The sequence below is a fragment of the Pelodiscus sinensis genome, chromosome 2 (genome assembly GCF_052426305.1).
Source record: "Pelodiscus sinensis isolate ZL-2025 chromosome 2, ASM5242630v1, whole genome shotgun sequence".
Lineage (NCBI taxonomy): Eukaryota > Metazoa > Chordata > Testudines > Trionychidae > Pelodiscus > Pelodiscus sinensis.
Window position 1 is genome coordinate 83,422,914 of NC_143053.1, and position 995,342 is coordinate 84,418,255.

The 995,342-nt window shown below is 42.5% G+C and overlaps 6 protein-coding genes and 1 long non-coding RNA gene across 13 annotated transcripts; 4 read left to right on the top strand and 3 right to left on the bottom strand.

Annotated features, from left to right (window-relative positions):
- The first annotated feature begins 2,697 nt into the window (after positions 1 to 2,697).
- On the top strand, positions 2,698 to 14,436 carry LOC102459140 (myosin regulatory light polypeptide 9). Of its 2 annotated transcripts, XM_075920928.2 has the most exons (5): positions 2,698 to 3,147; positions 8,088 to 8,131; positions 10,140 to 10,338; positions 10,567 to 10,728; positions 13,921 to 14,436. In XM_075920928.2, exons 3-5 carry the CDS (start codon positions 10,155 to 10,157, stop codon positions 14,091 to 14,093), a joined length of 519 nt encoding a protein of 172 aa, XP_075777043.1. In that variant the 5' UTR covers positions 2,698 to 3,147; positions 8,088 to 8,131; positions 10,140 to 10,154; the 3' UTR covers positions 14,094 to 14,436. The 2 variants fall into 2 exon arrangements, with proteins under 2 accessions (XP_075777043.1, XP_075777042.1); XM_075920927.2 differs by lacking the exon at positions 8,088 to 8,131 and having other exon boundaries at positions 2,727 to 3,147.
- An 11,989-nt stretch (positions 14,437 to 26,425) lies between these two features.
- On the top strand, positions 26,426 to 35,145 carry LOC102457934 (myosin regulatory light chain 2, smooth muscle minor isoform-like). 2 transcript variants are annotated; one of them, XM_075920930.2, is made up of 4 exons: positions 26,426 to 26,585; positions 29,172 to 29,370; positions 29,536 to 29,697; positions 34,618 to 35,145. In XM_075920930.2, the coding sequence occupies exons 2-4, from the start codon at positions 29,187 to 29,189 to the stop codon at positions 34,788 to 34,790; spliced, it is 519 nt and encodes a 172-aa protein (XP_075777045.1). In that variant the 5' UTR covers positions 26,426 to 26,585; positions 29,172 to 29,186; the 3' UTR covers positions 34,791 to 35,145. The 2 variants fall into 2 exon arrangements, with proteins under 2 accessions (XP_075777045.1, XP_006139083.1); XM_006139021.5 differs by lacking the exon at positions 26,426 to 26,585 and adding an exon at positions 27,146 to 27,237.
- Positions 35,146 to 89,900: 54,755 nt separating this feature from the next.
- On the top strand, positions 89,901 to 101,991 carry TGIF1 (TGFB induced factor homeobox 1). The gene is made up of 3 exons (XM_006139018.5): positions 89,901 to 90,784; positions 98,943 to 99,169; positions 100,954 to 101,991. Exons 1-3 carry the CDS (start codon positions 90,769 to 90,771, stop codon positions 101,515 to 101,517), a joined length of 807 nt encoding a protein of 268 aa, XP_006139080.1. The 5' UTR covers positions 89,901 to 90,768; the 3' UTR covers positions 101,518 to 101,991.
- A 24,318-nt stretch (positions 101,992 to 126,309) lies between these two features.
- On the bottom strand, positions 126,310 to 715,874 carry DLGAP1 (DLG associated protein 1). Its single transcript, XM_075920931.2, has 13 exons — positions 715,468 to 715,874; positions 590,241 to 590,389; positions 476,230 to 476,337; positions 301,558 to 302,575; positions 285,183 to 285,397; positions 252,609 to 252,786; positions 250,292 to 250,532; positions 169,897 to 170,270; positions 164,879 to 164,970; positions 148,861 to 149,282; positions 137,783 to 137,874; positions 133,206 to 133,358; positions 126,310 to 129,961 (listed from the first exon to the last, which is right to left on the bottom strand). Exons 4-13 carry the CDS (start codon positions 302,506 to 302,508, stop codon positions 129,752 to 129,754), a joined length of 2,928 nt encoding a protein of 975 aa, XP_075777046.2. The 5' UTR covers positions 302,509 to 302,575; positions 476,230 to 476,337; positions 590,241 to 590,389; positions 715,468 to 715,874; the 3' UTR covers positions 126,310 to 129,751.
- LOC112544026 (uncharacterized) lies at positions 165,476 to 194,129 on the top strand. Of its 4 annotated transcripts, XR_016348792.1 has the most exons (7): positions 165,480 to 166,060; positions 167,406 to 167,545; positions 168,017 to 168,077; positions 169,332 to 169,380; positions 169,959 to 170,390; positions 184,955 to 185,002; positions 186,329 to 194,129. It is a non-coding gene; the product is annotated as an uncharacterized LOC112544026 (long non-coding RNA). The 4 variants fall into 4 exon arrangements; XR_016348791.1 differs by lacking the exon at positions 168,017 to 168,077 and having other exon boundaries at positions 165,482 to 166,060; XR_016348793.1 differs by lacking the exons at positions 167,406 to 167,545; positions 168,017 to 168,077 and having other exon boundaries at positions 165,476 to 166,060; positions 168,512 to 169,380.
- A 224,473-nt stretch (positions 715,875 to 940,347) lies between the features above and the next one.
- On the bottom strand, positions 940,348 to 942,254 carry AKAIN1 (A-kinase anchor inhibitor 1). Its single transcript, XM_075919798.2, has one exon. It carries the CDS (start codon positions 942,040 to 942,042, stop codon positions 941,791 to 941,793), a length of 252 nt encoding a protein of 83 aa, XP_075775913.1. The 5' UTR covers positions 942,043 to 942,254; the 3' UTR covers positions 940,348 to 941,790.
- Positions 942,255 to 971,973: 29,719 nt separating this feature from the next.
- On the bottom strand, positions 971,974 to 982,112 carry ZBTB14 (zinc finger and BTB domain containing 14). 2 transcript variants are annotated; one of them, XM_006139015.5, is made up of 3 exons: positions 978,097 to 982,112; positions 975,976 to 976,058; positions 971,974 to 975,464 (listed from the first exon to the last, which is right to left on the bottom strand). In XM_006139015.5, exons 2-3 carry the CDS (start codon positions 975,976 to 975,978, stop codon positions 974,121 to 974,123), a joined length of 1,347 nt encoding a protein of 448 aa, XP_006139077.1. In that variant the 5' UTR covers positions 975,979 to 976,058; positions 978,097 to 982,112; the 3' UTR covers positions 971,974 to 974,120. The 2 variants fall into 2 exon arrangements, with proteins under 2 accessions (XP_006139077.1, XP_075777048.1); XM_075920933.2 differs by having other exon boundaries at positions 975,976 to 982,112.
- Positions 982,113 to 995,342: the final 13,230 nt, after the last annotated feature.

Genomic DNA, 995,342 nt, shown 5'->3' on the forward strand with positions numbered 1-995,342 from the left:
GTGCGGACCCCGACACATCACCCTGATGACTCCCCTCATTGAGCCTGAGGCCATGACACTTTTGAGCTGCTCCTGTGGTCCACTTGCTCCACCTGCCACCACGCCTACTGGCCCACCAATCATTCCCACCAGCTGCCCCACTGGCTGCAATGGGTCTGGCTCCAGGCCAAACCAGTGACTTCAGCTCTTAATGAATTAAACTATTTAGCTACATTCTAGGCTGCCAAGAGAGTCCAGCTTCCACTGGACTAGCAAAAAGACTCCTGGGCTATGTCTACACTGGCGGGTTCTTGCGCAAGAACAACTGTTCTTGCGCAAGAATCCGCAGCGCGTCCACACTGCCCACCCGCTCTTCCACAAGAAGATTTACAGTACAGCGTGGTAAGAGAGGGCTTCTTGCGCAAGAGCTATGCTCTTTTTTAACAGATGTAAGCCCTCTTGCACAGGGGCTCCTGCGCAAGAGGGCAGTGTGGACGCTCAGCAGGGATTTCTTGCGCAAGAAAGCCCTATGGCTAAAATGGACATCAGAGCTTTCTTGCACAAGAAAGCGTCCACACTGCCATGGATGCTCTTGCACAAAAGCACATCTCACACAGGGCAGTGTGGACATTTTCTTGCGCATGAGTTCTTGCACAAGAACCCTTGTGCAAGATGTTCTTGAGCAAGAAGCCGCCAGTGTAGACATAGCCCTGATGCAGTCTGCTTTAAGTCTGTCTGTCCTTAGACCTGGGGGGGGGGGGGGGGAGAAAAGGCAGGTTGAACCAGTCTTACAGCTCACATGTGGCAGGCATGAAGCCAGCTGGCTCAAACCCTTTCCCTCCACCCCCAACTCCATTAACTTGTTACCAGAAAAGGCGCACTAGTAAACAAAATATTAATGGGGCCTGCTCTGATCTGATGTTAAAGTGCCTTTGTCCCCAGAAGGAGGTCTGGCCTGGAAACCACCGTATCTGTCATTGGCGGATTATTCCTCAGCCCCGTTAAATAATCAAGGACACATGTCAGATTTTAAATTTAAAATAAGGATGTATTGATATACAACAGGTAAGTAACAATAGCACAACATTGGATCAATAACCCAGCCCCTCACCCTCTGAAAATAAAAGAGGACAGGAACGATATAACTGGCAACAGAATGTTATACTTAGTCCGTCAGAGGCAGCTGCTGTTCAGGGCCTTCAACCCTTTAGCTAAGGTAGGTGTCAGGGGAGGAGCACTGAGGCATCCTTGGTGAAGTAGGGAGACGCTCAATGTGATGTTAGTCTCTGCTTGCATGGCTGACAGATGCGCGGTTTGTGAGATGCAACCGAAGAGCGATTCTAAACACCATGAGGGCCTTCACCACAGCTGGTGCCAGAGGCTTTATTCGGTCCTGATGATTTAGGGTAGGATATCAGGTAGCTAGGGCTCACGATGCTGGGCTATCGCCATAGCATGGGCCGAAGCACTCTGAGGGCGGCAGGAGTAAAATCAGGTAGATTAGACTGGGCCTTCACCACGGTCTCCTATGTGACACAACTCCTTCTTCTCCAAGGTGTAGTGAGAAAACTGCCGACCCGATCTCCTCAGAATTCTAGATTTTATAGAGTTCAAGGCAGAAAAACTCCAATGGTCTCTAGTGCAATGCAGGGCGTGGTGCTGGGTGCAAACTAGAGCTGGGTGCAGACTTCTGTGCTGGGTGCAGCCTTGTGGTGCAGTGTGCACGGCCATGTGCCATGTGCAGATAGTGATTTTTGTCGGGGACTCGAACCTAGACGGCCTCTGTTCGTTGTCTGACCGCAAAGAGACAGGCAACACCAGCAAGATCCAATCACAAGCTCTTTATTGAATAGTGCGCACTTACAATAGAGAGCGGCCCGTCTCCAAAGAGAACCAGCCACGATTTCATTAACAGGTAGGCTTATATAGACAGTTCCGTCGCGTCATAGACTATTTGCCCAAGCAACCCACCCTCCTTTATCGGTTAGAAACTTTTAGTACCCATGCACACCTGGCCAACTATACATCATGGCCTTAAGCAATTCATAATGCATCAGCAATTTCTTATCAGCCCAAAAGACAGGTACTGGGCAACAAGGAGACAGTTTGTTATGGCTAAAGGAGAACATAAACAGGGAGTTTGGAACAAACGGGGGGAGGGCAGAAACAGGGAGTCTCCTTAGCAGTTCTCAAAACAAACTGTTCCTCATCACAGCAGGTATAAAAATGCAGCTTCTTACTTATCTCATTTTGCAACTTGAGCAAGCGTGTAGGGTGCACCCCTGCTTGAACCTATCTCCAGTTCTGCCCAGGGACTACCCAGAAACCTTTGTTACATCTGCTTTAGCATAACTGCACTAGGCCTAATTTTCTAGGGCCTAACACCAGGCTACTCGGACACGCTGTGGCTGGGTGACAGTTGGGGGGGGAGAGGAGCCCATGGCAGCCGGGATACTCGGAAATCCAGCCATTGAGTGACAGCTGAGGGAAGGAGGAAGGTCCATGGCAGCTCGGACCGAGGGACTCTCTGCGGCTCGGTGCCAGCTGGGACTCGGAGGCCGTTGGAAATGGCAGTTGGGCTTCAGGGAGCGCGCGGCAATGACAGCGACGCGAGGAGACGCCTCTTCGAGTCGCCCGTTACGCATGCGCCCCGCACCCAGTCTCTCTAGCCCGGGGTCGGGCGCGGGGAGGAGGTACGGCGGCCGGGAGACCTCAGCGCCTGCTCCAAGAGCTCGGGGTGTGGACGCTTCCGCCACACCCGCGACGCGTACGAATCCTGTGTCGTAACCGCAACCAACCGGAAACGCCCTACGCTTCCTTACAAGGGCATCAGCAGCTCCCTCTCCCTGCCCCGCCCCACCCGCTGGAATGCGGTGAGCGCACAGGACCGCACCATCACATCCCGGGGGAGCTATTGCGGTCCCAACCAAGTTCTTTGGGCGGGGGTCCGGAGCAGCCGCGCTCTCCCTGTAGGTGTCTGCGCTGCGCCGCAGCCCTGGGCCTGACTGGCGCGTTCTCCCCACCGACGGGTTAACCCGTGTCCTCTCCTCCCCCTCTGTTGGCCGGGCGGTGGTTCGCTCCAGCGCGCTCTCTCGGGAAGTGTCGGGGCAGCTGGAGCAGTCGCCGGTTTCTGCCAGTCCCGAGCCGCTTCTCTGCTGCAACCGCCAGGTGAGGTCACGTCGCGCGGGTCAGGGGGCGAGAGGCGGCCTAACCGCCAGGTCTGGCTGCAGCTGGGTGTTACCGGCGGGCAGGGCTGGGTCCCGCTGCCCCGCCCTTGCCCGGCCCTGCTGCCCCGGCGGGCGGGCGGGGGCGAGTTGCTGTCCCTGTCCGTGGTGGGGGCTGGCGAGTGGGTCGCAGCCGGGCTGAGCGGCCCTTCCTGCGCGGGGAGGCGGCCGGTGTCACACGCTGTTCCGAGGCTGGTGCCGGTTTCACTGGTGACTTTACAAGCGCGCCTGCGCTGGCCCGGGGGGCTCTCGGGGCCGCGGCATTTGACAAGGTGGCCGGTTGAGCTGGGAGGCGGCGGGAGCTTTTTCTCAATCCCGTTGGGTTTGGTAGCTCTAAGGAGTCTGGCGAGGGATGGGTCCGAGCTGGGCAGCGCCCTGGGAAAGGGACCGGCAGGAAACGGTTGCAGAAAGCCATGGCAGGGAGCCACCCCGGCTGGTGTAATGCTGAGCTCTCCGATCGCTCGCACTTAGTCTGGTGGTTGAGAAATGATACACTTGTACTCAGCAAACAGACTAGGTTTCCCCCGTATCTCTGGTATCATGTGATCCAGGCTACCTCTGCTTGTCTCGATGTAAGAAACCTTAAAAGCTTATGGCATGTCAATCTGTGACCCTCTGCATTGGCCACTTGAGTCCGATCCTGTTCCTATTGTCTACATAGTTTTTAATGAGCCATTCGTTAAAATACTGGAAGTTGTACAAAATCAATAAAATGTGACAAACATCCCCTTTTGAATTTTTTAAATAAACTAAGCTGAGATCAGTGTGATACTGGCATGAGTAAGAGGTCTGAGAGCAAGGCAACGTACAACCGGGCTGTTTTGGAAGGTGACTACTGAGAAAGTAATGGGAAAGGATATTATCAGACTTTAGTAGCATCCACAAATAGTAACCTGATGAGCATATTAAAATAAAGTAGTCGGTCATTGACCTTCTTCATGTGCTGTCCACGTTTCCAGTTGTGATTGGTGAGTTTTCTTGTTATGGGAATGCATATCAGAAATCTCCGTGTTTCTGCTTGCATCCCACATGTTGTCATACAGCTAAAAGAAGGCAGTCAATTTTGGTCTCTCTCACTACCTAAACATTAGATGCTACCTGATTGATTCATACCAGTGCTATAGAAATGAAAGGCTTATTATCGGTCCCTTAAACTCTAGTCACTAGGTTTTAATCCACCCACCCCTTCACACGTGAAGGGGCAAGAAGAATTATAGAAGGAGAGTAAATATACTACAGTAGTTGAAAGTCTGTATCGTAGTTTTGGCACTATGGCCAGTAAATTTGTCTGTGCAGTCTCCCTCATACAATCTAGAAGTTGTTACTTTGCAGCTAATTTGCAAGCAAGGGTGGTGATTGGCTTCTCCTGTAGCTGTACACCATTATAGGTGTAATTTGTAAAGGCAAAATGGTAGAGAACTTAAATATTGCAGTGGGGCTGACAGCCTCTGTGGGCCTTGGGGCCATGTGCGGAAGGTGGAGCTGAGGGGTCAATCAGTCTTTAGTGTTGCCCAAATTGCTAAACTTCCTCTCCTCAGCCTTAGGAGCTTGCAGTGCTCACACAGCATTTCAAAGAGGCCCAAGCTCTGTGGCAGCCAGGAGCTCCAGGCCTCCCCTTGAGTCTGTAGCAGTTACTCCCTTTGTGCTCCCCCATCTCCCCGTCACCATCCAAACAGGCCTGCTGATAGACCATGAATCCCAGTGATGACTGAAACTGATGAGCTTTTTGTAACTCTTTCCATTCCTGCACACTAATTCAGCAAACGTTGTAGACTTCAGAGTGACAGACAAGTAACACTCCTAGAATCTTACTACATAACCATTTCTATAACTTTTTTGATATCTTTCAAGTAATAGTACTAACATATGATGGTTAAATGATCAACATAGCTTTAGTACAATGGCACCCTCGCTATCTTTTAACTTTGTTACACCAGCTTTCAGAATTTTTGCAAAAGTCTACCTAAACAAATGTTTTCTTGTGATGACCAACAAACTCAAAAAAATTACTAGCACAAGTTAGGTCCTTCTACAAAAAGTTCATGAATGATTCCCAGACCTTCATATTTTGTAACGAACTAAATCCGGTTTAGTGTTAGGCTAATACTGCATTTATTTTTGCTCTGGTATATGCTCTTGCAATTTGGAAATAGTAAAAGTAAACCCAGGATACAAAAGCCACCCTTCCTTAGATTTATAACTGTAAGATCTAATGAAGATCTCACAATCCAATATATTCAGGGCTGGGATAGTCATCTTGTTCTATTTCTATAGTGGCAAGAACAATGGGGCTAGGACAGGGGTGGGCAAAAAGGCCACTGCAGGCCGAATCCAGCCCACCAAGCAAGTTGGTCCAGCCTGCAGAGGCCCTGCTGCTTCCAGGCTGATTGAGGGTGGAGAGGAAGCATGCAAAGTCTCCTCCTGCCCTGCAAGGAGTGCATGATGCTTAGAAGTGCCACGTGCTCCTGGCAAGGTGGGAGCAGACTTTGTATGCTCCCCTGCCTCCAAGCCCTCATCGGCCTGGGGGCAGGGAGAGTGTGCAAAGTCTCCTCTTGCCCATGTGAGAAGCGCAGTGCTTCTAAGCACCCTTGTAGGCTGGGGGCAGGGTGGGAGGAGACTTCACATGATCCCCCAGATCGATCAGGGCTTGAGGATGGGGGGAAGGGGGAAGGGTTTGAAGTCTCCTCCTGCCCTGCAAGGGACTTGCTCTCTGCCCTTGCCAGCAAGAGTGCCTGTGCTCAGAGTCAACTACCAGCTGAGCAGCAGGGAGAGACTTCAGTGCTTCCAGGCCCTGATTGACCTGGGGGGAGTATGCAAAGTCTCCTCCCGCTGCCAGGGGCACAGGTACCTAGAGGGAACCACCAGCTGTTTGGAACAGCTGGTGGTTCTTTGTGGTGGGGGGCAGAGGGACAAAGACTTTGTGTGCTCCCTCACTGCCAGACCAATTAAGGTGTCCTGGCCTCACCCCTTCCAGGGCAGCCTTTAAAAATTTCTGAAGTGGCCCCAGGTCAAAAATTAATGCCCACCCTGGGCTAGGGCTTCTAGGAGCCCCTGCAATACAGAAATTAGTACTGCACTATATCCCCAAACCGTCATTTCTTGGTGTTAATTCTTACCTAATCGCCAAGTAATAATCTGTTGGAGGTCCTCTTTCAATTTAAACAATAGATACTCACAAATGACCAATCTGGCAATTTACCAGATCAGCATCTAGGTTGGTATTTACAACCTATCAGTGACCAAAAAAATTAGGTAGAGACGGTTGTTGCTGTACAATAACATTGTATACCTCACTTCATAACAAGTGAACACATTGGTGGCAATGGTAGCTATTTATACTAGTGGTGTAAAAAGTTAACCACACCTTTAACAGGTGAGGTTTACCACTTCCAGTTAATGGATAGGGGCTGGAGCAGCTCTCTACCTGTATGTGATGCAGGACTGATCCAACCATGCAGGGTCCACAGGAGCAGCCCCTGTCTGGTAGGCCTGGCCACTGCTTCCCTCCACCACAGGTTATATGCTGCCTTCTTCAGGGATGTCAAAGCCTCCTCCCTGGTAATGGGCCTGCAGCAGTCCTTGGTGGCCCTGCTCCTGGGGAAGTGGCTTTGCTGCAGGCTCTGCACTATCAAGCTTATACTGCAAAGCCTGTAGTGTGTATAACTGCTAGGATTTTTACTAGTTATATAGTTATATTTTTAACCCCATTTTTGCATCCCTAGTTAATCGTAAACTTCTGATGAGAGCAAGAAAAATTTACCTAGGTGAAAAACTTTCTAAATGTTTCTATTCTGTTATGCCACAGCAAGATTATTCCTTATATATTGTTCTGTTCAGTGTGTCAGATGATTCAATGTGTATGTAGAAACCCTCATGTTCAGTCTAAATTTAGCCTTATTTTAGTTACTCCTAAGTATACTCCTGAACACAATATTCTAGGCCTGATTAACCAGAACTGTAGAGATGTGCTATTACCCCATGAAACTTCATGCTTCTCTAAGTGCAGTCCAAAATTGCTCCTGCCTTTTAGTGCCATAACTGACTACAAATTCATATTAAATATACTGTTTGCTATTTTCTCTGTCTGTAGTGAGTTTCCTGATTCCATAATCTCTCCGAACCCGCTCCTCTCCTTCCACCCCTTACGGTGTAGAAGATTTTTCCAAACTGAACTCTAATTGGACTTTCGGAGGGAGGGGAGGGGGGTTTCCTCCATGGATTATCTCTAATCTCTGCAATAGTATTTTCTTTTCCTACATTCACAACAGAATAGAGTTATAGGAGAGAGAGAGAGAGAGTCAGGGATTCCCATCTGTATATTTGATTTATAGCCCCTTACCTTGCAATACAGTCTCAGTTTTCAGGGCACATTGAAGAACTTCAGAAAATTAAGGGGATTGTCATTAACAAGTGTTGAGGATATGACACTGTTGTGGGCAGCAGCAAATCTGGCTGGAGGTTCAGATTAGGATGAATTATTACTATTTTGCTACTTTAAGTGTGTCCAATTTAAGACCTTTAAAATCTTTCTTGTCTCAAAAGCAGCTTGGTAGCTTATTAGTTTTGTGCTTTGTGAGGTGTTAATTGAGAAATTAAATGAATTTCCTGACATAAAAACAGTTTTCATTGTACTCTGAACACTTATTTGAGGGAGATTGTTTTGTGATAATGTAATGTAATGAGCATTGCTGGGTGACTTGCACTTGAGCTTTGTGGGTTATTTTTAGTTCTGAGCATACAAGTTTGTTTTTCATATGCCAGAAGAATATTCTATATAGAAGGTAAGTTTTAAAAGGGGAGAATTAATCAGTGGATGAAATCAGTAATGCTATTTGTAGACTGGAAAGAATATAACTTATGCAGTCGTCTCTCTTTACCCTACAGAGGTTTAGTAAAGTGCTTACTTTCTCTCCTGGATACAAAACAAGGTAAAATAATATTACTTAGTGGACAAAAGAGTTCTGACCTCTTTAGATTTAACTGGGTGGGGTGTTAACTAAATATAGCTAAGTAACTGCATTAAGCAAGCAGAAGTTCACACTTAAATAACTAGATTTTTTCTTTTTAATTGCTTTTCCTTTTGGATAGACTGACTTCTCCAATGTAACCTTATAAGCAATTTATTTGAGAAGTCACTGAAAGACTATTTTCTGAGACTCATTGATCTGCTCTCTTCACAAGTGCAATTAACTTTTAGAAGTAGCTTGTTTTAAAGATCAGCATTTGATAATGTAAATTAGCTGAACAGGATGTTGCAAGTAAACACAAGCTTGTGTTTAAGATTCCTTTGAAATTTAATTGCAGGCATTCCACCTGATGCTCATTCATGGAGCAAAGAAATGTATGGCATATAACAAAACCTTGTCTAAGTATGCTGAGGAATTCTGTGTAACATCTTTAGTTGTAGGTCACTTTTAAACTAGCTTCAGATTTGTGAGAAATTATTAAATCCAAATTCCTGTTGATATGGATAGAAATATAGGTCAATGAGAGACTGTCAACTTTACAATATTTTTAATTCACTTAAAAATAATTTCAAGGTACACCTACTCTTGAATTTATCTGACTTTTCTGGCTTTACAGCTAGATATATAAAATTTTAAGTTGCCAAAATGTTTTTCTACCTTACTGCTATGTGGGCATAAACAGAAAAATTGGCTATACAGAGTGCTAGCTATCAATCAATGCCTGAAGTAAATCTGAAAAAAGACGTTGCTCCGGTTATAATAAAGTTAGGTGTTACAAATATTTCTTTAAATATTTAATCTTCTTTACCTACAATTCTTATATTTTAACTAACGGTGTAAGGCCCTGATTCTGCAGTTAGAAATGTATGGGCAGGTCTGAAATCAATGGATATCCTAAGGGTGCAAAGGTCTATCCATGCAGATCCCATTGCAGAAATGAGGCCTTAGTATTTACATTTCAAACTAGTGGATCTGTTCCGGTGTTATCAATTAAACCAGCTTTATAGAATACTAAATGTTAGTTGTAATGTTTGAGGTTACTCTTTATTTGCTTGCACATTTGAAAAATGCTTTGTGTAGTCTTTCACACTTGCAATATAGATGGTTGACTTTTTTAAAGTGTATTATAAAACCACATAGACTTGTATAGTAACTGAAATGATTTCACTTTCAGTATGTACTAGATTATGTCCCTTTAATGGAGAAATTTCATAGTTTATAATACACCTATTGATATGCCTTATTTGTTCAGGTTTCTTGGTTTGCTAACAAAACTGCAGTGTATTGTCTGGGTTTAGTTACAAGACTCCTCACTCACCCCCAACATATACCAGACCCTCTGACTGATGATCCTGAAAGAACTTTTAACACACACCCAACTTTCCTGGAATGCTGTGAATTTGTTCTTAACCACCTAATCCAAACAAATATAAAAGCCATTCTTTCTGGTCTCAGACTGAGTATTTTTATGTTCTTCTACTAATATAACACAGTAAATTAACTTCAAAGTAAAGGAGAATCCTCTCTTCCAGATATCTGGGTTTACTTGTGGCCACGTTCTGGCAAAGTAACCAAAATTATATAATTGTAATTGCCAAGTTAGCCATCCCCCCGCCTGCCAAATATAAATGGATGTGTTTAACCCCTCAATGCTTGAATAATGTGCTGTAATAGAGGGACATGGATATCTGGGGCTTCTTTTCAAGGACCAGCTTGATGCAAACTCCTGTCAAGCCACAAGAGTTTTCCTCTGCACCCCAAAGTATACATCACAGTTAAGCGTCTAATGAAAGACAATTATAATAAAAGGTGGATGGTAAATGTGTAGATATATGTATATTTGCACGTTATCCAGAATTCAAATTCTTTTAAAAAGAATAGTGACCTAATTTAATACACATCTCTAATTGTTAGATACCTGTTTAAATTTAACTTCCTACTCTTTAATCAGTTTTTTTTCCTTCCCTAGAATCCAACCACCATCATGTCTAGCAAAAGGGCAAAGACAAAGACCACTAAGAAGCGCCCTCAGCGCGCAACCTCCAATGTATTTGCAATGTTTGATCAGTCACAAATTCAAGAATTCAAAGAGGCCTTCAACATGATTGATCAGAACAGAGATGGTTTCATTGACAAAGAAGACCTGCATGACATGCTCGCTTCCCTTGGTAATATTTATTTCTCAGCTATTATCTGACAACAGTGGAGGCTATTAACTAGCCATTATATAATGGCTGTGTGCCTGTTACAATCATGCTTTTGCGATTATTGTAACTTTCATAAATCAGCTCAAATGTATATAAAAGATGTCAGTTTATACCGGTATTAACAAATGTCAGTGAGTCAATGAATAAACACATTATAATGACTATCAAATATGAATACTTCTATTGTAGGAAAGAATCCCACTGATGAATACCTAGATGCCATGATGAATGAAGCTCCAGGCCCAATAAACTTCACTATGTTCCTAACAATGTTTGGAGAAAAACTAAATGGCACAGATCCAGAAGATGTAATCAGAAATGCTTTTGCTTGTTTTGATGAAGAAGCAACTGGTATGTAGCTGAAATATCAATGCTGAGTTGTCTGGTTTTGAATCTTAATCACTTTTTTTTTAATTCGGCCATCACTGTAAATGTATAATGAACTTGGGCAAATAATGTATTATGGGCTTCTAAGTATTTGTCTATATGGTGAATTGCATGTCTGCAGGGATGTAAATCCTAATGCACTCCCCTTTATTGTGCATTAGCTCTCCCATATGGACTCTGCTGGTGTGCAGTAAGGGTCCATTTGTGTACATTTAGTGTGGTACTGTTGGAAACTTCTAGTGCACACCAATAGGTCTGTAGAGCCATTCAAAAACTAATACATGGGCACTGAGATCTGTCTTAAATTTCTTACTTTTTTAAAACTTAGAACAGTAGTTTCTAGTTGGTTAATTGGACACTAGTTGCCCACAGAGACTTGCTGGTGATTCACAGAACTGACTTCTGACACTTGCAGACTCCTCACTTTCTCCTATTAAACCATATTGAAAAGAAAACTAAAATATGTGTAAAACCTAATTTTTTGACACAAGAAAAAGCTATCGCCATAGCAATGTTTAATCACAGTACGAGGGGGAGAGGTGTTTCACATGTGAGGGGTGGTTCCCCATAGCACTAGACTATGAGGCTGTGTCTACACTGGCATGAATTTCCGGAATTGCTTAAAACAGAATAGTTTTCATTATAAGTATTTATGGAAAAAGAGCGTCTACATTGGCAGGCTGCTTTTCCAGAAAAGCGTCTGTGGCCAATGTAGACGCGCTTTCCGGAAAAGAGCCCCGATAGCCATTTTTGCGATCGGGGCTTTTTTCCGGAAAAGACTACTGGGCTGTCTACACTGGCCCTTTTCCGGAACAGTGTTCCGGAATAAGGACTTATGCCCGAGCGGGAGCAGAATAGTTTTTCCGGAATAGCGGCTGATTTTGTACAGTAGAGCATCGTTGCTTTTCCGGAAATTCAAGGGCCAGTGTAGACAGCTCGCAGCTTATTCCGGAAAAGCAGCTGATTTTCCGGAATAAGTGGCCCAGTGTAGACGCAGCCTGACACTGTAGTCCAGTAGTCACCAATTGGTCGACTGTGGTGCACCTAGGAGTCAACTGCTGCAGCCAGCTGGCCAAATGGCTGCCTCTTAGATCCAGCCCAGCTGGAGTATGGCGCAACATTGGAACACCATGGTGAGCTGTACTGGAGCAAAAAGGGGCAGCTGCCAGGCCCGCTGCCTGCGGGTTCAACCTGCCAAGGTTGAGCCATGCTCCAGCTGGGCTGGATCAAAAAGGGGCAACTGTTCCTCTTAACTTGCCAGCTTTGGACGGTGGGGGAGAGTGCACATGCATGTACACGTGTGTCTCCCCAGCATGTCTCCTGCTATGGGAGGGGGCAGGACTGGGTGTCTGGCACACGTGGTGCACTGGGGACCGAGCTGTTCCCCACGGGCTGTGTGCGCGGTCAGGGAGCTCCTTCTCTAGCACCTCACTGAACCCAGCCAGGCTGGAGCCAGCCTTGGGCTCTGCCTGCCCCTTTCTCAGCCCCAGCCCTGGAGCCACTGCCTGCAGGCAAAGGGCTGGCCCGGACAGGGAAGAGACTTTGCCCTCCTCACTCCAGCACTACTCCCAGGAGGCTGCAAGTCCCAGAACTGCTGTCTTGCCGGTGAGTGTGCTGGGGACACAGGGATGAGCAGGCAGGGATTGCATTGAGGGGCATGGGGCAATGCAGGAGATCAGGCTAGGTGAGGGATATGGGGGAGAGGGAGAGGGAGAGGGAAAAAAAAATGCTGCATTTCCTTTACTCCCCACTTCTTTGCCTCTCTCCCCAACTAGCTATTGGGCTGCATTCTTACCCTTTCACCTTTTCTGTGTTACTCCCCCCAACCTGCCACCAAACTCCGTTCCAGACCCTACCCTTGTCACCCTGTCCTGCACCCCACCTCCCACCCAGATCCTGCATCCCTATCCCACTCGATGGCAGTCCTGTCCCACACATTGAGCCCTTCATTTTTCCCCACTCCAAAGCCTAAGGAGGCCCACAAAATCCATTAACTCTGGAATCCCAGAAAAGTAAATCTGGCCTATGGGAAGCCCTGAACCTCAGTTCTCCCTCACTGCATGTGGGCTGGAGTGCCAGAAAAGTAAGGTGTCTCCAGTTGGTAGCCACATCAGTGAGGGAGGAGTTTTTTGCTTCACTTGTGTGGTGCCCAACTGATTTATTTTTCTGTGGGTCAGTGGAAAGGTTTGGAGAGGACATGGCCTCAAGGGGTAGGGTCTTGGAAGGGATGGAGTAGATCGGGGTGGGCAACTTTTTGCCAGGTGCCACTTCAAGGGGCGGGGCCCCAAATGAAAGAGGTGGGGCCAGGATGCTTCTGGGCTTCACCACCCACAGACCATGATTGGTCTGGAGGAACCCCTTTGGCCCCCTTCCCCACTAAGCACCCATGCCCTTGGCAATGGGAGGAGACTTCCTGTACTCCTCTACCCCCAGGCCAATCAGGTCCTAGGGGCAGGAGAGCACTTGTAGCCTCTTCCCACCCTGCCAGGAGCATGGAGGGGCAGGGCAAAGGAAACTGCGCATGTCCCAAGGCCCTGATTAGACTGCTGTAGTCCATGCTGTGTCAATGACTTAGAATTTGATATTGAATTGGTACATATATCTTTAAAGTTTTAAAAATATTTGTATTTCCTGCACATCTGTGGCCTTGACATTTAGACTCAAGTCAGCTCTGTCACTAACTCGTGAGCTGAAGTGTATTCTCAGGAGATTTAAGTATAAAGTGTTTAAGACAAGTGAATACGATCCATTAAAACAAACCTCCATCTAGAATTTTTTTAAGACTCTCCTAAATCTAAATATAGACTTATGTCTGGCTACATGGTCTGTTTTGCTGCTATCAGACCAAGCTAAAGTGTAAAAGCCAACATGATCCAGTTGTGTTCCAGCTTGACTTTGAGCCATGGTACATTTCTATAATCTTAGCTTGTACAATTAAACATGTAATCTCTGGCAATTAAAATCATCTAACCTTGTTAAATGTAGCTACAAAATTTAACTTTGGCTTTCTGTGGTCTTACATTGACAGCTTTGTGTCTTTTCCTTCTCCCTGGAGTTAATGCTAAAAGGCTGTATTTCTTAATCAGTACATGTGTGGAAGATCCAGTAAGCAAACTCTTTGGTTTATCCTGACTTGCTGTACACATTATATTTCAGGGGTCATTCAAGAAGATTACTTGAGAGAGCTGCTGACAACAATGGGAGACAGGTTTACAGATGAAGAAGTAGATGAGCTATACAGAGAGGCACCAATTGACAAAAAAGGAAATTTCAACTACATTGAATTCACACGCATCCTTAAACATGGAGCGAAAGACAAGGATGATTGAAAAAAAATTCAGGCACCTGCAGAAAGCTCTAGTTTTCACTTGCCTTTATTTTTGAGGGTTTTTTCCTGGTAGAATCTGTTGCATGAATCTAGCTTTTACAGCTTTTGCCTTTCTCAATGTATTTATCTATTCCAGGCCATTCTGGCACATTTTTGCACCTGTGTAATCAGACTGGATGTGAGGGATGATATTGTAATGAAAAGCATCTGGGAACAAAGACCAATGAATTTGAAAACCCAGGAAAAAAGTCTCAATGTTTCTGGATTAGCTGGATTTTTACATTTTTGTAATAAAAATGTCATTTTGAAAGAGATTGCTATATAAATAAAATACCTCAAACTGCTTTGTGAAGTGACAATTTCTTGTTACTAAAAGTCTTCATTTTTTTTTTTTAAAAGTGTAGGTACCCACTCTTGATATCTGGTTAAGACTCAGGCTACGTCTACACTGCAGAGGTTTTGTGCAAAAACAGTTTGTTTTGCGCAAAAACTTGCAGAGCATCCACACTCCAAATGTGTAAAGTAATGCACATCAGGGAAAAATAACCCCAACTATATGTACAGTATGATGGGGGCAAATTTGGCTACGACAAATCAGGAAAGATCTTGGAGTTATCGTGGACAGTTCTCTGAAAACTTCCACACAATGTGCAGCGGCAGTCAAAAAGGCAAATAGGATGCTAGGAATTATTAGGAAAGGGATAGAAAATAAGACCCAGAATATCTTACTGCCCTGGAATAAAACTATGGTACACCCATATCTTGAATACTGTGTACAGATGTGGTCTCCTCACTTCAAAAAAGATATCTTGGCCTTGGAAAGGGTTCAGAAAAGGACAACTAAAATGATAAGGGGTTTGGAACGGGTCCCGTATGAGGAGAGGTTAAAGCGACTGGGACTTTTCAGTTTAGAAAAGAGACTGAGGGGGGATATGATAGAGGTATATAAAATCATGAGTGGTGTGGAGAGGGCCGATAAAGAAAAGTTATTTATTAGTTCCCTAAATAGAAGAACTAGAGGACACCAAATGAAATTAATGGGTAGCAGGTTTAAAACTAATAAAAGAAAGTTCTTCTTCACACAGCATGTAGTCAACCTGTTGAACTCCTTGCCAGAGGAGGCTGTGAAGGTTAGGACTATAATAGAGTTTAAAGAGAAGATAAACTAGATAATTTCATGGAGGTAAGGTCCATAAAAGGCTATTAGCCAGGGGATAAAATGGTGTCCTTGGCCTCTGTCTGTCAGAAGCTGGAGAGGGATGGCAGGAGACAAATCGCTTGATCATTGTCTTCGGTCCACCCTCTCTGGGGCACCTGGTGCTGGCCACTGTCGGTAGACAGGATACTGGGCTAGATGGACCTTTGGACTGACCCAGTACGGCTGTTCTTGTGCAAGAAAAAGTACAATAAATCATAAGAACACAGGGCTTTTTGCACAAGAGGAATAAGCCTTTTTACGCAAGAGCTCTTGCACAAAAAGACATGTGGACGGGCAACAGGTTTCTTATGCAAGGGAGCATCCACACTGCCATGGATGCTCTTGCGCAAAAGCAATAGCAGTGTGGACATGCTTTTATGCACGAACTTTTTGCACAAGAACTCTTGTGCAAAAAGTTCTTGTGCAAGACACCTACAGTGTAGATGTAGCCACAATGTTAGTGAATTTACAGTTCATAAAAGGTTTGTTTCCTCAAGTATTTCTTTATACATACTCGAGGTGATACTCAATTTTATAATATGAAAAGGACTGGTACCTAAATTAACATTTTGTGCTAATAGCTTTAGTCTTTGAAGGGAAGTTTGTTTGATAAGCAGAAATAGACTGGGTGGGGAAGACTTGCAATTGCACAGCTACCAATTCTTTCTTTCCTTAATTGTGCTGCTGATGTGCTTTTGTGATTTGTGTTCATGCTGATTAGCTCTTTCAAATGCGAAAGCATTTTGAATATTGCAACTTGGGTAACAGGAATTGGAAAAAATAAGATCAGTGTGATGCTGATCATTCAAGTAGGAGGGGGGCACATTTCCACGGTGCTAGCTTCCTCCTCCTCCCACTTCTTAGCCAATAATTTCATCTAGATGAGATGCCTGCAGTACCACACTACCAAATGACTGCATTGGGGAAAAAAGTTGTTGTACAGGCTGTGGATTTTATGCTTATGAAGCTACATCTAGACTGCAGGCTTCTTTCAAAGTTTTTTCCGGAAGATATCCCGCATTTAAGCTGTGATTACTATGGACGGAATAGCCACTAGTGCACCTGTGCTTTTTTTCCTGGCTGCCTCTTCTTTTGGGGGGAAAAACCCTCCTTCCTCATCCACACACACCTTTTTCCGAAAGAGCTCTTTCAGAAAAAGGCTTCTTCCTCCTAGAAAAGTTTACCACTGTCAAACTCCTCTGTTCTTTCAACTTTCTGTCGAAAGAATGCAATTGCAGCATTCTGGAAAAATGGCTGTTTTTTCCGAAAACTCTGCAGTGTGGACACACCCAAAGAAGCACATGGGATTTTTTTCAGGGGAAAAAGCAATACACCACGTTTATTGAAAATGCAGTAGAAAAGCAGTGAGCATATGCTTCATAAAGACAAGCCCACATCCACACAGAGGTCCTGCAGATGGTCCGTAGCTACCATTCTGTTGTGACTCAAGTCATTCTTACTGGCCAGGCCAGTTGTGGTTCCTTTGAGACTGAGGCTTGGCTTCCAGGTCTGTAATAGCTACAGTGTCCATAGACTGAAATGGAAACTTACATTTGAGTCTATTGATATTGTAGTGTCATGCTGCAATCATTCATTCTTAAGGTGTTTAATCTGTTTTCCAGAGTTATCCTTTGATGATGGTCAGGCTTCCCATCATTGTCTCTCTCTCTCTCTTTCCAGGGGGCCTCTATCCTGTCTCTGGGGTTCTGTCAATGGTGCTAATTTAATTCAGCCTCAAGACACAATGGATGTCTTCTAGTTATCTTCAAAGTTTTTATTTCTTCTTAATCATATGGGCACATCCTTCACTCACACCAAACAATTTTTGCAGTGTAAGACAAGATTAATAGCTACTAAAGGTCATCTGAAGAAAGCTGGGGCTGTGCCCACGAAACCATCTACATGCTTTGTTCGTCTATAAAGTGCTACCAGACCATTTGGGTGTTTTTTTTTCCTGTACAGACTAACTTAGCTACCCCCTGAAACTTTATTCAGCTATACATTCTTGGTGTGCTTATGCTAATGATCATTCATGTTTGATAAATTCAATGAAATTACTTGTGCTGCTCTCATTCTAAACAGTAAGATGAAAAAGAGTTAATCAGCTATTACATTTCTTCCATGTGCACAGCCCCAACTTTCTCACAGGTAATCTTTCTTTTGTAATACATTCCAGCTGCTGGCTGACTGTCCTCCCACTTAATTAAGATGGTCCTAGGACTGTATGTGAAACTCTATTGTCCTCCCCTTGTATGAGGGTTAGGGGAATAGGGATGAAGGGTTTGTCTCCTTGCTGTTAGGAACCCCAACATGATTCCTCAGTTTCTATAAATATCTTCATTCTCCTAATCTACTCAGAGTTCTGATTTGTCTGGACACCAGATGCCCCCTTAATGATTACCTGCACTCATCACCTGCCAAATTGAAATAAAAGATTTTTACAACCTAAGCTATCCACTAGCTCCTTTGGCAGCTGAGAACACTCACCTGCTTAGGTCAACCTGGCACTGAGTGGGAAATTCCTTCTTACTCCCCAAAAACACACACATGATGCTCATAGCAAATCCCAGAAATCAGCTTACATTCTTTACTTCCAAAAGGGGGAAGTTTTTATTTTGGAAGTGCAGACTAGTTGGTGTCTTATCTTTCTCACTCCTCTCACTGGAGGCATGAGAGCCAACATGCATCTGTTCCTTTTTGCTTACTGCTTTAAAGCATCAATGAATTTCTTTCAACTACTGTCCTCCTGGCCTGTCTAGGGTAGGGGAACTCAAGGAGTGTTGAAACATATTGCCCTGTTACTATTTGCAGGAACCATGCACAGGAATATTTACTAATCTTGGTATTCCATTCCCTCTAAAGCCTTATTCTTGGTAAAGGTTTTAAGTGAGGAAGGAGGAATGCTTTAAGGTGAGTATGGCACCATGAAATGTGTCCTCAGCTGCTATTTCATGTAATGTAGTTTCCTTTCTCTGATACTGCTGGGTGTTTCTATCAAGGTAATCCCTGAGGATCTGTTTTTTCTTTGTAAAAATACATAGTTTTGCCTCAAACTTTTCTTGGGTGGTCTCTTCCCTTTCTATGCTTTAATTAAAAGCAGTTATTTCTACACTTCCTAGTGTATTTTTATCCAAGTTGTATCTGGCAGCTTCCCCTTATTCACTACTTTTCTTGATCATTTTGGGTTTGGTTAGGTTTTTCCTACCTAGATGGTCTTTGTTCTTTTACAACAATGTTGCAGTTAGACTACCTAAGCAGCTCTTCCTCCCAAGTGACTGTTTTCCAATTGTCACACTGCTCCTCAGCCTGGTTGCTATGGCACACCCTGTTAGAATGTCAGCGAAAACTTAGTTTTTCAAAAATGTGCTGCTACTATTTGCCAGATATGCAATAAATTCTTGGTACAACATCCGGGCAGGGACACTGCAGTTAGAGGAAAACAATCACCTGGACCTTTAAGAAACAGGAGCAGAAAACACTTGTTTAAAAATTAGTTTTAATTTTACAAAACAAGGAGCAATGAACCCTTAACCTTGACTATGGCATTATCCTGTCACACGTACACAACATACATATAATATATACATGAACTATCAAGTAATTAGAATTTAAATATTTTTTGTGGTTGTCTTCATTTTCAATTACAACACAGTGTACAATGTCCATTTTATACTTTTGGTTACCAAATGTTTTTACTAAAATCTGCATTGCAATACTTTTAGGTGAATTGAAATAAATCTCTTAATCATGAAAGTAGAACTTACAATTGTAGAATTATATACAACTCCCGACCCTCAATTAAAAAATAGAAATGTAAAACTTTAGAGCCTATGAGTCCACTTGGTCCTACTTCTTGTTCAGACAATCTCTCAGTCAAGTTTGGCTACAGTTTGCAGGAGATAATGCTGCCTGTTTCTTGTTTACAATGTCACTTGAAAGTGAGAAGAGGCATTTGCAGTGCACTGTTGTAGCTGGCATTGCAACTGACAAGATATTTACGTACCTGATGTATTAAAGATTCATGTTCCTTTTATGCTTCAATCCCCATTCCAGAGAACACATGTCCATGCTGATGACAGGTTCTGCTTGGTGACAATCCAAAGCAGAGTGGACCGATGCAAGTTCATTTTTATCATTTGAATCAAATGCCACCAGAAGGTTGATTTTTTGGGGGGGGGTGGTTCTGTAGTTTTTGCATTGAAGTATTTTGCTCTCAGGACATCTAGCCTCATTTACCACATACACGTTGATTGACAGGAGTTTATTTTATTATTGCTCTTCCTATTTTTCTGCTTTATATATATATATCTGTGCCCCTTGCTCCATTCATCTGAAGAAGTGGGTTGTGCCCACGAAAACTCGAACTACATTTTGCTCATCTCTAAGGTGCTTCATGACCATTTGACTTGTTTAAGTTTGTATTCATAAGCATGTGATCAGTATATTTACAAACAGGCCAGATCTAGGGGAAACCATTTCATTCTGGTATGCCCCAGCAAAATAGGGTCAGGTCTCATAAAGAACCTTTAGAGATATACAGGCAGTCCCCGGGTTACGTAAAAGATAGGGACTATAGGTTTGTTCTTAAGTTGAATTTGTATGTAAGTTGGAACTGACTCCAGATTCAGCCGCTGCTGAAACTGATCAGCGGCTGACTACAGGAAGCCCTAGGCAGAGTTGCTCTGCCCCCGGCCTCCTGGAATCAGCCGCTGATCAGTTTCAGCAGCAGCTGACTTCGGGTTCTTAAGTTGAATCTGTATGTAAGTCAGAACTGGCGGTCAGTTTCAGCAGCGGCTGAATCTGGATGCCAGTTCCGACTTACATACAGATTCAACTTAAGAACAAACCTACAGTCCCTATCTTGTACGTAACCCGGGGACTGCCTGTATCACACTGAATAGCCCAGAATCCAAAACCACCTACTACATTTGCCCTTTTCATAAAAAAGCACATCTTGTAGGTTCTTTTGGGCTGCGATGAATATGTGTGATGCCATTCCCTAATAGAAAGGGCAGGCAGCCAATATTCTCATATGACCTACATTTTGACAAACTGCTGCTCTGAATTTTCTGGAGTCCATTGCAAAACAAGTCTTGTTGTTTCTGCCTCCCTCTATTATGCTGATAACTGTCAGCATCTCATCAGGAAGACATCTGTCACTGAGGAGGAGCTTCCAAAGATCTTGCTGTACTACTCATGCTGCCCTTCTGTGTTAAAGGCTGTCTGTTATCTATACTGTAATGAAAGAGACTGACCTGCTTGCAATAGGCACAATACTATCCCCAAGGCAAGGTTATCAACATAGGCAGTGAAGAGACCATATAAGAACATCAGATGTATTTGTAGTAAGCCAGCCAGGAATGTCTAAACAGCTGAAGTTGGATGCCTGGGGTCATGAGGATGTCATTACTAATCTACTTCCAAAAATAAATTACTTGTTCAGTCACGGAAACACAGAGTTTGAAATACTGACAATTTGGGTTTGGGTTTGGCATTGTGTAAGGAGACAAAAAAACTTGGAAGACTTAATTCCAGAATTCAGAGTAGATTAAGCTCATAGAGTGCTCCTACATAATAGTCTTCATATTCCACACCAAAGTAAGATTCTGCTAGAAGTTTGTTTGGGTTTTTTGCAAGCTGATGCACATTTTATTTAGTAGAGTCTTAAATATGTACTGACATATCAGTTCTCTATCCAATTCCATTGAAATGTGCAATGATTTATTTTACATGACAAGTTTATCCTGAGTCTTTACATCTATGAAGGTCAATCTTTACAAAGAGCCAGTGACACGTCATGGAAAAATATGAAAAGCATTCTATTTAGAGATAATGCTGCTGATAAACATTTCCTGAATTTCTCTCTGATCATTACTGGGATCTTGAAAGCAAGATCTTAGTTCCTTAAGGCTATATCTGCTCCTAATACTGAATTTTAATAATATATTGCACACATAGCGCTTACAACATTAAACCCATAATAGAGTGTAACAAGTTAGTAATGTCATAAAAGCAATAGCATTGAGTTGTTTGTGTTTTGTATACATGGTGAAGGAGGAGGGTATTTGTTTTACTGTAGGTCTGAGGACCAGTTCCAGGTTGCTTTCAGGTGACTGGGTTCAACACCATAAATGAAAAGAAAATGTAATGAACCAGCCAGATCCTCAGTACTAAAATCAATGTTACTATTCCTGTTTACCCCAGGCTCAGTGTGCATTTGTGCCATTTTGGGAGGCTTAAAATTGTATTTTATGTCACTAATATTCCATTTCATTCTTTCCTATGCATCCTCAAAGGGTAATAATTAATCTGAATTCTTTTTCATGGTAAAATGACTATGGGAGCAAGTACAACAGGTGAGCAATATTCTGGACTAAGGAACATGTCTATCAGTGCTTAATCATCTGCATCTAGTATTGCATGCATATAAATACTATTCTGATTTGCAAAGATTGATTTCTGAAACTCCACTGTGCCTCTATTCATTTAAGAAATCTGCAAAGAAAGTCAGTTTTAGTAACAAAAAACAAAGGAAGAGCATCAGAGAAAGCGGGAAGAATAAAACAAAGGAAGAAGTCAATGAATACATCTCAAAATGCAATGCATTTCTTTCTCCTCTATCACCAAATAAATTATAATGAAATACCAAAATGGAGACACAGCTTAAAATGCAAAAAATACTAGTGTGTCTCTGTTTCCATTCAGATAGTTCTGAACAACTCCATTTCTCCAACATTTTAATGTGAAACAGTACGCAAAATAACTGCTATGATCACGTTAGTCTTTGCTAGAAATGCAATTTAAACTTTAGCCCCTGGAAGAAAGGCATCAGAAACAAATAACTATGAACTTGATTTAGCATCTTATCTAACTGGTATTATTTTTTTCCTGCAACACTCTGTTTCAGCATTTACCTATGATGAGGTAAATCAAAACAGAATTGCTTAACCAGACACCAAAATATTTTTTTTTTTTCTTACAACTTTTGCTTTTTCTAATGGTAAAAATGGAGCCGTTAAGCAGGAAAGACAAATATATTATGTAAAAATACAAAAGCAAAGTAATGGTTAGGTAAAATATATGTAAGATATGTCTTGCAGTTTGTAAACTAATCACTTATGAAATACATGTTTTGCGAAGTCAACACTATCACTGCACAGGTGAGTGAGAGGATTTTGAAAATGCCCCATCAACCAACAAAATAGTTTAATTAGGGATGTTTGTCTAGATGACTACACAATTAACCAATAAACCTAGTCTTATCAGTTAATCCTAACTATTACATGCATGCACACGCGCGCATGTTGCCTCTGTATTCTGTGGGGCAAGGAGGCAGACTGGCAGGAGCCAGTGCTTATGGGGAGCCTGCTTAAAAACCTGGTGCCTACAGAACCACCTGCTTCCCTCCCGCCCACAGCTCTGCTGCCTCTGATAGAGAGGGAACACTGAGGGGGCAGATAGGGGCTGGTACACAGCTTTCAAGCCAGCTCCCTGTGCGTACCAGCTCCCACAGAGCCACCTCCCCTATGCTGCCGCCTCTGTATCATTGGGGAAAGAAGGAAGAATAAAGCTGAAATGAAAAACCAATGAATGCATCTGCATCAGAGGCAGCAGCAGGAGATAGAGTAGGCAAGTGGGAGCTGGTGCTTGCAGGATGCCATCTTAAAATCTGGTTCCCCCTGGAGCCTGCCTGTCCCCTCTGCATGTAAACAAGTAACTGCTGAAAAATTCAGCGGTTACATGTTCACAAAAATAAACATTTGCTAACATTCTTAAATCTAATCTTTATCTTAAATATCTAATAAATACACTTATAACTTTTTATTGTTTAAACAAAGATAACCATTTCAGTCCAATTGACTCCAGACAAATTTTTGTTTTCTTACCTATTATTTTGATATATAGTATCAGATATGATTCAAGACACAAGTATAGGCCACGATCCTGCAAACATTCATGCATGTGCATAACAGCAGTTAAACGTGTGCATAAGTGTTTGTAGGATTAGGACTTAAGTTTCTTCTTTAAGCTACACCTGTCTTTATTGATATATACTTGTTTATAATTATATTTATAAGTTTTTTAAGAGAACAGATGTTATCCATATTTTCTTTTAAAACTTATGAAAAAGATGTAACATGCAAAACATTTGGATATAAAAAAATTGAGGCAGTAAAACATCACTGGCAGTATAATAAATTATACAAAATAGTAATATAAACGGGTAACAGTTATGGGGAAACGAACTTAAAAGTCACATTTCGGTCTGATGTTTTTTTAACTTACTATTTCTATAAATAACATTGATAATTAATATAACTGAAAACAGTAGGAAAAACAATTCTTCCTTTTTTTTCAGTTTATTTGGTGTATTTGACAGAATTTAGAATTATTTTCATTCTTGTGTTGTATGTCAGTTGCACTTTCCTGTTCCCAGTACAGTTTGAACCTATTGGCTCTGTCTAGACTGGCATGTTTTTCCACAAAAGCACTTGCTTTTGCGGAAAAACTTGCCAGCTGTCTACACTGGCCGCTTGAATTTCCGCAAGAACACTGACGATCTCATGTAAGAAATCAGTGCTTCTTGCGGAAATACTATGCTCTCCCGTTTGGGCAAAAGGGTCAGTGTAGACAGCTCAGATTTGTTTTGCGCAAAAAAGCCCCGATCGCGAAAATGGCGATCGGGGCTTTTTTGCGCAAAAGTGCATCTAGATTGGCACGGGCGCTTTTCCACAAAAAGTGCTTTTGCGGAAAAGCGTCTGTGCCAATCTAGACGCTCTTTTCCGCAAATGCTTTTAATGGAAAACTTTTCAGTTAAAAGCATTTGCAGAAAATCATGCCAGACTAGATGTAGCCCTAGAGTCCAGCTATCTGGTCCAGCAACATCTGTGGTCAGGCATGATTTTAGTTAACTGGATGTACATTTACCATGGATTTGGCCAACTTTTCCTGGTCCCATAAAGTTTGTTTACAGCACCAGTCTGTGTCGCTAGCAGACTTCCCAGCTGATCCCAGGTCCTGGGGAAATGCTGCAGGGAGCCTGGGATCAGCTGGGGAGTCCCCAGCTGACCCCAGGCTCAATGGCAGCTGCCCCTTTGAATCGCAGAGGCAGCGTTTTAAAGGGTCAGGAGGGGAGCCCGAGGTCAGGACTCCCCAGCTGACCTCTGGCTCCCCACTGCATTTCCCCAGGACTCGGGATCAGCTGAGGAGTCTGCTAGCAACACAGCAAGATACAACCCCACTCTTTTTCCTTCTGCAGCTCAACTTTAAATGTGACTGAACTGCAGTTTTGGCTTCCAAGTACTAAAATCTGGCTCCCCTAATTTTCTACAAGGTTTTCATTTGGTATCACTGGCATTAGTGTCAACATCACCTATTTAAAACTCATAAGTCTAGAACAGGATTCTATAAATCATCTAGCAGCGGATGGGCTAAGCATTAACATCATCCCCAAGATGTATTTGTCTACTCTAACCTGTTCTAGTGAGAGAGATTCCACAACCTCCCTTAGTAATTTGTTCTGGTTAAAAGTTTTTCATCTAAACTAATTCTCCTTGATGCGGTTTAAACCCACGAATTCTTGTTTTGTCCTCAGTGGTTAAGGAGAACAATTTATCACTCTGCTTTACATAGCTTTCCTACATGTGAAAGTTTATGTCATGCCAGGAGCCAGCCTTCCCTACCAAATCAGGAGACCAGCTTTAAAGCATGAGATTGTTTTCCTTTTTAACAAAAAGAACGATGGGGTCTCCTTTGCCCATTTAGAGTCCATGGAGTGCATTCAGGTGATCCCAATATGAAGCTCAGCTCTGTTAACCACCAGAGTAAGGGACTTACCTCCTATAATTAAAGTAGCAAAGCTTTTTGGCTACCCACACACTCCCAAAAGCAGACCCAGGCCCACTAGAGCTGGCCACCTTCAGGGGTCTCAAACTCAATTTACCTTAGAGCCAATGCCAGCCCTCAAATCCCCTCTATCGCAACAGCTCTGAGGAGATAGGGATCTTTGCAGGTCCCTTGTGCATCTTCCAGCCCGGCCCGCCAGCCCACATGTCCCCCTCCACCCATCAATCCGTCACGCCTGCTGCCCCCTCCGCCCCCCCGGCGATTTAAAAATGCCCCAGGGGGCCCGTGGCTACCAGCACCAGCAATGCTAGGACAGCTTCTTGCTGCTGAGTCCACGCTGCTGCCACCGCAGCCCTGTGACCTGGGGGAGATGTGTGCAGCTGGCATCTCTCAGACCAGACCAGCTACCGTGGTGGGGGGAAGCGGATGCCCCAGCCCGCTATGCTCTTGACCTAAGAGGAGGCGGTGGAGGAAGCTGCTACATCGCTCTGCTTTCCCGTGGCCCCCGCCGCCTCAGTGAGTGCAGGGGACGCAACCCCTGCTACCACCCTGGCCCGTAGTGACCCCCAGGGGGAGCGGCTGGGGGAACAGGGGCGGGCGGAGCACGGGCTGGGCTCGGGTAGGAACAGGCGCATCCCACCAAGGGACACGTTGCGCAACTGCCCGGGCGGGGAGGGGCCGCGAGTTTGAGGCCCGCAGCTCTCCCTGTTGGCGCTGCGGGCAGGGGCGCACCGTGAACACAAGCGGGCCTGGCAGCCTGGCCACGGAACCAGCCCCTCGCCCTGGGCGGGAAGTCCTAGGCCCGCGCCCAGCCTCCCACGCGCGCGCTCAACACAGCAGCCTGGGCCACGTGACTCACAGGGGCTCGAGCTAGGACCCGCGCGCGACCATCCCCTCCTCCCCCCAATGCAGAGGGCGCCAGAGCAAGGGGTGCGCCCTCGATCCCCCCCCATGCTGCCACGGGCCCGCCAGGGCAGCCCTACCCCTTTCCTGGCTAATGCTAAGGGCAGTGCGCGAGCCCGCCACGGGGCGGGGTTACCTGTGCATTGAGCACGCCGGGCTGCACCACCGCGGGGAGGGGTGTCTTATGATCCGAACCAACTCTGCTGGGCTGGGCTGGGCTGGGCTGGGTCATGAGCAGCAGCGTCATGAGGGAACAGGCGCTCTAGCGTCTATTTGATCTGAGGAAGTGGGTCTGGCCCACGAAAGCTCATCACCTAATAAACCATCTTGTTAGTCTTTAACGTGCTACATTGTCCTGCATTTTGCTTTAGCGTCCGACTGACGCTGTCATCCCCCGAGCATGGTTTAGCCCCTGCGTCACCTGTTGCCCCCTCTGTTGGCCGGGCGGTGGTTCGCTCCAGCGCGCGCTCTCCGGAAGTGTCGGAGTAGCTGGAGCCGTCGCCGGTTTCTACCAGTCCCGAGCCGAGTCTCTGCTGCAGCCGCCAGGTGAGGCCGCGTCGCGCGGTAGGGCCCGGCCCGGCCCGGAGCGGCGGGCGGGGGCGGGAAGTCGCCCTTGTGCTGGGGAGCTCAGCGCCGGTCCCTGCGCCGCACCCAAGCGCCCCACCCACCTCCCGGGGCCTTGGCACGCGCTGCTGCGCCGACCCGCCGCTGGGAGCCGAGGGGCGGCGGTTACCCGGGCCCTGCGCGAACGTCTCGGCCGAACCCGCCCCGCCCCCTGGGCCGGGGCCCCGGGACCTGTGCTAGGGGCCCTTTCGTCTGTGACAGTGGCGGGCGGGGCGGAGGGAAACCGCTTGGAGCCGCGTCAGGGCCTGTGCGCGAGGAGAGCCGGGTCTGAGCGGGGGGGGGGGCGCTGGTGCGCCTGTGCCCGGGCAAAGGGGCCGGCAGAAATTCGTGGTAGGGAGCCGCCCCGCGGTCGTGATGTGGAGACCTGCAGTTGGTCTCATTGCGCCTTGTTTACGGGGTGTGTTTTGGTCTGGGAAGGATCTGAACAGGCTGCATAAACTGTACCTACGTACCCAGGAATTTGCGACACTTGTTACCACTGCAGTGCAGCTGTAGGGGGACATGGCGCGACGAGCGAGAGAGCGAGAGCAGTGATGGAAGGGAACTAATCGTGTAAGAGCAGCCTTTAGAAGAGGTGAGACAAGGAGAGGAAAAACATCAATCTCATTCCAAGTGGCGGGTCCCATAACTGAACTGAAGCGTAGATTCCAGAAAAAGATAATTTAAGAATGAGGAAGTTATGTTCTAAGCTGAGGTAACCGAGGGACTGAATGTGGGCATTCACACAGCCCTTATCTTCTTTGGCCTTAGTAGGAGACTGGCATGCTTTGACCTGCTTCTGGAATGGAACTCTCCTCTTATTTTAGTTGTGTGTCACTTTACTGATGTAAGTACAGCGACCAAGCTGAGTGGTGATTTTTAGGATCTGATTGGTTTAAACTTGTATAACATTCATATAGCACCACAAATTACTATTTGTTGTGGAGTTAAGTGGCTGAGTGTTTTAAGAGGCAGACTGCTGGTCAGTGCTCCACTTAGTCTCAGAGTGTAAAACACTTGACAACAGACTTGCTCCTCATGGTTGGGCAAAATACAGTCCACAGGCCAGATGTGGCCCACCAAGCCACCAGATCAAGCCTGTGGACAGAGCAGGGAGCCTCAGGTAGGCTGCCTGACTGCCCCACACACCACTCTTAAAAGGGGCTACAGAGCTCTGTTTGTCTTTAAACAGCTGCGAGCCTAAGGGAAGAGGGAGAGGCTTGGTGCACTGGCCTCACCACCAGCACAATCCCATTTGCTGGTTTTCAGCCAATGGGTGCTGCCTGTTTGAAGAACAGGAAGTGAGGGAGCACTCCTCCCTTGGGTTCATAGCTATTCACAGACCCACATGGCCCCTGCAGCAGGTGTGGGGCCATGGAAGACAGGGAGCCTGCCTGAGAAACCTGCTGGGCTGCTGGCTGGGAATTACCTCTCCTGGCCAGAGCCTACCCTCTGGCACCTAGCCCCACCATTCTTGAAAAACTTGGAAAAAAACCCTCCAAAAGTTAGGTATGGAACCTATCAGTTAATGGACCCTATTTATCCTTAATCTCACCTTTATTTACCATGTTCATCCAACTTTAACTTTATCGTTAAAGTTTTCAGAGTTTATAAGCTCCACTTACTTTAACATCAAACCAGTTATTTCAGTGTGTAAACATATTCTTCTGTTCCACCAATTTGTCATCATATTAGAAGACATTGATCTCTATTATCATTGAAGCACCGTGGAAATATATTCCTTCAATATTGTCATTGTACATTTGATAAACTTCTATAAGCTACATTCTACAGCAGGGCTACTCGACTTTGGAAGCCCCGGGGATACTCACAGCACATACCAAGAGCCGCAACTTAAGTGTGATTACATATACATGCAAACATATGCAAATAGCTTCTTTCACACTAACAGGCTTAATACAAAGATTAAGGCAAGACTACATAACACACAGGCCCCATTTAAGTCAATTATGGTGATGTTAATAACATGCAATATTTACCCAATTTCAACCCATGACAACAGCATTTTTTATGAGCAATGACAATCCAGGAATTTAACATATCAACAGAAGACCATTATATTGACTAAATTTTTTGTTTTTGGCTCCCACCCGCAGGCTACATGTAGAGCTCCGTGTAAATGCAAACCGCACCACGGGACGCAAAACATTGGGCCCCGGGCCACATGCGGTCTGTTGGTCATATGTTGAGTAGCCCTGTTCTACAGCATACTTTTTTAGTCAGAACAAAACAAGAGAATGGCATTAACTTTGGGTGTGTGTTGTAAACATATTGAGGTAGTAGTGATTTTAATTTTCATACTTAAATTTTTTTAATTACTTTTTTTGGTTTGAAATCTGGCTGTTCTTTATCTCTCCTTTTCCTGATTAGGAAAGGGGGTTCTGGTGATGAACTGTGGAGTAAGGGAATGGTAAACAGTTTTCTACCTATCTGAAAACAAACTTATTACTGCTGTTTCCAAAAAAACCTTATGTATCAGTCACTATATTTACTTCTCTCCTCCCTCAGAATCCAATAATCAACATGTCTAGCAAAAGGGCAAAAACAAAGACGGCCAAGAAGCGCCCTCAGCGCGCAACCTCCAATGTATTTGCAATGTTTGATCAGTCACAGATTCAAGAATTCAAAGAAGCCTTCAACATGATTGATCAGAACAGAGATGGCTTCATTGACAAAGAAGACCTGCATGACATGCTCGCTTCCCTTGGTAATGTTCTTGAGTTAACAAGAATATAACAATTTTGTAACTCAAATAAGTCAAGTAGTATGAATTTGTTAAAACTTCAATATGTGGGAACTGTGTCTTGAAAGATGAGCTTTACGCATGCATACCATGCTTTTCAGTATTAAGAAGTGACTTATTTACTTATAGGAAAGGATCCCACTGATGCATATCTAGATGCCATGATGAATGAAGCTCCAGGCCCCATTAATTTTACTATGTTTCTTACAATGTTTGGTGAGAAGTTAAATGGCACAGATCCAGAAGATGTAATCAGAAACGCTTTTGCTTGTTTTGATGAAGAGGCAACAGGTAAGTGTATGAAACACCTCTTGGGACTTCTGATGGGTTTTCCACTGTTCTTCAATCATCAAGCTATATTTAAATTTGTTATATAGATGTGGATCTTTTTGCCAAACATGTCCGTTTGGTATCTTGATAAAATATATTATGGCACAGGGACAATTGTCCTAACTTTCACATACTATTAAGTGATAAGAAACTGATGTAAGACGAAGAATGCTGTCCTCTTGTCTGTTTCTCTATGAGCGTTATATACCAGTATTTGTCTCCTATGATAGGCTTCAAGGAAACCATGTAACTAGGTAATGTGCAGAGTCCCATAAATGGAGTATAACTGCTTGAGGAGGAATTCAACAAAGTAGCAGACTTTATGGGAAAACATCAGTTTTTGTTGCTTTTAAAATGTGAGATAGATAGGCCTTTAGCCTGAAGGTAATTGACTTGCCCTGCTCTCCAGACCTACATGTATGTGCAGCATCCAAGGCTCTTGTTCAGGCCCTCCTCTTGCATCTTAACTATTGTAATTTCCTCTTCTCTACCACAGATGCAAACTACAATTCCCCTCCTTAAGTCCACACACAATGCGCTTTTCCCTAGTTTGTCACCATGGCTACATCATCCTGAGTGAATTTTTTGGTGTCTTGGAAAAAAATAATTTCTGATATCTCAATCACAAATCCATTAAGGAAGTTAATATGCAGATAATCAGCTAATCGAGTAGTTGATAGAATTTTCATTGACTATTGATTAGTTGATGGGGGCGGGGGGAGGAGTTGCACGCCCAGCTCCTAATACTTTAAACTGTAGAGCTGCAGCGGGGTTAGCTCCTCCCCGTGTAGTGTAAGCCAGGACTGAACAGCCTCTGCTCACACCGCCACAGGAACTAACTGCCTTTTAAATGCAGTAAGAGCTGCCTGGCTCGTACTACATTTAAAAGGAAGAGGTGTAGTTGGGGACTGGGTGTGAGCCAGGAATCAGCTGGCAGCTCTTGCTACATTTAAAAAGCAGAAGTGCAGGATCTGGGACTGGGCACAAGCTGGCACAGCTGATTCCCAGCTCACACCCAGGTGCCCTCTTGCACCTCTGCCTCCCTTGCCCCCTGAAGAGATGGTGCTGAGGGGAACTGGCTTGTAAGGGGCAGCAACATGAGGGGGAGTTACTACTAGTTGCTTACATTCCTAAAATCCATGCAGCCCAGATTGAGAGAAATGAGGTGATCGCACTTCATAGAACCATAGAGCTGGAAGAGACCTCAGAAGGTCATCAAGTCCAGCTCCCTGCTCTAGGCAGGACCAGTTCCAACTAAATCAACCCGGCCAGGGCTTTGTCAAACTAGACTTAAACACCTCTAGGGATGGAGACTCCACTACTTCTCTAGGTAACCCATTCCAGTGCTTCACCACCCTCCTAGTGAAATAGTTTTTCCTAATATCCAACCTGGACCTCTCCCACCACAACTTGAGACCATTGCTCCTTGTTCTGCCATCTGTCACTACTGAGAACAGCCCCTCTCCATCCTCTTTGGAACCTCCCTTCAGGAAGTTGAAGGCTGCTATCAAATCCCCCCTCACTCTTCGCTTCTGCAGACTAAACAGGCCCAAGTCCCTCAGCCTCTCCTCATAAGTCATATGCTGCAGCCCCCTAATCATTTTGGTTGCCCTCCACTGGATCCTCTCCAATGCATCCACATCCTTTTTGTAGTGGGGGGCCCAGAACTGGACACAATACTCCAGAGGTGGCCTTACCAAAGCCGAATAAAGGGGAATAATGACAGTACACTTCTCAGCTACTGTTTCAAGATTTCTGTTGACTCAGGCAGATGCCATAGCTTTTGCTTGCAGTCTTCTCGTATTTCAAAATATCTTTGAAATTGCAAGTCTAGAAACTTATTTTGTTAATGACACTTGAGTGTCTGCAGCATAATCTAGCAGAAAGGAGTGAATTCCATGGCATTCACTATACTTAGATAATATAGTCCTATAATTCGTTTGGAAACTGATCAAACCTTCATTAGCATGTTTTAGCAGTGCCATAGCACATGTCCATTACACATTCTCATAATTGTCTGCTGTAGCATTTTTAATCTCATTTGAGGATATGCAGTCTGAGCTTTTTAGTCAGCAATTTTGAACCTATATTTTAGCACCTTTTCAAGAGAAATCCCCTCTCTTCTGTAGCCTAGGTAAATAACCTTTCTTTGGTGAGGCCTTTCGAAATGTTAATTGACTACCTTACTCCCTAGAGTAATGTTCCCAATCCTCTTCTGAAAGAGGAAGTCTATTAGTAGATAAATTATTTTCTCTGCACATGAAGTCTTTCTGAATCACTATGCCTACAGTTCAGTATGTGTATCAAAAAGGGCATATAGAAAAATATTACACAGGAGTATTGTTAGTCATGCATTCTAGCCTATTTAAATTACGGTATTATCAATTGGCTTTGAAAATGCCTCTGATTCAACTCTCCTCCCACTTCCTGAGGTTTGTACTTTTGAACAGTGTGTTAAGAAACTTGTAGTTACCTTGAATCATTTTCAGCATTTATGAGTTGTCTCCATCTGCATGCATATGTATGTTCTGGGATGACTGACAGCTGCAACATCAGTAACACATGAGTTTAACTCCATGTGATGAATGATGCCAAGAAAGTATACAAAAGAATGGAGCTTTACTGGTGTGAAACTAGAGTAAGGTACTTGTTACCCTCGCTGATTTGATACAGCACAGCTTCTTACCAATTTGTTTTTCTATCTCTCTCTGCAAAACAGGTCATATCTTTCTACATTGTTATTACATATACTACTCCTCTATTAGCTGTCAACTAAATCTTTAGTGTATGTCTGAATAGTACCAGGAACTAATCTAATTGTACTGGTAAAGTTTGTTCCTCTTCTAGTCCCTACATTATCTGCTTTGTCCCTCAGGCTATGTGTAGACTTGTTCCGAAAGAGAGCATCCACATTGCCAAAACGCATCGAAAAAGTAATCTGCTTTTTTGAAAGATAGCGTCCACTCTAAATGGATGCTATCTCATGTTTAAGCTCTGATTACTATGAACAGAGTGGCCACCAGGGCACCTGTGCTTTTTTCTCTTTCCTTTTCTTTCGAAAGAATTCACTCTTCTCTGTCCACACATGCCTTTTTCTGAAAGAGGTGTTTCGGAAAAAGGTTTCTTCCTCGTAGAAATAGGTTTACCAATGTTGGGAAAAACCCCTCTGTTCTTTTGATTTTTTTTTTTCTTCCCGAAAGAACATGATTGCAGTGTGGATGTAAGTGAAGTTTTTTCAAAACTCTGTAGTGTAGACATAGCCTCCGTGTCTCCCAAGATTAATTCTGAATTAGTTGCCTTGATTCTTGTATTCCATCTGTCTTTGAGGCTACTTCCTGGTATTCTGTTATCTTCCCAAATGTTTCCTAGATTAGCAGAACAGGCTTTAACCCAGTACAGAACTATTCAGATTCATGTAGATGAACTCCACCACCAAGAAGTCCTGCACCCTTATGAGAACTAATCCTATACCAAACCCTGTACCATCTCCTGTCACTCGTTTACTTCTAAATATTCTACCAGTTCTGGGATGTTAATCTATGAAGTCATCACCTTCAGCTGTTGGTCCAGGTCTGAAGTGCTATGATCCATTCTTTTGAACTTCTGGCCCTGTTAATATGGATGTGGATAACGGATCAGGTTATTTCCTTTTGTTTTAAATGTAGAATATTGGGTTTAAACTCTTTAATGTTCAGATATCTTGCAAAGGCTTTTGGTCCATTTTACATCTCTGGTTTTCTGTCCTCCTCCGGTCTTCTCTGATTTTTGCTCACTGAGGTTTGGTCAAGTGCCTTTCTAAAGCACCACTCTCTCTGCAAAACCTCTTTTTGCACATGCTGGTTATTTACTCCTTAATCATTGTGGTGTGCATTTATGGTGTATACTTGTAATAGTCCTTCATATAGCAGTTTGTCAGCTAGTTTATTTGGCTGGTTTGTCTCCTGATAAGAGTTCAGTAACTTGTCCTCTTTCCTTCAACTGGGTAAGTACTGTGCACTTGAGACAATGTAGGTCTCTTATCATGACATCAGGTTATGGCCCATCCTCTGTACTCCACTGTCTTTGTCACTTTTTTCCCCATGCTCCACTTTCTTTGTATTTTCTGAACTTCTCTGGAATTATTTGGCAACCAATTACCTGAGTAATATCCATTGATGTTAAAGTAATTTACCTTGTTTTTTGGTGTCCAAGTCATCATCTTGCTTTATCCGTGTTTATAATTTCCTCGTGTTCTTCTGCTGAATTCTATTTATTATAAAATATGTAGCTTCAGTTATCCCACCTTTCTGGATCATTTCCCTTATTCTTGACTCGTCACAGCAGGCTTTCCTGCCTCCTGATTTAATTTGCTCAGCCTGTCTGCAGGTCTCCTCCATTATAAACCCTCCTCTTGGACATGTCACATACTCTCAGTATCCAAATGAAAATTCCTATAGCAACAGAACTTTGGTTTTTTTCATTGCTGGCAACTGCTGCTATGTAGTCAGAGGCAACTATTAGGTGTATTTTGTGTATCCCCTATAAAATAAAGTTAGAAGAATACAGTCCCTTTAAAAATGCAAGATTGAACAGTAGAGCAGCAATGACCTTACTTATTCTTGCCTCAGTTTATATTCTTCCATTTTTAATCTGTTTCAAGTGCCCGTATTTCCATGTATTATCTCTGTAAAATAGTCCCTCTTCATGAAATCTTGTACTGTAAATTGTATCAAAGTAACTGCTCTAATTCATTTTCTCTTGATGCAAATACTCATTTATTATATGCTCTAATATGTATATGCCTATCTATTGCTGTTGATACGACAGTTACCTTAATGTTGATATCTTTGCATTTGAAGTAAACTTTTTCTTTCCTGATTCTTTGTATACATTACATTCTAGGGTTCATTCAGGAAGATTACCTGAGAGAGCTGCTAACAACAATGGGAGACAGGTTTACAGATGAAGAAGTAGATGAGCTATATAGAGAAGCACCAATTGACAAAAAGGGAAATTTCAATTACATTGAATTCACACGCATCCTTAAACATGGAGCAAAAGACAAAGATGATTGAACAAAACTGTAGACAACTTCTTGTTTTCACTCATGTTTATTTCTCAGGGGTTTTGTTTTGTTTTTTGTTTTGTTTTGTTTTGCTGGTAGAACCTGTTGCATGCAATTTAGCTTCACAACTTTTGCCTTTCTCCATGAATTTCTGGATTTCATGCCATTATGGCACACTTGCACCTCTGTAACCAGACTGGAAGTGGGGGGGAGATTTTATTGTAATGAAAAAGATTTTGGGGTAAAGATCAGTGAATGTGAAGGTTTAGGGGAAAATACCTATTTCTGGATTTTTACATTTTTATAATAAATATCATTTTGAAATAAAGATTGTTGTATAAATAAAATACCTCATTAAACCTTTTCTTGTTAAGAGGCTTTTCTAATAATAGGTAGAAACATTTTTCCAAGATGAGTTGTATCAACTTTTGACACTTTAGTTCAAATTGTAAACACACTTTAATTTGAACAACAGTAACCTATAGGTCTTCATTTAGATGTTTCTATTCTGGCACTTAAGTTGGGCAGTGATATTTCATTGTGTGTAATGTGGTAAGGAAGTGCCTTTATTTTAAACTCTGGTACAGAGCAAAGAAATGGTTCTAGTCAGATTTACTTGATGTTATGAAAAAATCCTGGAGCTGTGCCCAGTGTTAACTCTACAACATTATATTTGGGTAACTTCGTTTTTTGTGGTGTATATACTAGGCTTTTCCTAGGGGGGGAAAAAAATCTGTAAACGGAAGATTTCGACTAGATGTAACCACAACACCTATTTCATGTTTCTTATGGTTGTAGGAGTATCATTTCTGGGAAATCTCAGACACAGGTTGTGCTGGTGTTAAGTTTCTTTTTAGTTTATGAAAAAATTGTGTTTCTCCTGTTTTCTCTCTTCTTGCTATCCCTCTCTCAAAACTTAGTGTTTTGTCTTTGGGCGGGACAGAAAGTATAAACCTAATCTACTGGTTCTCCCTCTTTACAGTGTTGTTTCTATCTCTTGGGGGCAACTGGGAACAAATATTTTACTTTCAGAATGAAAGGTATTTTGGAAAGAGCTTCTGCCCACTGAGGGTAGACGGTACAATTATGGGGAAAATGACATGGTTGGATTTATTCATAGCTTTGTATTTGATCCTCGGCTTTTTGTCAGTTCTGCCTACAAAGATACTATTAAAAGTTCCTAGAATTTCATAGAGTCCCATTAAACTTGAGTCTTTAATCTTTTAGTTTAGCTATACATGTCGGCTACGTCTACACTGGCATGATCTTGCGCAAAAACTCTTTAGCACAAGAGTTCTTGTGTTAAAGTAGTTGTGCAAGAGAGCATCTACACTGGCATGTGCTTTTGCACAAGAGCATCCATGCCAGTGTAGACGCTTTCTTGCTCAAGAAAGCTCTGATGGCCATTTTAACCATAGGTCTTTCTTGCACAAGAAATTCATGTTGCCTGTCTACACTGGCCTCTTCTGGAAGAGCTCTGGTGCAAGAGGGCTTATTCCTGAGCGGGAGCATCATAGTTCTTGTGCAGGAAGCCCTGATTTTATACAATAGAACGTCAGTTTACTTGCGCAAGAACACACGGCCAGTGTAGACAGGCAGCAAGTTTTTGCACAAGAGCAGCCGCTTTGGCGCAAGATCGTGCCACTGTAGACACAGCTGTCAGTTTTACTTTATTTGCCTAAAGCAGCTTAATAAAATAATTGGTCTAAATTGCTGCTGGTTGGGTATTCTGCACAGTTTAAGATATTTTGCATAATTTCATCCATTATTCTGCACACTTTTAGGCTATGTCTACACAGCAGCATTGTTATTCTGAAATAAAGTGTCTACATTGCAAGCCATTATTTTGAAATAATGGGGAGCTGAGGGACTTCTTACTGAGATTCCTGTAAAGCAAGGGTTACAGGAGTCTCAAGTAAGGGAAGTCAAAGGAAGAGTGTTCTTCCTGCTGTGTAGACTAGACAGTGCCAAAAGCCAAATTAAGCTATTTTGACTTATGTCATTTGCGTAGTTTAGCTTAATTTGACTTTTGCCCTGCTGTGTAGACGTGCTTTTAGAGGACATAACTTGTATTAAACTGTGCAACTTTAGGATTTAGCTGCGTGGGGCCTATAGTTTGCTAAAGCCTGGCCTTTTTATAGAAAACTACTATAGCATTCCCATGTTACTATGCTAGGACAAACCAAGTACTCTTTACTATGTTTGCTAGGAAGTGACAGTCATACAACTTTTGCTCATAAGCTTTGTACCTTAAAATTAGGAGGAGGGTCTCATGTGAAATCTTGCAACTAGATCCTTCAAATATGGGGGGAAATAGAATTCAGTATTGGAATCCAAGATGTGACCAAACTCCTGAACTGAACACTTCTCCGCTTCACCCATCTTATATTGCTATATGCTAAAAGTAATAGCAGATTCAACAAAATATCCCCAGCCATTTCTTCCAGATGCTGAATTTCTTGAGGTTCAGTCTGATAGCTATAAGAATGAGGCCTTACTTTATTTACCAAATTTCCACCTACAGACATCATTTCAACCTTAAGCAAATATTTAGCAGATACTCAACCTATCCCAGCGACAAATTCCATTGCTAACTCTGTCTACATATCTATTCAAACAACACCATCACAGGACCTAACCACGTAAGCCACATCAGGTGCTCATTCAGCTGCATATCTTCTAATGTAATATATGCTATGGGCCAGCAATGCCACTTCGTCCAGTTTGGCCAATATATGGCAGTCTCTGCACCAAAGGATTAATGGACACAAATCGGATATGAGGAATGGTAGCACACAAATCAGTAAGGGAACACTTTAACTTCCCTGGACAATCAATAGATTTAAAAGTTGCCATTCTTCTACAAAGGAATTTTATCACCCAATTACAGAGGGAGACTGTTGAACTGGAATTCATTTACAAGTTTGACACTTATCAACTTGGGCTCGAATAAAGATAGTAACTGGTTAACACACCACATAGCCTACCTTTTGATATTCATTTATACATCAAAAGCTATGAATGGGACACATCTAGTCTGACTCAATTAGCTTCATTAACACTGGTCCTACAATTGACAGGTAACTGCTTTTGCTGTTGTATAAACTTTGGGTTCTGTAATTTCCATTCCAACTCGTCTGATGAAGTGGGTTTTATGCATGAAAGTTCATGATACATTGGTTAGTCTTGAAAATGCCACAGGACTGCTCATTAAGTTACAGACTAACATGACTATGCCTCTGACACTTATTTTAGTTACAGATTAAACCAATAGAAGTGAAGTTACAGAGCTGATCAGTTGACATTTGCTGAGGCTGTTTTTTGCTGATCCTAGAAAAGGCCACTGCTTGGATTGAATTTTAGGCAAAGATCAATAAGATGGAAATAACTAGTTTTATTTAGAGGTAAGTATATGGTCATTCAGTGGTACTCTGATTGAACGGTCTTGGATTCCAATTCTTGGTAAAGTAAGGACTTTATAATGCAAAATAACTTTTGAGTTTGGTATTAGCAAAAAAGTGAATGTAAAAGGGCTGATTGCAATGTTATTCCTATAAAGCATTCATAGTAGGGTATGTGGTCTTTCTTTTGCATTTAATACCGTTAGTACAGTGTTTCCCAATTTTATTTGGCCATGGAACCCTTTTAAACTTAAAAGAATTTTGCGGAACCCCTGCTAACAGTCTTATATATGATATATAACAGATGATCACACCACTGACTGCATGTGCAGCGCTGAGTAGTGATATCATTCTCCCCACTCTGGCTATGCTGGCATTACACAGGGACACTTATCGTGGCAAATACAAATGAAAATAGTTTTCAATAAAATTCTTAAATATTTTTTGAAATCATAAAATGTTAATGACATGGAATTTTCTTGCGGAACCCTTATTTTCACTTCGCGGAACCCCATTTGGGAAACACTGTGTTAGTATATTGAGATGGGGCAGTAGAGAAACTGCTTATAGTAAGTACTCAAGGAATTTCTACTTGTTACAATTTCTCCTCTCTGCTGTTTATTTGAAAACTGGATCCCTTAAACTCCATCTGAAGAAGTGCGTTGTGCCCACGAAAGCTCATGATGCCATCTACCTTTTTGTTAGTCTCTAAGGTGCTGCAAGACTATTCATTGTTGTTTAGTTTTTCCCGTTACAGACTAACACAGATACCCCCTCAATCTACTTGTCTTACAGTTACTGGTTCTGTTACTTTCTATATGAAATCTCAAACTTGCTACTGAACAGTTGCACTATATACTGGTATACAGTGTTTGCCGAAAGAGGCTTGGTGCTAGAATGTGTGCTTAATTAATATGGTGGAAAACATTGCATTTGAAGGTCTTATCTTTGAGGGTTGGTTTTTGTTGTTTTTTTTTTAACATATTCCCCCAGGTAATTCTAGCCTGTGTGTAGGCTTTGGCCACAGGTGTAGATTGGACAGCCGTGTGGTGGTGAGTTTTTTGGGTTTTTTTTAAATAGCATGTTGTCTAGTTCAACTCTGACCAGAGTTAGATGACTCACAGGTAAAGATTGCAGTGGCCAGCCTATACTAATACTCCATCCCACTCACAGCATCAGCAGAGCTGCCACTGAAGGATAATGTCCCAAAAACCTCATTATCTTTGGAGTTTAAGGGATACACAGTGGGGACTTGTGACTTTTGAAGTGTCTAGGCAGCAGGATCATGACCTAGTGTACAGAAAAAAACAAAATACAAAATAAATCTCACATGCTTGAAATTCAAACCACATGATTTTCATTTATTAATCCCATTATATGAACTATTATCCTGTTGGAAAAAGTTGACTGTTTTACTGTCTTATGAAGCAAATGCTGTTTTGAGTGCATTTTTGCGGGTGGGAGTGGGGGGAAACTCGTTATTTAATGTAATTTCAGTAGCCAGTGAAATGCCCTAGAGTTCTGCCTTTCTTTTGGAGTGTGACAGCTATATGGCCATTTTATCTTTTGAAAAATATTTTCATTATCTGTATGTGGAAATCTTCTAGGGCACCTGCTTCTGATCCAGCTCTATCCCCAGAAGAAGCAGTAGGAGGGGAGTTAGAACAAGTAGAAAAACCTGCAACACAGAATGTCTCACAGGTGGCTTTCTTTGGGGGGAGGAGGGGTAATAGAAAAAGGCTGAAAGAAGTAGAGAATGAGACATGTACTAATACACAGAAGGAAGACTCTAGAAAATTGGGTGTCTAAGTTAATTCTTCTATAAAATCTATTAAATTTAGTTTTTAATGGGGATGTGGAATCAATCTTTACCATCTGATGCATTACAAAAAATTAACATACTCTACACAGCCTCCACCATTTAAATATTCTAGCCACCCTGATTTTCATTTAAAACTAGTGTTTTACTTTGAACAACATTTAAAACGGTCACTAGGTGGCACTACCATTCCTAGTATTGACTTAGCTATGGAGTAAATGGCTGTACAATATAGTCATTGTCTGAGTTCCATTACTTTACTTTGTGCTGGACACTGCATAGAGAAAGATAGGGTTGCTGCCCCCAAGAAATTTCCAGTTACAACAAAACTAATCAGTATTTCTTGGCATGCACTGAAAGTTCACGCTAAGTTTTTAGTCTTTAGGGGAGAAGATATGATGCAATACAGTAATTCCTCATTTAACACTATAGATATGTTCCAGAAAATGATTAAGTGAAAATGTGTTATGCGGGGTCAATTTTCCCACTGAAAATAATGGAAAAGGTGGGGGTTGCGTTTCAAGTGATGGTGTCTGTTGGGACCAGGACATAAGGTTGGGGGAGAAAGGGGACTGGGTTACAGCAGGGAGGGGAAGATGTTTGGCTCTGGGGCAGGAAAGGGGAGGGGGATTGGGTTGGGAGTATACCCCTGTGACGGGTCTGCCAGGACCTGCATTGTGTCCGGTGGGGGGGGGCGGGGTCGCCGGGGAACGGCACGGCAAGCAGCAAACCCTCCACCGCTTTGCAGGAAGGTGGGGGAAGCCCCACGCAGCCGCCAGCAACGACCGGCTGGGGAAATAGTGTTATTCCAGGGACGGTCATGTAATTCAAAAAACGTTCCCTAAAAAAATATTGTGCTATCGCAAAAACATGTTAAGTGGGCACATGTTAAATGAGGAATTACTGTACATTGTTCTGCAGTGTGTGTATTCATTTATGTTTAAAGTCCAGATTTCTGAAAGGTATCTAGGTACATTGTAGGATATTTTTAATACACTAAGAAGCTCAGTACTTTTGATAGTCTTACTTGATGATCATGTGCAGCGATAGAGGTCTAAATACCTTTGAAAAATCTTTCCTTATTTATCTACTCCGATAACCATATCTAACGAATGTTTCAAGATTATCTTAAATCTCAGCCTAGTAAGGACAAGACTTACACCAGATGGGAATACACTCACAACTGCCTTCTGTGGGATTTCATTCATCTTCCTCTCTGAAAAATCTGATGCGTTATGTATCTTAGCTAGCATACTGGACCATAAGAACAATGGATATAATCCAGAACTGAAGTTCCTATGTTCCATATATCTTAAATATTAAATAGCTTTAATGAAGTACATCTATCTTGAGGGCTAAAGGTTTGTCTTGGACCTATGAGGGAAGAGTGAAAGAATTGGGCTTGTTTAACCTAGAAAAGAAGACCAAGAGATCGTCGGTTTACATACTCAAAAAGGTTGTTACAAAGACAACGAAGAAAAATTGTTCTCCTTAACAATAGGGCAAGAAGCAATGGACTTAAATTACAGCATGTGAGGTTTAAGTTGGACATTAGGAAAAACTTCCTAAATGTCAGGGTGGTTAAGCACAGGAATTTAGTGCCCAGGAAGCTTGTGGAATCTCCATCATTAGAGATGAAGAGGAGTTTAGATGAACACCTCTCAGAAATGGTCCTGGTGATGCTTGGCCTAGCCCTGACTAAAGGGAACTGGTCTTGATGACCTTTCAAGGTCTCTTCCAGGTTGTTATGAATACTGTGACTTGTTTGTCTATGGCTTTTATGGCTGTGGCTATGTTAGAATAGACACTGGCCTGACCCTTCTGCTTCACCCCCCATATTGAAGCAGGGTATTTGTCAGTTTCATAGGTGTGTGCAGCACATTTCATTAGGGTGTGCACCCAAAGAATTTTTTAAAAATGCACTTTGACCCTCATTGGCCACACCTCTGGAGGTAACATTCTCAGGGCAAGATGCAAACATGACCAGAAGTAAAAGATGCCATGTGACCCCTCCCCCCCGACTTTTCCCACCATCCTCCTACCAATAGGGATTAATTTGGCCCTCACCAACCCCCCCCCCCCATGCAACTATCCTGCAATTGCATTAACCCAACATGTGTGACATTAACTCGGGGGTGGAGAGGCTGGGGGGAAGTGTTCCCTCTAAGAGTTTCCTCCCATGAGCAGAATGAATTTTGTGGGGCTTGTTTGGATGTGCCTCGTGGCACCCAAGTTATTAATAAATATCTCAAACCTCTACCTTTTCCCTCTGCTGCCATGTCTCCTCCCCTTGCTCCATCAGCTCCCCTGGTGCCTGCTGCTCCCCAACCCCTCACCCTCCTCTGCTGTCCTGACTCCTGCCCTTCTCACTGCCTTCAGCCTTCCTGAGACCTACCCCGCTCCACCAGCCCTTCTCTCCCCCATGCCCACTCTTCCAGTATCCCCACTCTGATCATGTGAGCTACCCCTCCTCATCCCCTCTCCTAACACCTCCCTCTACACACCTGCCCTGCCTCTCTCCTCTGGTGCTGGTCCCTCCCCTGCAGGTGTCTGCCGTTCTGCTTTACCCCCAGAATCCCCTGGCACCTGCACCTTCCCTTACCCCTGCACCCTCCTAGTGCCTCCCCCTTCCTCCACTGTCCGTGCCCCCTTTTTCCCTGATGCTCACAACCCTCTGCCCCTGGTCCCCTCATGCCCCTGTGCCCTCACACATGACTTGCTCCATCCCTGTCTTCCTCATGCCCTCCCCTTCTTTCAAGCCTTCTCCCAGAACCTCCCTCTCCCCCCTCTAACTCCCAGTGCCCTTACCCTCTGCCTATTCTGGGCACCACCAAAAGTTATACAAAAGTTATACAAACCTGCCACCCCTGTCTGTCATAGGACAAAGCCATTAAACTCCTAGTTATAAACTGAGAACTGTATTGTATACAGATGCAAACTGCTTTAGAGCCAATCTTACACACAGTTGTCCTTTTAATCCCTATCCACACTACAATTTTAACTAGAGTTATAATCTCACACAGATTACTAGGTTGAAGACAATCTGATTACACAAGAGTAACTGGGGTTGCACAGTTGAATGGGGGGGAGGAGGAGGGAGCGAGCTAGTATGGCCTGCACAACGTTTATTACTATGATGGTGTCCGGAAAGGAAATTCCATGCCAAACTTGCAAGGGTGGGTGGGACACCCTCCTTCCTCCCACCCTATCCCATTTTACTCTCCCTTGACAAGAATGTGTCATCAAGGAATGGTTTTATAAGCACTAAGATAACTTACTAGAAAATTCTGAGGCATTTGGCAAATCACGTTATCAAAATTAAGAATAATGGGTGAGGTTTATTTTTTCTTCTTTTGAAACCAGCTCAATGTTAACAGCCCCATCCTGCAATCCTTATTCAGGTACAATCCTTCTAGAGTCAGTAGGACTCTGCTTATGGACTAATCTCAACGGGGCACTTCAATAGAATGTGTTCATTTCCCATATTTATCTTTACAAGGCCTGTACCTATAATTCCTTCTGATTTCCACCATCACCATTCTAGACAGCATCTGTTATATTATCCAAAAATATAAATGGTCAGCTGGCTGAGTTCCAGCCTTTAGTCAATAGTGTATTTACTGACATTCCTACACAGTTTGCCCCATCTGTCTCTCCTTGTGGCACTTGAGATTTGTGCTGAGGGATTCTCTTTCATTTGTTCATTAGTGGTAACAACCTTCTTGCATCAGCTGTACCTCTATCTGTACACTTAAATAATTCACACAAATTTCTTTCACGTTTTCCTTCCCAGATGTTATGGGGATGAGTGAGATACAAGAACTGAAATAGAGCCAGAGAGATCCCATGAAAAAATATCTAAATATACTACATATTTTACCCCAGAAAATAAACCAATGTGGTATGAAGGTATTTGCAATATCAATGCTTACAAAGCTCTCTGAACAATACTTCAACTGTATTCATTGCTTTTCTGCCCCCTGGCACTTTGTATGTAGTCACCCAGAAACCATGAGACATTTAAATACATGGAGGTACTTTACACAGGGCATTTTTATATAGAATCATAGTGTGCAGAGTTAATCTAGCCATATTAATAGCAACATAAGAAAGACATTAAAGGAAAAGACATTCTGGGTTCTTTAGTCTAGAGTGGTGTGAACTCCTGAAGTGGTTTATTTCTTTATTGGAAAAAAATGAGAGGAGACAGATTCAGGATAATTTGCTGGAGTAGTTTTTAATTTCATGAATAGTCTGCACATACCTCCTGCTATTACCTTGAATAAAGATGGGTTGACAGCAAAGGCCGTGGCAGCACTTGCAATTCACCCATGCAGCTCTACTTTCTGAGCTGCGGACCGTAAGCTCCTCAGGACAGTGATGGGCTTCTAGACTCAGCCGTGTTAAAAAATAAAATTAAATAACTAAAAGGAAAACATCAGCGGAAGTAAAAAAGGTATTTTTATCTAACAAGCAATAATAGCCAGTCTCTCTCAAATCTGGCATGAGACTGTTTCCAATCCTAATGCTAGAATGAGATAGGACTTTTCTACACAGGAAAGCTAGTCCAAATAAGTTGGGGTGTGAATTTAAAGTGCAGTAGCTTTTCCTCACTTAGCCTGTGTATGGGCACTCTTACCCCATACTCAGGTTGTGGCTTATGCTACAGGCATCATCTCAGCACAGTTATGGCACTAAAGCTGTGCTGCTGTAGCATCCATGGCAGCAGCTCTCAACCTGTTGCTCTGCGTGTGGCCCAATTAGCGCACAGCTGCAGCCCAGATGTATGCTGAAAAAATTCAAAAGTTGCGGCTGCTCTGGGCAGGCCAAGGAAGAGATAGCATCTGGCACGCTGCTGGACCATTCCTGTGAGCAGAGGGCTGGTGAGTGCTGCAAGGAGACAGGAGAGTGGGTCTCTGAACAAGTTTGGGGGGGACCTCTGGGCAGTGAGGGGGAGACACTGCAGCATCCCCAGGTTTGAGGTGAGGCTCCACTCCTGGCCCCACTTCTTAGGTCCTATCTGCCAGTCCATCCCAGATGCCACACTTCTGGCTGGGTGCCAATGGTCCCAGTGGCACAGCAGAGTCCAGGGGGTCCCTGCTGCCCAGCCCCATGCCCAGGGCTCCACTCCTGGCCCCACTCTGTGGACAGAAGATGCTGGGCATAGGGAACTGTGGTTGTCAATCTGTGGCTTTCATAACACATTGTAGCCCAAAATGACAAATAGGATGAGAACCACTTGTTACAAAATACATGTTGAACCTCTCTAATCCAGCGCCCTTGGGACCTGACCAGTTTCAAACCAGAGAATTTGCTGAGCCACAGGAGGTCAGCTGCCACCTAACCCTCCACTGCAGAAGTTCCCAATATTTCTGTTGGTCGGCATGTGCAGAGCTGGCGAAATCCTGACACTACCAACCCACTCAGCACTCTGCTCAGGGGGTGGCAATAATTTTTGAGAGGAGGAGCCACTCCAAGAGTTTAGTAAATGGCCAAGGGCTGCACTTTTCTATGGAGGGGCTGTGGGGCCTGGGACAGAGATTGGGTACAGAAGGGAAGTTGGAGTATGGGACTGGGGTGCAGGAGAGGGTGAGGGTTTGGGAGGGAGTTTGGGTGAAGGAGGAAGTTGTGACCTGGGGTAGGGGTTTGGGGTTCAGGAGGGAGTATAGTTGTAGGAGAGGATTCTCACCTGGGGATGGGTGGAAGGGGTAGGGTCTGGGAGGAAGCTGGGGTGCTAGAGGCAGGCTCTAGCTGGAAGGTGCTTACCTAAACAGCTACCAGTCAGTAGCACAGTGGGACCATTAGAAAGAATCCCTTCCCACCAGCAGCCCCAGATTGCTCAAAACAGCTGGCTGTTCTGTGCGTCTCTCTGCACTGCAGGAGGGGAGGCTTTGCGCACTGTCCCCATCCCCTGCACAGTCTCTCAGTTCCCATTGGCCAGTTTCTGTAGGCCGTATCTTGCTCAACCCTGACCTAGCTAGTACCTAAGCCCCAACATGAACCTCAAACTATTCCCTCAAACACCCTCTCACCAGTCCTCCTTGTGATGCCTAATCCAGCAGAAGTGTTAATAGAATCTGGGGGATCATGACAGAGTGAGGTATTTGAAGAAGGGGCAAATTTTAGATTGAATAAAGAAGCAAATTCTTTGCATGTGGCTAAAGGTAAAGGCTGGGAGGGAAAAAGGTGAGTTTGGTGGGAAGACGAATTTTATTAGTATTTATTTCTATTATTGTAGTAATGGTATTGAAAAAGGGAACAAAGATTGTCAACAACTTCTGAAGTCAATAAACAACAGAAATTAAGCTGCAGCTGATCAAGAGAGCAAGTCAGGCTAGAGCTGGGTGGGCAAAATATAGCCCAGGGGCTGGATCGGTCCTGCCACTATCCTGCAGTCCAGCAAAACAGCTCCTCGCCTTCCCCACCCCCACCCATGGCACTACTCAAAGTGAATAACTGCTGGGGCCATGAGCTCTCTGCGTACTGAGGAGCGGCGGCGGGGGAGAGGGGCAGGAGGTGCTTTGCACACTGCCCCAGCACAATCTTGCAGTTCCCATTGGCTGAAAAACAGCCAATGGGAGCTGCCTAGGCCACACATTTGCAGTGTAAGCAGCATACAGAGGGCCCCTCTGCCCAAAGAGTACGCGGTGCATAGAAAGCACATGGCCTGTACAGTCAGCTGCTTTGAGTGGCGCACAGGAAGGATCCCACTCGGCTGATGGCTGGGAGCCACCTAAGGTAAGTGCCGGGCATCCCAGTCCCTCTCTCCCGCCAACACTCTGTCCCCCCTCCTGCACTTCTGCCACAGAGCACAATCCCCTCCCAGACCTTGCACCCTCTCTTACACTCCTCCTCCAAGTCAGAATCTTCTTCTTGCACTCATACTTTATCCCAGACCCAGCACCTCCTGCCCCAGGTCACAGTCCCCTTCCTTGACCCAAATTTCCTCCCAGATTCCACATCCTCTCTTGCACCCCAATCCCCTACTTCAAGTTCCCTTCTGCACCCAACCTCCTATACCTTCTCCATTGAATGTCATGGAAGAGCACAGACCTTCACCTCTTACCAAATTCTTGAAGTGGCCCCCCATCAAAAATTACTGCCCATCCCAGGGCTAGAGTGTCTAATGGGATCAAAGTCTGAGAGGACAGTGAAATAGATGGTAATTTTCTGAGTGGTGAGGCAATGGAGAGAATGCTCAAATATAACTAAGGAGGGAGGTGAGATCATTAGCAATGTAGGGAGCACAGCAGGGAATGATCAATGATGAAATTAAGGGCATGGCCTCAAACAGTTTGAATAGGGGTGAGAGAGAATAGTACAGACAGACTGAATGAAACTAACGAAACCAAGAATGGAAACATAATTGAAACTCAGTATGATATGATCTTACTTGATTTGGTTCATTGAAAGATTTTTTCAGTTAAGAAAATTGAGAGTTATTTTTATTTTAGTGTTTTGCGGCCAGTTGTAGCTGCTTAGCATGAAAAATCTAATCACTTTTCTTAGGACAGATGCAGGTGACACATTGGAAATCAGACACCTTAATAGCTAACGAATAGGAACACTACATGAATTAGTGGTGTCATCCAATTTGACACAAGAGCATTAATAAGACTGACTCACAAAGAACAAATTAAAAATAAAATTAATACTGAACCAAAGCCGTATTAAATAATTAGGTACTGTGTTTTTCTCCCTTGCCTCTGCTAATTAGCAAAGTGTGTGTGTGTGTGTGTGTGTGTGTGTGTGTGTGTGTGTGTGTGTGTGTGTGTGTGTGTGTAAAAACTGCTCTTTCCTTTCTTTCTAATCACCCCTCCTCTTTTTCTCCCCCACCCCCCGCATGTTGTTTAGAGTCACATCCTTACTCCTTATCAATGGAGTAACCTTTTAGGACACACCTACCCAGGGCTAAAGCAGAGATAAACTATGCAACTTGAACTACGTCAATTGTGTAGCTTAAGTTGAAATAGCTTATTTTGGCTTTTGGTGCTGTCTATACAGAAGAAAGTCAAAGAGAGCACTCTTCCTCCGACTTCCCTTACTCCTCATACAATGAGGATTACAGGAATTGGAATAAGAAGTCCTACAGCTTGACATTATTTCGACATTATGACAAAATAACTGCTTGTAGTGTAGATGCGGACTATGTTATTTCAGAAGACCGGCAATTATTCTGAAATAACGCTGCTGTGTAGACATAGCCTTACTGTGCAAGTAGCCCCACTGATTTGAACTCGAGAGGTACAACTCACAGGGCAAGAAGCCCAGCCCTAGAGAACCAGCTAGTTCCTGCAGGGTTACGCGGGGGGAACATTCTGTCATAACAAGTACTGCTGCTGCACAGTGCACCCCTCTCGGTGCATCTGATGCATCATGGCTTACATGGGAACAGTCCTTCCTCCACTACTAACAGTTGCTGAAGGACTCATGTTCCTGAATGGCTCTCTTATTGGAGAGACACTTGTAGCCACGGCTACACTACTCCGTGTTGTCAACATAACGCAGCTTATGTTGCCCTAACTAGGGAAGTGTATTCTCTGCAATGCTCTTCCTTCCATTTTAATTCACCTGCGATGGCACAAAGTCAGCTTGACAAAAGGCCCATAGCTTAAGGGGACTGTCACGGGGCCAGGTGTGCCCCATGCCCCGGGATCACTATGGCCCAGTGGCCGAGTCTTTGATCGCCCCTGTCGGGGTTCAATATGGTGTGGCGGGGTAGGGGGGTCCAGGCCCTCCCTCTCTACTGGACCCCAGCCCAGGGCCCTATCAGTGGCAGATGGTTTCCACCACTGGCTCAGCGGGGGATCCTCCCCAAAATGTGCTGAGCTCTCCGAGGCACCTCCTGCTTCCTGCCCCGGGCTACTTCCTACCCCATCAGCAGTGGCTGGTCCAGTAGCTGGCGCAGCTGGTGTGTTGGGGTTGGGGAACGCAGCAGCAGCTGGTGGAACGATGGTGGCTAGGGTAGCTGCAAGCTGCCATCAGGACTGTAGCTCTGGCTGTTCCTGCGGTCCCACAGGAGCTCCTTCCCCTTCAGAGGTCAGCCCCACCTGAGCTGCTCCTCTGGCCTTTATACCAGCACTGTAGCTGGAGCAAGCCCAGCAGGGTCTTGGGGGAGGTGGCCTTCTCAGCCCAGCAGGCCCGGGTAACCTCCCCTTGGCCAGTGTGGGACTGGGACGCCCCATCACAGGGACATAGAGCGATGCCGTGTCAGTGTAAACACAGGGCAAGCTAAGCAACACAGAGTGGCCTCCAGAAACAGAGACAACTGGTGAGGAGGGACCCAGGGTGCCACCAATGACATGATCCCCACTCTACCCTAACAAAGGGCCAGGATAACACCCCTCTGCCTCAGATCCTGCCTCTCCCTTGAGGCAGCCCAGTGGCAGCAGGGGTCTGCAGTGCCTCCCTTCCCTTCCCTGCCTCCCCCCCAGCTCACTGGCAGTGGCAGAGGAAACAGAGCAAGGTGGGCCCAGCTCGCTTTGCTCCCTTGGCCATCTTGCTTCACTGCCCACCTGTAAGTGTGGGGGCAGTCCCACCCCCTCCCACTCTTCCAGAATGGCATGCCAGGCGAGCACAGCAAGCTGTGGCTGCCCTGCTCTGCTTCCCCTGCCATTGGCTGTCAGTACGTGTGTGTGTGGGGGGGTGCCAAGCTCCACCACTTAGTCTCTCCCCTCTGCCAGTTATTGGCTGACCTCTCTGCCCATGGCATTTGGCGCACGTAACCTCCCCGCCCTTCTCTGCCCTCCCTCCCCCCATGTGTCATCCTTGTCCAAAAGGTATCTGACAATACCCACCATGACTGCTTGGTCATGGTTTTGAACACAGCTGCCTGGCAACCAGGTACAGAAGTGAATGCCTCTTGCCTGCTAAAGCCCTAGGAAGTTTTGAACTTGCTCTTCCTGTTTGCTCAGTGTGCAAAGCTCACATAGCAACTGCCCAGCTTAGCATGCCGGCTTCATGCGGCAAACAGCTCCTGGCTGTAGTGCATGGGAGGTGGTGGATCTCCTGGGACTGTGGAGAGAGGGGGCTGTGCAGGCTGCAGGAACATGCTTGGGGCATAGAGGGAAAGGACCATATAGGGACTTGCAGCTGTGTTTTGTAAAAATCAAAGAGCAGCAGCAGGCATAGCAGAAGGCAAGAGAGGCAATTAATTGTCTTTTATGCAGAGCTTCAGACATGCCACTTCCACAGGGAGGGGGCTGGGTCAGGGTAGTGGTGACTAGCCTCCTCCCTCCTTCCGTTGAGCACCTCTTACAGCCTTGTGTTCATAACGCACAGCCTAAGACTGAAGAGCAGTGTAGGAGCCTTTCTTTCTGACATGGACAGCTGGCTTGCAGGTTACCAAAGCAGTTGGAAACCTAATAGGATGCCCATAGAACATGCGATTGAGCAATCTGAACCCCCATGAGGCTTTGCAAACCCTGTGGCTAGTTGCATAGTTGAATAGCTACCTGATACAATTTGACCTGAGTACACAATTAGTTGATAAAGGGCTGCTGGCAGCTCTGCAGTTTAAATGTAGTAGGTGCCGGGCATGCAGGTAGCCTGGCTTCTACTACATTTAAACTACAGAGTCACAGTGGGAGTAGGTCCAAGTCCTGGCTCATGCTGGGTCCTGCGCTGCACCTCTGCCTCTCCTGCCCCCGCACCATGGAGACTTTTTAAGCCAGCTCCCCCCAGCACCAGCTCCTGCTTCCCCCACTTGCTGCCTCTGCTACAGAGGCGGGGGGGGGCGGGGAAGGGAAGGGGAATGTGAGTAGTTGACTATTCAACTCCTCTTTTACATCCCTACAATGCACTACTCTCTGTGTTAATGCAAGACTATGTCTGCACTAGCATGATCTTGTGCCAGAGCTATGCAAATGAGGCTAAGCGTGGAATATCGCTGAGCCTCATTTGCATATCTAATGAGCCGCCATTTTGCGGAAGAGGCTCTTGCGCAATGCCATTATGCCTGAAAATAATCAGCGTAACAGTATTGCGCAAGAGGGTTTTTCTTGTGTAAGAAGGGGCAGTGTTGGCAGCTCCTTCTTGCGCAAGAGCATCTTCCACAAAAATGGCAGCTAATTAGATATGCAAATGAGGCTCAGCAATAGTCCACACTTAGCCTCATTTGCATAGCTCTGGCGCAAGATTGCGCCAGTGTAGACATAGCCCTATTGTGGATGCCTTCTGATGGCACAAGGAGCACAATGTGGACATGCAACAGCAGTGGTTGTATGGTAGCATAACTTATGTCATCTTAACTGCATAATGTAGACATAGCCTTATAAGTGATGCCCAGTATAAGGGTTTCAGGACAGGCTCTACAAAAATTAATCCTGACAGCATCCCTGACAGGTAAGCAGGTATTATCCCAATTTTATAGGTGGGGAAACAAGATCAACTCAGTATGAGTCCACAAAGCACTGTAATTAGAGGAATTGAGTTCCTGTCTCCATAGCCTACGTACAGACAGCTAGTAAGCTAGAAAGGAGAATGGTTGATTTACATAGAAATGTCTTTGGAGAGAGCAGTGGAAGGACAGGCTATATGATTAATGTGGTTTTGAGCAGATATTAGTTTGAAAGTTTGCTTGAATGGAGCAGTAGCAGTATTTAAACTCCCTAAAATTTAAAATAACTTTGTTTGCTTATACAAAGATTAAAATGACATGTCAGTACTATTAGTATACTTATATCCCAAACCACCTCTCTTTTCTAATACTTCTCACTCGATTATTAAGACACCCACATTAAAAGAAACTTCATCAATCATTTACTACTGTTCATTCACACTATTAAGCCAATATCATCTTCTTTTGTCATTACAGTTGCCCCTTGAGCAACAGACTGCCATGTACAAGGTCATAAAAGGAACCTTAACAATTAAATTGATGTAAGGGAAGTGAGGCACAGGAACTGAGATGGGAAAAGTTATTTTTGCATGTAGAGTAATTAGTACAGTAAATTCTGTGACAAAATTCATGGATAGTGTGGTGCCCCTTCACTCTCCAGGTGGAAAGGAGGCCACTCTGCCTCATTGCCTTTGGGTTTAGCTTTCAGCCTTGGGTTTGAATCCCACTGGTGGGGTGGAGCCATATGAGGTGTAGAGCTCTGGGCCTGTCTAACTGAGGCAAAACACAGAAACAGGCTGGAGTCCTTCTCCTCATGCCCTGGGAGGGCAGCACCCTAAAGAGTCATAGGCCTACAATAGAGCTGGCAGTCTAGGGCTTTAGTCCTAGATCATGGTTGGGCTGGTAACAGGCTGTAGCCTGGGCTTATGGGCTCAGGTATCTGGCAAACAGATACACACTAGAGTTCTCACCCTTTGGCAGGACAGAGCAGGCTTTAACCCTGCCTTGGCTCAGGCAGCCAGCAAACACACAGAGTCTCGAGTTTTGGGGTGGGAGGGTTGTGAGCATCCATAAAATCTAGGGGGCTCCAGTTGTTTTCAGCATCCAGGGTGCTAGCAGTGCTGTTCAAGGGTCACAGACCCTCTGGCCTAAAGGCAGAGAACTAGCCACCCCAGGGTTGAGGTACCAGAGAAATGCAGGTCCAACCAATTCCACTGTTCCTTAGCCCTAGGCCCTATCTCAGTAGGGATCTAACTATAATATTCCGATTCAGGAGCATTCAATCCTGTAGCTGTCCAGTCATCGGCTAACCCTCAGCTACATCCTACCCACCTGGGATTTGGTACCTCAGGACAGATTTTTCCGGTATGTTGGGCCAGCAAACCTATGCCTCAGGATTGGAGCAGTGCATAGTTACCTTAAAGCCACCTTTGCACATCCTTTCTCCACTGGAGTTACATGAACCACACTATGACCACAAGCAAGGATCCAGACCCTTAAATTTGCATCTAGCTCTGGAGTTCAGATCAGAGGTTTCACATCTGGGATATTGGTTCGGGGCTTCATACAAATAATTGTGTGGTTTGTAAGTTACTTAGGTTCTTCATTGCTATGTGGCATTCCATACAAATACATAGTGCGTTCATCTCTGTTAAAGCATGAAATAGAATCAATAGCACAGTGAATATTTGACATGGAACATTTTAAAAAGTCTCAGAGGGGCAGCCGTGTCAGTCTGTAACAATATGGTTTTTATATAGCCATACTGAAAAGCCTGTAGCCATATTGGTAGGCCTAAAGCCTTCCTCTGCAGCCAGATTGAAGAGCTAGAGTCACAGACTCACATTCTATCTAAATTACATTAAAATAGTGTCACATCAGGCTGTGAGACCCTGCCCTAATGCTACCCACTGTCGCCAAATAAGGAAATAGATTTCAAGATGGGTAAAGAAATTTTAGTTTAACAGCATTTTGTCTGGCAAGACACTGTTTATCAATAGTGGAGGTTGTGGAATCTTCATTCTATAATTATGGTCCTCACTTTCCTATTGTCCGTATGATCTCTGTCTGGTTTTTAATTGTTTCTGTCTGCTGCATAATTAATTTTGCTAGGTGCAAATCCAAAAAAGGTGGTGGGTATGATTGGTTAGGTAATTCTGTTACTGTAGGTTATAATTGGTTAGTAAAATTATACTAATATAATTGCTTACGGTATAGCTAAGCAGGACTCATATTTCACCATATAAATGGGTCCAAAAGGAAATTCTTTGGGAACCAACTCCAGGACACAGCTCCAAAATCAGAGCTGCCAGACCTCAACCCTGGGCCAATGACACCGTGCTGAAACTGGAGTCCCCCCTGATGGACCTGATCCTGACAGGCCATCAAGATAAGTTCATCTGTCTTATTGGGAGTGGTGAGCGCTGTATGCCTGGCATGTTCACCTCTTTTTGATTATTGTTAATAAATAGAGATTAAGTAGGATATTACCGTGTAAGGCTCTTTCACTGGTAAAAGACCCCACAATCCCACAAAGTGTAAGGTTACGCCTGGGCCTGAAGAAGGGTAAGGGTGGGTGCCTATATTGGACAGGTTACATCTGAGCCCTAGGAATGAGTAAGGGTGGGTGCCTCTAGAAAGACTATTTTGTGCGGGTAACAAGTCTGTAACTTTAAAAACAGCAAATAGTCTTGTCGTACCTAAGGTTATGTCTACGCTACTATGTTATTTCAAATTAATAACTCTCAAAATAAGCTTATTCCTCTTCACAAGCAGGAGTTATTTTTATAAACTAATAAGACTATTATTTTGAAATAACAGGCATGGTAGCGTGGATGCTCACCTTGTTATTTCAAAATAAGGTGAGTTATTTTGAAATGACTCCCCAGTATAGACATGCCCTTAGAGCAGTGTTTCTTAAACTATGCTCTGCACAACACTGGTGTTCCGTGAACAATTCACAGCTGTGCCACGACCTTTTCTTTGTTTTTGTCTCTTTTTGTCTGACAATTTTTTTTAAGAACATTTTCATAGGTGTTCCGCATAAAAAAATATTATTGTTTGGTGTTCCATAGTCACAAAAAGTTTAAGAAACACTGCCTTAGAGACTAACAAAACTATATATAGTATCATGAGCTTTCATGGGCAAAACCTACTTTATCAGATGAGCTGCAGTGGTAAAAGAGGGATGCAGAATTTATAACTGAAAAAGAAGGTAGAGAGAAAAAGTCACCACTAGCAGATCCTGATTCATGATTGAAGCCTTTGGGAGGGGTTGGGGGAGAAACACCTTATCTGTTTCTTTTAAAAGGGTAATAGACAATTAAATGCAAAATTAAGTGAGGGAGACCAACCGCTGCCACATGCAAGCAGACCAGACCAAAATGACAGGACTTGCTGCCTGACTTAAGGATGCTGACCAAACCAAGACTCAGAAAGAATGAGCTCAGATTCCAGAGGACTGAAAAATAACCAAATTCTGAATGCAAAGGTATCTATCTTGAACATGCTTTGAAAGGTAAAGTGCCCATGCTTAAGAAATTCTTTTGCTAAGCCTGTTTTCCTTGCTTGCCTGCCATATTGCCCCAAGTAGAATCAAAAGCTCCTGCAGTCAGTTGGACAATGTGGGGGAACATGTCTAAGCAACTGGGAGCTCAGGAAGGATGTAGCACTGTTTCAAGGGTCTTACTAAGGCAGGCAGGCTGCAAGGACACACTGGCAAAGAGCTGTCAGACACCTGCACCTAGGGTTGCAGGTCGTTTAACAAAAAATATGGAACACCCCTTCCCCCCCCACACACAAAAAAAATACCACTGGGGAAAAATTCTGATGAGGAAAAAAAAAGGGGGAGATCAAAGTTGGTGAGGGGGAAAAAAAGAAAAAAAAGGCTGTGCCTTTAAATGGCCCCGCGCTCCTCACTCCCTTCCCCTATCAGATGCAGCAGGGGAAAATTGTCTCCGCTGGGCTTCCGTCTGAGGGAAGCAGGAAATATCAGACATTTCGCATGTCTGGTATTTTCTGGGGGTTTTTTAACTGGAAGGGGAACCTGAATAACGGACAGTCCAGGCGAAAACCGGACACCTGGCAACCCTACTTGTACCCGGGTGGGGGGAAAGAGGTGCCTGAGAGACCCAGAACTAGGAACATTGAACAAGTCACTACCCGGATCCTGGTGATTTGAAAGTTTAGTATCATGTGGAGTCTAACAGTAGGGTTGATAGACAATAGACCAGTGTCTGCTCAGTGAGAGGGTGAGGCCAGAGTGTAACAGCATGTCATTATTGTGCTGGGCATATTTAGCATTTTGATTTCCTGTTCTCATTCTCCCCATTTAAAAGCAACATTTCTGGCCAAAAATCCAAACACACACCCATCTACAAAAGGTGAGGTGTCAAGATAATTTCACATCCATAGACATGTCTACTGATCATTGCTGTAGGGAAGCAGAGACCAGTGTTGTTAAGTTTGAGTAACTGTTTCTACTCTAACATCCTGTTTTCAATCCTGCCTTATTTTCTTTAGATTAAAATTTTTCCAAGTTTGGCCTGTGTTATGCCTGAAAATTTTATTTTTGCTTAAGATTGGATCAAACGTAATTCCTCCATTTCTAAGGGCAAGTAGAGTAATGGGGCAGGGGGAATTCTTTTATTTAAAAACGTATTTGCAATCTTTTTTGGAACAGTTTTACAGCCAAAGTGGATGGGCATGGATATTTCAGATTTGGTATCCAAGGAGCCTACACTAAAGAAAAATGCTTCTAAGAGTTCTTGTGAGATGTAGATTTGATTTAACCAACTTATGACCTTGAAAATGAGGCACATCATTCATGCACAGTGCAGCGTTCACATTTATTCATTAAGGCCCTGATCTCGCAAAGACTTATGCATAACATATATTTAAGCTTTACGCACCATGAACTGTCTATCTGATTTCAATGGATTACACACAGTGTGCAAAATTTAAAGTGTGTATGAATATTTACAGGAACAGGGCCTAAGCCAATAAAGCATGCAGCTAAGGGAGGTTCCACTGCACATACACATATGGCTGGCTAAGCTGTTGGATGTAGTGAAAAATGTACTGAAGGTGTAAAGAACAGCTGTTCACTTTCTAAAGATATACAAATTTGAATACAGCTTTAGATACCCATAGGTGGTACTGTGTATATTCCAGAAAAATATCTAAATAAAAAGAAAAGATGAGAGCAATAAAATAGTGAAATTAGTGTAAGTGTTCTTTCTATAAGATAGTACTGTTAAAAGTATTTATGTCCATCTATCAGATGCAAATGTCTTGGTTTTAATGTGAAATTAGATGGTGCATGAATAGCCAGAAATTTGTTTAGAAATGACTTGTGTGATTTTTCTCTCTCAACTGATGTGAATTTCAGTGGTCTCCAGAAAGTGCTAGAGATGTTCCTATGCACAAAAGATTAAACTCTGAAAAGAGAACATACAAAAAAAAGTCTGAGCTACTGTGTTTGTATTGGACCACATTCTCCTCTCATTTATACCAGTGTAACTCTGAAGCAACACAACTGAAGCCATCTTGGATTTACACCAATATAACTGATCAGATTACAATCCATTATCTTTAAGATCAGATATGGAATGAAAAATAGGATAACTGGTAAAAATTAAACCCATATCCCATGCCAGTAAATATGGAAAAAAGGTCAGAATTTGAAACTTTTTTTCTCCCTTTCCTTATGCTACATTATATCTGAAATATATTCAAATATATAGGGCCAAATGTGGCAGGTTATTTGTTGCAGGGTACATCTTTCCTGGAACATATGATTCTTGTGCTTTTGGATCTAGACTGGTTACTTATTAAGTCAAAGATTCAATTTGAAGTGTTGACTTACAGAATGCTAAATGGAATCTACTTGTCCCTTTCCTTATACCACATTGCCAAAGTCAGAGCGGGCACCTGATCTGGAGCACCATTCGTGTAAGAGGGGTCTGCTGGCAGTGCTTTTTCTGAGCCCCCCCCCCCCCCCTCCACTTCACTCACACATGATTTTTTAAATTCTAAAATGGTATCTTTGGGATGTCTCTTGTCCCTATTCAGGAATTTACAGTACTTTTAAAGAACCTAGTGTGACTAGTGCCTTTGCAAAAAATATAACAGTGCCTAAGGAGATTGGCCTTAAAGTGACTATGAGACTTTGAGCCAATTCCTACCACTTTCTTTTGTGGCCTCCTTTAATCAATACCAGGGTAACACAAACCAGAAGCCTTCAGACAATTTACTGTAATAATCAAAAGTTATGGCAGAACAGCAAATTCTCAGATGAATTTTGAAATGGAACCACAGAATAAGTGGCTAATTGACCCTGTTCAGGATTTCAGCCCAGAGTGAGGCAATCTGGGACACTTAACTGCTGAGTCAGCCATTTTATCTGTTGATAGTCTGCCACTCCAAAAAGACAGTTTACTCCCATACTTCCCTGCCCAATGGCCTGGCTTTCCCTCACAAGCAAGAGACATGTCTGTTCCCTCCCTCCCTCCCTCACCAGCTGACTACTCCCTCTGCTTTGCCAAATTGCATTTTCCAGGGGCCAGGCTATACCTTTGATAGGTGAAGAGTGGGAGCTTGCCTTACTTTATTTTATTGGCTGTGAATGACTACCAAGATTAAAGTTTTTAGTTTAAAAAAATAATGTCCTAACTATGAAAAAAGAATTGTATAGCTGGTACTTTATGTAGGATTTTAAAAATCCCAGTGACACTAGAAACTGAAGATACTATCACTCCTTCAGTTCTGCAATCATTGTAAATATTGTAAGTATAAAGAACAGCCCTATTTCCAAGAAAGATTCCAAGTGAAAGAACTAACTAGGGAGTAAAACCACTCAATCTTGATTGAGATCTAAACAAAACAAACAAAAAAATAGCATGGAGGCAAGGGATGCACCTCTCAATATATATATATATATATATATGTATTTATCTATATATTTGAGAGTTTGTAAGGCAGAAATGCTGAATAGAGGAATGATCTGAGTAAATTTTAAGGCCTGCCACCTGTAATGGATATAAGTGATGTAATTTATCACTATGTACTCTTGTAAAGGTTGTGTAGAATTGTAAATTGCAAGAAAAATGTTTGTAAGACCATTAATAAGGGAAAAGCTGTTTAAAATGTAGTTTTCCAAAATGGAGTCTAAAACTCCATTTAGTACTTGGAACTTTCCAGATTTGTCTTTTACAATTGGGTATGGCATAGAATGTGCGGGTAGAATATTTGAGTTCAAAACCTGAGCTACCTGTCAGTTAAATTTGCATAAACATGAATATGTATGAGCATTCCTATTAGTCAATCAATTCAAACCACACTGGAAAAGCATCCTTGCCATGTCCAATCAGTTTAAAACATCTAGATAATGAATATGCATGAAATCACCCTATATAAGTTTGGACCGAACGTCAGTTAATGCTGGTTCCCGGACGTAGCTGGGGCCTGCAGCGTCATGGGTTTCGTCGGGTTAGTAGAGCATCCTAACCTGGGCTCTTTTCAGAAAGAATACCTTAATGGTATTTTTCATATATAGAATCTTTTAGTATCTTAATGGTACTAGGTATCCTTGTGGTACCGAACATCTTTATGGTGTTCTAACCTTCTTCCTTGGGTTACATGACGGAAGGTCATTCCCACTTTTAGTTTAGTGTAGTTTAGTTCTTAGAATAGGATAGATCTCCCATGTGTCAGCGACAGGTGCGTCGGTCAACGTAAGGTCGGCCGTCATCGTGTTTGTTCGACGGTCGCATCGGAGGAGTGTAGGGTTTTATTTTAGGATTAGAATAAGTTAAGTACAGAGTCTACCATTGCCGGTTCGAGATGCTACCGAAGAGCGTGAAAAGGGCTGACGAGAAAACGATCTATGGAAGACGAATCGCCGGTCGTCGTTCCCAATTCCTGTCTTCGTGGGACTATCCTGCCTCGAATCGCCCGACGAGGGATCGCTTGGTTGTTCCTCGCCCGAGGCTCTAAAACAGCCAAAGGCTTGAGGTCACTAGCTTCTGCGGCTCCACTATCGTCGAAGACTCTGGTAATATTCAAGGATTTGAGGGGACTTCCCCTTCTTATCCTTTAGGTTATTGTAGAACGGGGACTGCCCCCGGGTTAATGTTAAATCGAGATATTGGGTTTTTTTTAAATTTTACTTTGTCAAACAATATAGTCCTGTTGTTATAAAATTTGTACCTGGACTTATGTTTTTATTCATTGCAGTTTTGCACTTTAAAACGGTGAATAGATACGGATAGAGGTCCAACCTGTTTTACCATCCCTAGAGGATTGGGAAGTGCCGAGCACTTCTCTGAGGATTGCCCTCTTACACCTTTGGCATCCTTGATCTGTTGGTACTTATTAAAAGTATTCACGTAACAAGTTTGTGTATCTGTCCAGCAGGAACAAGTAGTAGTCTTGTGGCACCTTAGAGACTAACAAATATGTATATAGCCAGGAGCACTAAATTTGGTATGCAGCTTCTTATCATAACTTAAAGCAAGGTATAAGGATTTGGTTGTGCCAGGACAATGGGATGTCCATGGAATGTGATTGTTTCTCATCAAACAGAAAGGGAGGGCTGTGATAGCAGGGACAGTTATACTCCTGAATGACAGCAGGGGGATACAAGCACCCCAACCCTGGGGAACAGCCAGCAGCTGGCTACCAGCAGTCCTGGATCTGTTCCAGCGAGCAGCCAGTGGCTGGGCAGTGTGGTCCCTGCTGCCCCAGTCTGGCTTCAGGGCGTAGCCAGCAGTCACCCTCACTCCACAAACCTGACTCCTGCCCCCCCCCCCAACCACAAGCCCCTGCCCTGACTCCTGCACCCCTCACATTCTGAAGGCCTGAGCACTGCTGGGTAAATCTTCTAGTCCGTATATAAAGAGAAACCCAAAACTGGATCTCAGCCCCCTCTCTCCTGCCACTCCCCCAAAAAAGTTAAGATAAACTTCTAAAGATGAATTACTTGAGGAAAAAAGCATCATAACATAAAATACATGAAAGCCAGGAAAGTCTAACTTTAAATTAAAAAAAATATATGAAGATTCAGAAATACAAAATTAAGTTCTCCTAACTCTGCCTTGTTCTCCTTACTGCGTCCTACTGTATACAACATGGATTTCTCTCATCGGGAATTATCACAATTAACTTTCAATATTTTGCCAATGTTGAAGAATTCAGCAGGCTCCGATTTATAAGGAGATTGAGATTGTGTGTAGCTTTGGGGTAGGTAGTATTTGGTCAGTGGATGGGGTCAGGGCTGAGATCTGATTTATGAATGCTAGATCTCAGACCAAGGAGAATTAAGATAATGATAGTGCATGTATATGCTGTTCAAAGAGTAAACAGGGTAGATATGACTGTACTAACTCTGTTACCTCAGCTATGGAACTTTGAAGTGCAATGCCTCATAATACTGAGCATATGAGGACTATACCTAGCAAGTAGAATGTAAACACATTGTGGTCAGTGGAATGTGAATAGCAGAAGTGGCAGGTTTCTGATCTTTTTAAAATATACAACTGCAAGATTATAGAAGTTGAAAGACTATTGAGGCTGCAAACTCAAGCACTCACAAGTTAGAAATGTCAAAATTAGGATTAGTCACGCAGCATTAATTTGGCCTTTTTGTGCATATGCATTATGGTACACTAATTAGATGTCCACATCCTATTTTTAATAAAGGAGTCTTACTTCTTTCAGTGAATTTTGTATTTCTTATTTATCCTCCATAATGAATGGCCCTAGGACTTATTTAAGATATACCATCCAAACCCTGCACTGAATGCAAGTGGGTTTGTTTTTCCCATGAACATTTCCATAGTGTTCACACCAGAGTATCTTGGTGCTTCACAGTTTATTTTCACAGCCTCCCAGGAGAGTAGGTGATATTACTTCCATTTTAATTACTGTTGAGGAATTGAGAAAGAGGATTAAGATCAGTATTGTCAAAAGCATCCACTAATTATGAGTGCCCAACTTGTGACGTCTAGGGCCTCATTTTTCAAAATCCTTAGCATTTTTACATCACATAATATGTCCAAAGCACAGCTCCTATCAACTCAGTTGAAGCTGTAAGTATTAAGTTCTTCTGCTAATCACACCCCAGATGTCTCTCACTGGGCACCCACAAAAGGAGGAACACATAATTAATGACTACCTGTGAATATTTTGCTCTAAGTTACTTGCTTAGCATCACCCAGGAACTCTGTGACAGAGACAGGAATAGAATCTAAGTCTCCAGGGTGGCTTTCAAGTACATTAACCACGAAGAATAGTGATCGAAATGTAGCTGTGTTAGTCTGGTCTTGCTGAAACAAAAGACAGGACCATGCAGCACTTTAAAGACTAACAAGATGGTTTATTAGGTGATGAGCTTTCGTGGGCCAGACCCACTTCCTCAGATCAAATAGTGGAAGAAAATTGGCATGACCATATATACCAAAGGATACAATCATGTGTTCATTTTTTTTATTGTATCCTTTGGTATATATGGTCATGCCAGTTTTCTTCCACTATTTGATCTGAGGAAGGGGGTCTGGCCCACGAAAGCTCATCACCTAATAAACCATCTTGTTAGTCTTTAAAGTGCTACATTAACCATGAAATCTTCCTTTCTATTCCTGCAGTCCCCTACCTCTTTCATTATACACCATCCAACTTCTGCAGCAAATGAAGTAGGGGTCCTACAGGACTATTACTGCACATCTCTGAAGCATCACCAGAGCAGGTCCAGCCCAGGCATCGAATGAAACAGTGATCTTGGGGTGAGGGTGGGAATAGCATGTGATCACGTAATTTAAAGGGGGCTGAATTAAGTTTGCATAGGAAATCAAGCTAGCACTCCTGTTTCTCCTGCAGAGGGCTGGGAGAGAGGAATCTGTGTGGGAGCCACCCCTGAAGCAGATCTCTTTGGAGAGCAGGTCATTGTGGGGGGCACCTCCCCTGTCCTCTGCTTAGGACAAAAAAACTACCCAGGGGCCCACGCTTAGCACGGTAGTGTCAATATGGATTGGACTTTACAAAAGATCTTCAGCACAACCAACGCTCTGTATCCAGGGGCTGCACAGGTCTGGCACCAGGGGTACAGGAACAGGAGTGGCCAAGGCATACCCATTTTTGAAAGTGGAAAAGTCAGCCCTGTTCACTTTTAACCACGGACCTGGATCCCTGCCCTTCTTCCCGCCTCAACTTTCCCCCAAAGAAGATGTAAAATAAGGAAGAACGGCTCTTGTGCAAGAGGAGCGTTTTGCGCAAAAAGGAGCCGTCAACACAGCTCCTTTTTGAGCAAAAGCCTCTTGCTCAAAAATGGCCCCTAATTAATTATGCAAATGAAGTATGGCGATATTCTACTCCACGCTTCATTTGCATAAGATTTTGCGGAAGAAGGATGCAGTATAGATGTAGCCGTTGAGGAAGAACTGCCAGACAGGGATATTGGACAATATAAATGGGATTTTTATTATTTTTTGCTACAATCCTCTGGTTAAGATAAGGCCTAAATTGTGGTGGCACTGTTGGCTTCCTCCTGCCTCCTGTGCAGAACCAATGTATTGAAGATTATTCAGGCTATGTCTAGACTACGCAGAAGATTCAAAAGCGGATATGCAAATCCCCAGGAATTTGCATATCGTCTTCCTATCCCACTTTTGAAAGCAGAGCTTTCGCAAATGAAAGTAGTCGGGACGCAGCTTTTTCGGCAAACCCTCTGTTTTTCAAAAAGCCGCGTAAACCTATTTTTTGAGGAAAACTGTCCTTTCTAAAATGGGGGGGGGGGGTTTTTGCCAAAAAAAGCCACATCTAGACTACTTTCACTTTCAAAAGCTCTGAGATCGGAAGAAGATATGCAAATTCCGCTTTTGAATCTTCTGCGTAGTCTAGACGAGCCCTCAGAGTTCTGAAATGCCCCATCTTACAAAGGACACTTGCATGGAAAGAAGCCTTGTTTCAGTGGATGAAGGAAGTACCGGTATCTACCAGAACTACTACCTCTCCAAAAAGCTCAGCTTACAGGCCACTTTCAGAATTGTGCAGCTCAGTTTGTTACATGGGAAAAGTTTAAATTGCTTTTCATTGCCCCCTTAAATTCAATCACAGGTAAGCACTAAAATATCCAGTTCTGAAAACAAGTGGTATTGCACCAAACAAACTGCAGTAGCATTTTTCACTGCTCTTTGAAGAGCCATTTTAGTTCACCAGCAGGTTCCTACTTTTCCTGGGCCTGAATCTTCTCTCATTTATAGCAGGATAAATCAGAAATAATGTACACAATTAAAGTCCAATACCGTATTTTTTAATTCTTTAAGATATGGTTTCCGTGCCTTTTTCAGCATGATATGCAGCAGACACAGCCTTAGTTGATGGCCTTAGTTTGATTTTCAGCCCCTCCAAAAAGCTTACATTTCATTCTTGTCAATAAAGGTTCTTCCAACCATTAAAACAAAAAAAGTAAAACAATTGTTTATAGGCAAAATTCTTCCTTACTGCAAAGTGGTGCCACAGCATTCAAACCAAGGTGCCATGTAGATTCACACCATCTGAGTTTCTGGTTCCATATCCCAAGGATGGTAGCACTGATCTTATAGGTTGGGATGGGCCTTTGACAGCAAGAGGCTAATTATAGTGATTGCTTTTTGGAACAGAGGAAGAAGAGGAGAGATTCTGAACAAGCCAGAACAACTCTTGCAGCTTGCTTATCCACTATCCTACTGGGATCTATTGGCAGAGCTTCACTGTAATTAAGCTCCTGAAGTGTCTCACACCTGTCACCAATGGGTGTAGCTATACACATCAGAGGAAAGGAGATGCTACCACCCCGATGATCTCCTTGCATCGCCAGAGCTATGGGATGGTATTTACATAATAAGGATGTTAGCTGATTAGCATACTGGTACCAGTTAACTGGCCCTTTAATGTTAATTCCAGCTGTAGTTGGAGCAGCCCCAGCTGCAGGATCCAGCTGCCCGGCCCGGCCCGCCAGCCCCCATGCAGCTCGGGCTGCTCCATCCACTATTGGAATAAAATGTCAAGGGCTGGTTAACCAGAGTTCCACGGTCATGGCCAGGTGGCAAGACCTAGGTTAAAATGATTATTCACCATTTTTTAACCCATTAACCATTTTAACATCTCTGTTACATAAAAGAACCTGATTCTCCCTTCATTTGTGAGGGTTAACTGGGAATAATTGAAATTAATTGAGTTTAAAAATGGTATGCAATCAGAATCAGGCCCATTATGTCCACAACAACAAAGCACAAGATACAAATGCATCACTAACCGCTCCATGGAGTGTTTCTGGGAGAATAAGTATTTACTTTAACCATCATTGCTATGCTAAAATGACTAGTCTCTCTAAGTCTGTTTTCCCATCTATGAAATGGGCATAAGGACTTACCAAATGTCTTGCAATAAGCACGACCAGGAACAGAACCTCTAGATTCCAGCCCATTGATAGATCCACTGGACCAAAAGGTACTCACAGGACACATGAATATTAGAGAAGCTGATAAACCTAGGGTCCAGTCCTGCATCCCTTGCTCTCACACAAGTCAGGATTACTCATGTGAATAAAGGATTGAAAGGTAGCAAAATTATTATTGAAATAAACTATATTCATCTTTTGTTAAATCAAGGGCCAGGTTCTCAGTCATGGGGATCTAGTGATGGAACAAAGTTCCAGAAGAGATCAGACAAGTCCGGAACATGACCATCTATATGAAATACTGCTTGTCTCTGTTACAGCCTGGCCCACTACCAGTGCTCAGTCAGTTGTAAGTGAACTCATCTGCAGGGTCCGACATGCTTCTAAGCAAAACTGGTCTTGGAACAAGCATTGTTCCTAGCTCTGGATCTGTGAGTCACGCTCCCAAGTTCAGACATACAGTATTCGTTGTCCTGTAGTTAAAACAACCACCTTTTTGGCATTGAAGATGAAGTTTTACATATGTTAATAGTGTAGTTTCTAACCTTAATAATTTGAATAATCCAAAGGATTTGTGAGCAGTGATTTCATGCATACTTCAAGTGGTGTTTGTAGTATGCATCAAAAAAGTGTTTTTTGACTTTCAAGTGTGGTTTTAGAGATTTTTTTTAAAAAAAATTTTGCCTAGTACTTCGTTTTAAAACATAGGATCTAAATCTGATCACAGATAGGAACCACATACAAGACAGTGCATTCATTGCTTGATAATGAATTTGTGTTGTTAAATGTCATGTTACGAAATATGAATTTCAAAATACATATACTGTTTAGAAGCGGTATACTTCACATTCATTTTAGAACAATTAGAAACTGCAAAGGTTAATTCTGATAAATATAATTTGTACTGAACATGGATGTTAAAGCATTTTACAATATGATAGGTGATATAAGGGTGCTAATAAAAATAGTTAACATACTACGAAGGTGAGATGAGAAGCTTGTGTTTTATTAATGCCATCTTAGCATGCTATGCAACAGCATAGGATGAATCTTACCACATTAATAGTATGTGGATGTATGCTAAAAAATTGATTTCACAGCAAAACACACAAGACACCTACAAAAACGAAGTTGCTTGTTGTGATAAATCCTCCAAAGCTAGGAGAAGCGTAACAGGTACATAGAGTGCTTATATATTGTCTGGAATCCGGATATTTGTATATAAGTCTTTGCCCAACTTTCATGGGAGTAGAATTCAGAAGGACTAATTACAATGAATAAGGGCCGCAACCAGTGTTTCCTGTAAACTGGGCACTTAAGTGGCTGCTCAGGGGAGATTCAAAAGTCCTCCAGCTAATTAGCCGTACACCCAGAGCTAGGTTTTTGTTTCTACTGGTGGTGCACAGAAGAATTTATTCCACACATGAATTGAAAAGATTAGAATAGAGGTCGGCAACTCAGGTGAGTGAGTGGGCCACGTGAATGGCCCTCCTTAGTCTCAGTGGCCCGCAACATTGTCATAAAGCAGTGACAGTTTCCTGGAATAGGGTAGTTTTGCTAACCGTTTGCATACCTTGCAAGGTGTGCCAATTGAACCACAGCAGCGCTTTGATTGGCTACAGAAGGGAGTACAGGACCCAGGGCTGGCCTGAGGCCTTTTGATGCTCTGGGCCCGGCAGCGCGGTGTCGCCTCTGGGTGCAGGGTGCATGCGCGGGCCGGCCCCCCTCCCCCAGGGTGCACAGGCCCGCCCCCCGGGGCGCACGGCGCATGCACTGCCCAGCCTGGCCCAGCCAGAGCTGCTGGTGCGCACGCCGGACAGTGCAGGGCCCCGCAGACGTGGGGGGAAGGGCGCTGCTGGCCGGCGCCACGGGGCTGGCGCCACGGGAGCCAGGTGCACGGCTGTAAGGGATGCCGCATGCCCCTTACAGCTGCCATCAGGCGCCCCTCATCGGTTGGCGCCCTGGGCAACTGCCCGGCTTGCCCATGCCTCTGTCCAGCCCTGACAGGACCCTTGTAGTCAATATTGTGTGTAGTCAGCATGTACCTCACTTCACATGACCTTGCTTTTAGGGATGTAAATATCCATTTAAAAAGTGAACTAGTTAAATGATAAAATTGTAATTAGTTAACCAAGCAGCTGGGGTCCAGTCAGCCCTGCATGGGTGAGGAACTCTTCTAGTCTGGCCTTCCACGAGGGGGGGAAAGGGCTGCTCTGGCCAGCCCTCCAGTTAACTGGTTATGAGGTAACCATACTGTTAAGGCTAATGCTTACTGGTTAATCTTTTACATCTTTACTTGATTTATGTGCATGTCACTTTTGTAATATCAGTAGGAAAAAAGCTACACAGATTAAAAGAAGCAGAATCTGGCAATGCTGTGCGTGGGCTGTGGTAAATATCTTGTGAGCCACACACAGAACCCCAATGGGCCACAATTCTTCTACCACTAGATTAGAGGGAACATTGGTTGCAGGAAGTGCTCAGTGAATATGATATAAGTTCTTGAATAAAGAGAAGATTATATCCTTATGTAGCAAGTGCAGAGGCTATATATGACTTTACCTTGTAATATACAAAGTTCTTGAGGATAGTGTTTCATTGTGCTGTAGTAGTAATAATTAACATGCAGTCAGGAAGATTTTCAGTGGATATTATTTTGAAGGCCTGTTTAGATAACACCACTGGCTTTTTACAAAATGTAAATAAAAATGGAATGCCCAAAAGTAATAAACTTCATGGTGTATGTGTGTTGCACTGAACTTGTACTGGTCTAGACCAGACAAAACTATTTTGTTACTATTTCATATTGATAACCCTATAAGTGTACGGTACAGTTTACATGGGGAAAATCTGAGACCAACAGGTCAAATGACTTGCCCAAAGCCACAGTATCAGAAGTGGCATAAGGAACCTGGATGAAATCCTGGCCCAGTGAAAGTTAATGGTAAAATTGCCAATGACTTTAGTGAGTCAAGATTCCAAGTCCTGAGCTCATATAAAAAGCTTGCCCTTCTTATTTAATTAGTTACTCTAGTTGGAATGCATCTGATCAGCAGATGGATAAAATGTAACTTGCTTTGGCAATATAAAAAATAAAGATATAAAAGATGGCTGATACGTTGGAGAATGGAAAAGAAAATTCTTAGTTGTGCTAGGGAAGAGAAATAGAGCATGTCCAAGAATATATGGCGATGGAATACCATATTTCACTGTCAGCCTGCAGGCTCATCTACAATTTACAAACAGCAGGCATATGGCCTAGTCTTAAGAGCAGGCCCAGGCAAAATACCCTTCGCAGGCCAGATCTGGCCTGCCAACCACCAGATCCAACCTATGGACGCAGCAGGGTGCCTCAGGCAGACACTCCTGCTTGCCCCACCTCTGCATGCTGCTCACAGAAAGTGGTTGCAGGGCCGTTAGTGTTTCTCAAACTGTGAGCAGGGGGGAGTGGTGCTTCACAGCTGCTCCCGTCCCCAGCACAATCCCATTGGCTGGTTTCTGGCCAATAGGAACTGCCTGTTTGGAAAAAAAAAAAGGCAGCAAGCAAAACACCACTGCCCCCTCCTCTCAGGCTCTTATTCACAGATGCACATGGCCCCTACAGCCGTGCGGGGGCAGGGCAGGATCCTGCCTGAGAAATGTGCTGGGCTGCTGGCTGGGAATCTCATAGAAAAGTCTCCCAGCCAGAGCCTGCCTCTGGTACCCTAGCTGTTCCCTCCCCCAGCTCTGTGCCTCCCACTCCTACCCCCTATCTCACATAACCCAAATCCTCTTCTCCCTTCCTGAGCCCATACCCCCTCCCAGTTTCTGCACTTCTATCCCCTGCCTCAGATCACAAACAATCTGCTCCTGCCCTAGGTCACAACACAAACCCTTGCACCCTCTCCTCCACTTCAGTTACCTGTCCTAGGTCATAACCCCTTCCTGCCTTAGGTCACAATCCAAACCCCTGTATCCCAATCCCTGTATCCCAACTGTCTCCTTCACCCAAAGTCTGTCACAGGCACTCCTGCACCTGAGTCCCTTACCCGAGGGGTGGGCAAGACAGTTTCTGCAAGCTGAATCCGGTCCAGCAATCCGGTTGATCTGCCTCGCAGCTGCCCTGCCATGCCTCCGTCCCCCAGGCCAATCAAGACCTGGGCACATGGAAGTGTGTATAGTTTCCTCCCGCTGCCAGAGGTGCACAGAACAAGAGGGAACCACCAGCTGTTCAAAACAGCTAGTGGTTCTCTCTAGGTGCTGGGGTGGCGGCGGGGGGGAGGCAAAGACGTCACGTGTTCCCCTCCTCCCCCAGGCCAATCAGTATCTGTGGATGAGGAAGCATGGGAAACCTCCAGCCCCACCTCTGTTATCTGAGGCCCCACCCCTTATGGAGCAGCCCGCAACCACTTCAGAAATTTGTGAAGTGCCCCCCCTTCAGAAATTATTGCCCATCCTTGTACAAGAGTTTTATCCCTTGATGTCATGGTAAAAACATGGTTCTGTTTTGTAGTACAGATGGGACCTAACCATGTGTTGTGCAGTTCTTCAATCATAGAATACAGTCATATCACTGCAAAACAGAACATTTTTAACCACATCAGGAGGCAGACTTGTTGTAATGTAATTACCCAAAAGCAGATCTTTTTATAGACCTGATGTACACAAGCCTCTTTGCTGTGCTGCTTTGCATAACTATTAAGATATATCTGTGTAAAGGCTTAGTCTACACTGCCGCAGGCTATCAATGCAAGTTATGCAACTTCAGCTACATAAATAATGCAGCTGAAGTCCATGTACTTAGATCTATTTACTACAGTAAGTCGACAGGAGAGCCCTCCTCCATCGACTCCACCTATGCTTCTTATTCTGATGGGATACCAGAGTCGATGGGAGAATGCTCAGTGGTTGATTTATTGCATAGATGTGATAAATTGACCCTCCCACTAGAACTAGATAGATCACAGCCCATCGAGCCAGTGCGTAGAGAAAGCATGCCCCAACTGCAATGCAGATGACTGGAATTTATTAACACCATGTCTGATGTTGACTTATTTTTTCCTCCCAAAAGAAATAATCTAGGGGGGGGGGGAGTGAAATAACAGACTTTTGATTTTTGTACAACACTGTTAGGAACTGTACCTCAACTTGTTCTGATCTAACCCTTGTCAAAATGTGGGAGAACTTGTTTGAAGAAATTGATAAAACCTGCGTTCACTTTTAAATTAAAACAGAACAGGAAGTGAAGTTTACAAAACAAGATGATAGCTAACTGATGACAAGCCATTTATTTTCAGCCTCCCATTTCTAATGATGTCATCTTCAGTAATAGAGAACCACTTGTGAAAGGAACCTCCATTCATGCAAAGATCAAAGAGCATATAGTTTGTTTTAATATATTTCATAACTATTTATTTCTAGAATCTAAGGGAGAGGTTATTTATAGCCCTTTGCTGCCAACTGTTTCATAGCTCCCAAAGCTATATGCTATTGCTTTTTTTTTTTTTTTTTTTTTTCAGTGCTTGGCATGCAGGAAATTTTCCAATCCCTCAAGACTGCCAGGGGGGTGAAGAATATTGACATCTTTTTAAAATAAATAAAAGTTAGTGTTTGCAAGCTAATTGGGGCATCTAGCTTCTCCTGCAGTTTCACAAAAATCAAGGGATTATTTTAGGCATCTTTGTCTGATTCCACTAAATAGTGGTTTCCAGATATTTAAGTTTTGGAATTTAACAAAGCAGTGCCCCATCTCTGAGCTCCAAACTCTCAAATCTGCAATACAGTACTCTCCAGGAAGAACTGCTTGAGTGTGTTTTGAGAAGTTTTTTTTTTAAAACATGATTACGATTATAGTGCTGTAATTTGAAAATAGTAGAACCACTGAGTTACAAACAGCTTGGGAATGGAGATTGTAACTATGGAATGTTTGTAAGTCTGACCAAATCTTTATGGATTTGCTTTGAAAGTTTACAACTAAACATTGGCTTTGAAACTTTACTATGCAGAAAATACTTTTGGGTTTTTTTACCATCTTAAGTTAAACAACCACAGAAAGTTTCCTTACTGTGTCAAATCTTTTTTACTTGTTTTTTACTAATTTAACACAGAATTGTACTAAGACAATACTTGCTTCTTTTTTTCCAGTCTGATTTGCTTACTTCCAATTCCAAATAAGGTGTGTGGTTGACTGCTCTTAGAGATCACACAATGCTGGTCTGGGATTCAGTTCATATCAACTTTATTTTAGGCTTTTATTTGTTTTTTACAATATTATTTGCAATAGTCATATTGAAAGCCATTTTCAGGTTAAAGCACCAAATACTTTAACATGTATAAGCTTGTATGAAGCATGGTCTAGTGGTTAGGGGTCTGAGAACTCTGTTCCTGCCAGTAATTCACTGTGTACATGTCCCCAAATCTTCCCATGTCTGTTTCTCTGGCTGCAAAGCCATGTCCACACCTGCCACTAGGGCCAGGCAAATAACAAAGAAACGTTTTCCTGGGAATGTTTTCCCACCAAATGTGCCTTAAACATGGCCAGGACCACTTTTTGGTATGAATATAGTTCACTCCGCAAGTCATTTCAGTCACTGATCTCTCTGCTGGCCTCTCTGCTCCTAGGCATTGGATGTCTATCCACTACTGAAATGGCATCACCTGGGAAAGTAATAGAGGAAAGGAGCAAGACTTGTGGTTTTCACCGTTGTGTCATCTTGCCCTGCTCTGCACATGGATGCCATGGCAGAAAGGGCTTAACTTTGCGTGTGCTATAGCTTGCATCACTGCTACCATTAATGGAACTGCACTAGTAGTGAATTATACCTTTGAATTTTGCCTGGGTAGGCACGGTTTCTCAAACTGGGGAAAAAGAGAAAAAGCTTGCCAGTGATGGTGAGTTTTATGATGCTGTATATACAGCAAGAGCTGTATACCTCATTTCATATAAAATATTCATTGGCTGTAAATACCTTTTGGCATCATTCACCTTTTATCAATTTTTATATCTTAATGTTTATTGAACATGGTTAAGAGGCCAGGGCCCTTCTAGTTTGATATAACCTCAGTTTGGTATTTGGGCACGGACTACACTGCTGACCTAATGTGATCCTAAAGTAAGTTAGTCTAAGTGTAAAGGTGATCTTATTTTATACATTATTCACTTACACTTCTCATCCCTTTTCTTCCTCTCCACTATGCTGCCAGAATAGCAAGGGGAAATCCACAGATATCCACCAGTATCCACATTTGTGGATGTAGATGCAGATATAAAATTTGTATCCACACCTGTATCCATTCAAGGCTCTAGAAATATGTATGTATGGTGAGGTGTATGATGGAAGGAAAAAGGCTATGGCAAGGGTTCTCATGTGCAACATTGATCCTTGCCTGCATTATCAAGCTCTTATAGCTGTTGCAGTCCAATGTTAACTAGAATAGCTTTTGGGCTGCTCATAAGAACATAAGAACGGCCGTACTGGGTCAGACCAAAGGTCCATCTAGCCCAGTATCCTGTCTACCGACAGTGGCCAACACCAGGTGCCCCAGAGAGGGTGGACCGAAGACAATGATCAAGCGATTTGTCTCCTGCCATCCCTCTCCAGCCTCTGACAAACAGAGGCTAAGAATACCATTTTATCCCCTGGCTAATAGCCTTTTATGGACCTAACCTCCATGAAATTATCTAGCTTCTCTTTAAACTCTATTATATTCCTAGCCTTCACAGCCTCCTCTGGCAAGGAGTTCCACAGGTTGACTACACGCTGTGTGAAGAAGAACTTTCTTTTATTAGTTTTAGTTTCTCTAACACAGAAATAGAGAAATATTGAGTACAGAAATACAGCAGGATCCAGCAGGTACAGAGATGAGTTTTAAATACCCTTTGTAGGTGTGAACACACATGCTTTTGAAATTATTTAAAATTTTAATATTCTCCTTATTAAAAAGACTAAGTAATTTTTAAAGGATTAAGAACCTAGACAGAGACGCATAGCTATAGCAGGAAAATTTCAATGACTTCAAAAAATTATATTCTGCAATAAAACAGGATTAATTTTTGTTTAATTCTTTTTGTTTTATATTTGTGCAGTGCCTAGCACAGTGAAATTTTTGGTCCATGACTGGATCTATCACAAGTACACTCACAATACAAATAATAATTGAATCTGTGTTAATGTGTAATGAGGTACGAAAACCTGGTAATTAAAATTTTATCAATTTCATATGTAGCAGATATTATTTATAAAAGCTTTGAAGACAGGAACAATTAACGTCATTTCATTGATATATCATGGTATGAAAAGAATGTGTTAAAATGGTTAAAATTTAATATTGATTTCATAGCTTTTCTTTTTAAAATATCAACTCACTTCTCATGTAGTTGGAAGTCTGGCATACCCTAAATATGTGTCATTTCCCCACTGGTGAAATTTCAGGGCTAAGGGATGACAGAAATCTTTTTCGTTTTTCCTTTTTATCTTCTTTTGGCTTTTGCTGGCTTTGAAGTGCAGTTCAGGACTGAACACACATACACTCTTTAAAGCATCTGAAGTGGTTACCTCTGCTTCTGCTTTAGATCCTGAAAGCTTGCACTTTTGTTCTAAGGCAAGCTAATTCAGATCTTGAAAGCCTGTTGCCAGGATTGTTGGAGGCAATGGAGGATTTATTTTTAATGAAATGTGGACCTGCTTATATACAGCTTCTTCAGAGATGTTGCTAGAATCTATTTTGGGCAGAAAGAAACTCTTGATTTCCTCTGCAACCATCACTGGTAATTTTTGTTTTTGTAAAATCTGAACTATTGCCAGGAAGACAGATGTCCCTGCATTCCCTTAGAACAATTAGTTAGAACTTGTTACTGTTCCAGGTAAAATCTGTACCACTGACATTTCCTCCCAAGCTAAAAATGATTCTAGTTGACATTATTGTTTCCCTGCTATTTTGTGGCAGTGGTTACCCCACAAGTCTGAGTAAAATACTTCTAAATCGTAGAATGGTAAAGATTTGCTGAGTGGTGTAAACTGCACAAATGGCAGGGAAACAAAAACCCACTCAACTAATGGATAGAGTTTATCACCAACTCATATTTTGAATTCCTTCTCACTTTGTAACCTTAAGACAAAATTCAGGTCTTATCTGCTGAACATGGGCTTGAACAAAGCTATTAACTGGATGTTGCATTATAAAGCCAGGGTTCCCTGCATTTAACTTCTCAGTCACATCGAAAGCTCAGTATAGGACGCTTCCAGCTGACTCAGTTAGCCTCATTAGCACCAGTACTACAGTTGACAGGTCCCCTTTTTTTTCTTCCCTTTTTCTGTTATAAATCTGGGTTCCTGTTATTTCCAGTCCATCTTCCAACTCATCTGAGGAAGTGGGTTTGCCCATGAAAGCTCATGATACCATATATATTTTGTTAGTCTCTAAGGTGCCACAGAACTGCTCATTGTTTTTAGAGTTACAGACTAGCAGGGCTACCTCTTGAGACTTTTTAATCTTGCCTAAGACAGCTTTGCTGTAATGCCTACCAGACAGGTGCCCTGCCGAGGAAAAAGGCTAGAACTACTGAGAGACCAACAGCTTTGAGGGCCATCAGCTTTGATTGTGTCTCAACTGCTGGCCCTAAGTCCTGGAACAATGGGTATTACAGGGATGCCAGCATGGCATGGGATGTCAGTCTGCAGCTGCTCAGTATAAGCACATGGCAACAGAAGAGAGCCTATATTTAAAGGAGTTTTTCCTCTGAGCAGCAAACTGTTCACTGCTACATATAACTAAGACTAGCTAGAGAGAGACAGAGAAGGATGGAGACTGAAATGCTGTCTAACTTTGGATTCTTTGAAGGAGTAAAATTAGGAGAACCCGAGGAGGAATTTTGTTGTTCAAAGATCTATAGCTCTCTGGTGCTTTTTAAGAGTAAAGAGACTGTGGTTAAGTAATTTCCTTGCTTTTCTGCCATATTGTTTCTAAAAGGGTTAAACTAGAAGCTCAGCATGACCACAGGCTAAATGGGATTCTGAAACAGCACATGTAAGTGACTACAGGGCCAGCAAGAGCCCTGAGGCACTGGTTCCATGGTTTGGCAAGCTGCACTGCTGCGTCCCACATTGCAAGAAAGGGCTCAGAGAATACTGTAGTGCATTGCTACCCTGCTGTAAAATCCTAGTGGAGATGAGGAAATGTCATTTTTACATTGTCAGTCAGTAAGTGCAGGAATATAGGGCTCGTCTACACTGGCCCCTTTTCCGGAAGGGGCATGTAAATTTCATGAGTCGTAGTAGGGAAATGCGCGGGGGATTTAAATATCCCCCGCGGCATTTAAATAAAAATGTCCGCCGCTTTTTTCCGGCTTTTAAAAAAGCCGGAAAAGAGCGTCTACACTGGCCCCGATCCTCCGGAAAAAGTGCCCTTTTCCGGAGGATCTTATTCCTTCAAAGTAGGAATAAGATCCTCCGGAAAAGGGCACTTTTTCCGGAGGATCGGGGCCAGTGTAGACGCTCTTTTCCGGCTTTTTTAAAAGCCGGAAAAAAGCGGCGGACATTTTTATTTAAATGCCGCGGGGGATATTTAAATCCCCCGCGCATTTCCCTACTACGACTCATGAAATTTACATGCCCCTTCCGGAAAAGGGGCCAGTGTAGACGTAGCCAAAGTGTTTATGTTACCTAACTGCACTACAATGAAAAGTACAAGGCTTTGTCCTCACTGCAGGGCAGCTAACCAATGCTAGTTCTCCTGGAGTAACGCACAACCCCTTTCTGGCAGTGAAGACAAAGCCAATGTATTTTATTTTCAAATAAATATATCAGGACACACAAAATACACCATATATGTGCATTATCTTTATTTTTCTGCTATGAGATGGGCCTTTAAGGATGTTTGCATTTAACTGCTACTAATCCAGGCAGAGGATCAGTATAACAGGAGGCACTCACCATGTTGATATCTTCTGCTGGCCATCCTGGGATTTAGCTCTGGCCAGGCATTGAACCCTCCCCTAGCTCTGTCTTCCACGTCCCCCCCCATCCCCACCATCCTTTCATCTTGTGACCTCTCTCATTCCAGGAACTGCAGCCTCCTTTTCATGACTTACCGGTACTCTTCTGAACAGGTCACAATGTGGTTTCCCCCTTCCCGCAACAAGTTGTCCCAGGCAGTCCGCTGTCCTCTGCCTAGTACTTGCCACAACCCTAAGGACTAAATAAGGAAACCTGGGCATGCCCTCCATTCCTGGTTCCAGCTCCAGGACCTCTGGTTAGTTGCCATCACCTTCACTCCCTGTTACTCAAGCCTTCTCTTACCTTCCTGGCTTCTCCCCTCTGTGGGTTTGCCAGCCTCTCAACTCCCTCCTCCCAAAGAGCAACTGTAGGCTACCCAATACACCTCCCTCTTCTCAGGGAGTGGCAACAACCTACTTTTCTGCAGATCTCTTTAGCTCTCTGCTCCAGGGCTCTTCACAAGCTCCTCTTCTTCTTGGCTAGACAAACCTCATTTAAATCAGCTGCCGTGTCTCCAAGGGCAGCGAATTTGACCCAATTTACCCTTTCAGGGCTAGCATGAGGCACACAACCCATCACAATTACATTCTGGAGATAAGTCATTGTGATAAACATGACAGCTTTTTAATTCTCAGTATTATTGTTCAGCACTTACGTTTGAAGCACAAACTAGTCTCTCTCTACTAAGGAAGATTTCTAATCAATTTAAATTCTGGTTCAGCTAAAACTTAAACAGTGTAGATCTGGTTTTACGCAGCAATCACAGATATCAAAGTGGCTTACATGAGAAATACATTGCAAATTTTTAAGTTCTACAAATTAAACAGGATATGACTCAAGCAATGTTTCACCCTCTTTTCTGGGACTCGTTTCCAGTTTGGGATCACCCTTCCCCAATTCAAAGTGAGTATCATCCAGACAGTTTCCCCAATTATCACCTGTAATACCATTAACTCACAAACATCCCACTCTCCCTACCTTTAATATCAGCAATTCACAGACACTTACCTTCCTTCCTCCCCCTTCCCACCCCCCCGCATCCTCCTTCTGTTCTGCAATGTGATTTGTCCTTTTCATATTTGTTCATTTTTTTAAATTGTATCCTTTGGTATATATGGTTGTGACTACTTTCTTCCACTATTTGATCTGAGGAAGTGGGTCTGGCCCACGAAAGCTCATCATCTAATAAACCATCTTGTTATCTTTAAAGTGCTACATTGTCCTGCATTTTGCTCTGTTCTTCCAGGCATTGAAAGAGGAGGATTGGAAGAGGCAAAGTGATGTCACTTCCTTTCTTATATTTTCTTCCAGCTTGCTGGATAACTTGAGATCCAATCTATAAATCACTCTTTTTTACTTTCATACAAATCTGGTTTAAATTTTAGTGAAAATTAGTTTTAAATTATGTTTCATTAACCTCCCCCATGGCATCTATGTGGCTTTTAATCTTCATGATGAAAATAAATACTGTGTTGACAACTGGTTGATAAATAATTTGTCCTTCCAAAAAGCCTTTGACAAGATTGCACACAAGAGGCTACTAAAGAAGCCAAATAGTCATGATGGAGAGGAAGGAGGGCAAAGTATTTTTATAGATAAAGAACTGGCTAACAAACAAAGCAAGAAGTAGGATTTCATTAAAAGGTCAATATTTATCAAGATTCTTATACCAATTCTTCTGTTTATTACATTGATTGAGAAAAGGGATGAGTAGTGAGATATCAAAGGTATTTAGGATTAGTTAAAGCAAAAGGAAATTCAGAGAGACCTAAACAAGCTAGGTGAACACTCTGCCAATGAAATTCTGTTGAAAAATGTGAAGTATAACCAAGAGGGAAAATTATACAAGTTAGCAGTATGTTTTTAATTACATCAGAAGCAGGCACCCTGCCAAACAATCAGTAGGGCCCCTGAGTGATTGAGGTGCTGAAGGATCATTCAAGGAAGATAAATCTGTGGAGGAGAAGTGAAATAAATTATTTGTATCAGTCGTCACCACAGGGGACGAGATTCCCCCACCTGAGCCATTCTTTTTAGGTGACACATCTAGAAAAATGTTCCACATTGAGGAATCATTGATGTTTTAAAACAAACTGATTAAACACACAATAATTCACAGGACCTGATAGTATTCACCCAAAAGTTCTGAAGGGACTCATATAAAAGTGCAAAACTACTAATTGTGATGCAGAACCTACCATTTAAATATCTTTTATATCAGATGTTCAGAGAACAACTAATGTGACACCATTTAAAGAAAAAAAAGACTCCATAGGGGATTCAGACAATTATAGGCTTGCAAGTCCAATTTCAGTACCAGGCAAATAGGTTATAAACTACAGTAAAGAACAAAATTGTCAACCACATAAGATGAACATGATTTATTGTGGGGAGGGGTGGGGAAGAGTCAACATGGCTTTTCTAAAGGGCAATCATGCCTTGCCAATTAAAATTCTTTGAGGGGGTCAACAAACAGGTGGACAAAACAATTGAGTCAATGTAATGCACTTGGACTTTCAGAACATCTTTGACAAGGTCTCTCACCAAAGACTCTTAAGTAAGCAGTTGTGGGATAAGAGGAAAGGTTCCTTTCCTAGATCAGTAACTGGTTAAAAGACAGGAAGCAAAGGGTAGGAATAAGCTCAGTTTTCAGAAAGGAGAGAGGTGAATAGTGGTGCCCCCGGGCTATGTGTACTAAACCAGTGCTGTTCAACATTTTCAAAACATGATCTGAGGAAAGGGAGAAACAGTGAGGTGGCAAAGTTTGCACATGATACTCAAGATAGTTAAGCCCAAAACAGACTGAAGCACAGGTGCACTTTCCATTGCTCCAGGGATGCTTGACTCCAGCTCTGTAGCACGCCCCATCCCCAATCTACCCCTTTCATCAAGGCCAAACCCCCACCTCACCTCCTCCTGACTCTGCTCCACCTCCTCCCCCAAGTATGCTGCATCTTTTGCTCCTCCACCCCAAGCCTCATGCATGCTACAAAATAGCTGATTACAGACAGTGGGAGGCGTGAGGAAAGAGAAGGAAGAGCTGATCTGCAGGGCTACCAACAGGTGTTCTACATCAGTGGTCCCCAACCTTTCAGGGCTGCCAGGCGCCCGGGGGAAGGGCTGCTTACGTGCCGGGCATTCGTGGCCGCTCACATGCCATACGTCCGGGGGCAGGGGCCGCCCACGCGCCAGTGCCGGCACTACCCATGCGCCGCGTGCCCGGGGCAGGGGATGCCCATACACCAGGAGCCGGCACCACGCATGTGCAGCGTGCCAGGGCCAGCCCAGATCATTCGGTGGGCGCACATAAATGCCCCGGCGGGCGCCATGGCACCCCCGGGCACCACGTTGGGGACCACTGTACACCTACCTGTTTTTTTCCCCCCCATAGATGCTCTGGGATGGTCACTTATGCTGTGAAGTATTCCAAAGGAACAGGGGCGGCCCTAGACTAGCTGCCAGCAACGGGCGCTCTAGGCGAACCATGCAATTGGCTCCTCCACCTCCAAACCCCTCAATTATATTGTGCCACTATTTGGAGCCCATTTAACTTGGCACCCTAGGCGACTGCTTAGTTTGCCTATATGGATGGGCTGCCCCTGCAAAGAAATCTCACTAAACTGGGTGACTGAGCAACATAATGGCAGATGAAAGTCTTTGCTGATAAATGCAAAGTAATACACACAGGAAAACATAATCCCCACTACACACACAAAAATGAGGGGATCGGAATTAGTTGCTACCTTAGGGCACTAACCAGTACATAAGAATACACGAATGGCTATACTGGGGTAGACCAAAGGTCCAGCTAGCCCAGGATCCTGTCTTCTCTTCATTCCCTCTGGGGTACCGGGCACCAGCCACTGTCAGAATGGGTAATCATCAATTGATTCATTCCCTGTCACCAGTTCCCAGTTTCTGGCAAACAGAGGCTAGCAACACCCTGCTCCTCTGGGCACCTCTACACTACCCACTTATTTCGAAATAAATAATTTTGAAGTAAAAATTCTGAAATCTTATTTCGAAATAGCACGTCTACACTACAAATGCTCATCGATATAGTGCTGAGCTATGCCGAAATAGAGCATCTACACCAGAGCTACTCAACTTTGGAAGCCCTGGGGGCCACAATGATACAGCATGTGCTGAGGGCCGCAACTTAAGCGTGATTGCAAATATATGCAAATAGCTTCTTTCACACAATGTCCCAGTGCTCCCGGCGCCTCCTCCCTGGGGGCTAGAAAAGCCAACACCCTGGACCCCTCTGTTTCAGCCAGCCCATATGCTTGCATCTTTCAGTGCTCACCCCACCTGGGAGACACCTTGCTGTTGTGGAGCGTGTTCCCAGTGGAAGCCATGTTCAAAGGATCCCATCCATGGACCACATGCTGAGCCCCGCATAAACCCAAACTGTACTGTGGGCTACAAACAAATGGGCCGCGTGTTGAGTAGCCCTGGTCTACACTGATTGGAGCCTCAATCGCATTTAAAGGCCACCGAAAGTGCTTTGGGCAGGGTATCAGGACAGCAATCACTTCCTGGAACTGCTGTCTGAGGCTAGCTGAAGATCATGTTTAAAGGGACTCCCCTGATACAGTTGTGTCTCAGGGTCTTCTCCATTGCTTACCTCCTTGAGGGATAGCAAATTCTTTCCACTGCATGCTCTGGTTGCTCTTGCAGACACCACAGCACTTCAGCCATGCAGCCTGACCTGCTGGAAAGCAGTTGCTAGCTCTTAGACCGCATGCTGCACCTCCTGATGCAGTTATTGTAGGCTGCCCTCATGGCTCTGGAGGATCAGGACTTACTGCTCCCTACAGGGCACCTCCTCGCCCCACTCCATGTGCTGCTCATGCAGCACAGCCCCTCCTGCCGTCCCCTGCATACCATGCATCACTGCTTCTGGTGCCGGGACACCAGTTCTGACCGGCAGAGCTGGATCATCATGGAGCAGTGGGATGACCAACAGTGGCTCCAGAACTTCCAGAATAGTGGCCACCTTCCTGGAGCTGTGTGAGTGGCTCACCCTTGCCCTCAAGTGACGGGACACTCACACGCAACCCCCTCTAGATGCGGGTTGCCATTGCACTGAGGAAGCTCGCCACGCTGGACAGCTACTGCTCTGTTGGGTACCAGTTTGGCATGGGAAGATCGACTGTTGGTGCTGTGCTCATGCAGGTGTGGTAATCTCATGCTATTGTCCCAGGATGGTGATGAACTGCCGGAATGGGGTTCCCTACAGAAAGGGTGGCGGTGGAAGCTCCCTCCATCACAAAGTCACAGAGTCAGTCCCATCTTCACAAAGCCTTTCCGAGGGAATGGGGTAAGTTGGGGTTGTTCTTGGGCTACGTCTACACTGCAGGCTTTTTGCACAAGAACAGCTGTTCTTGTGCAAAAACTTGTGGAGCGTCTACACTGCAGGCATGGTCTTGCGCAAGTAAATTTACAGTAAAACATCAGAAGAGAGGGCTTCTTGCACAAGAGTTATTCCTATCCCCATGACGAATATGCCCTCTTGCGCAAGAAGGCAGTGTGGACAGGCAACAGAGATTTATTGCACAAGAAACCCCTATGGTTAAAATGGCCATCAGAGCTTTCTTGTGCAAGAGAGCGTCCACACTGCTATGGACTGTCTTGCGCAAAAGTACATGGCAGTGTGGATGCGCTCTTGCGTAAAAACTCTTGTGCAAAACAGTTCTTGCGCAAGAAGCCTACAGTGTAGATGTAGCCTTGGTGTCTGGGAAGGGGGGTTGGGCTCGGGGAACTCCCAAGGACCCTGGCAATCCTGTGATTCTCTGTCTCCTTCTGCAGGTGGTGAGGGCCATCAACTCCATCCTGCTCTGAAGAGTTGTTATCCTGGGTGATTATTCAGCAGACGCTAAGCTTCTTATATCCCCCCATACTTTTGCCCCAGAAAAATTGTCATGGCTCCTGGGCATGAAAGACCCTATCTGGGAATATTTTGAAGAAATTCATTTCCCTGAACGAACAAACAAACAAAGTGTCAAGTGTAAGTAGTGAAAGAAGATGCGGGGACTAGTTCAGAGGTGGGCAATAATTTTTAATGGGGGAGGACACTCAAAGATTTTGGTAAGTGGTCAAGGGCCACTTCTGTGGAGGTGGCGTGGGGTCTGGGATGGTGGGTTGGATGTAGAAGAGAGTTTGGGACAGAGGACTGGGGTGCAGAAGGGAGTATAGGGTCTGAGGGAATTTGGGTGCAAGAAGGGGTTATGATCTGGGGCAGAGGCTTAGGGTGCATGGTCTAGGAGTGATTATGGGTGCAGGAGAGGATTCTGGCCTGGGGGAAGGATGTAGGGTGCAGGAGGAAGTTGTGACCTGGGATAAGGGGAGAAAGGCGGTGCAGAGGGTTTGGGCAGTGACATGGGGCAGGGGAATGGGGTGCAAGGTCAGGGAGGGGTATGTATGCAGGGAAGGATTCTGACCTGGGGAAGGCTGTAGAAGGAGTTGTAGGGCGTGGGAGGGAGTTGTGACATGGAGGAGATGGGAAGAGGGGATACAGACGATTTGGATGGATGTCAGAGGTAGGCTCTGGCTGGGAGGCACTTACCTAGGCAGCTCCCAGCAGGCAGCTTGCAGGAACCTGAGACAGGAAAGTTGCTTATTGGATGAAGATGTGGCTATGGCTAAGGGGATCAACTGGTTAGTACATGTTAAATCTCTCTAGTCCCGTGGTCCAGCATGATTTTAGTTAGCTAGATGTCCACTTATCAAGTTTCCCAGGATCCCATAAAGTTTGTTTACAGCCACTAGTCCTGGCCCAGAGTGTTCTGTGCTGTTGTTTAGTTCTAATTTACCCCAGGGCTACGTCTACACTGGCCCCTTTTCCGGAAGGGGCATGTTAATTTCACCTATCGTAGTAGGGAAATCCGCGGGGGATTTAAATATCCCCCGCGGCATTTAAATAAAAATGTCCGCCGCTTTTTTCCGGCTTTTAAAAAAGCCGGAAAAGAGCGTCTACACTGGCCCCGATCCTCCGGAAAAAGCACCCTTTTGAAGTAGGAATAAGAGCCTCCAGAAAAGGGTGCTTTTTCCGGAGGATCGGGGCCAGTGTAGACGCTCTTTTCCGGCTTTTTTAAAAGCCGGAAAAAAGCGGCGGACATTTTTATTTAAATGCCGCGGGGGATATTTAAATCCCCCGCGCATTTCCCTACTACGACTCATGAAATTTACATGCCCCTTCCGGAAAAGGGGCCAGTGTAGACGAGCCCCAGGTGTCTTCTAATAGCCAGTAAGCAGTGAAAGCGTTGGTAATGCTGCTAAACAATATTGGCTTTCATAGTCCAAAAAATGCCCTAGTTTGACAGAGCTCAGGTCCTAAGGGTGCCAAACTAGAGAGGTTCAACCTGTAATTTAAATAATTCACTTTGTGATGCATCATTCTTCAGGACTATATGCCTTTTAGAATAAGTATGATTTGATAATTAAATTCCCAAGCTGTTTACTTTGTTGGCTGTTTCTAGGGAAAAAAGTTTCTTAGATAATCCTTATGGATTGTTTAATTAGTTAACTAGGTTTAGAATCTGTTTCTGAAGTATACAATATAGACAGCTGCAATAAGCAAAATCTAGAGTTGCCAGTTGCTACTGAGTGTCATTTTCTTATTTCATAGTACATAATACATGCTCCCTTATTTTGGAACATCTTGGTCACAGACCATAATAGTGATGCCATAAGTTTATTTCCTATTTTACTTTCAGCATAGCTCAGCTTAAGGGAACCCCATCATATACTTGTTTTCTCAAAAAAACAGAAGTGCCGGTGAGTTCATTGGGGCTTATTCCAAAATTAAGCGCAGGGAGGTTCAGAAACGATAGGGGACTGTGCACTTCTGTGGACACTCCGATTCAAAGGCCACCCAGCTGATCAGAGTGCCCACAACTAGGGTTTTTGTTTCTACTAGTGGTACACAATCACACATGCCTCGGTGCACATATTAACATTTATTCCATACATAAATTAAAAAGACTAGAGGGGACATATGTGGTGAGCCTGGGAGATAGAAACCAATGCCCTGCACCCAGGAGACAGAGCCTCACACCTGAAGTCTGCTGCTCACTAATCTAGGATGGAAATTTTTTCGCCACCAGGAAAGTGGGGAATTCAGTGGCTGTCTGCTCCTCCAGAGGGTATGTCTACACTACCACCCTAGTTCGAACTAGGGTGGTAATGTAGGCAACCGGAGTTGCAAATGAAGCCCGGGATTTGAATTTCCCGGGCTTCATTTGCATAAAGCCAGGCGCCGCCATTTTTAAATGTCCGCTAGTGCAGACTAGGTAGTTCGGACTAGGCTTCGGAAGACTAGTCCGAACTACCTAGTCCATGCCGCGTGTAGCCGTGCGGCACGGAGTCCGCACTAGCGGACATTTCAAAATGGCGGCGCCCGGCTTTATGCAAATGAAGCCCGGGAAATTCAAATCCCGGGCTTCATTTGCAACTCCAGTTGCCTACATTACCACCCTAGTTCGAACTAGGGTGGTAGTGTAGACATACCCAGAGTTAGTATTTGTATTACCAGAGGAAGCAGGGCCCAATCGCTAATGGAGGCCCTTAAGAAAGGTACGTTGCTTTGTCCCCACCTCAGTCATTGCCCAGGATGCTCGAGGGACAAGCGCCTAGGGCATGTGTCTACACAGCAGGGCAAAAGTTGAATTAAGATATGTTCCTTCAGCTATGTCAATTGTGTAGCTGAAGTCTAAATAGTTTAATTTGGGTTTTGGCACTGTCTACACAGCAGGAAGTTGAAAGAAGAACAGTCTTCCTTTGACTTCCCTTACTCCTCGTGAAATAAGGATTGCAGGAGTCCTCCAGCTCGACATTATTTCAAAAATAATGCTGCTCTGTAGACATAGCCCTAGTAGCCACATTTGAGAAATGTCTCAGATACCTTTGAAGGGCAGTGGGGACTGTCCTCCCCCCAACTCCCGAGTTCTCTGCTCCATGTCTCCCTGATTTTTAACCTCAAGTCCACAAATCACTGGTAGTCTGCATTTAGAGGCTCCTCCCCATTAGCAGAGGGTGCAGGCCTTTAGTTTTGGGTGGCCAAGAGCACCTATAACAGATAGTACTCATAGTATACACCCTTTAACTTCTACAGCAAAGAAGGCAGGGGGCATTTCAGAAACCATGATATATACACAACCCTGATTCATCCTGAGAACTGTCCATTGGCAAAGTAAATAAAGGCTTCAGCAACACTGAAATATTTTCCCTTTTCTTTGAGCCTGATTCTGCTAACACTTGGTTAGCATTACTCACATGAGTAGGTCCACAGAAGATAAATTACTCATGAGCATGTGAGTAACTAAGAACTTTTTGTAGAATTAAACTATTATTGCTGATGCAACCCCATAAGAAAGTGAAAACCACAGCCTCATCAATGTACAAGATAAAAGGGCAGAAAATCATATAGCCTCATCATACATAGCTTTCACTCTTGTCTGGAAGCCTGTCAGTGGTCAGATTCACCATGAATTGATGTGCTGACAGAAAGGTATAATGTAAAGTCACTCTCTACTCCTGGCAGATTCCATCTCAAGACATATATCACCTGCCTTCACACACAGTGGCTACGTCTACACTGGCGTGATCTTGCACAAAAACAAAAGAGTTCTTGCGTTAAAGTAGTTGCGCAAGAGAACATCTACGCTGGCATGTGCTTTTGCGCAAGAGCATCCTTGCCAGTGTAGACGCTCTCTTGCGCAAGAAAGCTTGGATGGCTATTTTAACCATAGGGCTTTCTTGCACAAGAAATTCATGTTGCCTGTCTACACTGGCCTCTTGCACAAGAACAGTTGCGCAAAAGGACTTATTCCTGAGCGGGAGCTTCAGAGTTCTGGTGCTAAAAGCCCTGATTTCATACATTAGAACGTCAGTTTACTTGCACAAGAACACGCTGCCTGTGTAGACAGGCAGCAAGTTTTTGAGCAAGAACAGCCGCTTTTGCTCAAGATCGCGCCAGTGTGTAGACAGCCAGTGGAGCATGTCTGAATCAACTTTGCTGAAATTGCCCTAGATTTTTTGACGCAAAATAGGTATCGCTTTTTAATCCAAGCTGCCAACAGCATACACTCCAGTGGCTCCAGAAGGTATGTTTTAACACTCAATACTAAAACGTGGTATCTACACATGGGGTTGTCTCTACACTGGCACGCTCTTGAGCAAAAGTGGCTGCTCTTGCGCAAAAACTTGCTGCCTCTCTACACTGGCCACATGTTCTTGTGCAAGTAAACTGATGTTCTAATGTATGAAATCAGGGCTTCTTGCACCAGAACTCTGAAGCTCCCGCTCAGGAATAAGTCCTTTTGCGCAACTGTTCTTGCGCAAGAGGCCAGAGTAGACAGGCAACATGAATTACTTGCGCAAGAAAACCCTATGGTTAAAATGGCCATCAGAGCTTTCTTACGCAAGAGAGCATCTACACTGGCATGGATGCTCTTCCACAAAAGAACATCTCTTGCACAAAAGCACATGCCAGTGTAGACGCTCTCTTGCGCAACTACTTTAATGCAAGAACTCCTGCGCTAAAGAGTTTTTGCACAAGATCATGCTAGCGTAGATGTAGCCAGGGAGGTCAGTGCAAGACAAAGGCCTTCATTTTTCTCACCAAATTACTACTTGTTTCAAACACTCAAAAGTGTATTAAGATTTAAAAATGTTAGCAACACCAAAGCCAATCAGAAGCTACTGAGTGGAAACTAGCCTAGCTGTTATGTAGTATTTTCTAAAGAACTGCATCAGCTTTTCCAGATTACCATACCCCTGACAGGAGTCTGATTTGTCTCGCAGATCCCAAGTTGAACTTCACTTAAAAGCCACTTACAAAATCAGATACAGAAATACAAGTGCCATAGTACACTTATTGGAAAAAAATGTGGTTTCATTTTTATCATAATTATAAACATAAGTATATTCAAAGATATTTTATTTACAGTTCAATAGAACAAGGAATCCTATAGCACCTTAGAAACTAACAGATTTATTAGGACATAAGCTTTTGTGGGTAAAACCCCCTTCATCAGATGAGTTGGCATGGAAGTTACAGAGGAAGAGGTAGGTGTGTGTGTATTTCTAATCAGGTTAATCAACTCCGGGTGGAAGTGGCTCATTCACAGCATTTGGCATGAAGATGTGAATATCAAAAGAGGTGAAATTGCCATATGCCATGTGTATTGGTCAAACTGGACAATCTCTACACCAAAGAATTAATGGACACAAGTCAGAATTCAGGAAAGGTCACATACACAAACCTGTAGGGGAACTCTTTAAACTTCCTGGACATTCTTTAATGAATTTGAAAATAGCCATCCTTCTAAAAAAGAATTTAAAAACCCAATTATAAAAGGGAGACATCTAAACTAGAGTGGCTGCGTCTAGACTGGCAAGTTTTTCCACAAAAGCAGCTGCTTTTGCGGAAAAACTTGCCAGCTGTCTACACTAGCCGCTTGAATTTCTGCAAGAACACTGACCATCTCATGTGGGATTGTCAGTGTTCTTGCGGAAATGCTATGCTGCTCCCGTTCGGGCATTGCAGAAAACACGGTATTGTTTTACGCAAAAAAGCCCCGATCGCGAAAATGGCAATCGGGGCTTTCTTGCGCAAAACCACATCTAGATTGGCATGGACACTTTTCCGCAAAAAGTGCTTTTGCGGAAAAGCATCCGGGCCAATCTAGATGCTCTTTTCCGCAAATGCTTTTAATGGAAAAACTTTTCCGTTAAAAGCATTTGCGGAAAATCATGCCAGTCTAGATGTAGCTGAGTTTGTTTACAAATTGAATACAATTAATTTAGTATTGAATAAGGATCTCAACTGGTTAACACACTACACAGGCAATTTTCCCTCTTTTGATATTCATATCTCCACACCAAATGTTGTGAATGAGCCTCTTTCACTCTAGCTTGATTTATGTTAATGAGGCTATGTCAATATATGTAAGCACACACATCTGCCTCTAACTTCAACTCCAATTCATCTGTGGAAGTGGGTTTTACCCAGGAAAGCTTATACCATAATACATCTGTTAGTTTCTAATGTGCCACAGGACTTCTTGTTTTTGTGCATACAGACTAACAAAACTACCCCTCTGAGACTTTACATTTCAATGTACAGTATAGAAGGTAGTATAAACATATCTTTGTAGGACATTTTAATTTGTACTAACTTCATTAGTCTCTTTTATGCAACCTGTTGTAAAACTAGGCAAATTTCTAGATGACTTGATGCACCCCCCTGCAAGCCCCTTAATTACATTTTAGGATTACCCAGAGAAAGGATGTGCAAAATCCCTGTTGTGAACTGAAATCTCACAGCTGAGAGCGAGAAAACATCAAACAAAAAATCCCATGAATCATCACCAGCGCCTCTGAAGCACAGTTATTTCGTGTTAAAAATACCCACCCTTAACTGGGTCTCTTGCTTTATAAAGGCATGAACTTTTATCAAGCATCTTGAACTTTATCTCCACACTTACACTTCCCTCACCTGAGTCACAGAATTAGTCAATTAGGGTTTTTCCCCTTACCCCCTGCTGGAAAAGCTAAACATCACATCGCTAACGGGTAGGGGGAAGTACTTTCTCTCTCTCCTAAACTGAAGCTGCCCAACCCACCTAGTAACACAAGACCACTTTGAGTAGTTTTGCAAAAGGCGACCTTCTCCTTTGTTGCTTTCAAAGTTACACAACATTCCCTCCTCAACCTAGACTTCAGTGTGCGGCACTTTTTGTTTTCCTCCCCCCAGTAGCCCAAGTCTCTCTGAGTCACTCTGTCTGGATTCTGATAGGCCCTGCCCTACTCACCAACCGCTTGCTCAGTCTCTTTCATACAGACACACCGGATATGAGCTACCAATCCGTGAGCCAAACCGCCCCAAGTTACATAAAAGAGAACCACTAAGAGGGCAGCAGCAAACACTGGTGCCTTGTTAACTTAAATTACTCCAAAGCCGCCCTTCTCATTCCACATATGTCCCTCATTGAGAACGTCACAGCTGTTTTCTCTTCAGCGATAGCAGGGTAATTACCCTAGAGAAAAACTACGAGGCGCGTGAGGGCATTTTAAAAAATGCTGTTGCTTTCCTTTCTGCATCAGATGCGACTGGGCTTTTGTGCACTGCTGTAGGCTACAGGATCCAAAGGAAAGGCAAAGTTCCTGTTCTGTTTCGCGGTGCAATTTAAAACCAAGTTTACTTTACCGCACTAACTATGAGTAACGTTCCTTCCTTATTTCAAACACTGGTTTATATCGGGGGGAGGAGGGGAGTTGAGAACACACAGGGGCTTGCTTTTCCTGCTAAAGTTCAAGCAGAGATGAGTCCTTCGAATCCCTCGTCTCGCATGCGCGTTCGTTTCACACTTTATGTCAATACTTCTATTTGTCCTGATCAAACAAAATCCAATTTTGGAACCGCCGAAGGAAGAGCACAAAGGAACTCCGGGAAAGCAGCCTTTGTTATTGCTGAGCTGGAGCCAGCTCCTAGTTCAGTCAATGGAAAGCCCCAGGGGAGCGGGGGGAGGGAGAGCGTGATCGGTGGGGGGTGGATCGAGCCCTACAGTCACAAGTAACTCGAAGTGTATCTCCTCTCCGACTCAGAGCAAAACAAACTGTTGCTGAACCACGTGATTACCTAAGGGCTGAGTCAAGCTGTTTTTTTAAAAGCCACGAGCGAGCATGTCTCATTGAAAAGCCCATGAAAAGTACAGGCGAAAAACACAACTTTTAAAAAACTGGTTGAAAATAACCCCCAGCCCGAGAGCATCTTCTTCCCCAGACACAAGCGGACCTAACAAACCTGGATTACGTAAGGGTGACATTTTGTTGTTTCTTCCTCTAAAACTCCGGGGGAGAGGGGAATAAACAACCCCAAGGCCACCAATCCAAAATAATCCAAGGGGGATGAATTATTTACCGGATGAGCTCCTAAGGAGACGTCGCCCCATTTCCAGGAAAGGCAGCCACAGCTGGTGGCTGGCTGGGACACGCAAGGGGGGGGGGGGCGAGTTGAATCAGAGCACGCCACGCTGCAGGCGGCGCGCACAGTGATTGAGAAGTTGGAAAGCATGTGAGAATGACAGTGTCTCTGGCTCCGGCGTGCCAGGAATTTCGAAACCCATCAGCATCATAACAAGGCGGCTCCAAACATAACAACCCCTGAGCCTGAGAAAGAGGAAAGAGCTTTTGGCATCTTGGGTTTTTTTGTCCTTTTTTTTTTTTTAAACTCAACCGTGGGGGTGGGGCGGAAGAGCAGGGCTCGTCCCATGCTATGCTAATCTCTTAAGAGCTCTTTTCTTGCGCTGCGCTGCTTTTCTTTCTTCTCCATTCTTTTCACACTAAGGAGTGGGTGGCTCATCCGGCAGCAACAGGAGGAGGCTAAGTCAGGGGCAGCTGTCAAAATCTCTCTCCCCCCGCTTTTCCCCTCCCCAGTTTAATGATCAAACGCCTGGCTGGGAAGAAAAGCAGGAACCAGAAGGCGCAGAGGCTCCCCCTGCCCGGCACCGTCACATCACAGGCTCCGTTGTGTATGTGTGTGTAAGGCTATCCCTCTCTCCCTCCCCTCCACTGACAACCGTCTCAGCCCAGCCAGCGAGGAGGAGGAGGAGGAGGAGGCTATTGCTCTCAGTTACTCTCTCACTTACTCATTGCTGAAAGGTGGGGGGAGGGAGGGCCTCAAGTACCTTTCCCCCTGGTGCCTTTTCTCACGTTAACAAGCTGGGGCCCAGCACCGGAGGGGGGCACAAAAGAACAAAGAAAGAAGAGGAGGGAAAGCACCAAATCCGGACCAAACATCCCAGGCAGAGGGAAGCTGTCAGCGCGCTGGGACGCACCATTAGCCCGTCGCAGCGCCCGGTTCAGCCGCCGCGGCTTCGAGCCCGCAGGGAGCCCCTCCGGCCGGGAAGCGGAGTTTGCTCAGCGAGAGGAGACGGCAACTTGATTTGTGCGCGCTGTGTCCGTTGTTGGGTGGCAAGTTGTGGCCAGCTGGTGCGGTCCCGTGCTCGAGTCCACGATGAAAAGTAAAAAAGGTAGGGGCTAGAGGAGCGCGAGACTCAACAGAGCCGTGCTGTTTGCTAACCCTGGCTAGGCGAGGAGGGGAAAGCATGTTGTTTTCGCCATATGGAAATAACAAGCATGTGCGTAAAACTTCACTGCAATTTTATTTGGCTTATTAAATAAAGTGGAGCCGCTTTTCTTCTCTCGCCCCCATTTTTTTTCTTCCTAATCCGGTTCTTTTCCTTTTTGTTGAGCTCATGTCTGAAATGGCAGTTGATAATGTTTCACTTCCAGACAAAACATGAGAGGCTGTTTGGACGCTGCTTTCTCTCCATGCTGCTTGGCTCCCTGTCAAAAACCTGGTCAACTGCTTGCTTTGTGCGGAGCAAAGTTTTATTTTTTGCCTTTTTTCGCAGCTCTTTTCTTCCCTCTTCCTCTCCCCCACTTTAATTCCCCCATCCCGGTCCCCAACAACGGGACTCAAATTGTTTTCACAACTTTAAAAAGCAAATCCCAACCTAAACACTACTCTCTGAGCACGCACTCTGAACAACAGGGTGGCAGGAGCTCTTTGTTTGCGAGTTAGCATGAGGAAAGGGGGCAAAAGTGGGACACCTCAAAAGAATTTAAAGTGAGGCTTTTAAAAAACAGTACCAGATTCATCTCCTGCCTTTTGATGAAAAACTTTTTTTAAAAAAAGACCAAAAGTAAAGTGTTTTAAAAATTTACCCACCACGTGGCCGGGAAGCTGCAAAAAAGACTCCTGGAAAACTTTTCATTGGTGTTACTTACGTAATTACCACTTGGACAGACTTTATAGTCAAGGGATTGTCACTATTTCCATCAGTAGTCCTCTGTCTGAAAACTAAAAGGTGGCTACAAAGAAATGGAACACGTTTTTTAAAATACTGCTGCTGCTAAAAACGATTTTTGATGTTTGTTTTCTCGTCAGTTCCCCTCTCCCAGTGTTCAAAATGTACATGAATTATTTTTGATATTTAAAGACCTTTAGAATATCCACGATGCTGAGGGTTAAGAAAGGAGTGTACTGCGCATGTTCACTACTCGTAAAGGAGCCAGTTGTTTTTTTCCTCCTTACACGCTCTCGTAGTTCGAGTACACTGAAATCTACTTCATTGTTAATGATCCTGGAGGTAGTGGAATGTATTTAGATACAGCTATTTAAGCGTCTTTTTAATGCTCGGTATATAATTTAAAATAGGCTTTAATATAGTTTGTAGTTCTCCTAAGTAATCTTGGATTTTGCTGATTTAAAGCAAAACACACAAAGGAAACTAAGGCAAAGTTTAGATAAGTCAGTGAGGGGGATCTTGTTTACACGCTCAAAAAAGGAAGGAATTCAGTGTTCAAACCGAAACTTTGTATTTATGTAACCCATCCTCTCCTGCCTGCCAAATATTTCACTGTTCTGCTACCTAGAGTGATTTTTAGATAACACGTGTTGCATACCAACCTTCAGCCCCCTGTGCTTATAGAGGATTTTAGCCTTGAGTCTTGATTTTCCCGTGTTTATAGATTGTTCAGATTGTAACGGTTACTGGAGGTATATGGTTTTACTTAATTATTTAGATTAGTTATTTTTAGAACATTCCTGTGCTCCCTATTTGCACAGCAGTGGTGATGAGTTGGTTTCCTGTCTGCTGCTGCTTCCATTGTTCAGGCTCCTCTCCCGGAGGACAGCTGCTAGTTGTCTAAATACCAAACTTCACACACTTCCAACTGTTAATTGTCATCGTCCTCAACTAAATCTGTGTGAAAAATGCTGACGAGGTTACCATGTCTGCCTGTATATTTCTCGGTGTGCAATCTGCCCTGTGATTTGGGAGTTCTGCACTGAAACAATGAAAGGTGGCATGTTAGAAGGCAGAAAATCATTCAGAGTTTATGTGGCAGAAATTAGGAGGTGAGAAGATGCTTGCAAATATTTCAGAGTTCGAGGACAACGTTTGTTTTGTTTAATTAAAGTTTGGGCATGAAATTGATGTTTGTGGCCTGTATTTTCACACTCAAGTTTCAGAGTATGACCTGATTTTCAGGTTTCTTTCTTTTCATCTAAAAAAAAAATTTGTTTTCTATAGTTTGCCTGCTTTGTGGAACAAGTAAAGTTCAAACAATACACAGGAAAGAAAACTGGTTCCTGAACTTGTAAAAATCACATTTAAAGGGAAAGGAAAACTTTTCTAATGATCTGCTGTGCCTTACACATCACCATAGTTTCCTTGTCTGAGCTGGTTAATTATTAATCCTACTTAGCCTGATTTTAAAAAATATACACAAACCTTTAACATTCTTTTGCAGATTGGTCTATCTTAAGTTAAATTCCTGAAACCTCTTCGGTGGATGGCAAAAGTTTATTTAATAAATAATGAAATGTAGCTCCTGTTGCAATCACACTGCAGCTTTTCATGTGCCCTGCTTTCATGTCAAAGCTTAATTTCCTAATCCACAAAAAATCAGGGTGCACTTACTTTTATAGGCTGTAACGTCTGTATATATTAATGACGTCTTCAGATTATTAATGACCATTAGTTCATCAACTTAGCTTGCTTTAACCATCCTTGCTTATCTGTGTTAAAGGTCACAAAATCACCCACATATCCTTTCATCTGATGAAATGAATTTTACCCACGGAAGCGTCTGTCCTAATAAATCTGTTAGTCTCTAATGCGCCACAAGACTACTCTTGACACAGACTAACACACCTACATTTGAGACACATCCTTTGTGTTTTACACATCACCTATGCAAGCTAAAGATCTCAAACATATGCCTTAGCTCAACATATGAGAGGATGTGGCCTTTGCATTATAGCCAAATATACTCTTAACTCAAATGTGTAACCCTATCATGACAAAACAAATAATTAAAGCCATAAGAAAAGATAAGCAAGCAAGACTAATCCTGTAGGCTGCATTGTTAACTATTGTAGTCTCCAGTTCCGCAAAGAGATATATAGTGTTGAAGGTTATGCATATGGAGTAGTTGAAGTCAGTTACAGGAAGACTGGGGGATTTTTTGATTGGAATGGAAATATTATCTAGAACTACATGTGTAAAACCCAACTAGAGAAATTTACAGAAACATACATGTTGAGTTAGAATATCCATGAGCTGTCCTTCTGCCAAAGGAGAGTCTATGCCTTGCAGGATACTTGTTCCATTTTAAGTGATTCAGTTGGCTTCTACCAGATCTCTTGTGAAGCTCTGCCACAATACAATAGGCTCTCTCTCCTTATATTCAGCCTAAATTTTATTTGCTTAACTTCTTTCCATTTCTCATACTTAAAACCCTCAGCCCATCCTAAATAATTTTTCCTCCGGCCTCTGAATTCTTTCCATTTATTTAGTATCATCCAGGAATTCAGGTGCTCAGAATTTTATACAGTGTTCAAGGCATGACCTTCCTTGCAGGGAACAAGAAAGGGACCTATGAACTCTTTGGCATGTGATGTGATGCAACACAGTATGTTAAATTCTCTACATGCTGCCAGATTAGAATCTGAGAGCAGGTAAATCAATTTCAAATACGTAACATGAATTACCTCATTGAAATTTGTCCTTGTTTAAATATCAAACCAGTTTCCTGGGCAATAACAGATGACTTAATGTCTTTTTTCTTTTAAATATTTCTATATAAAGTCGATATAAAGTTGTTTTCCCTCACAATGTTATATTAATGTTATATTAAAAGAAACTTTACTTAGGAGTAGTCTTCACTAAAATCAGTGAAATTATTTTTGTATAAATAAGGACTTCTTATCTGAATTATAGTCATGGTCACTTCTTGTGTGTTGTATCCTGTTTGGATACAGATTTTCACCAATTCATTTTAAGTAGTGCAAACACTGTAAACCAGGGGTGGGCAAAGGGGACTCCGTGGGCCAGATGTGGCCTGCCCAAAGCAGGTGGATCAAGCCCGAGGATGCCCTGCCACTCCCCCGCCCCCAGGCCAATCAGGGCCTGGGGGCAGGATCCCTTGGGGCGCGTATCCCTTGCAGGGCAGTGGCAGGGAGCGAGCACTCCTCCTGCTCCCAGCCCCTGATTGGCCTGGGGTTACGGGGAGCTCATGAAGTCTCCAACTTCTGCCCTGCACAGGGGATACCTGGTGGGAACTGCCAGCTGTTCAGAACAGCTGGCAATTCTGGGGGAAGGGGCAGGACAGGGGGCAAAGGCTTCACATGCTCCCTCACCCCCAGGCCAATCAGGGTCTGTGGGAGAGGGAACAGGAATTGTCCTGCGCCTGCCCCTTCTGCCAGAGGCTCCGCCCCTTCTGAGGTGGCCCTGGGGCCACTTAAAAATGAGTGAAGGGGCCCCCTATCTAAAACTATTGCCCACCCCTGCTGTAGACTTTCTTACATCAGTTTAAGAGGGACTTATTTCAGTTTAAACATATCAACTGAAGCTAACTGGTGAAAGCTTGATTCCTTTTAAACCAGTTTAATTGAATCCATTTAAAATTCACACCTTAAAATAAGATGGATGGATTCTGCTTGTAGACAAGCCCTTATTCTGGGGTGTAAATAACAGTAAATAGTCCACACATGGTGCTTAGGTGGGAAGCCTTTCACCTTGCTCTGTTAAAGAGGAAACCAACACTGTATACTCTGATTGCTAACAAGAAGAAAAAACACAGCTGGATTGCAATCATCATGAGTGTTCTAATGAAAACAGAGGCTTGACAGCAACAGCATGGTTACTCTTCTAGTGGAGTAGAATATCAGCTGAGGTTGTACTAGATCTATAGCCTTAACTTCCTGTTGCTGCAGTTTCTGCACATACCGTTAGAGATGTTTGTTAAAAGTTCAGAGGTCTGATGCTCTTTTATTCAAATGAGCTAATTTAAATAAGTTGCAATACTGTTTGAAAACCTGTTCTCTGTCATAAAATTGAGGGAACATGTCACACTAAGTAAGCAGATCAAAGGGCAGACTCCAGTGTTTTTTATTTTTTTTATTACTGTGTTACAGTTTGAAAACTTACAGTTGCTTGAAGGGCAACATTTATTTAAAAAAAATTGATCTCAGAAAGATTGCATTTTCAATAAATACTTTGGTGGATTTTTGGGGAGATCAATATTTTTCAAATTTTGGCAGTGGGTAAAAAACAGTTCCAAACTTAAATCTCTGTTATCAAAGCAGAACTCTGGTCTTGGTGTTTAGAAGGAAACTTGGCATGGAAAGTTTACTAAACCTTGAGAGTTTTAATCTCAAATGATTTTTCTGTAACTGCAAATTATGAATGTAAAATTACTCCTGTGAGTAGGCACACTTACTGCACATCCTTGGTTTGTGCTTTGCAGAGCCTTCAGCACCTTCATTTCTGTTTTTCATTGTCTTTTTCTTTCTTTCAAGGCCTCTGTTTTGATGAGTGTCTCTGCAGACTTAACATTCTTTATTATCGTCTTTTAAAAAAGCAAGGTGGCAGCACTTCAAATCTGTCACAAGCAAAACCAGCAATGCTTGGAACATTAGGTAAATTCATAAATTCCAAGGCCAAAAGGGACTACAGACTGAACCAACCTCTAGTCTAACACTTTAGGGATAGGGATGTTATCAGTTAATTGAATAGTCGATTAAACTCATTAATTCTTATTGGTTACTCAATTATTCTATTGGTTACTTGACTATTCTATAGACCTGGGGTTGGGGCCAGCAGCTAGTCTATATCTGAGGCAGCAGCGCGGGGTGCCAGGCAGGAGCTGGTCTGCCTAGGGAGCGAGTAAATTGTGTTCCAGTGCTTAATACCGTTGCTGTTAAACATTTTAAAATCCTTTATTTCTAGTCTGAGTTTGCCTGATTTAAACTTCAAGCCATGGGATTGTTATACCTTCCTCTGAATTCTGTAAATTAGATTTACCTAGTTATAAGTCTGCTTTACAGTTAGTGAGCTGCTAGAGCCACCGTAACTGTCTTTTCAAGCAAAATACACTTGAACCTCTTTAATCCAGCAATCCTGGGAAACACCGGATTAAGGATTTTTTTGGCGGACCACGGAGGGCAGTGGGATGAAGTCTTGGAGGAAGGAGGATGGGACACTTATGTGGCACTCCCTGGGGCATACATGGTTCCATGCCCTTCCTTCCCCCCAGCTGCTATGTATAAGCATTTTGCTACTCTGCCATTCCCCCAGCTGAGGGGGAGGCGGAGTGGTAGGGCACAGAGCCATTTTCTCCCCCTGCCAGCAGGTGGTACCATAGGTGTTCCAAGATTAGGGACACCCAGAACATACAAGTTCAGGGGTAATATTTTAATGTGAAGCTCTTACGGTCCTGATAGATTTTTTTCCCCCCCACTTTAAAATACCGTATAAATGCACTAAGAAGCAAATCAAATACACAATTCAGAATTTACCTTGAGTTGATTATTTAAATTGCAGGACATTATTTCTTTTCCTTGACGGGATAACTGATGTAACCAGTCAATAGACAGCAAATTGTATATCCAACTGTAACATTCACAGTATTGGTTAGTTACATAAATCATCCAGCCATGGAACAGAAACATTAGTACATAAGTTGCTGAAATAACCACCCAGATTGAAATGTGAATATTCACAAAGTATTAAAAAAAATTCCATGACAAATTAAAGAATACTGTGGTTTGTTCATGAATTACAGCCATGAGGCAAAAGTTGTCAAATGCTCTACTTCGTCACATCACATTTTTGTGCATTTCATAGGTATCTGAAACTACTATGTAAAAACACGATTATTTTTCTCTCTTTTGGGTCTGATATCAATCCTATTAAATCTTTAGTATGATCATAAATGTACAGTTTCATAATGGTATCATTTCACAGGTATATTTCCATGTTAATAGAACTGATTTTATTCTGGTTCAAATATAAGTTTTGAAATTTGAGCAGCTCTCCATGTGAAGCCTTTCTGTCAGAAGTTTAACTTTACTTGCTGTTACCAATGTGCAAGTTTCTTTTTTAAATAAAATGGATGTTCTAATTAATTTAAAAGTGATTTAGGGCCTCGTTTTCCTTTTGTAGTAACTAGAAAATGTTTTTACAAGCAAAACCTATTGTGGCTCAAAAAAGCTTCTGAACTGTGCTAATTGAATCTAGTAGTATCTGTGATTTAGGTTTATATATGGTTTGTAAGATTCCTAAAATTTCTGGTGGGATTAAAGTACTTCAAGCCAAAGCAAAGTTTCCTTTGTGGATTTCATTGCTATTTGTTTGGTTTCCTCAGTCACTCTGTACACTTTACTAAAAGAGCAGAGTTGCAGACTGTTCTTCAGCCAGAGAATACAAAGTATTTGATTGTTCATGTATTGTAGTTCCAAATTATTAGTAATATGATTTATTGAATTAATTATAGAAGACAGACTAAACGAGAAGCTGAAATAAATTCCTTCTCTATGGGAGAAAAATACGTCGTAAACTGCAAATATAGTGTCTTCATTGTAAACATGAGAATCTGAATAAGTACACTAATTGAAGTATGAGGAAAAATTATAAGGTTGAAAGCATAAGTAGTAATCAGGGCAATGTTGAAGTGTTGCATGTTCTCCAGAAAAATAAATGACAGCAATTCTATGTTATCCTGTGGCACTATTTGGGCACTTACTGTTACCTTGCTGTATTACACTTTTTCCTTTATGAGTAGATTTTGTGTCACTTCTGAAGATACAACTTGCTTTCTGTTCTTTTCTTGTGTCATTCTGTTTTAATAATTCTAGAAAGTACTGTTCACATTTTAAACCTATAAAGCTATCCTTAATCAGAAGGAAACGTACCAGCGTGTTAAAGTGTAATTCAATACAGCCAAGGTTTAGATTGGGTGTATATTTTGAAATTCTTGTCTCTTGGCTTTTTGCCTAGCCATGAAACAGCCTTGAAGAAAAAAGATTGTTGGAGGCATACCACAGTTGCACCCTTTGATGACCAACATTTGGCTTGATACTGACATCTGATGGAAGTTACTAGCTGCCAAATTAAAAGTAACTAAGGGAACCCATAAATGAAGTTGTGTGAAGAATTCTCCCACTAGGAATAGGTTGTTGGTGGTGCTTGTGTTACAGTACACATCCCCTACACGTGTGAATCAAACCAGCCCTCAATACAAAATGTCTTGAGTGGGCAAGAAGTGTTAATTGCAGCATTTTTCATTTCAGACTTCTGTTGAACTGAAATGATTAGTCTCACTTTTTTATGACTGTAGGTGTAGCTGTGCTGTCTGGCAGTGAAACAGAGGATGATGATACCATGGATGTCCCACTGGATCTTTCCTCTTCCGCTGGCTCAGGCAAACGAAGGAGACGTGGTAACTTGCCCAAGGAGTCAGTGCAGATCCTTCGGGACTGGCTGTATGAGCACCGATACAATGCCTATCCATCAGAGCAAGAAAAAGCACTGTTGTCCCGACAAACACACCTTTCCACACTACAGGTATTTTTTTTTTAAAATCTCCAATTAAAATTAAAATGAGCCTTTGTTTTCTCTTCTGAAGTTACCCACTCTCTAAAAATATTTTGTAATTCTCTTTATATGTTGTTATTGTTTGTGGTGGGTAGCATGAAAGGTGCTGATTAGAATTACGATCCAGTTCTAAGTAGTGTACAACACAAGCTTACAGATGATGCCTCTGATATAGTAATGTCTTTTGCACGTGCTTAATTTTGCACATTGTGACTAAAATGACTTCAGTGGGTCTACAGACCGTGCATAAAGTTAATCATGTATATTTAATCTTTGTAGGATTAGGATTTAAAATACACAATCAGGGTGATAAACACATGTATGAGTAGTGTAGTTTTCTTTACACTATTGAAATGGTGATTTCAGTTCCAAGCCTACAAAACACTTGAGCATATACAACTTTTAATCCTATGAATCCTCATGATCCATAAAGTCAGTGATACAACGAACACGTGTAAAGCTGTTCAAGAGTGTTTGCAGGATAAAGTCCTTATTTAGAAATGGTGAGTCATGAGATTTGGGTTCTAGTCCAGACTGCCACTGAAACACGTGTGACTCTGATCATGATAGTTAATATATAATATAATATATGGAGATATACCATCTCATTGAGCTGGAAGGGTCCTTGAGAGGTTATTGAGTCCAGTTCCCTGTCCTCACAGCAGGACCAAGTATCATCCCCTGACAGATTTGCCCCAGATCCTTAGATGCCCCCTCCTCCGACTGAACTCACAACCCTGGGTTTAGTGGACTAATGCTCAAACCACTGAGCTATCCCTCCCCCAGTTAGAGGAAAGAAAGGCACTGAAAGCCTATTAGGGTTCGAGTATAACTGTACATCTCTAGAAAATTTGGGAGACTTTAGTGCTTGCCTATACTAGCAAATTGACAGTGGCACAGCTGTACTGATGCAGCTGCACTACTGCAAAATCGCTTGTGTAACTGTTTCCCCACCAACATAGCACTGTTTGTATCAATGCTTCTACCGGTGTAACTTATAGTGCTCAGAAGGGCATTTTTTCCACACTCCTGAGACTTAAGTTATACCAACAAAAGTGATATGTAGCTAAGCCCTGAGTGCATGAATGTTTGTGCATTTAAAATCTTTTGATGAAAGGGTCATGGGATTGCAAAATATTAGTATTAATGGTAAATTATTTTTTTATCTTAGATTAGATTTTTATATAAATGTTGCAATTACTTAAGTAAAGTTTCTTTTAATATAACATTTTGAGGGAAAAGAACTTATATCGACTTTATATAGAAATATTTAAAAGAAAAAAGACGTTAAGTCATCTGTTATTGCCCAGGAAACTGGTTTGATATTTAAACAAGGACAAATTTCAATGAGGTAATTCATGTTATGTCTGTTGACACAGTCAGTTGAGCAGGAAAAATCAGTAACTGTTTGTAGGAGGAGTGGCTCTTCTCATAGAGAAAAGGTTTTCCTGTTGTTAATTAACCTAAAGCAGAGAACAATAGGTAATAGGTTAATATATGTTCAGAGTTAAAAGCTAAACCTTTCACTTCAGTCTGGCTGCCTCTCTTTTTTTGTCGCAAAGACTAGAGAAGAGTTGGGGGCAGAAGGAAAAGGGACAGGTTTTCACTAGGTGTGTCAACTTGTTGATCAGTCTCTTTTGTTGTAGAGTTGAGGAAACAGCTTGGAGGTATTCATTAATCTAACTGAAAGACTCTAGTGGCATGTAGTGCGGAAGTGAATGAAAGGTAAAATTAAGATATCATTATGTTCCCAGGTCTGCAACTGGTTTATCAATGCACGCCGCAGGCTTTTACCAGACATGCTGAGGAAGGATGGCAAGGATCCAAATCAATTCACTATCTCACGAAGAGGGGCCAAGATTTCTGAAAGCAGCCCAGTGGAGTGTTCCACAGGCACAAAAAACTACATTCCACTCTTAGAAGAGAACTCATTTCTTTCTGGTACCACAGGACTAAACAAGGCTGTCTCTTCTAAACCTTCTTCCCCAGAATCTGTTTTGGCTCGACCTTCAGTGATTTGCCATACCACCGTAACTGCACTGAAAGATGCCCCTTTGCTTTTGTGCCAGTCAGCTGGTGTAGGCCCGACCACCGACCTGCAGCAAGCATCAGCTAGTAGATTAACAGATAACTCTCTTGCATACCACGAGGATGCTTCTAAACTGGGACCTGGTGCAAATGCACAAAATGGCCTTTTCAACACTCCTCCTCCTACCCCCCCAGACCTCAACCAAGATTTTAGTGGATTTCAGCTTCTGGTGGATGTTGCACTCAAAAGGGCAGCAGAGATGGAGTTGCAGGCAAAACTTATGGCCTAATGCTCCACTTTTTTATTTCAGGCAGTAATTTAACAAATTTGTGGTTGTGGCTGCCCATCTGATATCAAAAGACTAATTGCATTTTTTTATTATTATTATTAATCTTATTTGCACAAGGGATTGCTGAAATGAAGCTTCCTGTCACTGAGATGGTCTTCAGTGGAATATGGTCATTCCAAGAATTATAAACTTAAAGCTACTGTAGAAACAAAGGGTGTTTTTGTTTGTTTGTTTGTTTATGTTTCTTAGTAGATTTTTCATAATGTGAGATGGTTCCCAAGATCATGTGATTTTATTTTCGTTTCTTTCAGACTGTGCAATATCTAGTAATGATGTAGACTTCTTATCATTCCTGAGTGGAACAGAATATAGCAACATGCTGTCTAAAACAAATGTTCAGTTTTTTTAAACGAGATGAACCTGGATGATTATGCTTTTTTTCCATGATGTAATAAAATATTTTCTTTAAGAATAGATGCATACAGTGTGAGGTTTTTTGAACACAAGGAGCTTCACAGGGGACACCAAATTGTGCTCCAATTATAACCAAAATAGAAAGAAGCCAGCATGAGTCTGAAAAGTATGTCTTCTGTGTCAATCCAAGATCTGAACTAGCAAATTGCAGAGTTGTAAACAGGATGTTTTCAGGGATGAGGTGGACAGAGCTACTTGACTATGTCCTTTGGACTGAGCTTTTCAAGTCCCATTGACTTTTGGTGAGTTTTGGGTACCTTTTTGCCTTAGAAATCCCTTAATAATCTTGACTTAATTTCTAAAATATTGCTAAGTCAATATACATTATAGCTCAGTGGAGAATATTCTCTCTATGGAGATGGCCTCAGGATATTTTTTGTGTTTCTTTTCATACACTAGTAATGGCAGGAGCTGATTTCTTTGGGGGTTTTTTCTGATGAATTGGGATAGATATCACAATAAGTTGAAATCTGTGGTGCAGTTTTCTCAGCCCACAAGTAGTGAGACACCTTTCTATTTAGGTGCTTTAGGATCTTTTGTAAATCACACCAAGTGCCTAAATATCTTTTTGAAAATGTGTCCTTTTGTCACTTTTTGAAAATGGAACTTAAGCTTCTAAATCACTTACTTGTTTAATTAAAAGTTGCCCTAAGATCAGCAGCTTGGATCTTGGTCTATTTAAATGTCACTACCCAACTCCAGTCCTCCAGCTACAAAATCAACTTTCCTTCCTCTGAAAAATCAGTTTCCTAATAATCCTAGTGTGTTTTTTTGGGGGGGGGGTCAAGAGGGAGGGGCAGTGAGGACATCTTTATATAGGTCAAACCTTTTTTTTTCCTTTTGGTGCTTTGCAGTAGACTTTCCTCCTTTCACAGATAGTAGAAATGTCTGTATCCTCAGTATTTTTGATTGGGAGTAGTGTTCCCTCTAAGCTGTGCCGGAGGCTATGGGGCTCCCTGCATGGAGCTGACTTACTGGGCGGAGCTGATTAATTGCTGGTGAAGCTATGCTGCCCCTCAGCTTCCAGGGAACAGTGGTTGGGAGGCTGGAACTCTAAAAGGTATAAATTTAATTACTGGTTTAACTTTGTTTATTCTTCACATCTTTTGTTCTCCATTCACTTCTGTGTTAGGGGTTACGTGTGCTACAATTTTTAAAAAACAAATTCAATGGACAGACAATTCATTTGGTTGAAAATATGACATTCCAAGGTGCCCTAGTATGTTTAGAAAGTACTACCCATGTTTGCAGGAAAATAGAAGTATATAGATAAAACTGGTAACTTTCTTTGAGCATAGGCAGACATCACTGTATGCACCAGGAAAAACATTCCTTGTTTTCACAGAACTATATTTTCAGGTTCAGAAACTTTCTACACTATCATTATTTCCTTGCCTGTCTAGACACAGTCCTATATCCTTTATGCTAATAATATTGGAATACTTATGCAAAATGTTTAATTCAAATCTTATAAAAATCTGTAAAGTATAATGTGAGGTTGACTCGCTGAAGGAAAAATCTGGTAATAGATTCTAAGGCTAAAATGGACCATTGTGATCATTCATTCTGACCTGCATAGCACAGGCCATAGAATGTCTGCAAAGCTTTTGGGGGAAACATCCAATCTTGATTTACAAATTGTCACAGATGGAGAATCCAGCTCAACCATTGGTAAATTATTCCAATGGTTAATTATCTTCACTCTTTACAAAATAATTACATCTTTATTTGTAGTTGCAGTTTGTCTAGCTTCAGCACGCAGCCATTGGATCATGTTTTATCTTTTTCTGTAAGATCAAAGAGTCCTTTATTAAATGTTTGTTCCCTATTTAGGTACTTTCAGACTGTAATCAAGTCACCTTTAACCTCTTCTCTTTGTTAAGATACTATAGACTCAAATGAGCTCAATCTTTCTTTATAAGGCATGTTGTCTAATCCTTTAACCATTCTCATGGCCTTTCTCTGAACCCTCTACAGTTTATCAGCATCCGTCTTGAATTGTGGGCACTAGAACTGGACACAGTATTCCAGCTGTGGTTGCACTAGTGCCAAATATAGATGTAAAATATCCTCTCTACTCCTACTTGAAATTTCCCTATTAATGTATTCTAGTATTACATTAGCTCTTTTGACCACAGCATCACATTGGTTGCTTATGTTCAGATGATTATCCACCATGCCCCCCCCCAAATCCATAAAAGGGGCAATTTATTGTTTTCAGTTCTCTTAGGTACAGTATTTTTAATGGTGCTTGAGGCTAATTACTTTGATCTTTGAAGTTTTACATAACTCTTTCTTGTCAACATACAAGAGGGAGTTGGTGTTTGCTGCTAATTACCTTGTCTCCCATGCCCCAAAGCTTGGGTTAAAGAGAAACTGGCCTACTGCAAAAAATAAGATGCATTTTTTCCCCTAAAGTGTGCAAACAAGCATCCTTTTATATAGCTTCCCTTGTGTTACAGATTACTTCTGGCTGCTTTCAGGGTATTATAAGTTGAAAAGTGGGATTGAGGACACAAGGTCATAAAATGACAGTCTTTTCTGAGATCTTTTTTTCATTGCCTGACAGTTTAAATGGAAAGTTTACTCAGCAGATTGAAAAATATTACATGATTCACTTGCTGACTTCTGCATTACTAGGATAGTAACAAGCATGAAGGTACTGCAGATCGAAGGAAAAAAACTATCACTCATGGCAAAAATAATCTTAGTTGTAAAATACAAATGGTGGTCTGTGTAGGCCTGATTTTCATTTATCCATATGCCCTGGGAAATGTCTCTAGAGTGATTGAGAATCAGACTCGTAATCTCTTACACATGGTACCAGTACCATTCTGGGAACTCTTGAATTTACAATCTATTTTTATTTGGGGGGGAAAACATTATGGCTATGTCTACACTCGCAGCTTCTTGCGCAGGTAATATGCAAATGAGGCTAAACATGGAATATCACCGAGCCTCATTTGCATACTTAATGATCCACCATTTTTTTCAGAAGAGGCTCTTGCGCAAGAAAAACCCTGTTGCGCAATGCCGTTACACCTATTACTTTTCAGGAAGAACGGCATTGCGCAAGAAGGGGCAGTGTAGACGCTCCTTCTCGCGCAAGAGCTTCTTCTGAAAAGAATGGTGGCTCATTAGGTATGCAAATGAGGCTTGGCGATATTCCACACTTAGCCTCATTTGCATATTACTCGCGCAAGAAGCCGCAAGTGTAGATGTAGCCTATTTGTGTTAAAGAAGCATCTAGAAGCCTTAGGAGTAGAAACCCTTTTTGCTAGGTGCCACTTAACCATAATTTAAAGACACTATGTGCTGAGGAGTTTATTATTTTGTTTGTAGGTAACAAATGTGATTCATGTTGAAGTGTCCACCAGTGTAATCTCAAAAGGGATTTTATTTACTTTTTGCTATAAATTACTCCCAGTAAGCTCTGGGAAAACTTAACAGACTGGAATAGTTGTCATGAAGTCACTACAATGGAACTAAGATGACTTCAGAACAAAACGATGGAGATAAATTTGGGATATCAAATGGAGCTAAAGTTTAAAACTGAACAAGAGCCCAAGTAACTAATGTGAGAGCCTGTGAGGAGAAGTGTGCCGGTCACTCAGCCTTGAGAGAACAAAAGGAAAGTTTATTTCTGAAAATACTGTTGGCTACAAAGTTTAAAAATAAAATTGGGAAAAAAAAGTGAGCTGACTGAAGCAGCTTTGACATTTTTGCTGCTGGAATAACAGGTGATAAGGCTAATTAAAATGAAAGTGTTAACTGTGAAACCTCTGCCTAAATTCAAGAGGCACAACCAGGATGACATTTCACACTGCTCACAGAACCCAGGTAGAGAAGGAGAGGACATAACACTGTTATTCACCACATTTAAATAGAGAACAATAATGTATCTGCTGTTGGAACAGAGTAAGTGACCTGAGAGACATTACAGACATTATGCCAATAAAACGTTAACTCATAAATTGTTCAAAATTCAAGACAACTTTATTGCTGACTATCTAGTGACCAGTTTGAGTAACTATGGACACAGTCTCATCTACTGGGCAAATATGATGAAACTAGACTCAGGAATCTAAGTTGGGCAGGTGGTGCCCCAGCTGCTGCTGTACTCTTCAGTTTAGTTTGGTGCACAGGCCTGGGAGTTTGAAAGTATAGGCCAACTTCATGTGCTGAAGGAAGCTAGGGTGACCGTCAGTGCTGCCCTCTCTTGTTGGTGCTAAGAGTCATTCTCATTCCACTTTCAGCATCCTTCCCTTCTAACAAGCTGCAAGAGTATGGTGGAACTAGGGACTGATATAACTCGCTCCAGGAAGACAGAGCATCTTGTCAGGCATCTTGTGAGTCCTGGTGGCACTCAGCTTCTGGAGTGCTGTCTGTGCACCAGCACAGCATGACTTAATCTGGGAGATCTAGGAGTAAGTGTAGTGAGTACCGTATTTCATGGTAAGAGGTTTGAAGGAGAAGGAAAGCAGGACTTGGGATCTGTAGGGAGAACAAGCAGATAGGAGTGGGGAGCATAAACGGAATACGTATGGCCTGGAGAGAGGAAAAGAACTCCCAATGTATGTGTATGAGTATTATTTATACTTCTCAAGATGGGGTATTACTCAGATTATTGTTGTCTTAGCATTCTGTGTTGGCTTTCTGCAGATGCTCTAACAATATTTAGAGATTAGTGTGCAATTCTTTTAAGATCCATATAAATTTTTTCTTCTGACATTCTAAGGATCATGTAATCCTGCATGTATTATGTTTGTCAACTTTTTGCCTTTGTTTTTGCTAGAGATCAGGCCCACAACCACAACAGATGTTCCTGGTTCAGAATGTTACTTGTTTTAAGTCTGTTTACTGAGTTCCCAAGTTCCTACATCTTCATCCTGTTTCACTGGCTTAGCTAGATCTTTGCCTGTAGCTCCAGTATTAGATTAAAATTAAAGAGCTTAGATTACCCACTCGCTAGTGCAATGTCATATAATCCTGGCCCCATTCTAGACATGACATAATAATTACATTCATGCATGCTGTATCTTCTCCACTGTCCACTTGAATAGTCTGTTCCGTGTCATGACTAGGATTTCCTCAAAATAAGGACTTCAAGCATTATCCAAAATGCTGCTGGGTATGTTGCAAACTCAAAACTCAGACTCGCTGAACCCACAAAGGCTTGTATGAGGCTCACATGAAATTTAGGATTTCATGGTATTTCAGTTTGAAATTAGACGTCAATCAACTGTTTTGCTTGTCTTACACACTGAGATTTGGAGTTCATTAGGGTTGTGGTTTTGTCACCTCCAAGCATTCAAAAGTCAGGAGAATTTCTCCTCTTCTGCCCCCAAATCATGAGATTGGTTTAAGAATCATTTAAAAAAAATTGAATCTTCCTTTTTTCATTTCTATTTTTTTATAGTCCAAGTCACATGATCAAGTTTTTCTCCCCATCTGTAAGGTCTAGAGGTTTACTTTGTTCTTTAGAAGGAAGCTGAGATTCTTGCAATCACATGACTCCGGAACTCGGGTTTAGGGGAATTCCCTTCACATACACAAAATATTGCAAGATTTACCAACCAGTTATCAGAGTTTGCAGCATTGACTTGCAAACCAATGGGGATATAAGCTCAAGCCAGAGTTTATATTATCTCCTGTGAAGTAAAAGTGTGGGGCTGCACATAATTAGGTTATGCATATATAGCAGTGTTCTGTGGAGAGCCCTGTTTAAAAGGCTTGCACAGTCTGGGTCAGATTTACTGTGAAAATCAGACTTGTCCCACTAGCTAATCCCATGCTCAGAGGGTGTGCAGAGTTGCTGCCACCTTCTTTGGCATTCCCACCCAGATCCTGCAAACCTTGTCTCACATGGAACAGGGGATTACTCACCTGTGTACAGTTTGTTTTGGTGATTCCATAGGAGAGCAAGGCTGATTGGTTTCTGAGAGGATTGATTGAATTTGGTTGTTGGATGGTCTGGCCACTCCTCCATAACCCTTTGGGGTTGCCTCTGCTCCTTGGCTGGTCCTTTTCCAAGAAGGCTGATGCTACTTTTGGCCACTGCAATCTCTCCACCATTGTCCAAAGGCTTTCCATCACCGGGGCCCTATCCCTGGGTTTATGCCAGAAAAATCCAGTGTGAATACAGTCTGAAGCTGAACCTATTTCATATGCAAGCAAGGCAGGCCTGGGCTACACTATACAGTTAAGTTGTCATAATCTGCCTTATATTGACTTAGTAACGCCTGTGTCTACACTAACAAGTCTTGCGCATTGACATAATTTGCCTGCAACATTGACTTACTTATTCCTCCTCCAAGAGAGGATCACACTTAATTCAATATAGTTAGACTGACATCGTAGCACTGGGTCTTGGTGGTTTAGTGTGATTTAGGAGTGATTTTGCAGTCCAGAAAGAAAGTCCCAGCTTGCCACTTTCTGAACAGGTCTGTGTTTAAGATGCACATGACATCATGGACCTTTTCAGACCATTCCATGCTGATCTCAGCAAAATGTCCTCAGTGACTTACCAGAACTTGCAACATCAGAGAAAAATATTCCTTTCTGTTCATGTATTCTTTGGCAAAGTGGTATTGTGAAAAAATAGGGATATGCATGCCATCTATCACTTCAGTTAGGGATCCTCAGTGCATCGAAAAATATCCAGTGTCTCCTGCACATTGTCCAGAGTCACAACCCTACTTAGGAGAAGGCAATTAATAGCCCTATATACTTGAATCATAGCAACCCCAGGGGTACCAAAATGGGGGGTATCAGGGGCTATAGTCCTGCCACTTTTAAAAAGTGAATGGGACTGCCCTGTTCACTTTTTGCCATAAGACCCCACCTCTTTCCCCCTGAGGCCCAACCCCCTGGCTCACAGCTGGTGGAGATCAGCCATGGACCTCAGACAGTTGTGGTCTGTGTTGGCTTTAGGCACATAGCGAACTGTCTCCATGTAGGTTCTGATGTATACATAGGCTTGGAAGCACGATCACCCACAGAATGAGGAGAGCATTACTACAGGATGACCACCACAGTCTAATTACTTTTTGATTCATGTGACTTATGGATCATAAAATTTGTTAACCGCGTCACTCTCAACCTCATTTGCAGCATCATACTTTTGTTACGCTATAGATGCAAAACTAGTTCCTGGTTTGTTTGGAGATTGAACCAATAATGTGTTGGGTATAGGATTTCAGAATTCTGAAAGTTTTAAGGAGGGGAGGGAAATCTTTATGGTAATTTCCACCAACATCTGAATTTCAACCATGAGGTATTAATTAGTATTATAATTAAAGCTTGTGGTTGAATTCCATCTATTGCTAGGATAGAAGAAATCTGTTATTTTGACACATTCCAGCTAGGCTTTGTCAAATTGAAGTTGTGGTTGCTAGACACGTATTCACTGTCAAGATGGCAAATGTTGTGTAATTTCATTGAGTAAGCATTGAGCTATTTTGCCTGCCTCTGTTATTTCACTTCCCTTTCACGAGGGTTCTGATTGGCTGACCTTGTGTTACACCTCCCTTTATTTTTCCTTTTGTATGTGTGATACAATCATTTGGTTGAATACTCCCCCCTATCGTCCCTCTTTATTGTTTTATTTTTGAGTGCTTACATAATATTACATGCTGTAGTCTATTTAATAGTTTAGCATTTATTTTGCTATTTGTATTATTTTGAAAGTCATCTAATTGTGTTCTCACTAACAAAAAACAGCCAATCCCTATTTTGCTAGGAAGCAAACATAAACAACCCAGTGCTCTTATGGTGTGAAAGGTGATAGAGGAACACCAGTTTGCTCTTCTTAAACAACTTAAAACATGACTTTTTCTTTCAGCTTTTGTGCTACAACAAGGAACAGTTTAAAAACAAATGCTTTAAGAAGAGCTAGCGCTGGTAAAAATGCACTAAAAACTGTCAACTTTTATTTTGACCAACTGTTTAAAAGCTGGTTTGTAGCATCTTTGGTTTAAATAAAAAATTTTTCCTCTGGATTGCTGAACTGCATGGCACATGTTTATTCTGTTGTGATTTGCAGCAGACAGATATGAACGCCTGCAATAAGGTATGCAATAGAAATGCCGGCACAAGCCTGACTGAAAGGTTAGTTCAGGTTAATGCTACTGATGTCAGCAAGTAGGTGCTGCTGTAATTCATGGTTCATTTTACCAGCAGATAGTTTCCATGCAGCTGAGGTGTTCTGAGCCATTTGCGGCGTAATTGTAACAAAGGGCTCCCTCAGAAATTTCCATCTTAGTTAGTTACACGTACAATGTTTGTTGGGTAAAATACTTCACTCCTATCAGAGATATCCATTTATTCCACGCCAACCCCCACACTCTTCCTGCTGACAGATCTAGAAACCCTTTCACTACTTCCTCCAGCCCAGTCCCTCTTGATCCATTGTACTTCTTCATGCATAGCTTTTCCCTAGAGGATCTCGAAATAGCTGTGTCTTACCAGCAAGCCCGTTATTTCGGACTTGCTATTCCGATATCCCTGTAAATCTCATTCTATGAGGAACAAGGGACGTTTTGGAATAGCGCTTTATTTCAAAATTTGGTGCTGTGTAGACAGTGCCAAATGACGAAATAAGCTATTTTGAAATAGCATCGAAATAAGATACGCAATTTGCGAAGCTCAAATTGCGTATCTTATTTTGAGTTACAGTGCAGTGTAGACGCAACCTCAGGGAATAAGTCCCTTTAGTTCTTTAAGTGGGTAGGCCTCCTTTGACTTCTGAAGACCTCTCTGACCTGGGAGATGGGAGGGGAAGGCCCAGCTTCCCCTCCTCCCTAGAGAGGTGGAGCAGGACTCTTTGGAGGTTGTGTGTGCATGCAGACTCTAGCTGCAGTAGCTGCAATAGACACAAGACTCCCTAGTTATTGCAATAGCATTTTGCTTCCGTATATTGCATGTGCTACTGAAGTGGCAGAGGCTGGTGTGAAGAATGCCATCCACCTACCTCAACAAATGGGAAACTCAAAGGGTGGGACTAGTGGTGATTGGGGTAAATGGGAGCGGGGAGAACACACATTGAGGGGATGCAATAGTGCCCCTCCCTTTCAGGGTCTCCAGCCACTAACTGGCTAATTTGGGCTTGGGGAAGAAGGGAGCTGATTGACTCCCTGCCCACCCCAGTCACTAATTTAAACCCCTGCCCAGCTCTCAGTCACAGGGAACTTTTTTATGCCCTGTTCTAGCAGTCACAGCTGTTCCAGCCTGTTACAGCGGTGCTTTGCAGAGGCTGCAGATCAGACCCATCACCTGTTTTGGGGTGAAAAAGGAATTTTTCTTCCTGTAGGCCAAATTGGCAGCAGCCAGGGAAGTTTTTTGCCTTTTTCCCAGTGTCCTGAAGAAGTTAAATAGGAACAGGATTAATAATTAATTAATAGTACTAGGTAAGGATGTTAGTTCATTGCAACTTATGGCTGGTTTCCCATTCAGGCACAAGGAAAGATTCCCAGAATTAAAATCCTTGGCATATTACTTGGTAGGCATTATGCTCACACAGAATAGGACAAGATCTTTTGATCTTTGTGTGCCCTGCTTTGAGTACCCTTTGTACCCTCAGGGCTCGTCTACATTGGCCCCTTTTCCAGCAGGGGCATGGTAATTTTTGAAATCGCAATAGGGAAATGTGCAGGGGATTTAAATATCCCCCGCGGCATTTAAATAAAAATGTCCGCCGCTTTTTTCCGGCTTTTAGAAAAACCGGAAAAGAGCGTCTACACTGGCCCCGATCCTCTGGAAAAAGCACCCTTTTCCGGAGGATCTTATTCCTATTTTGAATAAGATCCTCCAGAAAAGGGCGCTTTTTCCGGAGGATCGGGGCCAGTGTAGACGCTCTTTTCCGGCTTTTCTAAAAGCCGGAAAAAAGCGGCGGACATTTTTATTTAAATGCCGCGGGGGATATTTAAATCCCCTGCACATTTCCCTATTGCGATTTCAAAAATTACCATGCCCCTTCCGGAAAAGGGGCCAATGTAGACATAGCCTCATGGAATGAGGACTCAGAAGAATGAGCTGAGTCCTAGGTAGGCTGAGGGGAATCTATCTCACATTATGGATTATATGGTAGATCCCCCGGAACCGCCACACTGGAACTACTTAAAATGCCTAGTAGGTAAGAATCTAGGTGACAGGGCAGGTAGCTCCCGGCCTGTGTTAAGTTTAGGCCACATCTACACTATAAAGGTTTGTTGCCAAAAACTGCCTTTGGGCAACAAAACAGTGAGAGTGTGCACACTGCAATGGGACTTTTGTCAGGAAAAATTTCCAGGTTTGGTGACAAAAAGCTTCCATCCCTACAAGATACTTTGTCTAGCCCCGCTCTTCCCCCTTTATTGCCAGTGTAGAGACTGCTATTTGTTTTGTCCATAGAACTGGCTTCTGCCAGTATCCCACAATGCCTTCCCTGATGGCTCTGCTCAATGTTTTGACCTCTACTGCCCTGCAGGCATGCACTCCTCCCTTTCAAAGCTCCAGGAAGTATCTGACAGCTGATTGAGCTGCTCCAGTTGGAGAAGGAACAAAGATGAAATCATTTGGACTGCCTTGCACTAGGAATACAGCAGTAGGCAGACTGCTGCTGCAGAATGAAGGGGACAAGCTGCTATGCTGCTTTGACATTCCTCAACACCGAGAGCTCACAGAGATGTTCATGATGCCACTTTCGGCAGCTGAGATGTCAGAGGGAATCCCAAGTTGCACAGCTCCTCCTTCCCACAATACTGCACTCTGGGATACTTGTCCACGGTGCATCGCTCACACTGTTTATGATGTGGGATGTGATCTGCTGACAGAAGGAGCAAGTGTGAACAACCTCTGTCGATTTTTTAATCTATTTTGCCACCTCTACAATGGAGGTTAGGTCAGCTTAATTATTATGCTAAGGGCTGTGAATTTTTTAATCTAACTTTTCAGAGTAGACCAGGCCTGAGTCTATCCTTGAACTTTGCGGGCATAGCCCCCCTCCCCCCCCCCCCGATTCAGCCTGGGAATCAACATGGGTCATTTCCATACCTGAGCACCCACAAAAATTTAGCCCATGGCACATTACTTAATTTTTGCATTTGCTAGGAAAGGCATCTCATCCATGTGGGAAAAAATACCACAACATTTTGAGAGGCACACTTATTGATAATAATTAACCTGGGGGGATTTATCGTGTGTGGGTTTCAGTCCTTTAAAATATAATCAGTAATTACTGCATCAATAAATGCTGTTGCGAGTTGAACAAAAAGTCATTAAAGTCCATGGGGGTAGCTGCCGCTCTTCAGTTAAGATGATTCAGACTAGAGTCCGTTATTGCTTCATAAAGGTGCTTAACTATTTTTTACAGCTAAGGCTCATCATCACCAAAATATCTATATCTATCTGTCTGTCTATCTCTCCCATGTAGGGCTAGATCCTCTAGTCCAAAAGTAAATAGGTAATATCAGTTCTGGAGACCAAATCCTAACAGTTTGCAGGTAAATGAGTTGGATTGTTGTATTACTGTGACAGGGTGCCCATTGTTGCTACTGTTTTTCTTACTGCTGATGCCTATAGTGATTCACGGTCCAATTGTACAGTCATTACTCAAATTGGTGAGCATTTAGAGGAGTAATTCAATTATGTCAATAGGATTACTCCCACTGAGTAAGGCTTGTGCATTTTGGTCCCTTGACTGCATTTTTATCCTGGGTATTGCTGATTTTGTGTTTGCGTTTAAATCCTCATGACTTGTTGACATTTGGGGATTTTTGCACTTAGGTGGGTGTATGTGATGGTAACAGACAAAACAATTTCACTGAGAACCTTGAGAGCAGACAAGGCTGCGTGGAAGATTGAACGCGGACAGAAGCTTAACAATAACATGCTAGCAGCACAGATCCAGGTCAGAGAGCTTTGGTTCCCTTTTTGAGATTGATGAAATTTCTCCCTCACCAGTGTTTTAAAAGTAAGACTGTTAAAAATGTGGAGAGCTGAGTTGGGTTTATAATGGGCAACCTGGCCGCTGCTGTATTCAAAACTGCAGTTACATAACAGCTCAAGTGCAGATCCAGTTTGTGCTAAAACTGTGAAAAATAAAGTTATTTGGTGTACAAACTCATGTACTTGCCACTGAACTGTTCACTTTTTGTTTGCACTTTAACCATCCTATGAATCTTGTCAGAAGACTAATGCTAATCAGACTATATTCTTATTTATTTAGTCTTAATTTCTCTTCCCAGCCCTTTTGTGCCTGAGGGTAGATTGTCGGTTCTATTGCTCCTTCAATAGCTAATTATTTGTTACCTTCATGCACTATGCAGAAATGTAGACACCATTCATTATATATACAAGCAGCCGCTAAACTTAAAAGAAAAAGCCGGTACTCAGGGTAGCGCTTACTTTTATTTCCCTGTTAATCATTGAAGTTACATATAATCTATGTCTGATGTAGATTACTACTTCTTGTGCTATACTACAGTAATTAAAAATGCAATAACTAAAAAAAAGTTTGGCACAGAGCTTTTCACTAAAAAAGGAACAAGAACTTTGCAGTCACATGCCAACAATGAAACTATATTCCAAATTGTCAGCTGCTGCTCACTCGTCTCTCATGTGTAAAGATACCTGAGTGTGTCTTTAGAAATCAGTGTTATGTCTGTGTTTGACAACATTGCAGTGTTTATTGGTGATCCCTGAAGGACAAAGCTGGCGGAGCTCAGCACTTTTGGATGAGCTCCCTGGTCTCTGGTTTCCCTAAGGGGAAGTGGTAGAAACAACCCTATATCAGGCAGTATGATGTGTGTGCGAGCAAAGTACATGCCGCGATGGTTAGGGGCTGAAACATTAACCAGACCTTGGGAAATTGTCTGTAGTTGCCATTTCATGTGCTCAGTAGCACATTTGAAAACAGGGAACAAGAAACATCATATTACTGTGTGAGGAGAGGGCACAGCAATGTTTGCACAAGGCAGCTGGATCTACTTTCGTAGCACATAGAAGTGTCTATGTACGAACAGCAGTAATTAAAAAGCTTGTTCTTTCCTGTAGCAGGAGACATGTCAGTTGCTGAGATTCTCTTGAGTCAGAGATTCTGGCTTTTGGCTCATAGGCACAAACTATACTTGATTTTGTGGGGTTTCTTATGCTTTACACGTGCCCCTGCTTTGATAAACATAGCTCACCTCCATGTGGAAACCTCACCCTTTTAACCCTTCTTTTTAAACTAACCGAAGCTTCCAGAGATCAAGAACAAAGATACAGAAAACCACCAAACACCAGTTGAATGCAGAGATGTTGTAATCATTTTACTACTCCTTAAGCTCAAATTACATAGCTTTTTGAAACCAGTAAACAGCTTTTGTTGCCAGCGTAGGTGACAGTATATAAATCTTAGGTGCACACTTGGGAAAAACAAGCCTTTTGCAACTTCGCTTTTGAACTTTGAAACTGTTGTGTTCAGCTGATCTATGGCAGTATTCAGCTGGGCAACGCAAGTGCCCACATATCACTCCAAAAGTGCTCTCCCCAGTTGGAGGCGATCCAACACATCTGTAAACACAGACACTACTGTAGAAATTATTGTTCTCATTACAAAGACTCACACCTTCAGTGGGGTGCTCACATTCTGCTTACACTCAGCTCCTTGGCCATGGACCATAAAGTCTCCTGGAGTTCCTATATTGCCTACACATATAGGCTGTGTCTACACTGGGCCACTTATTCCAGAAAATCAGCCGCTTTTCCGGAATAAGCTGCGAACTGTCTACACTGGCCCTTGAATTTCCGGAAAAGCAACGATGCTCTACTGTACAAAATCTGCCACTATTCCAGAAAAACTATTCTGCTCCCGCTCGGGAATAAGTCCTTATTCCGGAACACTGTTCCGGAAAAGGGCCAGTGTAGACAGCCCAGTAGTCTTTTCCGGAAAAAAGCCCCGATCGCGAAAATGGCGAGCGGGGCTCTTTTCCGGAAAAGCGCGTCTACATTGGCCACAGATGCTTTTCCGGAAAATAGTATTCCGTTTTAAGCATTTCCGGAAATTCATGCCAGTGTAGACACAGCCATAAGGTAGCTAAAAGTATTAAGTCACCTGAGTCTCACTTGTAGACTTCTCAACAGCTACTAACCATGTCTGCCTTATAATAGGGCTGTTTAGGGTTTAGACCAGCAATGGGCAGCCTACATCAGTGAGTGGGCCACATGAGTGGCCCTTTTTCATCTCAGTGGGCAAGATTGCCATAACCAATACAGTCTCCTGGGTTAGGGTAGTTTTGCTAACTGTGCTTGGGTACCTATAATTTGTGGGGTGTGCTGACTAAACAATAGCAACATTTTGATTGGCTGCAGAGGGAACACACTGCTCTCACAGTCAGTGTTGTGTGCAGTCAGCTTTACATGTGTGTCACGTGAGTAATATCAGTAGGAAAAAAACCTACCTGGACCGAAACCAGCAGAAGCTGGCAACCCTGCTTATGGGCAAAATTCTTGCAGGCCACACATAGAACCCCCATACACCTCATGCAGCTCTCAAGTCACAGATTGCCCACCACCAAATTAGACCCTACCAGTAATGGAGGAATAGCTGAGTTTTAGTGGCCTTCAACTGCACAATGTCCTTGTTCTGGAACAGCAAAATAATTTTTGGCCATTAGTGCCTGACTTGACATTATTATTATTAGTTTGCCCACAGCTTCTGTGAAAGGATGAGCCCAAGAGGGCCTAGCTAAAAGGTAACGTTTTTATTTAGTGGAAATTTGTTCATGCATAAATCGGTGTCTTTATACCTGTGCTCAATCAATGCTAGACTACTAGTAGTTTAAAGAGGAATAATGATTGGGGCTTCAAATAATAACAGACTGCTCTTGTATTGCACTTTTTCATCAGTAGATCTTAAAGCATTTCACAGTCTTCAATAGATCGATCTTTAGCTGCAAGATAGGGATCTGATAGTGGCCCAATAGTACACACTGGAACTGAGGGAGCTAAGAGACGTACACACGGTTGTACAGGCAGTTTGAGGCAGAGCAGGCACTTGACTCATAATCACCTGTGTCCTAAGTTAACACTCTAACTACCAGATAAAAGGTCCCCAAACTAGGTGGTGTATTCCTGCTGGGGCGGCATGGCTGGGGCTCAGGCCAGCCCCCATGCGGGGGGGGGGGGCAGAGAAGGAGCGCCACCCAGGTCTACTCTGCCTTCCCCTCTACCCCCCCACCGTTGGGGCTACATTCCTTGCCTTGGCTGCTTTGGGGGCCTGACTTTGGATTCAGCCCCCTCACCAACTGGGGAGTTGTTCCTACACCCATCTGTGGTCCCAGTCTCAGTCTCCCCTTTCCTGGGAGCCATGGCCTCACGTCCAGACTCTGAAAAGTTTGGGGATCAGTGGGCCAGACCATTCTTCTACTCTAACTCTTTTGTTTAGCTAAATAACTCTTCAAAGCACAACCATGTGATATTGGGTAAAGGACGATTTGTAACTACTTCAAGCCAATAAACCAGAAATACTTTGCAGGGCGTAGCACACCATGGCTCCTATACTAGTTGGGCTTCTGAGGAAGTCTGTCATAGCAATACTTCCCACATACAGGCTGTGTCTACACTGGGCCACTTATTCCGGAAAAATCAGCCGCTTTTCCGGAATAAGCTGTGAGCTGTCTACACTGGCCCTTGAATTTCCGGAAAAGCAATGATGCTCTACTGTACAAAATCAGCCACTATTCAGGAAAAACGATTCTGCTCCTGCTCGGGCATAAGTCCTTATTCCGGAACACTGTTCCGGAAAAGGGCCAGTGTAGACAGCCCAGTAGTCTTTTCCGGAAAAAAGCCCCGATCGCGAAAATGACGCTCGGAGCTCTTTTCCGGAAAAGCGTGTCTACATTGGCCACGGATGCTTTTCCAGAAAAGCAGCCTGCCAATGTAGACTCTCCTTTTCCGGAAAAACTGAAAACGAAAACTATTCTGTTTTAAGCATTTCCGGAAATTCATGCCAGTGTAGACACAGCCACACAGTTTACAAGGTTGTTTTCAATGCAGCATTTGCTTGAATGGAACACTATGAATTTTAATTCTGTTCTGTTGAAAAGTATGGTCTTGGCCACTAATGTGATGAGACAAAATATGATTATGTTGTGAGCATGGTCTGGTCATAGTCTTCTTACCATGCTCATAAAAGGGTGACTGGATTTGCACTGCTGTAGATAAATATTGATAGGAATAAAGTCATCAGACCTTTGAGGGCAGCAAGAGAGGGGAGGATGGGTACGTTATCTGCATATGATGCTATAGAAGGTTTATATGGAGATGCTATATGGAGGGAGGGGATAGGATGAATGTTAAAAATGTCATTTGCCATGTTGCGCTCAGGACTTATACTAGTGGGCCAGGAAGAAGCACGTAGCCAGATTCTATTGCTGTAAATACAGGCTGAATGGAATAAGCCCCTCTTCACAGAAACATGCAACTTGCTGGAAATCAAAGTTAGGAAGTTGCTTGAATGGTATTTGTACCAGGACCTAAGTTATGATATCCTTATTTAAGATCAGTAATTTCTGGTCCCAGCTATATTGAATTATTGCTACTTGGAAGTTGTATAGTTAAAGTGTAACTTGAAGCAGTTTCTCAATTAGCATGACAGACTAGGGATGTCAAGACAGTGAATAGTCATGTAACTCCACAAAATAGTGTCCTTTACATAATTACTCGTAAGTCCCTGAGGGGCGGGGCCAGCAGTCAGTGTGCTCTAGCCCCACTCCCAGGAAGCCCCCTGCCACCCTATGTTACTGACTCTCTATCAGAGGCATTAATGCAGGGTGGCAGCAGCCTCTGTCTATGGGGGCTCAAGCTCCCTGTGGACAGAGGCTGTGTCGGCATCTCAAGGAGCAGCTTCCATCAGCAGTAGTGGGGTGGGAGGGCGGACAGGTGGCTTTGTGGATCCGGCCTGTGAGGAGAGCCTGTGAGCTGATTCCCCATGTGTGTTAGCTCCCACCTGCCCCCACCCCCATGCTGTTGTCTCTGACAGAGAGACAGCAGTGTGTGTGGGGTGGAGGGGGGGGAGGAGTGGGCAGTGTGCAGAAGCTGATATGCCTGGGGATCTAGCTTGAAAGCTCGCCTGCTCCCCTCACTTTCTGCACTGTTGCCTCTCTATCAGAGGCAGCAGTGCTGGGGTAGGAGGAGGGGCAGCTCCACCACTCCAGTGCATAGATTTATCAGATAATGGACAACTCCTTTACATCCCTAGTTTACAGAAATTTTGGTGGTGCCCAGAGTCTGCATCTTCATTCTCTCCCCCACACAACCTTCCCACCACATACCTGAGGCTCTGAGAAGGAGTTTGGGCAGGTTGGGGAGCAGGCTATAGGATGGAGTTTGGGTTCAGGGTAGGATTCAGGGGGCTTGGGTGCAGAGTGAGGTCTGTGTGCAGGCTCTGGGATGGAGTCTGGGTACAGTCTCTCAGAAGGAGTTTGGGAGCTGGAGGGGGAGGGAGTTTGGTGTCAGGACGGAGGGCTTGGGGGAGGGGGTGCAGGATCTGGAGGGAGTGGTGTGCAGAAGGGGTTCGGATGCAAGATGCCACACATACCCAGAGGCACCCCCTCTGGCAATAGCTCTGGTAATAGGGGGAGAAAGGGTCTCCCGCTGTCCCTATGCATTCCCCCCACTCCACCCCAGTCCTTCAGGCCCCTTGCCACCTCGTATGCTCTCCCTGTTGCATGGAGATGCTGTTACTCTCCCCTGAGCCACAGGGACACACATGCTGGCAGCTCTGGGGAATGAGTGACCAGCAGCCATTGTAACTCTGCTGTGCTGTTGGTGGTGGAACCAGGGGCAGATGACAATTTTGCAGGGCCCAGGGCAGCACAATTCGTGGGGCCCCATTTGACACGCCGCATGTGTGGGGCTTCTTGAAGTGCGGGGCCCGGGGCAGCTGCCCCACTCGCCCTGCCCTATACCTGCCCCTGGGTGGAACCTTGGGGTGTTTTAAGTCACCTGGGGGCAGTAGATGGGGCCAAATAGTATGCGAGGTGGCAAGGGAACTGGGAGACGCAAAGGGCAGGGACCACAGCCAGACTGCATGTTTTGGTGTAGCATGTCTCCAGGCCAAGAATATTCCTGGTGCTGGGGGCACCACGAGCCCATGTAACTCTCCCACCCTATGATTCTGTGAACCTCAGTAGTTCTCAAACCATGCGTCACTTGCAGACCAATCAGCACACAGTTGTGACCTATGTGATGTCCTCACGGCCATACAGCTAGAGTGATTGCAACCCATAGAGTGCTACATATACAGTTCACAATCTACTATATATTTTAGAGAGTTTGTCTGTCTGTCTGTCTGTCTGTTCAAGAATGCCTCCTAAATAGTAAAAGCTAGGACCAGCAAATTCAGTATATGGCTAACTCTTATCATAACTTAAATCAAGATAAAGGATTGGTTATGCCAGGAAAATGGGATGTGTCTGGACTGAGACTGCTTCTTATAAAACCATACAGAAAAGAGACCAAATCACAAGACACGTGAAAGGGGTTTCCTGGGGATGTGCTCCCCACTGTCCGGGACTGTCCCAGCCCTGAGCCTCCCATCCCTTAGGCATCCTTCAAGGACGATGGGTTGGCTGAAACTCTTCCCCTCTCTATTCATACAGGAACATTGCTGGCTATTCCCCTTCATCAGGGAGTGAGGGGAAAGTGCTGTTTGCTGCATTCCTCACTCTGGTTGGGGAGTGCAGGGGGCAGATGAACCTTAATCTGCCCCAGCTCGGGGACATGAACTTCTCCCCTGACTGTGCCAACTGGAGCTCCAGTGGCCATGGCGAGGCACTTCTCACCTGGCCCCAAGCTGCTGTGATGAAAGGGCTGGGGTTGTGCTCTTTCCTCAGGTCAGCCTGAATACTGAAGCCCTCATCCTCAGTTCCACCCCAGAGCAATGACTTAAACAAGAACAAAAATTAATTGAGTAAGGGTGTGTCTACATTGCACCGTAGCTCGAAATAAGATACACAATTTGAACTACGTAAATTGTGTATCTTATTTCGATCTTACTTTGAGATAGTTTATTTCCAGTGCTGGACCGAGCCATACTTGCGCCCCGGGCAGCGGGCGCGTGGCGTATGCGCTGCCTTGCTCCCGGGCGTGCGGTGCTGAAACACATTCTTGGGAAAGGAGTAAAACAGAACATTACATCCCTGGGTAAAAGGTTCAAGGAGCTTAAGGACTACCTGCAGTTAAAGCCCAATGGTGGCAAACATTTAGGCCACAAATGAAATGGATGTATATACCAGTGCCAAACTTAACAGTACTCTTGTTATCCATTCTCTGCCTCTCTCCTTCCCCTGTCAGCATGCTGCTCCCTTCCCAAATCTGTCATTAGACGCTGTCTCCTTCAGCCACTCATATCAATGGCATCACTTCCCGCAATTCTAGCTGCCCATTTGGCTTCTGGCACCAGCCCTGCAATTGAACCTGGTTGCATCATAACCCTGAGGTACTTAATTTATGGTCCATCACTGGTACCAGTTTCCCCATCCAATGTCAATTAGTCAATATAGGAATTAGGCAGCCCATCCTCCGGCTTATTATATACCATGAATCTAGGACACATGAAGCTTGGCAATCACTTGCCATCATTGTCTATAGACTAACAAATGACTCAATATTTTTCTCTAAAAGGTGGAAAACTTTTCTTCCTAAGCTATCCCCAAAACTGTTGTGTATTCCATCACTGACGATCATGCCAAAAAAACAAAACAAACAAACCCACACCCACACACACCACAACCACCAGATTAAAATGGTATTAGAGGAGAAATTTATGAGCAGACTAAACCTTCCACCAAGCACTCTGCTTTTAAAAGCTCTCACTCATTTGTTTACTTAGGTTTTATAAAATAAAAAGGGAATGGTTTCAGCTATGCTGCAAGAACTGGAGTAGTTCATGATCGCTCACTTTCTCATGCAGTTACCTCAGGCAGCTTTTCTGAGACTTAGTAAAAATAAAATTGTAAAAAGTAGGCCACATTATTTCAAAGCCAAAATATTGATACAGGACTCCCACTAGGTCTCTCTCCAGAGTTCAAGGAGGGCCACGTCTCTACTTACCTGAGAATATATGTGCTGGCAATTGATTTCCAGGGTTCGATTTAGAAGGTCTAGTAAAGACCCGCAAAATCAAATGTTGAGGGAGCCCCCATTGGCACTGGTACTCCTCACTGTTGCAAGGAGTAAGGGAAGTCGACGGGAGTGTTTCTCCTGTCAACCTCCCACTGTGAAGACGGCGCCAGTCTTGGCTTAAGGTAAGTCACTCCATCTATGTTATTTATGTAGCTATAGTTGCACACCTTAAGCTGACCTTCCCCCTGCAGCGTAGACCTGGCCTGAGAGAAGGAACTGTACAAGTTAATTCTTCCTTAGTTAAAATAAATGAGTGCATAGCAATCTATAATACACGATGACAGACTGTAAATAGTTCTTCCTTATTTACCAATCAGTTCCCCTTGTTATAATGTTATGATCACCAAAAAGGTACTTCAGCAGAGATTTCACCCAAGTGACTTTTCTTATGCTGTGTGGTTTTACATGTGATATACTTTGCCTACTCATTGCATTCTGGCCTGCTCCTTTTCTTCCTCTCAAGGCCCATTCCTTTCCCTGAACATTTGCCATTTCATCCATGTACTTTCCACAGAATGGCAACCTCTGAGAGGCCGTATTGTTCGAATCCTCAAGAGGATCTAAAACTCTCAGCTATTTCTCTCTCAATGGAGCTGTGGCAAAGCCCATAATTGCTTCCTTTCTGTTTGGATAAAAAAGGCACCCAGCCATGGGGATTGTTCCTTCCTGGATAAGAAAATGGAGGCCTCACTATGAGTCATGCACAGCAGCTTGTGTCAGTTCCACAGCTCAATTTTCCCACCTGGTTTTGCTGGGTGGAGCTAACTCACTAAAGTCAGGATTTACCTGACAGGGCAGCACAATAGATAATAATTTTGCATTGGCAGAGGGATTAACACAATGACCTAATAAAGCTTTTCTGTCTCTAATTTCTATATTTATATGGTTACTGGACCAATGAAGAGAACCATGAAAACACTATTACCAGGAAGCCTAGTTCCTTTCCTTGGCTCTTTGTCTTTTGTAGACTGTACATGTGCCTCACAGAGAAATATAAGACCTGTTATATTAATTTGTATTAGTGAGAGACTGTTGACTGAAGATCTGTCCTATGCGTGGGAAAGTCTGACTGTTCGCTGAACATGCCAATCACGTCATGATTAGTAGCTGAAATCCAAACAACTCTTGTTGAATAAAATAATAGCATATACCTTTTTTGCTATGCGCAATATCTGAGCAAGAACACAGATGGCAACTGTAAAGCTACTCCTATCTGCATAAAAGCAGCTGAGAGAGAATGTATTTGTGTTGCCTGTGGTGGGTGCTTGGAAGGACATTTTTTTTAATGTGTTGCAGCGTGGCATGTACACTCACACACACACACAGTCATTTTATTATGAGTTCTGGCATTTGAGAGTTTTTTTGTAATGCAACTGGTGTGCTATTTGTGAAGCAGAGGTTTTTTTCCTAGCCAAGGTGCATTTTTACTAACTGAACAGTTGCACTGACCCATGACTTGGTGTACCGGCTCGGGTAATTTACTCTTTGTAAGTGGTTGTTACCTCATCCATTTTCTTTCAAACATCTTGAGGAGGAAGGACAGGATGCTGTGCTGTGTTGACTGAACATCACCAAGCTTAGTTACAATATACAAGGAAGCTACAGGTGCCAGTTTTCACTCATCGTTGTTCCTATTTACAGTGCATCACAGTGCACAATTACTCATAAAACTCAATAACTACAGACTTTTGCCTTGATTAAGGCCACGTCACTTTTTTTCTGAGAGAAACGTGTGACTGCTCCAAACAATTAAGCAAAAACCAAAGAATTCAGTGATAAAGGCCAGGGATGTGCTGATTTTAATATTAATATTTTAATATTTATTTTAATAATTCATATTTAATATTGTAATTAGGGTCTCTTATCAAATGTATTAACCTATAGACTGTACGGGGGGGTCCTTGCTATAAGTCTCCCCGGTATACATCTGTTCCACACTAAAGTTGTTGACGTTTGTAGAAACTGATGCATTATAAAGCCTCCCATTCCCCACTATAAGTAGTGCAAAACATTCCCCCCAATTTGCTTAAATGGAAGCCAGCTGCGGGAAAAAAATTCCCCACTTTACGTTGTTTCGCTATAAATCCAAGTTTTTTTTGAATGTATCTTGGACTTATAGCGAGGACCCCTGAACTACCCTGCTGTATACTTGGTGGCTGTGTCTACAGTCCTTCCGGAAAAGGGATGCTAATGTAGCACTTTGGAATAGGCAAATCCGTGGGGGATTTAAATATCCGCCGCGGTATTTGCATTAACATGGCTGCCGCTTTTTTCCAGCTTGGAGATAAGCCGGAGAAAAGCGCCAGACGTGATTCTCCGGAAAATAAAGCCTTTTCCGGAGGATCTCTTATTCCTACTTCAAGCCTTTTCCAGAAGGGATGCCAGTGTAGACACAGCCGGGGAGTGTATGCTCACACAGATGATGAGTGAGGCAGCAGGATTCTATTATTTTGCTGTTTAGTGTAAAGAATAAATGCATTCCTAGACTCATAACCAAAGAGGAAGCCAATAGTGTTTGGCAAATAACTTGATATTAAGCCATGCTTGCAGGAAATAATCCTAACTTGGTCTTGAAAAATAGACCAATTGTATTGTTAGCACAAGTGTTCACCTTGATTAATCAAGAGGGTGGGGTAGAGGGTAAAGACCTTGCTAAAGGGATTGCTACATTATTCCTCTGGAAAACATATTGAAAATATCTGCTATTTGGTACGTTCTGGTCCATTTTGAATGAAAAAAAAAATCTACTTCAAAAGGATTTTTAATGAACCCTAGGGATATCACCTCTAGTACAGACAGTTTAGTTGTATCCAGAAAGGACTGAATTCTGCAAAGAACGGGAAATTCTCTCTGGCTACGTCTACACTGTGGCAGTTTTTCAGAAGAGGAAATGTAAATGGAGCGCTCATTTGCAAATTTGCAAATCTTGTGCTCTCATTTGTATACTCTCTTCTGATCCTTTTTGCGGAAGAGGTTTTTGTGATAAAAAGCCCTGTATAGACGGGGCCATTTGTCAGAAAACCCCCGTTTTGTATAAGATCCCTTCTTCCTCAAAAAATGAGGTTTACAGGTTTACAGTGTTATTTTGAAATAACTTAGTCCGTGTCTACACACTAGGCAGTTATTTTGAAATAATGTTGACATACTGTCAAGATGGATGACTTCTTACTCTGACTCCTGCTGTAACCCTCATTGTATGAAGAGTAAGGGATGTCGGAAGAAAAGTGCTCTGTTTTGAAATAAGTGCTGTGTAGATGCTCCCGATATCAAAATAAGCTACACAATTGATGTAGCTCATTTTGTGTGGCTTATTTCGAGTTAAGCCCTGCTGTGTAGACACACCCATACAGAACACATGAGGTTAGCAAGTTAATACTGAGTGCGGGTGACAAATTTAAATGTAATTGGCTTAGCTAATATAAGGTATGGTAAATTGTGAGATACAGGTAAAATAATTACCCTCAATATACTGACTCCACATCCTGATTTATTTTAAAATGTTGGCATTCAGTTGTATTGTTATGAAATAGAGATGATAGGGTTACAGTTCAGATGGGCATTGCTTTAAGATGTATAGAATGTCTTTGTCACATATACTGGACAAAATTCATTCTGGTGTACAGATTCCACTGAAAGGAATTCAGCTGTACTTGCTTATTCCAATTTGTCTCACCACAGTTTAGCCACAAGTGAAGGTATTTACAACATGAAGGAACCCAGTGTGGTGAAAAATGAACATATGGCTTGCCCTCATTTCAGTGAATGCAATAGTAGAACTTCTGTCATCTTCATGGGGCTTAACCCCTTGTAGCTTTGCCTTTAAAATATTTCTAAAGAGCCAGGCCTTGATCCTGGTAACACTTACGTTAGTGAGTAACTTAATATAAATATTTCCAGTGAGCTCATTGGGACTCTTCATGTGAATTGAGTTGCCCATGCAAAGTCTTTGTAGGATCAGCATCTAAATCTGCAAATAGTTAACAGTAGCATTCTGGTGGTTATGCGTAATGCGTTTATACTTGACCACATCAAATAAATCATTTTTACAGTTGTGGGATTGTGAATTTGCATTGAAAACACACAGCTCTTACAAGCAGTGCATTAATTATTTTATTAATTTGTTTTTTTACATTGTGGGAAACGTTCGACTATTTACATTTTTCTGTCCACACACAAACTAGATAGATAATCCTATGAAAACCCAATTCATAAAGCCATAAAAATGCTCTCCATCCCTCCATCTAAAGGCTTTCAATTTTGGTGCCTTTTCTCCAAATGAAAAACACTTTTAAAATCACATTTAGGAATGCAGGTAGGCCAGTGATTTACATTCCAGTTATTATTTAAAATATGCATTTAAACTTTTTTCTTTAAAAAAGAAACAAATTCACAAAGATAAAATTTAAATTAAAGTGATAGTGCACATCAGAACATTAAGGGTAGTACACCAATAAATAAACGTGAAGTATATTACAAATAAGTTATTTCTATTTACCTTTTCAAATATTAAAAATCTTTAATCCATTTCTTCATCACTCTTTACAAAAAGATTATGAGAATTTTATGGAAACATCTGCAAAAAATATAATAAATACTATTTTTTAAACTTCCAATGCAGGAGACAAAAACAACCTTTTTTCTTTTAAATTTTCTACCAAGGAAATAAAAAGCAACAATTTTGTACCAAGTTTACCAGAATATAGTCATTTTTAGTTTACACTTGGGTAGATTAGAATAAAAAATAAATAGTTACACAAAAATAAATGATAACGTATGTCTGTGGTGGTATGGAATGAGTCAGGTGAATAACTAATGGCCTCTGAGGGGGCAGAAGTAGTTTTCTGGCCCATATTTACCTGTTTCTAAATTGGGTGTACACTTCACATTTTGCAGTTAAAGTTAGGTAAATGTTATAATGGCCTGTCCACAGTCATTAAGAACCAGCAGACATTGAGCTAAGAATCGATTAATTTAAAATACATACCAAAATATCATATGATATACAAATATGATTCATAATGTACAAGACTAACGTCTTCCATTTTCTTTGTCTTCCATTTTTCTAGCCACTTCTCAAGCTAAGTCTTAATTCTTCTTTCAGAAAACTTCAAATCAAACTGAAATGTAGTTGTGAATGTGAATGTGAATCCTCACCTGAACGTTGCTTTGTACATCTTAGTACAAATGAGGTCCAAATAATTTGTAATACTTAATGTGCCCATTTGAGATATGACCAGAAGTGGCAGTAGGCACTATATATACTGCAAACATTGTAATCTGTCATTGCTGCTAAAAGTTAAAGGAAGTGGGTTCTTTTCAAAACTAGCAAATACACTGGTATTCAAATGCTTATAGGGCCAACCTTTCAAAGCTCCCTTAACATGAAGCACTCAGTTGGGTTACATTGGATTTCTGGTCACTCTAGTTAAAAGTCTTTTAAATATTAAATTATTAGCCCTTATCTTGTAAACCACAGCAGTAAATATTTGTGCCCTGTTTATAAAGACATAGCTCAGAGATCAATGGCTTCGAGAGGTAGCAAATTCTCAAGTGGCTTTACAATGTTTTCATGAAACTATTTGGTGGTGCCAGAACCTTTTACCACTCCTAAATTTCTTGAAGGAATTTAAATTAGCACCTGGCTATGTTACATTAAAAGAAGCTGTCTGTCATGATCTTAGATGTATATTTTTAGAAAGCCGTTACCTTTCTGATGGGAATTTAAGATTTGAGCTACACAATTAAGTCTACCACGCACTGGAATTTCCACGGCTGGAATGTTCATACTGTTTAAAGAATAAGGGCCTTTACAGCCAACTTTGATTGGATGCAAAGTCCACATTAGCTACCACTTGGTAGACTCCGCCACTGTACTATTTTCAGATTAGAGAGAAAATCTCTTCCTTTCTTGTAAGGGTCACAGCCTGCCACGTGCTATTTGGATGTCCAAGTGAGAGAAGAGATCACAGGAAGAACCAGAGGGCAGGATTCTAATTTTGAGCTCAAGAGCACTAATAACGAGGAATGATGACTATGCCAAAAGACACACAACACTCCCAAAAGGGCATGGTCTGCTGATGATGGAGGATGGCCAGGTGGGCTCAGCCAACTAATGTTGCCTTCTGCAGCATGTGCCAGCTGTTCCATTTTCAGTGACATACTCAAGATATGTCCTGGCACAGTGGTTACCGCTGCTAATGCACAGCCAAATACCTTCCTCCATCAGTCCAACATCACACAGCAAGGGCACGATTTTACCCTAAGTATCAAATAAACTGAAGACTAGGAAATGCATATTGTGTTTTCAAAAGCTAGTGTAGTGAACAAATATAGGCTCATTATATCCCACTGCTTGTGAAAAATCCTCATTTTTGAAAAACTGGGTATTTTATATTTTTAAAAAAGAGACTAAAGGAGAAACTTACTTCCAGTTATAAACCAGCTGATAGAAGCAGTCTAACCTGAAGCATACAACCAGCTGCGTATAAAACAAAATTCTTGCTTTGAAAAACATAATGGAGTCCATGTACAGTATTTCAATAACAAGGGTGGATAGGTGTGAAATCTGATAGTTTCACCAGGATTAAGACGTCAACAAAACCAAGCTTTTTTTTCTTCTTTTCTTTTTTTAAAATCAATATAATTCATACAATACAATACAATAGGAATTGACAATACAGTACCATTTATAAAATTCTTAATACTTTGACAAAAAAGTCCCTTTTTATAATATCTTCAACCATCATTTCTTCTTATCTCCTTTCTTTTTGCCCTTTTATTGCCTTTCAAAATAGATGATTTCCCTGGAAGATCGAATTTACAATCTTCTGCTGATCAGAATGTTTAGTGGTGATTGATGAAATACAAATGAGGCAGTTTGTGCAGCTGTGAGTGTGCAGGTGTCTTTTCACAGGATCTTTTCTGTACTTCACCAACTCACCTACAGGATTTACTTCTCTCTCCTTTTCCACCACAGCACAGCTATCTTTCTCCCTGCCTTGCCCTTTGTGACTTCTTAAATTCAGGTGCGATATGATTCTGTGGGTAGAATAAAGTGCGCCATCTGCTTAAAAAATAATTAGTAATAAAAAGGGAATCCGAGCCATAGCTTCTTTAATCTTTAATGAGGAAGACGGCAGAGTCCCAAAGGATCATCCTGCATTACTGAATTTCCAAAATACTCTATAGTTTTATATTGCTGTACACCAGGTAACAGACTAACTTTAGATAAACTAAAGATCATGAATGAGTTAAATGGTGTATTTACTATACAGGTGTATGTGTGTGTGTGTGTGTGTTCTGTATTTATTTCTTAAACAGAAAGAAGGGTTGCACTCTCTTACATGAGGCAAGGTGGCAGCATCAATACATGTGACAAAGCAGAATAATGACATGGGCAAACCTTTAAAAAGCAAGGGTTATTAGAGGACATCTCTTGGAGGATTGACAGCTACACCACAAAAGTGGAATTCATTGGGATCATTGGGATTATGGAGAGGGAGAGAGAGAAAGAAAGAAAGAAAGAGAAATACAAATACTTAATGGTGGTTCTGAGCAGGGACCTAGAGGAGCAGATTATACAAGAGACTTGTCTTGCCAGTGAAGTCCTCCTTCATAGCCTGGTCTGAGCTTCGGGGATGTAAATCTCAATGCTTTCAGCGCTCTCAGTGGCTGAATTCTGGCGGACAGATGCGGCTCGTTTGGCAGCCATCAGCCGTTTCCGGGCCTCTTGACGCTGTGAGCTTTCCAGAGAACGTTCCCGTATGAGTGGCACCTGACCTTTCGCTGGCTTCTTTGGCACTGGAGGAGGGACCCTTCTCTCCTGATCAAAGCAGAAGGTTAATGACATTATACAGCTTCTCAGGGAAAGCTTGGAAAAACTAGAATAGGTCAGTAGTTAGAACACACATTTTACCTAAGGTTTGTTAGTTCTTATCTGCATTTTTTTCTTCATTGAACTGGCTTTTGTATTCAAGGGTTCATAAAAATAATGTAAGTTTAAAGCAAAGGGTAGTATTGATAGCAGTGCTAGTTCTCCACAGGTACGGTGTGTATTACACGCCTGGCGCTGACAGGGCCGAAGCTCCCATAGCTAACCACTTAACTGCGGTTCCCATTGGGGAATCCAGACTCCTCGTCCTGGTGCCAGGGATTAGAAAGGAGAGCATCTTAAACAGAACTTTGTACCACTATTTTAAGCTAATACAGTTTCATAAACCTAATGTAGAAATTCTACTACGTAATTAAAAAAACCCAACTCCTATCAAACTTTCAGGGTTTGTTAATAAAATTAATTTACTATAGCAGCAATCTGTGTTACAGAAGTGAAATACACAAATGACCTTGTCCCTTACACACAGTACATACATAGCACTAAATGGGCTTACAACACTGAGATTCAACGGATATATATCACACAGTAAACGTAACGTAAACTAGAGGCTCGGAGTTAGCATACCATAGTTAAGAATAAAAAAAACATGTGCTTAGTGGTGGCCAATCTTGGTAATAGCTCAAATAATCCATACTTTTCACGTCTCACTAGAAAAATTATTAAAATTTAGCACCATGCTGAATGAGCGTTAGGAATGACAATAAACTTAAAAAACAGGTGGGAATTTAAAAAAAAAATCATCGAGAACATACACTAATCATCACTTTGGCAGCCAAAGATACATGGTTAACAAAGAGAAAATGTATATAAGGATGACGGCTTTAGAAAAAGTGCGTAGTCAGCTCTGAATTTCAGGCGACTGTAAAGTTTTTGTCAAGTCAATGTAGATGCCATTACATTCCCTTCCAGTTGTGGACATGGTTTCTGAGAGTAGGGCTTTTATTACTACAAAGATTCCATTCTAGTTTTTAGTGTGCTCTCATGTTGATCACAACAGCCTTTGTTACTTGAAGGTACCTAGTTACACATATTTACACTTTGCTTTTTCTTCTACATCTAAAGACTAATCTATACTGCTTAACAAGGGTCCAATGAGGGTGGAGGTGAGTTTGGGATAAGGGAGGAGAGAGGCAAATGCAAACAATAATTCCACAGAAAGGTTTCATCCTTTCTTTCTAAATAAGGAGATGAAGAGTTTAATTGAAAGCACAGTCAAATGAAGCAGGAACAAAGTCAGTGTAATTCTTTAAAGCACATAACCTCTACCTTCCTATTGTAAGGTTGTAAAATACATATGATCCTTTCTTCAATATGGTTTCACTTTTTTAACCCGATTGTCTTCCTTTTTTGGGGAATTCCTTGCAATGTTTTCAAGGAAAATGAAAGGGACAATTTTGGACACTGTCTTGTCTTCATGCTGGAGATTGGACACTTTCCTTGGCATTAGAAGCTAATGAAAATTGTACATTGGCATGTGCACACATGTGTATGTGAAGTTTAACAGCTTCTTCTCAAGAAAGACATATTAAAAATAACTAACCTGACTTCTATATCTTGACCTTGGAAAACAAGTATTGGCCATCCCTGATAAAACACTAAGGCTACGTCTACACTGGCCCCTTTTCCGGAAGGGGCATGTAAATTTCACCAGTCGTCGTAGGGAAATCCGCGGGGGATTTAAATATCCCCCGCGGCATTTAAAAAAAAATGTCCGCCGCTTTTTTCCGGCTTTTAAAAAAGCCGGAAAAAAGCGGTGGACATTTTTATTTAAATGCCGCGGGGGATATTTAAATCCCCCGCGGATTTCCCTACGACGACTGGTGAAATTTACATGCCCCTTCCGGAAAAGGGGCCAGTGTAGACGTAGCCTAACAGTTATTCCTCTGATGGTTTGAGATTAACCTATAATATGGAACTCCTAATTCAGGAACAAAGGACCTTATTTTTTTCTCTTGTTTGGAGGGAATAGGATGCTAACAAAAATCTATTTCAAACCTTCCTGCTGAAAGAGTTGTGGAAATTTGTTTTATTATTTGTCCAAAAGAAAATGTCACTTTTGCTTGTCAGCAACAAGATGGGTTACCCAGATGAGCGAGGGTATAGTCTTTTGTCTGTAAATGCTGCCTGTCTTGCTCCCTTGCCTTTTTGGTATACGTTATATCCCTACCTATATGTGATATTTATCAGCCTGTGCCTGAGCCTGATGAGGCTAATGGAAACTTAGCTGTAGAGTTGGCTGGCAGCAGGAGCACAACAGACTGGAAGCTCCTCTGGACATAGATCTGGCTCGAAGTGTTTTCTGTAAGGTTTCTAGCACATTCATGGGTTCTATAAAGTAATATATTATGATAACAATAGATTTGGAGACCTGTACAGGGGCTTACCCAATGTGCTGTTTGATCAGCTCATCAGCTGTCCTGATGGTGAGGATTACAAATAAGAACATGTGTCAAACCAGAATGAAAAGAGGAGTGTGGCTCATCTTTGGAATCCTGGTAAATGTCTTTATGACAATTATTGAAAACTCTGTTAAAAACATTTACCACTGCTACAAATAATTTCCGGCCTCTCTTGGGAAAATGATATTTACCAACAAAATTGACCTGATTACAAGAACTTCCATTAAAAAATACAAAAGAAAAACAAACAAAAAATGATATGGAAGATTACCGTGCAACTTTTCTGAAGTGTATTTTTAGCTCTGTATGACAGCAGTTGGTTTAGCACCGTACTTAGGATCTGGTTACCAAAGTCAGTGATGATTACAGTACTTCTCTAGTTTTCTCAGTAACAAAACCTAAAGTGTGCAAGTAAACTGAATTCTTCCTATATGCAATAATATGCACCATAAATGTGATTTATTTAAATTAAAGAATCAATATATTTGGCAGTTCCAACGGCTGATCATCTAGTATGATTCAATGTAAAGTTTAACAAAGTACTACATTCTCATTATCCAATTCACAAAGACAGATTTGGTTTTAAAATATGCCTGAAACATATTACAGATAATATCCCAGATGATTATTATGTAAACATTGCCATTACAGTGAAATTAAACTGATATGAGCGTCACTGCACATTTTCAACATCTGTACACAGAGGACTATTTAATTTGTCCAGTATTTGTGCAGGGTTTTAAATGAAGCATACAAAATCTACATTGTTCTACCTTCTTGTCATGAGGATCCATCTGTTTCCAATTATTGGCCTTTAACTGATGAAGTTCATCAAATTTCATACTAATATTTTCTATGGATAACTGGAGCATATCCCAAAACCCTGCTAAATCCTGGGAGGTCGGTCTTGGATGTGCATTAGGATTCTGTACAATAGAAGAAAAAATATTTTGGCTTTAGTATCTTTTAATGTAAAGCATTTGTACAAATATCTATGCACGGCACCAGCAAAGCACTTTACTTAGATTCAATTAATCAATGAGATACTTTGAAAAAGTTAACAGAAACAAGAAAGCACGCTCCTTATTAATATTTTTACTTATAAAGATTTAGGGCTAAATTCTGATAGGTGTGTCCCAGAAAACCTGTGCTTTCCCCTGAAGTCAGTGGCTTCAATTTGCTTTACCAACGTCCTTCTGTAACAGGAGCCACAAAGAGACATTCTTCAGCACAGCCAAGGGGTCTATCATGGATGAAATCCTGCAATGAAATCAATGGCAAGACTCCCGTTGACTTCACTAGTATCAGGATTTCATTCCATGTTTCTGCATGTGCATCTACTGATTCAACTGGGCATTAATTTACATTTGTACAGAGCTTCAAAAATATTAAGGACTATGAAAATAATACATTTTAAATAAAAATGTATGTAATACACAACTCCCTGGACAAATTATTCATGTTCCCGGCAAGAATAATCTTTGCAGAGGTAAGCATATGAGGAGTATGAATGCACACTAACTTTACTTTTGCAGGGCACTCTTTTGGGGAGAGTTATATGCTTAACCAGAATCTGCAGTTAAATTTTTTCTTCTGCCACTGGGTTGCAAGATTTTAATGCTACACATTGTTCTGGTGACATCTGTCTAAAGAATCTCTTTAAATGCGCTCAATAAGATATTGGATATACAGGCAGTCCCCGGGTTACGTACAAAATAGGGACAGTAGGTTTGTTCTTAAGTTGAATCTGTATGTAAGTCGGAACTGGCGTCAGCCACTGCTGAAACTGATCAGTTTCAACCGGCTGAATCTGGACGCCAGTTCTGACTTACATACAGATTCAACTTAAGAAACCCAGGCGTCCCCAAATCAGCCGCTGCTGAAACTGATCAGCAGCTGATTGCAGGAAGCCTGGGGCAGAGCAATTCTGCCTCGGGCTTCCTGTAGTCAGCCGCTGGTCAGTTTCAGCAGCGGCTGACTTGGGGACGCCTGGGGCAGAGAAGCTGGGGTGCTGCTGGGTTGCTCCAGTAGCGCGGCTCCTCGGCGCTACTGGAGCAACCCAGCAGCACCCCAGCTGCTCTGCCCCAGGCGTCCTGATTCAGCCGCTGCTGAAACTGACCAGCAGCGGCTGAATCAGGACGCCTGGGGCAGAGCAGCTGGGGTGCTGCTGGGTTGGTCCGGAGCGGCGCTGCGGGACCAACCCGGCAGCCCCCAGCTGCTCTACCCCATGTGTAGGCAAGAAAAGCCTGGTCTGCTGGGGGGGAGGCACTAGCTGCACCCCCCCCTCCAGCAGACCAGGGAGACGGGGGGTGGCGGGACCGCCCAAGTCCTCCACGGCTTTGCTCCGTCTCCCTGGTCTGCTGACCTGGGAGAGGCGGAGCAAAGCCGCAGAGCACGCGGGCAGCGGGACAGTCCAGGCATGCCGCGGCTGTCCCACTGCGGGTGTTCTCCGAGGCTTTGCTCCCCATCTCCCTGGTCTGCTGGTCGGGAGACGGGGAGCAAAGCCACGGAGCACGCCTGCAGCGGGACAGCTCAAGCATGCCCGGGCTGTCCCGCTGCGGGCGTGCTCCAAGGCTTTGCTCCCCGTCTCCCTGCAGACCAGGGAGACGGGGAGCAGCTTTTCTCGCCCCGGAGGACGGGGGTGGCGGACCGCGGTGCATCTGGGCGTCCCGCCGCTCCTGTCCTCCGGGGAGAGAAAAGCCCCGTTTGTAACTGCGGATCCGACATAAGTCGGATCCGCGTAACTCAGGGACTGCCTGTACGTACTGGCTTACAGTTTGATTTTTCAGAAGTGCCAAACACCTAAAATTCCACTTGAGGTAATGGGATCTATGGGTGCTAAACGCCTCTTCAAATCAGACCTGTCTCTGCAGTCTACACTTCTATGTGATAGCTGGCTCAATTGAGATTATGATTTTATGTTATATTATGTTAACACTTTATTTCTCCAGTAAAAAAATTAGGGTAATCTAGACTGCAAGCCTATTTCGGAACGCTGGACGTATCATGAAATAGCTACCCTGCATCCAAGGAACGAGTCTGCTATTTCAAAATAATTTTCAAAATAACTGATGCACTAATCCTCATTGAATGAAGAATAAGGGATGTCTCGAAATAGTGCTTTATTTCAAAATTTGGCACCACGTAGATGCCAAATTTCGAAATAGCCTATTTCGAAATAAAATTGAAAGAAGATGCAAATTGTGTATCTTATTTCAATTTTAGAGTGCAGTCTAGACATACCCTAAGTGTTGGTTATGAAACTGTGTCTCTTAAGAAACATCTTCTACTGCATGTTTCATAACATCAGAGAGAAATGATTTTAAAAGGAATCAAATTTGGGATCAAAGAAGCCACTCTTCTACTTGGAAAGGATCTACCAGTAGGTTATAACAGGATTCTAAGCTCTTGAGCACTGATATTATTGGGTAGTCGAACTGAAACAGTAACTTTAACATACACAGATACAAGAACAAAATACTTTTCTCATTCTTCATGTTAATAAGTGATGGGCTTCACCACGGAGATCAGGGGTTTCTGTTGCATCTGGCAGTTTAGGCATATTTCTAATTTAGGTCCTGATCCGCTGAAGTGGTGCTTCACCTCCCTTTGCCTTCCATGAAACCCTAAGGCCATTAACACTTCACCACAGGACTGAGGATTACAAAGTAGATTTCGATATGGAGCTTTTACAATTATATGCTTTTCATTAAGGTCCCGATTCAGCTCTCCTTGAGAGACTCCCAATAGTTTGAATGAGAACTGGGTCAATTGCTGAAAACAAATGTCACATTACATGTCACTCACTGACCCATAATGTCAACTTGGCATAGTCAGGGCTGGATTAAGGGGGGGCTAGCCGGGCAGCTGCCTGGGACGCCAAACTATGGGGGGGTGCCTTATGGCAGCTGTAAGGGGTGCTGCGCGCCCTTTAGAGCTGCAGTCCGGTGCCACGCACCCGATTGCAGCTGTAAGGTGAGCAGCATGCCAGGGGGTGGGGACACGCATGTGCCGTGCGCCCGAGGGAGGAGCCGTGCATACGTCACGTGCCCACTTCCTAGGGCACAGGATTGTCTCGAGCCGGCCCTGGCCATAGTCTAAAATGTGTTTTGGTAACAATGAAAAACAAAATAATTTTATCTGTAATTTGGAAAATAGTTCTTCTTATCTCAGCCTGATTGGATGTTGTAAGAAGAGAACTTACTAACAGGATGGTTCACAAACAGGAAGGAGAGCCATGAGTTCTGTGTTCCATTCTCTGCTCTCTCCTGAACCATTCTGAGCTTTAGAAGCCTCATGAGTAAATTGGGGATAATAGTGCTTTATCTACTCAGCAATGGTAAATCATTAAACATTTGATAACAGAGGGCTCTTTGATTTAGCAGAAAAAGGTATAAGAAGACCCAGTAGAAGTTGAAGCTAAATAAATTCAGACTAAAAATAAGAAGCAATTTGTACATGTGAGAGCAATTAGCTACTGGAATAACTCACCAAGAGTGGGGCTGGGTTCTCAATTGCTAGAAATTTTAAAATCAAGATTGGCTGTTTTTCTAAAAGATCTGCTGTAGCTGAAAGAGGAATTAATTCAGGGAAGTTCTATGGGATGTTAATACTGGAAGGTCATACTACATGATGACAGTGGTCCCTTCTGGCCTTAACATCTATGAATTAATTAAAAACATGGTTTGAAATCTTGGATAAATGAAAAATATTATCGTTTTAGGTATACAGTCTACAATGTGCTACATATTATTCAGAATAGGCATGACAAACTGATTCTGAGAAAATAAGACATTTCTTATATCTCTTTGGAGATTTGGAAGAGTTTGATTAGCTTCAATTACTCATTATTTTTCATTTTTGCGAAGTGCCATACTTCCTTGATTTAGAGGCAGATCAGCCAAAATTCCACAGTTGATATTGTTTCAAACTACACCCGTCCAACTGAAAGGAGGTAGCACTGGGAATCCCATGAGAAAGTGTGTAATTCCACAAGATTTCCAATCCAATTCTAAAGAGTCAAGAGATTCACTCAGTTTTGAATAACATATGGGTGCTTATATGAACAGAATCCAAATACTGGCAAAGCTTCCACTAAATTTCATCCAAAACCTTTTTAGTTTCTTTCTTTTTAAATAATTATGGACCTCATACTGATTTCCCACTGGGTGTATAAACTGGTGTAACTCTGTTAAGTACAAAGGATTGGAGGAAACTACATTGGTTGGAGGAATCAAGCACTTTATTAGAATAAATTGCAGATACTATAATCTAGAAAAACTTTATGCAATTTAAGGCATATTGACTCACAGAGTAAATTCTAATCTAATCTATAACAAACATTACATACCAGATTTTCTTCACACAGTTCTCTGAACTGGTAAAATTTCTGGGCCATAAGAAGCTGGGCACTGCCCACTGCAGTTCGAATTTTCCCTAGAACTGACAGGAAAGCAAACGTAAGTCAGCAATGGTAAATACTATGCCTTTCTGCAGCGATTGAACCAAATGCCCCAGTGAGGAAGTTACGAAGTAGACACATCAGTCATTGTTATGAATGTTACCTCTGACTCATGCATTCTAGAGCAGCTGATAACAGTAAGTCTAGGTGGTCATTAAAAAAAATTTGCCAGACTAGTTACACAAAAAAAGCGCTTTTGTTGGTTTAGCTTATACTGGATCCCGAAATGAAAACAGTGGTGTACAGCAGGGGTGAGCAATAAGCGGCCCGCTGGTTGGAGGTGATTCACCAAGGTTAGTCCCTGGCGGGCTGCCAGTGCTTCTTGCAGCTCCCGTTGCCTGTGGGTGGCTTTTCGCAGCTGCAGGAAGCAGTATCTCAGTCCAATCCACTTTCCACAGCTCCTGTGGCCAATGGGAGCTGTAAGCGGCCATACCTGCTTCTGCTACGTGGCTATAGGTCAAGTATTGGCTCTTGTGACCAGCCTGGGAGCAGAGAGGTGTAGAGTGAAAGGTCTCTGAGCTCCTGAAGCTTATGTTGGTCAGTTCTGGTCTGTGTTATTTGGTGAGTGTTTTGTTTGAATTAATAAACTGGTCAAACACACTTCTGTGCTGGTACAACCACTTCAACACTATAGCTTTTGCTGATATAGAACTGTTGTGAAAAATCACCCTCTTTGCTGTCCCTGTTACACCTGCCAAAGTTCCTAGTGAAGACCTGGCCTCAGATGCAGAAAGGTTATGAGCTTTCCAAAAGTGTTGCAAATGTGGAACTACTCATGTACCATATTGGGGAAATATAGCCTCTACCAATACCTCTGCTCCTTCCCTGTGGAACACAGGGCCCAGTTCTTAGGTCTGGCTAACTACTAGCTGGTGTTGGTCCCAGGAAGAGGACCTCCAATCTGATCCTAGGGACAGCAGGAGGCTTTTGGAGTCACCACTGCAACTTTTGCTGCTCTCAGTTGTTCCCAGCCACTGATGGCCCTAACTGGCTACTTCAGTAGCCAACACTCACCAGAGCGTATGGTGCTCCAGCCATGTCATGTTTCCCCCAGTTGCATCCACTACACTGGTTCCCTGAGGAAGTTAGCAAAGGGACACTTTGGCAACTTTGCACTTCTTGGTGATTTTCCCACACTGGTCTGGTTTTGTGGTCTCTTTGTCCCATCACAGTGGCACAATGAGTTATAGTAGACTGGAGACTCTGGCCTATATTATTTGGTTTTACAATAGTCTGGATGGACTTAAGTTAGTGAAAGAAATGAAAAAAAATCTACATTGATTCAAACCATTATTACCGTAATAGCAATGCTTGCAGGACAACAAAGATAGGGCCCCATTGTACTAAGCAGTATATAAGCAAACACAGAGACAGTCTCTGAAGAGTTTAGGGTATGTCTACACTACCCTGCTAGTTCGAACTAGCGGGGGTAATGTAGTCATCTGCACTTGCAAATGAAGCCCGGGATTTGAATTTCCCGGGCTTCATTTGCATGAAGCCGGCCGGTGCCATTTTTAAATGCCGGCTAGTTCGGACTCCGTGCCGCGCGGCTACACGCGGCACGGACTAGCTAATTCGGATTAGGCTTCTAATCCGAACTAGCTGTACGCCTCGTGGAATGAGGTGTACAGCTAGTTTGGATTAGAAGCCTAATTCGAACTAGCTAGTCCGTGCCACGTGTAACCGCGCGGCACGGGGTCCAAACTAGCCGGCATTTAAAAATGGCGTTGGCCAGCTTCATGCAAATGAAGCCTGGGAAATTCAAATCCCGGGCTTCATTTGCAACTGCGGATGACTACATTACCCCCGCTAGTTCGAACTAGCGGGGTAGTGTAGACATACCCTTATAGTCTTACACAAAACAGAGTGTGAAGTGAAGAATGGAGAATATAGGGTATTCAGGTGTCCGGTTTTGAACCGGACAGTCCACAGTATTTGAGCTTTCTGTTAGGGAAACAAATTGAGAAAATTTAATGAGAAAATAGAAATGTCCAGTATTTTCTAAATAAGATGTAATGTAGATTGTAATGTAATGTCAAGGGTGTCCAGTATTTTTGTTGAGTCCATCTGTCAACCCTACGGGTATGTCTACACTAGCCCCCTAGTTCGAACTAGGGAGGCTAATGAGGGGGACAAAAATTGCAAATGAAGTGCGGGATTTAAATATCTTGTGCTTCATTAGCATGTTTCCGGGCGGTCGCCATTTTTGGAAATTGACTAACCCGGAATAACTGCCCGTGTCTACACGTGGCAGTAAAACGGGAGTTCGAAGTAAAGCCCTTAATTCGAATTAGCTGTTAAACCTCATTCCAGGAGGAATAACAGCTAATTCGAGTTAGGGCTTTACTTGGAACTCCCGTTTCACTGCCGCGTGTAGATGCGGGCAGTTATTCCGGGCTAGTCAATTTCCATAATGGCGACTGCCCGGGAACATGCTAATGAAGTGCGGGATATTTAAATCCCGCGCTTCATTTGCAATTTTGGTCGCCCTCATTAACCTCCCTAGTTCGAACTAGGGGGCTAGTGTAGACATACCCTAGGAGAAGAACAGAGGCACAGATGGATGACTTGCTCAAGTCACCTGGCAGTTCAGTGGCAGAACCCTTAACTGATGTCACTTCTCCTGACTTCCAAGTCGGTGCCCTGTCTATGGACCACGTTAAACCCCAATAAATTCAAACACAGTGTTGAGGAGAGCTCAGTGGTACAAATGCCTTCCACACTCAATCCTCTCAGCACAGTGCCGACTTTATAGTATCCTACTAGAGCACTACCACAAAATCACTGTAAACTGAAGAACCCTTCATAGTATTCACAAATGCACAGAACAACCAAGCAAGTAGGGAGAAAACTAAATTAAGAACTGAAGTAGGTTTAATTGAAGCTAGGTATACAATCACAGTTTCGTGTTTTACCTTTTTAAGGCTGGCTAACATACTAAGGATGTTAAAATGCAGTTAATTGACTAGTCAACTAGTCAATGGAATTTCCATCGACTAGTAGACTAGTTGATAGGCACTTCCACATTCCTCCTTTGAAATGTACAAGAGCCCTCTTGTACATTTCAAAGGAGGAATGTGGAACTCTGCCTACAGTCTAGGGCCAGTGGGAAGTTCTGCTGACTCCGGGATGCATGCGGGTGCCAGCTTTGAAATGCACAAGAGTCCCCAGTGGGGGTACTTGTGTATTTCAAAGCCATGGAGCCCAGGGTCAGTGGGGGACTCTCTCAGTTCCCCGTTGAACCCGAGCTCCATGCTACGCTGCATGCCGATAGGAGCCTAGGGTCAGCTCCCAAATGCCCCCAAAGTGTGGAAGGCATTTCCCCCACTGAGCTCTCCTCAACACTGTGTTTGAATTTATTGGGGTTTAGCATGGTCCGTAGACAGGGCAGGAAGTCAGGAGAAGTGGCATCAGTTCAGGGAAATGTTGTGGGGAGCCCGGGGTCAGGTGGGAGTCCCCAGCTGACCCCAGGCTCCACAACAGCTGCCCCTTTGAAATGAGTAGATGCGGTGTTTTAAAGGGGCAGCCCACCACGCAGCTGAGCCACGGACTCCCAGTTGATCCCGGGCTCCCGGTGGCATTTCCCAGGAACCTGGGATCAGCTGGGAAGTTCCCAGCTGACCCTAGGTTCCACGCAGCGCTTCCCTGGAACCTGTGGTCAGCTGGGGACTCTGCAGATAAGCTGTGCAGCGGCTGGGTTTCAAAGTACCCCTTCCTCCCCGGGGGGGATATCAACTAGTCATAAGACTATCCAATAAGCAAATGCTTATCGGATAGTTGACTAATCGACTAGTCTTTAACATCCTTATAATATACCACAACAATTTAGCTGGCTGAAGTAAAGTTGGACTTAGAATACACAGTAGATGTTCACAGAAGAAGGGTAAAATGGTCAAAGGGGGGAGCCTTTTATTTTTTATGATTCTTCCTTCAGAGCCCACAGAAAAGAAAAGAACTCTATCCACATACAAGCACAGTTGAAGCCTTTCATTTTGCTCCCAGAGCTCAGCCCTGTTAGGAAATAGCTGTGAACTAGAAGATTCACTAAGCAGAATATTTTCAGCACGTTGCACTGAGAATTCTACAACTGACATTATTGTTAGTAAGGGTTGCGTGTCTAATTCCCTTTGCTCTGTGCTGCAAATGCACCCCTTGGAGTGTCTAGTCATTTATGCAACCCAGTGTGCAAATCACTCAACTGAAAGGAATCTTCAATGGTGGGGAGGAGCTACTTTGAGAGCTTTCATGTGTTTCCCATTGTTATGAAAACTCTTCCCACTGTGTATATTTCAGAACAGCTGCCTCATCTGGACCTTGGCCATCTGATACTTCACAACACAGCTTAGGAGTTGAAAATGGTCCCTCGTCTTTTCAGTACAAAGTTAAGATAGAATTTTAAAATGAAATGTACATTGATTGCACAGAGGTCACATTGAGAGGCTGTTTATAAGTGAATTTAAATTACACTTTTTGGTGAGAGATGGGGATGCACCTCTTAATAAGTTTAATATTCTATAGATAGAACTGGAGGAGAAATAAGTGCTTAACCCTGGCTGCCTACGACTGGCTACTTGTTTAAAACCTGTCACCCCAGCTGATTGTGAGATGCATGCTGATATTGTTCTCCATTGTTACCACTTCTGCTGTTGCTCCTGCTGTTGTATCTAGTCAAGTGTCACTGATTTCCCCACCCCTTAAAAACAAGCAGTCCATTAATGTGCATATTACCAGTCAACAGAACAAATAAAGCATGTGAAAGACTGAAAGGAATCTCTCCAGAAGGCAAACAGTCTTTTCAATAGCTAAATACTGCTTTATAATACTTGTTGCTTTTAGTTTATAAGGCAGCATACCCATTTCTCTGAGTCAAAATCTCTAGTGTCCGAAATGGACGGGCTAAGATGTACAATAGTAACAGAAATAAAAATAGGTGGATGCACTTATTTCTGGCTAAAATCCTGAGAGGCTCCATTCTTGGACACAAGTTTGAGGGACAAATACTGAGTGAATAAGGAAAAGTGACAATATAGCATAAAATGACTGATGGAGTCTTTAGCAGGAGGAAGAAAAGTACATCTAAAACATTAGAACGGACTACTTTAGTTCATAATGCTACAAACAAAAAACAACTCCTCTTGTTCATTAACTCCATCAAAATGCAGTCATAACAAACCATAGCAACCATGTATTTCTATTGTTACTAGCCTGGACCTCCTTCCTCTCATAAATACACTTGACCTTGCCGATGTGAGGAGAATTGACCATCAAAAGCTATCCCACTATCGTTAGTTTGGTATACTTTATTCTGGAAAAACTCCCCCATTTGGATACTTTCTTCTGCGAAAAAGGTAATTTTGCAAGTAAAATAATTATTCTGGAATAAAACAGATTTTACTATGCAATAGATATAGTAAAATATTTAATTCAGAATAGCTAAACTGGTCAGTTTTCCAGAGAAGACATGCTCTGAATGTGGTATGTTTACAGAGTCGTCTAGTACACAGAGCTCTGGGCACAGACTCAGGAGACCAGAGTTCTGTTTCCATCTCATCCACTGCCTACTGGGTGACTGTGGGCAAGTCATGTCACCCTGTGTGCCTCAATTTCTCAGCCTGTAAAATGGGAATAATGATACTGACCTCCTTTGTAAATTGTTTCAGAGGGATAATCGTGTTAGTCTGTAACTGAAAAAACATAAACAGTGAATTGTCCTGTTGCACCTTAGAGACTAAAAAAATGTAGATGGTATCATACATTTTTTGTTAGTCTCTAAGATGTTATAGGACTATTCACTCCTTTGTAAAGTGCTTTGAGATTTAGTGGTGAAAAAAGCGAGGTTTTATTTATAGCCACACTTAAGACTGTAAGCTCTTTGGAGCAAGGACTGTCATTTCTAATGGCTCTGCAAATTGCCTAGTACACACTTGGGATACTACATAAATAAACAGAGGGGGCAGAGTGAAAATGCAAAACAAAACAAAAACAAAAATAAGACAAAAAATGATTGCAAAAATTGGAGTCTGATACATCTTGAAAGGAGTTTGCCTGCATATATATCAAAGGGTAACAAGAAATAGAAAAAAAATGAGAACGAAGTAAAACTGAGGTGATAAGAAAAGCCAGTATATGGTAAGAGTTTTAAAAAATATACTTGACCTCTAAACACTAGCTAAACTATTTGTACTTGGATTATGATAGACCTCAGTGTCTAACAAAGAACAAAGGAACCATTTTGAGACTGTGGTTATAAAATGCCAGGTAAAGTATGAACACTTGAGGTTTTCAGTTGTTAGCCCTGTTGGTCCCAGGATATTAGAGAAACAAGGTGGATGAAGTAATATATTTTACTGGGCCAACTTCCATTGGGAAGAGAGTAAAGCTTGCCTTATGTCTCCTAGTCTCTCTACCGCCTGAGTCAGGAGATAACAGAAGATAGGACACTAGCTTACTGCAAGGCTGAGCACTAGGAATAAGGGAAGGGAAGAGTGGTAGAAAATAAAATGAACCAAGACTGATGTTTGTGTTGCAGATATTAGTTATGCTCTGTGCATATGAAACCCTCCTGCCATACTGATGTACAATTCATTTCCCAGTCAGGATGGACCCATGTTTAGCCTATTTGTATCAACAGACCTGCACTTAAATAACTCAAAGCATAATAAAAGCCAGGAAATTCAAAGTTAATGCTAACACTTGTGTCCTTAGTCAGCTATTAAGGAGAAGAGAAGCTGAATGGAACAAGTTAAGGAAGGATTCTACAACCTTTCATTGAGTAGCATTTATTTATGCAAGTGATCTCATTGAAGATTAATGGCACTATTTGGATGGCTAAGTGCCACACAATATGAATAAGTATTGCAGAATCAGGCCTTTGGTCCTTTGATTTATCTGGTTTTTATTAGTGTGACTGACATGTTTTCTAATCATAGTATTTAATAGACCGTGGATTTGTCTCTTTTCTTTAAATCTTTGTACACCCGCAAGAAACACATGTGGGATCTGGTTCCTCTGAGACTTTGGGAAATAGGCTAGTGTAGAGGGAGCTAATCAGGGAGAAGAATTCTATGGGAGCCGTAGGAATAACTGATGATTTTATTTGCTCATAATTAGGGCTACAGTAATACATCTGAGGAACAAGGAAAAATGAATGTTGTTTTATTTTCTTATGCATAATCACTTGCAGAAAAAAGGGTCACTCCTATCTCTCTCAAATTTTCTTTCCTTTTGTTCCTGAGCTTCATAGTCCATGTTCTGTTTAAAACAAATGACTAAAATTTTGCAAGCCCCACAATAATTTGTCATCGTTTGTTGTCTTTGTTTATCAGAAACCTTAGATTTGAATAGCAGGATTACTGCATATTTGAGGTCAACTTTTATGTTTAGAGAAACCCAAAGGGTTACAGTATACACAGTAAGTGATATGGTTGATGATGGGCACAACTCTTGTTAAGTTTCTTTGTTTTATTTCTTAGTCTTTAACTTGTTGGATCTGACTCATCTCTCTATTACAGCAGTATTACCCTAGTGTATACACCTGCCTAAATCCTAGGACTTGTGATGAATCAATGTCCTGTATGCTGTGAGTGGTCATCTGAAAGTTTATGTCACTAAGCTACACTAATTCACACAGATTAATAGAAATATTTCTTAAAATGAATGAAATCAAAATACATTTCAAATTCCTTTGAAACTCTACATGAATTCAGTAAATGGCCCAAGGATTGTAAGAATGCTTTTGTTTGTACCCACAACCAGCTGCAAATGTGCCTTTAGATCATATTTCTACTGATTAATACCAGTGTGAGAGGAGAATCTGTCTCACTGATGTTAAGAAGTCAGTCTGCCCTGCGGAAGAGTCAGTTAAGGGCCTGATCCAAAGACTGTTGAAATAAATGGGAAGAATCCCATTGACTTCAGTAGGCTTTGGATCAGGTCCTTACTTCATGCTTAGGTTTGCATCCTTACTTCCAATTCTTCCCCTTTCTGAAGAAAAAGTTCTAGAATCATTGGTGAATTCGCAAAACAGTAGGGCTGTTGAAAGTAGGAATAAAAGATCCTCCGGAAAAGGGCTTATTTTCCGGAGAATCACGTCTAGACTGGTGCTTTTCTCCGGCTTATCCCCAAGCCAGAAAAAAGCGGCAGCCATGTTAATACAAATACCGCGGGGGATATTTAAATCCCCCGCGGATTTTGCTATTCCGATGTGTCTAATCTGCATCCCTTTTCCGGAAAAGGGGTGCAGTGTAGACACAGCGTAGAAGGAGTATCATGTGTCCTGACTGAAAAAATGAGTATGCAATGATAAAAGTGGTAATACTCTGCCTGCTACAATTTTATGAGGAAATGGTTTCAGATAAACCCAACAAATTTCATACAATAAGTAGTTTATTACAAGAAAGACGAGCAAAGACATATCTATGTATACTGGTATTTCTCCCTGGGATGACTGAAACCCTAACCTGTGTTTTTATACACAGCAGTAGACTGCATTCCTAGCTAGAAACATTCAGTCCCATCTGGCAGATTCATTCCCAGTTAGATAATACCAGACGTATCTATGTAACATACAAGCTACTGTCAAATAGCAACGAGCCGTCTCCCAGAGACAGCTGTTTCACACAAGGGCTGCATTGTCTGAGAGAAGCTTGTATCATTTTACTTCAAGAGCTCAGGGAACAAGCATTCTGTCAGCTGCCATGGCATTGAAGAAACCTTGCTCACTGCAGATATTCATTATTTTGTTATCAGACCAAAAACACACTGAAGACTGGTCAGAGTTGAAGGTTGAAAACAAGAGCTGCATTCCTTGTTCTTATAATTTATCAATTACAAATCCCCTCCTTCTCTGCAGAGTGTGTGAGAGTGTGTGTATATGAAAGAGACATGATTTGCTTCTGAGTTTCCAACAACAAGCTTTTTGTTCTCAGCATGAGTGAACTGGCTTATGGTGGCCCTCGCCATATGCTTTTATTTGGCTTCAGGTAGAATAGGAAACTCTGTCCTGCAGTGGAATGTGAAACACTGTCCTCAGGAAGCAGCTGTCACATTCAAGAATCACAAGTGACATCACAAAGAACCCAGTAACTCACTGATGATTGTAGAACAAGATTGACCCCTTTAGCCCCTGTAACTTCTACCAAAATCAAGAACTGACAGTTAATAAAGAAGCAGATAAATAATCTGCAGGATATATAAAATGTAATTTGTACTGTATGTGGTGGCAATGGTAGAGCCTATGTAATTCCTGCTTTACTTGTCCCAAATTAGAACACTGATGGCTAAAAACGTAAAGGTGTTATAACTAAAAAGACAATGAAATATATCCACAAAGTTCTCACAATATTAGCCTTACTAAATTATCTTATTTTTCAGTACAACCCCTACATTCCAATTCATGGGTTTTATCATCTGCATACCTGCAAGAGATAATTCTTCCATTCTGGCAAGCATCCTGTGCATATAAAGACTAGTACATTAAATATGAGAAAACCCTGGATCCAAACAGACTCAACAGCTGGGAAGTCTGGATTTGCTACTGGAAGTTGTGGATTGGCCTCCAGTTTTTTTGATAGGTTAGATGGGTAAGTTATATCCTGTAGTTAAGGTTTTGGCAACATTTTATGTTATAAACCCATTTTAGATGCTTACTATCTTGCCAAATTATAACTATTTGGTCGGAAATTTTCCAGGGTTGTCTTATACATTGGGTTGAATAGTTTCAGCAATAATAGTTCAGTCCTTCTTAGAATGAGGCTAGTAAAAAAAAAATTGCAGTATGAATGTGCCAAATCTACAGGTTATGTGCCTTGTACTCACAATGTTATATAATATTTGCATATACAAAATAAGAGGCCACATCCTGAAAATCTGCTCAAGAGAATCAGTGCATTTATGTCAACTCTGAAAGTATATCTATATAATCTATAATAACTATACCTATACCTATATCTACACACACTTTCAGAATTGAAATAAATTATATGTTTATATATAATATGAGGAGCCTGCAATATCCAGAAGACCAGGAAAGAATACAACTGCGGGAGGAAGATGGGAGGCAGGAGTTGAAAAGAGAGGGATAGGGAGGAAGGGAGGGAGGAGTAGCTTGGCAAGGAAATTGAAAATGCTTCAGTTTTGATAAGCAACTGAAGAAGTGGGTGTCTTTTTAAATTGAACCTTTTGAAACTTATGAAGTTTGATCACCACTATTCAAAAACATGGGGAAACATAATATTGATAACTGACTTTTGTTCATTTGGTTAAGAGTCTAACTGTTAAAAAATGTGGAACTAAAAGATACTTGACAGTGAACATTTAAAATTGTATGTTGAACTGTTTCTGCTGCAAGTGGTGTTTATTGGTCCTTTGAAAAACCATCTTCAAAACTGTGGACAGTGTAAAAATTAATAATCGTGGTGCTTTAGTTGATCTGATTTTTGTGTTGATGTTAAATTCTGGATATACGGTAGTTAAAGATCAGTTGCAGTAAATTAGAAGTGCCACTCTGATCTAAGCTAAAGTTTTTCATATAAAGAGGAGCATTTACCTATAAAGCCATGACTCTTAACAGCATCATGTATGATAAACTCCCCTCCTCCCCAAATTAGCCATACACTGGGGATGTATATGTAAATAAGGCCTGTATCTGTTCTCTATACACATGTTCACAAGAAAGCTTATTTTCCATCTATAACCTTTTAGAAATTTAAATGGTATCCAAGGAAACTCTTATGTCCTGACTTTCAGAGCTGCTGAACATCTGCAGCTTCCTCCTTCAAATGGAGTTACTTGTACTGAGCACTTCTGATAATTAGGCGTATCATCTGATTAGTGTACAGATAAATGGCAAATGGCCTTTTCAATCCCCGTAGGAGTTGATGGAAAGACTCCTGCTGATGTCAACAGGCTTTCGATCAGGTCTTAAATGTCTGTATCTAGCAGTGATAGTATTGTAGTCAATTACTTACTCTCCTCAGGTAAGTTGTTTTCCTGTTCTTCTCTCTCCATCTGTTGACACCAGCCCTCCATACGATCTCTTTCCGCCTGAAGAAGCTTCAGAAACCAGTGCCCATCTCTGTGACAAACTGACCTTTGAACAGCCTCCAGAGGATCTTCAGTTATAGAATCAATCCAAGGATCCGGAGGGGGTAAAATTGAAGGATCAAAATCTGTATCAAAGTCGTCATCTACTGTACAGGCATGATAATGGTTTCCTGACCCCTGTATACTAACAGTGGAGGTGCTTGCGTCTCGGGAATATTGTCTCGATATTTGCCCAGTGCATGTATTGTCCTCCTGAGGATCCACTGATATTTCAAAATTTTCATGGAAATCCAGGTCTGCTTGCACAGCTGCTGTTACACTATTAGATCGAGTAAACCTGCGGAAGCTTCAAAGAACATAAAAACCAAATGCGAAGTTAAAGAGATTTTCTTAAGACAAACATTCCAGTGATAAACTGGTAATACAGGAAAAGACAATAGTCTAAGATTCTGTCTCTGAGGGAATGGCTGTCCCTGCTACAGAATATAAATAAAAAGACCAATTTATCTTTTTCATAATATTTACCAGAATAGATAATTTTCTTAAAATAAACTCCCCGCCCCCCAATTTTGATTTGAACTTAACATTTGTGATGATTTTTGGATTGACAAGCCTGGAGTCTAGGCCAACTTTGTGTGTCCAATTAGACTAGACAGCTTAAAGGAGCCTGACTTTCTGAAAGTGTTGATCTTCCATTCTCTGAGTAAGATTTCCTTTCAGATTTCTCAAGTTGGACACCCACAAACAGAGGTAGTCACAATTATTAGTTTGGAGAATGTTGGCCTAAAGTTCTCTGCATTAAGCAGAGTGAGAAACTGTACTCCCCCAGTCAATATCATCTGTAGATGAGAGGGTAGGTCAGTGTCCATATACATTCAGTCCTTGCCTCTCTGCTGAGATTGCCAATAAGCGATTATCAGCAAGTTAATGACATAAAGCATTTTTATGAAGGAGGGGATAAGGAAAAGTATTTTCAACATAAATATTCTATATGTTAACTTCTAATTGATCTCAACCACAAATAGGTTAATTTACTTCTTCACAAGTCATTAGTGCCAGTTCTCAGAATTGCAATGCAAGTCATAAGAACATAAACATAAGAACATAAAAATGGCCACATTGGGTCAGTCCAAAGGTGCATCCAGCCTTCCAACAGTGGCCAATGCCAGATGCTCCAGAGGGAGTGGACAGAATAGGCAATCATCAAGTGATCCCTCTCCTGTCTCATCCAGGGGACAAGTCTTGCAATATTGCTTTTAAAAGGGATTCTGTGATTTTCTAATTTCCACGCTCAGTCTCACAATGTTCTGCCCATATCCACAGTGGCCACGGTCTCCCATTGCTGTTGATAGGACTAAAGCCACTGGCTACCCCTCTGCAAGATGGTCACTATGTCCTACGATTTGTAGATGACAGTGAGGCTTCCCTCAACAAATATGGCCTTCATCTCCTATTGTTTCTAATAGGACTGAAGCCAGGCAAATCTGGCTCTGAGGAAAGAAGACAGCCATTTAGTCAGAACATAAGGGGCAAACAGGAGACAGGCAAATATGAGAGATGTTAGGAACAGAGAGCGTGTTGAGGAAATAGAACAGGCAACTGTGGTGAGTCAGTGAAAGAGGCAGATTGAGGTTAAGTCTATACTACATAGTAGTGTTGGTAACGCAGGGCATGTGTAGCTACCTGCAGTGAAAAGCAGGCTGTGTTCACACTGTGGTGTTTAGCTACAGATGTCACCGAAAGACTCCAGTAGGCAGCAAGGAAAGGCTTCAGCTGCTCTTGCCACAGGAACCTTTTGCTGTGGGGAGGAAAAGGGTCTGGTGGGGAAAGGAAATGGGGAAAGCTTTTTGTTGCTGCTGTGGCAGGGAAATACTTCAATAGGAGGGAGGCAGAGGCGCACTACGTAGCTGAAAACAGCAGTGTAGCGAGGGAGGCAGAGAGCTGTGTAGGCTATGTACTCGAGAACACAGTCACAGCCTCCAAGCCTGTCTTTACCCGCCTAAGCATGCCCTGCCTGGGTACATTGCTATTTATACTCATGGTAGGTGGAGGGGAGGCTTGCGTGTATGTACACTCTGTGCTCCCAAAAGAAGCAAGAAGTGTAGACACCCCTTGAGTGGGGATTCAGGACAGCCTAGGGGGCAGGAGGAAGAGAGAGAGTACAGGAGAGTGTGAGGGAGAAGAGGCAAACTGAAGGGAACAATGAGAAGTGTCATGGGCAGGCGACAGACTGAACAAGTGTGGCAGGAAGTAACTGAGTGTGTTGCAAGAGAATGTGGTAGAATGGCAGAGATGGTACAGATATGGGATTGCAGATTGTGAAGAGAAATGGAAGGAAATACCGGGGTCAAGTGAATGTGATGAATAGGTGAGGGCTGGAGAGCTGTGTGGGAGCGCAGAGGAAGAAACTAGGGGTACGTCTAGACTGCAAGGCTCCGGTATCCCAAAATAGCTCCCCCGCGTCCAAGGAACGTGTCTGCAATTTTGAAATAATTTTCAAAATAATAGATGTGCTATTTTGGCATCCCTCTAAACCTCATTCCATAGTGCTTTATTTCTAAATTTGGTGCTGTGGAGATGCACCAAATTTCAAAATAGCCTATTTCAAAATAAAATCGAAATAAGAAACACAATTGGCGTAGCACAAATTGTGTATCTATTTTGATTTTAGAGTACAGTCTAGACATGCCCTAACTGGGAGGGCTGCCTAGCCTACTTCTTTAGGGAGGAGAACAGAGAGAGGCAAAATGATGAAATAACTAACAAGGATTAAATTAACCCAATTAAGGCCCATCAACCTGCAGTGAAAAGAGGCCATTCATATCTTTCCACACTACTAAAGCAGGCTGTCTGCAGTAGTGTCTGCCTAAATCTACATTAGTTTACATTTGGTTCACAATCTGACAATCACCTCTGCAGCCCTAAGGCTCTAGGACCGGATCCCTCATGACATCCTGGCTGTTTTGCACTGCTCCAGTGATGCAAAGTTGCCATAGAACCTCCCCCGCCCACTTAATTATCCAGGGTTAAGCCAGGTGTGCAGCTGCTCTGTTGTGGGAGAAGTGCAAAGCTGCAAGAGTATACTGTTGAATCCGGGGGCGCTGGAAAAATTTTTCTAGTGGGAATGTTGTCAGCCACTGAATCAATCTGTAATCCCTGTATATAATGGAAACCACCCCCTGCACCTATAGTTACAGCACTTATGGGTGAATCCAGCCCTTAATTTTGTTTAAGGCAAACATAGATTCTTCAGTACAAGGTGACAATTGCCTCCTCCTTCTCAGACCCTTTCGAAGACAGTATCTGCTTTCCAAGCTCCTGTCAGCTAGCCCAGTTTGATCCCTACCCTGGGAAGACCAAAACTCTATTTTCAAGCCTAGCCTTGCAATGATGAGCGCTATGCTGGATTCAGAGCTCATTTTCATTTGCTTTCATTTACATTGTCGTCTTATGCCACTGAAGAATCAGTCCAGATTTAACTGAGAGTAAAATCTGGTCAAGTGTCATCATTTAATAGTGACTATCTAGGCAAGAAACCTCACTGAGACTTCAAAGAGGATCCCCTTTCATCTGAGTGGAACAGCAGAAGAATGGCTATTGATATGAAGCTTTGAGAGAGAAAATACAAGGCAAAATGGGAGATGGGAGGGGCTTCTCAATACTACAACAGACCCAGGGATTCTGAAGGAAATTGTTAATGGTACCCATCTCCTACCCAGGAAAACAAATATGTCATATCTGCACCTGTGAAGCTTGTTATAATTATAGAGACCTTTTAAAACCATACAATAATGTTTTAAATGAGGCAGCTGTGCTTTGTGCACTTGCTTCGAAATGGTCTGTAAGGTAATTGTTAAAGTCAGTTATTCAGTTATACTTTCACATGACAGGCTCCATTTGCACTGAAACAATACAGTCTGATGTAGACAGATTTCTTCAGTTTTACGTTGTTTATTTATTCTTTAATTAGCAAAACTCTTCCTCTCCACTATCTCACTTTATATTTCTTATTATTCCCTTCTTCTAGAATGGCCACCAACATAAATATATGCATAAACCCCTTCCCCCCATACAGAGTCCCCTTTTAGTTGTTCAGTCAGCATCCACAGCTAGCAGGAAAACCAAAAAATAATACATTCCTCCTCTAATGACAATTTATATAATAGGACAGCAGTCCTGGGGGAAAGCAATTCCTTTAATATGGACAGAGCTTTTTCTCCATGCCTCTCATGAGGTTGCTTGTGATTTTACCACAATTTGTGTGTCTTAGGACTTATCTGCACTTACAGCAATGCATCAGTGCCACTGTAATACTTAGTGAAGATGCTCCTATGCCCACAGGATAACGTCTCCCATCAGTATAAGTATTCCCCGTCCCCACTGAAAGACTAGTAAAGACCCACTAAATCAACCACACAACATTCTCATGTTGACTCAGATACCCCAGCAGAACAACATGAGAAAGGGGATTTGACAGAGCTTTTCCTGTTGACCCCTCCAATGTGGACCCTGAGGTAAGTAGATCTAAGTTATGTCTGTCCTTGTAGTGTAGACCTGCTCTTAGATGCCAATATGCTTCTGCCTTAGCATCGGTGTGAATGAACTGAATGTCTATTTGAACTGCTGCAGTTAATATTCTGGCTTTACACAACAAATCACACGTGAAAACATCAAGCTTTGCTTACCCAGATGATGTATTGCTAGAGGCATCTTTTAGGAGTACATCCTTAGTGTTTTCAATATGAGCTATTGCCACCAAAGACAGACTTTGCTCAACATATGACAGAGAATTGCTGAGTTTTGCTTATCTTTTAAGAATCTATACTATAGTATCCTTCGTGCTTGCATAACAAACTATTTTTGGCCCTGAACCGAGTAAAGATATTTGCCTTCAAAAGAAAAATGACTTTTTTCAATATAGTTTACAGCATCAGCTTAGAATTAAATACAGGCAGTCCCCGGGTTATATGGATCCGACTTACATCGGATCCCTACTTACAAATGGGGTGAGGCAACCCCGCACTAGATGCTTCCCCCCAGCAGACCGGGGAGACGCGAAGCTAGCGCCCCCCCCCAGCAGACCAGGGAGACGCAGAGCGGCTTTTCTCAGCAGACACCTCAGCTTGAGAATAAAGGACTGAGGTTAGTGAGGTGTGGGAGAATAAAACTGAGCTCTGGAGAAATGTTTGGCTAGAGTTTCCCCTACAATATGTACCAGTTCCGACTTACATACAAATTCAACTTAAGAACAAACCTACAGTCCCTATCTTGTACGTAACCCGGGGACTGCCTGTAACTCAAAGATTGTGTCTATACCTAAACTCTATCGCTTCAGTGTAGACACTCACTACAGCAATAGGAAGGGTTCTCCCTCTTTGCCATAATTAATCCACCTGCCTCAGAGGCAGTAACTAGGTTGACAGAAGAATTCATCCATTACTGGAGCTTCTGTCATCCCTCCTAGTGCTGTGAGTGTGTACACGAGGGGTTAGTTTAATTTAACTATGTCACTCAAGAATGTTTTCTCACCCCCTAAGCAATGTTGCTGAGTAGCCCTAACTTTTTTAGCAAGGACCTAGCCAAAGAAATATAATTTAATTGAAATAAAAAAACCCTGTAGATGGAAGGTACTGCCTTTGTGTCCAGAGCACATCTTTATAAACTGCCTCAGCTACTGAAACTTCTGTCCACCACCCATTTCTAAAATGCTCTGTTCTTACAAAATACCATGTGTCCAAAACTTCTCTGCTTATGTCAGTTAAAATTCCATACTATGTACATGACTGCACTACTGTAATACAAATTAATAATACTATAACAACAACACAGGAGAGTTTCTACTGCTAATGTTCAACATTTACAATGTCTTTACGCATATGGAACATTCACAACTAGTTAAGTCTGTTTAAAAAAAGAGCTTTTGTAAATTGCTGACTGCTTAGGGTAAGGCCTCTTCCTCTTCTTTTAGATTCAGATCTTTCACGTTCGTTTGTGCCCTGCAGCCGTAAGGTGCGATAATTACAACTTTGGAGAATAACAACAGATAGCTGGCCTAAGGTGCAGAAAACCATGAAACCACAGACTGGATAAACCAGTATGGAGCACAATACCTTGTCTGTTCTAAACAGCAACAGCAGGATCACTTGTTAGCATTCATCTCTCTGCTGCTTCTTTGTGTTCCTTTTGAGAAACATGTTTACATTTCTACTAAGAGCAATTTTTCCATTTTTCCAAGAGGTTTCAAAGCATCCTATAGATGGCAAGTCACAAAGGCATGTCTAATAATTTCAACTGGCTTCAGTATGTATTTATTGGTTCTGTTGTCTCTTGGATTGTGCTTGTCTACCAAGGTTATGGTGATGCTAATAAACAAAACAAGTCGTGGAAAAGGCTAGCAGGTTCAATATCATTGACATGTGTGTCTTGTAATGGTAGGATCCTGAACTGTATATTTTCAAGATTCATGTCAAACAGAGGTAATAGACTAACAGAGCTATCAAATTATGGAATCTTTTGTTTGTAACTCACTTCTCTGCCTTTCAGGCAGTACTCTGCTTTCAGCTCTAAATGCCCTTTTAAATGGGATTTCTACTCCTCTGTTGTTCTATATTATTATGATTTTTTAGAAGTGTTCAGCGAAACTTTTTCCTTTGCACAGAATGAATGGGGACAGACAATGCCTGAAGATCAGAACCAAGTCAATATGAATCCTAACTCCTTAGCTTACATACAGAATGGAGATGCTTCATCTAACGATCTATCATTTGAGAAGTTAGACATGCAACAGATGAACAATAGACTACAATGTAAAACTGTAAAATCCCAATAATTTCCAGGCAAGTTAATTTTTTTTGCTAAAGTGACACAAGCAGGAACCCTTATAAGTTTGTCTTAATGTTAGCTAAATTACAACCTAAGTGAAAAAGGCAGCATAGGAGGATTGTGCTCCACAAATTAAGAAAAGTCAGAGTAAAAAGAGGTCTCTCTTTGTTTTCTTAAGCATTTAAAGTGATGGTAAAGGTTTTGGTCTATTTTTCACAACTGGTTGAAAATATTTTACTCTGTAGTTTAGCCCTTTTAGATTATTTTATTGTTCTATTTTAGTAGGCTAAACCCCCAAATCCAAGATATTATTCCTCCATATGAAAGAATCTCAGTATGCATAGTAGGTAAAAATCTAATGTGCTAGCCAGAATAGAACTGTAGCCAGGGAAAGATAGCATCTTTCCCTAGCCTGAAAAGGTGGGAAGGCACTTATGTGGATGCTTAACATCCTGTTTTGCCCCAGGACAGTATTCTTGATCAGTGGACTATGGTTATTTCACTGACTGCAAGCCTCTTTTTAATAAATTATTTGTGGCAGACTTAACATCCAGTGAACCAATTGTAGTTATCTTAGAATGCACATGAGAGGTATGGCCAGGGCATATCATGGGAGCAAAGTTGGGGGGTGAGGGATACAATGAAGGCCTAGATTGGGCTGGAGGGGACAGTGTGGGGGTAGCAGAGACAGGGAATTACCATATAACTCTGGGAAAGGCACCCAGAGGACACTACAATTGAATCAGTTTAGAACTGTGCTGGTGAGGCTGTGGAACAACTCTTAAACCAATTCAGAATGGCTAGCATAGGTGCACTGAATTGCTTGTGCTTCCATTAATTTCATATAAATAACTGACAATTAAAGTCTCTCATGAGGACAAAGCCTTACAGGTGGTCCCTTCAGGTCAAGATCAAGTACCACATGAATGGAAAGATGAGGAGAGGAGTAGAGAAAATGAAGGACTGAAAAATAAATCTCCATGAACCTGATGGAACCTATCCAATTTTTTGGAATTTCCCGTTAAATGGGTGGGAAGGTAGAAAAATCCTCTGACGTCTAGGGTGATATGGTTAGTAATGATAGGGAGGGGGGTACGATGAGGGGTGGGTGAATAACTGCAACCAATTCATAAGGTTACACATGGTCTTTGTACACATGAAAAGATCGTCAAGGCATCTACACTAGAGTTGCATCGTATAGCTGGAGCTTGGGAGCCAGTTATGCTAATGAAGGGGAAAGAGGATACCGGGTTAAATAGAAAGTATAACAGATTTGGACCTAAGGCATTTGTGTGTATGGACAATGTTGCAGAGAATAATGATGGGCAAATTTAAAAAATACAGTGTAGCCGTGTTAGTCTGGTGTAGCTGAAGCAAAATACAGGACTATGTAGCACTTTAAAGACTAACAAGATGGTTTATTAGGTGATGAGCTTTCGTGGGCCAGACCCACTTCCTCAGATCAAATAGTGGAAGAAAATATATATTTATCACCTTTAATACCATTAGCTCACAGACATTTACCTTCCTCCCCCCCCCCCCCCACATCCCCCTTCTGTTCTGAAATTTGATTTGTCCTTTTCATATGTGTTCCTTTTTTTAATTGTATCCTTTGGTATATATGGTTGTGACTATTTTCTTCCACTATTTGATCTGAGGAAGTGGGTCTGGCCCACGAAAGCTCATCATCTAATAAACCATCTTGTTAGTCTTTAAAGTGCAACATTGTCCTGTATTTTGCTTAAAAAATACAGATACTGCAGGAAGAGGAGGAGAGCTGGATATAAAAGGTTATATATCGAGGAGGTACATAGAGGTCTGAGGCCTTTTCTACAGTTAAAAATGAGAACATCCTACATCACTCATGGCTGTGAAAAATTTCATGCCCCGAATACTTAGGTCAATTGAATAGTTAGGTCAACCTAACCTCTAGTGTAGACACAGCTAAGCCAATGGAAGATTGTCTCAGAGAGAGATGGATTTATTACATCTAAAGAAAAATCCCTTTAGTTGACATAGGAAGCTCTTTGTGTAGGAGGCGGCCAACTCTGTTGTATCATGGCACTCATTGATTTGGCTGGTGCACAAAGGAAAATGAACTGATTAATATATTTATCCTTTTCGAGCCAGTCTTGTAGGGTTCTTTTTTTCTTTCACTGCCCTGGAAGATGTTTCCTTTAACAGGTTTATTTCTTTGTCACAAATATCCATGTGAAATAGGTTTTTTGTGTGTTTTTGCAGATGTGGTTTGGGGCCAGGAAGAATGAACTCCATTTGCAAGTCTATTCCTTTAACAGATATTCATTAAAACGTCCTCCACTGTGTTAACAAAAATGTATAGTAGTGCCAAATTGTGATGATAAGCCCTTTGTGTTTTGAGTGCACTCATTTTCTGACTATTAGGTTGCTGTCTTTTATCAGTCAGTTCATTTCTGGAAGTACATGATGGATTACTATTTGCTATTCTACTCAAAACAGCAGCAGCCTCAACTTTATCAGCCAGGAATCCCAAAACACAGCTGTCGTTAGGTAATGCAGAAATAATGCTATCTCCCTATAAACCTTGACAGTCAAGCCCTATCTCTTGATTTTGCTCTCTAGAACAATAAAAACAGTAATAGAAAGAATACTGGGTTGGGTTATTTTGGGCACCTATTTCTTTTGTGCTTGCACTTGGGGGGAGTTAAATGGTTTGTCATCACCTATTTAAATGCACTAATTTACTTAACACTAGAAAAGTCCGGTGAGGGGAGGGGAGGGGAGGGGGAGGGAGAGGGGAGTGAAGACTCAGGATTTGAATGTAAAGGAATGTGTTCCAGACAGAGATGTTTGAACAGTTAATGAGGAACTTACTTAGCAACAGCCTAATAAGTTCACTACAGTTCACATTTCCCCCTTTGAAATGCCTTTAACCTAAGAACTACAACAGAAATGCTCAGTTAGAAGATAATGTATTCTGGTCTATTTAACTACAGTGTAAATAATACCTGATTTGGTTATCATATTAGCAAATGCGCAATGATCAAAATGAGAAAATTCGTGCTAAATAGTCTTCTTGACTCACACTCTAATACTGCAAAAAAACAACAACGTAAAAACGAGATTAACAATATATATACAGGCAGTCCCCGGGTTACGTACAAGATAGGGACTGTAGGTTTGTTCTTAAGTTGAATCTGTATGTAAGTCGGAACTGGCGTCCAGATTCAGACACTGCTGAAACTGACCGCCAGTTCTGACTTACATACAGAATCAACTTAAGAACCCCAGGCGTCCCCAAGTCAGCTGCTGCTGAAACTGATCAGCAGCTGATTCCAGGAAGCCCGGGGCAGAGCAACTCTGCCTGGGGTTTCCTGTAGTCAGCGCTGGTCAGTTTCAGCAGAAGCTGACTTGAGGATGCCTGGGGCGGAGCAGCTGGGGTGCTGCTGGGTTGCTCCAGTAGCGCCGCTCCTCGGTGCTACTGGACCAACCCAGCAGCACCCCATCTGCTCTGCCCCAGGCGTCCTGATTCAGCCGCTGCTGAAACTGACCAGCAGCGGCTGAATCAGGACTTGGGGCAGAGCAGCTGGAGTGCTGCCGGGTTGGTCCAGTAGTGCCCAGAGCGGGCGCTGCAGGATCAATCGGCAGTGCCCCAGCTGCTCTGCCCAGAGTCCAAAACAAAAGCCTGGTCTGCTGGGGGGGGGGGGGGGCGGAGCATACTAGCTGTGCCCCCCCCCCCAGCAGACCAGGGACACGGGGAGCATAGCTGCAGCGGCATCGGGGTGCCGCGCCTCTGAGGCTTTGCTCTCCCAAAGCCTCAGAGGCGAGGGACCCCGCCGCGGCTGCGGCAAGCCTGGTGCCTGTGGTCTGCTGGGGACGGTCCCCAGCAGACCACAGGCTCCCGGACTGAAGCCGCAGCCGCGGGGGGGTCCCGCACCTTCCTCAGAGGCGCGGGGAACCGCCGCTGCTGCCGCTTCAGTCTGGGTGCCTGTGGTCTGCTGGGGACGGTCCCCAGCAGACCACAGGCTCCCGGACTGAAGCCGCAGCCGCGGGGGGGTCCTGCGCCTCTGAGGCTTTGCTCTGTCCTGTGGTCTGTCAGAGCAAAGCCTCAGAGGCGCGGGACCCCCCCGCGGCTGCGGCTTCAGTCCGGGAGCCTGTGGTCTGCTGGGGACCGTCCCCAGCAGACCACAGGCACCCAGACTGAAGCGGCAGCAGCGGCGGTTCCCCGCGCCTCTGAGGCTTTGTTCTGGCAAAGCCTCAGAAGCGCGGGAACCTGCCCGGTGCCCCATGTCTGCTGGAGATGGTCTCCAGCAGACCAGGGGCACCGGCGCAGCTTACGAACGGGGCTTTCTCGCCCCGACCTCCGGTGCGAGAAAGCCCCGTTCGTAAGTGCGGATCCGACATAAGTCGGATCCGCGTAAGTCGGGGACTGCCTGTACATAGTGTTTTGAGCTTTCATGGGCACAACCCACTTCTTCAGATAAGTGTCAGTGGGCTATACTGGAGAAAGTTGGACAGTGGCTGGACCAAGTTGGAAGTGGTTCATATTTGATGTGGGAAGGTAGAGGCTCCCCATCATGGAGGGTATGTCTACACTAGCCCCCTAGTTCGAACTAGGGTGGCTAATATAGGCATTTGAACTTGCAAATGAAGCCTGGTATTTAAATATCCCGGGCTTTATTTGCATGTTCCTGTCCGGGCGCCATTTTTAAATCCCCTTTAGTTCGAACGAAGTGCCCACGGCTACACATGGCAGTTTAAAGTTAATCCGAACTAAGTCCTCATGGAATGAGGTGTAACCGTTAATCCAAACTAAGGACTTAAAGTTTGGATTAACTTTAAACTGCCACGTGTAGCTGCTGGCAGTTCATTTGAACAAAGGGGATTTAAAAATGGAGCCCGGACAGGAACATGCAAATAAAGCCCGGGATATTTAAATCCTGGGCTTCATTTGCAACTCCGGTTGCCTGATTTGCCTACCTAGCTCGAATTAATGAGCTAGTGTAGACATACCCGGAGAGTCTACAGAAGGATGAATGAAGCAGTGCTGCATCGTGGCTCACTTTATGTTACACAGTAGCTGTAGTACAAAAGAGAAAATTCTGCCTCTCATCCAACCCTCATATAAAACCCATTGAATCAGGTTTGTGCAAGGACCAGGATTTGTCCTATGTCATAAATGAAAAGTACAAGGTAAAAGTCCCTTCAGCAATTTCTAGCCAGAGATGGTGCCTTGAAATGCATTTCAGGCAGGAAAAAAAAGCATAAATTCCAGGAATGGTTTTCTTTCTTTTTATTTCAAGCACTAATTTAATAAACAACTCTAGAAGATATTCAAGTTTTATAAACTAACTTTTTACTTTGAGATGTTGCATAACAATGGGTAAAAAAAACTCACTCAAGGATAATCTACTCAAAATTTATGACTCTCTAAAATATATTGTGATGGTTTCCCCCCCTCCCCCGTGCTCTATGAAACTTGGCCTACGAATATAAATATGCATAACTTGGAGATGCTTTGGACAAAATACCTTATGTAACCTATTGATTTAATTGTCGCAATCTGCTAGATCTGTATATCCTATTTTGGTGCATGTATCAATCTTGTATGAAAAGTAAAAAATACGAAATTTATAGTTTTAAATGTGCTAATGAGAGCCATTACTGGTGCCACCCCAGCATTAACGACTTGGTGATCAACTTAACAACTTGTAAACAAGCTTTGTTTGTCCTGTAAATCCAAAGGTGATAGGACTAGTAAGACATTACCACTTGGTACTGGGATTGCATTTTGACCCTGTTTTTCTTCCATGGAAGGGGGAATATAGAACAAAAGATTCCCACCCTGGGGAAAGGATTATTTAAGCAATGGGAAGCTATCATGCCTTTGTCTTTGGTTAGCCTGGAAAACCCTGAATGGATGAGCTGGAGACCCAGGTCAGGGTAAAAGTCTCTGACCTGAAGTTTATGCCTGAAATAAGAACAGTTCTCAGAGGTGAGATTCTGCCTGCAATAAGTTTTTTAGTGAAGTAGAAAGTGTGTTTTCTTTTCATTTTAACTTAGTAACTTACTTTGATCTGTCTATTTTCACTTGCAACCACTTAAATCCTATAGTTTGTACTTAATAAAACATATTTGTTTACTATCAGGCACAGTGTAAATAACTGTTACCTGGAGGGAAAGACCAGTGCACATTCATTGATAAGGAGGGTGAACATTCTTTTATACAGAGAAAAGGAAGATTTATTTGGGTTTTTGATCCCTTTTGGAGGTTGGTTTCCTGCGTGCGATGCTTGAGAACTGCATTCTCCCAGAGCTGAAGTGGTTATCTCCATTGCTCTTCAGGGGAGCAGTATCCCCAACTCTGTGCCTTGTCTGGGGTGACCTGAGGATCTGGTCCAGTGGGACAGGGTGATGGGGAGTCCCAGAGAGTAAGGCGGCAGGTGTCAGTGGTGTGATCAGCACACCAGGGAACAATTCGCACCCTATCACATATGTTTTCCATTTAACGCTCTGAAAAATCAGTGCCTGAAAAATATGACACACAAGGCTGAATCATACTGAACTTTCCAGTACAGCAACCCAACAACAGCCAATCCAGGAGATGAATTTTATCATGAGTGCAGGCACTCATGAATTTCAGCTCTGTTCCTTGCTTCACCTGTCTGCTAGAAAGACAAGGTTGGTGAGGTAATATCTTTTATTGGACCAACTTCTGTCTCATAGTGGAACTGACATAGCAACAACACTGGCTATTACCTTTGTGTTATCTTCTTGTGAACCAGAAGATGAAATGTACAAGAACCCATCTTTTGGGTCACTCTTATGTACCCACAATGTAAAGATGGGGATTTATTTTTACATTACCAGCCTCAATACAAGCAACGCTTATGGTTGCTGTCTTGGTCAACAAAGCAATAACACAGTATTATTTTTGCAATATTATTTTTAAAGTGGTTTACAAATATTACTTTATAATTAATCTACACAACATAGGCAAGAAAATATGAATATCCATCTTTTGCAGATAAGGAAACTGAGGCAGATAAGATTAATTGTCAAAATCCCCTTGGAGGATCAATCTTGAATCCAACCTTAGAACTCAAGGCTGACTGGTTCCCAGTTCTGTGTTCAGATCATGAGACCACATATCTGTGCTCACCTCTATTCACCTAGGTTTTGGACATTACAGTGTTTTACTGAGAAAACTAATGTCGGCAGGCATTTATCTCCCATGGCAGTGGTCTCCAATCTTTTTAACCACAAGATCACGTTTTCAATTTAAGTGCAATGTAAGATCTACCACAAACCTAAATATCTTTGTCCCACTTCCTCCCTGCCTCTTCGCCGAGGCCTCACCCTGCTCACTCCATCCCCCTTTCTCCACATCCTCACTCACTTTCACTGGGCTGGGGTAGAGGGTTGGGGTGCAGGCTCTGGTTTTGGGCCAAGGGGTTTAGAGTGTGGGAGGGGCTCCAGGCTTAGCCCAGGCTGGGAGATTTGGGGTCTGGGAGGGGTTTCAGGGCTGGGGCAGGAGTTCAGGAAGCAGGCTCTGGCTGGGTGCCACTTAACTGAGATGGTTTCCAGATGGTGGAGCAGTGAAGTTAAAGCAGGCTTACTCCTGCCCTGGCCCTGCACCACTCATGAAAGCAGATGACATGTATAGCAATGGCTCCATGGTGCCATGTGCTGCCCCTCCTCTATAGGCACTGAGCCCACAGCTTCTATTGACCACGGTTCCCCATTATTGATCAATGAGAACTGCAGGAGTGGTGTCTGCAGGCAAGAACAGCATATGGAGACCCCCTGCTCTGCCTTTCTCTGGGGCTGCAGAGACATGCCAGCCACTTCCAGGAGCAGCACTTACCACAGGGATAATGACTCCAGTCAGGACAGGTTAGGCATTTTAGAACTCATTACTCAAAGAATTACATTTAAGTGCAAGAGAGAAATGAAAATTATGAAATGCACAGACCAGTCAAACACCAAAAATAACACACTTTGCAAGCAAATAAAAGGAGTAACAACCACCCATGTATACGTTGGAAATGAGAGTGAAAGACAGTGTGTGTTTGTGAGAATGACAGAGACACACAGTGTGTGAGAGTGACAGAGATTTGCATTGCCAAACTCCCTCCATCCCCTTCTCCTGTATCCTCTCTCCATCTGTGGCCGTGTCCAGACTCAGGGGTTTTTTCGGGAAAAGTAGCCTTTTCCCGAAAAAACTTCCCCTGCGTCCAGACTCAAGCCGCGTTCTTTCGAAATTATTTCGAAAGAACGCGGCTTTTCTTTCGATGGCGGTAAACCTCGTTTCACGAGGAAGAACGCCTTCTTTCGAAAGTTCCTCTTTCGAAAGAAGGCGTTCTTCAATGTAAAGAGGCCGTCTTCGAAAGAGAGCATCCAGACTTGCTGGGTGCTCTCTTTCGAAAAAGCGGATTTCTCTTTCGAAAGATCCGCCTGCAGTCTAGACGTGATCTTTTGAAAGAGGCTCTTTCGAAAGAAGCCTGCAGTCTAGACATAGCCTGTGTGAAGAGAGGGTACAGAAGTGGGGGGAGGAGGCACACCCTAACCCTTTTCCCTCCCACACCCTAAACAGTAAGCAGGAGGCTCCCAGGGGGGCAGCTCCAAGGCAGAGGGCAAGAGCAGCATGACAGTGGGTGGAGGGGCAACTGAAGTGCCAGCGCTTGATAGCTTCCTGGCCAAACCAGTCAGGATCACCTGTCAGAGGCTCCAAGATCTACAGGTAGATCCCGATCTACTGGCTGGTGACCACTGTCCTATGGCAAGATTCATATTATTTTTAAATGAGATTGTCTTGTTTATTTTTAGAAAATATTTTGAAAATGTTTTATATAATTTAAATTATGACATTCCAAATGAGCATGCATCATTTACTGTAATTGTAAACCAGGAACATAATGAATTGTGGAAACATATACATGCTTTACCTTGAGGTGTCTTTTTCACAGCTACTTTTAAAATACTAAATGTGATTAAAAACTCAAAAGGGTGCTGTTTACACGCCAGATTCTTTGGATATTTGGTATTACTGCGGTGATTTTGCTTTAAGCTACTTTTATTAAGGCACAAATAAGAAAATTGTACATGTGCATTGAGAATATGAAATGAATGTTTACTCACCACTTCTCCTCTTCTACTTGAACACCTATGGATTGGAACTTACTGGTTGCTTTATTTTCAACTGATTTGGTGGATTCTTGTGCACCATCAACCTGTAGAAATAACCAGATATAAACAGAATGTATTTTTAATAAAGATATTAAGGCAACTAAATCACTTTCCTTATTAGTGTCTTACTTAGCAAGGACTTACATATATTTGCCTATAACATAACTACTTCACCTACACAGAAAGTCTGTGTGCCAAGAGCTATGCACATTTTTTCATATAATAGTATTTTGTGCTAATTTATAAAGTGTTTCTATTAAGGCAATGATGGACTCTCAAAATGCAGATGAAGTTTATCCAGTGTATAACAGATGCTCTTTATTTTACAGAACATTTAAATTAATGTGAATGTGAAGTGATATTGAAATTACATTTTAAAAGGAAATTGTTTTATTTAAATGTCAGGATTCCGGAACTGACTGTTACAGATACGAAATTTAAATGAAAATTAAGAATATTTACTTGTAACCCAAGTTTTTTTTTAGATGACTTTGCACCAGTCGATGCACTACCCAGAAATGGAAATATATAGAACCTCTTGAAAAAGAACTATCAGTTGCTCTTCATTGATAGTGTTATTTCAGTGCTCTCCATATTCATGCATGCAGGTATTCATTGTAACACATGTTCAGTAACTTCATATGACCTTGCCAGTTTAGCTACGGTTACTTTTTAAAATAAATTGAAGTTAAAATTCAATCTAAGGAGATTTTCCAATGACTGAGCAGGATTGTCAACTCTTATGGGATTGGGCAGCGAACATCTTACTCAATGTATTTTCTCATGTTGAGAAGAGCCTTCCTCTGGACTTAGTGCTGCTGCAGTCAGTGGGACTACTCATGATATATGGGACTGCTTAATGTGCACAAATATATGTAACAGAAATTCTACTATGTACACCAAGACTGCTGACATTTCATAGCGCTGCTTCAAAGTTCTGGTTAACAGCAATATCTACAACAAAGTTAAAAAGAACTGCCACAAAAACATGTCCTTCTGACAACTGTTGGATTTCCCTCTAAAATTACTTTTATTTGAGATTTGGATGACCAGTAGACCTGGATCGGTGAAAGGTTTACGGTGCTTCCTGATGTTTTGCGAGATATTGCATCTCAGCACTGTTGCTTCAGACAGGTAAGTTCATTGGACATTGTTATGGTTTCCAAACAATTAATATTCCCACAGTATTTTCAATATTCCTGTCATACTTTGTATAAGGAATATAATTACTTGTGATCAGTAAAGTCAATATTTTAGGGGGAAATCTCATAGAATCATAGAATCCTAGGACTGGCAGAGACTTCAGGAGGTCATTGAGTCCAACTCCCTGCCCAAAGCTCAGGTGTCGCTCAGATGTGGGGTCTTCCCTCACATCCTCTGCAGTGAAGACTGATGCAAATAATGTATTTGTCTCTTCACAATGGCCTTATCTTCTTCGAGTACTGAACTAGCATTTCAATTGTTCAGTGGCCCCACTGATTATTTATCAAGCTTCCTGAATCATAGAATCATAGGGCTGGAAGAAACCTCAGAATGTCATCAAATCCAGTCCCCTGCCCAGAGCATGACCAACCCCAGCTAAACCATCCCAGCCAGAACTTTGTTCAAGCTGGGTCTAAAAAGCTCTAAGGATAGAGATTCTACCACCTCCCTAGGTAACCCATTCCAGTGCTTCACCATCCTGCTAGTGAAATAATTTTTCCTAATATCCAACCTAGATCTTCCCCACTGTAACTTAAGACCATTGCTCCTTCTTCTGCCATCTATCCCTACTGAGAACAGCCTTTCTCCATCCTCTTTGGAACATCCTTTCAGGAAGTTGAAGACTGTATCAAATCCCCTCTCACTCTTCTCTTCTGCAGATGAAATAAGCCCAAATCCCTCAGTCTCTCCTCACAGGTCATGTGCTCCAGTCTCTTAACCATTTTAGTTGCCCTCCGTTGGACCCTCTCAAATGCGTCCACATCCTTTCTATAGTGGGAGTCCAAAACTGGCCGTGGTATTCCAGATGTGGCTTTCTTATAAAGGGGAATAATTACTTCTCTGTATCTGCTGGAAATGCTCCTCCTCATACACCCTAAATTTCAAAGGTTGAAACAACCAGTTGTGATGTTGAAAACGTTCCCCTTAATGACTACTGCAATGGGGTATTAAGTTCAAACATATTTTACTTACAGCAACAGTTATTTTAAGAAGGGAAGGTAGACCCTAGTCATCTGTTTAAGATTCATGGTCACAATACTGTTGTCAATTCAGATTTCCTCCAATGTAATCCACATAGATTTTAGTTATTATTTCAAGAATTTTACTTCTAGCTTTGTAATTTTTTCCTGTTTAGGATGGTCTTTGCCAGCAGTAAAGTTGTTTACTTTGAAATGAGGGACACTAGATTGTGCCATTGCCTTACATAACTGATTAGGAGAGTAAGAAGAATTAAGGACTTCCTAACTTGCTCAGCCTGTCTGGATCTTGGTTTCAGGTCTAGTGCTGAGCTCAGGCCCTGGTCTCTGGATACTTCCTCCTGCAAGCAAGTGGGTAGGAAATAACTTAAGACACATGGGAGACAAAAGACTGCATCCTTTCAAGGGTTGCAGAAATTTACTCTTCCCACAGTTGAGGGTAAGTAGGCTGGACACTAAGACATGGTCTGCACTAAAGGGGAATGTTGGCTTAAGATACGCCCCTCCAGAATGTTAATTATGTATTTGGAGTTGAGATATCATAAATCACTGTCCACACAGCGAGTGGTCAATGGGAGTATTTGCTTCCCTTACTCCTCATGAAGTACAGGAGTACTTGTATCGACGGGGGCACGCTCTCAGTTCGAATTAGCACTAGATCCGCTAAATCGAATCCTGGAAGATCGACCACAGTGGCACTGATCTTCCACATAGTGTAGACTTGGCCTAGGTACCACCTATAGAAAATCTGAATGGCAGCAATGTTGACTGGTTTAGGGGCCACTGGGAGGGAGTCCCAGTACACTGTGTTTGCAATAAGGCAAATCCCTGACCCATTGCTGAGACAGACCTTGCCTTGTTCCTACTTCCATTCTGCCTTCTTGACCTCCATTTCCTCACTTTGTTCCAGATCTGTCCCAGCCTTGCTCCTGCCTTTGACCCAGTTCTGCTCATACCTTTTTTCACTCCAGGTAATCTAGTTCCAATTCCTGGTTTGACTCAGGTTTGACCTTTGAACTGAGACATTCAATCTCTGAGTCTGGTTCCAAGTCCCTGACTGCTGCTCTGACTGCTAGCATGACTGTCCATAACCCAATTTGAACGGTGCAGTGTGCCGCTGCCTAGCACATCACACAGGGCACCATATCTGCCGAAGCAGGTCATCTGTCTCCAGACCAAGGTTCGTGCTTTGTGGGCTCAGGTGATGCAACTCTTGGCAGAAAAAAAAGCCCTTGGTGAATCCGTGGGCCACTCGCAGAAGAACATTACACTCCAGGCATGAGTGGTGGCTCCTGTACTCAAAGAAGGCCCTGTGGTGCCTCAACTCAAACACTTTGATGGAAACTGCCAAAAATGTAGGGTTTTCCTTAACTGGCACTGTCTACTTTTTATTCTGCACCCTCAGATTCACCCTTCAAATGAGGCCAAGATGGGACCGATAACACTGACTGATGAGGCACTGGACTGGGTCTCGCCGTTGGTCAAGCAAAACATTCTAACACTGCCGGATTAGAACACCTTCCTTTGGGCTTTTTCGTGCCCCTCCCCTCCGCCCCCCACTTACATGGTTCTGCAGGGGAGCTGTCTGGCCCGGAGCAAGGAGGAAGGCAAGATGGCCACTGGCTGCTGGCAGCCTGTTAGGAGAGGCAAAGCCTAGCCTCTCCTGTTCTTAAAGGGGCCATCTTATTTTTGCTTAATAACTCTCTGGGTCTTTTTTTTTCTCCTCTACTTTGGTCCCTCCCCCCTTTTTTTCAACAAAATTTTTTCCCTGTTTTTTTTTTTTTAGGGGAGGAGGTATTCAGTATTTTTGGTTAAACCATCTGGCAACCCTACCTAAAGTATCAGCCTCTTTCATAACAATTAGATCAACCCAATAACACCAACATACCAGAAATCTGTGCAAGAGCATTCACGTGCAAACTTCATCTTTAGGAAAAGACTAACCATTTTTTTTCTGGGGGAGCAAGGTTGGTCAGTTTGAGGACACTGCCCTATTTGCTTGGGATTCATTTTCACTGCAAACACCAGAGTTGATTCTTAGTTGACTCCAACCCAGACTGTCTGGTTCTAACAGCATGAATGAGCTGATAAATAATAAGTAATTGTCATCACATCATACTTCTATAGACGTCATTTTAAGGGATGCATGGGAGAGATTAATAAAAAACTTAGATCACATCCAAAATGAAAATGCATAGCTAATTTACATTTCTCTTTTCCCTAAGCTTCAACTGAGTATGGCTGGATTAGTTTTCCTGCTTCATTCCACTAGAGGTAACAGAGTTTAATTTATGTTAAATAGGGGCCAATCAGAGAAATCTTATCCCTTGCTCTTACAGCTGAGATAACAGCTAAGTAGAACAATGCTGCCTCATTCAAATGACTAACAGTTGTTTCCAAATGCATGAATAAGCAGTGACAGTTCAGCTAAGCTGTCTGAAAATATTTTTCTGGTGATAGTGTAGCGTAAATCATTGTTTTATACATTCTCTTTCAATGATTTCATTGACCCCTGCTGTAATATGATTCATAGGCTTGTGTTCATGTGTGTAGTTTAACAGAGCTGAATAACAAGTAGCAAACTGACTCAAGAAATCCTTACAATTTGATATATTTAAGATTAATTAGGAAAACACACTGAGAATAATTAAATACAACTGAAATCTCTACAGTCACTGGACAGAAATGAGCAACTAACCAAAAAAGGGATTAAAAAGAGAAAAAATGGAACACTCCATAAGTAATGTAGAAACCCACACCAACACAAACAATATGCTACTCATAATTTACCTGTATTCCAATGGATAAGCATCTGTTTTTTTTGAACTGATCCTTCTTTCTGTCTTCTACAGCAACAGTGGCAATGGTGGTGGTTGTGGTGACTGTTGCAGTATTGTTGCCTACATGCTGACTCGCAGGGCCATGGATCTGTGCATTAGCAGCCTCAATAGCAGCCGTTAGGGCCTTCATACTGTCCAAGCTTTCGGTAGAGTTGCTAAGACCAGACTGACTGATGATATCTCCCCTTTGGCCCTGCCCATCCATGTATGCATCTTGGGCCGACTCTGTGCTGCTCTGGGCCGTGATTGAAATAAAAGGTTTTGTGGTGGTCCTTGGTGGAACAGGAGGTGGTGTCTTCTTATATGTGGTAATGCAGGATGAAACTGGAAAGAGTAAAAAAGACTCTGAATTACATTTTAGTTTTTACATTTTTGCAGCAAACCAATGAGGGAAGAGAATGGATTCCAGACATGCAAATGGCAATCCATATGGATGGGGTGAAGGTGAGGAGGGCACTGCACGTCAACCTTTTGCAAAGATTTATGCGTATTTTTAATTTTACATACTGTGAATAGTTCCATCAATTGTAGACTCCAGCTAGAGAGCTGAATTACCCTACGTAATATTTCTGCTCATTCAAATGTGAATCACGTGATTATTAATACACGAAGTGGAAAAAGACGCAGATATAGACATCTAGTCCCTCCTCTGCCTGTTTATTATTTCCTTTACGGTATTCCAATTAAATGTGTCAAGCAATGGGGCGTATTCCAAAATATCATGTTTTTAAACAAGATTAACAAAGATTGGCCTCCAGACCAGGGGTGGGCAAAAGGGCCTCTGCGGTCCAGATCCGGCCTATGGAGGCCCTGCCGCTCCCCCACCCCCAGGCCAGTTAGGGGCTGGGAGCAGAGGGAAGTGCACAAAGTTTCCTCTGCCCGTCCAGGAGTATGGGGCACTTTGAAATGCCGCGTGCTCCTGGCAGGGCGGGAGGAGACTTTGTGCACTCCCCTGATTGGCCTGCGGGCAGGAGGAGCGTGCAAAATTTCCTCCGCTCTACTCCTGCCCTGGGAGGAGCGTGTGGCACTTAGAAGTGCCATGTGCTCCTGGCAGGGTGGGAGAAGGCTTCTCATGTTCCCTCACCTCCTGATTGGCCTGGAGGTGGAGGAGCATGGGAAGTCTCCTGCCACCGCCAGGGGTTTGGTGCGTAGTAGGAAAGGGGCTCCTCCACCCCCCAGACCAATCATGGTCTGTGGGTGGAGAAGACCGGAAACATTCTGGCCCTGCCCCTTCAGTTTGAGGCCCTGCCCTTTCTGGTCTGGTCTGGGACTCCCTGCAAATTTTTAAGTGGCCCCCTCAAATAATTATTACCCACCCCTGCTCCAGACACTCACTCTGGCTAAACTGTACTCTACACAATGTTTTACTGCAGCCATGTTTTTATAATAGAGGCATGTTTAATATGTTTACCAGAATGGCCTCTGTACACAATGTTAGACCTAAGTTTAGGAAGATTTTTTAAGTATAGTTGTTTGGCCAGTGAAGACAGGAGCTTCGGCTATTACATCTGAGGCCTGTTCTGCATTTAAAATTTAGGTCAACACAGCTACAGTACTCAGGGGTGTGAAACATTCACACCCCCAAGTGCCGTAGCTATGCCAACCTAACCCCTGGTGTACAGGCCGGAAGGTCAAAAGAAGAATGCTTCTGTCAGCCTAGCTACTGTTGCTCAGGGTGATGGTGTTTTTACAGTGATGGAAAAACTCCTTCCATCACTGTAGGCTACATCCATGCTACGGGGTTATGTCAGCATAGTTACGCAGCCATAGCAATCCCATTACTGTCTCCATAGAATAGACAGGACCTAAAAAAAATCAAAGAGCCTACTGAGTTAAAGTTTGTTATCACTAATCATATGTAAACCTAGGTCTACTGTGCATTTGAATGGAACAGATATCTCATTCTTTGCTATGGGTCTCAGGTCTCTTTGAAACATTTATTAAACATGAAAAATAGCTGTAGAAGCTACTTTAAAATTAATGCCTATCACAGTTTTCTCCTGTGCAAATAGTGGCCCCAATTTTGCAAAGATTTATGCATATTTTTTAATTTTACACATTGTGAGTAGTTCCACCAGACTTTGCAGAATTGGGCCTATAAAGAAAGACCCTGGTTGATTGGGATTGTGGCACCCTGCTTTTCAGAAAGTTAAAACACTGTCATTTGGGTGCCTGAATATGAATTTAGAAGCTTAAATTTAGGTTTTTAGGTTTGAAAATTTTGGCTGATGCATTCAAAATTACATGTGCAATGCACTCCACCAAGAGAAAATAAATAACTTAATATCTATCTTTAAAGGCCATTTGGCCACTCTGTGTTAGTGAAATCGTGGAATGCTTTAAAATGAGAAAAAAAAGCCTATCAGGAACCAAAACCCAATCAAGCAATACTTTATTTTAAAGAAAATAAATGCAGGCACTAATCTGTGCATACTTCAGAGGCAAACATGTTCATATACATTCTTATTAACAATAATCATAAGGCAAGAAGTGACTTATCAGATCGTCTGAACTGGCAGACATCTGTGATACCTTCATGAAAGGTCATTGCACTATAGCTGTTCTGCTGCCCTGTTGAGCCAGAAGCTACAATGTCATTAATTTGGCTAACCCAGATCCACACACCTAATATCTTTTTGATGGCTGCATGCATTAATTTTATTTGCTAAGATGTCAAAGGCATCACCAGCTCACTAGATTTTTTTTTTTAAATTCCAGAGTTTCCGGTAATATGTCTGTAAATACAAAATTCTACATCAGTAGATTCAAGCATGCTAAATGATTAAGGAAAAAAAGAAAAGTTCACTGAAGTAGTTAAAGTTTTGAAAGTATAATAATACAACCTGTGATTAATTTGTGATGCGTCTGCCAGAAACTACAGATTTTGTATAGGGTAGAGGTTTGGTGGGGGTATTCAATAATAACCAGATCTTAAGATTTTAAAACAAGTGCAGTAGTTTGTAATGTCAACAAAGGTCTGGTTTAAACAGAACAGGTTGGTGGTGCAAAAGAAAAGGTAACAATTTCTTAACAGGATGGAAGTTTGTATAACTCTTGACTAGCTTTGGAGCCGCTAAAAGCAGCACAGCATTTATAATGCAAAAGCTACTGATGTTCAGGGGAGTTAGCTGCTGTTGATGCAGCACATGCAGATGGGCTTAAAAAAAACTGATGGAGAATGTGGCTTGTGTGCTGTCGAAACATATCTGCACCAAAAATGAGTGAGTTGATTAATGGCCAGGAGAATGTCCTTGGAGTGTTAGTGGCAGTACTTCGGATGATCCTCCCTTGAGGCACCACAAGTTGCACTTCCCTGTATCAGAGGGAGTCATTTTGGCCCATTAAATAATTAATCCTCATAACACCTCAGCAAGGCAATATAATTATCTGAATTTAACAGATGGGGAAACCATAAAAAAAACCCAAATGGGATAAGATTCTCAAATATGGAAGGGAAGCAGTAATAACAGTAGCTGCCTCATCATTAGTCATCTTATCCTAAAAAAAAAGCCAATACACAATATCCATGGTATGTTGGTATTTACTAACATTCTGGACACTTTCCGATAGTAGGTAATCATCTGCTTTAGAGGTATTTTATTGCTGCTCAATGTATCCAACAAGGAAAACATGTCACACTATGAGAAATTTGCCTGCTTCTAGTTATAAACACGTTCTCTGAGAGGAGCAAAGAATCAACAAGATCCATGCTAGAATTGTAAGAAGAAAAAGAGAAAAGTGGTTTTAACAAGTCAATACATAGCCTGAGTCTCTGGGAGTCACATGGCACAGGCTGAGCAAATCCAGGCAGAGTGCAAGTCATAAAAAAAGCCCCAGGCACTTCATTACTGGAAATGATGTAAGCTGCTGCCACTCCTTTGCTGATACTACAACAAAACAATGGTAAACCTGCAATCTGTAGCAGCTGCTTTCTAAATGTCAACGCTGAACGAGCCCTTCAAGCCTGCAACATAATAAGCAAATGGACTTTGTGCCTCATTTTTCTTCCCAATCACTTTCAAGAACCTGGCAACTTGTGATATGGCAACCAGTAGGGTTTAAAGAGGCATTTGGCTTTTGACTGCAAAAGAGTCTATTCTTTCCTTTGGGGTCATATATAGGACCTGCTCCCACCAGTGAAGTCAATGCAAAGATTCCTACTGACTTCATTGAGGTTTGGATCAGGCCCATCATTTCCATTTGTATTACTGGACTAATGTATAAACTCTGAATCATTAGTTTTGATCCTTTCCTATTGTTATGACATGACTTCTTATGGTATTTTGATCCCAAATACCTGGTGGGACAGAATTGTCTCCAATGGGGAAAAAAAGTGAGGGTGTTTCCTCTACTAGCTAGTGTTTCCAAAGTACTAAGTCACAGGACTGGAATTTGGAACAAGGAGTGTCAACCACCCAGGTCAGAAGGAAGTGAAATGGTTTAAAAAAATCCAGGCTTGCTTAATCTCAAGACTTGAATTCAAACTTTTCATTGCAAGAGCACTTGTGTTGTTTAAACAAGCTCACTAGGGAGATGAAGGCTAGGAAACAAACATGAGCCTGCAATCACAGGCTGGTTGTATAAACCAGTGACGGGTGCTTTACAAAACCCGCAGGCACACAGATCGAGCTGTTTAATGGGATCAGTTTCACACAGTATTTTGGACACTGCAAATGAGACGATATGTAAGCAATGCAATTCCATGTCTAATTTGACCATTTAACATAAACATGGTTAGCAAAAGGAAGAATAAGTGAATGCAGATTTAAAGTTAGGTAACTGTCACTGCCTTTTGGGGAAAGACCAATTATGTCCACAATTAACAGGGTGTGGCAAAAGGGTTCAATCAGTACTTATGTAAAACAAAGTATTAATCTATAAATTAAATATAGTTACTTGGTCACCTGCTCTCAAGATGATGGCCACTTTTCTCTTTTAACTATTGTTAAATATCTTTATTACAATAGTGCCTATATATTCCATTCAGATGCTGTACAGCACATGGGCAGATATGGGCATATTGGCCAAGATCTTACAAGCTAAGCTACCAGTGCGAGACTCATAATTCAAATTCTAGAACTCCCCAAATTCTGGGGTGGTCAGGTTTAAGGTTTAGATTTGGCCTGTTATAGAGATAGGGCCCAGACATAATATCTGGATTACAATTCAGATGTCAATTTCCATCTCTCCTGCCCACACTTTTCCTACTTTGCTCCATCCAAATGATGTGGGGAGTGCTTGGAACTGGAATTTTGGTTTGGGCCCAGCTTTGGTTTATCATAGTACATATTTTAATTATTACACACTCAATTTTGATGCTTTCTTAATAAAAAAATCCTCCTTTATTGCTGAATGGCAGATGGTTACAAATCTTTATGAAAACCGAAACTGAAGTAAAGCACTTAATCAGATATTTTAAACTGCCTGTGAACATAATATTGGTATGAATCATGGATATACAGGCAGTCCCCGAGTTACGCGGATCCGACTTATGTCGGATCCGCACTTACGAACAGGACTTTCCCACCCCGGAGCTCGCAGGCAGCGGGACTGCCCAGAGTGCAGCGGTCCCGCCACCTCGACCTCCGGGGCGAGAAAAGCTGCTCCGGGTGCCCCTGGTCTGCTGTAGACTGTCTCTAGCAGACCAGGGACACCTGGAGCAAACCCGGGGAGGAGGAGGGGTCCCGTGCCTCTGAGGCTTTGCTCTGGCAAAGCCTCAGAGGCGCGGGACACCGCCGCCGCTGCGGCTTTGCTCCCGGTGTCCCTGGTCTGCTGGAGACGGTCCCCAGCAGACCAGAGGCACCGGGAGCAAAGCGGCAGCAAAGCCTCAGAGGCGCGGCACCCCGCCACCGCTGCCGCTTTGATCCCGGTGCCTCTGGTCTGCTGGGGACCGTCTCCAGCAGACCAGGGACACCTGGAGCAAAGTCGGGGAGGCGGAGGGGTCCCGCGCCTCTGAGGCTTTGCTGTGGCAAAGCCGGGGAGGTGCGGGACTCCGCCGCCGCTGCCACTTTGCTCCCAGTGCCTCTGGTCTGCTGGGGACCGTCTCCAGCAGACCAGGGACACCTGGAGCAAAGCTGGGAGGCGGAGGGGTCCCGCGCCTCTGAGGCTTTGCCAGCAGAGCAGGGAGACGTGGAGCAAAGCCCCGGGCCTGTGGTAGAGCAGGTGGGGCGCTGCTGGTTGGTCCCGCAGCACCGCTCCTTGGCGCTACTGGACCAACCTGGCAGCACCCCAGCTGCTCTGCCCCAGGAGTCCTGATTCAGCCACTGCTGATCAGTTTCACCAGCGGCTGAATCAGGACACCTGGGGCAGAGCAGCTGGGGTGCTGCTGGGTTGGTCCAGTAGTGCCGAGGAGCGGCGGCACTACTGGACCAACCCAGCAGCACCCCAGCTGCTCTGCCCCAGGCGTCCCCAAGTCAGCCGCTGCTGAAACTGACCAGCGGCTGACTACAGGAAGCCCCTACCCCAGGGCTTCCTGGAATCAGCTGCTGATCAGTTTCAGCAGCAACTGACTTGGGGATGCCTTGGGGTTCTTAAGTTGAATCTGTATGTAAGTCAGAACTGGCGTCCAGATTCAGCCGCTGTTGAAACTGATCAGTTTCAGCAGTGGCTAAATCTGGACGCCAGTTCCGACTTACATACAGATTCAACTTAAGAACAAACCTACAGTCCCTATCTTGTAGTAACCCGGGGACTGCCTGTAATGCCAAATGAGAGTCAGTAGAGCCTTTACATACCATGTTATATATTCTGGGTATGTCACATTTTTTCCATATCCTTAACATTATAAAGTTAAGCGCCTTAATTAATGTGACATAACCCCTTATAGGATTTGGAAACAGACACAATTGGAAATGAATTGGCAATAGAAAGCTGTACATATGATTTAAAATAAGCTGTAGTATACATAATAAGTCACAGTATTAAGGTCTAATATCTCAGGTTCTTCAATGCTTAAAAGCAAGTGCTGCTTCTCCTAATAAAAAGCGGGTGCCACAGAGCAGCAATTTCTTGCCCTTCAAGAAAGCAAGAAATGACACCAGAAACTTGTCACCAGGATAAGGCTGAATATAGCCACCTGCAATTTAAACTATGCAGAGGGAAAAATTCCACATGTGGAGAGGAAAGATGAAAATATTCCCCTGGCACATGTTTTTCTTAGATGTTTAAAGTTTCTGTGATGTTCAAAAATTTAATCATTGTCCCAGTGGAGATAAATTAGTGGTCAGAGTGCAGGTGAGGACATGAAAGGAGTCTATGTGCAATTTATTACATGGATATCACTAACCATCTAATACATACATATAAGGAATTATATATGCATTAGTGTCTCACAGGAATCATTCACTTGTTACTAAATTTTAGCGCCTCCCCGTCCCGTGCTGGAACACAGCAGACAATCACACGACAGTTATGCGAGAAGTAAAGAAATACACACAACTGAAACTGCAGGGGGAGTTTATATAAATTGAATCTAATTATCTAAATTTCAACTTGGCTAAAACAAAGTATAACACCTTTCTCATGAAAAAAATGTATTGTGATCTTCAATGGTTTCAGGTAGTTACAACTTTGATTTTCTCTTCCCTGAAGGACATAGTTAAAATAAATCTGTATACTGTGCATGGCAAATCTAAAATTAATCTCAGTGAATGAAAATGAGTTTATTTGCCTTCATATGTCATCTAGTGAAGTAACGAACAACATGAGTGGCACCTGCTTCTGCTTTGAGCTGTGCCAGATAGTAATCATCTAAATAATATTAAACTATTTAGAGAGAAAAAAAGTTTCTTCTTTACACAAGGACTTTGTGGGTAACATAAAATAAGTCAGTAACCGACATACATCAATGGACAATGGAATGGGAATTCAGGCAAGCTGACTCACTTATCAGTAACCTTTGGCTACTGGCAAACCATCGTGGGGAGGAGGAGGGGAGGAGAGGAGATGTTCAGAAAAGCAGAAACATAGAACCACTATAAAACAAAAATGTGGCACCCTTCCAGACAGATTCTCTCAAAAGGAAACTGGTTTAAAACCACCGTGGCAGGTTATACACAATACAATACAAACCTCTATTCTCAAGGAAATCAGGGTGTGTTGGGAAGGGAAGAAAAGACAGAAGACTATTATTTCTATTAGTTCGCACAAGATATGAAGTCATTCATTACACAAGGCCTGCAAGGGAGTCTGTGTGGAATCCAGCATTACTGTCCTATTTAGTCTGTCTGTAAATTATTTACCCTTTCTTTTCATCTTTACCGTGTTAAACGGAGCTAATCAGTGACACACTTTGAGCTATAGCTTAGTATGATGAGTTTTTCTAACTCTTTCTGAACTTAAACACTTCTCCAAACCCTCTTGGTTATCTGAAGAAGACGAGTACTATATAAAAATATTAGATGAAAAAGGGTCCTTGAAAATATATTATTCTATAGAAATTAAGTGTCATCACAAATATTACAGTAAGAAATTCAGAAACTTTTTTGAATACTATAAATTTGTTCTATAGAAAAAGCTTTTAGGGTGAAGAGAAGAAACTACTTTAAAAATGGCAGCTAATTATTCTTACACCAAGAATGGATAATACACTGCAGTTGATGAAAGTAATAATGTGCAGCTTAAAGAGATTTGGTTCTTTTCCTGTACATTTTCTAGGAGTTGTATATCTTTAGCAAAACACTTTATTGGACATTGGTATTCTATTTCTGTTATGTTTTTACTACAATGCACATAAACAGCAAAGAGTTCCCAGCTTTTTACCAGGTAACAATGTCAATAAATTAAAATGGACTAATTTTCAAAGAATGCACCCACAGGTATTTGTGAAAAACCTGAATTTGCATATACCCAAGGGCCCACTTCCAGAGTAACTCAGCATTGGATAAGATTACTACCAATTTTTGTACTGCTTTGCCACTTTCTGCTGAAAAGATTTAGCGTTCCCCCTTTTTTTTCTTCCACTTGGGACCGACATTCCCTGTAAGCCAGTGGTGAGAAACCAGCGGCCCACATGCTGCATGCAGCCTAAATGGAGTTCCACCTGTGGCCTGAGGACCCTCTTTCTTTTCCAATCTTCCATGCATCTTTTGTGCACTGAGGCACTGGAACCTCACACTTCCTACTCCTCTCCCGCCCTCCTAGCACTTTTGGAGCACCATGAATCTGCTGATTCATGCTCTGTCCCAGCTGCTCCCCCACCCTTCCTGAGGTGGAACACTGTGAATCAGGAGGAGAAGCAGGAGCACACGGGTCATGTGACCCGCTGAAATGAAGGAGGGTCACTGGTGCGGCCCACTCACTATAATTGATTGCCCACTGCTGCTGTACGCTGTATGCCCATGTAGCAGTCTTGTAACTTTTATGCACATCACATGATAGGAATATAGTTCTCCTCTGGCAAGCCACTGATGTGGCGCTGCAAAGAAGGCCATTACCTAGGGCCTGGTGATTCTAAAGGGCTGGGGGATTCCTGGCTACAGCAGCAGCAGTGGTGGCCAGAGCACCGGGACCTTTAGAATCGCAGGAGCATTGCGCCTCATGCTCTAGGGCCCTGTGTCGCGGCTCCGGCTATCTCTGAAAGCCAAAAGGAGGAGTAGGAGGGTGGGGGTAGCACTGGAGGCTGGCTGTACTGGTTCTGCCCCTTCCTCCAGAGGCCCCACTCCTTCTAGGAGTGCAGAGCCAACCCACCACATTACCCATAGGGTTACCAGGTAGCTTCAGAAAAAAAACTGGATATATGTGATCGGGGGAGGGTGGGGAGGAACCAGCCAGGAGTGGAGCAGGGCTGGCCAGAAGGGGGGGGGGGGGGGGAGTTGGGTGCAGCGGGGCTGGCTGGGGAAGATTGGGGGGGGCGGCCGGTGGGAAGCAGAGTTGGTCAGGGTCGGGGGGTCCGGGGCAGTGGGGCTGGCAGAGGGAGATCGGGAGGAGGAGAACCGGCCAGCAGGAAGCAGGGCTGGCTGAGGAGGAGGAATGTGGGGGGAGAGAATCAGTTGGTGGGGAGTGGGACTGACCCAGGCACATGCAGATCCCAGGGCACTGCCTGTCCCACGTACGGTCCCAGTGGAGCACGAGCGAGTCCAGCTACTGCTCCACAATGTGCTTGAACAGCGCTCAGGGCTTCTCCTCCTCCCCAAGGTGTCACTCCTATGTCAGACGCAACCAGAGGCTCCCAGCCACTCCCCCCCTCCCCCCGCCAGGCTTTCATTGGGCACCCAGCCAGAAAACCAGAAAATACCAGACATTGCTTATATCCGGTATTTTCTGAATTTTTTTACTGGACAGAGGGCCCAAAAACTGGACTGTTCACTTGTTTGGTATTTTTGGTTAAACCATCTGAAAACTCTAATTGCCTAGGGCCCGGCAATCCTGTCAACTCCCCTGCTCTCTGGGGTAAGTCCTCGACCTGCTAAAGTCTTGGTGGCTTGTCAGCACTGAAGACCTGGGGCTCGCCAGCAGGCATGAATAAAGAGTGGGAGGGACCAAAACGGCTCCTAGGGGAAATCAGCGATAGCGCTCTTTTTGGTGGCGATAGGGGTAGCCAACAGCTACCCTGGTTTTCTGTATCTCAGAGGGTAGCAATCCTGGGGCTGGACTTTTTTTTTCCCAAGTGCTCAGCACCCAAAATTGGGGCCAGAAGTCAGCACCCAAAATGGTTCTGAAAATCTCGTCACCTAAATAAGAGTTGAGCTATTTTGATAATTGGGCCCATCTGGTGAGATAGCATAATGGATGTTATACTTTTTTGAAAATCTGGCCATGTGTGTCATAATGGGAGATACTTGTTAATGGAATCGAAACTGGGACTTCTGGAGCTTAGTGCATGAGCCTCTACTGCATACACTAAAATCCAACTGCCTGTCAACTATGGCTATGGAGCAGACTTACTATTCTCTCTGTAAGTGGTCTCAGTGCCATGAGGTGGGACAGTGCACCATACCCAGAAGGTGTGTGGGTTACACTTGGATGCTGAGCACAGAAAATAAACCTTATATTTTGAAAATGTGGCCCCAACTATGGTTGCTGAGCACTTTTGAAAATCAAGCATATGTAAGTACCTGTATCTCTGCCGTGATATCCATTCTGAGCATGCCAATTTGGAGTTACTTTACTGCAGTGCAGTTACTTCATTGTATATTTATATATTTTTTGCAGGTGAATTTAGATGCCATTTTTAAAATGTGTACTCAATATGTGGACGAAAAGATGATAGCATTAGCCTTTTATCCCCTGCCCTCATTTACATACAACTGGAACAGAATATTTAAAATGTACAAAGAGGCCCCACCAATGCACTAATAGCCAGTGCATATCAGTACTCAATGCAATGAAACTGGATAATATACCAAGGCAGACCCTAAGGATGTGTCTAGACTACATGGTTTTTTCGAAAACAGTGGCCTTTTTTCGAAAAAACTTCACCTAGGCTGCAGTTGCATTCTTTCAAAAGTAAATTGAAAGAACGTGGCAGTTTTTTCGATCATGGTAAACCTCATTTTACGAGGAATAATGCCTTTTTTCGAAAGTACTCTTTCAAAAAAAGGTGCTATTGAATGCAGACTATACCTTTTTGAAAGAGAACGTCTAGACTCTCTTTCAAAAAAGCGTTTCACTTTTTCAGAAAATCTGCTTGTAGTCTAAACGCTCTTTTTCTAAATGGGCTTTTTCAAAAGTATCTTTCAAAAAAGCCTCTTTCAAAAGAGGCTTGTAGTCTAGACATACCCTAAGTGAGCTCAGAATTAAGCTCGTAGTTTACTAAACTTTTCATAAAAGAAAGCACCTCTTTCACAGTTCAATTTAAAGAGTAATGTTTTGCTCTTGTTGGTCTTGTTATCTCCTCTCTACCTGATGAATCCTGATGACACAATCAAAGCTGCAATTTCAGCCAGTCATTTTAGGAATAGCTAGCTCACCCAGTAGTGAGATTGGCCTCAATATAGGAATTATTATTCCATGGCCTATGTTATTTGTGCAAGAGGTCAGACTATGAGGGGGGACTCAAAGGGCGTCTCTGTCGACAGAGAGATGTAGATTAGGCACATTGAAATTGCTAATGAAGCAGGGATTTAAATATCCCGCACTTCATTAGCATAAACATGGCCGCTGCTTTTTTTTTCGAAACGGAGCTTTTTCAGAAAAAAAAAGCAGCAGTCTAGACGCAGAGCTGTCAAAACTAAACCCTTTTTTGACAGATCCTGTAAACCTCATTTTTTGAGGAATACAGGATCTGTTGAAAAAGGGTTTATTTTTGACAGATCCATGTATAGACTGATGGTTTTTTCGAAAAAGCTCCATTTTGGAAAAAAGTGGTGGTCATGTTTATGCTAATGAAGTGTGGGATATTTAAATCCCTGCTTCATTAGCAATTTTGATGTGCCTGATTTGCATTCCTCTGTAGACAGAGGGATGCAGTCTAGACGTAGCCAAACTGAGGGGTGGCGAGGTTGTAACGAGGGGGGTTGTGAGCTGACAGTCTCCACTGCAAACCCTGCTTTGCCTTCAGCATTTATGAGAGAGTTAAAGATTTAAAAAATGTGTTATTAATTTATAAGGGGCGGTTACACTCCAATGCTTACAGTGTGAAAGGGGTCACCAGTACAAAAGTCTGAGAACAACTCAGAGGCCTTAAAATCTGTAAGTAATGCCTTTGCATATAATCATGGGAATTCATGTGTCTTTCAGGTCCTAAATTACTTGATTGAGCCAATTAGATACCATATCATCAAATTACTCACAATCAAGTTGGATATTAACATACCTATCCATTTGTGTTATAAGCATGTATTGCTCTAACCACTGCACAGCAGTCATCTTTAACTGAACTACTGATACTTTAAAATGTGATTTTTTTTACTCTTTTTTTACCCACATTAGCCTTGCAGAGCCAAGTCAGTTATGATGGAATGAATATGAGTCTTTTTTATTGTGTTCATTATGAATATTATTGTTTTCAAGAGAATGGTCTACCCATTGTTTGATCACTGATTTAACTCAACTGATTTAGAAACTAATTAAGTTCAATTGGTTCAAACTCAACCTCTTTCATGGATACTTTTATTCTGGATTAGTTTCCTAAAATTTAAACGGAAGATAATAGGGTTGAAATAAGAATTTCCACACAAGAAGTTTACCCCAACTTAACTAACTCAGTTTACTGATTTATCAAACTGACAGCTCTATTGATACAACCCTTGAGTGTTGACAAGCTCTGAATTCTAATCAATTATTCCTGTGCTACCCTAGCAAGGCTGTACAGATGTAACTGAACTTTTATTACTGATGCACCCAGGCTGAGTTTGCAGAACCGGCACATTTTTTACCTGTAAAAAATGTATTTGATCCAGAAATCTGTAAAACACAATAAAAATGGAGCTATTTTTAGAAATTTACTTTTTGGAATAGAACCTCATCTTAGAGAAGTTATACTATATGCAATAAATATATTTATATTAGATACATGCAGTGAATCTAGGCATGTGTACTGCTCCATAAACAATGTATGCTCATCAGCATTGAGACTTCAGATTTTTCAAAGCAGTCCAGACTAGAAGTTCTTTGAGATAAATGTAAACAACAAGTTATTTAGGATAAAGTATGTAAAATGCAGTTGAATATTTTCAGTAGCTGCCTATATTATTCTTAAGCAAACTACTTGATCATGTTGAAATAATTTTCCTAGGGCTCCTTTACAGTGTTGAGCACTTTGGCCTTGATCCAGCAAAGCACTTAAGCAGCTGCTTAACTTTAAGCAGATGAATAATCCTCTTGAAGTCAATGGATCTAATCACATACTTCAAATTAAGGATTTAAGAGCTGTAGTGCTCAGTACCTTACAAGATCAAACTCTCAGGGAGTCAAACAGCATTTCTGCTTGGCTTGGGAATTTTATTTTATAATGTTTCATATAGAGAAATTTATGGAGAGGTTGGTCAAAATTTACTTGGATGCCAGAATGCGAAAGGACTGATATTTTCTAATCAGAAGTATTCTGGAAGAAAATTCTCCAAATGCCAAAAACAAGAAAACAAAGCTAACATAAATTAAGAAGAAAACTATTAGTTCATATAGGATAGGTGAAGTTTAGTATGAGCCAATGCAAATCAACAAAATTCCATTGAAGTCCATTTATACCAACAGAGGATCTATCTCTATGTATTTATCATCTGAAGAAGAGGGTTGGGCCACAAAAGCTCATGATACTATTTATATATATTGTTTTAGTCTATAAGATGCTACAAAACCATTGTTGTTTTTTAAGTTATGTTATTTTAAGTTTAGTATGAGTTGGGCAAAGTAAATATGATCTGTGTATTTTTCTTAGAGTTCATAGGAATGCTAATAAACACATAATATACCAAGCAGCATTTTGGAAAGCAACTGCCACATGTGTGTTGTACAATAGTGTTAATTCACATGGAGAGGTATCGACTTGATTCAGGTTGTTCAGTACATCTGCCATTTTTTGGGTGCTTCATACAGTCATTAGGAATGTCTAAAACAAATATGTTATCTGTTATTTTTCCTCGTGAGAAAATGAAATGTGAAGTCTTCCTGGAGGAAGGGAAAAGAAAGGGAACAAGACAAATTAGAAGTGAACTTATGCGGCTTTTAGAGGGAGGAAGCAGGAACTAGACCTTGTCACCAGAGAGGCAGAGACCTGACAGCTCAAAGGTTTAGTCTCTTTGTAATTATGCATAACCTTATCAATTAATCAGTTAAAACAGAGTTTACCATTCTTTGTCACCTGTCTGGGGCAATTCCTTTATCAGTCAAGGGAGGAGCCAGCCTGATGGCAGTTAAAGAGAAGATTATAAAGATTTACAAAGAGAAGGAAAACTAGAAAAAAAAAAAGCATAAGGCAAGAAATTGTATCTGCTTTCATTGACTTGATTTTGAGAAAAACAATAAACTTTTATCAAGCCTGAGAAAATTAACTTTGTCCCAAATTGGGGAAATAGGATTGTCTTGCTGAGAAGGTCTGCGTCTGAACACACTGTATGTTTATTCCACAGAGACAAGAACAATCAACAGAAAATCTATGCATCTGAATAGCCCAAAAGGTGTTTATAATTTGCATATTCTAAATGTACATTTAATTAGTTACCACTTCATTAAGTAGGATTCTTGAAGTAACTATGAGTGATCTCATTTTATTTTTATATATAACAAATTTGATGAGTCCTACTAATATGCCAACAAATCAGTTTAAAATACTAGCCCAGCATGAAAAATTCCTAGCCATCAGACTGAATGCCATCAGCACAAAAGAGATTATATTGACATCTCATTTACTATCACCCCAGGAAACAGATAAAACCATTTCAATAACTCACAGCTCAGAAATCACCTATTGTGTGAGTCTTGGGCTAAAATAAGGGCAGTAGCCACTCCCTGTTGTTTCAGAAAGTAAAGGATTTAGACAAGGAAAGATTGGGGTCCTGGGATCCATGAAAAGGGATAGGCTAAAACCAGCCTCAACAAGACAGGAGTGAAAGACATTTTCCTTTTTTTTTAACCCCCACAATGTCCCTGAAGAAATGCATGTAAAATGGGTTATGAAATGAGCAGGAACTAGGGTCCCTGAGGAAATTCTAATTCACTGCTTGTGAGCAGCTTCACACACAAAATCTTGTCACTTCAATGCAGGCTACATGCTCAGCGCCTGCTACCTTCATAATTTTTTTAATTCATGTCAATTTCACAACAAAGGAATTTTAAATTTTCTCAACAAGATGATCATGCTCCCCTGAAGTCTGAATGCATCTCTTGCCAAAACCCAAGGTATGCTTGCCATAGTTCGCACCATTACAAAGTAGCACCATTAGAATAAGACTGTTGCTGATTTCATTTTATATTTCTCTCTTTCTCCATGTCTTCTCTCCCAAGATTCAGTTGCAACTTTCTCTAAAGCAAAGGGTTAGCAATTTTTTATTTAAGGTCTGAGCCATGATGCCCACTCATGTCTACTCAACACAACTGTTTCAGAATTTCTGAAATTTACACAAATGTAGGAACCTAAAAATGCATTTTTGTGCTTGCATAATTGAAAGTTAATGCTGGGCCATCAGTTAATAGATATAAAAAAGCCCAAATCAAAACACACTGAACGTTGACAATTTGAACTATTTAGACCATTTTGAATCTATGTAAATGCTTTTGGAGATCAAAAACTCACATACACTCGTTGCAAACTCCTGCAAAATTAATCCCACAAATCCATAGGAGCCTATAAATGCTTGTAAATTGCAGATTTTCAACTCAAACACCTTTTTCATGATTTTATTTTTCCTTTCTCCGCAGAACTTTCTGCACTGTCTCTTTGCTTCCTCTTCCCGAGTCCCACCCCTAACATATCCCACTGCTCACATAAATGCATTCTTTTGCAGTCAATATTTCATATTTTGGGACTTCTCTGGACAGTGGTCCCCAGAAAACAACTTGGTGAGGAAGCAAGAATACATGGAATTTAAAAGAGAAAGCCGCTCTACTCCAAGTCTGTATCCTTTGTCCAAATCAGTTAGCCACCATAACTATTCACACAATGCAACATTTCTCTTTACTTTCCTACAGAAATTATAAAACAGAAATTAGTCAGAGGTGTTAATAATGCTGGTAAAGTATTGCAAAACAGTACTAGCCAACTGATTCAGATTTGATACAGCTGTTCTATTTGACCATGCTCTGATCATTTGTTGTTTGCCACTGGAAACATTTGTGTAACTTGAATTTTTGTTTGCATTAATGTTTTGGGAATGGCTGTTCTTCATATAGACACCTATATATGCATGCTAAACCTGGTATGGATTTGTTCTCTATTTGTTATTTTCATCTAATCACAGAGTGGAAACAATGCCATTGTCAGATGACCAATCGCACAACACAAAGAATAAATAGTGAACAGTTCATGAATAATCCAAACTAAAATGTGTTGTATAAACTGCCTGTGGACTAATTACAAAAAAGAAATAGAGTTATAAAAATCGATGAAGCATTTGCAAACAGGGAAAAGGGATAAATTTGCAATGAATGTTGGTCACAATGAGTAATTCAACCAGTTCTAGTTAATAATAATGATAATGTAATTTACATTTGTCTAACACCTTTTATCATAAAGGATCTGAAATGATATACACACTACATATATTGATAAATCACATTTATGTCACCTACTGCTGAAATGCAGTCATGTTTCAGGCCTGTATGAAGGACTTCCTGGGGTGGGGTTGGGGGGTAAATGTGGACCACATTTTTTTTTAAATATAAAGGTATAGTTCAAAGAAGTCATGTTTATACACACTAAGACAGAGCCTGTTGCAAAGGGTTTACAATCTAAGTATGTGATAAGAGACAAGAGGTCATACAACAACCAAGGTAGGGGATGACAAAACAGGTCTCACTATTGTCAGAAACAGTGGTCACAGCACACCAGCTATTTAGGCATGTGGTGCCTCATTTCAAAGTAGAAATTAAGTCTGCTGCATTAATGTACCTACTGGTCACTCTTGACTGACAGCTCAGGGCACCTCCATGCACTGCTGCTTGACAGCCTTTATACCACCCCTAAAAGGGGAGAGGAGAGACAGCCTGCCACAGCATTGCAGCAGCAAGCCTCTAAGCCCAGGTCAGCACACTTGAGATTGTACTAAAATCAGCTGTATAGGAAATGCCTGCTTCAGCTGCCCTCGCCATGGTCTCTGGTAGAACAGCTTCTGCAGGCATCTCCCTGAAACTGAACAAAATTCGGGACAACATGTGCCACGAAACGTTCTTTCTGACTGGCTAGTTGGACCCAGCCTGAGTAGGGGAGGGAGCTGCTTGGGGTGCATGCGCACATGGCCCCATAGGGCACTTTGGGCACAGCAGAGGGACAGGAGGGGTGAGGTGGTAGCTGGTAGAGTAGCACTGCAGGCCTATGTGCAGCATGGGATAGGGGGTGCCTCTGCATACGGGCCAGTGTTTGGGCACCATTCTGAGGCACTAGTTCATTAGGGCTTGTCTGCTCTGGGAAATTTACTTAAATGAGACTGAGAAACGACAGTCTTATCTTACTTTATACTTTATAAATGTGTGCGTGTCTGTCTGTAAGTCCATTTGTTCAAGAACTTTTCCTAAATGGTAAGAGCTAGGACTACCAAATTCGGTATGCAGCTTCCTCTAATCATAACTTAAAGCAAGGTCGGAGTGGGTTATGCCAGGAGTATGGGCTGTGCATGGAATTAATTTGTTTCTCATAAAATGGAAAGGAAGGGTATGGTAGGAGGGACAGTTATACTGAAGAATAGCCAGGAGGAGGCCAGAGATGGGGACCAGGACAGCTGTGGCCCCATTTGCCCAGAGTCTATTGACTGGCGAATAGTAGAAGAAAGCAAGCAAGAAAAAAAGGCAAGTTTGAGGACCCCAAAATGAGTATTAGTATCGAAAATCATGCATGTTCAGAGAGGAACAACTGACAGCACATGGCCACAATGGACCAGGAATGGTAAAGAGGGACTGAAGAGTGGATGGGGTGGTTCTGCCCTTCATAGCCTCTGCTCAGAGTAGCAGAGGCACCCAGGTACAGATGTGGCCACCCCTAAGAGGACAGCTAAACTCTCCAGGAGTGGAGAATGAAACCTGCACACACCTAGCATAACGGACACTGAAGTTGGAAGGACTAATCTATGACCTTTATTTTACTTCTGTGCAAAGAACTGTTTCTTTGAATTGGTTTCTTTATATGCTCTTTTAAAAATAAATTCAGTGCATGTTTGACTCTTAAACGAGTAAATAAATTCAGGGGTGGAGTGCATGAGAAAATGAGGACTCTCGATCTCTGTGTTTTCCTCCATCACCCTGATCGTGCATTCAGTGGCCTGCCTGGTGAAGGCCTGATTGTCTTTCAGTTCTGCAGCTCCCTTTCCAAGCATTGTTCCCGATGTCTGTACTCATTCGCTAATTGATTTAACACTTCATAAACTATAACCTTCCTGTTTCTTTTCAGGCGCTTTCTTATTTGTTGCAATCTCTCTGCCACATTCCGTGACGTGGCTGTCAAGGTCTTAGCTGTTCAGCACAATGCACAAAAAGGAGTTTCTCACTATCAATTCCTACATTGTAGCATTTCACTGACAAACCCCTTTTCCAACATTTCCACTCAATTTCTTGCTCAACCTGACAAGGAACGCATCTCGGCAAGCACTGTAATCATGTTGAGTGAGAAGATTGGGGTGGCTGGCAGCTGTGCATACAGCCAAAAGAAATTGCAGCCTAGGTTCGAAAATTTCCTTAGCAGGAAAATAGTTCTAATTATACCACAGTTCTCTACAGGCAGGTATCCCACTGGCAGACATCTCCCTGCTGAGGGTAAGGAGGGAAACTAGAGCACAACTTCTCCAGGCTTGTGGCTTTCCCCCTGACTCCATTTGAAGCCCACTTATGTGCCACTTTGGTGTCTTCACTAGGGATTGCTGAATGGTACGGGATTGTTTCCTACACTGGGGGAGCGGCCAACGCTATACTGCTGGAACCTGTGGCAGAAATTAAAAAGTGCCTCAGGAAATATTTCAATAGCATCTCTCTGCAGGATTCCACTGAGATTACATTGAACAGCCTGCTTGGCTACACCAATTAGCTACAGAGGGACAGCCAACCTCCCACTTTTCTATGCCTTCAACACTGCACGCCACAAGCCACAGACATTTATCCTGCATCTCATCTTCTGCTTCATGGTCCCCAGAAAATGGTTGCTCAGACTGGCTATGCCCTCAGGACTGGAGAATAGTTCCTGGATGCCAGACACACTTGGCAACACCAGGGGAAGCCCCTGATCCTCGTGTATCTGAACCTCTTTGTCTGCTATTTCATACTCCATGTTAGGTACTCTGCGTACTGCTTCCGTGCCCGCCAAAGCATTCACAGGTCTTTGGGGGTGGAAGTCGGGGTCACTGCTGAGGATTGTGTCCAGTTCCTTATGAAACAGCAGATCTTTGGTGAAGCACTGGAGTGTCAGTTTCCTTCACTGGCCTTATGACAGGCTTATCTGAGTTCTTTAATATTCGCTCTGCACTACAGCTTGTCTGCTTATATCCCTTTCCACCCAAGGATCAAGAAACGTGCCCATGCGTATCCCAGTTCCTATGGGTCACTCTCTGGACTGAATAGACTCCTATCCCCACACACTGATCAGATCTGACAGCTCTGTGATGATCCAAGTGGGGGAGCACGTGGTGCAAAGGCCAAGCATGGGCACCTGGGAAGGCATCATGAACCGCTGCATGTTGAACCAGTCTACTGGGAGTGGGTGTGTGTGCAGGTGCTCAGGATGCATAGGGAACCACAATTTTTAAGACAGTCAGACCTGTGTGGTGTATTTCTTCCATTGCATCAAAAGCCTCAACAAACATGTGGATGAAAACAGACAGTCACTATTCTCTCCAATGAACTCACACAGAAAAGCTGGCCACCAGGAAATGGGATTTACATTTCATGGGGCTTGCAAAGAGGTGGAGTGGTTAGTTGGTCACCTGGCTGCAGGGCAGCATAGTTCAAAGTGCTGGCCAGAGGGACTGATTGGGTATTGTGGGACACTTCCTGGAGGCCAGAATCAGTGACAAGATACTTCAAGATGTCTACACTGCTTGCTTGTTAAAAATAGAAGGGAAAAGAAAAAAGTGCCTGGTAGAGTAGGAAGTTTTATGTCCATAAAAATGGGCACTTTTCTTGACAAGAGTCATGTTACAGTGTGAATGCTCATTCAGGTTTGTCTCTGAAAGGCATATTCCTCACCAAAACTTGCCAGTGTAGACAAAGCCTTAGTCCCTTGGGTTTCTCTCACCAGGGCCAATCTGTATTTCTGCCCCTAGTTCAAAACATCCCCTCTTAAACACGTTTATCCCTCTGTAACATAGATTGAATCTAGTAAGACCCACCTTCCAGGCAAAAAGCTGTCATGACTCAAAAGAACAACCGCTTCGCTCTTCAAGTTCCCCACATTTCACATCCTCCTGGAGCATATGAGAAGGCTTTCAAAATTCATTTAATCTTTGAAAAATAAGACAATTTTCTCCTGTCACATAGAAATGCATGTATGTTTGATTTGCCCTTTAAATTCTTTAAAATATGGTTCTAGATATTTTATTTTCTGTGGATCCAGAAAGGTTGGCTGTCACAGAGGTCAAGAAGGAGAACAGGTTTAACTAGTACATCTTAATCACTAAGCTCTTCTGCTGTTCCCTCATAATGCCGTCAGTGCTCAAAACAGCAATTAACTGAGACAAAAAAGAGAAAGTTGTCAATATCAGTTCAATTTCAAACCAGGAAAACCACTGCTAAATACAAATGGGAACATTTGTAGGAAATTTAATTGCGTTTTAAAGTATTTAAGACAATGTGAAAGTGAATACAACAGCAGATGCTTGGTTTGGTGATGTAAAGCATGAGAATACCTAGCAATTCTGTGGTCAGGGTATTAAATTCCAGCAGGGCTGTCTAACTGCCTATGTGTTCCTCTGAATGAAACCTTAAAAACCAGCATCCTGTCTACTCTATATAGGTATTAAATAGCTCTTGGCAGTTTTATAAATGTAGAGATTTGCCCTTCTGGTGTCTTTCTCCAAAATTTACACAATTATATGGCTCTAACCTTCTAACCCACAGTGGCTGCTTTTTGTATGTATATGGTATTGTATTTAGTTTGCAAAGTACTTCAGGAAGAAAGACACTAATATAAATATGTTATTAATCTGAGGGAAAAAAAGCACCACAATCACATTATGTAAAGATACATGAAATGTCTTAATTAAAAAGTATATGAAAATAACAGCTGTAGCAATGTTTCTGCTTCCAGAAAATCCATTTGGTTGCAGTAGATGTAAGCTAATAACATGCCAATGAACATACAATCTTTTTCAGTTTTCAGATAAATGAAAATGTGTCTGGTTATTCTGGGGAGGAGGAGAGGAAGCGGCTGGGGTCTAAGAAGCGATAAGATCTTTGATGCACTAGGAAATGGGAATTTCATTTATCACTACCAGATGAGTGAGCCCTTCCCTGTGTTTTACTACCCTGGGTGTGAGAACACAAACAAAAGCTGCATCTCAATTACACATGGAGCCTGCCTACTGTGACAAGAAAAGTTCAGCTCAAGACACACATTACTTCACTGCTTTATTCTATCCCAACTCCATAATTACAGTATTCTTGACCATCATCCACATACATCCCCCGATCCCTCTTGAGTGGTGGATTACAAACTTTCCAGTACTGAATGGCATGATTACCATTTCCACAGGATGCCAAAGTGGTGGAATGTCTGATATAAGTATGAGGTAGATTCAATTACTTGAAGAGAATTTTCTTTGCCTTTCAGACTATTCACCTGTCAAACACAAGGAAAAAGATCTCTGAAGGAAGTCTTTTGCAACTCGCTTGGTTTTTCTTAGAGACTGATATTCAAACCCCATTTTTAAAATTCCAAAGTTAGAGTGTATTTAGATTGGGCTTGTAATTTGGCTTATTTGAAAGAGGGTTGTCATTTGCAGAATTTGCATTTGGATTCAGACCTGCGTTCTGTGGTTTACTGAGTGCTCAATGACCTTTAATTCACTAAGGACTCTGGTGTCTGCAGAGAGACAAGCGGACATTTTGTATTCACTTCGATGCAGAAAGTTAAAGAAGAGACACAAACAAGCCTTGCAAGTTTTATTATTGTCTTTTTCTAAATCTAAAAAAGGTCATTTTCACTGAGAGTAAAATATCTGTTCTTGGCATACAGAAAAACATACATTTAATTTGAAATGTTACCAATATTTAAGGGAGTTTGGATATGAGGTTTTGGTTGGGGCCCATCTCTAGTTTTTATATTATTTATATATGATGAGAAGAGGGGTTTTATAATCACTTTTTAAAAAGTTAAAGGCCAGATCTTTGATATGTATCTACTGCTGTAAGGCAACACAAAGGAACCACAATCCCACCTTTACCACTAGCCTAGGTTAAACCGGGTATTGGCAAAGCAGCAAAAGGAGACTGAGCACACACAGGTGAATCTAGCCATAAGATGAGTTATGATATTGTTATTTCCAACTAAATTATATTGAGACATTTCAGTTTTTTCTTGTGCAATTTTATACCTGGTGCAGCACCACAAACCAGAAAAGGCCTCACCATTTATATGCAGCGTTCAGAAGTGTCTTGTCATGGGAAAGCAGATTTGACTTTCAAAAGCATTTTAATTCTTATCTAGATAGAATTATATTAAACAGAGTATTCCTCACATTGCTCTGATCCTGCCAAGGGCTCTGGGCAGAATTAAGGATTCACCTATGCAAAGTTCCACTAAAGTCAGTGGGACTCTGAACTGGGAGTCTTATGTTTGTAAAAATGATTTTCTACTGCAGCAACAGGAATCCCTAAGCCACTCTTTGTAAACTCTATATTCAATAAAAAAAAGTTAAAAAATACTAACCAAGAGATACAAAGGAAGCTGCAGATTTCTTTTTGACATGTTTCATGATACAGAAGTGTTTATTTGACAAGTGACAGCTGACTACATTTTAAATAATCCGTGAAAGACTATTATTTAATTAAATAACCCCTTCTGCAAGTTACACCCAGAGAAGTGTAGAAGACACTGTGGTTAAAAAAGTATTTCCTTGTAGTGTTTTGTTAGCTTTTATGTGTCTGCAACTGTCAAAATCTGTCAATGGGATCCAGCTACAGAGTTATGACACACCCACATCCCTTTCTCCTGATTGTTATTGCCAGGACTCTGGCTCCCCGTTCTAACAAGGTTTTAAGCAACATTAAAAAAAAAGACTATACTTGGGCTACAACAGAAACTAGACCCTTATAACTCAATGCCACAGTCTGTTCTTAGAGATCACATGCACTGCATCCTTTCCCATGACTGCTAGGATCACCTTTATGCCACTGACTTTCAAATACACCTCTCCTGTCTTGGCTTCTCCCTTTCTGTCCAGGCTCTTATCACTTCATTTTTCCCCCAACACCTCTTCCTGGATGTCCACTGCTTTCTTACATTTAATATGGCTAAAATTGATATCTAATCTTTCTTCCTAGATTCTTTTTCCTCCTGCTGCTAGAGTCAATGATGTTGACAGCCCCATCATTATGTCAGCTATCCAGCCTTACCTTCATCTCTCTCTCCTCCATTTACATCCAGTATGTATCACACCCCAACATTTATTTTTTACAATTTCCCCTCCCCCACCTTCAGCCCAGCTAACTCTTCTCCCTACCCCCCCCCCCCCCCCCGCCCAAGCTTTGGTTGACCTTTTCCCCAAGCCTAATGATTACTGCAACTTTTTTTTTCTTTGACTCCCATCTCACACTTTTTTACTCCATCCCAGGTGTTGAAGCCAAAATGCCAAGATTTTTTGAAGTGGCTGGTGATTTGGGTTACTGCAGTTTTAGGGTGCTGGACTTGAGACAACTTATGGGGGTAAAGGCAGGCCCATTTAATGTGTCAAGTGGAGCATCCATCAATGGGTGACCTCAAATTCCCACATGCTTTTGAAAATATTGGCCAGAAGTCATCTTCCTGTCCTGCCACCCTAACTATTATAATTTCAGCTGTGACATAAGGGCTGAATATATCCATTCTGTGGTATAAATAACTAGATTTCAGTGCTTAGTCAGACTGTTCCTCTTCAGAGTGTTTCAAGAGTTTTGGGATCCTTCAGGGTGAAAAGAGCTGAGAGAAAATTTAAGTACTAGCATTAATGTGCATGTATCAAGGGGAGAGAGGTTCCCAGGGATTTAGGACTAGATTCATAAAAAAATGTCGGCATGGTGTGACTTGTCAACCTTCTGAGGGAGTTTGATGACTAAGTTTGGGCTGCATGTAGGTACTTCTCTCTGCTAAAGATTATCAGTTGCAAATCCTCTTGGAGTTAGGTGCCTAGACCATTTTTGCAAGAACGAGATACTCACTGAATATTCTCTGCAGCCTAATCAGTAAGGAGTTGGGATGTTTAGCACACATCTCAACATTACTCCGGTTTTATTCTATTTAAAGCACTCAGCTTTAAAGTTTCTAAGTAGTGCACTTTTCCTGTGATTTTGTTTTTCAGTCATCATCCTAGAAACAACAATATCAGCCTTATACTGTAGTAAGAAAAGAAATACTTGTTACCAGCGACAGTAAATCAGAGTCACCTAACAGGACTTGTTTATGAGTCATGGTGGGTCAGACAGTTAAATATTCAAAATCAGTACCCTCAAATTTGTGTCCACAGTGAATTTTGCAGATGCAAGTTTGGGAGTCCAAACTGTACTTGCAAAGAGGTCTTGTATTGTTTATTTTTTTATAAATTGTAATACTTTAATTTAGCTGCACTAAGAACAAATCTTTTTTTTTTTGTATTAAAAATATGCACTTACAAAATGGTAATTGTCTGGTTTACTTTTGCAGACAGGCAGAAGTGAAACTAATTAGATGTGCCTCTAATCGATTGCCCATGCCATCCAACAATATAGCCTCTATTGTATGTTATACATCTAGAGAGTATATATTTTATAAAAAACTTTGTAGGAAAGGTGTTATATAAATATCTATTCTATTCTATTCTATTCTATTCTATTCTATTCTATTCTATTCTATTCTATAAATACTTCCACATTTTGAGATAACCAAACTTTTCCTAACCGATTTATATGTTTTTATTATGCTATATAAATTTGCTGTCACACTAAATTCACTGACAGTTAATTCACTTCACATATCCTGTAACTGCAAGTGCCCTTTTGAGGTCACAGACTATTTCCACCTCACATGACTAAATCAAAGCATTCCAGAAAACCAAAAGGACGGTTAAGTCTCTGGAATTTCAAAGCAAACATTTCTGTATGTCTGGTGCTTCAACTTCTGCCAAGTAATTTCTCCTAGTAGTTATACATTTCGTTTAATTCACTAAAACTAATACTGGTATGCTAGTAAATGAATATAGTTAAACTCATCTCGATTAATTTTGATCTCCTATACTAATTTGCACTGGTACAATTCCATTAATTTAAGTTGATTTATTCCTGGTGTATGAGAGAGCAAATTCAGGTCTGCTGCTCTCTCAGTAAAATGAATCAAGAGCTGTAGGCCTGGCTTTTACCTCATTTACATTAGGAATACATCAACTGAAATCAATAAAATTAGTGTAAATTAAGCATAAGAAGATCAGAATCAGACCCAGCATGTATAACATAGTGCACTTGCATTATTTTTTTTAACATAAAGACAGTAGCAAGTTCATGGACTTAAATTTATCCAGCATAAGGTGACCAGATGTCTAGTTTTCAACTGGAACACCTGGCTGAAAGGGGACTATGGTGGCTCTGGTCAGCACTGTGGATTGGGCCATTAAAAGTCCACTTGCCAGTGCTGCTGGGGTAAGGCAGGCTAGCCCCTACCTATCTTGGCTCCATGCTGTGCCAGGAGGCAAACAGCAGATCCAGCTCATAGGCGGGAGGGCTAAAGGGCTCCGTGCTGCCCCTACCCCAAGCACTGCCTGGAACCGTAGCCAATGGGAGCTTTGGGGATGGAGCCTGTGGGTGAGAGTTAGTGCCGTGCACAGCTCCACTAGCCATGTCTCCCCCTAGAAACTGTCCTGCTGCTGGCCGCTTCTGGGGTACAGTGTGGTCTGCGGTGCCAGGACAGGCAGGGAGCCTGACAGCTCCCACCCACACTGTGTCATTGACCAGGAGTTACCAGGGTGAGGTCATGCCCAAACACCAAATCCCAATTCCCTATCTCAGCCCTACGCCCTCTCCAAATCTATAGCCCGCGCCTGCACCCCAAACTCCTTATCCTCAGGCCCACCCCAGAGTCTGCACCCCTAGCTGGAGCCCTCACCCCTCGACCACTCTCTAGCCCTCTGCCCTCGCCCAGTGAAAGTGAGTGAGGGTGAAGGAAAGTGAGCCAGTCAGGGAGGGGGAATGTAGTAAGTTGGGGTGTGTCTAGACTACATGCCTTCGTTGATGGAGGCATGTAGATTAGACAAATCGGCAGAGGGAAATTATTTAAATAATCGCGGCTTCATTTAAATTTAAATGGCTGCCCCGCTCTGCCGATCAGCTGTTTGTCGGCAGATCGGGGCAGTCTGGACACGCCGCGGTCGACAAAGAAGCCTTTGTCGATCGGCGCAGGTAAACCTGGTTTCACGAGGCTTACCTGCGCCGATCGACAAAGGCTTCTTTGTCGGCCGCGGCGTGTCCAGACTGCCCCGATCTGCCGACAAACAGCTGATCGGCAGAGCGGGGCAGCCATTTAAATTTAAATGAAGCCGCAATTATTTAAATCATGGCTTCATTTCCCTCTGTCGATCTGTCTAGTCTACATGCCTCCGTCGAAGGAGGCATGTAGTCTAGACACACCCCTGGAGGCAGGGCCTCGGCAAAGGGGTGGGTATTGGGGGTGCCTCATTGAAGGGCCAGGGCTAAGGTGTTTGGTTTTGAGGGATTAGAACATTGGCAACCGTAATGCAGAATGGTAATATAAAGCCTCTAATGAAAAAGTGGCATACACTTAAACTTGATGTGTATTTATGTCCTACAATGAGAATAATAGTTCAATATAATAATATTATTTATTGCAGGAACACATGCCCCAAAGCATATGGGCACCTTTACAGAGGATAACTAAAAATATAACTTCCAACCACAGAAGGCAACCTGCCTAAAGAACCACACAACTTGAGTAAACAAATAACCCAATGTGCCAACTCCACGTTTAGTAAGTTATCAATATTTAATGTATGAACAACAAAACCAAAATGTTAGGTCCGGTACCTAAAATTACCCAATATTTGCCCCCTAGAAACGGACTTATTTCTTAAAGTTATGTCAGCTAAAGGTGTGTGAGGAGGTTGGGAGGGGGATTAAAGCAGAGCATAGGAGGGTTTGGAAATTGAGGTGAATGTTACTGATGTCCAGAGGAACTTGGAAAGGGCTATTTTGGGGAAATGAAATGGGGTATTTTGGTGTGAGGTCACAGGAAGGGATGTGTATCTACCTGTTTTGTTAATATTAATAGAGGTAACTATTTGTACTAGGATAGTGCCTGATGGCCCTAATTAGAAATTGGGCTCCATTACGCTGAGTGCTCAATTAAAAAAAAGAGTTTCCTGCTGAAAGGGCTTACAGTCTAAACACGGGCATGTGTTACCAGGCTATCTGGTTTCCAGAGTGTCACCAGGCTGCTCAGAGGAGAAAATTTGCTTGAGTACTTGGGGGACTAAGATGGGTCAATAAAGGGCTGCTTGTTCTTCCAATCTGCCAGTGACTCCTTTCTCTCTCATCTTATGGTTCTAAGGCCTGGTCAACATTGAAAAATTAGAGCTATGTTTAAAATTTAAAACTAGCTATGTCTCTCAGGGGAGTGAAAAATTCACACTCTCAAGCATCAAAGTTAGCTAACTAAACCACAGTGTAGATGCAGCTAGCTCAATGGAAGAATTCTTCTGGCAACCTAGCTACCATTGCTCAGGAAGGTGGATTATCTACATTGGTAGAAAAATCCCTTTCTGTCAATGTTGGACTCATCTGCATTATGATACTACCTCAGCATGTCTGAAGCGCTCTAGCTCCCGGATTGCAGACATGGCTAGAATGTTGAACGTACTACTTTGAAACACTTGGCTAACAGAGAGCTTGTAGAGCAAGACCGTTTCTGATGGTAAAGGCCCTTGATCAGTTGTACTATTGGGCACAGTAGTTTGTCTGATTTTCAGTGGTATCGACTGATAAACCACATTCCCTAGAAGTCATGAATGTCATGAAAATGGCAATAACTGAAGCTTTCTCATAGAAACTTCAAAGTATTAGCACATTAGTCACCTCTTTACTGCTAACATGGGGAGACCATTATTTTATATTACCGTATCTCCTCTGAAACATTTGTTCAAACAGCTGCCCAAGTACACTCCCTGCTCAAAGGGAAAAAAATAATGAACAGTCTCAGGTTGAAAAGGATGCATAGCTCTCAATGCAAAGCATTCTGCATATCCCACCATATAATGCATTCATCTCTGGTTTGTTATATTCTCTAGCTTTCACATATTTCAGAAGTGAGCAATATCAGCTAGTTATTGCTTGATCAAAAACAGGAGTATTTCAGATGGAGGGTATAAACTGATTGATATTGCAAGGTGTTAACAAGGTTCACAAGCTATTACAAATTTGGACTGTAAAATGTAGAATGACTTTGGGGACTATTTAGTATGAACTGTGAATCTGAGTGAGTACAAATAAATAATTATATCTGTAAGGAGGCAGTGTCTTTTTGCCACATGCCTTCTCTAGAGATAATCATAACATATTCAACACTTTAAATATACAAGGATTTAATGAATGTGTGGACTATAGCACTTTTTAGGTTCTTTAGTTTCCTTTTGTTCATTTTTAAAAGTGCATTTTTGTGGCAAAAAAAATGATTATTAACAATATTTGTTGAAACATGAAAGGCCAGTAAATCTACATTAAGAGTATAGCTGTGAATACTTTTCATAAATAAATAAAATTAAATTAGTTTTCCTATTTACAAATTATGAGCAAAATACAATTGCTATTTGTGTATTTGTTATTCAGAATCACTCCATGTACATTTTGTGTGGTGTGATTTTAGATTAGAAGTTACTTTCAAAATATTCACTTCAGCTATCTCGTTGAGTATCTAGTATGGGGGTGGGCAAAAAGACTTCTGCAGGCTGGATCCAGCCTGCCAAGCGAGTTGATCTGGCCCACAGAGGCCCTGCCACTCCCCCTGCCCTCAGGTCAATCAGGGTTTGGGGGCGGGGAAGCACGTGAAATCTCCTCCACCCAGGAGGGGCAGAGCGGAGGAAACTTTGCACGCTCCTCATGCCCCCTCTGCCCTGCCCCCGGCCTGCAAGGAGCTTGCAGCACTTAGATGCGTCACGTGCTCCTGGCAGAGCAGAAAGAGACTTCACATGCTCCTCTGCCCCCAAGCCCTTATTGGTCTAGGGATGGGGAGAAGTAAGTGAAGTTTCCTCCCACCCCAGGGGCATGAGTGTCTAGGGGGAACCTCTGGGGAGGGGGCAAAGACTTCATGCGCTCCCCCACCTTGAGACCAAACATGGTCATGGATGGGGAGGTAGGTAATTATCCTGGCTCAGCCCCTTCTGTTTGAGGCCCCGCCCCTTCCAGTGTGGCCTGGTCCCCTCTGACCTGTTGTTGTTATTGTTGTTGCTCAACCAATTTTTTTCCCCGCCATGTTTGGGATTTTTTGTGAAGGTATCTGGCAACCCTAGGAGCCAGAGAAACTTTGGGGTAGAGGAAGGAGCAGCCAATATCTTTTTCATGAGAGGACAAGGCAAAGGAAGGAGAAGAAAGAGCCTTGCAGTTCAGAAAGGTTCTTTTCCTTCCTCACCAATCCCCTACTGTTAAAAATGAATCAATCTGCTTTACATTCCTCCCCCATCCATTACTGAAATTCAAAGCTGCCTGACCCCAGACTGTCCCACACAGACTCCTCTTACTGCTCACCTGCAGATGACACAGCCACTCATTGCAGGGGAAAAGGAAGTCCTCCTGTCCTCTCCTGCCAAGCTCCACTTAGGAAGGAACAATCAGTTTCACACATAGAGAATGGGAAGCGACTGTCTAGGAAGGAATACTGCAGAAAGGGATCTAGGGGTCATAGTGGACCACAAGCTAAATATGAGACAACAGTGGTCTGCTGTTGCAAAAAAAAGCAAACATGAGTCTGGGATGCATTAACAAGTGTGTTGTGAGCAAGACACAAGAAGTTGTTCTTCTGCTCTACTGTGCTGATTAGGCCTCACTTGGAGTATTGTGTCCAGTTCAGGGCACCACATTTCAAGAAAGATGTGGAGAAATTGGAGAAGGTCCAAAGAAGAATAACAAGAATGATTAAAGGTCTAGAGAACATGACCAATGAAGGAAGACTGAAAGAACTGAATTTGTTTAGTTTGGAAAGGAGAAGACTAAGAGGGGACACAATAGCAGTTTTCAGGTATCTATAAGGGTGTCAGAAGAAGGAGGGAGAAAAATTGTTCTCCATGGCCTCTGAGGATAGGATAAGAAGCAAATGGCTTAAACTGAAGCAAGAGAGGTTTAGGTTGGACATTAGGAAAAACTTCCTGTCAGGGTGGTCAAACACTGGAATAAGTTGACTAGAGAGTGGAATCTCCATCTATGGAGATATTTAAGAGTAGGTTAGATAGACAGCTATCAGGGATGGTCTAAACGGTGCCGGGTCTTGCCGTGAGGGCAGGGGACTGGACTCGATGACCTCTCGAGGTCCCTTCCAATTCTAGTGTTCTATGATTTTATGATTCTAAGCTGGGACTAACAGCTATTTCCAACTCAGGATAGGAGTCACTGGCTGGGGCATCTCCAGCCCTGCTATGTTTTACCGCTGCACTGGCTGCTCTGGGTGCCTGAAATGATGTACCTGAACTGTTTGGGATTGGTGCATAACTGCTCTTTCAATTTCCCTTTGCATTCCAGTCAGAAAGAAGCAAAGAAATATGGGGGTGACTCAAATTCTGCATGAATTCTACACACACGCAGGAGGCAGAGTTCCCCCAGGAGTAATCTCTTATAACACCTCTGTAAATGAGTATTATGAATGAAGTACCTGATTTCCCAGACTGTATCCTATTTGTAGACATATTGACTTGTCTCTCATGCAGGACAAATATAAAGACAGAAACCATTAAAAGGACACAGTTAACAAGTTTTGGCCACAGAACTGACAAACAGCATCTTTGGAGAAAGCCATTTATGTTTTTCAAAAACAAAAAACCCATGAAAAAGCCTATCAACAGTGTGTGTGTGAAAGAGCTTTTTTAGTGTGAATGTTTATCATTGTTCATCATAAAAGCACTTTTCCAGCATGGTATCCTCCTTTGGAGCAAGTCCCCAGTGGATTAAAAAACAAAACAAAACTCAAATGCAAATGTAGTGCTATAACCATGTTTTGTTCTTTTAGCCACTGCCTCCTTGTTTCTGGTAAAAATCAGATGCTGGAGCAGTACAGTGAGGAGTGAGGGGGTGAGGAAGTGGAACACTCAATATCTCAGCAGAGATGATCTTGGGACACTGTAGGTACTAAGTAAAAATATCCTCCACCATTAAGGATATAGCTAAGGGAGGGCACTGACGGAAGGAAAGGTACAAACACAACACTGGGTCAGTGGAGAGGGGAGGGCAGTGACACCTCTAGCTGCTGGCAAGGAAGGAAAGGGGCTAGGGATGCTGACAGCTATAGGGCAGCTGCTTTCCCAGCTGCACTGAGAGCCAAGTGAAGAGTCTTTGATCTCATGAGCAGGCCTGGGCTTGCAGCCAGGAGCTATATCCTTTCTCCAGCAGTGGCTGCACGCTTCCTCACCAGTTCCTCTCTGGCTGCCTGGTCAAAAAGTGACGTACCTTGGCCTGGGACTTCACTGACATTTTTTTTCTATTACTGCCATTGCAGCAGAAAACATGTGCTATAAAGCCCCCAAAGAACTCAAAATCATTTTCTCATTCGGAGGAAAAAGTATTATAAAGTGTTCTGGGTTTCATCTTGGGGAGCCTCATTAACAAAAAACCCCAACACTCAGACATACCAATGAATTTAAACAGATCCGTTGAATATAGAACTGCAGTGCTGTATTTGGATAAGTACCTTGGCATGCTAAAGGGAAGCTGCTTTTCGAGGTAATCTTAACTCTTATTATGGGTGTTTTGAATAGGCTGTTACTTCCAGGCCTACACATAAAACCACTTAATCAAGAGATTACTGTTTAACCTCATATGTTACAGGCTATTACAAGAGAACTCCCAGCAGTTTTAGATACATAAAGTAAGACAATGGGCCAGATTCCGAGCTGCATGCCCTCAGCAGCAGTGCATAAGCACACAGTTCATGAAGGAGGAGGGCAAATGCACCACTCTTTTTGCCTCCCAAATACGTCTGATGGGCCAGCGCGGCTGCAGCATAAACAAGTGCCATGGGCTGCTCTGATTGATGATGCTTCCCAGGAGGCCGTCTCTCAGTCCAGAATAGCTGGAGGCGAAACCCCCCCCGTGACTCCCAATATGCTTCTGTGTTGGGGGCTATGAAGGGCCACTGCAGCTTAGGCCATTCCTTCACTGTGGGAATTCCTGGTAGGGAGGATCTGCATGGGTTTACTACAGCTGGCCCCATATCAGAGTCCAAAAGCAGGGTCTGCTTTGTGAGACTGGGGAACTTAAATGTTGGAATGGTCTTATTGGATTCATTTTTCCTAAACAGTGTTTGTACTGTTATGTCTCACAATTACATGGACTATGATGGTTACCCTGTATGCTGAGAATGCTGAAGAATAGGATCTCATTTATACATTAGCGCCAGAAGTTTGATGTTTCTCTTAAGTCGATCCATATCTTCTGGAGGCTGTGGACATAGCACAGTATCCTCCCTCTCTAAATAACCCCTACCGCATGCGAAGAGATGTTGGCCTCTCCCTGTGAATGTTACTCTGAGTGGCCGCAGGTTCTCTCAAGAGGTGCCTGGTTGGCAGCCTGATCAGAAATATTACTCTTGTCCAACATCTTTTCTTTATTCAGAGGGGGTAGCCCAGCACAGGGGGACTCAATTACCATTCCATTGGGCATGCTACTTTTACAGCTTTATGGCCCAGTCCAAAGCACACTGAAATCAATAGGAGTCTTTCTTTGAGCCAGTTTCTCAGCTAGCATAAAGGAAGTCAATGAAGCTATGCCAGTATATATCATCTGAGGATGTGCCACATTGACTTCAATGGACTTTGGAGAGATTCCTACAGGTAAGGCCCTGAAATGGATTGTGTTGCTGCCTTTCATTTTGGCAGATTCAGTAGGCGGTTGCTTTTCTGTTTCCTATGTTTATTTTTTTTACAATAATTTCTGGCATTAAAACGTATGTTATGAGGAGAGCCTTCAAAAATAAAGTTATTGATTGAGAAACTGAACATCCAATATATACTTGTAAACACACTTAATCTATAGAAAAGTCAGACAAAAATTGGAAATTCTCCCCTCTGCACTACAGCATTTTCTGTTACCAGCCCTATGCTTTAAAAGCTTCTGTTTTCAATAAGACCACAAGGACCAGATCTTGCTGACACTGTAGTACCAGCAAGGAGTCCAAATCACAAAATAGGAGCACCAGTAGTTTTGGAATCACAAGCCAAATTCTACCTTCTGGTGCAGGCATCCAACTCAATTGAATCCATGTAGATGCACCTGAATGCAGTATCTGGCCCAAAGTGTTAAGTCTGCACAATTTTAAACATTAAATTCTCTGAATGTAACACTTGTGACACTTTCCAGAGTGGACCTATTTGACAGAAAAACCTATTTGTATGTATTTAGAGAAGCTCTTATTTGGTGTCTATCCATGCAGATAATGACTATTTGGGTCAAATCTAATGAGTTCCTTTGCTCATTAACGTGATATATGAGAACCTAAGTAATTAAACATGTATTTTACAGACTATCTACAGACATATGTGTATATAAACATAGTGACTCTTCTTCCTCACTCTCAATAAATAATTCATTTACTATTATTTTGACACTGTTACAAGCTTTACAATCACCCTTTATTTAAAATAAAAGTCTCAGAGGAGTAGCTGTATTAGTTTGTAACTTTAAAAATGAGTAGTCCCGTGGCATCTTAGAGACTAGTAAAAATATATATAGTATCATGAATGCTCAAGATAGTATTTATTTTTGTTAGTTTCTAAGGTGCCAAAGAACTACTTGTTGCATTTAAAATAAGTTAATTACAAGCTCTCACCTAAGACAAATGGTATGTGAGCCAATCCAGAAATTAGCATCATGTGGGCAGAGGATCCCACTGGGTATTGTTTGACCGGTGTAGCTAAGGTATAGTCAAGATCCAGATGCCAGAGAAACATTTTTCACACAAATAAATACAGTTATTACTAGTACACCTATGACTACTACTATGATTTGGCAGTCCTTTTGAAAGTGTCTGGTGGTCTGAATTTGGCCTGCAGTCCACCTACTGATTCCCCATGGTAAGGACCATGTGTTAAAGATGAAGGAGGAAAAAGAGCAACAATGCACAAGCAGCTGGCAACTGAGCACTGGAAAAAAAGCCTAGAAAGCAAGCTTTTGGGATATGGGGTCAAAAGGGTGCTTTGGGAGCCATGAACAGGGACACTGTCCTCTGTTAAGTTTTTTCTGTTTAAAAGAAGCAGGATTTTGTAACATTCCTCATAAATAAAGATTATTGCATTAAAAACAAAACAGAATCCAGACTCCATCAATTTCTACTCCCAACTGGAACACATTTAAGATCCTGAACTTTGACTAGCCACTCAAGTCAAAAGGGATAACAGCATGATCAGACCAAAATGCCATGTATGGTGTCCCTTCATTGCTCTTTCATTCCTGGATTATTCACATCACTGCTGACATCACTGGTTGATGCAAAAACAGAAACAAACAAAAGGGAGACATTTCCAGGACCGGAAACCCTGCAAGATAAAGTATTTTCCAAATGGAAAAGGACAAAATTGATAGTGAAAGACACACTAGTTTCCAGCTTCTAACTGTGAATATTACAAGACATGGAAATACTGCGAAAAAGAAACAGCTTTGAAAAAAGCAGTTGACACTTTCATTTTACAAGATGTAAAAGAGATAAGATGTCCTGTTGTGGAAATTCTTGAAACTTCAGTTTTAATTTGCCATTAGTAGTAAACCTGAGAGCTGTAAAACTGTCAGTAGGGTTTATATGAACTTAACACGAATATAGAGATATCTCTGCAGAGTATTAAGGAAAATACAACAGTTAAACCCTTTTCATTTGAAGAGTTAGCTTATTAATTCTTTTTTTTTTCTGGGACCAATGATCCTACACATAGTAACTCAGAAATCCCAGAACCTTGTTGGCATATCAGCTAGAAAAAATATCAAAGAAGAAATGACATATTTAAAACATCCTTTGTAACAAACAAACAAACAAACAAACAAACAATGCCCACATAACCTTCTTGGGGGCTTTACAGAGTGCATTGCATATGACAGAAATGGCCTAATTCAATAAAGCACTTAAGCATGTTAGGACCATGTGAATTCAGCATAGTACTCAAGCGTGTGGTTGACTCCTGTCCTGAACAGGAATGCTTTCTTGACATGAACAGAAGGTCACCTACTTAGGGAAAAGCATAAATGGCATAACCTGATCTTAGCAAGCAAAACAGGCTCCCAAAATGTAGAGGTGAGGCTCTCTCATATGGGAATTATGAACCAGGGATGGACATCTGTTTTAGCCATGTGGCTGTAATGAAAACCACCAGCCTGTCTTCTGTGTCCCTACTTCTGACCACTGATAATTTTGTAGGTCCAGGCTATAGCTGGCATAGACAAAGGGAGGCAAATGTATAGAATCAGAAATCTTAAAAAAATCCCTCCCCAAAACATTGCTTCTAGCATATTTTTCACTTATTTTTGAACATAACATTTATGCAGGCCACTCAGAAATGCGATCAGATGAAATGCGTGAGAGAGATGCTCATGTTTGTATAGATGCTCGTGTTTGCACCTACCTCATTCTCCCACACCTGCTCATTTCAAAAGCTCTGCTTTTTGTAGCCTTCACACAAACATCTGCAACCATTTTAAGAAACGAAACAGTCTCACTATCTTGCCTAAGCTTTTAAAAAGAAGCCCTAGTTGATGTCATTTTGGATTTTCAAAAGAAACAAATAGGTTTTTGGGCAAACCACATCACAGCACATGCCATGGTTATTAGCTCAAAGTGCCTGATCAGCTCATCTGCTGCTGCTGTGTTTCATCATGTCTCTCTAAGGTCAGAGAACTGATAGCCCAAAAATGTACATCTGCATGCACAAAAAGCATCAGGCTTGGCATATTTTCACCTCTAAAATAATCCTCTCCTTACAACAAATCAAAATGGTTTAGGGCAGGTTTGGCTCTGGGGAGGCTTTAACATGAATCATTTAAGAGTGTGTTTGGTGCTGCTGTTTTTAAAGTACAAGAAACAAAGATGAGGTGCGAATGCACATGGTTACTGCACGGTCCTGTTGCTGTCATGCAAAACCGTTGCTCAGACTTATTAACTTTACTGTTTTACTTTGTTCTTTAAACTAGTCCACAGAGGCAGAAAGAGAAATATAAGCCCCAGCCCCGCCTCCTCCCCAATCAGGTCCCTGGTATGCGAAAGTAAATTACATCCATATAGATTTATTTGGTTATATGTATACCTCACTTTCTTTAAATATTGCAAAGTATATTGAACACATTTTGGGACCCTCAATGCAGGGGCAGATGAGGATTTTGCAGGGCCCAGGGCAGCACAATTTCGCGGGGCCCCCCCTTTGACACAGTGCATGCGCGGGGCTTCTTGAAGCATGGGGCGTGGTATGGCCGCTCCGCTCGCCCTGCCCTATATCCGCCCCTGCCTCAATGACTCAGTGCTGATTCAGGTCTCAAAGTGTGACAGATTAGGTTGGACATGGTACAGAAAGCATAACACACTCTGGGGCTGTTCTCAGCTAACCTGAAAATGCTTTCACTTAGTGGCCTCTGAAAGAATCTGCCCATCTTCAGCAGAAACGAGACAGCAAATCCCAAGTTGATTCTGTAGCTTTTGTAAAGGGAAAGCTGCTGTATTCATTAAACTAGTAAGATCTGATGATGGGCATAATAATAATTTATCTACCAACCATTGGTAAAGATACTTCTTGACTAAACCTACGTAGCCATCCATGTTGGAACTGTGCCAGGCACAGCGGTAGTTTAGGTGAACTAAATTTGGGTAAATCTGTGCTTTGAAAGCTTTGGGGGTACATGCCCTAATTACAATCAGTCTGGGGATTTGAAGGCTTTCTGAGTTTTGAAAATCAGGTAGCCAGATTCTTTCACTTCTTCTCTTAGTTCAACAGGACTATTGGAAAGGTATTACTTTAGTAAGTGTGTTTGAATCTGAGGCTGTGTCTACACTTGGAACTAGGGGGTTGATTCTCAGCTTGCATAGACATACTCTCCCCAATTCTCATTGAGCTAGAGCGCTAAAAATAGCAGTGTGTCCATAATAACACAGGAAGTGATAGCAGTGGCATAGGCTAGCCACATACTCCTGGGTCCCAGGTGGGTTGGGAATAGTTAGCCTGTTCCGTTACTTGCCCCTGCACATACTATCACCACTAGATTATTTTAGCACGCTAGCTTGCTGAGAATTAGTGTCTGTGAGAGAATCACACCCCCAGCTCTAAGCACTGATGTATTCTAACTCAGAGTTTGTAAACCAAGGGGCTTGTTTGTATTAATAAAGGGGCTTTAGGGGCTGCAGTCCAGGGCCCCAGGCTAAAAGGGGCCCTGAAAAAAAGATGTCCAGCCACCAAAAGAGCAGATCTTTTTGCGGGACTCCCCTTAGCTTGGGGCCCTGGTGTACAGCCACTAAAGCCCCTATCTTCCAGCCCTGCCTGGTGGGGGGTGGGGGAGGGGGGAACGGGAGGAGAGACATGGTTTTGCACACTGCTGTTCCCCCTTGCTCTCTCATATGGAGCTGCAAGCATTAGGAAGCTCCGTCTAGATCAGGGTTTCCCAACCTATGGGTGGGGACCCAAATATGGATCACCATTACGTTTCCAAAGGGTCGCAAGGTGTCTCCCCAGAGGGCTCTTAAGGAGCCATTCACACATTTTTTGAATTGCCCTGGGTCACGAAGTCTTCCTGAATTGTCAAAACGGGTCCCCATCTGGAAAAGTTTGGGAACCGCGGGTCTAGATTCTTCCCTTGTCTGTAGACTCCACCCCGGCCAATGGGAGCTGCCTGCCATTTATGGCCAATGGGAACAATGGGAGCCTACAGGCAAGCACAGAGCAGCAAGCAGAGCTACCTGCCCCTTTCCTCCCCACCCCAGGGTCTGTGTTACCGAAGGGAAGCTGCCCCAGGTAAGTGCTCCACACTCCAACTCCCTGGCCCAGTCCTGAGTCCCCTTCTTTGCCTCAGCTAGACTCCCACACTTTTCCAGCTATGCATTCCAACTCCTGCCCTGAGCCCCTCCTGCATTCCAAAGCCCTCGGCTCCACAGCCTGGAGCCAAAATCTAATAGCCTTGGGCCTCCAAAAGAGTTAATCTGACCTTACAGGAGAGACATAAATAGAACATTTATAAGGGGCTAATTTTTGAAAAGTGAACATACACAAATTAAGTGAGCTAACTCCATGGTGCAAATACTTCGGCATTTAAGTACCCTCATGAGTACTCATACAAACTCCGACTTGTATGCCCAGGTTGGGAGTTGACTTTGAAAATCTGGTTTTATTTTGCTGTTAGGATTATTGCCCCTCAATTTGGGCTTCTTGTCTGACTACTGGTCATTCTGCAGATTGATTACATTGAACATTTGTGTAAGCGATGAGTGACATCTTATGATACGAGATTGGCCTTAATTCTGACAAGTGATTTTCAACATAGGCACTATAATATACACAGATTTAAAAATGTATTAGATTCTGTACCATTTTGCGAACTATACTCTCCAAAAGGGGAGGTAATCTTGTTTTCTTTTTTTTATTCCCCTTAGACATGAGGGTTCTTTTCACAATGGAAGCCTCTGAGGGAGTCGTAGAGAGGAAAAGCTCTTTAAATTCAGAATGTCCTCATTTGTCAAACTGCCCATACATGTTGCTTGGCAAAAGCTCCTGGGGCTCTCAGGTAATAATACTACAGCAGCTTGCACCTTGGCAACATCTAAGTGTTTGGAAAAAGAAGATATTTCAGTGCAAATCAGATGCGGCCCTGGAATGTATAAGGCACTTAAGATATCTGGGTGGTATGACTATAAGGAACTTCAGACATCACTTAGTGATCTGATATAGAATTTGACTTGTGACTGCTGTTTTGGTGACATTCAGCCATTTCTGGAGGAGCAATTACCATGAAGTGTGAAATAAAATTGCTCTAGTCTCTTGTCTTCAGCACTTGGTACAGGCATGCAAGACGTGGACTTCAGGAAACAGGACATTAAGAGGTTTTCTGCCTTCAAATTGAAATGCTACAGCTGCTTGCTGCATGTTAACTCTACCTCGCATGTGACTAACAAGGAGATAATTGTCCACATTTACAGCCTAACTGGAGCAAGACTGGCTATGATCAACAAGATCAGACAAAGAAAACAAGTTTGCAGGAAACGTGGGTTGGATGAGCACAGAAGAGAAGTTTTGCAGGGCCTGGTGTTAAGTGCTGGGGGTGCCTGTTCTCAGGGTGGATCAATGATATAGCTGACTGAATGGGATGCAGTATGGCTTCTTAAGGCTATATGAAGACTGCAAAACATGGAGGAAGATTGGGGCCAGGGGTTGTGTTTATTGTTAATTCACTGATGTGACTATATGATACGTTGCACTATGGAGGATGTACAATACCTATTTTAAAATATAACACATTCTTGGCATTGCCAACTGGCAATATCCCATTTTTAACTGAGAAAGTGGTTTTTACCCATGAAAGCTCATGATATAATATATTTGGGTATGTCTACACTACAAAGTTAATTCGAACTAACGGACGTTAGTTCGAACTAACTTTCATAGGCGCTACACTAGCGCTCCGTTAGTTCAAATTTAATTCAAACTAGCAGAGCGCTTAGTTCGAACTAGGAAAACCTCATTTTAAGAGGATTAAGCCTAGTTCGAACTAGCTAGTTCGAATTAAGGGGTGTGTAGCCCCTTAATTCGAACTAGTGGGAGGCTAGCCCTCCCCAGCTTTCCCTGGTGGCCACTCTGGCCAACACCAGGGAAACTCTTCTGCCCCCCTCCCAGTCCCGGACCCCTTAAAGGCGCACGGGCTGGCTACCGTGCCCGTGCCAGGTGCAAGCCTGCCAGCACCCAGCCAGCAGACCCTGCACCTGGCACGGATTGAGCCACCCACCCGATGTCCCCCAGCCCTCCCCCTCTTCCCGGGACCAGGCTGGCGGCTCCCGGGAGCTTGCCCGAAACCGCAAGAGGCGGGCACCCACCTGGGCTAGTGCAGACATCGTGGACCTTGTCCCCGATCTCCGCACTAGGCACAGGAAAGTGGCCGTCTAGGGCAGGAGAGCTGCCAGCCTGGCCACCCAGGAGCAGGTGTGCATGAAAATCAAGGGGGTCCACTGAGACCCCCGACCCTGAGCCCTGAGCTTACAATGGCCGTCCTGGGTCAGACCAAAGGTCCATCTAGCCCAGTAGCCTGTCTGCCGACAGCGGCCAACCCTAGGGACCCTGGAGGGGATGGACCGAAGACAGTGACTCTTGGGCCATTTGTCTCGTGCCATCCCTCTCCAGCCTTCCACAAACCTTGGGCAGGGACACCACTCCTACCCCCTGGATAATAGCACTCCATGGCCCCAACCTCCATGACTTGATCTCACTTCCCTTTAAACTCTGTTCTAGTTGTAGCCTTCACAGCCTCCTGCAGCAAGGAGTTCCACAGGTTGACTCTTTGCTTTGTGAAGAACAACTTTCTGTTACTAGTTTGAAGCCTGCTACCCATTCCTTTCCTTTGGTGTCCTCTAGTCCTTCTTTATGGGAACTAATGAAGAACTTTTATGTATGCACCCTCTCCACCCAACTCCTGCTTTTAGAGACCTCTATCCTGTCCCTCCTCCGTCTCCTCTTTTCTAAGCTGAAAAGTCCCAGGCTCTTTAGCCTCTCTTCATCTGGGACCTGTTCCCAACCCCTGATCATTTTAGTTGCCCTTCCCTCTTGCAGCCTCTCTCTTCCCCTCTCCCACCTCCTTTTCCCAGTCTTCCCCAGTTTTGTTCAATAAAGACAGATTCCATTTTTGAACACAATTGTCCTTTATTTTGTACATCAAGAAGAGGGGCTAGGGAAGGGTAAGTGGAAGGAGGTGAGGGAGGAATGGAGTACGAGCCCCCGATGGGGAGGACTGGGCTGGCTCTGCGGGCTTCTGGGGGTGGAAGCTCTCCTGCAGCCCCCCAATTGCCCCCTCTCCCCAGATGGCAGCCTGCGGCAAGTGCAGCCGGGCTGATGGCCGAGTGGTGTGATGTGCCCAGTGTGAGTACTCAGGGCACTCCAAGCCAGGACTGCTTTGCAAGCGGGGCACCCCTGAGAACTGTCTGTCCGGGGTGGGGGTCGGGACCCTTTAAGCACAGCCCTCGGCTAGCCTGAGACAGCAGCTCCACGCTCTAAGTCCTAATCTGATGCCCTGCCGGCACTGCTTCTGGCCATCCTGAAGCCTGGTTCAGGGTCCACTTAATGTGGACATGCTAGTTCGAATTAGCAAAACGCTAATTCGAACTAGTTTTTTAGTCTGGATCCATTAGTTCGAATTAGCTTAGTTCGAATTAACTAATTCGAACTAAGTTAGTTCGAATTAACGTTGTAGTGTAGACGTACCCTCTGTTAGTTTCTAAAGTGCCACAGGACTGCTTGTTGGTAATGCCATGGGTTTGTGCAGATATTATGCCAATAGAATAATAAATGTACCTGCACTGAAAAATTGACAGTGCCAGCATGGCTTACATCCACTGGTATTCTGTTTGACAGATTAATTCAACATTTCTACATGTCATCTACCACAAGCCTACTCTGTCTCAGCTCCATTCATGCCACATCCTGCCACATCATATGCTTCCAGGGCACTAGCAGCATTCAGCATGAAACTTGATTTGCACTATTTCTTTCCACCACCAATACTGTCAAACAACGTGACAGCATTCTTCACACTTTTTGAATACATAACCTTATTTGTACACCTTTAAAATACTGTTAGGGCGTGAACAATTCACATAGTTTTAACTTTCATGAGCTTCATTAGGGATCATTTTTATCACTAACTTTTTGGTTAAAAAGTTATCTAAGTCCCTATAGTGATGGAAAAATCATAGAATCATAGAATACTAGGTCTGGAAGGGACCTCGAGAGGTCACCAAGTCCAGTCCCTGCCCTCATGGCAGGACCAAATACTGTCTAGACCATCCCTGATAGACAGTTATGTAACCTACCCTTAAATATCTCTAGAGATGGAGATTCCACAACCTCCCTGGGCAATTTATTCCAGTGTTTGACCACCCTGACAGTTAGGAACTTTTTCCTAATGTCCAGCCTAAACCTTCCTTGCTGCAGTTTAAGTCCATTGCTTCTTGTTCTATCCTCAGAGGCCAAGATGAACAAGTTTTCTCCCTCCTCCTTATGACACCCTTTTAGATACCTGAAAACTGCTATCATGTCCCCCCTCAATCTTCTCTTTTCTAAACTAAACAAACCCAATTCTTTCAGTCTTCCTTCATAGGTCATGTTCTCTAGACCTTTAATCATTCTTGCTGTTCTTCTCTGGGCCCTCACCAATTCCTCCACATCTTCCTTGAAATGTGGTGCTCTGAACTAGACACAATACTCCAACTGAGGCCTAACCAGCGCAGAGTAGAGCGGAAGAATGACTTCTCGTGTCTTGCACACAACACGCCCGTTAATGCATCCCAGACTCATGTTTGCTTTTTTTGCAACAGCATCACACTGCTGACTCATATTCAGCTTGTGGTCCACTATAACCCCTAGATCCCTTTCTGCCGTACTCCTTCCTAGACAGTTGCTTCCCATTCTGTACGTGTGAGACTGATTGTTCCTTCCTAAGTGGAGCACTTTGCATTTGTCTTTATTAAACAAGTAGGGACCAATCTTCTGATTTTATCTCATTTATATAAAACAGGAGTAACAACTGGTTCTTAATTAGTGGACTTAGGACCAGATTTATAAAGGTACCTGGTCAGCTAAAGAGGTAGACAGGTGCCTAGTGGGGTTTTCAACAGCACCTAACCACCTAACTTAGGGTACGTCTAGACTACATGCCTCTGTCGCCAGAGGCATGTGGATTAGGCTACCCGACAGAGTAAAATGAAGCGGCGATTTAAATAATTGCCGCTTCATTTAAATTTACATGGCTGCCGCGTTGAGCCGACAAACAGCTGATCAGCTGTTTGTCGGCTCAGCGCGATAGTCTGGACGCTCCCCTGCCGACATCAAAGGGAGTTGTCGACAACCCAGGTATGCAACCCAAGGTATGAGGCATACCTGGGTTGTCGACAACTCCCTTTGATGTCGGCAGGGGAGCGTCCAGACTATCGCGCTGAGCCGACAAACAGCTGATCAGCTGTTTGTCGGCTCAACGCGGCAGCCATGTAAATTTAAATGAAGCGGCGATTATTTAAATCGCCGCTTCATTTTACTGTCGGGTAGCCTAATCTACATGCCTCTGGCGACAGAGGCATGTAGTCTAGACGTACCCTTAGGTTATGTCTACACTGGCACTTTATAACACTGTAACTTTTCTGGCTCAGCTGTGTGAAAATACAGCCCTGCCCTCAGAGAAGCAAGTTACAGCGCTATAAAGAGTCAGTGTGAACCACTCTCCTAGTGGAGGTGGTTTACATAGAGCAGATTTCCCAGGGATCATGCTGTGGCCACTCTTTCAGTGCTGTGGCTCCACTTTAAATTTTCAAGTGTTTAGACAATTTTGCATATACCATTCAGTACCTGTCTTCATCTTTAAGTGCCTAAGTACCTTGTAAATCTGGGCCCTCCTTTGAATTTAAATTAGGGTAACTGAGATGAGAACTTGGTCCTAGAACTCACAGATTTTGTTTTGCATTGAAAGAAAGATTTATGGTATGGATATTTTGCATATGGATCTTATTTTCTAAGATCAACAATTACATTGATGTCATATTCTTGTAGATTATACAAAAAAATTCTTTCCTGAAGATCAACTGAAAACATGTTACTTAGTTCCTCACTAGATTTGCTACTTGAGTATATTAAAAGCCCTTCTCTATTTATTTTAGTCACAAAATTAAGATGTGACTACTTTTTATTGCTATTAGCCCTGTAGAGCTAACAGTTAAAAGAATGAGAAAGCTAGGTTCTATTGTATACCACACAATGCAAATAGAATTCTTAACCAAGTGCAGAATATTTTTTCTAGTGGTGACATGTCTGCCAGAAAGAAAACAGCTTGACTTTCAGACCCCAGGCTGACTCTTAGGATAATTGTTTTGTTATTTGCAAAGGAGTAAATTTGCCATTCAGAGACAAACATGGAATCCCATAAGACCACTTTTACAAACCCCCATTTTCAAACTAGAACTGCACTTTGGGATCCTCCCTTTTGAAAAGGCAGATTGTTTGTGTAATGAGCTGCTTTATATTTTTACTTTCTCCAGGTGGAACACAATTCTATGGCTGTGGAATGTTAAGTACCTTGTAAATAATAGAATCTAACAGCCAGAGAAAAAAGCTGTAATTACAAGTGGGGTGATGTCAGAGAGAGTTTACATTTATATTATTATTGTCTTGGACGTTCAAATGGAAGCCTCCTATCAGACCTTAGTGTTGTGCAAATAGCTATGGAGATGAATTTATTTGTACATTGAAACTTACTCTAATAAACACAGATTCATCTTTGGATTTTCTCATAGCCTTGACATCTGTTTAATAACTACCGTATTTTCCGGCGTATAAGACGACTTTTGATGTTAAAAAAGATCCCCCCAAAATCGGGGGTCGTCTTATACGCCGGGTGTGCGGCTTTGCAAAGCCTCGGGGGAAGCCGGCGGCGGGACAGCCCCGGCGCGCCTGGGCTGCCCCACCGCCGGAGCCCCTCCGCGGCTTTGCAAAGCCTCGGGGGAAGCCGGCGGCGGGACAGCCCCGGTGCGCCTGGGCTGCCCCACTGCAGGAGCCCCTCCACGGCTTTGCAAAGCCTCGGGGGGAAGCCGGCGGCGGGACAGCCCCGGCGCGCCTGGGATGCCCCGCCGCCGGCTTCCCCCGAGGCTTTGCAAAGCCGCGGAGGGGCTCCGGCGGCGGGGCAGCCCAGGCACGCTGGGGCTGTCCCGCTGCCGGGGTGTCCTCAGAGGCTTTGCTCCCGGTGTCCCTGGTCTGCTGGAGACGGTCCCCAGCAGACCAGAGGCACCGGGAGCAAAGCCAAAGCGGCGGCAGGGTGCCGCGCTTCTGAGGCTTTGCTCTGGCAAAGCCTCAGAGGCGCGGGACCTGGCCGCTGCTGCGGCTTTGCTCCCGGTGCCTCTGGTCTGCTGGGGACCATCTCCAGCAGACCAGGGACACCGGGAGCAAAGCCAGGGAGGCGGAGGGGCACTGGGGTATAAGACAAAACCCTATCTTTTAACTAAAAAATTAGGGGGTCGTCTTATATGCCCAGTAGCCTTATACGCCGGAAAATACGGTACTGGAAAATGGCTAGCTTTTAGCTGGCACAGATGCAACATGGTCAACCCCTAGGTCGGTCTCAGCCTCACGGATGAGACAGGAATGGAAGAGGTATGTCTGTAGCAAGGCTGAAGCATGTTGTACGTTGGTAATCACCAAATCCAGAGAATCAGGGAATTTTAGCTCACAGCTTCACACCTCTTGGTCCAAGTGCATCTTGGTGCAAGAGAGGATCTGGCTTGTTTGCGAACAGTGCCACAGAGGCAGAACTCCTTCACCGGCGTGGAAAATACCCCACACATGGATGGTAAGAAGATAATCTGACCCTATATTTGCAGCAATAAGAAAGGAGAGGATCATGTGGGATGTGGTGAGGGGTGGTGAGGGAGAGTGCAAGGGAGAGTAATATGTGTCTAGAATGAAATAAGTTGGAAAATATTAAGCCCTCAATCTACAGTGCTCACTGATTAAGGCCAGGTGTCAAGACTTGCATCTACATGCTTAGAGGAATGGACTGAAACATCATGTGTAAAGAGGGAGTGTGTTAGAATGGTTCGGACAATGGTCTTATTTAAATAAACAAGCAAGAAAGGTTGTTTCTTAATTCCTATTTACCTGGCTGACTGCTAAAGTGACAGTGCTCTATTACCGCAATTGTATCTTAGAGTCATAGTACCATCATATAAAACCTATTGGAGCCTTATTCTCCCTCCCCAAACAGAGAAATATGCAAAATGTAACCTTTATTAATCTCCACAAAGCAATCACAAGAATGTGCATGGCAAATTGGAAAGCAGAGCTCCTTCCTCACAGCCAGAGACAGAGTTCAAACCAGACCCTAAGGTTTTCCTTTTATAATTCTTCAGTAGAACTACAACTCCCTCTGGTGTTGGCCTGCTATTGTTACTTCATCATCCCCAGCACCAGAAAATGCTGACAGGTAATTTATGTATTATAAAAATGAATACGATGCCTTCTGACTCTTGTACACTTCACCCTTCACTGAAATATTATTTGTGCACATATCAGGCAAAAACCCACCTTAAACACACACACCTGTAGCTGAACACCATTCTAGAAGTCAATTGGCAAATTTTCAAGGGAAACCTGTACTTCAACCACTTAAACAGCTCTCACCAGGGAAGGATTAACATTGGGGGATGTGAAAGGTTAGCCAATTAAATGGTTAACCATGAAGCATCACCTTTAACATGTCATGCTCACCAGTTCCGGTTAACTGGTGGGGGATGTTTGTGGCGGATGTGCAGCAGGCAGGGACTGCTATAGCCAGTTAACTAATTTAATGGGATTTTGCATCCCTAATTAACATGTTGCCAGGATTTATTTAATTATACAAATATTTGGCTAATAGTAATGTGTTTGGATACAAACAAAAACTCAACTATTTACTTTTGCCATGATGATCTCATTGCATCAATGATGCAAGTGTCAAGTATAACAGAACATCCTACACTGTCAGAAGGCCAGCACCTTGCTGACTTTCATGATCTACATATCTATTAATATTGAGCCATCATCCCTGTAGTATACAACCTCCAACTTAAAAAACAAACAAACATCCCCTACTAAAAAAACCACAAAACACCAGACATAGCCCAAACTGTGGACTCTTCTTTTCCTTCCTTCCTTCCTTCCTTCCTCTCTCCCTCCCTCCCTCAGAGGGTGCTAGAAATTCTTCTGCACCCTTCCTTCTTTCAGTGTGTGCATCTATGAGTGCATGTACTCGATTTCCTCCCCATCTGCTTTTTCTTAGCCATTGTTGTGAGAAAGCAAAGTTACAAAAGTGAACCTTGCCTTTTATTTAAAGCTGGCTTGGTCTCTGTTCCAGAAGGATTACAGATTTTTGAGCTAATGGTTGAGAAAGCTCTACCCTCAGATTTATGAATCTGACTTTTGTGGTTCATGTTGGGGTGCTGGAAAAACTTGTATAGTGGGTGGTGCTGAGAGCTATTGAACCAAACAGTAAAAAAGGGCAGGAAACCTTTTTTGGGCTGGGGCCACTGACCCACAAAGAAAAAAAAACCTCATTGACATTGCCCTCAACTGAGAAGCAGTAACAGAAGACACTCCCCTTATTCCCTTCATACTCCAGCTGCAACGCTTGTGTGGGGGGGCGGGGGGGGGGGGGGGGAGAAGAGGGAGAAGGGAGGGAAGGCTGGGCTAGTAGATTTTGTGGCTCCCCTAGGCTCTGCGGAGTAGTCCAATGTGTGGGATGGGACAGCTGGGAAGCAGGATTGGGGTCTGGAGTCTGGGCAGGAGGAATGGTACAGGAGTAGGCTGGAGGTCAGGAGCGCCTGGGAGAGCCGTAGATTGCAGAAGCAAGCTGGGGATGTGGGGTCTTGGCAGGCGGGGATGGCAAGAGTGGGATGGGGGGTCTGGGCAGGAGGGGGTACAGCAGCAGGCTTGGAATGTGGGGTCGGGTGGGAGGGAGTCCAGGAGTGGGTTGGGGTGGGGGTCTGGGGAGGAGGGAGGTGCAGAAGCGAGGTGTGGAGGGGTCTGGGCGACGGGGGGCAATTACCTACATAGCTCGCTGGGGACACATATGACTCCATATCCCCCACTGCTCTCAGGCACTGCCTCCTGCTGCTCTTATTGGCTGTGATTCTGGCCAGAATAGCAGGGGAAAAGCCTCCAGGTGAGCACATTTCCCTATGCTGCCATTTCCCATGCTGGGAGGAGGGGGAGTAGGAACAATAGTGCACAGAGCTCATGGGCTGGATTGGCCTGAAGCTTGCCTGACTGCAGCCTGCAAGGCTCCAGCTCTTCCCCATTGCTCATATCTATAATGGAAACCACTTTAAGACCCCTTGAACTCCATTCCAGCACCTAAGGCTTCATATTCTCAAGGAATGTAACTCTCAAGGAAGATTTGATCCAATACCATTGAAGTTTATGGCAAGTCTCTCAGGGTATGTCTACACTACCCTCCTAGTTCGAACTAGGAGAGTAATGTAGGCATACCGCACTTGCAAATGAAGCCCGGGATTTGAATTTCCCGGGCTTCATTTGCATAAGAGGGGCACTGCCATTTTTAAAACCCAGCTCGTTCGAACCCCGTGCAGCGCGGCTACACGGGGCATGAACTAGGTAGTTCGAACTAGGCTTCCTAGTTCGAACTACCGTTACTCCTCGGAGGAAGCCTAGTTCGAACTACCTAGTTCGTGCCCCGTGTAGCCGCGCTGCACGGGGTTCGAACGAGCGGGGTTTTAAAAATGGCGGCGCCCCGCTTATGCAAATGAAGCCCGGGAAATTCAAATCCCGGGCTTCATTTGCAAGTGCGGTATGCCTACATTACCCTCCTAGTTCGAATTAGCAAGGTAGTGTAGACATACCCTCAAAGATTTCAATGGTGCAGATTTCAAGTTCGAACAAAAAAATTATAACTTGCTCTATATAAAGCTTAGGTTATTATCAGAAATGGGATGAGAGTGACGGAATCAGAACACTGGATGTGATCTTCCTCAAATGCTGAATAAGAACTTTGGAACTTGGACAGATTTGATCTTCAGCCCCTGGAACTGTGACCCTTTTTTGAACTTTGTGGCCGAGGGTCATTCCAAATACCAGAAAACTTCTTCGAACTCTTTTAGAATTCAGATCAAGATTATTAACCATGTTTGTGGGTCTATGGGAAAGTCTACACAGCAGCTGGGAGGTTTAATTCCCAGTTTGGGAATTAGTCTGCTTGAGCTAGTGCCTAAAAATAGCAGTGTGCCTCTGGCTGCTCGAGCTAGTTGCCTGAGAATGTACATATGTGGTTGTGGGGGGACTGTACTCTGTCTGCTAGTCTGAGCTATCGTCCATACTACCAGGGACAGGCTACGTCTACACTGTTTATTTTTTGCAAAAGAGGAAATGCAAATGAAGCACTCATTTGCAAATCTTGTGCTCTCATTTTATATTCTCTTCTGATGCTTTTTGCACAAGAGGTTTTTGCGAAAAAAACCGCAGTGTAGATGGGGCCATTTTTCGGAAAAATCCCTTCTTGCGCAAGATCCCTTATTCCTCAAAAAATTAGGAATTTTTTTTCACACTGCCGTTTATTTTGCAAATACTCTTCCGCAAAAAGCATCGGAAGAGAATATGCAAATGAGAGCACAAGACTTGCAAATGAGTGCTTCATTTGCATTTCCTCTTCCACAAAAAACAGAGTAAACATAGCCTCAATGCTGTTTTTAGGTGCCAGCTCAATCAGAGCTAGGGCAAGCTGGGAATGACACTTCTCAGAGGCTGTGTAGGTATACACTAAGGCATGGAAACCTATAAAGAGGGCTCCTACAGTCCTGCTGGAAGACCACCATCTTTGTTAATCATTTAAAAAGACAAACGAGTATTGTATTAGGTTTTTGAAAATAAAAGGTCTAAATTTGCTGATGATTTAAAACCTGATGGAGCATGTAGTTAGAGTAAAAGCTCTGCTACCTGGCATGTTGGGGAAATGGGGTATGCCAATTAACTGAATGTTCTGGTTAACTGAGAGTTATACTTTACCAATGGAATACCAATTTGCAAATAATTAAAATATAATATAACGAATAAAGTATAAAACAGAACACTATCCACTAATCCAGTAGTAGTACAGCAATGCAGAGCGGTTGGTTTCTTTAAGCACTCGTTAAATTTTTCTATATAGTAGGTTATCTTATGACACAACATACAGCACATGGCATACACCCAGATCACTAAAAATACATTTAACACTAAAACTGCACTTAACATAATTTAATCTTTCTTTGATGATTCAGAAGGCACTTCAGGATCTTGTAGTGCTTCAGGGTCATCATTACGACCATGAATTATCACGGCAGATGTACAAGGTGTAGGTGATTGGGCTGAATCAGTAATGACCCTATGACACATTCTGGAAGCTGCTGTTTTGAATAAATCCTTGCTTCAGTTTGTTGACTTGTTTTCTGCCGCTTCTGCATAGAAGTACAGTACAGAATGTGCAATTGCATATCATACTGGGCAGTATACTCATCCTGGTTACTAGACTGAAGATTAGTATTGGGAGATATCAGAAATGCTGATTAATTGAGCTTTCTGGTTAACTGAGTACCAGATAAGCTTTTATAGTAATAAAAAAATCAGGGTAATAGATTAATATAATTCAAAATCAGCACTGCGCTTTGTTTGATGCACTTCTAGAACTTAATACCATACACCCATTTACAGCGGTCATAGTGTTTACACAGAGATATGTCAAAGGACTGGACAACAGGTCAAGGAGTCAATGAACTCTCATACAAGTTCACATCACTTCTAGGGACAGTATTATAGCTTCCAAGCCTAGAATTCAATCTACAATTCATATTTTAAAGTTGCATCTGCAGGTACAGGTAGCAAAATAAAATGTATGAGAATCCTGATCTGTGTACCATTCATTGCCCGAGTTTGCACCAACACCCATTTATGTTGTGCTGTTAAAATGGTAAATTAGCAATTTTGTTGTAATTTCACTTCTCAAGTAGTTGCAAGGATCACTTGGAAAATAATGTACATGAAAAATTAAGCAAAATTCAGATGTTTGTGACGGAACCATGACAAAAATCAGGAGAGGCTGTTTGTTGGGCAGACTAATAATGACTGTTCTACAAAGAGCAATGCAATTATTTTTTCCATTGGATAGACTTCTTCCACCAATGGAGGAGCTTTTTGTATTTGACCTACATTTCTGGATTTTTTTTTAAAAACACACCAAAGGCCAGAAATCTGTAAGAAGATTATTTTTGTTGTTGTTGATTTGCCTCTGAATGCAAAGAGCTTGCAGTTTGCTTGCTTTAAATGCTGACGTATAAAGCTAAAATATAGACGAAAAAGTTAAAATGCTTTCAGTTCTAAAAGCTTCTACTTAATCCTAGCTGTCTGGCACAGTATTCTGATAAAATCACATTTGCTTTTTCAAGCTATTTCATCACCAATTTTTCAGATGCAGTTTTTTGAGTGCTAGCTACTGGCTGCTCGGGAACATATTTTTCCTTTTAGTTGACCATTATAATTGGAATTATTAAAAATGAACTCAACTGGGCTGGATTTTATTGTTGGCTGGAACTAGATTAATTTAGCAGTTTTCTATTGCAAAGAATATAGCCCCATTTTCTGTTCTGTCAAGGCTAGAGCATTATGTTTCTTGGGCAATGGGTAGCAGGTTCCAGGCCTGGTGTCTGGAGTTGACTCTAGAATTAAGACTGGGAAAGTGAATCCATGAAACTTTAGAAGGTACATGATACACAAAGGAGAATTAGGGAAGAAAGATTCAGATGAAAAAAATTCTTCAGAACAACAAAAATCTTGACATTCTTCCCTCCTTTCCTGGACCCCTGGAATACAGGTGTGATACAAAGGGCTCCATGTTAACTTCAGGCCACTTGCCAACAGAAATAAAAAACTCTGGCTGTCCTAAGTTTCATTATTATGGTGTTGCATCGTTGCAGGTGTTGCAATACTTATCTTGTAACATTTCTGAGAACACTTCACTAAAACTGCAGCACCCTGCTTAGGAAAGTAGAAGCTGCACCACCACTGTTTTCTTTTTATCCCACTGAGTATGCATCAATACTTTTTCTTCTCCCACTGGTCCAGGAAACCAGGCAGAGTGAAAGAATCATCTAGAAATTATGGGTCTGCTGTTTGGCTCACTTCAGCAGCTCCCAGGGTGGATGAATAAATACTGTTGTGATAAAGGGCACAGCTATCTGGCAAATTTGCTTGATTTGTTCATCCTTAGTTATGCATCATAATGTGGGTTGCTTGATTTTGTGACAAGGGGGCTTAAAGCTGTCTTCTGAAGATACAAGAAACTACACTATGAATGCAACTAGTACACATCGTTGAGTTCATTTGAGAACCGGTGACATCATAGAACAATTTTCAAAAGCCTTCTCAATTCATGGCTAACTTCACACACTGAACAGCTAACCTCCAGTGATCCTCAGCACATCATCTACACATCTCATGTTGGTCATCCTTTACTACAATGACATGCCACCACTCCTTCCATGATCGTTTCTCCAAGTTATTTCCACCTCCACACCTGATGCAACCAAAGTACATACATTTTTGCCTGTTGATTTCTGAAGGCAGAGCCCACTTCTCTCCAATAATACTTCTAACCTAAACATTAGGGTTTTTTTTCAATCTCATGTAGGAGTCGTCACCAGTACCAAATGTCAAAAGCAGCCTTGGAGGCCCAATGGAAAATTATATGCTGTTGCCAGCTGCTTTTCTCACCATGATCAGTTGTTGACAGCGCAGACTTGAAATGAGCCCAATAAAATGTTTTGGAATCTGCCTATTTTCTCTAGAGATGGTTATTTTGGATGGCACTGAAGGCTTTAGAGTAGTCAGTGGAACCCACAATCAATGGCTAATTGTAGACCCTGTGTTTTTCAATGATATGACAGATATTCCTAATTTGACAAAGTATGCCTCATCCTTCTCTGAAATCAGTTTGTTGTGGTTGTAGTTTTGCCTCTATCATTCACTTCATGAGATCCTGAAATATAAAAAGTGTCACTTTACTTGCCTGTAATTTCATGGAGCTGGTACGATAGTTATTGTATTTTCTTTGGTAAGGGCAGAAAGATTCCCTTCATGCAGGCATCAAGCCAATTTCTAGTTATCTATACATTGCTGCAAATTTTCCACATGAGATCGATTTTGTGGTCAATAATTTTTAACAATTCTGATGCAATATTATCATCCATCCCTGGTGCTTTCCCGTGCTTCATTTTCATAACAGTATGCACCACTTCCTTTCATAGTATTGATAGTTCTGTATGCTCTTTTCTGTCATGCTGTATTATAAGTGGTTCTAAGGAGGCATATAGATTGGCACAGCAATCTCCTCAACTGCATTTGATAGCATGATCTTTTATAATGCTCAGCCATGGGAAAAACTCAGTGCTATTCTGACCACTGTGAATATCTCTTTTGTGTTATTATTCTCTTTGTAATTCTCAAGTTTCTAGCATTTTGTCCTGATGTGTTCTCTCTTGTCTCATCTAGTCTGCCTTTGAGTCTGTTTTCTGTTTTCTTCCTCCTGTCTCCTTCTGTCTTGCTCTGCATCATTTTTTTAATGTCTTCATTAACAACTATGGTGCAGTTTGATATTGAGTTTTTTTCAAGGTGTGCTTTCAGTCATAACAGTTTTTGCATTATTCCAAAGTTTATTTGAGTTGTTCCCTTTCCTCTGTGGTCCTAACCCTAACTGTTTCATACATAGGTCATATAGTTTCATTGATTTTGTACAAATCCAGATGCAGTGAACTTACCACGAGTCTCATCTTTTTAAGTTTTAATTTTAGATTTAAGGCTAACAGTTTATGGTCTAACCCACAGTCTTCACTTGAGAATGTCTTTGTCTACCGGATGCTTGATCTCCAGCATCCCTGTATCATTCCAGATGGTACTTTGTCATGCCATTGGTGACCTCCATATGCATAAACATCCAGCATGTTGAGTAAAGATTGTGCTTATAATGACAAGATGATCAGAGCATTAAACATACCCCTCTATCATGTGATGTCTGCTTGGCATTTTGATGTGTGTCTCTTTGAACTATTCTTAGAACTCATCAATCACATCATCAGTTGCTGTTGCATGAGCATAAACCTATACGATTGATGTATCAACTTTAATGTCTTCTTGAATGAGATAAACAGAACCTCCATTGTCTCTTACTTTTTCAGATCCTGAGTGGTACATACTCATGAAATGACCTCTTCTAATGCATCGCTACTCTAAGACTCCACAGATATCACAATACAAACAATAAATAACAGAATAGCAGGGTAGCTGTGCAATAAATATAAATTATACACTGCTTATTGAGTAGTATCGCCGTGCATCGTATTATAAGAAAAGCATGATATAATAGTGGTGGCAGCAAAGTTTCATCAGCATGAGTCTGGGATAGTGGCATTACTCATGTGCCTCAGTTGCCATGGCTACGTCTACACTGGCCCCTCTTCCGGAAGGGGCATGTAAATTTCAGCAGTCGTCGTAGGGAAATCCGCGGGGGATTTAAATATCCCCCGCGGCATTTAAATAAAAATGTCCGCCGCTTTTTTCCGGCTTTTAAAAAAGCCGGAAAACAGCGTCTAGACTGGCCCCGATCCTCCGGAAAAAGTGCCCTTTTCCGGAGGCTCTTATTCTTACTTCAAAGTAAGAATAAGAGCCTCCGGAAAAGGGCACTTTTTCCGGAGGATCGGGGCCAGTCTAGACGCTCTTTTCCGGCTTTTTTAAAAGCCGGAAAAAAGCGGCGGACATTTTTATTTAAATGCCGCGGGGGATATTTAAATCCCCCGCGGATTTCCCTACGACGACTGCTGAAATTTACATGCCCCTTCCGGAAGAGGGGCCAGTGTAGACGTAGCCCATGAGTCCAGTTAGGCAGGGTCAGACTTTTGCAAAAGTGACCTAAAATTGAGTTTCTGTGCGTGATATTGACAACTTAAAAGTTCTGTACCTCAGGCCTTTGTAGGATTAGAAAGAACAAGGAGCTGAGAGCCATTAGGAAGCTGGTAATCTTTCTTTTCCACTAGTATAAAACTGCAGTTTCTGGACCTGCAGGGCTGTAAAATATCAGATTTTAAAGCAGTGACATCTTAATACGTAGAAGAGCTGTCACTGTCTATCATGGGCCTCAGGGATAGTATTTTGAAGGAGAAGGAAGAATTTTTTCACATTTAGGAGGAGGAGGAAACAAATTGGAGAGACAATTAAATAATGCTTCTGTAGGAGACAAATGTCTATATGCCAAAGGCAAAGCACTATCTGTGCTCTTACTCCGGGCATCTATCCGTGCTGTTACTCTAGCACCTTTCACTTTCATTTGTCAATATCTCTGTAACATCTAGCTTTGTTTTCTGTTTTATTTGCAGCCTTATGCTATGATCAGTCGCTTCGGAGACACATTGTACGCCCTTCCATATTGCACAGCTGGTTTACAAAAGTATTTTACATGTGATATTAGGCTGTGAACTCTGAAAGTATTTAAAAGACATGAATTGGAAATAAGAAGACCCCTAGTGGTACTGATCTCTCTTTACACCTTCTGTCTAGTACAGTCAGACTGGAAGAAAAAAAAAAAAAAAAGAAGAGGAATGAAAAGTATTGCTCATTAGCAGACTGGCCTATTCGAAAAAGATTTCCAGGGATTTCCAGCTGGAAACGCACACAAACTTAGGACACATCTAGAGAATAGCCTTACAGTGGGACAGCTGTATCACTGCAGCTGCACTGCTGTAAGGTGTCCCATGAAGCGTCTCTCTGCTGACAGGAGAAAGCTCTCCTGTGAGCATAATAAAACTGTCCCCCAACAAGTGTCAGAACTGCTATATTGGCAGGAGAGCATCTCCTGTTGACATAGTGCTGTTCTCACCAGTGTTTTTGTCGTTGAGACTTATGCTGGTCAACAGAATATTTGTTTACATTCCTGATCAGCAAAAGTTGGGCTGACAAAACTGCAAGTGTAGACATAGACACAATGAATTTTCAAAGTGACTGTCAAAGGTCTGAAAGTTAAATATCATACATACATATGTATAATATGCATTTGGACCATATTTATATATTTATTTATCTATATAATATACATTAAAACGATTAAAAGACCACTATTAATGTGTAAAATCAAGTACTAAATATTTAGGAAAATCCAAAACTGGCAACTTACTCTCCTCCTTGTGTATATGCACGATGACACAGTCTTTAACTATTTTTTCCTACAGGATCCCTCCTTCATTCAATGCCCAACATGGACAATTCCAGAGAGGTAAAACTAGATGATAATTGTGGTTCCTTCTGATTCTACGATTCTCAGCTAATGAGCAGCTTTTCAGTATTTTTCACTGTTTGTTATGTGACTCTAGCTTTATTTACTGCACAGTATTCAAACAGACAGAATTCTTAACATTCTTAGTGGCTTTTCAATGGTTACTCAGTATTAGAGTACAGGAGCGCTTCACAAACAATTTATTTTCACAACACTGCAGTGAAGAAATAGGTAGTATTTCCCCTCATTTGACAGATAAAGAATGGAGGCAGAAAGATGGTAAGGTAAAAATACTACTAATTTTGGGTGGCCCATTGGAAATACTTTGTACCTGATTTTGCAGAATATTAAGCATTTTATAGCAGTTTATATGTTCCAAGTACAGTTGCAGATGTCAGTTGCATCTCTAAGTGCTGAGCTCCTCAGCAAATCACAGCAAAAAGTCCCACAGAAATTTCACGAGGTGGCATCATACTGACACCAATATGGGTCATCAGCAGAACTGAAACTTTTAGATTCACTGCACAGACATCTGCCACCTGAGCTAATGGAGTGATAGGAACAGTAGGTTTTTGTCCTCTGTAAAGACCAGCATTAAAGCGGGAGGAACCACACATGTTGCCGGGGGTTTTCCAGATATTTGCTTGCAACAGAGACTCAGAATCCTGGGTTCCAGTGTAGGCACTAGAGGGGCATGCGCTCTAGTGGGCCCAGACACTTCTGACCATCCCCCCCAAACCTGACCTTTTCTGTCAAGTCTTCCCTAACCTCTCCTTGTGCACCCGTCTCCAATCCCCAGTGATTCTCCCCCCCTCTCCGATAGTATCAGAGCAAATGAAGTTAGTGAAACTCTAACTCAAAATGCTGGACAAGTTCTCTTTTAAAAACATTATAAATAGATCAATGACAGCTTGAAGAATACATAAGGAGAAATGTAAAAGAGAAAAATGTGATAGAGAAGCAACCACTTTACAGTGTAGTTCTGAAATTCCTCTGCATTAAAGCATTACAGTTAAATGAAACTTATTACTCCTTATATTAATCAGCTGCTGCAAAACATAAAACAAACATTGTATTTAACATGAACTTTATCAAGCTACTGTTTATACTGTATAAACATACTTGCTATTTACTTATACACTGTCAATCACCGGTTTCAGCTACGTTTTCTACTGCATGCTTTCTTTCATCAAGATGCTTTTTAACATTAGGGTTTATAAAATCTCTTACTAATATAATTAATGATTGGATTTAAGTTACCAAAATGAATTCATCCCATAACCCCAAACAAATACCTCTCAGGTTAAAAGCTGAGAAACTAAAATATCAAATAAAATTCAATTATGGCATAAGAAAAGTATAGTGGAGAACGCGATTAACAGAACATTGACTCGATAGAATTGCTACTCAGTGGACAGATGAGCACATCCCAAGAAAGGTGAAGACCATGGTCAACAACTCTGCGCCTTTGGCACAATGGAAACCCACATAATAAAGGTAAAGCTTGTCTTTGTGGGATAGGTAATTTTCTTGGGGAACAGTCCCAGACAATGAAATGAACTTTCTCAGGAACAAAGGATCATCACAAACCTCAGCACCTTTTTTCTCCAAGTGCTCTGCACATTTCTTTGATCTTGCCTTCGCTAATTTAAATACATACTGGAAGGTCCGTTGAAAAACCAAACAAAGCAAACAACAATCCCAAGCAACAACACACAAAACCACCCTATCAATACAATACATTCTACTGCATGCTTCTCCCTCTGGAGAGAGGTTGAGAAAACACACAGCACATGACAGACTTCACTTTGCTTAACATATTAATGATGCTCAGATACCTCAGTGATGAACATGGTATAGTAGCCTAATACAGGATGGGGTAGAAAGATCCATTATCTAGAAAAATATACAACCTTAGTTTAAAGTGCTGTGGGAATCAATATGAACTACTCCTTTGAGAGAAGCTGGGGCAAACAGCAAACATCTTGCTTTCTGCTTTCTCTACTATTTGAGAGAATTTGTGTTTGTCTGTCTGTCCATCTGCCCATCTGTCGGTTCAAGAACTCCTCCTAAATGGTAAGAGCTAGAACCATCACATTTGCTATGTAGCTTCCTGTTATCATAACCTAAAACAAGGTTAGGGTTTGATTGTACCAGGATAATGTGATGTGCCCGGAATATGAATGTTTCACAGAAAATGGAAATGGAGGGGTTTGGTGGGAGGGAGTTGTATTGCAGAATGACCAGAGGGGGGCAGCAAGGGGCCAGAGATGGGGACCAGGCCAGTTATACCCAATTAGACCAGCAGGAAACAGGGGTGGAGAAAGGGTCAGTTATCTACTATATATTTCAGAGAGTTTGTCAGTTTGTGTATTTGTCTGTCCTCAAGCTGAGGTACATGCAACCCTCTCCTGGCTATGCCCACTGTAGTTGCAGCAGCCACGGACAGGTGCTTTTCACCTGAACCCAAGCTGATGTGGTGGCAGAGGGTGGAATTGTCCTCTCTCCCTGGGGCAGCTGGCATACTGAACCCTTCATCCCCAGCCCCACCCCAGAGCAATGATTTAAATGAAGAAAGACTAACATTATTTTAGTGAAGGACCTGAGCAACACCTGGCAAATCCTCCAGTTCTCTAAATGAGGAGGAATTCTTGGGACAAAGTAACTTCCTAGGAATTAGGCATTGGCACATGGGCTGAGACTTGTGGAAGAGGGGATTCCCCGAATGCTCTTTGTGACTACTCTTTTCCAGGATGGGTATGTATGTGAAAATAGGAGTTACGTTAAGGCTACATACACTCTATGAGCTAGGGGTGTGATTCCCTTGCTGGTGTACAAATATATGCATTAGCTCACATCAAACCAGCATTAACATGGGCAGCAGGTTTCAGAGGCAAGGGAAGACATTGCCTTTCCAAACTGCCAAGCATGGCCCTGACCACGCTCCGCCCCCAGACACTCCCGCTTCAGAGTAGCTCCCTCCCAACTCCCGGGGCTGGCTGGGCTTCAGCCCCACTGAGGCTGGGACAGCACACCCTCCCTGTGCTGCCTTCCCCTACACTGGGGGGGGGGGGGCTTGGTTCCCACATGGGCTACCTGGGTGACAGTGGCATGGTGGGGCAGTTCTCTCCCTCAGCCCTAGGTTCACTCATCACCCATGAGCATGATTGTAGAGTGCAGTATAGTCATGGTACCACAGGTAATGGCCCTGGAGGCACTTCTGAGCCATGCTGAATATGAACCCATCGGAAACGGGTAGGTGAGCACTTAGCATGGTTCAGTGATGCCTCTGCTGCCGCTACACTGCTATTTATACTCACAGGAGGTCAATTAGAGGTAGCACAAATATGTATACAACAGCAGGGGAATCTCACGCCTTATTAGTAGCGTAGACATATCTTCAGACTATACATAGACTCCACACCACTAATTTCTCTCTCACTGGGATGCCAACCTGAAAAGCCAAAGAATCCTACCACTTGGCAGAAAGAGGACACAGATACTGGCTCTGGGACACTAGTTTCAGAAAAATGGGCAACACTATGGAATTTTGTTTATTGAAGTAGGACCCCTATCATTATGGATTTTGCCGTTGCTTCTAAGATAGCTCATTTCCCCCCTTTAAATTAGTAATATGCCTTTATCAAAACCACGCACAATTATACTGGACTGTCATTGCTCATTAAAAGTGCTGTCATTTATGTGGAAATTGGGTAAATATTGAGTTTTATTAATATCAGCAGAACTGACTTAAATGGGGCCTGTGTGTTGTGTAGTCTTGCCTTAATCATTGTATTCATGCGTGTCAGTGTGAAAGAAGCTATTTGCATATATTTGCATGTATGTGCAACCACACTTAAGTTGCGGCCCTCGGCAGATGCTGTGAGTATCATTGTAGCCTCCAGGGCTTCCAAAGTTGAGTATCCCTGATCTAGATGGCGCTTGGTCCTGCCATGACAGTAGGGGACTAGACTTGATGACCTCTTGAGGTTCCTTCCAGTTCTAGGGTTCTATGATTCTATGATATCTTAGCTGTGGCAAGCCTAAGCTACTTGCACCAGTGTGCATCAGTCTGTAAAATATTCATGACATTGGGAGGCCAGGATCAGCTTTCATGTTGCACTTCCCATCAGTATCCAGCCCACTGCTGATCACAATGGACCAAAGTCAGTGATGTATCCTAGTCATTTGCCACCTGAGCATGCTGCACATACACTAAGAAGAAGTGCTAACACTAGCAGTGCTTGCCTGATTTTGTTTTTATTTCACAGATATCCTTCCATATTTCACAGGGTTTCAAAAGACATGATGCTATATGATTTACTTCAGATATTTCAAAAGGATTATTTATTTCAAGGACAAATCCATTCCACCAACTACTGACACTGTTGCCAGGGATTACTATTGTATTTCACTCAGATCACGTGTATAACAGAGAAAGGCGAGTTAATTCAGGGCTTTCGGATCATCAGTGTTGGACATAATTCATAGGAATCCACATAGTATGGATTATGCAGTTTTATTTAGTGTTTAAATTAAGTTGATTGCTGTGCACTTCTGACCCTTGTGATGATATTTCTGACATATAATGAAACTCCCTTTAGACAATCAAAAGAGATGAGGCAAATCCACCTTAACATGTCAGTATGCAAACACGAAGGCACATACATCCTGTGACACACAGGATATGGCTTTGAAATGTAACATAGTTTCTGTTTTCCAATTCAATCTACCTTTTTCTCAGCTTTTCTAATCTCCCAGTTGAAAGAATGCAACATATTTAATTCTACTATATTTATAACACCTTTTTCAAAAATGAGTCTCAATGAAAGGCACAACATAAGGTGGAATAGAACCAGACACATTACTGATGAAGCTTCCTGCTAAACATGCTTACGAAGGAGAATTGACTCAGCTAAGCTTGGTATAATTATAGTAAAGGTGAGACAAAACCTATTATCTTATTATTGAATTCTGTGTACCTCATGATATGAAACACACACACAATCTGTGTGTTTGATCTATTCTATCAAAAAATAAGCACCAGTAGTGCCCTCTCCTTCATTGTTTGGCTGAATAACCCCTCTCACCTTTCCTAATCTCTCTCTCCTACCATCCTATGGCCACAGTTTTGAGTGATGGGATCATGACTGTGGCAGAGAGGTTTCTGGATTATCCAACAGGAATTCTGCCAACTGAATTACATTTTTAATAATTGTGTTCTGTGTTATTCTTAAAGATACTTTTCCCTACCCTAAGCTCTGCAGCATGTCTAGCTCCATTTTTATAAAAATAAAATATGGTTAATGGTGCAATTCTGAGAGACTTGTTGTAGAACAAAGCAGCAAAATTCATATGCAAGTAAGATTTAGAGGCCTCTAAAAAAGGGCGTTACGGCAAGAGTGGGGTTGGGAATGAACTTCCAAATTCCATTAAATGCCTCAAATGGCCAGCAAAACCTACCAGGCCTGACTGCCACGCTTGCTTTTAAAAAGCGAGTATCTTTTAAAGGAAACCAGACTGTTCAAGCTAGGTGGCAACAATACATTTTTTAGGAGGAAAAATTAGTGGTAAAAACTATGCCAGATGATGCCAGCATGGTATAACATCAGAAACTGACAAAGTAGTCAAGGCCTCAGGGACAACTGAAATAATTATCACATTGCCAAGCAATTATTGTAAGGAATATAAAAGCTTTTGGTGCATATTTTTAAAATAGTGATATAGAAATTCTGGAAGCCCAGGTTACAGGATGTCCACAATTGTTCTCATGATTAATCCCTTCAGTGGTTCATATCACATAGCCAGAATAGCTGCATTTATATAGTCCTAGAGACACACTATATGTTCTTATATATTCATTGAGTTAGTTAGTTATTATTACTCATACGGGGTCAGATTCTGCCCCAGAACAAGAAACTTTAATGCTTCCTGGTGGTTCTACAAAATATATTGGCCAGAATACATACTGGATGCGTCATCTTTGCTCCCTCTCCATAGATGGTACGCTCTGCAAAGGGCTCTTCCTACCTTCTGCAGTGATCAGCAAAGTAACTTCTTGAAACTACTTCAGTGGGGGTAAAAATGAACAGGCATATTACATGTCTGCATTGAAACTGGGACAGTTTCAGACTGTAGGAGGGAAGAGTTGTAGGAGGTACCAGGAAGTGAATCTGTGGGTACGTCTAGACTACAAGCCTCTTTCGAAAAAGACAGCCACAAGATCTGCTTTCTTGAAAGAGAGCACCCAGGCAATCTGGACACTCTCTTTTGAAAAAGCTCTGTTTGTGTTCAAGAACACCTTTTTTTGAAAGAGCTCTTTAAAACAAAAAAGAGCTTCCTCGTAAAAGCAGGTTTACTGCTGTCAAAAAAACTGCTGAATTCTTTCAATTTAATTTCAAAAGAATGCGATGGCAGTCTAGATGCAGGTGACATTTTTTTAAAAAAAGGCCACTTTTTTCGAAAAAACTCTGTAGTCTAGACATAGGCTAGAAGACAGCAGGAGAATCACTGAAAATAATTCTCTTAATAAAGAGCCAGTTATGGTTCAAAAACCATCATTCTTGATGGATTATCATAGAACTAGAAGGGACCTTGGGAGGCATTTATGACAAGCCTAAGTATAGACCATCTCTGATTGATTGTTTGTCTAACCTGCAGTTAAAAAATCTCCAATGATGGACATTCCACAGTCTCCCTCTGCAATTTATTTCAGTCCTTAAATAACCTGAAAGGAAGTTTTTCCTAATTTCCAACCTAAAGTGTCCTTGCTGCAATTTAAATCTCTTGCTTCTTGTCCTATCCTCAAAGGTTAAAGGGAACAATTTTTCTCCTTCCTTCTTGTAACAGTGTTCAAATACAAAAAACAAACAAACAAACAAACAATTATCATGTCCCTTCTCTTCTCCAGACTAAATAAACACAATCTTTCCAACCTTTCTTTATCGGTCACATTTTCGGGTCCTTTATTATGTTTTGTTGCTCTTTTTGGTCATTTTCCAATTTGTTCACAGCTCTCCTGAAATGGGACACCCAAACAGGATACTATACAGGCAGTCTCCGGGTTACGTACAAGATAGGGACTGTAGGTTTGTTCTTAAGTTGAATCTGTATGTAAGTCGGAACTGGCGTCCAGATTCAGCCGCTGCTGAAACTGATCAGTTTCAACAGTGGCTGAATCTGGACGCCAGTTCTGACTTACATACAGATTCAACTTAAGAACCCCAGGCGTCCCCAAGTCAGCTGCTGCTGAAACTGATCAGCGGCTGATTCCAGGAAGCCCGGGGCAGGGGCTTCCTGTAGTCAGCCACTGGTCATTTTCAGCAGCTGCTGACTAGGGGACACCAGGGGCAGAGCAGCTGGGGTGCTGCTGGGTTGGTCCAGTGGCACCCAGAGTGGCGCTACGGGACCAACCGGCAGCGCCCCAGCTGCTGTACCACAGGCGTCCGGAGCAAAGCCGCGGAGCACGGGGGCAGCGGGACAGCCCAGACGCGCCGTGGCTATCCTGCTGCCCTCGGGCTCCATGGCTTTGCTCTGCTTTGCTCCCCGTCCCCCTGGTCTGCAGACCAGGGGGACGGGGAGCAAAGCGGCGGAACACGCAGGCAGCGGGACAGCCCAGACGCGCCGTGGCTATCCTGCTGCCCTCGGGCTCCGAGGCTTTGCTCTGCTCTGCTCCCCGTCCCCCAGGTCTGCAGACCAGGGGGAGGAGGAGCAGAGTAGAGCAGAGCGGCGGAACGCGCGGCCAGCTGACAGCCCAGACGCGTCTGGGCTGTCAGCTGGCCGCGTGCTCCGCTCTGCTTCCCCCCCCCCATGGTTTGCAGACCAGGGGGAGGGGGAGCAGAGCGGAGCAGAGCAAAGCGGCAGAACGCGCGGCCAGCTGACAGCCCAGACGCGTCTGGGCTGTCAGCTGGCTGCGCGTTCTGCCGCTCTGCTCTACTCCGCTCTGCTCCCCCTCCCCCTGGTCTGCAGAGGGGGGGGGGAGCAGAGCGGAGCGCGCGGCCAGCTGACAGCCCAGACACGTCTGGGCTGTCAGCTGGCCGCGCGTTCCGCCGCCGCTTTGCTTCCTCTCCCTGGTCTGCTCGAGACCAGGGAGAGGAAGTGCCCCGTTCGTAACTGCGGATCCGACAGAAGTCGGATCCGCGTAACTCGGGGACTGCCTGTACTTTAGTCAGGCCTAATCAGCACAAAGTGACTTGCTTACAACTCGCCTGCAAATGTATCCCAAAATGACGTTTGCTTTTTTTACAACAGTGTTGCAGTCATACTTAGCTTGTTATGCACTATGGATGTGTCTACACTTCAGGGCTTAACTTGAAATAAGCTACGCAAATTGAGCTACGTCAATTGTGTATCTTATTTCAGAATAGCTTATTTTGAAATAGCGAGCGTGTACAAAGCACTTTTTTGTAGAATAGAGCACTCTTCCTCCGACTTTCCTTATTCCTCAGTGAAGGTTACAGAAGTCAGAGTAAAAAAGTCCTCCAGCTTGACAGTATATTGACACTATTTTGAAATAACTGCCTGCTGTGTAGATGCAGTGTTATTTCGGAATAGCACTAGTTATTTTATAATAGTGCAGCAGTGTAGACATTCCCTATGAACTCCAGATCCTTTTCTGCAGTACTTCTTTCTAGACAGTTGCTTCTCATTCTGTATGTATGAAACTGGTTGTTCCTTCTTGTGTGCATGTAATTTGCATGTGTCCTTATTGAATTTAATCCATTTCTCCAGTTTGTCCAGATAATTCTGAATGAAGTACAATTTCAAATTATGAGGCCTGACACACTACAATAGGAAGGTGCTAAAGGTACAACAGGATGGTGCTAAAGACAGGGGACTATATATGGTACCTCTGACCCAACAAAACAGCTAACTTGCACAAAATACACGACAACAATAAAAATTAACAGGGAAAGTGGTAGCAATTTGCATTGGATTTCAAGGAAAGAGCACAGGTTGAAGGAAGGAAGAGTTTGCAGAAAACAACAGGAAGTCAGCCTGTGTGTGCACATGTCTGGGAAGGCTTATTGCAGTTACAGCACCTCTGGAAATAGCTTTCATAGGGTAGTCTACACAACAGGGCTAAAGTCAAATTAAGCTAAGCAACTCAGCTACATCAATTGAGTAGCTTAAGTCAAAATAGTTTACTTCAGATTTTGGAACTGTCTACCCAGTGGGAATTCAAAATAAGAACACTCTTCAATTTTCCTTACTCCTCATAGAATGAAGGTTACAGAAGTCAGAGTAAGAAGTCCTCTAGCTTGATATTATTTTGAAATAAAGGCTTGTAGTGTAGATGCACACTATGTTATTTCAAAATAATGTCAGTTATTCCAACACTGCTGTGTAGATATACCCTTAATAAAGAGCCAGTTTAGTTTTACAAGTTTGGAGTCTTTTCCTGTAATACCCCATCAAGCTGCCCTTCCTATTCTTTTTGTTCCCCATTTGGGATTTCACAAATTTTAGGCCTCCTTCATTTATAAAAGCAAAGGGGATGATCTAGCTATTGGTCAAAAGTCAGTGTCCCTTGGTTTGCATATATTGCGGCATAATTGCTTTGCAAGAGAAGTAAGCAACAGAAAGTATACATTCCCTAAGATTTGTTATCTAACAACATAATGGATAACAAATAATTCTATTTGAAGAGACTATCCAGAAATTATGTTTTACAAATCATGCTTTACATCTCTCCCATTGGACAGAAGGAAGATAACAATGGACAAAAGACAGCTTTTAAACACTCTTATAGATCAGGAGTGATAGGAATCTTTTTTTAAACCACTGCTTTGGGAGGTTTTCTCACAGGGAAACAAGTAAAAGCTTAAAGCTAGCCTCTGAGATTTAAGCTTTCATCAGAATAAGAACTATACAAGCTAGGGCTGTATTTTTCAAAAGACATTGTAAGATGGCTTCCCACACATTTATTCCTCTGACTCAGTCTCTTCTCCTCGTAAAACTCTCTGCAGCAAAGGAGAGGGGTGAGATGCTTCTGTGTCATCAGGTATATAGAAAATATGGACCAGCCTTGTGGTGCTGTCAGTTGAGGTTACACAGCAGCACCTCATGCTATTCGGCCATAAAACAGCAAAACTTGCAATATAAATTCTAAAAGAAAAATCTAGCTCACTTTTACAGCATGACAGAGTGCACTGAGTTGCAATTTTATACTCAAGAATAAAAATATACGTAGTAAATATATGGGGGAAAAAATAAGTGTGATGGTTGGGGAGAGGGAAAGAGAAAGACAGGAAATAACTCTGCACACCTTTTGCAATGAAATTACTTTGCAGCTTTAGTCCCCACAAATTCCCAAATCCATTTAAATTTACCGCTCTGCATCCACTGTTATCTGTCATGTTTAATATTTTCCATTCACTATTTGAGTCAGTCTTTTCAAAGTAATAAGGAGCCTTTTGAAAGCATTATTTTTATGCCTACCTAATACCTTGTGCATTTCACTAGAAAGGAATCCAGGATTCATCACAACCAGAAAGCACGTTTAAATATGTGTTAGTTAAAACACATTAGCTAACACATTTTAAAGTGCACCTTCTTTTCCTGTTCTAGCCATGGCCCCTGGGGATCTGGGAGGGAGCAAGAGAGGCACTTGTATGTCATTGTATTAGAACTGGGTGAATAAGTGATGTTTTGGTTCACTGACAGTACTGAAAAATGGAAAAGAAAAACCCAGTACAACATGAATTGAAATGAAAATTTTTCAGAATTGCCAGTAAACCAAAAAAGTTAACACAATTTTTGTTTTGGGTCAGACAAACTATTTTGTTTCCAGGCATATATGTATGTAAAAAAAAAAAAAACAAAGGAAATGAAGGGCTAGAGCAGGATTCTCAGGCTTCATTGCACTGCAATCCTCTTCAGACAATAGAAGTTACTATACAACCCCAGGAAGAAAAACTGAAGCTTGAGCCACCCAAGCCCCACTGCCCTGGGTGGTGGTGGGCAACAAAGCTGAAGCCCAACAACTTTAGCACCAGATGGCGACCCAGTAACTTGAGTCCAAACATACAGAGCTGAAACCCTCAGGTTTTGGCTTCAGGCAGTGGGGCTCAAGCTTTGGCCCCGGCAAGTCTAAGCCAGCCCTGGCAATCCATCTAAAATGAGTTGTGGCCCACTTTGGGATCCCAACCCACAGTTTGAGAACTGCTGGGCTACAATCACAAAGGAGATGGCAGTTGTACCCCCTCATATGTCATAGGACACTTCACATGGGATGTAGAACAGCCAAGTAGCAATCCCCACTCTGGAATAAGGATATTTAAGTGTAAATGTGTAAACGGTTAAGCAATGAGCCTGGGAGAACAGTGTTCTCAAACTGTCGGGGAGGTGGCTCCGTGGGAGCTAGTACATGCAGGGAGCCAGTTTAAAAGCAAGCTCCCCATGCACACTGGCTCTTGCGGAGCCGCCTCCCCGCCATGTGTAAATGTGCACCTGCTGACAATTTCAGCAGGTATACGTTTACCAAAATACATGCATTTTAACATCCCTACTCTGGAGCAAGTGAGAGACCCAGATCTCTCCCATCTCAAGGTAGTGTCCTAACCATTGGCTATTGGGGATAAGGCTACTGCTGCTTTCACCTCCTTCTCCGATTCTGTGAATATCTCCAAAGGCCCCTCATAAATCTAGACCAATTTCTTTGTCCATAACTATTCTACAAATTCATATATTGGTCATATAGAGTCCTTTTTAAATACCAGGCACAATTTAAAAAGAACTTCAGCCAGTCATTAGGGACAGTATAGGAAGAGCTTGGGCGTTTGGATTTGTGTCACACCCAGGTGGCAAAATCCGTTGGGGGCACTTCTCAGCCTCCCCGAGGCTGCCCGCTGCGAAGGAATCACAGATTCTAGTAGCTAAAATCTGAAGTGTAATAAGCTCTTCCTGTACACTTATTGGGGCGCCCATCAACCTCTTCCAGGTTGCCCACTGCAAGGGACCTCGGTCTCAGCAGTTGAAGTGTCGGGTGTATAGTATACACACACATACCACTCACTGCCCTGACCGTCGGCTGACAGAAGCCCTGGCTGGTCTGAGCTGGCAGCTGGGTGTGGGGAGGAGGGGAGGCGAGCAGCAGGCCTGGACTAGAGTGCAGGACTGGGCACAAGCCACAAGAACACTGTAGGAGGGAGCGGCAGCTGGCTGGGAGGCCAGTGGCAGGGAACCTCCCTCATTTGGGACTGGTCAGGTCCCAAGGGTGCCAGACCAGGGAGGTCCTGTCTGTATGTGTTGGGACATGTGTGTGAGATATACACAGTGTATGAGACAGAGAGAGACACACACACAGAGTGTATGTGTATGTGTGTGACTGTGTGGAAGACAGACAGACACAGAGTTGCCCCTTTAAGTATGTTCACAACCTGTCTGGACTCCCCAGTGGACTATAGCTGCCCGGAGGCATCCTTCAGGTAATCAATACGGCTAATTCTCAAGCTATATGGAGCTTTATCTTAAAGCCCCAGTCTGTATACACTGGCACGGGAGGATGATATTGAGGAAGGAGTGTATATATACAGCATTCCCTTGAGTTCTGGGAGAGGTGGAGTCGCTTCCTCCCATTCTGAGTTATAACCTGGGGACTACACTCAGTATATCCATACTCCCAAAGTGTGGAGTCCTGGGTGACAGCTCTGACCTGGGGCTGCGAGCCAATAAAGAAGTCAAGCTGTTGCCCCAGACCCAGGCAACATGGATCCATGGTAGGAGAATATATCTCCCAGACCAGTTTCCTCACTGAAAGGGGCCCTTTTAAAAAAAAATCTACAGACCCAGCCCTCTATCTCCATGAGAGGCAGCTCTGTGGAGGTTACTGTCATTCTGGTGTCTACACACCAATTTATGGTGTTACATCTCCACATCTGAATGGAAAAAGATAGAAATGCAGAGATTTTAATTAAAGGGCAGAATTTCAGATGATGGCAAAATGCAGCCCAAATGGTGGAACCTCACTAAAATCCTGAGCGGTACTGTTTCTTTTTAGCCCTCTGAGCCCTGGTCTACACTAGGGAGTTATTTTGAAATACCTCCCCTTATTTTGAAGTAATAAGCAGAGCATCCACACCACTAAGCCTGATTATTTCTAAACCTGTACTCCTGCTTTCCTCAGGGAATAATGCTTATTTCAAAATTGTTACTTTGAAATAGAGGTAGTCTGACACTCTGTTGCTGCTATTTCGAAATAACTACTCCCCAGAGTGATTCAAAGTAATTACTCCCCAGTGCTTCCTGTGGCTCAAAGTCAAGGTAGCACATCCACAATAAGGAAGCTTTCCTCAGACTAATTTTGAGGCTCCCCGTAGTGGGGACATGCTATTTCAATTTTGTTATTTCAGGAGTTATTATTTCAAATGTAGTTATTTTGAAATGATTTCCTAGTGTAGACATGCCCTGGTTTGTTGCTGTATGTTGCTCTTTTAAATAGCCACTAGCAAGCTCCCTCCATCCCAAACCCTGTTGCAACCTATCCCTGGCTCTGCATAGATGGAGTCCGGGGCCAAGGGAGGGGGACACCCTGACATCAGTATTCTCCTCCCCCTGCTGGGTCTGCATAGAAAGCTGGAGGCTCCTGGGAGCAAGGCAGAGGGCAAGAGCATCAAGGCAGTGGGGAGAGGTATCTGAAGTGGGTGGCACTTGATAGCTTGAAGGGCATCCAGCCACCCAGTTTAGAGGGAACTTAGGTATTGAACACTTAGCACAGACAAAGACATTCCTTTTTAACATTGTCTCCATGACCAGAAGACATGATAAACACAAGTATTTGTTCATAAAGAATTCATCATCATTAACACATGTTCCAACATGATACAATTCTCTAATGTAAAGAAGGTCTCAGTGAAACATAGAGCAAAGCTAAGGCCTTGTGCACACTAAGCCCCCTCCCACTCTAGGAGTGTGTCTAGACTACAGGGTTTTGTCGACAAAAGTGGACTTTTGTCGACAAAACTATACCTGCGTCTACACTACCGCCGAGTTCTGTTGACAATAAGTCGACAGAACGTGGCAGTTTTATCGACGGAGGTAAGCCTCATTCTACAAGGAATAACACCTTTTGTTGACAGAGTTCTGTCGACAAAAGGTGCTATTGCATCCACACTGCTTTTTCAAAGGAGAGCGTCTAGACTCTCTGTCAAAAAAGTGGCTTGCTTTGTTGACAGAACTGGCCGTAGTCTAGATGCTCTTTGTTGACAGAGGCTTGTTGACAGTATGGGTGTGTCTAGACTACATGCCTCTGTCGTCAGAGGCATGTAGATTAGGCTACCCGGCATAGGGAAATGAAGCCGCGATTTAAATAATCGCGGCTTCATTTAAATTAAAATAGCTGCCGCGCTCTGCCGACCAGCTGATGATCAGCTGTTTGTCGGCAGATTGGGGCAGTCTGGATGCGCTGTGGTCAACAAGGAAGCCTTTGTTGACCGGCGCAGGTAAACCCGGTTTCACGAGGCATACCTGCGCCGGTTGACAAAGGCTTCCTTGTCGTACGTGGCGCGTTCAGATTGCCCCGATCTGCAGACAAACAGCTGATCATCAGCTGGTCGGCAGAGCGCAGCAGCCATTTTAATTTAAATGAAGCGGTGATTATTGGAGTATTGGAGTTGACAGAAGAACACTCGGAGGTCAGTTAATCTCATCTAAGCAGATGCAATAAACTGATGGCTGGTGCATCGATTGCTGCAGCATCAACACCCTGTGCAGTGGAGATGAGCCCTTAGAACAGGGGTGGGCAATAAGAAAAATGGCAGCTCACGGTTTTAATCCCTGGTGGGCTGCTGCCGCTTTGTTTATCTGCACCTCCACAGGTCTCGGAGGATCACAGCTCTGGTTGGCCGCAAATCGCTATTCATGGCCAATGCAAATGGCAGCAAGCATTGCAGACCATTGCAGCCACTTCCCGCTGCTTGCATTGGCTGCAAATGGTGATTTGCGGCCAAAGAGAGCTGCAGTCCTCTGATACCTGTGGAAGCACAAGTAAACATGGAGGTGGGGTCCCGCCAGGGACTAATTTTGTGGACCAGATCTGGCCTGTGGCTGGAATTTGCCTACCCCACCTTTTAAGCACAATGTTAAAGCTGATGGAGGAAGCTTAGTAGCTAATTTCTTGTCCTTCACATTATGATCAATTTGCCTTTTCCAAGGAGAATAAAATTTCAGCTTTAGTTGTGTATTAACATTTTAAGGGAAACCGAACTCTTTGTATGTGGGGAATGGTGATTATGCACCACCCTCCTTATAGTAACATCCCAAGGAAACAAGCATTTAAGCATTGCAAAAATACTGTATTATTGGGTTTGATCCACCTCTCATTAAATTAAATAGCTACACATCCACTGACTGTAATGGGAGTTAGGTCAGATCCATAGTGAGAATATTGTGAATGGGTGTTTAACAAAGTTGAGTACCAGTAGCCATACTGAAGAGAGTGTTAAAATAGGGAACTCATATAGAAAGTGAAATGCAATGCAGTAAATACACATTTTATTCTTAGAATCTTTTTTTTTTAAGTGTTAAACTTTAGCTACCTTTGACTTGCAGGTAAAATGCCAAGTAAGAATTCGTAGAACTGAGTGAGGTGACACCTCTTTAGAAGTGCAACATCAATATGACAGAATTTAATAAGGTGCAAATTATTCTTCATATATTACACTAAGTGCAGGGGCTGAGATTTTCTACAGGCATTTAGAGGCAGCCAGGTTATTTTTATAATGCCTGGGCTGCCTCAGTTTTATGTACCGCTTGTTATTTTTTGACCCGCTGAAAGCATTTCTAAAATAATATTGTTTTAATAATAGTCGTTCTGACATAGTTCATTTTATCTGGCAGATTACAAAATAAAGCACCTATAAATAACACACTATGCTAATGTGGTTGGAAAGCCACAACTTTTAAAGCCCTGAAGTCCTAACTTACTTTAAAGGAAGTGTGTCATAACCATAATCTATTTTATTATAATATTTCAAGAATCTGACTTTTCTGTCAAACTTTCCTACTTAAGTTTTTTTTTTAACTAAACAGACATCTTATTTGAGAATCGTTACGACAAAAATAATGTGATTATCAAGTCAGGTTTCAATCTACCCGGGTCTCTACCTGATGAAAAGCTTCAGGATTAAAATTGGAAGCCTTTTGCAACAGAATAAACAGAAGATTTGTCCTATTAGAGGGGTGTGCTCCGGGAGTATTCATTTGCCTTGGTCCTTTGATAGTGTAGTTCAAATCCAACTTTGATCAGAGTGACTAGGAATTATTTTGATTACACAGTTCACCAAATTCTAAGTGGAATGCAATTTTAGGACACTCCCCAAAATTGACCAAAGCCAAATTCAATAGGAAAATAATTTCTGAACATCAGAATATCCATTTACTCCATCCAGAGGAAACTCAAGGGGAGAACAATGGTTGGAGGAGAATTAGGATTAAATACCAGCACTTACATATAACATCTTTGATCAAGCAGATACCAGGCTCTAAAAAGACAGCTAATTTTTCTCTCTTTACAAATAATAACATTTGACTTTTTCACATACCTGTATTTTTAAGTCCTATTGTGCCTTGTTATCGCAAGTGAATGGAATCAGCGAGGAACACTTAAATGAGATGACAGTAGATAGAATGCAATAGCAAGTCATAAAAACGTACATTTTAGTTGGATGTATGTATGAGATCCTTACCACTTATTAAATGTGCGTTTATTGTTGCTGTTGAATTTCCTTTGGGGGTTCTCCTTTATGGTATTATAAAAATCAGCAGAGTATTAGCTTTGAGAACTGCTTAATAATGTATGTGCCACAGCAGCTTCAAAAAAGCCAATTACTATTATGAACTATTGCATAAATACATGTTTAGGAGGCTTGGAAATATATAATATGTACTGGATCATGTAAATAAATATCCAATACGGGAGCTTTGAAATGGGAATTATTGACACGATGAAGTGTAATGGCTCCAAAGGAATTGTTCTGTAGTAGAGACCCCTTGCAGGAGCTGTGCTCATTAAATCCACTTATTAAAAACTCTTACAAAAGATTTTGATTAAAAACAAAATGACTCAGTTGTTTTAAAAAATGAAGAATCTGTTTGCAAGTGCTTGCAAAGTCCAATAGTATTTCACTGTGCTAAAATTATTATTTGTGGATGATACAAACTTATGCAGGTTAGTGAAGTCTAAAGATTATGTGAAATTGTAGAAGGATTTAAGACTAAGTGGTTGGGCAACACATTGGCAGTTTAAAATAAGTGCAAAAATGCACAAAATAATGCACAGTAGAAGGAACAACATGAATTATTCTTGCACTTTGATGAGTTCTAAATTAACTGTAATTACTCAGGAACAAGATCTAGAAGCCTTTGTAGATAGCTCAGTGACATCATCTACTAAATGCACAGCTGTATTTTAAAAAGCGAAGATGTTAGGCTGTATTAAAAGGGAACAGAGAATAATACTGAAAATATAATGCCACTTTACAAATCTGGGGGACTTTTTCATCTTGAACACAGTTTATATTTGGTCACCCCATCTCAGAAAGGCTGCAGTCAAAATAGAGAAGGTCAACAAAAATAATTAGAAGCTTAGCAAGAATTCCATATAAAAGATAAAATCGGAATGATTTTCTGATCAGTTGTAAGTAGTATCTCTGCATGGGAAAATAAATATCAGTATTCTGTTGTTTCATTGGAACTAAGCTAATCTACATATAATATTTTTGAGAATGGCAATGTAGTCTTTCCATAGTTCAAGTATAACTGTCTCACTTTTATTTTATGTTTTGCATCACAATAATTTTAGCCCAGTTTTAGCAGAGAAAATGTGTTTCCTTGAGATCTGCATTCTCCTCTTGTATCAGAACTGATGTCTATTCCCGTTCACAGTTCAGGAAACCAAAGAAGTTAGTTGAAATCATATTGAAGCCAGCCTTCAGTTATTGATTTGAAACAATACTTGTCCGCAGGACCATTGATATTTCATTTTCCCACTTAAAAATAACCAAAAATCAACCCTCAAATCTGCAATATGTAAGAATATAGGCAGAGGGAGAAAGCCATTTGGACATCTTTCACTGGAGGAGACAAAGAAAGCGAGCATTTTGAGCTCCGAGTTGGATCTGGCTAAAAACTGGCCAGCCATGCTGAAAGAACAATTGTGATGAGAAAACTACTTTCAATCCTTTAGTTTATTAAGTCGAGTTTGAGTCTTGGGAACATATTTTTATGTTGTAACTATTTCTCTCTCAATTCTTTTTACTTGGTATCACTTAAATGTCTGTTCTTTGCTAATAAACTTGTTTATTTGTTTTATTCCACAACCATCTTGGTACACTGTTTCAAACTTTCTTGTTTAATGCTTTCTTATTTGATTTTAATCCTGTCAGATTGGTAATAATGCTAACAACTAGTATTCTATAGCTAACTTTATCTATATGCTAACGAAATACACTCTCAGCAATTCAAATATATATAGTATGTATCTGAATAATATGCTTCCCCCCAAGATGATTTGGCAAAAGATATTGTAGACAAAAAGCATCTTCTAAGCATGGATGGCTGACAAAGGAAATAAAAAATATCCCTTTTATATCATACAGCTATAAAGAGAACACTTAGAGAGCACTTTGCCAGACTAACAAAGCTAGATATTACTTTAAAGTAAGGATCCCAAATATGCTTTTGAATTTATATTAAAATGATACTGAATTACATAAACATTCTGAATAAATGTGTTGACTTAAGTTAGTAAGGGGCTATAGGAAGAGCAAATAGGAAAGCCATACAATAGCAGACCTAGGTAGGAAATGGTTTTCTTGTCCTGTGAGGATTTTTGAGATTTTAAAAATCTCTGCTTAAAACACAAACAAAACCACCATCAAGTTATTAGTCCCTTTGTAATCTGATGGCTATACAGTGCAACATTTGTTGTAAAGGTATGGTTGCTACCCAAGGCTTTTTTTGTGTTGTGGGTCTTTTTGTTTATGGAAAGAAAATGTAATTATTATTTTAAATTAAAAAAAAAATCCTTTACTGAATAGCTAAATAGGCTTTACTCAGTAGCAGCTAAATAGGCTGCTTTTATTTCCTTCTTTGAACTATCCAGACAGGACATGTTAAATGTTTTATGTGCAAATATCTAAAGGGATTGAATACCCAATGGAAAAACCACAGTTGAAATAAAGAGCTTGCGGCACCAGTATTTAGAAATAAAATGCACGTGCACACGGAGGAGAAGTTGAAACTGACTGAGCACCAGCTATTTCAAAGTTCTGTTAGATTTCTCAGTTTTTTGTCCAAGGACCAATCTGTCCATAAAGAAACAGATACTTTAGTAATTTAGAAACATTTTAATTGTTAGGATTTGAAGTCTGATTTTCAGTCAGAAATCACAGCTGGAGAAAATGGCAAGAGTAAGGCATAGTCAGTAAAGAGCTAGATAAAGCACGGTTAAATAAGGCTTTCATGAAAGATTGATTGAAACTTTAGATAGACTGGAGAAATTGAAAAAAAAAGACGTCTGCTCTAGTTAGGCTGTAAATGTATGTCTACACTAGGGAATAAGTTCGAATTAAGATCTGCAACTTCAGCTACGCTAATTACATAACAGAAGTCGAAGTACCTTAACTTGACTTTTGGCGCTGTCTACACAGCAGGAAGTTGAAAGGAGAACACTTCAACTTCCCTTACTCCTCATGGAAGCAGGACTACTGGCCTCAACCGGAGTGCCCTTCTCAGTTCAAATTAGTGTGAACACTCTTCACCAGAGGCCACATTTTTGTGGTCCTGAAAGAGTTGATAGATCACATCATTTCTCTGATTTCGTCAGATTCATTAGGTTTCACTGAAAAATGTCGGAAGAGTATCCCGGAGAAACTCAGAAGTCTAGACATAGCCTGTGTGTCGTATCTTTCCTTCTTATTCCATGGCTGCATAAATTTCTTAAGAGCCTTTGGTGAGGGAACTTTTCAAAGGCTTTCTGAAAATTTACCTATTGGGTCACCCTTAACCAAGTGCTTTTGATTCCCTCAAAGAGTTCTGATAGGTTAGTTAGATGTGGTTTCCCTTTATAAAACTCTGTTGTCTCTTCCCTAACAAATTATGTTTATCTATGTGTCTGATAATTCTGTTCTTTATTATAGTATAAATCAATATGCCCAATATTGAGATAAGACTCACCATGCCAGGATTTCCTCTGAAGAGCTTTTAAAAGTCTATATTCCATTCGCAACCTTCTTTCTAGTCACTGGCAAGGAGGCTGATTTCATTGATACGGTTACATACTAAAGTTAATAGTTCCACAATTTTGTTTTTGAGCTCCTTCAGAACTCTTGGGTGAATACCAACTGGTCCTGGTGATTCATTATTGTTTTAAGTGATCCATTTGTTCCAAAACCTCCTCTACATTGACACTTCCACTTGGGACAGATCTGTCACCCAAAAAGAATCACTCTGATGTGGGTATTTTCCTAACCTCCTCTGCAGTAAAGATTGATGCAAAAAAATTTAGTCATCTTCTTTGCAATGGCCTTGTTTTTCTTGAGTGCTTTGTCATGTAGTGGTCACACTGCCTATTTGGCAGGTTGCCTTGCTTTTGATGTACTTAAAAATACTGTTGGTTTTAGTATGTTGCTTCTTAAATTCTTTCTTGGTCTGCCTATTACATTTTTGTAATTTATTTGCCAGAGTTTTGGCTCCTTCCTATTTTTCTCATTAGTTAGCTACTAGTAGTAATGAAAGGCTGAATTGATAGAGGCCAGTATTTCAGGAGTAGATGGAATAGGTTTCTAGTCCTGGAGTGTTAAGTGCATGCAGTGTATCTGTTTCTGATGTCTGAAGCAAATATATTTGTTACTTCACCTATAAGGAGATATACCTGAGACTCCTTTCGTCTTCCTATTATCTGTGTGGTGAGGTAGAAGTTACTTTCATGTAAGATAGTGGCAAGAAATAGGTAAATTCCTTTATACTATACAATCAGAAACAATAGGGGGATAGCTGAAACAATAGGGGTCTGCCCAGCCATACAATCACCCAAAGCAAAGACTCATGTAAGGCATATGTGGGCAGAGGGGTTTTGCTGCCCATTATTTTGTGAAGGCCTGCATGTCTGTGAAAGAGAAGAAAAGGTACGGAGGAATTTAGAGAAAAGACAGCATGGAAATGCTCAACACATTTGCAGTAAGAGCTAGAATGTGGTCCTGAAAAAAGCCTTCAGCTATATGCCTCCCACCACACTGGTGATGAGCTATTACTGCATGATGAAACAACACACATTCTATGTAAATCCCTCAGCTGTAATTGGGTGCAAAGAACATGGATAAATCCTGCACACACAAAAATGTCTTTTCACATTCCTTACACTGTAGTTTGGAAGTTATTTCTTTCTGGTCATTGGTTTAGAAGAGAACTGTACTATAACAGGTGTTAAAGATGTTTTGAAGTTTATGGTGGATTGCCAACATACATCCAGTAATGCTTACAGTTGATATTTTAAATAGTACAAATTAGGCTGCACATTTTTGATAAAAAGGACTGAAAAAGTCTTTTGATGATGAAAAACAGTTGAAAACATGGCCTTATAGAGGGACTGGGATCAGAGACAAGGAACACAAGCAACTGCAAGAATGAGATAACACACACGAAAGGGAAAAAAAATTAGGGAAGACCGTAGAATTAACAGAATGTGGGAAAAAATGGTAGGTGAAATGTGAAATGGCTTCTAGAAACTTGAATGTACAATGAAGTGATGCTTGTGTGAGACAACAGAATGGATACAGAAGAATAAGACAAAAGCAATGAGCTATTTTCAATCCTCTTCTGAAAAAAAAATTCAGGTGATATTCGTTAGTGGACATAATGGTTATTTTTACAAATCAAACAGCAAGATTTTTTTAAAAAGGCAACCATAAATAATTTTAAAGTTTTGAAAAAATTATCAACCTCCCCCCATTTTTTCTAAGATGGCTAGAGGAGTAATTCCTCATTATCTCTTGTTACCTCCAACTTTTAAAATGTGCTCACACCATTGCAAAGCGGAGGAGTTTATGCAGGTTTATTATACAGGGGGCTCCTCCCAAATCATTTGCAAGCAGAGGAATGAATCCTCACCTTGTATAAATCAGCATCGCTCCACGTTGTGCATTGGTTTACATCAGCTCAGGGCTGTTTGTGTGGAGTTAAATTATTATGAATTATTGTGACTGATATGAGTGAATGTGCTGGACACGAGTTAGGTATGATTAGATATGTTTGAATTTGCTAGAGGATTCTGGGAGCGGGACAGTTGATTTGGAAATATCAGAGACTTTATCTGTGTGTGTGTTTCAACAGCAAACTTTGGAAAATATCCTCCAATGGCCAGCTCAACAAATAAAGAAAACACAAAAACACATGATCAATGAACTTGGCACAGGCTAACCCAGGTCAAAATGTCCCGTTTGGATGGCACCATACTAAGAGTGCGAGTGAATGAGGGTGAAGGTCAATTGGCCTATGGTCTTTGTCTGTTTTGCAGTCTCTTTACAAATATTAATTAGGAAAAAACAGTAATGAAATACCCATGGGGCATATTTCAAAGACATGTGACTATTTTGAGAATAGAGGGTATAAATATTAAGAATATATAGGTACAGTTTTTAGTTCCCCAATTAACATCTGAAGAGGTTTTTGGTACTGTAAGACAGAGGATCTCAGGGTAGCTCACCCCTGCTATGAGGGACTTTTAAAGGACTTTTGAACCAGAGGACCTAAGGCTAACCAAGACCCTGCTATAGGAGGGAGAGAGAAAAGAGAAGACTTTTCCATCTAGGATTGATAGATATACCTGTTTTGTCTGCCAGTCAAGATACTGTGTAAGGCCAACATGGTTACTGAGGGTTTATGCTTGGAGAATTAAGGATTATGAGGAACATGCATTATATAACCTTTTACTGTTTGTGTAATTCTTTCTCCAGTAATCTGCTGTGCATTGAGCAAATTGAATTTGAATTTTCACTGGTGCGGGTAACTATTTGCCCAGCTGTGGGCCATTAAAGATCCATTTCAACAACACACCGTCTAGATGTAGTTGCATTCCTGGGAAAAGATGAGTAGCAAAAGTGACCTCTATGTTTTCCCTGCTTGTGTTTCTGTGTCACTGGATTTGCACTTCTTTTATGGATACTTCTGCTCTCAGGAAGAGTATGGTTCTGTGGTATATGGGGATATTTAGGTTTCCCACTGTCTGGCCCATATATGCAGAGGAAACATAGTATCTCTCATGAATTTCAGGTTGAGCAAAGATTTAACCTCTAGTGTAATGTATATTGTGTCAAGCAATGCTTTTCTTTTGTGCCCTCCTGAATTCCCTCTTTGTTACTCACCAGTACTGCTCTGGATGGTCCTCACTGTGGTGGTTGTGCGTGGGGGAGATGAGGACCTCAGTGACACGCATTCATCATCTTGGGAACAGCCCTTCTCAATTGCTCTCACATAGCTGTGGCTCCTCATGCGGAAGCAGCCTGGCATTGGCAGATCCAGAGCCTCTACAGCCTGAGACTCTAGTTCGCTGAACACGGACTCACAGACTGACTCAAACTGACCATTTACTTCCATCTCACTCACCTGCTGGCCAAGAAGAGGTAATTTAATTATGTCCCATAGATCAATCTATTCTGTAATAACATTTAAAAGAAAAATGGAGCAATAATTAAAATTTCCTCTAAAAGTTCCCTTTGAAAATGAACAGTAAACGATTTACACTTTAAAACTTATGTTTTTATGCAGTAAGAATTCATCAAGAAAAATATAAGATGTACCTATTCAGAGTCAAGAAAATACAGCGCTATGGACATTGTGGGCTTAGTCCTGATCTTATGTAACTAATCTAACTTGGGCCAACTTCAGGGATTAAATCTTGGACATCTAGCATTAAGAATTTGAGCCTCTCCAACTTGAATGAAAGGATTAATTCCCTTGGCTGGCAGCTATATCAGACTCATTAACCCTTGAGTGTGGATTACACTCAAAAGCACATGGCCTTGCTGTGTGTGTTACAAACTTGGCTAAGGGTCCACCATGATTCTACACTCAGGATTGAGCCATGAGATTGGCATTATAATTCTAACAGTCATCAGTGGAAAAATGCACATTTGAAACAATAACGTATATCACAATTTCACTATTTTTCAAGCATTCTAAAAGCAGATACACCAAGGGAAAATGTGAATTATTTTGGTCTAGGGAGATATGAAAAATGTTATACTAGGATGAATTTTAAGAAAAAAATAGGCTGAGTAACAGGGCATACTGCTGAACAGTGAAATCTATTAGACTGTGGAATAACTTCCTAAGGGGAAAAAATTGAAAGAGATTGATTGCTTTAAAAATAACCGGTCAGAGCACTTGATATTATTTTATGAAGAACAATCCTACATTTGCATAGGATAAACTAGTTTATCAGGTGTCTCCCGTAGCTCACTTCTAGGATTTTTTTAAGCTTCCTATTTTTATTGGCAAGGGAGCCTGCACCCTTCTGAGCACAGACAGCTGTTCTTGAAGCTTCACTCATCTTACAAATCAACAAGTCTAAATTGGAGTCAAATAGTTTTATCCCACACTCACAATTTCAGTTAGCTGTTTTTTGTGGGCTTCCTTCATAACTCAGTTTCTACAGCACCTGCTTATACTTTGCGCTAATGCTGTAAACTCCTACAGCAGATAATATGCAGAGAGCTCTTCAGAATGTCCAAATTCAGCAGCCCCTGCCTGAGCAGTGCAGATTTCATCATGGATCAAAGTCACTCCATTTATCCTGCATAGAAGTCCATAGATAGAATCATGGCCCCACTGAAGTCTGAGGCAATCTTGCTGACATCACTGAGCCAGGATTTTTTAAGTCCTATCAGACACACTTTTAGGGTATGTCTAGACTACACGGCTCCGTCGACAGAGCCATGTAAAATAGTTTATACGGCATAGTCAAAGAAGCAGGGATTTAAATAATCCCCGCTTCATTAAAATAAAAATGGCTGCCGCACTGTGCCGATGATCAGCTGATCCGGCACAGCAGGGCAGTCTAAACGTGGTGCAATCGACAAGGGAAGCCTTTGTCGACCGCTCTAGTAAACCTCGTTTATTTAAATCCCCGCTTCTTTGCCTATGCCGAGTAAACTACTTTATATGGCTCCGTCAATGGAGCCATGTAGTCTAGACGTACCCTAAGATTGCTTTGATATTTATATTACACATACACAGAAATTTTTATTTTATGGTCCCTAGTCCTTAAATGTACACTGGAGTCTTTACTAATTTTTGCTAGAGCTCCAAAGACTATATTTTTAGAAGTGACTCAATCTTTTGAGGGCTAAAACCTGAAACTCTTTAGAGGGAGTGCTGAGCAGCTGTCCTCTACAAAAATCAGGCCCCTTTAAGACATTTTATGTAGTGCAACCAAAAACTACTAATTATCAAAATTTAGACCATGACATTTTTAAAGCTTATTCCTTCACAAAAATATAGATGAAAACCAGCCCTATAAGTCCTTTAAAGTTCAAATGCTTTTGAAAAATTTACATTTGTTATATGTCTGGCTTCATTGCACAAATCGTCAGGTTTCTGGTTCTACACATTGCATATACATTTGAATTAGCTGGTGACTGATTCTGATCTTGTGCTTAGCTGTTCATGCTTGCCACTCACCTGACTAATCGTGCTCATGGCTCTCATGTAGCTTTCATTCCGGGAACGGAATTTAGGAGAAGTTAACAGACTTGCAGGATCCAGACTGTCCAAACTCCTATTGATTGAGACTTCACTCACTGCCCTCAAGTAACTGTGGCTCCGGATCTGAAGTTTTGGGGAATGTTCGCTGGATATCCTACAAGGAAAGAGTGGAAAAGGGACATTGCATCACATTCAAATAACTGGTTGGAGATAACAGTACATTTTTCTGCAGAAAAGTAAGACTCAAACTAGAAAATATGTAACCATGGGGCATTTAAAATTAAGTACAGTACAGTAAATTGCAACTTTACAAATGTGTAATAAATCATTATTATCATCATATCTCACAATAACTATACAATAGTCTTTAAAGGGTAGCTGAAAAGCCATAGGAAACTTTGAAAAACATTCTGTTTAGCAATAAATCTGCTATTATATCATAGTTTCAAGTTTTCACTCTCTTAATTTTTACCAGAGACTTTCAACTGAAAAATATCTTTATTTCCTAAGAGATCATCTCCTTCTGTTGTTTATTCTGTATTCCATAATCCTTTTGCTTGTGACATAATTTCTGCAACAATTAACTATGATTCACCGAGGAAGACTGTGATTATGGGTAATATCTGTAACTAAAGTGAAACAGCTTAGCTAGCTCCACTAACTTCAATGTTTACAATGATTAGATGCATGAGCAGATGAACTCAAAGATCCTGGAACCAACTCCTCAGGTGTGTTGCATCCTCTTTGCATTGCACTGCCTTGTCTACATGATTTAGGGATGAGCACTTAAAAACAAGAGCGGTCCTGAAGAGAGAGTCAAAGAGCTTACTTACAGGGGTCTTGTACATCAGACCCCGGTGACTAGCAGGATAGAGAGATAAGGTGGGGGTGGGGTTCCCTTAAGCTTATCTTTTATCTTTCCTTTTATTTTTGAGGGAGGTAGGATAGTACTGTACTTGGGCTGCCTACATCAAGTGCCTTGGATGACTATACTGTAATGATCAGCGCAGAAAGCACCTCCCGCAGTGAGCAGTGCAGTATCCTTTACCTTAGTGGTAAGTTGTTGTATGCTTGATATTATGTTATCTTGGGTTTGGGACAGGGTGGGGGTGCTTTGAGGATATTCAGTGCTGTGTGTGCTGGGGTCGGTACTTATAGTGTTCCAATAAATCCTCACTTGCACACAAAAAGGAGTGTAGAGTTGGGAGAATGTGTTGGCAGTGACTGACATTTTTTGTTGTTGTTGAAAGCTCTGACAAAATAAGTATCCCTGGGAAAATGTAAGCTGGTCTTCTGCATTTCAATGTGCACATTCATAGCACAACACAAGAGTCTTGTGTTGTGTCACAAGGGCTCTTTATCATGTCAGTATAAAGTGTCATAACTGTACAAGACAAAAGGAAATGGTGATGTGTACAGAAATATACCTCCAATAGTCAGGAAATATTTGTAATTCATCTTTAAAAAAAAAAAAAACCTTGTCCTCTTGTTGGTTAAATCTCCCAGAATTCATTTTACTAGGGTACCCCTGATAGCATAGTTCCCATAGAACTAATTATTTTCCAAGCTGAATGCTCCTCCTTCCCCCAGCCTGGAGAGTTCCGTGTTTAACTAGATTTTCATTTTAGATTAGCTTTTGCTTTTAAGGAAAAAAATCATCATGCTAAGTAAAAGTTGAAGGACACTAGTAAAGAAACTGCACAGAACAATCCATTCAAGTGTATTAATCTTATTCCAGTCATGATGTGGGTCATCATATGGGTAATTTTTTTATCACTGTTTCACTTGCATTATGTTAACTTTTCATTATCACTGTTGCACTTGCATTACGTTAACTTTTCGTTTCAGTGTACGAGGCATTGCAGACATTGGCCAGGGCAGAATATCCTCAACTTTGAGCATTTGCTCTCACAAGAAGAGTGCCACATTTTGGAGAATCTTCTTTACCATATGATTTAAAACAATAGGGCTGTGTCTACACTGGCGCGATCTTGTGCAAAAACTTGCTGCCTGTCTACACTGGCCGCATGTTCTTGAGCAAGTAAACTGACGTTCTAATGTATGAAATCAGGGCTTCTTGCACCAGAACTCTGATGGCTCCCGCTCAGGAATAAGCCCTTTTGCTCAACTGTTCTTGTGCAAGAGGCCAGTGTAGGCAGGCAACATGAATTTCTTGCGCAAGAAAGCCCTATAGTTAAAATGGCTATCGGAGCTTTCTTGCGCAAGAGAGCATCTACACTGGCAAGGATGCTCTTGTGCAAAAGCACATCTCTTGCACAAAAGCACATGCCAGTGTAGACGCTTTCTTACACAACGACTATGTCTACACTGGCCCCTTCTTCGGAAGGGGCATGCTAATTTTGAAAGTGGGAATAAGGAAATCCGCGGGGGATTTAAATATCCCCCGCGGGATTTAAATAAAGATGTCTGCCGCTTTTTTCCGGCTTGGGGCTAGTTTCACCGCAACACAAAATTGCAGACGTGCTAAGGGAATAACTTGCTAGATTAATCAAATATGAGCCATAGCTCTGTCCACTCTGAAACTGAATTTTAAGTGCTGACCTAAATCTAATCCTCCACATAGCTAGGAAAACTACTTTCTTACCCCATCTCTGAATATATGTATAATTTGCTTAAAGGACCTTCTATAGATAAAGAATTGATCTATATTGTTGATAATTTAAACCTTTTTTTTTCAATGCACTGTCAATATGTTCCAAAAAGTTCATAAACGGAGGTTTATTTTACATGGACAGTATGTTTTTACATGGACAGTATGTTATTTTACATAGACAGTATGTTTGCTCCTATTTTTTTAAAAACAGAATACTTTTAGAAGTGATTTGACTCTCTTTGTAGACCATATGTATAAAGTATAACTAGTTTAACATCTAACCTGAAAATATCTAGATAAAACATTCTCAAGAGACTAATAACAAATTAGTCTATTATAGAAAATATTTATCTTTGTTCATTTGTATAAATGTTTAGTGGATTTTTTAAAACTGTAATTTTGGCTCTTCCCTTTAAATGAACTAGCATAAGAATTATCTGTATCATCATATTGACCTAATAATTTGCTAACAGGAGTAAAAGCAGGTTGGAAGACAACAAAAACTTGCCTAACTTCAATATGAACAAGAAAATCAAGGGTTGTTTATATTACAGACCAAGAAGAACACATGGACAAGCACATACTGAAAAAATAAGTCGCCATGGATACATAAAGGATAAATCTGCTACAACAATCTGATTGAGGAAGAGATGACAACAGTCAACAGGAATAAAGCCATGTACTTTGGACTTCAAGCAGGTTTTTGAAACAATACAGCATTCCCAGTAGTATACAAGGTTAGTAAGTATGTTACAGGTAGTGGATAACAGAATAAACTGTTCAAGAACAGGGAATTCATAAATGGGTATAGATCACAGAGGAAGGTGGGAAGTGGAGGTCCACGGAGATCAATATTAGATTTAGTTTTGTTCACATTACACCATAACAACCCTGAAGATAGGACCTACCATAAACATCCCAAAACAAATGATCAGTAAAATATCTTGCTTCAGAAAACAAAGAAATTAAGACAATCTTAAACACCACCTGTGGGAATTATACTCTACTCCACTCACATGATATTCATTCATCATTTGCACAACAGCAAATTCATTTGAACAAAAAAGCAAATAAAATAGAAAACAAAACTGATAACTGGGATGTGTGACTATGTAGGGAGGTAATGAGATCAAAATACCAGGGGTTTTCCCATGCACAAATCTTGGCACTATGTTTGAAAGAATAGCAGAGAATTAGTTAAAAATAAACCTACAAAAGGAGAGGTAGGAATGTGGATAGCCTTTGAGAAAAGTTGGAAAAGTGAAGCCTAGATCCCGAAAAGATGCATATGGTTAATTTTAAGTATGTGATTTTTCCTCTGGAGTGCAATGGGATGAACTCACATGCTTAAAGTTTGGGAGTATAAGGCTTTTCTAGTATAAGCTTGTATGACTCCTAAGAGGTGGAGGGCCAGAACCTTGTGTTGCACCACTGTAGGATTGTGGCCCTAAAGTCAGCATAGCTGGCCATAGAATTACCCTGCTGGAGATTGAGTCTACTGGTATTCAGCAGGCCTAGTGGCTTCTAAATCCCTCAGGCACCTCCTTGGTACCAGCAGAGGGAAAAACAGTAAATGGCCAGGACTTCCCTATGCTATGCTGATGCCTGGCTGCTATATCAGCTACATGGGACTGTACAGTAGGTGCAGATTTGGCCAGGGGATGGCCCTTAGGATACAGCATGCACTAAATCAGTCTAATACAAAGTCCAACTTTGTGTTAGATTCTGAGCTCTGTAAGGGTATGTCTACACTAGAAAGTTAGTTCGAACTAACGGACGTTAGTTCGAACTAACTTTCCTATGCGCTACACTAGCGCTCCGTTAGTTCGAACTTAATTCGAACTAACGGAGCGCTTAGTTCGAACTAGGTAAACCTCATTTTACGAGGACTAACGCCTAGTTCGAACTAGCTAGTTCGAACTAAGGGCTGTGTAGCCCTTTAGTTCGAACTAGTGGGAGGCTAAGGCTTCCCAGGTTTCCCTGGTGGCCACTCTGGCCAACGCCAGGGAAACTCTATTGCCCCCCTCCCGGCCCCGGAGCCCTTAAAGGGCCACGGGCTGGCTACTCACTTTGTGCCAGTTGCAAGGCTGCCAGCACCCGTGCCTGCACAGCCTGCACCTGCCACAGGATGAGCCAGCCATCCGAGGGCTCCCAGCCCTCCACTGCTCCCCAGGACCAGCCTGGCGGCTCCCGGGAGCCTGCCCGGGGGCGCAAAAGGCGGGCGCCCGCCTGGTCAAGTGCGGAGATCGTGGACCTCATCGAGGTTTGGGGGGAAGCCTCAAATGTCCACGATCTCCGCACTAGCCACCGGAACGCGGCCGTCTATGGACGCATGGCTGCCAGCCTGGCCGCCAGGGGCCACCAGCGCAGCCGGGAGCAGGTGCGCTGCAAGATTAAAGACTTGCGGCAGTCCTACTCCCGGGCCTGCCTGCCAGGGGCTGACCCGGAGGCCTGCCCCCACTTCCATGCCCTGGACCGCATCCTGGGGCCTCATGCCGTCCCTGCCCCCCGGGACGTGATTGACCCCGGGGCAGAGGGACCGCTCCTGGACACCGAGGAGGAGGAAGAGGGCTCTGAGAGCCAGGAGCCTGCCGCCAGCCTTCCCAGGACCCGGGACCCCCGAGGCACCCCACAGAGCCGCTCGCCTGCATCATCAGAGGCCGGGGAGGCGTCCACCTGTGAGTACCCTCGTGTTCCCCTTATGTGTACGGGGGGCTGGGGCGAGAGGGAGCCCCGGGACCGTGCGCCTGGGCCTTGCCCACTACGGAGCAGCAGCTGGGGATCCTGCAGGGGCCCTGGCCTTGCAGAGGGGAGCTGGGTTTCACACACCTGGGCCCCTGGGGTAATTGACCGCTGGTCTTCTTGCACCACAGCTGCAGCACCGGGGACTGCAGGGCGCACCACACCGCCTGCAGCAGCCGCCCGCGCCCGGGCAAGCAGGACAGCCAGGAACCAGGAGGACTACCAGAGGCGGCATCTCCGGTTCCTGGACCGACAGCTCCGTCTCCAGGACCACTGGGTCCAGGAGGACCTCAGGCTGCGCCAGAGGAGTCTGGAGGCCCTGGAGGAGCAGGGCCGTGCCCTGCGAGGCCACCTCCAGAGCCTGCTAGACCGCTTTCCATTTCCTCCTCCCCCTGCTCCCCCTCTTGCTCCCCCTCTTGCTCCCCCTGCTCCCCCTCTTGCTCCCCCTCTTGCTCCCCCTGCTCCCCCTCTTGCTCCCCCTCTTGCTCCCCCTGCTCCCCCTCTTGCTCCCCCTGCTCCCCCTCTTGCTCCCCCTGCTCCCCCTGCTCCTCCTGCTCCTCCTGCTTCCGCTCCTGCTTCCGCTCCTGCTTCCTCCACACCCCCTGTCCTCTCTGCCCCCCCCTCCACAACCATTCCCCACCGACGCCCCCGGACCCGCAGTGTGGCGAGACGGGAGAGGCACCCAGACTCCCACCCCTGAGCTTTCCTTTCCCTTCCTCCCTTCCCTCCCCTCCCCTTCCAGCTCCCTCGTCCCAGGTTTCCCCCTCCCTTCTCCCACCTTCATTCCTCCCTCCCCCACCCCAGTTCTCTGAAATAAACAGACGTTTTTGTTGGAAAAACAGGTGTCTTTATTGTACAGTAGATAGGGAGGGGAAAGGGGAAGGGGGGGGTAGGGTGGAAGAAGGCCCCGGTGGGGCATGCAGGGAGAGGTCAGTCCTCCTCCTCCTCCACCTGGAAGCTCTCCCGCAGGGCTTCCCGGATCCGGATGGCCCCCCGCTGGGCTTCCCGGACGGCGGCGGTGCGGGGCTGACCGTAGTGTCCAGCCATGCGGTCAGCCTCAGCCATCCAGGCTGGCAAGAAAGCCTCCCCCTTCCGCTCACACAAATTGTGGAGCACACAACATGCCGCCACCACGGGAGGGATGTTGTGCTCGGCCAGGTCCAGACGGGTGAGGAGGCATCGAAAGCGGGCTTTCAGTCGCCCGAAGGCCCCCTCCACCACGATGCGGGCCCTGCTCAGCCTGTTATTGAAGGCCTGGCGGGAGGGATTGAGGTGTCCCGTGTAGGGCTTCATGAGCCAGGGCTGCAGTGGGTAGGCGGCATCCCCCACCAGGCAGACGGGCATGTCCACGTCCCCGACCCTGATGTGGCGGTCGGGGAAGAAGGTCCCGTCCTGCAGCCGCTGGCACACGGAGGAGTTCCGGTACACCCGGGCGTCGTGTGCTTTGCCGGACCAGCCCACATTTATGTCCGTCAACTGTCCCCGGTGGTCACATACGGCCTGCAGGATGACGGAGAAGTACCCCTTGCGGTTCACGTACCGGGACGCCTGGTGTTCCGGGGCACGGATGGGGATGTGCGTCCCGTCGATGGCCCCCCCGCAGTTGGGGAAGCCGAGGGCGCCGAATCCCCGGATGACGGCATCCGGGTCGGCGAGGCGGACCACCCTGCGGAGCAGCACCCGGTTGATGGCCTTGACCACCTGCGGAGAGAGACACAGCAAAGCGTCAATCAGTGGGGCGCCCGGGTGGCTGGGAGCGTGCGTGCCCTGGCAGTGCCCCGCGCCCCACTCCCGGAAGCAACCCCCCTGGCGGCGTGTAGTACGGCCGGGACAGCCCGACCCCTCCGGTGCGGGGCGCTTTCGCCTCCTCCCGCCCCCCCCCTTTGTCCCTGGGGCGGCCCATCCCCTCCTCGCAGCCCCCCTCCCCCCCGGCTCGGTGGCCGACGAGCGCCGTACCTGCATGAGCACTGCTCCGACAGTGGATCTCCCCACGCCGAACTGGTTCCCGACGGATCGGTAGCTGTCCGGCGTGGAGAGCTTCCAGAGGGCGATGGCCACCCGCTTCTGGAGGGGGATGGCGGGCCTCATGCGAGTGTCCCTTCTTTGCAGGGCAGGGGCGAGCCACTCGCAGAGCTCCAGGAAGGTGTCCCTCCTCATCCTAAAGTTCTGGGTCCACTGTCGGTCGTCCCAGCGCTCCAGGACGATGCGGTCCCACCAGTCGCTGCTGGTGTCCAGACGCCAGATGCGGCGGGGCACGCCGGTGCCGGGGCGCCGCCGCGGCTCCTCCACGGCCCCCAGGGCGGCCAGGCGGAGAGGCAGGGGGCTGACGTTCCCCAGGTGGTGCCAGGCAGCCTCGAGCCATTGCTGGCAGGCTTGCAGCAGCAAGTCCAGAACGTGCACCAGAAGGTGCAGGGCGAGCCGTGGCTCCATGTTGCCACCTGCGGCGGCCCCCCCGAAGGGAAGCACCGACACAGACGGGCACAGAGACCGACGCTTTGCTGTCCCTCTGCGAGGCTGGCAAGCAAGCAGGAAAAGCTGAGAACCGGCTGTCCAGGGGGGGTCCCTTTAAGCACGAGCCTCAGATAGCCTCAGACAGCAGCCACACAAAGCAACTGCTGACCTGATGCCCTGCCAGAACCGGTTTCAGCTGCCCTTAAATGCCCCCCTGCGTCCAATCAGTGTGGACGCGCTAGTTCGAACTAGCAAAACGCTAGTTCGAACTAGTTTTTAGTTCTAGATGCGCTAGTTCGAACTAGCTTAGTTCGAATTAACTAATTCGAACTAAGTTAGTTCGAACTAGCGCTGTAGTGTAGACGTACCCTAACTGTGTTCCTTGGCTAGAGACATGGAATTGGGCTTGAGTTTAAAAGCGGCTAAAAAAAAAAAAGAGCAGAAATGAAACTTGGAGAAGCTCTCTCCAAATTAAAAATTGATTTCAAGAAATCGCAGGATCTATGGGCCTGTTTCATGGAATTATGTGAATGTCTGAGTAAGAAAATTTGATAATTTGTAACCTTATTTCTCAGATAAGTTGAGCCTCTCTAGTCGGGAAGTCTTAGAGGGGGTAGCAATGTTAGTCTGTAACTAAAAAAACTTAAAAAACAACTAATGGTCTTGTAGCATCTTAGGGTCACAATAAGTTATGCAATTTGTGCTACATAAATTGTGTAGCTTATTTCGAGTCAATTTTGAAATACACTGCTATTCTAAAACATCCCTTAACTCCTCATGGAATGTGGCTTACAGAGATGTCAGAATAGAGAGCCCATTATATTTCAAAATAACGGGCTTGTTCAAAAGAAGTGGAATAGCTATTTCAGGATACCTTAAAGTCTAACAAAAATATAAATAATATCATGCGTTTTCGTGGGCACAACCTACTTTTCAGATGCAAAAAATATCTATATTTTTTGTAAGCCTCTAAGGTGCTATAGGACCATTTATTGTTTTTTAAGTCTCTCTAGTCTGAGGCTCTTGTGGCTGAACCAGGGTATGTCTACACTACAGCGCTAATTCGAACTAACTTAGTTCGAATTAGTTAATTCAAACTAAGCTAATTCGAACTAATGGATCCAGACTAAAAAACTAGTTCGAATTAGCGTTTTGCTAATTCGAACTAGCATGTCCACATTAAGTGGACCCTGAACCGGGGTTAAGGATGGCCGGAAGCAGTGCCGGCAGGGCATCAGATGAGGACTTAGAGTGTGGAGCTGCTGCCTCAGGCTAGCCGAGGGCTGTGCTTAAAGGGTCCCGACCCCCCACCCCGGACAGACAGTTCTCAGGGGTTCCCCGCTTGCAAAGCAGTCCTGGCTTGGAGTGCCCTGAGTGCCCACACTGGGCACATCACAGCACTCGGCCATCAGACCGGCTGCACTTGCTGCAGGCAGCCATCTGGGGAGAGGGGGCAATTGGGGGGCTGCAGGAGAGCTTCCATCCCCAGAAGCCCACAGAGCCAGCCCAGTCCTCCCCATCGGGGGCTCGTACCCCATTCCTCCCTCACCTTCTTCCACTTACCCTTCTCTAGCCCCCCTTCCTGAGGTACAAAATAAAGAAAACGCGTGGTCAAAAATAGAATCTCTCTTTATTGAACAAACTTCGGGGAGACTGGGAAAAGGAGGTGGGAGAGGGGAAGAGAGAGGGTGGGAGAGGGGAGGGCAACTAAAATGATCAGAGGTTTGGAAGAGGTCCCATATGAAGAGAGGCTAAAGAGACTGGGACTTTTCAGTTTAGAAAAGAGGAGACTGAGGGAGGATAGGATAGAGGTCTATAAAAGCATGAGTGGGGTAGAGAGGGTACATACAGAAAAGTTCTTCATTAGTTCCCATAATAGAAGGACTAGAGGACACCAAAGGAAAGAAAAGGGTAGCAGGCTTCAAACTAGTAACAGAAAGTTGTACTTCACAAAGCAAATAGTCAACCTGTGGAACTCCTTGCTGCAGGAGGCTGTGAAGGCTAGAACTAGAACAGAGTTTAAAGGGACGTGAGATCAAGTCATGGAGGTTGGGTCCATGGAGTGCTATTAGCCAGGGGGTAGGAGTGGTGTCCCTGCCCAAGGTTTGTGGAAGGCTGGAGAGGGATGGCACGAGACAAATGGCTTAGTCACTGTCTTCGGTCCATCCCCTCCAGGGTCCCTAGGGTTGGCCGCTGTCGGCAGATAAGCTACTGGGCTAGATGGACCTTTGGTCTGACCCAGTACGGCCATTGTAAGCACAGGGCTCAGGGTCGGGGGTCTCAGTGGACCATCTTGATTTTCATGCACACCTGCTCCTGGGTGGCCAGGCTGGCAGCTCTCCTGCCCTAGACGGCCACTTTCCTGTGCCTAGTGCGGAGATCGTGGACGATGTCCGCACTAGACCAGGCGGGTGCCCGCCTCTTGCGGTCCCGGGCAAGCTCCCGGGAGCCACCAGCCTGGTCCCGGGAAGAGGGGGAGGGCTGGGGGGCATCGGGTGGCTGGCTCAAGCCGTGCCAGGTGCAGGGTCGGCTAGCTGGGTGCTGGCAGGCTTGTACCTGGCACGGGCATCGTAGCCAGCCCGTGCCCCTTTAAGGGCCCCGGGGCCAGGAGGGGGGCAGACGAGTTTCCCTGGTGTTGGCCAGAGTGGCCACCAGGGAAAGCTGGGGAGGGCTAGCCTCCCACTAGTTCGAATTAAGGGGCTACACACCCCTTAATTCGAACTAGTAAGTTCGAACTAGGCTTAGTCCTCGTACAATGAGGTTTATCTAGTTCGAACTAAGCACTCCGCTAGTTCGAATTAAGTTCGAACTAGCGGAGCGCTAGTGTAGCGCCTATGAAAGTTAATTCGAACTAACGTTTGTTAGTTCGAATTAACTTTGTAGTGTAGACATACCCCCAGAGAGCAGTGCTGGGGGATGGAGCCTAGCAGCCTGGGTAGGAGGCGAGAGCCTGGCGGCTGGAGCCCAGTGGCCAGGGCAGAGGGCCGGAGCTTGGCAGCTGAGAGCAGAGCCCAGCATCTGGGGGAGGGGAACGAAGGGGCTGGCATTGACCTCCCCTGGTTCAGGAAACTTCCTGGTTCAGGACTAGTCAGGTCCCGAGGGTGCCGGATGGTCAGACTAGTCAGGGGAAGGATGGATGGACAGACTCTCTCTCTCTCTCTCTCTCTCTCTCTCACACACACACACATACACTTTTGTTTTTTTATCCAATTATATTCTGTTTTCCTTCAAATGCCACTGCTTGGAAAAAGTAAAACAGCAATTAGCCTATGCCCTCCTTTCCACAGGGCAGAATGTGTGTAAAAGAGAGAAAGACAGAGTTATTGCGAGGCAAGAAATTATGTTTCAGCCAATAGCAAAGGACTGAACAGCTGCGATGGAATATTCTGCTGCCGCAGATTTTCAACAAAATCTGAGCAAGTATGAGAGTAGTCCCTGAGTTCTATTTGATTCTAAAGTTGACTATACATGCATCAAAGTGACTCCGGTTAGACTTAGTGGAAATTCATGTTTGAGGTAGAATCACACTTAGGGGCCTAATTAGACAGAGCCAAAATACTACGCTCTCCATCATTTTGGACCAAAATCTTATAAGAATGGACATTTTTTGTGATATTTTAGCTACATTCCTACCAGAAAATAGACTCCTTCAGTTTTAAAAGCTGAGCTACCACTGTCACCCCATTGATTCAGACAGGTACGGATTTAAATTTTGAGTAAACATCACTTTAAACACAGATTTTATTTTGTCCAAAATCCTTGGTACCATTTATGGGATGAAATCTTGGCTCCACTGAAATCAATGGTACCAGAATTTCACCCTGGGCAATTATAGTCTCTATGCATTACTTATAATCATTTTCTGGTCTTAATACAAGTATATTTTTGACTAAAACATGGCAAAGCAAATCTCAGTCTGGAAATAAATTCTTTCGGTAAATGTGATAAAAAAACAACACAGCAGTTCCTAAGTTAAAAACAAACAAAACCAGATGCAATCAGATCCTTGTTGTTTTGTAGCTAAATGTTGTTTTACAACTGATTACATGTCTCAAATTTTGTCAGACAGACAGTGAACGGAATGGTGAATAATACTGGGTATTATTATAAGGAGAAACTTTTGACAGGCTTCTGTTTAATTAGCTGACTGCATTATCCCTACACTTGTAAGAAAAAAAAATCAAATTTCCGGGACCAGAGTACAGCAGAAAAATGAGTGCTTTTCCATGGGAGTTTTTCAATATTTCCTTTGAAGTGAGAAGATCTGGAACACCAATTGTCAGATATGAAATGGGAGAGATTTATGTGCTACACTGAAAGCTTCTGAACCTGTTTTCAGCATGATACATCACTGTCACATTGCAGACATGCACAGACAAAAAACAAACATGGCTCCCACTCCTGCTTGACTGAAGGAAAATAAAAGGATTTGAGTGCTCTAGATGTGGCTCCTGGCACTCAGAGATGACAAAATGGTTTAGGGCTAGCTAGACTCTATGGGCTTGCCACAGGCCAGGGTTTGGGCAGCAGAGATATAGTTTTATCAGGTATGGCTGTGTTTATGCACGATAACTAGAAATTACTGTGAAATTTAGCTGGGATGTGACAATGGAAATTTCTTTAATAAGCCAATGAATAAACATAATAATGATCTTGTAAATGATTGGACACAATGGTTCCATGACTTTGCAACAGCCATTTAATTAGAAACAAGCACATTTTGAGAAAAGTCAAACAGGGTCCCCCCACAAAAGAGAATTATTTACATATTCCTGAGGGAGAAGAGGCAGATCAGAAAAAGCCGTATCTGATCAAGTTAACTTTGCACTTCCTTAGATACCTGGAATAAAGAGCAATATTTGAAGCTATTCTTTTTCATATTATTCAATGTTTGTTCCTGCTGTGTGTCAGGCTCTCTCATTCTGTCCCCTCGTTCACAGAGATTATTTAAAAATTCTTTGAGTACTATTTCTGCATCCTATATAAAACCACCATGCAAAAGTATATGATATAAATTCATCAACGTATCTTCTTGCATCCTAATTCAAAGGGCAGCAGAACTTGTCACATTCATGTCTCTCTTATCCAGGGGCGGCCCGAGGCGGGCTGCTGGCAGCTGATGCCTCAGGTGGAATGTGCGATCGGCGCCCAGGCACCCCAGGCAGAATGCGCGATTGGCGCCCCCGCCTCCACAGCCCTCAATGGTGTGATATCATCATTGGGCACCCCATTTAACGTGGAGCCCTAGGTGATGGCCAAGTCGGCCTAAACGCACGGGCCGCCCCTGCTCTTATCTCAAGGTTACATTTACCCTAAATTTTAGGAGTGGTTTGGAGCTTGAGATGTAATTGAGGGTGGCATACCTGTGCTAGCCCTGACTGAGCCAGCACACAAAAAATAGCAGTGTATTTGCATCTGCACCAGTGGAAGTGTGGGCCGGCCATTCCAAGAAAAATCCTGAGAGACCCCATGTACATACTCCGGGCAGCTAGCCCATCTTGCCACCCATACAGCTGTGGCCATAATATTATTTTTAGTGTACTGGCAGGGCAAGTTCCAGTAGGTCTACCTCCAGCTCCAGGAAGACATACCTTTCGGTCAGGAGATGCCAGAATTCACAGAGTATGAGGTATGTTCACCTTTTAGAAACACGGTACAGTATTAAAAAGCCCGCCTGAAGCAACTATATAATATTTTAGATCTACTTTTGCAATTTTAATATAAAATGCTCCAGAGTTTCACAGTTTCATGTCCGCTGTGATGGGCTGGTCTAGTCCCTAACGCACCCTATAGGAGGCTAGCGGCCTTGCCATACCCCATCCCAGCAGGAGGAGTGGAGAAGAAGTCCACCAGATGCTACAGAGTGGCTGTCCTGAGGCAGCCAATCAGGACCCAGCAGAGAAGTATAAAAGAAGCTGCAGGGCTAGGGCTTGGCAGGTCCCTTCAGGAGCTTGACCCAGCCAGGTCTATATCCTGACTATGAGATTAGCACTACGTCTAGCTCCTAGTGTGAGCTGAGCCTAAATCTGGGTAAGACCCAGACCCAGGCTACGTCTAGACTGCAAGCCTCTTTCGAAAAAGTGCATTTATTCTACAACCAGTACTTTCGAAAAAGCAAGCTGATTTTTTGAAAGAGAGCACCCACCCAGGCAGGCTGGATGCTCTCTTTCGAAAAAGCACAATTTGCATTACATAGCACCTTTTTTCGAAAGAGCACTTTAAAAAAAAGGCATTCTTCCTCGTAAAACGAGATTATCCAAAGTTGAAAAAACTGCCACGTTCTTTCGATTTACTTTTGAAAGAACATGACGGCAGTATAGAGGCAGGGGAAGTTTTTTTTTAAAAAATCCTGTACTCTAGACACACCCCCAGTGGCCAAAGAACAGCCACAAGCAGAGACTTATTAGCACCATGGACAGGGCTAGTCAGGTTCTGGTTCCAGGACTTTGAGGGCAACCGGACAACCAGGCAAGGACCCTGCACAGCATCATTTGGCCGCAGCGGGGCACTCACCAGTGGGTGGACCAGTTATATGCACTTCCAGGTGCTCAGAACAGAAAATGAGCATGTTACTGTTTGCTTGTTAGCTCATACACTGGATGATAGGGCTCTTTCTACATGGCACTCTATGTAAGTGCACATCTCTTTTTAGTCCTATGAACTGCCTGCATGGCAGGTTTAATACATCAGCTGCACTCATAAAAATGTAAGAATGTCCATACTGGGTCAGACCAATGGTCCATCTAGTGAAGTATCCTGTTTTCTCACAGGGTATGTCTATACAGCAAAGTTATTTTGAAATAACAGCTGTTATTTGGAAATAACTTTTGTCTACACAGCCAAACCACTATTTTGAAATTAAATCAAAATAGCAGAGGGCTTATTTCGAAATTGGTAAGCCTCATTTCACGAGGTATAGCACCAATTTTGAAATCGCTATTTCGAAATAAGCGTGGTGTAGATGCTTATTTCAAAATAGGGGGCCTCTAGCCCTTCCCAGGTGCCCTGGTGGCCACTCTGGGCACAACCAAGAAAACTCCTCTCCTTCCCCTCGGAGCCCTTAAAGGGGTAGACTCTGGCCACAGTGCCTGTGCCTGTGCCAGCTCCAAGCCTGTCAGCCCAGAGCCAGCAGTTGCTGCACATGACCCATGGCCCCAGCATGAGCCAGGCAGCAAGTGCCAGCCAGCCCTCCACCGCTCCCCAGGACCAGCCTGCCAGCTCCCAGGAGCCTGCCAGGGGATGGAAAAGGCGGGCACCTGCCTGGTTCTGTGTGGAGATCAGGGACCTAATTCAGGTTTGGGGGGATGCCTCCAGCATCCATGATCTCTGCACTAAATGGAGGAACACAACTGTCTACAGGTGGATGGCTGCCAGCCTGGCCACCAAAGGCCACATGCGAACCCAGGAGCAGGTTCGCATGAAAATAAAGGAGCTGTGGCAGGTCTATGCCAGGGCCATAGGAAGCAACTCCCAACCAGGGGCAGACCAAGACCCCTACCCCTATTTTGATGCCATGGACCACATCCTGGGGGGCAGAATGGTCCGTGCCCGCCAGGTGGTCATCGACACTGGGGCAGAGCTTGCAGCCTCCTGCTGCTCCAGCCCTTGCTGCCTCCCCAGCTACCGCTCCTCCTCCCACTCCTTCTCCCCCTCCTGCTTCTTCCTCCCCACCCTCTCCACACTCCCAGGGATGCCGAGACCCCCACACCTACAGTGCTGGGAGACAGTTGGGCCGGTGAGACCCCCAACCCTAAGCCCTGAGCTTCTCCTCCCCCTTCCTCTCTCTGCCAGCTCTCTCCTCCCAGGTTTTCCCCTCTCCTCTCCCACCCTCCCTCCTCCCCTCTCCCACCTTCTTTCCCCAGTTTCACCTCAGTTTCATTCCCCCTCACCACAGTTTTGTTCAATAAAGAGGCTTTGTTGTAATGAACATGTGTCTTTTATTGTACAGCAGGAAGGGGGGTTAGGGAAGGGTAAGTGGAAGGACGTGAGAGAGGAATAAGGCACAAGCCCCCAGTGGGGCACACCAGGGAGACTGTTACTGCCTGCAGAATGTGCTGCCAGACTCGCAGCAACACGTGCAGGAGAAGCACCAGAGTGCCCAGGGATGGCTCTGGCTCCATGCTGCAGAGTGCTGTGGTATTCTGAATGACGGCAACAGAGCACGCAGAGAAAAAAATGCTTTGCTGTCCCTCAGCGAGGTAGGCAAGCAAGCAGGGAAACCCTTAGAACCAGCTGTCCGGGAGGGAAGGGAGAGGGTCCCTTTAAGCACACGTCTCAGATAGCCTAAGGCAGCAGCCACACAAGGTAACTTCTGATCTGATGCCCTGCCAGAACCGATTCTGGATGGCCTTAAATGTGATTCAGTGTCCTATCAGTGTGGACGCGCTATTTAGAAATAGCAAAATGCTATTTCGAAATGCATTTTGTGTCTAGATGCATTATTTCAAAATAAGCTATTTCAAAATAACGCTGTAGTGTAGACATACCCACAGTGGCCAGTGCCGGATGCTTCAGAGGGCATAAACAGAACAGAGCACTTACTGAGTTATCCATCCCCCATCATCCAGTCCAAGCACCTGGTAATCACAGAATTAGGGACACCCAGAGCATGCGGTTGCGTCCCTGGCCATTTTGGCTAACAGCTCTTGATGGTCCTCTTCTAGATGAGCTTATCTAATTCTTTTTTGAACCCAGTTATACTTTTGGCTTTCACTACGTCCCTGGCAACGTGTTCCACAGGTTGATGCTGCATTGTGTAAAGTACTTCCTTTTGCGTGTTTTAAATCTGCTGCCCATTCATTTCATTAGGTGATTCCCTTTAGCAAGCTAAAACAGAGAATACATCACCACATGCTGAGAGGTAAGTATGCTATGGCTGGCAGCATAATAGAGGGCAGTTTCCAAATGCAGGCATGGGAATGCCACTTAAAATATATGAAGGAATTGTTCATGTCTAAGTGTAGGCTGAAAAACAACCTGTCCTTGATATTCATCAACAGAGAAACGGTCTCCACAACCACATAAAACCTAGAATTCACAGCATAGGATTGGAGAATTGCTTTACCAAAATGAGTCAGTGCCAACAGTCCTTAGGCCAGTTGTGATCCCTGAAAAATTACTCCCTCCTCTTTTTCCGGCGCACATACCCCTTATGCCCATTCAGATAATCGGCATTTTAGTTCTTGAAACAAATAACTAAGAGAGCAGATTACTAAGCACTATTAGCTCTTCAGTGATTGTACCAACTAGATGGGGGTTTTACAAAATTACAAGTATGGAACATGATACGTTTAGGGGGGATTCTGACTTAGAGGCATTCAGTCATAATCCCACAGATGGTAGCTTCGCCCCATTGGTTCAGTACGAGAGGAACCACAGGTTCAGATATTTGGTGTATGTGCTTGGTTGAGGAGCAAATGGGGCGAAGCTACCATCTGTGGGATTATGACTGAACGCCTCTAAATCAGAATTCCCCCTAAACGTAATGATACGGCAGCGCCGCGGAGCCTCGGTTGGCCCCGGGAAAGGGGCTTGGTGAGGAGAGCCACTCGCGTCGGGACCGGAGTGTGGACAGAAGAGAGCCGCCTCTCACCCGTTGCGCACCGCATGTTCATGGGGAACCTGGTGCTAAATCATTCGTAGACAACCTGATTCTGGGTCAGGGTTTCGTGCGTAGCAGAGCAGCTACCTCGCTGCGATCTATTGAAAGTCAACCTTTGTTGCTGCAATAGTAATTCTGCTCAGCATGAGAGGAACCGCAGGTTCAGACATTTGAAGTATGGAACATGGTGCTGAACACAATCAATAGCCTGTGATACTGGAATATGGACATGAGTGGAGGAGCTCAGAATAAATTGAGACAGTTTTTAACAAAAAATAGATCTGATGCAGAAAGAGCCACAAATCTGGAAGACCAGAACACCTGATACAGTTGTAAAACTTGACTTTGCTTAAATAATTATAGTGGAGTTTCTGAAACTATTGTCCCACAGTTCTATCCATAAGTTACAGAAATAATCATGTTACTTCTGATGGTGAATGCTTTACAGTTAGAATTCCCTACTTTGTTACTTCCTGCTTGCCATATTTACTCCACTAAACTCTAGATCTTGCAAACACTTTCCCACATCTTCAAGTTTAAGAACTCCTACTGAGTAAAGTTAATCATGTGTGTAAGTGCTTGCAAGATTAGGGTCTTAATTGTTATGACTGGGAAAAAATAAAGATATGCTGACAAGAGTAGTTGACAAGAGTTGATGGTCATATAACCCAGCAAGAACAGTCTGATGATAGAGACAGCAAATAGACATTCTATTTTCTAATATACAGCTAAATTATTCTTTCTAAAATATTTCTAGCAACTCTCTGAACTATGTCTAAGAAGGAAGTGAAGAACAGGATTAATATAGTCTCAAATCCCAAAAGAAAAAGCAAAGGCATCACAAAACACTGGTTTTTGTATAAAGAAAACGGTGATTTTTAAACGAGAAAACAAAGAATCACAGGTTTTTCTTTGCACTTTACTACTTAAATAGGAAATAAACCAGAAAGCATTAGCAGTCAATGATGCATTTCTAAAAAGCAAGCTATATTTGGTCAAAAAAAACTACAAAATTGCTTTTTTCTCCAGTTAAAAACATTTATAACCACTTCAATATTTGGACAAAACTTTAAAAAATAAATTTGGGGATATTTTTGAAAAAAAAAAGAGCCTATTTCTAAACTCTTTGAATGACATGAAATTTTGAAATTTTGATTTAATCCCCAATAAACTGGTTTCAAATTTTCAATCATCTCTGTTGCAAAATTTGCTCATTTAAATTTGTTCAGCGCAAAGAATCCCTATTCTATAGGAATATAGCATAGAAACACGGGTTAGTCCCTGGTGGGCTGCTGCTGCTATGTTTACTTGTGCCTCTGCAGGTATTGGAAGCCTGAAGCTCTGGTTGGCTGTGAATTGCCATTTGCAGCCAATGCGAGTAGTGGGAATTGTCACAGACCAGGACACCGTTTCCAGCCATTCTCATTGTCCGCAAATGGTAATTTGCAGCCAACCAGAGCTGTGATCCTCTGATACTGTGGAGGTGCAAGTACACATGGGGGGGAAGGGGGAGGAAGGGAGACGCCAGGGACTAACTCTATGGACCGGACCTGGCCCGCAGGCCGGAATTTGTCCACCCCTGATAATCACTCTCAAAAAAGGATTTTTTTTTTACTATGGGATGGGGGGAAATAGTGCTGACCTCACCTAGGTACCTTACAATAAACACTGCAAGAGCCTGGTTTCTACTAAGACTTTACAACTATCACACTTTAAGGTCCCTCCCCACCCCAACACCAGTGCCAGTGAAAACAAGAGGAGAGCAGTGTTCCTGACATTCTTGTTAGTAACAGCAAGGACTAAAGATGACCAAGCATGCTTTACACTTGGAATAATTATGTTCTGCTGCCAGTGGGAAGTTACAATTGTTGATCTCCTATTACCAAGGGTGTCTCATTCTACCTTCTCACAATAAATCAATACCCCGCATTCCTTAAATATATCATATCATACATACAAAAATAAGGAGAGCTGCCATCAAGAAATCACTGGCTCCACAATTACTTTTAGCACTTAGTACTTCCCCTCCTCATCCCCCACAAATGTCTTGCCTTCAATTTTCTTTTCACTTATAAATTTGCCAGAAGTGGGGACTGGATGGATCACTCAGCAACTGCACTGTTCTTGTTCATTCCCTCTGAAGCATTTGGCACCAGTCACTGTCAGCAGGCAGGATACTGGGCTATTGATCTGACCCAGTATGGCCATTATTATGTTCTTATCTGTTAACCCTAATTAAGCTACCTGTAAGGCTCAAGGACCTGAAGAGAGAAAAAAGCTTGCAAATAGGCTGAGCTCTGTCTTACAGAGAGAAGAAGTGGCTGCTATGAGTAACAAAGTAATAAGCACAGTAAAAAGTTTAGCAATGGATTACTGTGCCAGTGACTGGGGCTCAAAACATTGTTGGAAACTAACTTTGTTTCTTAAATTGGAAGTCTGCCCTTCTTGGGGAGGCTGTATTATCTTTCTTGTGAGGTCCAAAAAACCCCAAGAAAAACAAGACGACAATATTTCTCTCTCTCTCTCTCTTCTTCTCTCTCTTTCTTATTTACTAAAGACTTGATGAAACTGAAACCTAGCATTAAATCTTACTACAGGCAGTCCCCGGGTTACATGGATCCGACTTACATCGGATCCCTACTTACAAACAGGGTGAGGCAACCCCGCACTAGCTGCTTCCCCCCAGCAGACCAGGGAGACGCGAAGCTAGCGCTCCCCCCACAACAGACCAGGGAGACGCGGAGCGGCTTTTCTCAGTAGACACCTCAGCTTGAGAATAAAGGACTGAGGGAAGTGAGGTGTGGGAGAATAAAACTGAGCACTGGAGAAATGTTTGGCTAGAGTTTCCCCTATAATATGTACCAGTTCCGACTTACATACAAATTCAACTTAAGATCAAACCTACAGTCCCTATCTTGTACGTAACCCGGGGACTGCCTGTACTAACAACTACTTAGGGGAAGATTCCTCTTGTACCAAGCCCTAACTGAAAATCACACAAGAAAGCAAAATGAACAAGCTGCCCTGTCAGTGTTGAGAAACACACTCACAGTGAAGAAGAAAACCTTTGCTCTCTGTGATCTGCCTCTCCTCTCACTAGGTGAAATCCTGGCCCCAGAAGGCAATTAGATATTTGTCAATTACAGTAATAGGGTCAGGATTTCACTCTCCTTTTTGAAACTGCTTGTTTACATTGAGTCTGAGAACTTTTAGGGGATATTTTCAAAAGCACCTGAGGGAGAGAGGAAAACAAATCCCATTAAACTCTCCACCTTTGTACTACACCTAACCAGGGGAGGGAACCTTATTCTACAGCCCAGAGCATTTGCAGGAAGTATTTCTTGGGCTGTAGATAGATACCTTTCCATCCTATAGGTGGAAACAATTTCTGCAAAATTTATTATTCTTTTATTTCCGCTCTGTCCCATCTGCATTTAGTAATCTTCTCATGAGCCTTTTTATTTTTTGTTTACCCTGTTCCTTCTCTTCTCCCTATTTCCATATGGTTCTAATGTGGCTTCCCACATCTTTCTTGTCCTTCCTTTTCTTCCTCTCCATCCCACCACTACTGTTTAAAGGTCAGGCCTTCCTTCCTCTCTAGCAAGGAGTAATCATCATTTTGGCACTCTTCATCCCTCCTTTCACTAGGCAGCATCCCAAGCGTCAAAATGTGTTTCTTGTGCTAATATTGAAAAATCCCATTGCAGTTGCATTACAGTGGTGGCCCGAATAATGCAAATACAGCACACTTCCTAGCAGGTGTGTGGGCTGAGTACTTGTGCACCTGCTATCCCAACTCTTCTCTCCACAAATTAATGCCAGGCAAATTCTCTGAGACCTATATGAAGTATGTAGGATGTTCTGACGCTACAGCTCCACTGGTCTGTGACCCTGGTATCTCTCTGTCCTTGTATTTCCAGTGGCCTTTTCAACCTCATAATAGTATGTTTAGTTGGTTATATTTTATAATAAAGTGGGGGTGGATTATCCCAAAGCAATAGATGCAAAATTGAATGCAGCCCCCTTGCTGAACACAACCTGTGTCCTGAAGTAAATGTCAACATGCACCAAAAGAAAGCTTGTAGTCTAGAAGAACAGGTTGCAGGAGAGCAATCACCATGGAAAGAAACAAGCTTCTAAAGGAAACAAGATTTCCTCAAGTGTTTGGCCCTTTCCTGCAACCCAGGCCACTAGCAATCTGTGCTCTACATTGTACCTGTGACTCTTGCATGGTTTGAGCTCACTTACAATTTGGTTTTCCAGAGACAGACCACAAACCAACCACAGAATAGTTGTTGGGAGACTTAATTTCATGATTTGTAATCAACTGCCTGTTTTTTACAACATATAAATATTCTGATTTGTGGCGGTGTGTGGGAGCGTCCCCATTATTTTTCTGGCATTCAAATTATCATTGCAATATTATATGCTGTCAGTGAATACTCACTATTATGCTCTGTACTCCAAAACACTGGATTTGGGACATCAGTAGGTAAAAGACCAGGCTAATCTCTGTTATAAGTCTGCTGTTGCCACTGCCATTACTGTGGACTTGATCTCTCCTTCTGTGTATCAATTGATCATTATTATTTGAGGTGGTTGTATAGGACAGGATACAGTCTCATTTCATCTTATTTTGTGACTATATCCCCCCCCACACACATTATATAAGTATATAGTAAGTATTTCTCAGTAGACAAGTTTTAATGTACTGCTTCCAGCCTGACTATGATTAGTTGGCTCATCCTATTTATAAAGTACTATTTACACTGGTAAGTGGGAGGCAACAGGAAGAGGCACATTGATGAAGTAAGTTACATAACAGAAGTCTGAAAGTTATAAATCCTTCTTAACACTTTCCTTAAATTCATGCTACTACATCTGAGCATTACTTTCTCATCACTACTGCTGTGTCTAATTTTGAAGGGACAGGTCAATAATGCTGTATATACTACTTGGTTGAATAAAATGAATGTATCCATAAAATAGCATCTTGAAAAAAGTATGGATTTATGAATTTCCTCTTACTCATTTCTTTGTAAGTGCTTCTTTACAAGACTGGTGAAGTAAAAGCATCGGTGAATGAGTTGGACTTTCTTTCACAACATAGATATGATCAAACATGAGGTGAGAACAACAATGCGAGATGTACCAAAATGTAACCCTCTGCCTCCAAATCAGTAGGGATGTTGAATTTGGCAAGCCCAGGCAGAAATCCTGTTTTAAACAGAGAGTTTTTATGTGGGGGCTGTTACAATTAAGGGCATGTGCACCTATATCTGCCCTCAGTGGTCCAGCAGGAGCAGTCATTCGCAGCTTCCAATTCCCCAGCTGTTGCCTCTCTTGGGTGGACTTGTGTCTCTGTCCCCTTGTCACCAGGCTACTCCCAGGCTGGATAGCTGCCTTTCGTTCACTGTTACACAGAGTGTTGCTGGAGAGAAGAAGAGTTCTGTGTAAACTTGAAAGCTTATCTCCCTTTCCTTCATGGAGTCATTCCCCAAACAGAGATGTTACCCTAGGGTTCCATCTTGCTTTCCCTTCAGAGATGGAGCGCAGTGGCTACCGCTGCAAGGTACCACACCGCTCTTTCTAAGGAAGCCTGCTTTATTCGTAAGGTACTAAGCATTATACAGAAAACCTATACAATTATAAAAAACTACACACGATAATAAGTTTACCAAGGATGCATCCCAACTCTCACATGAGCTCTGTCAAGTGCAGTCTTTTAACACCCTATCTCAGGAGACATTCTTGTGGTCACATTAGCTCATCTCAGCTTTTGCTCACCACCAGCTCGCAGTCTTATGAGGCCTCCACTGAGTGAAGTCCTTCCATTCTTCCCCTAAGGTCTAGGGCCATGAACCATCAAGGGTCCCAGCTGTTTGCTGGAACAGGAAGAAGGCCCTGAGGCTACGACCACACTACAAAGAAAAGTCGGAAAAAGTTACACAAATTGCGAACTGCTTTTCTTCCAGAAGAGACTTTTCTGAAAGTCTACATGGGGCCAAATGTCAGAAATAACCCTCTTTCAAAACATCCCTTCTTCCTCGTGAAACGAGGTTTACTGGGATGCTGACAAAATGCGTCTTTTCCGACATTTTTCTTTGGAAAAGTGGACACATTCCTTATAGTCTAGACGTACCCTGAGGCAGGTTAAACCTAAGGCTTTTAAACAAATATATCTTCTTTGTGTGTTGGTCTCTGGAGAATCCAGTTTATAATATATCATATATGCATAATATGAACTAATATATGCATTTCTTCCTAAGGGAGTGTCTAATGGAGAAAGTACATATACATGAGATGGTACATACACTGTCACACCATCACATAAACGGCTGTATTTGTAATTGTACTTCAGAGGCATTGCTTCTAATTCAATACAGCTTTAAGTAATCAGCAAATCTTATCTTAATTCCATAAACTATGTTCAATATATTACATGAGATTTCCAGTCAGTCAGATGGGCAGAAGGGGACCAGTGAGTGTGGGATGGAAGCAGAGAGAAACTTCCTTTCATTCCAGGCATCAAGAGAATATATCCCCCCTCGCAGAATGTTTTACCTACACATAGGATCAGAACAGCCATGGACGATGATAAAAACTGCCTTATACTGTACACTTTTATCCTGCTTTTCTTGCCATAGCTAAAATAATTTAAAGATGGACTGCACATAAGAAAGGGAAAGGTGCTGATTCAGGGCAGATGCACCAGGAACATCAGGCTCCTGTTCTGTGCACATCCTTTGAATGTCAGATGAATACATCCTGTTTCTATCTGTTCAACAACAAAAGATAGTCAAACCTTTTGCCACTTTTCACTACCAGACAGAAAAATGCTGCTTTCTCTGGGGCCATATTTTACTAGTTTGATAATTATTAAAACCCAAGGGGACATCTCCAGCAAAGAAAGAGCTTCTCACTTCCTGGTAGGATAATGGGAGTAGAGCAGCGGAGGAGTGCATTTTGAGATCACAGCAAGCTGTGCTTTATTCACAATTCTATCCATAGCATTTGAAACATGTTCTGTAACCACACGGAAACCATGGGGTAAGGGAGGAAGACTGTAGGAGGGAGATTGTACGGTATTATAACAAAAATCAACAGAAAATAAGTTTCACATTACATAAAGGAGACATGACAGAGTTGTGCTTTTAAAAGCTTGCTACATATAGAAAAAGAAACATGGATAATCTTTTCTTGGAGAAGGTGCGTGAGCAATGGCAGGGAGGTGGGTGGGAGTGTGTGGGCCCAATGTGAGGCAAAGTGCATTTGGAGAAAAAAAAAAGCCCACATAATAAAACAGTGAAAGCAAAGGGGGATTTGGTTTTAAGTTACCAGGCTCATTTTTCTCCCAAAAATAAAGTTAAAGACCAACTACATGTCACACAGAAGAGTGGGGTAGGGAAGTGAAGAGACAAGCAGAAGGGAATGTAAAACGTTTCTGAAGCATTACCACTGCTGTGTCTTTATAGTAAGTTTGTTCACATCCACCACATTTTCTTCTTCACTATTAGAAAAGAGAAGACTAGGGAGAGGAGAGAAGCACAGCTCTAGCACACTGGTAATGGAATTAAGGGTCTGATCCAAAGTCAATAAAAGAGTCTCATTTGATTTGAATAGATTTTGGATCATTCCCATAAGGTCTTTTGTTCCAGTGACTAAAGAAAGTAATTTGTTATACATTACGCCACTACTATGGTAGCTTTTGTACAGTGATTTAGGACATTAGTGCAGTCTCCAAGCAGACATGTTCACAAAACCCACACTATAGATTCATATATTCCAAAGCCAGAAGGGATAATAGTGTTCATCTAGTGTGATCTTGTATAGAACTTGCTATAAGACTTCCCAAAATAATTCCCAGAGCAGAACTCTTAGAAAAACATCCAATCTCAATTTTAAAATGGCCAAAGACCCTTAGTAAGTTGCTCTAAAGGTTAAATACTCTCACGGTCAAAAATTATGCCTTATTTCTGTCAAAATTGTAGGGTTTGAAGACTCAAACTCCTGGACTTTAAAAGTAACTGCACCTCACCTACCCACTGATCAGGAAAGCCGAGGAATGAACACCCAGAGAAATAAATGATCCTCAACCTCCCTGAGATGATCTCCTTTAGGTCAAGGTTGAGTCATATTAACGGAGCAGGGTGAAGTAACTTGCACTTGTAAGGGGACTGTTACCCCTTACTAAAACTCTGTGGGAGTTTTTGGTTTACCAGCTTCAGAAGGGGAAGGGTTCATGAGACTGACAGACCCCAGAGACAATGGAAAGCAGTCAACACTCCAGCTCAGCCTGACTGACAGGTTGTAAGTGGGGATTGTTTTGGCTCTGTCTCTGAACAAACAAGCTGTGTGCAGAAGAGGTCCTGCAAAGACAGAGAGCTGAAAGAGGAGTACAAGAAGAAGTCCTGCAGCGACAGAACCAGACACAGACAGGCCAAGCAGTGCAGACCCTGTGTTGAGCAGCAGACTGGCAGTGCTCAGAAAGCCAAAAGGAACAGAGAAACAACACAAGGAGCTGGAACTGGTCAAGCAGCACAGCCTGCAGCTGGATGTGGTGAGCTACTGGGACCTGCAAAGTGTGGGGAAAGGCTCTGGACTGGGAGAGGGGTCTGGCCACTTAGAGACTGAGGCTGTGTGGTCACTGCCAGTGCAAGCGTGTCCAGCCTGCAGCCCCTTGCAGCACATCCAGGGCTTCTAAGGAAGAGACTGTGAACTGTCCTTACACTCTGCAGACTGCTGTGTTGATGTCCCTGTGCTATAGAGCAGGGCTGTGTGTTCTCATTTAACCATTCTCATTGTTTCTTATTCTATTCTCTTTAATCAGTTGATGTTTAATAAATTGTATTTGCTTTGAACCTTATGAAGTGATCACTGGGCCAAGAAGGCCTGCAGTGTAAAGAGAGCACCTCGGAGTGGGGACACCCTAACTCCTGCCCCTAGTGACTACAAGGTCAGGGATTAAGCCCCAGGAAACCTGGGCCCAGCCTTGTTGGGGTTTCAAGGGCTCTGCTACTCAGGAGAATGGAGGGGGAGCCCTCAGGATCAGGGAGCCGTGGGGTAAAGGAAGTGGGAGCGGGAACTCAGATCCTTTCGCTGGTTCATTTCACCGGGGTGTATAGAAGCCAGGAAAGTTCCCCACAAGAGCGGGACCATTCCCCCGCTTACACACTGCCAATGATTGAGCTGGAGGGGGCTCGTTATGTGGCATGGACTTCAGTTCCCAGAGATCACTTGGATCCCTCTCTCTCTCTCTCTCTCTCTCTCTCTCACACACACACACACACACACACACCACACTACAAAATAATGTAGAAGTATGTCTCTCACATTAAGACACTGGGAATGCTATGGCATGATCTCATACAAAATATGTGGACACTCAGAATATGATTCTATTGAATGTTATTTCATACTGAAAAAGTAGATAATACTTTTCAATAGCTTAGTTGACTTGTGGCCTTTCAGATGAACCCATAGAATAAAAGTGATAGTTAAACTGGGTTCTAGTGAAAAAAACTTTAAAAACAACAAACAGTGTGCTGCATGGTTGCTGGAAATAATTTGTTTCAGATTAGGGGGTTGTCTGTAGGTGAGGAATGGCTTGTCCAACAAGGCCTTTCAACAACTTCCACCCCATCAACCTTAGCCTGAACCAGTCCACACAAGAGATCCACTTCCTTCACCCTACTGTACAATTAAACGATGGCCACATTTCCACCATCTTATATCAACCATTACCCTTATTACCTACATGCCTCTAGTTTCCACCCAAAACACATTTCTCAATCAATTCTATACAACTAGGCCCTAAGATATAATTGGATTTACTCCAATCTCACAGACAGAGATAAACACCTAAAGGACCTCTTTCAAGCATTCTCAAAACTGAAATACCCACCCGGGGAAGTGAAGAAACAGAGTGACAGAGCCAGACATCAGTTTCTTCAATATAGGACCAACAAAGAAAACAACAGAACACCACTGGTCATCACCTATAGCCCCCAAATTAAACCCCTCCAGCGCATCATTAACAATCTACAACCTATCCTGGAAAATGACCTCTCACTCTCACAGGACTTTGGGGACAGGCCAATCCTCGCATACAGACAACCCCCTAATCTGAAACGAATTATTTCCAGCAACCATGCAGCACACCTCCATCATACTCACCCAGGAACCTACCCCTACAATCAATTCTAGTGCCAACTCTTCCCACACATCTATACAAACATCATCACAGGACCTAACCACATAAGCCACCATGTCAAAGGCTCATACAACTGTATATCCAGTAATGTGAGCTATGCCATTAAGTGCCAGCAATGCCCTTCCGCCATGTATATTGGCCAAACTGGACAGTCTTTAGAACAAAGGATTAATGGACACAAATCAGATATTCAGAATGGTAACACACAGAAACCTGTTGGGGAACATTTTAACTTGCCCAGGCACTTACTAATGAATCTAAAAGTGACTATATTATTACAAAGCAATTTGAAAAACCAACTTGAGAGAGAAGCTTCAGAACTGGGTTTCATTTACAAGTTTGACACCTGGAGACAATGTCTGAACAAAGACCTGAACTGGAAGGGCAGCTACATTCCATACTCTAATGACATAAAAAGCTAAGCACTGGGTACTTAGAGCCCACTCTATTAGCCTCATTTAGCATGGACACTCTAATTGACAATTCCCCCCCCATTTTTTCCTTCTCTTTCCTCCCCATCCCCTCTCTCTCTCTACTATTTATTTGTACTCCTCAACTCCATTCATCTGAAGAAGTGGGTTGTGCCGATGAAAGCTCATGATACCATATACATTTTTGTTAGTCTCTAAGGGTATGTCTAGACTACATGGCTCCGTCGACGGAGCCCTGTAAACTAGTTTACCTGACATAGTCAATGAAGTGGAGATTTAAATAATCCCTGTTTCATTAAAATAAACATGGCCGCCACACTGTGCCGATGGTCACCTGATCCGGCACAGCGTGGCAGTCTAGACGCGCATCTGTCAGCTGGAGAAGCCTTTGCCGACCGATCCTGTAAACCTCATTTCACGAGGCATAAGGGATCAGTCGGCAAAGGCTTCCCCAGCCGACAGATTTGCGTCTAGATTGCCGCGCTGTGCTGGATCAGCTGATCATCGGCACAGCGCGGCAGCCATGTTTATTTTAATGAAGCGGGGATTATTTAAATCTCCACTTCATTGACTATGTCAGGTAAACTAGTTTACAGGGGTGCAGGTCAGGACTTACTGTGTGGGGCTGCTGCCCCTGAGGCTATCTGAAGTCTGTGCTTTAAGGGACCCTCCCGGACAGCCAGTTCTCAGGTTTTCCTGCTTGCTTGTCTACCTCGATGAGGGACGGCAAAGCATTTTGTCGCTGCGTGCTCTGGTTGCCCTCACTCAGGTCACCACAGCACTCGGCAACATGGAACCAGAGCCACCCTAGGGCACTCTGGTGCTTCTCTTGGATGCACTGCTGCAAGCCTGGCTGCACTTTCTGCAGGCTGCCATCCAGGAGGTCCATCGGGGGGCTGTCAGTATCCAGAGCCTTCCTGGTCTGCCCCACTGGGGGCTTGTGCCTTATTCCTCCCTCATGTTCTTCCACTTATCTCTCCCTATCTCCCCTTCCTGATGTAAAATAAAATACACGTATTTCCATGAATCCCAAATCTCTTTATTTAAGAAAATTGGGGGGGGGGGGAGAGAATGAAACTCTGGTGAGACTGGGGAAAGGAGGCGGGAGAGGGGAGAAGAGAGGGTAGGAGAGGGGAGGGGGAAACCTGGGAGGAGGGAGCTGGAAGGGGGAAGCAAGGGAGAGAAGGGGGAGGGGAAGCTCAGGGCTCAGGGTTGGGGGTCTCGCTGGACCAACTTGATTGTCGTGCAAACCTGGTCTTGGATTCACATGTGGCCTTTGATGGCCAGGCTGGCAGCTATCCTGCCAAGACAGCTGCGTTCCTCCGCCTAGTGCAGAGATCATGGACATTGGGGGCATCCCCCCCAAACCTGAATAAGGTCCATGGTCTCCACCCTGGACCAAGAAGGCGCCTGCCTTCTCCCGGTGCCCTGGCAGTATCCTTGGAGCTGGCAGACCGCTCCTGGGGAGCAGTGTAGGGCTGGCTGCCAGTGGCTTGCTGGCTCATGTTTTGGGGCCACTGGGTCAGGGGCAGTGACTGCTGGCTGGGCTGGCAGGCTTGGAGATGTCACAGGCACTGTGGCCAGAGTCTACCCCTTTAAGGGCTCCGGGGAAGGTGGGAGGGAAAGAAGTGTTCTTGGTTGAGGCCAGAGTGGCCACCAACACACCCTGGGAAGGCTGGAGGCCCCGTATTTCAAAATAAGTGTCTACACAGCACTTATTTTGAAATAGCTATTTCGAATTTGGCGTTATTCCTCATAGAATGAGGTTTACCAAATTTGAAATAAGCGCTCCGCTATTTCAAATTTATTTCAAAATAGCTGTTTGGCTGTGTAGATGCTAGGAAAGTTATTTCGAAATAACTTTGCTATGTAGACATACCCTCAGGTGCTGCAGGACTATTTATTGTTTTTAAGTTTTTTCAGTTATAGACGAACACAGCTACCCCTCTGAAACCTTTGAACATGCTGGGTTCAAGTTGTAGTTTTGCCATCCAATTTACACAGGGATGGGGGAGAAAGGGAGCAGATAGCAAAAGTTTTCTGTTTTTTTCCAATATGTAGTTTGTTCTCTCTTTGCTTCCAACTTCCATTTCTATCATTTTGGTGTCATGACTCACTTCAGTGTGACATTTTGTTTGCTTTTTAAGCATGACACTTACATGCTGTACAGGATCAGGGCCAGAGTGCTCAGCATTTAGTGACATTGAGCCCAAGAAGATTCAAAAGCAAGAGAGCAACCCCAACTAAGCCATGGAGCCCCAGGTCGGAACATGGTTTATTGCGACAAATTTAAAAACATGTTCAGAAACAAATTCTAGTAAGGGAGTCTTCTAAGATCTGAACATAAGGTTGCAGAGAGAATGTGACCAGTATCTAGAGGTCTTGGAGAGAAGAAGTCACAGGACAAGGAATAAGAGCCATTAATCCTGTATGCTGATGAATTGCCCTGCCTACACTTGGAAAATGTTTAGTGATTCCCCAGTACAGCTAACAGCAGCTTTCTCCATTGCTGTTAGCAATGCTGGGAGCTGTACATTCTGAATTAGCATCTGCAGACATTTCTCCTTCCTGGGAAACAGTAATTCATTAGAATTTCTTTTCACCTATTACAAATCTAGGGAAAAGATATGCTAGAGTTTTCTGACTACTACCACCAGTTCACAGTTACTCCCTTCATCTAGACACATTTAACTTAATCTAATTTAAATTTATAAAACCTGAGTTTATCATCTTTTGGTGACTGTCACCTTGGTATCTTAATTCTTAATGCCTCTGAAAATGATGAAGCATACACATGTTTTTAGTCTCCTTATTGGATGCTTTGGCTCACTCTCCTGTCTGAGCTGTTGTGTGGGCAACTGTTCCTTTCCCTTTCATTTCACTTTCAGAGTGTACTGCATAGTAATCAGTAACATGTTCCCTCAATTTCCACAATAACAACATTTTCCAAATAGTTAATTTGCATTATTATGGATTTTTACATTGGGTCCCAGCTGGTAAAATATCTCACAAAATGTTACAACATCCCCCAAAAGACTCTTCAGAATGAATGCTGGAAACATTAGCCAGATCTAGTTAGATCAAACAATTTGCTTTTCAGTTTGGGTTAAATCCTGCTTTGATATAAACCAGTAGAAATTTTGTCACTGATTTCAGTGTGGACTCTTGTTTTTTCATTGTTGTTTTGTGTTCTGACTCAGCATACATGTGTAGGTAAACTAAATATATGTTATATTGTTTGGATTTTTAAAAATTATACATTTGGGCTACGTCTACAATGCAGGCTTTTTGCGCAAGAACGCGTGTTCTTGCACAAAAACTTGAGGAGTGTCTACACTGCACGTGTGTTCTTGCGCAAGTACATTTACAGTAAGGTGTCGGAACAGAGGGCTTCTTGCACAAGAGCTAGTCCTCTCCCCATGAGGAATAAGCCCTCTTGTGTGTGGACGGGCAACAGGGGTTTCTTGCATAAGAAATCCCTATGGTTAAAATGGCCATCAGAGCTTTCTTGCGCAAGAGAGCGTCCACACTGCCAGGGACGCTCTTGTGCAAAAGCACATCTCTTGCACAAAAGCACATGGCAGTGTGGATGCGCTCTTGCGCAAGACCTTTTGTGTAAGAACTCTTGCGCAAAACAATTTTTTGCGCAAAAAGCCTGCAGTGTAGACGTATCCTGAATGTTTCCATTGGTCTTAAAAACTAAGTCTAGATAGAATGCTATTTTAAACTCAAAAACCACATTCCAAGCAACTTACACATAACTTGAAAGTTGTTTCATCTAGCAAAGTTTTAACTACAAGCTACCACCTCCTCCAGTATACGTAGCTTCCCTTTTATCTGAAGCTCCTAGAGACATTTGCCTTTGTGAAAAGAGCTACACATTTTGGACAATAATGATTTTAGGTTCTATGTGTTACTTTGTAATATTTTAAAAATCAAAGTATCTTTTAAACACTTCTCAGTCTTAATTTTTGCTCATGGTTCTCAGTTAAAACTAATGTAATTTTGGATGGCTGGGTTGAAGATATGGACTTCTTTATTTTCTGATGCTCACTGTTCAGGGTTTAATATCAAAACCCTCCTTAAGGATTTACAAAGACTGGTTTAGGGCTAATTTCACATGCCTTGTCCATGTTCAATTTTACTCACACTTGCATAATTTACATACACAGTTGAGTAAGGCTTGTAGAATATGGCATATAAGGTTCTGATTCCACAAGGTGCTTAAAGAATGTATTTTAAGCACGTGAGCAATCTTGTGGAAATCAGTGATTTTATGTGCTTTGCTGGTTTGAATCCTAAACATTAGCGCCCCAGTTCAGGAAAGCACTTAAGCATTGTTAAATCCACTCTATTTAGGAAATCATTTCTGAGGACTTAACTGAGACATAAGTACTTAAGTGCTTTCCTTACTTCAGGCCCAGAAAGTGGAAAAAGGAGGCAGGGATGGAAATGTGTTTCCTTTGAGGATCAGTGGTTCATTCTAACAACGTCTTACTTGAGGGTGGTGAGTTCCGTAAGTGATGGCTGGGTGGCCTTGAGATAGCTCTCCCTCCGTGCTGCAATCTTTGGCGATGGCTTCGGGCTGGTGTCTGAGTCCCCACTATCATCGTCCGCCATGGCTTTAATGTAACTGCCACTGCGCATCCGCCGGCATGGAATCTCATCATCTTTGCCTTGAGGAGTGTAGCCAGTCCATTCATCTTGTGGAACCTACAGTAACAAACACAATTCAGATGTTCAATATACGGTCTTCTATAACAGCCTACGGTAGGATTAGAAAACAGTCAACTACAGCTGATCTTTCATTCAAAGGACATATGACTAGGACATATGACCGGTGTGTGTGTTTTGATGTGAACCCAGCCCTAGCATTTTGGTTCAGGATACATACACACCAGAAGGCCTTCTTTTCCATTTTGGATTTGATGCATGTTAAATGTAATGAAGGAGTACATATAGTGGTATAACTCTTAGGTTATGTCTACACTGCAGAGTTTTTGCACAAAAAAGGCCAGTTTTGCGCAAAAACTCGGGGAATGTCCACACTACAAGCGTGTTTTTGTGCAAGTAAATTTACAGTAAATCAGAAGAAAAGAGGGCTTTTTGCGCAATAGTTATTCCTCTTTCCACGAGGAATAAACCTATTTGTGCAAGAGCTCTTGCACAAAAAGGCGTGTGTGAATGGCAAACAAGGGTTTCTTGTGCTAAAACAGCCTATCAAAAGAAGCACAGGTGCCTTGGTGGCCATTCTGTTAATGGCAATCAGAGCTTTCTTGCGAAAGAGCATCCATGCATGTATTGGTGACTCTTCTGCAAAAGGACTCTTCGGCAAAAAGCTTCTTGCGCATGCATTGTAGACGTATCCCTAGACTCTTTTCTGTATACTGCACCTTTCATGGTAAAGGGAACCCAACAGTCTGCCTCCAGGGATGCTCCTCCTGAGTTTCAGAAGTTCAAAATGGCTGCTGGTAAACAATCACACTTATCCAACCACCTCTCTCTCCTACAGTGATCATATATTTGTTCTTTCTCCTTGTTATTTTCTTTAATCTAAAATAAAAGTTATCCAAACATTATGGGAAATTCCATGAGAACAGCTGTCTCACCCATGCCCTTTCCCCCATTCCTACTGTCCTCAGGGTACAAGCCATCATTTTGGCCTGTGAAGTTGAGAAAACACATGCCTGCCTGAATAACAGTAGAAATGAGAGCAGATGTGAAGTGGAATAGGGTTACTGAAGGAGTGGTTCTGAAGTCAGTTCTTTCATTGCAGAAGCCCAGTTTTTCCAGATTGGAGAAATGTGAGTAGATACTCCAAAATCATAAAAGCAAGTAGGGAACATTTTAAAGAAATAAAGTACCTATAATCTTTAGTTTTCCCACCTATTCTTTGCTCCTTAACTTTATTGAGCTCAACAGATTAAGGTAATTTATATTGCTCACACAGTGACTGTTATATTATACTGAATAGACACTATCAATTGTTGGAGGTCAAAATGTGACCTACAACATAGGAATAGTAGTTTCCCCCAATGGGGATTACAATCTGTAGTCCCTTTTTGTGTGGAAACTGATGCTACAGAAATTATTACATGTGATTCCACAACACACAACTTTCAGAGAAGTTTACTGAATGTGCATTGTTTCTTATATGTTAGCGCCACTTCTAGCACTAATGCAGCAGTTTGTTTAACCTGTTATAATGAAAAGTCAAACATTTCTTTGGTTGTTTGTTAAATTTAAATTAACGTTTAGTTGCTGACTCCTCACAAACAGGAACATGAGTCCTGAAGGAAGATAAGCCCTTTCAAACATAACTGTAGCCAATGCAGGTCAAGCTTCATGGAACACAAACTCTGGAAATGTTGCTATAAAACCAAACTCAACAAAACACTGCACCAGATAAAGAAAAGTCCCCAAATTATTATATTTGGCCACCCAAGCTAGCTGTAAACCACCCAGGTGGGTTTTTTTGTTCCTTTTTAAATTGTCCTGTCACATCTATGACCTCATCACATCCCGAATCCTTTCTTTACAATATTTCTAAAATTCAGTCCTTCCCTCCCTACTGCCATGACAATATTTCATGCTTTGGTTACTTCTTGCTGACTATGGCAACCTCTTTTATTTTCACCTCCTTCTTTCTCATCTCTTCTTCCTCCAGCTCACCATCCTTCTCTGCTACTTTTCTGGTGTATTTGCCTTTCTGGAATTTCTGCACTGGTCCCTGCTCCTCTTTTGTATTAAGCTTCTGTTTCTCTTCCAAGTACTCCATGGGTGCAAATCCTGGCTTCACTGAAGTCAATGACAGCTTTGCTGTTGATTTCAACAAAGTCAGGAATTCACCCTGACTCATGACAGGTCAGGTCTGGGGAATCTCAGACCTGGGGCTGGATGCGACCCCCGGCTTGCCTGGATCCGGCCTCTGAAGCTCAAGGCTCCCCCCCAGCATTGGGGAGTCTGTGCTTACTGCAGTACTGGAACACACAAAATCTACTAGCCTGGACCCCATAGGTTCTGGTGTGTGAGGGGAATGTGGGTAGTGTCTTTCTCCTTCTTAGTCAGGGGCCATGCCAGTGAGGGTTTTTGGTTTTTACTTCTCACTTGTGTACAGCCCCTGACTGTTTTTTCTGTGTGTCAGTGGCCCTCGACCCAAAAAAGTTTCCCCACCCTGCCATACGTCTATTGTCTGCCATATTTTCTTTTTTCCACTCAAGCATCTTTCCTGACTGCTCCTTATTCTTTTGCACACTTCTTTCTTTATGCCTTCCTTTACTGCAATCTATATCCTTGAAATAATCACCATTTACAATCCTGAAAACTCTAGTTCTATGAAGCACAACAATTCAAACAATGGCACAGCACACTGAGTTTTTCTTGTACTATTTTGCACCCTACTGTACTTACTAATGCCCCAAGAATTTAATTGCTTCATAGAGGAGACAAATTATGGATTGGGCTTAGCTCATAAGAACATAAGAATGGTCATACTGGGTCAGACCAAAGGTCCATACAGCCCAGTATCCTGTCTGCCGACAGTGGCCAATGCCAGGTGCCCCAGAGGGAGTGAACCAAACAGGTAATGATCAAGCAATCTCTCTCCTGCCATCCATCTGATTTAGAGTTTATGCCCTGAACATGACACAACTAATCACAAATCTGGAGATCCAGTTCATGACCACTTCTTGGGGTGTGGATATTTGAATGTGTACAGCTTATAGAAATATGGAGTATTTTACACTTTTTCACAGTTGTATGCACTCTCTCCTTTTCATCGTAGATTCTTGCACCATTTTCTAAGGTTAATAAAATCAAATGCATGAATTCCGTACCCTCAGCATTTCTCAAATATACCTAGGAGCACGCAAAATCACCTTCTCCCTACCTCATGTACTGGGAGTAAAGAGCTGATTTTCAAAATTGTTCGTAAAAAAGTCTACACGAGTTTAGTAAAATCAGGACTTGCCAACATCACGAATGAAAAGTCAGGACACTTCACAAGAACTTTAAAACAAATAAGAAACACTCAAGAAAAATAAAATGCAGGACAATGTAGCACTTTAAAGACTAACAAGATGGTTTATTAGATGATGAGCTTTCGTGGGCCAGACCCACTTCCTGGCCCATGAAAGCTCATCATCTAATAAATCATCTTGTTAGTCTTTAAAGTGCTACATTGTCCTGAATTTTGCTTCAGCTACCCCAGACTAACACGGCTACATTTCTATCACTATTCAAGAAAAATAGATTTCTAGTCACTCTTAGGATACAGATTATCTAAAATATTATTATGCACATCTGAATGCTCTGAGGCAGCGGTTCTCAAACTTTTTGGGCTCTGGAGCCCTTTACATATATAAAAATTTATGCGAAGCCCCAGCGGGCCACTGATTATATGTGTTGTACCTATTGATGTTTCTAGTTTGTCAACCTCGCGGATCCCCTGGAGATGTCTCGCGGAAGCCTGGGGCTCCGCGGAGCATAGTTTGAGAAACACTGCTCTGAGGGAATAACTTCCTCATAAATCTCTTCTGTTTAATTTCCATTCATTATCTTTGATTTTAGTATCTATGCTTACCTAAACTAAATTATTTAAAAACAAACTATATGTATTAAATTAAAAACTCTATTTGTATTCAACATTAAGGCTAAGATTTTTAATGGGGCAAAAGTCCAGGAATTTATATCACATCACCCATATCTTAGCCAAGTTGAAGTGCTCTTAGTTTTTGTAATACTGTATGTATTGTTGGATATAATGATTGAGCATTTAGCTGAAATACAGATTAGATATAGTTGTGTGTGAACCATAACTCTGAATTTCTTGAGTTGTGTTTTAATGTCTTAAGTGCATACCGTGCCTTTGATCAGGAAGATTATCCAAATGGTTTAAATACCCTTGAACAAGTTTTTGAAGCTGGTTGCAATGGGTTTGCCACATAACCTCATATTTACACATTCATAGGTATCATACATGCACAATTGAGATCCTGTCCAGCTTTAAAAATTATCCGTGAGTGCATCTGCATGCCTTCATGCACGTGAACATAAGGCATCAGATCATCATAGCTTAGGCTCTGCTAGCTCACACATACAGGCTCATTTAGTGAAAAACTACAAACAACCTTGTTAACATCCACTTTGCTGTTTCGAGTGTCTTCTTGCAGAAGAACTACAGAGATGGAAAGATACAGACTAAGAATACAGAGGACCAAGGTTACCAAAAAGACAACTGGTTTCTGCTGTCACTGTTGAACAGATCCAGAACAGGGGAACATGCACAGACACAAATAAGGAGGCAAATTAAAACAAACCAGGTAAACATCAAGTTCCATTACTACACTGAAGCTGGCAGGAGAAAGTCATATTTGACAAAGAAAAGGAAAATATGGTGAAGAAAAAACACTTGAGTTAAACACAAGAGTTATGTGATGCTAATCCAAAGAGCAGTATCACAAAGAGAAGTCTATGATACAAGCTGTTGGAGCTTCAGTGAACAAGAAAGTACAAAAACAATTTCAGAAATATAACAATTCATAAAAAAAGGGGTGGTACTAGTTACAACTTTTTTTCTGTACTGCTTGCTTAGTTTGCTTGCAACTGTTAAAGCTAATTTTCATTTCTGCTTTGCTGGTATCAATTTATAAGAAAATATTATAATATTATATCACGAACTTGATTCACCACAGCCTTACTCAAGTTTTATGACAGAGTAACTCCATTGATTTTAACTATGCACCAGGTAAAACTAAAATACAGTGATGAATCAGAGCATTTGCAAGGGGAAAATGCTGACAAAATAGTTGACATTTAAATTATTATTAGCTATATTTCTATAACACCTTATATCAAAGAATCTCAAAGTGCTTCACAAATGCTACTAAATTAAATCATACAACTCCCTTACATGCAAGGCATTATTAATTCCCCTTTTGCTGATGGGTAAATTGAGGCACAGAGCACAGGCCAACATGTTTGTACTTCATATAAAGTTATGTATCTAAATCAAAACTTAAGCTCTAAAATAAGGAACCTAATTTTCAGAGCTCATTTAGAGAGTCCGTAGTATTATTGATCTAGTACATATTTATATGTTAACTGCAGGCATCTAAATCTGATAATTTTGGTAGAAGTGATATAAGAACTGTCTTAAAAATGAGTTTGTGATAGAGTGGAAATAGAACCCAGGAGCCCAACTAAGTCCCAATTCTCTGTCCTACCTACTAGACAAAACTTCCACTACACAGCAGATCCTTATTTTCAAAATTCAGCATTATGTGTATTTCTTGTATTGCCACATCTACACATCTCAGTATAAACAGTAATTTACCACATTAAAGTATTTCAACTCAATGCTGACTTCTGTTTTGTACTTATTGTCTCTACTTGGGCTCTTATAGCAAAGAAGCTTCTGTGGATTAGTAGACCAATATCATCTGGTGTCAGAGAAATAGGGTTGCCAGATGGTTTAACCAAAAATACCGAACACTTTCCTCTCCCACAAAAAAACCACCAGGAAAAAACTCTGTTGAGGGAAAAAAAAGGGGGAGACCAAAGTTGTTGAGGAAAAAAAAAAGACCCCACGAGCTGTTAAGCAAAACAAACAAACAAACAAACAAACAAACAAACAAATAAATAAATAAAACAAGCGTGGCCCCTTTAAGAAATGCTATTGAGCCTGCCAGCGGCCATCTGCCATCTTGTCTTCCTGCTCTGGGCCAGACAGCTCTCTTGCGGAACCAAGTAAGCACCTGCTATTTTTGCCTCCTGGCTGGGAAAGAATCAGAAAATACTGGACACTTTAGGTGTCCGGTATTTTCTGAATTTTTTTTACGGGACAGAAGGCGAAAATACCAGACTGTCCGGGTCAATACAGGACACCTGGCAACCCTACAGACAAATATTTTAGATTCTGGGGGGAAAAAACAACTGAGCATGCAATCCTTAAATAACTAAAAATAAAATCAACTATATAAAAACAAAAATAAAACAAACTATAATATTTCCAAGGGCCTTATTATTACACTCTCAGATGTAGAGTCACATGTTTCAGTGTTGTCCATCTAAAAGTACTATGGAAATGTTGAGGGAAAGTGGTTATGTGATCTTCAGATCATTTTTTCTGACTGGGAGGTTTGCTCACCTCTTACATCTTTATATGGCGTTGCATCTTACAAGGTCAAAGACTACGTTTCACATATGTGTGCAGATAGTGGCTGCTGCCTTTGAAGATGCAGGGGATTAATACCTATCTACCTGAAAAAGTCTTCACTTTTTGATTAATGTTTAAGCATATTATAATAGCCAGTTATGTCAACAGCATTGTTTTTGGAATATTGCACTACAGTTTAACTAAATTAAACTATCCTGCATCACAGAGAACATTTTTACTTCTAGAAAAAGGGGGAGGGGAAGAGGTTCAGAAAGAGAAATATAGAGAAAACAGTGGAAAATATTAGCCAGATCCAACAAAGCATATCCCTTTTTAACTAAAATCTCATTTTTATTATCAAGCTGTTAAACAAAATAAAATGGAGACTAGAGGCATTTTATTTTGCAAGTGGCCTTTAATAAATTTTAAGTGAGATCTTTCATAGTGAATTTTCATTCTTTACTGAGCTAATAACACAAAATGTGCTTTAAACAAAAAATCTGATGAAATAGAAAACAAATTTAAGGAAGATAAATAGCACTTAACAGAGGCCTCAGAATTGGGTCAGCTAATGAAAAACACCACGTTCATTATAAGTAAGCACCTAGAAATATAATGTTCCTTATAAGTCTGAGTGGTAATATTGACTATGGTTTCTTTCTTTCTACCTAAATGCCAGGTATTAGATTTATTTTACATAACCAGACCATGCAAAACACATACAGTCAATAGCCAATCCCTTCACTAGTTTCAGTTGTATTTGCTGTGCCATTTACATGCTCTGATCTTTATCTAAATTTACTTTGCTCTGAAAGAGACTAAATTTATCATTAGCAAGCTTGCGGTGACTTGTACATTTCTTTTCACATTTTTTGTGTGTAAAAAGCTGGATTTTTTTTTAATGTACATTTCTGGGTCCCTGAATAAACAAAAGACAGGTACCTAGTGGCCCTCAACCGCTAAGACTATTCATTTCTAATTCACACACTGGGTGAAATTTGAAATAAACTCCAGCATGTGAGGACAAAAAAATATGGATTTTATTCAGGCTTTAAACAATAACAAATAATATTTATTTTACTTTCTGTTGCCTAGAATGTTTATTAACTTACCTTAATAGATGAAATATCAAACAGACTGTCTTTATGGCAAATTAAATTCATTATTCATCTCAATTTTGATTTGGTTTACTGCAGCTGAGAGCATAAAGCTTCTCCCTGTGCTTTGCCAATGCAATGTGGGTGACTGGAAGTAAACACAAGGGCTGGAGGGGAGTGGCTGGCCATCACTCAACAGTCGACTCGTAACTTTAGCTCTCTATTAGTATGCAAATACTTAATGAAATGAAATCACACAACTAAGAACAATACCTAATGACTGCTCTGTGCAGATTTTAAAACCCATGCAATTTGGCTCTCTTAGCAGTTATTATGGCTATTTTTTATGTTAGAGAAAATTCAATTGCCATCTTCCACTTTCTAAGTCTATTCTTGGCAATCCTTAATACTGAATTTTTAGAACAATAAAAATGAATATCACAGCATCCTTCCAATGTGCATTTTTAGGAGTCACTGAACTATGCAAGAATAGAGGTCTTATGATATAACAAACACAATATGTTTTACTTTATATAAAAATAACTTTCAGTGGCTTTCAGAAAAGCAGATATGAAGGTTATTTCCATTTAGAGAAAATTAAAAATCCTTACCAACAATTGTTTTAGCTTGTGGGGTTTTAGCATTCAGGTTTCATTTTAAAATCAGTTAGTTTGTCTGAAATATCTGCATTCATCTTAACATGAGAAACCGATATTAGTTTCCTAACAGTCAAGACCAGTGAGACTGAATCAAATTGTTCTTAGCTTAGACCAATCTGTTTGCACTGTGGTAATGCAATCGTGGTGCTTTTTGAGCTCTACTTGGATCTACTTTTATTCTTGGAACAAGAAGCTTAATTTAAAATAGCAGAAATATTTCTTACTCCCCACTCTTAAAAAGAGAGGTTTCACTTTCAACATTTATCTCCAAACAACCGTACATGTCTCTATTAGAAACGGGCCCACATTGCAGAGTTCAAATTCAGATTTAGATCTGGATCGAAACTGACCCTACACAGTGCCATCCTTACCCATATACAGAATACACAGCTGTGTAGGGCACCCACCTGCCTCTTTGTATCCCTGTTCTGTGGCTCTGCTTCCTCAGAAAAGGATCTAGTTAAAAGTGAAAAACCCTTCCAGGCATATTAATAGAACACTGAACCTATGAAAGAGCCATTCTAGTGGTAATGAAGCCATTCAACAGGCATTTGCCAAACCCAGGTATATATTGTCAGTTTCTGAATGTACTATGTTAGACGACAGGCTCTTAATTTTAAATGTGCTTTAAAATGTTTTTAATGTGTTGCTGAAGATTATAAAATCACAGGTCTAAAAAACCATCATCCCTCTCCACTTCATAGACTATCATTGGCCATAGGAGCACCAATTTGATGGTACTTTGTAGGGCCCCATAAATGTTAAGGCCACCCCTGTCCCTGAGGATGGAGTTATCCAGATTAGAGTTTCATTTGGGCTCATTACAAAAAGGCCCAATCCACAAAATTCAGATTAGAACATTCCCAACGTTCTTGGCAGTATTGTCTTCAAGTCATCATCGTCAAGCCCAAGTCGAGTCTCAAGTCACTAAAGTTCAAGTCTCAAGTCGAGTCTCGAGTCCCTAAAGTCACTTTCGAGTCACGTCCCAAGTCGAGTCTCAAGTCTTAATTTAAAAAATGTCAAGTCACTTTTGTACAAGCCATCAATATCAGCATTCTCGGACAGTTTTTTCACCAAGTCGATTTAACAAAATTAGCAAGTCTCAAGTCGAGCCTCAAGTCACAAACAATGAACCCAAGTCGAGTCACGTAGGCGACTTAAGTCGGACTCGAGTTCAAGTCATGAGACTCGAGTCTACAACTCTGGTTCTTAATGACAGGAAGGTGTCAGAGCCAGGGTTCTGAGATTGGACCACATGTAGTTTATGTTTTTCCTCTTAGTATCAACTAGAGTTGGAGTTATTAACTGGCATCAAGTTCGATGTCTTAGATACAGTTTCCAACAAACACATCCCACAGCTTCTAAGACCATTTATGATGGGATCATTCAAACAGCTGTATTTAATTGTCCCTTTATTCTATATACAGTAAAACTCCAGCATCCAATTGGTCCGGCATCCAATGCTCTGGCACTCCTGATGGTCCGGCACCATCGGGAACCCGGAAGTGCTCCGGGCAGCCGGACAACTGGAACTGCTCTGTGCCCGGCTTCCCCGATTCAGCCGCTGCTGAAACTGACCAGCAGCTGAATCGGGGAAGCCGGGGGCAGAGCAGCTGGGGTACTGCCAGGGTTGGTCCCATAGCGCTGCCCCTCGGGGCTGCAGGACCAACCCGGCAACACTCTAGCTGCTCTTGGGAACGCCTGGAGCAGAGCAGCTGAAGTGCTGCTGGGTTGGTCCCGCAGGTCCGAGGAGCAGTACTACAGGACCAACCCATCAGCACCCCAGCTGCTGTGTCCCAGGTGTCTCCAAGAGCAGCTGGGGTGCTGCCAGGTTGGTCTCGCAGCGCTGAGGGGCGGCACTACCGGACCAACTCGGCAGCACCCCAGCTGCTCTGCCGCAGGCATCCCCGATTCAGCCGCTGCTGAAACTGACCAACAGCGGCTGAATTAGGGACGCCTGGGGCAGAGCTGGACTATCGGAAGAGGGGTGCTATAAGGGGTCTGGGGTGGTACCCCCCCAACCCACCTCAAACCCCTCATAGCCCCCCCTTCCGATAGTCCGGAATATCTGATACTCCAGCACCCCCTGGGTCCTAAAGGTGCCGGATTATCAGACGTTTACTGTACTAGTATTAGACTGATGGGAGGAGGCATGGATCCAAGTGACAGAATTTGGTAAAATGTGGTAGATATGCTGTTGGAATGTAAGGATGTTCAAGCAAGATGAACAGACAATGGTACTAAAAGTCAGTTTAGAGTATCGTATTGTGTAAACCTATAGAGTCATCAACACGGAGAAGTAATGGAACTGTGAAGGAACGATCTCAAGTACAGTGTCAGATAAAATTGCAGCCATAATCATTAAAGAGCAGATATTTTCATAGAAGATCTAGCTAGGTATTAATATGGCCTGCATCAGCGAAGCACTAAGCATCTAAAAGGGGATAGCTATATTAAGGACCTGTTTTTAACTAATTTTATGAGAAAATGGTGTCTGTGAAGGCGAAATATACAATGTCGCCATTCTCACTAACTGCAATAACTAAGGTGATGGAAAGTTACTATAGGGTAAATTTAAAAAGAGCTTGCAAGAGGAAGGCAGGATTATCTAGAAATGTTCTGCTACATTTCTGTTATTTTCATAGGAAGGATTTTTCACAGCATAGGAAAGGTGTCTTGGATAGATACAGAATTAGGCTGCAGACTATGTGTGCCTAAGTTGAGGATCTGGTTGAATTATTCATTATGAATATATTTGTTGCAAAGTTAGCTCTCATTTGTGAATCATTTACAAACTCTCCCCAATTTCTACAGATCTACTCATTATTCATAAGCATTCACCAAACTGTTTGGATGAACAATTTCCATGGTTGAAAAATCACTTTTGGGTGAATGACGTTTTTCTGGTATGAAACATAGATAAATAACCAGTTATGATACAGTTCATGAAACTTTTGGAATTCAAAAACTTTTTCATTAATACTTTATGATAGTCCTAATACTTGAGAATAATAAAATCTCATGATTATATTTGATGTTTTATTTGCAAATATAGTAACATTTTTCTTTTCAATTATTTCATCAGCTTTATGGAGAAGTATGAAATAGAGATCAGCTAATAGGAGGCTTTAACTTCATCTGTTTTGCAAAATGGATAAGAAAATGACAACGATAAAGGATACATTTATCATTCAATGGAAGAAAAGAGTGGAGAATCAAGTCTTATATACACTGAATGCAGCAGAGAAAAATAGCAGCTTCCATATGTATGTATGCAAGACACGAACAAACTGGGTAGATTAATTTAGTAATCACTTCATTGTGACAGAAATGCAAACAAAGTTCACAAGAAAAACAAGCAGAGAATGATTGCAAATTCAGATGAATGTGCACAGGTAAAGCCAGCAAAACAGCTTTTAAACAAATTATTGTTCCAGAAAAATAAACAATTTACCAGGTGATTTAATGGACTAAATTATCAAATCAAATGATAGCTCACAATACAGATCAGCACAGGAAATGAAGCAATGAACTCCATTTCTCCTTACAAAGAAATGGGGCCAGAGAAGCTATGGGATGCCTACTGAATCTGAAGGTGCTCGGGACAAGATGTGTGGGAGAGCTTAGCTCAATGCCCCCAGAAGGGGTGTAACCTCAGGGAGACAGGGTGTTAAAGGCTGTCAGCGTGGCCTAAGCAGAATTTGTTTACATTGGAGTAAATTATGAACATTGCCGATGGTCTCCATCAGGGTCTAAAGCAGACATAAGACACAGGCTCTGGGGCAAATCATCCCTTTCTTAATCACACACGAGCCTTTGGAGTCCAAGTTTATAGATTTTTTTCCCTCGGTCTCTTGCTCATGGGCTTCTGGATAGAACATGATATGTTGATAGCTACACTTCCTCACCTACTTGATACCTCACTTGATACCCTGCCACAATTTTATGGCTGAATCTTCTGTGCACTGTAGCTGCCAGCAGTAAAGATCTATTTTTTCTGCTACCTAGTGCTAAGAATATGAAATTATTATTATTCAGGATCCAGCCAAGGCCTAGGTATTGTACAAACACATAAGAAAAAGATGGTCTTTACTCCAACGAGCTTAGTGAGATCTAATTAAAGCCAGGATATTAGATTGTTTTCCCTATCCTGTGGATCTGGATACAAGTGATTACAGTGTGCCATGAAAAAACACGACTGATCCAAATAAAAAAAATGGGGGAAAATCTGAAAAATAATATGTGCATTTTTTTTTACAGATAAGTGAAGGCTAGGATAACAACTGTGGGGAATATCCAGCAGGAAATATATCATTTGAGACTAACTGTGTAGTGTGAATGAACTACCATACTTGAATAAAATTAAGAATTGTAAAATATCTACACCATTTCTTGGCCAGAGAAGTATTGCTTCCTACATTACAAATTCTAGTGATAGGTCTAACTCAGAACGTTCCAATGGAGTGTTTACAATAAGCTGTCGGAAACTATCAAGGCATGGAGATTATGGATAAAATAACAATGCTCCTTACTGTCACTGACACTCCTCTGCTTGGACCACTCCTAGAGCTGAATCAAATCAGAGTATTTTCCTGAGGTAAAGAAACATTCAGAAACAGACTCTACCCATTTCTTTCTTTCTCTCCACCTCACACCTACTTCCTGGAGGAGTGATAGGATAGTTTGAATTTCTCCCATGCCCAAATAAAAGAATCTTCTATTTTCTCTCAATGTTCACATTAAGGTAAGAGCCTGGGCACCATCTCGACTCCCAGTTCTACTGCAGAACCACAGAAAGATTAGCCTAAGAATACTGTGAGATTTAAAGGAGCAAGTGTAACAATGAAAACTTCTGCCTTTCGCTACTGTAGAACTGCTGGGATGGCAAGTTTCCCAGCCCTTATAATATTTCATTTTGGACTTTATTGGAGCAGGAGTACCCGCAACATAATCCCCCTAGAAAATGGCAGAGGCAGTAGGCAAGACACTGCTAAGCAAGTGACATGAGAAGTGGTCTATCAGCTATCCTCTTAAAAATGGCACAGGGAAACTCACAGCTCCTTGTGAAGAAAATGGGAGGGAATCCCACTAGCTGCTTCTTCCTTGAACACTTAGCTTTCCCTATAGCTATTGGAGAGATGAAAGATTGCATTAAGAGGAAAGAATGGGTCCTGGAGGAACATCCATAGAGGTTTGGATAACAACCTGAGGTTTGGAATCTGCTCTGAATCCACACTCCAAACCTTCAGAGATTAAAACATTTGTAATATGGACAAATGCCAATTGAAGACTATACTGAAACCAAACTGAAGATATTTTTTCTACAGAGTGAGATTGTTATTGCTTGTTATTTTTATTTCTAGTAGGAGGGGCCATAAAAGCAGGCTGGCATAAGGATTCACCTATGACTTGTGCCAGACTCAAGCCTGCAGCTTCACAGAAAAAATATAATCTTGAATATTCAGTAGAACAAAAAGATCACTGAGCCACTGTGTTCAGACACATTACAGGAACAGTTTGCATAAATAAAACACTAGGCTCATTCAAGGTTCATGTAGTCCATTTGCTGGGTCATCAATAGCAACTTAAATGACAAGTGATTTGAGAAGAACGTCTAGTAATCTGGTTAATGAGTTAAAAAAGCAGCAAAGAAATACCACATTAGTCAAAGTCATTATCAGAGTTGTCCAACACTATCATGGCTTTGTAATTAATTAGTTCTGTCTCAATTGTCCCAACACAGGAAACCAATCTACCCATTGCAAAAGGAAATATAAAAAAAATGTTAAAACAGATCTACATCTTATTGACAGCAGGATACTGATTATTTTTATTTATATTATTTATATTGCAGTAGAGTTTACAGGCCCTAATTAGGATTAGAGCCCTAATGTTCTAGGTGCTGTACAAACACAAAGGAAGACACCATATTATATTACCTAAAGGATTTATATTCTCAAGCAATAAGTGATATTGAAGGGGATGGAAATGGGAAGCAATCAAATATGCAAATATTTTAATTAACATATATGTTTGCTATTTTTTAAAATTGTCAATAGATAATAGTAAGTTTCAGTTGTCTCAGGTGTCTCTTACAGTAGCAATTACTTGACTGATGTCTTAGAATGCTAGCAATGTAAATTAGAGCTTGATTAAGATCTTCCTCTGCTTTTTAGCAACTTCCAAACTCTGACATTTCACCATTTTTCCATAGTAAATAATAACAACAACAACAATAAAAAAAATAAAAACAAAAAATAATAATCTGGACATAAATAGCAAGGCAGGTATAGAAGAGGATATTTAGTCAGTCTAATTTCTGCACTAAAGGATCCATTTCCATGAGGATACAGATAGCGTCCTCTAATTCCAGTTATGTGCCTATGCCTGTCAATTAAACATTTTCTAGAAGTCCCTCTGGAAGTGCTTATTTGAAGCTGATGTTGGCATAGTTTTTCACTTTTTTCTATCCACCTGGTTTACACGCTAGTTTATTGATACCTGCCTGGAAATTGAATGAGTGCAAAAACATCAACAAAAGAAACCTCAAATCCATAACAACCAAGACATTCAAATTCAAAATTATTTTTTTTCTAGCTCCCAAAACTGAAACTGAAGAAAACTACTGTATCAAACATTTAAAATCTCGTAACTTAGCCATAAAGTCTCTCACCACTCTATATGCATATCTATACACATACTACGAGCATATATACTTTCTCCATTTTCCCCTCCCCCATATTACTATAAGTTAATGGAAAATACACACCGTATTTTTTTAAATATTGTAAGTGGAAAGATTCAAAGCTTGGTATTCTAAGTGACTTTATATGAGATGTAACCTACAGAGCTCAGTTTTTAAATGTGGGTGCCTTAATAGGACATCTAAATACTGCACTTTATTGGAGTGCTGATTTGAGCAACAAAATGTAGAAACTGAATGTCCCATAAAGGTAACCACATTAGAAAACCAGGCTGCTGTATACATATAAACATGCAAGAGCCCCATCATTTTAAAGCAAAACAAAGTTCTCTTCTCAAACCTCTTTTTTCCTCATGGTCTTCTCTCTTCTCTGCGTAACATTATTCCATTTTACACACACACTTAGATGTGCCATAATGGCTTCTTTTAAAATGCATAAAACCAATCCGCAGCTCAACTAAGACTGAAACAGTTTTAATATTTTCTGATCCATGTTTCTGCCACACACATTCCCTGGCAGTATGATAGCTCCAAGAGCAGACATCTGATTCTTGACATTTAAAGATACAATACTGGTGAAAAATAGTGACGCTTTATTAACTGCAAACAGCTTGTGAGGGAGTAGGTGATGTACTCTTAAAGTGTATAATCAGAACAAGCAATCATTTCAGCCTTTCAATATGATATTTTTGAATCATTGCCATAAGAAAAAGAAATAGCCAGATACACAAATCTGGACACTTTACAATAACTATTTTATCTTTTGTGGAAAAACAGCTAGTAGTTTATTTTTGTTTTTTACTGCTGTATAAAGGATTAAGACATCTGAGAGTTTCCAAAGGGTCTCCAATTTTCATAATAAAATAAGAACTAATGAAGTCAAATCCTGAAATTACAGAAACCAAAGAATTTGTAAACTGGTAACATCCTGTTGAGTGACATTGTAATGCTAAATACAAGCACAGCAACCTCCAATTCCCTATGCCCCTGCTGTGATTGCCTTTTGAATCCAACCCCCCACCACCTAGCTCTCATTCTTCCCACATGAAAAAAAAAATCAGCCTGTGGGCCACTGGAAAAGTTCACTTGAACTACTAGCTTTTAGGAATAAAATGCAATTTTTTATCCCCCTTTCTTCTTTTCTATATCCAGTGATCTCTCAACCCATATGACTGATAATTGTCTCTGAAATATCAGAGTGAAAACACATCTGCAAAATGGACAATTCAGTAAACAGCAATCTGAGCTACATACTATACCTGAAGGTACTGACAAGACCGTTCCTGTTGACATGTCTCTGATTTCACCAATGTCTGATCCGCATTAGTATTAACTGAAGCTTTCTGGTAAACCTCGCGGGCTCTGCTCACTGTCAGTGTAGAGGACCAAGAGCTTTTCTTCATTAACTGGGCATCCAGATTCACAGGTAGGTTTGCACAGGTAGAGCATTTGACATCATTATTGCTTTTGGATGACTTCACAGTATGTTGACTAACAGTATTATAGGCTTCCATAAAGTATTGAGAAGTGGAACGATCAGGGCACCTTCCCATAGTCATAACCCCACTAGGACCATGGTAAATGCAAACATCATTGTCCAAGTTGTCATCTGAACTCCACCAACCTGGCGCATTGGATCTGGATTTGCCTTCTGATCTCCTTTCTTTACTCTTGCTACGCTTCCCGTACCTCATAGACTGTGTCTCCTCTGGGCTTGCTTTGCCACCATTGACACTTCCCTTTGATGGTCCCTCAAGAGAATGGGACTTCGTGAAGAGCTTTTGAACAGAGTGAACCAAGTGGCGGATCCTCCCTGGACTATCACTGCGATGTTCCACGGCAGTCCGTTTGTATTGTAAGGTATGGTAGCCATCTCGATTGAGAGGTAGCTGCCTTTCAAACTGGTCCAAAAGATTGGCGGGAATGCGATTGGTTTTGTTAGCTGTTCCCTGGGGAACAAGAGCACATTCGTCTTTAAGTTCATGGTGGGAATTGTAATGTCGCCGAGGAAATGTGCTGCTAGCAATCTGATCATTATAAGGTACCATGCATTCTGCCTGAAAAGAGTTCCTCTGAGTATAATAAGGGTGATCTGCAGGATGAGGGTCCACTGGATTTAACAAATATGGCTTCCTGTCTGGGTGGTTGTCACATGGAGAGTCACAGGCAACCCCATGATGATGACTACGGTTGCTGGATAATCCTTTCATTGTTGATGTAAAGGGTGTCCCAAAGTCATCTAATATGTATTGTTACAGATAGATCTCAGAGAAAAGCCTAGAATAATAGAAAACAATAGAAGAGGTGAGATATTTAAGCCACTACAGTAATTAACATGCAATTTTTTCACAGACATCGCCTCTAATATCAGAAATCCTATGCATAAAATCCTTTCTGAAACCCCGTTGTTAGACACTCCTTATGCATGATGGCCTTACATTATCACTGCAAGGATCGATCAGCTAATTAGAAAGAATGAACTTGTTCTACCAAGTGAAAATTAGACAAGGGAAGATTTTCTTCAGTGAAACCCACCATTGCTAACTGACTAATAGCAGCAAAAATGCTGTCATGTATCCTATAAGGCCCCAATCCTGCAAACACTTCTGCATGTGTGCAAATCCTTATATGCATATTCAGTGGATCCCAAATTACTCATACGCACATTGCAGGCTCAGGCCAGAATTCATTAAACAAAATCAGGCTCTTTCAGAACACTTTCTATGTTACTTAGCACTCAATGCAAAACATAGTGTAGTCAATGGGAGGCTCTCCATTGACTTCATTGGATATTAGATCAGACTCCAAGTGTATATTTCATTCACTTTATGTCTTTTGTCTACTTAGATTTTAAGCAGCTCTTAGCAAAGATAAGACTTTTTCTTTCTTGTATTGCTTTAAGAGTAACATATATGCTTTATAGTGTGGTAATTGATTTTGTTTCTTCATGGGAGAGAACCAGTGTGGAGGACACAGATCTTAGTTAGACAGTCTGCATCTTTGCCCAAATGCAGAGAGCAGTTGGAAAGACCCAGAAACTTCCAGAACATGGTGAAGTAATTACCAGTCATAATCAGTAGCTGTTCTGAGATCTCTGTATGATGTTCTCATTGTGGGCAACTCTCCTGCCAGGTCATAACTTAGTCAGCTTCTGAAAGCTGACTCAATTAGGGAACAAGGGGGTGTGTGGGAGAGGGAAGGTTAAAAACCAGGGAGCTAAAAATAGCCCAGAAGATTCAGCAGCTGAATGACATAGAACAGTGGTCTCCAACCTTTTTACACCCAAGATCACTTTTTTAATGACAGACCAAGCCAAGATCTACTGCCCCTTCCTTGAAGCCCCGCCCTCTCTATTCTCCTCCTCTCCATCACTTGCTATCCCCAATCCTTATATTGCTACTTTAAAAAAAATTCCCACCATTCCTCGCAGCTACTCACCTGTGCTGTTGCTCAGTGAGTAGCTGCTCCTCAAATGAGGAAATCTAATGTAAATGTACTGCGCAGGTGCGCAGTTCAGAGAGGGCTCAAGAGCTACTCTTAGAGCCTCCGAGATCTACCGGTAGATCGCGATCTACTGGTTGGTGACCACGGACATAGAACCAAGAATTGTGCTTGCTTGTGTGTGGAGTCCCAAGCCCTTTACCACTTTGGACACAAGCTACATACTACTGTTTCACTAGGAACTGAGAGGCCTAGTCACATATTAACCCAAAAGTTAGAATGCTATTGGCTGTGGAGATCTCCAGACTGTTTGCTGACTGGGTCCTGAGGTATTTGAAAAGACGGCGACACCACTGCTTCTCAAGCTTGGAGAATCCAGATGGCACAGTTCACTATTATCATCCTATAAAGACTGAGAACTCATCTCTGAGAGAAGATCAGAGAGGAATGTGTCTTGACACGTGCTGAAGTGTAAAAAAGGTTTTGCTGATTCCGTACATTTGAATGTTTGTAACAAAAGGAGGAATGTCTGTATGAGAACACTGGTACATTTACCAGCTAATAGCTTTTGTTTAACAGTTTTTCACTGTATTCCAAATAGGATTTACAAGGTGTTTTTGTGCACATTAAATGATGGTTTTCAGGAAGAGAGTGTATAGTATGCACTATTTGAAATCAACTGGGAACTATTAACATTCACTTATCAGGGCTTTACATACAATAGCCCTGAGCTGTAATTCTGTGTAATGCTTTTTGAAAAGTCCTGAAAAGTCAGAGCCCTGCTCTCTGCCTCAACAAGGAGTAACCCTGAGATGCAGGAAGAAGGGGACTGTCAGATTTATACAGAACATTGTCTGAATACGCCATCCCTTCCCTCGCCACAGCACAATATCAAATCAATAATAAAATAATAATAATAATAATAAAGGTTGCTCCATGAAAAATATCCCAACTGTAATCCTTTTACCGTAGGCAGTTTTGGAACCATTGCCTACCTATTGACTTATTCCTACTCTTTACCAGAAATATTTTAGACTTAGAGCGGTCTGGTATTTTACTGTTCAGACTTTTCTTGTACATTTTCAAAGAACGAAAGTGTTTTAGCCTCACTGCTCCCTCTGAATGGGATTTGTACAAGCAAATCCTCTAGATGGCTTCTGCAAATGTAAAAGACCATTACTTGAGAGTGGATTGGAAATATCTGGCCTCAGAGTGACTTAATATTACAGAACTACAACTGGGCACCAGATATATTCCTTTAGCTGAGATGATTCAATACAATTAGAATGTCCATGATAAATGAAACTAATAAGAATACTTAGTGCTCACTTTAAGTACTCTTTGTTTGGTTTATTATGTCATAGAATGTGGAATGTAGTGGGTCATCCAGCCAATATCTTTGTTAAGACTTCCGCTGTAGAAATCAAACTTGAAAATGAAATTAAGTTCTGTAGCTTCCCTGTCCAGTTGGCTTTTGAAATTGGTTTGAAATAATATGATGACTTTGAGATCCAGGCAAGTCTGATTCCTACAGCAGAAATATAAACAAAGACATTGGCTGGATCTACATTCCATATCCTAAGGACATAAAAAAATCAAATAAAGGATTCTTAAAGTAGGTACTAAGTATTCTTATCAACTTCATTTAACATGGGCACTCTGACAATTTCTTCACCCTTTTTTTCTTCTTTTTCCTCCTCTACCCTCCCCCCCATCTATTTATTTGAAAACTGGACTCCTTAAACTCCATTCATCTGAAGAAATGGGTAGTGCCCAGGAAAGCTCATGATACCATCTATGTTTTTTGTTAGTCTCTAAGGTGCTGCAAGACTATTTGTTGTTTAAGTTTTTCCAGGGGCAAAGTCAAAAGGCTAGTTGGAGTAATGTTGCTGCAAAATCAACACCTCTAATCTATGAATTGCTAATGACACAAAATACTTCACTGCAATGTCTAAGGAGCTGGTGCACACAAAGGTAATGCTGCAGCATTGGGCTTTTGGGGAGAGTTCTTGCTGTGCCATCTTTTTGCATCTTCTTTTAACATAAATGAACTAGAGCATTTTCAGCTACACTATTGTTTCCATTGAGGCTGATAATGCATTATACCTCTGGGAACATTATTTCAGTCTGAATATTTCTTTCGGTGTGTGGAAAGACTTGCGTAGCAACTGGATGGCAAATTTCCACCAGTTAAGTATTTATGTTTTAATTATCCGTAGTGCTCACATCTACCAGAAAATCAACCATACAGACTTTCTGAAATAATACTACATTGGTCTTGACCTAGCAAAGCCTATTTTGCATTAACCAGAATATATTTTATATTTTCCTTTGAATCTCTAGCAAGCCAAAAATATTTCTTGATATATTACAGAGCTGATGTGGATGTGGCGCATTTCACTCTCCCATAGTACCTCCATACAATCTAGAAAATATTCATTGTTCTGAGATCTTGAATGCTAAAAAGAGTTTTCAAAACATGACAAATGGCATTTGAAATATTCAAAGATGATGAGTTCATTGGTTTACTCAAGTAGAGGCATGGCCTAAAGCACTTTTAAAAGCACTAAAAGACTATATTCACAGGTCAGGTCTTGTCAACTACACAGTACTTACAGTATCCGGCAGTTCTAAAGAACACTTTACAGCTTTATCAACTCCTTTACTAACATGATCTATAAAGCTGTGGAACAGCTATGATTCCCAAAGGAAATGGGAGAAACTGTATTACTTGAGTCATTTAAAATGCATTCTAATGAGAAAAAAAAACATGCTCTCAGAAACAGTCCTACAAAAGGGACCAGATGACCAAATAAGTCTCCTCCATTCTTTAATATCTTTGAATATAGGATCACATTATAAAGCTTGGCATATAATTAATAACCATATGATTGTTGACAAAAATATTTTATTAGCATCATAATGTGAGCCCTAGGATTACATAATTATTGTAATGCTAATAAAATACAAATTCAGCATACAAGAAAAAGATCCGAACAATCCCACTCCCAAAGATAGAATCATAGAACACTAGAACTGGAAGAGACCTCGAGAGGTCATAGAGTTCAGTCTCCTACCCTCATGTCAGGACCCAGTACCATCTAGACCATCCCTGACAGATGTCAATTTAACTTGCTCTTGAATATCTCCCATGATGGAGATTCCACATCCTCCCTAGGCAATTTATTCCAGGCTGTGTCTACACTGGCACCTTTTTCCGGAAATGCTTAAAACGGAACAGTTTTCCGTTATAAGTATTTCCGGAAAAAGAGCGTCTACATTGGCAGGATGCTTTTCCGGAAAAGCCCTTTTTCCGGAAAAGCGTCCGTGGCCAATGTAGACGCGCTTTTCCGGAAAAAAGCCCCGATCATCATTTTCGCGATCGGGGCTTTTTTCCGGAAAAGACTACTGTGCTGTTTACACTGGCCCTTTTCCGGAACAGTTTTCCTGAAAAAGGACTTTTGCCCGAGTGGGAGCAGCATAGTTTTTCTGGAAAAGTAGCTGATTTCTTACAGTAAATTGTCACTGCTTTTCCGGAAATTCAAGGGGCCAGTGTAGACAGCTCGCAGCTTATTCCGGAAAAGCAACTGCTTTTCCGGAATAAGTGGCCCAGTGTAGACACAGCCCCAGTGTTTAACCACCCTGACAGTTAGGAAGTTTTTCCTAATGTCCAACCTAAATCTCCTTTGCTGCAGCTTAAGCCAATTGTTTCTTGTCCTATCCTCAGAGGCCTTCTCCTTGTGACACCCTTTTAGGAGCAGGTGTTCATAAAAATAAAAGAATTGCGGCAGGGGGCAGCTCCCAACTAGGGGCTGACCCAGATCCCTGCCCCTATTACGATGCCCTGGACCGCATCCTGGGGGGGTCAGATGGTCCGTGCCCCCAGGTGATCATTGACCCTGGGGCAGAGGGACCTGCCCATGAAACCGAGGAGGAGGACGGCTAGAAGCCACAGGAGCCTGGAGGGTGTGTGCCCCACACCCAGGACCCCCGAGCCATCCCAGCAAGCCTGTCTCCGGTGTCATCCAAGGCCGGAGAGGCCTCGACATGTGAGTGCCATCACTGTCCCCTTATGCAGGGTAGAGGGGGAGGCAAAGGGAGACTAGAGACTGTGCCTGTGGGCCTTGCTGACCATGGAGCATGCAGCAACCTGTGCATGTGCTGTGCCACCCCAGGCATGTGGTCCCGGATGGCTGCCACACAGGGGCCCTGGTCTGTTACCCCACACACATGTATGTATGAAGGCACATGACATACTCCTGGCCCCAGGAAGGGACACTGCATGATGCCCTCCCTCCACAAGCCATCTCTATGCAGAGGCAGGGCACATCTCCCCTTCCCCCCACCACACCCACACTATATACAGCACAGGGCCAGCTTACACTCTGGGGATAGCAGGACATGATGGTGCGGGGACCTGTCGTCCTCGCCTTGCAGAGGGGGGCTGGATTTCACCCACTGTGTCCCCAGGGATAACTGACCACTTCTCGTGTTTCTCTACAGCCACAGCAGCTGCGAGTGCAGGGCTCACCACCTTGCTCAGGACATCCTCCCGCACCTGGGCCCTCAGTAGGCTGACTCGGAACCAGGAGTACCACCAGTGGAAGCACTTGGGGCTCCTGCAAAGGCAGGTCTGCTGCCAGGAGCAGTGGGTGCAAGAAGACCTGCAGCTGCGGCGGGAGAACTTGAGGGAGCTGCTTGACCAGGGGTGTGCCATCCGTGACCACCTGCAGACCCTGGTGCAGAGATTGCTGCCTGCTGCAGCTCCAGCCCCTGCGGCTGCCCCAGCTCTTGCTCCTTCTCCCACTCCTGCTCCCCCTCCTGCTTCTTCCTCCCCTCCGCTTCACCCTCCATACCCGCTCTCCCCCCCTTGGGGATACCGAGGCCCCCACACCCACAGTGCTGGGAAATAAGTGGACAAGCAAGACCCCAACCCTGAGCTTCTCCTCCCCCTTCCTCTCCTTGCCTCCCGCTTCCAGCTCTCTCCTCCCAGGTTTACCCCTCCCCTCTCCCATCCTCATTCCCCCCTCACTCCAGTTATGGTCAATAAAGAGAGCTTATTTTTGGCAACACACGTCTTTTTATTTTTGTAGCCAGACATGAACCCCATCTTGTTTCATCCCCCCTCCAGAGAGCAAGAGAAAGGCAGTCAGCCTTTGATGCCCTGGGAACGCAGGTGTGCTGCCTGTCCCTGTCTACCATAAACGGAAACCAGACAGTAAATGGGCTAGCTGATGACCCGGGGCCTCCCGTCGCCCTGATGGCTAGTATCAGTAATTGACACGCCTGCACTGTCCCAGGAGAGGAATCTTCACCCATCACATACCAGAGGTGCCCATTGTCTGCATTTTCCCAGGTGTGAATTATGCTTTGCACCCTTCTGTGGGAAACTTGGCATTCAAAGCCATTTTTCCTAATTGGCCACTTGAGCCCAGGAAGAAGCCTACGTGACCCAAGGGGTATAAAGAGGGGTTTAGTAGCCCACCCCATTTGAGCTCCAATCATCTACACCTGCTGGCAGGTATTGATTGTCTCCTGAGGTCTGTGGGATGCCCAACCTCGCCCTACTTCTTCCCGAGGGATTGAGAGAAAGACGCTGGCCAAGCCAAGTCTGGAACGCAGGGGTGAGAATATATATACCTGCTAGGTGTCTGTTTTGCATGCATTTAATAAGAGCTCAGAGAACCAAAAGGGTTTCATGGTACCTGTAAGTGGCTTATGTAGAAGCTATTTTATGTTTAGCTAGAAGCCATTTTGTATATCAGAAACCATTTCAGCTTTTCTCTCAAGCACATAGACCAGAGTGAACTTTCTGTCACCCCGTGAGAAGAGGCCTACAGGATGGGCTATTGGTATGTGTTAATTGGGCTGGTTGGGACAGGAGATGTACTCCCTCGTACCTGTCCGCCATCTTGTTGATAAGGCTTTGTTTTTCCAAATTTAATTGAGGATTTCTGTAATTGGATGCCCTGACATCAGACTGCTTGGCTAAGGGTATAAAGATAGTAGGATTGATTGTATTAGCAGCTTTACTGGGCCCGACTTTGCTGGGACCACGTTTGGCTCACTTTGCTTTACTGATCAATAAAGCAAATCAGTTGTTAGCCGCCTAAACAGAGAGGAGCGTGTTTTTGCTTCGACACTTATTAGTGTAATTTCTGTCCTGTTCTTTGTAGTGGCTGTGTTATCTATAACACAGTAGTAGCATTTAACAGCTAAGTTTACCCTGTAACAATAAAATAGTAACTGTTTAAGCTTTAACCTGACTCCTTCAGTTGCTGTAACAGAACCAAGCACAATTTAAAAGAACTTCAGCCGGTCATAAGGGACAGGTATAGGAAGAGCTTGGGCATTTTGGATTGTGTCACTCCCAGGTGACAGATCCGTTGGGGCATCTCTCAGTCTTTCCCAGACTGCCCATTGCGAAGGGATTTCTGTATCCTAGCAGCTAAAATCTGAGGTGTAATAAGCTCTTCCTATAAACTTGGGGCGTCTGAGAGCCTGTTGGCTGCCTTCTGCGACGGGACCCCGGTCCTAGCAGTAAAGTCACAGACGTTAAACTATTTTTCAGGGCGCCCTCCAGTCACCTAGGCTGCCCACTGCAACGAGACTTTGCGTCTCAGCAGTTGAAGACTTGGGTGTAACACACACGCACACACTGCCCTGACCATTTCGGCTGACAGAATTGGCGTAGTCGGCAGGATTGTGCTACTGGTTCACATACAGCAACATGAAGCCTGTCATGACAGACATGGATTTTAGTGGTATAGAGAAAGGGTTTGCCCAGGAAGGTTGGGGCAACCCAAAATGGGACAGAGAAATGTTAGAAAAGGATTGGGGAAATCCTGAGGAGTTGTGGGTGCAGTTCTGTAAGTATAGAACTGCCTGCAAGCTAAAGAATGGGACAAAGCCTGAGTCTGTGGAAAGGAGCCACTTTCCATTTAGCAAGGAAAACAGGATCAGGCCCAGACAAGCAGGCAGGCAACAGCTAGATTGAAGGCCTTGTGGCAGAACTGAGAAAAAGGCAGTAAGTACATGTACTGGAAATCTAAATCCTTAAAACAATACTTACAAGAGTAATATCTGAAACAAGGCCAGTTTTTTTTATTTTTAGAGATAAGAAAGTTTTAAGAAAAGAAAAACCCACAGAGAATTTAACTCTACAGAGAATGGAGAGAATTGAGCAGTTGTGCAAATGCTAAAAGGGTGTAGATAGAAAATTGTGGATTCTTTGCAGCCATTCTGAAGGAAAAATGGGCCCTTTTCCCAAAGGAATGTCTGTAAATAATCCAGGCAAATTTGACTCAAATCTGTACATTTGTAAAAGATGTTACCCCTTTTAAACAAAATCTTGCAAAGGTTCAGGCATAGCCCTTGGTCTGATCAAGTGTTAGCTGCTGTCCATACAATTTCAGACCTAAAAGACCAATTGGCTAACTACTTGTGGATATGTAAACCCTCAACTCCAATGAAGAGGGAAGCAGCTGCAGTTTGGCTTCTATGGAAAACCTGTAATGAGGTGTTCTTCAAAATTGACTGAATATAAGAATGCAAATAAAAAAATGCAAAAATGTAAAAGCCTCTGCTGCAGATAATTAATTTCCATAACAGAATTAGATAAACCTATCTAGGAAATTGTCAGTGTCGCTAATAGCAAATGGGAAAACTGACCATGTCACGAGTAGCTGAGATGAGGAAAACTGAGTTTGTGTTGTGCTGTAATATCTTGGCCAAACCAAGACTGTTTAATCAATCATAAAAATAATAAAGGATACTTTTTGAAGATATTGCAGATTTATAAACAATGGATATACAGCTCTGTGCCTAGGAGAATAAAACCCTACTTGATAGTATAGTGATGGATGGCATAATAGAGAAATAAAACATTATCTTGCAAGGCTGGAGAAGTGTTATCTGATTCAGAATCAGTATTATGTTTGTCACTGTTATTTTAACTATGCCTTAGGAGAGAAGGGGATAAAAATCTGTCCATACTTATTTCTGACACAGTATGACCACATATCATATTACAGTACACTGTACATATATCAGTTATATGTTGGAATGATTTAACGAGCTGGACTATTGTGCCCTAAATAATTCATATGCCACCAGTATGGATTGGAATCAAAGTGGCATACAAAACATTGGAATGTGAATTTATAATTTTTACAAGCTTTCAAGTATTCTAAGTGCATAGTCTCTATTATGACCTTTATTTGTATTAAATGATACACAACTCATCTTATTCGGTGTTTATTAACATGCAATGCTTTCCAGTAACCCATTTCTTGATTTACGTATCTCTGGAAACCCCTCCTTTTTAAAAAGATGTAGTGATACGTAGCACAGCCTCTCCAATATTATCTGAAAAGATTACACAACTACATTACTTGTATTTCATTAAAAGAAACAAATGATCAGGAAGCAAAACTCTTTAGCTACAATCATGTACAAATAATATTTATAGATAAGTCTATAAGTCTGTCATGGAGCTTAAAAATGTCATGGCCTTCTGGGACCTCCATGACTTCTTCAGCAGCCAATGTGGATGACCCATGACCTCCTTGCCTCCGACCTGGAGTAGCAGCAGAGCCCCTGGAGATCTCCTCCACAGCAGCAATAGCGCCTGGGTCCCACCAGGGCACCTAAGGTTTAGTCATGGGTATTTTTAGTAAAAGTCACGGACAAGTCAGGGGCCGTGAATTTATGACCTGTCGATGACTTTTACTAAAAATACCCATGACTAAATCATAGTCTTATTTGTAGAGGGCATGTAACACAGCAGAGTAGTGCAGATAGTACTGTATGTCTATTTTACATGTATGTTATGTACTCAGAAATAGGTTATAGTTAGCATAGGCATCAACTTTCCCTCTAGCCAGGGGGTACTCACCCTCTCCAGACTCCTCATACACTTCACCCCTTCCTCCAAAGCCCCACCCTGCCTTTTTCCCAAAGCGCACCCAATGCCCGCTTCTTCCTTACCCTCCCAAAGCTTCCTAAATGCCATGAATCAGCTGTTTGAGGCACTCTGAAAGTGTAGGGAGGCTGGGGGAGGTTGGGAGTGGGTCCACAGTGCTGCCCATGGGTGAAAGGCAGAGGAAGAGGCACCCATGGAGTCAGCACCTATGATAGTTAGTGTCTCACAAGATGCTACATTATTGGTTAGATGTTTCTTTCATGTGAACATTACATATAGTAAATGCTTATTATTTTTCAAGTAATTTCAGAATTTGAACATGCAGGAGTAGTATAAAATTCATGAGACAAACTCCACAATAGACTTACAGAGGTCATTTGAAGGAGACACCACGTAACTCTATTGGTGTGTGTGTGTATACATATATATATATATATATATATATATATATATATATATATATATTTTGCATATTTCAGGTATAGAAAAACTCCACATAGTTGAGAATTTTATGAACACAAGTGAACATGAAAACTATATTAGCAAAATACAATAGTGAGACCACATAATGACTTTGTATGCAGCATATAATAATGGCCCTGCCGTGAGAGCAGGGGACTGGACTTGATGACCTCTCCAAGTCCGTTCTAGGTCTAGTGTTTTATGTTTCTATGATTTCCAATTTAAGGGTAAAAGTCACCTAAGCACACTATGCAATCCTTGCAGTAGACATGCGTTGCGAAAATGAGGGCCAGACTGCTCTGGAGGTTGCACTTTCTTTGTGCAGTGAACATAATTCTTTTGAAATATCATTCAGTGAGTCATGGCCTGTTTTTGAAATGTCGGTTTCAGACTGGGTCAGACTAAAACTATGGCTGTGATTCAGGAAAGCACTTAAACACCCTTCCTGTAGCATATAAGGATGCTTTCCTGAATTGAGACCTCTGTGTCTAAAAACAGAATAGTCTTTCCAAAGGTACTGAGTGTGTCTTTTTGGAACATATGAACACATTTCTTCCCCATCAATATGCTTTTTGATGCTGTCATCTATAACAGTTCTCACATTTGATCTTATTGTATTCATCCTGGACAAATGGAAGGAGATTCTCTTTATCCTCATACTAAAACTTGAGGATTTCAATGTATCTCTAAAGGAAGTCCCCAACTTACAAATGGGTTGTGTTCCAAAAGATCATTTTTAATTCTGTTGTTTAGAACTTGGAATGCATTTTCCCATAGAAACAATGCTATACATGGTATTTAGGTTCCCAGGTTAGCCCACAAAAGCCTATTCAACAAACAATGTTGCTAAAATACTATACATTTGCTATGAAAAATAGTAGAAGTAGGTTTTTTATTTAATCTTGAATGCTGGTGCTTGATGAAAGGTAGGTTTAGTTAGAGGAGGATGAGGAGGTAGGTGGAGATTCTGAAGAGGACTTCTTGGATGCCTGCGATGTGCCCCCCCTCCAACCTCCCACTCCGCCATGGGCTCTGTGCTGGCTTCTGCAAACCCCTCCATCTCATGGGCTGCACCCAGCCCCCGTTCACCAGCGAGTGGTATCAGCACAGGTCAGAGAACTCTGGAGGAGCAGCGGAAAGCCATACAGCTGATGACTGGAGAGAAGCAGCATTTTCCCCTTCAAAGAACTGCTCCTCTCCTGCTGCCAGCTGCTCTATTGTCCCTTGCTCCTCCAAAGTGCTCCGGCCAGCACTTGCACTGCTTGCAATGATGTGTGCCTCTTGCCTGCTCCCCTGAGGCTGGGGACATCTTTACCCATACATAGAATAGACAGCTACTTAGGACATCCAAAAATTTGGGGCACCACTGAGTCTTCCTATTCCTATTCTGTGGCTCTGCTTCCTCCAGGGAGGATCTAGTTAGCTTAAAAACGAAAAAGCTTGTCAGACCTGAACACTGAACCTGTGAAAGAGCCATTCAAGTGGTAACGAAGGCATTTGCGAACCCACGGCATATACCGCCAGTTTCTGAATTTACTGTGTTAGTCCGTAGGATGTTAGTTTAAAATTTGTTTTAAAAATATTTCATTAGTGCATTGCTGAATATTATACAAGTCACATATCTAAAAATTGTCATCCCCCCGTTTGGGCTGTCACAAGGCATAGGGGTACCCGTTTAATAATACCACGTAGGGCTCCATAAATCGTAAAAACATTCCCCTCTGAGGCTGCAGGTGAGCTTTTGTTTGTAAGTGTGGAAGCTCATAGATCAGATATTTGTAACTCAGATAGTGCCTGGATCCTTAACGTGTGTCACCAAAAAGAATAGCTGTTAATAGGAAATACCAAAGACTAGAAATCATAGAATCATAGAATACCAGAAGTGGAAGGGACCTCGAGAGGTCATTGAGTCCAGTCCCCTGCCCTCCCAGCAGGACCAAGCACCATCTAGATCATCCCTGACAGGTGTCTGTCTAACCTGCTCTTAAATATCTCCAGTGATGGAGATACCACAACTCCCCTAGGCAATTTATTCCAGTGTTTAACCACCCTGACAAGCAGGAAATTTTTCCTAATGTCCAACCTAAACCTCCCTTGCTACAATTTAGGCCCATTGCTTCTTGTCCTATCCTCAGAGGCCAAAGAGAACAATTTTCCTCCCTCCTCCTTATAACACCCTTTTAGATATTCGAAAACTGCTTTCGTGCTCCCCTCTCAGTCTTTTTTCTATATTAAAGAAGCCCAGTTCTTTCAGTCTTCCCTCACAGGTCATGTTTTCTAGACCTTTAATCCTTTTTTGTTGCACTTCTTTGGACCTTTTCCAATTTCTCCACATCTTTTTTGAAATGTGGTGCCCAGAATTGGACATAATACTCCAACTGAAGCCTAATCAGTGCAGAGTGGAGCAGAAGAATGACTTCTCGTGTCTTGCTCACAACGCTCCTATTAATGGATTAATGTCACACTACTGACTCATGTTTAAGTTGTTGTCCATTATGACTCTTATATCCCTGTCAGTGGTACTCCTTCCTAGACAGTCACTTCCAATTCTGTAGGCATATGTCTACACTTGCCCCCTACTTTGACGGAGGGAGGCAAATGAAGCATACCGAAGTTGCAAATCAAGCCCGGGATTTAAATATCCTGCGCTTGATTTGCATGTTCCCGGCCGGTCGCCATTTTAGAAATTCATTAGCCTGGAGTAACTGCCTGCGTCTACATGCAGCAGTGAAACGGGAGTCCGATTTAAAGCCCTAACTTGAATTAGCTGGTATTCCTCCTGCAATGAGGTTTACCAGATAATTCGAATTAGGGGCTTTAAATCGGACTCCCGTTACACTGCTGCATGTAGATGCGGGCAGTTACTCCGGGCTAGTGAATTTCTAAAATGGCAACGGGCCGGGAATATGCAAATCAAGCATGAGATATTTAAATCCCGGGCTTGATTTGCTACTTCGGTATGCTTCATTTGCCTCTCTACTTCGAAGTGTGAAACTGACTGTTCCTTCCTAAGTGGAGTACTTTGCATTTGTCCTTATTAAACTTCATCCTGTTTATCTCAGACCATTTCTCTAGTTTGTCTAGATCTTTTTGAATTTTGCTGCCTCAAGCATTCCAATCCCTGGACAAACATAGGAAAAATGCATTTGGACTGAGAATCAAACTGCCATACACTACGCAGTCACAACACAGAGCACTGATTTTCCATGATCTCAATATTTTACAACCAGTTATCCTGAGGTGGCCTTTCTATTGGCTTTAGTAATGTCAGTATTACATCACAATAATGCAAGTATATAAATAAATAAATACAAGGATACATATATAAAAAATGTGTCCTTGTATTTTATAAAAGGTATCCAGAGTCCAAGAAAAGGAAAATAGGATCCCACATTCATTTGCCCAATTCTTTTTGGCATATGTCCTGATGTTAAATGTGTTTAGGGTAAAAGTCTGAAAATAATAATGTGTGGATTTTAGTGCCATGCTAATCAGTCAGCTCAGGCAAATGGCATTTTAATTATAATTATGGCTTTGAATGGCAGAAGGGAATTTTCAAGAGAAAGGTTCACGGAGGTAGAGTATGCTTGTTCAACTTTATAGCCAGGTCAATTAGGGTACATATAGACTACAAGCCTCTTTCGAAAGAGGCTTTTTCAAAAGAATCTTTCGAAAAAGCCTCTTTCGAAAGACAGTGTCTAGACTGCAACCTCTTCTTTCGAAAAAGTGAGCCGCTTTTTCGAAAAAGAGCACCCAGACAGTCTGGATGCTCTGTTTCGAAAAAGCCCTGTTTGCATTCCAGAACCATTCGGAAAAAGGTGTTCTTCCTCGTGAAATGAGGATTACCACCATCGAAAGAAAAGCCACTTTCTTTTGATTTAATTTTGAAAGAACGCGGCTGTAGTCTAGACGCTGGTGAAGTTTTTTCGAAAAAAGGCTATTTTTTTCGAAAAAACCCTGCAGTCTAGACATAGCCTATATGGGAATACCTTGAAGAAAACACTCACACTGTGGTTGACCTTTGAGAAGAGTACTGAAATCAGCATAGCATTGAAGGAAAACTCACAACAGAGAAAAACAACAGGATTATGTCATTAGAAGGATGCCTTTTAACAAAAAAGCTTTTTTGTTCTTGTCTACTTTTCCCCTCTGCATTAGCACACCCAACAATTTAAGTTCACAAATGACAGTGGTGAAGGGCGCCAGAAACCAATATACCCTAGAACTCGATCACAAGTGACCTACTGTATTAGATGCACCCAGTGGAAACAGCTAAGCATACCTATTGGGAGTGCAAAATGTTACATCCACGTAGGAGCCAGATTTTCACTAAAATAAGTGTTTGTGCTGAGACAGTATTGAAGTCCAAACTTATCATGTTATCTGCTTCTGGTAGTTTTTGTCTCTATAGCTAATAATAAATTAATTCTTCTCTAAGAGAGTCACTCAGATTGTACTCACTGCAAGAGCCTTCTAACACATAATTAATCTGTGAGTCACATTCAAATATCATTACTAAGTCTGCAAAAACTGCAACAGTGATACATCTCTGCGACATTTTGACATATTGAGACTGAATTTTAATCATGTTAGGTGTGCAATTATTTGGATTGCATGCACAAATCTGAGAACTGCATATAAAAATGGCAAACAGTGATAATTTTCACTCCCACTTACCTCATTCACACACACAATTGATCCTTAATGTGTTTCAGTCAGGTCCATTATGACAAATAACGATATACTATGTAATTAGACTGATTTCTGTGGTACTTCAGTACAAAATCTGTCTCTCAGGGTAGGGTGCAGCATATTGCATGTAGAATTCGTGGTAGGTCCTATCACAGACCCATAATTGCCATTTTCTAGTCTTACCTCTGAGGAAGAAAATGACCCAGCTGCTTTTGATACATTAAAATATCTAGATGAGCAATATTTTATGTTACACACATTATTATTAATTATTATTATTATTACGATATCTAATTGGAGATGTTGTCTTGTTGTGAATCTTTTACTTTTGTTACGTGATCAATTTCTTAAACGAAGAGCAAGAGAAGGATATGTATAATTAGTCTGTGTGTGATAATATATTAAATTGTACTATTTGAGAAACACTATGTGAAAATATATTTAAAGACTATATTGCAAATTATATATATAAGGGAACCAATTTAAGGTTGCATATGAAGCTCTAACTCTCTTTTCTGACTTTGAATCCTACCCTAGCATTCTATTAACAGTGTTACATGAACTTTCCAGAGGGGTATTGAAGAAGAAGGGAAAAGCAAAATACAGTAATTTGGAACTATTCATTTGACTGGTATGTGTCATTTACCTCACTTCAAATCTATTCAAATCTATAACTATTCAAATCTAAGGATCTGCAGATTACCTGTTTTGGTTGGTAATTCTAAAGACCTTTCACTTACTGTAGCTGTACAGTAAAAGAAATGTAGCCATGTCAGTCTGGTGTAGCTGAAGCAAAATGCAGGACTATGTAGCACTTTAAAGACTAACAAGATGTTTTATTAGATGATGAGCTCTCGTGGGCCAGACCCACTGCCTCAGATCAAATAGTGGAAGAAAATAGTCACAACCATATATACCAAAGGATACAATTAAAAAAAATGAACACATATGAAAAGGACAAATCACAATGTAGAAGCTCTATATACCAACATCCCACATGAAGACGGATTACAAGCAATTAGAAACACTATCCCAGAGGACACCACTGCCAACCTGATAGCAGACCTATGTAACTTTGTTCTCACCCACAATTATTTCCAGTTTGAGAACAACTTATACCTCCAGATCAGCGGCACAGCCATGGGTACACACATGGCCCCACAGTATGCTAACATCTTTATGGCTGACCTAGAACAACGTTTCCTCAACTCCCATCCCCTTTTACCCCTTCTCTACTTACGCTATGTCGATGACATCTTTATGATCTGGATGCATGGCCAAGAAACACTGGAGATATTCCACAGAGATTTCAACAACCTACACACCACCATCAACCTCAGCCTGGACCATTCCACACGAGAGGTCCACTTCCTGGACACCACAGTACGAATCAACAATGGAAAATTAGACACCACTCTCTACAGAAAACCCACTGACTCATACAGTTACCTACATGCTTCCAGCTCCCATCCGGAACACACCATACAATCCATCGTCTATAGCCAAGCCCTTCGATACAACCGCATATGCGCTAATCCCACTGACAGAGACCAGAAGCTTCAGGATCTCTACCAAGCATTTATAAATCTCAACTACCCACCCGGAGAAATAAAAAAGCAAATTGAAAGAGCCAGACGAATACCTAGAAACCATCTACTTCAAGACAGATCCAAGAAAACCAACAATAGAACACCACTTGTCATCACCTACAACCCCCAACTTAAACCTGTCCAACACATTATCAATAAACTACAGCCTATACTGGAACAGGATACCATACTCCAAGAGGCTCTGGGAGACAGACCCATAGTCTCCTATAGACAACCACCTAACCTCAAGATGATTCTTACCAACAACCACAGGACATACCACACTAATACCAACCCTGGTACCTTCCCTTGCCAGCTTTGTCCACATATTCATTCTGCTGATACCATTATTGGACCTAACCAAGTGAGTTATAAGATCAAGAACACATATTCCTGCGCATCCAGAAATATAATTTATGCTATCATGTGCCGAAAGTGTCCGTCTGCTATGTACATTGGACAAACGTCTCAGACACTTCGCCAAAGGATTAATGCCCACAAAACAGATATCAGACAGGATCACAAAGAAAAAACAATTTCTTGCCATTTCAACCAGAAAGGACACTGTCTCAACGACTTAACTACCTGCATTCTGCTACAAAGACCTTTTACATCTGCACTTGAAAGGGAATCCTCTGAACTGTCATTCATGTTAAAATTCGACACTCTCCGGGGGGATTGAACAAAGACTCCGACTACCTTACCCATTACAAAGATAGCTTCTCCAATTATCACCTCTAATACCACTAGCTCACAGACACTTCCCTTCCTTCTCCCCCCCACTTCCTCCTTCTGTTCTGAAATGTGATTTGTCCTTTTCATATGTGTTCATTTTTTTAATTGTATCCTTTGGTATATATGGTTGTGACTATTTTCTTCCACTATTTGATCTGAGGAAGTGGGTCTGGCCCACGAAAGCTCATCATCTAATAAACCATCTTGTTAGTCTTTAAAGTGCTACATAGTCCTGCATTTTGCTGTAGCTGTACAGAGATTCTATGATGTTTTTTTTCGTAGCTAGAAGATGTCACAAAGGGAAAGGAGAAGCTGGATCACATAGCATGCAAATGATTGGAACTACTCAGGATGACACAGAGAAAGAACCTGCCTTGCATTCTCAGCAGAGACAAATAACAGAATAGTCCCAGGATATCCCTTTAGCGCGGAAGCACTCGTGAACATATAAGTATGCCACAAGAAGTGCTGTGTTAATAATTTGCATGCAGAGATATGAAAGGATTCGTTTTCTGTACATTATTCACTTATAAACTGTTGAAAACTCATGTTTTCAATCAGAATGTGGGTAACATACAATAGTATTCTTGTAAAACTCAGGTATTTTAATGCTGTCAAATCCTAGTAATTTTTTTTTAAAAAAGTCACCTTTAATTTATATGAGAAAAGCAGGATTCGATTGGAGGCATCCGGACTCTATACCACACTGATCCACGGGCAGCAACTGGGGTAATTTTACAGCAGAATAATGAACACTGTTGATCAAAGCATATGTGGAACTTCAGCCAACATGATCTACACTTGCATCTGCAAGGTTATTAATCCGCTTTGCACTAGCTTTTTTAGTAGTCTAAGCCTTGTGAAACTCTTTAGCACTACATTTTTGCAGCAAAAATTGGGGCTAAATTCTGACCTCAGACACTGGCCACATTGTTCCTTTTAAGTGTGTGTGTATGGGTGAGGGCAGGGGCGGGCATTGTCCAGCTTGAAGAGAGAAAGAGAGCAGTGCTTGAGGAGGGAAGAAAATAGGTCAGAAGCTGCTGCAAAAGGCAGCGTGGATCAGTTTGGCACTGCTGACTCATCCTCTGGGACTGGAAGAGTCAAGGGATGGAAAAGCAGTAAGTCCAGAAGCAAGCCTTTATCCACTGAGCAGGTGAGACAACATGTATTGGTAAAGGATTTTAAAAAGGAAGTACTGGTTAAAGGAACAGAGGGAAGAGTTTGGGACTCTTATGAATGGTACAGCAGGGAGCTAACCCCCCCTTTCTTATAGCCCCCTTAACTCTCACATGAGGGGTGAGCATGTAAGGCCCCTGCGATGGGTTTGGCTGGGGCACGTGGACGGAAAAAGAGGGAGGATAGCTGGTGGAAGCCCCCCGGCTTATTACTGAACAAACATGGAGTTACTTGCACTATACACTGTCATCTGCTGCATAGTCCCAGACATCTAATAATAAAGTTACAGCTTGATTAAAACTATATCAGATGTCCCTGTGCTCTTTCGAAAAAAGGCGTTCTTGAATGCAAACAGGGCTTTTTCTAAAGAGAGCATCCAGACTGCCTGGGTGCTCTCTTTCAAAAAAGCGAGCTGCTTTTTCGAAAGAAGTGGTTGCAGTCTAGATACTCTCTTTTGAAAGAGGCTTTTTCGAAAGATTCGTATAAAGCCTTTTTCGAAAGAGGCTTGTAGTCTAGACATAGCCTTACTGTATGCTATACTGATATTACACTATTCACATTCACATCGGGTGTCTGGCTTTTCTTAGTCCTATGTGCAGGGGTCCACCCCGTGCACAACACATAGAATGAGACCTATGCTTTTATGGTGATGGGAGATTACATATAGGTGACATTACATGCTTTCAAATTGTGATGCACTAAATTATTTACTAAAATGGTTCTTAGAGTCACATTTCTTATTATTCAAATATCAAAATGAACACTGTTTTAAATACAAAATTTCATTCTTCCTTCGCCTACTCCCCCCACACAGTTGAGAGCACAAGGCTGATTTAACTATAATAAAATATACTTTTATAAGGCACTTTCTATTGCTCTTGCTTTTAAGCATGGAGTGTTTCTATGTCTTGACCTACTCAAAAACAAATATAGGATTTTTTTGTTTCCTTTCACTACCCTTGCCAGGAAATCTTTGCTTCTTACATGGTACACTTCTAAGTCCAAGCAACATTTATATTCTATAAAAGATGTCAGTATCACATTCTGTAAGCTCTCTATTTGCTCCTTTTCCCGGGCCTGATTGTCAGCTGCTGGCACTACCCAAAACCTCAATTCTGATAATGCCATTCCTTCAGGTTTGTTGCCTGCCCTTGCCCCATTTGAAATACAAAATAATTGAATATGTAATGGAACAGCTCCACCAGGGCCACATAAGAAATCAGAAGAGGTTAGTGACATGACAAACAAGGTAAGACCATTGATCTTAACAGCTGGGAATTCCATATGTTGTCAGTAGATTGCTTTATGATGTGGTACTGATGAATTTTTAGTTTTGGAAAAAATGTATTTTTACGATAGGGTTCAGAGACAGCACTTTTAATGATGTGTTAATGCTTTGGAGAAATTAGAGGAATCATGAGGATTCCTCATAGAACTTTGATTCCAACTACAGGCAGTCCCTGAGTTACGCGGATCCGACTTATGTCGGATCCACAGTTACGAACGGGGCTTTTCTCGCCCCGGAGGACGGGAGCGGCGGGACGCCCAGATGAGCCGTGGTCCCGCCGCCCACGTTCTCCGGGGTGAGAAAAGCTGCTCCCCATCTCCTTGGTCTGCTGGTCAGACCAGGGAGACGGGGAGCAAAGCCTCGGAGGACGCCCGCAGCGGGACAGCCCAGGCGCGCCGCGGCTGTCCCGCTGCGGGCGTCCTCCGCGGCTTTGTTCCGCGTCTCCCTGGTCTGCTGGGGGGGGGGGGGGGCGCAGCTAGTGCCACCTCCCCCCCAGCAGACCAGGCTTTTCTGCCCACGACGCCTGGGGTAGAGCAGCTGGGACGCTGCTGGGTTGGTCCCGCAGCGCCGCTCCTCGGCGCTACTGAACCAACCCGGCAGCACCCAGCTGCTCTGCCCCAGGCGTCCTGATTCAGCCGCTGCTGGTCAGTTTCAGCAGCGGCTGAATCAGGACGCCTGGGGCAGAGCAGCTGGGGTGCTGCTGGGTTGCTCCAGTAGCGCCGAGGAGCGGCGCTACTGGAGCAACCCAGCAGCACCCCAGCTGCTCTGCCCCAGGCGTCCCCAAGTCAGCCGCTGCTGAAACTGACCAGCGGCTGACTACAGGAAGCCCGAGGCAGAGTTGCTCTGCCCCCGTCTTCCTGGAATCAGCCGCTGATCAGTTTCAGCAGTTTCAGCTGACTTGGGGACGCCTGGGGTTCTGTGACGGGGCAGAGCAGCCCCGCCACTCGCTAACGTTACCCGGGGCCGCCGAGGGGGGGGGGGCACGGACGCGGCAGGCCGCTCGGGCCTAGAAAGCGGGAGCGAGGAGGGCGTGGCGCGTCATCACGGTGCGCCCAGGAACGTGACGGGTGACGTCACGGGCGCGACGACGGAGGGGGAGGGGGGAACCCGGAAGAGCCGGGACAGTAGAAAGGGGGCGAGGGGAGACGCGAGGGAGATGGACGGCGTGGAGGGAGCAGAGAGAGAGTGCAGCAGGGGGGGAGACCTCTGCAGGAAGAGCCCCGGAGGGGGAGGCCCCAAGCGGGGCGGCTGGATAGCCGGCGTGGCGGGCCGGCGGAGTGGAGGGAGACCCAGGGCGGGTCGTGGATCCCGGGAGCAGGTGCGTTTGGGGTGCTAACCCCCCTGCTACCACTGAGAGGCACGCTCTCGGTGTCAGGGCCCTGGGTCGGGGTCCGGAGTGAGGGTGGGCCCGGACCCCCCACTCCGCCTAGGAGGTGCGGAAGCGAGCGGTGCATTGTGCACAATCTAACTTCTAGCGGGGCGGGGCGGCGGTCTGCGCCGCGCCCCGGGACAGGTTCTTAAGTTGAATCTGTATGTAAGTCACAACTGGCATCCAGATTCAGCCGCTGTTGAAACTGATCAGTTTCAGCAGCGGCTGAATCTGGACGTCAGTTCCGACTTACATATAGATTCAACTTAAGAACAAACCTACAGTCCCTATCTTGTACATAACCCGGGGACTGCCTGTAGTTATCTGCCCAGATCATATTTCTTCAATGAGGCACCAGGAAACCAGGCAAGAAACAAAGATGTGCGAAAGTTTCACTTATATTAAAGGCTTACCAACTGCTGCAGGTCATATGCATGAGCAGCCACCCCAAAGAACTTTTTGAACTACCTTCTATATACCACCTTGGATAGCAGCAAAGACAATTGTTAAAATAAAAAGAAAACACCTTTGCTTAACTCAAAACTAGAGTTGCTTATTAAAATGCCCTCTTCAAAATCAGCTTCTACAAAATTATCATTCTGGAAGCCACAAGAGCCAAAATAATGCTCACTTTTATGCAAACCACAAGATCGGAGGAAGCTTGTATTTTTCCTGAGCTAGTTTCTACAAACCCTTTTATTAAAAAAATGGTAATTAATATGGTGCACTCTTGAGATTCAGTTGACCCACATAAAAGGATTATCTGAGCAAATACCTTTAAAGAATGGTAAAGTGATACTAGTAAATGTATCAGATTGTAACAAAAAAGAAGCTTAATATTCTCTTATAATTAATGAAAGGGGTTCTAATTATTTGTAATGAACTGTCAAAACTTTCCACCTTTGTTTTTGTTGTTGCTGTATTGGTTGATTTGTTACTTACATAATTTACAAGTTTAACACATGTAACTATATTCTGAGATTAAAACAAAAACCCAAACCCGGTATTATACATGTTATAATTATCACCAAAAGAACCATTATAAAATAAAAGAAAGCCAAATATGTTAAGGTATGAAAAGACACAGTCAAGGATAATTTTAAAATTAATTTTAACTAATTATTTTCTACTTAAATTCTTAGACAAATGCTGTCGTTTTAAGGAAAATAACCTGTATTTATAAGATTAATCCAAATCCACTTTAACTATGGACGCACTAATACATATATTTTTATCAGGTCAGGCAAAGCATCCTGCAACCTCGGAAGTGGTGACATACCACGTTTGGTGATGATCTGCTGAGCCCACTGTTAGCCACACCTTTCTCGGAGGGCTGGGAAGAAATTTTTTCTGTTACTACCAGATTGGCCAGGATAAAGTGGGAGTTATTTCACCTGCCCGTGAGCAGGTTTGGGGGGAAGGCTTAGTTAGTGTGAGAATGGAACCCCCTCTTTATACCCAACCTTAACTTAAACTTGGGGAATAATTCGGTGTAATTATTAGTAGAAACAAGTAAATACAGAATACATTCAAGAATATTTCCAATTCACTTGAGCTTTCCTGATTGGAAGCATAGTCAGGCAAACAAGGAATTTATAGACTCACAGACTAAGTCAGAAGAGACTGGCATGATCACCTAGTCTGACCTCTTGCACACTGCAGGCCACGGAACCTTACCCACTCCTGAAACAGACTAGTATTCACTAAGGGTGTGTCTACATTGCGCCGTTATTTTGAGATAACAAGCACTGTGAGTGTCTACACAGCCATTCCATTGTTTCGAAATTATTTCAAAAACAACAGATGGCTTATTCTGAAATCTGTAAACAACGTTCTACGAGGAATAATGCCTATTTCAAAATAGCTATTTTGAAATAAGGCATATGTAGACACTCCACTGCTGCTATTTCGAAATAGCCCCTCACCAGGACCATTCCTCCCCAGTGCCTCCTGGGGCTCTAAATCGAAACAGCACATCTACATCAGGGAAGCCTGCCTTGGACTAATTTTGAGGGTTCCCTGCAGTGTAGACATGCTAGTTCAAAATAAGCTATTTCAGAATAACTATTCCGGAATAGCCTATTTTGAAATAGTTGTGCAGTGCAGACGTACCCTAGCTGAATTACTGGAGTCTTCAAGTCATGGTTTAAAGACTTCTGGTTACAAAATATTCACCATTTATACTAGTTTAAATCTACAAGTGACCCATGTGCTATGCTGAAAAGGAAGGTGAAAAAACTAAACCAAACCAGGGTCTCTGACAGTCTGACCTGGAGGAAAATTCCTTCTACCCCAAATAAGGCAGTTAGACCCCGAGCATATGGGAGACATGCCATTATAAGAAATCTCATCATACTTCCATAAACTTAACAGACTGTCTAGAAACCAGTTAGGTTTTTTGTCCCCTCCTGCTCTCCTTGGAAGGTCATTCCAGAACTTCACTCCGCTCATGAATAGAAACCTTCACCTAATTTCAAACCTAAACTTGTTGATGGCCAGTTTATAACCATTCATTTTTGTGTCCATGCTGGTGCTTAACATAATAAAATAGGAAGGATAGAAAGTAAGTATGAGGCTTGATTCTGTCTCTGCTTTCATCTGTCAGTCATTCAATGATACAACTCCATGAACCTCAGTGGAATTACTCCTAATTGACAATTTAAGTAAATGAAAATCAGGCTTAGCATGAAAAGAAACAGAAAATATCTAATCTTAAACCTCTCTTATTAAGACTGAGGAGGCTCACTAGTTTGAAGATAATAATGAAAGAATGAGCATTATTTATGATATTTGGTAAGTTCAAAACTAGTAATACATGCCCTTAAGGGGTACAACATTGGTTTATCACTTAACCACATAAAACATAAATAAAATATATGTTGTAAAATGTAAGGAATTTATCAACTTTGTTGTGTAATTAATGCTATATGATCAAGAACATACCGTTAGGATAATGTAGACTCTCCTTATATTGTGCTGTATTTGAATAGTGTGGAGAAAGTGAATAGGGAAATATTATTTATCCCTTCACTTAACACAAGAAGCATGGGTCAATCCATGAAATTAATAGGCAACAGGTTTAAAACAAATGTAAGGAGTACTCCAAACAGTGTGCAGTCAACCTGTGCAACGCATTGCTGAGTGATGTGAAAACCTAATGTATTACTGAGTTCAAATAAAGATTTAGATAAATTAATGGAAGTGAGGTCCATCAACATTTAATTAGCCAAAATAGTCAGGTATGCAACCCTATGCTCCAGGTGTCCCCAAACCTCCAACTTTCAAAAACTTGATGGGCCATTGTATGGCCCCACATGGTCATTCTTATGTTTTTATTTGTAGGTCCTAATGCAGAATGGCTTGACCTGAATGTTTTAAATGATAAAAGCTAAATATACACTGTGATCTGAAAAAAAAATGTTTGCAGCTCAAACTACATCTGTATTAAGCAGTTGCTGAGCACTCAAAATGCTTCAGGGGAACTATGCTTGTTAAGAAGTGCTAAAACCTTCAAAATGAGAAAACCATAGAAGTCAAACTAGTTTGCACACAAAACACCATGTTACATTTTTTCCATACACTTTTTCCTGTCTCCATCACATTTTATTTTGGAGGTAAGGAAAAGGATGTTCACACCACTGTTTTGAATTAATCCCTCACATTATGCATTTCCCAGAAACTTCTGAACAGGGAAAAATCAAATTTAAAATATTATGTCTCTTCTATCCTGAAGAAATCCTGCCTTTCCAATGAAAACATTTTGCATATACTAAACTGAATAACTGATTTTTAAGATCAGAAGATCCAGTTGAACTTCTGCATAAAAAAAGGTAATAGAAACTCATCCTTTAATTCCTGCATCAGATCCACAACTTCTGTTCCATAATTCCTGGTTGACCTACATCACCTCTTTTAGAAAGACATCCACTTTTGACTTCAAGATTTCAAGAGATGGAAACTGTACCACTTCCCCTGGAAAGATGTTCCGATGGATAATTAACCTCAATTTTAAATATCTGCATCTTGTTCTAATTTTATCTAGTTTCAGCTTCTAACCATTTGATCTCATTATGCTTTTGTCTCCTAAATTTAAGAGCTCTCTGTCATTAGAAATCTTCTCTCTATGTAGGCACTTCCAGCCTATGATAAAGTCACCTCTTAAGCTTCCCTTTCATTAGCTAAGTGGATTGAGCTTCTTAGTTTCTGATTGTAAAGCAGGTTATCTAGACTTCAAGTCTCTCCTGTAGTTCTTACTTCACTGAGACTTTAAATCAATTTTGTATTTATCAATCGGGGCCTGACAAAGGGAAAAAAACAAAAAAATACAAATGTGCCACCAAAAATCCTGTCAATTCGAGCATTAGGAAGCAGTACACCACTCACTCAAAAAGACAACACTTTCTCAAACCATTAAACAATTAACTCCTCTATTTATATATGTAATCCCCATTTACAATAATCTGTAATTTCCATCTGTTGGCCCTTCTTTTATTATTAAATATACAAGCATAACTTCAGCCAGTGGTTGTAAGAAAATAACCACAGATGGACAGTAGTTCTGATGTGGTGAACTATCCATTAATAACTAGAGTGAGCTCAGATTGTAAACTCTGCAGAGCAGGGATCGTGTCTTTCCATGGGTCTGTTAGGGGCCCCCCCGCATCTGAATGTGGCCAGAGTGCTACCACAATATAATAAATAAATAAAAATTGTTAAAAAAACTAACTTCACAATTATTCCTTAGGTTTTGGGCACTACCATCTGGATGAGATTTTGAATTGGTGCCAAACAGTAATGGCTCTAAATTCTCTCATTAAGTATTCCTAAATCACTGAAGATAACTTGGAAACATTTACTATTTATTGTTCTTCAGAAGTTCTAAAAGCAGGAAGGTTTTCTTCCTAAAGAAACATGGAATTGGAACACTTGAAATCCAAGAAAAGTGACAAAAGTGTCAACTATATGGGCCAAACTCTGTTAAAAAATGCAGGTTCAAACAAATTACCACATTATCCTCTATTGATAATGATAGGAAACATTACTAAAAATCCACAATGGACAAAATTAAGGTTATGGCTGTGTTGTGCAGTATGGTCAGATTTTGAACCAGACCTATGCGTAGATCAGGGTTGTCATCAGTTCTGAAAACAGGCTAAGAAATGTTTGATATTGAGTGTTAACCTAAAGCAAAGTTCTTCATATTCTTAGCATAGCATCATATGCTGAGCAACATCCTGATCTCCAATAAAGCATGTAAATCTAGACTAATCCTACAGAAACCAGTGACATTGTTCTAGATGTTTCCCACTGTAATGCACAATTACAACCAGTTTCCTGGAAAGCTACTTCTAACTTTCATTCATGGCAACAGCATTAGTGCTGATTGACATGCAGCTTGTGTGCTATGGAGAGTAGTGTCAAATGTTAAATTTCTTTTGAAAGATTCAGCTGCGTTAAATGATATTTCAGACTGCATTTTTTTTTTTTTTTGCTTAGAAGGTTCACAGTAAAGCCAGACCTAGAAAGCATCATCAAACCTCACATTCTAGGGATTTAGCCAACCATAATTAGGGCAGTGATACATGTGTGTCCTAGTAAAGTATTCTATGCACTAGAATTATAAAGTCTGAACTTTAGAACCATAGAATCTTAGGGTTGGAGGCCCCAGCCAAAAGCAGGACCAACCCCATATAAATGATCCCAGCCAGGGCTTTGTCAAGCTGGGATTTAAAAACCTTTAGGGATGGAGATTCCACCACTTCTCTAGGTAACCCATTCCAGTGTTTCACCACCCTCCTAGTGAAACAGTGATAGAAATGTAGCCGTGTTAGTCTGGGGTAGTTGAAGCAAAATGCAGGACAATGTAGCACTTTAAAGACTAACAAGATGGTTTATTAGATGATGAGCTTTCGTGGGCCAGACCCACTTCCTCAGATCAAATAGTGGAAGAAAGTAGTCACAACCATATATACCAAAGGATACAATTAAAAAAAATGAACAAATATGAAAAGGACAAATCACATTGCAGAACAGGAGGGGGATACGGGGGGGGGGGGAAGGAAGGAAGGTAAGTGTCTGTGAATTGATGATATTAGAGGTAGGGAGAGTGGGATGTTTGTGAGTTAATGGTATTAGAGGTGATAATTGGGGAAACTATCTTGGTAATGGGTGAGATAGTTCAAATGTTTGTTAAGTCCTTGTTGGAAAGTGTCGAATTTTAACATGAATGACAGTTCAGAGGATTCCCTTTCAAGTGCAGATGTAAAAGGTCTTTGTAGCAGAATGCAGGTGGTTAAGTCATTGAGAGAGTGTCCTTTCTGGTTAAAATGGCAAGAAACTGTTTTCTCTTTGTGATCTTGTCTGATATCCTGAGTATGGTATCCTGTTCCAATATAGGCTGTAGTTTATTGATAATGTGTTGGACAGGTTTAAGTTGGGGGTTGTAGGTGATGACAAGTGGTGTTCTATTGTTGGTTTTCTTGGGTCTGTCTTGAAGTAGATGGTTTCTAGGTATTCGTCTGGCTCTTTCAATTTGCTTTTTTATTTCTCTGGGTGGGTAGTTGAGATTTATAAATGCTTGGTAGAGATCCTGAAGCTTCTGGTCTCTGTCAGTGGGATTAGAGCAGATGCGGTTGTATCGAAGGGCTTGGCTATAGACGATGGATCGTGTGGTGTGTTCTGGATGGGAGCTGGATGCATGTAGGTAACTGTATGAGTCGGTGGGTTTTCTGTAGAGAGTGGTGTCTAATTTTCCATTGTTGATTTGTACGGTGGTGTCCAGGAAGTGGATCTCTCGTGTAGAATGGTCCAGGCTGAGGTTGATGGTGGGGTGTAGGTTGTTGAAATCTCTGTGGAATATCTCCAGTGTTTCTTGGCCATGCGTCCAGATCATAAAGATGTCATCGATGTACCGTAGGTAGAGGAGGAGTGAAAGGGGACGGGAGTTGAGGAAACGTTGTTCTAGGTCAGCCATAAAGATGTTAGCATACTGTGGGGCCATGCGTGTACCCATGGCTGTGCCGCTGATCTGGAGGTATAAGTTGTTCTAGTGAAAACAGTTTTTCCTAATATCCAACCTAGCCCTCCTCTACGGCAATTTGAGATCATTGCTCCTCTTTCTGGCATCTGTCACTACTGAGAACAGCCTCCATCCTCTTTGGAACCTCCCTTCAGGTAGTTAAAGACTGCCATCAAATCCCCCTCACTCTTCTCTTCTGTAGACTAAATAAGCTCAAATCCCTCAGCCTCTCCTCAGAAGTCATGCACTACAGCTGCCTATTCATTTGTATTGACCTCTGCTGGACCCTCTCCAATTTGTTTACATCCTTTCTATAGTGCGGGGCCAAAACTGGACTCAGTTCTCCACATGTGGTCTCACTGATGCTAAATGGAGGGGAATAATCACTTCCTTTGATCTGCTGGCAATGTTCTACTTCCTACTAATGCACCCCCACATGCTGTTAGCTTTCTTCCTGATGCCCACCCCTTCTTTCAAGCATCACAGACACATTGACTTAGGCCGCTGGGCTGTAATATCTGGACTAGAGGGTCTTGTATATGGACTAAGGCCATCGGGCCAGAAGATCCAGAATAGAGGGTCATGGGTACAGACTGAAGCCATTGAGCTGTTCTGTAAATAGACATGGTGATGGTCAAGTCATTCAGTCAAAGGAGATTAAGCTCGAGTGGCCTGTCAAGATTCATAATCATTGTGAGGTGCATGGGCGGGTAATATTTAAAGGATAATGCATTTATGCTGAAAGTGTGCTTTATGGTCTTGGGGTAGAAAGTAGTCACCAGATGATAATATTTTTCAGTGATGGCTCATTCAGATAGAAGACAGTTGTCACCCGATCCCTCCCTGATTAATAAGTGATATATTTCAGGACTTAGTTGTTTAGCTTTGTACACCCCCAAGATTTTCAATGTAAAGCCATCAGAGACAACTGAAAACAATCAACACCTCCTAAAGGCATCTTGAAGAGCAAGGTGCTCTCATTAAAAATTGGACAGTGGTTCCTATGATGCCAGACAGTGCTGCAACAGACTGAACTTTGAGGAGGGGGAGCCTACATTATTAAATAGAAAACCTAACTATTACGAAGTGCAGACCCGAGTTCACATCTTATGGTTTTGTTTGGTTTGGGAACCATGTGTGCCCACAATTCTCTTGTCTCTAAGTTAAATATTTATTCTTTTTATTACAAGTGGTCACACTTGCTCTGTGATTTTACAGGGATTGGAGATACAAAGTAAAATAATCAAACAGGGCACAGAAGAGTTGGGATTTCTGGCAGTAGCCAGTATCAGTAGCTGGATGGCACGGGAAACAATTCAAAGGGACTGGCTCGCACCTATCATCAACCTGCAAGGTAAAGTGAGGGCTGATATAGGCCAGAGAAGAGTGGTTGAATAGCTGGTGTTAGGGAGCTGACAGCTAGCCAAGCAAAGGAAAGACTCCCTCATGCTAGCGGCTGGAAGTAACAAGGCCACTCAGTCATGGATGCCCCCAGAACCATCACTGTCTCCCAGGAAGAATTCTGCTGACATTATTCATATATCATATCTATTTAGGGAGCTGGGTTTAAGTGCCTGCCATTCTCAGAAAAAATGAAAATAAGCAAAAATTTATTTCTACTCTGATTGAAACTCCCCTCCCACCCCGTCCTTTGTTAGTCTGAATTAGGTGAATATAAAAATAGCTATAGAAAGAAATGAAGGGAAGACATAATCGACAAAAATCTCTAGTGGTGCAAACTGACACAATTCCATGGACCTCAATGGAACTGCAGTAATAATAGCAGCTGAGCATTCAGCCACTTTTCAGAGTTTCTATTTTTGTTGTTTAATTTGATTTTACTAAGCCACTTACAAATATACGGGGATACATGCATATCTTTGCTCAGATGTCTTCCTTCCTTTATGCTTTGGATTCTGAGAGAAATATGGATTACACACAGGGAGGGGCAAAGGCTTATTATTTTACCTCACAATATCCAGTAGAAAGTTCTTAAAAGCACCATGAATAGGGAAATCTAAAATACACAAACTCACATGTATCATATAAGCCAATGAGTCTCAACCTGTTTTTTTATAAAGTACCCGTTTAAAAAAAATTATACGTACACCCAGTACCTACAGTTTTCAGACACATACATCTTTTTTCTACCATTGCAACACATTTGTTTAAACAACTTAATCATAGCCGGGCGGGCGATGAAGATTTTGGGTGTAAAAAGTACAAAAATAATAAAGCACTGTAAAACTTAAAACAAAAATTCAGTTTTCTCCAAATTTCAGTTGTGTTGATGTACCTCACAGACTTCTCTCGAGTACCCCTAAGGGTACTCGTACCACTGGTTGAGAAACACTGATATAAGCTACCGAAAATGTTGCCTTAAATCAGAACACGTAAGTAGCATCAGCCTACCCTGTTATTTTTCAGATTAGTGGAGATGCACAATCCTATGAAGGAGTGACCCCCAGTCTCCTTAAGGGAGAAAGGAGATTACAGGATGTTTTAGGCTGCATCCGCTGTTGTATGATTACCCAGTTGTGTTCATAATAGCTTTCAAAAAAGTCATTCATCTCTTCTCCCAGCTGAAAAGTGAATGATAGGTCAAGGCCATATGGACAGGAGGTTTGGGACACAATGTGGGAAAGAACTGTTATCAAAAGAAAAAGGATTGCTCATTTCTACCCGAATAAATAGAAAAAACCCCGTGAGATCCTTAAAGTTGGTTTAATTCTACAACACTATGGTCTAAAAGAAAGCTTTACATAAGACCGTTACCAACAACTCTTTGAAGACTACCAGTGAGATTCCTGATAATAAAAAAAGATTCGTTAAGCATTATTTTATGCTATGACAATTAATATACTTTGTTATTACCAGGTTGTTATATTCTGACTTTATGACATGTCTTTAAATAAATACATATGCAAAGAAAGAATTTTTTTTTCAATGAATGCATTTTTTGTTTTTAAACACAAAATGGAAATCTTGTTCTAGCAAAATTCAGTGCTCAAAGATAAAGGATGAAGGGTTTAACCCTGCTACTGTAAACCAGTGACAGGAGGACTGGATGCTGATATCAACTAGTTTAAAGGGACAAACTGTAAGTTAATTTAAAGCTGAAATTTGTCTAGTGACTGATGTACTTGACCTGGCTCAGCAACATGTGACATTGATGAAAGGGTCATTAGATGAAACATAAATTGCATTATATCAATTATGAACAAATTGTATCTAAGGGTATGTCTAGACTGCATCCCTCTGTCGGCAGAGGGATGCAGATTAGGCAGGTCGACATTGCAAATGAGGCAGGAATTTAAATATCCCGTGCCTAATTTGCATAAAAATGGTCACCGCGTTTTGCCAACTCAGCATTTTGTCAGCAAAAAGCGGCAGTCTAGAGGGGGATCTGTTGAGAAAGAAAGCCTTTTTCGATAGATCCCTTATGCCTCCTGCAAGGGAGGGATGCAGTCTAGACATACCCTAAGACACTTTCTGTAAGGAGGACAGTCTGGCCTAGCAGTCACAGCTGGGCTTAGCTCAGCCCACCAGGGAACATAGTTACTGGGCAGGACACAGAAAAGCTTAAGAATCAGGTTCTGTAAACAAGAATCAGGGTCAGAGTCAGGCTGGAGACCAGAGATCAGAGGCAGAACCAGGTAAAAAGTGAGAGGCAGGCAGCAAAGTCTGTGTTGGGTTGGAGTTGGAGATTAGAAAGCAAGAGATCAGGCAAAGTCAGGCATGGCAGCAAGATGAAGTCTGTCAAGTTGCCAAGACAGTGGGTCCCTGGCCAGAGTGTCACAGAGTACTGTCCCTTGTGCCTCTTGGGTGGAACTTCATGTTATGTCTACTGTCTTTAGCTTCCTGGCTGGGCCTCAGCATGATCTACAAATAGCATTATGGGAACATGAGCTGTTCCCAAGTCCTCACATTTTCTTTCTGTGTATTTATATTTTTAAATATAGAAACATCAAAGAGAAGACCGTACGATATTGAGAAGCATTGACTTTGGACTTCTTTTGAAAAGGGGCTTGATCTAAAACCCCATTAACCTGCTATTAGAGCAAGTATAGGTATCCTTCCTTGTGTAAAGGTTACTAAACTGTTTCCATAAATAGGTCATTTTCCTTGTTTGCTTATAAATGTTATTCTCACACTCATAATTCTGAAAGCTTCATCTTTGGAGCTCAAATGTGTCAAGTGTGGCCTGTGTATATTCAAGCAAAATGCAATAATATAATATTTCCCCCTTTTTAGAATTTCGTGCCTTTGGACAAAAAAAACCAAAATGGTTATTCTTCTCATGTATGACTTGTACATGCATATCAGAAAGATGATCTGGACCACTATCTAAAACCAATTTTTAAAATGGTAATAATAACCAAAATGGAGATTAATTTCCCATGCAGTCAATATAAACATTCACTTAATAGTATTATTATAGCAAAGAGACTGTGGGCCCTCCAGCGACTGCAAAGGAACATCAGGGATAAATCTGGCATAAGATCTCTATTTTAAGCCCTTCTAATGACTAGTTAGAACAACTGGCAGAATTAGGACAACAATTACCTGACTTTTCTTTGAATTTATTCATTGAAGATTTCTTTGTTAAATATTTGGTGACAGGGTAGTTTTCAGAACTAACAAAACTCCACAATGTAGCATTTTCTCAGGGTCTGTGTGGACAAATCATCCAGGCTAGTGAGTCACTCGGCTGTCCAGTAAGCTTATTGATAGCTCTAATATAAAACAATCAACAGGATTTGAAATAAAAAACCTTCTCAGTCTTTTACTAAAGCTGACTGTATTTTGAGCTGCTAAAAGGATGAATAACTAAAACCTAGCTCTCTATTACTGAATTAGGATGCACTATGCTTTTTTAAAGGGTAGAAATAATCATATGATCATACCATGAATCTATGTGGCACAATCTTAAGTCTTAGATGATAATTTCAGCTTTTAAAATCTCACTGTTAACTTGCCTATTCATTTTTGAACAATGACAAATTCAACAGATCTTGAATACAAACAAGCACAGAGATGGATTAGGCACAAAAGATTAGATGAAATATGCTACAATACACAACACATTATTACTACCTATGTAAATAGAAACATTATAGCGTTTAAATACCATTTATTATTAATCCTTACATTTACAGTGAATCCTTCTAGATGCCTGGCTGTTTCTCAGGGACATACTGAACAACAGATTTGGGTTTGGGGAGGAAATTTCCTCCCCGGTCAGATTAGCTGGGACGTTGATGGTTTTTCATCTTCCCCTGGCATGGTTTGACTGTCAAAATCATCTGGGTACATTTCACCTAATCAATTCCCTGACAATGTAGGGGTTGAGAGCACGGGGGTTCCCAGTATGTACTGTACTTTCCCTGTGGCACACAGTTTAGTTTCCTGAGGATTAGAATGCTTTAGTTTAATTAACATGTTTGGGGTTAATATAGGAGCATCTGTATGAAAAATAATGACCTGGCACAGATATAGGAAGTTCAACTAGATGATTTAATGGTTCCTTAAATGCTATTATATTTTGAATCCTTTTGTGTTATTTATTCAATATTTATATATTGTTGAAGGAGCAATAGGTACTTTACAGATAGACATGAACAAAAATTCCCCCTTCCCACAAAAGATCCCCATTAAGAAGACCATGTTTACCAGTTGTGAAGACACCACAGTGCACAGTATCTGCGGTACTGCTGCTCTTTTCCTCTTTTAAGAACAGGAGAATGGCTGAGGTACCACAATCTTCAGCAAAGAGTTCTGCCCTTTAGTGCTGTGAACATGATTTGTGCCTAGAAATATCTCCCAGGGCCTCTATGACAGCATTATGAATAACCCAGATATGGTAATGTGCTAAATATTAATATTTACCGACAGCTAAGGGGGGATTTTCAAAAGCACATTAAATGGTGCTTAATATATGTTTCACACATAGGTGAAGATTTTTTCAAGTAATGCAGTGGCTTTAGCGACACATGTCCCATGACCTGTAATGGAGCTATGGGTAACAAAGTCCCCTACACTGATCTGAAAATCTCAATTGAATAGTTAGTTGGTTATTGTAATTAATAGTATTTCAATACACTATGACCTACTAATTCAATATCAAAATTAGTATAAGTTATAAAGCCAAAGAATCATAAGGTCAACAATAAATAGATGTTCTTGGCTTTTGTTTTTTAAGTGGGGAATTTTAAATCTGCATTTCTGTGCACCAACAGAAATAAAAAACCTAACTGTGGGTGGTCGGCTAAAGTTGGGGCGTGGGGGATTGGACTGTCTCCTGAGAGTCTGCCCAAGTGCACAGCTTACAGCAAATACTGGTATAGAGTCATAAATACCAATAGCTCCAGGACAAGGGCACTGGATGCTTCTGCAGTACAATAGTGAACCTAGAAACTAATGCTGGTGCTCAAAGGCTAAACTCCCACTCTCAGAAAACTTTTCCTACTATTAAATAGAAGTATTGACCCACTATTTCATGTACAGGTCAATTACATCTCATGGGACTCCAGTTCTAGTTCTTAACTTCTTTGCATTCAGAGTATGTGACTTAGCTCCCAGTGCAGCATGAAGAAATAGCATGTGCACATCCCAGAACATCACATGACATAAGAGATGAAGGAAAACAGTAATATCTCGGGAACATTAGCAAGTGCCAATTTGTCACCATGCCTTTGCAATCTCAGAGCACATGCGAGCATATGGATAGCTTAGGCTTTATGCCATCAACCTACAGCAGGGAAGCAAGTTCATGCAAAATCCAAGCTGGATCTGTGTCAGTGAAAAAATATTTCTGTTGTGAATGGTTTAGTGGACGGGTAAGAAGGGCCTTGCACTGTGGCAAGCTTTAGTAAAAACTGCTGCCCTCAGATTGCTATCTACTGCACAGTGTTTCTTCGGTGCTTCCCTGTGATAAATGTTGTATGTGTGACATATGATTACACATCAGAGTTTATGAAACGATGTGAGACACAGAAAATTCTTGCCTTCTGTAGAATTAACAATAATGACAATGTTGCACAGATCCCAACATTGTGGAGGGTTTTATTTTTATCAGAATTAATGCAGGCTGTGATGTAGCAATTTGTGCACAGAGCGTTTTCAATTATCTGTATAGGCAGTTAGAGTACATCTTAGTATAGGAAATTCATTACCTTAATCCTTAAGGGGATGCTGCATATGCATAAGGAGAAATACAAAACATTGTGGCATTGTTATCAGCATGTATCAAAGTTCAATTTCCATGAAAAATATTAATCCCAGGTCTGTACAAGTACCATGAAGAGAGACTTCACAATGAATAAATGGCCTAGTCCTTCACCATGTAAGAAATTAATTCAAATCCTGACTTGTTCTTCAACTGTATTATCCACATCACAAAATGACCATACAATTTCCTATACTCGCTTAGGGGAAGATTATTAATTATTTTTTCTTTAAAAAAAAAACGACAAAATTTGCTTCCCCTGCATCTGACCCCGTAATCTAGTGCCTGACCCATAATATATTTTGACTTCTAGGAAGGGTTGCTACATGATGACCCACTGATATTTTGGTGGCAATAGTGCAGCTATAATATTAAGGAAATATCCTGGTCCATTACAAATAGGAAGCAGAAAAATATAAAATGGTACAAGTGCAGTTCATTGCTAGTTGTTAGCATAGAGCTATGATATCTGATTTTACTCCATCTATTCCTACACCAGGCTCCAATCCTGCAAGCACTTACATATGAATAACTTTACACACACAGGTAGTCTCATGTAACCTAACAGAACTACTCAAGTCACAAAATAGTGCACATGCTTCAGTGTTTGTAGGACTGAGGCCTAAATGTTTATAACGGCCTTGAAACCAACAACGTAAGTGTTTGAGAATGCATTTTTAGCTTCTTTATTCCATTTTTTGGCATTTTAATCCCATTTCCTTTGCACTGACTGACATACAGTGTGCGAGGAGAGTTTGATCAAGAACTCTCTAAATATTAATAATCAACTGGAGGTGTCTCGAAGAAGAGAATCTTTCCAGTTACAACGAAGACGCATCACTTATTTTGAGTGATGCTTAGGAGAGCCACATGGTAACTGCAACCATGAAAGCACTATGAACCAAATATGCTCTTTCTTATCTTAAATTAGGAACCTTTTCAATAAAAATAAAGAAATGCTCTTGAGGCAGAAATATTTTTTATCGCAGATCATCTATGGAGCTATTCCTATAGACGTCAATGTACTGTTAAAAGGGTTATGATTAATGGGGCACATCTATCTATAATAATGCAGCAAGGCTCATCATTTGTCTTTTCTTCATTGGTTCCACAGAATACAGGAAGTTTTTCCACTATTCTTTGTATCTGATTTATCTAAGTGATTTTATATATGTTCCTTTGAAACCAGAAATGTATTACAGTAGGTTATAGTGGAAAATCTTTCATTGCTTTTCAATAGGCCAACACTTAAACACTTGCCACATATTTTCATTAAAGGAATATTTACAGAGACTCACATGCAATCTAAGTAACTCTGTTAAGTAAAATAAAACATTAAAGAGGAAACATTCCTTTTATTATCTATAAATCAGGTAAAATTTAGGTGATGCTAAAATTTCAAATATGGGACTCTGAACTACGTTTGAAAAATGTGCATATGCACTGTTGCTTGTAAAACCACATTAGCAATGGCTCCTACAAACAGGTATTTATATGCACTATTACCCACATTGAGTGTACAGAAATCTTTTAAAGCATAAATTTTGCAAAATATGCATATGCAGTTTTTATGGGTACTAAATCAGACACAAGCTTTGAAAATCTGGTTCATGTATTCCAAGTATGTTATGCTAATGGGGTTATGTGCTTCATATTTGAGAGAGTTTGTCTGTCTGTCTGTTTGTTCAAGAACTCCTGCTAAATGGTAAGAGCTAGGACCACCAAATTCATTATACTTTTTCCTCTTGGCATAACTCAATGCAAAGGTGAGGGTTTGGTTGTGCCAGGAAAAGGAAGTGTTCCTGGAATGGGATTGCTTCTTCTAAAACCATACAGTAAAGGGACAGAACCATCAGGCAGGTAAAAAGGGCTGGCTGAGTGGTGCACTACTCCCCATCTGAGACTACCCCAGCCACAAGCTTTCCACTCCCAGGTGCCCGTTAGATGGGGGGGGGGGGGCTAAAGCATCCCCCCTGATTCATATAGGAACATTGCTTCCCCTTTCTCACAGAGTGAGGGGAAAGGACACCATTTGCTGCATTCCTCACTCTAGCTGGGGAGCGAAGGGTACAGATGAACTTGGACCTGCCCCTGCTGGAGGACATGCACCCCTCCCCTAGCTGTGCCTGCTGGAGCTTCAGTGTCTATGGAGAGGCACTTCTCACTTGAGCCCAAGCTGATGTGTTGAGAGAGGACGGTCCTCTCTCCCTGGAGCTGCTTGCATAGTGAACCCCTCTTCCTCAGCCCCAATGATTCAAATGAACCATGTACATTTTCATTCTATTTTCCAAAAAAAAACCCCAAACAAACAAACAAACAAACAAAAACAAAAATTGACTTAAGGACCTGAGCAATGTTGAGTAAATCTAGTTTTTATTTAGAAACTATCTTTTGAAGCAAAAGAAAACGAGGAAAAATGAATGAGAAACTCTATTTAAAAAAAAGTCCTAACAGTCCCCGTATAACTTAGAAGTTTCATGTCAATGGGAGTAGGAATCTTACTATATAACAACGCTCACGACTCTCTAAATATTTTACAGAGGCAATAAGGAGGGGAGGGGAAGCAGGAGTTGGTGCTGGGGGGAGTTGGCTTAAAAGCTGGTTCACCCAGCACCATTTTACACAGTTCTGCCTACCCCCCCTCCATGCTGCTGCCCCTATCACAGGCAGCAGCGTGGGGGAGGATGGGCAGAGGAGGCTGCTGCAAAGCAGCCCATGCCCACAGTGGGCCAACAGGTTGCTCCGACCGGGCAGGCAGCCTGGCTCAGTCCCAGCTTGTGCTAGTCCAGGACCAAACCCTACTGTGGCTCTGCAATTTAAAACAAAGTAGGAGCCGGGGGGCGGGGAAGGGAAAGGGGGGCAGGCTGCCTGGCTCTTACTGCTTTTTAGATTGCAGAGCCACAGTTGGGTTTGGTCCTGGACCCAGCGGGAGCCAGGACTAAGCTGGGCTGCCTTCCCCCTATCGACTAGTCGATAAAAATTCTATCGACTACTCAATTAGTAAATTGACCTCATTTTAACAACCCTACTGTCTATTAACAGTCACTGAAAATATTTTCAGTCACCATTAACAGCAGGTACTAGGAATAATTCAAGTATATTGGGTCCATATTATGATTACTGTACTTTGGAAAGGTCATGTGCTAAAATACTTTTTGTATATGGTTGGGATGTATGACCTTTACTATGACACTACTCTACAAACTGAGCACATGATAAGCGGTGCTGTCTTCTGATTTTTGACCTTGCTTTACTTGGCAAGCAGAAACCTGTCTCCCCTCCAGCACAAGGGGTTCCACTTGATTTATTGTAACCAGAATGATAACATTTTGCTAGGGGTAAACTAATTTAATAATCTGACACAACAAACACCTTCTGCCTCCTGAAACTGGGGAAGATACAAGCATAACAAAAGATTTTTAAGGACATAGAAGAGATTCCATAATGCTCACTACAGAAATGCAGGAGGATAAAGGAAGTAAGAATTCTTTCTATTATTATGCTGATAAATAAATGGTCACAGATAGAGACTGAAATAAAAATAAACAGCCCATCTCACTGAATTTGGAGCAAACCATGAATAAGAACTCAGGTGAGAGTTGTCAGAATTGTAACTGAGTTTCAAATGTTTAAAAGAATGGAAAATTTTGTTACTTGCTTAAATATTTAGAGTTGGTGCCCCATATCCCCTGCCACCATGCTTTACACAAATATAAAAGCCATCACCAAATTAACGTACACTGTGACCGTATTTCCCTATGCAGAATATGGGACACCAAGGTGGGGGGACTGCTGGCATCCGGGGTTTTAGCCCTCGCCCACCCTGCCCCACCGCACACCCCCCTTCAGCATGCAAAGTGGGGAGAGGACAGGGGCCAAGTTGCTAGTGCTTGGTGCTTCAGCAACTGAAGCCCTGGGCGCTGGCGGCGCCTCCCCTGCTCCTTGCAGGGTAAATCCTCCATTGATAATGCCCTGGTGGAGGTTGCAGAAAATTGAAAATACAAGAAAATCTTAATAAACTTCCTTGGAGGGACACACAAAAAAAGGTGATCTCTCCAGCAGCTGGATCCCAAATAATTTAGGGCTTACACTGTAACCAAAGGGTAGCAGACACATAACAATACAGATGGACAAAAATATTTTTGTCCAAAAGTGGCAGATTTTGAGAATCAATGTTAATCTAGGCTGCTTTTTTAAAAACAATTCTGAAATGTCAAAAAGGTTTGCTTTGCACATAAAAAACATAACTTATCTAGCCACCAGGGCCACAGACTCACTCTGCTCCAACAAATCTAGTTCTTCTTATCTCATGCACCACTAGGTAAGAATTTTCCAGGATAAATTATGACCTCGGTTACATCCTATAGTCTTTAGTTAAATTAGACATTTCCACAATGAAACTTTTAATTTTTTGGACTAGATTTACAAAGGAATTAAGACATCACTGACAAGAAGAGGAAGGGATTGTTGGTAACAGCAGCCTCTTTGCACCAAATAGCTCAGGGGATAGAATATTCACTTAGAATGAGTGTGAGGGTGACTACTGCTGGGTAGTCAAGGGCATTCATCTGGGAGGAGACACCCACATTACAGTCTCTGCACCAGTGAATATTTAATGTATATAAAGTGGAATAGCTTCCACAGGAGCGTTACGTCTACACTAGCATGATTTTCCGGAAATGCTTTTAACGGAAAAGTTTTCCGTTAAAAGCATTTTCGGAAAAGTGTGTCTAGATTGGCAGGATGCTTTTCCGCAAAAGCACTTTTAGTGGAAAAGTGTCTGTGGCCAATCTAGACGCGCTTTTCCGCAAAAAAATCCCCGATCGCCATTTTCGTGATCGGGGCTTTTTTGCGGAAAACAAATCTGTGCTGTCTACACTGGCCCTTTTGCGCAAAAGTTTTTCGGAAAAAGACTTTTGCCCGAACGGGAGCAGCATAGAACATCCGCAAAAGCACTGACAATCTTACATGAGATCGTCAGTGCTTTTGTGGAAATTCAAGCGGCCAGTGTAGAAAGCTGGAAAGTTTTTCCGCAAAAGCAGATGATTTTGTGGAAAAACTTGCCAGTCTAGACACAGCCGAGAGGTTGAGAAAGCCCAAGCACAAACTATCCAAAGACCCTGTGATTAGGGCACTCACTCTGCTCTAAAGTGGGGATATGTCTCCTACATCCCAGAAGAATTGTCTACTAGTTACTGGGCTATAACGTATAAAGGGGGTGGCATCACCTCCATTCTGTGAATGACACCTGAGCCCCCTCTTTATTCCCAAATTTCCTTTACTTTTATATAAAATGAACAGTTAAAAATGCCTGAGATGTTTCCTCTTGGGTCAAATGCAGCATTTTGTCTGACTCCAAATTATTTTTGCTAATTTCTTCGAACTGCCAGTGAATCTGTTTTTCACACCACTGTAATAACTGCTGATCACAGAGTACTTGAGTTACATGGAGATTGTGGCTCATCCCTCTCAAAAGACTAGCTGCAGCATTCTGTGTAACTGAATCATTCAAATCCCTTCTAAAGGTAGCATTGCAATAATATAGGCTGGAGGTTACAAGGACCTGGATCCTCTGTAACTGAATGACTACAAGAAGGAAAGGGCTTAGCTAATTATGAACAGAAACAGCTACGGTTGTTATGTGAAAATCTAGGAGCAAGGAGAGATCCAAAATGGACAACTGCACTAGGAATGTAGCCCAGGAGAAAGCCTTGCCTGCATCTTTCTCCATCCTTTGCCTTACCTTTGAGCATTGCCTCTGCTTCACATGAGCAGTATGCTCTCATCAACTTCCCCATCTCTGTCAACACTTGGAAAGCTCAGGCTATGTCTACACTAAACCGAAGTTCACTGCTGCCACAATGGATCTTTCAGAATTTGATTTAACAAGTTTCATTAAGACTTGCTAAGTCAAATTCAGAGCACCCTTGCCAGTTGCTGGTATTCCTGTTTGTTAGGGACGGTGGGGAAAGATGAAACAAGGTACATAATTAATTTAGCTGGAGTCGTGTATCTGCTTCGACGTTACCTGAGTGTAGAACTGACTTCAGAAACTGCATAACTATGCTCAGCGAAGAGTACATGTAGATCTGAGTGCTAGCCAGGAGTGAAACTGCATACCAACGTCCTTTAATGGCACACTGAATAATACCTACTAAACACAAGAGCAGAGACATGGAAACCCAAAGGCAGGGCTCATTATTATCCTCAAGAACCTCTCAATAGCAGGAGTAAACCTTTTGTGTATTTTTCCCACCTATTCCCACAAGACTTCAAAGTGTATAAACAAAACTAGATGGTCCACTTTATCAACAATCTGACAAATCCAGCAAAGGCATTTTACTTGTGTCCATTATTAGTAGTAAATCATGATCCACCAGTAACAAAAATGGGGAAGGTGAGGCAGAGTGGTGACATGACTTGCCTAATATCACTCAGCGGGCCAGTGGCTGAGGTGGAACTATAATCCACTCTCCTGATTCCCACCATAATGGTTTAGCCACTAGGACATTCTTCCTCCATTTTATTAATACTCCAAAGTGATTTCTGGGATTATGGGCCTTACCACAATGTCTCTACCGGCAGCTGGCACCCTGCTTTCACCAAGAGAAGTATTTACTCAATCGCCTCAATAATTAGGCCTATACTTCCCAACTATTCTTTACCAGACACAAGATACATTGATCATACTTGCAGGTAATCTAGCAATTTTGCAACAAATTTAAGAGCCCCCTACCTCACCAATATGAAACTGAATCACAGAATGGAAGTGCATGCACTGACTTTTTGACTTCTTTTCCATCACTTTCACTACCTCCTCCTGTTTATTTAGCTCACCATCTTCTTTGTTCACATTCTTGCTCCAGCACCTTTCATCTCCAGAAATATCATCTATTACCGATATTCTGAAGCTTGCCAATTTCAGTGGAGATGAGAAACTAATGAGATCATTAGTCAACATTTTTACTGTAATATCAGCTAAATAAAAATGTTTCCGAGAAATGTAAAACCACTAATCGGTTCGTTCACAGGAAGCTGGCCTTAGGCTGAGATTGGGTCAGACCAAAGGTCCATCAAGCCCAGTATCCCGTGGAACAGTGACCAATGCCAGATGCTTCAAAGGGAATGACCAGAACAGGCCACTTATCAAGAGATCCATCCCTGCCACCCAGATCCAGCATCTGGCAGTCAGAGGCTTAGGGGCACCCAAAGCATGGAGGTGCATCCCTGGCCATCTAGGCTAACAGCCATTGATGGGCCTATCCTCTGTGAACTCATCTACTTCTCTGTTTAACCCAGTTATAATTTTGACCTTTACTACATCCCCTGGTAACGAGATTCACAGGCTGACCACGCATTGAGGCTCTGTCCAGACTCAGCGTTTTTTTCGAAAAAAGTAGCCTTTTTCGAAAAACTTCACCTGCGTCTAGACTGCAGCCGCGTTCTTTCGAAATTAAATCGAAAGAACGTGGCTTTTCTTTCGACAGCGGTAAACCTAATTACACGAGGAAGAACACCTTTTTTCGAAAGTGCTCTTTTGAAAAAAGACATTCTTGAATGCAAACAGGGGTTTTTCGAAAGAGAGCATCCAGACTGCCTGGGTGCTCTCTTTCAAAAAAGCGGCTTGCTTTTTCGAAAGTTCCGCTTGCAGTCTAGACGCTCTTTTTGGAAAGTATCTTTCGAAAAAGCCTCTTTCGAAAGAGGCTTGCAGTCTAGACATAGCCTGAGTGAACAAATACTTCTTACTTGTTTGTTTTTTACCTCTCTCCACTGTGAAAACTGACCATTTATTCCTTATCCTTTAACCAGTTATCGATCCATTAGTGGACCTTCTCCCTTATCCCATGACAGCTTACTTTTGCTTGCAGGCTTTTGGTGTGGGATATTGTCACAGGCCTTCTGAAAGTCCAAATATGCTATATCTGGATTACCCTTTTCATGTGCTTGTTGATATCCTCAGAATTTTAACAGATCGGTGAGGCATGATTTCATTTTAAAAAAGCCATTCTGACTTATCTCCAACAAATCTTGTTCATCTATGTATCATCATTCTGGTCTTTCCTAGAGTTTCATCAAATTTGCCTGGTACTGAAGTTAGGCCTACTGGCCTATAATTTCCAGGATTCCCTCTAAACAGGCATTACATTATGTATCCTTCAGTCATCTGATACAGAGACTGACTTAAGTGATAAGTTACATACAAATTTAGTGGTTTTGTGATTTTGTACAGGCTGAAACTCTCTAGTCTGGCAAAACACTTGGTTTGGCATGACTTTAGTCAGCACAGTGTCCACTTACCATGGGTGTGGCTAAGTTTCCTGCAGTTCCATAAAGTTTGTTTACAGCCACCAGTCCTGGCTCTCAGTGTTCTGTGCTATTATTTAGCTCTAATTTATCCTAAATGTTTTATAGGAACCCAAGAGTGGAAGTGCTGGCAATGCTGCTAGATAATATTGACCTCCCGTGGTCTGGCAAATTCTCTGATTTGGCATTGGTCAGGTCCTGAGGGTGCTGGACTAGAGAGGTTCAACCTGTATTTGTTTTCTTTCAGAACTCTTGGGTGAATATCATGTGGTTCTTGTGAATTATTGATGTTTAATTTATCAGCCTGTTCCAAAGCACCTTCATTGACACCTCAATTTGAGACAGTTCTTTAGCTATGTCACATAAAGAGAATGGTTCAGGCATGGGAAATGATCCTCTCAGCCTTTGCAGTGAAGACAGTTGCAAAGAATTCATTTAGCTTCTCTGAGATGATCTTATCTTTCTTAAATGCTCCTTTAACACTTTGTCTGTCAAGTGGCCCTACTAATTGTTTGGCAGACTTCCTGGTACTTAAAATAAATTTTTCTCGTAGCTTTGTGTGTCTTCTGCTCGTTACTCTATATATTCTTTTTTATATTCTTAATTCTACTTTTACATTTAAATTGTCGGAGTTTATGTTCCTTTCTAATTTGTTCAGTAAGATTTTACTTCTAATTTTTGCCTCCAATCACCTCTTTTACTCTGCTGTTTAGCCATCATGGGGTTTTTCTAGTCATCTTACTAGTCTGTTTTTGTTTTTATTTGGGGTATACATATAGTTTGGGCCTCTATTATAGTGTTTTAAAATAGCTTCCATGCAGCTTGCAGCCATTTCGCTTTTGTCAATGTAAACTTCTGTTTAGTTAGCTTCCTCATTTTTGTGTAGTACCTCTTTTGAAGTTAAATGCTAACTATGTTGGATTCCTTTGGTATTTCCTCCACTTCAATGATGTTATATTTAATTATATTATGATTGTTCTTTAACTGAATTCATCTCTTGTGCTAGACCTTGTGCTTCACTTTGGACTAAATCAAGAACTGCTTCTCCCCTTGTGAGTTCCTGGACTAGCTTCTCCAAAAATTAGTCATTAATGGTATCTAGAAATTTCCTGTCTGCATCTCCCCCTGAGATGGTATATAGCAGTGTTTCTTAAACTATGTTCTACAGAACATTGGTGTTCCGTGAACAACTTGCAGGTGTGCCGTGAACTCATCTTTGTTTTTGTTACTTCTTTTTTTGTCCTTTTTTTGTCTGATAATTTTTTTTGTTCAAGAAAATTTTCATAGGCGTTCCACATTACAAAATATTATTGTTTGGTGTTCCATTGTCTCTAAAAGTTTAAGAAACACTGGTATATAGCCAATTAATATGAGGATAGCTGAAACCTTCCCCCCATTATTATTGGTTTTTCTGTTTTTGTAGCCTCTCTAATCTCCCTTGCTGTGTCTACATTGGCACCCTTTTCCGGAAAAGGGATGCTAACAAGACCAATCAGAATTGCAAATGCCACGGGGATTTAAATTTTCCCCACGGCATTTGCATGATCATGGCTGCCGCTTTTTTCCGGCTCGGGGTTTTGCTGGAGAAAAGTGCCAGTCTAGACGGGATCTTTCGGAAAAATAAACCCTTTTCCGGAAGATCCCTTAATCCTACCTGGCAAAAACCCGAGCCGGAAAAAAGCGGCAGCCATGTTCATGCAAATGCCGCAGGGAAAATTTAAATCCCTGCGGCATTTGCAATTCCGACGGGTCTCCTTAGCATCCCTTTTCCGGAAAAGGGTGCCAATGTAGACACAGCCCCTAAGTATTTTACAATCACTGCCACTATCCTCGTCAGGTGGTCAGTAGTATATTTAATGTTATATTTAATTATATTATGATTAATATACTCATTATTTAAGTATGGAATATCAATCCATAGACATTCTATGGTAAAGTTAGATGAATTTAAGATGTTTGCTATACTTGACTCTATACTTTCTTTCACATATAGAGCTATTCCCCCACCAAACTCTCTCAGATGAGTGCCCTGCTTTCTTCCTTGATATCCATCCTCAAAATCCACTTTGTATACAACAACTGTTACTTCATATAGGCATTCATAATTTAAACAAACTAGACCATCTAAAGACAAAAACAAAACCTTTGAACAGTTCTCAGAGTCTCCCAGAATAGATAGCCTATCTTTCATATGTAAACTTCTTAAGCCAGACAATATATTTCTATTTGACTTGTATAAGGTTTGATATCAAGATACACACTTAGTTATTATAGACAGATGTATAATTCATAACAGTTTATATGAATAATTTCACTTTTTTTGTTCATAGAATGTCCACAGATTGTGATTGTCTTGAATCTATTCACAACATGAAAATGTTTGACAAAATTCTGCAGGAAGGCAGTGAATTTTTTTGCTTTGCTGTTTCAAATGTAGGCTGCATTTCTTTTCCCTGAATAGGAAAAAACAAAATTATCATCACCACCACCACCACCACAAGGGGTTGCTTCTTTTCCATGACCAGGTGAATGTAGTTCTTATCAGATTCCTAGCACAAATATTCCCAAAAAGCTAGATGAATTGGCAGTGGGATCAAAGGCAGGAGTAGAACCTAAAAATCTAGCTATTTTTTTCCAAATTGACGGGATTTTAAGTGTCTCTTTATGTCCTTTTATTTTGTTGCCAACAAGCTTTTGTAACCATCAGCCAATGCTGTTTTTGCATCATTTCCAAGTTAGGTCTTTTGTGTTGAAGAAAAATGCTGATATTTGCTTTCCTCTGGGAAAAAATCACAAGATGAAGAGTGAGATGATAGGGATAATTAGACTGAATAATGGTGAAAATCACAATGGGGAAATATCTTTTTGAAGACCACCTGTCTATTCATTTTTGTACATCGAACATTTTGTTTTGTTCAGGGAAACAAATTCACTTAACACAATCCAAAACACAGTTGGTAATTGCTAGAAGAAAAACAATGCAGGATTGGTTGGTTTTAAGTCACTTGACCTCAGAATGGAACAAAAAAAAATGTGTCTGTTGCTCTTTCCTAATAGTTCTCTCTGTATTGCAATCTGGAAGTTCTCTGTTGCTGTGATAATTCTCATCTTGAATGTTTGGACAGAAAACTTTCTTTATGATGCTTTCAGCTTTTTCTCATGCAAATTCAATTTCATGCATTTTTCATTAGTTTGTTGTAAACATTTTGAAAAAAAAAACTCCAAAGCTTGAATCTTCAGCATTTTATATAAATTGGTTAAAATGGCTGTTTATTGTGCTCTTGACCTGAAGAAACTGCTTCCCCTCTTCCATGCCCGTAGATTAGAAAGAACCTATTCAGTCCATGCAGAAATGTTTGTACAGTTCAAACAAAGACATCAGATTTTCCTTCTTAGTCACACAATCCCAGGAGGAGTCATTAAATCAGTTAAAACTCAACTCTAAAGGAAATGTGAATTGGCATTTTTATCAGCTACATACAATGAACTTTTCACAAATAATCTAAAGACAAAAGAGTTAGTTACAGAAATTATTTGTTGAACAAAGAATGTGTTTCAGAAATTCACATACTGTCTCGGGAAAATTCACAAAGAAACATAAGATTTGGCTGATTAGTTCTCTCTTATGGATTATTCATCCACCTGTATTTATGAGTGTCTGAAGAGTGACTTTTGATAAGGGGAGTCCTTGGTGATGACTTGATGGCAGTACAGAAGGTATATTGGCTAGCTGCACCAATCTGGTTTAAGTTCTTAAAATACATTAATCTAAATTACCTTTTTAATCTCTCTCTCTCTCTCCAGTCTTTTTCTCCACACTCCTGCAGCCTACAGCTGTGTAAGCTTTCCCATTTTTTTGCTTTTCATACTCCCCACCTGACTTCCTGGTAGAGGAAGCCCTGGCTGAGCGCCAGAGAAAGGTCAGTTGGCCACAAAGCTAATTTCAAAGGCCCTCAGAGAGGGATTCATAGTTTTAGAGAAGAACTCTTTGGCTGTTCTAAAGGGACAATATCTCTCCACTGCACACACAGACAATTGGAGGCACTCATTGAGTTTTCCTATCACAGGATTCCTTCCAGCCACAGAGAAGCAGCATTTGGGACCTAGAGTGGTTACAGGCTTGCGAATACAAGCATACAGGCACGCTACCATGTGCTTTTGTTAAATGGATTTTTAGGCAGTTAGATCACTCAGGAGACTGAATGGCCATAATGATGTAATTGGGAATGTAAAATAATTTAGTATATGATAAGCTAATGAAAGCTCAAAGTCCTGAAGGTATCAAACTATATCCTTACATGTTAGGAGGACTCAGCCAGATTGCAATTAACCATCTAATAGCAATAAATGAGTCACAGGGTAGAAAATTAGGATTGTTTTCTGTTCTTTAAATTCACCATAATTTAATATTGTAGCACTATAGAGTGGGATTTTCATTTCTGCTAAGGTCCCTTTACAGCTCTCTGACAGTACATCAATTTTAAGACTCCATGCATGATCAGACCTGTATAGGCCCTTAATATAAATGAGAATCAAACCTTAGACTTGTTAGAACAAATGCATATTGTTGCCTGACCATTTAGGAAATATTTAGGGCCTCACTAGTTTGTTTCTGTTAGGAGGAGACATTGATGACAGAGCCAGGTTTTTGGTGCAAATTTATGTTCAAACAATGTACACAGAATCCTGTTTCACTCTAGGAAAAAACAGCAGGTAGTTTCCTTGCTCACAGTTTCCAAAGCTGCCTCTCTAGCCATTACTCTGCCCAAAAGAAACTCTCTCTAGGAATCTCCATCACTGGAGACATTTAAGAGAACGTTGGGAAGACATCTATGAAAGATGATCTAGATCAGTAGTGTGCAGCACATGGGTCACGACCCCCAATGGGGGTCTTCTCGGGGGGTTACGGCACTTAGATCCAGGTGGCCTGGGGCTGGGCCCGGCAGTTGGCGGCTCCTGCGGTGTGGGGATTGCAGATCAAAAAAGGTTGCGCACCACTGATCAAGATGGTGTTTGGTCCCCTGTGAGTTCAGGGGACTGGACTTGATGACCTCCCAAGGTCCCTTCCATTTCTAAAATTCTATGATTCTATGGCTTCCTCCCATGGCCAACTCACACTATGTGATCACTTTCACTTCTGACACACACTGATCTACCAATCAAACCTGCAGCCACTGTTTTTTATATCTGTCCGGAGGAAACCTCTTTCATTGTCTCTGAGTGAGTTCTTGTTCATGCCTTCTCATGTGACTCTGTAACTGGGCAGTGGCTTCTCTATTGTTTCAGTTATCTTGCTCCATTGAAAGCTCAATGCTGCTTTGATTTGGCCTCAATGAAATGTGGGTAGCATGACTATCAGTTTCAGGGGTACCAGAGATTGCCCATAAATCAAAGATATGTTTATAGGTAGTCACCAGCTTGCTCCAGCCCAGCAATATTAAACTCAACTACACTAAGAAATGTGCATTGTATGGCTGTCGGCCCCAAAGCCTTTATAATTCCTGTGCTCTTAATCTGCCTGTTGGGTTTAAATTAGGGATGTAAAAATGCAGTTAAAAATGTAACTGTGTAACTGCTAAAAATCATAGTGGTTACACACACTATGGGCTCTGCAGTATAAAGTAGGGCTGTCAAGCGATTAAAAATGTTAATCACAATTAATCACATGCAACTCCCCTTTGAAACGCTGCAGCAGTGTTTCAATGGGCCAGCTCTGCATGGAGCCTGGGTTCAGCTGGGAACTCCAGATGATCCTGGGCTCCATGCGGTGTTGCCCCTTGGAAGCGCCGCGGTGGCATTTCCAAGGGAGTCCCCAGCTGATCCCAGGCTCCATGCAGCGTTGCCCCTTTAAGGCACCAGAGAAGCACTTCAGAGGGGCAGTGCAAGCAGAGCTAGTGTCCCCAGCTGATCCCCAGCTCCACGTTGCAAAGCCCCTTTGAAGTGTCGCTCCGGTGCTTTAAAGGGGCAGCGCATTAGGAGCCGGGGATCAGCTGGGGACCGCAGCTGATCTCCTGCTTCATGTTGCAAAGCCCCTTTGAAGTTCCAGAGGGGCACTTCAAAGGGCTCCACTTGTGTTGCCCCTTTGAAATGCCAGTGAAGCACTTTAAAGGGGCAGTGCACCATTAACGCCTGAGATTAACACGTTAATTTTTAAAACACATTAATCCTGTCCTGCGTTAATCACAATGGACAGCTCTAGTATAAAGCTTAAATTAGCTTTTTCCTGAAGAGCCTGCAGCAAAGCCTCCTTGGGAGTGGGCTTCCCATAGCTCCTGTGGCTGGAAATGGTGAACTGCAGCCAATGGGAGCAGCAAGGCTATGTGGCTATGGACAAGTTAAGTAAACAAAGCAACACGAGCCACCAGTGGCTTACCCCAGTGGCCCCATGACTGAGGTTTGAAAAACGCTAATCTAATCTAATCTTCTACATATTGCAGGCCACAGAACCTCACTTACCCACTCCTGAAATAGACCCCTAACTCGTGGTTGAAGTTACTAAAGCCCTCAAATCATGCACTGAAGCCTTGAAGTTACAGGGAATTCATCATTTACACTAGTTTAAACTTGCACATCTTGTGCTACACAACACCTCACATAACAAAACTAACCATACCACATCCCCTCAAGACTGTACAATTGCTCATATGCTAAGAAAAAAGACCTTGGAAGATTGCATGTAGCACCACCCCATGGTGAAGTTTCTAACAACAACATAGACACTGATTCTTATTTGCCTTCTAACTAGATATATCTATGATATAGGCAATTTTGGAGGATAAAATTTTCAGAAGCACCTAAATGACACAGGAGCCTAAATCCCAGGGAAAAAACAATAGGACTTATGCTCCTAAATCACTTAGTTGCTTTAAAATGTTGGCTTTTAATTTACTCATAAACCTTTTATATTTAAAATATATGACTGCATTAGGTCTCAATTTCATGAACACCAAAAGTCACCAAATTAAGCATCAATTCTGAAAATAACTCCTATCAAGACTTGCTAGAAAACTTAACACAGAATTTAACTTATAATTTTCATTCCTTGCCAAAGACTTTACTGAAAAGCAGCAGTGAACCTTCACTGACTACTAGAGAATTGTTGAGATTCTCCCCCTCCGTGAATTAGAAAATTAATAATTTTGAAAGCATCTTCTGAGCATTCAATTTCAATATCTAAAGAGTTCCAGCACTTTGGAATTAATGCCATGCACTCTAAATCTCTCGGCCAACTAACAAGAGAACAGAACATTACTTATCAATTTGTGGCAATTTCTGCACAACATCCATTGCTCACAAATCCTTTAGTGCTCATAGAATCCCTTGTCTTATTAAGGCTGAATAGTCAGCCTACTATTTTAGCAGATGCTGGGTGTTAATCCTGGGCATCTTTCTTTTGCAGACACTGTTCATTACAGCCTCTCAGGACTCCTTGTTGTTTTTTTCAGATACAGACTAACACAGCTACCCCTTTGAGACACTCTCTCTGTCCACGGTTCTGAATCTGCCAGATTCTCTGAGGGTTCTTTGAAGAATGAAGACGGGAGAGAAAACAGACAAAATCCTCATGATAGGCAGCAAGATCTTTAATCATCGACATTTACAACATTATTTTATCTTTCACAATGTCATTGTCATAATACATTATTTTACTGATGGAAATCTCTGACACGCATTTCCCAAGGGCCCGTGCGCGCGCGCGCGCACACACACACACACACACAGAAAATATTTGACCAGATGAAAGCTGAGATCCTTAATCATTGAACATCTGCCTACATTTACTGTGGGTCTTTAAGCAGCACCCTTCTAACACTTGTAACAGAATAATTTAATTGGATTGCACATTGTTTTATTACACTACAACCCAGCTAGAAGGGAAGCTGACGGGAAATAAGTCTTGGTTCTGGCACTGAAGTGCACTTTAACTAAATGATACTTTGTCCACAAGATGAATCCATGTATTGAGCTAGACACTACCAGAAAGACAAACATTTCACTGGCATTGAAAATATACCCTCAATTAAACTACCATAAAAACAAAAAGACCCATTGCAGATAGTTGATTTTACTGGATGAACTTAACATCATTGCACATTGTAAAGAAAATCATACAATCATATTTGTAAACCAAATATTTTCATGGCTCTATAGATAGATTTTGAAAAAGGTCAGAATAATTTCTCATTTAGTATTATCAAAATATTATTCCCCTCACACGGAGTAGCTAGTTCGGATTAGGCTTCCTAATCCGAACTAGCTGTACACCTTGTTCCACGAGGAGTTCAGCTAGTTCGGATTAGAAGCCTAATCCGAACTAGCTACTCCGTGCCGTGTGTAGCTGCGCGGCACGGGGTTCGAACTAGCCGGCATTTAAAAATGGCGCCGGCCAGCTTCATGCAAATGAAGCCCGGGAAATTCAAATCCCGGGCTTCATTTGCAACTGCGGATGACTACATTACCCTCGCTAGTTCAAACTAGCGGGGTAGTGTAGACTTATCCTATCATGTCCTTCCTTAATACCCTCTTTTCCAAACTACACATGCCCCCCAGTTCCTTATAAAATCTTTTACCTTACACCAAACCACCACCCACAGCATATGCAATGTATTTTACAGGAGGAAAAATTATTTCAAGCCTTCTTTTAGCACTCAAAATAGTTTTATTGAGACTCTTTTGTTGTGTCTCAGCACCTGTGAACCTTAGCATAAGTTCAACTGTACAGAACCTAGAGGAAGAGGAAAGAAGTAAATAGAACTTTTGAAACTTCCTAAAAATATCTCAACTTTAAAGTGTGATATCTAAGAAACTTCCAAGTCTGGAAACGACTGCTTTTGACACTGTAAATCTCTTCTTTACAATGACAGCGATCTCATTACCAATGCTGAAACAGCACAAAATATCAGACTTTAAATCTGCCAATCATGCTAGACCGGCCACAAACCATTCTGAACTTTGAGTCTGCATTAATTTAAGGAGACAATTCTTTTATGAGGGGAAAGAAGGAAATATTTCCCTAGCAAGTGAATTAAAGAAATGGTAGCTATCTGAATCTATTCTGTTTTGGAAAACTGGAAGCAGACCAGATAGAGATGGATTAGTGAGTAGATTACAAGTCATGCAGTCAAAGGCCCATGACAGTCATATGTCTATCACAACACCAGATGTGCACATATTTTATATTATTATAATTCTATGACCCGGTTTTAGAAATAAAAAATAGCTAGATGCCTGACACATCTACTTGGCTTATCTTTCCTAACATTCCTACCTCATGACTGCTCAGCCCACAGTCTAGATTGGGTGGGAAACCTAAGGCCGAGGGGCCAGATGTGGCCCCTGGCTTATCTGGATCTGGCCCTGGAGGCTTGGGGCTCCCTCCTCCAGCATTGAGGAGCCTGCGCTGATGCTTCAGCCCTCCCACTGTTCCCCTGTGGGGCGGAAACCCACAAAATCTACTAACCTGCCCCCCCCCCGGCTCTGGTGTGTGAGGTGACTGTGGGGAACTTCCTTCTCCTTCTCAGTCGGAAGCCATGTCAGTGAGGGTTTGGGGGGTTTTTTTTGTTTGCTTTTCACTTGTGTGCGGCCCCCGACTGATTTTTCTGTGGGTCAGTGGCCCCCAGCCCAAAAAAGGCGCCACACCCTTAGCCTAAATACTCTCTGTCTAGACAGCCATCCCCATTCTCCTTTGTGTCTCCATGGCATTATGAGCACCTAGCCTCATTGATGGCATGTCTACAGTGGACAGGTAAGTTGACCCATCTTAGGTCGACTTGCAGGCATTCCCAGTAATTACTATGGAGGTTCATGTCCACACTATACTCTTTCTCTTGCAGAAGCCTGGCATGGATCTATGAAATTGACAGGAATACAGCCAATAGACAATGTATGTTATGCAGTGTCTACGAGGACTCTGTGTTGCTTTTACTTCTCAGGTATAAGTCCTATGCCTCATGTGGAGGAGGAATGATGAGGTCGGAGTAGTAGGACACTTAATCAGTGGGGTGAAGGCTTAGTGTGTTCACTGACATAAGCAGGTTGACTTAAGATGCCTTACATTCACCTAACTCTGTGGAGTAGACCAAGCCCAAGACAACAGAACCCACTTAACGTTTTTTCCCAGCAGGATCAACTCCTGCATACAGGGTGAAATGTTTCATGCAAACATTGCCGATTCATTTCTGATTTACTTCAGTATTGGCATGTCTTTTGTTTTAGGTCTCTGTGGAAACAGAAGGAAAATCTTTCCCACAAAATCTTATTTCCACACTATGATGTGAGAAGCTTATAGTGCAGCTAACGCAATTCCACATGTTTAACTATATGCTCCATTTTACAGATATGGGGGAGGGAAACAAGCACATTAATGAAAGCCCGAGAAAGCATTTCCAAATTTGCACTATGAAATTGCTGTACACAGGTTTTACTATATACAATGTAAAATGAGAGTCAAGCATTAGAAAAACAACCATCTGTAGTAAGTCTGTTGTACAAAAAGACAAATGTCATTTTCACAGCATCTTAATGAATACCCTTATGTTTTATAAAACTTGCTCTCCTGCTGAAACAGTGCAGGCTGCATTAGTATTTGAAAGAAACATGTAAGGAAACTGCTTGAGGCAAAAGATAAATAATAGATGATGCTTTTCCCCAAGAAGCATTAAGTGCATTAAAACACACCAAAATAAAGGAAGGCCATGCTAAGAAGTGGAATGAAGCTAAAATTTCAGATAAAAAGGAAGTGCTGGTCTATTTAAATTTGTAAAGTTGCTCTTATCACCGGATTTCTCGGTCAGTGCCTACTCCTGAGGTAAAACAACTTTTGACACATTTTCAAGTTCTACTCACACTGTATCAACAGGCGGACAGGAAAAAAAAATAAAGCTCTTGTGTTTATCATAGCATCTAGTCATTTTCTCTTTAAATTGCAATAGACAGGAAACCTCTGCACACTTGAAATTCTAAGTGACATGGGGGCTTAACACTGAAGCAGGCTTGACTTTATTGCAATGCAGACACTATTTCATCACTTGATACTTCTATTTTAAATTAAGTCACAGTAGTTCGCCATCATTTTGGGGTCACGCAAAGATTCTTTCATTAAGCTTCCTGTGCCTGGCCTAGATTCACTGCTTTGCTACGTGATAGATGGACTCCATATGCAGTACATAGTAAATGCCATTTTTGCTTTTAGTTTATTCTAGCATCTCTAGCCTTATTTTTCTTCTTTTTTAAACAGATTCTATATAACTCAATGCAAAAAATCAGACATATGACAGGGCAAACCATAAAACGATTCAGATTTCCTTGCTCTTTCAGGACTAAAAACTAGGAAGTCTCTTTTGTGTTCGTATGAAAACTGTTGTCAGAATACAAACTGGAAAGCTGATGAAGAAGAACCCTTTAGAGAGAGATTGGGAATATTTTGTGAGGAATGATCCTCTCCTCTTCTCCACACTGTGATTTTTGTAGGATTAGAATATGATGGCTCATTGCCAACATTGCCAACAGTAAGTGGTGAGAGAAGAACTGCAATCTGACCAGCTCCACGTGTTCAAAAAGCATGACTCTGGTCACTCCCAAAAAATTATGAGATTTTTAAAACCAATACATTTTGGATACTTTGTATTTGCCTTCTTGTTTTTAAGACTTTACTGTTTAAATTTACAGTGCTCATGATAAAAGACCAACACCCTGGTTAGCTGTGCTTGAGAAAGACGAGGAAAGCTCAGTCAAGGGGGCAACATGTCAGAAGACCAGTTGTATAAACGACACTCTCCCAAGTCTTGAAGTCTATTCTTTCAAGTACTCTTCCTATTAAATAGCCTTTGCTCTCAGTGTCCAAATTTGGTTTTGATTTTTCAGAGTTGTGAAACTGAAAGTGAAATCTACAACAATGGGGAGCCCATCAAGACTGAAACCAAAGAACACATGCTCATGCTCCTATCCAGAGCAAAGGTGCTGATCTTCAAATACAACTTTTCATGTTATTCATTCTCTTGCCAATACACTCTAGCTATGTCTACACTGGTGCGTTCTCACGCAAAAACTTTTGTGGAAGAGTTCTTCTGCAAAAACTCTTCCAGAAGAGAGTGTCTACACTGGCATGTGCTTTTGCGCAAGAGCATCCATGCCAGTGTAGATGCTCTCTTGTGCAAGAAAGCTCGGATGGCCATTTTAACCATAGGGCTTTCTTGCACAAGAAATTCATGTTACCTGTCTACATTGGCCTCTTGTGCAAGAACAGTTGCGCAAAAGGGCTTATTCCTGAGCGAGAGCGTCAGAGTTCTGGCGCAAGAAGCCCTGATTTCATACATTAGAATGTCAGTTTACTTGCACAAGAACACGCAGCCAGTGTAGACAGGCAGCAACCTCTTTGCGCAAGAGCGGCTGCTTTTGCGCAAGATCGTGCCAGTGTAGACACAGCCTCTTAGTACAAGTTGCTTTCAGTTCAATTTGAAATAGCACAAGTGATGGCAAGACTATTTTGCAGTTATGAAGAAAGGATTCATTCAGCATATTTACTATAACATAACCACTATTTTGACCCCCACCCTCCATGTTTAGTACAAAGGTTCATTGACTACCTAAGATTTATATGTAATAAAGAACAAAATATCAAACCTATAAACATTAATGGATTAAAACCACCAAAAGAGCCAGAATTCAGGAGTTCCCTCCCTGACTCTGCTCATGACTCACTCATAAATGTATCCATTTATAAAACTGAAGGTTCAGAACTGTAGGCAAGGCTTTCATAGAGCCTGATTCCCTATTAGAGCTGAGTGAAATATTTTGGCTAAAACTTTTTGTGACAAGAAATGCAGATTCGACTATACTTAAACATTCAGCAACTCGTGCTGATTTTGTTGAATCATTGGGCAGAGGGGAAAAAACCCAACATTTTTTAAAAGAAACAGATATTTCACTTTGATATTTCATAAATTAAACCTTTATATTTTGATTTGAATGGACTTTTTTAAAGCTTCCTTTAGTTTGTTGATAACTATTGAAAAACTTTTAAAATAATCAAAATGAAAAAAAAATACTGTGATTTTGTTGGTGCGATATGTTTTGTTTGACGCCTTTCTTGACTTTTCAGTTTGCTGAAAATTGTTTTCTATTTGATCACAATAATTTCCCCCCAACTTTTCAGATTTGCCACAGGACCAAAAATCCATTATTCATACACCACAACTCCTCATGTTCTAGTCTGGGGAATACAGTTACTACATACAAGTTTTCAGTGCTGATAACACGGCATGTTAGGAAAGAGAGCTGAACATGAAGGTCATACAATAGAGTCTCAATTATCTGACCTAAACGGGACCGGAGGATGGTCGGATAGTGGAAATATCGGATAATATGGAATACTAAACAAAAACATGGATACAAATATGTATAAACTCAATTTATTACTAATTCTAATGAAAAAATAAAATACAATATTTCAACAAACAAAAATAGAATTTACAATAATTTTCTGAATATCAAAATGTTTAGTTGTTAAATAAATGAGTGATCGGGAGTTGTTTTGTGGCATCCTTATTTTTCTTTGTGGCAAGATCACGCCCTATCAGAGCACCCTTTTTCAATTTCATTTCTTTATCTCTACCAATTTCCAACAATAACACACCCCACACCATATTATGCTGCCCCTTTTTTGCATAGTTTTGCCTTTATCTAGTCTTTGTCAATTTGTCACACCAGCAGACGGCATGTGACAGCGTGCCGCACGTCAGATAAAACGGAATGTCGGATAACTGAAGGTCAGAAAATCAAGACTCTACTGTCCAACTACACAATTAAAATTAATGCAAATGAATGATTTTCAACATTTCATGCAACAGTTGCATAACTGCATACCTCTGGACAGATTACGTTATACTGCTGAGTTGCATAGTTGTTTCACTATTTAAGGTGATATATAGCTTGCCTTCCCTTGCTTTCTTTCTATAATAATCACCTTTATTCCCATTTATAACTAAAGCACAAGAAAGGTAGGTGACTAAGCTACGACCACAGGTTCATAAGCACCAGTCTAGAGATGCCCAATGCTCAGCCCCATTCACTGATTCTCACAGCGGCACTGAGTAATTAGTAGCAATCATTATTTACAAGCTCTTAGAATGAAATGGCAATAAATATGTAAATATTTTCTCATCAAATCCCCCCTTATCGTCCCAGATATTAAATATACTGTGATTTGTCAAACACATACATTGTGAAACACTTAACCTTTGGAAAACACAACACATTATCTGACTAATCCATTAGCAAGGTGAAAAATTACAACAGGCTGGAAATTTTATTTTCTCCTAGAGGAAATGTCAAAACAGAAAAAACTCTCACGATGTTTTACTGAAATTTTTTTTGGCAAAAAATCCCCAAATATTCTGGCCATACAACAAAATGCTGGGAATTGGAAGTGACACCACAGGGTACCACGGCAATTATAGTTTTGGTTCTTCATGCTTCCTTTCTCCTCTATGAATTGGGCTCTATACTTGGGCTACATTTCCCATGATGCACTATGGTGTTACCTCTTGGTGAAGGACGAAAATGCAACATGGGAGTCCCTGGCTTTGGTATTTTATAGAAGATGTAGTTTGGCTAAGGAGCCATCCCACTGTGAATAACTGGGACATGAGGCACCCAAACTACAACTCCCATGAGGCCTCCATAACAGTATATCTTAACTGAAATATTTTGAGTTTTGGCTAAAATGTTTCATCTGAAAATCACAATCTTAGCAGTTTTCAAATGTACATTTTTTTGTCAAAATCATTTCCAAGACAGAGGACTTTTTCATGAAAACAATTGTTGAAAATACCTTTTCACCACTTTTCCAAAGGTGCAACTTATAAAGGCACTTTTCAAAACTTTTTATAAAAAAAACGTTTCAACAATCTATCCTCAGCAATTAAGCCATATATGAAATGGAACACAGAGCACCACAGAGTGCTTTTAACTACATCATAATTAAATTTACATGAAAATCCATCAGCTATGCTTGGGTGTGCAATCAGTTGACAATCACAGCTGGGAAAAGTTGAACCTGTTACTACATTGCAAATTCAGCATCTAGCTCTTGTCCAGACCCTAGTCCTTCTGCTATCTCATTACACCCATTTCCCAGGTAACTTATCAACCACTCCATTGTTTTGTTTCTCCTCTCTAAATAAGGACCAAGTAGTTTCCATGAAAGAAAGTAACAGGTAGGTGTAAGTAATGTGCTGTATCTTTATATATCAACAGTTGCACTTTTATTAATTTTCAAAGTGCATAATAGATGTACTTGTGATGACACTAGCTATTTACAGTTCTAGTATTCTAATAAGGAACAAACAAAAACATGCTTATCTGCAAATATTGTAGCTTATGGCAGATGATTTACAGGCAGTCCCCGGGTTACGTACAAGATAGGGACTGTAGGTTTGTTCTTAAGTTGAATCTGTATGTAAGTCGGAACTGGCATCCAGATTCAGCCGCTGCTGAAACTGATCAGTTTCAACAGCGGCTGAATCTGGACACCAGTTCCGACTTACATACAGATTCAACTTAAGAACCCCAGGCGTCCCCAAGTCAGCTGCTGCTGAAACTGATCAGCAGCTGATTCCAGGAAGCCCGGGGCAGAGCAACTCTGGACCAACCCAGCAGCACCCCAGCTGCTCTGCCCCAGGCGTCCTGATTCAGCCGCTGCTTCCAGCTGATCCCGGGTCCTCCGCCGCTTTGCTCCCTGTCTCCCTGGTCTGCTGGCTCCCCCAGCAGACCAGGGAGACGAGGAGCAGCTTTTCTCGCCCCGGAGGAGGCAGGCGGCGGGACCAGGCGTCCCACTGCTCCAGTCCTCCGGGGCGAGAAAATCCCCGTTCGTAACTGCGGATCCGACGTAAGTCGGATCCGCGTAACTTGGGGACTGCCTGTATTTTAAAACAATAGGGCTATGTCTACATTGCAGGCTTCTTGCACAAAAAGTTTTTGCGCAAGATCGCGTCCGCACTGCCATGTACTTTTGCGCAAGAGATGTGCTTTTGCACAAGAGCGTCCATGGCAGTGTTTTAGCCATAGGGGTTTCTTGTGCAAGAAACCCCTATTCCCGTCCACACTAGCCTCTTCGTGGGGAGAGGAATACCTCTTGCGCAAGAAGCTCTGTGTTCTGATGATCCACTGTAAACTTTCTTGCACAAGAATGGGCTTGTAGTGTGGACGTGCTGCAAGTTTTTGCACAAGAATGGCCGTTCTTGTGCAAGAAGCCTGCAGTGTAGACATAGCCTAGATGAAGACATTGGGTTTGCGGGAACAATGATGACAAAGAAACTGTCATCAGGGAGGAGTGTCTTGGTCAGTTCAAGAATAGTAAGGTCAGCAGACAGCCAGGCTTGCATAACAGTTTCACACCCTTGCCAGCTAATGCTTCCTAAGCATGATAAGCTTCCAGCTAAACTGACCTACAGGACATAAAAAAGCTGTACCGAAAGGAGCTTTTACCCTGCAGACAACTCCAAGCTGGACAGACTCACCATTTCCAAAACTGTACGATCCACTCTGCTACCACTGAGGTCACCTCTCCACTGCACAGATTTCTCACCTGTCCTTTCTAATTCCCCTTCAGTCAAAATTCACAGACTGACTTCAAGAGATGACATAATTCCAACTTAATGGAGCTGGGTGTGCCTCATTTTAATTTGAAATGAAATATACTCTAATGAATATTTAAAAGTGTGGTTTTATTTCCAATTCCAATCATCAGGACTTAATAATATAACCTTATTTTAACAATTCTGAAGAGACAGTGAAAAACACTAATAAAGGAGTACTCTAAATAACGAAAATACTTTACATAAGCAATATCAAAGAGCCTCAAAAGCTTCTCTCTTAATGTCAATAAAAACATGCACTCCATATTCCTGGAGGCTTAAGATCATACTTGCAAAAAATAAGGACACACGTACACACATGATACTGATTCAATGGTTTTCTTATATTACATGTAATTGTTTCCATTCACTTTAAAAAAAAAAAGGATAAACTAACTCTGAAAGATTTTGGACCAGGTCTTAACTCCATAGGTATTGTAGTATGTAAAAGTTCAGAATGGTCTAGAGTGTGTAGATATGATGAGAAAACCTTTATTTTCCATTCTTAATGCGTCCTCCTTTTGGCCACACAAAGGACAAATTCTGACCCTACTGAAGGCAGTGGGAATTTTGCCATTGACTTCAGTGGAGGTAGAATTTCAGCCAAGCATTTAAGCTTGAGTTTATGCACATTATTAAAGCTGGCTCAGAACAAGTTATCTTGAAAGCAGCCATATATAGACACCCATTAATTCTCAGGACACAAAAAATACCATAAGGGAAACATCAACACTGCTGATTCCAAATATGCAACTTTCTTTTCTAGTTGGAAGAGATGTAATAGTAATACATAAAAAACATGTCCAAGAAGATAAACATCTTGCAGACTAAAACGTGTTAAATAAAATTAATATGTGCATTAATTATCTTTTTCTTAAAAAATATTGTCTTTTGGTGGTGAGAGAAGTGAGTTCAAGTGATACTTTTTAATGCTACGTAAAGCATTTTACAAGCCTATAAGAATGCTTTCGCTGTATTACTGCATAGTTAAAAACTTTTAAAATGTTATATTGAAGCGAGGGAAATCAGAGGTAAAGAACAGCACTATATTGCTGCCAGACTCTGTGAAGCTAATGAAAATGATATATTTTCTATCAACAATATATTTCATTTGGAAACTAAGAGTTAATCTACTTTTGCTCTGTGCATGAACTTCCAGGGGTAGCATTATGATTTTTGTGTAAAAGACAAGAACTCTGTTCAAACAAACCCCAGTTGTACTCACTGCAGCATGCAAGTATACGAATTCAGAATTTTTTAAAAACAAACATTTGTCGGTTTTATTAGGTTTTTTTCAGTTATAAAGAGGTCTCCTCAAATACGCTCTATAGACTTAACATTTACTTTAAATGCTCCTTAACTGATTAACTGAAAATGTAAAAGGAACTTTTTTGAGGGTTCAAAATATTTAGCTTCTTATTCTAATCTTTATTTTTGAAAGTGATAATATGCATCAGTTTTAGAAAAAGAATACCTCATTTAAGAATGAGAATATTTCTACTGAGAGAATTTAGGTAGCCAGAAAACAATCATGACATTTGAATTTGGCTAGGTCACCAGAACTAACATTCTTACTCTTCTAAAAAGCACTAAGGCATCTTTAATAAAAAGTGCAGCCAAAGGACATTTTTAAAATTGACTGTCCCCTTGCAGATTTAAGCTGTGTGAAATTTGCAAAAATGTTTAGTGAATACTTCTTGAAGACAGAACTTTAATACAGTACCTCAAAAGAAAACTTTCCATCAAACAGTTCATTTACAGTGATGAACACAAAACAGTAAAGCAGCATAAACAACCTGTCCATAAATACATATATACAAGAAGAAAACAAGGAAATCCCAAATGTACATTTTAGAAAATCTAGAATTTAAACATAGGAGACAGAAATAAAGATCCAACTGACACCTAATTGCAGTTGCAGATGAGTTTGGTATAAACTGCATGATAGAGAGCTTGCTTTATTTTCTACACTTTCTAATGAGAAATTGATTGCAAATTGGTAACTGGGCAAGTTGTCAAGAAGCAACTTTCACTTTCAAGCACTTGTTACCCACCAGGATTTTCACTGAACTTGTGGGGAAATCTTCAGGCACAAAACAAAACTGGGAGGAGGGAGGCATTTACAAGGCTGAAAAACAGTTTTCTAACATCTTCCCCCCAACATCATATTACAAACCCACTGCTGACACTAGTCTTGACCTTCCGTAAAGCCTGAAGGAATGTACATATGAAACAATGGTGCATCTTTGAAATTATTCATTTAATCAATGTAACAATAAAAATAAATCTTGCCATTTTAGTTCTTACACAGGATATTAAAAATTCAAATGTTTATTCTTTTACGTAACTCAACATTGTCTAGCTGTGCTAGTATGCAGCCTCTGCTTGCTGGGGAGAAAGGGTGCTGACCGAACCCACGGGGGAGATTCCTGTGTTCCTGGCCAGCATGTCTGAGTGCAGCCCCTCCTTTCCATGATGGCTTCATGAAGAAGGGGTAGGGATGGTATCATATCTGACTTGCTCCCCCCATGTTCCAGTTAGCCTTAACGTGGTGACCATCTGGCAAATTTACAATTAGGGGAAAAAAATCCTTCCTACTTCATGAGAGTCTGTGGTAGCACCCAAAGCATAAAGAAACTGAGCTGGGTGGCCTTTAAAGGCTCCTCCTGGGGACAAAGTACCAGAAGGGAGAGACATCAACATCTACTTTTACTTCCCCTGGCCTTTGCTAACTGCTATAGTTTCTTTATTACCACTGGACAACTGTGCTCTGGACCCTGCCAGCAGTCTCTCAGGGTACGTCTACACAGCAATGCTATTTCGGGATACAAGAGTACCCCGAAATAGCTATGCTATGTCTTCACAGCAAGCCCATTATTTGGGGCTCGCTATTCTGACATCCCTGTAAATATCATTCTACGAGGAGTAAGGGATGTTTCGGAATAGCGCTTTACTTCGAAATTTGGTGCTGTGTAGACAGCGCCAAATGACAAAATAAGCTATTTTGAAATAGCATCAAAATGTGATATGCAATTTGTGTAGCTCAATTTGTGGAGCTCAAATTGAGTATCCTATTTCGAGATACAGTGCAGTATAGACGCACCCTCAGGGGCTATGAGGGATTTTTCCCTTTCCTGCAAAGGTACCATGGTATGATATGAGTTTTTTATATAGGAGAACATATGTGGTTTGATTTAGGGAGTGTTTATCTGTTTTGTCTGATTTTTATTTGAGTGGTTGGGATCTCTTGATTCAACAAGAATAGCCTTCTCATAAATCTTATGCTTGGTTGGGAATCAATTGGACTTGCCCCAAAGACTGATAATACTGAAGTACTCCATCTAGTTAAGGTAGATTTTAATTAAGAAAAACAAAGTGATTTTTTGAGTAGTAATAGCTGCCATCTTCAAATTATAAATAATTCTCATAACTTACACAAATTACTCAGGCTAAAGTTGTGCCACGGTGAATGTGCTGTCTCTTTAAAAACAACAACACTCAAGGGGCAGTGAACGTATCTCTGATCGTAATTTATATGTAACGTATATGGGTTTGAAATTAATATAGCAAGTGCTTCTCCACTTTCCATGGCAATGTTGAAATACCAAGTAAGGTGAAAGAGGCATTTATTATTCAAAAGTTAAAGCAGCGATCATTTAGATCTGCTACTAAATCTAATGTAAGTCACAGAACTTATTTGCCTACAAACATCTACATTCTAAACACGTGACAAGATTTTTCCTGTCTGCAACACTCATCTGTATGTTTGAAGTGAATTTGTCTGTTCCAACAACATTGTAAGAAAAACATATGGCTGAGATCCTCCTTTTGCTTTTGTGAAAATTTAATCTAATGTCAAGTTTTGCAACTGACTTCAGTGGGCACTAGGTCAAGTCCTTGAGTATTTCTTTCTCAGATAACAAAGATGGCATTTCAAATATTAGCTAAGAAAAAAAAAATCACTGGCGTGATAATAGTGTCATCATCTACATTCTGAAATGAATAGGAATGTCATTCTTCTCCAGTAGCATATGCAACACAAAGAAAAGTTAGCCACTTGCTATGACCCTAAGCAGGAATTGCTTTAAATCAGCAGCTATCGCACCTTAACAGGACTTTCAAAGGTGTTTTCAATCGTCTGCAAAAACAGCCACGTGTGAAAAATGTGTATGTGTGCATACACAAAACTCCATGTCAAGGGCACTAGTGGGTATATGTGCAAACTAATGTGTTTTATGCGTTTGTTCATCCTGTGCCTGGATCCATACAGGCTGCATGGCAATTACAGGCCACAGCTACAAAGCCTAGCTGCTCATCTTAAGCTGTAAGGACCAAAACTTTCAACTCTGGACTTCCCTGGTTCAATCCCTGAATGTTTCTCCCTGCTGACTTTTGAAGCATTGCTTGTAAAGCTTCAGCAAACAATTACACTCACAGAAACATTAAGACACATGCCACTTAAACCAGAAGCACCTGAAATTTACTTTTGTGATAAAATAATATAGTTTATGTAACAGTTAGACCTTAGTAAAATTTCCCATCTGAATCTGTTTACTGCTTTTTTTAGAGTGAGTTGTGAATTTAATCAAGGGCCACTTGTTTTGTTTGTCTTTGGGTGTTATTTCCCATAAAAATGAATACAAATAAGGTTTGTACTCTTTCTCTGTTAAAATGCTTATTTTTCATCTTGAAATGGTGTTTGCAGACAACACATATCTGACTAACAGAGAACAAGAGGTGTATACATGTCCTAAGGGCTCCATCTAGCTGAAAATACTCATGACCTTCTCTGTTGCACATCCCGGTTCAGTGGGAATCTGGCCTATCCAGCAGAAAGGTCAGCCTGTCATCAAAATCCTCCCTTCTCTTAGCACCCTCTTATGAAATGTGTAACTCATCTACAGTGCCACATTGTGGAATCTCTGAATAGCTCATTTTGCATGCTTAACAATTCCTGTTCATGATTGCTTCAAAATTCACTTCTCACCATGTGCCCTTACATCAAGAATTACTACAGTTGTACAATCTAACCTTCATTGAAATCATTCTCCTGTGCAACTCATCATGGGGAGAAGGAATTCTGCAGTACCAAAAGAGGTATTATGCATTGCTGATAATTAGTATAACCTCTTTTGCACTTTTTCCAAGACTGGCAGTTTCAGTTCTCAGGGTATCCAAGGGAAGACAGGACAAGGAAGAAGTATAAATACATGGCAAGGCTGAGGCTTATTCAACAAGAGATGGCAAAAATTCTGGGAATTTTTAGTTTGGAAAGAGGAAAATAACCTGACTGTGACCCACACTAAAAAGTACAGCGAATACTACAAATGTGCTGTGAACCAGCACTTGAAAGCAAATTCCTCCAAACTCCAAGGACATAAGAGTATGTTGGAAGCTAAACCTTGATTTAGATCCAACTCTTGCTGCTGGTCCCATTTTTATTGAGCAGAAACAATAGTGCAGATTGAACCCCCTGAGATTTATGCATTCGAAGTGTAGATAAAATGTTGATGATTTGGAGCCCATCTCCAGTGACAACTGATCAGTAATTCAATGGCAGCAAAACATAGAATACATAAAATAAAATGAGACAATCTGTGGAAATCACCATCTCAGCAGGGTAAGTCTTAAATAAGCTATATGTTCTTTAAAACGTCAAATTAAATCTTGGGCTTTGAAATAAAAACTGACCACCTGGTGTACTGTGGCCCTTTTATAATTCCCTCCCTTACTCCTTATAAAATGAGGTTTAAGGGTTAAGGGTTATTTCGAAAGAAGGGTTTTCTTTCGAAATAACCGCATCAAGACTGTGTTTCTTTTTTCAAAACAGGGTATTTCAAAATAGCTCCCGGACCCAATTATGCAAACGAAACATGGGAAATTCAAATCCACGCTTCATTTGCAATTTCGTTCGTCTGCCTTTGCATTCCTCTCTCGAAAGAGGAATGCAATGTAGACATACCCCTACTGGGGATCCATCTGACAGCTAAATACATCTTAACAACTGAGAACACTGGGGCTATTTCTAGACTGCTTTTTTTTCCAGAAGAGGCTTTTCCGAAATTTGACCCATCTACACGGAAACTGTTCAGAAAAGCAGACGCGTTCCTTGGACGTTGCAGAGCTTTTCGAGGATACTGCAGTGTAGACATAGCTGGGTTTAAAGGCATCAATTAAAGGAAATTGACAAAAATTCAGCTTTAGAATCATGTTAGTTAAGGTGAATTAAAATGCTTTATAGAATTTTATAAAAATCATTTTGCAGAACTTTAGCCAGTGTCAAGTAAAATAAAAATAATATGTAGGCCAGCTTTACTCCGGCTGGTGCAGAGAAGAGCTGTTGCACCTCCAGACACCTGCCAGGCCTGCCCATTGATTGATCCTGACAGACAGCAGGTAACAATACTGCCACTGCCTACAGTCAGAGTTTACTCACACAATAATTATTTAACTTTTTGAATCTCAGCATCTCCTGTCATTAAAGGTTTATAACTGTTAAAACACAAATTGTCAACATCCCATCAAAGTAGGAAAAGTAAATAGCCTTAAATCAAAATCAGTTGTCAAGCAGCATTGTTCTTACTTTACTCATCTATGACTTTCAACTAGTATTTATGGGAATATTTATTGGAAGCATCATTTCTTTATTTAACTTTAAATGTATCTAGGTAATTTATATTTTTAGAACTCCAGGTTTACTTTTAAAGCAGTTTTTTTACAACTCATTTCCCCACTAATTGGTCAAGTAATTTTCATTCTCCTTTCTTTCCCAATCAACCAGTATTGCAGTTTTCTAATCTTATGTTCCACATATCTAGATCTCTGGGTTACATCTGATTAGACATCATTGAAATCCACTTTGGCAAAGTGCAGTAATTATATTTTATACCATCTATGAAACCAGAAGCCACTGATTTTTCTTTATCTCTAACATATCCTTGTTTTTCCTGTTAAATTTATCATCGTCCTCTTTGATTTTGCTTGAGTAAGCGTGAATGATTTCCAACAAAAATAGCAGCAGTAATGTCAGTTGCGATGTTGAACAGTAATCATCATCATGCCTCCTACAGAAGGCTAAAATAATGAACCAGAAGAGGATTTTTCTTTAAAATGTAATTTAATATGATGAAAAATAGTACATAAATTCTATGAGGCACCAACTGAAGATGTACTGGATCTCCATAGTTCAAGAGGAACTCTTTCCAAAATCCAGTGTATTTTCATTATACCATCTCATAGAACTGGAAGGGACCTTGAGAGGTTATTGAGTCTAGTCCTCTGCCCTCACAGCAGGACCAAGTACCATTCCTGACAGATTTGCCCCAGATCCCTAAATGGCCCCCTCAAGGACTAAACTCACAACCCTGGGTTTAGCAGACCAATGCTCAAACCACTGAGCTATTCTATCCCCCCCTCCCAATAACATAAAGTGAAACAACAGACCCACCCCAAGCACTCAATCTATCCAACTCAGTGACTAAATTCCCATGCTGCATGGAAAAACAGGCGGGTCAATTTAACATAATTTACTAAGATGGAAAAATAATATTCTTCCTCTACTGGATGCTTTATCCTGCAACCCTCCAAGAAAAGGATTATTAATACCCATTGTCAGAAATTATTAATAGAAGATTATGGTTTCAGTTTATTAAGTGCTTTTTCAATATTAAATCTTAGGGGTTTAAAAATTTCCACTAATAATAGTCAGTCTGTGCCATGAAGTTGGCAACATTTATTAATGTGTCTGATAAGAATCAGCAGGTACTTCTAAAGGATATAGAGTGGTCATTGTTAAAAAACATCTCAACGACTCAGATAAGTAATTCATATTACCTCAGTATAAAAATACTGTCAATTGTAAGGAAATGTTACCTAATCATTTAAGTCAACATGGGAAAGATTGTAAGGCTGAGATCTACAGTTCACCACAGGCAGTCCCAGAGTTATCCGCACTTACGTCGGATCCGCACTTACGAACGGGGCTTTCTCGCCCCGGAGCTCGCAGGCAGCAGGACCGCCCAGAGCGCAGCGGTCCTGCCACCTCGACCTCCGGGGTGAGAAAAGCTGCTCCAGGTGCCCCTGGTCTGCTGGGGACCGTCTCCAGCAGTCCAGGGACACCTGGAGCAAAGCCGGGGAGGCGGAGGGGTCCCGCGCCTCTGAGACTTTGCTCTGGCAAAGCCTCAGAGGCGCGGGACTCCGCCGCCGCTGCTGCTTTGCTCCCGGTAACTCTGGTCTGCTGGGGACCATCTCCAGCAGACCAGGAACACCCGGAGCAAAGCCGGGGAGGAGGAGGGGTCCCGCGCCTCTGAGGCTTTGCTGTGGCAAAGCCGGGGAGGCGCGGGACTCCGCCGCCGCTACCGCTTTGCTCTCGGTGCCCCTGGTCTGCTGGGGACCGTCTCCAGCAGACCAGGGACACCTGGAGCAAAGGCGGGGAGGCGAGGGAACCCGCGCCTCTGAGGCTTTGCTCTGGCAAAGCCTCAGAGGCGCGGGACTCCACCACTGCTGCGGCTTTGCTCCCCGTATCCCTGGTCTGCTGGGAGGGAGGGGGGGCGCAGCTAGTGGCCCCCCCCCCAGCAGACCAGGGAAATGTGGAGAAAAGCCCCGGGCCTCTGGTAGAGCAGGTGGGGCGCTGCCGGTTGGTCCCGCAGCACCGCTCCTTGGCGCTACTGGACCAACTCAGCAGTACCCCAGCTGCTCTGCCCCAGGCGTCCCCAAGTCAGCCGCTGCTGAAACTGACCAGTGGCTGACTACAGGAAGCCCCTGCCCGGGGACTTCCTGGAATCAGCCACTGATCAGTTTCAGCAGCAGCTGACTTGGGGATGCCTGGGGTTCTTAAGTTGAATCTGTATGTAAGTCAGAACTGGCGTCCAGATTCAGCCGCTGTTGAAACTGATCAGTTTCAGCAGCGGCTGAATCTGGAGGCCAGTTCCAACTTACATACAGATTCAACTTAAGAACAAACCTACAGTCCCTATCTTGTACGTAACCCAAGGACTGCCTGTATTACAGCAGAAGAGTCTGTCTTGTCCCGGGGTCTCTCTTTCTGCCCCATGTCCTCCACCAACTGGATACAATTTTGTGGTGATCTTGAGGCTTTTTTTTGCCACCTCCGCCTCCGAGAATATTTCCAAACCACTAATGAACATCAGTCTGACCTACCAGATCCCCCCTATCAACACCAAAAGAAAAATAATTCTATATGGACTCCCCCTGACGGTCGGAATTACAATATGGATTTCTATATACAAAGCTTCCGCAACAACCCACAGACTGACATTATTCGCAAACGACAACAAGCGAAACACAATCTCAGCCACGCTGAACACCATGCCATCCAGAGTCTCAAAAACAACCTGGACATTATAATCAAACCAGCTGACAAAGGGGGTGCTGTGGTCATTATGAATAAGGCCGACTATAACCAGGAAGCAACCAGACAACTCTCGAACACCACATTTTACAAACTTCTCTCCTCTGATCCCACCTCAGAATACCAAAAGAAACTACACGGTCTCCTTAAAAGCCTCCCTACAGCTACTCGGGAACAAATCCACACAGAAACACCTTCTGACCCCTGACCAGGATTGTTCTATCTGCTTCCCAAGATCCATAAACCTCGACACCCCGGACGTCCCATCATCTCTGGTATTGGCACGCTCACTACTGGTCTATCCTGCTATGTAGACTCTCTTCTCAAACCCTTCGCAACCAACACCATCAGCTATCTCCGAGACACTACTGACTTCCTAAGGAAACTACAAAACATCGATAACCTCCCCATCGTCTATAGCCAAGCCCTTCGATACAACCGCATCTGCTCTAATCCCACTGACAGAGACCAGAAGCTTCAGGATCTCCACCAAGCATTTATAAACCTCAACTACCCACCCGGAGAAATAAAAAAGCAAATTGAAAGAGCCAGACGAATACCTAGAAACCATCTACTTCAAGACAGACCCAAGAAAACCAACAATAGAACACCACATGTCATCACCTACAACCCCCAACTTAAACCTGTCCAACACATTATCAATAAACTACAGCCTATACTGGAACAGGATACCAAACTCCAAGAGGCTCTGGGAGACAGACCCATAGTCTCCTATAGACAACCACCTAACCTCAAGATGATTCTTACCAACAACCACAGGACATACCACACTAATACCAACCCTGGTACCTTCCCTTGCAACAAACCCCATTGCCAGCTTTGTCCATATATTCACTCTGCTGATACCATTATTGGACCTAACCAAGTGAGTTATAAGATCAAGAACACATATTCCTGCGCATCCAGAAATATAATTTATGCTATCATGTGCCGAAAGTGTCCGTCTGCTATGTACATTGGACAAACGTCTCAGACACTTCGCCAAAGGATCAATGCCCACAAAACAGATATTAGACAGGATCACAAAGAAAAAACAGTTTCTTGCCATTTCAACCAGAAAGGACATTGTCTCAACGACTTAACTTCCTGCATCCTGCTCCAAAGACCTTTTAAATCTGCACTTGAAAGGGAATCCTCTGAACTGTCATTCGTGCTAAAATTCGACACTTTACAAAGTGGGTCTCAACAAGCACTCTTGTTATCTTACCCATTACAAAGACAGCCTCCCCAATTATCACCTCTAATATCATTAGCCCACAGACATTTACACCCCCCCCCATCCCACTTCTGTTCTGAAATTTGATTTGTCCTTTTCATATGTATTCATTTTTTTTTAAATTGTATCCTCTGGTATATATGGTTGTAACTATTTTCTTCCACTATTTGATCTGAGGAAGTGGGTCTGGCCCACGAAAGCTCATCATCTAATAAACCATCTTGTTAGTCTTTAAAGTGCTACATAGTCCTGTATTTTGCTTAAACTATACCCTGTCATTCACCGGAAGGCTAAATTTAGCTACACACATTTTAAAGAATTTTTGAGAGACTGTCATTCTTTCAGTCAGTGTTATGCCCATGGAAGGCATTGGTCAGCTAGTAAAATATTCTCTTTTAAAATGAGCAATGTTTAGCTGAGCAAGATTCAATTATATTATTCCTAAAAATTGAGTTTTAACGCGTATGACTCCAATTAAACTGATAGCAGAAAACAAAAATACAGATATTGGCATAAAAGGAAAATAGAGATGTTTTAAGAACATAGTGATGTTATAGAATCCTCTTTACCATTTCAAACTTTGCCAAATTTTGTAGTGGCAAAGTTGTTAATCTCTGGTTACTATCTTGTGGCCTGTTTAAAATGAGCATATTGGTCTTCAGTCCAGTTTCAGTACATATGTTCACATCAAAAGGCACCACGTTCGCAGACATATAGGGTATGTCTACACTACAGAGTTTTCTCAGAAAAACAGCCATTTTCCCGACAAAACCTGAGTCACATCCACACTGCAATTGCATTCTTCCTAAAGTAAATTGAAAGAACAGAGGGGTTTTTCTGGTGTTGGTAATCTTCTTTCTACGAGGAAGAAGCCTTTTCCAAAAGAGCTCTTTCGGAGAAAGGCGTGTGTGAACGGGGAAGAGGGAGTTCTTTTGAAAGAAGAGGAAAGAGGAAAAAAGCACAGGTGTCCTAGTGGCCACTCCATCCATAGTAATCACAGCTTAAATGCAAGATAGCGTCCATTCAGTATGGACGCTATCTTTTGAAAAAAGCAGATCTCTCTTTCGATGCGCTTTTTTGTGTGGACACTCCCTTTTGGAAAAAGTTTTTTCGGAAGATCTCTTCCGAAAAAAGATTCTTCCAAAAGAAGCCTGCAGTCTAGACATAGCCTTGTTTAGGGCACATAGGCAAGGCATTGTGGAGAATTTGCACTGCCATTGCCCATGCTGACTTGGTTGACAGACATTTTCAAGGCTCAAGAATACATATCAGAATTAGTAAATTTACATTTCTGAAAGATTATATTATCACAGTTTATATGTATTAGACACTCACATATTCAGATACCACAAATAGATGATATATACAGAACAATAAATATTAATAAAAACTCTGTGCAGATATGTATCCAGTCTACACCCTTATTGAAATAACACTTTAGGAGACTGAAATTAAATGCACATACAGTATTAAAAATTCTTTTTAACTGCCTTAGAACTCCTGTACTGTATTTGTGTTCTTTGGCTGCTGCTAATTCCTTTGACATTACAAGAGCAGGAGACACCAATATAAAATGCATAAGAAGAATTTTATTTTATCTATTTATTCTGTATAATAGTTTGCTGGTACAGGAGTACATAGTGGGTCTGGAGAACTTTCAGTTGCTTTGTAACTTGCTTACTTTAAGTGTCTTGTTGCTGTTTGCTGTCTGACTTGTGATTTTAGTTAAATTGTCTGTCTGCCAACTTTCTCTTTTTTTTCCCTAGTACAGAGAGTTTTGTCCTCTTCATAAATTGACAACAGAGAGTATAATGTGCTAAAAGAAACCCTCTACTGCTGGCATGCTCCAGAGAGTGATGGAGTCTATGTGAAGTGTTAAAGAGAGAAAAGAGATGAATTAGATATGGCAATTTAGGTAAACATATTCTAATTAAAATATTTAATCCTGGACCTTCCAATTAGAATACTGATTCATCTAGAGTAATACCTTAAATCAACTAACGTTAGCTGGAGATGGACAACTACTTTATGCTAGGCAAATTGAATTTTGTATTTTACAGGACACTAGTTGTCCTTTCACTCTGTTATACATTTTTATGCTGGTGAAATCTTACTGATATAGAATATATTTATATATTTTAAATACATACAGATTTTTTCAATATTTTTTCAGCCTTTGGTGGCCTTTTCCCCTTTTATTTGTTATCATCAGGGTACTTAATCTATAGCCCTCGGGTAACTAAGTATGACATGACCCAACACAGTGATTGGATATGTAAAATGGGGACTCAAACCAAGCAACAGAGATTTAGGCCAGTTGGTAGGTAGACAATGTGCACCTTTAGGCAAATAAGTAATGACAAACTACTATCTCTCGCTATGTTTGTGGTTATGCCCATTTCCCCAAACCATTTTTTATCTGTTTTTTCAAGGCATTTTTTTCGCAGATCACTGCAGAAAATATTAAGTTAAATATAAAATACATGAAGAAGGGTGTTTTAAAGATGATCTTTTGTACTTTAAGTAGCTGACAAGTACCACACGATGTGGCAATCTCAAGTGTAATCTATTCATGATTCAGAGAAATGCACAGTATACAGATCTACAGTAAAGTGGGAATGGATTAAAAAATAGATTAAGAGACTGCTGTTGCTCCCATTTCAGCCAGTCAAAATTCCAATTGACTCTAGAAAGAGCAGTAATTTGATCAACATAGAACAAAGAATAATACTTATCGTAGTACCACAGGATTTTACTCTCACTTACCCCACTCCTAATCTAGTTATTTATTTTTCCTTTAAAACACATGGATTTCTAATGCATATATGTTCAGTTTACCTCTTTGGAAGTTATAAACTATTGTGTAATATGAATGAGGCATGCAATTTATGCTGAAAAGATCTGACATTTCACCTGACAATTCCAGTTAAATTCAAATAATAGTTTTAAAAGTGTGCATTTATTTCACGGAACTTGTTCTAATACAGGTTGAATCTCTCAAATCCAGGACTCTCTGTTCCAGCAACATCCATGGTCCGGCATGGATGTTGCTGGACCGAAGAGTCCCAGGAGTGGGAGACAGCCAAGAAAACGTGGGGTTTGTGGAGTCCTGGCTGGGCCAGCAGCGGCTGGGCAGGGGAACCCTGGCATTAGGGGCATCATTTCAGATTTTGGTGGGGTGGGGGCAGCCTGTGCATGCCGTGATGGGGGTAGGGTGGGGCGGGATGAGAGCACGGGGAGGGCAGACTGAGGACAGAGGTTTCAATAGTGCTACTCCACTTGCTACTCCACTGCTGCCAGGAGACCCCCAGCAATAGCGGGGCTGGGATGGCTGGGCAGCCCTAATTAGGAAACCCCAATGGCAGCAGGGCCAGGAGATATTGGGGAGCCTATGCCTAAACTGGGGACCACTTGGTGTCAGTAGGGTAAGACAGCTGGAGAGCTCCTGGCAGCAGTGGAGTAGCAAGGGCAGGGCGGGGAAGTATTTGTTCCCGGGTGCCACATTAGGGGGGCACCAATTTAGCTGCCAAAAGTTATGCTGACAGCCACACAGTGGAGGGAAGGACAGCGCAGGCACCGGCCAGACACCGGAGAGAAGGACGGTGCTAGGACCCCACGGGCACTGGCCGGACACCGGAGAGAAGGACGGTACTAGGACCCCACGGGCACTGGCCGGACACCGGACAGAAGGACGGTGCTAGGACCCCACGGGCACTGGCCAGACACCGGAGAGAAGGACGGTGCTAGGACCTGTGTGGGTGCCGGCCACTTCCGCACCTGAAAGAAATCGAAACTGAGCGCGAAGAGGCCAGCGGGGGTGGCTCACAGGGCAGGGGTTCAGGCTGAGCATGTGCAGAATGCAGCTAGTGCACAGGCCCCATCTGCAACTACAACCTCTACAATCCCCTTTGCCGCCAGTCAGTCTGAGACGCCGCCATTGGGCCACAGTGTCTGGGTCCTCGCCTGTAGCCCGGCCCTCCAAGAAATTGCAGCCACAGATTGGCCAGAGGGCACATCAGTCTGGCTGGAAGCGGAAAGGCCCCGTGCGCCAGAGAGAGTCCCAAGTGGTGGTGGGACAGGCAAGGTGTGGGGGGGTCTGTTCTTTTTTTATTTACATTCTTATTTTTGCTGACTTAGAAATAAATAACATATACATAGTAACAAATGATTAGGGGGCACACATTTTACCTTTGTCCCTGGGTGCATAATACAATCGTTACGCCACTGCCTGCAGTGGGGCCGGCGGTGGCTGGGGAACTCCGGGAAACCACTGAACATAAGAACATAAGAATGGCCATACTGGGTCAGACCAAAGGTCCATCCAGCCCAGTATCCTGTCTACCAAAAGTGGCCAATGCAAGGTATCCTGGAAGGAGTGAATCGAACAGGTAATGATCAAGCGATCTCTCTCCTGCCATCCATCTCTATCCTCTGACAAACAGAGGCTAGGGACACCGTTCCTTACCCATACTGGCTAATAGACATTTATGGACTCAACCTCCATGAATGTATCTAGTTCTCTTTTAAACCCTGTTATGGTCCTAGCCTTCATAACCTCCTCAGACAAGGAGTTCCACAGATTGACTATGCGCTGTGTGAAGAAGAAGTTCCTTTTATTTGTTTTAAACCTGCTACCCATTAGTTTCATTTTGTGGTCCCTAGTTCTTATATTATGGGAACAAGTAAATAATTTTTCCTCATTCACTTTCTCCACACCACTCATGATTTTTTAGACCTCTATCAGGGTATGTCTACACTACCACCCTAGTTCGAACTAGGGTGGTTAATGTAGTCATTCGAAGATTCGAAGTTGCAAATGAAGCCCGGGATTTAAATATCCCAGGCTTAATTTGCAACTTTGAATGACTACATTAACCATCCTAGTTCAAACTAGGGTGGTAGTGTATACATACCCTCATATCCCCCCTCAGTCTTCTCTTTTCCAAGCTGAAAAGTCCCAGTCTCTTTAATCTCTCCTCATATAGGTCCCGTTCCAAACCCCTAATCATTTTAGTTGCCCTTCTCTGAACCTTTTCTTAATGCCAGTATATATTTTTTGATATGAGGAGACCACATCTGTATGCAGAATTCAAGATGAGGGCGTACCATGCATTTATATAAAGGCAATAAGATATTCTCCTTCTTATTCTCTATCCCTTTATTAATGATTCCTAACATCCTGTTTGCTTTTTTGACTGCCGCTGCACACTGCAGACTGTGGACATCTTCAGGGAACTATCCATGATGACTTCAAGATCTCTTTCCTGATTAGTTGTAGCTAAATTAGCCCCCATCAGGGGCAGCCCGTGTCTATAGACAAACTAGGCAACCGCCTAGGGTGCCAAGTTGCATGGGGCGCCAAATTCCAAACCCTGCCCTTTCCCTTTTCGGTGCCTTACCTGGAGCACGGCTTCCCTGCAGCTAGGAGGGGGGTAAATCCTGGGAAAGGCAGTGCGGGGGGGGGGGTTTCCCCTGTGCCACACGGAGGGGAGGTCGACCCTGGGGGAGGAGGAACGCGGGGGGGGGGGTTCCCCTGCCCCGCGGGAGGGGAGGGGAGGTCAGCCCCGGGAGAGCAGGAACGCAGGGGGGGTTCCCCTGCCCCGCGGGAGCGGGGGTCAGCCCCGGGGGAGGAGGAACGGGGGGGTTCTCTTGTGCCACGGGAGCGGGGGGTCGCCCTGGGAGAGGCGCATGCCGGCTTCTCTCTGGGGGAAAGGATCTTGGGAGGAGGTGGGTGCCAGGGACTCTCTCCTCTGACTGGCAACCTGTTCCCTCTCCCCGGCCCCCAGCCCCCGAACTCCATCCTCCGGCCCCCAGGACTCTGGCCCCAGAACTCCATCCTCAGCCCCCAGGTCCCAGAACTCCATCCCCACCCCATTGGCCCCTGGCCCCAGAACTCCAACTCCATCCCTAACCCCCTGGCCCCTCGGCCACCACCCACATAACTCCAACTCCATCTCCAACCCTCTGGCCTCCAGCCCCCAACCCCCTCGGCCCTCAGCCACAGAACTCCAACTCCATCCCCAACCCCCTGGCCCCCAGCCCCAGCCCCTCGGCCTCCAGCCAATAGAACTCCATCCCCAGCCCTCTGGCCCCCGGCCCCTCAGAGCCCAGCCACAGAACTCCATCCCCAGACCCCCTCTCCCCAGCACAGAACCAAAACCCTCAGTCAATATCTGTCCTTGGGGTTTGGGGGGCGCCGATTGCATGGTTCGCCGAGGACGCCAGTTGCTGGCAGCTAGTCTAGGGCCTCCCCTGGCCCCCATCATATTATATGTATAGTTGGGGTTATTTTTTCCAATGTGCATTACTTTACATTTATCCACATTAAATTTCATTTGCCATTTTGTTGCCCAATCACTAAGTTTGGTGAGATCTTTTTGAAGTTCTTCACAGTCTGGTTTGGTCTTACCTACCTTGAACAGTTTAGTATCATCTGCAAGCTTTGCTACCTCACTGTTTACCGCTTTCTCCAGATCATTTATGAATAAGTTGAATAGGATTGGTCCTAGGACTGACCCTTGGGAAACACCACTAGTTACCCCTCTCCGTTCTGAAAAATGACCATTTATTCCCCCCCTTTGTTTCTTGTCTTTTAACCAGTTCTCAATTCATGTAAGGATCTTCCTTCTTATCCCATGACAACTTAATGTACGTAAGAGGCCTTTGATGAGGGACCTTGTCAAAGGCTTCCTGGAAATCTAAGTACACTATATCTACTGAATCCCGATTGTCCACGTTTGTTGACCCCTTCAAAGATCTCTAATAGATTAATAAGACATGATTTCCCTTTACAGAAACCATGCTGACTTTTGCCCAACAAATTATGTTCTTCTATGTGTCTGACAATTTTATTTTTTACTATTGTTTCAACTAATTTGCCCAATACTGACGTTAGACTTACCGGTCTGTACTTGCCGGGATCTCCTCTAGAGCCCTTTTTAAATATTGATGTTATATTAGCTATCTTCCAGTCATTGGGTACAGAAGCTGATTTAAAGGATAGGTTACAAACCATAGTTAATAGTTCTGCAATTTCACATTTGAGTTCTTTCAGAGCTCTTGGGTGAATGCCATCCGGTCCCGGTGACTTGTTACTGTTAAGTTTATCAATTAATTCCAAAATCTCCTCTAATGACACTTCAATCTGTGACAAGTCCTCAGATCTGTCACCTACAAAGCAAGGACAGGTCAGGTTTGGAATCTCCCTAACATCCTCAGCCGTGAAAACTGAAGCAAAGAATTCATTTAGTTTCTCTGCAATGACTTTATAGTCTTTAAGTGCTCCTTTTGATCATCCAGTGGCCCCACTGGTTGTTTAGCAGGCTTCCTGCTTCTGATGTACTTAACAAACATTTTGTTATTACCTTTTGAGTTTTTGGCTAGCTGTTCTTCAAACTCCTTTTTGGCTTTCCCTATTACATTTTTACACTTAATTTGGCAGTGTTTATGCTCCTTCCTATTTAGCTCACTAGGATTTTACTTCCACTTTTTAAAAGATGTCTTTTTATCTCTCACTGCTTCTTTTACATGGTTGTTAAGCCTCTTTTTTAGTTCTTCTACCATGTTTTTTAATTTGGGGGATACATTTAAGTTGGGCCTCTATTATGGTGTCTTTAAAAAGTGTCCATGCAGCTTGCAGGGATTTTACTTTAGTCACTGTACCTTTTAATTTCTGTTTAACTAACCTCCTCATTTTTGCATAGTTCCCCTTTTTGAAATTAAATGCCACAGTGTTGGGCTGCTGAGGTGTTCTTCCCACCACAGGAACGTTAAATGTTATTATATTATGGTCACTATTTCCAAGCGATCCTGTTATAGTTACCTCTTGGACCAGATCCTGCGCGCCACTCAGGACTAAATCGAGAATTGCCTCTCCCCTTGTGGGTTCCTGTACCAGCTGCTCCAAGAAGCAGTCATTTAAGGTATCAAGACATTTTGTCTCTGCATCTCATCCTGAGGTGATATGTACCCAGTCAATATAGGGACAGTTGAAATCCCCCACTATTATTGAGTTCTTTATTTTGATAGCCTCTCTAATCTCCCTTAGCATTTCATGGTCACTATTATTGTCCTGGTCAGGTGGTCGATAATAGATTCCCTACTGTTATATTCTTATTAGAGCAGGGAATGATTATCCATAGCGATTCTACGGAACATGTTGATTCATTTAAGATTTTTACTTGATTTGATTCTAAATTTTCTTTTACATACAGTGCCACTCCCCCACCCGCACAACCTGTTCTGTCCTTCCGATATATTTTGTACCCCGGAATGATTGTGTCCCATTGGTTGTCCTCACTCCACCAGGTTTCTGTGATGCCTATTATATCAGTATCCTACTTTAGCATGAGGCACTCTAGTTCACCCATCTCATTTTTAGACTTCTAGCATTGTGTACAAGCACTTTAAAAATTTGTCACTGTTTATTTGTCTGCCCTTTTCTGATGTCACATTCCTTTTTATGTGAATGTTTTTCATCTGATCTGGCCCATACTTTATCCTCTTCTATCCTCTCCTCCTGACTAAAACCTAGAGAACCTCTATCAATAGACTCTCCTCTAAAAGACGTCTCTGTTTGATCCAAGTGCTCCTCCGCACCAATCGGCTTTCCCCCATCTCTTAGTTTAAAAGCTGCTCTGAAACCTTTTTAATGTTAAGTGCCAGCAGTCTGGAGCCACTTTGGTTTAGGTGGAGCTCATCCTTCCTGTACAGGCTCCCCCATCTCATAAGTTTCCCCAGTTCCTTATAAAGCTAAACCCCTCCTCCCTACACCATCGTCTCATTCACAAATTGAGACTCTGAAGCTCTGCCTGTCTACCTGGCCCTGCGCGTGGAACTGGAAGCATTTCTGAGAATGCCACCATAGAGATCCTGGATTTCAGTCTCTTTCCTAGCAGCCTAAATTTGGCCTCCAGGACGTCTCTGCTACCCTTCCCTATGTCATTGGTACCTACATTACCACGACCACCCACTCCTTCCCAGCACCACACATAAATCTATCTAGATGCCTCGAGAGATCCGCAACCTTCGCACCAGGCAGGCAAGTCACTATACAGTTCTCCCTGTCATCGCAAACCCAGCTATCTACATTTCTAATGATTGAATCTCCCATTACTAACACCTGCCTTTTCCTAATGACTAGAGTTCCCTCCCCAGAGAGGTAAGCTCAGTGCGAGAGTATACCCCAATATCTGGGAGGAGGGTCCCAACAATGGGATGGTTTCCCTCTGCTCCCGTTGACTGCTCTCCGTTCCTGAGCCTTTCAGCCTCCTTAATAGTGCAGGGGCTGAGGTGGAAATATTCTACAGTGTTCCGGAAAGCCTCATCTACGTACCTTTCTGCCTCCCTCAGCTCCTCCAGTTCAGCCACCCTGGCCTCCAAATCCCGTACGTGGTCTTTGAGGGCCAGGAGCTCCTTGCACCGAATGCAGACTTATGCTACCCACTCATAGGGCAGGTAATCATACATTCTACACTGAGTGCAATAAACAGGATAGCCCCCACTCTGCCTGCATTCTCTCCTACAGCTACCTAGGTTATTGATAGGGTTTCTAGTTAAAAGGTTTTAATCAAAACTTCCTGATTTAACTAAACTATAAAGAATGGCAAGTGTACCTTGGCCCCTTCCCAACTCCTTCTCAAAACGCCTTGTTTGCTGCCCCTGTTCGCAAAGCTCCCTGGTCGCTAACTCACTACCTTATAAAGCCCTGGCCTTCCTGATAGCCCTGCCCCCTGACTAAGGCTCAGCCAATTAACAGAGGCTTCTAGATTTCAAACCTTTAGAAGCATACAGCTTTCAACTGCTGGCCAAAGTACACGCTCCTTCAAACAAACAAACAAACAAACCAAACAAAGAGACAGACAAACACAAGCTCAGCACACAGCAAGTAACCCCCAAACACACACTACAGACAGCCACTTATCTCAAGGGTCCCATATTTGCTCCTTCTTTACCTCAAGAATTCCCTCTCAAAACTCTGTTTGCCAGCAGCAGCCGGGTGATCCAGGAAACCCCGAGGAACTGCCAGAGGTAGCGGGACTGGTAGCAGCCTGGTGGTCCTGGCTGGGGAACCCCCGGGAACCCCCAGCACAGCTGGTGGGCAGCAGGGCGGGGAGCCTCAGCCAGACCAGTTTTAGCAGGGCAGTGGCAGGGTGGGGAGCCTCAGCCTTGGGAAACCCAGGAAGAGGAGCCATCAGCGGGGCCGCCAGCAGGGGAGCACTGACCTCCCCTGATCCGGAAAATTCCCTGGTCCAGGACCACAAGGGAGGTCCATCCTGTATTCTCTTTGCTCAGTCTATCAGTTGAAAGCACTTTTAAGGAAACCCCAACAATAATAACGGGCCAAATTCACAGCTCCACTTCACACTCTCATGTAGTTCAGGCAGTGTAAAAGAATGGAGATCGTACATGTCACTCACCATTCCCAGATGGTCCACTGGAAGCATTCGCAGCTGGTACAAGTTACAACTGCCTTACAGTTTTTAACATACACTGGTTCTAAGACCAGGCAGAAAATTGGAAGCCAGTTTCAGCCCACTGTTGTGTCCCATCCTCTGCATTACTTAGTGATTCTCAACCTAGCTGAAAATCTAGCTCAAAGTAATTCTTTATGAATAGCCCAATAAACTGGATGCGGTCTTGTCATCTCCATCAGCACCTGATTTTTCTATTAGCGACAAGGCACCAGTTCACCTCAGTATTTCTATTTAAGCATCTGTACATTATCTAACAATAAATGTGTAATACACATGACTCTGTTCTCCTTTATCTCAGAGGGTATTTTAAATGTGTGTTCTGATTATTTAACAGAAAACCCCTTATCTGCTCTCTGTAATGATAAAGTAGAAAAATAGCAGGCAGTGATAGAATGTATCCATGTAATTTCTTCAGAATGTAAGTTTACCTTATTTACATGAAAGAGAAGTCTGGGTCCTTTCAGACACTAACTGGAAACAGCTGTTGTAGTGCTTGAAGCATTTAAAGGTTACATATTTTAAACAGCTTTTAGAAATATTCTAAAAAGCAAACTGAAAGCAGGATTCTGGAATATGAGTGCAGAATTAAAGAGAACCACTCAGCTGTCTAATCCTCTATAATGCTACTTTGTGCAAAGTGGCACTAAAGATCCTACAAATCTTAAAGCAGCAGGCACTGTTTGAACTACACAATTTCAAATATGTGCCAGAGATAGAGTGAAAAGGAAAGAAACAGAGAGAAAAGCAACAAAAATATTCATCTTCAAATTTCCCTTGTAATTCAAATATATTTTCCCTTTATGTTTATAGTCGATGTATTCCAGATATGGGCCACTATCCAGAAGAACTGATGAGCAGAACATGAGAGCACATTTCCTCTGTTTCACATCTGGAGAAAGCAGAGTGAGTTAAAAAAAAATCTAGAAAATGCCTTGCAGTGCTCAGCTAGCTAACAAATAATCAAAAGAAATGCACCACAACCTGGGCAACACAGATCCAGTGACGTAATCCCATACATTTACAATCCCAAGCACTACTGTCTGTATCACCCATAAGAGAATGAAGGTCCAAATCCTAGTTGATATCTTTCGGTATAATTGATTTGTACTAGTTGAGGATTGGTTATTACAATTAATCAAGTATGGTACTTTTGAAATATTGCAATAATGGTACTTTGAAATGGAACTTATGCAATGTACAAGGGCATATGCAAGAATGTTTCCCCTATTTTTCTTTTTGCACTTGAACCTTATTTATATAGCATATCATAATGAGAAGAAAAGATTAAGACAACTCCTTTGGTCCTCAGCTAACTGTATGCTCCCTAATATGCTGTACTTGATTGCAAATGAGTCAGGCTATATGAGACATTGTAGATAAAGTACATCCAAAAGGGAGTAATTTCTTTTGCAATACTACATTACACTGTTATTCTCTAAGGAATACTTGTTAATTTTCAGATTTACCTACTTATCATTCATGTTTGAAAGATAAGCTGTTAAATAAGAACAAGGTTCAGTCGCCAATATTTTTCATGGACGCAGTAGCAAACACATCTCCTTTTCCATCTTCATTTTTCTTTTGAAGTTTCTACAGGCTTGAAAAATAGTTATGCACCATAAATATCTCTGTATGAGTCATTCACCTAAGTGAACAGCTGCCTGCTAATTAGCCAAATGTTCTTCATTTTAAATCATACAGTTAAATGAACATCCTGCAACAGGCTGTAGGATGAAGCATAGGAGCTTTGTCTGCAAATGTGAAATGCAGCAGACTTTTCATTAGTAGTAAATAGTAGAGGTCAGTAAACTGACCTATTTTCCCAGTGGCTATAACAAACAACTCTGAGGTTACAGGCTGAAAGACACATAGTAATTCTTATTACAGTAAGTGGTGAGTGTGAATAGGACAAATAAAACTGGCTCATGCAGGTGATGCTGTGTTTGGTTAAGTATGTCACTGATGCAATTTTAAGGATAACACTGGCTATGTCTACACAGATAACAAAAACACACGACTGGCCCATGCCAGCCAAGTCAGGCTTGCAGGCCTTGGCCTGAGGGACTGTTTCATTGATGTGTAGACTTCTGGGCTTTGGTTGGAGCCCTAGATCTGGGAATCTCCCACCATGTGGGGATACTACAATGTAGCATATGTCTACCCATCAAGGAAAGTTCTGCAGTCCAAGTTCTGTGACCTCAAGTGGGCTGGCTCAGGCTTTTCTTTGCTGTGTGTAGACATAGCCACAATTTTCCTAAGTTCTGATAATTATTTCATTATTGTCACATGTCACTGTCTTCTGAAGAAACAGATTAAAAGTTGTTAGGAAAGATAGATGCAGTTAGGTTTGCTGGAAAATCAGATAGCCTTTTTATATAGATTCACATGGTTCATGAAATCTGGTGTCTGGACCAAGGACATGTGCTTTTCTTGAAGAAGAAAAAAAGAATGCTTTCATTGGATTTGAATGGTATTTTTAGTCAATGTAATAAAAAACTATACAATATATACTTGAGTTTCTAGCTAAAGTTAAGGGGAAGACATCCCTAGTGGATACATTTAAAACAACAAAATCTCTGATCGATTCCCCTGTTGAGTAGCATCAAAAGAACCTGACAGATTTCTCTTTTCTCCCCCACCTACAGTATATTGAACCTTTTGCTAGGCACTGTCATGACATCGCTGAAATGAAACCGGATACTATTTTATGTGGATGACATTTTCATGGGTACAAGGCTAGCTGCACCTCTGCTCCCTTTCTGAGCTCTATGTGCATGCCCCTCCATTGACAGGCCTTGTGCCTTTACTTCTCCTGGGATAGAAGTCTGCAATTCCCCTACATTAAGGGGATGCCTACGCTGCAAGCTAGGGTTGTGACTCCCCGCACTTGCTCTCAGTGGGCTAGCATGCTAAAAACAGTAGTGCAGTCAAAGAAGCCTGGGCAATGGGCTACCTCAGCACTTACCCCTAGGATCAGATGGGTTTGTAACTCAGGCTGCTAGCCCCTGCTGCTGCACATTGCTGACCATGCATGGGGCCACACCACATTTTTTAGCATTCTTAGATCAACGAGAGCTAGAACAAGCATGCCTGTGAGCTGGGAAACCCCCCTCCTCCCCTGTGCTATAGTACCCTGCATAGCAAATGTGGTTACTCAGGGTGTCTAGCTGAATTTGGGCATCTGTGGTCCTTCCTTTTATGAGTCTGTGACCAGTGGTTCATATAATGACTAAACAGTTTCCTTTAAACCAAAGTGATGACCCAAGAACCTCTTAACACCAATTAGCAAGAGGGTTACAGGAATATCCAGATTCTTGTATGTATATTTTGGGTCACCAAAGAATGCCATGTGAGGTCCCAAATGAAAGCTAGTGTCACACTGGTTATTATTATCATTGTGAAATGTATGTATGTATACTGAAAATATGTTCTCACTGTCTAAAACAGGGTACTACTCACCAGCAAAGGTGAAAAACAGGTTTTCTGTGAGACAATAGATGTTTATTTATCTCTATGTTAGTGGGGATATCAACTAAGTATTGTAAGCTATCAGAATGGAACGGATACCCATTTGCCTATAACGCAAATGTTAACAAATACATGAAATCAACAGGAAAGGGCACATAGGAAACAACATGCGGCAAAAAGTTGTTCTATTTGGGTACATCTACACTAGCCCCCTAGTTCGAACTACGGAGGCTAATGAGGGCGACCGAAATTGCTAACGAAGCATGGGATTTAAATATCCCATGCTTGAGTAGCATAATCCTGGCCAGTCGCCATTTTGGAAACTGACTAGCCCAAAGTAACTGCCCGCGTCTATACGTGGCAGAGAAGCAGGATTCCGAGATAAACCCATTAGTTCAAATTAACTGTTGCTTCTTGAGGAATGAGGTTCGAACTAGGGGGCTAGTGTAGACGTACCCTTTGTGAGTAAAGACAGTGAATTTCAGGGGTATTTCAGGAAGGCAAGTAAGATACCCTGTCATCTTCCTCCAAGGAAGTAAATGGACAGTGCATTTACATTGATGAAAACAGAGTCTCAGACAGACTTAATCGAAAATGCTGAAAAGACTTTGGGTGAGAAGTTTCTGTTCACAGGTGATCAACTCATTAGTTAACTTTTGTCTCTAGAATGCATCTTTTAATTTTATTGTACATGTCAGCATTAGTTTCCAATATTCTTACTCACTATCTCTTGAATCTCTAGCCTTTGATGACAGACTTATTCTTGTTTCACTATAAATATATCTCAGTACTGTGGAGTTAAAGTGCTGATCCCGAGTTGAATCTTACAGGCTGCTGTGTATGTTGTCCATTTGGAGATAGCAGACCTTGTAATTTTATGAGCATTCAGCAGATAAGTGACTGAACACTTCAGGGACCACCCCGAGGCCTTGGCAGTTGGTGTGAGCTTGTGTTGAAGAGGATGCTGGGTACAGGGAGCTGATCCTTAGTAGGGACAGCTAAGGTTGTCTCATGCTAAAGGCAGGCAATAGTGAGGTGCCACCCAATCCTGGGGACCATTGTGGGGAGCGTTACAAAAGTACTGATTAATTTCAACAGAAGGAACAAAGAGTAAAAAGATTTTAAAACAACAAACATGTCTACCTTACCCAAAGAATTATACCATCCTTCAATGGTAGGCTAGGCAGACCTACTTCTCCCAAAACTACAGTTGGTGCTTGCATCAGGTTGAATAGCTTCCCATTCTCTGCAGAGAAGGAGAGGGAGTGGGAGTTCTTTTACCCCGACTTTATTCTTGTAAGTTCCCAAACTTTTACCCTTCTAGACCAAGGCAGTGTGGTAAGGAAGCTGGATTTAAGAGGTAGCATCTTCAGAGCTAATAGGCACCATCTCTTACAGCAACTCGTAGGTGTGCATCAAAAATTGACTTATCTTGAGACACTGTTTCCTTCCAGCTTGTTTCTTCCTTACAGTACACTATTAAACTAAACCAACAGTAAACATCCTAAATACTTAGTCAACATACAGCATTCTAAACTGTTACAATGCTGTTCCACATCTGTTGCAGACAAATCCTTCTTTGTGTAAGTAAACAAATTTCCACTCCACAGCACAGAATTCCTGTTAGATAGCTTAGTGTTTTTCTAGTCTGCTCTTCTGCCTTTGAACTATACACAGTAAAAAACTGTAAAACGCAATTTTTTATTTCAAATGCTATCAGAGTCATTAAATAGAGTTTCAGTTACCTCTAAATTTGACAAGAGCTATTTAAACTTATAAACTTTCCATTATTACAGATGAACAATCTTGCTCATTATAATCAGTACCCTACCCAGAGCCTCAGAGCTTTTCCAAATGAGGATTATATTACTGCCATTATCCTTCTCTGGAAGGATGAATTGCATTACTAGCTGCTGCTTCTGCTGGAAAAAATGCCCTTCACTTCTATGAAAAGTACCATTTCTGTCACCACATAGAATAGGCAAGGTTAATAATTTGCAATTACAGCACACTTTTCGTTTAAGGCTCTCACAACAGTTCAAAAACTATTTAAAACCACAACATCTCTCTTCAACAGAGAATACAAATTTGGAGGTTTCTAGTTCCTTTTTCTTGTTGAATTCCTGCATGACAGGTGGAATTTTAAGGCCCCAGGACTGTATTATAGCTAGTTTTCAGATTAGCAAATGGAAAATGAGAGAATTTTAGGATGAAATTATCAAAGGAAGGCACCTTTGGAAGTCAATAGGATTTGGGCATCTTTCTCCCTTACACTACTCTCACTAAAGTTGCAACAGGTCAGATTTACAATGATGATTAAGCACCCAAAGATGGAGAAAGACTGGCTATGTGGATTAGGCACTAATATCCCATTAACTTCAATTAGACTTAGGCACTTAAATTCCTTAGGCACTTTCATAAACAGCGCTAAGTGTCTATCTGCATCTTCAGCTATGTATATATCCCTGAAAATCTGGACCAATGTGAATCAGTGTATTGTGGGACTAGAACCCTGGAGGCCTGACTTTGAGTCCTCTTATTAAATCACTAGACTTTTGGATTTTTCTGTAAAAATCGAGGAGACAGAATTAACATAACAGAGGTTCTTAGAAGAAGACATCAAGGGAATATATTTTTCTATTACTATTCTATATTTCTGTTGCTAAATAAATCACAGTATTGATAGAGGTAAGAGAGCTATCACACTTGGAAGCAGTCTGATCTGATTTAATTAGCTTTCTAATCCTCTGCAAAGCTCTATATGCATATTTTTCTTCCATAAAAAGAGAGGTGTATTTAAGCCTTTTACAATTTACTGGGTCTACATTAGTACTAAGATAGCAGTCTACACTGAAAGTTATATGCACAGTAAATCACTATCAAATGGAACAGATCAAAGTGAAGGGCTTTAAACTGAATTTATCTACAGCATTTGCAATATTTTTCCTTTTTAAAAACCAGTCTTCAATAAAGAAAGAGATTATGAAATCAGCCACTTTTTTTTTGTACCAGGTTTCATAAAGATACAATATTGTGGTAATCGTTTATATAAGTAATGATATTTTATATATGACTATTGAATAGTTGTTAGGAAATATTCTACATTATTTTAGAATACTCATGGATATTCTTCCACTTTCCCCCATAAATCACTATCAGCCCTGAGCCATTGTTTTTCCTATGAGCTGAACTTTTACTAGTTTTTTTTTTCCAGTTCATTATCAGTGCTTCAGTCTTGGAGTTACAAATAATTAAGCACTCCTGCTTTACTGATGATTCATAAATTAAACGATCTATCTACATACCGACTTCCACAATAATTTGAAATCTAGCCAAAGGCAGACAAGATGAAATCAACCACAATGTTTTCCATTTTTGGAGCCTGATTTTCAGAGGAGCTGATTTCACAGCTCTCACTGACTTCAATTTGAATTGTGGGTTCTGGGCACTTTTGAAAAAAAAACCAAGGTCATGGTGGCTTTTCTACCCTTTAATAAGATGTGCATTACTGCTCAAAGCTTCTGGTTCATGAAAGGAAATAACAGTGTTGGATGGGCAAGAGACTTCTCGATTCAGTCTGCACTGTCACTCAGTAATACAGTCTTTTCATTCTCCCTCATTTACAAAAGTTGATAATATACTACAATAGATTTTGTCTCATCATGAAATTGCAACAGTATTTAGCATAATAATTCAGGTTCAATATGAACAATGAATTCACAGTACACAATTTGTTATTAAAACCTGCAGGTGCCATCTGTTCATGTGGAAAATAAACTGTATAATTCACCTGATAAGTTTCTCCTCCTTGCCAATATTCATAATTCAGCTGCAAGACTCATGATTTTATTAGAGATATTTGTATTCTACCTTGTAAATACGCAAAGTCCCTTTCCTTACCAAGGGCCTATAGAAGGACCCCTGCATCAAAAGCTGACTCTTCCGACATCAAGATTTCTCCATAAGTCAAGTACTTATCAAATCAGCTTTCTACTTCCTGCTCTACCTCTAGCAGCTGCAGAGTTCTAATTAGACAAGCACTTTAAGAGAAGTCCCGGCATAGAAATACCTTGGGAGGGTCCTCAGGGCAATCATGTAAGGACTAAGTACTTGAGTTTTATTTAATTACTATCAGATTTACCTAGCATTTTTGGGTCTGTTACTCAATTAAGTTGATTAAACTTAATTTAAGTTTTAAAAATGAACCACATGTAACATTATTTTTTTGAAAATATGGCAATTACAAAACTGTAAGAGCTAGGACCACCGAGGCAATCCCATTCCAGGCACATTCCATTTTCCTGGTACAAATAATCTCTTACCTTGCTTTCAGTGATAAGAGGAAGGTATATGCCCAATTTCGTAGTCCTAGCTCTTACCGTTTAGGAGGAGTTCTTGATTAAATAGACAGACAAACTCTCTGAAATATATGAATATCTCAGACGGGTAGCCATGTTAGTCTAAGGTTTAAAAAAAAGAAACTTAAAAAATAATGAGTGATCCTGTAGCATCTTAGAGACCAACTAACAAATATAGCTAGTACCAAGAGCTTTTGTGGGCACAGCCCATTTCTTCAGCTGAGCGGAGCGAGAGACACAATGGGACAAATTTAAAGCAGAAAAAGATGCCCCCTTTTTCTGCTCTAAATTTGTCCCTCTGTGCCTCTTGCACCACTCATCATCTGAAGAAGTGGGCTGTGTCCACAAAAGCTCATAATACTATCTATATTTTTAGTCAGTCTCTAAGTGCTACAGGACACTCATTTTTAAAGTATTTTTTCTAAAATATATATTAGATGAAAAAGGGCTTGAGCTTTAGGAGACAGGGAAGAGAACACAAAAAAGGAATGGAGAAAATGAGAGGGGGATGGTGAAAAGGGAAAGGATTCCTTCAAGAGATGAGTGTTGGGGGTGTTACCTTTGGGGGGATTGTCCACAAAAAATCCCTAAAAATTCTGCACCAAAAATTTAATTCTGCAAATGTTATTTGTCAAAAATATATGCCAGTTCCTATTATTTTTGGTGATTTATTTCAAAATACATTTCAGAAAATATATTTTAAAATTCATCATTTCATTTGTGTTTCAGTTTACTATATAACCTGGGTAAAAAAATGTAAAAGAACATAAGTGACTTAAGAGCCTAAGACCCATTTTCAAAAGTGATGTAAGCATTTAGATAAGGTAGGGGTGGGCAATAATTTTTGACTGGGGGACAGTTCAGAAATTTTTGAAGTGGCCCCGGGTCGCCCTGGAAGGCTGAGCAGAAGCTTGTGATTTGCTTTAGGTGCTGAGTCCCTTGCAGGGTGGGAGAAGACTTTGCATGTTCCCTCCACTCCCAAGCTCTGACTGGCCAGGGAGGAGGGGGGAGCAGCACGTGAAGTCTCTCACTCTCACTGCCCTCCAGTGCATGGTGCTTAGAGTCAGCCACTAGGGTTGACTAAGTGCTGCGCACTCCCCCGTTCCTAGGCCCTGAATGGCCTGGGGGTAGAGGAGCGGCAGAGGCTCCACGGGCTGGATCAACCTGCCTGGTGGGCCGAATCCAGCTTGCGGAGGCCCTTTTGCCCACACCTATCCTAAAGGACAGATCTACAAAGGGACTTAGGTACCTACTTGTCACTTCAGGCAACTAAATCCAACATTTAGGTGTCACTGAAATCTTTAAAATGCTGTAGGTGACTGGGAAGTCTCCATGGCACCTAAATTTCTACGTGGTGGGCATGAATACCATAGGCACTAACTTCCCCTCAAGCCGAGGGTGTGGGTGTGCTCGACTCCCCCCTCTGTCCCAGGCTCCACCCTCCCTTCATCCTTTATCCCAAGACCCAACCCCATGTGTTCCCACCAAATTCCTCCCACCACCCTTTCTTCTCTTTCCCCACCTCCATTCCATCCTTTCCTCCCAAGCTCCCAATCCCACTCCACCTCTTCCAGCTTTGCCTCCACCCTAAGCATAACGTGTCTCTGCTCCTCCCCTGCTCTGCCAGAGCTTCCTAAACACCATGAATCAGCTGCCTGCAGCACCCTGGAAGCATTGAGAAGACAGACGAGTAGATGACCATCAGGGCCAGCAGTGGGTGATAGGATATGTCTACACTAGCCCCCTAGGGAGGCTAATGAGGGCGACTGAAATTGCTAATGAAACACAGGATTTAAATATCCCGTGCTTGATTAGCATATTCCTGGCCAGTCACCTTTCCCGGCCTTATTCTATGAGGTTTAACTGTTAATTCGAACTAAGGGGTTTATCTCGGAATCGTGCTTCTCTGCTGCGTGTAGACGCGGGCAGTTACTTCGGGGTAGTCAGTTTCCAAAATGGCGACCAGCCGGGAATATGCTAATCAAACGCTAAATCCTGCACTTCATTAGCAATTTCGGTCGCCCTCAATAGCCTCCCTAGTTCGAACTAGGGGGCTAGTGTAGATGTACCAATAGGGATGTTAAATATCAGTTAACTGAATAATTGATTAACCTCATGAATTCTTATCGGTCAGTTGACTATTCTATAGTCCCTGGCCAGCCCTTGTCCAGGGGGGAGGGGTCTGATCTCCTGGACCTGGCATGAGCTGGAACTGAGCTGGTCTGCCTGCCCCCTGGCTCCTAATACACTTTAAATGCAAAGCCGCAGCAGGGGTAGGTCCAGGAGCCAGTCCAAGCTGGGATTGCGCTGGGCTGCTGTCCAGCCTGCTAAAAAGTTTACTGGCAGGGGGAAGGGGAATGCCTGTAGTGTATAGCATTAACTTATAAGCTTTTACTTATCGGCTAATCAGTTACTCGACTGTACTACTTCATCTCTAGTGGATGAGAGGCCTGGGGTGGGAAAGGGAGGCTGCCAGTGAGTGCTCAGCACCCACTAATTTCTTCCTGTGGATGCTCCAGCCCCAGAGAACCCATGGAGTTGGCACCTATCATGCACTCAACCATTGAAGTCCTGATTCCCCTGAGCATCATACCCCTTACTAGCACATGCACAAACTCTGGTAAGGTTCTCAAACAAGGCATTCATCCACCTATTACTCCTATGGGACTCCATACTGGGAGCTTGCCTACCACATTGGGCCCCATACAAAAGACAGTGAGGGGTGTACAAGTCTGGAATTTTTGGGTTGGTTGACTAGTGCTCATGGGTGCTCCAGAATGCCTATTAGCCAGTGCACTTACCTGGGATGAGGGAAGCCTGATTTCATAGCCTTAACACCACCTCATTTGGAGTATTTGGAGCAGCAAGTTAAGTGCCCGAACCATCAGGCTGTTTGGTTTTCTGTGGTGAGGTTCCCTCAAGATCTCCTAGTGAAACTTCCATTTTGTATAAACAACTAAATAATCATATGGCCAGACAGAGTGACTGACTCGACAGTCCAATAGCTAAGGCATTCTTTGGGATGCAGAAGACCCAAATTCAGATTTGAAAACAGATCTTCTATTGCCCAGGTGAGTGTCTACTCACTGGTATGACAGGCTGCTTTCTTTCTGTGTTTTTTCACAAGAAAGGGCTGGCTTAAGTGCCCAGGAGAGGGTTCATAAATGTAAATCCTGAATCAAGGTAAGTCCCTCTCTCTGGCTCAGCGTTTGGTGCTTAATTACTGTATAGGTTCCACCATCATCTGCATTTCTTATTGTCTAACTTAGGTGGCTTATATCTGCCAAATATCAGGCAAATGCTTAAACAAGTTGGAGAAAAAGCTTGTTCAGTTCATGAGAACAAAGTTCTCACACAAACACCCATGCCCGGGATCAGCTTCTTTTCTCCCCACCCTTTACGTATTGACAGAGGTGGTGAAATCATAGTCATATATCTAATATCTACCACCATTATGCTACCTGAAACTATGGCCAACCTCAAAAATAATTATATTGGGGATAACCACTTGAAACATAATGCCTTTATCTGCCAGTGTGCTTTTTTTTAAAAAAAAAAAACCCACTAAAACCGCATTGACCCATCATGTTTCACAAAAGACATGAGGCACAGATTCAAGAACAATTCACAGGAGCTTTGTTATAACAAAGATGATTTAGAAATGAAGCCAAATACAGAAGATGGAGTAAGATTTGATATTTAATGTCACCACATTATTTGTTCCTCTACTGAAAAAGATACAGGTTGAAGCTCTCTAGTCTGTCCCACCCTCGGGACCTAACAGCTGCCGAACCAGAGAATTTGCCAAACCACGGGAGATCAATATGGTAGCAAGTGAGTCTCTTTATTTTTATTTCACTAAGGTGAAGAAATGGATTAGCTAGCCAAAGATTATCAGCTCTCTTAATAACCAAGTGTTAGTGCTGCTGTTACACAATTTTATTATATTGGCACATGGTAATAAGTAGATAAAAATAAAAACCATGCTTATCCTTAGCGCTAATATCTAGCGACATTACCAACACTGCCACTGCTTACTGGGCTCTTAGAAGACATTAAGGCTACATCTAGACTACAAGTCTCTTTCAAAAAAGAGTGTCTAGACTACAACCAGTACTTTCAAAAAAGAAAGCCACTTTTTGGAAAGAGAGCACCCCGGCAGTCTAGATGCTCTCTTTCAAAAAAGCACAGTTTGCATTACATAGTGCCTTTTTTTGAAAGAGCACTTTTGAAAAAAGGCATCATTCCTCATAAAACGAGGTTTTCCGCGGTCAAAAAAACTGCCGCTTTCTTTTGATTTACTTTTGAAAGAACATGGCAGCAGTCTAGACGCAGGGAAAGTTTTTTCATGAAAGGGCCACTTTTTTAAAAAAAAAAAACCCTGTAGTCTAGGCACACCCTTAGTGGTAAATTAGATCTAAATAACAGCACAGGACACTGAGAGCCAGGACTGGTGGCTGTAAACAAACTTTATGGGACTTCAGGAAACTTGGCCACACCTATGATACGTGGACATCTTGCTAACTAAAATCATGCCAGATCGCGGATGTTGCAAGACCAGAGAGTTCTGGACTAGAGAGGTTTAACCTGTAGTAGCCTTAAATTTTACACTATAAAGTTACTTGAGATACTAGATAGCCTAAGAAAATGACTCCCAATCTATGAACAAGACTTCATGAGGAGCAATTTGTAGGGCTCTCTGCACACAATAGCTACAATGTAGCAACATGACAGGATTGTGCTGTGATTTTGTGATCACTGCTACTGACTGGCTATGAACTTTGCACACAGTTAATTCATGTGAACCTAGCCTGTAATATCTGTAGCTCTTTTCTCCCTTCTTGTTTGTTTCATTCATCTGTTTATCTTGTATTTTAGATTGTAAGCTCTTTGGATCACGGACAGTCATGTATTTTAAGTTTATACAGTATATAGTACAAAGGGAGTCTGCCCTTGGTGATAGCTTTAGGCACCCCTGCAATCTAAATTATAATAATGATAGATACCACAATGACTAGAAATATAGCATTCTATTTAGAGATTCTGGAATGTGACAGGAAGCATAGGCTTAAATTCTTCTTTCTTGGTTTGGGTTTTATTTGGCATGAGGAGGAAAGTATGACTGAACGCAAAAAAAATGCATGTGTTAGATTTGGAACATCACATTTTACAAACTTAATTCCATGTGAAAGCAAATAATAGTGTGTTGCCTAGTACATTAAAAGTATTGGCAGCTACTTTATTAAAATTCATTGCTATAGTTTATAGTGAATGGATTTTCTACAGGATTTGAAGAATGAAAGTGAAAAATCCATAGTAAGTACACAGAAACACACAACATGATTTATGAACAGGTTCCCAAGAATCTGGAAGAGCAACATGAAAGTGAAAGAAGGCTAGGGAGAGAGGAAGTTCTAGGATAAATTTAGGTCACCATCAGACCCGTCAATCAAGAAGAGAGCAACGAAGCAGTTTGCCAGAGAACACAGAACATTACAGTAACAAACAGGCTTGCAAGTCACATCAGGAAAGATGAACATGAGTCATGCAAAAGAGGTTCATCTCCCTTAATTACAGATATCTGATGTGACATTAAATGATTAAAAAGATCAGATTGTCAGCTTTCATCAGCCAACACTTAAATAGGTCAATAAGAAAGAGCTTTTGAAGAAATCATCTTGTGAATGAGATGGGGCAAGTCTGATACAAATAAATGAATAAAATCACTAGTGTGATGGGAGGGAAGAAGAGGGAAAGTCCTTCCTTGCAAATCCTCTCTGGACAAGGTCTGAAGATTAACACTTTCACAGACAAGCAAAATCTCTTCAAGAGAAAGAAGACAGTCGAGAAGCACAGATGAGCACAAGACCGAGGGTACGTCTAGACTACAAACCTCTTTTGAAAGAGGCTTTTTCGAAAGAATCTTTCAAAAAAGCCTCTTTCGAAAAAGATCATTTAGACTACAAGCAGATTTTTTGAAAAAGCGAGCTGCTTTTCGAAAGAGAGTCTAGACACTCTCTTTCGAAAAAGCAGTTTGCATTCAATAGTGTCTTTTTTTGAAAGAGTACTTTCGAAAAAAGGTGTTATTCCTCATAAAATGAGGTTTACTGCGATCGAAAAAACTGCCACATTCTTTCGATTTACTTTTGAAAGAACGTGGCTGCAGTCTAGAGACAGGTGAAGTTTTTTCAAAAAAAGGCTACTTTTTCAGAAAAACACCCCCTGTAGTCTAGACACACCCTAAGAGGAATATAGAACGCTTAGTTCTACTTGTAACCCCCATTGACCATTTGTGTCCTTCAGCTGTGTCATTGAGTGTCCTTGTATCTTGTAACATTTTGAAAAGCGTCCACTAATGCTGTGTGTCTTAATTTTTGGTTCTCAATTAATGAAACCCAGAGCCTCCTGTGGGAACTGAGTGTGGATACTTTTGAGAAGTCTTAACCTCATTCAATTCTCTTATTTTTGCCTTCTTTGAAACTGAGATACTAACACTTATAGGACCTTCAAGTGATTTTATGAAGATCATCAGTTAACAGCTGAGAAGCACCTTGAAGAGGGGAAAAACTATACAAAAGGCTAAAACACTTGTATGGATAGTCTGTAAGGCAAATTTAGTTGACAGAAAAGAGAAACCTAGTAGAAATCATGGGATGTCATGCACGATTATAATACCCTTACTATTTAATTTCACCCTTCAAGTAGAATCCCTTGATAAATTCTCTCTTGTTTTATTTATCAGCTATTGTGTTTTGTGTTTTATGATTTGTTAATCAAACTTACTTAATTCAATGAGGCTATTCTCACTCCTGAAAGTTAATCATGCCTTTAAATTCCTTAGAGTTTTGCTGAATCAGGGCCTAACACAACATAACCCTTCCGAAAATGCCCTTAAATTATGTTTATTTGAATTAGCAAATACTTTTGCTTATGCCTGCTATTTCTATACAGTGTAAACCATATGGGTTCCTATCAGCATTTTAAAAATATTCATTCATTCATTCATTCATTCATTCAGAAATTTGCATTTTTCTGCAATTAGTATCTGCCCATGTTTTAATCAGGCTGCATTGTTTGGTTTAATTCTTGCACACGTTCTACGGTGCTTTTAAACTTTATTTCTAATAATTACACAAACCATCAGGAAAACTATTTTTCTTTAAATCTTCATTTTGATGAAATGTCATTCCTCATCCTATTTACCTCAGACCATTTATCCAGTTTTGTCCAGATTATTTTGAATTATGACCCTGGCACCCAAAGCACTTACAGCCCCTTCCAGCTTTGTATCATCTGCAAACTTAATAAGTGTACTCTCTATGCCAATATCTAAATTGTTGATGAAGATACTGAACAAAACCGGTCCCAAAATGGACCCCTGCAGAACCCCACTTGTTATGCCCTTCCAGCAGGGTTGTGAACCATTAATAACTACTCTCTGAGAATGGTTATCCAGCCAGTTATGCACCCATTTTATAGTAGCACCATCTAAGTTGTATTTCCCTAGTTTATTGATAAGAAGATCATGCAAGACCGTATCAAATCCCTTACTAAAGTCTAGGTACATCATGTCTACTGCTTCTCCTTTCTCCACAAGATTCGTTATCCTATCAAAGAAAGCTATCGGATTAGTTTTACATGATTTGTACTTTACAAATCCATGCTGGCTGTTACCTATCACCTTATTGTCTTCCAGGTGTTTGTAAATGAATTCCTTAATTACTTGCTCCATTATCTTTCCTGGCACAGAAGCTAAATTGGCTGGTCTGTAGTTTCCTGGCTTGTTCTTATTTCCCTTTTTATAGATCGGCACTATATTTGCCCTTTTCCAGTCTTCTGGAATCTCTCCTGTCTTCCATGATTTTTCAAAGATGATAGTTAAAGGATCAGATACCTCCTCTATCAGTTCCTTGAGTATTCTAGAATGCATTTCATCAGGCCCTGGTGACTTGTAGTGATTTTTAACTTTTTTTTAAATTTCATCTTCTAAATCTACCCCATTCGCACTAGTATTCACTATGTTGGGCATTCCTTTATCATCAGACTCCTTGGTGAAGACTGAAAAAAAGAATTAGTAAATTCGACTTAATAATTCTCAATTTAACAAATTTTAACTAGTGTGTGCCCACTATGGGGAAGCCTCAAAATTAGTCTGAGTCAAGCTCTGTTAATATGGATGCGCTACGTCGGACTTAGAGCCACAGGAAATACTGGGAAGTAATTAATTTGAATTATCCTGGGGAGTAATTAGTTAGAAATAGCAGCACTGGAGCATCCACACTACCGTTATTTCAAAGTAACTATTTCGGAATTAGCATTACTTCTGATGAAAAGCAGGAGTACACATTCTGAATTTTGAAATAACGGGCTTGGTAGTGTGGATGCTCTGCTTATAAATTCAAGTTTAGAAGGTTGATGTAAAAATAAAGTCCTAGTGTAGACCAGGGCTCACAGCAGATGCACCAGTTCTTGGTATTGAAAGATGATCAAATGGCCAGCTTTCAATACCACAGTTGCATTTCTAGTTTCATTCTTCCCTGAATGAAACTAGAAATGGAATGGAATTTTTTAATTAACTTAAATTGCATTTAGCCATAATCACCACTTTGGCAATTTTACTTCCAGCCAAAAAAGAAATTCAGGTAGCATGTACTATTTACTTACTTCTCTCTCTTTCCAAAAGATGTCTACGGGCATTCCTCAGACTACAGAACAGCAGTTTTAAATAGTGCCTCTTAATGACAGAACTCTTTGCAAGACCGCCAATGTCTGTGATAAAAAAAGATAAGCATCTTTATAAAGAGAATGAAAATATTTTTTGTGAAAATCTGAGAAACAGGCTTTTAAATTTGTTCCAAGTGACATGAGAAAGAAAAAATGTAGTATATCACTTATTCATCCCTCTGACATGGTACTATTTTCTCATCTAGTTATTATAATTGATGTGAATTATAAGAATTTGGAGGTTATTCTAGACCCAAAATAATTCCCAACTATCAGGAATATTTACCTGACATTGACCACATTAACCTACTTTTTTTTTGCTTAATTTCGCCCCCTCTTAATATCCCTGTGCATCCCAAACAAGTATTCTCACACCTTAGGATTTATATCCTTCAAATTCTGTAAGGGTATGTCTACATTGCCACCCTAATTTGAACTAGGGTGGCTAATGTAGGCATTCGAACTTGCAAATGAAGCCCGGGATTTAAATATCCCGGGCTTTATTTGCATGTTTCTGGAAGCTGCCATTTTTAAATGCCCCGTAGTTCAAACTCCCTGCCCGCAGCTACATGTGGCGCGGACTAGGTAGTTTGAATTAAAACTCCGAATTCGAACTACCGTTATTCTTCTTGCTTCATTTGCAAGTTCAAACTAGGGTGGCAGTGTAGATATACCCTAAGAGAGTTACCATAAACCACATAAACTACTCTAGAAATGCTTATATGGACCTCATCATGGTAGCAGCAGAGTGTTCAGAAACCTGAATACATTTCTTTTTTATAACCATACTGAGAGGCAGGAAAATATTATTATCCTCATTTCATTCCCAGAGAACTGCAGCCAAAAGAGATTAAGTTACTCGCCCCAAATCACATAGGAAATCTACTGAAGAACCAGGAATAGAACCAAGATCTCCTCAACTACAAGATCATCCTCTCTCTCATTAGCCCTCCTATATTTATATTTAGTTCTCTTGATGACTAGATCCATTTAATCACTTCTGTTGCTCTTCTCTGAATTCCATCCAACTTTGTGGCATCTTTCTGACACTAAGATGCCCAGCACTAAATCCAAGATGCATGCTGGTTTCATGAATACAACATACAGAAAACCACATGCACACTTACAGCTGCAGAAAACATGGACTCTGTGTACCTTTTGCTTCTTTGACTGTGATTGTGTGGGTTTTGATAATGCTGCATCAAAGCATTGCTCAGCAGAGCAGGCATTTAAAAGTAACAGGAGAAAGCAGGGAAACAGCATGGCTTCTCATTTGTACAGTAGTTCCACTTATACAAGGCAAGTTTCATTGAAAAGACCACCCCCACCTGCAAAATGTTCCCCACATATTTGAAAAACAATATATAGTGCTCATGATGAATACATAGAAACCAGAAGCTTGTCAGAATCTTCTGAAAGAGCTTTGCTGAAGGTACGCTTACTTTTATTGTGCGCATCATCACCCACACAGACTTCTTCAGTGGATGGATGAATAATTCCTTTTATGGAAAAGAGGTGCTGAAGTATGGTTTTCACAAGTACAGATATCTCATCAATAATTATCTGGTTCAGTGTAAAAAAAAGAGTGCTGTCAATAGTTGGATTTGGAAATATATTAATTTTGAGATAAATAATTCTAATTGAGAGTCATCCACACCAAGACATGAATAATCACTTGGCCATATGGGAATGCTGTGTTTTGCCATTCCACGTGTTACCGTTCTAATCTAGAACATCACTGCAACTATACAAAATAGTGCTGCCAAGTAATTATAAAAATTGAAGTGAAATCTCTTTAATTTGGCCATATTTTTCTGAATCAAAACTTTTTGTTGTGGTGACTGACATTAAACATGTGGTTTGGGGTCTTAATGCAGTTTGTTTATCTAAAAGTACATGATTGTATATTTGTCATGGTTTTACTATACATGGTAGGTAGGCTAGCAAAGATCAGCTAGCATTCAACACAGCCTTGTTACGCATAGGTAGAAAAGTTTTAAGTGATGCAGCAAAGATATATACTCGAGATGCAGCAAAGACATACACCTTATTCATGTAGACAAGTGGCAGCACAAGGTTTTTACATAAATACACAAATGTAGGGGGGGTTTTGTTTGCTTGTTACCCTTAAAACTGTGAAGGATTTTCAATTCAAGACACATTGCAAACACTTTTTATTTACTTACTCCTTCCATGAAACTGGTAGGAGATAGTATGCATGGGAACCTAGAGCTAATGGGTTAGCAGCACATTCTAATAGCAACACTAGTTTGGGTTTTATAGTATGTATATATTTTATATGTATGTATGTATTTTATAGCACTGTTATTTGTATCTAGGCATTTTTATTTTTATAAATCAAAAACAATGTTGGAGGGAGGCTGTCATTTTAATTTCTCCTAATATTAACATTCTACTGTTTGAGTCATCTAAAGGTGTGGGAGGAGAAAAGGAAGAAGATATGTTTGGGTATAAGCATGGCTATTTTTTCTCTCTCTTGGAAGTCAGCATGGGAGGGTTTGGAGTTTTTCCTCTTTTTTATGTTAACTGTGTTTCTCAGATTATACCTATGGACCAATGCAGTTTTGCCAACAGGCTTAGCATTTTGATTACATAATTTAGTCCCTCAATATATTAGGCTACAATATTAAATTGTACTCCTATCTGTTTGTTTAATTTGTGCTGTGTTCTGTTAATTTCCTTTTGGCCATTAGGTGTCTTTCTTTCACTTTATTAATGGTTCATTGCAATTGTGTACCCTCCTTTGTCTCTTAAATTCAGAGACACTTGGCTTACCCTTATCACTCTCTTTTGAGTGAGTTTTCTAATGGGTATCTACTACCTACACATTTTAATGCTCCTAACACCAAAGTATCTAGAACCTTGTAGGTCAGAGATTTTTCTAGTTGCATGTTAGTTAAGCAAATATAACTGTCATGTGTAGACAAGGCCTAAATAATTTTCACCATTAGAGTGGCCCTCAAATGTATGAAAGGGGACAGTGACAGAATTTTATCTATCACATTACCAAGGCTGATTTCTTTGCCTTCACTTTTTTTTTAAACTTCCACCCCTGTAACAATGAGGAAAAAATACAAAACATAACAATACACAGTGTTTCAGTACATCAGATTAAGTCAACCACCAACAGAAAGGTGATGGTGGACTCCACTGAGGTGGAACGACACACAAGAATGCTATCTCAGAGTCTGTATTGCGTTTTTAAATGTCTAAATATCCTATCCTTTCTAATAATGCAGGTTACATGTACAGTAAACTTCCGATAATCCGGCACCTTTAGGACCTAGGGGGTGGCAGATTATCAGATATGATGGTCTATTGGAAGGGGGGGCTATGAGGAGTCTGGGGTGGCATCCCCCGCACCCCAGACCCCTCATAGCCCCCCCTTCCGATAGTCCGGCTTTGCCCCAGGCGTCCCTGATTCAGCCGCTGCTGGTCAGTATCAGCAGCAGCTGAATCGGGGGGGGGGGGGGGCCTGGGGCTGAGCAGCTGGGGTGCTGCCGGGTTGGTCTGGTAGCGCCGCCCTTCGGCGCTGCGAGACCAAGCCGGCAGCACCCCAGCTGCTCTTGGGGATGCCTGGGACAGAGCAGCTGGGGTGCTGCCAGGTTGGTCCCGTAGTGCCGCACCCCTGGCTTCCTGGAGTCAGCAACTGGTCAGTTTCAGCAGCGGCTGACTTGGGGACGCCCTGGGGCAGAGCAGCTGGGGTGCTGTCGGGTTGGTCCCACAGCCTGGAGGGGCAGTACTATGGGACCAACCCAGCAGCACCCCACCTGCTCTGCCCCCGGCTTCCCTGATTCAGCTGCTGGTCTGGCAGCCAGAGCACTTCTGGGTTCCTGACGGTGCCGGACCATTAGGAGTGCCGGAGCATTGGATGCCGGACCAATTGAGTTTTACTTTATGCAAGATTAACTCTATCCTGCTGATCTTGTTTCTGTCTTGTTCCTCCACTGACTTCACCTATTCTGGTGCTGGCCTAAAGGTAGTACAGTCTCTCTCACAGCATCTGGCAGCATGGCCCATGGAGAGAACACTGGATTGGAACTCAGGAAATGGTGATTCTATTCTCAGTTCTGTTGCTAACTCACTGCATGACTGTGGGAAAGTCCCTATCATAGAATCACAGAGTACTAGAACTGGAAGGGACCTCGAGAGATAATCAAGTTCAGTCCTCTGCCCTCATGGCAGGACTATTTTGTCTTGCTTCACTATCCTCATCTTTAGTAAGAGGTTATGTGTAGACTGCAGGCTTCTTTTGGAAGAAGCTTAAGGGACCTGCTCTTGTTTTCTGACAGTCTGCCCTGAGATCAGCACTCTTAGTTGAGAGCCACTCCAGATAGTGACACACAGGCATTCAATTAAAAATCAAAATTTCCAATAGAAAGCATACACTTTAAAAACAAAACACAGTTCCAAAAGAACATTTTCAACCACCCCTAGTTAATTTCTGTTCCTTATTTGTATTTACTGCATATATTTCTTTGGTGTTGGCTAACAGGTTCTCCTCTTAGATAAAATATAAAGATTAGTCTCTTAATCTAGTCTCATTTTAGTCATTCTTGCCCTTTGATTATTCTTCTGATTGTTTCTAAATTCCCAAAGTACTTAGAGTCCAACCAAACACTTCAGCTGTAGTTTCATTGTAGGTATTCAGAAAGCAACTATTGGAAGATTTTTTTTTTTTTACTTTAGGTGTATTTGTTTGCACATTTCCAAGATGAATTTTTATATTTTGTATATTTGGCCCACATTAACAACCTCTCTATCGCCATGCTTTAACTTACATTAACTCCATGGTTTTTACTGGTCACTTTCCTAGCTATCATATTCTGTTAATTTTATTAAGAAGGCTGTTTAAGTCCTCTTTCAAATTCAAAATAATGCTATTTATTGTTGTGATCCTTCAAGAAGTTTTCAGACTAAACGGCAGTATTTCTACTAAAAACATTTGTCTTAATTTTATGAGATATAAAATGTTCTACTGTAAATAAGACTCACCAGAGCAAATTCCGTATTGATTTACAACTTATTAACTGCTAGACTCCAAACTACTGTAGTTGCACAAGTCAGTTAAGTCACCTAGTTACAGTCAATTGTCCTGTTTATTTGCATTTAAACATTTTATATTCTTCAAATTTTACTCTGAGTGGCTTGGATGTGAGAGCTCTTGGATCCGCATATAATCCAGTGCAGTGTTTGTCCCAGTATGGAATATTGTTAGAGATGTGCATACATTATTAGTAATACTATACATCTGGGTAGTAGCATCCTGCCAGTCCAACAAGAGGATCTTCCCCTATATCCTAACATCCAGATATGCCAAAAGAGGGCTTTTAGTTGCAGTGTTCTGAAACTTGTATTGCTCAGTACAGATGATCACTTTCTATATAAATCAGGGCCTGATACTACTGAGATAAGGGAAAGCAAAGGTGACTTTAGGTCTTTACTTTCCACCTCCAGGGACTCTAAATTGCACCAGATGGGTAATGGGTTATTGCACAAACCAAACATTGCAACAGAACTGTGGCTTTGCTGCCTTCCTCCAACATTCATCATGTATAGGGGCTGTAATGAGGAGTGGAGGTGACTTTGCTGGCTATAGTCCACCCCAATGCTAAAGGAATCCCCAAGCCACCAGTTAAGCCAGTTTTATTCTGCTAGCCCTGGTCTACACTAAGGTATTCCTTTGAAATAACCACCCTAAGATCGAATTTATAAGTGGAGCGTCCACACTATAAAGCCTATAATTTCGAAATAATGGGCTGCTTATTTTGAAATCTGTACTCCTGCTTTTCTCGGGGAATAACGCTAATTTTGAAATAGTTATTTCAAAACAGCAGTAGTGCGGACACTCTGGTGCTGCTATTTCAAAATAACTACACCTCAGAAGAATTTGAACTAATTATTCCCCAGTGCTTCCTGGAGCTCTAAGTCGAAGTAGTGCATCCACAATAATGGAGCCTACCTCAGACTAATTTTCTAGTGTAGAGGTGGCTTTGGAGTGGCACAAAGTAGGAGGAAAAGGGTTTTGACCTTTGTGCAGGGTAAGGTGGATACTGAAAGAACAAAATAAACTTGGTTCTGAGTTACAGAAATTGGAAACATACTCAACAAATGTTTTTCTTGCTTTTAGTGTCATGCTGATTTTGATTGAGTTGCAAACAGCATGTCAAACCCCCCCCCCCTAAAAAACCAAAACCCCACAAAACACATTCTCAGAGAGACAGCTGGCTGCTTTCTTATTCATCTCAATAAAAACAGTGATTTCATTCTCTGAGAAACGAACTGAGATACTCTGGGGAGCAATTCTTGAAAATGGAATCAAATAGGAGGAAAGTAAAGAAAAAGAAATGACTAGTTCATGTTATAAAAACTCCAGAACCTACCTTCACTTTTCTCTTTTCTATAAGTGGTATGTTATGACCTCATCACATTAGATAGCTTCATAAACATCACATATCACTTGAACTGGCATAGTAATTTAGAAAAGCAAACAGAAACATCCCATGTAGCTGCATTTGTGAGTATGACTAGTTAATATTTCAAGGAAAGTAGCAAGTGCACAAAATTAACTTCCTTAAACCTGATCTACAAATCATGTTGAAATCAACAATTAATTTATCACTTTCAATTAGAGATTTTTTTCTTAGATGAGTGGTTTTCACCTTGTGATCTATAGACCTCTAGGAGATTTTCAGATTTACATGGGGGTCTGCATCTCAATTCATAATTTTTAAGGGTCTAAAACTGAGAAAGGTTAAAAAACACTATTACAGATTATTTCTAAGGTGGTACTCACTTAATACGTCATTCAAGAACATGTTGTTACATATAACAGTAAACCACCTGGGGCAAAACTGAGTAACTTGCCAATTAAGTTCTGCTACTAGAAACAGTGCTGATCCACTTGTTAGGAAGATAAAAAGAGGGTTTTAAAGATCGTGTTTGCTTTATTTTAAGGGTGAAAGTTCCTTGCGGTCTATGTGATGAAAAGCCTTTTGACAAGGTCCCTTGGAAACACACAGTGACATTAATGCAGGCAGGGGGAAACAAAATATCACTCATCAGATGTCAATACATTTTTATAGAAATGTTCATAATTAGGTTCACTTTGAGCTACAAAAGAGGAGGATATTTAATCAGAAACTAACGTGTATTTTGACTAAATGTTAATAGCCTGAAACAGGACTGTAGATTGTAAGACTTCAGAAGCAACCTTATTCCAGAACAAGTTATTATTCTCACTCCTCCACATCAAAGATTCAATCATCTACAACTGGTGCAGGAATTTAGAATGACTATATACATTCTTCTTGAACGAAGAAATAACACTGGATTGCAATACCAAAAACAACTCTTAGATAACAATTCTGATTTCTTCTGTCTTCTTGTAGAACGTATGTTCTATAGCCTGCTTCCAGGATTTTGTTTTAAGCCCCAGAGGAAGACATACATACTCTCAACTAACTTTTATTTTTTGTCCTTCTATATTGAGAACCGCCTTTAAGTATTATTATGTTCCATTCTAAAATTAATTAGGCTCTAATAAAAGGCAGACAGCAGACTGGGATTTTCAAAGGGGCCTGGCAGACTTTGTCTTAAGAGATGTTGCCCCTCTACCATATTTACATCACTATTAGTGTGTTTTCCCCTGAGCCATGCAGTTATAGTGACCCAACTCCAGGTGTAGACAATGCTGTGTCAAAGGGAGGGCTTCTCCCATCAGTGTAGGCAGTGTCTTTCTTTACCAAGGTGGCAGACAGTTCAGTGATGTGATGGAGACAAGCCATTAGAACAGAGTTACTCAACTTTCGAAGCCCCAGGGGCCACAATGATATCACAGCACATGCAGAGGGCTGCAACTTAAGCGTGGTTGCATATACATGCAAATATATATGCAAATAGTGTCTTTCACACTGACGGGCATGAATACAAAGATTAAGACAAGACTACACAACACACAGGCCCCCGTTTAAGTCAGTTCTGCTAATATTAATAAAATGCAATATTTACTCGATTTTCAACCCATATGACACACTTTTAATGAGCAATGACAGTCCAGGAATTTAACTACTAAAATGCATATCAACAGAAGACCATTATAGAGACTTTTTCTTTTTTTGGCTCCCACCTGCGAGCCACGTGTTGAGCCCCACGTAAACCCAAAGTGCAGCACAGGCCACAAACAAACAGGCCATGAGCTGTATGTGGCCCGCGGGCTGCATGCTGAGTAGCTCAGCTTTAGAACATACATTCCACTGAAAGTCAATGGGATTTCTGCTATTAAGTTACTTCAGGACCACCAGAGCAGAAGTTTAAAGGCACAAAAGTTGAAAGGCCCGTCCTCTACAATAGTGCTGTGGGAGTGCATGTGAATAACAATGGGATCATAAAGGGGACCAAAGAGACACACTGAAGTTCCATCATAGTGATGACTTTTAACTATGCAGGGTCCAAGCATCTTGGCAACAAATGCTTAATAACAAGTGACAATCCCTCCAGTAGCTCAATGGGAATGTAAAAAGCCCCTCCAGAAAACTCAGTGTATACCCAGTTAAATGTCTCTATGGCTGGTCCCTGGTGAAACGGTTGTTTTGGTTAGGCCAGCAGAAAGGAAGGTGTGTGACTGGAGTTTTTGGCACTCTGGCTATTCTGAGCCAGCACAGCAACTGATAAAGGAGCTGGCACAATTTAGAGTAGCATAAGGGACTGGGGCCAAGGCCAGGGAATCCTCCTCCCGCCCCCCAGGCTTAAAGCTACCGTTTCCCCTCTTCTGCCCCATCCTCAACATAGGAAAGAAGGAATGAAGGCATAACCAGCTAAGCAGAGGTATTGCAAAAAAGATCTGGGAATTACAGTGGATCAGAACTTGAATAAAAGTGAAGTATAATGCTGCAAACTCCCCCAACAAAAAAACCACAAACAAACAAAAAACCCAACAACAATAGAGAGGCAAATATCATTTTGGGATAATTAACAAGTTGGTAAACTGGAACTGAGGGATGGGCAGCAGTGTCCTGTTCAATTTGGCTCTAGTGAGGCCTCATCTAGAGTCCTGTGTCCAGTTCTGGACTATACATGTTAAGAAAAATGTTGAGAAATTGGAGAAAGAGCCCAGAGGAGAATGGAAAAATAATGGAAGATTTAGAAAACCTATGAGGAAAGGTTAAAAAACTGGGCATGTTTAGTCTTGAGAAAAGATTGAGAGGGCACGCAATGGCTTTTCAAACATGTTAAAAAGAAAATGGTGATCAACTATTCTCCATGTCAATGAAAGGTAGGGAAAAGAGGTAAGGAAGAGAGCTTAATTTGCAGGATTGGAGATTTAGGATTAAATATTAGGAAATGGTAAGGGTAGCTAAGATTTGGAATGTGCTTCCAATGGAGATTATAGAATCTCTGTCATTGGTGGTTTTTAAGACCAGGTTAGACAAATACCTGTCTGGAATGGCTAGTAGTAAAGTAACCAAATAACAAGTGTGAAAAATTGGGACTGGGGCAGGAGTAATTGAGGCCTGTATAAGATAAAACCCCATATATTAGACTTGCCCCTAAATTTAGATGTCTGGTCACACTAGCTAGCAGATATACTTAGTTCTGCCTTGGCACGGCGTGGACTATGGGACCTTTCAGTATCTCTTCTAACCATGTTTCTGTGATTCAGGGATTACAGACAATGGCTTCAGAAGAGTATGCCCATAATTAGGTTAAATTACAAAGGATGAATATAAGCAAACAACACAGGCATGCAGAGGCAAGATTAGAAAGGCAAAGGCACAAAACAAGCTAAATCTAGCTAGAGGCAAAAAGGGTAACAAGAAAATCATAGAATCATAGAATAATTGGACTGGAAGGGACCTCAAGAGGTCATCGAGTCCAGCCCCCCGCCCTCAAGGCAGGACCAAGCTCCACCTACACCATCCCTGACAGATGTCTATCTAACCTGTTCTTAAATATCTCCAGAGAGGAATATTCCACCATCTCCCTTGGCAATTTATTCCAATATTTGACCACCCTGACAGTTAGGAATTTTTTCCTAATGTCCAATCTAAACCTCCCCTGCTGCACTTTAAGCCCATTACTCCTTGTCCTGTCCTCAGAAACCAAGAGGAACAAATTTTCTCCTTCCTCCTTGTGACACCCTTTTAGATATTTGAAAACCGCTATCATGTCCCCCCTTAATCTTCTTTTTTCCAAAATGTTCTACAAGTACAGGCAGTCCCCGGGTTACATACAAGATAGGGACTGTAGGTTTGTTCTTAAGTTGAATTTGTATGTAAGTCGGAACTGGTACATATTGTAGGGGAAACTCTAGCCAAACATTTCTCCAGAGCTCAGTTCTATTCTCCCACACCTCACTTCCCTCAGTCCTTTATTCTCAAGCTGAGGTGTCTGCTGAGAAAAGCCGCTCCACGTCTCCCTTGTCTGCTGGGAGGGGAGGGGGGTGCTAGCTTCGCGTCTCCCTGGTCTGCTGGAGGTAAGCAGCTAGTACGGGGTTGCCTCACCCCGTTTGTAAGTAGGGATCCAATGTAAGTCGGATCCATGTAACCCGGGGACTGCCTGTATATTAGGAACAAGAGGAAGACCAAGGACAGGGTAGGCCCATTGCTCAGTGAGGAAAGAGAAACCACAGGAAGCTTGGAAATGGCAAAGGTGCTTAATGATTTCTTTGTTTCAGTTTTTGTCAAGAAGACAGATGGTGACGGGATGCTAACATAGAGAATGCTAGTGGAAATGGGGTAGGTTTAGAAGTTAAAATAAAAGAGCAAGTCACTAGGGCCTGATTAAATGAATCCTAGAATACCCAAGGAGCTGATAAAGGACATATCTGAGCCTTTTGCTATCATCTTTGAAAAATCATGGAAGTCGAAGAGATTCCAGAAGATTGGAAAAGGGCAAACATAGTGCCCATCTATAAAAAGGGAAATAAGAACTACCCAGGAAACTATAGACCAGTCTTCTGTGCCAGGGACAATAACAGAGCAAGTAATTAAGGTATTCATCTGGAAGAAAATAAGGTGATAGGTAACAGCCAGCATGGATTTGTAAAGAACAAATCATGTCAAACCAATCTGATAGCTTTCTTTGACAGGATAACAAGTCTTGTGGAGAAAGGAGAAGTAGTAGACATGGTGTACCTAGACTTTAGTAAGACATTTGACATGGTCTCGCATGACCTTCTTATCAATAAACTAGGGAAATACAACCTAGATGGGGCTGCTGTAGGGTGGGTGAATAACTGGATGGATAACCATTCTCAGGGTATGTCTACACTACCACCCTAGTTCGAACTAGGGTGGTTAATGTAGTCATACGAACTTGCAAATGAAGCCCGGGATTTGAATTTCCTGGGCTTCATTTGCATGTTGCTGGGCGCCGCCATTTTTAAATGTCCGCTTGTGCGGACTCCGTACCCGCGGCTATATGCGGCACGAACTAGGTAGTTTGGACTAGGCTTCCTATTCCGAACTACCTGTACGCCTCGTGGACCTAGTTCGTGCCGCGTGTAGCCGCGGGTACAGAGTCCACACTAGCGGACATTGAAAAATGGCAGCGCCCGGCAACATGCAAATGAAGCCCAGGAAATTCAAATCCCGGGCTTCATTTGCAAGTTCGTATGACTACATTAACCACCCTCGTTCAAACTAGGGTGGTAGTGTAGACATACCCTCCGAGAGTAGTTGTTAATGGTTCACAATCATGCTGGAAGGGCATAACAAGTGGGGTTCTGCAGAGGTCTGTTTTGGGGCTAGTTGAGTTCAATATCTTCATCAATTATTTAGACAATGGCATAGAGAGTATGATTATTACAGTGAGGGGGAGGGGAGTTGCCTCCAGGCGCCACACTGGGGGTGAGGGGGATTGGGTTATGGGTGTGTGTGCCTGGCTCTGGGGAATGGGAGGAGGATTGGGTTAGGGGTGTGTGTGCCTGGCTCGGGGGGTGGGGATTGGGTTAGAGGGGGCAGTGCCTAGCTGGGGGGGGATTGGGTTGGGGTGTATGTGCCTGGCTCTGGGGAATGGGAGGGGGATTGGGTTAGAGCAGGGGTGTGTGTGCCTGGCTCTTTAGACTTTGTGCACCACCCTTCCCCACTGTGGAATCAGAGCCTGGGAGCATGCAAAGTCTCTCAGATTTTTCAGAAATTTCCCTAACATGATGAAGTAAAACTATTCTTTCTATAATTAAACAGCTGTGTTGCCATGGTCTTCCAGAAAAAAAATTCTCTCATTAATTCAGAGTATAGCACTATTATGTGCTAAGAGAGAAACTATCTGCAGTGTTTCCTCTCTTGTTATGTACATTTAAAAACAAGGGTGACATTATATGTTGATATGGTTTGTCTACACTACCAAGTTTTGTTGACAAAACTTATGTCAACATCCAAAAGTGGACGAAACAAAAATCACCAGTGAGTGTTCACAGTTCCTCTCTCTGTCAACAGATCTCGCCCACATTGGGGACAGGGTGAGCAGTGCACTGTTGGTATGTATTCCATCAGGCAGAACTGATCCCTGCACTTCTTGGGATTCCCTATGAGTTCTCCCACAGCATTCTCAGCTGTCAGGAGCAGCAGCATGAGTAGCTCTGTGAGCTCTCCATGCTGAGGAATGTCAAAGCAGCACATATCTGTCCCCTTCCCCATGCAAAAGCAGTATGTCTGCTGCTGTGCTCTTAGGGCAGGGCAGAACAGGAGCATTCCAGTGATTTGTTTGTTGTTCTCCGCTAAATGGAGCAGCTCACCCAGCTGTCAGATAGTTTCAGAGCTTTGAAAGGAAGGGATGCATGCCTGCAGTGCAGCAAAGATCACAAAACACTGAGCACAGCCATCAGGGAAGGCATTGTGGGATTCTGGTGGAAGCCAGTTCTGTCGACAAATCAAAACAGCAGAGTCTACACTGGCTCTTTGTTGACTGTAAAGGAAGAGGAAATGAAAAAGACATTCTTATGGTGGTGGAAGATTTTTTTCACTGAAACTGGATGTTTTCCCAACAAAAGTAACATTGCAGTAGGAACACTCTCAATGTTTTGTCAACAAAAGGCAGGGTTCGGTGACAAAACTTGGTATTGTGTACACAAACAGGAGTAGCAAAACAGGATATATCACCCAGGGCAGGAGTGGAGCCAGGCACTAAGGTAGCTTTAAGCCACTTTTTCATTCTTCTCATTCTGGATTGGCCTCAGTGGCCCCCAGTATGACAAATACAGCAGCCTTCCTGGGTTGCCTTGTCAGCTGCAATGATGTGGCTCTGCCTGCACAATACCCTTCCAAACTCTGGCCCTCCTTTGGTACTCCTCCTATGTCAGGGGGTCCTTCTGTCCATTTTCCTCAGTTCCTGCAATTGGGGATTCCACCAATAGCGCAAATGGTGCTTTTAAGGCCCTTTTGTTCCTTGTGCCTTTTACCTGGCCCAAAAAGTCTAGAGCACATGCTGTAATGAACCAGGGTATCTGTTAGTTACTAAAGTCTATTAAAAATCTCTATTTTACACAGATAAAACTGTTTAAACCTATGAGAGATATTATTCAAGGTAAGAAATTAAGAAATTCTGAGTTTACCATTGTAAATAAATAGCAAATGATTAGCATTTTGTAATCTTGAAGTCATGGCTCAATTCCAAGATCTCATTGGTAATAATATTGACAGTCATTAAGGGGATCACTTTAGCATCTTCAATCCATCTTCAATCCAAAGAACTTAAAGTGCTTTATCAATATTAATAGATTTATCCTCAAAATTCCTCTCAAGTAGGTAAGCATTATTGGGCCCCATTTTACAATGGAGCATGCTGAAGTATAACCGTAATAAATGTAGGCAAAAGATTTTGTATGTGGCTGGAGAAGTGTCATGACAACTTTGCAAGACTGATAAAAATGTCCTGTTGTAAATATCATGCTAAAAAAAGCATCTTTGTCAAGCTAACACAGAAAGTGTTCATTTTGTGTAGTTTCTCTAATCTGACAACAGACTGCATATAAAGCCATACCCAATTAATTGCTACTCAAATTAACTAGACCTCTTAACCTTTAAAATATTTTCTTCTGTGTAAATTTGCTGCCAACTCAAAATAATCAACTATCTAATATTTTCAATGACTGGCATATAACTGAAATATACAATATCACTCAGTACGCTTTATATTATCTTTGCTTAATGAAAAATTATCCATCGTAGAATATTTTCTCCTGAAGCAATCCATTTTGTATTAAGTAAAAGCATGGTTCTTTAACAGCAACTGACATAAAACCATTCCCCACCTAAACATCACAGTTTTACAGTTCCAAATGGCACCTAATAGCAATTATTGCCCATAATTCTGACACACGTTGCCATTGATTACAGGCTTAGAGGAGTCTGAATCCTACACATTTTGTATTGTAGTCAGTGCATAGAGCTCCTTTACTCTACTGTTAATCTGCTTTCCTTTGCATTGTTATTCATTATCTTCATACATTAGCACCCAGAGACCCCAACCAAGATCTGGGCCACATTGCACTAGGTACTGTGATTGCACATACAGGTTGAACCTTTCTAGTCCGGCATCCTTGGGACCTGACGGGTGCTGAACCAGAGAATTTTCCGCATAACAAGAGGTAAATATTGTCTAGCAGTATTACCAACAGTTTCACTGCTTACTGGGCTCTTCAAAGACATGTAGGGGTAAATTAGAGCCAAATAACAGCACAGAACACTGAGAGCCAGGACTGGTGGCTGTAAACAAACTTTATATAACCACAAAAAACTTGGCCACACCAATGATAAGTGGATATCTGGCTAACTAAAATCACACCAAACCATAGATGTGGCTGGACCAGAGAGTGCTGGACTAGAGAGGTTGAACCTGTAGTAGACATTCTCTGCCACAAACAGCTTATAATTAATAAAGACATGGCAGACAGCTTGACAAGACAAGGGGGAGGAGAACAAGAAAGGGAACTGAGGCACAGACCTGCCCTAGTCACACAGGAAATCTACAGCAGATCTCAGGTACAGTGATTTAGCTACAAAACCAATCTACTTCTCAACCTTGTAATACAATCTGTTAACAAATGTAGTGATAGGAAATAAGCAGCATGTTTTTAAACAAGAAGCTTCTAGAGGGTTTGCTAAATTTGGATCACACTGATAAACAAGAAATTATTTCAAACCAGCTCATGGTGTAATACCAGTGAAAAAAGCAGTATGCAAGATGCAGGTCCACTATTTTTAATCACGTTTATTGCTCAGTATGAAATGAGAATGAACACAAGCAGTATCATAAACTCAGTTTAGATTTTGTAAGATGCAATGAAAATTAAAACTTAGCATCTCTAGTGTCATCAGATGTCAGTCTCCTGTTCCTTATGTACTGAGCACCATTCATTTTCCTCATCTCACACTTACCTTAAGGGTTTATACCGCCAAAGATAAAGAGAAGTTACCGCCCAAAATTTCCAAATGGCTTCCAACCTCGAGTATAGAGATGGGAAACCATTGACTGGGTACTCTATGAGACACAGTATCAAACAAAGAGGAAATTCTGTTTCCACAAGTGCCTTAGCTCCTGATACGTCTAGTAGTCTGAGTTTTCCTTTAGCAAGAAAAACATTAGAAACTCAGCAGAGCTTTAGTTCTTAGCAGCAGAATGGCCCTATTATCAACAACTGAAATCTATAATCTGGTCAGGCATTAGGGCAGTTGTCCCTGAAACTGGATGAGGGTTAAAGCTAAGGTATTATAAAATGAGCCAAACCGTTGCCATCTTTGTGAACCTATTTGCGCCCTGGGACTATCACCAGGAACCCAATGAAAAAGGCTTTAAATGGAAGGGACTGATCATTATTGAAGGAAGAAACATTAGTATCTTGATCTCCATTGCTAAAACGTGCAGAAAAGACGTTCATTCTAAGCTTGTCACCACTACTGCCATAAATGGTCTCTCTGTGGAGGCCAAAACCTGGATGATTTCTTTGAAGAAGGTCACCACTATGCAGGGAAAATCACTGTCAGAGTGGTTAAACACTGGAATAAATTGCCTAAGGAGCTTGTAGAATCTCCATCAATGGAGATGTTTAAGAGCAGGTTGAATAGACATCTATCAGGGATGATCTAGATGGTACTTGGTCCTGCCGTGAGGGCAGGGGACTGGACTTGATGATCTCTTGAGGTCCCTTCCAATTCTTTGATTCTATGACCTGGACAATTATGTCCCTAAAGGCAGCAGTATTTTACAAATCAAATGTAATATACTTCCCAAAGAATGAAAATAAAAATAGATCAATCTGGAGAATCAAGTTTAATAAAAGTGCATCTTAAAGTCCAGATTTTCTGCTTCCATGGGAAGAATAGAGCGCTTACATTCTTGTAAGAATGTAAGGTAGTGCACCTTACATTCTTCAGGTTTTTCCTTCTTTTATGAAGCAATTAAATATACCTGCAAAAGAAAAAATGACAAGTAATTGAGGCATAACCTCATATCTCTGGCTATCAATTGCTTTTCAATGGGTGCCTTTTCTAAGATGTCAAACATATTGTGGTGCAGAACACATGGAACAGCTAATTCTTATCTGGGTCTCTCCCTTATCTCTTAGCAGAGTCTTTCAAAACACACTGGAAAAAAGTAACTTCATTTTATTGTTAGTTCTTATGTTTTATTGAGTTTCTTGACATGGCCCTTTATTTTGCTGAGTCCACTTCACTAAAACCTTATATAAATGCTATGCAAGGTTTAAAAAGCATTCCTATGGCCGCGTCCAGACTCAGGGGTTTTTTCGGGAAAAGTAGTCTTTTCCCGAAAAAACTTCCCCTGCGTCCAGACTCAAGCCGCGTTCTTTCGAAATTATTTCGAAAGAACGCGGCTTTTCTTTCGATGGCGGTAAACCTCAATTTACGAGGAAGAACGCCTTCTTTCGAAAGTTCCTCTTTTGAAAGAAGGCGTTCTTCAATGTAAAGAGGCCGTCTTCGAAAGAGAGCATCCAGACTCGCTGGGTGATCTCTTTTGAAAAAGCGGATTTCTCTTTCCAAAGATCCGCCTGCAGTCTAGACACGATCTTTTGAAAGAGGCTCTTTCGAAAGATGCTTTCGAAAGAGCCTCTTTCGAAAGAAGCCTGCAGTCTAGACATAGCCTATGATTCTTTTATACATTTTGACCACTAAACAGAAAACCTTCTATCATGTCACTGTTATGAGCAATGGTAAGAAATGCAATCAGTGCTAACCCGACTCTATAGTTTCAGGACTCAGTTTGTTTGGATTAGACCTAAAATCTGTAATAGAACTCAAATCTAAACCACTCGTGGTTGTAGGCAGTTATATTTATAGCAGCAAAATGTTTGCAGCTAAAATTCAAGGAAGAAGCTATTGTCTTGGAAAGCAAGACTTACCTTTGTGAAAGCTCGTCAAATACACAAGCCTTGCATGCCAAGGCAAAGTCCTGAAAACATCCTCTGTTGACAGGTGTGCTTAGGGAGAATGAAAAGTTGTTTACCTTAATGTCAACATGTATTTTCCCCAGCCTGGTTACTTGCTAAATGCTACAAACCATCTCTGAAAACATGATGAGGATGTACTTCTGTGCTGTGGCCGAATAGTGTGGCAAAATGGATCCAGTATTAGAACTGCAGCATCTATTTGTTTCTTTTTTCCTGGAAATAAAGTAACTAAATAGACTTTTGAAGTAAATAATGCATCATCTGCTCAGATATCCAATGTCATCACACACACAGGTACACGTGGAAGGTAGGACTTGTTACCAATGGCAATAGGAACGTATGGCAAAGAAATGCAATATCTCTTGCAAAATCTGGCAGTGTATTACATTAAATCTATCAAAGGAAAAATGTTAGGCTCTTCATGTTTCTGTCTATATAAAATAGACCCCTTTTTGCCTTTGTTTTTAATTCTTTCCTGCACTCCTTCCCTCACCCATTTAGACCTTGGATCAGGTTCTGCAACTACTTTCACACCATGGGTGTGTCTAGACTACATGCCTCCGTCGATGGAGGCATGTAGATTAGACAGATAGGCAAAGGGAAATGAAGCCGCAATTTAAATAATCGCGGCTTGATTTAAATTTACATGGCTGCCGCGCTGAGCCGACAAACAGCTGATCAGCTGTTTGTCGGCTCCGCGCGCTAGTCTGGACGCGCCGCGCCGACCTGAAAGCCTTTTATCGACATCCCCTTTATGCCTCGTAGGATGAGGTTTACAGGGGATGTCGATAAAAGGCTTTTATTTCGACAGGGGAGCGTCCAGACTAGCGCCCGGAGCCGACAAACAGCTGATCAGCTGTTTGTCGTCTCAGCGCGACAGCCATGTAAATTTAAATGAAGCCGCGATTATTTTAATCGCGGCTTCATTTCCCTTTTTCGAATACACAAATCTACATGCCTCCATCGACGGAGCCATGTAGTTTAGACGTACCCCATGAAACACCAATTATGTCAATGGGTGCATAATCCAACACATGCTTTTAATTCCTGGCTCTAATTTCAATTAATAATTTAACAGCAGCACCCAAAGTCCGAATAACTATTGGTTATTGTGCAGACACATTAAGTTTTTCCCTAATTTTTAATGTGCTTATCTGTATTCACATCAGAACATTTCCACATTAGAGGCTAACATAATGAAATAGCAGGGCCAACAGTCACTTCAGGCCTGGGGGCCAGGTGTGTGCGGGGGCCCAGCTCTAAGCCCCTTGTGGAATGGATGGGGCCTCAGGCAGTGCATTGAAGCACCAGAGCCCTCACTTCCTACTCCTCCCGCTTCCTCTCAGCACTTTTGGAGTGTTGTGAATCCACTGATTCATGCTCCGTTGCCACTCCTCCCACTCCTTCCCTTCCTCCCTCCCTCCCAGAACTAGAATTCCGCAAATCAACTTTTTGTGGCTGTTCAAGTTCTGGGAGGGAGAGGGAGGAGAGAGGGAGGAGAGAGAACGGAGAGAGAATCAGCTGATTCATGGCACTCCAAAAGCACTGGGAGGAAGGTGGAGTAGTAGGAAGTGTGGGACTCCGATGCCCCAGTGCGCGAAAGGCACGTGAGGGAGAGGGGCAGACAGGGATATCACGGGATTGCAGGTGGAACACTGTCACATTATCGGCTTGTGAGGGGAGCAGCCGGGTCACTGCTGTACACATGGGGGGGAGGGGTTTGCCCCAAAAGTGGTACAAAGGGGGCCATGTTAGGGGTCAAACAAAAGCTTACTTTCTTCTGATTCTGTATCTGCTCTTCATATATCGGTATAATGTCTGTGTGTGGAGTTAGGAATCTGTACTCTGTATGGAGACTGGAAGTCTCTCTGAATGTGCTTGAGCGATGGGCTCGCCCTATGGACATGCTAATTAGCAAGGTTCCAGGGACAATAGGTCCCTTAAGTACCCAAGACCCACCCATGAAGGAATCTAGTTGCCTGGTCAGAGACCATGTGACTCTAGCCAGCTTGGAAGAGACTAGGAATGAGGGATAAATAGGCCATGTGGTCTACTCCATGTTGAATTCAGATCTGCTCCTGACCCGAGATGCAGCCTTGCAGGGGATCACGAGCCAGGAAGACCTGTGAACTCACCCTGACCTAGGATGTGCAACAAGGACTTTTAAGCCAGCAGCTATAACATCTCTGCTAGAGCCTGCATCAACAACTGGAAGATTCGATGCATGTAACGTATGATACTTTAGCAACCTCGCTCTCATGCTTTTCTTTCTCGTAGTAATAAATCTTTAGATAGTAGATTCTAAAGGACTGGCTCAGTGTGATTTGTGGGTAAGGTCCAGAGGGTAAATTGACCGGGATTTTTGGAACCGGACAGAACTTGTTCGGGGTAGGTGAGATTGGGTTCTAAGACCCTCTCACCTGTGTATGAGGCCTGGGGCTATATGGGGCACGGATATTGCTGAGTGTCAGATGGGTTTTGCTTCTGAGGCTTCAGGCAGGCAGCTGAAGCACTCTGCGCGACTGATTTGTGGCCTGTTTGGGAAGGTCTCCAGTCTGGGGGCTGTAAGGAGCCTTGAATTTCAGTAATTGGCCCTGAGCGGATACCCTCAGCTGTGCCCAGACCCGGCCCGGTCCGTCACAGTCACTAATGGACCATGGACTTTTGCGGCCCATTACGGTGAAGGAGGGTTACTCATGCAGCCTACTCCCTATTCTGGGTTGGCCATCACTGGCCTAACCAATTAGTCTTCAGTTTGTAGTTGTGCATTTGATTTTTTTCTTCCTAAGGGAATTACTTTTGTACTTCACTGAATTTCATCTTGTTGATTTCAGATCAATTCTCCAATTTGTCAAGGTCCTTTTGAATTTTAATCCTTTCCTCCCAAATGATAGCAGCCCCCCCCCCCCCCCCCAGCTTGATGTCATTTGCACATTTTGTCAGAATATATTCCACTCCATTCTCCAAGTCATGAGTGAAAATATTGACTAGTACTGGACGCAGGACAGATCCTTGTGGAACCTAACTGGATACACCCTCCTAATTTAATGCCTTTTTATTTCTCAGTTGCTTTATAATACCTAGCCACCAAGTATGCTTTACCAAGTATATCTTTTTGTTTTGTTAATAAAAATTACTTTTTTTAAGGATATGATTTGATTCTTGTGTCCTGGAAGGTGATAGGAGATATGTGCATGTGTCCGTAAGACTGAGAGGTCAGATACCAGAGATTAGAGTTTGTTTTCTATATTTTTCAAGCTCTCTTGTTGTAAAAGAACTTGGGGTACCCCTCTGGAAGACATTCCCAAGTGCTTTCTTCCTGGGTTCAAGAAGAAAGGTTGGTTTTTTTCCCTCACTTGGGTGATGCCAGCATACCTCCCAAGATCAGGGAATCTGTGACTCTGGGGAATTTTTAAGCAGAAGCCTATAGAGGCAAGGAATTTTAAAACTCTCTTGCAGGCCCCCATCTTCTGCACTTGAAGTGCCAGAGTGGGGAACAGCCTTGACAGGCATGGTCCAGGATAATCTTCTTGGCATATGCACAAAGTGCCTCAGATAGCATGTGAGCAGGATTCATCACCAAATTTGGTTCTCTGGTTGGATCATTACCTTACAGTGAGCACAATGAGGACTCAAGTCAAAGGGGAAATGCAGTACTTTCACAATTATGTCACTAATTTTTAGAACAAATTAAAATGTTCATTCTCACTACCTGGGAAATACAACAGATGGTTTTACCATTGGTTATAGCATTTACAGTACTTTTATCTGCAGTATTTATTAGACAGTTAAATATAGTACAAGAAGCAATGGGCTTAAACTGCAGCAAGGGAGGTTTAGGTTGGACATCGGGAAAAAGTTCCTAACTGTCAGGGTGGTTAAACACTGGAATAAATTGCCTAGGGAGGTTGGGGAATCTCCATCTCTGGAGATATTTAAGAGTAGGTTAGATAAATGTCTATCCGGGATGGTCTAGACAGTACTTGGTCCTGCCATAAGGGCAGGGGACTGGACTCGATGACCTCTCAAGGTCCCTTCTAGTCCTAGTATTCTATGATTCTATGATAGTGAAAACAAATTTTTCGTGGTGCCCATACTTTGAGATCACTAGTGTTCCTAGCTCTCTTTCTCCCCTTTAGAATAAAAACCAATGTAACCCTAGCCTATCTATCTACTTCTTCCCAAACTTCCCATGAAGACTGAAGAGATCACTAGTGTGATTCACAGTCGTGATCACGAAGGGAATTCTGCACTTGTTCCCAGATTCTGTGGTCTTTTCAATGGTTGCACAATTATGGCAGGCTCTCCCAAGTGCCTATCCTTCTCATATACCTTCTCTGGTCCAGAACGTCGTGTAAATCAGCATTGTTGTGTTAACTTCAATGGAGATACAACAGTTTACCGAGGATCCTGAGCACCTTGCTTTTTGTGGACTGATGAGACTGCTAAAGCATTAGAGTTCATGGTTTTGTAAAATATGGTATGGAAGCTATACAAAGAAGTACCCCAAAGCATCTGGGCTGAGCAGCACAACAGTCATCCACCACTGGTTCCAAAAGGACACGTTTATAGTGTTAAATATTTGGAGGAGATTTTTAGTTTGAATTAATATTGTAAAATATTTTCTGTGACTAGGCTCTGGATTGTAATGATTTTGTTTTAAGATATTTGTACCTTTGCTGCATGAATTTTCAGTAAACAATAAGAGCTATCTAGATTTAATGTCATGAATACGTGCAGCCAGCAAAATTCCAAAGTTGATGCATGAGTAGTGAGAGAAATTATATAAAAATGAATGCACCTGAGAATTCCACCTGAAAGTGGTCAGACCATTGTTTACATTAGTGAACACTATCTCCTGCCCTGATTTTCCTGTGTGGAAGTCAAAACAGTTTGGATATAAGTATGCCAAAACTGTATTAACTGTATGACTGCAGAAAGAGTGGACATTGTCCATCTATCTCTGGCTACGTCTACACTGGCATGATTTTCCACAAATGCTTTTAATGGAAAAGTTTTCCGTTAAAAGCATTTGCGGAAAAGAGCGTCTAGATTGGCACGGACGCTTTTCTGCAAAAGCACTTTTTGCGGAAAAGCGTCCGTGCCAATCTAGACGCGTTTTTGTGCAAAAAAGGCCTGATCGCCATTTTAGCCATCGGGGCTTTTTTGCACAAAACAGTACTATGCTGTCTACACTGGCCCTCCTGCGCAAATGATTTGCGCAAGAGGGCTTTTGCCCGAACGGGAGTGTGACGGACCGGGCCGTGTCTGGGAACAGCTGAGTGTGTCTGCTCAGGGCAAATTGCTCAAATCCGGGGCTCCTTACAGCCCCCGACTGGCGACCTCTCCACACAGGCCAAAAACCAGTCTCACAGAGCGCTTCAGCAACCTGCCTGAAGCCTCCCGAGCAAAACCCCTCCGACACCCCAGCAATATCCGTGCTCCAGATGGCCCCGGGCCTCATACACAGGTGGGGGGTCCTAGCACCCAATCCCACCTACCCCGAACAAGTTCTGTCCGGTTCCAAGAAACCAGCCACAGATCCCTGGTCAATTTACCCTCTGGACCCTACCCACAAATCACGCTGGGCCAATCCTTTAGAATCTATATCTAAAGGTTTATTATTACAAGAAAGAAAAGCATGAGAGTAAGGTTATTAAAGTACAGTACGTTACATGCACCGAATTTCCCAGTCCTCGATGCAGGCTCTAGCAGAGATGTTACAGCTGCTGGTTTAAAAGTTCTTATTGCACATCCTACGATCAGGATGGGTTCACAGGTCTTCCGGGCTCTTCAATCCCTGCAGTGCTGCCTCTGGGATGAAGTGCTGAGCTGAGAACCAAAATGGCATCGACCACATGGCCTCTTTATACTCCTTCCTGGCCTCTTCTTGTATGCAGCAAGTCACCTGGTCAGAGGCCAATCTCTATGTTTCCTGCTGGCTGCCCTCAGGTGACAAGTCCCATTCTTTGGGTGTGTCCATAGCCTATTGAGAGTCATTGTTCCACAGGGCTTTGCTACTCAGCCTGTCCATAGCCATGCTTAACCACATTCACAGAAATATTCAGCTTCCACACAGATTACAGATTCCTACCTACACACACAGACATTATACACTCACATAAATAGCGTACATAAGATCAACAAACAATAATCTCCCATTCAATACCCCACATGGCTCCCCCCACACCAATTTCTGGGGCCAACACCCCCACCTAGGGGTGCAGCAGCGATCTGGCTGCTTCCCTCCAATTCAGCAACGTGACAGGGAGCAGCACAGTATTTCCGCAGGAACACTGACGATCTTACATGAGATCATCAGTGTTCTTGCGGAAATTCAAGCGGCCAGTGTAGACAGCTGGCAAGTTTTTCCGCAAAAGCAGATGATTTTGTGGAAAAACTTGCCAGTCTAGACACAGCCACTGTGTTTCTCAAGGTGGGCCATAAGCCCACTTTGAGAAAACTGCTAATAGGCTGCTTCAGTTTGTTTATCTAAATCAGGGGTTCTTAACCTTTTTACCTTCACATCCCCCCTGAAAGTGAACTTCATGGTCACACCCCCCCCCTGGGAGCCATTTTGTGCACAGCTTAGCCCCGCCCCCTCACCTGACAGGAAGCTAAGGGGCGTGGCTAGGAATATAAGAACTCTGCCAGGGAGCACAGTCGGGGCCCAGCCTCTGAGGAAGACAGAAGCCTGCCCAGAGCTCCTGGCTGACGAGGCTGAGACCTGGCCCGGGCCTCCCACAGCCACCTTCCCTCAGGCTAGTGAAGGCTTCTCTGCCTGGGCCACAGAGGCCTGGCCAAGCCGACTAGCAGGGCTACCCTCTGACCTGTAGGAACCCAAGGCTCTACTGGTGCTTGGCGATTTGGGGGACCAGCCTGAGCTAAAGGCCTGGCTTGAACCCCAACACCTGCCTGAACCCTGGGACCTAGTGAACCAGCTGGATGCTGGAGGCAGCCGTCTGAGCTAATTCCCAAGTCTGACAGCTGGTGGCGCTGTGGGGTGAGTGAATCCCGTTACAATGCCTATATGAATAATATGAGCTTTTTAATTTGAACATTTTCCTAACAAATGTATGTAATATTTGAAGATGAAAGTCGGCAATGCTCACGTACTGTTATTGTAGTGTGTCATCACATAGGCCTGATTGATTTGCACTGCTATTGTAGTGTGCCGATCTCTAGAAGTAAATAAGAAATTAATGTTTATAATTTTAATTCATAATATTAATTATGAAGAAATCTAAACTTTAGAATTTTATCCAGTGAGAAGGCAATTGCAATACATTTTCTGGGAGGCACCTCACACCTCTCCTGTATCCCCTTCACACCTCCCCTGGGGAGGCGCACCTCACTGGTTAAGAACCCCTGATCTAAATGCTCCATAGCCACGGAGCCTCATGGCTCCCATTGTCTTTGGTTTGCCATTTACAGCCAAGGGGAGCTACGGAAAGTGTCATGGCCTGGGTCACTGCTTCCCACAGCTCCTCTGGCTGGAAACAACTAACCGGAGCCAATGGGACATGAACCTCTGTGAATGTGAAGCCTTTAGGTAAACACATTGGAGTGGCCCACTAGCAGCTCTCTGTGAGGCCGCAGCCCACTTTCAGAAATACTGATCTATGACTTTAGCATGACCAACTGTAATAAAGCCCCAAGTTTCTCATACTGAGCAAGACCCAAAGAAGCGACACCAATTTACATCAGCTGTGTTTTATAAGTGCACTTGTTCCCACACAATAACAAGTATGCTTTAAGATAATTACATCTCATCTCTGACTGAGAAGCCATTTAAAAATACCTTCCTGGTCTGAGCCTGCATAGATGTAGCCATTTCAAATGCCTCTCACCAATTCAATAAATGAGACTGTAAAATATCATTGAAACACATTTAATGGGTGAGGTTCAATAGTTTCTTTGAATGAATATCTATTCAGACCTAACTTCCACAAAAGTACATGGTGTAATGGTTTTCTATAGGTTCTATACAGATTTCTCACATCAGTTCTGGCTTTTCCTGCCTTTTAGAATTAATGAGAAATAACTGTAATTTTCTTACATTAGGTACATTGGATGAATTTAATAACTTCATGGAAAGAAGGTCAACAGCATCTCATTTCAGTGCTGCACTTGCATTATTTGTATTGTAAGATTTTCTATCAGTCTTTCCCAGGTTTAAATGAGAAGTCAAATCTAAATTAGCACTGGAAACATGACTTGTCTGGTGCTTTTACTGAAAATTGACAGCTTAGATGCATATCTCAAATGGAATTTCCCCAAGCTATAGCTATAAACTTAGTATTTGGCACATTGCAAACTATAAAACTGATTAAAATAATACTACTAAAATTAATAAGGATTCCTATACAGTTCAATACATCAGATTGTGCACTTGCTTCTCAACTGAACTGTTGGTTAAATGTTCAGAGTTAATTCTTAAAATTAAATTTAAAGAGTCATTTTGGCCTTACAAATATGACCAACAGAACTGTTTTTTAACATTTCATATCTTATGGGAAACTCATTTCTTCTTCCCCTTACACTTTTTTTAAGAAGCTGCTACCCTACTTCTCTTCCTTACTCCCTATTTCTCTTTCTTCCCCTTTCCAGCAGCTTCCTTTAAAAATCTATATTTTACCCTCCTTTTCTGGTTGGACCATGTTCTGCGCCTATATTTCTTTAGCGCTGTTTCCCTTTTCACTACTCTCACGCACTAAAGTTTGCTACATCAGCGTACATCATACAAAGGCTCATAGCAACTGACCCAATACCCCTCCTTAATGATCTTTCACCTGAGTTCCATTTGAACTTTAGTGGTCAAAGGACCTCCTAGTTCAGAATTAATCCTGAAAACAGGCTCATAATATACCAATCCAATGATTTAAAATGTGTGGTTCATCAAAATTTTGCATGTAAATATAACTAGGTTTGGACTATACAAAGGAGTATTCAGACAAAAAAGTTTAAGTGAAAGCTATTCCTACCTGTTCACCAAATTTCCACTCTGGGAGGGAGACCAAGCTCAGAGTGAGTGCATGGCTTATTCTATTTGTTGACCTAAAGTACAAGATGCTTTAGCATTCCTTAATAATACTAAAGTTCATTTAGCATTTGACCACATAAAGTTATCCAGGCCCAGAGTTAGAGCTGACTCAGGTTCCCTACACATTTGATATTCACAGCTAAAGTTCATGAACCTGCACACAAGATGAATATTGCTCCTTTCCTCCCTGTTGCTCTAGAATCCATCCAGCAAATACAGGAAATTACATTCTGAGACATTTCATGAAGGGACCCCATTTCTCCAGAAACTGGTAATATGTGGTGAGCAGAAATCTTTGCCACAGGTGTTTGTTACCCTATGTATAAGAAGTTGTTGGTCTCATTCCAGTTCAGAACAGTCACAAACACATCACAAAAACAGTAACAGACACACTTGGGCTGTGTCTACACTGGGCCACTTTATTCTGCAAAATCAGCCGCTTTTCCGGAATAAGCTGCGAGCTGTCTACACTGGCCCTTGAATTTCCAGAAAAGCAACGATGCTCTACTGTACAAAATCAGCCACTATTCCGGAAAAACTATTCTGCTCCCGCTCGGGCATAAGTCCTTATTCCGGAACACTGTTCTGGAAAAGGGCCAGTGTAGACAGCCCAGTAGTCTTTTCCGGAAAAAAGCCCCGATCGCAAAAATGGCGATCGGGGCTCTTTTCCAGAAAAGCGCATCTACATTGGCCACAGACGCTTTTCCAGAAAAAGGGCTTTTCCGGAAAAGCAGCCTGCCAATGTAGACGCTCCTTTTCCGGAAAAACTGAAAACGGAATAGTATTCCGTTTTAAGCATTTCCGGAAATTCATGCCAGTGAAGGCACAGCCTTGTTGGTATTCACATCAGAAAAGTCAAGGATCAAATAGTCATGGACTATCTTCTATCATCTCAAAAGGTGTTCCAGGGTCAACACACAATTGTAAGGCAGTTTGAGGAAACTTATAGGCTGTGTCTAGACCGGCAAGTTTTTCCGCAAAATCATCTGCTTTTGTGGAAAAACTTGCCAGATGTCTACACTGGCTGCTTGAATTTCCGCAAGAACACTGATGATCTCATGTAAGAAATCAGTGCTTCTTGCGGAAATACTATGCTGCTCCCGTTCAGGCAAAAGTCTTTTTGTGCAAAAGCTTTTGTGCAAAAGGGCCAGTGTAGACAGCTCAGATTTGTTTTGCGCAAAAAAGCCCTGATTGAGAAAATGGCGATCGGGGCTTTTTTGCACAAAAGCACGTCTAGATTGGCACGGACGCTTTTTCGCAAAAAGTGCTTTGAGGAAAAGCGTCCGTGCCAATCTAGACGCTCTTTTCCGCAAATGCTTTTAACGGAAAACTTATCCATTAAAAGCATTTGTGGAAAATCATGCCAGTCTAGACGTAGCCGTACTGCTACATCTATTTTGTGGCTAAAGAAGAGACTTCGGTCTCCATAGCTTTAAAAGTGATTCTAGCAAAAGTATAAAATTAATTAAAATGGTTAGATGTTTTTAGCAAGTTAACTATTTTTAGGGCATAAAGTCTTCCACATATCTAACACCGCCTTATACTTTATTTATACAATATTTTCCAACTGTGTCCATCCCAAAAAGGCATAGAAATTAGTTTATTTAATGGCAATAAGCACAGAAATATGTATTTCTAACATGAAAAATATACAAAAGATCCAGATCTCAGAAAATGGAACACTCAATGTAGCGATCTTTTGTCTCGTACAGTATTTGTATAAAATTCAACATTCACCAAAGAACTTTTTATCTTCATGATGAATTTCACCTTTACATGTGGAGGGTCATCATTACAAAGTGCAATGCACCAAAAATGACCACATTATGGTACCGAAAAGTCCTCATTCTAAGTGTAAGAATATTCTGAGCTATCTTCAACATGGTAGCAAGATTACAGCTGGTAAACATTCAGGCTGTGTCTACGCTGGGCCACTTATTCCGGAAAAGCAGCCACTTTTCCGGAATAACTTGCCAGCTGTCTACATTGGCCGCTTGCTTTTCCGGAAAAGCAATGATGATCTACTGTAAAATTGTCAGTGCTTTTCCGGAAAAAACTATGTTGCTCCCGTTTGGGCAAAAGTCCTTTTCCGGAAAAACTGTTCCAGAAAAGGGCCAGTGTAGACAGCCCAGTAGTCTTTTCCGCAAAAAAGCCCCGATCGCGAAAATGACGATTGGGGCTTTTTTCTGGAAAAGCGTGTCTACATTGGCCACGGACGCTTTTCCGGAAAAAGGGCTTTTCCAGAAAAGCATCCTGCCAATGTAGATGCGCTTTTTCTGGAAATACTTATAACGGAAAACTGTTCCGTTTTAAGCATTTCCGGAAAAGGGTGCCAGTGTAGACGTAGCCTCATAATTCCAATGGTGATTATTGTAATATCAGATAATATGCAGTTAGAGAATCAGAAATGTGCTTACATATTATGGCACAGAATATGATACTATGCAAGACAATCTATTACAGAATAAGATAGAAAGATAAAGAACAAAAAGTTCTTTATGTAAAGGAACATGATGGCCATTTCCTGCAAATCACTTCCCCTTGACCATGTAACTGCCAAGTGTTCAATCGTGCTAATTGAAAGATACAATTGCATAACATCAGTGTCCATGTAAAAGCAAGATCTGTCAGCAAATGACAGATGCCCAGCAATGACTATTCTACTATAAATCAGAAAAAATAAAGCAGAATTTGGATGCATTCTTGTACCATTTCCAAATGAAGATAACAATACTGACTGGAAACCATTTGTTCCTACAAACTAAACTCACTGCAACAGCTGTAGTACTATCAAAATCAGATGACAAGATGCTGAAATGATGCCACAATACAGCCTTTGCTGTTCCAACTATAGGTGAAATACCAACTAAAAAAAGGGTTAACAGAGGGTTTCCCAGCATTGAAAGCAATGAAAATGCAGTCCTGGGTAAGGAAAGCTCTCTTTTCCTTTATTGATCACTACAATTATTGCTCTAATTTTGAATATACAGAATCTATATTATTGATAAACCAATTTAATCTTACACTTTGGGGGAGGGAAGGATTTTAACAGCTCCTGAGGGAGACTGATAAACAAGTACTACTGAAGTTCAACATTATCACTATTATTTATTTGTACTGTCATCATACCCAGGAGCACCAGTAAAAGACCAGGACCTCACTACGCTAGGCGCTGTACAAACACAAAACAACAAATCTTGCCCCAAAGAGCTACAATCTTAGACATAACAGAAGGATATGGAGTGGATCCAGGGGAGAATACAAGGTAAATTCTGATCAGCACAATAGGCTGTGGTCCCATCACACAAGCTGCCTAAAATTTCCTTTTGTACCTTTGGAACATTCAGTCATGTCATAATGTTTTAAATGGATTGTTGCTGTATGGTCCATGTATCATTTGATCAGGACATAGAGGAGAATGATGACTGACACGTGAATGGATTTGAAGCGGAAGGCTGCATCATTATACATTTCAATATTAAAGAAGAAGCTGACCCCCACAAACTACCAGGCATTAATCGTGGCCAGCACGGGTAGAACGGCCTCATGCTGTACAACCAAAGAATAAGGGTTGGTGTTTTACCCAAACCGCCACCACCTAAGTTCTGATTCAGCCCATTCTGGGATATCAAGAAGCTCTATCAGCCTCTCCCAGATTGTATGCTCACATTATTGCAGGAGCTGGTTCCTAGGAGGCTCTTACCCACAGGAGATGTCAGCTACAAGCTATGACAATTAGACACTTTTATACCCTGTTCTCTCCTCCCCCCTCTTTTTTAAAGTACTCTCACGAATTCTCATTGTCCTCACCTTATCAGGCCTCCAGGGTGTTGTGAGGAATGCAGAACCATTCTGGGCCCCATACCAAGTTGTACAGAGGTAAAGAGTCCTTCCTGACTCCAAACAAGTGATTGGGTTAGACACAAGCAACCTGAAAACACATTTCTGATAATTACACCACCTATAGGGTAGCATTCTGCAGAAATAAGGATTGTTGTGCACCCAGGAATACTTACATTCCAAGAATACTCCCCCCCCTCAGTTGGGACCAATGGCTTGCAGAGCAAGTGAATCATTACTCAACTCTCTCTTGCCTCTGTTCCACACCCGCATGCATTTTGGATGAGGAGAGAGGAAGAGGGCTCCTACTGCTAGAGGGCATGTCCATCTGCCTTCTAGTAGGATGCTAAAGGGTATTCATTCCCTTGTCAGTCCAAACAGGGTTTCATCTGGAAATGAATGCTAAGATTTTTTTTTTATTCTTTAGTTCCTCAAACAAATCCCCATCCCATTCCTCTGCATGTCTGCCATCCAAACTGCCCTACTATTATTACCAAGTTTTCTCTCTGTATTTCCTACCACACTCAAAAAGGCACTCTCTTCTATTGTAGGAACAAATAACTGCTGATGACAGAGGAAAAGGGTCCTAAATCTTTAAAAATATACTCTTTCCCTACTGCGGCAGCCACAGTGATTTGACCTTGTCTATCCCATGGGAGGTGGTAGGGGCCCTGCTCTATGTGGCTGACTCAGAAGCATGGGATCTTAATTGGCAGGGGCAGGAGCAGGGGCAGGAGCAGGAATGAATGGATGAGGAGAGCCCAGCTTGTTAATTCCATTCCACTGCTGTACGTGAACATCAAATACTGATTCTTAAAAAGTCAAAGAACAGGAAATCTGCAGCTCTTCACATAGAAATCCATACAGGTAAGATATGGACTGCTTCATAAATGAGGTTCGTAACAATGTATTGACAGTCTATAACACATAGGGACAGTCATTCTTCATATTTAATAAAGTAACAAGATACAGATATCAGTAACGTTTTGTACAGACATTCTTCTGTCAAGCTGCCAGAGATGCTTTCAAGTGTGGCTTGATTTTGTTTTGTCACTGACACGTGTATTTTATCTTTGCAAAATAAAATCATGCAGCTTTTTTTGCCTTTTCACCCATTTTTTCTTCAATCATTGTATCAGGTCGGCAGTTTCATTTTACTGGCTATTTTATGTAGCAATGTTAATTTAAGTGATTAAGGTGCACAAGTCTCCTCTTACCTGCTATCTCTCTTTTCTAGCATTCCTTCCAGAGTTTTTAAAATCAACACTAACTTCTCTTTGTCCAGCTATTTTTGTTGACTGTAACATGATCAAATAAAGTGCCATTTTATATGTGCACAGCCGTGCCAACCACCTGATGGTAAATGCCTTTTCCTAGATGTTTTAAACACACACAGAACATGTGATTACTTCTTAGGAATTTTGATAACTTGTCTTATTTCAACAGCATATGGAAGCACTCAGTAAGTGAACATCTTCTTCAGACATTTTAATTTTGAATGCTTGTTTTAATCTTTCAAGTCTCCACTGACAACTGTCTCCCACACAAATCCTTTAAAAAAAAAAGTGAGGAGAAATGGGCTAATAATTCTCAGGTATTTCAAAGAAACCATTTTAAATGTCAGGTCATGCTGACCATGTTCCCCAGTTTTGGAGTACAATATATCATGCAACTGACATCACCTTTGGTTCTGTCCTTTCATTCACAGAACACTGTTGCCACAGTCCAGTTACTACATAATGAGTTACAAGAACCTAATTTAACAAAGCAACAAAATAAACATATTTCTGGTATTATTAGGCTAGAAAAACAGCATCAAGACCCAACTCCAATAGTCTGGAAGATAGAATTAATCATAGAATCACAGAATAGTAGGACTGGAAGGGACCTCAAGAGGTCATCGAGTCTAGTCCCTTGCCATCATGGCAGGACGCAGGCCTTTCTAGATCATCTCGGATAGACATTTATCTAACCTATTCTTAAATATCTCCAGAGATGGAGATTCCACAACCTTCCTAGGCAATTTGTTCCAGTGTTGAACCACCCTGCCGGTTAGGAACTTTTTCCTAATGTCCAACCTAAACCTCCCTTGCTGCAGTTTAAGCCCATTGCTTCTTGTTCTAGCCTCAGAGTCCAGGAAGAACAATTTTTTTCCCTCCTCCTTGTGATGCATGAAAACTGCTATCATGTCACCTCTCAGTCTTCTCTTTTCCAAACTAAACAAGCCCAATTCTTTCAGTCTTCCTTCATAAGTCATGTTCTCTAGATCTTTAATCACTCTTGTTGCTCTTCTCTGGACCTTCTCCAATTTCTCCACATCTTTCTTGAAATGTGGTGCCCAGAACTGAACACAATACTCCAAGTGAGGCCTAATCAGCGCAGAGTAGAGTGGAAGAATGACTTCTCGTGTCTTGCATCCCAGAATCATGTTTGGTTTTTTTGCAACAGCATCACACTGTTGACTCATATTTAGCTTGTGGTCTGCTATAACCCCTAGATCCCTTTCTGCTGTACTCGTTTCTAGACAGTCACTTCCTATTCTGTATGTGTGAAACTGATTGTGCCTTCCTAAGTGGAGCACTTGGATTTCTCCTTATTAAACTTCATCCTGTTTACCTCAGACCATTTCTCCAATTTGTCCAGATCATTTTGAATTATGACCCTATCCTCCAATAATCGTATTCAATAAGACTTTAATGAACTCTGCAGCTGCACATGTCAAATATGATACAAAGTTATATACTTCTACTTTCCGTTTTGAAAGGGAACTTTGAATTATCTCTGGTTCATACATCATTTATGTTTGCATCCCAACAACACAAAATGTGCCAAAAAACCTTATTTCAAGGTCTAAAATGTAAGATAATGAGGTTAAGAACCTGAAAGATAATGTCCCATTGCTGAATGTGTATGTGACATTCCCCAGAGTACAACCTGGACTGATTGACAGCTATGTCCCCTCAATTCCAAGCTCAGGTGCCTTTTACCCTACTCTGCTGTGAGAACAACCACTCCTGGTCTGCTCACTCACAGCTTCTCACATTTTAATTATTCCCAGCTGAGTTATAGAAGTGCTTCTATCCATTTAGTCCCGAATGACATTTCAGCGTGACACCAGCAAATTCCCGGTCCCAGATGTATCCCTAGAAATGTGCACTCTAGAACCCTCATATTCATGTTATTATATGTGTTGAATAGGGTAGGTCCTGGGAGGGATCATTTTAAAAGTCTTAATCAGCTGAACATTAATTTCCTCTTGGAACGCATGTGCTGTCGTATGTCAAGTTATGAAGTTTTGCTGCATGTGGGTTACTGAAATACGTTTTGAAGTTGGGAATGCCCACAACCAGCCTTTCAGGTATAACAATGGAGGAGCCAGACACACCAATGACCTATTAAAGGGAATCCAGACTGCCAAGGACTATCCCAGGGATTATGCACTGGAGCCTTCTCAGAGATAGCACACAGGCTATAGAGACTACTTGACACACATAAGAAGCAAGCTGGAAGAAACTATATAAGAGGGGATGTGACATCATCATTTGGCCTCACTCCCACTCTCCTCCAACTGAACACCTGGAAATAAAACTGGAGGACAAAGACTGAACTGGGGAGGTGGTCCCTGACTGAAAGAGAATTCCAGCCTGGGAACTGAAGATCTGTGACCTGATTGTACCATCTATCAGGGTAGGATCCTGCTTTATTCAAATCCAGTTTATAGAACTTAGATTATACACTTCTTTCTATTTTTTTCTATATCCTTTGTCTCTCTCACAATCACTTAAAATCTTTCTCCAGTTAATAAACCAGTTGTATGTTTTACCTAAAACAGTGCATTTTGGTGGAGGTACTTGGGAAATCTCAGGAATAAAAACTAGTGCATGTTGTTCTCCACATCGAGGGAGTGACAGATTCGGTTATTAACATTCATTGGTCAGGATTCTGACCAGAGCAGGAAGGTATAGCCCTGTGGTCCTAGGCTGCAGAAATTTCCTAGAGCCTTTCGATTGTTAATTCATGAGTGGCTGGGAGAAGCATTCATGTATCCCTGCGGCATTAGTCTGTGGATGGCTGGGTAAGTACAGTCCCTGACAGAGATTTGTGGCTTAGTAATAGTGTGAGACAGAATTCGGGGACAGAGGGCTCAATGCTATCCCATTTTCAGAGTGTACTCCAAGGAATCCATCATAAGATGAACATAGAATACACACTTTCACAGTTTGTACATGCATGCATATTTTCATGTGTGAGAAACAGTAATGACAATGCATACCAATCAGAAGTCACACATCAGGTCCAAAAATCATGATATTCACTTAAAACTTCAGGGCTGTGTCTAGACTGGCAAGTTTTTCTGCAAAATCATGTGATTTTGCGGAAAAACTTGCTTGCTATCTACACGGCCGCTTGAATTTCCGGAAAAGCACTGACTATCTCCTGTAAAATCATCAGTGCTTTTCCGGAAAAACTATGCTGCTCCCATTCGGGCAAAAGTCTTTTTCCGAAAGACTTTTGCGCGAAAGGGCCAGTGTAGACAGCATAGTACTGTTTTCTGAAAAAAAGCCCCGATCGCAAAAATGGAGTGCTTTTCTAGACCTGCCAATCTAGACGTGCTTTTCCGAAAATGCTTTTAACGGAAAACTTTTCCGTTAAAAGCATTTTCAGAAATTCATGCCAGTGTAGATGTAGCTCAGGAGACTTTCAACAATAATAAAATAGGGGTTCTTTTTTTGCCATCTGGATTTTGAACCTTTAGAGGTCTTGTCTTCAAGCATTTATCCACAACCATGTAGTTTTTTAGCCAAACTTGTGAGGCCTTAAAAGCAGAGAAATGACATCTAGTTGAGCATGTATAACATAACTTTTGAAACAACCCTGCAATGGTCTACAGATCAAGGAAATGATTGATGGCAGCTATCATCACATTCCAGGATAATACTACTCCTCCATTTTAGCTCTACGTATTTTCCCAACATAGTTTGATATTGTTAACACCAAGAAAGCGAGAGAGAGAAAGAGAGAGAAAATAAGAATAGGGAGGAAAAAGAGAAATGGAGAAGAACAATGTTCTGGAATGTGTGTGGGGGGCGGGGGGAGGAGGGGGGCCAGGACAGAGGTTCTGATATGGGAAGAAGAGGAAACACAGAGCTGCTGGTATGAAGGAGACATTAGGGAGGTTGCAGCAAGGGTCCCCTGAAATAGAGTGGGAATGGGAAAGGCTTGTGGGGGGGTTAGGGAGATGCAAGGAGCTCCTGGTGTATATAAGTTCAACCTTCAAAAGCAACAAAATGTGTGATCTCTTAGTTAAAAAATGAAAGCTGTGATTTTTATATAACAACAAGATTCTAGGAATTACATCAAATTGGCTACCACTTCCTAGAAGGGTGGGATTGCAGCCTGACTTAACATACCCTGAAGAATTGTGGAGTTCTGTGGGCCCTGCCACTCCAACAAGAGAGTAGGGAGGAAAAACAAGTGGAGAACAGGGCTTGGATTTTATATTCACTGTCAAACACTTGCATCTGGTTGGATTCAAAACTGAACATATGGCTCTGATCCCTGGATAGTGGACATAAACACACCCAAGGGCTAGGCACGTTTGGATCGGGAATTCTGATGTGATCCCATCTCTAGTTCCCTCCTCACTCATTCTAGCATCTATCTCACTGTTGGCCTACTCTCTGTCTCTTCACAAAATCCCACCCCTCCGTGCCAGAGCTTTCCCCCTCACATTGTTATTGCAAACTATCCTCCTCTCATCTTTCTGCTTCACTGATTTTCCACTTTCAAAACTCATCTGGATATATTACTTTTCCCCTTGCCTACTGTGATAAATCAACATTAATCTGTCAATAATTCATATGTGATATAGTACCCAATTAATGCCAAGAGGTCAAAATTTACCCTCTGGCAGAGGGCCAGTACAAAGCCACTTTGATTCCAATTAAGCCCTGAATTTCAGCCAGATATAAATTATAAAAATTATATGAACCTTGTGCCTTTAACCACTAATACAAGAAACTCTGTGAGCTAACTTCTAGCAGACGCCTCCAGCTAGGAGAATCAACATACAAAAGTATGGCTCCGTAGGCAAGAACAAAGGGCAAAGAGCCTAGGGAGTTGTTAAGTTTACCTGGGAATAAGAGTGTGAAAGGTAAAGACAAAAAACAAAACAAAACAAAAGCAAACCAAAAAAAACCAGACTCTAAATGTTTACCCAAAGCAGCAAGTACAATATTGAAAAACTGGAAAACATACGAAAGGGCATGTAAGGTTTATGGTAATATCTACCTCAACAGATACATCAGGATGTACGCTTTTGTGGTGGGCAGAGAGATCTAAAAGGCATAATAGCACTGGAGGGTACATCTACACCGCACACTTATTTCAGAATAAATTATTCCAGAAGAAAATCTTTGAAATTGCTTATTTCGAAATTGCGTATCTACACAGCAAATGCCCATCAACATAGCATGTCCACACTGATGGAATGCTGAATCACATTTAAGGCCACCCGGACCCACTTCAGGCAAGGCATCAGGACTGCAGTCACTTCCCGTAGCTGTGCCTGAGGCTATCTGAGGTTCGTGCTTAAAGGGACTCCCCTGAACAGCCATATCACAGGCTCCTCTCTTTTGCTTACCTCCTTGAGGGACAGCAAACCCATTCCACCACCTGCTGTGGTTGCCCTTGTGAACACCTCAGTGCTTCTGCCATGGAGCCGGAGTTGCCTCTGAGCACTCAAAGGGTATGTCTACACTACCACCCTAGTTTGAACTAGGGTGGTTAATGTAATCAATCGAAGTTGCAAATGAAGGCCGGGATTTAAAGATCCCGGGCTTCATTTGCATCTTGCCGGGCGCCGCCATTTTAAAATCCCCGGTAGTTCGGACTCCATGCCCACGGCTACACGCGGCATGGAGTAGGTAGTTTGAATTAGGCTTTCTAATTCGAACTACCGTTACTCCTCGTGGAGTATTATTTCATAATAACGGACTTGCTGTGTAGACACACACAAAGTTATTTCGGAATAACATCCATAGACATAACCTGGGAATCAGAAAAATGGACATAAGAACACTTCAGGTTACTGTCTATGACAGGTCAGAGGGCAGCTGCTAGGTGCTGAGATCTTGAAAATCTGGTCATTATAATCATTTGCTATTGCTACTCATTTTCCCCAAAATATTTCTGTTCTTGAGCATTACTGACTTATTTAGTTTTTGTAATCAGCTAATGCAGCCAAGAGATTCAGTCATAAATGTGGAATTTTAAACATAATTTATGCTAGCAACCAGAATATCAAATTTTAGTATCAATAAAAGAGAGGGACCAGAACAAAAAACCTCAAAAAGCCAACCCCTGATTGTTTTACAAGTGACCTAATTCTTCATAACAAGCCAAATCAAACCCCAGGATTCACCTACATTTAGACAACTATTAAAAATCCACATCCAAAATTTCAAGTTTGGCTCATTTCTACTAAATATTTATTCTTGAAAATTTTAATTTTGATTAGGCAGAGGTTATTTATATTCCATAATTATTATGAAGATGAACATACAATTCTTATTTTAATTTCAGAAATGCAAAAAAGTATCATAGAATGAAAACAGCTTGCCTGCTAGAGACAGAATAAGGGATCAGTAAGTTCCCATGACATTAGTAGACCTTAAAAAACAAACCAAATTATATTAATCTACACTACTTACTACATATGGGTATGTCTACACTACAATGTTAATTCGAAATAGCAGCAGTTATTTCAAATTAACTTTAATAGCATCTACACAGGCAAACTGCTATTTCAAAATAAATTCGAAAAAGTGGAGCCCTTATTTTGAATTTGGTAAATCTCATTCTATGAGGAGTAACACCAAATTTGAAATAGCTACTTAGAATTAAGTGCTGTGGAGACATTTAATTCGAAATAGGGGGCCTCCAGCCCTTCCCAGGTAGCCCTGGTGGCCACTCTGGGCACAACCAGGAAAACTTACTCTCCTCTCCCCCAGCCCCGGAGCCATTAAAGGGGTAAACCCTGGCCACAGTGCTTGTGCCAGCTCCAAGCCTGCCAGCCCAGAGCCAGCAGTGGGCACCGGGGCCCCTGACCCAGTGGCCCCAAAACATGAGCCAGCAAGCCACTGGCAGCCAGCCCTCCACCGCTCACCAGGAGCAGTCTGCCAGCTCCCAGGAGCCTGACAGGGGCTGGAGAAGGTGGGCACCTTGCTGGTCCAGGGTAGAGATCATGGACCTTATTGAGGTTTGGGGAGGATGCCCCCAATGTCCATGATCTCCACACTAGACGGAGGAATGCAGCCGTCTATGGCAGGATAGCTGCCAGCCTGGCCACCAAAGGCCATGTGAACCCAGGAGCAGGTTAGCATGAAAGTCAAGTTGGTCTGGCGAGACCCCCAACCCTGAGCCTTGAGCTTCTTCCCCTTGCTTCCCCCTTCCAGATTCCTCCTCCCAGGTTTCCCCCTCCCCTCTCCCACTCTCTTTCTTCTCCTCTCCTGTCTCCTTTTCCCACTCTCCGCAGAGGTTCATTCCCCCCAGTTTTATTCAATAAACCCAGTTTCTATTTTTGAACATACATGTCTTTTATTTGACATTGGGAAGGGGGGCTAGGGAGGGGTAAGTGGAAGGACATGAGGGAGGAATGGGGCAGACTGAGGGAGGCTCTGAGGGCTCCTCTGGGTGGACACTCTCCCTCAGGGCCTCCTGGATCCTGACAGCCCCCCGATGGACCCCCGGATGGCAGCCTGCAGCAAGTGCAGCCGGGCTGATGGCAACGACCCCATGAGACTCACCGGCGTGCCCAGGGGGAGCTCGGGCTCCATGCGGCTGAGTGCTGTGGTGTCCTGAGTGCGGGCACTCAGGGCACTCCAAGACAGGACTGCTTTGCTGTCCCTCATCGAGGTACCCTGAGAACTGTCCGTCCAGGGTGGGGTAGGGTCCCTTTAAGCACGGCGCTCAGTTAGCTTCAGGCAACAGCCCCACACACTAAGTCCTAACCTGATGCTCTGCCGGCACTGGTTCCGGCCAGACTTAACTTCAGTTCAGGGTCCACTCAGTGTGGACGCGCTATTTCGAAATAGCAAAATGCTATTTCAAAATAGTTTTTGTGTATAGATGCGTTATTGTGAATTAGCTTAATTCAAATTAACTATTTTGAATTAAGTTAATTCGAAATAGCACTATAGTGTAGACATACCCTATGGGATTAGACTTTCCCATGAAAATTCCTTATAATCTTTTCTCTAGTATGCTTCACTCATATTTTTTTAATTAGCACCATTTCCTTTTTTTTTTTTAGTTTCTTTATTTCATTCATGTTATTATTAATATTTGTTCATTGAAGTCCTACTCATCAGACTGGGCAGAAAACAGAATGAAAAATAATTTTAGTGTAACAGACAGCCCAAGACCTATTTTTGATAACATGGCATCTTCTTAAAAATGTGTCTCATAAGATTTCATTTTTCTATTAAAATACTTTATACCATCTAGTGAAAGAGCTTATGTTCTTGTTTACCAGTAATGGTGAAGAGAGTCAACAAATGCAAACTCTGTTTTTAACCTCTAAAAAATGCCATCTTCTATTTCCTTGCTTAGCTAATTTCTTAAGTCTTCCGTAAGTCAAAGTTCTGAGACATTTTTTTTGTTGTAAACTCTAGTTCAGTGGCTCTCAGCCTTTCCAGTCTACTGTACTCCTTTCAGGATTTTGATTTGTCTTGAATACTTTCATGTTTCACCTCACTTAAAAGCTACTTGCTTATGAAATCAGATATAAAAATACAAAAGTTTCATGGCACACTATTAGTGAAAAATTGCTTACCTTATCGTGTTTATTATGCAATCATAAAACAAATAATCTAGAATATACATATTTGTACTTAAATGTCATGGTATAGTATATAGAGCAGTATAAACAAGTCATTAAATGTAAGAAATTTGTATTTACATTGCTATTATTTTTTATATAACCTGTTGTACACTTAGGCAAATAGCTAGATGAGCTTATGTATGTCCTGGAAGACATTTTTGGTTGAGAATTTCAGCCCTATTTCATTATACTAAATATTAGAAGGCAGTGCTTTAAGATAAAATTATTAAATAATCTAACAAGATCAGTGCTGATTTTCTAGCTTTTTGAAATGTGCATTGAATCTAGAATCTCTGAAGCCATTATATATAAAGTCAGTAGTGAATTATTTTAAGAACCCAAAAAAGATTCCCCGCCCCGCCACACAGTCAAGAAATTTGCAGTTGCGTTATTCAAACATGTACAGCGAAAATAGGAAACACCTACTTGCAGATGAAATTCTGACTTCAGTCATTTGTTTGTTCTCTGTGTTTTGCACTAAATTACTGAAGCACACCGAAATGACACTTTGCTGTGTGTGTATAATGGAATGGCAGTCTAAATATGCAAAGGGAAAACTTGGAGCTTCCTTTGAAGAAGAAAAAATGACACAAACTAGTTTTAGAGTCTTTAAAGTGTCATCTGTTTTAAAAAACAAGAAACCAATTGTTTATTGCAGAGACAAATCTTACAAAAAGCTAAGGTGGCAAGAGGGATTGGAATTTGGGGCTTGATTAACCCATAGCAGCAATTATCTTTATCAGTAAGTGATTCAGTTATATGTTAATTAATAGTTGTTGTATCTTCATCAAGACTACATACTTTCCTTGTTTACATCAGCAGAGAACAGCAGTTACATCATCTCATGCTGCATTATAAGGCTTTTCTTCCTCTCTCCATCACAGTAGAAACCATTATCTTTGCCTCACCTCTTGGAATTAGACTGTCAATTTATATTTAGTCTAGCACTAGATTTTAAAAAGCTTTTAAATCACAGTGAAAAAATAGAGTAATTACAACAATCTATACTGTGATGTCTGCTTAGAAGTGGTTTATAAATTCTACACAGAAGAAGAGTTGATATATAATAGCTCAACTTTATATGAAATTTCTTGCTGGCACCTCAGAATATACACTTAATCTCCATTTGTAATGGTGAGCAAGAGTCAGCTCTGATCCGTTCACTGAAGCACTTCCTTTGGATAACTTCAGTATTTCCTAGGAGTTGCTTTATAAAAATCAGACAGTTTTCTAGTCCTTATGATGTTATTTCTCTCCCCCTATCCTGTATGGTTATATTTCTTTTAATTTAACTATTTTATTCTGTTTTCACCTTGAACATATATACCACAAATCTTTCTCTAAAAAGTAAAATACTTGAAACTCAATTATAAGAAGACAACACATTTTGAAGTAAATGGGCTATTCAGCACAAGGCAGGAGGTAAGCAATATTCACATGTCAGTGTCATGGTCACGTTTTAAAAGAGATTTAAAAAAAGGTATCAAAATTAGCATTTAGGTAACAAAAATAATGTAAGGAATAGAAAATATAGCTCTACAACACTGTGGGTATGTCTAGACTGCATCCCTCTGTTGGCATAGGGATGCAGATTAGGCAGGTCGACATTACAAATGAGACAGGGATTTAAATATGTGCCTAATTTGCATAAAATGGCCACCGCGTTTTGCCGACTCAGCACTTTGTCTTAAAGGCGGCATAAGGGATCTGTTGAAAAAGGCTTTATTTCTCTACAGATCCCTCTCTAGGCTCCTGCTTTTTGCCGACAAAGTGCTGAGTCGGCAAAAGGCAGCAACCATTTTTTGCAAATTAGGCATGGGATATTTATATCCCTGCCTCATTTGCAATGTCGACCTGTCTAATCTGCATCCCTCTGCCAACAGAGGGATGCAGTCTAGACATACGCTGTGTGACATGAAATAAGAGCAAATACCAACCTAAGCTAGGTGCAGAGGGGAACAAATTCATGAATTCACATGAATCAGTTCTTTACATAGCTGACATGTCAATAAACGTCAAAGTGGTTAACCTTAAACTATCTAGGTCCACTATATGAATCACTAGCATGAGACCATGTTTCCTTGACATTTCTAATCTAATAAAATGCCCCACCAAGTTATATATAGCAAACAGCCTTTTAAACAACTGGGCTTAATTAGAAGTAGAGATGAGCTTCGGGTTTGCAATATGTCATTTTTTAATTCAATCTGTTTGGTACTCTTTTGCTGGAAGCCATTAATGGCTGCCATCAAGTGTCTTTGATTCACAAGCCATCACTGGCATCTTTATAGCTGTTGGGTGTGCTAGCCATCCTTCATTCACTCTACAGGGAAGAGGCAATTCAGCTCCTTTATGGAGTTCTATAGCTGAAGACAGTGGAAGTCAAAGCTCTAGGCTGCATACCAGGCTGATCAGCAGCTAATCATAACATGCAAGGGGCTTCCCTGGGGAGTGGTTTCAAACACAGGGGCTGCAGCATTGATTGGTTACAGCTAAGTGTGTCAGAGGCAGAAGGCAAAAAAAAAAAAAAAAAAAAAAAAAAAAAAAAAGCCAGAGTAGCACAACATTAGCATGGAGCAGAGACAGAGCTCTTTGGGGTATAGGACTGGCCAGAAAGGCAGGCTTGGAAATTGTAAGCAGGTAAACTGCCTACATAGTTTGTTCCTACTGTGTTCTGGGAAATAGGACACTGGTTACATTCTTTGTACATAAAGAAGAATGCTCCAAAGAAAGACGTAACCTCTATCATTGGTAGGGTTGCCAGATGGTTTCAACAAAAATACCGGACACACTTGACATTATATCACAATCTACATTACATCTTATTTAGAAAATACCGGACATTTATATTTTCTCATATCTTCTCAATTTGTTTCCCGAACAGAAAGCTCAAATACTGCACTGTCTGTTCAAAACCAGACACCTGGCAACCCTTATAATTGATTTCTCCTCTTAAGCGAAACTACTCTAAATATTGGCTAACTTGCTCAGACCAACAGGCAATAGCACTTTCAAACTATTGTTCATGTTATGTAAAATAATGAATTTGGATGGCTACTAGATGGGCTTGGAATTGCTCATTGTACCACCCTAAACACTTTATAATTATACAATCAAAAAAGTTAAAAATATTCAACACTCAGAGAATCAAGTAATTTTTTTTCATTTATAATATCTCCTTCATTTCTCTCTACTCTATAATCTTTCAAAATTCGTGAATAATGGGAGTCACGGCTCCCAGCCTCCGCAGTGAGCTCCATGCAGCTCCCAAACTCAACAGAAGCAGCGTGAGTTCCCTGCGGCTTCCAGCAGCCACTGCTCCTCCCAGGCTGGGACAGGAGACTCCCGTGAGAACCACGAATAGCGATTCCATGAATCATGAGGATCTCCTGTACTTAGCTCTTATTTAACGGTAGTTTTATGCATATATCACAGCAGCAGCAGTTCTGAGGAGGGAAGTGAGGGAGGTAAGATGTTGGCTACATGGACAAACAGCACAGTGAACATGCACAAATATAATTGTGTGAATGTGATGAGAAAATTTAATGCAAATATGGTAAAATGATATCTTATTTTTATTGTACATTTTTCTCTCAGAAAAGTTCAGGTGTTTTAAAATCTAGGCGTCTATGGCTACATCTAGACTGTACGCCTTTTTTGACAGAGGCTTTGTCGACCAGCCTTCATCGAAAAAGTGCATCTAGACTATGATCAGTATTGTCGAAAAAGCAAGCCACTTTTTTGAAAGAGATTCTAGACGCTCTCTTTCGAAAAAGCACAGTTTGCATGCAATAGTGCCTTCTGTCGACAGATCTCTGTTGACAAAGGCGTTCTTCCTCATAAAATGAGGTTTACCGCCATCGACAAAACTGCCGCATTCTGTCGGAACGTGGTGGTAGTGTAGACAAAGGTATAGTTTTGTTGACAAAAGGCCGCTTTTGTCGACAAAACCCAGTAGTCTAGACACACCATATGAGCAATAGAGTGTGTGTGTGTGTGTGTGATAAAGAAACATAATGCCCTAAAAATTGTTAGCTTCTGTTGTCTCTCCCTCAACTGCTCTCACGCTCCTGTGAAAAACTAAAAGCCCATGAAATGCATCATGTCCTTTACCTATTAACTAATTTTAAACAATTCACAGAAAAACAAACAATTACATATAAAGGAGTAACATTCGCCCTTTTGCAGAGTGAGCATAAGGCCCACGCAATGCTTAAATCCCATTTAACCTTGTTTTATAAACATGGTGGGAATTTTGCAACAAGAATACCAAAATATGAATATTAAATATTCTATTCACTGCTCACCGCAAAGAATTTGAGAGCAATCAAGCTTTGGACTGAAATTTGTTTGAATGAAATCTATATGCAGGATCCCATCCTCCAGACAAGAGTTAAGGGCAGGGGTGGAAATAATTTTCGCATGGGGGGGCACTGAGGGTACATCTACACAGCAAGAGGAAATTGTAGTAACAATGGTTCTTCGAGGTGTGTGTCTCCGTGTGTGCTCCACTCGAGATGTCAGGCTCATCCCGGTGCCGCATGTCAGAGACTCATCAGCCGTGGTTCAGCTGGACTGCACAAGAGCGGTGGCGGCGTGTGCTGATCGTGCCATTTGTGAGTTTACGTGCGGTCCGGCTCCCACCAGTTCCTCCTAATCAGGTCATTCCTTAAAGGTACAAAGAAGAGACTCCGAAGCAGGGAGGAGGGTGGATTGTGGAGCACCCATGGGGACACACACTTCGAAGAACCATCATTACTGCACAAGGTGAGTAACTTCCTCTTCTTCTTCAGGTAGTGTCCCCATGAGTGCTCCACTCTAGGTGAGTACAGAGCAGTAGCCTCGTCTACGAAGGTGGGATCGACATTAAGATCTTGTTGCTGTGGAAAGCACTGTGGAGGCCAGTGCTGAATCACAAGCAATTGCATCGACCGCATAATGTTTAGCAAATGTCACGTCCGAGGACCAGGTTGCTGTGCAGCAAATGTCTTGCAGTGGGATGCCTTTAAGGAAGGCCATTGAAGTGGATGTCGCTCTAGTGGAGTGAGCAGTCATCGAGGTAGGTATTGGCTTGTTTTGTAATGAATAGCACGTTGTAATACATTTTACAATTAACTTAGAAATACGCTTTGATGACAATGGTTGGCCCTTAACTCATTTGCCCGTGCATAATAGGAGACGTTGCGATTGATGGAAGGGGCGCCTTCTCTCAAGCTAGAAAGCCAAGGCTCTACGGACGTCTAAGGTATGTAAACAGGTTTCATGGCTAGAGGTATGTGGTTTAGGATAAAATGTTGGGAATATTATGGGCTCGTTAATATGGAATTCCGAATTCACCTTCAGTAAAAAGTTAGGGTGGGATCCAAGTATTACTCCCTGGTTGGTAAACAGAGTGTAGGGCGGACTAGCGGAGAGAGCATCCAGTTCCCCAACACTTCGAGCTGAAGTTATAGCTAGGAGGAAGGTGATTTTCATCGTGAGTGTAGCTGTCACAGGGAGCTAAGGGCTCAAAAGGTGGATATGTGAGAGTGTCCAAAACCAGCTCCAAATTCCATAGCACAGGAGGTCTTCTGTGTGGAGGGTATAGATTTGTTAGACCTTTTAAGAGACGTTTGGTCATTGGATGAGCAAGTACTGAAAAACCTTCAATCGGTTGTCGAAATGTAGAGACTGCCGCGAGATGGACTTTGATGGAGGAAAGTCCGAGTCCTGAATGGTGTAAGTGAAGTACATAGTCCAGAATACGAAGGATTGGAATAGACATCTCGTCGAGACTACTGGCAGAACACCAGGAATGAAAACAATGCCATTTATAAAGGTAAGTCTTACGAGTAGAATCGCGTCTACTATACATTAGTATGTGTTTCACATCTTGGGAGCAGAAGATTTCTGTTCAGTGGAACCAGCTAGGAGCCACACAGTGAGATGTAGTCGATTGATTTGGGGGTGTATCTTGGACCTTCCTGGTTGCAGTAAGAGGTTGAATCGTTTTGGCAAGTGATATGGGGGTTGGATAGACATCTGCAGAAGGAGGGGAAGCCATGTCTGTCTGGGCCAGAACGAGGCTATTCTCAGAAGAAGTGGAACTGGAGGAAAGGCATAGAGTAGATGATAACTCCAGTCTATCAGAAATGCATCCCCCAGTGATTTCGGCCCCCGACTCGCCCACGATAGGCCGAAAGGAAGGACCTTGTATTGAAAGTGCTGCATGCCTATGACGAACCTGAGGACGCATCTGCGTGCTAGATGTATTGTAACGTGGAAATATGCATCCTGCAAATCAAGGGATGTGAACCAATCTCACATGTTCAGTGCTGGGAAGATAGACGCCAATGTCACCATCTTGAATTTGTGTTTCCGGAGGTAGCGACTGAGACATCAAAGGTACAGAATGGGCCTCCATCCTCCTGATTTCTTCTTGGTGAGGAAATACCGAGAGTAGAATCCTTTGCCCTGAAATTGTTCGGGCACTCTCTCCACTGCCCTGATCTCTAAGACTCGTAAGACCTCTTGCATTAATAGGGTGTTGTGAGATGGGTCCCTGAAGAGGGACGGGGATGGGGGAGAGGTAGGAGGAAGAGATAGAAGTGAAATCGAGTATCCGGATGTTATCAGTTCTCGAACCCAACTGACGGTAGTAATGGCAAACCACCTGAATTGGTAAGGTATTAGGCGATGGTGAAATAACTTTTGTGATCCCAGATGATACATGAGGGGAATGGTCCGCAGACCCTTGACAGGACCGCCAAACTGGCTGCCTGTTGTTTTGAGAATTGGGCGCCTTACCCATCTGTGGCTGACGCTTCTGTTGGTGAGGTCTGCCATGCTGCTGTTGGTCATACTGCCTATATCTAGGCCCGGAATATAAAAGGGGCCAATGTTTGTAGTAGGGCATGTAGCGCTTACGCCGATATGGTGATGTGTACATCCCTAGCGTTCTCAGGATTGTTCTGGAGTCTTTGCCCGAGTGTAGGACTTGATCAGTCTTTTCAGCAGAGACTCTGCCTGTCAAAGGGCAAATCCTCGACTTTGGCCTGCAGTTCCTTAGGCACTGAGGCCAACTGCAGCCAAGATGATCTTCTCATTACTACCGACGTTGCCGTGGTACGAGCTGCTGCAACAGCAATGTCCAGAGAGATCTGTAAGGCCATGCTTGATGCTGCGTAGCCTTCCTGGACTACTGATTTTAGAATTTGACGCTTGTCCTCCGGTAGGTATTCCAATAATGACACTAACTTTGTATACTTACCGAAGCTATGGTTGGAGAGGAGGGCAGGATAGTTTGCCATTCTCAGGGTCAGAGTTGCAGAGGAGTAGACTTTTTACCCGAATAGGTCTAATCGTTTTGCCTCTTTATCCGAAGTAGCGTTTCTATATTGAGGTGTCTTGGCTCTTTGTTGAGCTGTATCAACAAACTGGATTGTGGGTGACTAAACAAGAATTCCATCCCCTTTGAAGGGACAAAATATTTCTTGTCTGCTCTTTTGTGCGTGGCCTGAGAAGAGGCTGGTATCTGCCAAATGTTGTCTACAATCTCCAGAATTGCATCGTCCAATGGTAACGCCTTTTTTTATTTTTGTGAAAGTTGAAGATTTTTTAGGAGGCAATGTTGTTTCTGTTGGACCTCACCCAGCTAGACTTCTTGGGACTCTGCTACCCTCTTAAAGAGGTCATGAAATTGACGAATGTCATCTGTGGGAGAAGAATCACTGGGAAAAACTGCATCATCTGGTGAGGAAGAAGACTGGTCCACTGGAGACTGCACTTGCGATTCTGCCTGCTCAGGACCAGGTAGTTCTCTTGGTTCCGGTTGTTGAAGAGGGAGAGGAACATCTCCCAATGGTGTAGGCGGTCTTGTAGGAGGTTCTGGTGGTGGTAGTGCTAACCTTATAGAGTGCTAAAAGCGCCATTGGTATTGTTGTGGAGACCTCGAAGAAGAATGACCTCAAGAGTAACAGTGCCAGTAATGATAATCTCGGTGCCGATAGTACCGGTCATAGTAATACTGTCTTGGGGAATATTCCGGTGAGTATCTCTTTCTGGACCCGTGACAGTATCTAGAACATGAAGAGCGTGTAGGTGATCGGGGCGAACAAGATCTATGTGTGATGTATGATGGCGAATGTGAATGCCTGTAGTATCGCTGTGGTAATGGTGAATACCAAGGTGATGATCTGTGTTGTTGTTGCCTGAGTGTGATGTGGCTCTCCTGTTGTAACAGCACCGAAGAGACAGAAGCTGGCGACTGTAGTTGAGGAGAAAAGACAGCTGGTTCTGGGCTTGGAGAAGGGTTACTAGTCTTCGAGATTTTTGTTTGGCCTTCCCCAGCACTGAAGAGGGGTGTGCACTAAAATGGGACATGTGCTGTATCGGTGCCATTGAGTGAAGTATGGGCGGTTCCGCTACACGTGGTGTCGATGACTCGAAAGCACCCTGTGCTGTTGAAACTGGTGCAGTCAAGGCAGTCACTGCCGATGTTGACGTGAATGGGCCACTCTGTGATGGTTCTGGAGACAGCGCCGGAGATGGTGCCATGGTGACCGGTGCCGGAGCAGCCGGTGCCATGGACCCCGGTGACGCAGGGGTTGATGCTGCAAGAGTCGGGGCCGCTGTAGATTTGGATGTCGGAGCGGAGACTTTTGGTGCCGCCAATGGAGCTCCAGTCGTTGGTGTCATAGATTTTCGTTTCATGGGTGCCGGGGCAGAATCAGACCTTGAGGCTTTGGTCAGTGTCAGAGAGTCACTTCCCTACAGAGGGAAGGGCTCGGTTCAGATATGTTGCGGCTCATCTTGTGCCTGTCAGCATGTCGGGACACCATCGATCCCGAGGTACCTGGCTTGTCACCCAGGCTCTTCCGCAAAGACGAAGAGTGTTGTGGGGGGGGGTGATTTTTTGCCTGCTATCAGCCCCGAAGATGTAGGTGGTCTGGGCAGCTCGGTATCAGCAGGCTGCAACGCCTTGTTGAAAAGAAGCATTTTAAGCCGCATCTCGCAGTCGTGTCAGGCCAGGGCCATCAGTTTCGAACAGTGTGAGCATTTCTGAGGGATATGACCCTCGCCCAAACACTTTATGCACATTGAATGCCGATCTGATGCCAGCATTGCATCATGGCACTTCTTGAAACCGGGAGACCCCGACATTACTATAACTATAATTAAGAATATGAAGAGAAAAAGGTGTTTTTTGTTTTTTAAAACAAGAACTAGAATGAAGTATATAACTTTAACTATAACTATAACTAACGATAAACTTTTGGGTAACTATATACAACTTTTACAGGTTTTTTTTTCAGACTGAGGAGAAGGGGTTTGCTCGCCTGTGACTGTGAATGGTTAGGAGGAACTGGTGGAGCTGGACCACGCGCAAACTCACAAATGACGTGAACAGCACGCGTTGCTGGCTGAACCACGGCTGATGAGTCTCCGACCTGCAGTGCCGGGACAAGCCCGACACCTAGAGTGGATCACCCACGGGGACACTACTGGAAGAAGAACATTATTTCAAAATAACTTACTCTGTGTCTACACAGCAGGCAGTAATTTTGAAATAATGTTGAAATATTGTCAAGCGAGGACTTCTTACTCCAACTCCTGTAACCCTCATTGTACAAGGAGTAAGGGAAGCTGGAGGAAGAGTGCTCTGTTTCGAAATAAGTGCTGTGCAGACGCTCCCAATTTCAAAATAATCCATGCAATTTAAGTCGCTAAGCTTGCGTAGTTTATTCCAAGTTAAGCCCTGTTGTGTAGACGCACCCTTAACAAAGTTTGGTACATGGTCATGGGCCAGCTCCACCCCCGGAAGGGGCAGAGCCTGCAGACTGGCCTCCCCCCAGAGTCTGGGGCCAGAGGCTTTGAAATAAAAACACAGCAAACGGCTTGTGGCTCCCTGCCCCGCTGCTACCTCATTGCCTGGAAGCTGCCCGGGGCTACTTAAAAGATTTGTGGTTCCAGCCCTGACAGGGTAGCACAGCAACTGGCCGATGATTGCCATTTAAATTGGATCCTGCTGCCTGAGCCACCACCTGGAAATCTAATGGCATGGGCTGCAAGATATAAATAGAAAGCAGCCAGATGCAGTTTGCAGGACAGATCTAAACGTTAGGTGGGCCAAATCTGGTCCCCCGGCCGCATCTTGCCCAGCCTGGTTAAGGGAGTGGGAAAGTTGGGATTTGTCTCCTTGTTGTACAGAATATTAGGAGCCTCAACTCTACAATACTCACCTTCTTTAGGTGATACCTTCTCTTCATCTACTTCCAACTCTGATTTTTCAGGGAATTGGACCCTCAAATGACTGATTACCCAGACTGAGCACTTTTGTGTTCATGGCATGCAAAAAGAGACTGTAGAGTATTTAGGTATTTATCGTCTTTAGAAGGTTTCAGTGTAACATGATCATTTTAAAAATCCAGAACTTTAACATGAGACTCAAAGAGAGCAAAAAAGAGAGCGAGAGAAGGCTGCTTCCTGAAGTAGAGGGGCATAACTCATTCCCGTCTTGCATTAATTCTTTGCACTCTGACTGCTGAAAGACCTAGAGTGCATGCTTCCCCCATGAGTCCCCTTGCCTGGATGTAGGATCTGGAAAAAACCCTGAGAAAATGAAAGTTCACAATTTCTAGCACAATTTCAACACTCCCATGACAGGGCGAGGCAATCCCACACTGAATCTGCGGGGCCCAGCCAGGATTACCTGGCTACAGAGGCCTTTCCCCTGCAGCCCTATCGAGCATGCCCAGGCTTCAGCTCAACTATAAAAGCCTGGGGAAGGGCTCAGTTTGGGCTGGCAGCCGGAGGAGAAGGACCTATGAAGAAAGCTCCTGATCAGCACCAACCCAAGACCCCAGGAGAAGCCAGCGGAGACTCCGTGGCAAGTTAGGGCATCGCAGAGGCTACCCACCGAGGAGACGTCACCCCAGGGAGGGCAGCAAACCTGACCAGGACGTGGGAGGTAGTTCCAGCGGACCAGGTAGGAAGTGGCCCGGAGCGGAAGCCGCCTCTCCTGCTCCGGGAACCTCAGCATGTTTCGGCAGGACTTCCCTGCTGAGGGAGTGGCATGCCGTCCTGTCACTCACAGGGCCCTGGGCCGGGACCCGGACCCGGACCTGGTAGAGTAGGGTGGGTCTGGGTCCCCCTACCAAGGATGTGGCCCCACTATAACCCTGATCTGCCAGCGCAGGCCTTGCCTTAAAGGGCCATACTTTGAGACTGTGTTTATGGTCTCAGGCCGGAGCGCCTTGCCTTGAAACACTGTGTAAAAACTCATTAAAAGCAAAGGAAAGTAAAATCCTTGATAATGGACAGTTATACAGCTGCCTGAATAGAGGAGAAGGGAGGGAGAAGAAGCAATGAAATACTGCTCACAATTTGATTAAAAGATTCCCTCAAAAACGTACAGTATGGAGAATGCATGTTTACCAAGTTTGTAAAGTTACCCCTGATAATTAAAATGTACAGACTTTGAGACTGTGTTTATGGACTCAGGCCGGAGGGCCTTGCCTTAAAGGGCTATCTGGAGACTGTACTTATTGACCTAGGCCAGTGAACCAGGTTCTAGAGGAGTAGACGGTATCTGGGTTTGTGGACGCGGGATCCCTCCCCGTCCACCAGTGGGAGCCAGAGGGAGCACCCCACCACAATTCCATAGACAGTTGTAATGACATGCAGCTTAACCTACTCACCACATGGATCCCTAGGCTGCTAAAAGGAAGGTGTGCACTGGATCCCTGTCCCAGGCTAATCTGGCAGTGATGGAAAAACTCTTTCCAAGTCACAAAATGGTAACTAGCATGATGAGCACCATAACGCTCACAAACCCTCATAGACTCATAGACTTTAAGGTCAGAAGGGACCATTATGATCATCTAGTCTGACCCCCTGCACAGCGCAGGCCACAGAATCTCGCCCACCCCTCTTAGAATAATCCTCTCACCTATGTCTCAGATATTGAAGCCTTCAAATACTTTGAAGGCCCCAACATGCAGAGAGTCCTTCAGCTGTGATCTGTGCCCAATGCTACAGAGGAAGGCGAAAAACCTCCAGGGCCTCTGCCAATCTACCCTGGAGGAAAATTCCTTCCTGACCCCAAATATGGCAATCAGCTAAACCCTGAGCATGTGGGTAAGACTCACCAGCCAGACACCCAGAAAGTTCCCTATAATGAATGGTCAATTAGTTACCAAGATCATGTTATTTCATCCAACCATCCCCTTATCATAGAATCATAGAACTGGAAGAGACCTCAGAAGGTCGTCAAGTCCAGCCCTCCGCTCTAGGCAGGACCAATCCCATCTAAATCAACCCGGCCAGGGTTTTGTCAAGCCGAGACTTAAACACCTCTAGGGATGGAGACTCCACTACTTCCCTAGGTAACCCATTCCAATGCTTCACTACCCTCCTAGTAAAATAGTTTTTCCTAATATCCAATCTGGACCTCTCCCACCACAACTTGAGACCATTGCTCCTTGTTCTGCCATCTGTCACTACTGAGAACAGCCTCTCTCCATCCTCTTTGGAACCTCCCTTCAGGAAGTTGAAGGCTGCTATCAAGTCCCCCCTTACTCTTCGCTTCTGCAGACTAAACAGACCCAAGTCCCTCAGCCTCTCCTCGTAGGTCATATGCTCCAGACCCCTAATCATTTTGGTTGCCCTCCGCTGGACCCTCTCCAATGCGTCCGCATCCTTTTTGTAGTGGGGGGCCCAGAACTGGACACAGTACTCCAGATGTGGCCTCACCAAAGCCGAATAAAGGGGAATAATGACATCTCTGGATCTGCTGGCAATGCTCCTCTTAATGCATCCTAATATGCCATTAGCCTTCTTGGCTACAAGGGCACACTGTTGACTCATATCTAGCTTCTCATCCACTGTAACCCCCAGGTCCTTTTCTGCAGAACTACTACTTAACTGGTTGGTCCCCAGCCTTTAACTATGATTGGGATTCTTCCGTCCCAAGTGCAGGACTCTACACTTGTCTTTGTTGAATCTTATGAGATTTCTAGTGGCCCAATCCTCCAATTTGTCTAAGTCACTCTGGACCCTATCTCTGCCCTTAAGCGTATCTACCTCTCCCCCTAGCTTAGTGTCATCTGCAAACTTGCTGAGGGTGCAATCTATCCCCTCATCCAGGTCATTAATAAACCCAGTGCTACTGGCATCCTTGCTAGGGCAAAGAACTTATACAAACTCTCCTCTGAACCTTATGTGTATGGGAGCCAAAAGGCTATACTACACCAGTGGTCTCCAACCTTTTTACACCCAAGATCACTTTTTAAATCTCAGAACAAGCAGAGGAGGGAAGCCCACATGCGCGCCCCCTCTGGGACTGAAGCCCCATGCGCGCCTCCTCCAGGGCCAACTCCCCCCACCCGCGGCACAGGGAAGCCCTCGTGCGTGCCTCCTCCGAGGCCAACTCCTCACTCCCATGGCTCAGGGAAGCCCCCATGCGTGCCTCTTTTGGGCCAACTCCCCCCTCCCACAGAGCAGGGAAGCCCCCGCACACGCCTCCTCCGGGGCCAACTCCTCCTCTCCCACATGCGCTTCCTCCGGGGCCAACTTCCCTTCCCAAAGAGAAGGGAAGCCCTGACACGCTCCTCCTCTGGGGACCCCCTTTCAAGTTCCAGCACGCTAGAGACATGAAGGAGGGGAGCAGCCAGTGCACTTCTGGAACCCCCGGAAGTGGCATGCAGCTGCAGGACTTCTGTCCACCCTGCAGGAAGCCAACGATACCTCCATTTTCGCTGGAGGTAGGTAGTGGGACTTCTTGGGAGTGGGGTGGAAATGGGGGGGGGGGCCGAAAGCCTCGTGATCTATTGGTCGAGCCCTCACGATCAACCAGTCGATCGTGATCGACCAGTTGGTGACCACAGCACTACACCAATCTATCCCATCAATCAGCTTAGGAGGCCTCTTCCACAACTCAGTTAAGTGCCTAATCAGGAGAGGAGGGGAAAAAAAACTATGGGTAATTCATATATGGGACTAAGGATTTTCTTTTCCTTGCTAGCCCAGGCAAAGACTCCTCAACCCAGAGGCTGCGGAGTGCATTGTTCAGCCAGCTCTATTCCCATTCAGTGTTCATGTTCTGCATTATGCTTCCCTACAGGTATTAACTTGAAATGATCTAGCTGTGACATAGCATCATCCTTCATTGAACTCTTACCAAAGAAGTTATTACTTAATAGAATATTTCACAATCCATCACAATGAAAGATCTACTCTGAAGCAGGACAATGTAGTAGTGCTTTAAAAAAGCTTTCAGATTATTTCCTTCTGTCCCTCAGTTGTATAAATTTTCTTGGTTATTAATTTGCATGACACATGCTAAAACATTCTAGAGCTACATGATTCAGTGACTCTGAATTATAATAGTCCCTTGAAACACTGTGTAAAAACTCATTAAAAGCAAAGGAAAGTAAAATCCTTGATAATGGACAGTTATACAGCTGCCTGAATAGAGGAGAAGGGAGGGAGAAGAAGCAATGAATTACTGCTCACAATTTGATTAAAAGATTCCCTCAAAAACGTACAGTATGGAGAATGCATGTTTACCAAGTTTGTAAAGTTACCACCGACAATTAAAATGTACTTCATCATCACAAAAGCTTTAAAGTATTCATTACTTCTGAAGAATGCTGACAAAACAAGACTAGAGGGTTTGGAAGGCATTTTCTTAACTGTCAAAAATGCTTTACCCTGCCAGTGAATATCATCAAGCAGACCAATTAAATTGTTACAGGCCATCAAATAGTGTAATTGATTGGGTAAAACAGTTAGAAATGGATTCTTATTGTCATTGCAGATGGAGGAGCCATACAATAAAGAGCAAGTCTTTAATGATCCTTCTCCTGACAGAAAGTCAATATGAAAAGGCGGTGTTTGGATCAGACAGAGCACTCTCACAACAGTCACCTACAACTTTATTTACAGCTGAATCCTTTAAATTAATTCAATTAAAAACCTGTTCCATAAACAATAAATTAATGTAAGATATAAAGTGGAATAAGGTATGTAATCTGAGTGTGGCACTTATCACCAACTATAGGCCATTACTGAGAATGGAAAAGAGAGAAAGGTTAACAGATGCAGTGATTTAAGAAGCACTTTATCTGCCTGTACATCAAGTTGTCTCTCTTGCCTTCCTGCCAGAGTTAGGGTGTTTTTATGGCCAAGCTGTGTATGGAGGGCAGTGGGATGGGAAGAAGTGTAGACAGCTAAGAAAGGAAAAAAATATGCTCCACTGACTTAAACCATGTATGAATTATTGTTACTGGCTGACTGATCAAAAGAGTTACAATACACCTGAAGTTAGCGCACATGCAACTTCTAATCCTGAAGGACCAGACACATTCTCAGGTCAATTTATAAATCAGATCTTACCCCAAAAATCACACTGATGCCAATCCTTTAGTATCTAAAGGTTTATTTACAAAAGAAAAGGGTGAGAGTTAAGCTTGGTTAAAGAAATTGCATGCAACACTTGCAAAGTTTTTGGTTCAGGCTTCTAGAGATGGAATAAATTGCTGGCTTAAGTCATGTTTCTGGAATACACCCACATATTGGATGGGTCATTTAATCCTTTGTTTAGTGCTTCAGTTTGTAGCAAAGTTCCTCCAGAGGTAAGATGCAAGTTTGCAGACAAAATGGAGGGGTTTCTAGTGATTTTAAAATCTGCCATGGGAGGGGAAGCCTATGGTACTTCCTGTGGGAAAGTACAGCAAAAAGATGATGTTTGGAGTTACATGTCACATGGGCAAATCACCTATCCATACACAGTTCAGTTCTTTGCAGGTGGACACCACTACCTGCATGCTAATCTGAATGTTCCCAGAAAGGCTCATCAGATGTGAATTGGCATCTCCCCCGGTCCATTGTCAGTTAAGAACTTCTATTCAACTTGAATAGTCCCTTCACAATGCATTGGCCAAACCCACATTGGTGTATCCTAGAAGCAAACATTTGAAATACAAGTACATAGCCAAAATTCATAACGTCAAATAAAAAAATGATACTAATATACAAACAGCATAATTATAATCAGCAAACCGAAAGCATTTCCTAGACACCTCACTTGGCACAATTTGTACAAGATTTGCTGCAAATATATAACGTTGGTTGAACCAATGATCTATATCAGCGGTTCCCAATCATCAGTCCATAGACCAGTGGCAGGCTGTGAACCCTTGCCTGCTGCGCCGTGGCACTCTACCAGGGCATGCCCCCAGCTGCTAATGAGCCCTGCCCACTGGGAAGCTCCTGTCCCTATAAGGCGTGTGACTGCGTGTGCACTAAAAATTCTCCTCCCACAGCAAGTGGCACTGCGGGCTGCCCCAGGGTGCCACCTCTGAAGCCGGGCACAGGTGAGGCTGTCCCTGCTAGAGAAGCCTCACCATAACCCTGGTTCCAGGTCCGGTGGCAGCCACGCAGCCCCAGTGGGGCTCTGGAAACAGGAGGATGGCATTGGGGGGTCTGGTGGTGGGGGCTCTATGGGGGGGGCTGGCACTGAAGGGGGATTTGATGCAGGGAACTCTGGAGTCAGTGGCTGGTGCTGGGGGGGGTAGTAGAGGGGTGAAGGATTCTAGGGGTTAGGGCTGGCACTGGGGGACTCTGGAGGCCGGGGCTTTTGGCAGACAAGAACATTTTATTTGAATATTTGTATTTTATTATGCAAATTATGAATATGCAAATGTTTACCAAAAGTTTGTGAATGGGTTTGCTGGTCCTTGGTATCAAAAAGGTTGGGAACCACTGATTTATATTAACATATTTTAATCCAATAATGGCATAACTACAAAAACAGAAAAATTAGTAAGGCTGGGTTGAGAACCCTGGAATGCCAATTGAGGTGCTAAGATACAACTGAGTAAGCCCACTCTGCCATCCTGGGCCCCCTTCCAGCCCTGTCCTGCTGAGCCAGGCACCAAACCTCAATTAACAAAGCACAGATCAGGACACTCCCAGCTGCAGAAGACACAGACACTGAAATCAGCAGCTCTGAGAAGACTCAGCTCAAGGGAACACTACAGCACCCAGATATTCACTCCCCACCCAGGAGATACAAACCCAAAGTTATCTGAAAAGTTCGCCTCCTTCCTCTCTGTGAAGGAAGGTACACACCAGCCTCTCACCCCCCTCCCGAATAGAAATTAACTGGGTTGCCTTATAAACAGAAATAAGTTTAACTGTGGAAAGGTGAATTTTAAGTGGAGAGAGAGGGAGCAAAGAAGAAAATAATACAAAGCACACATTTTAAGCTAGATTAACAAAAAAAAAAAAACAGGTTACAAATAATAATTTATCACCCTAGTTATAGTTTCAAAGGTCAGGTAGCTCATAGCCTGGTCCAGCAGTTCTTCTCCCCTCTCCAGTTATAATCCTTTTCTTTACAGGTGTTTTCAAGTATCTTTTTGGGGTGGGGAGGCAGCAGTGAAGCAAGCTGAAGATAAACATTGTTTTCCTCTCCTACCTGATACAGAATTTCCATAAGGCAGGAAACCTTTGTTTGATTCCCCTCACCCTCCAGGAGAACCATTCAATAGTCCAAGATTCAGGTTAGTATCAAGTAACCATGTACTCTGCCCTCCATTAGCATTAGTCCGTAGGAAGGCCAAGCCTATTTACAGTCAATTGTACTAGCTGATGGCCATTAACCCTGTCAGGCTTTTCCACTGTAGCACCTAAATTGTCAGCAGCGGGAATGACCCAAACTGGCAAACATGAAATACAGGTACACAGATTCCTAACTTCAGATAAAAATGATACATGCATACAAATGGGATAGTCACATTCAGTAAATCATAAACTTCCTAACTATCTTGTGAAAGGCATGTCTCAATTATGTCATATTCATATCTTAAGCATATTTTCATAAAGCATATGGAATGCCACATCACACAGTACTAAGTGACAACTCCCGTGTAACATAAATATGGTGAACGAATAGTGAATATTTTAATGTTTTTTTTCCCCAAATCTAAAAGTGAACAGCTAAGCATGTTAACCTCTCATTTTCATTTTCCATGGATAATTCAAATTGTTTTTCTTAGCTGAATACTTGCAAAAAGCACATTATGTGTTTTGAACTAGGTGAAATTCATTTTCAGGTGCAGAGCCAGCATAGGCTAATAAAACACTTCAGCCCTATTACAGTCAAATATGCGGTTTGATTTTTATACGGTTACATAATTTGCAGAACACAAATTGCATGTTTGATTGTAGTGTTTGCAATTAAAAATGAAAAAGTGATCTGCAGCCCAAGAATTCATTACAAAAAATTATGAGGGAATACTGAATCAGTGAACTCACTCTAAGAAAAATTGTGGATCATTTCACTCTCCCACTAATTGAAAGATCACTATATGTAACTAGCTTTAAATCATGGTAAAAAATTCTTAAACATTTTTCATGATGTAGGTTAGGAGACAGGAATCAGTTCATCCCTGTAAAGCACAGGAAAGGCCCAGATTTGCAATCGTATAGCGTAAATTCTTCTAAGAAAATCAATACACTTTCTAGTTTTTTATTTAAAGTACAGAAGTCTCTTTATAACACCTTCTCCATGCTTTAAAATTGAATATTCCATTTTCTGTCAAACTATTCCCCACTGTATTGGGAAGCCTTGAATTCTGTAATGAATAAAGGTGGGGACGTGGTTTCTGAATGCCTAGAAACCCAGTTCACATGTATCCTTATTCAATCCATAGGACCTGCCTCAGTGTCATTTTATGACTGGTTATCCTAAAGAAAAACATTCAACCCCCATTAAAAACAGACTAACACAGCTACCGCTCTGAGACTTTCAACCCCATTAGTTCTTTTCCTGAGGTGAGATGTCAGCTCTGGCATTTCCGTGGTGACCTATAAACAGGAGCATTTATGGCTAGCCACAAGCAGTTCAAAATAGCCTTTTCCTGCAAGGAGAGGCAATTCTTAATATTTAAAACCTGGTCTATACATAGAAATTAGATTGACCTAGCTAAATCACACAGAGAAATGGAAATTTGTAGGTGCTATGTGTCATATTTAGTTGAAACTAATCCCAGTGTAGATGCAGCTGAATTCACAAAAGAATTCTTTGGTCAATTGATTTCCAGCGGCTGAATCAGGACGCCTGGGGCAGAGCAGCTGGGGTGCTGGTGGATTGGTCCAGTAGCGCCGAGGAGTGGCACTACTGGAGCAACCCAGCAGCACCCCAGTTGCTCTGCCCCAGGCGTCCCCAAGTCAGCCGCTGCTGAAACTGACCAGCGCTGACTACAGGAAGCCGGAGGCAGAGTTGCTCTGCCCCGGGCTTCCTGGAATCAGCCGCTGATCAGTTTCAGCAGCAGCTGACTTGGGGACGCCTGGGGTTTTTAAGTTGAATCTGTATGTAAGTCGGAACTGGCGTCCAGATTCAGCCTGTTGAAACTGATCAGAGGCTGATTCCAGGAAGCCCAGGGGAGAGCAACTGTGCCTCGGGCTTCCTGTAGTCAGCCGCTGGTCAGTTTCAGGAGCGGCTGAATCTGGACGCCAGTTCCAAATTACTTACAGATTCAACTTAAGAACAAACCTACAGTCCCTATCTTGTACGTAACCTAGGGACTGCCTGTAGTTTAAAACTCTGAGAAAACAAACTTTAAAACAAATTCCAAACAGCATTGAGAATAAGTATGACATCCTGCTTCGCTTCAATTGCCTGGCTTTTGGTACTGTACACAGCAGACCACTCTATATCCTCACTAAATACATGCCTTCATTCATTGTTACTGTAACTATACAGGCACAGTGGAAGAGTGGGACAAACAGCTGAGATGAAATTCAGATTCAGTTTTCTTTATAAACTAAATACACACAACATCATCTAATGTGTGTGACAGGCCTGCAGACTGTGGTGTTGCAGCAACTGACAGGAATTCAAGGTAAATTTCCTGTACTGGGAGTAACTTTCTGACAACTTGATGTGTCACTAAATTTGTTAATTAGTGTACATCAAAGCACATAAAATGGTAGGCTGTCACTTTATTATGGGCAGTCACATACAACTAAAGTTATTTACACAGTCTATCAACTAATCTGAGTCTTCTTTTCTTCCTCTGTTACTTCAACATCTTCTCCACTAAACCACTTAAAACATTGAGCTGCGTGACTTCTGCCTCTTTGTGCTTTAGACAACTTCTGAGAATGGAAGGCAAAACATAAAAGTGTTTACTCATTAAGCTCTATGACCTTGTCAAATGAAATTGTAAGTGGATAGTAAGGAGCTAAATTTACACCAAAGCACAAATGCAATTGATAGCAATCAACTACTTAGCTTCACCGAAAATTATCATCTTTAATGCAAAATTATCATTTTTTCAGGACTGCAAAGAACTACTTGCTGCAAAGAAAGAAAAATATGTATTTGCAGAGAGATTTATTATGCTTCTAGGTGTATTTTATTTACATAATTTAAACAAAGCAAATTATATCATACTATAGGCAGACACTTTCACCAACCACTTTGCTGCTTTCTCTGATAAATACTACGACCAGGTTTACATGGTGCTGCTTCTCATGAGTAGATTTCAAAGTGTTCAACAGAGAAGGTCATTATTATGATCACCATGTTACAGATGGAAAAGCAAATGGGAGAACTGATTTGCTGCTTGTCCAGCAGACCAAGCCAGAAAGAACCCAGGTCTCCATTCAATACTCTTCCTTACTAACCCATTTCACACACTGATTATGCAGCTAGCTGACAAGCATTTTGTTCAGAAAGTCTTTGGATATTAGCACCAGAGCCATCCAACCTCCTCATTGGAAACACCCTGCTGCCAGCCCAGCAGGAGCACATCAATAAATGCTTAGAGTAAAATTATAATTGTCAATGCCTGCACAAACTATTTGGCACTTTAGGTGCTGCTGGTGGGTGAAAATTAATTGTGCTCAGTGACAGCCTCAACTGACATGCCTTATTTTCCAGGATTATTTGATTTGTACTGAATGTGGCACCTCGGGTCTTGCTGAAATGAAAACTACCAGCAGCAGTAAGGTCCCCAAAACAAAACAGGAGGCACAGCAGTGCAACAGCAGAGATACCTATAGAAGATGGGGCTCTCCAAACACCTGGAACCAACAGGATCTTGGGGAGCACTGGAATCCAGCTACATCCCACTTTTCCAACAAAGCTACAGTCACGAATATGAGACCACATTCCCATCCAATTTCAAATTCTAAGCCTGCCATCCTCCCAACTAAGAGACACTTCCTTACAGTTGGGCAGTAGGTTCCAACATCTAAAAAAAAAAGCTGTCCTTCCTTAAGATAGCCTAATGCCTCCCAATAAAGAGTGGCTTTCTCTTTTGGGGTATACCCTCTTCAGCACATTACTCTGCTGCCTCACAGGATGGAATCAATTAATTAATGTATGTGAGGAGCTCCGATACTATGGTGATGAGCAGTGACAGATATGCCGAATTCCTGCAATATCTATTTCTATGGGAAATCTTATTGGATTAGTTTAAGTATCTTTAGAGTCTACAGTAATTTCTCATTTAACACTATACATGCGTTTCTGAAAATGTGCATGCTAAGTGAAAACATGCTATGCGGGATCAATTTTCCCATTAAAAATAATGGAAAAGGTGGCGGGGGGGGGGAGGGTTGTTTCAGGTGGTGGTGGCAAAGTCAATTTTTTGTTGGAGCTGGGTTGTCAATGTCAACATCAGATATCTAGCAACACAAGATCTCTAGCAACACAAGTCGCCACAGTTTGTTAAAACACGAAGATAAACACGAGTGAGCGGAGCAGTGCTGTGACCACATCTGCTCATGTGTATTACCACTGTTTTCACCAACTTATACCTCTGTGTGAAGTAGTCCACCACTTGATTATTTTTGTGTTATTTCTGGGATGGTCATGTTATTTGAAAAACATTCTCTAAAAAAAAATTGTGCTATTGGGAAAACATGTTAAGCAGGCATGTGTTAAATGAGTAATTACTGTATTGCATTAAATCAAAAAAGTTATGTATTACTATGGACTTGGATGATCAAAGGACTGTACTGAACAATGTGGCAAACAAGAATGAACTTTCGGGACAATACGTGAAGTGGATTTCCTGAGAAATACGTAGTGGGAGGCAAATGAATTTTTTCCATACATATACACAAACACTTTGTACCTTACACACACACACGCCTTGTCTCCAGTTGGGGCAGACCATTTACTGCAGTTTAGTGACCTTTAGTAAGCGTATCACCATGCATGTAGGTTCTATATTGTTTTTAATGTTTTTCTATAATACTTTGTACCTTAACAATAAATGTACTTCCTAAGAAAGGGCCATGTAGTAATTTGTAACTGTAGCCAATTACACTGCTTGCAGCCTCTTAAAGCAAAACAAGGCTGCTTAGCCAATCTTACTTACTGGGGAGCTCACAGCTGGAGAGCTGTACAGTTTGGAAAAACCCTGTCCAGGCGAGAGCAAGATGTAGCTATCTGCCCAAAAGAGGCAACACCCGAAAAGCCAGGAGCCTAGAAGTAGGTACACTTGTTGGACCATGGCAGAAATATAGCTGCAGTTTCTGTGACCTGTGAGAATAAGCAACTTATAAAAGCTAGCTAGCAGAGTAAATAGTTGTGATTCAATTGTTCTTCCTTCATTTCAACAACCTGGGACAAATGAGACAAACAATTTCCAATTAGAAAGTATGTTTTTCTTAAATATCAGCACTGGATAAAAACAGAGATATTGACTATTAAAGTATTTATTTAGGCTAGGATTTGAAAATCCTAGTTTTATACTTGTCTGACTCCAAACAATTGTTAAGAAAGCAGGAGAAAACAACTGAGTGCAAGAAGGCAATTCACATCAGTTTAATCTGGATTTTTAAAGTCAGTATATATAAATATATATGTTTGATATATAAATAACTTAAGTTCATCAAATAGACCATCAGTTATATTTCCTTGGTTGAGAACATGATAGTCTCACCCGATACAGCTTCTTTTTGTTTTTGAGACATTATTTCTATAAATAAGTCTATAAACTATTATCCTTTATTTAAAATACTGAAGATAAAATACTTTGAAAATGTAAAAAACTATTTTTGCAGAAGTCAAAATTTGATCAACACTGCACAGAATTGACAAAACTAAATGTTTTTATTTCACAAAGATAGAAACTCTTGTACATTTCCATAGAAAGAAAACATTGACATTTAAATCAATTCAGGATTGCACGCAGAATAAAGCTTGTGTTAGACATATTGTAAGGCTATCGAAAGCATAAACTGTTGATCCTTATAATGAAGAGGATTCTATCTCTCTAGCTCATCAACAGCTCTAACCAAGAAGTATATTGAGAAGGTACATGGTCTATTTACAAACTACCACAATATCACAACATTTTGTACCCAATCACTATATGGTATTTGAAACGGACAGAATAGCTATGATTCAAGAAAGTAGTAATCAACACAAGTAATTAACTACATTTTTCCATCCAGAATTTTCTGCAACATTTTGTTTCAAATATAAATAAACAGGACTAGACAACGTTAACAAAAACCAGAAAGTCTGACCTCATGCCTGACGTTTTTCCAATTTTTATTCACATGGTAGAAACATTTCAAAGAGGAAAAGAATATAGTTTTTAAAGTTTCATTAGGTTTTTTGGTTTAAATAAAAAGCAAAGAAAATATAGGTAGTCAAAAAAAGTACATATAAAGTCCATGTACTGTGTATTACAGTGAATTTATATGCAAGTTCAGTATATTAATACAGCTTTTTTGATTCTCCTTATACATTGGCACCCAACCATTTATCTGACAAGACAAACCACAACACAAAACTCTGACTTTATGTGTACATCACTGTAGGGGAGCGAGTTCAATAATTCAAAATAAAAACTTATCTAAACCACCAAGATTTTTCAAGGAAACAGCAGATAGAATCTATTTATTCAGTGTTAACTGTCTGTACCCAGGGTATCAGGATATTTTGTCGATAATGATTTTTTATTATCTCATGCATTCAGGTCACATATCTCAGTATGGCCCAAATTCATCATGCAACTAGTCCCTAAGGGTATGTCTACACTACCCCTCTAGTTCGAACTAGGGGGGTAATGTATGCATACCGAACTTGCTAATGAAGCCCGGGATTTGCATTTCCTGGGCTTCATTAGCATAAAGCCGGCGCCGCCATTTTTAAAAGCCGGCTAGTGCGAACCCCGTGCCGCGTGGCTACACGCGGCACGGACTAGATAGTTCGGATTAGGCTTCTAATCCGAACTATCTGTACGCCTTGTTCCACGTTCCACGAGGCGTACAGATAGTTCGGATCAGAAGCCTAATCCGAACTATCTAGTCCGTGCCGCGTGTAGCCGCGCGGCACGGGGTTCGCACTAGCCGGCTTTTAAAAATGGCGGCGCCGGCTTTATGCTAATGAAGCCTGGGAAATTCAAATCCTGGGCTTCATTAGCAAGTTCGGTGTGCATACATTACCCCCCTAGTTCGAACTAGGGGGGTAGTGTAGACATACCCTAATGTATAAGTTTGTCTAGCCTTAAAAAGGATGTTCTCCCAAAGTTAGCAATTTCTAAAACTGCACTGCAGTTATATCTGTTATATATGGATCTGACATACTTTCCCCACTGCATAAGCATCATGGAGTCACTGCAGCACTAAGATATTAGCTATTTTCAGGATTCCTTAAGAAATTTGACTGATTAGTGTCACCAAACTTTAGTGACTCAAAGTTATATTGGGAGTTTTGCTGCAAGATTAAGGTGAGGTGATTCTTCTTTTAATTTTCCTCCAAAAATGAATGACTCTAGAGCAGTTCAATAGCCTCTGGGTAAAAGATGCCTGTTCTAATATCATACCCAACATACGTATCATATAGTAAGCTACAACACCTTCTACAAGCTGTAAGATGTATCTGCATACTCACTGGATTGCTCTTGGTCTTAAATCCAAAGAAACTCTACAGATGTTATTTAAAGGCACACTCCAACCAAGAGGTATTATTTCTTTCTTGATGTCATGTTTGCAGATTGTCATCAATTCTGTCCTGGCATTATTCTACTTGAGGGCAAACACCATATCATATTAAGGAAATATGTTTTGACCTAATCAGTCCAATTTGTACTTGTAGGAAGGATGGGTTGCCTCATGTCATATTACTCAAATTTTCAATTGTATATATTTAAAATTTCATCTTAGGAGAGAAGCTTATGGAGTTTATGAAATGATTTAGAAAACATTAGATATAGTACACAGTAGAACCTCAGAGTTATGAATTAATCGGTCAACAAAACACCTCGTTTGGAAATAGCAATACACAATCAGGTAGCAGCAAAGACAAAAAAAATATCCATAGAGATCTGGAATTTCATAGCTATTTGCTTTCCATCCATGGGTATCCGTGTCTGCAGATATGGATGTGACTATCCAAGGCTCTTTTGTGCAGATATGAATGTGGATACAAATTTTGTATCTAGAACCCTGCAAATTTTCAGATATCCCCATTATATCCACAGCTAATTTCTGTGGATACAGATGCAGATGCAGGTACAAAATTTTGCATCCACATCAGGCTCTTCAGATGCAGAACTGTTTAACTGTGTTAAAAAGTAACCACTAAAAATGAAGGGAAAGTTTTAAAAAAATTAACAAGGTAAGAAAACTGTTTCTGAGCTTCTTTATTTAAATTAAGATGGCTAAAAGCAGCATTTTTCTTCTGCATAGTAAAGTTTCAAAGCTGAATTAAGTCAACATTCAGTTATAAATTTTCGAAAGAGCTATAACATTTTTTCAGAATTACAAACATTTCAAAAGTTACAGACAACTTCCATTCCCAAGAGGTTAAAAACTCTGAGGTTTTATTGATTGCTATTGGTAACATTTTTTCCTGAAGCAATTGGCTACATCAAACACTGAATTGCTTCAGTTAATATAACGTTACTATGCTTACTTAGTATAACTATTATCATTTAATTTTTGAAAGCTATGTTCATTAAAGGAGGAGTCCCCTGGTCTGCTGCAATTAAACTTCTATTTTTGCATACACCAATGCAGACAAGTGAATTGCTCAGTCACTGGAATTCTTTTACTAAACATTCTATCATTAATGTCTTGATCACAAAAACTCATAATTTTTTAAAACCATGTTAATTAAGTTACTTGTTTTTCAAAGTCATGATTGTATCGCATAGCCTGAAATCCTTTGCTTATAGCCCTTGTATAAACTGTCCAAAGGATACACAGAAGTTGTCAGTAGCTATTTGTCTTAAATATATATTGCTGCATCTCCTTATTGGATGTGCAGAGCATCTACACAATCACAAAGAGAACTGCAGCAATCTCGTCAGTATAATTTTCAATCTAATACTGATGTATGATGCTTGAAAATGACAAATAGCCTCTGTAATACTGATATAACCACAACAATCTACAATTAGATCTTAGTTGTCAGAGAGATATGTTGTATAATCAGTCTCCCAAAATAGATTAAACAGTATAAAACATACAATTTGTTTATATTATGAATGTAAAACATTCTCACCTATGTATCTATATGAGGAAATAAATATTTAATAATGTTCTCTTCAATCTAGCAGAGAAAGGTACAGCACATTTCAATGACTGGAAGTTGAAGCTAGATAAATTTAGATAGGAAATAAAGGTATAATTTTGTAATGGTAAAGGTAATTAGCCACTGAAATAATTTCACAAGGGTTGCAGTAGATTCTCCATCTTCGACAATTTTTAAAATCATGGCTTGCTGTTTTTCTAATAGATATGCTCTAAGAATTATTTTGGGGAGGAACTGTGGCCTGTGTTATACAGAAGGTCACATTAGAGCAGGGGTGGGCAATAATTTTTGATGGGTGGGGGGGGCTACTCCAAGATTTTGGAATGTGGTCGAGGACCGCATTTTTCAATGGTATTAATGGAGGAGATGTGGGGTCTGGGATGGAGGCTGGGTACAGAAGGGAGCTTGGGATAAGAGATTTGGGTGTAGGAAGGAGACTGGAGTCTGGAAGGGAGTTTGGGTGAAGGAGGCAGTTGTGACCTAGGGCAGGGAACTGGGTCCAGGATTTTGGAATGTGACCTAAGATAGGAGGGGGTTGTGATCTCGGGCAGAAATTGGGGTGTCAGATCTGGGAGAGGTATGGGTGCATATGGAATAGCGGGGCAAGAGTGGAGGGCAGAGGTTTGGGGTGCCAGATGCAGGTTCTGGCTAGGAGACTTACCATCCAGCAGCCAAACCAGCCTGTCTGCCTGCAGAGCTAAAGGCTTGCAGAGTTTAAAATGTTTCTGCCTGCTTGGCCATGTGCTTGAGTGAGTAATCGAGCAGGAGGGCTGTGCTTCATGGCTGCCTGTTATTCAAACAGGCAGCTCTCACTGGCCAATTTCTGACCAGAAACCAGCCAATGAGATTGTGTTGGCAGCAGGAACAGCATCTGAATCTCCCCACTCCCCTCTGGACTCAAAGAGAGAGCGACCTGCAACCGCATTTCTGAGAGGTGTGTGGGGCTGCAGAGCAAGCAGAGGAGCCTGCTTGGAGATTCCCACTACCTCCGTGAGCTGGATCTGGTGGTTTGGTGGGCCAGATTTGGCCCGCAGGCCAGATTTTGCCCAGGCCTGCATTAGAGGATCACAGTTGTCCAATGGTCCCTTCTGCTTTGGAATCTCTGAAAATCCTAGCCTTAATCTTGACTGAAAGCCTTTAAGGGATGAAGAATCTATCACATCCTTTGCATAAAGCGGTTTCCATAGTTATTTACCCCAATGTAACAATGTGCACCTTATTTTCCATTTAAATTTTGTAGGTTCCACTTCTGCCATTGGAAATTGTTGTGCCTTTATCTCTTAGGGTATGTCTACACTACCCCGCTAGTTCGAACTAGCGGGGTAATGTAGGCATACCGCAATTGCAAATGAAGCCCGGGATTTGAATTTCCCGGGCTTCATTTGCATAAGCGGGGCGCCGCCATTTTTAAATCCCCGCTGGTTCGAACCCCGTGCCGCGCGGCTACACACGGCACGAACTAGGTAGTTCGAACTAGGCTTCCTAGTTCGAACTACCTAGTTCGTGCCGCGTGTAGCCGCGCGGCACGGGGTTCGAACCAGCGGGGATTTAAAAATGGCGGCGCCCCGCTTATGCAAATGAAGCCCGGGAAATTCAAATCCCGGGCTTCATTTGCAATTGTGGTATGCCTACATTAGCCTCCTATTTCGAAATAGGAGGGTAGTGTAGACATACCCCTAGATTAAAAACCCCTATAGTACTGGTTCTCTTCTTCCTGTGAGGAGGCCAATTCTTAATCTGCAATTTAATAAATGAATAGATAGAGCTCCTTTAGTCTCTCATCACAAGATGTATTTTCAGGATGCCTAATCATTCTTATAGCTCTTCTAAATCTTCTTCAATGTTCCAGGATTCTTTTAAAATAAATGACACCAAAACCAGATATAATATTCCTGTAGTGGTCTTAGCTGCTAGACTCAAAAACAGTATTCAGAAGCTCAATGATCACATTAGAACTACTGGACCCTGCTAGACCATCAGGCTAGGAGATCATACTCGGTAAGTAATTTAGCCTTACCCCTTACATTATTTTGTGAGTTACTGTTCTTACGCTATAGAATTTCCTCATATTGTAAAATGGCTTTTTTATAATTCCTAGATGTATTAACTTGTATCTGTCTGTATCACTCTGATAGCATCCATTTAATCAAGTCATCCACCTAGTTCTGTTTAAGCAACCCATCCCCATCAATATTTACCACTCTAACAATCTTTGTATCATTTCATCATCAGTTACTTTCTAGTTTTCTCCAGTCCACTGGAATTTCCCTATTTTTTCAAGATTTATTAAAATCTACCATTAATGGCTCATTCTTTTGAAAACTTTTGGGTGCAAATTATTCTAACTGTTGAATTTTATAAATGCTGAAGTTAATGCTTTCATCATCATAATTAATAATGATAATAATATTCCACCAGAATACAGCATAGCTGAGCTTTTGTAGCTGATCACTAATTAGTGTTTATCTCTGAGTTTTTTTTAAATTCATTTCAAAATTCCATTGTCCTGGGACTCTTGAACCTTGCCAATTTGATTTATTCATCTCACGAGAGTGGTCAGAGGTAGACTTCCAGCAGTGGATTCACTATATTGCTTATTAATAATACCAGTTCAACCACTACTTATTTGCCCTCCCACAGAGGACCAACTGCCCTAGACTAAGTCTATTCTTTGTACCCATGTAGATCACACCTGATATTAATTAAAAAGATAGATATGAATTTATTTGTAACAAAATAATATAAATATCTTCTACATTCTTCACCTTTATCTATTTAGACTGTAAAGTCTTAGGGTCAGGGACTGTGTTTGTACAATGTCTAACACAGTAGACCTCACAAATCTAAGTTGGAGATCTCTCGGTACTATGTACACAAATATTCATGTGAACAAATATCTATCTGTAATGTATTGACAATTTTTCAAATAAAGTAAGGGAGAAACAGAGAAATATACACATTTAACTATCAAGTAATTTCTTTAAATACAAATATCCATACTTTCCAATATACATAATGAGAACTACATAAAGAGAAGGCATGTCATCTCTTTCTTTCTAAGTGGTCACTCAATACTCTGAAAGCCATCCTGCAATAAAAGATTTGGTTTGAAGGTTACAAAATTCATCTCTCTCTTCTCTTATTGCAAAAAAGGGAAGTCAAATTGTAAAAAAAATACACAAAATCATTATCAACCATTTTGTGCCATTCATTCATGAATTCATATAAAAATTAATCAGTTTTTATACAATTCAAAGATTAAGCCCTACAATTCTTATCATTATGACTATTTCTTTACCTGTCAATGGAATTGAAACTCTTTGCTTCTTTATTAATCACATTTTTATTGCGGATAGAATTAAAACCCCAGCATTTACTCCCTGTAGTCTGTATTACACCTTTCTCTTGATACATTTACTTTACTGCTTTGTTATCTTTTTATGCCTACATGGTACCAGTCTTTCAGGGAGTTATGATACTTGCCTGGGAGGAAATTGGTATCATATCTAAAAGGAAATTAAGAGGATGGACTAAGACTAGTTCTATTCCTGACATGATCCCAAAAGATTAAAGCCTTGCGTAGGGGTTAGAATATTTATGTTCTAGACCCAGGTGTGTAGATAAGGAAATAAGTGATACCCAGGAAATCCAGTTGGGTTCCTCACCTTCCAACAAAAGAATCTTCCTTTAGGCTAGATCTACACTGCCCCCGTTTTGTGCAAAAAAGATGCAAATGAGGTGACGCGTGGAATATCGCCACACCTCATTTGCATAATTAATGAGGTTCCATTTTTGTACAAGAGGCTTTTGTGCAAAAAGGAGCTGTCTACACATGACGGGATGTGGTCTTGGTGGGAGCATATTAGTTTTTTCCTCATTAGAAAGCAGTGAGCCCAAAGATCTCTCTTATCGTTCTTTCATTATACAAAGTTGTAGTGCTTTTCTCAAGTGTCACAGATTCTCAGGGTCTGCTCCCCATAGGTGTGGACTGTGTGGGTGCTTTGGGGTTGGAACACACACAGGGAAAAAAAAGTGGGTGTAACCACCGGCAGCCAACCTTCCCCCCTCCGGGTCTCTCATTTGCCAGTGGCTCTACTCTCTCAGAACTTCCAGAGTTCCATGAAGAACTGATTTGTGATATGCTCTAAAAAGCTGATTTGTGGGTAACCCTCTAAATCAATCATTAAAGAGGAAACTTACTCCACTCAATAATTCTGAGAGGCCCAGTGGAAAAGTATATTGTGATAATCTAAAACTGCATTATAATGAACACAGGACCAAATAAGGTTGACGGGAAACCTTAATTTGGGCATTTCCAAATGTTGGAATTCTTGACATTGCAAACAATGTTGTTCTAATGTACTTGTTTGAGTGTAATTTTCTAGATCTTTAGAAAAGCAAATCACCCCCCCCCCAATCCAACACGTGTCATCACATTGATATAATAGGGATGATACACATTATCAATAGTGTTGGAACATTACATATACCATAAAGACCTCTGCCACTCTAATTAACTGACAACAGTAGTAGGTTGTCCTTCTCTATGTGAATCAGCCTCAAGAAGATGAGGCATATATTTTGGCAGTGGATTTCACTGCTGTTGGCTGACAGCAGAGGGATTCTGAGACTCTGGAATCCTTTATATGATTCCAGATACTGAGAGGAGTGTATTTCTGTGGCTTCCATCTCAGGATTTCCCAGTCTGCCTTTGTTCTAGTCTCCCATCTTCTCATCTCAGTCCCTATCCTCAGCCCCGTCTCACATTCCAGCACATCTCTCCAGCACTGTTCTTCCCCATCCTGCTCCACAACCTAGTGCCAACCCACCCCTTCAAACCACTTACTCAAAGTATCTGTCAGCAGCATTACAGACAACAACAAAAATTATTTTTTTTTTACAAATAGTTTCCTTACTAGGCATAACTATTACAGAACTCTGAGTTAAAATAATTCATGTAAACTACAATACAGAGCTGTACTTCCCACACCCTCAGAAGCAGTCCAAGGGTTTGGGAGAGAGTCAGGGGTACTGGAGGAGCTGAGAGAAAGAGAAGTAATTGCTGGGAAGAAGCCTGTGAGTGAGCTGGGAGGGTTATTGGGTATGGGCGGGAAAAGCATGGAACAGGTTTTTTTTAAGGGGCCTGCTGGGAGGTACTGTTTGGGAGCTTGCCCCATGCAGAGCCTGGCTGATCCCTAGCCTCTCCCATTCAGTCAGGCACACCTGGCCCTTTATGCTTGTGGCCCTGCACCCCCACTCAAAAACCACTGCTCCCATCCCTATGTGGCCCTGCACCTGCTCCCCCTGCCACCATATTTCTGTGCCCCCATTCAGCCTCTTCCGTTTCAGTATGGACTTGCACCCTCCTCCCATCTCCATGTGACCTGCACCTCCCTCCCACCTGTGATCCTGGATCTCTACTAACATTCAGCCCCTGACCCAGTGCAGCCTTCCTAATTAGCCCTTATGAGGCCCTGTCTGATCCCCCGCTCCCCAGCAGCTCCACACTGCCTGTTTCCCCATATGCCCTATTTCCTGACTTGGCCCAACAGGCACTATGCAGAAGGCAGCCTCCCTCTCTTCCCTAGTGAGACAGGAGCTCATGCTCTGTTCTAGTGCCACAGTGCTCTCTGGTGGACAAAAGGGAGAACTGCAGCAGCTCTCCTGCAGAAGCTTTGTTTCTAAACAAAACAATTAAAATATGCAAGGCTAATTAATTATACACATGTGTAGTGGTGCAGAATTCCCACAGGAGTAAGTGTTAAATGTTGGGCAATGCTATTTGTAATACAGGCACACAAACACACAGCAAGACTTTTTAGATTTCAGTTTGCACTACAGTTGATGCCAAATATATATAAGCAATTAACAAAGTTATTACTGAACAATGTCTTGCTCTTTTATGGCACACTTTTCACTGGGGAAAGTCAAAGCCATTTATAAGCATAAACTCTCACTATCCCTTCAAATATGCATTATACCTCTTTTACAGAAGGGTAAAACTCAGGCACAGGCAGTTGAACTGACAAAAGTCACTGGCTCAGCCAAGCAAAGGACTATGGTATTCTGATTCTAAATCCTAACCAGCAACAGTACTTCCTTTGAGATATATACACACACAAAGGACAATTCAATATTCAAGGATATGGCATGGCAATTTCATAAATATTGCCAACAGAACTGATATTTTTATTTCCATCAAATGCACTGTAGCCTGATCTAAGATTATGTTTAAATACTAATGACCCGCCTTTAGGGTTGACAGTTCTTTGCCCCAGGATCAGGCCCAATATTCAATTATATTAAGATCGGGAACCCTGATGCGCACGGTTACAACACTCACAATATAGAAACTCTTGTATATTTACAGTTTATGAATACTGTTAGCACTGTCACAAATACCTCAATTTCATGAGACAGGGAACGTACATCCATATTTCCTTACCATATACTTACATCATTCCTTCTAGAACAATCTTAGGTGTTAGCCCATTATCTTTCTCATTATCTTCATCTTCCCCATCATGAGGGGCCATCCTTCTGGCCCTTCCAAGGACTACATCTTCTCCTCCCTCTTGCCTCTTGGCTGGGGTCCACTGGGTATGTCTACACTGCCACCCTAGTTCGAACTAGGGTGACTAATGTAGGCATTCGAACTTGCAAATGAAGCCCAGGATTTAAATATCCTGGGCTTCATTTGCATGTTCCCGGGTGGGCACCATTTTTAAATGCCCGTGGTTTGAACTACCTGCCCGCAGCTACACACGGCACGGACTAGGTAGTTCGAATTAAAGCTCCTAATTCGAACTACCATTATTCCTCCTGCAATGAGGCTTGCCAGCTGCCCCGCTTCTGCTGTGCTCCTCCAGGGAATTACTGCTTACTGGCAGCGTTCCCTCTAAGATGAGCTGCAGCACAGCTTCACAGGTGATTCAGCAGCCCCGCCCAGTCAGTCAGCTCTGTGCATGGAGCCCTGAGCCTCTGACTGGGTTGGGCTGATGAATCACTGGTGAAGCGGTGGTGCCACGCAGCTTAGGGGGAACACTGCTCGTTGGTGTCCAGGGCCAGGGCCAGTTCGCACTCCAGGGTGCCGGGGCTCTCTTTTGATTCAACAATATCTGTGGTCCTGCTGGACCACACTTGCCAGACCGAACTAATATGCCTTTTGCAATCAACGGATAGTATATTAAACCTAATAACCATGTGATGGAAGAAAATCAATGGTCTAAAAATGTTTCAAAGACTGTAAAGCAGAGTATTTGAGAAATCGAGCTCAGCTGACTAAGGAAAATATTAGATGGTGCAATATAAGCATGGTACTGATCTCATTGTGACGTTCTATTGGTTACAGGTACAATATGCTACAAAACTGAATGTCCTTGATTTTTCAGATGTGCACTGAAAGAAAGTGCCTAGAGTTATTTTACAAAATAACTACACTTTTATAGCAGCATAACTAATGTTCTAGAATGAAACTCTTCTAAAAAATGGCTTGCCAGGTCAGTTGTGTAGTAATGCTAAAATCTAGACACTATACCATTAAATTTTGTATTGCTTCCATTAAATTAACACTGAGAAAAAATTCTCTATTTTATTTATAGATAGGATGTATCTGGGTCTGTATAGTGAGTAATATGCATTGTAAAGTCATTCTTTCATTTCTACCAAACAGGTATGCAACTGGGGAGGCATGCAGGACATGCTATGCATGAGGGTCCACAGCCAAAGGAAGGCATCAAATTCAAAATATTCACAAGTGAGACCTTCAGTGAAAATTATTCTGGTAATTAAAATAGCTATTCCCAACATATAAGAAATGACAAGTAAAAATATCATGTTTTTGAAAGAACAAAATGTGAAAAAGTGCTTTCTTTGGCCTAACACCTGAAATGATTGCAGTATCAAATTGCATATTAATTTTTGAAGGAGAGCAATTGCCCATTTTTTAAGATGGGGATAAGCTTTACAAATAACAGAACAGAAGAAATAGGTTGATGGAGTAAATCAAACTGGGATACATTTCACCCTGATACCAATTACCCACAATAGGGTGGAGTTTCTAGAAGCTTATTTATCTTTGACATATTTATAAGATCCATAGGTCCTTAAAAATAAAATAAAATAAAATAAAAAAAAGCTTTCACTGGAAGGAAGCTGTGGAGAGAGCAGTTTTTTCACTCTCAGAACTCCTTTAGGCAATATTCAATGTTCCTTCCAAGATGCTGTACTTCTTTTTCTGTTCTGATTTCCATGCCCCCTCCCACCCGCTCCCTCCAGGCCAAACCAATCCTTTCTCTCATAATCTGTCATTTTGCTCCAGTTACAGTACAAGCAGTCCTTTGGAGTTTTACCCAAACAGTTCAGTTTATATAATATATTCTTCTGTTCATGCAAGTCCCATTAAAATAGTTTACTGAGATGCAATTATGTTTACAGACAACTAACAACGTTAATAATATATATAGTCTGCAAGCCTAGATATATACAGATAGAGGATCTTGACTTAATACAGATACTTTGCCAACTGAAAGACAGCAAGTCACCAGATTTAGATTAGTTTTCATTAAGGAGGCAACCAGTTGGGGTCAATTTATTTTTATGGTTGCTTGCCTAAAATGTGCATTGGTATAGACAAACATCTGAAAGAACAAATGCAGAGACAGACTGAAAACAAATCAGACTGAAAAAAAGGGCTCACCTTTAATCAGTTTTCCATTTTGGTTTGTTTCAGGGAATAAAGAGGGAGGAAAATTTTTGCACGGTTGTTAATGCAGATGTCAGTTGCAATACGTGATGCTTGACTGTTCTGAAATGTAATCAAAATGCAATAGGTAAACTACTAGCCTGAAATAAGATGAAAATTAATAACAAAAACGACTTATTCAGCCATCAAAAGTAACTGCAGTAATGAGAGATTTTCATATCTAAGCTAATTGGTGCCATACATGACATTTTTGTGCATGCAAGGAGAAATGCAAAAGTAAGTATTTATAAAACCACATTCCTGGAACTATATAAGTGACCTCACCCAAACAATACAGCAAACCAATAAAAGATAAAGATATATATGCTTATATGTGTATAGTTCCTCACACTTGTCATACAGAGTTTTCTTTCACCTCTTATTCCACCAAGCTCCCAACCCCTTTCTCCTACTGCCTTTTTCTCATAAAGCAACCCTCAAAGGGGAAGTTGACTGACGGGGTGGAGAACTCATGACAGAACAACTCTATAGATCAGTCAGCAGAAGGTAAAATCCCAGTTAATCAGTTAACCAGTTAAACCTAGCATTTAACTGGTGAATTGATTAAACGCAGGATCCCAGTGTGGGACTGCTCCAGCCCGGCCCCCAGGCCAACATGTGGGCTGCTGCTGCCAGCCCGCCCAGTCCTCCCCAGCTATGCGGGGCTTCTGCAGTCTGTTGCTGTTGCAATCCTGACAACTAATCATATACATACGAATTATACATAAAATGTGCATTTTAAGTTGTTTAAGGTAACTAAAAAATACTTCTTTTCAAGCCAGCGGCTCTAGGTGAAAAATTCCCTATTTTCAACATTTTACAGTGCTATAGATTATATTTCCCATCTAGTGACATCAAAACCATGTGGTGAAAATTAACTAAATAAATGGTCTTCTCATCGTTAAGCAGGTGAGATGAATTGTCTCAGCACTCCAAATGTATTACATGTCTCAACAAATACAGCTTTGTTCATTCACATTCTATTGTAGTTTTTCATGTGGATAATACACAACGGTGATTCAGACCAACTTCAAAGCTTTTTTCTTCAGGTTCCAGCTTCTACTAATGGGGTTGATCAAGAAAAAGAGCCCTACTTACTTGATTGTGCACCGAGTATAAGCAAATTGAAAGAGTGAGAAAAATATGGGGTAGCTTAAATTTCCTTTAATTTCACTAACCTCACGTGTTACTTGTAAATCTATTAAATCTTCCAAAATAAATAAATAGTGAACAAATCCACAGGCTTTGTTCTGAAATGTTTTAACTTCTATTATTACAAATCCTTGCCAGATAAAATAGCCAATGAAAATAGTAATCATTACAACAGTGAGCTATCTACAGCAATATAAACACCGTAACTCCATTTAATCATTTATCGTATTATAGAGTAAATATCTTTATACTAACTCTGACAAAGTATTTAAAAAAACAAACCCTTGATGGTGTTGGATTCAGAGATGCCAAGGCCAGAAAGGACCACTGATGACCTAGGCCAGGGAAGGACAAACCTTTTGCCCCGAAAGCCACATTAGGGTATAGAAATTGTTTGGCGGGCCATGAATGCTCACAAAATTGGGGGTGGGGTTCAGGAGAGGGGACGGACTCTGGCTGGTGGTTCAGACTTTGGGGTGGGATTAGAGAGGAGGGGTTCAGAAGGTGGGAGGGAACTCCAAGCTGGGCAGGGGGGATGAGGGTTCTGACTGGGGGTGTAGGCACTGGGTGGGCAGAATGACAGGTTTGGGATACAAGATGGGTCTCTGGGTTGGGATCAAAGAGTTTGGAGAGCAAGAGGAGGATCAGGGCTGGAGAAGGAGGTTGTAGTTGTGACCCCTTAGGGCACAAGCTTTGGGTTGTGCTTATCTCAAGCAGTTCCTGGAAAACTGCAAAGGGGGGAGGGTAACATGCTGCTAAGGCATTGGAAGGCAGTTCTACATAATATCCTGTCTACAGGTACCCCCGCTAAAGTTCCCATTGGCTGTGGTTCTTAGGAGCTAGAGCAGGGAAATATCCACTGCTTCTGGCAGCTACAGGGAGCAGGGTAAGCCCTCAACCCCACTCCCCAGCCAGAGCTTCAGGACTGGATTAAAATGGCTGTTGGGCCAGATACAGCCTACGGGCCATAGTTTGCCCACCCCAATCTAGCCTGACCTCCTGCATAACACAGGTCATAGAATTTCCATGAATTAATTCCTGTTCCTAATATAGTATATCATGCAGAAAAACATCCACTACTAACTTAAAAGTCCCTTGAATAGCACAGGCACTGCTTCTTAATGTTATACACAAGATAAGGAGGAAGGACTATCTGTCTGCAGAGAAAACAGAAGGTAGGACAGAAGGCCTTGGAAGGGAAGTGTAGGTATGGCCAAACTCAAGGAGACTGCAGCTTATGTTACCTAATTGTGTTTTGAATTAGTAGTAATAATCCAAGTTTCAGCCAGGGATGAATTTCAACACTGATTCAGGATCTATGTGCCCTAGTGAGGTAAGGGTATAAAGTCACCTAACTGATATAGGCAGAATCTTTCTAGTTTGTCACTCTCTGGTTTGGCAACATCTGTGGTCCAGCATGATTTTACTTAGCCTAATGTCCACTTCTCATGGATGTGGTGGCCAAGTTTCCCACAGTCCGTTTACAGCCATCTTTATACTAACTCTGACAAAGTATTTAAAAAAAAAGTTTTCTCTCAGCTCTCAGCGTTTTGTGCTGTTGCTTAGCTTTAATTTACCCCTAAATGTCTTCTAAAAGCCCAGTAAGCAGTGGAAGTGTTGGTAATGTCTGGTAGTGAAAGTGGTCTGACAAATTCTCTGGTTCAGCATCAGTCGCGTTCCAAGGGTGTAGTCAGTTTGTTGGTCCATTTTACTCTGTTTGTATGGCTTTTTCAAGGGTGAGGAAAATATTTTTAAAATAATAAAATCATTATTGTAAAACTACAACACTTGTCAGGAAGACCTGTGTGGAGGTGTGGTACTGGATATCACTTTTAACTCATTTTGAAATTGAGTAGATTTCAAGGTGAGTGTACCTTTTTAAGGAAAAGACATTAAATTAATGATAATATTGACTTTACTAAGTATTTTTACATTTCCTTGCCAGAATGTAATAACATTGTAAGTATATTTTTTTAAAATCGCAATGTCTTAAAAATTTGTAAAAGCTGTGTTATGTGGCATTGGACTTCATTGAAAGTCCAATTTATTAATCGAGTTGACATGGGACTAGTAGGCTCCTCACCTGGTTCCATGTGGCTTCTCAGAAGTAGAAAAATGTCCCTGCTGCTCCTAGGCAGAGGAACGGCCATGGGGACTCCGTATACTGCCCTCCACCCTGAGTATTGGTTTTGCAGCTCCCATTGGTCAGAAACCATAGCCAATGGGAGCTGTGGGGTGTGCCCCACTAGTGGATGACGCATGCAGACCCACATAGCTGTGCCTCTTCCTAGGACCAGAAGGAACACATCACCACTTCAAGGAAGCCACCCAAGATGAACACCACCTGGATCTGGCAATCCTAAACCCCTCCCTCATCCAAATTCATTCTCAGAGCCTGCTCCCTGCATTCCCTTCCTTCACCAGCCCTGAGCCTCCTTTCATACTCAAACTCTCTCCCTCTTAGGCTATGTCTAGACTGCAGGCTTCTTTCAGAAGAAGCTTTCTTCTGGAAGATCTCTTCTGAAAAAATTTCTTCTGAAAGAGAGCATCCACACACAAAAGCACATAGAAAAAGACATCTGTATTTTTGAGAGAGCATCCAGACTGATTGGATGCTATCTCGCATAAAAGGCCACCCAAAACACTTCAGGCAGGACTTTAGGTCACCAGTTGCTTCCGAGTTGCTGGTGCTGGAGCCTTGCAGAGGCACGTGCTTATAGGGACCTCCCGGACAGCCGTTTCTCTGCTTCTGCTGCATGCTTGCCTATCTCTTCAAAGGACAGCAAAGCTCTTGCAGTGTCTCCTCTGGTTGCCCTGCATTTTTGGACATCACAGCTTTTCTCTTGGTGCCATGGAGCCGGAGCTGCCCCTGGGCATGCGATAGCCCCACGTGGCCATGCTGCAGTTTTTGCAGCATTTCGTGCCAATTGTCTTTCTGGTCCTGACCACAGTTGATCCCGAGCTCATTCTTGGGACCCTCTCCCTGGGTGCAGGAGCTTCACTTTGGCAACCACACCCCACAGAAGGCATTTCTGGAGGTTCAAAACCAGTTCGGACTGGTGAGACCGTCTGGTCATGGAGTGGTGGGACAGCCAGCATTGGTTTCAAAACTTCCGCATGCAGAAGGCCACCTTTTTGGAGCTGTGTGCCTGGCTCACCCCCACCCTCCAGAGACATGACACCAAACTTCAGCCCTCCATTCTTCTGCAGAAGCGGGTCACAATTGCCATATGGAAGCTCGCCACCCCAGACAGCTACCGGTCAGTGGACAATCGGTTTTGCGTGGGGAAGTCCACTGTTGGGGCCCTCCTCATGAAAGTGAGGAATTCTCGGGGTGCATGCCCTGTGTGTATGGAGGGAATTCCTGGAAAAGGGGGCTCTCGGGAAAGAGGGGTTGGGAGGTTTGGGGTGTGGAGTGAGAGTGGGGGAAGCCCCGTCCCTGGAGGATTCTGCAGTCCCACCCTCACACATTCCTGCTGCTGGATGGGTGGCCTTATAGGGGGTGGCTCCTAGGGTGTTTGCGGGGGGAGGGGATGAGAGTGGGTCGGGCACCACCCAAGGGCTCAGGCACTCCCTCTCTCATTCTCTGTTTTGTGTGTTTGTCTCCTTCTTCAGGTGGTGAGGGCCAGCAGTTCCATCCTGCTGCGCAGGGTTATCCACCTGGGACACTTGGACCTCACTGTGGCCACATTAGCTGCCCTGGGGTTCCCAAACTGCGGTGGAGCCATCGATGGAACCCATATTCCAAACCGTGCACTGGAGTATTGAGCAGCCCAGTACATAAATCACAAGAGCTACTTTCCTATGGTACTGCAGGCTCTGGTCAGCCACCACGGACAGTTCACGGACATTTTTGTTGGGTGGTCGAGCAGGGCACACGATGTCCACATGTTTTAGAAATCTAGCCTGTACAGAAAACTGGAGGTGGGTACATTTGTAGGCATCACGAGGGGAGGGGGCATGGGCATTGCTTGGGGAAGGAGCAGGGGCATTGCAGAGGGTAGGGGGAGAGGGAATGGGCATAGCATGGGGGGCAGGAGGGTAGTAGCCAGGAGGAGCGACAGCAGGCGGGTGTGCCATCATTTCTCTCATGACAGCACACATGCTGTCGCACCGCTGCATAAGCTAGTCCCAGGCACAGTTCCACCACTCAGCGTCCTCGCGTATCTTCTATGTCAGAGTCTGCTGCATGTCATGCAGGATGCTGACATGCTGGCACATGAGATCTTTCTGGACCCTGGCGCGCCTTTGGGTCCCCCGGGCTGTGGCAGCTGGCATGGGTAGTGTGGTTCACCCCTTAGTCCCAACTGATCCGGCTGTAGAGAATACAAAGAGGGAGAGGTGGTTAGTCATCCATGAAGACACTGTCCCTGAGGCTGTGCCCTCCTCTGTGAGCAGCGACCAACAATCCTTGGGCCAGAGGAGGGGAATGTCCTGGGAGCAAGGCCATGTGTGGTCTGCACAGCAGGCCCTGCCTCACAAGGGCCCCAAGGTGCCCAGGGGACCATGCTTCTCGCTTCCTACCCTCCCCAGCCCATGGACAAGCAGGCAAGGGAAGTGTCTGGCCACAGTGGGATCCCGTGGGCAGCAGAGGAGCCGGGAGCAGCCTGGGCCTCCCTGGTATCCACACACACACCTGTGGCTTGGAGCACTGCCCACAGGAGCGGGTGGTGCCTCGCACATGCAGTCATGCCCACATGCTGTTTTGGGCACTCCTTGGGGTGTCTGGAGTCCTGCCTGCACCCTTGTGACTACTCTGCTTCCAGCTGTGACAGGTGCTGGGAGGTGCCCCCCCAAGGCCGGACGTGTGTGTGGCCTCCCCTGAGCCTGGCAGCAGGATCCCCTCCCTGTGCTTAGGGGCTGCTGAGTCCATGCGGCTCACACTAATGCTGCACGTGGTTCCATGTGCACGGACTGCAGCACGATGTCCAGTCCAACCAGCCCCAGTGATGCTTGCACCCCAGCCCCTCTGCACCCACCTCCTCCACCCTGTGTGTGTGACAAACTGAGAGCACTCACCTGAAGATCCCTCCCCAGTGTCAGAGGAGGCTTGGGAGATGTCCTGGCTGACAGGCACCGGCTCCCAGGACAGGGTGATGATGTCCATCTCCTCCTCCTCCTCCTGCTGGCCCAGGTCCGCTTCCTCCTACGCCATGACCTTTGGCTGGGCAACAACAGGGGTCTCAAGGCCGAAGTCTACGACGGGTGGGGAAATGGATTCCCAACCTCCCAGGAACTGGTGGAGCTCCTAGTAATAGGGGCAGGTGTGGGTCCTGCTCCTGAGTGCGAGTTGCACTCTCTAGCCCTAACGTATCCCTGGCAGAGCTCCTTTACCTTACTCTGGACCTGTTCCAAGATCCGGGGTGGGTGTCCGCACTCCACCAGGGACTTGGCCATGCACTCAAATATATTGGCATTCTGCCGCTTGGAGCAGAGATCCTGCAAGGTCTCCTCCTCGCTCCAGAGCTCAAGGAGGGACAGGATCTCCGCTCCAGACCAGGAGAGTGCCCACCTCTTGGTCCCCCTGGGTGGGTCCTGGGGACCGTGGGGCTACTCCCTGTGAGAGCCAGGGGACTTTGGGAGGTTTGATACTCGGCCATGAGTGGCAAGACCTGTGGCAGGGAGAGCCGCACGGTCGGGGTGCTGCTCTCAGACCGGCTTCCTGATACAAGGCTTGTCCAGGGTGCCTGCAGCTTCAAGAGCTGGCAGAAGACAGGAACTATAAAGTTGGGATTAGTATGGCGTGTCCATCAGGGCACTTGTGTTATTTCCTGGGGGCCTCTTCTTTCGAAAGAAAACCCTCCTCCCCATCCACACACACCTTTTTCCAAAAGAGCTCTTTCAGAAAAAGGCCTCTTCCTTGTAGAAAGAGGACTACCAATGCTGGGAAAAAACCCTCTGTTCTTTTAATTTATTTTTGAAAGAACACAATTGCAGTGTGGACATAACTCATATTTTGTTGGAAAAACTGCCAGTTTTCTGACAAAATTCTGTAGTGTAGACATACCCTTAGTTAACTGGATTTTTTATTTACTTGCATCCCACCCGCATACTCTCAACATGCTGGATAACAAAGCTTTTACTGTATATCAATTTTAAAATAAAATCCAAGGAGAAAATACATCCTGAGATACACACTTAATGCTTTAATTTTCAGATATACCAAATACCTGCAATTTCTCTTGACTTCAACACCACCTTAAAAAATAAGCCTCCGAGTTTGTTTGGTTTCATGTTGGAACCTTGAGAATCAATCACAACCCCAAGTCTCTGCCTTTCACTCAGCTGTCCAGGATTCACTTTGGAAGCTGTCAAAGTTTCTCTTTAAGGCAGCAAGACAGCAAGGTATTTAAGCCAGTGCCTAATTTTAAGCACCATTACAAGACAAGTGCTTAAGCAACTTGCTGAACTGAGGCTTAAAAGGATTGTTGTTGGCCAAAAGAACCCTATAGGCTACATGAGTTACCTCTGCAAACACCACTACTTCTCTCCATAAGGCACAAGAAACTGGAGCCAGGAACTGAATGGATGTCATCACATGGGCATGGCTCCATGGTACATGGCTGTGTACTGAATGGTACTGAATGATAAATCACTGCAAAGTACTAAATGGTAAATCACTGCAAAAGCCTAAAGCATCCATTATACTTCGCTTAAATGTTGTTCATTCACTGTAAGAATTTTCTGAAAAATGAAATGCATTTTAAATAGATAGCCTACTTTTTAGAGGTAAAACTCTAATGTGTGTCTCTAATTTTTCTGCATATTCACCTGCAGGCTTGATTTTCTCCCTCAAGATGCACAGGCTTTGCCAACACTATGGAAGTTTGAACCTTTTAAATATTATTTTCAACTCTTCATCCAGATGTTTTTCTGCTCACTCACATTCACTCTCTGTCCATCTCCCTCTCTCAGACATTTGCACAACTTTTACCCGAACACCACACCTTTGCCAAAGGCCTATCATTATTGGTATGACCAGAATAGCTCTCTTTGCTGTAGTTAAACAGCTGCCACATCAGCTTTTCATTCTGCCAGCCAGATGAATTTGAATTCTGGTTGAACAGAATCTGGGCATGACTAATGTGTAGATCACAAATGTTCCTAAAACTTAATCCTTTAAAAATTAGTTACATTCCTTTGAATAATGATTGACTTGCATCCTCACTTGCAAACATAGAGGTTTATGGCTTACTCAGCACCACATCAGCTTTTCAGTGAAACAGCAGGATTAATACTTCACTGAAATTTATGAATTCTCCATCACAGCAAAAACCTAAACTTGAAACTGCTCCACAGCCTGATACATCATTTTTCATAATGGACCCATTCAAAATTCAGCTAATGTAAAACTCACAACTTTATTTACCTCTTATCTAAAAGGCAGAAATCTTAAAATGAGTCATTGATTCAATTTCAGCACATGCTGGTGACCAAAATCTTTCATATCAACTGACAACTGTTTGGTACCCAATTTATAGAAAGAAGATGATTTAAAACCAGTTCTTAGGTGACAAGTGGCCACTCCCTATTATCTCTATATGTGACTCCTGAATATTTGGTACAAAGGGAAGTATGAGGAAGAAAGGTACCCTCATCTCTGCTATACCTACTCTACTGATTAACATTTCACAGTGCTTCCATGAGTATTAATATACTTTTCAATGGAAAAATCCAGTTAAGAACCTCAGCTGTGTTTTTAGAGTCAGCTGTGTAGCTTGTATTCTCAGTCTGCTATCTTTTGCCATTTTGAGTACAGAGGAGATATAAATATTTCAGCTAGAGACAAGCGTCTTTGTCCACTGTTACTTTATTGTTTTTCTTAATGTAAAATAAAAATAATTAATTATGCATGTGCAGGGTTGTTCTTTGTGTATGGGAAAACATGACTTCAACCACATCAAAACCCAATAAGTAATAAGAGGGGCCTCACACAATTTTAATAAGCCATTAGAGTCAGGGATACATTGCATTGCATATGACAGATACCCACGTAGAGTCAGTTATTAAAGAAAACATTTGCTAACACTTCGATACCAGATATGTACATCCAATATTTGCTGTACTAAATATAAAGAAGACAGCAGAAATCTTTGATTACTGAACGACTAAGCAGCAACTACTTGCAAAGGAGGGTTTCTTTTAAATATTGCCACCAACCACCCTACTTTAGCAGTAACAGGAATACCCTAAATATAAAGCCACAAAAAGAAATAACCTCCCTCCTACAGCTGCAGTACATTCACTGTTACTGTTTCCACCCATTCCACTTCATCTGTAAAATTAACCATCTCCTTCTGACAATCAGAAATCATGCTGCATGCTGAGCGACAATAAATTACAAATATATAATTAAATAATATGAAAGCCCACATCTCTACATAAGCCTTCTATCAAGTCAACTAAGTCAACCAATTCAACCAATCCTCGCACAGAAAATATTAATGCAATACTTTATTTTCTGCAGCTCAACCACTGATGTATGGTAACAATAATGCACACAGATTTTGCTGTAAGTCAAAATGTACTGATCATTTTTCCCATGACAACTGGAGTACTGCATTACTTACCAGTACTGAGCTGTAAGTCTCTTCTTTGTCAACACTACAACATTTTTTAGCTCCATTGTATTTGCCACCAATTATACACACATGCAAGACAATATTTCAGGTTAAACTGAAAAGGAGCCACCCTCAAGCTGTTTAACGATAAAGGCTTCCCCCCAAAAAAATCAATGCAGATTAACATGCTCTACACAGAGTGATTTTTAATCACACTATTTTAGTAAGTCATTATCGATAATCACTTCTTCCTGTATCTAAAGTAGAAATGATTCCTAGCTGAAGAAAATGTACTGATTTCAGCATCTAGCAAAAAAGTGAAGAGGCATTTTAAATCTCTGAATCACTGAAGACTTCAGCTGTGCACTCTGAAAGAAACGAGAAGTGTCTAAAATCATGCTGACAGCTCATGTCACTTGCCAACAATATATTTTAGTGATGATACAGACTGGTATCTATTTACACAGAAAACAGACTAAATCTGATTTCATTCATGATTAAAATATGCATTATAGCAGCGTATGAATAGTAGACACTTTACTCTAACTATTCCATGGCAACGCTATTATTCTCAATCTGACTTCAAGTATTAATTATATATGAAACTGAATTGTTAGTCGACACATAACATTAGGAAAAAGAAACAAACATGGATCTTTGTCCTGTAGTTAGCCTGCAAGTGGAAATTTCCTATGAAATATTCAATTAAAAACAATAGGCAGTTCTGCAAAATAACTTTTGATCTATGTTAGATAGCTGCAGAACATGACTTTTTCTAGTTCACGCTTATGAAACTGAAAAAAACAAGTTAGTGAAGTCTAACTATTTCTAAAAAGGTTTCAAATGAGATTTCTCCATCCTCATGTGTCTAATTCATAGAAGAATGTTGCACCACTACATGCTGATTGTTGACTGTTAGGTCTCTAGTGCCCCATCTCTAATTTGGAAAATAACCAAATCAAACTAACAAAAATCTCTTTCCATTTATAACAACATACCTGCAATGTGATTATAGCTTACTGGTTAGTGCCTAATAAATATTTTTAAAGTAATAATTGTCTCTCTATATAAAAAATTTTCGTGCGGTATGACAAAGTGATGTAATCATGTCATCCGTGTCTTCATGCTGCCATTGCCACCACCTTTGTCCTCAGTCGCTTACTTGTGGCCAGCCTTGGTGCTGGCTCCTCCAGGCATGAGTTGCTCCAGCACCGGCTCCCACTTCACACCCCAGGGGGGCTGCATCACTGGGGAGGAGCTGCTGGGGCTGGGTCCCCTCCCATCCCCGGGCTGTGCAGGATCCTCATCACCATCTGGGCCCAACCCCCCCACTCTCTCAGGCCGCCCCATGTTCCCTCTGCCATCGAGACCCAATCCACCCCTCCCAGGCCACCCCGTGTCCCCTCTGCCATCAGAGCCCAGCCCCTTCCAATCCCCTTACCCCTTCCACCGAGACCCTTCACACCCAGCTCACTCCTGCTCCTCCCTCCTTGCCTGACACCTATCCCCAGCCTGCTCTTGCACCCTCATTCCTGGCCAGACACCTACCCCTAAGACCATTCCTGCTCCCTTTCCCTGGCCAGACACCCTGACTCCAGTCTGCCCCTGCCCTGTCTCCACTGGCTGGACACCTAACCCCAGAGCGAGGGCAGGGTTGGTGTGCAAAGCTCTCACGCTCTCTGGCCATGAAAGCCACTGGAGAGAGGGGGGTTGGCGAGCTTAGAGAGCAAGGGGCACAGCCCCCCAGTAACTGTATAAAATACATGGATTTTTTAGTGTAAAGCTTTCAGAAAAAACGTGTCCTCCGTCAAAAATTCAAAACTCAAAACTTTTAAAACTCTAACAGCAATATTTTAAATATGTCTCCTTGAAAAAGTTTACTGGGATATTTACCAAGACCTCTTTCTGTTTCTTTGGGAATTATTTCTACAGCTTCATGTAATTGGGGTAAAATGGTATGTTTTCTCCTATAGTTCATATATGGGTAAGTACATTTTGGAGGAAGAGCCATTGAAAGTGGTCATTTATCTGCAATACTTCAAAACACTGCAGAATTTTCCACTCAGAGTATAGATGATAGTGCAATAAATATCCAATTTTAATGGCAGAATGTCCTGAATGATATTCCCATTCCAGAAGACAGAAATAGAGTGGATATCCTTTATCTATGACTATCCATTGGTACTGACCATTGTACTGAACTCAGACACACTGCAGTGGGATTAGGGGTAAGTGTTGCCTTAGCTCTGAGGAATAAATTCTACTGGAAGATATTGTTCAAATGTCCTATCCTGGATGCGGTAGAGCTGCTGAAATGTTTGTGACTTTTGTTCATTGTGGAGTAACAGACCCATGAAACACATTATTGTTTATCTAATTATGATAAAAATGTTACTAGTGGAGATTCTAAGGTTATGAATGGTCCTCATGTACCTCAGAACCATGTTAAATATGAGGTAACACATAATTATTGACTCCGCAAACTATTGCTCGATTATCTCCACATTAGGAGCTTAACAGAAGTACTACAGCCTAATGCAGTTCACAGTGCTAGGTAACACAATCAACTATACACGAGCATATGACCATTCATTTTCACTAGGGCTCATTAAAGACAGACAGATGTGAAATAGGAAACCAGAAGTCAGACCCCTCAGAAAGGCTGACATAAAAAATTTGAAAAAAAAATTACTAGAAATCTGAAGGCGGGGCCAGGAAGTCCAGTGAATATTATGGGGGAACTTGTTCCATGAGAGGAACCTGTGAGAAACTAAGGAAGGAGAGGTCCTATACTACATTTTTACCATGCACTGTTTTAACATGTTCTACATCATTCTCATTATGCTTAATGTCACCTGGTGAAGGTAAGTTTCCTAGCGATATGAAACCCTCTGCCCTTACCTTGAGCACAAATTAACAACTGTGAGCCCATCAGCCAAATGAAAGTACATCTTCTGACTACCACAGGAAAAAATCAAACAAAAGTTTGAGCACATTGCTGACTAGGTGATCTAGCATATATTCAAAAGTATCTACACTGGTAATTATCCGGACTGCCAACAGCACAGCAATAGCTATTACTGTACTAAAGAGTAATTATATGCCTAGCCTCAAGAAATGTTTAGGTAAATCAAATATCATAGTTTTCATGAATATAAAGCAAGAGAATGGGAGAAAACAAACATTTTAGATAATGGGTGGTGCGCCCCCTGCTCACTACGCTTGCCAACCACCCCCAGACAGCATGCGAGCTATGCTCACCAACCCGCCTCTTTCTGGGGGTAGATGTCTGGTCAGGGAGGAAGGGGCAAGAGCGGGATGGGGGCGGGGTGTCTGGCTAGGAGAGAGGGAGTAGGAGCAGGCTGAGGATGCGGGTTGTTGGCGGAAGGGGTGAAGGGCCCGAGGGGTGTCGGTCTTATATGGAAGACAGGATCCAGTGCAGCCCGGATGAGTGGGCTCAGATGGCAAAGGAGAAGTGGCATGGATGACCAAGGGGACCCAGCCCCAGCAGCTCTTCCCCAATGGCACAGCTCCCAGGGCTTGAAGCGGGAGCCAAAGCAACCCGTGTCCAGATGGCGCCAAGGCTGGGCCACAGCAAGCAGCTGAGGCAGGTGGCAGCAGCAGCATAAGGATGCAGATGATGTGATGACATCACTATGTCATCCCACAGGAAAATATATATATATATACACACACACACACACACACACACACACACACACACACAGAGAGAGAGAGAGAGAGAGAGAGAGAGAGATTACTTCAAAAATATTTATTAGGCACTAATGAGTGAACTATAAAATAGTCACATTACAGGTATGGTAGTGATATAAATCTGATACAGTAATTGCAGTGTTAAGTGACCTATTATAAACCCATGTTACAAATTTATCTATCATAAATACTTTTGTTCATCTGACCTATTCACTGACTACATCCACACTGGAACTACTTGTAACATTTCAAACCTCTGTCATTTAAAAAAAAGAATTAACCCACCCGAGGAGGGAAATACCTCTCCCAATGTAGAATTTCTCCTTCAAATTGTTCTGGCCTGAGGTCCAAAACAGGCAAGTTGAAGTTCTAGACTAGTGACAGGTTTATGGTCTAATATCTCTTGACCCATCTCTATAATATTAGAAAAGGAAACATTCTAAACTCTCAGGGTATGTCTACACTACAATGTTAGTTCGAACTAACGGACGTTAGTTCGAACTAACATTCATAGCTGCTACACTAGCGCTCCGCTAGTTCGAATTTGAATCGAACTAGCGGAGCGCTTAGTTCGAACTAGGTAAACCTCATTTTACGAGGATTAAGCCTAGTTCGAACTAGCTAGTTCAAATTAAGGGGTGTGTAGCCCCTTAATTCGAACTAGTGGGAGGCTAGCCCTCCCCAGGTTTCCCTGGTGGCCACTCTGGCCAACACCAGGGAAACTCTATGCCCCCCTCCCGGCCCCGGACCCCTTAAAGGGGCACGGGCTGGTTACGGTGCCCGTGCCAGGTGCAAGCCTGCCAGCACCCAGCCAGCAGACCCTGTTCCTGGCACGACACAGAGCCACCCACCCGATGTCCCCCAGCCCACCCCCTCTTCCCGGGACCAGGCTGGCGGCTCCTGGGAGCTTGCCCTGGACCGCAAGAGGCGGGCACCTTCCTGGGCTAGTGCGGACATCGTGGACCTTGTCCACGATCTCCGCACTAGGCACAGGAAAGTGGCCGGCTAGGGCAGGAGAGCTGCCAGCCTGGCCACCCAGGAGCAGGTGTGCATGAAAATCAAGGGGGTCCACTGAGACCCCCGACCCTGAGCCCTGAGCTTACAATGGCCGTCCTGGGTCAGACCAAAGGTCCATCTAGCCCAGTAGCCTGTCTGCCGACAGTGGCCAACCCTAGGGACCCTGGAGGGGATGGACCGAAGACAGTGACCAAGCCATTTGTCTGGTGCCATCCCTCTCCAGCCTTCCACAAACCTTGGGCAGGGACACCACTCCTACCCCCTGGCTAAGACTACTCCATGGACCCAACCTCCATGACTTGATCTCACGTCCCTTTAAGCTCTGTTCTAGTTGTAGCCTTCACAGCCTCCTGCAGCAAGGAGTTCCACAGATTAACTATTTGCTTTCTGAAGAACAACAACTTTCTCTTACTAGTTTCAAGCCTGCTACCCAGTCCTTTCCTTTCCTTTGGTGTCCTCTAGTCCTTCTTTATGGGAACTCAGGAAGAACTTTTCTGAATGCACCCTCTCCACCCAACCCCTGCTTTTAGAGACCTCTATCTTGTCCCCCCTCCATCTCCTCTTTTCTAAGCTGAAGAGTCCCAGTCTCTGTAGCCTCTCTTCATCTGGGACCGGTTCCCAACCCCTGATCATGTTAGTTGCCCTCCCCTCTCCCATCCTTTCTCTTCCCCTCTCCCACCTCCTTTTCCCAGTCTCCCCCAGTTTTGTTCAATAAAGACAGAGTCAATGTTGGAAGAAACGTTATCTTTATTTTGTACATCAATAAGAAGGGGGGCTAGGGAAGGGTAAGTGGAAGGAGGTGAGGGAGGAATGGGGTACGAGCCCCCGATGGGGAGGACTGGGCTGGCTCTGCGGGCTTCTGGGGGTGGAAGCTCTCCTGCAGCCCCCCAATTGCCCCCTCTCCCCAGATGGCAGCCTGCGGCAAGTGCAGCCGGGCTGATGGCCGAGTGGTGTGATGTGCCCAGTGTGGGTACTCCGGGCACTCCAAGCCAGGACTGGTTTTCAAGCGGGGCACCCCTGAGAACTGTCTGTCCGGGGTGGGAGTCGGGACCCTTTAAGCGCAGCCCTCGGCCAGCCTGAGACAGCATCTCCACGCTCTAAGTCCTCCTCTGATGCCCTGCCGGCACTGCTTCCGGCCATCCTTAAGCCCTGTTCAGAGTCCACTCAATGTGGACTTGCTAGTTCGAATTAGCAAAACGCTAATTCGAACTAGTTTTTAGTTCTAGACGCGTTAGTTCGAATTATCTTAGTTCGAATTAACTAATTCGAACTAAGTTAGTTCGAACTAGCGCTGTAGTGTAGACATATCCTCAGACTTTAAACCTGTCACATTTTTATGAAGAGTAAGTTCTTTTTAGTGCTTAGCAGTTAATTTTCCCCACCCCCCTCAGAGGTCTATACAGGTAGACATGTACAATGACATCTTAGGTGTGGAGGTGCAGAAGTGGTCCTACTAGAAAAAAATGTTTAGAAATGTTTTAGAAAGTCTCAGTCATATCCTGTGATCTATGCAAGATGCACAGGATACATAATGGTATATCCTAAGAGTATTACTAGCACTCATCTGAAATACCATGTAATTTAGTAGCTCCACCTCTATATTGAGTGTTGTCTCCATCTAATCTTATGCCCATGAAGACTTTATACTATTATTTTATTCCCTGTTCCATACCTCCCACCCCAGACTACCTCAGTCTCATGACTGCACATTTTTATATACAGGCAGTCCCCGGGTTACGTACAAGATAGGGACTGTAGGTTTGTACTTAAGTTGAATTTGTACGTAAGTCAGAACTGGCGTCCAGATTCAGCCGCTGCTGAAACTGACCAGCGGCTGACTACAGGACGCCCGAGGCAGAGTTGCTCTGCCCCGGGCTTCCTGGAATCAGCCACTGATCAGTTTCAACAGCAGCTGAATCTGGACGCCTGGGACAGAGCAGTTGGGGCGCTGCCGGGTAGGTCCCCGCAGCGCCGCACCTTGGCGCTGCAGGGACCAACCCGGCAGCACCCCAGCTGCTCTAACCCAGGTGTCCCCAAGTCAGCTGCTGCTGAAACTGATCAGAGGCTGATTCCAGGAAGCCTGGGGAAGAGCAACTCTGCCTCGGGCGTCCTGTAGTCAGCTGCTGGTCAGTTTCAGCAGCGAATGACTTGGGGACGGCTGGGGCAGAGCAGCTGGGGTGCTGCCGGGTTGGTCCAGTAGCACCGAGGAGCGGTGCTGCGGGACCAACCGGCATCGCCCCAGCTGCTCTACCACAGGCGTCCACAAGAAAAGCCTGGTCTGCTGGGGGGGGGAGGGGGCGCACTAGCTGCGTCCCACCCCCCAGCAGACCACAGAGACGCGGGTGGCGGGACTGAGACATGGCGCGGTCCCGCCGTCCTGGTTCTCTGCGGCTTTGCTCCGTGTCTCCCCGGTCTGCTGGGGGGGGCAGCAGACCAGGGAGACGCGGAGCAAAGCCGCAGAGAACCTGGACGGTGGGACCGCCCAGACGCGCCACGGTGCTGCCGCCCGGGTCTTCCGCGGCTTTGCTCCGTGTCTCCCTAGTCTGCTGGGGGGCTTCCCCCCAGCAGACCAGGGAGACGCGGACCGCCCAGACGCGCCGTGGTCCCGACCAGGGAGCCGCGAAGCAAAGCCACGGAGGACCCGGGCGGCGGTACTGCGGCGCATCTGGGCGGTCCGCGTCTCCCTAGTCTGCTGGGGGGGGGAGCCCCCCAGTAGACCAGAGAGCCGCAGAGCAAAGCCGTGGAAGACCCGGGCGGTGGGACCGCGGCGCATCTGGGCGGTCCCACCCCCCGGGTCCTCCGCGGCTTTGCTCCGTGTCCCCCGGCAGACCAGGGAGACCTGGAGCAGCTTTTCTCACCCCGGAGGACACGGGCGGTGGGACCGTGGCGCGTCTGGGCGGTCCCACCGCCCGCGTCCTCTGGGGCGAAAAAAGCCCCGTTCGTAAGTACGGATCCGTGTAACTCGGGGACTGCCTGTACTTAGCTTTCATTAGGGATGTGACTGTTGTGCCAAATTTGCAGATCTTTCGAAAGTGAAAGCAAGTCTACATGTACCCCGGGCTGCAAAAGTCTCTCTAAGACCTGTTCGTGCAGTGTTCATCTTGAGCTTTTATTTATAGGCTGTGTACCCATTAAGAATGTGAAATCCTGATTAATCAGTTAACCAGTTAAACTATGTTTATCATTAACCACTTAAACAGGGGCAGACAGAGGGCAACTCCAGACCCCGACGGTCAACCCTAACCAGTAATGCTTACTGGTTAACCATTCACATTCCTAGTTCCCATAACTTTTTCCCCATACAGTTAGTCCCATTTATAGTCCACAGGCAGGAGAGAGGGGACAGGTATTCTTTCTATTTCTATTCACTGCCTTGTCCTACTCTAGCTCTTCTCTTTGCATCTCCCACCCTACTCGCCAGAGTTTTAACCCTGGCTAATGCTAGCCTGACAGGAGTGGGCAGTTTCCAGGCCAGGCAGTCTCCACTAATACCCCCAACCCATTTCCCTTTACTGGGGTTGGAGTGGCTGGAGGTGATTAGGTTTTTTCCTACCATGGAGGTAAAAAGCAGAGGAAGCAGAAAACACTCTGGATTCAAGAGTTTTCTGCTTTTCACAAATGTTGTAATTGCTTATACAGGGAGAAGATAGTTGATACTAGTTAACACCTAAGGCATAACAAGAACCAACTGATGGACGCCAAATTAGAAAAATTCAACCCTAAATTAGGTTTTAACTTTAACAGTGTAAGTAACGATTTGAATAACTTACCAAGGGAAATGGTATATTCATGATCACTTTGAGTCTTTAAATTGAGATTAGATGTGCTCCAGTTGAATCACAAGTGACTGAGGAGCTTGATAATATTTATCTATGTATGAGGGAAGAACAATTCCCACCAGTACAGAAATTACTGGTTGAAATTCTATAGCCTGGGTTAACAGGAGGTGAAACTAAAAGATCATACTGGCCGTATTCTGGTGCTAAAAATCTACATATTTATCTTACTGTTCTCTTATTTGTAAATATACTTATATTATTCTTTATAGTTTATAAGTAGACCAAGAACACTACAGCTGGATTTATTTCAGCATTTGGTTTGAATTACTCTGTACATATTTTTACTTTTTATTACTCTCTTTGGAATTGTGATTCTCAGTTGCACACTTTGAAAAAGATTCAAAATCTGGTCATTTAAAAAACTAGTTAAGAAGGTTGCTAGCGTTCCTTTAGGAAATGGGGTATAATTAGCTTTCTATCTTAATAAAGTTAAATGGAAGCTTAGATACAAGAATATGTTATATGGAAGTGGAATAGATAAATTTATGCATACTTTAACTTTACTTGCTACATTTATTTATAGAACAGAGATTTTCTTAGTTGTATTGGCCAACAATGACCACTTATCATGTCAGTATTATGACTGTGTTCAAGTAAGTAGGGAAATGAAACTAACAGACCATAGAAAATAGAGCTCATATTACTTCCTGCAATGAACTAAAATCCTTGCCTTTAGTTATTGTGGTGAAGTCATGTAATTATTAAAATGTACTTCAGTCTAAAACTTTGAAAGCCTGCTTTCAATTATAGCTGAAATAGCACTTGAGATGCATTTAATCAGTTTTTGATAACATGCAAACTAACAAACTGCATCCAGCTGTTGGCAAGGAAGAATTTTTAATTTCACAGTTGGTTGAAAAATACACAAGAAAGGTGAAGAAGAGGCAATTCAATGACATCCTACCTGTGCAACAGAAATATGCATCAGTCAGCTAAGGGATATTCTACTTATCCTGTCAAAACAACCACTAATTAGTGACTCATGCAATAATATATCAGACTGTTCCAGAGTACATAGGAGCATATTTATATATTTGTCTGTAACTAGGCAAAGTGTTTTCTTATACAGTTTACTTAATCTTTGAAGAACCCTTCACGCACCAAAACTGACTGGTAGAAAATAATGGAGAAAATATCCTGCCCATATGAAAGTGTTTATGGCAGTTTGGATTCCTTAACATTATAAATTAAAACAACTGATAAATATATTTGAAGATTATAGGCACAAAACATTTTGTGGAATGATTTGAGCTCGGAGCAAATGAATTTAAAGAAAAAGCAAAGCAATGACTATCAAGATAACTGAAATCAAAAAGAGAATTAGATTTGTGAGAAAGCAAAATTGCTAAAAAGATTACATGCCTTCCAGGGGCATTTTTTGTTTATTTTGTGCAAATTTCAACAAAGTAGTTCAAGCTTATCACAATCTCTTCTTTTTTGATGTTCCTTCATCATTACCCATTCAAATCTATTGCAAGGACAATTCTGTGCTTGTGGCACAGAACTTCTAGAGCAAGAAAAAAAAAGCATAATTTTACTTTAAGGAGTAACACTTTCATAGTTAAAATTAAGTGTCCATTTGTGGAGACAAAAGTCTCCCCCTCTCTCCTGAAACATTAAGATGAAGCTGAAATGTTTTGGATAGGGTAATAATTTTAATTTGTTTTCATCAAAATACCCAAAGTTTTTTTTGCTAGATTAAATTAAAAACAAAGTTACGTCACTGCAGCAACAAATTTTAATTGCTATTCGGAAGGGGACGTGGTGACATGCAAACAAGTACATTAAAATGAAGAACAAAAACATAATAAATGAATGAACAATGTTTTAAAGCATTGTCTGAAAGATGACCAGACTTTAAAGTAGCAAAAGATCAAAGATGATAAATTCCAAAAAGCGGGCTCCTGGTAGAAAAGGATGTGGCTTATCTTAACCCCATCAACCTCACATGTCCCAGTGAGACAAGGGGTCAGTATGGATTAGATGTTGTTATAATCCTCCAGAATGACAATATACATTTACTAGTAAAATGATTACATTTGTATCCTCTGGCGAAGCTATAATAAGATTGATTCTTCTTTACAAGGCTAATGACAAAAGACTCCTGCTAATGTTACCTAGTGTTTTCAGATTTATGACAGTCTTCTCAAGACAGAAAACAGGCTACATTTCTATCACTATTCTCAAGACAGTTATTTGCAAATAATACACTGATATCATTCTACCTGTATAGATTAAAGGAAAGAGAATCTCACTGTACACCTCCAACTGTCTAAAGATTAAGGCATATCACTGTTGCTCAAAAGAATTAGATTCCTACTTTGTTAATTATAAACTGAAAACTTGATTAAAACTTTTTGAAAAGTAAATCAGCAAATGGATTTTTTTCCTAGCTGTGTAATATGGCATCTGCAGGGGCTTAAGGCATTTTGGCAGCTTTATATTCCACAAAAAGCAAGCATTTTACCTGCATCATGCTGAAAGGACAGTCCACACTGATCTCTCTTGGTAAGGGCTAAAAAGAGATATTATAAGATCAACATGACACTACTTCTCGAATATTAAGCATAGAATTATACTGTTGGCCTAGCTCTGATCCCCCTGAAAACATTTTATCATTGATTTAAATGAAAGCATTCAGGCCAATGGTGAAAACTTTTGAAAATCCCACCCTCATTATGCAATCAGGTTATTTTAATTACATATGTAATTATATTAAGAAGTCTCATTTAAGAAAACTGAAGAAATCTCCCAATTTGAAATTTCTCTTTTAAGCATGCTGTTCTGGATTACAGTGTACAAGACATTCCTGGATTGTACCAATGTATCAAGATGTAGCAAGATTCCTATAATTGTTTTCTGTTTTTGCTTGATTAATTAGTTTATTAACTGTTTGACTAGTTAGTTTGCACAATGTTTAGAAAATGTAGAGCAGTATAAGTGCAAATTAATAGCATTATTTATGTGAGATTCAAGTACAGTTGCAATTGGTGTGTGAATAATAAAAAATATAAATAGAAATATATATACTGGTAAAGAAACTGGCTTATACTATTTGAGGAAACTTGCTTAAAACAGACTAGAAAACACAGAGTTAGCAAATTAAAGAAAAACACTGCAAGAAGTAGTTTTCACTGTAAAGCCTTGTCTAGACTACGCTGAAGTTTTGAAAGAGGATACGCAAATTCTGTGGGAATTTGCATATCTTCTTCCGATCTCACTTTCAAAAGCAAAGCTTTCAAAAGTGAAAGTAGTTGGGATGCAGTTTTTTTGGCACTCCCCCCCTTTTTTTGAAAATGAGGTTTATGCGGATTTTCGAAAAAGGGGATGGAGGTTGCTGAAAAAACCCGTGTCCCAACTACTTTCACTATCGAAAGCTCTGCTTTCGAAAGTAAGATTGGAAGAAGATATGGAAATTCCCGCAGCATTTGCATATCCTCTTTCAAAACTTCAGCGTAGTCTAGACATAGCCTAAGAGACAGAAAAAGAGACGATGTTAATGAATGATATGTAAAAAAGTTGCCCACGTGTTCCCATTTGGGAGACCACACAGTGGAAATGAAGCCAAACAGCAAAGCAAAGTGAGAGTATCACTGGATTACAAACAAGCAGTAATAATTCCATCATGCCAGGAGAAGGGATAGTTCTATATTTTATGATGAGCTTTGCTGAACACAGTCTTGGACTCATGAGCCAGGTGATACGATATTACAATATTTAAGGCAGTGAGTCTGGAGGTGTGATGGTCCTTTTGTAGGCACTTTCTGAACACCTGATGATCCCTTTCAAACTGGAACATTGGTTATTGTTGTCACAATGACTTAGGAGTAAGGTAGTAAAGGGGAAACAGGGTATTTATCACTTTTACCAAGTCTAAGACAATACATAAATGAATGAAGCCAGCTAAACAAATAGTTCATTGATGGTGATAAAAAATGGAAATGAAGCATGGGGAAAGAAGACGACAAATAAAGATGCACTGTTTTAAAAGTAAAAGTTTCTTTGAGGAATATAGAAACTCTCGAAGAAAAAGGATGAGAAAGAAAATAGCATAAGTAGCTTACACTCAATGTCACAAATTCATTACAGTAAGATACAAAAAGATAGAAATATTTTGCAATTAGAACTAAAGTCTTCTAAGATATTGTAGTATAATTTCATAGATAAAAAGTAAAAGCCTAAGAACATAAAAGTGCTAAAGTTGATGGAAGAGGACAAGTCACATCAATTTCTCCATAATCAGAAGACAAACATTGATATTCTTATAATTATTCCACAATAATTAATACTAAACTTATGTCAAATACAAGTTTTTAATTATATATGGGGTAAATTGTAAACATACATGGGGTGGGATTTTTAATGTTTCTATTTCTCTAGGCCCTCCCAATATGTAAAAGGTCTTACAGAGAGGCTTGTGTATTAGAAATTATCTTTACTAGCATTACCCATCTCATTGTGACAGTAGATGTACACTCAAGTTGGCCTGGTGTGCTTCTGCCTGTCCTGGGGTCTATACGATCTTACTGGGTTCTTTGGCCTTGTATTATATGCTGTTCTTGTATTCCCCTCTCTTTGTTCCCTTTTTCTCCCAGTCTTCAACCTACTCCGTGTTTTCTCTTCCTGTAGTTCTGATCCTATTCTTCCCTCCCCAACTCTGCCACACACTAACCCATGGCTCATCCACTAACTCACTGTTCTCCACTTGCATTTTGTTTCCACACACCTCATTGTGCTGCTTTTCAAGCCTCATGACCCGCTTTGGTGTGGAGGAGGTGCAGATGGGGGAGGAGGAAGTCTTCCAGTGTATTCCTGCGTATTCTCCAATGTGACAGATGAAGTGATGGACACCTCTCCTTTTATAATAGTGTAGATGCTGCTGCATACACAGAATAAGCTGAATACTCTACAGGATGGCCATCCTGAATGGTACATTTATGCAGAGTTAAAGTATCACCATTATCATAGCTGTGTCCTTTAATATTCCACAGAGACTACCATTAATATTTGTGTCCTTTAATATTCATTCACTTTTTAAAATGAGTTTGCTTAGCTTTCTGTCAACAAGTACTAAAGAGCTCTATTGATTATTAGCTGAAAGGAATTAATATACTTTGTTAATGACATGCACTTTTAAATCTGGAGCCAGCAGAACAAACATAAATGAGTTTTTTTGGGGGGGCCCGGGCTGTAATCAGTTTTCAAAAGACATCAGTTTTAATGTCTCAGAATAAGTGGCTGTCCTTTTGCCTCAACTTAATATGCATCATAGTGCAAGGTTTTGATACCGTGCTTGTGGATTTTAGGAAAACCTTGATAGATTATTTTTCCTTCCATTTACACAAACCATACCCCACATTAATAGGAGATACATACCTCAGGGAGAACAGACAACTTTTTCTTTGGTTCTGCTGTCTTTGTATCTGTTTCAATGGTTTCCCTCTTTAAAGCCATCAACTATTTGTCATCTAAAACCCATAGTACTACTAGAAATTAGTCAGGTACTGGAGCTTTGAGAATTAGAAGCACAGAGATATGTGGAACATTTGGGCCAAATTAGGATGCCCAGTCCATTATGCACTGGCCAGGGGTGGGGTGGGGAGGAGGAGGAGAAGGAGGACACAGGGACTACTTCATCTAAAATCCCACAGCCTAAGGGAAAATGAAACGTGCTGGGAGCCAGAGGGCTGTGACCTCAAATCTTTATAGACAACTATTTATATTTTATGCTTGTCATAGTTATTGCTGTCAACCAAGACGACCTCATAACTCCTTAGTTCGAGTTAAAGACTTAGTTCGAGTTAACGTTTGACTGCCGCGTGTAGCCGCGGGCAGTTAGTTCGGAGTAAGGGGATTTAAAAATGGCGCCCAGACGGGAAGATGCAAATAAAGCCCAGGATATTTAAATCCTGGGCTTCATTTGCAAGTTCGAATGCCTACATTAGCCTCCCTAGTTCGAACTAGGGGGCTAGTGTAGACATACCCTAATATCCTAAGACCAACAAGGTTACAACAGTGCATACAAAACAGTGGTGTTACACTTTGGTCATTTGTGATACATTTCAATTGTTAATGTCATACAATGAAAGATATGAAAACAGAGATATGCAACAATTCTGCTCATAAAAACACACTCACTTGTTTATTTGTCTGGATTTATTCCTATAAAGCACTATGGGGACTTCTTCAAAGCAGTCATAAGCTCACTTTAACTGGTGGGTTCAACTGAATTTACAGCTGCTTTGCCAAATGGCCAAGGCATGCGTGTACACTAGGTACTAGTACAATGAGAGCTTCATGTTTACATCCAAAGCAGAATTTGGCCCTAATGTTTAAAAAAAACCCAATCACACTAAGATAAAGACTAGTTGAATTATGGTCACCTTGATATGCAGAGTTCAGTATGTGAAATCTCTGGGGGGTGGGAGGGAAAGTTCAAATTACTAGACAAGCCTGTTCTTTTAGAGAAAATGAGATATGCTAGCAAAAGAACTATTGTAAACATTTTTAGATCTGAGAATGTGCATCTAAAGTAAACTTTAGCAAAGATTAGTCAAATTTCCCTAATATAGTTTAACTGATTTAAGAACATCTGATTACTTCCAATAAAAGCAATTTAAAAACAAAAAGTCTTATAGGGAAAATGTACTAAATATCAGGAGATTATGAAGCTAAAAGAACTCAGCTAAAATTTTGGGCTAAGTACTTCGGTGCTTTAAACTGATGTAAACTCCATTTAAGTCAATAAAGTTATCAGTTTCCATGAGGTTATGATCTGGTCCTTCATCTCTGCTCAGTAAGAAAACACTAATTAAATCCCAGAGAAAATCTAACACATTTATATTTGTTATGATACTTGCTAATTTCTTTCTCACGCTTTTGGATATGAATAATCGGAAGCTGCTTTTTAGTTTCTCATTGATTTTATTAGTCAAACTAGTTTCTACCAAAGTTGGATAAAACTCAATTGCAAAAATATGCCTATAGCTACTACTCTATTTAAAAATCTGTTATATTTGTATTGGCAAATCCTCGAAGTCTCTGCCAACTTTGCAAATAGCTTAATGTAACATGTAAGGATGGCTACATCTGTTTTAGTGAAAAAAGAAAATCAATGCGTTTTAAAGAACAAAATTTCTTCTGCTGTCTGGACAAAGACCAATGTCTACAAACCATATTTTCTTTACCTAAACATGGCCACCTAAGAAAAATATTACAAGGTAGAGCATATATTAACAGTTTATGAAGGAAGGGAACTAAGATTAATACCACAGGTATGATTCGCTAATGCTCCATACTTTGTGAGGTGATTTAGACCTGTGCAAATTAAGAGCCAAATGTGTGTCAAATGCTATCTATCAAAATGGTAGCATTTTATATACATTTTGCCCACGGGTAGGTGACTACACAAGGTGCAATAATGTGGAGTTTCGGGTCTAGCCTGTTTAGTAGGAGAAGATGAAAGTTTTCTACTATTATCCTCAATCCCCAAGATGCCTCAGCTACAGACATGACAAGTCTACCGGAAATATCTTTTTAATGGAAAATAACAGGTTTTAAGGACAATTTTGCTCCTTCCAGGCTTTCAGTCGGGGCGGATATACGGCAGGGCGAGTGGGGCGGCCGCCCCGGGCCCCGCGCTGCAAAAAGCCCCGCGCATGCGCCGTGGCAAAGGGGCGCCCCGCAAGATTATGCTGCCCTGGGCCCCGCAAAACAGTCATCTGCCCCTGCTTTCAGTAACATCACCTCATTCTTAAAACTGTTCCTCCTTCTTGCTGTTGCTTCTGATTCTTGCTTTTCTTTAGAGATTTAAAAAAAAAAAAAGACAGAGTGGTATCCAAACTCCCTGTGAAGAACTCTTCAACAAACTGTCTTAACGGGGAAAGGATTTCCTTTTATTCCCTCAGTTCTAACACTTAAAAGATGTTTCATTTCCCTACAAGAAAATCCTTGCGTAATGAATGTTGTTCAAGGGATTCACTACTATCCTGTCAGGCTCTCCTCTTAGTTAGAGTGGTTCTCTGAAAGCATGCTATTTAAAAGTGTGCTTGCTCGACCATGTTTTTAGAGATGGACAATTCAGGGGAGGTGGGAATTTTTCATCAAATGCAAAGAAAGAGATGAATCACGTACAGTACAAGCTGGACAGCTCCATAAACTAGCATTCCTAATCTACAGTAGGGCCCAGTAGCACATGGCCAGCACGCTCCCTAACTAACTCACATGACTCCTGAAAGTGGCAATATGTCCCTGTTGTTGAAATGGCAGAGGAATGGCCATGGGGTCTCCATGCATCGTCCTCATCCCATCCTGCCTCAAGCACTGGCACTTCAGCTCCCATTGGCCAGTGATCTTGGAGCTGTGAGGGTGATGCTTTTGGGCAAAGAGAGCACACAGAGCCACTTGACAACACCTCAGGGACATGCCACCAATTCTGGGGAACCACCCAAGGGGAGCACCACCCAGATCTGCCCCCCCATCCCTTTTTGTTTCTCATCCCCCAGCCTCTCTTCTGTATCCAAACTCCCTTTAATACCCTGGGCCCTGCACTCCCACGTGCCATGCCCCAACCTACAGCCCAGAGCCCCCTCCTGTACTCAAACCTCTCCCTCAGTTAACCAGAATCATTGACATAGAGGCACCCCCCCCCATTCACCCAACATGACGGATATCAATACTTTTATTTAGAAACTGGACCTTTAATAATTCCATTAATCTGAAGTGGGCTGTGCCCACAAGAGCTCACGATACCATGTACATGTTTTGTTAGTCTCTAAGGTGCTGCAAGACTATTGTGTTTTTGTAACACTTACTGTACTGGAAAAAATGCAGTTAGTGCCTCTGGCACTAGCCCTACATAGGGTAGACTAAGATATCTTAATGTGCTAATTCAATACATGTTCTCACTATGCTGGTGAATTTGATAACTGGTATCTATTTGCTAGCTCTGCTGTAGTGGAAGACTTCATATGAGAAATTTCATCAGTTCAGATTAGCCAATACAAAACACTAGCATTACACATTATTGACAGTTCTGCAGCATGTGAAGTAACTTTCTGTTATATTACTAAACTACGTATGTTAATATTTCATATGCAATAAACTTTAAATGCACTTTATTTATGACTATGTAAGACTCTTTAAACACAGCATGACTGCTTAGGTATTTAAAAAAAGATTTGGCACTCATGTCTGACAGAATTATGAACCCAGAATCCTATACTAACCTTCTGAATGATAGTTTCCTCCTAGCCATGCTGCACAGGGAGCTTCTCCATCCCATTGCAGTCATGCCCTGGTGCTGAAACAGGCCAGCCATGAAAAGTAGACTGGAATTTTCTGTTTGCAAAGGAAGTTTATTGTAGCATGAATCCTTTAAATGGATACAGGCTATTCTGATCCAATGCATGATGAAGAAGTTTCTCCCACTTGATTATTTCAAAAAGGCTCACCAGCATAGTGAATGAAGAGTAAGAGACTCCTTTTCCACACTTTCTTTTAGAACTCCATCTGATCATTTTCTAGTTTGAATACTGCCCTATTAATTTGACATATTTCTGGTCCAATGCTGTTCCTTTGAATTAATTAGCTTGGTAATTAAAAACAAATACATTCAATAGCAGCCTTCTGCATAATTAATATTCTGAAGAAAAAGAAATGTATTCTTCTAAAATAATGCTGGTATGAGAAGAAATGAAATCATTAAGCAGGCATTTGTTTCAATGTGCGTAACATTTGATTTTGCAGGATAATCACAACAAATACACAGTGTTTCTGACCAAGGAATAGGTATGAATTCAAATAATTTTTTTTAAATGTTGTCCTATCAAATACATTTCTATGATTGGCTTAAGGTATTGAAGCAGGGAATCTACCCACCTGGCACATTTGGAACCAAACTCTCTGTGGCATGTCCTGCTTATTATAATCCTTATATAAGACACTGTAGTGTTGTCATGATTTTATAATTGACATTATTATAGACATCTATTACATAGGACCATCTATACTGCAGCCATTTGCTTTTGACTAAAATTTGATATAATGACATTTCACCAGAAATGTGTTATAAAATGAATCAGATGAGGATGTGTGTCACAAAAAAGCTGTCAACTTGATTCAGTTGCCATTTTGTGCCTTTCTATAATTAAAAAGGCAGCTTGGATTTTTTTCAGCTGAAGTTCTGCAGACCATCTGTGCAAAGCAAGTAACTCCTATGGGTAGTAAAAAAAACAACACCATCCTAACAAATATCAAGTTATTTCATTCAGAAAAAGGGGCTACTATTTCATCTTACATATGCACCTATAATTTCAAACTCTAATTTGGTAAATCTTGTCAGAGTGAACAATATTTGAATTTAAGTGTCCTAGATGTAGTATAAGACACATTACAGTAAGTACCTTTTGCGCTAAGTCAAAAACTTCTCTAATATCAGGTTATTTGTGGAACAAGACTAGCTTACTTAGCATCTTTAAAAATAAATGGTACAGACTTCAGACATTCCTTGAGTTCTCCGACACTTCCATAACTGATTTTTCTCCTCTTCTAACATAGATGACCCTTGTTCAGAAAAGGTCTCACAGTATGCAACATCATTACAGTGAAAATGTTATTTGACAAATAGTGCTAAGCACATGTAGTATTCAAAGAACAGTTAAATATACATTTTATTGCATAGTCTTTCCTGAACTTTAATATACTCTTTCTAATGGAAAATTTTGTCTGAGTAATATTTTTCTTAAGTACCAAATTAGCAGTAGAATTAACTAAGCTTTTTGAGCTGGCCCTTCAGTAACTATGAAAGCATTCAATATTCAAATAGGAAATGGAATAGCAATAATTGGAGTTCACCAGCTTAAGCAAGTGTTCCATGCTAAGAAAACCTTTAATAAAATGTTACCTATTTTAATATTTTAATGTTACATATTTTTGTAACAACTTATTTATTGGCATTTTACAAAACCTTGCCCCAATACTCTTTAAAACTACTTTAGTATTATAGTACCTTTCATGCCTGCTAACAACAGTAACTCCAACCTTGATTGCAAGAGTCTACATTCTTTCCAAACTCTCTCTAATAAACTTTGCAACTTATTTATAATATAAGTTGAACCTCCAAAATCCAGGACTCTCTGGTCTGGCAAAAACAGTGGATCGGCAGCATGAGGGTATTTGTATTCCATTTCAAAATGTCCAATCTAGTGTAACTGTGGATATTCTCATTATCTAAAAAAACATCTAGGCTTCATGGATTGTGGGTTTTTTAAATTTTACTTTGCCTCAATGAATTCTCAGGTTAGTTATGAGTTCTGTAAAAAAGTTTCTCCTCAGATGGCACCTTATTCTAGCAGAGGGTCACCCAATTTACCCTCTATATGCCTTTCATTATTCTGCATGCCTCTTAAGACCCTTCCTGTTTACCTCCTCTCTTAACTGAATATCTCCTTTTCAGTATCTCCATTTATAACAGTCTATGGGCCTTAGGAACATTTAATTTTAATTACAAAGGTGCAACAAGGAAATATAATTGGGGCAAAGTCCACATTCTTACTTGAAGTGGTTAGAGAACTACTGAAATAACGGGATTTTGAACATTACAATTGTTAGAATACGAAAGATCATATTTGCTCCATAATACAGGGCTTTCCATACAAGACATTAAACTGGCCTTATGTTTATTCTCAAACCTGCTCATTTACACAATACTTCTACTGAGATGCAGCTGAAATGCATTAGCTGGCAATTTTAGTTTTAGTATTGAAGTGGAAGCTACTGAGAATGTATCATTCAAAAGCGGGAGGAATTATTAACCATATAATGAGGATATTCTTGGTAGGACAATACCTGATCAACCAGCTTATGTCATAAGTCGTGCAACATCACATCTAGCAAGTGCAACCTCTTTGTGGTACATTGATATAAGTTAAACTGCATTTAAGGATTTATTTTTGATGTGCAAAGGAAGGTATAAGAGGAGCTTCTGTTGTATCCTTGTCCATGCTAACATTTGAACGTTGTTACGCTTGTTTATAATTTTTCACAAAATCAATTAATATACAGCTAAACTCAATGTATTCTCAAATACAGAAGAGACTAGGAAAACCAATCATGTAAACAGTCAACTTGGACGTAAACCCCCCCCCCCCCCGCCCCCAAAACAAACCCATGTACCATGATGTTCATAAAGTTGCCTTCACCTGACCTTCAAATGTAGAAGAGTACTAAGTTGTACTTTTTTCACCACCAGGTGGTACACTGGCTCTCCCTATTTAAATCTGAATTGAAGAATTCACACTTTCTCTGAATCACACCCAGAAACAATGTGTTTCTTATGTTTTGCAGAGAGTCTGCACACTACATTTTTCTCAATTACCACCATTTGCACTCTACACAGCATGCCCTTATTTATATGCCAAAGAAAGATATTCTCATTTTTAAGTTAGTCATGAGCTTGCATTCATAATGCCTCCAAGATCAGAAAAACAAGGATTCAACTGTGCATGTGCCTAGCCACTTCTTGACAGTGGGTAGTGCTTTGGAAGAGCTCACTGGGATAAGAAACAGAACTGGCTTCCCCAGGCTTTACCAGACTCTTTGAGCTGAGTGGGGTTTATATCCTGTCATTGCAGTAGGAAACCCATTCCCATGCCCCCCGAGAGTAACTGAGAGAACTCTCCTCCTCTCTCTCATTCCTGACTAGTTTTGTTTTCCCAAATAGCTTTTGCTATCTCATGGTTTAATGGTGCAGCAACTCACTCTGAGCTCCAGAAAACCACATATTTAAGGGTCAAAAAAGGTAGAGTTTTTTTCTTTTTGTAGGATGGGAAAATGCAGCTAGAGATTTTATTTATTTAGTCCCTTTCTCTATGAATTCACACTGCTGCTGGGCTGTGTATATAATAGAGAGATGCTGATAGGCTCTTATTTTTTTTGGTCAGATATGCCTTTTTGGTTTTCCTTACATCCGTCTGACATCGCCAACTGTGAGCAATCTCTGGGAAGACCTGTATTTTTCTTTTGTTATTCCTATTATGTGTCTGTACAGTGCCTTGATTCAGGTTCTTAGGCACTGCCAGAATATAAAAAGTAAACAATATCAGCTTTAGAGAGGTAGAAGCCTATTGTGACAATGGCACATTAACATGAGTAAAGCTGGTACCCTGTTCAGGGTACAGAAGTAACAGGGAGCAAGATCAAGATACAAAGAATGATTTTGGACACAGAAGGGAAAGGATGGGCTTTAATTTTAGCCTGAGGTGCTCATTGGAGTGTAATGTTTTTGCATGAAATGGAGATGGGTTAGTAGAGCCTGTACTGCTATGGGGGCTAGTTGAGAGTTCCAGGTTGGTATGCTATAGCCAAAGAACTAATGAGAAGGACTGATCTGGATCGGCTTGCTACAAGGGAAGGAGAGAGAGAGTGTTTCTCCTTAAAATACATTTCATGTAACAAGGTCACTAAAAGTTCAGCATTCCATTAGATCAAGATCAATGTTATGGAGTCTATTTTTCAAGATCATTGGACACTGTACTTCTTAGGCATGCTGTGCTTTGGACTAAAATAAACATTGATTGGTATTAATACTTAGGCAGATATTGGATTTCCTCAACATTTAATATCTCTCTAACTCAGAACCAATCTCAGTTTCATTATTCCTACTGAAAGAAAATGGCATGGAACTCCACAAAAGATTCACAATGTATATATGTGGATAGGTGTAATCTCTATGCGGTTACCAACACAATACATTGGACAGTATGAACAGATTTTCAAAGTATTTAGACACCTAGTGGGATTTCCAAAAGTGGGTAAGCAGATGGAATATAAATTCCATGCAATTCCCCATGGTATCAATGAGAGTTAGATGCCTCTCCTCGGGTACTTTTGAAAATTTCAGTCATCGCTTATCTGTACTTTTAGTTGCCTAAATACCTAACCCCCTTCTGAGATTTGGCTTTATTATAATCCCAAAACCATAAACACACAGCATAACCCTCAACTTAAGCTTCCTCACCAAGATGGACTATTTCTAGAATTTCCTCCTAGATCCAAACAAATCTCACCATTTTTATGGTATATTCTGCCTGCCAGCTTAACTCTGCAGGGTTTTTCTACCTAAACCTAGGGGTTACTCAACAGAAAAGTAACACATTTTTAGGCAGGATCATACAATCCACCACTCTATTAAATGCGTGCAAAGTGTATGCAGCAAACATATTGCTTTTATTTTAAAGTTACTTTGAAAAACATCAATGAATACTGGAAATTACCTTGAAGCATGTCTGTAGCTTTTCCTGTACAGTCAAAGGGTGAGACACTCTTCCATTTTACCTCTCGCTTAATGGCTCTAATTCAGCTCTGGTTGGTTCTGACCATCTGCCAGTTGTTGAGCTGATGTGATGGGGGGTGTTTTTGTGATGACACTACTACAAATGTCAACACTTTGAGCAAGAAGGTGAAGCTCTGAATAGACATGCCTCCTCTCCAGATGTTTCAATGTCTAGCACTGTCTGCCAGTCATCGTTCTTGAGTACTAACATCACTTAAAAAAAACCCTACTATTCCACTGTTTCCAATGCTCCACACTTCACCACTTTAAAGTTTTAAAGGTAACCATTATTCTACCCTGTTACAAACAACTATTACTGACAGCATCTCTCCCACTCCATTATCCTTTAGAGATTAGATGAACACACGGTTAACAATTTGTAGAGGAAAGCAATAGCTGAGAGCAGTCATCAAGTACAGATACAAGTAGAAAGAGCAGTAATTCCCTAAAGTGTTGCAGCCAGCTGTACATTTAAAATAGACACCCTTACATGGATAGGGTTCAAGGAAAATTCTATTTATCTTCAGCACTGCAAATTTTTATGAACATCTTTTTCTCTCATACATACACAACGCACTTTATACATGATATTATACGCGCACACGTGTGTATATAAATATACAGCCATGCATGCATCCCTGCCATAAATAAATTGGAATAAGTTTGTACTGACTGTTCTCAATAGTTTTTGATAGGCATGTTATTGTCATTTTCAAAATAGTGACATTAACATAGAAAAACAGTTACGGTACTGAGTCCATAAAAGAAGTGTCTCATTTCACAGTTGACCTTCTCTATGTGCCTGAAAGAGCAGCAGTAATGGTTTACAAATAGTACCAGAGTGATAAGTGCCTTAAAGTGGTGCCTCTGAAAATGGAAATGGAATAAAATGGGGGTAAATATGGGAAGTGATTGATACTAGGACGTTGAATAAAAATGAGTACATTTTTAGCTCTGAAGAGCAGTGGAGCTCTAGTAAGGTGAGGGAGGAGAGAAAGAGGAGAAATCAAATTTCAGCAAAGGGTAGGATTTTTAAAAGTATTCAAGGTTGACCCACATTCTTCCATAGACATTAATGAGAGGTTTACCACTGACTTTAATTGGGCAGAGATAGGATAATGCTAAACACTTTTGAAAATTCCACCCACAAGGAGCATTAGTTGCTTGAGAGACTGGAAATGAAACAGATGGGATGCTACAAGTCAGGACTAAGATGCTTTGTGAATATGGCATAGCAGCCAGGGAGCAATATTCAACTAAGGTACACAACTCCAGCTAGAAGAATAGCATAGCGGAAGTTGACGTACATTAGTTCGAATTACAATGGTGGGGACTTACACTTCTCCTTCTGGTGGAGTACTAAAGTCAACGGGAGTGCAATCAGTGATTGATTTAGAGGGTCTTTACTAGAGCTGCTAAATTGACTCCTGCAGATTGACCCTCACTGAGCCATTCTTCTGCTAAGTGTAGACAAAGCCTTAACCAAGCCAGTCCAATCCATATCACTCATTTTATAAACACAAAATTAATCCAGAAATTAAGAACAAGGGCACATTATGAAAGAATTAAAAAGATAGACATACACAATTAGTAAAAAGCCTCTGTTGATGGAAATATGAGTCCCCTCCAGAAGTCCCCATGACATATAAAGTAATTAGTGTTTTACAACAGTAACATACAGTAGAAAGAGGCAGTGGTCATAGGACTTGAATGAGATACCTTTTTTTTTCTGTCGGGCAGCTCATTAGGTGCACACGTTAGTACTGCTCCAAGATTCAATTCACAGTTATTTCTTTTTTTATGGGATATGCATTTTGCTATGAAAGTTTCTTTTTATCAGGCTTCTACAGTGTGCACACTGCATGCCAGTTTATCTCATGCAGATGATAGGCTACATATGAGACACGGGGACTTAACGCAGCCCAAAAGTGATTCCTTATAGTACGCATACATTTTGCATACTCACTAACTATGTGTTCAGAGGCTAAGGATGCTACTTTCTTCTATAGAGAAAATGGGTCTTGACCACCAACAGATGTGGTCTGGTTCAACTGCATTGGGGAAAGGATTTAATAAGCCCACAATCATGGTGCACCACATGAAGGCTTCCTGCACATTGCCTTGGGAAGTGGATGTGGACGTGGGAAATAAGCTGGAGACGGTGCATGACTGTGTGGATCCACTGCCATTTCCACTATAGAAGGATGCAGATCAATGCAGACTATCTACTATGTATTTGAGAAAGTTTCTGCATCTGTCTGTTTGTTCAAGAACTCCTCCTAAACAGTAAGAGCGAGGACCACCAGATTTGCTATGCAGCTTCCTCTTATCATAACTTAAAGCAAGGTCAGGGTTTGGTTGTGCCAAGACAATGGGATGTGCTTGGAATATGATTGTTTCACATCAAATGGAAAGGAAGGGATGTGATAGCAATGACAGTTATACCCATGAATGACCATGGGGGGAGCAGCAAGCACCCCAGTCCTGGGAACCAGCCACTGGCTAGCAGCAGCACGGCCAGCTCATTCAGCTGGCCCCGGGGAGTAGACGCTGGCCACCGAGCAGCCTGTGCTGCCCCTCCCAGCCCCAATTCAGCCCCAAGGAGAAGGCAGCAGGTAGACAGCAGAGCTCTCACCACTCTGGGCTGGACCCAGACAATGACAGATTAGACTTGTAGTATCATATATATTTTATTACATACCAAACATATGATAAGAGAACACTAAGGCTGCAAAATTGGACACCCAGAAATTAAGAAAAAGTGGAATTAAGGTTTCATCAATCCTTTCTGGATATATTTCAAATCGAGACTTTAATTGCATTATCATATACTATTTTTCCACACAATGCCTGCCTCATTAATTGCACAAGATGGATGGTGTTCCCTGAATAGGTAGTTATTCAATATTTCTTTTTTAATCCTCATCATTCAATGTGTGACTTCAGGCCTTATTTACTGCACACCATCAAAACCTTACTCTTTAATACAGAATTATTAATTTCCTCAGTCTTTTAGGGTGCTCATCACAGTATTATGTGAATGTAAAAATATTAACTTATATTCACACTATCCCTGTGAAATAAAATGAGATTGTCACCCTTGTTTTACAGATGGGACACCGAAGCACAGAAAGTTTACATCCATATCTGTGGAACTATCCACTATTTTGGATTTATCGTGTTAAGATGCTAAGGGGTTGTCTTTTACTTAGCATGTTTGTAGCACTTCATGTGTTCAAAGCAACAGCTCTGACCAAATGCAGCTGCAGTTGGGAATGTTCATCTCTTCTGCAAATCAGGCCCCAGATGTCTTAAACTGGGCACCCAGAAAGGGGGGAACACATAGAAGACAACTTGAAAGTTTGGTTGAAGTGACTTGCCCAGCATTACCTAGGAAACTCCATGGCAGAGGCAGAGATAGATTCCACTCCCTCAGGACACATTCAGCTTAAACACGAAACCATTTCTCCCTTCCTGCATTCCACTGGCTTATTCACTATACATCTTTCAATGTGTGCAACAAAGCAAGCCCGGGTTCTAAAGGTAGGAGTCTTAGTAGCTAAATAACCTCACATTCATTCCCTGAGAATTGTTCATCTCAGGCACTGAATGAAACAGAAGACTCGAGTTAAAAGACAGGCTGTGTTCACAATGCATATACTCCAGGGAACCATGCTAACGTTGCTGGAAAACTTCAGTTCTGTCCTTTCCTAACTTGAGGTACCTCACTTTGTAATCTTAACCCTTCATATGTTGTATGTAATAAATATCCAAATCCCAGCCAATTTTCTAAAGACTGAAAAAAAACCCTTAGCTTGCCAAAGCAGTGACTCCTAATTTACCGTATTTTCCGGCGTATAAGGCGACTGGGCGTATAAGACGACCCCCTAATTTTCTAGTTAAAACATAGGTTTTCACCTATACTCGCCGTATAAGACTACCCCCCCTTAAGAGACCAACCGGCAGCGCCCCAGCTGCTCTGCCCCAGGGTCCACAACAAAAGCCTGGTCTGCTGGGGGGGGGCACACTTGCTGCGCCTCTCCCCCCCCCCCCCAGCAGACCAGGGACACGGGGAGCAAAGACGCAGCGGCAGCTCTGGCAAAGCCTCAGAGGCGCGGGACCTCTCCGCCTCCCCAGCTTTGCTCCTGGTGTCCCTGGTCTGCTGGGGACCGTCTCCAGCAGACCAGGGACACCGGGAGCAAAGCCTCTGAGGACGCCGGCAGCGGGACAGCCACGGCGCGTCTGGGCTGTCCCGCTGCCGGCTTCCCCCAAGGCTTTGGAAAGCCCCTCCGCGGCTTTGCTCCGCGTCTTCCTGGTCTGCAGACCAGAGAGACGCGGAGCAGCTTTTCTCGCCCCAGAGTACACGGGCGGCGGGACCGCGAGGTCCTGCAGTCCGTGTCCTCCGGGGCGAGAAAAGCCCCGTTCGTACCTGCAAGTCGGGGACTGCCTGTATGTTTATACCCAGCGTATAAGACGACCCCCGATTTTTGGGAGATGTTTTTTAGTATAAAAAGTCGTCTTATACGCCGGAAAATACGGTATAATGTCAAAAGATGGATTAGTAGTCTTATAACAGATCTGAAACACCTAGCCTCTCTCAAATCACAACAGGTTTAAATTAGCTATTCATCTTTCCTTCCAAACTAGGATGGATAGTTTCTCGGTTACAGGCTGGTTTTCTGGACAACTCCTAAAAACAAGTTCCTGTATGTTGATTTTCATGATATGTAGTTCAACTCCAAACACACTTTAGCTTATAACAGCTGTGATTGTGTTCACAAATCTGGTGCTTGCATGAGCCATCTACATTTCTAAATGGCAAAACTATATTCAGTCATGGCATACGTACAAATGCATCATAACTGCACAAATGCACATGGACCTCTGGTCTCACTTCATGGCAAACAGATTGCAGAGACTGCATAAAGCTGGAGGTTTGCTCCCTCTTCCCATTATTGTGAAATGTTGGCTCTCTCCTTGACAGCTGCCCTCTACTCCAGAGTTGGGTAAATTTCAGTGATACCTTGTTTCCTGAGTGTATATCATTGGTAAAACACATTGTGCTATGAAGAATGGAAGGATTTTTTTAAAAATCTCTTATTATTGATAAAATTATCTTAAATTTATGGTTCACAGATAATTCCGCAGCTAAGGATGTGTAAAAAACAAAGGACAATGGAAGTATCAAAATTAAAAAAAAAATACTCAAAATACCCTGTACAGATACCAACAATTCACTTCTCTATATATCATCATTCAGGTACCTGGCTATGCAATAAAAGAAAAACATGAAAAGATAATATAGGAACTGGAGCCATTCATTAAACAAAATTTAAGATAGTGTTTACATACTCCTTTATCTAACTGTTAGTTATAATCGCTTGACACTTTTCTGGATAGCATTTTTCTATGCATTATGGTACTGGACAATCTTACAGCTTAGATGGAAAAAGATATTATCCTGAAAGCTTCTCAAATTGGAGGGAAAGGGCGCTGTATCCCAAAACCTATTAGAAACTTGGCAAATTTGAGCCTATTTGAATTCCATTGCCAAAAAATGGATGGTGAAGATATAAAACTAGACAAGATTATGCATTTATAATCACTACTGATGATTTTAATTAATTTTGACTCCGAGTTGCTTACCTATGCCAGATAATTTAGACTGAAATATCAGAGCAGTTGTAAAGTTCCAGAAAGAACAAAGTTTCCTCCAGCTCTAGCTGACAAAGCATGCTTTCCTCAATTTCCCATCAGTTATATAATCTTGGCTGGATAGAGCCTCAGCTCAAACTTGCTATCATTTATTCCCCAATTTTGCTCAGACACTAAGGGTAAGTCTAAACTACACACCTCTGTCAGCACAGGGATATAAATTAGACACATGCAAAGTGCAAATGAAGACAGGATTTAAATATCCTGTGCTTCATTTGCATAATGGTGGCCACCGCTTTTTTTTGAAATGGGGCTTTTTGAAAAAAATCCGGCAGTTTAGACGGGGCATTTTCGACAGAAATGCCCCGTTTCGAAAGATCCTGTACTCCTCATTTTTGTGGTCACCCCCTTTCTGTGGTCACCCCCGTCGTGGGTTATCTGATTGTGTAGTTCTGATTCGTGTTCTGTGAGGGAGCTGCGGCTGAGGGTATCTGCCATGATGCTCTTGCCTAGAGGCAGGCATTTTGCTGAAATGGCAATATTGTGGCAGATGCACCAATTCCAAAGCCTGATCGCCTCTGAACATAGCGACTAGGATCTCGCACCCCCTTGGCAGTTAATGTAAAACAGTTGTCATATTGTCAGTGAGGATCTGCACGGCAGAGCCTTGGATCTTAGGGTATGTCTACACTACCCCACTAGTTCGAACTAGGAGGGTAATGTAGGCATACCGTACTTGCAAATGAAGCCCGGGATTTTAATTTCCCGGGCTTCATTTGCATAAGCGGGGAGCCGCCATTTTTAAAACCCCGCTGGTTCGAACCCCGTGCAGCGCGGCTACATGGGGCTCGAACTAGGTAGTTCGGACTAGGCTTCCTATTCCACGAGGTGTACCGGTAGTTTGGAATAGGAAGCCTAGTCCGAACTACCTAGTTCGTGCCCCGTGTAGCCGCGCTGCACGGGGTTCGAACCAGCGGGGTTTTAAAAATGGCGGCTCCCCGCTTATGCAAATGAAGCCCGGGAAATTCAAATCCCGGGCTTCATTTGCAAGTGCGGTATGCCTACATTACCCCGCTAGTTCGAACTAGCGGGGTAGTGTAGATACACCCTAAGGGAGGAAATGCTTGCACACATTGTGGACTGCTGTAGTAATTGCTGCCCACTGATCATAGAAGGGGTGCAAGCGGTGGTGAAATATAATATGCTCGCCTGGTACTGTAATTGGGGGCGCTTGGGCAAACCCTTGACCAAATTTTCAAATTTGCTGTCTCAAGGCCTGGGTTGCAGAAGATTGGTTGTTTGGGGGCTCTCTTTCATTGGTTTCAAGGTCTGAAGCAGTTTTGCTCAAAGGGTTGATATTGGTGCTGTCTAGTGAAGGTTGTGTCCGTGTCTTTCATAGGGCATGTAACACTTTCTTCGGTAAGAGGGAGTATACATCCCCAGCGTACGAAGGGTAGTGTGCAAATCTTTGCTGGAACGTACTGCTTCGGTATCTGCAGCGAACAATTTTGCTTTGTCAAATGGCAGGTCCTCTACTTTGGCCTGGAGATCCTTAGGGACTCCCCTGCTTGTAGCCAAGATGAATGTCTCATCACCACGGATGTCGCAGTGGGCCTAGCCGCAGTGTCTGCACCATCCAGGGCCACTTGCCACTCCGTATGGGATATAGTGTGGCCCTCCTTAGTGATTGCCGTGAGGATAGGTCTTTTATCCTCTCCAAGATTCTGCATGAGTTCTGTTAATTTCGTGCAATTGTTGAAATCGTGATAAGCAAGCAATGCTGTACAATTAGCTATTCGTAGCTGGAGGCTTGATGAAGAGTACACTTTTCTTCCAAACACATCAAGGCATTTGTGGTCCTTGTCTTGTGTATGTGTTTTGTGTTGTGGGAGCATCAACCACTAAGGAGTTTGGTTGAGGGTGTAGGTAGAGAAAGTCCATGCCTTTAGATGGCATGAAATACTTCCTATCGGTCCTTTTATGAGTTGGAGGGGTCATGGTAAGTGTTTGCCAAACTTCGTTGGCTGCCTCAAGGATTGCTTCATCTAGAGGTAGTGCAATTTTGGACTTCACAGAGGGCTGCAGATTCTTTAGGAGTTTGTGTTGTTTCTCCTGGACCTCTGATAAAACTACCTCCTGACCGGTAGCCACGCTTTAAATAGGTCCTGGAATTGCTTGGTAGGTGTTGGGTCATTTGGAATAACTGCTTCCTGAGGAGTGGAGGATGAATGATCATTCGGTGCTATATCAGATCGGTGGATAGTTGTGTCATTCTCGATCTGTCCTTCCTCTAGATCTGAGGCCTCAGATGGGAAATGTGACTCACCTGAGTGCATGGAGGCAGTGACCTTTATGCAGGTGTAGGCGGTGCAGTGGAGGTGTGTTGTCATGCCCAGTAATGACAGGGGGACCATTGGCTGTGATGAGTGTCAAAGTAATGCCAATCAGTGTGCCACGGAGGATGTTGGTAATGCAGTGGTCTGTATGCCCCATAACATGCGTGTGCCCTATCTGGGGAAGAATGTTGTGAGGAGAACATGCTCCCTGTATCCCCATGGTAGGCACTGAATTGTGATAAGGATGGTGACCATGGTGAGCCCCTTGTTCGTAGTGGGGCTTGTAAACCATGTCATGGTGAAAGCTCAGGAGGGGACAGTGTCCTTGACTCCCTGTCATGTCCAGGAGGCGCTTATGTTTTGTGACATGAGGAATGGCGATGGGATGCAGGCTTGTGACTTGTTGCCACGCTGGTCAGCACTTGTGGTGGTGGCAAGGGTGTAACGGTGACCCCAGGGGATCTAGAGTTAGTGTGGGATACTACGGGGCGGCTGGAGGTAGCCCTATCAGTTTTCTGTGCCACAGGTGAATGTTGTGCCATAGCTGGCAATGTGCCGGGGATCTTGAGTGTGCCTGTGGTGAGCTAGGTGCCCTTAATGCCAGTGGTGTTTCTGTCACCACAGGGCAATTGCTAGGTGACCTTTTTGTGGTAACTGATTTTGAGGGCTGTTTTGAGAACATTTTTGAGCCCGTCATCAAGGAGGCTCAAAACTTTGCTGTGCCTGAAGTGCCTGGTTCATCTCCTTTGCTAATTCTTGAGGGAAGAAAGCAGGCTGGTGAGGGCCTAGGTTCTGAGCATATTCTCTTAGGAGACGGGCTTGGATGTTTGCCCTGAGGAGAAATTGCACTCGAGCCCTTATTGCCCCCTGATAATTATGGGGGTACAGGGCTCTATCCATAGACTGCGTGCGCACTGTGAGCTCCCTTTCTTTGCAAGCTCTGGTTGTCAGGCTACAGCAATGGACACATTTCTGAGGTACATGTATGTCCCCCGAACAGCATATACATTTCCTATGGGCATCAGATGCTGGCATAAATTCTCAGCATTTGCCGCATCTTTTCTCCTTAGGAGAGTCTGGCATGTCTCCCAGAAACTATCTGTAGCTGTACAAGCAGCGGAGACTGCTTGTCGGTCGCTGGTTTCTATTTCCTTTTCTTTTGTTTTGCTTGCTGCGGCTTGCTGCTGTGCGGTGCTAAAAGCTGGCGGTGGCTTTTTTGTTTTGTTTTCTGTGTAAAGAGAAGGTAGTCCTGAATGCCTCAGGATGATCTAAGCTGATAAGGTGGTTCTACTTTGTCTTGAAGAGCATTCTGAGGAGGAGAGAACTGAGCTCCATCAGTGGCAGAGGGCAGTGAAGAAGGAACTGAGGAGAAGCGGGCTGCGTGCACTGCTTCAAAGGCGGAAGCGCCGCTCTCTGCTTGCGCATGCGCAGCCGCCTAATCACTGCTCTCCAAGTCTCCGATCTGTGGTTCCAGGACGAGCCCAACACAAACTGTGGCGCACCCACGGGGACATCACTCGAAGAAGAACCTCTGTTTCCTAATTAATTTGTAACAGCTTCATAGTGTTACATACTGATCTACAGCACTGCCATTCTTCAGCAGTGACTACAAGCTAGCATTGGTTTAAAAAAGAATGGCTGCAAACCCACCTCAGCTTTGAGCAAATTCACATCTTTCAGGAGATGCTGAAATTCAATGAGAGGGAAAAAGGCAGACGGTATATTAAGGAGTGCATTCTTTTGTATTTACCATCTTGGGCAGGCCTTCTATGCAAGACCGTTTTCTAAGCAAACATCAGCCTTTTTCCTCGCTTCAGAAACAATGTGTCAATTCTAATTCTCTCCAAAACTTATTCCATTTAAACCAATAGCAATGAACTCCATTGTGAGCCAATTAGCTTGCTAGATGTTTGTCTTTTATTTGCAAATAATTACAGGAAAGAGGGAGGGGAGGGACAAAAAAAAAACCCTTCCACAAACAGAATATCTGTATCTCAGAAAAAGCATAGAGATAAACTGATGCATGACTATGTTAGAGTCTGCTTGACTGAAACAAATACTTTTATATAATTTATCCTATTATAAAATGGCAACATTTTATTAATGGAACAATGAATGTGTTTCTCTTTGGTCTAGTATATGGTTTTCATGTATTTTATTTACTGTAGTAGTTATTAGACATAAGAGTATTTCATTTAAATTATTTTATGTAACTGTAATGCCAACTGTCCATTGTGTCCAAATTCACCTCTGATGCTTTATTTCATTAAACTTGCATGTCCTCTTTTGTTATCAATAAAGGCATTATGGTTAGAAAATGGCTTCACATTGTGCAGATACCTCTTGATCTATTTATTAAGCACATCTCTAATCTGAAAGGTGACACAGTAGGCGTGGCATAGTGAAGCCTGATATTTATTGTCACAATAAGGATTTCCATAAATTGCTACAGTTAGAAATAAAAAGTGTGAGGCTTTTCCCCTTTCTACCAGCCCTGCAAACTGGATATGGAAATTCAGATCAAGTTGGACTCTTCATCCAGCCTGACACCAGGCATGCAGGCCAAACCATTCAAACTCAGCAACACTTATGTAACACAGTTGCATTCTGTTAATTTGCTTAAATGCAGATGACCAGGCCTCAGGAAACAAATCTGTAACTGAACGTGAAGGAACAGAATCTCAATCTCTCTCTCTCTCTCTCTCTCTCTCTCTCCCTCTCTCTCTCAAAAACACAATATAGGCTTTTAAAAATAAAATAGCAACAAGAAGCCAAATTCTCAAAAGAGAAGATCTGTTATGATACTGCATTTTACATAATTATCTTTCAGGGTACACAAGTGCTTTATGGTAGGACATGCTGTCATATCTTATTTTAGAACAAACAAACAATGTAACAGTTATGACACTTTGTACTGGAAGACCAGAGATAATATATAGCTTCCAGATCACCATGGAAAACTATATTAGTGCTTGTCAAGAAATGAGGCCACTGGATCCACATCAGTGTGGATTTTGACTTTACCATAGCCCAATTTTGTAGCAGTTTTCCATGGTAGCCTCGGTAGAAGTGCACAGCACCCTTCGTACATACTACAATCAGATTTAATCCTCCTCAATAATTTGATTCTTCCAGTGTTTTACAGGAAAAAATAAAGAGCGCTGCTTCAACTTGCTTCTTATTAAAAACCTTTTTGATCAGTGTTTGCTATCTTCTTTTAGATGGATTGGATTCAAGTCTGGAAAAAAGTAAAATCCACTGTGTATGTTTAGAGCATCTCTTTCACTTGTCTAGGTCTCAACAAGATTATCTTTACCTTATAGCTCAGAAACTTTAAATATAATTATTTTTCTATCCCCAAATTCAAAATTTTTCAGTGGTACTATTATTGTGACATGATAAGCGTTTCAAGATAAAAAGGGTCTTGTTAGATTTAAATCTAATAATTCAGGAACCGGCTGCTCCATAAACAATTTCAAGCCATCGTCACTATCTAAAAGCCCAAGTAATCTAATATTTTTACTCTGTGCTGGGCTCGACTTTGTTGCTGAGGATTTTATTCCCCTTTGTAAGTGTACTAACAGTTTGAGATAAAAATTCCATTTTCTAATTCTTTTTTTGAAATAGTCATTTTCAGCTTTAAAGTCTTTGTTGTTGACCTCATCTATCCAATTTTGTTACATTTTGCCTCACAGAATCCAATTTTCTATCCATAGCTGCAACTGTTACATGTATGCTTTGAAATATTCTATTAATTTATTCAATAATGTGTTTAAATGGATCTTTTGAGGATTTAGTTGCAGGAGATGTGGCTGGAGTGACAAAGGAGGATGGTACAAGTTTCACATTCATTTTTGTTTCTGTGCGATAATTTTCTCTTTGGGTTTGGGTATTTCAGGTTCAGTGGCTTTGTGCAACATTCTGATACAGTTATTCATGCTCACTACTATCCAAGCCCACAAACATTTCAACATTTTCAAAACCCGGTGCCTAAAGTTAGATTCCCACATCCATACTGGGCAACTAAACAACAGCCTGATTTCCAAAAGTTGCTGAATATTCAAGAACTTCCACTTGAAATCAAACATAATATCGGAACAAGAGAAGCATTTTGTTTTTACTTCTCATTGTTTACCCCGAGAGGGGATACAGGGCTAGTCAGAAGATAGGCCTAATCTGCATTCATTAAATAGACAAACAAGATTTACCATCTTGATAACAAGCTCTTTTATTACGAGTAACAGTATTTCCTCAAAAATCCAGCATTTATTGAAAACTATTAAAATAAAAATCTTTGGGGGTATTTTAAAGGCCTAGGAAAGAATATCAACAATGATTTCAACTGTAGACTAGCCTTTCCTAACCCAAATGAAAAAAAAAGTAATAGATTCATTGTTCAAGCACTGCAAGATTTGCTACATGCCTCAAAAATAGTAAGAGGCATGATACTGAAGAACATGCACTAATTTCATTATGACACACAAAGTGAGAGTCATAACCTGGAAAAAAAAAAAAGCGAGAGAATGGAAAGAGGATGGACAAAGGTATCAGTAGTCATGTCATAAAATTAGTCAGGAGAATGTGTATGCATCTTGATGCCTCAACCACTTATTTTTTGTTTCTTATCTATGCCCCCCCTCTAGCATCTCATAGGTAAGAGAAATTAGAAGAGAAAAAGAGCATTTCTTGGGGGATTTGAATGTGGTGAGAAGGGAAATGGTTTGGCAAGCATGTTTGGGAGGAGTGTTTGAAGTATGACGGGTAATACAAAAAATGCTTAAGATACTTGAGAGAGAGAGATGCAAATGCATCATTAAGGCTGTACACAATGGAGGGAAAACATGAGGAGATCTGCTTAGAGTGAAGCAGTAGGCAGCACTGGACAGCAGTCATTTCTTTTCCTACCTTTCAGTATGGAAAGAAAGCCCTTCATCTCTTATACTAGCACGTTTCTGTTGTGCATTGTATAAATGGCCTTGAATTCTGCCCCAACAGAATATTTTATCCTTCAACTATGAACCAGTAAGTGTATATATTCATGACAGTAACACAGTAATAAACAAGAGAATAATTCAGTTTAATTCGCTCTTCAAGAGTAGATTAAAGAATCCTATATTGCCTTGGATGATTTCTCTCTGAAATCTATTTGCAATCAATGGTATCATGGAGCAGACAACAATTGGACTAAAGAATTCATAAACTCTTGAGCATTATTCTTGTTTCTCTGACATATGGGAATATATGAATACTGGTGACACTAATAGTCTAGTAAAAAGTAGAACCTGAATCCAATCTGAGCTATCAAGTATTTTCAATTTTTCATTCTTACCTCAATTGCCTTGATGTAACCAAGAGTACAACCTTAATTTCATTGTATTCACAAGCCTTTCATCTTCACAACTGTAGCTGATAACTGCTTCACTATTATTACATATAGGACTGTAAAAATAAAACATATTAGAGACAAATAACTTTGATTATGATCCACCATCTTCCTCCTTGCACATAGGAATTCAGATTATCTCAGTCTGCCTGTGCAGGCAAACAATGGCCAGAACCTTCACATAATTCCCTGTGACATGAGTGGAGAAACACACTAAATTAGCTGGGTGGAATGATTGAATCACTACAGCTGAGTGATCAAATGCCATTCCAGAGTCAGCATCATAGCTCTCTGCACTAATGAGACTTTTCTGCTTTAGTGAATCAGTTAGTATGATTTTCTTTTCTGGCACTATTAAAGTGCTGGAACTGAGGTCACCTGACAAAGGGAGACCAAAACAGTGTACTTAGTTCTCTTAAGTTAAAAAAAAATAATACTCTGAATTAGGGCTATCAAGCGATTACAAAAATATTAATCGCGATTAATCGCGTGTGATGCCCCTTTGAAACGCTGCGGCAGTGTTTCAAAGGGGCAGCACTGCAGGAGCCCCGGATCGGCTAGAGTCCCCAGCTGACCCCAGCTCCATGCAGCACTGCCCCTAGGAAAGGTTGCCCTGGCGTTTCCAAGAGGCAACACCATGGGAGCCTGGAGTCAGCCAGAATGGCACTTCAAAGGGGCAGCAACATGGAGTTGGCGATCAGCGGGAGTGCCCAGCTGATCCTCAGCACTGCGTTCTACTGCCCCCTGAAGTGCTGCTCTGACCCTTCAAAGGGGCAGCACTGCACAGAGCCCGGGGTCAGCTGGAGACTCCAGCTGATCCCAGGTTACTAATCGCGGAGCCTGCGATTAATGTGTTCATTTTTTTAATGTGTTAATCCTGTCCTGTGTTAACCACGGGCGTTAACACAGAAAAATTGATAGCCCTACTATGAATACTGGTGCGAGGAAGACTCCTTCACTCAAATTTTAAGCAGCCTCTAAGTAGACACAGTACAGAGGATGATTTGCTCTTATACCTCATCTTGGGAAATCTTGCAGTTGGGCCTTGATGTCAGGGTGAGTACCTCAGGCAAGTTCACACTTTTTATCATGCTACAAGCAGGTTAGGGGACATGGATGTGAACTGTGGCAGCTACAGTAGGGACTCTCCAGAATAGCTTGTTAACAATTCTGGCGATGGAGCGGGAATCCTCCCTGCACATCTCCATAAAGCTCTCCTACAGGAACTTGTTAATCCTTCTCACAGGGTTTCTGGGGAGGCCTGCCTTATTTCATTCTCCATGGTAGGACACCTTTCCATGCGAAGCCAGCAGTAAGTGCTCTAGCATCATTGCAGCACAAAGCATTGTGGTGTAAGGGCCAAGTGTCTGGCCACATTCAGTCAGAAGATTCAGAGAAGGCTGATATTGTGCATGGCAACCTGAAAGAAGCAGGGGAAGCTATTAACTGATGGTTCAGCACTAAACCTCCCATTTGCTCATTCCCAATGAAGCATGGCTTGGGCCCTGCCACCACGCCCAGACCTCCTCTCTCCACCTCCTCCTATCCTGCAGGAAGGGAAAGTTGCATTCTCCTGGCAATTGGGGGGGAGGGGGCAAACACCTGGGCACCACATACACCCCTGCCCTTCCTTGCGTTACCACCACATCTGGACCCCCATCCATAGGCTCGAATCCCAGCCTGTCCCTTACCATGTCTGCCACCAAACAGAGTTCAGCTGCTCCCTTAAGTACTCTGTGGTGTACCTGCTGCATAGTGGGTGCTTAAAACCATACCAGCAGCCTTGTACATAATGCATGCCTTCTGTTTTAGACAGATCTTCCTTTTATGCAAAGTTTAGGTTCTATGATTGACAATGTATCTCCTGTAAAGCCTGCCCTTCAATTTTTGTTACAGCGGGTGCAGCAGTGAGACTGCTGCACACTCCCCCAGCTCCGTCAGCTGTCTGCTTAACACAAGTCCGGATGCAAAAACGTACTTGGGATGACATGTTCAAGGAGCAAATGCAATCCGCCCACTCGGACAAAGAGTAGTAAATGCAGGAATACACTGTGACAGGAGATGAGAGCTGAGTGTGAGAACAGGAGACTGTGCAGGGAACTGGAAGTGAAGAACCAGGAAAGAGTCCTCACAGCCATGGAGGATGTGATGCACTGCATGGAGGCCTTCCAGGACAGCTACATGCACAGGCACCTCTATCCAGCCCTTGCAGAACCACATACCCTCCTCATCAACTTCCACAGCCTTCTCCCCCAGTGGCCCTAGAACACAGGGTGGGGTGGGGATGTCCAGGAAAGCCTCAGACTCAACCCCTAGGGATATATCCCAGAGCAAAAGGCTGTCATTCTCACACTGCCTCCACCGCCCCTCACAGCTCCCAGCTTCAGTTCATTTTCTGTCCCTCTTGTGTTCACTGAATAACAACACATGATTTCTGAACAGCAGTTTCCTTATTGTTTGTGTTGGGGGAGCAGGCTTACAGGGAAGCATGCTTAATGCAAGCCACCTGGTTAAAGGCAACATGCATGACTCACATCTCTGCCTGGGCATTCATAAGCTGTTTTCAAAAGACGCTCTGATTCGCAGTGCCCCTCGCTGTGCTCTCCTCATTGCCCTAATGTCTGGCTGCTCATAATTACTGGCTGGTGCTGTGCCTTGACCCGCCACTCTGCCATATAACTTTCCCCCTTGCTCTCACAAATGGAGCACACAGCAGGCTGCCACAACAACGGGAATGCAGCTTTCGCTGAGGTCTAACCTAGTCAGTAGACTGTGAAAACTTTCCTTTAAATGCCCAAAAGCACATTCACCACCATTCTGCACTTGCTCAGCCTGTAGTTCAGGGGTGGACAGTAAAAGAAATGTCAGCCTGCAGGATTAGTCCCTAGCGGGCCCCCACCTCCATGCTTACCCGCACTTCCGCAGGTATCAGAGGATCACAGCTGTGGTTGGACACAAATCACCATTCGCAGCCAATGAGAGCAGCGGAAGCATCACGGACAGGACACCACTTCCCGCCACTCGCAATGGCTGCAAATGGCGATTCATGGCCAACCAGAGCTGCAATCCTCCAATACATGTGGAGGTGCAGGTAAGCATGGAGGTGGGGGCCTGCCAGGGACTAACCCTGCAGACTGGATTCGGCCCGTGGGCTGGAATTTGCCCACCTCTCGTGCAGTTGAACTGCTCCTTACTGCAGTCCAGTTTCCCTGTGTAGGGCTTCATGAGCCACGCGAGCACGAGGTAGGCTGGGTCTTCAAGACCACTACTGGAATTTCAATGCCTCTAATGATAATTTTCTAGCCTGGGAAGAAAGTTCCATTTTGCAGGTTTTTGAAGCAGCAGGAGTTCCTAAAGGTGGGCACGTCATTGCAGCTTTTCCAAACATCCCATGTTGATGTTGGTGAAAGTTTTGCAGCCACTGCTGATCATCCCATAACTGCATCACTATATAGCTTCACCAGTCTGTGCTGGTCTCCTAGAACCAGAACAAGTATTTTCCTGTGTCAAGAGGATAGAATGCCATTGGCATTTGCCAGTTGCTCAACTCAAGTGCTTCACAGAAGAGTACCTTCATGGCCTCCTGAGATTCTTCCTCATTCCAGCAGATGCTGGATATGCTGTAGATATACTCCAGCATGGGACACACCATGGTTAATATGATTGCAATAATATTTTGCTTCTGAATGGGTTTCATGATAACCAGGGGAAAAAGGGAGTGCAAAGACTGCCATTGTTTTCAAATGGGGGTGGGGAGAAGGAGAGTAGGGAGGAAATGAGTGAGTTATGGGACACTGATGACATGTACCCAGAACCACCCATTGCAGTTTGGTTCCCAGTGTGCACTGGGAGCAGAATGCAATGTGGCAGCAGAAACTGCGGGATAGCTACCCATAGTGCATTGCTCTCAAAGTCTATGGCAGCCACCCTGCTGGGAATGCACTACTTCAAACTACGTCAAATTCTTGCACACAAGGACATTTACCGTCGACTTCACAAAACTGGGTGCTAAAAATCAACCTTAATGAATTCAACCTTATCTCATATTATAGACAAGGCCTTATTTAGTTTTAACAGCCACTAAGCAACAAACACATTCTGTTGCTTAACATGAGCAAAGAAAATATGTATTGATAAGTGCTGCAAAGCTTCTAGAAAAAAATCCAAGATCTCTTTCATCCAAACTGTAAAAATGTCACTTGCTAGTAGTCATCATAGTCAATAGCCAAGATTTGACACATCTCAACCTAATGTACTATAAGGAGGCTTGATTTTTAGCTATCCTCTGAATACTTCTCACATATATAAGGTAATTAGGTATCAGGGTGGCCACTGTGAGTCACTCAAAGTCCCTTATCACTTCTGAAAATCTTATATGTAGATGTTCACTAATTATCTCATAGGTGTAACTCAGGAAACATAGTAATTTCCTTTGTACTTTGGACACTGTAAAGGTATTTTAGATACCACAACATTAGAGGGATAAGGCAGATGAGTTACTACTTTATTTCAGACAAGATTTTAATCTTACACAGAGCTTTCTTTCAGGTCTGGGAAATGAACCTATATCGGGGTGGGCAATGATTTTTATATGGGGGCCACTTCACCAATATGGGTAGCAGTCGCTAGCCACCCCCAGAAGAGATGGGGCCTTAGGTGGAATGGGTGGGACCTCAAGAGGAAGGGGTGGTTCTTTCTTGGCACAGTGTGTGGGGACGGGAAGGAGACTTCGCATGCTCCCACATGAGGTGGAGAAGCACAGGGAGTCTCCTCCCCTCACACCTGAAGTGGCACACGGCACCCAGAGGGAATGGCCACTTGTTTTGAATGGCTGGCGGTTCCTCTCTGGTGCCAGGTGCCCTTGGTGGGGAGAGGAGATTTTGTGCACTCCCCCACCCTCACATCTCAATTGGCTTAGCGCGGGGACACAGCAGTGCGGGCCACTGGCCGGATCAACCTATGATGGACAGGAAAAATGCTTATCACTGTAATAAAAATGCATAAATAAGTTGTCCATTGTATTGATCCACAGTGATAGATGCCCAAAGGAAGATCCTTTGGGTATTATTAAAGAAGGCAAGCACACCTCACTTGAGAGCACTGGACAAGGACGACAATATTATGGCAAATATTCAAATGGTATATTGCAATTAGTTTGTGAAAGAAAAGAAAAAGAAAACGAGAAAAGAAGAGAAAAAAGATAAGAAAAAGGAAAAAAGAAAATTTTTAATTATTTGTGATTTGCTATTGCAGAATCAGCAATAAGATACACTTCCCAAAACAATTTAAAGCATCGTCAATTTTACTAGGTTTTTAAAAATACCCGGTATGAAAAATGTTGCCATTTCATGGTATTCCTAAAGCTGGAGACTACTTCATTAAGGAAACTGGACGACAAGTTTCACAACTAAAGGAGGTCACAGCTTAGTTACAGAAATTAGTATAGTATATTGCCCATGAATCACTCCGTCAGCTCATGCACAAAGAAATGGATTGCTCAAAATTTGACTCCAGTCACAAATCCTAGTGAAAGTGGACCAACATTAAGTCTGTAATTAAACCAGAAACGCCAAGTTCCATATGATCAAATAAAATTTTGTAGCACCATAAATAAGGAGACAGATTCTGTAAGGAAAGGAAATAACACTACATACTAAAACACGGAACCATGATAATAACTCAGAATGAGCCTAAATACAATTGTGCTGCTACATGTGTAGCAACCAGAGAATCTGACAAGAAATTAGAATGGAGAGAGCATGCTAAAGACAGCAGTTTGAACCATCATATCTCAGCATTTTGATTCAATTGGGCAAAATTCTTTCTGCATATTTTACTACTTTACTCATTAGTGTACTAATACCTAAGAAGTAATACCTAAATATAATATAAATTTCCAACAGCCAAGATAGCCTCTTGTCATTCACTATTTAATAGCCATTACACGCCATATTTCAAAGAGTCATAAAAGCTTTTACATTTATTTTCTGAAACGATTTTAGGAAAACTCATGGGACAGACCATATTCAACTATTTGGAATAAAATGTCCAAAATGTAAATAGAAAGTTAAATGTTTTAATACACAACAGCTTAAGAAGTTATGCAATCAAAAAGCCCAATCCTGCAAATACTTACACACATGAATGACTTCTCATACGAGTTGAGGTTTTTTTCAAACAGGACAACTCACGTTAGTAACATTAGGTGCGTATGTGCCCATAGGTTCGAACATAAAATGTGTCCCTACTGAGCTCTTGACCACTCAATCAACCAAGAGAGCATCCTTTTTTTCTGCTGCGTTTTCATGTGTCTTCCTCAGGAACTGTTGTTAATATTTGTGCCTGAATATTCATAAACTGTTTGAGCAAATGCCTAGTAGTACTGAGGAAGAGGGAGATAGTGAGGGAGAGAAATTTTTGCCAGAGATTTATTCCCCCCAATAGGAGTAATTGTGCATTATAAGTCAAATACGAACGCCTAGATCTTTCACTTAATTTTTTACTCTGCCTTAATTTTTTATGTTCATTGTAAAACTGATTTTTTTTTCAAAAAGCATTTTGAAGTGTAATGTTTGACAGTTTGGATGTCAATACCACAAATTTGAGAAGCAGTTTTGCTGCTGTCACAAGGATACTGCAGCTTTTTAGAGAAATATTAAAAAGAGATGGCTGATTTTTTTAAACAAAGGAAGCTGGAAAGTGTACTAAAACTCAAATTTTGGACACACATAACAATATGCTATGTTTCTGCTAGAATATTAAATGTAATTTAGGGTATGTCTACACTACCCCGCTAGTTCGAACTAGCGAGGTAATGTATGCATACCGCACTTGCTAATGAAGCCCGGGATTTGAATTTCCCGGGCTTCATTAGCATAAGCGGGGAGCCGCCATTTTTAAATCCCCGCTGCTTCGAACCCCGTGCAGCGCGGCTACACGGGGCTCGAACTAGGTAGTTCGGACTAGGTTCCTATTCCGAACTACCGTTACTCCTCGTGAAACGAGGTGTACCGGTAGTTCAGAATAGGCACCCTAGTCCGAACTACCTAGTTCGAGCCCCGTGTAGCCGCGCTGCACGGGGTTCGAAGCAGCGGGGATTTAAAAATGGCAGCTCCCCGCTTATGCTAATGAAGCCCGGGAAATTCAAATCCCGGGCTTCATTAGCAAGTGCGGAATGCATACATTACCCCGCTAGTTCGAACTAGCGGGGTAGTGTAGACTTACCCTTAGATAGTACAATAATACCAGTTAATAAACAGGTAATAAGAATGATCATCTGCTAGTGCAAACAAGCATAGCTCTACTGAAGCCAATGAAGCCATAATGATTTACAATCATCTGAAGAACCAGAAGTCTTATCAAATCCAGTGGGAGAGAGAGCAAGGCCTTTTCAACGAGAATTGTTTTAATGCTCACAATTTTTCATTTGCACAAACATACATTACCGTACTTACCTTTCTTTAAAGGTAATATAAGAACTAACATAAGGCAATCACTGTTTTCAAAGCTCTCATTTTTAATCCAGTTGCTTAATATTTGATTCTTTGAGTGTAAAAAAATGGAACACTAGATTTAATTACAAATACCTTTACCTTTGCTAGTTATTTGAGAGGAAAATGCATTCTTTTTAACTTTTAAAAAAATAGGATTGCTATCCTGTATCAAAACTGAACTACTTTAAAAATCTATCTCTATGGCTAAGACATAGGAGTTCTATTTATATTGTTCAAATTTGAAAAGAGAGCATGTTAATCAGTCTCACTGCATGAACAACACTAGTGGTAAAAATAATACCTCAAAACAATTTCTCCACTAGATACTGTACAGTGTGTGCTCAGCTATATGCCAAATACACAGAAAATAAATTAACTAGAAATAAGTCTATGTTTTGAATAATACAGCCTAAACAATAGCTGTTATGGATAAAAATAAAGATACAACAGAACATCAAGAGATAACAGAAACAGGAAGAAACAATTGTTAAAAGTTTGCAAAAAAATGTCTCGCAGTTAATGTGGATCTGTATTCTTCCATCTTACTCAGTGCAGCTGTTATTGTCAAAAAACCTATACAAAATGAACCACAATGTCTGAAGATTATAAAACCCAACTGACAATATTACAAGGAATAAAAAAAGAGCAGAAGTGCTGCACTATACACTATAAACATGCATTTCTGAATATAGGACATCAGCATATATTAAATAACATATTAACAGAACTCCAAGGAATACAACTATGAAACATATTGCAAAAGCATTCTATGTTGGGGTTCTGAAAATAAAACAGTTTTAAAAATGTCATGCAAATGCTCCACTGCATGCTTGTATGCTACCTCTTTGGAGTTATAGTATTGTACATTTATGTATATATGCATCTATTGTGAACAGCCATATCCAAAGTCTTCCAATCCAAGCCTTCATCATACAGAAACTGACACTAAGGTCCTTAGAGTTGTGAACAAACATCCATTAGGCTGACACTACCAAATTCTATTCCACTTACAAGGCTGAACAGAAGCCACCAGAGAGGAAATACTAGTATTTATCCTCCCCACCTGCTCGATTCTTATGGTGGCTTCCTGTAAAAGAGAACCTTTTATCTCATGATGCTCCCCACATTTTTTTTTTAAATAAAGATGGAAAAATATTTTGTTTAACTTCCAGTGGCTGTTTTACAACAAGAGGCTCTAAGACAGTCGTTCCCTGCACAGTCTGCAGGGGAGTTTAGCCCTATGTTTACAAACACAGACAGAGTGAAAGATCCAAACAGCCAAAAGACAAACACATTATAAAAATAGTATAAACTTACATGAATGAAGTGACAAATAACATGGTATAATACACATGCTGTTCACCATCCAATATATTTTAACTTGCCCTTGGACTCCAGAGACAGAATGTGTCACTTTTTTCTCTTAGTATGTGAGAAAATGAAAGAAAGGGAACTTAAAAGAAAAACAAGAATAAGTACAGGTAGACTTGCCATAAAGGGCCAGGAGCCAGGAATTCCTTCATCCCGGTTCTAGACGTGGCAGGCTGCCAGATGCAGAGGCACAAGAAGAAGAGACTCATTTTGGTTATCTCAGGGGCAGTGGGCTACTGAAGATGAATGTGCCAAGAGATACCCCAAAACTGCTTTTGTTTCTCAATCCATTGGATAGACTTGTGGAAAACAGAAATGATGCCTGTGGCTGAGGGACAATGGCCAAGAATTTGGTTCCCATGACTAAATGATGGAGTCTCTTTTTAAAAACTTACATGTGCTGTGTTTAAAAACCTGAAAGATTCCTTCCAAAGTTGGTTTATAAATTGTTGATTTATGTTACTATAAACAACCTGACCATCTCTCTAAAATCCTCAGAAAACATGCTAAAGACTTTGCTCTCCAAACTTGTGAAGTTGAGTTCAAGGTCAGTGACTTCACAGTTAAGCTAGTACACTCACTCAGTTCAAATTTAAAGTGGTACCTCTACACCAGCAAAGGAGATGACATGAACACTAACATGCCTGTAAAATAGGAACAGACCCAAAAAACATAGCCTTGTAGGGTACCATATTTGAAACCTGTACAATGAGGCATCAAACTTCTCTGAAATATAAATATCTTTCCTTTAAGAGTCAGCTATATTTATTGGCAGTTGCATGTGCCCCTACATTCAATCCTGTGCAATCTATTCACGCACCAAAAAGTTCTGTCTGCAACATGGAATGTAGTAAAAGCCTCTTTACTGCTAAGAAAATGGGTGGGAGCTTATGGTGGGGAAATGGAGACACTACACATAAAAACATATAACTTTTCCATTCAGTTGCAGAGAGATAAGTATATGATACAGTCTAGTGGTTCTATTAGAATCTACATCAAATGCACTTTATAAGACATGGAAAATAAATTCCATTCCCTGATGGGATTTGCTTTGTTCATCTGACTGAGAATAAAGAATCAAGCATGCCACTTGAAAAATCTAAGTGAACAAGTACCAGTACCATTCACTCAGAATTGTAACTGAAGTCAATGGTAGCTGTGCTTCAACTATAAAAAGGTACCATAGAAAACTAAGTACTCTTAGGGCCCCAAATGTCTACAATTGGGCACACAAAATTACTGTACACTTTTGATGTCTCTCTCTGTGTCTCAGTTTGCTATGTGCAAAATGCAGATAATACCCCTACTCACTTCACAGAAGGTACTCTGAAAACAAATTAACTAACGTTTGTGAAAAACAAACTGTGATGAGTCTGATCCTACTCAGGACAGCGGCTACAATGTTTTTGAAGAATGAGGTAAGAGAAAAATTCATTGTTTTAATCCTGTTAAACAGTTCTTATAAATGTTTCATTGACAATCGCTAGTGCCTCCTTTCTTTAAAGCAGAGCCAATGGGGAAATTTTGGTCAGGGGTGTGCCTTTTGCCATGCCTAACAAAATCCACCAAAACCAATTTTCAGGTATTCAGATTATTAGTATTTGAAAGCTAAATTCTTCAAAGAATCTAATAGCACTGGGCATAATCTAGCCCAGGGCTACAGGAAAAAGCCCTTTAATTGTTCCTTTTAGTTGCCAGGGGTTGTTGAGGAGCTGCGACATAACACTGAGAGCAGGGAGCCTGTCTCTCTTGTGCTCTCAATGATTCCACAACAGATACCCCTGGATCATGGAGGAGAAGGAAAAACAAATTCCCCTGCATTTGAGTCAAAGTAGGGCAGGCTGAGAAGATGCACACAATGAGGCAGGGGTATCATAATGCAACATATAAGGGGAAAGTATTAGGGATACATTGGCAACCTTAATTAGAGCATTTCCTAATTCTTGAATGCTTGACTTTATGTTAAGGTTACAAAATTTAACCTTAAGGTAGAGTCAAGGCTTTCTATTAGACAGAGTAATGATTATAGCACCCCAGTCCCCAAACTTTTCCAGTCATATTTCCCACCCCTTACCAGTAATAGAATATGTCTACACACACCCTCCATCTTGGCACAGCAGAAAGCAGAGGAGCTTGGGCTGAACGTAGAGCTAGGGTCAGAATTGTTTAGATGCCTATGTATACTAATTTGAAAATTTTGGCCAAGAATTTTAAGAATTTTATGTTAGTCTGATTCGCAGTCTCTATTAATAAAGTTATAAACATTTTACAACAGCAGAATGAAAAGCTAACATATACTGTAAAAAAAAGGAAAATGTAATTAACAATGGTGTTAAACAATGGAATACCATTTACATTTTCAAATATATTGATTTCAATTAGAACAAGGAATATAATGTGCTCAGTGCTCACTTTATATTAAATTGGATTACAAATACTTTCACTATAAAAATGGAAGTATTTTTCAATTCATCTAATACAAACACTGTTATAGAAGCTTTTTATCATGAAAGTTGAACTTACTAATGTAATCTTATGTACAAAAAATAACCACATTCAAAAATAAAACCATGTAAAACTTCAGCACCTACAAGTCCACTCAGTCCTACTTCTTGTTCAGCCAATTGCTCAGACAAATAAGTTAATAGGAGATAATACTGCCTGCTTCTTGTTTATGTTACCTGAAAGTGAGAACTGGTATTTACATGGCACTGTTGTTACCAGCATCACAAGATACTTACATGACAGATTCGCTGAAGATTCATGTGTCCATTCATACTTCAGTTATCATTCCAGAGGACACGCCTCTATGCTGATGATGGATTCTGCTACATAACTCAAAGCAGAGCAGACTGAAACATGCTCATTTTCATTATCTGAGTCTGATGTCGCCAACAGAAGGCTGATTTTCTTTTTTAGTGGTTCACAGTTCTATAGTTTCTGCATAAGAGCGTTGCTCTTTTAAGACCTCTGAGAGCATGCTCCAAACCTTGTCCCTTTCAGATTTTGGATGACATCTCAATTCTTAAACCCTGGATCAAATGGTGGGGTTATTTTTAGACATCTCACATTGGTACCTTCTTTGTTTTTTGTCAAATGTACTGTGCAAGTGTTCTTAAAATGAACATGTGCTGGATCATTATCTGAGACTTATCACATGGAATATATGGCAGAATGACAGTAAAACAGAACAGAAGACACACAATTCTCCCCCAAGGAGTTCAGTCACACATTTAATTAACACATGTTTAAAGCAAGCATTAGCAGCATGGAAGCATGTCCTCTGGAATGGTGTCCGAAGCATGAAAGGGCATATGACCGTTTAGCATATTTGGCATGATTTGAGCTTTGAAATGAGAGAGTGAAAGATAATTTTGCGAAGATCTTTCCATATATTTCAAAGATAAGACATGACCCCTACAATGACGACACTGACAGTTCCTAGTAATTTAATTGACTGAGGGCTAGGATTGCATGTAATGATCAGGATTTGTGCAATTTCAGCTATGGTAAGAGTCAGTGAGTTAGAAAGAATAATCAACATACTCAGGAGCTATGAACTCCACTATAACATCAACTTCAGCTGTCATATCTTTCCAGCTAATTGCTTGGCAGAGAAGACAACATGAATGTTAAAGATTAAGGAGCAGATATTTTAAAGGACATTATACCTCAATTCTTTTCCAGATGAGCTATGGAGACAGATCTTGATGAATAAGCATTTTCTCTCTATGACAAAATGATAGGTAGTTTGCATATCACCACACAATGCATCAAAATAAGAATCTGTGCATCACCTTCTGCATGAGGATTTGCCTAACCCCATGTGTGTATATTTTGAACTGAACACCCTCAAGCGAGGTGCCAATCCTGCAAACATTTAAGTGCATAATTTAACTTTAAGCCCAGGAGTAGTTCTATTGATTCAATAGCACTACTTGGATGTTTAAATATATACATACAGTATGTGAACAGTTTGCATGATTGGGGACATAAATGGATCACTTTTCATTTTATTAATTAACAAAGAAGCACCATCTGTTATAAAGAAGTGGACAAGAAGAGGTTGTTTCTATAGCACTGAATATGAAATGTACCTTCCACACAGTTTGCGTATGCTGATAAATGTGATCCTCCCACTACCAACAGTTGCTGCTATTCCTTATTTTATAGCAACCAAAAAGGTATTAGGCACTTCCGAGAAAATAGAAAAAAAAAGCATTCAAAAAAAAAAAAAAAAAAAAAATTGGAGTCTAAATTACAGCCCTAACACAATGAACAATGCTGACAAACAGTAAGTGAAGAAATCATGCAGATGGACATGCTCTGGAGCAGCATGGTCACTACCAACACGGTATAGACATGTGCATAACTGGGTAGGTCAGGCTGTTGGTTCTTTTAATATATGCCCTAATCAATCATTTTGAATCTATAAAAAACATTGAGTTACTGATGGTAAACTCTACAGAAGAGGCAACCATACATCCATCAGAGGACATGATGGGCATACCTGAAAGAAACACGGAGATATTCCACACTCAGCTCTATCATCAAGCTTCAGCACAAGTTCTTCAACACACAGGAATCTTCCCACATGGAGTAAATCCATATCTAATTAGTTCCATGCCTCAGGAAAAAATGGATGCAGTGCAGGAACTCAAAATCCAGGCAAATAAATAAAATCAACTAAGAAAATGTTCACTGGCAAATCAAGTTCCACTATGCCAGCTTTTAATGACTGAACACCATGACTATGGCAAATTAGAGTGACTAAAATTTAATAATACACTAATAGGATGACTGGATTAGTCAACTTCAAAGATACCTGGGTTTGGATTATCAGATGCTATATCGTTAAAGATTGAAGAGACCAGATCACTGGGAACTAACTAACCCATAATGTATACAAATTTCTAGCCATTTCCAGGCCCTAGAGAGGAAGCCAATATACCTAAAGGTATGATACAGACCATCAATATTAACAAGCATCCTAGAAATCTATATATGAAAATCATTCTTTGCCTATGCTGCAAAAATTGAACTGTGACTTTCAAGCAAGAAGTTTATTTTACAACAAAAATTTAGAGATACTTCCTACAGAGAACAAATTCCCATAAGACTTGTACTTGGAACTGTGAGAGAGAATAATTTGCATTAATTTGATCAATTCTAGGATGCAGAGCAGATCCAAATAATAACTGGTTGAGTCTCAAAATGGTAAATATTTCAGGATATGAAAATTATTTCTTTCCTTAAATTGTTATGGTAAGTCAAACTTAATGTTTTGGGCTTATGAAATATAATTCCACTAGCAATTCTGCACAATAAACTATTCTTGTATGAACTAGTCTGGTTCATTATTGAATAGTATATCCTTAGGAATTTTTTGGAGGCACATAAGGTAGAAGCATCATTTAGTGAACATGCCAAAAATGGTTAGGTTTCCCCCATATTGGTGATTAAGAGCATATAGTTTTGTACTGTCATGTCCCTAACCATGTATTTGAGTACACCACTCTCACACTGTAAAATTTAAGGAATTTTCTTTCTGGATTATAGGATGAGTTGTTATAAGGTTATTTTTATCTGATTTTTTCCAAAGTTGACAGATCCATTCTTGAACTGGCTTCATCAATTTGGGTTCTTTCATAAACATATCATAACTATCTAGAAGAATCTATCACTTAAGAGGGTAAAAGTATGTTAAAAACCTTATAAAAGGGCTTAAAACAGTTAATAAAGGTAATAAAAATGGAGAAAAAAATCTGAAATAAATAGGGTGAAATTCAATATGGACAAAGTATTCCATTTAGGAAGAAACAATAATTTGCACACATACAAAATAGGAAATGACTACTTTGGAAGGAGTACTGCAGAATGGAATCCAGGGGTCATAGTGAACCACAAAATATGATTCTACAGTGTAAAACTGTTGCAAAAAAAAGCAAATATCATTTTAGGATGTATTAGCAGAAGCATTGTAAGCAAGACTTGAGGGCTACGTATACACTGGCATGATTTTCCGGAAATGCTTATAACAGTTTTCCGTTATAAGTATTTCTGGAAAAAGCGCGTCTACATTAGAAGGATGCTTTTCCGGAAAAGAACTTTTTCCAGAAAAGCGTCCGTGCCAATGTAGACGCGCTTTTCTGCAAAAAAACCCCAATCGTCATTTTCGCTATCGGGGCTTTTTTGCGAAAAAGAAATCTGTGCTGTCTACACTGACCCTTTTCCAGAACAGTTTTCCAGAAAAGGACTTTTGCCTGAACGGGAACAGCATAGTTTTTCCGGAAAAGCACTGATGATTTTACAGTAGATTGTCAGTGCTTTTCCGGAAATTCAAGGGGCCAGTGTAGACAGCTGGCAAGTTATTCCGGAAAAGCGGCTGATTTTCCGGAATAAGTGGCCAGTGTAGACACAGCCGCCAAGTAATTTCTCTGCACTGATTAGGCCTCAGAATTATGTCCAGATCTGGGTGCCATACTTCAGGTAAGATATACACAAATTGGAAAAAATCCAAAGAACAGCAACAAAAAAGATTAAAAGTCTAGAAAACATGCCTCAGGTGGGAAGATTGGAAAAAAAGGATTTGTTTAGTCTGGAAAAGTGAAGACTGACAGGAGACATGATAATGGTCTTCAAGTACATATTAAAGTTTGTTACGAGGCGGGAGAAAAAAAATGTTCTTAACTTCTGAGAATAGGACAAGAAGCAATAAGCTTAAATTCTGGCAAGGATAATTTAGATTGGAAATTAGAAAAAAAAAAGACTGGTTAACCACAGGAATAAGTTGCCCAAGAACGTTGTGCAATCTGCATAATTGGGGATTTTTAAGAGCAAGTTAGACAAATATCTGCCCCTTGCAATCCTATAGTTCTAGGAAAATATTTATCCTATAGTAACTCTAGTTCTTGAAGATGTGTAGTCCACACAGGTTCCACTCTTGGTCCGCATGTACTCTGTGCATGGGAGATCAAACTGGGGCTGTCATTGCACCTGAGAGCCTTTGTGACTTCTATAGCTGAGGGTAGAAGTGGTGAGGCATGAACAACTGCCGTTCAGTTCCCCCACTCATAAAATTCCCATGACTCCTATTAGTAGGGATGGAGAGTGGGTTGTAGAATCTGTGTGGACTACACATGTCAAATAACTTGTTAATAAAGGGCAAGTAACTGTATTTTCTTTGAATGACTGTCCACATAGATTCCACTCTTAGGGTACGTCTAAACTACATGGCTCCGTCGATGGAGCTATGTAGATTTGTTGTTTTGGCAAAGTCAAATGAAGCCGCGATTTAAATGATCGCGACTTCATTTAAATTTACATGGCTGCCGCGCTGAGCCGACAAACAGCTGATCGGCTGTTTGTCCGCTCAGTGCGCTAGTCTGGACGCTCCCCTGCCGACATCAAAGCCCTTTGTCGGCAGCCCCGGTAAACCTCATCCCACGAGGAATAACGAGGCTGCTGACACAGGGCTTTGATGTCGGCAGGGGAGCATCCAGACTAGCGCGCTGAGCGGAGAAACAGCTGATCAGCTATTTGTCGGCTCAGCGCGGCAGCCATGTAAATTTAAATGAAGCCGCGATCATTTAAATCGCGGCTTCGACTTTGCCTATGTGTCTAATCTACATGCCTCTGACAACAGAGGCATGTAGTCTAGACACAGCCTTAGTGACATGTAAGCAGAATTCCCCCCTGGAGATGGCTAAGGAAACCTATAGTAATATGCCTGGACAAGTGCTCTGTCAAAGCTTGCATCTGATTTGAAGGCCTGCAGTAACACACAGTGAATGGTGAATGTATAGATCAAACTCCATATTGCTGACCTACAAATCTCCCTTCAGGGAGTTTAGGGAGGCCAGTTGAAAGAGGTGACAGAAGTGATCTGAGTTCTAGTCTAAGGAGCTCTAGATGGATCCTCTGCTACAGGAACATGGCAGGTAAATATCATTCTGAAATCAGTTGGATAGTCTCTGTGAGGATACTGCCTATCCTCTTGTCCATTCTACAATTTCCATAAACAGTCTCAGACAAGTCCTACTCATGTAAAAGGACAATGTGGAGGGGGTTCTCTGGCTGGTGGAGAAGTATGGGTGGTCCCTTAAGGAATAATATCATGGTATGGTAAGAAAATATTGAGAGGCCTTGTATTGAGGGATGGTGAGTGAAAATGATGGCCCTTAATAAAACTGAGTGATAGCCACAATTGTTTCCATGAGAGCAATAGCCCTAAACAGTCAGAAGCAACCCCTGCAGGGATGACAAGTTGTCCTCTTTGGACAAAAAAAGCCACCTTCATTTAGGCTTGCTAGACTGTTTCATGGACAATTTCCTACTCTGGAAGATGATGTCCAGAAGAGACGCTGAACATTTCCACTCACTGGGCATCAGCCAACCATCATTCAGACTCTCTAATGCAGTGCCAGCTACTACTGCGCATGTAGGCCCTAGATAATCTTCTTGGACAGCAAGGCAGTCAGATTCAGTGATGGCCTCCAGGTTGAGTCTTATCATGTCTGTGTACCAAAGCAGTCGTGTCCAAGTGTGATGGTTCCCTGGGGTTCCCAGGGCTGCGAGACACTTTGTTGCAATCTGCTTTAACATGAGGAGGCCTTGTCTGTGCCTTCCATGGGTCTGTTCCTTGATTGCAAGCCTCACACAGCACAAGCTGTGCCTCTGCAGGGAAGCAATAGTCACACTCCAACCCCTGAGCCCACCAACCATCCTCCTGGACTGGCTAGGTTCTGCTCCACTGGTGACTCACAGAATTCACAGATCCACTACTTCCAAAGGAATAGCACACTTCAGCTTACCAGTTACACCTGAGGATCACCACTCCACTTAACACACAACACTTAGATTTGAACAGTGAAATCAAGTACAGGTTTATTTAACAAAGAACAGGCATTCATGAAGAATTAGTGGCAACAAATGGTTGCATATAGAATGAAATCATAACACACTTTCTAGACTCTAAACCTAACAAGTCATTCTCCCATCTCAAAAATTAGTTCACCCAAAGTTTTTCTTCTTGATTTAAACAGTCAAACTGGCTGTGATCCTCAGATCAGAAGACAAGGCCAGCTAGCAGCTTGTCCTCTTAGTGAAATGTATCTCTGCACTCCCAAATATAACATTTCAACTAGGGATGTTAAATTTAGATTAATCAGCTAATCAAATAGTCAATGCAATTTGCATCCACTAGTCAATTAGTTGATAAGGGGGCCTCCGCCTTTGAAGTGTGGCAACAGTCCCAAGGCTGGTGCTACATTTCAAAGGTGAAGGTGCAGGGAGCACGGGGCCAGCGGGGAATCAAGTAGTCCCCCACTGTCCCCATGCTTCCCACAGCATTTCAAAGTGGCAGCGTCGCATGGAGCCTGGGGTCTGCCACTTTGAATCACCGCCTCGCTCCCCCCCCCGCCTGCCTCTTTCTTATAGAGGCAGCGGGTGTATGGGGGGGAAGTGACTAGTTGTTCACATCCCTAGTTTCAACCATCTATTGTCTTCACTAGGAAACAGGATAACACCAAACTGAGGCTATCATGGTGATAATCCCTGAGTCATGACTGAGCTTCCAGAGGACACTGGGGATTACAAGTATCCATGGAAGCCCACACATGAGGTCTGGAGCCCATGAGATGAGGTAAACATGAGGAAAGTACCACCTTTGGCATTTTTAATTGTGTAAATGTCACACACATCGTCTACTGTTGATCTGTGAAAGACTTTCTTGGATGACCAAGAGTTGGTGTGACCTCTCAACTCTCTTGGAGAAGTCTCTGCTGAGCTAGTCCACCAAGGGTTTCTGAATCCCTAGGAGACAGTACTACAGGGTGACTGGTGCAAAATACTCCACAACCACATACTTATGGCCTCCTGGTACAGAGTGGGAAGATCAGGCCTCTCCTTGCTGGTTCATGTAGGGCATTGCCATTATGATACAAATATTTTTATGCAAAGATTTTAGAGAAGAAAGAACAGGGGACTGAGAAAGTGAACACTTAAAGTCTAACAGCAGGGTTTCTTATAAGTGTTCTCAGACTACTTGATAAATCTGAAAACTCAGAGTTCTACAGCATCTCTCAAGAGTGCAATATAACAGAGACAGGAAGCCTCTTAACCATACCATTGTTGCAGTGGAATAGACTTCCCTTGTACCCATTCTCTAGGCAGTATATAAACAAGACTGAAACCAAATAATGTGTCATAAGGAGTACTGATCACAACTCTGAATAATCATACATTTAAGTGTTGGATAAAAAAGGAACAGAAGCAGCTCATACATATATACAGAGGTCCCACCATTGTTGTTAAAATAAGGAGAATAGAAAGAGAAGAATTATTCAGCTGTGCCAGCCTGTTGGAGAAGAACAGCCCCTGAAGTGACTTTGTGATTGCATAATGGACTTTTAAAGAGCATCAGAGAAAATGGAGGGCCTTTGTATAAATCATGAGAACTTTAAAATCAGACATGTCAGTACTAGCGGGTGTTGATAGAGAAATTGCACCCAGAGCAGGAAGAGCATTCAAAGTTGGCTAAGGGATTCTTTGCAAGTGTGGCCCATGAAAAGTGGCTTGCAGAGCTATGGCGCTGGCTGGAGATAACCAGCTGGTGTTTAAATATCTGTACCAAAGTGACTGTACCGATAGCTATGGTCTTGTCTTAAACTAATATGATAAGACATTCTGCAAAGACTAAAATATTCCATTCCCAAGAATTCAAAAGACCTCTTCCACTATCCAATCAGAGAATGAGCATCTCTCATTTTGGCTGGACATTTCAATTTTTCATCACAACTATAAGTCACTACCTGATTGTCTGTGCCACCATCTCCAAGAAGGGGAACCAAGTTGACTACCTAGAGCACATCTACACAGCAGGGCTAAAGCTGAAATAAGCTACCCAATTTGAGTTGCATCATTTGAGTAGCTTAAGTTGAAATAGCTTATTTTGGCTTTTGGCGCTGTCTACACAGCAGGAAGGCTGAGAAAGAGCACTCTTCATCCGACTTCCCTAACGCCTCCTAAAATGAAGGTTATAGGAGTCAGAGTAAGAAGTTCTCCAGCTCAACATTATTTTGATGTTATTTCAAAATAACTGCTTGTTCTGTAGAGACACACTATGTTATTTTGGAATAACATCAGTTATTCTGAAATAACACTGCTGTGTAGATGTACTCTAGGAGAAATAGGATAAAATGGCCTGTCTGCTTCACCACATTGCCTCCTGAAATCAGAAGCACCTGGAAGGAAAAAAAAAAGACAGAGGTTTTGGGCCAGCCACCTGACAGTTCTCTGGGTAGTATCAAGTATGTTGCTCAGATGGACATCAATAACAGTCCTCTTCCTTTCTTACAATTTGGGTTGCTGTCTGGCACACAAGGAAAAAACCATAAGTCATGTCAGTCCTCTGTTCCACTTGTATTTGCACCAGTGTCAATGCCTGCTGTGAATAGTTATTGAGCCAATTGAAATGATGGCTGAGCAAAAATCTGACAATAGGTAACAGACTTTCTCTTGCACGATGATCAAATTAGTTAATGGACTATTTCCCAAAACCCGGCACTTAATTAATACGAAAGTGTACATGATTGTACACCAATGGAGTGTGCTAAAATAATAAATAGCAAAAGATAATGAGTTAGAGCAACAACTAGCCTCATGATGGTAGAAGAGATATGTATACTGCAAAGTTCTCTCTCAGCCATTAACACTAAGAAAAAACTAGGAGGTGGTTGGGCCATCCAGCTCCTTATGCCCTCTGTTAACAAGTACATCAGGATGCACACAGACACCTCTGTACACTACTATTCAAGAAGATCTTGCATGAATGGGGTACAGGCATTCCAGGAACAAAATCTATGTGGACAGTCATTGTTTAAACACAATCTAGATTGTGATAAGTGAGTGAAAAAGGAGAATAGAAGTAATTTTGGGGACTGTAAGTTAATCACTTTAAACAAATGAAACAAACAAACAAAAAACCCCTGAAAAATTCCCTTTTTCAGAACAAACATTAAAGGGATTTCTGGAGGAGAGAAATTTTGTTGCTTTGTAAGATTTATTGTTATGAATTTTTAGGGTGGATAGATATCTAGATAGTCATTTATCTAGATAGCTCAATCTATGAAAACTTCATTCTAGATCAGGTGTTTTTGCTTTCAAGAGGGAGACTCACATTTAATAGCAGATCACAGGTCCTAAATTCTGAAACTGAATAGATCGATTCTGTTGTGCTGCACTCAATCTATTGACCTGACAGTCAGCTAGTCAATCAATATTCTGAAGTTTTTAGCACTTACCCCAGATCAGCCAACACAACATGAACAGCAATACTGGCCTAGTTACTTGCTCAGCTAAAAAGTACGTTGAAGTCAGCACCAAAGGAATGTATTTTATAGTGCAGCAGTTAAAGCCTCCTACACTGAGAAAAGAGGGGGGAAATGCTTTTCAACTACCAGTATTGTCACCCCAGGAAACAGCCACAAACGCTGCAAACCTGCTGTGCAAATGGCACAAAGATTCTGAGCTTTATTGCCAAGGACTAGTTTATGGCATTATCTAGCGTACATTTTTTTATAACAAATCTTTTGAAATAAGTGGATTAAAAACAAACAATGTCAAGCGTAGCTCTAAATGGTACACACCATACTTCTATTGTTTACAATAGAAGGCTGACATCTAAACAAGATTTTTTTTATCTGCTTTGTGTAGCATCATCATAAAATATAAAGGTATTAGAATCATTAATTGGCTGGAAACTTTCTTGAAGGACCATAGTGGCAAATGAGAAAGCAGGGTGACTGCTCCAATCAAAATGACCCATTACTGAGGACATTTAGATGAAATCCAATACCAGACAAACTTCCCTATAACTTTACTCTCTTCTTTCATCATTATTAACCTCTTGGCTAAACAGCTCTCTTTTTCATAGCAGTGCACCCACATTTTCAAAGGTTCTCCTCAAAACTCTTTTGCCATCTCTACCTCTTTTACATTTTTTTGTCTATGTTAAGGACTGCAATCTCCAAGAGTGTCAAGCCAGCAATTTTCAGTAACATTACATACATTTTATTTAGAAAACAACGTTTTATATAATCTAAACTAGATGTGTATGAAAAGATCTATGTAGGCTTGTTGTCCAAAAACAATCAGAGATACATATCTACATAAAGCAGCATAAGAGGAAACAGTAGCAGTCCAGCCCATCTTAAGCTGTATCCATATATTGTCTTAATATGGTGTTAAATATTTAATTGTTTACGGTGCACATTTGTGCGCCACCCCAGAACTACATAGGTCTAAATTCTACACTGATTTCCACATCACATTATTTCATTAACATCATGGAGTGTTAGTCGTTAGCCTGCAATCTGCTCCTCAGCAGTTACCCATATATATATTGAGAGGACAATGAAGTCCAACATATGAATACTTTTGAAAAGCCCAGTACTAAAGTAATCATGGATATTAATGTTTGTGCAAGGTCCCAGGGCTCTAATCTTCTAATACAGTTAACAGAAGAAGAGACTAGACTCTCAGTATTCACTGTCATTTTCTCTTCCTTTTGCAGATCACCATCAAAGCTTATTTTCCTATTGATTTAGATTGTGTTAATAATTAAACAGCTGATGTTTTTCCCAGTTTCCTCTGGTTGAGACTCAATAAAAAATGGTAATCCCTCTTTATTACATTAATAATGTAATAAAGTGGCTTCTTACTAACACAGTATCCGGTAAATACAGCACTGGTTCTGGAGTAGGGGATGACATTTTACTTAGGTCCAAAGAAGCCGCATTTTCCCCCATTCCACCAATTATTGCCAGCTGTACAGTAGGAAGGAAGCTTGCTAGTTTACATAATATGTGAAGGAGCTACACTATTAATAGCTCCCTTTAAACAGTACTTGGAGCCTGATTCATGGGGAAAAATATGCGTGGAGGTGTTAATTTTGATGCAGGATTTTTAATGCATGTAGGGCTTAAATGGAATGCCTGATTTAAAAAAAAAAGCCTGGTTTTATGCATATGTAGCAGCATGAGGGCTGAATGTGCACATTCGCAGAGGTATATTAAATGCAATTCAGGGAAGAGACCCTTTTTCTTGTCAGTTGAAAGGCTAATAAGGACTGTACTGTATTATAAATCCCAACTGTACTTTATGAGAACAGAGGAAAATGTGCTTGCATCTCAGAGCCAAATCTGGCCCTTCTACGGCTCAAGTATCAGATTGGCAGTATTTATTTTCTAGTATTCCCACAGCAGAACCATTACCAGAAGAGAATGAATGACCGAGAGTAATGCTCCTTGCACCTGCCAGGTGCTCTCTTTCAATGCAGTATAATCATTTTAAAGCTGCCTTTGGGATTTGATGAGTCATGGTGCTATAGTGGGAATGGTAATAAAAACTAATCACTTGTGTTTTTAAAGGAAAATGTCTTCTGCATAGCTTCAGTCCTATAGATCCGAGTTTATCCCCAATTTTAGGCCCAACTTGTTAAGATTAAATAAGGGACAGTGTGATCAAATGCAGTGTGGCCGCCTGCAATAAGAAAACTGACATATTTTGATTGCCAGGGTGAGATTTATGTGAAGTGGCGGTATATAGAAGTGATTATGTAAAATTAATAAGCAAATTACTAATCTCTGTCCAATTACAAGAAACAATAAGCAACTGAAATTGCTTTTAAAGTTCACGGTATTTATCAAAACGTCAACGGTGAAACACCTCAGCTGTAAAGGCAAAGCTCCTTTTATGGCAATGACATTTTAGAATAGTTTTCTGCTATTTTAGTAGTTAAATATATGAAAGTCTAGTAAGTCATCACTAAAATGGTACAGCTTTGCAGTTGACTAATCTATCTCGAGAAAATTTGTACATGTATTTGTTTTTCATGTAGTAATAGCATATAATGTAGCAATCCAAACCTTTGATACCTAAATATCTAACTGACTTAAAGCGCTGCCATCTTTTTCATAATTCTTTTGAAAATTAGTCTCTCTGGATGCTAGTAAATGGCAGTCCATGACATTTTAATTTTAAATAAACCATCTTATGTAATATGGACATTTGAAATATAATTGGTATGTAAGGAATTTTATTCTAGATGTCTATTTGGAAAGGGTAAAATATTTGGGAAAAGCAAAGAAATTATCTACTTTTGTGCAAATAGACTGTCAGTACCATTAATATGATTATAATATAGTTTGGCACGTGGCTGATAGTATATCCTTAATCTCAAAACTTCCTAACTACATGATCTGTTCTGAATAAAAAAATCTAGCAGAATCAAGTTTGGCTAACTTTGATCTACAGCAAAGTTATTTTCTGTTCTTCTTTACAAGAAAAAAGAATGAACAGAGATGGAGACTGACCTAATACAGTGTCCCAAAGTCTTCATATCACCAGACACATTGCTCACGGCTGACATTTGAAATCACAGTGAAAGAGAAATTTCAGGAGGTATATTTAAAATAAAGTTAAATTAGAGATATGTTCTAGAAAATATGAAGTCCCTAGTTCCACATACAAGTCCCAGGGTATATTTTGCTGCCATAAAAAACACACTGGTCAAATCAGTGAGCACTGGGAACTATACTAGTGTAGACTCAAGGATTTCCTTTGAAATTTTCCTGTTTGGGGAGGGGTAAAAGTAGAAGGGAAAGTGTCACTCTCCTTGGGTCATACTCAGGGGAGTCTTCTGATGCTTAGACATTGCTAAATTTGTAGGGCATCCCTGCTCACGTCTTCACTATACTAAATTAAGTAAAACTGCAATTGAAAAATATGGGATTCCTAACTCCCCACTCAAGACCTTTCAGTAGAACCCTTTTCCATGGTCCCTGGCTAGGGCTTCAGGGCTGCAGTATAGAATGCATAATGGCTCACCCAGAGGTTTTGCAAAAACCTATCCAGCCTAGCAGCCAGACTTAGAGGTGTAGTGAATCAGTGAAGTTCTAAAGGCATTCCTCTTAGGGGCTGGAGCCAACCTTGCCCACATCACCACCTGGAGCAGTTCTGACTGTTACCACAGGAAAGGAGAAAATCAAACTACAGAACACTTTTTCTTTTGGCATCCATCTGATTCCTGTTCCTTTCTGTTCAAAAGGGTAGAGGAAAAAATCCATCTTTCAGAAATTAAAGCTGGAAAGGATTTAAAATAAAAATTTGTCCCTTTACAAACAGAAGATTGTTCCTATGGTACATTTTCTAAACACAAGGTTCATCAAAGTCAATTAAATGTAACATCCCTAAGATCTACTAATATTCAACAAAAACACTAAATTTATAACATTTACTTAAAATAGTTAATTTAATACCTAAAATGAAAAATACCTAGTAAAACTATCTATACAGATGCCTGAAACAACTATATATAATACATATACAAACATTAGCTGTATAAAAATTAAAGTGCATGTGTCACATGTATACACATTTAAATTTTCCAGCACTATTTCTTTTTCTAGTTTTAGGAAGTATAAAATGTATAGTATGTTAGTATAAGGATATTATTAACTATATACTATTTAAAAAAAAAGAGCAGATATTTTCTTTGAGTATTTGAATTTATCCTGAATCTGTAAACAATTTTTTAAAAAAAAACATGACTTCTGTTGAAAACCTAATGCTGGGAAATCTCTTTAAAGAAGCAAAAAAAAGAGAAATCTGCAGGGTAAGAATGCAAATTAACAAAAAAATAAAATATACATTTATCCCATACACATATACTACCATTTGAGGTTCTTTTTTCCTTTGATGCACAGAGCTGTCCAAAAAGCAGCACCACAGATTGGCAGGAAACTTGGAAGTTTTGATTAATCCAACATACTGGAGCTCTTGGCAACATGCCTGGATGCTTGAGATTACTGCTTCTATAGCAACTCCCTTGGGTGATTGCATTGCTTTTCTTTTTCCTTCCTCTTTCTGAAATGTTGCTCTTCAGGGGGTTTTTTGTCCTCGATAAAAGCAGTTTGCTCCATTTAGTATTGTGTGCTGCACTACCGTTCCATCCTCACTCGGTGAATGGTACAGCTACACATACAGCTATCATTACAGATCAAAGACATCATAAAAGAGTCGGCCATATGCCTTGTCATCTGGCCAAACTGATGACACAATTCTTTCACTTACAGAAGGCTGAGTAATTGGTATGAGGCATACATATTCAGAAGGTTTTGAATTCATTTGTATTTCTTTATTAGCAATACTATTTGCCGTATTTTTCAGACTAAAATAAATATGAATTAAACTTTTCAGTTTGATTGTACACAGTTAATATTGCAGTAGTACCAATAATAGATGTTTATATCTAAATTAATTTATGTTTAGCAGATTTTGTATTCCTACCTTTTTTTTTTCAAGGCACTCATGGTTTTTCTCTCAGGATGACTTAAAGAACGTTAATATGAAGCATGTGCTACTGTTCTCTCCTATATTATCCTTCAGTGGAAGCAGGGTTATGCTTCAAAACTCTTACCAAAGAAATGAGCTGATACAATTAACTCACTATTTTTTAATGGCTGAATATATATAATAGCAGGGAGTGAGTATAATGCAGAAAGGAAGGTCTTCAGTGGAAAACAAATTTAAGCAAGTGACCGTGACTTTTTCTAATAAGCAACCTATCTGTGCTTAGAGCATAATTAGGGAAAGGTTATCACAAGGTCTATAGTTAGAGAACTTCTCTGTTAGGAGATGCATTGCAAATGTAGAGTATGTGGGATTAAGTCATAAGAAATGTAAGTAGCCTCAATTCCTAAGGAAATTAATGAGAGTTGTGGATGTTCAGCCACTTGGAGGAATGTATCTTGCTGGAATGAGTGCCTAGAGAATAGACAAATGAAAAGCAAGCACAGAGCTTTATAAAATGTACTTTGCTCATTTGGGTTTTTCAGTGATAGTTTAAAACAGTTGGATTTCACTTACTCTCAGCAGTTAAGCAAACTGGTAATCTTCCATCTTGTGCTCCAGAATCATAGGCTATGTCTACACTGGCATGATTTTCCGGAAATGCTTAAAACGGAACAGTTTTCCGTTATAAGTATTTCCGGAAAAAGCGCGTCTACATTGCCAGCCCGGGAGGCAGCAAGCCGGGACTGGAGAGCCCTGACCCGGGCAGACCTGAGGGGTCTCCGCCAGTGTTCCAGCACCGGAATCGGCAGGGTCATCCAGGGAGGCCATACCGGGTAAGTGCCAGCACTGTCCCCTGCCCGGGGGGGAGGGAAACCAGGGACCGCGTGTGGGCAATGCCTTCAATGGATCACGCAACCACCTGTGCACGTGCGAGCACGTGCCATGCCACCCTTGGGCAGGTGGCTCCAGCTGCGTGACTCCCAGGGGCCATGTCCCAATAGACACATGCGTGTGTGAAGAGACCTGACATGCTCCCGATCCTGTAAGATCCTGGAAAATTTTTTGAAGGAGAAAGTAGTTAAAGACATTGAGGCTAACGGCAATTGGGACAAATTATAACATGGTTTTACAAAAGGTAGATCGTGCCAAACCAACCTGATCTCCTTTTTTGAGAAAGTAACAGATTTTTTAGATAAAGGAAATGCAGTGGATCTAATCTACCTCGACTTTAGTAAGGCATTTGATACAGTACCACATGGGGAATTATTGGTTAAATTGGAAAAGATAGGGATTAATATGAAAGTTGAGAGGTGGATAAGCAACTGGTTAAATGGGAGACTACAGCGGGTCATATTGAAAGGTGAACTGTCAGGTTGGAGGAAGGTTAATAGCGGAGTTCCTCAGGGATCAGTTTTGGGGCCAATTTTATTTAATCTTTTTATTGCTGATCTTGGCACCAAAAGTGGAAGTGTCCTAATAAAATTTGCGGTTGACACAAAGTTGGGAGCTATTGCCAATTCAGAAAAGGATCGGGATATCATACAGGAAGATCTGGATGATCTTGTAAATTGGAGTGATAGCAATAGGATGAAATTTAATAGTGAGAAATGTAAGGTTATGCATTTAGGGATTAATAACAAGAATTTTAGTTAGAAGCTGGGGACACATCAGTTGGAAGTAACGGAGGAGGAGAAGGACCTCGGAGTCCTGGCTGATTATAGAATGACTATGAGCCGCCATTGTGACATGGCCGTGAAAAAGGCTAATATGATCTTGGGATGTATTAGGCGAGGTATTTCCAGTAGGGATAAGGAGGTGTTAGTGTCATTATACAAGGCACTGGTGAGACCCCATTTGGAATACTGTGTGCAGTTCTGGTCTCCCATGTTTAAGAAGGATGAATTCAAACTGGAACAGGTACAAAGAAGGGCCACTAGGATGATCCGAGGAATGGAAAACCTGTCTTATGAAAGGAGACTCAAGGAGCTTGGCTTGTTTACTTTAACCAAAGGAAGGCTGAGGGGAGACATGATTGCACTTTTAAAATATATTAGAGGGATAAATACCAGGGAGGGAGAGGAATTATTAAAGTTTAATACCAATGTGGACACAAGAACAAATGGATATAAGCTGGCTAGTAGGAAGTTTAGACTTGAGATTAGATGAAGGTTTCTAACCATTAGAGGAGTGTGGTTCTGGAACGGCCTTTCTAGGGAAGTAGTGGGGGCAAAAGATCTATCTGGTTTCAAGATTAAACTAGATGGGTTTATGAAGGGGATGGTTTGATGAGATAACATGATCTTGGTAACTAATTGACCATTCATTATCAGTGGGAAATAGGTCAATGGAGGGATGATAGAAGTTACTATAGAGAACTTTCTGGGTGTCTGGCTGATGAGTCTTGCCCACATGCTCAGGGTTTAGCTGATCACCATATTTGGGGTCGGGAAGGAATTTTCCTCCAGGGTAGATTGGCAGAGGCCCTGGAGGTTTTTTGCCTTCCTCTGTAGCATGGGGTACAGATCACAGCTGGAGGATTCTCTGCATCTTGGGGTCTTCAAAGTATTTGAAGGCTTCAATATCTGAGATATAGGTGAGAGAATTATTCTAGGAGGGGTGGGTGAGATTTTGTGGCCTGCACTGTGCAGGGGGTCAGACTAGATGATCATAATGGTCCCTTCTGACCTTAGAGTCTATGAGGACGCCCTCCCTTCACACACACCCTCTACACAGAGACAGGGGACATCTCCCCCCCCCCGGCCTGCCCACACTATACACGGCACAGGGGCATTGGTGCGGTCTTGGGGCAGCTCCCAGTCCCGGGGAGAGCCAGACATCTTGACCATGGCCTCTGTGGGAGCACAGCAGCTCTGACAGTGCAGGGCACGGTTGCCCTCACATCGCGGGGCAGGGGCTGGGCATCATCCACTGTGTCCCCAGGGAGAACTGACCGCTTCTCTTCTTTTTCTACAGCTGCACCAGCTGCTTGTGCAGGGCACACCACTCCGCCCAGGATATGCTTCCGCACCTGCGGCCTGCTCCGGACTACCACCACAAGGCAGGAATACTGGGACCAGCGCCTGGGGGCCCTGCGAGCCCTGTACCGCACTGTCAAGGTCTGGATGCGGGAAGACCTGCAGCTCCGGCTGGAGCAGCTGGCTGAGGACCGAGCCAGAAACGCTAACCTGCAGGCCCTGCTGCAGAGCAGGGTAAGTGGAAGGACGAGAGGGAGGAATGGGGCACAAGGCTCCAGTGGGGCAGACAGTTAGAGCTCCCCTCGATGGTCCTCCCAGATGGCAGCCTGCAGACAGCGCAGCCAGGCTGCTGGCAACGTGTCCTCAAGATGCAGCAGAGTCCCCGGGGGCAAGTCTGGTTCCATGTTGCAGAGTGCCGTGGTGTCCCAACTGAGGGCAAGCAGAGCACTCCGAGACACAAATGCGTTGCTGTCCCTCAGCAAGGTAGACCAGCAAGCAGAAAAACCTGAGAACTGTCTGTCCAAGATGGGAGGTTGGGTCCTTTTAAGCACAGCCCTCAGCTAGCCTGAGGCAGCAGCTCCACACTGTAAGTCCTAACCTGGTGCCCTGCTGGCACTGGTTCCAGCCAGCCTTAACTTCGGTTCAGGGTCCACTCAGTGTGGACATGCTATTTCAAAATGCTAATTTGAATTAGTTTTCAGGTCTAGATGCACTAATTCGAATTAGCTTAGTGTAGACATACCCATAATTTTTATCAAATACAAAATAAACCTCTAGAGTTCATATAATTGTGAAGAAAATCTTCAAAATATTACTGTATCAGTTTATATCAGTTTCATATTTGCCTGCGTTTTCAGAGAGCCTGAAATAACTCTCAGAATGGTTCAAGCTTCTCCTGTTCTGGGCTGTTGACTCTGAATCCAAATGGGTAGAAACAGTTGCTCGCTAATGTCGCTTTGGGTACCTGTCTCAAATTCCCTATTTTCCCTGGAGCACAAGGATCATGACTAGGCTTGGCCCCTTTCACCTTTCCTTGGTGAGGAAAAGTTTCTTACACTAATCCAAGATTACCAGAAAGTGATATATTATTTAGTGAAGATCCTCCCTATCTGTTATGAACAAACATTGTACTGAGGCAGAAATTGGGTTACAATTACTCTGGTGAATACTATCACCTATTTTTTTCCCAGTCTGTCCACTGTGTAGCTTAGCATGAATTATTGATAACAATGCTTAATAATGTGCTAGAGGTTGACTGGGACTTCTCAGGTCTGACAACATCCATAGTCCAGCCCAGATGTTCCCTGACCAGAAAGCCTGGCAGCAGCAGCGCTGGTTGCCTTCCCAGCATCCGCAGCAGGGTCTGGCTTATAGCAGCAGCGCTGTGCTGGCAGCAGCAGTGGGGCTGGTGGGTATGAAACCTGCCCAAGGCTAGAAGCTGCTGAGCTACCAGGGGGGCAGCGGTGATCTCCCTTGGTGCAGCTTACTCCCTCAATGGTCCCGAGGGTGCCAGACAAGGGAGGTTCAACTGTAATATATTGTCAATACATGTTATAAAAATAATCAAGTCTTATCTTAATACTAAAATACGAAATACCTTTATATTGCTAGAGTAAGGAAGGAAAAACTAGAACTGGGGATATTTCAACAAATAAATATGTGTTTTGTACTTGAGAGAGATCTTCTACACCACATGGCAGAGTGGGAGATATAATTTGGCTTCCGACACCCATTTCTCATCCTCTGACTGGCATGGGCACAGAATATTATAGTGGCAGCACATTCACTCTCTAAGGGGAGTGTGGGAGTTTCATCTCTCTCTCCAGCAGACACTTCTGGATGCCTGAAGGAATTTCACTGGCAGGCTCTGAAGAGATGCACCCTCCCTGAAGGAAAGGTCACCAAAACAGAGTAAATGGGAGAGGGACAGGAGAGAGAAAAGTCAGAAGAGTGCACTCAAAATGATCAATCACTAGGAAATTTGGATTATTAAAGGAAAATGCTCAATCAAACTAGAGCAATATTAGATAGTAGCCAATTAGCCCGTCATAAGACGGGATTTTCAGGTCTCTCCTCCACGTCGGTCTTCTCTCCTGAGCCTCCGGTCTCTCGCTCTGTCGCTCTCTCTTTCTCTCTCTCCTGCCTCTCACTCGGGGGACTGCGGAGCCCAAACAGCCATTTGGGCTCCACACTCCCCGTGCTGCATGGGGAGCGCAGAGCTCAAATGGTCGTTTGCGCCTCTTGCTGCCCCGCAGCAGCCCGGCTGAGTGGCGCAGAAGTCAGCCGAGCGCCACGGCGGGAGGCAAAGGGGGGTGGTGCGGTGACGTTCATGGCCGGGGGCGGGGCCTGGAGCCGCTGTCACACCACATGTCACCGCCCCGCCTTCCTTCGCCTCCTGCCGTGGCGCTCGGCTGACGTCTGCACCGCTCAGTCGAGCCGCCGCGAGGGGGAAAGCGGCGCAAGCGACCGTTTTGGCCCCGCACTCCCCATGCAGCACGGGCTGCCCAGAGGGAACAGCCAGCATTTCAGCAGCAGCACCGCCCAGAGGGAACAAACAGCATTTTTCTCACTTCACATTCTAAGCTTCAGGACATAACAATATCAAAGCCATCCTACTGCTAATATAGGGAAATTGGGAAGGACTTCCTCTTCTGGAATTCAGCAAGATTTCTCCTGACCTGCTGGATGTTGTGTAGCAGGTCCTTTTGACCACGGCCTCTCACATATTGCCCATACTGCCACACTAAAGCCCCTCACAAGAAAAACACAGGCTGCTGAGGCGGATCCAGAGACAGAGCTTGAGGTCCCTCAGGTGCTCAGCACGGTTCTCAGTAAACGGAACTTAACTTGGCAAGCACCTGGGCCAAAAAGATAAGAGAAGGGACACAAGCTGTCCCGTACACTAAGTTAACGAGCACTTAAAAAACAGGACAAGATAGGAATAAGAGAAATGAGCTGTCATATACATCAGTTAACAAGCACCTGGAACAGGAAAACAAATAACATAGCTAGCTTTCACATGTGCCAGTCATGTCTGCATCAGGCACTGACCACAATGCCTTGAGGCAGACGTGATGTCACAAGGAAGGAACCCTAATATGGTATCGGATATCAAATAACCCTAATATCGTACCGGATCTCAAAATTATAGTATAAAGCACCCTGAGCCCTAAGCTCAGGGAGGTTCCGTATCAAGATAGAAGGCATGTATCGTCCAGCCTGGCTAAGGGGTTGATCACCCAAGGCCGCCTCCCACCCACTGAATCACGAAAGGGTGTACGAATCCGGAGCATGCTACGTGTTGTTTTGTGTCTGTGCATCGTAATTGTTACTGGGCTTGTGAGTATTACTTACTATATCGTATTAACCATTTCATATTTAGAGGTTGTTAAGTATATGTAGATTAATGACTAACTCCACCAGCTGTTCAGAGATAACCATAGAAGGATTGGCTACGGGAGGAGTTTTTATTATTGCTGTATTGGTTTTATTTGTTGTATTCTTTTTTTGCGTGCTGCGCTGCCTAAGATGAATCAGACAGCAATTTAATATAATAAAACTGTAGTTAATAAAGTTTGAACAGGCAGTCCCCGACTTACGCGGATCCGACTTACGTCGGATCCGCACTTACGAACGGGGCTTTCTCGCCCCGGAGGTCGAGGTAGCGGATTGCTACCTGCGAGCTCCGGGGCGAGAAAGCCCCGTTCGTAAGCTGCTCCGGTGCCCCTGGTCTGCTGGAGACCGTCTCCAGCAGACCAGGGGCACCGGGCGGGTTCCCGCGCTTCTGAGGCTTTGCCAGAGCAAAGCCTCAGAAGCGCGGGAACCCGCCGCTGCTGCTGCTTCAGTCGCGGTGCCTGTGGTCTGCTGGGGAGGTCCTCAGAGGAGTGGGACCCCCGGCGGCTGCGGCTTCAGTCCCGGTGCCTGTGGTCTGCTGGGGACGGTCCCCAGCAGACCACAGGCACCGCAACTGAAGCGGCAGCAGCGGGCGGGTTCCCCCGCTTCTGAGGCTTTGCCAAAGCAAAGTCTCAGAAGCGCGGGGAACCGCCGCTGCTGCCGCTTCAGTCCCCTGCCTCTGGTCTGCTGGGGACCGTCCCCAGCAGACCACAGGCACCGTGACTGAAGCCGCAGCCACCGGGGGTCCCGCTCCTCTGAGGCTTTGCCAGAGCAAAGCCTCAGAGGCGCGGCACCCCGCTGCCGCTGCGGCTCTGCTCCCGTATCCCTGGTCTGCTGGGGGGGGGGGGGCGGGGCGCGGCTAGTGTGCCCCTTCCCTCCCCCAGCAGACCAGGCTTTTGTTTTGGACTCTGGAGCAGAGCAGCTGGGGCGCTGCCAATTGGTCCTGCAGCGCCTTCTGGGCGCTACTGGACCAACCCGGCAGCACCCCAGCTGCTCTGCCCCAGGTCCTGATTCAGCCGCTGCTGGTCAGTTTCAGCAGTGGCTGAATCAGGACGCCTGGGGCAGAGCAGCTGGGGTGCTGCTGGGTTGGTCCAGTAGCGCCGAGGAGCGGTGCTACTGGAGCAACCCAGCAGCACCCCAGCTGCTCTGCCCCAGACGTCCCCAAGTCAGCCGCTGCTGAAACTGACCAGTGCTGACTACAGGAAGCCCGAGGCAGAGCTGCTCTGCCCCAGGCTTCCTGGAATCAGCTGCTGATCAGTTTCAGCAGCAGCTGACTTGGGGAAGCTTGGGGTTCTTAAATTGAATCTGTATGTAAGTCAGAACTGGCGGTCAGTTTCAGCAGCGGCTGAATCTGGACGCCAGTTCCGACTTACATACAGATTCAACTTAAGAACAAACCTACAGTCCCTATCTTGTACGTAACCCGGGGACTGCCTGTAATTGGGTAAGTGCATTTAAGTCTCATGCTTTCCTCCTTCGCAGCCCCAGTCCCTCGCCACAAACGCCACCCCTAGACAACCTTTTGAACCTCTGGTTCATCACTGGAGAGATCATTGTTCAGTTGTGGAAGGTGCTTATGACAGCAAAGGTTATAATAGTTGTATTTTATAGCACTGCCATCATTCGCAAGCCTACTGATCAAGAGACTGGGACAAGGAAAAGTAATCAGCAACTGCACCTTTTCCCAGCTCTGCAAGTGAAAATCATTAACAGAGGATCACTTCATTTCTCATAATTAAGAAAAAAAGGTTAATTCATTGCTAATTAACTATCCGCATGTGGACACATGAGAGGAAATACACAAAAGTCTTCCCCCAACTGCTTGAACTGCCATCTAACAAGCCAAGCACAATCATGGTCCTTGCGCCCAACAGAAGTAAAGAATTTTGAGTCAAATCCCAAATGTGAACTCAGATTCCCCAAAGAGGAAAGGGCAAGATTATGCCCATTTTTCACACTGACCAGCAGAACTGGAATGTCGTATGTGGGAGGATACAACTATATCTTTACAGCTGCAGTGTCACTGGTCTGAGCTCCCAAAAACATGGTACTTGACTCAGGCATAGTAGCTCCATCTTTGCACCCTTCTCTTAATGGACTGTGATTTAAATCTTTTTCTATTCCAGCAAAAGCATATCCCATCTTGTTATGATGGGGCTGCTAGTCATATAATTTGTGTTCTTTTCTTCCTTCAATACAGTTATAAGGAGAAAAACTGGTAGATTAGATTTCAGGCCCAATCCATTGAATGGCATTTGTCTCAAACTTCAGGAATTTACATTTTCAGGTCTGAAGTCCCAATATTAATTGCTACAACACTGACTAAATAAAACCCAGCATGTTGAGGGCCAAATTCTGTGCATATCTCTTTTATTTCAGTGGGAACCACACACATGAAAACCTGGGTAGGATTTTGCCTTGAGAAAGTTATTCATGATATCAGTTGCAGTCGTTTACCCACCTAACAAGCCTGAAAAATAAAATCCTTTTTACAATGTAGACTACAATGATCACATAACTAGAACATCACTGAATTATACACAAATTTCCCAGACACTCTTTTCTCCTGATAGATACATCTATTTGTTCATTTGAAGCCATTTCTATCATATTTCCCTTTTTCTCAAAGCCATTAAAGTTTATCACCTATCACTTACAGCTGCTGCATTTGTGAGAAATTTAATGTCTGAAAAATAAGATGTGACATAACCATATGAATTTCTCAGCCCTAAAGGAAGGTATATAGCTGAAACATTAGAATTGTGAGAAAGGGAGAGTTTCTTCTTTCTTCTTTTTTTCAATGACAATGTAACACTTCACAGGCATCCAAAACTTGATTGTCACTAACAGCATGGCTTCTTAAAATGTGAAAGCTATATTGTATACATACTAATGAATATTCTGAGATGATCAGGATAGTGAGAAAAATTGATGATCTCATAATGGCAATGGAAGACAGAAGACAAATGTAATTCACACCCACCTCCATGCACATATAAACGAACATCAGATCCAACCTCATTCATGCAGAAATTCACACAGTCTTTCAAGAGCAGAAAAAGGACCTGGATTTCAAAAAAGCAGCACATGCAGAGGTCTGCCTGTCTGGCAGCCATCTCTAGGCTCCTTACAGAATTTCGCCTCACCTGATGAGTGGAACTACAGAAATACAGAGCTCCCTCTTAAAGTGGAAGGAAGCAACAGATGCGTCAGTCACGGAACTATGTAATAAGTCTGGCTATATTGCATCAGATCAGTTGTCCAACTAGTTCAGTATCCTGTCTTCCAACAGCAGCCCATTCCAGATGTTTCAGAGGGAGTGAACACATCATGGCAACTATAAAATGATCCATCCCATCATCTACTCCAGCTTCTGACACTCAGAGGCTATGGACATGCAGAGCATAAAATTATTAAAAAATTAGACTGTGTATTTATAAAATGTCTTTTGTCTGGCAACAAAAATTCCTCTGGAACCTAACCCCCCTACTTACATTAACGCTTAAGGGGAAACTGTAATTGCTTAACAGTGTTTCACTTAAAGTAACATTTTTCAGGAATATTTCAACATTAAGCAAGGTGTTACTGTACTTGGACTTTCAGAAAGCCTTTGACAAGGTCCTTTACCAAAGGCACTTAGAGTAAGCAGTCATGTGATAAAAGGGAAGGGGTTTTACTGGACAAGTACCTGTTTAAAAGAGAGGAAGCAAAGGGAAAGAATACATAGTCAGTTTTTGGAATGGAGAGGTAGAAGAGTGGTGTTTTCCAGGGATCTGTATTGGGAAGAGTGTTGATCCTGGTGATAAATGATATGGAAAAATGAATAAACTGTGAGGTGGCAACATTTGCAGATGATACAAAGATTATTTAAGAAATCTAAGTCCAAACCAGATTGAGAAGTTACAAAGGGATCTCATCTCAGAATACTGCGTGACTGAGCAACAAAACGTCAGATAACATATTCAATGTTGATAACTGCAAAATAACGCATGTAGGAAAACACCCCAACTATAGCTTCAGTTTGTAAGAGGTGTTGCCACTCAACAAAGAGATCCTAAGTCATTGCAGATAATTCTCTGAAAACATCTGTTCTATGTGCAGTGGCAGTCAAGAGAGTTAATGGAATGTTAGGAACCATTAGGAAATGGATAAATATAAGGCCAAAAATATCATAATGCCACTATATAAAACATATGGTATGGCCACACCTTGAATGCTGTGTACAGTTTAAGATGTCTTATCTCCAAAAGGGAGGGGTTTAAATGTATAGCTCGAGAATGCTGGGGTTATCAGGAAGGTGAAAGTGCAAATGGAATTGCGACAGGCTAAGGATGTGAAGGATAACAAGAAAGGTTTCTACAGGCATGTTAACAAAAAGGTGATCAGAGAGGGTGTGCGGTCCCTACTGGATGAAGGAGGTAACCTAGTGACAGATGATGTGGGGAAAGCTGAAGTACTCAATGCTTTCTTTGCCTCTGTATTCATGGACAAGATGGCCTCCCGGACTAATGCACTAAGTGACACAAGATGGGATGAAGATGGACAGCCCTTGGTGGGTAAAGAACAGGTTAGAAACTATTTAGAAAAACTAAATGTACACAAATCCATGGGTCCGGACTTAATGCATCTGAGGGTACTGAGGGAGTTGGCAAATGTCATTGAGGAGACTTTGGCCATTATCTTTGAAAAGTCATGAAGATTGGGAGAAATCTCGGATGATTGGAAAAGGCAAATGTAGTGCCCAATTTCAAAAAAGGGAAGAAGGACGATCCAGGGAACTATAGGCTTACCTCGGTTCCTGGAAAAATCATGGAAGGGATCCTTAAGGAATCCATTTTGAGGCACTTGGAAGAGAGGAAAGTGATTAGAAATAGTCAGCATGGATTCACAAAGGGAAAGTCGTGCCTGACCAATCTGATTAGCTTCTATGATGAGGTAACTGGCTCTGTGGACGTGGGAGAGTCAGTGGATGTGATATACCTTGACTTTAGAAAGGCTCTTGATACGGTCTCCCACAATATTCTTGCCAGCAAGTTAAGGGAATATGGATTGGATAAAACGACGGTAAGATGGATAGAAAGATGGCTAGAAGGCTGGGCCTAGCGAGTAGTGATCAATGGCTCGATGTCAGGATGGCGGTTGATTTCTAGCGTAGTGCCCCAAGGTTCGGTTCTAGGACCGGTTTTGTTCAATATCTTTATTAATGACCTGGATGAGGGGATGGATTGCACCCTCAGCAAGTTTGCGAATGACACTAAGCTAGGGGGAGAGGTAGATATGCTTGAGGGCAGAGATAGGGTCCAGAGTGACTTAAGACAAATTGGAAGATTGGGCCAAAAGAAATCTGATGAGGTTCAACAAGGACAAGTGCAGAGACCTGCACTTGTGACGGAAGAATTCCAAGCATAGTTACAAGCTGGGGACCAACCAGTTAAGTAGTAGTTCTGCAGAAAAGGACCTGGGGGTTACAGTGGATGAGAAGCTGGATATGAGTCAACAGTGTGCCCTTGTAGCCAAGAGGGCTAATGGCATAATAGGTTGCATTAACAGGAGCATTGCCAGCAGATCTAGAGATGTCATTATGCCCCTTTTTTCGGCTTTGGTGAGGCCACATCTGGAGTATTGTGTCCAGTTCTGGGCCCCTCACTACAAAAAGGATGTGGACACATTGGAGAGGGTCCAGCGGAGGGCAACCAAAATGATTAGGGGGCAGGAGCATATGACTTATGAGGAGAGGCTGAGGGAGTTGGGTCTGTTTAGTCTGCAGAAGCGAAGAGTGAGGGGGGGATTTGATAGCAGCCTTCAACTTCCTGAAGTGAGGTTCCAAAGAGGATAGAGAGAGGATGTTCTCAGTAGTGACAGATGGTAAAACAAAGAGCAATGGTCTCCAGTTGTGGTGGGAGAGGTCCAGGTTGGATATTAGGAAAAACTATTTCACCAGGGCTGTGTCTACACTGGCATGAATTTCCGGAAATGCTTAAAACGGAATACTATTCCGTTTTCAGTTTTTCCGGAAAAGGAGCGTCTACATTGGCAGGCTGCTTTTCCAGAAAAGCCCTTTTTCCGGAAAAGCGTCTGTGGCCAATGTAGACACGCTTTTCCGGAAAAGAGCCCCGATCGCCATTTTCGCGATCGGGGCTTTTTTCCGGAAAAGACTACTGGGCTGTCCACACTGGCCCTTTTCCGGAACAGTGTTCCGGAATAAGGACTTATGCCCGAGCGGGAGCAGAATAGTTTTTCCGGAATAGTGGCTGATTTTGTACAGTAGAGCATCGTTGCTTTTCCGGAAATTCAAGGGCCAGTGTAGACAGCTCGCAGCTTATTACGGAAAAGCGGCTGATTTTCCAGAATAAGTGGCCCAGCGTAGACACAGCCTAGGAGGGTAGTGAAGCCCTGGAATGGGTTACCTAGGGAAGTAGTGGAGTCTCCATTCCTAGAGGTGTTTAAGTCTCGGCTTGACAAAGCCCTGGCCGGGTTGATTTAGTTGGGATTGGTCCTGCCTAGAGCAGGGGGCTGGACTTGATGACCTCTGAGGTCTCTTCCAGCTCTATGTTTCTATGATTCTATGATAGTCAGTAATGGATTTAAAAGTAGCCAGCCATCTATAAAAAAAAAGTAACTTCAAAACCAGACTACAAAGAGAAACAACAGAGCTGCAATTCATTTGTAAATTTAACACAATCCAATCAGGCCTGAATAGGGATTCACTACAAAGGCAATTTTCCCTCTCTTGGTATTCATACTTCCCCACCAGCTGCTGTGAGTGAGCCACTTCCAAGCTGACTGAATTGACCTCAGGTTTTTTTTTATATATATCTATTAGTCTTTAAGGTGCCACAGGATTCCTTGTTGTTTTTATGGGTTGAGACTTTCATAAACTACTGTAATTGTTAAACTTTCTCTGACAGTTAGCCGTCTGCCTGTCCTTTCAGGCACATTTAGCATCTTCACCAAGATTACTCTTCCTAAACTTGGACAATGTATAGAAGCAGCTCGAAAACAAAAAAACAAGCAATGCAAGAATTGAAATTGATAATATCTAAAGAATTCAACCTACAGTCCCACACACACTTGCAAAGATTAAAATAAAGTGCATAGAAAAAATAGTTTCCAGATTACAGCTACTGTGAAAGTTTTAATGTAACTCCTGTACATAAATTCCAGATTTTAAGAGATTTGAATGTTTAACAGAAGAATCTCATATAAAATTTAAGACAGTGACTTATTATAAAATATCCAATTGTAAAACAATACATATTAAAATATTTTATATTAGATTTGGAATATAAAACATTATGGTACTAATATGATAAGATAGCACAATAAAGTTAACCAACTTTTGAAGATGAAATGGCCTATTCATTCTGTGAGTGTCATAGTTCAGTCATCTAACCTGATTGTCTTTGAATTATTATCTTCAAAACATCTGGGTGTATCAGACTTTTCTGCTGAGTAAAATATTTTTTATTCCACTGACTGAAATGATTCATTATTTGCTCATTATGGATCTGAATAAAAATGAGTCCACAACGTTATTTATGAACTTCCGTACTCTAATAAAAGAACACTTGTTTCAATCATTTGCTTCTAGCCACTGAAATCCATATTTTTAGAAGAGTCCATGCAAATGGTGCATGCTGAAATGGAAATTTACATGTGAAAATCAAGGGGCTGCATGTCTAATAGCTCAATTTGCAAAGACAAATATAGATTTTTGTGAACACAAAATAACATGTCTTTCTCACCAACTAAGAAGATGGTCCCCATAAATATTACCTCTTCTTCCTTATTTCCCCATGCAAACAAAAACACACATGTGCTGAAGTCAATTTTGCTCTAAGTACATATAAAACAAATGTAAACAAAACAATAAAAATTCTTCATAATTTAGAACAAAATTTCAGAACAGCATAATGTTTCCATAACAAACTTAATGTATTGTTTATCTGTATACTCTCCAGGTTGAACCTCTAAAATCCGAGTCTCTCTGGTCCTTCTGGATCATGGATATTGCTGGACCAGACAGCCTTGGGGTTGGGCTGCCAGTGGGAAGCATAGGCATGCTGGGAGTGCAGCCCTGGAGGCAGCAGGACCAGTGCCCGAGAGCACAGCCCCAGCCAGCAGGAGCTGGAACTTGGGCCAGAGGCAGTGCGATTAGTGCCCAGGAGTGCAGCCTGGGCTAGCGCTAAGAAAGGAAACCCAGCCAGAGTCAGCACAGCCCCAGCAGGGTTAGAAGCAGTGGCCTGTGGCAGAGAGAAGGGCCAACAGCCAGGAGGGGAGCTTGGACCTAACCCTGACTGCTCAGGTCCCGAAGGTGCTGGTCTAGGGAGGTCCTACCTGTAGTTGATCTTTTAGTTTTAACAACTCATGATATAGTGTCTTTTGCAAAATTACCTCTGCAAAAGTTAAACAAAAACGAGTCTCATTTATTTATTCCAAACTACATTATGCACTATTTAACCTGGAGTAAAATACTAGCTCCATGGACATAGTAGTTCAGCACACTGCAGTCCTAATACTGTGATTAATGCTGAGAGCTACACCCAGCATAGCCTTCCTAATCTCTAGGCTTTCTAATTTATAGCAGAGATGGATAGGCTATCAGTAGGGAATTATAAGGATTACTAGCTGTTTATCTCTCCCTTGCAGAGACACTTTACTGCTTACAGAATTACCATAAATCCTCCAGCTACAGAGCTACTTCTATACTTATCTGGAATTCTGGTTTCCTACCGCACCAGGGTGCAAAATGTTTTGTTAGCCATTGCCAAATTATTACGAAATGGAATAGTGAACAGATGTATTTTTTATAAATGATCTCAGCACAGTGTCAAGACGAGTCATGTTCCTTCACTGGTAATTTATGTTGCCTGCATGTTATCTTATGTTCCCTCAAAAAGCCAGCACTGTGATCCTGTCCACACCAATTAGAGTTCAGCATTAAGGCTTAGAGGTTGCCTTAAAGCATCACCACAGGTGAAACTGTTCAACATATCATTTTTGAACGATCAGCAAGTTATATATCCCACCCCCCAAAGAGATTTCATTGTTATGGCCACAGGGAATATTATTGACCTTCATATCACTAAACTTAAAGGTTTGTTAGTGTTTCCATATAAAGCCTTTATTTTCAGGACCACTAATTTTTGTTCTAAGCTGAAACTAAACAGAGACTCTGCTGCTTGGAGCAGAAAGTGGGAAGGGTCTTATTTTCCTACATGATGTTTGGCGTATAAATGCTTATATTCTGTGTGTGCACAATGGTAATTTAAAAGGGAAAACAGGAGGTGCAGTAAATTTAAATAGTTGAAAATGTCTTGCAATAAGATTTTTTTTTGCATGGGGACGGCTTATACATTCAATGCTTGTGCATTATCCCACAACATTCTAATTTGATAGCATTCTAACAGCCTTTTAGTTCCAATTGTTGCCCTATCACGTACAAAATGAATTCCCATTGAATTCAATAGTATGTACACACTGGGCCTCGCAAATCAGAGACATTTTAAGCAGTGCAGAATTAAAAGCTTTGATCATGCAATTGCATGCATCTCTGCATTTGCACATATTTCTCGGATTTACAAAAAAAAGTCAGGGGAATGTTTCTGTGCTCAAAATCCCATTGTGATGAACATTCTTGCCGACCTTGGAGACACATTTTCTCATTTGCACCACTCTTTCCTTCTTAATGGCTATTCAAACAAGCAATGTACCTACATATCTTTGCACCTGAGAAAAGCTTTAGCAGTTATACATTTAAAAGTGTATTACTCAAAAACATGAAAACTTTTTTTTCTCTTCAGTCCCTATAGTTTTTCATTTCAGTTTGTCACACACACCTGAAATACTCCTCTGAAAAAGAAAACTAACCTTTTTATGGCCTACATTCCCCCCCCTATAACCTTGTGGAATGACTCAACACAACATAGATGCAGTCAGCAAGGCCTTTTCCTCGGGAGATCATATTTATAACAAGAAATCAGAACAAGTTAATAAAAAGAAAAAGAGTGACAGAAATTCCCCAGATGAGGTTCAGCTGAATTCTGCAACTCTTAGGTAAGGAGTCCTGCCTTCTACTGACATTTTCCACTCTCTAGACAGATCTTTAGCTGGTGCAAAGTGCATAGCCCTATCATATTCCTGCTCTTGAGCACCTGTGAAAATGAGAGCAGGAGGAGGGGAAAACTTAAGGTGAGACTAGTTCCCTGGGTCAGAAAGGCTCAGTCAATGCCCCCGCACCACTGTCACACTCTGTAGCAGAGTGAAAACACTTTCTTACTTCTGTCATTTTTTTCAGTGCCTGCTGAAAACGTAGAAGATTGTTTGGATTTATCAAGATGGATTTGGCTAGATTTATACAGGCAGATTTGGCAACCCTTCCGTAGGTACTTGAAAACTAATCATGTATTTACATGAGATGTGACGCTCTAAACTGTACCATCTGAACAAGCATCTGTTATTGAATTAGACAGGAGTAAGAATTTTAGTAATACAGCACATTTCTCATCACCATCATCCAGGGGTTCTCAAAAGGTGTTTGGGACCCCCAACGTGTATTATGGCTCCATTTTAATTAGGTTGCTAGGGCTGGCTTAGCCTTCTTGTAGCCTGGGGCTAAAGCCAAAGCACAAGCCCGGGGCTGCGGGGCTCAAGTTACAGGCTCCTTGCCTATGGCTGACAGCTTTGGCCTTTGCCCTTCCCTCCACACTAGGGGCAGAGAGGCTCAGGCTTTGGCCTTCCCCCACTAGGGCGGTGGAGCTTGGGTGGGCTCAGGCTTCAGTCCCCCTTCCTGGGATGGTATAGTAGTTTTTGTTGTCAGAAGTGGGTTTGAGAACTCCTGCCATAGTCCCATTACAATTGTAACCAACGGTGCCCTCGCTGGCTATGTATACATTTCTCTACAGGACCGTATCCCCCTGTTGATTTCTTAAAATTGTAACCCAAGGGCATAGCCCAGAAACAAGCCACAATTTGTTTCCTTTTCCCTCTTATTTCTAGAAGTCAGTAATTTGCTTCGGGCCTAATAGCAGCAGCAAACTAGTGACTCTTGCTGGCTCAGCTCCACTGACACACTTGCTGGAAGGGCCAGGCCAACTCTCTGCCCATTCCTCTCCCTTCCACAGCCATCTGCAAAGGGAAGGGAATGTGTGCACACTACCCCTTATGCTTTCATGCCTCAACTCAAGATCTGGGTAGCTTGTGTAGTTTAAGGAAGTTATACAGGTGCTTTCAAACACACCTCTTTAGGTTTCTGTATGTCAAGGTTATAATTTAGCCTCTTACACAAAGAAAAGTTTATTTTAATTTTCCACCATAGGCTGTAGGATTTTGTGGTAGATTCTTAACTAAGAAACACCTGGCTCCAGAGAGAGCACAGAAAACAAGAAAAACACCATTTCTAAATATATTTAAATTAAATACTCCACTCAGTACATTTATTTTATTTGTACGAAAATAAATACAACTTTCATTACTGCATTGCAAGTGCAACTGGATTGGGGGAGGGAGGGAAGAAAGTTTAGGGAGGAAAAAAGGGTTACCTTGAAGCCACCTGCCTATTTTGTACTAGTTAGAAATACTAGTCAAATACTGAAAACAGTTTGTAAATGTGTTCGTATTTCACATGGCTGACCTGTTTGTACCCTTTTTATTTGTTAATAGCCACAAAAGTGGGGGTTTGTTAACATGTGTGCTTGGGAAATAATTGCTGTTTGTAGATTATTTCACCTGAGTGACATGCAATTGACTTGTACCAGGATGTAAATGCTCCAGTATTTTCAACATCCTGTAAAACCCCCCAAAACATATGCTATCCTTAAAAGAAAAAAAACAATGGGCTGACTGAGTCTTCAGGAAGACAGTGGCTCATGGCTCTCGAATGACATTTATGAGCTCAATTCAATTATGAAAAATTGTATTTGCTATCAATTTTTCTCATTATTTGCACAAAGTCAGAAACTAGTCATTGCCAGTATGAAAAGAATTAAAAAAGACACCTTCCTCTTATCCTGCTGTGCTGCGTCATAGTGCTGTCTATTTCATTTAGGACTCCATTCAGTGGGACTATAGAAACAAGTGAAAATTATCTATGGCAGAAAATTCATGGACTTACTAACAAGCCAGGGCAAAAAAATTACAATAAATATGATTAAATGCTAGTTATCCTCAAACAATGCTGACCTAAGATTGATTTTCTTTGCCATGAGCTGTAAAAATCCTCCCTTGGCTCTGACACTAAATATTGCATAAAGATCATCACCTGCTTTAAATATAAAGTACATGCACTGATCCTCCCCAGCTGAATCCTACATGAAGCTATTCTTACTTTCAGATTACTGATAAATCTTAGCACTGAAAGTAATTGTGTCATTCTATAAATATCTGTACTCTACCAAAGTATACTCAGCTGCACCTTAGGGCATACATCATCTTCTCCCTTCAGCCTCTGTCCCTCTTTTTTCAAAGACTAGTGAATAAACCTTCATAGAATAGATGAAACAAAGCCCAAAAATGCTAAAAATTTTGTATGCAAAACCCACTGGTGGAGACTATCACAGAATTGAAGTACAGAGGATGAGGTTCTCAAACTGGGCCCTTACTGTTGAGTTTCAAAGGTGCAATGGGAAGATCTGAAAGACAACTGTCTAACAATACATGACAATATGCTGATTATAAAATAAAATATTGCTGAGGGCGAAAAACGTCACCATCGTCTTCTACTGGTAAACATTCAGCAGAACCATATTAAATGAGGTATATATTGTAATCAAATTGCAATCATTAAGTCAGAAAGACTGGAGAGGGAAAGATAAATATGGAAGGTCTCTTTTAAAGTGAAAATAGCTCAGGAAAAGTACAGTAGCACTGGGAGAACCAAACCCTGGTCATATAGATTATATAAAGCAATACAGTCAATCATAAGATGGCTTTCTGAAAGTCAGAAGCATTAGTGTCCACAGATCACTCAGCTGAAGCAAAAGAGCAAGTGCCTACAGAGTGGAGGCTGAGGTAGGATCCTGCTTCCATTACCATTTAGGGATAAAAATGCTCAGGAAACTTCTTATGGAAAATGAAATTTTCATCTAAAAAATAGCACCGGAGAGCTTTTCTTTAAGGAAACAATCAGCTATACTTTATATTGCTCGCAGAAACAATACAGGCACCCTTAGAAAAATGTCAAAGCATTCCGCAGAGGTGTCTGTGATTTTTCTTTCTCTCCTCCTGACAATCTCCATGTGCAAAGCACATGCTGTATTTGCTGCAAACAAACATTATTTCCTAACTTTGAATTTTGCTTGAAAGGTATTATCTATTAATTGATGCAAGAATCAATGTGTTAAATATGCAGTGATAGGACGTCAGATCTTTGCTTGCTGCACTATGATTATTTATGAATGAGCACCTAAGGACACAGTCAATCACTGATAAAACTCTTACCTAATCCTCACACTCAATACTTCAAAACACCATGAAGTAAACTGTTTTTCACTACAGTTATACTCAGAGAACTGTCTGTCTAAACAATTCCCTCTTTTCTCTTGTGAACCTTCAGGGTTTCATAAGTCAAGATCTGCATATATTATTTGTACTAATAAAAGCTACACTATATTTTCAGTCTATTTTTTTCTCATAAGAACAATTGTAAGCAATACTGTAGAGCATGTAAATGATGCATGGCCCAGATTAGAGGTGAACTCAACAGGGACACACTGAGCCACTATGCATCATTAGTGCTTCTGAATAGCTTGATTACTCTACTAGCAAATTCCATGAGCTGTAATTGCTCGTGCAATATTTTCTCAGGAGTTTCGGACAGGTTGCATCTGTGTGGTAAAGATCTTGTACAACTCCATTCATTTGCCTTCCCATGAGAGATTGCAGGGGCCAGATTCCCAGGACTGCTCAGAGGTGATTTAACAGCACAGACAACTTGAAACTCAGCCTAAGCTGATATTTAGGAATTGCCACTTCCAAGGGGAATCACTATACTGCACTGGGCTGCTGAAGTAACTCTATAGCCACCTCTACAAAACAGTATAGATGTCTATTCCCACTTACCAGAATAGTGCACCTTTTGGGACTGTAAATTTAGAGCAGACCAAGGCTCCTCTAAAATTTAATTTGGAATTCCATTAGAATTTAGCAGCCCCAGACTATGCAGCTGACATGCCACTTTCCCACACATGACCCTTTATGGCCCCCAACTACAGCGGGTGAAAAAATGCCTGGTCTTCAACATTTGGTTCCATATAGACATCTTTATCTAGAACCTCTGCATGCATTCTGCCACGCAGACAGACAACAATGAGGTCCCCTAGTCACCGTAAAATATTTCTTTAATAACCCCCCCCCCCATGCTTGTGCACAGATGATATTGGACTGTGTTTTGTATACCTTTTAATAGGAAGGCTTTTCTTCTCTGCAATCCTTATCCTCCCCCTCCCCCCCGACTTATCCACATCTCCTCTATGGACTAGATGGGAGGATTTTCTCGCTCTCTAGATTGGGAAAGCTTCTTTACAAGGTTGACCACTCCACAGGCAGCCAATAGGTGTCCGGCAAAATACAACCACTAATTAATGTTCATCATTCGATTTTTAAAGACATAGCACTACCCTAACAGACTCACAATCACATAAAATGTAGCAACAGAAATACTTCTTGTCCATGGACATTACAAAAGTACCAGGATCCACTTGTAAGAACTGGATTTTTTCCTGGTGTCCTTTAGGCAAAATTTCCCTTCCTTCCATCGTTCACTAGGCTGTGTGGTGATTTGTTGATATGTGCTGCATGAATATAATTATAATATGCTTTTCTAGTCTTTCGGGCAAAAGCACTTCAGTAAATGTAAAGGTTTTTAATCACTCACTACTTCTGCAGATGTACAACAAACACCAAAGAAATAAAGCAGGCTCAAGTGAGGCATCAGACAGCATCACTATACGCTTGTAAAAGATCATAATTTGTTAGACATGATAAATAAGTTCTTCCATAACATTTTCAAGTCATTATGGTGGATTTGAGGATTTCAAATTTAACTCTCTTTTTAGTCCGCTCTTTGAAAAGTTATCTATCTTTGAGATAATTTGTTTATTATTTCAACTGTGTATAGTGCTAAGAATATTTTAAAGGCTTCTAGGAAAGTGAATAAAAACACAGCCAATAAAGTTAGCTGCTGTAGAAAATCATACATCATTCAAAATGTGAAAGTACCAGAAAAGATTTTAGGATCATTCCAAAGGAGAGATGTCCTGACAGAAATATTGCACAGTAATATTATGTCTATGCACAACGAAAGAGAAAAATCAAACAAAATCAACTGTAGTTTTTTTAGCTGAATTTTATTAAGACACAAGCATGTGTTTGAAGTAGCGATAAAAAAAATCCAGAATTTTGAGAGGAACGCCAGATTTTCTGTGTTTTTTTATTTCTCATTCTTCATGCTCACTGCTTTCCTATAGCATTGCTTTCTCTAATAAGATGCTGCAGGCAATGCAATGGGTAGCAGTGGAAAACATGCATTTGACAATCGTTATTTTCTTGGGGAAGCAGCATTGCAACTTCCATTTTCAATGCAGACAAGTTGTCTGAAAAGGCTGAAAAATTCCTTAGGGAGATCTTTCCCTTTGGAGTTTATCATAATACAGTCCCACATCTTGGTACACTGAATCCATCTTATCTGTGACTAATTACAGGCAGTCCCCGGGTTACGTACAAGATAGGGACTGTAGGTTTGTTCTTAAGCTGAATTTGTATGTAAGTCAGAACTGGTACATATTGTAGGGGAAACTCTAGCCAAACATTTCTCCAGAGCTCAGTTTTATTCTCCCACACCTCACTTCCCTCAGTCCTTTATTCTCAAGCTGAGATGTCTGCTGAGAAAACCCGCGGAGGACGTGGGCGGCGGGACCGCGGCGCGTCTCGGCGGTCTGCTGGGGGGAGGGGCGCAGCTAGTGTGGGGTTGCCTCACCCCGTTTGTAAGTAGGGATCCGATGTAAGTCGGATCCATGTAACCCGGGGACTGCCTGTACTTCAAAATGTAAAAAGATTTGATGCCAGAAAGAATGACTATTACATCATACATCTTAGGGGCTATTATTACATTCAAAATAAAGCAAATTATGAAGATGAAACAAAAGGCATCATCTCTCTTTTTACAAGAATATAGAAAATAAGGCAGGAGTTTTGAACAGAATAATAAATGTTACTATAAAAAGACTTTAGATTTTCATATATCAGCAGAGATTTCTGGCTGGAGGTCAAAGATATCATGCCACTAAAACTTAATAAATGCAAAGTTCTGTTTTCATTCTTGCTATGCTTTAGTTCCATTTTAGAATACTAATAGAACAAAAATCAGTGCATTACTAGTCATCCTTATAATTCTCAAGTGGTCAAGTAGCAATTATTAAGTTTTAAATCATGTGGGACCAAATTTTGTCAGGTTATTCTTCATGAACAATGCTTTATTATGCAAACAGTCAAACACCGATTGATTAAACTACTAAGGCTGGCAGAATTAGACTTGATTTTTAGCATTCTGTCTTGTAAAACTACCTCAAACAAGCTACAATTGCCTAGAAATGCTCTCTCTGTCATGTCTTGTTACTTAATTCAAGTCACTCTCAGGAATGCACTGTTACAGCCTAGGGTTTATCAGCATTTCTTGTATACATCACAAAAATCACAGCTGACATGGTAGCATAGAACACCCTCAATCATCTAGTCTAAAACCCAAAGGAGGCTATTTTAATTCATTTTTACTGAAATTTAGTGTACATGCTTGTCAGACTGGAATCTGATTTTTATTTAGTATTAGCACTGTATAGATATATGGTTTTCCTTTCTTCTAAGTAGCTTGTCACATTTTAACAAAAAGAAAACAAAAATAAAAGACATTGCATATACATAGCTGAGTATATGTTATGTCAGACAGCTCTCTCATACTTGACTTGTGTATTGAAACATCTGATTCATAAAGAATCGTTTTTAAATTATCTACAAACAGTTCTTGTTCACTTAAGGTGATAAATTCCACTTTTTTTCCCCCGGAGTTCACCTAAGTTCCTGGAAACAACCACCACTCTCACCCCTACCAGCCACTCCCCCTCTGTAAGAAAGAAAACATTTTGCAAAGATATGACCATATGTATTAAGGCCCTGATTCATGAAAGCATATGCTTAATTTTATCTCCATTGGTGTATACACATGCTTGAATACTAACCAATGGATTGGGAAATAACTTCCTTGGCACTTCCAAGCTCGAACTAAGTTCCACATATTAATATCACCACATCATGGATTTGACATTACACATCCCCACTATGTTTATTGTGTATCAAAAGTGTTCTCGGGAGCCTCAGTTACACTTGTCAAAAAGTAGCATGTATAACACTTCAGAGCTAACCTCAATACAATAAAACTCCAGTGGTCCGGCATCCAATGGTCCAGCACTCCTGATGGTCTGGCACCATCTGGAACCCGGAAGTGGTCCAGGCAGCCAGACAATTGGAGCTGCTCTGCCCCTGGCTTCCCCGATTCAGCCGCTGCTGAAACTGACCAGCGGCTGACTTGGGGAAGTCTGCGGCAGAGCAGCTGGGGTGCTGACCGGTTGGTCCCACAGCGTCAAGGGGCGCATCCCCCCCACTCCACCCCAGAGCCCTCATAGCCCCCCCTTCCTATAGTCCGGCATATCTGATAATCCGGCACCCCCTGGATCCTAAAGGTGCCGGATTATCGGAAGTTTACTGTATACCTTCAGATTTGGTAAGTCAGCAAAACACAATGTATGACAACCAAAATGACTTCATTTAAAATTAACAATCAGTAGGCCAGGAGGGAGGCATGTATTCAGAGATTTAAATACCACATCACCATGCTGCTGCTGCTGAGGAAATAAAAGCAAACAGTCACTGTTTATGCAAAATCCTATAATATGCACAACATTCAGATATATAACCAGGACCATGCCAAGAATACATCGGGTCCAAAAGTTAAAATTAACAAGAAAATAAAATATATTCCCCTATGCCATACAGAAGAAAGCAGATGTTAAGTAATTCAATCATTCTATAGATAGTCCAGAGGGGGAGGGGGGCGGGAGGAAAGCACTTTCCCAAACCCACAGCAGTATTAAGGAAGGGGATTCAGTAGGCTGAATTTCCTAGTTCATTGTAGACACTCAAATAAAGATGAAACTAAGATCGGGGCGGGGAAACTTAAGGCCAGGGGCCAGACCAGGAACCTAAGGCTTGGGAGCTGGATCTGTCCCCAGCTTGCCTGGATCTGCCCCTCAACATCAGGGATCCAACACTGATGCTCCATCCCTGAGGCCACCCTGCAGTCCTCCCTCACACTATTGCTGGCTGGGGAAACAGCAGTGCAGCAAAAGCACTGCATTTCCCCCCCGCCACTCCAATTGGCTATACTCACGGCCAATAGGAGCAGGAGGGGGTGGTGCTTAGGAGCAGCAGGAGACAAGAAGCTATGTGCATCCCCAAGGAGTTGAACCGGGTAAACACACCCCCATTGCCCACAGACTCCACACTCTGCTCCTGCACCACCTTCACTCCTGCACTCGCACTTTGCTTCTGCACCGCACCCCCACCCAAACCCTCCACTTCATTTCTGCATCCACCGTCCCACTGAGACCTCCAACTCCAATCCCCAGCTCATTCCTGCACCCTACCACTCTCCCAGACCCACCAACTCCAACCCACTCCTGTATGCTCGATCCCACCCAGACCCCACACCCCAAACCCACTTCTCAGCAGCCCCCTCCCCCACACTGAACCCCTCATTTTTGGCCCCACCTAAAATCTACTAGCCTGACGCCCCCCGCCACCGCCACAGCTCTGACATGCTAAAGGAATGTGGGAAGTGTCTTTCTGCTTCTCAGTCAGGGGCCACATTAGTGAGGTGTTTTTCTTACTTCTAATTTTTTGTGACCCGAGATTGGTTTTTCTATGGGTTAGCAGACCCTGATCCCAAAAAGGTTCTCTACCCCGATCTAGATTTCAAAGATCCCAAAGTTTGTAAGGTTCTGAATCCAAGATTTTGCCCAGCTCTACTCCAGAATCTTCACATTATTGCAAAGTGGTTATTTTATTTTCAGTAGAAGCCCATTTTGTTCTCAGCCCTCTGTATATCCATCTTTGCAATAACAGCATCACAGAATTTGAAAGTGTCTGGATTATGTGATAACCACCCACCCTTTCTTCTACAATATTTTACTGTTATTAGATCGGAATCCACAAGAGAAGCTTCTGCAAAAATATAGTTGGCAGCTTAGCAATCATTTCTGAAACGGAGTTTACAAAACCATGTTGAGAAAGTTGGACGGCCTCAATAACTGCAAATACTGACTAGAAAGAAGTCCTTTGCTAGATACTGAACATTTTCACCACATTCATATAAAGGATTTGAGCTTTAAAATTAAAGCTTACTTCATTGTGCTCTTTTCCAATATCAGTCAGCAAGCTCCTGGAAAGACTCCAGTTATGAAGGGTAAGAGCAAATACAATAAGGACATGACTATACAATAGACATCCTATATTTTTAACTTTCTTCTTAACAGAGGAACCAGCTCAGGTAAAGGTACATTCTCATGATGCTGATGCACAGAACAGTTTTCAAATGTCAAAGAATTCTCAATGAGTCCTGACAATAGGGAACACTATTGCTGAAAAGCTAAAATGTGGCTGAAGTAGGCACAAAGGACCCAGTCCTGCAAAGTGCTTAAGTAAGATAGGTGTAGGCAAACTGAAAAAAGTCTCTATAGATCAGCAGCAGTAGTACAGATTGCCTGGAACTCTCATACACAGAGTAAGAGAAATAAAGGAATAGTTTATCTGAACTAAACAAAAAAACACCAAGTTTTGTACTTAACATTTTGTTTGTAAGCATCTGCTCATTATAGATTAAGAGAGTAACAGATTCCTAGATTCCAGATTCTTAAGGGACTACTGTGATCATATAGTCTAGACTTTTGTGTAACAGGTCATATAATTTCCACAAAATAATTCCTTTTGAACAATAGCACATCATTTAAAAATTATCCAATCTTGATTTAAAAATGGCTAGTGATTGAGAATCCATCACAACCCTGGGTAAATAGTTTTAATGATTCATTACCCCTCACTGTTAAAAATTTACAAGTAAATTGTCATGGGAAGGTCCTCATGGATTGTTAGCTGCTTAAAAGACAGGAAACAAACAGTAGGAATAAACAGTCATTTTTCAGACTGGAGAGAGGTGGTATGCCCCAAGGCTCTATACTGGGACCAATCCTATTCACCGTACTCATAAATGATCTGGAGAAAGCGGTGATCAGTGAGATGGAAAAATTTATAAATGATACAAAAGTGCTCAAAGTAGTTCAGTCCAAAGCAGACTGTGAAGAGCTTTAAAATGATCTCACAAAACTAGGGAACAAAATGGCAAATAAAATTCAATGTTCATAAATACAAAATAATACATATTAGAAAACATTATCTCAACTATACATATAAAATGATGGGGACTCAATTAGCTGTTACCACTCAAGAGAGTTCTTGGAGTTAGTGGCTAATTCTTTGTAAACATCCACTGAATGTGCAGTGGCAGTTAAAAAAGCAAACAGTGTTGAGAATCATTAAAAAATAGATACATACTAAAACAGAAAATATCATATTGCCGCTACATAAAAGCACGGTACACCCACATCTTGAATACTGTGTGCAGATGTGGGTCATCTCATCTCAAAAAAGTTATTTTGGCATCGGAAAAAGTTCAGAAAAGGGCAATAAAATTGATTAGGGGTATGGAATGGCTGCCATATGAGGAGAGGTTAATAAGACTGGGACTTTTCGGCTTGTAAAAGAGGAGACTAATGGCATGACTACACTGGGGAGTCATTTCAAAATAACTCCCCTTATTTTAAAATAACAAGGTGAGTGTCCACAATATCAAGCCTGTTATTTGGAAATAACAGCTCCTACTTGTGAAGAGGAATAAGCTCATTTCGAAATAGCTATTTCAGGAGTTATTATTTCAAAATAACTTAATTTGAAATAACCTGGTAGTGTAGACATAGCCTATGGGGGGGATATGATAGAGTTCTATGAAATCATGACTGGTGTGGAGAAAGTAAATAAGCAAAGATTATTTACTCCTTCCCATAATGTAACAACTAGGAGTCACCAAATAAAATTAATTGGCAGAAGGTTTAAAACAAACCAAAGGAAGTATTTCTTCAAACAACACAACCTGTGGAACTCCTTGCCAGAGGTTGTTGTGAAGACCAGGACTTTAACAGGGTTCAAAAAAAGAACTAAATAAATTCATGGAGGATAGGTTCATCAATGGCTATTAGCCAGAATGGGCAGGAATAGTGTTGCTAGCCTCTGTTTATCAAGGTTGGAAGGGGCATCCGGGGATGAATCTCAAGCCTGTCCTGTCCATTCTTTCTGGAGGATCTGGTATTGGCCACTGCTGGAAGACAGAATACTGGGCTACATAGATCTTTGGTCTAACTCAGTATGACCATCCCTATGTATGCTTTATTTCCAGTCTGAATTTGTCATGCTTCAACTTCCAGCTGTCAGATCTTGTTATACCTTTGTCTGCTAGAGTCAAGTGTCCATCCAGCCATTTTTTCACCATCTTATTAAGCTAAATAGAGTCAGCTTCTTGCATCTATCACTATAAAGCGTGTTTTCTAATTGTTAAATCATTCTCAGGACTCTTCTCTGAACTCCTCTCCAATAGAGTCAACTTCTTCCTTGAATTGTTGAGACCATATCTAGATGCAGTATGCCAGCAGTAGTTGCACCAGTGCCAAATACAGAGGTAAAAAACACTTCCTGATTTGTCTAGTTATAATGTAAGTTCCTAGATGCAGGGGACATCTCTGACTCTATGCCTGTACAGTGTCTAGCATGATGGAAGCTTTAATCTCTGAACAGGACTTTATAGAAGCAGCTGTAATTCAAAATAACAATAGCGAACACCATTAAAGTCTCATATACACAAGTGCTAGAATTAGGGATGCTGGTGATGCCCCTGGACTGTATATTCCCATCATATACAGGACTTAAGAGTTTGGATTCCATTGCTCTCAGCATTCCCTTCTATACAAACTGTTCCAGTGCCCCTGCACATGTACTTCAAGTTTTTCATATGTCTAAGTACTTTGCTGGATTAAGACCATGACCTAGGATAGTTTTGCCAACAATGAGAGAGCACAGACTACAGCAGCCACTGCAAGGTAGACTCCCCTGATTCCTGTCTGCCAACCTTCAAGAATGTGAAGAAAAATGAAATGGGTTCACAGTAGACACACAGGAATGACTGAAGATTGCCTTATAATCAGCATTCTCTCTAATTTTCCCCACAGATATGAGAAATGAAGTTTGTTATGTGTACTGCCACCCCCATCACCTCCATATTGGTGCACATAACAAAAATTCATGTTCAGCGGGTGGGGTGGGGCTGAGTGTTGGGGCATGAGGGCTCCGACAGGGGTGTGTGTGTACAGGCTCAGGTAGGACCAGAATGAGGGATCTGGGATATAGGGTGGGAGGACTCAAGGCTGGAACTGAGGTTTGGGGGCATGCTGGCTCTGACCAGGGTTGCCGATGCAAGGACTGGGCTGAGATTAGGGATTTGGGGTGCAGAATGCCCCAGGGCTATGGCAGGCAGAGAAGATTCACCCCAGCTTTCCCCCTGCAGCAGAATCTGAGCTGGGGGTGGGGGAAGAGGCACCTATCTCCATTGCAGCAGCTCCAAGGCTGGGACCACAGTATATAGGTGCCCCAGCCACAGCAGTTTTGTCCCTAGTAGGTTTGCAACTGAAAGAAGGGCCCTTCTCCCCAGCTGTGGCAGGACTGTGCGGATTGTGGCTGGGGGAGGGGCATCCTTTCCCTGCCCTCTCGGGTTCCCTAAGCACCTGCATGGCTAGAAATAGATTACAGTACAGCTGCACAGCTGACAGGGAATTTAGTTTATAAACTGAGATCACAATCTATTTAGCTTAACAAAGAGAAGGTGAAGAGGTGTCTCGATCACAGTTTAACTGTGTGCTTGGGGAGCAAACACTTGTCTATTTATAATGTAAGTTGTTAGTTGCAGGGAACATCTCTGACTCTGTGCTTGTACGGCATCTAGCCTTATGCCTTCCATCTCTGAACAGAGTTTTTACAGAAGAAGCTGTAATTCAAAACAACAACAAAGAACACTATTTGCTGTTGAAGGAAGCAGACAAAGATAACAAGCTCTGATGGCTGGAATTTGAGGCTAGACATATTTAGACTAGAAAAGCACAATGTCTTAGCAATGAGGGACAGTTAATTAACCGTTGAAACAATTCACCAAGGAATATCCAGTGCAATTCATCACTAGAATTTTAAAAAATCATTTAATTGATTGTGAATAGTGTTTTGCACTATCAGAATAGCTCTGAGAGAATTAATTTGTACAGAGTCTGAGCTGCATTCAAAAGGTCAGGTTGGGAGGGTATTTGTTCGGAACAAATGAGTAAAGAAAAAAAACCTTTCTGAAAAGGCTATTGTATCATTGTGCTGAACTGCAGTACAAATAGAGTTGCTAATCTACTTTTCAATTAGTTTTATCTCATTATATCCCCTCCAACTTCAATTTCCAACTACTTTGCTACATTTGTGTTTCATTAATACAGAGGGAGTAAATGGGGGTGATTTAATTATTAATTACAAGACAGGTGATGTACAAAGAATTGCACAAAGTAGTAGATCTTCATTAGTTTATTAAATGCCTTTCATTGAAGAATCCTACAGTAGGGCCAATGGTTAGAAATTTTTTTCTAATAGATATTTTTTTTACTAATATATTATGGGCTATAGGAGTGCCACATCCACAGTGCTTAATGCTTCACCAGATGTTTATTTTGTTTTGCTATGTTTAGTGGCTACAACAGATTACAAAGCAATCTCAGTAGGAACAAATTAAGTAATAACATAATTACAGATGAGACAAAATGGCCAAATATAGCCAATGCACCTATTACAATTAAATTCTCTTAAAATGGATTCTGTTGAGAACAGCTATTAAAAATACTGCTATTAATATTTTTTAAAGTAAGTTTTTGATAATAGGAATAAGACCAAAAAGAACCAATTTCATTATCGTTGTTTATATTCATTCTGCTGAAACTTAGTCTGGTTTTTTGTCCTGATTGTTTAGCCTAGAGGTTGGCAACCTTTCAAAGAAGAAGAGCCATTTTTTGTTTTTGTCTTTGACCAAAATATCTTGAGAGTCATATTACACACACAGTCAGCAGGTGTACAGCAAATGACAAACAAATTCTGAGAAACAAAATAGGTGACGGCATAAACTGGCTTCAGAGGGAGTTTGGTGCAGGAGGGAGCTCTGAGCTGGTGCTGTGTTGAGCTGCAGGAGAGGGTGAGAGGAGTGGTTCCTGGCAGGATGTTTGGTACAGACAGGGGGTTCTGACCTGGGCCAGGAGAGATGGCGCAAGGTGTAGGCTCTGGCTGGGAGGTTCTTACCACAGGTGGCTCCCAGCCAGGGGAGCAGCAGGGCTCAGGCACATCTCTGCATGCCTCTTGGGAGGAGAGGGACAGCAGGTCTCTGTGCACTGCCCACATGTACAAATATTCCCCTGAAGTGCCCACTGGCCAGCTCCCAGCCAGTGGGAACTGTGAGGACAGTGCTTGGGGAGGGATCAGTGCACAGATCCATCTCCCCTTCCCAGAGATGTACCAGCAGTCAGCCACTGGAAGCAGCATGGGATCATGGGAGGTGGGCAGCCAGCCTGAGCCCTGGATAAAGAAGTGAATGAAGTAAATTTGTTGCCCACAAGTGGGCAGCTGATAGGGTTGCCAGGTGATTGAACCAAAAATACTGAACACTCCCCCCCGCCCCCCAAAAAAATGGAGAAAAAATTCTGAGGGGAAAAAAAGGGGGGGGGGGGAGACTAAAGTTGTTGAGCAAAAAAAAAAAAAGAACTCCAACACTTATTAAACAAAAAATTAAATAAAAAAAATAAAACAGCATGCCCCTTTCAGAGTGAATGCAGAGTTAGAATAGGAATAGGCAAAGAGGAGAGGTTGAGCACTAAGACCCAGGAAAGGCATTGCTTCCCCTTGGTCTTTAGGCTTTTTGCCGGTGGCCATTTTGTGTTCTTGTTCAAGCCAGAACTTAGCTTCCCTGCGGAACCAGGAAAGCATGGGGTCTGCGGGCGGGGGGTGTCAGGGTCCGGGGGGAGAGGGGAAGCTGGGGGCTGGGCCCGGTCCCAGGCGCTAGGGTTGCCAAGTGTCTGGTATTTTCACCTCCTGGCTACGGAAAAAAAAAAAAATCAGAAAATACCAGACATTTCAGGTTTCTGGTATTTTCTGAATTTTTTTTTTAACCAGACAGGAGGTGACAATACCGGACTGTCCAGGTCAGTACCGGACATCTGGCAACCCTAACAGCTGAAGAGCAGCTTTGGAGTCACAGGTTGCTGACCCCTGTTTTAGCCAATACAAATTGTTATTTGCGACTTTCCACATCCCCTCCTCAGAAAACACCCTCTCTGGAAAACTAATCATCTCCTACATTAACACCTGTATGTAGCAAAAAGAAATATTAATTTATATCCTGAAACTGGGACTCTGCAAAATCCTTGTTCATTCTCTCCCCTTGGTGTCTTTTTGAACTTATTTAAAAACAAAAAACAAAAAAAGTTTTGCTTCAATAACCAAGTGTCAGGGTCATGCTTTGCAACCAGATCAGAAAGGCAAAATGAAAACTAGTCATTATATAAAAAAAAACCCAAGAGTCCATAATGTAATATTTTGTTATATTGGTATCTCTTCCTGTGACTTATAAAATACAATCTTAGGACCCAAAAATCTAGATTGGTGTTCAGAGATTGCAAACTTCTCTTTCAAAGGTATAGAGGCGGGGGTGGGGAAGGAGAAAAGAAGAAATGGCCCAAACAAGATCTTCCTATACAATGGCAGCCCTAAAGATCTTAAACCAGAAATGTTCTTATTTCAAAATCCTTCTGAAAGCTGATCTTTTGGGGTATGTCTACACTACAGCGCTAATTCGAACTAACTTAGTTCGAATTAGTTCATTCGAACTAAGCTAATTCGAACTAACGCAACCAGACTAAAAAACTAGTTCGAATTAGCGTTTTGCTAATTCAAACTAGCACGTCCACATTAAGTGGACCCTGAACCGGGGTTAAGGATGGCCGGAAGCAGTGCCGGCAGGGCATCAGATGAGGACTTAGAGCGTGGAGCTGCTGTCTCAGGCTAGCCGAGGGCTGTGCGTAAAAGGACCCGACCCCCACCCTGGACAGACAGTTCTCAGGGGTGCCCCGCTTGCAAAGCAGTCCTGGCTTGGAGTGCCCTGAGTGCCCACACTGGGCACATCACAGCACTCAGCCATCAGACCGGCTGCACTTGCCGCAGGCTGCCATCTGGGGAGAGGGGGCAATTGAGGGGCTGCAGGAGATCTTCCACCCCCAGAAGCCCGCAGAGCCAGCCCAGTCCTCCCCATCGGGGGCTCGTACCCCATTCCTCCCTCACCTCCTTCCACTTACCCTTCCCTAGCCCCCCTTCCTGATGTACAAAATAAAGAAAATGTGTGGTCAAAAATAGAATCTCTCTTTATTGAACAAAACTCGGGGAGACTGGGAAAAGGAGGTGGGAGAGGGGAAGAGAGAGGGTGGGAGAGGGGAGGGCAACTAAAATGATCAAAGGTTTGGAAGAGGTCCCATATGAAGAGAGGCTAAAGAGACTGGGACTTTTCAGTTTAGAAAAGAGGAGACTGAGGGGGGATAGGATAGAGGTCTATAAAAGCATGAGTGGGGTGGAGAGGGTGCATACAGAAAAGTTCTTCATTAGTTCCCATAATAGAAGAACTAGAGGACACCAAAGAAAAGGAATGGGTAGCAGGCTTCAAACTAGTAACAGAAAGTTGTCCTTCACAAAGCAAAGAGTCAACCTGTGGAACTCCTTGCTGCAGGAGGCTGTGAAGGCTACAACTAGAACAGAGTTTAAAGAGAAGTGAGATCAAGTCATGGAGGTTGGGTCCATGGAGTGGTATTAACCAGGGGGTAGGAGTGGTGTCCCTGCCCAAAGTTTGTGGAAGGCTGGAGAGGGATGGCATGAGACAAATGGCTTGGTCACTGTCTTCGGTCCATCCCCTCCAGGGTCCCTAGGGTTGGCTGCTGTCGGCAGACAGGCTACTGGGCTAGATGGACCTTTGGTCTGACCCAGGACGGCCATTGTAAGCTCAGGGCTCAGGGTCGGGGGTCTCAGTGGACCACCTTGATTTTCATGCACACCTGCTCCTGGGTGGCCAGGCTGGCAGCTCTCCTGCCCTAGACAGCCACTTTCCTGTGCCTAGGCACTAGATCAGGCGGGTGCCTGCCTCTTGCGGTCCCGGGCAAGCTCCCGGGAGCTGCCAGCCTGGTCCCGGGAAGAGGGGGAGGGCTGGGGGGCATCGGGTGGCTGGCTCGAGCCGTGCCAGGTGCAGGGTCTGCTAGCTGGGTGCTGGCAGGCTTGCACCTGGCATGGGCATCGTAGCCAGCCGTGCCCCTTTAAGCTGGTGACCCCAGAATGGAGCATTCCTTGCAGAGAATCTCAGCATCTGTGCTGATGAGGGTATTTGATCTGAAGCAATAATTGTGGCAGTACAACAGACACAGCAAGTCCCTAGGCACAGCAAAAGCCCCTGGCATAGTCAGTATGGATATGGATGACTTCACCTCAGTGATTTAGGAGGATTGCTCCATTGAGACTGGAGGTAGTCAATCTTGCTAGTCCTTGGGAGAACTGATACAGGGAGACCTGAGACGACATTGCATGAGATAGTACCTGGGAGCAGCAAGTCGAAGGGCTCACTCTTCCATCAGTACCAGAACAGCCTTCTGTACAGGCGTCTTGCACTCTGTACTCTGAAGAGCCCAGTGCAACTTCTTTTTGCGTTTCTGGGGCTAGAACCATTCTGAAGACTTGGGCTTAAGTGAAGACAGTTCCAGTAACAGACCTCCCACAGCTCCTGTGCAGAAAAGCTGGGGGAAGCACTTTGGGAAGGAATCAAAGAACTTCCCTTGGATGACTAAGGGGGTTCCAACTCCTGTCTAAGGGCAGCCTCACCGAAAATATAATGGAGATGTTCCTCCTCCTACTTTATTCTCCTGGTCTTGATTCTATGACAACTAGGCTAATGGACAAACTGACCTATCATACAGTCCTCCCTCAAATACCTGAGACAGTACAACTGAGGGTCACTGATTGGCACAGCCTCTTTGCAGCCTGAGTAAATCTGAAACCTATGGATGGTGATAAGACTCCCCCAGTAGTAGGTGGGACATAATGGCCCTTCTGACTTCAAAAAAATTACTAAGAACTAAAGTCTGAAATACATTTTTTTTTAAAAAGAATGTTTTTATAAATGTAAGCATCAAGTGACTAAAAAAAGTACCACTAGATAAACCGAATGGGTGCTATACTTTTTGTTCACACTTCTCTGTAGGGTCATGGACTTTTGCAAGATCTCAAAGAACAACTATCAGAATTTTTTATTAGATTGATGAAAGTGATCCATGTGAGACTTGTCACAAGGACATTAAAAAGCTGCTTCTTAAAAAAAGAATCAAACCTGACAAATTACTACTCTTTAAGGTTAGGGATTTCCTCTTCTGAGCACTAAGCAGAATAGGAGACCTACTTCACATTTCTGTTAACTGTTCCATATTGAAAGTAAGTACTGAATATAATTTTGGAACAATCAAAGAGCACCTGTCTACAGTTTCTTCCTTAGTGAAATTTTAGACTAAACTCTTCCTCATTTATTTCACAGGAAAGGTACTAATTATATCTATCACATTTTCAAGTAAAGCCATAGGCTATACATCAGTCAAACAGGAAACAAAATCGTTCCAAGAAATATTTTACTTTAATAACTGCTTTAAAATAGCTGGTAACATTTGCAAACTCTGTCATTACATTTATAACCAACAGTTAGCATCACTTGTGCTAATTTGTTTGTCAGATGAAAAAGTTCTGCTCTGCAACTAATAAGGTAAAACCACATTCTGTAACAACCCTAGGGTGTGTCTAGACTACATGGCTCCATTGACGGAGATTTAACTGCCGCTTCATTTACATAAAAATGGCTGCCACACTGTGCCGATCAGCTGTTTGGTGGCACAGCGCGGTAGTCTGGACGCTCCGCGGTCAACAAGGGAAGCCCTTGTCAACTGCCCTGTTATGCCTTGTTGACCGCAGAGCGTCCAGACTACCACGCTGTGCCGCCAAACAGCTGATCGGCACAGCACGGCAGCCATTTTGATGTAAATGAAGTGGCGATTATTTAAATCGGCGCTTCATTTCCCTATGTCTAGAAACCTAATCTACATGGCTCTGTCGACGGAGCCATGTAGTCTAGACATACCCCTAGAGTAAAGAGGAACAGAAATTAAATCCCTATTTTAAGACTGGCTGGACAAGCAAATAACATTAATATACTAATGAAAAGCTTTCCTAAATTATCATTTATTCACAGAATGAGCTTTTAATTTTAATTTTTGTTATTCAAACTCATAACACAACTTAGGTAATAAGATATTAGCATGCTATCTTTTTTACTATCCATGATCAGACTTTGCAAGTACCAGAGTACACTTGTTGCACACAAGCATCTTCCTCATTTTTAATATATAAAACTTCATATAGAGAGACCTATAATAAAGATAATATGTAGTTTAAATGCAGGATTAAATTGCAACTTTTCCCCTACACAACCTATTCCAAAGTGGAGGAAAAACAGTCAGAAATGTTTTTACAGAGACAATGTTTCACACCAGATGTTAAAATATGTTAAATAAAAGATAAATAAAATAAAAGAAGACACTCTAAAGGAGTCAGTGATGTGTTTATTTGCTGGAATGTAGTGAACAGGCAATCTTATCTGCTCACTCTTCATATATCATTGTCTCTCCTCTGTATTTTAAATGTACACTGTTAAAAAAATTGACAACTACTATAACATAATAGCCACGTATAGGTGTATGAACATCCCAACCTCTACCCATCCACCCTGGGAATTTCTTATTTGCCTAGATTCACTGAGGTTATGGATATAATAGGTTTTTTAAATATAACAAAAAAGGGACATAAATATTTTGGCACCAAAGAAATAGTTACTTTGTGTGTGATTAATCCATAAGAATAAACTATTCTTAATGAAATGGTCAAGAGCCAATCAGAACAAACTTTGTGTGACTGCATCTTAAAAAGATCTTCATAATAGCGAACATTTCCCACCCAAGATCCATCTCCTATGAGTTCAGATAATCAAAATAGCAAAACCATCTTAATAGGGTTTTGCTGACTACCACTGATTCCACTACAGGTTGGACCTCGCTCGTCCAGCACCTGACTGGCCCCAAACGATGGGATTTGCCAGACCAGGGAAGGTCCCTCACCTCCTGGCCTGTGCTGCCACTGGGCTAGGGCTCCAGCCTGCCTCTGCTGCTGCCCCAGCCCCCGGAGCTCTCTAGATGTCGCTGGCCCTGCTGCTGCCTGAGTGCCACAGCCAGACTTGCGCAGCCGGGGGCATAGCTCAGCAGCCGCCTGACTCTGCAGCTGGGGCTGCACAGCCAGGGCTGGGGCAGAGATCTGGGGCTGGAACTCTGTGGCCAGGGACAGAACTCCCTGCTGTGCCCCCTGTGCCCCTCCCCACACACAAACTGGGTAGCCGGTGTCCCCTAATGCGCTCCTGTCACCACTGCCACACCTCCTTGGCTCTGTGGTCCAGGAACAGCCATGGTCCGTGCCAGACCACAGATGTTGCTGGATCAGGGAGTCCCAGTTAAGGGAAGTACATGTACTCATGCAAATAGTTTTTAGGTCTGGTCAAAAGCAATATCAACTCCTCGACTGTGTCTAGACTGGAGGCATGATTTTCCGGAAAAACTTGCCAGCTGTCTACACTGGCCGCTTGAATTTCCGCAAAAGCACTGACTTCCTACTGTAAGAAATCAGTGCTTCTTGTGGAAATACTATGCTGCTCCCGTTCAGGCAAAAGTCCCTTTTGCACAAAGGTTTTGCACAAAAGGGCCAGTGTAGACAGCTGAGATTTGTTTTCCACAAAAAAGCCCCGATCGCAAAAATGGCAATCGGGGCTTTTTTGCAGAAAAGCGCATCTAGATTGGCACGGACGCTTTTCCGCAAAAAAGCGCTTTTGCGGAAAAGCGCCAGTGCCAATCTAGACGCTCTGTTCCGAAAATGCTTTTAACGGAAAACTTTTCCATTAAAAGCATTTCCGGAAAATCATGCCAGTCTAGACACAGCCCTGAAGTTAAGAATATTGGTCTCATTTCTTACCTACAGTATCATGTTTCTTTATAGATGTGGTGAAGCTGTGACAAGATTTTTCATGCCTCCCTTAAAGGGCCCTGCTCAGACTCCGCCAAAACTTTTCTCCCTTAAGCATTTGATGGAAACACTCATAGCTGAGCATATGAGCAAACATCTCCTTCTGTGCCCAGTTTATTTCTATAGATGTGCAAGGGCTGGAAGTTTCACTTCTTGAAGTAGTGCAGTTTCAAGTCCTCACTTTGAACCCAATCTGAAGCCCACTGAAGCCAACAGGAAACTTCTTGTTCACTTTACTGGGCATTATTCAGATGCTGTAACACACCACCTGAATGGTTACTTCTCTAGTTGTATCACACTATGTCAACATGCCTGCACTGGCCAATGGGAGCTTCAGAGTAAGCACTCGGAGCAGGGACAGTGCATAAAGACCTCCTGCCCTCCCTTAAGCCACAAAGACAATGTTGGCTGCTTCCAGAAATGGAGTGGAACAAGTAGGCAGGGAACCCGTCTTAGCCCCCTGTTGCACCACTAGAAAGTCACAATACTATCACCCTTACTTCAGAGCTTTGTGGCAAGAGAGCAGCAGCTGTTGGTTGAGCATCTGGCTCAGAAGGCAGCACTTTAGCAGCAGCAGTGCAGAAGTAAGGGTGGCTATACCATACCATGCCATCATTACTTCTGTGCTGCTGCTGATGGCAGCTCTACCTTCAAGGCTGGGCTCCTGGCTAGCAAGTGCCACACAAAAGTAAGGGTAGCAGTACCACAAACCCTCATACAATGATCTTGTGACCTGCCACAATTCCTTTTGGGGACAGGGCCCCTACCATTACAACACAGTGAAATGTCAGAATTAAAATCTAAAATCATGAAATGTATGACCATGACACTGACCAAAATGGACCATGAATTTGGTAAGACCCTATTTAAGACATTTGGTGTTGTTTCAAAATGTCCTCTATCTGGAATCATGAGACTAGGTGAATCTCTCATATTTTCATTTTTTTTTTAAATGAGAGCTGGAACATGGAAACCCTAAAGGGTCAAAACCCAAGACGCAAATAAATAGGATCCAGAATTTGTTTTTTAAAATCACATGGTTTTTAATCCAAATTTATTATTGAGGAAGGGTCTCACTCATACTTGTTGTTGCTTGAGTCTACCACTGCTAAATCAGGGATAAGTTAACACAACAGGGGTAAGTTTCTCTCAGAAACTCTCACCATGGCCTTAGCCAACAAGCAGTTATAGGAATCAGAAAGGGTCTGACTGCAACTTTTGCCATGAGAATGCACACTCACAAATGGATTGTGTCCAAGACTGCAGTGGTGACCCACAATTACACACCAATACATGGAATGTTACTACTGGCATGGGGTTAGGGTTTTTTTGGTATCTATTCCCCAGCCTCCCTGGCCACTTTCTCGTGTCAGGAGGAGAGAGGTACATCTCTGGCACAACTTCTGCGCTCCAAAGAGCAGCAATGTGAGAAGCCTAATGCAGGTTGTAGAAGGAAAGGGCATGTGAGGGTGAAGTGCCTACTTCCTTCTGTTCCCTTGTGAGGCAGCATAGGACCAGAGCAATATCTGGCCCAAAATAACCTGTTGTTGAACAATAAATACATTCAAATAAATGACAAACAGAAAGAGATGCTGAACTCTCCAGTGCCCTATTTACTGGGATGTGTCCACTCAGCTCTATTCATAACCATAGATCACAACTATTCACACTTTTCGGCATGTTGAGGGCCTCTCTGGACTTTGGTAAGGAGAACTCCCTCCTGCTCAGCAGTCTGGAATTCAGACTGCATTAGAGCTATGCACTGCTCTTTGGAGTGTTTCTCTTTTTCTCTGGTAAAGTTTTCATGTGGACTGGTAAAAAAAATCTTTGGATGCTCTCTCTTTTCAGAATCAGGAGCAAAGACTGAAAACACAGTCTAAAAACTGCAGTCTAAACAAAACAGACTTATAGGAGTGTTGCCTTCTTGAGATGCAGATCAGCTTCTGATCTTTTACCCAGTCCTAACCCAATGCTCTTAGATTGCTCCAGTGGGCTCCCTGAAAGGCTGACACGGTTCCCCTGTTTCATGTTCCAGCTGGTTAGTCCTTAACTCCCTATCCTGGAGCCCTGACCTGCAGCCCCACCTGCAGCTTTCTAACCACTATCTAGCTCCTGCCTCTCCTAACACCACCTGGACACCACCTTACCATATACCATATGACAAAATTCCTACCCTTGCACAGAAGTGTATATTTATTGCACTCCTGGAAATATGGTTTGGACAGATGCTGCTACAGACAGAGCAGAGCAAATAATGAAAATATTTATTAAGAAGATCCCCTGATTAAACCATTCAATGAATATGTTCATGAATTATTCACCCACTCTATAATTCGAGCAAATAATGAGCAAAATATCTGAATAATTTATTTGAATATTATTATAAAATTAATCAAATAAATTATTCAAAATTGCTCAACCACTTCCAGCTATATCCAGGCAAAAGGTAACTAGACCACATTGCAGGTTTCTTGTAGGTGTATTTTATTCTTCATTTGAAAATTTCATAACGTTCATAATGTTCCAAATACAGTCTGCTGCAATTGGATGCCGGCATACATACCACTTTTCATCTAAGATAATATGAAATTGGCCTTAATTGATACTTGACACTCCTGAGTACTGTATGACTAGAACAAGTACCTGGCCTCCAGAAACCAAAAGTCTCACTTTTTTGGGGACAAATTCAGTTTTCATCATACCTATGAGTGAGATTCACAGTATAGATAGGTTTGTTAATACATGTTGAACATCTCTATCCCAGAACTCTCTGGTCTGGAAACATCCATTGTTGGGAACGATTTTTGTTAGCCAGATGCCCACTTGTCATGGCGGTGGCCAAATTTCCCATAGTCTATCAAGTTTGTTTACAGCCAGCAGTCCTAGTTCTCAGTATTCTGTGCTGTTATTTAGCTCTACTTTACACCTAACTGTCTTTTAACAACCCAGTAAGCAGTGGAAGTGTTGGTAATGCTGTCACACAATATAGACCTCCTGCCGTCTGGAAAATTCTCTAGTTTGGAACTGGTCAGGGTGCTAGACTAGAGAGGTTTAACCTATATAGGCTTCTCTAAGGCACAATTCTGGAACTCCTGATTGCAGTAAGCAGACAGTCTTTAAAAACATACATTTTCCTTTTTGATATTCTGTATAATACAAGTTTATGGCAAGTTGTCAGTTGTATTCAGTTTTAGCACCTAGACACTGTAGTGATGTGTTCTTTAAAGCTGCTTAAAATAGATTAGATAGACTTAGTGATTACATAGCCTTTAAAATTATAGTGAAAGCACTAGAGCTTCTCTAAATTATGCCACTAAAAAAAATCAGAGTTAGAAGTTACGTAACTGTAAGGTTCCTATAAATTGCTTCTTGTTGAAAGTTATATAAAACATTTTGAAATCTGTCATGTTCCACCTCTTCTGGATTTATTTTTAAAATTTTCTCACAGAGGTACATCTGCTCAGAGTACATTAAGGGTAAAGTTGCATCAAGAACACCACTCTTTAAGGTTAGGCTCTATTCTGCATTTAAAGTAGGTGTTTAATCTCTGTCTCAGGATGCCTCAGGATTAACCAAATCAGAGTATGTTGATTCCATGGCAGATAGAGGTACAGAGGAGTCTATCACCAACCACTGCTCACTACTCCCTGTTTGCTTGCTACTCTATACTTCTTGAAAAACACTGACTAAAAACAGCAGCTCTCCATTGCAAGGACAAACATAATGCATCTACCATTTGTCTTTAAGCACTCTTTTCTATCTAGAAAAATATCCGAGAGGAGAAAAACATCCTTTTTGAGTTAGAATCCTGGAATTAGCCGATCTGATTAATTGCTCCTCAGAGAGTGTGAATAAGGAGGCTTGAATGAGGAAAAGAGATGGGGGAGAAAAGACAGGAGTAGAGCTAAAGTGCTAAAGGAGTTAAAGAACTAACGGAGTAGAGTAAAGGAAGGCCCTTGCTGCAGTTAGCTTACCTTTCATGACATTTATACAGAAGCCTTTTCTCAGGAAGTTTGAACTGGTGGTTGGGGCATCATTGTTCATTTACTTGTATCCACAAAGGTAAATGATGGCAGTTTGAAATCCTCAACAATATGACTCTTGTGACTTTCTAGAACTTTGTCTGTCAAAGGAATAAAAAAAGGACAATTAAAAACATAAATTAATTGAAGAGCTACAGCTTTTAGATTAATAGAATCTTGTTTGAAACTGTCAAAAGAAGCCCTTGAGATATACGGAATTCCTCATTACAGACAAGAATTTCTTTAAAGGTAATTAAGAATTTCTAATTAACTAGCAAAGCAGGAGACACTTTTGAAATTTGAATGATGCACTTAATTGTACACTGTCATTCCTGGATAACATAAGAATCTATTTGACCATAATGAGATATTTATACTATACATAGCATATGGTATCAAGCCATTTCACAAATGCCACCCTTATCGGTTACCTTTTTATTGACCTAGGTAATCAACAAACAACAACAATAGAGAAGGTGGGATTCTTCATGAATGATATGGAGATGGAATGGAGAAGTCTATTTATGAAGTAACAGAAAGATTAGGAATAATGCCTTTGACGGAAAAGGAAGAGATTAGCAGTTGCACATCTCTGAAACTTCAACTAGTTATTTTGTACAAAGGCTTCTGAAAAACGAGGAAGAGCTAGGAAGCACATTGCTGTTAAGACACCTCTGAATGCCACAAATCATGGTATTGCCAAGAATATCTACTAACCGAGTTCAATACATAGCAAAGCAGACAGCAGGTAGGGTAGGAAAATCACAATGAAATGAGCCAGCTATCCATCACTGACCACCCAAGTTATTAAATCCACAGATGCTGCAAAGCATTTGATTAACTCAAGCTGTACATAAAAGGGATAGTTTGACGGCAATAATTCTGTCTTCTAAAGCATATCCCCGCTTCCACTTCTGAAAATCATTCCCCTTTTTCTCCAATCTATTCATTGCTCAATCTGTTACACATTCCACACTGACAGCAGCTGATTGCAGTGGATAAATTCCTATCTTTCATACTTTGTTCATTAGTTGGAATATTTCTTCCTTTGCTGATGACATACTCAGCACATTTCAAATAACTATATAATATAGAAATTTAGGCTTTTTGTTGGATTTTTAAAAATTGCTAGTAGTTACTGGAAAAAACAAAGAGATAGATTTGGATAAATGTTTAGCTGAAGCATCCAGTAACTCAAAGTAAAATAGGCTTTGATAAAAGAAGAATAATTATAGCATTTAAAAATCTTCCTAATCTATGGCAGTTTCCTGTTCTGGGTCCAACTCAGATAAGATGACATAAATAGAAACAATGTAAATATGAACAGAAAGTTAATGGAAACAGATCCACTATCAAGAGACATAAAGAAACTATAGCAATTCATACCAGAGAGAGAGAGAGAAGGCTCCAAAGATAGGGCCACAAATCACCTCCTTTCCCACATATAATATCCCTGAGGCAACTGCAACAGTTGCTTACATGGAAAAATATCATCAGAAAAGTACTAAATGTGTATTTATCTGTCTTTTACATGACACAGAGGCTTGAAAGAAGAATCCGGACCACGTGACCAGCTACCTCTCTAAACCATGACCAAGTGTTCCACAAACCATAGCCTGAGAAGCTCTCCAGTACTACATTCTGGGCTGCTTAATTTTACCCTCATAACCACTTTTGCTGATACAGATACAGGTATTATACATTTGGATTATCTATGTAAAAAACCCTGGCATTTCTTCTAGTAATGTTATCTTACAGCTACTGTCCCCTCTTTAAAAAATATATAACATTTTCTTTCACTGAAAAGTGTTAAAGAAACATCTATCAGGGATGATCTAGATCAGGGGTTTTCAAAGTTGGGTTGTGGGCCTGTCTAGGTAAACTGCTGGTGAGCCGCAAGATACTTTGTTTATCTAAGCATCCATAGCCATCCGTAGTTTATGCTACTTTCTGCGTCTCCCCTTGGCTGGAAACAGCGAACCACAGCCAATGGGAGCTATGATGCTCCATAGCTACGGATGCTTTTATGAACAAAGTGTCTTGCGGTCCATCAGCAGCTTACCTAGGCAAGCCCGCGACCCAGCTTTGAAAACCCCTGATCTCAATGGTGCTTGGTCCTGCCATGAGTGCAGGGGACTGGACTTCATGATCTCCAAAGGTCCCTTCACTTCTAGTATTCTGTGATTCTATGATTATTACTGAACTTTCCATTGATACATAGATATATCTGTCATCTCCATACATTTTCACTTGTTCCAAAATAAAATAAAATAAAATAAAATAAAATAAAATAAAATAAAATAAAATAAAATAGGGAGTTATGTGAAAACTGTGTATGTGAATTTCTTCTGGTCAAATGCTCAAGTGTCCCATTTCCATTAATATCAGAGGAAAAGATAGAGGATTTTTATTTATTTTTAATGGAAAACATGGCAGCATTGCACTGATTGCAAAAGTGCATTCCTAAAGGTTTTCTGAACAACCCAAAAATTGAGTTAACAGGAATTTTCAGTTAGTCACAAGTATTTCAGCTTTCTGCACATTTTTAGTAGTGAAACTGTCTGAAAGCACATCAGGAAAGTGAACTTGAACAGCAAAGATACTCCGAAAGAGTAAAACTTCAGCAAATAAATTTGAATTTCACTTTGGAGTTTTGTTCCGAACATAAGCTATAGTATCAAAATCATGAACAACAGACCCATAACAGCAATTCATGAGATAAAAGATTTTCCTATGGACATAAAGAGCTTAATGAAATCCTGGATCCACTGAAGCCAATAGCAAAATTGTCATCCACTCCAAATGGGTCAGATTTTCACACTTTATCTTTAAAAACAGTCCCCAATGAGATTTCATTCAGCACAAAAATATCTTGAGGAAAGCATTCCAATTTCCTCCAACAGACTGGGCCACATAGAGATTACTGAGGGGCCAGTAACTCTGCTCTGTAAATGAACATTTGTGGTTGGAAGGGGCAGGAATTCCTGCCTCTTGATTCTCTGGATAGCAGTTGGAGCTCCTGATCTCTCTGGAGCACAGAGATTATTCCCTCCATGCACCTTCTGGAGACCAAAAGCCTCAAAGGGAAAGATTTGGTCATGTTACTGCCTTTTCCACAATTCACCCAGCTGAGCTAGCCAGTTGTTATGAGAGAGGTCTTCAGAAGATGCTTCATTCCTTAATTCCTTCTGGGATGGGAGGACTCTGCATAACTCATAGCTCCAGGTTCTGCCTAAATGGGACAACAGAGGCTGATGTAATTCCTTAAATTAACAATGTGGCTTTCCTGCAGTCAGTGACAGATGCAGCAAGAATTACAGCATGGCCATTGATGGAATCTGCATTAAAAGGGCACAGAAATAACCACACCCCAATATATGGCACTGCACAAATGTACTGTCAGGGCAGCACGCACATACTTCTTTAAATCACACAGCTATCAGTTATTTTCAGATGTCTGGGGGATTTACGAACTTTTGCAGAAAAATTCTGAATATGCAAAGCAAGCACCTTAGTGTGAGACAAGTGAAAACTCAACTCAGGGTTATCTAGCACTTGTCTTAATTTTATTCTTACAGAAAATGTGTTATGAAAGTTTCAGTAAAAACAAAGCTCTGAATTCAAGTTCTGTTTTGCATACTGAATAACAGAAAAGCAATCTATTTGAGTGGCATACCGTATAGCTGTAGTTATTTTTCACTTCTTGATTCCATTTCTCTCACTAAATCAGACACTATAAAGATATGAATCTCCATCATAATACTAGAATCAGAACTTAAAACCATATGAACGAAGTCAAAAGTCAGTGGGAGGCAGGGGTAGATCTGTGATAAAACAGATTATCTAATCGCATAACATTACATAAAGATCACACAGAAAGCCTACTTTGAACATATTTGTAACTACTTGGTGGTAAATAATTTGTTAGTTTATGACTCTCAAACTGGCAAACTTGAAAACATCAAGGCCGTTCTGCAAATGTTTTAACAAGAACAAATAGGGAGAGGTGAAGACCTACCACACACAATGTACATTTTCAATATTAAATATGATGAATATACTTGTGCCATGGTATCAGTTTATGCATAAATTTGAGACAGGGTCTTCATTTGGATATGTATGTCTACATGCACACTTGGGTAGAGTTTGATACAAAACGCTACCAAATCAGATTAGTAGTATCTGACACCTCTTTGCACAGGTGTAAATGACTAAACAAGAGGCAAAGCAGTAGAGAATCATCCCCTAGTGTATATCTGTACTCTGCGAAGGACACAGTTCATATCATAACCCGGGACAGCACAGTAGCAATTATATCATTGTGAGTTTGAGAGTTAAGTTTCTGTAGTGTTTAAATGCTCTTTGATATCCACACTTTAATATCTACTGTTCTTTTTGCCCATAGTCTCATAGCACATCATACAAACTTAAAGAGCTGTTTCCAGTTAATTCCATTCTGTGCAACACTGCTTCCACTGTGTTTATGGCTACTTTCCAAAGAGCATTTGGAGCTCTCTTCCTAGCAAACAAGGTCCCACACCAATAAACTCCATCTAAGCAGACCCCTGAGCCTGCGTGGAACCCTATTAACATCAGTGGATATACATCATTATAGAGCTCGTGACAATAGAAGAGCTGAGACAGTATTTCATTCGCAATTGAGAGTCAGTGTCAAAACATAATTCAGAAAAAGTTAACAGTGACAAGACTTATGTAGGCACAACAATTCCGACCCACCTGAAAATGTCACAAGTTGATTGACAAAAATCTATGCAAGGATCACATCTCCTGCCATTGAAATGCAGCTTTCCTGTAAGGTGCCAGGCAGCAGCCATTTATTAACAAGCAACTAGTAGTAAAGAGTACTTAGGAGAAATGCAGGCATATGGAATTTGACTGAGGCCAAGAAGTAAGGGGCCTCCTATTATTGGAATTGTTATGCAATGACCATAAGTGAACAGGAAATCGATTTTATGGCTCACACAGGTAATAGCTGTTGCTGCTCCAGCAATATAACGTCCTTAACATCTATCTTGGGAATGGTTCAGTAGTGATTCAGAGGAAAGAATACTGCAGGCTGAATCACCAATACAGTTACCTGCAGCATTTGGGTTTTTTCTCTGAGGTCTCCCATCTAATTAGGCTCGACCCTGCTTAATAGGTGAGATTAGCAAGTAACAGCCTCATGTGCTATTTCTGTAGAAGAGACATAGCAAATTAAATTGGCTGTTTTATAGCTCTAGAGGTGGTTGGTGCTGGAGAGAGAAGTCATTCTAAGAAAACACTAAGCCTTACAAATTGGAAACATTTCATTAGCATTTACAGCTTGAAACTTTCTTAGGTGTAATCTGAAGAGTTTCTAAAAATCTTCTGTTCAATCTATCACCTTTAGTCTTCAGTCACTTCATAGACAACTTTGAGATTCCCTCTCCATTAAGCCTTCTAAATTAAACACACTTTCAAGTTGAATGTCCCAATTAATAGTTTATAATGCCTACATTCTCTGTTGGATAAGATATTTCTTGTTCAATACTAATGTTTTTTTCTCTGGATGCTGGCAATTTCAGCGACAAGAGAATGAATCACCACTGCTTGCTACTGCCACTCATACTGCAGGCATGTGTAGTTATTCTCTAAGCCATGATTGCTTATCCTCCTCAGTGAGCTATGAATTACAATAGCGGATGGCCTATTCTGACGCAAACAACTCACAGCTTGTGCCTGCCAAAAAGACCAGTGAATTTTCACAGACATCAGATTCCTTCATAGAATCACAGAGGTCTTCAATGCCATTACCTTTGCTAATTTAAAGGTTAATGCCTGTGTGTACACTAAAAGCAACAATTTAGGTTATAATGCCTGCATCAGACCTGAAAGAAAGTGTTGTTCTAGCTTAAATATTTACTAGGTCTCACAACCATGGAACATGCATGTGTATTATGACACAGTCCCTTGGTATCTCCCTGAGGGTTCTGCGCTTCTTGGCGGTTACTTGAGCGCCTCAGACACTCATGGAGCTCCCATTGTTGCCCTGGGATTTCCCTAGAGGCAAGGGTCCCCGCTTCTGAGTCACTCTCATCACAGGCCAGTCCTTGGGATTCAACATTTCCTTGCTCTGCTCTGCTCTCTTCTGTACGCCTTCCAAAACTCCCTCCCTGCTTCCTGGGAGGAATCCTTTTATAGGAACCCTGGAGGCCTTAATTGGCAGCAAGTGCTTACTTAACCCCAGCTGCGAGCTGCCTCCTAATTAGGCCTCTATTTTCTAACCTGGCTGCTGGGCTGTGTTCAGGTGAGGCTAATTTTGAAACAAGAAAGCATTAACCCACCTCCCAATATGGCTGTCTTCTATACGAGTTTTGCAGTTTGCAGGCTGCGGTCTGTCACACATCCTCCCCCACTGCCCAACACCAGGGGGTTGGGTAACTTGGGACGCCAAACAGTGCATGCAGGGCAGCCCATCCACATTCCCGTGTTGGGTTCCAGCCCTGTGCTGTACCCTAAATTGGAAAGGTTGTAGGGATACGAACCACCAGGTGACCCTAGCATTCTTTTCCCTATTCCTCTGCATCCACTGCAGTGGGACATGGTCCATTACCAATACAAAATGTCGCCCAAGGAGGCAACAGCATAGTGCTTCCATGGCCCATTTTATGGCGAGGCACTCCCTCTCAACTACCACAACGTGCGTTCCCTTGGGAGCAGTTTCCTGCTAAGATACACTAGGTGTTCTTCTTCCCCAACTGTTTGTGATAGTACTGCCCCAACCCCAGATCTGATGCGTCAGTTTGTAGGATAAACTCTTTAGAGAAGTTTGGGGATATCAATACCGGGTTGCTACAGAGAGCAGTCCGTAGGTCCTCAAACGCGTTCTCTGTTGCCTCGGACCATTTAACCAGGTCAGGCCTCTGGGCTTTCACCAACTCTGTCAGGGGGGTGGCCTGTGTTGCAAAAAGGGGAATAAATTGGGACTACTGTTGAATGGCCTCTAATTTATTTAACTGGGGTTTTTACCACCCCTTTTCCTACCACATATCCAAGGTATTTAGCCTCCCTGAACCCCACAGCACGTCTGGCTGGATTTGCCATGAGGCCGGCCTGCTTAAAGGAGTCTAAAACAGCCTTTACCCTCTTCAGGTGAGTCTCTCAATCCGCTGTGTGGATGATGACATTGTCTAAATAAGCAGCAGCATAGGCGGCATGGGGCCTCAACAGCTTGTCCATGAGGCGATGAAAAGTGGATGGTGCCCCATGGAGGCTGAACGGAAGGACTGTGTATTGAAACAGCCCATCTGGGGTAGAGAAGGCCGTCTTCTCCTTGGCGTCCTTGGCCAATGGGATCTGACAGTAGCCTTTTGTTAAGTCCAGGGTGGTCAGGTATTTTGCTCGGCCCAGGTGGTCTACCAGCTCGTCAATGCGTGGTATGGGATATGCATCGAACTGGGAGATCTCGACCGTCAGAAATTGTTACAAAAACAGGTGGTGCCGTCAGGTTTTGACACCAGTACTATGAGACTGGACCACTGGCTATGGGATTCTTCGATACCCATCTTTAGCATCTTGTGTACCTCCGTGCTTATCTCCTGTCTTTTAGCTGCCGGGACTCGGTAGGGCCTCATCGTCACTCAGGCTCCCGAATTGGTAATAATTTGGTGGGTGGCCTCCAACGTTCAGCCAGGCTTCTCCAAAAACACGTCCCTGTTCTGGGCAATCATATTAGAAACATCTTTCCTTTGGGCCGACATTAACTCGGGGCCCACTTTCACTGGTACTGAGGATTAGGTTGGGGGATCAAGCTCCTAGGTAACCACACAGGCGTCCCTCTCCTGCCAAGGTTCCAAGAGGTTGATATGGTAGATCTGCTCTTGCTTTTGACACCCCTGCTGACATATCCTATAGTTTACTTCCCCAACTGGCTCGATGACTTCATAGGGGCTCTGCCACTGGGCCAGCAGTTTACTTTCACTGGTGGGCATGAGTATGACGACGCAGTCCCCAGACTGGAATCGCCATATCTTGGCCTGGTGATTATAACAGGCCCGCTGGGCTTTTTGTGCCTCTTCCATGTGCCTCCTCACTACAGGGGTAACCTGGGCTATCCGGTCCCTCATCTGTGTCACGTAGTCCACAATATTTCTCCCTCCCTTCATCTCTTCCTCCCAGCCTTCTTTGGCTATATCCAGGATGCCTCGAGGGGGACGTCCATATAGCAATTCAAAGGGGGAAAACCCCCGTGGATGACTGGGGCACCTCCCGGATGGCGAACAGGAGATAAGGCAGCAACATGTCCCAGTCCTTTCCGTCTCTGCTCACAACCTTCTTGATCATAGCCTTGATTGAACCTCTCAACGAGGCCATTGGTCTGAGAGTGACAGACCGAGGTCCGCAAGGTTTCCACCCAGAGTAGTATGCAGAGGTCCTTCATCAATTGGGACATGAATGGGGTGCCCTGGTCAGTTAAAATCTCCTTTGGGAGGCCCACTCGGGCATATATTTCCACCAAGGCCTTGGCTATGTTCTTAGAGGCTGTATTCCAAAGGGGAATGGCTTTGGGGTATCGTGTAGCATAATTCAGGACCACCAGTATATACTGATGTCCTCAGGTTGTCCTGTCCAGGGGACCCACCAAGTCCATCGCAACCAGTTCAAACGGGACTTCAATGATTGGCAGTGACAGTAGGGGGGCCCTTAGATGAGGGCGAGGGCTGTGTAGTTGGCACTCTGGGCAGGAAGCGCAGTATTGGCAGATGTCCTCATATAGAAATGGCATAGGATCCAGTCCTGGGTCTTTTCTATTCCTGGGACCCCGGGGGAGAAAGGACCTACTCTCAGGGGTTAATTTTCCTGGCTCATCCCCTTCAATTAATGACCCTGTGAAGTTTCTCTCCTGCTTACCTCCTTTCTGGGGCTCCCCAGGCCCTTAGATACTTGACCCTATGGGTTGGGGTTTGGCAGCCTCCTTCTGGGGCCAGACCTCTCCTCCGTAGGGGGAAGAACTAACTCTCTCACCGTTTGCCGTCGCTCCACCAGTGCAACCGTCTCATCATAGGTGGTGGGGTCATGCTGGCCCACCCACGCCTGAATGTCCGGTGGCAGTTTCTGCACATACTGGTCAATAACCAGAGTCTCCATGATAACCTCTGCATTGCGGACATTGGGGCGCAGCCACTTCCAAGCGATATGGATTAATTTGAACAGCTGGGCTCTTGGGGGCCTCCCTTCTTGGTATTCCCATGTGCAATACTTCTGGGCCTGGGCGGCCAAGGTTACCCCCAGTCAGGCTAGTATTTCTTGTTTGAGTCGGGGGAAAACACTTGCGTGTTCTATTGGTAAGTTGTAATAGGCTCGCTGAGCTTCTCCACAAAAGAACGGGGCAAGGATGCTGGCCCATTGTTCCTAGGGCCAGGCCTCCTGCTGAGCGGTCCTTTTGGATGCAAGAAAGTAAGCCTCTATTTTATCCTCCGGTGACATCTTGGGGAGGCAAGCTGAGGCCCTCAGGACTCTCGCACCCTCAGTGCCGGGCACTGGACCTGCCCACTCCCACTAGTCAAACACTTCCCCAAGGAGGGCACGATCTGCAGCAGCCTGCTCCATTATGAGCTTGTTTGTTTCTTGCTGCACCCGCACAGCTTCCTGTTGGGCTTGCACCAATGCCTTCACTACGTCCTCCATTTTGGTGATGAGAGGGAATTAGAGGGAATTACCTGGGAAGTGAAGACAAACCTCCAGATCCACACCCAAGTGCTCTCTCTCTATTTTTTTGTTTTTTGGGGTGTGGTTTTTTTTAACCTTCCTTTTTGCCGCCGTGCAGTAAAGATGATCCCCCCTGACACCAGCGTGACAAAGTCCCTAGGTAGCTCCCTGGAGGTTCTGAGCATCGTGGTGGTTATTTGAGCACCTCAGAGACTCACAGAGCCCCCTTTGTGGCTGTGGGATTTCCCTAGAGGCAAGGATCCCCGCTTACTGAGTCATTCTCATCATAGGCCAGTCCTTGGGGTTCAGCATTTCCTTTCCTTTGCACTGCACATCTTCCAAAACTCTCCCCCTGCTGCCTGGGAGGAATCCTTTTATAGGAACCCTGGAGGCCTTAATTGGCAGCAGGTGCTTAATTAACCCCAGCTGCAAGCTGCCTCCTAATTAGGCCTCTATTTTCTACCCTTGCTTCTGGGTTGTGTTCAGGTGAGGTTAATTTGGAAACAAGAAAGCATTAACCCAACTCACAATACAGCTGCCTTCTATAAGAGTTTTGCAGTTTGCAGGCTGTGGTCTGTCACAGAATACAGTGTTTAATTGTGTTAATCATGGATTTGTTGGCTGGTTATAGGAGCTACAGATTGCCATATGATTGTTAAGAGACACTTAATCATTTAAAAAAGGGAAAGCAAATATGTTCCATTTATTTAGCATCTTCCATACATGGATTTCAAAAAACTTTTTACAAATCCCAAATAAGCCCATCTGAATTAGGTATCACTAAATCTCACTCCCTATGCAAATACATTGAGCCACAAAAAGTGAAATCCTGGCCCCGCAGAAGTCAATAAGCATTTACCCGTCAACTTCAGTGAGGCCAAGATTTCATCCAGGACATGTCTACACTACAGTGTTAATTCGAGATAATTCAAATTAACTATTTCGAATTAAGCTAATTCGAAATAATGCAGCTATACACAAAATCTATTTCAAAATAGCATTTTGCTATTTCGAAATAGCACGTCCACACTGAGTGGACCCTGAACCGAAGTTAAGGCTGGCCGGAACGAGTGTCGACAGGGCATCCGGTTAGGACTTAGTGTGTGGGGCTTCTGCCTGAGGCTAACTGAGGTCCGTGCTTAAAGGGTCCCTAACCCAACCCCGAACAGGCAATTCTCAGGGTTCCCCGCTTGCTTGTCTACCTCGATGAGGGACAGTAAAGTAGTCCTGTCTTGGAGTGCCCTGAGTGGAACACCACAGCACTCAGCCACATGGAGCCAGAGCTGCCGCTGGGCACGCCGGTGCATCTTGTGGGGTCGTTGCCATCATCCCGGCTGCACTTGCTGCAGGCTGCCATCTGCAGGATTCATCGGAGGGCTATCAGGATCCAGGAGGCCAAACGGGAGAGCGTCCACCCCAAGCAGCCCTCAGAGCCTCCCCGGTCCTCCCCACTAGGGGCTTGTGCCCCATTCCTCCCTCACGTCCTTCCACTTACCCCTCCCTAGCCCCCCTTCCTGATGTCAAATAAAAGACACGCATGTTCAAAAATAGAAACTGGATTTATTGAACAAAAGTGGGGGGATGAACCTCTGGGGAGACTGGGAAAAGGAGGTGGGAGAGGGGAAGAGAGCGGGTGGGAGAGGGGAGGGGGAAACCTGGGAGGAGAGAGCTGGAAGGGGGAAGCAAGGGGAAGAAGGGGGAGGGGAAGCTCAGGGTTCAGGGTCTTACCGGACCAACTTGATTTTCATGCAAACGTTCTCCTGGGTTCACATGTGTCCTTTGGTGGCCAGGCTGGCAGCTATCCTGCCATAGACGGCCACGTTCCTCCGTCTAGTGCGGAGATCATGGACATTGGGGGGCATCCCCCCCAAACCTGAATAAGGTCCATGATCTCCACCCTGGACCAGGAAGGCACCCGCCTTCTCAAGCCCCTGTCAGGCTCCTGGGAGCTGGAAAACTGGTCCTGGGGAGCGATGGAGAGCTGGCTGTCAGTGGCTTGCTGGCTCATGTTTTGAGACCACTAAATCAGGGGCCCTGGTGGCCACTGCTGGCTCTGGGCTGGCAGGCTTGGAGCTGGCACAGTCACTGTGGCCAGAGTCTACCCCTTTAATGGCTCCGGGACTGGGGGAGAGGAGAGTAAATTTTCTGGTTGTGCCCAGAGTGGCCACCAGGGCTCCCTGGGAAGGGCTGGAGGCCCCCTATTTCGAATTAAGTGTCTACACAGCTATTTTAAATTTGGAGTTACTCCTCATAGAATGAGGTTTACCAAATTCGAATTAAGCGCTCCACTATTTCAAATTCATTTCAAAATAGCAGTTTGCATGTATAGAAGCTATTGAAGTTAATTCAAAATGATGGCTGTTATTTCAAATTAACTTTGCAGTGTAGACATATCCCCAGAGAGTTTAACTACTTGACAAAGATCAGACAGTGAGTCAGAAATAGAGTCAGGTAGAGAACCAGAGTGTCATAGCATCTAGCCCTCTCTCAAGTCATTAACCAGCATCCCCACATGTAAGAAATATTGATTAAAATCCTACACAACATTTAAATCATAACATGTGGAATCAAACCACAAAACCAAAACCGCTGAAGATTAAGATTAACAATGTGTCTTGAACTTTGGCAAATTAGGAAGAGAAGGAAAAAACCCACAAATACAAATGAAAGTTAGGGTGTCTCGACAATGCAATTTTAATAACTGTGACTGGCCATGTCAGCCTATTTCATAGCAAGCTATATATATATATATATACACACACACACACACACACACATACCCAGAGCCACCCAAGTGCCCATGAGAAAATGCAAGGACTTGTCCTTTGAGTTGCTGAAGAACTCAGACCCTTCAAAGGGTTGGTCCTCTAGCGTTATCTATACTTGGAGGAAGAATGCAGCCATAAAGCTTGCCAAATAGCCATGTTGGTGGCCACAGAACAAGCTGCTGTGTCAACTACATTAAGGGTTACTTTTAAATATGCCTGATTTTCAAAAATGAGGACTCAAAGGGTATGTCTACACTACAGCGCTAGTTCGAACGAACTTAGTTCGAATTAGTTAATTCGAACTAAGCTAATTCGAACTAACGCGTCTAGAACTAAAAACTAGTTCGAATTAGCTAATTCGAACTAGCAAGTCCACATTGAGTGGACTCTGAACAGGGCTTAAGGATGGCCGGAAGCAGTGCCGGCAGAGCATAAGAGGAGGACTTAGAGCATGGAGCTGCTGTCTCAGGCTAGCCGAGTGCTGCGCTTAAAGGGTCCCGACCCCCACCCCGGACACACAGTTCTAAGGGGTGCCCCGCTTGCAAAGAAGTTCTGGCTTGGAGTGCCCGGAGTACCCACACTGGGCACATCACACCACTCGGCCATCAGCCCGGCTGCACTTGCCGCAGGCTGCCATCTGGGGAGAGGGAGCAATTGGGGGGCTGCAGGAGTGCTTCCACCCCCAGAAGCCTGCAGAGCCAGCCCAGTCCTCCCCATCGGGGGCTCGTACCCCATTCCTCCCTCACCTCCTTCCACTTACCCTTCCCTAGCCCCCCTTCTTATTGGTGTACAAAATAAAGATAACGTTTCTTCCAACATTGACTCTGTCTTTATTGAACAAAACTGGGGGAGACTGGGAAAAGGAGGTGGGAGAGGGGAAGAGAAAGGCTGGGAGAGGGGAGGGCAACTAACATGATCAGGGGTTGGGAACAGGTCCCAGATGAAGAGAGGCTACAGAGACTGGGACTGTTCAGCTTAGACAAGAGGAGATGGAGCGGGGACAGAATAGAGGTCTCTAAAAGCAGGGGTTGGGTGGAGAGGGTGCATTCAGAAAAGTTCCCATAAAGAAGGACTAGAGGACACCAAAGGAAAGGAATGGGTAGCAGGCTTCAAACTAGTAAGAGAAAGTTGTTCTTGACAAAGCAAAGAGTTAACCTGCGGAACTCCTTGCTGCAGGAGGCTGTGAAGGCTACAACTAGAACAGAGTTGAAAGGGAAGTGAGATCAAGTCATGGAGGTTGGGTCCATGGAGTAGTCTTAGCCAGGGGGTAGGAGTGGTGTCCCTGCCCAAAGTTTGTGGAAGGCTGGAGAGGGATGGCACGAGACAAATGGCCCAAGAGTCACTGTCTTCGGTCCATCCCCTCCAGGGTCCCTAGGGTTGGCCGCTGTCGGCAGACAGGCTACTGGGCTAGATGGACCTTTGGTCTGACCCAGGACGGCCATTGTAAGCTCAGGGCTCAGGGTCGGGGGTCTCAGTGGACCCCCTTGATTTTCATGCACACCTGCTCCTGGGTGGCCAGGCTGGCAGCTCTCCTGCCCTAGACGGCCACTTTCCATTGCCTAGTGCACGATGTCCGCACTAGCCCAGGCGGGTGCCTGCCTCTTGCGGTCCAGGGCAAGCTCCCGGGAGCCGCCAGCCTGGTCCTGGGAAGAGGGGGTGGGCTGGGGGACATCGGGTGGGTGGCTCGAGCCGTGCCAGGTGCAGGGTCTGCTGGTCCGGGACCGGGAAGGGGGCATAGAGTTTCCCTGGTATTGGCCAGAGTGGCCACCAGGGAAACCTGGGGAGGGCTAGCCTCCCACTAGTTCGAATTAAGGGGCTACACACCCCTTAATTCAAACTAGCTAGTTCGAACTAGGCTTAATCCTCGTAAAATGAGGTTTACCTAGTTCGAACTAAGCGCTCCGCTAGTTCGATTCAAATTCGAACTAGCGGAGCGCTAGTGTAGCGCCTATTAAAGTTAGTTCGAACTAACGTCCGTTAGTTCGAACTAACTTTGTAGTGTAGACATACCCAAAATTAGTCCCTCTGGTCTTGTGGCAGAGGACCAACAGAGAACTTTGAGTAGCTAGCATAATCATATTTTGCTAGAAGAGCATGTTAATTTGTGACTAAGTTATAATATTACCATGGAGCAGCTATTGCAGCCAAAGAGTTTGAGGCACACAAGTTCTTTGTACTGCGACATAGATCTCTGCTGGTACTGGCTGGTCCTCCATTGCAAATATCTCCCAATGAGGAACGGAGACGCAAGTTACTCAAAGCCCCTTGTTTGAACACAATACTTTTGTCAGCCCCTAACATCAGGCAGGTGTGCCCCAATTGCTATGGGCATATGACCACAGGGCATCATTAAAGAGACAGCAGTAGCTTGCCTTGTGAGGTACTATGGAGTCTAACACAGAATGCTAGGATTCCTGTGCCTCCTCTGGGGATCTGTAAAGTCTTGGCCACCCTCTTCATTGAGTCTTCAAAAAACTCTGAAGTCCTACAGGGAGAATGGGGATGGAGACATTCCTACTGCATTAGGAGATGATGATTTGATGGAAGAAGGTGTTTCTTCCTCAGTTTTCAGATGCTGTTCCTCTTCAAAGTCCTCCTTAGTACACGGGCTTCCTGGGGAAGAAATTGTGTAGGTCCATTGTGGCACCTCCACAACTGGTCACCGTATGGGTCTCAAAGGTTCCAAAATGCCAGGTACTTAGGAATGCTCCTGCCAAGGCTGGCAGGGAAGATAATGTCCATACCTTTGGGTTTCCTTTTCAGGGTATGGTGAAAGGAAATGGAGGGATGGAAGGGACAGGTGGCTGAATCCTGGACATCATCCCAAGTCCAATGGGGAAGCTAAGGATAGTGGTACTGGCAGATGATTTGATATCAGTGGCTGGATAGGTATGAGCAATTAAAGGGAAATGGGATTCAAGTCAGTATCAGATTCCAGCTTTTTGAGGCGGAATGTGGTGGTATTGTTGGGTAAGTCGGAGCTGCTGGGTGTGTCAATACAAAGAAAGGTTTTCTCATCTGCAACTCCCAGGACAGGGGAATCTGATTCTCTTGTGACACAGAGTCCTCATAGAAGATGAATGAAGTTAGTACTGGTGATCAGGGGCAGTACTCCTCCAGCTAAAGCAGGTCAAGCAGTCCCAGACAGTGAGAATAAGCAGTCTGCACTCTCCCTAGGCCAAAGCAAGGATGGTGTTGAATGCAGCTGCTAACCTAGTGACTTTCTCTTAGGTGAAGCGGTGGAAGATCTCTTCTGCAGTACTAGACAATGGGTGCTAGAAAAAGCTAGTATCTAGAACTGGGCCCAATGTCTCCTTATATGCCAAGTTGTGAGGAGATCTCTCCCAAAGACCTCTTATCTTTGCTCCCTGAAGCCGAAGTTAAAGAGGCCACCAGAACATTCTGTGGGACATACTGATGTATGGAATTGAAGAGGAGGGGACAACTGACCCCACAGGGTTGTATTAGAGAAATAACATGAACAGTGTGAAGGAGCACAGTTCCATTTAACCTGATGGGTATAAGCACAAGCATTCACAAGACTAGTTATGGACATAATGGGCTAGATCTGAAGCCGGAGTAAATTATCATAGCTCTATTGCTGTAAAATGGAGCTATGAATATTTACCTCAGCTGAAGATCTGGCCCCAGAGAGGGGTTTTTAGGGCAGGTATTAAAATGGCCATTCTTGAACTTTTCTGTGTATAGTTGAGAAGCTCTGACATCACTGTATGGATTTTGGAGCAGTTTCATCTTAAAAAAATGGAGTTTGAGGCACATTTAAATCCAGATGTTGTAAGGTATAAAGAAGGAATGAAACCTCCAACTACTTCTGATTGTTCTTAGCAGTCTCTGAAGTCCCCAGGATTCCTGTTTGGGAGCTATTAGAAATCCTTATAATGGATAAAATCCCAAGCCTCTCTCCTCTCTTCTGGTTGGTACTATAGTACCTGAACATAACCCATGAGTTTAAGAGCTGAAAAAAGGAGACCCAGAGATTTACAGAATAGGGAGTTTTAATTCCAGTACGTAGCAACTGAGAACAATTAACACAGGCATAAGCGTATTCATTCCAAGAATACACCCTGCTGGGGCAACAGACTCAAGTTGGCTGGGGTAGTGCTCTAAAACCAATTCAAGTCTGGGACAGACTTTGGCAATAGGCTTGCAGAGCTTTCCTATGATTTTACACAGGCCTGGTCTACACTTACTAGCTATGTCACTCAGGGCTGTGAAATATTCTGTGCCTTGAGTACCGCAGTTAAGGTGGCATATCCCCCATTACAGAAGTAGCTAGATCAGCAGAAGAGTTCCTTCCATCAACGTAGGAAGTGTGCACCTGAGGCATCGCTGAGATGCTGTGGCAGCTGTAGTGTAGACATTCTTCACAAATAAAACACTTTAGTCCAACTTTAAATATGTTGGAATGTTTCAAATGAGCTATGAAATGAGTATACTGTATTTGTATTGCCCTGGGGCCCTTTTGTGCCAGATGCTGTACAAAATGAAAAACCCACAATCAAACTAATTTCACAGACTGTTATAAGTAAAGGGTAGAATAAGAGCAGACAAGGAAGCCTAGAATTCCTCTTAAACACACGTCTTGATTTGATGAAAGGAGCAAATTACTATTGCATCTTCATAGTTCCCTACTGTGTGCACTGGTATATTCCTGTTCCAAAATAGGATAGACTAAAGCACACTAGAGAAGCATTAGTGTGGGACAGCAGGGACGACAGAGACCCTGAGTACATGGCAGGCTAGTGTGGTGTACATTTAGACACTAATGGGCCCATAATTAAATGTTCCTATAGAAAAGCCCTACAGATACTCTCTGCCCCAAGGAGCTAACATTCTGAATTAAAACGTGTTTCAGCATGTGGGAGTAACAAACAAGTTGTGTTGGGCAGTGATCTAAATTAAAGGAGTTGTAGTGCCTGTAAAAGAGGAAGGAATCACCAAAGTGGCATCATTTACCATGTCATCTAAGTTGCATCACATTTCCCCAGAACTTTCCTTTTTGTTCTATAGCATGGGTTCCCAAACTGGGGGGGCGTGAAGAAATTCCAGGGGGGGCATGAGGTGACCTAGCTACCCCCCCCGTCAATCCCACCCCAAGTTTTGCTGTGCTATTTTTGGTTTTTGGCCCTGGTCCTTCCCCCCCCCCCAACAAGTTATGCTGCTATTTTTTTGGGAGAGGGGTGTGAGGGTTTCTCAAAAATCAAAAAGGGGGCATGATGCCGAAAAGTTTAGGAACCACTGTTCTATAGAGACAATGTGTTATTAGATAGATAATGTTGCTTTTTTTTGTTTTGTTTTCTTAAAATTATTTGTATCACTGCAACACTAGAGCCCCCCAAATAGATTAGGCCCCACTGTGATGTGTTCTCTAGAAAGAGAGAGAGGAACAGGCTCTGCCCCAAAAGCTTGAGAAATTTAAATAGTTAAGATAGACAAAATATGGCCTGAGAGACAGACCTGAAGTGACTTGCCCAAGGTCAAATAGTAGGTCACTGGCAAAGCCAATAATAAAATTCAGATTTTCTTGGGTTCCTGGAGGAGCTACATTAGGAATTAGTATAATGTAGTATATTACTATTTAAAACTTATTTCAACAGTGATTTTTGAGTGACTTATTCTTATACCCTTCATGGACGTGTGAGATGCTCTAGTGGAATGTGCCAAAAGAAGACTCAATTAGCCTATTTGGATAATTCAGCAGCGTGCATATTAAAAATTTTAAATAAATTAAATCTGGCAACCTGTTAAGCCACAGCAGTGAGACTGCAGAGATAAGCATTAATTGGTTTTGACTCTTGTTACTGTTGTATCATCGCTACTGAGTGAACATGAAATCTTTCTATGAGTCACAAAGTTTTTGCACATTTCTTCAGTTTCAGAAGATAGTTACGTAAATTCGGACCACTATGACTAAGGATAGAATTTAGTTACGGAGGTCATGGATTCCATCACTTTGAGGGTACGTCTATACAGAAACATTATTTCAAAATAACTTAGTCTGCATCTACACAGTAGGCAGTTCTTTCAAAATAGTGTCAAAATACGGTCAAGCTGGAGGACTTCTTACTCCGACTCCTGTAACCCTCATTGCATGAGGAAGAAGGGAAGTCAGAAGAACAGTGTTCTATTTCAAAATAAGTGCTGTGTAGACACTCCCTATTTCAAAATGAGTTATTTTTAAATAAGCTATGCAATTGACGCAGCTCAATTTATGTCGCTTATTTCGAGTTAAGCCTGGTTGTGTAGACTCACCCTGATAGATTTCTGTGATTGCTTTGGCTTCAACCCTGTGCGTGACAGCCTTAGACACTAGTGATAGGCATTTTGTGGTTTATTGCCTATGTCTTGTCCATGACTTTTACTAAAAATACCATGACAAAATATTAGCCATAGTGAAGACCCTGTGAAACTGCAACTTACTGCACAAAAAACCATCCCAGATCTGGCTTTATAGGAACTCCACGGATATGTCTACACTGCACAGCTATTTCGAAATAAGCTATTCTAAAATAGTTATTTCGAAATAGCTTATTTAGAAAAAGCACGTCTACTTTACACAGAAGCCTCAAAAATAGTCCGAGGCAGGCTAGGCTTCCCTAATGTGGGCATGCTATCTCAATTTAGATCCCCAGGAGGCACAGGGGAGGAATAACTTAGCCCCCATTTTATTTTGAAATTGCAGCACTGGCACATCAACACACGCCTCATTTCAAAATAGCTATTTTGGAATAGGCGTTATTCCTCATAGAATGAGGTTAACAGCTTTCAGAATAAACCCGTCTATTATTTTGAAATTATTTCGAATGACTGTGTAGACGCTCGCATTCTTTCAAAATAACTCTACTTATCCGGAGTTATTGTTATTTCAAAATAACTCGTTATCTTGAAATAACAGTGCAGCATAGCTGCACCCTACAAGACCTATCTACTTACTCAGGGAAGGTCATGATAAAGGTGATTGTTCATGGTGTGAAGTGGTATTTATTTTGACTTTTTATTTTTCTTGTTTAGTTATCTGATTTTGGGGTGATGAGCAGCTGCTCTTGCAGTATTATTAATTTGGGGCACAAGGCACCTTGCTTAAAGCTTGGCATAGCTAATACGTCTGACTATAAACTAAAATAAAGTAAAGCTTCTCTACCATGGTTTTGTTCTCTTTTTTTGAACTTTAAAGCTCTTTTGAATTCAGTGTAGATGATGTAAATAGACTGTTTACATAAAAATAACCTAATGGAAGCAGTAATTCCAAAGAGTATTGTTTCTATTATATTACCTGTCTAGTGCTACACACGAGAGGCAAAGCACGAATATTCATTAATAACCGAGATGAAAGTGCCTCTGTGGCTGCAGCTTCTGACACTGTCCCAGCTGTGCAATGGATTTGCTCTACCATCCAAAGAAAGAAAAATCTCAGAACCAATCCATTTTAACACTGATAGTTTTGGGTGTGCGCGTTTGCGCGCGCGCGCGCACACACACACACACACACACACACACACACACACACCCTACCTGTTTGTAAAGAAAAGAAACTAGCATAGGCACCAGTGGAAAACATTATTTCTTCTTTCACACAACAAAAAAGAAACATCTGAATGGGGAAAAAATAAGTATTAAATTATGCATTACATGTACACCACTATGTAAGGTACTGTATAGTTGTAAACTCTTTTATTGGGGAGTAACCCTCCCTAATTGGGTGACACTTTACTTGCTCTTGATTAGGGTCTGATGAGAAGGCTTCTGTTTCTTCAAATATACAGAAAGAAATTACTCTCAATTTTGGACAAATGTATATGGACCCTGCAAATGCTTACTTTATATAATTTAATGTACAGCAGTAATTCACAAAACACATATTACTCAAAATATTCTGATCTGAGAACAGTGTGGGAATAGGAAGGGAACTATACTATAGCATATACTCAGTGTTATCCGTAAGATAACTACTATATAATATGCAGTATATTTTGCATGCACATGCATATACAGACTATTCCGCTCCTTCTCTATGCAGTTCTTCCTAAAAATTTGGAGATTTATTAGAATAATGCATTATATAGCAAATATGAACTTGAGGCTAACTACACACACATCTTCCACAACTGGCTACTGAATTTATATACTCATGTGCAATAGATGACTTACAAATATGCAGCAATGCCTAGCTTTCAATTTTAGCGCAAGATCAAGGCCTCTTTGGATGTAGGGGTTACCATGGATAACCAGCTGAACAGGAGTTCCTGAGAGATGCTGTTGCTAAAAATGTTAAATACAATTCTTGGATGTATAGGCAAGGTGATACAAAGGGAAAAGCAGAGAGATGATACTATTAGGGTTGCCAGCCTTCCAGGATTGTCTTGGTATTTCTAGGAATTAAGATTAATTAAACATTAATGATTATATCATGTGATAAAACCTCCAGGAATGTATCCAACCAAAACTGGCAACCTTAGATACTATCTTTACAAACAACACTGGTAAGACAATTACTGGAGTAGTTCTGAGTTCACATTTCAAAACATAAGAACGTTGAGAAATTGGAACAGTTCAGGATAAAACTAAGAATGATTTTCAGTCTGAAACATTTTGCCTTTACAATGAAAGAATTAAGCAACTCAGGCTATTTAGACTAGTTCCAGATTATGAAAGGGACTTTAAGGGCTGCAGCCCAGCTTCCTGGGCTAAGGGATGCGCCGTACACTCTGAGCCCTGGACTGCAGCCAGTGAAGTCCCTGCATACACTAAGGCAAGCTCTGCGTGGTGGAGTGTGTGGGAGGTGACTTCATACGCTGCCATTCCCCCTTCCTCCCACACCATTACCCCCCCGAGCAGGAGTCTTATTGCTGTGAGTGCAGGGAAGCTCTGTGTCCCTGTGTTTGCCTGTAGGCTTTCTCTCCCACCACTCCTATTGGCCACGAATTTCAGCCAATGGGACTCGTGGGGGCAATGCCTGCAAATACAGGACAGCACAGAACCACCTGCTCTTCCCGATCAAATGCGAACTGTGTCAGGTAAGTGCCCCAATCCTCCACACACAAAATCCTTCACAGACCCCACACCGCCAACCCCAGCATGCTCCTGTACCCTCACTCCCAGACCCCATGCCTCACTCCCAGACCTCTCCTGCACCCACCTGCCTTACTCCTAGACCCCCACCTCCACCCTATGACCTGGCAGCCTTCTTCCACACACTGAACCCCTCATTTTGGCTCCACTTCAGAGCCTATGGGAGCCCCACAAAAACTAGATACTATCTGGGGCCTCAGGGCCCCAGAAGAGAGTTAATCCAACCCTGAATTAGATTAACAAAGAGAAAGCTAATAAACGACTTGATCACAGTCTACTTGGGGAGAAGATTTTTGACACTGGAGTAATCTAATTAGGCAGACAAGGGCATTGCAAGAGCCAATGGCTAGAAGCTGAAGCTAGAGATAAGGTACATACATTTTTACTAATAGTGAGGGTATGTTAACCACTAGACCTTACTAAGAAAAGTGGTGGATTCACTATCACTTGAATTCTTTAAAATCAAAATTAGTTGTCTAAAATATATTCTTTTTTCAGTCAGAACTGATGCAGCAACTACTGCATGAGATTCTCTGATACATTTTATACAGGAGGTCAGACTAAATTAGCACAATGATCCCTCCTGGTCTCACAATCTATGGATCCACCTCTTAGTCACACAAAGCTGGCAGGTAAAAACTGGCCCACGAAGATTTATTAACCCTTCATGTTAGGCTAGGTCTACACTATTGCAATTTTTTTGGAAAAAAAACTACACAAATTGCACTCCACAATTTGCGTAGCTTTTTCCTATTGTTTTTCCAGAAGAGGCTTTTCCGCCATTTGGCCCTGTCTAGACAGGGCCAAATGGTGGAAAAGCCTTCTCTTTCAGCGGAGCCCTCGTGCCTCGTAGAACAAAGTATACAGGGCTCCGCTGAAAGAGCGCATTTGCTTTTCCGCAAAAAAGCAGAAGAGCAAACATGTTCCCTGGACATGCCAGTTTAGATGCATCCTAAGAGTCCAGAAAGAGGCTCAAGCCTTGTGCTCAGGAACTAAGATAATGAAATATAGATTACACTGATTTTAAATGCTACTATCATATGACTTTGCTATTATGTCAGAGTACAATAAACCTGTGCTAAACTCTTGAGCAAAAAAGGTCTTGCTGCATCTTTATTGGTGGCAGTTTCCCCACTTGAATAACATGCTTGATATCCTCCTGCATACACTTTATAACAGAGTTTAAAGAGAAGCTAGATAATTTCATGGAGGTTAGGTTCATAAAAGGCTATTAGCCAGGGGATAGAATTGGTGTCCCTGGCCTCTGTTTGTCAGAGGCTGGAGAAGGATGGCAGGAGACAAATCGCTTGATCATTGTCTTCGGTCCACCCTCTCTGAGGCACCTTGTGCTGGCCACTGTCGGCAGACAGGATACACTGGGCTAGATGGACCTTTGGTCTGACCCAGTACGTCCGTTCTTATGTTCTGCACTATGGAGATGTGGAGAACTGGAGGAAAGTGAGGGCGAGTCATTTGTATTCCCACCTTTACTGTGAATAGAGGGCGACATATTGGTGAAACTGAGTGGTTGAAAGAAAGATTCACTTCAGAACGGTGGCGTGCACCGTAGTCCAGGGTATAGTTTTGACCACACTGAAGTCTATGGCAAAACTCCAATGGACTTCTATGGGAGCAGATCTAAAAACATTAGATTGGATGCATTTTTAAAAATCAGAATAAGTTTAAGTGGGTTGACAATTCTTGGGATTTCATTTTTCTGTTACAATATAAATTGTTGGATACTTTTTAGGAAGTTATCTATTATCTTGAGAACATCTATATATTTTAAATAAAGCCTTACTGACCATTTTGCTTGTAGTTCATTATTCACGGCCCAACAGTTTTCAAGCCATCTCCCTTCCAACACTGTAAGCCTGACCCACTTCTCCATCTTTCTTCAGCACAAATACAGGGACAGGGTATTTTAGTAGCACCCAGCTGACACTGGGATCCTATTGTGCAGGATTATTATCTCCATTTTATAGATAGGGAGCTAAGCTACAGAAGATTTAATGATTTGCTCAAACTCACACAAAAGTCTATGGTGGAGCTGAGAATTTAACACTTAGGCCTACCCTAGTGCATTAAAATTACACAGCCATCCTTCCTTGCTATACTGACAACACCACAAAGTAACTCTGTGCTTCCTTTTATTAATCAAAATAACAGTTAAACTCACTGAGTATTAAGGTGGATCAGGTAATACATTTTCTTGAGCCATCTTTTGTTGACAAGAGAGAATGGGGCTTACACTGAGTTCTACTTCAGGTTGTGATTCTTTAAAGTTTGGGAAGTGTTTTGAAATCGTCAGACTGAAAGCACTGTATTAGTTAAGAGTAAGTGTCCTCATCCTGTTCATGAACATTTCTACTGTGTGTCTTTCATATATTTTCCCAATATTGTCCCTTGGAACGTGTAAGAATACTAACAAGGTTTCTGACTGTACCAGAAGCACTTTCATGGACAAATCATGAGATTAGTTGCTAGCTACAATCCACACAAATTGTGAAACAGAGGTTTAAGACTGGGTAACTAAAACTTGAAAATCCATTGTGTTTTCTAACATTATTTCTTATTTGCTGGTTTTTCAGTATATCATAATAGAAGGATCGTCTTCACCTGAAGGAAAGATGATAAACCTCTACAATACAGTATTACTATCATGGCAAAACCACAAATCTGAAATCTTGAAAACAAATCAGAATTGTGATTGATATTTCGGTAAGAAAGAGCAACAGGCAATGGGGGAAAAAAGCTGTGCTTTCATTTCCATGTGAAACTTAGCAATGGGGAAAAAAACTCTGCAACTGCTCCAATTAAGAAAAATATCAAGGCCTCTGGCTAGGGAAACATTCATATATTTTTCCAGAAAAAAAAAAGAAGTTTCACCTCTTCAGAGCTTCAGCCAAGTAGAACCAAATTGTTAAGCAGCAAGACAACTTAAATAAGAGCCCTTTAAGAAGACCAAGGGCAGACTGACAGGTATAATAGTTTAATTTATTGGCTACTGCAGAGGAATTAAAATAATATACCCCAGGACACCTGAAAGTCATACATGTTCAACTAAGAAAGGCATAAAATATTTACAAAATTAAATTTGCTATTTTGTTAGTATTTTAAATAAGTTTTTATTTTTCAGAAAATGATTTTGTGCCCCCTCCCATCATTACTGTCACCTAGAATGCATAATACTAAGAAAACAAGCTTCAATAATTCTCTCATTGAATTTTTTTATTTTAAAAATTAAGTTAAGTCCACATTTACAATACTGGACTGACTGCCATGAAGACAGGAGTCCTCTCTTTTTCTGCAGAATGATTATAGATGGAGAATGGAAGTATAAGCTTTCCTAACTCTTCACATCCTGTGCCTCATCCCAGACCTAGGATGATTTCCTCTGGACAGGGCACTTCAATCGCCCTGAAAATTCATAGGGCCCTACCAAATTCAAGGTTCTTTTTGTAAATTTCATGGTGATAGCATTTAAAAAAGCCTTAGTTTCATAGTAGGCACAATATGTATTTTTAAAACAATAAAATATAAACACATAAAGCTCTCGGCATTTTGTCTACATTTTGTGGGCCCAGATGAATTGATTGCTGCCTGTTGATCCAACCTGTAGTGAAGATATGCCTTAAGACCAAAGGTGAGAGTAAGGCGATGTGACCCAGTACGCCACTCCGGTGAGAGCCAAGTAGGATGTGCTGCTGTAGGAAAAGCTGCAGCATGCTCCAGCCCAGATATTGGGTCACTCCTGAAGGCTGCAGCACTAAGCAGAAGGCAGCCAGGCAGGTTAAAGGGGTGGACTAAGGACACTCCCCACCCCTACTGTCCCAGCCCTACAAGACGCCATTTAGGGAGGGTAGAGGCTGAAGCCTCCCCTCCCCCCATTTCTACCAATGCTGATTGTAGGGAGGGTAGAGGCTGAAGCCTCCCCTCCCCCCATTTCTACCAATGCTGATTGTTGTTTCCTTTCCAACATTGTCAGGGAGTGAGAGCAAAGCACACAGCATTCCTGTATTCCGCTCCCTCCTGGCCGAGAGAGAAGAGAGAGGCAGAGGAGTGAGTAACCCATGCTGTGTACTCTCCTCTTGCTCCCTGACAGTGACAGAAGGGGAACAGCAGTCAACAAGTAGCATCAATAGGAATGAACATGGCTTTAGCCCTGCCATCCCTAAGGGCTCGCTTACCCTCCCCACATCCTCCCAGCACCCCAAGTCCCTGCCCTGAGCCCCTTCCCCGACTGTCCCAGCCCAAATACTACATCCTTCCACACTTGCAGCCACCTGCCTGAGCCCCCCAACACTCACCAACCCTCTCTCCTGAGCCCCCGGCATTCCACCCAAAGCTTAATATTTCTTACAGATACTGTCATATTGTACACATCCCCGACCCATGGCCCGAATTCCTCCCCTAGGGTTCAATACTACAGCACCTTTAAGAAACGTAAGCATGGGCATCGGGTATGTTAAGCAGGGCATTGTGTACTGCTGCCAGGCATAGCCCTTCCTCGGAACACCTGCTGTAAGCATTCTGGGGGCAAAGAGTTGCTGCCCTCAGCACCTACGCTCCTGCTGCTGGAGAGGCTGGGCAGCACTGCATGCCCACCTCCCTCCCCTGGTCCTCTGGGGCAGGGGACACTGGGGCCACACTGCAAGGCACAGCACACCCTGCCTCCTTCCTCCGCCAAGGCTGTGCTGGGCTCAGCCTTCTGGGGGGGGGGGGGGGAACCTAGGAGAAGAAGCAGGTCTGGAGGCTTGCATCTCCCAACCACTCATGAATTTTAATTACTTTCACCCTCTGCCTAATACTCAGTGTTTCTCAAACTGGGGCATCCCAATAAAAAAGGGGGCTGCAAAGCTACTTGAGGTAGGGGATTATGGTGTTGCCACCCTTAGTTCTGTGCTGCTTTTAGAGCTGAGTAGCTGTTGAGCAGCAGTTGCTGGCCAGGCACTTAACTCTGAAGGCTACGCCCCTCACACCAGGAGTAGTACAGAAGTAAAGGTGGCATGGTATGCTGGCAAGAGTATTGTCACCTTAACTTCTGTGCCACTGCTGCTCTCCAGCCCTGAAGGACAGATCAAGTTTCACAGTTCATGATGTGTATTTCACAGCCATGAATTTGGTAGGGCCTTACCCTTTCAGCTATCACCTGTGATAAAATGCTACCAGGAGTACCAGTTATGCTTGTGGCAGTCATTTATGATGTTCTGCCCATGTAATTCACAAAAGCCACTCAGCAGTCAAATGGTGATCATTTTTAAGTCATTATTTTTTACTATAGTAGCACATTGAAGCCTCAACTAGGTCAGGATTCCACTAAGCTAGGCATTGTACAAGCATTCTGTAAGGGTGCATCTACATAGCACCGTAAATTCGAAATAAGATATGCAATTTGCATTCCGCAAATTGCATATCTTCTTTCTAATCTATTTCTACACAGTGCCAAATTTTGAAATAACATGCTATTTCAAGACATCCCTTAACCCTCGTGAAACAAGGGTTACCGGATGGCAAAACAGCATACCCATTATTTTGAAAAATATTTTGAAATAACGTGTGGCTTGTGTAGATGCCGGGTAGCTAATTTGGGATACCAGAGGGATACCTATGTAGTGTAGAGGGATACCTGTGTAGTGTACCCTCTGTAACTTCTTTCTCTTCTCACAAAAGCTTATAATAAAAAAAAAAAGGAAGCAAACTTGGTTTGAAGCAAACTATTCTCATTAGGTGCTTTTCTCATAGTAGATGTTTCTGTACACTGTACTATTGCTGCAGGCTCATTTATAATTTTGAGTTATGCCTCTTTTGTTATGAATTACCTGTCACTTGGATCATAGTTAGTTTTATTTTGATCGGATGCACAGTATTCGGATGCACAGACACAGAACTGCTGCCATTTTAAAAAAATCTTTGCTTTCAATATATTTCGCAAATCCCAGTAATAAAAATAGAAAAAGAAGATATAGGAGGAAGCCAATGATTCATTGCTGACAGTTTGAGCCAGGTTTTTAGAAATGTACCATATCAACTCTCCCCAAAAAGTTTTTTTTAAATCTAATGAAATTATTAGTAATAACTTTTGTTTTATTAAAAGGTAGACAGACTATCATTTACGGACTTAGTCATTTTATGAACCAATCAGCACCTCAAATAATTGTCTCATGTAACTTTGAATTATCTGACTTTGAATGATTTCTTAACAACTTAATGTCAGCCCACAATGAAAACTTCATTAGGAAAGAAGGGTGAAAACTGCAGTGAATTGAAGTGGGTGTAAAGGGGATTGTCATTTTGTTGTTAAACAAAGAAGAAAGGGCTGTTCAGCTCTGAAGAGACAAATGGGGAGAACAAGATAGAGATCTTAAAAATCATTAACGATGTGGAAAAAAATGACAAGTTACTCGATGAAATTAAACAGGCAGCATGTTTATTATAAACAAAGGGAAGTATTTTTCCACACAACATGCAACTAATCTCTGGAACTCACTGCCATGGGATGCTCTGATGGCCAAACATATAACTGGGTTTCGAAAGAACAAGATGGCTGTGTCTAGACTGGCAAGTTTTTCCGCAAAAGCAATTGCTTTTGCGGAAAAACTTGCCAGCTGTCTACACTGGCTGCTTGAATTTCCGCAAGAACACTGATGATCTCATGTAAGAAATCAGTGCTTCTTGCAGAAATACTATGCTGCTCCTGTTTGGGCAAAAGTCCTCTTTTGCGCAAAAGGGCCAGTGTAGACAGCTCAGATTTGTTTTGCACAAAAAAGCCTCGATCGCGAAAATGGCGATCAGGGCTTTTTTGCGCAAAAGCGCGTCTAGATTGGCACGGACGCTTTTCCTCAAATACTTTAACAGAAAACTTTTCCGTTAAAAGCATTTGCGGAAAATCATTCCAGTCTAGACGTAGCCTATAAGTTCATGGTTCATTAATGGGTATTAGCCAAGATGGTCAAGGATGCAGCCCCATGCTCAGGGCAGCCCTCAATCTCTCACTTCTAGGCAGTGAAAATGGGAGGATTACTCCATAATTTTCATTTGATATGCTCTCCGTGAAGCTCTGGTATGGTCAGAGAGAATACTGGGCAAGCTGGATCACGGTCTGACTCACTATGCCAGCTCTTAGGAAGCTTCCTATTACGGAGATGCTGTCAATTAAGGCATAATTATATTATTCATTGTTATTCCCTCTACATACTTGATACACCTCAAGTCATTATTGCACTCATTATAAACCAACAGTGTTGTAACCTGTGGCACTATTTAAATGGCATAATAGAATACAGATTGCTGACTTAAAAAAAACCTAAACAGAAGCATACCCAACGAGTGGGACCTATGAAAAATAAACAGAAGCTTTGATGAGATTAATTTTGCATTGGAGATGTATCTACACACCAGTTGCTGAGGCTTTCAAGTTGCTTTTGCACAAAATATTATTTACAAGCCTTATGTCAGGAAAACAATAAAAAAGAACTACAGTTCTGAAGGGATGCATTTTTAGTCAAGACATGACAAATGCCCTGTTCAGGGAACCTAAACCATAAGCTTCATTTTGGAAAAAAAAAAAAAAAAAAAAAAGAAAGAAAGAAAATCAAAACTCAGTCAGAGGTTGAATCAAACTATTCCCTTCAAAGCTTTGTACAGCACCTAGAAGAATAAGGCCCAGTCCTGCCTTGGGTTCTTTCAGCACTTTATAAATAACAGTGCATTTTAGGAGCTAACCAATAAAATGTATATATTATCTTGAAACTTGTACTTTACGTTCAGACTCTAAATAGCTCAGATTGTTTCTTTACCCTGCATGAAATGAAAGGTCACATATTATGCACATAATAATGAAATCTCAAATGCAATTATGCTGCAGAAAACAAAAACAAAAACCTTCATCTGAAGGCTAACTAGATTCAAAATAACCCAGTTCTCATCAGGGTGTGAACACTCAATTCAATTAAGTCAATCAGTTTAACAAGCATTTAATTAAAAACAAGTTAGCAAGTCAAAGGTATTTGAAATGTATTTAAATATTTCAAACAGAATGTAGTTAAAAATCAAGATGTCTGATTGTAAATACATTGACCTATTTCTTGGCAGACATGAACCATCCCCAGCACCACTCCTTTCTTTCTCTCCCCCAAATCTTGCTTCCTAATCTTCTTCCTCTCAGACCCAATGCGTGACATGCCCCTGCTCCTTCTTTTTAAAATCCCGGGTTAGAAGTAACCATTACTCCTTGTCCTCTTCTGCTCCTATGCCACTTTTCCAGCTCCTACCTGTTGCCTCTCTCCTCCCCATATCCTGTCTGAATGACTGTGGTCCTTTGCCCCCCTGCTCCTATCCTCCTCCCAGCTCCTTTCATTGCTTCTTGCAGAAAACACTGGGCAGGAGAAGAAAGTTGCATTGACAACTCAAGAGTTCTCAGCAGATCATTCTCTCCAGGGAAATGGTTTGTAGCAATGCAGATGCAGAACCCTCTGACCATACAGATGCTCCAAAATCCACAAAGCAGTATTAAAGGTTTCTTGGTATAGAGTAGGGATGTTAAAATGTGTTTAATTAAGTAACTGTAGAATCACTGAAAATTTCAAGCAGTTACACGGTGGGTGGCAGTCAACTTTAAAGCCGGCTCTTCGTGCATACAGGGAGTCTGTGTGTTACCGCGTGCATGCTTACACTATCACATCCCTAGTATAGAGCCAGCACCACCACACTGTCCCTTGGTCCTTTACCCTTGGCTGCATGGGCCTCTTTAGCAGCTAAGCTGCTTTCAGTGGCCCAGCTGCAGCTGTGCATTATACTTGCCAAAGAAAGGCAGAAACCTTGAAAGCAGTTGCTCAGAGTATTTATTAATTTCCATTGCAAGTATTTTGTAAGCAGATTGGGCCAGATTGCACCAAAGGACAGACTAAGGAGGAAAAAACTGTACCCAGTTAAATGTATTGTCAGCTCACCTTGGGCTCCTCTCATCTTTAACTGGCCACTTTCACTGCAAGAAAGCCCAGAGAAACCCAGACATACTTGTGTTTGTATCTAGGGGCGTCTGCCATCTGAGGAGAGAGACAGAATGCCTCCCAGGTTCTGCTCCCTCTTTGTCACTTTTACTAGCGAGATGTGTAGTGTAGCTTAATTTCATCTATGCCTTGCAGCAGAGGGGAGAATAAGGCAGACAACCAAAGGTGCTTGGAGACAATAAAATGTGGTTATCTTCCCTTTGGCTTCCCCTATTTATTGCTGTCTATTTCCTTTTCTTTAACAATTAGTTCAGGAAACTTGTGACATCACTGAGCCGAGCAGGAAATGTGCCAATTTGATAAGAATATTACCTATTTCACTCTCACTCAGAACCGCAATCTAATCTAGAATGGCTTTAATAAAAACTACTTGCATTCTGAAATATGCAGTCAATTTTAGTGGTGTTACATAGGATATCCTCCAATTCTTTTCAGGAGTTTCAGATGTCATTCTATCTCACTTTCTTTTCCTTTCCCATCTCTTAGACACCCCCATGCTACAGCCTGTTCTGGTTATGCAATTTAGCAAAGCAGTGAAAAATGAGTAGGAGATAAATGCAGGCAGAGAATGGATGATTGGTGAATGTGAGCTTCATATTACTTTGAGCGTTCCCTACTTTCCTCCCATAAATGCAATCAAAGCTGATGATGTAGTTCCATTTTTGCTCCTTCACTCAAACAATTCAAAGTGCCCTTAACACTTAATACTTCAACATCCATGGAAACTCAAAAGGGTGACGTATTTTTAGCATTGCTAACATTCTGGTTACTCTACTGCAGGGAGACCTTCTTATATATCACCATCCCAACTTTCTCTGTACAAGAACAAACTCCCTTCATTAAGTGAGGGATGAAAGGAAAAGGAAAGCAATGTTATCATGCACAGCAAATACTAAAATGCATATACCACGTCCCTCACCAAGAGTTAGACTGCAGCTGGCAAGATGTGCTGCAGGGTCAGAAGTGGGTGCAAAAAGTTGTCTCCTTTGAGCTCCTTTTATAAACACAACACTCAGTTATAATCCCTGTGCTTGCTAGATTTCAGGGAATGTTCCTTCCAAGTGATCCTAGCAGGAGGAGGGAACCCATTCTGGACTACATATCACATTCCCTCCCTGCCACTAGCCAGGTTGAAGGCTGGGGAACACTACAGCATTTGTGGAGGGCTGGAAGAGGGTGTGCCATATTTCTGTGTAGCATGGGAATCCAAGAAGAATTGTGCCTCCTGAGCCATGTTTCTTCCCCAATACCCACAAGGAAGGTCCATGATGCTCACAATGCAGGGTAGGGCACAAAAGCACACCATCTGGCTCTAAACTTATAATATTCCTCCAGATTAATGGGAAAATTTGGCAAGTATATTCAGTTTTAGGCATGAATGTTTATAAAGTTTTACCTAAAATATTTAAAACAAATTGTCAGTGAAACAGGTGTATTTATCAATTTTTTTAGGCTTTTCTTCACTTAGCAGCGTTCTTCTTCTCTTAAATCTGTCAGATACACCATAGCCATCCTTTATAGCTGACATTGAGGTTACTTACTGATATTAAAACGGAACGTTCTGACAGTTTTATATTGTAGCAGTGTCATCATTAATTTCGGAGAGAGATCAAACAGCTCTTCTAAACATAGCAATGATTTGCATTTAGAAACCCTAAAGACCAAAAAAAAAAAAAAAACCCCCACTCCGTATGATGCAGAGACTACACAAAGTACCTGGCTAGGGGTGAAGAGACCCTAGACTACGATGGCCTCTCAAAACAAATATACTACATGTCTCCTTTTGACACAGCAGAAGTGAAACAAGATGCTCTTGTAAAAGGAGAATAATACACATTAATAAATTATTTTTGATAGAAATTGTACAGTTCCCATTGAAAGAGAATCCATGAAAGTAATGGATTAGGCCACTTGTCAGATTCAGAAAGAAAGGGTCTCCCAAAAAACTGTTTTGCTTTTATGTTTCCCCCATCTCATATTATGGTTCACTAGATAAAACAATATGCACTTTGAGAATCAAGTTCAAAGTGGGTTCTGGGGAGCAGGGCTAAAACTTCCTGAACATGTGCTGGGCTCAGTCAGACACAGGGAAATTGTTTTGCAACTTGTACCATGTGATCTATCCTAACAAATCAGACTTTAGCACAGCCTGAAAAAAGTGCAGGTAGTCAAGTGATACAAAGATGTTTTCACAATAATTGCATGGACTGTTATCGGATTAGAATAGAACCACAGAGATCATTGTTGCAACCACTGTTACATATTTGCAACAAATCTTATGTAAAATGCAGCATGTGAAAGGTCAATAGAAAGGTTATCATTTGCTTGTTATGATTATGCTATATCATTTTGTATTTGACATTATAAGCATTGGCTGTATAGCCATATTTCAAATCCTGAAAGTAGGAATAAGAGATCCTCCGGAAAAGGGCTTTATTCCGGAGGATCGCGCCAGTCTAGACGCTTTTTTTCGGCTTTTCCCCAAGCCAGAAAAAAGCACCGGACATGTTTATTTAAATCCCGCGGGGGGTATTTAAATCCCCCGCGGATATCCCTATTCCAAAGTTGGAAATTAGCATGGCTATTTCGGAATAGGGGCTAGTCTAGACGTAGCCATAAGGTATTTACAGAGCATATGGTGAAGGAACTATTTAAGTTGAATGGCCCATGAAGGAACACTAAGCTCACAATGGACCATGAAAGTCTCCTGTCTATAATGAATGGCCTTTGCTGTAAACATTGAAAACAAAGTATGGGTAATAGCATCTTCTGTGACAAAGCAACGTTGTACATGGACATGTGACTTGCCGACATGACTCCATACTGCATTCTTTACCTGAAATTTTCCACAGTAAGAACAATGGGTTTCCCTCCATATGGCAGAAGCTACAAAAGGCCCAGAAACATCTCCATTTTGCCTCTCTCCTGTTCCAGTCTCTGGACTATAGACTGATATTAACAGGAGCATTCTAATGAAAGGACTGAATTCCTTCCAATGATTTGGAAGTAACAAGAGACTTGACTTAAACCAGCAGTTTATTGCATTAATGCTACAAGTCTGAACCAAGAACTTTGCAAATATTATATGTATTTGATTCCTTTTCCCAATTTTAACTCATTTAAAAAAAATAAACCTTTAGGCAATGTCTATACGGCTCCTTTTTGTGCAAAAACCCCCTCTTGTGCAAAAACAGAGCTTCATTAATTATGCAAATGAGGCACTGCAATATTCCATGCTTTGCTTCATTTGCATATTTTTTGTGCAAAACGGGGGCAGTGTAGATGTAGCCTTAGAGTTTAGATACTAAAGGATTGGGAACAGCATGATTTTTGGATAAGATCAGAGTTGTATATTGACCTGGGTGTGGGTGGTCATTTGGGATAAGACTGGTTTTAAATAACCACATGAGCCTTCATGTTAGCCAAAATGGTGAGTAAGAAGTTTACTTTGTGGCTGGTTTGGTATAACTTACGAGAGAGTAACCAGCAGCATTTTGGAGTGTATTTGCTTTGTTTTTCAGTTGTGTGACCTGAATTTGGTGTTCTCAGTTCTGGCCCAGGAAGGCATGATTACATGGACAGATCAGAGAGGCAAACAAAATTTGAGCAAACTATTATTGGTTTGGGGATGTAGCTCAAACAAACTAAATGTGTGTAATTTTGCGGCTCAAGACAAGGCTGATAAAATCCAATGTTAGAATTCAGCTGCCAAATCTGGAGGACAATGATGATTTAGCCTGATCTCTCATAATGAGGGGTATCATAGCTCCCATTTGAGCTGCTAGCATCCACCTACCAAATCAAGTACACTTCCATTTCCTTCACAAATCACACCGCTGCACTTTTGTAATCTAAATACCACACAAATTACACCTGAAGTGTAAACAGTCCTTAAGTCCTATAATGGTTTCCCAGAAAAGTAAATTAATTGGGTCCTCTTCCATAGGGCTTGGAATAAGCTATCTTGATGTCACTTTGAGTGGTCTGTTAGCAGAGACATCTAAGCAATCCATGAATCAGTACACATTCATTAGCATAGCATAAGGCACAGAGTTATTGGGGTCTCCCTTTTGTGAAATCAGAAAAGAAAACAGCAAAATACAGAACTGGTTTATATTAACTTCTGATATCCTGCAAAGTTAGACTGTGGAAGGGCCATCTTTTAGGGTGCTTTCCTTAATGCCCAATTAAATACATGGGGCTGATTATCATTCTTGTATATAGTGACACTCACTTTATAATGCCTGTTGTAGTGCAAAGGGAGCCTCGTATAAAAGCAGAAACAGATCCTAGGGATTTATTCCTGCATAACTGATCAGAATATGTCCCAGAATGAGCAACCAGATATACAAAAAACCAATGAGTAAACAGTGTCGAACATAATAAAATAAAATAAAAAACTCATAACTACAATTTAATGTACTTTTTTTTTCAGTAAAGTGGTGTGATGCTGGCAGATGAAGTCCTTGGGCTTCACTGAACACTGACAAATGCATAGCTGGAAGCCAGTTTGTCTTGCCTGTATGTTCTTATAACTCTATTTTAATATTATATTTAGACTTTGTGACTGACGTCTTTGTAAGATGCGGCTTGTATTAATTTCATGTATAATATCCACATCCCATATTGAGGTAATATTTAAATGTTTGCTCTGTAACTATAAAAGTTTGCGCCAAAACTATAAATCCCCACAGCCAGGAGAGAAGCACTGTCAAATGTCAAATGCTAGTTGTTTACCGCAAAAGATGCCATCTCCTCTGCAACAAAAGATGGCCTATTGACAGACAAGTTATTGTAATATGACTTGGTTAATTGCCTGCTTTCATCCCATCACAGACAGAACACTAGAGGAAGGGAATAAAAATCTCTGTTAAGGAGAAAATTGTTATAATTATGCACCTTGAAATTAGGAAAGGACAATATTCCTAAAGAATAATCAAGCGGTCCCCTAGCTCCTTGTTTTGGGTTAGCCGTAAAGGATATATACAGCTTGTTCATTATAGCAACTAGTATTACCTTTTGGAATCTACTACTGTATCTAGTTTGTGTGCATATTTACCTGCTATAACCTCAAACAACTTTATTTCCCCTCTAGTTAATAAGTCTTTAGTTAATTACAGGACAGGTGTTAATTTTGGTGAGAGATCTAGTATACAAATGATCAGAGGTAAGTGAAGTCGTCCTTTGGGACTGGAAGGAATCTGAATATTGTTGTGATTTTTGGTATAAAGGACCATCTATCACAAAGGCAGGCTTGCCTCAATGGCAAAATAGACTGAAGTGCCCAAGGGGACTGTAGCTGTGATTTCCTGTTAAGTCTCAGAGGGGTAGCCATGTTCGCATGAATCTGCATAAACAATGAGAAGTCCTGTGGCACCTTATAGACTAACAGATTTATTGGAGCATAAGCTTTTGTGGGCAAAGACCCACTTCATCAGATATATGTTAAGGCTGTTACAGTGCTTTTGGAGTTTATACTTATTTCTTGGTTGGTGAAATCTAATTAAACATATAATCAACGGAATGTTTTTTTCCTGTTTCTTGACCATCTGCATTGTTGGCTACTCCTGACAATACGATAGTCTTATGCCTCTATTTTCCCTTGAAAAGTAAGCTTAAATCATTCATTAATTATTTCTGGACATGACACCTGGAGAAATTTCTATTACAGAGTTTTTGTTTGAAATTCTGGGAAAGAAAAACAAGCATACATTAGTTGTTTGTTTTCCTGACGCATTTAAAGGAATATTTACAAACAGATTTTCCCTTATAAAAGACTCAATTATCCCTTTTCTAGTTCCTAACAAAAGGGATTTCCAGGAGGTATATTGAATTTGTTCAGTTTTTATATTACTATTAATAGGGAGTTACAACTAAAAAGGCTTCCCACGGAATCAAGTACCTTGAATGATTTCTTTGTGTTTGGCTACTTAAGAGGTGCTTCTCAAAAATAAATTCAACAGGGAATTATTTATTAAAACATTTTTATGGACTTATTACAAAAAATCATAAATGCTATCTATATCCCACAATATACTAAGATTATAAAGTATCACAACTGACACAGTTTTTAAAATGTTACAGGTCTCTGTAAAAAGCAAATTAGAACATGGGTAATTAAATAATATTCCATTCTTTTTTCCCGTATTTGCTGCCTGGTTTTGACACTATTTCAGCTGTGAACAAATAAGGAAAATTCCTCAACAGAGGGATTGATGGTGAGATGTGCAAAACATCCATTAGGATTTTATTTGGAGAAACAGGAGCTGTTCTTGGGATCTGGTGTTCAAGATAAATAGCAGAAAATGAGATACCCACAAACAACGCAAAAGAAAAACTGGAGATGTAAATTAACTTATTCAAATTAGTCAGAACCCAATACAGGATCTGAGTGTTCTCTTCCCCTCTTCATCCCTCCAACTGAAACTGACGATACTTCATTCTACAGCTGGAAGATTTATAGCACATTTAATGGACTACCACCAACACAAACGGACCCTTTTACTACTAATAATCAAACACTAGGTTTGTAAACTAGTTCTTTCTTTTTTTTTGTAACCAGTTATCCTTAAATGGTTGCATTTCTTTTTCTTCAGTAAACTGTATGGTTTGTATATAATATTTCTACTATTCATGTTGTTCTGTTAAGTATGCATGGCCCTTGAACATAGATTAGGTCTGCCTGAAAAGGAAAAGACTCTCCAACATGAAAAAGCTCACAGTCTAGAACGGTGGTCACCAACCAGTAGATCACAATGAACGGTCAGTCTTGGAGCATCTGAGAGTCAGTCAGTCTCATCCTCAGGTTGCCAACCCTCCTGCTTTGGCTAGAAGTCTCCTGGAGAGTCTTGGGAAATTAGCCACTAACAGTCTGGTGGCACAAGGGGGTTAGAATCATAGAACCATAGAGCTGGAAGAGACCTCAAAAGGTTATCAAGTACAGCCCCCTGCTCTAGGCAGCACCAATCCCAACTAAATCAACCCGGCCAGGGCTTTGTCAAACAGAGACAAACACCTCTAGGAATGGAGACTCCACTACTTCCCTAGATAACCCATTCCAGTGCTTCACCACTCTCCTAGTGAAATAGTTTTTCCTAATATCCAACCTGGACCTCTCCCACCACAACTGGAGACCATTGCTCCTTGTTCTATCATCTGAGAACAGCCTTTCTCCATCCTCTTTGGAACCTCCCTTCAGGAAGTTGAAGGCTTCTATCAAATCCCCCCTCACACTTCGCTTCTGCAGACTAAACAGACCCAAGTCCCTCAGCCTCTCCTCATAAGTCATATGCTCCAGCCCCCTAATCATTTTGGTTGCCCTCCGCTGGATCCTCTCCAATGCGTACACATCCTTTTTGTAGTGAGGGGCCCAGAACTGGACACAATACTCCAGATGTGGCCTCACCAAAGCCGAAAAAAGGGGACTAATGACATCTCTAAATCTGCTGGCAATGCTCCTGTTAATGCAACCTAATATGCCATTAGCCTTCTTGGCTACAAAGGCACACTGTTGACTCATATCCAGCTTCTCATCCACTGTAACTCCCAGCTCCTTTTCTGCAGAACTACCACTTAACTGGTTGGTCCCCAGCTTGTAACTATGCTTGGGATTCTTCCATCCCAAGTGCAGGACTCTTTACTTGTCCTTGTTGAACCTCATCAAATTTCTTGTGGCCCAATCCTCCAATTTGTCTAAGTCACTCTGGACCCTATCTCTGCCCTCAAGTGTATCTACCTCTCCCCCTAGCTTAGTGTCATTCGCAAACTTGCTGAGGGTGCAATCCATCCCCTCATCCAGGTCATTAATAAAGATATTGAACAAAACCGGTCCTAGAACCGAACCTTGGGGCACTCCGCTAGAAACCGACCGCCATCCTGACATCAAGCCATTGATCACTGTGCGCTGGGCCTGGCCTTCTAGCCATCTTTCTATCCATCTTACCATCCATTTATCCAATCCACATTCCCTTAACTTGCTGGCAAGAATATTGTGGGAGACCGTATCAAAAGCCTTGCTAAAGTCAAGGTATATCACATCCACTGACTTTCCCACGTCCACAGAGCCAGTTACCTCATCATAGAAGCTAATCAGATTCGTCAGGCACAACTTGCCCTTTGTGAATCCATGCTGACTATTCCTAATCACTTTCCTCTCTTCCAAGTGCCTCAAAATGGATTCCTTAAGGATCCCTTCCATGATTTTTCCAGGAACCAAGGTAAGACTGACCGGCCTATAGTTCCCTGGATCGTCCTTCTTCACTTTTTTGAAGATGAGCACTACATTTGCCTTTTTCCAGTCATCTGGGATTTCTCCCAATCTCCACGACTTTTCAAAGATAATGGCCAAAGTCTCCTCAATGACATTTGCCAACTCCCTCAGTACCCTCGGATGCATTAAGTCCAGACTCATGGATTTGTGTACATTTGGCTTTTCTAAATAGTTCCTAACCTGTTCTTTACCAACCAAGGGCTGTCCATCTTCATCCCATCTTGCATCACTTAGCGCATTAGTCCGGGAGCCCATCTTGTCCACGAGTGCAGAGGCAAAGAAAGCATTGAGTACTTTCAGCTTTCCCCACATCATCTGTCACTAGGTTACCTCCTTCATCCAGTAGGGGCCGCACACCCTCTCTGATCACCTTCTTCTGGTTAGGTTTCTACAGCCATGTTTTCTTGTTATCCTTCACATCCTTAGCCAGTCGCAATTCCATTTGCACTTTCACCTTCCTGATAACCCCCCGGCATTCTTGAGCTATACATTGAAACCCCTCCCTGGTCATTTGTCCAAGTTTCCACTTTTTATAAGCTTCCTTTTTTGCTTAAGTTCACCAAGGATTTCCCCTGTAAGCCAATCCGGTCTCCTAGCATGTTTGCCACTCTTGCTAAGCGTCAGGCTGGTTTCTTTCTGTGCCTTCAATAAGGCTTCTTTAAAATACTGCCAGCTGTCCTGGACTCCTTTCCCCATCACGTTAGCATCCCAGGGGATTCTGCCCATCAGGTCTCTCAGGGTGTCAAAATCTGCTTTTTTGAAGTCCAAGGTGTGTATTTTACTACTCTCTTTTCTTCCTTTGGTCAGGATCCTGAAATCTACCATCTCATGATCACTCCTTCCCAGGTTGTCACCCACCTCTACTTCCCCTATTAGTTCCTCCCTGTTTGTGAGCAGAAGGTCAAGCTGCACACGGCCCCTGGTCAGATCCTTCTGCACTTGTGTCAAGAAGTTATCCCCAACATTCTCCAAAAACTTCCTGGATTGACTGTGTACTGCCGTATTGGTTTCCCAACAGATGTCAGGGTGATTAAAGTCCCCCACAAGAACCAGGGCCTGCGATCTGGAAGCTTCTCTCAGTTGTCCGAAGAAAGCCTCATCTACCTCATCCACTTGATTCGGTGGCCTGTAGCAGACACCAACCAAAACATCACTGCTGTTGTTTGCTCCTTTAAACTTAACCCATAGACTCTCAATAGGTTTTTCTCCCTCTTTATACTGGAGTTCAGAGCAATCATAGTGCTCGCTTACATATAGTGCAGCTCCTCCTCCTTTTCTCCTCTGCCTGTTCTTCCTGAACAGTCTATACCCTTCCATGACAGCGCTCCAGTCATGCGAGTCATCCCACCAAGTCTCTGTTACCCTAGTTAAATCATATTTCTTGTTCATATCTGCTTGCCTGCCTTGACCCCATGCCACTCCCAGAAGCACTTGGCATCTCCCTGCAGGGGAGTAGGGAGTCTCCACACATTGCCCTCACCTGCATGCTTCACCCACCTTCTTGCAGGGCTGAATCAGCAAGCACCGAAACAGCAGTTTGAAATGGCTTTTAACTCTTGAAATATTATAGAGAGGCTTAACACAGTTTTTATTGCAAAACAAAACATTTAAGACATGAATGATTACTGGCATTTTTACTCTAAAATTTTAACTAGCACCTTGAAAACTCAGGAAAAAATAGAAAATGTTCAGGATTTATGGATGAAAACTGAAATTTAACTTTTTCTAATCAAAACGCAGTATAAAAAATTTTGACCGGGTTTATTTGTGTTTTTTGACCTTCCCATGCTGTTTTTTTCCATGTAGTTAATAATGACAATTTATCTAAATTATAAACCTTTAGAGCTGAAACAAAAACCTGGTCAGTTTCCCCAAGTTAAAGGCCAGTTCTGCAAATACTGTAAAGTGTTGCTGAAGTCAATGGATTTACTCTCATTCATAAGCATTGTGGTCATTAGAACATAATTCTTTAGTTAGAATACTTCGTGTATTTGTCTTTGTTCAATTCACTATTGGTGACACGTTACCAAAAGCTATCATTATTGTATTCTTTTCCAGGCTTTGACTATGTTCATCATTTTAGCATCCAAGTCAATTTAAAAAAAATGGTTCCAAATTTTCTAGGGAAGGCTATACTTCAATATTAGCAAGAGGAATAAGTAGTCTTGTTGTGACATTATAACAGCTGGGTTTCATTTGAAGTATCATGATTATGAAAATATACTGAATATTTATCTGAGTTTGTATAATTGTAAAACCTGCTTTAGTATTATCCCTGCATGTCTAAACGAACAAAATATCAATAAAACAGCTTCAAATTGGCATGTATGTGTCATGGACAAATAATATACCAGAATGTGATCAATTGTGGATATATATTTTAATCTTGAGAATTAGTACTGATTAGTTTCATGGGCTTATTTGTTTTGTTTTTTTAATTAAACCTAGCATTGATCTGACTTTTAATAGTGCCTGTACTCACCTCCCCATAAAACCAGAGGGGAGTATTTCGTTTCAGTGAGGTTGACGCATTTCATTTTGACTTTATTTTATTGAAATTTTCTCCATTATACTTGTTTTGACTTTAATTTCAGCAAACACTCTGACTGTATTAAAATTTTTCCACCTCCTCCTTCCACTTTGCTTTCCTTCACCAGCCTCTGCAAAAGCAGCAAGATTGGGAAGTTGACCCAATATCATTTCTAACTATCCCTCATATGCTCTTGGAACCTGAAACCTCTCCCTTTCTTCCACTCCCTACCAAGGAATCTTCAACAAACTATTAATCATAACTGTGTGACTGCTGACTATGTGTTAGGGTTTTTCTAATGCACTGTATTGGTAACACTCACTGCAGTGCAAATTCTAGCAAGCCCCAGCATGTTTTGCATTAATTGGCTCATGTGGACCCTACTGCTGGGGCAGATTGTTTAGACAAGCCCTTAGCTTCCACCATATCCTGGGATTCAAACTGATAGCTCTCAAGATTTTCTTCAGTAAAACTTTCAAATATTACATCATCTTACAAAGTCTCAAATAAACAAACTTGAAATCAAAGAACATTCAGCGTGACAATCACATTTTTAATCATGATAATTTATGTGACAATAGAAGGACTGAAAATCTCAGAAATTGAAAAGACATAACACGTTTTCTTGTTAAACCTCTTCCAATCACAGTACATCCCCTACAGTCTATTCAAAAACCATGGGAAAGAAGTCCATACATTTTAAATAATCTTACTTTATTCTATAATAAATACAGGGCTCATAGCAAAACTTTCATATTATTACACAACTGTGTGTCAGATGTTTACAGGCATACTTCTAGTCCGCCTTTCTAATCTTTAAAACATATGGTACGATTGTATGAATTAATAAACTAAGAAGCATTTCCCAGGATCTTTCCACATACTTCTTCAGAAAGGCCCATCAGCAGCATTCCCAGCATCAGATGTATAGTTGTTGCCAATGCAAAGTGGACTTGCACTATAATACTCCACCTTTCCCTACATAATTATCCATGCACAAAGGGGAAGCAGAATATCTATCTGCCTTAGAGACACAAGAAGTAAATGATACCAACAATTTTCAAAAGTCCCAGGAAAAAATACAAATAATATTATATCTACTGGCTAAAACCATTTATTTTATTTTCTATTTTTTATGTTTGAAAAATTGACCTTATACTTTTTTGTATTTTCATTGGTTGAGCTACAAATTAACTTCACACACCCAGCACTGAGTGTTTGAGCACAAGGAGAAACAGAAGGCATCCTGGATATCACGTTAGCTTGCTAGCACTATGCAATCTAAAATAGGAGAGGCATTTGGGGAGACATTTAGATCCTCACTCTCCTTGCCCCAGAAGCCTGAATCATTGATATACCATTAAAGTCTTCACAAAAATGCCCAGAAAGAACTGAAGACTAATTTATTAAATGGCCCTGATAAAGGTAGAACCTAGTTATGTATCTGCCTTTCAGAGTGGGAATCTGTGGGAAAAGTGTGATTAAAAAGAAGAGATGGGCTAGAAGTATAAAGTCTGATGTAGAGCCGGTTCACTATAGTGATACAAGCCAGCTAAAGATTTTGAATATGGCTCTGAACTTTCCCAAAGATTAAGGCAGTCAGGTTCTCCACATGGGTCTGTAACAATGACATGACTAAAATAGTTTCCATTTTTATAGAAGAGAAACTAAATAAAATGGGGGAAAACAATGCAGTGTTTGAAAGATAAAGATACATGTTCTGGAAATACATTTAAACAATTTAATGCCATGGGAACATGGCAAGGCTCAAGGTGGATAAAAATCAATGATTTTTTAAAAATAAAATTTGGATTTTTTAAATTCAAATCTGTTTTTTTTAAATCAGTAAAAAACTAAATTATCATTTAAAATAAGTTACAAATTAAACTCATAAAAAACATGCTGCACCTGCACTTCCAGTCTCATAGAAAATGAATAAATGGTTCTAGTCTGTTCAGCCTAACTACCAGCTCTTGCTTCTTAAAAGTTCTGGGCTTTGAATTGCTATTTCTCAGAAGACTAAAAAGTAACATGTGCAAAGAAAGACACAAGCTGGATAATACTGTTTTTGTTCTGTGCTTATGTGGCTGTGCACTTTGGCAAAGCACAGCAGAAGAGTTAGGTAAGACATGTCAGACAGAAAATATATAGGAAAGGAGGGATGCAGCATAGAAAGGAACAGTTTGAGTGGACTGGAAAGAAAAAGGGAAGACATTATTCAGCACACAATAGCTTCTTATATACCCTCCTCTCCCCCCACCCCCTCCCCCCCGTTTGGTTTCTGGGCATAAGAGAGATCCTGTCTAGGAATATTTTGAAGAAATTAGTTTCCTGAATAAAAAAGAAAAATGTGTCAAGTGTAAGCAGTACAAGATGATGATAGGGGACCTAGCTGCAAGAATGAAACATAATAAGGAAAACTGCTTAGTGGGAGAAAAGAATGGATGAAGATGTGGATATGGCTGAGTGGATCAACTCGTTAGTAACTTAAACAACACACTATGTAATGCAGCATTTTCAAGATTCTCCTATGCCTTTTAGTATAAGTGTGATTTGACAAGTTAATTTCCACGCTGTTTACTGTGTTGGATGTTGCTAGAGGAATGTTTCTTAGCTAATCCTTATGGTTTGTTTAATTTGTTAACTAGTTTTAGAATGTATCACTCAAGTATACGATACAGAAAGCTGCAGTAAGAGAAATCTAGAGTTGCCAGTTGCAACAGAGTGTTATTTTATTATAATACATAATGTATGCACCTTATTTTGGAACATCATGGACACAGGTGCTATAAATCTAGTCCCTATTTTACTGCAGCATAATTCATCTTTTCCAAGGGAACCTCATTCTATACTTGTTCTCAAAAAACAGAGGAGCCAGACATTTCAATGGGGCTTACTCCAAAATTAAGTGCACTCTAATCACAGTCAGTCTTTTTTTTGGGGGGGGTGTAATGATTTTTTGGTGATTTAAATAACGATTTAGATCAATGATTTAAATCAATCCACCCAGCTAGGGCTATGAAATGATTTAAAAAAATCAATCATGATTAATCACAGTGTTAAATATGATGAGAATACCATTTATTTTCTTTTGGGTATTTTCTATATTTTCAAGTAGATTGTATTCCAAGTTTTAATTGAAATCAAGGTGTACAGTGCTCACTTCATATTTATATTTGTATTACAAATATTTGCACAATAAATGCAAAAAAGAGAGCTAGTATTTCCAATTCATCTAATACAAATACTGTGGTGAAATCTCTTTATCATGACAGTTAAACTTGCAAATGGAGAAATATGTACAACAACAAAAACTTGCTTTCAAAAACAAAACAATTTAAAACTTTAGACCCTCCAAATCCACTCCATCCTATTTCTTGTTCAGCCAAACAAGTTTGACGACATTTGCAGAAGATTAAGCTGCCCACTTCTTGTTTACAATGAACAGCAAGAACAGGTGTTTGCATGATACTGGTGTAGTCAGCATCACAAGATATTTACATGCCAGATGTGCTAAAGAGTCATGTCTCCTCATTCTTCAATCACCCATTCCAGGAGACCTTGAAGGAAAGGGGGCAGCAGGCCTCTGCAGAGCTGCCTCCAGCTGCCAGAGGCACGTACAGACATGCCAGCAGCTTCAGGGAGTAACATGGGGCCACTGGCCACGGCAAGCAGGAATCTGTACACTACTCTATTACATATTCTTTGCTTCCTATGAATGGCTGATATATACGCCTACATAGAGACTAACAGCCACTACATCTTCTTCAGTAGGATTTCCATATGCATATTTTAGCTATATCTAATCAGATTACTCTTCAGATAACGAAGTCTAGTGTCTATAGCACAGCAATCACTATATTATTAAATGTGATTTTGCTGTATTTTACTCTGCAGTATATTAGAATTCAGCACAGGGAGGTAAAAAACCGTAATCAGTTAAACAGTTAATTATCAGCGGTACGTCTAGACTGCAAGGATCTATCAGAAAAAGATACGCAAAATGCGAGGCACATTTTGCGTATCTTTTTCTGATACTTTTGTTGGAAGAGGCTTTTCCAAAATTTGGCCCATCTAGACTGGGCTAAATTTCGGAAAAAAATCCTCTTTCAAAAGCCCCCTTCTTCCTCATGGAATGAGGAATACAGGGGCTTCCAAAAGAGCATGTTTGATCTTCCACAAAATAAAAAGCGGAAAAGCAAACGCATTCCCTGGATATGGCGGAATTTTTTCAGGATACTAGCCATACCCTTGGTTTAACCAGTCAACTTCTTAAACAGGGGTGATGCGGCAGGCTGCTTGGGCCTGCCAGTTAACTATAATCAGAAAGTTTCACCCAATAACCATTCACATCCCTAATGCAGCAGCATTGTCATAAGAAGCCATGGTATTTCAGGATATGAGCATCTGAGTTAAAGATCTGAATATAAAAATGCTCACCTACAGCCTTAGGGGAGCAGGCAAGAGGCACAGGGGAGGGTGAATGGTGTGAGCACAAGCCAGAAGACTGCAGCTAGCCTCAACCCGGTTCACAGGCTCAGTGCCAGCTCTGGCATCCCCCATTCCCATCCCTCAGCCATTTCTCTCACCTCTCCACTTCTCTTCTGCTCCAGCCTGCACTTGTGTCACTCATCACCCCCTAATGAGTGGGGGCTGGGTATGTGAACGTTAACCAGTGTGGAGAACAAAAAAATATAACAGAAAAATTGCAGGGAAATGTCGGAGAGTCAAGTGCAAGAAAGAGCAGCTACCCCATCTATTGATTTGCAGCCTATTTCCATCGACCTTGTAAAAGTCACATTATATTACTATGCCTCAGTTTCCCCATTTATAAAACAGGGATAATGATACGTGTTCTCCTTTGGAATGTACACTTGAATAACAAAGACTATACAAAGCTAGGTATTAATTGTTAAATAGAGCACAGAGTCAGAAATCCATTTTAACATTAGTGGCAGGATTTTTAACTGTATTTTCCTATACTATTTCCCTTAATTGTTTAGTGTTTAAACTTCATTGCATACGTATGAAAATAACTGTAGCCTTTTCTATGTTTAGAATTACCATTCAGTCCTGAACTCATCCCCACTGATCCTAAAAATTGCAGATAATCGAGAACAGTGGGTAATCTTGATGTGCTACAATTTAGAACCACATGAAAAAATCTTAAATCTGGGTTTACCTGTTCTTCTCTGTAATTCAGTTCATTATATGCAAAAAAATCTCTGCTCACTAAGTAGACATTGTGGTTCTTTTCTACTATTTAGCAGAATTCCCCCTCCTCTAACTATGTAGCAAGGTGCATATGAACAACTTGACCATAATGTTGAATGAAGATGTTGGAAAGAAGGGAGGATTGCTTGGGAGGTGTGATGGGGTGGACTAGGCCCTGAAGTCCCTGCTGGAGGCTTTATGGGCCTTCCATGCCCAACCCAGAAAGGCAACAGAGAAGTTCTCCAAGCAGGCTAGAGCAGCTGCAGGGGAAGCAGCCAATCAGGGACTAGGAAGGCCATATAAATAGGGAGCTGCAGAACAGAGCCAGGAAGTTCCCCTTTAAAGCTTAATTGTACAGTCAAGGAAATTGGTTGGCTGGGAGAGATGCAATACCATGGACAGCTCACTGTGGAGAGCTTAGTGAAGACTGGACTATGCTAGGATTTTGAGAAAGAGCCCTGAGGGAAGGGTGAAGATGGTGCATCCAGAAAGGATGCCCTGGGGACCCTCTCTATTCCCGGGTGGTATCGAACAGAGGAATGCTACCAAGGATGTTGAGATGGACCCTGTTAGATGTGTATCCTGCAAGGGGTTTGATCACTTTGACACAGGCAGTATGTGACTCGGCTGGAGGGCTGAGTCACCAAAGACTCTTTATATTAGAAAGTGCAGGCACAGTCATGTTGGCTTGAGCGGGGAGCCTTTGTGAGAGGTGAATGTAACCCCATTACAGGAGGAGATCAAGCCAACATCCAGAGATGAGCCAAAAACAACAACAAACAAATAAAACAAAACCAAAACCCATATTGCCTCCAGAACTTAGCTCCCAGATGTACTCTCCAAACTATTGTGGAGGCATTAGTAACTACTTTTTTTGGTCAATGGAGGGCATGTAAAGGAGGGGCCTTTCAGTACCCACTTGTTGAGAAACACATGGTCCTTTCAGCCACTCTGAGACATGCCAAACTCATCCCACTTACAGCCACCAGGAGTCACCCACCCACCAGGAGTTTGTGACACTGGAGTTTTTTTAAACAGAAGCATTTAGTGAAAAGGTATTTTAAGATCTTTTGTGGGCCCCCACCTTCTGCACTCAGTGCCAGAATGGGGAACAACCTTGACACTCCATTTTTTTACATCTCCACCTGTGCAAAGCCCCTAGCTACCTCTTGCCTGCATTCTGCATAGTTTTCAACCTTTTTATGCGGGCTGCGTTCCTCTCCCCCACAACCATGATAGGCTGGGTGGCCTGATAAGGTGAGTCGGGGGGTTGGCGGTGACTCCTTCCCTAAGCCTCACCAGGTGAAACATGACCCAAGGGCACCCCACCCCCCCAGAAGTCAACTATGCCTATTCTCAAGGCCTCCCCCCCCACACACACACCCTCCCAGGGGCCAGAGCATCAAGTTCATCCTGCTGGGCCCTGAAGATTTTCAGCATGTTGCGAGAGCCTCAGAAAATGGTCAAGAACCCCTGCACTAGAACTTACTGCCAATTGGTCCACCCTGATTTTAAAAAAAAATTACCAATGGAATGTGCACCTGTATGTTAGGGCTGCATTGAAGGTTTGTGGAGCTATACAGTCTCTGAATTTGTGAACACATCAGTGCTGATTTCAGTTTGTATTACTGCATCTTTTAAAAATGTTAAAAGGAGCACAGCTCTCCAACTGCAATTCAGAATTTGGTACTCAATATGAAAACATAGAAAGTTTTGAAATTTATTGTAGTACTTTAAAGAATGCTCAGCAAAAAAAAAAAAAACATTAAATGGCCGTTATTTTATGCAGTCAAATGTAAAATAATATTCTAAGGAGGCAGCTTTGATGTTAATGTATTTATAATAATGTTTTATTCATGTGTTTTTTGTACTTCTGTCAGTAAGAATTGAAATCAGCTATACACAGCTCAGTTCTTCCACAGAAACTGGTGCAATGAAAAGAAATTAATGCTTTTTGATTGCAGTAAAGCCAAATGAAATATTACCTGTCTGCTCTGCTGTGATTAACAATTGCAATACATTGTGAGATATGACACGAGGGCCTATTTTTCAACCAGTAATAAATAAATAAAGGAATATACACAACTTGTTTTCATATATATGTATCCAAGTTCCCCAATGAGTTTCTAAAATATTGTACATCTCATTTTTGATGCCACATTTAGTATAGCGCCTTGCTCTACTTTCATTCACAATTATGGATCTTAGATTTAGATAGTAACTTAGGCTGTGTCCAGACTCCATGCCTCCGTCGACGGAGGCATGTAGATTAGCCAGATCGGAAGAGGGAAATGAAGCCGCGATTAAAATAATCGCGGCTTCATTTAAATTTAAATGGCTGCCCCGATCTGCCGATCAGCTGTTTGTCGGCAGATCGGGAGAGTCTGGACGCGATGCCCCGACAAAGAAGCCTTTCTTCATCGACACAGGTAAACCTGGTTTCACGAGGCTTACCTGTGTCGATGAAGAAAGGCTTCTTTGTCGGGGCATCGCGTCCAGACTCTCCCGATCTGCCGACAAACAGCTGATCGGCAGATCGGGGCAGCCATTTAAATTTAAATGAAGCCGCGATTATTTTAATCGCGGCTTCATTTCCCTCTTCCGATCTGGCTAATCTACATGCCTCCGTCGACGGAGGCATGGAGTCTGGACACAGCCTTAGTGTTGCAGTGTAGATGTACTATTTCTAAATAACCAGCACTATTCTGAAATAATTTAGTCCACATCTACACAGCAGGCAGTTATTTCAAAATAATGTCAAAATACTGTCAAGCTGGAGGACTTCTTACTCCGACTCCTGTAACTCCCATTTTACAAAGAGTAAGGGAAGTCGGAGGAAGAGTGCTCTATTTCAAAATAAGTGCTGTGTAAACACTCCCTATTTCGAAATAAGATACACAATTGACGTAGCTCAATTTGCATAGCTTATTTTGAGATGCGGCCTGTAGTATAGACAAACCTGTAATTAAGGAAAACACTGTACTATGGGCTATATGCATACAACTCTGCTAGTTGACACCAGCTGATGGTCTTGGCCCCTATTTTTACAGTTAAGCCATCACCTGAAAACTAGATTAGTTTTCAGTTTCATTGAAGCAAGGATTCAGAATGGTTTTAATCAAGTACAAGGAATGATTAAGAGTATATGATGATGAAAATTTTAAATTCTTTTCTCCCACTGAAATAGAAATTAAGAAAGAAACCTAAATAAATGACAGTCAAAACTTTTCCAACTGTTTTGCAAAGCAACTTGCTACTGGTCAGAAAACACACCAGTTGAGCACCCTTTGAGACAGCAGACAAGACAAGACAAGATATTTTCTGCACTGACTTTATAGCCTTAATTCCATAAAGTGCACTCAACCATCACCATCCAGAAATCTAAGAGAGCAGAACCCCAGGACAGAAGGAATGGTGGACAGGTACTGTGACTATACAGATGTAACAGTCAAACTACTGTTATAGGTAAGTAACCTTTCTTCCTTGTGGAAATTTAGTGAGCAGTGCAACCTCCAAGGAATGTTAGGTGAGGTTTACAAGTACAGCAAAGACTGCAGAACCATTTTCCCAAAGTGAGAGTGTGTCAGAACTAGATACCAAATTGAGAGCATGGTATTCTGGGTCTTCATTAAAAAAATAGGTCAGTTTAATGGAGTGCAGGGGTGTGAAAAATAAACACTCCTTGAATGACTTTGTTAAACAGACCTAAATTCCCAGGTAGAGACCACTTTCCATCTGTCAAATTATCTACTCTCTCTGGGAGACAAGGAATAGCTATGCCAGCAGGAAAATCCCTCCCACCAGCATAGATAGTGTTGACTCTGAAGCTCTACTGGAGTGCAGCTGTAGCATTTTAAGAGCAGACAAGCCCTACCTTTGTGAACAGAAATGCAAGGATAGCCCTGCATGGTTCTGTGATGGAAGCTTTAGGAAGGCATGCCATGGAGGCCATTCCTCCTAGTGCGAGCTTTAAAAACTTGTATACATAATCTAATCCCCTATAGCAGTCACTGCACAGAAATGGTGTTTCCTTTGCATGGTTCCCAAAGGCTACAAAACATTTTGGAAAATTCCTAAATAACTTAAGTTCTGGCCACCTATAAATTCAAAGCCCTTTGAACATCTGCAATAAGAAACCTAGTTTCCAAATGTGAACATTAGGTTTTGGGGAAAAGCCTGGAAAATTAAGGTAGGTGAGATTCATGCCACTTTTGACAACAAATTTTATGGGGCGTATGCAGAATAACCCTCTTCATTATATCTTGGGTATACTAGCATCCAACATTTAATAATCGAGCACCTTTCAAGTGAAGGGGACCTTTGTCATTGACCAACAGTCAGCAGTAAACAAATGCATTTTGGGTGACTAACAGATAAAATACTATTATACTGGAGATTGGGTGAAGGTGAAGGTTGGGGTGGGGGTGTGTAACAGCCACCCTTAATTTAATCTAAAGGTAAGGAGAATTCCTTTTGAAGGTATCAGAAATATGAGCCCATTCTTAAACCATGTAAGGTTGGTCGGGAGCTGTTGTAACAATTGGGACAAAATGTAATCTTAAGTATGAGCTCATCTATGAGAACTGAAAAAGTTTAAAAAGAGAAAACTGTCAGTGACCTATAACAACTGATGTTGAGGGGAAAGATGCACCAGGGAGACAGACTGAATTAATCCAGGTAGAAAGGCCTAGAGATAAACACAAGGACAGTGCTAAGATCATGTCTAACAAAGAAGAGAAGCATAAGATTGGAAATGGACAAGATGGATGCCAAGATATTAGGCCCAATTGGTGAACAAAATAATGAGGGGGATGAGCTATTCTGCCCATCACTCCTTTCAAGAGTCCTTAAAAAGGGGAACTTTCTAAAATCTATTTTGCTATCCGACAAGCACAGTAAACTAGGTGAAGTGTGGCTCAGGAGTGAGCTTCTCCAAGATCACTGCCACCCCAGGATCCAGTATTGCACCGTCAGGCTTTTGTCAGCCACCTAAGAAATACTCAGAGGAGATTGGGCCAGAGAGACCTAAATAACATTACCATCTCCACTGGCTATGTCTAAACCCCGAACACTACTGTGGATGTAAGACTTGTCTCCTGCTTTCAGCCTCCACTTTACCACTTCCTCGTATCCCTTTCCTTCCTTCAACCTTATTTCTTCTCTTTCCCGTCTCTCTCCTTTTGTCTTTTAATAAGAACCTGGTGAAGTCTGCCAAGACTGCATCTATTCCAACACTGCTGTAATCCCATGACCAGAGAGGTAGGTAAAGCAAGTAGCTCCTAAATAGCTCAAGGCTGGGATGAGTTTGGCAGGTCTCAGAGTGGCTGAAAGGACCATGTGTTTCTTTAACAATGAAGTTGGAAGTGCAAGTCAGCACCAAAGATGTAAGCTGCATTTTTATAGTAGCTTTTCTTTTCTCTCCTTCAGTGTGTGCATATCTTGTTTTATCTTGTGGGAACACGGGACTGTACTTTGACAAAGCAGCAACAAGAGCTAGATAGGGTTTCCTTCTTCTATAAACTTTCAAAGCTAAAGAAAAATGGAACAAGAGATGTTAAAATGAAAGCCTTGATACTTTACATTTCAAGTGTTCTGTTGTCTCTTCTTTTCAGTATTTCTAATAGAAAGTTTTAAAAGGATTTTGAATGGTGCTAGGCAGGCTGAGGTCTCTCTATTCAGAATCCCTACCCTTGTTATAAATTGTTACCGTTACGATTCTGTGAAGGTAAAGTAACATGTTTATCTGAGCCCATGTCCTTCATTAAAATTAAGGCAGCAGAACTGAGCAACGGAGGTAGAGTTTTAGTTGGGTCTGAATACAAATACAGAGGAGTGGTACTGTTTTTAGGTGGAGCAGAGTATGTGTGTGACAATAGGTAGTCAGAGAAGGCAACAAGACAGCCAGCCTAGAGAAAGCACTTGTAACATGACCCACTGAAAAAACGGATAACTTTTTGGATATAGTATTGGGTGGAAAAGGCGGGTTGAAATTCTGAGCAAAGAAACTACCCTCTGCTGTTTTATTCTTCCTGTGTTCAGGGAAACAGGACCTTATGCATACTTTGTAATTACAGACCCACACCAAAGAAATAGCCAATATTGGGGTCAGGTGTCTAAAGGACACTAGACACTTCACTGGCTATTTGTAAGTCCTGGTCATTTGTGATTAACACCAAACAAAGAAGTGTTGTGAAGAGCATCAAGAAGTCTCTTTTTTTTTTAAACAAGATATACATTTAGCTCAGTTAGGCTCAGCAGACATTCAGTGCTCTTGCCTGTATAGAAAGGAATATTAAGAAGGAATTGAATAATGCATTCTTCTGACCAATTGTTAGCTTGTTTGCTGCAGATTAAATCACTGCTATAGGTTTTTAGCATCTAGCAGCATGCACCAAGTGAAGCATCACTCATCTTTATTACCTTGCTAGCTGTGGTCTAGGGAACGCAAAATATAATTTCACCAAATTAGAGGGGGGAAAGGGTCCTAAGATTAAATAACTTCACTTTCCCAACATGCATTCTCATGGAAGTTAAATCACACAGTAATCATTTCTTTTTTATCCTAACTTATGTCCTTGACGTCATATTGAGATACTTTACTGATGAATGGCTGTGAGAGTTTAAGATGAATATGGTGAAGTGTTACTGTTCATTACCACTTTTATTATGTTTCCTATACCTACTGTGTGAAACACAGAAGAACCATGAACAATGCATTATATTTGTTAAATGTCTGATTTTAGCCTTAAAATCCTCATCATCACGGAGTACTTCAGAGGGAAGAGCTGCTGCCTTTTCCTTAGTGAGCAGGGCCAACACCTAACCTGAGAATGAAGGGCTGTGAAAGAAAGTGCTACATAGTCCTGCATTTTGCTTCAGCAAAAACTGGACTTCTCTGTTTTTCTGCATCAACTACTACTTCTTTTTATGTACCACTGAAAACATGCAGAGCAGAAGTGCTTGACTTTAAGACAAAGCCCATATTCCAACAGTTTGTGTGCTGCCACTGTAAACACTGTGCTCAAACATGCACTTTTTTTAGAACATTACACAAAAAGGACAAACCTTCCAACAAACTCATGGACAGTTCTACAGATCCAATCAATGGTACTAGAACAGGTTTTAGAGTGGAGGTGCTGAGTTGCACACACCTCCTCTCATCTCTGTCTGCACCTCTCACTGCTGCCTAGACCTGGCATGGAGCTAGGATGCCAAATAAGCTAGGATGCAGCACCCTCTCGATTCCTACTTCCCATGCCTATGGATCCAATCTGTCTCTCATCTCGTCCCTATGGATAAATAGCATCCACCTGGAGCAAGTGTCAATACCTAGATTTTGTTTTCTGCTCCCAGAGGCATGTATTGAATTCATCCTACAGTATTTCAGTTTTAGGATGACTGTAGCACCTGCAAACAGACTCAGCTTTTTAAATAAAATGGATGCAAAGAGCCTGTTAATGAGGTGCTCTCTCAAACTGAATCCCCCATGACAGCGTCATTCACACATTCTTCCTCACCAAATAGTGATAGAGATGCAGCTGTGTTAGTCTGGTCTAGCTGAAACAAAAGACAGAACTATGTAGCACTTTAAAGACTAACAAGATGGTTTATTAGGTGATGAGCTTTCGTGGGCCAGACCCACTTCCTCAGATCAATATGTGGAAGAAAAATCGGCACGACCATATATACCAAAGTGATACAATCAAAAAAAAAAAATCGGCACAACCATATATACCAAAGTTATACAATAAAAAAAAAATCACATGTGTTCATTTTTTTGATTGTATCACTTTGGTATATATGGTTGTGCCAATTTTCTTCCACATATTGATCTGAGGAAGTGGGTCTGGCCCACAAAAGCTCATCATCTAATAAACCATCTTGTTAGTCTTTAAAGTGCTACATAGTTCTGTCTTTTTTCCTCACCAAATAACCCACATCCCACAAAAATGCTATTTCCTAGCCCAAGCTACCTGCAAGACCATGACTGACTTTCAACTTTGTCTGCTATTTAGAGTTAAGATTTTTTTTTAAATTGCTTCCTAAGCTGAATTTACTCATTTGTTTGTACACATTAGAATGCTAACTTGCATACACAATTAGCCATTTTCCATACATTTATGCAGGTGCCACATTTTAAATGCCAAATTCATGAATTTCTTTCGGTTATTGCTACTATAAAATAAAATAGCATTCATACAGTGCTCTGAGGCCCCATAATAATCTTTAGGGGGTACACTAAAGCAAAACAAACTGTCAATCAGTTAAAAAAGATCAAATCAGATAACCTAGAGAAAGACAGTTTACAGTTTAAATGTGGATGTCAATGGATACATTTAGCCCTACATACCTCATGAATGAGGATTTCATGTGAGTATAAGCAAAAAAGCACATGCAATGGCAAGAGGCTAGAGATACAGGGGCTTGGTGCAACTGTTTTGTGCCACCAATTGTTGCAATTTTGTTGTGAATTTCACAATATTTTGTGTGTTCCTTAGAACTCCAGCTTGTGAATGTGTGCGACTACATGAGAATATTAGCCTTCATTAAGAAACATAGGTTCTAGCCTTCACAATTTGGAGAAAAGCCTCAGCCATGTGATGCCCTAAGGCAGCAGAGCCTACAGCCTCCACAGGCACCAGAGCAACATGCAGGGGTGTGGAGGGCTTGCTCCATGGTCCTGGAAGAGGCGAGGGACCTGATGCTTCAGCAGCACTTTAAAGGGGTGGCAGCCAGAGCCCCAGGCCCCTTTGAATCTCCAGGCCCTGGGTCAACTGCCTACTCCCTTCCCTCCTCCCCACTTAAGAAAGGCAATACTGAAACCCTCGCCTACATAACTACACCCCATGGTTCTTCTCCCCCCCACCCTCGCTTGGGCTGTGTCTACACTGGCATGAATTTCCGGAATACTATTCTGTTTTCAGTTTTTCCAGAAAAGGAACGTCTACATTGGCAGGCTGCTTTTCCGGAAAAGCCCTTTTTCCGGAAAAGCGTCTGTGGCCAATGTAGACGCACTTTTCCAGAAAAGAGCCCCGATCGCCATTTTCACGATCGGGGCTTTTTTCCGGAAAAGACTACTGGGCTGTCTACACTGGCCCTTTTCCAGAACAGTGTTCCGGAATAAGGACTTATGCCCAAGCGGGAGCAGAATAGTTTTTCCGGAATAGCGGCTGATTTTGTACAGTAGAGCGTCGTTGCTTTTCCGGAAATTCAAGGGCCAGTGTAGACAGCTCACAGCTTATTCCAGAAAAGCGGCTGATTTTCTGGAATAAAGTGGCCCAGAGTAGACACAGCCTTTGGTGTATATGGTCATATTGCCAGGCCAGGGCAAGGCAAGATGATGCTGTGGAAAGAGATCACTCACACATGCACAGAGCAAAATGTTCCATGGCATGTCTCACCAAGCCAAAACAGCAGATATTTCTGGCTTGCCTGTAAGAGCTGACTCATGAACAGCTCTGTCATCTATGTGTTTCTCCTGTCTAAACTCCCAGTGTGGGTGCAGGGCAGGTTTATCGGGTGTGGTCATGTGCACGGAGGAGCTACATAACTGCTTCACAATCTGGCTTTTGTAATGGTGAAAAAAAGAAAAGAAAAAAGAGACATGCAAGGTGCAACAAGTACAATTACTTGACTTTAAGGGTGGCATGAATGAATATTTAAGACCCTGTGACCACTTTTTTTTTTTTTTTTTTTTTAAGAAAATCTATTTCCCATCTAGCCACGTACAGAAACAAAAATGCTCCACATTCTTGGGCATCACAGCAGTGCAGCAGCCATCTTTTAATCAAATTGTTTTTCTTGCATTATATTTGGTTACACCAGTCACCTTCATAACACAGTAGGTAAATGATTTCTTCCCATACACTGTACATGCTTTGCATGAACATGAACTACAAACAAAAAACTCCACATTTGTCGTCGTCGTCCCCCCCCCCCGGAAAATAGATCTTAATTCAAAAGAAAAAACTCAAACTATATATATGAACACATGGAGGGTAAATAAAGGGATAAATCCCCAGCACTGTTAAAATGCCAATGTTTCATATATGGCTGTTCAAGAAGCTAGTTGATGCTTTAGCTTAAGGCAAGACTAAGAGTATGACAGAATATAACCACTCCCAAGTAAACTGTTGTACCTGTGGATAACAATACCCTGGAGCTGCTAAGTGCTTTATGTTATGCCAGCAGATACCTTTTAACCATCTGCACTATTTCTATACAAAATGACCACAAATCACCCCTAGATTCTCTTTTCTCCTAGGGCAGTGTATTTCTAAAACTGTTAACACTCCCCATTTTCCTTTACGCTGCAGGGTGTACTTATTTTCTCATCATTAATAACATTCAAACTGCACTTCTTTTGCAGCATTTAGATAAACCACATTTTGTTAGAGTTAGAATTTACATTACAGAATTTAGAAAATGAAAATGCATTTACACGTCATCTTTTCTAGAATAAGGCCATGAAAAACTATGCTAGTATGAGTAGTTAATTTTAACTGGTTACTCTGCCCTTGCACCTGAGAAGCAGTTCATGCCCAAATATTATCTGGCCATCTCAAAGTGCAATTCTGCTTTGAAATGGCTCAGTTGGAGAGTATGTGATTATTGCCTGTTAATCTTTGATATAGCAAATGCACTTAACATTTTATTTAAAATTGTTTCCTGTAACAGCCAGTCCTGTAAACCCAATTATGGGTCTAAAAGTCAAGCTAGGTTCTCTTTGTTGTCCATAGTTACCCCAGGTTCTGCAGGATGATGTATGCTCTCAATCGCATACACACAGACCATATGCCCTGAGTGTATTTACACAAGTCTCATTGGATGTAACTTTCAATGGCCAATACCCAAACCCAAGGCAGATTCCAGTTCACATGCTCTCTTAATGGTACTGACTAAGATTACAACTCATAATGAACACTTTCATTTGTCACTAACATATTTGTAACAAGGCAAGTTTTCTCCTACCATGAGGTCCCTTGTAATCTTTAGGTGCCTCATGGCCTATTAAGAGCTCTTCAAGTTTTATTTTACAATACCTCCACCACTGTCACAATCCTACGTAACGCAACTATGTTCTTCAAACAGAGAGAAGGATCTAGCTTCCCCTAGCCTTCTCCTGCTTTGTACTTCTTGCTTTTAATTATCCCACCAGCTGGGGAAGCTAGTTAAAGTCCTTAATCAACCCCCATCCCTACATAGATACTCTGCTTAGGCAATTAAAAACTCCTTCTCAATCAAACCTTTTCTGGTGGAGCTAATTTACACTTAAGTGCTCAGAGTACTGGGCAACAAGCTTGCAGCACTCTGTCACCATATTACACATCACAAAAAAAATGTTTAAAATGTTCAGGTTGCAAACCAGAATCAAGGATTCCTGTATGCAATAATTTCAGGTGCAACTGTGAATGCTCAATGCTTCTGCATAAACAGACCTCATGGTATCAAGCTGGACTCCCAGAAAACAAGGAAAAACACAATTAGTGATTGCCTATGTAAAATCAGATTTAAGTGGCTTGCCTAGCACCACACAGGAACTCTGTGGCAGATGAAGGGACAGAATCCTGGGCTGTGTCTACATTGGCATGATTTTGCGCAAAAGCACTTGCTTTTGCGCAAAAACATGCTGCCTGTCTACACTGGCGGGGAGTTCTTGTGCAAGAACACTGACGTTCTAATGTGTGAAATCAGTGCTTCTTGCACAAGAACTATGATGTTCCCGCTCAAGAATAAGCCCTCTTGCGCAACTGTTCTTGCCAGTGTAGACAGGCAACATGAATTTCTTGTGCAAGAAAGCCCGATGGCTAGAATGGCCATCAGAGCTTTCTTGCACAAGAGATCGTCTACACTGGCACGGATGCTCTTGCACAAAAGCACATCTCTTGCGCAAAAGCACATGCCAGTGTAGATGCTCTCTTGTGCAAATACTTTAACACAAAAACTCTTGCGTTAAAAGTATTTGCCCAATATCTTGCCAATGCAGACATAGCCCAAGTCTTATGGCTAAGATATGCCCTTAATACCCTCATTTTTCTGCTTGCAGTTTCCTAAGTCCTCAAGTACAACTTCTGCAACAGATAAAGCAGTGATCCTACAGATAGTATGCTCCTTCCCTGCACAGCACCAATTCATCCCCAGTGGTCACAAACCTTTCTTACACTGTCCTCATCTTACTCCTGACTCTTCCTTCTCCATGCCTCCCCCCCCCCCCACACCATATTGTTGCAATCTCTTCCCCCTTCCCCAGATTCTCATACCAGCTCCAATTTTAGTGTTCTGAGCTAGCCAGTCCCAGAGTCAACCTCTTTGGGCTCCTCATACCAGTCCCAGTCTCTTTCAGCAGTCAGTCTACAGACTCTGCTGCTGGGCTCCCCATGTGAAGCAACTGCTTCAGAAAAAGGCTCACTACTTTGAATTTTGTTAAGTTAAAGGTGTTACCAAATGCGTTCATTCAAAAAAGGTACTCTGTGTTAGAACAATAATAAAAAAAGAATAAAAAACAACTGCCGTTCAAAAAGAAAAACAAAGTTCATCATTTAATTTCACCACACAACACATGGACACGCATGACTAAAACAAGTAGGAGGAAAACCATATGCACCAAGTTGCAATATAAATCCAAATTAGGTCATAAATGGCAAGTACATCATTATAGTTATTCAGAGTGTCTTTTTTTGCCATTGTAATTGAGATTGGGGCCAGAGGACAACCAACTGGATGAAACCCAGTCTGGATAAGTGTCCATAATTTAAGGAAGAAAACAGAGGGGTTGGCAGAGTTTATTTCAGCTTCTGTGATTGGGAGATATGCCCAGTATTTGTGACACAGCTATAGCCAGGACATTCTGGAGATATTCATTGCTTCTGAATGGTCAGGTGTCAGAAAAGGCAAACTTTAATTCAGAGCTGGACCTCTTAGCAGTTATACATCTGTTTGGACTTTGAACCCAAATTACTGCAATATGCCGTATAAGGGTATGTCTGCACTGCAATTAGACACCAATGGCTGGCCCATGCCCACAGACTCAGGCTCACAGAGCTCTGGCTCAGGGACCGTTGAACTGTGGTGTAGACTTTCAGGCTAAGGCTGCAGCATCCTGCAAGATGGGACAGTCCCAGGGTTTGGGCTACAGACAGAGCCCAAACATCTACACTGCAATTAAACAGCTCCTCAACCCTAAGTCCAAGATGCTTGGCCTTGCCCACTATGGGGTTTTAATTGTGGTACAGGCACACTATGGGGATTTACCTGTACACCATTTAAAAGCTACATCTAGAAGGAAGCATTTCACTTAATTAAAAAGCACATCTTATAGAAGAGTAGTAACATGTGTGTTTGGAACCGGTTGGAATGAAAAATTGAGAAAGGGTGAAATGTAGCTTCCTTTTCTCCATCCATTTTTTGTCAACACTTTGACAGAAATTTTCTGATTTGTATTCTAATATCCACACTAGCTGTCATTTCATGTGCAATTCAAGCTTCTTAAAAAAAAAAAAAAGACTTTACTGATTTGGGGCTAAATTTACTGAAGAATTCTTACTTCACATTTAATAGCCCCACAGTTGATATCAGCAATCTATTAGTTTTAAAAGGAGCAGCTGCTGACAGATCATTTTCAGTGAGGGGCATTAAGCAATGGGACTTGCTTCCTTCTTTGCTATGACACAGCTTCAGCTTGATGGTTTTGAAGTGAGCTACAAGGAGGACATGGGTTACAAGTGAATTGTTATACAGACAATTCGAACTAAGTCGTTAGTTCCACGAGGAGTAACAGTAATTAACTCCTCATTCCACGAGCAGTAACAGTTAATTCGAACTAAGAACTTAGTTCGAATTAACGTTTCACTGCCACGTGTAGCCGCGCGGCAGTGAGTTCGGGCTAGTGAAATTTCAAAATGGTGACCGGACGGGAACATGCAAATAAAGCCCAGGATATTTAAATCCCAGGCTTCATTTGCAACTCTAGTCACCTTATTTGCCTACCTAGCTTGAATTAATGAGCTAGTGCAGACATACCCTGACTGAGGCCATATCTACACTACAACAGATAAGCTACACAACTCTAGCTACATGAACAACATAGGTGGAGTTAACGTATCTTAAATTGTGCTACCATGGTCTCTACACTGCAGGGGTTTGACAGGAGAAATGCTACCATTGATTTCCCTCAGGGTACATCTAGACTACAGGCTTTTGTCGACAGATACTGTCGACAAAGCTTCTGTCGACAATGAGCGTCTAGACTACATCCAGTTCTGTCGACAAACCAAGCTGCTTTGTCGACATGAGAATGTAGATGCAAAGGACAGTGTAGATGCAATAACACCGTCTGTCAACAGAACTCTGTCGACAAAAGGCATTATTCCTCATAGAATGAGGTTTACCGCCGTCAACAAAGCTGCCGAGTTCTGTCGACGTTATGTCCAATTTTGTCAACAAAACCCTGTAGCCTAGACACACCCACAGTCTTCTTGTCCTGGGTAGATTAACATGGTTGACACAGGAGAAAGTGATCTGTGGTCATTTTGGTGGATCTTAACTTGATCTGCAAAAATCAACAGCTAGTGGATAGATCTCTGAGCTTTGATCTGGGCTGTAGTGTAGATGCAGGCAGAGAAAAACCTTAGAATGCCTGTTTTACAGTTTTGAGATACAGTTTGAAAATGAAGAAAACTGTTAAATAACTCTGAAACATAGCTGTTTATAGAATATATGTGGGTGGTTGTTTCTCACATCCTTTATAAATTTCTTGGATCAAAATTATTGTTGCATGGCTAAATCTTGTAATCTCTATTCAAAGATAGCCATAGGGTGTCACTGTAATATTCAGTTTTGTTATTAAGTTCATCTGTTTCAGTTAACATTGACTTCAAGAGGACTCATTTTTATGTTGGCAAATGTGGATTCCAAGACTAATTCTGACTTATTCCAATAATTTTTACCTTTTTTCATTAAGCCATCATAAAATCTTGATTTTTGCTTCTGGCGAGAGAGGAGTGTGGGGTTCTATAAATACATTAAGAACAAGAGAAAGTAAAAGGTAAGTGTATGTCCCTCTACTTAGCTGGGAAGGAGAGCTAATAAGGGATGACATCAAGAAGGATTAAGTCTTTAACGCTTATTTTGCTTCAGTCTTCACTAAAAAAAGTGAATTGTGACCAAATAATTTACACAAGGGGGGTACAATGCAAATCAAAATAGGAAAAGAACAGGTTAAGGAATATTTAGATAAGTTAGATCTAGTAAAGTCAAGAAGACCTGATGAAACTCATGCAAGGAAGTATCTTAAGCCGTCTCAAAACTGATAGCAATTATCTCATGATTGGGTGGAGTCCCAGAGAGAAGAGGGGCTAGATGAAGGCAAAGCGTACCTATATTTAAAAAGTAGAACAAATTGGAACCAGGGAATTATAGACCAGTCATCCTAGCTTTAATCATTGGAAAGAAACTGTAACAAGTTCTTATGCAGTTAGTTTGCAAACACCTAGGAGAATAATAATAGGTAATAGAATAATTAATAAGTAATAGGCAACATGGATTGGTCAAATATCCCAAACCAACTTAATTTCCTTTTTTGTCAGAGTTACTGGCTTAGTGGATATAAGCTGTAGATATGCTATAAATTGATCTTAGTAAGTCTTTTGATGCAATCCCTCATGATATTCTCAAACAAATTATGGAAATATGCTATAGATGAAATTACTATAAAATGAATGCAAAACTGGTTGAAAGACTATACTCAAACAATAGTCAATGGTCTGTTATCAAATGGTGAAAAAGAATCTAGTTAAGTCCTGAAGGTATTTAGCCTCTATCTGGTATTATTCAATATTTACATTTATGATTTGGATAATGGAATAGAGACCAGGCTTATCAAATTTGCAGCTCGCACCATGGTGAGGAGGATTGAAAGGGTCCCAAAAAATTTGGAGGACAGGATTAGAATTCAAAACAAACTTCACAAATGGAAGAAGTAGTCTGATATCAGCAAAATATTCAGTAAAGAAAAGTGCAAAGCACTACATTTTAAAAGGAAAAAATCAAATGCACAACTAAAAAAGTGGAGAATGACTAGGTGGTTGTACTATTGAAAAGGATTGACGGGGTACAGTGACTCATTTGATCCACTAATTTGATACACTTGAAGAAAAGGCTAATATTTTGGAGTGTATTAACTGGAGTGATGTATATCAAGACATGGGAGGTAATTTTCCTGCTCTACTTGGCACACATGGTAAGTCCTTCAGCTGGAATACCGCAGCCAATATTTAATACCACAGTTAAAGAAAGATATACACAAACTGCAGAGTCCAGCGGAAAGCAGTACAAATAAAGTGTTCAGAAAACCTGGCCTATGAGGAAAGTTTGAATGAACTGGGAATGTTTAATTTTGAGAAAAGATAATTAAGAGGGGACCAGATGGTCTTCAAATGTAATAAAAGCTGTTAAAGATGGTGACAATTGTTCTCCATGACCGTGGAAAGTAGGATGACAAACAATGCACTTAATCAGCAACAAGAGAGACTTGCTAGATATTAGGAAAAATGTTCTACTGAATCATTGGAATGGGCTTCCTGGTGATATGCTCATCATTAAATGTTTTTTTAAAAGCAGGATAAACAAGGGGGGACATGATAGCGGTTTTCAAATATCTAAAAGGGTGTCACAAGGAGGAAGGAGAAAATTTGTTCCTCTTGGTTTCTGAGGACAGGACAAGGAGTAATGGGCTTAAAGTGCAGCAAGGGAGGTTTAGATTGGACATTAGGAAAAAATTCCTAACTGTCAGGGTGGTCAAATATTGGAATAAATTGCCAAGGGAGGTGGTGGAATCTCCCTCTCTGGAGATATTTAAGAACAGGTTAGATAGACATCTGTCAGGGATGGTGTAGACGGAGCTTGGTCCTGCCTTGAGGGCGGGGGGCTGGACTCGATGACCTCTCGAGGTCCCTTCCAGTTCTATGATTCTATGAAACACCTGTCAATGATGGCCTAGATATATTCTAGGCTAAATGACCCCTCAAGGTCTCCTGCAGGGCTGCATTTCAACGAATACATTTCTGTGTTATCTTTAGGAATCCTGTTCATTTTTGAAAATGTTCTCTTAAAGATCTACGATCTGGCACTGATTCAGGAAAGGCCTAAAGCACACATTTAACTGTAAATGTGCTTAATCTATTTCAGAGGGACTATTCACATGACAGGGACCTTTTAGCAGAATTGTACCCATAAACACTTATGCTCATTCCTGAGCCATGTCACTACCATTAAAATCCCCAAATTCATGGAAAGGATTAAATACAATAAATAGAAGGCTAAAAAATATATGCCAAATGTGAGCATAAACTTTAAATCACATATATATACACAGAGATTTTTTCACTGATCTAGTATAGCTTTGCAGAGATCTTGCTGGCATCAGTCAGTATGTAGAAAGTGCTTCAGTAGGCTATGCTAGAAATTACAGTCACTAAATGTCACAAGGTTTTTCATATCAATCTAATGCCTCTAATTTGCATCCTAAACATTATCTGCTTTGTACTGTATACTCTGTACTTTTTGCCTTGGCAATACCAACCCATTAATCTTTCACATTTAGCCATTATTGATGTTCCTACTATTAAGAAGAATTTCTTTGAAAATAGGCAGCATTAGCATCTAATGGATACTTTTTTCCTTCAAAGCTTTTGTGCAACTTCCATTAACCTCCCTAAGTATACATTGGTGAAACATTTCCAGAACAAAATAGTTATGAGTTCAACTATCCCCATATTGGCTATCCCCATATTGACTGGTACACATAACCTCAGGATGGGATGCAGAGATAAAGTTTCTTGACACCTTAAATGACTGCTTCTTGGAGTAGCTGGTTCTGGAACCCACCAGAGGAGAAGCAATTCTTGATTTAGTCCTAAGTGGAGTGCAAAATCTGGACCCCATGGAAATAATGACCAAAATATAATTAAATTTAAGCATCCCTGTGATGGGAAAGACACCTGTCAACTCACAGGGCCAGGGACCAACAGGATTATGGATTCACTTCAATCCATAGGGTTGATTAGGGATAGTTGCCTTTACTAATCTCACTTCATCACTACTATTACAGGCTTACTACTGCCAGATGGTTTCATAGCTACTGCAAAGTAATACACCAATAAGCATAGGCAGAGCAATGCATAAAAGTGAGAAACAGGCACTTGGAAATGCTTACGAACCTTCAGTCTGCAGGGAGTCCCGTTCCTGTCACCTTGCACCAGGCCGCAATGGACATGGCTCCAGCTAGGGGGATCCAGGGTACCAAATTTAACCCCTACAGGCCTATGTATGGCTTTTTATGTGACAACACCATAGCACTAAAAAACTATGGCATTTTATTTCAGAAAGGGGAACTAAACAAAACTGAGAATGTTAGTTAAACAAAAATTTTAAAAGGTACAATGCCAAAAATGAAATCCCTGCAAGCCTCATGAATACTTTTCAGATACCATAATAAATTCTCAACTTAAGTATGTACCCCAAATTTTTAAAAAAAATAGTAAGAGAACCAAAAAGTGCTACCATGGCTTAACAATCAAGAAAAAGCAGCAGCAAGAAATAAAAAGGCCTTGTTTTAAAAATGGAAGTTAAGTCCTAGTGAGGAAAATAGAAAAGAGCATAAACTTAGGCAAATGGAGCATATGTAATGTATTTAGGAAGGCAACCAAAAAAAGGGAGGGAAGGGGATTTGAATAGCAGCTAGCCAAAAAGTCAAAAAGTAATAGCAAGTTTTTTTAAAGTATACGTTGGACCTCACTGCTCTGTACCCTCTGGACCTGACTGGTCCCAAATGAGGGGATTTGCCAGACCAGGGAAGGTCCCTCACCTCATCGCCCATGCTGCCACTGGGATCAGGTTCAACCTGTCCCCTGCTGCTGTCCCTAAATGCCACCGGCCCCACTGCTGCCGGGCCAGAGCACTATGACCAGAGCTCCACAGCTGGGGCGGAGCTCTGCAGCTACTGGCTCTGCGGCCGGGGACAGAGCTTCCCGGGCTGATGGAGCCAAAATAGGTCCGGGGTTGGAGCTCTATGGCTGGGGCCAGAAATCACTGCCGTGCTGCCTGCCCATACACCCCTCTTCCCCCCACCAACACTGGGCTCTCAACTGAGTCACTAGTGCCCTCTATGGTGCTCCTGCCCCACCACCAGACCTCCCTGTTTCTGGGCTCTGTGGTCCAGGAACATTCATGGTCCATGTGAGACCATGGATGTTGCCAGAGCACAGAGTCCCGGTTAAGGGAGGTACAACCTGTACATCAGAAGCAGGAAGCCTTTGCATCAGTCTTCATTGCTGAGATCACGAGGGAGATTCCCAAATCTGACCCATCCTTTGTAGGTGACAAATCTGAGGAACTGTCCTAGATTGAGGTGTCACCAGGGCCAGATGCTATTCACCCAACCCTTCTGAAGGAACTGAAATGTTAAACATTGGAACTATTAACCATGGTATGTAACCTTTCCTTTACATCATCTTTTCTACCAAAAAGATGGGAGAATAGCTAATGTGATGCCAATTTTAATGAAGGGCTTTTGGGTGATCCAGGTGGTCCTGGCAATTACAGTCCTATACATCTTCAGTACTGAGCAAATTGGTTAAAACTATAGTAAAGAACAGAAGTGTTAGACACACAGATTAACATAATTTGTTGTGGAAAAGTCAACATGGTTTCTCAATCTTTTTGGCTATGGACCACCTGGCTCAATGCAAATCTTTCTGTGGATTAGGGATGTTAAATATTGACTAACTGACTCATCGAATAGTCGATAGGGCGCCACCACATTTCAAAGGCAAAAGTGCCGGGTGGAGCCTGGAGTAAGCTGGAGACTCCCATGCTGACCCAAGGCTCCATGTGGTGCTGCCGCTTTGAAACACCGCATGCAGCCTGGGAACACCACAGCTGGTCCCGGGCTGCATGAAGCTTTTCAAAGCAGCAGCACAATGTGGATCACGGGGTCTGGCTCCAGGCTCCACATGGCATTGCTGCTTTGAAGTACCCTCTCATCTCCCCCCCTCTTTTAGCCAATCATTTATCACTGTATCAGAGCACCTTCTAAAGAAGGCTGATTAGTAAATATCCACAACAATTCCAATACTAGATAGTCATTGTGGCTAGATATTATAAGTCATATCTTAATTTTTTTAAATGAAAAAATTCAAAGCACATTTTATTGTTTATTATTTTCTCTTGCCTTCTTTTTTCCAAAATATTCCCGCAAACATTATCAGGTCCCTGTTATTCTCACAATAAAAAGATGTCATCAAAACACACTGGTAATCAGCATTCCAACACGAGGGACTGAAACACAGCCACTCACCAGAAAAGAGGATGGACACCATTCTCATGAAACATCTCCATATCACAGAAAACATCAAATGATATGGATTTAAGTCAAATAAAGAGATCAGTTTAACTAAATAGAGAGTGTTGAGCAACAGACTGGTACATAAGAGTATGTCTACACTACAATTAAACACCTACAGCTGGCCCAGACCAGGTGACTCTAGCTGTGAAGCTGTTTAACTGCAGTATAAACATTCAGGTTTAGACTGGCTCTGGGTTCTCTGACTGCACAAGGGGACAGGTTCCCAGAGCTCTGTCTCCACTTCAAGTCTAAATAGCTACACTGCAATGAAACAGTCCTGTAGCCCAAGCCTTGCAAATCCAAGTCAGCTGATATGGCCCAGTGACAGGTGTTTATTTGTAGAGCCCTGCACAGATACAAAACTGGTATTCACAAAAAATTATCTGTGGATATCCTCATTCACATCTGCCAACGCAGATACCCGCAGATATAAAGTGGATATCCTCTATTTATTTGCAGTGTAGACACACCTTAAAAGTGGTATGGTCATCTGCTCCCAATGCCTACCAGTTTCCCTGCAAAAATCATCTTCCATTTTGATCCAGTGAAAGCAGGATAGAAAAAGACTTCATACTGGAGCTGAACTCACTGCAGGGACCCCGAAAGTTGTATTAGTTAGCATACACATGTTATTTTCACTGACCCAATGGATAAGAGACCACATTTCAAAACCAGCAGTTAAAACTAATTTAACATTGAACATATGTAATACAATCTTCAACTAAACCTCCAGAAGAAAAGCATTACAGATGCATTAGAAAAGCTGTCACAGCATAATTACAGAAGCACTGGGTATTATGTCAACTCAAATGTTGTTCCTTTTTGTGAGCCAGTAACCAAAGAAGGCTCCAGTCTGTTCGTGAAAATCTGTATTAGTGTAGGTTATCAGCATTTTCCAAATGGTCAATAGCATCACACACTCTACATAGACTCTCAGCATTACAATAGCGTAACTTCTCTACAATAATGTGAAAAGAAGAGTGGTCTTGTGGTTCAGAGAATTAGGTTCACTTCTTAAATCTAGCACTGACTCTCATCCTGGAAAAGTCATTCAGTCACTAGATAAACAAAAGGATGGCCATCCTGGAGCAGAATAGAATAGAAACTCAAAATACAGTAGAGCTCCCAATCTGAATACTGTATATTTTGTATATTTTTACCATGTCCCATCTTGTATCTTATTTCTAAATTAAAATGTCAATCTTTTTACTAACTCTTCAAATGAACATTTTTCTATGGACCTAAATATCTTCATTAACTAGGGCCCTACCAAATTCATAGCAATGAAAAACATGTCACGGACCCTGAAATCTACTCTCTCCTAATCTTGTGTGCTTTTACCCTATGCTGTATACAGATTTCATGAGGGAGACCAGCATTTTGCAAATTGTGAGCCCTGATCCAAAAGGGAATTGTAGCAGGGAAGGGGGGAGGTGGAAGTCACAAGTTTATTTTAGGAGGGTTGTGGTATTGCCATCCTTACTTCGGCACTACTTTCAGACCTGGGCAGCTGGAGAGCTGCAGCTATTGACTTGGCTTCTGTGCTGCTACTGGCAGGGGTTCTGCTGCTGCAGCATAGACGTAAGGTTAGCAGTACTGCAAACCCTCCCTAGAATAGCCATTTGAATCTCCCCTCCAATTTATTTTGGGTCTGGATCCCTACAATTACAGCACACTGAAACTTCAGATTTAAATAGCTGAAATAATAAAAATTATAATGTTTAAAATCCTGAAAAAATGGACCATGAATTGGGTAGGGCCTTATCCTGTCATCCCGTAATAGGGTTACCAGATGGTTTGAAAAAATACCAGACACTTGGTCTCAGATGGGGGGTGGGGCAGAACCGGACAGGAGGGGAGCGGGGTTGGTCGGGAGAGGCTATGGGAAAGCAGGGCTGGCTAGGGGAGATCGTAGGGGGAGGGGGAGGACCAGCCGGCGGGAAACAGGGCTGGTGGGGGGGGGAAGGGGAGAACTGGCCGGTATGAAGCAGGGCTGGCCAGGAGGGATTTAGGGAGCACGGGGCTGGTCGGGGGGGAACCGGCTGCTAGGGAGCAGGGCTGGTTGGGGGGAAGCGGAAGGGGGGAACCGGCTGGCGGGAACCGGCTGGCCCGGACGCACACAGATCCTGGGGTGCTGCCCATCCCACGCACAGTCCCAGTGGGGCGCATGGCCGAGTCTGGGTGAAGTCCTGAGGTTCTTTCTTGGGGCTTGATAATCATGTCATTTGGGCACAGTTCTGCTTAGACAGTGAGGCTTTCAAGTGAGATTGTGCTTCATGAGATGCAGCATACTGCCCACTGCACATCAATCCTGCAGCACAGCTCTGTCTCACCATTTAGAGCAGGAGTGAGCAACAATTCTCACGGGGGGGGGGGGGTGGGAGTGGGGGCACTTCATGAATTTTGATACGTGGTTATAGGCTGGCTCTGGATCCTCTCAGAAGGGGCAGGGCTTCAGGCAGAAAAGATAAGGCTAGGGGCTAGAGAGAGAGAGCATGAGCACTGAAATCTTAGAAGCACATTCACTGGCTCTTAAAACAGGTGCTCCTCTGAGTCATTTGCCAGCCATGCTTTAGATTGGAGCAGTTCCATTGTGTGTGTCTCTTTCCCCGACACCTGCTCTGCAGAGATGGGGTACAGGAGCAGGGGAACATGTTGAATTCAGCTCTCCCCTCCCCTATGCCCAGTTAGCAGGAGAATCCTGAGAGCAGCTCCATTGCAGAATGGAGCAAGGTGTGGGGAGGGGCAGAGGAAGACACCTTGACAGCTGTAAGTATGCACACTGCTAGTCAGTTGGGGAACCTGGAGAGAAATACAGGGAGTCCCCGGGTTATGTACAAGATAGGGACTGTAGGTTTGTTCTTAAGTTGAATCTGTATGTAAGTCGGAACTGGCGTCCAGATTCAGCCGCTGCTGAAACTGACCAGCGGCTGACTACAGGAAGCCCAAGGCAGAGTTGCTCTGCCCCGGGCTTCCTGGAATCAGCCGCTGATCAGTTTCAACAGCGGCTGAATCTGGATGCCAGTTCCGACTTACATACAGATTCAACATAAGAACCCCAGACGTCCCCAAGTCAGCTGCTGCTGAAACTGATCAGCGGCTGATTCCAGGAAGCCCGGGGCAGAGCAATTCTGCCTCCGGCTTCCTGTAGTCAGCCGCTGGTCAGTTTCAGCAGCGGCTGACTTGGGGACGCCTGGGGCAGAGCAGCTGGGGTGCTGCCGGGTTGGTCCAGTAGCGCCGAGAGCGGCGCTGCGGGACCAACCGGCAGCGCCCCAGCTGCTCTACCACAGGCATCCCGAGAAAAGCCTGGCCTGCTGGGGAGGGGGGGCGCACTAGCTGCGCCCCCCAGCAGACCAGGGAGACGCGGGCGGCGGGACCTAGACCCGCCCCGGTCCCGCTGCCCCAGTCCTCCACGTCTCCCTGGTCTGCTGCCCCCCCCCCCCCCAGCAGACCAGGGAGACGCAGAGCAAAGCCACGGGGGACCGCCCAGACGCACCGCGGTCCCGCCACCCGGGTCCTCCGCGGCTTTGCTCCGTGTCTCCCTGGTCTGCTGGGGGGGTGGTGGGGGCAGCAGGCCAGGGAGATGCGGAGGACTGCCCCCCCCCCCCCAACAGACCAGGGAGACGCGGAGCAGCTTTTCTCGCCCCGGAGGATGCAGGCGGCGGGACCGCGGCGCGTCTGGGCGGTCCTGCTGCCCGCGTCTTCCAGGGCGAGAAAAGCCCGGTTCGTAAGTCGGATCCTCGTAACCCGGGGACTGCCTGTCCTTGGAGAGCCAGATTTGGCCTGTGGGCCTGATTTTGCCCACACCTGATTTATAGGGAGACAGATTACTACAATCCTTGGACTTGTGCAAGTACCAAATGCTACAGAACCTAAGCTCTTTCCCTCTTACCCTTAATGAAGTTGTGACACAGAAAGGGCAGAAAGGGCAAAGCAACTTGCAGACCAATATTCTAACAAAAAAATTAGGAAAGTATGTAAATGGTAATTAGGGCTATTCCTTATAAATAATTAGAAAGCCACCTTAGACAGACTAGAGCTTTGAAATGTAGGTTTGTATTGTTAAAGGACTGAAACAAGATAAACAATGATAAATCCTGTGATTCTTCATTGTTTTTGCAGAGACAGACTAACATGGCTACTCTCTGAGACTTGAAACAAGATACAAAGTTTCAGAAGGGTATCTGTGTTAATCTTTAACTGTAAAAACAATGAGCAGTCCTGTGGCACCTTAGAGACTAAACAAAGAAGAAATGCACTGTGCCCACGAAGGCTCATGATACCATGTACATATTTTGTTAGTCTATAAAGTGCTACTAGACCATTTTTATTTTTTAAGTTTATCCTGTACAGACTAACTCGGCTACCCTCTGAAGCTTCTAAACAAAATGTATTAGGCCATGGGCTTTCATGGGTGAAACCCACTTCAGATGAGTTGGAGCAAAAATTACAGAATCCAGGGTCTATATAACAGCAAAAGAAGTTACCTGTCAATAGTAAGACCAGTGTTACTTAAGCTAATTAATTTGGGGTGGATGTGGCATATTCTCAGCATTTGATATCAAGATGTGAATATCAAAAGGTAGGAAAATTGCCTTTTTAGTGCATTAACCAGTTAAGATATTTATTCAAGCCTAAATTGATAGTATCGAATTTGTAAATTAACTCCAGCTCAGCTGTCTTCCTCTGTAATCAGGTGATAAAATTCTTTTAGAAGAATGGCTACTTTTAAATCCATTATTGAATGTCCAGGAAGGTTAAAGTGTTCCCCCTATGCTACAGATTTACACTATTACCATTCCTGATGTCTGATTTGTCGCCACCATCGATGTACAAGAATTGGCTGTAAGCATGTAGTTGGGTAAGATCTCAAATATTCATTCTTTTGGTGGGCAATGTTACCAATCCTTTGAGATTAGTAGAACTTTTAAAACGATGAACAAGATTTTCACTAATGCTCATCATATCTGACACGGCTGTCTTGGCAAGAAGCCCAGGGTTGGGTTGCTTAATTTAAGGGAGCTGTGTTTGGCTTCTGGGTAACCAGTAAGGTATTGGAAAAGCTGTTCTGTTTCTGGCTTGGAAAATCTAAGCGAAGGGTTCTCAAACTTCATTGCACCACAACCCTTTCTGACAACAAAAATTACTCCACAGCCCCAGGAAGGGGGACTGAAGCCTGAGCCCAGTAGAGGCCCACCTTCCTGAGTAGGAGGACCAAACCTAAAACCCAATGGTGACAGCCCCAGGCTAGGGCTTCTACCCCAGCAAGTCTAAGCCAGCCCTGATAACCCCATTAAAACAGGATCATGACCACTTTGGAGTCCCAATCCACACTCTGAGATCTGCTGATGTAAGTATTAGAAACTCTCCAAAACTGGTGGTTATGTCTGCTCCATTTTTTGCAGAGGGTTCAATTTGGGGACCCAGAGGGGCCATGTTGAGGTTGCCCTGTTAGGCTGTGTCTAGACTACACCTCTCTGTCGACAGAGAGATGTAGATTAGGCACGTTGAAATTGCTAATGAAGCAGGGATTTAAATATCCCGCGCTTCATTAGCATAAACATGACCACCGCTTTTTTCGAAACAGAGCTTTTAAAAAAAACGGCAGTCTACATGCGGATCTGTCGACAAATAAACCCTTTTTCGACAGATCCTGCAAACCTCATTTTTTGACTGCAGTTTTTTTCGAAAAAGCTCCATTTCGGAAAAAAGCGGCAGCCATATTTATGCTAATGAAACGCGGGATATTTAAATCCCTGCTTCATTAGCAATTTCAACGTGCCTAATCTACATCTCTCTGTCGACAAAGAGGTATAGTCTAGACACAGCTTTAATGAGATTTTATGTTATGTTCCACACTGCAGTGAGAACACTGCTCTTTGCCATCAACACCTGAAATAAGAATAAATTACAAGATGATGTTATAACAATGCCACCTGGTTAAATCTATGGATTAAAATAATATGCTTGAATTTCATACTAATTGTGCTAAAATTTCAGACTCCTATGCTGTGAACTTTGTTATATCCAATTCAGAACACAGTAGCTGACCATTTCTGCTCCTCCCACCCCAGTGACAGATAAGCCCAAAATGGCTATGACCCCAGTTTGCATTAAACACTGTCCTGAAAAGGAGGTAAATGGCTCTTTGAGCGCAAATAGGGGGCAAGATCAGGAAATACTCTTCAAGGAAACTCAAGGAAACAGCTAAGAAAGCTTAGCCAAACGTTCTTCTGTGAGTATTTAATTTACTAAAATTGAAACCCTAGCAAGGGAGTATCTGCAAATTCTGATCTTTGGCCTGAGGTGTAAATTGGTCTCCTATATACCAAATAACTGAACCATGGAAACTCTTAAGAGTGCTTTAAGCTCCATTTCCGAAGATTCTGAAGGCTGATCCCAAATCACTGAATTGGAGAGCTCAGAATAAAGTATTTAAAAAAAGAACATTCTCCTCTTCCCATTTCCTTCACGTCTGACTTATCCGTGGGATAAAACATTAAAGCAATATGAAGAGAGGATTCAAAAAGAGAAAAAACCTTGCTTGAGCTGAAATGAAAATGTCTGTTGGCTGGCAGCAAGAACAAAATATCAGGTGTAGTGAGTTGGATTATTTCTATGACTCTATGATTTTCTCCTTACAGAAACCCACTGAAGTCAGTGGGAATTCCCCCACTTTCTGGCTTATAAGACTGGTCTTAAGAAAATAAATTCTTTATACAAGGTCATTAGAGACAACGAACAAACAATGCAAATACACGTATACTGACTCCCAAACCATTCTCCCGATATTCAGACTGAGGGGCTGGTCAAGATGTTAACCTTCATGGGGCAAGAATGAAGGAAGTTTCTATTGGATCTCTCCACAGCCCCAATGCTTTATAGTGCAATAGCTGATTAAAGTATATGAGCTGATCTGCCAACAATGTCCCCAATGCTCTATACTAGTGATTTTCAACCAGAGAGGTCTGGGGCCCAAGCAAGCCAGCAATTGGCTCACTGGGACCCTGAGTAGAAAGCTGAAACCTCATAGCATGGGGCTGCTGCCCAAGGCCCTGAGTCCCACCACCTGGGATGGCAGCCAAAGCCTGAGCAATGTAACTTCATGGGAGCCCCTGTGGCATGAAACCCAGGCAACTGCCCTATGCCCCAGCCCACACATTTATATGCAGAAAGCCAATTGTGGCTCAGATGGGCTGTGGAGTTTATAGCATGTTGGGGAAGAGGGGGAAGGCTCAAAAAAGTAAAAGGCTGAAATCCTCTGCCCCACACATCAGCTGACATGGAGCCCTTTCAGGGATACATGCTACACTGCACCCTGTACAACCTTTATCATGCCTGATATTCTGGCCCTTCCTCTCATCTACTTGAGAAACACAGCTGTCTCACTTCACCAGGGAAACAAGAAAGAAATAAGTTGCAAAACACCAAGTTATCTTTGATGCTGCTCTGACATCAACTGTCTCTATCTCCTAAAAGGCACAGGAAGCCAGATCTTGTTAATCAGGCCCTCAGCATTTAAACTATTTAAGCACATGCTTTAGTCCCATTGGCTTGAAGCCAAAGGAGCTACTAACACTCTAGTTAAAATTCTTAAAAAGCTTTGAATGATCAATCAGATCCTGAGTCAGTAAAGAAGAAAAAACATCATGAAAATTACAAGCTATGATGATCTGATCCAAGCAGAAAAGCTGCTATTAACTTGTTCTTAGCAAAGAGTTCTCTGAATACTTCTGGTAAAGAGTATTTGAAATAGCAATATTTTGCTTTATGTAAACCTGGATGGAATTTTCAGAAGTGTTGATCTAACTCTTTTCCCATTGAAGTCAATAGTTTTACCATGTAAGGAGATGGAAATTCTTAAGTTATTCACTTGCATTTGTGAAACAGAATACATTTAGCTTCTCATTACCCAAAATGTAGTTTTCAAGTTAAAGATTAATTCAGCAATTAAATGTAAGCAAGCAAAATGTATTCATTTATGTTTGAATATTAGTGACATCATAGCAGAATTTTTTGGGACCCTTCTCGATCCATCTGTAGTTTCAAATACTTAGTAGGGGACCTGCAAGGTGATAGATAGCAGATCATGAGGAGCCAGCTGCTACTACAATAACCCACTATCATTCCTTCCATGATAACTTTATCCTCTCCTTGCCTGATATGACTAAAGTACACAGAAGTTTGATTTCCTACAAGGTCTACTTCTCTCATACACATTCTCTTCTTTTATCTCCAGAATATGTAAAAAGACTCAACAGAACCACTCAATAAAATTGAAGTCTCTTTTCTTAGCAGCATTAATTTCCCTTGACTCATATCTGTAGGTTGTCATTATGACCTTAAAACTTTCCACCAGACGAACCTTTGTACATTCAAGATGCCAGGGGTTTTTTTTTTCCAAGCTTTTGTGAAGAAGGCCATGGCTAAACAACCCAGTTGTGACCTTCCAATTTGTTTGGGATAGCCTCCTTTCTTGCATAAATATAATCCCAGATTACATCACCACTCACCATCAGTACTTGGAATGGGTACTGAACACAATCAACAACAGCAGATGGACAAGACAGAATATCAATTAGAGCAGTTTGAGAATGGGCCTGATGCAGAATTTAGATAGTGGCCCTGAGTGATATCTGTCAAGCTTTAAAAGAGAGAGATTGCAGAAAAAGGAGTTGGCTATATCTTCTTCTGGAGTGGCTGTAGTAAAAAAAAGAGCAATGTGAAGCTGGTGTTGGGTTTGCCATCAAGACACAGCTAGTTGGCAAGTTTATGAATTTCCCAAACAGTATGATTCATACTAGTGAGACTTCCATTGTCTGGGAAAAGATATGCAACCTAAGTTCCTGTAAGCTGCATGGCTGCAGAACTGCTTAGCTCGCACTGCATAGCTGCTCAAGGCACTCACCCAAGGTGGAGAAGAAAGCTGCCCCACCCTCAACCTAGCTTAGCTTCAAGCCTGCTGTGGCCAGTAGAGGGATGGGAGGAACCCATCACCTCTCCCCCAGCCAAAATGTAACTGTGGACTAGCCCCTGAGGCCACCACTCCCTGCCACCCCCCAGTCTGAGTCCCCCCTCATGCCACTGCACTCCACTGAACTCTCTGCCCAGCCCCACCCCAGAGCATGCACCTCTAGCCAGAGCACTTGCACCCCAACTCTCTGCCTCCGGCCTGAGCCATCTCCCACACAGAGCCACTTGGTTCTACCCTACACATGAATGATGTGTGTCACTGAGAGGGTGATGTGTTGTAAGTCACCTCCATATTGGTGCATATAAAACTGATTCTGCTCAGGGGTGGGAAAAATTAGAGGGAACACTGTGTGCAACTATGTCATCCTATGCAATCATGATCTAACCTGATGTGATTAAGGACAAATTTTACAAAGTTGTATGGTCCCTTATTGCGGAAGTGCTGAAGGTAAGACAAATTCATCACCCTTGGTGACTTCAGTGACAGAGTTGGTGCAGATTACCAAGTTTTGCCAGGCATCACTGGGAAAAAAACAGTCTTGGGAAATGCACTGATCGCAATCACCAACACAGTCTCCCACCTGTCCAATTGTAACAAGGCATCTTGGATGCATCTGCACACCAAGCTTTGACAAATGATCAAATTGCAAACCTGTGTGCCTCAACCCTTTCAGAAATCCAGGGACACAGGAAGAATTTTTATAGTGGGTGTGTGGAGAGCCACTGAGCCAAAGTGGAAACCCTGTGTATAATGGCAACCACTTCAGGCCATGGGGGTGTTGCTGCACCTCTCCCCGCCCCTCCACATCCCTACTTCTAACACCAATGCTGAAACCATTTTATCATGTTGATAATTTGCTTCATGAGATCCTGGATTTTACAGGAGAGAACTTGACTCACCTGCAATATTCAAGAGATGATGTAATAGTTACTCCATTCAGTTAGGTCTCCCTTCTTTCATAAGGGCAGAAAGATAGTTTTTGTACAGTCATTTTGCCAATTTCTAGTCATCCATGCATCACTGAAAATTTTCCACACAAAAATCAATACCACAGTCAATCATTTTTAACAGTTTTACTGATGTTATATAACTCTGGTGCCTTCCCAGGCTTCATTTTCATAATACAAACCACCTCCATCCACAGAATTCAGACCTCCTATATTATGAGTGACTGGGGAATGCAGATAGACATAGCACTCTCTCCACCAACATTTAATACCATCACTGTCAGTGGGGATTCTACCATCATGATCTTATTATGTTTGATTGCACGGAAAAAATTGTTAAATCTACCACTGTAAACATCTCTTGTGTTATCTTTGTGATTCTCCAGTTCCAGGCATTCTGCCCTTACATAATCACTTTTGTCTCATCTATACTACCTTCAAATCTGACTGCTCAGTTCCTTTTACTGTCTCCTTTATTCTTCGGTCCCCATGCCATTTTTTCGTGCTGTGTCAGTTTCTCCAGTTCAGTCACCTTCTCTAGCAGCCATGACAGTCTGAAGTGGACTTTATGGAATGTGTGATCTGGAGGCTTCAAGCATAATAGTTTTTGGTTTATTCCCAAGTTCATTTGGGTTACTGTCCTCTTTCACTGGTAATGATGCCTAAACCTACTCTGAGCCAGAAAGCATAGTTTCTGCTGTTTCTGGACATGCCAAAATTCAGTGGACCTCCCTAATTCCTTATCTTTAAGTTTTAATTTTAGCATTGAGGTGAACAGCTAATGGTCAGACCTGCAGTCTGTCCTTGGGAAAAACTTTATCCACTGGATGTTCAATCCCCAACATGGCGTTACTTATCCAGTTTGGTTCTTTGTCATACCATCAGGTGTGTCCCTAGCTATAAGTGTCTAGGGTGCAGGGGGAAGATGGTGGTTATGAAGACCAGATGATTAAAGCAGCAGAATTCAATTACAAGCCTTCCTCTCTCATTTTGTAAGCCACAGACTTTGTTCCCCTATTTATTCTCTATGAGCGTTCGCACTTTCACACTCAGGTCTCCAATTACAAGGAAGCACTCTTTTCTTGGTTTTTAAAAACCTTAGTATTTCATTGCAGTTCTGAGATGCCACATTTTATAACTTTCCAATTCTGTGAACACATTATTACACATTCCACTATTACTAAACTATTAAGTAAACAAGACTTATTTTAAATGTCTATATTTTAAGAGCATACATTTCATGTAGCCTGTCAAGTCTAATGAAATGTTTTTTTAATTAGTGACAGAAAACTGATGCAATACGTCCATATATAGCACAGTATTAAAAGGGTAATTGGGATAGCTGTATATCAGCTCTTCTGAAGTCAATCTGGTATAAAACTAAAAACTTTAAACTGCGTACAGCCATAAGAAGGCATGCAATAGCTCTTTTCATCAACCTAAAATCTAAATAAACTCACTGAACATAATGCAGTTATTTTAAAACACTGCATGTGGGCACAGGCAATAACCAGCTGTAAACTAGCTCTCTTATATAATATTCTAAAATATTTTTTTCAAGTATTGCCAATAGTTATTTTTGGCACAAACTTGTGTTTCATAAATCCATTCTCTCCTACTATCTCAATCTGGCTATTCTTCTGTTGGAAAACATGGCTTTGTGGTATATGATCCAACAGAGCTGAGTTTTAATGTTTTCCTCCTCTGTGCTGAATTTTTCCTTCACTATAGAATATTATTTTTACTAAACTGATAATAAAGGAACACTTGCTACTGTAAAAACCAAAATAACCCCATTAATTTCATGTATCAGATCCTCTGAGTTCCTTTGGATTTGTACCAGAATATGGGAGATCAGAATCCAGTACCAATATGACCAGTAATCTCTTTGACCAAGTTGATTTAGATCTGTTCCCCTCTTAATGATGGTTTAAAGAGGGCAAGGTAATTTTTATTTTGGTTTCTTTATTTAAAAGGAAGGGGATCTAGAGAGCCCCATCTAGGGAGAGCGTAGGTTGCCTTCCTCCCCCACCCCGCAACAAGGGGTTTGGTGAGCAAAGGGGGTGCAGTCCCCTAGTCCAACAGAAAAAAAAAATCAGTCTGAAAAACTCTGATCAATTCTATATTTAGGTTTAACTAGGCGATTCAGAATGCTAAGAGAAACACAAGCTAAACCAATGTACAGAATGAGACTCTCTCCCCTTTAGCTCCTTGTCTTTGGAGGACCCATTCAATTGTGACTACATCGTGAAGGTGAAAATTAAAATGTATGAAAACTCAATTTCCTAATATTTTGTAAAAAAAAAAGTGTGGGTGATTGTGGGGTTTGTTATTTTTGTTTATTTGAAGTTGTGGGGGGGGTCTCTTTCCACTGTTCCCACAGCATGAGCGGTTATAAAGAGTTTATAGTGCATTGATGCATGTTACAGACTAACTCGGCTACCCCACTGAAGCTTTTGAAAAAAATTTGATTAGAATAACTTGATAAAGTTGTATCTCTCACAGTGATATGAAATAGACCCTAGGAACATGATTCCTTTTAACTCCAGACAACAGAAAAAAAGTGTAAATGTATATATGGAAATTCAACATGAAAAGGGATGTAAAAGCAGTAAGAGAAGCAGGAGTAAAATGTACTAGATAGCGAGGGGGGATTGGTCAATATTGTAAGGAGCTTTTACTTCCAGTCACTAGTTCAAATTTGTCCAGTTCCACCAAACACTGAAGATTAAATTATCCAAAGACTGTTTATTGGCCTATATAATACAAGATGCTTGTCTCAGCATAATTTCCAATGGGTATTGCTGAGGTCACAAGATCACTATCCCAATTGATACCTATCTTGTCAATTTCAACAAGAATACCAAGGCTTTGGGTGGGCAGGGGAATCTTCCCAAAAGCCCATTCAAATCAGGGATGAGGTAAATGTAAGATGTAGATGCCTATGGTGTACCTATTGAAAGGATGAGGGCTTTTGTACCAAGTGATAGAATGCTTTCCAAAAAAATCCATATTAATATGCATTTTCTTTATAGTGCAAACTAGGGCATATTACAAAAAAATCTTTCTAGGAGTCTGAAATTAAGTTCATTCTAGAAGACTGATTCACTAAGTTTAATTGAAACAGGCAAAAATTATTAATAAATTGCCCTTAATATATTGGAAATCATTTTCAATGTTCGTGTATCATAATCAAGATTAATTAATTTCACTTAGTAAAAAATGCAACTTGAAACAATTATCTTTGCAAACAAGCTTTTTAAAAGTCTATTTATATTTTATAAAGTCTTATAGTTATATATATGTATAACAAGAAAGATTACACCATTTGCCTTCATGGGCAGTTTGATCAGATGGCACGGAAGAGGGGTGACACATGGTCCTTTGAAGTTTCCTCTGAGGCTCAAATACAAGCTAATTTTCTTATGCAAATAAGGAGTAGCTAGTTACTTTTTAATTCCTACTCTATTGACTATAAAACCTTTAAATAGATTGTTCATAGCTTTCATGTTCTAGCAGTACTGAGCATATTCTCATCTCAGTGCAAAGAGTTATGCCTACAACTCTCATTGAGGATAAGCCTCCTCTCATTGAAATGAGAGTATAGCTCCAAGGGTTTTTGAATTTAATTCATGTTCAGTTATTCATCCAAATTACTTTACATTTTCATAATACATTAACACAGTAGCTATAACTTTATGGTAAAGACAGATATGCTCCTTGTATTCTACAATAAACTATAAAGACATTTACAAATAGAGTGCAATGCTAGTGAATCCTTTCCCAGGGAAAAGGAGAACTGGCAGATACATTTACCTGTGAATTTTGTTACACTTGGGGCTTTCTATGGATGCTGGAGCGGATTTGCCATTTATAATAATATCTATGCAGCATCATATAGAACAAAGAAGTAAATCTCTTCTAAATAAGAGGCATGGGGATGTACACCAATCATATCCACGTTCATGAAGAGAGGTCTGTCTGCAGGCAGACAGAAGGGAAATACAAAGCATACAAATATATTCTGAGAAAATACATTTTAAAGAGAGATGAGTCCTAAATAAGAAGTTTTGATCTAGATCCAAATGAATAAATAGTGTGGATATGGACCAAACCCTTGGATCTGAGCAACCTATTACAGGAGCTAATGTCAAAAGTTCAGGGTTCTTGATACTCTCTTTTCTAAAAACTGGAGATAATAGTACCATATAATCCATTGGGGAGTTACATTGAAAAGTTGTATATAGAGTCTTAGGCTACATCTAAACTTGCAGGCTGTGACTAGACTGGCCACTTTTTCCGGAAAATCAGCCACTTTTCCAGAAAAACTTGCCAACTGTCTACACTGGCCGCTTGATTTTCCGCAAAAGCACTGACGATCTACAGTCCGAAATCAGTGCTTCTTCCAGAAAAGCTTTGACACTCCCGTTCGGGAGACAGCTAGCTAAGACTTTTGCGCAAAATCAGGCTAAACGGAAAAAAGCGGTTTGGACGCTGGGAGACCCTGTAGGAGCCCCGGACTTCCTGGTAACCCGAACTCTGAAAATAGCCACAGGTTGCTGAGCGCACGTGGCAGGAGCGTGCCTCAGACCTCTGGCCTGAGGTCTGCCACGGTGCCCCTGCTGTGCCCAACAGCCACCTTGCAGCCCAGCATGGCAGCTCCGGGCGCTCAGCCACCTGCACCCCCAGCGCAGGAGGCCCCCAGGGGGTCAGAAAAAAGAGCCCCATCGTGGTCCTCTGGGGAGTTGGAGACCCTCCTGGACCTGTGGCAGGAGGAGGAGGGCCTCCACGATACCCGGTCCTGGCGCCGCAATACCGACATCTTTGGCCGCATGGCCCAGGCGCTAGCCCAGCAGGGCCATCCAGCCCAGAACCTGGAACAGGTCCGGGCTAAAGTCAAAGAACTTCGCCTGGGCTATGTGTGGGCCAGCGAGGGCCAGGGGGCAGGACCAGACACCTGCCGCCACTATGACCGGCTGCACGCCATCCTGGGCCGGCCAGCCCCCGAAAACCCCGGACATGCCCGTCGACAGCAGCCTGTGCCCCCCCACCAGGATCACCGAGACGGGGGAAGGAGATGACAGCAGTGCATCAGAGGATGAGGCCAGCACTGCCACACAGCAGGCCCCCTCCAGCAGCCCTGATGTCTCCTGCGCATCCTCCGAGGCCGGGGAAGGATCCACCGGTGAGTCTTGCACTTTGCACTCACAAGGGTGGGGGGGGAGGGGGCAGAGCCAGACGCCTGGAAGGGGGAGGGAGAGAGCATGTCACTCAGGCCACGTGAGCTGCACGCTGTGTAGCATTAGGCAGGAAGCAGCACGTGCAACCACATACAGCCTGGTGACTGAGCGGCATGTGGCCACGGCAGGCAGCTGTAGGGCATGTCTGGGACCGTGCTACTCACACATATTCGGCGGGACGAGGGGGAAGGGTGGATGCCGGCTGGAACCAGCCAGGGCCCCAGGGACTCAGCCCAGTACCCGCACCTCTGCCAAGGGTGCAGCATGGAGAATGGCAACTGTCCCATGCCTGGCTGTGAGGCACAGCCAGCTGCTCCTGGGTAAACCGCAGTGTCACAGTCCTGTGGCCCCCACTGAGCCCCTCGCCTGCTCCCGGTGCCTTGGCTGGCCCCCCAAGGGAAGTCCCCACTGCAGCCACACATGTTCCTGGGCTACATGTGTGAGGGATAGTGGGAATGAGAAGGGGGGGAAGCGCTCGGGCTTCCCCTAGGGCCGCCTGAGTTTTGCTGCAAGGATGGGACACCACCACCCCAGTCACTCTCCTGGTTCCGTCCAGGAGACATCCCACGCGATGGGGATCTGAGAGCCCAGACCACGTCTACCAGATGTGCTCCCAGGCACTGTGTGGGGATTCATCTCGCTCCCTGTCAAACACCAGTGATTAGCCCAAAGCCTCACAGCCTCCACCGGCAGGGAGTTCCACAGGTTAACGCAACACAAGCGCCCTCCCGCCCTCCACGGGGCCAGGACACAGACTGGTGGTTACAATACGTGGAGGAGGACCCTACTCCAGGGGTGGTCCTCCTTGCAAACATACAACACGGGGAGCAAGGGGGAAACCGAGTGGGCCCAAGCCACACTACTGTGGTGTCACCTAGGCTCAGGGGTGGAGGGCATGCGGTGTGGGGAGAGTGGCCAGCCTGCCTGACTGACCCATCCTTTCTTCTCTTCCATGCAGTGGGACCAAGCACAAGCCAGGGACCCTCCAGTCCGGCAGCAGCGGCACCCCCAGCTGCCCAGCCACGGAGGCAGAGGCTCCGCGCATCCACCGGGACTAGCTCCTTCAGTGTCATGTGCAGGCCATCGAGCACATTGAGGCTGCGATTAGGCAACGCGTCCAGGGGGACCTGCAGTGGTGCCAGGAGGCCTGGGCCGCCTTCCAGACCCAGTCCACCAGGGTGGCTGACTCCATCGCCACCCTCACTGCCCACAGAGCCCATGCCATCCATTATGGCATCGCCTTGCCCCATGCCCCCGCAATCCCTCCCCCTCCTGCCCCTGCAATGCTCCCTCCTGCAATGCCTCCTCCTGCCACTCCTGCAATGCCCCCTCCTGCGCCTTCAATGCCCCCTCCTGCCGCTCCTGCAATAGCCCCTCCTGCCCACCTCCCCGTGCGGCCTGCCCCCATGTCCAGGTCCGCCCCCGCAGGGGCCACCCCTCCCAGGAGCAGCCCCTCCCCCTCACCCCCTTGTAAATAAAAACTTTTCAGCTGAAAACAAAACTGTGTTGGTTATTGTGTTACTTGAGGTAACTGTAATAAATGATCTGAGATGCCAATTAGACAACTAAATTTAAGAGGATTACAAAATGCGGACACCAAATTCTGTATCTATCACCGGTCATTCCTTTAAGTGGTCATTGGTTTGTGGTGCATAAATAAATACTGACACTTAAGTAAAATTTAAACCACAACTATAATAACATCGATAACATACAAGCAAGAAAGGTTTAAAAATGCACACAAAAGAATATGTACATAGTCTAGATGCAGGGACGATTGTAGTGTTGCTGGCAACCTTGATCCTTTGGTCCTTCCGGGCCTCGGGAGAGGAACAGCCAGGAGACCCCTCGAAGACGACTGGAATCGGGTATGCTGACTCGAGCCTTCCGCACGAACCACGAATCCTCTTCCTGTTCTTCGGGACAGCTCGGACAGGCGATGGTGGCCTAAACCCTAGCCTAAACTAAAAGAAAAACCCTAGCTACGTCCGACGCACCCACCGAACATTTACGATGACGGCTGATGTGCTTGGAACCGACGCTTTACAACTTGGGGGAGGGGAGGGGGAAGGGGTGGGGATGGGAGGGAGTTGTATGGGGAGACCGAGTCGACCCTACTATGGGGCTTGTGCGAACATGCCCGTCAGGGCCTCTCGGATGCGCACCCCATCCTGGTGTGCCTGGTGGATGGCAGCTATGTGGGGCTGTTCAAACGTCTGTGCCTCGGCTGCCATCCATGCAGGGAGGAAGGCCTCCCACTGCGCTCCACAATGTTGTGGAGCACGCAGCATGCGGCCACTACCTCCGTTGCATTCCGCTCACCCATCTCGAGACAGGTGAGCAAACAACGGAAGCGGGCTTTTAAGCGGCCAAAGGCGCACTCTACTTGATTCCGGGCCCAGTTGAGGCGGTAGTTGAACCGGGCCCGGTTCTGGTCCGGCCGCCCTTTGTAGGGCCGCATTAGCCAGGGCAGCAGGGGGTAGGCCGCGTCCCCGATGACACAGATGGGCATAGGCACATCCCCAACAGTCAACTACCGCCAGGGGAAGTAGATGCCCGCCTCCAGCCTGCGAAACAGTCTGGAGTTGCTGAGGATGTGGGCGTCATGTGCCCTGCCGGACCAGCCTGCACAGACATCCAGGAAGTGGCCCCAGTGGTCCACGAGGGCCTGGAGAACAATAGAGCAGTACCCCTTCCTGTTCGTGAAATGGGCTGCTCGATGTTCTGAGTCCCGGACGGGGATGTGGGTTGCATCCAGGGCTCCCCCGCAGTTGGGGAACCTGAGGGCAGCAAAGCATCCATGTCGCGCAGGCGGATCACTCTCGGGAGCAGGACATCATTGATGGCGTGGACGACCTGCAGAAGGGTGCAGAGAAACACAAGGGAACACATCACATAAGGCAAGGGTGAGTATGCACTCCCTTGGCCCTCCCCCCCCGTGACTCCCTCTGTCCTCACACACGCACATGCACACACACACCAGATCCCCCTCACCCCACACCCCCCCACCACCAGCAGACCTGTGCAAGGAAGGGACGGCCCAAACCCCTGGGTGACCCAGCCTGGAGTCTTAGCTGCCTCTGGGCATGGAGTGCAGCACCCTCCCCTCACCCCACTCCCCCTGAGACTTACCTCCATGACGATCACACCAACGGTGGATCTTCCCACCCTGAATTGCTGTGCCACCGATCGGTAGCTGTCCGGGGTGGCCAGCTTCCATAGCGCGATGGCAACCCTCTTGTTCACGGTGATGGGTGCACGCAACCGGGTGGTGGCTCTCTGGAGCGCGGGGGTGAGCCAGGCGCACAGCTCCAGGAACGTCCACTTTCACATGCCGAAATTCCAGAGCCATTGCTGGTCGTCCCATTGCCCAAGGACCAGCCGGTCCCACCAGTCTGTACTGGTGTCCAGTCTCCAGAGTGGCCTCTCCACAGTGGGGTGGAGATGCCACAAGGATGCCATGGCCTCCCTGGTGAGAGAGTCCAAAGCGATCTGCGCCTCCCGGTTCTGGAACATGAGGGCACCAGCCTGGAGCACCAGCTGCAGGCACTCGAAAATGGCCAACAGGGGCCAGAGCAGTCACATGGCCACCCGTGGCTCCATGGCAGACAAAGCAAGGCACAAGAAACCAAAACCAGGAAAAAGCACTAGGGGGCAAAAGGGTGGTATCCAAAAGGCAGAGGGCAACCACCAAACCTGCTATGGCTGTCAGTCCCTGCAAGAGGTGCTAACGCACGGAGCAGGAGACAAACAGCTGTCCGGCGAGACCCCTTTAAGCACGTGTCTGAACGGAGCTCCAGCCCTGCCCCCGGAAAGGGCTGGTGCCCTTTTGCCCTCTTCAAAATGGTTCCGGACTTCTGCTTTTTGCGCAAAAGCGCATCGTTCTAACGATAACTCCGGGACCATCGAGATGCTCTTTTGCGGAAATACTTTTAATGGAAAACCTTTTCCGTTAAAAGTATTTCCGGAAAATCATGCCAGTCTAGACGCAGCCACAGAGTTTCTTGCGCAAGAAAAAGTTCAGTAAATCATAAGAACACAGGGCTTTTTGAGCAAGAGTTATTCCTCTTTCTACGAGGAATAAGCCTTTTTGCGCAAGAGTTCTTGACCAAAAAGGCATGTGTGGATGGGTAACAGGGGTTTCTTGCACAAGAAACCCCGATGGCTAAAATGGCCATCAGAGCTTTCTTGTGCAAGAGAGCGTCCACACTGCCATGGACGCTCTTGCGTAAAAGCACATCTTTTATGCAAAAGCACATCTCTTGTGCAAAAGTAAATGGCAGTGTGGACGCGCTCTTGCACAAGAACTCTTGCACAAAAAGTTCTTGTGCAAGAAGCCTGCAGTGTAGACTTAGCCATAGTGTTCAGCTACAAAGCCTGGCATTCTAGTTCAAACTGTAGCCATATACTTTAGCTCTGAAGATCACTGGTTCAATACCTGATGACAGCAGTCATGCTTGGAGCCAAGATTTTGATATAGCTCCTCTCCAATATTAAAATATGGATAAGAAAAAGTGACATTTAGATTCTGGAAATAATTTTGTGTGACAAGATGTCCCTGATAGACTGGCCCTTTGAGGTCTTGCTCTTAACTTAGCAGCTTCCCTCAGGCTAACTGATGTCTTAGCAATATAAGTGCAAATTAGGGACCAAAGCTAAAGCTAGGTTTAGTTGGGTGTAATTAGAGAGACTAATTCCAGCTGTGGTGATGAAGCAAGAGAAGCACTATTTAAACAGAGCTTCATGAGCACTATTTAAACAGAAGAGGGGGAAGGAGTTGGAGACAGGCACAAGTAGGAGTTCCCTCTGCGAAAAAGTCTGAGTCACACACAAGGAGAAGGACAGACTCTTGTGCAGGAAAGTCTTGCTGCCAAGCCTGCAGAGAGATCCCGAGAGGTAGATTGGCTGGAGTTCTTGCTGAAGGGAAGCAGTGGGGGAATCTTGTTGAGGAAGAAGCAGTTCAAGAGAATCAGCAGGAGTCCGGAAACCGAATATTTCAGTTTAGCTTGAGAGGGGCATGAGAACAACAAGTCTGGACATGGACAACCAATGTTAAGTTGGACCTGGACTTACCTTGGACGAGATGTGAACCATTACGTGAGTTTGCTGGAGGTCTGAGTCAAAGAAGACCCAGAACAGATGGTTGGAACTGGCCATCATGGGGCCAAGGAGATGGCCCGCAGGGGGGATGCAAAAGGAGAAGTCCTCTGCAATGCTATGAGTAATCATGAGGAGACATCATGAAGGTAGAAGGAAGCCACAGATTTTTGCTAATTAACCTCTGATTTATTCTGAGATGGCGGCAGGAGAGGGGAGGGGAAGAGGTGCAGTGCACGCACACAACTTCAGAGGCACATTTAGACAAGAGATAATCAAAGATAAAAGTTTTTTGTCTGGGTATGCGGGGGAGTCCCTTCTTTAACAAAATTCACCTTTAACAAAATATTTAGGGAGTAACCTTTATGGGGCAATCAAGCTTGGATCGAAATTAAACCCTTGTGGAGAAACAATGGCGAAATTCTTGGAAATACACTAGGAATGACTTGGACCCAATGGCTCCACATTAGCATAAATGTATGACCTTGCTTCACAAAGGTTCCAGACCTCTGGCCCACATGTTTGAGGCCAGGTCCTGTTAGATGCCAGGCTCTGGCAGTTCTGAAAATTCTCAAGTCTCACTAATCAAAATGGGGGCAGGCACTCATGCCCTTGCAAACAGGCCCCTAGCTTTGCTCATATGTTATTTCCCAGCTTTCAGTGCTTGCTCTTTGGCAATGAAGAAACAAAAAGCATATTGTATTTTGCTAACACTGCGTAAAAACAAACATCTCATACTTGATCCACATAATTAAGTTTAACAAAGATGAAACTTGCAACTAGTTGGCTTCTCAATCAAAATGCTAAATGCTTTGGAAATGATATTCACATAGCTGGGGGTGAGGGAGATGAAATATGAGAAAAATATTACCTAGAGAATAATATTCAGAAACAAATCTCATTTGAAAGTAAATATCTTCAGCAACATTAAAGTTATCTAAACTACAATGCAAATATGGCACAATTTGCCAAGCAGAAAGATTGAACACAGAATGTACAGTACATAAGTGCTTTTCATTGCTTAAATTGTAATTTAGAATGTCCAGATTTAATAACAATCAGACCAACAGAAAAGCAATGGGAATTGTAGTTGCTCAACAACTGCTCAACCTCTAATGATTTTGCACGTGCACAAAATTATTTGATTTAATATGAAAATAAAATCTTCTGCATTTGCTCTCCCTTACTGTTCATATAAAGCACCATCTAACAGTCAATACTGGATATATATATATATATATATATATAAGTAATATTGTATCTAATGGTTTGTACCTTATTTACTAGCCAAGTTCTTAATATCTGCAAGTCATTAAGAGATGTGATTTTCAAAGCTGTCTAAAGGGATCTGGATACCCAATTGCCATTAATTATAACAAGCAAGCTGGGAAGCTTCAGCCCAAAGTCATATACAGCACAGCAGCTGTACTGCTGCAGCATATGTGGTGAAGATGCTCTATGCCTATGGGAGAGAGCTCTCCTGTTTGTATGCTAAAGCCACCTTTGCAAGTGGCGGTAGCTATGTTGGTGGGAGAAGTTCTCCTGCCAATATAGTGCTGCTGTCCACACCACTGCTTACATTGGGTAACTTGTATCACTCAGGGGGATGCTTTATTCACACCCTCAAGCAATGTACATTATGCTGACATAAAACTGTAATGTAGACCTAGCATTATTGTCAGGATTACACAAAACTGCTTTCATCATGACAAACCTAGTTTTTCCTTGAGATTTGGGCATGCAAAAGGACTGCAAATCTTATGAAAGCTCATTTAAAATTACATTACGTATGTCAGAAAATACAGTGCGTGTGTGTATGTATACCACACACTCCATCACACTTCTGTAATTTGAGACTGATCCACCTCAGTGTCACACAGTCATTCAGCAGAGAGGCAGGAAAGAGAATATTTATGGTATGTGATAAGGTTTTATTGCTATGAGTCAAGATAGTCCCATTACTCTTGAAAACATGGGACAGCTAAAATAACAGTACTATACTGACAATCTTAATATCCTACTTCACAAGCTCAGAATTTTTGAAAAATGCTTCTTTGTGGAGGATATTCTCTATGCTTGGTCTCAGCTCAAATATTTTTTTGAAAGACAGAATACAATTCCCTTCAACTGTTTTAAAAGTTGAACGTACTGTAAATGATGAAGGCATAACAATTCTTTGCTCACAGAAGACAAAATAGATCAATTTTACAATGTGAAATGAGGTGGGCTAGTCTTTACTGAGAACACTTACCTTTTTACTGTTTGCTCAAGAGTTAAAAACAAACATACAAAAGTGATGAGCCTAATTACTGAGTCAGCTGCACTGAATAAAATGGCAAAGCTACCAGAGGCATCTGTAGCTTCACAATCTGACAATTTCATCAATGGGCAATAGAAGCTTTTGCTGTGACTGGGAGCTATAATACCAGCTCCAGCACTAATTTGATTAGAAGAGATGCTACCACTGAGTACCTGAAGATCAAACCTTAAGTTAGCATAATAGAGTATGTCTACACTTCCAGCCTATTTCGGAATAGGGCTTCAAATGTAGGCATTCGGAATTGCAAATCAAGCCCGGGATTTAAATATCCCGCACTTGATTTGCATCTTCCCGGCCGGGCGCCATTTTTTGAAATTTACAAGTCCAGAATAACTGCCTGCGTCTATATGTGGCAGTGAAACAGGCGTTTGAAATAAAGCCCTATATTGAACTACCTGTTATTCCTCCTGCAATGTGACTGTAGATAGTTACATACTCCATCAGTTTCCGTTTAAATAGGTAGAGCACTTGTTTATGCTCCCAAACTGCTGGATCACAAGCATTCCCCTATACAGCTACTTCAGTGTTTTGCTGGAGTGCAGCTTTAATGTGACTGCTTTCAATCTACTCCTGTGTAATTTACTCTGTTCTTTTTATTAGGAAGCACCTGTTCCAGGATTCAATGTTTGTGGCTTTAGACTATGAATAAAACCAGCTTTATCATCTTAAATGCTAAAGAACTGATGGCCATAAAAGCTGTTTTGTTAGTGCCATGAGCATTACCCTCAAGATTACTTAAGTACAAGCCACACCAAAAACTTTTTAAAAGAACACAAGTTTTCAGCTATTGTGTTTCTAGAATCTATATTCTCTGTCTCTCAGACTTTCTAGTGTTATGTTAGAGGAAGGAGAGATGGCTACAAGGTTTAATTGAAATTAGATGTAATAAGTGAATTAATATTATTCAGTTGGAGTAAATAATGACTAGAATAGCGAAAGCAAGAGCGAGTTTGAAGGCGATGGATAAAATCTGGAAAAGTAAAGCGATTAGTTTAGGAACAAAGCTGAGCGTCTTGAAAACATGTGTATTTAGCAGCATGTTGTACGGATGTGAGACATGGGTGATAACAAAAGATTCAAAGAGAAGGATATTGGCATTCGAGAGGAGTTATTATAGAAAGATCCTGAGAATAGGATGGATGCAGAAGGTCACTAATGAGGAATTATATAGGAAGATACAGCCAAAACAGAACCTACTAAAGAAGGTTACACAACGTAAGTTACAGCTATTTGGGCATATCTGCAGAATGAACGACAAGCAAAAAGTTAAGACCCTGGTATTCAGCATAATAGATGGTCTGAATAGGAGAAGCAGACCCCACAGAGAATGGGGAGATGATATAATAGATTAGTGCAGAGCTAGTCTACAGAAACTAAGCCACTCCGCACTAGACAGGGCAAGATGGAAGGAAATAGTGAGGGAGGCATCGGACACCAATGGGCGTTGAGACCATGGTTGTTGATGATGATGATGAATTGGAGTAACTTCTTTTGAAAGAGGATTAATTGATACACACATTTGTTCTACGGTGGCAGTCACTCTTTTAAAGGAAAGTTGGAAATATTTATTGAAACTTGCAACATTTATAACTTCAATGGCATTTAGGGGCAAATCCTATAGTATTTAATCCCATCAAAACTCCTACTCAAGTGAATGAGTATTTTCCCTAAGTACTGCAGTATTTATCCCTTTGTAATTGTAAACATTGACTAATAAAGAGGTTGGATTAAATAACTTCAATTGAAAATTAATCTACACAAACACTAGAAAAGAAAAATCCACTTGACTAGCTAATTAAAGCTAAATTTCTGAATGCCTAATGGAATTATACATTTACTGTACAAATATTATATATAGTTTAGGACTTGGGAACCAGTCCTAGTTTTTAATAGCTGCTGGCACATGATGGTTGAAATCTGTATTGGTATTTGCACTACAGATTGTTTTTCATGATTTGATAGCTTGAATATAAAAAACAAAATCACTCAGGACTAAAAGCAAATTTTAAAAAGTAATTTTATATAATTAGAACATTAAAATAAAAACTGAAAATAAGCTTGTGCCCATTTCAATTTATGAAATACTATGGACTATTATTTCTCAATGTGGCCAATATATATGGTGGTTATGTATTAATTCAGTGTGCGCCATTTGTAGTAATATTTTAAAAAATGTTAAAATAAGGTTTTGTATAAATTGCTAAAATAATGTGGTGAAATCCTGTCTTAACTGAGAATCAACTGGAGAAAATTAATGGAACTGGAAAGAAACCTACATTCATGAACCAAAGTCTTACTTTCCACTCTATACAGTGTAATCTCTAACTATTACTTATGGAAAGTAACTCTGTTCATAAAAAAACAAAGTTGATGTAGGCTTGGACACCAAAATTGCAGAATGTTTTCAGCAATTATTCCCTGCACCTTAACATACATTTAATAAAAGAAAGCTACATTAAAATTCTTTATTGTGATATGTAAGCTCCCACCCAACATACACACATTTAAACAAGTATATGGCATAAAAATGGGTAAATGCTGGATACAATGTAATGAAGTGGGAACATTTTTCCGTGTTTGCTGGACAGATCTAAAATGTTAAAAGAGCGACTCCTTAAAAAAACCATATATTATATAAATGAGGAAAGTTCTAGAAGAAGAAGAATTAACTTGTCAGATGTCTAGTGAGGGAAAGAAAAAAGATAGACTCCTTAAATAACTAGATAACTCTTTAGAGTTTGCTGGGAGAGGGCTACCTACCTGGCAACAAGGCTGAGAATTTTTTTGTAAGAATACAAAGTCAAATTCCAAGTTAAGATAGTCAAATAAGGAAAACACATAAGACAAAAAAAAGGAAAAAAGCATAATATCAGAGATTTACTATAACAATTATTAACCCAGAAGTTTAGACTTAAACATAAAGACAATGAAAGATTGATATTACCAACTGACAAGATAGGAGAGTAGGAAGAAGGGTAGAAAAGGATGAACCACAGTATGTTCTCAATACCTCAAAGACAAAGAAAATGGCTGGTTGCATGTCCTATAAATACAGTTTCAGGGACTTCCAAATGCCTTTTTGGGAGATATACACTAAGTTCTTAATTTGTAAAACAAGTTGTCCAAGAACTGTTATCAAAGAATGGACCTGTTAATACATAAAGGCTGTGTCTAGACTGGCAAGTTTTTCCACAAAATCAGATGATTTTGCAGAAAAACTTGCCAGCTGTCTACACTGGCCTCTTGAATTTCTGCAAGAACCCTGACGATCTCATGTAAGATCGTCAGTGTTCTTGCGGAAATACTGTGCTGATCCCATTTGGGCAAAAGCCCTCTTGCGCAAATCATTTGCGCAAGAGGGCCAGTGTAAACAGCACAGTACTGTTTTCCGCAATAAAGCCCCGATCGCGAAAATGGCGATCGGAGCTTTTTTGCAGAAAACCGCGTCTAGATTGGCCACGGACGCTTTTCTGCAAAAAGTGCTTTTGCGGAAAAGCATCCTGCCAATCTAGACGTGCTTTTCCAAAAATGCTTTTAATGGAAAATTTTTCCATTAAAAGCATTTTCGGAAAATCATGCCAGTGTAGACGTAGCCAAAGAGAAACTGGAAAACTCTTGTTGACTCCAAGAGGGCTAAGATTTTACCCTTCCTGTTTAATTGCTACAATGAAGGTGGTACAACTGAATGACATACATGGTACTTCCTCTGAATTACTGCACACAGTGCAGAAGGAAAACCAAGATATTTATGAGGTTCCATTCATTTAAAAACTGGAAAACTGGATGCTTATCTGAACTATTTTAGTCTTTTTCCTCCTTTTCCATGTCTCCTCCCTCCAACCAGATCCTTATACTTTCTTTCAGAATGCCATCCTTCATTTAACGGCCTCCACTGGCCATCTTTAGCATTATTCTACAGTGGGACTATGGAGTCAAGTTTCTAGTCATAAATCACAATATCAGTCGCACATACTAGAAGGCCAGAGGGCTATTCCATGCAGTAAACAAAAAGTCAGAAAGACACCCAAGATGCACAAAAATACCTCAATAACAGGACAAAATAATTGTTTTAAGTATGGCCTTTGCATAAAGATCAAACTCTGGAGTCATAAGTATTTGCTGTCCAAATTCACCAACAAGGTAACCTGTTAATGACTCGTACATTAAGTAATCAGTGCTGTTGATTTGCACTACTACAGAGGAATAACAAGGACAATAGGAAGAGTCTAGGGTTGCCAGATGGTTTCAGAAAAAATACCGAACAAAAAAAAAAAAAAAAAAGGACCCCAAGAGTCGTTAAGCAAAAAAACCAAACAAACAAAAACACACCGTGGTTCCTTTAAAAAACATGTGGTGAGGCTTATTGGCCCCAACAGGCTGCCGGCCTCCCTGCACGGGGCCGGACAGCTCCCCTGCAGAACCTGGTAAGCACTAGGGTTACCAGGCTGCCTCTGTATTGAGCTGGACAGCCCGGGATTTTCGCCTCCTGGCCGGGAAAAAAAAAATCAGGAAGTTACCGGACATTTTAGGTATCCTGTATTTTCTAATTTTTTTTTTTAAACCAGACAGGAGACAAAAATACAAAACTGTCCAGTTCAATGCCAGACACCTGGCAACCCTAGAAGAGTCAGCTAGATAGAAATACAAGGACAAAATAACAGCTGTGTTCTTGAAAATTTAACTGTAAAACAGACTATTAGGGCACATGCAAAACTCAGCAGGAATACCACAAGCTTATAGAAATACATGTCAATGCCTCCTAAAATGTTCCCTCCCCCAGCACTAGTGCTTCAGCTCCCCTGCCATCTCCCCATGGGGCTGGAGCACACAAAAATCTGCTAGCCTGCTCCCACCCAGGCTCTGGTGTGAGGGGTTTTCTTTTCTTTCTTTTATGTCTCACTTGTGTGTGTCCCCTGACCCCAAAAAAGGTTGCCTGCCCCTGCTATAAAGCCTCAAGGAACCACTATGATCTGACCTCTTGAATAACATAGTCTATACAATGTCGCTTAGTCAATTCCTGTAGCTTATTTCAAGGTAATTTTGAAGTAGCTTATTTTAAAATTTGGCATTGTCTACACAGCACCAAATTTGGAAATAAAGCACTGTTCTGATGAGTCCCTTAACCCTCATGGAACGAAGGTTACAGGAATGCCGGAATAGTGCACCCGTTATTTTGAAATTAATAACAGGTGCATTTGAAAGGCACGGAACTGCTATTTCAGGATACTTCCAGTATCCCAAAATATCCCTGCTGTCTAGACGTATCCCTAATGATACAGACTCCAAGACTCTCTCTAGTAAACTGTTCATATGGTTAGTTACCCTCACTTTTAAATTGTTTTGCCTTATTTTCATTTTCAATTATGTCCTTCAATTTCAACCCATTGGATCATATTATACCTTTGCCTGCTAGAGTGAAGAATCCTTCAAATATTTATTCCCCAGATAGGTACCCATAAACTCTGTTCAAGTCAACCCTTAACCTTCTTTTCATATATAATCTATTTAGATTTACAGATTCCAGTAGCTTAGCTATTAATATTCACAACCTACATACCAGAACAAGAAAGTATATATGCTGTAAAACACTGAAGCAAAGAGGACAAGTTAAATGACATATCCAGGAACACAAATGGAATCATTATCAGAACTGGAACTATGACTCAGAACTGCTGGCTCCCAGATCATTTGCCTCAATCAGCACTTACAAACAACTAAGGGTATGTCTACACTACCACCCTAGTTCGAACTAGGGTGGTAATGTAGGCAACCGGAGTTGCAAATGAAGCCCGGGATTTGAATTTCCCGGGCTTCATTTGCATAAAGCTGGGCGCCGCCATTTTTAAATGTCTGCTAGTGCGGACTCCGTGCCACGCGGCTACACGCGGCACGGACTAGGTAGTTTGGACTAGGCTTCCTAGTCCGAACTACCGTTACTCCTCGTGAAATGAGGAGTAACGGTAGTTCGGACTAGGAAGCCTAGTCCGAACTACCTAGTCCGTGCCGCGAGTCCGCACTAGCGGACATTTAAAAATGGCGGCACCCAGCTTTATGCAAATGAAGCCCGGGAAATTCAAATCCCGGGCATCATTTGCAACTCCAGTTGCCTACGTTACCACCTTAGTTCGAACTAGGGTGGTAGTGTAGACATACCCATATAGAACAGCAATCTTCAGGGGTCCCAAACCAGAAACTTCACTGTTTTAATTACATTTTTATTTTAATTAAATAAATTCAGAACTCCTTTCTTTTCTCTATTCTATTCACTTCTGTTTCAACAGAGCTAACATGTTCCTAAAACTGAAGTTATGTGAACTCTGAAAGATAAGACTCTTAAGGTTTGGTTACATTGGTGAGTACAAATTAATATTTTAAGAACACAGAATCATAGACTACTAGAACTGGAAGGGACCTCAAGAGATCATCAAGTCCAATCCTCTGCCCTCACGGCAGGACCATGAAGCATTATAAAATTGTAAGGAATGAAAATAGAATTTTAGTTAATTTCTTCTGGTCTGGCAAAATGTATTTTGGCTCATACTTGCTAAAGTGAGGATAAAGGCAAGGGGATTTGTAGGTACCACTTCAGATAAATCATTCTTTTAAAATGTATACCAGGTATGTTCTATGGATTATGACTACAATGGCCCAGAAGATAGGTAGAATTTTCTGACTACCTTTGTGTCTTGTCTGTTGTGACCTACAATAATTTTAATTGCTACAATAAGTCTCACTAGTCCAGTATAAAGTTCAGGTGATCTAAACTGAGAAGAAAGCATGTATAATTATAAGTACATTTACAGGCAGTCCCCGGCTTACGCGGATCCGACTTACGTCGGATCCGCACTTACGAACGGGGCTTTCTCGCCCCGAAGGTCGAGGTGGCGGATTGCTACCTGCGAGCTCCGGGGCGAGAAAGCCCCGTTCGTAAGCTGCTCCGGTGCCCCTGGTCTGCTGGAGACCGTCTCCAGCAGACCAGGGGCACCGGGCGGGTTCCCGCGCTTCTGAGGCTTTGCCAGAGCAAAGCCTCAGAAGCGCGGGGAACCGCCGCTGCTGTCACTTCAGTCCGGGTGCCTGTGGTCTGCTGGGGACCGTCCCCAGCAGACCACAGGCACCGGGACTGAAGCGGCAGCAGCGGCGGTTCCCCGCGCCTCTGAGGCTTTGCTCTGGCAAAGCCTCAGAGGCGCGGGACCCCCCCGCGGCTGTGGCTTCAGTCCGGGTGCCTGTGGTCTGCTGGGGACGGTCCCCAGCAGACCACAGGCACCCGGACTGAAGCCGCAGCCGCCGCGGGGTCCCGCGCCTCTGAGGCTTTGCCAGAGCAAAGCCTCAGAGGCGCGGCACCCCGCTGCCGCTGCGGCTCTGCTCCCCGTGTCCCTGGTCTGCTGGGGGGGGGACGGGACGCAGCTAGTGTGCCCCCCCCAGCAGACCAGGCTTTTGTTGTGGACCCTGGGGCAGAGCAGCTGGGGCGCTGCCGATTGGTCCTACAGTGCCGCTCTGGGCACTACTGGACCAACCCGGCAGCACCCCAGCTGCTCTGCCCCAGGTCCTGATTTAGCCGCTGCTGGTCAGTTTCAGCAGCGGCTGAATCAGGACGCCTGGGGCAGAGCAGATGGGGTGCTGCTGGGTTGGTCCAGTAGCACCGAGGAGCAGCGCTACTGGAGCAACCCAGCAGCACCCCAGCTGCTCTGCCCCAGGCGTCCCCAAGTCAGCTTCTGCTGAAACTGACCAGCGCTGACTACAGGAAGCCCGAGGCAGAGTTGCTCTGCCCCGGGCTTCCTGGAATCAGCTGCTGATCAGTTTCAGCAGCAGCTGACTTGGGGACGTGGGGTTCTTAAGTTGATTCTGTATGTAAGTCAGAACTGGCGGTCAGTTTCAGCAGCAGCTGAATCTGGACGCCAGTTCTGATTACATACAGATTCAACTTAAGAACAAACCTACAGTCCCTATCTTGTACGTAACCGGGGACTGCCTGTATATATGAAGTTGTATAGTCATATGTATTTCCATAATGTAAATGTGTAAGAGGAAGACTGTGTTTACTATAGTAGACTGTATTAACAAGTATCTACACCTTATTATCATTTTAATCCTTCTTGCATTATGTACTGCAACAGCAATCCTTCCCAATTCTCTCACTCAGTAGAACAGAATATAATCTCTCAATTATCCTTCCCAATGCATTCAAGCAGTCAAGACCTAAAGGAATCAAAATCAAACATAGGGGCTACGTCTACATTGGCAAGATTTTGCGCAAATACTTTTGCGCCAAAGCACATGCCAGTGTAGATGCTCTCTTGCGTGAATACTTTAACGCAAAAACTCTTGCGTTAAAGTATTCGCTCAAGAGAGCGTCTACACTGGCATGTACTTTGGCGCAAGAGATGTGCTTTTGCGCAAAAGCATCGGTGCCAGTGTAGACACTCTCTTGCACAAGAAAGCTCCGATGGCCATTTTAGCCATTGGGCTTTCTTGCGCAAGAAATTCATGTTGCCTGTCTACACTGGCCTCTTGCTCAAGAACAGTTGCGCAAGAGGGCTTATTCCTGAGCGGGAGCATCATAATTCTTGCACAAGAAGCACTGATTTCACACATTAGAACGTCAGTGTTCTTGTGCAAGAACTCCCCGCCAGTGTAGACAGGCAGCATGTTTTTGCGCAAAAGCAAGTGCTTTTGCGCAAAATCATGCCAATGTAGACACAGCCTAGCAGTTTGTCACTGTGTGTGGTTCCAACACAGATACTGGACAAATCAGGATCCTTTTAATTTCAGAACTTTTACAAACACCATCAGTCTGTACACAACTAGTTTGCTACAAATAATTTATACAGATCTATGTAGACAGTTTCCCCCTAAAATTAGCCCTTTGTCCAAAATAAGTATCCACAAGGAGAACATGATTTCCAAGCATTTGTTCATTTTGCAAAATTATTCACCAAATCTTTTGTGCAGATATTACAGCCTCTGGCTGTATCTCACTACTGTGTATTAAATAACAAAAGACTTTCCTGTTCTTACATAAACTGGTTAATGCTAACTTGCTAGTATTCATCCCAAAAGATATGATTATGGAATATTATCATCAATGGCACAAAGCAACTACTGAGTGATTATAGAGATACTTAATTTGAGTCTATTTTGAAATTCGTGTTACTTTGTTACATTTTATTAACTGTTGAAGCATAAAATGCATTTATTCTCAGTAAGGCTACATCTAGACAGTGGGGCTATTTTGGAATATCAGAAGTTTCCTGAAATTGCAATTCTGAGACTTGAACCAACAGGTAATCTCTGTGTTCTGTGGGGAATAACAAGCTGCTGTACGGTGCTTAAATGGAACGTTACAAACTTGTAATTAATCAGTCAGCAACTAGCTCTATTTGGAGTATATAGTTCAACTACATGAACAGTGTTGAACAGGTTCTCTGCTACTGGGCTGAAATACCAATGCTGTTCTGTTCATCCCGTTAGGAAAAGTGAAATCACAGTTTAGTCTACATAAAAAGGGTTACTTTAAAATCTTTTTGAGTAGCATTAATACATACTTTGTAAAGCCATGATTTCTTACATATAGGAATAATACTGAATGAGATAGCCATTTTTAAAAAAGTATATAGTCTGCAGCAACTCCCACACTTCTAGGGATTCCAAGATTCTGCTTGCACTATAGGGTTGAATGACTCATGGCAAAAGACCAAAGGTCTGGAACCCCGGTTCAGATTGAGGTCAAGCACTATGAAGAGCATTGATTACGTTCCTCTACTTAGGCTGCAATCACAGTTCAAACGGTCGTAAACAAGATGCACTCCAACAAGTAGGTCCAAATGCCTCTTACATTAAGTCAACATCAAGTCAACATCTCACTTACAGGTGAAAAAATCTCTCTGCTGAAAAAGAGTTCAGGACCTATCAAACTCGTGTACGGCTATACAATTCAAAAAGCTGGACCCTCTTACACACAGACTTGGAGTATCTAGAAGTATTCCACATGCACTGTCAGCACCGAATCCTGAGCATAACGTGGCTCAACTGTGTGTGAAATGCCATAATCTTACAGAGACTTGGCTTCCCTCCAATTGCTCATTAGATTTGAAAGCTGCTTTGCATGCTCTTCAGCCATGTTGTCAGGCTAGACAAAAAACACAAAAACCATGGCTAGCACAATGCCAACATGTGAAGGTGTGACATAGTGGGGGTGGTGTACTGGGCTCAGACACCTGGACGCCAGACATAGGAGATAACTCTTGCCCGGGAAGAGATACAAAGGATAGGCGGGGTGCCCCAGGTTGAGGGGTATGGCTGGTGAGAGGGATCAGTCTGGTCTGGGCTAGCAGGAGAGGAGAGGCTTGGAGCAGGGAAAAGGAATGAGAGGTCCGGGAGCCCCTTTTCCCCAAGAGGAATAATGCTGCCGGCTCTCGGGGTCTGTGCTCACATCGATCTCGTGCTACGCTGTGTCCTCGTGAACCAATAAAACTTTCAGTTCTACCTGCTGGCTGATAGTCACATCTGGCTGCGGATGGGGGTGTAGGATAGAGGACCCCACCCCGATATGCCGTCACAGTGGTAGCAGAGGATGGTTCAACTGCACCCCGTAGATGGAGTATCTAACAGTAAATGACTGGGGCACAGTAGAAGGAAGGGAGCGTGCAACATCCCGGCATGTTGGAGGTGGTGAGAAGCGGTTCCAGGAAGCAGAGGGGCAGGCAGCTTAACTCAAGTGTGCCCTCAGAGAAGTAGTGTTCCCCAGCATGAGGAGTGGCACTCAAAGAGGCTGGGCACACTGAGGGGTTCTTCCTGGGAATCGTGGGGTGCTGCAGCATCAGCCAGTGAGTCTGCACCCCAGGGAACAGCAGGGAGATGGCCTACAACCCACTCCTTAAGGCAGGCAAATTGTGCAAAGAGAGAGGCCTGCCCATGAGGAAATTGACCAAGGCCAGCTAGTTGCCCAGCTGGAAGAGAATGATCGTTCCAGGGGGCTGGATCCTGTCCCAGCAGGCTCTGAGGTAGGAGAGAGGGCTGGAGTCTGCCTGACAGACGCGGTGTTCACCAGGCTGTGCTCAGCCAGCAGCGGTTCGTCCCAGGCAGGGTCTCCCTCGGCAGATCTGCGACAGCAGGAGATCAAGTTGCGGTTAAAGGAATTAGAGGACCGTAGGGAACAGCGGCAGCATGAATAGGCCATGCTGGAGCTGAGAAAGAGTGGGACCCTGGTTGTGCTGAGTGGGGAGTGGGCCAGGGGGGCCGGGACTGCAGGTCACTTTGAGAGGTTCGTGGTGTCCCAGTGTAAGGGTGTGGAGAATCTGGATGGATTCCTTAATTCCTTTGAGCGAGCCTGGAAGAAACACCAGGCCCCCCCGTCGACTAGCTCCGACAGCTCACCCCCTTACTGGATCAGAAGGCTGCAGGGGTGCTCGGCCATCTGGAGAGGCTGCAGCAGGGGAACTAAGAATGGGTCAAACAAGCTCTGCTGCACAAGTTCAGGCTGACCTCTGAGGCGTATAGGAAAAAGTTCCAGGATGCACAGAAGGGAGCTGAGGAGACTTACGTGGATTTGGCCTCCCACCTGACGCAGTAGTTCTGCAAATGGGTGTTCGGGGCTGAGGCCTAGACCACAGAGGACCTGGTTAAGCTGATGATCCTGGAATGGTTCTATGAAGTATGCTCATCAGCCTGAGGCTGTGGCTGAAGGACAAGGAAGCCAGAGGACCCACACGGTGCAGGGAAACTGGCAGATGAGTTCAAAGACAGCTGGCCCGGGGGTGAAAGCGAATCCTGGAAAGACCGGTCCTTAGCTGTGCAACTGGGGGAAGCACCTACGGGGTGAGCTCAGGAAGGGGGGGGGGGCAGCAATCCTCCCCCCAGAGGGCCAGCCTGGGCCCGGGCAGAGGTGGCCCGAGGGGACCCATGAGACCTGACCTGCCATCAGTGAGCTCAGTGCCCCGAACCCCCAGACAGACTCCACAGCCCAAAACTTTCCAGGGTTAATTGGGTGGAGCTGGAGGAGGAGCAGGCTGCCCTAGTGGCAGGGGCTGGCAAGCTCCCTTCAGCTCAGGTGGGGGAGGGCCCTCAGGCCAGCTCCTCCAGGAGACTCTGAAGCTGCAGAGGCAGGTTTCTCCATGTACTGGGTGGGGGCAGGGCAGTCCCAATGGAGTGAGTGCCTTGTGGCCCTGGAGGTGGATAGCAGGAAAGTTATGGAGTAGAGGTGACATTGGCCCAACCCAAACTAGTGGCCCCAGACTGCATGGTGCCCAGGTCCCAGCTGACCCTGAGGGGCATAGACAGTACCCCGTTCAAGGTACCTGTAGCCCGGGTGCATCTGAAATGGGGAGGCTAAAGAGGGCCCCAAAAAGTGGGGGTGCACTAGCACCAGCACCTGCCTACTGGGGTAGAGTCATGTAGCATATCTCCCAATGATTTGGAAACTCTAGTTCAGGATAGATTTTCCTGGCAGCAAATCACTGTACAGACTCTTTAATTGTTTTGAGAGTCAGCGTATCCAGGCATTACAGGAAAAGTGTAGGTTCTAAAAAGAATATTCAACTCCTGCAGTTGGCGGGTTTTTATGTGACATCTGTAATCAGCTTTGCTGATCAAGGATTGGTTTAGTCACTCATCAACCGTGTCATAGAAGATTAGATCCATCGATCGACGGCTCAGTCCAAGAAGGAAGACTGGGGTGCTGATGGGGAGTGGCCTGGAGGATTGGCTGGAAGGACTTCACACAGTACCCTGGTCATCATCTGTAGCCAGAGCCAGCAAGGGTCCAGCAAACCTGACCCTGGGGAGGGCATTCTGCAGGGGGCACAGGACCCCATCCCAGCAAACAAGGGACCCCAGGGGGCGGGGCTCAGTAGAGCTGGGACCCAGGACACAGACAGTGGGGAGGGGGGGGGAACAAGTTTCTGTCCCTTCCCCAGCAGCTGAATTCCAGGACAACATGCAGGCAGATCCCTCCTCGCAGATGCTGAGGTAGCAGGCTGGCCTGGGTGCAGCTCAAACCCTGGGGGAAAGCTGCTGGGAGAGGTTCCTGTGGGAGAGGGGATTCCTATACCAGAAATGGCTCCCCCAAGGGAAAGTGGAGTAGTGGGGGGTCCAGCAGCAGTTGGCAGTTCCCCAAAAGTTTTGCCACAGGCTGGACCATGACATCCCATTCTCGGGGCACCAGGGAATCCAGCACACCTGCCTGCGGCTGCTGCAGAATTTTTACTGGCCGGGGATCTTTACAGTGGTGCAGCAGTACTGCTGGACTTGCAACTCCTGCCAGAGGGTGGGGAAAGCCCGAGATAAGAAGAATGCTGCCCTGAGGCCCTTGCCCATCACAGAGTAACCTTTCCAGAAGATAGCAATAGATATACTGGGGCACCTCAGCAGGGTGACCTGGACTGGGAAGAAATATATCCTGCTAGTGGTGGATTTTGCTACCCGCTACCCTGAGGCCATGGCTCTGCCCTTTATCGAGGCAGACACGGTGGCAGACGCACTGCTGGCCATTTTCAGCAGGGTGGGGTTCCCCAAGGAGGTCCTCATTGGCCAGGGGTCCAAGTGCATGTCTGCCTTGCTCCAGTGCTTGTGAGAGAAGTACAGGGTACAGCACACCTGGTCCTTAGCATATCACCTCCAATCTAACGGGTTGGGGGAGAGGTTCAATGGGACACTAAAGCACATGCTCAAGACCTTTATGCACCAGCACCCACAAGACTGGAACAAGTACTTGCCCCACCTGCTGTTCGCATACAGGGAGGTGCCCCAAGAGTCCACCAAATTCTTTCCATTTGAGCTGATGTATGGGAGAAGGGTGAGGGGTTCCCTAACAATTGCTGTAGTTGTGAGGTTACATTCACAACTCAAGATACAACTCAAGATACAACCTGCCAGCCTACAATATCTCCTTCATGGTGTTTTCCCAGTTGCAATGCCACTGATTTCCATAAAATTGTGGAAAACTGTACTGAGGTTCCAACCCACAGATTCAGTTTGTATTACCCCAACAGTTCTATTTTCTCACTGATGTGCTAGTTCTGATTAGTGCTCAAAATGTCTGCCAGTTTTGTACCCTGATATCCCTCAGTAGGAATTGGAAGCTCCTGACCAATTTCTAACCACAGGAGATGTGTGAGGATACAGAGGTGTCTGATCTTAATGAAAAATTTCACACCACCTTCAAAGCAGTTACTGAGCATGGATAATCATTTCCTGCAATCCCTCTAATATGTTGAAGTAGTAACTACTTGTCTGCAATGAGTCAAGCCTCTACTGCTACCATATCTGGGAATGTTTCCATATCAACTCAGATCTAGTAGAAACAGCAACTGTAATTACAGCAATAAGGCTTTTGGTTGAACACCAATAAAAATGGGGAGAGAGGAGAAGTTACACACACATAGACCAACATAGTAAGTACCTCATTAGAAAGATCTTCTAAGCAACACTTTTCAATGTTTTTAAATAAGACCAGTCAAGTTCCGACCAAGGCCTGGTCTACTCCTAGGCTGCGTCTAGACTGGCATGATTTTGTGGAAATACTTTTAACGGAAAAGTTTTTCAGTTAAAAGTATTTCAGCAAAAGAGCATCTAGATTGGCATGGATGCTTTTGCGCAAAAAGTGCCCAGTATAGATGCGCTTTTGCTCAAGAAAGCTCCGATGGCCATTTTAGCCATCGGCTTTCTTGCGCAAAAAATTAAAGTACCTGTCTACACTGGCCCTTTTGCGCAAGTATTCTTGCGCAAGAGGGCTTATCCCTGAGTGGGAGCGTCAAAGTATTTGCGCAAGAAGCACTGAATTCTTATATTAGAACGTCAGTGTTCTTGCGTAAATTCAAGCGGCTAGTGTAGACAGCTGGCAAATTTTTGCGCAAAAAGCAGCCACTTCTGTGCAAAATCTTGCCAGTCTAGACGCACCCCAAACGTTTATCTAGCTATGATAGACAGCAGATGTGAAAAAAGGCACACACAAGGCATAGTAAAGCCGACATAAGCCGAAGTGCTGTGGAAGTCTTCCATCAACCCAGTTATCTGCTCTGGAGGGAATGGATTTACAAGAGATGGAAAAAGCCTTTCTGTGATCCGACATGCCTACACTACAGCAACAGTGTGACAGCTGTTCAGTTGTAACACTTGTAGTGCAAATCTTAGCAAGTTACAGTGCTACATACAGTTAAAAAATGTGATGTTGGCAATTTGAACTGTAAATAAGATTGCCAAAAAAGGAAATATTTCAAATGTAGAATTACAATATTTTTTATTAGTCTCATGGACAACACACTTAAGTTTTTAATTGGATTGTTTCCTTCAGATTTGACAGTCAAGAGGTCTGGAGGCTACTGCACCTGAAGGCTACATCTACACTACAGGCTTATTTCAAAATAAGCTATTAGGGTACATCTACACTACCACCCTAGTTCGAACTTCCTAGTCCGAACTACCGTTACTCCTAGTCCGAAGTACCTAGTCCGTGCCGCGTGTAGCCACGCGACACGGAGTCCACACTAGCGGACATTTAAAAATGGCGGCGCCCGACTTTATGCAAATGAAGCCCAGGAAATTCAAATCCCGGGCTTCATTTGCAACTCCGGTTGCCTACATTACCACCGTAGTTCGAACTAGGGTGGTAGTGTAGACATACCCTTACAGAATAGTTATTCTGAAATGTGCTATTTCGAAATAGCACATCTACACTGCAGGGAAGCCTCAAAATTAGTCTGAGGCAGACTTCCCTAATGTAGATGTTCCATCTTGATTTAGAGCCCCAGAAGGCACTGGGGAGGAAAAATTTAGAATGGCCCTGGTGAGGGGCTATTTTGAAATAGCAGCAGGGAAGTGTCTACACACGCCTTATTTCAAAATAGCTATTTCAGAATAGGTTTTATTCTTGGTAGAATGAGGTTTACAGATTTTGGAATAAGCTGCCCATTATTTTGAAATTATTTCAAAATAACAGAATGGCTATGTAGGCACTCAGGGTATGTCTACACTAGCCCCCTAATTCGAACTAGGAAGGCTAATGTACGCATTTGAAGTTGCAAATGAAGCCCAGGATTTAAATATCCCAGACTTTATTTGCATCTTCCCATCCAGGCTCCATTTTTAAATCCCTCTAGTCTGAACTAACTGCCCGCGGCTACACATGGTAGTCAAACGTTAACTTGAACTAAGTCCTTAGTTTGAGTTAACTGTTACACTTCATTCCACGAGTCATTCCTCATTCCACGAGGTGTAACAGTTAACTCGAACCAAGGACTTCCAGAAAAGCACTCTCCAGAAAGTGGCCTTTGCCACTCATATTCACCTCCCCCAATGACCCCTCACCCTCCACCCAGAAGTTCTCTCTCTGCAGGAAGCTGCCAGTTCCAGACCCAGCATGTGCAGGACATGGAAGGAGGTTGAGCTGCCCTCTCTCCTCTCCCACCTCCTCCCCACCCCCGCAGTCTCCTGGCCTGGACAACACTTTCCAATGCCTGCTTGTCCCCAGGACACAGGGGTAGCAAAGCTGCCCTGGACTGTCCGTGTCCCTGCAGGACAGTGCCCACTGTCTTAGGCAACATATGGCCTTGCTCAAAGCACATCACCATCGTCTGAAAAGAGTCCTTCAGTGTCGGCTCAGAGATGAGGGCTAGGCTTCATGCACAGTGTCTCCTAGGAAGACTGCCCTTGTAACTTTTCTTCACAGCTGGGCCAGCTACAGCCAGTGTGTCCTCCACCTCCCACGCCATCTGCATGACTGTGTGGGATCTGCCGGTGTAAAAGAACCTGTGAGGACCTGATGCGTGAACAGATGGCCTGCTTCCAGTCCCTCATCTAAAGCTTTGATGAGGAGCGCCAGGAGCAAGCCCCTGATCACAAGGAGTAGAGGAGTAGAGCTGACCAGGAGTAGAGGAAGACCCTGGGGGGAGCAGCTGTGGTGCCAGCATGAAGCCATGTGCTCTTCAATAACACTCAGTCACGGAGTGCATGGCTGTGTGTATGGAGCAGGCCACCAGCCACTTCCCCGACCCCTCCCCAGCTCCTTGCCCCCCTACATGCCCTCTCAACTCCCTGCACCCACACCCATCCCCTGGCTTCTCCTCCTAGCCCCCCAGGAGCTGCTGGGGCCCCCGAACATGTGGCAGTGGAGTCTTTCAGGTAGCTGAAGCCCCCTGAGGTACCTGAGGCAGGTACAATTCCCAGACCAATTGCCTCCCTCCTCCTCTCCCCTCCTGCATTCTAGGTTTTTTCCCCTTTCCTTCCCCTGTTGTATATCCCTCAAATAAAAAAGACAGTTGTTTTTTCAACCAAAAAAGGCTCCAGGATGGAAGTGCTGTGGCATCTGCAAGTGCAACTAGAGGACACTGCATGAATTTGGTGTCCTGTGATGGGGTAGGCAATGGAAAGTGGTGCGTGAGATGTGGCCGTACAGAGGAGCCCCTTTAAGCATGTGTCTCAGCTCGTCTCAGATAGCAGCTACAGAAGGTGACTGCCCTCCTTGTGCCCTCTCTGGAGTGCTTCCAGGGGCTTTAAATGCGATGCAGGCTCCAATCAATGTGGACACGTTATTTTTAAATATTTATTTTGGGAGTTATATTTTTGAAATAAGTTATTTCAAAATAATTTCCTAATGTAGACATGCCCTGAGAGCACCAGATGCTTCAAGATCACAAGACTAAGCTGCATGCACAGGAATGGAGCATAGAGTATTGGTAATACATACCCCAATGGCCCAACTACTCTAATTTCTTAATTGCTAAAACTCAAGCACAAGCCATTTTCTCTTCAGTCCTAAGATTTTACTGTTCCCTGCAGATGTAAACCAGTGAATAAAATGTCAAAGGGCAGATGTCCAAGGTATAAAAAAAGTTAAATGAAGTAAAAAATAAACATCAAATCACAGAATAAAGTGTGGCAATAAATAATGGGTTTACAGAAAGCCTTTGAAATGTTACAACAGACACTTGCATAATGTTGACTGTTGACAGACACCAAAATCTGAGAGGAGCATACCAACAGAGGAATTTATCTGTGATATTATTCTGTATGTGATTGAAAATGACAGCCTATTCTATTGCAATTATCTTATATTGTTAATGGAATATTAATGCAATGTTCAGTGCTCCATTAGCAACTTCTCTTAAAAGCTTGGCAGACTTTTCACCCTTAAAACGCAACTGACATTGAAATGAGTTTAGTAGTTTTAAGCAGTACAGGTATAAATCCGCAATGAGAGAAATATATGATACCTTAATCTTCCAGTATTTACCCCAACCACCAGCTTTTATTGGCTATGGAAAACTTCATCTTCATATAAAAGGCATTCTATGCACTGATTAAACATTACTTAATCCCTCAATGCGTGTCTTACGTGGGGCATAAGTGCCCATAGGGCCCAATGCAGATCCACTGTACAGAGATGAATTTGACTTTGTACTTTTAGGCTTGGGATATTATGTAACTGCAGTCTCTTTCTTACAATATTTTAATTTTGCCTATATTTTCCAAAGCTGGGCCTAACCTGTATTCCAAAATTGGTACAGCTATGCACAATATTTCAATGTGAAAAATACATATTTTGTACAAGTACCAGATTGTCTATACATGTACTGCAAGCTCAACTTAGATACAGAGTTGTAAATAGCTAGCCTTTGAAGTTCAGATTGAGAACAATGTTGTTAATGAGAAGGTGATGTCAGGACTGCCAGGAGGGTTTTTTCCTCAATATTTGTGCCTTTCTATATGTTAGCACACATGCCAGAAAGTCAGATAAGAGACAGATGAATTTCCTGGTTACACAGCAGTGCAATCTCTTCAGAATCACAAGAGAGAGATCACTAAACTCCACCAGAGTTGAGACAATCATATGAAAGGCAACCCTGAAGGGACACAATAGACTTTACGATAGAATCACAACATATGCAAGTGAAGATAAGAGAAGTATTGAGGGGCTCACAAGTACTTAGATAAATGCAAAGGAAAAGAGCTGACAGCAAGGTGCTACTGTAACAGAAATCATAAATGAGGAATAAAAAATGAAGTTTAAATGCCAGTTTTTAGAAATGCTCAGCACCCAGCAGTTTTCATTGCAGGCAGAGTAAACTGCTGGGTGCTGGGCTCTTTTAAATATCTGGCTTTAGTTGTGTGCCCTCAAGACTTTTGAATAGTTGGACCTCAGCACACAAAGAGTAACGCATGAACCTCATTATCCAAAATAGCATTTAATGCAGGTTCAAAAAACCTACATTAAAAGAGTACTAAGGTTGATCAGTTAAGCACTCAAAAGTCAGGAAAGAGGAAAGTTGAGTCTGCATGCTCTGCCCATTGTGCATATCCATTATTGTTATTATTTCTATTACAGTAGCACTCATGTTCCTGCTGGGCCCCACTGTGCTAGTCATAAACACATAATAAAGGACACTTTCTGTTCTGTGCACAATAGCACAAAACATAGCTATCAACATGTCCATATCAAAATTAAGTCCATCCCTATTTAGCAAAACACACACATGCATGAGTCCCACTGAAGTCAGAAAGACTACCGAGAAAGGCTACTGTGCATGACTTTTATTCGACTGCACAGATATGAGACATCATTTAACCTATCTTTTTGGAGGGGGTGGGGGAAATGGTTGGTTGCTCTTTACTTTTACAAGTCTGCCTTTACCTAACAGTGTTCTGAGCATGCAAGGCACTTTTAGAAATAAAATACCAGCAAGGATAATCAGCTACTTAAATAAGCTAACCCTTCCACCACAGAAAAGAGGAGTCTAGGGCCCAATATATATAGAAGCACTTCCCCTATGACTGACAAGCTGATCTGTTGGTATCCAATAATCCTGCTGCTTCCTAATAGAGCTTAGAAGGTTTTATCAATAAACATCTGCTTGTATTTTATAGATTGTGTTTTAATAATGCAATGTTTTTGCCTCTATTCATGTTCAGAATTTTCATTTGATTAATTCATTAGCTTATTAGTTTTACCTCTTTTTGTTTTTCCGTGTTTTCAATAAACACCATTTTTGATCATTAACAGATTACTATTGGAGGGTCATTTCCTATTTTTTTCAGAATGTTCTTGCTTATTTCTGTTATTTCTAACCACATGACGACAATCATTGACACGTACGCTGTTCAGTAATACACTTTCAGTTCTAGCACTAACATTTTCACAAATATGTAATGTAGAGCCACACGAATCACTGATGACATTTTTTAAAATATGAACAGAGGGAGGGCTTGATGCATTGCTTATTGGAGTCAATGATAAAGTTTCTAATTAACTGCAACCAACACGGATCCTATGGATTGTTCCATTTGTACTAAGCCATAAATTTCTATATTGATAAGTATTTTAAACATACATTTTACAATCAGAATTCATGACAACTCAGTGAGTAAAATCCTGGCCCATTTACATCAGTCAGAGGTTTGGTATTGTCTTCAAGATGCAAGGATTTTACTCTATATATTAATTATGACTATGTCTTTACAATTCTAATACAATCTTACCTTAGAATATATCTTACTGCAGTTAATATAAATTGATTGCAATTCAGGTTTTTGATTAGCTAAATTTTGTGATTAATGATAGATTTTAGAAATATGAGCATGCTTTCCAACTAACCCCTTACTAATTTCATGTATCACACAATTATTTGGAAAATAATGGAATTTGTTAGTTTGTTTAGCACTGCAATCTGTTTATAAATTTACCATTTTCACATTAATGTGGTGTCATATTAAGTATTTGTAACAATACCTTTTTCATTTAAGTAACTTAAGTGGTCTGAAATTGCAGAAATGAACTATTTAATTACCATCTGTGAAACAGGAAATTCACTTTTGAATTGTCATCATAAATACTAACCTCAATATTTTAAAGCTCGAAGAGACTGATTTACGTTACTTTCATGCTTTGCTGTACATTTTTATTACTTCATTTGAGAGAGGTCACTTGAACAAAGTGCTTATTTACAGTTAAGCTACAAAAGAGTAGAAATTACTTAGACTGTTTCAGTTTGATGTAATTTCTTCTGCAGTAGAAGTCATAAATTATATATAAATCCTTTTCCTTCTACAAAGCACAGTTTTGCTTCAAATTCATTAGCCTGACAATATAGTTAAGCTGAATAGCGAACATTTCTTTTAAGCTTTAAGGGGAAAAAAAATTTTTACCAGTTATTTGAGAGACAAGTCTTATTGACTGTGTTCAGCTTCATACATATGATTTGCCAAATTATAATATTACTGCACAGAAGATAAACAAGCATGGAAAGTGCAAAGGAAAAGGCTTATCTTAACTTCAGTCTCCTGTGACACTTACATAATGTTAAGTCATGAAGAAACTAAAATTCTTTCCTGACAACAATCTATTAAAGCTAACAAATTTACATCACAGTTGAATTTGTTCCCATTTCTTTAGCCAATGATACAATACCCTGTCACACAGTCACTTTTCCCCTCTCTCCTTTTCTTTAGAAAAGCATTGGATGAGATAAGAGAATTAACTACGTGTACATATCATATGCCAAAAATTAGAATTACAAAACAAAGAACATAATTTACTTTGCTTCATATACTTAGTTTCACACCTACTTGAATTTGGCATTAGGGCACATTCATCGCTGGTATAACTCCATTTACTTCATTGATGATACGCTATAAAAGAACCTGGACTTTGTGATTAATGTCTCCTGAGAAACAGGAGAATGATAATGTAATTTGTGCTTCCTTGCAGCACTAGGTAGGAATTTATCTGAAACCAATGGATAGTGCACATGGAAAACTGGATGAGGCCTATTTTGACATACTCTTATTTTTTTTCTTAAAAAAAAAATAACGCTAAAAATATTCCTTGTCAGAACTTGTTTCCTCAGTATTTCTGGTTGTGATTTCACATTTATTAATTAAATACAAACAGAGCTAATAAAATAGTTAATAAGTCACAATTAATGTTGTGTACTCTTGAAAAAGAGTATTTATACAACTCTAAATATATCCAAAGTAATCTTACATTTTCAGCATTTTCCTTATGAATTTTACAGTGGGAGCTTAAGAAAACAACCCTTCAAACTATGTGTAGTAAATGTAAGTAAGCACTGTCAGCCCCCCCCCCCCCAAATGCTTTATGAAAATTGGCTTATGAATATCAGTACACATTAACTCAAAGATTATTTAGGCAAAGTGCATCATGTGACAATTTTTTAAAGTTACAATCTGCTGAATGTGTATATTCTATTTCTGTCTATTGGTACGTCTAGACTACATTGTTCTTTCGGGATACCAGAAGTATCCCGAAACAGCAACACCGTGTACTTAAAAGTGCCCACTACTTCCCAAAATAGCAGACATGCTATTTCAGCATCCCTGTAACCCTCGTTCCACAAGGCTTAAGGGATTTGTTGGAATAGTGCCTTATTTTGAAATTAGGCTCTGTGTAGACAGCACCAAATTTCAAAATAAACTCTTTTGATTTAGACTCGGAATAAGCTATGCAATTTGCATAGCGCACATTGTGTAGCTTATTCTGACAGAAGGATGCTATCTAGATGCACCCTATGTATCATTCTTGTATGTGAAGTTAGAAATATGAAGTGTGAATCTGTTTATAATTCTAAATGCACTAATGAGGGACATTAGTGATACTCCGGAAACATAATGGCTTGATACTCGAACCAATGACCTGTGAATGGCTTTGTTTTCCCTGTAAGTCAAAACTGTGGTTAATGCTACAAAGACATGTGACCATGCGAACTGGTGCTGGAATCTGTCTTGAATAGGGTACCTTTCCATGAGGATGGGGAGATAAAACAAAGGATTACTGCACTTGGGAAAATTCTATTTAATGATGGGCAGCAATCAACAGTTTTCTTCAGATGGCCTTTGAAACAATCTTCCCATTCAAAGAGGATAAACATGTGGCTTTCAGGCCCAAGACAGAAAAAGATCAACTCTTGTGAAGAACTGGATCTGAGATAAAATGGGCCAGCTAATCTCACCCCTTGTTTATTTTGGCTTAGTAACTCACTTTGATCTATCTGTTTTCACTTGCAATCACTTAAATCTTATTTTTCATACTTAATAAAAACACTTCTGTTTACTATCAAGCCCAGTATAAATAATTGTTACCTGAGAGGTAGGGGCAAGGAGCTGCAGTTGCGCATCTCTCTACTTCATTGATAAAGAGCGCTTATCTTAGGAGCTTTCTCTGTGTAAAATTTGTAAGATGGATTTATTTGGGGTTTTGGTCATTTCTGAGGGTTTCATTCCTAGATGCATTCGAGGCCCTATAATTGAGCCTTCCCAGAGGTGAGCTAGTTTTGCATCTGTGTTGCTCTGCTGTGGGGTCAGTTACCCTAACTCTGTGCCTTAGCTGAGGGAGACCAGAGTTTCTGATCCTGCAGCACAGTGTGATGGGGTGCCCCAGATCCCGAGGGCAAGTAAGTGGGCTAAGTGGCAGGATCAGCACACTGGGTGACAGCCCCAGGGAGACCTCTCTGATTGAACCTGTCACAAGCAGGCTGATAGATTTGAATATACGCAAAAAATCTATCCCTGTGAAAATCACAAAAAATACTCAATGTGGTTAGCAGAATTTTGTAAAAACAATAATGGAATCTAGCAAATAAGAAGGACTATTAAGGTTTTGTAAAATTGTTTGTGAGCAAAAACCCATGACTAATCTGAAAATTCAGACACCAAAACAAAGTGATATTTTTAATGATTTAATGTATCCATTTCTGACAGATTGCAACGCACTCCCTGATTAATGCATTTTAAATTTGTGTTTGCTATTCTGTGCCTTAGGTATAATTTGTCTTCAGCAAAACACACAGCAAGCAGTTAAGCTTAAAACAATACTTAGCAAGGATGAACACACCAGAAAATGACCAACTATTTGTTTACAAACATTATATGTGTCAGTATCCAACTTAGAGCCCAATTCTGCTCCAAGTGTTGTCAGTGACAGATTTGCAATTAATTTCACTAGGCACAGGAACTGGTCTTTTGATTAGTCAAACGACAACACAGGCTACTAATTTCAGCATTGTTGGATTAAAAAGTTGGGCTTCTTTCAAATATATGCAAAATGTGGTCCTTTAAATATTCCTGTATCATATGAAAGAATGCATCCAGCTATGGCTTTGAATAATAACTTACTACACAAATAAAAAACAATTTATTTGTATTTGGTAAGACAGAATGAATTGCATCTATGAACCTAAATTGTAGTAATAAATTATTGGTCTCCACTGGTGGTAGGAAAACCTTTATCATATTAGACTTTGCAGTACAGCTGTACTGTAGTCAATTTTTTAAATTCATTCATGTATCACACACACTAAACAATGAAGTGATTGTTTACAACATGTGTAGGGCAAAACTCTGTTTATATAAAATTCTTTCAAAATAATTGCTCTACCATTGTCAATCTGCTGTGATTATTACAATGGTAAACCTTCCCATTCCATTGTAATTGTATCCATGGAGATATTACATGGTCAGTGATATTTGACTAACACTGAGATGTTAATTCTCAACAGTGTGACTTGTTTTCCAGAGTAGAATGAAAGGTTTGATCACTGAGGGCTGGATTGGGCCTTTAGTTTAGATCTGAGTAAGTAACCTGCCATACAAGCAGCCCCAGGAGGAAATTCACAACCACAATACTCTCTGAAAAGATGTCACTTATTCTCGCTTGCATTTGCCCAGCTACTCCCAGCCTTTCTACACACTTTGAGGAGTTTCCACAGGTAGAACAAAACTGCAGGTAAGTTTAAGAAGGTGTGGAGGTTAAGGAATCTTACCTCATCCCTGACTGGCTGATTAAGACAAGTGCCAAGAACCCAAATACAGTACTGAGCAAAAGTGGATGGCATAAGCCAGCCTTCAGTGCCCACAAAAGTAGAAAGCATGCCAGGGATGTGGGTATGGAGGCAGAGAGCCAAGCCCTGCATCATTCTCCAAGGGTAATCACATTGTCCCGGTGACTGAAGAATTCCAAAGAAGCAGAAACATGAAGCTGGATCCTCCTTCTCTTCCTAAGGTCCTTAGCTACAGACAGGTTCCCCCAGAGGCAATCTAGGCCTAGAATAAGGGGAGTATTATTGATGCAATACATGTACCTTGTTCACTTCAACCACATTCCGTAGACAAGTCTGGCCTTCTAAAAAGATGGTATGATTTAATCCCTTGGTATATACAGTCATTTCAAAAAATAGTTAAAAAAATAGCAGATAAGCAGTAGCCTAAGCATAATCAGTTAAGATGTTTATACAGCATTTGTTAAGCATTGGATTTTTCTTATATGAAACATCCCCACTGTAACACAGCACCTACCTACTATTCATATAACAAACTCATCTACTTTTGACAGATCAGGGAGCTTGTCTAGCATTACATACTTAAACACATCTCTGTGATGCAGGCTCTAGCCCAAGATACAAATTACACTCTCATTTTGAATTGTTCTTGTAGGCCCCTCCTTTCTTTATGTAAAAGTTAATTGGGTAAATTAATTCAAAACACACTATGTTGGTTTTCTGTGCACCGGTCCTTTGTAACTAAAGGTAGTCAAATACTGCACAATATGTCTATGTTTTTGCCCTTTGTTTGCAATATGGATTTTTTGCTTAGAAGCATCATTAACATTCATATCTGTCTAGATCTCCCATTTATCAGTGTAATTATTGTTAATAATAGTACATTATTTCTAGAACTGGACAAATTACAGGTTGCAAATAAGTTACCTGATTTCATATCTCTCTTTTTTTTTTTTCCTGTTTGCAAACTGACCCCGATTTCTGTAACTTGTAAGTAGCTGCCAAATACAGGCAGTCCCCGGGTTACATGGATCCGACTTACATCGGATCCCTACTTACAAACGGGGTGAGGCAACCCCGCACTAGCTGCTTCCCCCCAGCAGACCAGGGAGACGCGAAGCTAGCGCCCCCCCCCCCCCAGCAGACCAGGGAGACGCGGAGCGGCTTTTCTCAGCAGACACCTCAGCTTGAGAATAAAGGACTGAGGTTAGTGAGGTGTGGGAGAATAAAACTGAGCTCTGGAGAAATGTTTGGCTAGAGTTTCCTCTACAATATGTACCAATTCCGACTTACATACAAATTCAACTTAAGAACAAACCTACAGTCCCTATCTTGTACGTAACCCGGGGACTGCCTGTACTTTAAGCTAATAAACTGTCAGTGGATTGTAAATGCACTGTTCACTTAGCCCATTCATTATTTATTTGTGGTGTATAATTGGCCACATGAGCTATGTAGTGTTGTTTCTGTCTGTTGACGGGATGACTGAAACACTTAACAGAATAACTACCAAAAGATGAAAAAGAATCAAAACCACCTTTTTTTTGCACAAATACCCTGTTCACACATAATTTTGCTATACATCTCCCATTATAAAACTGTACAAATTCCCAGATGGCAAACACATATCTTCAGTTATAGAGAAATAAAACAGCATCATGAGCAGACTGCAGACCAGAAATCTAATAGAGTACTGTTGGGGGGCAGTTGGGAGGGAAGGCAGGCAGGCTCTGGGTGGGAGATACTTACTTAGGCAGCTCCCAGACAACAACCCTGCAGGAACCTGAGGCATGCTGGCTATTTCAGTCCCAGGCTCATGGACTGGCTGTGTGACATGGCTCTACTCTGGGCATGGGGAAGCGGGGAAGAGGGAGAGAGGCTTCATACACTGCCCTGGCTCCCAGAGGGGGGCAGGGCAGCACACGAAGCTTCTCTCCTCCCTTCCCAGCCTTCAGAGCACAGCGTGAGCTGCTCTCTGCCTAAGGGTTCCACAGAGACAGCCATGGGCTGGATCCAATGGCTTGGTGGGCCAGACTTGGCCTGCTGGCAGCCTCTTGCCCACCCTTGGGTTAGACTATAGTTTTACTAATGGCAATCTAAAGAACAAAACAAATGAGTTCATAGCCTCTTAGCAGGAGATTTCTAAATGCAGGTTGGACATTCCTGGTCTGGCACCCCTGGGACCTGACTCGTCCCAAACGAGGATGTTTGCCGGACCAGGGGAGGTCAATTCTGGCATTCTGCCTGGCTCCACTCCCATCTCCAGGGCCGTCCCCAACCACTGGCCTTGTGGACTGGCCACTGCCACCTGCCCCACTCGGGCTGCCAGCCCTAGCTGGGCTCCTGACCAATGGCCTTTCTTGGGCTTCTGGCACCAGATGGGCTCCTGGCCCTCCTGCTCTGTTGCAGCCACCAGCCCCGGCTAGCCTCCCAGCCCCACAGCCCTGCTGGAGCCGGCCCCATTGCAGTTGCTTTCAGTCCTGACAGGGCTGTCATCCCTGGCCTGGCTGCTGTTCCTGGTCAGACTCCCAGCCCCGGCAGCACCAGCCCCAGCAAGGCTGCCAGCTGCGACTAGACTCCTGGCTTCAGGCCCTCCTGCTGTCTGACTCCCAGCCACCAGGGCTCTCTGGCTTGGGAACTGGTTGCCGGACCAGACAGTCTCATTTTTAGAGGTTCAACTTGTACTGCTCTCTTGGAAAAGTGGACAGTCAGCTGGTTTGTTCACCATACATTAGCCTTCACTTACTTCAACATCAGTACCACTACTATAAATACTTTTATATTAGTCTTCTATTAGCAAGAAAAAATTCAGAGGGCATGAGACAAAGGCTCCATAGCATAATTTTGAGTTTATTTAGTGCAGCTGATCTCTAATATCTTGTCCATATATTAACATAGCTAACTGCATCACTAAAAATAATACCCTTTCTCACGAAGAATGACTGTTTCCCAAATAAATGTAAACATTTCTCTGTAATCTGTGAAAAATCAACTATATTCTATACAGTATAGTTTTTGGATACACAATTACTAGTCTAAAAACTGTCAGTGTTAGTCAGCATATAAACTACATTTATTAAAATTATGAATGCTAGGAACAAGAAATGTCTAACTATTCAGGTTCAATAATTCCACTTTCTATCCATTAAATTATATTATATCATATCATATTAATGTTCTTCAGCTAACAAAATTACCCCATTAACCTATGTGGCTCTGGATGAAATTAACTTGTTTTGACATCACAATGTTTTAACATTTTATTGATACAGCCAGTGTGGCTACCACCTAAGAGCTCATAAAAGTGAGTCCTATGTGTACTATTTATCCTTTGTGTGTGTTTTCCTTGTTTATTCTAATTTACTTCTTTTCCATCCAAAACACCTCTTGTCACTGGGAATAAAAATAAGAATTAGAGATTATGATATTTACTAAAAATGTTTCAGAACATTTAAATTCCTCTCTTCATCAAAGATGCCTGTACTCCATGAGGAAGGGACCTGCTGTCTCTGATATGAGGCAAACAGTTGGGTAGATGACTTGCTATAAGATCTCTTTGTAAGAATCTAAAGGAATTCACTCTCCTTGAGTTCTACAGAATTGTCCTGTGGCAGAAAAGATGAAAACGAAGACAGATGGCAGCAATACAGTTGACAGGAGGAATATCAACCATGATAGCAAATACTGGGCTAGATTATGCCTAGCTGCTGTACCAGTGCATGGGCAGAGAATGGGTGCAGACTGGGAAAAACAAGAGCCTCATTTAGCCTGCTTGTGAAGTGGTTAGCCACAGTTGCATCCTCAGTGATCCCTCAAGCTTCCAGAAACCCCTAGGCCCAGGGCAAAAGGAGAGGAAGTAGTGGGCCATGGCTCTTGTCCAAGTGTACACTACAGATGTACAATTGGCATGGGAGAATGCTCTAGCCCTTGAAGTCATACCAACAGGCATGACCTCCCCGAGTACTGGGAACTTCCCTGAGACACTGTGTTTCTCTGAGATATGACGTGCCCCAAGGTCCTCCTGCTAGAGCAGTGCATCTCTATGCCAACCCCTTGCTAAGGCTGTGAGTAAAAGGTACAGTTGAATCAATTGCCAACTAATAGGAAATACGGTTTCTTTTTCTTTTCCTCGACTTTTACTATGTGTAAGACAAAGTGAGACCAGAAAAGCAGTTTGCGGCATGTTAAACCTCAAAGTGTAATGAACATTGCATAAATGGAGATCAGAATTTTTAAAAAGTATCCCAATCAGAGAGATACTTACATTCTCAGCCTATGGAACAATCAACTCCCAGTACAGCCAAAAATACAAATAAAGAATTGACTACAGAAGTTATTTTGGGGGGGCAGCTGCCACAGCAAACCATAGTCTCTATTATGGGATTTTACTTTATTTATTAAGACACTTGCTGCCTCCCATCTTGTCAGCCACTTTAGCATCTGGAACCTTCTCATTAAAAACGGTTTGCTGCTGTGGTTCCTTTCCACGTGTATGCTCTTGCTAGGTGTTAAAATTGAGCCTGGAGTGTCCAAGCAGATTCTCACATCAGTCTGCCTGAGGAATCTCAGCTGGAGTAAGAGCCAACATAGGCTCTACAACACTCTATGCCCCTCCACGGTGACTTCAGAAGTGCCTACTGGCAGCTGCTGCAAGCCTACACAAGTTAGAGCAATTGTGGTGTTAGTAAATGGTGCTGTGTGTTGGACTAGCCCCCAGTAATCCTGGGGAAGCACAAAATGGAATAAGTTCTTCTCCTTACCAAAGTCCTATACAGAATAGAATTTTATTGGACGGGAGAACATTGTGTTTGTCTGGGCATAATCTATGGGACAAATTGGCAAAATACATCTTTGAGGCCAGAAATAAAATTGAGTCGGAGTCTGAAGGAAGACAACCTATCAGTACTGTATCTAAAAGCTTACTCTTCTTCTCACACCTATTCAGAGGTCCCACATAATTTCCAGATTGCCAGTTTTCTTGTGCATGGGAAATCAGAAAGGATAAAATTATTCTATGTGGGTCTGAGGTTGGAAAGGAAAGAACTGCAAGAAAGCATGCTCGTCTGAAATTCTTACAACATAGGAACAACTGTCACTGTGTGAAAATGGAAAAATAGTTTTTGATATGGGAAGGGTAACTGACATCCTATAGATCAGTGTTTCTCAACCTTTTTTTATAAAGTACCCCCTTTAAAAAAATTATAAGTACCCTCCAGTACCTACAGTTTTCAAACACACAAAATTCTTTTCTACCATTGCAACATATTTGTTTAAACAACTTAATTGTAGCCGGGTGGGCAATGACATTTTGGGGTATAAAAACTACAAAAATAATAAAGCGCTGTAAAACTTATAACAAAAATTCAGTTTTCTCCAAATTTCACTTGTGTTGACGTACCCACCCCAGACTTCTCTCGAGTACCCCTAAAGGTACTCATATCACTGGTTGAGAAACACTGCTCTAGATAACCCTTTGGAAATGGCTTCTCGCTGATCAAATACTGTTCTCTCAGCTTAAAAGAAATAAAATGCAGCTTTCCAAATATCAGAAAACAGTGAAAAGGGGTGCTGTTAGTAGATCATATTTCAGATGTATCTGTTTGGGGATATAGTGATGACTTCTTGAGTTGGTATTGATATGATAGCGAGAACAATTTTCTAAAGAAGGGATAATGATGCAGCTCCCATGGAAACATGACAAAAGTGGATAGTTTATGGGGCAGAAATATGTTACATGATTCCAAAGCATCCTGAAGGGTTTTAGAGAGCATATAGACCTGATGAACTTGCCATCGAGTAAGAATAGTTTGAGGAGCTAGACTTGGAATTATTTTCTGCCTTATAATTATAGGTCTGGAAGTGATGTTAGTATTTCTATTAAGGCTGGTTGCTCTAACAGATATTTTCAAATTTTCCAAAATTATATGACAGAGCCAGCAGTATAGGAAGTATGTTCAGAGAGACTTTGCAGTAGCAGCCTAAATGAACAATTTAAATAGAAATGTTGACATCAATTATCATCACAAAAAAAATTACTGCCCTCACATTAAAAAATAAAGAGACTTCCCGAGTCCTGTAAGTCCTCTGATCACCATAAGAAACTTGTGTCCAAGATAGTCTTACATAGTGAAGAAAGGTCCATCATCCAGAAGTGGAATAAAAAATTAAATATGTAAAATTTTGTGAATTCATACATATAGTTAGGGACAGCCTGTGACAGATCTTCTAACCAACTACTTGACGGGGGAAAAGTGCTTTCTTCAAAGAGCAAACAGGCCGTATTCATAAAGGCCAACCCGATAGGGTGGGAAAGATCAAAATGTGGCACAACAACTGCAGCACGGCTGCACACATTGAAAGTTTTGGAGAGACTATGCAAGACACTGTGCACCTCTTGTCTAACCACAGCTCTGTATGAGATAGCATAGAGGAAGCAAAGACACAGCTATTCATAGTCACTCAACCAAAATTCTACAAAGAAGAGGAAGAAGCCAGTGAGAGCACCTGTCATTTCTGGACTCTCTGAAGTTAATAGGATACTAAGAAGGCTGGGCAGGAGACAGCTAATCACTAATAGGGCTAATAGGAATAGTCAATCAAGGCTGACCAGGCCCATATTAGAGAAGTTGCATTCAGTGCAGAGCAATTTCAGTTATTCCCTAGAGCTGGAAGAAGGAAGTGGACTTGGCACCTTGTAGATTAATAGCAGCTCCTAGTGGACTGCAGGAATCTGCAGGCTGAAGTCCTCAGGCAAGGGCAAAGAGATGCTGAGGACACATGGAAGTGGCCCAAGAAAAGATACTGTTAGGAGTTGGAGGGAACACAATAAGTGGTAGCCATCTACAGGGTCCCTGGGCTGGTAACTGGTGCAGTGGGTGTGCCCAGGTCTCCCCTTCCCCCACTCGCCACTTTCGCTATGGCCACACTATAGAGGTTTTTTTCAGAAAAATGGCTGTTTTTCGGTTAAAACTTGCGGAGCATCCATTCCTCAAGTGCATTTTTGCGCAAAAAAAATCGAAAGAACAGAGTTTTTTTTCCAGTGTAGGTATTTCTCATTCTACGAGGAAGAACGCCTTTTTGCGAAAGAGCTCTTTCGCAAAAAGGTGTGTGTGGATGGGGAAGAGGGCTTTTTTTTAACAAAAAGAGGAATGAGGAAAAAGCACAGGTACCCTGGTGGCCATTCTGTGCATAACAATCAGAGCTTACTTTCGAGAGAGCATCCATGCAGTCTGGACACTCTCTTTTGCAAAAGCGCATCGCTGTTTTGATGCGCTTTTGCAATGTGGATGCGTTCTTGCGCAAGAAGTTTTTGCGGAAGATCTCTTCCGATAAAAACTTATTGTGCAAGAAGCCTGCAATCTAGATGTAGCCTGAGGAACTGTAATATTGCCCACTGGAAGGGCTGTGTCAGGAAGAGGTTGCTGGGGTCTTGGAATTGATGAGGGTGGGACATCACCAGAAGAGGGAGCACTGGCATAAAAGAGCTAATCCCCAGAACAGTAAGATGCCACAGTAGTGAGTCAAACCCTATCACAATGCTATTAGAAGCTATAGCATGAATGTGCTTGTATTCTTATACTGGGGTAAGAGAAAGGTTTCCATTTCCCATGGAGATCCCCTTTTCAGGTTCCTTTGGCTGGACTTCGTGCAGCACTTGGAATTAAACAGAGGCACACAATATGTATTCCTGACAAAAACAGACTTCTTAAATCTTGAAAGATAACACTGTAGAAGCTGTAAAAATTAATTTTAATTACAGAGATTAAGGATGGGATAAAATATCTCATGATTAAGTGCTTTGAGCTCTATATTTTCTAAATGACACCACAGATTTGATGGCATTGTGTCTATTATTGTCAGAATATCCTGAGTCAAATTTCACACTGAGACCACAGCATGAAAAACACCATGTGAAATTGTGTGGAGTATATTGTCTAAAGCTATTTGTTAGGAACTGAGTTTTGTCTAATATATTATCTTATTAACTACATACATATTACAGCATCTACTGCCAGATGAAGATGTGACTAATTCAGTTGCTCTCAGCTGCAATATTATTATAGCAGGGCAATATCACAATCACACACATTTTATATATATATATGATTCAATTGCGCATTCAACAGTAAATAGACTAGATTGCCTTTGTGTGACTATTTACAAAATGTACTATCAAAACATCAGTTAAGTTGAGGAAAAAATCCCCTTAATTCAGAAAAATATATAAAGCAAAGCACTATTATTGGTTTTTTTTGAAGTTACTAATTACCACTAACAAATACAGCATTTGTGCTGATGTTTGTTTTCATTAGCTGACATCTGATTTTAATAATTTGGAAGTATAAAAGGAAAGCAAGTATTAACAGTGAAGGAGAAAATAAAGAAATACAGTGGTGGTCATTAAACATTCAGTATTCACAGTTAACAGTTGTATCAGATACTCCAGCTGTTTCAAGATACTGGTAGAATAGGTAATATCTATCAAATCAGCAGAAACTTCTGAAGTGCAGCCACTATATCTCAAAGACACTATATCTCATGTTGCCTTTTTTAAATTAACCACTATTTAAAGTAGTATGTTTTCTAAAATAAAATTCATTATACAATGCAATAGGAACAGCATCTGTCATCTATTATCACCACATCTATGCTCTTAGTATTAATTTAGAAGTACATTATCAGAATGTTAGACTATTCTCAGGCTTTTCCTGCCTTTATCATATGCCAGCTACATCTTTTTAAATGAATAATTACTCTTGGAAATGCCTTTAATATAAATGTATGTATATGCTTCTAGTAAATAGAAAAATATGAACAATATTATAAAAATCTCAAAGAATTGAAGCAGTTCCTAATATATATTAATTTCTCATCAATCCCCCAGACTAAATAAGCACATCAATCTTGTTTAAAAATAAATGCCGTAGAATCATTTTTCCCTTATCCTTGGGTATATTAAAAATAAACTCAATTATGTAACTCCTTGCTGAATGTGATATTTTTCTCAAGACACTGAAGGATTTATAAGAATGTGAATCTGTTCACAGTAGGTGAAAATAATCCTTCAAAACAGGATATGTTCCATTTCTCCAACTCTGCCTCTTCAGTAATCTAGATTTTTTTTTAAAAAAAAAAGATGAACATGCAAGATGTACATGTTCTCCACATTTGCTTTTGAAATGCCATAAATCCTCCCCCTGGGTACTACCAATCAAGTAAAAAAAAAAATCTGGTGATTGTCAAGGGAACATGTTTATATCTTTTACTTTCTGCTCAAAAATGCAAATCAAATGAAAATCCCTATTATGAATACTGAGTAGCATGGTCAGTAAAAACGTCTTCCCTAAATCCAATTCAAGTTAAAAAAACTAATATTCCTAATCAAACAGCATAAATGAAAGATTTTGGTGCCGTACATTTTGCCAACTGTCCCTAAAGGCAACTTCAAATGCCTTGTGATCCTCAGGTCCTAGACCATATTGAATATGAGCCATTGTACCCCCCTGGAGGTGGGAGGGAAACAAGCTTGGCTCTTTACAAGGTTCTGTTTATATTTGGCTGTTTATCTGTGTGAGATGTTTTGAGGAAAAAAGCCACAACACCGTAGCAAAACCTCTCTTAGTGAAAAAGGGTGGGACCATGAACTCCTAGTTCATCTAAAAGCCTTGACCTTCCCCTTTCATACAAACACACAGACTGCAAGGTTTGCTGTGCCTTGACTAAAAAGCCATTGGATTTATTAGCCAGAGTCCTCCAGACATGTTGAGCAACCTCTTTAGCATCAGCTGAGCCAAACGCAGTAGCAAAACTGACAAGGAACTATGACCAGTTCATCCTTCCCAGGCTTTTCAGGCATCCTCTCTCTCTCTCTCTCACACACACACACACACACAGACACACACACAGATTTCCACTTCCTAAATACAGCAGCGCAGACTCCTGAATGCAGTCTTCATTTCTTCCCCCTTTCTGCCGGGAAAGGTTCTCCAGCAGCTGCACTCCCAGGAAATGAAAGTGGGATTTGTTATCTCCCACCAGCCCTGCTTGATTTGATTCATTGTTTGATTTTTAAGCCTAGCCCCGCTTACCCAATGTGCTCGCCTTGAGCTGCAGAATACAGGGACTCCCCTCGGTGCCAGGCAATGCCCCAAACCGGAGCTTTGCTGGGAGAGCACAGAATTCTCACCCTACTTCTTTCCCCAGTGGGCTGGAAGGGGGCTGCAAGGCGAACTAGGAGGCAAGCCCACGCAGCCAGCCAGCCAGCCAGCTACCGATTTGAGTAGCCTCTGCCGGGCTCCCGGGCTCGGCGCGTGTGCGCGTCTCCGTGCAAGGTGCACTGGAGGGCCAGCGCTCGTTATCATGGTTACAACATCTCCGCGCTGCCGTGAACTAGGAATTAGTCCAAGCGGCTCGGGGCTGGAAAGCGGCTCCAACCACACAGAGAGAGCCGAGCGGGCAGCGGGGCCCGGGGGAGCCAGCAGGGCACAGGCGGGGAAAGGGCTCCCTGCCTTCCTCCCAGGCACCCGCGGCAAAGCACAACGCGGAGCCAGCCACGAACTCCCCAACCCTACGATGCAGCAAATAGGGGGTGGGGGCGGCTAAGGCGCCTTCCCTCGCCCCCTCCCCCCGTGATGCCCGCCTCCCTGACAGCAATGGCAAGACCTCGCCTCCTCTGCCCCGCAACCCCCCGCAGCGGGGCCGCGTTTGCTTAAGCCCCCACCCTCCTACACCCGTGGAGCTGGGGGCGACCCCTCTGCCAGGGGAGGGAGTCCCGCCGCGCCGGGCTGCGTCGCCCCGCGTGCCGCCCGTTTACACGGCCGGCCAGCCCCGCACCGACGCGCGTCTTTACCTGGGGGGTGCCCGCGCTCCGGCCGTCCGGCGCTGGCGGGCGGAGGCGGCTGCTAATCCCCTGCGGGGGGCCAAGCGGGGTGTGCGGGGCGCGTGTGCCCCGCGTGGCAGTGCGCAGCGCTCCTGGCTGGGCGCGGAGTCCTGCACCGCGCGGCTCTGCCTGCGCCCGTGGAGCGGAGCGGGGCGGCAGCCTGGGCGCTCGCACACCCGGGTGTGCACGCCAGTGCTGGGGGGGAGGGGGGAGGAGGAGGAGGAGCCCCGCGCTCCCTCGCCCACCCACCACAGCGATGGCTGCAGCCCGCGCTGCTGCTGCTGCTGCTGGCCCCTGCACCCGCAGGCAGCCGGCGCGGTGCCCCTCAGGGGCTGGCCACGTGCCTGGCAGCAGGGAGTCCACCAGAGGCTGCCTCCCCCTGACCGCTCAGGGAAGCGGACACCCGCCCCAAGCCCGGAGAGATTAGGCAAGGGGAAAGCCCCTTCACCTGCACTCCCAGGGTCTACAGAAATGACTCTCAGCTGCGGGGCAGGGGGAATAGGGGCGATTGGCGGAACGGGGAAAGTGGCTTACACGCAGGGCAGGACAGAAATGTAACGCCAGGTGCCCTGGGAAGCAGGGATTAGCCCGCAGCAGGTTAGTAACTCGGTCGGTACAGCCATTAGGCCTCATCTGCGATGGGCAGGCAGCAGATCAGCACAGTGAAGGCTGGCGCTTGCCAGGAAGGTGCTGACATCCTTGCCCTGGCCAGTGCAGACATGGCAAAGTCAGGGCTCCGACTCCTATTATTTCATGCTTATACTGCACTTAGTGAGGAGCTGGATTCTGATTGGGGTGTCAGGGCTAGCGCTGTGCAACCGGCTGATTTTAGCTCTCTGGTCAAAACAGGGAAAAATAGCTTCCGGTCAAACTGCAATTATATTTTTCAAATTTTCGGTGAAGCAAAAAAGTGTATAGCCATCTCCTTCCACCCCCATCCCCCAGGTTGGGTCTAATGAAACATTTTGTTCAGCCTGAAACAGTTTGTTTTATTTTTGAGGGTTTTTTCTCTTTTAACAATAACCCAAAATGCTAAGCGAAAAATCATTTTGAGTCAAATAATAGATAATGAAAAGTTAAAAATGTTTTGTTTTGAAAGTGTTGAAATAAAATGTTTCAATTTTCTCTGCAAATTTGACTTGAATTTGCAAAATAAAAATATTATTCTATCACCAAATCTGGGGGTTTTTTCAGTTAAAAAACGTTTTGTCTAAAACATTTCACCCAGTATTATAGGCATTAGAGACAATTGATCTCATTAACCTCTGATGATAGGACAAGAAGCAATAGGCTTAATTGTAGCAAGTGCAGTTTAGGTTGCACATTAGGAAAAACTTCCTGTCAGGGTGGTTAAGTACTGGAATCAATTTCTTAGGAAGTTTGTGGAATCTCAGTGGAGATTTTTGAGAGCAGGTTAGACAAACATCTGTCAGGGATGGTCTAGATAATATTTAGTCTTGCCATGACTGCAGGGGACAGGATTACATTATCTCTAGAGGGTGCTTCCAGTCTTACTATTATAAATATAGTAGGCTTTCCACAAAGAGAGATAGAAAATGGTTCTTCACTCAGGGTGCACTTACACAGCATCCAAAACTCAAAATAAGATACTCAATCTGTGCTACACAAATTGCATAGCTTATTTTGTCATTTGGCACTGTCTACACCATGCCAAATTCTGAAATAAAGCGCTATTCCGAAATGTCCCTTACCGCTCATAGAATGAGATTTACAGGGATGGCAAAGTAGCACATCCACTATATTTTGAAATAGCAGATGTGTTCAAAAGACACAGGGTAGCTATTTCAGGATACCTGTGGTATCCCAAAATAACTTTGCTGGGTAGACATACCCTCATGGAGTAAGTGACAACAGCACCGCCAAAAGAACAGGCTTATGGAAGTATCATTCCTGTAGGACTGACTCTGGCCAGAATGACTTTTCAGTGGTGAGGAACCTTTTTAAGATCAGGGGCCACTGACCCACAGACAAACCAGCTGGGGTTCACACAACAGTGAGAAGCAAAACCCAAACACCTAACCACACTCAGACTATATGTAGACTGAAGGCTTCTTTTGGAAGAAGCTTTTCCAGAAGAAATCTTCCAAAACAACTTCTTCTGAAAGAGAGCATCCACACTGCCAAAGCGCATCGAAAAAGCAATCTGCTTTTTTGAAAGATAGCATCCACACTGAATGGACATTATCTCACATGTAAGCTGTGATTACTATGGGTGGAATGGCCACCAGGGCACCTGTGCTTTTTCCTCTTCTTATGAAAGAACTCCCTCTTCCCTGTCCACACAAAAGACTTCTTCGTTGTAGAAAGAGGTTTACCAATGTCAGAAAACCCCCTCTGTTCTTTCAATTTTCTTTTGGAAGAACGCAATTGCAGTATGGACGTAATTGAAGTTTTTTCAGAAAAAAAAACCCTCTGTAGTGTAGATATCCCCTCAGCTAGCCCCCAAATGAGAATCAGAAAGGAGGACACTCACCTCATTCACACAGCTTGGGACTCCAGAGTTCCCCTCATGCTCCAGCCCCTCCAATCCCATGGGAGCTAGTAGATTTTGTGCCCCCCCAGGCTGCAGGGTGGAGCAAAAAATGAGGGGTTCAGTGTGCAGGAGGGGGCTGCTAGGAAGCACGGTAGGGTGTGGGGTCTGGGCAGGAGGTAGGGTTCAGGGTATGAGGTGGGGGTACTGGGTGTGGGAGGGAGGTGACGGGATTGGGACACTTACCTGGCACAGCTTCCATTTGGGAGGGTGTGGGGAGCAGGTAGTTCCATGCTATCCTGCACGTGCAGGCACCATTCCTGCCACTCCCCTTGGCTGTAATTCCCAGCCAATGGGCATGGCGGGGGCGGGGAAGGGAAAGCACAGGGAGAGTCAGAGCTTCCCTGTTCTATCGGTAATTCCTGTGGCTCCAGTCCAGGGGAAGAGGGGAAATGGCAGTGCGCAGAACTATCTTCCCCTACCCCCAAACAAGCAGAGCCAGCCTGGAATTCAGCAAGCAGAGGCAGTAGTGGCTGCATCCCAAGGCCTCTGGCTTCAATTCCTAAATCCTCTTTCTTAATCCAGCCCTGCTTCCTGCTGCAGCAGAGAGCTGGTGCTCACACTCCAGCCCCATGGGAGGCATTGAGGCACAGAGACTTGCCACAGGGATGGAGCGCAGGCACTGGCTCATCTCGCTGTGAGGGAAGGGGAAGCCCCTAGCCCCAGTATGGGCCATAGGTTCCCCGTCCCTTTAAGAATGCACAGACAGGACAGTGCTGGAGAATGATGTGTAAAAACCACAAAACATTATGGATGAACATTTGTTAGAATCTGTAAACAAATTTGCCTTGACTGCATTCCATCTTTGTGTTCTCAGCAAAATTTCGAGTGAGCCCTACAAAATATTCACCAAAAAGAAAGTTTTAAATTTAGTTTTGCAAGTATTTCTACTAGAAACCTAATTTAGGGTTATGCTAATCCAAATCAGAGAACAGAAACACATTGTGGCAATTATATGTCCAATGAAATAAATTCAAATTTCAGATGTTGTATTTAAAAGTAATACTTGCAACAAAGAATTATTGGGACGTATAAGATCAAAGACATTACATTCAATCAGTGAATAAATTAATGTAAATTGAGATCTATTCACAGACAATTCATGAGGGGGAAATAGAGAGGCTAGATGTGATGAATAAACTATTTCTGGCTAACTCTAATGCTTGGCAACATGCACTCCCCCACTATGTTTCTGTGAGTGACTCCATTAGGTATGTGAATACAGAGAAAGAATCAGTGGAAAATATGCTATCCTTCCCTTCATCCTTTTACCACAGAACACTGTTACACTTTCCCTGTTGTCATGCCTCCAATTCCTATTTTAGGAACTCTGTCTCCCATAACATCCCTAATAGTGATGGGAATTGGGAATCCTGAGCTCTGAGGTGATTTATATAGATTAAAGTTTACTTACCTCTAAATTGAGTGATTCCTTATTTATTTCCATATTTCTCTTCTCCAAATTTAAATCTAATCTTAAAACAGCATTGGACACTAAGCCAGTGTACCTTTTTAGGCTCTGTGCACAGGTATTACAACAGAGAGTGGTTTGGAAGAGTTATCTGAGGAAAGGGAATAGAAGGAGCCCCTACCTATTGGAAGATATGGGATACATTGTCCTAGGGGTGAAGATTCCGTAACCATCACTCCCAAGAGGAGGAGAGAGTGGTAATGGCTGGGGACTCCTCCTGAAGGGAACAGGGTCATCCATCTGCTGTCCAGATCTGGAAACTCTGAGTGTGCTGCTCCTGGAACTAGAATTCACGATGTGACAGAATATTTGCTGAGCCTAATCAAGCCATTGGACTGCTACCCCTTCCTTCTTCTCCACATGGGCACCAATGATACTGCCAAGAATGACCTTGAGAAGGTCACTGCAGACTACATGGCTCTAGGAAGAAGAATAAAGGGATTTTGAGGAGCAAGTCGTGTTCTCGTTCATCCTCCCCGGGGAAGGAAAAAGCCCAGGTAGGGATCATTATATTGTAAAGGTAAATACACATTTGCATAGGTGGAGTTAGAGACAGTGCTTTGGATTCTTTGACTACGGGATACTGTTCCAGAAAGGATTGCTAGGAAGAGACAGATCCACTTAATAAAGAGAGGGAAAAGCATCTTCTGGGATGCATTAATAGGAATGTTGAGAGCAAGACATGAGAATTAATTCTTCCCCTCTACTCTGCGCTGATTAGGCCTCAACTAAAATAGTGTATCCAGTTCTGGGTACCACATTTCAGGATAAATATGGAGAAATTGGAGAAGGTCCACAGAAGAGCAAGACAAAATGATTAAATGTCTAGAAATGATTAAAGGTCACAAAATGATTAACGGTCTACATAATATGATCTATGAGGGAACACTGAAAAAATTGAGTTTGTTTAGTTTGGAAAAGAGAAGACTAAGAGGGGCATGATAGCAGCTTTCAAGTACCTAAAAGGGTGTTACTAGAAAGAGGAAAAAACTATTGTCCTTAATCTCTGATGATAGGACAAGAAGCAATGGGCTTAAATTTCAGCAAGAGAGGTTTAGATTGGAAATTAGGAACTGTTGGGTGGTTAAGCATGGGAACAAATTACCTAGGGAGATTGTGGAATCTCCTTCATTGAATTGCTTGGTCTTGCTGTGAGGGCAGGAAACTGGACTTGATGACCTCCTGAGGTCCCTTCCAGTTCTAGTATCCTATGATCTTCACAGGCAAGCTTGCTACACTACCGAGAAGAGCTTTAAATGAGGTTTGCTGGGAGGATGGTAATATAAACCCTGAGGTAAATGAAGAAGTGGAATTCTGGGAAAAAACACAAGGAGGAGGGTGCAAAAGGAGAGGCCTTCTGATTCATATTGAGAAAGTAATGCAATCAGCTAGTTATCTTAGATGCCTGTATAGAAACGCAAGAAGCCTGGAAAACAAACAGGAAAAATTGAAGTCTTGGCACAGGCAAGGAACTATGATGTGATTGGAATAATAGAGACTTGGTGGGGATAACTCACATGACTGGAGCACTATCATGGATAGGTATAAATTGTTCAGGAAAGACAGGCTGGGGAGGAAAGTTGGAGGAGCTGCACTGTGTGTAAGAAAGCAGTATAATTGCTTAGAGCTGCAGTATGAAACTGTAGAAAAGATTGATTTTTTCGGTTATGATTAGAGGCGAGAACAACAAGGGTGGTGTCATGGTATGCATCCACTATAGCCCACCAGACTATGAGGATGAAGCAGATGAGGCTTTCTTCAGACACTAACAGAAGTTTCCAGATCACAGGCCCTGGTCGTCATGGGTTACTTCAATCACCCTGATATCTGCTGGGATAGCAATACAGCAGTGCACAGACAATCTAGGAAGTTTTAGGAGAGTGTTGGGGACAATTTCCTGATGCATGTTCTGGAGGAACCAACTGGGTCATGCTCCTCTTGACCTTCTGCTCTCAAACAGCGAAGAATTGTTAGGGGAAGTAGAAGTGGGTAGCAACATGGGCAACAGTAATCATGAGATGGTAACGTACAGGATCCTGACAAGAGGAAGAAAGGAAAGCAGCAAAATATAGATCTTGGACTTCAGAAAAGCAGACATTGACCCTGCCTCCTTTCCCTCCACCAGGGAACTGCTGAGCAGGCTCTCCTGGGAGTCCAGGAGAGCTGGCTGTATTTTTAAAAACGCCTTATTCATGGTACAGGAATTGGCCATACCAGTATGGAAAAAGAATAGCACATATAGTAGGCTAACATGAATTGAAAGAAGTTTTTAATCACAGACTGTTCAAAACTCATGTTTTAACACGTGTCATCCTTTAAATGAGGAAATTTTGATGAGATTTAACTCCCCCAGTTAAGGTTTAGCTATCAGAATAAAATGTCTTTGATACTTCTAGAAAATCCTGAGAAAACCAGACAGGACATGTCTTATATTGTTTAGGTAATAAACCAAACAGAATTAAAGCAAAACAAAAACCCACACCCCATTAGGGTTTTATACAGCATAAACCTGAACACACATACATGCAAAAGTAACAATAACTCTTTCAAGTCTCCTTTTACTGAAAGTCAGATCTGAATGTGATCTGAGCTAATTTGAATAAATAGGTTAAAAATAGATAATTTGTTTTTTTTATTTTATGCTTTTCTATGAACCAGTTTAGTACTTTCAGTAGTCAACTGATTGGCCTGTGTTTTAGTAAGAATTATCTGATCTGTCATAATGAACTGTATTTTAATTCTGGCTTCAAACCTGACATTTTCTGTTATTGAAACTTCGAGGAAACAATGTGTAGAGATCTCATACTAGAATTTTTGTAATTCTCCATATGTAGTCATGTAAAGATTTGTCCTGTCAGCAGTAGGTCTATGAAGTTATAATCCAGGTTTTAGCAGAGTTACCTATGTCAGCCTGAAAAAAATAGCTGATCGGTTAACTGCATTTCACCTATTCTATGGAATTGGATGATAGTAAGAGGGAACATGTAACATCTTAAAACGTGAATGATATGGCAGTAGAGGCTGAGTTTATGCAGGGTCCCAAGAAAATATATGACCCCACTTTAGTTTCAAGCTTAATGGGCTATGCAAGTTGATCTGCCCCCCAAACTCTTGATTATTAAAACTGGGATGATGTAACATTTGAAAAATATGACCCATTGCTTTGTTGAAAAACTTTGAGATTAGAAAATGTTAAGCCACCTCTAATTGCTCATTTTAAGGTGCAGTATCTGCTCTATGCAGTGTAAGGACAAAGTATTCCATCTTCCAAAAATTTCCAGGTCTTCAAGATCCACCCGAGGCTTAAAGCATCCACTCAGGAACCTCTGACCTCCACACTGCTCTCTAACCCTCCAGAGGCTCTCTCCTTATCACCATGGAATCAAGTTGACATGGCTTCCTTTGCCCTTAGCAGCCCCCTAACACAGAAACATGCCATGTAAAGTTAATACAGTCTATTATTTTTTCAGTGACTATCTTGTTGATTGCCTGAGGAAAGGAGATGACATATCCACTGCTATATACACTTTTTCTTCCATGGGAGTATGATCCATGTGTGGGAAGATGTGGAGATAAGATGTGTGATGTCACAAAGGCATCTGACTCTCTGCAGTAGCCCCCAGGGGAGGTATCTGCCAGGTATTCATTTTCTCAAGGCATGGGACAATTTATTCAATATACTTGTCTTACCAGTAGAAAAGCAGCAACTTCTACTTGCCTATGGCAGTTTCCCTGTCTGTGGAGCCACAGGCATTACTCTGATTCTGATAGCCTCCTCTGCTATGGGTAGCGGCCATAAAGTATTCTTCAGACATTGTCCTATCACTATTAACTACTTCTTTCCCAACAGCTGGGACAGATCATACAACTCTAAAATAACAGATCACTTTTTTAATTCCCGTGAGAAGAAAATAAGTTTGTTTATATGGGCTTCTTCCCTCCAAATTTACTGACCACAATCAGCTCAATCAGATAGTGGGTGTGTGTGTGTGTGTGTGTGTGTATGTGTGTGTGTGCGCGCGCGTCTGCGCACGAGTACATGTGCCTGCTTATTTTGCAAACAGCACTAGGCCAGTTTTATCTCCAGTATCAGGCAACTAGTTTCCATGACCTTTCATAGTTTGTACAGCCTTGAGAAACTGCAGATACATGAAAAAAGTCTTCAGTATATTCTGAGTACATTGCCAGCATTTTCATATGAATCACCATTCCAAAATCACTATTCCAAATGCCATTCCTTGTATAATAGAGAATCTGAAAAGTTTTGTTTTTGACCCAAAACCACAACACATATGAAAACATTTCAGTGATGCAAGCAGAAGTGTATAGTCTTTAGTCTTTCAAAAATTAATTTAAAGTCTATTTTAATATAAAATGGCATTTGGTAAAAGGGGAAGGAGCAAATTAACCTCAATCACTTCACCACCTCAGTATGGCCATCTTTGGGATAGAGGACATCAGCAAGCTAGAAAAATAGTACATACCTTATTAGATAACACTGAGGGGAAGGAAAAAAAGGTTGGCCTTTTTACCATGTGAAATTCCTGACATGAAAAATACTGCCACTATTCAGTGGCTAGTCAGTAATTCTATGATTCCTTATACCCACTGGCCAGATTCTTTGCAATGTTACAACTCTTCAACCATGCTTCAGTGACAAAAGGGCCATAAAGTTGACTTAACGAACTACCATGGCCGGAAAGTAGAAGAAAAAAAGCAAATTCTATTTTAGGTTGCACAGAGAATCGTTTCATGGGCCAGGGAGGGTTATCTTTGACAGTGAGTTGAACAGTATATCTTCAACAATCGAGGGGGAATAGGATAACTAGTCACAGGCATGTAAACAGTGAAGGAGACAAATCATTTAAAGTGTAGTTAAACTCTCAAAAGTTATTAGGAATGGCACAATAGGGTACCATGTTTGTCTCACCACAGATAGCAAGTTGAAAGTTGTCTTTGAAAACTCCCATCTTTGCAAATTCAAACGGGGATCTGACAGTTGTGCTGTATTCTTTCTGACTCAGAGAACATGACTAATAATCAATATTTTACCATTGGAATTTGGTTAATCATTCTGTTATAGTTTGGGCCAGAAACAAATCAAATTCACTTTTACTGCATAGGTTCTGCAGGGCTAACAGGAGTATAAATAGTAAAAACTTAATATTTTTCAAAAAATTAGAAGATATGATATAAAATACACACAAAGAAAAAAACTGTTGAATAAGAAAGTGACGCTTTTAAAATAAAAGGGCAGCTTTTCTTGCCATAACTGCAATGCAATGTGGTTCTTGGAGAGAGAGAAAGAAAAAGGAAGAAAGGGGGAAAGAGAGAGAGGGTACGTCTACAATACAGCGCTAGTTCGAAATAACTTAGTTCGAATTAGTTAATTCGAACTAAGCTAATTCGAACTAACGCGTCTAGAACTAAAAACTAGTTCGAATTAGCGTTTTGCTAATTCGAACTAGCAAGTCCACATTGAGTGGACTCTGAACAGGGCTTAAGGATGGCCGGAAGTAGTGCCGGCAGGGCATAAGAGGAGGACTTAGAGCATGGAGATGCTGTCTCAGGCTAGCCGAGGGCTGCGCTTAAAGGGTCCCGACCCCCACCCCGGACACACAGTTCTAAGGGGTGCCCCGCTTGCAAAGAAGTTCTGGCTTGGAGTGCCCGGAGTACCCACACTGGGCACATCACACCACTCGGCCATCAGCCCGGCTGCACTTGCCGCAGGCTGCCATCTGGGGAGAGGGGGCAATTGGGGGGCTGCAGGAGAGCTTCCACCCCCAGAAGCCCGCAGAGCCAGCCCAGTCCTCCCCATCGGGGGCTCGTACCCCATTCCTCCCTCACCTCCTTCCACTTACCCTTCCCTAGCCCCCCTTCTTATTGATGTACAAAATAAAGATAACGTTTCTTCCAACATTGACTCTGTCTTTATTGAACAAAACTGGGGGAGACTGGGAAAAGGAGGTGGGAGAGGGGAAGAGAAAGGCTGGGAGAGGGGAGGGCAACTAACATGATCAGGGGTTGGGAACAGGTCCCAGATGAAGAAAGGCTACAGAGACTGGGACTTTTCAGCTTAGAAAAGAGGAGACGGAGGGGGGACAGGATAGAGGTCTCTAAAAGCAGGGGTTGGGTGGAGAGGGTGCATTCAGAAAAGTTCTTCCTGAGTTCCCATAAAGAAGGACTAGAGGACACCAAAGGAAAGGAATGGGTAGCAGACTTGAAACTAGTAAGAGAAAGTTGTTCTTGACAAAGCAAATAGTTAACCTGCGGAACTCCTTGCTGCAGGAGGCTGTGAAGGCTACAACTAGAACAGAGTTTAAAGGGAAGTGAGATTAAGTCATGGAGGTTGGGTCCATGGAGTAGTCTTAGCCAGGGGGTAGGAGTGGTGTCCCTGCCCAAAGTTTGTGGAAGGCTGGAGAGGGATGGCACCAGACAAATGGCTTGGTCACTGTCTTCGGTCCATCCCCTCCAGGGTCCCTAGGGTTGGCCGCTGTCGGCAGACAGGCTACTGGGCTAGATGGACCTTTGGTCTGACCCAGGACGGCCATTGTAAGCTCAGGGCTCAGGGTCGGGGGTCTCAGTGGACCCCCTTGATTTTCATGCACACCTGCTCCTAAGTGGCCAGGCTGGCAGCTCTCCTGCCCTAGACGGCCACTTTCCTGTGCCTAGTGCGGAGATCGTGGACGAGGTCCACGATGTCCGCACTAGCCCAGGAAGGTGCCCGCCTCTTGCGGTCCAGGGCAAGCTCCCAGGAGCCGCCAGCCTGGTCCCGGGAAGAGGGGGTGGGCTGGGGGACATCGGGTGGGTGGCTCTGTGCCGTGCCAGGTGCAGGGTCTGCCGGCTGGGTGCTGGCAGGCTTGCACCTGGCACAGGCACTGTAGCCAGCCCGTGCCCCTTTAAGGGGTCCGGGGCCGGGATGGGGGCATAGAGTTTCCCTGGTGTTGGCCAGAGTGGCCACCAGGGAAACCTGGGGAGGGCTAGCCTCCCACTAGTTCGAATTAAGGGGCTACACACCCCTTAATTCGAACTAGCTAGTTCGAACTAGGCTTAATCCTCGTAAAATGAGGTTTACCTAGTTCGAACTAAGCGCTCCGCTAGTTCGATTCAAATTCGAACTAGCGGAGCGCTAGTGTAGCACCTATTAAAGTTAGTTCGAACTAACATCCGTTAGTTCGAACTAACTTTGTAGTGTAGACATACCCAGAGAGAGGAAACAGACTGTTGCAACATTTTTCCTGATATCTTGATCTTTCACCTATACGTGTTTGATATTAGTTTGTGGAAGACTCCTGAGCAAAGTAATAAAAGCCTCATATCTTCATTATTAACAATTTGTTTGAACAAAGCAGTTGAGTCTCTGTTCCTCCACTGCCAAAGTGAAGGCTTAAACAGCTTAATGTATCTATTAAAAAGATAGATTTTGTATAAATTTACATACATATTTATATGATAAATCCATAAGCATAAAATAAAGGAGGAAAGCATAGAAAATGGTGATGATTCATAACCCGTGATAGTGTGAAAAGGAGGTCTGATTTTAGTCCATCTCAGAAGATGAGGTCATTTGCTTTTCTCCTTGTGGTTATCATCTTCATTCTGCGAAAGTGGCAGACCATACAAGCCAAACCTGCCACCATCATTCCCTGAGAGTCCATTCAGTTTAGCAGATGTATTATAAATACTTGAAGGAGTCTCAACCCAAGCCCTATGACTCTGACCCCCTACCAATACCCGTATTGATGAAAGTTTGGGAAAACTGGTGTCTCTTATGATCAAAGTAGCCAATGGGTCATTCAGGGATGAATCTTCTCTCCTTGAAAACATACTAACATGACCAAAACACTGGCAAACTCCACCCAGTTACATTGGATCTAGCCAATTACTACCTGGTGTCAAACTTAAAATACCTCAGAAAGATCACAGAGAAGCTAGCCAAAGGTCAATAACAAGCTGATCTATCTAAAGCCAAAATCCTAGGACTTGGACAATTGTTATTCAGGCCAGGACACAGGGTGAAAACAGCTTTAATGACACTGATAGGTGGGTGATCTCCTGCGCTCAGTGGATGATGCTCAGAAATTTCTATATTATGGGATCCAGGATTATAAAATTCTTACTAACACACTTGACCATAAGATTCCTGTCCCCACTCAGAGAGGTAGCAAAGGTCCAGAAAAGTATGCTAATATTTGTTTCTTAGCTCTTTGTGTTCACTTTCTATTGTCTTCATGACTAGAACACAGGCTATGTATTGCCCACAAAATTGTTATGCTTAGCTTCACTGAGAGTGGCCTTTTCAACTTCTAATTTAAATCAAAACAAAGTTCAGTTGTGTAAATCTGCCACGGTTTTGGCTCTGATAACTTTTCTGATTAACTAGAAGCAGCATTGGTTGGGGAAATAAACATAACATTCAAGCAGTTAGTTTTACTGAAAACAGTGTAGCAGCCATGGCTCTGAAAAGGTTAAGAGCCAGAACACACCACAGTCTTGGACAGTTACCCTTTAAAAAAGGACTCATAAATAACAAGGTCAATTAGTTTACAAAATGAAGGGTGTGCAAGCAGTGCAATTGAAGTTAATCAGAATTAACATCCAGACGTGTTCTTATAGCAATCCCATAAATCAAAGTGTAAAGTAAACAGGGAGAGCCATATACAGCCAAATCTCTCCTTTTTTTTGGAGGAAAATAAATCAGAGGTGGTGAGATCAGAGCCATGTCTCAGATGGTCGCTCCTTTGTAGTATCATCCTTGCTGCAATAGGAAGCCTGAAGGAATAAACATTTGGGATAGGTAATGTCCATGAAATATTTATGGAAACTGCAATTAGCAGCGATTGCAAATCTCTGTTTTACCTCAAAGCCAGCCTTTTCAATGTGAGTGTTGTGCTCTCAAAGGGCCGGTATTAACCCATATGGCCCCTTCCCCCATGCATGCTTACATTCAGTCCCTCAGAGGTTGTTGTATACAGATCCTAAATGCTTCTTGACTTTTAGTAGATTTCAAGAAGAACGCGTTGCATGGATCAATTATTCTAATTCCTCCCAGCCTTAGCCATGTCATTCTCCTGTTCCCCCTGCTACTAAGAGACACTATCAGAAGAAGGGTAAATATGTCTTAGTGGTGTTGCAATCTCTATTTAAATATTTGGTGTTCTTAAAATCTCAACTCCTGCAGCCACATTATTCTTTCTGAACTTCACGACTATAAAGTAGGAGTTCCGTGGAAAGGAATTACAGTATATGTGATCATTTGGGATTCTAGTTTTCTATTTTTGAAAATTCACAAATTCTTTTATTTTAAAAGAGGCATTTTTCTACAATGAAATGCTGAAGCTTATTTTCCCAAGCCACAGAAGGCTTATAAAATGTAGTGGAGGGGAGATGTATAAGACTCAGACAGAGGAGATCTCTGCTTACAGAATAACAGGGAGGGGATGGTTTAGAACCAGCAGAGGCAATCAGGGACAGTGAAACACCTGGGGCTAACTGACCAGGGCCTAGGCTAATTAGAACACATGGGTGTAATTAAGAAAACCAGTTCAGACTGGCTATAAAAGAAGCTTTGCCTGATGTTAGGGTGCACTGGAGCTGAGAGGACAGAGGAAAGTGTTGTTGAGAGTAGGAGGAAAGGAGACAACAACCGAACATTAGGAAAATGAACCAAAAAGAGGGAAGGTGTGGGGAAGTAGCCAATGGGTCTTGGAGCTGTCTTATAGCAAGTGTTGGGGACTCACACAGGCAGCTACTATTACAGTGCCCTGGGCTGGAACCTGGAGTAGAGGGTGAGCCCGGGTTCCTCCCAACACCTACCTCCCCGTTTCCACTGAGGGATCAGGACTGTGGAGTTCACAACCAATTCAGGTGGAAGCATTGGCAAATCAACAGTCTGTTCATTTAGGCTAAAAGTCAAGAAGCATTTAGGATCTGTATACAACAACCTCTGAGGGACTGAATGTAAACATGCATAGGGGAAGGGGCCATATGGGTTAATCTGGCCCTTTGAGAGCACAACACATTTTTTGGGGAGTACAAGATATTTCAAAAAATTGCCCCATTGTGGAAAAAACCGCATCTAAACTGTGGTTTCACTTTCAACATTGCGCTTGTTCCAAACAGCGCCATGACATGATTATTCAAATAAAGTGCGGGATATTTAAATCCCTGCTTCATTTGCACTTTTGAAGTGCTTCATTTACATCCCTCTGCTGACAGAGGGGTGTAGTGCAGACAAGGCCTTAGTGATCTGAAGAACCAAGTACAATGAGCTGGAACTTTTACTAAAAGTGACTTCACAAAAGCAACCTATTTGCTTAAAAGGTATCTTGCTAAATATTTCCTGCCAGAGTGACTATATGTGCAATGGATATGGAAACAATTTGACCACAGTTTTCAACGCATGTCATTCTAAGACATTGCTATGTAACTCATGCTGTCTGTTACAAATGCTAATATTTGATCAAGTGGGATGCTGTATTCTACCATACAAGCAATCAAGGCTTGGGAAACAGTGTCAGGATTAACCTTTCCAAGATACACTGTCCTTGCAAGCTGTGGTGTGGCAATGTCAGCATGCTTAGGAAGCTCTAACTTGAGCACCTGAAATAAAATATTGAAAACTTGTTTATTTTGTCTATCAGTTGTTTCATCACTGACAGTCACAGCAATGGAGTTTCCTTTCAGAAGAAAGTGCTGTTTTTCTTCTTAAAAAAGAGTTGGTAAGTAATGGGAATACTATTGCTTTGACGTGGAAATGGCACTGCTTCCCTTACAGTGCTTGCTTAAAACCTGCTTGTCTTACAGCAGGTAAATCCATTTTATGCAGAGGAATGTCGGTTTTCACACACATTCAAACAAAATCTGAAATGACAGGCTCATGCTGTTGTTTGGCAGTTGTAAAATGCTGGAATGATCCAGTCACAATGCATTATTTCTTTACTGTTGTCAATGGCCCTGCTGTTTCAGCATCCTGTTTTTGTTTCTTTTCCTTCTGTTTATGTTTAGTGCTTTCTGAATGTACCACAAATTGTCTGCCTTCAAATTTGATCTACAAACTCCCTGCATACAGTACAGCACATTACCACCAGTGTGAAATTTGGCCTTGCCAGATTCATTGATGGTCCTGAACTATATACATATTACATATTTATTTATCTATTTAATTATGTAAATGTAAAAGGCATGCAAAAAAATAAGCCACAAGAGTGAGAAGTCACACACACTGAAAAAGTGACACTGTCACTTTCAGTAAAATTTAGTTAATGTTTTTATTTTTCACAAAATGTAAAAACTAAAGATTCTCTGTCACACACACACACACACACACACAGTTTTTTTCCTGTGGCAGATGGACATGTAGGATCCTTGGTGACCTTAAGAACATAAGAACATAAGAGTGGCCGTACTGGGTCAGACCAAAGGTCCATCTAGCCCAGTAGCCTGTCTTCCAACAGTGGCCAGCGCCAGATGCCCAGAAGGGAGGGGACCAAAGACAATGATCAAGCGATTTGTCTCGTGCCATCCGTCTCCAGGGACACTATTCCTACCCCCTGGCTAAAAGCCTTTTATGGACCTAACCTCCATGAATTTATCTAGCTTCTCTTTAAACTCTGTTATAGTTCTAGCCTTCACAGCTTCCTCTGGCAAGGAGTTCCACAGGTTGACTATGCACTGTGTGAAGAACTTTCACTTATTAGTTTTAAACCTGCTACCCCTTAATCAGAGATGGTGTATGCAAGGGTCCCACAATAAGGTTGCACAAATAATCTTAGTTCTGACATTTCCTAGCTTTGAGAATTTTCTCTCTGTCTGGACTCTTTCAGCTCTTAAGACGACTTTTGGTGATAGAAGTCAAGACCTTTTAATACTGTTTCTCCTATTCTGCCTCAAAATAATCTCCTCTGAAAAAACAAATAAACCCAACCCCTCCCTTATTTTATCCTTTTTTATGGCAAAATTGTTCATAGTTTATAGATGTTTGATAAGAAACTGTAAAAATTGTCTCCAAAATCTCATTAAGAACATCAAAATAAAAATTGCTACCAAAAATCTGCTTCAACAAGCTGCAATAAGGTCAATATTTTTGAGTGACATTGTTATGCTCTGTGCTGCGGGACTGATACAGCCCATCACACATCAGGGTCAAGAAAAAACCCTGAGAACCAATCTAAATAGTGTCCCATATCTTGGGACTATGTGGCTCAGCATCTACAACAGTTACCACATATCTATAACAATCCCCTGTGGTCGGGGCAGTACAGCCCTATGGCCAGAGTCAGTAGAATAATCCTCCATGGTTGGGGTAGCACGTCCTAGTGGGCAGAGTAAGTATATGATAGGCTGGACCGCCACCCACAGGTTCAAACTGAGGGCCCTGGTGGTAGCAGAGTCCCTTGCCACCAGTTCAGTGGGGATCCACTTGAAATACACTGAGCCTCTTAGCCAGGACTGATACTGTTTCCCTCTATAGTCCCCTTGGTCTCTTCCTACCCGATCCTATAGCATCCACCATTCAGTAACCTCTGTATTCAATGCAACTTCCCTCATCAGAGTATTTGGATATGGTCCTATTCGGCTGGCCATCATGGCTTGGAGTGTTAATGGTCCACTTCCTGGAATTCATGGTGCACCTCCTTCTCCTTCAGTGGTCAGATCACACTGAGCTCATCTCAGGCCTTTTATACCCTAGTACCTGGCACATACCCAGTGGAGCAGAAGGGGTGTGGCCTCTTCGACTAACAAAGATGGGTTAACAAGTGGTGTGCCAGTGCAGGGCTGATAACTCAATCACATTATTGAGAGATAAAAAATAGAAAACCTACTTTCTAGTCCAGAAGTTTCAAGCCACTGAAGTATTAAACCCTTCAGTTCTGTGTTCATGTAACTGTCACTGACTTCAACAAGTATTACTGGTGCATAAGGGTATGGCTACATGTAGTCATTCGAACTTGCAAATGAAGCCCGGGATTTAAATATCCCGGGCTTCATTTGCATGTTCCCAGGCGCCGCCATTTTTAAATGCCTGGTAGCTGAAACTACCAACCTGTGGCTACACGCAGCACGGGCTAGGTAGTTCGAATTAACACTCTTAATTCAAACTACCATTATTCCTCCTTCTGCGCAGCCAGAAAAATCAGAAAATACCGGACATTGCACGTGTCTGGTATTTTCTGGGTTTTTTTTACCAGACAGCGCGCACAAATATGGGACTGTCCGGTACAATACCGGACACCTGGCAACCCTATGCGGAGACCCCAAGGCTGGGGGGGAAGGGGGACGCATCACGGAGACTGCCTGCTGAGGAGACGTCGCCCCTGGGAAGGCTGAGAACCTGGCAAGTATGAGAGAAGTGACCCTCCCCAGTCCAGGTAGGAAGTGGCCCAGGGCAGGAGTGGGAGCCGCCTTTCCCACCCCGGCAACCTTGGTGCATTTCGGTTGGGACCCAGTGGAGTAGGTGGGCCCGGGTCCCCCTACCAGGGGCGTAGTCCCACTGTACTTCTGAACTGCTGCCGCAGGCCATCCTTAAACTGTGTTTGTTAAGACTCTGCTTATGGACTCAGGCCAGGGGGCCTGGCCTTAAAGGGGCCAATCTAAAATTGTGTATATTGGTACGGGACTTATTGGCCCAGACCAGTGGGCCCTGTTCTGAAGGAATAGTCAATGTGGGGATTTGTGGACTTGGGGTCTTTCCTGGCCCATCAGAGAAGGTCCTACCACAGTGGGTTACTTCCCTCAGTTGGGAATGTTACCTTAATAAGCAGAAATTCTTTCAACTGTTTTCTCTGACTGCTAGAATTATTTCAGTCTTAGCTGGCTGGAGCTAAATCCAAATAATTCCCATTTACCCAAAATCTCAAAAACTGAGTCATTTATTCTACTACACATGTGGGATCTGAAATGGTGATGTGGTGTTATGAACCATTAGCATATCTAGAGTCCTGAACCATTGGCAAATGCAAATCCTGAATATATATTTATATTATGAAAAACTCTAGACAAAAACTAAGACAAATAAAATTCAGAAAACACACAAACATTATGTACACTCCATGCAGACAGAAAATAATGTGTTATTTTTCCAGTCCCTGTGACTCAAATAGTTGATGGTATATGTGGATGTCTTATGAATTGTCAACATATTAATACCACATGGTCCTTCTGTAGCTCCTTGTCCTTCTGTAGCTCCAAAGACCTAGTGGAGTTCCTAGTGACTTGTGTGAGTAACATGACCAAGAGTTTGTTCAATAATGTACTTAAGTGGCACTCTTTAAACTGCTGACAGAGAGGTTGTCACAGCACATTGAGGAAGATTTGTATCTATTTCTTTAAAAATAGTCTTACTGACACTTTAGTTAAAAAAATTCACTTTGTTTACAAGAGAGCAGAATTTTCCAGTTTTGCTATTCAGCTATCTTTATGTGTCTCAGTAATCTGTTCATGTTCTATAGCAAATAGAGTAGGTGCATGAGGAGATGATTTAAAAGAATTAAAACATGAATTAGGTAGTCTATTAGGAGCTTAATACCCAAGAAACATAGGAGATGAATATTTATAATAAATAAAGAGGAAACACATAAAATTTAAATATTCATAGGGTATAGGCTATACTCTGCTTCTCTGAAGAACTGCAAAATCAGTATAAAATTGCCTAAAACTAATTTCCTTTGTTATTTATAAGTAAGACATCAGAAATGAATGAGCTTTATGGCTTTGCATATGTATCTCAACTCCTGATATCTTTCCAGGAAGACTCTCCAAACTCAGTATTTATAATACACAAGATACCATTAAAAATACTATTAGCATTTGTGCTAAATTAGTACAAAACTGAAATAAATTTGACCAATATTTTTTGCAGAATAAGTGGGAATATGCAGCCTGCTTTATGCAGTGTATATCTTCCCTTGCAGCCAAACAAGAGTTTATTTCAATTTGTCACCAGAATATTTAACAGTGCCTAACGGGGAGGAAAAAGGCTTGACAATGTCAGAAAATATAAGTATGATGATAAAGCACTTTACAAAGAGAATGGAATTGAATCTTAGAAATGACAGACAAGTCTCCATGTATGCCATGAATTTAGTTCTTCAAAAGTCATTGTTAGGGCAGAATTGTACTCCAGTATATTTCAGTGTCCATTTAAATAACACACATGTATGTTTTTAGCCCGCAGTTGTGAACAAAACTTGGAAAGTGTAAACCAAGTGAAAACTGAGGAAAAGTACTACTTGAAAGTAGGAATAAGAGATCCTCCGGAAAAGAGGTTATTTCCGGAGGATCGCGTCCAGACTGGCGCTTTTCTCCGGTTTATCTACAAGCCGGAAAAAAGCAGCAGCCATGAAAATGCAAATGCCATGGGGGATATTTGAATCCCCCGCGGATTTGCCTATTCCAAAGTGCTACATTTGCATCCCTATTACGGAATAGGGGCCAATGTAGAGACAGCCTCAATGTATAAAAGCAGAAGTTACTGAAAGGAGTACAGCTCCCCTGGAAGATAGTTCCACAGGTGAGGATTTTTTACTTCTCTGCGCATGTATTTCAAGAGTTTTCACCGTGAAGACTTTCAGCTGCAGCACTGAGGCAGATTGTAGCTCTTAATATAGATTATGGAGAGGAGAAGTTTCTGGTGTATTGAAACTATTGAAAATTACAGCTATCATGTGAAGTGCCAGGGGTTTCCTGGTTCTCTTTATAACCTAGAAGACCCAACAGAGGAGTGTGAAATAAGAGTCAGTTCTGCAGGAAGCCAGCCTAAAGTAAGATTAAGTAGGTTATTGCTTTGTCTGTTTTTATGCTCAGGGTTATCATTCTGAAACAAACAGGGTTATCGTTTTAAGAAAAAAAAACAGTGTTACTTCCAAAACTTCCACTTAGGGGGTTATCATAATTTTAAATCTAATTTCCATTTATATAACATGAACCTAAATGTGTCTTAAAAAAACAAGTACTATGAAGAGGAATCTGATTTTGATAGGACACTAGAGTGATGTATTCTCCGTCAGTCCGACACAGAACTCAGACTGCATACCACTTCGGCAGTCAAGTTCCTAGCAGGAGTAAATTGATGTCGTTCTTGCTATTTCTTTAAAAACACATCCCCACCCTCTTTCCTACCATCACCATCTCTGCTTTCCTTGGGAGGAGTTTCGCCCTGTTTTTTTTTGCTCCACATCCTTATTTCTTCCAGCACCTGCATAGCTGGAGATGTCAATGTTCAAGATAGATAGTTTACCAATTTCTGTGGCTAAGACATCCATTCTTTTAAGTAGTTATGGATTATAAATGCAGTTAGCAAAATTTTGTTGGCTGGGTCAGGAGTCTTTACGGTAATGATCCAAGAATGAGAATTTTTCATCAGTCCAAATTTAAAAGTCAATGTTGCAATCAGGCATCTCTGATAGAATTTATAGCACCTTAAAGACTAACAAAACATGTAGATGGTATCATGATATCATCTACATGTTTTGTTAGTCTTTAAGGTGCTACTAGACTATTTGTTGTGTGTTAAGTTTTTCCTGTTACAGACTAACTCAGCTTCCCCTCTGAAGAATTTATTGTGTAAATGAACAGCAATATATTCGTATGTCACCATCATAATTCCACCTGCATACAGAGAAATGAACACACTTGTTTCTGCTGTGTTGTGGCAGACAGCAAGGATGCATTGTCCTTTCAGGTGCTGGAGCTGCAACTCCATCTGATTCAATACTCTGGCAGATTTTGGAGGCAGGGAAGAGTGTGTGGAGAGGAAAGACATTGATGAATTCACAGTACAGTACCACTATAATTGTGGAACAGCTCCATTGCCACTATGTGGTAGGGGAAGAGCATTTCCCTTACCTGCCTCCATCCAACTACCACAAAAATCTCTGTGTCAAGCCTGTTTTCAGGACTTCATACGGGAACCAGTTGAGCCAATATGTTTAGGAGCAAATGTAAACTGAATGCTCATTAATATGCACATTTTAGAGACATCCTTGATGTCACCATGTCAGAAATGTCAGCAATTTTTATCCAATTTATATCCTCCCCATGTCAGCAATTCATATCCATAACAATTATCACTGAACTTTAGGCCCCAATATCCATTACACCAAATTAATGCACAGTTAAAGCATTTTACAACTTTGGCAAGGGTTTTTGTGGTACTGGACTTACTTCTTAACAATTAATGCTATCACGGCCATTAGTGAAAAGCAATACCACATGAAGGGAAGAATAGAAAATTATTAGTCAGTCCTGACATCTAATGTATTTGTGTAGAGCTGTTCTCTCCTTTTTCGGATTGCTTTATGTGGCTCAACGGACCAGTCATACCTTTCTTTTGATGTTACATTAACTACCAGGTTTAAGGATTATGACAGAAAAATAAATCAACATTTATAGATTGGTTGGTTCAAAGGCCTGTAACTCTGGAAGACTCTTAGTTCAGGTGAAAGTTTAATTCCCTCCCAGAAAAAGTTTAAATTAGTTACAGTGGTACATTGTAGATTAGCAAAAAATCTAAACCTTTAATCTGTACCTCATTTCATATGCTGTTTTGCCAGCTGCATCCACAGATACACTTTAAAAAGGTTTCAACTGAAAGATTGTCTTCATAAGCCATACTGGAAATTAATCAGGATGATTATATTATTAGAACATTAATTCACAATTTATTTCAATGGAACTTATCATAAATGCAATCATCCATACCAATCTATTGTGATGGCAAAATAATACAGGTAACACCCAAGTGGATTATTTATACCATCCTTTCTGTTTGCTAGGAAGAATGAAATTAGCATAAATATTAAGAGTCCAAAGCTGCCTTCCACAGGGAGGTGGAAAGCAAAGAAGCTACTGTCATGTTTGAGAAGGCCCAGTCCATAAAACATATGACTGAAGCTTCCCAAGTTTAGAAGATCTTGAAGGGCACACCATGCTGGGATGAAATGCAAATATTTTGAAGGATAGGATTAGAATTTAAAAGGACCTTGACAAATTGGAAACTTGATCTGAAATCAATGAAATGTAATTCACTAAAGACAAGTACAAAATACCCAACTTAGGGGAAAGTCACATGCACAAATACAAAGTGAGGAATAACTGGCTAGGCTTTTCAGTACTGCTGCTGAAAAGGATCTGGGGCCTATGGTGGATCAAAAATTGAATGAGTCAATAATGTGATCTTTATAAAACAGGTTGTATAATCTTGTTAAATCTTGGAGAGCTAATATTTTTACCTGAGTGGACAGTCAAAAGTTACAGGCCCTGTGAACGTTCCAGGAAAAGTAGAAATTGATTATAGGAGTCTGAAGTAGAAATTGATTATACGAGTCTGATAATTGTTTTTAATGAAATCTTGCTTAAAAGGAATGTACAAAGCGTCTGTGAAAGCAGGAGGAACTAAAGGCAAAATAAGATGTTTCTTAGCTTATAGCCCAAAGCATCTTTAGCCAGGTCATGCCCCAAAGCAGTATCCTTAGGGTCATACCATGCTTAGAGGCTTCTGTTTGGATTTCTTCAGACTTTCTGCCACTTCGATATTGTGTTCAGCCTTCCCAGACACACACACATATTTTCTTATTCAAAACATTTAGCAAAAGCCCCTCCGCCTACACAGTTCAGAACTCCTGGGTAGGCTCACATAACCCTCCTTCCAAGACAAAAGGGCTATGATCAATTTATCCTTCCATTTATTTTAATTACAGGGTTTGTTTACACTCACTAATCTCAGTGAGGATTTAATATAACCCGTAACAAGGTTACACCTAGTTTGTAACACCAGTTCAGGTTTGCTCATCATCCCAATGAGGCTAAAATGATGACACCTAACAACCATCTTAGACCAAAAGAAAGAACAATTTAACATATTTACAGTGTCTGTCAAGATAGTTTTGTAACACTACCCAACTACATTTTATTCCCACCTATATCTCTTTAGGAATTTTTTGTCTCCCTGGATATTTTCTCAGAGTGCTCCTCAGTTGTGCTTATGTTTCTGGGGTATTTACTGGGGTTGACAATCCCCACTCATTATACGCTTGAATGTGGGCCTATACACCATCAAAAGGAATGGGATATGCTGCGCCCCTTCCTGTGGAGGGTTCACCTCGCTATCTTTGTAGGATAGCATCAAAGTTCTGTTGAACTTTTCTGCCATCGTGGGAGTGCTGTCAGTTTTGTGCATCACTAGAATCTCGCAAGCATATTACAACATTCTAGATTAAAAATGTCTCCTTTTTTTTGTATGTAGATTGCTCAGGACCCAAAACCCGGGAAGAATTCATTGACAATGACCTTTGCTCCCATCCAGCCTCTTGATTTCTGATTGGCTAAGCCTGAGGCTGTTTTGTGAAGTAATCCATAGATACCCTTACCTGTCCAAGGTAAGGGCCCAAGAAAGGCAATAACAACATGCTCCAATGGTGAGGCCATGAGATACTGTTGCAAAGGGGCCCTCAGAGTTTTAGAATGAGCCTTTTTGGCAATGCAAGCTCCAATATTTCCTGCACCATTTGTCTACATCCTGCCTGCATTTTACCCGATAGGACTTTTCTCTTAGCTTAAATAAGGGATTTGCAACCCTAAAATGTTTAGCAGTTTTAAGATCATGACAACCTCTGACCCTTCTTTTTTAATGTATCAGGTACAGGCAGCTGGTACCTGTACCAATCACCTTCTGGTTTCTCCCAGCTGCTATATCACATTTCATTATTAAACACCAGGCTTTCCCCCTGTGCCAAAAAGCTTTTTCTGGGTTATTGTGAAGAGACACTACATTCCAAAATGACTCTGTTTGCCTGTTTACTTTCCAATCTCACACGATCCTGACATCAGAATCTTTCTTTCAAAATGTTTTTAGTTGTTCTGGAGTCTGGTTCTGCAATCCTACCCTCCTTGTTCCAGGAATGAATTAGAAATATGGGAACTTCAGTGAACTTGAGGAAGAAAGGCATGTCCATCCCCGGAGAAACTAATTTCTTGCTCTCCTGATTGGATGGCAGCATTTGAAATTAGCCTCTCAACAAGGTCATCTAAGCAAGGCAGTACCATGTTTGTGCCCACACTTGTGTTAGTTGTGACATCACAGAACTGTAGTTTTCCCAACTACCTGACAAATTGCCCCTCAGGATTCCTGAATCTAAAGAGCCATTTCAGAGAAGCATGGCGTGACCATAACACTTTCATCACTACTTGTATAGTAGGAAATGTATCTGGCTTTAACCTTTGCTAGAAATTCCTCTTGGGAGGTACAGTTTCAGGAAAACGTCCACGTTTGCTGTAATTAGCTACCACCCTCTCAAATCCGAATTCTTGAGTCAATACTGTCACCAAATCATAGCACTAGCATTTATGTCCAGTGCGAAAGTGGTTTTGGAATATGAATAGTCCAAAGCAAGATCAGTCACAAGAGTCAACTCTGAAAATGCTATATATCACACTTTGACGACCACTGAACTTGTTTCCCTTTCTCTCCTAGTCTATGAAGTGATTTTTGCAATGTTGGCAAACCCACTAATGAACCTTTTGTAATAGGAGAAGAGCCCTATAAAGTTGCATATCTGAAAGAGTCTGGGGAGTAGCTCTGTACAGTCTTAAGTTTCTATAAGTGGAAATTCCCCCCTCACTAATTGTGGGTCCAAAGTGGCCTTTAGGAAAAAAATTAACATTTCTTTGGGTTCTGTTTCAAATTAGCAACCTTCAGCTTATCCGACCATTTGTAAATATTTTAGCTCTTCTGCAAATATTTTAGTATGAACCAGAATATCATTAGGTATAACAATCTGAGAGGGCCATGTCATATAATAACCTGTCAACTAGCTTCTCACATGTGTCTGGTGCACTGCAGGTTCAAGAGCAGGTTAGACATCTATCAGAGATGATCTAGACAGTGTTTGGTCCTGCCATGAGGGCAGGGGACTGGATTTGATGATCTCTTGAGGTCCCTTCCAGTTCTAGTGTTCTATGATTCTAAAAGCCACCACTTCAAATAGGCAGGTGTAGTCTTGCTATGAAAACAATGTTTTTGTTGGCAAGTGAAAGTTTATCTGTAACAGCATGGTACCCTCCTCTCTTGAGCACCTCTTCTGGTGGGGTGAATCTGCAGTCTTTAAACAGTCCCAGCCCTGGAATCGGGCCATACTTCCAGGGCTTCCTCCACAGAGGGAATGTTTTTACTCTTTCTGGTTCACCCTGGTCCCAGCTTGCCTGCTGGGAGTAGTTCAGATCCCCTTCTGGGGGTTTAGCGCTTTTAATTTTATGTCAGTGGTCTCAGGGGGAGGGAGTAGGCTAGTCTCACCCACTACTTGAGGTCTAAGCCCAGGAACCCTAAGAATAGAAGCCATGTGCTGCCGTGTTCCTTTAACAAAATTGCTTTCAATTCTCTGGGACATTTTCCAGTGGCTCCACCCTTCACTGATACTTCGCCCTTACTCAGGGTTCTAGTACATTCACACCTAGCAGCCAGCCAGGAACTTACTCCTTGTTCCCCCAGGCGCTGACAGCAGTGAGCTGTCCATGGTGCTGCATTTCCCTTCAGCCAGCTGGGAGCATCATGTGCACTCCTCTGGCTACTGCAAGGACCTGAACTCTATTCTGAACTCCGGCCTCTTACTGACGGGCTACGTCTACACTGCAGGCTTCTTGTGCAAAAACTGTTTTGTGCAGGAGTTCTTGTGCAAAAATTCTTGCGCAAGAGCACGTCCACACTGCCACGTGATTTTGCACAAGGGATGTGCTTTTGCGCAAGAGCATCCATGGCAGTGTGGATGCTCTCTTGTACAAGAAACCCCAGTTGCCCATTCACACTGCCTTCTTATACAAGAGCTCTTGGGCAAGAGGGCTTATTCCTCATGGAGAGAGGAATAACTCTTGTGCAAGAAGCCCTCTGTTCCAATGCTTTACTGTAAATTTACTTGCACAAGAACATACATGCAGTGTAGATGCTCCGCAAGTTTTTGTGCAAGAATGGCCATTCTTGCACAAAAAGCCTGCAATGTAGACATAACCTTACAGTAACCTGCAGCCTTCTGACTGGCTAGATGTGATTGCTCTAGGAAAATGGGATATACCTGGAATGGGATTGTTTCTCATAAAACTATATAGAAAGAGACAGAAACACCAGGTAGGATAAAGAGGCTGGTTGGGGGCATGCCCTCTCCACCCTCCTGTCCAGGAATGCCTCAGCCTGCACCTCACACACCCCCAGGCACCCTTTAGGAGGGTGGGGGGAGGCTGAAGCTCCCCTGGATTCATATAGGAATGTTGCTGATTGTTCCTCTTCATTAGGGAGTGAGGGAAAAGTGGAAAGTTTGCTTCACTCTTCACTCTGGCTAAGAAACATAGGGGACAGATGACGCTGGACCTGCCTTACCTGCGGGACATGCACCCATCTCCTGGCTGTACCTCCTGTAGCTGCAGCAGCCATGAAGAGATGCTTCTCACCTGGCCCCAAGCTGTTGTGGTGAAAGAGGGCTGGGGCAGTCCTCTCCCCAGAGTAGCTTGCATACTGAACTCTTCATCCCCAGTCCCACCCCAGAGCAATGAAGCATGCACATTTTCATTTTATCCCCCACCCAAATTAACTGAGTTAAAGTTCCAAGCAATGCTGTGTGAACCTTCTAATAGTCTATAAATGTTTCTTCTTTCTGGAAACTACTAGGTGGTTGTTTATTGAGTTGTTTTCCCCTATTATTATGTTTGTCCTGGACCAGTGAAGTACAACTTATATCTTTGCTGCATCAGGGGAACAACTCCTGATTCCTAACCAGAATGTCTTAGGGTATGTCTAGACTGCATCCCTCTGTCAGCAAAGGGATGTAGATTAGGCAGATCAACATTGCAAATGAGGCAGGGATTTAAATATCCCACGCCTAATTTGCATAAAAATGGCCGTGGTGTTTTGCCGACTCAGCACTTTGTCAGCAAAAAGCGGCAGTCTAGAGGGGACCTTTTTCGACAGATCCTTGCAAGGGGCATAAGGGATCTGTCAAAAAAGGCTTTCTTTAGACTGCCGCTTTTTGCAGACAAATTGCGGAGTCGGCAAAATGCCACAGCCATTTTTATGCAAATTAGGCGTGGGATTTTTAAATCCCTGCCTCATTTGCAATGTTGACCTGCCTAATCTGCATCCCTCTGCCGAACTCTATTCTGCAGTGTAGCCTCTTTTTTGCAGCTACCCCCTGACTGGTTAGGCCCTTGCAGCTTCCTCCTCATTGGCTGGGGTTTTGTTTCTACTGGTGGGCACATTTGCATATGCCTTGGTACACATAAAAAATATTTCACACATGGATAGAAAAAATCCTCATATGGAAGAAAAAAGATTAAAGGGAATGAGTTTTCTAAAAAAAAAAAAAAAAGCCTATTGAATAGAGATATGAAGCAGCATAAATTAATATGTCACCATGTTATAGCTGAACAAAAGACAAAAAATTTTGGGTTTTGTCCCTTTTTCAAATTGATTGAATTCATCTGAGTTTCTCCCATACTATATAACATACTAGTATCCTATTTCAGGGTAAGAAGAGAATGGTAATCTACTTACAAACTAGCTTTGAGGGTTGTTAGAGAAGAAAAAGGTGATGCAGGAACAGATGGGGTACACAGACCACTTTATTGCTGACGCATGTTTACCTCGGACCCTCAACACAGCATTCCAAATGGCAATGATCTGGCACCAGTTACTCCTTTATCCATTTTAGTATGTTAATTCACATGTCTATCACTAGTTTCCATAAACCCTTATTTAGCAAAGTTAACTCCCATACAATGAATATTAATGAATGAATACAATTGTAGCCACCCCTGTTTGTTGTTTACTGGTTTTTAGTTGAATCAGCATTACATACTGTCTTAATCAGCAGTTTACAGGGAAGGGTAAAAGTGCTCTGACCCTGAAAATATTTTACAAAGCAGGCAAGAAGACAAAACAAGAAGATAGTGTTCAGGGTAACTATCTTTCTAGGCTGCAAGGACAAAGAAGAAAAAAACACTATTCCAGACCCCCTATTAATTTTTACATATCCCAGCAAGGGTCAAAGTGGAATTACCCTAATCTCAACAGCACTTGAGCCCTTGTACATATTTGTTATAGTACTTGTCATGTATGCTCATGTCAACTTTTATTGTACTTATGCAGGGCTATTGATAAGACTTGGTGTCATGACTGGACAATCAAATTAGTTTAGTTGAGGCCTTCACTATGCAGAGTTCAGTTGTCATCTTATATTTGATTGTGTAATCAAACTTTAGAAGCAGTGTTTTGAGAAGTGGAGGCACTTACAATATTGCTACCTTATGTGATGAATGGAACATTTAAGGGGGGGGGAGAAGACATTCATAATGAAATATGCTCTTTAGTGAGAGTAAAGCGCTGCACGTGAAAGTACAATTATGGTATACATAAAACATTTTAATTAATGTATAAAAAATCATTGTTAGAAAACTTAAAGAGTTACTGGATTGTATAATAAAGGAATGAGATACAGTCAGTAACCAGATGTATTTAAAAGAAATATTACTGTGGGCTGTAAAATACTGCAAAGCAGCCTATGTTCTAAATAAGCCAGAATTTCCAGAACAAGAGTGTCTTTGCTATGGGCCAAATCTTGTGGTTCTTATAATTTATTTCTGGTAATCCCCACTGTGCACTAGCTACTTTCTAAACAGAAGACAGGAATGCAGGATGGAGAAGGAGTTATGGCTGCGTGGAGCACTATTATTTCCATTAATTCTCATGCAAACTTCTAATTTGAAGTCTATCACCTCTCTAGCAAAACACACCATGTAAAATGTCTGTTCCCTCCTTAATTAGAAATCCTAAATGTTTGGTAATCTTGAGGAGGGAAATTAGTTACCTCCGAGGGAGGGAAAGCACACTCAGAACCAGCTAACCCCCTACCTTTGGGCGCCTCTCAATCCAGAGAATGCTACCTGCACCAGCGATTGCTCATTTTCCTCTCCCCCCATCTTACCATCTTAGAATTTTATCTCAAACCCTCCCCCTCTGCTGCCACCCCTAAACCTCATGCAGCTACATCAGAGACTTACGGAATTTTATAGACCATAGGGCCCTGGTAACAGACCTTGTGGGATGGGAACAGTGCAACAATGAAGCAAGCTGAGGTAGGTCAGGCCATCAAGAAAGTCCCTCTAGCCTCTGCCTGAAGCCAGACAAATGGCCAAGGTCCTCTCCCTGGCTGTGTCCAGACTCAGGGGTTTTTTCGGGAAAAGTAGCCTTTTTCCGAAAAAACTTCCCCTGCGTCCAGACTCAAGCCGCGTTCTTTCGAAATTAAATCGAAAGAACGCGGCTTTTCTTTCAATGGCGGTAAACCTCATTTCACGAGGAAGAACGCCTTCTTTCGAAAGTTCCTCTTTCGAAAGAAGGCGTTCTTCAATGTAAATAGGGCTTCTTCGAAAGAGAGCATCCAGACTCACTGGATGCTTTCTTTCGAAAAAGCAAGCCACTTTTTCGAAAGTTCAACGTGCAGTCTAGACGCTCTCTTTCGAAAGAGGCTCTTTCGAAAGAGGCTTGCAGTCTAGACATAGCCCCTGTGTAGAAAATACCCCCTCCTACCACACCTAGCTTGGGCAGCACCTCCCACTGGTCCTTACTGCGTGGGTTAGCACCAGCAGCCCAGGACTTGAAAGGGGAGCCACTCAGCTCAACCAAAACAGGACTTGGACACCAGGGAGCTCCCAGCCTATAGGACCCAGTCAATAACATAGACCCTCCCATGACCCCACACACTAAGCCATGCAAACTGGGGGGCACTGATTTCCCCTCACAAAGGGACAGAAAGTGATTTTTCACTGGACAGAGTAGGAGTTCCAGCACCTCAGCCCTCAAACTCCTAGCCTGGCCCCACACCTGGCTCCCCTAAGCTAACATCACACCTCAGCCCCTGCACTTTGTCCCCTTAGCCCATCCCAGCCTGTCCAATGCCTTTCTGGATGAGCTCCTTGCCATGAGGCTCATAACTTGGCAGTGCCTCTGTGACGAACCAGGCTGGGTCTGGGCACCGCCAAGGGCATCCGCTCAGGGTGAATTGCACAAATTCGGGGCTCCTTACAACCCCCAGACTGGAGACTTTCCCAAATAGGCCACAAACCTGTCCCACAGAACGCTTCAGCTGCCTGCCTGGCCAGACAGAAGCGTCACGAGCAAAGCGTCACCCCTCTGGCACCCCAGTGCTCTCTGTGCCCCAAACGGCCCCGGGCCTGCCCACGGGTGAGGGGTTTTAGAATCCAATCTCACCTACCCTGAACAAGTTCTGTCTGGTTCCAAGAAACCAGCCACAGATCCCAGGTCAATATACACTCTGGATCTTACCCACAAATCACGCTGAGCCAACCCTTTAGAATCTAACATCTAAAGGTTTATTACTAAGAGAAAGAAAAGCATGAGAGTGAGGTTGTGAAAGTATCATACATTACATGCATCGAATCTCCCAGTTCTCGATGCAGGTTCACAGCAGAGATACTATAACTGCTGGCTTAAAAGTCCTGGGTATACATCCTATGTCAGGATGGGTCCACAGTTCTTCCTGGCTCGTGATTCCCTGCGAGGCTGCATCTGGGGTCAGGAGTGGATCTGAAGACCAAGATGGAGTTGGCCATATGGCATATTTATCACCCCCCTTCCCGGCTTCTTCTAAACTGGAGAGAGTCACATGGTCTCTGACCAGGCACCTAGATTTCTTCATAGGTGGGTCCCTGGTACTTAAGAGACCTATTGTCTCTGGAGCCTTGTTAATTAGCATGTCCATAGGCTGAGCCCATTGCTCAACCACATACAGAGAAACTCCCAGTCTCCACACAGAGTACATATTCATCACTCCACACACAGACATTATACTGATATATGAAGAGCATATACAGAATCAGCAGAAAGTAAGCTTTTGTTTGACACCTCACATGGCCCCCTTTGTACCAACTTTTGGGGCAAAGTAAATGTAAACTCCGGAAACGTGACAGCCTCCCAAGCCCTGGCACAGTGGAGCTGAAGCAGCAACAGCAGTGTGAGCCCAAAGCAATGACAGATGGGGCTACCTGGACAACAGAAGTTCCCACAGGGGCTGTATGGAGAACGCAGGTGCAGGTTGGTTGCTGAGAAGGAGCTGAAGTTCCAGCACTGCTCACTGTGCCACCACCACCACCACCACCACCACCAGGCAGCCCCTCTGTCTCATCTGCTGCCAGCATCTGTAGAGGGAATGGGTGCGAATCCATTGTCCTAGGGGGGTGCCTAATTTTCCCATAGCTACAGCCGAGCCTTTGACCTACATAAGCATAGGAGAACATTGACCTTCAATTAAAGCCTTTGGGATGGATTCCTTTGGATAATAAGGACATCAGGATTCAGCCCTGTATTAGTAGATGCCTGCTTCTTACAGTGTCCGAATCAGTATTTCCTGGGCAGATGAAAAGAGTAAATGCCTTCAGAAAATCTTCAGTGTCTATTAGAAGATTTCTTGCAACATCATAAATTCTAATCACATCAAACCAACCTCCGGTATCACACATGGTCAAGTGACTATTCACATATTTAGGATGTGCTTTAAGGATTTCATTAGCATGACTTCCTTACCAAATGATGACATGCACGTCACCTGGGGAAAGAAAGAGGGTGACCGAGAGAAAGTTTACACAGAACAATAGAGAAAGAAGCCAAATCCTTCAACTGGAGACTCAGAGGCCTGAAGAGTCCATCACATAAATGGAAGAAACTGGTGGTATGCATCTGATGGTGCAGAAGGATAAAGAAAAAGGTGGGATGAAATTTTTCATACCAGGCTCCTAATTCAAAAGAGTTAACTAAAACAACAGGAATACTGTAGTGGTTCCAAGGAAGATGGGAGGGAGCTATCTTAACAGCACAAACAAGGTAATGCTCAGTAGCAGCGCAGCTCAATGAGCTTATCTTTTGAAGATAATCAGCAGTTTTGAGGTATAACAAACCCCAGTTGTAATAGACGACTCCAGTAATTTACATATTGACTTTAGAATTTAGTTCCCATGTGTACCAGTAAGTAAACCCAGAGGAATCCCACGGTACAGCCCTGACTTTCTGATCTCTCATATGATGGATTATTAATGCCCAGTTCTGGTAAAGAAAAGGAACAAGATTAAGGAGAATGGGAGAAAAATCAGCTAAATCAAGCATGTCAAATGTAAAGTAGCTAATGAATAGATATCCCCTTCTAGAATACTGTGCTTCCTTTCCTTTCCCCATTTGGTGAGTATATTTCCTTTTGCACTCATTAGTTCGAGCTAGGTAGGGTAATGAGGGCAAGCGAAGTTGCAAATGAAGCCCGTGCATGGAGTTCGGACTAAGGGGGATTTAAAAATGGCGGCGCCGGGAACATGCAAATGAAGCCCGGGATATTTAAATCCCGGGCTTCATTTGCAACTCCACTTGCCCTCGAACTAACTAGCTAGTGTAGATGTATCCAAAGTGAGGCAATTACAGCACTCAATATGGTTTGAGAGCCCATATGAGAGTTTCAGCTTATTAGAGCAGAAAGAAAGGGATGATCTTAGAAGTGTTAATGAGGAAGATGTGGCACGACTTGAACACAATCCCGTGGCATTTCAAAAGGGCAGTGCTGTGGGAGCCCAGGATCAGCTGAAGTCCCCAAATGACCCCGGGCTCAGTGCAGTGCTGCCCCTTTGAAATGCAGCGATGGGTGTGGGAGCCTGGGATCAACTGGAGTCCCCAAATGACCCCGGGGGGGCTCAGTGCAGTGCTGCCCCTTTGAAACGCAGCGACGGGCGTGGGAGCCTGGGATCAGCTGGAGTCCCCAGCTGATCCTGGGCTCCACGTTGCGCTGCCTCTTTGAAACGCCACAGCAGCATTTCAAAAGGGCAGTACCACACAGCTGATCCCAGGCTCTGCTCATGCTACCTCTTTGAAACATAGCAGCGGCATTTTAAAGGGCCAGCGATGCATGGAGCCTGGGCTCAGCTGGGGACTCCAGCTGATCCCAGGCTTCCACTGCACTGTCCCTTTGAAATGCCCATCACTGTGTTTCAAAGGGGAAGCGCCACGGAAACGCCTAATGTGTGTTAAAAAAATTAACACGTTAATTGTGCTCTGCCTTAAATTGCAGGCATTAATGCGCATTAATTGACAGGCCTAGTTTGTAGCCAACAGTGGACTAGGTTATGTGGGAGGTAGAGGGGTTAAGGACTAAAGTACACAGATTAATCTTTAGGATTAATCTTGTCATGTAAGCAACTGCTGTTGGTGCTGTGGATATTATATGCAATTGTGAATAGTGAATAAAGGGGTACATGAAGCTATTGTGATGTAACTCACGCTATGAAAACATTTGAGATGTGTCTTAACTCTTGGAGCTTAGGAATACATAATGAAAACACTCCTTCCTTCCCCAAATACATGGAATGAAAGGCTGACTTCTGTCTCATTTGAGAACCTGGAAGAAAACAGCCCAGTTTTGGTATTTTTAAGTGATCTATGTGCAGCTGAACACACGGAGAAAGATTAGAATGGTGAGTAAAAGAAGAATGAGAAATAGGTAGCAGGCCAAGTCATGACCAACATAAAATGCCAACCCACTGGCGGGATGCATGCCTGAGAATTTTAATTGCAAATTCAAAATAAACAAGATTTAATTATAGCTAACATATTTTGCTAAGATGGTGCAGATAATTGATAGTAATGTCAGCAGGGCCTTGGTGGGGGTGGGGGGGAGGAGAGAGGAAAGAATAGTCGTTTACAATTTAAGAAGTAGAAAAAAGTATACTGGGAAAAATATACTAGATAAAAAATAAATGCAAGGGCAAGAAGACCTTCATATTCACATATGGAAGTAAAGGTGTTTAAACACTTAATTAGTTCATTTCAACAGATGTCATGATGAGTCATTGTAATTAACACAGTGAAAAGAGAAACTGAGAATTAGATTCTTTAAAAAGTCTTACTGTAATGTTCCTACTTCAACACAACTTTGTTTTGTTTTAAACACCATTCTTAATAATGCAACCCAACTACTTTTCACTACATTAGTGGCATGCGGTTATTATTTCTGAAGTCATATTGATGTATGTTGAATTCTATCTAGTTTTGTTGTTATGAAACAGAATTAATATCCTTGGAATTTACTAAAAAAAAAAATCACTCTAGAGCTGATATCTATCATGGTGAAACCCAGGTAAATTGCTCTGCTATTTTAAACTAGATTACTGGCCACTTTATATTACATTTAGGGATACCAGGACTATTGTGTGTCACCACTGTGCCTTCATCTTTTTCAAAGCATTCACAAGAAACTACAATAAATGCTATTTAACAATCATTTGAGGGCCTGGCTTTAAAGTCAGGCTTTAACCCAAATCTCTAATTTTATGGGCATAAATTTACATTAACAAGGCTTCACTTATAGCTTCTCATTGTGCCAGCTGGGCGTTGCCACTCCTTAGAGCCTGGATATCAGTAATGGCACCAGCATGCAATTGTGACAAATCAGGAAATAAGACAAAGGCGGAATTGTTTCTAAAAAAAAAAATCCATGTTATAAAATCAGTCTAATGAGTCCTTAACATCTTGTGAAAAGGCAGCCCTACTTAGGGCACCCCCTTACTTCAGGCTTGTCTTAGTTTCTCTTATCTTTTGGACACCTCAGTAATACTCTGTATGCTTTTGGAGTACAAATAGCCCTTTATGGGGGTTAATTTATTACAGGGCTCTCACAATCATAATCCAGCATTCTCCAACCCAATCCAGCCAGTTCATTTAATCCTTCAAGTCCCACCAGTCCATCCATACAGCAAATACAGCACTAGTATCTCACCATGCACTGGCTCTCAAGCTGGGCTCCAGCATCTGACTACACCTCACCAGAGCCCCTTTCGCTAAGGTAGTTCTCCACCCTATTTCCTTTCCAGGTCTGGCACCAGTTTGTGCCTGGAGACGTCAGTGGGCTCCCTCCATCATTCCTCAGCCCTGAGCCCTCTTTGGCCCTCTGGCCTCAGCGGTCTCACTCAGAGGCAGCAAGCATCTTCCTCTGCTGCTTTCATCCCCCCACCATCCCTCTGACCATAGCAGTTGGTAAGTGACATCGCTCTGTCCCAGCCACCTTCTGCTTTCATTACCTGATTTACCACCACCACTCCCTTGGGAGCTCTCACTGGTCCCTCCTTCAGGGGCATCCCCCTATCTGAATCTCTCAGCCTAGCTCTTCTGAGCACTCTCCCCTGAGCACTCTGGACTCTCCTCTCCCTATTGGGATGCCAGGTTCTTGAACCTTCCTGCCTTTGGACTGATTCCAATTTATAGCCCCAAGGGACAGCCCCCTGCTCTCATTACACCAAATTAGGTCTGGAAAAGGAGAGCAGAGCCCAATTTCATGTAAGGAGCCAATTACTCTGTTATACACCAGTGGCATAGTGTTTTGTTTTAAATATTGGCAAATTAGATATTGCAAGTACAGTCCCAATATTCATGCACCATTGGACAAGTGGGGTATGCACGACCCCAGTGCTTACTGGGCAGGATGGTTACCACATACCTAGTCTTGTCTGTTAATATTTTTGAACATCCAGAATTCTCTTGCATTTCCCTTTCTTTTCAAAAGATCCCAGTGCACCTCATGTATTAATACAGTAAATAGACTATACACACAGATCGCTTCTTTGCCTTGACAATCAGATGATAAGCATTAACAGCAAGAGTACATTAAAGTTTGTCATTTTCTTATCTATCGTCCTCTGTGCAATTAACTCCTCATTTGCGGACTCACTAGACTCTACTCTTTTGTTGACGTTTGGAATCCTGTGATGTTGCTTACATTACGTTCAGTTCTTGAACGGTCCTCTTTATCTATCTTCAGACTTTTTAAATCCTAATTTCTGTAGGCTCTTGCATCCATTGTCTTTGAATTAACACAATTTAATTCTTTTGAAAAAAGTCAGCAGTGCAGCACTCCACTCCTTTTTATGCCATTATGGCATGGGCCAAACCCCTCATTATGCTTTCACATTAGGATTTGATAAATTTACTATCACAGCAAATTAAGCCAAATAAAATGGCATTTCTAATACACTGGAATATTTTAATCCAGGAAATGGAATGCACAAAGCAGGTTTTTATACACACCACTATGTCAGGAATTATACATTAAACACGTCACCTTTGTACTGCTCTAGTTAATTTGACCATGAATCTAATTCATTTTTTAATTCAATAACATAAGGTATTATGAAGATTTATATGAAGCATTAAGTGAGTGAACACAGCTATACAACTGAGATCACTACAGGTATAAGAACTTAGTGCTGACTTCCAAACAGTTCATGATTTACTATATCCTACTCCTAATTCAAACACTACCTGTAATCCTGAAAATGAATGATAAATACATGAAAATTAATCATAATATATTAGCATGTAAGTATTCTCCCCTAAGGAAATGATGTCTTCAAAGATTCTCATTAGTAAGTTCATCTCCAGGCTGCTTTGCATTTAAGTCCTACCATGCATACAAGCACAGTGTAAACTTATTTGAAATCTAACAACACCAAATATGTCTATTCCTTAGTGTTATTTTAATGAGTGTTATTTCTTAAATTAAAGCTTTATAACTGAATGACAGTTAAATGCAATTAGGCACTATCAGATAAGATGCTAACAATTCCCTTTTTAAAAGGAAAAATAACATCCATTACTATTTTAAGGTTTTTTCGGGGAGAGTGCGGGGGAAGAGAGATGGCAGAGTCTTCCATGTGACATCTAAAGTTTGTTACCTTACACTGAGACATTGAAGAAAGTCTGGCTAAAGATTAGGTTAGATTCAGCCTGTATGATAGAAATACCTTAAATATAACAGTTGAATGCAAAACCAGTGCTTGCAAAGATGTCAGATTATAAATGTATATACAGGCAGTCCCCGGGTTACGTACAAGATAGGGACTGTAGGTTTGTTCTTAAGTTGAATCTGTATGTAAGTCAGAATTGGCGTCAGCCGCTGCTGAAACTGATCAGTTTCAACCGCGGCTGAATCTGGACGCCAGTTCTGACTGACATACAGATTCAACTTAAGAAACCCAGGCATCCCCAAGTCAGCTGCTGCTGAAACTGATCAGCGGCTGATTCCAGGAAGCCTGGGGCAGAGCAACTCTGCCTCGGGCTTCCTGTAGCCAGCCGCTGGTCAGTTTCAGCAGCGGCTGACTTGGGGACGCCTGGGGCAGAGCAGCTGGGGTGCTGCTGGGTTGCTCCAGTAGCGTGGCTCCTCGGCGCTACTGGAGCAACCCAGCATCACCCCAGCTGCTCTGCCCCAGGCGTCCTGATTCAGCTGCTGCTGAAACTGACCAGCAGTGGCTGAATCAGGACGCCTGGGGCAGAGCAGCTGGGATGCTGCCGGGTTGGTCCGGAGCGGCGCTGCGGGACCAACCCGGCAGCCCCCAGCTGCTCTACCCCAGGGGTAGGCAAGAAAAGCCTGGTCTGCTGGGGGGGGGGGCACTAGCTGCACCCCCCCCAGCAGACCAGAGGGACGGGAGTGGCGGGACCGCCCAAGTCCTCCACGGCTTTGCCCTGTCTCCCTCGTCTGCTGACCTGGGAGACGCGGAGCAATGCCGCAGAGCACGCGGGCAGCAGGACAGTCCAGGCGCGCCGCAGCTGTCCCACTGCTGGCATGCTCCGAGGCTTTGCTCCCCGTCTCCCTGGTCTGCTGGTCAGACCAGGGAGATGGGGAGCAAAGCCGCGGAGCACACCTGCAGCGGGACAGACCAAGCGTGCCGTGGCTGTCCCACTGCAGGCGTGCTCCGAGACTTTGCTCCCCATCTCCCTAGTCTGCTGGTCGGGAGACGGGGAGCAAAGCCACGGCGCACGCCCGCAGGGGGACAGCTCAAGCGCACCCGGGCTGTCCCGCTGCGGGCGTGCTCCAAGGCTTTGCTCCCCGTCTCCCTGCAGACCAGGGAGACGGGGAGCAGCTTTTCTCGCCCCGGAGGACAGGGGCGGCGGACCGCGGCGCATCTGGGCGTCCCGCCGCTCCCGTCCTCCGGGGCAAGAAAAGCCCCATTCGTAACATAAGTCGGATCCGCGTAACTCGGGGACTGCCTGTATGACAAGTGCAAGTCTACAAGAGGTACCAATTTCTACTGTTTTCTGTTGTGTACCAAGCTGTGTGCTTGTGATCTCTGTGAAGCCCAGATGGAAGGATCCAGTGGACCCCTGCCCATGAAAAGGAGCTGCTACTTCAGCCATCGTGCCTGTATACTAGAAAGATAGACAGCCTGTGCATTACTGCAGTCTTAGGGTACGTCTAAACTACATGCCTCTGTCGGCAGAGGCATGTAGATTTGTTTTTTTGGCAAAGGCAAATGAAGCCGCGATTTAAATGATCGCGGCTTCATTTACATTTACATGGCTGTTGCGCTGAGCCGACAAACAGCTGGTCAGCTGTTTGTCGGCTCGCGCGCTAGTCTGGACGTTCCCCCTGTCGACATCAAAGCCCTTTGTCGGCAGCCCCGGTAAACCTCATTCCACGAGGAATAACGGGGCTGCCGACAAAGGGCTTTGATGTCGGCAGGGGAGCGTCCAGACTAGCGCGTGAGCCGACAAACAGCTGATCAGCTGTTTGTCGGCTCAGCGCGGCAGCCATGTAAATGTAAATGAAGCCGCGATCATTTAAATCGCGGCTTCATTTGCCTTTGCCTATGTGTCTAATCTACATGCCTCTGCCGACAGAGGCATGTAGTCTAGACACAGCCTTAGTGTTGGTGGAGTCATATCTCTGCAGATCAACCATTCTCTCCCTTGTCATGCATCTTTACCCATCTCTCCTAATCCGTAACCTCTTGCACAATGAAACTGCACCTGTTCTACTGAGTATGAAGCTCCCTGAACCAAAGAGGAAGCAGTGTTTGTCCCTGGGCTATTAGGTATGGGTCAATAAACAAGTGTTATTTAAATTATAAACAGCCTTTTCCAGTAATTAAATCTCATCATTACTGATGATAATCACACAAGCAGAGAAATGAGTTCTCTTTTGCTCATGTGGAAGAGTTATGCAGATGTGGAGGACAACTGTGAAACGCAGGATGTGTAAATTAATCTAGAGTGTGAACACTACCCATTATGTAACGTATTCTGAACCTCAAGAATATCAATTGCCTATTTAAGCAGAATTTTGTTAATCTTAACCTAGTTACTGATGCACCGTTGACAACTTAGAATGCTATTACAAGCTTCACAGCACTTTATTTATTAAATGAGATCCATATTTCTAGAATGATTACATGAGAATTTCAGCTTTTATTTATTTTTAAAGTATGTTTTTGGGCCTTATGGTGCAGAGAAAAGTGAAAATGTGAAAAGCATGAGAGCACCCTAAATGTTAAAACAACCCAGAGGGTAAATAAAGAGTCAATAGTTATTTACTCATGTAGGAGGCCCATGATTTGAAGATGTGCCTCAGGCTCTTTGACCTCTTGGAATTGACCATGGCACTTACATTGTGAATAGTTCTCTAAAAACATCCCATCAGGCTATGTCTACACTACAGGCTTCTTGCGCAAGAAGCTTTTTGCGGAAGAGATCTTCTGCAAAAACTTCTTTGTGCAAGAGCGCATCCACACTGCAAAAGCACATTAAAAAAGTGACACGCTTTTGCGTAAGAGAACATCCAGACTGCATGGACACTCTCTTGAAAGGAAACTCTGATTGCTATTTACAGAATGGCCACCAGGGAACTTGTGCTTTTTTCGATTGCCTCTTTTTGCACAAAAACCCCCTGTTCCCTGTCCACACACACCTTTTTGAGCAAGAGCTCTTGCACAAAAAGGAGTTATTCCTCATAGGAGGAGGAATATCTACACCAAAAAAACCCCTCTGTTCTTTCGTTTTACTTGTGCAAAAATGCACTTGAGTTGTGGATGCTCCACAAGGTTTTGTGCAAAAACTCTGTAGTGTAGACCTAGCCTCAGTGTATAGCAACAGTCAAAAAAAGCAAATAGAATGTTAGGAGTCATTAAAAAAAGGATAGAGAATAAGACAGAAAATATCTTATTGCCTCTATATAAAACCATGGTACGCCCACATTTTGAATACTGTGTACAGATGTAGTTGCCTCATCTCAAAAAAGATATATTGGTATTGGAAAAGGTTCAAAAAAGGGCAACAAAAATGATTAGGGGTTTGGAATGGGTTCCATATGAAGAGAGAGAAAAAAAGACTTGGACTTTTCAGCTTAGAAAAGAGAAGACTAAGTGGGGATATGATAGAAGTCTATAAAATCATGACTAGTATGGAAAAAGTGAATAAGGAAAGGTTATTTACTTATTCCGACAATATGAAAACTAGGGATCACCAAATGAGATTAATAGACAGGAGGTTTAAAACAAACAAAAGGAAGTTTTTCTTCACTCAGTGCACAGTCAACCCATGGAACTCCTTGCTAGAGGATGCGGTGAAGGCTAGAACTTTAACAGGGTTCAAAAAAGAGCTAGATAGATTCATGGAGGTTACGTCCATCAATGCCTATTAGCCAGAATGGGTAGGAATGGTCCCTAGCCTCTGTTTCTTTGGAGGTGGGTGACAGGAGGGATCACATGTGGATTACCTGTTGTGTTCCCTCCCTCTTGGGTATCTGATATTGGCTACTGTCAGCAGACAGGAAACTGGTCTAGATAGACCTTTGCTCTGATCCAGTATGGCCATTCTTATGTTTTTATGCTCTTACAGAGTTTAATTGTTTTTTCTGAGAGTATGTAGAGTAATAAAACCCCTATATGGTTACAAAACACTGAAATCAGTCTGGCAGTTTTGCAGTAACAGGAAAGTTGAGACTGGAATGTATACATGTATGAGTCAGAGATGCCTAGCCAAAGCCTCACAGACTATTCAGTTATACAACCAAACAGTTCTCTTGTGATGTTACGACATGACTGTCTTTCACCACATGCAACTGGATGTCATGCTTGAGGGAAAAGCTGAGTGGCACCAGGCAATGCCAGAGGAGGAAACTGAGATACAGTCAGGGTGGATGTGTCTCATTCATAGCATTTGATGTGGAGATACGAATATCAAAGGCAGGGAAATTGCCTTTGTAGTGCGTTATCATGTGATACCTTATGGTGCATCTATATATCAGGGCTTAGCTCAATTTGCACAGCTTATTTTGAGTTATGTCAATTGCATAGCTTATTTCAAAATAACTTATTTCAAAATTTGGAGCGTCTACACAGCACTTATTTAGAAATAGAGTACTCTTCCTCCAACTTACCTTACTCCTCATATAATGAGGGTTACAGGAGTCGGAGTAGGTAGTCTTTCAGCTTGACAGTATTTCAACATTACTTTGAAATAACCGCCTGCTATCTAGACGTGGACTAAGTTATTTTGAAATAACGTTAGTTATTTTGAAATAATTTTGCTGTGTAGACATACTTGGAGACTAGCAAGATTTCTATAAAGACTAACAAGGTCTCTCTATGTTACATATATATTTCCCCTACTTTTGATATTTGCAGCTTTACATCAAATGCTATGAATGAGTCACATCCACTCTGACTTAATTAGCTTCATTAACATTGGTCCTAAAATTGACAGGTAACTTCTTTTGCTGTTATATATACCCTGGATTCTGTAATTTCAATTCCAACTCATCTGATTAAGTGGGTTTTACCAATGAAAACTCATAACCTAATCCATTTGTTAGTCTCTAAAAAGATGCCACAGGATAAATGGATTGGTTATGATTTCACTTACCCATGTTACACTACTGACTTTCACCAGCATATAAGATTGAATACCTTACTACAGGGAGGAAAAGAGAAGCTGTTGTAAGCAATATTCAGAAAGGTTCTGAGTATGGTTGCTATCTTGGAATTGCTAGTCCTCGGTTGTTATCTTCCAGTACTCTGAAGTGTACTGCTACTCTAATCTCATCCTGTACTCCCATCCCCTCAAATTATAGAAGCTACACCTTCCCCCCAAAGATAATGAAAACAGACTGAATGTTGAAACTTGGCAGGTAATATATTCCCCAGTGAGAAGTACATTCACAATCTACTTTGAGAAGTTGGCCACGTAATTTACTGGATGTACTGGATCCATTTAAAGGGACTTTCTGGAGCTGGCATGGAGATTAATTATTTTTTTGAGATATGTAAAGATCAGATTCTTGGATTTTAGAGTGCTGAAAGCAATTTTATTCTGTAGTCAGGAACTTGATTTCTGTTCCTGATAGAAAAGCTTGCAGAAGAATACACAAGAAGACACCTGCATTTATGTCTTCCAGTGTGCTTCCCAAAGCTCCCCTGGGCTGCAAATGGCACACCAAAACCAGTGGGAGCCATAAGGCTAAGGAGTTGGTAAGTAAACAAACAGGAGAGGCCTGGTAGCAACTTTTTCAAAGTGGGTCTCCGGACCACTTTGAGAAACAGTGGGCTATGACCTACTCCACTTTGTTGGAACATTAATTCAGTAGGAATTCTGAGGGAAGAATGGAACCTGTTTAAACACCATTTAGTATCTGTTAAGTCTGTCAGGGCAGTCACAGTCATCACAAGCAACTGCAAAGGTGATAGTAATTTTTTTTAGTAGACCTTGTAATGAGAACTCTTATATAATCAAAGTTCCCTAAAACCAAGTGGAAACTAGGAGTATTTTCCCTTTAAAAAATAAACGGAGTCAAGGGCAGCCTGTTGTTAGCTATCCTGGATTTTAATCTGCAGAAAAGAAGAATAAGGGGGGATTTGAAAACAGCCTTGAACTACCTAAAGGGGGATGGAGAGAAGCTATTCTCTGTTGTGACAGATGACAGAACAAGGAGCAATGGTCTCAAGTAGCAGTAAGGGAGGTCTAGGTTGGATATTAGGAAAAACTATTTCAGTAGCAGGGTGGTGAAGTACTGGAATGGGTTACGTAGGGAGATGGTAGAATCTCCATCTGTAGAGGTTTGACCAAGCCATGACTGGGATGATTTAGGTGGGGTTAGTGCTGATTTGAGGAGAGGGTTGGACTAGATGACCTCCTGAGGCCTCTTCCAACCCTAATCTTCTATGATTCTGTGATCCTCCCACCATAGAAGTTGGTGTAGAGCAGGTTGTCAAAACAGGAGATATTAAGTTGCTTAGTTTTAAAGTTACTTGTCTATCTCTGGACTGATCCAGACAGTTTTGGGCTAGAAGGCTCCCTTGAGAAATGAAGTTTTAAAATTAGCATGATCTGAAGACACATGCTGAGAAGACAATATTTAAGATGATAGAATATTACACCAGGTAAAGGACACAGTCAGTTTTTTAATAATCAATTTTTTGCCTGAACCTCTTGCAAATCCACCTGAGTTTCATCAGGCACAAACTGAGTCATAAGGAAAAGCATTTATCTGCCAGCATAGCATGAACTAGTTTAACACTTGTAGGGGAGAGGAATACTCTCCACATTTTAAAACTTAGGGATGAGTCAGAACTGTTTTTCACTATATTTTTTCCTCAAAGAGTTTTTAGAGATCGAACCCTTAAGAACAGATGCACAGTTGGAGCACAAATATTTTAATTCGACAGCATAAATGCATAGGAGCAAGATCATTCCGACATTATGCCTGCTTCTGTCATGGCAGGCTTTGAGAATGATCCCCTGGGTCAGAAAGCTGGGTGCACATGAGAGACAGAGGGATAGAATTGTAATCATTCTCCATCAGAATAGTCTTCCCTTATCTAGCAGTTCAAGTGTAAACTAGCAGTGCTCAAACACTGGATGGTAATGGCCAGGGAGAGAGCAGGACAGAGTAGCTGGAAAATGCCCTAGTTGAACATACATCTTCTACAGCCTCAGTCAGCAGGACCCCTAGGATGCAGGGAAATTTCAGTGACAGTGGATCAGCCTTCTCAGAGGATTTTAAAATGGTCCCTTAGCTTTTAAAATGATCACGGTTCAGGTGTGTGTGTAGGGGGGCAGGTTGAGGAGTGGGGAATTGCTCCAACACCTTGTTACATTCTAAATTAATTGTATTAAATCAGAAGAGGGGCCACGTGGACATCTCAGTTAAGACCTGTTCAATGTGTAGCTACCATAAAAAAGGATTCCAACAAGGAAGGCTCCCAGGAAGCGGTGACTTGTCCCTGTTGCTTCTAGGTGCAAATGTAGCCAGGGAGATCTCCACTTGCCAGCTCCACCCCTGCAGCGGTCACGGTCCCTGGCCCCATCCCAGAACCCAACGCCTCAAGCTAGAGCCCTCACAACCCCCTATCCCTTAATGCTTAGCCCCAACCCAAAGACCCCATCTGCACCCTGAACCACTCATTTCTGGCCCCACTCTGGAGCCTGTACTCTCAGCCCGACCTCCACACACATCCCAGCCCCAACCCTCTCCTGCATCCCAACCCCATCCCAGCATGGTGAAAATGTGCAAATGAGTGAGCAATGGGGGGGGGGGGGGGGAGCAGGGATGGGATAAGGTGTGGGTCAAGAGTGTTAGTTTTTCTGCAAATGGAAAGTAGTCAACACTATCTACATGCCAATGGTTCAAAGCACAACAATTATCCCTGTTCTACTATAATGACATGCACAGCAGAGCAGGGGGTGGAAAAGAATGCTGAGGAATCACATAGCAACAAAAAGGCATAGGGAGAGATCACTGACTTGGGCTATTCCAAGCTAGGCTGCTGGCCTGTTGGATGACCTTGGGCAAGTCATTTCACCTCTTCGTGCCTCATTTTCCCATTTGTAAAATGTGGATGCTATTCAGTTTAAGATCTGAGAAAAAGTGCTATCTAAACAGGTAGATTTTTTTTTTATTATTAATCATCAGTACATCAGCTACAAACCTAGTGTCTAAATGACTATTAGATCCTACCAACAAATGTTTTTCCATTCTTTTAAAAATACTAGGAATTCAAGTGACAAAACATTTGTTAACACAGCGTTAAGGCCGAAACCCAGGCAATTTTAATGTTGGTCCCCAGGGCTGGCAGTAGCCATTGGGGGTTAGTTGCATGCACTCCAGTTGCAATCACTCTGGGAGGTGCAGCTGTATCAAATGGTGGGGGGAACAAGCTGAAGCAGCATAGGAGATGTGAGTCTGGGTCCTGCATATGTGCTCTCAAAAGAGGTAGATATGTGCATTGAGGTTCAAGCCTGCATCATTTCAGTACATAACTGCAGAGGGCTCTTCTTGCCTTGAGTGTTGTTAGTAGTGAGAGAAAACATGAGAGCAGTCTGGTTTCAATGCAAGGTAGGGGAAGTATCGGTTTGGGTGGTAGCCTGTGTAAGGGGGTTGAAAGAGGGTGGGGAATGGCTGCTGAATTTTACAGGCAGGGTATTCTGTCAGGGATGTAGGCTCCTTGGAAGACAGTGTTTGCCCTGTATAACGAAAAGGCAGAGTGGGAATACGTGTGTTATGGGCATTTCTCAAAGAGGGCAAAGTTAAGGTAAATATCCATGTCTTTTTAAATTCAGCCCTCAATATATCCTGTAGTGGTGGAAGTAGCCTGTAATAGGATGGAACTCCGACCTCATGAGCATCCCTGGCTGTAAGCATGCAAGCCTGCAGTTCTCTTGGCTCATGGTGCCCTCTGTCAGCTGCTGCACTTTTCAGGCCAGTCTTCATGACTCAGCTCTCCAGCTGAGTCTTACTCTAGTCATGAGTGAAAAACAAAACAAAACAAACCCCTTCTAGGGTATGCAAGGTGAATGGACCCCTTTGGGATGTCACCTGATGTTCTGAGATACCACTGAACCCACCTTTTCTGCCAGCCTGGGCATCCTTTAATTCTGTCTTGCTGGGCCAGGCTCTTAAACCTCCTCCTTCAGTTCTAGTCCTTTTTGTTTCTAAGTATCTCTGAGTGGGGAGGCAGAGAAGAAAAAACCTGAAGATCTTGATTATTTTCCTTCCCCACCTTATACAGGATTTCCATAAAGCGGGAATCTGTTGTTTGATTGCCCTACCTCTTAGTGGAACAGTTCAGCAGTCCAAGATAGAGATTCATGTCAGCTGACTAAGTCACCTAACTGTAGAATCACAGCATCCATAAGTCAGTGAAAATAAGAGGTGTGTGCAGGAAAACGAAGCCTTTCCACAGTCCATTAACCTTGCTGATGGGCAATCAGCCCTCTCCAGCTTTTTTATAGTGTTTCCACCTGAAGTGTTAGCAATGGGTGTTACCCAAAGTAGCATAGTTGAAATACAGACAGTCTATATTCTTAACTTCAGATACAAAAATGACACATGCATACAAATAGGATAATCATATTCAGTAAATCATAACTTTTGCAAGGATGCCAGACATGAGTTATCTTGCAGAAAGTACATCTCAGTTATATATCATAAGCATATTTTCATAAAGAATATGGTGGTTAACCACTGGAATAAACTGCATAGGGAGTTAAAGGAATTTCCATCACTGGATATTTTTAAGAGCAGGCTACACAAGCACTTCTCGGGAATGGTCTAGATCAGTGGTTCCCAACCATTAGGACCGGTGGCAGGCCACGACTCTCTACCTGCTAGGCCGTGGCACTCTGCAAGGCCATGCCCTCAGCTGCTAATGATCCCCATCAGCTGGGGAGCTCCCTTCTCTAAAAATTCTCCTCCCACGGTGAGTAGCCTGGGGGCTGCCCCATGTGCCATGGCTGGAGCCAGGCCATGTTGAGGCTGTTCTGTGTCCTATCCATTGCAGATAGCATGTTCAGAACCAGGGAATGGAACCTTTGTGGCCATGAGCATTCCGGTTGATATTACTGAGGAGGATCAGGTTAGAGGCCCTCGGGAGCAGCGCTGTGTGTCCGTGATTTCCGACCCTCCTCTGGCAGGGCCCAGCTTCTCCCACAGGGTCTCTCCTGCCGGCTTCAGCCTGCACCATGTGTCTGGCTGCTTCCCAACATAGCTGGCAGCACCAGTCGGAGTTGTGCGGGGGAGCTGGGCTCCTTGACTCAAACCAGCAGTTGTCAGGGGGCTAGTAGTGCTCGGCTGTTGGGTGGGTGCTGTGAGCCCGAAATGTGCACGGGCTGAGTGACCCTGCACCTCTAGGCACTGACTGTTAACGACCGGGGGAGGAACTCTTGAAACACCAGAAACATGAGCCCGCCCCTGTCGCTTGTGCCTGAGACATTGTCGAGCCTGCGAATCAAGGGCTGGGCTATCAGCAGGCCTGGCAGGGCAGGGGAGGGGGTCTCTTCCCAGACATGGAACAGCAGTCCACTGAGTAGTGGGAGGGTTGCACAGAGCCTGGTATGGGAGCCTTTAGAGCAGCAGCGACCCAGGCAGCCACGCTTAGCTGGCAGGCAGTGCAGGGCTAAGTGAGGGTAGTGGCATAGGCACTGGAGGGTCTGGGGGCAGGGCTAGTGCTGGGGGGCTCTAAGAGGTGGGGGGCTGGCACTGGGGGATTCTGGGGGCCGAGTTAGTAGTGGGAGGCTTATGGGGGTAGGGCTGACACTAGAGGGCTCTGGGAATGGGGCTAATATTGGAGGCTGGGACGGGGAGAGGATTAGAGGGTTGGGTGCAGTGGGGCTCTGGAAACAGAAGCCTGGCACTGGGGGGGTCTGGTGGTGGTGGGCTCGAAGGGGTGGGGGGCTGGCACTGGGGGGCTCTGAGGACAGAAGGCTGGCATTGGGGGGGTTGGGTTCAGGGGACTCTGCGGTCAATGGCTGATGCTGGGGGGTAGTGGAGGGGTGGGGAGCTCTAGAGGTTAGGGCTGGCACTGGGGGACTCTGGAGGCTAGGGCTTTTGGTGGACCAGGAACATTTATTTGCATATTCATTATTTGTATAATGAATATGCAAATAAGTGTTGCCAGTCCTCTAAAAGTTTGTGAATTGGTTTGCCAGTTCCTGGTATCAAAAAGGTTGGGAACCATTGGTCTAGATAATTAGTCCTGTGATGAGTTCAGGGGACTGGACTGGATGACCTCTTGAGGTCTCTTCCGGTCCTATAATTCTAGTCCAGCTCTTCATTGGGCACCATCTCAGGGCAGGGGAGGGGATAATAGATGCAAATTCAGTCCTTTTTCTGGGCCTTTCAAACTCCTTTTTCTTGGGGCACAGTCACTTCTCCTCAATGGCTGTTAGTGTGGGACAAGGGACCTTGGCCTGCCCACTATTCTGGGTTCTAACTCAGAGACTCTCTAAGTAGCAGCCACAACCCTTTAACTAACTGCTTTTCCCTGGACTCGTCTCTGTAACCTGTCTGAAATGAGTTTTGGCAACCCATCAGAAGCTATTCTCTCATCCAGTCTCTGCCAGCAACTACCTTATATTAGCACCCACAGCCATCCAGGAGCACCTTTTGCTTCCCTTATCCCTGCAAGTAGACTGCACTCATTCTGCCCCTGCAGCTCCTTTTATGTAAGCCTGCTGGAACCTCATTGGGTGGTCCCTAAAACTGCTCTGGTTGACTGCTTTTCTGGAACCACTCTTGCCCACTTGGAGGACCTCTCAACTGCTCCTTTCCTGGGATGGGTGTGGCAGGAAGCTAAAGCCTCCAGCAAAGGGCCTTGTCTAGTCCATCATGTAGTGATTAAAGCTCTGTCTGATGAATCAAAAGAATTATTGTAATTCCAGAGAGCTGTATGCATTAACTGAGGACAAAAATGCTAGAACTATGTTGTAACTCTCAATGATTTCAGATTCAAGCTATGTCTAGACTGCAGGCTCCTTTTGGAAGAAGCTTTTCCAGAAGAGATCTTCCGAAAAAACTTCTTCCAAAAGAGAGTGTCCACACTGCAAAAACACATCAAAAAAGCAATCTGCTTTTTCAACAGATAGCATCCATTCAGTGTGGATGCTATCTTGCATGTAAAATGTGATTACTATGGGAGGAATGGTCACCAGGGCACCTGTGCTTTTTCCTCTTTCCTCTTCTTGCGAAAGAATTTCTTCTGCCCCGTCCACGCACGCCTTTTTCCAAAAGAGCTCTTTTGGAAAAAGGCTTCTTCCTCGTAGAAAGAGGTTTACCAATGTCAGAAAAACCCCTCTGTTTTTTCGATTTTCTTTTGGAAGAATGTGATTGCAGTGTGTACGTAATTGAAGTTTTTCAGAAAAACAGCCGTTTTTCCAAAAAAACCTCTCTAGTGTAAACATACCCTTAGACTCAAAGGCTATGTCTACACTGGCATGATTTTCCGAAAATGCTTTTAATGGAAAAGTTTTCCGTTAAAAGCATTTTCGGAAAAGCACGCCTAGATTGGCAGGATGCTTTTCCGCAAAAGCACTTTTTGCGGAAAAGTGTCCGTGGCCAATCTAGACGCGGTTTTCCGCAAAAAAGCCCCGATTGCCATTTTCGGAAAACAATACTGTGCTATCTACACTGGCACTTTTGCCCAAACGGGAGCAGCATAGTATTTCCGGAAAAGCACTGACAATCTTACATGAGATCGTCAGTGCTTTTCCGGAAATTCAAGCGGCCAGTGTAGACAGCTGGCAAGTTTTTCCGCAAAAGCAGATGATTTTGCGGAAAAACTTGCCAGTCTAGACACAGCCAAAGAGAATTCCTTAATGGCATAAGAACAAATTCCCTCCTCCTATCATCTGACAGCTAATGGTGGAGGATTTTCAGCCTCTAGCCACCCTGGGACCAAATTTTGCAGACTGCTGTCTGCAATATCAAACAATGAAATTTTACCCCAACAGACGCAAAGTGTACAAGATTGGCCTGAGGGTTACAGGATCGGGATGATTATGGATCTGAGGTACTAAGAACCAGCGCTCACTGCCACTGGATTGTAGGTGAATTATCCGCAAATGCCTTTTTTCAGGAGGGGGAAAATATCACCTTTCTGAATAAACAAAGATGCAAACATTCCTGAATAAACAAAGTTTAGCCAGATAGCTGGATACCACTGTTCTTCCAGCAAGTAACTGTGCAACAGACAATGCCTTCAGTATCTTCCACCCTACAGAACACCTTGGTGCTCTAGGTCACCACTATCCAGATAATCAGAAAATATGTGATCAAACATGGTTTGGTAACACAGAGATGCTACAGACATAGGTTATGTCTAAACTGCAGGATTTTAGCGCAAGAAGCTTTTGTTGGAAGAGATCTTCCACAAAAACTTCTTGCGCCCGAGCACATCCACACTGCAAAAGTGTACTGAAAAAGTGATGTGCTTTTGCAAAAGAGAGAGTCCAGACTGCATGGATGCTTTCTAAAAAGCAAGCTCTGAGGGCACATCTAGACTGCCTGCAGTTTTCGAAAGAAGATATGCAAATTCAAAAGAACTGCATCTAGACTGCTTTTTTTCAAAAAGAAAACCTCTTCCAAAAATGGGATTGGAAGAAAATATGCAAATCTGTGCTAAATTTTCATATCTTCCTTTAAAAGCTCCAGGCAGTCTAGACATGCCCTGATTGGTATGCACAGAGTGGCCACTAGGACACCAGTGCTTTTTCCTCTTTTTGCACAAACCCCCTTTTTTCCCCCCATCCATACGCACCTTTTCGCAAAAGGGCTTCTTCTTTGTAGGAAGAGGAATACCAATGGTGCAAAAGCTCCTCTGTTCTTTCAATTTGCTGTCGAAAGAATGTATTTGCAGTGTGGACGCTCTGCGAGTTTTTGCAAAAAAACGGCTGTTTTTCTGCAAAAACTCCGTAGTGTAGACATAGCTGTAGTTTCCTTTCATGAGTACTAGAGGGCTAGCTCGCAAGATCATACTTCTCCATCCACTAAACAGTTATGACAATGTAAGCTTTTTCACATGAGAAAAAAAAATGTATCCCCACAATTAAACTGAAGTATACCAAAGGTAATTGAGTCCTCCTGTCTATTTAAGCCTTGAGCAGTCTTTTAAGGAACAGCACTTGTTTATCAAGTTTGATTGTTAAGATCAGAGCACTTGCCCACTACTTTAACCCCAGTTTTTCCATTAACTCACATTACACACTGCTAACCAGTACCAGGTGGTGTTAGCTTTTGATCACTGTAGATGGGAGTTGGTTTTGAAGTGACCACAAAGAAGCAAATACTCTGGCTGAGGAAAAAACAACACAGAATTGGGGACTGGATATGATGTTCCTCTTCAGTTTTTAAGGGCATAGAGGGGGATTTAAAAAAATACCCACAACAAATGCTCAGCTCTAGCAGATACAGGGCACTCTGATATATTCACCTTTATTAATTACAGGTTCCCTCTCAAGAATTCTAATAATTGTTTAGCATGAGATCCTCTCCCCCTCAGCAAATAGAAACCTTGTTGATATTGATCTTTAATTTTGATGAGTCATATTTCAATCTCTAAAAAGACTGACTGAACCATCACTCAGAGTAATATGGCCAAATTATGGATAAGACATGATATTTCTACTGTCAGGACATTTCATTCCCACTTTGTTTTAGTGCTGTATATTTGACTCCTGTCCCTATAGTCAAGACATGTTCTTCCAAATTTGTCAGAATTGGGTGAAGTCTTCTGGCAATTTAAATAGTTGTTTAATGAGCCCTTCCTGGCAAAGTTATCCTGCTTATTGATTCTGGTACCCCTGCTGGTCAATCATCCTGTGTAAGCAAGCATTGTGTACCTTCCTGTATGGCATCAGTGACATCGAATTAAAGTGGGGGAGAGATCAATTACTAAAAAGGATTTGTTTGCCACATACACCGAGTTCTATGGTAACTGTACAGTTTTTAATATTAAAATTCTAATGTATTTTAGAAGTGGTATCGAGTATTTAATTTAAAAGAATTAACTTACTTTTACTCTATTTCTGTAATGAAAATAAGATATGGTTATCCTGTGGCTTTACCCCAAATTTGCAAGAAAGCATGAAATCTAACAGGAGTGCTTCTTGTTTGAGATATGACACTTAGAGTTGCATGGTTGCAGCCAGATGTCACCAGTTAATTTGCATAATCCCATGTGCCAGAGTTTACAAACTTTTTTCTTGATGAGTATTGGTTTACTCCAGATAATCCCACACAAAGCAGAGGGTGGCTCAGTCTGGTCCTACCCTGTCATTTCTGAATGCTTGTACTGTTACTATGCAACTTTCTGTGCTATGCTGCAGCTAGAACTCAATTTTTTCACATTGTGCCAACAGACAACCCCTTCCCTCGAAGCATTACCTGTAACTGAAATATGTAACAGTCTGATGAGAGAGCAGAGAAATCCAGAAAGCGGAGAAAATAGGATTAAGAAACTCCTTTAAAAATCAAAGAGAAATAGTCTGATTTAGCTTTTCTTCCACCGTCTGTTCTAACACCCTCACTGCTTCCACATCAAAAACTAACCCTCAAACAACAGTTCTGTGCCCTTGGACTGTTTATCCTCAGAGGCTGAAAGCAGCCACTCCCTCCTAGCTTGTGTATAAACTAATGTTGTTACAAAGCACTATAAAACCTCAGTGGACTGGAAAAGAAGCAATAAAGAGAAATGCGGAAACCTATCATAGAATTTCAATTTTATTTTCCAAATTGTAGTAGCTCAATAGTCAATGATGTTGTTTCCATTGCAGCTCCTTGTATTGAAAAAGATATAATTTAAGATTTCTGCATAATTAATTCATTTGAGGAATAATTTAGATTAATTCAGTAGTAATCACATCCTGGTCTAACAAAGGCAGAGCCTGTATTGTTTATTAGTCCAGCATATTGGAATTACTAAGGGCCCAGTTACTGCCTCCTGTGGGAAAATCTGTATTGGAAAGCAAAGGGGAAAGAGTCTCTAACATTTTGCTCCTGGATGTTTCTTCATATTCATGTCAAGAGACTGTGGTTTGGCCCCAATATGCCAGCTCTGTGTCCCTGACACTGAATCTTTTAGAAGGAGATTCTAGCTGAGGTAGGCACTGCAAACATAGCCTTTTCCTATATAACAGTGCAGGGCCTAGGAATAGGGCAAAGCTGAAAAGAGGCAGTCAGAAGGATAGAAATTTCCATACAGCCTTCATGAAGGTCCTAATTATAACTGGGGGATACAGTGGATACTGTATGTACAGGAACATGCTTTCCCATCCTCTGAAACAAGCAAATTTAACAGCAGAGAGAAGATGAGAAGCCAAACCAGCCATGATTTTCCTTAATAGATGAATGAAGAGATCTGAAAGCAAAAGTCAAATCAAGCCATGTCTACACTAGCAAACTTGCAGCAGCACACCTGTAATGATGCAGATGCCTGGCTGTAAAATTGCTCATGTAACCTGATGGGAGAGAGCTCTCAATGTATTAAAACCCACTTCAATGAGCAGTGGCAGCTATGCTGGTGGGAAAAGCTCTTCAGCTGACACACCACTGTGCAGACTACCACTTATGCCAGCAAACCTTATGTCGCTCCAGGGTGTGTTTTTTCAAACTCCTGAGTGACAGTGTTGCTGACATAGTAATGTAGACATGGCCTCAGAATGCAAGCAACTGTACCAGGAATAACTACAGAACTGTGAGTCAATACAGCATCCCTGAACTCCAATTGGTGGAAGCACTTTCATTTCAGGATGTTTAGGGTTGCGTTATTGACATTAAACATTTATGTCTGGGAAATTTCCATGTTTCCACCCTTGGGAGTTATGTACTTCTGTAGAAAATGGAATGATGGCTTACATCCAATTCAGCATCCCTTTTAATCCTCCACAAGTGTTAATGAATCCAGAAGGTGCCAGGCAGTGGGAAAAAAAAAATCGCGTCTAATGTACACATATGTCCTGCTACTAGAATATTGCATCAGCTTCATTAACTGAAGGACATTTCCTTTGAGCTTTGTAATTCAGAGAGTAATCTACACCTTTGAAATTTGTGCTATCCAGTCAGCCTGCTAACTCTTTCTAGTCATCTTTATAAATAGCATTTGTCTTTGTATTGTCATTCAAACATGACTGGCTAGGCAAAGAGATTACAGGCCTTGATTTTACATCTCAATGAACAAGTGACTCATTCATATCAAAAGTGTTCAGTTAAATGTCTTTGAGATATCAAAACTCTGTTCCGTCCAGTCTCCCTTTAACCTCCATTAGTTTTAGCATTTTGACTATCATCAGGTAAACAGTTCAGGCAGAAATTCAAGCCTGCCCAAGCAGGATACATTGTGCTTTGTATTGCAGCCACAAATTGGCAGACAGACTCTCTTTAGAAGTTGGCCCTGCAAGCCAACACTTTGCATCACAAAGATGCTACATCATGCTTCCGAGTGGTCAATCAATAAAATCTCTGTAATCTGAGGGTCTACTCGCAACAGCCCCAATAAGAGAAGCAGAAGAGATATTTCCAGAGCTCTAGGAGCACACGATCATAGAGTGGGGCTCCCATTTGATTTCGTAGCATTGAAGTAAAATCATCCGAAATCCATGAACTCATCTGTACGTTAGAACAGTTAGAGGAATGGCCCCAGAAGGCCAAAAGAACCCTTGTAGTATATGAGCTTATCCCTAGCTGAAAGAATGACAAAAAGTAATAAGTCTTGAGCAAAGGATAGGGATCCACATTCTGGGACCTATCACATTTTCAAAAAAATATATCTTAATGCACCTCCCACAGGTACAGAGCTCAAAGGATGGTGGAATTTGATTCAACCCAAAGTCCAAGCACAGACAAATCTTTATAACTTTTAGTACAACTGGAAATCCCCACTTCTCGTGACCTTTTGACATAGAGCATCAACCTGGCTGGCCATCACTTGCACCTGTTCTCTGTTAAAGCTACTACTACTACCTCCCTTGTCCAGCACCCTTCTCACTCCTTGCTGGAGTTGTGGAATTTGCTGGACTAGAGGAGGTCAGGAGTCTGGGCTTTCCTGGGGTTCCCCTCCTGGCTGGTGCCCCTGGAGAACCCGGAGGCCTGACTTCCTCTGGCCCTCCTTCCTGGCTCTGTTGCGCACTGCCTGCTCGTGGGCCTCTGCTTACTGCCTTTGGCTCTATGCAGTGGCAGAAGCTGCTCACAGGGTTCCTAGCTCTGACCCTGCATGCACAGGGCAGCTGCTCGTGGGGTTCCCCATGGGGAATGGGGAGAGGGAACCCCATGAACAGGTGCCACAATGCAGGGCTGGAGTTGGGAAACCCCGGGAGCAGCTGGGTGGCAGCTGAACGTAAGGCTCTCTACTCCCAGGTCACTGCCCCTGCAGGCTGCCGCAGACCAGACCACCTCTGCTCCCAGCCGCTCTCGACCTCTTTGACCAGAGCTCTCTGGTCTAGCAACATCTGTGGTCCTGCTGGACCACTGTTATTGCCAGATGAGGGAGTCCCGGACACGAGAGGTTCAACCTATGTCTTAAAATTACGAGTTCAGATTAAAGGGGGGGGGTAAGTCTCCTGTGCATTACCACGAGGGAAAATAAAAACACATCTGTAAGCAGCTGCCGTCATGCTTTATTCTCACTCCTTGCTGAGGCTGAAAGACTTCCCAAGAATACATGACTTGAAATGGGATTCCTGCAAGCAACAGAAGCATCGGACAGGTCTTGCATGCCTCCTCAGAATGAAAGGTTAGAATCTATATAAAAGCAACATGGGAAATGAGGGTGAAAACAATGGGTCAGTTCACTTAATCACTCTTTATTCTTCCAGGGTGGAGGAACATTCAGAGCCAAGCTGGTTGCCCCCTGAAGGATAAAGCCACTGAGATACTCCTCCAACTGAGGACTGCCTAACACAAGATGGAATCCTCTGAGATCTGGGAATCTACTAGCATTTTGCTTTCATAATAAGATAGATCTGGCTACAGCATTTTTGCACAGCTCTGTTTACTTTTCCCGATTTTTGTAGTTGAATGGTAGGAGTGCTTCCACATCCTAGCCCAGAGGTCTTTGATCTCAGGGCCTATGGAGGAGGAAGGATGGGTCACAGGTGCATACATTTGTCCTCCCAATACCAAGATGGCAAACAAAGTAGTCTATTCTCTGTTTTTAAACCACACTGTTTAGATACCAAGTAAACAAGAGCCCTCAACTGCAGAGAAGATTACGGTATTATCTGCATAGCCGGTCAGTTTGCTACAATCATTACTTGAGTCAATTACATTCATTTCTGAAACAGAAGTACTAAATCCTAGCAAGGAAGAAAATGTGTGACTTCTAATATGCCAAATCATAGATCAATTATCAATTTTAAGGGGATATGAAAAGTAGCCAGTCTGGTATGTAAAACAGCAAACCATTTACACTCAGGTGCAGCAATTCTTGATACAGACTGAAAAGTGGGATCCTGCTGAAGTCTCCATAGTCAAAGTTTTGTTTTGGTTTCTTTCTCCTCTCTCCCTCCCCCAACATATGTCTATTCTGAGAGGCTTGCTTGAATGTAAACCAGAGGAATTTTCTTAATCTGTTGCCATAAAGATGTGCATTTCCCCAGCCAGTGAAAGCTTCCAGCTTTACACAGAGACAGTGACTCTGTGCCTCCTTGGACAAGTTGACCTACGCATGGAATCTGACAGAGCAGATGTTCAGATGTCTCAGAGGCTCCATCATTAAATTAATCAGAAACAAGCTAAATTCTTAAAAGCTTTAGGCCTCTCCCTGGTAGAAGTTATCATTCTCTCTCTCTCTGTCCAATAAGAAATAAGAACACAGTACTGTCAGTTGCCCATAGTCCTGGCAAGAGATCTTACACTGGCTGTAAAGGGAAGGGATGGCAGATCAGGCCTGCCAACAGGAAAGAGAAGGGGGCAGTTGTCTCAGAACCTACCAATTCAGAAGTCTGGGGGCCCAGGCCCTGCCCTTTATGCCCAAGGGCACACCCCTTCCAGGGTCAGAAATTAGCCTCCCCAACATCTTGCCCTGGGGCCTTTGGTGACTGTTGGCCCCACTATGGTAGATGCTTATTCACTGTACCTCAAAAAAAAAAAAAAAAAAGTCTTCCCCTTCTCCTATGGAGCCACAACAGAAAACAGAGCTGTCCACCTGTACAATTTCCAAGGGCAGAAGAGAGAAGTAGACACCCACATAAGAGGAGCATAGAAAAGAAAGTGTAAACACCCACATACACACACTCCTGTTTCCATGGCCTTTGACATCAGAGGATCCGATTAAAAAAAAAAATCCCTTCCTATCTCTTTAGTAGCTAGAGGTGACACTTTCTCTTATTGAACAACAATAGAGCAAATCCTTCAAGTTCTTTTGTGTAAGAGAAACATTTGTTTTAAATATTATTAATTTACTTAGTTCTTGTATACAGAAGATTGGACTCAAGTTGCAGGAGGAAGGAGAAAGGTGTTCCCATTTCTTATGGGAAATTTACCAGTTTTTCATTCTACTGCAGTGCGGATGTTGTTTGTAGGCAGGCACTAGAAGATGACTGTTCTTTGACAAGCTGAAGCATTCCTCGCAACACAACATGCAAATAAGTCATGCTGATGATGCATGGAAAGAGTTCTGGTTTATATCAAAGGAATTTTTCAAAGTTAATACATATCAAAAAAAGACATCTGAAGTATCTGAGTCACACAAAAATCTATTTTAAAATAAAATGCATCTACATATTGTATAGAGGATCTCTCAGCTGTAGCCAGAATATCCCTCAACTGTAATTCCTTGCTACAAGGTCTTTCACTCATTTTTAGATCTAAAGTTTCTCTCACACACACAGCCCTAGCATTAGCTCAGTTTTCACTGTGTGTCCAACAGACATTACCTCATTCATCTTGTTTCTTGAATCTTTTATTGGACCAACTTCCATGGGTGAGAGACAAGCTCTGAAGCTTTAAATTTGATAAGCTGTGTGTAATCTCCAAAGCTTGTCTCCTTCACCAACAGAAGATGGTCTGATAAAACATGTTACCTCACCCACCTTGTATCTCTCCTCTCCTGGGGCCAGCATGGCTTCTATACTGCAAACAGACAAGACAGACACATTGGACTTGAATTGAAGGCTGTAGAAAAATTTAAACACATTTCTCAGTGGATAGTTTCTCTAGGCACATGCATGCAAGCAAGACCCCTCCCCCCCACACACATACATAAGATGTACAATATTCTGAGAGACCACAAAAATCCCCAGCAAAGAAACTACAGACTTCCTTAGCAGATTTCTGCTTAATATATACACACAGATCTTGTCAGATGCTTATTAGAAAATAAATAATCTCTATATCCAGAATTCATTCTATGCTATGTACAGTTGGACCCCATGGGAGAGTCCTGGCAGATTACTTTTTGACAAAAGACAAAAGATTACTTTTTGACGTTTTAGCAGCTAAGTAGGTTGAAAAAGTACTCTTTAGGACTCTCACCCAACAGCTATTCTATCAGTAAAAAAGCCTAATGTCTGCCTTTGCTTTCCTTAAAAGAGTCAGCACATCACCAATGTTTATGAAGAGATCTGATTAGCTTCAGGGATATTCCATTCTTCATTATTGTTCAAGCTGAGAAATACTGAAGATAAATATTAGCTCATCTGTTTCTTCACAGTCCCTTTTGTAAATAGATATGGCTTGTTTCTTACAGTTTGAAGCTAGAGAAATATCTTCAGGCTTGTCACCACATTTATTTCCCTTTAGCTATCACCAGAAACTTTTATTAACTGAGTGAACTGCTCCTTCGGAACAGCAAGATGTTTACTCTCCTCTATTGGGAGTCCTCTATGTACTTATAGTACATTCTAAATTTTTGAGTTCTATAAGCTTTGCAGTTAGCCTGCTTTAGTTTTATAAATAATTATGCTATGGGCCTGCTGTTTTGCAAGCATACACAAGGTTTCTAACACTGAGCAACTATGCTAATTTAAAATATCCTACTGGACATGGGACTAGAGTTCATTTCATTAGAGATTTCCCTTTCAAATCTCAGACAGGAAATTCATTTTCCAATACTTCATTAGAAATTAGATTACATAGTTTGGATCCCAAGTCTGCAAGTACTTATGCAGATGCTAAACTTGACTCACAAGAGTGGTTCCCTTGATTGCATTAGGATTACTCAGATGTGGAAGTTTAAGGACACACTTCCGCATTTGCAGGATTGGTGCTTTTACTCTTTAATCTCGGCCTCCAATTTTATCAGATTCATACCATGTTAATATAAATGCACTTCTAAGTACTGTATCTTAATCTCTGGTTATTTGCCAAGATATGTCCCTACCTTAAAGGTTAAAAACATGAAAGGTAGCTCCCTGTATATCCAGTGACATTCATTAGAGTTCCCTGAAGTTTGAAAATCTCACTGGAATGTCAATACTTATTTTTCAAAAGCTAGATTGTTATTCCTCCAGAACTATTTCTGAAGCAGAAGGGGAAAAAAAACCCACCTTAAATAGTAATTTTTCAAAACATAATTGACTGATCAATTATCAGCCTTAGAGGACATATAACAACAACTTGTGCAATGGGGCAAAAATTAGCAGTGATGATGTCTAGGCTTAGACCAGAAACCAGACTCCAAGACCCTTCCCCATCCAGCTTTCAGAGCCCAAGTCAGCTACTGTGTCTGTGTGTTTGGCAGGGAGGAGGGCAAGGAGGAAGGAGATTCTGTAGACACATCCCAACAACTGATAGTCCTAGCATCTTTGACCACTCAAGCTCTCAGCAGCTCTCCCCATACAGGTATCTTTCTGTCAGATCTCATCACTCCTCACACCCAGCCTTCAGCCCTCTCTGGCTCTGCAGCTCCACAGAGCCAACAGGCATCTCTCTCAGCCTGCTCTAGCCCCCCTTACCTCAGAGAGATCAGTAAGCTTTCCCCTCATCTGGCTTCTTGACAGTACCTCCCTCTTTCTGCTCTCTGTAGCTTTCCCTCAGAATCTCCTGCACTTTCCTGGCTCCCACACAGCTCATTTGCCTTTTCCTCATGGAACCAAGCAGCTCTGACTTACCTATTTCTTCCCTTCCCTCCCCCCTGAGGTCCAGGTGCCCTCTTTTAAGCCAAATTAGGGTGAACAAATGAGCCATGTGTGTACTGTCCCTGATTCCTCTGAGCAAGATCGCTCAGACAATCATTAACAGTTCAAGAAAGCTACACTCACCTGATCTAGGTTAACAGCAGTTTTATTAGATTTTTCTTCAGAAATGTTCATTGTGCCTTTATTCTATTGCCTTACTCCAAGTAGATGCAACTTAAGAATAATAGGGACCACAAGCAGAGTGTGTCACTACCTCAAAGATTCCAAGAGAAATAGCATAGGGACAAAGGAATCAATAGCTGTGAGAAATCTTATCACAGTTAAAGACATGTGGAAACCAGAAAAATTCTGTGCTGTAACACATTGGCTGAACTCAGCACCATAGATCAGCAAGCTCTGCTGGGACCTAGAAGTAAAATGCCAAATGGAAGAAGTTTTGATTTGTTTTTCTGAACAGAGCAGTGTGAAGACCAAAGTGAATTGAAGATCAATTTAAAACAGCTATAAGGGAAAAGTGGTACCAGACAAGTGAATGCTGATTCATGAAAAACCTAAAGAGCCAATCGATCTCTTTTGGCTTTAGACCAAGGTGGTGCTGTCTTGGACAAATCCTGGGCATCATTAAAAATACTGAACTCTATTTATCTAACAAAAAAACCACCCCAGGATCTATAGTATTCTCTGGAGAAATCTTTCAAATATTCCAACAGATAGAATGAGTGTCTGTGGTAATTTTAATGATGCTTAATGTTTTATTGTCTCCATTTTACAAATTGGGAAACTGAGGCACAGAACCGTTAAAGTGATTTGCCCAGCAGGCTAGTTACAAACCCCTGAATAGGATCTAGCTGTCCTGAATAGCAGGCTGGGCTCTACTCACTAGATCACATTGCCTCATGATGTTTAATGCAGCTGATGCTTTATAATAGGGAAGTTAGATATTGGTTAATTGAATAGTCCACTAACCTCTATCAGAAGCAGCAGTGAGGGGAGTCAGTTTAAAAACCAGCTCCCCTTGCAGGCCGACTGCCTGCCACACTGCGCTGCTGCTGCCTCTGACATGGCAGCAGCAGTCCCTGTCTGTGGAGGTCTGAGCTTCCACACAGACTAAGGCTGCAGAGAGGGGTGGGAGAAGCTGTCCTGAAGCAGCATCTGTCTGAAGCGGTGTCCTCTGTGGAACCCCCATGGAGAGGGGCTGTTTCTTGACAGCTTCTCCTGGCCTCCCCCCAGTGCTGCTGCCTCTTTCAGAGGCAGCAGCGTGGGGGAGGGGGCAGGTGGCACCACGGAGCCAGTGGTGGGGGCAATTGGCTTTTAATATGGCTCCCCATAGCACTGGCTCCTGCCCCGCCTTGCTACTTCTGATACAGAGGCAGCAAGGGGGTGGGGGGAATGCACATAGTCAAGTAGATTAATAAAATGAGTTGACCACTCACTCACATCCCTAACTTTATAAAGGGACAAATAAAGGTATCAGAAAAAAAGACAAGACAGCCAGAGTTACTCTCTTTATTGTATAATTGTATCCAGTCAATGAATCTAAAAGCCTCACTAATTACAATGTAAGCTCTTAGGAAGAAGCCACATGTGTTACTGTACAAAAGTGGCTTATTACTCACGAAAGGCTTAGTAATCCCATGTACTAAAGGAATGGACATCATGACAAGTAAGGGCTTTGTTTACCAAGAAATCATGCCTTGCAACCTCTGTCAGTCACTTCCACATTTTAGCAACTAACAATACTGAATTTTTCTCTGTATATGTGTAATATTTAAGAGAGTAGCCATGATTTTATGTTAAGCCCCTAGGAGGCCTTTTACACGGAACCTATACTGTGATGATTCAACAGTATATTGCATACATTTTCTTTTTTCTGTTTGGTACAAGCACTTTTAACATTTTATCTTAAACCAGTGGTTCTCAACCTTGTCAGGCTATTGCGTCCCTTTCAGGAGGCTGATTTGTCTTGCACACCCTAAGTTTCACCTCACTTAAAAACTATTTGCTTACCAAATGAGACATAAAAATAGAGAAGTGTCACAGCACACTATTACTGGAAAAATTGCTTACTTTCCCATTTTTACCATATGCTCTTACTCTACGGCTACGTCTAGACTGGCATGATTTTCCGCAAATGCTTTTAACGGAAAAGTTTTTCCGTTAAAACCATTTGCATAAAAGAGCATCTAGATTGGCATGGACGCTTTTCTGCAAAAGCACTTTTTGCAGAAAAGCATCCGTGCCAATCTAGATGCAGTTTTGCGCAAGAAAGCTAGATGCCATTTTCGCGATCGGGGCTTTTTTGCGCAAAACAATACCGTGTTGTCTACACTGGCCCTCTTGCACAAAAGCATTTGTGCAAGAGGGCTTTTGCCCAAACGGGAGCAGCATAGCATTTCTGCAAGAACACTGACAATCTTACATGAGATCATCAGTGTTCTTGCAGAAATTCAAGTGGCCAGTGTAGACAGCTGGCAAGTTTTTCCTCAAAAGCAGCTGCTTTTGCAGAAAAACTTGCCAATCTAGACACAGCCAAATGTTAGAAGTGCGCATTTGTCAGGAAAGGGAGGGGAGTGACAGCAGGGACAGTTATATTCAGGCATGACCATGGGGCGAGGAGCAAACAGGCAGGAAGTGCCCCAGCAAGCAGCCACTAGCAATCAGCACCCTCCACCCTGGCCTGCCCTAGGGAGCAACTGCCAGCCATATCACGGTCCACTCACCTCTACGTCTCCCCAGGGAGTACCAACATGCAGCCGGCATGGCTCTCCCATCATTGGGCTGACTCTGGACAGTGGCTTCCCTTGCCCATGGGGTACAGCAGGTAGGGAGCCTGCCCCTCCAGGATCCTACTAGGCCGCAGAACATTGGTGGCCCAGAGGATTGTGACAGGCTGGATCTAAAGCTTTGACAGGCTGAATTCAGCCTACAGGTCACATTTTGCTCACCCCTGGTCTATCAGAACCAAGCTGAGCTGCCAACCTCTAGCCAGACTTCTTTCACTGGCCAAGAGCCAGAGGTCTGCTTTATTTCTCTCTACAGCCTCCACTGACCCAGCCTTAACCTTTTAGCTCCTTTTTTTCAGGTTTGATACCTATTGCAGGTATATCAGGGTGAGGATATCAGCCCCAGAGGTTGACTTAGCCCCTTCTTGCCCATTGTGGAGTTTGGATCCCTTATGGTTAAATGTTTGCAGAACTGGGGCTGTTAGCCAATATCATATATTTCCAGAATGATTTATAATCATGCTAATTTATATAATTATGAACTATACTCCCAGATTGCTCTGTATTCATGCTAAGTTTCTTGTGGAATGTTACTAGGATTTAAACCATTGTAATATCTGTTTCTTCTGCTTGCATAGAATCTGTCAGAAACATGTGTGTTCTGTTGGGGACTGCCAAATATGAACAGTGAGCTAAGGTACTGTGGGTACAAATGCTTGGGATAAGTGGTACAGATGTTTTTGCTGGATAAGAATTATAAAGCCTGTAAACAAGAGGAATATAAATATGAACTGAACTGAGCTGAGCTCATAGTTTGGAAAAAAGTGAAGCTGTAACTGCTGCTAGTCTGTTCTCCAGATTGGTAAAGTATGAACCTCTCTGTGTTGATTTATCTGTGTTTAATAAACTGATTGCACTGAGTTAATTGATATCAATAAATGGAATGTATTCTCAATAGGGCCTAAACCAGATGGAGAAAGGGGAAAATATAAATAAAATGGTCATGGTGATAATTGACCACATTCTAGTAATGTAATAGATTAATGTATCAGCCAGAGAGTGCTTGTATAATGATAACAGTGTTTGACACTTGGGTGATCACAATTAGGCTTTAGTTATTTCCTGGATACAAAACTATAATGAGAACATACATAAGGGTTCATAAAGCAGGATCCTATGGGAAAGACGAGTATAAATCTCTACATATTAATATGAGATAGTCCTACAGTTTTGAACTCTCTCCATCTTATTCACCAAAATGCTGGGTTTAAGAAAAAGCAACTACAAAAAGCAAGTGGTTTTCTGAGCTCGTGGTGCATTTCTGAAGATATGGAAAAAAGTTTACATGTGAGGCCTAGTGTCTCTTCAGTAACACATGCATAACACTCATTACTATTACATGTGTACTAACAAGAAGATTGTCCTCTATCTGAGCACTGCTGATGGGAAAAGTTTAGTTGAAAAAAATCTTTTGGAGACATTTCCTGATCTGTGAGCGTGGGGAGAAATCTTTGAGGTTTCCTTTTACTTGCAGTATATTCTCCGATTAGATCACGCTTGTTACAGTCATTTGGGTTCACTGTATTTGCATAGCTGCTGAAGACTGGTTTTTTTTTCTCCAGTTCCTATAAATGTATTTTCTTCTCCTGCCATTACAGATATTTTCTCACTCATTTATAAAAATTAATACAAAGGATTTAAAAAAATCCTTATGCTTTCTGCATCTTTGTGTGGGTAGAGGCAGGCCTCACTGTGTGTGCCCAGTGGCAGAAACTCAGGCATCAAAAGAACTTTCAGAATTTAGCTATGGGTTTGGCAGGAATTTTGTGGATCACAGAAGACCTTAAAACTAAGAACAAAGGGCATAAGTCTGGGGTTTAGGCCACCCAAGTATCTGTGTGGATCACATTCAGGATACTGGCCTCTTTAAAAGGTCCCTTTCATCCGTGACTAATTAGGTGCCTCCTGATAAAGGGCACAAGGCCCTGCTAAAAAGTAATGGGAAGCAGCAGTGGTACTGACTGGAATTTTTTTGGGGGGAGGGAGGGCATTTGCATGAGCAGATAGAGAGTGAGCAGCAGGGACACCTGTATGAGAGAAGAGCTGGTAAAGAGAAATAACTGAAGAGAGTTGGTAGTGCAGGATGGGCCAGACCTGGGGAATGATGCTGTGTAAAAGATGCCTGTGGAGGTCCCTTAAATAACAGAGTGAGTCTGGAGGAACTTTTCAGCGGTTGGACCCATCAGTGAGAGTGCCAGAGGAGAGCAACGCTCTTGTAGAAACCTGGCTGGAGGAACAGTAATAAGAAGTATGAGGAATGGCCAGTGCTGTAGAGGTTTGGAATAGAGGCACAGGAATTACAGAGTGGGGTGAGGTTAGTTCCATCCCAGGTAGATGGCCAGGAGAATGGGTGCTGGAATAAGCATTGAGGAAATGGACTGGTTGTAGATTCTCTGGCTGGGGACCTGGAGATAGTGTCTTTGGAGTGGGGCTGGAATACTGCTACTTTTCCAGTGGTTTCACTTTGGGGAGTGTTTATTAATAGGGATCTTCTGTGGCTTAGAATTGTGCTAATAAATTATACAACTTGAAATGGACTTGGCATTGGAAAAGTTGATCTGTGGGGACAACAAGAGGAAATTGAGGTGAGATTTGTTTGTACTGTTGTGGTTGGCTATGCAGGAGTGAACCCTGTGGCATCTGCCTTGCAGAACACTGGAGATGGTGCAAACCATGTACTGGTTTTCCACAGCAGTCCCCAGCACTGAGGCTTGGCATCAGTCATATGCTACAGACACATCGGGCTGCATTGCATCACCAGCTCCTCATGGTGTTCTCTGGAGAAAGCACATAGGCAGTCATCTCCTTTCTCCCTAGTATAAAAGGCTGTGGGAACCTTTGATCCCCTCTGCTATTCAGAACCATTTGCAAGGAACTGGAGCCCGTTTTCATTTTCAGTCTCAAATTGGGCACACTGGCTTGTCAGAGCCAGGATTTAAATTGCAAGGTGGCAGCTGTGGTTACACTTCAATTGTCTCAGTCAGATTAAGTAATTTTAGGCAACCCACAAGTTCTTTTCACAATCAACACAAAAAGATATTCAGTACATGGGAAATACCTGCTGGGGTAGTGGGGGAGGGAGACTGAAAACAAGCATAAGGACCATTAATTTCTTATTTAAATGTTTAAATCAACATTGCATAAAAAAACACTTCTCAAAAATCTCACCTTAATGTTGATTCCAGGAGAGAGAGGAGTAATGATAAAGAACCACTGAAACTCCAGCATCAGTCTTCCACTTTCTCAACAATAAAATACAGGAGGATCATAGTCTTTTTAGGAGACAGTGTCCATTTCCAGAACACCGGGCTTGTTCATATTTCCTTATCACACAGCAGTTATTCCACTATCCTATCTTCAGAGCTCAACTGTCAACCTTATCTGCTCTTCCACCAACGTCTTCCACTAATTATTCCTCCCACACAATAATTATTCCACTCATGTTCACACCAAAGTTAATTAGCCATTATTGATTATTCCCTTTCTAGGATTCTACAGTAGCTAGACTTCTTGCCTAAAGTGTGATGCAATTCTGAGGATTTTTCTAAATATTTGAGATCAAAACTACATAAGTGGTATAGTTATAATAAACTGTCAATTTTACAACATCGGTGACTTATTTCTGGAAAATTAAAAATAAGTCTTGTTAATTTTCATAATACCATGTAAGAGTATGATGAGATAATAAGAAGCATCAGAACAGTAAGGGCACGTCTTCACTCAGGGTTCCAGAGATCGACATTCTGTCATTCAATTTAGTGGGTCAAATATAGACCTGTAAATTGAATGTTGAGGGAAGCTCTGGCCAGTGTCTGTACTCCTCACAGTCACAAGGAGTAAGGATAACCAACGGGAGTGTTTGCTCCCATTGGCCACCCATAGTGAAGATGGTGCCAAGCTTGGCTAAGGTAAGCCAAGTCTATCTACATAGTCTACATGGCTGGAATTGCGTTACTTAAGCCAACCTTCCAGGTCTAGTATAGACCTGGCTTAATAGTTAACATGTACAAATGCCATTATCAAGCATTCAAAATACTCAAATAAGGCCCTCTCACAATTATGAATTTTTTTTTAAATTGTGGTTATATTTGTTTGCCTTCTGTTTTTGGGGCATTTAGGATGCACTCATTTCATGTTTTCAAACCTCTCTGAAACAAATTAGGCTAAAAGCTTACTTGCTTAAAAAACTTGAAAGCTGAGATTCTGATGTAATCACTTGACTTCAGTATCTGCAGATATTATGAAAAATATTTATCACGCGGTTCATGAGAAAAAAAAGAGTAATTGGGCGCACTGTAGTAATATTAGGTCTTCATTACTGTGGTATTATTCCAATCTGAGTTACACTAGCACAAAGTTGGAGTAATGCAGTAGTGAATCAGGCTTGTTATATTTTGGATAAAGGTTTTTATTAGGTTAATGTAACACAGAGCTCTGGAAACAAGAGTTAATGTAACAGCAGTTAAATAAGGGATAAGGGCATAAGAATGTCCATGCAGATCAGATCAATGGTCCACCTTTACCATGCCAGATACTTCACAGGAAATGAACAGGGCAATCACCAAGTGATCCATGTTCGGTCATCCAGTCCCATCTTCTGGCAGTCAGAAGTTTAGGGTTGGTGACAGCATGGGATGTATCTCTGACCATCTTGGCTAATAGCCATAAATGGACCTATCCTCCAGAAACTAAAATTCATTATATTTTTTTCTTATTATCTATCCTTTTCTTAATGGTTCCTAACATTGTTAGCTTTTTTGGATGCTGATAAACATTGAACAGATGTTTTCAGGAGTCTGCCCACAATAACTCCAAGATCCTCCTTCTTGAATGAAAACAGCTAATTTAAATCCAATTATTTTGTATGGATAGTTGGGATTATATTTCCATTGTTTCCATTGCACTTACCAATGTTGAGTTTCATCTACCATTTTGTTGCCTAGTTTTGGGAGATCCCTTTGAAATAACTCTTTGCATTCAGCTTTGGACTTAATTGTTGTAAGCAATTTTGTATCATCTGCAAACTCTGCCACTTTACTGTGTGTTCACTTTTCCAGATCACTTCTGAATATGTTGAATAGCACTTGTCCCAATATAGATCCTTGGATGACCCTGCTATTTACCTGTCTCCACTGTGAAAACTGACCATTTAATTCTTCCCTTTGTTGCTTAACTTTTAACATGTTACTATCCCTGAAAGGACCTTCTCTCTTATATCACAACTGCTTGCTTTGCCTAACTCTGTGGTGTAGAACCTTATCAAGGGCTTTCTGAAAGTCCAAGTACACCATATCATCTGTATCACCCTTGTCCACATGTTTGTTGACCCCTTCATAGAATGCTAATAGATGGGTGAGGCATGATTTCCTTTTACAAAATCTGGGTTGGGTTTTTTTGCCAGCATATCTTGTTCATTTATCTGAAATCTCTGTTCTTTGCCAGCATATCTTCTCTGATATCTCTGTTCTTTACTATGTTTTCATCCAAATTGCTTGGTATTGAAATTAGGCTTACTGGCCTATACTTGCCAAGGTTGACTCTTGAGCCCTTTTAAAAAAATGGCATTACAGTGACTATCCTCCAGTCATCTAACAGAGACTGATTTAAATTATAAGTTACATACCACCATTACCACATACTTACTTATGTAAGAAAGTAAATGTATGTATGGGAGTAGTCCTCTTCAGAATTATTCATGCATATGAATGTTTGCTGACCCAGGGCCTAATTCATTAGCAATCATTGTTTTACAATGCCTTACATATCAAGCAGGAGTCAACCATAGTCTCAACATTACCACATGAATATGAGGATCTGCAGCTAGAGATGCAGGGGACAATCACCCTCTGCATGCGACTAGTCAAACACCTATGTACCATTCAAATCCCATTTTTATGGTATCTTGAGCATTTGTATTCTCGTCACAGGAATAATAGGAAACTTGAACAGTTCTTTTCAGGCAAATGTGTGTATGTGAGAGAGAGAGAGAAAGAGAGAGAGAATGCACATCCATATGATATTTAAATTTCTAATTTAGAAAGAACTGTGGAAATTTGCTGTTTCCAGCATCTTTGATCTTTTTATATTAATAAGAGTGATCAGGCTGTGATTTCTCTTGGAATAATTGTTCAGCCCCCAGGGAATACACAGCTGCCTAATTCATATCAATGAATATCTGAAATATCTTGAAACATTTTAGATAGATAGATAGATAGATAGCAGTTTGTAGTTTCTTTTATCTTATCTTATCTTATCTTATCTTATCTTATCTTATCTTATCTTATCTTATCTTAGTGCAGTGAAAATGTCTGTAGCTCTCTAAGGCCCAAATACTGCAAACACTCAACATATGCTTAACTTTATTCACATAAATAGTCTAATTGTCATAATGGGATTAGTACTCTTTTGAGTGACATTAAATAAACGTACTAGCGTTCACAGGATTTGGATAGAACAAAGTAGTGAAAATCACTTTAGTTCTCTTAACACTCTGGAGGAATTTTGGTGTCAGATACAGAGTAAGATTGAAATTGGCACCCAACTGTTATAAGCAGGTGTACACATTCACATAGGAATTGGATTCAATAGGTTTAGTCACATACATAAAGTTACACACATTCAAGTCTTTGCATGACCAGAGTCATAAGTGAAGGACATTAAGAAATGAACTAGAACTAGGACTTCTGGGTCCAGATTAGAGTTACTTCACATTATTTGAACTAGATGAAAAATAAACAAATTGTTGGGGAAAAATAAAATAGAAAGTTGTCTACATCATAATTTTTCATGTTGTGCAAACAGACTACTTTTTAAAACCTGCATTCAGTTTTTGCCATAAAATATTGGGGGGGGGGGGGATTACATCAAAACCAGGTTTTGGGAAATAAAACAAATAATAATTTCAACAATGTGATCAAATAAATTAAAAATATAACTCCCATCCACATTTCCCCATAAAACTAAATAGTGGGTCTCGTTCTGAACATATCAAGTGAAACAAATTCAAAACTTTTGCAAAATTGTTTCTTTTTTGTTTTTGTTTCATAAGATCTTCTATAAAAGAATGTGTGACGTGATTATGCACCTCTGCCTGAATTTATCCTTTTATTTAAAAAGCCTTCAATACAGAAACTTCTTGCTTGAACCTACTTATTGCTCACTTCTGGGTCTCTATGGCTGTTTTATGGCAGTATCTTCCTTACCCCCACCAAAAGCTGTTCTGTATTTCAGTTGAATCACTGAAAAAGTATGCCAAGAAATCTCCGTGCTAGATAAATTGGTGATTAGAGAATCAAACAGATGACCCCATCCATTTAAAAAGACAGCTTAGGTCCTCAAGCTTCCTTCATTTTGTGATACTGTATTATGAAAATACACTTGAAGCATACTGTCAACTAGAGAGAGTAGCAATGTACTGAATCAACAGTAATGGTTGTACTTCATCTAAGTCACCTGTCAATTTTGTGCCTTCTCCATTCGATCTCTGCAGACTGATCCATGTAAATTACCCCTGACCCTGTGTACAACCCCACTGACTTCTGTGGCACTCTACCTGGTCTTACTTGCATGGATCAGATTGAATGATGGAGCCTTGGTATTAGCACATCAGCTTAGACAGACAAGAGACTTTGCAGGGCCCTGGAGTTAGTCAATTCTGGGCTGCCTGGAAGGGGAGGGGCCTCAAAGAGAAGGGACAGAGCTGAGGTTAGCCTCCTGCCAGCCAGCCCTTCAGTACTACCAGGGCCTCTAGAGACAATTTAAAGGGCCCGAGATAGCAGTGGTGGCTGGGAACCCCAGGCCCTTTTAAATCGCTGGGCTCCAGGCAGCTGACCCCTTTTCCCCTCTTACTTCCCCCCCCAAATTGGCATCAACACATATTAGCAATATATTCTAGTATCGGCTAACACCCCTTGTAACTAACATCACCATAATATTCACGCTGGTTGCCAAAATGTTTCCTCATAGGCCTCCCTAGGTTCCCTAAACCTTCCCATTTCCACCAAAAATCCCACAGGTTTTCCTGAGATCACTTTTGTCACCGACTCCAATCTCAGCCTCAAAACATTCTGTCCCTTTTCTCTCTGCCCTGACTGCCATGTCGTCTAATGTTCTTAACCCATTGATCCAAAATGGCAGGCTGTGGGGGATGACAATGAAAATCCCACACTTTTTGCTTTTATTTTTTCAAACACCCTTTTGACTTTGCCTCATGTGGTTTTCTCTTCTTACCCTGCTACAATTCAAAGACAGAAAAAGCCCGACAGGAGATTTCAAACATTAACCTCATTTCCACCAAAAGAGCCAGCCCCAACCCCATTCTTTTCAACAAGAAAAAGGCTCTTTTCTTGCTGCACTACAGACATGAATCGTTTGCAGTAGATAAAATGGCAAATGGGAAAAGCCCAAGTTTCTAATGTGTCCAGCAAGTTTTATCTTTTCAGCAAAGCAGGATCATGGTAAACTGCACAGCTATCAGCAGCCTTAGAACTCCATCTCATTTTATACTTTGTAGTGAACCCCGAGGGAGACCCACCCACCTCCACACATCTATTCGCTAGTGAAGGCTTTTTCTGAGTCTAATTATCACCCACAAACTGACACAGATGCGATGGGCATGGGATATAGCACATAAAATAGCATTCATCTTTAAGCAGAACAAAGTTATGCCAATCAAAAAACCTCACCTTCTTTAAACGTAACACGTAAGGTATAGCTTTTAAAAGAGAAGACTGATGCCATGGAGGAGTGTGCATGAGCAGAGCATTTCAGACACCGGTGATACATTTGTTTTAAAAAAAGGAATCCCATTGTATTAAGAGGCCAGTGGGGTGATACAGAATCTTATTGCTGTCAGTTGAACAGGTAAGCATGTGGAAATCTTACAGGCAGTAAGCCCTAATACAGAAGTACGCCTTAATGCTCATTCAGTGAATTCATCGCCATTAATCAGCAGGGGATTAGAGGTGATAACTTAATGCAAAATGGGAGGAGGTTTTAAGAGCAGTAGGAAGGTCTCTGTACCTAGTGAAAATGGGGTACTAAAAATTCCAGATGATCTGACATTTCTTCACAAACCATGTCCCTCTCCCCTTCACCTCATCCACCATACAAACACAGGGCATTTTGCCAGGGGACACATCAATAGACACTAACTTAATAATAAGTAGACTCAACAGACATAATAGGACTAATATTTAAAAAGCAGAGGCTGATTTAGAGGACTCACTGACAAAGACAATTTGAGTGTCAGTACCTGATGGAATTACTATGTGCTGGAGAAAACTAGACCTGAAGTATGGAGACAGAAAATTGCACAAGTCTGTCCTTCCCCCTGCTTTAATTGTATGCAGTCAATGAATACAAAATCCTCAGCTAATTACTATCTAAGCTCTTATAAAGAATCCACATGTTACTGTACAAAAGAGGATTATTATATTTTCAATTTACACATGCCTTGGTAATCACATGTACCGTAAGACTGGACTTCATGATAACAGACAGGCTAAAATTATAAAGACCATTGTTAAGAACACATTTTTTTGGCAATTGTTTTTTACTCATAGCTTTTAGTCACTTCAGCACTAGTTGGTTCTACCAATATGCAATGTTTTAAAGAATCCTCACATTCTTTATGCATGCTTCACAAGTATCGCACACTGAAATAAAAATATTACTCATCATGCATTCATGTAGTTTGGTAATATATTTACATAGTACTTAGTAAAGTGTTTTTTGATGATTTCACATTTTTATTTTCATTTTCAGATTAAAAAGTCATTTATAAAACATATTCTTTATTGAGTGTTTAAAGTATAGAGTTAGAGAGCTCATGAAATAATAGATGGAGCAAAATCTACAAAAACCATTTAAATATTTGTTCAAGTAATAACTGTAATCTTCTGTGATGGTATTCATGGCTCCTTTAAATTATATTTATATGAGGGATTTGTTTTTTGTGACGACTTAGTCACACTACTGGGATTTTCCAGAGGGTATCCTGGAAAACCTCTGCCACATCCAGGGAACTTTTTTTTTTTTTTTTTGCAGAAGAGTAGATGCACTCTTTCGGAAGCCCTGTCTTCCTCCTTCCATGAGGAAGAAGGGCTCTTCCAAAAGAGGAGGCTTTTTTGAAATTTGACCCAATGTAGAAGGGCCAAATTTTGGAAAAGCCTCTTCCAAAAAAACTATCAGAAAAAGGTACGCAAATTGTGGAGTGCAATTTGCATACCTTTTTCCGATAGATCAGTATGGTTTAGACATAGCCTGTTTGAGAAAAACAAGGAGGTTTCACAAATTCTTCCGATCACACTTTTGAAAGCTCCGCGTTTAGACGTGGCTTTTTCGGCATATCCCCCCCTTTGTAGAAAAGCCGAGTAAACCTCATTTTTGGAGGAAGAGTGGCTTTTCGACGAGGGGGGGGGTCGCCGAAAAAGCCACATCTAAACTACTTACACTTTTGAAAGCTCTTAAAGCCCTTAAAGTTTCTAAATTTCCATCTAACTATTTATAAACATTTCAGTTATCCAACCAGGACTAAAAATTATAACATGTAACCTAAGCAATAACACTCTATCATGAACAAATAAAAAAAACAGCTGAAAGGAGGGCCAAAATGAGTAATGAATGAACAATCCCTGAAATTTAAATATGTTCAGAGAATCTGAGTAATTATGATTCATAACAGTCAAAGTCTGTTTTGGACTATTCACAGACAGAAAAAAACTAACAAATAAAAAAGGCAGAGCTAAAACACAGCCATTACTATGTCAGTCAGATGGCTTGTCCTGTGTGGCAAGTTTTTGGATAAGAAGATGGGAGGAGTTTGGCCAAGGGAACCAGGACATATACCTCAATTTTTTGATAGCAGCCACTAGATCTTTTCTGTCTGCAGAAAGCAAACAAGGATTTTATGTTTAAAGTCCCCTGAGAGAGATACATAATCTTCACTGCAGCTCATTTAATTCACCCTAGAAGCATGCAAGGCGGAGTCAATACCAGTAGTGGGTCCAAACTGTGGTTTCAGGGCATCTGTGTGTGTTTCAATCTGGATTTATAGGCCATAACATAAGTCATCTGCTCCAATTTTTTTCATGAAAAACCTCCCAAAACAATGCTAAGATTTAACAGCTAAAATTTCCTTTACCTAAAGCTGATGACTTACCTAAAGCTGATGACTAAAAATGTCAAACAGAAATAGCAAATATATCAAACCTTCTAAAAAGGCTGTTTAAAACCCTCCACAAAAATCAACTCCCTGTTAATCACATTTTTTGAAGGGAGAGGGGATGTAAATACATTAGTTTCTATAGAGTCTATTCATTCTCATTTTCACTAATGAGCTCTTAGAAGGGGAACAGATCACTTCTCTGATGTAAACAGTGTTTTTTTGTTTTACAGAAAGTAAATCCTCATTCAGGAATTTACTCCATAGTATTTTTTTTAAAAAAGCCAACCTTCTATTAGCTATAAAACTGGCCAGACTGGTCACACAAGTAGTGTATCTAGTCTGTGACTGGACTAGGACCAGATCCTTAGCCTATGCCCAAGGAAATGGGTAGCATCCTGAAATGGACAAATATGCAACAAAATGCTAGGGAGGAGGGAGATTGGGGAACAGGAAGTTTGGCTCAAGGCTCTGAAAACCAGCTCAGACAAAGTTAAGATACATGTCATCCCCCATCCGCATAAGGCAACCTTAACTCTGTAGCTGCTAATAGCCACTGGGAATGATTCAGTAACAAATGACTATGAATTGCCATTCTGAATGATAATGAAGTCATTGACCCAGGAAAGAGCATGAGAATGATTTTACTGCCTGGTGGTTAGGGCACTCCCCTAAACCAGAGGAGACCTATGTTCAAATTCTTGATCCATCTCAGGTGAAGGGGTAGGGGGATAAGATGCTGGCTTCCAACATCTCAGATGAATACATGAGCCACTATGGTAAAGCTTATGATGGCAGTGGTGCCTCCTCCTTTAATCCCTGTGTGTGGCATGGGCTCAGTGTCTGGGTGTAGTTCCTTTTCACGTTACCTTCCTTAAATCCACGTTTTGCTTTAACACGGCAAAGGTGTTAGACTTTGTCCAACTGTGCTCAGGAATTCTATCCCCAGTGCTCTGTAGCATCTGTAAGGGTAAAGGCAGAGCTGTCCCATCCATTGGACAATTCAGGGTGACCACCCCAGATCATGCACTTTTGGGGGGCTGTGCGCTTTAGGGGGACATGGGGCTTGGGCAGCGCAGGGCCAGTGGCAGCTCCACCAGCTCTGCTCAGTGCTTGCCAGCTCCTGGCATTGCTCAAGGAAGGAGGGATCAGGGACTTTGGGAATGGCATTGAATGGGGAAGGGGTGAGAACAAGGTATGGGGCAGAAGGATGCAGGTTGCCCTAGGCCTTGCTTCCCACTAGGGATGGCCCTTAAAGACTAGTGTATGCCTTATTGAAGTATAGGGGCATTCCTCAAAAAGGGCAGACTTCAGATTGCACTGGCATGGCGGTGTTTATCATAAGTTTGTTTCTTTGTTTGCAGAGGTTTAACTTATGTTTGCAGAAGTATTACCTTAACTCTTCATTTCCTGGTTTCCAATGGTTTGAACAGAGCTGAACTCATCGTTCTGGAAGGATATGATTCACCACTGGGCAACCTTAGTTCTCTGTTAAACTTTTTGAGTAGTTAATGCCCTTGTTAAAAAAAAAATCCTTGTGTTCTGCAGCCCTATATTCCCCTGGTTCCTTCAAAATAACTAAACCAGCCAGCGAAGGCACTAGCTACATGTTGGTTTGTTCAGTTCCCCTGCCTCATTCCCCTTGTGACACTGATAAACCAGGTGTCAGCTCATGCCAAGACCCAGAGGCTTGTCAGAATACTGACAAATGCAGAGTCGGAAACCAGTCCGGCTCACCTGTGTGTTAGTACTGTTATAATCAGCCTTAGAGTTAGAAAAATGTGCTTAAACTTTATGAAATGCTTGTGAGTTGCTGCCTGCATTAATCTCACTTAGCATATCTGTAACCCATGTTGTAAGACAATATTTAAATGTTTGTTCTCTAGCGATACGAGAGTGTGCCTGAAAGCTGTAAATCCCCAGGAAAGAAGCTTTGCCAAGTGTGAAATGCTGGTTTACCATAAGAGGTGCCATCTCTCTAACAAAACAAGGACTATAGATACCAGAAAAATCATTGTGGAACAGTAGTGGACAAAAGGCTTTGCTGATTGTTGCCACCTATCCACCCTGAAGAAATGTGCACAAATCCAGAGGGCCCTCAGACAGTGGGGGCAATTGTCCAGGGGCTCAGGCAATTTTAAAGAGCCCACGCAGCAGTGGCAGAAAGCCATGGGTCCTTTTAAATCACCTTGGTAGGTCACAGAGCCCCTATGTGCACGTGGGGTGGGAAAAGGCAGCTGGGCAGGTACGTGTAAGTCATAGCCATGCTGGAAGAGGGGGCATATTTTGAAGGAGGAGCAGAAGTGGGGTGGAGAGGTCTGAGGGCAGAAGCAGAGCGGATGGCCTCTCAACCTGCCGTAACTATACAGCTCTGACCTTCCCTTTTCCCATAGAAGCAGAAGCACTGAGGAGAAAGATGAGCTGGAAGCCCCTTCCCCACTTCTGGGGGCAACTTGGTGAAGCAGGGAAATTTGGAGTTCTTTTCTGATCAAGGAGCAGTGGAAGGAAGAGAAGCCCTGTAGCCCCCTTTGATGGCCTGGCAGAGCAGCCAGTGGGAAAGGAATGTGGGAGGAGAGCACACATGGCTCCACTTGTGCCTCTCCACTCCCCCATACATACAGGCAGTCCCCGAGTTACGCGGATCCGACTTATGTCGGATCCACAGTTACGAACGGGGCCGTTCCTCTCCCTGGTCTCCAGCAGACCAGGGAGAGGAAGCAAAGCGGCGGAACACGTGGGCAGCGGACAGGGCTGTCCGCTGCCCACGTGCTCCGAGGCTTGGCTCTGCTTTGCCCCCCCCCGTCCCCCTGGTCTGCAGACCGGGGGGGGGAGGGGGCAAGGCAGAGCCAAGCCGCGGAGCGCCCGGCCAGCTGACAGCCCAGACGCGCCGTGGCTGTCCTGCTGCCCTCGGGCTCCGTGGCTTTGCTCTGCTTTGTTCCCCGTCCCCCTGGTCTGCAGACCAGGGGGACGGGGAGGGGGGGCAAAGCAGAGCCAAGCAGAGCCAAGCCGCGGAGCGCGCGGTCAGCTGTCAGCTGGCCGCGTCCTCCGCGGCTTGGCTCTGCTTTGCCCCCCCCACCCTCCTGGTCTGCAGACCAGGGGAACGGGGGGGGGGGCAAAGCAGAGCAAAGCCGCGGAGCACGCGGCCAGCGGACAGCCCAGATGCGTCTGGGCTGTCCGCTGCCCGCGTGTTCCGCCGCTTTGCTCCCCGTCCCCCTGGTCTGCAGACCAGGGGGATGGGGAACAAAGCAGAGCAAAGCCACGGAGCCCGAGGGCAGCAGGACAGCCACGGCGCGTCTGGGCTGTCCCGCTGCCCCCGTGCTCCATGGCTTTGCTCCAGACACCTGTGGTACAGCAGCTGGGGCGCTGCCAGTTGGTCCCGTAGCGCCGCTCTGGGCGCTACTGGACCAACCGGGCAGCACCCCAGCTGCTCTGCCCCAGGCGTCCCCAAGTCAGCCGCTGCTGAAACTGACCAGTGGCTGACTACAGGAAACCCCTGCCCCGAGCTTCCTGGAATCAGCCACTGATCAGTTTCAGCAGCAGCTGACTTGGGGATGCCTGGGGTTCTTAAGTTGAATCTGTATGTAAGTCAGAACTGGCGTCCAGATTCAGCTGCTGTTGAAACTGATCAGTTTCAGCAGCGGCTGAATCTGGACGCCAGTTCCGATTTACATACAGATTCAACTTAAGAACAAACCTACAGTCCCTATCTTGTACGTAACCCGGGGACTGCCTGTAATTGGAAGGGAAGGAAGGGCTCTTTCCCTCCTTGGGTGTCTGCTCTGCCTGAAGTTCAGAGAACAAAAGTTACTTTGATGACAATCCCTTAGTGGTTGCAGTCCAATTCTTCTGCTTGGATGATACCTTGTAGAGGTTGGACCTCCCTGCTCTGGTACCCTGGGGACCTGAGCGGTCCCAGATGAGGGAATTTGCCGGACCAAGGAAAAGAGGGTTGAAACCATCATGCATATCCATAAATGTTAGGTGTGGTAAAAAGAATCATATCAAAAAGGTTCCTTGGTTGAGTAAAGGTGGAAAGATCCTATGGGAGATCCCGATGAGAAATCACAAAAGGTACCATCCCTCTATTGATGATCATCTGTTGAGAAGTCCATCAGACCCTAGAATATCTTTAAGGCTGTGAGTTGAGTTATAACTACAGTCTCAGTCATTGCATGGGTTTTTTGTAGGATTTACGTATGCCATGGATCACTGTAACTTTACTTATAGCTTTAATAAAACTTGTAGTACAGATAAGACTTTGTACTTGTGATTGTCTGTGGTCATTATTCTTGGACCTCATGTCCAAGCATCTCCCCCTCTGAGAAAAGAACTGGGAGTAATTTTCATCCTATAGAACTTGAAACTGTAGCAAGAGAAGCTGAAATAATATTAAATTCATTGTAAATAAAAAAGATTACAGATAGAACCCTAACATTACAGCTTCCCAAACCCTACGCTCCTTTCACTGTGTCCCTCCACCAAATATTTCCCCCTCATTGCTCTGAAACCCCCTCATATATCATTTTTTTGGGTGAAAAGGTAGTGAACAAGAATCTGAGAATGTTATCAGCAATTCATGTTGGGGGCTATGTATCAGGCACTCATTAACCAAATGGCTTGTCACCTTATTTTCTTTTGGTTATACTCAGTCCCCTTATTGAAAGTGAAATGGTGAAAGGATGAAGAGGATGAGTCATGCTTACTTTATCTTAACTGTGTACAAGAGATTTTAATCTTTCCTCTATTGAATTGATGCTATTTTCTCTGTCAATATTCCTTGAGGAAATTAAAAATTGGCATATGAACATTAGAATATTGCTTTCAGAACAGAGATTTTGGGCAAAACTTTCTGAATGAGTCCCCGCAGAATGCAGGAGTGTACACAACACATTCTCTGAAAAATTGCCATGTTTAGGACTCAAACTCCCAGTGCGTAGGTGCAGTTCAGATTTAGGGACTGCAGCTAGTCATCTTGAGCCACTGTGATAAACTGCCTCTAAAGCATCTAGCTGACACTATAGCACCAATTGTACTGCACTTGCACATTTTAGCCCTAGCATGTCAATTGACTGTATTTTGAATAATTACAACATTGCTTCTGCAAAGGGTTGGTAGGACTACACCCTAGTAGAAGTAAATCAAAGGGATTAAAGCAATTTGGGGAGGATCAGAGCCATAATCTCAGGTGTGCACTAGAGACGTAAATAAGTAGTCAACTAACCAATAATCCTAAACTTATTGGTTAGTCAAGTTGACTACTCTCATGCCCTCCCCACCTTGCTGCCTCTGTATAAGAGGTAGCAAGGGGGAAGCAGGAGCCGATACTTGGGGGAATTGACTTAAAAGTCAGTTTCCCCCCGTGCCGTCTCTGTGGTGCCACCTTCTCCCCATGCTTCTCCCCACCTACGCTTCTGCCTCTATCAACCCCTGTCTACAGCAGCCCAAGCTGGGACCCCCACCCTATGAACAGGGGCTGCTGCTGGAGCAGCGTCTGCCCAGCGTCTGGGTTGCTGCAGACAGGGGCTGCTCCGGCCATGCAGGCAGCCTGGCCTAGTCCCTGCTCACGCAGTATCTGGGACCTATCCCCTCTGCAGCTCTGTAGTTTAAATGTAGTAAGAGCAGGGCTGCCTGCGCACCCAGCTCTTACTATATTTAAACTGCTGAGCTGCAATGGGGGTAGCTCCTGGTCCCGGCACAAGCCAGGACTGAGCATTTTTCCCCTTATCAATGAATTGTGTAGTCAATAAAAATTCTATCAACTACACAATTAGCAAGTTACTCACCTCTTTACATCTTGAGTGTGCACAGGAACAGCTAGACAATTTCGTAAATACATGATTTAGGGGCTGTGTATCAGAAACCTTGCTGCTCCAACAAACCCCACAGATTTCCAGATAATAAGGAGACAGCATGTGGATTTTAGAGCATTTAGAATAGTTAGGGGCCCTACCAAATTATTGGTCCATTATGGCCAATTCCAGGGCCATAGGATTTAAAAATTGGTACATTTCATTTATTTAGCTATTTAAACCTGAAATTTCATGGTGTTGTAAACCTGGGGTCTTGACCCAAAAGGAGTTGGGGGGGGGGGGTATTACAAGCCTGTGGTGGGGAAGGGGTGGTCAAAGGATTGTCACCCTCACTTCTGTGCTGGACTCTGAAGCCAGCAGCCACTGAGCTTCCTGCAGCTGCAGGAGGTTCCAAAAGGTACAGGTGGGTCTGGTCTGTTCCCCCCCTCCCACCACCAGAGCAGTTTGCAGGGAAAGGACAGTACCTGACCTTCCCCTGCCCATGCGGAGGTAGGAAGCCCTCCATGATGGGACACCCCTAGGAACAAGGAGAGATCAGATTTCACAGGGAAGGGCTTATATAATGGTCTGTGCTTTTTTTTTTCAAAGCCATGAAATTAATCCTTTATTTCAGAGCTGGACATAAACCAGTGTCTGTTTGATCTCTGCCACTATTTTCTATGCAGCTATGTCACATATTATTTGCTTCTTCTTTTAGTTTAATGTATTTTAGAGATTTCTAGGGCAAGACTTACCATAGCTCTAAGCCTATGAAGTTTATAATCTTTTCCCCTATGGAGTGCTCTTTCTGTGCCTTCCCATTTTTGTTGCCTTTTTGCAATACTTTCTAAATGTGACTTGGAGTCTTTCCCCCAACATCGTAGTGCTATGACTTAGCACTTGCAGGAGGAATAATGGTAGTTCAATTTAGAAGCTTTAATTCAAACTACCTAGTCCATGCCGTGTGTAGCCATGGGCAGGTAGTTTGAACTACGGGGCATTTAAAAATGGCGGTGCCTGGGAACATGCAAATGAAGCCCGGAATATTTAAATCCCGGGCTTCATTTGCAAGTTCGAATGCCTACATTAGCCACCCTAGTTCGAACTAGGGTGTAGACATACCCTTTGGGACTAGGTGAAAAAGCAAAAGTGAATAATATTGAATGAAAAAAATGCCTCCAAAAAAGATAAGCAAAACCAAAGTCCAGTTATTATTGCAGACACAGGTGCTACAGCTAGGGGTACTGCTGCACTCCCTTACAAGAAATGGTTTCCATCATACGCAGGGTTTACAGTTTGGTTCAATAGCTCTCAGCACCCACACTGTACACATTGTTCCAGTACCCTGATTACAGGACTCATGGCAGGTATAGGAGCTTGCTATAGAGAAATAGGAGTTGCCAGTTATGTGAAAAAAAAAGAAAAGAATAGGCTGGAAGAATAAAGAGATATATAGGTACAATCACAGGTATTTTTGAAATAAAGCAAAAATGTTAGAAAATGAGAGGTACTTTAAATACCTGTGTAAAAGAATACTTGGCCGATTATAACAGGTCTATTAAATGCCATTTTTATAGATAAGATGGTTGACAGCCATGGAAAATTTAGTATCTAGTGGTTTTTTTTTTAATCCTCTTCGACAAAGAAACCTCAAATCAAGTCATCAGTTTCATGAGGATTATCTCTGTGGGCTAAAACTTTACAAATGAAATGTGCCACTTGGAGGGATGAATGTGAAGAGCACAAAGAACAAATAAAAATTGTACAGTATGAAACAAACTAAATGGAAATAAATCCTAAAAGACTGGCCGGGGTGGGCAGGAAGGAACAGTGTCTTTTAGGGTATGTCCACACTACAATGTTAGTTCGAACTAACGGACATTAGTTCGAACTAACATTCATAGGCGCTACACTAGCGCTCCGCTAGTTCGAATTTAAATCGAACTAGCGGAGCGCTTAGTTCGAACTAGGAAAACCTCATTTTACGAGGATTAAGCCTAGTTCGAACTTACTAGTTCGAATTAAGTGCTGTGTAGACCCTTAATTCGAACTAGTGGGAGGCTAGCCCTCCCCAGGTTTCCCTGGTGGCCACTCTGGCCAACACCAGGGAAACTCTATGCCCCCCTCCCGGCCCTGGACCCCTTAAAGGGGCACGGGCTGGCTACGGTGCCCGTGCCAGGTGCAAGCCTGCCAGCACCCAGCCAGCAGACCCTGCACCTGGCACGGCACAGAGCCACCCACCCGATGTCCCCCAGCCCACCCCCTCTTCCCGGGACCAGGCTGGCGGCTCCCGGGAGCTCGCCTGGGACCGCAAGAGGCGGGCACCTTCCTGGGCTAGTGCAGACATCGTGGACCTCGTCCACGATCTCCGCACTAGGCACAGGAAAGTGGCCGTCTAGGGCAGGAGAGCTGCCAGCCTGGCCACCCAGGAGCAGGTGTACATGAAAATCAAGGGGGTCCACTGAGACCCCCGACCCTGAGCCCTGAGCTTACAATGGCCGTCCTGGGTCAGACCAAAGGTCCATCTAGCCCAGTAGCCTGTCTGCCGACAGCGGCCAACCCTAGGGACCCTGGAGGGGATGGACCGAAGACAGTGACCAAGCCATTTGTCTGGTGCCATCCCTCTCCAGCCTTCCACAAACTTTGGGCAGGGACACCACTCCTACCCCCTGGCTAAGACTACTCCATGGACCCAACCTCCATGACTTGATCTCACTTCCCTTTCAACTCTGTTCTAGTTGTAGCCTTCACAGCCTCCTGCAGCAAGGAGTTCCACAGGTTAACTCTTTGCTTTCTGAAGAACAACTTTCTCTTACTAGTTTCAAGCCTGCTACCCATTCCTTTCCTTTGGTGTCCTCTAGTCCTTCTTTAGGGGAACTCATGAAGAACTTTTCTGAATGCACCCTCTCCACCCAACCCCTGCTTTTAGAGACCTCTATCCTGTCCCCACTCCATCTCCTCTTTTCTAAACTGAACAGTCCCAGTCTCTGTAGCCTCTCTTCATCTGCGACCTGTTCCCAACCCCTGATCATGTTAGTTGCCCTCCCCTCTCCCAGCCTTTCTCTTCCCCTCTCCCACCTCCTTTTCCCAGTCTCCCCCAGTTTTGTTCAATAAAGACAGATTCCATTTTTGAACACAATTGTCCTTTATTTTGTACATCAATAAGAAGGGGAGCTAGGGAAGGGTAAGTGGAAGGAGGTGAGGGAGGAATGGGGTACGAGCCCCCAATGGGGAGGACTGGGCTGGCTCTGCGGGCTTCTGGGGGCGGTAGCTCTCCTGCAGCCCCCCAATTGCCCTCCTCCCCAGATGGCAGCCTGCGACAAGTGCAGCCAGGCTGATGGCCGAGTGGTGTGATGTGCCCAGTGTGGGCACTCCGGGCACTCCAAGCCAGGACTGGTTTTCAAGCGGGGCACCCCTGAGAACTGTCTGTCCGGGGTGGGGGTCGGGTCCCTTTAAGCGCAGCCCTCGGCTAGCCTGAGACAGCATCTCCAAGCTCTAAGTCCTCCTCTGATGCCCTGCCGGCACTGCTTCCGGCCATCCTTAAGCCCTGTTCAGGGTCCACTCAATGTGGACATGCTAGTTCAAATTAGCAAAATGCTAATTCGAACTAGTTTTTAGTTCTAGACGCGTTAGTTCAAATTAACTAATTCGAACTAAGTTAGTTCGAACTAACTCTGTAGTGTAGACATACCCTTACATATTTGCAGAAAACCAAAGTAAAAACTGGCCATCCTCCAAGGACTGTATTTAGTGAATTCAGAGTTAAAGGTAAGAAATGAATGCAAAAAACCATGATAAATTAAGAACTGCCAAAAGGTGTTATTTTGGGAGATAACTGATTTAAGGAAAGAGAGAAAGAAGTTAAATGGGGCTTTTGAACAAGGCATACTTCAGTGTTCAAAAGGAATTAAGCAGTTGGGGGTTGTGGAAATGTTCAATAGTGAAAGTATTAAGGAAGTGAATGCTTTGTTTGATAATGGAACCCAGTTATGGCAGTGTAACTTGGTACAGAAGTCTTTGCAGACACTCTAAAGGAAATGGGTCCTTCCCAATGAATGAGTTTGTAAATCAAGTGCGCTGGTTGCTGCAGACACAGAGACAATCTGATCTAAATTGTTTGACTATGGACAGTTTAGTTAAAACCACTAAAGGAAATAGAAATCCCTCTATGGCTTAACTGCTTCCAAATGTACAATCAGAGCTATAACCTGGGCACAGATAAGCAAGGTAAAAAATTGTAGTGCTCAGTTAAAGCAAAAAATAAATGAAGCAGCAGCTCAAGCTGTTCATCAGAAAAAAACAAGTTTAACAATGAGCTTAGTAAGTCTCGGCTGAAATACAGAAGAAAAGTAAAGCAATGAAAAAATGTAGTAAAAATAATATGTCACTAGAATAGAGCAATTATCAGAGCTGAACCAAAAAAAGTTCTTGCCTCTAAAGAACTTCTTCAAAGACTTGAATATAAAAGAGTTTGCAGTTTTAAAATGTGGGCAACTTAAAATGTGTCATCTGTTCATAACTTTCAATTTACAAAAGGAAAACTGCAGGAGGTAAAGCCATGTTAGGAAAGAAGGTGGTTCAAAGGCTTTGCTAGCAAGGCTAAGCTGAGCAAGTCTAAAATGTTTATTTGGTTCCTCATAAGTAACTGTGCAGCATAGGAGTACAGAATGTAAGAGAACGCCTATGTACAAAGAAATGTATGCATAAAATGAATTGGCTTTTAAAAGATTCCATTAAAAATCTATCTAAATCTTTCATTCAATGTTGTAAAGCTGACACACACTCTTTTGGCAGCAGCCAACATCTCCTGGAAGTCTTAAATTTAGTTCAGAGACACAAGGTGGGTGAGGTAATATCTTTTATCTGACCAATTTTTCTTGGGGAGAGAGACAAGCTTTTGAACTTACCTAGACATGATTAAGAGCTCTGTGTAAGCTCAAATTCTTGTCTCTCACCAACAGAAATTGGTCCAAGGAAAGGTATTATCTCACCCACCGTGCCTTGCTAATATCCTGGGACCAGCATGACTACACGATACTGCACAGTGTTAACCTTTGGATGCCTCAATGCTTTTACAAAGTTAACATTTAACTTAGTTTTAAAAGTTTAAGAAAAAATTAGTAAATAAAAATAGGAACTAAAAGGGTGGCCAAAATCAAGATAGTGGGAAATGCCCTGGATCTCTTCCAGGTACAAAGAAATAGCTGAAAAAGTTTTAAAATATTAAATAAGTTCTATGTATAATATATCATTATATTAACATGGATATGATGTAATAGCAAATAAATAGTAAAACTTATAAAAAGTGTGTATTCCCACAGAACATGGGATGTATATGGTTAAAAACCAAACAAGCAAGGCATGTCATTTAATTAAAATCTTACAATGGCTCCAAAAAGGAACTGATATATTTTCTTTTTCTGATAGCAGCTTTGTGCTTCCAAAGCAAAACCCAACTCAATACCAAGGAAAAAAACAATTATCGGTAAAATTCAAACACCAAAATCCTATTCAAAAGTTCCATTCAAATTCTGTGTTCTTTTAACTGATTATTAATCATGAATAATAAAGCCTCTTTGAATGGTGAAACGTCCATTGAAAAAATATAACAAAACTTCCAACCACCAAAATTTTATCATCTGCTTACTAAGGAAGTTAAAAAAAAAACAACAATGAAACAAAAAAATCAATGTGGTAGCGTTTTGTAAGTAACAAGCGATTAAACTGTTCTCTACTGGAAACAGATCCAAATAACGTAGGGTTAAGATCTAGTAATACTGTTCAAAAATGTTCAGTTTGTGTGTCAGCGTTACTATACATAGAACGACAAATATTCATGTGAAGATTATGTTCACATATCAGTTTTAATTTAATCTATAACAAGGTTTCATCCAGCTCCTAACAATACAATCTAAAATCCGTACAACTTTTGTACATTGGGATATTTTCATTGTTCTCAATTATACCTATGGTATACAATACCACAACGGTACAGTTAACTTAAAATATTTCAAGATGTCTGCACTGTTCCAGTTGTGCCTTCAAAATGTGCCCTACCTGAATGAGTCTGCATTGACTTTCATGTGAATTGTGCTGCCCAGTCAAGTAGCTTTGTTATATTAAAGTTTCTCACAATCCTCTCAAAAATAATTCCACACGCAAGCCACTTCTAACATTTTGGGAATCATCTAGAGCACAGGTTCTCAACCTTTTTCTTTCTGAGGCTTCCCCAAAAAAGGTTATAAAACTCCACAGCCCACCTGTGCCTCTAAAAGCCAGGGCCAGCATGAGGGGGAGAAAGCAGAGCAATTGCCAGGGACCCCATTCTACAGGGGACCCTGCAAAGCTAAGTTGCTCAGGCTTCAGCTTCAGATTCAGGTGGAAGAGCCCGGGGCCCCAGGCTTCAGTCCTTTGTGGTGAAGCTTCAGCTTTCTGCCCTGGGCTCTAGTCAGTCTAATGCAGAGCTGGGCAAGATGTGGCCCAGGGGCTGGATCTGGTCTGCCTACCTCTTTGATCTGGCCCACAGATTGCAGTTGGCTGCTTTCTATTTATATCCTGTTGCCCATGCCACCAAATTTCCAGGTGGTGGCTCTAGCAGCAGGATCCTGTTTAACTGGCTCATAGTTTCAGTGCTACCCCAGCAGGGGCCGGAGCCGCAAGCCCCGGATGCAGCGACCCCCGGTGGCTGCCCGGCAATGCGGTAGCAATGGGGCTGACAGCTACAAGCCCTTAACTGGGTATTAATTCAAAGCCTATAGTCCCAGACAACTCGGGGGGAGGCTAGTCCCCAGCCCTACCCCTTCCAACCAGGCCCCAGCCCTTACAGGGCATGGAGCTGGCCCAGGACCATGTACCAAAATTCATTAAGTAGCCTTCCTGAGAAAATTATCTCCCCCTCCCCCCAGTCTAATGCCAGCCTTGCTTGATGGATCACCTGAAATCTGCTCACAACCGCCCAGGGGGCCTCAGACTCCTGGTTGAATGTTGCTGATCCAGACCAGTAAGCGGTTTTCACTGCCTTCTCAGTAACCTTCAGGCACTTTATGGTGTGTCGCTGTGACTCAGATGTTGGACACCAATAAGCCTTCTTACAGTCATAAGACTTCATCCGTCTCCACACCAAAAGCCCTTCCAGTCCTGAGTGTTCCCATATCTGTCCTATGAGTTCTGAATTACCAGGCACTCTGATTTTCTCCCCTCTAGTTCTTCACCTTTGAACATGAGTGGTGGGTAAACTCCAGACTTGGGTAGACAGTCCACTAGCGTTGTCCCTTCTGCCCGAAGCCCCAATCCTGCCCCTGAAGAGCCAGGTGGGTGGCATGGCCACAAGCTATCACTTGATTCAATGCCTTAGTCTTTGGGATTCAACCCTCCTGTTCACCCTTTGGGGTATCTGGATCCAGAGACTCCCTAGCCTCCCTGTGCTGTGGAGCAGGAGCCCCAGACCCTTTACATTGCCAGCAGAGCACTGGATGGCACACTCCTGGTAGTGCTGAAGGGTTGGCAGGGGGAGGCAAGTTCCCAGCCCTGCCCCTTCTTCCTGAGCCCCTCTCCCCTTACTAGAACATACAGTTGCCCTCCCATCTTGCCCAGGGGACTAGCAATTCTCCCCCCCCCCCCCTTCCAGCATATTTACCAGTATAAGTTGTATGTTTAAGGTCTCTTTCACATCCAGTTTTCATTGTACCACTTCAATATTAACTAGGCCATGAGAGTTTTCCCCCTTACACTAAATGGAAAAGGCATTTGGTAGACTTTCTTCCTGTGAAACTCCTGTGATTATGTAGGAATAAAATGCAAAAGATTAATTCCTGACTGGAATAACTCTCTGAATTCTTAATCAGAGGTCCTGTGAAGGCAAATTAATAGTATTAATCTTTAAACATACAGAGAATTAAAGGAAAAATCACTTAAAATTAAGCACATTACTTCAAAAACAAGGAAAAATACACAATAGGGGCATGATATGAACTCTTCAACCATTTCTACCCATGCATCTGCCGATAAAAAGTATGAGCAAAACCAATCTCAGAAGATTCTCTCTGATATGTTCTATCAGATGTAAGTTGAAAGAATGAAGGAACAGAGCATAAAAAAAGCTCAAGGAACGGTCAAAATGCAGAGTCACTAACAAATTATATGAAGCCAATTTGATCAATGCGGCAACTTTGGTACTTTTAAAGCTTTCAACTACCCAGAAACCAAAATAGAGAGAAGGAATTATAATAGATAGCTTACATCCATCTAGAATTAGCTAACATGATAATAGTTCTATTCAAGCTGGAACTTAATAGGCCAAGCAATATTTCTTTCCAGGAAGACAATGTTTAATAGAATTTCCAAATTAAATTCATCTCTCTCTCTTTATAATGCACTTTTCAGTATGCTGCTTTGAAGAGCGATTGCAGACACAGGGCCAAGTTCAGCATAACTCCTGGCAGATATCCACAGACTCCTAGTTGCAGTGGCATAAAGGCTGCAATCCCATTTCCCCATCCATCTACCTACTGCCTCATAGGGAGGTGGATTACCTTCACTGATGGGACAATCCTATAGCATTTTAGCAGTAGACAAGCCCTTAAAATTCTTTGCTCTTTTACAACAGGTAAAAAGCACATCAGGATGTTTTAGCTCCCAAGTCCTTTTGTTCAGGTTACAAAATAATCAGGGCTGGCTCTCAACACAGTGAAATATCTACCTACATCTTCTGTCCTTTTTTTCTGTCTTGGTTTACCACCATTCTGTCTGTAGGCTATAGCCAACTCTGTTCTACCTGCTATTCACAGTGCTCAGCTGAAGGCAGAACAGTCTCTGGTATTGCACGGAAGTTTATGGTACCTGAGATCTCAAGATCTCATGCATTTCTTTATACCACTCAATGACAGCGAAAACAGAACATACAGAAAAACCCAACAATAACTCTGATCCCCTTCTGCCCCCAAAGCATTTATAGTATGCTCTAGCCTTTGCCTCATTATCTAGACTAGCTTTGGAATGTTAAAGAGATTAATTGTGTATAATTGGTAACATGACAGAAGAAGCAATCAGCCATTTCTAGTTGGCATGATATTTTGTTTAACAATTGCTTTGAACTGACTGAATTATTTAAAAAACAGCTGTTGTTCATGTGTAGTAATACCAGCACCCACAGCTTTAATGTACTGAAGTACTTGTATACATATACGGACTGCGGTGAAGAAGAGTTGTGTAGATCTTTGCAATTTTAACACAATTCCAGAAGTCATGATTCTGTGACAACTGTGAACAAATTAAGGCCTGGCTTTACCTCTGTCGCACCCTTCCCGGAGAGATTTCTACCAGAATGTATTTCTTCCCAGCTAATGTTTTTTTCATTAAGTTATTGAGGCCTTGCTTACACTGGAACTTTTCCCCAGACATCACTATCCAATATATTTGATCAGTACAAATCCAAAGTGGAGATGTGGGAAAGCCATTATTTGCTTGAAACTGAATTAAGCACCATTGGTAGAAAATCTAGCTTTCCTTGTCCATGACTAGGGTTTGCATGGTATAGTCACACAGGTTGCTGGGAACAGCAGACAACCCTCCCCCATCAAAAAGTTTGAATGTGACCACTATAGCAGGGTTTTAACACCATTACAAGTGTGTGTGTGTGGGTGTGTGCACGTGCTTTATAATGCTCATTTTCTCTTCAAAGGCTATGGCTACTCTACAGCTCAAGTTGACATAAATTACATTGCTAGGTAGTATACATTAGCCACCCTCCAAGTGACATAATTTATGTCATCTTAAGCACCAGTACGGACAGCATTATATTGGCGGGAGAGCTCATCTTGCTGAACATTGCTACTGCCTTTCAAATAATTAGTGTAGTGGCTGTAAGCTTTGAGACAGCTTACAGGAGCACAGCACAGCTGTAAGCTCTCTATGTGTAGCCATAGCCTAAGAAAACATATCTGGTATGTAATTTTTTATATCTATTATATATTTGAGAGAGTTTATCTGTGAGTGAGTGCATCTGTCTATTTCTTCAAAAACTTCTCTTAAATGAAATGCAAATTTGTTATGCAGCTTCCCCTTATCGTAATTTAAAGCAAGGTCAGGGTTTGGTTGTGCTAGAACAATGGGATGTGCCTGGAATATGATTGTTTCTTATAAAACAGAAAGGGAGGACTTGGCTAGCAGGAACAGTTATACTGTATAATGACCATAGGGTATGTCTACACTACAGAGTTAGTTCGAACTAACTTAGTTCGAATTAGTTAATTCGAACTAAGCTAATTTGAACTAACGCGTCTAGAACTAAAAACTAGTTCGAATTAGCGTTTTGCTAATTCGAACTAGCATGTCCACATTAAGTGGACCCTGAACCAGACTTAAGGATGGCCAGAAGCAGTGCCGGCAGGGCATCAGAGGAGGACTTAGAGTGTGGAGATGCTGTCTCAGGCTAGCCGAGGGCTGCACTTAAAGGGACCCGACCCCCACCCCGGACAGACAGTTCTCAGGGGTGCCCCGCTTGAAAACCAGTCCTAGATTGGAGTGCCCGGAGTGCCCACACTGGGCACATCACAGCACTCGGCCATCAGCCCGGCTGCACTTGCCGCAGGCTGCCATCTGGAGAGAGGGGGCAATTGGGGGGCTGCAGGAGAGCTTCCACCCCCAGAAGCCCGCAGAGCCAGCCCAGTCCTCCCCATTGGGGGCTCGTACCCCATTCCTCCCTCACCTCCTTCCACTTACCCTTCCCTAGCCCCCCTTCTTATTGATGTACAAAATAAAGATAACGTTTGTTCCAAAATTGACTCTGTCTTTATTGAACAAAACTGGGGGAGACTGGGAAAAGGAGGTGGGAGAGGGGAAGAGAAAGGCTGGGAGAGGGGAGGGCAACTAACATGATCAGGGGTTGGGAACAGGTCGCAGATGAAGAGAGGCTACAGAGACTGGGACTGTTCAGCTTAGAAAAGAGGAGATGGAGCGGGGACAGGATAGAGGTCTCTAAAAGCAGGGGTTGGGTGGAGAGGGTGCATTCAGAAAAGTTCTTCCTGAGTTCCCATAAAGAAGGATTAGAGGACACCAAAGGAAAGGAATGGGTAGCAGGCTTGAAACTAGTAAGAGAAAGTTGTTGTTCTTGACAAAGCAAAGAGTTAACCTGTGGAACTCCTTGCTGCAGGAGGCTGTGAAGGCTACAACTAGAACAGAGTTGAAAGGGAAGTGAGATCAAGTCATGGAGGTTGGGTCCATGGAGTAGTCTTAGCCAGGGGGTAGGAGTGGTGTCCCTGCCCAAAGTTTGTGGAAGACTTGAGAGGGATGGCACCAGACAAATGGCTTGGTCACTGTCTTCGGTCCATCCCCTCCAGGGTCCCTAGGGTTGGCCGCTGTCGGCAGACAGGCTACTGGGCTAGATGGACCTTTGGTCTGACCCAGTACAGCCATTGTAAGCTCAGGGCTCAGGGCTCAGGGTTGGGGGTCTCAGTGGACCCCCTTGATTTTCATGCACGTCTGCTCCTGGGTGGCCAGGCTGGCAGCTCTCCTGCCCTAGACGGCCACTTTCCTGTGCCTAGTGCGGAGATCGTGGACGAGGTCCACGATGTCTGCACTAGCCCAGGAAGGTGCCCGCCTCTTGCGGTCCCGGGCAAGCTCCCGGGAGCCGCCAGTCTGGTCCCGGGAAGAGGGGGTGGGCTGGGGGACATCGGGTGGGTGGCTCTGTGCCATGCCAGGTGCAGGGTCTGCTGGCTGGGTGCTGGCAGGCTTGCACCTGGCACGGGCACCGTAGCCAGCCCGTGCCCCTTTAAGGGGTCCAGGGCCGGGAGGGGGGCAGACGAGTTTCCCTGGTGTTGGCCAGAGTGGCCACCAGGGAAACCTGGGGAGGACTAGCCTCCCACTAGTTCGAATTAAGGGTCTACACAGCCCTTAATTCAAACTAGTAAGTTCGAACTAGGCTTAATCCTCGTAAAATGAGGTTTTCCTAGTTCAAACTAAGCGCTCCGCTAGTTTGATTTAAATTCGAACTAGCGGAGCGCTAGTGTAGCGCCTATGAATGTTAGTTCCAACTAACGTCCATTAGTTCGAACTAACATTGTAGTGTAGACATACCCATAGAGAGGAAGGAAGGGGCCAGAGATGGGGAATCAGGGCAGCAGGTTGAGAGAGATCTGGGGTCGTCCTCCTATCCTGGAAAAGTCTGCACCCGGATCCCACAGTGCTGGCCCACCCACATCCCCGCGGCGCCGGACAGCAACACCCTTTCCTCCACAGCTGCGGGGCCCTACACGGCCTGGCGTGCACACCAGCAGTGACAACCGCGCTGGACTGAGCTGAGCTTGCACTGTGTGCCCTAGGGGTGGGACCTGGGCTGCGCACCAGCGGCCGTAGCTGGGCCGCACATGTGCCGTGCACCCCGGGGGCGGGCCTGAGCTCCCTAGGGGGTTGGGCCCATGCACTCTAAGGGGGCGGGTCCACTCTTCACAGGTGGGCTCGCGTATGCACTGTGCGCCCGGGGGCGATGCCGCGCGCCCGTATACGGAGTGCCAGAATACCTCAAGCCGGCCCTGGTTGTGAGAGGGGGCTGAGGTAGTCCTCTCCCCGGGGCAGCCTGCATCCTGAATCCCTCACTCCCAGTCCCTCCTCAGAGCAATGATTTAAAAGAATCATGTAAATTTTCATTTTATTTTAAAAAAATGAATTGCATTAAGGACTTGAACAATGCCAGGTAAATCGTCTAGTATATTTTATATATATATAAAAACAGAGCAAGAGAGAGAAGTTAATTATCTGCTAAATAAATTTGTAAGAGGAAAGGTCTTTACACCTACTCACAGCTAAGCCTGGATAGCAGTACTTACTATTGCCTCCGCACATCTCCAGAAAAGAACAAAATCCACTCAAGCATAGATGTTGAGGTGTTTAAACGTCATAAGCTCCACTTTGAGTTGTGAGGAAAAATAAGGTTTAACCCACTCAATACAAAGGGCTGTGCAACACTTATAATATGGCAATGGGAACTGCTTCATGGGCACTAAAGGTTTCATTTCAACTAGTAAATTGTGTTAACCCAATAAGGGCATGTCACACAGCAGGGCAGAAGTCGAATTAAGCTACGTAACTTCAGCTACATCAACTGTGTAGCTGAAGTCAAAGGAGCTTAATTCAGCTTTTGGCGCTGTCTACACAGTAGGAAGTCAAAGGAAGAGTGTTCTTCCTTTATCGTCCCTTACTCCTTGTGAAATGAGGGTCACAGGAGTTGCAGTAAGAAGTCCTCGAGTTCGACATTACTTCAAAATAATGGCTTGCTGCATAGATGCACTCTTCGTTATTTCGGAATAATGCTGTGTAGACATACCCTACATGAATTAATAGCACCAGTACGCTTCTAATAGGGTCAGACTAACATGAGGATAGGAGTTACACAGCGTAAAACAAAGTAGTCCTTACCCCCTAAAAGACCTTATCTATTGAAGTCAATTGAAAGCTGTTTAACAATTTAAACTGTTTGACAGTTTTTGAAATGGTTAATTTGATATTCTGTGGAAAGAATGTAAAAGGCATTGAAATGGAACAGCACCTCAGTCTGCTCCTCAGGCAGTGCCACATACAAAGTCTTGCAGCAAAGCTCTTTGGCCCTTGCATATTATAAATAAGGCACCAGGCACTTTTAGACAAACACAGTAACACTCCAAATCTCTGTAAAGAGTGGGGGTGCAGTTTGAGAACAGCAAGAGTACGTGTAACAGTCACTGTGGGGGTGGTAGTCACTGATTCATTTGCCTGGTGCCAATTGACACTTCATTAGGTGGCGATGGGGAGGTAAGGTGCGGGTGGCACCATTTCAGCTGCAGAGTATAACTAGTTTTTCCACACTCGGTGATTTTTTCTTTTTTTTGTTCTTGCACATTGCCAGTAGTCTGGCAAGCCAATCATCCTCCGCTGATTCAGCCAGATGTCTGTGATATAGAATGCTGCCCGAAACCAGAGAGACTGGCAGTTTTATGACTTTGACAATTGCTCATGGCAAAATTATAATTAGTGCACCAGTTTTGCTATGCATTCTAAATTGAATCACATTGCTTTTTGCTCCAATTTCTAAAAAAAATCAGTCAAGATACAATTAAAAAAAACCCGCTGAAGATAAAATAGAAAGTCCAATGGTTGCCATTAAAACACCAACATTTACCAGGCGTTAGTGTCTGGATGCTGCCATATTTTACCCAATACTTGGAATAGGAGCAACTCCATATGTAAAGCTCCTGGCTACGTCTACACTGGCATGATTTTCCGAAAATGCTTTTAACGGAAAAGTTTTCCGTTAAAAGCATTTTCGGAAAAGCACATCTAGATTGGCAGGATGCTTTTCCGCAAAAGCACTTTTTGCGGAAATGTGTCCGTTACCAATCTAGACACGGTTTCCCGCAAAAAAGCCATGATCACCATTTTCGCAATCGGAGCTTTTTTGTGGAAAACAGTACTGTGATGTTTACACTGGCCCTTTTGTGCAAAAGTCTTTTGGAAAAAGACTTTTGCCCAAACGGGAGCAGCATAGTATTTCCGGAAAAGCACTGACGATCTTACATGAGATCGTCAGTACTTTTCCGGAAATTCAAGTGGCCAGTGTAGACAGCTGGCAAGTTTTTCTGCAAAATCAGATGATTTTGTTTTAATTTTAAATCTATTTTATTGAAAAAAAATCAGATTTTACAAAAAGTATTGTTCTCATTTCTCCTAATTTTCACCCTACATTTGTATTAAATATATAACAATGTTTTATTAGGAAAATACAATACATTGTATGATATATATGTATTATAATAGTGCATTAATCTATGTATATGCAAATCTTAACTGTTTCTTAGTTTAGAAAATACACATGGACACAAGGTCAGAATGCACTGATGCAGCTCATGCCCAACATGCATATATTTGAAGCTGTTAATAGACAATGTGTTTTCAAAAAGATGGCTTAAAATGATTCCTGAAATCCTGCATTACATAAGCTCTCAGCAAATTACAATGAAGGATTTCACATCAGAAAGTGAGTGTTTGTAAATATTTTAAAATATTTGTCCCCAATTAAAAGCAATTTAATATACATGCAATTTATAGGCTAAATAGTTCTAAGCTTCGAACTGTAAACTCTTGATTCAAATGAAAAGTTTTATCTGGGGGTTAGAAATGTATTGTTTTCTTAAAATCAGAGGTTACACTGGATTTTGAGTTCTGTTTTAGTTCTAAAGCAAACCACATTGAATTCTGGTCATCAAAGCATTAATCTATTGAATGCTTTTTCCCTATCTTTCTATCTAGCAAAATAACCCCCCACATTTACCCAGGAAATAGTGCAAAAAAATTTCAGTTGTTTTTGTTGTAATAACGAACACTGATAAACTCCCCATGAAAAAATGAATAAAATAAAAACCAAAAAGTGAAGGGCCCAAAAGATATTATACATAGAGTGTGCTATGCATTCTGAACCAGATGTAGCAGAGGCTAGCTGGGTTGGTAAATCTGTCTGTGTTAATCTTAAAACAGTTATGGAATGACAACTGATATGGTTGGTGTGAAATTTCAGGTACAGTAATTCCTCATTTAACACGGTAGATATGTTTGAGAAAATGATTGTGTTAAGTGAAAACGTGTTATGCGGGGTCAATTTTCCCATTGAAAATAATGGAAAAGGTGGGGGTTGCGTTTCAAGCCCATGTGCTCTTGCAGCTCCAGCCTGCACTTGTTTGCAGCTGGGACCAGGACATAAGGTTGGGGGAGAAAGGAGACTGGGTTATAGCATGGAGGGGAGGTGTTTGGCTCTGGAGAAGGGAAGGGAAGGGAAAGAAAGGACAGGGGAGGGGGCTTGCAGCCGGCGGCTGGGTTTCCCCAGCTGGCCGGTCGCCAGCAGCTGCGCGGGATTTCCCCTGCCTCCTTGCAAAGCGGCGGAGGTTCGTTACTCACCGTGCCATTCCCCGGCAACCCCTCCTCGCTAGATACGAGGCATCCGGCCAGAGGGGGTTGCTGGGGAACAGCGTGGCGAGTGGTGAACCTCTGCTGCTTTGCAGGGAGGCAGGGGAAGCCCCGCGCAGCTTCCCGTGACCAGCCGGCTGGTAGGGGAAATCGTGTTATTGTGGGGACGGGTTGCGTTTGAAAATTGTTTCCTTAAAAAAAATTGTGCTATCGCGAAACCGTGTTAAGCGGGCACGTGTTAAGCAAGGAATTACCGTAATATAATATTTCCCAATAGATGTTAATACCAAGTTTATACAGCTTCTTCAGCAAGCGGAACACTCCATGTACAATTTCCATTATGAAATAATTTTCTTCTGTATTCTCATTCCACATATGTTTTAATCATGTTAGGGCAAGTGCAGTGAGTAGGGAAATATAGAATGCCCAGGAAAAAGGTCTTGACGTTAAAATTCCTCTGCAGCCAATTTTAAAAGAACAGGAGGAAAAATAAGAGACAAATGCCGTACCACCATGCAGGTGCTCTTCCCTAGTTACTCACAACTCCCCAGGAATTTGGGGGCTTTAAAAAAAAAACCTCCAATTGTGTCTCCTTTTGTCTGAGTGAGCTGTTCAGGGCAGCAGTCTCATTTTAATTAATTTCTCAGGATGTTTTAAGTCTGGACTCTCCTTTGAAAGATTCTCTGTTGTTTTGTGTCAGTTCTAGGGCAGTTAGAGTCTGCAACAAACAAAAACGCTGTTATGGACTTACTAAGGCCTGGATAACACTACAGAGTGAGGTTAGCTTAAGTTGAGTTAACTCTGTAGAGCTACGTCTTCACTGGAATGCTATTTCAGGATAGCAGAGTATCCCAAAATAGCTATCCTGTGTCTTTGCAGCAAGCTCGTTATTTTGAAATATAACGGGCTCGCTATTCTGATGTCCTGTGAATCTCATTCCACAAGGAGTAAGAGACAAAGGGCACCATTTTGGGTGCGTGGGAGGGGGAGGAGGGGCAGCAGCTGTGCACTCCGGGACGTGGCTTGCATTTCATCCTGTTCCAGGGATGCTAAGGGAGTGAGGGGAAAGTGCTTGCATTCTGTGGATGCCTCTCACACTTGGCTGGTGAGCTCCTTCACCAGCCAGGTGTGACAGGAATACATGGAATGCAAGTGCTTTCCCCTTACTCCATTAGCATCCATTGAACGGGATGAAATGCAAGCCGCATCCAGGAGCACATGGTTATTGTCCCCCAGTACACGCCCAAAATAGCTCCCTTGTAAGGGACGTTTCAGAATAGTGGGTTATTTCAAAATTAGACACACAATTTGCGTAGCTCAAATTGCGTATCTTATTTTGACCTACGGTGCAGTGTAGACTCACCCTAAGTGTCTTCCCTACGATGGTGCTCCCACCAATGTAATTCACTCACTACACTGACTTAATTCCAACTCTGTGAGAGGCATAGTGCTTAAGCTAACGCAGTCAGGTCCACACAGTGTCGGCAGTGCAGTGTCTACACTGACATTGACTATTGCTGCCTTTCAGAAACCATTCCATAATATCCTGCACCAGCAGTTAAAGCAGTGGTAGTGCTCTTGGTGAGGACGCACACTGCCAACACCATGATTGCAGGACGGACATGTAAAACTGATTCAGTTATTGCAATGGCTGCACACTGAAGTCATTTAGGTCCACTTAATTTTGTGGCTGAGAGACTTGCTGTTGCTGACAGAGCTTTCTCCTCAAAAAGATTGTTGCCATGGCTGCTTGGTTCTGTGTAGGGAATACGGGGAGCCTTTTAAAATGCTATAGCTCTGCAACAGTAACTACATTTTAAAAAAATCCTTGTTCCTATATAAATTTGTTCCCATTTATGAGAGCCAAGGTAATAGAGAATCTTAAGCAGCTCTAGTAGCTCTCTTATAATTGTTTCTAGTTATGGCTACTTCATTCCCTGGGGGCTATACTTTGATGCAGTAGGAAGGCTTGTGTGATCCAACAATCTTGATATGTTGGTGGGAGTTTTAACTCCTTGTACGAGCACCCCAACCAATTAGGATGCAGCTACAGAAAGGTCCTCTGGACCTCTTATGGGGGGAGGAGGGGCAATGGATAGGCCAACAACCCGTCTTAACAAACAAGTTTAAGAATAGAAGTATTACCAGGTGGCCAGAAAGCAGCATGACAGACAGAGATGGCACAGTTTCATTCATGTCCTAAGGGATGTCTGTCAGCATAGGAAGGATTCACATTTGGAGGCCACCTACATCACTAAATCTAAACAGTGTTTATGGCTTCTGCTTCTTTCACAGAATTGAATAACTGCAGCAAAGGAAGAGCCTTTTGAAGACGAAATTGCTCCAGCAAGACACAGGTGCCTGCTGTGTTCAACAACTCTTGAACATGCTGGGGAATGTCAGAGGACATCTAAAAACGGAGAAAAGGTTAGAGTCAAAGAACTAATAATAAGCACACTGAAGAGAGACCACCTTGGAGTCTCCTAGATAAAAACTGCAGCTGTTGCAAGGAGAGTCTTTTTAGGCTAAGTCTACATTGGTATTCTACAGTGCTGCAACTTTCTGGTTCAGGGGTGCAAAAACACCCTCCCTCCCGAGTGTAGCAAGTTACAGCACTGTAAAGCACCAGTGAGAACCGGGCTACAGTGCTGGGAAGCACGAGGTGTACCGGTAGTTCGGAATAGGAAGCCTAATCCGAACTACCTAGTTCGTGCCACGTGTAGCCACAGGCACGGAGTCCGAACTAGCAGACATTTAAAAATGGCGGTGCCCGGCAATATGTAAATGAAGCCCGGGAAATTCAAATCCTGGGCTTCATTTGCAACTCCGGTTGCCTACATTAACCACCCTCGTTCGAACTAGGGTGGTAGTGTAGACGTACCCTGGGAGAGCTCTTGCCCAGTGCTTCTGCCGCTGCGCTTTAAACTTTCAAGTGAAGACAAAGCCTCAGCAACAACCACAGAGTTGGGCTAAAGAACTGGTAAGCTTCAGGGAAAGCCAGTACAGTGAAGAACATAACAGCCACAACATTTCTAGGACTGTTATTCCAAAGAAGAGAAATTAGGAAGACTCTTATATCTGGCTGTGGTCACCAGACAAAGAGGAAGAGCCCTTCTTTTGCAAAGAGACATGGCTCCCAAAAGGTCAAAAACTCTCCCAGTGAAATTCCTCCTTGTCTACCTGGACAAATAGAGCAAATTGATAGCCCTTTAGAGCAATACAGCAGAGCCCATCAACTGTATGTCCTTAGGCATTTGGGAGAGAGCTAAGGTAAGTGATTTATTACTTACTTGTTTACTGGCTTAATTAGATTAGGTGCGTGGCTGCAGTTTAGTTATTACATGAGAGCTAAGACAAGTGCTTTTACAGTGGTTATACCAAAACAAGTAGGAAAAGAAATGCAATCCAGTCTTCAAAAGAGAAGATTTATGAGAGTCACAAGGAACCACAGCGTCTTTCTTTTTTCCCCCCATTAAGATCTCTTGTAGTATGTGACTTCAGGATTCATGGTAACTGGTCCAGATAAAATAACCAAATTTCTCCAAAGTATATATTCCTGCTGTTACAGACACAGGCTATGTCTACATTGGCATGATCTTGCACAAATACTCTTTTTGGCAAGAGTTCTTGCATTAAAATATTTGTGCAAGAGACCATTTACACTGGCATGTGCTTTTGCGCAAGAGATGTGCATCCATGCCAGTGTAGATGCTCTCTTGTGCAAGAAAGCTCCGATGGCCATTTTAACCATCAGGCTTTCTTGTGCAAGAAATTCATGTTGCCTGTCTACACTGGCCTCTTGCACAAGAACAGTTGCGCAAGAGGGCTTATTCATGAGCAGGAGCATCAGAGTTCTTGTGCAAGAAGCACTGATTTCACACATTAGAACATCAGTGTTCTTGCACAAGAACTCCCCACCAGTGTAGACAGGCAGCATGATTTTGTGCTAAAGCGGCTGCTTTGGCGCAAGATCGCGCCAATGTAGACACAGCTTTAGGGTATGTCTACACTTGCAGCCTATTTCAGAATAAGGCTGCAAATGTAGGCGTTCGGAATTGCAAATCAAGCCCGGGATTTAAATATCATTGCAGGAGGAATAACAGGTAGTTCAATATAGGGCTTTATTTCAAACACCCATTTCACTGCCACGTATAGACGTGGGCAGTTATTCCAGGCTTGTAAATTTCAAAAATGGCACCCGGCCGGGAAGATGCAAATCAAGCACGGGATATTTAAATCCTGGGCTTGATTTGCAATTCCGAATGCCTACATTTGCAGCCCTATTCTGAAATATGCTGCAAGTGTAGACATACCCTAACAGATTATTGGAGCATAAGCTTTCGTGGGCAAAGACCCGCTTAGTCAGATGTGGGTCTTTGCCCACAAAAGCTTATGCTCCAATAAATCTGTTAGTCTAGAAGGTGCCACAGGACTTCTCATTGTTTTTGCATATTCAGACTAACATGGCTACCTCTCTGATACTTGATTCCTGCTGTTCTGTCTCTAGTTCATTTCAGACCCACTTGCCACAAGTTTAATCTGATTGCTCCAGTGTAAGACTGCAGGGAACCAGTCCCCTCCCCAAAAGTCAGTTCTGACAATATTTTCCCCAGACAAAGAAGCTTCATTTTTTTCTCTAACTGAAATATTTATCCAAAACCCACAAACCATTAGGCCTTTTGCTCCATCAACAATAACATATGCACTGCTGATGTCCTGATCTACTTTGCTAGGGCACATTTAATCCAAAGTACGTGTTTAGTGACCAATGCCTAGAATTTGGAATCTAAATTCTGGGTTGAAGAAAAATTATTGCCTACTACCCAGCAATAATTATTCTTGGCTTACATGATTAAAGTCTTCTGGAGATACAGGAGAGATTCACAGGCCTTGTCTTTAAGATATACCACTACATCAGAGTGTACCTACAGTGCACATAAAGCAACACATTAGATAGCATTCATTTGGTAGCAGTACTGAAAATAAAAGTATAGAAAATACATTAGCAGCAAGCCTTCCCATACACAGTCCTAATGCTTCTATATCTGGTGAGGGAGCAAATAGATTACCAGAGCGTGAAGACAAGAGATGGAGAAATTGTTAACATGAGTTAATGGAGAATGAGGAGCTTACGGACAGATGGTGGGATGGGGGGGGGGATATCTCCCCCTCCCAGCCCTCAAAAGAGTGACAAGAGCACTGTGACAAACAGCTTTTATCCTTTTTACCTAACTGCATATGGTCGATGTAGATTATCAATTCTTTGGGGGTGCTGACTTTGACTTCATATGTCTGTGTAGCGCACAGAACACTAGAGGCCATTAACACTATAGGCATAAAACAAATAAGAAACATTGTCAGACAATTGATATTTAGAGATGTTCAGGAAACTAATATCAATTATGTTCAAATATGGCTTGCCTCAGCTGGATCTGTTTGGACAAATGATTCCACCTGCAACCAAATTTGTCATCTTGCATTGCAGTTGACTGCAAGATGTTGAATAGCATAAAAGCATGACTAAAAGGATATCATTTCCTTTAGCTGATCTTCTTAAGCATCAACTGTTAATACTAATAAATTCCTGTCCTACCACACTACATAATATCCTTTAGTAGTCTGAAGATTTTGAAAGAAAAGTGGAAACATGAGGGGAAATTTTATAAACAAAAGACACCCAGCTTCTTCAGTTTGTAAATTGGACCCCATTCTCAGAGAGGATTCTGTCCTTTCCTGGATAATTGTTTTATTAAATGACCCTTTTAGTATGTTATGTGTTCTAAAACTAAGCAGATGCCAAAATTCCACAGCCAAATCCACATAAGGATCGAGAGAGGATCTCTGAAAGGATATAGATCCTGTAGGTGTTTGTCTCTGTCTGTGAGACAATCCGGTTGTATCTTAGGGCTTGGCTGTCTACAATAGATTGAGAAATGTGTCTGGGATAGAAGCAAGAGGCGTGAAGGTAAGTGTAGCAGTCAGTAGGTTTCCGGTATAGACTGGTGGAAATTTGTCCATCATTTAATTGTATTATAACATCAAGAAAGTGGATTTCTCATGTGGACTGATTCAGGCTGAAATGCTAACGATTCTTGATGTCTGTGTAGAATCTGGTGTTGGTCATCTTCCTTTCCAAGTGCAAACTAATGGTTCTTATCAGTCTCTTGCAACTATTTAGTCTTTAAGGTGCTACTAAACTATTTGTTGTTTTTTAAGTTTTTCCAGACTAACTTGGTTATCTCTCTAAAGCTTATCTACTCGCTGTCTCTTTTTTTCTTCCTCCCCTCTTTTTTTCCCTTCTCTTTCCCCCCTCCCCTCCCCTCCTTCCCTTACTTATTCTTAGATCTGGACTTCCTATACTCCGGTCATCTGAGGAAGTGGATTGTGCCCACGAAAGCTTATGATACCATCTACATGTTTTGTTAGTTTTTAAGGTGCTACTAGACTATTTGTTGTTTTTTAAATTTTTCCTAAAATCCTTAGTCTATCTTGAAAATGTTGGCCTGAATCTTTCCCTGGTTGATAAAGCAGGCAGCTATTATCCTTCTCTAATCAGAAGAGGTAATTGTGGTAACTGATGATGTGATGGAAGCATTATTTGGGTTTTATAATGGAATATTAGCAGACATAACATCTGTGCAGAGAGCAAGGAAAACCTACTAACCTATCATGCAGCTTTTCTACAACTGACTCAGGGTTTACAATGAAGCCAGCCTGGCTAATTAGTCACACTTCCTAAATTGTAAGGTGTGAAATAGCATTCTGTCATGACTTACGTTATCTCTGTAGTGGGGATGGTGGGATTTCTTCCCTTTTTGAAGTTGCTGATAGCAAGAGGTGATACCTGGTTAACCACATTTACAACTCCTCTAGGATCAGTTCAGGTTATGGCAAGACTGGCTTTCACCAACTCCTTCTAGTGCAGCTGCATAGTCATAGTATGTGTGTTGGGTGCAGGGAGAAATCTGTAATATAGTCTATGGATGTTATATCCAGGCAGTTTGCTTCACTGCAGATATGGTGTGAAGTGTGATTAACAGACAAGTTGTTGAATGTCATGACACTGCCGAATGTTTCTACTAACTTCAGACTCATTCTAGAGTTTTCCATGCCTAAAACTTCTAGATGGCATTTAGCAATTGGGGAGTCTGGAGATGGAACTGATTGTGAAGAGGTTCAGAAGGAAGAGAAGGGATATAATCCTGGACTAAAATGTCACATACAAAAGGCATGTGATCAACTATACTGATTACCTTCACAAAAATTATTGGCAGCCTTCAATCCATTCATGCACGGAGCTCCTCCTATAAGAGCCTCACTCCACATGCTCAGTCCATGGAAAAGGAGTAGTTGTGGACCCTGAGAAAGGCTATCCAGAGATGTGAGTACAGCCTGGGGATGAGTGGGCAGAGAGGGGGAGCTGTGCATCACAGAAGAAAGCACATATTTCCAACCCTCCATGTTTTTTTAACCCTGTTCAAGGAATCTTGCAATGATACAAAACACTCTGGCTGTCCCATTTGGCGGGGGGAAGGGGGAGGGAAGCTAACTCAGAGATTGCGAGGACACTCTTGCACGTGATGCTCTGTAGTCATGAAGAAGCTGTTTTAAATTGCAAGCCTGCAAATCCTCGGGTCTCACCCAAGCTCTTCTGCTGACTTGTTAATATTTCTGTATGCTTCACAAGCCTCATTAGGAGCGTAGGTTTCGTACTGCAACCTTCTTGGGATATAGCCATCCCTCACTCATCTCAGATAAGATAACAGAGAGCTTCACAAGGTCACTTCAAACACAGCTGTTAATATAACGGAGCCAACTCTCATTCATTGTCTTTCAGAAGGAACATTACAAAAGATTAAGGGGGGACATGATAGCGGTTTTCAAATATCTAAAAGGGTGTCACAAGGAGGAAGGAGAAAATTTGTTCCTCTTGGTTTCTGAGGACAGGACAAGGAGTAATGGGCTTAAAGTGCAGCAGGGGAGGTTTAGATTAGACATTAGGAAAAAATTCCTAACTGTCAGGGTGGTCAAATATTGGAATAAATTGCCAAGGGAGGTGGTGGAATCTCCCTCTCTGGAGATATTTAAGAACAGGTTAGATAGACATCTGTCAGGGATGGTGTAGACGGAGCTTGGTCCTGCCTTGAGGGCGGGGGGCTGGACTCGATGACCTCTTGAGGTCCCTTCCAGTCCTATTATTCTATGATTCTATGATTCTATGAAAACAGATGCTCCAGTGTCCCACATTATCATGATGGGTGTGTCTATACTGCAAAATATAGCAGCAGAAAGTCAGAGCCTTTGTCTCATGCTACTGCACTAGAAATAGCACTATAGAGTTCCCATTGAGGCTCTGAAACCTGCTGCCTTCCTTGGATATCCAACCCAAAGCTCCACCTGAATGGGAACAGCTTCATTGGTATTTTTAATGCAGTGGTGTGAGTCTCATGAGCCCAAGTCTGTGGAACTGGGCTCTGAGACTTGCTGAGGTAGATAGATGTTTCTTGTTTCTTTTGACTGTGTGTTAGCATAGCTCTGTCACCTTTACTCAGCTACTGCACCTATAGGGCTACTTCTGAGCTAACATACCTGCCTCTGTATCTCAATGCTTTTACCTTCAGTGATGCCAGGTTCCGTCCTCGCACCTCTCCCAAACATGGGAATTGTTACATTTGGCCATGTCTGCCTTTCACCACCAGACCACAATCTGCTCCCAGAAACCAGCAAGAGAAACCAAGAATTGTGATGCCCAATGTCCTACTGTTAACTCAAAATACTTACCCCACTGGTGGTGTGTTGTGTCAGCTGGCTTATAATGAGAATAACGGCATGTTCTGCTCTCTCCAAAACCAGTTATTCCTACAGCTGTAGCAGAAGAGTCTGCTATGAACCTGAAGGTGATGAGATCAGACACAGCTGACAGAGGGTGGGGATAGAACATCTGCAGTGAAGCAAACTGCCTGGATATAACATCCATAGACTATAGTACAGATTTCTCCCCTCTCCCAACACACATACTATGACTATTCAGCTGCATAATAGGTTAGTAGGTTTTCCTTGCTCTCTGCACAGACATTATGTCTGCTCACATTCCATTATAAAACCCAAATAATGCCAAATAATGCCTCCATCACATCATCAGTTATGAACAAGGGAAAGATTCAGGCCAAAATTTTCAAGGTTGACTAAGGATTTTAGGAAAAATTTAAAAAACAGCAAATAGTCTAATAGTACCTTGAAGACTAACAAACCATGTAGATGGTATCATGAGCTTTCATGGGCACAACCCACTTCTTCAGATGACAGGAGTGTAGGAAGTCCAGATCCAAGAATAAGTAAGGGAAGGGGGGGGGGGGAGGAGAAGGGGGAAAAAAAGAGGGGAGGAAGAAAAAAGAGACAGTGAGTAGATAAGCTTCAGAGGGATAGCGGAGTTAGTCTGAAAAAACTTAAAAAACAACAAATAGTATGCTATTTAAAGGTGTTACTAGACTATTTGTTGTTTTTAAAATTTTTCCTCTTACAGACTAACTTGGCTACCCCTCAAACTTATGATTTTAGATTTGACTAATTTTCAGAAGCATAGCTCACCTGTAACTAAATCAATACAAGTTACAGAACCTTGAAAATCAGGCCTAAGATGTCCAAGCTGAGCACTCAAATCAGCAGCTACTGTCAAAAGTTGACTGTGTGCAATTTGCCCAAGGTCACAAAATTAGTCCTGTGCCTAACCACAACAGCATTTTCTTTCTTCATAAAGATCACTAGGGAATTATCAGGGCCAGTTCTATTTAGGAGAAAAAGAGAGGGTATTATTCCTGTGGCCACAATACCTATATACAGTACTGTACAAATGTACCCAGCTGCTATATAGAGTGCCAACTCCAATTTTTTAAGAAAGTCATGTTGCAAATGGTTTATTCATGGCAAGACAAAAGCAATAGATTAAGAGTGACAAAACGTGCAGTTTAAGGCCCAAATTTGCACAGTATAGAAATAAATTTTTAATCCCAGTAATTTAACCTGTTATTACAATACAGTGAGAACAATGCAATTTGTTCCCCTCTGAGAAAGCAACCAATGTGTCCAACAAGAACATCTGATAAATAGTCGTGCTAAATTGCCACATGCTGATCAAGTCTAGCAGTTTTCCTCACAGATTTTTGGGCAATTTCCTCAATGGAAAACCCCAGGTCATTCTGTATACCAAACACTGTACACACTGAAATTTAATATGAGAGCTACTCCATTTTACTTACGACATTCTGAAGCAGTGGTAAAAATCCAAAACAATCTTATAGTTGCAGCTTTAAGACCTGATGCAAATCTTATTGAAGTCAACAGGAAGAATTTGATTGATTTTAGTGATTTTTAGATTAGGTTTATAATTCCTTCCTGTGAAAGCAATAGTCATATTATCTGGCATTAATATTTTTTCTGTATAGTTGTCTTGCTTTTGATAGATTTTACACTCCTGCTGCAATTCACACATGGCCATCTAGGAACTAAGCCAAGGCAAACATACAATACTGCAATGTACAGTACTTCCATTGTATTTTCTGCAACAGGATTTAAACAAATCTTGCTTGCATATGCAAGAAGAGAAGTGTACCTAACCTGCTATAAGTTGTTTTAAAAATGAATCATATATTACCATCCAAGAAAAGTCAGACATCTCCAGTGTGGATCAAGAATGTATGGTTGCTATGGTGACATAACAGTTGGCTGGCTCCATCAACAGCCAGCCCCTGATATTTTAGTGCTAGCTTATTTAGGATTTCACTGTTCAAGGAAATTTAAAAAATTAAAAGAGACAATGGGTTTATTAACAATGAGGAGTCCTGTGGCACCTTAAAGACTAACAAATTTATTTGGGCATAGTAATAGAAATGTCGCCGTGTTAGTCTGTTGTAGCTGAAGCAAAATGCAGGACTATGTAGCACTTTAAAGACTAACAAGATGGTTTATTAGATGATGAGCTTTCGTGGGCTAGACCCACTTCCTCAGATCAAATAGTGGAAGAAAATAGTCACAACCATATATACCAAAGGATACAATTAGTATACTAATACCATACTAATACCAACCCTGGTACCTTTCCTTGCAAAAACCCCGTTGCCAGCTTTGTCCACATATTCATTCTGCTGATACCATTATTGGACCTAACCAAGTGAGTTATAAGATCAAGAACACATATTCCTGCGCATCCAGAAATATAATTTATGCTATCATGTGCCGAAAATGTCCGTCTGCTATGTACATTGGACAAACGTCTCAGACACTTCGCCAAAGGATTAATACCCACAAAACAGATATCAGACAAGATCACAAAGAAAAAACTATTTCTTGCCATTTCAACCAGAAAGGACACTGTCTCAACGACTTCACCACCTGCGTTCTTCTACAAAGACCTTTTACATCTGCACTTGAAAGGGAATCCTCTGAACTGTCATTCATGTTAAAATTCGACACTCTCCGGGGAGTGGCGGATTGAACAAACACCCCAACTATCTTACCCATTACCAGGATAGCTTCCCCAATTATCACCTAATACCATTAGCTCACAGACATCTAACTTTCCCCACCTCTAATATCATTAATTCACAGACACTTACCTTCCTTCCTCCCCCCCCCCGCATCCCCCTTCTGTTCTGAAATGTGATTTGTCCTTTTCATATGTGTTCATTTTTTAAATTGTATCCTTTGGTATATATGGTTGTGACTATTTTCTTCCACTATTTGATCTGAGGAAGTGGGTCTGACCCACGAAAGCTCATCATCTAATAAACCATCTTGTTAGTCTTTAAAGTGCTACATAGTCCTGCATTTTATTTGGGCATAAGCTTTCGTAGGCCAGTGCCTACTTAGTCAGATGCATGAAGTAGGGATGTTAAATTCTGATTAATCAGCCAATTGAGTAGCCAATGGAATTTCCATCGACTAGTCGATAAGAGGGGTGTTCACTATCCCACTGCACCTCTTCCTTTGAAATGTACAAGGGCCGCCCATGGCTCTTGTATATTTCAAAGGGAGAGAGGCAGTGGGAACCCGTGCCAGCAGGGAGCAAAGTAGTCCCCACTGGCATGGGGTCCCCTCGACTATTCGCTTACATCCCTAGCATGAAGTGGAATCTTTAGTTTGGCAGAGATATGAACTCACATGCAAAGAAAAGGGTGTTGCACAACTAATAGAGAAGGTTGGGTAATGGCAGTGCATCTTCGGCAATGGTCAAGCATGGCCTGAGTCACACAGAAAAAAAACCCTTCCATAGGAAAAGAGGTTGGGGAGAGAGGCAGGAGGGAGCATCATATTATGACATTCCAAGTTCTCTTACCTTTCACTGTTGCCTACACCTAACAGTGTGTCCACAACCACCTCAGACAGTTGAAACAAAAGACAGAACCATGTAGCACTTTAAAGACTGACTAAAGATGGTTTATTAGGTGATGAGCTTTCGTGGGCCAGACCCGCTTCCTCAGATTAATTTATGGAAGAAAATGGGCACAACCATATATTCCAAAGTGATACAATCAAAACAATGAACGCATGTGAAATTGACAAATCAAATTTTAGAACAGAGTGGGGGCAAGGGAAGAAGGTTAGTGTCTGTGAGGTAGTGACATAGGGGTGATAATAGGGGAAGTTTCTGTGAGGTAATGACATTATATTGTATTTTCATCAGCTTTAATTATGCTGAGATAGGATTTCTTTTGCTAGGCGGGTGGGAAGAAGGGAGAGGAGAGGAAGCCACACACACTGCGATCCTACCTTAAAAGGTCCCAGTGACATACACCCCAAATTATCCTATAGCTTGAAAATCCTTGCAGTAGCAGATGCTCACCCTCAGGCTCACCCTCTCTGAATAACTCTGATAATCCTCTAATGATGTTCACCCAAGCAACACATTTGGCATCACCAGCAACAGTGTTGTCCCTTAGCCTCCAAATGCCAGAAAATTTCTCAGATTTTTGTTAATCTGCCATAAGTATGTCAGATATATGACTTTTCCCCTCACTTTAATAAGCAAAGCTTGGTAGTTTGAAGGATTTGCAGAAGGACTATTTGCTGACATTTAAACCTAATTAAATTACATTTGTAGCCCGTTACATCATGTGCTATGTCATTTGCATTAGTCTCTTCTTTGCCACTTCAGCCTCCTTAAGCCAATTCTGGAGGGAGTGATTCTTTTATACAGAGAGGAAGTCTTACATTTGGAGCATAATGAGCACATGGAAGTGAGTTAGAGAAACAATTGTTTTCTTCCAACTTACATTGATGCATGTCAGAACAGAATGAATGAAATGAATGCCTTCTATAGATACTCTCTTTTGAACACCCAGAAATGTCTGGTAAATCTGACAACTCAAAAATAGACCAAATTACAAAAGAAATCAGTTAACTTTGTGATGAATTTTAGTGAAAAAAATGCTAAGGTGTTGAAAAAAGATTGATGAACACATTATGCCAAAAGCAAAGCCAAAGCTTTGAAAATTCCAGGAAGAATTTACAAGCAGAATTTGTAAATTTATGAAAGTCACCACATACCAATTATATATGTACAAGCGCTTTGAAGTGACTGAGCTTTCAAGCACTTAAAAAGAGGAAGAGTTGTCTGACTTTATAAAACAAGGTAAAACAGTGAAAATTCACTACACCTTTAATACAAATTCTCCCAGAATCAGGGATAGTGTCTTAGATGAAGGAGATGTGACTAATTCAGCTAGGTCCAATGAACTAAATGTAGAGAGAGTAGAGTTTACCAGATAGGGCACTAGACTTTGATACCTGGATCCTATTTTGGCTCTGCCTCTGAACTTCTGTAAGATGTTTGGCTAGTCATTGCAGAGTTACTGCTTCTCAAGTTCACCTAGAAGCCACACTGTAAAATAACTCCTGAGTGGTTATATTATTGCTCAGAGGGACTGTGTTATCTCAAACTATAACCTATATGTAGCCAACTCAGGTTAAAGGCACCTCACATCCCCATGACGGGGTTGAGTATCAGAAGGTAGCCGTGTTAGTCTGAATCTGCAAAAGCGGCGAGGAGTCCTGTGGCACCTTATAGACTAACCGAAGTGTTGAAGCATAAGCTTTCGTTGGCAAAGACCCACTTCGTCAGATGCATGTAGTGGGTCTTTGCCCGTGAAAGCTTATGCTCCAACACTTCGGTTAGTCTATAAGGTGCCACAGGACTCCTTGCCGCTTTTGCATGATGGGGTTGTGTGCAGAGATAACTCCATTATGCAAGTATATATTTAGCCTGCTTGGATTATTTCATAAAGCCAAGCAAAACTTTTTCTAAGATTTGTGTGCTTTGATTGATAGGTGCCCAGCCAGGGACACCTGCAGCTCCCTAATGATCTCAAGTGGGTAGTGTCATAGAAATGTAGTTTATCTAGCCACACAGAAAGGAAGTGAAAGTCTGGAGAAGACATTTCATGCTGTGGAATTTATAGACATAATAGAGGGGAACAAACAGGAAATATGGATGTGCCAAAAAAAACCTCACAAAGAGCTTTTAAAATGCCATACAGTAGATAATCTCTCCGTAATAGGGCAGGCACATCTCCTCCATTGAGGAGACACACAATTTAGACTGTCCACACTTCTGTGAATTTTGATTTATGGTACCACCAGTAAGCCACCGCCAGGATCCCCATGCTGTACATCTACTTCAAATGTCCTTCAATACTCAGTCCTGTCACCAGGAAGAGGCTGTACTATTCACAGGCCAAAAACCTACCTTTCACCAAACTCTGCTACTCCCTTATTCTTCCTTTTGCACATCTTCCCTTGCTTTAATTACCTTCTTAGCTGATGGGGCAATTAACCCCTTAGCTCAGTCTGATTAGGTAATTAAATGTCCCTCAGTCAGGGCTTCTCAGGGGCAGTTAGTCTTAAGCGATCATAGTGCTTGGTCAGCTGCCAGCTCTCAGCACTGTCTCATCTTCTCCGATCATACAGCAACTACATGCTCAACACTAAGGCCCAGGTTCTCAAGAGTATTTAGGCACCTAATTCCCAGACACATCAATACCTTTGAGACTATGGGCCTAAGTCACAACCCCCAGAAAACAAAATTCAAAGGGAACCAGATTTTCTTTCCTAAAAGTGGGTTGTGCAAAGATTTCCCATACACAGCAAGTATCGTTACCTCCTCTGGTCCATTGCCCAGGCTTTTCAAGTGGAATGCGGCATATGAAGAGAGTGCTGAAAAGAAGCACCAGATGGAAACCTGTTGACACTCATCTCTCTCAGGTGTGTGGTTGTCAAATCATTAATTTTGATAGCACATGGGTTCCCCTTCCACTATTCAGTACATGGGCCACATACAGCTTTCATTTACAGAAAGTATCTTCAAAAGGGATCTCTATTTTGGAAATCTTGGATGCATATTTTTTATATATCAAGGAGATAGAAAGTTGTTTCTAAAGCACTTTCCAAATACCTTAACCAAGCAGGCATTGATGGATGTTTGAGATGAATAGATCTGTCCTCTGTCACTCACTAGGCTCCCTTTAAGGTCAATGGTAAAATATTCACAAATCCCATGGACAGAATTTGTCCCTGTGTTTTTCCAATGATGGTGTAGCATCTCTGCATTTTATTTTATCCAAGATCACTTCTCTCATCTTCTTGATCATTAGGTTTAATGCTGGAACTGAAATGTCTAACTAAACCACAAATGTTCACATTACTTTGTACAGTGTTGTGGAGGTTTTTAATTTTTAAATATCTTGTCTGCATTGCAGTGACTCAGAGGAAGTGAGTGACAGAAGGAAACTTATTACATTAACACCAGTTTGTTGGAGGGAGAGGGGAAAATGAGTTTGCACACAGGAACAGATCCAATATTATTTTATTAACAAAGATCCAGCAGCCTGCTTCCTACTCCATTTCAGCTTATGTCCCTAATCAGTGATCTTTGAAGATGGGGTCTTTACATTATGGGCAGATGGCAGCTTTAAAGGTATATATCATTGCATCAGAAATGTCACCTATATTAGATGAAGGTCTAATTCACACAGCTCATTTATGAATGAGATTCAAGGGTCTCATTCTGTTTCTAGGAGAGAAATTTCTAACATGTCTAATAGAAAACACTATAGCACAGTGGTCCCCAACATTTACAGGCTCCCGGGCGCCCGGGGGCGGGGCCACTCAAGCGCCGTGCGCCCGGGGGCGGGGCCGCGCGTCCTGGGGCACGCCAGGGGCGGGGATGCCCTTGCACCCGGCGCCGGCATGTGCCCCAGGGCTGGGGCTAGGGCCGCCTGAGCACCTTGTGCCGTGGGCCCGGGGCCGGCACCGCCACCTGAGCCGCACGCCTGGAGCCAGCACCGGCGCCGCGCGCCCGCATGTGCCCCGGAGCTGGGGGCCGCCCGAGCGCCATGCACCAGGTTGTCGGCGGGCGCATACAAATGCCCTGGTGGACGCCATGGCGCCCGCGGACACCGCGTTGGGGACCACTGCTATAGCATTTGATATAATTCAGTGCCAGTGGGAGCTGGTGACTGGGACTGAAATAGAGGAAGAGTGAAGGGAGTGGGTAACCAAGAGTGCTCTGATGTAAGCAATGTAAGTGAGCAATCTTGTGATGCTTCCTAGTGTATAACCACGTTTGATGAACCTGGCTAATACTCGCTATTAGCGTGATCCCTGCCAGGAATCAGCTCCCTGATTCCCCAGATATAGACAATTCAAGCACTCGCCTCTTAGCCCATGTGGACTCTACTCTCTCTCACCCAGGTTAGAGATAGGCACATGCCGACTTCCTAGCGTCTGTCTGATGTCCAGCATCTCATTTACTGGAGGTTCATAACATTCCACGTATCCAAAGGAACAGCACTCCATAGCTTACTAGTTATGCCCTAGAACACAGCTCTGCTTAATGAACAGCACTTTGATATGTTCGTAGTGAAAGCAAGTATAAGTCCATTTAACAAAGAACAGCAAACAAAGGGCTATGTATAAAATAAAAAAACATAACATGCACTCTAGAACCCAAACTCAGCTCACAAGATGCCTTATTGTCTAATACAGTACTGTGTACCCCAAAGTCTGAAATTTCTTGTCATGAGCCCAAACCCACTGGCAGATTTTCTCCCCATGATGAAGGATTCCCGGGCAACTTTCCAGGTCACTAAAAATATGAGGGTATGTCTACACTACAGCGCTAATTCGAACTAACGCGTCTAGAACTAAACACTAGTTCGAATTAGCGTTTTGCTAATTCGAACTAGCATGTCCACATTAAGTGGACCCTGAACCGGGCTTAAGGATGGCCGGAAGCAGTGCCGGCAGGGCATCAGAGGAGGACTTAGAGCGTGGAGATGCTGTCTCAGGCTAGCCGAGGGCTGCGATTAAAGGGTCCTGACCCCCACCCCGGACAGACAGTTCTCAGGGGTGCCCCTCTTGCAAAGCAGTCCTGGCTTGGATTGCCCGGAGTACCCACACTGTGCACATCACAGCACTCGGCCATCAGCCCGGCTGCACTTGCTGCAGGCTGCCACCTGGGAGAGGGGGCAATTGGGGGGCTGCAGGAGAGCTTCCACCCCCAGAAGCCCGCAGAGCCAGCCCAGTCCTCCCCATCGGGGGCTCGTGCCCCATTCCTCCCTCACCTCCTTCCACTTACCCTTCCCTAGCCCCTTTTCTTGATGTACAAAATAAAGGACAATTGTGTTCAAAAATGGAATCTGTCTTTATTGAACAAAACTGGGGGAGACTGGGAAAAGGAGGTGGGAGAGGGGAAGAGAGAGGCAGGGAGAGGGGAGGGCAACTAAAATGATCAGGGGTTGGGAACAGGTCCCATATGAAGAGAGGCTAAAGAGACTGGGACTTTTCAGCTTAGAAAAGAGGAGACGGAAGGGGGACAGGATAGAGGTCTCTAAAAGCAGGAGTTGGGTGGAGAGGGTGCATTCAGAAAAGTTCTTCATAAGTTCCCATAAAGAAGGACTAGAGGACACCAAAGGAAATGAATGGGTAGCAGGCTTCAAACTAGTAACAGAAAGTTGTTCTTCACAAAGCAAAGAGTCAACCTGTAGAACTCCTTGCTGCAGGAGGCTGTGAAGGCTACAACTAGAACAGAGTTTAAAGGGAAGTGAGATCAAGTCATGGAGGCTGGGGCCATGGAGTGGTATTAGCCAGGGGGTAGGAGTGGTGTCCCTGCCCAAGGTTTGTGGAAGGCTGGAGAGGGATGGCACGAGACAAATGGCTTAGTCACTGTCTTCGGTCCATCCCCTCCAGGGTCCCTAGGGTTGGCCGCTGTCGGCAGACAGGCTACTGGGCTAGATGGACCTTTGGTCTGACCCAGGACAGCCATTGTAAGCTCAGGGCTCAGGGTCAGGGGTCTCAGTGGACCCCCTTGATTTTCATGCACGCCTGCTCCTGGGTGGCCAGGCTGGCAGCTCTCCTAGCTGGCCACTTTCTTGTGCCTAGTGCAGAGATCGTGGACGAGGTCCACGATGTCTGCACTAGCCCAGGCGGGTGCCCGCCTCTTGCGGTCCCGGGCAAGCTCCCGGGAGCCGCCAGCCTGGTCCCGGGAAGAGGGGGAGGGCTGGGGGGCATCGGGTGGGTGGCTTGATCCATGCCAGGTGCAGGGTCTGCTGGCTGGGTGCTGGCAGGCTTGCACCTGGCACGGGCACCGTAGCCAGCCCGTGCCCCTTTAAGGGGTCCGGGGCCGGGAGGGGGGCAGAAGAGTTTCCCTGGTGGTGCCCAGAGTGGCCACCAGGGAAACCTGGAGAGGGCTAGCCTCCCACTAGTTCAAATTAAGGGGCTACACAGCCCTTAATTTGAACTAGTAAATTCAAACTAGGCTTAATCCTTGTGGAATGAGGATTACCTAGTTCGAACTAAGCGCTCCGTTAGTTCGAATTAAATTTGAACTAACGGAGCGCTAGTGTAGCGCCTATGAAAGTTAGTTCGAACTAACGGACGTTAGTTCGAACTAACTTTGTAGTGTAGACATACCCTTAGATGCATTTTTTGCTCTGCACCCGTAAAGCAAGATCCTCATCCATCCCATCCCCCAGCTGTTTACCTCCCCTGTTAATTAAGAGATTGCAGGGACCTGAAGGAAAAATTAGCGTTTGACTCATTATTTCTATAGTAAATAGAGGCAACATGTGGGAGGGGGTATGCAGGGTCACTTGTGCCCCAGATTTGCTGCTTGTCTTGTCCTGGCTTCTTCAGCCCCCCACTTTCACGCCCTGGACCGCATCCTGGGGGCTCACACCATCCATGCCCCCCAGGTGGTCATCGACCCTGGGGCAGAGGGACTGGTCCTGGACACTGAGGAGGAGGAGCAGGAGGCCGCCGCGAGCCAGGCGCCTGCTGGGAGCCTGCCCAGGACCCAGGACCCCCGAGGAACCCCACAGAGAACATCTCCTGTGTCGTCCAAGGCTGGGGAGGCCTCCACCTGTGAGTACCATCATGCTCCCCTTATGTGTACGGGGGAGTGAGGGGGAGAGGGAGCCCAGGGACCGTGCGCCTGGGCCTTGCCCACCATGGAGCAGCAGCTGGGTGTCATGCAGGGGCCTTGGCCTTGCAGAGGGGGGCTGGGTTTCACCCACCTTGTCCCCAGGGAGAACTGACCACTGCTCTTGTTTCATCACAGCCGCAGCACCTGGGACTGCAGGGCGCACCACCCCACCTGCAACAGCCACCCGCGCCCGGGCCAGCCGGCGTACCAGAAACCAGGAGGACTACCAGCGTCGGCACCTCTGGTTCATGGACCAGCTGCTCTGCAACCAGGAGCACTGGGTCCAGGAGGACCTTCGGCTGCTCCAGCGGAGTGTGGATGCGCTGGAGGAGCAGGGCCGTGGCTTCAGAGGCCACCTCCAGACCCTGGTGGACCGGTTCCTGGCTCCTGCGGCTGCCGCAGCTCTCGCTCCTCCTCCCACCTCTGCTGCCCCTGCTCCCTCTCCCGCTTCCTCCGCACCCCCGTCCCTCCTGCCCCACCCTCCACACACGCTCCCCCCCCCCCCGAGGTCCCCGCACCCGCAGTGTTGCGAGACGGGAGAGCCAGCCGGACCCCCAAGCCTGAGCTTTCCCTTCCCTTCCTCCCCTTCCACCCCCTTCCAGCTCCCTCCTCCCAGGTTTCCCCCTCCCCCCACCCCAGTTATGTAAAATAAAGAGGGGTTTTTTTTGCCAAAACAGGTGTCTTTATTTGACATTAGGAAGGGAGGTTAGGGAGGGGAAAGGGGAAAGGGGGAGGGTGGAAGAAGGCCCCAGTGGGGCATGCAGGGAGAGTTCAGTCCTCCTCCTCTACCTGGAAGCTCTCCTGCAGGGCTTCCCGGATCTGGACGGCCCCCCGCTGGGCTTCCCGGACAGTGGCGGTGCGGGGCTGAGCGTACTGGCCAGCCATGCGGTCAGCCTCAGCCATCCAGGCTGGCAGGAAAGCCTCCCCCTTCCTCTCGCACAAATTGTGCAGCACAGAACATGCTGCCACCACGGGAGGGATGTTGTCCTCGGCAAGGTCGAGGCGGATGAGGAGGCACCTAAATCGGGCTTTCAGTCGCCCGAAGGCCCCCTCAATGATGATGCGGTCCCTGGTCAGTCTCGCATTGAAGGCCTGGCGGGAGGGGTTGAGGTGCCCCGTGTAGGGCTTCATGAGCCAGGGCTGTAGGGGGTAGGCCGCATCCCCCCACCAGGCAGATGGATGGAAAACCTGTCTTATGAAAGGAGACTCAAGGAGCTTGGCTTGTTTACTTCAACCAAAAGAAGGCTGAGGGGGGACATGATTGCACTTTTTAAATATATTAGAGGGATAAATACCAGGGAGGGAGAGGAATTATTTAAGTTTAATACCAATGTGGACACAAGAACAAATGGATATAAGCTGGCTAGTAGGAAGTTTAGACTTGAGATTAGACGAAGGTTTCTAACCATTAGAGGAGTGAAGTTCTGGAATGGCCTTCCAAGGGAAGTAGTGGGGGCAAAAGATCTATCTGGTTTCAAGCTTAAACTAGATGGGTTTATGAAGGGGATGGTTTGATGAGATAACATGATCTTGGTAACTAATTGACCATTCATTATCAGTGGGAAATAGGTCAATGGAGGGATGATAGGAGTTACTATAGAGAACTTTCTGGGTGTCTGGCTGATGAGTCTTGCCCACATGCTCAGGGTTTAGCTGATCGCCATATTTGGGGTCGGGAAAGAATTTTCCTCCAGGGTAGATTGGCAGAGGCCCTGGAGGTTTTTCGCCTTCCTCTGTAGCATGGGGTACAGATCACAGCTAGAGGATTCTCTGCATCTTGGGGTCTTCAAAGTATTTGAAGGCTTCAATATCTGAGATATAGGTGAGAGGATTATTTTAGGAGGGATGGGTGAGAATTTGTGGCCTGCACTGTGCAGGGGGTCAGACTAGATGATCATAATGGTCCCTTCTGACCTTAAAGTCTATGAGTCTATGAGATGGGCATGTCCACGTCCCCAACCCTGATGTGACAGTCGGGGAAGAAGGTCCCGGCGTGCAGCCTCTGGCACACGGAGGAGTTCCGGTACACCCTGGCGTCGTGTGCCTTGCCGGACCAGCCCACATTAATGTCCGTGAACTGTCCCCGGTGGTCACACACGTCCTGCAGGAGGACGGAGAAGTACCCCTTGCGGTTCACGTACTGGGAGGCCTGGTGTTCCGGGGCACGGATGGGGATGTGCGTCTCGTCGATGGCCCCCCCACAGTTGGGTAAGCCGAGGGCGCCGAACCCCCGGATGACGGCATCTGGGTCGGCGAGGCGGACCACCCTGCGGAGCAGCACCCGGTTGATGGCCTTGACCACCTGCGGAGAGACACAGCAAAGCGCGAATAAGTGGAGCGCCCGGGTGGCTGGGAGTGCTCGTGCCCTGGCAGTGCCCCGCGCCCCACTCCCGAGAGCAACCCCCCCGAGCGGCGTGTAGTACGGCCGGGAGAGACTGGCCCCTCCGGTGCGGGGCAGTTTTGCCTCCGACCCTCCCCGACCCCCCATTTTCCGTGGGGCGGCCCATCCCCTCCTTGCAGCCCCCCTCGCTCCCAGCCCAGTGGCTGGCGAGTGCCGTACCTGCATGAGCACCGCTCCGATGGTGGATCTCCCCACGCCAAACTGGTTCCCGACGGATCAGTAGCTGTCCGGCATGGAGAGCTTCCAGAGGGCGATGGCTACACACTTCTGGAGGGGGATGGTGGGCCTCATGCGAGTGTCCCTTCTGCGCAGAGCAGGGGCGAGCCACTTGCAGAGCTCCAGGAAGGTGTCCCTCTTCATCCTGAAGTTCTGGGTCCACTGTTGGTCTCCCCAGTGCTCCAGGACGATGCGGTCCCACCAGTCGCTGCTGGTGTCCAGACGCCAGATGCGGCGGAGCACGCCGGCGCCCAGGCGCCGCCGCAGCTGCTCCATGGCCCCCAGGGTGGCCAGGCGAAGAGGCAGGGGGCTGACGTGCACCAGGTGGAACCAGGCAGCCTCCAGCCATTGCTGGCAGGCTTGCAGCAGCAAGTCCATAAGCTGCACCAGAAAGTGCAGGGCGAGCTCTGGCTCCATGTTGCCTCCTGCGGCGGCGTCCCCGAAGGGAAGCACCGACACAGACGGGCGCAGAGAAAAACGCTTTGCTGTCCCTTGGCGAGTTAGGCTAGCAAGCGGAAAAACTGAGAACTGGCTGTCCAGGTGGGTCCTTTTAAGCACAAGCCTCAGATAGCCTCAGACAGCAGCCACACAAAGCAACTACTGATCTGATGCCCTGCCGGAATCGGTTTCAGCCGCCCTTAAATGCGCCCCTGCATCCAATCAGTGTGGACGCGCTAGTTCAAATTAGTAAAACGCTAATTCGAACTAGTTTTTAGTTCTAGATGCGCTAGTTCGAATTAGCTTAGTTCGAATTAGCTAAGTTAGTTCGAATTAGCGCTGTAGTGTAGACATACCCCTGGAGCGCTTCCTGGAGGGCAGCGTGGGGCGGCTGTGGCTGCTGCTGGTGTCGCTGAGCCCGGTGGCCTCTTCTTTGCCTTCAAGTGAATGCGGCCCCCTCCCGCCCGTGTGCCCCCCAGGCTGGCCATCTCCCTCCCGTGCGCCCCTCCTGCAACTCCCCCTCTCCTGCCTCCCACCCTTGGGCCCCCCCCATAGCCTGTGTACCCCCTTGGCCGACCACCTCCCCACCTGTGTTCTCTCCCTTGCAACTCCCCTGCCTATGAACCTCCTTGCCCGGCTGTCCCCGCCACCTGTGTGCCCCTACCCTGTCCAAAGACCCCCCTCTGCTACCTCCCTCCTTTCTTCTCCTCCCCCGGCTTGGCCTCTGCCCAGCAACCCACCTCCTGGCCCATTACAACTTTGCTGGGACCCCATCTCCTTTTCTCCCCCCCCCCCCGCCTCTCTCCTGGATCCCCCTCTCTGTCTGGTTTTCTAAACAATCTCCCCTCCCCCTACTCTCGGGACTCTGAACCCTCCCTCCCTCCCTCCCTCCCTCCCACACACACACACACACACACACACACACCTGCCCAGGAACCCAGGCCCCTTGTGCTGTATCCTGACTACCTCACCCCTACCTGGGACACAGGTGATTCTCCCTCCCCCCTTGTCTGAGGAAGGGGAACTCTGGTGTTCCCAGTGCCCGTGTCCCCAAGTCCCTTCCTGTCTGGGGCAGGAGAGCTTTATTAAAATTGGACTTGTGATCCCATTTAAATAGGCTTTGTTTTAAATAATATACCTTTAAATTAAATTAAAAATGTTTATGGCCTAAATTTATCATAACCTATTTAAATATGAATTAAATTTTAAAATTAAATAGAACATATGTCCTGTCAACTTTTAAAGAAATTCTACCAGTTCATTAGTGCAAGTTGCTGTGTAAGCACCCGGAACCAGTGTTTACATCAGCAGTAGCTTCTTCTGCAGGTGAATAGAGAATGTTTTTATCACTTTGGTTTATTCTGCTAGTTCAATTTTCATTCGCCATTGCAAAACCGAGAATTGACGAAGCAGAAAAAACTTGTTTTCCTCTTCTCTCAGTAAAAAACTGGTTATGAGAGCATTCTAACATCTTGAAAAACATGATGACTAGAATCGACCTGTTAAATTCACTATGGATATTTCCTTTGTTTAATAAATGAATTTTAGATGCAAAATGTGTTTGGATACTTTTTTATGATGTGTCCTTATAATTTAAGGTAGTTTTATTTCATACAAAAATGAAATGCTGGGTTTTTTTTAAATTGAATTTCCGTCCAGACAGAAGTAGATGCAAATCGTATGTTTTAAAAAAAGTAGCCACCACTTAGCAAATAATAAATGGAGTAAAACATGTCTCTTAAGTGTTTCAATTATACACCATTTTGTAATAGAATAAAAATGTAAAAATTAAGAATCCGATTACATGTAAGTTACACAATTCTTTAGGCATTTATTTAGTTGGTAGCTGTATTTAGTGTCTTCTTCTGGTTAGTAAACAGAAGAGCCAAATTTGGCATAAAGGTTATATTTAGTTGTAAATCAACATATTTTAAAGGTTGCTAATCAATGAGACTCAACCATCCTTTAGGATAATATTTTTAAAGTATAATTTAAATGATTAATTGCTCATTTCAACCAAGGTTTTCTGCTTGCCAGTTTAAATCATGATTAAAATTAGAGATTTAAACCAAAGCTATTTAAATCAATCCACCCTGCTTCAGAGGCTGTTTGCTTCAGAGGCTGTTTGGTTTGTCCCTGAAGGAAAAAGCACAGGGCTGCGCTCATGGACTAGGTCCTAGGCTAGTGGGGTTTTGTTGTCTGGTGCCTGTCTTCAGGGGCAGCCCGTGTATGTAGGCAACCTTAGCAGTTGCCTAGAGAACCGCGTTAAATGCAGTGCCCGATGATGTCATGCCACTGAGGGCTATGGAGGCGGGGGCGCTGATCGTGCATTCTGCCTAGGGCGCCAGTTGTCGGCAGCGCTCCTTGAGCCGCTCCTGCTAGTCTTGTTCTGGATAGTTGAGCTAGGGAGTTGAAACAAAAGTTCTCTTAATCCCTTTGAACTGTCTCATTGTATAGTGAGGCTGATTCTTGTCCATGGACACCAGCAGTTGGACAGCTTATGTGTTGGGGTTGAAGTCCGAGTGATTATAAGGCTTCTAATAATAAAATCCCTTTGCAGAGTGAGGAGTGGGACCGGGACCCCAGAACTAGGTGATGTGAACAGCTGCATACTTTGGAAGTCTTTAACTGACTTGCTGTGGATGAACCTGCTCTCCCATTGTCCTGACTTGGGGAGTCCCTTGTGCTCTCCTAGGAGATGAAAATGCCCCGGGGTTTGGGCTCTCCCCCGGAGCATGCGCCCCACCCCCCAGGAAGCCGCACAAGCTGCATTTGCATGCGCACCCTCCCTGGGCAAAAAAGTGGGGGGCGGCCAAAACATTTTTTGCTTGGGGCAGCAGAAAACCTAGAGCCCGCCCTGGCTGCACGATATACAATTGTCAGCTAGGTAGAGAAGTCTCTCCCACCTCCTGTCTGGACAAGACTGTCTCGAGGCATGCTACCTCTGAGTGAGCTGCCTTTAACTACAAGGTCTTCAGAAGAGAATTTCTATCCCCGCTCCCCCCATCCTTACATATTATCTGCACACATGTTTCACAAAGATTCTAATCACCTGTGCGACATGTGGTTTCAGTAGAAACTCAACACTTCTGTTCACTAAAGAGTGCTGTGTAACTGTGAGAGCCTGGAGATCCCTGTGTGCACCCTGTGCTCTCTACCAGTTGGCAATAAGAGATGCCTGGGTCACAATCCCTGCACAGAGTGCTTCCCTGCCCACTCCATCAGTGCATGAATATTGGCCACTTACCTACCCTAAAATGAACCATAGGACTTACCTCCATACTTTGCTCCTTGCCTTCACATTAGTCCTAGATCCATTAGTCATGCTGCTAGAGAGGACCTTGACCACAGCCAGGGTGCGCAAAAAACCTCTTTCCCTCCTGCAGTCAAGCACAGTGATAGCCCCTGTAGTTCCCAATTACTACAGTCTCCCATTTCTCTGTTAATGGTATTTGCCCTTACCCCTCCCAAAGTATTATATTTAATAGTACACAAGATCCAATGTATTGTATTGATAAATGCAATATCAGCTACACTTAGTTCTTGTTTTTATAACTCATTATAAATACAAAAATACAAAAAATTACAAAAGCAATGTTTCAGCATCTTTGTGAAAATGCAGATTCTGTGTGTAAGGGGACTGTTGTCCTCTTACTAAAATTCAGTGGGTTTTTTTTTCAATTGGCTAGACTCCAGTACCAAAAGAAAGGTGAAGAGTTGATGGGAAATCAGGACTCTGAGGCTATGTCTACACTGGTGGGCTCTTGGGCAAGAACAGCCATTCTTGTGCAAGAAACTGCAGAGTGTCCAACCTGCCCACGCGCTCTTGCGCAAGAAAATTTACAGTACTGCGTCGGAAGACAGGGCTTCTTGTGCAAGAGCTACACTCTTTTCTAAGAAGAGTAAGCCCTCTTGCGCAAGAGCTCTTGTGCAAGAGGGCAGTGTGGACGCACGGCAGGGGTTTCTTACACAAGAAAGCCCTATGGCTAAAATGGCCATCAGAGCTTTCTTGTGCAAGAGAGCATCCACTCTGCCATGGATGCTCTTGCGCAAAAGCACATGGCAGTGTGGACGTGTTCTCGCACAAGAATCCTTGTGCAAGATATTCTTGCGCAAGAACCCACCAGTGTAGACATAGCCTTAGAGTAAGAGTCTCCAGAAGCAATGGACAAAGGCCAATGCTTCAGATCAGCCTGATTAACAGGGCAGGCAGGCTAATGAGGGAATCAGGAGGCCATGGGGCAGAGGGCCCCATCCTCAAGGTAAGTTAGAATTTGTCCTCTATGTGAGCTGAGTTTGCCTGGGTTGGAGCGGGGCCAAGCACAAGAGAGAGCAAGGGGCCCAAGCTGAGCTGGGGAGCAGAGCCATGCCAGCCAGAGGGAATCAGAGAAAACAACTCAGAGCAGATCCATGCTGGGAGGAGAGCTGCAGCAACCAGAGAAGCAGCCCAGGGAGCAGCAGAGGTTGGGACTGATGTAAGGGCAGTGGGTCTGGGTGCAGTGAGCAGCTGGCAAGAGAGAGTGAGTGAGTGAGTATGTATGTGTTGGGAGCCTCTGGGCAGAGGCCCATCTTAAGGAGATACTACCAGTTAAGAGGCCTAGCAGGCCAGAGCTGGAGGGGGCTAATAACCCCGACTAGGGGGCTGATGCTGAGAGGAAGGGCTCTGCCACTTAGAACCTGAAGGCAGGTGGCCACCGCCAGCAGCATCTTTGCAGCACAGCCTGGGTCTGAGAAGGAGGCCTGGGACATGCGAGGAACAGGCTGAACTGCCTTTACATTCCAGAGACACTGTTTATGATGTCCCTGTGTCACAGAGCAGAGTGGTGTGTTTTCCTGTAACCTTTCCCATTTTCCCTTATTCTTTTAAAATTGATTGCTGTTTGATAAATGGTATTTGCTTTGACTGTATGTAATAACCAGTGAGCCAAGAAAGTGTCTAGAGCAGAGAGAGCACCCTAGAAGAATCCCAGGCCTGACCTTTTTGGGGATACAAGGACCCTGCCACACAGGAAAGCCTTCGAGGTCAGGAAGGCCTCTAGGTAAAGGAACTGGAAGCAAGGACTCTGATCCTTTTGCTAGCCGATTTCACTGGGCTAGTGTAGAAGCCAAGAAAGTTCCTCACAATATCAGGACTATTCCCCTGCTTATTTATACCTACCTAAAGTACTTTGCCTTTTAACCTTTCCTGTGCTCCCAAATTCAGAGAGACTCTAGGAATCAGAAAACTGTAGGTACATTAGCACAATCCTTGCAAGCAGGTAACGAGAATAGTTCCCCAATTGTTTCATAATGTTTGGTGGGTTAACAGATGTTTTTGTAGCAACTGGGAAAGGGATAATTGACATATCAAAGAGACATGCTAACTTGACGCATTCTGTTGCCAAGCAGCAAATATGGGCTGTATGCTTCAAATAGCCAGATACTGACAAGCATTTTAGCAAAACAACCCAGACAAGGAAAATTAACCAACTCCCCTGAAATGTAAAATGGCAAACAAAGAATCATATATAGAAATATTATAAGAGATATTTATTCCTTGTATAATTCCACTGATTTCAAATGAGTTAAGCCAGCTATAAATATGGTCCAAATTCTTTGCTGAATAAATAAAATATTAAAATAATAATAAAAATAAAAAAAAACCTTTGAATGGTGTCAGACATCAGTTAGATATGTTGAATGCAATGATGGAATAGCTGTAACAATCCCAGAATTTTAGAGATAAGGTGGGTAAGGTAATGTCTTTTATTGGATCAATTCTGTTGGTGGAAGACAAGCTTTCGAATTACACATATCTCTTCTTCAGGCCCCACATTATCTGTCAGGCTTGTTGAACACAAATGTAGATATGATGCATCAAAACAAAGGAGACGAAACTGCTCGCAGTTCTGAAGCACATATCAGAATTTCCTTACTGACCCCAAACTGAATTAAGGCAGAGAAACAAATCCAGGATGGCAAGGATTGATTCATCACAGCCTCCACTGGACATTTTGTATTGAGGCATTTGTGTGCTTACTGCTTTTAAACTCTAAGGCCCAGTCTACACTAGACCAGGCAGGTCAGCTTAAGTATGTCATCCAGCTATAAAAATGCATAGCTGGATTCAGCTTACCTTAAGCCGAGCTGCTACAGTGTCTACAATGCAGGAGGCCAATGAGAGCACATGCTCCTGTCGACTTCTCTAACTCCTCACAGGATGAAACATACACAATGTCGGGAGGGGCTGCCCTCAGTGTTTGATTTGGGTGTCTACACTAGACCCCACTAAATAGAACACTGGAAGATTGACCTCTGGAGGGCTGATCTTCTCCATAGTGTAGACAAGCCCTAAGGGTATGTCTATACAGACAAGAAAAACTCATGGCAAGAAAGTGCTAGCTGATTTAGGCTTATGGGGATTGGGCTATGGGACTGTTTTATTGCTGGAGCTTGGGGTCCTGCAGAGTGACATGTAAAGTGCAGGTGTACTACACAGCAAAACAATTACACAGTACATGTCATCAGAGATACTTTTTAATTCTTAAGAAATATTCATTAAACTAATTAGAATTCATTCAGTACCTCAGAGGCAGGTAAGTATTTGTACAGACGTGAGGTAGAGAGATAAATTGAGTCACAAAAAGATTAATTGACTTGACGCACAGTGACTGTGTGTCAAACATCTGTCAGGTATTTTAAAGAGCATATGATAAGCTAGATCCACAGCCAGAATGACATTGACTTCAGAGCTTAATTAATATGATAGTTCAGGCCAGATCCTCAGCTGATACAAGATAGTGGGAAGAAAACAGGACAGACAAGTTGTGTCAAAAAATCTAAAACTGACACCTAGATTTAATCTGAAAGATTAAAAGGCTGGTACAATCCCAGAGCACCACATTTTTCTCTATAAGAAGAATGTATAATGACAAAACGTTTTAAAATTAAAGCACAACAATGCATCTAGCCTTAGGTTGTAAAAAGTCCAGCTTGCTTTTCTAGCCATTGTTAACATTACAGTTGCACATATTTTACTAATGAAGGCCCCAATTCATCAGGTTACTTAAGCATGTGCATACATTTAAGCATAAACCCTTGGAAGTTTCTAGGCCTACAAATTATGCACATGCTTAAGTACCTTGCTGAATCAGGCCTAACAGTTTTATTTACGAAGTGTTTTTTCCACAGTCTTTGGTATAGATTTTGCCCTCAGACTCCTTCAGTGCCTCGCATTTATGTAAAGGTAGACTTTGGCTCATAGTACTGTACGTTCATTTCAGACAACCTGAAAAGGAAGTTATGCAGTGCTAATCAAATTTAACAGTTTCAAACATTTTTCACAAGTCTCCTATGAGTGAGATTTAGCTTAAAGTACATTAATACGTCAAGAAAAACATCTACTGTTGGCAAGAATTATGACATTTAAAAGGTTCAGGAAAAGCACATTCCCCATGCATCAAGGTCAAGTGAACTAGCAACAAATCTAAACAATACAATGTCTATACTTTCCCAATCTAAAACTTTTACACAGAGAAACACAGTTATTGAAGCACTACACAATAAACAGTTGAGTATACCTTAAATTCAAAATAACCTTTTTTGCTGGAGAAAAATGGTAATAGTCTCCAATTTCAATACAAATTATTTTGATCAAAAGATTATTTTTAAATCAGAAGAATGTGCAAATCATAAACTGGCCTCCTTTTTCGTATAATAAAAAGATACATGTTTTGTTCAATGGAAAGTTTCAGAAATATGTAAACTTCTCCTTGGAGCAGAGATCCCATACGAAATTCCCCACACCATTTTAAGGGCCTTAGATGAAAACTCATTCTACACTGGAGACCAGAAGTTCTATGTACCACTACACTAAGGAAAAAAAATGAGTTTATTTTGCCCAATTTATTGTATTCATGATATTTTTCACAATTTCAGTGACAGACAAATCAGTTTCATTTTTGTCTCTACTCAACTTTGTTTTTCCTTGCCAAGCACAATGTTTTATATGTTGGTTATTAATGTTTCAAGAATACATCTATATCCAGAAGGGCTGTCTTTTATTTAGCCTCAAAATATTTCTCCCTTTAATTCAGATTTTGTAATATCTTTTCAATAAAGCCAAAAGTCTAGGCTTGAACTAAATTGAGAGCATTTTAAAAGAATAGCTCAAAAGAGACTATTTATATTTAATACATCTAGAGAAGCTGTTTACTTTGTTCAAAGAAGAGACCCAATAATGCCACCAAAATCAGTCAGTCAAATTTTGATCTCACTTGCACTAGTTTAAATCCAGCATAATTCCATTGAAGACAACAGGCATTATGATGATTATACATCCTACAGATGCATCAGCTGTACAAAACAGAAGCTAGAGTAGAGCCATTAAAAATAACTCATTCATTTTCTGTAGAACAGTTGGTGTAACTTATTAATTTTTTTTATTCCTCTTGTCTTTGTCTTTTTTACATAAAACTCTTAACCTCATGCCTAGGGACTGTCCTACTGCACTGGGATATGTATGTGTGTGTATTACATTGATTTGGAGTAGGACAAAAAAAATCTATTTTCCATCTAAGATTCATCAGAACTAGCTTTACCTTGTGTTATCTGTCTTGAGCTCATGAGAAATAACTGCTACATAAAACATTAATATTGTTACACAAATATCTTGCAATATTGAAAGTGTGCATTTAATAGAGTGGGACATGCCAATTGCTTTCTCCTCTTGCTTAAGTTTGTGGGAATTTTCTCCATCAAATTCATCACCATTATCTTTAAACCTTAAGAAGTCTTGAGAAAAGCAGACAGAATATATTAAACTTTGACACAAAATGAGTGTAATTTCTCCCTACATTCTTGTATCTTGGCAGATGAGAGTTGTAAAAATTCTCTTGTTTCTCTGCAGTTTGTCATATTATTAGTATTTTATGCGAAATCTAAACCAGTAATGAGACAAGTCAGTCTGAAAGATCTATGCTATAATGCCAATATCATACTAGTGCTGTATTTCAGTATTTCGTAGATGTTGTGGTAATTTGGCATGAAACAGTTTCCTTGCTTTCAAGCAGTCTATGTTCCTTTACACAACATTTCAAAAACTCTTATTTTTCTGCTTGGTTATTTTTCTGCTTGGTTGTTCTTCTCTGAAATGTTGCTTTGCTAGATTAAAAATAATTAGTTCAGATTTTGACAAGGGCAAAACAACGGCCTACCAAAAATCTGTGTTTGTGACTGATTATTGTTTTACACTTTTGTTCTCTGAAAAGCTCAAGGAATTGGTAATGGGACACAGACCACTGTAAATCCATCCTAAGCCAGCTGTATAGCCCTAGCCTATATCTCTGTCCTCATTTCTATACTATAGTGAGTGTCAATGCTATAGTCAGAGGTGAGACTGCAGCATGTCTAGAGGCACGCAAGTTAACTCCTAGATAGATAGATAGCTCCAACATCAATAGCAGTGAAGCCACATCAACACAGGCAACAGCAAGGCTGCACCAAGCATGCCCAGGACCCTGCATATGTACCTCAATGGCTAGTCTGTACTGCTGGGACTTCATCACTATTGTTACCCAAGTGAGCTAGATCAAAGCTAGGTTGGGTATGCCTATCAATGCTACAGTCCTACTTATGATTGCACTGGAGGTGTAGACAAGGCCCGAGAGCAGGGAAGTAAGGGTGTATTAGAAAAGTTGCAGGCCTCCTCAACACCTAAAAATTAGGTCAATCTAGCTACCTTGCTCATGTTGGGGAGGAAGGGGGGGAGGAGGAAGGAAGCCAACCAAATCACACCCCTGAGAGATGCACCTAAGCTGTCCTTAGTTCAGGTACGGACACGGTAAGTTGGGAAAGAAATCTTTCATTGCTCTAGCTACTGCCTCTTGAGGGGGTGGAAAATCCCCCTTCCATCACTGTAGCAAGTGTATTGTGGAGTGTTTCTAGCGTAGACAACTTGATTTTAAACCACATAAATTGGTTTAGCCCTTTCTGATATAGCTTAATGCAGTAGTTTACCAATGCAAGCTAAGCTGATTTAAGCATACTCCTTAGCAGCTCTAATTTTCACTGGGCTGAGCTAGTCTGGTTATTGCAGGATGGGGGGACATAGAACTGGCTTCCTGATTATTTTCTCCAGTCCCTGCCTCCCACACAAACTATACTAAAGCATAATGGAGAAGAGTCAAATTAATCATTTCACTACCTCCGGGTATCTTAGGTCTTAAAAAAATGCAACTTTCTAAAACAGGCTACACTGCTTCTTTGCCAGTTAATGCATATGGACAAAGTGGATCAAGTTTGTGGGAACAAACCCAAAGCTCTGACACAGTTTAATTAAGGAAGGCTTGACAATGAAGTAGATCAGAGCACATATCATGCAAGATTTTAATTTGTTTGAAGAAAATGGGCAACCACCATTAATTATGGTTACCTACATTGCAGAGGCTTATTATTCCAACATAGCTGGATACTAAGATACCACAATGACATAGCTGTATAAGTACATAACACACGTTCATACCACCTCCCACAGGTGGGAGTTTGAAATATATTTATCATCTATGATACAAAATATTCTTGTGATAAAGTTTAAAAAAGAAAAGGCTGAGAATGCGGCAATGAGTCTGTGTTTGGTAATTCACCTGGAACAGACCAGCTTGCTCATGGGAGTGCACTTTTCCTTTGAATCCTGTGTGCTGATGATGTAATCAGACTACTCCTGCATGTGGAAGCAAACCACTAGAGTAGGCTGGACATTTATCAGCTTCGGTTCTTTGCATTGTATGAAGTTTATTACAGTTACGGAACCAGTACAACTGCAGAACCTCTATGTCAGGGCATTTAAAATTAATCTTTGACCAGGATAGAATTCAATGAAGTGTTAAGCTTCCAAAGTGTACGAACTGCTATTCTTCTGCAAATCTTCTGCTACGTGTGAGGGTCAGTTTATATTGATGTTCTGAAAGCCAGGGTTTAAATGGAAAAGAAAGTTTTGAAATAAAGAGAATCTGCTCAGTACAATATTTAAAGGGGTGTTTACAGTATGCTACAAGTACAGGCAGTCCCCGGGTTACATGGCTCCGACTTACATCGGATCCCTACTTACAAACGGGATGAGGCAACCCTGCACTGGCTGCTTCCCCCCAGCAGACCAGGGAGACGCGAAGCTAGCGCCCCCCCCAGCAGACCAGGGAGATGCGGAGCGGCTTTTCTCAGCAGACACCTCAGCTTGAGAATAAAGGACTGAGGGAAGTGAGGTGTGGGAGAATAAAACTGAGCTCTGGAGAAATGTTTGGCTAGAGTTTCCCCTACAATATGTACCAGTTCCGACTTACATACAAATTCAACTTAAGAACAAACCTACAGTCCCTATCTTGTACGTAACCCGGGGATTGCCTGTATACAGCAGTTGCTGTGGTAACTACACCTTTTTGAAAATCAGTTAGCAGATGACACAGTTATACAATATAACACACTTGTCACTTGGGCATAGGTGAAGGCTGCAGTGTACACACTCTTTTTGCATAAGCATTTATTTTCCTCCCATTAATATGTATATTCACACATTGAAAAATATGGTACCTCACTTCTAGTACACACAGTCAGCCCCGGGGGAGAGGGGGAGCGCGGAGAGAGAAATAGGACGAACAAGTACATATATGGAAGGAAGGGGTCCCTTGGTTTCTCTTTTCAGCTGTGGTTAGCAGCAGCTCAAACAAAATCTTCCATCCTACATTGTATTTCTTTGGCCTTCTCTTCCCCTTCCCAATATTCATTTTTTTCTGAATTACATGGATTATTTATGCCCTTCTGCAGGGAATTTCAGATGTACTATTTCATACATTTTGTTACACAGACGGAGCAAGTCAGGTTATCATTAGCCAATCTACTGATGAAACAATTTGCATAAATGTGTTGCTAAGAAACTTCTTTAACTTGGCTAATAATCAGTGGATACACTTCTAAAGCATGCAAACTTGATTTCTTCCCTATTAAAGGCCTCTACACAGTACAATGAATCCTAAACACACACATTTTGGAGGATATATTCAGGAACTACACTTCACAAACTAAAAGCCAAAAATAGACTTATAGGATCTGAAGCCAATTAAAGAAGAAAATTGGAACATCGGTATATTTCCCATCCATAGGCTCACATACGGGAGCTAGTGTACTGTACTTTTGAACTCATGTATTTTTACTATCTTGGGCCTGCTTTCCCAAGAGGCTTTTGCGCAAATAGGAGCCATCTACATGGCTCCTTTTTGCACAAAAACCCTCTCTTGTGCAAGAACTGTTCTTCCTGAAAAAAATGCAGAAGAACAGATCTTGCGCAAAAGCCTCTTGTGCAAAAACAGCGCCTTATCAATTAAGCAAATGAGGCACAGCGATATTGCATGTTTCACCTCATTTCCATACTTTTTGTGCAAAATGGGTGCAGTATAGATATAGCATATGATACAACAGATTTGGAGTCTCTCTGCAATAATTTATGAATGCTATATACAGGCAGTCCCCGGGTTACATACAAGATAGGGACTGTAGGTTTGTTCTTAAGTTGAATTTGTATGTAAGTCAGAACTGGTACATATTGTAGGGGATACTCTAGCCAAACATTTCTCCAGAGCTCAGTTTTATTCTCCCACACCTCACTTCCCTCAGTCCTTTATTCTCAAGATGAGGTGTCTGCTGAGAAAAGCTGCTCTGCGTCTCCTTGGTTTGCTGCGGGGGGACGCTAGCTTCGCGTCTCCCTGGTCTGCTGGCAGGAAGCAGCTAGTGCGGGGTTGCCTCACCCCATTTGTAAGTAGGGATCCGATGTAAGTCGGATCCATGTAACCCGGGGACTGCCTGTAGTCTGCATATTTGCATGCAGTTACTTTAAACAGGGATTGGCGACACATAAGCAGGAAGGCCAGACAGTGGCTCCAGATGAAAACCCACATCCTGGCAACCACTTCAGAGCTGATGAAGAGCTTTCTACTTTGAAGTTCCTGCTGAGCTGCCCAGACTGGCTTAACCAGGCAATACAGACCTTGTGCTGGATTTGAAAAGGCAGTCCCTGAAGAGCAAAGGAATTTCAAGAGAGAAACTTGAAGTAAGATAGGCCTGCCTAAGCCTTTGGATGAGACAAGCATGTGTATAGACTGTATGCTTTAAAAAACCTCTCATACTTTGCTCTTAACAGTAGGAAAAATAGGGTTGCCAGGTGTCGGGTTTTGAACTGGACAGTCCAGTATTTTAGCTTCTGTCCAGGAAACAAATTGAGAAAATACCAGACATATAAATGTCTGTTATTCTCTAATTAAGTAAGTTTTATTATTATCATGAGTATCAGTACGTAGTTGCATACTGCCTGGCTGGTAGACACGCTCAAGCAGTGTGAGCGTGTCTACCAGCCAGACAGTATGCAACTACACAGTAGAGAGGAGGAGGAGGAAGGTGGAGGTGTGGGCAGGGGCAGGGCCGGACTCGCCTGTGCACCCTGCCGGGACCCTGCATGGGACAGGATGCGCCCCGGGATCTGCATGCACCCAGGTCAGTCCCGCTCCCCACCAGCCGGTTCCTCCCTGCTCCCCCCTGGACAGCCCCACTCCCCACTGGCTGGTTCCCCCCCTCCAATTTCCCCCGGCCAGCCCCGCTCCCCCTGACCCCTTCCTGGCCAGCCCTGCTTCCCGCCAGCCAGTTCCTTTCCCCACTCCCCTGGACCTCCTCCCGGCCACTCCTCCCTCCCCCCCCATCTGAGATCATGCGTGTCTGATATTTTTTTGAAATCATCTGGTAACCCTACAGAAGAAGGCAAATAATGTTTTGTCTTAGGGAAGCTGCTCTGGGTCACTGCATTCACCGCTGCTCAGTGGCTCCCAAATAGAAGAATCAGATGTACTTAGTCCAGTAAGCCTGCTGAGGTCCTACTGGTTGTGTCACATGCCCTCTGGGAACAAAATAGCCTTTTGATTCTACCTCCAGTAAGGAGAGGCATGAGGTATATACCAGTGGTACTGGGCAGGTGCACTCCAAAAATCCTCAAAAGGGGTGAAGGGTGCAGTTAGGTCTGAATTGTAACAATCACATTTAGAAGACTAAATTCAACTAATTCATAAGTCCGCTCTAGAAGGTCTGGCTCCAGGTTTTATCGAAGGTGAGAACTCTGCCAGCATTAAATCTGGATGAGTTCAGGTTCTTATGCAATTGGCAAGCATGACTGTCTTAGCTCCAGGAAAATTCATAAACTTAGTTTGAAGTCGCCTGCCCAGCTGTGTCTACAGCTACTTCCTTCCAGTCAACTTTGGGATCCCGAACTTTAGATTTCAGTCAAGAACAACTAGAATAATTGCCCCATTCCAGGAGGAGGGAATCCATTTTATCCCTTCTTAGTATGTTCAGGGAGATTGGGATGGCCACACTCCCCTGCAGCCCAAGAAGCAACTTTTCAGGTCCTTTTCTGATGATCGTAAGTTGAAAATACTCCCTCCGTCAGCTGTGGGCACGGCTAAAACACACTCACTCAATAAAAGATACATCAAGTATATGCTACTCGTTTCAGATAGTCTCAGCATCTCACATAGTGTTCCACCCTATTCAATTTGTTTAGGTGGACCTGCCCTATGTCCAAGAAAACCCACACCAAGAAAACCATTAGCAGAACATCAGTACTACACACTTAGGGTATGTCTACACTACCCTCCTAGTTGGAACTAGGAGGGTAATGTAGGCATACCGCACTTGCAAATGAAGCCCGGGATTTGAATTTCCCGGGCTTCATTTGCATAAGCGGGGAGCCGCCATTTTTAAAACCCCGCTGGTTCGAACCCCGTGCAGCGCGGCTACACGGGGCTCGAACTAGGTAGTTCGAACTAGGTTTCCTATTCCAAACTACCGGTATGAGGTGTACCGGTAGTTGGGAATAGGAATCCTAGTTCGAACTACCTAGTTCGAGCCCCGTGTAGCCGCGCTGCACGGAGTTCGAACCAGCGGGGTTTTAAAAATGGCGGCTCCCCGCTTATGCAAATGAAGCCCGGGAAATTCAAATCCCGGGCTTCATTTGCAAGTGCGGTATGCCTACATTACCCCGCTAGTTTGAACTAGCGGGGTAGTGTAGACATACCCTTACATATTAGTCATTCAGGAAACTGCATCTTTGAGCTTGCATGTGTAACATTGCATAACTGCACTGAGATAGAGCCCAATTACATGACTATTTACCCTGTGTCAAATAGTAAAATGAAATACATTTGAACCTGTTTAATCTGGCAACCCTGAGAAACAGGGTATAGAATCATAGAACACTAGGGGTACGTCTAGACTACAGGCTTTTGTCGACAGAAGTTTTGTCAACAGATACTGTCGACAAAACTTCTGTCGACAAAGAGCGTCTACACTACATTCAGTTCTGTCGACAAAGCAAGCTGCTTTGTCGACATGGTAGTGTAGACGCAAAGGACAGTTTACATGCAATAACACCTTCTGTCGACAGAAATTCTGTCGAAAGAAGGCATTATGCCTCGTAAAATGAGGTTTACCAGCGTCGACAAAACTGCTGAGTTCTGTCGACGTTATGTTGACAGAACTCAGCGGTACAGTAGACGCAGGTATAGTTTTGTCGACAAAAGTCCACTTTTGTCGACAAAACTCTGTAGTCTAGACACACCCTAGAACTGGAAAGGACCTCAAGAGGTCATCAAGTCCAGTCCCCTGCCCTCACAGCAGGATCCAGTACTATCTAAACTATCCCTCATAGATGTTTATCTAACCTGCTCTTAAATATCTCCAGAGCTAGAGATTCCACAACCTCGCTAGGCAACTTATTCCAGTGTTTAACCACCCTGAGAGGAAGTTTTTTCTAATGTCCAACCTAAACCTCCCTTGCTGCAGTTTAAGCCCATTGCTTCTTGTCTTCTCCTCAGAGGCTAAGGAGAACAATTTTTCTCTCTCCTCCTTGTAACACCCTTTTAGATACCTGAAAACTGCTATCATGTCCCCTCTCAGTCTTCTCCTTTCCAAACTAACCAAACCCAATTCTTTCTGTCTTCCTTCATAGGTCATATTCTCTAGACTTTTAATCATTATTGTTGCTCTTTTCCAATTTCTCCACATCTTTCTTGAAACGTGGTGCCAAGAACGGGATACAATACTCCAGCTGAGGTGTAATGAGCACAGAGTAGAGCGGAAGAATGACTTCTCGTGTCTTGCTCACAACACACCTGTTAATGAATCCCAGAATCATATTTGCTTTTTTTGCAACAGCGTCACACTGGGTGTGTCTAGACTACATGCCTCCTTCGACGGAGGCATGTAGATTAGCCAGATCGGAAGAGGGAAATGAAGCCGCGATTAAAATAATCGCGGCTTCATTTAAATTTAAATGGCTGCCCCGATCTGCCGATCAGCTGTTTGTCGGCAGATCGGGGGAGTCTGGACGCGATGCCCCGACAAAGAAGCCTTTCTTCATCGACACAGGTAAGCCTCGTGAAACCAGGTTTACCTGTGTCGATGAAGAAAGGCTTCTTTGTCGGGGCATCGCGTCCAGACTCCCCCGATCTGCCGACAAACAGCTGATCGGCAGATCGGGGCAGCCATTTAAATTTAAATGAAGCCGCGATTATTTTAATCGCGGCTTCATTTCCCTCTTCCGATCTGGCTAATCTACATGCCTCCGTCGAAGGAGGCATGTAGTCTAGACACACCCACTGTTGACTCATATTTAGCTTGTGGTCCACTATGACCCCTTGATCCCTTTCTGCAGTACTCCTTCCTAGACAGTCGCTTCCCATTTTGTATGTGTGAAACTGATTGTTCCTTCCTAAGTGGAGTACTTTGCATTTGTCCTTATTAAACTTCATCCTATTTACTTCATCCTATTTACATCCCATTTCTCCAGTTTGTCCAGATCATTTTGAATTATGACCCTATCCTCCAAAGCAGTTGCAACCCTTCCCAGCTTGGTGTCATCTGCAAACTTAATGTGCGTACTTTCTATGCTAATATCTAAATCGTTGATGAAGATATTGAACAGAACCAGTCCCAAAACAGACACCTGTGGAACCCCACTTGTTATACCTTTCCAGCAGGATTGTGAACTGTTAACAAACTCTGAGAACAGTTATCCAGACAGTTATGCACCCACCTTATAGTAGCCTCATCAAAGTTGTATTTGCGTAGTTCATTGATAAGAAGATAATGTGAGACTGTATCAAATGCCTTACTAAAGTCTAGGTATACCATGTCCACCACTTCTCCCTTACCCACAATACTCGCTATGCTATCAAAGAAAGCTATCAGATTGGTTTGACATGATTTGTTCTTTACAAATCCATGCTGACTGTTACCTACCTTATTATCTTCCAGATGTTTTCAGATTAATTCCTTAATTCATTGGAATTGCTCCATTATCTTTCCTGGTACAGAAGTTAAACTGACTGGTCTGTAGTTTCCTGGGTTGTTCTTATTTCTCTTTTTATAGATGGGCACCATATTTGCCCTTTCCAGTCTTCTGGTATCTCTCCTGGTGGGGTGCTTACCTGGTGTCCCACTTCTGTGGGCATATGTGGCTCCATCACCCACATCACTTCCAGGCACTCACCTCCCCCCATTGCTATGGGAGCGGTGGGGAAAAGCCACAAGGGAAACACGTCACATCATTGGCATTCCCCTAGCTAGAGGGTGGGGGAGCAGCAGTGCTCAGAGATACTTCCTCCTCCATACCATGAGGTCCTGAATTAGGGACACACAGATTACGGAGGTTCAAGTGTACAAAAGCTAGTATTAGGCATATAGGAAGAAGCCCTTCTTATCCTAAAACTTAAGTTTTTGGGGGGAGGGGGAAGGGACTTTTTCCTATACATTTTAGAAGCTCTGTCGCATATTTCCTTCACCCCTTGGACATTTTACAAAGTGTGCACGGGCATAATCAAGGGTGCTTTTAGAGCCTGTACTGTAGTTGTAAATGCTAAACACCATCACTGTAGCATCCAAGTTCCTCAAGTCCTGCACAGTTTACAAGATCTGCACAACATCTTCTGTCTTCTTCAGTTCTCCCTACTTAATCCAGCAACAGAGATGACAAGCCATTTGATAGAAAAGCTAATTTACTGTAGATCTCAGGCCACAGACCATCCAGTTTTCCTTACATGAGCATTTAATGAGTGCAGTGGGATAAAGAGTCTATCACGTCTGTTCAAAGTGCATTTTTTCCAGATATTTGTAACTGAGAATGAAAAGCCAGTTTCAGAACACTCTTGTGCACAGTTTCCAAGTCATTTCTATGCTAAATTTCTGGTTTCAAACATCAGCTGGTTCAGCTCTGGAGGTGTTCAAAATGAATAGGAGGAATTCCCTTTACACAGTCTTCTCGGTCAAAAAATAGTTGACTGGTTTATCTTCAAAGTTTTGAATAAAAACATTGCCTCTATTCTGAAGCCAAACTATTGGAAGACATGTGCCCACAAAATGAAAATACGAGAGCATTATGACTGACTAAGGACTGGGCATTATAATGGAAACTAATGCACAACTTGAAATTTAGTGTGCCACTCATAACCAGCATCCAGCTATATAAATGCCAAGAATTAACATTTTACTTCTCCAAAGAACTTTAAAATCATTAACAATGTGCGACAGCACACAGTGGCAATTCCTATACACACACAGTGCTTTTTCAAGTAACAGTACTTCAGTGATTACATAGCAATTCAGTTTCTACAATGTGCTTTGGCATCCAAGGATGAAGAGTGCTTTATAAATACAACACAATAGCATTCCAGCTGCAAGGTTGCTACCACTCAGTTTTAATTGAGTGGTTTACTAACTTCCCTTTGATAGACCAGTGGCAGATAAAGTTGTAGTAGGTCTTTTATTCTATTTAAAAATTCAGATAATTTATTCCTTTAGGAAATGTGAAAGGAAAAAAGTCCAGAGGCAATAACAGCAATCCAGCCCTAGTTTAATAAGTTGTGGGACCTAATTTGTGTGACTACCACACAGAGTTTACCAGGTAACCCTTGATCAGATCATTCCCTCAAACAATTATGTAATGCTAAAAAATGATTTGCATGTGTTTTGACAAAAGAAAGAGAAGGAAGAAAATACAATAGCAAGATATAGCTTTCAGCAAGATCTCAGGAGTAAAGGATTCCAATACAGTACCAGCTGTGAGCTGTTCTGTTCAGCCTTTCGTACTCAGCCATCATCATTTCTATAATTAGCCTTAGCACATTTTACCTAATTGGTTATTTCTGTGGCATACAGGCATGAAATATACGTGCTTCTCATCCACTTAACACTGAAGTAAGCTGACTGTAGAGGTCAAAACTGAATAATGATGCTTCTGCTGAAGCACCATTGTAAATATGAAAGTGCTCATTTGCTCCATCTAAGAATAAAAAGATCTGGAAATTCTCCTATAGTGAGAGAATGTCTTCTGGTTTTGTTTAGTCTTGTTGAACACAGGTTAGCACTAATAACTTGATAAAACTACTCAGAGGGGAAGTCATGCTAGTCTAACTTTAAAAACAACAAGCAATCCTGTGGCACCGTAGAGACTCACAAATATATTATATCATGAGCTTTACTGGATGAAACCATCTGATGAAGTGGGTTGTTAGTCTCTAACGTGCCACAGGATAACTCAATAAAACTTATTAGAGATGGGCTTAAATTGTTTTGGAAACTCACAAAGTCTGTACATGGCAGGGCTGTACACAGTGGGGTGTGAAGGGTGCAAATGCACTCTCCCCCCCCCTCCATGGTCCTCCTAGTAAGTGTGAGGATGGGGCAGTGCATTGCCTCAGCCTCCCCCGCCCCTGTGCTCCGGCTGGCCGGGGGAAGGCAGGAGCAGCATACTGCCCTAGTCTCCCTCCCCCATGCTCTGGCCAGCTGGATGGCTGGGGAAAGCTGGGGCTGATTCTCTCTCCCCAACCCTCAGGAGCAAGGCCATATGCAGAGCAGGGCAGTGGAGGTGGGGCAGCCACCAACCCCTCCCACGGCTCACACCCCACCCACAGAAATTCCTGTGTACAGGCCTACATGGGTCTCCATCTAACAGTGTGTATAGCAGTTTAGTACCACTTCTGTGCTGCAGACAGCCATAGAAACCAAGTACACTTGTTCAGATCATTCTTGGAATAGCGGAGGCCTATGATTAATATGGAGAGCTGGATCCAGGGCAGGTAACAATCTCTGTGCATCTCAGTTCCCTTTCTGTAGCTGAGTCAACCTCAGAGGACTACTACAAGGATAAAAATATGGGGAAGGGAGCTGTGAGGTGCTCAGACCCTAGTCTGATGGGCACCATGTCAGTGCCTAGATAATGATAAGAAAGAACTTCTGTAAGAGTTTCCACAACTTCAGAAACTGCTATTTCTACTTCTCTGGCACTTTTAAGGGCCAATTTGATTGCTCTGAAATCACTGAACATGTTTAACCTCTCCTGTGAGGCAGCAGACGAGGAAAGTTCTGCTACTTCCTACATGAGAACCTGTTAACTTTTTCAGAAGAGCTTTGATTGTGTGGTCCAAAAGCTTTACTGTGACAGGTATTAAAAGGACTTGCATGGATGTGTTTTTACCTTTCTTTCATGAGACTTCTGGTTATAGTAGGCGTGGATCACTGTGGTTCTGACTAAGCAGGATGAGGTTTATATATACGGTTGACAAATGGTGCAGTACCACGCAAATTACAGTGCCAGTCTATGTTTGTGTCTGCTGGATAGGGCCTTTGCATTTCATATCATACATCACTTCCTGCAACCTGGACTGATCCAACAAGGTCTTCACTACAAACGAGGCAAATGGTGTCTTCAATCCACTCAGAGGTCCCACTGAAATTTCAGATCTGCTCTTCTGAACACTCAGTTAACTGAATTTAAGTACTGGGAGACTACTGAGTAGTCAGCTGAGAGTGGTGTGAACATCTATAGCAGTGCATAGTCAAAACGAAGGAAAGAGATTAGGCTTTCATGAAAGACAGGACCACCACATGCACTTGCCATCAATTTCCTCTCCAATTTCCTTCCCCAAGCATTTGAGAGGCTGTGCAATAGTTTGCCACCAGAACAATGTCCTGAGCTATCATTTCCAGATCATCAGGCAATATCCATATTATAACACTTATTCTGACAGCTTAATAGGGTATTTCCCACAAACAAGCTGGCCATAAACCATCTTCAGTATCCATGTCATCCATCCTCATATCATGATCAATGCAGCAAAACTGTTCATAAGCACTCCTTCCATGCTCATGACGCCACACAGTTTAAAGACCTCTGTGTTAGGAATTTTGTCCCACCAATCCACATGAGCAATCTTCCTGAGGCAGAACATATGGAAATGGTCAAGTTTTGAAAGATGGTGGTGATATATAGTCCATGGCTCCAAAAATGCAGGATAGCTAGGACAACTGCCCAATAAATTGCTACCTTTGAATGAAATTTAACACCACAATCATTCCATAAGCATTTGGTCAATCTTCTGAAGGCAATGCTGGCTTTGGCTTGTTGAGTACCATCAACATAATCAATGTTTATGCTGGAGGACAGCATGCTTCCAAGGTAGCAGAACTTGTCAACAGCCTTAAGGACAGCAGCAGTAACCACTGGAGTGCGAGGCTTTTTCCAAACATACTGTGACATAACCTCTGTCTTCCTAAAGCTCACAGTAAGTCCAAAAAGCTTCTGAGCATCCTCAACTGAATGAGCCAACAAGGCACAGTCATTAGCAAACAGCAGGGTCACAGATAGTTGTTGTGAACAATTTGGTGTGAGCCTGAAGTTTTCAGAGGTTGAAAATGTTACTGTCAGTTCAGAACTGAATAGATATGCCCAGTTAACAACCCTGGAAAGCAACTCGAAAAGTAGATGTTGAACAGGAGAGGAGCATGGACACACCCAAAACGGTATCAATGTCTCTCCATTGTCAAGGATGTGACTCAGCATTCCATCCTTTCATGATGGAATTATGTCAGTGGTGGGGAAATACCATCCTGCAGGCTGGATCCAGTCTGCCAGGGTTAGCCAGCCCCCCACACCACCTTAGTTACCTGCATCCCCATAGGTCTGGGAGATCGCAGCCCCCATTGACTGTGGATCACCATTCCCAGCCAATGGGAGCTGTGATCTCCCGTCCCTGCAGAGATGCATGTAAATATAGTGACAGCGGCCCATCAGGGTCTAAGCCTGGTAAACCACTGCCATTTTATTGCCTGCCCTCAAAAATATGGATGAATTTTTCAGGAAAGCTGATTCACCCAAGTACCTTTCAAAGCCTGTTTCAGTTGACCATGTCAAATGCCTTGGTCAGCTTGATGAATATCATATAGAGAGCCTGATGTTGCTCTCTACATTTTTCTTGGATCTGCCTGGCTGTGAATATCATGTTGGCAGTGCCTCGACCAGCACAAAATCCACAGTGACTTTCAGGAATGAAGCCATTTGTGAACACATGTACTGACAGCTGATTGTAGAGGTTGCAAGTCAGGATCTTACAGAGAAAAGCCATGCAGAGAAATGCCATAGTGGTCATCACAGCATGCTCAGTCACAATCAAAGCATTTTTGTAGTCCTGTGGAACTTACTCTCTCCTAAATGGTGTTGAGTAAATGTGTGAGATGGTGCATCTCAACTGGCTGCCACTAGCTTTGTAACTATCTGATGGAATTGCATCACCACCAGGTACCTGTCCAGATTTCATTCTGCTTGACAGCTTTTTGCATCTCATCAAGAGTTTACCGTATAGCTAGCTGTGAGTTCATAAGCCCACTGAGGAATCTCTTCAAGAATACCGCTGTCAAAAGTTGATGTCTGGTTTAATACATTGTGAAAATATTTGGCCCAGTGGCCAAGGAGTTTAGTACTATCTGCAATCAGAGTGCTGCCATCAGCCACTGGTGTAGAGCCAGCATTGCACAGCCCACAGACTGCCTTCACACCATCATAGAATGCTTTAACGTCATGTCTGTCACCTGCATCTTGAAGTTTGATTGCTTTACATTTCCCCCAGTCCTCTCTCATTTGCCATGAAGATTTGTGCCTTCTACATAGCTCCAATGTATGCTGATTTCTGGAGGCATTCTCTTATTGTTGATCTAGACCAGTTGGGTCAAAAGGAACATGAGCATTTTTGTCGTTGCTGTCAATCCCGTCCTTCCATGTTTGGAAACCAAATACTTCAACAGCAGTTTCATATGTTGTTTCCTTGATGTTGATCCAGTCCTTTTCAATAGACTGACTGCTCTGAACTGCCAGCATTGATGGCTAAGGTGGCATCAAGACTAAGTTGAAGCAATGCTTATGTCACAGTCATTTCATGTTGGCTTACATCTAACTTTTTCTGGCATATAGTAAAATGATGATGTTTTGGCAGACAGCGGCTCAAGGAGATGACACTGTGTACCATGCAATGGTCAGACCAGGAGCCAGTGCCATGCATTGTATGAGTCAACTCAACATCAGAGATGTATCTGTTTTGTAATGAAATAATTAAGCATATTCCAATGCTTAGACCAAGAGTGCATCCAAATCGCTTTGTATTTGTTTGCCTACTGGAATAAAGTGATGCACACAAATTTGAAGAAGGATGGTGTAATATGAGTTCTCACTTCCAGTACAATGATCTTCAAATACCTTGTGCCGTGTAGTAAAGTCTTGAATAACTCTGGCATTAAAATTGCCAAGTATATATAGCTTGGAATTAAAAGGTACTGAAGCAATCACTGAATTCCATAGAAAACCTTCTTTTCATTGCCTGCAGCAGGTAATGTGGGTGCATATGCACTAACAAGTGCAAGGAACTGTCCATGCTTCAGTCTAAGCTTTGCAATTAAGAGGCGAGGACTGATGGCATGTGGCTGGGATTTGAACTGGGGAACTAGTGATGTCCTGATGGTAAAACCAACTCCCGCTTGTCTTGGATGCCCCACAAAATAACATGAATAGCCTGCTCCAACCTCTAGTAAACTGTTTGATATCAAAGATGCGTGTTTCACTTAAGGCTGTGCCATCAATGTTATAACATGCAAGTTCTCTACCAATAATTAATGACCTGCGTTCATCACGGTCAGTAAGCATGTACGGTCCAGGATGCAAAACATAGTTTCTGTTTAGTGTCAAGATAAACAAGAATATATTATTTGGTTTTCAGTTTAAAGAAATTACTAAACTTGACTGCATGTCTAAGAGCTTTATGCTACTAACTTCATAAGACTATTTACTGAGTTTTGTACCAGCACACTACTTTTACTATCTATGCATCTTCAGAAGAGTGAATTGTTGCTCCAGTTATTTTTTATTCTAATTCATTTATTCTAAAACCATAAGGGACCTATATAATAATCTGTTGGAACTCTTGCATAATACAGGCCATAGAACATTCTTCCCTCCTCCCACCCCAGTTCTTGTTTGAACTAGACCATCTTTACCAAAAAAATCCAATCTTGAGTTAAAAAAAACCAGAGATGGAGACTTCATGACTTTTGGAAAGTTGTTCCAATTACTATTTTTAACAATGAAAATATACTTCTCATTTCCAGTATTGCTTAGTGAAAGTGAAGTGGGACTTTATGGGTGACCAGAACTGGTAAACTTAGCAATAAAAAAAAAAAGAAGAGCAGGCACATGAGAAATTGTACTGGGCCATTGGGCCATCTAGTCTAGCATTCTAACTCTCAAACAATTAATTGTGCACTAACATGTTCACTGTTGAGGTTTCTTCTCAATCAATTAACACCAAGTCCTTTGTACAAAGAAGGAAAATAGGATGTAGCCAACACATGCATAAAGGACAAGAGAGGGAACCTCCAAGCATTTTGAAGCATGATAGGAAAGAGGTCTTCAATAAATCAAACCTCCATTCATTTATAAGTGTGTCTCAATTCCATTCAGGCCATGTCACTTGTATTATGCGTTTCTCCTATACCTATAGTCCTCAAACTCTCAAATTTATCTTGCCTTACATGAAAGACTCATTGAGTACCTGACTGAAGGAAAAGACAAATTTCATCTGTATCAAGTGCCCTGCAGGACAGAAGGCATTTTAAAGATCCAAACTTGTAGCAGCTCTCAGATCATGACAGTTCAAAAACATAAACAGAATTCTGCCCATATCGACATGTGCTTAGCATCCAATGATGGCAGGGAGTGTGCATACAAACCCTGAAAACACAGATTGGTCCTTATTATAAGCTGGATCAAAATAAGGACACTTCAATACTTCTATTTAAAAACACCCTGTGCAAGTAATGCTTGATGTTCCATTAAAAAGAACTAGATACCTCTGCAACACACTTTTAATGCAACAGATCTTCCTACATCACTTTTGATTAAACAAGTGGTTCAGAGAGCGTTCCAGGTGTTACTGTTCTCCTGTCACTACATAGCACTAACTGGTTAAATGTGCTTCAGGTTTTCAAGTCCAGAGACTTACTTGTTCAGTATTATGGCCACCACTATTAATTTTTTAAATACATTTTTTATTAGAGATCTAGAAAAAAAAAAGCTGAAACATTTATAATTAAGTATTAAGTAAATCTTTTATTTTAACAATGTCCCTTATTCCCTCTAGCTATAGAGTTTTTATAAGGACTTTCCCTGTCTGACATTCATTTAGATGGTATTAAAAATGATAATAACTGTCTCCATTTTAGGGAAGTGAAAATAAATTAGTAGAAAATGATCTGCGGCTTGTATTGAAGATTTATCTTGCTTCCTTTGAGACAGAGTGAGGGACAATAACAGTAAAGATAGAAAGTGCAGTGTCTATCTCTGAAGCTGACTTTTACTTGGAATTTTGCAGCTGGACAGGACAGTCATTTCAGATTTTGCAGGAGACAAAAGGGAAGCTGTAACCATGATTCCATTCCAGGACTACTTAAGCACCAGAAAACTCCTGGTATTTTTGCTGATTTCTAAATTATTATCTGCAGAAAAAGAGTTGCAGGCTTTCTACTGAATTAATAGTCCACAGTCGCTTAAGTAAAAAACTGTAGTCCAATCTATGTATATAAACAATTTTTTCCTTACCACGTTGGTCTAGATCTTTAAAAGAACCACTACTTAGAGTATAATTAAATGATGGATGGTAGCATCCATACACCTAGAACAGACAAATTTTATCAGCCAAATCTTGGTTTGGGTTTATGTGCACTGAACAGTTTATTCAAATAGTTATCTACTATATATTTGAGAGAGTTTGTGCATCTGTCTGTCTGTTCAAGAATTCTTCCTAAACCATAAGAACTAGAATCACCAAATTTCTTTTGCAGCTTCCTCTTATCATAACTTAAAGAAAGGTCAGGGTTTGGTTGTGCCAAGACAATGTAATATGCCTGGAATTCGATTGTTTCTCATAAAACAGAAAGGGAGAGCTCTGCTAGCAGGGAAAGTTATGCTGTAGAATGACCACGGGGGGCAGAAGGGAACAGGAGTGAAGAAAGGGACAGCTATCTACTACTATTTCAGGGCTCATCTAGACTACGCGGAACAGTCAAAAGAGGGAATTTGCATATCTTCTTTTGATTGCACTTTCGAAAGCTCTGCTTTCAAAAGTGAAAGTAGTTTAGACGTGGCTTTTTTGACTAACCCCCCCCCCCCCCGTGTCGAAAAGCCACTCTTCCTCAAAAAAATGAGATTTACGCAGCTTTTTGACAAAGGGGGGGTTGCCGAAAAAGCCGCATCTAAAAAAATTTCACTTTTGAAAGTTCCACTTTCGAAAGTGCGATCGGAAGAAGATATGCAAATTCCCACAATTTGCATATCCTCTTTCGACTGTTCCATGCAGTCTAGATGAGCTCTCAGAGACTTTATCTGTTTGTGTGTGTGTCTGTCCTCCACCCTTCCCCGTCTGTTCCTGCTGCAGCTGCAGTGGCCCAAGCTGCTGTGGTGACAGAGTGCCAGTTGTAGTCCCCTCTCTGTGGGGCAACCTGCATACTGAACCTCTCATCCTCAGCCCTACACCAAGAGCAATGATTTAAATGAAAAAAAAAAACTTATGTGAGTTACAGAGCCGAGCAACTCTGGATAAATCTTCTAGTGAATAAATACAAAGGATTGGAAGTAGGTTCGTAGTGTGCTGTTATAAGGATTTGAGAAGGTAAACACCACTTCCAAGAAATTCATTGCAGGTACTCAAATTTGTGAGACTCCACCACCCTCAGAAATATTAAAGAGAAAGGCTCCCAGGAGCCAGCAGCAAACATGAGGTTCTCTCCTTTCAGCCCATCCCTCTCCCAGTCATTTTGATCTTCATCCAAAGTCTTTACAAAAAGACCCCAAAGGGGGATAATGGGTGGAATAACGCACCCCTCATTACTTTAACCACCGATTAACCCTAACTTCCACCATCACACCAAGTTTGGTCCATTAATTTCTGGTCTCCTTTACCAGACACAATCAACAGACTCCTTGGGAAGCATCAGCGGACCTTCCCCTTTGAACTAATTCAGTCTGCCTCCCTTTTGTACCTTTTCCTAAATAATTTTGCCATTGTCTCCTGAGATCCACCATGCCATCATTGGGGTTTCAGCATCCTGATCTTGAGGGAGGTGTCTTGACCAGGACAGGGGACCCAGATGAATTCACCACATGCACCAGCTTTGCCTAAACGCTGAACAATAGCTGGGATCTGAGACAGATTCCTGTGTCAACACCTTCTGTGGCAATCGTCTTCCTCCATTTATTTCTACCTTATTTCTTCTTTCCTTAGGATTAAGGGTACCATTTTAGGCGGATGGTGGGGTTCAGCTACCTCCACTTCAAAATTTCTTATCATCCCGGGACACTGTCTCCTGACTACCCTCATTAGTCAGGAGCAAGAGGAATGCAGGCAACTACCTTGCTTTGCTTACTCTTCTCCCCCCAGCCCTCACCTGAGCGAGAGGAATGCAGGCTCATCAAGAAGAACAAAAGGCCTAACCTGGGCTTTGTTACCTTGCACAGCTTTCATCCAAAGCAGATTTTTTCCAAATTACAGGCCAGTCCTGCAGCATAACAGAAAAAGGGAGAACACTCACATAGTTTACAAATTTTAAACTGGACACTGTGCATGCTGGGACAGGATTTTGGGAGCTTTAGTCACTGCTGTGTAGATGTCCATGTAGTGCAGAAACTAAAACTAGTAGCTAGCAAGCTACTTTCATAAAAAGTCTTAGTGCTGTAATTAAATACATTGTTTTTCCAGTAACCTGCTCTCTACACAGAGATAACTAAATAAAGATGATGTCCAGTGGAGACTATGGGAAATTATTTACCTTAATTTACTGATTTTGCAGAAGCCTTAAATAATTGTTTCCTGAACGTATGGAGCCAAAATATTTTCAGCATCAGCAAAAGCTGTAGTACCCATTTTTTTTTAATCCAAAGACGATTCTATAAACATACCAACAGTTAAATTAAAAACAGAGTTAACTTATATTCGCAACTTAAATTTTATTTGGAGGGCTTGTTAAATAAAAATCATCATCAATATTGCAAGTATTACATATGTAAAAAAGGTAGAGTTTAGTGTAATCTTTTCATTGTTTTATATAAGGTCATTTTACATAATCCTCTAGAAAGTATCACAGTCCTTATGATATCCTTGAATAATGGATTTTATACAGTTTTCTTGAGAACACGGGCCAAGATGTGTGAAATTACAAGAGAATAGAAAGCTCTACTGACTGCGGATCTAAGAAAGTTCCAGGAATATGTTGCACTTATCTCACTCCAATGAGTGGAAAATTATCAAGTTAAATGAGGTGTCTACTGTGGTCCAGAGGTAACTGTGTTCAGTTCAGCCTTACTTAACATCAGTAGTGATCTGGAAAAGGCTGTGAACAGCACTTTAATGATATTCACTATGAAATTATGGCTGATTCAGTCTATGTCTAGACTGCAGGCTTCTTTCAGAAGAAGCTTTTCTGGAAGAGATCTTCCAAAAGACAGTGTTCACACTATAAAAGCGCATCGAAAAAGTGATCTGCTTTTTTGAAAGTTAGCATCCATTCAGTGTGGATACTATCTTGCATTTCAGCTGTGATTACTATGGACGGAGTGGCCACCAGGGCACCTGTGCTTTTCCCTCTTCTTTCAAAAGAACTCCCTCTTCCCCGTTCACACACGCCTTTTTCCCCAAAGAGGTCTTTCGGAAAAAGGCTTCTTCCTCCTAGAATGAGGATTACCAATGTTGGGAAAAAAATCTCTGTTCTTTTGATTTTTTTCAGAAGAATGCGATTGCAGTGTGGACGTAATTGAAGTTTTTCAGAAAAATGGCCATTTTTCTGAAAAAAACCTCTGTAGTGTAGACAGACCCTCAGAGACCAACCATCATCAGATTTTTAAAAAAGGAAAGTTTGCACTATCCTTATTTGGGGTCCTGTCCCATGCCTCTTGAAATCAGTGAGACTCACTCCACTCTTGGAAGAGTTCTTAGAGATGCTATCTGGCAGCTGGATGGGCCCATAGGTAAGGGAGAACAAGAGAGCCTCAGCTGGTTGGAAGTCAGAGATAGATTGTTTTTCTTGAGCTCTCAATAGAGCTACCCCATAGGCAACTCTTCACATCCTCCATAGAATGTTGAAGGACTGGTTAAAAGATAGGTGATATCAATATAATATTTTAAGGATGGGATTTTCAAAGGACACTAGGGCATTCAATTCCTTTGAACTGTAAGGGGACCAGGGAACCTTTCCTATTTGTTATGTAATGGTGAATATTAAAAACATGAAAATGACAACATCCCTAATGATCAGAATATACAGATTGCCAGAATCCTCCCTAGATTATTAAGGCTTGTCTTCACTACATTGTGAATTGAGGCTGCAGCAATCAATCCACTGGCAGTTGATTTATCATGTCTGCACTCTTCCATCAACTCCAACACTCCCCCAGGATGAGAAGAGTAGAGGCGTCTATGAGAGAGCAGCCCCCGCTTACCTTACCACATGGAAGACACTATGGTAAGTATGTCTACTTTAGCTATGCTATTCACTTAACAGAAGAACAGTAGCTCAGATCGACATGGGGAGGAGGGCATAGTGTAGACTATGCCTTAGAAATGTTGAATTATATAATCATTAGAAAGGCAATATCCCTTTATTTATCAAGTCCAAAATTTGACCTATGATAACTTGGATCAGCACAACTACTGATTCAACAACTATGAAAATAAACCACTTTTCAGACTAAAGACAAATATTCAGATTAGGTCTCCTACTGTAGTTTTACATTATCATATAATTAGATTTGCATGCCTTGGAGCAGATACCATATCATCTTTTAATTCGTCTACAGTGCTCAGCACTAAAGTAAAATAATCTTACCTTTGAACCTAATGTCAAGGTAATAACTTTCGCCACACATATATTCAGGAAAACTTTATAAATTAAACAGCATTCTAGAGAGTGTAACAAAGTTCATTTCAATTAGAAGAACTCAAACATACTGAACGTATCTGTTCTCTTGGAGAACAATCTCTGTTAGTTGCAATTTACATAAGCTACTTTATAAGGATAAAATAAGAAATTGGAGAAGAGAAATCTTGTTTGTTTCTTACATTTGTATTTTTATGCTTTGCATCCTCCTTAGATAGTTCATTTTATGGTTGAAAGGTCTGATCATTAGAACCAGTGAATACAATTTGTAGAATTACTTTGTTTTGTGTAACCTATAAGCTATGACAGAAATTGAAATGCTTCAGTGAATTAGAATTCACTTTAGAATCTATTTATATTGGTTACTAGTACAGTTTCATCATTTTCTCCTGAACCCAAACCAATTGCTATTCAGAGTTCTGTGGAAGACTTTTCTTCCAACCATAAATGGTTTCATTTGCTCTTATAAATAAGACAAAACTATAGCACACAAATCCCTGTCAGCTACAGGATTCTCTTTTTGGAGTAAGTGAACTAACTTACATGGAATTTCCTTGGTGACTCAGAGGCCCATCAGTAGTTCAACAACTCTTAGCATGCCTGACAAATTTGCTACACCTGACATATTTGCAAAAAAAGCAAATATGATTCTAGGTTGTATCAACAGGTGTGTTGTAAGCAAAACTCGTGAAGTCATTCTGCCGCTCTACTCTGCACTAGTTAGGCCACAGCTGGAGTACTGTGTCCAGTTCTGGGCACCACATTTCAAGAAAGATGTGGAGAAATTGGAAAGGGTACAGAGAAGAGCAACAAGAATGATTAAAGGTCTAGAGAACATGACCTATGAAGCCAGGCTTCATGAACTGGGCTTGTTTAGTTTGGAAAAAAGAAGATTAAGGGGGGACATGATAGCGGTTTTCAAATATCTAAAAGGGTGTCACAAGGAGGAAGGAGAAAATTTGTTCCTCTTGGTTTCTGAGGACAGGACAAGGAGTAATGGGCTTAAAGTGCAGCAAGGGAGGTTTAGATTGGACATTACGAAAAAAATCCTAACTGTCAGGGTGGTCAAATAAATTGCCAAGGGAGGTGGTGGAATCTCCCTCTCTGGAGATATTTAAGAAAAGGTTAGATAGACATCTGTCAGGGATGGTGTAGACGGAGCTTGGTCCTGCTTTGAGGGCGGGGGGCTGGACTCGATGACCTCTCGAGGTCCCTTCCAGTCCTATGATTCTATGACACTCTGTTTTCATAGCACAACCAAAAAGTGTCTTGTAAGTATCAGATGAAAGTTGGCGACAAACTATATTGACATGCTACAACGGTGGGGAACCTACAGCCTGGGAGTTGTATATGACCAGTGGCTTGCCTTGATCCAGCCTGTGTGGCTATGGGCTCAGCTTGCCAATGACGTGAAATGGCAATTTGGGGCGTCAGCCACATGGGGGATGCCGTGGCCTGGGCATCAGGTCCCGGCTGGCTCACAAAAATTCAGCCCCAAACCTTGCGGGCCCAATCAAAGCAAGCCGCGGGCCAGATTCAACAAGAGATAGATAGATTGGAGATACCTCTCTCCAATATGTAAATTAAGCATTGTGAGCCAAAGAGAGTGGGAGCTACACTTGCAAGTGAAGCAAAGGGGGAAAAAAATGAACACAAGGAAGAAAAGGCAACTTGGAGCCACCACCCATAGGAGGAAACTCACAAGGGGTATGCAAATTTATCAGGGGAGAATACACTGGAGTCTGAATCATAGGGAGTCAGCTCCCTGTCCCCAGAATAAGGATGACAACCTTTGGGAAATGTAAGGTTACAGATACACTACAAAGTTTTAGTGACTAAATTAATGTCAACACACAGAAGTCACCAAAAAAAGACACCAACGCATGTTTAAATCAGCTCCCTCATTCAACAGACCACGGCTACATTTTTAGCTCCCTCATCAACAGACTGATCAGTGCACCATGGGGAAGCATCTCAAAGGTGTGAGGAACACCTTTTGCTAGGCACTATGGGTGCATCTACATAGCACCCTAAACTCGAAACAAGATACACAATTTGCATAGCGCAAATTGTGCATCTTATTTCGAAACTATTTCGAGCCATCCCTTGTGCAATGAGGTTTACCAGGATGGCAAAATAGCACACCTGTTATTTGAAAATAATTTTAAAATAATGGGTGGCTTGTGTAGACATAGGGTAGCTATTTCGGGATACATCTGGTTTCCCGAAATAGACGTGCAGTGTAGATGTACCCTATGGAACACAGAATGGAGCACAGCAAAACTCGGGCATGTGAAAAACATTCCATCAGGCACCACTTTGTTTCTTAGCCCTTCAGAGGCTTCTGGCTCCCTTTTGTAAAACTGAAAGTCTCTGCTGTATTTCTCCATGGTTACTGTTGAAGTTAATGGCAGAGGAAGAAGAGTCATTGCTGGATGACATTGAGTGACATGGACAGCAGCAGCCTGGCATTGCATTCGATTGTCAGAAAGTACCTGCACAGGTAGACCGACACTTTTGGACTAGGGAAGCCAGCACTGAGTGGTGGAATCGCACTTTCATGCAGTTGTAGGATAAATTCCGGTGGCTACATATGCTGGGATGACCCCCAAACTGCAGTGCAAGGACACCCAAATGAGAACTGGCATCTCAGTGGAGAAGCGTGCGGCGAGTGCTGTGTGGAAGCTGATAACTCCTAATTATGATCTGTCTGTTGCAAATCAAGTTTGAGTGAGAAAGTCTACCACAGGGACTGCACTTCGCAAGTGTGAAGGGCAATAAATTACATTCTGTTGCAAAGAACTGTGACTCTGGGAAATGTAGGTGACATAGTGACTGGCTTTGCAGAGATGAGCTTTCCTAACTGTTGTGGGGGCCATAGATAGCACATACATTCCAACTGTTGTGTGTGGCAAGGGCCCCTCTTACCAAGGCCACCACTGGGCTGGTCTTTCGCTCCTAACCCCAGAGTTTGGGGTTCACAGCAGGTCTCTGTGGTAGGGAGCTCAGCCACGCCTCCTTGGACTCCCTCTCTAGCTGCCTCCACCTAATGCTGTTGAAGATTGTTCTCTCAAACCTCTTTCTCTCTGTCTCTCCACCACCTCCCTTCCATCCGTCCTCTCACACCCCTAGATTCCAACTGCGGAGGCTTTTAAAGGCCCTCAGTCAGCCAGCAGAGTAGTCAGCTGGCCCCAATCTGCCTGAGCCAGCTCCCTCCCAGCTGTATCTAATTGGCCTGCAGTTCTCTGCTTCTATTTACAGGGTTTTTTACCCCTTTGGGCTGCCTTTCCCCCCCTCTCTGCAGCAGCTCCCTGGCCTAACCCTGCAACACGTGCCAGCCCACCTTGCCACCAAGTACTTCTCAAAGGTTCTTCAGGGGCTTGTGGATCACCGTGGACATTGCAGACATCACTGAGTGGTGGTCGTCTGGAAAGGCCCATAATGCAAACCTCCTCAGGAACGTGTGCCTATACAGAAAGCTGGAGGCAAGGACTTCCTTTGCAGAGCGCAAGATCACAGTGAGGGATGAGGAAATGCCCATAATGATCCTTGGTAACCTGGTTTACCCTTTACAATCCTGTCTCATGAAACCTTACACAGGGCACCTGGACAGCAGTAAGGAGCAGTTCAACAACAGACTAAGCCAATGCCGCATGGTAGTGGAATGTGCCTGTGATAGATGGAAAGAGAGATGGGGGTGTATCTATGGCAGGCTGGACCTAACGGAGAATCATATCCCCATGGTTCTAGCCACATGCTGTTGTTTGCACAATATGTCTGAAAATGAGTGTGAAGTGTTTGCTTAGGGATGGAGCACTGAGGCAGAGTTCTTGAACATACAGGTTGAGCAACCAGACATGGCCGGAGAGGAGCCCATACGGCTGCCACTAATATCAGACATGCTTTGAAGAACCATTTGAACAATGAGGGGCACTGAAATGTCTCTTTTGGGATTGCTTCTCTGCTGCATCCCATTCCTCATCCCAAGTCATGTATTCCCATGAAAGAAAGGTATGAAGAGTCTATACCTCAGACCAAAGCAAATGCAACAGAAAATAAAGTCATTGTACCATTAAAAAAGTTTGCCTTTATTGATCACTGCAAATCAGTCATACAACTAAAAATCAGTGTTTGCTGGGAAGGAAGGTTCAGATTATGGTACAGCCTCAAAATTGTCCAGCTGTTGTAGTCACGGTTGAGATAGGAGTGGAGTGCAGTGGAAATGGAGCATTCCCACACAGTGTAAAGGAGGGAGGCTTGCGGGACAAAGAATTCTGTATCTGCCGCCAGGGAATGTGAGGCCATTTCTGTTCACTCTGCATCTTGATTAAAGACTTGAGCACGTCTGTTTACTCCTCCAAAACCATGATCACATGATCAGTGGCATCTTTCCTTTCACTCAGCCATCGCTCCTCCCTTTTCTATGCTTCCAATTTGGCGTGGTTCAAAACCTCGTTCACAAGTTGCTTCATACTTCACTTGGGTCTCCTCCTTAGATGATGCAATGTCAATGGGAGAAGTTTGAGTTCTCAAGGTCACACTTGAAACATAGGACGTAACAGAAGAGGGATTGTTAAATTCCTGCTTACGGCTGAAACATTTCACTCAAAAGTGCCTTTTTTCAAACATATGCAGCCACTTTCCTACTGGCCCTTGCAATGCACACATTTCTGTGGGCACTGTAAACATGAGTTTGCTGAAATGGGAGGAGGCGTGCATAGGGGCATAAGAAAATATAGTCCTGGCTTGTGCTGTCAGTTTGTATGGAAATTGTTCTAATGATGCCCCACTTGTTCACAGGCTGGCATCACTCTCACTGATCTCACTCGTGAGGATAAGTAGTAAACCCGAAGCTCTACTTTCAGATCTAGAGGATGTTGCCTTGCTCCTTATGTGGGCCAAGGAAATGCTGCTTTGGTCCTGCAATACTGATTAAGAATGCAACAGTATCATACCATTGGCAGTGGGGGGAGCTGGCTGCATTGACATGTAATCTGTGAGTGAAAAAAAAAAATCAATCAATATGGCAGGCAAAGTTTCCACAGTATCTCTCTACAGGATTCAACTGACATAGTTTGTATTAACAGCCTGCTTGGGCATAAACTTCTAGCCATGCAGAGCTATGCCACCTCACAGAAACACACTCACCCTCCTTCCTTTCTGTGACCTATTCTCTTCTTCTCCCCTTCCCCCACCACTTCACTCCCCAAGCCACAGCCACTTACCCTGCATCTCTTCCTTTTCTTCCTGCTCCCCGTGGAGCTGCTGCTGAGACTCACCATTCGCCTCAGGCTTTGAGAACAGTTCCTGGCTGCTTGCCACATAAGGTGACTGCTGTGAGCTCCACATCCTCCTCCAGCTCTAAATGTTCATCTATAATTTCATCCTCCAGTTCAAGTCCTCTTTCTGATGACTCAGACCCTTTGGAAGTATGCAAAGGATTCCTGGCTGTGGAGGTGGGGCTGGCTCCCAGGATTGCTCTGACCCCTTATAAAAACAGCATCTTTTGGGAGTAGCACTAGAATCATGGTTTGCCTCTTTCACCTTATGGTCTGACTACCTCAGCTCCTTTATATTCACTCTGCATTGCGTCCCAGTCATACCTGCTCTCACATGAGGATGGAGAAATGTTGATAGATGTGTCACAGTCCCTATGGGTCACTCACAGCTGGATCTATACAGACCCATAGGAACTTTTGATAGACGGGGGGAGGGGATGAAAGAAAAGAGTTCCTTGTGGAGGTGGAAGATTTTTGTTGCTGAAACTCAGCATTTCACAACTTTTGTTAAATTGTAGCGTGAATGCTATTGGAGTTTTGTCACCAAAAAAATGCGGTTTGGTGACAAAACTTGCCAGCGTAGACATGCCCTAAGAAGAAGCAAAAAGCCATTTTTATCCATTTCACTGAGGATGAAATGGACAGAGGGATGTAGATTAGGCACATCACTATTGCAAATGAAGCGGGGATTTAAATATCCCATACTTCATTTGAATAGAAATGGCCACTGCTTTTTGCCGATGCGGCACTTTGCTGGCAAAAAGTGGCAGACTGGATGGGGATCGGTCGACAAGGAAAACCTTTTCTGACCGATCCCTTATGCCTCGTGCAACGAGGTTTACAGGATTGGTCGAAAAATCCACCACCTTCACACCTTCAACCACAGTTTAGATCATAAACCCAGATGACTTGCCAATACTTCCCCCCTCCCCCCAAACAAAAGGGAATGAAGGAAATTCTTCTTTAGGTCTTCATGCAAAACTACCCTTTCCATATTTGCAGTGCCTTCCCTCGAGCTGCCATAACCTGTCCTTCATGAGCACATGGCCAACCTGAGACATTAGGAAATGATTAATGAGGTGATTCACCCCATACATAACCAGCTCTTCATCTCCCACTGTCCCAGCCTCCTCCTTCAGAATGGGAGCTTCACTACTGCTTTTTTAAACTAGCAATCAGCATACTCAAATTATGTTTACAAGACTTTTCAAAAGGAAAAAGAGCTAGAAACTTATTTTAAATCTAAAGCAAAACCAACGTTCCTTTATGTTTCTAGACTGCTCTACAAGTAGCAGGAACCTGTGGCCATGGGTCTCCTGAAGCTTGAGGTCCTGTTGTCAGACACTTTGGGCTTCATTATCCCCAAAAGGGATTTGCGGATCTCCCCTCTGTCATCTTCTGGTGGAGGCCAGTTAGTATTCTGTCCATTGTCCAGTGGACCAGCTGGCCTGGTCCCTCCTCCTGCTTCTTCAACAGGCTAGCCTGACTGGCTGCTTCCACCACAAATTCAATGGCTTTGAGGAATTGTCAGTCAGTCCTTCCCAAACCTCCTGTATCTGGGGAAGTGCCTCCAGCACTGGTAATGCAGTTGCAACTCTTTAACACTTGGTCCACAGGACACCACAATCTGCTAGGTCTCTTTAAACTCAGAGGCTACGTCTACACTGGCATGATTTTCTGGAAATGCTTTTAACGGAAAAAAGACTTTTGCCCAAACGGGAGCAGCATAGTATTTCCGCAAAAGCACTGACAATCTTACATGAGATCGTCAGTGCTTTTGCGGAAATTCAAGCGGCCAGTGTAGACAGCTGGCAAGTTTTTCTGCAAAAGCAGATGATTTTGCGGAAAAACTTGCCAGTCTAGACACATCCAGAGAGTGTCAGAACATTTTCTAATGGAACATTTTTTCTGTTGGAAAAGTGCTAATTTGATTAAATCAAAATGCTTTGTGGGAACATGTCACTTCCAATGAAATCATCTTCCAATGGAAGCAAAGCAGGCTGCATAGGGAATCCTGCCAGCTCCCCTTCCTCCCTGGTAGCCCATCTGGTGGGCTGTTCCTCAGCAAAGTCTGAAGCCCAGGAAAAAAAAAAATCCAACTAGAACTAGGATTCAGGGCTTCTAGCCTCCCAATGCACAGCAGGGAGCCTGAATGCAGGCCTGTCAGGTCACCAGACAGTTGAGGGAGGCTATGTCTACAGTACAAGTTTTTCCTGAAAAAACGCCACCACATCCAGAGAACGTGTCTGCTCTTCTGCTTTTTTTGGCGGAAGAGCAGATGCACTCTTTCAGAAGCCCTGTCTATCCCCTCCCAGAAGGAAGAATGGCTCTTCTGAAAGAGGAGGCTTTTCTGAAATTTGGCCTAGTATAGACGTGCCAAATTTCAGAAAAGCCTCTTCTGAAAAAACTACTCAAGTTGCAAAGTGCAATTTGTGTACCTTTTTCTGATAGATCATTGTAGTGTAGATATAGCCTGAGCCTCACCGATTGGGTTTTAAAGTTAAAAGAAAACTTCATGTTGATATTTTTGAATGTATCTTCCAGAATTCATATTTAAGGGATATTTCTAAATGAAATTTGTTTGGGTATGTTCTGAACGTTGTTTTATTTCAATATTTTCCATGGAAAGGAAATTCTAGGTTCTGGCCACCCCTGTTCAAAATTCTCAAGCTCATTAAAGGTGGGTATTTTAGACAGACTATGCAAGGTATACAGATCCTATGCCAGGACCTGATGAAAAAAGAAAAGTCAGTGGCATGGAAAAGGCTAGTTGGCAGTGCACTTCCAGGCACTCAATCACCAAAAATGGGCTTTAACCAAAGCAAGTTTGGAAGGTATTATATAGTGAATAAATCCAGCACAGAAAATCAGCCAGTACTGAGGTGAAACGTGGAAGATTTTTAACAGACAGTACTCAGTGCAGAGCAGGAAACGAGCATTGTATCAATGGAAGTTATAGACCGAATTAAACTACCTCATCTGAATGTGTCCACAACATCCAGGCTAACACTCCTCACATTTTTTTGCAAAAGCTGGAAAACCATAAAGTTGTCAGGATCTTGATTTTGGCATCTAATTCAGCAAGCACTCCAGTTAGACTACTTCCACCTTTAGCTACACATATGGGCTGCGTCTAGACTGGCAAGTTTTTCCCGCAAAAGCAGCTGCTTTTGCAGAAAAACTTGCCAGATGTCTACACTGGCCGCTTTGAATTTGCGCAAGAACACTGATGATCTAATGTAAGATTGTCAGTGTTCTTCGGCAAATACGATTGACTCTCCCATTCAGGAAAAAGCCCTCTTGCGCAAATGCTTTTGCGCAAGAGGGCCAGTGTAGACAGCTGAGAACCGTTTTGTGCAAAAAAGCCCCAATGGCGAAAATGGTGATCGGGGCTTTCTTGCGCAAAACTGCATCTAGATTGGCATGGACGCTTTTCCGTAAAAAGTGCTTTTGCGCAAAAGCGTCCGTGCCAATCTAGATGCTCTTTTCCACAAATGCTTTTAACGGAAAAAAAAGCATTTGCGGAAAATCATGCCAGTCTAGACGCATCCATGCTGAAGTGTTGTACTGAGCCAAAACCTCTGCATCTTTATGCACATGGCAGCATACTGCTTACTAGAAGATGACTGAAAAATAATTTTAAAAGATGTATAGAGCCAAATGCCCTTAGAAAATAGCAATAATACATCTAGTTTCTCAGGTACATCTACACTTTGAGAGGTTTTGACTTTTGATTGGACAGGTGGGTTAACAGTCAACTCTACTTTCATACATAGACTAATTGTGGAGGAAGTGCCATATCGTATCATCTCTCTCAATTATTCACCATTATCCTCAATCAACTGCCCACAGATTATTCCCTTCCAAACACAAGAACCAAAGTCTGTTTGCTATTACCTCATGAAGAATTCACACCCTTGCATAAGCAAGCCCTGTATCTTTGTTGCCAAGTTATTGGCATGGGTACAGATCCTATGGTGATAGATAAGGTAGAGGAGAAGAATCTGAATAGAACAGGACAACATGCATTCTAACATTTGTTCTACTAGGTTCACTGCTTTTTTCCCCATTTGTGTACTCAAGTCCTTGATGCCCCCCAGCACGCTACACATCCTTGTTGTACGTTAAATGTATTCTTTTATTGAATATTCCTGAATGGCCTGAAATGAAATGGCTTATTTTTAGGCAGATCTTGTCTTAGGATAGGGGATACACTCAGCTACACATTTTGATAAGTAGCATTTCATCAGTGGGAAAAGGTAGCTAGAAGTAGCTTGATGAAATGTGAGAACTTTTATTTCTTTTACAGAAGCAAGCTTTGGGACATGTAAACAATAGAGAGAAGTCAGAACAGTGGTTCTCAACTAGGAATGTGTGTACCCCTAGGGGTACAGAAAAATCTTCCAAGAAGTACATCAGCTCATGTAGATATTTTCCTAGTTTTACAAAAGGCTACACAAAGCATTAAGTCAGTACAAACTAAAATTTCATACGATGTGTTCATTCACTGAAATCAGGGCAGCATGTTTGCAGAAATTTTGGCGGTGCCCAGAATGCCCAGAGCCAGGACCCATCCCCCACTCAAACTCTCTCCCTCATACCCACCTAAGGCTTTGGGAAGGGAGTTTGGGGGCAGGAGGAGTGAGGGGGGCAGGTTTTGGCCTGGGGCAGAAAGTGGGATTCTGGGGGAAGGTTCTGAGAGGCAGTTTGGAGTCTGGGGGGAGTTTGGGTGCAGGCTCTGGATGGAGTGCAGGGGATGCTATTTCTGTTATTAGGGACAAAAGGGGAAATAGTTAAGTGTTTCACACATTCTGTATGTGGATTCTATATTTCACTAACCTCTCAGAATATTTTGTTCCTTTGTAGAATCTTGTGGATCCTTCTGTGAAAGGGATAAGTCATGTATCAGAGCCATAAAATTAGCCACATGTGGAAAAAAATAAGGTATTCCAAATTGGAGGGAGGTACTGAAAATGCTCCTTGATTGGAACACTATTAGGTCCAGGGCCAGCTCTGTTTATACCCACTTATTTTGAGCAGGTAATGATAGATGGAGAGTCCAGCCCAGAAGCCCGTCTTCTGTACATTAAGAAGGATTTCACTTTTCAGCAGTCTCTGGTTGTACTGCAAGAATGTACACATTCAGTTTTGCTTTTAAGTGAAATGGCATTTTATAGAGACATGCTCGATTGCGTGCATTGGAAGGATGGAAGAGAGATCAGGAAACTTTTTTGAAAACTCATTCTAAAGAACATCTGAGAAACTGAAAAAAATCAGTTACTGTGTAACAGGTAATTGAAATGCTGCTTCTTTTTACATTTATCTGGTGAGATGTGCTATAACACCGTGACTAAAAGAACTTGGGTGATGGAACTACCTCCATTAATCTATTCATTAAGGAAGCTGTTCATTAATTAGACTGGACAGCACAATCAACAACTGCAATTCAATTCACTGTTTGACTAGAACCTAATTAAAAATTAAGGCAGAAACTATGCAAATGTATACTCTTCTGGTAGATTCGGGTGTATACAGAGCAGTGTTTCTTAAACTATGTTCCGCGGAACACTGGTGTGCCACAAACAACTCGCAGGTGTGCCGCAACCTCCCCTTTGTTTTTGTTATTTCTTTTGTTTTGTCTTTTTTTGTCTGACAATTTTTTTTGAAGAAAATTTTCATAGGTGTTCCACATAAAAACATTGTGTGGTGTTCCATAGTATCAAAAAGTTTAAGAAACACTGATACAGAGTTTTTGGGCATGTAGGTATAACATACCCAGAGAATCTATATACTCAGGGACCAGTTACAAGGCTTTTTTTTTTTAAACTCTATCATTAGTAAAAAACAAGGAGTCCAGTGGCACCTTAAAGCCTAATAATTTTATTATGGCATAAGCTTTTGAGAGTTGCAACTCATTGATTAGATGCACAAAGTCTTCATGCATCTGATGCAGAGAATTGCATCCCACAAAAATTAGCAATAGGGTCTTCCTAGTCTCAGGGATATCCTTTTGCCCTCATTTCTTAACTTTAGTGCTTAATTCTGCAGCCTTAATATTCTTTTTACATAATATTATATAATGAATCAGATTCTCCATTTTTCTATGTATATAGGAGTACTCCCATGAACTTCTATGGAGTTACACTGGAATAAAACTGGTGTTGCAGAATTTATCGTTAATAATAAGAAAGACAAACTTTGATATACTTTCTAGGTTATGCTGGCCAAAGTTCTAGGTTGCCCTTTGTGGGTCCTGAGACAAAAGGAATGCCACAATAGAAAGACCCAGGGTAAAGTTTTCACAAAACTAGGTGACTTCTAAAGCTCCACATTAGGGTACACCAATTGTGAACTGGGAGTTGTGATGTCCAGCTTGGGAAGAGATCCATGTATTTGCCTGAGATCTGTTCTAAAAAATAGCAGCATGGCCATTGTGGCATAGCCAACAGCTTGGGCTAGCCAACTAGGCATGTACCCAGAGGGTCTGGAAGAACCGTACTTGGATGGCTAGCTCAAGCTACCATCTATGCCACTGTGATTACACAGCTGTATTTTAGGTACTAGTTTGAGCAGAGCTAGCACCTGGATGTTTAACCAAGCTGGGAATCATCTCCCAGTTGTTGCGTGGGCATACCCTTAGATAGGCACATTAGAAAAACAGCACTCACTAAGAAAGAAAGGAAGAATGAGAAGTTCAGACTTATTTTTAGCAAGTGAGCAGAGAGCCCAATTGCATAAGAAAGTGATGATGATAGTAATACAACTAAGGAAAATCATTGATAAAACTGACAGGAGTTTTGAAAAATGAGTTTGAATGCTTTCATTCTGCACTAGCAGAAACTAGACAATTATATAAGTTACATCCTCTTCATGATGTAGTTAAAGCTTCTGTACAATTTGAACTCGCAGCAGAAGAATTGTCAGAGTCAGGTTATTGGAAACCCCTTCTCCCCCCACCCAACACCCCCACACACACACACTATAGCAATGATTTTTACAATGTGGTAATATCAGATGTTCTGGGTAAATCTAGATTAAAACTACAGATTGTTTAAATAAACCACAGTTGATGTCTCAAAGGGAATAAATTATTTTCATTTCTATTAAATACCTATATGCTAAAGCCATTATGTGTTTGCCTTATTGCATGTGGTATTACTGTTGCTACTCCCTTGTACCTGAAAGTGAAACAGGCCTAGGAGACAACTTCTATATTCACTTCTCCTACGAAATTGGTGGTTTTCTCAATCTAGATGCAAGGGTTGCGAGCTCTCTCAACTGCCCTTTCTGAAAAAGGGAGGAAAACCAAAATCCTCAGTCTAACTTGGGTGGGAATAGGGGATTAGAAAAATCAAGATCTAGGTTGAAATTCTACAGCTCAGATGTACCTAATTGTAAGCAAATGAACAGGAAATAAAGAGCTTGATTGATTTCTGGCAGTGTTCAGGTTACTTTAGATCATTTTCTATTTACTTTTCTATTCCATGTTTGTAATTAGATCCATCCTAGGTTTTCTCTAATGAGCAGTTTAGATAGAAAAGAAATACAAATTATTCCCACTTTCAGTTCCTTGGTGGTGGCAAAGTCTGGAAGTAGATAAACATTTGTCAGGGATGATCTAGATCAGTGGTCTCCAACCTTTTTACACCCAAGATCACTTTTTAAATCTCAGAACAGGCGAAGATCTACCCCCCCCCCCGCCCCTTCCTTGAAGCTCCGCCCCTTCCTTGAAGCCCCACCCTCTCTATTCTCCTCCTGTCCATCACTTGCTATCCCCAACCCTCACTTACACATTCTGATCAACAGTTTATTTTTAAATTATGCGATACATACAATTAAAATCACATGTTTATAGTTATGAAATAAATGGTCTGTTTTGTATTCATGCTATTTAAATCTAAAATGAAGCATTTATAATTATATATTTTGTGGGGACAGAGTACTGCGGCTGGGGGCAGGGGAGAGGGAACAGGGTGCTAGTGGGGACAGGGTTCTGCAGCAGGAGACAGCGTGCCAGTGGGGACAGAGTTCGGGGAGTGGGGACGGAAATAGGGACAGAGTTCTGTAGTTGGGGACAGGAGAGTGGGGACAGGAATGGGGACCGAGTTCTGTAGTTGGGGACAGGAGTGGGGACAGCATTCTGTGACTCGGGAGAGGGGGCTGGGGAGTGGGGTGCCAGTGGACGCAGAGAGTCCCCTGCATCTCCCTTCTCCCAGCATACTCCCCCCCTCCCCAGGGAAACCAGCGCGCGCCTGCCCCGGGGCCAACCCCCCTGTGCAGGGAAGCCCCACGTGCGCCTGCCCAGGGGCAGCCCTCCCCTCCCCTGAAGGGAAGCCCCCCGCGTGCGCACCTGCCCAGGGAGCCGACCCTCCCACCGCGCAGGGAAGCCGTGCGCACGCGCGCATCTGCCCCGCGGCCAGCACCACCGCCCCCCCCATGCAGGGAAGCACCGTGCGCGCCTGCCTCGGAGCCAACTCCCCGCACCCATGCAGGAAAGCCCCGCGTGCGCGCCTGCCCATGGTGCCGACCCCCCGCGCTGGGAAGCCCCGCGCGAACACCTGCCCCGGGGCCAACCTCCCGCGCCCACCGGAAACCTTCTGCGCGCCTCCCACAGGGCTGACTCACCCTCCTGTACGGTGCAGAGGGCCGGCAGAGCAGCTAGCGCACTTCTGGCATTGCCGGAAGTAGCGCTAAGCCGCGGGACTTCTGAAGCCGACACTACCTCTTGAGGTAAGTAGTGGGGCTTCTGGGAGGTGGGAGGGAAATGGGGGCAGGGCGGACAGGACACCTCGCGAGCTACTGGTTGAGGCCTCGAGATCAACCAGTAGCTCGCGATTGACCTGTTGGTGACCACGGATCTAGATGGTGCTTCATCCTGCCATGAGTGCAGGGGACTGGACTAGATGACCTCTTGAGGACCCTTCCAGTTCTAGTATTCTATGGATTATATGATTCTAAATATGTAAGTGCTGGTAGCTTTGTTCTGAACTCCTTTCATCTGAAATCTAAGTATTCACTGTGGACATTAGCATGGATCAGTTAAGCAGTGCAGTTCTTTAGTGAAGGCAAAGACTTGTCAACAAGGCTGTGTCCAGACTCAGGGGTTTTTTCGAAAAAAGTAGCCTTTTTTCGAAAAAACCTCACCTGCGTCTAGACTGCAGCCGCGTTCTTTCGAAATTAAATCGAAAGAACGCGGCTTTTCTTTCGATGGCGGTAAACCTCAATTTACGAGGAAGAACGCCTTCTTTCGAAAGTTCCTCTTTCGAAAGAAGGCGTTCTTGAATGTAAATAGGGCTTCTTCGAAAGAGAGCATCCAGACTCACTGGATGCTTTCTTTCGAAAAAGCAAGCCGCTTTTTCGAAAGTTCAACGTGCAGTCTAGACGCTCTCTTTCGAAAGAGGCTCTTTCAAAAGAGGCTTGCAGTCTAGACATAGCCCAAGTGAAAACAAAAGAAATAGGATGGTAGCCAAAAGCTTTAAAATGTTCTCTTCTCTTAATGGGAGATCAAGGTCAGTAGAGTCTCACTGAAGCAAATGGATTTCAGGCTGTAAAAACATCCCGGGTTGCAGTAAATAAAAAAAAAAAAAAAAAAAAAAAAAAAAAAAGATTGCACAAAAATGTGTGCTGTGCTGCCTTACAAACAAGAAATCAATGGTTATTTGTATTTAATACCAGACTCTTGTAAAACAAATGCCTGTGAGCTGCATTAAAAAAAAATTCTATAGAACTTCTAATTCCAAAAAATGGTCAGAGTTAAAATGTTTTCCCTTCCTGTGCCACCGTCTGTTTCTGGAAAAGAATTAAAATGGCAGTGGGCTGATTATCACAAGTGCTGAGCATTCACCACTTCAGCAAAAGTCAACAGAAGCTGCAAGGATTTGACATATTGAAAAACCAGGCTGCTTCTCTCCGTAGCCTTTTCTGTTTATTTTCCAGATGCTTCACCCCTTTAACATATTAGTTTGAGGGTTCTCAAACTTTTTTTGCTGGCAAAATATTTCAGTCTGTTATGACACCCCCTCTCTCCAAAAGTAATAATAGCAAATTACTGTACATATTCATAGCAGGGCAGGTGATTGCGTGACCCTGGGCTATGGGTGGGGGGCTTGGCTTGGCTCTGGGCCCCCCCCCCAGAAGAAGCAGGCCTCGGGCACAAAGGGTGGGAATAGGGGCAACTAACCTTCAGTGCTGCCCAGACTGTGTTACATGGATTTCCAGCATCCATTTAAGGGGTCTGGGGCTTTGGTGGCTACTGCTGCCGCCCCCATGGTGACAAAGTGCCTCACAACCACCTTTTGGGTTGGGGCCCTCAGTTTTAGAAACACTAGACTAGATTCCCCATTTAAAAAGCAGAATGGAGCAAATGCATAAACTGAACAATAAGGCTACATCTAGACTGGCATGATTTTCTGGAAATGCTTTTAACGGAAAAGTTTTCCATTAAAAGCATTTTCGGAAAAGAGCATCTAGATTGGCACGGATGCTTTTCCGCAAAAGCACTTTACGGAAAAGCGTCCATGGCCAATCTAGACGCGCTTTTGCGCAAAAAAGCCCCGATCGCCATTTTCGCAATCGGGGCTTTTTTGCAGAAAACAAATCTCAGCTGTCTACGCTGGTCCTTTTGTGCAAAAGTTTTGCGGAAAAGGGACTTTTGCCCGAATGGGAGCAGCATAGTATTTCCGCAAAAAGCACTGATTTCTTACAGTAGGAAGTCAGTGCTTTTGCGGAAATTCAGGCGGCCAGTGTAGACAGCTGGCAAGTTTTTCCAGAAAAGCGGCTGATTTTCCGGAAAAAGTGGCCAGTCTAGACACAGCCTAAGGGTTGAGTTCTGTGAGAAAAACCCCCTCATTTCATGGCACTGGTTGTTGTAACCGTATGACACATTTGAGCAGTCCTCTGTGTCTCCAACAAGAAGCACCAGCCCAAGTACACTACGAATGGATCTGGTCCCAGTTGAACTTCCACTCTTACAGTGGCAAGTCATGGCTCAGTGGCGAGTCAGAGATGTTAAGGGAGTTTAGAAGAAATATGTTTGAAAGGAAAAGAGCAGGGATGGAGCACTACCCACCTGTGTGAGAGCTTGCATTTTATTGAAAAGAGTGGCCAATAGATAGCTTGTTTCAATGAGTGGGCAGGGGAAACAGGATGATAGGAAGAAATGCTGCTGAAATACAAGGAAAGACTTTGAATCAATGTCGGGCCAGTGGTGCAATGTAAGGTGGTAAGAAAGTCCTTTAGCCCTGGATAGAAATGTGGTGTTCGCAGTATGGGGACAGAGGGAAGAATTAAAATGCTGTTAGAAAGTGGAGGATGTGTCGAATAAGTGTTTGTTACTCTATAAATATTAATTGAAATCAGTGCAAATTATGACACTGAAATTAGGATCCCTCCTTTGTGTCTATACTAATTCCACTTCCTTCAACTTTTAAAAGCACACACTAGATCAAGGAAAATAGTACAAACTACTGTGTGGTCAGTAGGAGGCTGGAAAAAGGAAAAATGTTAATCTGTTGTAAGATACCTAGGGTGACCATATTTCCCAGAGGAAAAATGGGACATCAAATAATGATAGCCCAAGACCTCCGCTTGTCATGCCTTTACTGCCTCCCTCCCCAAATCTGAGCTTTACCTCTCCCTATGCACAGGTCTGGCACTACCACTTCTCCCCCATACTCTGGGTACATTCCTCCACATCTCATTGTTTGGAAACAATGGGCATTTCTGCCATTTGCTCTTGTCAACTGATCAAGATAGCAAAAACAAATAAGACAAATGCCCACTTTTACCAAAGAACTTGGGACAGAGCTTTAAAGAGGGACACTCCCAGCCAAAATTGGATGCATAGTCACCCTAATATCTTATATAGCTAAAAAATAAATAGGAATAAATTTAAAAGGGCTGACGGTTTAAAGCTAAAGTGCAAGAAACCTGCACAGTTAGGCCTGTGAAATATATAGCTTAGCTAAATTAAACATTAGTAGTTAAATTTTCTTTACAATATGGAGGAATTATCCTAACAGTGAATTTGCTGAGCTTTTATGTTTGTATGTCAATGTATTGACAAGTAACTGTTGCTTTTGAACAGCAACATCGGTTCTATATCACTAAGCACTACAAGGTGACCACTGGTAGCAAGGGTGAAAGATTAGAGACTTCCTTAAGGTATTTGCATGCTACTAGAGTAATAGGGTGACAGAGTTAAAAGAAGAACTTACAAGTGGGTTATCAGATGAAGAGCCCTAGTAGTATTTGGGTGACACTCCCAAAGAGTGACTTTAAGGGCTGTCACATATATAAATTAACTTTGATGGGCATACACATAACCCATGATAAATAGAGCATGGCTGGAGATTGCCTGTTTCCTGACCCTCAGCAAGAGCTGGCCCCTTCTACTCTTCTTCAGGATACCATATGGACACGTGCTTGAATGTGAAAGTATTGGAATTACCAATGCGGGACATTTAATTATTTTCTAATCATTGTCATTTGTGGCAGTTTTAATTGGGGTTTTCTAGGCAATATGGCTTTTAGCAAAGATACTCCTGATTAAATGTGATCATTGTTTCTCACATGTGCTGCAAGCCTCCAACAAAGATGCTGGTTCACAGGATGGCATTAGCCCTCATGTTTTAAATACTGGAGAAGCTTTCGAGATCAGACTAGTTTAACATTAAAAAAAAGCACCAGAAAGCAGGGCACATCATGAAGACAAATGCTTTTCTGAGATTGGGGGAGTTTTGGCTTTCTTTTCATGATAAACTTTCCTACAAAACATTAGCAAGCAAGAACTAAAAACAGTAATGCCAATAGAGCAGGCCATAAACTTCATGAATCCTTCTGTTCTGCTGCATTTCTGTGTGTTAAACTTGAGACATTAAGATTCTATAAACTCTCTGAAGGACTTAGGCTTAATAACTGTCACTTATCAAATGCTCTCAAGCATAGAGCTAACATGTTGTAAGTCACCCAGGCCCTCCTGGAGCATAGTTCCACATGACAGAAACTCAAAAATTCCCACTACAGATTGCCTGCCACACAATGTTCTTTAAAAATGCAACATGCTATTCAGGCCTCTCAGCAACATAGCTTTTGCTGCTAACAAATAGCGTATAGCAGGGAAAGTGCTTCTTTGCTCAACAGATTTTTTTATTTAATTTATTTTCTTATTGAATCAAAGAAGTCACATGCTAAGGACCAGTTTTTGCACTCAGGCAAGGATAGGGGCAGAAGTCACTCGAGTCCCAACCTCATTACCTCTTTTGAATTCTTGTTTTATTTCAATGTCATTTTTAATGCAGGGACTTTGTCGCTTATAAAACTCCTTGCATAATTATATGACAAATTAGCCCCACCCCAGAGCATCCACTGCACAGCTCTTCTGAGGAGGTGGGTGGGTGGTAAAATTTTCATTGTGAACCTGCACGGGTGTGCACCTTAGAGGAAACCCTGGTCTCTGCCCGCATCTCCAGCCCAGCCAGTGCAGGGCCACTGGGGCACCTGACGCTATCTTCTACAGCTATGGAGAGAATAGACTTTTTTAAAATATATAAACATCCTTATCCAAAGCACTTTACAATAGTTAGCTAATGGTACAAACAATATTTGTAAAGTTCATTAAGTGGCCCACCAAGACCCTCAATTTTCAAGTAGTCTGTGAAAAAAAAAAGAAAAAAAAGTAGACTGCAAAGACAATTAAGACACCTCACTCCCCCATTTACTTTGTATTGCTTATAATCTTGAAGGAGGATGAAGAAAAAGTGAAAAATCGGAGGGACAGGAAGACAATGTTCTTTTTCTTGGCTGGGTCCCTGGGGGACCCCAAAAAGGAAGCTGAGCAGAGGGCCCCACTAACTCTAAATCACCATTGCCTGGGGGATGCAGTTAACTAGGCACAGGTGGGGTTGAGCCCAACTCTCTTAACAGGTCAGCCTATTATGCACCACTATCAATATGGTTTTGTTCAACATTAAAACATTTCATAAAGTGAAACATGTTATGGAGGTTAAACAGATCCCCACAAACCTCATCACTTACCATTTCAAGAGCAACTCACATCTTTTTGACTTTACTATCAATAACAATAATATGCTGCCCCAAAAATAAAATAATTATTTGTTTTAAAACATCCACATGTAATTTTTTCCATGAGTTGGGAAAAGAAAATAAAGATTGAAACAGACACAAATGAAAGATGTTAGACACGTTGTTTAATGCACCTTTGGATGTTGCTCAGATATCCTGTGCCCATCACCAAGGTAAGTACCTAAACAGAATGATGTTGGGACTGACTCTATAGTGACACCTTCCTATGCTTGCCTAGTGGTCTGTTCCTTAGCATGGCTTTTCCCCCAGGGAAGTGATAGTGTAAGAGGGTCAGTACTCACCTCACTCGAACACTCCCCTTTGGGAGAGTGAGGGTTCCTGCACTACCTCAGTCTTTTAAAAGCCTTGCAGCTACTTGGCCCTCTGGCCAAATCACACTCTTTTATGTAAACACAAACCCCTTCTCAGGTACATCTCTAATGGAAGCCCATCCTGGTGCCCTCTACAGAGTGTTTCTCTGGATCCAGTCTCTCACTATTTCCCCACCCAGTAACAGAGTGGTGCCTTCAGGGCTTCTCCTAAAGAGTGTCCTAAACAGCTCACCACTCTCACCTGTCCTTGCTTCTGCCAGCCCCTTTGATCTCCTCCTTTCTAGGTAAGGGCTGCAACTGAGCTGCCTCTAGCCCTGTAGTGCCTCTTATATAGTCCCTCCTGCCCCTTGATTGGCTGATTTCCTCCTAGCCACTCGAGCCTCCTAGAGGATTTGTCTAGGGCTCTTTTGGCCTTAGGGCCTAGTCCCATTATAGGCAGCTTTAGCTACCATTGTCCCCATGCAGTGTAACTTATAGGCAGGGCATTCACAGGAGGGAGACATGCTCGGTGCTGCTGAGGGGGATATGCTGGGCTTCTGCTTACCTCAGCAATCCTTCCACTGCTTTTCTGCTGAGCATTAGCCTTCTGAGGGAAAAGTGGGAAGGTTCTGGTTATTTTCCATTACCAGTGGTAAAAAAACAGCCCTGTACTTAGGATTTTGGTGGTAGAAATTGCATAAACCCTGGTTAAATTCTTGACTTTAAGAGAACCTGCAGTAAGAATAACCTAGATGGGCAATTTTTAGAGTATGTTGTTCCTGTGATGAATCTATAGTTCACAGAGGGAGGGAACTAGTTACTTTCATTTGCCTTTCCTTACAGTATGGCATCATCCTTGTATTTTTTGCTTGTCCCTCATTTTTAAATGGTACATTTTTCCTGCCCGCATAAAACAAATGATTTACATTTGAGGATTATGGCTACTGAACTTTTGATACTGGATGACTTTAAAGTTATTTGGCTTCTCATTTGTTAAATCATAGGGCCAAAATTAGATAAAGTTTTAATGTAATCTTTGCCACCAAGATTACTCTTCATGTGATGCTACTGTTACATCACACAATTCATTTATCAAACTTTATTGCATCCACTGAAGGGCTCCTCTGACTGAGACCTGCCCCTTGCTGCCAAGAGGATCAGGTAATGTCATTTATTCCTTTAAATGAGTTCTGAATTGTTGCAGTGTGATTTGCTGGGTGTCCACAACCTGGAAAATTGTTTTAATTCTTCTTTTTCTGCTGTCATTGACAGAGTGGCATTGCTGTGCAGTCATTTCAGCATAACCTCCATTAGACCTCTCTGGCTAAACAATGAACTCAGTAAATTGGAAGTATTAGGTCAAACATTACAACATGAATGGAGAATTTCAAATCTTGCTGTGGACCTAGGGATTTGGAGATGGTATTTCTCATGCCATCAGAAACCTACTTCTGAAGCTTATAGTAAACTCTTCATCTGTCATTCAGAGGGATAAAATCTGACCAATTACATCCTTCTGATGCTGTTACTCATTGGTGCTAGTCTTCTCTGGCTGATCAACATGGCACTCTGTACCTTACAACAGCACCCTGGAACCTCCATATTCAGCCCTGTCATAGAATAAAAGCATGACATGTAAGCTATCATATGAAAGGTCACCATCTGCTGAAAACCATTCTTATGTCCAAATATGTATACCATTTATGCCCTTCCCTAGCCAGGCTCTCTTGCAGCCAGCTGCTGCTGCATACAAAGCATGCCAGGGGGAGAAGAGGGTTCCTATTGCTTGGTTCCTACTCCAGAAGCCGAGCCCAGGCAAGGATCATGTTGCAGCTGCTACCACTCCCCAGCTAGATTTTGTGGTGTGATCATTAGGGATAGATATTCTTAGTTCGAGAATCTCTACTAAAAGGCAGTGATCCACCCCTGGGAGGGTGGTAAGGGACCATTAATAGGGCAGTTATAAACAAGGGAGATAATTCAGTGATGTGTGCAAGCACCACGCAATGGGGCATAGACCATCGCCTCCCCATACTGTGGGACACCAGCTAAAGGGCAGGACCTGTGACCTCCCCATACCTGCACTGCCTCAAGCCCTGGACCTTGCCACTGTGGGTGGGAAGAAGAGACTCTGTCATCCTGCTATACCAGCTGCCCCAACACATTCAGCTGCTCTCCTTGGCAGCCAGGCCCAGAGTGGGATGGAGTCACTCCGGGTCGCTGTCGCTGCTCTGTGCAGCACAGCCAACTGCCTGGGAGAGAGTCTAGCTGAGGAGGGGAAGCAACTGCAACCTGATCCCTGCCTGGGCTCGGCTCCTGGGGTAGGAACCAAACGATAGGAACCCTCTTCTCCCCCTGGCATGCGCTGTGCACAGCAGCAGCAGTGGGCTGCAAGAGAGCCTGGTTGGGGAGGGGCAGCAGCAGCTGCTTGCTCTGTGCCCAGGCTTGGCTTCTGGGGACAAGATCTGACTCTGAGCACTCTTGAGAAGTGGGAAGGTTCCAGCTTACTCAGTCACTGTCCCTGGAAGCTGAGCTTGGGCAGGGGGCAGCCCAACACAGTAGCTGGGCACTCTCCCAGGCAGCTGCTATGCTGCACCAGGCAGCATCCCAGCGTGACTGGAAGAGGCTCTAACTCTACTCCCTCTGCTCTGACCCCATCCCTTCCACTACCCACCTGGGTGACTGCTGGGGGGCACTTGAACATTCATGCCCACCGTGACGCATCACCTCTGCAATGGGGACTGCTCAACTCTATGGCTAAGCTGCACAAGACCATATCTGGGGGATTGCTCAATGCCGTGCTTCCTCAAAGCCCACCAGGACACACCTGGGCTAGTATTTTCCTGGCACATGAACGGAGAGTATAAAATAAGGGAGAGTGGCAGCATACTTCTGCCTTTCTCCTCCCCTACCTACGCTGGAAGCAACAAGCTTGCTGGAAAGAGAAAGACTGTAACCGAGGAGACTGGTCCCAGGCTTAAAAGTGAAAATCTTTTTAGAACTGTTTAGAACTGTTACTTCCACAAAACTGCTTGACCCCAATATTGCCTAGTGTTATAAGATTGAGACTGTGCACTTACCTTTTATTTTCATTGGTAACTATCTCTGACTTTTTGCGACTGCCACTTATTACCACTTTAATCTATTTTTCTGTAGTTAATAAAGCTGGGTTATGTTTGATGTAAAACAGTGTGTTTTAGTTGAAGTACTTGGGAAATCAGTTTATGCCTGCTGGAGTTTTCATTAGCTGATCAGCTGAAGGTCTATGGGCAAGGGTCTCTCTTCAGCTGTAGATCCCTACACATATGGTAGGCTTTTTTGGCCAATGACCTATTCTGGGAAAAATGTTGCCCTGTTTTGGACTTCTGCCAAGGCTTGTAAAAATCTGATCTGTGCACAGATTAATTTAAAGGAGGATTAAAGATTTTTGCAAAGAAGGGGAATTAATTCAGGTTGGAATGTAATTAGGAATAGTTTAAAGATTTATAGTATTGATTTCAGTGAGCACTATGAGGTAGAAGCTGGGAGGGGGGACCTCTAAAAAAATGGAGCCATGATTACTACAATGCTTTACATAATTGGTAAAAGTAGGCTCAACTTTTTTGGCAGTCTGCCTGTAACAAACATGTCCCACAAGATCCTACAGCAACTTCTCTAAGGAGCTCTGGCTTTGGAATCACAATATATCACTAGAACTCGGAGAACATTGTAAAATAAACTTTGACTATTTATTCTAATTTCCAAACCAATTTGTGTCATTCGGGTTCTTACATTTATGTATTCATTTTCTCCATTTCTTATCTACAAAAATTTGCAACAGAAAACTGTGATTTATGCTCATCATTTCAGGAAATACAAACAATATCATGTCACTTCTATGACCTATCATAACTAAGAAGCATAGAATTTCTGATCTGGATTCCATAGCAATAATTAAAAATCTTTATAAAATAATTTTTTAAATGTTGACATTTGTTGGATAAAACTGTGACCTCTATTGAAAACATCAACTACCACAAGATATGTAATAAAACTGAGTTGGAAGCACTGTAAATATAGTAGTGAGTGGTAGATGGGTCAAAGTTGCGGTATTTGCACCTGATTCCTCAGAGTACCACATGAGAGTTGAATGGTACTACAGATATCTGAGTTGCTGAGTACTCAGAAACTAAAATAGAAACAACAATATCCACCAACTCTAGGAGTGATATCCTGACGGTTTAAATTAACCAGAAATTTTCCATTCACTTCCATAGACCTGGATTTCATTTGAGATCTTTACCACACTTCACAACAGAAAGCGTATCCTGATTTGCTACTCAAAAAGATTCTTATGTGGAAATAATTAATAAAATCCTACAGAAGCAGCAGGAACTTTTTTGCTAAATAGTTTAATAATTTAACATAAATAGGGGACTTCATATCCAAAATGGACTCCCTTGGTCTAATATGAAAAAAAATATCAAAATGTATGGCTCTTCTCACTATTCTCTAAATTCTGAAGCTTCCTCCTCAAGCCAATCTCTCTTGAATCAGGACATTAATTTATGTGTATAAAAAGAAAGGTTGTTTTTTGAAAATGTTCTCATTTATTTTCTGAACTAAGAGCTGTGGTTTATTGTAGATCATTAGCTTGAATATCTAGCCTGTTTACTGAAGATTGTATCATATCGGATGTGTGGTCTGAGCATGCCAGTGCTTTTAGCTGATACAACTAATGGGACTTGCCCAGACTTGATAGGGAAACAACTTATTAATTTAGAAACATCTATACCTAAATCCCAGGAACTTCATTAGCACAGAAGCCAGTAAAATGCCCAAAGTTCCTTCATTATATAAGGTTTCAATCAGAAACATTTTTATAAACATTTTCCATGAATGACCTTTTCTCTGCTTAAAAAATAACCCTAGAGATTTTTTTCTGGTCTTTTGGAGTCATCAGAAGAGAAAGGAATATTTGCCTACTGACTAGATTTAAGAAAAAAAAATTCCAGAAAAAAACCCAGGCATATTACTAGAATGGTAATGGCCAGACTCCCTCTGGAAATTAGATGGCACTGGCAGTGGGGGAGAGGAGCACAGATCTTTATTTTCGTAGAGCCAAATATTGTGAGGTCTAAGTGCCCTTACTGTGCCAGCTCTGTCCACATATCTATATAAGCAACATCATCACAGGACCTAACCACATAAATCCCCACATTAAAGGCTCATATAACTGCACATCCACCAATGTGATCTATGCCAGAAATGCCCCTCTGCCATGCAAATTGGCCAAACCGGACAGTCTCTATGACAAAGGATTAATGGACACAAATCAGATATTCAAAAAGGTAACAAACATTAACCTGTTGGGGAACATTTTTAACTTCCCCAGGCAACTTGAGATCATTAATGGATTTAAAAGTTTCCATATTATTACAGTAAAACTCCAATTGTCCAGCATCCAGTGGTCTGGCACTCCTGATAGTCCGGCACCAACTGGAACCTGGAAGTGCTCCAGCCAGCCGGACAATTGACGCTCCTGTGAACCCCATGCGCACTCACGGGCTGGGAAAGGGAAGGGGAGGAAAGGGGAAGGGGATTATACCCCTGTGACGGGTCTGCCAGACTGCATGTGTCCAGTCGGGGGGAGGGAGAGTCGGCGGGGAACGGCGCGGCGAGGGGCGAACCCTCCACCGTTTTGCAGGGAGGCGGGGGAAGCCCTGCGCAGTCACCTGCTAAAGGCCAGCTGGGGCTGCAAGCGGCAGCAGTGGACTTGAGGAAGCAGCAGTGTAGAGCAGCTGGGGTGCTCTGGTCCCACAGCGCCGCCCCTCTCCTGAGCACCCCAGCTGCTCTGCACTGCTGCTTCCTCAAGTCCACTGCTGCCGCTTGCAGCCCCAGCTGGCCTGTTGACGGTGGCTGCACGGGGCTTCCCCCGCCTCTCTGCAAAACAGCAGAGGTTCGCCCCTTGCTGTGCCATTCTCCGACCCCCTCGCAGACCTGTCATTTACAAGTTTGATACCTACAATAGAGATTTAAACAAAGACCTTAACTGGATTACCAGCTACATTCCACATCCTAATGACATAAAAAGACAAACACCTGTATTTAAGTGATAGAAATGTAGCCGTGTTAGTCTGGTGTAGCTGAAATGAAATACAGGACTATGTAGCACTTTAAAGACTAACATGATGGTTTATTAGATGATGAGCTTTCGTGGGCCAGACCCACTTCCTCAGATCAAATAGTGGAAGAAAATAGTCACAACCATATATACCAAAGGATACAATTAAAAAAATGAACACATATTTGAAAAGGACAAATCAAATTTCAGAACAGAAAGGGGATGCGGGGGGGGGGGGGAGGTAAATGTCTGTGAGCTAATGGTATTAGAGGTGATAATTGGAGAGGCTATCTTTGTAATGGGTAAGATAGCCAGAGTCTTTGTTGAGCCCCCCTGCATAGAGTGTCGAATTTTAGCATGAATGACAGTTCAGAGGATTCCCTTTCAAGTGCAGATTTAAAAGGCTTCTGAAGCAGGATGCAGGTAATTAAGTCGTTGAGACAATGTCCTTTCTGGTTGAAATGGCAAGAAACTGTTTTATTTTGTGATCCTGTCTAATATCTGTTTTGTGGGCATTGATCCTTTGGCAAAGTGTCTGAGACGTTTGTCCAATGTACAAAGCAGACGGACACTTTCGACACATGATAGCATAAATTATATTTCTGGATGCGCAGGAATATGTGTTCTTGATCTTATAACTCACTTGGTTAGGTCCAGTATTTAAGAGTACTTAGAATCCTCTCTACCAGCCTCTTTTAGCATGGATTTATTGACTATTCTTTTCCCATTTTTTCTCCTTTCCTTTCCCTCCCCATCCTTTCTCTTTCTCTTTCTCTACTATTTATTTGTAACCTGGACCCCTTAAACTCCATTAATCTGAAGAAGTGGGTTGTGCCCATAAAAGCTCATGATACCATCTACATTTTTGTTAGTCTCTAAGGTGCTGCAGGACTATTTGTTGTTTTTAAAGTTTTTTTTCCAATTAGAGATTAACATGGCTACCCCTCTGAAACTTATGTCTGATTCAGTTGGAGAAGACCCAGGGTAGTCACCACTTTTCACAAGGTGTTGGCACTTTGCAGGATCAAGTCTTTATATTCATCTACTCTTGGGAAACAATGGCAGCCTCCAGAGATAGAGAAATGGTGGATTGCTAAAGGCTGATGTCTTTCCCCCACCTCCTGATCAGTCTCTGTTTAACACTCATTTTTATTAACTGACAGACATGATGATGACTTGTTAGCGCATGCTCCTGCTAATGAAGGATGCTTCTTTCTGCTACTTTGTCTACTGTAGTCATTTTCTAATTGTCGCTAATTCTTTGCTGGTGTAAACTGGTGTTGCTCCAATGATGTACATCTATGGAGTCAACAGCTGACAGTTTACTTATCTGACTTAAATAGAAATAATTACCCCCCCCCCTTAAAACTGATTTAGCAGACTGCAGAATTGTTGCTGCCATTTTTATTCTTGTATTTATTTTTATTATATATTATGCACAACATCAAAATATAAATGCATTCCTATATTCCTCTAAAAAAATTGGTGACCCAACATAAGTATTCCAATGCTATTAGCTTGCAATAGCTCAAGATCTTCTTGTCAAGCTGTTTCTATTTTAAACAAGCATTCTGCCAAAATATACATTCTTCCACACTCAGATTCCAGGATAAAGTTTCCATTCACTAATTGTATAATCAAAACAATTTAATGATTGGTCATTATAAATCTAAGCTTTGTGATTTATATTTTTAAAGAGACATTTATATAGTCTTACAAAATTTACATGGTCAGCCATTTCTGATTCCACTATTCTGACTCAATACTCTCAAATATCCACTTGACTCAATTATCCCACAAATCTGGAGCCTGATGTTGGACTCAAAAGAGTCCAACAGATGATGTACAAATGTTTTCCTTATGAGTTACTATCATTGCAAAGAAATCGAACCAGCCATTGTGTTGGTATTAGCCAGTCATGGAGCAGACTTTCACCAGTAATTTGTTGCTTTGACTGATAGGTAGTGATTTATTAACTACAGTAAATCAGATTAGCAAACAACGTCTCTTCAGACAATGTAATTGTATCACTATTTGTTCAGAAACAATTACACCAGTTGCTACCAACACAGAATTCAGCACATAGCCTTAAATACTACTACTCTAACTAATGAGACAACTGTAGCAGTCCTGAGTTCTATTGCTGGTAATGACTGATATCCTAGGGAGAAAATGAATTAAATATATTCTCTTTTAAAAAAAATAAAAGTCTTCTGCGTAAAGCAATATTTTTAAAAACGGGGACTCTAAGGAAGTAATTGTCTAAACATCATCACAAAAAAGGTTCACATCTTTATTATTCATTATATGCATTCATACCTTCAGCTCAGCCAAGGTGTGTATACACAGTGGATAATTGACAACTGTTCATCCATGAAGATTAATTTTTAATTTACAGTGTGTAATTGCTTTCTGGATGTTTACCAACTATGGGGTCCAAAATTCCATTTCCACGCAGAATTCCATAAAAGGGAACTGAGAGGTTTTTAACCCGCCAAAACCCGAGTTCAAGTTTTGAGGCCAAATTCTGGTCTCGCAAACAGATGGGGGTTGAAAGTAAGAGCAAGATTTAGCAGACTGATTCTCTAGCAATGGTATGCACTTTATGTGGGGAGCTGCTTTCCTTGGCCTGCTTGGAATTGGAATTGCAATTGGAAAGAGGATGTGAATAACAGAAAGGAAATCTTTCCGATTTGCAGAGTGGTTTAAAAATAAATGCCTTACTATGAACAGGAACCATGTACAAAAAATGTGAAAAAGCTTTCTATGACTCTCGCTAGCTATAGCCTGTGACTGCCCTGTCCTGGGCTTCTTTGTTGCTGCCCCACAGCAAGTGTTGCCAACCTCACAACTTGAGTTTCTGTAAAAATAGCCTTAAAATTGCAGAGATGGCAATATTGCTCCTTCCACATCTCCCTGCCAGCATCCCACCCTCTTCCTCTGCTCTGCCTGAGCAACACTATGCTCTCCCTCCCCAGCTGCAGTCCTCTCCCTGATTCAGACCACGTCTAGACAACATCCCTCTGTTGACAGAGGGATGTAAATGAGGCACTTCAAAAGTGCAAATGAAGTGGGGATTTAAATATCCCCCACTTCATTGCATAATCGTGTCATGGCGCTCTTTCGAACAAGCACCATTTTGAAAGTAAAACCGTGGTCTAGACGCGGTTCTTTCAAAAATGGCAGGCTATTTTTGAGGAGTACAGGATCCTTCAAAAAATCCTGACATTTTCAAAAGAACCGCGTCTAGAGTCTAGAGTGCGGTTTTACTTTCGAAATGGTGCTTGTTCGAAAGAGTGCCATGACACGATTATGCAAATGAAGCACAGGATATTTAAATCACTGCTTCATTTGCACTTTTGAAGTGCCTCATTTACATCCCTCTGTCAACTGAGGGATGTAGTCTAGACACACCCTCAGAGACAAAAGCCTCCTCTTGAAATTAGGTTGGGCTGCTACTGCCTCCTACCCTCCCTATCTCTATGGCTGCAGCATCAACATTTACCTTACAGCCCTCTCTTTCTTCTTGGTGTTCCTTGTTTCCCTTTGGTTTTCTTCCAGCCTTTTGCTTCTTTCCTTCTGCTTCTGCTACTTTTTGGACCCCAGTTTATATAATGAAACCTGAGTCCTGCTTAGCTATATCTTAACCATTTATTTTAGCATAATTTTACTGACCAATCATAACAAAATTACCTAACCAATCATACCCCACCACCTTAATTGATTTACACCTAGCAAAATTAACTATACAGCAGACAGAAATAATTACAAACCAGACAGAGATCATACAGGCAAACAATAGAAAAGTGAGGATACTTAACCATAGAGTGCAGATTCCACAACCTCAACTATTGATAAGTAACACCATTCTGTCTGGAAAGAAACTGCTTAAGTTTTCTTTACCCTTCTTGAGAGCTGTTTCTTTATCTTGTGACAGTTGGAGAGCTATCAGGACAAAACTCCCTTCTTACAACCTGATGTGACACTATTTTAATACAATTTAGATGAAATGTGAGTATGTGACTAGGCCTTACAACTAATGGCTGCTGCTCTTCAGTCTGGCTGCAGAGGAAAGCTTTGGTTCAGGTCTACCATAAGCCTACCACAGGCCTTCCAACATGGCTACAGAAAAACCATATTGTTACACCTGCTGTTTCAATACATCCCTTATGTCTCGTAGAACGAAGTTTACATGGATGGCAAAAAGTGCATCCGCTTTACCGAAAATTTTTGTAAAACAGTATCCCGGAAAAGTGCTGCAGTCTAGACATAGCCTTAGTGTGAAGCTATATAGGACTAGATGCCGTGTGATGAAAGTAATACATTTTAGTGTATCCGCACAGATCACAGTCTAGGGAATAAAGATAGGGAATTCCTTGCTGCCCCCTTCTCTATTGTTTTTCTTTCATTTTGTGTTCTCATTCTAAATACATCACTTTCATAAGCAGTATTTTTTCTGGGAACACAATAATCGCAAACATTTTCATTATTTTCACAGTTTTCCTCTCTTTACCACAATTTGTATGGAATTCATTGTAGACATCTAAGGCTTCTATGGCTGCCCCTGTTAAGAGCAGAACAATTCTTTGCCCATCCTTCCATTTATTTTGCTCTGTGACTTTAATATATAGTTCAAATTTGTTCTTAGAACCTCTTCCAGTATTGTTCAGCATTTCCCTAGATTCTCAGGGTTGGTGGGGGGTGTTAAATATGGTAGCACAGGTTTTGTTGCAGCCATTACAATGTTATTTCATGCTGCGTCTTCCAACACATTATGCCTTTCATTGATGGCACCATGTTGTATTTTTAACAAGCAGATCAAGTTTTGTGGTCTTATCTTGTGCATCTACATACTTCTCCGCTACTGCCTGTTCTATTTTCTCTGCTTCTTTCTGTCCATTGCACCCTCATCAGTGTGAACAGTTAAAGTTGGGTAAAATTATAAGAAACTGTTTTCAGTTGCTTGCAGTGGAAAATGTCAAGCAACCTTAACCATCAGTGATGCTACCATTCCCACCTATAATTTCAATCAGGACAGCCCCCCAAAAGAATTTTTTGTTGTCACTAGATCCAGAAGATATGGCAGAACAAATGAAGAAAGTATGCACATTACTCCAATTGTTAATTATTATTTTTATATGTATACATCTGCCTGGGAGGTATGGCAAGATGGGAGGTGGCATTCTACTGTGCTTAATGAATCAGAAAATGTAGGATTTATTCTCCTATCAATTTATATAATTGCCTACATCAATCCCATGTGCACTAATGGGAGAATAAAATCCCTTAGAATAGAAGGTAACATAATGTTGTTAACAAAAGAAAGTCACCAAAAGCACATATTTTAGTATGCTTTGGTGGTAGTTTCTATAATTTCAGAGTGTCCTCAAGGGAAGTAATATAGAAAAATGTTTGTGTGCTTCAACTGGAATAAATGTTGGTTAGAATGGAAAAAGGTAATTTTTCCATTTTAAAAAGGAAAATCGATATAGAACAACTTAAGCTTGTTAAAATTCTATGTCTTCACAAATACTCCGAGCTGTGTACAAGATCAGACTGAAGGATTTTCAGATGGCTTTCTTCCACCATGCAGTGATACTGGTGTTGCCTGAAAATTATTCAGTCCTGTTTCTTTACAGTTTCTGACAGTGTTAGTGAAAGGCATGCCGTGGAGCATTAGCCAGTATTGTGAGAATTAATTACATGGCATTTGTTTAATTTCTCTTGTCATCTGTCTGCTCCTGCAGTTTTCATAGTGATTGACTCAGCTAAATGATCTCTTCTTCCTCACGCCGGTGTCTGTGTGCTGTCAGGAAACTTTCATTTTCTCATTTCCAAGGATCAAAGAAGCAGTGATATTAAAATAACCTCAAATTTACAAAATGTCATAACATATTTCAGTACAAACTCTGGGTTTTTAATCAAAACCATATGTGTTCGTGCTCTCATACCTCTCCTATGGGGTGGAATCTAACCTCTACAAATAGCCCCATACATTTCAGTCAGGCTGCTTGTGGAATAAGATGCTACTCAGCGGGAGCAAGAGTATCACAATATGGCCAATACTATTTCAGCACACTTTATTACAACTCTTTTAAATTGATTTATTTTTGAAAGCCCTACCCAACCTTCTTAGCTGACTGTCTACAGTATTGTAATTCTTATAGCTATCAACAGAATGAAGACACCACATGTGAGAACCTGACTACTGTAACCCCTCACCCAATCGCCATTATTTTCCTCACCCTTATTTTCTCCTATTTTTCTCTTCTTCTAAGACGTACCTTTTATAATCCCAGATCATCACTCCTCTCACTGTCAGATTGCAGATAATGGCACAATGTTTAAGAAGTCGGGACTGCAAGTCCCACACTTAAGATAAGGCCTAAAACATATGGATGGATGTAACAGTCTCAGTTGGAAACCCATAAACCATGATGCCTTTGCACCAGATACTTAGATATTGTAAATAGAAATATGCTAGATTTATACCAGCTGAGGATCTGACCAATATTCCATCTATCTTTTCCATCCATGTGTGGATTTTTTCCATCCATGTACAGAATAAATTTTTATGTGCACCAAGGCATGCACAGATGTGCACAACTAGTAAAAACATAAATCTGGCTGTGGACACTCCACTAATAAGATGAGTGGCATGTGAATCTCTCCTAACTGGCCATGAAGCTGCAGAGCTTACAGGGAACACTGGAAATGACCTGCTATATCCAAGTCTACAAATTCTTCCAAGTTCTCCTAGCCACCATCATTAATCTCAACATTGAGACTAATAAAAAAAATAAGACCCAGTAATAGCATAAGGAAGAGCAAATAAAATGTCTATAAACCACACCAAAGTATTTTGAGGTAAAGGTAAAATTACACTGTATTTATGGGCCATCTTATCTTTTATCACCTTGATTATTTGCATTTTGCTAAATATAATATTTCAAAATTGCTTAATAAAAAGATTATACAGAATAAGTTTGGATCCAGTTCTGTAACCATTGTTACTGTATTGTTGAGAAGTACCTTACTCTTCAGTGAGAGCTTACTAATTTCAATGAAAATACCCACAGAGTAAATTACTATTCCATAGAAATAAAGGTGGAAAAATCAGAACAGAGCCCTTAACAATTAGATATGCAATACAATAATATTCCATGGTTTTTCACGGTGTTCAAGTGGATTCAAAATTAGGTAATACATATTCAACCATCTCTTGCACATTATAGGCTAGATCAAAACCTCTGAATTCAATGGACTTTGGATCTGGCCAGCATACTTGTATATTACTGATTTTCTGAGATAATGTAAGTGACTAAAGCGACTCTGAAATCCATTAAGAAAAAAGCACAAACTAAGCATTAGAGATAAAAGAGACCATTTCAGGTCAGTATAATTTAAATGATAATTACCTTTTGAGCAAAGCCCACAATGTCGTTAATTCTAAATATAAATCACTACTGACTCACTAGTTTCACTTGAAGTTTATTCAGCAGAACTAGCAAGCCAGTTTTTAAAAAAGTCAAAAGGATCTAATTTCTTGCCTCATGTGTATATGAGGCACCACTTGATCTGTGTTAAGTGAAAAGTGGCATCTTGCTTCTGAGGAAATTTGAATTAATAATAACTGGGGTGCAGCTAGACAGCGGTGCTATTTTGGAATACTTCCAGTATCCCAAAATAGCATTGTCTACATCTTGAAAACACACCTGTTATTTTGAAATACCCATTATTTCGAAAGCTATGCTATTCCAACATCCCTATAAACCTCGTTCCACAAGGATTAAGGGTCGTTTTGGAATAGCTCTCTATTTCGAAATTAACTCAAAATAAGCTACGCAATTTGCATATCTCAAATTGCATAGCTTATTTCAAGTTAAGGGTACAGTGGAGATGCACCTTACAGACGAGAGGTTGTGCCCATATATTATATTATTTTTTTTGTTGTCACAAGTGTTCACAATGCATGTATTTGGTTTTGCTACTAAATTCAGAAGTATCATCCATACATTGAGGCCCTGCACAGGTTGGGGTAAGGAGAAGGGAGAAAAGGTTTTTTCTAGCATGCATTCTTAGGGCCAGAGAATGAGTGGGTAAGTTTGACTTGTAATTTACATGCCTAGAAGTTGCAAAGTGTGGGTAGCTTACTGTCATTTACATTCTTGGTTTAACTGCTTTTTTCACTGCATCCTGGTCTTTGGCCTGAAATCCCAGTGTGATGTTTAAGAATAGATGTAAATTACACTCATTTAAACTCCCTCTACTCTTCATCATATGTAATGTGGATGTTTGAGGGAATCCAAAAGAAGGCACAAATTACACTCACTAAGATTTCTCGAAATTTGGCCCATAGGCTGTAATCCCAATGCTTCTCTCATATGTTTTGTGACACTTCACTGCCCCCATGAGCTCCAAAAGCCATATTGTAACACTGATTTTTAAACGGGATTTTCCACTGACTTCAAGGTACATGATCTTATCTTGGGGCAATTCTGCTTCTGTGTCATTAGGACTATTTTTCCTCCTTGTTTTCACTGTAAAAAAATTACATGAAAAGAAAGCATTTCAACACTGAGAGATTCATCTGCTCTTGTTGCTTCTTCTGTGCCTGTAATCAGAATTCTGTTCCTGGGGTCACTGATTATCATGTGGAGACAGTTGAGTTTAAAGTGGTTTAGAATGTCAGGAGTCAAATGACCAGCAGCAACACATGACTTAATAAGAAAAGAGGCAGGTCATTGTTGTGAGAAGGACCCTAGCAATAAAAGAGGGGGTGGGAGACCCAGAAAGCCTGTGCAAGATTATGTCCTGACAAGTTTGCAAGATTACAAGTTTCCTGTTGAAATCAATGGAAGGTGTATGGAAATCATAGAGAAGAGTCATCTCTATACAGAACATAATAGCAATGTGGTTTCCAAATGTATTTAAATACATTTTATGAATCATCATATGATCTTGCACTTCAAGTTTCCAAAGCCTGTAGCATGCTGCAATGGCCACATTTTCTCCTCATTTATATTCCCATTCAACTCCATTGATTTTACAAGTGTATTGGAAGACAAAGTGTGAACTAAGAAACATAAGGCCATTACCTTTTACATCTGCACTTGAAAGGGAATCCTCTGAACTATCATTCATGTTAAAATTCGACACTTACCAACAAGGACTTAACAAGTCTTTGAACTTTCTCACCCATTATCAAGACAGTTTCCCCAATTATCACCTGTAATACCATTAACTCACAAACATCCCACTCTCCCTACCTTTAATATCAGCAATTCACAGACACTTACCTTCCTTCCTCCCCCTTCCCACCCCCCCGCATCCCCCTTCTGTTCTGCAATGTGATTTGTCCTTTTCATATTTGTTCATTTTTTTAAATTGTATCCTTTGGTATATATGGTTGTGACTACTTTCTTCCACTATTTGATCTGAGGAAGTGGGTCTGGCCCACGAAAGCTTGTTAGTCTTTAAAGTGCTACATTGCCTGCATTTTGCTTCAACTACCCCAGACTAACACGGCTACATTTCTATCACTATAAGGCCATTAGTACTTGAGAAAACTGCTCTAACAGTTTTAAACTGCTCTACCTGAAAGATGTAAGGCAACAACCAATTCTTACAATACAGCAATCTTGGAATGACAAAGCACCCAACATACCAAAGCAAATTAACATCAGACACCATAAGCCCTTTAAAATACAAGAGATGATATATTTGGGAGACAAAGTAGAAAATTCTTGTTCTTTAGGAAGAAAAAACACTGAATATTAATGTCAACCAGTCAGAGAAAATCTATACTTTCATTTTTTATATTGGGATAATTTTTTTAGCATGGAAAAAAATATATATATAAAAAAAGTGTATTGACTCTTCATTCTGATGGTACCATTTAATATATGTGGCTAATAGTATCAAAATAGTTCAATAATAATTGTATACAATTAATTAGAACAACAACAATATTTTTCAATGTCTATGTTTCTAGGAGCACAATGTGGAAATATTAAAGTACTAAAATTCTGCCCCCCGACCTATATCAGCAACCCCCATTGGTTTCAATTGGAATTTCACCCATATATTTGAGGTCAATTCATACATATATTATGTCCTATGAGGCTATCAGTATTCTACACTTGCATGCCAAGTATAGTTACATGTTTCCAGAATATAAGTAGTAAACACATAGGTGGAAGTTTCCTGTGTGATTTTTCCTTATTTAATTAATTTAATAAATTCTTAAACCTGAGGGCTGTGTCTACACTGCACCCCTTTTCCGGAAAAGGGATGAAGATTAGACACATCGGAATAGCAAAATCTATTCCAAAGTCTACATTAGCATCCCTTTTCCGGAAAGGGGTGCCAATGTAGACACAGCCAAGGAGTTTCTCCTTCTTCCAGTTTGATACACGCCTCATTTCTACAGATTAGAAATTAGGAGAGACTCAACGTTATGTATTATTTAGGTAATTTACAAAAAACTAATAATGAGTACAGGCAGTCCCCGGGTTACATACAAGATAGGGACTGTAGGTTTGTTCTTAAGTGGAATCTGTATGTAAGTCGGAACTGGCGTCCAGATTCAGCCGCTGCTGAAACTGACCGCCAGTTCTGACTTACATACAGAATCAACTTAAGAACCCCAGGCGTCCCCAAGTCAGCTGCTGCTGAAACTGATCAGCAGCTGATTCCAGGAAGCCCGGGGCAGAGCAACTCTGCCTCGGGCTTCCTGTAGTCAGCACTGGTCAGTTTCAGCAGAAGCTGACTTGGGGACGCCTGGGGCAGAGCAGCTGGGGTGCTGCTGGGTTGCTCTAGTAGCGCCGCTCCTTGGCGCTACTGGACCAACCCAGCAGCACCCCATCTGCTCTGCTCCAGGCGTCCTGATTCAGCCGCTGCTGAAACTGACCAGCAGCGGCTGAATCAGGACGCCTGGGGCAGAGCAGCTGGGGTGCTGCCGGGTTGGTCCAGTAGTGTCGAGAGCGGCGCTGCGGGAACAACCGGCAGCGCCCCAGCTGCTCTGCCACAGGCGTCTGGAGAAAAGCCTAGTCTGCTGGGGGGGGGGGGGGCGTACTAGCTGCGCCCCCCCCCCCAGCAGACCAGGAAGACGCGGGCGGCGGACCGAGACGCACCGCGGTCCCGCCACCTGGGTCCTCCGTGGCTTTGCTCCCAGTCTCCCTGGTATGCCAGGGAGACGGGGAGCAAAGCCTCTGAGGACGCCAGCAGCGGGACAGCCGCGGGGCGTCTGGGCTGTCCCACTGCCGGCTTCCCTGAGGCTTTACAAAGCCTCGGGGAAGCCGGCAGCGGAACAGCCCAGCCTCACTGCCCGAGCCCCTCCGCGGCTTTGCAAAGCCGGCAGTGGAGCAGCCCAAGCGCGCCTGGGCTGCCTCGCTGCCCGAGCCCCTCCACAGCTTTGCTCTGCGTCTTCCTGGTCTGCAGACCAGGGAGACGCGGAGAAAGCCCCGGAGTACACGGGCAGCAGGACCGCGAGGTCCCGCAGTCCGTGTCCTCCAGGGGAGCCCCGTTCGTAACTGCGGATCCGACATAAGTCGGATCCGCATAAGTCGGGGACTGCCTGTACTCTTGTATATGTTAATTTCCTGCAGACAGCACCTTGATTAACCTCACTATCACTAAGGAAAAGACAATGGCAATGAATTAGAAAATAAATAAAATAGGATCATGATTATTTTTATTACAGGAGTGCCTAAAAACAGATTCAGAAGAGCCCCAGTGTGTAAGACCCCATACAAAGTAGTTGACAGTCCTTACACGAAAAAAAGAAAATCTAGATAGACCGGACAGAGGGTAAGGGAGTGGGATAGAACACACAAGGAGAGTGAAGAGAGTAGTGGCCAGCAAATATCATGGTAGGTCAAGGATTTTTAAAAATGTTGGGATAGGGTTTAATTAGAAAGAGTTCAGCTAAGCAGAAAGATAAAAGAAGAGAGAAGACATTGAGGATAAAGGGCAGAGCAGGGGAGAAGAGGGAAGGAATCAAGGAAGGGGTGTACAGAGAGGAGGTGAAAAGATGGAGGAAGTGGGTAAGATACACTATCCAATCAGAACTTAAAAAAAAAAAAAAAAACCATTCTGCTGACATCAGTGCCAGATGGTCCCCACAGCAGGACTTGTTGAGACTGCTTTTGTGTCCGCTCCCGTCATCTTCAATTTCTTTCAACCCAGGGGCTGGGTCTTACCTGGGATTTAATTGGTTTCCAAAGCCCACCTGGCTCAGGAGAGCAGGTATAATCTTTCCTGAGTCCTAATGCTCATTAGCAGGAGATCACCCCTCCTCAATTCAGGGCCTGGTTAGTGATAGTGGAAGGGTTCATCACAGCGACACTTGTCTTTCTCCCAGCCAGGTCCATCTTCCAGCCAAATCCTTCCGTATTTCTTGCAGTTGCTTCTCTGTACCTACACAGAGTTTGCCATACAAACCTATGTAAAAAAAAACTCACTATTTGCTTGTTTTCAAAGAAGTCAACTTTCTAAATGAATATTCATATGATTAATTATAATTGGTTAAAAAAAAACACCAATCCAAAAAAATCCCTTCCTCACTTTTCATTTTTCCTTCTCCTTTTTTCTTTTCCCTTCTTCCTCTTGCCCTTAAACAAAAATGGAGGCATGAATGGAACTATTAGGCCATCAGAGGTTGGTGAGTGATACAACGGGCCAAGCAAAGAATCTAGACATATATGTCTAGACACAGAGATAGAGACAGAGCTGGAAATACAGCAATAGCTGGATTGCAATGTTTCAACACTGCGAAAGAGTCCTCGGTTCCGTGATAAACTTGTTTTACAAGACTAAACCCTTGGGCACAAAGCAGGCTGTTGGCAGTGGTAGATGATGACTACTCTGCTAGAAAAGATGGGTTTGGAGTAACAGCAGTCAGAGTGAGAGAGTGCAACAGTGAAATGGGGAAAGAAAGATGGGAGAGAGAAAGACATCACTAAGATTCTGACAAAAGCAGTGAGGACCAAGGGTCAGGATAGGGATAAATCTAAAGAGGAAAATCTATAGTGGAAAAACTCAGAGTCAAGTTTCGGGCTGGGGTCAGTAGCAAGCATTAGAGTCCAACTCAGGTTACAGGGCCCAAGTCAGTAGTCAAAGTCCGCAACAAGCAACGTCAAAGCCAGGGGCACGAGAGTAGATCGTCATGACACCTATCTTAAATCCCCACTGTTGCCTAGACCCTTAAAGAGAGATGGCAATTTGGTAACTCTCCTCTTCCACAGCAGGCTTGGACACAGAAGATACCACCTCCTCATGCTTCCTTCTCCCACCTCTTCTGCTCCCAGGCCTCAAGGATTGATGGTGAAGGATTGATGGTGGCCCAGTTACCTGATTGGGCCAGGTTACTGACCCACTATCGCTCCTTCTAGAGTGGGGATATGGGTCAGAAATTCTCTTACTTTTCTCTGCTTGTTGCTTTTTTTTGTCCTCCCATCTCTCAATATTAACCCCACATATATACCCAGAAAACTGTGAAGTTATTTTTCCATCCATTTCAGCTTTAATTTTTTTTAAATAAATACCAATAAATTCCTAGGAAATTTTAAAGTAAATAAAAACCACAAACGAAGGGCCTTTGCTCTGTTGTACCATTGTAAATAGAAAATAGATCAATGTCCGAATAGTTTGCTTTGTTAAATACCATTCTAACCAGCACTGCATACAGAGCATTAGGCATGCCAAACATGGATGCAAAGATGAGATTCTCCCTACTTCATTTATATAATCATAGAAATATCCAAACTGCAAGAGAGTTTAAAGAAGGCTGTCATTGTATGCATAATTAAACTCATTAGTGCTAGGCTGCTGTTTACATCAACACCTTAACTCTGTAATCACATATGAGAATTCGAATGTAGAGATGGTTAAATTCAGGATCCTGACAAAAGGAAGAAAGGAGAGCAGCAGAATAAGGACCCTGGACTTGAGAGAAGCAGATATTGACTCCCGCAGGGAACCTAATGGGCAGGATCCTCTCCGAAAAGTATGAGGGGGAAAGGAGTCCAGGAGAGCTGGTTGCATTTTAAAGAAGCCTTATTGAGGCTGCAGGAACAAACCATCCCAGTGTGCAGAAAGAATATCAAATATGGCAGGCGACCAGCTTAGCTTAACAGAGAAATCCTTTAAAAACTAACCAATAGTCCTGCAGCACCTTAGAAACTAACAAAAAAATGAGATGGCATCATGAGCAACCTTTGGTGAGCTTAAACAAAAAGGAAGCTTACAAGAAGTCGAAACTTGGACAGATGACTAGGGAAGAGTATAAAAATATTGGTCAAGCATGCAGGGGGAGTAATTAGGAAGGCCAAAGGACAACTGGAGTTGTGGCAAGCAAGGGATATGAAAAACAACAAGAAGGGTATCTACAGGTATATTAGCAGGAAGATGACCAGGGAAGGTGTGAGATCCTTACTGAATGGGGAAGGCAACATAGTGACAGATGATGTGGGAAAGGCTGAAGTACTCAATGCTTTTTTTGCTTCAGTCTTCACAGATGATGCCAATGCCTAGACTGCTGCACTGGGCAACACAGGATGGGGAGCAGGTGAGCAACCCTGAGTGATGAAAGAACAGATTATGGACTATTTAGAAAAGTTGGACATGCACAAGTCCACGGGGTTGGATGTAGTGCATTTGAAGGTGTTGAGTTGGCTGATGGGATTGTAGGGCCATTATCTTTGCGAACTCTTGGTGGGTGGGGGAGGTCCTGAACAACTGGAGAAAGGCAAATATAGTGCATCTTTAAAATAGGGAAGAAGGAGAATCCAGGGAACCTCACCTGAGTCCTGGGAAAGAACATTGAGCAGGTTCTCAAGGAATCTACCTTGAAACACTTGGAGGAGGGGAAGGTGATCAGAACAGTCAGCATGGATTTACCAAGGGCAAGTCATGTCTGACCAACCTGATTGCCTTCTATGATGAGATAACTGACCCTGTGGGTATGGGGAAAACAGTGGATGTGACAAGCTTTTGATATGGTCTCCCATAGTGTTCTTACCACTAGTTAAAGGAGTGTGGCCTGGATGAATGGATAATATGGTGGAAAGAAAGCTGACTAGATCATTGAGCTCAACAGCTCAATGTCTAGCTGGCATCAAACAGAGTACCCCCGCGGTTGGTCTCGGGGATGGTTTTGTTCAACATTTTCATTAATGTGCAGAATAATGGGATAGGTTATACCCTCAGAAAGTTTGCGGATGACACTAAACTTGTGGGAAAGGTAGATATGCTGGAGGATAAAGATAGGGTTCAGAGTGGTCTAGACAAATTGGAGAATTAACTCAAAAGAAATCTGAGAAAGTTCAACAAGGAAAAGTGTAGAGTCCTGCACTGCTACAGGCTGGGGATTGACTGGCTAAACAGCAGTTCTGCAGAAAAGGACCTGGGGATTACAGTGGATGAGAAGCTGGATATGAGTCAATGGTATGTCCATGTATCCATGGCATATTAGGCTGCACTAGTAGGAGCATTCCCAGCAAACTGAGGAAAGTGATTATGTCCCTCTATTTGGCAGTTGGGAGGCCAAATCTGGAGTACTGTGTCCAGTTCCAGGCAACCCCACTACAGAAAGAATGTGAGCAAACTAGAGAGTCCAGCAGAGGGTAACAAATATAAATAGGGCGCTGGAGCACGAGTTATGAGGCGGGCTCGCTGATGAGGAGTATGGGGGGGGGGTGAAGAAGGCAAGAGGACAATTGCCCAAGGGCCTGGTGTTTCAAAGGGCCTCGGAGCCCCCAGCCACTGCCTTTACCGCAGCAGCACTGGTGGCTAGAGCCCCACACCCTTTAAATCGCCACAGGAGTGCCATGTGGCGCACATTCTAGGCAGCGCTAAGGGCTGGGGGGTGGACGCAGCACACTCTGGGCAGTGCCGAGAGCCGCCGGGGGGCTGGTAAGGAATGCTCTGGGTGGTGCTCTGTCTGCCCCAGCCCCACCCTTTCCGCCCGAGACCCTTCCCCTTCCAGGAACGCTGACCTGCCCCACCCACGGAGACTGTCAGTGCTCTTTTTATAAGGTCAGGTTGAGGGAACTGGGTCTATTTAGTCTACAGAAGTGTGAGGGGTAATTTGATTGTAGCCTTCAATTATTTGAAAGGGGTTCCAAAGAGGATGGAGCCAGGCTATTCTCAGTGGTGGAAGATCACGGACAGGGCCATCTCTACCATTGTAGGTGTCCTATGCAGCCCAGACCCAGCACATCCCCCGGGGGGGGGGGGAGAAGTGGTCACTTTGAGGGGTGGGTGTACAGTGGAGGGGAAGCAGCAGGATTGCCAGCTCTCCCAGTCACCTTTGATGCAAATGGCATCTGGTCTGTCCAGTTGGGAGATTTGAGAACTCTAGGCAGGAGTGGAGAGTGGGTAGATGGTGAGCGGTGAAAGTGCAGCCAGACGAACAGAGGGCAGCCACACAGCCAGCCAGAGTGACGTGGCACTTTGGAGGAGAAGGGGACAATCAAGCAGTCAACAGCTGGAGAGAAGTAATGGTTTCCCCTTCAGAGTCCTCTGGCCTGAGCAACCACTGCTCCCCACTGCCTAGTGAATAGAGGGCTGGGCACTGCCCACAGGGGAGGGGGAGAGGGGCTGGAGGCCAGAGTTGATGCAGAGTCCATGGGTAGGGGCCTGGCTGGGGGATGGGTTTGGGGGCTACCAGAGCCCATATACAGCACCCAGCTTCATGAGGCACCATGACATTTGGGGCAAGTTAGAGTCCCAAATTGCACAGCGCCATACATATGAAAGACACAGCATATTAATGACACTTTTCCCAAATATTTCACCTAAAAATGCAAACAGAATTGTTGAGAGGTTTATTTTTCATCCCTCACACATTAAAATGGAACTGATGTCCCCCTGGTTTACCTCATGCTTATACCAAGCATAGAATCATAGGACTGGAAGGGACCTCGAGAGGTCATCGAGTCCAGCCCCCCGCCCTCAAGGCAGGACCAAGCTCTGTCTAGACCATCCCTGACAGATGTCTATCTAACCTGTTCTTAAATATCTCCAGAGAGGGAGATTCCACCACCTCCCTTGGCAATTTATTCCAATATTTGACCACCCTGACAGTTAGGAATTTTTTCCTAATGTCCAATCTAAACCTCCCCTGCTGCACTTTAAGCCCATTACTCCTTGTCCTGTCCTCAGAAACCAAGAGGAACAAATTTTCTCCTTCCTCCTTGTGACACCCTTTTAGATATTTGAAAACCGCTATCATGTCCCCCCTTAATCTTCTTTTTTCCAAACTAAACAAGCCCAGTTCATGAAGCCTGGCTTCATAGGTCATGTTCTCTAAACCTTTAATCATTCTTGTCGCTCTTCTCTGGACCCTTTCCAATTTCTCCACATCTTTCCTGAAATGTGGCGCCCAGAACTGGACACAGCATGGGGAGTTTCAATACCAAAAGGGTTTTATATTATCTACCTTTTTGGAAAAAGAAGTTTGAAACTACTACTCAGCTTTCACTGAAGTTTTCTGCATGAGAAGAATACTCTAGTGAGACAGCATCAGCACTGCCCGATTGAATTGCAAGCTGGAACATATTGTATGAGAAAAGACAGAAATGGGAGTTTAAGAATGAAACATACGTATTTAATATACTGTTATCTTCAGCCCAATCATATAGTAACTTGAATGAAAAACGTAACAAAATGATGGTGATGCAATTTATGAGGAAAACATGTATATAATTATATGTTATTGATCTGTACAGCTTACATTTTAGAATATGAATTAATGTCCCTATTCCTGGCCAGGCCCTGCCTTAGGGCAAGGTGAGCAAGGCAGTTGCCTTGGGCCCTGCACCTTCAGGGCCCACACTGCCCAGTGCCCGTCCACCCAGCTGCTCACTCGCTGCCCTGTCTGGGAGCTGCTGGGCCATGCAGTGAAGCCAACCACAACATGCCCTGCAAACTCTTTGGCCAGGCCTGCTCCTACCCACAAATTGTAAAAGACAACAGAAAAGGGAATTTCTTCTATGTCAAGAGCACAGTCTCGCGATGTGCACAGTGCTCTCAACTGAATAATTCTACCCTCTGGCTATGCTAACAAACTATTCAAAATATTTGAAACAATTATGGAGAATTGTATTAGGCAACACAGAGAAATCTAACAGAGATTGTGGAACAATGGAGGAGTAGTAAACTAACAAATAAATGCTAAAACTAAAACTGGGACAAAAAGAACCAGTTGACCAAATGGAACTAATATAACTAAAAGGCAATAGAAAGTGCAAGGATGATTTTATGGAGTAGGACTGAGGAGACAAACTGAGCTCAATTCCAAGCTCTGCCACAAAAGACAGAACTATGTAGCACTTTAAAGACTAACAGGATGGTTTATTAGGTGATGAACTTTCATGGGCCAGACCCACTTCCTCAGATCAATTTGTGGAAGAAAATGGGCACAACCATATATACCAAAGTGATACAATCAAAAAATTAACGCATGTGAAATTGACAAATCAAATTTTAGAACAGAGTGGGGGTGAGGGGCGAAGGTTAGTGTCTGTGAGGTAATGACATTAGGGGTGATAATAGGGAAAGTTTGAGTGTATCACTTTGGTATATGTGGTTGTGCCAATTTTCTTCCACAAATTGATCTGAGGAAGGGGGTCTGGCCCACGAAAGCTCATCACCTAATAAACCATCTTGTTAGTTCTGTCTTGTGTCAGCTAGACCAGACTAACACGGCTGCATCTCTATCAAGCTCTGCCACAGACTTTATGACCTTGAGCAAGTCACTTGATTTCTGTGCCTCAGTTCCTTATCTGTAAAATTTAAAATAATAGATCTACTCTTCCACAATATGTTTTATCTATGTAGATTGTAAATTCTTCAGGTCTGGTACTGTCTGTTACTCTGTGTCTACACAGAACTGAAGACAATGGGGTTGGGAATCTCATTTTGTGTCTGTTGATAGTACTGCAGTACAGATACTAAAAGAAACTATGTAATGCCTACTAACCACTGGAATTGTTTAAAATGTTCTATAGACTACATTTACTCTCTCAGAAATGCCGAAGTTTCAATTAAGATCAACCAATAAGTGGGAAAAGTAGACGTGAACAAGGCTACTTTATTTATATATTTTAGCACTGTAAAAAGTACATACATTTTTGGGGTTAATTCTGGATAGGGGGCACATAGATCCAGGTTTCTCCCCTAGTGCCAATGTCAGCTAACCACAAGGGAGTTGTGTTACGAAAAACAGAAATAGCAAAATGAATTATCCTTTACCACCAAATAAGGCACTTTGCCCTCATCAGTAGATCAGTAGCTATGATCTTCTGGACAGAATAGCAATCTATAAAAGAATACTGAACACATTAAAAAACCAAGGGCCTAATCCTCAAAGGAGCAAGCTAATCGATAAGACTTGATAACTAGAAAGTTTATTACCTTTTATGGTCTCATAAAATTCTCTTTTATTGCATAAGAAAAAAGGTGATTACAATATCTCATTCAGGGCCTAGAAAGTTCAGTGCTTGTCTTTCTTCATTTGTATTTTGCTTTTGTTCTCTCTCTCTCTCTCATTGTTTATAATCATATGACCATTGCTATTGTAAGCTATACTGTTAATAGTCTTGGCAATTTTCTATCAAATATAAAAATGCAACTGATCATAAATGGAGATTTGCCTATAGTGATCACAGTAAATGACAAAACAAGGACAGACAATAATGATTTCTGTGTTGCACTGAGTAATAGCATTATTAGATTATAGTGATGTAATATTTTATGGTAATACATAGGATCCTTAGAAAAGAAAAAACAGATTGGCATTTCTGTTGCTGGGCATTAGGTGGCACAATTGTTCTGTTTTTGTGTTATGTAGTCTACCAACACTCTGTATAAAAATACTTTAAAATATATGAAAGTCATGGAAAAGACAGGAGATTAATTATATTAAGGAAAATAAATAATGTAAACATAATTTGTTAAATATGTACATTCCATTCCATTTTTAATTATAGATTACTAAATAATTTATAGCAAATAGTCCATTCAGATGATTTGGCCTCTATTTTTGTTCATCTGACACCCAGGAGCATCTTATGATTCTCTTAGATTTGTTATTGGAAATGATTTTGCAAATCATTTCCACAAATAAATATTTGCCAATACATTGAGAATTGTGTATTCCAAATACATGCTCTATTGGCAGTTCTTCACAAGGCACCACAGATTGTCTGCTCCCTAAGTGGAGGCGAATAGCTCGACGTGGTTTGTAATGCAAATATTCATGTTTAAAACAGTTCACTAGGGGCGATCATTAAAAAAAAAATGCAAAATTCACTCTCTCCAAACATTCTTGCCTGAATATTCATTTGCTAGAGTATTCACAGAAATCAAACATGTGCAAAGCTTCTATTCAAATGGATATTTGCAGCATACAGAGGTTTCTACCATGCTCTGGGAAGGATTCTTCTTTTTGCTGTGGCCACAGCTAAAGTGGCTATAAAATCCCCAAGTCTAGCTGGGAGAGAGTTCCTCTGGAACAGAAAACAAGTAGGACACTTAGCCTTGGTCTACACTAGGGCGTTAATTTGAAATAACCCTCGTTAGATTCAATGTATAAGCAGAACATTCACACTACCAAGCCTATTATTTCAAAATAACACGCCATTTTTTTTTTAAATCTGTACCCCTGCTTTCCTCAGAGAATAACACTAATTTTGAAATAATTATTTCGAAACAGCATTAGTTTGGATGCTCCGGTGCTGTTATTTCAAAATAATTGGCCTCTGGAGGCCTCTCATAGCTGCAGCTCTGACTGCAGCAGGAGAAGGGTTTGTCCCATGTGGCGAGCTGTGGAAGCCCTGTGTGACAGCAGCAAGCAAGGTAGCCATGAGCGACTCTGATGCTCCAGAAGATCCTCCCATGGCTGCCAGCAGCACTTCTGCTGCTTCCTCAGCTGTCACTGATCAGGGATGCAGAAGAGCTGTGACTTGGTCTGGTGTGGAGATCCTGTGCCCCATCAAGGTCTGGGGGGAAGAGACCAACCTCCAGGATTTGTGGGTCTCTGTGTTGACTAGCTCTTAGTGGTTAGGTTAAATGAGCTACAATTTTTATTGGCAGGGGCACAACCACATCTGCCAATTCAGAGGAGTCCCTTTGGTCAATAACATTAATGGGTCCCGCTATGCCCTTTTCTAGCAAACTGTCTGCTTAGGTTTCTTAGAAGAAGAGATAGGGCATTTTGATCTTGATCTCCAAAATGATTCATCCGTCAGGTTCAGTAGGGAGACAAACTAGGTAAAAAATGTTAGACCAAAGACAACATCAGGACCTTCCTGCAACTGCTTTTTTATGTTAAGTTCATCCCAGACATTTAATGATTTATTTGGGGGGGTGGGGGGGTGGGGGGGGAAGTCTTTTATAGATTAAATACTTTTATAATTATTAAACATTAAAAATAAAGACATAACATTCTGCACTAAAAATCTGTGATCAATGCATGAACAAAGGAAAATTGTTGATTTGAAATATCCCAAGATAAATATATGCATCCCTAATGAATAGAAAGACTGTATCGATGCAGAATTGTCCTAATAAATATTTGATTAAATATTCTCTATCTACTTTGTCCCTAGGTCTCTGAGATTTTAATACACTTTCTCATTCTCTCCCAGTTGTTATAAATTCTCAGAGTTCTGCTTATCTGTGATCAATCCATTTCTTGTTACCAAATTGTGACTGGCAATGTTGATCCACCTGTCATGATGTTCATTCTGAACTGTTAAAATGAAGATTAATTAAGCCATTTTTCTCTACAGAGGAACAGGCAGCTTGTCAGAGTTTCAGTAACAGAGCATAGTAATTGACATCAATGTCATCAAATGTAGAAAATCAGACAATAGAACCCATTCTTTCTTCAATGGGCCAATTATTTTTAAGGTAATGGAGTTTAATTTTCATCCACACGTGAGCATGTCCTCTGTACATCCAACAGTGTAGATACTTTATTTTTTTATTTTTACAGTGATAAGAAAAAACCCACTATACTAAATTTTGTTGAGAATAGAAGCTACCGGGTGTTTAATGTTTTTGAATTTCTGATCCCATTGGCTGTTATTTTTTGCAGAACATCTAATACTTGAAGTGATATATACAGAGACACTGACCCAGCACCTTGTAATCTCCAACAATGGCAGAAGAAAGGGATACAATATGAACAACAAATTAGAGACAATGGATTTCAGGAAGACAGATGTTGGTAAGCTCAGAGAGCTGGTAGGTAAGGTCCCATGGGAGACAAGACTGAGGGGAAAAAACTGAAGAAAGTTGGCAGTTTTTCAAAGGGACATTATTAAGGGCCCAAAAGCAAGCTATTCCACTGTGTAGGAAAGATAGAAAATATGTCAAAGGACTGCCTTGGCTTAACCAGGAGATCTTGCATGATCTAAAAATAAAAAAGGAGTCATATAAAAATGGAAACTAAGACAAATTACAAAGGTTGAATATAGGCAAACAATACAAGAATGCAGGGGCAAGATTAGAAAGCCAAAGGCACAAAATGAGCTCAAACTAGCTACAGGCATAAAGGGAAACAAGATGACATTCTATAAATGTATTGGAAGCAAGAGGAAGACCAAGGACAGGGTAGGCCCGTAGCTCAGTGAGGAGCGAGAAACAGTAACAGGAAACTTGGAAATGGCAGAGATGCTTAATGACTTGTTTGTTTCGGTCTTCACCGAGAAGTCTGATGAAGGAATGCCTAACAGTGAATGCTAGTGGGAAGGGGGGAGGTTTAGAAGATAAAATAAAAAAAGAACAAGTTAAAAGTCACCTAGAAAAGTTAGATGCCTGCAAGTCACCAGGGCCTCATGAAATGCATCCTAGAATACTCAAGGAATTGATAGAAATGGCTCAGATACCTCCTCTATCATCTTTAGAAAATCTTGCAAGACTGGAAAAAAAATGGCAAATATAGTGCCCAGCTATAAAAAGGGAAATAAGAACAACCCAGGAAACTACAGACCAGTCAGTTTAACTTCTGTACCAGGAAAGATAATGGAGCAAGTAATTAAGGAAATCATTTGCAAAAACTTGAAAGATGATAAGGTGATAGAGAACAGCCAGCATGGATTTGTAAAAAACAAATAATGTCAAATCAGAAAGCTTTCTTGATAGGATAACGAGTCTTGTGCATAAGGGAGAAGCAGACATGGTATACCTAGACTTTAGTAAGGCATTTGATATGGTCTTGCATGATATTCTTATCAATAAACTAGGCAAATACAACTTAGATAGGGTTACTATAAGGTGGGTGCATAACTGGCTGGCTAACTGTTCTCAGAGAGTAGTTATTAACAGTTCACAATCCTGATCGAAAGGTATAACAAATGGTGTTTCGCAGCAGTCTGTTTTGGGACCAGTTCTGTTCAATATCTTCATCAACTATTTAAATATCAGAATAGAGAGTATGCTTATTAAATTTGCAGATAATACAAAGCTGGGAGGGGTTGCAACTGCTTTGGAGGATAGGGTTATAATTTAAAATGATCAGGACAAATTGGAGAAATGGTCTGAGGTAAACAGGATGAAGTTTAATAAAGACAAATGCAAAGTGCTCCACTTAGGAAGGAACAATCAGTTTCACACATACAGAATGGGAAGCGACTGACTAGGAAGGAGTACAGCAGAAAGGGATCTAGGGGTTATAGTGGACTACAAGCTAAATATGAGTCAACAGTGTGACACTGTTGCAAAAAAAGCAAACGTGATTCTGGGATGCATTAACAGGTGTGTTGTGAGCAAGACACGAGAAGTCATTCTTCCGCTCTGCTCTGTGCTAGTTAGACCTCAGTTGGAGTATTGTATCCAGTTCTGGGCACCGCATTTCAAGAAAGATGTGGAGAAACTGGAGACGGTCCAGAGAAGAGCAACAAGAATGATTAAAGGTCTAGAGAACATGACCTATGAAGGAAGGCTGAAAGAATTGGGCTTGTTTAGTTTGGAAAAGAGAAGATTGAGGGGGGACATGATAGCGGTTTTCAGGTAACTAAAAGGGTGTCACAAGGAGGAGGGAGAAAAAATGTTCTTCCTGGCCTCTGAAGATAGAACAAGAATCAATGGGCTTAAACTGCAGCAAGGGAGGTTTAGGTTGGACACTAGGAAAAAGTTCCTAACTGTCAGGGTGGTTAAACACTGGAATAAATTGCCTAGGGAGGTTGTGGAATCTCCATCTCTGGAGATATTTAAGAGTAGGTTAGATAAATGTCTGTCAGGGATGGTCAGTACTGGACCATGCCATCAGGGCAGGGGACTGGACTTGATGTCCTCTCGAGGTCCCTTCTAGTCCTAGCATTCTATGATTCTAGGAGAAGAAATATTAGACACACATCTTGTTTTTGGTTTATTTTTTAAAATAAATCCTCTCCTCCTGTTTGCAGTTACTCCCTATTGCTACACCCCATTACAAAAAACAACCTATCATCTGTCTTCCAACTTTGTATACCACATTTGTATGTCAGTGAGATGTTTACACACACCAGAATAGAAAACCCAAGTTATTTGCATAGCAGATAGCAAGCTATCACTTTAAGGGTGAGTATCACAGATTGGCAAAGGCACAAAGGTATCAAACCACACAACTCATAGCAAGAAAGAGATTATGGTCTGGTCTTTTCCTTTCACTTGTATGCAAATCTTGTGTCATGTATTCACCTTGTACGAGTCAAATAATTTCTTGCCAGTGATTATATACCTGTCTGAGACGGGAGTAAAAACCTGTAGTTTGCTTCTATTTTTGGAAGAGGCGGACAGATAGAACTTGCATTAGCATTTGTCAGGTGAAACTGCAAATAAGGGAGTTAATTAGTGCCATATGAAGTGTGGACATCTACACTAAGCAGTGGACTAAGGACACCGGTTTGCTTTTCATAGACCTGGCTCTGATAGATTAGAAAAGGGACAAAGCTGCAAAATTGAGATCTGATTTTACACTTCACCACCCCAAAAATTCTTGTGTGTATATAAGGCCATTACAAAACAAAGGGCTGGATTCAGATTTGTTATGGCCCACAGGCCAGATGCAGCACACCCCAAGCCTTTTCATCTGACCTGTAGCTCACCCTGTAGCATGGAGTAGCGCTGGTCAAAGTGGCTAGATGCTTCTTCTGGCTCTCTGCACCGCGGGGGGGGGGGGGGGGGAGGAGGGCCAATGGGAGATGAGAGATTTTCATGGAGGCGGAAGCAGCACAAAAACCGCCCCCCCCCAAACAAAGAGCCACATGGAACAGCCAGCTGGGGGCTGCTAGAAGGCAGGGAAGCCTGTTTGACAGTGCTGCAGACTGGGAGCTAATTAGATAAGCACCTCCTGGCCAGATCCTGCCTTTGGCACCCCATCCCTTCCCACATCCAACTCCCTTCCAGACACTGCACCCCCTCCTATAAACCTCCCCCAGGCCGGAATCCTCTCCTGCACTTATACCTCCACCTGCACCCCTATCCCTTGCCCCAGGTCACCATCCAAACCCTCTGCCCCCAGTCACGACTCCCTCACAGATCCTGCACCCACTCCTACATCCCTCCCCCAGGCCGGAATCTCTCCTGCACCCATACTCCCTCCCAGACCCTGCACCCCAGTCTTCTGCCCCAGATCACAACCCCCTCCTTCACCCAAACTCCCTCTCAAACCATCTCCTGCATCCCAGTCCCCTTCCCTGAGCTCCTTTCTTCATCTAACCTTTGTCCCAGACCGTAGAAAAGTGCAGCCATTGACCACTTTCCAAAATTTTGGAGCAACCCCCTGTAATAGTTTGTTTCAATGCGAGGCCATGCTGACGCACAACAAGCCCCCAGAGTTTGGGGCCTCAATGGCCTGACCGCAGGCTGAATATCAGTTCAAGCAGCCCACCCTTGCTCAGAGCAGGGCAGCAAATAAACAGTTAAGCAGTCTCTGGTAAACCAGGCACCTGTTTAGGTGCCACACCCTTGTTCAGGGCAGGGCAGCAAATAGACAATTAAGCAGTGTCTGTTAAGCCAAGGCCCTGGGTCAGGGTGAGACAGCAAATAAACAGTGAAACAGTAAAGAGGATAAAAGGCGCAAGTCTGTCTGCAGGCTGAGCCAGCGGTCGGGTCTCTTTGCTGGCGGAGAGCCAACAAGCTCAGGGGCTTCTTTCCCTACAGGGGGAACCTGCCACCCAAGGGATGGGGGGGAAGATGCAGGCCCAACTGCTCCACTGTCTCCCAGCCCAGGGCCCAAGGAGTGGCAGTGTTGCAGCCACTGGGTCAGTGGAGATCCAGACCGCAACCTGCTGTCCGTGTCTGTTGGTCAGCAGGGATCCGAGCCACAACGCGTTGCCCAGCTGATCTCTATTTCCTCAGCCGCCCCAGGGTCCGGTGTCCTTGGGCCACTTCCCTGTTCCCCCTGGGGGTCTACCTGGCTCAGATGCTGCGCCTCAGTGTCGGCTGTGGATGGAGGCACCGGCAACGTGTCCATAGGCTCGGGGTCCTGTGCAGCTAAGGATCCAGGCAGGCCAGCCCACTCAGCTGTGCCTAGCAAGGGTCCGGGTACATCTGTGGGCCCAGGCAGCAGTTTCTGCAGCCTTGTCCAGTTATCCAGGTCCGTCAGCAGCCGTGTCAGTCTGGGCCAGTGCTCAGGGCCCGGCAGTGACCCAGGCAGCCCAGCCCAGCCCAGCCCAGCCCAGCCCAGCCCAATCCTCCCTCTGAGGGCAGCATGGCAGGGCTTTCCTGGGCTGGGGAAGAGCTTCTGCCCTGCTCAACAGCCAAGCTCTAACTGAGATTGGAGTTCCCCTTCTTATACCCCTAGCTATGACTTCCTGTTTCCTGTGGATGGGGCTGGGTGGTTCTGGCACTGCCCACCAAGGAGTTTTGGAGGGAGTTTCATCCTTGGGAGCAGCAGGAGGCCATGCTGACTCACTACACCCCCCCATTCAAAAATTATTGCCCACCCCTGCTCTAATCTTCTGGAGTCTGGAACTGTTCACATCTAGGTGTCTGTTGTAGGGGCATTAGTCAAATACTCTCTCAATGCTAATTTGGTCTGAAATTTGAACTGAGGAGTCCTTTGGAGATGGTTTTACTTCTTTTCTATTGTTGACCTTGAAATCTATTCACTGGCTGCTAGCAAAGAGATAGTATACATTCTTCTCACTATAAATTCCTGTCTGCCAGGATTTCTATTCTAGATAAAATATGAATTATTGACATCTAGTACAGGTTGTACCTTCCTTAACTGGGACACTCTGGTCTGGCAACATCAGTGGTCCGACAGGACCATGGATGTTCCTAGGCCACAGAGCCCAGGTATAGGGAGGTTGGCCGTGGGGCAGGAGCGGCAGAGGGGCTCAGAAACTTAGCCAGGAGCCAAGGGGCAGGGCACGGAAGGGCAGGTGGTTCAGCAGGGAGCTCTGGGCCCTTTGGCCTAGCAGAAGCAGGGGCCTGGCAGCAGCAGCCATAGAACTCTGGCCCCAGCCGTGGAGCTCAGGGACGGCAGAGGGAGCTGTGGAGCTCCAGCCCTGGCTGCGAAGCTCTGGCAGTGGCGATAGCCACAGCTAGGCAGTCAGCAGCAGGGGTAGGCTGGAGCCCTAGCTGGGGCAGCAGGACATCATGGGCCATGTTGGGAGGGACCTTCCCTGGTCCAGCAAATCCCCTCGTTCAGGAACAGTCAGGTCCGAGGCTGCTGCAGGAGAGAAGTCTAACCTGAACCTCTGGTTTATTATAATTAATTGTAAACATTTATTATAAAATTAACTTTATATGATTGGATTATTAGCAGCTACTTTGTCTTCCATGCCATACACTCAGTGCACTCTCAGCCCCCAGTCTTTAAAATTTTGCTGCAGCTGCTATTGCATGAAAGCACTTGTCAGCCAAGAGCAGGGGCAGGAGGCTACCTCAAAAACTAGTCTACATGACCTTTTAGATTACAAGGCATACAGGACACCAGAAAACTGCTTTGATAAGGTCAAATGAAACAGCGGATACCACAAAAGTAGAAAAGAATTCATCGTGTTGTGTCTGCTTTTGTAAGCAGCTTCCTGGGCAAAATGTTCCTAACGACCCAATGTAGGGTTGGATGCCTGTAGTACTTATCGTGAACAGCACTACCATGCCCCCAGGTTGGACTTTATGATTCTAATTGGGAGAGATGTTCAGTACTTCATGTCCTTAACTTGACTCTAATGTCTTGCCTTGCTTCATGTCATTACCTATGACCACATCATCCTGAGCCCTGATCCTTCCAGACTGCTGCACCAACAACCTGTGTTGTCAGGGTTACCATGGTAATGCCAGCTTTGCCCGTAATGCCGATCACTGCTATGCCACTCTGACTCTGCCTAAGTGTCATCTGCAAGCCTGAATCAGTGCTAATAGCCTGCTCTGCTGATGTGTGCAATCTTAGAATTGGTAAACTTCTGCTATCCCTATTGCCAGACTGAAACTACGAAATAAAAGGTATCAAATCCAGTGCCTTTTTGGATGTATAACCAAGCTCCCTCTCAAGTCACAGAGATGGTGTCAGGGGAGTCAATATAACCATCAGCCATTTGGGCAGTCAACCTGGCAGCCACACAGTCCTTTGGTGTCAGCAGAGAAGTAAAACAATCTATGCTGCTAACTTCTGGCTTAAACCCCATGTATGGGGCTGAGGTTAAGGATTAAGAGGACCTGGACCCATCCCGCTCCATGGGTCCTAAAGGCTGGTGATCTTGCCTGTGGATCAGCAGGGAAATGTGCAGTCACTGCCTTGTGTCCCAGCAGCACTAATGGACCAAAGTCTTGTTTCCCCTGGCTACTTCCTACTGGCTCCTAGTGGCACTGCTCCATTACCTCTTGGATCTGGCTTTCAGTCTCATGGCTGGGTGGTCCTTCCTCCAATCTCTTCTTTCATCTCCTGGGGCCATGGGTAGCCTTTTCACCCCACTGCTGGTCACAAGCTCTGCTGAGGGCTCAGCTCCCTGGGTGAGACGTTTGCCTCCTTCCCCAATCTGTCCACAACTAAACCTCAGAGTCCCATTCTTATTCTTCCTGTCCTAACCCTGCACTTCCTGGGCAGGGTTGGTTGCATCCACCACCTTCCACACTGCAGGGAGGCCAATCTACCTCACCACAGGATGTAAAAAATAAATGGATTTTACTTCTTATCTGCTATATCACAGAGTTGGCAGTTCACTATCCAAGCTTTGCTTGTCTGACAGTTCTGGCTTAAGAAGCATTTTTTTTAAGGCATGAGTTTGGAGCAGGACCTACAGTAGCACTATGCTGGGTTAACAGGTGCACAATGGAGGAATTTGAAAATAGACTGAGTGACATTTTCATTACTGTGTCTAAAGTAAATGTGCATTCAAGAAGAAAAATAAAGACTAAGGAGCTTTGCATTCCTGATTCTGTGAAGCAGCTTGTTCACATCTAATGCACTGATGAGTTTTTTGAAACAGTTTTTGTTCATATGAAGACTGTCTTGTAGTGCTGCCAAAATCTGTTAAACCCAACATTGCCTGCTGTGTAATGGACCATCATGCAAGTCAGAACACCTGTTTTATGAAGTTACACTTTTAAGGCTCTCAAAATCCAAAGTCGTGATGCAAAAAAAAGTGAGAGAGAAAATAGGTGAAGAAAAGCTCAAATCCCTCATATGGGGAGCGTATCAGTGCAGAGTAGCTATTAGGAGGTTCCCTTTCATGGATGACTGCTCTTCCCATACTCCAGTTCCTGCAACATCTCCATGTAGTACTGTAACACAGACAAGTAATATTAGAAGAGCTTTTTTTCTATATTAGTTTGCAAATTGTATTTTTAAAGTATTAGGATTATAACTAACAGAAAATCTGCACTTTCAGATCTGATAAATGTATCTGTACCCAAGCAACATTTTATTCAAGTGCCTCATCTTATTAAAAAGATTAACTCTACTGTCAGTTCCTGTTTTGCACGTTTCTGATCCCTCTGACTTCACCACTCTCTCATTTTTAAAGTCTTGGGAAAGATCTCCTTTATTCTCCTTGAGCAAAGAGCTCGGGACCAAGTCCCCACTATCCCTACCCTTCTGTAGTGTGGAACACTAACAATCGCCAACAAAGGACTGCAATCAATAGCTACAATTTGGCCCTTAGCATATGAAGTCAGATCTTCTTACACAGATGGCTGAGATGATATGTCTGGGACCCAACCCTCCTCTACCAGTGCCTCTTTTGTAACAACAATAGAAACAGCCATTCTCAGATGCCTATTAATTAATTAATTAATCAGTAGTGGTAGTATTTATTCACCAGAAAAAGGAAGGCATATTTAAACTTTCAATGCAGTATTTTTTAGTTGGCTACTTTAACAAAAGCATAATGTCCACAATCAAGCAACAAACCATGGAGGAATATGCAAGCAGACTCCACAAGCATCCAGGGGAAAATGCAGAGCTGACACTAGGCATAAACAGACAGCAATTGCTTATGGGTCCTGAGCAGCTCAAGCCCTCCCCTCCCCATTTGCTTTGTATTATATACTGGGGAAGGGCAAAAATATTCCCGTTTAGGTTCCCATGAGCTAAGACTGTCTCTGGGACAATGAAAACAGTTCATACTGACAGCTCCCTCTCGAAAAGTAATCTCTTCAAAATGGAAAAAAACATACGTCAGATGCCTTTGTGGTAAAGTGGGAAGTTAGCAGAGGAGATGCAAGAGATGGACACTAACGGTACGTCTACACAGCAAAGTTATTTCAAAATAACTTTACTAATGTCTACACAGCCAAACTGCTATTTTGAAATTAATTCGAAATAGCGGAGCGCTTATTTTGAATTTGGTAAACCTCATTCCACGAGGAGTAACGCCAAATTCAAAATAGCTATTTTGAAATAAGTGCTGTGTAGACATTTATATATAAATAGGGGGCCGCCAGCCTTCCCAGGGTGTCCTGGTGGCCACTCCGGCCTCAACCAAGAAGACTCCTCTCCCTCCCCCCTTCCTGGAGCCCTTAAAGGAGTTGACTCTGGCCATGTGCCTGTGCCAGCTCCAAGCCTGCCAGCCCAGAGCCAGCAGTCACTGCCCCTGACCCAGTGGCCCCAAAACATCAGCCAGCATGGCACTGGCAGCCAGCCCTCCACCACTCCCCAGGAGCAGTCTGCCAGCTCCTAGGAGCCTGCCAGGGCCCGGAGAAGGCGAGTGCTTTCCTGGTTCAGGGTGGAGATCATGGACCTTATTCAGGTTTGGGGGAAGATGTCCCCAATGTCCATGATCTCCACACTAGATGGAGGAACATGGCTGTCTATGGTAGGATAGCTGCCGGCCTGGCCACCAAAGGCCACATATGAACCCAGGAACAGATTTGCATGAAAATCAAGTTGATCTGGCGAGACCCCCAACCCTGAGCCTCCCCTCCCCATTCTTCCCCTTGCTTCCCCCTTCCAGCTCCCTCCTCCCAGGTTTCTCCCTCCCCTCTTCCACCCTCTCTTCTCCCCTCTCCCACCTCCTTTCCCCAGTCTCACCAGAGTTTCATTCCCCCCTCCCCCCGTTTTGTTAAATAAAGAGAGTTTGTGTTCATGAAAATACATGTATTTTATTTGACATCAGGAAGGGGGATTAGGGAGGGGTAAGTGGAAGGACGTGAGGGAGGAATGAGGCACAAGCCCCCAGTGGGGCAGACCAGGGAGGCTCTTAGTGCTCCTCAGGGTGGAAGCTCTCCCGCAGGGCCTCCTGAATACTGACAGCCTCCCTATGGACCTCCCAGTTGGTAGCCTGCAGCAAGTGCAGCCAGGCGTCCACAAGAAGCACCAGAGTGCCCAGGGGCAGCTCTGGCTCCATGTTGCAGAATGCTGTGGTATCCCGAGTGAGGGCAATCAGAGCATGCAGAGACAAAATGCTTTGCTGTCCCTCATCGAGGTAGGCAAGCAAGCAGGGAAAGCTGAGAATCGGCTGTCCGGGCGGGGGGGGGGGGGGGTCACTTTAAGAACAGGCCTCAGATAGCCTCAGGCAGCAGCCACACAAAGTAACTCCTGACCTGGAGCCCTGCCAGACCTGGTTCCGGCCAGCCTTAAATGCAATTCAGCGTCCACTCAGTGTGGATGCACTATTTTGAAATAGCAGAACGCTATTTTGAAATCCATTTTGTGTGTAGACGTGTTATTTCAAAATAACTTATTTCGAATTAACTATTTTGAAATAAGATATTTCGAAATAACGCTGTAGTATAGACATACCCTAAAGGACAAAGTCAATGAGGCTTCCGGGAGAGGTCTGTCTCCATAGATCTAGCCTCAGAACACTACTTTGCCACAACTTACCTCCCACACAATGTTATTTACATAAATTAACAACAATGGTCTTAGATTGAAAACTTCTCTCTGTAATCAGGATATTAGTTGCCTATGGTCATTTTCTACGGATGCTTGACCAGTACTACAGCCCAACTCTGCAGGGCATATTTCTAATAACACTGAAAATAAGTTTTCCTTTAGCATGAATATATGAAGATGATTTATCACATCAAAGCCTGAATTCTCAATTTAAACATCTTGCCAGTGTCATAAAGATCCTAGCATGATGTTTAAACACAAAGTATCATTTTCAGCTTTCCAAAGGGCAGACTTGCAGGAATCATCAAACTCTAAAATAAGCCAAACTGCAGCTGTGTTAAAATTATAATAATAAAATTGGGTCAGGTAATCTGAAACCTGACTGCAATCAAATTTCTTTAAAGGTTACATGATACAGACGTACCCGGAATGCTTTTCCAGTGGCTTAGATTGATTTTGCTTCTCATTTTTGCCAGGGAATAACCTTAGCAAAATTTCCAAATTGAAAATAATTCACTAGTTTCAATGGGCAAATGAAATAAATCTGTAATAAAGAGGGTTGCCTAGGTAATGAGAAGCTAGTTAGGCGAGTGTAGGGCTCCAAATCATCAGTCTATGTGCTCTGTGTGATTTGGTACTGAAAAGAGCTTGGCTATCTTCATCGAGGCTATGAAGGTGAAATTGAGATAAATTATCAAATAAAAAGGGATAGAATAGAGCAATAGCCAATGGGAAGCAAGATTAATTTCCTCCTTTACAGAGCAATATATTTTATATCAAAGACCACACACCAGTGAGTGAAATTCTGAGACATGGTCTTGGCATCATCCAAATTCCTCCTCCTTCCCCACTGGTAGTTGTAGGTCTCAAACTTGCTTTAGCTGTTCTTTTTTTTTATCCCAGTAATTAAATAAAACTAGAATTTATTCTCCCTATTAACTATTTTAAACATGAAAAGATAGCCATCGCCAGACAATATTGATTTTCTGCATCTCTAGCAAGTCACATATTTCACAAAAAGTAAATTACTAATCCTGGAGACCCAAAAGCCTTAGGATTTTCAATTCTAGTGCAAATGTGTAACACTGAACAACTACCACAGGAAGACCCCAGCTGATATATCAGTGCTAACAAATGCTTAAAGTGTAACCACCATTGAGACCTTGCCAGCTTCTGGAGTGCCAGACTCAGCTTATATAAAGGACTAGAATTTTAATGGCTACCGGAGCCCTCTAATACTATTTCCCAGCATGCTTGGAGGCAGAAGTGCTGACAAGATGGACTAGAAACTCCTGCTGAGACCAACAGAGGCTTCTGCACTGGATAACCTGGGCTAATAATGAGCCAGGGTTGGTCATCTTTTCAGTGGAGACACTGACTTACTCAGAAAAAAAGAGACTTTAGTTTTAGTTTTTTGGTTTCCATTTTGGCTGTGTGTATTGTAACAGTTCAGGTGGACTGCCCCTGTATATTCCCTTGGTAGTTCAGCAAGGGTTCCCTCCCACTCTTGGTTTTCAACTTCTTAGCTGTTGCCTTTCTTGGGTGGAGACGTGTCTCTCTCCCTTCTGACCTGGATATTTCCAGGCAAGACAGTTCTCTGCCTTCACTGTGTCATTCCCGGTTCAGACAGGTTGTCCCTAGGACACATGCTTGCTTTCTCTTCAGACTTCAATAACTGTGTAATTCAGCAATGGGCAACCTAGGCTAGTGAACAGGCTGCACGAGTGGCCCTCCTTCATCTCAGTGGGCCACAACACTATCGCAACCAAGACAGTCTTCCAGGATAGGGTAGTTTTACTAACTGCGCTTGCATACTTCGAATTTGTGTGCCAGCTATACTGTGGCAGTTCTTTTATTGGCTGCAGAAGGAGCACACAGCTCTCTCAGTCAAAGCTGTGTGCAATCAGCATGCCCCTCCCTTCATGTGCCCTTGCTTTACGTGCATGTCACTTTAGTCATACCAGTAGGAAAAAAATGACATGGATGGAAACCTGCGTAATCTGACAATCCTGCTCATGGGCAATGGTAAAGAAAATATGCTGTGGCCCACAAATAGAACCTCAGTGGGCCGCATGTGGCCCTTAGGCTGCAGGTTGCCAACCACTGGTGTAATTGCTACAAATATAAGTTACCACAACTTTCCAGCAAGCCTACACATTACAGAGAAAACATATTAAAACAATACAAGAACCTACATGTATAATAATAATTTTACCAGAATTCATCCTAACTGTGGTTAAAACTCAAAGCAATCACACAAGTAACATGTTCAGTTTCTTTTTTATACAGTTCAGGGGTCTTTGAAGGGAAGTTTTCAGAAGTAAGTAGTTGCTATACAAAGATTCTCTGTCTCCAGGGTAGATTTTCAAATGATCCTATATATGTTTGTTAGTCTCAGCGGGGTACCTGGGTTAATCTAACTTTAAAAACAAAGAATGGTCCTGTGGCACCTTAGAGACTATCTAAAGGGTTGTTAACTTGAAAAAAAGAGAGTTATTTACAGATGAAAGCAAGCAAACACATACAAATGAGTTATCATCTGTGATTACTAAAGATGGAAGAAATGTGATCATCTGTCAATTCAAAATGTCTTTCCGGTGACCTTCAGGTAACCCGTGGGTATCTGTGTCTTCATTTGAGGTCATTGGCCATATGAAAGTTCAAACAACAAAGAGATGAAAAATCTTCACGTCAGCTATTTTTATTTTCCCCTTTCAGCATTCGACCCAATGGCAAAAGGCCATCTGCAAGTGTTTCTCCATGGGTGGCGCTGTCAATTTTTGTTTTATGATGGCCAGCTTAATTTTTGTTAGTCCTCTTGGTGGGTGGGAGAATTCCTGTACCTGGGTTCACAAGTTCAGAGAAAACATTTTCAAAGATATATAGCAAACGTTATCAATGTCATTATTAGAGAGACAAGGTAGGTGAGGTATTATCTTTTAATGGATCAACTTCTGTTAGTGAGGGTATGTCTACACTACCCCCCTAGTTCGAACTGGGGGAGGGTAATGTAGTCATACGGAGTTGCAAATGAAGCCCGGGATTTGAATTTCCCGGGCTTCATTTGCATAAAGCCGGCCGGCGCCATTTTTAAATGCCAGCTAGTTCGGACCCCGTGCCGCGCGGCTGCACGCGGCACGGACTAGCTGCACAGGGTCCGAACTAGCCGGCATTTAAAAATGGCGCCGTCCGGCTTTATGCAAATGAAGCCCGGGAAATTCAAATCCTGGGCTTCATTTGCAACTCCATATGACTACATTACCCCCCTTAGTTCGAACGAGGGGGGGCAGTGTAGACATACCCTAAGATACAAGTTTTTAAGTAACACAGAGCTTTTCCTCTGTGTATGTTCAATGCTTGTCTTTCTCAGCAACAGAAATTAGTCCAATTAAAAATATTACCTCACCCATCTTGTCTCTGCAATATCCTGGGGCCGGCACAATTACAATTACAGCTCACATTTCCTTATAGCATAGAATACAGATATTGCAAGTCAATTTAATGCCTGCAGCAACTTACAAGCATTTCATAAAATCTAAATACTAACTACATTCTTGGAAGACATATGTTGAACAAAAGTAATATACAGGTGTGCTGGTTTGGTTGCTTGCTATGAGTTTGTCAGGTTTTAGCTAAAACCTGAGGCCTTGTCCAGAGTTGGCACTTGGTTTCCAGCATCACAGACTCATAGCCTGTAAATAATTTAATTCCTTTTAATACAATAAAAGTGAAGATAGCATGTTTGTTTGTTTTTAATTGAAACAGTAGCTTTTGAGGAATCCACACCAATTGCCATTACTCCCTTCAGTTTGCCAGTGGATGTTAGATGTGTGTGGGACTTAAATGAGTCCTTTTAAGGGATCCTTTGAATCCCTGATTGCATCCCTGGTTGGGAGTGACTATATCATTTCTCTATAAGTCTGCATCTCCAGCTGCATGGTTTTGTCTGGACGGTGTACTGGGCTCCTGCTTGCCTCTCCAGTTATGATTTCTGCATGCCTCTCTAATCATTTGCTCTCTCCTCTATAAATCCATGCCAGGCCCTAACATTTAGACCCCAGGCATCCATTTGTATAGGAGGCCTTATTGCCCGAGATATATACCAAGAAAACATCTTGATAGTGAGCTGTGTTTGGTTTTGATCAGTCTCCCAAGGGTAATGGTTGAAACTCCACTGTTTTGTTTGGAATTTAAAATAGACTAAACAGTATACTATAGAGAAAGTGCTGCACTGAACACACTTGGACAGTCAGGGAGAGAGAGGTTCTGGACCATTTAGCCACTCATATCCATCCCTAGACTCTGTTATTTTCAATATATGAATTTCCTGGCAAAAAAATAATCAGTTTCATTGGCATATATTTTGCAATAAAATGTCATTATACCATAGCTAGACATTGACTAAAGACTGAGTGGCTGTAGTTGCAGCAGGAAATCTCTTTGTAATAATTTTATTCTATTTGTATTGAAGTTACAATATATTTCCTTATTAGGGACCACTGAAAAAATATTCTTTTAAAAATCAATTTATTTAAAAAGTTTCTGTTCTACTTTAGCACAAGAGTGCTGGAGTATCATATGAGTCAGTTGTGGATAAGGGTGCTAAGAAATTCTCAGCGTAGTCAAATGTCTAACCTTTCCAGTATAAATTGCTTGAAATGGGGGATTAAAACACTGATTTAAAATCTTAAAAGCACACAACATTCACTATTAATTTTAACCATGCCACATACATTTAGCAAGATACCCCCTTAGATTTAGCTGAGCTCATTTTGCATGGCTGAATACTTTTGCTGCCATGATACACTGTAGAAATTGTATTGTACGCAGGCAGCAGCTTTATCAGATCAAGGAGTAAAAGTTTTATTAGGTGAAATCTAGGTCCCACTTAAGTTAACGGGAATTTTGCCAGTGACTTCAGTGAAGCTCGAATTTAATTTGTTAACTTAGTCTGGATTTTGCATTAGTAAGAACTGGGCAAAGATTTTCTACATGTGGAAATAACTGAAATCTTATTCAAAATATTAATCTGCTTAATTACACCTTTTGGAATAAAAATGGACATAGTGTAGGTTTCATAAGGGAACTAGACTGGAGACAGTACTCAGCCACTTGCCTTGCCAACAGCGACATCAAATACCTCTAAATACACTTAAAACCTAAACGTGTCCTATTTCTAAACATCAGCTGGTGCCTGTGGCTTTTAGGTATGTCTAGATTGATACAGGCTACTGCATCATGGATGGCTAAGCAGATTATATTTTACAAAAGCACAGGTACAACTTGCTTCCAAAAAGAGACAATTTATTATAACCCATCCTCTTGATAGCAAGTGATAGCTACATAGAACTGTATTGTTTCTGGAAGGTATTTAGAAAGATGTATGTGAAATCAAAAGCTGCTTGGATGAGATTTTAGGGTCATTGTGGATGACAGATAGCAAGATTGTAGGCAGGATATTTATTTCTGAAGTGCACTTGTGACTCAAGGTTTGTATTAACAAAACAGACTCAGTTTTACAGTTCTCAAATAAATGTTTGCTTTTCTAAAACTAACAATGTCTAAACCTACTACAGCATCTAACTCAGATCAAATACATTCTGCCTCTCTGAATTCCCTATCAATTTCAATCAAAATTTGGTATTCTTCATATCTCCATAGGATAATGGTTTTCCTCTAGCCACAAACCAAGGAAAGCTTCCTTTTTTAAAAAGCCATACCAGCAGAAGCCCAGTCAACAAAACAGTACAACACTTACTTACAAAGAGAACATTCGATAAGACCTTTATGCCACAAGCTATTACAGATTGTGGAAACAGTTCTGACATTCTACCATGTACATGCATGATGGCAAATGATATCTGTTACTGAATCACATAAGGTGTCTCAAGATCATCTCATCTGAAGAAGTGGGTTTTGCCATGAAAGCTTGTGATAATTTTTTATATATATATACTAAGTTGTCATGGCATTTGTATGTCAGTATCATAGGGTGCGTGGAGGCTCAGTGGCCTATCTGGCATAGTGGGTAGCATGTCAGACTTCTGGTCCCTTGACTGTGTCAGGGCAGTAGAAGTGCCTGTTCTTATCCCTAACCAGAGAATCTTCAGCTTTTCAACCATATCTGGGCCTTAGCCTCTGTTTGTCAGGGGCTGGAAATGGATGACAGGAGAGGGAGCAGTTGATGATTCCCTGTTCTGTTCATTCCCTCTGGTGTATCTGGCATTGGCCACTGTTGGAAGACAAGACGCTGGGCTAGATAGACCTTTGGTCTGACCCAGTATGACCACTCATGAATATAGTTCTGAGATCATATTGATGATCGCTGTAGTTGCAAATAATTCTTACAGCATCAGTCCAGAGTTATCAATACGATGTCCATTTTGATGGTACCAGGATATCCTGGGATCTCAATCTAGTGACTTTAAGTTTTTCACATTGAGCATCCAAGCAGATATGAGATTAAAAGGATCAAGTCCCAAAGTTCTTTATATAGATTTTTCCATCAGCCTCTTGACCATTCAGGTTGAACAATAGGCAATCATGGAGACTATATGGATTAGCATAAGATGATGGCTGTCATTCACAGATGATTTGCTATAAAGAGAGATGAATACAGTATGGACAGGAATCATTTGATTACATTGTTTACCTCTAACAATATTCATGAAAACACACACAAAAACATGAACATTATCTACTGCAATATCCTCTAAGGTTGAATTGGGGTCATTTATCTGGCAGGATGCTTTACCTTTTCTTAACCTTGCAGCACAGCAACATGCTCACAAAAAAAAAATGATTATCCTTACACACCTTGGGCTTTAATAAAAATAATCAGACAATATAGAAAGAGCATCTTAGGCCTTATCTGTACTAAAAGGAAGATTGCTGCTGCCATGATCGATCTTCTGGAGTTTAATTTAGCCAGTCTAGTTAAGACTCACTAAATCAAAATCAGAGGGTTCTCCACCAGCATCCAGTACTCCTCCTTTTGCAAGGAGTAAGGGAAGCCAATGGAAGCATTTGCTCCCATGAGACTCCCTCTGAGGGGATGCTGCCAAGTTCAACTTAAAAATAAGCTGATTCCAGCTACGTATTCTATATAGCTGGAGTTGCATACCTTAAGCCGAGCTGCCAGGTTTAGTGTAGATCTAGCTTTAGTCTGATCCACAAACCACCTACTTCCTGCAAGCAAGGCATCACAGTCCTTCCTGAGTTCCTTTTATAGATATTCACCAGGTAGCTATGTTTGGACCTATGCTGTGAATCCATGTACTTTTAAGCGTCTTTGAATCTGGGTAGTTTCTATTTTTCTGATATGTTCTCTGTCTGGTGATGTTTCTAGGGAATAAGATGCTGCACTCCAGCTGCTCTGGGGTACAGGACCACCACTAATCCCCCAAGAAACTTACATCCCTCAAACACACCTTCCCTAGATTCCAGTGTCACAGGTAGTCTGGTTTTAAATCTTTCATGAGCAGTTGACACAAGTAATGCACAGACTTTGCAGAGAAACACACTTTACCCACAGACAATCACACAATATATGGATCTAGAAAAAATAATAAATACCTGTACTGAAGTCCCTCCATCAGAGTCCTCACTACTCATGAGACTTCTTTGGGTTTTTATGAGTGCTTTCAGGGGTTCCAAGTTTTCTCTCGTGGATTCCATTCTTCCTTCTCTTGCTTAGTCTTATTTTTTGTTGTCTGTTGTCCAGCCTCAGTGGTGAGCAACACAATGCAATAATCTACACATCATATGTTTTTCCTAATGAAATGAGACAGATCTTTGGAGGATGGAAGACTGATATGAGCCAATAGTGTCATTAGCTACAAACTGTAAGCTGCCAGTGACCTGGACTGGCAGAGACATCATGATCTCTTAAAAACTGTGTATTAACGTACATCTAACTGCAGAATTTTCCCAGGTCAGACAGGTCCAGGAGCAATATTCAACCAAGCTTAAGTATTCATATGCACTCCCTGTCATCTTTATCTAGGATCCATATTCTGAGCCTTTAAACATGTTTCCTGGGTGCACCGTGTACTCTTTACTACACAAAGCAAATATACCTCTGGCATTCCAATCTTCTGTCAGGTGGACATGCAAAGCAAGTTTTCCTGTGGACACAAATGATTGTTAACTTGTTAAAGAGTAAAGTGAAGATTAACCAAACCCTTACCAGATCAATATAGCTAAAGTTGCTGGCCAGACAACGAGGGGCATGGTCTTGGAGTGATACCCTTGCTTCACTGGTGTGACATCAGTGAGACCAGAATTACCCTCCTAACAGGTTCTGAAATTACTGCAGAGCTGCAATCTCCCCATAGTTTGATCCGTGACCCTCACTGTGTTAAGATCCAAGTGTACGATAATTGCAACACTGTTAATGTTCATGCTGATGTTGGGGAATTGGAAGACAAGGGAACTTTATATGGAGGATAATCTGGAAAGTAACCACAATAAGTGTGGAGCTAACTCTGAGGTTTCCCTGGGAAAGCTGGCTCAGCAGAACTTTTTGTACCCAAGCTCCTGTAAGATCCAGGACCAAAGCACAGGCAAGTCCCTTTCTGTGCTAGATTGGCTTTAGCTGATATCATCACTAGAGCTATGAAGGAATGAAGCAGTTGATTTATTACATTATATAGCCTACTCAACCCTTTGCTATGGGTTCTTTATTAGGTAATTACACTGTGAAGGGCACTTTCAGCAGTGTGTTCCTTCCACCTCATCAGGTAGTGATGAGAGATGGTGATTATATTGCACAATTCACTGGCAGGCAGCAATGTGCAAGCAGACAGGAATCTTGTTTATATGCTCACACATACTTGCTAATGCAGGTAGCCTTACTGATTTCACCTGGGGCAGTTTGGTCTGGAAGGATGTAGTCTCTCGGATAGTTTGCCCCAGGCCCTTTAGAGCTCTAAAGGCCCAAATCAACCCTTTACATTCTACCAGCTACTTCATGGGTGGTTAGCACAGGTCCAAAAGCCCAGGTGTCATGTGCTCCCAGCAAGATGTTTCTTATAGCAAGCAAACCTCTTAATTCTGCAACTGCTTCATTTTCAGAAAGCCCATTGAGAACCCCACAGTGGTATTATCCAGGGTGACAAAAACACTTATAACAGTTGCATAGTCCATGTCCAAAAGAAGCCGATGCAAACTTCTGGCTGCCTAGAAACAGAAAATAATAGATGTTGTCAGAGCTGCTACATGCACTTCCAGCAACTGGGAGTCCACCTAGACTCCTAAGTTTTACACCTTCCCACACCATATATAGAGCAAACCTCATCAATGGAAGATTGTAAAGTTTTCTGCCAACCCCTTTCAGCTTTTTCTGCAAACCAACATGCCTCACCCCAGTCTTCTCTCTATTTCAGTGGTCACCAACCAGTAGATCAGAATCTACTGGTAGATCTTGGAGCCTCTGACAGGTGATCCTGACTGGTTTGGCCAAGAGGCTATCAAGTGCCTTTCCCTGCACTGCTGAGCAGCTCCTGCCCTCTGCCTTGGAGCTGTCCCCTCAGGAGCCTCCTGCTTCCTGGGCAGGGGAGGCAGAGGAGGGTGCCAATGTCAGGGTGCCCCCCACCCTCTGTATCACATCTCCACAGAGCAGAGAGGGGACACAACAGGACTTGGGATGGAGGGAGTTTGCTGGCTGCTTTTGGGAGTGATGCAGGGCCAGAGCTGGGGTGAGCCTGCCCTAGCCCCACTGCATCACCACTCAGGAGCCACCTGAGGTCAGCAGGTTCCAGATGGAACCCACACCCTGAAACCCTATCCCAGCCATGAACCCCCTCCTGCACCTCAAGCCCCTTCCCCATCCCTGAGCACCCCTGCATTCAAACACACTCTTAGAGCCTGCTCCTAGAACCCCCTCCAGCACCCCAACTGCCTGTCCCAAGCTCAGCTCAGAGCCTCTCATACTCTAGATCCCTTAATCCAAGACCAGAGTCTGCACCTCAGCCCCAGCCTGGTGAAAGTGAGGGAGGATGGAGTGTGCAGGTACGGAGGACCTCAGAGAAGAGGCACAAAGAAGGCAGGGCAAGGATATTTGGGTGTGAGGTAGATCTTCGATTGCACTTAAATTCAAAAAGTGATCTTGTGCTTAAAAAGGTTGGAGACCCCCCCCCACTCTGTTGAATCTCAGCCAGCTAGCTTCATCCATGCCCTGATCTCATAGAGCAGGAGTCAGCTACCTATGGCTTGTGAGATCTAAAGATGGATTTTTCACTAGTTGTGTGCCTAGGGGCAGGGCACAAACCATTGTACTTTTGCCCATCTCCTCAACAGTAGCACTGCCTTTTTAAATTAATGGTGATTGCTTATCTCCTAGAACTGGAAGGCACCTTGAAAGGTCATTGAATCCAGTTCCCTGCCTCCACAGCAGGACCAAGTACCATCCCTGACAAATTTTTGCCCCAATTCCCTAAATGGCCTCTGCAAGGATTGAACTCACAACCCTGGGTTTACCAGGCCAATGCTCAAACCACTGAGCTATTCCTCCCCCCAGGTGAGGTGGTGCTGGTAGTACACTTATAGGAAGAGGAAGACAGAGGCAGTGGGACACTAGGACCATGTGGCAGGTGGCTGCTGGTGTTTTCTAGAGAGCTCCTCCAGGTCAGGCCTGCAGTCGGGCATGGAGGGGAGTTGGTGCAGAACCAGGCTCTGGGAACCCTGCCCCCCTTCTCTCCCTTCTTTTCCTCCAGTTGTATCCTTTCCTCCAGTTCTTTTGATGTGGTCACCACTGTGCTGGCTCTGTGCACTAGTGCCTAGGGCAGTGCTATAAGTCAGTGGGACCCACATGAGGGGATAAATAGACACCCAGGAGCCACCGGCCACAGAAAAACAGGACTGAGAGAGCTGCTCATTGCCCCGCCAGGGAAATAAACCCTGCTTGGACGGCCAGAATGGGAGGGAAGTTAGGGCTCTAGAGCAGGGAGGGAAGCCTGGGTTCTACCCCAGTCCGGCCTGATTACACCGGACGCCCGCTGCCTGCCAGCCTTCAGTATGTGAGGGGCCCCGGGAAGGCAGAGTGCATGCGCACACACGCGTGTGTGAGTAACAAAATCATTTTACCAATCACTGTTTCCACTCACATTTTTCAATGACTTCTCTTATACACAGTCATTGTGTGACTATTTTGAACTCCTTTATTTAAAAAAATTGCAGTCCACATTTACAAAAAAAGTATTCCACCCTTCTACCCCCAGAAATTCCTGCACATGGGCTTGTCTTGAATAAAAATGTCTTGCAAGTCAATGAGCCCACTGTTAAATAAATATTTATGCTATTGTTAATCATGTCAATCATCAAAAATATTACCTTGTATTTTTTCAGTCATGCAAATGGGCATTATTATATGGCTCTTTGTTGACCACTTGTTCTGAATTTTGATGCAGTTTGGCTCTTTGGTTTGAAAAGGTTGCCAATCCCTGTCCTAAAGCATGGAGAACCTATATGCACTAGGTAGAAAAGGAGAATACATGTGGAAGACCCTCTTCACTCAGACTTTTGCTACTTTGAATGAGGTGCACCAATTATTCTTTTTAATTCCCTGATCCTTATGGAAGCAACAGCACAATTTGGACCTAGAACTATTAAGGAATGACAATTCTAGAATGCTCTGTTTCATTTTATTTTCATAATCCTTGTGCCTCCAAAAATAAAAATTATGGACATTTTTTAGAAAAATACATTAATGTTAATCGGACAATCGTTTTCAAAGATCTCCTCTATGAATAAAAGCTTGACTTGGTCCTGAAATTTAAAATTATGTTTAAGGAAGTATTGAACTAGAGCCTACACTCCTTTTTCTCTCAAAAACCTATTGGCTTTGAGGAGAGTTTTGCCTGAATATCAGGTCCAAGAATCAACCTATAGCATTTATATTTCCTGTTGACTCTAGAGTTTTTAATGTTATCAGGACTTCTAAGTGATGCCATTATACTGCTTGATGCCATTTGGCTTTCTGTGGCCTATTGCCAAAGGCATTTTTTTCTTTTGTTTTTTCAATCTTCCTTATTTCTTAGACTGCCTCTTCCCAAGGGTCTGTACTGTTCCCCCTACCCTCAGTTACAAGCAATTTCTCCTCGCTGGAGAAGTGAATGATTCCTCGAGGAAAAATTTTATTGATTATGACATACTTGCTTTACCCTGAGGATATTAGAATGGAAATGTTTTTTGCAAAAGTGGTAGAGGTAACAAGGTCATTCAATAAAAAAAATTCCATGTATTTCAGAAAACTGTGATGCAGCAGAAGCTATATTTTTATGTTTGCCTCTTGAAATACTTACAGATATGAAAATTAGACATTAATTTACAGCCTACCATTCTTGATTTCACCTTAAATCACTGTGGCTATGTCTAGACTGCAGGCTTCTTTCGAAAGAGGCTCTTTCGAAAGCATCTTTCGAAAGAGCCTCTTTCGAAAGAGAGCGTCTAGACTGCACGGAGAAATTTCGAAAAAGCGGCTTGCTTTTTCGAAAGAAAGCATCCAGTGAGTCTGGATGCTCTCTTTTGAAGAAGCCCTATTTACATTGAAGAACGCCTTCTTTCGAAAGAGGAACTTTCGAAAGAAGGCGTTCTTCCTCGTGAAATGAGGTTTACCGCCATCGAAAGAAAAGCCGCGTTCTTTTGAATTAATTTCGAAAGAACGCGGCTTGAGTCTGGACGCAGGGGAAGTTTTTTCGAAAAAAGGCTACTTTTTTCGAAAAAACCCCTGAGTCTGGACACAGCCTGTGTTTGCTAGTGGAATAGGCCCATAGATATGAGTTGAATATATCCAAATTGAACTTAAAAAACCCACCTGATTTTTTAAATAGAAGGTTTTTTATTACTATTTTATCGGGTAGTCTAGGAACACTGAACAATACTACATAAGATACTTTAGCTCACTCAGCTTTGGTGCTAGAACCCTCACCACATAATCACCTATCCACATAATCACCATACAGGGAAAAACCAGGAGTCTGAGAGAGAGAGTGTCAGACTGTCTTGCATATGGGAATAGCATTTCAGAGTGAAAGCCCCTCACCTAACAAAATCCCACAAGTGCCACCCCAGTCTCATTTCTTAAATCTAGTGAGTGTTAATTCAATTACATCAAGTGATCTTAACTGCTGTGGTGACAACTGGAAAAAAGAGTCTGTTTCTCAGGCTCACATACTATAAGGCTATATCCTCCAAGTGCATATGTCATGGCAGATCCCCTTACACTCAATTCCCTTCTGCTTCTTCCAGTAATTCATTCATAAACTGAAGTATTGTGTTATTTCCCATGCTGGGGAGAGCTAGTTTATTAAGTTCTTACAGAATATCCTTTACCCCTTCAGCCACAAATCTTTTATTTTTGTGCTCCTATTCACCTTTGATGCATGTTTTCATGTCCCAGCTGCCCCCCTTTACCCACCAACCAAGACACTCTGCTAGTCTCTTTCTACCCCCTGGATTTTCTGGGAAGTCTTTTCACTAGGTCCCCTCAAGACCCTAAGCTCTGAAACATTTTCTCCTTGATTCTAGGCTGTTACACCATTCAGGGAGGTCTCCCCACTGCAGTCTCACTCCAGTGAGCCTCCCTTGGTCCCCAGATTCACAAACTACTTCCCCTAGTTCTGGGATTATACTGCAATCCTGTGGTGGCATCATTAATCCACTAGCATCCAGGTTCTGGTTCCCTCACTAGGCTCCTCTTTCATGACCCTTCAGCTTTTATCCTCCAAACCAAATGCCTAGGAATCAACTAACACTTTATTTTCCCCTAGAGCTACTACAGAAGCCTATCTGCTTCTTACAACTTTTCTAGCTCACCTGGACTCTTTCTGGCTTTTATGAGAACCAGCTGCCCTTCATGTTGGCATCACAGCATAGATTCATTCTAACCTGTGATAAATCAATCTCCCTTTTAAGCACTCATCACCACATGACAGGGGCTTTTTAGGTTAATGTTCACACCAAATTTGAAAATCTCTCTTTCAGTATGCAAGCAGGATATGTTCTCATAATATGTCTATAATGGCAAAATAAATGCAGAATTGGAAGATCCTAAAATATGTAGTGTATTCTGAGAGAATACCTGCTAAAGATAGTTGAAAAATGCTTTCTTAGTTATTGCTGTGGCTAGTCTTGAATTAACACCTGAATAATCAGGGGGAAGGAAAGGGGAGAATCCCCACAACATCATAACATACCCTATAATTCTACTAAAGCACTAGTCAGTAAAATAAGCAAAAATAAGATTTAAGAAATACTAATTCACTTAACCGACCTCTTCTGAAGAAGTAGATTTGGCCATGAAAGCTCATGCCATATATTTTTGTTAGTCTCTAAGGTGCACAGAACTACTTGTTGTTTTTAAAGTTACAGACTAATACAGCTACCCCTCTAAGACTAATTCACTTACAACTAAGTGAATACGGTCCCTACACAATCCCCTCTAAATAAATCACAGGATGAAATATAAGCAGGATCTAGGAGAATAACAGTCTTCCATTTAAAAAAAAATTAATGAGAGTACTAGGAATAATACCTCTGCCTTTGGTAAGCCTACACTGCTCTGGGGAAGAATACATTACCGTAAACTCACTTCTTAATCCACTAAGTACATCATCCTACAAGCTGTTGTGTGCAGGTAGACCCCCTGGCAGTCTTGTAGGGTCCCCTTGTAATCAGTGAGGCTGTGCAAAGGCTCAGAGCTTTGCCCTCATGGAGTCTATTACTGAATCAGTGATCCAAGTAGGTAACCAATGGAATGTGTTCTCTTCCATATCCTTTCAAGTAGCTATTTCATCCTCAATGATTCCAATCCAACTATGTCAGTCTCCTTAAAAAAATATTTTGCATTCATACCACACTCATAACTGTAATATATCAGCATCTTCCAGTAATGCACTAATCAATGTGGCTCGCAGCTGTTTTCTGTTGCTTGTTCCTTCATCTACTCCTGCCCCTCTACACCCTCCCCCGCCCCTGCAGAAGCATGTACAGTAAAGTGCCTTGTTTGAGTAGGGGGTTTTGTTGTTGTTTTTTAAATAGTTATACCTGTTGCTACGTACTTATGTAAGACAAGGTCAAAGAAATGCACCTTGTACTGGGAGTCAAAAACAGTGACATCTGTGCTGGTCATTTTGTGAATGAATTCATACCATAGGCTTGGACCAGCCTTGGAGAAAGTTTTCTCTCCTGCACAGACAAGCTTTATTTGTATTGTATTTGGGTTGAATGAAACACTCATCTTCCTCTCATCATCTGCTATTTGTGCACTATGAGAGATTATCTAGTGAACCCGAAGTTTGTTTTCCTTCTGTTAATATATATCTAGCAACTTAATAGCATTTGTATTTCATATCACATACAAAAAAGACAATTATATATTTCACTTAAGTTCCATCAGTAAAAGGTTCTCTTAACTGATGTGTATGTTTATTATTATTGGCAATTTCCATTTTCAGATGCTGTAATGATTGTGGAAATTCAGTTAGACAAAATGATTAACAGTAACTCTAATTAAAATGTGGCATGTACTTTTTGTGATAATGCCAGGAGATATACAAGATGTTCAAACTCTAGCAACAATATTAAGTTGTCATAAATAAAATTCATATGCACTAAAATGAAAACAAGCATGTTTCCAAATTATAAATGAAAAGTATGGACATACATTACCCAGGAAATTAAACACAATATTTTATTTCTATTTCCCGCAAAATCTATAGAGGAAATGTTTGATCACAAATATTATGTGTTGCTGTTACCTAAAAATAAATTATAGAATCTAATCTAACAAGAAAGGTATCAATAAGCATGGCTGGGGATAATCACAGAAGTAGCCAACCTAACTTAGCATTTTTGGGTTTTGCTGAAATTATTCTATATCACACTTTAAATATTTTGATTGTATCAAACTGTTAAAATATGAGTGTTTGGGTTGGACACTGCATTCATCCTACCCCCATGATTTCTTATTTGTACACCGAAAACATGTCTAGTGAATATTGCTTTTCTTCTGATATTAATATACACCCACCCATTAGAGATGTGTACCACCTGAAATTTTTAGTATTGGTAAACACACCTCCATTTTATCTGTAATAATTTCTAGTCAGTTATTTTTCTCCAGAAATATAATCTTCCTACCAAATACTAAGAAGCAGATAATGAATATGCATCATGATAGGACAAATTCTTCTGTGAGCTACACACTGCTACTCAGTTACACACAGAGCAGATCATAGCTACATATTCTGAATGCAACCCATGTAAAGGAACTTCAATTGTCAACAGAAGAGATAAGTGTACAGTCACAGATATATACAATGGATATGAGACCCATCCTGAACTTCTAAGAGAAATTATACTATTTAGATAACTATCATTTTCAAGAATCTTCCTCCATGATCCATCTGTAGTTTTAATCTAATGTGACTGAAAGTTTCAGTCTGAAAAATAAGCAGATTGGACAAAGAATAAAATATTTTCCCTGTTTCTGAGAACTCAGACTTCTGTCATGACCATGCAATTGGTGGACATGAATTACCTGTCGAAAAGAGTGTTAAAAAATGACTAAGACACTGAACATAACAAAACGTGTTCTAGAATTCTGAGAGGCCATATTGCCAGTAAGCTAAGGAGGAACGTGATGCACAATGCACTTTAGTTTTGAGAACTAGTGGTTCAAAGAGGTTTTGAAACTGCACTAAAGGGTTTTGCATATATGAGAGTCAAGATTGTTGACAAAAGACAGTTTAGAAGCAACTTTGAGAAGGAAAAGTATAAGCTGGGCTGTTTTTTGTGAATTGAAAGAATATCCTCACAAGGACAATAGGCATCTCCTTTCCTTTGTACTCCAAGGCCAGGTCTACACTGGACCTGGAAGGTCAGCTTAAGGTACGCAACCCCAGCAAAATAAAATCCATAGCTGGAGTCAGCTTACCTTAAGCTAAGCCATGGCAGCATTCACACTGCAGGAGGCTGACGGGAGCAAGCGCTCCTGCCAGCTTCTCTTATTCCTCACAAAAGGAGTAGTGTCAGATGCCAGCAACCTTCACAGTGTCCAACTCAGGGTTGCCAACCCACAGAAATTTCATTTGCGGACAAAATGGGGGAAATTTACAGACGGACAAACTTTTTAAGGACATAATTTTTATACTATATTAGGACGACATAAATGGCCAAAAGTGAAAAGTAATCATTGTAATTCATACATCACAAGAACAATATGCTATTTAACTCACTTTCATTTAGTTAGTCATGGTCCTAGAAGTTTTCCATTTTGTGATCATACATCTGAACACGGCTGTTGTTAACCATAGCTGAAGTAATTGTCCCAGATCCATTTCTGACAGTTATTAATCCTTCAAGCATAGGAGTAGAGAGTTTATTTCTTATATTTGTTTTGGTGCACAATCCATTCTTCTAATTGATTTTGACATTGCAAATTTTAACAGTAAACAATATTAAATTACATAAATTGCCAATGTGCTGACGCTAACTCGGCGGGATAATGTAGATAATAACATCACGTGAATCACCTCAACCATTGAGCTAAATAAACAACTAAAACATCCAATTTCCGCTGCTCCGCAGTAAAATGACTGAAGCAGCACAGAAGAAATTTAATTGCTATAGAATAATTGCTGTTTTTTGAAATTTTTTTGCAAACTTTACGGACATGTTCAATTTCAGCTAATTTTTTACGGACTGTCTGTAAATTTACTGACGGTTGGCAACCCTTGTCAATTTTCTGGTAAGTAAAGACATGCCCCAGCTAAATACTTCAGTGGCTGGAAAGCATTCTCAGCCTCCAGACATGGAGTCACTCCAATCTAGCATCATATTCTAAATTGTCCTTTCCTGCCTGGCACATTCAGAATGGACCTTACTCTTGATCTACATTTTTTAGACTTCCAGAGAAATTAATGATATAATGGCTGCTTAGAGAGAAACCATCTTTCAGCTCACCGGTGATGCCTTCCCTCAGCCATATGTCATATGATCAAAAACAACAACAACAACACTGCCACCACCACAACAGTTTCTTCCTTCTGTTGGAGTATGTCTACACTAGCCCCCCAGTTCGAACTAGGGAGGCTAATATAGGCATTCGAAGTTGCAAATGAAACCCGGGATTTAAATATCCCGGGATTTATTTGCATCTTCCCGTCCGGGCACCATTTTTAAATCCCCCGAATCCAAACTAACTGTCTGCGGCTACATGCGGCGGTCAAAAGTTAACTCGAACTAAGTCCTTAAGCAAAATGAAGCAGCGATTTAAATAATTGCCGCTTCATTTACATCAAAATGGCTGCCGTGCTGTGCCGATCAGCTGTTTGTCAGCACAGCACGGTAGTCTGGACGCTCGGTGGTCAACATCAAAAGCCTTTGTTGACTGCCCTGGTAAACCACATCCCACGAGGCATAACGCGGTGGTTGACAAAGGCTTTTGATGTCAACTGCCGAGCGTCCAGACTACCGTGCTGTGCCGACAAACAGCTGATCGGCACAGCGCGGCAGCCATTTTGATGTAAATGAAGCGGCGATTATTTAAATCGCTGCTTCATTTTGCTATGTCTACAACCTTCATCTACATGGCTCCATCGACGGAGTCATGTAGTGTAGACATACCCCAACAGCTGAACATAAAGTGAAAAAGTCACCTTCAGTTAATTTGGGTTTCGTGTATACTTAATGCACTTCTGTACCAATTTAGTATTAGCATTTAAGGGCATTTTTAAGTGTTACCACTTTAGTACATATATATAATGTCAATCTATATTAAGACTGCAAATAGTTGAAGTCATTTTAAACCCAGCAATTCGGAAACAAATGTCTACTATCACAAAATTAATTCATAGTGTATTTTCAATCTTGTAAATTTTCATACATTCAAAAGCTTTTACATATGTTACCTATTATAATTCTATTAGTAGGTATAAATCTAAGCACATATGACTTTGCAAAACCAGAGGAAGAATTAGGTAGCTGTATTATTATTGACAAAATTAAAGGACGCTTTGAGGCTCACAAATTATTTTTGTGCAGAAGATTAGAAATGTACCAGCCATTTAGATCATCTTCAGCATACGTAAAAGCAGTGAACTATATGTTTATGGATAATATACTTTGTAAAGAGATTGTAAAAGACTGAAAGAGGTTTGTGTATGAAACTTTCCAAATCCATTTTTACAGCTGATATTTTGTACAGCACAATATTTATCAAAATAAAACACAAATTCACATATCAAGGTAACCTGAAAGCAGATCTCCTAGGGTATGTCTACACTACCCTCCTAGTTTGAACTAGGAGGGTAATGTAGGCATACCGCACTTGCAAATGAAGCCCGGGATTTGAATTTCCTGGGCTTCATTTGCATAAGCGGGGCGCCGCCATTTTTAAAACCCCGCTCGTTCGAACCCCGTGCAGCGCGGCTACACGGGGCACGAACTAGATAGTTCGAACTAGGCTTCCTTGTGGAATGAGGAGTAACGGTAGTTCGAACTAGGAAGCCTAGTTCAAACTACCTAGTTCGTGCCCCATGCATTAAGTATTTTGATAAATATTGTGCTGTACTAGTGGGGTAGTGTAGACATACCCCTACATTCTACAGTATACTCTTTAGTTGATGTAGACAACCCCTAATAAAATCTGTTACTTGTGGAGATATCTGCCATTTAAATAGACACAGATGGTACACATGAGATTGATACAGAAATGCACTAACAATTAGCTTTTGCATATAAAACCATACCTTAAGAGATTGTGCTTAAAACTATTGTATAGCTACAGTATTTTTATGTTATTATGATTAAGAGGCACTGCATAAATATGAAGTTAATCACCTAATGCACTTAATAATTCTTAGTTGAGGCCTATTGCAGCTTTACTCTATGTCTAGGTGCTGATTATACTTTGGTTTGCTTTACAGTAGTAACATTGCACTGGGGGCAACACAAACTAAGAGGAAAGCTGGACATATTGCCAACTGGAGGACCAATGCAAATAGTTCACGCTTTCACTTTTTTTCATGCTTCTTGGTTAATTCCCCTCTTTCTAACTGCAGGCTCACACTGCTGTTTACTCTCTTCTCCTTTTGTTGAGTCTCCTGAGAGACTTGCTGAACAGCCTGCAGAATGGCAGTTTGCACAATCTGTTTGCTGGCATTCTGCAATGCAAGTTCTTCTTGGTCATTTCCAGATTTCTCACCTACAAAAGAAAAAAGAGTTTGGGGAAAAGAATTTAAGTATTTTTTCCATTTAAAATACATTAAATGTACCAGAGAAAAGTTCCATTAGCACATTGGTCTTAAAGGCACCTGAAGAATACTAAGCTCCTTGGACTGGAGGATAGATAGCTGAGATTGCTGAAGGTAAACTCAGAGGAAACTCATAGAAAGGGCCGAGGATTTCAAATTAAGATGTGTTCTAATATGGATCCTTGCCTCCAAAGATTGTAGCTCATAACTAGAAGGATGAGCCATGTAAGTTGTCCTTGTTGAGTGTTTTCCTATTGTAAAGTGGGACCTCTTGAATTGCCAAGGAACATGATCTGTCCTACTTATCTAGCCACTCACAAGCCATGCAGTGAAGTGAAGGCTATTGAGGCCCAGATGCAGTTTATGACCATACTGCAGTAGCAGGCACTGGCTCCAGGGAGAGGGTCACGGTGCCCGTCTCCTCCTCCTCCTCTGCCTGGCCCTGGTCCTCCTGCATCTCCTCCGCCGAGACCTCTGGCCGAGTGATGATGGGGGTCTCCAAGCTGGAGTCCATGAGGATGGGTGGGAAAGACATTTCCCCACCCCTCAGGAACTGGTGCAGCTCATCGAAGTAGGGGCAGGTGTGGGGCCCTGCCCCTGAGCTCAAGCTGTGCTCTCTGGCCCTGACATATCCCTGGCGGTGCTCCTTAACCTTACTCCAGACCTGTTCCAAGGTCCGGGGAGGGTGTTCGCGCTCCGCCAGGGACTCGGCCATCCAGCCATAAATGTCCACATTGAGGTGCTTGGCCCAGAGATCTTGCAAGGTCTCCTCCTCACTCCACAGCTTAAGGAGGGACAGGATCTCTGGTCCAGACCAGGAGGGTGCCGCCTCTTGGTCCCCCTTGGTGGGTCCTGGGTTCCCCCCGGAATGCTCCCTGCAAGAGCCAGGAGGATTGCAGGGGGCTTGAGGCTGAGCCATGAGCGGCAAGGCCTGTGGCAGGGAGAGCCACACAGTGAGTTGCTGCTCTGAGGCCAGCTTCCTGCCACAAGGCTTGTCCAGGGTGCCTGAAGCTTTAAGAGGGGCCAGGTGACAGGAACTATACTTTGTATGGAGTGGCTACCAGGCCACCTGTGCTATTTCCTGGAGGCCTCTTTTTTCGAAAAAAAATCCCTCCGCACCATCCACCACACCTTTTTCCAAAAGAGCTCTTTCGGAAAAGGCGTTCTTCCTTGTAGAAAGTGGATTTCTACAACACTGGAAAAATCCCTCTCTTCTTTTGATTTACTTTAGAAACAACACGATTGCAATGTGGACATTCTGCCAGTTTTGTCAGAAAAATGGCCATTTTTTCGACAAAACTCTGAAGTGTAGACACACCCTAAGAATAAAAGGGAATTTGTGAGCTCCATTTCTTTGTAAGGTCAGATATTGTTCACAGTTAGCAAGGACATTTTGAAATGTAGCAATTAATGCGATTTTATGTTTTTATCATTATACTTTAAGCTAGATTTGGGCCAAAAAATAAAATAGGAATTACACTTTAAAAGAATTTAGAATGTAAAATAATTAGTGTCTGATCTGACAAAATTTTGTCCCATATTAAAAAAGCTAACTCAAACTTCTAGAAAGCCAGATTTTAGGTGGAAACACTGACATAATGGAACCACTTACATTCTTGGCACTATCTGTTCCCTTACATTCAGTTTCTTCCATTTCCAACATTTGAAACAGTGTTTTCTGGATGCAATTCAATGTTTTTTAACAATAAAGAACACAATATCTTTATATTATCTAAGAACTAATGAACTCCTTGCTATCACAGAGTCAATTTATTCCCTTGAAGTTGTGAGGCAGTTAGAGATGTGCCAACTTCAGCTGTTGTCTTAAAGGTGATATTTTAATCAAGGATGGATAAAAAGAAGATAGAATACAGAACTAAATGTATTAAAATAGAGATTATGTAGTTTCATGTAAACTTCTAGAAGCTTGAGATGTGTCCAAAAAAAACCTCTCTTCATCGACTAAAACAGTTTTATAGCTAATAAAACATACTGTACTATGCCTGATGCTGTTGAATGTCATTTCTCCCTCCAAACCCTCCCACCTTTAGAGGTACTTTCATGTTTTATTTCACATGTTTTTTCTGATTTTCTGCATTTAGATTATACTGTATAAATCTGAACTTGAATATTTCTGAACATGATGCATCAGGGATTTTATGCACAATAACACCAGAAGTTCACAGACATTTTTCACACTGTGAATAGCTACACGTGAATGCATTTTCTACCTGTGAAGTTTGTTCTCCTAATGCCCATTAAAAATTGACAAACAATTAAGTGTGATATGTTTCCCAAATCGATTAAAATATGACTTATTTTTCCCTATGATGATAGAATTTTTGCACAAGTCTGGACTGCAGCATGCATAATGTAACATGATTAATTTGTTGTTTGGTGTTTTGAAAGCATCCAGCAAATCACTGAGTTATTGTGCTGACATAACATACTGAATCAGCCTATGAAGTTTGGAAATGTGTAACAGTAAGAAATTTATTAAAACCCTTACAATATTGCTGTGTGAGTATTTGCATGACTGTTTGGCCTATTTTATACCAAGAAAATCCTGTCCCAGCCACAAGTGAGGGGATTCCATTCCCAAAGTGGTGCTCCGAAGGGCTTGGTTTATGGCACAGGTAGGGTGCTTTGACAACAGGAAAAGGCTGTAGAGTTTTGTTTTGCAGCAGGCCCACTTCCAGAAAACTCTAACTGTAATGAATGTTTCAGCAGACTGACTGTAGTAAGGGTAGGAAGGCATGATTTGGTACCCATACATTTTAGTCTAGGTTCTTATACTGGCACCCATCATCAGAGGGCACCAACAGACTTGCTGGGCCCCTGTGCAATGTGGGGGGCCAGCTCTGTGCTCCCAGAAAGGGCGGGGTCTTGGGCAGAAGGGGCAGGGTTGGGACAAACAGCTCTCAATGCCAACTGGAGCACACTATGCTGCACTCCCCCGTCCCCTAGCATACCTCAGAGCTACCTGGAGAGCACCACACTGCACTCCAGCTGCAATTTAAAGGGCCCCAGACCCCACTCGCTGCTGCTACAGTAGTGGTAGCAGCAGCTGGGAACCTTGGGCCCTTTTGAATCACCAGGGCTCCCTTCGCCCCCGCCAGCAGGCCTACCCATCATTACGGTTCCTCTAACCGCATAACAGAAATTTCTAAGTTACCTGACTCAAGTAAAAAACAAACAAAAAAGCAGTTCTTTTGGAGCAAGGGATAGTTATATTACTAATACCTAGCGTTCCTTTAACTAGTTGTTCAATTCTTCATACTGCATTTAATTTAACTTTTACTCCAGTGGACAGAATACATGGGAAATTGTTTGCAGATTGAATAGTTTTGCACACATACCCCCAAAATAATTTGAGAGGTTCAAAAAACCTCAAACCCTAAGAGCAGATCTACACTGCAGCTAGGACCATGCTCCCCAGCTTACGCAGATAGACATATGCTAGCTCTCTTTGAATATCGTGGCACAGGCAGTGGCTCAGGTTAGCCACTTAGGTCCACGTCTATACTTACCCATGGATTGGCACTCTGGAGATCGATCTTCTGGTGTTTGACTTAATGGGTCTAGTAAAGACCTGCTAAATCAAATGCTGAGGGCACCCTCATCAGCACCGGTACTCCTACTCCTTATGAGAAGTAAGGGAAGTTGACAGTAGCATTTCTCCCATCGACCTCTCACTGTGAGGATGGCACCAAAGTTTGAATCAAGATACGTTGACATCAGCTATTCAATTAAGGTAGCTAGGGTTGCATATTTTGATTCAAACTTCTGGGTAAGTATAGATGTGGCCTTGTATACAGACCCAAAGGGTCTGGGTGGGTTTGTATTCAGGTGGTTAGTGAAGATGCTAGCTGATGTAACCCCACTATACTGATATTTTTTAGCACACTAACTCAAGTGGATCTAGCACATGCCTTTCTACTCAAACTGGGAAACCTGTTCCCCATCTCAGTGCAGGCATACCCAAAAAATCACCAATCTTAATCTTGGTGTTCCACTTTTACTGAAAACTGGCACTGTACATCAGCAGAGGAGCGTTTGATGTATTCTAGGCTGGGATGAACAAATACTGAAAGAAATACTGCTAGTAATTTTGGGAAAATATAATATTACAAATAGATATCAGGATTTTTTGGTTAATCAACAGAATAATTGTATTTAAAACAAAGAATATCTTGGGCTTTATGGTATTTCCTGTTCTCAGAGTACACATAGGAAAAGCTTTTGGGAAATTGGATGGTTTTACACAAGGACTGTAAGAACAGATTAAGATTTTCAGAAAGGTGTTCACCGAGTGTGCATATAGTCTCTCTCTCTCCCTCTCTCTCTCCCAAACACACACACACACACACACACACACACACACACACACACACACACACACACACACACACACACACCACTCCATCATGCATCTTCTTGAAATCAAATGTCTGTCCCACACTTCATACTGCTGGCCAGCATTCAGATTTGTTGCCTTCAGCTTGCTATGCAAATCAGCTTTAATAATGTGAGTATGTCCCAGGAAGTGAGTTTGCAACAGTCATGCAACAGTAAGTCTCTGAATCACTCCTCTCCACATATCCATGCACAAAATGGTGGGATATTATTGTGAAGTTAACTCACTAAAGACACAAATCTTCTATTACATAGGGCAAATCAGAAACATTAAGGTTAATGAATTTTCAAAGATATGTATAATTGATTTAAGTGGCAGCCAAATCCAGTACTTATGAGGAAACAAAGCAGCAGCATTTCTGATGAATTGAAGGAGAGCAGTGACAGGATGGTAAATGAGGAATGATCATGAGGGGGGTCTTAGACTGTAGGAAAACCTGAATAGATATCACTTCTCACTGCCAAACAATGTGGCATTTACGAACCCCTATCATATCTTCCTACAGAATAGAGCTCTACTTAAGGCTCATGAAATGAATGGCACCTTTTCCTTTTCAGCGATAATGTTGTGACTGCTCACATGCATTGAGGATCCCTAAAATAGAGTAAATGGAGCCAGGGGCTTCTTATTTAGCAGACATATTATTCATGAACACATGTGCATGTGAGGAGAATGGCTGAGCACATGTCTCAGGCTGCATAAATCCAAGCACAGGGCATTTCAAAGAAGAAAGGCAGCCAGAGTTTTAAAAGTGTAGGTTCTGCTTTGTAGCAGCAATGCGTGTACTTTCATTTCAGCAGACATACACTAGAAACTGTTCTTTATTTAAAGTTATTTTGGCTGACTTTTTGAACTAAATCTGCATTTTAAAAGTGTGTATCATACTTGCCTACATTCTCCAGCCTTAAAATTTACCATTTAATTGTATAATTGTATACAAGTTTTCATTGGAAGACTAATGATTTAAAAGTCTCTTTCACGCATTTGCATATTCATGGGTGCTAAATAATGTATTGTGCTATTTAGCAAAATTTTTATTTTTACACAATTAGGTTATGTCTAGACTGCAGAGTTTTTCCGAGATACCTGCAGTATCCCGGAAAAGCTCTGCCGCATCCAAGGAATGTGGCTGCTTTTCCGAAAAAAAGTCAGAAAAGTGGACACATTTTTTTTTGGCATCCCTGTAAACCTAATTTTACGTGGAAGAAGGGTTTTCCAAAAGAGGGTTTTTTCCTGAAATTTGGCCCCATGTAGGCGGGGCAAATTTTGGAGAAGACTCTTTTGGAAGTAAATTAGAAAAAGATATGCAATTTGCATACTGCAAATTGTGTTTCTTTTTCTGATTTATCTTTGTAGTGTAGACATAGCCAGACTCTAATAAAGTCTGGATATAGCAAATTAATAAAATATTACTAGCATTTATTAAAAGTTACTAAAATGAAATTTATGTCAACAACTAAAAGCCCTAGTGCAATTTCAAACTGGGATGCAAGTGTGAGAAAAGGAGACTTGTTTAGTCTCCTAGGACACTTGTTGGTTAAGTGCTTATGGACATCTTATTAGGCACATTTTTAACAGAGGAAGAATGTATTGCACAAATGTGAGTAGTAGAATGTGTACTGTAAAATTGTGACTGGCTAAAATTGTTTAAAGTAAAAGAACTAAAAATGAATCTAGACACTGAAAGTGAGGAATCAATATAGCTCCTTGCAGAATATATTTATTATAGATAAATTTGAATAGTCCACAATGGCAGAGTTCTGAATCTTTATTTTTGGTAAATTGTATAGTTGGTGCAATGCTATATTTAAGATTTGAACATTCTTGTAGAATGTATTAAATTGAGAAACTTAATTTGCTTCTAGTTAATCTTATTGAAACAGTTGTGGGAATGAGTTTAAGAATAGAATATGTGCTTAAGCCTCAATCATCAACAAAAATAGATTGCTTTAAAAATTGCTTGAACTAGTGAATCCCTAATGCAAGCTGGATGCTTCATTTCTAGTGAGCATATTTCAAACAGAACAAGAAAATTCACAGCAGTCTTTTAAAAATATATAATGTTGATACAACTAACACAGTCGTGGTCATCTTGCTTGGTTAGTGAACACAACCACCATGGCCTTTTTTTATATGTGAATGGACATGTTCTTTTAATTTTATATAGCTATAACTGCTTAAGATCCTTAATTGTTGAAGGGAAGTTCTACTCTGAAAATGGCATTGTGTATCAGAAGTGTTCAGTTTAAAAGCAAAAAGATTTTTTGTCTCTCAGCTGCCCACACTACAAGCTGATCCCTTAGACTACTTACTCAATTTTACTCTCACCTACTAATACACATTAAAACTAAAAACTGTCTTATCTTCACTATAATTTTTTACTTTGTGTTAGTTATCATTTGTTTGCTAACACATGCTAGAAACACATTTTTCCCTAGTGTGGATTTACCTGAGGTCATTTTCCCTTATTGTATAATGATGTAAATTAATGTCTGATTGGTTGCCTATTATTTCCTTTAGGAGTCTTTCAAGTCTGGTCAACTTAAGATGATACATAGAAAAGTATGTAGGTGAATCCTGTCTATAGGAGAATTCTCCCGCCCCTCCCCACCCCCCACTCCATCAAAAGGAGATGAACCTTTCTGATGCACAAGGAAAAATATCAGCAAATTACCACCTTTAGGGAAAGAGGCCTGGCTATTTTAGAAAGCCAGCAGAAAATTAAGCTTCTTCATGAGGTCTCTCAGTAATTCAGACTGATTATTTACAAATAAGGTCACAACAGACAATAAAGCAAATAAGATTATGTACATGTAGAGTACTCCTTCAATCAGTGAAGAGTAGGTCTGTGCACAACAGCAGCTACACTCTTAGGTGACTGTCCCCTTTTCAAGGGCTGTTGAAAACTGGGAGAAGCTGACCTGCTTCCTCTCTGTAAATCCCTTTGGGTACTACTCACAGGAAAGGAAATCATAACCAGGAAGGCCTTTTTTGGGATAACAAATGCATATCCCCATTCACAGAGACCATTTACTGTTTTCAGCAGCTGCTCTGAATTAGAAAAATAAGACCAAATCTGTAGCATTACTACATTAAAGAGGCACCTTACAAACAGTACAGTGTTTGTAATACAGTACACCGCTTCCTGCCTCTCATATTTGTGCATTCCTACAAAAGAAATATGTGGGCAGAACATGGCTCATCTTATTTCTTCAGACAGAAAATTCCAAGATCTCTTGTAGACAAAGGTTGAAAGAATCTTGAAAATTGCTACTTCAAAGATTGATGAGGTTGGATGAGAGCAATACAGAGCTCACCTGCCTGGACTTCTTAGACTGATGGATCCTGAAGCAGTGTATTGCTAAGGTCAAACTATTCATTTCTGCCAGCACTGACACAGAAGCTGCTGCAATTATAATCGCTGAAACTATAATACATAGTATTCTGTACAAGTTTATAAACTACTAGAGAAAGTGTATCCTGATGTAAGGCTGGTTGTTTTGAAGCAACTTATTTCATCCTTTCAAACTATCTATCTATCTATCTGATTAATATATATCTATATATATGAATGATTAACTTTTAGTTTGAAAGGAACTTTGATTTGAATATTTGTACTCTTAAAGGAGCCCAAGTCAACAAGAACAAGTATATGTAGATGAATTTATTTCCCATTAATGTTGCTAGACAAACCACTGGAAAATGAAGTATCATTTATCCATAGAACAAGTACTGCAGACGTTAGCCAAGCAATTTTTTCTAGAAGAACAATTCTCATTCCTGACCTGGAGTGACTAACTGTAGAGGTAAGAAGCTTCAGGGGGTAGCCGAGTTAGTCTGTACAGGATAAACTTTAAAAACAAGTGGTCTGGTAGCACTTTATAGACTAACAAAACATGTAGATGGTACCATGAGCTTTCGTTGGCACAGCCCACTTCTTCAGATGACCGGAGTTTTGAGTTTAGGATGAGCAGACCCAAAATAAATAGGGGAGAAGGGAGAGGGGGGAAGGAAAAAAAGAATGGGGGCGGGAACCAAGGAGCAGAGGGTATGGAAATATCAAAGGGAAAAACAGGAAGGCAGAACTGGCAATCAGTAAGCACCTGAAGATTGGATAGTTAAAATGAAGCAGATAAGAATCAAAGGCAATAGATAGGAAGGGTACTAACACAGGAATCTACACAAAGAGCTCTTTGCACCTTCATTGAATGTTAGGTTGAAAATGTCCCAACCATCCCTCATCACGATTGAGGCCATCAGCATGAGAACTGAAATTGTGGATGAATTGTAATTCCAACGCCTCTCTGTGTATTTGGCCTAGTAGAATTGGTTTGTGACAAGACAGCCACTTGAAGATCTTTTAAACATTGATTAGGTAGATTGAAGTGTTCCCCAACAGGTTTCTGTATGTTCCCTTTACGTATATCTGATTTGTGTCCATTGATTCTTTCCCATAAGGACTGTCCAGTTTGTTAAATATATATAGCAGTGGGGCATTGCTGGCATTTGATGGCATAGATCAAATTACTGGATGTGCAGTCAAATGACCTTTTGATTTGGTAGCTTATGTTGTTTTCGTAATTTCATAATGAATTCATCACTGGAGCCAACAACATAAGCTACCAAATCAAAAGGTCATTTGACTGCACATCCAGTAATTTGAGCTATGCCATCAAATGCCAGCAATAGTAGACTAATGCTGACCACACCTTAATCTTCTTAATTTAATTGTATATATCAGATACTTGTCTGGGATTGCCTGTTTAACCACTCAACCACACAAAACCCATTGTAACACAACCTTTATGTCACACCATGCCAAGCTTGTAGGGTTTGCAACACCTTCTCTTATGATCAGTAGAAATGTTTCTATACAATGGGTTTTGTCAGTCCTGAGCAAAGAAGTCATAACCCTACCCTGTGCGTGCTTTTAGATCGTACATACATCCTCGTGTATTGGCTTCTTTCTTCCTTTGTATGAACTGACTAGAATACCGGAGGAGCATTTATAACCATAACGGACTTTGCATGATAACTAGAATGTGTCTAGTACATGATCTACCCTGCTACTGCTATCCTGAAGGGTCAAACTTCCTTTGGAGATAAGATAGTTCTAGCTGTGTCATGCTATGGAATTAAGACTTAGGATTCAGAATCTTACAAAAGGGTATCTTCAGAAGAAAAAGTTACTAGTATGTAATTCTCTTTGTTTTTCACTATCCTAAGGGCTTGGGTGGTGGTCTGGAGACAGAGTTTAGGATTGAGAGCAATCACCGCACACATAAGTAACCAACAAAAAACATCATTTAGAATCATGTCATATATGACTATACACCCAGACTTCAACTTCTGCATTTTTTAAATTAGACAGGATTATGATTATTCAGATCGTAAACTATTTAAGGATGCAGTGGCTATCTCTTCAATTGCATTTTAATGTCACTCCTAAAATTCCTTTGGTACAGGTCACACTCACAATCTGCAGTATTGTCATACAAGGGGGCAATGCTAGTAGCTTTAATCAGTTTGGGTGCATTCTACATAGAACTGTAACTCAAAATAAGATACGCAATTTAAGCTACGCAAATTGCGTATCTTATTTCAATGCTATTTCAAAATAGCTTATTTTGTCATTTGGAGCTGTCTACACAGTGCCAAATTTTGAAATAAAGCACTGTTCTGAAACATCTCTTACTCCTGATAGAAAGAGGCTTACAGGGACATCGGAATAACGAGCCCGAAATAACGGGCTTGCTGTGAAGATGTCAGATAGCTATTTCAGGATACTCCAGTATCCCAAAATAGAGTAGACATAGTGCAGTATAGACATAGCCTTTATGAACTGTGCTAGTGACAGGGTTATTGTTGCAAGAAAATGGTGCTGAGCAGTGAATACCCTGAAGTAAAAGTCCAAGCAAATTAGAAGTTATAGAAATATATTTGTACAATGATCCTCTTTTATAGCCTTCTAATTTGATCTAACAAAAAGGCTAATTCACTCATTGGCATGAGTTAAAGTAGTCAAAACTGGTGTGATCCAGAACACAAAGGTCCTTTGCCCATGCCATCTTTGCATGGCACTGAGAGAATGGCATAGAGTAGCTACATCACCAGCGGGTGTCCACTGCAATGTAGGACTTCCAAGTACCTGTCTGAAATGGCTTTACAGTCCCGGTACATAGACACTATGAGCCAGGCTCTTTGCCAAAATGATTAGCAAGTCAACCAATGCAGTGAACCATAGTCAATTTCTTTTTTAAAAATGGAAAATGTTATAAAAATAATCTCCTCTCATTTTGAATTAGCTGCTCCCTTCCCTGGCACCTTGTATAATCATGTATATCCATCTTCATGAATTAATAGTGGGTATAAAATACGATCACCTCAATTTTACAATTTTACACAGGTGTGAACAAAACACAAGGAGAAAGTCAGTGAAGAATAAGGCCCTTTTTTGAACACTGAAAGTTGCCCCTCATTTACAGTCTAAATTACACAATTTATAATCTAATATAAATTAATGCTGTGGAGTAACTTATTCATTACTTGCAAAGCTGAGATTTTTTTAACATGAACAAAGTGACTCTATTGCTGCCTACAGCAATAAATCATATTATTTATTAAATCATATTATTTATTTTCTGGAACCAATGGCTACTGGATGTTTTTACTTTAGACATTAAGCTTAAGGAAATCACTGTATAACCATTTCCAGTTACACAAACAATCTATATGCACTGTGAAAGACACATAAATGAAAAAGTACCAGCTCATACATCATAATAAGATACATTTTCTTCTCCTAGGACAGAAGAAACTCCTATTTTAAAGCAAACATGGAAATTGTGTTGTAGCACAGCTAAGATAAGAAAGATTTCCCAACCTTCTTATAGAACTGTAACATTTTTGTATCTAAAGTACAAATAATATCCAGACTGATTTGTAGTAAGAAAACTAATCAAGAATGTAATTCATACATGCTCTTTCCCCTCTCATTGTAAGATAATGTCAAACTCCCATGATTGATTTCTAACCTCTTAGATATCCCTATTCATTATCCTATCTATAATACAACACCAGTTGTAAGGGAACATGAGCAAAGGAATTACTGACTTTTCTTACTGACTGTTTGAAACAGAATTGTTGCATAAAACAATTTCCTATTTATGGTATGTGAGAAAAAAAGTTGTGTAGCACAGGAGATATCAATGGAAGATTTGTTGTCAGTTTATTACCATCCTTTGGGGAAAAAATTGTTTTCATTATTTTATCTCTTGCTTCAGTACTCCAGTCCCATGGTGCATTTTTACAATGCTGTGTTTAATAGTGAGAGACATCTGGACTGTCAGATAAAAGGAGTATGAAGGGTATGCGACAATAAACAGAGTCTGGTTCAGTTGAGACAAACAACTTGTTTCCTTGGTTTTCTTTCCAATCCAAAACAGTCTGGGGGGATGTATCTAATTAGCTTGAAATATAAGGCTAATATTTTGATTGTTGAAAATAGATAATTTCTCAAAATACTAAGTCTTTCAATTGTCAGTCAGATTCAACCAATCAGGCTTTTTGAGGCTATTATATCCTTCCAGCATTTCAGACTCCTATACCCTTAACTGACAGGATACAGACTTCTCTAAAGAAAGCAAAAGAAACTTGAGACTGGGAAAATGAAGACATTTAAAATTCAACCCTCTGAAGTTACATCTCTCTTACCTCTGTTTGCTACACTGGTCAGGAACATTTATGCAACTGCCTAAATTTTAGGGAAAACATTAAAATCAATATACTTCCCCTTGCATAAGCTAAGATACATTTAGGCACACCACTCTGATTTTCTTCAGTTTCTCCCCACCCCACCAAAATACATCGAGTCCAATGCAACTCCATGTGATGATCTTTTCAGCAAGGATTTACTGCATTTTAAATCTATGGGACAAGATCCTAACAAGATGCTCAGTGAAGTTTAACCGAGTAAGGATTGCAGGAGGGGCCCAGGTGAACTCTCTCATTCAGATACTTCCAGACAAAAGAGATTTAGTGTAGCATTTTCAGGACCTGAGTTACTTAGGAGCCTGGGGGAAAGCCTTTGGAGCTTCCCCTCTGCAATGAGAGGTAGGCTCGCCCTGCACGTGGGCACCTGCCCACCAGCCTCTATGAAGTACAGCTGCTCTCTTGCCTGTGCCAAAGGATCTTTCTCCTGACAGCAGCCACACAGGTGACCTTTCCCCCCAGCTTACCCAAGTTTATTCCTCGGCAGCCTCCCCTCTCCTCTGTCAAGAGACCGCTAACCCTGCTAGCAAGCCTGGGGCGCTTTCCTTATCCCCACTCCCCCCCCCTTTAGCCTGCATCCCTGATCTGCCTCGCTGCCCCACAGAGGAGCCAGGCGCCGTCAGCAGAGCATCCCCTGCCCCCCAGTCGCTTCCAGGTGCGCAGCGAGGGGATGCTCAGCTGCCCCTTCCCTCCCCTCCTCCCCACAGGAGAGCGGGGCCCGCCTCCCCGGGCGCTAGGTGCGGGGGCACTAGGGCAGTGAGTTACCTGGCGCAAACACCATGCTCGGCTGCGGCCGGGCGCCGCGGGCAGGGCGGGAGGAGGCGAGAGGGCCGGAGCGCAGGAGCAGGCGGGGGTGTCGCAGCGACCGCGGCACCTTGGACAGCTCCCAGCGGAGGCGCTTCCCGGCGGCAGGAGGCTTCCTCGGCGGCGGCGGGACGCGGGCTCCCTCCACAATGCACCGCTCCAGCGGCCAGGGGAGGCGGGGGGCCGGGGCTCGGCGCATTCCTCGGTCCTTTGCCTGCTGCAGGCGCCGGCCCTGCGCAAGGAGCCAGCCCAGGAACCCCTGAGCCTGGCGCAGCAGCGGGGGAAGGGGAAGGCGGAAGGCGGAAGGCGGGAAAAGCAGCTTCCCAGCGGGGGAAAAGCTAATTGCTCCTAATTAACGCCTCTCCGCGGCCCCACTGGAGGCTGCCTGACATTTAGGGGGTGGCCTTTCAACCGTCGTGTGCAACCCCGGCTAATAGGCTCCGGCTTCGCGGGACTTCGCGAGGCTCGGTCGAGTTCCCCTGGGGTTCAAATTGAAATGACTTCACCAGTGGCTCGCCTGCGCGGTCCCTCCTCGCCCGGGTTCTGGCCGCGCTTAGGCCACGCGAATAAGGCCAAAAGAAATGCGACCGAGGGAAAGGAGAGGGGAGAAATAAAGAAGAGGTTGCTGATGCCCCATCGAGCGACTTAAGGGCAGGAGGAGATACAGTGATAGAGGAGAAAACAGCCCACTAACTTTTAGCTCCCGGAAGCTGTTTGATCGGAGAGAGAACATATAGCACCCATATTTCTGGCAGAGAAATTTCTTCTCCTCCACAGTAGAATTTAGATCAACCCCGGCCAGCCAGAGATGAAGCACAACCCAGGGGAACTGCTTGTCCACGGACGCCTCGCCCTGTTTGGCATGATTGCTTCAGCAATCTAAAATAAGCCAAGTAAAAAGCAGGTGGCAAACGTGCATTTGTGCAATGCACAGTACATTTTAGCATTCTGCCTTCACCAAGCACACAGACGCCTATAAGCCTTCTCTTTTCTGTTCAACCATCTTTCTCCCAACGTATCTCCCCCCCCCCCCCCCCACCACCAGCACCACCTATGCTTAGAGAAGACTATGTCAAGTGAGTGGTTCTTTGGGAGAGGTAATCCAGAGTTCAAGCACAGGCAAAGAAGTGAGACCAAAGAGGCAGATGGCTAATGGGATGAACAGCATGGCCACAGGGAAACTGAAGTTACTGAAGGGGAGGGTGACATCTCTACAACTATGAGACAAAATCAGAGAAGATGATGGTTAAAAAGGAGTTTGGGGGGCTGTCAAGGATATCTCCTTTTAAACAGGCAATGTAGTTTCCTGAAAAAGAGCAGTAAGGAGAAGTGGAAGTTATCAGGGTTCATCTACACAGCAGTGTTATTTTGGAACAACTGACATTATTCTGAAATAACATACTGAACGTCTACACTACCTGCTTTTATTTTGGAATAATGTCAAGCTGGAGGACTTCTTACTTCGGCTCATGGTAATCCTCATTTCACAAGGAGTAAGGGAAGTCAAAGGGAAAGTGTTCTTCCTTCAACTTTCTGCTGTGTAGACAACACCAAAAGCAGAGTTAAGATATTTCAACTTAAGCTATGCAATTGAGGTAGCTGACGTTGCATAGCTTAATTTGACTTTAGCCCTGCTGTGTAGACATATTCTAAGAGAATCTTGAGTTTGGAGATGCCACATTTGAATTAATTTACTACATGGTGTGAATGATTTCCTTTAAAAACGTTTATGTTAAGAACTCAAGGTTGATTTGATTTCTTTACTCACAGACACACTTCCTATTTGACCTCTCCATAGCTGAGCTCCCTCTCTTTGACTGCAACTTTTTCACCTTCAGTACAACCAGTCTTCCACCAGTTCAAATTCATCCCAGTTCTGAAACTTGTTATAGAGGACTATGTGAAGTGAGTTAGTCTTAGCTCAGTTCCTAGTAGATAGGGCCCAAATCCACAAAAGTACTTACATGCCTAAGTATTTGGTTTAGGCATTCTGGTCCACAAAACTCCCACTTGGCTGGTGTATAAGCATGTAGGCTCTTAAATTCACTGACCATGTAAAGTTTTGCAACAGAAAGTCTGTAGGCAGAAACAGGTGCCTCTAAGCACGTGCACTGCTGCCTCTAGGGCAACGTCTACATTGCACATTCTTGTGCAAGAAGATATGCAAATGAGGCGCAGCAATGAATATCGCTGCACTTCATTTGCATATCTAATGAGCCGCCATTTGTGTGCAAGGGGCTTTTTTGGGGCAGAACAACTCTTGCGCAACAGGGGGTTTTTTGCACAAGGAGTAGTGTAGACTGTTCCTTCTTGCACAAAAGCCTCTTTTGCTAAAATGGCAGCTCATTAGATATGCAAATGAGGCACCTCATTGGCATATCTTCTTGTGCAAGGATGTGCAATGTAGACATAGCCTAGGTGTCTAGATACCTATCTCTGGGCTAAGCCCTAGAGAGCGATGCATTATCCAGGGAAGACTAGGCAGTGTCATAATGCCTACATTTATTTGTGTATCTGGGCATAAGTGACTATATCCTGCACAAAAGCATATTAGTACAAGTGAACACCTGTATTAGTAGTTTCAGCAGGAAAGTCAGGGATTGGGCAGGCATACTATCATTCCTAAGAAGTTCAGGAATCTAGGTCAATGCTGAGACACAGTCTGAGGAAAAGAGCTGCTTTGATTTATGATGTATTGTGAGGGCTCTTTCTTTGGCTTTCAAATATTTGACCTCAGCAGGAAAACATTCATCCAAAATCTGCTTATTTCAGAACAAGTTTCAGAGGGGTAGCTGTGTTAACCTGTTTCAGCAAATGCATCTGACGAAGTGGGCTCTAGCCCACAAAAGCTTATGCCCAAATAAATTTGTTAGTCTTTAAGATGTAACAAGACTCCATGCTTTTATTCTAGAATAAAATTATTAATTGTAGTGTTATTAACTAGACTAATAATGGGGTGTGTCATAAGGTAATAGGTTCCTGGGAGTAGAGCAGGAGGAGTTGGGGGAAGGAAGGGAAGATAAATCTCTTGCTTAATTAAGCCTATTAAAAGCTTTCAAAAAAACTGTGTATTGTTTTGTGACATGAACTTCTATGAGCCACCGCTGTAACTCTGTGTGTATGTGTTGGATTTACAGAGAAACTGAAGGGTTATTGTTGCTGTTGGACACACATTATTGCTATTCCTTGTTTCTATAAGAAGTTTTAAAATCTTGTATTTGATTATTGGAATTCTATATTTATCTTCAAATTGTTCAATTAGTAGGGTACAATGGGTATTTTATTTCAGAATCTTCTTAGCATTTCTGGCTCATGTTTCGTGTCAACACAAATCAATGTTTTCTAGACTACAAAATAATAAAAGGCACCTTAGATGTTTTTTTCCTATCTAAGGGAAAAAAATTAAAATACAAGATTTATCTATCAGGAAGGATAGACAGGGAAAAAAAGGGAGACGGTGTTGCCTTATATATTAAAAATGAACACACTTGGAGTGAGGTGGAGATGAACATAGGAGACAGAAGTGTTGACAGTCTCCGGGTTAGGCTAAAAGGGGTTAAAAACAAGGGTGATATCATGCTAGGAGTCTACTACAGGCCACTGACCCAGGTGGAAGAAGTGGATGAGGCTTTTTTTAAACAACTAACAATATCATCCAAAGCCCAAGATTTGGTGGTGATGGGGGACTTCAACTATCCAGATATATGTTGGGAAAATAACACAGCGGGACACAGACAATCCAATAAGTTCTTGGACTGCATTGGAGACTACTTTTTATTTCAGAAGGTTAAAAAAGCTACTGGGGAGGAAGCTGTTCTAGATTTGATCCTAACAAATAGGGAGGAACTGGTTGAGAATTCGAAAGTGGAAGGCAGCTTGGGTGAAAGTGATCATGAAATCATAGAGTTCACAATTCTAAGGAAGGGTAGAAGGGAGAACAGCAAAATAGAGACAATGGATTTTGGGAAGGTGGATTTTGGTAAGCTCAGAGAGCTGATACGTAAGGTCCCATGGGAATCAAGACTGAGGGGAAAAACGAGGAGAGCTGGCAGTTTTTCAAAGGGACATTGTTAAGGGCCCAAAAGCAAGCTATTCTGCTGCGTCGGAAAGATAGAAAATATGGCAAAAGACCACCTTGGCTTAATCAGGAGATCTTGCATGATCTAAAAATAAAAAGGGAATCATATAAAAAATGGAAAGTAGGACAAATTACAAGGGATGAATATAGGCAAACCACACAAGAATGCAGCGGCAAGATTAGAAAGGCAAAGGCATAAAATGAGCTCAAACTAGCTATGGGAATAAAGGGAAACAAGAAGCCTTTTTATAAATACATTAGAAGCAAGAGGAAGACCAAGGAGAGGGTAGGCCTACTGGTTAGTGAAGAGGGAGAAACAGTAACAGGAAACTTGGAAATGGCAGAGATGCTTAATGACTTCTTTGTTTCGGTCTTCACTGAGCAATCTGAAGGAATGCCTAACATAGTGAATGCTAGTGGGAAGGGGATAGGTTTAGAAGATAAAATAAAAAAAAAAAAGTTAAAAATCACCTAGAAAAGTTAGATGCCTGCAAGTCACCAGGGCCTGATGAAATACATCTACCTCAAACCCAAGGCATCCTTGCCCTGCCTCCTTCCTGCCCCTTCTCTGAGGCTCCACCCCGATCACTCCATCCTACCTCCCTCCCCTGTCCTCACTGACTTTTATCAGGCAGAGGGCTGGAGTGGGGGGAGGGGGATGTGGACTCTGATCTTGAGCTAAAGGATTTGGAATGTGTGGGGGGGGTGCTGAGCTGCGTCTGGGCAGGGAGTTGAGGTGCTGGAGGGGGTGCAGGAGGACTCAGAGCTAGGGCCAGAGCTCAGAATGTGAGCTCCAGCTGGACACTGCTTATCACTGGTGGCTTCTGGGTGATGATGCAGGGGGCTAAGGCAGGCTCACCCATGCTCTGGCCTTGCACCACTCCCCAAAGCAGCCAGCAAACTCTTTCCATCCTGCCCTCCTCCCCACTCTGTGGGGGGAGGGGCACCCTGACATTAGCACCCCCTCCTCTTCTTCCTGTGCTCTGCACAGCAAGCGAAGCTCCCTGGGGTGGGAGGCAGCTCCAAGGCAAAGAGCAGGAGCAGCACAGCAATGCCTAGAGGGGCAGGTTATTACTTATGCAAGATCCCCATCTACTCCTTGGTGACCACTGCCCTGACCTATCAATGCATAGTTCATAGCATATGGAATTTGGGCACTGTGTACACTTTTATGTTTTTAAAGCACAGCCATAGCAGAGCTTTAACACGGCAGTGTGGTCCTGGCACCAGTGCTGGGAGAGAGCTCTCTCAGCACTCTAAGTAAACCACCTCCAAAGAAGGAAGTAACAACAGCACTGGGAGTGCGGCTCCCAATGTTGGAATCCTGTTTACACTGGTGCTTTACAGCACTGTAACTTGCTGGGCTTGAGAGGGGTATTTTTTTACTCCCCTGAGAAAGTTACAGCACAGTAAAGTGACAGTGTAGACAAGCCCTAAAAGGAGGCTCTTGTGAAGATGCCATTGGAATGCACTGTAGGTTTTAAAAACACCAGTTCAATTAACATCTTGTTAATAAAGTGATTTACATGATGTAGAAAGTAACAACTGGTAGAAGTAGTTATTTTATCACAGACCTAGATTAATTGCTCAGTAATTAAAAATAAGCACTGAAATATACAAATGTGGAAAAGCAGAACAAAGGAGAAAATGAAATCCAGAAACAACTTTAAAAGGAAAATAACAGAAGGGCCATACTAGTGAGAGCAATCGTCCATCTAGTCTAGTAACCTGTCTTCCAGCAGCGGCTGGTATTAGATCAGGGGGTCTCAAAATCATGGCCTCTAAGGCCACCTGCAGCCCAAGCAATTCCACAATCAGGCCTGCACATGGATGCTGGCAAGAGAGTCCCTGTGGTTGGGGTGGGGGTGGCTGAAGTGTCCATACCTTTTCCCCAAATCCAGCTCCTGTTCTGCCCTCACCCTGCCTCTTCCCATCCCTACTCTGCCCTCTCCCCCATCACACTCCTGCCCTCAAAACCCCCTTCCTGAGGGACACTGCCTCAGGGATTACGGGGGGCCTGGCACAGAGGGGCAGCAGGGGTTGTTCCCACGGTGGTGGAAGCTGAGGGGAAGTGGAGCAATGCAGCAGCCTCTGCTCTGCTGTCATCTCCCAGGCCAGCCCAGTTGCTCCACTTCACTGTAGCAGTGGGAAGCGGAGAACAGCAGCCCCAGCCTGGGCTGGCTTAGGAGATGGCAGTGGAGCAGAGGAGGCTGTTGGGTAACCCTGCTTCCCCACCTGCCACCACTGGGCCCCACAAAGCATAGGCCCTGTGGTGGCCATGCCGAACCATCCTATGCGTCTTGTGCAAAAAACGGCTGCTTATTACTTATGCAAATGAAGCACAGCAATATTCCACACTGCGCTTCATTTGCATAAGCTTTTCCGCAAGAAGGCTACAGTATAGACATAGCCTCGGTGGCTCTAAACTTCTGACTGCCAGATGAGCCTGGATGAGAAGGGATGGATCACTCAATGAACTGCCCTGCTCTGTTCATTGCCATTCAGGCATATAGGATGGGGGTCTCAAAGTCAATTTACTTTAGGGGTAGTGCCAATCCTCAAATTCACCTTGTCAGCCATTGGGCATCCCTTCCTGGTGGGACTCCAGGGAGTACAGGGGTCTCCACACATTTCCCACCTCAAAAAATGGGGAAGAATGGCTCTTGCGCAAGAGGGGTTTTTTGCACAAAAATGAGCCGTTTACACTCATTACACTCATTACACTCAACAGCTGCTCATTACTTATGCAAATGAAGCACAGCAATATTCCACGCTGCGCTTCATTTGCATAAGATTTTCCGCAAGAAGGCTACAGTATAGACGTAGTCCCCGAGTATGGGGTTGTGTCCTTGACCATCTTTGTTAAGAGACAGTGATTGTCCTATTTTCCATGAACTTACCTAGTCCCTTTTAAAACGCAGTTTTACTTTTTGCCTTCACAACATCCCCCAGCAATCTGTTCCATAGTCTGACTAAGCGTTGTGGCAAGAGGTACTTCCTTATATTTGTTTTAAGCTTACATTTCTTTAGATGATCCCCTAGTTTGTGTATTATGTGAGGGGGTAAATAACACTTTCTTATAATTTTGTCCACACTATTAATGAGTTTAGAGCTCTCTTTCTTATCGTTCTTTAGCTCTTTCTTTTCTAAGATGAACAGTCCCAGATTTTTTAATTTCACCTCATGTAGAAGTTGTTCCATACCCCTAATCATTTTTGTTGTGCTTCTCGGTACTTTTTCCAACTATAATATATGTTTTTTTGAGATGGAGAGACCAGAACTGCAGGTAGTATTTAAGGTGTGGTGTAGCATGGTTTTATATACTGGCAATATGATCTTTTCTGTCCAAGCTGTTCCTGCTTTTATGGTTTTATGGTTACACTGTTAGCTTTTTTGACTGCTACTATACCTTGAGCATCTGTTTTTAGAGAACTAGCCAAAATGACTCAGATACATTATTGGTGTAATCTCGGAAATAGGACTTTGTGTACATTTTTGGAAAATAAACAAGAGCACCATAGAAAACAAACAACCACAGTTTCCTTATTCAGAAATCCCCAAATCTACAACTACTGTGAGCTCTGCATCTTAAGAAGTTGTGTCTCTGCTTCCTTTAAGGATCACACACACAATTCTTTCTGCTCCTTCTGAAATACAACCTGTAACCAATATGTTACCCCCTGGTTTGCAGACTGAGGGAGCTTCTACTGATTTAGCTTTGCCCTCTCAATGAGCAGCATGTGTTGATAGTTATTTTTACTTCATAAAGGGTATTGATTGATCCTTCTGTTGAGCCTATAAAGAAGCACTTACCACACCCATTAACATTAATGAGGCCTGTTAATTGTGTATCCAACACACACATCCTGCCAGTGATAGTCATTTGCATCCAGCTAAACATAAAATCCCCCACTCCATAAAGAATGGTCATACAAATATAATGAGGTACATATTATTATAACTTTTTATGGCTATAAAAACAGTAAACAAAATACCCCTTTGGCTTCAATTGGATTATCCCGGAAAGGCTACAGAATCCAGGCCATCTAACAGTGGAAAATGCATTCCATGACAGATGGGAAAAGAGAAAATGTGATTTGTAAGTGTCAGCTCCTGGAAAATGCTGTTCAAGGGTGTCCTCAGTCCTTTTAGGCTGCTTACTGAAAAGACAAACTTCACAACAGAACACACATCAGAGAACCCACACTTTGCAACTCACTAGTCAGGGATGAAGAGCCATTTCCAGTGCTCAAAAATGTCTGTGTGGTGGCATGTTGATTATCATCCACACATCTGTCCTTCCTCCTGCTCAGCAATTAACTGATCTCCAGTCACCAAATCAATTCTGCCTCTCTCCCCAGCCTCACCTCTCTCCTGTGGTTCTTCAAACCTCTCTCCCAGGCCTGGGGATTCAGGGGTCCTCTCCTCCCTTCCAAGGAAGGACTTTGCAATGAAGTCAAGGAGTGGAGTCAAACTTTATCTTCTTCCTTCCCACTTCCTCCTGTAATAATGGCATCAGCTCCAGGGAGGAGGAGAGCTCTGTAGAAACCCTAATTGATTCCTCTTCCCCATGAGGTAGGCAAGTAGGGAACACAGTCAATCAGAGGTTTTCCCAATGTGATACTAAAGTTGTGCACTCCTCAGTGACCTGGCTCACTGCTTAGAAATTTTATTTTCCAGGTCAGTCATCCAGTTCCCCATGGCATACTTAAAGTGCTACAGTAGCAGCCACCCATCAAGTTTGCTGCCTTAGATTTGCACCTATTAATTGGATCCAGTTTCCCAAGTCTCTGACACCTGGAGCATGAGTAAAATATTCCTCTGGGTCCTAGAGCTAGATATTAGCTGTTTCATTAGAGGAAATGGGGGAATCATAAGGAACGTCTTGTGGGACCCAAAGGTTCTTTACTGCTCAGAACAGAAGTTGTACCTGGGAAATAAGAGTCATATATTTCTACAATGCAGTAGAAATATATAGATGTAGCCTGTGTGTAAATTTAAAATACAGATTAGATTATATTTAACATTTAGATTTAGGATAAAGTTTATGGGTAGTAAAAAACATATGAACTGATTGTAGTAAACCATAGTGATTTAGCATTAAGCATCCACTAAGGTTGCCCACAATCAACTAATATGTTTTTCAGTACAAGTTGCCTTGTCTAGAAGTACAAAGTTGTGTGTAAAATTGTGTCAGTTAAAATGTGTACCTAATATGGTTTAACACATAGTCATTTCCCCTAGTCTACATGTGCCCTCACACTAGTTTAAGTAGCCTTTAAAGTGATCTATCCATTCCAACACTCCTACCTGACTTTGTTCCTTTGAACTTATATATAATCATAGAATCGTAGACTATTAGAACTGGAAGGAACCATGAGAGGTCATCAAATCCAATCTCCTGCACTCATGGCAGAGCAAGCACCACCTAAACCATTTCTGACAGGTGTAATTATATATAAATAACAAATATGATTTGTTAGTATACAAAATGAACCAAACAAGGCACACACAAACAAAAGCATAATAGGCTAGATTCTCTGGTTTTCTAATGCAACCTTATACTCTGTAACAAAAAACAGGACTATGTAGCACTTTAAAGACTAACAAGATGGTTTATTAGGTGATGAGATTTCGTGGGCCAGACCCACTTCCTCAGATCAAATTGTGGAAGAAAATAGGCATGACCATATATACCAAAGGGATGCAATCAAAAAAAGCAAACACATATAAAAAGGACAAATCAAATTTCAGAACACAGGGGGATGGGGAGAAGGTAAATATTTGTGAGCTAATGATATTAGAGGTGATAATTGGGGAAGCTATCTTTGTAATGGGTAAGATAATTAGCGTCTTTGTTAAGACTCCGGCGTAAAGTCTCAAATTTAAGCATGAATGACAGTTCAGAGGTTTCTCTTTCAAGTCTGGTGTTAAAATGCCTTTGAAGCAGTATGCAGGTAATCAAGTCGTTGAGACAATGCCCTTTCTGGTTGAAATGGCAAGAACTGTTTTTTCTTCGTGATACTGTCTGATATCCGTTTTGTGTGCATTGATTCTTTGGCGAAGCGTCTGAGACGTTTGTCCAATGTACATAACAGACGGACACTGTTGGCACATGATGACATAAATTATATTTCTGGATGAGCAGGAATATGTGTCCTTGATCTTATAACTGAATTGGTTAGGTCCAATAATGGTGTCAGCAGAGTAAATATTACTACAAAGATAGCTTCCCCAATTATTACCTCTAATACCATTAGCTCACAGACATTTACCTCCCCCCCCCCCCCATCCTCCCTCTGTTCTGACATTTGATTTGTCCTTTTTATATGTGTTCACTTTTTTTGATTGCATCCCTTTGGTATATATGGTCATGCCTATTTTCTTCCACAATTTGATCTGAGGAAGTGGGTCTGGCCCACAAAAGCTCATCACCTAATAAACCATCTTGTTAGTCTTTAAAGTGCTACATAGTCCTGTTTTTTCTTTCAGCTAGACTAGACACGACTACATCTCTATTACTATTATACTCTGTAAGCAGTGCACCATAACCTTAAATCAGTAGGAAATAGCCAGTGAAGAATTTCTTCTGTGCTGGGAATTTTCTGTGCCTGTGCCAGCTTCCCCATCAGCGTGGAGCATAGAAAAATGGAAGGTAGATTTTGTAACCGGCATATTGGAGTAGAGCTTTGCTATAACCAATATTCTAGAGGCAGGAGGGTAAGGTCTCTGAGGCTATGTCCACACAGCAGTGTTATTTTGGAATAACTGATGTTATTCTGAAATAACAAAGAACACGTCTACACTAACAAGCTTTTATTTCAAAATAATGTCCAACTGGAGGACTTTTTACTCAGACTCATGGTAACCCTCATTTTACGAGGAGTAGGGGAAGTTGAAGGAAGAATGTTCTTCCTTTGACTTCCTGCTGTGTAGACAGTGTCAAAAGCTGAGGTAAGCTATTTTGACTACAGCCACACAATTGATTAGCTGAAGTTGCATAGCTTAATTTGACTGTAGTCCTGCAGTGTAAATGTGCCCTGTGGGGTACTTACACCAGAGGTATAAATCAGGGGTGCTCCTGTGGAGTCTTAAAAGGAGCTGCAACTGGCTCCCTATGCCCTCCAAGCTCTGCTGCTCTGACAGTGGAGAATGAAGACCTTTGTGCTTTCCCATAATGCTTCTTCCTTTGCATTTATCATCCCTTGTTATCCTGTTTTATTTGGAGCCCTATTATATACATTGTTGTTCACGTGAGTAAATGTTACCTAAAAGAATAATCTCACTGATTCTGAGAACACAAAGGAATGCTATAAATGTTGATTTTGTATTTGAACCACCTGCTTTCAACCTATGCACAGGGTATCCAGAGTAAACATATGAATGAGCCAAGTATCCTTCGTACTAATCAAACTAGAAGTTCGGCAACATAATATGTAGCCTGTACTACTGAGTAGAGTAAGTTAATTTTTTTTCAGTGAGAAAAAGACTAAATGAATAATTTAATCTTTTTTGTTTCATTTTTATCAAGGTAAAAATGTTTCAGTTTAACTTTATCTTTTCAGCTCACATAATTTTGATTTTTACATTTAAATATTTAATTACATTTACTATATTTTATATTATTTTGACATGAAACAAAATGTTTTCTCGTACCAAAATGAAATATTTTTCATTATTAAAACATTTCTGACTTGAAATTCTTCAGAATTTCCTTTCCACCAAAAAGTGTGACTTTTGGTTCTGATTTGGAACAAAACAAAATTTGAAAGATCAAAATTTCCCATGGAATGGAAATTCTATTTTCTGAGTAGTGCTACTGTTGACCTGTGATATCAGGTAAGACCAGAGCATAATAGCTGCATTGTGGAACTCATCTTCGCTGTATATTTTCAGGCACATGCAAAGAATTTGTTCCATATAATTATCTCTTATGCTCTAAATTTTTCAAACATTAGTGCATGAAAGTAGGTACCCAAATACATATTTCGATGCTTAGATAAGGTGGTGTGATTTTAAAGGTAAAAATGTCTTTGACTATAATCAGCGTGGTTTTGGGAGGCCAATGCAGTTTAGGGGGGAGGAAGGGGGAACAAGAAAGCCCCCATATCTCCCCCAGCTGTCCCAGGAAGGGGCAGGGGAGAGTCCCCACTGGCTCCTCTTGCACTTCTCATGTCCTGAATCCCTCACATCTCCAAGGCTCTGTCCTGACTCCTAAGCCCTCCACTCCACCAGCCCCCCCTGCCCTAAAGGACTCCCACATCACCAGGTACGTCTTCTAGTTTTTCATTTTTTTTTTCATTCTAGCCTGTTCGATCTAAATTTTTTAAAATTAATCAAACCTTTAACTAAATGACTGTTTTTCCTTAATAGTGTTAGATGTCTCAACATCCCTTCCAGCCTTACATTTCTAGGATTCGATATTCTTTTACCTAGAAGCCTTTAGGTTAGACCCTCAGCTGCTGCAAATCTGCATAGTTCTACTGAAATAACTTTGAAAATTTAGTCATTTTACAGGAGCTGAGGATCTGCCTCATTATAAATAAAAGCTTTGATCCTTCAAACATTTATGCGGTTGTACAACCTCACAAATTTGGATGAATGAATGAAACCACAGATCTACTCCTATGTGTTTTCAGGACATAGGCCAAAAACTTTCACTTTTAGCTATCTTGCATATATAACACACAAACTTTAATTTTGTGGTGGAGTAATTGTGCTTACTTTTTTACGGGATCAGGGTCCTTCAGTGAGACTATTATTATTATTTTTTAAATTCTGGTACCAAAGAAATATTTTAGTCATACAAGTTGTTTTTCTGTACCATGTACACAATTTTTGTGTACTTACAGTATCACTTTGTGATTTCATATATTTTTTACATTATACCCTTTTTCTGTATAACTTGTTGACTGTATTGACTGAAAACCAGGTCCCATTGAAGTCAATGGTAAAACGCATTGATTTCAGTGGGACCAGGATTTCACTCCATTAATCTGACAGTTCCAGCTCTCTTTGGAAAGGAATAAGTATGCAAACTTTCAATTTATTTGAAGTATTAACTACAGCCTATAGCTATCATCTCCTACACATTTCCATTCTAAGACTCTTACTAGAATTTTCACTTTCGCTATTCTAGACTGCATCCCTCTTTCAAAAGAGGGATGTAAATTAGACATATCGAAATTGCAAGTAAAGCTGGGATTTGAATTTCCCACGCTTCATTTGCATAAAAGCATCACAGCGCTCTTTTGAAAAAAGCTATTTTGAAAGTCAAACCGCGATCTAGACACGGTTCTTTCGAAAAGAAAGTACAAGATCTTTCAAAAAAGGCTTTTCTTTTCAAAAGAAATGTGTCTAGACCACGGTTTCACTTTCAAAAAAGCATTTTTAGAAAGAACGCCGTGATGCTTTTATGCAAATGAAGTGCAGAAAATTCAAATCCCGGCTTCATTTGCAATTTCAATATGTCTAATTTACAGCCCTCTTTCGAAAGAGGGATATAGGTTAGACCTACCCTTTGAGGGCAGAAATTTTTCAACCCTCATCATTTATCTGAGATAGAAATATTTTGCAAATTGAACAGAAATTGTTCAAATGGTATTTTTTTTGTTTTTCTTGTTTTTAAAGAAAGGAGAAAGTATACAATTCCCAATTTAAAAAAATTCTGCAATGTATTTGAACAGGTATACAGTAGAAAATATTGGAAACAGAAAGCTGAAATTTGGCAGGAAAATAGTCCTCAGGGAAGATAAATGCCTCAGGGTTCTAGTATGCATTTTTATTGAACCAACAAATCTTTTCTTTCTCACCAACACCTGCCTTTTCTCACCTTTTTAGTGTAAACTGCTTTTAATTTTGTAAAGATACCAAGTTTGAAAAAACATGCATGGGTTTTTTGTTCTGGTAAGAGATTGTACTTTTAGCTCCCAATATCCAAAAGGAAATCAAGCATGGGTAAATTACTTGCATAAAAAAATATGCAGAGAATTTGTGTCATGAGGTCTTGATCCAAAAGCTTAAAGACAAAGTTGTCTCTAATGCTAGCTTTCCTCAGAACTGCTGCTCCCTGGAATACACTCTACAATTGTAGAAATTGTGGCGTGCAGGTAACTAAAATTTAACAGAAAGTCTAGCACCCAATTGTGCAGCCCTGGCAGTAGTCCCATTGCTTTCAATGGGTGTAATGTTGTAACTGAGGGATAGCAGGATTGAGGAACTTATGTGACTACAAATCATTGGGAACAAAAAAGTTCTGTCCTTTATAAACTGTAATTCTTGGAGTATGTTTAACTGTTGTTTTTTCACTGCAATGCCATAACATATTTCAAAATTATATAGAATCAAAGAATGTACAGGGGAAAATACTTCAGCTATTTTTTAAAAGGCTTTTAAAATAAAGTTTAAAACATTTTTATCTCAGCATAGGTATTAAGTTCTTGAAAATTTGAAACAAATTTGTTACTGATCCCATAATGGTGCAGACATTAGTTCATTATTTTATGGCATTTTACAAACGATGAACTGTGTCAGACACATAGATGAACATAATTTGTTGGGGAAAAGTCAACCTGGTTTCTGTAAAGGGAAATCATGCCTTCCTAGAGTTATTTGAGGAGGTCAACAAACATGTGGACAAGAAGGATCCAGTGGATATAGTGCACTTAGATTTCCAGAAAGACTTTGACAAGGTCCCTCACCAAAACTCTTAAGTAAAGTAAGTTGTCATGGGATAAGAGGGAAGGTCCTCTCATAGATTGATAACTGGTTAGAAGACAGGAAACAAGGAATAATGGAAAGTTCTCAGAATGAAGAGCGGTAACTAGTGGTTTCCTACAAGGGCCGCACTGGGACCAATCCTATTCAACCTATTTATAAATGATCTAGAGCAGGGGTCTCCAAACTACGGCCCGGGGGCCGGATGCGGCCCGCGAGGCCCTCTCATCCGGCCCGTGGAGACCTTTTTGGATTCAAAGGCAGAAGAAGTGAGATTGTTTCAAAACCCATTTGAAGCAGATGTGGCCAGTTGCCCAGATGAACTGCAGCTGGAAGTCATTGAGTTGCAAGCAAATGACCTCCTTAGGGACAAGTTCAAAATAGGACTGGTGGGTTTTTACCAGTTTTTGCCCAAGGAAGACTTTCCTAATGTCAAAACTTTTGCATCAAGGTACCTTTCAATCTTTGGAACAACATACCTGTGTGAACAAACATTTTCAAGAATGAAATACGTGAAGAACAATTTGAGAACAAACTTGTCCGATGATAATCTCAGGTCACTGTTGATGTTAGGGACAACAAATCTAAAGCCAGAAATGTCTGCTATTTTGGCATCCAGGAAACAATTTCACCATTCACACTAATACAGGTGTTCATGTGTAGTGTATGAATGTGTTATTAAATAATAACTGAATAAAATAATATTAAATACATAATTAAAAACAACATCCATGTTTTGATTGTTTTTTATTTGGACCTCAAGTGTGTAGTCGGCCCCCGAACTGCTGTTTGATAGTTAATGCGGCCCTCGGGCTGAAAAGTTTGGAGACCCCTGATCTAGAGAAAGGGGTAAACAGTGAGAAGGCAAAATTTGCAGATACCAAACTGCTCAAGATAGTTAAAACCAAAGCAGACCGCAAAGAGCTTCAAAAAGATCTCACAAAACTAAGTGATTGGGCAACAAAATGGCAAATGAAATTTAATGTTGATAAATGTAAAGTAATGCACAATGGAAAAATAATCCCAGCTATGCATACAAGTGACGGACTAATTTATCTATAACTACTCAAGACAGAGATCTTGGAGTCATTGCAGATAGTTTTCTGAAAAATCCACTCAATGTGCAGCAGCAGTCAAAAAAGCAAACATGTTAGGAATCACTAAAAAAAGGGATAGAGAATAATACAGAGAATATCTTATTGCCTCTATACAAATCCATAGTATAGATGTGATCGCCTCATCACAAAAAATATATATTGGCATTGGAAAAGGTTCAGAAAAGGGCAAGAAAAATAATTAGGGGTTTGGAACAGGCCCCATATGAAGAGAGATTAAAAAGACTGTGACTTTTCGGCTTAGAAAAGAGGAAACTAAGAGCTCATCTAGACAAAGCAGAATGGTCGAAAGAGGATATGTAAATTCCATGGGAATTTGCATATCTTCTTCCGATTGCACTTTCTAAAGCTGAGCTTTCGAAAGTGAAAGTAATTAAGACGCGGCTTTTTCAGCAAACCCCTCCGGTTGTCGAAAAGCTGCTCTTCCTCAAAAAATGAGGTTTATGCGGCTTTTTGACAAAAGGGGTGGGGGAATTCGCCAAAAAAGCCGTAGCTAAACTACTTTCCTGTGGAATTTGCATACCCTCTTTCGACCGTTCCACATAGTCTAGATGAGCCCTAAGGGTCTCCACAGCAGTGTTATTTAGGAATAATGTCCGTTATTCTAAAATAACTATGTGAGCATCAACAGGGCCAGCCAGTTATTTCAAAATAATTTCAAAATAATAGGTGGCTTATTTCGGTGTTTGCAAACCTCATTACATGAGGAATAATGCCTCTTCTGAAATAGCTATTTCAGGATAGCAGTAGTATGAATGCTCCAATACTGATATTTCAAAATAGCTCTTCCCCCAATCCATTCAAAGTAATACTCCTCAGTGCTTCCTGGGGCTCTAAATCAAGGTAGTGTGTCCACTTTAGGGCAGTCTGCCTCGGACTAATTTCCAGGCTTCCCTACGGTATAGACGCACTATTTCAAAATAAGCTATTTCAGAATATTCTTTCAAAATACCTTATTCTGAAATAATCATGTAGTGTAGACATAGCCTAAGAAAAGATATGCTAGAGGTTTATAAAATCATGGCTAGTGTGGAAAAAGTGAATAAGGAAAAGTTATTTATTTGTTTTCATAAGATCTTGGGGTCACCAAGTGAAATTAATAAGTAGAAGGTTCAAAACAAATAAAGGAAGTTTTTCTCCATGCAGTGCCCAGTCAACCTGTGGAACTCCTTGCCAGAGGATATTATGAAGACCAAGACTTTAACAGGGTTAAAAAAAACTAGATAAATTAATGGAAGTTAGGTCCATCAATTAGCCAGGATGGGTAGGAATGGTGTCCCTAGTCTCTGTTTGTCAGAGGCTGGAAATGGATGACAGGAGAGGGATTACTTGATGATTGCCTGTTCTTCTTACTCCCTCTGGGTCATCTGGCATTGGCCACAGTTGGAAGACAGGAAATTGGGCTAAATTGACCTTTGGTATGACCCAATATAACCATTCTTATATTCTTATGTTTTTAAAAAACCAAACAAGATTAAAACTTTGCAATCACCAGGGAAGATACAGATCAAATTTTGAATCTACTATTTTTATCTACATTTACATGCAACAAACTTCAAAGTACTTTTACACTATTTAGTGTATTACTTTGTGGAAAGCTATAAAATTAAATGAGTACTTATTTGACATTGCACAAATATAAAATGGATAGTTTGTTTACAAACTAAAAGTGCTAAATGTAAAATGAAGAAACATTTAAAAATATATAGGACAAAGTCCAAAATTTACATATTCTAAAATATTCAATTAATGTTTTATTTACAGAACAATTTTCAAACTATTGTTGGTAATTTAATATAACTGCTTAAACTTCTGATTACATTAAAGTTACACAATGAAGTTGTAACAAAGAAGAATGGTCAGTTACAAAAAATGTTATTTTCAATTTATATTTAAAAATGCAAGAGGTGATTTACCACACAATAGTTTATAAATACTTGGTCTGACAACTTTTATTTCATGGGTCATCTTAAGTGACCAATTTATTCCAAACTTTTGTGCAAAAGAGTGCATTTTTGCCCATTTATAGTTGAAATATAACATTGATAATAATTATATTATTTACACTTAAAATAATGAAATGTTCATGTTCTTTAGGATCATTTTAACAATATTATGAAGTTGTGACTCTCTATTTCCATATATGGGAAACAGCTCAGTTTGTAGTATTTTAAGCTTTGTTTAGCTAGTGGTAAGAAACAATTAACAACTCTTCTCTGTCCCCTTCCTGTCTCCCCTCCTCCCCCTCCCAAAAAAACAAAATAAAAGCAAAGCAAAACAAAATCTTGTCTGAATTACTTCAAAAATACATGTCGCTGATCTGGGGAAATGATAGTTGGAAACACTGGCCAGGATCATTCCTTCCCACGGGAGATTTCTCAGACTATGTCTTCACTATACAGAAGATCGATGCTGGTATGATCCATCTTCGTTTGGTTGTTTTAGCGAGTCTAGTTAAGAACTTGCTAAATCAAAGTCAGAGGGCACCCCCATCAGCATCCGGTACTCCTGCTTTTAGAGCCATTATAAATGTGAAAAAGTCTAATCTTTAAAAGAGTAAGTATTTTATTCACCATCTAGATTAAAGAGAGGAATTTAAGGAGGTGGACAAAGAAGCAGAATAGCTCTACTTGACCAACTACTCAAACTGCCAACCCTTCCGTTCACTAACAGCTAATAAGTAGAGTGAATGAGTGAAAAAAGGAGGAAATAAAGATGTCAGGTTTCCAAAAGATTAATGTTATGAGTTCTAGCTGTACTATGTGGTCCTTGCATTACTACACCCCAAATTCTTTTAAAAAGGCGTATTTTGTTCCCATATTTATAACTTTTTCTATAAATTTCAGTTAGACATAATTTACCTAATTGGCTTTACTGGTTACAAAGGACAAGTATGCAAAGGTTGTAGTAAAACATCAGAGATTTCCTTGTTTTGTTTATAAAGGACTCTATCATTTTCTGAAATTAAAACATGTTAGTGCTAATAACAAAATTATTTTTTATTCTAAGAATACATATCTTTGAAATATTTTAAAATACCTAACCAAGCACTGCTAATATGCAGTGTTCAATCCCTTTAAAAATATTTTATCCTGAAAAGATAATGATCAGTCTTAACAGGTTTCAACATTTAATATTTGTTCAATTTAATTACTTAAGTTATTTTTGGATAAGTTTTCTGCTTTTGTCTTTAACTACAAGCCATAGTTTCCAGTTGCTGCTCTGCTTCAGCTGCCATAGCTGCTGCCTGTAACTGTTCTGTTTCGCTCTGGATGGCACTGGCTGTAGTAATTTGTTTCCTTTCACTGTGCATATTGTTCTCATGTCTTTTTAGATCAGATGCTTTAGCAAAAGCTTTAGTGCAAGAGCTGCAAACAAAAGGTTTCTCCCCTCTGTGTCTTCTTTCATGATCTTTTAGATGGGACTTGTGCTTGAAAGCTTTATCACACATATGGCACGCAAATGGCCTTTCATTACTATGCACTCTTTCATGCTTTTTCAGATCTGGAGCGCGAATAAAAGACTTTCCACACACCTCACAGCTATACGGCTTGTAACCTGTATGGATTTTCAGGTGCTCTTTCAAGTGAGCTTGTGTAGTAAACCCTTTAGTGCACATTTCACAAACAAATGGTCTATCAGCAGTGTGGAGCTTTTCATGTTTTCTCAATCTTGCTTCATCAGTAAATGTCTTACCACATGCTTGGCATGCAATCTGTTCCCTGTGACCATAAAGCAAATACTCAAACTTCATGTCAGCAGCTGCTGTTGTCCATCCTGGCGTCTGTTCATCTTTCACTTCACTTATGCCATCATTGAATGTTAAAGCCTGAGGGGTTTGAGATCCTAAGTCTTTTGATTCAGTTGTTTCCATGGGCTCCACTTCTTGACCATAGCAGTTTACTTTTCGAACTTCTTCACTCCCCAACTCTTTTAGAATTGCTTCTTGAACTCTTAGTGTATTAGTAGGGGATTTCCCATCTTCCTGACTTGGAGGAGTTCCTTCTACTGTCACATCTGATGGGCTATCATCATGATCTCCAATTTCCTCAACTTCATCATCTTGGTTATCATTAGATTCACCAATGGAACGATTTATTTTCAGACAATACTTACTCTTGGATTGGGCATTTTCTTCCGGACTAGATACATCACGTTTCTGAGAACAAAGTTTATCCAAAAACCTAATGCCAAGAATCTGACCAGATGACATCATCAAATTTACATCTTCCTTCTTAACTGAAATCTTTGCAGTATACATATAATTTAGAACCTCTTCAAATATATCAGAACGAAGGAAATCTATCTCTATTACTGATGAGCTATCAACCTCCAGTTTCTTGAAAAGCTTTTTGAAATAGGTGCTGCATGCAGCAAGCACACACCGGTGTGCTCTGAATTTTACGTCTTCTACCACAATAGCTATGTCACAAAATTCTCCTTCCAAACGTTGCTCATTTAATGTTTTCAGAAACACAGTTTTGTGATCATCATCATTATATTTAATGCTTTCAGACATACTGATGAAAAACTCCTGTAAAGAAAGAGAAAAGTCTTGTCTTTTTATGTGTTACTCTAAAACACTAACACATAAAATATGATTCTGTCATCTACAAAATCAAAAATAAGAATAATCAAATGAAAACTTTAGCTTAATTGGATCAGAATATGTCCTCCAGCAGCAAATAAAGACATATAGTAAACCCAATTTAAAATTATTACATATGCAAAGGTTTTCCATTTTCTACATACGCTGAAGAAAAATACAATTTTTTTCAATGACCAATTTTATTTTTAAGGAAACATAAGTTTACTCACACATTTACATAAAATCTGCTTTTGTAATCCTAACTGACATATTTCAATTTGACATATTTAGCAACTTTGTGAATTAAATTCCTGAATCTGCTGTAACATTAGTATTTCTTATAACAAAAAAGTCAATATTTACACATTTAAAACACATAAGCTCTAGAAACATACACAAAATAACCATTTACCATTGTAACCCAAACTAAATAAAAATATAAAAGGTTAAGCTATACCATGAACAATGCAGGAAATTTTCTTAATAATCGATCTCTAAACTTTTGATAGAAGACTAGTCCTTAGTATGGGTACCCCGAAACTGAAAGAAAGAACATTGGGGAAAGTAAGAATAGATATATGCTGTCTTCATCTCTTTCTCAAATTAAATAGAATTTTCAGCCATATTTAAAATTATTCGGGAACTTAAAGAGTCTAGTCCCACATTTTCAAGTAGATAAAAACAACGGAACATATTTTGATAAAGTAAAACACAAGTGAAATTAGATTTTGACTGATTTTATAGCGAACAGTATTGATCTAAAAATTGTAGAGATGTTTAGGAAAGAACCATAAAAACACACCACAGCTCCAGAATTCTGTGCAAAAGGCATAATGAAATTCACAGCCTCAAGTTAGCACGCTAAAATCCCCATACAATTCATATATTCCAGAAGGAATCATTATGATCACCTAGTCCAGAGGTGTTCAAACTTTAGGTTGAATCTCACCAGGCTACGCATGACAGGCTGAGGCACATTTTGTTTACCTGACCACAGGCATGGCCACTCGCAGCTCCCAGTGGCTGGGGTTTACCACTCCTGGCCAATGGGAGCTGTGGGGAGTGCTCCCATAGGATGGGCTCAGCAAAACCTGGCCACTGAGAGCTGTGAACTGCCATGCCTGTGGATGCTCAGGTAAACAAACAGCTTTGAAGCTTGCCAGTGGTTTACCCTAATGCAGTAGTTCTCAAACTTTCTGGCCAGTGGCCCACCTGGCTCAATGCAAACTTTTCTGTTGACCACCAGCTAATGTTAATTACATAATTACATTATGTAATTATGCCGTTATTTACATAATTATGCCCAAGCCATTTTGCTAGTGCTGCAGCTAGGGAGAACAGTTTAATTTAATCAGTAAGAAAGGACATATTAAATAATTTAAACAGATTAAGGGCTTTAACTTTGTCATGTTAGTTTATCAAACTTCATTTAAAATAAAGTAAAATATTTATTTATATCCAACACAAAAGGTTTCAATGTTTTATTTATTTATGGCAGGGATGGGGAACCTTTTTTGGATCAGAGGCCAGTGACCCACAGAAAAAATCTATTAGAGACCACACAAATGAGAAGCAACAAAACTCCTCCAAAAACCCCAACCTCCCACTGATGTGGCCCCCAACTTAGGGTACGTCTAGAATACAAGCTTCTTTCAAAAGAGATCATCTAGACAGCCACAAGGGTTTCGAAAAAGCAATGTGCTTTTTCGAAAGAGAGCACCCAGGCAATCTGGACACTCTCTTTCGTAAAAGCTCTGTTTGTGTTCAAGAAAGCCTTTTTTGAAAGTGCTCTTTCGAAAAAACGCATTCTTCCTGGTAAAAGTAGGTTTACCAATTTCCAAAAAAACCGCCACATTTTTTTATTTGATTTCGAAAGAACGCAGTGGCAGTCTAGATGTAGGTGAAGTTTTTTTGAAAAAAGGCCACTTTTTAAAAAAACCTCAGTAGTCTAGACACATCCTTAGACACCTCATTCCTCTGGCACTATAGCCCCAAGGGGGAAGGAGGAGGGACAGGGAGAACTGAGGTTCAGGGCTTCCCCTGGGCTGGATTTACTCTTCTGGGGTTCTGGAGTTAGTCAATTTTGTGGACCCCCTAGGCTCTTGGGTGGGGACAAAAATCAGGGGTTCAGTGTGCGGGACAGGGCTGCCACTAAGTGGGATAGGAATGAGGGTGCAGGATCTGGGTGGGAGGTAGGGTGCAGGAGGGGGTGAGGATGTGAGGTCTGGATGGAAGGTGAAATGCAGGAGGGGATGATAGGGAGGGCACAAGAGCAGGCTGGGAGTAGGGTGTCTGGTGAGAGGGGAGAAGACAAGAACAAGGGAAGGTTAATGTGCGGCTAGGAGAGAAGATCCCGAAGCAAGGCTGGGTTCAGAAGCAGGGTGGAGGTAGGGTGTCTGACTAGGTGGGAGGGTGCAGGAGCACGGGCGGGTACAGGAGCAGGCTGAGGATGAAGTATCTGGCCAGGGGGAGGGTGCAGGAGTAGGCTGGGGGTAAGGGGGTGTTGGCAGCGGCTGGTGCAGGAGCAGGCTGGGGGTGCAGGGTCTGGGTATGAGGGGGTGGGAAGACATTTACTTACTTTCATGCCCCACGCTGCTCACAGGCCTCCCTCTGTTATCATTGGTCACAACTCCAACCAACAGGGGCAGCGGGGAAAGCCTCCAGGCAGCACGTCCATGCGCTGCTGTTTTCCCAGCCGGAGGAGGAGAAGCAGCAGCACGCAGAGTCACTTCTGGCTCTGCTTCTTCCCCATGAACCAGATCCGGTAGGGAGGGTTGGGGTTTCTCCCACTGCCTCCCCCCCCCCCCCCAGGAAGCCGTGCTGTTGTTCCAACCTCATGGCGGGGGAGCAAGGGTGGAGCATGCGGGCTCCCTGCTGCAGGGAGAGGAAGGGGGGGAACTGAGCTCGAGTCGTGAACCACCTGGAAAGTGGCTGAGAACCACTGCAGTTTGAGAACCACGGCCCTAATGAGGCATGCCCCAAAATTTAAAACCACTGACCTAGTCTGACCTCCAGTATAAAACTGGCCACAGAAGGTCCCCAAAATAATTCCTAGAACAACTCTTTTAGGAAAATATCAAATCTTGATTTAAAAACTACCAGTAATGAACCCACCACAACCCTTGGTGCATTGTTCTTATGATTAATTACCTTTCCTATCACCTTATTTCCAATCTTAAAGTGCCTATCTTCAATTCCAGCCTTTGTATTGTATTGTACCTTTTTCTGCTAGATTGAATAAATGTATTATATATTTGTTCCCTAAATAGATTCTTACAAAGGGTAGCACTGGAAACAGCTTTTATAGAGGGGGAGCTGAAAGCCACTGAACAAAACTTTAAACATTGTTTATCATGCAAAATACTTCAAGCCAGGGAGTGCTGTTACACCCCCAAAACTCCTACTTCCAGCACCCCTGCTTACAGACTATTATCAAAGCAATCCCTTAATCTTCTCTTTGTTAAATAGCTCCTACTACTAGAAGGCACTTTTTTCTAATCTTTTGATAATACTTATGGCTCTTTTCTTAACTCTTTCCAATTTATCAACATTCTTCTTGAATTATATGGACATCAGCAATTGCACCAGTGCCAAATACAGAGGTAAAACAACCTTCCCATTCCTATTCTGGTTTCCTGTTTATGCATCCAAGGTCTCATTAAGACCTGCTAAATCAAGCACTCAGGGCACTGCCACGCCTTGCAGTTACAAGGAGCAAGGAAATGCTCCCACTGACTTCCCACTGTGAAGATGGCATCAAGGTAGGCTTAAGGTATGCTGACTCTAGCTACGTTATTTACATAGCTGGAACTACATATCTTAAGCTGACCTTGCGGATCTAGTGTAGACCTGGTCCTAGCTGCCTAGGGAACTTCGGCACCCACAGAGAGTTAGGTGGCCTCTGGGCAACAGTTCTGTGGCTCTCAAAGACACCTAATATTAGTCTGAGGCAAAGTCCTTTTATGCATCTAGCCCAGGCCTAGGCAAAATACAGCCCACAGAATGGATACGGCCCACCAAGCCACCGGATCCAGCCTGTGGAGGCAGCAGGGAGCCCCAGGCAGGCTCCCCAGCCCCAGACGCTGGGCAAAAATGTGGCTGCAAGACTCCATTTCTGTTTCGAAGCTGGAGGGGAAGAGGACAATTTTAGGAGACACTCCGCCCCCAGCATGTTCCCATTGGCCAGTTTCTGGCAGAAACCAACCAATGGGAGCTTCTTGTCAGAATAACAGGCAGCTAAAAAGAACCATGCCCTCTCTCCTGAGCTGAGTTATTCATGAAGCACATGGCCAGGCAAGCAGGCTGGCAAACATTTTAAGCTTTGCAGGCAGGCAGGCTAATTTGGCAGCTGGCAAGTAAGTCTCTTGGGCACAGCCTGCTTCTGGCACCCCAGCCCTTTCCTGCCCCAACTCCCTGCACCCCCACTCAACATACCCAAACCCTCTGGCCTCTTCTTACACCCACACCCCCACCCAGATCTGGCACCCTAATCTCCTGTCCCAGATCACAATCCCCTCCTACCCTAGGTCACATCCCAAACCCTTGCACTTCAGTACCCTAACCCAGGTCACAACTGCCTGCTTCATCCCATCTCCCTCCTGCACCCCAGTCCCTTATCCCAAGCTCCCTTCTGCACCGAGCCTCCATTCCAGAGCCCCCACCTCTGTTAATATTATGGAAGAATGGCGCTCGACCACTTTCCAAAACTGTGTGTTCCCTCTAATTTTTTTTATGTCCATGTATGGAATGACTTCTGTTATGTGCACCAATATGGAGATTATATACAGGCTCCTGGGGCAGCCACCTGGCGCCCTACGCTGCTACAGCGATGCGGGGCTGCTGGTGGAAACTGACTGCCACCCCACATGTAACTGTTGACATTTTCAGTGGTTAGTTACTTAAATACAAGCATTTTAACATCCCTAGGCTGTGTGTACACTGGTGCAATCTTGCGCAAAAGAAGCCGCTCTTGCGCAAAAACTTGCTGCCTGTCTACAGTGGCCGTGTGTTCTTGCACAAGTAAACTGATGTTCTAATGTATGAAATCAGGGCTTCTTGCACCAGAACTCTGATGCTCCCGCTCAGGAATAAGCCCTTTTGCACAACTGTTCTTGCGCAAGAGGCCAGTGTAGATAGGCAACATGAATTTCTTGCGCAAGCAAGAAAGCCCGATCGTTAAAATGGCCATTAGAGCTTTCTTGCTCAAGAGAGCATCTACACTGACATTGATGCTTTTGTGCAAAAGCACATGCCAGTGTAGACACCCTCTTCTGGAAGTTTTTGCAGATGAACTCTTCCGCAAAAGAGTTTTTGCATGAGAACGCACCGGTGGAGATGTAGCCCTAGTGTATACAATGTGAAAATAGAAAGCCGTCTAGTCTTTTCCAGTGCTTATTGTTGACTAGCATGCCACTGTGCTGCATACTGTTGAGTGAGTGTGCAGTAAGAGGCAACTAAAATTCCACTTTTCAAGGGCAACTACTTTAAAAAAAAAAACAAGGCAAGTACAATAATATTTTATTTTTCCTTCTAACCAGTTGGCACCTCGAGAACAAAAAGAAGAGGGGCAATTTGTCCCTAGGCTGAGCCGTGTTTTGGGCAATTCCAGGTGTCGGGAAAGCCCGCTGAGGCCAGGGTGTTTGTTGGTTCCGTGCTCCTAGCCACCGAACCTAAGGTAAAACAACAGCACAGCTGCACGAAGCCAGGCGGGGTTCCCTGCCTAGTAAAACACCCGGGTGTGAGCAGCGGCGTGCGCCTCAGTGCGGCGAGCACGGCGGGAGGGTGCCGAGCCGGGCGTGCGCCCCCCGGGGGTGGGTATCCCTGGCCCGGTGCGTGCGCCCCCGGGGCCGCGGCGGCGCCAGGCAGACACGGCCGCTGCTGCTCGCTGAGCGCGGCCGGAGCCGGGGCTGCTGCTGCTGCTGCGGAGCGAGCCTGGCCCGGGCCCGTCCCCGCCGCCTCTCGGGGCTGCGCCGAGGGCAGGCGGAGGCGGGACCCCCCCACGCGGTGCCCGCGCAGCGCCCGCCCCCTCCTGTCCGCAGAGCGCGCGCGGGCGGCGGCCTCGCTCCCCTTTGTTGCAGCGGGGCCCGGGGCTGGCGCGCGGCAGCGGCGCCTCCTCGCGCGCGGCGGGGGGGGGGAGGGCTGGCGGGAGCGGCGCGCGGCTGGCGGCGGCGGGCGCGTCTGTGGCGCCTCCCTGTCCCCGGCCGGCCGGGCTGACGGGCAGCAGCAGCTTCCGCGCGGCGAGAGCGCGCGCAGCGGCCCCGCCGTGTGGCTGCGCGCGCGGTGGGGGGGCGCGCTTACCTGCCGCCGCCGCCGCTACTGCCGCACTTCGCGGGGACGCTGCTGCTGGTGGGACTTGGGGGGGACGTGAAATGGGGGGGGGTCTGCGCGCGTCTCTCCGGCCGTCACCGCCGCCTCCTGCACGAGCACCCAGTGCGCGCGCGCGCCGGGGGTACGTGCATGCGCGGTGCGGGCAGGGCGCGCCTGCCGGGTGGGGGAAGGGGGACTCGCTCATTCTCGCGGGCGAGTTCTCCCCCCCCCCTCCCCTGTGGGCCGCGCCGTGCGAGAGGGTGGCGCTCGCGCGCCGCGGTGACGGCGCGGCCGCGAGGCGGTGACGTCATCTCGAAGCGGGCGCCGAGAGCAGGAGCCGCTGGCTCGGGCACCCGCCCCAGCCGCGCCTGCGTGCGCGAGCCTAGCGCCCGCCCGAGCCGTCCCGCAGCGCGGCCGCGAGCGAGCGGGGCGGGGTGGAACCCTGGCGCGCTGCTCCAGCCGCTGCGGGTGCGGGGCCGCGCGCGCGCCTTGCCTGCCTGGTGCAGGCGGCTGAGCGAGCTCCCGTGGGGGCAGCTGTAGCGGGGCCGGAGCTGCAGTCCCAGCGCTGTGCATGGGCGGGCCCAGAGACCTCTGGCTGCTGCGGGGGGGACCTGCGGGTCAGGAACAGGAATGGGGGGGGGCTGGTTCCTGGCAAGTGTCCCTTTGCCGTGCGCCTGTGTGCGGGGCCAAAGCCAGAGGTGGGGCTCGGCTCCCACAGCCCCGCTGCCTGGTGTAAAAGAGGAACATGACCACGATATCGATTTTCCCCCTTCAGCGCCTGCCCTGTCTCCCATCTCTCAGCCAAAGCAGAGGAAAGGACCTGGCTAGGGAATCATCACCCTTCAGTGCATCGCTTTCCATTGCTCCACCTGCCTAGCTCTTGGGGGAGCTGGGACAGTTTGTGTTCTTAGGGGTGGTGGGAGCCATTGAGCCAAACTGTAGACCATGTGTCTGATGGAAAGCACCTGAGCCAGCAGCCCTAAAGCCTAGGCTTGGGTTCCACATTTTGCAAGAATAATAGCTCTGCTAACTAGCAATGGATATTTATTTCATTGCCAATCTTGTGTTTTTGTCTACAGCTGCTCCCCCAGTTGCGAACAGTCGAGTAACAACTATTCACTTATGACCAAAGCTCCAATGGAGCTGTCGTAAAGGCGGTCCCCGAGTTATGAATGTGACCCGTGCTTCCGAACAGCGCGGTCGCGTGTAACTCAGTGGGGTCTGAGTTACGAACAGCTCGAGTTATGGCCAAGTGTTTGGTCTGTAACTCATTCGTAACTCGGAGAGAAGCTGTATTTCCAAATGGGAAAAAAATGTTTTCTTAAAATAGCAGCCAGATGGCAAAGTGTTCAGTGAAATAGTTTGTGGGTGAGTATAAATATTAAATGTTACAACATAATTTCCTTCATTTTTTAGAATAAGGCAAAATGTGCAGAAATTGATAGGGGAAAAAATGCAGTTTTGACTCAGGAGCTGTTTTTGACAAAGAATGCCAGAAAATATTTCAATAAAAGCTGCAGGTTGGACCTCTATGTCCAGACTTCTGGCAACAGCTGTGACCTGACATCTCAGTGGGTGCTCCCAAGCTGGAGCACACAGGACAAGCCCGGTCCCACCATCAGCAACTCCTTCCCATGCTTCTGCAACAAATAGCTCAAGCTTCTGGAGGGAGATGGGATTTTGGGGAGGCTCTGGGGAAGAGACAGAGTGGCTGCAGAACCTCATGGCTGGGGGCCAGGAGCATGGTTGGCAGCAGGGGCTGGGCGTGCAGACCAGTGGTAACACTGATCTCCTCTGATCCAGCAAATTCCCTAGTTCAGGGCTGGTCAGGTTGTGAGGGTGCCGGACCCAAGAAGTACAGCCTACTTTGCAGTGGAAGAGGAAAAGTGACTTGATTCACTACCTTGATAAATGCTGACCCTTATCCTGGTATCTCTATGACATTTTTATGTAATGATATATATACGTTAATTTTATTTCTACCTGACCCACATATTTTAACTATTAAAGCCATATTTTAACTGTTAAAGCCAATATGTATTGCTTATTGTCCATCAGTTTCAGATTTAGTAGATATTCCATACTGTACCACTGCACTGAATGCGAAGGTTGCCAACCTTACAATTTGACAGTGATATAGTTTATATCCAAGAAGTTGTGCTTTAAGACTACTAAAATAATATTATGAGCTTTTTTCTGGAAATCATAAATTCTAAGTTTCTTTCTGTATGAAGGGAGCATCCTTTAAACATGTAAAATACATTTTTCTTCCTTCAATTCCCACTAAAATTTCCTGGCTGTCACACCTAGAACAATATTGATAACAGATGAGGGGATGGTGTTCTGAAACCACTGCATATTATGCTGACCCATAATGTCTCACTGTTTTTAGTGCTAAATTCATTATCCACCTGTTTTGTTCTATATTTAGCTTTAAAAGCCCTTTACTACAAGAGCAGGCTTTGATGGGTTTGTGCAGGGATAGACTAGTTGGAGACCACAATGGACAGATCCCTACAATACAAATAATTACAGTCCTTTAAAGAACTCAGTGGAGAGAAACACAATTACACAACTCAGTGACACAGCAGAAGTTGCAATTTCTTTTTCCTTTGCCTTTTGTTGAATGTGGACTACATGTTTGAATGTCCCTCTAGTGGTATTTCCTACTTAATACAAGAAATACATGCATGCTAGCTACAATAATTTGTAACAGTGACTAGGTCTACACAGCAAAAAGAAGAAAACTCAAAGCCTGCATCAGTGCAAACCTAGTAAACTATGTGGCTAAAAAACAGGGTACACATTCTAGCTGGAGCCTGTGCTTGGAGACACTTCCCTCTTCACGTCTCTGACTCCAGACAAAACCCATGTCAATTGACACAGAAACCAAAACTACTTCCTGGGGTAGGGGTTTATTTTTGTTGTGTAATTATTATTTTTGCATTTGAGTAATGAAAAATAAGGTATGGTTCATTTTCAAGATAAAACCTTAAGCTTGTTTTTCTGACTGTACAATGTTATACAAAAGTTGGCAGTGGTGTGAACGTGACCCTAAGCATCTCTTATATACACACTACGCACTGTTATAATAAATCTGTACAAAATATGCATTTTCAGGCATCAATAAGCCATTGTTCATTAATATTCTTGTGGGATATATGTAAGTGGTGTGCATTAAGAGTTATGGCTATATGATCGAAAATGATTAAAATGTATTTCAATCAGGAATGTTGGGAAATTAGTAAATAGTTCAGCCCTAGACAAAGGAATGTATTTGCTTCTCTGACCAGCTCAGTCATCAGGCAAAAGATATAGGAAAACAAAGCTAAAAAGTAGGGCATAAGCGAGCCTGGCATCTACGCCTGCCAGGAGAGAGAAGTTTAATCTCCTTTATACTTTTCAAAGACTGCATTTTAAAGGTTACTAGTCTGTAAAGACAGGTGCCAAACATCAAGTGATAAGCAATAGAATCGAATGATTATGAACAATATTCCTGTGTTATAAAAAAGCACAGAACATAGGTTCTTCCTAAAAGTGAATTACACATTGGTGATATCATTGTGAAATATATGTATTACATACTGTATTCAGAAATATAGATACTTAATGACTTGCTTTCTAGTCTGTTGCCAAACAGGAAGAAATAAGTTCCCTCTCAGGACAGAAGGCAGCTATTTATCTATCTCTAAGGTAAATTAAACATGGTGGAATCAAAACAATGGAAACCCTATTTACATTCAGGAGATGGGAAATCTACAGGGCATGATGTCATCCTTCCTCTTGGATCAGTCATTGAACTTTAGAAAATATAAGCGTAGACAGAAGCCACCTTTGGTATCCCATCACTAGGCAGGTTGCTGGGATCAGAGTTGCTGAACCAAGGCTGTCTGCATAGCACACAGATGTTCAGTTTTTTTCTGACAGCTTTCTGGTCAAAGAGTTACAGTAGCAACCATCACAAAACTTTGCTACTGTAGCTCTCTGTAGAGTTACTCTGAGTTACAGAGTAGGTGAAAACAAGCTCTTACTGGTCTAGAATGCACTCCCAAATTTATGACAGAACAAACAGGCAAAGACTTGCTGATTTCAATCTGGTGATGCTAGTGCATTGTGTGCCTGTTAGTGATATGGCTGAAGAAAAACAGGTATGTGCTTATGAACAACAGGACTTCAGGTTTTGGTTATTTACATTTAGTAGTACCACCCAATGAAACAAATTAAAATTAAACATTTATACACAGCTTAGTTTAAATTATTGGTGGGAGATTTACTCATTTCCCAGTTGAAACAGTAAGCAAATAAAAATTCTGGCTGTATTCACTCTTTAAAGTAAATGATTTGGAAATGGTGAGTTTAGGACTCAAGATTTTATTTTCCACTTAATTTGTGAAATATGATTAAGCAATGGGAATGGCCAACAAATATGGGCAAAGGTAGTATATGTCACAGCAAGATCAAATGTTTCTAAACTAAATTGAAGAAAACTGAACTAAAGGAAGACAAAAAATCAAGGACTGAAGTAAAATATGTATGCTTTCCCCATGCCAACAAAAGTTAAGATCAATTAGTTTAACACATGATTTGCTAATAGAATAATAAACTTTGGTGATGAACAAATAGTATTGCTTTTAATCAGTGAAAACTGTGATTGTTCAATAGAAATGTACATGTGCATTAAGACAATGTAGCTAGCAATGCATATGGAAAAGGCACTGTGGTATTGGTTATGAGGAAGATAACAAGGAGACACTGGCTTTGACTCTAGAACAGGGGTGGGCAGTAATTTTCACAGGGGTGACACTTCAAGAATTTGGTAAGTGATCACAGGTTGCACTTTTCTACTACAATAATAGAGGGAGTGCAGGGTCTGGGACAGAGTTTGGGTGCAGCAATATCTGACCCAGCTGGTGTCAATCATTATAGAAGTATCTGATCAGTATGTAAAGGGTGTAAGGTGTATGAGACAGAAAATATAAGCCTGTAGAGTCTCTCCATCCAAGTAATCTGTTCCCTTTGAGTAGACTTTCTGGGTGTAATTTTAATTCACTCCTGATTTATGCTGATGTACTTCAATTTATTTGAATTGACTCTACAGCAGTGTGAGAGAAGAATCAGAACCCTCAGAATTTTTAGAATTCTCAGTGACTCCATCTGTCAAGGAAACAGCAAATTCCAACCAACATGAAAGAGGAAGAGGTGGGAAGCCTTTTTTGAGGTGGGGGCAGCTGTCTCACAGAAAAAACAGTCAGAGGCTGCACAAAGATGAGAAACAGAAAAAAACAACCCCTCATTGAGGCCCCCAAATAAGGAGAAAGATACTCCTCATATTCCCCCCAGACACCAGAGCCTGGGGGAGCCCAGCCTAGTAGATTTTGTGTGCTCCAGCCCCATGGGGGAGCAGCAAGTAGAACTGGAGTGTAAGCGCAGGCTTACCAATGTTGGGGGGAAGCATTGAGCCTCAGGGGCCGTATCCAGCCCCCAGACCTAAGGTTCACCACCCCTGGTTTAGGGCATCTATATTGATGGTACTCTGCAATGGGTACAGCAGCACTGTTATAACTGAAAAAAAAAGTATTTAAAAATTCAGTACATTCCAGAAACTGAAACAGGAAATGAAATCACAATGCCCATCCAGTCTGTACTCACAACTAGCCAAATGGACATAAAATAATCTAGTTAAAATATACAGGCAGTCCCCGGGTTACATGGATCCGACTTACATCGGATCCCTACTTACAAACCGGGTGAGGCAACCCCGCACTAGCTGCTTCCCCCCAGCAGACCAGGGAGACGCGAAGCTAGCGGAGCGGCTTTTCTCAGCAGACACCCCAGCTTGAGAATAAAGGACTGAGGGAAGTGAGGTGTGGGAGAATAAAACTGAGCTCTGGAGAAATGTTTGGCTAGAGTTTCCCCTACAATATGTACCAGTTCTGACTTACATACAAATTCAACTTAAGAACAAACCTACAGTTCCTATCTTGTACATAACCTGGGAACTGCCTGTATTTATACCTACAGGACATGATATTCTGAATTTGTTCACATGGTCAGAGAAATTTATCTTGCAATAATAGATAATATAATAAACATTTAACTGTATAGCAATTAACTATTTTAAACCTAAGTATAAGAGATTAATTTGCGTATTGTATATAAAATGATAATAGTTTGGTTGTTTTCTCTGTGTGCTCGTGCATGTATGTATTTCTTCCTATGTAACAGAGCAGGGGAGTGGTAGGAGAATATAGTGATAAATTGTTTATGTTCACACAAAACCCATTGAAATTAATGTAAATTGTACTTGCATATCATATTACAAATTAATGGATGTTGCATCTGCATAGCTGAGGACAGACTGTAACCCTCTCTATAGTAAGGTAAATATTGAATAGTCAACCCAATAAAAATGTAATATAACAATGTCAGTATAAATTATTTTTATTATGCAAATCTTAATCTTTTCATAGTATGACCCTTGTGCATTTAAATGTGCACCGTGTTGAAGAAACATACTGTAGGTTTTTGCATTTAGTTTTCTTGAATCAGATGCTTCTCTCTACTGTGCTCAATGAACAAAAGAATACGAAAATAAACACAAGGGACCCAATGTTAATTAAAGGGGGACCAAATAGCAAAACCTGTCAACAGACTCTCCCACTGCAAACTGCTTTTGAATCTCCATGGGATGTAAGTGAATTTACTAGGGAAGAGGGGGATGGAGTCAGGGAGAAAATCCTCTATGCAGCATGCTCCCCTAGCAACCTGGCAGACTTCCCAACTGAAATCTGTGTGGGAGTTAATGATGTTTCCTACAGCATTAATTCCCCCCTGTAGTTTCTAGACTCCTCAGAGAAGATAGTGTGAAGACACATTGGAAGGGTTGAGCTGCAATACAGAGGAGGGGGAATGGCAGCACAGACCATGGTTGAGCTGTTCTACCAGGAAGGAGGAAAGAGATTTAGGAATGGAGCAGAGTGAAGATGCCTCTGTGAATTTCCAAAATTCTGCACAATTAGAAGAGCCTTAAACTGAGCACAATTAAAGGGCCATGTACCCCCACTACAGTATGGCCATAAATCCTTTGATCATCCCAGAGACCTTGTTCACTCTGGCCCTACATTTCTATACTGCACTAACATTGCTTTACGTAATTTTCTTAGCAGAGGTTTATGTACGCTTTGTCCCACCAGTACACAAGGCTGTACAGTCATATGCATCTAAGACTGTGAGACAGTATACATTATATTGTATTCTTTATTCTTAATAGTTCCCATTGGTTCTATTCCCAATGGTTCATTTTTTATTACCAGCTCAAACTTTTGAAACATTTCCTAGCAAGATACCTTAACTAGCTGTTTGACATTCTTGTGTCTTTTTTCACTGTTCTTTGCCCTGTCACTCATTCATTAAACTCATTCATTTCAGTTTTGCTTTCATTTTTTTACTCTTCTTTTACATACCCATTATTTGTCTTCTCCTTTCTTAATCTTTTACTCTAAGGTCTCTTTGTCTTGGTCCAGTCCTTATCTCCCTTCCAACCCCAGTTACCTCTTTCCCCAGTGATCTTCTCTTGTCTGTTCCACCATCCCTCTGCTCTCTCTTCTCTGTTTTGGAGCTGTTTCCCTGCAACCTCATTCTGGGCTCCCACTGCCTCCTTGCCCATTCCAGCTGCACATTTCCTCATACCCTTTCTTCACCCCATGGCAAGCAATATGGTTTCTGCCTATTGCCGTAGAGACGGTAGGGAAAGCTGCTGCATCCCCTGCTTTGAAGTGGTTTCCATCATTTGCAGGATTTACAGTTTGGGCGAATGGCTCTCAGCATTTCCACTACATAGATTGTACCAACCCCCATCCCTATGTGTCCCATGCACTGTGGCCATAGGCCCTGGCATCTGATCATGCTCTTAGCCATGCCTGGCTCAAATTCATTTTCCCTATGCACACACAGGGGCGATATTCACCTGAAAGCTCTTCACCCTGGTGTTGGTGGTGCAGCCCCACAAGGTGCTGCTGGGCATGAAGAAATGTGGATTCAAGGCTGGGCAATGGAATAGATTTGGGGGCAAAGTGCAACCAAGCTAGAGCATAGAGCAGGCAGCTCACAGATGAGACAGGCAGGGTGCTGCCTGGGTACACATGCACCGTTGTTAATGTGGGAGGCAGGACAGGGGGAGGGTCAGGGCCAAGGCCAGGCCCAGTCTCTCAGTCCCATCCCCGACTGCTGGGGTAGGCCAGGTGGAGACTATGGCAGCTGGGGAAGGGAAAAGAGAGCCATGGCCCGGGGGCGGGGAAGAAAGTCAGGTCTGGGCTGGTCTCAGCCCTGCCTGATGGCCCAGAGTGGGGGAGAAGAGGCAGGCCAAGGCTGCCATGCCAGGGCTGCCTACCCCCAGAGAGAGGGGGGTTAGCAAGCATAGCAAGCAGGGGACACAGCCCCCTCATTTGGGGTTTTATTTAAATGAGAAAGCAGCTTCTGGTCTGAGACATTCATGCAGAAGACATTGCCTCCAAAGGGAGCACATTCCATGGCCAAGCAATCATGTTACTATGAAGCCCTCATCCCTTTTTCTCAAGTCTTTGATAACTGCACATTATATCATGTTTCCAATTAGACTGTAAGGTCTTTGGGACAAGGAGGTTGGGTCAGAGTTTACACTGCCTTATACTGTCATTTACACCTGGGCAGGCAAATATCAAGTGCTTTAATTCTGATTGGATAGTTTCATTCCCACAGGTGTACATGGTGAAATAAGTTGTAAGGATTCCAGTACCCTGGTGGAGTCATCTGCAGGGAATAGACCCAAGACCACTGAATGGAAACACTTAAATCCCCATAGTTAGACTAAAGGACAAGGGCCCTTAGCTAGGCATCAAGATCCAGTAGCAGATTCCTGAACCTCACAAACTGAAGAGACACAAAGAACCACATTGGATTAGGCTTACAATAATCCTGGAAGAATAAGGTTCTGTGCTTTTTATTTTTTCTGTGAAGTGTCAAGCATACTCTGGCAAGTTACAGTTGTTTTCTGCAACAACTGATGCAAGGCATGATTTTCTTTTTCTGAAGATATATGGTTTAATAACCAGGGAATCACTGGTTAAAGAAAGCACTGTAACCAAGTGCCTAACACCAGCAACTTTGTACATACACCCAGGCTGCGTCTAGACTGGCATGATTTTGCGCAAAAGCAGCCGATTTTGCGCAAAAGCGGCTACTTTTGCACAAAATCTTGCTGCCTGTCTACACTGGCCACGAGTATTTGCACAAGAACACTGACTTTGTAATGTACAAAATCAGTTGTTCTTGTGCAAATACTCTGACGCTTCTGCTCAGGGATAAGCCCTCTTGCACAAGTATTCTTGCGTAAGAGGGCCAGTGTAGACAGCAACGTTAATTTCTTGCGCAAGAAAGCCTGATGGCTAAAATGGCCACTGGAGCTCTCTTGCGCAAGAGAGGGTCTAAACTGGAATGGATGCTTTTGTGCAAAAGCAAATATTTTGCGCAAAGGCACATGCCAGTATAGATGCTCTCTTGCGCAAATACTTAACGGAAAAACTTTTCCGTTAAAAGTATTTGCACAAAATTGTGCCAGTCTAGACGCAGCCTCAGAGTTTCCATAATTACAAGGCATTATTATTAGTCACTGTTTGTACATATCGATGATTCCAAACAAACAAAAAGGTAAAATAAAGGAGAAAATCACTCTCCTCTCTTCCCTTGCTTTACTTCCTCATCAATATAAAGTCAACAACAGTTCAGAGAGAGGCATGAATTTGCAGAGATTGCAAGAATTCCTCTGGAGATTTTATTCCTAATGTCAGTATATTTAGGGAGGCTTCTCTAAATAGTTGAGGAGAGTGTTTGGAGAAGCATATGTTAAAGACAGATGGAGCACTCCACATAGATGCCAAGTTTTGTGCAGCTCCATATGTGACATTTATGAACATTTAATAAGTGAGTTGACTTTGTACAAATAACTATGAACTTCAGTCTAGGGGGTGAAAAGCATGTTTTAGTGCTAGTGAACGGCATGTTTCAGCTGGCGTCAGTCCTGATCTGATGGGAATTTCCTTCAGGGTAATAAGAGTAATCCTTGACAATGCAACCTTTAGTGTCACTGCTAAGTCTGATGGTCCATGCAAAGTGTGGTGGAGATTTTGTGATATCAGAGCTGGAATTGGGATCCACCAACTTAATCTCCTATAGTAGACAACCAAAACTTCCATTAGATGGAAAAAACTTTCAGTGCTTAATAAACTGGGCTAGATTCAAACTACAGGCAAAATCCATAGCCCATCAGCAATATTAAAATAATTGGTTATAAAGTGGCTCAGTGAATCAGTAATCCTTTCCCCATCAGGATCATCACCTACTAATATGGCAGCGTATTTCAGGCAAGCATTGGCAGGCTTTTATGTATCTACTCTTACCAGAGCTACACACAAGACATACTCTCTTTTTTCCCATATGTAACCAGTTGGAGTCCAGTGCCCAAAGACCTGAGAGCCACAGCATCACCTTTTCTGCAGCCACGAGTTTCACACGTGACCTGCTGAAGCCCAAGAGAGAAAGGTAAAGTGCCTAGGGCAATAAGAGGACTAAAGTTTCTATGAGTTGGCTCTTAATACTTTCATTGATGAGGGAATTACTGCTGCAGAATATATCTGTCCTTTTGAACACAACTGACCTGAATGTCTCTGCTGCTCAGGTCAACTTCAGCACGTCTCAACTAGTTTTTGGATGCACCCTACCTCCATCAGCATGATTATGATATTGTTAGTGAAGCCTCGAAATGTCCCAAAAGCCTCACGTGCAGCGAAGCACAGGTGAGGAAAAATAGTTTAGAGCACAGGCAGAATTGAACTGGATTCTCAATAGAGTTAAACAGCAGTCAAGATGGTTGCAAACAATTTGAGGTATACATCTTTACTGACTACCATTAAGACAAAACATAGGAGCTACGTCTACACTGGCCCCTTTTCCGAAAGGGGCATGCTAATTTTAAACTTCAGAATAGGGAAATCTGCGGGGGATTTAAATATCCCCCATGGGATTTAAATAAAGATGTCCGCCGCTTTTTTTCTGGCTTGGGGAAAAGCCGGAAAAGAGCGTCTAGACTGGCCCAATCCTCCGGAATAAAGCCCTATTCCGGAGGATCTCTTATTCCTACTTGAAAGTAGGAATAAGAGATCCTCCGGAAAAGGGCTTTATTCCGGAGGATCGGGCCAGTCTAGACGCTCTTTTCCGGCTTTTCCCCAAGCCAGAAAAAAAGCGGCGGCCATGTTTATTTAAATCCCGTGGGGGATATTTAAATCCCCCGCGGATTTCCCTATTCCAAAGTTCGAAATTAGCATGCCTCTTCCGGAGAAGGGGCCAGTGTAGACGTAGCCATACAGTACTAACAGAAATGGATTCATAGCTCGTCACATCAAGGTGTTCAATCATTAAATGGTCTCTCATAGCAAGTGAGGCATAGTATTGCTGAATACCACATGCTGCTGCAAGATATTCATGAACACTTCACATTTGAAGTGCTTGCTTTAGAAAATAAATAGTGAAAACAATCACAAGGTAATGCTGCTGTACCACTCCACTTCCTGCCTCCACCCCATCAGTAGAGCTGGCTGTAGATAGATGCCTTTCTTAATCAATAGTGACATAGTTGTACTTGTGTTTTTTAAAAAAGCTTCTTAACTGCTAGTTCACTAAACATTAGTTAAAAAAAGAGGCTGACAAAATATGCTGTAAGTATTGATATGTATTTTTAACAGGTCTAGCAATGAAAGAACAATGCAACATTTCCTTTCGCAGACACAAGCTGGCACAGAAATTGCATCTCCCTACTACTGAAATCACATAGTACAATGAATATAAAATTTACTAATTGAAAGTTGTGTACATAAGTAGCTACTGAAATAGCTACAAATCATGTGTGCTTGATGGCTCAAATCACATTTTGTGAACATTCTTCACTGACAACTGAGTCTTTTCAAAACTACAGAATGTACTCAAAATGAAACATTTCCAAATGTCATGACTTCCAAATTGTGGGAAGCAAGTCAACATTACATAATCATTATAAGTAAGAATAGACTGAATAACCATCAAGCTTTCTCATCAGCCACACAGTATTCACAGTCTGATTTGCCTAATAGATACTTTGGCCCTGAACATCCACTAGCTTTTCAGCCAAAGCCTTTACTGATATAGCTACAGTCTCTACTAATTGTATCTTCCAAACTTCTTTGATTGCTGTAACTAATTACTTCAAAATCAGGTAGAGTTGTATAGCATTGCATCCATCACCCAGGACAATCATGAATACAAATACCATTTATAAAAGGCTGAAAAAATGCAGTCTTATTATCACTACTCTTAGGATACGTCTAAACTACGGGGGAAAGGGGGGTTTCGAAAGAGGCTATGCAAATTCTGCAGGAATTTGCATATCTTCTTCTGATCACTTTTTCAAAAGCAGGTCTTTTGAAAGTGAAAGTAGTTTGGATGTGGGGTTTTTTCAGAAAAAAAACCTTTTTCGAAAAAATGCTCTTCCTAAAGGTTTACACAGGTGTAAAAACAACAGTTGTGTACACATTTTTGTAACATCACTGTTATCAGGTGCCAGATCCAAAACAACATATGTAGTAATTAAAGTGACATACTAGAAATATATTTAAGAGGTTACATTGAGATTTTTTTTACTAAAATGGTTTTAAATGGTTACTAAAGTAGACTTCTATTTCAGCTATTCTGGTAGGATTTTCACATTATGCTCCTGTTACTTTGTTTACTAACCAATTTTACTGCTTCCCAAAAATATTTTGTTCACAAGTAGAAATTAAATACTTGGCTCCTTCCAGCCCAAACAAAGCTCATATCCAACAACTCTCCACGAGTTTCACACGAGCCGCTAAAACCCAAGAGAACTCCTTCAGTTCCAGATGTTCAATGAAAATGTCTTTCTCCAAACTAAAGCATAACCTTTCTATGAGAAGTCTTTTAGTCTTTCTCCTGTAATACAGGTATGTGCAGTATTTTTTTCCCAGTTCTATCACTACTTTATCACATGCATTTCACTACATATGTGTTTCTTATCAGAGTTAGCCCAGGGAGCTAAACACCCACTCTATCTTCCCCAGGTTTTCTTCGATTCTTCAGCATCTTACCTCGTGTGTAGTTATTTGCAGTTATGTAAGAGAGGACATGAAATTATACCAGATCAAAAGGATTGCATTTTTCCACTTATTTGGCACAGGTTTAAGTGACTAGATATAGCAATCACGTCCATGGTTTATAGATCAGTTGTGTCCACATGGTGGGCTCTCTGCTATGCTCTATATGCCATTTAACTTTAAAATCAGTCTCACTGACTGAAATTTGGCTTTTTAAGAGCTATGTCCAGAGGATTGTTGTACTTCTGCTGCAAATCTCAAAGCTGCTGCTGGACTTGTGTGCACTTGCATTTCTTTTAGTCATAAGAAATATACAGCAATTACTCTTATTCTAAGAATGGAT

Excerpts from the sequence above, each read along its gene's own strand:
- LOC102459140 (XM_075920928.2), top strand. The coding sequence starts at position 10,155 with ATGTCTAGCAAAAGGGCAAAGACAAAGACCACTAAGAAGCGCCCTCAG. Across the intron at positions 10,339-10,566 it reads TGACATGCTCGCTTCCCTTG|GAAAGAATCCCACTGATGAA; the intron begins GTAATATTTATT and ends CTTCTATTGTAG. Across the intron at positions 10,729-13,920 it reads TTTTGATGAAGAAGCAACTG|GGGTCATTCAAGAAGATTAC; the intron begins GTATGTAGCTGA and ends ATTATATTTCAG.
- LOC102457934 (XM_075920930.2), top strand. The coding sequence starts at position 29,187 with ATGTCTAGCAAAAGGGCAAAAACAAAGACGGCCAAGAAGCGCCCTCAG. Across the intron at positions 29,371-29,535 it reads TGACATGCTCGCTTCCCTTG|GAAAGGATCCCACTGATGCA; the intron begins GTAATGTTCTTG and ends ATTTACTTATAG. Across the intron at positions 29,698-34,617 it reads TTTTGATGAAGAGGCAACAG|GGTTCATTCAGGAAGATTAC; the intron begins GTAAGTGTATGA and ends ATTACATTCTAG.
- TGIF1 (XM_006139018.5), top strand. Across the intron at positions 99,170-100,953 it reads CACACCTTTCCACACTACAG|GTCTGCAACTGGTTTATCAA; the intron begins GTATTTTTTTTT and ends TTATGTTCCCAG.
- DLGAP1 (XM_075920931.2), bottom strand. The coding sequence starts at position 302,508 with ATGAAAGGATTATCCAGCAACCGTAGTCATCATCATGGGGTTGCCTGT. Across the intron at positions 137,875-148,860 it reads AAACAACTTACCTGAGGAGA|TTCTAGGGAAAATTCGAACT; the intron begins GTAAGTAATTGA and ends CTTTCCTGTCAG. Across the intron at positions 129,962-133,205 it reads TGGATCCTCATGACAAGAAG|GAGAGAAGGGTCCCTCCTCC; the intron begins GTAGAACAATGT and ends TGCTTTGATCAG.
- AKAIN1 (XM_075919798.2), bottom strand. The coding sequence starts at position 942,042 with ATGTATTTTAAATGGAAAAAATACTTAAATTCTTTTCCCCAAACTCTT.